The sequence below is a fragment of the Thermobia domestica genome, chromosome 17 (assembly GCF_964235325.1).
Source record: "Thermobia domestica chromosome 17, izTheDome1.hap1.1, whole genome shotgun sequence".
NCBI classification, from domain to species: Eukaryota; Metazoa; Arthropoda; class Insecta; order Zygentoma; family Lepismatidae; genus Thermobia; species Thermobia domestica.
This window is the reverse complement of record NC_137470.1, coordinates 75,907,560-77,060,992: the sequence shown is the minus strand read 5'-3', so window position 1 is coordinate 77,060,992 and position 1,153,433 is coordinate 75,907,560. Positions and strand designations below refer to the sequence as shown.

The following is a 1,153,433-nucleotide window of genomic DNA, read 5'->3' as shown; positions in this document are numbered from 1 at the left end:
TAAGAATAAATTTGTCTGGAGTCCTGAACACCAAAGGATTCTAGACAAATTAAAAGATATAATGGTGGATAATATTGTGTTAAAGACCCCAGATCTAAATAAAAGATTTGTATTAAATGTAGACGGATCAGGAAAGAGCATAGCTGCTTGTTTGTCTCAGGAGAACAGTAACGGGGAAATTCAACCTGTTTGTTTCTTCAGCAAAAAATTATCAGAAGCAGACAAACATAGAAGCATATACGAGATAGAGTTTATAAGCCTAGTAAAAGCTATGTCCCGATTTAAACATTATTTGGTGAAAGAATTTGATGTCCTGACAGATAACAAGGCCTTGACTTGGATATTAAGCAACTCAAAGCGTCTATTAAAGTATGGCCCTCTTGTTGAGACATTATGTCAGTTTTCATTTAAGATCAAACACGTTAGGTCTGCAGATAACGTCATAGCTGACACTCTCACAAGAGTTTACGATCCATTTGAGTTTAGTTTAGTAGACGGACCTTTGGGGTTAGCGGCCTTTGATAGCAACTTAAGGTTAGCCCATAGATGGAAGTTGCCTCTGATTCAGGAACCAATAGAAGATCTTCAAAGAGAAGACCCAGAATTGAAAGCGACAATTGAGAGATTAGAAAATGGCGACATCATTCCTGGTTTTGTTTTAAACAAAAAGATACTTATGAAGAAAACCAATTCAGTCCACAACCCATTTAAGATTTTTATCCCTAGGGCTCTTTGTAGAGTTCTGATAGAGTACTATCATGATGACAAGCTTGTAGGAGGTCATTCTGGTACCTATCGGACTCTGAAAAAGCTAATGAAAAGATTTACGTGGGGAAATATGAAAGAGGAAGTGGCTGAATATGTTAGATGTTGTCATAGGTGTCAGCTTTCAAAGGAAGAGAATAAAAGAAAGATGGGGTTACTGATATCAGAATATAGTAAGAGGATTGAATCGCATTGGTACTTTGACATTATTGGTGTATTGCCTAACTCTAAGGGGTATAGGTATATATTAATTGGGGTTGATAACGCTAGCAGATTTGTAGTGCTAGAGAAATTGAGATCGTTATCGTCAGCCTCAATAATGGACAAGATGTCTAATATCTTCAGTCGTTTAGGTTATCCAGAAGCTATTTCCACAGATAACGCTTCTGTGTTTATTTCTGAGTTCTTCAAGAAATTCTTGTTCGGACTGGGGATAAAGCACATTACCTTGAGTCCATACCACCCTGAAGCGAACGCAGCGGAGCGCTTTATAAAAACGCTCAAGTCTTCTATCCGTTCTTATTTTGCAGATAAGCAACATCTTTGGTCGACTCTAATACCAGATTTACAATATACGCTAAATATTAGCGAGCATTCCGGTCTTAAGATGTGCCCTATCGAAATATTTTTAGGACGTCCTTCTTACACCCCACTAGAAAATCGATGGGACATCTCAGAAGGAGATATTGCCGGAAAGTCAACTAAAGCTTTATGGATGGATGCCATAAAGAATATGGAAAAAAGCTGGATTAGAAGGAAAAGACTCATGCTGCAAAGAAGAAGAGAAGTAGCGTTCCAGGTAGGCGACAAAGTACTAGTTCGAGCGCATGTTAAATCTTCCTTAAAAGATAAAGTTGCTAAATCACTCAGTGATAAATGGAATGGACCATTTATAGTCAGGAAGTTCCTGACACCAAATACTGTTCTAATTTCGGACGAGAACGATAATCCTGAATCGTATAAGCGGAGTCACGTCTCCGAGATTAAGATTTATCGGGTCCAGAGGAATTGAGAAGTGAAATAAAAAGCTGGAAGCGAAAATTGGAAATGAAAATTGGAGAATGGTATAGATAATACTAAATATGTGTATATAATAAAAAATCAAAAGCTACTACTAAAATTGTAAATAATTACTTATATATTTTAATCACGCCCGTGATTATCGAAATTTTTGTATATAGAGTTGTATTTAGTAAATTTTTATCTTGTATAGTATATAATGTAGTAGTTATTTGTGGGAACTTATGAAATATTTATGAAATTATACTTTGTATATTAATGTTAATTTTCTGTATTTATAGATACCATTATTATTAAAACTTCTGGAGCAGAATTTTCTTTGTAAAGGCCTGGTGAATGTGCCGTGTCGTCTTCGGAATGAGGCCGACGAGTATGGACACGACACAAGAATTTAATCCAAAGAAGGATAAAACAATGTAAAATAGATTGAGTTAATCAAATAGTCATTGTAAGAGTCACTATGGGTTGTGTTAGATTCATTGGTATTGTCATATTATGTTTTCTTTTTTAAAAAAAAAGAAAAAGTAAAAAATGTTGGAAGGAAGGAAGAAAAAATATTGAAACTGTTAAAAGTGTAAGGAGAGTTGGTAAGACTGTTAGAGGAAAGATTGCAGTCGCGAATAGTGGGCGTGGTCTTAAATATCCGAATCTACAAGCTAAAGTGGGTCCCGTGCCTACTTCACTTGTGTTCGTAATTACTTAGCCGGAAGGTTCCTCTGTCGTATTTATTTAACCGGAAGGTTACTCTTCTGTTTCGTAGTGGTATTGCCGGATGATTACTCTGTTCTTATTGTATAACTGGAATAGTGTTAAAACCGAGTATTGGTTTAACAAGAGGATTGTGCAGTCAATGGAGTTTTGTTTCGTTTCGTCAGGATTTCTCTTTTGAGAATTTGTTCACCGTTTTTATTTCTGTTTTGTGTGATGAGAGTATTATCGTCGACTGTCGATGAAATCACATTGGTGTTAAGTCAGTTAAATAACGAAGTGATCAGTAAAAAAAGGAATGTTTTATTCCTCGTCTATTCTATTCTCGCAAGCAAACTTAGTGGCAAGTCAAACGGGCTCTTTTTGTTTCCTCGTTTTGTGGTCGCTAAGTAATGAAAGTGATTAGTAGAGTGAAAGTTTTCTTTCATAGTGAATTATATGCTTGTGAAATAGTAGCACAGAGTGTTATTTGCTTTATAAGCTCATTCTTGCTTTTTTTGTTACTTCTGTGCAGAGAAATAGTGAGTTTTAAAGGGCAGTGCTTGTGGGGCCTACTGTGCCGAGTGAAAGCCCACTTAGATCACCTTATTAGTAATTCCTATCGGGCACTAGCTGGTGTGGGTAGCTTAAACATCAGAAATATTTCTTTCTTGCTTTTATTTTTCGTTCGGAAACTAAGGCATAGAAAGTTTATTGCAAGGAATTACTTTACTTTCGAAAAAAGATGTCTTTACCACCAATCTGATTTCAATCGAACATCAGAAAGCTCAGACGGAAGCCTGACTATCGAAAGAGAGCGAGCATTACACATAGAAGGTAATCCATACTATAAACAAGTCAAGGTGAGTGTAATTTTTGAATTATTACAAGTAGTGACTGTGACTTGTCTTATTCTGTGTTTTGTGAGGTTGTACGCTTTGAAATATACTTTAGGTTGTATTGCTAAGGCAATTCCATCATTTTTTCACCCTTACGAAAATTTCTAGAATTTTATGGAATTTTCCATCTTTTCGGAGTTAAGTAGTACGGGCGACAAAAGTGACCAATTATTAAAAATCCTTAAGAATTCCAATATTTCCAGTTTAATTTGGTTTCTTTTACAGTATTTGGTTAAGATTCATTTTATATGAGAAGTTCCGAGTATTTTGCCGTTAGAAAACTAAAATGCAAATATCTTTTCCTCTAACATTCTCATTCCACTTGATTGAAAAGAGTAATGAAAGAAATTAAAAAGGTATTGATTGAGAATTGTTTGAAATGTTGAATAATATATGTTTACGTCAAGAAGAATTGAGATTCAACATTTTCATTCCACTTTTTCTAAAAATCAAGACTGAGAGTTCATATAATTGATGCATTGTTTAATATATCATATAGCCATATTGTATAGACTTATTTGCTTGAAATTGAATATTTCAGTAATAAAATATTATTAGAATTCTTAAAGAAAGAGAAATCTAGATGCGCGCTTGTAAATTGTTAGTTTGATTATCTTTATGAATTCAGATAATAAGTAACGTTTATAGAATAATTGAGAATCATTGATATTTAGAGGAACTTAACGTATTGCATTTGTAGTTTCTTGCATAATAGAAGATACATTTAAGAATTTTTTGGATAATTACTATTTAGTTTTCAAGTTTATTAAAGAAACTTTTTGCCTATAAATTCACTCAGGTTTTTTTGATAGTATATTTTTTTTAATATAAAATTTTTTTGATTGTATTTTTTTCAATAGTATATTTACACTATTCTAACGCAATAGTGCAAATATACAACCCAATATTGTAAATAAAATTGTTATTGAAAATTGAATTGTTGTTGTCGTCATTTATTTAATATTTAATAATTTGTTTCCTAATTATTTTGAATTTAATTTTGTGTGGAAATATTGGAATGATAATTCTCTTTCACACTGACTAGATGTACGATGGAGAACTAAATCTTCTGGTTCAAAGTCCCATCGACTAGGCGTTAATCGGTTTGCATTCGGTCTGACGATTATTATTATTATTATTATTATTATTATTATTATTATTATTATTATTATATCTTTGAATAATAATAGTTGTTGGACTGGGAGCTTTCTGTGTATGCTAGGTGGAAGGGGCGTTACATGAGACCCGAAAACTTGACCCTTTTTCAAGGGGCAATCCCTATCAGAGGTCAATTCAGGAAAACAAAAATGCATAACATATAAAAATTACTCAAGGTCTGAGAAAGAAATTATCAATCCTCAAAAGGATCGAAAACAAAACCATTTGAATTCGAGAATATTCTTCATAAATCCTAACCAAAGGTTTAAGAAACCATCACTTAAAAAAGTCTCAACTAACTGTTTAACCGTAATTCCTAGCAGGGGGAGAAACTTAAGAAAATAGAAAAGTCCTACAACTTAAACAAAAAGCTAACATGTTAAATTATCTAACTATGCATCCTATCTCCCTGCATGGCCTTCCGCAAGACATTATAGCTTCAGTGCATAGCCCCGACCAGAAAAAAGGAAGTCCCTCAGCGGACTTAAAACGAAATTGGTTGATCCACGCTAACCCAGGACCGAAGCCTTATGTAGCCAAGTGATCCAATGATTTCGGAAAAAAACAACACTGGCCAAGAGAACAGGGATTGCTTATATATGAAGCAGGAGACGCGTTTCAGAATCTGGACATGAAGAGTTCCCTAGTTAAAAGAAAGAAAAGATCATTAAGTTTGAAAAAAAGGACGCTGACATCCTCTCCTCTTATATTTTTCTGTTTCTCTGCAACACATGTGGATTAAAACTATAGCTTCTAATGGACCAGTGTTTCTATCTTTAAAACTAAATGCTAAAACTATGAATATAGATCTTCCATAAGATATACAAATATATATATATATATATATATATATATATATATATATATATATATATATATATATAATGTTAGTTCCACATTTACACTTACACTAAAGATGTAAAAGTTTTTACCTTACCTTGTTGTGAAGCTATATGAAGTGGTGTTAAGCCTTCTCCGTCACTTTCATTGATAATGAACGTACCCTTTTCAGAGTCAAGTAACTGTCTTGCGGTATGATAACGTCCATACCTAAAATTAAATAATGAAATACATTAAATAACCAGTTATTAAGTATCCTATAATGAACAATGTGTACAATTATTTGTGCAAATTATCCTACAATAAAGGCTACATCGTGTAACGTAAAAGAACCAAATAAACTACACTTCATAGTTGAAACAGTTGTCAATTTCATCTTTTGACCTTAATTGTCTAATCGATCTTACGAAAAAGTGGTCCAACTATTCATGATCAAGAAAAGCTCCAAGGTAACATTATCACGTACAGATGTAATACATGGTAAAGCTTTAATCTCTTCCATTGAAACCACCAAAATGCTGATGAAAAATTAGAGGTTCAAATTTTATAATGTGCATTTCGAGCGGAGCTGTGAACGAATGGAATATTTTCTATGAATTGAGTATGATAATATGGTAAATCTCATTTGTAACCCCTATGCCCAGTGATGATAAATAGGAATGGCTCGGGTATGGATTACCCTTCGAAGAAACGAAATTCACCTTCGGGACCATACATTCTGTCGTCCTCAATGTGGATTGGATTCCCAGTGCTTTTCCAGTATTACTTTTCTGCCCCAATGTAATGAAATCCCCGCATCGGAAATCTGAAGTTATCACTGACTATGCTAGATCCTAGTTGATAAACATTTCTGTATATTCTAATAGCACAGTCTAGCGAGTCCACACTCTTTTATAAGTAAAATTATGGTGATCATTTTCGGAACTTCTTTCATCAAGATAATCAGCTTTGTTATACCTTTTGTACCCTGTGAACCGATATTTGAACAATGCAACTTTCTGTGTTTGTCTGAAATCTTCGAACATTGATTCGTTTAATGCATATTCTTTATTTGCATTTAAGAAGGCATTCTGAAAATGTAATAACGTGACATAGTGCCATTTATACATAAGTAAATATCTACCGAGTTAGGGGCACTCCATTACTCACAATCTTAGTAAAATCTCGTGTGATTCGGATCCCATATTAAGCATTAGGTCTACCTCTTAAATCAACCCTGTACTTCATGGGGTGCTTTAATCCAAATCAACCATCTCAATCACTTACAAGATTGAGATAACTTCTTTATGTATCAAGTGTAGTATGTGCTATATCAGAAAAGTTTCTCATTGTTCAGGTGCACTTAAAGACACTTTGATTTATATAAAAGTAAAAATAACACGATTGGGTTTACTACTCTAGAAATTTTGATGGTCCATATCATTGTTGTTTTACCTATTATCAAGCACAACTTGCCAACTGGAGCAAATTTTATCTTCAAGGGATCTTCTAAACTCACTGTTCTAAAACGTATAAACCCGTTTTAAAGTGGTGAAGCATTATTTGTAAAACAAGTGAGATACGCCGCCTCGGAACAAGGCACCTGTAGCCTGGTGTCATCCTGTACTACAGCTGTCTCGAAGTTGAGTTGAGTTGATTTTAGTTTAGCGTCCCTTTTAGCAGCGAGGCTATATGAGACGTGGACCTACTGATTAACGTGGAATCCGAACCACATTACAGCTGTCTCGAAGGCAGGGCCAGCCCTAGGCAATTTGTCGCCCCATACAATGGCGTAATTTGCCACTCTTTGTTTCCAGAAAGAACAACTCTTAAATGCCACAATTTTAGATATACTACTACATCATGAACAACTAAGGGGATGGAAAGGGCATTCGTACTCAAAAAGACCTAAACATTACAAATATATTTTAACAAAAGAAACACTGACCAAAGTTTAAAACACACTTTTTTTTTAAATTATATTTTTTTAAAGAAATGTAATTTCAAAAAAATTGGCCAGTGTTTCTTCTGTTAAAATAATAAATCCAAAGCCATGGATGGTCTTACTACAAATATAATCTCGTTGTGTCCGTGTTTTCTTTAAATAATATTCTCTTATGTTAGTGAAAGATAAAGCAAACAAACTTGCAGAGGAAAGATGGCAGTCCTTTCCAATTCAATATCAAGCTTCAATCTCAATATATCAGTTTGCAATTCTATTGCAAATAGTCCCTGTATCTTTATTTGTTGATTTTCCTTCTACATCTGTTAATTAAGAAAAAAAAACTTGCTTCCATCTTCAATGATAAGGAACTAATTTGTGACAAAGACAAGACAAATTTTCATATCAAAATTGTAACAACTAAGTAAATGGAACAAGTTTTGTTACTGTTCGAGAATTGAGTTCTTGTATTTGTCAACAATCAACCACTTCATGCTAGGATTTGTTTGATCTTTGCTTTAGCAATATCCATGTGATCTTAAACTAATCCGACCTAAACATGATTTACGAATGTGGTATTCAAATAAAACGTTAGATTAGTAAAATTTAATCTCCATCACAAGCTCTGTTTCCAATAAGAAATATTTACTTTAAATAATATAGTTATGATAGATATTGCCGCTCCTCGAAACTTGTAGCCCCGGACAAATATATGTGTTGCACATATGGTAGCATCGGCACTGTTTGGAGGCAACATATTGCAGTGTGGGAGGATTGTTCTATCCATTGTCATATTTTATAGTGTTCTGGTACCCATGAATTACACTTGAATCCAACTCCGGCATCGATCTGAACTCATTGTAAGTAGTACGTCTTGTCTTTTATAGTCTCGGCCTTGCATTAAGACGTAAGATAGAATTAATAAACGCAAGAGAAATGTATTTCTAATTGATAGGTGTATAGCAAAATGAGTTTTAGTGAAGTAAAAATTATGTAAATACAATTTAAGGGCCTGATATATTAAAAATAATACAAAATTTACCATTTTTCTTTTGCTTCTTTATTCATAAGTGAAAGGGGATAATGAAATGCAACTTACCACAATCATAGATAATGTTATTCTAAAATAGAAAATATGAACATGAACAATTTTCAGTGTTGCCATCCATAGAAATTACAGTGTTGCCAAAATAACATTTTCCCCGAAATCTAAATTAAGGTAGCGACTAGAGGAACAAACTCAGCTGCATTTGATTACGTATCATGTTGTTTTGGAATTCTGTAAACTACGTTTTAAATAACATTACTATTTAATTTTAATACCTGTATGTTAAAACGCTTTTGTTTATTACAAACTAGGTGCAACTATTACTTAAAAAGTAGTTCACAAGATTTCAATACAACATGATACGTAATCAAATGCAGTTGGGTTCGTTCCTCTAGTCACTAGCTTAATTTAGATTTTGGGGGAAATATTATTCTAGCAACACTGTAATTTCTACGGATAGCAACAATGAAAATTCTTCAGGTTCATATTTTCTGTTGTAGAATAACATTATCTATGATTTCGGTAAGTTGGATTTCATCATCTCCTTTTACTTACGAAAAACAAGCAAAAGAAAAATGGTAAATTTTGTGTTATTTTTACTAAGTCAGGCTCTTAATATGGAATTTCAGCAAATTTGAAATGCCAATTCAGATTGCATTACATGGCACTGGGTGATATCCAATAACAAGTAACTCCTGCAGCGATGAACATCTTTTTATTTTAATCCGTACAGTTAGCTGAAAATAATGATATGTAGTTTAATCATATACAGTTACCTGGCAGCAAAGTGTAGTGGACTTTCATTGTTATTATTCTTTAAATTGATACAAGCACCAAGGCGAATCAGGTTCTCCAGACTCCGAATATGTCCCTCTCGACTTGCATAATGTAACGGCGAACATCCTGTGTTATCCTTCTCATTAAGGAGTTGTTGTAAATTTAGTTTGCTCTAGAATAAAGAATAAACCGTTCTAAATTACGACAAGAACAAGCAAGTGAATATAAATATTTATTCAGTAAACGCAAGGATATAATTACACATTAAAATAGTCAGGTTAAACTTCAGCTTTACTGCGTAGTCTTAACTTAGGCCAGTGTGGTCTGTGGACTTCTGGGGAGATGTGATTGATTGAAAGGAAATCTGCGAGACATTTTATTTTCATTAAACTTATATGATCATGTTGCTCACCACTGGGACATTTGTACTGTACAAAAAGTATTTCTACGTAAAACTTCCTGTTTCATTTTTCTTTGTATTTCTTTCAGAGATATTACCGAGCTTAAAAACAATCCTCTCCCTTGAAACATATTTCAAGTCATCTGCCCAATTATTATCTTTAAAAATTTTACTTTAGCTTTCAAAACTCACTGTCATTGTGTTTTCTGTGTAAAAGACGCTACGAGCAAGATACGCACTTTTCACGCAGAAGACTGTGGTTTTATTCTCGGTGCAGTCATACCGTTAAGCTGTAGATCCAAATCTTACATAGTCTTCCTGCTGAAAGAACGCTAAACTCTCAATCTAATCTAATATAATGCAATCCAAGAAAAGGTTAACAATCAAGTTGCTAAATGTGTGATGTTGCCGTTCGAATAAAGAAAAATACGTTTCCTTTTTCATACTGAGTGGTTCCATTGCTTTCAGTGAATAACCGCTTTCTAGTGCTGTCGCTCAAAGTTTGATTGAATATATGAGGTAGTCAGCATATTTTTCGAGTTGTCCTTAAAACCACTGGATGAAAACTACTTTTCTAGGCTCCGAATACGAATTTCCTTCTGTTGAAGAAAAACAACTTACAGAGCTGTCTTGTGATTCAACGTTCAAAATAATCCTTCCCTCGTTGCCTTTCCTAGAATTTGTTTTCCGTTTAAGCCTGTTTATTCTGATTTCTCAAAAGAGTTGTAAGACATCTATTGCCATTTATCACTACATTTATTTGCAAAACAATATTTTGTCATCTTGTTCACGTCTGGTCACAGAAAACTAAGCTGCCTTCCACACTAAGTCCAAAAAATTAAAAAAAGAGATTCTCACGGCCCTTGAATCTCCTTATAACGGGAATATATTTACCTTCATCCTGTTACAGAGCAATATAATTATCTCTCATATAAATACATCATCTGGACATTGTCTCCAAGTATATATTTAAATGCCATGTAGAAAACAATTATAAAATATTTCTAAAAAAGGGGAAAAAACTGACATACTACAATAGTATCTTATGGAAAGCACACCGTCAATAGGAAAGTAACACAAATAAACAGAAAAAGGGAAATGGATATATGTTCTTAGTGTAATGGATAACGTAAGATTCACGTACCATTGTTTACCACAACATGGGTTCGAATCCTGCGGCCTAAGTTGTTTTTTTTAAATTAAAAATCTACATTCTGTTCATATTTGAATACAGTACACACACACACACATACACACACACACACACATATATATATATATATATAGGGTGTTAATGAACAAAACCGACAAACTTTAACATCTGATTCTTCACATCAAAATAAAAGAAAAATTTCATATGGACCTATGGCGAAAAGTGCATAGTTTCAGAACTAGGGCTGTCTAAAATCGCGAAAAAGGAAAATTTTAAGAGGCCCTATTTCGAATTCGAGACTGTGGATGATGATCCTTATCAGTGTAAAGGAAGGCAGGCATACGCAATCCAAAAGTACATATTTTATCAATTGTCAATAGGTGTAAAGGTTATTCCCTACAGAATGTAATTCTCAGATATGTTTTCAACAGAATTTTCAGATTTACCCTGTTTTCAAGGAGGGTCCAAAATAGGCAGGACGTAAACCTTGACAACAATGGACCTAAAATGCTTCGGAAGGAAGGCAGAAATGCTAGAAACTGGCAGCTCCATGTTTCTTTGTGTTCGGAATAACGTGTGATGATATGTACTTCAGCACAGTATATTTCACGTTTTCTTCACTTATAAGCGTGAAAGAAAACATTTCAACATGCGTTTTCCCTAGTACGAGACACCGTACGTCTCCCGTACGCTGCTGGTGATCCTTGACACTTTTGACATCGCACTGAAGGATTAAGTTTTCATTGCTATCAAGGCTTATCGTTTGCCTACTTTGGACCAATCATAAAGCCAGAGCATATGTCAAAATTCGGTTGATGACATGTCTCGGAATTTCACTCTGCAGGGAATTATCCATACAGCCATTGAAAATTAATGAAATATGCATTTTTGGATTGCGTATGCGTGACTTTCTTTACGCTAATAGCGACCACCATCCACTCTCTCCCGAATTGGAAATAGGGCCTCCTGAAATTTGACTTTTTCGCGATTTTGGACAGCTCTAACTGAAACTATGCACTTTTCGCCATACGTCCATATGAACTTTTTCTCTTATTTTGATGTGAGGAATAAGCTCTTAAAGTTTGTCGATATAGTTCATTAACATCCTGTATATATACATATACCAAAATCATAGCGACTTCTCCTTTTGTCTCTAATGTTTACTCTAGTGCAAGAGACCCATGTTCGATTCCGGATGGGAGCTTATATGGTTCTGATTCCATTTTAAGCAGTAGGTCCGGGTCTTATACAACTTCGGTGTTAAAAGGGGCGCTAAACTTCGGTACAACAGCGTAATGTTTAGTCTTGAAGAGAAAGCAATATGGAAAGATGTTCACCCCAGAAAATAATTCTTTAGTATTTTGTGCATACTGGAGCAATATTTCAGGAGTGCAAGTAGGCAATTGCCCGCATTGGCTTGATATATATATATATATATATATATATATATATATATATATATATATATATATAAACAGGGTGGCCCATTTTAATCTTTCCGCGGAAATATCTCGAAAACGGTTGAACATAAATGAACAAAAAAAAACTCAAATAAGAAATGTCAAGGAGTCAAATCGAATAATGTCAGGGCTATCTTTCGTGGGGGCCTAGGGACCAACTTAGAAATTTTAAACAAAAATATGCATCAAGTGATACCTCGTTCAATAGATCTGCATAAACTAAACAGCGTTGTGGCAATGGATTGTTTATATGGGTCACCGTTTTCAAAATGGCGGCCAAGACATGGTGCCTGTATCAGATAAACTTCCAGTACCACTAATATGAAAACGGTTGGAGATAAATGAACAGAATAAAACTCGAATAGGAAATCACGGACAGTATTTATTATTCCACGGCCCGAGAATGTTGCAACAGAGGAGAAGATGATTAGAGTAAAAGCGCCATAATGCAACAGAGGAAATCTAATTCTTCGAAAATTATCTTTCCGATCTACCTCCGTAAGTGGGTGAAGCGGGAATGAATGGTAAAATCTCAATTGAGAATCCCACTTTTACTTGCAATAGGTATGCTTTGTTTGAAACACTTATGTGTACAGCGGGGGACACTTCTAAATGGTACAGCCATATGGAGATTTACGGCTAAGGTGTACCATTTAGAAGTGTCCCCCGCTGTACAAGTGACTGGTACTGTAATGAACAAATGTTGTGCAGACGACTTTTGAGCAAAACCAACGATTGTGCACATTGTTCTAAAATTGCATTGTTTGACAAATTTGTTTCGCATTTCATCTGATTCATTTTTGCACAAATCATTGCTTGCAATGAAAATGGAAGGTACAGTCCACAACAACAAAAACTGAACATGAGCATGTATGTTTATTGTGAAACGATGAAGTCTTTTGCTCCAAAACAAGTGTGCAGGGGAGAACGCCGAGGTTACCCCTGGCGTGATTCGTGCTACTTATGTTGATTCCCTGCGCTGTTAGGCGTAGTTTCACTATAAACTTACATGCTCATGTTGCAGGTTTCTTGCTGCGGACTACCATTTAACAAGAATTTTACCTACTTTTTCCCATTACAGACATCTATCTATTATAAAAACACATTTCAGATAATTTTGTTGAGCAGATACAATTTGCAAAAACTAAGGTTCTCATTTGCAATTTCATCATTCCTTCCCGTCCCGCTTCAACCACTTACGGAGGAGGTTGGAACGATGATTTTCTAGGAATTAGATTTCCTCCTTTGCATTATAACACTTTTACTCTAATCATCTTCCCCTGTGTTGCAATATTCCTCGAGCCGTCGAATAATAAATATCCTCTGTGATTTCGTATACGAGTTTTGTTCTGTTCATTTATCTCCAACCATTTTATTAGTGATACTGAACGTTTTATCCGATATAGGCACCATGTCTTGGCGGCCATTTAAAAATCGGTGACCCATATGAACACTTTCTCCACAACGCTGTTTAGTGTATGTAGATCTATCGAACGAGGTATCACTTGACGCATATTTTCGTTTAAAATTTCTAAGTTGGCCCTGAGTCCCTATGAAAGGCGGCCCTGAGGAGCACTGCGACAACATCATACGATTTGCTCCATGGCATTTCCTATTTGAGTTTTTGTTTGGTTAATTTATGTTCAACCGTTTTCATATTAGTGATACTGGACGTTTATCTGATACAGATAACATATCTTGACGGTCATTTTTAATATGGTGACCGATATGAAATATGTTTTACCACAAGGTTTTTCAGTTTCTAAAGATCTATCCAACGAGGTGTCACTCGCCCCATGTTTCCATTTAAAATTTTAAAGTTGGGCTCCTATGAAAGGCGGCCCTGTGGGGCAACGCGACATCATTTGATTTGACCGATAGCATTTCCTATTTGAGTTTTTGTTTGGTTCATTTACGTTCAACCGTTTTCATATTAGTGGTACTGGACGTTTATCTGATACAGATAACATATCTTGACGGTAATTTTGAATATGGTGACCGATATGTAAAATCTTTTACCACAACGCTTTCCAGTTTTTAAAGATCTATCGAACAAGGTGTCACTCGCCCTATGTTTCCATTCAAAATTTTAAAGTTGGGCCCCGGACCTCCATGAAGAACGGTTTTGGGAGCACCGCGACATCACCGTTTGATTTGTCCCATAGTATTTCCTGTTTGTCTTTGCTCAGTTCATTTATGTTCAACCGTTTTCGAGACATTTGTGTGGAAAGATTAAAATGAGCCACCCTGTATATATATATATATATATATATATATATATATATATATATATGGTGTAACAGGTGACTACCCTTTTCGTACAAAGATATTTCGTCTAAAGGACATTTCTTCCAGAGACATTTAGTCTAAAGACATTTCGTCCAGGGACATTTGGTCCAAAGGACAACTGGTCCTAACGACATTTCGTTCAAAAGTCATTTGATCCAAAGGACATTTCCTCCAAAAGACATTTGGTCCAAAGGACATTTCGTCCAAAAGACATTTGGTCCAAACGATATTTCGTTCAAAAGATATTTGTTCCAAACGACATTTCGTCCAAAAGACATTTGGTCCAAATGACATTTCGTCCAAAGACATTGGGTCCAAATGACATTTCGTCCAAAAGACAATTGGTCCAAAGGACATTTTGTCCAAAAGCAATTGGTCCAAATGACATTTCGTCCAAAAGACAATTGGTCCAAAGGACATTTCGTCCAAAAGCAATTGGTCCCAAGGACATTTCGTTCAAAGACATTTGGTCCAAATGACATTTCGTCCAAAAGACAATTGGTCCAAAGGACATTTCGTCCAAAAGCAATTGGTCCAAAGGACATTTCGTCCAAAAGACAATTGGTCCAAAGGACATTTCGTACAAAAGCAATTGGTCCCAAGGACATTTCGTTCAAAGACATTTGGTCCAAATGACATTTCGTCCAAAAGACAATTGGTCCAAAGGACATTTCGTCCAAAAGCAATTGGTCCAAAGGACATTTCGTCCAAAAGACAATTGGTCCAAAGGACATTTCGTACAAAAGCAATTGGTCCCAATGACATTTCGTCCAAAGACATTTGGTCCAAAGGACATTTGGTCCAAAGGACATTTGGTCCAAAGACATTTGGTCCAAATGACATTTCGTTCAAAGACAATTGGTACAAAAGACGTTTCGTCCAAAGATATTTGGTCCAAAGACATTTCGTCCGAAGACATTTGGTCCAATGGACATTTTGTCCAAAAGACAATTGGTCCATGGGACATTTCGTCCAAGTATGTTTAGTTCAAAGCACATTTCGTCCAAAGGACATTGGAGTCCGGTAACGCTTGGGGGTTCGGGATTTGTTTTTATTAGAAGAGTAAAAAGGTTATGCCTATAACATTATGACTCAGTAGCTTCTTATTTTAAAAGAAATTTCGAAATAGAGATTTATTCCGCAAATTTCATTTCGATAGAACAAATATATGCTGAGATATTCAGAAAAACGTAAACGCCTGAAACCAAAATAGCCGAACAACAGGAACGAGGGAAAGGTTGGAGTATTAAGTATATTGCTGCAATAACTGCTAACGTGACATCTAAAATTTTAATGTTGTAAATTAAATAGTTTTAAAATAAGAACCGGTAACTAAATTTAATGGAGTTTAAATTTGAATAAGTTAAATATTAGGTATTCGAACCCTTGTGTTGGAAAAGTGAAAAATGTGTCAACTTTCTTTGAAGAAAAACTGATTACGGATGATTCCCTACCGGGACCAAGTACCTAGAGAAAACCTATATATCGTGTGAAAGCTCTTGTAATGAGAAGTACTAAACCGTTTTCAAATCACGGGCAAACCCGCACCTTGACCCTATAAGTGGCCGATTTGTTGGTGTTTGTGACCCTATGTTTGGCATATTCGATAGAATAAAAATGAATGTTAAGGTGTATCACGCGTAAGCGCCTGAGCCCATCATTTTCTTTTTCAGCTCATTGCTAGAACGTGACTTGGGCAAGAGTTTGATAATATCACTTTGCACCCTGACGTATCCATTTGGTCAGTGATGCCAACGAGCTGTAAATACAATCTGGAAGATGGTTTCTGTACCACTGGATGTATATCCATGAAACGTGGCATAAACATCGTTAGTCATTGGGGAAAATATACTGTATATGTATTCCTCTCCCAAGTACTCCGGTTTGTCAATGTTGTCAACCAATTGTAAAAATGAGAAGTTGTAAAACAGGTTCCGTACGATGAGACGTTTATACACCAAGTGTGGCAGAAACATCACACGAAACTATAACAAAAAGACGTTGAGTATTACCGTCTTCCAACCATCCTAGGTTATCAGTGTTTTCAATCATTCTAAAATACATTTTCTCGAAAGGTTGCCTCACCATGTCATATCGAAGCTCCTATGACCAGATGAATGCATGACTCATCCAACCCTTTCTTTCTACAAAAGCTTCTAACCAGTACCGTTCGTTGCTGCATGGTCAAAAGTCATGTTCCATGATATATATGGTCAGCCACATGGTCACATTATTAGACGTTATATCATAATCCATTGTTGGTATCATCAATTGTTATCTGAATAATTAAATTAGTAACAGTTTCGTGAAAGTGAAACATGAACTATGTATGTAAAATAATTCTTTCAACTTCTAACCTTGCTAACTTCTGCAGCAAAGTCCTCTAATCGGCCTCCATTCATTACGATCAAATGAAGAACATTTCTCTGGTTTGTATCTTTTAGGCGAATGTTTGCTCCAAGTCTGATAAGAACATGCACCGTTCGCCATCCAGCTCTTGATGCCGCCAGTAAGAGAGGAGACCTCTTTTCCTTGTCTAGCAAATCGATCCCGGCTCCCTATTAGAAAAAGAAAAAATAGATTTAGCTCTGAAATAGCACAGTACTAGATTATTTTCACCTGTGATACCACAAACAATATTTTACGTACCTTTGCCCGCTCACCGTGGTATCACGTAGGGAAATTATTGAATTTCTTCGTTATTCTGATAAACCATAAAATCTTAAATATTTTTAGCGTCGTACCGTACAGCTCAAGCTAAAACTACAGAAATAATAAATTGCTCTCTTCGTCATCACTTTAATTACTAGCACCACCGACAAAAAAGAATGTTTTTATATAGTATATATGACTATTTCATCTGATCAACTTACATACCTTTACATCCGACGAACAAAACAAAAAGATATTTAACACACTTTTTTCCTTGAACTAGAAAAGCAAATCACTAAACAAATCAACGTTCATTTTAAAATAATAACTTGTGACAGTTTCGGCAACTAACTGAATATATTGGCTTTATCGGACACTGTCCCGTGACGTTAGAATAGGTGATATATCAGTGTCAGAGGAAGAAAAAGAAGTTATTAAGCTTATAAATTCAAAATCAAAGAGGACTGATTGAATGTTGAAGAAGTGATGTATTCCGTGAACAGCCCATTAGTCAGGTTAAGGATAAAAAGAGGAGAGACGATATTAGGAAAAAGGTTGTGGCGGTGATTAAGAAGAACATAAAAAAGAAAGCGGGGAACCTTACGAAAGAAGAAAAGATAACATTTGAAAAAAGGGTAGAAGGAAGAATATAATAGTGCACCAAGCAGACAAAGGGAATGCGGTGTTAGTGATGGAAAAACAATGGTACAAGAAAAATTAGAACAGGGTGGGACATATGAAGTGATAGGGGAAAAGATTTAAATGGAGAAATATTGAATGAAATAAAAGAAAAGGTGATTTGTTCTTTAAAGAAAGAAGGTTACAAAGCAGGTTTAAATGAGGAAGGAAGAATTCCAGTAATGAAAGGAATTCTCAAGATAAATAAGGAAGTGAAAAAAATGAGGTCGGTACTTGCTTGATCTCCAGGGATGTGAACCTCTGCAGAAGAAGGCCAAGAGGATAGCTGAAGTGTTGAGGAGAGAACAGGAGAGTTATAGTGTTAAAAATTTAAGGAGTTTAAGGACAGACTGAATAACATGATGTGTATAAAGGGTAGGGCACTTTATTTAGCATGGATGTGAATACAATGTTCTCGAGCTTGAAGAGGTAGTGTATATTAAAGGAAGTGGAGCAGGAAATGGGAGAAAAGAAAATACATGGTTGGACAAACATTGAAGACCAAATGGAGGATCAGTTTCTGCATTATAAAAGAGAAGTTAACGAGAATCAAGGAGGGACTGAGCATAGGTTCAAGAATGAGTCCTGTATTGGCGGAGATAGTGACGAATACATGGAAAAGGAAGCTAAAAGAAAAGGACTAGACAAGCTTAGTTTTTCAGCAGGTATGTCGATGATTGTTTCGGGATATGGAACGGTATTTGCACACAACAAATTTGTGAAAGAAACAGAGGATCAGGAGAAGGGAATAGAACTGGAATTGGAAGTACAAGGAAAAGGGTCCATTGTGTTTCTATATATGAAAATAAGCAGAAAGGGAGACGAGTTGATCACAGAATGGTTCCAGAAGAAGTATGCATCAGGGAACTTCTGTCACAAAAGTAGCGATATTGATCGATCAACAAAGAGAAACTTCATAGAAAATATGGAAGAGGATAATGTGGGTTAATAGTGACGGAATGCAGGAGAAGATACAGAGGAATTTCATAAGTAATTGGAGACCAATTGATACGATAAAGGAAAGCTAACAGTGGAAAGAATAAGAAGAAAGGATCACAATAATAATAAGAAGGGAACTATGAAAAAATGAGATGGAGAGGAGGAAAAGACATGGTGAGGAATAGAACGTTTGGAGAAAGACTAAAAGGTAATTAAGAGAACACTAAAGAGAATAGGGAACGGTTCTACGTACAGAAAAGGGAGTAAGAGACTATTAAATGTGTAACGCACGAGAAAGAAGGAAGAAGAAATTGAGGTTGAAAGACGAGAGAAAATAATGGAAACAAGAGGAGTGGTTTAGAAGATAAAGTGTAGTTATTGTAATAGTCATTATATTGGTGAAACGGGGGGAAACTAAAAGAACGGTAAAACAACACAAAGATGATGTGAGATTGGTAAAAGAAATATATGCCATTTTTAAACACGTGAGGGACACGAAACATAATATTAGTTGGTGCAAAATTGAACTTTTAGCACAGGAACAAGGGACGTTAATAAGAAAGTGGAAAGAGGCCAGGATCATTGAGAAAGAGAAAAGGTATGTTTTGAATTGGAATGCAGGGCTTAAAATTGACGAACAGTGGGAACTTAAAACTTAATTTGGAAAGATTTAATTTGTAGCTTAGGATTTTACCGGATCAAAGAGGGAAATTTATCTGTGTTGTGTAATTTCACTTTTGTCTACTTTTGTATTATTGGCTGAATCCGTTTTGATAAGCCAGTCAGCGTTCAGAACCATTTTCCAGCATCCTGTTATATTTAGATGCTCTCTTGCTTTTACAGTGTCTGATGAAGCCAATATGTTCAGTTAGTTGGCGACACTGTCACGTAGTTATTATTTTAAAAGTAAACGTTGCTTTGTTCAGTGATTTGTTTTTTCATTTCAAGTTATCTAGATAGCAACGCTAATATGAGCCAGTCTTTATTTCAGTTACATGTATTTATAACGCTTATTCTTATCGAAAACTTCGAGAAAAAGGTTACGTTAATTTCTGCACAGATATCTGAAACAGTTGGATAATACGCCATGATAACTATTTTTCCTCTATCTATATAAGATCATATATAATATCTTCGGAGTGGTGATATGCTGACACGAAGATGTCTAAACTGAAAAGCCAGGCTCAAAGGCTCAATCTACCTCGAACTCAATTGTATGTGAGCATCTCCCCTATAAACCAATACTAAGCCAAGAAAGACCAAGCAGTGAAAAAAACAGGAGAACTCTAAGTAAACCCATTCACATGGTGTTTGTCCACTAGAAATCTCATTTCGAGGGAGCTGGGGTAGAACCCAGGACTACATGGAACAGAGGTGACCACCCTCGGCACCAATTACAAGTAAACGTATATGTTGCAGTGGTAGGTAGATATTATGTTAAATAAGCTAATATCTTGCTAAATTTTGCTAAGATTTTCTCTGATTAGAGTTGAGTAAAATCAATTAATGCAAGATTGAGCTATGGCTAGTACTTCCATCATTTTCTTATTTCGTGACTATGAAAGAGCCATCACGAGATAGTCCCTGAAGTTTCTTACCAGGTGCGGAGGAAAAATGGAACCACTACTTTGGTGCTAGTGTTATCAACCATGGTCACTCTGTTTTACAACATTAAGAAAACTGCCATTATAGACGAATCGAAAAAGCCTTGACACTCGTGAGCAACGCAGCTGGGAGCTGTCAGAGACCTTAATTTGTGAGCTCCTCCATAGTATAATGTTTTAACTAAATGAGCTCCATAGAGCAACTCTTGTCGCGGTTCAAATGTGAATCCACGCTTCCGTATAGTCAGAAGAAGTGAAGAAGTAAAATGGCTTCGTTCTATTCACTAACACCTATTGATATTGAAGTAGGTGAAGCGCAATCGTACTTACTGTTTCCAACAAATGTGCGTATCAACTGTCTTGCCATAAAAATACATTCTTTTGTCCATGATATTATGAAAAGCATGTAAAGGTTTAAAGTGTTTATATATACTGTACAAATTGTTATGATAAGAAATTCGAACACATAAAGGAGTTGATGTGTGCACATTTTGGTGAGATTGCGGAAAGACTCCGTCTTCACAATATTAAAAAAGAAAAATCAAACTGTAACACAGTTAATGAAAACCTTAAGCAAGCAATCGCCATATTGCAATTGGAGAACATACTTGGAACGTGTCTTGCGGGACCAATTTGTATTTGAGGCTTGTAAGACAAAAGATAATGCTAAATGCAGAAATCGACCATTTCATCAGGCAGTAGAGTAGACGAATGCTCTGTTTTTTCTTTAACCAAAAGTTAAGCTTCTCAAGACGTGTAACGAATAGAGGTGGAGAGCAACAGAAGCAAATGTTAAAATCACAGAGATAATCAAGCTCACTTTCTCCAGCTTCGTCGCAGCCTACTTGCAATGGATGCGAACTGGCACTACCCACTTGGACAGAGATATAAAAAAGTTCATCATGAAGAGTAGGTATGCCACCTCGAAATGTGCCTGGAACAAGCTATGTTTTAGTTCTTCAGCAGAAAATCATTTCGCTTAATTGTGTAACGTCAAAAAAGTCATAAGAGCATCAAACATATAGAAGCGACGGAGTTCAACAAGATGTGGAGGATGCAAAGAACGTCATGAATTAAAATGATTCCAGGACGAGCTTAACTTACACAGTACTAATATTTTATTCGATTGCATTCGCGTCAGAGAGAGACAACTATGGAATACCTCACACTGTTGAAGTACACTATTTGTGTTTTTGGGAATATTTGAGCACTTTAAAATATCGCCCCGTGGTATTAGTAACGGAGAAAATTGTACGACATGCAAGACTTACGGAATGTAGATATCGAAAAATCATAGCCACTGCAAACCGACAGAGATGGAAGAAAGAAAAATGGGAAGAGTTATTCGAAGAAGAAATCTAGCTAATCAAAGAAGAAGAAACCATCTAGTTTCTGATGGTTTCTAATAGCAGTGAAGAATAGGCTGCGGCAGAGAAGAAAAATACAAGGTCAAACAAAAGTAGAACTAGACACAACACTGAAGTAAGAGGAAAGCAGAAGATAGTTGTAGAACAAGGCAAAAGAAATCGAAATCAGTATATTCGGGAGACGAGAACGGAAGAAAAAAGGTAGAAAGGAACAGAACGATAAATGCATGAAGCATTCAAACAGTTGCTACAGGAAATATTTTTCATTATTTTACTAATGAACCATTATAAATTATGAAGATATTCATTGAACAGAATAGGAACAAATTATTATTTTTCATTTAGTCATAGTTAGAAATGGGGGTGAGATAATCTTCCAAAGTGTTTTGCAAGTAGGGAATCAGTTGTTGTAACTAGGAAAGTTACCTATTTACATTTCTTGACTCATAAATATTTAAGTTCTGTATGAAAATTTCTAGTAAAAGGGTTCGTGTAGTAAAGAGTAATAAATTAATGTTTCAGTTAAAGTGAGAAATGATTGATTTATTCAACGAATGAATACTTTATTGAATTTGTTAAGATTACCTCTCATTAGAGGTAAATAAGGTGAATTCCTTGTAAATAACAGTGAAATGCTAGGAAGCTCAGTTGCTAATAAATCAAAAAAGGAAACTCTTACAGGACAGGTTGGTTAATGGAAAAGCAACAGATCTTAATCAGAGGCGGATTTAGTTGTCTTGCGCCCTTAAGGAAATCTTGGCTGATCCCTTTTCTCCTGGATTTAAAACTTCACTACTTATTTTTTTCATTCCTTAACTGTTCTTCCACTCGTTCTACCCACTTCTTGTATATATTTACGTTCCTGTTAGTGTGCGTCTATCAATAAACAATTGACAGCTAGTCAGAATGCAGTTTCGGCATTGACATAGACTTACTCAACATTTTATTCACACTTACTCATCTCTTTCACAAATGATCAATTTTACAATTTTACGCAGTTAATGCTGCTCACTCTTAAAATGACTAAAAATATAATATTTCATTGAAAATCATAATACTCTTTCAGAAAATTGGAGCAGCAAAAATGATTACAATAACATTCTTCTTTTCAAAGCTATTGACAAAGAGAATGCCGATACAAGAAATATTGAATATCTTTCAGAGTGAGAAACAGGCAAGCCTCCATAACTTATGTACTATTAAATTTTACAGGACAAAAGTGACCAAGGGTATAAGGCTGAAACTGGAAGCAGGGAAAGGAACGCAAGAACAATTTTCTTCCCTGCTAATAAACGTTCTAAAAAAAAAAAATAGTTGTCTTAGGACAATAATGTTATTTTAAAAAGTAAATGTTATGTTCGCAAAATGGAAATGCATTTGAGTAGTAATGGGTTGAAATGGTCGTTCATAATATTAAATCGTTAACAATAATAAAATTTGTAATAACAATTACGTAGACAATAAAATTTGACGGGAAAAAAATAATTATTAAAGTAATAATCTTTTCTTAATGTTTTAGTGGCTCGTAGGAACTTACATGAAAGGACTTCAACCTATCAGTTTTTCTGCTAACTACAGGAACTGATTAGCGTAGGTAAATGGTTACTGCATTGGATTCTAATGCAGAATATAAGGTTCGAATTTTCCATGCTTCAATTTCAATTTCAATTAATACTGTAAAGTCCCACGTCTTTCTATACCACGTACTAGATGTAAACACATTTCAGGCGAAAACCACGAAGAAGACATCGTCCACCATTGCCAAATGTCGGCAAAGTGACGAAGATTCAAGCAGTAAGCAACATTTCTGCATAAAAGGACAGGACACCACAGAAGACATCAATCTCGGCCGGTTGATCAAACCACCAACTCTCTAAGGCGCCTGGTCATTTAAAGTTCCTTAAGATCCTCTCTAAGACGCATGGTCATTGAAAATTCCTTAAGATCCTTTCTAAGACGCATAGTCATTGAAAATTCCTTAAGATTCTTTCTAAGACACATGGTCATTGAAAATTCCCTAAGATCCTCTCTAAGACGCCTGGTCATAGAAAGTTCCTTAAGATCCTCTCTAAGACGCATGGTCATTGAGAGACAACTAACCATCAACTCTCTAAGACGCTCGACCATTGAAAGTTTCTTATCCTCCTCTCTAAATGCATGGTCACTGAGAGAAACTCATCCAACAAGTCCTAAGAGGCATGGTCATTGCGCTCCTATAATTTCACCAACAAAGCACCAAATAATTAGAGGAACTTATATACATGTAATATTTATTGTATACAAGAGGGAACTTTATAATAAAAGGTAATAAGAAAATCAGAACTCCCATGCACCATTTTTTAGCTCTACCCTTAAAAAATCTTTACAATACTGAGTGTATGATGAGACAGATATTCTCCTCTGGAGAAGAGGAAATACATATATTGGAATGACGAGGAATTGGAGTAATAATATGACTGAGACAAAGATTTATATACTTGTTTCTTTCAGTTTTTTTAGATTTGATACTTTCAGTCTATTGAAACCATTTTTAACTAATGTATGACCAGTGGTTTCCATTCTTCTTTTATGCACTATGTTGTGAAATAGCACAATATACACATAATGATCAACAACGTTTATGATATGTTTCACTCATTGAACAACATGCTGCAAACAGTAGATATTAATCTAAAATGAAGAATATTTTCGTGTAACTACTTCAGCAAAAGCCATATTCAGTACTTTCCAGGTTTAACAACTGTCTTTGATTGATGGAATTGTTATTTGTAAGTTCGATTGCATCTCTCTACACGTTTGAGAAATCAGCAAAAGAACCGAATCTGACATTATGCAGTTACAGCAGTCAGGGGTTCATGTACTTACATAATTGACTGCACATTTATTTATTAGTATAATATATCAATAAGATTAATCATGTCAGCGGAACTGTCCAATTGACAAGCTTTTGAATTAGGTGCACTTGTGACTTGCTTAATAAATATGTACTTTAACAAAAGAATGAGAAAGAACATTATTTAAATTAGAGAAAATATCATAGTTTTAAGAAGTAGTTATAGATTGGGAAGAAAAGTTGAGTGGTTTCACTCATAGCTTTTTGTGTTGGTATCTACAGCAAACATACTGGTTCGAGACCTTTAACTCTGAACTAAGAATGTTATTTCCTTTATGAGATGTCAAAACAGTTTATGAAATAAGGTAGGCCTACATTTAACAAAACTAATACCGTTTGAAGCTCATTTCGTTCAAAAAAGAATATATGAAATTCAAAATTAATTCTCTACTATTCTCTATTAAAATATAATGTCATTATTCAATTTAGAATTGCCACTTTGTTATTTTTAAGTAACAAAATATATCTATCTAACATGTTATTAATTTTTCTACATTTCTGGCACAAATTCAAGAATTATAAGAAAAAAGGAAAATGAAAAATGTAAAGCATTTAAATGTTTTCTTAAATTTAAGATGTTGAATTAACACGAACAGTTATTAAATATAAGAAATGGTGATAACTTTTTCCTTAAATTTGATCAATAACTATCAATACTAGGATCACATACCTCGGCAACAAGATACTCAACAATATCTGGGTGGTCAAACATAGCAGCACAATGTAATGGTGTCATCTTCTGCACATCAGAAGAGAAGAGACATTGCACTTTTTCTTGTGGTTGCATTGTAAACATAAGTTTCACAATATCAATAGCCCCTTGTGCACAAGCTAGGTGAACTGGTGTCGACAAGTCATGCTGTTGTTTTGATATTTTAGCTCCAGACTTGAGACACAATTCCACAGCCTAGTGAGAAATATGAAGGTAAAGTAAGTATTCCATTCAAATGAAAATGAGGCTAATTTAAACACTAAATGGAAGATGTGAGGCTCTTAACTCATCATTTTATAATTCTTCACAATATAATTTAATGTTAATTTGAAATACACGAGGTACACACTAAAAGTACGTTTCGTTTTGTTCTAAAGTCCACATCTCTCGCCATTTCAGAGAAGCAGCTGCGGTATCGGAAATCTCCGTCATTCGTCTCTAAGTAGTGCAGGTTTTGTTTACTAGATGCCAGCAGTTTAGTAAGAGTGCCTGAACGAGTTAGATTTTTGTTTCGGATCAGTGGCGTAACTAGTTTTACTGCGCCCTGAATCGATCGATCATCGATTTGCTCATACCCGCCCCCTGCATTTCAGGTGCTGCGTTATGCAGTGTATATATATATATATATATATATATATATATATATATATATATATATATATAGTATACTGTAGTGTATATATATACTAACAGTATACAAAGTTATTTTTTATTAAGAAACCTAATTTTTTTACTTATCTTTTACCTAAGTTATCACTACATACTTGATATGAATTGTGTTCATAGGAAATTAAATTAAAAAGAGCGAAGGTTTGTTTTTACAGCTAATTTTATACTTTAAAGGTAGAATGATATCCTTGCTTATAATTTCTTAATATAAGTAGGGAGTACAGGATAGTTTTATAAGTGCCAACTAGGTTTCTAACAGGCCTAACTTTTGGGATGGGTTGGAACCTGGGAGCAGCGCGGCGCGCTGATTCCAATGACTCATTAAGCAAAACTTTCACTAGGCCGCTAGCTAAACAAACATTGCAGTGACGATTGTCTGGTATTATCCAGTGGGGATCCAGAAAGGGTTCGCGGGGCTCGGGCACCCCTCCATGAGGAGTAAAATGTATAGATTATTCCCTAATGAAGAGTTTATGTAAAGGCTGTGGGAAAAAAAAAGAAATTTTCTCTCAAAAGGAAGATTCTGAGTACGTTTTCCACTCATTGCAGGCGTTTCCAGTTCATGGCAATCCTGAATTCTTTCGTGTTGAACAACATGGCTTTCCTCAATGCCGCCTCCAGAAGAGCGGAGATAAATACGTATTATGAAGCACTGCAGTCCACATGTTTAGTTAGCGAACCAAGTATCCAAGAATGTCTAAAGTTTATTTTTCAATCATTTGCCCCTCCCCCTCAAAAATTCCTGGATCCGCTCCAGGTATCGGCTGTTGCCAATTAACTGCTAATAGTCATAGCGTATTTTTTGAAATGTTTTCAAATTATCTTTATAAGGAACAGTTTCCGTATACTTTTTTTTCGCCCTTGAGCCTTTTACTGTGCGCCCTGGAGCAACTGCTCCACTCTCTCCATTATATGTAGTTACGCCACTCTTTCGGATACTGCCCATGGACATGTAATTTTAGGTTGAAGAGCAACGGGTAATCGTAAAATTCCTCATCGTAGCTGGACAGTGTGCAGCCGATAATCATCGCGAACTGGAGGGTATTTGTGGTGATAATGTTCTTGCAAAAAAACAGAGGGTGCCTGATCTGAAAGCAGGACAAACGAGTGTGAAAGGTGAACAGAGGTTTGGACGTCCAGAAAGACCATCAAGTGACGCTAACATTGGCTGTGTTAAAAATTTCACCATAGAAGATAGGCGTGTCATCTTGCAGGAGATTTGTGATTCACTAGGGCTAACAATGGGAACAGTGGAACGAATAATTGCAATCGAATTGGGCATAGGAAAGTTTCTTGTCGCTGGGTTCTAGAAATGCTTAACCTTCTTACAATCATGGGGTTCTATATGACCCCAAGCTAAGTTTAACTGTGTATAACTCGCGTACCGCATTACATAAAAAAAATGAGTTGAGTTGAGTTGATTTTAGTTTAGCGTCCCGTTCAGCAGCGAGGCTATATGAGACGTGGACCTACTGATTAACGTGGAATCCTAACCACATGAGCTCCCGCCGGGTATCGAACCCGGGTCTCCCACGCCAAAGGCGAGTACGCTAACCGCTTAGTAAAAAAATTGAAAGAAATAGGATGTTCAAGTTTCCTTAGGAACTTCATTTTGGTACAGTATGATATTTTTTGAGTGTATACGTGCGCAAGTGTTTCTACTTCCTGCACTGAGTACCATTGGGGTAATATAGGACCCCAGCAGTTCTTAATAATTTTTGTATTTTTCCGATAGTTTCCATTAATTTCTCGGAGTGAATTTTGACACAATTCGCTCTTTAATTTTCTTTTATCGAATGTTTGAGGAAAGCGTGGTCCTTTTCATCACTGTGAGCGGTCTGTTGATAGAAGGCATCAAGACACATGCAAGAAATTCAACACATACGTCTGTAAGCAACACTCAGCTATTGTCTGTGTCAAATCCGATTACTAAAAATGACAGTTTGATCTTGTGCCTGTTCTTTTGTGAATGTTTGCTTACGTTTCTCGAAGATCAAAATTTACTGAACAAATGAAAATTACTTCGCACGTGAACAAATATTTACAGAACTGTTTAGAATCGAATCGTATGTCTGAAATACGGTATTAGACTGGGAAATTAGCTATGCTACTAATTATCATACAAATTATTAATTTTCTTTATGTGCATAACTGTCAAATTATATAATTGCACGTATATTATCAATTTATGAACATATTAGACGTATTATGTGACCAGAAAAACTAAGTTCATAACATAATATATAAACAAATATGATAGAATATAAAAATGGGCACAATTAAATGTTTTTTTTAACAAAAAAGGTAGTTTCTTCAATAAATGAAATAGAGTCACCAGTGACCCCAACGGTATTCAGTGTAATGACAAAATCCGGTAGTAACAGGGTTAATGAATTTTTTTTAAAAAAAAGAGGCAAGGATTCGCTCAAGTAATGGAAGTTCGACACACTTTAGAAGAGAGAAGCAAATTCTTGAAAAGTGTTGACAATGGATGAGTTACAGAGAATCTATTATTCAAACTAGAAACAAAAAACAGTCGATGCGGTGGAAATACACAGATTCACCACCCCCAAAAAATTTCGACAGGTGGCATCCAAAGAGAAAGAGCTGTACACTATCTTCTGGAATTCGCAAAGAGTGATATTGTTCCACAGCGTTCTGATAGGTCATACAGTTAGGGACAAGTATTTTTGTACACTTTTGGATAGGGATGCGCACGAGACAAGATTTGAGACTGTCTTGTCTCGAAAATGTGCTGTGAAAGTAATGTCTCGACTCGAAAAACGTATATTTCTCTATTGGATGTGCTGTGTCTCGACTCGAATTTTGTCACGAAAATTCTGTCTCGACTCGTCTCGTGCGCATCCCTACTTTTGGATACAGAATTTTTGCCAAAATTGACTAAGAAGTGGCCCAAGTGTAAAATGGAAATTTAATTCTCCAGAGGCACAATACATCCCCACCCCATGGTAATGTGACCTCACTCTTGCCTGACCACGGTATTGAACTTCTGTCAAAACCATCTTACTCACTAGAATTGGGACATACTAACTTCTAGTTGTTCTCAAACCTCAAGGATTCTTTTCATGGACTCTGTTTTGCCAGTAGATCATCCCTGGAAAGCGCTATTTTCCAGTATCGGAAACCTAGATTCAAAGAAAACTAAGCCACACGCTACACAAAATGTAATGGCAACTGCGTATCAATAAAGAGAAAGAGTCTGTTGAGAAATAGATACAGGTTAGTTCTCTGTATTTCCTTATTCTTGGAAATTAGAAAGAAAGAGCTGATAGTTTTGATGTGTATCTCGCATATCTAGAATATTCTGTTGAAAATCATTTATGATTACAGATTAATATATACGAGCTCAAATTCTCTTTTTCTTAGGCAAGGAATATGTTTATAAAAATTATTTGAACCCTTCCTCTTTAGGGCATACATTTTTATGAAAATGTGATTACAAAAGTTTCTTGAAAAGATTTCAGATGCAGAATAAAGGCATTTTATATTGACACATTAATAAAAAAAAAACTTTTAAAGAAACTTTCGCAAGATTTGTGTGTTAAAGGTATCCCGGAATAATCACCAGTCAAGATCCTTGGTATCGAAATTCGAACTGGTAACTCCCAAGTACGACAGCCAACGCTAACCACAAATCTACCTACTCTCGGTAAATTCAATTATTATTCTGTAATTATTTATGTTAAAAATTTATTATACTCATGAACCATTTTCTATTTGGGTCGAAAACTATCCCTTCTATACATTTAATCAATAACTAATAGTTGATGTTGATTATTTTTGTCTATTTTATATATGCTGTTTGCAAAGACTATTCGGAGCAAATGTTTCATTTTAATAATGTTTCATTAAAGTTTGGTCACATGCTAATTAAATTTTCAAAAAAAGTTTCACTTTTCGTTATGACAATGATTAGAAACGAAGTTTTCTCTTTTTATAAAATTCTTGATGATTGTATCACTTTTAGGAACATAATCTGAATTATTTGCGATCATTCAAATACACTAGAATGAAGCGGATAACTAAGAAACATTTTTTGAAGAAAAGATTGCTGTTTAACGAAAAGACAGAAAAAAAAATAAAAACTGATGATCATGAGACAATGAAAAAGTTAAACAGCTAAGTGTACACGTGAACCAACTACCCTACGAAAAGAAATAAAGCTTCCAAGATGGATAAACACATATAGGGAAATCACTAATACAAAATGGCTAATAAAATCACACATGTTGATACTTATTTTTATTTGGTCCTTTGTTAACGTGTAAAATGTAACGTGTAATACCTAGGGACATTAAGATTGTCTCATGTATATAGTAACTAAGAGTATGACATATTTACGTTGTATTTCTAGTAAAGTATAAAGTTCGCTCTCTCTGTAAATTTGACTGCGCGTTTACCATGTTTACAAAAAAGGAAATTTATAATAACGAGGACAATTCCGAAGATTTTTAAAATTGTAACTTCCTTATTTTTATTTTTTCCTTGAAATTATTATTATTATTATTATTATTATTATTATTATTATTATTATTATTATTATTATTATTATTATTATTTTGTAATTTTGCATTTTCTTCTATACATTTTCAAGAAGACACATGAAATTTTCTCTCATAAGGAAGAGAGTCAATTCTGTTTATGTTACTTCTAAAAACATACGACACAAATTTTGGAGATAATTGTTCATACATCTTAATAAATAAAACGTATTTTTCGAAATAAGCTTTAATTTCCTTTTAACGCGGGAGTGAAAATTGACGATATTCTGAAAACAAGTATCTTAAAATTATACTAAACGTTAAGCTTGAAGGTAACAAATCAAGACTGTCAAATGTTCTTTAGCAGTTAGGATAAGTATGCCTAATCTCGCAGTGAATCATAAAATAAAGTAACTAAAGACTTGTGAGTTGTTTCAGAAGTAGTTGTCATAATTGACAATTGTGAACATGTATTCCATGGTATGAAGGAATTTTTGCCTTCTCTATGATCTGGGACGTTTCTAAGAACTAGATGAAATATAAAAAAGTGAAGTGATTTTTCTCGGATCTCAAGTGTAGTTGTACATAAATTTTTCGTAGTCATAGTAGAAATATTTGTATTTCGATTGTCAGTAAGCTTTTTTTCTTTCTTTTCCGTTGAATGTAAAACAAAGGCTTGGATGTTCCATGACAAAAGTTACTTTGCAAGTAACACTGTGAAACATAACACTAACATTACTAAATCTTTAAGTGTGAAACTCTATAAACGCCTGTAATATTTCAAATTATTATTAGGAGGTTTTACAGTTCTGGTACACGAAGCAAGGAAGTTAATCTGGGAAAACCAAATAGTAATTATTATAATATTCTTACTTTATGAGACTACAAACAATTCTTGGAATTAGAGTGGATATCTTACACTTAAGCTTGTATGTCTATATGTAGGTCTGTTATTAAGATTTTTTAGAGTTCTGTGAGGTGAAGATGATAGGGAAATTCTGTGGAAGGTAGATATTTGTAAATTTCTCACTTGATATGACATATAGACTGCTATACTTTCCATTAGGCTTGCATTGTTTATTTCATTACAATATAAATTTATTTATGTTTTATTCATCACCGAGTATTTCATGAGACTTACTACTTTCAAATACCTTTCCTTGTGTAGGCACATCTTGTTTATATTAGGAAATTTGAGTGGAAAGATAAAAGTTATGATAATTCAATAATAATGACTAAAAATGTATGATGTAGAAAATGTTCTAATGTCCGCACGTGTAATAAATTCATTATTAATTGGATTAGAAACATAAAACATAACATATATCCCAAAATCAGTAACGAAAACATAATTTTGCAAAACTAGTACATCTGTTGCTAAGTAAAGAAACACAACTACGATATTAGGATCAAATTGAAGTCTGAACTACAAGGCAAGAATACTAAAGTTTTAAAAGAAAAAATGTATATTTTCATGTTATAATGGACTTATAAAATAAACTGATATTTTTCTGTTAATTTTACAATTAAAAAATAATATATAGAAAACATACAATATACTATGAAGTCAGACTTACTTATCCTATGTATAGCTAATAAACTTTTGCGCTAAAGAGAAAATGTATGATATATTTAATAATGTTCCTGATACCATTGCATAATTTGAATCAATGGATCTATGCCATGCACGAAATTGCGTTATTTGATAAGAAACTTAGACTTGAGCAATTATTGTAGTTAAGGAGCATCGTACCAAAGGTACTCCAAAAACATCTTGCACAATTATTGTAAGTAAAGGACACACTCATTGTAGCTGCAAGATAATGTCACGTAATGCTAGTATTTTTTTCATGAATCTGTCCAATAGAAGCTTTCAAAGTTCATTCGTATATTTCTTGCCATTCCGTATAAATACACGATTTATTAGGACAGCTTTTTACTAAAAGATGGTACGCGTTACTAACCTTGATATCTCCTCCATGAACAGCAGAATGTAGGGGTACATTTCCTTCTGAATCAAAGAACGAAATCATTTCTTCGCGACTACAGCCAATTGATTCACTCCACTGGAGAAAAACTTCCATTGTTCTTGAAGATGCATTCTTCGCTGCCTCATGTATTGGATAATAACCATTATTGCATGGTTTTCGCGGACAGGCTCCTAATTCTTTGATCTAAAGGAACATTAAAGATGCTTAAAAACAGGTCTAGTGATATATTACATAATCCAGAAAAATACAGATAATACAAAATTTAAATTAAGTTACATTTTCTTTCTTCATAAAACTGTACAAAATCATTGATACAAGCACCATTCCCACGACCGTTGTCCAAAGCCAGAGAAACGTTTACACCCACAATATTAGTCCGGGGAAAAAGCTGATGAACCATAATTATATATATATATGAGCTGATCTCATATGATTTTGGGGTGCTGATTTCCAATTCGATGAGTGCCACTCTGTAAACCTTGGGGAAACTTCGCAAATGGGAGGTAAAGGGGGGTAGTGTTCTCTTACTATTCATGTCTTAAATTACTGCATTATCTCAGAATAGTTTCATTTTTCTCATATTCTATTGACAGTAGAATGCCATTTCATGCATATATTATAAATAATTATACCACTAACCAATGGAATTTGATAATTTAATAATTTGATAATTTGATAATTTTTTCACAAATGTTGCAAACTATCAATAAAATTTACAAAAAAAATATATAAAATATTTCAAAATTTTCACATATAAAATGTTAAGAACAAGTATATTCCTAATATACAGTCCTTAAACTCTTATATGAACTATGAATAAAAGCCACACAATCACTAGAACGGAAATGGGGAATTACAAATTTTGACTTGTAATGGTACAAAAATAACATTCCGTACAAGTCAAATATATATTTCTTCTAAACTCTTTCCAGTTTGTATCTTAATCATTTGTGAATAGCCTTAAACGTGTTCCTTGTGTAGAAATTCTACTTCCTCTCTTAAATGTCACAGTTGCCAACTATAACGGCATTGTTTTCTTCGTATTTTGAATCGAATTTTTAGTGATAGAAACGTAAAAGTAAAGAACTACGCAAAGTTATACAATATTTTTATTTACTTTTCATATTACTTGGAATAAGGTATAATCAGGAAAACTGGTTATTCGGTAAAGCTATAATTGCAACAGCGGATTATGTTTCTTTCGTAAAATAAAGTAATATTTTTCTTACTGTCTAATTTTTAACTTTTCAAGCAGTACAGCAAACAAAAACCAAATTAACTATGTTTCTCTAATAGTATCTGCATACTTACATGTTGTTGAAAACATTAACATGTGTTGGTTGGAGAAAAGAGTAACACAGTACGAAACTTTGTTAGAATCAACGCACAAGGAAAGCAACGGACTCCTCTTCATCGCTCTCTTCGGTTTGTCCTGGGCCATTCATACACCCATTTTGGCAGGTACAGAACGATGTGCACTTCGGTGACCTTTTAAGGCAACCACAACCACGATATCATATTTTGCATGAGCAGCTAATTAAGTTCACTACTACATCAGGCGCTATTGGTGTATTTGCGGGCAACGTATGACGTACATATTCTTCTGCAGCATGTGACAAAAAATTCCATCAAAAATCTCTTGGACCTAGATCAAAAGGATTAGTTTGTTCAGCTGATTTCCATATGGATGCGCTTATAATGTTGCTGCAGTGCACCAACAGTTACAGGAAGCTTAGAAAGAGATGGCAGACCTATGATTGTCTTACTAGCCATCTTTTTTTTCAGAGGATCTCCTAATCCGTTGCTAACGGTCTCTCCAGGCTATATAACCGAGCAACAAATGAGTTGAGTTGATTTTAAGTTTAACGTCCCGTTCAGCAGCGAGGCTATATAAGACGTGGACCTACTGATTAACGTGGAACCCGAACCACATGAGCTCCCGCCGGGAATCGAACCCTGGTCTCCCACGCCAGAGGCGCGTTCGCTAACCGCTTAGCCACGAATGAGCTCTCGAGCAACAAATGTATTACACTTTTCTGCTATTACACTTTCTTCAGCTTTGGGATTGCCAACTGCTTCAAGTGTGCCTCGAAATTTCGATAAAATGTTCAGCATTCGTCCTTTACCAATCCCAGCAAAGGATGAAGTAATGTCGCAGCCAGTTAGAGCATGAGCTACCAGAATATTTACCATATACAGACTGTGCACTCTTACAACTTCATTTATGTCAATTACTTCTCTGGATCCAGCACATTTTTCCATTAGGATTGGTATAGTTTGCTTTTGATCATATACAGTATATGACATACAAGTAGCATTAGTACGTCCTTATCTTCACACTTCACCCATATAGATTGGTCAGGAGCATGTTTAGCCTCCCAAAGAACTATATGCACCATATTTACGTCAGCTTCTTCGTGTGTTGTTGGTTCACCACATAGTCCTCCTGCTCCCACTTCAATGGGGATGATTGTGGTCCAATGATAACCAATCTATGAGATTCATCTATGCTGATGTCCATTTGTGATTCTGTGATTAATGAAATAAGTTGCCTTTTCGTATACATTGACGTCAATACCAAGGTGTTGATCATGTAAGTTTATATTGTCTTGAATTTCTATATTGTCGCTCCCTTCGTGTTACTGCTTTGATGCTGTTCTTATAGTATCTATCGAATACTATATGCAGAATATGGGCTAGTTTGAGCTCACTTTCTACCGTTACTGTGAAGGTCTTTACATATACTTCTACAGCAGCCAGATGTGCTGGCCATGATACGTGCCAGAGCATTGCACAATCGTCAAGAATGACAGTTTGATAGGTGCTTACTAGCGATCTTGCTGATTTCATTTTGGCAGGTTTGTATTGAAGCACACTTTTTGGGGTTTCTCGCATTTTGCTCTTCTCATTAAACAGACCAGTTGGAACTGGAGCTAATTCATGGTCAAGCACATCATCCACATTAATATCACGTGATGCGACGAGTATGTCCATTGTACGAGAATAAATAACACTGTAGTCAATTATCACTTGAGCTTAACTTCAGTGATTTCGTAACATCTAACATTGTTTCAGCTCTCTTGAAAATACGAGTACTTTAGTGAAAACTTCCAGGCCATTTACACACACAATCAGTCAGCTGATGTGTTCTCACTTTAACAGCGTCTTATATGTTTAGCGTGCTCTCACGCAAAATTTGACAACTAAAAATTTTAACTAAGCCCGTTGGTGGATGGCTTTTGCTATCAAGGGGGTCGATACATGTTGACAAAAATTCACGAATTTTTTTGTGATCTGCACAGTCAGCTTTCATACGTGGACCTCACATCGTCCACACCTTTCTGAATTTGACCAAACACATTTAAGGAAAGAGCCCATACAGCTAAAGTTTTCGGCTGCAGGGTAAATCCAATTACACCAGCAGGTCCATGACCATATCTAATGTATGTACTTTCGATAAACTGAGTCCATATCCCATTCCAAATACTCTTTTTGTGCCTTACTACGTGTTCACCAGCCATGAATTTTCCACCAGTCTGATTCTCCTCAGATATAAATTAATTTACGATATCGCCTAAACAACACATAACTTTGCATGTTCGTAATTTGAAAACTTTTCGTTTTCTTTAATGTGTGAAAAATTACTATTGCATTGTTACTTATTGCATAAGAAAGAATAAACCTACGTCTATGAAAACAAAAATTCTGATAAAATTTTGCTCCAAATTTTTGTCTCACTTGCTCGCCTGAAATTATATCATCATCATAGGTATTCTGCCTTTATTGGCAGGTCACTTGCCGCAGCTGAGAAGCTTCCATGCTCCACGGTCCTCCGCTAACCTTTTCGTCTTCGCGTATGATCTTTCTGTTTTAATATCATCCATTAATTGTAGTCTCCTACGCCCCCTCCCTCTCTTTCCCGACACCATACCCTCTAGGACGTCCCTCATGATACAATCTCTTCTTAGGCAATGTCCCAACCAGTTTCTCTTCCTCTTCCTAATAATACCTAAAAGTGTTCTTTTCTCACCCACCATTTCTAACACTCTCTCATTCGTTTTCCGCTCTACCCAACTAATTCTTTCCATTCTTCTCCACACCCACATTTCGAAGGCTTCCAGTCGACTTTCATCACCTTTACGTAATGTCCACGTCTCCGCCCCATACAGTACAACACTCCACACGAAGCATTTTATGAGTCTTTTTCTCAACTCTTTATTCAAAGTCCCACAAAACAGACTTTTGTTCCTCCTAAAGGCTTCTTTCGCCATTCCTATCCTTGCTTTTATTTCACGTTCGCATTTCATGTCATTACTAAGAATACTACCCAGGTATCGAAAACTATTCACTTGTTCTATTTTCTCCCCTCCTACTTTTATATTTGACACAGACCCCTTCGTTCCAATCACCATGGCTTTTGTCTTTCTACCATTTATTTTCATCCCATATTCTTCAAAGTCCTTTCTCATTTTTTTCTAACATTTTATTGATTTTCTTTTCAGATTGTGCAACAAGCGCCATATCGTCTGCAAATCTTATGCATCTAATCATTCTACCTCCTACCGAAATGCCATCATCATCATGTAGGCTCTTTTTCACTATCTCTTCTAGATAGACATTAAATAGTGTTGGCGAGAGGCAGCATCCTTGTCGAACTCCCCTTTCAATTGCACTGTCTTCCGTCAGTTCTTCCCCTATCCTAACACTTACTTGTTGGTTCATGTATAAGTTTCTTATGAGTCTTCTATCTTTCCATTCCAACCCTATCTTTGTTAGAACTCCCAACAACAATTCCCAATTCACGCGGTCAAAAGCCTTTTCTAGATCAATAAATACAACATACCCCTCTTTCCCTTTTTCTATAAATCTTTCACCGATCACCCTTAATAATCCAATAGAATCTCTTGTGCCCTTGCCTCTTCTGAACCCGAACTTCTCCTCCTCAATTTCAACATATGAAATTATATGAGGATTAAATAAAAATATTGCATATACTTTGGGTAGATTTCGTTTACTCTTACGTTTTTAGCACTAAAAATTCGACTCATAATACAAAAACATAATTCCGTTATGGTTGGCAACAATGACGTTCAAGAGAGGAAGTAGGGGAAGTATACAATGAACACGGTTAAGGCTATTCACAAATGTTTAAGGGACAAACTGGAAAGAGTTTACAAAAAATATATATTTGAATTGTTCCGAATGTTTTATTTTTGTACTAACCATATTTAGAACCCAAAATAACGATTGTCTGGCTTTTATTCGTAGCGCATATGAGAGTTTAAGGACTATATATTTGGAATATATATGATGCTTACCTTGTTCTTAACATTTTCTATGTGAAAATTTTGTAAAATAAAATACATACTGATATACAAATATAAAAATTCTGTATAAAAATTCTTTTCGTAAATTTTATTGATAGTTAGCAGCCCTGAATTTTGTAATAAAATTATCAAATTTCTTTAATTTGTTACTAGTATGGTTATTTATAACATGCATGAATTGCCATTCTACTGTCAATAGGATATGAGAAAAACGAAACTGTGCTAAGATGATCCAGTAATTTAAGACATGGAAAAAATGAAATCTTTGAGTTTTACGTCCCACGGTTATGCCGGTTAGGCTAAAGGAGACGGTGATGATGAGTAATGAATGAAATGGTGGAATGAAGAAAGTGGGAGGAAACGGGAGAACCCCGAGGAAACCCACTAAGACATGGAAAGTAAAAGAACATCGCGCCCTTTTACCTCCCATTTGCGAAGTTTCCCCAAGGTTTACAGAGTGGCACTCATCGAATTCGAACTCACCACATCAAAAGCAAAGACAAGATCATCTGAAAAACTTTATATATATATAAAATCATGGTACGGCTAAAAATTGCATCTTCTTCCCCTGACTATATCAATTATTGTCCACACCACCGTTACGCACACGTTGCCAGAAGCATGCTAGACAGATTTATTTCCATTCCTTGGTTCCGATTTCCAATGAGAGCATTTGCTCGAATAGAAACCCGAGTATTAGAATCGTTGCAACTTTAAAAGTGCAAATTATATCTATGAAACAGAAGATGTGAATATAGCAGAATTTTGCAAAATGTGACCTCTAAGGTGGGAAATGTTTGTCAATTTGCTTTTCATCAGACGTCAAAAGTTGCTGAGAATAGGAAATTGAAATTGTCTAGATGTTTTCATTGAACAGTAAGGGTGTGAACAAGTCAAAATTTTGAGAAACGTAACTTGTAATCAGGGACGGAATAAAACTTGCTTGTCCTTCATAACGTTTTCGAACCGTTTGGGAATAAAGTTGAAATTTTATACTTAGGTCGCAAACTGAGAATAAAATGAGTCTTGAGAAATTATAAACTAATTGGTAAAAAGGAAGATTTAAAATGCATTTCATTTTCACTGCCTCTTCCTATAATACAGCGAAATTAGAGGTCAAATTAGGCATAAAACCATACGACCACAGAGGGTTCACCTAGCTTAAGGTGGATCACCAACCGGAAGTCAGTACATATTTTAGCTCATTGCCTTAACTACTGCGCAATGAAACGTTACATATTATAAATATTGTACTATAAGATAGAGTAATGTTTCAGCTACAGCACAAGACTTTGATTCATTTGGTTGTTTCTCCTGATATCGAAAAACGTAACAAATAAAATAAAATATTTGATTCGTTTTACAATGAGCACACAAAATGGAACTTGCATTAAGATCTTACAAGAAGTGGACTGTTTTACGAAATGTTTTTTGTACGTGTAAAGTATTTTAAAGTAACGATCTTATTACGAAATATTGTTTGACCGTTTTTCGTGTTATGTTTCATATTTTATTTAAATGTTAATTTACATTTAAGGAAATAGATTTTGAGACGAAACTTGCGCAGAACGCCATAATGTGTTGTTGCCAAATTTGTACGTTTACTGTAGCAGTCAGAATAAGAAAACTCCTGAATTCTAGCGTTGCAGTTCGAGAAGCGGAATTGCGGTAAGAGTCGAAAACTAATTTCTCTAGCAAGTATCCAAGCAGAATTCCATGATTGCTTCCTTTAGTATCTGATTTCAGTAAACACTCGATACTATCTGGCAACGTTACACTTTTAAGCAGCGTTTAGCATAGCACTGCGAACACGTAGTAATCCAGCTTAAGCATTTGAACCTTTTTTCCTATAAAATATCTAGGTACCCTGTCATACTTTTTGTGCTATGAAAAATTCAATTGGGAACAAACAAATTGGGAATGTTTAGAGCAGGAGGTCATAGTCATTCCTGTCATACAGAAATAGTCATCCCTGTAATTTGCTCTAACATTGGAATCTGTAGATGAGCGAGTAGATTTATATCACCGATATTGCCTACCTGTAGCACTTGAAGGAATCAAGTTTAAACATGATGCAAGTTGTTGTCCAAGTCAGAGGTTTGATACGGGTTATTAGGTCAGTTCTGCGGCGGGTATGAATATTATTGTCCTGTGTTTATATATATGTCCCGTCCTGTGACGGGAGGAGGTCAACTTTGGAATCTTAAATAGGAACCCCAAGTTGTTACTGCAGATTCGAATTGCTTTAGAAAAAATACGTAACTTTTGTATGTAACATTTCGTTTGTTGCGTGATAGATGGTGATGTAATCGACAAAAATCAAAATTGCTTCCAAACCGTTGAAAAATGATATGTCAATAATACACATCAGACTAGGAAAAGTAAAGTAGATATTGTTATATCTTCCAAAATGCTATCAAATGACACCAGACTTGACCCCCACCCCTACCGCCATCCCAGGAGGCTACGAAAGGAGGTAGTCTAAAATCTCTAATGAGAAACAGGTGCTTTGTGGCATAAATACTTCATTCTCCAGAACATAATACATTACTTTGCCCACATTATTGGTGTGATTTCTGTCACAAGTGCCGCTCGAATGGAAAGCACTTAAAAACATTCATTGCTTTGTTTATCAATGAATTAAAATCTAGCTTTAGCGTTACCCAGGAGGAACGATGTGAAAGTAGTAGCAGATTGTTCCCTTCGTGGTGCTTGTTGTAGGTGATTCCTCTTGCTTCTCACCATTGGGGTGATTGTTTCAGGTGAATTCCCTTGCCTCTCACAAGTTTTCATGTTTTACTGCAACAAATGTTTGAAATGTTGCCCGTTTTCTGCAATACATATTGCAACTCTTAAATCTGATTTAAACTACTCGCTGAGCAAAACAATACGTTTATTGAAAAAATATTAACGTGTAACAGTTTCCCCAACTGTCCGCTTTGGCTTCATCACACACTATGAGTGCACAGGTAGTGACATACGTATTTAATATAAGAGACAACGAAAAATTCTCTGGCTCCTGATTGGCTACCATAGGCAGCTACAGCTAATCCCTTTTCACCAGTAACCAAAGTATAAAATACAATCAAAAATCCTTAATTCCCCTCCCCTAGTTTATACTATATAAGTCCATATCTTTTAACATATAGTCTAATTTACAAAATGATTTTACAAATACCTCATAAATATGAATACTAAATGAATAAATAAAATAATTAATTAATATATAAATAATACTACGTAATAACTACACAATAATACTAAATTTACAAAAAATATATTTGTAGAATTAACTTATTTAATCTTTAAGGCTCCTTAATAATTTACTCCACTGTTCAGTAATTTTAAGCTCTGAATTCCAGTTCATGATTCTATCGCCTTCTATTTCAATAAATCTTGCTTCCTTCCATTTCCTGACGGGTTTTGTTTCTATTTTATATTTTGGTTTCTGGTGAAAGGGCTGTAGCAGCCTATGGTAGCCAATCAGGAATCAGGGATTTTGTCGCTATCTCTTATATTAAATTTATCACTACCTGTGTACTCATAGTGTCTGATGAAGCCAAAGTGCATAGTTGGAGAAACTGTTACACGCTAATATTTTTACAATAAATGTATTGTTTTGCACAGCGACTAGGCAAAATCATATTTAAGTCTGTTGAAAGCAAAGCTTGTACAATGAGAAATATTACAATTGCAACTCTATTTCTGAAAGACAATCGTATTGCTATAAGTGTTCCTTCGCTAACGTTTCCACATCCATTGATAATGCACTACCTCATATTTTCTACGGTTGCTGGTACTTCCATTTAACATTTCGCTTTTAGCGTTCCACACAGAACAATTTTGGGAGGCTTCAATACAGGTGAAAATTCGTCATACATTTGACCATTCAAACTACCTTCTAAGAAGAACGGGCCGAGTACCTAAAATACCGCACCAAACATTGGCACTCCACGGGCGTTGATGCTCGACTGACCTTAACCAATGGGGATTCTCCACTGACCAATAATGTATATTATGCCGGTTCACTTGACTACTACTGGTTTTAAAAGTTGATTCATCAAAAAAAAGGTATCTCTGAAATAAAATAATCATGGGCTGCTAGATGTATCCAATTAGCGATTGGATTGAATTGGTTGTATCCGATTAACCTCGTGCGATTTTCCGAGAACTAACATAAGGATTTGTAGAAACTGCAGGTAACATATTTATTGTGGTATTTTCGTTCGTCACAGGCCGTTGTCAGACATATTGTTTGGATTGAAAACTTCCAGTTTCAGTACACAATTGGACAATGCTACCAGAATTAGTTGCAGAAGGAACATTCCTATCAGGAACAGGGTAGCATACCTTAGAGGATATTCTTCTACACGTCTGTTTGATTCAAAGTACGAGAACAAGATACCTAATCTCTCTGCAATCGTAGGTTTGCAATGTATGCAATTCCAATGCTTGAAGTAAAGTGAAAGCCAAAGTCGTCCTCCACACAATGGAACTACGTCAAGAAACTAATCTTTGAAATTGGAAGTTATTCTCACCAATAAAAACGATGACATAACCCTGAATGACGTGTGAACGTACTGTGTAAGTACATCATGTAACGTTATGTAGGTTGCGTGATATATGGAGCTGTAAAAGACATTAATCCAAATGGGTAAACACAGCTGACAAGTGATAAGCAAATGTTCGAAATAGTGACCAGTTCCATAGATGTTTTACCATTCAAATTACCGTCTATGAAGCACGGACTGCGATCATGCGTTGCAGTTCGTGGTCAGACTCTCGCTGTAGATGTAACATTTGCAATATGTATTGCAGAAAACGGGCCCCATTTCGAACATTTGCTTCAGTACACGTAAACATGGACATTTATGACTCACCTACAACAAGCACCCCGATGGTGAGGGGCAAGGGAACTCATCAGAAATAAACACTCCGATAGTGAGAGGCAAGTGGACTCACCTACAAGCACCACGAAAGGAACAAACTACTACTACGTCCAAGTTGTTGTTCCTGGGTAACGTTAAAACTAGGTTTTAATTTATTGATAAGTAAACTAATGAATATTTCCAACTGCTGTCCATTTCAGCGACATCTGTGACAGAAATTACACCAATAATGTGAACATAGTAATATATTATGTTCTGGAGAATCGAGTGTTTATGCTATAAAACACCGATTTCTCATTACAGATTATAGAATAACTACCTTTCTGATCTCCTGGGATGACGGTGGGGATGGGGGGTCAAGTTTGGTTTCATTTGACATTTTTGAAGATATCAAAAATATCTACTTTAATTTTCCTAATCTGATGTGTATTTGTTGGGATATTATCATTTTTCAATGGTTTGTAAACCATTTTGATTTTTGTCGACTACAGCGCCTTCTATCAGGCAACAAAAAATGTTACGTACAAGTTACGCATTTTTTCCCAGAGAATCCGAATCTGCAATAAATACTGGGGGTTCTATTTGAGATTTCAAAGTTGACCCCCTCCCGCCTCCGAGGTGAGGCAGGAGGCCGAGTGTGATGTCATTAGATTTCCCCCTGGAACAACTTTTTAAAAAACCCGATTTATAGTTTTCCAGATGTTTCCAAAACCAATTTTAAATGCCTCAACCAGTAATATATATATATATATATATATATATATATATATATATATATATATATATATATATATATATATCGTTATATTCGGGTGTCTTCCATTATAATGTATAAGAAATTATTAAGCATATTGATTTATAAAAGACATTTATAAGTGAATCTGGCTTATTAAAAGAAAATAAAACATATCAGGAGCAATTATCATATACATGTCTAGAAATTGTATTATTGAGATAATTTGAAATCAGTCTGGTTCTCTTTTTCCCCTCGCATAGACAACCAAAGTTACAATATTATCGATAAATTCATAGTTTATACAACAAATTTGGTGTGCGCATTGTCTACACTATAAAGTATCTTGTAGGAAAAAGTTCAAAGGATTAATAAAGATTATATTTAAAAAATCTGAAAAACAAAGTTCAAAGGATTATTTTTAAAAAGCAGAAAACGAAATTTATTTTTTCAGATCAAAATACAAACGACTGAAATTCTTCAAAATAGCACTCTTCAGCATAGACACACCGGTATCAGCTTTGCTGTCTCTCTCGGTGTTTCACCTGTAAGTAGTGGTGCTATTCTAATTTTTTAACAACCGGTTCTCTCTCTCTCTCTCCCTGATATATAGATAGATAGATAGATAGATAGATAGATAGATAGATAGATAGATAGATATCAGGTTTTTTTTCAATTTATATTTTGTGTAGCAAATTGCATTACAAATTTTCATTTGTAAATTCTGTATCACATTTTCTGTACTATAGTGACAAATTATATATATATATAGAGAGAGTCCCTTTGGTTGGGATGTGTCTTGAGTTAGGTTCTTGGCGTCTGGTGAGGAGAAATCTTGCGAATACTATATGCTGCTTTTTATAAGGGTCATAAATAGGCATCTTGTATATCAGTACTTCAAATAAAAGCGAAAAGAAAAGGGAGAGAAAGACGAGGTATTTTTCTATATATTCGGAGCTAAAGAATGCTGTTGCTATTTCAGTGATCTACTTTGCGCACTTCTGCATTTTACTAACCATATCCAAGCACCATTCATGCTACACAATATATCGGTTAGGTTCTATATAGTTTGAACTTGTTTTCTCTGCTGCTAATGCGCCTTTTCTTCAAGGGACTTTTTATTTTAATTACGCACTCACAAAAAAGGATAGGATGGCCCGAAACCTAAGAAGCTCTGGAGGATGGCCCACTAGCAACAAACCAATAAAGGGAAGGAATGACAGAGCTAAAAACTGTTTTGTATCAGAGCGAAAATCTGTTTTGTAACGTAAAGTCGAGGTATTTCTTCTTGCAGCAACCGACCCTTCAAAGAAAAGTTTTTTGAAATAATATGTTTCAGCTTGCTCCTTGCTTTGCCTTCTGTGGTAATAATGGAAGATGCAAAGATACATCTCAATTGGCGGCACATTTTTCAATTTGTATCTCATTCCCATGTTTTTGCATCGCAAATTGCGATGCGGTACCGCTTTAGAAACGCTATATATATATACATAGAGAGAGAGAGAGAGAGATAGAAAGTTTGTGGATAGATATCTCTCTCTTAGGAAGCAAATCATAAAGGGTAGACAAAAGAAAATTTTTTACTGGATACCACAAGTGACAAGTAGACACCAACTCAGCATCCTAACACAAGGTGATGTAATTAAATTAAGTGGCATTGCATATATCTTGGAAACGAATTGTTCAAGATAGATGCTTGTAAAAAAAGTACTGGAAAGATTTTAATCCAGCAATGGATCAACAATTATTGATAATGGAATGTGCCCGTTTTAAACTTAAATAACCCTAACTACTTCACTCATGTAATCCTAGTTCTCATCTTTGATATCTGAGCATTTGAGATTAAGAAATAAACGCTCAGATCTTGTTCTGAGACATCATGGGCCTTATGTACGAGAATCGCTCTGATGCGTGATTAGTGCCATACTAAAGAGTTCGACTAATATAATGTTTCCTGCAGTAGTCCGGACTTTAGTATGATGCTAATCATATGTCTAAACGACTCTGCATAAGGCCTCATATGTTTAATCCTGTAGCTGTAAGAATTTCTGAAAATAAAGATAGTTAAACTAAAATTTACTGTTCCTTTTTATAAATGGGTAAAATTTACTGATATGTCAAGGTATTACAAACGGTTCTGCGAACTTGATATATCTTAAGAATCGGTTCTAGCAAACTGGTGCGAACCGGAAGAATAGCACCACTGCCTGTAAGTCGGTGACGGAAACCTCCACCAACAGCGTGTCGAAACCGTTTTGAGCCCATACAACATTACAAAACGGTGTCCCTTAAAGCTTCTCTTTATTTTTGGGAACGAAGAGATTTCGCCGGTGCCAGATCCAGGCTATACGACGAATAAAGTACCGCTGCCATGCTTTACTTGTTGAGAAATTCTATTACAAAAAGCGAGGTGTGGCATGGTACGTTGTCATGATGTAGCTCCAAGGTTTCCGTGACGTGTCACATCACATTTTCTTCATGACGTGTCGCATCCTTTACCACTGCTGGTCGAGAAAGTTTGCGAAGTACCGACAGTTGACTGTCCATTCAGCCGGCACAAATTCACTGTGAATTACACAATTTAACTCGGAGAATACCTTGAGCATTGCTCTCACATTCGATTTGCTCACGCGAGCTTTCCTCTTGCAAGAAGAGACATTTGTGTGCCACTCTGAACTTTTCCTTTCTGATTTGAGATTTCATTTCATTTATTTGCTCCATCTAACCAATACATAGTATTTGGACGGTTCACTTTACATGTACATCGTATTTGTGTAAGATTATAATAAAACATAATATAATTTACACAAGTGATTATAAATATACGGAAAATATTTTAGATTGTTACACAGATATTTTTAGGTATTCTTTCACACCATAAAATTCTTTCTCTATTGGATATGTTTATAAGTTTTGTTTAAATTTACCTAAGTTTTTCTCCGTTTTTATGTGATTGGGCAAAGCATTGGATATTTTATTTGTCATATGTCTGGGGCCCTGTTGTGTCAGTGATAATTTAATGAAGTAAGACTTTTGGTTTGATCTCTAGTGTTATAACGATGATTTTTCACTTCATTTTGCGTTAGAATGAAAACACATGCTTCGTATATAAAAATAGATAGAACTATTAATATCATTAACTTTTTAAAGTACGATTTAAGTAAGTAAGTTTGCAATGATATGGGTGGCCTCTTTTTTGTTTAATAAATATAGATTTGCTTTCAGCTGTGTTACCAAAAAACAGAATGTCATAGTTTATGATCGTATATATAGACTCATAGTAGTTTTGCATTAAGCCTTTTACAGTTAATGTGTCTTTTAGCACTCTTAGAGCATATAGCCTCAAGATCAGTTTATGTATAGTTGTTTCAATATGATTGATTCATCTGAAGTGCTCATCTATTATAAAGCCTTAAAATTTTGTTTCGTTGACTAGCTGTATGAATGGATCTTTTAGAATTATTATGGATTTCTTGTTATTTTTAACATGAGCTCAGTGGAAAAGTATATATATATATATATATATATATATATATATATATATATATATATATATATATATATATATATATATATATATATATATATATATATATAGTGTTTTCATGTTGTTTAAAACTAACTCATTCCTGTCAAACTAAAATAATCCGATCGTATTCGAACATCAATATTTTGTAGCCACTTGGTACATTCTTTAAAAGCTACGGCTAATTTTCACAACGTTCCAACAATTCACACGAAATGAATACACTGTTATCTTTTTGATCATATGAAAACACCTTAGAAACCTTCACACGCCTTCCGCATGTGCAAATTCTTTGTCAGAATTCGATGAGCAAGGAATTTTGGTAGCTTGGAAGCATTCGATATAATCTGAAACAGAAGCATCGATTCGAGTTCTACACTTGTCTCACTTTTTCACATTTTCATCAGTTTCTGTAGTTGACGGACGTCCAGCGCACTGATCGCCCTCGGCGTTATCTTGCTCTTCCTTTAACGTGTTGTGCCACTCGTACATCATTGCTTTTGACATGACTTCCTCCCCGGAAACCTCCGTAATTATGAGGAACTTATCAACACTCGATTTTTTTTTTTTTAGTTTGACGCAAAATTTGATCACTGACGCGAATATGGAAGTGACCTTCATGTTAACCGCGATTTTCACCCTTCCACAGCCCACAGACGAGTAAGCCAGGTAGCTGGGACCCTCACCAACTATCCCGCCAAAAAAACGCTCAACCTCACCCCTTTTGGTTACTTCAGAATCTTTCTCGATACTTTTGGGACTGACCCTATTGCTGCAAGAATACCTAAAAAAAAAAGTTTGTATGTGTCTATAGCGCTTTAAACACTGAGAATTCTCCATTCAAGTGTCTTATATCTGTATACAGGGTGTGATCTTTAGTTGAATGATTCTGAATGTTTCTGATTGTTAAATTGTCAGCGTTTGTATTATAGGTTGTACGAAATATACACATTTTTAGACCTGTAACTAGCTCTAAGAGCTAATTGTCAATTATGAGAAGATGACTGCAACATTGTTTGAACTCTTCGAAACAAAATATTTACACTTGACTACATTTCATAAAATTTTCAATATCTCTTGAAACTACCTCAATACTAAAAATCCTATACGCAGCTTTGACAAATGCTCTTAACAATACGGTTATATGTATGTATTGTTTACACAGAATGATATGTTAGACCTAAAATGAGTATCAAAAATCAAATTTCAATAAAAGGCGATAAGATTTAGAAATCATGTCACAGTGCAGGTATAAGAACTAACATGTCAGCAACACTATAGAGATCGTTCAATATTGAACTGTTTGTTGTCCATTTCAGAAAGTTATGAAGGTGTCATAGTTTGTATCTCGGATATTCTGACAATGAACAACATGCTAACGAAAGAAGGCACTCTCGAATTTACAATTGTCGGAGGGTCGCAACACATACAGGGTGTCCAGTGAGGAAAGTCAAAGATTTTGGGAGGTGATAGGAAAGGTCATTCTAAGCAAAAATGCTTATGTGACCATAGGGTATATTCTCCCTCGTTCCGGAGATAGGGTGGTGGTAACTTTTTGAATCTTACACTTTATGATTTTCGTTTGAAACACTCCAGTACACCCTGTAGTTGGGATTATGTTACATATTAAACTTCGTTTGAAAGTTAATGAAACATTCTTGCAGATGGTATACAAATTATCCTAGTATTGCATACAAGAGGGGAGTAACGGAGGGAAACTTTTCGAATTTCCCTATAAAATTCCCTTCTTAAAACAATTTTGCACCGTTCTTGAGTGGAAACACTGTCGCTATAGGAATAGTATCTAATTAGGCGAAAATGATACTGTATACCAAAGATCCAGGTGAGGTGTCAAAGTTTTAGCTTCATTGGAAAAAGTAAAAAAAAAAAAAAAAAAAAGCATTCTTCATAATTCCTTACTCTAATAACATAACAGTGTTCAAACTTTCCATAGATAACAACGGTTAAAAATGTTAATAAACCAATGTTTTTTATGCAAAATTGGAGATAAAATACTATTCCCTAACATAGAGCTCTACATTTGTATACGGAAACACTAATTACAGATCTGAACAACAGATGGCAGTGAAACTTGAATTAAAGTTCTTGTACAAGATACTTCACCGGGATGTCCATTGCAGTAATTACTTCTAATATATAAACAATAGTTACTTCTAATGCATACATATAGAGGCGTAACCCTATTAGCGTCAATCTTCAACGTAACTATTTTGTGCGTGCAGCAAATGTTCAATCATATCACCATCCCCCTCAATGCACTTTGCACTGATTTACTACTATTCACTGATTTACTACCGTTTTTCACTGATTTACTACTATTCTATTGATAAAATCTATATAAATCTCAACTCTGGGGGGCAATTGCCCGTCCCTGTCAGTAGCGTAGCCAGGATTGTTGTTTGGTGGGGGCTTAGTGTTATATATATATATATATATATATATATATATATATATATATATATATATATATATGCGTTTGTTGCGTCAGAATGTTTTGTTGCAATAATAATAATAATAATAATAATAATAATAATAATAATAATAATAATAATAATAATAATAATAATAATAATAATTATTATTATTATTATTATTATTATATCTTTTTCTGAAGTGCTGACTTCTCTAGATATTTCTTCGTTGCTTCTCAATTGCTGTTTCTGCACACCACTACTATCATTTTTTCGTTCTAGCCGTTTTTCTAAAGCGTTTTGCGAGTCTTCCTCTAAATTAATATCTTGTTTAGATTTTCCTCCGTTGATTTTTGGTTTCTTTGCACATTTTCCTCACCGAAATTAACACAATTGCCTTTTTTCCGCCTTAACCACTTTTGTAAAACGTTTTGCGATATTTTGCAATTGAAGCGCTTGGAGGATAAAGGTGTTATGTTACATTTTCTCAAACGTTGCATTCTGGCGATTCATGCACGTGTTATATGTTAATCATTTTACGTAACATATTATGTAGTGAGTTCTCGTCTGAGTGCAGATATTTAGAGACGGTAAAGGCGGTATGTTAACGGACAACATTGTGAAAATCAATTTTCCCGTCATATTCAATTTGTTACATAACACTTTTATCATCCAAGAACTTCCAATTGCAAAGGAAGTTCTTATTTCGACACCCTGAACTCATCTATTTGGTCTAGGAATTAATTCGTGCGGTTGGTACGCACACATTGAAGCTGTAGTACAAACACAAAATACATAAATACCTTAAGAAAAATATTGTCCATCGCTAGCCACCACTTTCGCCCATCTGTCAGGCAATGTACGGATTCCGTGGCGAAAGAAGTCCTCATCCTTGGAAGCGATCCAGTCAGAGACCCATGTTTCGATATCTTCTGAAGAAGTAAACCGCTGTCCAATCAAATCGTTGTTCATGCAATCGAACAAGTAGTAGTCCGAAGGAGCAACGTCTGGTGAATACGGCGGGTGGGGTAAAACTTCCCATCCGACATTTTCTAAATAGGTTTTGACCGGTTTTGCGACATGTGGGCGAGCGTTATCATGTTGAACAATAAGTTTATCATGTCTGTTCTCCCATTCTGGTCGTGTTCTGGCCAGAGCTTGCTTCAAACGCATTAATTGTCGTCGATAACGTTCTCCATTCATAGTTTCACCCGGTTGCAGCAGCTCATAGTACACCACACCTTTCATATCCCACCATATGCACAGCATAACCTTTGCACAGTGAATATCTCGTTTTGGTTGTGATGGACCTGGTTCACCTGGTTTCACCCAGGCCTTTTTACGTTTAGGGTTCTCGTAATGGATCCACTTCTCATCACCCGTAATAATTCGATGCAGAAACCCCTTTCTGCTCTGTCGTTGAAGCAGCAATTCGCAAATGGTTTTTCGTCTTTCAACGTCTCTGTCTTTCAATTCATGTGGAACCCAATGTGACATCTTTTGAATCATTCCCATGGCTTTCAAGCGTTTGGAGACTGTTGTTTGATCAACGCCTAATGCTGCTGCAAGTTGTTCCTGCGTTTGACACGATCCTGCTCGAGCAATGCTGTCAATTCTTCGTCTTGACATTTTTTTGGCTGTCCAGCTCGCTCTTGGTCTGCCAAGCCGAAACCACCACTTATAAACCGTGCAAACCACTTCTGACACGTTCGCTCAGCTAGAGCATGGTCACCATACACTTCCACCAAAATACGATGACTTTCAGTCGCACTTTTCTGCATGTTAAAGTAATGCAGCAGGACACCCCGCAAAAACACTTTATCAGGCACAAATTGCGCCATGTTCACTTAACTACAAACTGGTGTTGTTGACGCTTTAATCCACTGCCCTATACTACGAACGATACGCGATGACAGGGGTTTGCAACACATGTGTGGATACACGGAACTGTGGGACGCTCCGTTCGTTGCGCCATCTCTTGTCCACCCTCACGAATTAATTCCTAGACCAAATAACTTAAGCAAATCTTCTGAATTGCTCCAATTGATCAAACATCAGAGATTGCTGTGAGATAGTCACATGCTACAAGTGTTTAGTATTGTTTTCCACCCTCTCCTGTTAACATTTTTTTTCCTCAAATATTTTTCATTTGAATGAAACCAAAACCTCAAAGGAAAATCTTTATTTTTACCCTTCCTTCCTTTCATTCAGCTTGTCTAGAAACATTTAGTGACATGTTTTCTTCTGAAATAGAGTACGTGGAAGGCAATTGCCGTTTCTTCGGAGAAAAAAAAAATACAAACATCAAAGCACCAAAGTAAGTTGTCGGAATCCTTTGGGAGGGCTCAGCCCCCCTGGTCCCACCCCTTCCCTACGCCACTGGTCCCTGTCCCCCCTAAATAACGCCTCTGCTTCTCTGCGCTCTTTAACGGTGTTGAATGCCTCTAGAATGGGCATAACATTAGCAACGGAATTGAAAGTGGAACGGCATCGGGCATAACAGTGGCAACGTCTCTGCTGGGTGTACGTGAGACAAGCAAAATGTTTGTGTGCATTAGAAGTAATTATTTATGATTTCGACAACCCTGTTGCAATTCACATTCTAAGATAGTATGTTGTACGAAAAATTTAATTCAAGTTTCACTGCCATCTGTTGTTCAGAACTGTAATTAGTGTTCCTACGTATAAATGTAGACCTCCCGTATATTAGGGAATTGTATTGTATTTCCAATTTTGCATATAAACATTCGTTTATTAATATTCGTAACCATTGTCATCTAAGGAAAGTTCGAACATTGTCATGTTATTAGAGTAAGGAGTCAGGAAGAATGCTTTTTAGATGGTTTCTAATGTAGCTAAAAATTTGGCACCTCACCTAGATCTTTGATATAGAGTATCAGTTTCGCCTAATCAGATACTGTTCCTATAGCGACAAGTGTTTCCAGTCAAGAACGGTGCAAAATTGTTTAAAAAAGGGAATTTTATAGGGAGATTTGGAAAGTTTCCCTCCTTTACTTCCCTCTTGTATGCAATACTGGGACAATTTGTATACCATCTGTAAGCCTGTTTCATAGGTTTCAAACGAGGTATAATATGTAACATAACCTCAACTACGGGATGTGCTAGAATGTTTCAAACGAAAATCGGCAAATGCAAGAGAGAAAAAGTTACCCCCACCCTATCTCTGGAACGAGGGGGAATAGCCCCTATGTTCACATAAGCATTTTTGCTTAGAATGACCTCCCCTATCACCACCCAAAATCTTTGACTTTCCTCAACGGACACCCTGAATATACCATGTATTTTACTCTCTAAATTTCACATAAATGGGGTTTAAAGTCTGTCCTTTAGTCTGTACGCGACACCTTTATTTTAGTTTATCGTTTAAGCAAAAATCTGAACGAGGGCAACCAGTATTAAAACTGTGTTCTTTCTTACACTTTGTTGCCCACAGTTTTCTTTCAGTTCCCCCAACTTTGGAATAAGTGCCTTAAAGGCTTATGTTAAGTATTAATAACTGATTATTGGTGTGAGTTATTTTCGGAAATGCTCGTCACCTTTTCCGTTGACCAATCTTGTGTACAGTACATACCAAAATTCGTGCGCACTCGTCATGGTCGTATATTGCAGCAATATGCAATGCCGTTCTTCCATGTTCTCCACCTTGTTGCACGTTAAACTTATCTTTGTACTTTCCCATCAACTCGAGGACCTTCAACTTGTTCAGCTCTGTAGCTAAATGTAGAGGTGCCTGCTTTTTGTCATTCAATAAACTGGTGTCTACATCACTGCAAAGGAAACAAAATTACAATTTCAGTTACGTTCTATCAATTAAATTTTAATACGCATTACATATTCACAAGGAAGACAACTCCCAAAAGTGACATGTGAAATGAAAATCTCCCGGGCAAATTCCTATCGAAATTATAAAATGGATAAGGACTTGCTTATAAGAGAGAATCATGTGAACTTGTCTACACAACCATTGTGGAGTACCAAACAGAAGAGCTAGTGCTATCAAATTGGCTAACACAGCCGTTTATAATAAAGACATAAGCCACGAAAGCTCAATCTGTCATACACAAGACGGATTACTTTGGGTGGTGTGGCAGTTTAACTAGCAACGTAAGGTAGGGATATTGAGTGCATGGCAATCGTGTTTTTAGATAGTAAGTGGTTAAAAACTCTTTTTTTTTTGTCATTTAAATATCGCACACTTGTTTCTAAAACAAATTAGAAGAAAATAAACGTAGTGTTACATTTTGCAATATGTCCTGTACGGTCCCAAAAACATAAAATTATGCGTTTTGTGATTGTACAGTCACTCACATAAGTGCCTGGACCCCTAAGTGCTCTAATTCCACTACTTGGGGTCCAGGTCATTTGCAGTTGTGAGAACGCCTAGACAGATGCAACCCAAATTACACGTAACTTTTCTCGGCACTGACAGCAGTTGGTAGCACTGTGTCAGGTATTTATGCAAGTAAAATTATGAGTAGATAACACACGAAACATTTATCCATTCTGAGGCGAATCTCTCTGGCACCGAGCGTGTTGTCCAATGAACATCATATGTTAATCTCAATATTGCTGTGTATGTAACGTATTATTTTATTATATACTGTATATTCAAAGAAATAAAAACACAGATCATGCATAAATCAGAAAATGCTTGGAAGTAGACGAAAGTATCAAGTCTAGAACAACTGCTGGAAATAAGTTTGTAAATGACTGTTTCCATCCACAGACCTTTTCCAATTCTCATTATTCCAACACCTTTTCCTCTCTAGGGAAGAGAAGATTTTGTTTGTCACCCTGAGTATGCATTGAAATTGAAATAGAAGCACCTGAAAAAATTTCAGCCTGGCCGGGATTCAAACCCGGGTCTACCGAATAGAAGTTCAATGCACTGAACACTCACCTACCGCGCCACTTCATCTTCCACGGAAACTAATACTTAGTTAAAATCGTTTCATGGAAAAATATTTTAAAAATATACTAACGCCTGTGTCATTGTTTTAATGACTTACTCGAGATTTCCTTGATTAACTCAAAAACAAGTTATATAGACATTCCTCAATGAGGAAAATATCACAAAACGTTCTTCAAGTTGAGGGTACGGGAGCAGGTCAAAACTCCCACACTCAAAAACTGTCAAAACGCCCACACAAACGGTCATAACCCCCACACAAATGGACAAATCTCCAGATCCACGAACGGTCATAACTCTCACAGCCAAAACTCCCACATTCAGAAAATGTCAAAACATATACACAATCGGTCATAACTCCCACACAAATGGGCAAATCTCCTAAATGCAGGAACGGTCAAAACTCCCACAGCCAAAACTCCCACACAGGTAACCGGTCATAACCCTCAACGGTCATAACTACCACACAAATGGACAAAACTTCCAATCATAGCGACGGTCACAATCCCCATATAAATGGACAAAACTCCCACACAAATGAACAAAACTCCCACACGCAGAAATTGTCACAACCGCCACACAAATGGACAAAACCCCCATACAATCGGACAAATCCCCCACACTTTGAAATGATCTTTGTTGCACTTCTTGTAACTTTCACACGCTGAAATAATATAGAAAAGTCCAAAAAACTCTTATGATCCAAAGTGGAAAAGGTGATAAGTGGACAAATTACCTTGTATTTCTTTTCATTATTTTCAGCGTGTGAAATTTACAAGACGTGCAACCATGATCATTTCAAAGTGTGGGAGGTTTGTCCGATTGTGTGGGAGTTTTGTCCATTTATGTGGCGGTTGTGACAATTGTGTATGGGAGTTCTGTCCATTTATGTGGGGATTGTGACCGTTGCTATGTGTGGGTGTTTAATCCATTTGTGTGGGAGTTATGACCGATTCTGTGGGCGTTTTGACATTTCTTGAGTGTGGAGTTTTTGGCTGTGTGAGTTATGACCGTTTGTGCATTTGGGAGGTTTGTTCGTTTGCGTGGGAGTTATGACCGATTGAGTGGGCGTTTCGAAATTTCTTGAGTGTGGGAGTTTTGACCGTTCGTGCATTTGGGAGACTTACCTACTTGTGTGGGAGTTATGACCGATTGTGTGGGCGTTTTGACATTTCTTCAGTTTGGGAGGTTTGACCTAGACCCGAGGCTACGTCATCGGTTTCAGGGATGGTCACGATTTACATTATATTTCTGTTTTACCATAACTTCTAATTTCCAAAGAAGAAAAGACGACAGAAATTATTTTACATTCTTTGAATTGTATCAACACGTGTAGTAATAGACAGTTCTATGTTTATGTTCAATAACTACTAGTTTATTTTCTTATATTCATATGAGAAATTTGTGGCAAATAGAGCCGGTGGCACTAGCCGACTGATCTCGGGCGTCCGGCTTCTGATCATGAGGCGCAATCGACTAGGGGTTCGAATTCCTCTGAAGAGCAAGGTCGGAACTTTAACTGTCCTCAGTATTTCTGTGTTCGTGTCCCTGTAGTGTTTGGAATACGTCGAAAGGGCATGAGGTGCCAGTGGCGAACAATGTTCCAGTTGGTGAGATTTGTTTTTAAAAAATGTGAAAGCAGGAAACTCCCATTTCAGCTACTTAGGTTCAAATCCCGTCGTGACAATTATTAATTATTCTGTATGGGAAGGTAATGTTTATGTAATTGATATTATAATTATGTTATTCCCTTATTATTATTATTATTATTATTATTATTATTATCATTATTATTATTATTATTATTATTATTATTATTATTATTATTATTATTATTATTATTATTGCCACAGAAGGAAAGAAAAAGTACCATAGTCGAAGGTATTCATTGAAACAGAAAAGATATACAGTATGTCAGGTGTTTCTTAAGTTTACACAAGAACGTAATAATATTATTACGTTTACGGATTTACAGATAGAATTATCATTTAATGACAACAAGAAATGGAATATAAATATTTGTTAGCTGACAAGAGTAATGCATTTTGTTTCGCCCTTCTTCTAGGTAGAAAGGTGAGGTGACATCTTAAATAGGGTCATTCTAGTGACTAGCGTAGTATGTTCGATCACTATTTGCAATTTGTGCACAGCTAGGAACAATTCCTTGAAATTCATTTTCGGCCCACACTACAGCATTAAGGACGTGTTTAGCCCTTATGTATTCATCAATTCTTGTCCAATTCTTGTCAACACTTTACCTCCAAGACAGTTATGAATGAAGGTTGATACGAATGACGTAATCTTGTGTTGTTGGCATTTCACCTGTGAAGGAAGTCGTCTCAACTCTTAAATTAGACCCAGAGAAATTGAATATTTTCATGTTAGTATATAAAAAGTACCAATATTGCTAATTATAAAAAAATCCTTAATTGCCACAGCCGGAATCGAACCCTCGACCCCAACATTATGAAACTAACGCTTAAACCATTACTCTTAGACATCAGTGTTCTGCGACAAGGAAAATATTGGATGTGCAGTGAATTTAGTAATTACACACCTTTACGATTCCAATGCAATAATGCTGAAGCTTTCTGATTTCAGTCATGATAAAATAGTAAAGTATTGTGCGGAAAGGATAGTCCAGAGAATTCAACTTTAAATTGACAACTCATATGTACGGAGGCGCTCCAGTATGCTCTCGCCTCAGGCCCTGATCTTTGGCATTGGACACGGCACGGCATTGGACATATACCAATATTGATTGCAATCTGCTGTCTCAGGACACTGGATTATTTGTTTTAAAGTTAACTAATTTAACGAACCATCCTCAGTACATTGTTTCCTGATTTTACGCGGTTTACTCACTTTTACAGTTTTTCTACTAACTCTTTAAAAACAGGGACAATAACACAGCAACATTGACCATATTAAAAATCACAAACACTATTCGCCCGTTCTTCCCTTGCCTGAAGTAAAACAATAAAATATGGTGAACATGCAATTTCGGTCTTCCATCTTCTATCTGTTGTCAAATCTAGAGATGCAGTGGGTCAAATGGATCGAGTTTTCTGAGTGGGTCAGTGGGTCGTAGGTCAACAGGATGTGACCTACTGCGACCCATCACCCACCGTGACCCACTGCAACCCAACACCCACTATTACCCACTATCAACCCACTCTGCTCACTCCATTGTAGACAGCATCTTCTGGAGAGCATATTTTTTTTCACCCTCGACCCTAGCCATAGAAACTAAAAACACGTTTCTTATTGGTTGCACCTCGCGATTGCCCACACCTTCTTGCATATGTATTGTGTATTATAGTGGTAATAGAAGAAAATTGTCATTATGTTTGTATTGATGAACAAGAAAATTGATGAATTAATCGAGGTTAAATTTATATCATGGCAATCAAGGTGGAACAAAACAAGACCTGCGGGGCATCTAACCCGTTTCTTCTATTACTACTACTTATACCGTGGATTCGTATAACAAAACTGCACAAGTAATGTAATCACTTTTCTGAGTATTATTTTCATCCTATTTTAATGAAAAAAGGCTTGAAAATTTAAAAAATAAAACATAAAAATAAAAAATTATTGGCCCGGGTTTGAACCCACAACAAAAGCAATTATAATAGTAGTCCATTGCGCAAGTACGCTCGGCCACGAAGACCGTCAGTAACAGCACAACCGTCTCAAGAGAAGGCCTTCGTCGTAGCGAGTGACGTCACACAAAGTAGTGACAGGCAGGCGCACAGTGTGCTTGGGCAGAGTTGGCCAGCTCAAGACAAGAGTTATAAAAGCAAGTCGTTTTACAGAAATGAGAAAGAGAAACGTAGAACTTTGATCCTATTACATTAAAACTGTTATGATCCGGAGGATAATGATAATAAGAAACATGAATATTATATAAAAAAAAATCATTAAAAATTATATTTGACTGAAATTTCAAGAGAATAATAGGTTAGTAACATTTAAAACTACAAGTTCTTCTAAAATCTTTGTATCATGTTACATCGCATCGAGAAACTTTCGTTAATATATATGATTAGGATGAAATTATACTTCAAAGGGAAATAATTAAATTCAGCTATCTTTTAAATACTTGATTAATCAAGGAAATGAAAACAAGTGATATGGAAGGTAACTAAGAAATTCAGTATTTGGAGAAGCGGAAAAGTAATGTCCACGATACAGAAATTCCTCGTGTCGTTTCGGAAACGTGACGAGAAGTGTATGTTTCCATAAGAGATGAAACGAGAAGTTTATGTTCAAGTTAGAGACAAGACGAGAAACGACATTTCTCTTGTCATTTTCGAAACGAGATAATTATCTAGTCTCGTGGGCAACAGTAGTTCACTGAAGTCTCAGATGTCAGTGTTCTAGTATCACATGATTTATAGTAAAAATTCATAAATTATTACAGTGGTTATACGAAACAATCAGGAACATTTATCAACATTTAGAGATACGTAAGTCACTACATAATATACTTCAATAATAAATATTTTAATAAGTGGCAGCTTTAAGGGGTAGGCCGGGTAGGCACGGATCTACCCTAAAATTATGAAAAATATACATACCCTGAAAGAGTACATATATTTTCCACTATTCATATTAATGGTAGATAATTATTTAACAAATAGGATCAACCACTAACGTAAAAGTAATTTCCTACTGTCATTAATCAATCAAATGTGTACAAGTATCCAATAAGCGAGGGAGCGCTCTTACTTAAAATTGATATCCTAAAGCCGCCCCTGATTTCAATGTTGATATATTACAATCTTAGTGGGTCTCTCGTGACGTGGAAGCATTCTAGATAAGTTCTAGAGTTCTAGATAAAATTAAGAAGAAAACCAGGACGTAAAAAATTGATAAAACGAGAAAGAAATAATTCTTCGAGAATCGAAGTGAGACGAGAATCCAACACTTAATTTAAGGCACGGCAGGAGAAAACTTTATTTCTTGTCTCGTCTCGTGAGCAACACTACGCAGAGGTACCGATAATAATGTAAGGAGGGAGAAGATTGATGGCTCAATAGTACACCCTTCACATCTGATGTGAAGATTCCATAATCCAATCCCAAGTACATTAGTGTTCCCCACGAGAAAGCCGAGAAATAAAAATTTCTCGTCTCGTCAATTTTTGTAGGATTCTCGCCTCGTCTCGGTTTTCGAAGAATTATTTCTCTTTCGTTTCGATTATTTAAAAAGTTTTTATAGTCTCCTCTTGTCTCGTAAAGTAGTTTCTGGTCTCGATTCAGAAGAAATAATTTGCTAACTTTTATGTTGCTTGATGGTAATTGAGGAGAGTACTACTAATCTGTTTTGAGATCAGCCCTCTGCAATTGATTATGTAATTGGAAGAAAGACGAAACCAAACAAAACAAAATGTGAATTTTAGCTTTCTTTTTCAGAACCAAGATTATATAAGACGTAGATAGCAGATTGGCAGTTTAAGGTGGAATTCGAACCCGAGATCACATACAGAAAAGATACGCCACTCACTTCCCATATCACTAGTTTACCCGTGAATTACATATGAATTACTGTAATTAATTTAAAAACTACTGAGAATAGTGTCACTTTGTTCAATCCCAATAACTTATTAGTGGGTGGGGTATTCAAAATATCTTAAGTGGGGGGCAAATTTCTTCCGTCTTTTTAGGATTTCGCACTTTGAATTCGTTATACAAATTTAAAAATACATTAGTATCTAAGTAACTACACATCAACTCACTGAACCTCTTAACTACATAAATTACTGAAGCAGGTTTCCAAACAAACAAACAAAAAAAGCTCCTTCTTGCTGCAGTTAATTATTAGTATTTATATTTAATATATGGTAAATAAATATTGCTGTTGTCTTTGCTGTTGCGAATGTCCCAATATATATATATATATATATATATATATATATATATATATATATATATATAATAACCCTCCTCCTTTTATTATTTACACTGCTGCAGGCCCTGTTGATATACATTAGCACCCTCGCAGATATATAGTAAGTACTTTTCCCACTGATGCACTAGACAAACTAAATTACTAAGGGGTATATGGGTTTGCAACCTAAATTAATCTTTAAATACATGTCATAACATCTCTGTGGTGAAAAGAGAATATAAGAAGCTAATATTTACATGCATATATTTCAATGTAGTGATTTATTGATCCCCTACTTAAATAATAATGTTATTGTGATTACAATTGAGACTGAGGGAGATGTAATACGTTTCCGTTGCCTACTTGCAGAGAAGGCTATATGATATTACTATACATAGTTTCTGAATTATTGGATTCGAAGAGACAATTTGTTGAAATCCTACCTATTTTAAGGGTACTGAAAATCTGAAGTTCTGTAATTGTATGTGAATAATGCTACAAGGAAGTCGCTTAATATCGTAGGTACTTAAAAACTAAATAATTAAATAAAAATAAATCATTGTTTAAGATTATATCTTAAGAGTCATTGTTACGAACTATCATGAGAAAAAAGTACAGGCTTACCCTACTAAATTTAATGCTTGTGTATGAAGTATTTACTGGGGTGATAATGTGAAGCCATTTTTCTCGTACACTGTCTTCAACTGGAAATTGAAATGCACTCCCTTTTGGTCCTTTCGGTAATTCACTTACAATTAGGAACACAAGTAAAAAGCACTTTTGCTTCCAAATTATATTTATAAACACTTATACTTAACAACACCACAAGCACAAAGCACTTTTAAAAGTGCGCGCTCACTGTTTCACCACTCGCTTTCAAATCACGTGAACAAGTGTCATCGCCTCACGTCTGTCAGAAACGTCTGTCGTCTTTGTTTGTACCTACTCGTTGTGACGTCACAGCTGAACCTAAATGTAGCCCCATGGCCTTCTCTTGAGACGGTCGTGGTAACAGGCACTTGACTTTTGCTATATTTATGCTACGAGGCGAAAAACGGATAACTCCTACTAACCAGAAGCGCGTATTTAGCTCCTATGAGTACGGTCGATCGTGATTTAAAAATATGCGTCTGAACACTGGTCAATTTGGCTATCTTTTACTTTTAAGGCCTCAATTTCCCTTTTTCATTTGTTTCTGTTTACTTACCTGAGATGAGTATCTCGAAGTGAAAAAAGAATTTGAAGCATTTTTAGATATTGGTATTTGTAATTGTAATAATAGCAAGAGGACGTATACTACTACTTGGCTTTCGATACACGCAGTCTGTGAGTTTTGGAGGAGCTAACTACTGGAAAAATACATCTCTGAATCACTGTAATATATAAATTATTATATAAAAAATTGAATGTTCATGGTCAAATTGCAGCGAAAGCAAATGGCTTTTGGTATATAGTTAGACCTTAATCCAAACTGGGATGTTATCACGCTGCTTTCGGGGTGTAATATCCTAAGGTATAGTGGGGATCCGAATATTTGCGAAAAAAAATCAGTATCTCTCAAGCTTATAAGTTTACGGAGCTGAAATTCAGAATTTTAACTTTTTGTTGAAAATCAACAGTACGTCTCCTAGCAATTTTTAACATTCTCCTTTATGGAGAAGGGTGTCGGTTTCTATATATGGTAAACTGATACTGGGTTAGTTTGTAAAAATAATCGAAAACAATCGATATAGGTTTAGAAAGAAGAAATACAGTCGGGTTCGATTCCTGGCGGAAGCTCATGTGTTTCGGATTCACGGTAATCCGCAGGTCCACGTCTCATATACCCTTGCTGCTGAAAGGGACGTTAAATTCAAAATCAACTGAACTCAACAAAAAATACAGTGCTTCGCATCATAAATTTATATCCATATATGATTACCATGCGCTTTATAATAATTGATGAAGCTTGTTTATTATATGGAGCGCTTAGAGCACAGGACAATGAACGCATAAAGTTGTGAGAAAAATAGACATAAAATTTATAATGTAAGCTTCTGTATGTTGGTCTACTTATCTTGATTTGGGACTTTCAAATTTAATCTGTTTTTCCACTGAAAAGTATCGATAATTAACAAGGAGATAATTAGACCATGATATGTTAATAGAAATTCATCGTAATTTTGCCCATGAGAAACACTTTATCATTTTATATCGTAAAGGACAGAGCCATCGATATTGTAATGGCGCGTTTACATTTAGTCGATTTGCGTTCGATTCAGTTGAATTGACGTCACTTTCAACTTAATCGACCGTGTAAACGGGACTTCAACTTAATCGCTTGTTGATCGAAGGCGACTAATCGACTGGCAACTGAATTAAAAGACGTTCTATTTTCTGTGGTTGAAATAATTGAACACATCCATCAATCTGATTCGGCCTAGTTGCTTCGATTTAGTGGCAAATGCAGCGAGTCGATTTAGTCGTGCGACTAAATCGACTAAGTGTAAACGCCCCATAACAGAGCGGTTCTTGAGCGATTGACCGTAGAAATTCAAACTCCGATTAGTTAGAATTTGACAACCTGGTTTTATTATAAGTTTAAACTCTTTAGTTGGTAGAAAAGAGGCCGTAGATAATGTGTCAGAGTTGATGACGATGTGTTTTCGTAGGTCAGTGGTTCATGGTGGGACATGGCACAGTGACTCACAGTGGGGGTGGGTCATGGTGGGTGGTAAGTCATCGTGAGTGGTGGATCAGTGGGTCAAGTTTTCATTCACGCACGACATCTCTGGCCAAATCTGTAAAACCAAACCAAACATAGAGCAATATTAATACACAAAGCGCTCAACATCTTAGCTATTCATGACATTACTGTTGCATGATCCGAATAACTCTAGTACATCCACAAATCATCATTTGTCATATTTTACCGAAATACGTCCTGACTTTTTCGACAACCTGATATTTTAAATGTTGTTAATACGCAAAGTTCATTGATCTCATCACTTATTAACTTACTCTCTTATGATCAACAAAACCTTTAGCGTACTTCCCGTAGATATAGCAAGGTGAAATGCAGTATCCAGGCTTGGTGTAGCGTGCAAGTAAACAAATAAAAAGCAACAGGATATTTCCCTTCCCCAAGCCCCCTACAATGGAGTGTGTTGATTATTGAACAAAAAGACTGGAAATCCAATCAGAAAATTCATAAAAATTAAAATATGTAGCCAGATCTCGACTTTGCAGTTATATTATTATTATTATTATTATTATTATTATTATTAATAATAATAATAATAATAATAATAATAATAATAATAATAAAGGAATAAAAGAATGACAAGATCAATTACGTAAAGAATACCTTCCAATTAAGAAAACAATTGCCACGATGGGATTCGAACCCGTGTCTCTGCCAGAGTTGGCGTGGGTCAATGAAAACTTGAACCACGACCCACTGACCCACCACCCACCGTGACCCGCTCTGATCCACGACCCACCATGACGCACCACCCACTCTGACCCACTCAGACCCACCATGACCCCACCCACTCTGACCCACCATGACCCCCACCATGACCCCCACCATGACCCACCACACACCATGACCCACCGTGACCCGCCACCCACCATGAACCACTCTCATCCACTCTGACCTACTCTGACTCACCAAAATCCATCGTCATCAACTCTGAACACGATCCACGGCCCCTTCTGTACTGACTAAAGAGTTTACACTTGTAATAAAACAAGACTGTGAAATTGTCACTAATCGGAGTTTGAATTTTTAGTCTATCGCTCAAGCACCACTCTGTTACAATAACGGTGGATCTGACCTTGACGATATAATATGGTAAAGTGTTTGTCAGTAAGGAAATTGAAATAGTTCGAGGTGGGGGGAAATTAGTGTGTGCCTAAAATATACTTGTACTAAAAGAGTGTTGTTACAAGTGTTAATTTCTGAATGCATTCCAAAAGAAACTTCTATTTGTAGGAAAAATATCCCCGTACAATATGGAAAACGTTATGGTTTCTGAGTTCACAGTATTTTTCTCACAAAAGACTTGAAAAATCAGTTTTTCATAGTGTATAAAGGTGCTCGGGTACCCTGTGTGAGAGCATATCCATAAAGTATGCTCATAATTGTAATTTGTGTAATCACTAAAACACCATGTTAAATTTAAGTTACAAATATACATAATTACAATTATTACGAATATTTATTCAAAGTAGTTTACCTAAAGCAAAGAAGAGACTTACTACAAATTAGGTAAAAATTTGAATAACACAAATAAGCCATTTGTAATCCAAGTATACATTTTCCATAACTCGTAATTTTCCACCTTAAAACAAATCTGAAATCGGGTTTATTTGCTGTTGGTAACTTTTTCGTGGTAAGTTTAGCGGAATGATGTCTATCCTTCAGCCAAGAAATAACTAGCTCGTCTACATTGAGCTTGTCTTGCGGTGGGCCATTAACATTGATGAACAACAAGTTAGATAATCTTTGAGCACTTAGTCTATTTCAAATATCAGTCATCAGTAAATTCATAAGGGGAAATCCCCGTTCGCACTCTGTCGTGGAAATTGTTAATACTTCCACCCGATTTCTGCAACTCCCCATCGACAATCTGCTTGTTAGACTTAAGTCTGATAACGATTTTTCTTGGTCAGTTTTGAAATACTCAGCAAAAAGTATCATCTTTCTATCACGATACAACATGTTTTCCATTTCGACCATGTCAGTTGGTAATGTCGACTCATGGAGAACAGAAACTTCATCTACCACGCTTTCAATAGGGAATCTTGTGAATAAATTATCAATTAAAGCCTGATAAACTGAAGATTTCTTACTTGTTTATAAATTTATTTTTTGTAATTACACATAAATGTTTGATGGCATTACCAAATTCCCTCCTCCGTCTAGAAAGCGAAAGGGAACGAGATTCCTGGAAAGTGTTCAGAGGTGAATGGGAATTTCCGTCCTTCTTCCCCTTCAATTACCACATTGCTGTTTGCCATGTGCCAAATTACGATGAATTTCAATTAAATTATCATAGTATAATTATTTCCTTGTTGAATTATCGATACTTTTCAGTGGAAAAAAGGATGAAATTTGAAAATTCCAAATCAAGGTAAGTAGACCAACGTAAAAGGGGAAAAAGTGTAAAATTTTCCATAAAATTATGCGTACAATCCAAACTAAAAATTTCCGTGTAATTAAGCTTAAAGTACAAATTTTATGCCTATTTTTCTCACAACTTTATAGGTTGATAGCCCTGTGCTGTAAGCGCTCCATATAATAAATATAAGGTTCAGCAATTATTATAGTAGAAAGCAATGGATATATGAAGCCAAGCATTGTATTTTTTGTTTCTGATTTTTTTATATAACATCGATCATTTTCGATCCTTTTTATAAACCAACTCACTACAAATTCTCCATATATAGAAAGTGCCTCTACCCCATAAAGAAGAATTTAAAAAAAATGCTAGGATGTTTATTTTTAATAAAGAGTTAATACACTGAATTTCAGCTCCGTAAGTTTAACGGCTTGAGAGATACTCATTTTTTTCCGCAAAAATTCGAATTCTCACTACTTCCTTAGGATATTATGCATTATAATGAAAGCAATATAACATCCCAGTTTGGATTAAGGCCTAATTATATATCAAAAGTAATTTCATTTGACTTTGCAATTTGACCGTGATGATCAGGCAGACATAGTTACATTCATTTTTTAAAAATAATTTATATATTACAGTGATTCAAAAATGTATTTTTCCGGTAGTTAGCTCCTATAAAAACTCACAGGACTCGAAAGCCAAGTAGTAGTATAAGTCTTATTGCTATTATTACAATTAAAAATAACAATATCCAAAAGTGCTTGAAGTTCTTTTTTCACTTGGTTCAATTTACTCACCTCAGGTAACTAGATAGAAACAAATGGAAAAGGGAGGGAAATGAAGGTCTTGAAACTAAAACGAAGACAAATTTACAAAGATACTGTCTACAATGCAGTGAGCAGAGTGGGTCGGTAGATCATACTGAGTCGGTAGGTCGCAGTGGTTCATGGTGGGTGGTGGGTCACAGTGGATCATGGTGGGTGGTGGGTCGCAGTGGGTCACGGTGGGTGATGGCTCACAGTGGGTCATGGTGGGTGATGGGTCGCAGTGGGTCACGGTGGGTGGTGGGTCACAGTGGGTCATGTGCTGTTGACCCACGACCCACTGACCCACTGACCCACCGACCCACTCCGTCTCTGGTGTCTGTCATACGAGATTCATAATTTGGCAATCTACCACAAATTCATCATACAAAGATAAACAATAAACTAGTAATTACGGAAGAAAAAATATAACTCTCTTTTTCTACACGTGGTGACGCAATTCAAGGAATGTGAAAATAATGTCTGCGCGATTGCATTTTCGCGAATACCAAGAATTTCAGATATCCTCTGATCTTATTGGCCGACACAGATAGGACATCAAAAGTCATGAACTACATATACTGGAAAGTAAAAGCCAACTGCTGTCGGCCTTCGTAACCGAGCGCGCTAGCTCAACCTGCTAGTAATGAAAAAAGTTTTTGGCGTGGGTTGAAACGTGCCCAAGGATTTTTTTACTTTTTCAAATTCTCATATCACTTTTTTTAATTACAATAAGCTTGCAGTTTTACTATACGGATCCATAGTAAAAGTAATAATAATAATAATAATAGCAGTAGTAATGGTAGTAATAGTAGTAGTAGGAACGGGTTAGAAGCACCACAGGGGTTGGTTAGATTCTGTTCTCTTGTCTAAATTTTTCTGTACATTTTACATGACCAACTTCAAACAGCTGGCTAAGGCAGAGCGCGAATACTGAAACTCTTGGGATTGGCGTAAATGCTGCCGGAAATTAGAAGTTACTATGAGGAAGAATAGTAGTGACGTAAATCGGGAGCAGTTAAAAACGATGAGGTAGCCTTAACTTGAAGAACGTTTCGTGATATTTTCCTCATTGACGAAGGTTTATATAACTTGTTTTTGAGTAAAAGAAGGAAATTTCGAATAAGTCATTGTGACATTCATAAGGAGCGTCTTCTTATACGAGCATTAATATTTTGCATAGCAACCTATTGCAACCTACATGCAACGATTTTAACTAGCTAAGAGTTTAAATAAAAGATTAAGTGACAAGGTAGGTAAGTGGTTAACGTATTGAACTTCTGTTCGGCGGACCCTGGTTCGAATCCCGGCTAAGTTGAAACTTTTTCAAATGTTTTAATTTCAATACATCCTCAGTGTGACAAGCAAGATCTTCCTTCCTCCAGAAAGAAAAAGATGTTGGAATGAGGAGAATTGGAGAAGGTCTCAATGGAGGCAATCATTTACTAACTTATTTCCAGCAGTTGTTCTAGATTTGATATTTTCAGCTATTTTCAAGCATTTCCTGATTCATGCGTAGTCAGTATTTTTATTTTTCTAAACATACAGTATATAAAGAAATAATACATTACATACACAGCAATATTCAGATTAATATATGCTGTTCTTTGGAAAACACGATCCGAACCCTAGAGATTCATCTTAGAATGGAGAACTGTTTTATTACTCACGTACTTTACAATTTTACCTGCAGAAACACTTGGATCAGGTCTAAAAACTGCTGTCAGTGCCGAGAAAAGTTGCGTTTAGTTGGGTTGCATCTGTCTAGGCGTTCTCACAACTGCAAATGACCTGGGCCCCAAGAAATGGAATTATAACAGTCAGGGGTCCAGGTACTTAAGTGAGTGACTGTGCCTTAGCAGAATTAGATGTAGAAATGAAGAAACAATAAAGTAGATGTTGGTAGCTAGAGACCTTCACAAGAATAAATGGAGCGTATATGAGAAGGGAATTCGAATGGATTTCCGACCCATAAATCATTGATGTGTGGGTAAATTAGTCAGCTCAGTATACACGACACAGTGACTTATCTATAGTGAAACATCAGAAGAAAAAAACAATACTTGTGTTCACTCTTCTGCACACTTGCTACCAAGCATAGTGTCGAGAAAACTGTGATCGTTAAAACTGATTCCACTACGAAAACTGTTATCGTAAAACTATAATAAAATGTTCTGCACGTTGGAATGTTCACTTAAAATATTAGATTCCCTAAATTGATTTAATATTCTTCTCGGGGGCTGTGGTGGCTCAATGGTAGAGCGTTCAGGGTTCAAAGCCTGCTCCAACCAAGTGAACTTTGTGGTAGACAAACACCGTGTGCGTGATTTCCTCGGGGTTCTCGCGTTTTCTCGCACTTTATTCATTCCACCATTTCATTTATTTCTCATCATCACCGTCTACTTTAGCCTAGCCGGCATAACAGTGGGACGTAAAACTCAAAGATTTCGTTTCATTTTTTTAAATATTCTTCTCCTCTCTGATGGGTTGTCTAATCTTCATTTCTTCTCCTGTACGATCAATCAGCAGCTTAAATATCCATACATTCATTCTTTTAATCAGTTTCTTCCGATTTACCGTCCACTAGAACTTATAAAAATGACGACGCAATGTCAATTTCATAGGCGTGCCCACCAAAAATTTTCTGGTGGGACAGTACTATAACCGCTACCAGGTTATAGAAGTATTTTTGTGGACGCTGTGTATATTTCGTAAAGACAGTGATCATTTTTTCTATTTATACTTTATTCTGCGACGCAAATAAGTTCTTTCTTCGGTGGGAATTGATTCCTTCCCACGCAACTGGACAAAGAACATTTCAGTGAGCTACGAACCTTTTCAGTGTTTCTCCCTGACTTATTATTATGCACAATATATATTCTGCAGTTATTTGGAACTGAATTAAGTGCTTTGTTTAATCATTTATGGAAATACTACTGACCAGATTTTCGAGCACCAGAATGGCACCAACTACATTGCTTTTGCAGTTCCTTATGTGTACTTTCAAACGCCCGAGTTATCGCAATGTCTCGTGCATTGTGACCAGTGGACTAAAATTAACATAAATGCTTTTCCGTATTCTGTTTGCATGTGCATGCAGGTGATTTAACTGAGTGGTTTTTAGAATGAACTGCCAACACTCTTCAGTCGACCATTGCAGCTCATATCTAGAACTTTTGAGCTCAGGGAGTTTGACTCCGGTATTGTGTGCAGCAACCACGCACGTTGCGTCGGGAATTAAGTAAGATTTTGTGTTAAGGGGTACAAGCTATTAGCCGGTGAAGGACGTTTTCTTACGGCTAGCCCCAACTAGTGAAGTCCCAGGTTCATAAACCTTTTGCGCCAAAAAGTTATAAATGAGCTTTCCAACATCGGCATTCCACTTCGGAAATTATTTCGCTGAAGACTCACGTCGACTCTTCAGGACTATTTGGTGTAGCAACCAGGATACTACGTGGGATTACCCCGGCGATACTCTCCCCAGTGTTAATCCCCCAAGTGCGTCAATGGTGTGAGAAAAGTATTTATAGTGTAATTTCAGACATAATCTCATACATATAAAGGACTACAGTGCATTAAAAAGGCAAAGTGTTATTTTAGTGATGAAGATTATTATACATGTTCTGTGTTAAGTGTTGTGTTCATTCCTCCTCGCTAATTTTTTTATACAATAGTATTCTAATAAATAAGTATAGTGTTATTTAATCCAGTGTGTTTTCGTTGTTTGTGTGGGTGATGTTTGTGTGCAATATGGTCTTGATGACCGTCTGATCGTCCGTGAAGTTTTCGGGAAGAGGCATCCGAACCTCCCGGCGCCTAATGCTCATCTCATCATTGAGACCGACGAGCGATTTGGAAACAATTTTTAACCCCTTCTTGGAGAGATCCTTCGTCGTCCTATCCAGGTAAGTTCTGGTCTCAGGAGAATAATTATTGGCAGGGCCACGGAGGACAGAACCGCGAAAACGAACACCGAACTCAAGTTGGTTACAAATAAATGGCAACCCAAACAGCGACCCGACAACTGAGCGGTTCCAGTACCCTTCACTCAACATAGTGGGCCAAATTTAAAGAAAGGTTGACGTCATTGCACCCCCCTTAATTTTCGAAATGTCATATAACAAGAATTAAAGTGCCGCAATTTAGGTTAGAAAAATCCTATCAATGGTGATAACAGGTTCTATTCCAGCGACTCCATAGATCCTATTTATGGTACTGTTGACAATATTTATTATAATTAATGGGATTTCCAGGGCGATGATATTAATTTGTAGGTTTCAGGACAGTACAATGAGCCTATGATCAGTGACTAAGCATATTATTCAAGTTCATGTTTTCATTTATGATTTGTATTATTTCCCATTTTGACACTGAAATTGGGTTTAAGTGTCCCGTTAAAACGCTCCAACCTCTGATAATATCTCTAGCCATATGAGCCCAAGAAACGTAAATCCTTCTTCAAAAAGCCGTAAAAGCCCAGCCGCTGATCCTGAAGATGTGTTGACAATTTCATCAGTCTTCATCTTTTCCAACGTAGAGAGAATTTTATCATAATGTTAAACAACTCCCCTTGTTAGACTAAGTCTACAATTGACCTAGTGGATAGACGCAAGGATTTAATGTTTACAATGTTTAAGACAAGACCACAAGCATTAACCTCGATTAGAGCAGAAAATCGTGACCTCACTGAAAGTGACTGCGAAAAGAGTACTCATAGTTCGTGCACCCACTGCAAAGAGTTTCTCACTACTTCTGACGCACTATAGACCCTTAATCACAAGATTAGTATTGTGAGCTCCACAATGTACGTACAAGGCAAGAAGTTGCTGTTTACATATAAAAGATAGATCACTAATTCCAGAGCCATCACTCGTATTTCCAGACTACCGCTTCCTCTCTTCTCACTCAGCTTCCTCTGATGTGTTGGGACTTCTAACCTCAGTCACCTAGCTTGCTCGGAGCTCTGCGGTACTTAACCTCCCTCTGCTTGTGTGAAGCATTAGGGATCCTAAAATTGACTCCGCCTAGCTTGCTCGGAGCTCTGTGGAGATCCTCTTTCAGCCTGTTCGGGCTTGAGTCACTCTATTAACCCTGTATTAAAGAAATTACATTAAAGTTATTTGTATAATATACTGTTTGAAAAGAATTTTGTTCTAAAATCGGTAGTGGGAAACGATTCCAGACTAATTTTCTCTTTACCTATACGTGCACAAGCAGATCTTTACAATATACATATCACAACCAGTGATATTTTTTTTGTATGTAAGATACACAGCAAACGATCTCATGGTAACGGCTTATTACAGATGGAAAACATATTGAATGTTGTAAAGGAAAATATAATTTTAAAATCAGTTTACACGAATGAAAACTATATTACTGAACGAAACAGCGACGCCGACTCCAGAGGTGTTCCGGTGCTCGAGTACCTTACAAAAAGATTCAAAAATAAGAAGAAATAAGATAAAATTAAAAGAAAGATAAGAAATTGTAATATTCGGTTATATCTCCTAAATAGGGCACTCAATACAAAAAGAGTTCAAGCCCACTTTCATCATTTGGGAGGTATTTCGTATTTAAGATCTCTATCTGAAACTTTTTTTCGTTGCTGGAAAATTTTATGTTGTTGCATACATGAGGAATTCACCGGTTCTGTTAAATGTAATGCGCAAACGCGTTTTGTAAAATAACTGAACTTATTTTTCCTCGCAACTAAAGAGCACAAAGGTTTAATATTGCCAATTGTCTTATATGCAAGGCATATTTCAAGACCTAAACGCAAAATTGCAATTCATCCTGGAAAAGAAAAACACAAGAAAATATCCAATAGCTTCCACACATCACATTCGCTTATGTGCACTGCACAATTTTACCTTATATAAAAAAGAGTAATTTCTTGAAATAATCAAAAGAACATTTAAATTTCAAACAATTTATTATAATTTATCAAAGTTACTATTTTGCAGGAGGAGAGAAGACTTCTAGTAAGGTTAATTATCTTTCAGAAAACAAAATTTTAATGTATTAATATATCAAATTGCAAATGGTAAAGTTCCACTGTTACCGTTGCTTGAAATTCCAAAAATATCAACTTTAACACTCTTTAGTTCGGAATTCATTCACTCAGTTTTTAATTTTTAAAGTACCTTTATCTTTTAATTTATAAGCACTCTCATTCAACATTTAGTGCAGTGTACATCCAACTAATATGTACAAAAATTTCTAAAAATTCAATACTTACCAAAACTCAGCAGTTACGTACTTACTTCCGTGTTATAGGAGAAATGGTTTTGCCTATTTTGACTCAACTCACATTCAACTCTTTCACACAATTATTTAATTATATATATATATATATATATATATATATATATATATATATATATATATATATATATATATATATATATATTAATTCAGAAGTTTCAAAGCAATTAATAAATTTTTAAGGATCTATTGTGCACGACTCATTTTAATTAGTCAAATGAACCTGTTTTAATTTGCATATAATAAAGGATTTTATTTTCAATAAATTTAATTCAAGTAATTTAATGTTTTCTCAACAAGTTTTTAATTTCTTACCCAAATAACAAAACCTAATTTTAATTCCCCCTTTATTTGAAGAAATTCCTTCTTGTATTTTCTAACCGTTTTAACTAGATTCAATTACTCCCCTTTTTACCATTTTTATTGTTTTTTGAAGTTTTATCGTTCTATATTTTATCTGGTTTAATCAAAAAACGTATTAGTTTTAAGGAATGACAACTCACTTTTTAAGAACGTTAAACAGTTTGAAGAAAATTCACGCACAAAAATGCAAAAAGAGAGAATTAAAACAACTAAGTTTAACAAGAAACACCCGTTCTTCAACGTGAGTCAAATAACATTACCTACGTCTTTATCTTTCTATTATCCTTATCGGTTTTACCTAATAGTTTCTAACGACAAATTTAAGCACCTAATTTTTAATCTCGAATATTTAAATTGAATTAAATTCACTAAGCAAATTTCATTCTAGGACAAAAATTAAACTTTTTTTTTTTTAAATCGGTCTTGTCAAATTAATCCCTTTGTTTAACCTATTTGAAGAAATCCTTTAAAGAATTTTTTGTTAAAAAGAAGTAATTTCAACGTATTCAGTTTCAAGCTCATTTAGATTTTTAGTTACGTGTTACAACTTCATGCACTCCATTTTTCTTCTTTCCGTTTTAACTCAACACCCATACACACTGCTTGACGGAAGCCAAAATCAAACTTCGTGTAACGAAAAACACTTAACAGAAGACCCATCTGCTCTTATCCGATGTTACTTTCCCTTATGAACAAACAACAGGTAAGGCGCTCGAAAGCCGCGGGGAAGAGAAGGCGTGGTCAAGCACACCAAGCAGTAAGACTACTACTGCTGCCATCTCTTATTGATTAAGCAAAACATTACCACTTGCAACAAGATTCACAACAAACTTTTTTTTAATATGTGACTACACGTCACAATGTCCTAATATTTTAAATCATTCATGTGCTGTAAAAAGGAGTGCTCCCCTTCCCATATATTTAAACGAAGCGTACAAAGACTATGCCACTTTCTAACAACCTTGGTAATTGGACAAGAATCCTTTATGCATTTAACTTCGCAAACAATAGGTCCGACACTTTCATAAGACGAACAACAGGAATATAAACTTGGGCTGAGATGAAATAACGTAAAATTCTGATATTGTGGCCCTTTTAACGATTGTTATATATATGGCAATTTGAAAGAACGTTTCTTCATTCTATTTTTAGCTATAATTTTTTACACTGCTTCTATGAGTCGCCTTATTCCAAGGCATCTCTTTCACTTTTTGGAATGCCCTTTTTCTTCGTTTCTGATTTATTAAAACCTAATTTCAGCTAATTTATCCCCTTTAATATGTTCAGGTATTTATTTTACATTTTACAAAACTTCCTGCGTTTTTGCTCTGGGGTGGATATTAGAATGATAACTATATAATGTGTTTTAAAAAAAGAGACACTGACCAAGGCAAGGAAGTTTGAATAGCATAGAGAAAAAGAAAATAAATAAATAAAAGACTCTTATAAGAACCAAAAATGAAGGAACGTGATTAGTTGGAAAGTGAAAACGAAGACTTATGGGATTGGCTGAAGGCCTCAGTAAATAGGAAAATAAAAATAAAAAATATAAATAAATAAATAAAAATAAAAAAGCACAACAATAACTATACATATGTCTTTTAAAAGAATTTAAACTTTTCAATAATAATGACTATATATATGACGGTTAAATAATTTAAACTTTGTCATAACAATATTTATATATATGTCTGTATTTTCATTTATTTTCGATAGTGTCTGAAGAAGGATATGCTAGATATCCGAAACAGTTACAAATTATAATTTAAAATAGTGGGTTTTAAGCTTTGGTCTAGTCTCTTTTGTTAAAATAATCAATCCAAAGCCATGAATAGTCTTACTATATAATGTGATTTCCTTAAAGTGTTATAAAATGGGCTAGGATCGTCATGGAACTGGAACACATATTACAATTGTCATCCAAAATAGCGTGGAAGAAATACATTCTAAAACTCTTTTTATTTACACTACCATACTCATATCAAATAATAGGCCTATATATTTTCCACTGTAAAAATGGTTTAAAAGATGAGAAAGAATATTCATTTTAAAAAACGAAAATTACATTTTCAGGAGAGTCAATTTTCAGAATTTTCCGAGGCAAGACTTCCCCGGGAAGCCTGAATAGTATTCCGTGTACAGAGATCCCCGGTCGCGAATTGTAAATTAGAGAACACCCACTGGTTAGAAAACTCGGCGCCCCTGCAACGAAATATTTCTGAGGATTGGAGTTTTTAGTCCTATTTCACAGAATGTAAATGATAAAAAATGATACCGATGTAGAAATGATAAAAATTCAGTTATTTTTCCTTCAGTTGCATGTAGCATACAACTTGAACTTAACATGACAATTATATTACTAGTACAGCCAACGACAAGACTTCTTTCAGTTTGATTAAATTAGTTTCATAAATAGCTTCAGAATGGTTGGACAATTTGAATATAGTTTTCAATAAATTAAAAAGAATATAATTTTATGTACGTTCCAGTTTTGAAACTCGGTAAAACTGTGTACATTCTAGCGTTATCCCCCCCAAAAAAAGGAAATAACTTTTGTTGCTGATTGTACAAGTATTTACAAGTGAATCTTACTGTTATGACCGGTGCAACGACATTGCGCAAATTTTTCTAAGGATTAGATCGTTGATAATCTCTGTAATCTATGACTTATCAACGAGAAGCAGAAAGTGCTGAAATTGTGCAAATTCCACCCCTACGTTGCCAACAACAGGATTCAGGAAATTGTGTGAAATTTTGCATCGAAATAAGTGTATAAACGCCATTCCTTTGTGAGATGGCCTAGACACATATTTTAAGAAAGTATAGGTCCAACTGCGTGACATAGATACTATATAACCTCACAATACTTAACGAAGTATAAAAGCAACTGAATGGCATAAATATTAATAGAGCCTTACATCTTGAAACAATGTAAAGATCCTGTTGACTAGTATAAATATACTAATATAGGCGTGCATTATTTACAAAAAATATAGGTTAAACTGACTACTAAAAATACTTACGTAGGCATTGCATCACTTAACAAGGTATAAGCCTACATACACACAAAAATTATGTCCTACCACCAATTTGAACCTTTTTTTCCTCTTGGCAAAAGAAATGTTACTTAAAGACTCCCATTAATACACAAGGTACACCTTTTTCTGTTTTCGTCAATATAAACTCCGTCCTCAAAGTTTCACTAATGTTTCTCCAGTTTATTGTCTCCTATTATATGTGAGACGCCCGTGCACACGTATAATAATGATGATTGATAACGATATAGTAACGATAACTATTGCCATCCATTACTTTGTATTTTTTCTCTAAAATGACTTGCATTTTGGTGACACTTTTTATTAGTCGAAATGCGTATGGTAATGATGGCAACGTTGCACAACATTTTTTGCGCAATTTCCAATTTTGTTGCCTGCTCATTAAATCTTTATCTGAGTCTACAGATAAGGGAGTGAAAGTTTGCGCAATTTCAGTGCATCCGTTATGACTAGAGCCCGGAACTTTGGTAAAATGCATTTCGTTTAAAGATGGCTGTATCTGTATTTTTTAAAGGTAAAATTCATTTTGTGTTGTTGTGAGCCTGTAGTAAAGTTTTTTATTTTGCCTATTTCGCCTTTTAATAGCTTCAACAACGTTTGGATGTGTAAATGCCTTTTTTGTAATTTTAAATACAAAAAATTCAAATTCTCGATTAGGAGTGTCATTTTTTCATTGAAATGTCTGCGTAGCGTGATATGTTCAACAACAACATTGACTTCAGGTTCAGGTTGATTTAAAAACGCTAGCTTAGACGAAAGTCGGCGAACTTTGGGATTGTAACAATTATTGCGAACAAAGGCGGTAGCGTGCTATCAGAAATAATATCTGCGCTTGCAACAAAGAGCGGGGTCATTGTTTCCTTCAAGTTGTTGTTGGCGGGGTCATTGTTTCCCCAGTCGGCATCAAAAGAAACTGGAGCTTTTGTAAAAAAGAAAGCAAGAAAGAACTAAGTTCAATCAACGAAGCATTCGAAGCAATATTCTTTATTCCAGATTCGAACGCACAAAAGGCCGCATCATGCCGAAATTTAGCATACCGTTGAGCAGTAAGTTACAAGGATACGTCCGTGAATTTGGCGCAGATACGTTTACTACCGATGGCGCAGTTTTGTTGTGCAAAGTATGTGGCAAAGCAATTAATCACGACAAGAAATACTTTGTATCTCAACATCTGAATACTGCTAAACATAAAGATGCTGGTATGAAAATGACGGGACAGACGAAATTGTCCTTGATTTCAACAACTGTTTGTTCATCCAATAGACAATCCCAATTTTTTTTATCTATGCAAGGCTTTCATGGCAACGGGAATACGTTTCTGCAAGCTGGAAAACAAGACACTAAAGAATTTCCTGAAAAAATACACGAAGGATGTTGTACCGTCAGAATCTACTCTAAGGAAAACATATTTAAATGCTTGCTATGAACAGACAAAAAATTCGTGACGAAGTTTGTGGGAAAAAGGATTTGGATTTCGATAGATGAGACGACAGATGCTACAGGAAGATACCTAGCCAACGTCATCATTGGACCCATGGAAACATCCTCATCCTTGTCATTTCTTCTGACTGCAGAAGAGCTCGAAAAGGCTAATGGCTCATCAGTAGCTCAGTTATTCACAAATTCGCTTGTTCTGATCTGGCCAGAAGGAACACAGCACAATGATGTCCTCCTTTTCATTTCAGATACTGCTCCGCACATGAAGAAAGCTGCGCGGGCATTGAAAGTGCTGTTCCCCAACATGATTCATATCACATGTTTAGTTCACGGCATACATAGAATCGCTGAAGAGATAAGAATGTTGTACCGTAAAGTAGACAAGCTAATTTCAAACACCAAAAAAATATTTCTGAAAGCTCCTTCCCGATGTCGGATTTTTAAGGAAGTAACGCCCGCACTTTCTCTTCCTCCACAGCCAATTATCACGACGTGGGGGACCTGGATTTTAGCTGCAGTGTACTATGCAAACAATTTGGAAACGATCCGTGCTGTGATGGAACAATTATCAGAAAAGGATGCTGCTTCAATTTCCGAGGTGAAAAAACTTTCGTGCTGTTCAGATCTCAGCAGTGATCTTGCATTTATTTCAGTGCATTATGGTAAGTTGCCAGAGACTATTATGAAACTAGAGAAACGAGGTAAAACCCTTCCAACATCCTTACAGATCTTTCAGGAAACAGTTGACCAGCTAGGAAAAGTGCCGGGGAAAAAGGGACTGGCTTTTTATAAAAAGTGCAAGCGTGTTGTGGCAGCTATCGAGGACTTTCAAATAATGTTGAAAATTCGTGATGTTCTTAACGGTGAAAAGTGTGTTGATCTTGAAATTAGTCCATCTACAATAGCTTCATTTATGTACTCCCCAGTTACTTCAGTTGAAGTGGAAAGATCATTTTCTATTCTAAAAACCGTTCTTTCTGACAGGCGATTAAGTATGACTGTTGATAACTTAAAGAAGCATCTTGTAGTCATGTGCAACTAGCATATACTGTAAGCAATATTTTGTACACATATTCATATAACAAGAAAAATATCATGTAATGTTTGAGTATTAGAAAGTAACGACTTTTGTTTTTACCTTTTAGTGCCTACTTATCAAATTTTAAATGCCATTCGCCTGCCTATTTTACACAAAATAAATGCTTAAACAAGAAAAATGTAATGTAATCTTTGAGTATTATAAAAAGTAACAACTTTTGTATTTGCCTTTTAGTGCCTACTTGTCAAATTTCAAAATGCCATTTTGCCTGCCTATTTTATACAAAATAAATGCCTAAGCTTCCGGGCTCTAGTTATGACGTTAATAACATAAAAAAATTAAATTTTTAGAAACGATCCAAGTTTGTAACACAATACTCTTGTTTTTTATCAGCTCGCTGCGTAAGCTGTTTAACACACAAATACGTATACTTAAATTACTCTAGCCGTTATGTTTCGGAGCAGTGGCGGCGATTGGATGTTAAAAGTGAGGGGCAAGACATGATCTGAATATTAGTATATCAATATTAGTTTTCATGTTTGTTTCTAACACTTTTATTGACGAAATGTTGTATAACTAATAGGATACTATCGTTTTCAGCTTAAACACCGTATGTCGTATTTCATATTTGATTAAGTAAATTGACAGTAAAGTAAGTAGGTGCTATCCCTATGTACCCTTAAACAACAAAAATATAAGAAGATATTTGATTAGTTGATCACGAACATCTTTAATTTTGTCTGGAAAATTGTGTGAACAGATTATTTAATAACAAATTTGCCAAACAAATAAATAGAAAGGATAATATTAATCATAGCAATGAATAATGAGGCTTGTTTTGCAAAAGTTTTATTGAAACTTGCTATTAATGGACAACTTATACTTTTAATTCTACACTTGCTATTAAATGGATGTTATTACTCTTAGAAAATGAAAGACAGAAATATTACAAGGATTTGCTTCGACATTTAAAAAAATACTTGCTTTTGCAGCTTGCCGAAACATGTTGCTATTAGGTGCAGTTTTCACTTTCTTGGAACACATCAAAACACAACGTACTCACACACCGGCAAATATTATATGGCACCATTTTATATATATATATATATATATATATATATATATATATATATATATATATATATATATATGAACCAGTAATACATCCAAAAACTTAACATTTCCGAAGGGATCTATTCAAAAAGGGGGCAGCTGCCTCCCTAAATCGCCGCCCCTGTCTCGGAGCATGACATATCTCTACCGATGCTGACAGATCGTGTTAGTATCAAAGTCTACCAAACGAAATGAAAGTTTTACGAATATTAACAAATCATTCTCAGGTCGAGAAAGGAACAGCCAATGAAGAACACAGAAACAGACGCTTAGCCAGTCGACACATTTCAAATAATCCCAGATGTCCTCCATATAACTTGTGTAACAATACATATAATTTCCATTCACTCTTCATATACCGTCTATAACTACAAACTGATGTAGTTTGTGGTGAACAAACACCGTGAGCATGGGTCTTCTCGGACTTCTCCCGTTTCCTCCCATATTCTTCATTCCGCCACTTCATTCATCCCTCATCATCACCGTCTTCTTTAACCTAGCCGGCATATTAGTGGGACATAAAACTTAAAGATTTCATTTTATTGCATTTACTAATTAATTAATTACTACTAATTAATTAATTTTACTACTAATCGATCGTAGAGCAATCCTAATGGTTCAAAGTTGATCTACGACGTTGCCACATAGTAAAATTTTCGGTTCTCCGTAGAGGTTTCAGGGGTCTCTAAAAAGTATACCATTATATAACTTTATATAATTATTTTTACCAGTGGAATAGTGATGTGTGATCCGTGAGCGACATATTTAGATTTTGTATATACAGGGTGGGCCATTTTAATTAATCCACGGAAATATCTGAAAAACTATAAAACATAGAAGAAATGTTTCAAGTACACGTTATATATTGCTAAGGGGGAAAACCAATTCCGCCACAAGTACCCCTCCCCGCCCCCCGTAAATGGGGGTAACGGGGGGTAACTTTGAAATGTCAAATGGGAACATGGGTCGAGTAATACCTTGTTCGAAAAGTCTTGGAAAACTAAGTAACGCTGTACCAAAAGATGTTTCATATTGTGCACCAGTTTCAAAATGGCCGCCATGATATGGTTCGGAAACTCCAGTACCCGTAGTATGAAAACCATGGAAGGTAAATGAAGGGAACAAAATTGAAATACGTAAATATCATAGGGCATATCGAATGATGTAATCCCTGTGATCCCAGTGGCCTCCCTGAAGGGGTCTCGTGGGCTAACTTCAAAATTTCAATGTCCGACCGGACAACGGTTCGGGCGTACGCTTGACCTACCCAATGCTGTTTGGAAGGCAGACTTCATGCATAGAGAATTGGTGCACTAAGTCAACGCGGATGGCCACAGTTACATTTTGATTAACTATTAGCATTCATGTCATATTGTGAACCTGAGGGACGAAACGGTGTGTACGTATATCCCCGAAATGCTTTCTGAATAACCAGCACGCATTGCATAAAAGTTTCTCTTTTTTTAGTCACTACAGCGTCATCCTTACAAACAAATGTTTCAACCACACCATACCTATTTGTAAGGTTAGCCTTAATTTACGAATTAAAGTAGAGTTCTCGTTTGAACTTTCACTTTACTTTCCACCCCACTCACATACAGAGCGCAGGGAGAGATTATTTTGCAGGACTTGGATTTCTCTCTATACATTGCAATTTTACTCTAATATTTTTATCTCTGTTGTATTATTCTCGAGCCTTGGAACGCCTCCATGGTTTTCCTATTTAATTTTCGTTATTTTCATTTATGTCTAACCGTATTCATACTATGGGCACTAGACGTTTTCTTAGACACAGTCACCATGTCTTTGCGATCATTTTGAAAACGGTGTCTCATGTCGAAAATTTTCTTACAGAAGCTGTTTGATATTAATTTGTCTATGTAACGTGATGTTACTCGCTTCAAGCTGCTATTTGAAATTTTCAAGTTGGCCCCTTTCAGTTGGCCCTTGGAGTCACCCCGACAACCTCTCGATGTGCCTTACGTCAGTTAGCTACTCCAGTTTTTCTTTTGTTGATTTATCTCCAATCGCTTTCATACTACGGGTACTAAACCTTTTCTCTGACACGGATACTATGTTTCGGCGGCCTTTTGAGAACACTGCCATTTCACATCAATCGTTTTCTCCTGCAATATGTTAGATTTTGCAAGATTTATTGAACGAGGTACCACTCGACTATTTGAAATTTTGAAGTTAGCCCCCAAGACCCCTTTAGGGAGGCCACTGGGATCACAGGGACCACACCGTTCGATATGCCCTATGATATTTACGTATTTCAATTTTGTTCCATTCATTTACCTTCCATGGTTTTCACACTACGGGTACTGGAGTTTCCGAACCATATTATGGCGGCCATTTTGAAACCGGTGCACAATATGAAACATCTTTTGGTACAGCGTTACTTAGTTTTCCAAGACCTTTCGAACAAGGTATTACTCGACCCATGTTCCCATTTGACATTTCAAAGTTACCCCCCGATACCCCCATTTAGGGGGGGCGCGGAGGGGTACTTGTGGCGTAATTGGGTTTCCCCCTTAGCAATATATAACGTGTACTTGAAACATTTCTTCTATGTTTTATAATTTTTCAGATATTTCCGTGGATTAATTAAAATGGCCCACCCTGTATATATATATATATATATATATATATATATATATATATATATATATATATATATATATATATATATAAATGTGTGTGTTTTAGTGTTAATGTGTATTTACCATAAGTTATTTAAACTGTGGCATATGGTTCGTTATTAGCTACAATTGCAAAATTAATGACATGATATAATAGTTCCCAGATTTAATCATGCGTTACGATTTTTGATTGATTCATGTTTACAAACAATCGACCTTTACTTTTCGTTTTTATGTTTGAATGCAGAAGGCACATAACCTGACCAGTGAAGACCACAATTTTGTTTATTAATAGAATATATTATATTTTTTCCGGTAGTGTCTAATAATCTAAACTATTTATTAATATCATTATTTTAAATTGTCGTTTTAAATTTTTTAAAAACATTTAATACATTTCATCATTGTTGATGTTCCGGTGTAAACAGCATACTCTAAATACCTCTCTAGTTTGCTGGTTTATAGATCAAGAGTCTTTTGTGTCTTGAATCTCCGTAGCTTGTATGGAAAAAGACACCTCTAGTACCTAGGTAGAACCATTGTAGAAGCTTACCGATATTACTTCTCTGTGCACGCGTACTCATGAAGAGAGACACAAGCAAACTTGCTCATGACTAATGACATAATGACAGTAATAACAGAGCATGCCAATCTGCCACTTTCAATTAAGGGGACATCATCATAACTGTAACTTCATCATACTAAATTGAAAATGGACTGCGTTTTTACTTGATTAGTTATAAGGTGCGGCATACTCATAAAGTAAACGACCTTTATTGACAAGAAAATTAAACGTTTCCACAAGTACAAACACTCCAATTATTTGTTCAGTGAAAAGAAAAGGAAACCTTTTTCTGTGCTTTCATGTCTTCAGCTACAGTGTGATGTGCAGAATAAAAAATAAATGTTATGAATTAGAAAACAAATGTTATTTTTACTCTATGGGGGCCGCGGTGGCTCAGTGGTAGAGCGTTCACCTCTGGTACTTGGGGTCCCGGGTTCAAACCCTGCTCCCGCCAAGTGAACTTTGTGGTGGACAAACACCGCGTGCGTGGGTTTTCTCGGGGTTCTCCCGTTTCCTCCCACTTTCTTCATTCTACCATTTCATGCATCTCTCATCATCACCGTCTCCTCAAAGATTTCATTTCATTTCATTTTACTCTATGTGAATGATTAATAGTGAAAAGTTTTGAAAGTATTCACTCGAGTGTAATACACGTTGCAGCACGAATTTATTATAATTCCCCTTGATGACTGCGATTTGTTAAATATATGTATTAAATAAAAATCGAAGAAGTAAATGCACCAATGTTTGTGGGTCTGGCATCCCTCTCTTATGAGATTTTAATCGCATGTCGAATTGTATTGTCAAGTATTTTGAGCATTGATCTTAAAATTGTAAATGTAACTCCAAAACAACACACAATCACAATGTCAAATTATATTATTCATACTAACCTTACTAATAGAAAGTCTATGGCTTCCAACGCGTCGTTCTCCACAGCGATGTGCAAAGGTGTGTTTCCAATATGATCTCGTATGTTGAGATCTGCAATAATCAGGCGAAATAAGATAATTAGTAATTTTTATTACTTTCTTTGTACATTTTGAACATAATTCAACACACACGCATTTGTATCTGAAGGAATGTATCACAATTATACAGAAAATTTTGCGAAATAATTATTAATTTAATTGTATACATTATAACAGAAAACAGCTGATTAGAGTGGATAGTCCAAATTTCAGTTGAAAAATTCAATGGTTACATATGATTGCAATCCTAGCTAAAGTGTCCATTCTTTGAACGGGGAGCAAACGTTACAGAAAATGTTTGAACTCTTTAGGAAACGCATGAAACCGAATTCTAAAACCTTCAAACTGAATACCCAAAAACACTGGTACACGTTCCTGTTTATTTTCAATAAGGATTATACAAAGCATAAACCAAATTTCATTATTTCGACTTGATTTGAGGATTGTGAGAAAGTCAACTTCTTCCATAAATTTTAACCCCCGCTCCCCCCATTAGAATACGACTTTCATCGAAAGTACCATGATAGAAACAGATCGAGGTAGGTGATAACTATATTCAGGCACTCATTTCAAACGTTTCAACTGTTTCCTATGATGCGATCGCATACAAAATCATTTTCAATTTTATATAATAGATATATATGCAATTGCTTATCACTTGTAGGTTTTTATTTAGATATGCGAGAAGTATCTATCTTGCACATTTTTATTGAATAATAAGCACTTATGAAACATATTAGAAAGTATTCACAATCTCAAATTCTTGACCTCATTGAACTGTGTTGCTGACGTCAGATATTAACTATTTAAGAACAGCATACTCGTTATAAAATTTCCGAAATTAAATCAAAGTGAAAATGACATATAGGAAACATTAAATAACATTATATGCATTAGAAATGTAAGAATTCTGTGAAAAATAAATACAAGTTATACCTAAAAGCGATCAAAGACATATCCAATGAGAAAATATCCGATAGTACTTTAGAATGAAACATACGCAGTATCAACCAATAAATATCTAAAGACTCGTGTTGAAACAAATCTATAACTCGAAGTAGTAGCATTGCTCCAAGCATACTGAAAAGAACCTTAAATAGCCCTTAAATTTCACGTCTCTCCTCAGTTTTAAAGTATCCCTTTTGCAGGAACTGTCAGCAACAAAACTATTGCCCTCTGACTGCTTATAACTCCATTTGGTCGGGTCCAGTACTTTTGCTGATATCACAAATATCTGGACAGATTCAATAAAATTAATACCTAACATTTCAACCAACAGACAAGATTTGGTAAGTCTGTGGGGCACTGAAACATGAATTTTCCGTGGATTTGATTCACCAAGAAATTTCTCCATTTTAGACAAATTCCTATTGTTAGAAGCGTGTTGTCCAACGAATGGTATATATATATCCTTGGTATAACTTGTTATAGGCATAATGTATTATTTCACTACATTCTGTATGTGAGAAGAAACAACACTAATCGTACATGAGTGAGAAAGTAGTTTAAATTAACTGAAAATATCAAATCTGGAACGATTGAAGCAAACAAGTTTGCAGTTCTTTCTCTCAATTCATAGATCTCTTCTAATTCTCCGTTATTCTCATCATTCGAAAATCTCTTTCCTTCTCCACAGATCTTGCATATGACAAACAGCATGGATACCCAACAACATACCCAAAAATTATATATATATATATTAATATATGTATATATATATATATATATATATATATATATATATATATATATATATAGCTAAAAGATGCAATAAAGAGTAAATATATTTTCTATTATTTATATTAATGGTAGAACAAATAGCATCAACCACAACTGTAAAAGTAATTTCCTACTCTCATTAATCAATCAAATGCGTATATATATCCATAAGCGAGGGAGTGGACCTACCCAAAATTAAAATCCTAAAGACGCCCTGACGATGACCGATTTATAACTAATGGAAGTGATCGGTTGATAAACCTATCTTTGTTGATGTGTCTGTTTCCTTTTGAGGATCTGCCAATTCCTTTGATATTGTGACCGCTTTGAACATTTAATGAATTGACCGTTTGACAGTATCTCCTATAACCTAGTAATAAAGAACAATCGTTATAGAAATTACTTAGACGTATTCTGAAGATTTTGACCTTGGGGTATATTCATATAATATCAAAATACGAGTTTGATCCGGCATATCAATTTGAGAGTGCATAACTTTCTTTTCTCTCTTTCTCTCTCTTTCTCTAGCTTAAAATCTAAAATAAACCAAGAGCTATGAGTGAACCCCAAGAAACCCGCCCAAAATTTTGAATAGGATATATTTGAAACACATACTAAGAAATCAGTTTCAACCCAGAAACCATTCAGAATCATAAGCTCCAAAATATTAAAAGGGAGCCAATGTACCCCTGCCAAAATTTTGGATAGGGGAACATTCAAAATGGATGTCAAACAACTAAATTTGATCATTTACAAAAATTGTGTAGTTAATGTAAAAGATTTTAGGTGTGGTTAAACGTACCCCTGCAAAAGTTATCGATAGGGATACTCCCACAATCAGAGTTAAATCACTAAATTTGAATATGCATTATATTATAGCAAACATCCCAAATTTATGTGGTATTACAACGTACCCCTCCTAACACTTTGGATAGAGGTACATTCATAGTGGACGACAAATGATTAAATTTAAAGCTAAATTTCATTTTATAGTAAAGTTTCAATTTTCTGATGTCCAACGTATCTCTGCTAAAGTGTGGAGATGAATACATCCGATATTGGTGACAAACAACTCACCTAACTGTAAAACAGGTTCTGAATATTGTTTAAACATTTAGATAGCCTCTCGAAAATATAACGTATTCCAAGTTTTTGCTGATAATAAGCACAAATAGTGAAGCTATCACACAATAAAGTTTTGAGAAGTGTAAAAGTAGAAAAAGATTAAATTTTAAGATTAATTAAAATAAATTTAAATTACTTTAAAAATCTATAAAAATTTTAGTAAATTAATAAACAATATAAAGGCTATCCAAAAGCACTATTATTAATGCCTAGGTAACGCAGTGTTGGAACCTCTCAGTATATTTTATCTTCAAATTGCATTAAGTTGTGATATTGCATTGCGTACACAAAATGGCTGGATACTAGTGAATAAAAGTAAAAGTCTAATACGATAAATGTAGCAAACTTTAGGAGTATTTTAAAGAAATTGATTGCTATGTAATTTTTATTTTCAATGTTGCTACGTCTTGCTATTTAGTATATATAATGACTGAATAACAGTATATAAACATTTTGTCGAATATGTAGAACTGTGTTAAAGAGCCAGGACCCCCCCCCCCCATAGTTGTACAGCAGTGACATCGACTAACCAACATAGCTTTTTGTAGTGAGGAAAAAGATACCTTAATCATCAAGCTGAGTCAACGCTTTCAAAAATTATCGCATGTTGAATTTAACATTACAGTATATGGCCAGAAGTACTTTTTTCGATTTTAAAAGAAAGGTAAGAGAGAAACGCAGTTCTTAGGAAGTTTCCAAAATACAATATTAAGGCACATCTAATGGTATTGGAGCGGGTTTCCGGAAAGTTCAGGAACATTGCTTAAATCGGAATCGAATCTGCTGAACTTGTTTGAAAGTAGACTATCTTATCTACACAAACAAAAATTTTAGGAATGATCCAAGAAAATGGATCTAAAGGTTGAGATTTTGACCAAGAGTTTTAGGAATGATCAAAAAATGCTTCAAGATATTGCGATATTGGTCAATAATTAGTATTTGGATCCACAACATTTTTGAACGGACCCTAAATCGAGGTTTTCTATCTTTTATGGAATAAGAACATCATACTGAGTTAAGTGAAAGTTTGGGTTTGGCTACACTATATGTAATTCTTCAGATATAAGGCCTATAATTAGGGATGGTACCGAGTCCGAGACGAGATCGAGTCTAGTCTCGAACTCTGTACCATCCCTAAATATTTGTTTATTTATTTGCTTACTTTTCCACCTCACAATAACTCTTGAACCAAACGACCAATCTCGATCAAATTTTCAACATAGATAAGTTCGTGCCTGGAATGTTATTTTCATTATTCACTTTGACAGAGCAACGTAGGGGAGGAAGAGGAGGGGGAGATACACAAAAGTCAATATAAATAAAAATAAAAGTAGGTAGGTTTGTGACTTAATAACTCTTGAGCCACCCCGACCGATCTCAATCAAATTTTCAAAATTCGTACATTGAGATCTGTCACTGGAAAGTTTTTTTATAATTTCACCTTGACGGTAGAACCTAGGATTGGCGGAGGAGGGGGAAGAAAGAAATAACAATAAATAAAACTTAATAGCTTTTGAACCACCCGATCAATCTCGATCAAATTTTCAACATAGATGAAGTTCGGTCTTTGGGTGATTTTTAAAAATGAAATCTTTAAGTTTAACGTCCCACGGTTATGCCGGTTAGGCTAAAGGAGACGGTGATAATGAGCAATGAGTGAAATGGTGGAATGAAGAAAGTGGGAGGAAACGGGAGAACCCCGAGAAAACCCACGAGCACGATGTTTGTCCACCACATAGTCCACACGGCGCGAGCTGGGACGTTGGGTGATTTTTATCATATCACTTTGTCGGTAGAATTTGCGGGAAGGGGAGGGGAGGGAGAGGTATATAAAATTAAATAAAACTTAACTCTTGAACCACCCGACCGATCTCGATCAAATTTTCAGCATAGATGAGATTCAGACCTGAGATGGTTTTGTCAAGTGATTTTTAATATTTTACTTTGACGGTACAACTTAGGGGGGGAAGGAGGGGAGTTACAATTATAAACGATCGAAAACGACAGGTATAAGTGTCGAATCCATAGTTCTCGGGTCGCTAAGATGCACAGTGACACTCTCGATAACGTTTACATCCAAGTTCAGATCCGCATCTTGGGGAAAAGAGAAAGGAAAATACATAAAAGTGATTAAAAATAACCCATATTAGTGTCGACTTTACATTTTCCGGAATCGCTGAGATGAGCAGTGAACTTTCGATTACGTTTACATAAAAATTCAGCCCCACATCTTGGGAAATGGGGAGATGTACAAAAATGTTCGAAAATGACACTATTAGCGTCGAATCCATAGTTTTCTCTACCGCTGACATGAAAAGTGACACTCCCGATCCCGTTTACATCCAAGTTCAGCCCCCATCTTGGGGGAGGCAGAAAAGGAAATACACAAAACTGATCAAAAATAATCCATATTAGTGTCGAATCCATAGTTTTCGGGGTCGTTGAGATGAACGGTGACACTTCAGATCCCGTTTAAAACCAAACTCAGACCCGCAATTTGGGGGAGGGAGATAAAAATGATGGAAAATGTCAAATATTAGTGTCAAATATAGTTTTCGGGGTCGCTGAGATGAACAGTGTTCTTTGCGATGCCGTTAAATCGATGCCACTAAAAACGAAAACAGTATATTTCATGGGTACCAAACACACGATATGGAGTTGTGCATTTAAATTTTCATTTTAACTTAGCGAAGCGAATAATCGAAGCTAGTAACTACTAATTTTGACTATGGACTGGAAACACCACTGTTCTGAAGAACTTAAATCTCCTAAAATATGAAGAAAATATACAATGAACAATGGTTTACAAATTCCTTGGTATACAGTCAGTGACGAACAAAATTAAATGCAGGTTGTGTTATATGAAATGATAGTTCTTTTCACCAGGACTGATTGTATCAGAACTTTTTCATTGAACGCCTGATAATTTAGCAACCAACACGACCAAAGAAGAGAGAAAGAAAAGGCCGAAAGACATGGAAATAAATGAAATTTTAACGTTTAGGCATAAACTGTCTGCTTCTTTATCCCCTGCTCCCCTTTTTCTCTCTCTCTCTCTCTGCCTTCGGCTGTCCTCCGTTTATGAGATAAATCTCTTTCAGTAGCAATTGGGAAGAGCATTTACAATGCTTAATTCCATGAAAAATAACTTTAAATCTAGGTTGGGAATCGAACCAATAACTTTAGAATGACAGTCCCACACGCTTTCCACATAGCTTAGAATATATCAAGCGTGTTGTTAAATTAGCCATTAAAGTCAAAACTGTCAGAAAGTTACCCCCGGTTCCATCTGAAGTTTGAATTTGATTACGTTTTTTATGAAATTCTCGCTGAGCCTCTCCTTGTCAATACAAAACAAAAATACTAATAACACAACTGGTGACACAATGTGAGTATCTGAACAAGCGACTAGGCTACTTCGATACAACAGAACTCTATCTCAATTGAGTGTTTACGTCCGGGAAACTAATGCCTCCGGCATTTAGTTGAAAACAGCTTGATGAAAGACACGCGCAGTAACTTTTTGTGTTGGAAGAAAACAAAGTATTGTTGTGTAAAAAATGTGCTATGGAGTTGTTCTATCTGTTGTGCATACGCGAACACCGCGAAACCTAAAAATGCAAGAAACAAATTAATAATAATAAGTGTGAACATGTAGAAATGTATTTTAAAAGATAGAAACAAAAGTGTAAACATATATAATCGAATCTGACTTTAGTTAACGTATTTTAACCCATGGTCAGTAATCTAAGACAATGTAGGAAAATGCAAGAAAGTAATTAATAATAGTGGATATGACCATATAGAAATATATTTTCAAAGAAAAAATCCCCTGACTGTACTTGAACCCAGGACTTTTTACTTCAAACGCCGAAACATTAACGACCAGGCCACCTAGGCAACCTAACAAACTAGGTTTGACTGTTGTATTTACATTGCGAAAAGGTTAAATTGGAACAAGATAGCATCAGAACCGGTAAATTAGTTCGTTAAAAGAGATCTGCGTGTTATACACACCACAATTCCTTCAAGAACACGTCCGAACACTAATCCATACTCTCAAAATATAGAAACAAAAGTATAAAGATACTTGACCACACCTAACTTCACTAATCCATGGTCATTAATTTAAGATAATCGATGAATCATGGTATCCATGCTTTCCCTGTCTCTGCATGATGCATATTATTATTTCCCTTTTCTTTGCATTAACTCGTATCTCTTAGAATTTAACATGAATGGAATTTCTGCCTATCTCTCTCGTGGTTCTTTCTCATGTACAACTACTAATTATTTCCTACTCCAAATAGAAGAATATCTTGGAAGGTCATGTTTTTGGGCATTTGTGTACTGCCATATTGGTTGTGCAACTTTCAGGCGTACAGTGAAAACAGTATGATACAATTCTTCACAATGGAGGAAAGAACTATCATTTCATACAGCTCCAACATCCACTTTATTCTGTTCGTCACGGTACAATCAATTAGTGATGACTCAAGAGTTCTACAAAAGGGAAGTGATATCAGCAATGGCGATGAAACTGACTTTTATACCTCCTTCTCCCGCGCCGCAAACTTATCTCCTAATTTTGAGGCCTCCAGCCATGTTTTACTTTAAAGTCATTCTTCAAATTGTTATTTGGTACATTGCAGGAATAATTTGCCATTGTATAGTCATTATATCCAATATATATATGGGGGGATGGGTGTGTATGAATGTCATACAGAATTATTTCATTTGTTTTCATATAGTTTAATCAGCACGAAGAATTCAGGTTATTAAGGGAGTGGAAAACAGTTGATGTTCCAAACACTACTCATCTTCAATTGAATATTCTTAATCAATTCTATAAATGAAATTTAATTTCTGTTTAATTTAATTTCCAGGCACGTAGGCTGGTATTTATTTCAGAAAGGATCCAAAGCTTTTGAGGGTTCCAAATTCAATACGGGATAAAGTTATATTAAATTTCTTAAAATAAATCCTAAAATTAGACTAAATTTACAGAAAGTAGGGACTTAGTTGGCTCTGAACCCTACGACCTACTCCTTGCATATGCCCTAGTCCCATGTCATTACCTTTGGGGCTAAAGGAGACGGATGAATTAACGAAATTGAATTACAAAATAATAGGTAGAATGAGAACATTATCATTCTAATGTGGGAAAAAATGGAAGAACCGAAAGAAACCCAACCACACGATATTGTCCAACACAGATTGTTTTGGCTGGGATCAAATCATGGACCCTCGCACAACAGATGAGTATACACGACACAGTGCTGCAATAATCGGTTTCTGTGGTCATTTCACTTCCAAATTAACAATATTTGAAGAAATGTAGACATATCAAATAAATGAACAATGCTTTACACATATGCATGAACACAGTGTCCACACACTGAGCACAAAACATAAAAAAGAAAAGGAAAAATATCAGTCCCTATTAGTGTACAAACTAAATAAAAATTAACACTATGTTCGTAGTAAAGTTTGTTTCACAAAGGACATATTTATACGTTTCACATCACTTCATAGTTTGGCAAGTTCTTTCTTTGTTGAAATGTAGTTCTTCTTTCAATTTATAACTACTTCAATCTTCAACTCTAGAGTGAATACTTGTTTGTAGTTGAACTTTTGTACTGCAGACAGAAAAAGATTGAACCTTGCAAGAGACCTTCTCTGATGTTATTCCGGTTCTTTTCAATTTCTCTTTCTGACTGAAAATTTGTGATCGTGTGTGATGTATTGAAAATTTTACAAGGACTGGACAGGGTTTGTTTCCTTATCTTGATCCGATTAGATGGCTTTTGTTTATTCAACTGATTCAAATTTAATTTAATCTTGTTTCCAAAGAGTTGAAGCACCACATTGTCAGTATTTTTACTGATCTATTTCGGGATACCAAAACTTCGAAAGCAGATGGGGCCTCACGAGCTCTCGGCTCGATCCTACAGATACCCTCAGCCAATCAGAGCTCACCACTTGGCAACCAGGTTTACAAAATCTGGGAGCCAGTTGGTAAGAACTCAATTCGAGCAAATTATGGGTAGAGACAGGGTTTGTTGACTCTGTTTTACTCTACGATTAGGTCCACTATGTTTTCCTTTTCGTTTTTAGGTCTTTCGGGGTGTGCATCGCTGTTTTCACTTATTCTGTTGTTAGTTGATTAGTTCCTCTTGGTTTCATCCACCCTAGAGAGATCCTGCTGACTGACCCGAATTAGCAAGTTGGACATTGTTGACTGACTCAACCGACTAACTCGTTCTGGGCATTGTTGTTGATTCACTGTTATGAAAAACTATAATACGAGAGCGGGATAAAAGTAATGCCAAAATTGTTACAATTCGTACCTGGGTTTATACACAGGAGATCACTTATTACATTCCTTCAATGTAAATGTCTCCCATCTCTACCATATTTTGTCGCACGTGTAGAATGTGTCATGCACCGTCAGCACGTCAATCTTTTCCAACCGCCCGCAGGGACCACAATATGGTACAGATGATGCTTTCTCTTGCATTGTAATGCTTCCCGCAAAGTGGTTACTTCAATTTGGCAAAAATGGTGTTGTAAAGTCCCTAAAAATTACTGTGCACTGTACCAACATGTCACTTCAATTTTGATCCATGTACGTTATTCGTCTTTTCGAAATACGTGTATATTGTGCTCCCACTCTCCTTCTCTACATTATGGCACTGTTGCTTTGGATTGAATGACACACAATCGTTATCACTCGCCTCACTTCATCGACTTTCTACATTCCTTCACCAGGTACGGAACTCTTGTGGTGCTGAGACACAGCCCTCTGGCGTGAGAACAGTGTTGCTATTACTTTTGTGTAATCTATGTGAGGTGCAACGAATCCTTTTCTCTCTTAGTGTATTCTAAAATATTGAAGAAAATCCGGTACATACTTAATTATCTCTCAAAACACCACTTAAAGATATTAGCATTTCATATAAACTGCATCTCTTATAAAGTGCCTGGAGCTGATTTTAACGCGTTTAGCTCGTATCTACCATTCTCAATTCCCGGTTACTTGACGAATACATGCATGTGTCTTAATGCGCTACTTACAGAGACTCACTTTAATATTCGGCCACCCCATATTGTTGTCATTTATGTCAAAGGACGCATTAATGTAAATACATAGGAAATGGTAAGCGATGACAAGGAACAACTATCATGTCTCGTGTACTATTTCGTAATGTGTAAAAGTTGTAAATACAAACTATACCTAACTAACTGCTATGTTTCTACAAACTGCCTTCACATCATGCCACCTTAATATTCGGCCACTAAAGTGACTTAATGATCTTAATGCTGTATCTCCAGTTTACGGAACAATATGATTGGGGGAAGGAACGTCGCATGTGCAACTCATTTCTCGTCTTCGTGTTAGAAAGTGTGAATGGGTATTGACTTTACAGTATAACCATTCTAATGGGTCAAAAAAGTTGTAACACAATGTTTGAGCAGCGCTAACTAGTCATTTTTCGTCATAAAAGGAGGATTCCAATAGGTAAATTGCCCGTCTCTTGAATATACCACGAAGTACAGTCGGTGATATCTTGCGACGTCATAAGAACGAAGACAGGATAGAATCCGTGAAGCAGAAGGGTCGGCCTAGCAAGCTAAATTAACGAGACAAACGTGTGAGTGTGAGAAAAGTGAAGAAAAACCCGAAATTAAGTGCACCAAAGATTGCAGCGGAATTGTTGCAAGGGTGTAGAAAGGATGTACACCCAGAGACTGTTCGGAAAGTACTGAGAAACGAATGATATCACGGAAAGGTAGCTAGAAACTAAGTAAGCAGAAAGAAACGGCTTCAGTTTTCTAAAATCTGCGTGCAAGAGGAACCAGAATGATGGAGAGACGTTATTTTTGCTGAGGAAAGCAAATTCAACATTTTAAAGTCAGATAGAAGTCTAGTGTGGCGAAAGGCTAATGAAAAACTAAGGAAACTGAATTTACTAGCAACAGTCAAATACGGTGGTGGTAACACAATGTTTTGAGGGTGCATATCTGCTGTCGGCGTGGATGAATGGAGGTTTATAAATGGTAAAATTACAAACCAACAATACCTGAGCATTCTAAAAGAGATTTTACATAAGAGTGCGGAGAAATTTGGAATCCGCGATACTTTTAAAATTTTATCACGACAACGACCCAAAACATAAGGCGTAGGTTGTACGTGAGTGGCTTGTGTACAACTGCCCCTAAGTTATCGAAACTTCACCACAAAGTCCGGACCTCTATCCCATTGAAAATTTGTGGGATGAACTAGACGCTAGAGTTAGGAAAGTGGCGGTAACATGAAAGGAGGAACTTGAGAGAAGGTTAACAGAAGAATGGGCCAATATTACTCCTGAATATACAGCAAAAATAACTGGAAATATGCAAAATCTCTTGAAAGGGGAGATACGCAATAAAGATTATTTAACTAGGTATTAAATCTTTTATCTTGCATCGAAGAAGGCGACAAGAAAGTTCCATATTATGTGGTGGCCGAATATTAAAGTGGTTATAATGTTTGTGTTTGAGAAGAAATATTCTGATTTTTGTACGTTAGAGTTAAAGTTTTATGGTTTAATTTTTGTAAAAATGTTGCAGAAAATATAGAGGTTTCACATAGCATAAACAATATTACCACTCTACTTTACTGTAGTTCATAATATAAGATAAAACGCCAATACAATGTGGTGGCCGAATATTAAAGTGAGTCTCTGTAGGTATAAAACCGTTCTGTTGCAATACATTATTTATAATGGCGTAATGCACTAGTGCATTTGCCGTGACATGGCATTTTGAATAGATGCAGCTAATAATTATGAGGTAGATTTAACCTTAGATTTTATTTTAAGAAAAACTTAATTTTTATTTTAACGATATAATTTTATGGAACAACAAGGAAATACGGATATGACTACAGTTGTAAGTAATTTTAAAGAAAGAATTTGCAATACAATGTAAATTATGATTATATAATCTCATGTGTGAATTCATTCTATGTGTTGAATAAAGTTGTCCTTGCATAACGAATGTACTCATTATAGAATGCTGGCACAGCCGTATTTTAAATACGCCTATTCACGACATATTAATTTTTATTTCCTAAATTCCGAAATTATTTATGAAGCTTTGATTCGGAGTAGTCATCTTCTTGCACTTAGTTTTACGTCAAGTGCACTGGTATTTACATTAACAACCTCAGTGAAAATTCTCATATAATAGTTAAGAACTTTTACAGATTGCTATTCAGTGGATAGATTTAGTAAGCGATCCACAATCTATGTCACTCATCATCAGATAGTGACTAAAGACAGAAGTTAACTTATTCGTTATAAGCTCGAAGTTTACTCTTAGATGACCACGAATCTCAGGTTAAGTCCATCACTTCAGGTACGAAAGGTAATCTGCATTCAATCAGACAATGGACTACTATAGGTATGCTAGCTATCTCTACCTTAGTATCCTAAACCATCGCCTATTACCAATCTGAATTGGAGCTGAAATTACGCCCAAGTGTCTGGATATTGACACATTCTTTATGAATATCTCAGTATGTGGAGATGCAGAATCTGTTAGTGTTGATCGTATTACTCACCGCGAAAATTTTTCACATACATAAACACAAAACCATTCATTCAGAATAAGAGTTTATTAAATATTTCTTTTGATTGAAGTATATGATTTCTTTCATACCTCTCGCAAACACCCGAAATTAAAAAGTAATTCAACACTTTTTCATAATTCAACAATTACGGTAAGATAATAAGGATTATTCCTTTTATGATTATTTTATGTACGGGAAGATGACAAACCTATTATTTTCCCAATCACTACTAGTGTCATATAACACTCACCTCCTCTATTGGATGCTATAAACTGCAAAATATTAACTTTATTCCTTGCAGCTGCTTGATGTGCAGCAGTACGTCCTCTAGAATCTCGTACGGATAGTCTTGCTGGTTCCGTCAAATACAGTCGCTCAAAATCTGCTATATTTCCACTTTCAGCTGCCTGAAATAAATAAATTTTAAAGATAGTTTATCTTACACTGAGAACAATTCAGTATATTGTATTGCTCATTAGCACATAGTATCTGTGCAATGAAGTAAATCAGGAAAGTTCAAGACATTCCACTGAATTTACTTGAATAGCAGAATATTCACTGGTAATTATTTGCCTAAGCTGCATTACACAATTCTAAGATGAGAGAAGGAGGTCCAGTGACCAGTAAATAATGCAGCATATCATGAATGAGCAACCCAGTGTTACCACGAACAGTTAAATAGAAACAACTAGACACGTAAAAATAGCAATTCACTACTAATCTATTAATCACATTTGAAGCAGCAGCAGCACCAGAAGGATCCATATAACAATCCGCGCTCTGATTTTGGTGGAGAAACCATACACGTTCCAGACCTGGTCCAGCCCATTTTAAATACTTGAACAGTACTACAGTCAAACTACTGTGTGTAAATGAAGAAAGTGTTAATCAGAAATTGTCCTAAAGTAGCGGAAGTAAGGACAAAGAAAGATGCGAAATAAATTTATATTCAGTTTCACATTACATTAAGAAATTGTAGATGGTCAAAGACAGTGCGAAAGGGGCAATGGTAAATGAATAAAACAGTGATATGTTGAGTTACATTGATTTTTGCTATAATAGCAGAAATTTCAGGACATCTAAATGCGATACTGAATAATGTGGAGAAATTACTCAACACGAGCTAAAAATTAATACAGAAAAATGAATATCCTGACATGTACCATATTAAAATAGATGATTCTAACAAATGAGAAAATAAATTATGTAATTCAGCTACCAAGTAAAATAATTCGAAGCTGAAGAATTGTAAAGGTTATGATAATCCGAATCAATCGAGTGAGAAAACTCTTAGTATAAAGATCCTCTTTACACCGTCCAACATTAGACGCAACATAAAAAGACATGGTGATACTGCACGTTAGAATTTGGTTTGTGCGGACATGACAAGAATTAAACCTGGAACTAGGAATAGTTGGTGCTACAGGAGGGTGCTAAACATGAGCTGCAAAGAGTTAAAGCAGGAGACATTTGCAACTGAGACACAGTCGGCTCTTTTCTCATTTACACCAACAACACCAACAACACCAACAACAAAATATTTTTAAGCAAAGAATCGGCAAGGAAGGTTCTGCCTAGAGTACAAACGACAAATCATGTCTCATATGATTTCAGTGGCATACATGAAAAAAAAACTAAGGAGGAGCAGCGAGTGGAATGAAAGACTACCAAACCAAACCTTGGACTGAAAAATCGAGAACAAGTGGTTCATTTCGGTTCACTCACGATCGCTTAAAGTGTACATCACTGCACAGCATCCACATTATCTCATTTAAAAACGTAAAGTATTTATTAAGTTTAAGGAAAGAAAATCATATTACAAGATAAACAAGACATTTTCTTTGCATAATCTGTGGAACTCAAATATAAGAGCGATTCGCATTACCGAGCTCATCAAAATAACTTTTAACGCTGAATTCGATTTTTCTGAACATGCCTACCATACCTTGCAAGGTATATAATGAATTTTATGCAATTAATATCTTGATATGATAGTTACCAACTTTAACTTGTATATTCGACCGTAAAATATTCTTCATCAAGGTGTATCCACCACGAAACTTTACCAATCATCAAGCTCCGTTCTCTATAAGGAATTTCTTTCTAAAGAAATAGACATGATTTCAGGAGTTCCGCAGGGATCGAACTTAGGGCCTCTTCTCTTTTTACTTTTTATCAACCATCTTCCATGTTGTATTACAAATTCAGAAAAACTATTGTTTGCAGACGATCTCAAAGATAACGCAAAAATCAAAACATGAGAAGACTGTTATTTATTACAAGACCTAAATAATGTAATAAATTGGTGGAAAATAAACAAACTTCAAATAAATATAGATAAATGTGTGTCTGTGACGTTAAGTAGAAAGAGTTTTCTCGAGAATATTCGTATTCCATTTGTGGGGCAAATTGAAACAAATCAAACTTAGTGAAAGATTTGGGAGTAATATTTGATCATAGGTTAACATTCAACCAACATGTAGTTAAGTAACTAATGAAGCCATAGCAACCTCGGATTCGTAATCCGAATGAGTAATGAATTTAGAAATGATACGATATTGAAGACTCTTTACTTTCCGTATGTTAGGTCTAAATTAGAGTATGTCAGTTATCTGGAATCCATACGTAAAGACTGAATGCCTGAAAGTTGAACAATTACAAAATAAATTCTTAAGATATTTTACCTAAAAAAAAAAAGTCGAATATCCAGCACTGTTACAAAATCTACTTATTCAAACCCCGTCTCTCAAAACGCGTGCAAAAAGTAATAACATATTCTTTTGCCGGAAAGCAGGAACAAACATACTGCATATGTCACCTACTTGGCGAATAAGTGCTGCTTACAATGCAATAAGTAAAGAGAATGCGTGTTTGGACGTATTTAATAACAAAGAACGTCACTTGAAGAACCAAGTTTTGGAAGTCCTATGATTTACGACTTATTTGTACACTTATTGTATTTTGTATTTGTCTTGTCCTGTTATTATGTATTTATTTATGTATGTATCTAAACTTATTTATCATCATTATTCTTACTGGTTAACTGAGCATAAACACTAAATGTTAACCTGTTGTAACTGGAGTTTTGTACTCTGTTGAGGGTACAAATAAATAAATAAATATCTATTGAAAACCATTTATGCAATTATATGAGGTCCTTATCTAAGTAGGTAATCGAGATAAAGGCTTTTGGAAAAGGTCAAATTTTCAATCTGTTTTTACTTTCTTCCTGTTCATTGGGAATCCCTCATATAATGACAATAGTATTAAATATTAAAGTGCTTCGGATATGCATTGTCCCGTCTGTTTCATTTGTTTTATTACTGCTGTAGTAGTCACCAAAATTTCGATGTTTGTGATACTGTAGCGTCCTTAGTTTGCTGCACTGCACGATAAATGTAATATTATATGATTTCACTTAACAAGTAGATTTGAAATATGTAATAATCTGATTTAGTGTCGTTTGAAGAAACATAGCTTTACATTGGATTTGTAACACTGTTAACTTTGTGGTATCGTAAATATGTCCCTTTGCCAATGTTTACACGGTACAAAATTTCAACTGTTTTTGTATATTAGTTTAGAAATTACAAGGACATATGGGCCTAAACGGTCCATCCTGATATAGTCTTTACTTGAGCTCCTTCGTGCCTAAGCGGTTAGCGTACGTGTTTTTGGCGTGGGAGGCTCGGGTTTTATTCCCGATGGGAACTCATGTGGTTCAAATCCCACGTTAAGCTCTAGGTCCACGCCTCATATAACTTCACATTGAATGGGACAATAAACTGAAAATGGAATTGAATTGTCCTTATTTCTCGACTTCCGAATATTTTTGAGTCTCACCCTGTAAAATGATTCAATATCAGGCCAAAATAACCGATGAGAAAAATTAACTCAATTGTGTAATAGTAGATTCTTCTTCAAGCGACATCAAGCTTTGAATGCATTTACAGTATATATCAGACTACTCTTATTAGTAGAACTATATATTAGCACTAAAATGAGTACTTTTAGTAATGGTGGTAGTAATAGTAGTAGCTATAGTAGTAGATTAAGACAAAATTCCTAGAATATTAGGACTAATAGTAATAGATACTGCTAGCACCAGTAGGAATAGTAGTGATGTAATAAAGAAAAAAGTGAAATGGGACCACCACCTCCGTCACTTTAGTCATTAGCAGCAGGAACAATACCAGCTATAATATAATACTTTCTTACATTTCGTAATCTCCACATAGTACTAGAAGCAATAATACTAAGTTATGCACATTTAAACCTTCAAATATAAATTGAGAATACACATTTGTTTCATTTTTAGGCGCCATGTTTAAAGATAGCAAATGTTTATGACAAGTGGTTGTTATATATATATCCGGACTAATGGACGAACAGACGGTCATACATCCAAAATTCACCTTGTTTGGTGCAGACGTTCCCTGAAACGAGTAAATCTTTTTATATTTAAAATTCAATATTTTTCATGATTGTCATATTTTGTCCTCTGCTATCGTCTAGAAAATAAATACATTGCATTGCTCTACTTGAAAATATTTGTTCTTACTTTTTCAATGATGTAACGTAAATTGGTAATTGTTTTTATTAGACTATATTTCCCTCTAATGTTAGTATATAGATCGTTCTTTAGCGTATGACAAGAATACGAATTTTCTCTTTACATTTTCTAATGAATAAATTAATGAATGGCATTAAGATAGCTTTAGACAATTAATGTGAAAGCAAACGATTTTGAATTAATAGTGCTATCATGTTTCACATTGAATAGTTCTGTTTTTCGCGTAAGGATTGTTGGGAATATTTTCGGTTCAATGATTACTAAGTTAGTAGCCTCTGTATTACAGGAAAGTATAACTAATGACTTCCTTTGTGATGCTTTGTAAAAAGAAACCCATGAAAGAAATATTGCAAAATCACGTCGCTCATGTGATAATATACAACTTTACAAATAAACTGATAATTAGGTGTCGTGACGTAAATGCGTTGTAGAAGACATACATACACTGAGAAAAAATCGTATGTGGTTTACATATAAACATAGGTTACACGTGTTAACCTTGTAGTTTTTGGACTTAACATACATCAAACGTATAACTGAAAAGTATATTTTATACGTACTTTACGTATACGTGTTCCGAATAAACGTACTTTCCCTACAAACGAAAGAATTGATATAGACGGTCAGAATTTCACATACAGACGGACGTATGTAACATACAGCTGACTTATGTAACATACAGCTGACTTATGTAACATACATATACGTATGTAATATACGAAAGACTGTTAGAAGTCAAACATCCTGCAACAACATGATGTACCACCTAAGCGGGAAAAATGACAGTACATATGTAAGATACGATTAACGAATGCACCGTACTGATTTTTGTACTAAACATAAGGATGCCGTAAATGTGTACAATGTGGCGCTGCCCACAACGGATTCTTCCCAATGTATAAATAGGTAAATATGATTGTTAGACTATTAAACATAAATAGTAAATAAATAATATGCTGATATCATTACGTTTTAAGAGAAATCTGAATACTCAACAGGTAAAGAAATCATTAAATAGAAATAAAACTATCCAAGAAATTAAACAATCTTATTACTTTTCGAATATTGTTCATTGTAATTCTGTCTTATATTCTAAGCGTATTAATGAAAACTTGATTTGATTTTTCAAGCTAAGGTCATCAAATTGAGTAAAAGGAAATAGTATATCATTAGGGTTATATGTAAAAACTAGAAAAGGAATAACTACATAAATGATTCTAGCATATTCCTTAGTAAGCAACTTGGAGATACTAATCATGATTTGTCGATCATCCGTATTCAAACATTAATTATTAACTGGTCAAATCTGGAATGTGCTCTGACCATTATCTTTGTTTGTATCTTTGTTCTACATGCACTGAGTAGTATTAATTAGGAAAACGTAATTTCATAATTAATTTGATAAAAATAGATAATATAATTCAAGTATAACCATCCTAATTTGCTTACGAATTATGGCAACTTGGAAAAAAATGTCTTATTTTCTTTTAAATATTTATTTTTGTTTAAAATTGCTTTTCTCATTTCGCATAAAGGAAAATTATGACCCAAGCAACTATAGGTATTATAAGTTGTGTTTCTTCTTCATGTTAATAAAAATCCTCATACAAATTATATAGATTTAAGGTAAGTCATTAAGTATACATTTTTGACCAGCTTTGTGCTGGACAAATACCGTGTGTGTGGGTTTTCTCGGGGTTCTTCCGTTTCTTATCACTCTCTTCATTTCACCATTTTATTCATTTCTCATCACCACCGTATCCTTTAGCCTAGCCGGCATAATCGTTGGACGTAAAACTTATTTTTTTTATTTTCTTATATTTTTGACTTAATAGTCTGTAAACAGGTCTTTCATATTATATCGCTATATCTGTGGCTGAGAAGTAAAGTAGTAGAAGTCATCAAATAAATTTCACAGGAGAAGCGAAAAGGTGTTTTCAAGACAATATGTTGTTGCATTGCGTCGATTGTTTATTGACGGAAAAATTGTTCATTTCCTGCATTCCAGTTGTCGACATCTCAAAAATTTCCTAGTGTCACTCGTACTAATGTAAGTAAGAAAAACATTATAACTCAATTTCTGTAAAAAAAAAAAAAAAAAAAAAAAAAAAAAAAGTGTCTTGGCATGGCCCAGGATATACAGCTTTCGATCGCATCACATTGATACATGTAGCTTTTGTTTCTCGCAAGAGTAATCGTTTAGACACGCACCCGCTTGTTTTAAAGAAGCTATCTCTCTCTCTCTCTCTCTCTCTATATATATATATATATATATATATATATATATATAGAGAGAGAGAGAGAGAGAGAGAGAGAGAGAGAGGCCTATAGTATATATAATAGGCCTATAGTTTAATACTATTGGTGTTGTTCTGTATGCTTAAGCTATTTCTTGATATAAAAATGACTTGTTATGTTTAATGTGGTGAACATTACATATCAACATTTTTCATGATATCAACAATCATCGTCTTACTACAATATGTGTCATAAGAACCAGGTATACTAACAACAATATGAAGAATACATGTGTTATTTCGTAATCGAAGCAGAATAATCCACGTTGTATTGACATACCATATAAGTTACTAGAATACTATAGTCATAAGTAAATAACGTACAGGTTATACACTGAGAAAAGTCCGCTTCTCGGACAGCGGTATATTGTACAAATATGCGGAATTCATAAGTTTATTATGGAAATCTGTACACAGCATGCGTTATCCATATGCTACATACGTAATACCCTTTTCCGGCTTAGATGTTACATCATGTCGCTGCAGGATGTTGACATCTAACAGTCTTTCCTGTATTGCATACGTATACGTATATTACATACAGATGGTGATCAGAAAAATGGAAACAACTGTAGTTGGCAACACATCAGATGTATGGGTTGGCAGTGGTGTCGTGGCGCTCGCAGCGCCGGACCTCTGGTGGTGGTGTGTTAGGTCGGTCTCCACACTACGTCAGGCACAGTGGAACAGCAGTGTCCAGTGGCTGCAGCAGACGGCGGTAGTGTAAAATGGGAGACCTTTCAGATTTTCAAAGAGGACAAATTGTAGGTGCGCGGTTATGTGGAGTGAGTGTGACGGCAGTGGCTACTGTGATATGAATGTCGCGTGGGACAGTGTCGAAGGTGATGACGGCCTACACAACACACGGGAAAACCACATCGGGGAAGCGGAACAGTGGGCGGAAGAAAATCATGAGTGACAGGTCACGCCGGGTATTAAAGCGCATTGTCACGCAGAACCTTCGTGCCACTGCGGAGCAAGTGACGGAGGAACTCAATCAGCACCTCCCCCACTCTGTTTCGACAATCACAGTCTGCCGCGAATTACATGACATGAACTTACGGGGTCGTGTTGCACGGGCCAAACCGCTCATCAGGGACCATAACGCTTTCGCACGCCGCAAATGGTGCCCCGACCATGCAACTTGGACCGTTGAGGACTGGAAACGTGTGATATGGTCGGATGAGTCATCCTTCACCCTATTCCCAACAACGGGCCGTGTTTATTCGTGGACAACGCCCAAAGAAGCTTATGATCTGCAGTGTTTCCGCCCAACTGTGAGACATGGCGGCGGCTCGGTGATGCTGTAGGCCGCCATATCATGGTTTTCATTGGGTCCTGCGGTCACACTTAGCGGACGAATCACTGCCAACGATTATGTCGCAATTTTAGGAGACCACTTGCATCCTATGGTCCGGATGTTGTTTCCGGACAATAACGCCATCTTCCAGGATGATAATGCGCCATTCACACAACTGGCGTTGTTGCAGCGTGGTTTGAAAAACATCGGGATGAAGTTCAACACCTCCCCTGGTCCGCCCAATCCCCAGATCTCAACATAATTGAACATCTGTGGTCCGTCTTGGAAACACGACTCTGGCGACGATTTCCACCTCCATCCTCTCTCACAGAACTGGCCGATGCCCTGCACGAGGAATGGTGTAAAATTCCACTTGCTACCATTCACGACCTCTATGCCTCCATCCCACGTCGCATCAAGGCTGTTCTGAAGGCGAAAGGTGACCCGACACCATATTAATCTGGTAAGTTGCAATTTCGTTCAGGTGTTTCCATTTTTCTGATCACCATCTGTACGTCAGCTATATGTTGCATACGTCCACATGCATGTAAGATCCTTAAGCTTATATACATTCCGTTCTTTCATACGGAAAGTCCATATAGATTGGAACAATTATACGGAAAGTATTATAAAATATACGTATACCTTTGCTGCAGGATGTTATATATAGTCGTACGTTGAGTCCAAAATCTACAGGATTTACGCATATAACGTACGTTTTGAAGTACATCACTACGTTTTTTCTTTACCTGCATATATGCAATTGTGCCACCTTACTAAATTTAGCTGGGCAAAATGTTAACAATAGCAGGATTATAGGGATGAAACAGAACTAATTCAAACTTTAAATTCATTCTATTGCAGGAGTTGACAAATGTTAAAATATTTTTGATAGTACATGTGATGAACTCCGTTTTCTATTTCTTGTAAATACTTGATAAAGATGCAATCATACTACAAAGAAGGTGGAACCGTTTCATTTTTAACTAAAAATCCATGATATTATTTAAATATTAATATTTTAGTTTAATTATTTATATTTTCTTTCAATTTAACATATATTATTCTGCTTCGATTAAGAAATAACACATGTACTGTTCTTCATAGTGTTGTTAGTGTGCCTGGATCTTATGATACATACTGTAGCCTAGTAACACTATGATTCTTCAGAAAAACAAAAACTTCAAGTTTCAATGTGTTGCGATCGATAGGTGGAGCCTATCACGTACCTATCAATTCTCAGATTGTGCTGTATTGCTAAGATTGTATGCTGTTGTTATAATGCGTAAGTATACAGGGTGTCCCAAAAGTAACGGTGAAATATGAAACCACAGATTCCTGGCACCAAAGTAACAAAATAAATATGACATATAGTTCTGAAGTGTACAAAGGCGGAGCCAGACCGCTTCGAATTTAGATATTTTAACCTCCTAAACAGTTAACCTGACGATAGTAACCCATGAGAAAAATTAGCTAGATTGAATAATATCAAGTTTCAAACGCATTTACGGTACACAATATGCACTGAGAAAAAATATTGTGTGTGGCGTACGTAAAATGGTATGTTACATTTGTAAATTCTGTAGTTTTTGGACTTAACGTACAGCAAACATATAACTGAAAACGCATGTTTTATAACACTTTCTGCATAAGTGTTCCATCTGTACGTACTTTCCGTATGAAACAATAAAGGCGGTCAGGATCTCACATACAAATGGACGTATATGCATATAGCTGACGAAAGTAACACATATATGCATGTAATATAAGGAAGACTGTTTGATATCAGACATCCTGCAATGGCAGGCCCGTGCTGGCCCACCGGGACACCAGGGCATATTCCGGTGCGCCCTCCGAAACATTACATTATAAATATTTCTAAAGATACATGTTTTTTTAAGTAATAAATTCTTACAGTTGTTATTGGTAAAGAACTCGTGATAAGTACAGTGCGCTCTTTACATAAGGCGCCCTTGCGAAACCACATCATATAGAAAGGTTTTATTTATTCTTCTGTATAACACAGTTCTATGCAATAAATACATGCTGTTATTTTTTGATAAAGAACCCGTGAAGGGTACAGTGCGCCCTGCGAAACATCACATTATAGATAAGTGGTTTTAGATGTTCTTCTGTATACCAGTTTTGTATAGCAAATTCATATAGTGGCTATTAATTAATAACCTCTAAAAGGTACAGCGCGCCCTTATAAAAGGCGGTCTGTGAAATATCTTATTATAAATATTTTTTCAAATGCTTCTGTATAAAACTTTTGTATTATACATTCATACAGTTGCTATTGGCATAGAACAGGTAAATAATACAATCACTTTTCAAAAATATGTATAAAGTCAGTAAAGCAACTAACATGTATGACCATAGTTTTTCGTGCTACTACTCATTTGTTGCCCCCCCCCCCAAAAAAAAGTCTTTCAAAAGCTAATCGCAAACGTTATAGCGCAATTTATACAATTCAAGTTTTTTAAAAGCTTTTTAGTTACAAATTTGATTGTTCCTGTGACCAATCTGGATGTAAAAAATGGCTCCTTTCGTCGACTTGATCACCCGAAAATTTGCCTCAAAAATGATAAAACAACCATAACTCAAGAACTAAACGTCGAATAGAAGTTGGGTAAAAGAAATTGTCCATTATTTTTAGTCGTAGACTACATTAGTGTACAATCCGATATAGTGCAGTGGCGGATCAAGGATGATTCCCCAAAAGCTGGAGTATTCATTTGAGTATTTGTTCAAACTTTGAATGAGGGAAATGAACAACAATCAAGTACAAAATTTCAACAATCAAAAGTAATAGTGCATCGTTCAAGTTAGAAGAACACTTAGAATTCTAAAGAAAGAGAGATATACTTGTGATTGATCAATTTTGTCTCAGCACAGAATAAACTCTTGTAAGAAAAATTTAAATGAAACGAAGTCTTCTAGGATAATGGTAACAGATGATAAATGTACGACTTCCCATACAAGTTGAGTGTGTGTGTGAAAATGAAAAAAAAAAAAAAAAACTTTGATCCAGATCAGGTTATAATGGCTGTGCATACGACAGCAGACAGAAAAGATCATGTATGATAAACGAAAGTACAAGGGATTCTTCACATGACAACAGTGATTCCCACATATTATGTGAATACAATTTGGGCAAAAGTAAGCTGCATTAAAAGATTTCCTCCTCATAATACGTAATTCCGTGGAAGATAATAATTGCGAGCACAAAAGGAATGAAACTCGATGGTACGCAAGCTGTAGCGCGGTTTGCACAATGATACAATGAAATACAGTTTCAAACTACCGATTTGTTCTGATTCGTACAAAGTGGGATTACTATGAAATACTCAGAGATACCTTCTACAGTATTTGTGTAATTCAGTATGTATACACGAAACAGCTGTGAAGAATAATAGTTCAAAACCTGATATTTTCGACCGTTGATCGCATTGCAAATATGACATCGGCGAAGAAAATTTTTCCTTCTGGAGTTATACACACGTGAAATTTCGGAGATGACTTCAGCTTCTATATTAAATTGAGGAAGAAGTTCTTTGGCTGTAGTGGCTGGTGTTTCATACCCCAAAAAAAGTAATCAAGGGGCGTGAGGTACGGTGAACGAGGTGATCATAACATAGGACCTTCTCTCCCAATCTAACGATCTAGGAATGTTTCATTTAGGATCTGCATATATATTCCTGTCAAAATATGCAGGTGCACTTTCATACTAGGATCACATCTGTTGTCTTACGTATGTTCAAGGGCACATGTTCTAACAATTTTGGGAGAAAATTACATAAAAATAAAAGATATGTACTCTTACATAGGCGGGCAGGTAATAAATGAAGTCCTACCACAAAATTATCCACCGTACCGCACCGCACGCTCACACTAAATCTCTGCTGCTGATCGTAGTAGAATTGCATGTGGATTTTTACGCCCTACTTATGGCTACTCTAGTATCAGGACGGTCTCTGATCATTCCCAGTACGTTGTCTTCAACTGTCCACATCGTGCAATTTCCTCCGATTTCAGGTAGAGGAAATTGAACATCTCTAGAAGGCAAATATGGAGAAGTGGAAAAATACAGGAAAAGTTACCCTCCTTTGAGGGCAATGGTTATGATATAACCGCCTCACCTCTGCTCCATTTTTCGTCGTCTCTCCATAAATAAGGTGCATAGTATCTGCAAACCCGTGGACACGGTAATCTGCCATTGCGCAGCCACGTACAGATTGACACAATCAATTTTACTTTAACATAGGATTGCCATATTTTAAAACTAGAAAAGCGGGGGATTCTAAACTGTAAGTACTGATGTGAACTTGTTAATTACAAATATTGACCTGGGATCCTTCGCACCTTTGTTTTCTTAAAAGTGATTTCTTTGTTAAGCGACACTACCAATGTACTTTTCTAACAAAACTAAGGTAAAGCAAATTTAGTTTTTGCCTTTAATGTTTTACAAAGTTCAAAAATGTGTCTCGAATTGTAAAGTAGGTATTAAGAAGTATTACAGTAAAATATCTGTAAGTCAAGTTTCTCCCTCTCCCCCAGAGAAAGCAAGTGATATATGACATATTGTTCATACAGTTTTCTCTCTAAGAAACATAAAATAATTTCTATTTTTTTTTTATCATAAGATAGGTAAAACATATTTAGGAGTCTTGGACTATCTCTTATAAAATTTCTTATCATTTTTGAAGATTGCAACGTGAAATCGTACTAACATACAAAATTACCACGGTTTCACAATATCTGCCACGCGCACTGGGCAAATAGCTTACAGCTTGAGCCTGAGCGCGAGTCCAAATTTAATTCAATCGCGAGATGTATCGGTTTCTGTGGAATATAGCAACACTTTGTCAACATAATTGTCTTAGATTTTTCTCCAATCGAAAAAAGCGGGTGGTTTTTCGTGATTAACAGATGATTAAGCGGGAGACGAATATAGGGCCTGAAAATTGGGTGGTACCCGTTAAAATCGGGTAATATGGCAACTCTACTTTAACACCGTCTACACTTTTACATAACTGTAAATATATGGACACAACCCTTTACCGTTGAATGCAACACTTCCTATCGTGTTAAACAGCAATACCACACGTAAAATTAGAGCATCGGACTCTGCATATTACAAGTTGCGTAGATACCTACTATAACACAGTCACGCTAATTGGCGCCATTCCACAATAAAACTGCAAGACAGCCTTCTGCGAGCCACTCGCTATTGGCACAGAAGGAACAATATTTCCGTAGTAAAATGAAATGAAATGAAATATTTAAGTTTTACGTCCCACGATTATACCGGCTAGGCTAAAGGAGACAGTGATGATGAGAAATAATTGAAATGATGGAATGAAGAAAGTGAGAAGAAACGAGAGAACCCCGAGAAAACCCACGCACACGGTGTTTGTCCACCACAAAGTTCACTTGGTACGAGCTGAGATCGAACCAATGATCCCATGCATCACAGGAATGCTCTACCACTGAGCCACCCCACCCCGATATTTTCGTAGTGTGCGATCAAAGCATGATGCCCTTAGTGAAAGAGTTACGTACATGCTGCTACGTGTATGCAAAAGTGTCACATGTTCTTTACTTCGTGTACATATTTCATCCAGCTCTAAGGTACATGAGAACGTCGAAAAAAGATTTTCCCCCATTTTTGGATGTAATTCCAACGAGCTTTCTTCTAGAAAATTTATCTAGGAATGACAAAATGAAAATGTAAGTATGCTATACTAGGACGCTATTTTGGTATATTCACAATAGCAATGTAGTTTTTCGTAGTTCAGAGGTAAGAAACGATTTGCCAACTCTAAGGGAGGGAAAAAGCTCACTCGAAAGTATCCCTGGAAGAAGATTCACCTAACAGATAAATCAAGTATACTGTCCCAGCATATTTCTTTGTATCGCTATACAAGTGTACAACATCTCGTGCTTCGTCCATTTTTGTTGCTTCTGTGTACAAAAGTATCATATTCCATGGAATTGCATATTACGAGGAGGAAACCCTTTAATTCAGCTTATTTTTGGACAATATGTATTCACGCAATATTTGGAAATGCTTATGTCATGAGAATCCCTTATACACTCGTTCATCACATATGATCCTTGCTTTACATGTCACGTTCCTTTAAATGCCGCCTGACTGTTCTATGCACAGTCGTTTTAAACCTAATCTGGATCAACGTTTTTTTTTTTTTATTTTCACATACTTTTAACTTGGACAGGAAGTCGTTCATTTATCATCCGTCACCATTAGCCTGGAAAATATAACTGTCATACGTTTAAGACTTCGTTTCATTTAAATTCTTCTTACGAGAGTTCATTCTGTGTTGAGACAAAATAGATCAATCACACGTGTATCCCTCTTACCTTAAAATTCTAAGTGTTTTTCTAACTTGAACGATGTACTATTATTTTTGGTTGTTGAAATGTAGTGTAACGTTATTTATGATTCACTTTTGTTACATATATTTGCCCACAGTTCGAGTAAGTCAACACGATGCGGTACATGACCTGCCCACCTAAGCCTCCTAGACTTGACGACCCTAACAATGTTGGGTAAACCGTATAAATTATGTAGTTCCTCGTTAATGCATTGTACAGAAACCAATATTTGCTGCAACCTAAAAGGTAACAATATCCAGTTCGATGGTATGATTCGTAATTCTTGTTGGTATGGATTAACTAATTTCAACTCATTATATACGGAAATCACAAAATCAGTAAGATTCTTATCAATTTTGAGACCATACCGCCTGTTTCGAACCAAAGCGTCTAGGTTTGCCAACATAAAATCATTCTCAAAATTGGAAAGCAGTGCGTTCTTAAAATCTAAATAATGGCGTAAACTCCCCTTGATCGCTTTGAACCAAACAGAGCACGGTGGTAGCAAAATGTGTGGTAAAAGTCTTAAGAAATTTGGATCTGCCTACCCCAATTAAATCGTATTCTTCGAACTTTTCTAAAAATACACTTGCAGGTATGTCTTGTGACCTTCAACTAAATTTCGTTAAAGGCCTTATTTCACTAAATCTGAAGTGATGATGATTATGAGACTGTTTCAAATTATTAGACTTTACGTATCTGGTTTTCCGGCGATATGATGAATACGGTCTTCTTTCTTCTTTTCCGGTGCTAGAAGCACTATCATCAATCTCATTACAGCTTTCCGGTATATCACTTTCTTCCGAAGCTAATCTGGGTTCATTTGGCCTATGGTCGCTATTGGTGATCTGATCAGGATTATCACTTATGATAATGATCCTTTCCTTGATAGTGTTTATTTCTTCCTGTAATACTTTAATTTGGTTGCTATGCTCATTAACTTGCGCTTCAATCACTTACACCTAACTTTCTACAATTGTAAATCTGTGCAAAATTTGTCCCATCCTACAGTCTGTTCGTTCTAGTTTAGTGTTCATTTGCTGCGTAATTTGTTCAAATTTGCTATCCATTTGTTGAAATCTAGTATCCATATGTTGTGTTTGCTGTGTTAGTTGCTCAAATTTAGTATTCATTTGCTGTGACAAGGATTGACCTAGCTGTTTTATAAGGTCAGCCACATTCGTTGATGTATCCGATCCTGGTGTTTCAACATCACCAACTTTATCATTATTACTTTCGAGTCTGGGTAAATCCGTTTTAATATTCCTATAAATTTTCCTTGTACTTCTTAATAAAGTGTACTCCGTGTTGACGGTTGTTTGTGAGATTGCTTACTTTACTTCACACAAATCTCAAGGTTCCTTGGCGGAAAACACCATTTAAAAATATGTAACGTCATTTATGATTCCCTTTTGTTACATATATTTGCCCACAGTTCGAGTAAGTCAACACGATTCGGTACTTTTATTTATACACTTAATTGCAAAAACTAACAATTGCATACCTTGGAAATTAGGTTCGTCAAATATATAGAACAGCTAACTTTTATTCTCAATACTCCATGAATAATAATATTTCTGTTGTCATAGCAAGACGAAACAAACAATTATCTCTAGTTATAGCCAATACCATTACATGAATATCAATCTATCTCAACATATCTTCTATATTTTTTCTTCTTCTTCTTCATAACATATTGTGAACTTTTAAACACCATTGCCCAAAATAGCCACAATTAAAAATGGAAGTAATTTATAGATCAGATATACAATATCGTTGTACTTGTACTTGATTGTTGTGCATTTCTCTCATTCCACGTTTGATCAAATACTCAAAGGAATACTCCAGTTTCTTTGGGAGTCGTCTTTGATCAGCCACTGCGCTATATCGGATTGTGCATAATGTAGTTGACTTGAGTTGATTTTGAGTTTATCGTCCCGTTCAGCAGCGATGCTATATGAGGCGTGGACCTACTGATTAACGTGAAATCGGAACCACATGAGTGTACCTAATGGAATCTATGACTAAAAATAATGGACATTTTCTATTAACCGGTTTCCCTTAGACGTTTAGTTCTTGAGTTATGGCTGTTTTATCATTTTTCCGACAAATTTTCGGCTGGTTATAGCTCCGAGACATTTGTACACACAGGTTCGTCTATACTTTTCGTTTGATCTCAGGGACAGTAGTCAACTCCCGACGTTTACTACACCATACACCATACACACACACACACACACACACACACATATATATATATATATATATATATATATATATATATATATATATATATATATATATATATATATATATATATATATATGGGAACAGTAGGAGGAACACCAGAAGACAGAATTGCCGTCGTCCAGCCAATTTATAGAGGTCCTTGGGCGGCTCTAGCGCTCCTGCTCCGTCGTTATCGTCTGCTCTATGGGAGGGGCCAGAAGCCCGTCGTCTGCAGGTGATAGTAGATCCATCTAATGTGTGGGAATCCTCTTGCTAAACCACGTTGTGGTGTTTGTAAACACTGGCGTGTAGAATTGTTTATAAACAACACCATGTGGGACATTGCATTATAAATATAGGGCTATATAAAATACGTATTCACGTTTGTATAGTTGTATGGGCGCCCTTTTAGCGGACTTGTCCATCTCCCTCGTTAGTATCGCAGCACAGGCCTGTGCAACGACATGATGTAACATACGGATAACGTATGCTCCTGTGTCTATGTAGCATACGGATAACGTATACTCCGTACTGATTTCTGCAGTAAGCAAGAGAATTCCGAAGAATGGATTTTCTCACTGTCGCACGCGTAATCATTCCATAGATGTATGTTTTGAAAATGAAATGAAATCTTTGAATTTTTCGTCCCACGATTATGTCGTAAGGGCTAAAGGAGACGGTGATGATGAGAAACGAATGAAAATGGTGGAATGAAGAAAATGGGAGGGAAACGGGAGAACCCGGAGAAAACCCACGCACAATGTATTTGTCGACAACAAAGTCTACTTGGCGCGAACTGCGATCGAACCATTGACCCACACACCAAAGGTGAACGCTCTACTACTGAGCCCCCTGCCCCTGATGTATGTTTTTTTGTACAGCATTGTTAAGTAAACTATTAGCTTTAATTGGTAACTCGTATCTGAGTACATGGTGCTATTATCTTCAAACTATGTTTCCAATAGTTTTATGTAATTTTAAAATTTCATGAAGCATACTCTTAACACATAAATAGATACTGGGTGTTTTAGGGAAAGGTTAAAAGCTTTCCTGGCAGAATGGATAATACGAGTACCTTGTGTGCACATTGTCCAAGGTTCGTTTCCCGGAGGAAGAATTTCCCTTGGATATAGAATTTAATAGTATTTCGGATCCAAGTTAAGTAATATGTGCTGTATAAAATATTGTGCTTTGCGTAGCGTTGTCGCTAACGCTATCGTCTTTGGTGCGAGTTGTCCCGGGTTCGATTCCCAGTGCAGACACTCGGTCGAAAAAGTGTAACAGCTTATTCATGTCAACATCCTGTGTGAGATTTGCCTCATTCGCACTAGGCAAATGCTGGTATGATACCTAACATACAGGTCCCAGGCCACTTCCTTCCTTCCCTTTCCTCGGATACTGGGATCGCCGAGGGACGTCACCCTTTATACGTGACTGGCTAACATTACCATAGATGCCGAAAGACCAGAAATCTAATTCGTAATTCTAATCCTGTATAAAATATTTGTGAGCTGAATAGAACGTAAGATCAAATGAAGGAACGAATCAATATTGCAATATTAAATTTTCTTGATTATTTTCTGTAATATCGATGACCAGAAATTTAACTTCTATTTTTCTTCGATATAATACATACAACATACGAGGGGAAGTCAAAAAGTTCCTGTAATGTTTTTCTAGTTATGGCATGAATGCAATCACTATTAATCTTGTTCAGTATGGTGAAACCAGGTAATCCCGTGATTTAGGAGTTCTCGTGATAATTTTTGAGAGCTTTGGCACTACAAGAAAGAAGAACAAGCTGCCAGTTGTTATTGCCGGCAGTTGGCACAAGGTTATAGGAAGCCTAGAACGAATTAGCGGCAGAATAGAACAAAGTTTAGCTTTTGGATTAAGTGTTGTCCGAAAGAATCCGTAAAACGCGTTGATTTTTATAGGTGTTTTGCAATATATTGAAAACATTGCCTGCAGAAACCTCAGATATATTAAAGCGAGTGGAAACGTGGCTCATTTTTTAGTAGAAACTCAAAGGTAAGTGAAAATGTTTGTTGTTGGCGGTTAGCCTTTTATTGTAATTAAAGACTTTGGGGGGGGGGGGGAAACCGTGAAGTCCTAAAAGTGAAAGTGTAAAGGAGATAGTTTTACAAGGCATTCTCGTCATCCGATTGTCTTCAAACTTGGCACGTATATACTAGATTGGAAATAAATTGACACGTATTTTTTTTGTTTCTTTCGAAAAATAAGTTGACGGGTCCAAAGGGACCCTTTTCAAAAAACGGCCCACTTGATTAAAAGGGTCACATTTAACAAACGAAACTCTGCCGATGCAAAGATGCCTTCAAAGTAGGAAATATGTGTTTTGTCGTTTTTGCGAGAAAAGGGTTGCAGGGACAATGCCCCTTTCGAAATGACAAAAGACCCCGCACAATCCATACGGAAAGTGGATTTCGATGGAATTGTTTGAAACCGTGATATGTTGTAGATATTGTGTTGCTGAGAAAAAGACTCAATGGACACAATCAAAAATCACATACAGGGCCACTTTTTTAAAACAGCCGAAAATAACGATATTCTGAATTTCGGTAAAATGATTGAAACCGTGATATGTTTTAGATATTGTGATCCTGAGAAAAGGTCTCTATTTGCACAACCACCCATCACTGACCGTTTGGCCACTGCAGAGCCACTTTTTTGAAAACAACGGTATTCTGAAAATAAATAACGGTATTCTGGATGTCAGTGGAATTGCTTGAAGCCATAATTTGTTGTTGATATTGTGAATCTGAGAAAATGCCTCAATGGGCACAACCACCAAATTTTTGTAACACCCTGTATATGAATAAGTTTTGGCAATATAAATTTTGTGCGTATGACATTGAAATATAATACTTAATTTACATCTCGAATCTTTACAATTTGTTTTACGTATTAAAATATTACCTGCTTCGTAAAGCCATAAGAGGATATTGAACTCATATATGATACATATGATAAAAGTTGAATCCCAAGAAGATGACATGATTAACGATGTATTAGAAACTTCCAGTTATCTTCCTAATTCACTTTCTTATCCACAGGAAGAAAAAATCTAATACGTACATTGTTTTCATGAGTAAAATTGTGCCTCTTCTGAGATTTCCCTAAGGATATGGTCTTCGCGTCTAACGAATCTCACGATAACATGTCAGTTAACGTCAACCACGAAACAGTCACGTGGTTTCCCCTGGACTTAAAGTATTTTAGTTAGGAAATTGTATTTAAATATTCAGTAAGAAATAATTATTTCTCATCAAATAGATTGTTCACTAATGTGATTAAAATCGATACCTCGGATCAAAATTTCAAAAGAGCTACCTGGAAATAATATTATTTAGTCCAAAAACAAGTTGAACCCAAGTTTACAAATCATTTTCCAATTAATTTTGTATCTTCTCAAGAATTACATTTCAGTCATAAGAATAAATAATATTAAAGAAAATATTGAGAATTCCACGAAATTAGAATTGAATGTCGGTTTTATGTTTACTTCGTTTTCCTGAGTTGTAAATACCCTTCATTGATCAGAAGAAATATTAATTCAGATCTTTTTTATTTTTTTTCTATATTAAAATAATATGCAATGAAGTATAAAATTAAATATCTTAATCTCAAAAGATTAAAATATTTAATTTTCCTGGATTTAAACTATTTTCCATGTATTGTGTAAATGTTTAATGTTTATTTCTTTTTTCAGACCAACAAAAAAATAAATTTAATTTGGAAACAATACATATTACATAAGCAAAATAGTGATATATAATTTTTTTTTAAAAAAAAAGTATGAACTAGTTATTTAAGGTACAGAATAATGCTCGAAATTTTGTAATAAAATTTGAGAATTGTTGTACAAATATTGTCATACAATTTTAATTGTTACATTTTATGTTTGGTACTTTAATTTCTTTTTCAAACTTAACTGTCTTTATCGTCAAATATGCACTAATTTAGAGAATACATATAATCATCAAAACATCAAAATTTGTAAAACGAGGCCACGGTGGCTCAGTGGTAGAGCGTTCATCCTTCACAATACGCTCCTATCAACTCTGGTACATGGAGTCCTTGGTTCGATCCCAGCTCGCGCCAAACGAGCTTTATGGTGGATAAACACGGTATGCGTGGGTTTTCTCGGGGTTCTCCTGTTTCTCCCCACTTTCTTCATTCCACCATTTCATTCATTTCTCATCATCACCGTCTCCTTTAGCCTCTCCGGCGTAACTGTACGACGTAAAACTTAAAGATATTATTTCAATTTCATTTCAAATTTATAACATTTAAACAAATGTACCAAGCTTTAAAGTATCAAATAAATAATTCATTTCCCTACCTGCACAAGAGGAATTCAGCAGAGTGGATTTTATATTACTTGGGAATTACTTAAAAGAAAAAGTATTGTCCAAGGAGTAATACATACGAAGACCTCGTGCGAAAAGGGGACAACTCCAATTGTACATTTGGTTCAGGATTGAGAGAAAAAAGTTTTAAAATCAATATTTGTACTTTAGCCTCCAAACTTTTTGTAAAGAAAGGTTTTACCATAGAATAGCACCCCTCTTTACAAAACGTTTGAAGGATAAAGCACAAATATTGTTTATTTAACATTTGTTTTCTTTCAATCCTGAACGAAATGTACAACTGAAGTTGTCCTCTTTTTGCACCGAGGTCTTCACATACGTATACTATTTTTATTAGAGTATAAACACTTCATCCAGCTTCATTCCAGGTGGTAAAGTGACAAGGACCGACGAGACGTTACCACATTAGATAGAAATGGCTGTGCGCTGTATTAGAAAAGATGTGGAACGTACTTCGCAGGAAACGCAAGAAATGCATCTTCCTAACTCCCTAAAATAAAATCAAGACTTTTGCACCCAAGTGCCACTACTTTCAATAGTACTTGGAGTGAAAATAAAATTATTTTATTTTAAACTAGCTAAAATATTCGTTCTTTGCACAGGAACAATAGGCTTGTGGAAAATATTTGAATCCGTCAGACGTATTCCCGACCCCAAAAACTATGAATTCGACAAAAACTCGAGTCATTTTTGAAATATTATTTTTACCATCCTCACTCTCACCCTCCTCCAACGGGGAGGAATTTAGACTTTAATGACATTTGGAGCGTCACTATTTATTTCAGCGACCCCGAAAACTATGGATTAGACACTAATATTAGTCGTTTTGCATTCTTCTTACATTCAATTCCAACTCCCACTTCTTGGATTGGCTTCCTGGATTGGCTACTAAGTTTGGTTAAAATTGATCCAGAGCTACGCTGGAATATACATTCATACACGTACATCCAAATATATACAGATGTGCAAGCAACGCGTTCGGTGTTGCCACCTATAAATTCTAATGCGTTTATACCTAAAGTTGGAATTAAATGACATCTTGATTGCAACCTAGTAATTTGACAAACCTAAACTACGAATATGACAAAATTTCAGTCATTTGAGACATTTTATTTTTCACCGCTTTACACCCCATGCCGATCGGGACTGAACTTGGACATTAACACTATTGCAAATGTAATTATTTATCTCAAAGATATCGATAACTGTGGGTTCGAAACTAATATAGGTGTTTTCGATCATTTTTCCATATCAACCCTTTCCACCACCCTAGGGGTGCTAATGGGAGTTAAATGTACACTTAAATGGTATAGGGAGTGTCGCCAATTAACTTAGGGACTATAAAAAACTATAAATTGGATATTAATATCGGTTGTTTTTCAATTATTTTTACGTCAGCCCCTTTGGGAAAACTAATAACGGCATCAAAAGTGTCACTATTCATCTAAGCGAACTCGATAAACTATAGATTTGACATTAATATATGTCGTTTTCTATGATATTATGTTTTCTTTCCTCCCTAGGAGCGCTATGAGGTAACAACCCAATTGGGAGCTGACCTTGGACTTAAAGGGCACCAAACCTTTCACTAATGAACTTACGTTAGAAACCCTGAAAACTAATGATTCTATAGCAATATGTCATTTTTCAATTATTATTACCTCACCCCTTAATGAATTCTGACACGGGCTGAATTTTGATTTAAACGGCATCGGAAATGTCACTGTTCGAAGAGGGATTCCTGGTTCGATCCCCGGCTAAGTGAGTTTCTGGTAGACAACACCGTGTCCGTAGGTTTCCTCGGGGTACTCACGTTTCTCCCAGATTCTCATTCCATATTTTTTTCATTTATCAATCACTTGCATTAATCATCGTCTCCCTTAGGCTGATGGGCATAATTAGGATGTTAAAGATTCAATTTCATTCTTATCGTATGGGGAAAGGGATTCAAGATTTTCCACAACTCTATTATTCCAGAGCGAAGAACAGGTATTTTAGCTAGTCTATTATAGCAGGGTTATTTCAGCAAGGGGAAGGAAGACACATACTAATTTTCATGATAATCGGAGAAGTTTTACAAGAGTTCTTGCCTAACGGACGGACAGATGGGCACACATGCAAATGGTATTCGATTCGAATGCCAGAGTTGAATTAGACTCGATATCGCAATCAATTTTTACTGATATTACTAGTGATGTGTGTTAGAGATTTGAATGGTTCAAAAAAAAAAACTGTTTTATGATCGAAGTTAAGTTGGGAGAGGAATCAATTCATATCCACACAATTTGCTGGTTTAAACCCTAAGTAGTAAGGGTTTAAAAAGTACGAAAGCCTTAAATAGTATGTACGCCATATTGTACAAAAACGCAATATATTTTACAGTATGTTGTGAAATGTTTTTTTCAAACGGAGTACAGTGTGCTAAAAATCCCAGAAAGCTGGTCAAAATATAAAAAACGTTGTTTCATTTGAATGATATTATGAATATGTAGATATTCGAGGTCGTTGATAACGATTATGAAGTCAAACATCAAAAATTCAAAATGACGGATCCAATAGTCTATGGAGGGATTTTTTTAAATTCTCCAATTAGGCTAAAAACTAGTTTCCACATATTTTTGAGGTTGCTGATAACGATTATGAGGTCAAAACTCAAAAATTCAAAATATCAGATCCAACATGGCGGGTAAAATGTTTTAAAAATTCTACAAATAGGCTGCAAACTAGTTTATCATATCTTGAGGTCCCTGATAACAATCTTAAAGTCAGAATTTCTACATTCAACATGGTTATGAAGTAAACTGCAATATAACAAAATAACATATATATTTATAATTCCTATAGTTTCAAATTACTAATAATTGTTAAAAGTTGCTATTCTTGACATCTATTGGGAAACGCGTGCAAAAATTCTGCGTGGGCAGCTGTTCCTTGTCAATTCCGTTAGCTTATAGTATTGCATGTGACGTAAAAGCAATATGTTGATAGAATAATACTGTTTTTCATAATGCTGTTCATAACTGTTTTTATGCATTTATCTACTTTTTGTTCTTACTTTTATTTTTCGTCAATTTTAATGATAATTTATGATAACTTCAATCGTTTTCTCAGCTTAAATTATTTAAATTTTCATTCTATATACTTTCATCTATTTCATGCATTTTGAAAATTCAAAAAATGTTGAAAATTACCAAAGTTAGGATACTTTAAATAAAAGTTTTTTTTTTTTATGTTCACGTTCACTACGTATGAACCGGTCAAACAGCACTTTTGACTGCCTGCTCCACAAAATATCACAAAGGGACAGATGTTTTAACGAAATTTGAAACTTCAAACATTATACTATACGATCCAAGACTTAAAAGTTATCAAGTCGAAAATTGTTCCTTTGACTTTTGATCATCTTTTTGGAATTTCAGCCCACTGTGTGGAGCAGGAAAAAGGAAGTTAAATTCACTATATTATGCTCGGCTAATTTTAAATGCAAGGAGTTAGAACGAATAGAAAGCATCAACAAATTATATTCTCATTATCATGCTTCACTTTGTATATACATACATAGAAGGTTAATATAAATGACATTTTCAATTGGAAATACACATTACTGTCGTTTAATAACATTCAATTACATATCATCATCATCATAGGTATTCTGCCTTTATTGGCAGGTCACTTGCCGCAGCTGAGAAGCTTCCATGCTCCACGGTCCTAAACTAATCTTTTCGTCTTCGCGTATGATCTTTCTGTTTTAATATCATCCATTAATGGTAGTCTCCTTCGCCCCCTCCCTCTCTTTCCCGCCACCATACCCTCTAGGACGTCCCTCATGATACAATCTCTTCTTAGGCAATGTCCCAACCAGTTTCTCTTCCTCTTCCTAATAATATCTAAAAGTGTTCTTTTCTCACCTACCATTTCTAACACTCTCTCTTTCGTTTTCCGCTCTACCCAACTAATTCTTTCCATTCTTCTCCACACCCACATTTCGAAGGCTTCCAGTCGATTTTCGTCACCTTTACGTAATGTCCACGTTTCCGCCCCATACACTACAACACTCCACACGAAGCATTTTATGAGTCTTTTTCTCAACTCATTATTCAAGGTCCCACAAAACAGACTTTTCTTCCTCCTAAAGTCTTCTTTCGCCATTCTTATCCTTGCTTTTATTTCACGTTCGCATTTCATGTCATTACTAAGAATACTACCCAGGTATCGAAAACTATTCACTTGTTCTATTTTCTCCCCTCCTACTTTTATATTTGACACAGACCCATTAATTCAATGAGAATGATCAAAAGTGTTCAGTGGCAAGGATGGAATTCACAGACAAGGTAACTATGGAAGAAAATGGCTATCAAGAAAGAAAAGAAGATTCTTTGTTTGCTCGATTTTCACAATTTTACAATCTTTCTAAAGCGGTTTCACCAAGACTTATCCAGTGGACACCCAAACTGTACTCCCATACTCCATTACTGTCTACTGCAGTTATTGAAAACTTTAAAAACGATCGCCAAAGTAAAGCGACTTCGTTTGTGCAAGAGTATAGTGAAAATTAATAGTTTTATGGAATAACTTGTATTAATAAATAAAACAATCTGCTACCTGTCGGGTAGATTGCACAGAAGTAACGCCAGAATCTAGGGATCAGGAAAGTAAACCTACATACTTGCAAGAAGCATATGAGAGACTTCTCTAAGGTAAATTTATTTTCCACTATGGTCATGGTAAGTTGTAGTTCAATTTCTTTTTCGATGAGGTAAAGAAAATGAGGATTTCGTATCTGAACTTGCAATGGTGGCGCTATATAGTTTGTCACGCTGGGGCAGCCAGGTAGATTTGATGCTCAAGGAAAAAGGGATGGTTGTTTCATTGAAAATGAAGAAACCAGGGGATAAAACAACTAAAACAAACCCCTCTTAGCATGGGATTGATCATCGAGTGATTCGTTTTCTTTTTTTAATATTTTTAATATAAATTTTCCTAACTATATATAAAACTATATGAATTGACATAAAAGAACGGCATCTGGTGCATGGGGTTCTCGGTTTGATCCCAACTCGCACCAAGTGAACTTTGTGGTGGACAAATACCAGGTGCGTGAGTTTTCTCGGGATTCATACGCTCATTCCACTATTTCATTCATTTCTAGTCATCACCGTCTAATTTAACCTATCCGGCATAAACGTGAGATGTAAAAGTTAAAGATTTCATTTCATTTCATTTCATAAAATAACGGGTATTTCCAGTTGACGTGGAAAGTAAAAATTCGACATGATTATAGCTTTCCAAGACTAACCCACAGAAAAATTGCCAAAAGTGATTTATTATTTTTTTTATTTTAGGGGGTCTAAAGGGCCAAATTAAAAAAATCGTCGTCTTATTTAAAAGAGCCTTGTTTTGGACCTATAATCTTATGTTCTAGGTACTTGGAATTTGGAATAAAAACTTGAAATTCGGTATGCTTGTACGTTTTCTATAGGATTATTTAACGAAATTACTAAAATAATTTCCAACTTTAGAGTGGTTTTATGGGGAATTGAAAAGTCCATATTATTTATGTAGGACATATACACTCCAAAATGTTTACTCACTTCGTATGGGGCTACAATGATGAAATTTGGCATGGTTGTATTCTTCCGAGAGTAACCCACCGGAAAATTACCAAAAGTGAATATTTTTAGTTTTTAGGGTGTCTAAAGTGCAAAAGAAAGATCTACATTTTATTTAAATGGGCGTTTTCTTGGAATACTAAATCTTACCTTTTCGGTAATTGAAATACGAAAAGAAACTTGAAATTCCGTAGAATTGTGGGTTTAAGAGGTGCAAGATCTCAGGCCGAGCAAACGCGACCTCAGGCCCTAACTAGCTCTTTATATAATAAAACAAAAAGCGAGAAAATAACCTGTAACATTACAAATAAGTACAAGAGGCATACTTATAATAGGTGTATGGGTAATTCAGAGCACAACTAATTCAACTACAATTACTAAAGTTGTGAGAAGAAGCGAGACATAAAGTGTACGCTCCGTTCAGATATGTGGAAAAAGGAATATTATTTTTACATTATTGCTTATAATATCTGGATATGAATCTTTTAAGCACTGGAGGTAGACTTCTTCAGGAGGAGTGTAAGAAACTTCAGCTAAACAATTTATATTTATATATAAAAGTGAACGTGACTATGTTTGTGACTTCATACCTCTTGAACCATATGACCGATCTCGATCAAATTTTCAACATAGATGAGATTCGGGCCTGGAATGATTTTCACTATTTCATTTTGACAGTAGAACGTAAGGGAGGGATATATATGTAAGGGAGGGATAACTCCATGGCTCTGGATAAGTAGCTTAACAAATAAAACACAGTTTTGGCAGAGGGAATTACTCCAAAAGGTCTACGGGTGAGAAAGAAAGGATTAGTGTGTGAATCAGTGAGGTTCAAGAAACTAGTTAAGAAAATTGAAAAAGAAGTGATCTGGGACGTCATAAGGAAAAGAAGTAAGGAAGTGAAAACAAGTGAGAAAGTGTCTAATCAACTTGTGGAACATATAAAGGACGGTGTCAGTATTTTTATGAGAGAAGCAGTGATGAGAGATTTAAGAGAATGGGAAAGGTGTTTTGAAGAAAAAGTTAATACCAGATTAACAAACAAAGGAAGATTGTTAGGTTGGAGAGAAGAAAAGGATAATAGGAACAGAGTGGTAGTGATAGGTGACATAGCTTTAACGGAAGAAGAGGAGAAGTGCTTAAGTCTAGGACATAAATTTAAGGTTAAAGAGGAAGAAGTGGACAAGAAGTAATTGGTGTACACAGTAGAACAAGCCATTGTAGACATAAAGGATAAGGACGAGAGAGAGAGAGTAAGGAGAAAAGCATTGTCGATTGTTAGGCAGAATATGAACAAGAAGGAGAGTAATTTAAGGAAAGAAGAGAAGGAAGGACTGAAAAGATTAAGGAAAAGAAAGGATATCGTAGTGGAACAGGCGGACAAAGGAGGCGCGTTGGTAGTAATGGAGAAAGGATGGTACCAGGAGAAGCTAGGGGAGTTATGTGATCAGACATATGAGGAAGTCGGTAACAAGGACATAAAGATGAAGTGTTGAAGAAGATAGTACAAGAAGGGAAAAGAGCGGGAATTAAAAAGATGATCAACGAAAAAGGAAGGATTCCTGTCATGAAAGGTTTTCCTAAAATACATAAGAAGGACGTGAAGCTAAGACCAGTACTGGACTGCAGAGGTAACTATTTTGAACCACTAGCAGAGAAATTAAGAGAGATAATGGACGACATCAGAGAAGGTCAAAACACATGCAGAGTGAAGAACACGGAAGAATTGAAGAAGAGGATAGATGAGATTAAGTGGAATCAGGAGAAGGTGTTAATGTTTAGTGTAGATGTTAAAGCCATGTTCACCAGTATAAGAAGGGATTATGTCATAAAAAAGTTATACGTCAGTGGAAAAAAGAGAAAGTCATAAGAGCGCTTAAGACTTTGTGGGAAAATAGCTATTGCATAATTGGAGAAAGACTAGTGAAGATAAAAGAAGGTTTAAGCATTGGATCCAAGCTGAGTCCAGTTCTAGCGGAAATAGTAATGAACAAGTGGGAGAAAAAAGTTACAGAACAAGCAGGAGGAAAGTTACTGTTCTTTTGCAGGTATGTTGATGATTGTTTAGGCATATGGACAGGGAATAGAAATCAACTGAAAAAATATGTTGAAAGTATAGAAGACGAAGAGAAAGGCATAAGGTTAGAATTAGAAGTTGAAGAAAATAACTCTATCAATTTCATGGATATGAAGATAGAGAGGCAAGGTGAGAAAGTGAGTTGGTATCAGAAACCGTGTTGGGCAGGTATTTATTGCCACTGGAGAAGTGATGTAGACAAAGCAACTAAGAAGAATTTCATTAGGAACATGGAAAGGAAGATAGACAACATCAACAGCGACGAAGAGGGAAAGAAAAAAGATTTGGAAAAATTCTACAAACAATTGAACAATAATGGATATAGGGTAGAGCAGTTTAGGAGAAAGAGAAAAGAAGATAATATGGATAGGAAAGAAGAGGAAGACAAGAAGTGGTATGTAATTTAGAGCATAGGCGAAAAGACAGAAGTGCTGAAGCAGTTATTAAGAAAAGGTGGTGTGAAGACTTATAGAAAAGGAGGAGAAACTTTGCTGAAGTGCATAAGGAAGAAAAGGAAAAGGAAGGAAAATCATATAGAGGAGCAGGAAGAAGGAGTAATATATGAAGTGAAGTGTAGTGAGTGTGACATGAAATACATAGGGGAGACGGGGAAAAGACTTATGGACAGATTAAAACAACATAAGGATGATGTTAGACTGAAAAGAGATAATAACGCTATATACAAACATGTAAAGGAAACGGGACATAAAATAGACTGGGAGGGGGCTAGGGGTTTAGAGAGAGAGAACAGGAAGATTATTAGAAAGTGGAAAGAGGCTAGAAGAATAAAGAGAGAACAAGAGGAGAACTTAATGAATTGGACAAGCGGTATGAATATACACGAGCAATGGGAGAAATTGTTGGATGTGATAGAAAAGCAGCGAGAAAAGTGCATATAGGCTATTAATAATTATTTATTTATTTAAAAACATGTTATATATATATATATATATATATATATATATTTATATATATATATATATATATATATATTTAGTTATTTATTTTTCTTATTTAATATTTTCTATTTGTAATTTACGTTTCTTTGTATGTCATCTGTTTAATGAACTGTTAGAAAAAGTGAAAGGGCTCATTATATTTTTCTGTTGGCGCGGATTTGTCTTTATCCTCATTGGTTCCCTCCGACCAATGGGAGAGAAGAAAGGGCGTGGCCTTTCACTTTCTCGTGTATATAAGATCTGCTGTCACCTGTCTTTTCTCAGTGTTGGTGTCTGATGAAGAGGACGTTAGGTCCTTGAAACTGTAACACATTGTAACTATAGTTTTTAATATATATATATATATATATATATAATTGTTGAATCACGTGACCGATCTTGATCAAATTTGCCACATAGATGAAGTTCGAGCCTGGGATGGTTTGTTTTTTATCATTTCACTTTGATAGTGCAACTTAGGGGAGGAGACGAAAGAAAATATTTTAAAATGATCGAAAATGACCAATATTAGTGTCGAATCCATGTATTTCGGTGTCGCGAAGATGAACAGTGACACCTTTGATGCCGTTTAAGTCCAAATTCAGGCCCGCAAAGTGGCGGAGGGAGAGGGGAAGATTTATAAAAATTAATGAAAATGACCGATATTAGTGTCGAATCCATAGCTGTATTATGTATACACTAAAAAATATCGTGACGAGAAGCTATCCCACTAGGTGCTCAACACTTTGCTGGTTTTCTTACCTTCGTCATTCCAAAAAATCCTGTTAATTTGATTCACATCTAACTCGGACGATGTTTCCGATTGTATAGGGGTGAATACATTTGCAGCCACCCAATTTCAGATTTAAAATTTTCTGGTTTTAGATTTAAAAGTTTGTTATTTTTTAGACTTTAAAACTATGCTATGCATAATGTCAGAAGTCTTACAGAACGGCTTTGCTCGTCCGTCTGTCAATAAGTATCAGAGCGGGAAATCAGTAAAAGATATCGAGAAGCGCTTTCTTGCAAACGATTCAGTGTCCATAGAATATATTCAATCTTTCCGTTAACTTTCTATTCAAACCCAATGCGATTCAAATTAACCATTCCTGGTTTGAGTGTTTACCGCCATAAAACAAAAACGGTAACATATAGTGAGAGGTTGTTTTCTACAAACGATTCAGCGTTTAAAGCAGCATACCATAATTATCCATAACAATCTACCAAAAACCGGAAGTAACCGGTCCAAATTTACTGTTACTTTCGGTTCCTACACTGATTCCCGTAGAGCAAAAACGGTAAATGATATTAAGATGCGGTTTTTGAAAATCGATTCAACGTCCTAAGAATAGGTCTTAAGTTTTCAATTAATCCTCTATTGAAACAGCAAATGGTTCAAATTAACAACTTCCGGTTTCAACGTTAATCGCCATAGAATGAAATTCGGAACAGACAGCGAGAATTTTTTTTTGCAAGCGTTTTAGTGGCTCAAGACAAGGCATCGCGACTATCCACAACACTACACCAAATTTGAAAATGGTTTGAGTTTACTATTACTTCAGATTTCAATACGGGTTTCACAGTTTATCGACCATAGAACAAAAACGGAAACAGATAGCGAAAAGCTGTTTTAGCGAAGGATTCAGCGTCTCAAGACAACATCTCATGAGTAACAACACTCTACCGGAACCGGAAGGGGTTCACATTTAATATTACTTCCGGTTTCAATAGTTATTTCGTTAGAGCAGAAACGGAAAATGCTATCAAGATGTGGCTTAATGCAATCGGTTCAGCGTCTCAAGAATAGGTTCCATCTCATTCTTTGAAGCTCTATGCAAACCTGAAGTTGTTACAAAAGGGAATTTCTGATTTCAGTGTATATTGTCACATAATACACATGGTAATAGGTAGCGAGAAGCGTTTTTTTGTTTGTTTGTTTGTTTTTACAAATGATTCAGTGTCCCAAGACAACATAAGGAGGCTATCGACAACGATTTACTCGTCATTTGGCCTAATTAATATTTTGCCTAACGCTTTATCAGCTGTCAATCAAGGATAAGAGTGACATCCGCTATTTTAGATGAAATGTGAATTCCTATTTGGCCTAATTCTCATTACGCCTAACAATCCTATCAGGAAGGAAATACTCTCTATATAAAAGAACTGACAGTGCTTCCATACTTACATAAATAAATGACAGAAACTTACATACAGAAGCCGCATTTATTTCGAATAACTATAACAAAATATTTCAAATATACAAAAAAAATAGAAATTACTACAATCTTATTAATAACTTATCACAATGAATAACTAAGTTTGCTAAAGAAAATGGATATTCATTTCAATTAACTATAACAAAAGATACTTGAAATATACAATATGGTCATTTGGTGCAATACCGACACCCTAAGGACATTAAAGCTACTACAAGATTGTAATGAATTATTAATGAAACGAATTATAGCGCATGATTAAGTATATTATTTCAGCTAGTTGACAGATACAATACATGTTACACAAAAGCAATGTGTGGCTGTGGAGACACAATTGAAATGAACGATGAAGAAGTGTCGGTCTTCCCCGATTCTATGGGGAAGACCGACAGGTTGTTGGGGTAATACCGACATCAACATTAAAACCTTACGTACTATGATAGTGTCACTAATAATTCCACAACGCACATTACTGTTCGTAAACTGGTTCATGGACTTTAAACAAACACGGAAATCTATAAGTTTAGAAATGTAGAATACTTTTATTTACAGCTCCGGAAAATATTAAAAAATGTCACTAAGTTACAAATGAGAGAAGGGATAATCACAAAATTCGTTCAGTTACAAGGTGGGGCCGCGGTGGCTCAGTGGTAGTAGTTCGTTGTGAGACGCGGTGTAGTGCACCTCGCGTGTGAGCTCCGCTGTAACTAGGTTATACGTTCGCCTTGACGGCCTTTGTGTTTGCTACAATTTCAGTAGTGTGTCTGTCAGTGTACCTAACCCGGATTTCTGAATAGTTTTGTTTAGTGAATCTTAGTTGTTGTATCACTCTACGATAGTTTTGTACCACTTACAATGAATGCTTTACGTAAAAATACAGTTCGAATTGCATTTGACAAGATGACGCGTACTATCAGGCCCAGTGTAGCCAGGATACAGGCTTGGTTAACTACCGAATTGCAATTACATATTCAGGATATTGCAGCGATTCAACTTCATAATGAGGATTATAGTTTGTACATCAAGTTTAAATGTCAAGATCACGTGGACACCTTTCTTCGTCAGCACCCGGAAACCATGAATTTTGAGCATGAAAATGGCACAATAAGTCAAGTACAGTTGTCCAGTGCAAGTATACAATATACCCGTGTACGCATATTGGATCTCCCCATGGAAATCACTAATGATGAACTTAGTGCAGTGCTTCGCCCCTATGGACAAGTGATACATGTGGCGGAGGAACTGTGGTCCAGTACGTTACCATTTCCAGTTTATAATGGCAATAGACTTGTTCAAATGATTTTAGGGAAACATATTCCCTCTAAAATTGTGGTTCGTGGGTGTCGTGCTAGTGTCATGTATCAAGGTCAACCGCCTACCTGCTTCATTTGTCTGGCCCCGAACCACGTCGCAAGCGCCTGTCCACGGAAAGTTAAACCCCAGGTGATATCTACTTCAGCCCCCCCTGCATTTAAGATGACTGAACTTTTCAGTGGTAAGATGCCGACAACTCCTAGTTATTGCCCTTCTTCACCCGATTTACAGTTGCCAACGGTTTCTACTGCCCAACCAATGGTCCTAGAGAGCACCCCCTCCTCTTCGGTTCCTAATTTACAGGATGAGAGGAATTTTCCCCAGTTGCCCCTCAAAAGTGAATCTCTTCAGTCAGCTGTATCCGAGAAGCAGAGTAAAGAGGGCAGTGCCCCTCATGCTACCTCCAAGATGATTCCCACTACTGCAACGACCCTGTCATCTGACCTCTCGCCCGACTGTAAACAGCCTGAAGTGTCTATTAACCAAGAAGCACATGTGACTCCCCCTGTTGTATTAGAACCTCCGTTGCAGCCAGTGCAAAGTGAAAACGTGTCAAAGAAAGGGAAAACAAAAGTATCTACTGAACGGAATGACGTAACAAGTGCTTTATCCGTGTGGCCTTCTAGTGCAGTGTCTTCCCTCACTCCAGCAAATGGTGAAAACAATGTTAGCCAGTGAATTCGTAAACAAACCATGTTCCTAGTGTTTATATCGTTCTGCGATCTTACACGTTTCAGACACGAGACCAACAACACACCGCACAGCTCTTCTCTCTCTCTTTTTTTTTTCAAGGTTGATAGTTTCCCGGTCTGATAGTCATTTTGACTCTAAAGTAAGATTTACGTAATAGTGCCTGCGATACGAAAGCTTTATTTACATTGTCTTCTATTATATGCTGTTATATAGGTTGTTTACAAATGTACCGTCTGTTAAGAAACGTACCAGAAAGGTCATTTCCTTTCTTTTTGTTTCTGCTGTTCCTGTGCTCTATATCCGGGTCAATGCAAGAAGTTCGTAAGCCAAATGTTCGATCCTATATTACCTTAAATTTGAATGGAATTCAAAGTGATGCTAATCGCAATCTTTTACGAAGCTTTATCAACCAAACATCGACTGACTTTATTTTATTACAAGAAGTGGCGTTTACAGAATTTGACTTTTTACCCCAATATATTGCATATGTCAATATAGGACCAGCGCACCGGGGTACAGCTATATTATGTAAACGAGGTATAGAGGTCTCAAATGTTATTCATTTGCCGTCTGGCAGGGGTATTAGCATTACTTGTGACAATATTACGATCATTAATATTTATTCGTATTCTGGCACTAATAATCGAATAGCACGGGAACAGTTTTACTCTACTGAAATCTTACCATTATTTCCGAATGTTCCGAATAACATAATACTTGCAGGCGATTTTAATGCTGTCTCTAGAGCAATTGATACCACGGGAAAGTTTATTCCATCACCTGCCCTACAGCAGCTAGTTTCATCAATACCTTTCAAGGACGTCTGGGTCCACCACCGGCGAGATCTCCAATTCACTTTTAAAAATTCTACTATGAGCAGTCGGTTGGACCGCGTTTTGGCAACCACTAATCTAGTATCCTCCATCACTGATATTCATTTGAAGTTAGTTCCGTTCAGTGATCATGCCGCAGTAATCTGGACATGTAAATTTGCGCTAGGTGTTACTACAACCTATGGAAAAACAGCTTGGAAATTGAATACTCAATTACTTACTGACGCCGACACGAAATGTTTGTTTAGAACTAAATGGACGTACTGGCTCCGCCAACGTCACTACTACCCGACACTAAATGATTGGTGGGTCAAATATGTGAAGCCTAAAATAAGAAGTTTTTTCAAATGGCAAGGAGCTGAAAAGAAACGAGACCAGCGTGACACCCTAGCGTATCTTTACAGAGCGCTGCATGAACTTTGGATCCTGCCCAGCTCTCCGCAAAATATGATTGCAATTCACAAAACGAAGGCATGCATAAAACAACTTCATGCTAATGATGTACGAAAATATGTTCATACCCTGCCAGACGGAGACTGTCTGCCCGATGAACACATTACATTTTATCACTATATGGCGAAACATAAACGTCGTGTTGGGAAGGTGATTGACACCCTGAATCATAATAATACCAAACTTACGGCCCTCCCTGACATTCAAAAAGTTTTCTTTGACCATTATACAACGTTATATACTGCCACTACGGAACCTCCCCAAGGGTATCACGATTATTTAAATTTGTTGCTCCCACAATTATCAGCGGCTGATAATCAGACATTAACTGCACCACTAACAGAAGCGGAAATACTTCACACGCTTAAGCAATGTAATCCTACCTCATGTCCCGGGAGTGACGGTTTGCCGTATGCACTCTATCAACAGTATTGGGATATCATAGGCGTGGATATGGTAACATTATATAATGAACTCTATGCTACTCCGCACTTCCTTCAAAATGATGGTCATGTGATATTTATTCCTAAGTCTTCTGATGCCAACACTGTCACACAATATAGGCCAATCACCTTGCTCAACACCGATCTCAAATTGTTTAGTAAAGTTCTAGTGCGACGCCTCAAATCAATATTTCAAGACAAAATTAGTCCATTTCAGGCTGCTCTCAACCCACATAAGAATATTTATTATGCGCTGACCAAGATTCGGGATGTTGTAGGTTATTTTACGTTTAATAGAAAACCGGCTTGCCTGATATCCCTTGATTTTCAAAATGCATTTGATCGATTATCTCATGCCTTTCTGTTTGCTGTGCTCCGAGCGTATAATTTTCCGGAAGTTTTCCTTAACTTTCTCACTCACATTTACAGCACAGCCACGGCTAAGCTTCAAATAAATGGTTTTTCTACTGCTCGCATTCCATTACAGAAAGGAGTACGTCAGGGTTGTCCAATTTCCATGTTTTTGTTTGGCCTCGCACTAGAACCTTTATTATATAAGTTAGCTGCCTATATACAACCTGATCTGAATGACCTGCAAAATATATCGGTTACTGCCTTCGCAGATGATGTTAGCCTTAGCTGTACCACTCTACAACAATTTCACTATATTATTGACCAATTACAACAATTTAGTGCTCTTAGTGGCGAACTGCTTAATTTACAAAAAACGAAAGTCTTGCCCTTTCATTCTTGGACTCTGGACGGCATACCCCTACCATTTGCCAACATTGAACTGGTTACGAAAGTAAAAATCCTGGGCATAACGTTTTCTAATTCAGACAGTTTACAGTATGAACATATTTGGGATCCTCTCATTCAAAAATTACGAATGCTCAGTCTAAATCACAAATTGCGCAACTTAAACCTAATTCAACGTATTTGGTACATCAATAGTTATTTATGTGCTAAATTGTGGTACTCCGCTCATATATATCCCATTAGTGATTTGTATGTTCGTAAAATAAATTCCCTGATTGGTTGGTTTCTGTGGGCAGGGCATTATTTTCGTGTCAAGAGTGACACTGTTACCCTACCCCTTGACCGTGGGGGCTTGAACCTAATATCAGTCAGAGCGAAATGTACTGCATTCTTTCTAGCTAATAATTATAAACAATTTCAAGTTACTGACCAAATCACCCACCAATGGATTTCTTGTTGGATCTCTTCCCTCCCTGCACCTAATCCTCCTAATATGATGTCACTCAAACAGGCCCCGGTGTATATTCAACACTGCGTGCAAGGTTGGTCCTATGTTCCTATCTCTGATCCTACAAACTACTCCCATATCCGCTTTCTATCCACACACTTCCACGCACCTCTTTGCAATAATATCGTTCCGCATATCCAAATGAAATTTCCAACAAAAAATTGGTCCAGAATTTGGTTCAATATTCATAACACCACGTTGACATCAGCGGTCGTGAGTGTCTGGTATACGATAGTAAATGAGCTCGTACCTACTCATGTTAAGTTAAAACGTATTAGTGTACTCCCTACGGATATGTGTCAACACTGTAATCAGGAAGACACGCTAGAACACAGACTGACGTTGTGTCTTCACTCTTCTTCTATCTGGGCTAAATTACAACGCCTGTTAAGTGTGATTTGCCGAGAACCTGCACATAAGTTTGATCATAATTATGCTTTGTTCCCAGACTATAAGTTTTTTCCAATCACGAAAAACAATAGCGTCACATGGTTAATTGGTCAAACGATTTTTTATCTTATGGACACATATCCGTATGGAAATGAATATGCATATGTGATGTTTCTTAAAACTGCTTGTAAACAATTTTCTGCAAATGTAGCTCACAAATATTTTTCAAATTATTTACGTATACTCTGTGCTGAATATCTGTCCTAAGCTGTTTTAGCTTCATGTAACTCTTCTGCAAATGGCAAATAAAAAAAAAAAAGTGGTAGAGCGTTCACCTCTGGTGCATGAGGTCCCGGGTTCAAACCCTGCTCCCGCCAAGTGAACTTTGTGGTGGACAAACACCGTGTGCGTGGGTTTTCTCGGAGTTCTCCCGTTTCCTCCCACTTTCTTCATTCCACCATCTCATTCATTTCTCATAATCACCGTCTCCTTTAGCCTAACCGGCATATCCGTGGGACGTAAAACTCAAAGATTTCATTTTTTTTCAGTTACAAGAAATATATGAAACAAGAATTTCTTTTAAAAAAATAATGTACTAAATGTGAGCTAGTGCAGAGAGCAGAACAATTATGTACTTCATGATAAAATATTTGTTAATTTATGTTAATCATATGTTACCAAAACTGTGGTCATAGACTAAAATATTAGTGTCTGCTTCATACACAGGAAAAAGCAAATATTGTACTCATATTTGTCTGAGATTTCACATTGTTGACACACAAAGAAGGGATCTTCTGGATGAAGAACACAGTCCTCGTTAAACCGATGAAAATATTTTGTACATTGAACTCAATCAGTGAAATTGTTTTTGCCGTAAACTAACCTAGGCAGATAGCACAATAACTTTCTTTTTGAGTTTTCTCAGTTTTGTTACTGTGTTTTGCAACATTTTTATGCCTGTACATTCTTTTATGTGTCACTACCTTTTGGTTTTTCTATCTTACTATTTTTCTGTGCAGATGTTAAAAGTTTGGCACTATTATATTTCTCTTTATAGTACCACATCTCATTTTCTTGGATGAACCCATACCTGTCTAATATAATTAACTATTCTTCTAGTGTGTGTTCATTTTCTTCAGTAAATGTTGTATATTCACAAAAATGTTTCTTGCAGTTAACTTTCAATAACCTGTCACGTAATGTATCCGAGGGACTCGGAAAGCTCTTGAAGCAGTAGCAAGTAGCATTGCATTCTTTACGGCCTCCATGGCTACTGACATTTTGTTCAAATTCCAGAAGCATATCATGCAATGGAAAAATGATGCAGATATTTTATTTTTATATGTTAATACTAATGTAGTATCTTTGATATATACCTATTAAAAATCACAACAAAAGGGGGGAAAGAAGCATCTGGCGAAAGTGTGAGTGAGTGTCGAAAGTACCTCGAATGTATATGTTGCACTTAACTATACTTTTTGCAAGTTAGAAACAGTGCACACTGATGAACCAACTACCTGTGATTGCACAACTTTCAGCTGTATGTTGTCCACCATGAGTGCTGAACAATACATCTTTTACATCTAAACAAGAGCTTAACAAAATATGCTCAAATTTTACAGTGACCCTTCACTTCTCACATATCTCTCACACCTTACCTCATAAACTTAGACCTTTCTTGTAAAACTATTCTACTCATTTTTAAACTTTTACAGATATGCATTATATACACTCCACAGTTTTACTTAATACTGATTACGCCAACTCCTTCACTTCCAGGTAGAACTGACAGCGTATTAAGCTTAGAAGTGTCGGTATTCCCCAACTGTCGGTCATCCCCTGAATGACTATATTGTAACTATGAAGTGTGAATACACACACAGTCGTCCAGCAGCAGACGTAGGGTCTAACAGTAGTTAGCCGTTGTCAAAAACACATCACAAATTTACAATATAATACATTCACTTCTACACGGTGAACATTTCTGAATCACACATCACAGATATGCATGTAAGAGGATATAACGTCTATATAAGAAAATAAAGAAATTTCTTCATTTCGTAATCTGTCTTTCAATACATTGATCCTGACATTCAGCCTTTTCCACTTTCGTTTTGGCTAAACTCCACGATTCCCAACCTGGAGACATGTTGTTCACCAGAGAGTCACGTGGCAGGAGATTGATTCCAGGACCCTTTGTATTAGATGTGAATAGTGTTGCATTGCGTTCAGTAAATGGAGATGAAACTGGTGGAATAGGAATATGGGAGAATGCACTGACACAATTACAAACGTGAGATATTACTTGTAACCCAGCTATTTGATGAAAATATTATAATTTTTTCCAGTTGGCGCCAATTTTAACGTATCTTGCATTCTGAGTGTCAACATTGGGCATTTTCTCTTTTTTCCACTCCAAGGCAATTGAAGAAATGACTGCGAAATTTAACTCAAACTATAACAAGAGATTTCTCAATTGTCGTCAGTGCTCAAAGATGTTGTCAAAAAGTTCGTATATGCCGTCAAAATGTTCAGAGTTCTCGGCACAAGTTAAAAGATAAGAAAAAGTGGTTTAAAAAAATTTACTCAACAATATTGTAAAGTACCCAAAATCCTTACATGTGTTTTTTTAATTTATGTTGTTTATTATAAAACAAGGAAGTGATATTCAAACTGCTTAGAAAAAAATAAAAACAGATAACTTCGGAATCACACCACAATTATAGGAAGTTTTCCTATTCGGAAATAACTAAGTAAGAGATTTCAAAGGAGACCTGAGCTAAGCTCTACGCAACAACTAGGAAACACCTGAATCCCGGAAAGGGGTTGTACTGGTTGAGGACGGAGAATGAACTGGAGAGTGGTAATTAAGATCGGATAGTGGAAGGACATCGTTTGGAGTTGAACAGAGCTGAACTACCTGTGAGTACTGCATCCATTTACGATGTTAGATAATCATAATGGTTAAGTTTCTGTGCCACTACGATGTAGTAGATTTTTATAGTTAAAACCATTTCGAGTCCTAATAGCTTGTGGTGTGATGTCGAAAATATCCAAAAGTAATTGATTATTTCATTTCTTATCCTAAGATTGTTAGTTAAATTCATCCTTGAGTTGTCTAAATACACGGTGTTACAAGTTTCAGATGAGCTACGCTCTGCCCCCAAGTATAAAAAGCTTCTAAGATACTAAATCATTTTAGTTAGAAATTTGTAGCACACGTTAATATACATTCCCGCTTCAATGAGCGAACAATGATCGAGTAAGAAAGCAAATCACAATACTTTTAAATTTTGCTCACATTTATGGACAAGGTTATTCCAAATTAAGATTTTTCACTATTTTAACGAAACCATTGAAGCTAGAAAAGCGAAATTTTTACACAGGGTTTACCTAAGTACTGTGCATGGAAATACGTATAAAGAATTTTTTTGTATTTCCATTTTTCAAAAAGAAATGCGTGTGCTCTTGCACTGCGTTTAGTGAATGAAGTTGGTGATATAGGAATGTGGGAAAATGCGCTGACACAAAGGGAAAATTGAGATATCACTTGAAACTGACAACTTCTCAATGCTGTATGCGATTCTGTCAATCACAGACTACTTCTTGTTCGCATTTCAGAAGTTAAACAAATTGTGGCTAGTGGTAGAAACTGGCCAATTCTTTGTACTTATAATCAATTGCTATCAGAACAATATGTCGATTCTGAATTTATTTAGGTATTTCAGATACCAGTTCGTTTTTATTTTTTATTCACTGGTGTTGATTTGAGTGATTGTTCATTGGCTGCAATCCTTCTAGTGATTGTAGTAATTTATTTGATGTAAATTATTTTTTGTATGAAATAGATAAATGTTGCTTTTGTCAACAAGGGCTTTCTATGTAAGTTTCTGTCACTTATTTATGTATAAGTATGGAAACCCTATCAGATCTTCTATATAAAGGGTATTTCCTTCCTAATAAGATCATTAGGCGTAATGGGAATTACGCCCAATGGGAATTGGCATTTCACCTAAAGTGGAGGATGTGATTTATATCTGTGATTGACAGCTGATAAAGTGTTAGGCAAAGTGGGAATTATGCAAATTGGGAAGATACCGTCGACAACACTCTACCGAAACAACAAGTGGTTCAAATTTACTATTACTTCCGGTTTCAACACTGATTTGCAGGGAGCAGAAACGGTAAGACATATCGAGATGCGACTTTTGCAATCAATTCAGCTTACCAAAAATAGGTTTCATCTTTTCCGCTAAGCCTTTGTTGAAACTGGAAGTGGTTCAAATTAGCTATATCCGGTTTCAAGATTTAATACCATAGAACGGAAATGGTAATAGATACCGATAAACGGGTTTTGCAATCGATACAGTGTCTCAAGTATATATATATATATCATCACAATCCGCAATGCTACATCGAAATCACAAGTGGTTGAATTTACTAATTAGTACTTCTGGATTCAAATTTTCATGTCGCAAAACTCTAAAAGATGTCGAGAAATGTTTTTTTAATCAATTCAGCATCCCAAGAATAGGTTCTATCTCCTCCCTTAACCATCTATCCAAACCAGAAGTGGTTGAAATAAACTATTTTTGGCTTCAGCCTTTATCGTCATAGAACAAAAACAGTAATAGGTAGCGAGTAATGGCTTTTTATATATATTCAGCGTTCGAGGAACAGGTTCTATCTTTAATCTTATTATTCTAGTGCATTACTTCAATTTTGAGTATTCAATTCGTATAGTTTGGAAGACTTAGTTTCGTACTGTGAAACAATAATCACTTGTCAATTTTTGTACACAAAGTTGCACTATATTTAGAGTATCCGAAACAAAAGTTCGTTTTTTTTTTTTTTTTTTTTTGTTTTAGATGTTCAGCTTTCTTCTATGTGGCTATTTTGTATAGGCGTGTAAGTCTATTTTCTACTTTACAAAGTTTTGCGCTAAATGCCGTAGCTTCGTTATATTTAAAGATATTGATTTCAAACAAAAACCATTTGGTACAACAATTTAAATCAAATGTACACTTAAGCCTACTACACTATAAATATTTTCTAAAAATGAGGAAACTTAAACTTTGAAAGACGAAAATTGTCATTTTTGAAACTAATGTTCTTAAAGAAACATTGAGAATCACATTCTTTTATTTGTAGGTTTCGTGGCGTATGCCTGAGAGCGTCTTTCTTTATAGCAATGAAAAGTTGTGGTACGGTGCCTCAATGGTAGATCGCTTATTTCGGGTGCGTAGGGTTCTTAGTTCGATCTCCGGCCAAGTAAGTTTGTAGTGGACCACATCGTGGAAGGGGGTTTTCTCAGGGTACACCCGTTTCCTCCCACTTTCTCATTTCACCAATTCTTCCATCATTATTCACTTGCCTCGATCGCCGTCACCCATAGCATAAGGAGCATAATCGTGGGACATTAAACTGAAATATTTTATTTCATTTTTCTTTCTTTGTCTCTGTGTTTCTCGGATACTATACCTCGTGATTTTTTCTTCTCAGTGGGTGTATTAGAGTTTACAAGTCTCATTTACCATAAATCCACGCATTATTACACAAGTGTGTTTCACAGGTTATTGCATAATTCGATGCATATATTGTATTCCACCAATGTGGAAAACAATTATGATGTTGTGAAACAAACATGTCTATTTCAAGTCATTTCTATTCAATTAGTATATATTTGAGTGTCATTGAACGGCAGTTATCAGTGTATTTAATCAGGAAAATTATTTCGAATAACCCTATGTAATAGCTTGGAGCTATTCAGAATTTAATTTAAACAAAATACTGCTTTGTAAAAGTACAATAAAATATTAGTTTTTCACCCAAATTTTAAGAGAAAGGAACAATTTTTGCTGTTGTAATGTAACTAATGTGATTTGATTTGTTAGTTAAGACCCTTTCCCTTCCAGCTATTTTCTTCAACACTTTTGAATACTGGCGCAAACCCCTGGAGGATGAGGGGGAATGTCGCCCCAATCTTGGGACTGAGGGAGTGTACCCACCCAATAATTCGATTTGAAATATGTTTTTGGGGGGGAGAAAGGTGATGATTTGTGTCCGAATGTCAAAAAGAAAAGTGAGATCAAATTGATATTTCTAAGAAAAAGCCTCAAATCTGCCCACCTTCCAATGTTGAACACAACTCTGCTTCCCTAATTCTCCACAGCACTGTTTTTCAACTTCGTAAATACTTTGGACATCGCTTAAAAGAAAACAGATAATGTGCGGAACGGTTTTACCCGTCCCCTCAATGTTGAAGACAGATTTGCGCCGCTGCTTTTGAAATAAGTTAATTTGTATGATACAACCGAAATATAATTTTAATAAAATTACAAGTATAAGAAATATTATTCACGTGATGACTCCGTGTTAGAGTGCCATTTGCGTTGTGCCTCTGGTTCGATCCCAGCTAACGCCATGTGGTTTTAGTAATGGACAAGCATCGTCTGCGTGAGATTTCTCAGAATTCTCCATTTCCTCCAACCTTCCTTGTTCCACTATTACATTCATTATCATAATAATCGTCTCTTTTAGACTCAGTGCATAATTGTGGGGCATTAAACTACAAAAAAATAATAATAAAATAAAATAAAATAATTAAGTTGAGTCTATGAAGCGTGCGGTATATTCTTGATTTCCTGTGAATAGATGATTTAATAATTTAACTCACCCTTGTAAGTTCATCAGCTGATAGATTCCGCAGTGACTGAAGTCCCAGGAAAACTTTCTTCCAATTTCTGGACATGGGTACCACAAAGGAGTTATTCGAAGAAAGTTTGAGAAAACCATACGAGTCTGTTATGTAAGCAATATGCGATCGTCTGCTTTTACTACCGAGCATTTAAAGCAGCTGTAATAAACCATTTAATCACTCTTAATGCAGAATGTCTGCTTTCAGACATCGAGCACGATGAACTGCATTACCATATGTTTTTTTTCTAATATCCTAAAGCACCGCATCACGAAAGATTGTCTTCTACCTAAAAATCCGTAGAAATAAGTGTGTGTTGTTACGTTCCTATGGCAACCGACTGCGTCATCCACATATTTTTTTTCTAGAACGATTGCTTGTTACATAGCATGATATTGAGTATACATAAAAGATTAAGATTAAAATAAAGGAAACAGATTTTTGAGATGACACGTTTATTACTCTAATAATCATAATACTCGTATTTTAAGCTGTTGATCTACATAATTTTCTCTGATACAATTGCTCTAACATTTATTCGTAAATAGACACTGAAGACGTCTATGTTCCATATACCCTTAACTATATATAAAACTACATGAACTGACCTAAAATAAAGAGGTACTTTCGGCTGAGTGGAAAGTTGAAATTTGGCATATTTGTAGGTTTCTGGGACTAAGGACTAACCCACAAGAAAATTGACAAAAGTAAATATTTTTAAAATTTAGGTGGTCTAAAGGGGGGATGAAGAAATTCCCCTTGTTATTTAAATGAGCTTTTTTTAGACATATAATCTCATGTTTCAGGCACTTGAAATTGGAATAAAAGCTTGAAATTCGGTACGATTGTAGGTTTTATGTCAGAGTTACCTAATTAAATCACTAAAAGTAAAAATTTCGAGACATAAACTGGTTTTATGGGGAACTGAAAAATCTTTTCCATGTTATTTATAAAGCTAACTAAGAAAGATCTGTCTCTTTTTGTAGAGGTTAGTGTTCAATTGGCATTCACACCGTGAGTTTAGTGCGAATGGAGATAACACAGTCAGTTGTTTGTGTGGTTATATCCAACACACTACCTGGTTGTGGCAGTTCACTTACACCGTGAACTTGCGTAAGGACAGAGTGAACATGGGACCTCCATGGGAGTGACAGCGTCATAAGAGCGTGTATGCTGTACGAGTTCAAACTAAGGTCAAACGCCGCTGCAGTCGGGCGGAAGATATACCAGGTGAGGGTGTCCTGACTACGTGGACAGTGCAGGGCTGATTTAACAAGTTTAAGGACGGTGACGAAACACTCCGAAGACACACCACGTGCCGGAAGACCGAAACATGTACAAAATGAAGATCTGCAGGCAACAATTGAGGCGAACAGTGGCCAGACATATAAGGAATTGGGACTTCAATTGAGCGTAAGTAAAGAAACCATTCGGCAGCAGCTCCATCAACTTGGATAGCTACTACACTAAATTAGGTCGATAAGTCCCACATAATTTGACTCCAGGCCAAAAGTCAACGCGAGTAGACACCTGTGTTTCTTTGCTGTCTCGTCTGAGAAAGGAGCCATTTCTGGACAGGGTGTTGATATATGATGAGAAGTGGTTCCTGCACGAAGCTCCATGGCGCCGTCATCATTGGTTAGCATCTCATGAACCGCTTCCCAAAGAGTCGAAACCAGCACTGCACCAGAATAATGTCCTAATATGTGTTTGGTGGACTGGTCGTGGCATCGTGCATTGGGAACTGCTACCAGCTGGTCAGAGCTTAATGTAACTGTGTACTTTCAACAGTTGAGACATGTTCAAGAAAAACTCGAAAGTCTGGAGCCAGCACTTCTGAATCGCAAAAGGATCCTCCTGTTACAGGACAACGCTAAACCTCACGTTTATAGGGTGACCATTCCACCCCTTGGTTGGGAAGCACTATTGCATCCGCCATAATCCCTGGACATTGCACGGTCCGATTACCACATGTTCCATTCCTTGGACAATCTCCTTAGAGGACGCCAGTTCAAATCCCTAGTAGAGGTGTAAAATGCACTTAATATCTTCTTTGCTTCACGGTCCACCAGGTTGTACAGCGATTGAATCCGTGGTCTTCCAGAATGTTGGCAGAAGGTCGTCGATGTTGATGGGGACAATTTTTGAAGGTCTTAGGTGACATATCGATGTTCGAAGGTGGTGGGTAAAAAAGCGACAGAACTTTCTTGGTTACCATAATTCCTCTAAAATGTATTCGTAAATAGACACTGAAGACGTCTGTGTTCCATATATCCTAACTATATATAAAACTACAACTGACCTAAAATAAAGAGGCACTTTCGGTTGACGTGGAAAGTTGAAATTTGGCATGATTGTAGCTTTCAGGAACTAACGCACAGGAAAATGGACACAAATGAATATTTTAGTTTCTAGGGGGCCTAAGGGGGGGATGAAGAAAAATTGAGAATTTCACAAGAAGTGGGAATTTCACGAGAAATGTACATATGAAATCTGAAGAATAATGATATCTGCACTGGAATTGGTAATCTTTATATTTTATAAAAACAACTTATTTGTGCATTTATTGTACCTCTTTGTTATATATTTGTATCATTGAATGAAACTTTTCGCGTATTGTGAAAGTTTCATTCAAATATGCTGAATTTGGGTAGTTTGTATCAGAGGCGGATCCAGCACGGACTTCTGGAGGGCGGTGGGTTGTAATACTGGTACTTTGAGCTACTTTTAAGAGCATTAAACTCGGGGATGGGTTTTATTTATATATAAAATAAAAAAGTTTCCTCTTCTGAGGGGCGATCGGGGCGATCGTCCCCCCTGGATCCGCCCCTGGTTTGTATCAATTTAGCGGACGAAGTAAAGTAACATATTTTGGGGAGAAACGAAAAAGCAAACTTGTACTTTTCAAGAAAGCAATAAGTATTATCTAGATAGGTACTGTTTTAAACTTATGCCGGTTTTGATGAGTAACAACACGATGTAACTCCGTTACAAAAAATATTAATGAATGCATGTAAAATGGAACATAGGTGTGTTATTTGCACCAAACTTGCTGAGTGTAATAATGAAGACATAACTAGTTTCTGATCTACAATAACTAGTTTATAAATATAATATTTCCTTTTTAAAAGGTGTAACGGCGGTTACTTGCCTTCACTTGGCACTGACATGATGTAACCTCCGTTACAGAAAAGAATTATGTGAATTCATGTACAATCGAAAAAATACATTTCTTAGTTACATAAAACCTTCAGAATGTAATAATAAAGCTACACAAATTAACTTTGCACAAGAATTCTATGAACATGCTGTCAATTTGTATAAAACTTAATTTAATTTTTGTATCTCAAGCTGATGTTGAAGAAACGGGTCGCCTCCTCCTGAACAAACATTAGATGTTAGCGTGATATCATTGGAATACGGAACTTCCATCATTTCAAAAAAAAAAAAAAAAAATAGTTGAAAATAATATTTTAGATGGTCTTACCACAAGTAAGTTTCATTATTACTCTTAAGGGCTGATGGTGCGATATTATTGTTTTAAATATGCACGCCCCAACAGAGGATAAGGATGACGATATAAAAGAAGTGGAACGGACATTTGACCAACTCCCGCGATACCATATGAGAATTCCATTAGGGGATTTCAATGCAAAGGTATAAGTGAAAAAGTTTGTAAACAGAACGCTGCAGCCTAGTTGTTGCGCACCTAATCCTACATTTCCTCACTCCCTTCTCCGCGACGATGATGTTTTGCAGTGTTGCAATCTGGAGGGAGCGGAATGGTCTGAGGATTTTCTACGACATTTGAGTGTAAATGCTGTATATTGACTGCACTAAATTTTTAATGCATTTTAATATTTTCTCTTTGAATATTAAATGAATTAAATATGATTAGGGGTATTCCTTACCAACGTAATATATGAATTAAAAGGTGGAAAAGTTTGCAATGAATCTTAATGAAAAATAAATAAATAAATGATAACAGAAATCACCTTCTAAATGTTTTCCATTTCTCCTTCAGTTTCACTCTCCCACTCCTCTGAGTCTGTATCGGCCGATGAATCTGAGTCTGTATCGGTTTCACCAAATCTAATTATCAGTTCATCTACACGCTCACCCATAAGCCCGTCTCTTTCAAAGTAAGATTCTTCAATTTCTTTTACGTGTTCACAACATTTTACCCATTTCTGTGGTGAATATTCATTAAATAACTTTCTTTTCATCCAGTGAATCGGAAATGCATTGCCTTGCTTTGCTCTTGATCCCCCCCCCCACAAGTTCAATAGGATTTAAGTCTGCGTGGTAAGGTGGAAGTCTTATTATAGTGTGCCTAGTGTTTATAAATTTCTTGTCAATCGCGTATTGTTTCACATAAGGTACATTTTGAATTCTTAAGAAAAATTGTCTTTTGTTCATTCTCCACAATGTGTTTACTCTATTCTCCGCTTCAATTTCGGTTTCGTTTATAGGTTTGTCTGTCGCTGATAGCCACTGTATCATGTCGCTTTTAAGTGAAGACATAGATAGTCTTTTATTGATTTGAACATTGTGATAACTGGCATTATCAACGACAACAACGCTGTTTTCGGGAAGATTAGGAAGTAGTTTTTCACCGATCCATTTTGAAAAATTTCTACTGTTCATGTCATCATGATAATCTCCACTTTTTTGCTTAGATTTGAAGAATAATAGAGCATTATCAACAAACCCAAATTCCCCTCCTGCATGGACAATAAAAAGACGTGGCCCTTCTCCAACAGTTTCTGTTGCACCTATTTCACTCTTACTTTGCCAACACGCCGGTACTGAATGTGATGCGTGAATGTAGGTTTCATCTCAGGCCGGGCCCGTGAATTAATAATGTGAGGCCCGACTCGAGTTAGAAATATGTGAGACCCGACTCGAGTTAGCATTTAGGCCCGACCCAAGGGCGCCGATTTCTCTGTAAAGTTGGGGGGGGTGGCATTCAGATGCAGAAGGTATATACATGAGGATTTTAAGATAAATTGCATTCAAATTATGCCAAATAATGTATATTCATAAATACAATAGGGGGCCCACATGACCTTTGGGACCTCGAACGTATAACTAGGGTGATAATTAAATCAAATATTTTAATTGCAACTATGCCAAATATTTTAATCCGCACTTCTGGAAGAGGAACTAGCTGAAATAAAAGAAATCGTTGAACAAAGTTTTCTCTACTAGTTATCAGTTGTTATAGTTTTTTTTTTTTTTAACACAAGTTGTATCTTCGGCCTTGGAAGTTGAATAATTATTCATTCTTACTCAGAAGGATGGGGGGCGCAAAATGTTAAACATTATAACACTTGAGACATAGTTTGTACTAACAATAGACTGAAAGAAGCTTATTTGTTGTCTTATATTGACAAAAATACTTTTGTCAACTCGTCTCATTGAAGTAAGACAGAAATATTTCCCTTTCAGAAAGATGCGCCCCCCGTTCTGTATTTGCTCCTGGTTCAGTATCGTAATTTTCTAGTAGGCTCGGCTGTCAGTTCAGTCTTTAATGTGGAATCCAGAAAATTAAGTCATTCGCCTTTTGGTTTCTCTTCGTTATAAAGCTTAATAACGAACATACGCAGAATATACTACCGTAGAATACGAAGAGCTACCACCGCAACGCATTTTCAAAAGCGGGATTAAATGAAATGGACTACTGATATGAGAATTACGAGTCGATACTGTAGGTATAAGGCTACACGGTGATATTTGTCATTTATTTTAGCAGGTGATATTTGTTGAAGCATAAGTTTGCTGAGTTAGTATCACTGGTACTTTCAAGGCCAGATCAGTGGATGGAAGAGTAGTGGGGAGGGTGGTGGAATACGAAGTGCTCCGTAGCGATCTGCGCATCTTGGTTTGAAACTTGTTGAGTTATAGGACGAGAAGGTATTTTCAAACCGATTATAAGGAACGAAAGTCTGTATACGGAAAGTAATGACAACGGTGTTAGACTCGTGAACTTTTCAACATCCAAAAATCTTATCGTGAAGAGTACAAAATTCCCACATCGCGATGTTCATAAATACACTTGGACCTCACCAGACGGAAAAAACACATAATGAAATTGATCATGTTTTAGTTAATAGAAGAAGACAATCTAGCATAATTGATGTTCGGTCGTTTAGAGGGGCTGATTGTGACACTGATCACTACCTGATAGCAGCGAAAATAGGAGAGATATTATCGCGAACAAAGGTAATATTCAATGTCTGAAAACGGAGAGATTAATTTAAAGAAATTAGAAGAGAGCCAGGCAAGAGAAGAATACCAGATTGAAGTTTCGAATATATTCTCGGCTTTAGAAGATTCGGAGTGCACTAGTGTTGAAGATTCTTGGATTGAAATTAGATATAGTATTAAAATTTCAGCAAAAGAAAAATTAGGATACGCGGAAATACGTAGGGACAAACCATGGTTCGACCAGATATGCATTAAACTAGCAGAGAAGAGAAAACAAGACGTTGGCTACAAAATCCGAAAGAAATAGTTACACAAAATTTCGTAGACATCAGGCGGGAAACTTCCAAAACTGTTAGAACAAAGAAACGCAATTTTTTGAAAGCTAAAATTAAGGAACTTGAAGATAATAGTAAAAATAAAAACATTTGGGACATGTATAAGGGATGAACGAATTTAAGAAATGCTATCAACCTCGTGCTTATATATTAAAGGAAGCTGACAGAACAGTTCTCACGGATACAGATAGCATCTTAAATAGATGGAAAGATTTCTTTGACGATTTGCTTAACAAGCAGCCAAAAATTAACATGCGTGGAGAAAGGGAGATACACACCGCAGAACCGTATATTCCAGAACCCAACCGAATAGAAGTAGAAAACGCTATAAAGAAATTAAAGCGACAAAAATCTCCGGGTGTAAACGAAATCTCGGGTGAGTTAATTTTAGCTGGGGATGAAAAATTGTGAAACAAGATACACAAACTCATTCTTCTTATCTGGAGCAAGGAAGAATTGCCACAAGGATGGAAAGAATCCATCATTATTCCAATTCACAAGAAAGACGACAAAACTGAATGTAATAATTATCGAGGCATTTCTCTTCTGTCAACATCCTATAAAATCCTTTCAAACATTCTATTAGCAAGATTGACCACATACGCAGATGAAATTATTGGAGATTATCAGTGTGCATTTACCCGAAATCGATCAACTATCGACCAAATATTTACCATTCGCCAAATATTCCAAAAGAAGTGGGAATACAATACCCCGGTACATCAACTATTTATTGATTTTAGAAAGGCTTACGACTCGGTTTGGAGAAAAACATTGTACAACGTCCTTACAGAATTTGGAATACCGAGAAAGCTAATTAGATTAATTAAGGTATGTTTAAATGAATCCGAAAGTAAAGTCCGGGTAGGAAAAGTTTTGTCCACGAGCTTTCACGTCGAAAATGGCCTGAAACAAGGAGATGCGTTGTCGCCATGATTATTCAACTTTGTCCTGGAATACGCTACAAAGAAAATCAAAGATAGCAACCGGGGCCTAGAATTGAACGGTGTTCACCAGGTAATGACATATGCTGATGATGTAAATTTAATAGGGGATGATTGGAGAACAACAGAAAGAAATGCAGAGGTCCTATTAAACGCTTCCAGTGACTTGGGTTTAGAAGTAAATGCTGAGAAAACTAAAGCATAGCAGCGCAAGTGAAGAATGTCGCTATCTACAATGTTTACAGCAAATGAGTGTTCACTGACTGTCGAATGTAGATCAAACGAAAGGAAAACAGTCTCTTGCAGGACTTGACAGCTAAAACAAAAATAAACATGATTAAATATCATTGATATAGCAAGCAGCAAGAGCAATGAGTACTTACGGACTTTTTGTCAAGTGTACATTTTGACTTTTTCTCGCCTTCTGCTGATAGCGGTATTCACTAGTTTTGCTGTGGGTGTGATAAGACAGTGAGTCACAACTAGAGGAAAGAAATGAGCTTGAGAACCTTGACTGGACTAACCATTCATCCTACTTTATTTTACGTCACAACAACGAATTTCAAGTTGAATTTGTGAACAAAACACCTCCTAGAGTATGACATCATTCCTTAATATTTTGACACCCTTCCGCTCAAAAACAGAAAACGCGCTTTGTTGTGTGTTATGGTATACTAAAGGAGTAATTATTCCCAAAATATCAGATTTTTTTATAAAGGTCCATTGGAGATATTGGACACTGAAATGTGCCAAATTGGCATAATTCCCCAACTTTACGATTTTTTCAGGCCTTTGGGAGCAGCTACAGGTCTACAAATTTTTGAGTATGAACTTATGACCCCGGACTACATGAACACACAAATTCAGACCTCTACATCAGTTGCTTCCTCTTCCCAAACATGTCTTCAATGTCTAAAAATGTTGCTACCATAGGCCGTGATTTCACCCCTTTTAAGTGGTTTTAGACAAAAATGTTAAGAGATCAAAATTTCAGCTCTGCACAAGTTGGAGACGTCCAGCAATTTTAAATTTGTTAGGACAAATACATGCTGAAATATTCGAAACAACGTAAACGATTAAAATCAAGAAAACGCAAAATGGCACAAATTTGTTTCCATCCTATAATTCAATGTGATTTATTCACTTTGAAATTTGAAACATGCAAGCTCTGCTACATCTATAAGGAACATCCCTTTTTCCATTTGAACATTTGTAACTTCTCATTATGATAGGGTTTGGACTTTTAATATAGGATATTTCTCATAAAAATTTACCAGTAAAATAGCACTCATTCAATTTTATCTTTCTTTCTTTCTTCCTTTTTTTTTTTTTTTTTTTTTTTGTTCCTTTGCATTAGTAGTCTGGAAGGGAAGATATGACCTACGCTACCTACAGGGTTTATTAGAGTGTAGTTTGCATCAGTACGTTCAATGAACACTACCGAATTTACAACCGAACCATGCGAAAACAAAGCATGTGTTAAACTGTTGACATTATCTTAGATGTGTCTGTGAGATCTACAATTCTACTGGAAAGTGAGTATGCTATCCTTTTTAAAAGTGACTTAATGAATGTTTCAAGCATCCTCTATATATTCGAATAGTCCTGAAAAAACATAAAAACAAACGTTATTTCTATATTACTGTTGGATTTCTGATAAAGGAACTTTATAATGTTAGGTTCTTTTCTTACTAAGTTTAAAATTCCACATTTTTATCTGTTCTCTCTTTTCTTTTTCTTCTTCTCTCGCCTTCTATGTCTCTCTCTCTCTGCCTCATTTCTGAACCTCTGTGTAATAGACATCCATTGGTTTCAATTTTTCATTGTGTGTTTTTCAGTTTCTAACTAAATTAACTTATGAATCTTGTTTCGTCTCGGTTTTGTTATTTCATTTTATCGATACTAACATATGTGTAGTTTGAAATTAGAATTGCGTTCATGTTGTTAGATAATTTTAGCATGGGAGAGAAGAAAGGAGGAGAGAGAGGGAGTCTTTTTTCCAGACACGATTATGGGATAAGAAGGTGTATATTAGGTGGCCTAACTGTACTGCGTTAGCTGTCGCAATTTTTTTATGCGGAGTGTACAAACGAAATTATTTTCTGTACAAAAGGTACAAACGTAGTACAAACGAATGACCTAGTCGTTGTTTCAATTTTCTAAAATGGGGGGGCTATCTTGCCAGACGTGGATCATTTGTTTCCAAAATATTCGCAATGCTAGCTAATTTTGTCACACCATCTTGTATTAGGATGCTGTGCAGGTCTCTACTTGTCACTTGCATCCACTCTTTAAATATACAATTTCAATCACATCCTAAGATGGGCGGGACGTATACGTGGAAGTATACACGTTTAAAACTTCTTCTGACAATTCTACCAGCAGCCATGTTGATGACGTCATAAGTTCCAGTCAATTGGAACGTCACTGTTAATCTTGCATATTTGTTATTGTGACCCAGAAAACAAATATAAGACGTGGTCAAGCATTTACACTAACATTAACTCCCAATTAATGAGCCAAAAATACTACATAATACTTATAAAGTATGTTGGACAGTATCAATAGATACTGGAGTGCCTTGAATCTGAATTCATTACACCAGTGGTCGAAGTGAGACGGTATGCGGTGATATACCGTACCGCCTCTGGTTTTTCAGTGATGAAGGCATACCGCCTCTGGTTTTTAGTGATCAAGACAAACCGTCACGGGAGAGTAGATGCTAAATACCTTTAATAAATCCATTTTTATGCACAATAATTGAGGAGTAGCTTTGCACGTATATATATATATATATATATATATATATATATATATATATATATATATATATATATATATATATATATATATAAGGTGTTTAATAAGTAACGGTCATAAATTAAACCGTAGATAGTACAAGCCAAAACTAACAAAAAAATCTTGGGTAAACATGTGTCCGCAAACGCTTCGTAACGGAGATAGGGGCTGTCGAAAGTGTGGGAAAATGAAGTTTAGAGACGAATATCTTCAAAAGTATGAATCGGACAGAGGGCGGTCCAATGAATGACTATCGAAGTCAGACCTACGCTATGCAGAAATTCATGGTTGATAACTCTGCAATACGCGCGCAAGTGATTCCCCAAAGAAACGGAGGGATTCCCTGAAAATTGTCCAAGGAAAGGGGCTCGAGATGAACATCGAGGGTGAGTCTATCCACCAGTAATTCATAAATCGTGGTACCAGGTCGAAAGCTCGAAAAGATACAAAATGGCGGACAATGTTTACGTGCCGTGTGATGTTGCATAACCAGCAGGAAATGAGAGAGGCAATCAAAGAAAGGTGGTGGTGCATATTGTGAATTACTTCAGAGCACATTCCTAAGACAAATACACATGTACAGAGTAGTGCTTTACTGTACCAATACCTAGGTAAAACAAACGATGTGCAAAAATGAATGGAATGGACGAAAGGAACACTGGCAGAACATGCAAGCCAGCTGGAAATACTGAATCGGGTTTGCAACAGACGTTGAGCTCACTTTGTGTGTATGATGTTGCGGGTTCAAATCCGCTGAAGTGCCCACTGAATGCAGTGGTTCTGATCCTAGATTTTCCAAATCGTAGGTCCCGTCCTTCGAATCTCCTAAGCTCGTTTAAGGCAACAATAACTCAATCAATCGAGCGCCTGTATGTTGCACATTATTTGGTTCATCCCCTGTACGTATACACAAAGAAAAAACTGTGCACGCAAGTAGATATGAGGCACTATGGCTGAAATTTGATCCCTCCCGTTCTTAGAATTCGGTATCATTTCCTGGAATTGGTAGGCAAGTTTCGACAAGCCTTTAGTTGCTATGGTCATAGCCTTTTACGGCTACCACAGAAGCCCGTGGGAAAATTTTGGTTTATTTGACCCCCCGTCAACCCCTCCTCCTCTTTAGTTGCTATGTTCATAGCCTTTTACGGTTACCACAGAAGCCCGTGGGAAAATGTTGGTTTGCTGTTGCTATGCTCATAGTCTTGGACGCCTACCAGATGTAAAAACAAGATAAAACATGCCTTTTTCGTGTTCTTGTCGTTTATTGGCTAATAATTTGAATCCCCAAACCCCTCACCCCTCCTGCGAAGAGCGTAAGCGGAACGTATGTGCTTGTGTAGATCATTCTGTTAGCAGCTGTTGCAAAGGAAGAAACGTCAAAAATTTTAAAGATGTCATCGTCAATGAGTTTATTAGATAAACTTAATAAGCCATCAATGGTACCCTTTACAAAAATGCGAGATTTGGAGATTGGAGTACCATTTCGTATTGTAAACTGTGAGATAATTACAACGGTATATGGTAGGAAGGCCTGTGTGACATTTGAAGGAGGTGAAAAAGTGATTTTACCTGGACGTTGTACTGAAAAATTGGAAGCAGATAATGGTGCATTATTAACGTATTTACAAAGTGGAAATGTCTGTTTAATATATAAAGGAATGAAGATTAATGTATCTGGACGTAACATGCACGATCTTGAATTTACTGAACTGGTTTACTCATCGTAAGTGTATGGTGCCATGTACAAACAAGATGAAACATGAATTTTCCTCTTCGCCCCTCCTCTTCATGCATGCGCAGTCATCTGTATGCATAGTGTCGTTATTCTGTACTGACCAGCGACTGGAGTAACATGTCTTTGAGTGCTTGTGCGTCAACTATGGATATCAAAAAAGAGTACTTGTTAAATGTTGAATATGGACTTAATTCAATGAAAACCAAATTAATTTGCATTGGACTGGATAGTGATACATTTGAACCAGTGATTCGTGTTGGCAAAGGACTTGTGTTTGGAGTGGAGTTAAATTTGGCAGAGTGGGAGAAACTTGTACATTTAACCCCATTTGTTACGGACTATTTAAATTCTCAAGTGGAAATTACATTTATAAAATCTCTTGGTCGAAAAAACGAACTGGTGGTACGAAAACTAATGGGTGAAAAATTAGTGATGTTAGAGAAGAAAGGAACACTTCATGCTCCTCGAAACACTGTGTACTTATCTTCAAGTGATTGGCTTTATTTCTTGGAAATATTACCGTGTATTGAACATGCTGTGAAAAACAGTAAAGTTTGTAGTGTTGTGCTACGTGAATATTTTGACTTGTGTACAGATACTATTCGTAATCATGTACAATTACAGTGTCTTACATGCAGAGGACTTGCCGGAATCCATACCTGTGTAGATGAACAGAGTATTATTAATGGTATGAACATCAGTTTTCCAAGTGTCTCTCTTGATAAGAACAGTGATGTGAACATTGATGGTGAACGATTAAAATTGGAAATGAAAGTATTTTGCAAACAAAAACTCATAGATTCAATAATGGCTGATTTATTTGATAGTGTATCGACACAGCCATGGTGGGGGGAAACCGAAACTCAACCTTCGGAGGGTATCAATGAAGTGAACGACTCTTCATAAAGAAGGAGAAATTGATTTGTTTTTTCATGTATACGAAACAACGTAATATCAAATGTAATAAAAATATATATATAGTGGAAAGTGAAATGTTTTATTTGTGTGTGTGTGTTTTGTGTTCGTTTCATACACCTCAATATGTTAGGATTTTAAAGTTTTTTATAAGAAAAAAATCCTAACATATTTTTTCCTCGTATATTATAAGTGATACGTATAATAATAATAATAATAATCATAATGAATTCAAATTCTTGAAATGAATGTTAAAATAAAAATTAGTATTTGAAATTATTATTATTATACAACTTTGTCTTAAGTATGATAGGACTTTTTTTTAATTTTTAAAAAAGGAACTCAAATAATTAATATTAAAATTTTAAAAACAAAAGTCCTATCATAATAATAATAATAATATTGAATTCACATACTTGATTTAATTTACGAAAGAATAACTGATTAAGTATTTGAATTCATTATTATTATTATGTAGTTATATGATTACATCATTGAATTAAAAAATCAGTTTTAGAATTTTTTTTTTAAATCACTATGAAATTCTTTAATTCAATGACTTAAAAATATGTTTTATGATATGTGTATTTAATTACATAACTGATCATAAAACATATTTATTTATTAGGAAACGGAGAAAATAAGAAATAAAACATTTGTTTTCAAAGAGAAAAAATAATACAAAGTGTTTATTGTTGATGAAACTATTTACACAATTAAAACGCCGGTAAGTATAGTACATTTTAAAAAAAAGAACGTTAGATTTTGTTTCCATTGTCCATGTGTTGATAACTTCACAACTGTCATATACTGTTCACTGATGATACTACTGCTGTTGATGTTGGTGATGAAACGTAGATACAAGTCAATCTGAACATTGAAGATGATGTCCATACACACGATGACGATCTTTTACTCTCTGAAATGAAAAAAATGAAAAAAACAAACTTAAAATTTATTTTATCTATAATCATGAACAAATAATAATACATACAAACACATTATAATAAAGAAGAAGAAGAAGAAGAAATGGCTACCTGCAATAATATGAAAAGAAAGTAATCAAAACGAACGAAGAAGAAGAATGAAGACATGATTACCTGTAAAAGTAAATACAGCAAACGACGATCATTTTTTTCTGGAGTTGATGAGAAAGTGTAATGAAATTCATTTAAGGACTTTCCTTTAGCTTTGAAGCATAGGAAAAGATATGAATAATGCCCACATAAGGATGATTTCACACTTTGAATTTGTTTATTATTAAATGTATAAGAAGTGGAATTTCTACGTAGAAATTGAATATGATGCATTACATATGGAGGAAATCCAAATGTATCGAAGTAGTGGGCACGGCCATCAGTATGAATATATACGGAAATCCAGTGTGTGCCAAGTTTGTTCGAGGGATCTGTATTTATGATGATAGCTGCAGGTAGTGGAACATGTGCTGGTAATTCATTGGCTGCATATACGCCAACGAAATGATTGTGAAATAAAGAATTTGTTTGCAAAGCATTTAATAAATCTAGTGTAGAGGACATCATGTATAAAAATGCAGACATGTACATATATGATATGATATTTAAATAACGTACCTTTAAAAATCCATGATGATGTTCCTCTGATGATCCACTTCTAAGAGAGATTGGAATTCTCCATACACAATGCAGGAGATAGGTGCTGGTAGAGGCTTCGTAAAATGAACTTCCAGACGAACACACCCATGACGTATAAGATTCCAATGCTGCACAGCGCTGGCTTCTCCATCTTGAGTAATGTCGAAAACAAAGATAGTGTATCCTTGAGGAAAGTCAAGGCGAGGAATATTGTTGCCATGATTTGAAAAGTGAATGCCTGATCCACAGAATAAGGTATGATATGAGGAAACATAGAGGTTGTTTTCGAAAATTGGTTGTAATGGTTTTGAAGGTACAGGTTTTCCATCAATGTATAGAGAGAAGAAATTGATGTCAAAATGTTTGAAATGAAATGGATTTGAAGTTATTGTTCCTGTATAGGCATCATTTTGTGTAAACGCCACAATCACTCGAGTTGGTAATACTCCCATAAATAAATTATCTATTGTTTTTGATTGAAGATCCTTTGGAATGACGAACGACTTCATTTGCACTCTTGTGAGAGGATATTTGGCTGTTGTTGATTGTAGAAGCTTGTTATGTGCTAGTTTTATTGTAGGACTAACATTAATCTTTTTAATATGTAAAGCAGCGTCTAAAATGTTCACTTTAGCTTCAACAGACGCATCACTAGCGATGAGACAAAAGTTTGGCTTTGCAGGAATTAACTTGAGACGTAATTCTACTCCTTGGATTAAAAATTTATCTTGATTAAAAATATCACAATGAAGATGTCCAAGCATGTCGAATTTTGCACTTTTTTTTGTTAATTCATAACGTTGTTGAAATCCTTTATTACCACTAGATGTTGCATCCATATGTCCAGCAGTATCTTGAAACCAGAATGCACATTGAAGATGAGTATTTTTAGCAGAATCATCATAATTTAACAGCTTTTCAATGTATGATCGATATGGATGATTATGAGATGGAAATGAAATCAGTTTGTTATTTAAATACACTTCCACTTCACTGAACATAGAATTTAAAAAGTCATTAATAGGAGCCACAGCTTTATCACTTTCACCAAATGCCGATCCATCAGGCTTAACGATTTGAGCTTCGATGTAAAGAAGAGTATGTGGTAGATCTATGTATTCATCACTTGTTCCTGGGATGACAAACTCTATAGGAGCATTATCAGCTAGTGAACTGATTGGTTTGTATGTAACGACATGATTATCCAATATACTGGTTTGCGTTGGTTTTGTAGAAAAAATATCTAGTTCACTTTTTACACACTCGCAGGATTGATGATGTAAGAAAGCCATAATGGTGATGATTTAATCAAAGATATCGTGTGATAACTTCCTCTTCTTATAAGACTGATTTTTCTTTGTTTTCTGTGTACGTTTCCTCTTGCCCTTCTCCTTCTTCTTGCGCTTGATGATGTGTAATGGTGAAGGGTTAAAGATGGAATGATGTGTAATTCTTCTTTTCCTTCGTTGATATCCAGATCCTAGCATAGATTTCAGTTTATTTTTTGCTCTGTCTTGCAAGACGGATCTCGCTTCACCCATTCGTTGATGAAAGGATTCGTTAATAGGTTGATTGTCGATGATGACATCAGTAATAACGTTTGCTCCAGATTTTAATAATTCCTTTCCTACTGTTTTAGCTCCTTGTTTTACTAGTGGCATGACAGAACGAAATAATCCTCCAAGGAAACTTCCAATACCATGTCCAACTTGATAAGGGGAGCCAACATAAACGTTTCCAGTTCCAGAAAGAGCTTGTTTTTGATAATATTGTAAATATGGATTATTCATATTTGTCGATGTTGACGCACTGGTCGAAAATGTAGTTTAACGCATACAGTTCCGAAAGTGAATGCCAGTGGAGAGCCTGTACTATCTCTTATATCTATTTTGATGTGTTCAAAATGCATCTTCTCTATAGGCACATAATGTGGAGGATTAAAAATTTCTATAACACTACTTCCAAATGTATGATTCACAGGATTCATATTTATGATACGTAATAATGGTGCTACTGTATCTCCAACAAATACAGATTGAATTATATCACAATACACATACATTGTAGATGGAAGTCCTAAACGTAAATTTGGAATGCTTTGACCTTGTTGCATATCCTTCAAATCAACGCTTGGATCAAACCCCAACATCGCACTAACACTTGGTGATAATGCAACGTCTACATCTATGTCTTTATGAAGACGTCGTATAAAACAGGTATTACTCTCACGAGTATAAGAAATATGTAAATTTGTGAATCTGTTGTACGTATTTATTATCTTTATCAATTCTGATATGTCAGTGTAATAACGTACAGGAATAGTTATAAATTTCCATTCATCACTTTTTGCAGGTTTGTAAAAAATTTTATTATTTTCGTCATTAATATTTAATATTGAATGAGGATAATGAATTTCAACAATAGCCACTTCCCACTTTTCATGGAATTCCATTCTTTGATGAAGTTTCGTAGTGTATGATGTTAAGGTGTTGTCAGGAAAATATTCCATAGAACTATTACTGGGAAGCGTAACGTAAAAATCTCCATCAGGTTCCATTGTACTTCTCGATCTTCTTTACGGATGATGCAGGTATCCAGGAATCGAAAGAAGAAGGATATCCTTTCCAATGAACAAGATATTCTTTTCTGCTGCCTTTTCTTCTTGTACGTATGATTTTATCTATGTAAAATGTCTTTGATAACGTCACAGGTTGTAATTCCTCTCTGTAAAATAATCCATCCAGTGGTTCCTTGTTTAAATCTTCAATTTCATAAACAGGTGGATCTCTTGGTATTATCTTCTTCACTTTAAATATTTCCCAAGTCCAATTTTGCATATATCCTTTATCAAATGTACGTTTAGTTTTACTAATTCGCACTGTATCACCAATCTTAAGATGTTTTGAGAAATTTGGATTCTTCTTCTTCTTCTTCTTCTTTATTTTATTATCATATTGATTATGCCATACTTGTAATAGGTTATTTTGAGAAACATTTGCAGGTGACATCTTTATACTTGAATGATAACCTTCATTGTATGATTTCACAAGAAGAGGTAATACATTTAAATAATTATACGTTTGATACTTTGTAAAATACTTCCACATTTTTTCTTTTAGAGTTCTGTTAAAACGTTCTACAATACTAGCTTTTATATCAGGATTTTTAGTTGTAATATGTTTTATTTTATTGTCCTCTAAGTACTTCTGTATTGTTTTATTAGTAAACTCACTTCCTTTATCTGTTCGGAATGTAATTGGTTTTCTGTCTTTGAACACAAGTTTCAATGCTTTTAAGACATCATTTGTACTTTTAGATTTTAATGGCACAGCCCATGCATATCGACTGAACACATCTATCACTGTAAGAATATAACGATATTCATCATTAAATTTATGAAGAGATTGAAGATCATTAATATCACTTTCCCACTCATCATCAATGTTATTCACTACATAGAAATCTCTTTTAAAACGACGACGTACAGGTTTGTGTAACGTATATGTTGTTTGTTGCAGTAACCATCTTCTTATACAATGTATAGGAATTTTCTTCTTTGTAGCTATCCACAATTTTTTAACAGTTGAAAACGAGGCAGGATGTGAAGGGTTGTAGTAAATCTTGCTTAACTGTTTGTTTACGGTTTCCACCTTGACCATACTGGACGTTTACAGGCACGTTTCCTTTTCCTTATAGGAGATATTACTTTTTCCTTTTCTTCTTCTTCTTCTTCTGCTTCTTCGTCGTCTTCTGGAAACGATTTCAGAGGTATTTTTTCCCTTGACGATGATGCTGTTGGCGATGCTTTAGTTCGTCGTAAAATATATGACAAACGTTTTGGATTTCCAATAAGTTCTTGAGGTGTGTTATTAGAAGATAAATAATTACAAAATTTCTCCCATCCCGGTGGATTTGTGTGTTTCCTGGGTCGCGACACATCAGAAATTAAATCTACAATGTGAGATCCTTCTAGTTTATCACCTCTGATGTAAACAGTTCCTTTATTATCCCACGTGATATTATCATCATGTTTCATTCTATGTAGTAGTAATTCAGCTCTTTTACGAAACATTTTGGGTATGGATAATAATATTTCTTCTTCTACTTCAGGCTTCTCTGATTTAGTTGACGTAATTGAAAGTGTCACAGGTTCTTCTTGTTTTCGTATTAAATGTAAATATTTTTGAAGAATATTGTTATACTGATTCCACTTTTCTTCATCACTAAGCGATGATAACTGTAAAATCTCTTGCATTTCTTGATCCAAATTAGATTCACGTTTCTCCAGGGCTGATGATGATGATGATGTTGGTGTTTGTATACGATTCAGAACTTCAGGTGGAACTAAAATCATCTTCTTTGCGTGTTCCATTGTACTAACGGAATAGTAAACTTGATAATGCACCAGTTAAAATAGGAGCTAATAATGCCGGTAGGAATCCACCCTGCTGCTGTACTAATAAATGCTTCTTCTTCTTTTGGATGGAGTTTCCTTTCTTCACAAGATATCGAAGCGTCCTCTTGTATCGCTTTAATCTTGCTTTCTGTGTCTTTGTAAGAGGTACATTCCCTTTTAACACATTATAACAACATTCGCAAATACTTCGAATCACTGAAGAGTCTGCATTGGCCAATATAGCTTTACGTAATTTAGGATTTGCTTTGCTCAGCGTACGAAGAAGATCTCCGTGTTTTACTCTTGGAGACATATTGTCAGAATGAAGAAACACAGTTTAAAACAAACATTATAAACACATCTTCTTCTTCTATTTCGATGGAACATAAACGTAATGATAAATATCATCAGGAAAGATATTTGTTTGAAAACGAAGTTCATCTGGCGTATCCTGTTTTAAATCAATAAAGAAATATCCATATGGTAACTTTGTTGCGTCGTTGAAACTTTCTTGAAGAAATTTTGGATTCTCAGGAGTTAATTGATAACTCAAATGTTTAATTTGTGATTTATCTCTTGGATTTTTAAATAATATGAGATAAGAACAATTCAAACTCATATCTCTGCTTCCTTTTCCCTGATGAAATATGTTTTGTGTAATAAATAGTACACTAAGATTTCTATGATGAGAACCCTTTGTAAAGAAATCAACTATATTGCGGTTCACTTCACACATTTGATCATCAATAATAATAAGGTGTGGTCCAGTTTCAGGTAAAAAGTCTTTTGTTTGAGGTAATCCTTCAATAAATTGTACTTTTGTCGAAATTTCTCTGTATGCATTTTGCCATTCTGCATAGTACCAATAAATATGACGAAACGATGTATTAACCATACGTGGTAAATTGGACAGGAAACGTATTACAAAGGAAGTTTTTCCACATCCACTTGGTCCGGCAACAATACATGAAAAGGGATGTTTCCACGTCGTGTCCATGTTAAAGAGTATGATCATTCTTTCTTCATACGTATATTTATAAAGGGCCTTATTACATTTCTCTTCTTCTTTTGTTGGAAGTAGTGTAGCCATATGGAAGAGTATCATATGAATTTGGTATTCTACGTCGTTTAATATAATTTATCTTATAAATTTTTGTTTCGGGCATGCTGACGATAGTATGGTCTTTCCTGCGGCAAATTTTTTTCTCATTGGTAATTTTTACTTCCGTGGAACGAGATTCTTCCTCTTCTTCTGCATCCTCTTCATTATCTACTATCATTTTCTTCATTACATCAAAATTTAGGTGTTTTGAAGATTCATAGTTTAATGAAAAGCCCCGTATCTTGCACACTTGAAACTCCTTCTTCGTGCTGGGATCAAAAATACGTAAGCTGTAATTCTTCGGGCCCGCCGATACATATTCTGAAATATAGGCTTCTTTACCATATTCGAGGACTTCATTTGTTAAATCGCCTAAAAAGTCACCAGTTGGAATTGTACTTTCACCAGGTTTTTGCGTATAAATGACGGAATCAGTATCAAAATATAATACTCTTTCTTGTAGCTGATCTAAATATTTGTACAATTCTAATCTTGCTTGTGCTGTTGTGTATGCGGCTATGACAACATTTACTGTTGGTAGTGAAACAGGAACGTCATCGGTGTATTGCCAATATACATATAACATGTCATCATTTACTGGGAATATTTGATGAACATCTATATCATGAGATGTTAATTTTTCATATAATTCCTTGGGTTCATTAATAATGCTGACATGACCCATGTTCTCACGTTGACCAAATTTTCCCCAAAATGAATTTAGCATTAATTTAGCTAAACTTCTAAGTGCTGGATTATGTTTAATTTTGTTCTCATCTAGACGTATTCCTTCCTTTTCATAAAATTGCTGAATGTACTTCTTCTTTAATTCATCTGTTTCACACCATGCTGGCCATCCACTTGCTTCTGTTTTTGCTTTCAGGAAGGTGTTTATGTATTCTGCAAATAAGCCACCACTTTTTGTTTTTTCATCATATTGAACAACGTCATATGCCCATATTTCATGAATATCTATTATTTTGTATCCTTTTTCTAATGCCTTTCTTACTTCATCTGCTACCCATGTTCCATGTAGCACTCGGTCTTCATCGTTGTGATTACAAGGTGCTTGGTTTAATTCATCACAACATGTACGGCAGAGTGGAAACATCAATCTATCATTTGATTTATAAGGGAGTACAGGATGAAACAGTTGTTTTGGAGGCAAAATACTGAGCTTAACTAATCCTTCTACTTCTTCAATGGTGGGGATATTTGAATCTCCAGGCAGGTAGATAGTAGGATGACGAATTGGAAACTTCTTAGTCTTAGAGATAAATGGGTACAATGAAATAACATCTTTGTATTTTATGGTCTCTCCTTCAGATTCTTGTGCTTTATGATACAAACGTATGGCATTCACACGTCCTCCATAAAAAGCGTCACGAGGTTTTAATGGTGTTTTCTTTGTATACGGATGATTACTAACATACTTCTTCATCTCTTCATTTCCTGCCAATTGTTTTTTAAATTCACAACCCCATATTTCATGCACTTCACACCCAAAATCTTTTAATTTTTGGATTTTCTTCTTTGTTGCTTCATATCGAAATTCCATGGTATCTGTAGCATTGTTATAGATGGGTTTATCTCTGTCGTTAGGGTAGCAGTAGATACAACCATGTGTGAAATCGCCTTCATACTCCCAAACGTGTATTCTTCCTGTGTTGGGATCTGTCCATACACCATCTACTTTCATTGAGGCTATTCGTTTTTCCTTACTACGTGCAGCATTGGTAATTTGGATGTTTCTGGTTTTTTCTTCCCAAGCTATCCATTGTACTGCTTCAACTGATTGTACATCTCTCCATCGATATCCGTTCTTTGGTATGATACCAATTGTATTTTCCTTTAAGAAATTTCTACGATATACCAAATTACATGCACTGGCAATTGTAATACATTCAAGTAAGGGATTGACATTAGTTTCAGATTCAAATGTATTCATAAATGAAATACAGGCTTGACGTAATACCTCGACATCCTGTACACAATACTTGATGAGTTCTTCTTTCATTTTAAAGGTGTCGTTTTGATGTTCGGTATACCATTGGAGAAACTTGCGTCTTTCGTCTACTTTCATAGTATCTGCTCCATAATATTTAATGTCTGGAAGCGGCCCTTCATAGGTTTGGTTCTCACGTCGATTAAAGAAGTGTGGGAAATATCCTTTGCACGATTGAAGTCCAAATGCACCACTTAATTTACTTAAGGGCATAGGAAGAAAGCTTAGTGAATCGATGAAGGTTACGTTTTCTATTTTAAGAGAGAGAATTTTTGCTCCATTCATGATTACTTCTGGAGTCCAATTCATCTTCTCAACCATGGTCTTAATGATGAAATGTGCGTCATATCCCTTTGAGTTATGGGCAACACAGATTACTGATTTAATGTTTGGTCGACGTTGTTGAAGATGTTTTAGAAAATCTTCTATTACATTTTCTCCGTCAAAAATATTTTCTCGCTTTCCACAAATGACACAATCATTCTTGATGTTGTTATCTTCATAACATTGGTAACATACATGTTGACTAACCAAGACATTAGGTATGTGTTCATATATGTTTGCGTCCTCCTCTTCTATTTTCGTATCTTGTGTGCATTCAATATCATAAAACAGAATCATAGCTTTCTTCTCCATGATGATTTTTTCATTGACTTTTTTCGATTTTCTTCTTTCATTCACTTTCATGTAACATTCATGATTGGGTGGTACTATATCATAGCAAATGTTGCAATAAGTTTCTCCACATACGTGAGAACCCTTCTCTTTCACTACATAAATTTTCAAACATTGGGCACAGCATTTCACAATGGAACATAAAGGCTTTCCATTTTGATACGGCGCTGACTTGTGATAGTCATAGCATGACTGACCATAAAATTCTCGATTACAATCATTGCAAGTAATATGGGTATCTTTAAAGTCACATGGAGGCTTCTGATGACAACGATAACATACAGCTGTACAATGTTTCAAATGATCATGTTTTTTTTCATATTTCTTATGACAGCTTTCACAATAATAACTACAGCTAAAACATGCTGTCAAGCTTTCAATGACGTTGTAGTGGTTATCTATAAACAGTAAATTTAAAGCAGTTCTCTCATTATCACTTGGTGGAGCTTCAAACATAACATCACTTCCTGAAAATCCCCTATACACTGTAATTTTATAATCCTTTAAATATTCCTGAAATTTACGAATTTCAGGAATTCCACCACCATGACTGAGATCTACATCGGCAGCTTCACACAGATCTTCTACTTCTTGCTGAATTAAATATTTATTTTGATTTTTTACATATCTATTATATTCAGTTTGATTTCTTCCCTTGTATTTTTTCAGTCCTATGGCAACGACGATTGCATGCGCTAAACATCTTGTACCTGTGTTCTTAATTGTGATAATACCACGTTTTGCCTTTACATAATCGTCGGTATTCATAATATGTTGTTTCAAACGACCTTGGCCTCTCGGCATGCGCACATGATGAAAATTCACGATGCAATCTTCATTTATAAGAAAAGCCGCATTACTTTGCAGTACTTTCTCATAACTTATCCATAGAACTTCTGCTGAGAGATTTCTTGCTTCTCTGAATGACAACCAAAAAGGGCGGTGTCCTTCTCTCTCATTTGTAATTGTTATTCCTACGTAATCATGCTGGTCCACATTACGTAGCAAATAATCTATTAGTGCCCGTAGACTTGCTTCAATTGCCGTAAAAGGGTTTTCATCTGCACGCACGGGGGCTAGACGGAATCGTAGCATTCTACCCTCCATATTGTATCTTCTGTATTGTCTTCTTCGTTCTTCTATTATATGAAATCTATTGTGTCCATCATTACGGTTGTTATTTCCGAATCCTACTTGTATATTTGAATTTCGTTGTGCTTCAAATACGGCTAGCAATTCGTCCATTCTTTTTTCTATGTCGTCTAAATCGACTTCCATTTCTTCGTGTTCTGCACTAGCCTCTGCTAATATTTCCATAATTGAGGGATATATTACTTCTTCTTCTTCTTTTCTGGAATCGGGAAACAAATTGTTAATCCAATTTTCTAGTTCATTCGTGTAAAACTTATCATCTTCTTCTTCTATCTTCATCTCTTCCTTATTGTAATCCTCTCCTATTATTTGGGAAAACGTGAAATTTAGCAGCTCTTCTTCTTCATTTCTCCTTTCTTCGACGTCTTCTTCTGTTCCTTCCTGTAACCACTTTATAATTTCTTTAATACGGCCTGATGCTTCTTCTGTTATCGTTCTATTGCTAGCACTGTTCAATATTTGTAATAGTTCTTCTTCATCATATTCTTCTTCTTTTTCTACTGGAATTTGAATTTCAATAGTTTCTCTTTCTTCTTCTTCTTCTGTTGCTGCTTCTTCTATTCTTTCTTCTATTTTCATTTGTTCTTCTCCGGCTTCTTCTTCTTGCATTTTTTCATGATGATCTATTTCCATTTCTTCTTTTGCGTCTTCTTCTTCTTCTTCTTGCATTTCTTCTTCTTCTTCTTCTTCTATCCCGATTATGGCATTTATTTCACTTAAAAGAACTTGCGTTTCGTTATTTACGCCCACTACCTCTTCTTCTTCTTCTTCTTCAATGTCATTAATGAAGACCGTAATCTCCTTCAGTAAATCTTGCGTACTCTCTTTTGCCATTTTTCTTCCTCAGATGTATATATACGTAATGCAATATATGTAAACGGTATATGAATATGATATATAATAGGATATATAAATCTTATTTAAATGGAATATATATATGTATATAAATATTTTGAAAGGGTATATAAGCGTTAAAAGAATATACGAGTAAGTAAAATGTGATATATATAAGTAATTAAAAAGGAATAATAATAATAATATCAACGGGAATAGGGAAAAGGATTACACTTATCTTTATTTGTATGCAACCTAAAATAAAAAAGAAATGAATTTTGTTACTTATAAATCAATATATATTAGATATATAAATATATACTATATAAGACAGAACTTTATGATGGCAATGAAATAATCTCTCATCATACCTTTTAAATATTTTTAACTTTTCTTCCTATTCCACGGAATGAGGAGTGAAACAAATGTATGCTCACAATCTCTTTCAAATGTATTAACTAATGAAGATATGTAGATTACACGTCCTTTTATACTTATTCTGTTTTAGAATTTTATCGTTAATTTTAGTGAACGCGAAATCCATATTTCCTCCTCCTCCTCTCTACATGTCTTTCTTTTATACTGTCATTAATTTTAGCGACCACAAATTCAATGCTATCTTCTTTACAACTTAACGAAAAGATGCTATTGACTTTCCCCGGAAAACCGTTTCTACATGTGTCTTACTTGTCTTATTCATATGCTCCCCTTTTTACGTGTAAGAATACCACCCCCTGGGAGCCCACAACTTTTTACCCCTTAGATGTTATGTTACTGATTTCAAAGTGACTTTATTGAATACAACACCTTCGAAAACTATAGAATCGATACTAATGTTGTTTATTTTACGTGTATGAATATCACCCCCGGGAGCTCAACACTTTTTACCCCTTAGATGTCACGTTACTGATTTCAAAGTGTCTTTATTGAATACAACATCTTCGAAAACTATGGAATCGAAACTAATACTGTTTATTTTAAATTATTTTTACGTGTATGAATATCATCCCCCGTGAGCTCATCACTTTTTTACCCCTTAGATGTCATGTTACTATTTTCAAAGTGTCTTTATTGAATACAACACCTTCGAAAACTATGGAATCGGTACTAATATTGTTTATTTTAAAATATTTTACGTGTATGAATATTACCCCCTAGGGAGACCCCGTGAGCTCACCACTTTTTTTACCCCTTAGATGTCATGTTACTATTTTCAAAGTGTCTTTATTGAATACAGCACCTTCGAAAACTATGGAATCGGTACTAATATTGTTTATTTTAAAATATTTTACGTGTATGAATATTACCCCCAGGGAGCCCCTCGACAAGTAAACTTTATGTTACATAATATTATTACATGAGTACTGTACTTTGAACTAAGGGGACTCGGTGAATCAGTGGTAAAGCGTTCACTTGTGATGCGATAGGGGACCTTGGTGATTTAGTGTCAACGTCTCATATAGCCTCGATGCTGAAAGGGACGCTATGACAATATAGATGAAAGTATTTTACAAGTACTAGGGGGTCTCGGTGAATCATTGGTAAAGCGTTCACTTGTGATGCGATAGGGGTCCTTGGTGATTTAGTGTCCACGTCTCATATAGCCTCGCTGCTGAAAGGGACGCTATGACAATATAGATGAAAGTATTTTACAAGTACTTATTGTCTTTTCGAGTGCAAAATAATACGCGTTCGATACTACACAGAGGCTTGTAGTGTTTGAGCCCCGTCGCCCAAAGCTTGGACCTCTCCCAACAAAAAATTTCTTAATGCATGCCTGTGTACATAGCTAGTATACGAATTCTATGACGGGAATCTGAGCATTTTAGAAGAAATGATGTTAATAATAGGGAATATTTTAACTACTTTCGTCCTTTTAAAGTAATATCACATACAGCTTAGACTATAATATGGAGAAAACTGTATAAAGTTCAACTTCCTAGATCCACTTAAAGAAATGAAGAAATGTTCTCTTATTTGAGAATAGTCAATTGTTTTAACTTGAAGATTTGTGCCCCATGATGAAATCGTGGGGTTCTGTGGATCAGTGGTAAAGCGTTCACCTTCTGTGATTGGGGTCTCTGGTTCAATCCTAACTTTCGTCGTGTGAACTTTGTGATGCATATAGCCTCGCTGCTGAACGGAACGTTAAACTCAAAAATCAATCAACATCATGTGTACATGAGTAACGACATCCGAGATGTATAAGCAACACTAGTTTTGTCAAGTTTTAGATCTCAAATACTGTTTTAATATTACCTAAAACACACACATACATATCTTCGCTTCGTGTTGTCTGAAACCATGACCTACGATAATGTTGACGCGACAGCTGGAGAACAACATTGAAATACAAAACATGTTCTGTTATCTTATTTTTCTGCTCTTTGCAAGTAGACATTGCAGATATAGAAACTCTCTCTCAGTTCGTTGACTTGTGTATGTGTATTTAACGTTAGATTTCACTCTTATTAACATTAGAAAATTATGAAATTAACTTCAGTGCCTCAGTGGTAGAGTGTTCACCTCTGGTGCATGAGGTCCCGTGTTCAAATCACGTCTTTTTTTTTCTATATACTTGTCATTAATTTTAGCGACCACAAATTCCCTGCTTCCTTTACAACTTAACGAAAAGATGCTATTGACTGTCCCCGGAAAACCGTCCTTATCATTTCATTTTACGTTCCAGAGGGCACGGTGGCTCGGTGGTAGAGCGTTCACCTCAAGTGCTTGGGTCCCTGATTCGATCCCAGTTCGTGCCCTATGAACATTGTGGTGGACAAACATCGTATGCGTGGATTTCCCTTCGGAGTTCATCAGTTTCCTTCCACTTTCTTCATTACATCATTTCATTCATTTTTTCATTATCACCTCTCCTTCATTAGCCTAGTAGACGTAACCGTAGGACGTAAAAACTCGATGGACAAACACCGTGTACGTGAATTTAATGCAACATTTCATTCATTCAATTCTCATCACCACCGTCCCGGCGGGAGCTCATGTGATTCGGATTCCACGTTAATCAGTAGGTCCACGTCTCATATACCCTCGCTGCTGAAAGGGACGCTAAACTAAAATCAACTCAACTCATCAACTCATCATCACCGCCTGCATTAGCATAGCCGACATAACTGTAAGACGTAAAACTTAGTGGTTCAGATTCCACGATAATCAGTAGGTCCACGTCTCATATAGCCTTGCTGTTGAAAGGGACGCTGAACTAAAATCAACTCAACTCATCACCATCGCCTCCATTAGCATAGCCGACATAGAAAGACAGACAGACCTTGTTGGCTTTATTGTTGGACGTAAATCTCTTCATTGTTTAAAAGATTTCATTTACAGACAGAAAGACAGACGTATACATCATATTATCAAAATTAAAATACCAAGTCTACAGACACTTCTTGCGTCAATTGCAATGCGAACCAGAAAACATTCAAGAATTTCATCTTATCATTTTTCTTAGAAGCATCATAGAAGTTCGCTTATGTGTTTTTAACTAGGGCAGTCTTGTTATCTCGTTGTAGTACGTATCATCAAAACATTTGACAATGGCATCTTATCTGTTGCTTTTGAAACTAAACCATTTTAAGATGTAGTTCAATGTACTAGCAAAACAGAGGAAGAAAGAGACTAACAAAACAGACATTCACATATGTGTCTGTGTGTTTTTTTTTTTAAATGTTAGAACATGAACGGAACTTTGAATAAATACACTTGTTCTTTCAACTGCCTTTATAACTAAATGAAGAAAGAACATATATATTTTACTTACCTATTTTAATAAGAACGAGCGGTATCACAAAACACACATACACTTCAGTTTTAGGTTGAAAACACAATCAATTGATAGGATTTAATCCTAAGAACTTAAAGCACAAAACACTCACTACAGTTTAAGCTGAAAACACAATCAATTGGTAGGTTTCAATCGTGGTAACTGAAAGGACTCTGATGAAGATCCGGTAGACGTTCAAGAGTCTTTGCGGGAGGGGGGCGGGGCTTGGGAATTCAAATTAGCTAACCAATACAAGGCGACTAGAAAAGGCGTGTTTTTTCATGAACCTATAGCTGATGGTAACCCTAAAAGGCATGTTTCATCTTGTTTCTAGCAACATGATGTTCTCAAAGGCTATGAACATAACAACTAAACAGGAAGTGATATCGATTTACTTAGCATAGCAGATATCATCATGTGAACATTCATATAACACACTTCACACCCTACGTTTTAAACAATATGATATGCTATGAGAAGTTTCCATTATTAGAATTTGCTCAATCAATGGAATCCATTCGCAGGAGGTGTGGGGGAAAGGAGTGTATAGGTATGTGTTTCGTTATGAGACTTATATCTGGTTTCATGTCTCACGTCTTTAAAAAAATTGTGAAATACAATATTTACCTTAGCAACTAAGCCAATTTCGTGAGAGGCTTTGATCATTTGACTATCACGGCTTCTACAGACACTTTGTGGGAATAGGGCCAAGGGGCTAATCAACACGATTTTGCATGAGTATGTGTTTCGTTCTGAGACTCATATAATGTGTCTCATCTCACGCTTTTAAAAAAATCATGACATATAATCTTTACCTTAGCAACTAAGACCAATTTCATACAATCTCCTGAGAAGCTTCGTTCATTTGAATATCATGCTTTCAGTTCATATTCTCCAGACATCTCGTGGGAATAGGACCAAGGGGCTTAATCGCTTATGCTCTTTGGCTTTCCGGGAGGAGGGGTTGACGGGGGGTCAAATAAACCAAAATTTTCCCACGGGCTTCTGTGGTAGCCGTAAAAGGCTATGACCATAGCAACTAAAGGCTTGTCGAAACTTGCCTACCAATTCCAGGAAATGATACCGAATTCTAAGAACGGGAGGGATCAAATTTCAGCCATAGTGCCTCATATCTACTACGCATTTCTTATCAATCAGCTGGTAAGCCAGGAAATATGGAATGGAAGAACACTACATTGTTTTGATCACAGATGTGAATTGGAAACACACTTGCCTTTCTACGTTTGTTTATTATGTTGCCTGAAGTGTTCTGCTACAGGTCTATAGGCTTTCGTCGTAGTCGCTTGGAAAAATGATTCAGAGTGTAGAGGTTCGTTGTCTTCACTTGTCTTTCTCGCCGACAGTGAATGTAGTAGTTCTGTGTGTTGAAGAGGTGTCAAATGCGCTTGCCTTTATAGTGTTGTGGATGTACTTACTTCACCGTATTGCGGGGAACAGTGCAATAGCTATAGTAGTGTTGCAAAGCCACGGGGATACTATTGTGCAGTGTTAATTAGTGCTATTAGTGTAGTGCTAAATTATTGTTTACCTTGCCATTGATACAATGTACAGTAATATTGAGTATGCTGACATGCACTTTATGTACGGCAAAGCAAACGGGAATTCGGTAGAGGCCGCTAGGTTATATCGCGAGACTTTCGCTACGAGACAACAACCAGACCGAAGAACATTCATCAGAATACATCAGAGGCAACGAGAACATGGGAGCTTTACACATTGTTCAAGGCCGGGAAGGCCAAGGACAGTACGTACCCCTGCATTAGAAGAACGCGAGCTACAGGCAGTGGACGAAAACCCAGGAACGAGCACAAGACGTGTGGGACTTGCCGAACGCGTATCCAATGCTCTCGTATGGCACATTCTCCATGAACAGCAGTTGTACCCATACCATCTCCAACGTCCAACCACTGACCCCTACAGACTTTCCGGCGAGAATGCAGTTTTGTCAGTGACTTCGCAGACAAATTACTGGCAATCCTCATTTCATTAATGATGACCTATTTACAATTCACCCAGGATGGCATCGTAAATTTTCACAATTCTCATGTCTGGGCCCCTGAGAATCCACTTGCAATAGTGGAGTTACGACATCAGCGTAGGTTTTCCTTAAATGTGTGGGTAGGACTCTTAGGTGATCAGCTCGTAGGACCATTCTTTCTTCCTAATGCATTAACTGGGATCTCATATTTGCGATTTCTCCAACACAATTGCCGCTTCTATTCGAAGATATACCTCTCAATAGGCGTCAGCTACTGTGGTTTATGTATGATGAAGCGCCAGCACATTTCTTTAACCGTGTCAGAGAACATTTACATGTCCGATTCGGACGAAAGTGGATAGGTCCTATTGCTTAGCCACCGCGCTCACCGGACTTAAATCCTTTAGATTTCTTTCTCTGGGGCCATGTGAAATCGCAAGTTTATTCTACATTAGAAGAGTTTCGAGAAAGGGTGGAACAATGTTGCGGACATATTCAACAGGATGCCGACATGTTATCACGAGTACGTGGATCTTTGCGAAGACGGGTACGAGCAAGCATTCGTATGAATGGACGACACTTCCAACATTTACTTTAATGATAGAGGTAAGTTAATTTCTCATGCATCTCTTCTGTGGTTACAGATCTGGGTATTTACTGTTTATTTTATGATTAATACTATACACATTACCAACATGACGATTTCTGTTTGTTGATATGGACAAACACGACATGTCCATCATTTTTTGCTTGTTGTAATACACTTACGCGTTCAACATGCGGAATGTTTCAGATTCGCCTCCCACATACTCGAATGTTGTCATGCTTTTCCCATTGCAATCCAGTTTTCAGATATTCGTTACGTTAATTGCTTAGCACATAATGCTTCATCAGTGCCTTGCATACCGTTTGATTTACCTAAGTGCTGCCACACTTGTACGTATGCATTAGTTGTCGGAATTCTTCCTTTAGCCATTTACAACGTACATCACCACACTTTGCCTCTCTCATTTCCTGCTGGTTATGCAACATCACACGGCACGTAAACATTGTCCGCCATTTTGTATCTTTTCGAGCTTTCGACCTGGTACCACGACTTATGAATTACTGGTGGATAGACTCGCTCTCGATGTTCATCTCGAGCCCCCTTTCCTTGAACAATTTTCCGGGAATCCGTCCGTTTCTTTGGGGAATCACTTGCGCGCGTATTGCAGAGTTATTAACCATGAATTTCTGCATAGCGCAGGTCTGACTTCGATAGTCATTCATTGGACCGCCCTCTGTCCGATTCATACTTTTGGAGATATTCGTCTCTAAACTTCATTTTCCCACACTTTCGACAGCCCCTATCTCCGTTACGAAGCGTTTGCGGACACATGTTTACTAAGACTTTTTTTGTTAGTTTTGGCTTGTACTATCTACGGTTTAAATTATGACCATTACTTATTAAACAGCCTATATATATATATATATATATATATATATATATATATATATATATATATATATATATATATATATATATATATATATATATATATTCTTATGAAGAAATAATTTCTGAGTTGATAACACCGCCATTTTTGTTATCTTCCTACTACCTTTTGTTTTTGAAATGTCTTCAAGAAGTGACGGTGCCTTCAAAGAAGTCAATTTAGTTTATATAAAGGTAACCAAGAAAGTTCTGTCGCTTTTTCACCTATCACATTCAAACATCGATATGTAACCTAAGACGTACCTGAAAGATCAAAATCACTCCCCATCAGCATCGACGACCTTCAGCCAAAACTCTGGAAGGTCATGGATTCCATCGCGGTATGAAGTGCCATGAAGTGAAGAAAATATCAAGTCCATTTTGCACCTCTACTAGGGATTCGAACTGCAGTGATTTTCCAAGGAATGGAACAGGTGGTTATCGGACGGTGCAATGTACGGGGAGTATGGCGGAAGCAAAAGTGTTTCCCATCCATGGCATAGAATGGTGTCCCGGGCCATCCTCACCAAGTGGGGCTTAGCGTTGTCCTATAACAGGACGACCCCTTTTCGATTCAGAAGTGCTGGCTCCAGAGTTTTGAGTTTTTCTTGAACACGGTTTAACTGCTGACAGCCCACAGTTGCATTGATACTCTGAACGGCTTGGTAGCAGTTCCCGATGTACGATGCCGCGAGCAGTCCACCAAAGAAAGAGAAGGACATTTTTTCTGGTGCAGTGCTAGTTTCGGCTGTTTTCGAACAGGTTCGTGAGATGCTAACCAATGATGACGGCAAGACGAAGCTCCGTAAAGGACTCATTTTTGATCACATATCAACACTCTGTCCAGAAATAGCTCCTTCCTTAGATGAAACACCAAAGAAACATAGCCCAGACAACACGTACGTGTACGACACATGTGCACTATCCATGCATAAGCCGTACATTTGCACATGTGCATTTGTGTGGATGATGAATACATACATAACCCGTGCATAAGCCGTACACGTGAATTTGCGTGAATGAAGCACACATACATAACCCGTGTATGTGCACATGTGCATTTACGTGGGTTATGCACAGGTACATAACCAGTGACTAAGTCGTGCATGTGAACATGTGCATTTGCATGGATAAAGTATGATCTGTCAGGAAAGTAAATGTACACCTATTTTTCGAGTCTGGCATTCCTGCGCTCCATCCGTGGAGAGTATGAGAATTAAATCAATCAAATGTTTACTGAGGGGCAAAAAGAAAAGCTTAATCTGAATAAGACATTGCAGAGGGGCACAAGGTGTGAATACGAATAGTGCATTGTGTAAATAAAGGACGACACCGAAAGAGAAAGCCAGAAACAGCTGTTAAACTTACAAAAAAAGAGTAAAAATTGTCGAAGTGGGAACATAAAACACAAATACAACAAATACGCCGACAACTAAACGGTCACCATGCCATGATCTTGGTGTAGTGGTTAAGGTGCTTTCTTATAAATGCAAAAGACGCATGTTCGAATCTTAAGCGAGGACATTTTAACAATTTTTGTTAATAATACATACAACTCATGAGAGATGGTAAAAGAGGTCGTATTTAGTTTTTCGTAGCAATTATTATTGGTAATGTTTAGTACTGATAATACTTTTTGTCTTTGCGTATTGCTTTTATTCTTTTCTTCATTTCCAAAGAGAAGAATATCCGAACAAATGCCACCAAAATTCCTCATATTTTGAATGTAAACGCCATTTGCAATTAGTGAAGAATAAAAATTGAACGTTCCGATGTAGCTGCAAAAAGTAAAAAGAAAAACATGGAAGTCGACCGTACTCATGGTTATTAAAAATACAATTTCTACATGCCTTACACCTCCCGACCACGTTTCTACGTTAGCAAGTAAGAGGTTTGTGTTTAGGTTAGGTTGGTCAATACGTTTTGCAAAGGAGCCCGGTTTAGCTCTGACGCACCACAGGTGCGAGAAGGGAGAAAAACACTTTTTCTCTCTCCCTCTGTGTGTCTACTTATCTATCTATTTGTATATATATAACGCTATTTGTGAATGCCATAACCACCCTAATTTTCAGCGGATTGAGACGAAACTTGGCACAAACATTAATTGTTGAAATATCTTGATGAGTTCGTTAACCAGAATAATCAGATGAAAATGTTCAAAATGGTGGCCCTTCAAACTCTTAAAAAGTTCCAAGGGAACCAAATTTCGCCCATAAATAGGTATTCAGAAAGTTTGAATAAATTTTCCTCTTTTACTGAAATATTTGTGTGCAGAAATTTATTGAAATATTGGACCCGATTAATCGCCTAAAGAAGGTTCACGCCCTTTCGCTACGGTCAGTTTTTTTTTTTTTTTTTTTGCAGGAGGGGGTTATCTTCCTATCGGAACAAGATGATTGTTAGTGATGATATGAAATTACACATTGAAAGTGAAGTAACTTGTGTAACGTGTTATTTGAAAGAATAATATAATAAATGTGCATTCCTCTAACACAGAGAACTGTAAATCATGTATTTCGTGTTCGGGAGCCTGAATGGCGAGGAGTGTTATTTGATTTGCTTTTTAGTAACACATTGCATTGCAAATAAAGGTAGGCACCATTAGTAGTAAGTAAAATAATAATAATAATAATAATAATAATAATAATAATAATAATAATAATAATAATAATAATAATAATAATAATAATAATAATAATAATAATAATAGGTGTTGTTTGTGGCAAGGCAATATCTTAATCAATTCTTCTTCAAACGTAATGATTGTAACGCCATATCTCCCTTACAAACAAAATATTAGCAACTTATATCGAGAGAACGAGAAACTGTAGAGCGATGGGAGCAACGTTGGACAGTATGCACTCATAGTACTCAGAAAAGTAAGCGATTTCAATGCAAAAGGAACGAAGAGTCATTGTCATGGGTACTCATGGGGCCACGGCAGAGCCCTCTTTTTGGCAAAGTGTCAATAACTTATATCGAGAGGTGATACTGGGATGGGGCCAACTTTGGACACCGTGGACCCATAAAGCGCATCGAAAAAAATAGGGGGGGCGCCAGCCAGCCTTACTTATTTCCACATAATAATATAAAATTATGTTGTCGAAATACACACACGAGTTAGCTACTAATATTTCATATTATTATTATTATTATTATTATTATTATTATTATTATTATTATTATTATTATTATTATTATTATTATTATTATCGACAGCGTCTTTTCATTACGTGTGCGTGTTTGACATGAAGCCAAAGAGAAGATCCATCATTCGTAGATAGAATAATAGTCAGTTACTTTAACTGTGAACGACAGCGAAAAATACGAAAAGAGTGGACTACCTGTAGCATAAAGAAGCAATATTTTCTCTCAAATGGATAAAAAATCAAGCCGAGATTAATTCGAACTCGCATGGACGACGCGAAAAGCCAGTGCTTTGTCCACTTTTTTTTTAACTGACTCACTGAACTTGTTTCAGTAACTTACTTAGTGCTAATTTTACTTGCTTCACTCGTTTAACTTGCTTTTTCTAATAACTTATAACGACAGGGGCACGAACACAGAAACATCGAGAACAGTTAAAAATCATAGATGCTCTCCCGCCGGGAATCGAACCCGGAACTCCATACACCAAAGGCGCACGTGCTAGCGACTAGACCAGCGGGAAAGGCACCACTCTCTCCCTGTGTCGTTAGGGATTACGACCACTGTCTTGCCAGTTATCACTTCTGTGGGTTGTATACTATGACCACATGTTTCTTCTCTGCTGCAAGAGTAAAACCTACATTATATGTAATACATGAGGTATTTAGACCTACATGCTCTTCATATAATGTAATAAAAGGGTCATGCTGGGAATAAGAAAAAGAACATTCCTTGGACAAAACGGAAACTATTGGCATCAGAAATATTTATCTACGAGGCATGCGCAGTAGTATATTTCAGAATAGTTACTGTTTTGTTCAGTAAACGAAGAAAGGGGTATAAAAAAGCAAATATGTCGCGTCAACGAGATCGACCAGATTTGACAGGGGCGGAAGCAGATGTATAGTAATACAACAACTTCGCTCAGTTGATACGAGCCGAGCCGGTTGATATCACTACCCGAGTTGGTCTTCTGCTTGGGCTCAAGAATTCGACCGTGCAGGTCTCAGCCTTAATTTTAAGAACTACAGTATAATTTTAAGTACTACAAGAAAAATACCTTTGACTCGACTCGGATTGAACTCGAGTCGAGTCGAATTTTGGCTCGACTCCTGCTCATCCCTATTCGTATTTGTATTTTGTTTCCACTTCAACAATTTCTACTCTTTTTTCTTCGTTTACCTATTGTTTCTGGATTTCTCTGTCGGTGTCGTCCTTTATTAACACCATGCACTATTCTTATTCCCAGCTTGTGACCCGCTTCAATGTCTTATTATTATTATTATTATTATTATTATTATTATTATTATTATTATTATTATTATTATTATTATTATTATTATTATTATTATTATTATTATACTATTGAACTTGCACGGCGAAATTACTGTATAATACGGTATCATTTCAGTAATTTTATTCCATTGTATGTTATTTAATTTATTAATGGGCACTAAATTGTCTCCAGATCAACGAATAAATTTACTACGGCATGCACTTTGGTGGAAATATCATTACATGAACATGTTTGGAACGAACCAATAATCTTATTGCAATGATATTTCCACCAAAGTGCATGCCGTAGTTAATTTATTCGTTGATCTGGAGACAATTTAGTGCCCATTAATAAACTAAATAACATGCAATGGAGTAAAATTACAGAAATGATATCGTATTATACAGTAATTTCGCCGTGCAAGTTCAATAGTATAATAATAATAATAATAATAATAATAATAATAATAATAATAATAATAATAATAATAATAATAATAATAATAATAAAACATTTTCATCGGTCGTGCGCGGAAAGTGAGAATTAAATCAATCACATGTGAAGTCAATGTAAGAAGAAAAGCCTAAACTGAATAAGACATTGAAGCGGGTCACAAGCTGGGAATAAGAATAGTGCACGGTGTAAATAAAGGACGACACCGAAAGAGAAATCCAGAAACAGCAGGTAAAAGGAGAAAAAAGAGTAGACATTGTTGAAGTGGAAACATAAAATACAAACACGAATAGGGATGAGCACAAGTCGAGCCAAAATTCAATTCAACTCGAGTACAATTTGAGTCGAGTCAAAGGTAATTTTCTTGAATTGAGTTCCGAGCCAAGCCGCTGTTTTCGAGGTCTAGTTTCGAGTTGAGTTGAGTTTGATAATGGCTCTCTCGCTCGTTCAGCTCGTTTTAACTCGTTTTGAAATATTGGCCTGATCAGACTGGAAAGCAAAAGCCATGAGAAATGTAAGCAGTAATGTGGAATACTTTTAGTGTTGCTCACGACAGAGGTGCGTCTCATCTCGTAATTTTAGTGCATCTCGTGGGGCAATTTTAGTGTATCTCGTCTCGTCTAGATAACGAGAAGACAAGAGTTTATTATTATTATTACTCTTATTAATATTAATAATATTACGAGACAGCCTCAAATGTCGTAATCACCAATATAAGTATATACTGTAGTTCTTAAAATCAAGGCTGAGACTGCACGGTCGAATTCTTGAGCCCAAGCAGAAGACCAACTCGGGTAGTGATATCAACCGGCTCGGCTCGTATCAACTGAGCGAACAGCTCGAGTCGGCTCGTTTGGGATGAGCCGATGACCCGAGCCGGCTTAGTTGGAACAAGCCATCGACTCAGCTCAATTGAGCCGATGGCTCGAGCTTTCTCGGTTGGGATGGGTCACCTACTCAGCTCATGTGAACCGGTTCGAGCCAGCTAAGTTGAAACTAGTTCATCAGCACGTTTCGACTCAGCTCAACTAAGCCGATGGCTCAAATCGGCTCGGTGTGGTGAGCTGTTGGCTCGGCTCACTTCTCGATTCGGTTCGATATTGAATGAGCTGTAAGCCGAGCCGCTCGAGCCGTTGAGAAGCCCAAACCCGGTCCCAGCTGTTTTGAATATGTTTGGATGAGCCTATAACTTTTAACAATTTTTTGCTCGAGCCCGAATACTTGCCCCTTCGGAACTCAAACCCAGAACGTGACCGATGTCCTTGCCTCCTGAAGACTTCCAGACGACCGAGATCGACAGTCAATTAGCTTTTACTATTCAGATACAAACCGTATATCTTTTAAAGATTATACATGGAGTTGATATAATAATAATAATAATAATAATAATAATAATAATAATAATAATAATAATAATAATAGTTTTAAACTTGCCCTGAAATTTGGCAAAACTTACTTAAAAGTAGAGATTTCGGGGAAAGGGTTCCGTACCTTCAAGACACACCTCTGCAACTACCAACATTTTAAACTAGAACCTTTTATTGAAGTTTCATGTAGAAAGTATGTTTTGAGGAAAATAACTGTAATAAATATAACTGAATATCACGCGACAGTAAGGCATACAATAAACTAATTTTTAGAATATGCAGAGGTAAATATAAAAGCCTTGCTACAAAAATACCTACACAGAGCATAATTCAATGAGCTCTGAAATACAATGTAACGAAATAGCCTATGAGATTCAGTCTACAGAGCAATTGTTACTTAAAGAATGGACATACACTATTACGAGAATCGAGACAAGACGGAAAATGTTTACGATACTTTTCGTCTCGTCTCGATTCTCATTTCCAAAGAGAGACGAAAATTTTGATTTAGCCCTGACCCGTCTCGAATGTAAAATGTTAATTCTCATGTTATTTTATTTGTTTTAGAAACGAGATGAGAAACTCCTCTTCTCGTGAGCAACATTAAACCAAACCGAAATATTCTTTCCAAATGTCACGTTTCTCCTTGTAATGGTATGACCTGAGCGATAATTTAGCTTCTAGCTTTTAATCTTCTACGAGATAATAATAATAATTATTATTACTATTATTATTCCTGAAGATTTGATAGTTCAAGTATTGAAACATCCGAGTATTCAAATATCTGAATATAATAAAACGTATGTTATCGCTGATCAATCGCCATCAAAAATTCTAAAGTAAGAAAAAAAATTGCAACGTGCATTCGCAGAAGCACCTTGACCACTGAACCGCGATCGCTACGCGGTAAACGATCCGTCTTTAGTCTGGTTACGTTAGGTTTCTTTGTCTCCGCTTGCAAACTTGTATGTTATATTTTTCGATTCAAAATGTCTTTCGTATTTCTTTTATGAAGTCGGCAAGGTTTATATTAATAACTTGAGTTTTTCTTAAACCACTGGTTCACAAGTTCGTTCTTTCTCCACACGAAACTACAAATATGACATATTGAATTCTCATACTTCCCATTTCTTTCAAAGCAGTCGCCATTACCTGGTCAAAGACTTATTTCCGCCACGATTCATATTAACCAAAATAAATTCATTTTTCGGAAGCGGAATTTTCACTTTCCGGATTTCGCAAAATTATGGAATTCAGTTATACTCCGGAATTCAGAAGAATTTCGGAACTCGGAAACAATCCGGAATTTAGAAAATTCCGGAATTGAGAAAAACTCCGACTTTCGAAAAAATCCGGATTTTCCGAATTCCGGAATGTTAACGAAATCAGAAATTTCTAAATTCCGGATTTTTCCGAATTCCGAAATTATTACAAAATTGGAATTTTCCGAATTCCGGAATTTGTCCGGCTTTACTTTCGGGAGTCCGAAAACTAATAATTCCGGAACGGGCTATCCCTAGTTTATACACAACCTTTCAGAACACTAAGCTAGTAGCAGTCTACAAACAAACAAATAATGCAAAGCATGTTGTATACTGCAATACGTCATGTATTAAAATCCGACACCATGACCCTTTTATTACATTATATGAAGAGCATGTAGGTCTAAATACCTCATGTATTACATATAATGTAGGTTTTACTCTTCCAGCAAAAAAGAAACATGTGATCATAGTATACAACCCACAGAAGTGATAGCTGGCAATACAGTGGTCGTAATCCCTAACGACACAGGAAGTGAGCGTTGCCATCGCCGCTGGTCTAGAGGCTAGCACGTGAGCCTTGGGTGTATGGAGTCTCGGGTCCGATTCTCGGCGGGAGAGCATCTATCATTTTTAACTGTTCTCGATGTTTCTGTGTTCGTGCCCCTGTCGTTATAAGTTATTAGAAAAAGCAAGTTAAACGAGTGAAGCAAGTAAAATTAGCAATAAGTAAGTTACTGAAACGCGTTCGGTAAGTCAGTTAAAAAAAAAGTGGACAAAGCACTGGCTTTTCGCGCCGTCCATGCGAGTTCGAATCAATCTCGGCTTGATATTTTATCCATTTGAGAGAAAGTATTGTTTCTTTTCGCTACAGGATGGATTTTCTCTTTGGTTTCATGTCAAACATGCTCACGTAATGAAAAGACGCTGTAGATGATAATAATAATAATAATAATAATAATAATAATAATAATAATAATAATAATAATAATAATAATAATAATAATAATAATAATAATATGAAATATTAGTAGCTAACTCGTGTGTGTATTTCGACAATATAATTTTATATTATTATGTGGAAATAAGTAAGGCTGGCTGGCGCCCGCCTCCCTAATTTTTTCGATGCGCCTTATGGGTTCACGGTGTCCAACGTTGGTCCCATCCCAGTATCACCTCCTGTTTTCTCGACATAAGCTATCGACATTTTGCCTAAAGAGGGCTCTGCCGTGGCCCCATGAGTACCCATGACAATGACTCTTCGTTCATTTTGCATTGAAATTGCTTACTTTTCTGAGTACTATGAGTGCATACTGTCCAACGTTGGTCCCATCGCTCTACAGTTTCCCGTTCTCTCGATATAAATTGCTAATATAATGTTTGTAAGGGAGATATGGCGTTACAATCATTACGTTTGAAGAAGAACTGAGGAAGATATTGCCTTGCCACAAACAACACCTATTATTATTATTATTATTATTATTATTATTATTATTATTATTATTATTATTATTATTATTATTATTGTTGTTTTACTTACCACTAATGTTGCCTACCTTTATTTGCAATGCAATGTGTTACTAAAAAGCAAATCAAATAACACTCCTCGCCATTCAGGCTCCCGAACTCGAAATACATGAGTTCTCAGTGTTAGAGGAATGCACATTTATTATATTATTCTTTCAAATAACACGTTACACAAGTTACTTCACTTTCAATGTGTAATTTCATATCATCACTAACAATCATCTTGTTCCGATAGGAAAATAACCCCCTCCTGAAAAAAAAAACTGACCGTAGCGAAAGGGCGTGAACCTTCTTTAGGCGATTAATCGGGTCCAATATTTCAATAAGTTTCTGCACACAAATATTTCAGTAAAAGAGGAAAATTTATTCAAACTTTCTGAATACCTATTTATGGGCGAAATTTGGTTCCCTTGGAACTTTTTAAGAGTTTGAAGGGCCACCATTTTGAACATTTTCATCTGATTATTCTGGTTAACGAACTCATCAAGATATTTCAACAATTAATGTTTGTGCCAAGTTTCGTCTCAATCCGCTGAAAATTAGGGTGGTTATGGCATTCACAAATAGCGTTATATATATACAAATAGATAGATAAATAGACACACAGAGGGAGAGAGAAAAAGTGTTTTTCTCCCTTCTCGCACCTGTGGTGCGTCAGAGCTAAACCGGGCTCCTTTGCAAAACGTATTGACGAGCCTAACCTAAACACAAGCCTCTTACTTGCTAACGTAGAAACGTGGTCGGGAGGTGTAAGGCATGTAGAAATTGTATTTTTAGTAACCATGAGTATGGTCGACTTCCATGTTTTTCCTTTTACTTTTTGCAGCTACTTCGGAACGTTCAATTTTTATTCTTTACTAATTGCAAATGGCGTTTACATTCAAAATATGAGGAATTTTGGTGGCATTTGTTCGGATATTCTTCTCTTTCGAAATGAAGACAAGAACAAAAGCAATACGCAAAGACAAAAAGTATTATCAGTACTAAACATTACCAATAATAATTGCTACGAAAAACTAAATACGACCTCTTTTACCATCTCTCATGAGTTGTATGTATTATTAACAAAAATTTTTAAAAATGTCCTTGCGTCGATTCGAACTTGCGTCCTTTGCATTTGTAAGCCAGCACCTTAACCACTACACCAAGATCATGGCATGGTGGGCGTTTAGTTGTCGGCGTATTTGTTGTATTTGTGTTTTATGTTCCCACTTCGACAATTTTTACTCTTTTTTTGTAAGTTTAACAGCTGTTTCTGGCGTTCTCTTTCGGTGTCGTCCTTTATTTACACAATGCACTATTCGTATTCACAGCTTGTGCCCCTCTGCAACGTCTTATTCAGATTAAGCTTTTCTTTTTGCCCTCAGTAAACATTTCATTGTTTTAATTCTCATACTCTCCACGGATGGAGCGCAGGAATGCCAGACTCGAAAAATAGGTGTACATTTACTTTCCTGACAGATCATACACATTTACATAACCCGTGCCTAAGCCGTTACATACACATGTGCATTTGCGTGGATGAAGCACAAGTACAGAACCCGTGCTTAAAGCCGCTATGTGCACATGTGCATTTGCATGGATGAAGTACACATTTATATAACCCGTGCTGTAGCCGTTATATACGCATGTGCATTTGTGTGGATGCAGCGCACGTACGTAACCCGTGCTTAAGCCGTTATGTACACATGTGCATTTGCGTGGATGGAGCGCACGTACAGAACCCGTGCTTAAAGCCGCTATGTGCACATGTGCATTTGCATGGATGAAGTACACATTTATATAACCCGTGCTGTAGCCGTTATATACACATGTGCATTTGTGTGGATGCAGCGCACGTACGTAACCCGTGCTTAAGCCGTTATGTACACATGTGCATTTGCGTGGATGCAGCGCACGTACAGAACCCGTACTTAAGCCGTTATGTGCACATGTGCATTTGCATGGATGAAGCACACATTTATATAACCCGTGCTGTAGCCGTTATGTATACATGTGCTTTTGCGTGGATGCAGCGCATGTACATAACCCATGCTTGAGCCGTGCATGTGCACATGTGCATTTGCGTGGATGAAGCACATTTAAATTACCGGTGCTTAAGCCGTTGTGTGCACATGGGTATTTGCACGGCTACTGCACGTGTGTATGAGACGTCCATAATAACGTGCAAGTGTATACTTTTACTTTCATTCTTTTACTCTCATTCTCATCAACAGAAAGTAACCTCCATTTTTAGTAGGTGTCGTTTTTCCTCCAGGCGGTGTTATAGAGACTTTTCGATTAATAACAGCTGAATGATTGTAAAAACTCCATAACGTCCACTGAGCTAGGATACAAGATAAACAGGTGGCAGCATTGTACTGATGTAACTACAGTCAGGCAGTTCGTAGGTTTACAAAATTATTTTCATGACAGATTAAAGCAGAATATGTTGCGTTATTTGTTACTTGGCAAACATGTCAAAGATACTACCTAAAGCTTTGCTCGTTGCAAATAATAAACTCCAAACCTAAATTCTCACTGACAATTATTAGTTACTTGTTATATACTTTGAAGGTGATGTCTTTGCAGTTCAAATAGCTGCCAAAGCTTATCAGCGCCTGAACCTTCTAAAGCGCCTGACTGGCACAACCTGGGGCCTACAACCTAAAACAGTTCTGAATACATATAAAGCATTCATGCGACCAGTGCTTACGTATGGGTTTACTGCGTGGATTTCCGCCCTTCCAACCTACTATGAAAAATTACGCATCCTAGAGCGACATGCATTCCGCATCGCACACCGTATTCAATTGCCAAGCCCAACCCGTGAGCTGTATAATCTCGTCAACTTCCCCGACATCTTGCATCATCTTGAAGCTCTTAGACAGAAGTTCATCACTGACAGATACATTTCCCATCAGCCATTACTCCTCGATACTATGCACTATCATGCTCTTCATCCTGTCCGTCCCCGCTATGCCTACTCCCCACTTAGTCTGCTCTTCACTCTCTACCGCTATACGCTGCCACCTGCTCACCCCGATTTACTCTTACTCGAAGACTATCAAATTCATGCCCACTTACCGCACGTATTTCCATCATTTTCTGCACAGTAAGACCTTCTGTCTCTAACAGGGCTCCCTACGTCCTCATCAGCCTAGAGCAGCCCCTAGGCAGAAGATAACCTCATTTGTCATACTAATTTCCCTTGTGTTTGTCCTGTGTATCGCACTTCATCCCATTATTCACCTTCATTCTCTTTTAATATAACTTCTAATTATTAGTCGTTTAATCTATAAGGATTTCTCAATCATCAAATCATATATATAGTTGTGTTTGGAGTTTAAGTATTTATGCATGTTTTCTTCATATTAAGTTCCTTATATGTTTATGATCACTTTATATTTTCACTCATTATCAGTGTTATTTAACTTTTCATTCATTCTATGTGTATCTAACAATGTGTCCCATCACTTTATACTTATATAGTTAAGTAGTTTCACCTCTCCTTAATTTATGATTATGATCGAAAAGGTCATAATGTCCAGATATTCGATGATAAATAAATAAATAAATAAATTAAATCACTTAGCCCATCTGCCTATTAACCCTCTATCCAATAATCCTAAATACCTCTCCCCCCCTCAAAGAGGGTGTAGCCCTCTAATAGGGTGCTAGCCTCCGGCTAGCAAACACACAAAAAAAAATTGCAGTTCATACTTTCCCAGAGCTTGCTCTGAAGCGCCACTGAGAGAACAGTGACGAGTTTTGCAAATAACCTTCCTTTTCCTGATCCTGAGCTTTTTCCCTGTCTCTTTTGCGCGAACCGTCTGTCAGACTGATCAAGCCAAGGGCAGCCGGTTCTACAGATCGAGGCAGGGGACCTGCTCCCCCTGGACAACTATCCGAACGGGTTGTCCCACCTACTCATCAACACATATCATCATCCATCTTCTCGAGTGAAGTTCAGCTCTCGTGGCAATAGCTCGTTATTTGCGATGGCAGACCCAGGCTCAGGCAGTGGAGCATCTTCAGAAAGTCGACATGGAGGCTTACCACCAGTCTTCGTTAGCCCACCTGCTATCTCCACGAAGGTGGAGAAGCGGAAGGACTATGCCGAGAGACAAAGACGAGCTTCTGAACGCTCAACCGCCTCCACTACATCAGCCTGTTCTAGATCTCGATCTCGATCTCGATCTCCACGGAGCCAACCCAGCTACTCTGATAGGGTCAAAAACTCGCCTCCTGCTAAGAAGCACCATATCGATGTTTCAGAATCATCTGACATGGAAGCCGACGTTTCACCGACCGCACGCCGATCCTCAACATCTGTTCATCCTGTTTCTTCTTCACCTCATTGCTTTTTGCTTCAAAACTTTGACGCTAAATTCACCAATGAAAAATTCATCATCCTTCAACTCCGAAAATACCTGCAAAAGCATTCCACTCACTGAAGTTGTAAAAACCCGCAATGGATTTATCTTCAAATCATCCGATGCTAACTTCTTATCTACAGTCCGTAATAAAGCCTCGTTCGAGATTTTCGGAAAAAATGCTACGCTTGTCTCCTTGAACGCTACTCGTCGTAAGATACCACCACCTCCAAAACGTTCTCCGATGTTATCTGTAGTCATCAGGGGAGTCGATCCATCATATTCTGATGATGAAATACACGAGGAATTGCGCAACAAGGGGCACACCATTGATAAAATTATTCGCATTCGTAATAACACTGGGCCTACTTACATGGTGCGAATCCTAACCATATCTCAAGAGACGATCTACCATCTGCTTACTCATGGTGCCTTCATTTACAAGCGCAAACATCGCGTTGAACCCTCTCGCTCGTCTGCGCCATTGCCATTGCGATGCGAAAAATGTCAAACATACAACAATCATGCAACAGCGCACTGCACAAACCCCACTGTATGTGGGTATTGCTTTGGCCCCCATTTAACTCGTATTTGCCCCAATATGAACCTTCCACCTCAATGTTCTGCGTGCGCGGAGCGCCACCCTACATATAGTTATAAATGTAAACGCAAACCATCACCAGACCAAACACACCCAGAGTTAGTAGTCCCATTACGTACTCAGTCTACCCCCACCTCCACCAACACAGAAACTTCAGTAAATGATCCAGTCACCGTTGGTAAACTGTTAGAATTTCTCACATTAACCCTGCAGAATATTCATCCTTTCCATCGTCCACACATCCTTCAGCAACTCACTCTTGCCGCTAAAGCCACTTTTCATGTAGCTCTGAATAGTATGGGCTGCACTTCAGGACACTTTTTGGCCCCTGGGTCCCTGCATCAGCACCCATGGTCCCTGGCCGGGGTCAATGACCTAGGGGTACATAGGACCACCCCCTCTAAATTTTGGCAGGGGTACCATGGCCCACCCCCTAAATTTTGGCAGGGGTACATAGGACCACCCCCCTTAAATTTTGGAAATTGCCAAATCTAAAAATTTGGTATGGTAGCGTAGGACCACAGTATGTACCTCTATCCGTATTGGGGGTCTATGTCGTTCCCTTTCATGGGTAAAAAATTGCCAAAAAGTCAAATTTCGGAGGTTTTTGACCTAATTTATCCCCTTTGATGAGGTGTTATTACCCTATATGGTTATATGGGCGTATACAGGGGTTCATTCCCTTTCATAAGACATGGGTATATTAATGCACCCCTTCAAAAATTTGGGAGGGGTACCTTGGCCCACCCCTTAAATTTTGGAAATTGCCCAATTTAAACATTGGGTATTATAGTACAGGACCCTAATATGTATCATGATAAATTTGGGTGGTCCACCTCGTCCCCTTCTAGGGGTACAAAATTGCCAAAATATAAACGTAAGCAATTCGTTATACCACGTGTTTGGTTTTCGGCCTAATTTATCTCCTTGGATGAGGTCCTATTACCTTATATATTTATATGGGCGTATACAGGGGTCCATTCCCTTTCATAAGACATAGGTATATTAATGCACCCCTTGAAAAATTTGGGAAAGGTACTTTGGCCCACCCCTTAAATTTTGGAAATTGCCAAATCTAAGAATTGGGTGTGGTAGCCTAGGACCATAGTATGTACCTCTATCAGTATTGGGTGTCTATGTCGTTCCCTTTCATGTGTAAAAAATTGCCAAAAATTCAAATTTCGGAGGTTTTTGACCTAATTTATCCCCTTTGATGAGGTGTTATTACCTTATATGGTTATATGGGCGTATACAGGGGCCCATTAGCTTTCATAACATATGGGTATATTAATGCACCTTTTGAAAAATTTGGGAGGGGTACCTTGGCCCACCCCTTAAATTTTGGAAATTGCCCAATTTAAACATTGGGTATTATAGTACAGGACCCTAATATGTATCATGATAAATTTGGATGGTCCACCTCGGTCCCTTTTAGGGGTACAAAATTGCCAAAATATAAACGTAAGCAATACGTTATACCACGTGTTTGGTTTTTTGACCTAATTTATCTCCTTGGATGAGGTCCTATTACCTTATATGGTTATATGGGCGTATACAGGGTTCCATTCCCTTTCATAAGATATGGGTATATTGGTGCACCCCGGGAGGGGTACCTTAGCCCACCCTTAAATTTTGAAAATTGCTCAATTTCAACATTTGGTATTATAGTACTGGACCCTAACATGTATTATGATAAATTTGGGTGGTCCACCTCGTTCCCTTTTAGGGGTACAAAATTGCCAAAATATAAACGTAAGCAATACGTTATACCACGTGTTTGGTTTTTTGACCTAATTTATCTCCTTGGATGAGGTCCTATTACCTTATATGGTTATATGGTTATGTATAGGGGTTTATTTCCTTTCATAAGACATAGGTACATTTGTGCACTCCGGGAGGGGTACCTTGGCCCACCCCTTAAATTTTGGAAATTGCCTAATTTAAACATTTGGTATAATAGTATAGGACCCTAATATATATTACTGTAACTTCGTTCCCTTTTAGGGGTACAAAATTGCCAAAATATAAACGTAAGCAATACGTTGTACCACGTGTTTCGTTTTTTACCTAATCTATTCCATTGGATGAGGTCCTATTACCTTATACGTTATATGGTCACGTATGGGGATTCATTTCCTATCATAAGACATAGGTACATTTGTGCACCCGGGAGGGGTAGTTTGACCCACCCCTTTAATTTTGGAAATTGTCCCTTTTATATGTTTGGTATTATAGTATAGGACCCTAATATAAATTACTATAAATTTTGGTGGTCCACCTCGTTTCGTTTCATGGGTACGAAATTGCCAAATTTTAGTAGAACCACGTGTTTGCTTTTGGCTCAATTCATCCCCTTGGATGAGGTCCTATTACCTTATATGGTTATATGGTCATGTATATATTGGTCCATTTCCTATTATAAGACATGGGTACATTGATGCACCCTTTAAATTTTTGGAAGGGGTACCATGGCCAACCCCCTTAAATTTTGGAAATTTTCCAATTTGAGCATTCGGTATCATAGTACATGCCTCAACATGTATCATGATAATTTTGGGTGGTCCATCTTGTTCCCTTTCATGGGTAAAAATTGCTAAAATATAAACATAAGCAATATGTTGTACCATGTGTTTGGTTTTTGGCCCAATTTCTCCCCTTTGATGAGGTTCTATTACCTTATATGGTTATATGGTCATGTATATGGGTTAATTTCCTATCATAAGACATGGGTACATTGACGCACCCTTTAAAAATTTGGGAGGGGTATCTTGGCTCATCCACTCGGTTTTAGAAATTGTCTAATATAAGCATTTGGTATCATAGTACAGGACTTCAATATGTACCACTATAAATTAGGATGGTCCACATCGTTCCCTTTCATGGGTAAAGAACTACCAAAAAATCAAATTTCGGAGGTTATTGACACCTATTTAGCACGTTATATGGGTATGTACAGAGATTTATTACCTTTATATGTTTATGTTCCCTTTTAAATTTGGGAATTATCAAATAACAAAATTCGGTAAACATTTTCTAGGACCCATTGGTGTTCCTCTTATGACCAAATATTCAAAATTTAAAGGTTACTGACCGGCTTTATTATTGAATAACTACAGGATTTATTACTTTTTCATTAGACACAGGTGTATTTGTGTACCAATCTTAAATTTTGGGAGGGGTACATTTCTTATTGTCATATCAATAATTGGTAATTGGATAGTATCTCATTCATTGGGTAAATCATTGTCAAATATGAGTATGATCACGTGATCAGTTATTAACCTATGATGGGATTAGGAGTCCAGAACAATGGTACATTGAAACTTTGAAGGATAATTTGAGAATGCGTCATTGGTTTTGATTATTCCCGCCAAATATAAACGTAAGCAAGACGTTGTACCACATGATTGTCCTTGATGAGGTAGTGTACAGGGATTCATTTCCTTTGTTGTGGTACTTCTTAAGTTTGAGTACACACACTTCTAGAAAACAGTTGGTTCTACTCAGGTAAACAATTGACGGACATTATTGACCTTATTGAACATATAATGATATGATTAACTCTAAGACTTAGGTATATCAAGAGAAGTATTCTTTAAATTTGGGAATGGTGATAAACAGAATTTTAACATAAGGTGCGAAATTTGAAACAATACATTGAACTTTAGTCACAGCTCATAGTCTAAGATCATTGGTGGTGATTGATTTGACCTTGAGCTTTAGAAATCTGATAGCTAACCTTATTGAATCTTATGACTCATAGACGAAAGACAATACATGCTACAACAGTTTGAAATTTAATCATAAGGTGATGTAATCTGACACTAGCAAAGTTATTGTTAATGCAATTTGATTGGCTGATCACTATCTTTCGTACAATCTGATTGGCTGATCATTATCTTTCGTGCAATCTGATTGGTTGATGATTTTCAAATCTTTGCTGTATTCAGTTTTAAGTTTTGTTTAACATTTAAGAAGCTTTAAAAATTTCGTTTGAAATTTTTTTGAAACTTTGGTTTGAAATTTTTTTTAGTTTAAAAATTTTTGTTTCGAAAATTTTTGTTTGAAAAATTTTTTGTTTGACATTTTTTTTTGAAAAATTCTTTTTGAATTTTTTTCGTTTCCAAACTTTTTGTTTAAAATTTTTTGTTTCAAGATTTTTGTTTGAAAAAAATTTTCGTTTCAAAATTTTGTTTCAAAGTTTTTTGTTCGAAATTTTTGTTTGAAATTTTTGTTTCGAAGTTTGGTTTGACATTTTTAAAAGTTTGTGCACTCATTAGTAAAGAACCGGAACTGTTTAGAACAAAAACCTCTGGCAACATTGTTTATCATTGTGCAATAGTACAAGTCAGAACATGATGATGCAACGTCATCAGTTTTGCATCATATATAAGTATCGTTCGAGTTAGTATTCATGATAACATCATCATGGCTACTTGTCTGCAGTTTCTAAACACACGTGATGTGATGAAATCATTTACCAAGATTACTGATTTACAACAGAATGTACCTTATAGAATCTTAGCTAGCCAAACGATTCCTACAAAGTTTGGATTAAGAATCGTAGTGAAGCTTGAAAATGATAAGAATATAATTTTACCAGCAAGATATTTTCCCATGGAAGCATCGAAACAAGAAGAACTGCTGCGTTTCTTAAATACTGGATCTGTATCTTTATGTTATAAAGGATTCTTGGGTCGAAGTCATCAATTTGAATTTAGTACACAGCCAGATTCGTCAGCAATTGTGATGAAATGATGAATTCAAACGTCACATTCCTTTCCAATGACGTCAGCAATAACTATAAATCAACCAATACAGTGTCATCCCATGAAAACATTTGAGCAAGTGCTTTTCAGGAGGAAAGATGTGTACTTCTAACGATAAAGAATTCATCTTCGCAAGCTATTATCCAATAAATATATTTCAAACAAAACATGTGATGATTGGTATCAGTGCTAGAACATTTGAACCAGTGATTCGATTGGGCAAAGCAGAACAATTTGGTGTACAACTGACCTGTGAAGAATGGCAAATATTATGTTCACGAATCGACCAAATGAACGATTATTTTCATGATGAGCTAAATGTGACCATAGTCAAATCATTAGGCTCAAATCATGAAGTGGTGCTATGTACAGTCCTCGAAGAGAAGATGGTGCTGTTACGTAAAAAGAGTACATTTCATGTCCCTCGCAATATGGTGTATCTAACGGAAACAGAATGGAACAAATTCATCAGCGTATTTCAGTGTGTTAAACATGCAGTGGAAGTGTGCAACAAAACAAGTATATTCCTGAAAAACTACTATTTTGAAAAATGTGTTATGCATATTGTACAACATGTATCTAGATATTGTGATGGTTGTCAACATCGTTCGTGGGTGCATACCTGTATTGATAAACAGTTTATTTGTGATCAAATGGACATTGAGTTTCCACCAATTGATATTGCATTAGACCTTAAAAGACTTCAACTGGAATTAAAATTATACGCTAAAGACAAACTAGTGCAAGAAGTTCAAAATACATTGTATCGACAATATCCAGATAATTTATCTGGTATGGATGTATGTGGAGTGTAATAAAATGATCCATTTCAATGAATTGTGTTTTTTTCATTTCAAGTACAACCCCATGTTCTGACGTGTACTATTGCACCACAATGTTGCCAGAGGTTTTTGTTCTAAACAGTTCCGGTTCTTTACTAATGAGTGCACAAACTTCTAAAAATTTCAAACCAAACTTTGAAACAAAAATTTCAAACAAAAATCTTTGAAACAAAATTTTGAAACGAAAAAAAATTCAAACAAAAAATTTCAAACGAAAAAAAATTCATACAAAATTTTGAAACGAAAAATTTTTTTCAAACAAAATTTTGAAACAAAAAATTTCAATCAAAAAATTTGGAAACGAAAAATTTCAAACAAAAATTTTAAACAAAATTTTGAAACGAAAAATTTTAAAAAATTTCAAACGAAAAATTTTTAAACAAAAAATTTTGAAACAAAAGTTGTCAAAAAATTTCAAACAAAATTTCGAAACAAAAACTTTCAAACAAAAAATTTCAAACTAAAAAATTTACGTTTCACGGTTAACCGTCAAACTTTATCCAGTTTTTAACTATTCGATTAACAAATAAACGGTTTTGATCATATTTATCAGTGAGTGCAAAATGCTGAACGAATCCAAGATTTTTAAATGTTAAACAAATCTTAAAACTGAATACAGCAAAGATTTGAAAATCATCAACCAATCAGATTGCACGAAAGATAGTGATCAGCCAATCAGATTGTACGAAAGATAGTGATCAGCCAATCAAATTGCATTAACAATAACTTTGCTAGTGTCAGATTACATCACCTTATGATTAAATTTCAAACTGTTGTAGCATGTATTGCCTTTCGTCTATGAGTCATAAGATTCAACAAGGTTAGCTATCAGATTTCTAAAGCTCAAGGTCAAATCAATCACCACCAATGATCTTAGACTATGAGCTGTGACTAAAGTTCAATGTATTGTTTCAAATTTCGCACCTTATGTTAAAATTCTGTTTATCACCATTCCCAAATTTAAAGAATACTTCTCTTGATATACCTAAGTCTTAGAGTTAATCATATCATTATATGTTCAATAAGGTCAATAATGTCCGTCAATTGTTTACCTGAGTAGAACCAACTGTTTTCTAGAAGTGTGTGTACTCAAACTTAAGAAGTACCACAACAAAGGAAATGAATCCCTGTACACTACCTCATCAAGGACAATCATGTGGTACAACGTCTTGCTTACGTTTATATTTGGCGGGAATAATCAAAACCAATGACGCATTCTCAAATTATCCTTCAAAGTTTCAATGTACCATTGTTCTGGACTCCTAATCCCATCATAGGTTAATAACTGATCACGTGATCATACTCATATTTGACAATGATTTACCCAATGAATGAGATACTATCCAATTACCAATTATTGATATGACAATAAGAAATGTACCCCTCCCAAAATTTAAGATTGGTACACAAATACACCTGTGTCTTATGAAAAAGTAATAAATCCTGTAGTTATTCAATAATAAAGCCGGTCAATAACCTTTAAATTTTGAATATTTGGTCATAAGAGGAACACCAATGGGTCCTAGAAAACGTTTACCGAATTTTGTTATTTGATAATTCCCAAATTTAAAAGGGAACATAAACATATAAAGGTAATAAATCTCTGTACATACCCATATAACGTGCTAAATAGGTGTCAATAACCTCCGAAATTTGATTTTTTGGTAGTTCTTTACCCATGAAAGGGAACGATGTGGACCATCCTAATTTATAGTGGTACATATTGAAGTCCTGTACTATGATACCAAATGCTTATATTAGACAATTTCTAAAACCGAGTGGATGAGCCAAGATACCCCTCCCAAATTTTTAAAGGGTGCGTCAATGTACCCATGTCTTATGATAGGAAATTAACCCATATACATGACCATATAACCATATAAGGTAATAGAACCTCATCAAAGGGGAGAAATTGGGCCAAAAACCAAACACATGGTACAACATATTGCTTATGTTTATATTTTAGCAATTTTTACCCATGAAAGGGAACAAGATGGACCACCCAAATTTATCATGATACATGTTGAGGCATGTACTATGATACCGAATGCTCAAATTGGAAAATTTCCAAAATTTAAGGGGGTTGGCCATGGTACCCCTTCCAAAATTTTAAAGGGTGCATCAATGTACCCATGTCTTATAATAGGAAATGGACTAATATATACATGACCATATAACCATATAAGGTAATAGGACCTCATCCAAGGGGATGAATTGAGCCAAAAGCAAACACGTGGTTCTACTAAAATTTGGCAATTTCGTACCCATGAAACGAAACGAGGTGAACCACCAAAATTTATAGTAATTTATATTAGGGTCCTATACTATAATACCAAACATATAAAAGGGACAATTTCCAAAATTAAAGGGGTGGGTCAAAGTACCCCTCCCGGGTGCACAAATGTACCTATGTCTTATGATAGGAAATGAATCCCCATACGTGACCATATAACGTATAAGGTAATAGGACCTCATCCAATGGAATAGATTAGGTAAAAAACGAAACACGTGGTACAACGTATTGCTTACGTTTATATTTTGGCAATTTTGTACCCCTAAAAGGGAACGAAGTTACAGTAATATATATTAGGGTCCTATACTATTATACCAAATGTTTAAATTGGGCAATTTCCAAAATTTAAGGGGTGGGCCAAGGTACCCCTCCCAGGGTGCACAAATGTACCTATGTCTTATGAAAGGAAATAAACCCCTATACATAACCATATAACCATATAAGGTAATAGGACCTTATCCAAGGAGATAAATTAGGTCAAAAAACCAAACACGTGGTATAACGTATTGCTTACGTTTATATTTTGGCAATTTTGTACCCCTAAAAGGGAACGAGGTGGACCACCCAAATTTATCATAATACATGTTAGGGTCCAGTACTATAATACCAAATGTTGAAATTGAGCAATTTTCAAAATTTAAGGGTGGGCTAAGGTACCCCTCCCGGGGTGCACCAATATACCCATATCTTATGAAAGGTAATGGAACCCTGTATACGCCCATATAACCATATAAGGTAATAGGACCTCATCCAAGGAGATAAATTAGGTCAAAAAACCAAACACGTGGTATAACGTATTGCTTACGTTTATATTTTGGCAATTTTGTACCCCTAAAAGGGACCGAGGTGGACCACCCAAATTTATCATGATACATATTAGGGTCCTGTACTATAATACCCAATGTTTAAATTGGGCAATTTCCAAAATTTAAGGGGTGGGCCAAGGTACCCCTCCCAAATTTTTCAAAAGGTGCATTAATATACCAATATGTTATGAAAGCTAATGGGCCCCTGTATACGCCCATATAACCATATAAGGTAATAACACCTCATCAAAGGGGATAAATTAGGTCAAAAACCTCCGAAATTTGAATTTTTGGCAATTTTTTACACATGAAAGGGAACGACATAGACACCCAATACTGATAGAGGTACATACTATGGTCCTAGGCTACCACACCCAATTCTTAGATTTGGCAATTTCCAAAATTTAAGGGGTGGGCCAAAGTACCCCTCCCAAATTTTTCAAGGGGTGCATTAATATACCTATGTCTTATGAAAGGGAATGGACCCCTGTATACGCCCATATAAATATATAAGGTAATAAGACCTCATCCAAGGAGATAAATTAGGCCGAAAACCAAACACGTGGTATAACGTATTGCTTACGTTTATATTTTGGCAATTTTGTGCCCCTAGAAGGGGACGAGGTGGACCACCCAAATTTATCATGATACATATTTGGGTCCTATTCTATAATACCCAATGTTTAAATTGGGCAATTTCCAAAATTTAAGGGGTGGGCCAAGGTACCCCTCCCAAATTTTTGAAGGGGTGCATTAATATACCCATGTCTTATGAAAGGGAATGGACCCCTGTATACGCCCATATAACCATATAGGGTAATAACACCTCATCAAAGGGGATAAATTAGGTCAAAAACCTCCGAAATTTGACTTTTTGGCAATTTTTTACCCATGAAAGGGAACGACATAGACCCCCAATACGGATAGAGGTACATACTGTGGTCCTACGCTACCATACCAAATTTTTAGATTTGGCAATTTCCAAAATTTAAGGGGGGTGGTCCTATGTACCCCTGCCAAAATTTAGGGGGTGGGCCATGGTACCCCTGCCAAAATTTAGAGGGGTGGTCCTATGTACCCCTAGGTCATTGACCCCGGCCAGGGACCATGGGTCCTGAGGCAGGGACCCAGGGGCCAAAAAGTGTCCTGAAGTGCAGCCCATACTACTCTCTGTATGCCACTTACTCAAACAATTATGTTCACTTCCATACTACACCACTCGAAACATCTGTTTAATATCTTGGTCGTCATGGATATCAGCTTTCTGTTTCTCAATATTCGTTCAATCACCAAGAATAAAACTCTTTTTCAAGCACTCCTACAAGAAGAACACATCACTGCTTTTCTTCTGAATGAAACTTTTTTGACTCAGTCCATGCAATGCAGATTTCCTAACTACACGTTGCTTCGCCATGATAACATGACACCAGCGTTAAGAGCGAACGGTGGAGTTGCTATGGGCTTTCGCCATAATCTACCATTCAGACAGCATAGCTGCCCTGCACTAGCCTTACCAGAGCATATCGTAGCTACTTTGTATTTTAAATCCATCGCTCTTACTTTCGCTACCATCTACGTCAGACCCGGCACTCCAATTCCGTTAGATTTTTTCACTCACATTCAAATAACTTCAAACATTTTATCATCCTCGCAGACGTAAATTTTCATAGTCGCTCTGCTCATGAACGCACCCAATTTCAAGATCATATAGCATCTCAGACTTCAGGAATTCTTCTCAACCTTCCTTCGCCCACACGTCCAGTTTCCAATACCACACCCGATATTGCAATTACATCCAATACAATAGTTACACGTTGTACCGTGGCAGTCTTAGACTTACTAGGTAGTGATCACGCTCCCATTAAAATCACATATCATACTGGTCTCGTCCCTTCACAAGCAGCATCATCACCTCATCTCACACCACGCTATGATAAAGCAGATTGGGCCAATAATCGCACTTACATCTCTTCTACCATCGACCATTATCGTTCACCAACCACTCCTGACGAGCTTTCGACGCAGGTCACCACTATAACCAATGCTATTCAGCAAGCTTCAGCTCTATACATTCCACAAACCGAATCAGTACCTTATCGACCTAAACTACCACCTCACTATCTCGCTATGATCCGTCGTTCTCGTCAGTGTTATCGGGAATACCTGCACACTCGAAACCCTGATACTTTACGTCTTCACCATCAACTCCAGAGAACTGTTCGCAACTATATTACAGCTTATAAGCAACGCCAATGGATCAAAACATGTAATCATCTTTCTGAAACATCGCATCCCACGCTCTACTGGAAACGCTTTAATGCACTCTGTGGAAAAATCACTAAGACTCCTTACCCCCTTCTACTGGATAATACAGCCATTCATTCCGACCAGGATAAAGCGAACGCTTTCGCCAATTATCTTCAAGATATATTTACACCGTCTCCACCTGATCATATGTTCCACCCTCACCCTGCTGAGGCAGTAAATACTCAATCTAAATCTCTTCAACCTGCTGTGACTCATAGACTTCCTGAACATGTTCTCACTGCTCCGATTACAGTCGAAGAAATTACTTCTGTTGTCCGGCGAAAACGCAACACAGCTCCAGGATTCGATCGTATCACCTATCGCCATATTAAAGAAAGCCCCATCACACTACTCCTACTTCTATCACTGATATACACCTTCATACTTCGCACTGGCTTTTTTCCGATAGATTGGAAGGTATCAAAAACTCTTATGTTTCCAAAACCGAATAAACCACCATCCGACACTTCATCCTACAGACCGATTCAGTTAACCTCCACTTTCAGCAAGATTTTCGAACGCATTCTTGTCAAACGCTTACATCCATACCTAACAGATCGAAACATTATTCCCTCTCATCAGGCTGGTTTTCGACCTTCCTATTCAATAAATGACCAATTACTCCGCCTTTCTACACTTATTACCAATCATTATAACTCCGTTCAACCGTCATGTATGGTTCTCTTTGATCTTGAAAAAGCCTTTGATAAAGTTTGGCATTTGGCACTTATCTATAAACTCATTAAACTCAAACTTCCTATCACAATCATCCGCCTCATCTATCATTTTCTCGTCTGCCGTTTATCATATGTCGCTATCAATGATGCACTCTCTCATCCTATTTTTCTACTGTGCGGTGTGCCACAAGGATCTGCCTTATCACCTTTATTGTATGTCCTCTTTGTCGCAGATTTTCCCGAATTACCTCCTAATGTTCATCTGTTACAATATGCGGACGACACAGCTTTTCTGGCACTCTGCCGAACTATCCAACAAATCAATGTCTGTCTTCAGGAAGCTATTAATCGCTTTATAGCCTGGTGTCGCAAATGGAATTTAACAATAAATGCTGCCAAAACCCAAACTATAGTTTTTATTCCGCCACGCAAACGCACCAAAGTTCATCGAAATCCTTCTTTCCTTTCCCTTACAGTTAACCAGGTTCCCCTCCGGCCTTCAAAAACAATCTTGGGATAGTTTTTGACCACCGGCTGACTTGGACCCCACATCTCAAATCAGTGACCACCAAAGTACGAAACAGACTTAATTTATTGAAACGTCTCACCGGCACTACCTGGGGCCTATCTCCAAGTCTAGTTCTTAATACTTACAAAGTTTTTCTCCGACCAGTCATCACATATGGTTTTCCCGCTTGGATCTCCGCTCCACTATCCTATTATAAGCAACTTGATATTTTCGAACGGCATGCGTTCCGTCTTGCCTTTCGCATATTTCTACCTAGTCCTACTCGTGACCTGTATTCACTCATCACATTTCTTATTCTCAAATTTCACCTGGAGACACTCCGTCACAGATTTATCACCACACGTTACACTGGACATCATCCTCTTCTTTTTGCCACTATGCACCATCTCGCACTCCATCCCTCCCGACCCCGATATTATTACACACCGTTACATTTACTGTATACTCTTTATTGCTACTCGCTTCCCCCTGATCACCTGGACCCCACACTTCTGGAGGATTATCGTCTGCATGCTCATCTACCTCATGTTTTTCCTTCATATAGTGCACAGTAAACCCTCTTGTAACTAACAGGGCTCCTCCTGTCTTCATTAGCCTAGCGTCGCCCCTAGGCAGAAGATAACTGCATTCGTCTTCCTAACACTTCCCTTCTGTTGTCCTGTGCTTGCACCTCATCTCATCTCTCACGCTCATCCTTTTATCACGATTTAACATAATAACATAATATCATTGAAGCTTATGTACGTCCTTTTCTCTGCCACCATATTCATTTGTCACCCAGGATCTATGCCTGCATTTCCATACAGATATCTTCATAGATATTTTTATAAAAAGGCCTTGTGTCCATCTTAAACATAAATTAAACATAACTTTCTTACAAGGCTGTCTGTATTCTTTATTATAAATTAACGACGAACCTATTACTCTCCAACAATTACTATCTTTTTTCACTATCGCAATGCAAAACATTCATCCTTTACTTCGACAACACATTCTCGGGGTGGTCAATCACTCTGCTCGCCTGATCTTTAAATGTTCCTTTCAAGCTACCTACTCTGGTCCACACGTGTATTTTCATGTCACTCCATTCGAAGAACATGCCTCCGCAGAAACTTCCAACCCTTCTACTGCACCGTAATCATGGGTATTTCGCTCTTATTTGTTAATATTCGATCCCTCGCTACTCATTATACTCTTTTCGAACAGCTTCTCTTAGAAGAATCTATTCAAGCCTTCCTCATTAACGAAACTCACCTCACACCAGCTATGTCTTTTAAAATACCTAGATATACATTACTACGTTGTGATTCTACGGTAGCTGCACGCCGAGCAAATGGGGGAGTGGCTGTTGGCTTTCATCCTTCCATTAGTCATCGCCAATACCACCCTGCCTTATATAACATACCGGAGCACCTCATTATCACCCTCTGTTTTCACTCCCTTTATGTCACTATAGCCACCATATATGTGCGCCCTGGACACCCAATCCCCCTCTCCTTTTTTCAGTATATCTCTAATAACTTTAAATATTATATCATTATGGCAGATATTAATATTCATAGCCGTTCAGATAACCAGAAACAACGTTTCCTGAACTTCATCACCAGTCATACCACAGGCCATATCTTTGACATACCAAAACCTACCCGACCTATCACTGAAACCACACCAGACGTAGTGATTTCATCTGTCAACCTTTCCCAACGATGTACTCTCGAGGTACTAGATTCCATTGGTAGCGATCATCTACCCATCAAACTTCACATTGATCAACCACAGCCTCTTACTCCTCGAACCTTACCAGAATCTCGGCGTGTCCCACGTTTTGACCAAGCAAAATGGGAACATTATCGCTCAACAATCACTGCCGATTTAGCCAATCTTGAGCCGCCTACCACAGAAGATGCTCTGTATAATTGCATTTCTGATATCACCTACTCTATCCGTCATGCGTCCGAACTTCATATACCAACCACTGAAACCTCCCGGTTCCAACCACGCCTACCACCAAGTTATCTACCTCTTATACACCGCTCCCGCGCATTTTTCCGAGAGTTTCAGCGCACTGGGAATTTGGAAGCACTGCAGCATCATCGCAAACTCCAGCGCACAGTCCGAAACTATGTTAAGGCATATAAACTCCGGACCTGGGTCAAGACTTGCAACACCTTGGCAGAAACTTCGCACCCAACTAAGAACTGGAAACGCTTTAATCTGCTGACGGGCAAGCTTACCAGGACGCCTTATCCATTGCTTATTAATGACTGTCCGCTACAAACAGATGAAGATAAAGCCAACGCTTTTGCCGACCACCTGCAAACTACATTCACTCCTTTTTCACCACACTTTCCCCGGAGGCATCCCACGGACATCTTGAACCTATCAGCACCTTACTTACAACCGAGTGAAACTCATAGTCTTCCCGACAATAATCATCTCACCGCTCCTATCTCTACTGACGATATTTCGTCTGTCGTGAATCGCAAGCGTAATACAGCTCCTGGTTTGGATCGGATAACTTATCGCCACATCAAAGAAGCACCATACTGTCTTCTTCTTCTTCTTTCTTATGTCTATACATTTATACTTCGTACCGGCTACTTCCCATCAGACTGGAAAACATCCTCTACTTTAATGTTTCTGAAACCTAACAAACCTCCAGATTCTGTTGCATCTTACCGTCCAATACAGCTAACCTCCGTATTTAGCAAGATTCTCGAGCGCATCATCGTCGCCAGACTTCATCTCCATCTCTCTACCCATAATTTGCTTCCTGTGCATCAGGCTGGATTTAGACCTAATCTTAGCATCAACGATCAACTGCTCAGACTCTTAAATCTCATTACCAATCATTATAATACTGCTCGACCGTCTTGTCTCATCCTTTTCGATCTCGAAAAAGCTTTTGATAAAGTTTGGCATTTAGCTCTTCTGTTCAAACTACACCGCTTCCGACTTCCGCTTTCTTATCTCCGATTCATATTTCACTTTCTTTCTAACCGCCTCTCTTATGTAACCATCAATAGCTCCTTCTCTCATCCGATTTTTATTCACTCTGGTGTACCCCAAGGCTCTGCTCTCTCACCCCTACTATATCTTCTGTTTGTAGCTGACATGCCGGCACTTCCTCTCAATGTGCACACTTTCCAATATGCTGATGACACTGTTTTTCTCTGTACAGCCCGAACCATTCAACAGATTAACTCCTCTCTCAGCATAGCAATTGACTCCTTCTTTCGATGGTGCAATAAGTGGCGACTTCACATAAACTCCACTAAGACGCAGGAAATTGTCTTTATTCCACCTCGCAAGCGCTCTCGAGTACAGAAAAATCCGAATCTCCTTAACATCAGTGTCGACGGTACACGAATTCAACCCACTAAACAGGTCACTTACCTCGGTCTCACTATCGACCATCATCTAACTTGGCGCAAACATCTTAAAGAAATCACTCGCAAGGCCTATAATCGTTTAAACCTTCTTAAACGTCTTATAGGTACCACATGGGGATTACAGCCTTCTACAGTACTCAATACCTACAAGGTATTTTTGCGCCCCGTCTTAACATATGGACATCCCGCCTGGGTTAGTGCATTACCTTACTTCTACAACAAATTAAAAGTGCTCGAACGACATGCTTTTCGTCTAGCATACCGAATCAAGCTTCCGAGTCCAACGCAGGAGTTGTATGACCGCATAACGTTTCCTACCCTACTTCGTCACATCGAAAAATTAAGGCTCAGGTTCATAACTACCCGCTTTCAGCAACGGCACCCTCTACTTGTGGACACGATGGATATCAACCGCAACTACGATCTGGGTTATAATTTCATCACCTGTCCTTTATCTCTGCTCTTCTCCCTTTATCTCAAAACTCTTCCACCTGATCACCCCGACCATTTTGTCGCATTTGCCTATTCTTCCGATCATCTTCCCCATCATGTTTCACCCACATTTACTGCACTGTAAATCCATTATATTAACAGGGCTTCACATGTCTTCATCACTGTCCAGAGTAGCCCCTGGACAAGAAGATAACCAGCATTCGTCTTTTTAACAAATTGTTTGTGTTTGTCCTGTGAAGTGCACCTCACCATCATCTTTTCCTGCCCTTATGATTATGATCACAAGATCATAATGTCTGATGGATACTATAATAAAATGAAATAAAGTTGAAATATAATAAAGTGTTACTTAAATACATGATGTTCCAGTTCTCCTACATCCCATAGACCAGCTCCAATCTCCTTACTACCCCAATACTTTCAGCACTCACCCCGGATAGAGGGCGTAACCCTCGAAAGGGAGCTAGCCTTCGGCTAGCAATTAAAAAAAAATTGCAGTTATAGATGGTGTTGCTGCGTAAGACACCAAATATATAAACTCCTTTTTTCGTTGCATCTCCAATATGCTTTTACATCACCTCTGTACTACGAGGAAATCACCTGTGCACTACATGTAAATCATCTGGGTACTGCTTCAAATCACCTGTGTGTTGCGTGTAAATCATATCTGTCCTACATGTAAATCACCTGGGTACTCCGTGTAAATCACCTGTGTGTTAACGTGTAAATCATCTCTGTCCTACATGTAAATCACCTGGTTACTACGTGTAAATCACCTGTGTGCTACATGTAAACCACCTGTGTGCAACGTGAAAATCACCGCTGTCCTACATGTAAATCACCTGTGAACTACACGTGCTACTTGTAAATCACCTGCGCGGTAGGTGTAAATCACTTGTACATGACGTGTACGTCTGCATTGCACATGTTCTGTGCACGTGAAGATGTTGAATAGAACCTGGCATGTATATGTGCATCACATGTACAGGCGTGCATTTATACAGATGATGCACATGTGGCATCCGTGCAATTGTACATGTATTATGCGGATACTGTATGTGCATTATGCTGTCTGGGAGGTATCTGCTCGCGTTGCCTTCTGGCCTTGAGTCAAATCATGTGGGACATACATATCGACCCAACGTGCAGTGCTACCCAAGTTGATGGAGATGCTTCCGTATGTTTTTTCCACTCACACTGAATTGTAGTCCAATTTCCTCATATGTCTGGCCACTGTTCGTCTCAATTGCTGCCTGAAGATCTTCATTTTGTACATGTTTTAGTCTTCCGGTACGTGGTGCGTCTTCGAGTGTTTCGTCACCGTCCTTAAACTTGTTAAACCACCGATGCACTGTGCGTAGTCACGACACCCTCACCAAAAGCCTGGCATATCTTCCACCCCGCTGCAGCAGCGTTTGGCCTTAGTTTGAACTCGTAGAGCATACACGCCCTTATGACGCTGTCATTCCCATGGAGGTCCCATGTTTACTCTGTCCTTACTCAAGTTTACGGTGTAACTGCCAAAACCAGATAGTATGTTTGATATACCCACACCAACTGACTCACGCCTTATCTCCATTCGCATTCAACTCACGGTGTGAGGGTCAATGGAACACAGACTCCACAAAAAGCGACAGAACTTTCTTGGTTACCTTTATATTTTGATGTGCCATATAGAATTGTTTCTTTCATTGTATATGTGTGTATTCTTGCCTTAATGCATATAAATGTCGTGTTTTGAGCGTGGGTGGATTTACGGGATGTCTAATGGGGGACGGATCTTCCGGGGGTTTGGAATACCGAGCGGTCCGGAAATGTTCCTGCAGAAAATTGTTAATACAATAACTCGGTTTATGAGCATTTTCGGCTATAATTCTCTATAATACAATATAAGGAGATATTTCTTATTATTTTTTCATTTAAATATCCAGTATATCGTGTTAAAACTATAACAAAACATACCGCCTCTGCTTTTTTTCCACTTCGAACACTGCATTACACAAATTAACGGTAACTATACTCAATGTTAGTAAGAGATTTGGCGTGACTAAATAATTATCGTCTTGTCTGTGGTACGGAAGTTCCAGGGAGGTTTTCCGACAGGAAATCATGTATTCCCGATATGTTAACCTGTAAGTCCTTAGAAAGGAAGCTTAACTCCAAACAATTCAGCTCCAATTACGATAATGTTTCCTCTTGTAATCAAGTTGCACCAAAGAGGAAAAATATTTATTATAAGAGGGTAAGTCAAAAATTATCCACAATTTTGACATGACTCTTCTTACATTGTTCATACTGACCTCTGTCCTCATTTATTGTTATGCTGTTGTACACATGCCGTGAAAGTATGATCCTAATTCCTCCATTTGTCTTCCTTTTTTGGCGGATAGATCTTGGCCGCTCCATTAGATAGTTTGCACCAAAGAAGAACAACGTGCAGTGATCCGGTTTTTGTGGTCGGAAGGTGTATCAGGAACCACAACTTAATTTCCAGACGATGTGCCACTTCATCAGTAGTCACTCTAACAGAACCATGTCACGTACATGTTCAATGTTGTCTTCATTTTTGGCCGTAGATGGTCGTCTGGCTCCTTCCTCGCGCGTAACACTTGTGCGACCATTTTTGAATTTTTTAATCCATTCGTAGACACTTCGTTCCTGTATTGTGTCGAAAGTCTTTGATGGATTGCGGCCCCTGATACACCTTCCGACCACAAAAACCGGATCATTGCTCGTTGTGCTTCTTTGGTGCAAACTTCTAATGGAGGGGCCATGATTTATCTGCAACAAAAGGGAGACAAATGAAGTAATTAGGATCAAATTTTCATAGCATGAGCACAACAGCATAACAATAAAACAAAACAGGACAGAAGTCAGTATGGACAACGTAACAAGAGTTATGTCAAAATTGCGGCAAAATTTTTACCTATCCTTGTAGTATATGAAGATAATATTGCTTTTCTTGTATTGTCTAACTTTGTAGTCTTCTAGTTCCCATTGTATTCAAAAATAATCTGAAGTCGTTCGTGCTTAACAAATTGATCGACATGTGTATCACAGGTGATACAGTGTGTGCCGCCCATGCCTTATGCATCATTTATGATACACAGGGAATGTTCTTTTTTATCGCCACAAATTATGCAATAAACAAAAAAAAAAACTTTAAGAGATATTCTCAAATTTGTGATAGGCATTTATTTTGCAGCTAAAGACTGTCCTAAATATCAATTTGGTGGTGACAGTAAAGTTTAACGTAACAAATAAACAGCACAATGTTGTTTTAAGAACTGATATTTTCATTTGAGTTATAGATCATAAGATGTAGAAATTGTTACTCACCCTTAAAATGCGAAAAGGACTGTCTTCCAATAGACAAACTTCGCCTTTAAATTTTTCTTCAACACTCTTTCTTCCACTGAGGAATTCATGGATTGTCGCTATAGGCAAGACTCCTTGTTCTTCTCGAACTTTGGGATCCAACTTGTCATGTAGTAACTTTCGGCACTGACATTTTTCCTTTTTGGTATCACTTTTTTGCTCCTAGAATGATAAGATTGTGAAACACTATATGTGGACTATCCATATTGAAAATGTAAATATCCTGATTTCTAACACATACATTTAAAAACAACAATTAATATTACTCTTACACACTAATCTCAAGAGACATCGTGTTGTGGCTAAGTGTCTAGCGTTTTAGCGTTTGGTTCTGAAAATCTGGGTCCTATTCTCAGTAAATGTATGCTCGAAACATTTGTTAGTTTTAGGTTAACCTCTCACATACCCTTGCTACAGAGAATGAACATTGAAGGGCCTTCTGTAATAAGAAGGTAAGTCGAGTTACCTCGATACCTCGTAAAAAGTAGATAAAGAAGGCGTGTGGACTTGTTTTCCTCTTCCGTTGCCTCTAGTGAGTATACGAAGCGTCTGTTGTGAGAAGAACACAATTCATCTGCATCTTGCACGTTGCACTTTAAGTTTATAAGCTTTCTAACTCAAAACTTCATTTTTCACTTACCTTGTTATTGCAGAGGCCCTTCAATTAAAATAAAGACCTTTACATAAAGCGTTACTAAATTTCTACGTGATAACAACTCAGTAGACTACATGATGTATGACATTCAATTGTATAATTCCTTAAATGCTATTCCTTATTATGCTTTTTGCTTAAATAGGTATGTTTTTATAGTCAGATAGTAAACGTTCATTAATTGCAATGCAAGATAGGGATAAATGATGACTTAGAAAAGTAATGTGAAATGTCACAGAAGCATGGAATGAATTAACGTCAATGAAATTACTTTAGTAAGTCTAGGTGTGATAAATTAAAACATCAGAGCAGAAAGTTCCAGTACATTACTCCAATAAGAGTCAAGCAAGATTAGGTGTCATATATGAGTAATTTTCTGATCTTGCATTAATTAGTTATTGGTGTGGAAATTTTGGAGACGTTTTTCCGGATGCCATTCAATCCTGTGGTTGGTCGATCTTCGAAGGTTGAGAAAGGTCCAGCATTTTTCTTATGGGAAATCGTCTAAGATATTTCGCCTCTTTACACCATTATAAAACTACAAAACAACCGGTAAGCCTTTATTAAGGCCTTAACCCGAGAAAGGTAAACTACGTAAATTTTACGTGTATGAGTTGGAAACACTGATGTGACGTAGCATGAACTGTGTGTAGAAATACAAACCTCAAGATATGCTATCGCTGGTTAGTTGGCTTGATGTTCCGACGATAATTTCTTCTGTAGGTGTTATGTTCTCTGTACCAAACGATTGAGTGTAGAACCTTATACGTAAATTTGGCGTATGTTTACCTTTGAACGTAAAATCTTGCACGTAAGTTTAACGTGTGTTTGCCTTTAGCGTTTGTTTTCTTGCACGCATTTTTTACTTATGTTTATCATCAATGGGCAATTATGATTCGTAAAGAATAATTTATTACTACAAAAATGAACGAGTTTGGTTCAGTAATTAGCGAGGAAGCTATTTTAGGAATACTAGAGGAGATTTCAGATTCAGAAATTGAGGAAGATAACGTTGAATTTGATGTGAGATCAGAAGAAGAAGCAGATGACATCGACAAAGTTCCAGATTACTATCCCAGTGAAAATGATATTGAACAACATTTTGTGTCAGCAATTTGAACTGTTGAATGTGAAACCTCAAATCCAACCAAAGAAGCGGAAATGTTTCCAAATGTAGTAAAAACAAGAATAGCAGTCTCAACATGCATTCAAGAGAAGAATCTGGATAACATTAGACAGAGAGGGCAGTATATTTTAGAAATGAGAAAGCACATGAACTTCCATTTGACGAAAGGCAAGTGAAAGTTAATGGTGTTACTGAATTTCTAGGAAAGAATGGTTTTCCTTGGAAGACAAATCCAATGACAGATTCAAGTGGGAAGATCCCAAGAATGAACATTGCCATAACTGTAATAAGCCAGTATATGGTGAACATCAGATCAAGATGTGCCATAACTGTGTATGATTTACGAATCAATCTCACATGTAATGTGAAAGAACTATTCAATATGAATTCAATATTTCCTAGTAACAAAAAAATTAGTGATAGGCTCATATATCTAGACTGTCTCAAACCTCTGTTCTTAAGTGTTAATAATATTTATTTTGCTCTTCTTCTATGTACTTCTAAAAGATTTAAGATAATAGCAGCACCGTAACTTAGATTTTTTTCTGGGGGACAAGCATTCATACGCATATTTGGGCCCCCTAGAAAAAGTTGTTTTCTAATTCTTGGACCCCTTCTCTTTCCTTTTGCTCTTACTCTTTATGGGTCCCCAAAAGCCTGTGGGAGCTCCCACACGGCAAGGTCTGCAAGGTTATTTACGCCCCTGGGCCTGTTCCATACTTGACAAATAAATTAAGGGGACAATATTGACAAATCTCAAAGCCATACGAATAAATATTATTTCTAGGGCCCCTAATAGTAGATATTTTTTTACTGAAAGGGCCCGCGACTCATCTTTGTTTTATTTACCTTTTGTATAGTGTTTTCTTTATGTAATGTAGTGAACCTGTTTAATGCTTTATTTATAATTTCATGTTCCTATCGTATATGGAGTAGGAAAATTTTTGTTAAAATGGGACCCCTCGAACAGCTTCCCTACGTTGCAGTTGTCCCCCTGCCCCCACAAATTACGGCCCTGGATAATAGTTGTGCTGTAATACTATCTAAAGAATAACACTTCAATTTTGGAATCTTGAGCAAAGCAACAATAATAGTTTCTGTATGAATCGTATATTTATAGATCATTATTTAATGTGTACGTAAATATTACGTATGTGTACCTTTAATGGGTAAATAGTGAAGTTTGCCTTTCTAGGGTTAAACAGGATTCCCTACCAATCAATCTAATTCAGGACAATCATTTGTAATTAAACTAAAATATTGTTTAATAAATAAACAAAAAATGACGTTTAAAATGTCTGATGGTCGTATACTTAAATTATTACATGACTGTGTGATCTAAAGATGGATTTTTAATACACTTCGGTCCACTAGGGACATCATGGGAAAATGACACACAGAAATGAAAACAGACTTTAATGGCGATCTGCATAATGGAATGGGTAAGAAAGAGTACGAGGAACCGTTCTAAAGGATATATGACAGCATTACAGCAAGCGACAACTGGAAGCCGCCTACCTTTTTAGAGATTATCCTGTTGATTTCGCAAATATTATTTTTTATGTTCCCACAAATGTCCATTATTGTGTTTGATTCATCAAACGGCTATAGCGACTGCACATTTGTTTCCATATTATGGATAAGACAAGCCAGCGATTTCTCTGGTAATGCATCCCATTCTAGCACAAACATCCGTTTCCGTCAACAAAGGTGGGATTTTTGGTTGCAATTCGAAGTCCAAGGTGTCCCAGTATTTCCCACATATTCAGTCCCATTAAGAATTGGGGAGAATGGTTGTCATTTCACACGTTAAAACTCATCCACCATCTGCACCCAGTGTTGGCTTTTATCATCGTCTATTACACGAAACCTAGAACCATAGGTACTGCATATATTGTTACAGTATAACCTTCCGACAGATTGCATCTACCAAAGTGTCCTGGGGAAATATATGCAACACGATTCCATCTCAAATCATAAACCCCCCATTGCCATAACGATCTTGTTCTACGGAATTTACAGTCCTTGGTGTAGAATACGGGTACATCATGAATATACTTAATACAAGGATATCACGCGCGTGGAGAGGCCTTCATGCTCCTCGGCTCTTATCTTAATACGATTCAGCATAATCAGGGACGCCCTTGGACGTACGATTGGAACCCGAAATCTATCACATTGGATTCTGGATGACATCGGAGAGGCGTTTGTGCAAGAGTGGGATCCACTGCCGTAACAGCAGTCAGCCGGAACAGCCGGAACAGCAGTCTGGCTCAATTCTCAGTATGGTAACACGACGTGCAACCTGTATAGTCATTTGGTTGATCAGCGTAATACTGAACGTTTTTGGTAATGTTAAGTGGGACAAATGTGAAATTGACAAGGTGAATCCACACAGGGTAGGTGCATCGCAGTCATAATATTGACAAAAATCCATTATCCGGACAGCGGTAAATTGTACAAATATACGGGATCAATATGTTTACTACGGAAATATGTAAGGAAAATAAATTTTCCATATGCTACAAACGTACTGACCTTTTCCCGCTTAGATGTAACATCATGCCGCTGCAGGATATCTAACATCTAACAGCCTTCCGTATATTACATACGTATACGTATGTTATATACGTCAGCTATATGTTATATACATTCATCTGTATGTGAAATCCTGACCGCCAATATACAATTATTTCTTTCGTACGGAACGTATAGATGGATCACTTATACAGAAAGTGCATATAAAACATATGTTTACAGTTATACGTTTGCTGCAGGATGTTACATAGGGTTGTACGTTGTCCAAAAACTACAGAATTTACGCATGTAATCTACGCTTTTACGTACGCCACATACGTTTGTTATTCTCTGTGCATTTGTTGTATTTTTGTGTTGTATGATCTTCAACGTGATCCCTGGTTATCTCTCCAAGACGTTCGATTCTGTAGATCGGCGTCGATCCCCCCTCTAAATTCGTGTGTTACATTTTTATTGTGTCCTTTAACTTGTAGAAACGGGTGTATTAAAAATCCATCTTTGGATCACTTAGTCACCTAATAATTTAATTATTTTATTAATTAAATATCTTAAAAAACGTCAATATTTGTTGTCTTGTCAAATGAAAGCGTCATTTAACTGGAAAGACCATATTGTAGCTACTACAATTGGTTGTAAGAAATACTGTTTACTCCTTAATAAAGGCATATCGGTTGTCATGGCCATTGTATGTTCAGAAAGATGTAAAGAATCGAAATATCGCACATTTAAGAAATTTAAAGGAGGTCGCTTTTTCATAAAAAGAGCGCGAAATCCTTTAAATTTAGATGGTGCCGTAGATCTGAAATCTTTCAGTTTAACGTACCATGATTTTGCCACTAGGCTAAGGAAGATGGATGGTTAATGGAAATGATGACAGAGAAGTTGAGGAATGGAAATGTACCAGAAAACGGGAGTACCCCGAAAAACTCATGGACACGATGTTGTCCACCACAAATTTATTTGGACGGGCATCGAATTAAGGACCCTCGAGATAAAAGCTCTATCACTGAGCCACTGCAACCCCCTAGGTTTGGTAGAGCTCAGTGATATATAATTTATTGACATTATGATTAGTTTAGTTAATTTTGAACTTAAAGTCCCTTTCAGCAACGAGGCTACATGAGACGGGACCTACTGATTAGCGTGGAATCCGAACCACATGAGCTCCCGCCGAGACATTATGATTAGACGATCAGTTTGAAAGCCACAGTTGTACGCAAGGCTGATAATACAGATGTTAGTGTAAGTCATAAAGCCTATAGAAAAACAAGTTTCTAACATGCAGAATTTATCATGAGACTGGATGCTGATTTGGCGGTTTATTGATAACAGTGTGTATCTCTGTATTCTCCGGCATCAAGTATTTATGCTACCTTTTATTCACATAATCTTACAATTTAAAATCTTACAAGAATACGTATTCCGTATCCAAGGGTCTCGCTTAGTTTTTAAGGAATTGAGTGTCATAAGGTATCGTTAGGTTTTCACAATAACTTCAGTAAAATGTACCGTCTTGTTTTTGTTTCTTTTTGTTTTGTTTTGTTTGTTTGTTTGTTTGTTTGTTTTTCTATTGCCGCTAATCGCCTTGGAAAAATGCAATATAAAATTCGAAAGAGTAATCGGAAGCTACCCTAAAGTGTGTTTCAAATAGTTACAATTTAAATGTATCCGTCTCAGAAAATTACATATATTAAATTCCTCTAAGAACATTACATTATGATTCCTCAACAAGCTTGAACTTATTTTGTTCCTAAAACCTTTGGTATCATTGTCATCAAATCTCTGCATATGTAAGACGATGAGTGTTACGTGTAGATGTCGTCAAATAGCGCCTAAACCAAACCGTTACTGGGAGGATAATGTCATATTTATTTTCCGTGTTGATTTTTGCTCCGTACGCGTACTAAAATAGAGTTGAGTTCATTTTGAGTTTAACGTCCCGTTCAGCAACGAGGCTATATGAGACGCGGACCTACTGATTAACGTGGAATCCGAACCACATGAGCTCCCGCCGGGAATCAAACCACCCAAAGGCGCGTACGCTAACCGCTTAGCCACGGAGCTCCGTACTGCACTAAAATAGAATCGGAAGAATGGTTTTATATATAGTATGATTACTGGCAAAGCTATTTTAGATCTTTTAACAAATAAGGATCTCGCAATGAATCAGTTGCCCACGAAAAGCACCAACAGGTATGTTCCAAGCAGTGTTGGGCAAAATCAATTGAAATCAATTACAATTGATCAATCAATTGAAAGTAATTGCTCTGAAAATCAATTGCAATTGATTTCAATTGCAATTGATTTCAATTTGTAATTGACAATTAATTTCAATTGCAATTGAATTCAATCATAAAATTTGCAATTGAATTTTCGTCAATTGTTAATTGTTAATTGGTCACCAGGCAATTGAAACTTTTAATTGTTAATTGTCAATTGCAAAGGGTGCAATTGAAACATTTAATTGTTAATTGCAATTGACAATTGAAACTTGTAATTGTTAATTGTAATTGTTAATTGCAATTGAAATCAGCAATTAAAACTGAAGATAAGAAGATGTGTGTGTATTGTGTTGTCCACTTGTTACTGTTTTACATATTTCAAATAAGGTACTTATAAGAAATGCTGGATACCTACCATCCCTTCCTCCCCCCCTTGGAAGAAAGCCGGGAAACTATTTTTGAATGGTTCTATCCCCCTCGAAAGAACTCTATATGCCCGTCATGCATACAATAGGAATGGGCACCAGCGAGTTCGAGCGAGTTTTCTTTAAAACTCGACTCGACTCGAAGCAGACATCTTTGAGCTCGACTTGAGATCTCGGCTCGAAACATTTCCCCCAACTAGACTCGAATTCGGATCGAGTTTCCAGTCGAGTCGAGCCAATTCGAGCTAAATCCTTTGTGTAGTTCCAAGTACTACTATCTTCAAGTATCCTACATAGACAATATAATTATCAATGATACTACTACTACTACTATAATTAATTATAATTATAACACCGTGTACCTGTATAAACATGGAATATAGGCGGTTTGTATCGGAATACTAAAAATTAGTTGACAGTCGATCTCGGTCGTCAAGAAATCTACAGGAGGCAAGGACATCGGTCACGAGGTTCTTGGTTTGAGTTCAGGAGGAGCAAGTATTCGGGCTCGAGCCAAAAATTATTAAAAGTTATGGGACTCCAGCCAAACATGTTGAAAACTGCTCGACCCGGGTTTAGGGTTGTCAACAGCTCAAGCGGCTCGCTCACAGCTTATTCACTTATCGAGCCGAACCGAGAAGTGAGCCGAGCCAACAGCTCATCCAACCGAGCCAGCTCGAGCCGATGGCTCACACGAGCCGAGCCGAACCGAGCTGATTGCTTACCCCAACCGAGCCGGTTCGAGCCATCGGCTCAGTTAAGCTGACTCGAACCTAGCCTATGGACTCGTTTCAACGGAGCTGGTTCGAGCCATTGGCTCCAATCGAGCCGAGTCGATGACTCGTCTTTACCGAGCCGGTTCAAGCCATTGGCTCAATTGAGCCCAGTCGATGGGTAATCCCAACCAAGACAGCTCAAGCTGTACGCTCAGTTGAACCAAGCCGAGTCGGTTGACATCACTATTCCGGTTGAGCTTCTACTTTGGCTAAAAAATTGGACCGTGCAGTTCTCAGCCTTGATGGTAAGAACTACAAAAAATGATATGAAATCTTTAGTTTACGTCCCACGCTTATGCCGATTAGGCTAAACGAGACGGTGATGATAGGAAATGAATGAAATGAAGAAAGTGGGAGGAAACGGGAGAACCCCGAGAAAATCCACGAGCACGGTGTTTGTCCACCTCAAAGTACAAACTGCGCGAGCTGGGATCGAACCAGGGACCTCAAGCACCGGAGGTGAACGCTCTACCACTGACCCACCGCGCCAACTGGTAAGAACTACAGTATATACTTATATTGGTGCTCACGGCGTCATTAACTTGTTCCGCCACCAACAAATTTCAAGGTACTTTGTTTTGCATCTTTTGTGCGTGTTTTGTGTCGCTTTATGCGCCTATTCCCACATTTTGTGCATGACCGGAAGTGCGTCAAAATGGGCCTACAAATATGGCGGAACAAGTTACGCCACAAATGAATTTCAAGATCGTTTCCTTCACATCGTTTTGTGCCGTTTTGTGCGTCTACTTCCGTTTTGTACGTCGTGGGAAGTGGGTTAAAATGAGTCCCCAAGGTGGGACGAAAACGATCAAGAGTTCCGCTACTATTAAATCTCGAGGTCGTTAATTTCACATCGGGTACCCTTTTGTACGTCTATTTCGACGATTTGTGCGTCACTGGAAGACGGTCAAAATGGGCCTCAAAGGTGGGACGAAAATGACCCACTGCTCCGCCACTACCGAATTTCGAGGTTCTTCCTTTCGCATCAACTAGTGAATTTTTCGTGCCGTTTCGTGCCCTTATTTCCACGTTTAGTGCGTCACCGGAAGTGGGTCAAAATGGGCTTCCAAGATGGGACGAAAATGACCGAGAATTCCGCTACTATCGAATTTCGAGGTTGTTAATTTCACATCGCGTACCCTTTTGTGCGCCTATTTCGACGTTTTGTGCGTCACTGGAAGATGGTCAAAATGGGTCTCAAAGGTGGGACGAAATTAACCCACTGCTCCGCCACTACCGAATTTTGGGATTCTTCCTTTCGCATCGACTAGTGAATGTTTCGTGCCGTTATGTGCCTTTATTTCCACGTTTAGTGCGTCACCGGAAGTGGGTCAAAATGGGCTTCCAAGATGGGACGAAAATGACCGAGAGTTCCGCTACTATCGAATTTCGAGGTTGTTAATTTCATATCGCGTACCCTTTTGTGCGCCTATTTCGACGATTTGTGCGTCACTGGAAGATGGTCAAAATGGGCCTCGAAGGTGGGATGAAAATGACCCTCTGCTCCGCCACTACCGAATTTCGAGGTTCTTCCTTTCGCATCAACTAGTGAATGTTTCGTGCCCTTATTTCCACGTTTTGTGCGTCACCGGAAGTGGGTCAAAATGGGCTTCCAAAATGGGACGAAAATGACCAAGAGTTCCGCTACTATCGAATTTCGAGGTCGTTAATTTCACATTGCATACCCTTTTGTGCGCGTATTTCGACGTTTTGTGCGTCACTGGAAGACGGTCAAAATGGGCCTCGAAGGTGGGACGAAAATGACCCACTGCTCCGCCACTATACCTACCAAATTTCGTGGTCCTTCCTTTCGCGTCGACTAGTAAATGTTTCGTGCCGTTTCGTGCCCTTATTTTCACGTTTTGCGCGTCACCAGAAGTGTGTGAAAATGGACCTCCAAAGTGTGACCAAAATGACCCATTGTTCCGACACTATCGAATTTCTAGGTCGTTTCTTTCGCATCGTTTAGTGATTATTTTTAAAAAAGTTTTCTGTGCCTACTTCCTCGTCTTGTGCGTCACCAGAAGTGAGTTAAACGGGCCTTTAAAGTGGGAGTTAAATGGCTCACTATTCCGCCACTATCGAATTTCGGGGTTGGTTCTTTCGCATCGTTTAGTGTGTATTTTGTACCGTTCTGTTCGCCTACTTCCACGTTTTGAGCATCACCAGAAATGCGTCAAAATGGTCCATCAATGTGTGAGAAAATAGAGCCATTGTTCCGCCATTATCGAATTTGGGGGGTCGTTTCTTTCGCATCGTATAGTGCCTGCTTTGTACCGTTTTGTGCTCCTATTTCCACTTTAGTGCTTCTATTTCCACTTTAGTGCGACAACAGAAAAGGGTCAAAATGGCCTACAAGTATAGCGGAATAACTTAATGCTGTTCCGTCACCATCAAATGAGGTCGTCCCCATCACATTTTTTATACGTGATTTGTGTCGCTTTGTGCATCAGTGGAAGAGGGTCAAAATCGACCTTGAAAGTGGAATGAATATGTCATTCTCTGTCATATTTGTAAGTCGCCTTTGACCCACATTCGTTGGCCTACAAAACGTGAAAGTATGCGCAGAAACGGTATAAATATGCACTTAACAATGCGAAAAAAGCGATTTTGAAATTGGATACTGGTGGGAGAGTGGATCAGTTTTCTTCCCACATTGAATGCCCATTTTGACCCACTACCATTGATTCACAAAACGTGGAAATAGGCTTACAAAATGGTAGAAAACTCGCACAAGACGATGTGAAGGAAACGACCTTGAAATCGTTCCTGACGGAACAGCATTAACTTGTTCCGCCATATTTGTAGGATAACATTGACCCATTTCCGGTGACGCAGAAAACGAGGAAATAGGCGCACAAAACGACACAAAAATGGAAATTTAGCTTAATTACATGGAAATCTTAAGTTTGTAAGCTTAATTATATGGAAAATTTTATACATTTTCCCTTTACGTTGGTCTACTTTACGTTGATTTGGGACTTTTAAATTTTATTCATTTTTCCACTGAAAAGTATGTATAATTCAACAAGTTGATTTGATTTTGAGTTGATTTTGGGGTTTAACGTCCCGGTCAGCAGCGAGGCTATATGAGACATGGACCTACTGATTAACGTGGAATCCGAACCACATGAGCTCCCGCCGGAAATCGAACCAGGGTCTCCCACGCCAAAGACGCGTACGCTAACCGCTTAGCCACGGAAGAGCTCTATAATTCAACAAGGAAATAATTATTAGTTATAATTATAATAATTATCTATATAATTGAATTCATTGTAATTTGGTTCATAACAAACACTTTACCATTTCGTACTAGCTGTTATGCCCGTTCTTCGCACGGATCAGATAAAATATCGATGTAAACAAACTGAACAACGGGAGAACAATTAAGTAACATTTCTAACATTGGACATATTTTGTGTGAATATATATCCAACAACGTACATGTGTTTTCATTGGGAAGGCCGATGGGGGCTGAATTTGAACGTAAACACTATGGGGGGTGTCACTGTCTGAGCAACCCCGATAAATATGGATTCGACACAAATTCTACTACTTTTACATGTCCCGGTGAACGCCCTCTCAGACCCCCTTGGTTCGTATTGTGAAAAAATCTCCTCTGGCCCCCACCAACCCCCAACTAATACCGCGAAAACTATGAATGTGACACTAACATCTGCCATTTTCTACTATTTTTTACATATGCCGGTAAAAGTCCCTATAATCCTCTGGTTCCAATTTTGAAAAAAAAAAAAAAACAATGCCTCTGGCTCGCAGCCGATGGGGGCTGTATTTGGAAGTCAACGCCTGTGGAAGTATCACCATTCATCTCAGCGACAGCGAAAACTATGGATTTGACACTAATATCGGTCACTTTCCATTATTTTTACATGTCTCGCAATTCCCCACCCCCTGTGACTCCTGGCCCGCATACAATGGTGGCTAAATTTGAAAATCATCGCTAATGAAAGTATCACCATTGATCTCAGCCACCGCGAAAACTACGGATATGACATCGGTCATTGTGGATTATTTTTACATGTCTCGTGATCCCCTTTATAATGCCCCCGTTTCTTATCTGATGGGGGCTAAATGTGAAAGTAAACGCGGTCTTGAGTTTCACCAATGAGCTCAGCTACCCCGAAAACTATGAATTTGACATTAATATCGGTCATTTTCGATTATTTTTTTACGTCTCGGAATTCCCCCCTCTGGTGACCCAAGGCCCGCATACAACGGTGGATGAATTTGAAAGTCATCGCTAATGGTAGTGTCACCATTCATATCAGCAACCGCGAAAACTATGGATTTGACACTAATATCGGTCATTTTGGATTACTTGTACGTTTCGGTATCCCTCCCGCCCCGTTGACCCACGGCTCGTAGCAGAATATGGTGAATTTGGAAGTTAATGCGATCGGAGTTTCACCATTGATCTCAGCGACCGCGAAAACTATGAAATCGACACTGATATCGGTCATTTTCTACTACTTTTACATGTCCCGGTAAACGCCCCCCTGAGACCCCCTGGTTCGATTTTTTTCGAAAAAGCTTTGCCTTGGTGTGGGACCTGGACCAAGGTATCTTTGACCGAAATTTGGTAACTCTCGATCGACTTGTCTGGTCCCCAGGCCGGTCCCGGTAAACGTCCCCTGGAGACCCCCTAGTAAAGAATTAAAAAAAAAAACTCTTCGTCTTGGTCTGGGGCCTAGACCAAGCTACCCGTGACAAAATTTTGAAAAGTTTCGGTCCACTCGTCTCGTCCACAGGCCGCACAAAGATAGACAGACAGACACACGAACAAACTCTATTTTATTTATATTAGAAAGGTCAGATCCGCCGTTATTGTATTAGTGCGGTGCTTGAGCGATTGATTGTAGAAATTCAAACTCCGATGAGTGATAATTTTTTAGGCTTGTTTTATCACAAGTTTAAACTCTTTAGTCAGTAGAGAAGAGGGCGTGAATCATGGGTCAGAGTTGATGACAATGGGTTTTGGTGGGTCTGTGGGTCACAGTGGGTAAGAGTGGTTTATGTTGGGTGATGGGTCAGAGTGGGTCACGGTGGGTCGTGGGTCACGACGGGTGGTGAGTCAATTGGTCGTGGCTAAAGTTTTCATTGCCCCACGCCCTCTCTGAACTACAGTGTTGAAAATTAATCAGTGAAAATCAATTGCAATTGATCAATCAATTGAAAGTAATTGCTGTGGAAATCAATTGCAATTGAATCAATTGCCAATTAATTTCAATTGCAATTGAATTACAGAATTCAATTGCAATTACTTTTCACTGCAATTACTTTCAATCAATTGATCAATTGCAATTGATTCTCCTTTTTTAATGGCCAACTGCAATTAACAATTAACCATTACTTATTTCAATTGTTAATTGCAATTAACAATTAAATTTACAGATTAATTGTTAATTGTTAATTCAATTGAAATTTGCCCAACACTGGTTCCAAGGACTGTAGCATCCTCAGTATTGCTGCAAATCCATTAGTTGGCAGGCCAGGAAACTCCACATAAGAAGCGTGCAATGCACAGTGGCTCAAACCCCAGAAAAGTATTCAAAACTAAATCACTTCTCGAAAAATTAAGATGAAAACTTAAAAAGAAAAACTCCATATTTTCTGCACAGACAAGTGCCAATAGTTTAGTCGGGCAAGCCATTTTGAACATATTAAAAAGTTTAAAACATAAAGCAATGATGTGGTAAAAAAGGAACTTCGACAATTATTTCAAGATTAGTATTATTGATGTTTCCGTAACGCCTAAAATGTTTATTAAAATTGAAAAATGCTTAACTAGCAAAGCATTACTCGAATTTTGGAAAAATATGTTCGTGGCAAAATAAATATTAAGAGTTATAACCATATTAAGAAGAGAAAAGACATTTATACTTCTCTTCAAAAATCATAAATATTTACTCACAGATTTGGAACAAATGTTCTAAGTATATGAGATACCTAACTTTCGGTGCACCTAATTATTAAGTTGATTTATATCTAAAAATTACATAAACACATTTTACAAAATAAACTACACAGAATTGTCTATTGCCAATCAGGTTATTTAAACTATGAATGGTCATAAGATATCCTGATTAATTTTGTTCTATATAAAATTCTTAATTTTGTTATATTGAGCAGATAATTTACATATTCAACAGCACATAGATCTTTAGAGCTTATAAATCAAGAAGATAATACTTGAAAACTACAACATAATACTACTCTATCTTTACAACGTGTAATTTGTTTAAACCTTAAACATAATTTTAAGCACTGATTGAACAATGAAATTCGATGAACAAATAAAAATGTTATATGTTTTTGAATTTGTATATGATCATCTCCGTTTAATGCTTGTCAGGACACACAGAAATACAGTATATACAAATTGCTTTACTATGCATTTGCAGACAGAGCAGGTGCGAGAAATCTTCGCCTAATGAACGAAAAAAAGGAAGCGAAATTTGCTCTTGAGAAACCTATAAATGAATATGTTTGCTACATGATCAGCATACAATGTAAAGACGAAGGAAATAATTTGTGTTCTCCAATTGTATGCACGATTCAAAAAAGAAAAGCAAACACGAATCGACCGTCACGGCGTAACATCACAGTAGCACGCCCATCCGTCCGACTCACCCGACTCATCTGACACGAACTTTTTTATTCAAAGCCATTCGTACTGACGAGAAAACGAACTCAAAATCTGTCACAGCTTTCTGTGTCGTGTTTGCCTCAGGAATCATCTCCTTCTTTAACCTTGTATCTTTGACGCTCTAAAAACTAAGACATGCCGTGTTGGAAACCCACATTACCAATATTAACATATTTCTTTCTAAAATTTTGGAGGTTGTAATTATCACACCCCTAAATTGCAATGTGTTATTTCCATAAATAAAGATTATTACAATTTTGAGATAGAAAATTCTCACTTTGAGAGCACTGCTGCGGAATTATATATCATTAGAATCATAATCTCTGAACAGATTTTGAGAACTCAAACTTCGAAACAGTATTAAGGATGATTTTTGTGTATGATAGGTTGCCTACTTTTAACGATACAATTACAAATACTTAAACATCTTCGTTATTTATAACATAATTTTAAAAATAAAAATACTACCATAATCTCCATAAAATTCTAAGACCTGTTTAAGACCATAAATTCTGAGAACTCAATAATGTTCCCATACAAAATCTCCGTAATCTGAAAATGAATATGTCAAATTGCAAACAAATAAAAACTTATTTTTTCTGACATTTATGTGCCGAATTTAAAAATACAAGTGATATTCAATACAGAATTAAAAATTCTACTTTTGTATGTATCGATGGTTGCTTAACTTGAAGATTAACATTTGAAAGTAATATTACTGCTTTTATGGCTTTTATCCATAAAACTACATAAATTTTACATAATGATTACATTATAATTGCAAGTGAGTATATTGACTATAGATTCTTCTATTCACTTCGCTCACAATTGGAAAAAATAATATTTTAAACTCTGTCCATTGGTCGTAGTTTAATGTGAACAAATATCTATTAATTTGGAATTGCAATTGTGTTATCTTTAACAATTTTAGGATAACGTTGAAAGTATTACAGTAGAACCCCTCTAATGTGTCACCTTTGGGACTGTGGGTTAGAAAAACAAAAGATATCGGATTATCAGAAATACAGAAAAATAAGGATTTACAGTAAAATAAACAAACTCTGAACTCAAAAATTACTGTGTTATTCCCTATAGTAAACAACTTTCAAAACAGTCTTCACCATCAATCATCATTGTATATGATTCAATATATTTCCGATTTATTCTTCAATCTTTTATTGTCGTAACGCCTACATTGAGTTCCTTGGCAATTTCTTTTAGTGATCCCTCTTAGTCTAGTCTTCTTACCACTGTTAATTTTTTCATTTAATGAAAGAGTAACGTGTTTATGTTTCACTCTTGACACGTTGAAAAAACACTGCACTGTAACGAACACAGAATACTGTCGTGAAACCAAGGAACTGTAAGCAATAGAAACTGCACAGTACAATACAGAAAATACGCACAACAAAAGATCCAATACAAGAAATGACGGAGCACTAAAGCAGAAAAGCGGTAACTGCAAGTAAACAACAATACCACAACGGCCTTAAAAGACAATGGGTCCCATGAGTCATCGACAATTAGGGACAAGTTCGGCTGGAGCACGGTCGGATGAACCGGAGTGTCGGACCAGCAAAAAGCGGACGAAAGGGATTCTACTGTAGTGAGAACGAATTTCTTTCGAGGTTCGAAACTAACAACTCGGTTTTTTCTTGTACAGTTTTTAAAAACTCGTTTTTCGTAGGTTTATTTTCAAAGTATCTAATGCATCTTACATCCGTTACTAAGGTCATTCATTCCTTTTTATTTCATAGAAATCTTTTTATTTTAATTTCCTTTAACAGTTGTTCTGTATCTTCATTATATCTCTATGGTCGTAAGGTTTTATACTTTGCATCTAAATGCACTAATACATGTACTTCATCACTAGCAAGTTTTTTTTTTCAATCGAGTATCATAAGGAATTCTTATATACTCCAAATTTCTGTAAATCTCGCAAATTCACAAAACTTTTCATGTTTAACTACGGTACCAATTCTTATTTATTACATAGAAAATCTTTTTAAATCAATACAAAATTCCGAGGAAGAGGAAACACTTTATGTTTATCACATTCAACTAAAATACCTTTCCGAAACTTAGTATTTATTCTCTGTATCTTCTCAATACTATATTCTTTAATTATTTCTAGTTCTTCCAAATCAATAATTTTTTTTTGCTCGATATTTTAAATTTTACTTAAGAAATCAATATATTCTACCATTATCTATTATAAATGCAATCTTGATTTACGTCTATTATGGAATATATCCATAAAAGTCAATAAATAACATTACAACATAATTTAATTACACTTCTTCAACCACTTTCTCAGTTTTTCAATCATATCTAATGTTCAAATGGAAAACGCAATTAAAATTGCATAACAAATTGTATTATCAGATACTGCTTCTGGAAAATCTACAACTTCTATATTAGTTCTTCCATTTACAGATACCCTTTTTTTTCTACTGCAGTTAATCACTTGTATTTGTCTAATTCTAATGAAATCATCTGGATCATAGTATATTTCTGTATTTCTTCATCTTATTCCTTTAAATACAGTATAATCTTCATATATCTTTAAATAATCATTATTAACCATATCTATATTTCCATTTCCTTTGGAAAACACCTCATTACAATCATTTTTAAATAAATGTTTTCAATTTCCAATGATGTAATTTACTAACACTTGTAGTCTGATCTTGATTTCTGCTAACTTGGAAAGTCAAATTACACAATTAAGCAAATCGAATTGTGTTGATTTAAATTTTATAGTTACATCAAATTTAAAGAATGCGCCTTTTTCTGTTTTTAAGATACATTGATACCAATTAACTGAATATACCTTTTATGGTTCTTTTAGCTTTCTAACTTGCTCTCATAATTAGGCTCGTATTCAATTATTGGCATTCTTAATTCCAAATCGCTTATTATTATTTTTCCATTACGATGTGAAATTGGGCCGCCTACTGCTCCAGTCCATTTATACAAAGCATGATTATGGCTATTACTTTAGCGAACGTTATTCCCGATCCAACTTCCCACATTATTTTTTTAAGATCGCATTACATCTTTAAAAAAAACCAGGTATCAGTCTTAATAGGACAGTACACTGAGAAAAATAAGCGGTAACCTAGTCGAGGTTAATGGACAATTTGGCTGCTAGAACCAGTTGATATCTTGCAACAACCCTTCTGAAACATAAAAGGTTAATTTTACGAAGCCATCGGTAATCAACGGAATCAAGTTACTGGAAAATGCGTAGAAAAAAACAATGTTTGGTTTTTATTAACCTATAAAGTAGGTTAGAAGAAGGTAACCAATTCAAAATGGTAAATTTAATTTAAAACACTCTGTTATTATCAACCGATTTTCACACAAGGTAAATTTAATTCTCCAGAACTTTACTGCTTACACTGCATTAGTAGAGGCACAAAGAGCAAAGCCGCCATTTGCAATTTTTAGGACGAAAAGTCTTAACAATTGTGAATACGTCCGAAGGAATAAGAAAACAGTTATTAAGATATGGATTCTACATGAATTAATAGAGAAATGTGAAGAAAATTTTATTTACGGAAGTATATGCATTTTCTGACATTTATATGAATATAATCTTATAAGCCATGTTTCTTGTACAAATAATCACACGTGATGACTGCATGGCTTATCCTGTAACTGCCGTCAAATATTCATACACTCATAATAATGATTTCGTGAAGGATTACAGGAAATATAATACGTTATATGTTGCTTGGCAAACATACCGTGCAACGCTTTGCTTATAGGAAAAAGTAAGACCCAATACAAATTCTCACTGTTAGTTGATATGAATTAGTTGATATGTGTTAGTTATTTATGATATGCATACAACAGTATTACAAAAGTATCATACAAATGAATGATAACCTTAGGGGCTTATTACCTACTTTAATACTACATTTTTTGATGTGTACCCACACCGTTAAAGTTGTGTTTCAAGGAACAATACCTATTATTTTAACTAACTGCAGTTGACGCACCCTGTTTCATTCACCGAGCAGTCGATTGTTCCAACATGCTAGCTAGGTTACTGGTTACATGCTATGATTGGTAGTGGTAACTAGGTGATCAGTTAGCTTACCCCTGTGTCTTTAACCCAGCAATACTAACCTGTATCATCTTCTCTCTTTAACCTCTTTGGCTTGGTTTCCAGGACACACGACTTTATTATCCCTATATTGACAAACTAACTTATTACTGTCCACCTTTTGCGTGTAAAGTCTTTTTTAAATCTCTACTTAGCACCTGTTCCGAAATCAGCTCGTTCTAGATATAAAACTTCAGGTTTAGAATTATTTAAAGTTCCAATTACAGCTGAAGTTATTTCAGGCAATTTTGTATTATCCGCAACAATTCTACGCTTTCTAATAATATACTTGTGAGAAAAAGAATTGAAACAAATTATCTATAAGTTTCGTCGTATTATTCACACCAAATGGTCATCCGGCATGTATACTACAACTTCAAATTTAATGTAATAATCTGTTTTAATGAACGTGGATAAAAGCATCACTAACGTCTACGTCATACATTATGTCTATCAGGCTCGCCCAAATTATTAAATGTTAGTCTGTTTCATGGAAATTCTTAAATCAGAATATTTTTAACTCTATCCATTAATTATGCAGAAATTACTTGTAAAAGCATGGTTGTATAAGCTCCGTCAAAATTAATCAAATTCTCTTTCTCATCTGTTATTTTAAATCCAATTTCATTTATCTTACCCTTTATAGGAAAATATAAAGTAATATAAAGGTTTGTGTATAACTCTATAGGTAAATAACTCCACAACCCCCATATTTCTCTGAGTGTATAAAAATTGTAACAAACAATACATCAGCCAATTTACATGAACATTAATTATGTTGAAAGAGTGAAATTTTGGCTGTCTAGAATAAGCGGTTTATTTCTTTTTTATATTTTCTAAGCTCAAAACCAAGAATAAGCCCTATATTTCCAATTGTTGTCTTCATTTCCTGTCTGTATTTCTACTATGTTTTCTATACGATTTTCTAGTCATATAATGCTTATAGATTGAGATTAAAAATAATCATTAAGATCGTTGAAACTATATTGTCCTTATGAAACAATAATATCTCTATTACCATATCCAGATACATTTTTCCTTCTCTAAAGTTGGGGTTTAAGTACATAGTATAGAAACCGACCAAACCTATATTTAAATTGTTAGCACTTTTATGTTATTTATAGTCAACTCTTCTATAATACTGAATTTCTATCAGTCAGTTTAAAACTTTTACTTATCATTTATTATATAACAAATAAATGAGTTTGCATTGCCTAAAGATATTTTAAGAGAGAAAGTAATAAAATTAACATCATTCGAAAATTATAATAAAATTTTAAAAAAAGAAGGAATTACGATATGTTAAATATGCTTACTGTAGTTCAATCATGGTATCAGCATTATTATCTACATCATGCGCTTTCATTAGTATATTTATTCCTCTCACTGTGTTTCAATTATAACAATACGCTGTAATAACCAATTTATCATCGAAATTCTTATTTATCAAGAAGAAAGATGAATATAAAATTATTGTCAAATTTACAACTTTAAACCAAAAGGTTAGGATATGGATAAAGAGTATATTAGAGATACTGTGAAAACAATAAACACACTAAAAATTTTCTATATAATAAGTGAGTAAACATAAAAAAGACTGTTAATTGGGATGTGGAGATGATTTAAAATAAATTATGCAAAAATAGACATGGAAAACTCTCTATTCATGTTTATTACAACCATGTTGGTTGAACTATATATATATTCTAAATGTAAAAATTCACCTAATATTAAAAACTGCAAAATCGATTTGAAGAATCCGAAATGAAATTTCAGATAAAATAGCAATATTTATCCAGTAAAGTTTCATTTGGCCTGTTGGTGGAAGTAAAAATTACTCAATTCTTGTATTTGATTATTTATTTTAGAAAATCAAAGCATTAAAGTTATTTTAACAAGAGAAATAAACACATATTTAGATTGATTTTACCCTGTAAAAATATATTTCAAAGTGACAAAGCAATATTAGTAAAAAAAAATAACGTTAATTTCTTATGTATATTTCATCAAGATGATACAAAAAGAATAATACATAACGAATTCGTTGAAGGAGATACGTCTTTAGAAAAATTAAGAAAATATCCCCTACATTTGGCGCAAGCTTTAATAAAATTGATCTCTATGTTTTCTCTTTTCTTCTCTCCTTGTTTATAGATGTTTTGACTAATAGGTTGCTGATGCGATATGGAAAAATAAGGCAATCTACACGGCTACTGATACATTTGGAAAGCTTAATTCATCACACAACAACCGATAAACTGAATATCCTAATTTTCAGAGGCGATACTGAACTGATGCTGCAAATCTGAACCTCAATGTTATAGACATAGACATACATTTTAGTTTGCTACTCATAATCAATACTGTTTCACATATTCCTATGCAATTCTTCCTGCTTTATATTAAATCGTGATTGCATGTTCTACAGGAACGTATTTTCCTCCACGATGGCACAATCATTTATTAACTACTAAATTAGAAATTGTTTTACTAATAAATACTTTTTTTTCGATATAATTCTATACAATTTTAAATATTTAATTTATGTTGTCATGTTGATAATATAATGTTTTTCAACCTGAGTTATAAATATTTCTCATACTTTATGAACAGAAGAAAATAGAAGATTCATTGCAAATAAAAACAAGCCGAATTAAATAAAAAACTGTAATAATAAACCGACTAGAATATAAGTTAACCTTCAGAATTGGGATTGTTGCTAATTTTAATATAACTTACATGACATACTAAGGAACAAAAGAAAGAAAAATATCTTCTGACAAAGAGTTCCAAATTTCTCAATATACACTTTATCTAATTAACACGACTAAAGGTTAGCTGAACTTTATTCAAAATTTAACAAACTTACAGTTTTAATTACTTTTTGCTATATTGGATCTATATCGTAATATCATTATAAAATAATGAGGTTAACTGTTTTCTTAAAACTTAAATAATTAATGCTGAAGTTGAAATAGCATTGGTGAATGGTAAAGTGATTGAAATGTTAAGTCCAATATAAACTTTAACTGCAAAGTGTCACTATTTTAATAAAAAAAGGAGAAAACTATTCGACACTTGAGAAACTTACTCCTTATACCCATCTAGCGTTGAATACTTCAACTTACATCAATTGAGATGATTGGAACACCCTGAAGAAAATACGCTATGTAATTTATAAAAGCCTAATATTTTTATGAACTTTATACTGATTTTTTATATGTTTGATGTGGAAACTTGCACTGAATTCTACCAATTTTTACTGCCTTATTCTTGATGAATTGCAACTTTAAACAGTAAATATATTTTGGAATGATAGAGAAAGGCATACGCAAAGTTTCAACACAATTAGATAAGTTTTTCACAGTTTTCGTGGAACAGATTGACGATCGGGCAGCCAAACACACAAGTGTCGTTTGAATAGACTGGTATAAGAAAGCGTAGGGAGCTTAAATTATATTTATGTATTTTAAACCATCTAAACTTATATTTTGTTTACTTGTAGATCATTTTAACATAGCAGCTTATTTTCCTTGAAAAATATTATCTCAAGTTAATGCTTAACAGTATAATTATTTATAGTAAGAATATTTGCCGATGTTGTTGCGTTGATTGTTTGTCACAATTTATTTACTCACGTAAGTGGAGTTCTTCCACTCAGAAGTAAATACGTTTTGAAATACTGTTTTGGGCATATTTTGTTTTGTCCTGTACTTATAAGACTTTTTTGTTATTAATCCACTAAATCACACAAGTACTAGTTTGGAAGAAGTATTAAAATTAATTGCAACATTGTAATGTGAATTTTATTTTGTATGAGATCATTTCAGCTGTAAACAATCTGCTACTGGTAGCAAGGTTTGAAGCACGAGCAGTACCAGAATACTTTTCGTGATGTTATTACAGGAATTGTTCGTGTATATCCTTTCAAAGCAAAATTGAGCCAACAATCTACGTTAGATGCCTAACAAAATCTCTTTAATTAACTAACTAATTCTATGGCCTATGGAACTCGGAGGCTCAATGCCGCGTTCACGAAAGCTCTCCATTGATTTCTGTTCTTAGCCAACTTGATCCAGTTTCTACTTTATATTTCTATTCCTTTGAGATCCATCTTAATATTGTCCTCCCATCTGCGCCTAGGTCTACCTAATGGGAGATTTTTCGTTTAACAAAATCTTTTTAACGAAACCAAATTTTGAGTGCTCTGTGAAGTAACAAACATGTAGTCCAAAATTTCATATTCGTTTCTACATGCGCAAGTACTATTCACTGACTTGTGCTTACTACCACTCTATAGTTTTAAGAAAGGGTCAACTAAGTAATCGCTTAACATTTCAAACTAATATTGGTAAAACGAACTGGAATTGTTCATGTTTTTACTCCGGTAAGGAAAACATCTTTTAAAGTAAGTACTACATCAGCCGTTTTAAAACTACATGCATTAGAGTTTCAACTTCTTACCTTCAATTGTATTTCTTGAACTTCATCTTGATCAGTATTTTCTACAGTACATTCTTTCTGTTCACGGCTATTGAAATATTTGAAAGAGCGAATAGCCTTCATTAAGAGCCACGGGTTTGGCATAACCCTTTTAGGGTCTTTTCTGCGATAAATAGTAGTTTATTTAGATCTGAGTATGTGTATCTCTGACAAGATCAATTTAATATACAAGCAGTACTTGACATATCCTGCAATGAGAATAAATAACATCAGATTAATCCACACCTGTCAAATAACTCAAACGCCAGAAATTACACAAAACTAATAATAACAGAAACAGAAACTATTTCTGAAATCATATAAATACTTTCAAATACACGCGCATCAATGATGTTAAAGGAATGCAACATATGGGACATTACAATGATTCCTCTACGTACCTCTAAAGAAAGCGCACAAAAATTAGGAATGCACCCATATTCATCCACAAAAATTATAGCTATCTTTATATTTTTGTTCGAGAATTAGTTTGTAAATTAAAACTTGTTTTCTTTACTATAGTGTTCACGCATTTCGTTTAAACTCTTTAATATTTTTATTGTCCGAGTGAGTATGTTAGTATATTAAATACCAATGGCGCATTTTGTGTGCTACCGGGCCTACCGCCTGTAGCCTTAGAATATTGCAAAATAAAGTTATTATAATATAAACTAAATTATACTGCTGGTTTTATACTTTGGTATTTTCTTTCAATGATACAAGTTTCTGAGAAATGTACATATTTAGAAACGTCCACTAACTTTGTTGCTTATAGTCTGTGTCACTTCCTTAAAAGGCCTTCGAAATGATAACGCAACAGAAACCACTCTCTAACAATTACAGCAAGAATCGTATCAGCACATCACACAGCGTACGAACGGGTTGCCAGGTAACACCAGTTCCCTCTAGAGATATCGGTTTCTTGGGCGTGAGAGAAGAGTAAAGGGACATTATACGAGTAATGACAGTGCATTTTGGGGCTTTCTGAGAACTGTCTCGGACATCTTGACAATCGTTCAGTAGCGGTTTGCGTCAACGCAACGAAAAGTTTGCGTTTTACAGTATTTTGCGACAGTTGCATGGAAAAATGAAAGGTTACTAGTAAAGAAGAAAAAGGTGGACAGTAACAAAGTTAATTTGTCAATTTAGGGACAACAAAGCCATGTGTTCCAGCTACCAAACCAAAAAGGTTAACGAAAGATGGTGATTGCAGCCTTGTGTTACAGGCTATTTTGCTAGGTTACAGTGTGATAACTCACAGAGGTACGCTAACCGATCACTTAGTTACTACTACCGGCCATAGCTTGTAACCCGTCACCTAGTTAGCATGTTGGTTGGTTAATGAAACAGGGTGCTTCAACTATAGTAATCGAATATTCTGGTTAATATAACATATTCAATTGGTTAAAATAATTGGAATTGCTCCTTCAAACACAACTTTGACGGTTTGGAATACACATCAAAAAATGCAATATGAAAAAGAATGACAACTCCATAAAGTTATCATTCAGTTGTAAAGTTTTTTTTTGTTCGTCGTCCCGTTTAAAGGGTTGTGCCCTTTCTTCGGGTAAGTGCTGTAATGTAGATCAATTGTCTCTATGGAAATGTAGGTGGTCTAAGGGTTGTCAGGTTTATTATTTCTTTATTCATCATATTTATATTAAACATACATGGATTGAAATGATTCCAGAGGAATATATATATATATATATATATATATATATATATATATATATATATATATATATATATATATATATATATATATATAACACAAGCAGTAATAGGTTAATGGCTAGAAGTGAATATTGGCAGTTATTACATAAACACAAATTATGACAGGAAAATAAAGTTGAGGGATGCAGTAAGAAAATGAACAAATGTAATGAATGGATGAAATGCAGTGATTGGGGCGATTCAGGAACTTATGAAGACGGAAGAGGCCCTTGTTAATGGGTATTACTGTGCATATGATGGATAGATATGAGATGAAAGTTCATGCGGTCGGTAGATTGTATAGATTTCCGGGTCCAATATGTCATCATCTAACTGTAAATGGTATAATGTCATGAAGTGTTTTAGAGTGGTATCAATGAAAGTTGGTGGTGCATCGTTGTCACGGTCGTAGCGGAGTATATCAAGTATCATAGGATTGGGCTGTGCCATACGTTTGCTGATGTAACGTATACGAAGTTGTTCGAGGTGCGTTAATAATGGCGGAAAAACGATCATCTCATAAAGTAAACGTATTGGACGCGGTAGCTTATGCGGTATGCTAGGCGTATAGCATGGCGTTCTAGTATAGAAAGTTTTTGATAGAATTTTAGGGGCGCAGATGCCCAGGCTGTATGTCCATAGGTTAATGTACTCCGCATGAAGGTTTTATATGTATTGAAAACGGTATCTGCCCTTAATCCCCAGGTTGTGCCCGCTAATCGTTTGAGAAGGTTAAGTCGATTTTGCGCTTGACCTATCAGTTTGAGATGTGGAGTCCAGGTAAGATGAGTGTCAAAAATGATACCGAGATACGTAATAGTACTTGAAACTGGAATAGGCGTAAGATCAACCTGAATTCGAAGTAGATTCGGGTTTCGATGTACTCGTGAACGGTGTCTACGTGGTAAGAAAACTATGGTTTGTGTTTTGGAAGAGTTAATATTTAACCTCCAAACATGACACCATTGCACAAATGCATCAATGACTACTTGCATGTTTTATTAAGAGATTGTACGGTGCGACCAGATGTGAAAAAGGCAGTGTCGTCAGCAAACTGAAATATTGTGGTGTTATTAGGAATAACAAGATCAGCGACGTACAGTAAGTATAATAGAGGAGACAATGATAATGCTTGTGGTACTCCAGATTGTAGGAAGATAGGATGAGATAACGTTCCATTGATTGAGATATAAACTAGTTGTCCTATTAAGAAGGAGTGTATGAAGCGGATGTACGAATTTGGCAGGAGATGGTTGCGAAGTTTATATAGTAAGCCAGGGTGCCAAACTTTGTCAAAAGCCTTTTCCAAATCAAATGTTACAAGGCAAGAAGGAAAACCTGTATTATATTGATTGTAAATAGCTGTGGTGAGATGGAATAATTGATCTTGAGTACTAAAATTTGGTCGAAATCCAGCTTGGTGTATTGGAAGAAGGTTATGTGAGTGAAGATGGTCGTGCATGCGACAGACAAGGATTCTTTCCAAGATTTTGCAGAGACAACTAGTGAGGTGAATAGGACGATAGGATGTGACTTCTGATGGAGTTTTCTTTGTTTAGGAAAGAGAAGCACTTTTGAGTATTTCCAGTCGAGTGGAATATATCCAGTTCGCAGAATAAAGGTATAAATGGTGCTAAGAAAGAGTAGAAGGGAGTGAGGCGCTTGTCTTATGAGTACATATGTAACAGAGTCAAATCCTGGTGCAGTATTCCATTTACCTTTAAGTGTATTACTAATAGTTTCGGGTTGAATCGGCATGGTTAGAGGATTATTTGGTTCTAAATCGTGATCAGCAGACGGACGAAAGAATTGAGAAGCTGCATCGTTATGTCGGTTTATAGTTGATTGCAAGCGATCTGGTGAATGCCAACCGGGTAGAGGTGTAAAGATATCTTGAAAATAGGAAGCAAAAATATTAGCCTTTTCTGCATCCGTAAGGATTGCTTGATGATTATGAACAATGGGGTAAGGCGTACGACAAACTCTACCTGTTAATTGATGGAACTTGTGCCAATATTTTGTAGGATTTGTTTCATTAGCTAGTGTGTTGCAAGTTTGAATCCTGTGGCGTCTCTTGAACGCAACAATATAATTATGAGTGATCCTTAGGTACTGGCGATGAAGCCGAAGCGCTTCAAGGTTACCCGATATTCACGGAAAGCTCTCCGGGATGCTGAAATAAATGGTAAATATTGCGGAGGTAACTTACGTGTGTGTAGCTGAATTTCGATTGTTGGAATGGAACGTTGTGCTGCGTCTTAAAGGGCTGTAGTAAGTCCAGTGATTGTTCGATCGAGTTCGTATTGCGTACTAGGCATTGTGAGCGTAGTTACGGCAGTGTCTAAATCGGTGCGATATTGTTCCCAATTTGCCCTTTGGTAGCAGTAGACCTTCTGAGGAGGAGGCTTCGGCTGAGTGTTGGAAGAACAATGAAGTTCGACTTTGATGGGGACATGGTCGCTACCTATGGAGTCAAGTACAGATATGTGAATAGACTGAGATAGTGAAGATGAAGTTATGACTGCGACAGGAGTAGTGCGACTGATGGGACGTGTACATTTCGGTAAAGTGTGAAATTCAGATCGTGTTTCATTCCGAACAAAATCGAGAAAGTTGTCTTTGTCACGTTGGGAACGGCTATGAAAATTGAGGTCGGCCGTGATAATGTAATGCCGGGAGTTGGTGTCAATATAGCGGAAGAAATCATAGCTGAAAGCTCTACGTGGACGATAGTAAATAAAAGAAAGGTAACTTTTTTGCCTCTAAAATAAATTATCGTGATGTTATGTTCAGGAAGGTGAAGAGCAGGTGGAACAGTAACTGCACGATAAGGAAGACTTTGCCGAATACCAATAGCTGTGCCTCCGTAGAGACGTGGTCCAGTTGGAGCGTCGTGTCGAAGTAAGTGATACTTCGGCATATAGCATGTTAAATATGGCTCAAGGTAAGTTTCATTAAGAGCAAATACGGCAATTTCTTTCTCCTTGAGGAGCTGTGTAAAGAGTAGTTGGTGCGTCAACAGCGATCGTATGTTAAGGAAAAGTAAATTGTAACCCATAATGAAAGTGAATATAAGTCCGTAGGTAGAGTTGTCCATATCAAACATAAACTTCAAGTGGTTGGATTTGAAAGTGCACTGTTGGTCCGGAATACGTTGCATGTAGTTGTAGATTAAATAACAGTTTCGCTGCGTGCATAATTTGAGTTAGAATATGGTTGCGAAGAAAAGGGTGGATGTTCTGTAGTGGAGTAGTGAGAAAACGGAGTAGACCTTCGACAGTAACTGGATAGCGCAATGAATTTGGTTATTTGAAAACAAAATTTTATTTATACTAGTTCGACAAAAAATTTGTTTCCATGCTACAATTCAATTTGTTTTATTCACATTGAAATTTGAAACATGCTATATCTATGATGAACATGAACGTTTCCTTTCGAACATTTGTAACTTTTCATTATGATACCCTTTGGACTTCTAATATAGGGTATTTCTGATAGAAATTTAGCAGTAAAATATCACTCTTAAAGTTTCTTTTTCTTTCTTTCTTTTTCTTTTCGTTTCGTTTTTTGTTTTTGTATTTTGTTCAGTTTGCATTAGTAGTTTGAAATGGAGGATATGACCAACGGTATCTACTGGGTATAGGAATGTATTTTGGATCAGTACGTCTAACGGACATTACCGAATTTGCAATCGAACCAAGCGGAAACAAAGCATGTGTGTTAAACTTTTGACATTATCCTAGATGTGTCTCGGAGGTATACAGTTCTACTGGAAATTGAGTATGCTATCCATTGTGAAAGTGGCATAATGAATGTTTAAAGCATCCTCTATATATTCGAATAGTTCTGAAAAACATATGTAAAAGCAAACGTTATTTCTATATTACTGTTGGATTTCTGGAAACAGAACTTTATAATGTTAGGTTCTTTTCTTACTACGTTTGAATTCATCATTTTTATCTGTTCTCCCTTTTCTTTTTCTTATTTTCCTCTCCTCTTTTCTCTCTCTCTCTCTCGCTCTCTCTCTCTCTCGCTCTCGCTCTCGGCCACATTTTTCTGTGTAATAGACATTCAATGGTTTCTATTTTTCATTGCGTGTGTTTCAGTTTCTCCCTACATCAACCTATGAATCTTGTTTCGTTTCGGTTTTCTTATTTCATTTTATCGAAGCTAATACATGTGTAGTTTGAAATTAGAATTGCGCTCATGTTGTTAGCTAATTTTAGTATGGGAGACAAGGGTGGAGAGAGTGGGGGTCTTTTTACCTGACACGATTATGGGATAAAAAGGTGTATATTGGATGGCCTAACTGCACGGCTTTAGCTGTCGCAATTTTTTGATGCGGAATGTACAAAACACCACATGTGTTTAACTTGATTCTTCTCCATTTTTAAAAATGTGGGTTAGACCACTATTGCGCTTACCCCCTCAATGGTTTCTTGCATGAAATATTCATATTATGCATGTCAAAATACACATTGTAGAAATTTTAAAAGTGTATGTTGAACGTTTAAAGAGAAATTCGTAATAATAATTAAAAACCTACCAATAAACATTTGTACGCCTCGGACTACAATTTCGCAAAGCTTAGTCTCAGAAAGTTTCAACTTTCTACACTAAGATCGATTTACCCCATTTTGCGCCTTCTTTGAACTCAAAATTCATATATTTATATCTTGTCCGTAATCTAGAGTTTAAGGAAATCATTTTTAGTACATTTTAATTACCTACGCCCAACTGTTTTGGTGATCTGGTATAAAGCGAAAAACAGTCTAAGTTCACTTTCTCCTTTAGATTCACTGTTTTTAACCTCCATCTTATCCTCAAACTCGAATACCATGATCAAATTAGTACAAAAAATCAAGTTCTACAACAAAGAGCTCCAAAGATTTGGTAAAAGTTGAAAGAAGGTATAATCATACCTGAAGAAACCGGAGATATGGACAGGCATATATGGTGACTATTTGGGGGCAGAACTATGAATGGGGGCTTGTGATTGTCTGAGGGAAATTTTGGCTTCTGATTGGCTCAGGGATACCGGCTCCTGATTGGCTGTTGTTGTGGTTACGAGAAGTGGCTTTGTTGAATGTTTGCTTTTGTTCCTGAAAAGGGCCGACCAGATAGAGCTGAGTTGAAACTCGTTTCTCTATTGAAGCTATTCATCTGTCCCAAAAATTACTGCACTTGGCTACTATGGTGGTATTTGTAAAATCAATTCTGTGTCCAAACTCTGGGCTATGTTCTGCTAGTCCTGACGTTTCATGTAGCTGAAGACTTATGTAGCTGTTGTGTTCCTTGCATCGTTGTTCTTGTTCTATTGTACGTCTAGTCTGTCCTATGTATGTTCTGCTACATCCACATGGTATACGATATACGCAAGGAGTACGCAGGTGAAAGTTGTCTTCCACTGGTTTGAGTAATGATCCGATGTTGGCTGAAGGTTTTTGAATAACTCTCATACCATGTCTGGCAAGTATTCTGCTGAGTTTGTCAGAGGTGTGGCTGATGAAATGCAATAGATTGGTTGAGAGATATTCATCACTCTTAACTTTTTTGATCACTTTGTTTTGCAAAGTAACAGCCCTGGCCATGTTGATATCTGCAAGACTGTAGCCATTTTCTTGTAGCGTCGAACGAAGATGGTTGAATTCCTGTTGTAAACTTTCCTGGTCAGTTACGGAAACTACTCTGTGGATCATGGTGTTTACCACTGTAAGACATTTGACTTGTGATGGAAGCTGCTTGCGTTGAGATAAAGATCCGTATGTGTCAGTTTCCTATATACGCTGTGTGCAAGTGTTCCGTCAGGTTTACGGTGAACAAAAAATATCAAGATAGGGGAGGCATCCATTCTGGTCCACTCCCATGGTGAATTTGATTTGAAGGTAGCTACTGTGGAGAAATTCCATAAAATTCTAGAATGATTCAGGACCACATGGGCAGATATTAAAATTATCCTCAATGTATCTAAAGAAACAAAACAGCTAAGAACCGCCGCATCGAGAGTTTCATGTTCGAACCATTCCATGTAGAAGTTGGCAATGACAAGAGCATTATATCATTTAGACCCCCCCCAAAAAAAACAGCGACCTGTTTTAGTCATTTTTTTTAGAATTTCTTGAGGGGGGACGTCGCTGTTTTTATTTTTTGTTTGTTTGTTTTATCAAAATGAAATAATGCTCTTAGGTGCAACATATATTTTTTCAGGGTCTAAAACCCAACATTGTCAAAAAATTAAAACTGAGAAAACTTGTTTTTTAGACAGTTTTCTGATCATTTTAGCACCTTCGATGTAACAACTTTGAATCTAACTTAATATTTATAAAGAGTACTTTCAAACGCTTCTTATAGCATATTTTTGGGTACGGAACCTCATTTTAATTTTTTTACCAAGTTTGTTTCATATTTATTTTTATGCTTCTTTTTACAAAAGATCAATCTCAAATCTATTTTATACATAATTGCAGTTGTGTTTACAAAATTCGCAATTTTATAACTATGAACCAGGAAATTAAAGCTTTAATGTATACACGACTCCAAAAGTGCATTCCCACCTGCAATTCTCCCTTTCCTGCAATAGTAGGCAACCCAAAGACTGGGCCATTGGGGTGGTTTAGCATTAGAAAGGTGTTGGACCAAACCTCAATTTTGTTACAAATATATCAGTGTGGCAAACTGCAAATAAGAGAATAAAATAAATTGTTAACAATGAGGATTTTATTATTGTGAAGGCAATCGATGACATAAAAAGTTACAAAATAATGTTACTTAAGGAGTTCAAAGAAGATGAATAGTAAGAAATAGATATCAGAGGAAAGCATTTCTCTCTTTTTTCCAAAAAGAAGAATCTCGTAGAAAAAGAAAAAGTTACATAAAGCACAGGTTTAATATAAAAGCCCAACAGCACAAATACAAACGTCCACACGAAACGGAAAGAGAGACAAACACAGAATGAAAGATACCAGTGGGGTACCAGACTTCCGGGCCTCCCATGCAAGATTAAACGAAAGACCCATAGTTGTAAACACAGTTGTTTTAATAATAATAATAATAATAATAATAATTATTATTATTATTATTATTATTATTAATTATTAATTATTAAGATTCGTTTCCTTTTCAAAATCTCTGACTCTGCCTAAGAGCATGTCTGCATATAACAGTCATGTGTGCACTTTTTGCCAATGAGCGGTCCCAAATGCCAAAAGGGATGGAAATCTCCGAGAGAGAGAGGATTAGAGAAACCTTCTTATGATAAATCCTAGGTCAAAGTTCGAAGCTGTTGCTCTAGACGGGTGCTTTTTTATTTTCTTGTTTCCGGGAACTGAAAAGTTCTGGCGGCTAAGAAATTATACTATAATATTGCAAATTTGCAAGTGGATTTATTTACATTGCAGTTTGTGGTAATAAAGAAATTATCATTAGAAGACGTTAATGTAAAACGTAAGTTTTATTTCTTCATTCATCGCAAGTCTTAGAGCCCTCTCTACTTCGCCCTTCCCCAATATCAATAACGTTGATGTATGAGAATATCGATATCGTTATATCGACATATCGCACAGGCCTAGATCCGAGAAATTATGCTTCAAATATACTGGAATCAACAATGAAACTCTAAATATGTTCTTCCATTTCTATGTCCAAGGTTGAGAGCGAAGGGTGGGAAACCTAATATTTTTTTAGCCAAAATGGTTTAAAATAAGAGTAGTTATACTTCTCCCTTAATAGAATACTATTAATAGGAAACTATTACTGTAATTTACCTGTTACTTCTATTTCTGATTGTCGCCACAAATCAGCGTCAGTACAGGCACGTAGTCAAGGGAGGGTGGGTCCGGGGGATCCAGACCCCCCTTCGAAACCAGAAATTAAAATAATAAGGAATGATGAAACAAAAAGGAACGTGAAAATGAATAATCAGCGTTAAGAAGTTATTGACGAGTGTTTTACTGTCTCTTTCAAATGATAAGCTACATAAGCAGTAGCCAATGATATGCAAACTTAAGCATAACGTTGTCAACATATGTCCTTCTCATTGCTTCCTCACCACTCCAGGCTTATGAGGATCGCATTACCCGAATTACTTGCAATACATGGTGATGAATGAGCGGGATATCCTGAAAAAATCAGGGAGTTTGAAATTTTTAGAAAAGTTACAGAATTTTCAGAACTTCTGATACTATCAGAGAAGTTTCAAGCTCTAAAAAACATAATGCCGTTCTGTAATAGTATGGGCATTTTTTTATCATAATTTTTCGTCATCGCTTCTCTGCTGTATCAAACATGTTATTTCAGGAACAGTTTTCTACTGCTCCTTTAACTTGACATTTTTAACAGATTGAAGTTGACAGAAAGAAATTTCTGTTAACGTTTGATTCAACAGAGAAAAGAACGCAGATATTGTAAAATATTTTATATGACATTATTGGATATGTACTTTTTATAATAGTGGATATACTTTTTATAATAGTTGAGGTCATAATGAAAGGAAAATTGTTATATTTGAATGAACAGACTAAGGAACGTAGATATTGTAAAGTATTTTTCAATAGTTTTTTTTAATATTATTTTACTCGAGATTTCTTCATAGTTTGTTATTAGAATACTTACCATCATATCCTTATTTTATTGTCCTAGCAAACCAATATGTTACCAGTGAAACAGTTTAGATTGATCGAGCCCCTGGTGTGATAATTACAGTATTTCATGTCACGCCCAGCCCCCTCCCCATTACGAAATCCTGGATAAACGAACCAATATATGTTGTCAGTAAAATAGTTTAGAATGATATAGCCCCTAGTCTGATAACCACAGTATCTCATGTCAGTCACGCCCCATTACCAAATCCTGGCTACGTGCGTGCGACAGTACACATACTTTACATAGTATAGCAATATACTCTATAATTTTTCGCAATCAAGCAAACCGCAAGATGAATTTCCTGTGATATTAAAGTTGGAATTTCTACAAAATAATCATTATTCAATGTCCATATTTCTATCAGTACTTTTCCCACGGACTGAGAGCTACAAGACTAATGGAACTAGAAATTAGAGATTTCATTCCTCTTTTCTCTCAGATTAGAATACTTCTGCATTTTGCTAAGATTGTCATTTCTTTTAAATATAAGTCCCTATCCCGGGCTAATTCTGGCTGGGATCCTGCATTTTAGGGATGAGCATAGGCCAGTTGGAGAGAGTTTTATTTGAAACTTGACTCGACTCAAAAATTTTCTCCAACTGAAGTCGAGCCTATTCAAACCGAAGCAAATTCTCGGTGTAGTTTTAAGTATTCTAACAAGAGGACATGAGGACGTGCAGCACAATAATAATAATAATAAGTAGAAGAAGAAAATTGAAAAATTCCCTTCTTTTCTTTCAGTTTTTTTATATTTGTTACTGTCTCTTTCATATATCCTCCTATCTTTCTTCCTTTCTAACACGGGGTATAAACATAAAAGATGGGCTGTTTTTTTTCTGTGACAACTAAGAAGTACAGTATTTGTTTACTGGTTGAATGCTCACCGAAGTCTAGGAGACAAAGTTGTCATTCACGAGGTTCCCGGTTTGAGTTCCGAAGAAACATGTATTCAGGATTGTGCCAAAAATGTTTAAAAATTATCTTTCGTTGGCCAAAGAGGTTCAAACCTGTTCGGCCCTGGTTGGACTTCGGCTTGGGATACGTCTCTACCTTGATACCAACGTAAGTAAATACTGATATTCACGCACAGAAGACAAGTTTTGACGAGGCTGTCTTGTCATAAAAATTTATTCTTCTCTCGTTATGGAGATAAGACGAGATGCTAGAATTGTCCCTTCTTGTGAACAATATTAAAACTGTTCCACATTACTGCATACGTTTCTCATAGCTTTCGTTTTCCAGCTACACTATTAGCTACAAGACTAATAGAACTAGAAATTAGGTTCCATTACTTTTTTCTCACACACTAAAAAACTTCTGCATTTTGCTGAGATTGACATATTTTTTTAAAAGTATAAATTCCCTATCCCAGACTAAAATTCTGGCTACTGGATTTTCGAGGTAATTGGTACCCGAAAGTGTAAATCTTGTCGACTCTCAAATCTCGGCAGTTTATTAAAAGAGATTTTACATTTCATGTTGTTATTTCTTTGTTACAAAAACACTGCTGGTTGCCTCTATTCATGGTGAATTACTGAACTTATACACTTCAATTATTGAAAAATGAATAATTATTTCCAACATAAAAAATCATATCAGTTAAGTAGAATGCGTTATACACGCACAAAAATAGGAAGGTAATGAAAATCTTGTTTATTTGTGAACACGTGCAAACTGAATGTGAGTAATAAATGTTTATTTACCCATATTCTTGTGTGGCATTACTGATCCTGATTTCTGGAGATGGGAATAAGCAAGTTGGAGCGAGTTTTATTTAACACGTGACTCGAATTGAAAAATTCTCTCCAACTGAAGTTGAGTCCACTCAAAACAAAGCAAATCCTATGCGTTTTAAATACCCTGGAAGAATGTGAGGCACACGAGTGCGAATGATCATACAGGGCTTTAATGTTCACTGCACTGCAATTATGATTTCTAAATCAATAATAATAATAATAATAATAATAATAATAATAATAATAATAATAATAATAATAATAATAACATGAAGAACAAGAAGAAAATTAAAATGATTTTCCCTTTCTTTCAGCTTTTTAACTTCGTTTCTGTCTCTTTCATATATCGGGCCCCGGTGGCTCAGTGGTAGAGCGTTCACCTTGAAGCATGTGGTCCCTGGTTCGATCCCAGCTCGCACCAAGTGATTTTGTGGTGGACAAACACCTTGTGCTTGGGTTTTCTCGGTGTTCTCCCGTTTCCTACCGGTTTCTTCATTCTACCCTTTCAGTCATTGCTCATAATCACCGTTTTCTTTAGCCTAACCGGCATATTCGTGGGACGTAAAACTCATAGATTTCATTTAATTTTATTTCCAATCTTTCTTCTTTGCTATTATAACAACGCGTATAAAGATGAAAGATGGGCTGTTTTTTCTACGAATAGTAAAAAGACAGCATTTGTTTACTGATTGACTGGTGACCTCGGTAGTCGAAGAGTCTAGGAGGCAAAGATGTCATTCACGAGATTCCCGGTTTGAGTTCCGAAGAAGCATGTATTCCGGCTTGAACCAGAAATGGTTAAAACTTATCGTGCGCCGGCTAAACACGTCCAAAACTTATCGCCCCGGGTTGGACTTCGGCTTGGACTGAAACATTTGACCATGACCGTCTCTATCTTGATAGTAAGTAAATATTGATATTCATGCACACAAGACAAGTTTTGACGAGGCTGTCTTCCCATATTTTTTTTTCTTCTGTCGTTATCGAAACAAGTTGAGATGCTAGAATTGCCCCCTCTCGTGAACAACACTAAAACTGTTCCACATTAGTGCTTACAATTCTCATAGCTTTCGTTTCGCAAATAATCAGGTTATCACTGATTTCAAAACCAGTGAAAACGAGCTGCACGGACGAGTTAAATATCAAACTCGATTCGACTCCAAACTTAACCTCAAAAACAATGAATTGGCTCGCAACTCGAAGCAAAAGAAACAAAAGAAACAGAAAAGCATCTGTCAAAAGCAAGTGTTTCGAACTTCGACCTAGAATTTATATAAGAAAGTTTTTGTTCCTATATCTCGGAGATTTCCATCCTTTTTGGGACCTCTCATTGACAAAAAGTGCACACATGATCGCTATATGCAGAAATGCTCTTAGGCAAAGTCAGGGATTTTGAAAAGTAAGCGCGTTTATAACAATAATAATAATAATAATAATAATTATTATTATTATTATTATTATTATTATTATTATTATTATTATTATTATTATTATTATTATTATTATTATTATTATTATTATTGCGTCTCCTCTAACCTAGCAGGCATAAATGTGGGACGTAAACTTAAAGATTTCATTATTATTATTATAACAATTGAGTTTACAACTAGGGTTCCCCTCTTTATCTTGCATGGAAGGCCCTCAAGTCTGCTACGCCACTGGTGTCCCTTATTCTGTGTTTTTCTCTCTTTCCGTTTCGTGCAGATGTTTGTTGTGTGCTGTTAGGCTTTTATATTAAACCATTACATTACGTAACCATTTTCTCTTCTGGCGAGTTTTTTTTTTGGGGGGGGGGAAGGAGAGAAACTGTTTTCATTTTGATGTCTATTTCTTACCATTCATCTTGTTTAAGCTGCTTAAGTACGATCATTTTGTATCTTTTTATGTCCCCCATTGCCCTCAGGATAAGAAAACCGTTATTCTTAACAATTTACTTTATTGTTATTATTATTATTATTTATTATAATAAATTATAACGAAGTTATCACAATTTAAAGATTCACGTTGAGTCGATTGATTTTTCCAAATTTCGAACGAAAGTTCATTTACCGTATTAAAACATCACTGATGGTTGCTGCATAGTACGAAACAAATCATTCTCTTGTGATGTGTTCTTCATAAGTCCCACTTTCACCAGAAGCACAAAGTAGCCTGACCAAGCCCGGTTATGAATCCAATATGGCGGCCATTAATTATGATCCATAAAGATTAGTTTCTTTCGAAATATTGACCCGAGTATCTAGATTTGTAAACGAATACGGACAAAGTAATATCACCTACTCTGTTACCATTCACTTTTACACATGAATCAAGTTTAAGAATATCTTTAGAAATTACGTGCGTAGCTTCACGATAGAAAAGTTTTATGGTATCATCTTAATTGAAAGAGAACTGCACAGGAATACTAAGAAGTAAGTTCATATCTTTAAACCGTAGACATTTGGCTTTATATCCTTTAGAATATTATAGGAAATTACATAAACCAATATATTGTTATAAATTAGAAAGTAAATAATTTCTTTTGTATTGTAAGAACAGAAACATAACACAAACAGTTGTTTCGATAATTTGAAATTCACAATATATATTTTGGATTGTCTACGTGTACAAACAGTTTTATGATTTCGACGAACAGTTAATATTACTTTGTGTACAAGCTATTCTATCAAGAATCATACATTTAAGTTTATCTATTTATTGGTACGTTTCCTATGGATCAACTGAATTTTCAAAAATAATGAGTGCTACTTACATGAAAGTTTTATTGGTCTAGATCTTCGTTTTCAGTTTTCAGCACCTTTCCACATGTTTCCCTACACACAGAACACACAAAGCAGCACGGGACGCTTGCTCTTCTACAAGGACATCTTTTGGTACATGTCCTGCAGGCATATTTCAAAAAGAGTTTCCCACATGCTTCGCATAAAACTGGAATGGAAGTCCATGTTAGAGAAAGTTCACTTGCATTGTCAGTACATCCCCAGTTTACTGGTGATGGAATATGTGCTGTCTTCTTTATTTCTTGACCTTGACCAGCTTGGTATGCTGCACTCTTGGTGTGAAGAAGCAAGGCATCACAAATTGGAGGAAGCGCTGTAAGAGGTCTGCCCTTTTCCAAAAAGATTTCTCGCCAGGCTTCATTAACTTTAAATTTTTCGCTTGTTTTTGAATATAATACTACAACATATCGTTGCAGTGAATTAAAACAATCTTCGCTTATGTTGATTACAGGATGTGAAATTGTTAGGAAAGCTGTGGTCGCCTACGGATACAAAAGCCATGTTTTCCATGCTGATATTTTACATGTCCGAGAAAGTATGACACTGTATCACATCCACTAAATGCGTGGAACCCTCGTAACGCATTTGATTTTTCTTTTGCAAATGCTTTTGAAATACTACGAACTGGAAAAAATCGATAATGTTTCTTGGTGCCGAAAGATATTCATAGACCGTATTGCTCAAAGTCATAGAAAAACGATACAGCAAGTATTACATCTGTGTCTACTGTACGGATAACTCCCTGGTTGTGTCCATTTAATGTTGCATCAAAGCAATGTAACATGATCCTGCTATCATCTTCTAAATGAGTTCCTGATGATTTTTTCTAATGTTGGAAGATTTATTGAAGTTTATATGTGATATTCATTGATCGTTGTTACCTTAAAGCTACTTCCTTCCTTTTTACACATAGACTTTCTAAGAAAAAGTAACAGTTCTTCTTTATTTTCGTCATTCTGAAGGAAATCGTTCCACTTCCTAGGAATTGGTGTAGTTGGTGTTATTTTTGTCCTTATTCCTACACTCCTGCTTTCTCTTGTGGAAGATGTTATGCTCTTTGAAGAGTATCTATCCCATATCAAATCCACTCGCTTTGCATGGAATTTGTCTGCTTCTCTTTGAACATATTTGAAGAAATTACACTGGAAATAATCACAAAATGTTTCTACTAATGCCGGTTGGAAAATGTGAACCAAAACTGCTCCATCAAATAATAAAACCTCACAAGAATTAGGAAATGGTTCTTCTTTGATGTTGGCTTCACGCTCTAGAAGCATAACTTAGTCTGACTTTTTTTGAGGATTGTGAATTACGGCAGAGAAACTGTGGAATTGGTTGATTCTCGTGCTGAAAGAATTCATCCAAGTCAAATTGTCTTGTTTGACTGACGCGTAGTAAGCGAGAGTATAGCTCAAAGTCCATCTTAAGTAATTTTATTTAATTTCTGTTTGCTTTATTCTTTTAAAGGGAAGATTGAAGCACTAGAGAAGATTTTTTCTCATGGGCGAAAAGAATGGCTTCGTACATTCTACTAATCTTTCTTGCAAAAATTCCTTGTACATATTAGACCCTTTTTCTTCTGCTGAATATATCACTGCTATAAATGATTCTGGAAGTAGGCATGCGCACGAGTAGAGACATGTCTCGAATGTCGACTCGACTCGACTCGAATTCGAGTCGAGACAAACTTTGTGAAATTCGGGACAAGTCGAGACAAACGTATTTCTCGACTAGAATTTTCGAGTCGAGACTCGAGTCGAGTCGAGACAGCTGGTAAAAATCTCAACTCGACTCGAATGTCTCGAAAATCTTCCTACAATTTTTAATATTATTTTGAAGAAAGTACTCACTCAGAAACATTCGGCACGAGAATATCGGAAACTTCAGGACTTGTCAGGTGTTCGAGAAGTGCTGTGGTGATTGTCTTCAACAAGTGGCAAAACCAAGGGGAAAAGATGTCCAAATGTCGAGGGGTTGGGCGCCCCCCACCTCATTACAGATGTCGGACGTCGTAGGCTGGGAAGACTTGTAAAACAAGACACGCAGCGAACTGCGTCGGAAATAAGACCAGAGTTCACTGCTGGGCAAAGTACAAGTGTGTCTGATCTAGTGTTGTCAAATTTCCGGAAATTTTGAACCTGTTTTTTAAAAAAGTTTTTTTCGATTTTTTCCCGGAAAAATTGAAAAAAAATAAAAATGTTTGTATTAGGTTAATTTTACTAGTAATGATATCTCTTTTTTTTTCAAACACGTATAAAATGTAAGTTCAAAAATTTCAATATTGCGAATATTTAAAAATAGAACTCAAAAATAAAACTAATCCAATTATTATCTATATATTAAAATACTAGATTTACGCGTATATGTTTCTCCTCACAGAAAAGTTTATATGTTTGTCTCCAATCCTTTCAACAATGAGATCTCGAACCCACAAGTGCTGGAAACGTGCCGTTTTCATTTGTCGATTCCAAATTTTGTGTAAAATGTCCAGTTCTAACTGAATATTTAAAAAACATGGCCATTAGTTCTTTATTACATTTTTAGGGGTACACTAGAAGTACTGAAATTTTTCAAAAAGTAAAGCACCATACCCTACGAGTTATATATTCCAACATCACATAGTTGTATATCTGTCAGGCGTTTGTTTCATGGCCAAATGATAATGAAAACGAAGGATACCCATTTCTCCAGTCTAAGATTAATCTTCATTGTATGGAGAGTTTTTTTTTTAATCAATAAACACCGTATATCACTGACATAATTAATTCTGTGTGTAATTTATTTACTTAATAATTAATGCATGCAAATACATGCATACACGATATGGGTATTCAGTAAATGGATACTTGAAAATTTGAATTCAATTATCTATACAAGCCAGCGACGAGTCTTTTGTTTTGGCCACGGGTGCAGTCAAAAATACCCTTTCTTCTACCAATTTTACAATAAGAATTGAGCAACTTACCGGATGTGTAACCTACCGAAGCACCACCAAGATGTTATCGAAACTATTGCGCTATTGTTTCTTTGTATGCTTTGGCAGAAACTTTTGTAGATATCGAAGCCAGCCAGTGAAGCCATATCTAGCATCTTGGTGCTAGATCTAGCATAATTCACTCCCGTTTACCATCCTGCATCTTGACTTTAGCATCTTGGCAAAATCTAGCATTATTTCATTCTTACCTCTGTAGAACATAAAAAGAACGAAAATTTAGATGGTTCTCTGACCGTAGTTGAAGCGATGGTTGGTGTAATAAAACCAATTAGTATTTCCTCTGTTGTGTTGTTGAATTCACAGAAATATCCAAAAATAAGCAAAACCTGACTCTGCACAACATGATTACTTACCCATAGTTTTATTATTGTCAACTAAACCCTGAGTGTGAGATTATCTGGGATGTTTCTGTCCCTTCTCACTTTACAACATGAGACGGGAGGGGGTATGATCGTCAGGGGACCACTAGTAATACACCGCTAAAAGAAATGCTTCAGTACTGCGTCGGAAGCGGCATGTTTCTTAAAATGTTATCCATTCATAAAATATAAATTCTCCCTTCCCCCTGATTCTCTTTCCAATACAGAGAACCGACTCTTTAAATGAAGAAAGAACCCTGAACCCTCCCGAAAATGCTAAAATGAATGATGCGTACAAATAATAAATCTGTGGATGAATCAAATAATGCAGATACATGAGAAGATGATGACGAAGATAACAGTGCTTGATGCAGCGCAGTCCAGCACATGTAAGTAGATTTGAAGTGTTCATATTTGTGTATGTGTACGTGTGTATGTGCTTGTTTCTGAGTATTTATATTTGCGTGTGTCTTGTAATTGTTATATTAATATCCACTCGATTAAGTGAAAGTATAAAATGGATTTGATGACTGCCAAATTGACGTCATCTTGGTAAGTCATTATTTTTTACTATTTAGTAATATTAAATTAGATTATAGTTTAGCGTCGCTTGCAGGAGCAAAGCTCTACAAGACGGGAACCTACAGTTTAGCGTCGGATTTCAAACACATGAGCTCCTACCATGAATCAAACCTCGTTCGAGAGAGGCGCATACGCTAACTACATAGCATCCGGGGGAGCTCCAACATTTAGTAATATGTATATTAAGTTGTAAAATTATATTCGTTTAATCTTCTCTAATATAATCTTCACAATGTAAAGCATTCGCTAAGCACGTAATCTTCTTTAAAAAACAAAAAGCCTATCTCTTATGTTTCCGTCTCGGGGTTGGACTACGGGATGATAGAAATCCGAAATAGATGTTTTATTATATTTTGTACAGTAGATCTGCTCCTTCATAATCTCGGTGTTTGATGAGAATGAACCTCCCTGGCTCACGAAAATGTATACGTAATATAGCAAACCATGCACATTAAATGCCAGACTAATATAGCAAACATTGAAAATGTCCCCCTAGAAAATTTTCTTCGGATGCCCATGTCTGGAGGTACACAATTACGCAACTCAGTGGATACGATGTGGATGTATTCAAAGTCTACTGATTTAACCATGAAATTTAAATTTAATAAAAATATTCTCAGTGAATACTAACCTGATGATAACTATTTTTTTTAATTTGATCGCTAGTTTTTTTTTTTTTTTTTTTTTTTGTTCACCAGGTCTCTGTAATCATCCGGCACGAAAACTGAAGTTTCTACAAGTGTTTCCCCAGGCTGTTAACAAAGCAAATTTTTTAGAAAGGGGTCCTCCAGGAGCGTTATTTAGGGTGTAATTCGTGCCTTTGTTATATACATATATAGATATAAATATAGATATACTGTTTATATATAAAGATAAATAGGAGCGGGTCTTTAAAATTAGTTCGGAAAGATAATATGAAAATCTGGCATAGTTTGCAAGAATCGATCTAATCTAATATAAATAAAATAAAGAGTTTGTTTGTGTGTTTGTCTGTCTGTCTGCCTGTGTGCGGCCTGGGGACCAGACGAGTGGACCGAGAGTTACCAATTTTGGTCAGGGGTACCTTGGCCCAGTCCCAGATCAAGACGAAACGTCTTTTTCAAATTTTGAACCAGGGGGGTCTCAGGGGGGCGTTTACGGGACAGACCTGGAGTCTAGGCTGAGAACTACCAAACTTTGGTCAGGAGTGCCTTGGTCCATGCCCCAGACCAAGACGAATCTTCTTTTTTCAAAATTCGAACCAGTTGGTCTCCGGAGAGGGGAGCGTTTACAGGGACATGTAAAAGTGATAGAAAATGGCCGATATTACTGTCGAATTCATAGTTTTCGCGGTCGCTGAGATCAATACTGACATTTCCACTAGCGATGATTTGCAAACTCAGCTACCATTGTATGCGGGCCAGGAGTCAGCCGGGGAGGGGAATACCAAGAGATGTAAAAATATTCCAAAATGACCGATATTAGTATCAAATCCACAGTTTTCGCGATCGCTGAAATCGATACTGACATTTTTCATTAGCGATGATTGGCAAACTCAGCTACCATTGTATGCGAGCCGGGAGCCAGCCGGGGGGGGGGACCGAGAGATGTAAAAATAATCCGAAACGAGCGATATTAGTGTCAAAACCATAGTTTTCGCGGTCGCCGAAATAACTGTAATATATATATACTGGTCAAAAATTTAGGGGGTCAGATGAAAACTCATGTAAACTTCTTACGAATAATGTGACAACACTGTATCTTGTCCAATTCAGATTAAAATCAACTAGCATGAAGGCACAACGTACAAACATCTGTGCACGTGATCGGTGACGTGGCGCTACCAGAGATCATTTTGTAGTGTGGCGCTGCCAACACATTCCAGCTCCAGGATACCTTTGTTCTCATTGTGTTTAGTGCGTCACAAAGCCACGTAGTGAAATTGCGCAACAACGTGATTTGCCAGAATCGCTGGCATGGCGAGCTGTCGGCAGGTTGGAAGCTGGTCAGTCACAGCGGGAGGTGGCACATGCCATAGGAGTGGCACAAAGTGTAATTTCCCGATTTTGGAATCGATTTCAAACAATTGGAAGTGATCGAAGAAGACAAATACAGAGCCGTCCACTAGCAACCAAAGCCAGAAACGATCGTTATCTATTGTTAACATCCCGTCGAAACCGGCGTCAGAATGCAACTCTGCTCCCGCGAGCCTTCCGAACAACAGGACGCACAATATCCACTCAAACGGTCCGCAATCGCCTTCGAGAAGGTGGCCTCTACACACGTAGGCCTATGGTGTGTGTCCCATTAACTGCACGACACCGTGTTGATCGAAGAGCATAGGCGGAGGAACGTCGTGGGTGGGGACGCAATGAATGGGGCAATGTTTTGTTCTCTGACGAGCCTCGATTCAGTGTGCAGCTTGTTAATCGACGTGTTTTCATCTGGAGAGAAAGCGGAACACGACAGAATCCCATGTTTGTGCTAGAAAGATTCCAGTATCATGGTGGTGGACTGATGGTGTGGGCAGGAATCAGCATTCGTGGGCGTACTGATCTCCACATCATCCGAAATGGCTCTTTGACGGCTCTCAGGTATAGGGATGAGATCCTGAAAACTCTTGTTCTTCCTTATGCTGGTGCCATTGGTGATTCGTTCCTTTTCATGGATGACAATGCTCGTCCTCACAGAGCTCAGTTAGTGGATGAGATGCTGGAAGCTGAGAGTATCGCTCGGATGAAGTGGACAGCATGCTCTCCGGATCTCACCCCAATTGAGCATGTTTGGGAGATGCTTGGCAGACGAATTGCCGCTAGGCCAGTACCTCCAACTACCATTCCAGAGCTGGAAGTCGCTCTTCTGGATGAGTGGCACAACATCCCCCGAGAACTCATCGATAATCTGATTGAATCCATGCCACGCAGGTGCGAGGCTGTGTTGGCTATTCGAAGTGATTATATGACATATTAGGAAGCAATCAGTGTTGTTGCCTTGCCTGTTTGTGAGCAGTTCGAGAGGTGCACACATAACCGTCTTGTTTCATGAGGCATTTGAACAAAGTTTTCCGTGTCCCAACACCAGTATGTGCCCCATATTTCTAGTGTATCTTAAAGCATTCCTTCTTGTATGATATATATGAGTCAAACACAAGCTTATCCATACACAATATTAAGGGCTTGTGTGATATTTCAGCTGAATCCCTAATACACACACACACACACACACATATATATATATATATATATATATATATATATATATATATATATATATATATATACATATATATATATATATATATATATATATATATATATATATAGTGGCGGATCCAGGATATGATCAAGGAAGGGGCTAAACCATAGTTTGCAGTTTTGTCCAGTGTAAAGCAGGATTGAAACCCATTTTATACATTGTATACTTGAGTGTGAAGGGGAGTTTCCCCCTTGGATCCGCCTCTGTACACACACACACACACACACACACACATATATATATATATATATATATATATATATATATATATATATATATATATATATATATAGGTAGGTAGGTAGGTAGATAGATAGATAGATATAGATATAAATGGCCTCGGATCCATACTCGCTGAAATGAACATATGATGCCGTTTAAATCCACAAATTCAGCCCCATTAGTACTCTAACGGGGATGATGATATCTAAAGATAATTGAAAATTATCGATATTAATGTCAAATTCATAGTTTTGGGGCTTCATAAGCTCGTTGGTGACAGTTTTGGTGCTCTTTGTGTCCAATATGAAACGTATTCTCCCCGTGCGAAGAACGGGTATTCTGCTAGTCTGTAATAATAACTAACGGAAATTTCACATACTCAACCCTTTAATATATTTCTCGCTGCTCAAATTTACTGACTTGTGCGGTATATGTGTGTAAAGTAGAATTAAAACCTGTTGCTTTAAGTATTTTTCCGTTAGCGAAACACATTGTATATACAGTAGGACGTCGATAATTCTAACGTCAAAAATCCGAACGCGGTCCCTAGAAGCTTTTTACATTTTGTCTTAAAGCTAGCGATAAACAAACAATAGCGTGTCCGTCGACGTTATGTGAAGTCAGTGTTTTTACAAAAGTTCATTTATATGTAATTGTTTGTCATACATATTTTTATTTCTATTTTTTCTTAGGCCTATAAGTTTTAAGTGTGACTTACAAGATTAGTGTTATTTAGAGTACAAGCAGGTTGTTCAGAAGCATTAAATGTAAGTAGCCTTACGTACGGTATTGTAGTTACTGTATGTACTGAATAACCACTGTATTGATAGAACAACATACCGTACAGTATATGTAAGCCTAAATGGCATTTTCTTGGTCATTTTCGAAAATCCGAACTACCTGTGATCCCAATTAGTTCGGATTTTCGACTTCCCACTGTATATGCTGCAGACATGTTACACCAAGTAAGATTACTAGCATCAGGCCAAGAAATAGTTTTTAAACTATATTTTCCTGTTTTTGACAGTATTCCAGTAACAAATTGTTTTTTTTTTTTTAATGGTTTCAAAATTTCCGGAATTTTACATAGAACAAGGAAGATATCTCTATGAAATATATGTTTTATTTAACATATTAACTAAAATGATTCTATGATTAACTAAAATGATGATTCTGATAATACCCAAATTTTCCGTTTTTCCTAGCTCGGGAAAACCGTAAAAAAACCTTTTTTAACCCAAAATTTCCGTTTTTTTACAGGCCTTAACAACACTAGTCGAACACTCCTAACGATGGGCCTCCGCAGCCAACGACCCATTCATGTGCGAATGTAACACCACGACATCGGCAACTACGACTGAAATGAACACGGGACCATCGCCACTGGACCTTGGCACAATGGCAGAGTGTTGCATTGTCTGATGAATCCCGATACCTTCTTCATCATGACGATGGGAGGGTGCGAATCCGTCGTGTTCCAAGGTAACAGCTCCTTGACATCTGTACTGCGGGACGGAGACAAGCTGGCTGCGGCTTAATTATTATCTGGGGAACATTCAGGTGAGCATCCATGTGTCTACTATCCATTTCATAAAGATAGGCCCCTGACTTCGTGATGCTGCCATGACGTTCAGTCAAAACATATATTGCATTGTCGTACCTCGTTGGAATTGTTGGAATGTTGTCTTTTCAATACTTAAGACATAAAAATTTTCTTTGTACTATGTAGTGAGAAAAAAATAAAAATTAATGAAAAAGTGCGTATTTTTTCGTACTTTTTTTGGTAGATCAATGTTTATAGGACTATATCTCAAAAAAGAGATCACGTGAAATAATTTCCTGTGTACAATATGTAGATGCATCCATTAACTGTAAGTTGTGAAAAATTCAATTTTCATCACTTGATACTTTTTGTGTAATTAAAACAAATGTACGACGCTCTGATCTCCTTTACCATGGTAAGTAGAGAAACGTACAAAACACTGTTCGAAAATTTGGAAGTCTAGTGTTCCAAATATTTGAAACTATTAACAAAAAGGTTTAATTGGTAGAGTATTTATTTTTTTAATTTTTTTTTACTTCAACATATTCTCTGCGTTAAGCGGTGAGCCATGTTGCAGCCCAATCTTTAAATTCCCCGCGCTTATATGAAGATACGGCATACAGTAAGTGGAAGTGCGGCACCGCTGTCGTACAGTGTTGTCGCGTTCAGGAAGCCTGTAGCGCGAAGCCTACTTCATAAAAAAGGAAAAAGTATTTATTATAATCTTTCACAACATCATAAAAATAATAATAATGCATTACACATCCCAATGTAATCAAAATAAAACGTTGAAGTAAAACATCCAAAAATTCATCTCTTAATCTATTTACTTCATTCACTTTCGTAATGGGTTTGTTGACTCATCGCTGCTCCTGCTATATTCCTGAACCCCTATTAACAATGGCTCCATTTCTACCTCAAGATCTATCAGTATACACACTTTCCAGCTTAGGAACATGTTAAAGGTTAAAAAGAAATGTAGCCTTGGCAATCACGTGTTCACCCAAGTTCTGAGATCAATTCCCCTGCCGAATGTACAGTAACACAGAATGGGTCCTCTGTTTTCTTTCAACGAAAGAAAACAATGCAATGAGTAGCTGACGAGGGCTGTATTTGCGTCTAATCACGTCGCACTGATTACGTCTTCAACACTTCCCTTCGGTTCGTAGGCGTCAAAAACTTACACACGCATAGCTATATATATATATATATATATATATATATATATATATATATATATATATATATATATATATGGATATTCCTTTACGAGCGGCGGTATTACAAAAAGAAGAGGCAAAATTTTTAGCGATAATGAAATTGCAGAACTGATGAATGACTCCGACTCAGAGGGTTATAAGTTAGTAATGAATAGTAATGGCATTGATTATTCTGTGCTCAGTGGCGTATTCGGGAGTGAACAAGATATTAACTCGGTTTCAAGTGAACCTGAGGCTGCGCCGGGAAAGAGAGGAAAAAAAACGTGTCGTTCCTATTCAAAGACAGATTCTGATGTAGCTTGGAGCGATAAAATTAAAGTAAACGCAAAACCCCTGTTTAGTGCTGTCCCAGGAATTGATCAAAATACTGGGCTATCTACAGAGTATTCCGCATATAAAGTGTTTCAGCTGTTTTTACGGATGAAGTTTTATATTGAACGTCCTGTTCAGCAGTGAGGCTATATGAGACGTGGACCTACTGATAAACGTGGAATCCAAACTACAAGTACGTAGCATCCGCAAGGTGAAAGGAAGTTTTTAATAAATATTAGCGTTTATTGCAGGAATGCAAGTAACCACTCGCCCGGGGCGTGTGGTTCATCGGTGCGGGCGAGTACTTAATGTCATATGGAGGTTAAGTAAATTATTTTTATTATGTGATGTGGGCTAGTAACTTTTTTCTTGTGCGAGTAAACTTTTGTTGCTTATTTGCATCCCTGGTTTATTGCCTGATATATAAAGTTGGACTTTGCGTGGGAAAGTGCTTCGAAATGTACAACACTAAAGAGAAGTACTGGGACTCCTAGATCTGAAAACAGATTTTCAGTGAAGTGTAAACTCAATATTACATGTCAACTAAGGTTGTGTCGTATAATAAAGTTTGTGATTGTATTTGTTTCTGTGCAAGTGTATTTTGTACTGCGTGCAGTAAGTGAAAAACTGACAAAAAGCAACAAATTTTCGAGGACCATCACATGCAAATCCAAACAAAATAAAGAGTTCGCTTTTCTAATTTTGAACACTTGGACAATTTACTGTATATCCTGTTAATTTCTAAGAAATTGATTCAAAATCTTTGGAGACAGATTAAAATTTTAAAAATATCTAAAAAGTGCCGGACAGTGTGCATGACAAGTTTAAATACCCGTTCGGCTGAGAGTGTATAGGGCCAGGGAAATGTGGCAACGTAGCACTCCGTATAAACTGCGATAGGAAAGGGCGCAAAGCTGAGAAAATCATAATGTCATATTTGTGATTGTTTATCTTTTAAAACAAGTCAAAACAGTTTGGTTGAAAAAGCTACTTTAAGATCTTTCCAAAAGTTTTTTTTTTTTTTTTTCAGATTGTAAATACACCGCAGCAATTCAGAGATAATGATGTCTCACTTTTTACTGAATAACAAGAAAATTACTACGTGTTGAGTAATGAAATTTTCAGAGCTTACAGGTAATATATGCATCTACATATCATGCACAGAAAATTATTTCATGTTATCTCCTTTTTGAGATATAGTCCTATAAACATTGATTTACCAAAAAAGTACGAAAAAATACGCACTTTTTCATTAATTTCTATTTTTTTCTCACTACACAATACAAAGAAAATTTGTATGTCTTAAGTATTGAAAAGACAACATTCCAACAATTCCAACGAGGTACGACAATGTAATATAAGTTTTGACTGGGCGTCATGGCAGCACCGCCAAGTTAGGGGCCTATCTTTATAAAATGGATAGTAGTGGAGCTCGAGCAAGGCACCATGACGGCCGAAGCATATTGCACGCTGGTTGCAGACTACGTACACCCCTTCATGACGGCCATGTTTCCCATCGGTAGTGGCATTTTTCGACAAGATAATGCACCATGTCGCAAGGCCAGGAGTGTGATGCAGTGGTTCGAGGAACACAGGAGCGAGTTCCAAGTGATGTGCTGCCCCCAAACTCTCCGTATCGAACCCAATCGATCACATCTGATTGAACGTGACGTGAGAGCGCATCACCCCCTCCCCGGAATTTACGGGAATTAGATGACCTGTGTGTGCATATGTGGTGCCAACTCTCTCCAGCGACCCACCGAGAAACATTGCAACCATGCCAAGACGCGTCGCCGTTATCCGTGCCAAAAAGTGGACATACTAACAATTAGGTAGGTCGTCATAATGGTCTGGCTGATGTGTGTTTATATTTTAACTCGAATATTTTTTCTCGACTCGAATTTCGAGACATCTCGACTCGAATTCGAGTCGAGTCGAGACAGAGACTATCGAGCCGAGACACGAGTCGAGACAGAAACATATTTTCGAGTCGAGACACGAGTCGAGACAACATTTTCTCGAGACGAGTCGAGACAGGCTTAAATCTCGACTCGACTCGACTCGTGCGCATCCCTATCTGGAAGCAACATTAACAAGTCCACTATTTTCTTCATATGGATTCCCCAATTCGATGAAAAGTTCTTTCATCTTTTCAGCAGACGATTTATTCAAATCTTTCTTGCATCGATGAGTAATCTTCATGCTGCTTATCATCAGCATCATATTCATTATATGACATTTTGAATTCATTAATTAGTCGAATAATTTCTGGTCCAACTGTCATCCATTTGACAAGAACATTGTCATTGTGTAAGAGACCAATCGTCCGCCATCCCCTTTTATAATTTTGTTATCCTGTTCTTAAGCCTGATTTATAGCTATTGCAGAGAAATGTCTTGATGTCTTTCTTATCACAAAGTCATCCATTTCAAAAGCATTCATAATCTCAGGGTGTGTTTCTTCCAACTTCTTCAAATCTAAAATGTGAACGGGAAGCCAACGAGCATAGTTTAGGTGGTCCATTGCTAAAAACCATTCTGCCGTTAGTTTTAGTGTTTCAACGTAGAGCTTAAAATTTCCTTGATGTATGGCTTTGATGTAAATTAAAAGTGAAGTCACGAGACGGCAATATAATATCCAAAATTTAAACGTTGTACACGAAGATTCCTTTTCAGTGCACCAGTCATTGAAAGATTGCTCTGATGAAGAATTCTGATATGCATCACGCAGCAAATGATGTAAAATGGTCAGAGTAATCAGATGAACAGAACCAGCTTTTGTAATGTGAGTTACTTTCAATAAACTGTCAACGGTTCCTGGTGTTGCTACATCTGACTTGCAAAAAATTTCTGGCCAACCACTTCCATCTAACCATTTGCCTATAAGATGCAGGAAGGCTTGTTCGATGTGTAACTCTCCAAGCATCAGAATTTGATGATCTTCGTCATATAACTCTGGCCAATTCCATTGAATTCGTTTCCCCAAGGCAAATAGTGGTTGATCCATTACAAGAACCGGAACTTGTCCTTTGTTTAGTTTGTCTGTAAGTTCTCGTACAACATTCATTCCGTACCGTATCATAGTAATAGATTTAGATTCTTCTTTAAACAACGGAAGCAGGTAGCATATACTTGGCATTCCTGCAGAGTTGTCAGTTTTCGAGGCATGATGTACACACCAAGTGCAAGTTGAAATTTTTTAAGCATACCTCAAGCCAACACTCCTCGTTTTCTTTTCTTCTGCGAAAAATTGACTTCGTGGAAGAACTTTCTCTACAAACTGCGGGTTCTGTTGAGGTAAAACTGGTTCCTTATTAGTGATATAAGCATGAGGTATTAGAGCATAATTGCCGGGGAGAGCAGGAGCAGTTCTCATTTTTATATTTACATTGTCCAGTGAGACGTGGTCACGTCGAATGCCAGGATTATCCTTAGAAGGATGCTGGAAAATAGAAATACTCGTATCGTGAAAAGAATCCTTTGATGTTGTGTTAAAGGATTGTAGTCAATATTATCTAATGCTGTAACGGTTAAAATACCTCGACGAAGAGTGGAAAGACACACAATTTAGTCACTTTGATTTATGAGAAAGACTTGAAGATATTTCCTGTAGACGATATACAAATACCTAGTAAATGCAATTCATTTATTAGAGATTTTTACGAGTTTTAGCATAAACGCTCAGTCCAACATAGAGAAGAAGGGGTGGCTCGCGATTACGTTTATGCCTTGCTGCTTCTGTTTCAATATCGCCTGCTTTCTGTGGAAGTTACAAAATATAAGTTGAATAATAGTTGAAGTTGCTTGACTTGCGTTGCTATCAGGGGTGACAGATGAACCATAAAGTAACATATTAACTGCAGCTATTAGTGAAGGAGAAATAGAATCTTCCTGGCAGTGATTCTCAAATTTTCTTGCAAAATTACTCTTGTGGTTTGCCATATCCTTTCGAAGCATCTTAACAACACCTTAAGCATCTTCATCAATGTCTTTCTCCAGATCCTTCTGAAAGTAAAACATATTCTCTGCCGGACAGATGAGCTGTTAGCTCTGGCCTGTGACGAAGAATCCTTTCATGAAATCTTGTACTATGAACTTCTATTTCTTCTGATTTAGACATCATAATCGTCATTAACCGTGTTTTGTACAGTTTAAGAAGATCGCTCATTTTGCAAACAAATTCTTTCGAATCACTTTCTCGAATAGATTCAGTAATATATGTAACTACATCGGCAAAGGCAAGCTTTTACATAATGTCCGATCGTTCTCTAGTTAATCTTCTCTGTTTTTTCTTTCTGCCTTATTATAAAAGCTAGATCTTACTTCTTAATATTCCAGTGCAGTTCTCTTTCAATTAAAATGATAACATAAAACTTTTCTATCGTGAAGCTACGCACGTAATTTCTAAAGATATTCTTAAACTTGATTCATGTGTAAAAGTGAATGGTAACAGAGTAGGTGATATTACTTTGTCCGTATTCGTTTACAAATCTAGATACTCGGGTCAATATTTCGAAAGAAACTAATCTTTATGGATCATAATTAATGGCCGCCATATTGGATTCATAACCGGGCTTGGTCAGGCTACTTTGTGCTTCTGGTGAAAGTGGGACTTATGAAGAACACATCACAAGAGAATGATTTGTTTCGTACAATGCAACATCCATCAGTGATGTTTTAATACGGTAAATGAACTTTCGTTCGAAATTTGGAAAAATCAATCGACTCAACGTGAATCTTTAAATTGTCATAACTTCGTTGTTTCTTAACCAATCTGATTAAACTATACACCAAACGAAAGATAATTTAACACTCTTTGAAAAGTTATACGATATCTTTTTCGATAATCCCGGCCGTTTATTTGTTATTTTAAAAAATATGAGTAAACTCCATCATAAGAAATGCAAACTTCCAAATTAAATAATTTCTGTAGGTGTTAATTTCAGTGTTAGGTAAAAACGTTTGCTAATTTATTAGACCCTGTTATCTTCTACGTCGATTAGTTTTTGAATCGTGAAGATTGGACTATTAGTTAAGATATAGGTCTCTAAAATCAACACTATGAATTCTCAGAGGCGGCCACCTTTGATAGAAGCCATATTGGATTCTGGCCACGTATCGGAGTGGAGCCACTTCGATTCCTCCTTAGTTGGATCAGGGGAGCAACATATCCGAGTGGCACCTTTGTAACACAAAGTGCAGGGTTTGGCCGTTCTTTTGCCTTAAGCTCCCCTACTAATAAAGGTGTTTGCTTCCACATTCTTAAGCATTGCACGTCTAATATGAGAAATCAATTCTTCACTATCACTTTGCAAAAAATACAACTAGGGCGTTAACAGGATTCGAAACTCTGCTGTACAACTGTATTAGTCGTAACTCCATTACGTTACCGCTACACTATCATGACACCTGAAACTAGAAACCAAATATTACGTACTTTAGCCTTGATCATTGGAACGATCAAGCTTCTTCCTGTAAGTTTATTTGCACCTTTGTGCACAATGAACTTCATTTGTTCGACGACCTAGAGAGAAATTAGTTCCCACTAATAAAGGAAACCACATTCAATCCAGTAAAAAATACATAAATAAAAACATATTATGCAGTAATTTCGCCGTGTAAATTCAAAATAATAATAATAATAATAACCTACATTGTAAAATTGAAAGTGACTGTGACTTATAGTCTCTTGAACCACCCGACCGATCTCGATCAAATATTCAAACTTGATAATGATCGGACCTGGGAGTATTTTTGTCTATTCGTTTTGATGGTGTTACTTAGGGGAGGGGAGGATGGAAAAATATAAAAAAATAAAGAAAACTTAATAAGTCTTGAATCAAACGACCAATCTGGATGAAATTTTAAACATAGATTACGTTTGTGCATGGAACGCTCTTAATCATTTCACTTTGATGGAGTAATGTAGGGAAGGGGGAGAACGGGGAGGGGATACAACAATCAATGTAAATAAACATAAAAGTGACTATGTTAATGAGTTAATAAGTCCTGAACCACCGTACCAATCTCGATAAAATTTTCAACCTAGATGAAGTTCGAACCCGAGATGGTTTTCCTCATATCATTTTGATGGTGTAACTAAAGGAAGGGGGAAGGATAGCAACATTTAAAAGAGAACGAAAAATGACCGATATTAGTATAATTTTTGGAGTCGCTGAGATGAACAGTGACACATCTGATGCGGTTTAAATCCAAATTCAGCCCTCAACATGGAGGAGGGGGAAACATATAATAATGATGAAAATAACCAATATCATTCTCGAATTCATAGTTTTCCGGGTGGCTAAGATGCCGTGCTCCGCAACATGGGAAGGAGAGGGGATATATAAAACTCATCGAAAATGACCAATATGAAAGAGCGCTTTAGTAATAGTAAAAAGTGACTGAATAACGGAACATATTATTATTTTTTCTCAATTTAGCCCAGCCAATTGACGCTAGTAATATTATTATTATTATTATTATTATTATTATTATTATTATTATTATTTAATTCGCGTACTTTTGAACAAATTAATTCATAATATATTTTTATTTCTGTAATTTTTCCTGGATTGTATTTTGTTTCCTTTATTACTGGGAACTAATTTCTCTCCAGGTCGTCGAATAAATGAATTTCGTTGTGTATATAGGTGCAAATAAACTTACATGAAGAAGCTTGGTCGTTCCAAAGATCAAGGCTAAAGTAAGTAATATTTGGGTTCCAGTTTCAGGTGGCATGATAGTGTAGCGGTAACGTAATGGAGTTACGATTAATAAAGCTGCCCAACACAGGTTCGAATCCTGTTCAGGTAGATATGTAATGATAACTATGTTTCATATTTATATTCGTCCCTCTCTCTCTCTCTTTCTTTCTTTCTTTCTTAGCGTTTCTCTATCCTGTCATTGCATCTTTCACTTCTCCCCCCTCTCTCTCACGTACACACGCACTTCATGTGTGTGTACGTGTTCCAAAGTTAAAATGGAGCAAGAGACCGATAGACCTGGTCTCGAGAATGTAACTAACTGGCAACTTCAGCGTCGAGTTTTTCGTGCTCTCTGAAAGAGATACTGTTTAAACGCAAGGGGATGACCAAAATATCTATTTTATCATCTGGGTTACCGAGTCTCAGTCGAATTACCGGGTCACTACGGGTTTGAATCCTCGACCCAGTGTTGGTCCATGAACTAACCAACATCATTCGACTGGCACGATGATCCGTTTGAGCTGTAGCATGTTTATTCTACCTGTGCAAATTTCAACGTTATATCCGCAAGAGATGAAAGTGATGCTGGATGTTCGGAATAGATAAATCTTCTGAGAGGACTAGAAAATGGCAACCTCTTTGGTTGTTTAAAACAAAATTTTATTTATACTAGTTCGACACAAATTTGTTTCCATCCTATAATTCAATGTGACTTATTCACGTTGAAATTTGAAACATGCAAGCTCTGCTATATCTATAAGAAGCATCCAATTTTCTATTTGATCATTTGTAACGTTTCATTATGATACAGTTTGGACTTTTAATATAGGATATTTCTGTTAAAAATTTAGCAGTAAAATAGCACTCATTTAATTTTTTTCTTTCTTTCTTTGTTCCTTTTTCTTTTCCTTTTTTTGTTCACTTTGCATTAGTAGTCTGAAATGGAAGATATGACCTACGCTACCTACTGGGTTTATTACAATGTAGTTTGCAGCAGTGCGTCCAATGAACACTACCCAATTTGCAATCGAACCACGCGGAAACAAAGCATGTATGTTTAACTTTTGACATTATCTGAGATGTGTTTGTGAGATCTACAGTTCTACTGGAAATTGCGTATTTTATCCTTTTTGAAGTTGACTTAATGAATGTTTCAAGCATCCTCTAAATATTCGAATAGTCCTGATAAAAAAATTATAAAAACAAACGTTATTTCTATATTATGGTTGGATTTCTGGTAACGGAACTTTATAATGTTAGGTTCTTTTCTTACTAAGTGTAAAATTCCACATTTTTGTCTGTTCTCCCTTTTCTTTTTCTCCTTCTCTCGCCTTCTCTTTCTGTCTCTCTCTCTCTCTCTCTCTCCGCATCATTTCTGAACCTCTGTGTAATAGACATCCATTGGTTTCAATTTTTCATTGTGTGTGTTTCAGTTTCTCCCTAAATCAACTTATGAATCTTGTTTCGTCTCGGTTTTGTTGTTTCATTTTATCGATACTAATATATGTGTAGTTTGAAATTAGAATTGCGTTCATGTTGTTAGCTAGTTTTAGTATGGGAGAGAAGAAAGGAGGAGAGAGAGAGGGTCTCTTTGCAGACACAATTATGGGATAATTAGGTGTATATTGGGTGGCCTAGCTGCAAGGGGTTAGCTGTCGCAATTTTTTGATGCGGAGCGTACAAGTGACGGAAGAACTCAAAATATTAAGCTATGCATTCTTTCCCGTTTTAAAATACATGCTCCCATTGTGCCAAACTAGGTGTTTCTTTCTGAATGAATATTTTTACGATTTTTTTTAATTGTCAATGTACAGCCAGAAACAAAAGTAATTCCCCCCTAAGCCCTCCAATTCCATTACTTGGTGTCCACGTAATTTGCGGTTGTGAGAACGCCTAGACAGATGCAACCCAATTTACACGTAACTTTTCTAGGCACTGACCGCAGTTGGTAGCCCTGATTCAGGTGTTTATGCAGGTAAAATTGTAAAGTAGGCTACTAACGAAACACTTCACTATTCTAAGATGCATCTCTATGGTTCGGATCGTGTTTTCCAAAAAACACCATATATTAATCTCAATATTGCTGTGTATGTAATGTATTTTTCTTTATATACTGTATGTTTAGAGAAATAAAAATACTGATTACGCATTTATCAGGAAATGCTTGAAAGTAGCTGACAATATCAAATCTAGAACAATTGCTGGAAATAAGTTTGTAAATGATTGCTTCCATTGAGAAACCTTCTCCAATTCTCCTCATTCCAACACCTTTTTTCTTTCTGGAGGAAAAAAGATGTTTCTTGAGTATATACTGAAATTGAAATTGAAACATTTGAAAAAGTTTCAACCTGATCGGAATTTGAACCCGGGTTCGCCGAACAGAAGTTCAATACGTTAACAACTTACCTACCGCGTCACTTCTTCTTTTATCTAAACTTTTAGCTAGGTAAAATCGTTGCATGTAAGACTACAAAATACTAATGGTCGTATAAGAAGACGTTCCTTATGAGTGTCACAATGACTTACTCGACATTTCCTTCTTTAACTCAAAAACAAGTTATATAGACCTTCGTAAATGAGGAAAATATCACGAAACGTTCTTCAAGTTGATGCTACCTCATCGTTTTTAACTGCTCCCGATTTACATAACTACTATTCTCTCTCATCGTAACTTCTAATTTCGAAAGAAGAAAAGCCGGCCGCATTTAAGCCGATCCCAAGAGTTTCAGTTTTACGCACTACTCTAGCCAGCTGGTCATGTAAAATGCACAGAAAAATTTTAGGAACAGAACAGAACCTAACCAACCCCTGCAGGACTTCTAACCCTTTCCTACTATTACTGCTATTATTATTATTATTATTATTATTATTATTATTATTATTATTATTATTATTATTATTATTATTATTACTTTTACTATGGATCCATATAGTAAAACTGCAAGCTTATTTTAATGAAAAAAAGTGTTATGAAATTTTTTTAAAAAAATAATCGGTAAATCACTTTTTTGAGTATAATTTTCATACGTATTTTAATGAAAAAACTGTTATAAAAATTTAGAAAATTCCTAGGGCAAGTTTTGAATCTACGACAAAAACGATTTTCGTTACTAGCATGTTGCGTTAGTTCGCTCAGCCACGAGGGCCGACATCAATTGGCCTTTACTTTCCGTTATATGTAGGTCGTGACTCTTGATTTCCTATCTGTATCAGCCAATAAGATCAGAGGATATCTGAAATTCTTGGAATACGCGAGAATGTAAGTCGGCAGACAGACAGGTAAGCAGGATTTCGTAATAGCGGGGGTCCGTGACGAAATATTGAGGTTATCACACCAAGGGCTGCATCCTTCTAAACTATTTTACTGGTAAAATACAGTATTTTGGTTCGTTTAGCCAGGATTTTGTAATGGGGGGGGGGCGTGACATGAAATATTGTGGTTACCCACAAGAGGCTCGATCAATCGAAACTATTTTACTGACAACGTACCCATATTGGTTTGTTAGGACAATAAAATGAGGATTTGTTAGTAAGTATTTTAGTAACAAACTGAAGAAATCTCGAGTAAAAGGATATTTTTTAAAAATTCGGTTCTTCTTGTCTTTTCTTCTTCTGTTTGATGTCTTCGTTTAATGTCGTTAGGGATAGCAAAGATATCTCTTTAGGCAGTGAAGACATCCTGCCGGGAAATGGATTATCGATGCCGCGAAATTGAAAATTTCTTTAACAAGTGTCACTGGAATCTATGTTGCCGATCTCATATTATTGGTGATTATTGGTATTTCTTAAGTTCTACTTGAGAGTCTATATGATCGTCATTTGTAGTCCATAGGATCAGCATGGAGCTAGATGGAATTCGAAATGCTCCGTTACAATAATATCAATTTTTAACTTGAGTCCCCCCTGTTTCCCCCACACAAAGCTCCTCATAAGAAAGAGTAACCAAACGCTTGCTGTAGCTTTATATTTTTAACGCTGATTCTTCTTTTTCTCGTTCCTTTATGTTTCATCTTTACTTAATTCTTTTGCATTTCTGGTCTCGAAGGGGGGGGGGGGTCTGGACCGCCGGACCCACCCCTTAGCTACGTGAATGAAGCAGACATTATTTTCGCATTCTATGAATTGCATCAACGCGTGTAGAAAAAGAAAGTTCTATCTTTACCTTCCGTAACTACTAGTTTATTGTTTTATCTTTGTATGAGGAATTTGTGGTAATCTGGAAAATTATAAAACTTGATGACAGAGGCACGGGTTTGAATCCCGTCGTGGCAGCGCCGTAGATTTTTTCTGGGGAGGGGGAAAGCATTAATACTCGTATTTGCGCTCCCTAGAAAAGTCGTTTTCCTAATTCTTGGGCCCCCTCTTTCCACCCTTCCTTTACTCTTTATGGGCCCCCGGAGCCTGTAGGGCCTCCCGCACAGCAAGGTCTGCGAGGTCGTTAGTTACGCCTCTGGGCCCGTTCCATACACGACAAATTAATTAAGGGGACAATATTGAAAAATCTGACAATAATATACGAATATATATTATTTCTAGGGCCCCTAATAGTAGACATTTTTTTAATGAAATGGGTTCACGGCTCAATTTTGTTTTATTTACCTTTTCTGTGCTGTTCTGTATACGTAGTGCAGTGAACCTGTATGATGCTTCACTTATAATTTCGTGTTCGTATCGTATATGGAGTAAGAAAATTTTGTCTTGAAATGAGCCCCCTCGAACGGCGAGGAGTTTCCCAGGGGGCAGTGGGTCCCCACAAATTACGGCCCTGCGTCGTGGCAATCATTGTTTTTTTAATTGGAAGATATTGTTTACGTAATTGATTTTGTACTTCTGTTATTCCTTTATTATTATTATTATTATTATTATTATTATTATTATTATTATTATTATTACTATTATTATTATTGCAAAGTCCAGAATTGGCTACATATTTTATATTTTATGAATTTTCTGATTGGATTTCAAGTCTTTTTGTTGAATAATCAACACACTCTACTTTAGGGGACTTGTGGGAGGGAAATATTATCCTGTTGCTTTTCATTCACTTGCACGCTACACCAAGACTGGATACTGCATTTCACCTTTCTATACCTACAGGAAGTACCGTAAAGGTTTTAATGATCACAAGAGAGTAAGTAAATAAGTGGTGAGATCAATGAACTTTGCGTATTAACAACATTTAAAGTAGCACATTGTCGGAAAACTCATGACGTATTTCGGTAAAATATGACAAATGATGATTTGTGGATATACTAGAGTTATTCGGATCATACAATAGTTATGTCATGAATAGCTAAGATGTTGAGCGTTTTGTGTATTAACATTGCTCTTTGTTTGGTTTGGTTTTACAGATTTGATCAGAGATGACGTGAGTCAATGAAAACTTTACCTACGACCCACTGACCCAAAACCCACCGTGACCCACTCTGACCCATGATCCAACACCCACCATGATCCACTGACTCACAAAAAACACATCGTCATCAACTCAGTCACATGATCCGCGGCCTCTTCTCTACCGACTAAAGTGTTTATACTTGTAATAAAACCAGGTTGTCAAATTCTAACTAATCGGAGTTTGAATTTCTACGGTCAATCGCTCAAGTATCACTCTGTTACAATAACGATGGCTTTGACCTTTACAATATAAAATGGTAAAGTGTTTGTCATGGGCAAAATTACGATGAATTTCAATTAAATTATCATGGTCTAACTATTTCCTGATTAAATTATTGATACTTTTGAGTGAAAAGACGGATGAAATTGAAAGTTCCAAATCAAGGTAAGTAGACCAACATACAGTAGCTTACATCACAAATTTATGTCCATTTTTCTCACAACTTGATGGGTTGTTTGCCCTGTGCTCTAAGCGTTCCATATAATAAACAAGCTTCAGCAATTATTTTAAAGCGCGTGGTAAGCATATATAGATATATGATGTGAAGCACTGTATTTTTTGTTGAGTTGAGTTGAGTTGATTTTGAGTTTTACGTCCCTTTCAGCAGCGAGGCTATATGAGACGTGGACTTACATCATGCCGTAAACGTCGCCAACACCTAGTGGCTCACTTGCGGGTAAACGTCGATCGTCAATATAGAGACGAGTCGAAGGATTGCGCTAGTAGCCCACTGGCGGCAGGGTTTCGTCAAGTCGAAAAAGATATCTCCAGTCGGGATGTTGAAGTTACCACCGCGTAGCAGCGAGGACTTCGTTTTGGTCAGCGCTCCTTCGATTCGTCGCGAAGAATCGCGAAGGGACCAAAACGAACTATCGCCAGTTATGTGCATGCGGTTATTATTATATATTATTTTTTCCTCACGAATTGTTTCTAAAGTGAGCTCCGGGGGTCAAGAATAACCTCTGCCTCAACATCATGAAGTGAAAAATCTTGAGATAAGTGCGATAATTGTATGAATTTAGATGGCAACTTTAGTCGATTACTAGAAAGTGTGTATGGGAGAACTATGAAATAAAGTAAATACACACGCGTCATTTTGTTATAAAATTACATAATGAGCGCATTTTATCTTATCCCAAATAGTTATCGTCTCATATACACGGTTAAAGGAGCACTCTGATTGACCAAATTAAGAAGTTCTCAACGATTTATCCCTTTATAAGCAATGTGTAATTCTTCGCCTCTGAGGCGAAGTCGGAAGAACACCCGCCCAGTAATTATAAGGTTAGTGGTTCGAGCCCCTCCGGGGTACTTTCTTAAAGTGTTTTTAGACTCACCTTAATGTAAACAAATGACACATATAGTCGATTTAACATATTTTGGGGGAGTAATTTTGTGGCTCATTGGCGTTTTGTCGTGTCTCTGCCACTGGTGGGCCGCTGGTGGTGAAATTTTCAAAACGGGAGAAAGGCCACTGCAGATCGTCGCCGCGGACCTCCAATGTTTGGCGAGATGTCGCTAGTTGCCCATCGGTGGTCCACCGACGCTTACGGCATGAAGTACGGATTAACGTGAATCCGAACCACATGAGCTTCCGCCGGGAATCGAACTCTGCCGATCGTTTTCGATTATATTTACAAACTAACCCACTATATATTTACCATATGTGGAAAGTGCACCCCTCCCCATAAAGGAGAATGTTTAAAAATGCTAGGAAACGTTCTGTTCATTTTCAACAAAGAGTTAGTATACTGAATTTCAGCTCCGTAAGTTTAACGGCTTTTGAGACTCATTTTTTCGCAAATATTCTGAAAAAAAAATGAAAAGAAATCTTTAAGTTTAACGTCCCACGGTTATGCCGGTTAGGCTAAAGGAGACGGTGATAATGAGAAATGAATGAAATGGTGGAACGAAGAAAGCGGGAGAACCCCGAGAAAACTTTCTTGGGCCCCCTTTTCCAAGTTTCTCTTAATCTTTATGGCTCTCCCTCACGGCAAGGTCTGCGGTTCCGTTAGTTACTACCTGGGTCCATTTCATACATGATAAAATTATTAAGGGAACAATATTGATAAATCTCAAAGCCATACGAATAAATATTATTTCTAGAGCCCTTAATAGTAGACATTTTTACTGAAATGGGTCCACGACTCATTTTGTTCTATTTACTTTTTGTGTGCTGTTTTGTTTATGTAATGTAGCGACTCTATTTAAGACTTCATTTCTAATTTCATGTTCGTATCGTATATGAAGTAAGAAAATTTTACCTCAAAATGGCCCCCTCGAACGGCGGGGACAGTTGCCCCCTGCCCCGCCCCCACAATTTATTGCTCTGCCGATGGCGTAGCCTCAACTTGAAGAACGTTTCGTGATATTTTCCTCATTGAGGAACGTCTACATAACTTGTTTTGAGTTAAACAAGGAAATCTCGAGTAAGTCATTAAGACACTCATACAAGTTGCTCACATTTTCTTGTTTATATTTTTTTGTATTTTGTTTATAATTGTTTGTTTTTGTTATATTTGAGTATCTTGTTTATATTTTTCTATGAAACGATTTTAACTAGGTATTAGTTTGGTTGGAAGTTTAAATGGGGCGGTAGGTGAGTTGTTAGCGCGTTGAACTTTTATTTGGTGGACCCGGGTTCTAACCCCGGTCAGGGTGAAACTATTTCAAGTGTTTCTGTTTCAATTTCAATGCATACTCAGTGTGACAAGCAAGATCGTCTCTCCTCCAGAAAGCAAAAGATGTTGGAATGAGGAGAATTGGAGAAGGTCTCTCAATGAAGGCAATCCCATTTACAAACTTATTTCCAGCAGTTTTTCTAGATTTGATATTTTCGTCTACTTTCAAGCATTTTCTGATTCATGTATGATTAGTATTTTTATTTCTCTGAATATACAGTATATAAAGAATAATGCATTACATACACAGCAATATTGAGATTAACATACGATCTTCATTGCACAACACGCTCTGAACCACAGGATTGATCTCAGAATAGAGAAATGTTTCGTGCGTCATCTACTCACAATTTTACTTGCATAAAGACTTGATTCAGTGCCACCAACTGCTGTCAAGGCCAAGAAAAGTTACGTGTATGTTGGGTTGCATCTGTCTAGGCGTTCTCACAACTACAAAAGACCTGGACCCCGTGTAATGGAATTTGAGCGCTAAGGGGGGGAATTACTTTTGTGGCTGGCTGTACAATCTTGGCTTTTAGTAGACTTAAATCTGATTGAAACTACTTGATGAGAAAAACAACACGGTTATCGTAAAAATTATTAACATGTAAGAGTAACCATCATTAACACTACCTGGATGGAGGGTAGTGTCTGATGAAACCAAGTGGATAGTTGGCGAAACTCTTACACGTTATACAATAAACGTATTGTTTTGCTTACCAAGTAGTTTAAATCAGATTAAAGCTTGTGTCTTTTTTAAGACATTTCCTCTTGCCCTGTATCTACTCTCGAAATCATGATTCCAGATAGACACTTATCTAATCTCATTTCAAATTCCTCAAAATACCTATGATCTTTAATCTCGTCTCGTTTTCGAGACGAGGCAAGGCGAGATGCGAGAACTATTTGATGTCCTTCGCATCCCTAAATGAGAAAATACTCCGAATAGTAGAGGAGCAAAGTACAATACTAAGGTCATTAGAAGTAGGAAGAGCCAAGGTTAGTTCACTCTCTGGGGAAGACCTATATGTTAACGAAAAGAGATGTATGATACTGTGGAAGGAAAAAGAGAAAGGCGAAAAGGCTACAATTGATCTACGGTATTAACACTGATAATTGCCAAGTCAAGACAACAACGCTAGTTAAGGACAGTGAAGCTTCGCATTTCCAACAAGTGCTCTGAAAATGTTGGTCACATTGTCGCAAAATGTATGGTAATAGTGATTATTTACTTCGAACTGTTGTGCATAAAAGGGCATGAAATTTCATATACAAGAGCTGTTTTGATATATGGAATATTATTATATCATTCATTACAAGAATCTCAAAAATTTTATTCAAAACAGGTGAGACGTGAATTAAATGTGTCTTCAAGGCAAGATATATTTTTTTCATTAACAGCTAAAAAGAAAAGCACATACTTTAAAAGATAGGGACTACTGACAGCCAGAATACAAATATCTTGTTAAACTGCGCGATTTTTATTAAATTCATGTCACAGAGGCTAAATTTGAAAATTCGATATTATTGTGTGTTTCTTCTGAACTTTTGACATAAAGGCTCGAAACTTGAATTTTTACATCCGCAGGAAACGAATATTTTATTCATTAGTTACAATTTAGAAAGCCCATCGAGAAGAGTACACTGGGAAAAATCCGCTATCCGGACAGCGGTATATAAATATACAAAATCTATAAATTTACGACGGAAATTGTACGGAGTATACATTATCCATATATTACATATGAACAGCCTTTTTCCTGCTTCGATGTTACATCATGAAGCTGCAGGATGTCTCACATTTAACACTCTTCCGTTTACAATACATATAGGGTGTTTCAAAACAACAACAAAAAAACTACGTTTGGGAGGTGATTCCTGATACCAAGATAAGACGAAAAGTATAGACCAAATTTGCTGCACAAATGCTTTCTTTCGGAGTTATAGGCAGCCAAAAACATGAAAAACTGAAATCTAAAGGTCCATAGCTCCAAAATTATGGGATCTACTGTAGTCGGGTCAAGACTTCACTTAAGAAATAATAAGTGCCCTATCTATATATTCATATTTCAAAATCCTGTGGTACTTCCGTAACAATTTTTATAAAAGTAGTTGGAGAGTACTTCAAATTATATAACCGTAGCGAAACTCCCTCCATAAAAATTGTTGCGTGAGTATTACAGGATTCTCAAACATGTTGAGTTGAGTTGAGTTGATTTTGAGTTTAACATCCCGTTCAGCAGCGAGGCTATATGAGACGTGAACCTACTGATTAACGTGGAATCCAAACCACATGAGCTCCCGCCGGGTCTGAAACATGTATTTTTGGATAGAGCACATATTAGTTCCTAAGCGAAGGCTTGACCCGACTAAGGTAGGTCCCATAATATTGGAACTATGGACCTTTAAAGTTCATTTTTCCATGTTTTCGGCAGCCTATAACTCGGAAATAAAGCATTTCTGCATCCAGGTTGGTCTATACTTTTTGTCATATCTTGGTGTCAGCAATCATCTACCAAACGTTGTCGGTGTTGTCTTGAAACACCCTTTATATATGTATGTTACATACGTCAGCTATATGTTATATACGTCTATCTTTATTTGGAAACCGCGTATGTACAGTTCTTTCATATCGAAAGAAACACATAAGACAGCGTGTATAGAGGGAATACTTTTATTGGAAGTATTATTAAATTGCATATAAAGAAACAAACGTTTGTAAAATATATTTTGCTGCGGAACGTTCCATATAGTCAGTCGTTCGTTAAGTCCAAAACCTACAGAATTTACGCGTGCAGCCTATGTTTTAGGTACACAACATACGTTTCCTTTTTTCTCTTTATAGCGGAAAGAAAGGACTATTATTAATTGCTCTGAACCGTTTGGTTTTATATAATGAAATTTGGAAACAAGATTTTGTTGATACTCCAAATTTGTATAACTGATTCATTTTGCACAAATTCAATATAGTGAATAAGGCAAGAGACTGAAGTGTGGAAAATTAGAATTGAGGAAGTTTTGGGACTCCAACGAATTAACCCTCGGACCACCAATGGGGTGGTACTTTGTTCCCACCTCAGTGTATTTTTTGTAATTATTCTTCTAATGGTTTCTTTAAAATTGTAAGAAAATATGTTATTGTTCAACATGTTTAACTAGAGATGCAAAAAAGCCGGCTTTTTTGAATCGATGGTTTTTTTCACATAAAAAGCCGGCTTTTTGGGGGAAAAAAACGAGAATTTTGGAAATTTTGGCTTTTTTCATTTTCATGATTTTTCTATCTAAATAGCTTTCTTATAGTACATTCAATAGTTAGATACGAATTCCATGACCTAATTGCCATATTTCGCTCTAAAATTCATTATCAAGATGGATGGAGCATATGTTTTACGAATTAAAGCTAACATGAAGAATGTAATATTTGAGGGCAATTTTAGAGGCTATTTAATTTTATTTTAACTTTTGAGTTATCGACATTTTCTTCTTCTCGGGATCATTTCAGTTTGTCATCTATGTTTCATTTCTAAGAGCTTAGTACTCTAGTTTCTAGCGCAAAAGTTAAACTTACGTTTTTCTATATATCCGTCAAAGTGTACGTTTTTCAATATATCCGTCTAACCGTACTTCCACATTTCTGTTATACTGTAGCTGTGCAACGATTTAGCAATAATTTTCCGGATACAACCTTGAATACCAATTTATACAAATAATCAGTAGAGGATTTAGAAACGTACTTTGGGACGGGTTTCTCTGATTGTTTCGTTTTCTAAAATGTCCTAATTTTATTTGGGAGGAGCTTGAAGTTTATGAGTACAGGCATAACTAATACAGTATTTCGTTTCGTTTATATATTTAGCGATAATCTTCCGGATACAACCTTGAAGATCATTGTATACTGAGAATCAGTGACGGATTTAGAAAAGTAGTTTGGGAGTTTTTTTTTCTTACTAATGTTTAGTTTTTCTAAACATTAGTAATTTTTATTTGACGGGAGCTTAAAGTTTATGAGTAAAGGCATAACTAATAGATATTTTGTTTGTTTTAGACATTCCGTAATTTTGGGAAACAGGCTTCAGTCCAAAAGACCGCCCCCCTAACCTTCGCAAAACCGTCACTGCTGGTAATTAGTAATAATAACGATTTAAAAACAATAAGAAAGGAAGTCAGCCAACTCAGAGTACACGCACTATTTCTACTTCACAGATGGAATGAAGAAAATCTTTGTCAGAATGGTCAAATGCTGAGTTGAATCCCGGACTTCCCGATAGAAGCGCAAAAGCTCCACTCAGTCATGTTTGTTGTGCAGTTGTATTTATCTTAACTTAAATATACTCCGTAGTCTTTTTTTTTTTTTTTTTTTTTTGTGGTAGTGGGGTGAGGAGAGTTCCATAATGATATGAAGGGTGTGAGCCAAGAACATGGTAACTAACAAATTTTCAATTGCTGAGTTATGCAGCACCAGATAGACTGCAACGCATACCGCTTCGTTTAATCCTTCATGTATAGTCTTATGTGAAAAATCAGCTTTCCGAATTTCAAAATGGATTGTGCAGCAGAAAATCTTTAATTTCTTAAAATAGTAAAATTGTGGGTTACCATGTTCTTATCTCACACCCTTCATATGTTGAATCCCTCTTGTTAAAAATACAGAAAACTTGAGGACTGAGTAAACCTTGATGGTGCTTATATAAAACTGTAGAATTTCAAGAATATACAAAACCAAAAGCTCTAGATGTGCAGCCTTTAAGTGTATCATATAAATCTAAGTATTTTTCTTATGTTTTATTTTAATTTTATTTTGTTCCAAAAAGAGGGCATGGAATATTTTGAAGTAAAAATACTACATAGAATTTTGCTACTTATTTGTGTATTTTTTTAAAGAAGTATTTACTTTTAAGGTTGGCTGGTTTACACCAGCTGATTTTTTTAAAAATAAACAACTGGTTTAAACCAAAAAAATAAAAAGAACGAAAAACGAGAATCGTGTGAACTTCATGGTGACGTTTCTCCACATCAAACCATCTGCATTAGTTTTATTTCCTTTTCACCTTTTAATCAAGGTGTCCCATGTTCAATTCTCGGTCGAACCACAACCCTACTTTCATGCGTAAACAAAGTAGCGGTTCGGATGTAACTTTAAGCGAAAGTCTTCTCCTTGATAACCTCGGTATTACGTAAGGATGTTAAGCCTGAACATACGAAACGAAACTAAATTGTATATTTCTGCATGCCTGAACGCCTGTTGTTTTATAAAGAAGCCAAGGTTGCTTAAATATATTGATATAAATTGGCAAAATTTATCGATTGCCTACGTAGCTTCCAACATTAGCTTGGATTGGACTTTCAATGATATTTACGTACTAAATTTGTAATTTAATATCTCAGTCTTAGCGTACTTATTATGATACGTTGACCTTTAAATTTCACATGCAAAGCAATAACAGGATTTTTCCGTTATTGTTTTACATTTAGAGTAATGACGGGATTATCCCGATGGCTAGGGCGGGAGTTTCTCAATTTAAAAAATTTACTGACCGGACTTCTTTAAGCTTATGGGATCTCTTCCAGCATAACCCCGTTGTTGCATAATAACACCAAGGCGAAACAAACTTATTTCTGTCAATATGTAATATAAATACATAAAGTAAAATATATAAACCCAAAAAACCTGGTTTAAACCATCCCCCCATAAAACGGGTTTTTGGCATTTTCAAAAACCACCCTGGTTCTTGCCAACCCTGCTTACTTTTGTATGTAGAAGGTTAAAAAAATCTTATTATATACATTGGTTAATCCTTTGGAATTCATAATGTAAATATGTTGAGAAGTAAAACTCTTTGAAATATCTTTTCGAAATTCATGGTTTATTTTCGAGGTTTTATATTATTATCGGCATCAACTACTAATTAAATGACTTTTTGTGCTATAGAGAAGCGATAGAAAGTCTGGTTTATCAATTTAAAGCAGAATTTTGAAAAAAGCCCAAAATTTCCCAAGCAAAAAAGCGAAGCAGAAAAAAAACGAGTTTTTTTTTCAAAAAAGCCGGGTTTTTTCCGAGCCCTTGCATCTCTATGTTTAACTAAAGCGTATACCTTACGGTCGTTCAAATTGAACGTGTGCGTGTCTCATAAAACTTGCTGTTCAAGTTGGTGGACACAAAGTACCCCCGTTTCCCACGTTGGTAGGGCATTTGACTGACATTTAGTAGTCTCTTTCCTAGATGGCAGTATAATAAGTAGCAGTATCCCGCCATTTCTGAATTTGGCGGTCAGTCTTATCCCATGTACTGTTCATTTTGAGAGTTTCACGTCAGTGTGTCTCATAAATTTGCTATTTTGAGTTGTTGTACAAAAAGTACCCCTTCGTTGGCAGGAGATATGACTGACATTTAAGAATTACCACTCCTAGATCTCAGCATAATAACTAGCAGTCAGTCTCATCTTCTATACTGTTCCCTCCCTGTAGATTTTTGTGAAAGTTTCTAATTAGTTTCTTTTGCGAAATATATTTAATCTTAACAAACGGGCACAAAATACCCCCCTTTGTAGTCTGTGTTACAAAAAATACCTAGGTAGTGCGAGGGTTAAGCTCTGGTCATTGCGTTTCTCAAAGTAGAAGATGAAGTGTTATATATTTCAAAAATTTTCAGTTGCTTATCTCCTATCAGACATAGCTCACTTGAGAAAATATATTACAGAATATTATCATTTTTCTTTCTGAAAAAAAAAAATGTGCAAGATAAGGTTATCATGATTCCCCCTTACCTTGCTTGTCAATATTTATGTTAAAGCAAGTTTGTGCAAGTTGGAACAGGAGGTGGGCCAATCACAGAGGACTTACTGGCGTTGAGGGCCGTATGAGACACTGTATAACATTTTCATAACAATCGAATGTCCATATTTAATGAAGAAACTCGTTCGTTGTACAATAAAATTACAGGAACACTGAAACTGTTATAACGGTAACCAAAATATTTATTTACTAAAGAAATACAGAAATTTTAGTGGGGAATTAAGGAAAGACAAAAATCTACCATTTTAGTGGGAAATTTCATTCTTTAGGTTCTGTGCTAGTGTCTCAATGTTCCGTGATACACTGGATGTTCCAATGTGGATGATATATTCCAAGGTGAACATCAGTTATCCGGGAAATATTTTCAATTCGGTTTAAGATTATGTAAGAATTATATTTTCAAGTAGGGGTCAGGCGGGCCGGATTAAAGAGTTTAGTAGGCTAGGACTGGCCCGGGAGCAGCCTGTTGCACATGGCTGTGCTTAAATCTATCCCACGCAGCTTTTACTATTTTCATCCCTTCGACAGAAGTTCAGAAACTGTTTTCATCCGCACTTCTAAAGGAAAAACTTGCCAAAGATATTAACAGGATAGTGAATTTAAAGGATATTTTCCAAATTTAAATCATTCACGTAATATGTGAACTGAATTTCAAAAATCAAATATTAAAAAAAATCATCTCAACGTCTCCGTTAACTTCGTTGCGAAATCCTTAAAGAAAACTTAGTAAAACATTAATCTTACCTTATACTGAATTCCCGTCTTTTCTATGCAAAGAATTGTAGACTGGATCAGATCAACAAGTCAATATCACTAGAAACCAAATAATACGTTGCAAAGTTGTTTGGATTCCTTTTTCCGCTTTGGAGGACTGGGAAGTCACGTTTGCGTCTTCGAATTTTCAAGAGCGTTTCCCACTACAAACATGGTCTTCCCATCGATTTAGTTACTTTACGTCACTGCGTGAGATGTCACTCGTAGCGAACACACCCTATCATTCAAGTGCTCCATCAGCTTAAACAAACACTGTCTCTGAAATGTTACGTTGTAATGTCACCTCATTTTCCCCTTTGCCACCTGAACTTAAAGATTTCCGCAATTCTCGTTAAGTTTATTACACATAATGGCTGGTTTAGCAATTTCAATTAAGATCATGTTTGCTCTCTCTAATCATGTTAGTACATAGATCCTAAATCCATTAGGGACTCATAAATGCTATATTTGTAAAAATGATTCAACTCATATGTTTGTAATATAACCTACTCTGGTACCTACATTGTGCTTATTTTCACTCTAAAGCACTCATTTCTAGCTGCCTGGTGTGTGACGTAGGATCACAATTCTACTATTGGAGAAATGACTAATAGAATTAGATAGAACAAAGTAGGTGTGGGCACGAGATAGGTGAATGGTATAAACAAGTGTTTGTAGGGTCATAGATTCACTAGCAGTGTATAAATAAAGCCATCGACAATACCACTGATGTTATTGTTTCCGTTTCACCACTGGCTTCAAGAATGCCAGTTTTCTTGCCTATTCATTGTTTCCTCCGTGCAGTTTACTAAGAATATGAGCAGAAAAGTGTAACACAAAAGAGAATTCAGTTAGAAATGATTTCTCAAAAGAGAAACCAAAACATAATTTTTCCTGTCCCGTTGTTTTCTCCGTGCCGTTTACTAGGAATATGAGAACGAATATGTAACACAATACAGAAACCAGTTAGAAATGATTGCTCTAAAGAGAGACCAAAACATTGTTTCCTGCCTACTCCTTGTTTTATCCGTGTGGTTTCCTAAGAATAATTGCAGGAATATGTGACACAATAGGGAAACCAGTTATAAATGATCGCTCTAAAGAGAAACCAAAACATTATTTCTGCATGTTCCTTGTTTTCTCCGTGTGGTTGACTAAGAATATGAGCAGGAATATGTGATGCAATAAGGAAACCTGATAGAAATGATTGTTCTAAAGAGAGACCAAAATATTATTCCCTATTTGCTCATTGTTTTCTCCGTGTGGTTTACTAAGAATATTTGACACAATAATGAAACCAGTTAGAAATAATTGCTCTAAAGAGAGACCAAAACATTATTTACTGACTTCTCTTTGTTTTCTCCGTGTGGTTTACTAAGAATATGAGCAGGAATATGTGACACAGTAGGGAAGCCAGTTAGAAATGATTGTTCTAAAGAGAAACGAAAGCATTATTTCCTACGTTCTGCTTGTTTTCTCCGCATGGTTTACTAACAAGGGACATCACCCAATTGTCCGGCTCCGATTTCAATGAAATTTTTCTAGCTGCTAGAGGATATATATGTATTATTTGTGATGACAGAAATTTTTGCCATGGTGCATGTTTTCTTTTATATATATATAATTTTTTAAGAGTTGTGATGTGGTTATAAGAGACTACTGCAGAAGTCCCTTACTAACCTTTGTAAACGGAGCGTTAATGAAAGAACAACCATGTAGATACATATAAGGCCTAGGGGGAAGTTGCTTGGTAGGTATGACCTTGACGGCAGCCATCTTGAAATCCGCCATTTTGAATTAAGGTCAAATTTTTTAAATGGGAATAGGGTAATATGATACATAATTTTAATCAGGAAGACAATGGTGAAGATAGTTTTGAGATACACTCATTTGGAAAAAAGGTATACCCATTTAATTGTTCACTTACTACCGCTGTGAAAGTCCCTTACCTACGCTTCTAACCCGCGTATTAATGATAATAAGTGGATAAAAGCTTCGGTAATACATGTTATGCCTAGAGGGAAGTGATACGGTACGAGTAACCTTGACGGCAGCCATATTGAAATCGCCATTTTGAATTAAAGTGAAATTTGAAAAATGAAAACCATAGCATGTGACACTTCATTTCAATAGTAAATTTTCCCCAAAAGCCAATGGCATGCTTATTTTTGTTCTATAATTAACCAGTATGAATTTAGGCTTGCTTCTAATGTGCACCAAATGTCCATTATTCGATCTTTCAAATTGGTAATACTCCTAATTTTCACCGCTTGTTTTAAGATTCCAACTGGCACTTTGCAATTGTTGCTATGGCTCATGTTTTCTAAATTTATTACATTTTTTTAAGAGTTGCGATTTGTCAGTTCATGAATAATGTTGGGATAAGCATCCAGCAATCTTCCTGACGAAGACTTGCCATGTAATTATTTATTTCCTATACCTGCCCTTCAAAAAATCTTTAGTGGCATGAATCATCGCATAACGAAACAACTCCAACTTTGCATTCAGGTAATACTGAAGACGTAGCTTGTATAGTAGATGAGACGAAAAATCAAATGGAAATTCATTTTAAAAAGAAAAACGAAATACGATTGTTGTGTAAATCAAGGATCTTTCATTTTGTTTTATATTTATTTATTTTCTATGGCAATTTTTTAGCTAGTGAGACAAAAAAAAGCCATTCGTTCTCTAGCAATTGTTGTCGATCATTCATGTTTGTAAGATTTATAATCAGTATTGATCGGGAACTCAATTAAGTTACCTCTTTATAAACAAGTTACCTGTTTTTATATTGTGTTCATGGTACAATGTTTTGGGAACAGTCATATTATGCCTCTTTGATATTTTCTAACGCTGCTGCTGTTCTTTCAGTTATATTTATTTAAAATATTTTATTGTTTGTCGTTTGCGCAACATACGGGCTACATTTTCTGATAATTTTGTGTTCGTATAACACCAGTTTGTTATAATTTGATTTGTATTTCTTTACGTCCCATAGGTCCATAGGTTCTTCATTTATTCTCCTTTAGAAGAAATAATTACATTGCAAATCTTCAAAATTCAGAAAGTTTGCTGGATGCTTATCCCAACACTATTCATGAACTGACAAATAGCAACTCTTAAAATATGTAAAAAAATTTAGAAAACATGAGCCATGATAACAATTGCAAAGTGGCAGTTAGAATCTTAAAACATGCGATGAAAATTAGGAGTATTGCCAATTTGAAAGATCGAATAATGGAAGTTTGGTGCACTTTAAAAGCAGGCCTAAATTCATACTGGTTAACTATAGAACAAAAATAAGAATGCCATTGGCTTTTGGGGAAAATTTGCTATTATAATGAGGTGTCACATGCTATGGTTTTCATTTTTCAAAACCACTTTAATTCAAAATCGCGGATTTCAATATGTCTGCCGTCAAGGATACCCTTACCGTATCACTTCCCTCTAGGCATAACATGTATTACCGAAGCTTTTATCCACTTATTATCATTAATACGCGGGTTAGAAGCGTAGGTAAGGGACTTTCGCACGTAGTAAGGGAACAATTAAATGTCTATAACGTTTCTTCAAATGGGTGTATCTCAAAACTAGCTTCACCATTGTCTTCCTGATTAAATTCTAGCCCAAAATTGTGTATCATATTACCCTATTCCCACTTAAAAAACTTGACCTTAATTCAAAATGGCGGATTTCAAAATGGCTGCCGTCAAGATCATACCTACCATACAATTTCCCCCTAGGCCTTATATGTATCTACATGGTTGTTCTTTCATTAACGCTCCGTTTACAAAGGTCAGCAAGGGACTTCTGCAGTAATCTCTAATAACCACATCACAACTCTTAAAAGTATTTATAAAAATAGAAAACATGCACCATGGAAAAGTTTCCGTAATCACAAATAATATATATGTGTCCTCTATCAGCTAGAAAAATTTCATTGAAATCGGAGCCGGACAATTGGGTGATGTCCCTTGTAAGAATATGAGCAGAAATATTCGACACAATACAGAAACCAGTTCGAAATGGCTGCTTTAAAGAAAAACAAAAACATTATTTCAGATAAAAATGGTTATAAATTTAACCTGAGGACAAACTAAAACATACATGATTGAACAATTGAAAGTTCCATTCAAAAGCTGAGAAGGGGTTGCGGTGTCTCAGTACACCCTTCTGGTGCCTGGGGTTCTTGGCTCGATCTCAGTTTGCGCCAAGTGAGTTTCGTGGTAGACAAACACCGTTTGGAGGGTTGTCTTGGGGTTGTCCTGTGTCCTCCCACTTACTTCGTTCCATTATTTCAATCATTCTCATCATCGCCGTCTCCTTCAGTCTACAGGCATAATCGTGGGACGTAAAACAAGATTTCATTTTTTCAAAAGCTGAAAAGTCCAAAATCGGAGCCCTGCTTTTTATCGGAAATATTATCAAATATTAGTATTGAACCTTTTTGATGTTCCTCTGAAGATAGTAATCCATTCAAGCGTGTATCATTCTGATTAAAGCTAATCTTAACTCAAATTATAAAATAACTCTGTCAGAAATAAATTATAGAAATTATTATTTATTAATGAAATAACCCATTTGCAGTATAAATAGCAGAACCATGTTATACATTAAATAGAACTACGTAAGAGTTAGCACGTAATATATATTATACTATAGTACGTACTATGTATTACCTATATAATTTTACATACCTCCTTAAAAGACATTTCCTACCACTCCCTCAAGTTAAATACTGCTTTTGAGAGGATACGCTACGACTCCTAAACTTTAATATTACTTCCCTTCACATATGCTACTGATTATTGGTCTGCGTATAGATTACTTACGTAAACAGAAAACGTACAGGGTGTCTCAAAAGTCCCCTGACATAGGACAACTCTGTTATTATCATAGTTACAACAAAACATAAAAGGGGAAACCGTCTCCAAATATGATGTTTTCAATCTAAAGTGAAGGATTTTTTTTTAATCGGACGAGCCGTTTGGGTTGTACACTCTTTATGCGACCAATGTTAAATGAAAATGCAACGTTGCCATTTACCTGGACCCAGAACATAATGTGAATAGGATTTGGCCATTTACACGTTAGCGTAAAATCAGTAACTTGATTCACTTATGTTGTAAATGCAGGTAAATGGCAACGTTGCATTTTCATTTAACATTGGGCGCATAAAGAGTGTACAGCCCAAAGGGCTCGTCCGATTTAAAAAATTCCTTCACTTTAGATTGAAAGCATCATAGTTGGAGACGGCTTCCTGTCTTCCATTTTGTAGTAACTCTGATAATAACAGAGTTACCCTATGTCAGGAGATTTCTGAGACACCCTCTATGTATACCTTATGTATTTCTTTCACAACATACATTCACGAACGTCGGCTGCACGGGGTAAGACAATGTGCACCTCCAACGAATTCTAATTCCTAGTCATTGTCTTCTATGCTATGTATTGTAATTGTGTCTTTTATGAGTAAATACTGAACGCTGCTCTATGTAAAAACAATATTGAACTTTATCATGTTATATGTAATATCGTTTTGTATTATTATTATTACTTACAAGGAAAGGACGTGAACCTGTCAACGAGACTTCCTAATCAAACCTAGTCCTAAACATAACAAAGATATATTCATGCACAAAAAATTAGGTGTATGGACAACGGAGTAAGTCTCTGGAGCCCCTGACCCTGTTAGTATAAAGAAAATCGTAGAGTCGCAGTGAAATACTGTAGCTATTGCATCAGCATTGTTCATTAGAAAGTCATGATTTATAGTTCATTCTGTTCAGCACAAAACAAGCTTTCCAGAGGTGCTATGTATTAGGGCCCATAACGTACTTGAACAGGGAAAATTGGGAGAATGTGGGGAGAAATCTCTCCCATCAACTTTGGACCCCTCTGGTGTGACCCCGGGTAAAAGTACACAATCCAAATGTATTTCAAAAAATAGTACAGGAGTACGAAATGTGCAAACTAAGTTTTGTATTGATAGACGGAATAAGTATGAGGGAAAATCGTGTATTGGTATGCAAGCTTTTCCATCATATTTATTCCGTCTATCAATACAAAGGTTGGTATACACATTTCTTATCCCCTATACTATTTTTAGAAATACATTTGGATTATGTGCTTTTACCCGGGGCCACTCCAGAGGGGTCCAAAGTTGATGGGAGAGATTTCTCCCCACATTCTCCCAATTTTCCCTGTTCAAGTGCGTTATGGACCCCAATGTATAGCACCTATAGAAAGCTTGTTTTATGCTGAAGACAATGAACTATAAACCATGACTTTCTAATGAACAGTGTTGATGCAATAGCTATAGAATTTGACTGCGAGTCTACGATTTTCTTTATACTAACAGGTTTAATGGACCCCAGGGACTTACTCCGTTGTCCATGGCATCTAATTTTTTGTGCATGAACATATCTTTTTATGCTTATCGAATGAACAAGGTTTGATTAGGAAGTCCCGTTGACAGGTTCATGTCCTTTCCTTGCTAGTTTCTGTTCCTACGGAGTTTAGACAACTTGACACATGATTGCATTAATCCAGTTTCTAAGGCTCCCGCATTTCAAACGATAATTTCAATTTGCAACATGAATAGTCCGTTAGTATATTACGTTAGTCGGCAGTTACACTATTATCAATTTTGCATTGCAACCATGGGCGGCGATTAGGGGGGACAAGAGGGGGCAGTTGCCCCCCCCCACTTTTTTGAAGTGACCACTTAACTTTTTTAAATTAAATAATCCATTTTTCTGTGATAGCTAGAATCTTCATTATTTGATTTTAAAAGTACCAAAAAAGCTTTTTACTTATGTTTATTTCTCAAGCCTGCAGGCATTGTAGAACACGTTACATATGCTTTCACGCCTTTCTGCGTCGAGATTGTAGTGTGATGACGTCATAACTTAAAAATATTTTTTGTTATGACTTTTTTATTACTTTTTGCAGGGCTTACTTTTGCACCTAGAAGATTGAAATTTTGCATACACATTCAGTGCACCCCTTAATATTTTTCACATTCGTTTCAGATTTCTGCGATAAAATAGGGGGGTACAGAGGGGTAAAAAGGTAAAAAAAAAGTTATGTTTTTAACAAAGATCCCTTTTTACGCGATTTTCCCTCCTGAGATAGATACATGATAGAGACATGTGAGTGGTACCGTTTGAAAGGCTGTTCTGTTCTAAAAAGAATGATGTACGAACCATGATCCTAGTATAAATAGGGATGTCTCAGGGAATTTTTACCTGAGATCCTTTTTTATACGAGAATCTGGAGTATTGTAGAGATATTATTTTGGCGGGCTTACTTTTGCACCTAGAAGATTGAAATTTTGCACACACATTTAGTACACTCTTTAGTATTTTTCAGATTTGTTTCAGACCTTTGCGTTAAAACAGGGGGATACAGAGGGGCAAAAAAGCACGAAGAAGGAATTTTTTTAAACAAATAATCCATTTTTTTTCATGATTTTTCAAGATGGAGACATGTGAGTAGTACCGTTTGAAGGCATGTTCTATTCTGAAGGGAATGATGTACGAACAATGATCCTAGGATAAATAGAGATGTCTCAGGAAAATTTTATATTACATCTGGGTCATCTGGGGCATTGTGGGAATGTTCTTAGCTCATTGGTAAACATTTTCCCGCACTTAGTTTTCAAGATAGAAGCTTGACATTTTTTAAAATACACATTTAGTACACCCCTTCGTATTTTTCAGTTGATTTAGAGATCTGTGCGTTAACATAGGGGGTCAAAATTTGAAAAAAAAATCAGAAAAAAAAACATATTTCCCTCAAAATTTCCTGCCTTAGGGACATGATAGGAAAACGTAAATAGAACCGTTTGAAAGGTTGTTCTATTCTGAAGGGAATGAGGTACTAACCATAATCCTAGGATAAATAGGGATGATGCTGTAGCTGATTGACTGAAATTCAATAATTTACCTTTAAAAAGCCATAATTTAAAATGGTTAATGTATATAGTTTAATTTGGAAATGTAAAGTTTTTTGCATATATTACTGGTTCATAGAAAAAAATGGTACTACATAATATTTGTCGTTGCGTAAGTGGGTATTGGTTATTTGTCATCCCGTGGAGTTAAGACAGCTACAGGAATTGCGTTTTAATTGCAATTCAAAGGAATTAATATTACAATTGCGTCGTAGCATATGCTTGTAGTATTTACTGTTTTTCATTTTCTAAAAGTAATGACATACATTTAATGCAAGTGTGGAATTAAAAATGTAAGTTGTTTGTTTATTAACCCCCCAGTTTCAATATAATTTCTACAAAACAAACCTCATTATTCATTAGTATCATTAATAATATCCTTTCTATTTATTTGTTTTGCAAATGTTATTAAATAATCTGATCACACAATTTTCCAGACATAATTTTATGATGTTCATGAGCAAGGAATCAAGGGTTAGTACTTAATGTGCGTTGCTCTTGTCAATTTACTTAAATATGAAACACGATATACGGTATTTTAACTGAAAAAGATAGTATCCTATTAGTTATACAATCTTTCGACAAACAAAGTGTTAGAAACAACCAGGAAAACTAACATTGATATACAAATATTCAGATCACATCTTGCCCCCCCACTTTTAACGTCCAATCGCCGCCACTGATTGCAACTGTATATTCCTTATACATCTCTTCAAAACGAATTTGAAATTCATTTTGGCCCTGTACCCTCCAAGTTAGACATAATGCCAATAATAGTATTAACCATTTAAAAATCACGTTATCTTTAAAAGAAAAGTTTAGACTTTACTAAGGAAACTTGTGCTCCTACTCAAATTAATTCGTGCTCCTACTTAATGGTTATTACATCATTATCTTTGTTGTGCTTTCGAGTGACACCACGCAATGATATATCAAAATCCATAACTTTGAAGAAATCCGAGAAAATTGGAGTAATTCTCAGAAAAATCGTTCTATGGTAATATGGGAGGCTGTGACCGGTTCCCAGTGTGAGGTATCTGCTCTAAATATGATATTATCTTCCAAACTATATTTTTCTCAAGAAGAAGGCAGAAACACGTTTCAAAAAATATTGCGACATTTCGAAATATAAAAAATGTACTTAGAAAACTCCTAGTGACACTTTAATTATCATAGGTTCATACTTCAGACGACATTGTCTTTAAAATGATACGGGGTTTCCAACAAAGTCATACGTATGCGTATTGATTCATAAATGATGGAAAATTCAGGACAATTTCTGAACTTTTAGTTTAAAAATTTATATTTTAATTTAGGCACTCTATCGAAGCCCCAGTTAAAATCACCTGCACGTAAGGTACATCAACAAATTCTACATATCCTAGGATATATAAAGGCAACCAAGAAAATTCTTCGCTTTTTTGTGGAGATATGTGTTCAATTGCCCCTCACATCGTGAGTTGAATACGAATGGAGATAAGCGAAGGTCGTTGTTGCTGTGGGTATATCCAACATACTACCCGGTTCTGGCAGTTCAGTTACACCGTGAACTTGTGTAAGGACAGAGTGAACATGGGACCTTCACAAAGCGTCATAAGGGCGTGTATGCTGTACGAGTTCAAACTGGGATCGAACGAAGCTGTAGCAGGGCGGAAGATATGCCAGGTCTTTGGTAAGGATGTCGTAACTACGCCCACAGTGCAGCGGTGGTTTAACAAGTTTAAGAACGGTGACGAAACACTCAAAGACGCACCATGTGCCGGAAGACCAACACATGTACAAAATAAAGATCTTCAGGCAGCAATTGAGGCGAACAGTGAATAGGAACTGCTACTAAAATTCAGTGTGAGTGGAGAAACCATTCGGCAGCACCTCCATCAACTTAGGAAGTACTACAAGTTGGGTCGATGGGTCCCATATGATTTGACTTCGGGCCAGAAGGCAACGCGAGCAGACACCTGTGTTTCTTTGCTGTCTCGTCTGAGGAAGGAGTCACTTCTGGACAGGGTGTTGATATGTGATGAAAAGTAGGTTCTTTACGAAGCTCCACGGTGCCGCCATCATTGGTTAGCATCCCATGAACCCGCTTCAAAACAGCGGAAGCCAGCACTGTACTAGAAGAAAGTCCTCCTGTGTGTTTGGTGTGCTGCTCGCGGTATCGTGCATCGGGAACTGCTACCATCTGGCCACAGCATCAATGCAAGTGTATACTGTCAGCAATTGACCCGTGTTCAAGAAAAACCGTGGAACCAGAACTTCTGAATCGCAACGAGGTCCTACTCTTACAGGACAACGCTAAGCCCCACGTGGCTAGGATGACTCGGGACACAATTCAATGCCTTGGGTGGGAAACACTATTGCATCCGCCATACTACCCGGACATTTTACCGTCCGATTATCACCTGTTCCATTCCATCGGCAATTACCTTAGAGGACACCATTTCAAATCCCTAGTAGAAGTGCAAAATACCCTTGATACCTTCTTCGCTTCACGGCCCACCAAGTTCAATCGCGATGGAATCCATGGCCTTCCATAACATTGGCAGAAGGTCGTCGATGCTGATAGGGACTATTTTAGCAGCAATGCAACTGAGGTACGTCTTCCAGGTACGTCCTAGGTGATATATCGATGTTCGAATGTGATGGGTGAAAACGTGAATTTTCTTGGTTACTTTTATATATTTGTCAACTTACATTGAAAAAGAATTAGTAGTTATGCAAATATAGTAAGGTTTTGAATCGAAGACAATATTGTTTACAATAAATATGACTTGTCAGAGAGAGAGAGGATTGAGGGAGTGTAGAGACTGAATAAGGTTATCTTTAAGACGTTTGCTAATACTCACTTACAATGTAATACTAGTATTGACATGACTAGAGCGAACATTTGTGACCCTGGATCCCTGGCTCATAGCCCATGATCCCGGGGTACCTAGAAACACCCCTTGGAGAACTTAACAATGGGTACTTTGGTCCACCTTTTAAAAGTTGAGAGGGATACATAGGACCATGGTATTTACCTTTGTCAATTTGGGTAGTGCACATCGTTCCCTTTTATGGGTATAAAACTGTCAAAAATTCAAAATTTGAAAGATTTTGATCTAATTTGTCCCTTGTCCCTTCTAATTAGGTTTTATTACATTATAAATGAGTATAGGGGTCTATAGAACTACAATATCTAAATTTGGCAATGAGTATGTTGGCTTAGTTCTCTAAATTTCAGAAGGGGTGCATATGAGCACTCTTATTTTTTGAAAATAGCGAAATTTTAAAATTTTGTATAGTAGTACAATACCGCGGTATGTACCTCTGGAAGTTTTGTTGGTCCATCTCGTTCTCTTCTATGGGTAGAAATTTATTTAAAATATAAAGTTTGTAGTTTTTGACCTCATGTATCCTCAACTTTGATAAGGGTTATTATGTTATATATTTATGTGAGCATGTACAGTGGTTCATTCTTTTTCATACTACCTGAACCAGCATAACCGTGGGACGTTAAACTTAAAGATTTCATTTCATTTTTTTCATACTACCTGGGTACAAAAACGGTGCCATTTCAATTTACAGTAGGTATATGTTGATTTCCTTAAATCCCTTTAATATAGTTTAGGACCATGGTATGTACCTTTGTAAAGTTGGTAGGTTCATTTCGTTTTCCTTTATGGGTAAAATATTGTAAAAAATTAACTTTGGAAGATTCCTGTTGTTAACTGTCCTGGAAAATTAACTGTCTTGGAAAATTCACTTTGGAAGATGTCTGTCTTCCTTGATAAGACCAAAATGAAGACAGCATTTCAATAGGAGGTAAAATGATTAGATGTATACGGTTTGCGGATAAAATGGAGCTTGTTGCAGAATTTGAAGACAAAATCAACAAGATGTTAGAAAACTTAAGGAAATGCTACGAAGAATATGGGATGAAAATAAAAGTTAGAAAGATGAATGTCATGGTGATAGGAACGAAGGATTTGGTGTCAAATATAGAAGTAGGAAGGAAAAAAATAGAACAGGTGACTAGTTTTCGATACCTGGGTAGTATTATTAGTAACGATGTGAAATGTGAAAGTGAAGTGAAAGCAAGGTTAAGAATTGCGAAAGAAGCCCTTAGAAGGAAGAAAATACTATTTTGTGGGACCTGCAATAAAGAGTTGAGAAAAAGACTAGACATTACGCAAATATGATTAAAAACGACTGAAAGCTTTGAAAATGTGGGTGTGGAGAAGAATAGAAAGAATTAACTGGGTCGAGCGGAAAACGAATGAGAGTGTGTTAGAAAGGGTTGGGGAGAAAAGAACCATAAGAGGAAGAGAGCTGATTCGGACATTGGATAAGAAGGAACTGTATCATGAAAGACGTGTTAGAGAGTATGGTGGCAGGAAAGAGAGGGAGAGAGAGAATGAGACTACAATTATTAGACGATATCAAACAGAAAAATCGCACTTGAAGAGGATAGCAGAATTCCGTGGAGCATGGAAGCTTCTCAGTTGCAGCAATTAACCTGCCAATAATGGCAGAATACCTACGATGATGATGATAAGACCAAGGTCATCTGGCAATTTAACAGATACTGTAGAACCCTAGATTAATGCTAAATAATATTTTCTTCATGTATTTAGCGTATACGATCCCCTCTATGGAAAGTTTCTGTTTCGATTTGTGGTGGTAGCTTTCAAAAAGTCATGGTGGAATTCCTTGTGAGAAGATATGTGGATCAGTTCTCACCTAATGCTATAGATTCATGTCAACGTTTGTGTTAAAGAAACATCAACATACAAATTAATCATTAAAAAATTGTAGAATTTAGATGGATTAAGTTGAATCCTTCAGGATAAGTTATAAGTTTACGTTTTATGTATTTGTTTCATGAAATAGAATCTGTTGTTACGAAGAGTATAATGTCTCAGTGGAGTCAGTCCATACATTGAATCTTAGTGCAGCAGCAATTTCTCAGCTGTAGGCTGATAATTGTTAAAGAGTAATGCTTTCTTTTTTTAATCTCAGCATTAATACACATTCTTGATTAAAATTGATTTATGTCATTAGTAAGAAATGTAATGAAAAGACATTTTCATAATAACTATTCATGATTAATTCATTTTCTGATTGGCATGTCACAATAACGCTTGTCTATATGTCTGGAAAATGAAAATGTTTCATTGTTTTATTATGAATTATTTTTGGTATCTTGATTCTGAATGTCACAATTAATTAATGAAGCATATTTTTTTTATAAAAATATCGAGTGTACTATATGACGTGTTTTAATAATTCATGCTCCTATACTGAAATGAATGTGGTAATCACCAATGAAGCATATTTTGGGGGAAAATATATAAATTCAATGACATGTCATTCCAATGTCATTTTTTATGCGTTTTAAATCCCATTGACTAACAAATCGCATAAAAAACCTTAAGAACTCAGCAAAATATATGGATGGTTTATATCAAGGTCAAACGTTGATGATCAGAAAGATTGAAGACGATTCAAATGAAAATCGAACAAAAAAATTAAAATATTAGAAATAGTTAATTATAGATTGATGTTCTACCTAACTTTTGTCATCCATTAGATTCGATTGTTTATCTCTTCAACTTGACTCCTATTTTTATTATTTTCAAAGGTTAGCCTTTATTGTTAGACTCTTAAACTTGATTTACCATGAGTTTCTTATTGTTATGTGTTACATAATAAATGATTAAGAGTTGTAACAAGCTTGATGAAAGTGTATTTTTCATCGATTGTGTTCCCTCTAAGTTTTGGTAGCAACTTGCACGTCCCTTACCAAGCCCTTTAACAGTTCGCTACATTTTTTCAAATTTTGTGGAAACTAGACTCATAGCAAATGACTATCAAGGAAATGCAGGATGCTCAAGATCAGAAAGATATGAATTGAATTTTGTTGTTCAACAAATTCTGCTGTCCAGTTCTTTGAAGTCAAACAGACGGTGCAGACTTGAAATAAGAATTTTCCAAAGAGCATTATGGCGTATCATGAAGCACGAACTTAATATTCATGCATACTACACACCCAAATCCATAAAGCTTTGACAATGGCGCTAAAACTTGTTAGAATGGAATGCTGTCAAATTTTAGCTGAAAGTGATGAAGCCGTATTTCACACAAGTGAACTAGTCAATCGACATGACACAATATCAGTGGCGTAATCGAAGGCCCGCAGGGCCTTCAGTGCGGGGAGGCCTGCAGGGTTTGGGGGCCCACCGCGAAGCAAATGCCAAGAACTATTGGCTACAAAAAGTGAGCTGAATACGAAATATCCATTTCCCTGAACATTATTCACTTTAGAAAAGAAAAATATGTTCTGGGTGAAAATCCATCCATTCTAGCAACATCAGTTTAAAAAATCATCTTAACAATCGAAAGTTAAGGGAAAATAATTTTTGCCTTTTTCGGTGAGTATTAATTTTAATTGTAATTTTATTATATTCCATGGATTTATTAACCATTGTCTTCTACAGGGACATAATATAGTAGGAGGTTAATGGGCATGGGAAGGGGGCACAAAAATAATCCTGTGGGTATTCCCGACATTTTTGCGTTACACTACTGCACAATATTCTGGGGCAATGAAAATCCTCTAGTCATTCGGGACCATAAATGCTATTCCCCAAGGCGAATTTTTGGTGCGCTGCGACACCGCTGGAGTAACTGTGTCCTACTTTTCTTATACGCCACAGTGAGGTTAGAAGTGTCTTTAGCGATGTTGTAGCAGTACGTCAGTAATGAAGTACCAATACAAACCGACTTGCAGGATATTTCCAACAAGATGGTTCATCACTGCATTGTGATCTTAATGTTCCTACCTATTTCAACTACATATTTTCCGGGCGATAAATTGGTCGTGATGGACTATTGTGCTGTTTTCCAAGATCTCTAAACTTAGCATCCTGTAATTTCTGGTTATGGAGTGTGATAAAGAACATGTGTAAACCCGGAAGGATCACGACATTAATGACAAAAAGGACCAGATACGGAACGTGATATCATCCATACCCAGCAAAATGTGTGTACGGGCTTTGAATGCTACAGTTATGGCTGGTTTTTATGTGTTGAACATGATCGCGAAAAGTTTGAGAACGTCATGTAAATTTTTGATCACATTTAATGAATAATAAATTTGTCCCATTTGATTAGTACCATAATTTTGACTCACCCTATGTAACCAAGGACATGTAGGATTTTTCGGAGCATGTTTCGTGACAAAGGGGCTCGATACGGTACCTAAAATAAAACATATCTTTTTAAAGGAACCTTTTGGAAATTATCCCACATTCCGCACATAAATTATCTAATTTCCGCACATAAAATTCATTAAAAGATCTTCCAGCAATATCATGGAATAATCAAACTGGGCATTTTGTGTAAAAAAAAAAAAAAATCATTTTATGCTCATTTTATGCTATTGAACGAGATTAAGAATATACCACGAAATGAAATCTATGAGTTTTACGTCCCACGCTTAAGCCGGATAGGCAAAGGAGACGGAGATGATGAAAAATGAAATGGTGGAATGAAGAAAGTGAGAGGAAACGGGAGAACCCCGAGAAAACCCATGTACACGGTATTTGTACACCACAAAGCTCACTTGGTGCGAGCTGGTATCGAACCAGGGACCCCATGCACTAGAGGTGAATGCTGTACCAGTGAGTCACCGCGGCCCAAGAATATACCAATATCTAATTGAAGTAAAGTATCATTTTCACACAATACACTGCTAATGGTCTAATGTGAAAAGAAATGAAAAATAATCTTTGGAAATATTTAAAATTATTTTTGAAAGTAGTCTTGCTTGAATCTTACCATTAGTACTTAACTAGTATTTAAAACTATATCCCCGTACCCCACTTCCTCTCTACAATTTATCCCGCCGGTATCAGATGATTATGAAACATAAAAATTTAGATAAACTGTACACTAATTACCGTGTAATTCCTTGAACTGATTGCAACAGATCCCATAGTTTATAAGCTACGACGTTTCAAAACATCATGTTTCGTATTTTCGACTTTTTATAACCCTGAAAGGAGATATTCTTTTTAATCTATTTATTAGAACTGTTTTCTTTCATTTCATATAGCAAATCACTCCCAGAGTTTCGAATCAAATGTCTACAGTATTTTAGTTTGTCGTCTGTTGTTCAACAGCCATGGGCACTTGTATTTACTGCTCCATAAGCTTCCGTTAGCCTAACAACTCTATGAATTATTTTCAAAATTCTTATTCTGGAGGTATTTTGAGCTAAATTTCTACTGTTGTAAACGATTTTAGAGCTAGACTTTAAAGAATTTAGTTTAAGGACTATCGAAAGAATTATTTTTCTCGTAATTTAGTGGTACTGGATCACTTGACGAATAGGGCATACGGGTTATATTTGCTGCTAGTCGAACAATAAGACTCGACTCTTTGTCATATAGCGCCGTGTGGACTTTGTGGTGGACAAACACCGTGCTCGTGGGTTTTCTCGGGGTTCTCCCGTTTCCTCCCACTTTCTTCATTCCACCATTTCACTCATTTCTCATCATCACCGTCTCCTTTCGCCTAACCGGCATAACCGTGGGACGTTAAACTTAAAGATTTCATTTCATTTTTTCTTTGTCATATATTTATGCGTCTGAAAATTTCGATCAATGGTCCTATATGTTAAAAACCGCACCGGTTAGGATGAAGCGCCCGAGCATACGCATTAAGAAACATGTCAACAAGCACCCCCTATCTTCCAAATCACCCAAGTGAAGCAATGGTGCACCTGCGACCAACCTAACGGAGTCAGTGTAAGAACTCTTGTCATTAGAAACTGAAGCACAAAACGGAGCAACGCGTTAACATGAAATTTTGCTTCAAATTAGAGAAAACGGCGACAGAGACTCATGGAATGTTAGTTCATGTGTATGGTGTTGAAGCAGTGTGTAAAAATGTGTTTGAGCAGTTTAAATACTTTAGAAACGGAAAATAAGGTGTCGAGGATAAACCAATTTCGGGTCGACCGTCAATATGCTCAATTCCGCAATCATTGACCGAGTGCGACGGATGCTTAGGGATGATCAGTGGCTACCTTTAAAAATGACAGTAGAAGGGTTGAAGATGAGCAAAGACAGTGTAAGCATTATTGTTCACGAACAATTGAAAAGGCGGAAGATTTGTGCCCGGTTTGTTCTGCTCACGCCGACAGACTAGCAGAAGCAAACTCAGATGGAAACGTCTGGAGATTTCATCGATACGTCTAATCAGAACCTGCAGTTTGTAGAAACCATCATTACAGGAAATGAGACCTGGTGCTACCAATACGATCCGGAGACCAAGTGACAGTCAATGGCATGGTGTTCATCGTCTTCCGCGCCTCCCGAAAAAGTCAGCTGACAACATCCAAAATTAAGAGATTGATGTTAATCACTTTCTTCGACAGCAAGGGCTTGGTCCATCATGAATTTCTACCCTAAGATCAAACTGTCAACGTGGAAGTTTTCGAGGGTGGAGCAAACGAATTCCGCAACATATTCGGCGGGTTTGGTCAGAACTGTGACGGAGTGTACAGTGGAATTTCCTCCAAGACAACGCCAATGAAGAGACTGATATCCACCTGCTTCACTTTCTCGCACAACGTAAGATGACTGTTCTTCAACAACCTCCTTATTTTCCGAAGGGCATGGGTGGATAAGTATAGTGAAATGGCCCCAGATGAATCTTGAGACAGGAAGTTGGTGGTATGTAGGAACCGCCAAGAGACATTAATCCCTCATGTTTCAAACCTCAACTCTCATCGGTTCACGGGAAATAGCACAAAATCGGAGAAGTGGGATTAATTTATTTCTCAGGAACGGCTCGATCGATTTTGTTCAAACGTGGCTGTTTATATAGGTGTATACAAGGGCTTTGGCCGAAAAAACTAACCGATTCTCCCTACCATTTTATCCCCTCAAAAAATTCGATTCAATATTTTGAGCCCCTTTGACCTATGATGGTCTGCGAGCACAATTATAAAAAAAAAATTAGATGTCAGTCTAACCCTAGAATCACATATATTTTCTCCAAAATTGTATCATGGTTACTCCATGGTCAAAATTGACCATAACCAACCATACTGCACCTATAAGGGGGCAATTGCAAAGAGAACAGATATTGATATAGCTTTAGTATATTTGCTACGTGAATGAATGAGAAATCACACTTGAAAAGTGTCAAATTCACTGCAGCCCCATTTGATGGCCTGTGACCTATCTCTAGTTTGGGATATAGTGAAACTGTTGATATTTATCAATTAATTTAGGAATGAACATCCTTGTCACATTAAAACAAACACGAAACAATAAATCATTGTGATTGTGTGAATTTATTGCGAAAAAAGAAATACCGACAGCCAGGAGCGTCTGTTGCGATTTGTATTGGGGGCAAGATCCCCCATCTACAAAAGAATTGTACGTTTTATATTAATAAATTAGTAGTGAAGGGATAAAAATATAGACAATATAAAACTTACACTGAGGACAAAGGTTATGAAGTTCCTATACCTGCATTTAAAGACAAAAAGTCACAATTGTCCACTGCAGAAGCAAATGATACAGGTTTGTTACACGAATTCGTTGGGCAGGAATGCTGAAAGAAAGTTCGTCTGTTGGATGAAACATTTGACAATGAAATTATATCTAGTGTCGGTCGTATATAGAGGTGCTAGTTTTTCACTCAAATTCTCCAAACGTGTGACAACAGACGAAAACCACTCCGCAATCATGAAATCTGCGATAACTTCAGGAAACGAAAATACCATTGCAGCCTTTGTTGAACAGAAGAAACTGCAAACAAGGAAACTTCCGTTTACATCTATTTCTTCATGTTATTTGGGTGAAATGTTGTATGAAAGGAGTAACATTAGTATGCAGTATGCTAAAGACAACGACAAGATATTGAAAACAACAGTGCACTGTTGTGTAGTGCTTTGCATTTACACATATGCAAAGCAAGACGTACAAATGCTTCATCAAATACCAAATGCAGAAGGTTACAAAAGTGTCATAAGGTATTGTTGCGACTTTGCAAATGGTTTGCGGATAGTTAGCTCTTGCTCCTATGTTGCAGCCATTATTTATTACTTAGTTATGGAAGATATTTGTCGAGGATCCCAAAACCAGCACAAATATTGAACAACATATTCGATCACGACAACATTTATGTGGTCATAAATGAAAACAGTGACAAGGACTGAAGTGCATACTACAATGCTCCTTTCATCCTTATTTGTTTCACACATTGAAATACTTGTACTTCTTGCATGTAGCTTATTTTACGTTTGTATTATACATGTTTTCTTCAATTTCTTGGATCAAATGTACCTTTTATTCAAATGTTGCACTTTTCCACTACTCCACGACTTGTGAAATACAAGAAGACATTAGATATTTCTAAAATATAACAGCATCTTCCGACAGAAGAGTGGCCTTCTTATCCTCATCCCACCTCCCAGGACTTATGAAAGACACTACACCAAAGGTTGCATTACATTATATTGTTGTTGATACTTATTCTCTTTCCAGCTGAGGTTATTTTACTTTGGACACTGTAGGTATACGTAACATTGATTTTTTTTATATGAACACTCATATTGGAACTTCAGGCATCCTCAAATAGGGTACTTGCATGGGTCTAATGACAATTTTAACCTCATATTCATGTTCAGGCTAATTGATTCATATGAAATAAACACCAATATGAACTGTTTCACTTCGGCCCAAAAAGGGAATGAGAACGCCACAGGCCATTAAATGCGGCCTCAGTAAATTTCTCATTCAAAAAATGCAAAAGCTACATTAATAGCTGTTTTCTTTGCAATTGTCCTCTTATAGATTGGGTATGGTTGGTTTTGGCCCATTTTGACCATGGCGTACGCGTGATACAATTTTGGAAATATTATATGTGATTCTATGGTTAAAGCGACATCTAAAATTTATTTTTTCATAATTGTCCTCGCAGACCACCATAGGTCAAAACTGGCTGAAAATATTGAATCGAATTTTTTGAGCCAAGTTTGAACAAAATCGATCGAGTCATTATTGAGATATAAATTAACATCACTTTTCCGATTTTGCCACATTCCTCATGAATCAATCAGAGTTGAGGTTTGAAACGTGAGGGATCAGTGTACCTACAAGTAACAAAGGGTACCTACAAATAAGAAAATGGTAGCACAGAGAGAAAGATAAAATAATCCGATATTTTTTACACGTGAAGAATTATATATCTTAAACATCATGCGTAAAGAAATTTTTGTTGATATCTGACGCGAAAACTCAAAATGTCCATACTTTGGGAACATATTCCATAGTTGAAATGCACAATACAATTTTATCAATACATGAGCACTATAATTATTTTTTCTCTGAACAGAGTAATTCAATTTTGGGTATATTTTTTACATGCTTGTCTTTGGAATGCTTGTCTTAGGATGCGAAGACAACATTGCTAATGAAAAGAAACGTTTAATTCGATATAAACAAATAAATAGTTTTCCTATTTCAGCGACTTCAAAGAAATCAGTTTTGTTAGGTTAAATTTCATACAAAAGTTGCAGGTGAATGTCGAATATTCTTACAGAATGAGTGTTTACGATGTTTCATTTAGTAAACACACAATAGGATGTTGCAGAGAAAGAAGCCAAGTGAAAGAAATAGTGGAGTCAGTTTGTGTACAAGGAAGGAGGGTGAAAAATAATTAATTCAACTCGAGAACAGGTTTCGTTAGCGATATAGAACGTGGAGGCTGTAAGACTTGAGAGGTTTCTGAAGACCATCAACTGATGAGTGGAAAATTAGAGGCTCCTTTCCAGTTTTATCAAATCGAAGAAATTGGTTCCTAAAATGAAAGTGCTTTAAGTTCTTAAGATAATCCATATTACCTATTGTGCAAATTAGTATTGAAAGATGCAATTTAATTTCATTTAAGGGAAGTTGACACTGTTGGCAATATGTGAGTCATTGTTGGGAGTATATGTGTCACTATTTTAACTACCTAAATCTTTGTTAGGAGTATGTTTGCAACTGTTAGAAGTATTAGTGTCACTGTTAGGAATATTTGAGTCAATATTGAGAGAATTTGTATCACCGTTGATAGTATGTGAATCACTTTTGGGAGTATGTGTGTCAGCAAAAGGTTACTATCAGTATGTCTCTTAATATTAGTAGTATCTTAGTAACTGTTCTGAGTGTGTGTATCACTGTCAAAAATACACCGTTGGCAGTCCAATGAACATAATATGTTAATCTCAATATTCCTGTGTATGTAATGTATTATTTTATTATATACTGTATATTAAAAGAAACAAAATCACTGATCACACATGAATCAGAAAATGCTTGAAAGTAGACGAAAATGTCAAATCTAGAACAACTGCTGGAAATAAGTTTGTAAATCACTGTCTCCATTGACAGACCTTCTCCAATTCTCTTTATTCCAACATCTTTTTCTTTCTAGGGAAAAGAAGATCTAGCTTGTCACACTGAATATGCATCGAAAGTGAAATTGAAACAGAAAAAATCGAAAAAGCTTCAGCCGGGCCGGAATTCAAACCCGGGTCTACCGAAAAGAAGTTCAATGCGCTAACCACTCACCTAGCGCGCCACTTAACTTCGCACCCAAACTAATACCTAGTTAAAATCGTTTCATGGAGAAATATAAACAAGATACTAATGCTTGTCTGAGTGTCTTAATCTAGATTTCCTTGTTTAACTTAAAAACAAGTTATATAGACGTTCCTCAATTAGGAAAATATCACGAAAAGTTCTTCAAGTTGAGGTACGTCATCGGTTTTAGGAATGGTCTCGATTTACATTATATTTCTTTTTTACCATAACTTCTAATTTGAAAAGAAGAAAAGACGACAGAAATTATTTTTACATTCTTTGAATTGTGTCAACACGTGTAGAAATAGACAGTTCTATGTTTATGATCCATAGCTACTAGTTTAGTTTCTTATATTCATATGAGGAATTTTTGGTAAATTGAGCCGGTGGCTCTAGCCGAGTGATCTCGGGCGTTCGGCTTCTGATCATGAGGCGCCATCCACTAGAGGATCGAATTCCTCTGAAGAGCAAGGTCGGAATTTTAACTGTCATTAGTATTCCTGTGTTCGTGTCCCTGTAGTGTTTAGAATACGTCGAAAGGATATGAAGTGCCAGTGGCGAACATTACTCTGAGAACAAAATGTAGGTGACGTACTTAAATAGGTAGGTTACATGCGTAATTCCTGTAGTTTTTGGACTTAACTTACAGCAGACGTATAACTGAAAACGCATGTTTTATAATGCTTTCTGTATAAGTGTTCCATCTATACATACTTTCCGTATGAAGCAATGTAGGCGGTCAGGATCTCACATACAAATGGACGTTTATAACATATAGTTGGCGAAGGTAACATAAGTATATGCATGTGATATACGGATAATTGTTAGATGTCAGACATCCTGCAACGTCATGATGTAACATCTAAGGGCAGTGCCTATGTAGCATACGAATAACGTATGCTCCGTACTGACTTCTATAGTAAGCAAGAGGATACCGTATATTTGTACAATATACCGCTGTCCCGAGAACGAATGCTTCTCTGTGTACTCCGGTTGGGGCGATTTGTTTATAAAAAATGTGAAAGCAGGGAACTCCAAGTGCAACTAAATGGGTTCAAATCCCGTCGTGGCAATTATTATTTTTTCTGTATGGGAAGGTAATGCTTATGTAATTGGTATTGAATTTCTGTTATTCCTTTATTATTATTATTATTATTATTATTATTATTATTATTATTATTATTATTACCACGGAACGAAAGAAAAAGTAACATAGTCGAATGTATTCAAAGGAACAGAAAATATATACAGTATGTCAGATGTTTCTTAGGTTTACATATGAACGCAATAATATTATTACGTTTATGGATTTACACATAGAATTATCATTTTGTGACAACAAGAAATGGAATATAAAGATTTGTTAGCTGGTAACAGTAATGCATTTTGTTTCTCCCTTCTTCTAGGTAGAAAGGTGATGTGACATCTTAAATAGGATCATTCTCGTGACTGGAGTTGTAAGTTCGATCATTATTTTCAATTTGTACACAGCTAGGAACAATTCCTTGAAACTCATTTTTGGCCCATCAATTCTTGTCCAAATACGTTACATTCCCTGACAGTTACGAATGAAGATTGATACGAATAACGTAATTTTGGGTTGTTGGCATTTCATCTGTGAAGGAAGTCGTCTCAACTCTTAGACCCAAAGAAATTGAATATTTTTCAAGTTAGTATACATAAGAATTATCAATATTGCAAATTATAAACATTTTCTAAATTGCCACAGCAGGAATCGAACCGGTGACCTCAACATTGTGAAACTAACGCTTAAGCCTCTACTCTAACACATCACTGTTCTGGGAGAAGGAAAAACTGGATGTGCAGTGAATTCAGTAATTACACACTTACGATTGCAGTGTAATAATGCTGAAACTTTATGACTTCAGTCATGATAAAATAATAAAGTATTATGCAGAATGAATAGTCCAGAGAATTAAAGTTTAAATTGACAACTCATGTACGGGGGCGCTATCGTATGCTCTCGCCTAGGGCCCTGATTTTTCACGGCACGGCATTTGATTGGAATCTGGTATTTCAGGGCACTGGATTATTTTTTTAAGTTAACTAATTTAACAAACCTTCCTCAGTACCTTGTTTCCTATTTTTACGCGTTTTACTCACTTTTACAGTTTTTTCCAGTACCTCTTTAAGAACAGAGACATAAACACAGAAATATTAAGGACAGTAAAATCACAAACACTATTCGCCCGTTCTTCCCTTGCCTGAAGTAAAACAATAAAATATGGTGAACATGTAAAGGTTGGTCTTCCGTCTTCAATGTTTTATCAAATCCAGAGTTGGAGTGGGTCAGTGGGTCACATGGATCGAGTTTTCAGAGTGGGACAGTGGGAGGTGGTTGACACTGCGATTCGTCATCTACCGTGACCCACCACCTTTATGACCCACTCTAATCCACCGACCCACTCTGCTCACTGCATTGTAGACAGTATCTTCTGAGCAGCATGTTTCTTCTCCCTCGACCGTAGCCATAGAGACAAAAGAAAGGCGTTTCTGATTGGTTGCAGCTTGTGATTGTCCAAACCTTCTTTTGTATGTATTGTGTATTATACTAGTAATAGAAGAAAATTGTCACTTTCTTGGAATTGAAGAAGAAGAAAATTGAAGAAGCAGTTGAGGTTAAAATAATATCATGGAAGTCAAGTTGGAACAAACTGAGCCCTGTGGGGCTTCTAACCCGCTCCTACTACTCCTCTTACTACTACTACTACTACTACTATTACTACTTATACTGTGTATTCGTATAGCAAAACTGCACTAGTACTACCTTTTTGAGTATTATTTTCACTTTATTTTAATGAAAAAAGTGTTTCGAAAATTTAAAAAACAAAATATAAAAATAAAATTTTTTCCTTGGCCCGGGTTTGAACCCACACCAAAAGCCATAATTACTAACCCATTGCGCAAATACGCTCGGCCACAAAGACCGCCAGTACCAGACCGGCGATTTTTGCTATATTTATGCTACGTGGCAAGAAACTTATAACTCCAACTAACCAGAACCACGTATTTAGCTCCTACGAGTAGCGTCGAGCGTGATTTAAAAATATGCTTCTGAACATTTGTCAATTTTTCTACGTTTTACAAGGCCTCCATTTCCCTTTTTCATTTGTTTCTGTTTACTTACCTGAGATGAGTATCTCTAAGTGAAAAAATAACCTGAGGCATTTTTTTGATATTGATATTTGAAATTGTAATAATAGCAATAGGATGTATACTACTACTTGGTTTCGAGACACACAGCCTGTGAGTTTTAAAGGAGCTAAGTACCGGAAAAAATATATTTTGATTCACTGTAATATATAAATTATTATTTTAAAAAAATTGAATGTAACTATATGTATCTAATCATCACAGCCAAACCGCTACCTAACTAATTAACTAACTCTATGGCCTATAGAACCACGAAGTTCAATGCCGCGTTCATAAAAGCTATCCACTGACTTCTATCCTTAGCCAATTGGATCCAGTTTCTACTTTGTATTAATATCTCTGCGGGATCCATCTTAATATTGTTCTCCCATCTGCGCCTAGGTCTTCCTAATGCTCGTTTTCCGATTGGTTTTCCAGTCAAGTCCTACTTTCTTCTACCGTTTCTACTTTCTTCCATTCTAGCTGCATGACCTGCCCACCTAAGCCTCCTAGACTTGCCGACCCTAACAATATTGGGTAAACCGTATAAATTATGTAGTTCCTCGTTATGAAGTTTCCGCCATTCCCCATTCCCGTTCCTCTTGGGTCCGAATATTCGTCTCATGATCCTGTTCTCAAATACCTTCAGTCTATGTTCTTCCCTCAGAGTAAGCGACCATATTTCGCAACCATATAGAACAACAGGCGTGATTATCGTTTTATATATTTTAGCTTCAAATTCCTCGACAGAATTCGACGACAAGAGATTTTGAACCGAACAGTAACACGAATTCCCTGCTTTTAGTCAACATTTAATTTCTTCGTGAATAGTATTTTCGTCTGTTAATATTGATCCTAAATATTTGAAAGTATCCACTTTACCAAAAGTATTGTTTAATATTTTAACGTATCCACAATTTGCCGTATTACGGTCCCGACGCACTTCCATGTATTTAGTTTTCTCTGCATTTACTTCTAAACCCATGTCCCTGCAAGCGTTTAATAAGACCTGTGCTTTTCTTTCTATTGATCTCCTATCGTCCCCTATTAAATTTACATCATCAGCATATGCCATAACCTGGTTAATACCGTTCAATTCTAGACCCTGGTTGCTATCTTTGATTTTCCTTATAGTGTATTCCAGCCCAAAGTTAAATAATAATGGCGACAACGCATCTCCTTGTTTCAAGCCATTTTCAATGTGAAAGCTCGTGGACAAAAATTTTCCTACCCGGACTTTACTTTTGGATTCATTTAAACATACCTTAATTAATCTAATTAGTTTGCTCGGTATTCCAAGTTCTGTAAGAACGTTGTATAATGTTTCCCTCCTAACCGCGTCGTAAGCTTTTCTAAAATCAATAAATAATTGATGTACCAGGATATTGTATACCCACTTTTTTCGAGTATTACGAGTAAATATTTCGTCGATAGTGATTGATTTCGTCTAAATTCGCACTGATAATCTCCAATAATTTCATCTGCGTGTAGGGTCAATCTTGCTAATAGAATATTTGAAAGGATTTTATAGGATGTTGACAGAAGAGAAATGCCTCGATAATTATTACAGTCAGTTTTGTCGCCTTTCTTGTGAATTGGAACAATGATTGATTCTTTCCATTCTTGTGGCAATTCTTCCTTGTTCCAGATAAGGAGAATGAGTTTGTGTATCTTGTTCCACAACTCTTCGCCTCCAGCTAAAATTAACTCAGTCAAAATTTCATCTACACCCGGAGATTTGTGTTTCTTTAATTTCTTTATAGCGGTTTCTACTTCTATTCGGTTGTGTTCTGGAATATACGGTTCTGCGATGTGTATCTCTCTTTCTCCACGCACATTAGTTTTTGGCTGCGTGTTTAGCAAATCGTCAAAGAAATCTTTCCACCTATTTAAGGTACTATCAGTATCAGTGAGAACTGTTCCGTCAGCTTTCTTTAATATATAAGCACGATGTTGATAGCCTTTCTTAAATTCGCTGATCCGGTTATACAGGTCCCGAATATTTTTATTTTTACTATTATCTTTGAGTTCATTAATTTTAACTTTCAGAAAATCGCGTTTCTTTGTTCTAAAAGTTTTGAAAGTTTTCTGCCTGATATCTGCGAAATTTTGTGTACTTATTTCATTCAAATTTTGTAGCCAGCGTAATTTTGCCTGTTTTCTCTTTTCTGCTAGTTTTATGCATTCCTGGTTGAACCATGGTTTAATGCATTCCTGTTCCTACGTATTTCCGCGTGTCCCAATCTTTCTTTTGCTAAAAGTTTATAATGCTATCTCTAATTTCAATCCAAGTATCCTCAACACTAGTGCACTCCGAATCTTATAAAACCGAGAATCTATTCGAAACTTCAATCTGGTATTCCTCTCTTACCTGGCTCTTTTCTAATTTTTTAAAATTAAATCTCTCCGTTTTCGGACATTGAATATTACCTTTATTCAGCGACAATCTTTCTCGTATTATCGCTGCTACCAGGTAGTGATCAGTGTCACAATCAGCCCCTCTAAACGACCGGATATCAATTATGCTAGATTGTCTTCTTCTATCTACTAAAAAGTGATCAATTTGTTTATGTTTTCTTTCATCTGGTGATGTCCAAGTGTATTTATGAACGTCGCGATGTGGAAATTTTGTACTCTTCATGATTAAGTTTTTGGACGTTGCAAACTTCACGAATCTAACATCGTTGTCATTACTTTCCTTATACAGACTTTCGTTCCCTACAATCGGTTTGAAAATATCGTCTCGTCCTACCTTCGCATTGAAATCCCCTAATAGAATTTTCATATGGTATCGCGGGAGTTGGTAAAATATCCGTTCCACTTCTTCGTAAAAACTGTCTTTTATATCGTCATCCTTATCTTCAGTTGGAGCATATACATTTAAAACAATAATATCACACCACCCTCCCTTAAGAGTAATGAAAGAAAGGCTGTCAATAACTTATTCAACCGTTTAATTGCTGGTAATATTCGTTTATGAACGAAAAACCCTGTCCCTAACTAGTGATTTTTATTTCCTTCTCCGTAAAAGAACGTAAAATTTTCGGACCCATTTCCTTCCCACCTAACTTCCTGAACTTCTACTAGGTCCATGCTGTATTTCTCTAACTCACTCATTACGGATTTTAACGCGCCTTCCCTATAAAGACTTCTAATATTCCATGTTCCAAATCTCATGTCTCTTTTCTTTTACTGAGGTCTTGCCAAGTTATCAGTCCTTCTCCGAGGCTTTTGTGAATGTTTCTTTACAAGTGCCTTTTTTACAGGATGAAGTTGTTAGCCCTACTCAAACCCCAAAGCTGGAGTCATAGTCGTCTGTCCGCGACTGCTTATTTAGTATATTCGCAGCTAACCTCTATATGTAGAGGCCTTCTCCTCGATCCGAACCTGAGGACGCACCATGCCGTGGTGACAGGAACCCACGTTACACGGACAGCCAAACTGCAGTCAAATAAAACTGCAGCCAAGCTGCAGTCAAACAAAATTACTTTTCGCATATATTTAGGCCTTAATCCAAACTGGGATGTTATCATGTTGCTTTCATTATAATAATATCCTCACGGATACTGGGGATCCGAATTTTTGCGGAAAAAAATTGAATATCTTACAAGCTGTTAAACTTACGGAGCTGAAATTCAGTATATTAACTCATTATTGAAAATTAACAAAACGTCTCCTAGCATTTTTTAATTCTCCATTATGGAGAGGGGTGGCACTTTCTATATATGGTAAATTGATAGTGGATTAGTTCGTAAAAATAATCGAAGACTATCGATATTATTTGAGAAACAAGTTGAGAAACAAAAAATACAGTGCTTCGCATCACATATTCATATATGCTTACCATGAGCTTTCTACTATAATAATTGCTGAAGCTTATTTGTTATATGGAGGGCTTAGAGCACAGGGAAATCAACCCATAAAGTTGTGAGAAATATAGACATAAAATTTGTAATGTAAGCTTTTGTACGTTGGTCTACTTACCTTCATTTGGGACTTTCAAACTTCATCCGTCTTTCCACTGAAAAGTATCGATAATTCAACAAGGAAATAATTAGACCATAATAGTTTAATTGAAATTTCTCGTAATCATGCTCTTACCATTTTACATCGTATAGGTCAGATCCACCGTTATTGTAACAGAGAGGTGCTTTCAGTGTTTCTTCCAGACCAGTTTTTAGTGGGGCACTGCCCTCCCGGAGCTCTGAGAGTGCCCCCCGGAGCAGACCAAAATATTACGTTTATGATATAATAATAAATAGAATGATAGTATCAGTAGTGCCCCCCGGAGTACAAAGTGTGCCCCCCGGAACATTATTTCTAAAAGAAACACTGGATGCTTGAGCAATTGACCATAGAAATTTAAACTCCGATTAGTTAGAATTTCACAACCTGGTATTATTACTCTTTAGTCGGTAGAGAAGAGGTCGTGGATCATGTGTAAGAGTTGATGACGATGTGATTTGGTGGGTCAGTGGTTCCTGGTGGGTGGGTGGTCGATGTGGGTAATGGTGGGTGGTGGGTCAGAGTGGGTCACGGTGGGTGGTGGGTCATGGGTCAGAGTAGGTCACGGTGGATGGTGGGTCAGTTGGTCGTGTGTCAAGTTTTCATTGCCCAACGCCATCTCTGGTCATATCTGTAAAACCAAACCAAATAAAGGGCAATATTAATACACAAAACGCTCAACATCTTTGCTATTCATGACATAACTATTGCCTGATCCGAATAACTCTAGTATATCCACAAATCATCATTTGTCATATTTTACCGAAATACAACATAGCTTTTCTGTCAAACTGATGATTTAAGTGTTGTTAATACGCAAAGTTCAATGATCTCATCACTTATTCACTTACTCTCTTATGATCATCAAAACCTTTAGGGTACTTCCCGTAGATATAGAAGTAGTATCCAAGCTTGGTGTATCGTGCAAGTAAACAAATAAAAAGCAACAGGATGATATTTCCCACACACACACCCAACTACCTACATTGGAGTGTGTTGATTATTCAACAAAAAGACTAGAAATCCAATCAGAAAATTCATATAATATAAAATATATAGCCAAATCTCGACTTTGCATTATTATTATTATTATTATTATTATTATTATTATTATTATTATTAATAATAATAATAATAATAATAATAATAATAATAATAATAATAATAATAATAATAATAATAATAAAGGGGTAACAGAATTACAATATCAATTACGTAAACAATACGTTTTAATAAAGAGAAAAATAAATGCCACGACGGGATTCGAACCTGGGTCGCTGTAATGGCATTTTTCTATTTTCACAATTTGCCATCAATTCCTCATACAAAGATAAGAAAATAAACTAGTATTTATGTTAGATAAACATAACACACACGATTTCTACAAGTGTTGATATAATTCAAAGAACGTGAAATTAATTTCTACCCTCTTTTCTTCTTTGGAAACTAGAAAATGAAGAAGTGTATTGTAAATCGGGACCATCGCTGAAAATGATGAAGTAGCCTTAACTTGAAGAACGTTTCGTGATATCATCCTGATTGGAGAACGGATATATAAATTGTTTTTGGGTTAAAGAAAAAAATCTCGAGCAAGTCATTGTGACACTCACAAGAAACGTCACATTATACAAGCATTAGTATTTTATATAGTCTTACATGCAACGATTTTAACTAGCTAGTAGTTTAGGAGAAAGATGAAGTGACGTGGTAGATAAGTGATTAGCGTATTGAACTTCTATTCTTCGCATCCGGGTTGGAATCTCGGCTAGGTTGAAACTTTTTCAAATGGTTCAATTTCAAATGGTTCAATACATATTCAGTGTGACAAGCAAGATCTTCTCTCTTTCAGAAACAAAAAGATGTTGGAATGAGGAGAATTGGAGGAGATCTCTCAATGGAGGCAATCATTTACAAACTTATTTCCTACAGTTGTTCTAGATTTGATATTTTCAGCTATTTTCAAGCATTTACTGATTCATGCGTAGTCAATATTTTTATTTCTCTAAAAATACAGTATATAAAGTAATAATACATTACGTACACAGCAATATTGACATTAATTGAGCTGAGCGAAGCGAAGCTCTTATACTCGGGTTAGCCGTTTGGTTGTCCGCGAACTCCTCCTAGACCGTTTGGCCGATCTCAACCAAACTTAGCACGCTGATAGAGTATGTCGTGCTGAGTGACAACATAGGTCGAAATTAAAAATCCGATGTACCATCGAGGAATAATCACCGAAAAACGCTTCCTCCTAGACCGTTTGGCCGATCTCAACCAAACTTAGCACGCTGATAGAGTATGTCGTGCTGAGTGACAACCTAGGTCGAAATCAAATATCCGATGTACCATCGAGGAATAATCACCGAAAAACGCTTCCTCCTAGACCGTTTGGCCGATCTCAACCAAACTTAGCACGCTGATAGAGTATGTCGTGCTGAGTGAGAACATAGGTCGAAATCAAAAATCCGATGTACCATCGAGGAATAATAACCGAAAAACGCTTCCTGATTACGTAGTTTAAGCTCGCTCAGCTCATTTCATTGCAATCGGGTATATACATTGCATTCCTAGTATATGGTATTCATTGGACATCACGATCAGAACCATAGAGATTTATCTTAGAATGGAGAACTGTTTCGTTAGTCACCTACTTTACAATTTTACCTGCATAAACACCTGGATGATAAATATCAACTGCTGGCAGTGCCGAGAAAAGTTAAGTGTAATTTGGGTTGTATCTGTCTAGGTGTTCTCACAACTGCAAATGACCTGTACCCCAAGTAATGGAATTATAACACTGAGAGGTCCAGGTACTTATGTGAGTGACTGTAGTTGAAGTAGGAGATATAATGTATTGATTGGTTATTGTGACAATGATATAGGATTTTCAATTATATACTCTTTCAAATAGAATAAGTAGGTTTCAAGTTAGCAAAACATCAAAACTTCGATGTAAAAACTATTCTAAACTGTTTCACGGGATATGATTATCCTAAAAGTTGTTTCTTTTTTTTTTTAGCTCTACAGTATAAAAATAAATTAACTATTTCTTCTAACAAAACAAAAAGATTAATTATTGTTCGTAACGAAGGACAAACTTTTAGCGCAATAACATTCTCGAAAACTATGCGGGGGCAATATGCATAAGTGGTAGAGCGCTAGCTTTTGGTGCGTGCTTCTCTCGGTTCGATCCGAGGCCAAGTAGGTTTGTGGTGGACAACCGTGGGTCTTCTCAGAGTACTCTTATTTCCTCCCACATTCTAATTCCACCAATTCTTCCACCATCATTCATTTGCTTAAATCATCGTTCCCCTTAGCCTGAATGCGTAATTGTGGGAAAATAAACTGAAAGATTTTATTTCATTTCAGAAACTGCGCATAATAACTTACTCTTAAGGAAGTAATTACGTTTAGCTGAATGTTGTCTATTGATTGATGTATGTCTACCGCAACCAGATTCTCAGACTAGAAAATTGGAAAACATTATGGAAATTTATAGTATAATGATACGTATGCTGACGTTTTCGCTGGAATAGTAATATTAATTAAATAATAGGACAGCACTAATTTAAAGTAAGTGACAGAAAGTGAGTATCGATGACTAATAAAAGAGTATTTTAACTTCGCAAGAACGCTATTACCTTTCAGAGAAAACCCGACACATTTGCACTTTTGAACGATCTTCACGGGCACAGATGATGTAAATCCGAGACGTTTGATAGTCCTATCTATGAGGGGTGATCAGAAAGTAAGCTTACAAAACCTGTAGTGAAACGTGTATATATTATTTCATACAACCATTACAGCAAACGGATAATACATACATTAGGTTAGTTTTCAACATAGTCTCCATATCAGTTGAGGCATTTGTTGCATCGTGAGATTAGTTTGAAGATACCCTCCTGGTAAAAATCCTGTTCTTACGTGTTCAGCCACGTTGTAACGAAGTGTTTCACCTTCTCGTCTCAAGTGAAGCGACGGCCTCCTAGATGCCCCTTCAAATGCGGGAACAAGTGAAAGTCACTTCGAGCGAGATCCGAGCTGTAGAGAGAGCTATGGTGAAGTCTTTTGATGCCGTGCTGGATCGGCCAATGTTGTCCTCGTCGGTTACGTTGTCTCTACCAGCCGCAAACTTTCGACACCATTCTGCTAGATGCTGACGAGACATTACAGGCTCTCCGTAAACCTGTACCTGCTGCCAGCTAACAGTTGCATGTTTCGCCCACAGAAATCGAATAAGTGAACGGACTTCTTCGACAGACTAATTTTCCAAATCAGTCGCCATTTATGTTTACCTACAAATACCTCCGTAGCTGATCGGTGGCTAAAACTCTGCACAGTTGCCAACTCTATATATTAAAACTACCACATACTCCTCTTTCCTCTATAACAGACGGAACTACAGAAATATCGGCCTTGTAATCTTAGTTTCTGATTCTCCCTGGTACGTCCCATATTTGTTGAATATCAAGTTAAACAAAAATTAAAATTTAAGAGTTAATCATAATTTTGAGGTAATTATACCTCAGTCACCATTGTGTTTCGCTTTACTTGTGTCGTAATGAAAAGCTTGGTACGGCTATACTTCAGTATCTTAAACCCTTGCGTTCTAGATGTCATTTTCCTACGTGCCTGCTGTAATATCGGTTTCATTTACTGCTGAAAGACTATCTAAACCGTTATATAGGTCATATAGAGCAAAGTTATTGTGCGTGCGTGAGGAAACCATTCACATTACTGATAAAAACAATTATTTGCATTATAGAATTTAGACTGAAAAAGGGGAATTCTGATGTTCTGAAGGAATTTTTATTCTGCTTCAGGTTGGCAATACTGACCGGAGTTTAACGACAGAGTTTTTCCTTTCCCGATGTCGAAAAAGATCTCTTAACTTGCTAATTATTTATCGTCAAAACAAACACATTTATATTGTAATTGAATGCTCCCTCAGACTTACTATCTACTGAGACAACACATTCTTTTATCTTTTCTGTCAACAAGATGCTATCACCTAAGGACAAATAGTAGAAGTAACTCGTGCATTGCATCCACTAACAAATTTCATCATCTCCAGGATTAATACAGCCTTAATAAAGGGATAAGTTTTCATGACATCACCAACGTATCCCTTACTAGTATTTTGCAACGGAGTATTTTATGACATTCACGTGGATGTCAGTAATATGCAAGAAGTTAATATATGCCGTACTAATCGTACAGCAGTAAGTTTTAGATTTACAAAAAATATATTTTCTCGAAAACTACTCCTGACGGTTTAAACGACGAGGATTTTATCGATCTGTGGATCTTCAATGAAATTTATCGAATGGTATACGCTTAATCTTTAGATATTTCTTTTTCGTAAGAGGGGCTAAATATTATTGTAGAAATTTTAATGTCGCTATTCGTATATTGTGAAGCAGGTTTAATAATCTAAATACGAGGCGCATTCGGAAAGTTACCTCCGTTTGGTCACTGTGCATGAAGTAGTGGGGACAGCGCTACCACCTTTGCACAAACGTGCGCGACGGATCAGTCTGTATCCAATCATGGTAGAGTGTAGGCTGTCTCATTATTAGTTCCACTTTTGTAGCGTCTCAAAATGTGTGCTGCAATAGAAAACCCCGCCAAGTAACTGCTCATCGGGAACTTTGTGCCACGTATGGACCAAGTGTGATGAGTGAGTGAGTTGTTCATGAATGGGTTAGTTCATTTAAAGTAGGGGAACAAACATTCATGACCGAAGGGAGTAGTGACAGGCCATCAGTGGTCACTGATGAACTCATCCAGAAAATTTATGGAAAAGTTCATGAAATCGACGTTTCACAATCTCGGAGCTCTCCGATGAATTTTCACAAATTGTGATAATGTTATCGTCTCCTCATGCATATGAAGAATTGACTTGGATCTCAGCGCTTTGGTGATGATGAGGAGGTGAAAGATGTGGTCACAGGCTGGCTTAAGTCAGGCGGGAGATTTTTATGCTGATGGAATTTCTAAGCTAATGCAGAGATATGATAAGTGCTTGAATGTTTATAGAAACTAAGTTGAAAAGTAGAGGAAAGAACTAGTTTTGAGCTGTATGTAATAAATTATCCTTATTTACTCTGGTGTTTCTTTTTTAAACAATGGGAAGTTACTTTCCGAACGTCCCTCGTAATTAGTTTTAATACAAGAGATATTTCGACGCCTCTGGAAACATCGAAGGATTAATTTCCTTGCGTCTTTTCTCGGTAAATAGATTACGCGTTGTGTGACGTAACGGGAAGAAGTTTTATTACGCCGTGATGTTTACAGAGAGTACATCAGGCGTCTGCGTCATCGTCTGCAGAGTCCAATGACGGTGTTAAGTTTTATTTAAATATGTGGCTCTGATGGAGAAATATACAAGGCTATCTTCCCATTTTCTTTTCTTTCCTGATTTTATTTGCTAATATCCATTAATGTCGTTTGACTATATGTACCATGATTTATCCAATTTGGCAAGCATTTTTAACGTTTCTTTGTTGAACTTTATGATTAAGATTTCTAGTTTGGTCTTTTCTCTCTCTCTCTTTTTTTTTTTTTTTTTTAGAAAAAGTTAAGTATTTAAAAAGTCTCATACAAAATAATGCAAAAATAACTTTAATCTCTGGTCATGAAATACATTTTAATTCATCTTTCACAAACATCGTTCTAAAACGTTTATTTCGTATGAAGTTTCGGCAAGTTTAGTTGCCATTCTCTGATTAATCTCACTTCTTGCTTAATCAACGGTTTGAAGAAAATAGTATTTTGCTATAGAAATACAACAAGTGATGTGTTATTTTATTGTAAGCCTTAACCCAATGGAATTTACATTCTGCAAATTAAAATATGACTTTTACCTCCCTTCATAGAGTACAATTTTTTTCAGCTGTTTATGTTTCAACAAATGTTAATAATATAATAAACGTATTTATAATGCAAAAAAGGGAGAGTGGCTCAGTGGTAGAGCGCTTACCTCTGCTCTATCTGATCTCTGGTTCCATCCCTGGCCAAGTAACTACGTGGTAGAGAACATTGTGCCCGAGGGTCTCCTCGGGGTACTTCCGTTTCCTCCCAGATTCTCATTCCATCAATTCCTCTACCATCATTCACTTGCCTTAGTCATCCGCCTTTCCGGGGAACACAGTGGTTCAGTTGTAGAGCACGTACCTCTGGTGCTTGGGGTCCTTGGTTCGATTCTCGGCCAAATATGTTTGTGGTGGACAACATCTTGTCCGTGGGTCTTTTCGGAGTCCTCCCATTTCCTCTCACATTCATTCCAACAATTCTTCCATCGTCATTCACTTGCCTTAATCTTCATCTTACTTAGCCTAAAGGGTATACGCGTGGGACGTTAAACTGAAATATTTTATTTCATTTCTTCATCCGCCTCTCTCATCCTAAAGGCCATAATCGTAGACCGTTAAATTAAAAGATTCCATTCCAGTTTCTTATGCAAAAGCATATCAGTCTGTGAGCAATGCTAATATGCAACCTTGAAAACATTTAAGAATTACAAGTTGCGGTCATCGAGGCAAAAATATTTAGATATTATTAAATCTTATTCTAAACGCAAGGCGCCTCAGTCTGCTGCACTCGCTACTTCCCAATAGTGCGTAGTCAGGCTAACAGTTATTGCTCATATCTGACGCCAAGAGATGTCGCTAACGTATAGGCAATTTGTAGACGAGCCGAAGACAATTTTGTAGACTAGTCCTGTCTGTTTCTTTGTTCAAGTTTATACTGTTTCCGTGCCTCCAGTTTGGAAGTATCCAACGCAAGAGAACAAAATGACTAGATGTGGTAATGATTTAGTAGGCAACCCAAATAACATAGTAATATGTTGGGTTGCATAACTGCGGGCTACCTAGGCCGTAGTCCTATGGAAACCAAACTCATGATTAAACCCACAACTTAATGTTTTCTACAAGACATTCTCTAATTATAAAGTGTTATGTGAAATAAAAATTTGTAGCCAAAGAACTAATGTAAAACTTAAAAATGAAGTTAAGAGGTACCATCCCAGGGACAAAAATATTTTTTTTAATTTCTTTTTATCCTTATTTGGGGAGAGCAGAAAGGGCATATTCCCCATAAAATCCTATATAACTGGGAGTGAAGTAACTTACGTCTACAAATAACCTATTACACGGCCTTGTATTTTATGATATTAGCATTACCCACCCTATTATAAACAATTGCATGATGTTTATAAATGAATGTAATTAATAAGTGTAATTAACACAATCGTGAAATCTTGTTACGACAAGAAATATTTATTTTAAGTTATTTACTTTTCACACCTCGGTATATTTTGAGTACTTTATGCCTGATTTTTTCAGCCTGTGCAAATAAGCGTGTTACATTTACGGTTCCCTTGCTTCAGTCAGGTAGGAAAAGAGCAAAGTCACTTTTTTGTGTGTTTATTACCACTTAGTGTTTGCTAGCTATCCTGAACTTAGTTCGGTATTTTGGTTTTCGGTATTATTCAGTTTCCAGTATTCGGTATCTTTCTATATTTTGATTTTTGGCATTTAAAAAATAATGAAAATATTTAAATCTCTGTACCGAGCACCCTTACCTTTAGAAGCGATTTGGTTTACGTGAAATTTATTTGTCATTTGTCTTCGTAGTTCTATTACGTTCTCAGTATGTTTGTGAAGCGAATTTCGTGTAGGTCCACTTTGAGCTCACTGCTGGTAATCATGGTTAGATTTAAAAAAAAAAAAACTTCTTATTTTTCTCCAAAAGATTTGTGGTGGGCCACAAAACAATACCCACTTAACATAATGAATTTCAAGGAGACCACCAAAAATAATTGTTGGAAACTTACAAATCTTTCACGATTTATGTATCAATACGACATCCGGACATCCGATAAAAATTGTAGTCCAAAACCTAGAGACAAACCTGCGCTAGGTGGCCACTATAAAGTACGAACAATATGCAACGGAGACGGGTAAGGATAAAGCAGGTGAGCCCAAACAAGGGCACGTCCGAAAAGAGTATTCGCGTCACTGACAGAGGGTATGTGCGTAAGTGAGGGTATTGAAAACACGTACGCTTTTATAGTGATATGGTTTTCTATAGCACTTGTAATGGTTCCAGACTAAAAATGCTACATTTATAAACATAAAATACAACTTTTGTAGATTGTGCAGAAATACTCTACCGGAGAAAAATAGCGTGCTGGCAAAGTTTAGGCACAAACACTTCGCAAAATTTACAGGAAGAATTCAACAGTCTGCATGGAAAGACATTTTATAAGGAACGAATTTCTGCTTACGGCAGAATTAAATAGTAAGTAATAGAGCTGTATTTTATGCTTACAAGTGTACCGTAACTAGTGTAAAATTATTGCAAGTGCCTTACAACCGTTAAAGTAAGTGAGTGTATATGTAAGGTACCTGTATTAGATACTATTTTCTGCCAATTAAGTATTACTGCACATAATAGAAAAACTGTATTTTATGTTTACAAGTATAGTATTATTACTGTCAAACAATTAAAAATGCTAGAAAAACTTGTAAGACTGCGGAACACGCGTTTTTTCACTACTCTTGCATACGGGCATACTCATCGTCGCAGTAGCATCTGCTCCATTCGAACACGCTGCTACGCAGGCTTCTCCTTACTCTGACTCGGTTTGATAGGATTCGTAGTTTTAGTCCTGACCGAGCGCAGGTTGGTTTGCTTGTTTGCACTCTAGCTTTTACAGAATATGTCTGGATGCTGTATTTATACGCAAATCATGAGACTGTTGTAATTTTCCAACAATTACTTCTGGTGGCCCTGTTGAACTTCATTTATGCAAAGTGAGGCATTCTCATGCCTCCAAGCGGAACTTTTATGGAGGAGAATAAGAAGGTAATTAGTAAAATATTTATAATTTGTCAACAATTATTTCGAGTGGTGTACCTAAACTTAACCTGAGGGAAAATAGTATATAATACAGTTACATTTCAAACATTGTCACTTATTGTTACTATCATATATCACTTATATTGATTTTACACGAGTAACTCTACGCTAATAAATATAAAATACACCTGTAAAACAGTATTTAATACTGCCGCCTGCAGAGATTTGCTTCTTATAAACGTCCTTCTATGCAGAGTATTGACTTTTAGCTTTAAATTATGCACAAAATTATATGCCTAAACTTGATCCCTGCTATCTTGATTTCCTTATAGCTATATTACATGATACATAGCAGATACTTTGCATTAGTTTTTTTTTTTTTTTTTTTAATATTATAGCACACTAGAAACAAGGTACGCACATATTTCTTCTGTAAATGCAAAACTGAGGTGTCTGATTCTTAAGCAGTACCAAGAATTTACCTAAAGAAATAACACAATAGTTCATTTAAATCTGTATAAGCTGGCACGTGCATTCTTTACCTATGCATATGTGATAAAGGTAAATCGCTAAAAGCATAAATATTTTCTAAAGCAGTAAAACTTATATATGTATAGAAACAATAATGTTAGATTTCATAAAGGAAGTGTAAATTTACATTCAATGTAGAAACAATGTAATTAGTTGCTTCCGGAGACAAGAAAAAAAAAGCTTTGTGGCTTCATGCTCATTTCCCTTTCTTTTTAATCGTGATACCCTATTACCAGGCAAATATGAAATTTGTTGCTGATTGTATAATTGAGTATTTATATTATATATGTGCATGTTTATTTCGTGTATCTTACTTTATTTTATTCTTGTTTACGTTAAAAGTTCTGCATTTTGAGTTCGTGTTTCCTACTCTAGTTTCCTCTTGTTTACGTTTGTTTACGTTAGAAGCTGTATGTATATACTTTACATTCAACTCTTTATTACGATTACTAACTACGTACAACACGATTAGAATTGGTTGTTATGATACAAAATGTCTTTCTCGATTCAATGAATCAGCCAAAAATACTGATTCTTGATGTCATGCCCCTATAGGCTAATAAGAGTACAGGATTCCAATTCCTTTGCTCAAAAGTTTGGAATCGCCAAATATGCATGCCGCTGTCGATCCTACGCCGCATCGAACCTATATTGTCTCGGTCGTACGCTGTGTCAGTCCTATTCATATAACCCAAAGTACGATAATGGGGCTTCTTCCGTAACGGTTTCGTGTAGGTTTACAAGAGTCCGTCAAATTAAGAAGACACTTTTCTTTGGCTTTTCTTGTTTTAAATGATTCTTTAAGACGTTCTGAACTGATTTTATCCTTGATCATGTCCAAACAATTGCATACAAATTGGCAGTATGCGTATAAATTGTGCTCTGGAATTGTTAATCCTTTAAGGTAATTATTTTGTGATGAAATTCGCTCGTGATAACTCAAAATCTGTTCCTTAAGCTAGGTTGCCATGTTGCAAGAATCTTGTAGCTGTTATTAACAAATCTTACAACCCCGTCTCTCTATTTACTGCTTACACACTAAAACTTTCTGAAAGCAAGAAATATATCTCCACCCATGCAGCACTACATTCTAGTGAACAGTGAACCTCCTCATTACAGGGTTCTGCAGGGATGACAGATAGAGTCTAGCAGAATGACTTGAATAACGTCTACCTATATATTGTAATTTTTCTTCACGTTTAAATACTTTTTATGTGGCTTTCAGTTATTATTATTATTATTATTATTATTATTATTATTATTATTATTATTATTATTATTATTATTATTATTATTATTATTATTATTATTATTATTATAAGTGCCAGTTCTTTGCAAGGTTAGAAAATGGTTTAACTAATATAAAATCGGAACTTCTTGAATATTATTTAAGTGCCCCCTTTCACCTCAGAAAAGGAGATTTTACGAAATGCTGATACATGTATTCCCTATTCTCGGATCTAACTATCCAATATATTTTATTCAACCAAACATTTTCTTGTACACCCAGCAACTAAAGTAATTGCGCTAAGCGCTCTAAGCGCTCTAATTCCATTACTTGGGGTCCAGGTTATTTGCAGTTGTGAGAACGCCTAGACAGATGCAACCCAACTTACACGTAACTTTTCTCGACACTGACATCAGTTGGTAGCACAGATTCAACTCTGTATGCAAGTAAAATTGTCAGTAGATAACGCACGAAGCATTTCTCCATTCTGAGAGCAATCTCTATGGTTCAGAGCGTGTTGTCCAATGAACATCATATGTTAATTTCAATATTGTTGTGCATGTAGTGTATTTTTCATTATATACTGTATATTCAAAGATTAAAAAACACTGATCACATATGAATTAGAAAATGCTTGAAAGTAGCTGAAAATATCAAATCTAGAACAACTATTGGAAATAACTTTGTAAAGAATTGCCTCCATTGAGAGACCTTCGCCAATTCTCCTCATTCCAACATCTTTTTCTTTCTGGAGGAGAGAAGATCTCGCTTGTCACACTGAGTATGCATTGAAATTGAAATTGAAACATTTGAAAAAGTTTCAGCCTCGCCGGCATTCGAACCCGGGTCCACCAAATAGAACTTCAATGCGCTAACCACACACCTACCGCGCATTTTAAAAATTCCACCCAAACTAATACCTAGTTAAAGTCGTTTCATGGTAAAAAATAAACAAGATACTCAAATATAACACAAACAAATATAAACAAAATATAAATAAAAATATAAACAAGAAAATATAGGCAATTTTTGTTCTTAATGACTTACTCGAGATTTCCTTATTTAACTCAAAAACAAGTTATATAGACGTTCCTCAATGAGGAAAATATCACGAAACGTTCTTCAAGTTGAGGGTACGCCATCGGCAGAGCCATAACTTATGGGGAGCAGGGGTATCTACCCCTCAGACAAGCTTCCCGCCGTTCGAGGGGCCCCATTTTCAGACAAAATTTTCTTACTCCATATACGATAGGAACATGAAATTAGAAATGAAGCATCAAATCGGGTCGCCACATTACATAAACAAAACAGCACATAAAAAGTAAGTAGAACAAAAATGAGTCGTGGACCCATTTCAGTAAAAAAATGCCTACTATTAGCGGCTATAGAAATAATATTTATTCGTATGGCTTTGAGATTTATCAATATTGTCTCCTTAATAATTTTGCCATGTACGGAATGGGCCCAGGTAGTAACTAACGGAACCGCAGACCTCCCCGTGCGGGAGCGCCCACAAGGTCTGGGGCCCCCACAAAGATTAAGAGAAAATTGGAAAGAGGGGGCCCAAGAATTAGAAGAACAACTTTTCCTAGGGGGGCCAAATAAGCTTATTAATGCTTGCACCCCCAGAAAAAATCTAAGTTACGGCGCTCGTCATCGGTTGCAGGGATTTTCCCGATTTATTTACATTTCTTCTTTACCAGAACTTCTAATTTTCAAAGAAGAAAAGACGACAAAATTATTTCCACATTCTTTAAATTGTATCAAAAGGTGTAGAAATAGACAGTTCTATGTTTATGTTCCATAACTAATAGTTTATTTTCTTATGTTCATATGAGGAAATTGTGGCAAATTGAGGCCACATGATCATGAGACTCCTGATCATCAGGCGCAATCCGCTAGGGACTCGAATTCCTCCGAAGAGCAAGGTCGGAATTTTAATTGTCCTCAGTATTTCTGTGTTCGTGTTCTTCTAGTGTTTGGAATACGTGGAAAGGACATGAGGTGCCAGTGGCGAACAACACTCCGGTTGGGGCTATTTGTTTAAAAAAAATTGTGAAAGCAGGAAACCCTCATTGCAGCTACCTGGGCTCAAATCCCGTCCTAGCAGTTATTATTTTTTCTGAATGGGAAGATAATGTTATGTAATTGCTGTTGTAATTATGTCATTCCTTTATTATTATTATTATTATTATTATTATTATTATTATTATTATTATTATTATTATTATTATTATTATTATTATTATTATTATTATTATTATTACCACAGAAGGAAAGAAAAAGTAACATAGTCCAATGTATTCATAGGAACAGGAAATATATGGTGCCTTCCATTTCAACTCAGGCAAAAAAAAAAAAAAAAAAAATTGTACCATCACAATCTCAGATATAGCAACTTGACATGTTTTTATAGCAACTACACATGTTTTTAGGAGACCCATATTTTTTTGTTTTGTCGAAAAAAAATTTCCCGCCAAGTAATGGGCCATCAAAGACGGGAAGTACAATTTATGAAATGTAAAAGACATGGAAAATGGTCAAATTCGCAGCCCCACCATTCAGCTATGGAGACAGGTAGAGTTATAATTCTTGTTGTAGTATGTACATAGGGATATAAATAAACTATATTTTATTGTAGTTCGGTTTGCGCATGCGTACTTTTTTGTACATAAATTAACAAATGAACGTAAATTTATCTGAAAAGTCGAAGTTTGCGAATTTTTTTCGAGCACTTCCGGTTCGAATTTTAAAATTCTGTTTGCACGGTTGGTAAGACCTAGTTACCCGATTTCCGAAAAAAAATGTATTGCTTCTGTGTCCAACCGTTTTGTCGCAAAAAATTCGAGAAATTGTAAAATTCTCAAAAATCGCCATTTTTGGGCGCCATTTTCTCGAAAACACCATGTTTTAAAATTCTGAAATTTTGTCAGATGGTTTAGCTTTACATGAATAATAAACACACCAAATACCATTCTCGACCAATGTTTCATGAATTAACTACAGCCTTTAAAAGTTAGCGAAGTTTCGTTAACTTTGATGTCACAGTTAGCAACACTGGAAACAATAAAAATGCAATGATTTGATGATGTTTGTGGTTCACATTAATTAAATGAAAAATAAAAAGTTTTTCCTGGCTGGATTTTTATTATTTTGATCAGAAAAGCGCTCTAAAATAGTATAATAAGCCTCCCCCCTTCTCCTCCGTTTTTTTTAAAAACGAAGTAGTCTGAGATGGAAATTACGATTACGAAACACACAAATTTTAAGTTCACTTACTTAAAATGGTCTTCGGAAGCAAAATTTCACTGATTTTTTTTCCCACATGGACCAATCATTTGCTTGCTTGGTGTCTTCTTCGCTAATAGCAGTAGTACACTCACAACTCATCCAGAGGTGGATCCAAGGAGTCGATCGCCCTCCCAGAAGAAACGTTCTTATTTTATATGTAAACAAAACCCATTCCAGTGTTTCGAGCTCTTAAAAGTAGCTCTAAGTAGCAGTATTACACCCCCCCAGAAGTCCGTCCTGGATCCGCCCCTGCGTAGCACATTGTCGATAATCACAAAACACTTATTTTCACTTCCCTTATGCTCTTCTGGAAACCTGTACCCTGCCCAAAGTCCATGTGGAAGCATAAACAGCACTTCAACTGTACATAATTCATGAGTTATTCATAATTCTGCTACGCACCACTGGTTATCATAAGTATACGCAAGGGCGCCGATCCTGGGGGGGAATGGACCACCCAAAGCTGATGTGGGGCCCCCTATTTTATTTATGAATATACAGTATTTGGCATAATTTGAATGCAATTTGTCTTAAAATCCTCATATATATACCTTCTGCATCTGAATCCCCCCCCCATCTACAGAGAAATCGGCGCCTTTACGCATATGTATGTAACAAAAGTTCTTTTTTGCTGACTTCTTAAATCTACACTTTGAATTGCAGAAGCTCGATTATGGGGGAAGCATGAAGTTAGTTTATGGTGACCCGTTACTGCCATAAAAACTTCACCATTTTTCGAAAGCCAAAGATGACATCGTTGAATACCAGTTACCGGTCGCATACTTTCCTTTCCTTTTTTTTTTTTTTTTTTTAAGTTGTCGAATTCAGTTCCAGGCAACAAAACGAAAGTAATACCCGCAGTTTGTACTTGCACTATACTCACGAATTCTTCTGTGGTTTTAATACTGTGTATCTTTTTTTTTTTGCCTAAGGTTATGCCGCTTTGCCACATTCTTTACAACCCCCCCCCCCCCAATACTGTCGCAGAGACCCTAGCTTGGCCGGTTTCACTGCACAACCACTGCTTTATCAGACCTGTCTGCATCTCGAACATCTGAAAGCGATTTTTAAAGTGGGATGCAGCACCATCATAAATCACTGACAAGGTTTGGGAAATTGTAGACACTTATTTCCACCTATTCGAACCTTTTTCTATAACCTATATTTTCGTTTTTCTTCGAGTATTTTTAGAATCTTGTCTATGGCTATGAGTTCATGAGCCGAATCGTGTGTCTTGTCGTCGCTTATTACAACAAAACTGTCAGTTGTTCCATATTCCGGTGATAACTCTAAATTTCACTTTGCAGAATAACAGTCCAGTTTTCAACGAAGTCCACATGAAGTAAAATAGAATTTGCATCTTGAAATGTTATACGATGCTTTTCGGTAGCAATTAATTCTCTTTGGATTTTCTTGATATAGTCATGAATTACAATTCTTACAGTTAAACCAGCAATGTACGATACGAAAACGGAAAGTGGCACACTTTTTTTTTTTTAACGAGATCATTTGTTTTCCCATACGGCGTACGTAACACTTTCATTTTCAGCAGGATCAAAGACTCCACACTTATTCCTTTCATTCCAGGACATTCACCACATTCTTGAAGAAGACAGCTGTCATTTTCAGCGGATTATACTACTAAAGGAAATAGGTCACTCATGACAGCTTCAATACAGGTTGCACCTTTGATTTGTTGCAACGCAGTAGCAGATAACTTAAAATTTGCACAATACACACACACACACTTCCCTCGCAGGTTGTGTACTGACCCACTTTAGTCGAATACTATAAAATTCCGAGTGACCCATTCTTATGCTGAGATTGTTCTGTTTAAAAGAAAGTCTGTAAATTTCTTTGATGGAACGCGTAAGAAAATGTTTCGATTTTTTTTTTTTAACTTTTTGTCCTTTTTCGATCACTGTAATGACATCGCACTTAATTGAGACTTTGTCTGGATCATTCCAAGTCATCACTGAGGTAATAGTTCAGGCTTTTTATAGATCATCAGAATTTATTGGATGGCCATTTTAAGTAAACTTAAAATTTGTGTGTTTCGTAATCGTAATTTCCATTTCAGATTACTTCGGTTTAAGAAAACGGACGAGTAAGAGGGAGGCTCATTTTACTATTCCAGAGAGCTTTTTGATCAAAATAATAAAAAAACAGTCAGGAACACCTTTTATTCTTCATTTAATTAATGTGAACCACAAACATCATCAAATCATTGCACTTTTATTGTTTCCAGTGTTGCTAATTGTGACATCAAAGTTAACGAAACTTTGCTAACTTCAAAAGGCTGTAGTTAATTCATGAAGCATTGGTCGAGAATAGTATTTGGTGTGTTTATTATTCATGTAAAGCTAAACCATCTGACAAAATTTCAGAATTTTAAAGATGGTGTTTTCGAGAAAATGGCGCCCAAATTTTTGAGAATTTTACAATTTTTCGAATTTTTTGCGACAAAACGGTTGGGCACAGAAGCAATACAAATTTTTTTCGGAAAGCGGGTAACTAGGTCTTACCAACCGTGCAAACAGAATTTTAAAATTCGAACCGGAAGTGCTCGAAAAAAATTCGCTAACTTCGACCTTTCAGATAAATTAACGTTCATTTGTTAATTTATGCGCAAACCGAACTACAATAAAATATAGTTTATTTACATCCCTATATACATACCAGAACAAGAATTATAACTCTACATGTCTCCATAGCCGAATAGTGAGGCTCCGAAGTTGACCATTTTTCATGTCTTCCACAGTTCATAAATTGTACTCCCCGTCTTTGATGGCCCATTACTTGGCGGGAAAATTTTTTTCGACAAAATAAAAAAATATGGGTCTCTTAAAAACATGTCTAGTTGCTATAAAAAAAGTTTAACAATATCTGAGATGGTGTTGGTACATGCTCTGCCTGAATTGAGATGGAAGGCACCATATACAATATGTCAGATGTTTCTTAGGTTCACACATGAACGCAATAATATTATTACGTTTACGCATTTACAGATAGAATTATCATTTTATGACAACAAGAAATGGAATATAAAGATTTGTGAGCTGATAACAGTAATGCATATTGTTTCGCCCTTCTTCTAAGTAGAAAGGTGAGTTGACTTCTTAAATAGGATCATTCCCGTGACTAGCATTGTAAGTTCGATAACAAATTGCAGTTTGTGCACAGCTACGAACAATGCCTTGGAACTCATTTTTGGCCCACAGTACAGCAGTAAGGACGTGTTTAGCCCTCATGTATTCATCAATTCTTGTCCAAACACGTTACTTGCCAGACAGTTACGAATGAAGTTAATACGGATGACGTAATTTTGTGTTGTTGGCATTTCACCTGTAAAGGAGGTCGTCTCAACTCTTGGACCCAGAGAAATTGAATATTTTTCATGTTGGTATACGTCAGAAGTATCAGTTTTGTAGATTTTAAAAGTTTAGTGAACAGTCACACCCGGAATCGAACTCACGTCCCCAAAATTATGAAACTAACGCTTAAGCCACTACTCTAAGACATCACTGTTCTGGGAGAAGGAAAAATGGAGCTGTAGTGAATTCAGTAATTACACACTTTTACGGTTACAGTGTAATAATGATGAAACTTTCTGATTTCAGACATGATAAAATAGTAAAGTATTTTGCAGAAAGAATAGTCCAGAGAAGTCAACTTTAAATTGACAACTCATATGTACGGAGGCGCTGCCATATACTCTCGCCTCGGGCCCTGATTTTTCACGGCACGGCAAAGGACAGATACTTATATTGAATGGAAGCTGGTGTTTCAGAGCACTGGGTTATTTTTTTAAGTTAATTAATTTAACGAATCTTACTCTCTTATGATAATCAAAACCTTTAGGGTACATCGCGTAGATATAGAAAGGTAAAATGTAGTATCCAGGCTTCGTGTAGCATGCAAGTAAACAAATAAAAGGCAACAGGATGATATTTTCCTCTGCCAAGTCCACTTCAATGGAGTGTTGTTTATTCAACACAAAGACGTGAAATCCAATCAGGAAATTCATAAAATATAAAATATGTAGCCAAGTCTCAACTTTGCAATAATAATAATAATAATAATAATAATAATAATAATAATAATAATAATAATAATAATAATAATAATAATAATAATAATAATAATAATAATAATAAAGGAATAACAGTAGAACAATATCAATTATGTAAACAATACCTTCCAATCAAGAAAAAAATAATAAATGCCACACGGGGATTCGAACCCGGGTGACTGCAATGGCAGTTTTCTGCTCTCACACCTTGACATCAATTCCTCAGGCAAAGATTAGAAAATAAACTAGTAGTTATGTTAGATAATCATAGCACACACTCTTTCTACACGTATTGATATAATTCAGAGAATGTGAAAATAACTTCTATCGTCTTTTCTTCTTTGGAAACTAGAAGGCAAAGAAGAATTGTAGGGATGGGAACGAGCGAGTTTTCACTCAAACTCGGCTCGAATCAAAACAGACATCTTTGAGCTCGACTCGAGAACTCAACTCGAAAAATTTCCTCCAACTTGACTCGATTCGCTTCGAGTCAAAACGAAGAAAATCGAGCAAAATGCTGTGTGTAGTTTCAAGTACTTTCTTCAAGTATCCTACATAAACAATATAGTTATTATCAATGTTGCTACTATTACTACCAGCACTACTTCTACTTATTATTATTATTAAAATTATTATTATTATTACTTTTACTATGGATCCGTATAGTAAAACTGCAAGCTTATTTTAATGAAAAATGTGTAATGAAAATTTAAAAAATTCTTGGGCAAGGTTTGAACTCACGCCAAAAAGTACTTTCATTACTAGAACGTTGTCCTAGAGCACTCGGCCACGAGGACCGACAGCAGTTTTCCTTAATTTCAACTATATGTAGGTCATGACTCTTGATGTTCAATCTGTATCGGCCAATAAGATCAGAGGATATCTGAAATTCTTGGAATCTCTCGCACATCAAGGTCTGCGGGGTCGTTAGTTACGCCTTTGGGCCCGTTCCATACACGAGAAATTAAATAAGGGGACCATATTGACAAATCTGACAATAATATACTATAATATATTATTTCTAGTGCCCCTAATAGTAGATATTTTTTGCGGAAATGGGCCCACGACTTATTATTGTTTTATTTACCTTTAGTGTGCTGTTCTGTTTATGTAATGTAGTGAACCTGTTTGATGCTTCACTTATAATTTCATTTTCGTATCGTATATGGAGTAAGACAATTGTGTCTTAAAATGGGAACCCCTCGAACGGCGAGTAGCTTCCCTGGGGGTGGAGGGCAGTGCCCATCCTGCTCCTACAAGTTACGGCCCGTCGTCGTGGAAATCATTTTTTCTTAATTGGAAGGTATTGTTTACGTAATTGATTTTGTAATTCTGTTATTTCTTTATTATTATTATTATTATTATTATTATTAATAATAATAATAATAATAATAATAATAATAATAATAATAATAATAATAATAATAATAATAATAATAATAATAATAATAATATTGCAAAGTCGAGACTTGGCTACATATTTTATATCTTATGAAATTTCTGCTTGGATTTCAGTTCTTTTTGTTGAATAATCAACACACTCCATTGAAGGGGACTTGGAAGTAGGAAATATCATCCTGTTGCTTTTCATTGGATTACTTGCACGCTACACCAAGTCTGGATACCACATTTCACCTTTCTATATCTACGGGAAGTACCCTAAAGGTTTTGATGATCATAAGAGAGTAAGTGAATAAGTGATGAGATCATAGAACTTTGCGTATTAACAACATTTAAAATATCAGGTTGTCAGAAACGTCCTGACGTATTTCGGTAAAATATGACAACTGATGGTTTGTGGATATACTAGGGTTACTCGGATCATGCAATAGTTTGTCATGAATAGCTAAGATGTTGAGCGTTTTGTGACTTGTATTGCTCTTTGTTTGGTTTGGGTTTACAGATTTGATCAGAGATGGCGTGGGTCAATGAAAACTTGGCCCACCACACACCGCGATCCACTCTGACCCATGATCCACCACCCACCTTGGCCCTCTCTGACCCCCTACCCACCATGACCCACTCCGACCTACCACCCACAATGAACCACTGACCCAACAAAACACATCGTCCTCAACTCCGATACATGATCCACGTCCTCTTTTCTACCGACTAAAGAGTTTATAGTTCGATCCTAGCCCCCGCCAAGTGAACTTTGTGGTGGACAAACACCGAGTGCGTGGGTTTTCTCGGGGTTCTCCCGTTTCCTCCCACTTTCTTCATTCCAGCATTTCATTCATTACTCATCATCACCGTCTCCTTTAGCCTAACCGGCATAACCGTGGGACGTAAAACTCTGAGATTTCATTTCATTTTTTTTAAAGAGTTTATACTTGTAATAAAACCAGATTGTCAAATTCTAACTAATCGGAGTTTGAATTTCTACGGTCAATCCCTCAAGCACCGCTCTGTTACAATAATGATGGATCTGACCTTTACGATATAAAATGGTAAAGTGTTTGTCATGGGCAAACTTACGATGAATTTCAATTAAATTATCATGGTCTAATTATCTCCTTGTTGAATTATCGATACTTCTCAGTTTAAAAGCGGATGTAATTTGAAACTCCCAAATCAAGGTACGTAGACCAAGATACAAAAGCTTACATTACAAATTTTATGTCTATTTTTCTCACAACTTTATGGGTTTATTGTCCTGTGCTCTAAGCGCTCCATATAATAAACACGCTTTTAGCAATTATTATAAAGCGCATGGTAAGCATATATGGATATATGATGGGAAGCACTGTGTTTTTTGTTGAGTTAATTTTGAGTTTAACGTCCCTTTCAGCAGCGAGGCTATATGAAAATGGACCTACCCCATGCCGTAAACGTCGCCAACACCTAGTGGCCCACTGTGGGTAAACGTCGATCGTCAATATAGAGACTAGACGGTGTCCCACTGCCGGCAGGGTTTCGTCGAGTCGAAACAGATATCTCGCGTCGGGGTATTGAAGTTACCAACGTGTAGCAGCGAGGACTTCGTTTTGGTCCGCGCTCCTTCGATTCGTCGCGGAGAATCGCGAAGGGACCAACACGAACTATCGCCAGTCATGTGCATGCGGTTATTGTTATATATTATTTTTAATGACGAATTGTTCCTAAAGTGAGCTCCGGGTGTCAAGAATAACCACTGCCTCGCTATCATGAAGTGAAAAATCTTGAGTGCGATAATTGTATGACTTTAGATGTCGTCGATCATTAGAAAGTGGGTATCGGAGAACTATGAAATAAAGTAAATAGACACGCGTCATTTTGTTATAAAATTACATGGCGAACGCATTTTATCTTATCCCAAACAGTTATCGTCTCATATATACGGTTAAAACAGCACTCTGATTGACCAAATAAAAACGGTCTCAACGATGTATCCCTTTACAAGGGATGTCTTCTTCGTCATCTCCTTGGCGAAGTCGGAAAAACACCCGCCCAGTAATTATAAGGTTGGTGATTCGAACCTCCCCCGGGGTAATTTTCTGGTACTTTTTAGTGTTTTTTATACTCACCTTAATGTAGTGTAATCACACATATAGACGATTTAACATATTTTGGGGGTGTAATTTTGTGGTTCATTGGCGTTTTGTCGCGTCAGAAGATGCTGTCTACGATGCAGTGAGCAAAGAGGTTCGTTAAATGAATTAACTTAAAAAAAGTCATCCAGTGCCCTGAAACACCAGCTTCCAATCAATATAAATATCTGTCAAATGCCGTGCCGTGAAAAATCAGGGCCCTAGGCGAGAGCATATGGCAGCGCCTCCGTACATATGAGTTTTCAAGTTAAAGTTGACTTCTCTGGACTATTTTTTGTGCATAATAATTTACTATTTTATAACGACTGAAATCAGAAAGTTTCAGCATTGTTACACTGGAAACGTAAAAGTGTGTGATTGCTGAATTCACTCCAGCTCCATGTTTTCCTTCTCCCAGAACAGTGTTGTCTTAGAGGAGAGTTGCTGTTAAACTGTGCTAGCGGTAGAACGTGTTGTCCGGTGCAGTGTTTGTTCGCAGTTTGACTTGCTTAGCTTTACCACTACGTGTGGTTTATTTGTGTAAATGACTATATATTCTAAAATATTACGATGTCTCAGCTCGTTAGAAAAAATACCATCAAATGTGTATTTGGCAATGAAAAACGTAATAATTGCCCGTCACCCATCGCTATTCATAAATGGATCGAAAGTTTATTTAAAGAGGACTGCCATGACATTATTGCGCTCCAACTTCAGTCTGATGAATATGCTGTGTTTGTGACTTTTAATACTGATGCCATTTTTGGAAAAGTGTTAAGTAAGCTCGAACCTACGGTACCATTTAAACATAGTGATGGTAGTACCTCTTTTGTCAAACTTGTCAACGCAATGGAAAATATTACCAGGGTAAGAGTCTTTAATTTACCTATTCAACTAGATAATAACGTTATTGTGCAAATTCTGGCTGAATATGGAACAGTGAAAAATATAACCAATGAGACATGGTCTCAAAATTATCCCTTGCAGTGTCCCATGGAATACGAACTGTGAACATTGTCCTTAAAAAACCTATCCCTTCACGTTTACTCTTTAACGGCTTTCGTGGCTTCATACCATATGAAGGCCAGCCTGTAATGTGTTTTTTCTGTCGATCATTAATTCACCGACTTAGTGACTGTGATAAGAAAAGTAGACAAGAACTGAATGGACCTCATAGGTCTCAAACGTCTGACATTCGATTTACCGAGTTTTTCCCCCCGCTCCACCCCGCATCTAGCGCACCGCCACTGCCTTTACAAATGTCATCCCTCGGCACTATTCCAAAAAAACCTTGTGAACAACATGTGCAATTACAATCAAACAGTTCAAAATCAGTAACTGACACCTCTACTACGATTGCTGCTCATATGGATGACAACTCTGATTCCACATCTGGCCTTATCAACAATGCAGCTGCAGAAACACATACACCTAGTGTTAATGTTAATGACCTTGCAAGTGTTGATAATATCGATACTCCGTCTTGTCTCCCTGGTAAACAGCCTGTTGGTACTGAGGGCTCCCTCCCAGCTGTGAAACAAAAAACTGATATGGAATTCATTGCACCTACTTCAGATACAGACGGTAGTGACCTTGACCTGGAAAGTGAAACAACAGACATTCCTGATACAACAAGGGAATTACGTTCACGAAGGAAACGAGGCTCACGTGGTTCTTATTCACAACCTGTGAATGTCATAACAACTCGAAAGAAGAAACGGCGTGCTGCTTCAATACCTGAATGTTTACGTCACGACGATACTGCCTCAGGTGTGCTCACTGACCTTCAAGATTTGTAAACACTTTTTTCGCTTTTTTGTTGTCAGTGTGACTATATTGACGTTCTCGTCTTCTGTTACAATCTTACATTTGCTTTTTTTGTTTTCTTACTTATAACACTGTACATTACACGTATTGTTTCCCTCAATGTAAACCGTATGCAAAATAGTGTTAAAAAAGAATTGTTTAAGAAATTTGTTTATGATTATGACGCAGATTTTATATGCCTTCAGGAAATAATCTCCGATGAACAGTTCCATCTCTGGTTATGAGAGTCATGTTAATATTGGTATACATGATTTTGGAATTGCTATATTAGTGAAAGAAGGAATATAAATTGATTCCCTTCAAATGTTGGTGGATGGCAGAGGGATATCGTTGTATTGGAAAATTACTGTAATTGTCAATATATATGGGAATTCGGGGCATCAAGGGAAAACGGGTAGAGAGACCTTATATTCTGAAGATTTGTTGTATTTGCTTTCTGAACCCTTTAATAACATTATGATCATGGGCGATTTTAATTGTGTACTTCGAGCTAATGATTGTGTCGGGACACCATCATATAGTCCTGCACTACAATTTTTTGTTTCTCAATATAGGCTGGTTGACACTGCTATCTACTGTAAAAAGGACCATATCTTTATTTACGTGCACAGTAATGCGGCGTCCAGAATTGACCGTTGCTATTGTAATCCAGACTTGGTTAAATTGATTGTTAAATATGATGTCTGTTTAGCCCCGTTTACTGATCATTTGGGTCTAGTTCTTGAATTTAATATTGGTTCGCCGTACTGTGTCTGGGGACGATCCTACTGGAAAATGTCCCCCCTAGGTCTAAATGATCCTTCTTTTCTTAACCAGTTTCATCGGCACTGGTCAGTTTGGCTTCACCACCGCCACAGGCATACCACAAGCCTCACATGGTGGGAGCAATATGTGAAACCCAAAATCATATGGCTATATATCGATCACTTTCGAGATAGGAATGCCAATAGTAACCATATGATGCAATTTTATATGAAATGTTTACAATCTGTTAGTGGTTTATCGGCTACTTCCCCAATATCGTACCGAGATATGCAGTATTATAAAGGTAAAATTTTACATTTGCAGAGAGAATGTACTGAAAAATTTCGTTACTATTGTAAAGATAGCAATATGGTAGAAAACGAGCGTATGACGTTATACCATCTAATTCATACAAAGAAACGTAAAAATCGAGCTTTAATTTCAAGATTAACCTCTAATACTCAGCAAATACTAACTAATCCTAGTGAAATTAGAGCTCACATTCATAATACATACCAAGAGTTGTATAATGTATCACAGAACACGACTCCTGTTTGTTAATTTACGCCACTGCCAGGTTATATAGTGACATCTGATTATAACGACATGTTAATACAACCATATACCAAACATGAGATCCATGATGTAATACTCAGTTTTCAGTTATAAAACTCCTGGAATTGATGGATTAGTAGCAGAATTTTATCAAAAGATGTTTCCTATTATAGCAGATGAGTTTACTACTATTGTCAATGAAATATTGCATCATGGTGTAATTAGTGAATCCTTTGCTACAGGTGTCATTATATTAGTACCAAAGTTACCAAATTCTACTTGTCTTAAGCATTATAGAGCGTTAACTATGTTAAATGTTGACTATAAAATAGTAGCAAAATGCTTTTTCAATAGGTTAAAAACAGTGCTCGCAAGCATTCTACACCCAATGCAAGCAGGATTTCTAGAAGGTAATAAACTTCTTGATGTATTGATGGATCTTCGCGATGCAGTGGCACATTTTGGTTACAAGCATTAATAAGCTTATTTCGGCCCCTAGAAAAAGTTGATTTCTAATTATTGACCCCCTCTCTCCAACTTTCTCTTAATCTTTATGAGCCCACCGGAACCTGTGGGACCTCCCGCACTGCAAGGTCTGCCGTTCCGTTAGTTACTCCCTGGGCCCATTACATACATGGCAAAATTATTAAGGGGACAATATTGATAAATCTCAAAGCCATACAAATAAATATTACTCAGGTGGGTCCACGACTCATTTTTGTTCTATTTACCTTTTGTGTGCTGTTTTGTTTATGTAATGTAGCGACCCGATTTGATGCTTCATTTCTAATTTCATGTTCCTATCGTATATGGAGTAAGAAAATTTTGTCTGAAAATGGGCCCCCTCGAACGGCGGGGATCTTCTCTGGGGGCAGTTGCCCATCCCCACAAGTTACGGCCCTACCGATGACGTAGGCTCAACTGAAGAACATTTCGTGATACTTTCTTCATTGAGCAACGTGTATATAACTTGTTTTTGAGTTTAACAAGGAAATCTCGAGTAATTCATTAAGGCACACAAATTGCTTATATTTTCTTGTTTATATTTTTATTTATATTTTGTTTATATTTGTTTGTTTTTGTTATATGTGAATATCTTGTTTATATTTTTCCATGAAACGATTTCAACTAGGTGTTAGTTTGGGTGGAAATTTAAATGGCGCGGTGAGTGAGTGGCTAGCGTATTAAACTTCGATTTGGTGGACCCGGGTTCGAGTCCTGGCCAGACTGTAGCTTTATCAAGTTTTCTTGTTTCGATTTCAATTTCAATGCATACTCAGTGTAGTAAGCAAGATCTTCAAGAAAGAAGATGTTGGAATGAGGAGAATTGGAGAAGGTATCTCAATGGAGGCAATTCTTTATAAAGTTATTTCCAGCAGTTGTTCTAGGTTGATATTTTCAGCTACTTTCAAGCATTTTCTAATTCATATGTGATCAGTGTTTTTATTTCTTTGATTATACAGTATATAATGAAAAAATACATTACATACACAGCAATATTGAGATTAACATATGATGTTCATTGGACAACACGCTCTGAACCAGAGAAATTGATCTTAGAATGGAGAACTGTTTCGTTAGTCACCTACTTTACAATTTTACTCGCATAAACACCTGGATCAGGGCTACCAACTGATGTCAGTGCCGAGAAAAGTTACGTGTAAGTTAGGTTGAATCTGTCTAGGCGTTCTCACAACTGCAAATTACCTGGACCCCACGTAAGGAATTAGAGCGCTTAGGGGGGGAAATTACTTTTGTGGCTGGGTGTACGTCTTACATCTGGAGTAGTGATGAGCAAATGCAAGGCCAAGGCATGTCATCCATGCACGCTATTCTTTCTCTGTGAGACATGCCTCAAAACCTCTATCTTTCTGCAGTTCTCGTATCTGCGGATCTACAAACACGCCCTCTCTTATTTTTGCAGCTGACAGTTGAGGAAATTTGTCAGCAAGATATGCAAAAGCTGGCCCATTGGGATCCATTGCCTTCACAAGCTGTTTAATAATCCAAGTTTTATATGTAGGGGTGGAACAAGAACATTTCTAGGATCTACAAGACTGTCCCGTTGCACATTCTTTTCACCAACTGTCCAATTGCGTTTAGACCACTCCTTTTTTTACATAATGGGAAGTTCTTTCCCGACTTTCCCATTCACACAAAAAACATACATACTTCGTGTAGCCTTTTTGCATCCTTAATAATAATGCTATTACCTTCAAGTCACAACACAACTTTCACTATGTTCATTGTACTTAATTAAGGTCAATATCTTTCTGAAAATTTCATAACTCTCTTTGGTAAAAGTGGCATATGCAACTGGGATTGAAGGCAGTTTATTCCCGATATGCAGCAATACACCTTTTAAGCTGTTCTTCGAAGCATCCAAAAATAATCTCCATTAACCAGGTTCGTATGTTATGTGCAAGGCTGTCATTAATCCATGAACATCATTGCAGAATGTCACGGAACTATCACTGGCAAAATAAGACACAAAAGCACGTTCTCTGTTCCTGAAGGTTATGTTGGTCGTTTCGTGGAGAAGGTTATATTCCTGTAACCTTGAGCCTAACAATTCTGCTTTCTGTTTACTGAGTCCTAAGTCTCGCACTAAATCATTTAAATCATCCTGCTGTAATACACGTGGCGTGAGCGTACTCGTGCCTTGATACGGGGGATCCCTACTTTTTTCCGGAGAAGATGTAAGTTCTGTAGTGGTACTTTCTTCACTATCACTCATCTCTTCTATATCTGTGGGCCGTGAAGGACCTGGTAAAGCTTCAGAATGTGCCACAGTTCGTCTTGCTGACGGCAGATCCGGATAAACAATATGTTTCTTTGATTTGCTGTTCGTGAATCCCTGAATTTTGGTTAAGCAAAAATAACAGTCTGTCAAATGGTCCCTTGGTTCCCTCCAAACCATCGGTACAGCAAATAATGAAACATTTTTTCCTTGCCACCACTTAATTAATTTACAACAACATGTAGCACAACACATATTAGGTGACCTCTTCTTATCAAAATCACCAGCTCTGACGCCAAAGTACTGCTTATATGCTCTTTTGATGATGGGTGAGATTTTCTTCCTGTTTTTCACGAAGGTGAACTCGCCACAAACATAACAGAAGTTGTTAGCTGCGTACTTACAACCACAAGTGCGAGGCATTTTCTTACTTCACTTAAACAAAATGAATCCACAGCATTCAGTTTACATACAGTAAGTAGTACTAACGCCCGATAAAATACCAGAGTCACACGGTCAGTTTAACTTACAAACTACTTCCAACATCACATTGCAACAACAAAACAGTCAGGCAAGTTTTGCCAACCTCTGAAAAATGAAAGCTGTCAATGTTGCAAGGTCTTACCTTCCAAATTCCCTTTTGTCACCATATACTGTGTTTGGCATGTATATGAATATATGTAGTACATGAATGCTTGAATTACTCGTAAACTATCCCTGACGGATCAAATCGGATGTCTCATTTGAACTTCCGTGTCACATTCCTTTCATAGTACAAAATTTCATTTCAGAAATACAACCCCTGTAAAACAGTGTAATCTCAAAGCAGTTGATACTTTTATCGCATCAGTTCAATTAATTTTGACTGATACACCAGGCAGACAGGAAAAGCTGTTGAACCTCTTGTGGGAAGCAGAAAAGATCATCCGTTTGCCTCCAGTCCCAGTGATTACCCGTTGAGGGACTTGGTTCCAGGCAGGAAAATTTCGAAGTGCTTATTGCAGCACATTGCATAAATGGATAGAAGAGGGAGGTGAAAAAGTTCTGTGACAAATCTCAAGAAATGAACTGGAAATGAAGGACAATGTCTCAAGTTGGAGCTTAATACCATAGGTAAAGTTACATGTCGTCTGTAAGCAGATAAAAGTTTTAGAAGCTCATAGTGTGGATGCAAGCCAAGTGTGGCTTATTCTTTCATCAGTTCAAGAAATTCATGAAACTTCTGGCGTGAAGTGTAGAAAGCTTGTAGGTTATTTGAGTGGACGTCAAGTTACTAGCAAATTTTGGAAACATTTTCAGTGTCTCGATCCTACCGGCGCAAATGCAAATATTTTTGCAGAAGGTGTACCGACAGAATTGAAGCGTTTCTCTCAGGCGGATATATCTTTGGAAGAATTGCCATGTCTCGTGTAATTCTTCAAGGCGAAATTACTTCCATTTCTTCCTTTACCTTTTGGAGGAAACACCGGGATAAGATGCTTTCGCCATGAAAGCATTAATCGTGCCTTCTTCTAGCGCTTCAGTAGAAAGGAGCTTCTCCACTCTAAATTGGTTTGTAAACCCACGAAGATCTTCCTTTACGAAAGAAAATCTTGAAGCTTACTTGCGGTTTGCTCTTAATATTGGAGCTAACAGAAACATTGACACCATGAACGATAGCGAGAATGAAGAAGGTTGAACAAAAGAAAATAAAACTTATGGTTTCAACTATTTGTATTCTCTATTTATGTTGACATTTAAAGTGTGAATTTTTTTAATTCTGAAGTATGTTTTATTGATGTAACTTTTAGTGGAAAAAATAATATTTACATATACATACTTACTGCTTGTGTAATAAAAACAAGTAAGATAAAACAAATATATAATAGAATTCAGTAAAAATGAAGTATAAATCAAGGAACAGCATATTAAAGCATAATTTAGAAAAAAGTATAATAAAGCATAATATAAGGGAAAATAAATCTTAATATACAGCTGTACAAGGCATAAAGTTGGTTGCCCTTGTGATTATATTCGTATATGTAAATCTAAAGCATTGTTTGAGAAAGGATATACACCTAACTGGTCAACAGAAGTATTCGTTATTAAAGAGGTTATTCCATCTATTCCACCAACATACATAATAAAAGATTTGGATAACGAAGATGTACAAGGAAGGTTCTAAGAGCAAGAGTTATTAAAAACTAAATATGAAGATGAGTATCTTGCTGAAAAAGTATTGCGTAAGAAAGATAATAAAGTATGTGTTAAATGGTTAGGTTTGATGACTCCCATAATAGTTGGATAGATAAAGATAACGTTGTATTGTAGATGTAATATATGTTTGACTTTTTGTGGATATTACCCATATAAGGTTTAGGATAAAAGTTTTTGTAAGGTACTTAGGGAATGTTTAAGGATCCTTTACTTTGATGGGTTAACTCATAAAAGTCTTATATTTAAAAATGAAATTTATTTTTTATATTTCTATGACAAATAGGAAGAACAGATACACTGTAGTAGAATTAAGAAAACCATGTAAGGAAAAGACAATAAAAGGATATTCTCGACTATGGAAAGCAGAATTAATTGACCTCATCAAACAAAATCAAGATGAAGAATCAAAAACCGAAAGTAAAGATGATATTATGAAAAACATGATTAGTAAATTAGATTCTAAATATGTAGTACAATATTTTGAATACCCTATTTGTAGAGATATTGTTATTTAAGTGCTTAACTCTTTCGCTGAAACCTTGATTTCAGTATCCCAACCCAACGTGCCACCTAAACTTCTGCAACATTTAGCCTTTTGCAACAAACTAGCTACATCTAGTGATAACCAAGCACACTACAGAAAATGACCAGGCCAACACTGTGTGTCACCAGAGTATAAGAGCTCTATACCTGCTAGAGGTCTGCACGGGCCGGAATTTATAGTCCGGACCAGGCCCGGCCCGTGAATTTATAATAAGGCCCGACCCGACTCCGAAATATATTTACAACAATTACAAGCTTAATTTTGCAGTTGTGCTTTTAAAATTCTCCACAAAGAACGGTCTAATAAATATCGTCACATAGTGTATTTACAAATTTAGGCCCGAGAAATATCGTTGTATATTTAAAAATATACTGCCCGAGCTCGGACCGGGCCCGAAGTGATACAGTGAAACCTGTCTTTAGCGGAATCGAGAGGGACTCGCAAAAATTTCCGTTAAAGTCAGGTTTCCGCTAAATGTAAGTTTAGAGCTGTATTGCTAAAAGTTGGATTGCAAGGTGATTGACAAGAGAAATAACCGAGAGTTGAGAATGTCAAGGACAACAATAAACAAATTATTGTACACTGCTGATTATTGGTTACAAACCTTTGTCAAGGAACTTTTTGTTTCCTTCAATCTAGTATTGAGATTTCAAAACCATCCCTGCTGAGAATATGGGAGAGGAGAATGATGACCCAGGAGAGAGGTATCAGAATGCGCAAATGAGAAACAATGACATGATTCTCTAAAATGTTCTGCACATGAGATTTTGCTTCAGGCCAAGATGCATTTCGTTCAAAATGTCGCGCGGTATACTTCAGAACAGAAAAGTTTTCTCTTGAATTCTGAAAGTCCTCTGAACCCTTCACTACTTGTCTTCACGGCATGTGAGAGAGATTGATTCCTGCTTTGTTGCTCTAATTCCTTTTTTTCAACAACCTTGTTTTGTAATTTTCTCCTCATTTTTGTCGGCTTTCGCTAGTCGCTACACAAGTGAAACAAAAGTACACCTGCAAGGAAAACTGATAGCTGACATGCTCCTTAAGACTAGCAGAAAATTGTGGGAGGTGAATATACGTAGTGGTTGGGGAAGGTCAACACTATCCAGAAGATTTAACAAAAGAGCGAAGAATTTATCAAAGACATTGTAATGCATACGTTTGCCCTCTCACAGGATGTCTAAACATTTTCTAAACGTCTGTAGTCGGGAACTCAGAATTTTCCGTTAAAGGTTTATTTTACTTTCCGTTGTCCGAGTAACAGAGTTTCCGCTTAATGTAGAGACTTTTACATGATTTTTACTCCAAAATTCATGGAACAGTGAAACATTTCCGTTTAAGACAGTTTTCCGTTTAGTAAAGGGTCCGTTGAAAACAGGTTTTACTGTATATGCTTTGTAGGCCCGAATCCGGCTCGCGAGGGCTCGGACCAAACCCGTGAAGACCTCTAATACCTGCCTGTCATTTTAAAGAGAATGTCTACAATGAGAACTACCTCTTGAAACCAAATGGCGTCAACGGCACACAGCAATAGGTAGGAATGACGCCATATGGATTCAAGTGGCAGCGAACGAGTTAATTAATCAGACATTGAAGCTTGGGAACTGACTAACTACCTCTATGGCCCGTGGAACCCGGAGGATCAATGCCGCGTTCACAAAAGCTCTCCACTGACTTCTATTCTTAGCTAACTGCATCCAGTTTCTACTTTGTATTCCAATCTCTACGAGATCCATCTTAATATTGTCCTCCCATCTGTGACTAGGTCTTCCTAATGGTCGTTTTCCGATTGGTCTTCCAGTCAAGACTTTGAAATCGTTTCTATTTTCTTCCATTCTAGTTACATGACCCGCCTACCTAAGCCTCCTAGACTTGACGACCCTAACAATGTTGGGTAAACTATATAAATTATGTAGTTCCTCGTTATGAAGTTTCCGCCATTCCCCATTCCCGTTCCTCTTGGGTCCGAATATTCGTCTCAGGATCTTGTTCTCAAATACCTTCAGTCTATGTTCCTCTCTCAGAGTAAGTGACCATGTTTCACAGCCATACAGAACAACAGGCATAATTATCGTTTTGTATATTTTAAGCTTCAAATTCCTCGACAGAATTCGCGACGACAAGAGATTTTGAACCGAATAGTAACACGAATTCCCTGCTTTTAGTCGACATTTAATTTTTCCGTGAATATGATTTTCCTCTGTTAATATTGATCCTAGATATTTGAAAGTATCCATTTTATCAAAAGTATTATTTAATATTTTAACGCATCCATAATTTGCTGTATTCCGGTCCCGACGCATTTTCATGTATTTAGTGTTCTCTACATGTACTTTTAAACCCATGTCCCTGCAAGCGTTTAATAAGATCTCTGCATTTCTTTCTATTGTTCTCCTATCATCCCCTCTTACATTTACATCATCAGCATATGCCATAACCTGGTGAATACCGTTCAACTGTAGGCCCTGGTTGCTATCTTTGATTTTCCTTATAGTGTATTCCAGAACGAAGTTAAATAACAATGGCGACAACGCATCTCTTTGTTTCGGGCCATTTTCGACGTGAAAGCTCGTGGACAAAAATTTTCCTACCCGGACTTTACTTTGGGATTCATTTAAACATATCTTAATTAATCTAATTAGCTTTCTCGGTATTCCAATTTCTGTAAGAACGTTGTATAATGTTTCTCTCCTAATCGAGTCGTACACCTTTCTAAAATCAATAAATAGTTGACGTACCGGGGTATTGTATTCCCACTTTTTTTCGAGTATTTGGCGAATGGTAAATATTTAATCGATAGTTGATCGATTTCGTCTAAATCCGCACTGATAGTCTCCAATAATTTCATTTACGTATGGGGTCAGTCTTGCTAATAGAATATTTGAAAGGATTTTATAGGGTGTTGACAGAAGAGAAATGTTTCGATAATTATTACAGTCAGTTTTGTCGCATTTCTTGTGAATTGGAAAAATGATTGATTTTTTCCACTCTTGTGGCAATTCTTCCTTGTTCCAGATAAGGAAAATGAGTTTGTGTATCTTGTTCCACAACTCTTCGCCTCCAGCTAAAATTAACTCAGCCGGAATTTCATCTACACCCGGAGATTTGTGTTTCTTTATTTATAGCTGTTTCTACTTCTATTCGGTTGGGTTCTGGAATATACGGTTCTGCGGTGTGTATCTCCTTTTCTCCACGCACACTAGTTTTTAGTTGCGTGTTAAGCAAATCGTCAAAGAAATCTTTCCATCTAGTTAAGATGCTATCCGTGTCAGTGAGAACTGTACTTTCGGATTTCTTTAGTATATAAGCACGAGGTTGATAGCCTTTCTTAAATTCGTAGATTCCCTTATAAATGTCCCGGATGTTTTTATTTTTACTATTATCTTTGAGTTCCTTAATTTTAGCTTTCAGAAAATAGCGTTTCTTTGTTCTAAAAGTTTTGGAAGTTTCCCGTCTGATATCTGCGAAATTTTGTGTAGTTATTTCATTCGGATTTTGTAGCCAGCGTTATTTTGCCTGTTTTCTCTTCTCTGCTAGTTTCATGCATTCCTGGTCGAACCATGGTTTGTTCCTACGTATTTCCGTGTGTCCCAATCTTTCTTTTGCTGAAATTTTAATGCTATCTCTAATTTCAATCCAGGTATCCTCAACACTATTGCACTCCGAACCTTCTAAAGCCGAGAATCTCTTCGAAACTTCAATCTGGTGAAGCTTGGGATCTCTTAATTAAAGAATATTTCTGAAGACTTAATTTATTACCTTAGGAAAAAACTAAATTGGAAACGCATTTCGTATCAACGTCCACTTACACTTTCCTTCGTTAAACGTTTTAATAATTATATAAATTGGGAATCTATATCGAGTAATATATCTTTCATTGCTTATCACGATATCGTAAAGAAGTATGCAGAAAAATTAAAGTGAATATGTGAACAGTATAAGGATTATTTGAATTAATATTCTCATATTACACCGGCGTTTGTATTAGAATATAAAGATCACAAATTAGTTGGTCACAATATACAATTGAACACGCTGAATGTGTCTGTTTATTTTCTTAATGAGTTTAAAGATTTATTAGACTGGAATGATATTTCTCGTAAAGGTTGTTAATTAAAGACCACATTTTTAAGAACATTTTAAGGCAAATTAAATTGGAATTTGGTTTCAAAATATTACAGATTTAGAGGATATGAACTAGCAACTTTTTAAATGAGTTCATTGATTTAATAAATTGGAGGTCTATTACAAGTTTGTTGGGTGAATCTCAGATTGAGAAATACGAGGAAAATGTTGTTTGGTTAATTGTCAGTTTGCATGATAAGAGCGAAAAATTCATTCTTAAATACCAACATAAAGGTGTAAACTTAAATTTGTTAATATACTGTTATAATAGAAAGTTTTCTGAAGACTTCATAATGAAAATTAAAGACAAAGTAGTGTTTACATTCTTAAGAGCAAATAAACATTTAAGTGAATCTTTTAAAAACAAACTAATATTAATAGCAAGCGGTTTAGAATCGGTAAAGAGTAAAAATGAACGTCCGATATGTAAAGAGTTAAAATCTGAAATGTATAAAATAGCTGTAATCTTATATTTTATGTTGAATGTATAGTTTACTGGTAAACAGAAAATAATTCTTGTCCTATATATAGAAATGTTTTAAAAGAAAATATTGACCATGATGAAATAGAGAGAAATAATATGCTAGAATAATATTATAAAGATATAGACATAGCATATAGCTATGACGACATACGAGAGACCTTATATGATGTAGTAAATCAATATTTTGAATAAAGGAAAAAAGGAATTACTTTTACATTAAATAATTTGTGATTTTGGTGGGATATTCCCATGTAAGTCAAATTTCTAATATAACGGCTAATAAACATAAGGATTTTGACTGATCTTGAAATATGACAGCATCAGCTTTAGTATGGGATGCAATGTTAAAGATGACAAATATAAAATTAGAATTATTGACTGACTATGATATGGTCTTGATGATAGAGAAAGGTATAAGAGGCGGAATTAGTCAATGTTCCAAAATATACATAAAAGCAAACAATAAATATTTGGAAGATTACGATGAGCATAAAGATTCTTACATTATGTACTTAGACGCCAACAATCTGTATGGATGGGCAATGAATCAATATTTACCGTATAAGGGATTTAGATGGTCAAGTGAGGAAGAAGTAGAATAAATAGATTTTACAAATATATTCGATAATTCCAATACTGGTTATATATTAGAAGTAGATAATGAATATTCAAAAGAATTACATGATTATCACAATGGCTATTCATTAGCTCCTCAATATATGTGTCCACCTGAATCAAAACAATCAAAGCTATTAACAACCCTATATGATAAAGAAAACTTTGTAATTCACTATCGAAACCTAAAACAATGTTTGTTACTTGGATTGAAATTAATGAAAGCACATCGAGTAACAGAATTTGGGCAATCAGATTTCTTAAAGAATTATATAGACTTAAACAGACAAATGAAAACTAAAGCAAGAAATGATTTTGAGAAAGACTTCTACGATCTCATGAATAACTCAGTCTTTGGAAAAACAATGGAAAATATTAGGAAAAAGACGTATGCCGGTTAAAATAAAATTTGACCCAGCAAGAATTGAAAAACTAATTCATGAACCGAATTTTAAAAATAGAATTGTTTATACACAGAATCTATGTGCAATAATAATGAATAAAACCAAATTGACTTTTAATAAATCGATGTATGTTGGAATGAGTATATTAGACCTATCCAAATATTTAATGTACGACTTCCATTATAATGTGATGAAACCAAAAAAATTATAAAATAGAAATATGTTATACAGATAGCTATATTTACCATATTCAAACAAAAGATGTGTACGAACACAAAGAATTATATTGATTACTTCGATACAAGTGAATATCCGGAATATAATAGATAGAATATACCACAAATAAACAAGAAAATACTTTGTAAAATGAAAGATGAACTTAAAGGTAATATTATAGAAGAAGTAGTTGGTTTAATATCGAAAATATACTCAATTAAAGCACCTAAAATCAATTTAACAGACAAAGACTTTAAACGCAAGATCAATAAAGAAAAATCTTGCAGAAAAGCCAAAGGTATTACGAAGAGTATTGTACATCAAGATCTCACATTTAATGAATATGAAGACTGTTTGTTCAAGCAAAAATAGTATTATAAGAAGATGAATGTAATTAGAAGCTATAAGCATGATATATTTTGTATAGAAGTAAATAATTTAGCATTAAATTGTGTAGATGGTAAAATATGTGTTTTGAAAGATTGGGTAAATACTCTGCCATGGGGTCATTATAAAATAGAAGAGAAGTTGATGTAGTTGTTGATATAAGTTTTTATAGTTATTATATACATCATAGAAGCCTATGTGCAGAACTCTCTACTTAACCTAACTTAATTAATAAACTTTAGGAATTCTAATTATGCGGAATTACATATCCTAAATGTGTGAAAAAGAAAAGTGCGCTAGAAGTTCGGTTTTGCTTCTACTGGGCGGGTGTTTTCACGATTAATTTTACAAATATCTCCTAAACCGTTACTCCCATTTAATAATCTTACTGAGCCTTATTTGTAGAATGAAGTCTTAGGAATAAAATGAAAAATGAATGAACAACCTAGGGTGTACAATAGCGAAGATATGAGTGACACCATAAACGCTTTCCAAGAGGGGGGATTTTCTCGATTTTTATAAATATCTCCTAAACAGTTACTCCCAGCTAAAAATTGTACTGAATCTTATTTGTACACACCTGTTCACAAAAAGCTGGAAACTCGCTCAGAAGCTAAGTCCGAAAAAGTGAGCCTAGATCCGTCACAATTCCCGCAAATCTATACACAAGGAATTGCATTTTCCCTCCGTTCTTTATATAGACACTAGCTGCAAACCGCACTGTTATCTGAGCGATGTGAAAATGTAGGAAAAAAAATCAAACTCCTTATTTCTGAGATTAATATTGATTGCATACTTCATGCACAGTTCCAATATGTAAAAACCAACAATATCTTAAGTACAAAGTACTGAAAAAAGACCGAAAATGACTATTTTAAACTTCAAATGTCAACCTGCACTTGGAGCGATACAATTATCGATATTATAACGCATTTCCTTCTAAGTGCTTCCGTAGCCAAGCAGGTTTAGTAATGCTGATTGCAATTCCTGAAGCGACGGTTCGAGGCTCCGTGCAGAAAGTTAGTCTTTATTTCTTCCTTTTTTTAAATATATGGGAACATTGGTAAAAATATAAATTTCTACTTTGAACTGCTTGGAAAAACAATCAGACGAACTGTCACTTTTCAAATCTCTGTTACATTTACTAGCCCGCCATTTCCAGAATTTATGTATGAAAACGTTAACACAGACGTCAAAAATGTAAATTATTCATGCTCCTTATATATATATATATATATATATATATATATATATATATATATATATATATATATATATATATATGGGGGTGGGAGGTGTTTGTGTGTGTGTTGTGTGTCACACAACTCTGTAACACTTTTTTTCGTGAAAAATGCTGAACTGCGAAAACATGACGTATGCCTTGTCATGTTTTCTCCACTTAACCCTACGAGTAACGAAATCACCTCCAGCCAAACAGCTGTAATTGATTCATTAGTCATGGCTCATCGTGGTCAGAATGTTCGTGAGGAGCTTACTGCTCTTGTTGAATACGGTGGTATGAGTGTGAGACAAGCCAGCGAACGTCTTGGCGTTCCCTGTTTTACAGCATATACTTGGTGGAAGAAATACTCAGAAACAGGTAACTTGTCTAGAAAACTAGGTACTGGTCTTCAAAGGGTTTCAACCCCACAACAAGATCGGGCCCTAGTTGATGTAAGCCGTCGCAATCCTTTCATGTCATCCCGGCAGTTAGTGATAGCGTCTCGTTTTCCTGGCTCATTCCTCACCGCTCGGCGACGCCTTAAAGATGCAGGGCTTCACGCATATCGAGCTGCGTGTAAGGAGCAAATGACGGATAGTCATAAAGTTGATCGACTAGCATTTGCTGAGGCAAATATTGGTCGTAACTGGGATCATGTAATCTTCACAGACGAAAAGATATTCCCTTCAGCAAATGATGGTCCTCGACTTGTGTATAGACCCACAGGAAAACATTACGATCAACAGTACATGCACAAAACGCATCGAATGGGGCATGTTACTATTCATTGCTGGGGATGACAGTGTAAGGATACAGTTGGTGAATTACACCATGTAGAAGGCCGATTGAACAGCCAGAAGTATCTGGCTATTGTGCAGTATGGCTTGCTCCCCGCTCCGAGAAATTTATATGAAGACGGCATGTAGAAGTTCAACAAGATCATAGCTCAATACATGATTCCCATCTAGTTCAAGCCTGATTTCAAGAGGAACCCAATGTTGAGCTAGTCGACTGGGTTCTAAGAGGATCTGACTTGAGCCCAATGGAAAATCTATGGGCGGAAGTTACAAGAACTCTACACGAAAATTAGCCTGATCTTCCACCAAGGACAGCTGATGCACTTTGGGAGCTAGTTTCTGACGCGTGGGAAGAAATAGCACTGGGACATCAATACGTCGCTAGCTTGGTTAACTCATTACCAAGATTAAGATGCGTCATCGAAGCTAACGGCGATTATACGAGACATTAATACTTCAATAAAGATTTGCCTTCATATCCAGGTGACCTTCGAGTTCTTTCAAGAGCTCACTAAATTTTTCCATTTTTTCTTTAATATTGCTTTCATTGGGACGTTTGCGTTTCGTCGGAATGTCCAATATATATTTATTTCTCCTCCTTTGTTTACCCTACACAGATAGTCCAGTGGTTTGCACGTATGCCTTTGGTGTACGGGGTACCGGGTTCTATTCCCACTTGGAGAGGCTTGTGTTTTTACCTATATGTGATAATTCTGTGTTCGTGCCCCTGTTGTTAAAGAGGTACTGCTAAAACTATAAAACCGAGTAAAACAATTAAAAATATAAAAAATCAGTTACTGAAGAACGTTTGGTAAATCAGTTTTGTTTTAATATCTAATGCCTAGCGCGTTCGTTGTTGGGTCTTCAATTCCCGTTAAGGGTCCATTAAAATTTAACTTGAAGTAGAATTTATTTGCATGAATTACCCGTCATCTTTAGCCTAAAGGACTTAAACGTTGAGAAAAGTATATGGTAAAAATGAAATAAATAATGAGACAGTTATAATGCTATTAATCTGTATCTATCTACATAGGATATAAATGAAAAAGACGTCGTCTATCAGAACAAAAAATGGCTTAACCGTTTGAAATGACTTTTATTAGTTAACACTTTCACCTACCTCTGACTCATGGGCACCCGAAGGGTTCAGAATGGGCCGCACTCTAACTCACGAAATGTATACAAACAGAAATACCAAACATAATATATAGCAACCATGAAGATAGCCCCTCCTAGAACATTTTAGGGTGCCATGCGCGGACTGGCTTGTTGTCACGCCATTTTTATTAAAATGCGTATCCTAACAGATTAGAGGAGTTAAAATTTATGCCAAAAATAGAATATCTCACGTTTGTGAGATGAAACTTGACCCTATGTCGTTAGCGTTGCCAATATCTAGTGTCCCACTTGCCGGTAAATGTCGATTGTCGATATAGCGACTCATCGAAAGATTGCAGCTAGTGAGTACCTGGCGGCAGGGTTTCGTCGAGTCGAAACAGACATCTAGAGTAGGGCTGTTGCAGTTACCACCACGTAGCGGCGATAACTTCTTTTCGGTCCGTCTTTCGATTCGTCGCGGAGAATCGGCGAAGGGACCGAAACGACTTATCGCCAGTCATGTGCATGCGTTTATTATTATATATTTGTTTTTCCTGACGATTGTTCCTAAAGTGAGCTCCGGGGTCAAGAGTAACCCATGCCTTTAAATCACAAGGTTGCTGTTTCGCGACATTCCGGGAGAACTTTATATATATATTGTAAGTGCTTTTTAGAATCATCTCAATGTGAATGAATCATGCATATAGGCTATTTAACATATTTTGGTAGAGTAATTTTGTAATTCATTGGCATTTTGTCGCGTCTCTGCCACCGGTGGCCCACTGGTGGTATAATTTTCGAAACGAAAGTGGGGCCACCGCGGATCGTTGCAGTGGGGCCATCAATTTTTGGCGAGAGGTCGCTAGTTACCCATCAATGGTCCACCGACGCTTACGGGACGGGTTAACTCTAAATTATATTTAATTAGGAAATCACTATAAGGTCTGCACTAGAGGTCTGCACGTGCTCGGGCCTACAAAGCATGCATCACTTCGGGCCCGGGAGGGGTTCGGGCAGTAGCGTCATTTCAGATTTGGCTTGGGGGGGCAAGACCCCTTGATATATGTAAATTTTCGCGTTTTTCACTGACTTACTACTATTCTATTGATAAAATATGTATAAATCTCAAACTCAGAGGGGCAAATGCCCTTCCCTGTCCCCTAAATGACGCCCCTGGGTTCGGGCTGTGAATTTTTAAATATACACCCATATTTCTCGGACTTTTTCTGGCCTAACTTTGTAAATATTGTGTAAAACGATACAAATTGCACCTTTCTTTCTGGAGGACTTTTAAAACAACAGCAAAATCAAACCTCGAATTGCCGTAAATAAAAATATAATTTTGCATTTATAATTAGGTTTCTGTAATTCGAACTTATTTCGGTTCATTTGATTATCACATAGCTCAGTCCGGGCTCGGGCCTAAATACTAAGACATATTTCGGACTGGAGTCGGGCCTCACATTGTAAATTCACGGGCCGGGCCCGGGCTGAAAATTCCGGCCCGTGCAGACCTCTGCTCTGCACCCGCACACATTCGTTCCTAGTCCAGAAAATCTCCTCCCCTCCGCATCGTCAATAACGGTAAATTTGTTCCTCGTATATTTGCTTATTATTGTAAGAGAAGTTCAAACCAGAACTCTAAAATTTGTTCGTTCTCTGGGGTAATGTGAGTAATGCAAATTAAGAAAGATATGCGTAATATACACATGTCAGAAAAACTTGATATCAATTTGAATAGACCTTCTACGTAATGTTTATTTTAGAAATAATAAACTTATGCAAATATATCGAGGCATCTGAAATTTAATGTTAAATAGTTACGAGTGAGTCAGAAGGGGCGTGCACTATTCAGTTAGTTAAAGAACTCGTAGCTTGAAAACTACTATTTAAACCAATATTGAATTAGACAAATTTGTAAAAAGTAAGATAACCATAGTTGGAAATAGTGTGTATATTTTTTAGGAGGAAACCTAGAAGTACATTCTCGATAAAATAATAATAATAATAATAATAATAATAATAATAATAATAATAATAATAATAATAATAATAATAATAATAATCAGTGGCGTATTTAGGGGGCTTCCGGGCTTAAGCCCCCCCTGAAATTTTACTTACAAATATCTTGCAGAATTTTCACATTTTCAGGCAAAGCTCCCCCCGAAACAAAATCGTAAATACGCCACTGATGATGATGATGATAATAATAATAATAATAATAATAATAATAATAATAATAATAATAATAATAATAATAATCATCATCATCATCATCCTCACTTCAATCATAGGTTGATGGGCAAAAAGGAAATTTTAAAACTTTTCTCTCCCCTGGGAGAGCTGTTTTATAATTTGATAAGATCTCTTCTTCGTTACTGCATCTACTGCATCTATCCTTGGTCGGGCCGCGGTGGCTCAGTGGTAGAGCGTTCACCTCTAATGCATGGCGTTCTTATTTCGATCTCAGCTCGCACCAAGTGAACTTTGTGGAGGACAAACACCATGTGTGGGGGTTTTCTCGGGGTTCTCCCGTTTCCTTCCACTTTCTGCATTTCACCATTTCCTTCATTTCTCAACATCACTAGCTCCTTTAACCTACCAGGCATAACTGTGGGTCGTAAAACTTATAGATTTTTCTATCCTTGGTCTTCCACTTCCTGGTTTTTCTTCGGCCTTTTCCTCTATCAACACGGTGTCCGATCTGAGTGTCGAATAAAATAGGTAAGCATGCTCTTTCTTCTCTTTCCTATTATCTTCATGATCTGTCGTCCTTTACTAGCTTCCTTTAGTACGTCTTCATTCCTTCCCTTATTATTATTATTATTATTATTATTATTATTATTATTATTATTATTATTATTATTATTATTATTATTATTATTATTATTCCTACGGGTACATCTCGCTTTTGTGGCAAGATTCGCCCTTTCTAAGGTAATCGCTCTTGGTTATAAAAATTCATTATACATTATAAAAGTCTATACAAAGAAATGTATAGATCACTAACAGGACGACCTCACGTATAATAAAATAAATAAATAATTAAATAAAACTTATGGCGGTTTAATACAGTTCATAAATGTCTCTTTGCCCAACTGAAAATATTTCTTTTTCCGACACAAATATGTTACATCTCTTTCCCTAATAGAGGGTGTAGCCCTCGCAATGGGTGCTAGCTACACCATAGCTAGCTAACTTTAAAAAAAAAAAATGTATAGATCTATATCTTATAAATAGTATACACACATTCTACCATTATAAAAAATAGTATACATCTTACAAAAATAAATTATCAACGAAATACCTCACTACTGTCAAACAACATTTGTACTGTGTATATATTTATATTAATTATATAGACTGTCATGTCTTTTAATCACATGGCTACTCAGCTTGCCTCACGACGATGGGCAGACGCCAATAATTTGAGTATTCTAGCAGGGAATCGAACCTAGAACCAGGCGATCAGGAGTCGAACGCTCTAACCATTAGACTATGAAACGCCATTGAATGACTATAAGGTTAAAATTCAAATGATTCTACAACAATTATCAACGAAATATTTCACTACATTTCTAACACTAACGACATTTTATACTGTTGATACATTTATATTAATTACTTTATGAAAACGAAACTATATATCTGAAATTAAAACGATCCTACAAAAAGCATTTTTTCCCAACAAAATACCTTACTATTGTCAAACAACATTTATACTCTGTGTACACATTTATATTAATTACATTATAGAAAAGAATAGAATTATTATATGCTTGAAGTTAACTCATCCAAAAAGCAATTATCAATAAAATATCTTAATATTGTACACTGATTACATGTACTGTACACTTTGTATATTACCAATACACTAATGTCTGAAAAATATTGTATGTATGAAATTATTACATTGACCCCACAAAACCAATTTCTGCCAAGTCTAATACCATCTTTCAAAGACATTACTTTTAGTTTTATTACAAAATAGAGCATTTATAGCATCTTATACGAGAACAATATAGAACTTCTTATTATGATAAAGTACATTTAACACAAATACGGTATTTAGATACAATATTTTTGTTCGTTCCAAATTTTTAATACAAACTACTGCTGCTGTTTTCTTTTTGCATTTACTGTCTTCGAGTTTATTTTTCTTTGTCGAATCTAACACTGAGGTTCACGACGGAGAGGAAGTGACTGTCCCAACCGAGAATCAACAATTCCAGGGAGTATGACTGCTATTTCTATAGACAGCCGACAAAAGGGCAAAGCTGCCCAAAACAAGTTTTTGAAAAAAAAAAAGGGGGAAAAAAGAAAGAAAATTAGAAAGAAAGGATCAGAGGCGACATTGGTTTTTAGCCTGAAGCGCTCATAAATCACTACCACGTGCCGCGAAGACAAGTAGGGCTAGACGTTTCTTAGGGCTCTCAATTCCTTCAAAAAGATCTATCCATATACTATATACAGCATAGTTGCCAAACTTACTGAAGAATATATTACAATTAATCTAACGCATGAAACGTAAATTGGATACCATGGTTGGATTTACATGGGTCTTGTGTATTTGTATTAAAAATTTCAAGTCATTACCTGCAATACTTTGTTAGAAATTACCATATTAAATTTTCCATGTTATCAAATGGAGAGTTAGAAACCTAAGCAAAGAGGTATCAGATCTCCTTAATGTTGCCAGTCATCAGAAACAGCCACTGCGTACACTTGTCCTACCACCTTTTCTTACTCCTTTCCCATAATACTTTGACACTAATAACATACTCGTAGTACAGTGAAAATTCTGAATAAAAAACACAACGGGACATGAATTTTTGTCCGTTACTGAGAGGTGTCCGTTACAGAGAGGCTATAGAAATTTAATTTCTCACAACCATAATTGTATGCAGTAATATGCAGTAAATACATTATGTATGAGCGTAAATACGCAAAATTCAATATGAAAATACTCTATTTAGTACGTATTTGAATTACTGGGAGGGATGAAGGAGAAATTCATTTCTGTTAAGTAATATTATTGTTGGGGATGTGTTAATATATTTGTATACTGCAAAAGAATACTATGCCAAAGATGTTCGGATATTTTCCTACATGGGAGGGGAAAGCGGGAGAGAAAGCGTTTTTCATTTATTACAAATTCTCATAATCTTCTCAAAAGATGCGTTAAGAACCAACTAAGCAGCTAAACTCTGTTGTTTAGCGTAAAAGGCCTGAATTTTCCTACAATGTTTGTTTTGTTATCTATGAAATTCTCTATGAAATTCAGCTTGAAGCTGTTCTATTTGATGGTTCACCAGGTCTAGACTCACGATAGATACACTTATGGGGAAAAGACTTTTCTGTCTACTGTAATATATCGCAGAACCGAGAATAATTCATGTCCGTTATGAAGATGTTATTGAAACGTTTGGAAAAAAAAAAAAAAGAACTGACTGGGTCCGTATCTGAGAGTGTCCTTAAAACGGAGGGTTTTGTTCCGTAAGGGAACATATATTTTTGCCGGGGAAAAAATCTGTCCGTGTTATAGAGGTGTCCGTTATTGAGAGCTGTCCGTTAAGTGAGGTTTCACTGTAGTTGTAAATGTAAGATACTGATATCCCACATTATGCAGAAATGCTCGAACAGTGGAAATAAATACCCTAGAGAATTTTCTTACATATATGTTCACCCATTTTAATCGTAAAATAAATACATTCATGAAAAATTACTGATAACTAGTACCGTGACTTGCGTAAACGAAACGCAAAATTTGCATTTTAGTTTGCAACAACCGTCATAGCAGTTATAATTACCTGATACACTACTTGCGTTGCGGTCCAACCATTTTGCGAATATCATTACAGAATAAGACCCTATGGCTCACAGCTATTAGATGAATACAGTGAAAGCTGCTATCGCAGTTTCAGTAAAATATAGATTTGTACCATCTTATGCAGAGTCTTTATGACGTTTGATTAGCGTCATACTAAAGGCTTGACTACTGCAGAAAGCATAATTATGTTAGTCGACCTCTTTAGTATTACACTAATCACGCATCACAACGACTCTGCATAAGGCCCGTTGCGTTTAACGGAAAAAATTGTTATGGAATTTTGAAAGACTGATGTATAGATACTCGGAGTATATTGGCATCTTACCTTACACGTATATAATAAGGTAGAAATTCGAAATTCGAAGAGTTCTTTCTATCACATCATACTTCATAAGGAACCCATAATTATGCGAAAGGCTAAGTTTTCCCATTGTCCTTGATTGTGCGTATAGCTACCATCGCTGACACACCCGCTGCCTGAGGATGCACCCCGCACTAACCTTAGGCTAACGGCGGGGAATCCCTGCTGAGCTCCTTTCCTAACTAACTAACTAACTCTATGGCCTATGGAACCCGGAGGTTCAGTGCCGCGTTCACAAAAGCTCTCCACTGACTTCTATTCTTAGCTAATTGCATCCAGTTTCTACTTTGTATTCCTATCTCTGCGAGATCCATCTTAATATTATCCTCCCATCTGCGCCTAGGTCTTCCTAATGGTCGTTTTCCTATGGGTCTACCAGTCAAGACTTTGAAAGCGTTTCTACTTTCTTCCATTCTAGCTACATGACCCGCCCACCTAAGCCTCCTAGCCTTGACGACCCTAACAATGTTGGGTAAACCATATAAACTATGTAGTTCCTCGTTATGAAGCTTCCGCCATTCCCCATTCTCGTTCCTCTTGGGTCCGAATATTCTTCTCAGGATCCTGTTCTCAAATACCTTCAGTCTATGTTCTTCCCTCAGAGTAAGTGACCATGTTTCGCAACCATACAGAACAACAGGCATGATTATCGTTTTATATATTTTAAGCTTCAAATTCCTCGACAGAATTCGCGACGACAAGAGATTTTGAACCGAGTAGTAACACGAATTCCCTACTTTTAGTCGACATTTAATTTCTTCGTGAATATGATTTTCGTCTGTTAATATTGATCCTAAATATTTGAAAGTATCCACTCTATCAAAAGCATTATTTAATATTTTAACGCCTCCACAATTTGCCGTATTACGGTCCCGACGCACTTCCATGTATTTAGTTTTCTCAGCATTTACTTCTAAACCCATGTCCCTGCAAGCGTTTAATAAGATCTCTGCATTTATTTCTACTGTTCTCCTATCATCCCCTATTAAATTTACATCATCAGCATATGCCATAACCTGGTGAATGCCGTTCAACTCTAGGCCCTGGTTGCTATCTTTGATTTTCCTTATGGCGTATTCCAGCACAAAGTTAAATAATAATTGCGACAACGCATCTCCTTGTTTCAGGCCATTTTCGACGTGGAAGCTCGGGGACAAAAATTTTCCTACCCGGACTTTACTTCGGGATTCACTTAAACATATCTTAATTAATCTAATTAGCTTTCTCGGTATTCCAAGTTCTGTAAGAACGTTATTCCTAACTCAGTTAGATAGGATTCTCGGGCCTTATGCACAGACGTTCTGACACGTGATTAGTGCCATACTAAAGAGACTAAAATTAGTTTCCTCTGGTAGTCAGGAGTTTAGTATGACGCTAATCAAAACCACTCTGCATAAGGCCCCCATGTTCCTAATGGCCACTTAGCAAGTATGACTTAAGTAGCCATCTGTATTTATACTATAGTCTGCTGCACAGTAGGTGCAGCTGCTCCCACATTATTAATATAAATTTTGAAGGTAACCTTGAAGAATTGAAGAGCATGGCTCAGAAGAATATTGTTATAAAATCTCTTCTACTTGTTGCACTTAAGTAGCTCTTTTCTGAAACATGAAAGTTTCTTACACAGAGACTTTCTCAGATATTTCCTTAAATACAAAGTTTACAGGTATGTTTGTCTTATCTGTCAGGAAAGTAAATGTATACCTATTTTTCGAGTCTGGCATTCCTGCGCTCCATCCGTGGAGAGTATGAGAATTAGATCAATCAAATATTTACTGAGGGGCAAAAAGAAAAGTTTAATCTGAATAACATATTGCAGAGGGGCATAAGCTGTGAATACGAATAGTGCATAGTGTAAATAAAGGACGACACCCAAAGAGAAAGCCAGAAACAGCTGTTAAACTTAGAAAAAAGAGTAAAAATTGTCGACGTGGGAACATAAAACACAAATACAACAAATACGCCGACAACTAAACGTTCACCACGCCATGATCTTGGTTTAGTGGTTAAGGTGCTGGCTTACAAAGGTAAAGGTCGCTAGTTTGGATCCCCGTCAGGGACATTTTTGAAAATTTTTGTTGGTAATACATACAGCTCATGAGAGGGTAAAAGAGGTCATATTTAGTTTTTCGTAGCAATTATTATTGGTAATGTTTAGTACTGATAATACTTTTTGTCTTTGCGTATTGCTTTTATTCTTTTCTTCATTTCAAAAGAGAAGAATATCCGAACAAATGCCACCAAAATTTCTCTTATTTTGAATGTAAACGCCATTTGCGATTAGTGAAGAATAAAAATTGAACGTTCCGAAGTAGCTGCAAAAAGTAACAAGAAAAACATGGAAGTGGACCATACTCATGATTACTAAAAATACAATTTCTACATGCCTTACACCTCCCGACCACGTTTCTACGTTAGCAAGTAAGAGGCTTGTGTTTAGATTAGGCTGGTCAATACGTTTTGCAAAGGGGCCCGGTTTAGCTCTGACGCACTACAGGTGCGAGAAGGGAGCAAAACACTTTTTCTCTCTCCCTCTGTGTGTCTATTTATCTATCTATCTGTATATATATAACGCTATTTGCGAATGCCATAACCACCCTAATTTTCAGCGGATTGAGACGAAACTTCGCACAAACATTAATTGTTGAAATATCTCGATGCGTTCGTTAACCAGAATAATAAGATGAAAATGTTCAAAATGGCGGCCCTTCAAACTCTTAAAAACTTCCAAGGGAACCAAATTTCGCCCATATATAGGTATTCAGAAAGTTTGAATAACTTTTCTTCTTTTACTGAAATATTTGTGTGCAGGGACTTATCCTCTTTTATTGAAATATTGGACCCGATTAATCGCCTAAAGAAGGTTCACGCCCTTTCGCTACGGTCAGGCTTTTTCTTTTTTTCTTTTCTTTTTTTTCTATTTTTTTTTTGGCAGGAAAGGTTATTTTCGTATGGGAACAAGATGATTGTTAGTGATGATATGAAATTACACATTGAAAGTGAAGTAACTTGTGAAACGTGGTATTTGAAAGAATAATATAATAAATGTGCTTTCCTCTAACACAGAGAACTGTAAGTCATGTATTTCGAGTTGAGTTGAGTTGACTTTGAGTTTAACGTCCCGTTCAGCAGCGAGACTATATGAGAGTGGACCTACTGATTAACGTGGAATCCGAACCACATGAGCTCCCGCCGGGAATCGAACCCGGGCCTCATGTATTTCGAGTTCGGAAGCGTGAATGACGAGGAGTGTTATTTGATTTGCTTTTTAGTAACACCCTGCAATGCAAATAAAGGTAGGCAACATTAGTGGTAAGTTAAACAATAATAATAATAATAATAATAATAATAATAATAATAATAATAATAATAATAATAATAATAATAATAATAATAATAATAGGTGTTGTTTGTGACAAGGCAATATCTTACTCAATTCTTCTTCAAACGCAATGATTGTAACGCCATATCTCCCTTACAAACAAAATATTAGCAATTTATATCGAGAGAACGGGAAACTATTGAATGATGGGACCAACGTTGGACAGTATGCACTCATAGTACTCAGAAAAATAAGAGATTTCAATGCAAAATGAACGAAGTCATTGTCATGGATAGTCATGGGGCCACGGCAGAGCCCTCTTTAGGCAAGATGTCGATAACTTATATCGAGAGAACAGGAGGTGATACTGGGATGGGACCAACGTTGGACGCCGTGGACCCATAAGGCGCATCGAAAAAATTAGGGGGGCGGACGCCAGCCAGCCTTACTTATTTCCACATAATAATATAAAATTATATTGTCGAAATAGACACACGAGTTAGCTACTAATATTTCATATTATTATTATTATTGTTATTATTATTATTATTATTATTATTATTATTATTATTATTATTATTATTATCGACAGCGTCTTTCCATTACTTGAGCATGTTTGACATGAAACCAAAGAGAAGATCCATCATTCGTAGAAAGAATAAGAATAGTCAGTTACTTTAACTGTGAACGACAGCGAAAAATACGAAAAGACTGACTACCTGTAGCGAAAAGTAACCATACCTTCTCTCAAATGGATAAAAAATCAAGCCGAGATAGATTCGAACTCGCATGGACGGAGCGAAAAGAAAGTGCTTTGTCGACTTTTTTTAACTGACTCACCGAACGTGTTTCAGTAACTTACTTATTGCTAATTTTATTTGCTTCACTCGTTTAACTTGCTTTTTCTAATAACTTATAAGGACAGGGACACGAACACAGAAACATCAAGAACAGTTAAAAATAATAGATTCTCTCCCGCCAGGAATCGAACCCGGGACACCATACACCACAGGCGCACGTGCTAGCCTCTAGATTAGCAGAGAGGACATAGCTCATTCTCTGTGTCGTTAGTGATTACGACCACTGTATTGCCACCTATCACTTCTGTGGGTTGTATACTATGATCACATGTTTCTTCTTTGCTGGAAGAGTTAAACCTACATTCTATGTAATACATGAGGTATTTAGACCTACATGCTTTTCATATAATGTAATAAAAGGGTCAAGCTGGGAATAAGAAAAAGAACATTCCTTGGACAAAATTGAAACTATTGGCATCAGAAATATTTATCTACGAGGCATGCGCAGTAGTATATTTCAGAATAGTTACTGTTTAGTTCAGTAAACGAAGAAAAGGATTTATAAAAAAGCAAATATGTCGCGTCAACGAGATCGACTAGAGTTGACAGAGGCGGAAGCAGATGTGTAGTAATACAACAACTTGGTTAAATTGATAATTGGTTCTTTATTTTGTAGTAGATCGTATCACAACTTTACGGGAGAGCAGAGAAAGACTTACTAACGCTATCATATAGTAAGCTTTAGTAACACGATCATATAGACACAAATGGATGTAACTGTGAGTACTAAAACTTGGATTTAACGAAAGCCGTTTAGATATTCAGTGGTTTGTAGGGTTGTATAAGACACAATACAATTCTTCATACCTCAGCTTCCAGTAGCTAGATACATGCAATTTCTGGTTAGATACTGAAACTGCTGTCGGATTTTAATACATGACGTATTGCAGGATACAGAATGCTTTGCATTACTTGTTTGTTTGTAGACAGCTACTAGCTTAGTGTTCTGAAAGGTTGTGTATAAACTAAGGATAGCCAATTCCGGAATTATTACTTTTCGGACTCCCGAAAGTAAAACCGAACAAATTCCGGAATTCGGAAAATTCCGATTTTGGAATAATTCCGGAATTCGGAAAAATCCGGAATTTAGAAATTTCTGATTTCGTTAACATTCCGGAATTTGAAAAAATCCGGATTATTTTGAAATTCGGAGTGTTTCTCAATTCCGGAATTTTCTAAATTCCGGATTCTTCCCGAGTTCCGGAATTCTTATGAATTAGGGAGTTTAACTGAATTCCATAATTTTCCGAAATCCGGAAAGTGAAAGTTTCGCTTCCGAAAACTTGTGAACCAACGGTTTAGGAACAACTCAAGTTATTAATGTAAACTTTGCCGACATCATAAAAGAAATACGAAAGACATTCTGAATCGAAGAAATATAACATACAAGTTTGCAAACGAAGACAAAGAAACCTAACGTAACCAGACTAAAAAAACGAATCGTTTACCGCATAGCGATCGCGGTTCAGTGGTCGAGGTGCTTGTGCGAATGCACGTTGTTTTTTCTTACTTTAGGATTTTTGATGGCGATTGATCCGCGAAATCATAAGTTTTATTATATTCAGATATTTGAATACTCGGATGTTTCAATGCTTGAACTATCAAATCTTCAGGAATAATAATAGTAATAATAATAAACTAATAATAGTTATTATTATCTCATAGAAGATTAAAAGCTAGGAGCTAATTATCGCTTAGGTCATACCATTACAAGCAGAAACGTGACATTTGGAAAGAATATTTCGGTTTGGTTTAATGTTGGTCACGAGAAGAGGAATTTCTCATCTCGTTTCTAAAATAAATAAAATAACATGAGAATTAACATTTTACATTCGAGACAGGTCAAGGCTAACTCAAAATTTTCGTCTCTCTTTGGAGATGAGAATCGAGACGAGACGAAAAGTATCGTAAACATTTCCCGTCTTGTCTCGATTCTCGAAATAGTGTGTGTCTATTCTTTAACTAACAATTGCTCTGTATACTGAATCTCATAGGCTATTTCGTTACAATCTATTTCAGAGCTCATTGAATTATGCTCTGTGTAGGTATTTTGTAGCAAAGCTTTTATATTTACCTCTGCATATCCTAAAAATTAGTTTATCATATGCCTTACTGTTGCGTGATATTCAGTTATATTTATTACAGTTATTTTCCTTAAAACATACAGTAGAATATTTCCTACATGAAACTCCAATGGAACGTTCTAGTTTAAAATGCTGGTAGTTGCAGAGGTGTGACTTGAAGGTACGGCTATTATTTCAAAACTAGTTAAAACGAGCTGAACGAGCAAGCGAGCCATTATCAAACTCAACTCAACTCGAAACTCCACCTCGAAAACAGCGACTTGGCTCGGAACTCAACTCAAGAAAATTACCTTTGACTCGACTCGAATTGAACTCGAGTCGAGTCGAATTTTAGCTCGACTCGTGCTCATCCCTATTTTTATTTGTATTTTATGTTTTCACTTCAACAATTTCTACCTTTTTTCTCCGTTTACCTGCTGTTTCTGGATTTCTCTTTCGGTGTCGTCCTTTATTTAGACCATGCACTATTCTTATTCCCAGCTTGTGAGCCGCTTCAATGTCTTATTCAGTTTAGGCTTTTCTCCTTACCTTGACTACACATGTGATTGATTTAATTCTCACTTTCCGCGCAGGACCGATGAAAATGTATTATTATTATTATTATTATTATTAGTATTAGTATTATTATTATACTATTGAACTTGCACGGCGAAATTACTGCATAATCGATATCATTTCTGTAATTTTACTCCATTGTATGTTATTTAGTTTATTAATGGGCACTAAATTGTCTCCAGATCAACGAATAAATTAACTACGGCATGCACTTTGGTGGAAATATCATTACAGAAACATTATTGGTTCGTTCCAAACATGTTCATGTAATGATATTACCTGGTCAAAGACTTTTTTCCGCCACGATTCATATTAACCAAAATAAATTTATTTTTCGGAAGCGGAACTTTCACTTTCCGGATTTCGGAAAATTATGGAATTCAATTAAACTCCGGAATTCAGAAAAATTTCGGAACTCGGAAAGAATTCGGAATTTAGAAAATTACGGAATTGAGAAAAACTCCGGATTTCGAAAAATCCGGATTTTTCCAAATTCCGGAATTATTCCAAAATCGGAATTTTCCGAATTCCGGAATTTGTCCGGTTTTACTTTCGGGAGTCCGAAAAGTAATAAATCCGGAATTGGCTATCCTTAGTTTATACACAACCTTTCAGAACACTAAGCTAGTAGCTGTCTACAAACAAACAAGTAATGCAAAGCATTCTGTATCCTGCAATACGTCATGTATTAAAATCCGACAGCAGTTTCAGTATCTAACCAGAAATTGCATGTATCTAGCTACTGGAAGCTGAGGTATGAAGAATTGTATTGTGTCTTATACAACCCTGCAAACCACTGAATATCTAAACGGCTTTCGTTAAATCCAAGTTTTAGTACTCACAGTTACATCCATTTGTGTCTATATGATCGTGTTACTAAAGCTTACTATATGATAGAGTTAGTAAGTCTTTCTCTGTTCTCCCGTAAGGTTCTGATACGATCTGCTACAGAATAAAGAACCAATTATCAATTTAACCAAGTTGTTGTATTACTACACATCTGCTTCCGCCTCTGTCAACTCTAGTCGATCTCGTTGACGCGACATATTTGCTTTTTTATATCCCTTTCTTTGTTTACTGAACTAAACAGTAACTATTCTGAAATATACTACTGCGCATGCCTCGTAGATAAATATTTCTGATGCCAATAGTTTCCGTTTTGTCCAAGGAATGTTCTTTTTCTTATTCCCAGCTTGACCCTTTTATTACATTATATGAAGAGCTTGTAGGTCTAAATACCTCATGTATTACATAGAATGTAGGTTTAATTCTTCCAGCAAAGAAGAAACATGTGATCATAGTATACAACCCACAGAAGTGATATGTGGCAATACAGTGGTCGTAGTCCCTAACGACACAGAGAATGAGCTATGACCTTCCTGCTGGTCTAGAGGCTAGCACGTGCGCCTGTGGTGTATGGTGTCCCGGGTTCGATTCCTGGCGGGAGAGAATCTATTATTTTTAACTGTTCTTGATGTTTCTGTGTTCGTGTCCCTGTCGTTATAAGTTATTAGAAAAAGCAAGTTAAACGAGTGAAGCCAGTAAAATTAGCAATAAGTAAGTTACTGAAACACGTTCGGTGAGTCAGTTAAAAAAAAGGCGACAAAGCACTGGCTTTTCGCTCCGTCCATGCGAGCTCGAATCTATCTCGGCTTGATTTTTTATCCATTTGAGAGAAGGTATTGTTCCTTTTCGCTACAGGTAGTCAGTCTTTTCGTATTTTTCGCTGTCGTTCACAGTTAAAGTAACTGACTATTCTTATTCTTTCTACGAATGATGGATCTTCTCTTTGGTTTCATGTCAAACATGCTCAAGTAATGGAAAGACGCTGTCGATAATAATAATAATAATAATAATAATAATAATAATAATAATAATAATAATAGCTAACTCATGTGTGTATTTCGACAATATAATTTTACATTATTATGTGGAAATAAGTAAGGCCCCGTAATTTTTTCGATGCGCCTTATGGGTTCACTGTGTCCAACGTTGGTCCCATCCCTCCTGTTCTCTCGATATAAGTTATCGACATTTTGCCTAAAGAGGGCTCTGCCGTGGCCCCATGACTACCCATGACAATGACTCTCCGTTCATTTTGCATTGAAATCGCTTATTTTTCTGAGTACTATGAGTGCATACTTTCCAGCGTTGCTCCCATCACTACAATTTCACGTTCTCTCGATATAAATTGCTAATATTTGGTTTGTAAGGGAGATATGGCGTTACAATCATTACGTTTGAAGAAGAATTGAGGAAGATGTTGCCTTGCCACAAACAACACTTATTATTATTATTATTATTATTATTATTATTATTATTATTATTATTATTATTATTGTTGTTGTTGTTGTTGTTGTTGTTGTTTTACTTACCACTAATGTTGCCTACCTTTATTTGCATTGCAAAGTGTTACTAAAAAGCAAATCAAATAACACTCCTCGCCATTCACGCTCCCGAACTCGAAATACATGATTTACATTTCTCTGTGTTACGGGAAAGCACATTTATTATATTATTCTTTCAAATACCACGTTTCACAAGTTACTTCACTTTCAATGTTTAATTCCACATCATCACTAATAATCATCTTGTTCCGATAGGATATAACTCCATCCTGCAAAAAAAAAAAGAAAAAAAAGCCTGACCGTAGCGAAAGGGGGTGAACCTTCTTTAGGCGATTAATCGGGTCCAATATTTCAATAAAAGAGGATAAGTCCCTGCACACAAATATTTCAGTAAAAGAAGAAAAGTTATTCAAACTTTCTGAATACTTATATATGGGCGAAATTTGGTTCCCTTGGAAGTTTTTAAGAGTTTGAAGGGCCGCCATTTTGAACATTTTCATCTTATTATTCTGGTTAACGAACGCATCGAGATATTTCAACAATTAATGTTTGTGCGAAGTTTCGTCTCAATCCGCTGAAAATTAGGGTGGTTATGGCATTCGCAAATTGCGTTATATATATACAGATAGATAGATAAATAGACACACAGAGGGAGAGAGAAAAAGTGTTTTGCTCCCTTCTCGCACCTGTAGTGCGTCAGAGCTAAACCGGGCCCCTTTGCAAAACGTATTGACCAGCCTAATCTAAACACAAGCCTCTTACTTGCTAACGTAGAAACGTGGTCGGGAGGTGTAAGGCATGTAGAAATTGTATTTTTAGTAATCATGAGTATGGTCCACTTCCATGTTTTTCTTGTTACTTTTTGCAGCTACTTCGGAACGTTCAATTTTTATTCTTCACTAATCGCAAATGGCGTTTACATTCAAAATAAGAGAAATTTTGGTGGCATTTGTTCGGATATTCTTCTCTTTTGAAATGAAGAAAAGAATAAAAGCAATACGCAAAGACAAAAAGTATTATCAGTACTAAACATTACCAATAATAATTGCTACGAAAAACTAAATATGACCTCTTTTACCCTCTCATGAGCTGTATGTATTACCAACAAAAATTTTCAAAAATGTCCCTGACGGGGATCCGAACTAGCGACCTTTACCTTTGTAAGCCAGCACCTTAACCACTAAACCAAGATCATGGCGTGGTGAACGTTTAGTTGTCGGCGTATTTGTTGTATTTGTGTTTTATGTTCCCACGTCGACAATTTTTACTCTTTTTTCTAAGTTTAACAGCTGTTTCTGGCTTTCTCTTTGGGTGTCGTCCTTTATTTACACTATGCACTATTCGTATTCACAGCTTGTGCCCCTCTGCAATGTCTTATTCAGTTTAAACTTTTCTTTTTTCCCTCAGTAAACATTTGATTGATTTAATTCTCATACTCTCCACGGATGGAGCGCAGGAATGCCAGACTCGAAAAATAGGTGTACATTTACTTTCCTGACAGATAATCCATGTTAGCATTTTTCTTAAGTATGTGCTGCACGCATATTTTTCACGCTCGATCCTATCCATAGGAACTAAATACACGTTTCTGATAGGTTGCATGGGGTCAAGGTGGAACAAAACGAGCCCTGTGGGGCTTCTAATCCATTCCTACTACTACTACAACTACTACTCCTACTCCTACTCCTACTCCTCCTCCTCCTCCTCCTACTACTACTACTACTACTACTACTACTACTAATAATAATAATAATAATAATAATAATAATAATAATAATAATAATAATAATAATAATAATTATAATAATAATAATAATAATAATAATAATAATAATAATAATAATAATATGGATACTTATAGCAAAACTACACGCGTAACGTAAGTAAATCACTTTTTTGAGTATTATTTTCATCTTATTTTAATAAAAAAATGTTATGATTTTTTTAAAAAAAATTAAACAACTTTCCTTGCGCTGGGTTTGAACCCAACCCAAAAGCAATTATGAATATTAGCCTTTTGCGCTAGCACGCTCGAACACGAGAACCGACAGCACCCAGTCTTTGATTTTTGTTTTATCTATGCCGCGTAACAACATTTCAAACATAGGAGGGAGCAAGTGTTTTTGTTGCACCCCTCTTTCAACAGCGCCCCCCACAACAGCACATAATTTCCACTAATCTTTATGGTATTAGAATCAGGCACCCTATACAATCAGGGGCGACATAAGAAATAATTAATATATCTGCAGCCCCCTTGGTGAAATATTATTTTCTTTTTTACTCTATCGAAGGCGCCCCTAGGCAATCAGGAGTGACGAAAGGAATAATTAATATTTTACAATGCTTCGTCATTGTAACATTATTTCCTTTTTTATTCTATCGAAGCAGGAGCCCATACATAATGAGGTGCGACAAGGGATTAAGAAAATGTTTATATCGCTGCTTGACTGTCATATAGATAGTTTTTTTTATTTTTTATTTTATTGTATCAAATGTGCCCTAGACAATCAACACACACACACAAAAAAAAACAACAGAAAAAGTGTTCATTGTGTTAATAATACAAAGCACTTTAGATTTTGTCGAAGATTAGGCTGTGCATACAAATCAGTTTTTCTACATAAACTTTTCACTATTGAATCGGCTGTAAAATAATACAAAGTAATTATTAGGCTTGTTTCACGCCCCCAATAACTTCTACCAGAACTTTGAAGGGGGCAATGCCCCCTTGCAATTCGTCTTGTTACGCCACTGATCTATGCCACGTGGAGAGAAACGGGTAACTTCAACCAATCAGAACAGCGTATTTAGCTCCTATGGCTAGGGTCGAGCGTGATTAAAAATATGCGTGCTGCACTCAGCAATTTAACATTTTAATATACGAACACTTTCTAAAGTAGTGAGAGAGAAATTCTAATGAAAGAAATGAATATATTAGGAATGTATATCTACATAAATTCAAATTGCACGCAGTAAAGTTATAAATATTGTTCTTGTTTTATTTGTTATGTTAAAATAAATTCTTGAATAATTTAAGAATTTGAGTCATTTTAGTTACATTCTCTGCGACATTTAACTATTGTCTGAAAAGTCTTTGCTGGCAACATTGCTATGACAACAAATACAGCAACCATATGAATGGTGTGTTTGTAGGTTTAGGTTGGAAATTTAAGTAAAACGTCAGGTAAGTAAACAGATATAATTCTTCTTGAAAGTAGTTTTTAAGTTATGTGTATGAATCACAACAATTTATAAGAAAATAGCTTGTACTTGCCGAATGTTAGAAAGGAATAAAGTTTATTACATAGTGTATCCTCATATACACAGCTGCAAATTTCCTTCTTATCTGCTGTTTAATTTATTGTTTGGTACTGATGTAGCTGAATACATACAGATTAAGAATTTGAATGTCAAAAGTGAGGTTATTAAAAAGTAAGAAGGTTGTACTCTGTGGTGCAATATTCCTTGCAGATGTACAATGCTGTCAGAAAAAAAAGGGGTTAATTCTGTAGTCAGGGGTCCAAAACTAGGTTTAAAAAAAATGTTTACACGAAAAACGAGTTGTTACAAAAGGGGGTCGAGCCAAAAGGGTAATCTGTGAATTGAATAGAAATGAAGTGTGTGTAATGGAGGAACATCAGGGGGATCCAAAAAAGAGAAGTCGTTGCCGATCTATAAAAACCGTGAAGATAAAAAGTTTAACTTCCCATGAAACACTTAACTTAACCTAACATATGGCAGCCAAAATTAAGCTATATTTAACAGAAAAGTATTAGTTTGTAGAAAAAGTACAAGGTTTATCTTCCCGTGAAACACCTAACGCAACCTAACTGAAACTAATCAAAATTCAGCTATATTTAGCAAAAAAGTAGGGCATACCAATTTTAGATAAAACGTTCCGCCCCACTCAAGTAAAAAGCAGAATTTATCCAAAATTTCAGTTCTTTTGCTTCAAATGACTCCCTAAAGTCTATTATACATTGCCATACTTTTCCATCAAATATTGTATCAAACTTTTCTTTGATCGTAATTTGGTCAAATAAGTTGGCTAAAATTTTCGCACCCATTATAAACGATGAATATACTTGCTCATTTGTTTATATTTCTTGATTCAATTGTTAGGTTACGTAAACGTATCCGTATAGTTTTATTGTAGCACCTGCTGGTGTAACCATAATGAATAAGGTTTTAGAAATGAATGGAATTACTATTCACAGTTACTTCTGTCTCATTTCGCTTCTTTATTGTTATTCCCAAATAAATCTTATTTTCATGTTTCCTTTCTTGTTCAGTAAATACGTATTAATCTATTCTATTTGTTGGTCCGATGCTTAACTTTCGTCTAATTCAGTTAGTTTTCGAGTAATTTTGGGGCATTGATTAAGAATAAATAATCCGTCATAAAAATGTTAGGCTTTTGCTTAGCTTTGGGGGGCCAGGTTTTTAATCGACTTTTTTGCTATATTCTATTCACATTCGGTGAACATTTAATTCAGACAGTATTGCCGAGGGAGCGTTAGCGAGTGAAGGCGGGTTAGTCTCTCGCAGGGCACGTTGTTTTCAGTCTTCGTTAGTGTTGGCCTCCCATTACTAAACAGTTACCAAATGTTAGGTTTTACAGTTAAAATGAGAGAGTACATATTAAAGAGGGTTCTGTAGGATATTAAGTTCCGCAGGAATTTTTCAGTGTAGGAAACTACTAATTTATATTTAGAAATGCGAAAAGTTTTTTTTTTCTTTTTTTTAATTTACCGGAAAGAACTGGTGACTATGGTTCTTATAGTGATAGAATGAAAGAAAGGGTAGATATTAATTTTTATTTATGAATATTGGTGATAGTGAAGACGGTTCTATTTTCCTATCTGCTGAATTTGTGCGAAAGATACGGATTAATAAATATAAGGACGCGATGACGAAAGTGTGGGATAGGTGTTAAGATAAGGAGAAGTAAAGGAAATTATATTTTGAAATGTAATGCTAGAATTAATACTGTGAAATGTTATTGGAAAAAAGCGACAACAGAAGGAAGATTTTTCGACTGTGCTTGATTTTCAGTGGGACAGTGCTATATGAAGGAAGTGTGCAAACTTATCACAGAAATGTCGCAAACCTATGTCACAAGAGTGTATTTCGTGCTAAGAGAAGATGATATTTCATGAATATAAGTCCCCCCTCCCCCCTAAAGCAAAATAGTACTGTGAACGAAACGTACTGTAACCTTCTTAGCATATCAGCCAAGATTGGCAATGCCTCCGGCATGCGATTTCCAAATTTTGATCAGTTATTTCTGTTAATTAACTTCCGGGGCGTAATGAATAAATGTCTTTTGACGGGTTAACTGCATGTACGTACACTTGGTACGGAGAAATGAACAGAATGCAACGAAATACCAACATGAAAGTAACAAAATACGTAATAAAGGTGATCAGTGTTGAGTTATTAATTAGGGACAAACACGAAGTTAAGTTCTCGACTACTAATACTAACAGGCAATAGAGCATTATATGGCAATGTTTCAAAGCCATGTACTTGTATGCTGTAGTAACGGAGAGAAAACAGAAATATAGAGCGAAAACTAATGAAAGGGAAGTTGCATCTAAACTAAGTGTGGGGCAAAATTTTGTGTACTATCCCATTTTGGGGAGGGCATAAATTTGTGAAATCTATAAACGAAATGTGTTACTTGATTTCACAATAGGATTGTACACGTAGTAAAAATATATCGAGATCTTGCGTCTTACATGTAGAAATAAGAAATGGAAAGTGTGCTCTTTACCACGTGATACTCTATAAAGTTGCGCTCCTGCCCCGACTAGGTTAGGTAGTGCTCGTGGCCAGCTAGCACAATTTGGTTTGTGTTTTAAGTTAATTCCTTATTTATACGGGGACCACGATGGCTCAGTGGTAGAGCGCTTATGTCGTGAACGTTCGATCCCTGGTTCGATCACCGCCCAAGAAAGTTTGTGGTGCAGAAGATTGTTTCAGTGCGTTTTCTCGGAGTACTCCCGTTTTCTCATTGCACCAATTCTTCTATCATCATTTACTTGCCTTAATCATCCGTCTCCCTTAGCGTAAAGGGCATAATTATGGGACGTTAAACTGAAAAATCTCATGTCGTTCTTTATTTATACATTGCAGTTTTTATGGTGTATGTGCACACGCTGTAGTTATACTCAGCTCTTCTAAAGTAAATCTGCACTTATTAATAAAGCAGTAACAGTGCGTTTGGTATTAATAGAAACTTATATTTCGTGAATGTACGTATCCTCTTGTGTGGCAATCTAGTCGGGAAAGAAATATTTTCGTATGCATATTGGAATTTTTGATGTCTCGAACATGATTTGATAGGAAGCTCCGCCTCCAATTCCTTTGTAAAAGTTTATTTACATAACTATATAGTAGAGTGTTGTTATAGTGCTGGTTGAATATATGGGAAGATAAGGATTAATTGTTTCCATTATTTTCTCGGGGCCGCTGTGGTTCACTGATGGGGCGTTCACCTCTAGTGCAAGAGGTCCTTGGGTCGATCCTAGCTCGCACCAAGTGAGGTTTTGTGGCAGACAAACACCATCTGCGTGGATTTTCTCGGGATTCTCCCGTTTCCTCTCAGTTTTTTCATTCACCATTTCCCTTATTTCTCATCATCAGCGTCTCCGTTAACCTAGCCGGCATAACCTTGGCATGTAAACCTTAAAGATTTTATTTCATTTTTTTTTTTTTTTTTTTTTAATTTTGTTCTTAGAAACGGGAAGGTTCTAGAACACAGGTCCCCTCATATAGGTTAGTAGCTAGGTTGCTTCTTTTCTGTACCAAAATTTGATATTTAATTTTCATGGTATTGCCGTGAGAGCGTTAGCGAGCGAAGCCGGGTTAGAGCCCCGCAGGGCATGTTGTTTCCTGCCTTTATTGCAGCTAAATGGGAAGGGGGACCTATCTTCTAGAGCCTTGCCCTTAGAAACTCACACCTTCATTAAAGAGTCAATAATTAATTAATTAGGGTGAGAAGAGATTAGTGGTAATACCAGATGACTATATACAATTCACATATAAGCTTTAGTAGAGTTTAATATGGAGTAAATATTGACTGCACCAAGCAACTTAAATGTGTCACCAGGCAATGGACAAAGGTATTTAAACAATTTATTAGCTGAGCTGATCGGGAATTTCCTTTTTAATAAAAAGATTAGTAATTCAGCTTCGCCTTTATTCTACATTATTAAGAGTTCTTTTTCAATGGAAAAGTTTCATTTTATGTCCTTTTTCTGAGTTTCTATTTCAATAGTTCAGATTATTTTCTTTAATTGATTTGATTGCACTTTTAGTTTCAGCAGCAAGGCTATATGAGACGTGGTCCTATAGATTAACGAGGAATCCGAACCATATGAACTCCCGCTGGGGTCCGAACCCAGGTCTATTCGAAAGGCGCGTAATCTAACCGCTTAGCGACGAGGTTTTTTTATGTTCACTCAGGAAGACAATATAGCTTTATATGTCCTGCAGAATTTGCTAACGCAAACACACATACACTTCGCCATGTAAAATATGACTAAATAAATAGATTATATGTAATATACCAGCTGAAATGCCCGTTCTTCACACGGGAAGAGTAGGTTTATGGGAAATATTTGAATCCTCTTCCCTTCCCCTTAGAATATTTATTTCAATGAAACTTTAATGAAAAATATAGAGAAGATACTCTGCTTTCGACATAAATATTAAAACGCCCTATCCCACAAAATACGCCTTTAATCAACTAGATATGATTAAAAGGTCCAGCTTGAAGTGGGTACTAATTATCTTCCGAAAGTAATTTCAAACGGGTCAGACGTTTTCCGAACGCAGAAAACTATTAATTCGCCACAAATCTCTGTCATTTTTTACATTTTCTTTTTAACCTCATTCACCCAACTCTGCAAATGGGCATGAACTTGTACTTATACGGCGTTGAGAGCGTCCCTATTCATTTCAGCGTGCCCGAAAACTATGGATTGCACATTAATATCAGTCGTTTCGCATTATTTTTACTTGTCACACTCTCCAACCCCCATAGTACTTTTTCGAGATTGAAAGTCTTATGTGTACCAAGTTCGGTTAAAATTGCTCCAGACATTCTGGAGTTAAGCTGGAATATGTATTCATACACATACATTCAAATATTGGAGATGTGTGAGCAACGCTTTTTGGCGCTGCCCCTGTAAATTCGCAATCCAGCTGATTTTCTCCTTCATCCCTAAACTTGGGATTAAGAGACATTTTATTTTTCACCCCTGATGCCTATAGGGGCTAAAATTTGACTTTAACGCTTGCGCTTGACATTTAACACTGACTATTTTTACATGTATGTCATTGTTACAACGCAGAGAAAGGCAAAGACTGTTGTACCTTCTCCTTTTCCTTCTATACTCCGAGTGCCTGCTGGTCACTGTCCTTTCCTTCTTTATCTGTCAAAAGAAGTCATATCGAGATTGCTCTTTCATCCTCTTCCGGCTCTAATTCTTTCTTTCTTCTTAACATGCTGGACCATCGAAACAACCGCGTTCGGGGCTATATTCGTTTTTAAGTGCAGAAGAAGAAGAAATGGGTACTATAACGCTTCGTATGCGTTATAGGATGTGTAAATGAACTGACAGTCAATTGTCTCGATAAACGTTCGGAAGATTTTAAGGTAGGCACGGGGTTCTAGTGGAAATTAGATGTTTATGGAAAACATGATACCTGACTCATGGCGGATGATGTTCCTCTATGGTTTCGGTACGCTTTATTGCAGATTTGTCCATTACCCTTGGTCTCTAAGTCAGTGTCTTATGAAACAGACTTCTTTGGATTGGTCCGCCGGGATGTTCAGCTTCATGTTGGTCCTTGGTGATGATATTCCATCGAACTGGATGGCCTCGGACATTGATCCCCCAGTTCCAGGGGATGGCAGAACCGAGAACCTGCATGTAGCCGATTATCTTTGGGGACCAAACTCAGGAACAAAGCTCCACAGGATGAGAGTGAGCTAGGACTCAGGTCATTGGAGAAACCTATACGAAAAGCATCGCATCCAAAGAGGGAACTACCAATACTAATTATACTTTAATATAGGAAAGTTTCGTTGTTTCATACTTTACTGAACAGCAACTTTGTTCTATTTTCAGTATACACAGGTGATCTTCAGCCTTCGTTACAACAATGTGTGGGCGCACCGCATGGTAATTATTTTTATTAGTTTTGATTTTATTTTGATTACTTCATGAAATTCTTTGTTTAGTTAGTAAGTTGTGCATATCACTTTGAGATCTTGCTCTAGTATTGGAATAAATATATTTGTGAAACTGGATTTATGTATGTGCGTGTGTGAGAGAGAGAGGAGGGGGGAGTGAGCGGGTGAGGGGAATGAGAGTGATGGATTGATTGGTCAATCGTTCTTGATAGTAATAATAATGGTGGAAAATGTGTATTTTGACAACTGTGGTCGCTCACGATGTGTAGAATAACGAAGATGCTTCCTTAATACTTCGCCTGTTGACTGCATACTTCTTCGGAGTGTGTTTTGGACTTGGAATTTAGTGGTGTTACATAAGAATAGACTTCATATAGTAATAACATAACAAGAAGAAAAATATCCCAAGAAGTAAACTAGAAACTATTTAGATAAGTATCCTTGTCATCAATATTCAGCAACCTTAAATGTGAGATGTTTAGAATCTCTTTTTTCTGAACCGACATTAAATTTCATGCTCTAATATCACTCCAAAGATGTGTGTAGTTGGTAGGTGAAATATTGAGAAATTGTTATTCTTTTTTACGTATCAGGAGCAGTAAATTAGTTTAATTATATAATAATACAGAAAGAATTAAGATTCAGCGAATCGTGCCGATACATTAACCACTACGCTACCCAATCCGCTTGCAGAATAGCCATACACTCTCCCATTCTTGAAGTCGGTATTCGTTCACTCAGACCCCATGATTTGTACCACAACTTCATGTTGTGCATGGACTATCCTGTGTCCATTATTGAAAAAAACAAAAAAACAGTTTTTTTTGTTTGTTTGTTTGTTTTGTTTTGTTTAAATAATTTACTTCATGTATTTATATTACATATGGACACAAATAAGTTTGTTTCGCCTTCGTGTTGTTATGCAGCAAAGGGGTTGTGCTGGGAGGGATCACATAAGCTTAAAGCGGAATCCAATCCGAGAGAAATTGTTCTCCATTTGAACTCGAAACCGGGACTAATTGGCCACAAACGCGATGAGTCTGCCGACTCACTCACGAAGGACTCCTGATAATACGTTGTACTGATCTTGACATACTTGTTAATATAATTGTCAAGAGTCTTCAGAAGAACAAAAAGATAAACAGTTGCACAAATGAAACTATTATGCAGAATTATATATAAATCGGGAAAGTCCCGCCTTAACCGCTAGGAAAGTCTTGTTATTACTTTAAATGCAAAGCAATAACGGAAAAATCCCGTTTTTGCTTGGCATGTAAAATTTTATGGTCAACGTATCATAATCAGTACGCTAAATCAGAGGTATTAAATTTCAAATTTAATATATAGATATCATTCAATTAAATTAAAACAAAGTCCAGTCCGAGCTAATGTTGGGAGCTACAGAGGCAGTCGATAAATTTTAACAATTTCTATCAATATATTTAAGCAACCATGGCTTCTTAATAAAACAACAGATATTCAGGCATACAATTTGGTTTCATTCCGTGTGTTTAGGCTTAACATCCTTATGTAATACCGAGGTAAGAAGAAGACTTTCGCTTAAAGTTACAGCTACTTGGTTTACTTGAAAGAAGAATTGCGGTTCGACCGGCAATTGATCATGGGACGCCGTGATTAAAAGCTGAAAAGGAGATAATATGAATGCAGGTGGTATGATATGTGGAAACGTCGCCATGAAGTTCATACGATTTAAAGCATTTTTCGTTTGTTTTTTTTTCTTTCTTTCTTTTGGTTTAAACTTTTTTTTTTTTTTTTTTTTTTTTTTGAAAAAACACCTGGTTTAACCCAGCCATCCCTGCGTTACGGTACTCGAAGATCCCGAGTTCGATTCCTGCTCCAGTCGTGCACGTTTTCACTCTTTGTGTATCATTGAATTCGCATGTATAGAGTAGTTGATGTGTTAAAATCGGTTGTTTCTTCCTTTCTTTAATTCAAGTATATAGTCGTTACAGCACACAGATTAATATATTAAGTAAAATTAATAGATAATTAGTCAGCTTTATTTACCAAAAAAAAAAAAAGGTGTCAAGCTTTTGTTTCGTCATCAAAAACTGCGTTTTGAGCTCTGTGTACCTTATGTTAGTTTATTTCCTTTGAACTAATGAAATGCACTACTATTCTTCTTATAGTACGTTATCTCCAGAAAACATACGAAAAGCTTGCAGTTACAAAAACAAAACTACAAATAAGTATGAACAGCCTGAATGGCAAGAAACAGAAGGAGATGAAACATATCATCCGTCATATAACCTTGCGCCTACTAACTACTCTCCAGTTGTGATATCGAAAACTCATTTGTCTTCGGAGTGCAAAGCTGAAGATCGTGTGATCCGACCAATGAGGTGGGGTTTTATTCCGTCTTGGCATAAGGTTAGTAGTAGAACCTAGTTTGAAGTTACCTTCTTTTAAATGAACGATTGACTGAATGGAAATAATGGTAAACGTTTCTGTTTTTACAAGTGTACTTCATAATAGTAAATTAGGGTAAACTTTACAAATCATGCTCCAGTTGCGCATCGATAAGTAGGACTGCTTTAGAAAGGTATAGTGGGGTATGGTAGGGTAGTATCGAATAAGGTAGGAATAAGTACAGTAGGGTAGGTGAGTGTAATATCTCGTCTCTGCGTAAGGATACCAACTGGAGCAAGCATTGTAATGTTAACCCTTAAATCAGCTAATGAGTTCCTCCAACAGGATTTAAACTGTTCTTCCTTTTCTTAAAGCATAATGTGAATGAAGATAATATCTTATTTGCATTTTCATGAAATTGCAGAAGTTCTTTTCTCCCCGATTTCCGGGAAAAGGAGAATATGAAATTCGTTGTTAATAAAGTAAACTCCTTTGCACAAAACCGTGTAGGGGTTAAGCGAATACCATCGCCACTACCAACAGTTTCCTTGACTTGAGTCTCCTGATTCTTTCACTCTGGTAACGCCCTAGTTGTTCTTATTGATACAAGTAAAGGGTCCAAATGGATGAATCAAGTTGCGTAATGGGACTTAGTGCGCCTGATAGAGGATGTGAAAATTTGTATATGTGAAAAGTTATAGCGGCTGAGCGCCATAAGAAACAGAGGGGGAGGGGGTCAAAGTTGGTGGGAGAAGGGCTATGTTATGTTATAGAAATACATCAAATAAACTGTTAAATCGTAAAAATAGTGAAAGATATACAATGGAAAGGGTGTTAGTTTCACATATTGCCAAAAGAAGAATGGACAGAATAGACTGTGAACCTCCGCCGCCATCTTGAAATCCACCATTTTCAAATCTGTGATATATTTTGAAATGGGAAGGTAGTCATGTGATATATCAATTGAAGGGTAAGGGGAAAAAACAAGGAATGTCCATGTATGTGCTTTTTCGGGTGCTTTGTTCTATCTGTTGGCGACTCTTGGTACTATTTGACTGTATATGCCATGCATGCCTAGATGTAAAAATGTCCATGTAAAAAGGGGCGAAAGATTTAATAATCCTATTCTTTTTACACGGTTTTCAATGTTAAAACGCCGTTTTCTCGAAAATGTAGTTTTGTGACATTCCTTCTTTTTTCCCCTTACCCTTCAATTAGGGCCAGCATGTTCTCAAAAAGTCAATTACGAATTTTAGTGATCGTTACCTGTACTTATTTGGAAGATTTAGAATCATCTTTATTGTTATTTACCAGGGTTTGAAAAAACCCGGGTATTTTTGAAAAAACCCAACCCACTTGGGCCCATGTGGGTTTTTTCGAGTATTTTCGGGTTTTATTGGGTTTTTTCGGGTTTAATTGGGTTTTTTCGAAATATGTCAATCTCTTTGGGGTAAAAATGTTAAAATATGATTTATATTTCATGAGTGTCATTGTCACAACTTGCAACAACTTTCTATTCACTGCTGTTTGGAAAAAATTGCCGCCATTTTGAAATTTTATATTGTATCGCCGAAAAAATCTACACAGCAAATTTAGAATGTCTTGTGCTTCTACCCTCAAAATATCAACTTAAAAAGTCCGAAAATTGCACCTTGTAGCATGGATACCCGCTATTTTGAAAAATGGACGCCATTTTGAAATTTTATGCCGCCAAAATATATACAGCTAATTTAGTCTCTCGTGCTTCTACTTTGAAAATTCCAACTTGAAAGACCAAAAATTGCGCTTTGTGGCGTGCATATCAACAGTGGCGCAAATTTTTCTTCAACATTGGGGGGACGGGTAAGACGGTATATATATATATATATATATATATATATATATATATATATATATATATATATATATATGCATGCAATGTACAAAATATTTATGAAGGCGAAAAACAATGCTGAGGAGGATTACCCATGTCGGTCCCGGCGTCCTCCACAGGGGACATAAAATATGACAACATTATTATTGCTTTATAACTTTAAAATCCGACCGGCAACATTGAAAACTGTTTACAAGGGATGATCCAAATATGATCATTCCCTGTAAACAGTTTTCAATGTTGCCAGTCTGATTTTAAAGTTGTAAAGGAATAATAATATCGTCATATTTTATGTCCCCTGTGTGGGACTCCGGGACAACATGGGTAGGGGAGCAGAGTTGTCTTCAATATTGGGAGGCGGTCAAATTTCAGGCTTATTCTGGGAGGTATCAATTCCATCTCACTTTCCTTTGTGACAGTTGGACACAAATCATCACATTTCTTCCTAAAAGACACATTTCCAATCGGATTATTGAGAGGGACAGTTTCAAGATTGTAGGGGATATGTCCCCATCATCCCCCGGGATTTTCGCCAGTGGATATCAGCTATTTTTTTTAAAAAAAGCGCGCCATTTTGTAATTTTACGTTGGTATGCTGCCAAAATCTAAACACAAAATTTAGAGTGTCTCTGGTTTGTATCCTGAAAATTTAAAAGACCGAAAGTTGAACACTGTGTGGTAAAGGCAGACAAACTAACAAATGTAGATCGAGTCATTCTAGGAGCCTCAGTGACGTTCGCCAAATATGAATACCAAATAGCTATATTAATTTAAAACAAAGACATAATTCATCAAAATGTCTTAAATATTTTTCAACGTAAAATAAATGGTCTTTCGATGCTTTGTGCATTCAATTACGGGAATTACCCGTGCACTTCTTGCAAGACCGTTATTTTCCGAAAATTAATTTAAGACAATTAACAAAGATAAAAGATAGGCCTATAATTCATATTTTATAAAGTAAATGTTTCAAAATGTCTAAAATAATGAAATGAAATATCCTCCAGCGTAAAATAAATAGATTTATTGTTGAAGTATTCACTTTCGATGCTTTGTGGGTTCAATTGCGGGAATTTCCCGAACATTTCTTTCACGACGGGTTTTCCCTGAAAATGCAGCTTGCTTTACTGTACATCGAAACTTCCATTAATACTGAAGTTTGAATGCACTACTTGAAATAGTAAGCGTTACGTAGTCTTCGGAGCTCCGAGCATTAAGCTTCTTAATTTTGACAAGAAATTTATGCTTTTGCTGGTGTTGATTCTACAAAATGCTTATTTGAAGGCTAGCAACAAATGACTAAACTTAACTGTTGTTGTTGTTGAAAAACCAAATTTTACTGAATAGTTTTGTTACCATCAAAGGTAAGAAATAATACTAATAGTTTTTTACTAATGTATTTACATAATTACTGTTAGTACCGGCACCTATGTATGACCTTACACCCGTCAACGTATGTGGGATAACGTCCCTCGGCGGCGCCGAGTCAGGAAACATACTATTCACGGAAAGTATTTTCTAAAATACACAATCGCTTACTTTACTTCAAATAGGCTATAAGCATAAACCGCACATTAATTTGTTCTACAATTATCTCAAGCTAAGCTGAGTTTTTATTTATATATTTATTTATTCATCCATTCAGTGCATTTAGAGCTTTATAAAGGTCTTATGTTGAATATTGTTGTCTATTTTAACATGAAAGCATATAATTCGCCCAAAGAAAGTTTAAAATCTGATAAAAATAACTTTCAATGTGATCACCTTAGTTGTACCAATAATACACTAACAAAAAAGTCAAAAACCCAGGTGGGTTTGAAGATAGGTTTTTTCAGGTGGGTCCAACCCGAAAAAACCCGCTGGGTTTTTTCGGGCTGGGCCCACTTGGGCAAACCCTGTTATTTACGAAAATCTAGGAGACTGATACTCGCATGTTGAAAGTTTGGATTATCACGAAAACACATGTAAGTTAAACATATTTAGAAGCCAAGAAAACTAAGGAAATTTGATATCCAAGTTGTATATTATTACATTATTATTTATGGAATTACTTCCAATTTGCTTCATATAGTGCGGAAGAGAACTGTTCCGGTCTGGAAGAACCACTTCCGCTTGTTTGTTTTGTGTTTTGAGCTTTTGGTCGAAAACGATGTGGTTTATATAGCTAACTTTTGTTAAATTACACATTTACTAATATAAACCATAACACAATAAAATCTGAATGGAAGAGGCGTGTGGCAAAAACCATTGTTGTACAGGGTGGTCATTTCTAGTATGTGTTATGATGGTATCCAAACGGATAAAACAGGCCATAATTCATCAACGGTTAGTGATATTACAAAATGGACAGCAGCATTGTATTCCTGATCAAAGCAGTCTTAACACACGTTCCGCATGACTACTTTTCCATTTAAAAAAATATCAGAGATCTCAAAATGGTGGATTTCAAGATGGCGGCGGAGGTTCGCGGTATTCTCTGTCCATTCTTCTTTTGCCTATATGTGAAACTATCACCGTTTGCATTGTCTACCTTTCACTATTTTTACGACTCAACAGTTTATTTATGTATTTCTATAACATAGCCCTTCTCCCACCAAATTTACACCCTCCCCCTCCGTTTCTTATGGCGCTCAGCCGCTACAACTATGCACATATACATATTTTTCACATCCTCTATCAGGCGCACTATGTCTCATCCCGCAATTCGGTTCAACCATTTAGACCCTGTATTTGTTAGTGAACTTTGTGCTGCCAGCACCATCAGGTTTTACCCTGCGTTCAGCCGTCCAAGTACTTGCCAGATACAATTTACTTGATTTCAGGATGCCATGGAGCGATACCATTCTGAATATTATATAGAATATTATTCTGAATATAACAGAAGGTTATATGGGAGAACAAATGAAAAAGTTGAGGAGGAACAGTTCAGGCTCAGGAGAGATGCAATTGGATTATTATGGGTGATCGGTGATAGATTTATATAAAAAGGGAAAGAGGTGTATGTTGTATTTATTGATCTTGAAAATGCTTTTGACCGAGTGAATTGCAAAGTGTTGTTGCAAGTTCTGAAGGAAGTTGGGTTGGAGTGGAAAGATAAAAAACTAATAAGAAATTTATATATGAACCAACAAGTAAGTCTTAGAATAGTGTAGGAAATGACAGAGGAGTGTGCAGTTGGAAGGGGAGTTCGACAGGGATGCTGTCTTTCGCCTACATTACTTAATATGTATCTAGAAGAGATACTGAGAAAGAGTCTACAAAATGAAGACGGCATTTCAGTGGGATGTAGAACGATCAGATGTATAAGGTTTGCAGATGAAATGGCACTTGTTGCAGAGTCTGAAGAGAAAATCAATAAGATGTTAGAAAACTTGAGGAAGAACTGCGAAAAATATGGGATGAAAATGACGTCTATTTAATTGTTTCCAGATAATAGGAGCGTATTTAGACTGGTCCGATCCCCTCTCAAAAGTGAAATAGAAATTAAAACTTTAGGCGAAATTTATGTACTAAATACGTAAAGTTAATCGGGATCGTAATATGGCAAATTTTCGATGCGTTAAAATATCGAATAATACTTTTGATAAAGTGGATACTTTCAAATATCTAGGATCCATATTAACAGACGAAAACGATATTCACGAAGAAATTAAATGTCGACTAAAATCAGGGAATTCATGTTATTCAGTTCAAAATTTCTTGTCACGAATTCTGTCGAGAAATTTGAAAATATATAAAACGATAATCATGCTTGTTTGTTCTGTTATGGTTGCGAAACATGGTCGCTTACAATGGGGGAAAAGCATAAACTGTGAAAGTATTTGAGGATAAGGTCCTGAGACGAATATTCAGACCCAAGAGAAACGGGAATGGCGGAAACTTCATAACGAGGAACTACATAATTTATACGGTTTACCAAACATTGTTAGGGTCATCAAGTCTAGGAGACTCAGTTGGGCAGGTCATGTAGCCAGTATGGAAGAAAGTATGAAGGCTTTCAAAGTCTTAGCTGGAAGACTAATCGGAAAACGTTTATTAGGAAGACCTAGGGCATATGGGGGGACAATATTAAGATGGATCTCATAGATATAGGAATACAAAGTAGAAACTGGAGCCAGTTGGCTAAGGATAGAAGTCAGTGACAAACTTCTGTGAACGCGGCATTGAATCTCCGGGTTCCATAGGCCATACAAGTAATTCATTTTAGACGAAATTTATGTACTTTATATGTATTTCGTCCCGCTAGCTAATTCCGATTTTTTAAAAATATGCCTCTGCCAAATATCAATGAATTTCGTGAAAAGAAAAGTGTCACGTTGCTGTACGTTTTTTCCTGAATTCTTAAGAAGCATTGTTTGGGATTTAAATAGGTTAACGATTGGGGATTAATTCAAAATTCAACCCCAATACTTTCACTTAAATTTCATAATTAACATTTAGTACTAATTCCTAATATTTTTTCTTCAGTTCGCGACTTGTATTATGCGAGGAAAAAATTTTTATTTAAATCAAAAAAATCATGATTTTTCCACCCTGCTAAGAAGGAACTCTATCATGATGGACGTGTTAGAGTGTATGGTGGCAGAAAAGAGGGGGAGGTGGCGAAGAGGGCTACAATTAATAAATGATATCAAAACAGAGAAATCGTGCGTGAAGACAAAGAGGTTAACAGAACACCGTGGAACATAGAAGCTTCTCAGTTGCAGCAAGTGACTTGCCAATAATGACAGAATACCTGATGATGATGATGGTGATAATTCTGAATATACTTGTTGTTATTCATTGTTTCTAAACTCTTACGACGCTTGGGAAATAATTTTACCTATAGAAACAACAAAAAGTTCAAGTAAAAATGTCCTCGGAAGTGCATCAGTTCGGAGATCACACTACCGAAACCCTGGAAAAATGAACTGTATAGCAGTGTATTTCAAAAGCTGTGCGTGATCAAACTTGTACTGTTCAAATTAGTAGTGGACATAGAAACCAGTTTTTCGGTTTTTGGTCAAACCAAGCTTTTATCAAGCAGGGTTCGGTTTTCTATCAAAAACCTTTGGCTTCTTCAAGTTGTTTGAAAATGAATGTTACAGGAATCACTTCCACTGGACGTCAGATGTTGGAAAGCGGTTTTTGTAGTAGTTTTATTTTCGATCTAATTAACGTAGCGAAGTAAAATGATGCTGTCATCTCTAATTGCAGCGACAAATGTTCCTGTGTTTTGTTATACAATCTTCTGTTTGATTGGGATGTGGGAACAGTGGCGGAGCTCTTACCTTTGGTGCGTGGGTCCCTGGTTCGATCTCCAGCCATGTAAGTTTGTGATGGCTAACATCATGTCCGTAGGTTTTCTCGGGGAGCTCCCACTTTCTCATTCCACCAATTCTTCCATCATCATTCATTTGCTTTATTCATCGTCTCCCTTAGCCGAAAGGGCATAATCGTGGGTTGTTAAACTGAAAGAATGAATGAAAATATTTCCTTTTATTTTTTCCTGTTTGTTCGTGGGATAGTCATATCAGTACCAAACTTGTCTTTAAATTTTCTTCCACATCAGATGAAAATAACAGTACAGTTCCTTTTAGGAAATTGTTTTTGTGGAAGTGACTGTTTTTATATTCGCAGAGGGAATTATCTGTGCCATTTTAAAATTATCTGGGGGTAAATCCGAACGTCTTTGAGGGTAACACCCTGGTCACCCTCTGAAAGAAATAGTGAATACCAAGTCAGTTTTTAAGTGCAGACCAAAACCATTTTATTTCACAACTTAGTTTTCAGGTCACTTCTTTTGTCACGAATCAGGTATGATAACATATAACAGAACAGTAATATAATTAAAATGAATAAACTTTATTTCGAGATACAAGTTATGACCGGACGTTTTTCTTTTACTGTTTAACAAAGAATTTTTTAATTGTGTAAAATTTCATCTTTCTTAAATATATAATATCTTTCTCTTTCTCTTTTGCTCGCTCGGTCGCTCTTTTCTACTTCACGTAATAGCTTTTCTGCCATTTCTTGCAAATGCATTAACTCCTAAATAGTACGCGATCGAGGATATCGGACGAAGGAAAGAGCATATCACAATAATTCACGCACCGCGAAGCTGTCATATTTCATTATTATCTATCTGGCCAATCACTGCCTTTGTTTTGTGGAGTCGCTGTTGTGTGTTTATACATGTATCTTGTTATGGGTTGAAGAAGTGTTGGGAGGGAGGTAGGGGTATTTTTCTGCATTACGAGGGAGGATCAAATGAAAACATTAATAATACAATCAAATGCCGTAAAGGGGACGATTGCTTCGATATGTGTCAGTAATATGCCTTGAGTTGCATTTAATGACCTACAAGTGGCAGTGCGTTCTAGGAAGAACAAAGAACGCGGCAGCGTCAGTATCAATATGGCCGCCCCACTGTCCTTAGGCACCGCGTTAGAACAGCGTTCGGTAACCCGATTTGTCTTCAGTGAAGGTGTGAAACCAATTGAAATTCATCGCAAGATGGCAGCAAAGTATGGTGATTCGTGTTTGTCCGTACAGCAAGTATACGAGTGGTGTAAGAAATTTAAACGTGCCATAACATCTGTGGAGGATGCTCCTCAACCGGGACAGGCTCACCTCGTGGAGACCGACGAATATATTGCGTTGCCGGAACACAGGGAAAACAGGCTTATTACGCTGAAATAAATCGCCACAACCATGAATATTAGCTTAGGTTCAGCTCAACACATAGTGCATAATCTGCATTTCAATAAGGTGTTTGTGAGATGGGTTCCACGCTGACTTCTGAATTGAAAGAAAAAATTAAATCTTTTAAGCTTTACGTCCCTCGGTTCTGCCGGCTACGCTAAAGGAGACGGTGATGATGAGAAATGAATGAAGAAAACTGGAGAACTCCGACAAAATCCACGCAAACGGTATTTGTCCGCCACAAAGCTCACTTGGCGCGAGCTGGGATCGAACCAAGAACCCTATGCACCAGAGGTGAACGCTCTACCACTGAGCCACCACGGCCTCTTGCTGAATTGAAAAATCGTCGCGTCGATGCCTGTGAAGAACTTCTGCGTCGTTTCAACGCTTTTGCATTTCTGGATATAATTGTTACAGGCGATGAGACCTGGGTTCACTATCATAAACCAGAAACAAACAAAAAAAAAAAAGAAAAAAATCTGCACTCAGCCAGCATCAGCAGGAAAGGTCATGCTCACTCTCTTCTGGAATGCAAAGAGAGTAATTTTGGAACATTACATGGAAAAAGGAGCGACAGTAACCAGTGCCTCGTATTCAAACCTGCTGAAAAATCACCTTCGCCATGCAATCAGGCGTAAACGACGAGGACTTCTGTCCTCATGTGTCCTCCTACTGCATGACATCGCCCGACCGCCTACTGTCCGTTTAACAGTTGAGACTATCGATGACATCAAATTTGAGTGTGTCAGTCCACCCTATTCACCAAACCTTGCCCCCAGTGACTTTCATGAGTTTGGACCACTCAAAGAAGCGATGGGAGGCAAGCATTTCAAATAGTGATAAAGAGGTGAAAAATGCGGTGACGCGTGTGGCTGCAATCTCGACCAAAAGAATTCTTCCAATGTGGTGTCCATCCACTTCGAAGCGTTGTAATACTTCATTCAACTTCAAGGGGACTACGTTGAAAAATAAGAGGTAAGATTTCCTTTTCATTGTTACATTCTAAAATGTATTGCACTTTTAAGGTTTTCATTTGATGCTCTCTCGTACTTTTTAGGTTGACCAGAACATAAGCACACTAATGTCAATACACACAGTTCATTCCGTGGTTTTTGTGTTATAACATTGTAAGAGTGATTGTTGGGATTTGAAGTGGAAAATGAAACAAAAGAGAAAATCACTACACAAAGTAATGCATTCCGATATTAGAAGGACTACACATAAAGTGTTAAAATTTCTCAGAAAACAAAGAAAAATTAGACTCATATTGCATTCAATACGAGACAGAAAAAAACAGAAAAAGATGTTTGTACGATAGACCGAAGTGCGAGAACTATTATTAGATTGATATATTTTCTTCAATCTTTCTATTCAAACGATATGCATAAACCCACACTATAGATCAGTGCCGTAAGAAGAGGCTGATGCGCTTAAGCCTACCGCGTCTTAGTATAGTGATATCAACAATTGATTCTACTAATACGCAGTATATTTCATTTGCGATCCCCGGTAATACGACTTTTCTTATAATTTATCACGAGTATTTACAGTTATGTTTAGGGAAAAAAAAAACTTCTCAGAAGCTCCTTTAACCCTACATAAGATTTCAACAAGTTGGCTATTTTCTGAATTATTATTCTTTTAGGCGGATGAGCTCTTTCTTGTCAGCATAAACATCAAAATTTACCATCTGCAGGTAGAAGTAAGAACATTAAAAAAAGAAACAGGTTGCTTAAGGTTTTTTCTTTCTTTTTTTTTTATTGATCTTTGTAGCCGAATTGTTAGCGCATGCGCCTTCATAGTGTGTTGTCCCTGGTTCTACTCCCAACTGGACCAATAACATTTCTATGTTTACCCATCGTAATGAAGGGCCTCAGTGGCTCAGTAGTCACTAAAATAATGCGCAGAAAAATTTTAATATTCTTTGCCTCTCCAATATTTCGAAGAAACTAAAAAATTGGGATTAGGCTGATGAGCAATTTTAACGAATGTTTTTTAAATGATGTATTTTTAAGGTTTTGTTTTCAACATCGTGGTATCAGTGTTTTTCTTGCATGTGCTAATATGATGAATAATGAATGAATTAAGTTATCCCTGAATGGTTTAATATAAATGAAGTTATATTGGTGTGGTACTTCACAGAAAATAAATTCTTATAAATTTTGTCACTACCTGCTTTTATTTTCAGGGAGACCAATCGAATTTTTCTCTTTCCACAAGTAACTGTAGAATTGAAACCATAACTACTTCCAAGGTATATAGTGGCGCATTTTCAAAAGGGAAACGATGTGTTATTCTGGCTGATGGTTTCTATGAGTGGCGTGCAAGTAAAGATAAGAAGGCAAAGCAACCCTATTTTATTTATATGCCACAACCACCTGGTGTAAGTACACAAATTACTTATAGATTTTGAATGTATTTCGTTGTATCTAGGGACTACTCTCTGCTAGAATAGGTAATTACCATTCAAGCCTATACATATAGAAAAATTCGCAGTACACTATATCACATTCAAAGAAATGAAGAAAAATATACTTAACGAAAGAAAAGAGAAGAAAACAATGTAAGACTTACTGATATGGCTTTTTTTATACTGAGCTTTAAAGAAATATCTCAGTAAGTATGTGCTTGGAAGAAAAGAATCACGAAACGGACGTATAAGACTTATTAACTGCCAAAAGCTAGAAATTTATCAGGAAACAAATAAAGGAGAACTATATCACTGTATTGCGAGTGGTGGTAATCTTTAGAAAGAAATGTAAGCAAAAGGCTAGTACTAACCGCAAAAAACAAGGTATTGTTCTAAGTAGCGCTTTCGAAAAAACCCTGTTTTCGTCTTCGGCCCAGATACAATTGGAAGAGGGCTTAAAACATGGGCTAGAAATGTGGATAGGTAAACAATGATTAAAAGGATTTAAAATATGTGAAGCGCAAGTCTTCGTATCAAAAATGACCACATATTAATTAATGGTCACTTACTCGTCACTATTCACTGTTTTTACTTTACCTTCTAGACGGTGGAAATGTGTAGTAAAACAACTGCTCCAAATCACAGTTGTCTCCTTTATCTAAACTGAGTGTAGGTTTCTGTTTTTGAATTTAATATATAATATGTCTTACTGTTACGCACTTTTATTCGAAAGAAGACGAGTGGTTAATGAAAGTGAATGATCGTGAAATTAAATTTTATGCTCCCACGGGGTTGTCATCGGCGGTAAAAGTTTAATATTGCTAGTTTCTGACGTAACAGGGTTTTGAAACACGGCGGTTTTTTTTTTTTTTTTTTTAATAAAATGATGCTGATAATTTCCCTCCCCCATTTCTCTCTCTCTCTCTGTCTTCATATACGCTGTTTAAGAAATATGCACCAAGTTCCTAGTTCGTTCTACCAGAAAAGAAAGTATATCATTATATTTCTTCCTTCTTATAAAATAAGCGAGCTTGGATTAAAGCTTCATGTAGTTGTTTTTTCTAGTTGAACCAGAAATAAAGATCTGTTTAATTCATATCCTAAACATGATTTTTTTTCTTCATACATACGCACAATAATACATAACTTAAAAAAAGGAACAGTTTACATTTCTTTTTAGTTTTTATTACATTTTACACTATATCTTTTTAGTATTTTATTTATTATTTCCTCCTTTTTTTAAGTTTGTACTCACTTTATCTCTTCCTGTTTGAACTGTTAATTGTAGCATTTTTCAGATCTCTTTTCATCTAGTATAAGGTAGTGACAAGCTGTTGTAACATATCCTTCTTATTATGGGACATTACGCAATTATCACGAGTAGCGTGTCTAAATACTAGCTGAAATATAACATACTTAGGGGGCGGGGAGGCCAAGGGCATTGTTAATTTTAATGGCCATGAGTTTGATCAGTAGATTTACTTTCATGTAGCTACTAACGTTACATACAATTGTAATAGGATAGAATTCGAATCCTGAGCTTCTTATGTCTTTCGAAAGTACTAGAAGCAGCATTGGATAATTATATGTACTAGTATTAACAGCACTAGTACTAGTAACAGTTCATCGTCTGTATCCTGTGTAATGTATAGGAGAGATGATAGAAAGAAGATAGAGAAAGAGGATTACCCCACCACCACCATCACTTTACAATAATAGCAGATGTAATGTGATATTCGTATATCTCGTGGTTAGGTAGAAGTTCATACCACATATGTGTCGCTGCCGGCAGTTTCGCCAGATACATGATATCTACTGTTTTCCTTACTTTAATCGTGAGTAAGGCTACTAGTACATATATATAAGGTGAAGTGGTGATACTTAAAGCACCCAAAGTGACAATAGAAATTAGCAAGAAAGACGATACCTCACATCAGTGTAAAATATGGAGTATTTTATGTAAGAAGTTATGATTTAAAACTTAAGTTTCAGCAATGATTGAGCTTTCTGTAACTTACGTATTAATGAAAGAAGATCCTCTGTAGATCTGAATTCTATAACACAAAGCTTGAAAAAGTGACTGACTTGATCGGGACTCGAGCCTGGAACCTTCAGCATACTGTGCCGATTCGTTAACCACTACGCCACCCAGTCCACTTCCCACAACAGTCACTTACTCTTTCACTCTCGAGGTCGGTGCTTTCATCTCGGACCACTTGGGCTGCACCACAGACTACTGCTGTGATTGGACAATCCCGTGTCCATGTACCGAGCACCTTATAATGTTTGTAATTTCATATATATTAATTAAAGAAGAAACAACTAATTTTTTACACACACCAGAACCCCTGTAGACATGAATTCTATAATACTCAAAGAGTGAAAAGGTGGCTGACTGAACCGAAACTCAAACCTATGACCTCCGGTATTGTTTGCTGATGCGTTAACCACTATGCCACCCAGTCGGCTCCCCGGAGTGGAGAGCACCGACTTCGAGAGTGGGAGATTGAATGGCTGTTCTAGGAAGTAGACTGGGTGGCATAGTGGTTAATGCATCGGCACCGTATTCCGAAGGTCCCGTGTTCGAGTCCCGGTCCAGTCAGTCAGTTTTTTAACTCTTTGTGTGTTTCTATAACTTGTTCATTTTGTTGAATTGAAGTTGCATTGGAAGGTTTCATTACAAGAACTTAATCATTTATAGGTACTTATCAATTTAATGAAGACAGAAGAAAGTGCAACTTACTAGATTGTGATAGCATTGGACCAAATTTCGCCCTCAGAATGACTCTGATGCAGCTTGGAATAGCATCATAGTGGTCGTGAATGGTAGCAAATGCAATATCACACACTTCTCCGTTTATTCAATTCCGCGGGAGAGAATGGAGACAGAAATCTACGCCGGATTTGTGTCTCCAAAACGGACTACAGATGTTCACTTGTGTTCGGGTCAGAGGAGGTGTTCAACTTCATCCTGATGTTCCTGAAACCAGTTGTGTAAATCGACGTATTACTATCTTGGAATATGGCGCCATTTCTGTGAAACAATACCTGGACTATAGGATGCACATGGTATCCTGAAATATCTAAATAATCACGGAGAGTGACGTGCCTGGGAAGTGTGAGCAGGGAGCCTACCGGAAACAAGGATATTGCAGCTCACAGCATCATAGAGCTGCCGCCGTATTTGACGGGTGGGCGGAAACACTGCGGATCATACATTCTTTGGTCGTCCGCCACACATAAACACGGCGTGTGGTTTGAAATAAGGTGAACTCATTTGACCATATCACGTGTTTTCAGTCATCAGTCATGTTTACAGTCATATTGGCGTTGTTCCTAAAGTGTTATGGTCCCTTATGAGTGGTTTCGTCTGTGTTGAACCCGTATATCCATGTCATGTTATTCGCAGCAGACTGATTGTCGCGGTTTCTCCATCACTTGCAGTGCAGTCGCACGATAGTTCTGAGTGATAATCCAGAACTTTAATGCTTAGCGGAACCTGTCACTTTAGGGTTTCTTTCTCCAGTGTGATTTTTCCCTGAGTTTGTAGGCCATGCAACACACTTGCTACTTCCGTCATGCTCGAACCACATAACCGAGCGTCAACAATTGAAAACTCGCTGGAGAAAACAATATAAGCACTGCGTTGAAATTGTTTCACTTATTTTGTTTTTTAAATATGTTTATGCCTTAGTCATACATAGCTTTAGTTCGTTATATGCTAGGTTGTATTTCTAAGCAATAGCATTTTCTATTTTGTGACGCTTGGCTACAATTTACTATCTTTTGTGTCTACTGTTACAGTAACTATTGTTTTCGTCACTTACGTTGTTTTCTACAGCGAGTCTTCAATTTGCCGTCCTGCCAAATCAGAAACGTCTTCCATTTTAGGATATCATCGTCTGTTAGGGGCTGCAGTGGCTCAGTAGTAGCCTCTAGTGCTTGGGATCCTTCGTTCGATTCCACCTCGCGCCAAGTGAACTGTGAGGTGGACAAACACCGTGTGCGTGTGTTTTCTAGGGATTCTCCTGTTTTCTCCCACTTTCTTCATTCCACCATTTTATTCATTTCATTTCATCACCCTCTGCTCAGTTCACTGCATTGTACTTGTCACATAGTATGGAGTTTTCCATAATGCACCACCAATAAAAGCCTTGCTTTGTCGTCGCCGCCTGACCTCTGCCAACCCAGACACTTGATATGTTTCCAACTTTAGGTCTTACCGTTAGGTTGGTAAGGATCTGTATGCTCTCCAGTCATCACTATGCTCAAATATTTCGAATGAGTCAAAATTATGTGAACACTATTTGAGAGAAAGAATTTAGTCAAAGTTTTCGTTATACAGAGTTTCAACGTACCCACCAGCACGATTAATGCACATAAACCAAAATTCAACAGTACAATTTAGCCGTTTCGCGCCCGAACATACATTTCGCGGGGAATGTTGTATATTACATATTTTATTATGTCATTGAGTTCTTTGATGTCTTTCACTTTTGTACTATACACCTGCTTCTTTATCATATCCCATAACCAGAAGTCACAGGATGTGAGATCCGGAGATTGGGGAGGCCATGCCAACGGTCCGACTAATCCAACGATTTGGAAACGTTCGATCAAGATAAGCGCGAACAGTACTAACAAAATGAGGCAGTGCACTATCATGTTGAAAATAACCTTCTCGTCTAAGTTGTAGGGGCATATTATCAATGACAAACTATTGGAGCATTTGCAAGTAGTCATCTGTAGTCACCGTTTGGGTTGTAAAGAAAAATGGGCCAATTACACTAGTAGTGGTCACGGCACACATCCCGCGTGAGATGGATACGGATATGGATATACAGTAGAGAGAGAGATAGATACGTACATACTGCGTGTTCATTGGATTTTCGCATAATTCACAAATCGTCAGTTGTAAATACATCGCAGCCGAATTCCTTCACATTTTTGTTTAATTTGGTTTTCATTTTCAGAGAATTTGCTTCCTTTAGTTGGAGAGAAACAGTTCCATTCTCTCTTGGTTTAAAAGCATATACACACACACACACACCTACCCGTGACCAATCACAAGACAAACATCAAACTAAAATTACGTCTGGAAAAACTTATCCTGTTCTCGTGACGCTTCTGTAGAAGGCAACGCTATCAGAAGCAACAGGAAATGGGAGAGGGGAGAGGTGGGAGTCATATTGAGTGCTTCCTTGGAGCGACATTTTTCTATGTATCGGAACGGAGCTTTACCTTGACGTGAGGTGAAGCTGAACGTGAGGTAGTTTCTCTTACTTTTAAACTTCTTGGAACCGTTAGAAACTTTTGTTGAAGCAAGTCTCTCTCAGCCTATGGAAGGCAAGCGGCTGTTGGTAGTACTAATAATTAATATGTTTCGGTGGTACACCAGTGGAAAAGGTTGAGAGCCCCTGGTTTAAACACACCCGGTAGTTAGCACAGTGAAATCGTGATTTTTGCTGCATTCAGCATTTAAGCCATAATGTAGGCAATATAGAGCGAAATAGGCAAAAGAAATATTTATCCAATTGATGAAATCCTATCGTATCTTATCGTATTTTCAACGTAAGAAGTATGAATTTTGTTTAACATTTGGTCTGTACTAATAAATAGGAATTAGGAAGGACAATTACATAAAGGACGCGAAACTATTTACAGTCTCACTCAGAACATACATAGCCATATCCATGTCTTATGAGCAGTGGTACTATTCAGCCGGTTCGCTAGAACCGGTTGTTAAAATATTTTCAGTTCGCAGAACTGTTTGTTATACCCAGACAGAACGGTAAATTTTACCCAGTTGTACCCAGGAACAATAAATTTTGGTTTAACTTTCTTTGTTTTTAGTAATTCTTACAGTTACAAGGTTAAATATATGATCTCTTAGGACAAGATATAAGCGTTTATTTCTTAATCTCAAATGTTCAGATATCAAGAATGAGAACTGGATCACACGAGTGTAGTGGTGAGTTTGGGCGGCGATTAGGGGGCAGATGCCTCCCACTTTTTTGAAGTAACCCATTAATGTACCTAGGTAAATAGTTTCATTTCGAAATGTAAAGTTTTTGTATTCATTACTGGTTCATAGAAAAAATGGTGCCACGTAATATTTTCCGTTGGATGAGTACGTATTGGTTGTCTTCCCGTGGAGCTAAGGAAGCTACAGGAATTGCGTTTTCATTGTCACAGAAAATAAGCTATTGGAGCACAACAGTTCCAGCACACTTTCACTTCTTACAAGGGCTCGATATGTTTGTTAGCCGCTTTGAAACTAACTGACAGAGAACATTTCGCGCAAAAAAAAAAAAAAAGTATTTTACAAGTTATTCTTTAATTGCACAAAACTTGACAGTTCCTAGAATGTCTTTTCTTCTTTCTAATAGTAAGAAATATTGATTAGAAAGGAGTAATAAGAAACAACTTCTATCTTTTTCATTGTTTCGCAGTATAATATACGAGCGAAGTGGTGTGTTTAAGGGTGTACGAGTGTATATACAATTAAATTTAGTGAATTTAACATAATTCTAGCTTTTAGGATTCATTTGTATAACTGGAGTGTGGAGTGATTCTAAGTATTGTGTTTTCATTTGTTCCAAGAAAGTGGAAACTGCATCTAATGGCAACGAACATGTTTCGGGAAGCTACAAAAGCAAATATTTCTTTAAATGTCGTAGCATATGCTTGTAGCATTTACTGTCTTTCATTTTCTAAGAGTAATAACATATATTTAATAGCATGTGTCGAATTAAAAATATAAGTTGTTCATTAATCCCCAGTTTCAATGTAACTTTCGCTTAACAACCCTTATTATTCATTACTATGATTAATATTATCCTTCCTATTTATTTGTTTCTCAGATTTGTTATTAAATAATCCAATCACACAATTTTCCAGACAGAATTTTAAGATGTTCATGAGCATGGAATCAAATCTCTTCTTACACTTGATAGATAGTTCCATAGTTTCATAGATAGTACATAGTTTCATGTTTGTAACAACTCTTTTATATTTTCGTATTCTTCCTTTCTTTCTTGGGTTTTGTCTATTTACCTTTTAATTTATTTTTTTTTTATATATACTCAAACATAAAACGTTTTCAAAACTCAGGCATTTCAGGACACTAAAGATTGAGGAGCATACAAGGCAAATTATTGTTATATTTCTCGCTTATTTTGTATTTTATATATATATTAAAATGTTATTATTTTGTATAGAAAATACTGGATTTTGGATAATTGTTTTGCCTACCTGTCGAGAACTTATGGATCTGTAGTTACTACGAGGGGGGATCAGAAAGTAAAGCTACAAAGCCTGCAACGAAACATGTGTATTACTTCATACAACCAATACAGCCAATGATAGTATATACATTAGGTTATTTTTCGACATAGTCTCCATATCGATTGAGGAACTTGTCGTATCGTAGGATGAGTTTGAAGATACCCTCCTGGTAAAAATCCTGTCCTTTCTTATTCAGCCACGTTGTAACGAAGTGTTTCACCTTCTCGTCTGAAGTGAAGCGACGGCCTCCTAGATGCTCCTTCAAGTGCGGGAATAGGTGAAAGTTGCTTGGAGTAAGGTCCGGGCTGTAGGGAGGGTAGTGGATGATGTCCCAGTGAAACTGCTTCAACAGCGTGATAGTCTTCTTAGCTGTATGCGGGTGTGCATTGTTGTGAAGGAAGATTACGCCCTCTGTGAGAAGTCCTGCCGGTGAATTTCAGCTACGGTTACATGTTTTGCCCACAGAAATCGAATAAATGAGCGGACTACTTCGTGAGACCAGTTTTCGAAACGAGTCGCCATTTGTGTACCTACAACTAGATCCGTAGGTGGCGGATGGCTGAAGCTTTGCACCGTTACCATGCATTAAAATTAATGCACAGTTCTTATTCCTCTATAACAGACGAAACTCCAAAATTATCGGCCTTGCGACCTTGGTTTCTGATCCTCCTTGGTACTAAAAAGAAAAACTGATACTACATCTGAATCACCTCAAATTGTGTCCAAACTTCCAAACTGAAGTGATGTGTATGAAACACAATTTGGCCCTCTTGTGTCATGAATTCTTATTAGTGTTTCTCTTTCTTTAAGATTCGTATTGAAGATCCCTCAACATGGACTGAAGAATGGTCTGAAGATGACGGATGGAAAGGTCCACGCCTTCTTATGATGGCTGGCATTTTCAGCGAATTTAAGACTACGGTAGGTAAATTATCCAATATACAGTGCGTTCAAAAAATAACTATACACTCGTCATACAATAATATCATTGTATAACGTATGTTCAAAAATTTGCGTTCTGACTGACATTGCAAATAATCCGTTTATGGCATGTAGTGCTATCTATGGAGGAAATAATGTATGAATTTCAAACTTCCAGCTGCGCCAGTTCGTTGAAGGGAATTACTTGAATCTTTTGGTGGTTTCTGGAGCATTGTCTTCAGTACGTGAGCTCATGCACAGCCATTGATTTCAAGAACTCCCTCCAACGAACTGACACAACTGGATGGTTGAAACTGGTGCATTATTTCTTCCGTAGATGGCACTAAATGCCATGAACGGCTTATACCAGAGGCGCGATGTTTCACTGTCAGATCGAAAACTTTTGAAAATAGCCTCATTTGTAACATCAACTTATTGTAGTAGTTGGTTTTGACTTACGTTGCATAGCATGTGATATGTCCTGCAGTTTTCATCATCAAGCACTGGTGATATACAGCTTATATCAAGCATGTCCAAGTTGGAACAGGGGGTGGGCCGAATCAAAGAGAACTTACTGGCGTCGAGGGCCGTACGAGACAGTGTGTAACATTTTCACAAGAATTCAATATTCACAGGAATATTCAATAAAGGAACTCGTTCATAATACACTATCACCAAAAAAAAATATTATAACGGTATCGAAAATATTTACTTACTGAATAAAATAAGGAAAATAAGTTATTTATCTACCATTTCAGCGGAAAACTTGAACTAGTCTCTCTATGTTCGGTGGTACACTGAATGTTCCACCAAACGGAGGATATTTTCAAGGTAAACATCAATTATGAAGGTAGAAAATTCAAATCAGTCTAAGACAGGGTTTCTCAACCTGTGGTGCGCAAGCCGTTTTTGGTTTATCAATAATATGCTTTGGTGGCACGCTTGTGCAAAAGGTTGAGAACGCCCGGTTTAAGAGATTACGTAAGAAATACATTTTCAATAACAGGTCAGCCGGGCCGGATGAAAAGGTTCAGTGGACCGGCTGTTGCACATAGCTCACTTATGCCATAGTCCTTTACTGCTGCTCAAGTCCTTCACCGATTCAGTCTGCTTTTATTTCTAGATTATCGCTCTTACACTATGTCCATTAGAAACCGACATACTTGGAACGAGAAATTATCTTTTACTGTCTATATCTACTCACTAGGCTCCCGGAAAGTATATTTAAAGAGAAATATTCGCTGTTGTGAAGTTACCATCCTTCTCATTGCATACAGAAAGACACGGTCTGAATCATTTAAAGGCGGTGAACACAGCATGAAGAACGAAGAACTAAATACCGTCTCAAAGTCACCAGTCTGGCTGGCTCGCGGAAGCAAATTGCACCCAATGCAAGATTACTAACAGTTACACAAAATATTACATCATACAATATACATCAAACAATATATAATCGTTTTATATAGATATATAGTTATTCTGTGAACGCACTATACTAACAAGAAATTGCTTACAGTGGTATTTACATTAATAGTATAGTCATTATAATTAAAATACAATATTCACTCTTTGGTTTAAGAAACTCGCAGTTCCAACGCTGCAGAAACAAATCCCTGGAGTGTGGTAATTCATTGTGGTCAGCATTATTATCTATCTTCCTCAGATTATGTCTTACTTTTCCAAAGGATTGTCCTAATAGAGGCCGTCCGACAACTCATCTCGCTAATGATTTAACACTATTATATGAAGTAAACATTTCTTTGCTTTATATTATTATTATTTTTATTTTATTTAACTACTTTCTTTTATGAATCATTTTTACTCTTGACAGAAAATATTATCCGTCTTTTGTATGTTTTGGAGTAGTTACACGAATTGAATTCTCTAGTTATTACAGATATGTATTGTTTGTGTAGGTAGTTGAAATTCAATTCCTTGTTAATTACGTTTAAATCGTGTATAAATATTACTGTATATTGCGTCGTATGTTCCGTGATCCATACAACGGTATGTGTTCAGTACCGATCTTTATTTGTGTTTTCATGGCTGGAGATAATAATATTTTCTTGAGTACATAGTTCCTTACCATTAACTTAGTTTCATAATGCCTATTCTCTGTTGTATTCCAATGAAGTAAGAGAAAGTAGAATGCTGCGATTCTCTGCTGATTTCTGATATCTTGATTTCAATTCAGATTTTCACTAATAATGTTCAATCTCTTGTGATTTTGAATCGCACAAGAAACCTTTCGTACGATAAGTGCGGGATCTTCAACTGAGCTACCTTCTCTTATGTGTTATACTTTACTTATGTACTGTAAGAAGTTACAGTAATCACATCAAAATTATACAACGATAATTACAGTATGAGTTTGTTTGTGGAGTACTCATTTCCGTAAGGAATTATCCTCTAATTGCAAAATCATGTTATTTAAGAAGCCATACTCTAGGAAGTTGCATAGCAATTGCACCAGGAGGTACACTGTAATCAGAAGTACTCATTGCATTGAGAACAACACTGTATACTTATGGCAAGCTTACATTCAAATAAGAACTAACCCTTTGGTCCCAAATTATCTTACAAACGTATTTACTAACCGTATATTTCTAAATGAAAGACGACCCCTCATTTTTAAACAAAGGATTACAAACATCTATAGCACATTCTAGGTATAATTTCAGACTTACTGTAAAACTACATTAAAAGGCAAATCAGATAGATCTCCCTTAGCCTTCTTCAGTGGAAGGTTCACAGAATCTGCGAATGTTCAAGGCTAAAGAGGTAGACGAGGAAGCAGGTAAAGTTAATGCTTAATGGAATCTCATGATACTGTTCAGTTAAGAAAAACTTCACGATCCCATATTTTTCGCTACGAAATTGTGTCGTGAGACCTCGTCTTTCAGACATCTACGATAATTTCTTTTTGAGACAATACATTTATTTTTCTTTATTCCATCGCGGTGGCTCAGTGGTAGAGCGTTCACCTCCGGTGCTTGGGGTCCCTGGTTTGATCCCAGCTCGCGCCGTGTGGACTTTGTGGTAGACAAACACCGTGCTCGTGGGTTTTCTCGGGGTTCTCCCGTTTCCTCCCACTTTCTTCATTCCACCATTTCACTCATCTCTCATCATCACCGTCTCCTTTAGCCTAACCGGCATAACCGTGGGACGTAAAACTTAAAGATTTCATTTCATTTTTCTTTATTCTATTGCAACAAAAAATATTTAATTTGTAGTATTCAGATAATAAATGTTCGTAGGAGTAATTGTTATTCAATTAAGAAATAATAATTATAGTACATACTAGCAAAAACTAGATGAAGTTCGATTAACAAGTATTTGTCTTTTTCTAGAATGGTGACATCGTTTACACCTATACTGTAATTACAATGAACGCTGGTGAGTCTTTTGCGTGGCTGCATCATAGAATGCCTGCTATTTTGGAGAATGATGCGTCAGTAGCGGTAAGTCTGTCTTCACGCTTGCTTTCTTCCAATTTCGTGTAACATGATTGATTTATTAAATGCTAAGTTTCCCCTTTTAAGCATGATATATTAACCGATTGTCTGATAATAAGGAACGGATTTTCCCACAGTGCCTATTATTTCCTTTTTCGATCAAAGCTCCAATATATTTTAACATTTATACACACACACACACACACACACACATATATATATATATATATATATATATATATATATATATATATATATATATATATAGACCTTATATCTGGAGAACTACATATAGTGTAACCAAACCCAAACTATCACTTAACTCAATATGATGTGCTTATTCCGTAGAAAATACGAAAACTCAATTTAGGGACCGTTCAAAAATTTTGTGACCTCTGATCCAAAACTAATTAATGGGCAAGATCGCAATCTTTTGATACATTTTTAGTTTTCCTAAAATTCTTGTTTAAAGTTATAAGCCTTTAGATTTTAAGGTAAATTTAACCTTAAAGAACCAAATTATCCGAATTTTATGCTGCCTCCATTAAAGATATATACCTATCTTGTAATCATAAAATGATCAAGCTTTTCTGCAACATACTTTCAAAAGTAATTGTCATGTTTAAGTTCAGATTCCATTGAAATTAATAATACTTGATAATTTTTCTCAAGAGACTGAAGTTTTAATTCGACTGAGATATAGAGAATATTTCATTTTGGTCGTCTTGAGAGAGGACATAATCACTTGGTATAGTGCGAATAGAAAAGAAAGTAATAATCATTTTGTCGTTCCAAAAAATTAACATGCACTCAAGGCACTGGCGCAAATCCCGAGGAAGGATGAGGGGGACATGTCCCATCCAATCTCGGAACTGGGGGGACTGCCCCCCAATAATCCGATTTGAAATATGTTTTTTGGGGAGAAATGTGATGATTTGTGTCTGATTGCCACAAAGGAAAATGAGATGAAATTGATGTCCCCACAGAATAAGCCTCAAATCTACTAATCTTCCAATGTCGCAGACAACTCTGCTCCCCTGATGCTCCACAGCGTTGTTTCTCAACTTCATAAGTATTTTGAACATTGCATTTTATATATATATATATATATACATACAGGGTGTTAATGAACTATACCGACAAACTTTAAGAGGTGATTCCTCACATCAAAAAAGGAGAAACAGTTCATATGGACCTATGGCGAAAAGTGCATAGTTTCAGAGCTAGGGTTGTCCAAATTCGCGAAGAAGCCAAATTTCAAGAGGTTCTATTTCGAATTCGAGAGACTGTGGATCTTAGTCCTTATCAGCGTAAAGGAAATCACGCATACGCAATCCAAAACTCCATATTTCATTAATGTTCAATTGGTGTACAGAGTATTCAATGCAGGGTGAATTTCCCAGACATGCCATCAATCGAATTTTAGATATGCTCTGACTTTATGGTTGGTGCGATGTTGGAAGTGTTAAGGATTGTCGGCAGTATGGTCTCTCGTACTCGGGAAAACGCATGGTGCAATGTTTTCTTACCCGCTTATAAGTGAAGAAAACAAATATACTGTGACGGAATACATATCATCACACGTTATTCCAAACACAAAAGAACATGGAGCTGCCTACTCCTAACACTTCCGCCTTCCCTCCGAAGCATTGGGTGTCCATTGTTGTCAAGGTTTACCTCCTGCCTACTTTGGACCCTTCTTGAAATGAGGGTATATCTGAAAACTCTATTGAAAACATATCTCAAAATTACACCCTGTTGAAAATACCCTCTACCCCTATTGACAATTGATGAAATATGCACTTTTGGATTGTGTATAGTATGGGTGGCTTCCTTTACGCTGATAAGAACCACTATCCAGTTTCTGGAATTCGAAATAGTGCCTATTGAAATTTAGTTTTTTCGCGATTTTGGACAGTCATAGCTCTGAAACTATGCACTTTTCTCCATAGGTCCATATGAACTTTTCTCTTATTTTGATGTGAGGAATCACCTCTTACAGTTTGTCGGTATAGTTCGTTAACACCGTGTATCTATCTATCTATCTATCTATCTATCTATCTATCTATATATATATATATATATATATATATATATATATATATATATATATATACAGGGTAAGCCGTAAGTCCCTTACCATCCCTTGTAAAATCCGTGTTTGTGGAAAATAGTGAACAACAACCATGTAGTAACATAGTAGGCCGAGGGGAAAGTCGGATTGTGATGGTGACCAAGATGGCGGCCATCTTGAACTCACATCAAGATTTTTAAATGGGAACATGGTCATGCGGCACATCATTTTAGGCTAGAATTTAAAGACAAACACAATGGCGAAATAGGTTTGTTGATATCATAATTTGTTCAAAGTTACAGGCATTTCAAATTGCTAATTTTACCTGTCACGCATGGCGGAACACGCTTTACGTGGCCCCCATCCCGAGTTATGCACAAGGTAAGTCGTTCAACCCAATTGTCCATGACCCTCAAAAGAGTTTCTGGTAAAATATCGACACAGGCTGCAAATATGCGTTCTTCCAGGTGTTCAAGATCCCGGATCTTTTCGGCGTTTACCTTTGCCTTCAGATGACCCCACAGATAAAAATCCAAGGACATCAGATCTGGTGATCGTGCTGGCCATTCAATGGGACCACGGCGACCAATCCAACGTCCAGGAAATTGTTCATCCAGATAGGTACGGACCTGTAATCCGTAATGCGGAGGGGCATCATCCTGCTGGAAAAAGAGTGGAAATGTGGCGTCCTCGGACAATATGGAAGAGAGAATGAGATCCCGCGACATATCCAAATACCGTTCAGCAATGAGGGTACCAGGAGTGATGAATGGACCAATTAATTTGGTGCCCCATAGACTACACCACACCATTAATTTTCCTGTACCTACCATTTTGCAAGGGTCAACCCACTGAGGATTTGTCGGGGACCAATAGCGACAGTTTTGCTTATTCACTTCCCCAGTGACGTAAAAATTTGCCTCATCGGAAAATAACATTTCTGTGGGGAATGTGGGATCCGTTTTCAACTGTGCAAGGGCCCAGTCGCAAAATTCCACACGACGATCAGGGTCATCTTTCATCAGGGTCAGGATCATCATCCATCAGATAGATGATGTTGAAGTTGCAGTTTGTACGGATGCCACTTGGTTTTCTGTAAGATACGTCTGATGGATGTATGGCTGACACCACATTTCATGGACAGGCGACGGGTACTGCGGTGTGGTGATGTAGCAAATGATGCCAGAACTGCTACTGATGTAGTTTCATCTGTTTCGGTCGTGGGTCTTCCACACCTGGGTTTATCCATGAACTTATGGAAGAGTTGGGCGACACTAACATGGGACACAGGATGTCAATCTGGGTGCCTGGCATTGAATTCAGCTGCTACAGCCCTTACACTCCTTCCTCCCCATGCCCTGATCAACTCCTTCCTCTCTGCTGCCGTTAGCGGCATAATTATTCAACTGCAGCAACAGAAAGAGTACGGTAAAATTAGCAATTTGAAATGTCTGTAACGTTTGAACAAATTAAGATATCAACAAACCGATTTCACCATTGTGTTTGTCTTTAAATTCTAGCCTAAAATGATGTGCCGTATGACCATGTTCCCATTTAAAAATCTTGACGTGAATTCAAGATGGCCGCCATCTTGGTCACCATCACAATCCAACTTCCCCCTTTGCCTACTATGTTACTACATGATTGTTGTTCACTATTTTCCCTGAACACGGATTTTACAAGGGGTGGTAAGGGACTTATGGCCCAGCCTGTATGTGTATATATATATATATATATATATATATATATATATATATATATATATATATGGGAATGGGGACTGTCTTAGCCATCCCCCCCAATGTTGAAGACAGATTTGCGCCGCTGACTCAAGGTGAGATGTGGAAACCATGCTGAAAGACAACTAGGCAGAATTTATATTGTATAAAAAATTAATAAAATAGGAAAGCAATATATAATAAAACCTGTCTTCAACACACCTTTAATGAACTAAAACTTGGATTAAACGGAAAGTGTATTACTCGGTAAATCAAAATAAGCATCTTAACGGAAAATCACAAGTTTCGGAGTACAGCATTTAGAAAGTTTTTAGACATCCTAGTAGAAGTTAGATATTTTTTAGCAAAACAGATAGTGATGCACAAACCGAAGCAGACACGGCGGATATACTGTACATGCTTTACTTGAAGATTATATGGAAAGTCCGAAAGAAGAAGAGGAGGTGGAGGAAGAAGATAAATATGGCATAGAGTTGGAAGAAGAATGTAGGCTAAAGACTTGCCAAGATTCTGTCAAAAGTTTAAAGGAACTGCAACATTTGCCTTACTCCGAAATGACACTGATATACTTAGTATGGTTTCTCAAGCTAAAGTCTGTGGAAAGTTGAGCAGACAAGCAGCAGTGTATACAGAAATCCCTCCTTGACTATCGCAAAAGTTAACGTGTGTACAGAATTTTTTCTGTTCATTGTAAGTTTGGCATGTACAATATTAATTAGTAGTAGAAATAAATACTGTAAATTGACTAAGGTACGTACAGCATCTCATTTTATCTTAGTATGTCCATTATATATTGTTGAGAATATTTCTTGTGATCCTGGTCAAGAAACAGGTTTTTCCTCCTACTCGAGTGCAAGTAGTATTGCCAGCTCACACATTAAGAAATACAACTCTAGTTGCGTGAGTCTTATTCCAATATGTACATTTATTGCCACTATTACAGCAACAACTATCACTCACATAAATTATATTTATGCAAATCAAATTTCACTTACAACGTGCGATTATTGGTATTAAACTTTAGAATTTCTCAAATTAGTGAACTTTGGTGATACATATATTAATAAAGGGTGCCTTCCATTTCAACTCAGGCAAAAAAATATAAAATTGTACCATCACCATCTCAGATATTGTTGAAACTTTTTTTATAGCAACTAGACATGTTTTTAAGAGACCCATATTTTTTTATTTTGTCGAAAAAAATTTTCCCGCCAAGTAATGGGCCATCAAAGACGGGGAGTACAATTTATGAATTGTAGAAGACATGGAAAATGGTCAATATCGGAGCCTCACCATTCGGCTATGGAGACAGGTAGAGTTATAATTCTTGTTGTGGTATGTACATAGGGATATAAATAAACTATATTTTATTATAGTTTGGTTTGCGCATGCGTATCTTTTTGTACATAAATTAACAAATGAACGTCAATTTATCTGAAAAGTCGAAGTTTGCGAATTTTTTTCGAGCACTTCCGGTTCGAATTTTAAAATTCTGTTTTCACGGTTGGTAAGACCTAGTTACCCGCTTTTCGAAAAAAATTTTGTATCGCTTCTGTGGTCAACCGTTTTGTCGCAAAAAATTCGAGAACTTGTAAAATTTTCAAAAATCGCCATTTTTGGGCGCCATTTTCTCGAAAACACCATTTTTTAAAATTCTGAAATTTTGTCAGATGGTTCAACTTTACCTGAATAATAAACACACCAAATATCATTCTCGACCAATGCATCATGGATTAACTGCAGCCTTTTAAAGTTAGCGAAGTTTCGCTAATTTTGATGTCACAGTTAGCAACACTGGGAACAATGAAAGTGCAATGATTTGATGATGTTTGTGGTTCACATTCATTAAATGAAGAATAAATGGTTTTCTTGGCTGTTTTTTTTATTATTTTGATTAAAAAGGCGCTCTGAAATAGTAAAATGAGCCTCCCTCTACTCCTCCGTTTTCTTAAACTGAAGTAATCTGAGGTGGAAATTACGATTACGAAACACACAAATTTCAAGTTCACTTACTTAAAATGGTCTTCGAAAACAAAATTTCACTTTTTACATGGATCAATCATTTGCTTGCTTGTTGTCTTCTTTGCTAATAGCATGTAACCGTCCAGATGCTCCAATAGATGTTGGTTCACTCATAACTCATCCAGGAGTGAATCTAGGGGGACGATTGCCACCCCCACCCCCAGAAGAAGAAACTTTCTTATTTATATATAAATAAAACCCATCCCAGAGTTTGGAGCTCTTAATAGTAGCTCTAAGTAGCAGTATTACAATCCCCCCCCAGAAGTCCGTCCTGGATCCGCCCCTGCGTAGCACATTGTCGATAGTCACAAAACACTTATTTTCACTTCTCTTATGCTCTTCTGGAAACCTGTACCCTGCTAAAGGTTCATGTGGAAGCATAAACAGCACTTCAACTTCACGTAATTCATGATTTATTCATAAAATTTCTGCTACGCACCACTGGTTATCATACATATATGTATATAACAACAGTTCCTTTTTGCAGACACTTTCAATTGCAAAAGTTCGATTTTGGGGGAAGTATGAAGTTAGTTCATGGTGACCCGTTACTGCCATAAAAACTTCGCAATTTTCCGAAAGCCAAAGATAACTTCGTTGAATACCAGTTACCGGTCGCATACTTTCCCTTTTCTCTTCCGGAAGTCGTCGAATTCAGTTCCAGGTAACAAAACGAGAGTAATACCCGGAGTTTGTACTTGCACTATACTCACGAATTCTCCTGCAGTTTTAGTGGGGACGCGGTGGCTCAGTGGTAGAGCGTTCACTTCCGGTGCTTGGGGTCCCTAGTACAATCCCAGCTCGTGCCGTGTGGGTTTTGTGGTGAACAAACACCGTGCTCGTGGGTTTTCTTGGGGTTATCCCGTTTCCTCCCACTTTCTGCATTCCACCATTTCATTCATTTCTCATAATCACCGTCTCCTTTAGCCTAACCGGCATAACCGTGGAACGTAAAACTTAAAGATTTCATTTCATTTTTTCTTCTGCGGTTTTAATACTGTGTATCTGTTTTAGCCTAAGGCTATGCCGCGCTGCCACATTCTTTGCCCCCCCCTCTTCCCCACTACCGTCGCAGAGACCCTTGCATGACCGGTTTCACTGCAAAAACACTGCTTTATCGGACCTGTCTGCATCTCGAACATCTGAAAGCGATTTTTAAAGTGGGATGCAGCACTATCAGAAATCACTGACACGGTTTGGGAAATTATAGACACTTATTTTCTCGTATTCAAACCTTTTTCTATAAAATATATTTTCGCTTTTCTTCGAGTATTTTTAGAATCTTGTCTATGGCTATGAGTACATGAGCCTAATCGTGTGTTTTATCGTCGTTTATTACAACAAAACTGTCAGTTGTTTCATATTTCGGTGATAACTCTGAATTTCACTTTGCAGAATAACAGTCCAGTTTTCAACGAAGTTCACATGAAGTAAAATAGAATTTGTATCTTGAAATTTTATACGGTGGTTTTCGGTAGCAATTGATTCTCTTTGGATTTTCTTGATGTAGTCATGAATTACAATTCTTACAGTTAAACCGGCAATGTACGATACAAAAACAGAAAGTGGCACCGTTTTTTTTTTTTTTTTTTTTTTTTTTTTTTTTTTTTTTTTTTTTTTTTTTTAACGAGATCATTATTCTCCCATATGGCATACGTAACCACTTTCATTTTCATCAGGATCAATAATTAAAGACACCACACTTATTTCTTCCACTCCAGGATATTCACCACATTCTTGAAGAAGACAGCTGTCATTTTCTACGGATCATACTACTAAAGGAAATATGTCACTCATGACAGCTTCAATACAGGTTGCACCTTTGATTTGTAGCAACGCAGTAGCAGCTAACTTAAAATTTGCACAATACACACACACACACACTTCCCCCTCAGGTTGCGGACTGACACACTTTAGTCGAATACTATAAAATTCCGAGTGACCCATTTTTATGCTGGGAATGTTCTGTTTAAAAATTCAGTAAATTTCTTTGGAACGCGTAAGAAAACGTTTCGATTTTTTTTTTTAATTTTTGTCATTTTTCGATCACTGTAATGACATCGCACTTAATTGAGACTTTGTCTGGAGCATTCCAAACCATACTGAGGTAATAGTTTAGGCCTTTTATAGATCATCAGAATTCATTGGATGGCCATTTCAAGTAAACTTAAACTGAAGTAATCTGAGGTGGAAATTACGATTACGAAACACACAAATTTTAAGAAAACGGAGGAGTAGGGGGAGGCTCATTTTACTATTTCAGAGAGCCTCTTTGTTCAAAACAATAAAAAACCAGTCAAGAAATCCTTTTATTCTTCATTCAATGAATATGAACCACAAACATCATCAAATCATTGCACTTTTATTGTTCTCAGTGTTGCTAACTGTGACATCAAAATTAGCGAAACTTCGCTAACTTTAAAAGGCTGCAGTTAATCCATGAAGTATTGGTCGAGAATGGTATTTGGTGTGTTTATTATTCAGGTAAAGTTGAACCATCTGACAAAATTTCAGAATTTTAAAAAATGGTGTTTTCGAGAAAATGGCGCCCAAAAATGGCGATTTTTGAAAATTTTACAAGTTCTCGAATTTTTTGCGACAAAACGGTTGACCACAGAAGCGATAGAAAATTTTTTTCGAAAAGCGGGTAACTAGGTCTTACCAACCGTGAAAACAGAATTTTAAAATTCGAACCGGAAGTGCTCGAAAAAAATTTGCAAACTTCGACTTTTCAGATAAATTGACGTTCATTTGTTAATTTATGTACAAAAAGATACGCATGCGCAAACCAAACTATAATAAAATATAGTTTATTTATATCCCTATGTACATACCACAACAAGAATTATAACTCTACCTGTCTCCATAGCCGAATGGTGAGGCTCCGATATTGACCATTTTCCATGTCTTCTACAATTCATAAATTGTACTCCCCGTCTTTGATGGCCCATTACTTGGCGGGAAAATTTTTTTCGACAAAATAAAAAAAATATGGGTCTCTTAAAAACACGTCTAGTTGCTATAAAAAAAGTTTCAACAATATCTGAGATGATGATGGTACATGCTCTGCCTGAATTGAAATGGAAGGCACCAAAGGTTTATTGAACGGGTTGCAAGGATCACTGACGCATGTGGAATTGCTTTCTGCTTTGCAGATAACTTTCTCCGAAGGAGGAAAAATGCTCAAACACGCAATCTTCAGCTGTGAGGCAGGGGATCTCTCTTTAAGGAAGATCCCACGGAACCTGTTTTTTAAATCATTTTTAATATGTGTTTGCTTTATATCCAGCGAAGTTTCAACCTTCAACAGACAATTAACGAACCAATTTCTTTCTTACTAGTGACAATGGTCACACGAAGGCCTACAACTTGAAGTACCCTTTCGGAAGAGTATTCCGATTATGCTTGCCATTGCAAGGTGTATATTGAGTAGTAATCGGTAAGCATACATTTCCATTAGCCTAGGGTTACCATATCAAAATTCTCAAATGTCAAGACATTGTTTCAGTAAAAGCATCACTTTTCCGTTTTTTAAAGACTTCATTACTTTTCTTTTAACTTTACAATTCTGTTCATAATGTTGAAACTGTTTCGTTTTAAACGGGAAAATCCCTTCTTCACTCTTTTCCCAGGTTCTCTTTGATTCTAAAACAGGGCGGCCCCAAATATCAGGTTAGTTTTAATACGTTAAGGTCTTATATCAGATCACCACTTGGGTATGCTATTCGTGTCACTTTGGTTTCTCTGTTCAGTTGTTTCATTTTGGAAATAAAAACAAAAGTGAATACACTGATATGTATGTATGTAGAATTGAAACAATATTGTATGTTGTAATAATTTGTTGTTTCGTTCAACACACTGTAAAACCTGCTATAATTTTGTTTAAACAAGCAAGTTCTCTTTTTAAAGCAGAAAGGTTATCACGTACTACCAATACACGTGATCCCTGGTTCAATCCTCGGTGGAGGACACAGCCTTGGAAAGAAGTTAGCAATACTTCAGATCACGTTGCTATATAAAATTCACTATTTTTATATTTTCGGAGTTGTGTGAACTAGTGATGATTTCAAGAGGTGACCTGGGGATGAAATTCTATCGCTCTCCAAAACCTACGGAATTTTCCTAGGTGCATATCTCCGATCATGCTCAACGTATGTTATCAGTATTTTCTCAGTACTATTTTCACCCCCTCCCTATATGTGATGGTGGTGTAATCTATGAGTTCGTACTACTGCTGACAAGGGTGTGTCTGCACAGTCGCGGAGCGTAGTACGCTCGTCACCTGCTCAGTAAGCTGCATTTTAGAGTCTCAAGAAACCTTTCCTGTTGCACTTCTTTTGCATAGGTCGACCGTTCTTTAACGGAAATTTTTTCGAGTCCCTTTCGATTCCGCTAAGAGAGGGTTTATTGTATCAGGATGTGGCTTTTGTAGTAAACTTGGACAGTCAGTAACCAATGAACTTTTCTCTTCCTTCAGTACATCTATAATGTAGTTTAAGGACAGCGAATCAGTGAAAATATCCAAAAAATATTTTGAAATTATTCTATAATGATATTCTATTTATAACAAGCTTCTCGATAACATGTAAGAGAATTATCGAATTTACAACTGGAATTGAAGTAAACTGGAGCACGTAATAAAATAGAATTAATTATTTGCGATAATAGGAACTTGTATAAGAAACTAAACTAACAGATAGTGTATATACTAACGAAAGGAGGAAACAACCGATTTTTTACATTACACATCAAATCCTCTATAGGTGTGAATTCTAACGTAAAGAGTGAAAAGGTCACTGACTGGACTGGGACTCGAACCCAGGACCTCCAGCATACCGTGCCGATGTGTTAACCACTAAGCCCCCCACAACAGCCACTCACTCTCTCGAGGTCGGTACTCTCATCTCGGACAACGTGGGTTGTACCACAGGCACCTGCTGTGATTGGACAATCTTGTATCCATATACGAAGCACCTTATGACGGTTATGATTTCATATATACTAACGAAAAGAGTAAACAACTGAGAGAGTGGCTGTTCTGGGAAGTGGACTGGGTGGCTTATTGGTTAACGCATCGGCACGGTATGCCGGAGGTCCCGGGTTTTAGTCTCGGTCCAGTTAGTAACTTTTTCACTCTTTACGTTTTAACAGATAGTGCTTCCTATGAATTATTCCAGAAGAAATTAAGAATCAAATAGTCAGAGCAAAGGAAACGTATTCAGATCCACCCCAACCACCAGTGAAGCTAATGTGTGCCGTTCTACTTGTACCCGATATTAAGTTTCGCCTGATATTAATTTTCCGGTTTAGTAACTTTTAACGTTACCTTCTGCTAGTACCCAAAACTAAATTTGCGGAGAGTCGAACATAGAACCAAGGGATATTTAGACTGCAGAGATACAGTTCATATTATTGCACTTTTTTTTTAACCTGTAAATATAGATGCGAAATGCATATTTTTACACTGAACTTGACCACAAAAGAATTTGCACAATAATGCTATTAGTCTATCACATGATTAATATTTTTACGTATTGTTGGTGGGCGGAAAGTGCTATACGAAAGTAGTATAGCAAGTTAAAATGAAAAATAATTGTTTTTGGTTAGAAGAAGAAATATTATTCAGAATATTGTAAACAAATGTAAAAGTGCTGATCCCATTAAGTTACTCAGTAGTTGATAACTGATAACAAATAATATGGAAATATTTTTGGATCATAAAGATAATTAGAAATTATATTAGTGTGACAATATAATTGTTTTTGCTCAAGTATATAGCCTTATTGCAATTACAACAGTGGTGCAGTTCTGGATATTTCCTACATGTCAAATTCGTTAAAATTGGTGGAAATAGATATATGTTTACCAATATTTACAATAATGGGTAGTAATCATAAGGAGTTCCTTTCTGAGGAAGTCAGCTTAGAAAGTGTTCAAGTTAGTGCTAAGAATGCAGGTCGTCCCGATTTAGTTACTGGATAGAATTTGGACAGATTCAGGGTTCCCACCAACCTGAGAAACCTGGAAAATCAGGGAATTTTAAGTGCGGATGTTTACTTTTCTGAATCTATTGTTTTAAACCTTCCTTTTGCTACAGCAATAGCTTACGCGGTTACTTGGTAGGGGATATGTTATAAAATAAATTAGTTTGTTTTGCTAATCTGTTATACCTATATTAATATATAATATGCCTGTATAGATGATGAGGAACCCTCCTGGTCGGGAAATATATAGTTGCTTTTTTACCTTATATATAGACCTGCACATTTGTAAATCGTGGCCTGAAAATGTCAGGAATTGTGCTCCCTAAATAAGTGGGAACCCTGAAATGTCAAAGATGGAGATAGAAGTTGGAGGTTTCTATACTCTGTAGTAGTGAAAAAATGAAATGTTGGGAAGTTTTACGTCCCATAGTTATGCCGGCGAGGTTAAAGGAGACGGTGGTGATGAGAAGTGAAGGAAATGGTGGAATGAATAAAGTGAGAGGAAACAGGAGAACCACGAGAAAACCCACGCACACGGTGTTTGTCTACCACAAAGTTCACTTGGCGCGAGCTGGGATCGAACCAAGGGCCCCATGTACCAGAGGTGAACGCTCTACCACTGAGCCACCGCGGCGCCCTCTGTAGTAGTGATGAAAAAGATAATACTAATCCTTTGATTTGAAAATCATGGTTAGATGAGATGAACAGTAATTGGAAGGAGCACCTATTGCAATTTCGACAACCAAATAGAGGCCACGACAACATAGCGATAGTTATGGATGCACAACATTACACATAACAGAAGCTCAGAGTTCTGTTAAACTCAGAAACTCAGAGTTCGTAGCTTTTTCTAAAATAGGTAGTGCATCAATCTTAATTGGTATGCTTATTGAACATCATACCAATTAAGACTGATGCACTACCTATTTTAGAAATAGCTACGACGTCCTATGTGCATTAGTTAAAACGAAATAGGGTAAATTATGTAAGTAAGACATAATGGAGAAGGTGGAGTACTCGGATTGAGCGACACCGCTAGAGGTAGTTCAGAAAGTAGATTGCAGTTTACATTTATGTCTCGACTTTAAAAGAACAGTCAATTGTCAGAGAAAAGGCGAGTTATCCCTTACTAAAGATTGATGAGTTGCTAAACAAAATCAGGTACAGTGCTTTGTATTGTTAGATCTACGGCAAGCGTATCAGTAACTCAACGTGGAAGAACAGTCGCGGAGATAACTTATTGTTAACACACCATGGGGATTATTTCGGGGTAAAAGGTTACCTTTTAGCTTGAATTGTTCGGCTCAGATATTCCAAGGATTCATGGACATTGTTATTCCAAAGATCTAAAGACAATAAAGAGAAAAGCTTATTTTTTATTACACAGATTAAATATTTGGGCTATGAATTACAACACCCTTAGGCCTTCATTAGATTACACTTATTTTGAACACACCTCCATCCCCAAATGCGGTAAACTTGCAGTATCTTTTAGGCATACTGAGTTTTTCACAAGCATTTGCCAGGCTTGTTTGTTGTCTTTAAAACTTGATTCGCTATACAGCCTATTAAAGAAAAATGTGAAGTGGATATGGACAAGTGTATATCAAGCTGAATTTGAGACGGCCAGATGTATGTTGAAGAGAGCAGAGATTTTTACATCCTTTCAGATAGGATCTACTTGTAGTATTAATGGCAGACGCGTCCCAATATGGAGTCAGCGGAATGATATTCATTGAGGTAAATGAGAAGTTAAAAAATATGGCATGTACTTCTGCTACGTTTTCAGATGCTGAACGCAACACTCCACATTTCGAGTGTAAAGTATTGGCTCTGATCTTAGCTATTAAACAAATTCCTCAAGTTTTTATATGGTTGATCTTTCAAAATAGTAACGGATCCGCAACTAGTTTAGTGGATTTTCAGAGAGAACGCCTCTCCTTCCAGAGCATCACCTAGACTCGTGGGATGGTTTCTATTGGCCAGTATGATATCGAGTTAGTACATTCTCGGCAAATACAGCTAGCAGATTTGAATATTTCGCGAGATATTGGACCGTTCTGGGACTTCTTCCGCACCCTGTATTTATATCTAACGTAACGGTGGCTCAACATAACTTTTATAACGAAATGTACTGCATTTTTCAGTAAATTCAAGGTTATGATACTAGCGGAATTTCTTTCATAAAATAGACGTAAAATCGTATGTAAATAGTGCTCTAGCAAGTAATAGTAGCTTAAAAATGATCGAAAGCTCTCTGGTTATATAATGTTTGCCTTCTTGTGATTATTGCATTACATTTTTATAACAATTTAATTTAAATTATAAGGAGATTAAACTTCTTCCTCTTCAAATGATATTTGGTTGTTGGTAATTTCTGTTTTGGTTAGATTTCAGTAATATAATGATTATGTCATTTGATAGGTTATTCATGACACGAATAGTTAGGTAGAATGTAATATGTGGAGTAAAAAAACGTTTGATTGAAGGCTAGGGGAATACTTACTAAAGTTTCATATTACTTTAAGGTTAGTTCTGTCAAAATAATGAAATATTTTTGTTTTTGTTCGGATAAATTCTCAGTTTTCCTTTTGCTTTATCAAGTGAGTCAAAATTATGTGAACACTATTTGAGAGAAAGCATTTAGTCAGAGTTTTCGTTATAGAGAGTCTCAACCTGCCCACCAGCACGATTAATATACATAAACCAACGTTGAACAGTACAATTTAGTGTCCGAACACACATTTCGGGGAGAATATTGGATATCACACCTTTTATTCTGTCCTTGAGTTCTTCAATGTCTCTTAATTTTGTATTACACACACGCTTTTTTATCATACTCCTTAACCAGAAGTCTCAAAACATGAGATCTGGAGATGTGGGGGCCATGCCGACGGTCCGGCGCGACCAATCCAACGAACGTTTGATCAAGATAAGCGCCAACATCACGAGCAAAATGAGTCGATGCACCATCATGTTGAAAATAACCTCGTCTAAGTTGTAACAGCATGTTCTCAGTGGTAAACTCTTGCAGCATTTGCAAGTAGTCATCTGCAGTCATCGTTGGAGTTGTAAAGAAAAATGGGCCAATTATTCTACACCAGTAGCGGTCACGACACACGCTTTTACCTTCGGACATGCACGTTCATGCTCACGAACGATACGTGGATTTTCAGTACCCCAGAAAATTGTCTTATTACAATTAACATGACCACTGGTATGAAAGGTAGCCTCATCACTGAAAATCATTTGACTAACAATGCCCGGCTGCCTGTCGAGCAGTCAAAACTTGAACGATCTGTAGGTGATATGGTCGCATACCAAGGTCCTTGGATAGAATTCGGTTCACTGTCCTCTGTGGAATCCTTCTTGCAGTCTGCAAACCGCAATGTCTCGTCGATTTTGTTGGACTCCGTAGTATGGCCTCCTGCAGTGTAGCAATGTTGAGTTCACTTCTGTCAGTTCTAGGTCGCCTCGCATTTCCGCGATAATTGTCTGCTACTGATCCAGTTGGTACAAACTTTTGATAAATGCGATAAAGTGTTAAACGAGTTGGTGGCCGTCGATCTGGAAATCGTTCTGCAAACCTTCGACGCACTTCTATTGCCAACTGCACAACTTCCATTAATCTTAACACCACCACCACTCTTCTATGCTCCAATATGAGTCTGTGAGCCATGGGTCACCCTGTATAGAAAACAAACTAAACTTCAGATTGTTCACATAATTTTGACGCACCCTATATATATATATATATATATATATATATATATCTTAAAATTAAGTTTGCCATGGTCTATTTATTAATTTACAGGAGTGGTTGGATTTTGGTAAATTGAAGGATGGATCACGTTTAGAGATCTTGCGTCCAGCTAGCTGCCTGATTTGGCATCCAGTGTCAACTGTAGTCAACAATTCTCGGAACAACTCCTCAGAGTGTAATAAACCTATTGATTTAAAGCAGTAAGTAGTTTTATGTTTTCTCGTATTATTATAATTAATCAAGTGTTACAGAGGATAGAACATGGGCATGTTGTCTAAAGATAATTGATTTCCACGCCGTGAACGTAATCAGAAACTTTGTCAGTATTATTGTGGACAGAACAATCACGATTTGCAGTGGAGGGCATCCTCTTGGTTTGTTAGCGCCATTGCCTTTGGTGGAAAAGAACCGAGGTTAGTCACAGATGAGAACTCGCATATTGGTGTATATGTCTACATCTCATATAGCCTTGGTACCGAAAATATAGCTTTACATTCCATACAAATACGAGGGTTGCACTGAAAGTTTCGGGAAAGTAGGGGGCGCGGTGGCTCAGTGGCAGAGCGTTCACCCCCGGTGCTTGGGGTCCCTAGTTCGATTCCAGCTCGCGCCGTGTGGACTTTGTGGTGAACAAACACCGTGCTCGTGGGTTTTATCGGGGTTCTCCCGTTTCCTCTCACTTCCTCCATTCATCTCTCATCATCACCGTCTCCTTTAGTCTACCTGGCATAACCATAGGACGTAAAACTCAATTTTCGGGAAAGTGATAGAACCCAAGAACTCAAAGTACAGCAATTCTTTACTTCTATTCAAAGTACTCTCCTTGTGCAGCAATGCGTTGTTTTATGCGATAGAACCACATCTTGAAACAGTTATGCCACTCCGAAGTTGGCGCCTGTGAAACATGCAGTTTGTATTCCTCGATGTGTTCTTCTGGAGTGCAAAAGTGCTTCCCACGCAACATGTTCTTGATTGTTGGGAAGAAGAAATCACTGGGGGCTAAATCAGGGAAATAAGCTGGATGTGTCATGACTTCAACGTTTTCCTGGTCCAGAAAACCACTTGTGGCAGCTGCTGTGTGCGACCCTGCATTGTCGTGATGCAGAATGATTCGACAGTAGGGGTTGGACTGTCTGCTTACATTCCGTACTTGTGGTAGACATATGGTTGTGTACCATTCTGCATTGACTATTCTACGATTCGCCAGTAGAATAGTTGCAATATGACCTGATTTACTAGAAAACGATGCAATCATTTGTTCGGAGACACTGCGTGCACGAACAACTTTGGTTGGTTTAGGTTTATCGCGGAACAGTCACACAACAGATTGTCGCTTTGTTTCCGGTTCGTATGCATAAATCCACGTTTTATCACCTGTTACGATGTTAAACACTAAATTACATGATCCGGACTTCAACCGTTTCGTCATAGCTTTGCACCACTTTACATGGGCGTCTTTTTGTGCTTGAGTTAAATTGTATGGGATCTAGCGTGCGCAAAGTTTTTTCACATCTAAATAATCATACAATATTGTTTGTATTTGGCTCATGCCAATGCCTCAGTTTCAGTGTACAATCTTTTTGGGCACAATGGCTATCGATGGACGAGCTGCACGATCCTCATCACTCAGGCTGACCCGACCACATCTGAATTCTTGAAGCCACCTAGAAATTGTCGTCTGGGATGGGACTTCATCAGGAAAAGTAGCAGTCATCCGAAGAACACACTCTTGCTGTGTTAACCCTTGGCGAATATCGTAATAAATCATGGCACGGAAGTGGTTTCTCATCAGGTCCATTTTTGATCACGACCACCTCACTTCAAACTGGTGCTCTGCAACGACAAATATTCCAAGTTACATACGGTTTTGCATTTAGAGTGAACAAAGAGGATAGTTTATAACTACAACAAACTCTAACAGGTTACATTGTTCCCATTACGTGATTCCCGAAACTTTCAACCCATCATCAAGTTGTATTTTTTCAAATGGCACTACGTCAGATTATTACATATTTTAAATCTACGAGAGAATCGAAAATTACAGTACCGCATATGTTGTTCAGTGTTACCCACTAAGGATACTACAAGATCAGTCATCCAAACTTTTGAGGCTTCTTCAACACTATTAACCTTTAAACGCAATTGCTGCGTCGGGGATTTAAACCTCAATAGCTCAGCCCCTAATTAGGGTGGGAAGATGATTTTGGTACCAAAGTATTCCTGAAGGATGCAGGTTTCCACCGGTGTGCATTTTATGTATGTGGGGTAGTACGGCGGGGGGGGGGGGAGCTAAAGGTCGTGTTTCTGTTTTTTAACAGTTTTGTGGGGCATTCCCCCTTGGTATACACTCATAAAAATTGGTATGTGAAGCAATAAAGTAGGTCACTACATGATAACATCCTGTATTTGTACTTCTTGTATGGGGGAGTAGGGAGGGGGCAAGGTTGGCCAATTTTTAGTGTTTCAGTTTTTTTTACGTAAATTACATTTGATTTGATTGATTTGATTATAATGCATAAATAGTTAGAAAAAAAAATGAAAGATTAGCAAAGCCTACAATAAAATGAAGATCAGAAATGTAAAACCAAAGTGATGTTTCCGTTCATTACTGCACACAAGCTATATTTCCTAAAATATAACGACTGGCAGTATTATTTGACGATATCAGATATTTAAAAATTAAAATTTAATTTTGAAAAATTCTCACCTTTAAACGAAATTACCAATGGAGAATAAAGTACGTATAACTTGTTCTTCTTTCATCTCCGATATAATATGGACCCTGTTTGGCCTAGTGGCTGACAAGCTTGCCTTTGGTGCGCGTGATCCCGGGTTCGATTCCCGGTGGGGTTACACTTGAACGAAAAAAAAAGTGGTTCGGATTCCAGTATAATCAGTAGCTCCACGTGCCCTTTAGCCGTCCTGGCAGAACTGTGGAACGTTAAACAAACAAATCAAATATCATATGTATAATATATAACTGTTTATGAAATATATATATATTGTAATATCCCATGTGAAGTTGTTTGTAAACAAATACACGCATCAAGTGTTTATAAACACCACCACGTGTTTCATTAAGAGGAACTTCCACCAGGAGGACCTGCAATCACCTGCAGACGACGTCTAGTCCCTCCCACGGAGCAGAAGACAAAATCGAAGCAGAAGCGCCACCGCCACCCAAGGGACGCTATAAATTGGGCAGAAGAATCCAGCTCATTACCAGTTTTCTGGTGACCCTTCTACTGTCTGCTTCGGGACTTTAGGAGTAACCTATCCCAGGGCCTCTAGTCTGCTACGGGACTACGCCTATCCTTTCTCCTGGCTTTGCCTGCTTCGGGGCTGTCTGGGAATCCAAACCTCAGCCACTTTGCCTGCTTCGGGGCTCTGTTGGCCATCTAACCTACCCACTGCTTGCTTCGGAGCTTTGGGAACCTAATTCCACTCCACTTTGCCTGCTTCGGGGCTCTGTTGGAGATCCTGTCTGCGACCTTACGGTCAAAGACTACCTTTTACTTACCCTTTAAAATAGAAAATAGAGAATAAAATAGAAAATATAATATGCCGGTACACATTTTTCACGATTGTAGTTGTGCCCTTTGGTTTCAGTTAAAGATTGAAAAGAGCAATTTCAAAAACTTTTTGGAGTTTGTTCATCTTTCTTGATTTTGTTTGCGATTCAGATACATCCAAGTAGTTCAACTTTAGATTACTTTTGGGGAATACCTACGAGTTGAAAATAAATACTGGCAAAAACCACGACAGGCGGAAACCACACAGTGGCCTCAGTCACCTTGCAGTCCATCTTTGTGAAAGTTACAGCACAAACTCAAATCTACGTCCTTTCTTGTTCCTGGCAAATCTGTCGATGACACGATCGTAATATACGTTTGTATCGATGCCTAGGAAAAGCATTAGACTAGACTAGGAATAGGGGGTTGGAAATTGTCTCTATTAGGTAATTTCTTAAATGCAGTTTTTAGAAACATAGTATAACTATAGCATAGTATAGTATAGTATAAACATAGTATAAAATTATATTATACTAGCCTTTGCCTAGGTAGGGTTTCGCCCCCAGACCCCCAGTTTGCTCTGCATACAGCCTCGCACGATATAGCAAATGCTCCTACGTGCTACTGTGGCATAATATTTCGCGTTCTTCCATCTATATCTTCCATATAGAATTGAATTGAGCTAAAACTGTCACGAAATTCAAACACCTTGTAAGATATTTTAGTGAACCACACCCACCTCTTTTCCTTCCCTTCTATGTTAGGTGGCAAAAAAAATCGCTTAAATACATTTTTAATTATTTTAAATGAAAAATTAAACAACCAACTTTCATGTCTAGCCGTAATTGATGCAGAGATATCTGCATATAATAATAATAATAATTTCCATCTGTTTTCTTTCCTTCTAGGTAAAATATCAAAAACATTGAAATACGTATTGAATTATTTTGAGTGAGAAGTCCATACACCAAATTTCATATTTCTAACCTTCAAAGATTCTTAGATATTCATATTTTATTATAATAATTGCAATCCCCACTCCTTTTTCTTTCCCCCTGTTTTTTTCCCATTTTACTAAAGTATCGAAAAATGTTGAAACATATGTCAAATTATTTTAAATCCGAAATCCAGATACCAAATTTCAAGTCTCTAATCTTAAGGAATTCGGGGAGATGGCCACCCCTTTCCTTTCTTTGAATTTCCAAGAAATTCTTCCTTAGTGATGTTTTACGTCACAAATCCTATCTACTGTCCGAATCCCAAGTTTCTAGCTTAAACGGTTTGGTCTGTGTGATCACTCAGGACTTCGTCTTTTGTATATGAATTACAGTAACATCTTGTGTTATCTCTCAAGAAAAGATGAAATGCCATTGAAAGTCACAATTAATCCCTGGTCCCTTCCTAATGTTTCCGTGTTGAACCCCAAAAGTCACGGCTCTCTTAGTTGCTCTAATAGCTAGCGAACGTTTCATCTGTGATGTATGAGGTTCTGTGGTTTGATTCCCGGTGAGTGAGCATCGAACGCACTACAGTGGTTCAGATCCAACTTTAAACTCTAGTTCTCGTCCTGTGAAGCATCGCTTTTGACAAACGACGTAAATACATATCAATCAATCAACCAACCGAAAAGTCTTAGATTCAGAGAACGTTTTGGTAAGGAGCGCTGAAGATTCTATATTTCTCTTTCTTCAAGGTAAAGGTATTTGAAGTTTCGGGACCCGAATTCGATTTCCATATCCTCTTTCTAAGACTCAATTTTAAAATATACATTTTTAGTTCAAAGAGTGAGCCGTCTCACTCTCCTTCCTACAGCTGTTCGTCATACGAATGAATCATATTCTCAGTTCTTTGAGGCTTATGGTGACCTCCTCAAGGAACTAGGGACAGAAGTATTCACAATTCAAATATGTCTGTATTAAGTACTATTATTTACCACACATTTTGATTAGACTCTGCTAGGCTTGTCACACAGATTGAATCGGTCGGGAAAAGACCATATTTGTACTTTCCAACAATAAATGCTAAAAGTAAAAACAAGACCTTTTGGGGGGGGGGGCGGTTGCCTGCCTCCTCCCCTGGATCCGCCAATGATCTGCCTGAATATATTTTCTTCTTTTCTTGAGCGGCTCTTCTCGAAGCATTGCATCGTACACTAAGTCCCGTTTTTGTTGTTGTGGTTGTTGTTGTTGTCCTAGGAAGTGCATCAATAAGGCGCAAATCAACGAGTGATTCATTTGAAGCTCCGACTGCAGTTCACAATTAGTGCTTCAGTGTGGTTGTTCGTTCTTGACTGGTTATTGAGAAGTGTCATACAGATTCCGTATCCTTATTGGAAATAATGTTCTTCTCGTGTCGTCCAATCATATCGTTCCTTTTCGTTAGATATATTATAAGGGACAGAATTTTATTTTGGCGTGTCACAGGCTGTCTACAGTAAATTTTATTTATTCCGTTTCCTTTAGCCTAGCCGGCGTAACAGTGGGACGTAAAACTCAAAGATTTCATTTCATTTTCAAATTTTATTTGGCCTATTCTTCTATTTCAATGTGTAATAAGTGTCTATTTTTATGAAATCTGAAATAACTTTCTATTAATACAATAGAGTCTCAACTATCCGGCCTAATGGGCAGATCGAATAACAAGAAAAAAAAAGTATTCAATAAATACTCACTTCCTGAACCACCCATAGCATTAAAAACACCATTTTTATTCCAAAACTAGCTCTTATTCGTTTCTTCTGATCTCTTGGTACAGGACAGTATTTAATAAACATTTCTTATGTTTTGTACCATGTGTTTTAATAATTTATTATAGAAAATGAAAATATGTACAGTATTGTACACATTTTAAGATAAATTTTATAATATCTGACTCAGATAATCAAGTACACAGGGAAGTAGTAATATATAGTGACATCTTTAAAATAACTAAACCTTAACGAAAGACGTACGCTTTTTTACACAAATTATATGACTTCATTACACACTCTTATTTTATTAAAAAGAAATATTATTTTAAAACTAAGCCGTATAGTACGGAGACCGCATAGTAGAGAGTCCGCTACAGTTCCTTCCTATTTCTTTCCAACTGGTAGAGACAAGTTGTGCATGATGTGCAGAAATTTTGCTGTTTAAGATGTTGTTTTTAGTTTTTGCAAAATTATTTGTAGAAGTTCTTTGAAATTTCCAGTGCCTGTTTTCATATTTTAGTGTCTAAACATCCGGGTTCTAGTTATGGAATACACTATAACATATGTAGGTAGGTAAACCTATTTGAATAAAAGGTTTTGCGCCCAGATGTCATGGACCCGACACAATATCTGTATAGTATCCAACCGGTGTTGTTCTGTATCCGAAAAGAGGATAAGTAATTGTCAAGTACTTCCTATATTCTCCGAAAAGAAATTACAGAACTAGATTGCTTTTATAAGAAAAGAAAGGGTACAGATGAATTGTAATATCGAATCTTTAAGCTACCTCAATCATTTCTCTGGTAAATAAATATAATTTTATTAAGAAACAATTACGGAGTTTTCTTGGGGGATCCGGACCGATGGACCTCCTGCGTGAGTGCAACCCTGTCTACAGTTCATGCAGCGATATTTCGAACGTTCTACACTGAAGAAATCGTTATGGTGAAATTTTGGCCACGCGAGATTGTGGCCCGCGACGTGACTGCGAGGTTTTGTACGCAAACAATTTTCTTTCAGTATTTCCGTTGCCTCCTTTTAATGCTCATTTCGTTAAACTTTTTATCATAAATCCGTCTGCATTTATCATCTGTCACTCTTAGTCTAAATGACTTAATGCTGGGAGTAAAACTATCTATTTCACTCATTCCATTCCCATCATGACACCTCTTGCGTTGTGTTGCATGATTATAGATACCTTCAAGGAATACCTCCGCAACGGCGGAATGGCTTCTCGATTATATATATATATAATTGAAAATGGTCATATAAAAAGGTTATTACTCAAGCAAGTGTTAGATAAAACTAAGTTTATATAAAGAAACATAATTGTAGTGAATTATTCACTTAATTGTTACATGTCCATCCTCAGGACTTAGAGAAGAAGAGCTTCGCTCACCGGTTGAGAAGCATTCCCAGTTTCCAGTCACCGACAACCAAGATGTTCTCCATCGAGCCTTCCAGGACATTTACTTTATTTACGCTACGATCTTCAAGCTTTGAAATGCCTTTGTAATTTCGTTTAATCAACGAAAGTAATTTTTTCTTTGTAAAGCATCGGAAATAAGCCCTAGGCCAGCAGCTATTATCCTGTCTCGAAACTTTCCTTATTTAATTGCAACTTTAGACTTTCTTCATACTGCGTGTCTCATGGTAAATTCTGCCTTGTATTTATAGCGTTATTGCTTCATCCTGCATGGGGTCCCTGGTTCTATCCCAGCTCGCGCCAAGTTAACTTTGTAGTGGACAAATACTGTGTGCGTGGGTTTTCTCTCAGAGTCCTCCTGTTTCCTCCCACTTTCTTCACTCCATCATTTAATTCATTTCTCATCATTACCATCTCCTTTAGCCTAGCTGGCATAATCGTGGGACGTAAAACTCAAAGTTACCATTTCATGGCTTCATCCTGCATTGAACTGTTTTCTGCTTGAGTTGTGACATTTCCACGTGTGGTAAGTGTATTTACCACAGTGACTCGGCTATATTTCTCCATCATGAAATTGACACATCGATTCTGGGAAGATGTATCTTTCCACTTTCCAAGTAATTTGTGTTGACTCCCAAATTCCGTCTTCACGGATAGTATGTGGCCGTATCCTGCTATATATCTAGAACTGCAACTTTTTGTCCTCTGTGGGTTGGACAAAGTCGCCTAGGGTAAAGCTGACACCGAATTTTGGGATCTTCCATGGTGTGCCAGCATGGACCCGACGTCACTCCTACCTGCTTCTGTTTGAATACATCACAACTCAAGTCGAACACAACTGTTCGATTTGTTTTCGATGGGATGGTTGCGCCTGTATTTGCTTAAAGGGAGCTTGTCAAGTACGGCTCATGAGACGTTAGTAGTGCAATCATTGAGTGGATTGATATCCGTGTATGAGCCTGAACTTTCTTATCGTCTACTACGGAGAAGCAGGTGAGATAGAGACAATTTGTCAGTTGCGCTTTCTTTGTACCTTTACCGTAATAGCTGTTGCCCTACTTTATTCCGGAAATTATGCAGAATTTTATATATCTATTATATTAAAATTTTGTGGGACCTTGAATAAAGAGTTGAGAGAAAGACTCATAAAATGTTCCGTGTGGAGTGTTGTACTGTATGGGGCGGAAACATGGACATTACGTAAAAGTGATTAAACACGACTGGAAGCCTTCGAAATGTGGGTGTGGATAAGAATGAAAAGAATTAGTTGGGTTGAGTAGAAAACGAATGAGAGTGTGTTAGAAATGGTGGGGGAGAAAAGAACATTTTTAGATATAGTTAAGAAGAGGAAGAGAAACTGGTTGGGACATTGCGTAAGAAGAAACTGTATCATGAGGAACGTCCTAGAGAGGGAGGGGGCGAAGGAGAATACAATTAATGGATGATATCAAAACAGAAAGATCATACTTAAAGACAAAGAGGTTAGCGGAGGACCGTGGAGCATGGAAGCTTCTCAGCTGCGACAAGTGACCTGCCAATAACGCCAGAATACCTATGATGATGATGATTATATTAACTTTAGGTTTGCATATCTCTAATTGTTGGTTAATTGTGATGCTCTTTTGTTTAGCTTTTGAGCTAGTGGTGGACGCCCCCAATTCTATAATTTATTTTAATGGTTTATTTAGGTTTCTATAGCTCTACTATCTGTGGATTTTAGGTCCGATGATATGTACTCTTGCATAACTATTGAAGTGTAATTTATAGATCATAAATTGTGTAGTGTATGATTTTCTTTTCTTTTCATTTTTTAATTTTTTATTTCTAATTTTTGTTTGTTTGTCCATGTGTTTGATAAGTACAAATAAATTGCAGGACCGAGCTAAAGATGCAACAAACGAAAGCAACTGGCAGCACTCGATTTATGGAAGCCTGGCTCAAAAGAACCTCGGCGAGTAGTGAGAAAGAAGAGGAAAAATCTAATGTTGATGAAGGAAGTCCAGTATTTAAAAAAATGAAACATGATACCTCCAAGTGAAAGCTGGAGCTTCCTAATGGCTCTCAAAGTCTAGTACCTGATTCTTCAAAAAAATAAATAAATAAAAGTTTCTCATTCTGTGTTTATGTAAGGCATATAATTACATACATGTTGTTAAAATAAAAATGTTGCTTGTGCAGTATAGAAATGTGTAATCTATTTACTAGTTTTTATTTTTTTAATTGTGTTATTATTACATGTCGTTAATTACTATTAAACAGGTTTTGTCATAGAAGCAGCTTTAAGAACCGAGAAAGTTCCTTTCGATAGAACTTTCAAGTTTTTAAAAATAAATAAAGATTTTTAAAATGCTTAGATCTGTTTTAAACTTTTTCAGAGTTTCCCTTCCTGTAAGTTCGTGATTAAGTCAAATTATAGATTAGTCAAATTATAGTTTAAGTCAAATTATAGATTATTTATCAAATTGCATTTATATTATTGTGTCGCCTGGTTTTCGGAACTGGTGCCCAAGTGAGAAGAAAATTTCTCGAGCACCCTGGAGATATATATTTATATGAGAAAGATTGATAACAAGCCTTGCTATTCGACTAGATCAGCGTTTCCCAACCGGTGTGCCGTGAATAGGCCGCTGGTGTGCCGCGAGTAAATCGAAACAAAATTATTAATTCTATAGCAATTAAATTGCAGGACATAGGGAAAAACGTATATTTGTATTTCACATTACTATGAATCTCTAATATGAATCTACAAATTTTAAGTTTCATACCGCGGTACTTTTCTGTACATTTTTAATATTGAAAAAGATAGTTGTTGTTATTGTTACGACGTTGTGACCATTATTGCTTCTTTATTGTAGCAGACTATTTCGTAACTTAAAATTTTAAAATATTCAATCCTTTCGACAAAACAAACATGCGTACGAGTTACCTACATTTGTGTTTTGAAAGTAAAAGAGATTTGTTTGTTCGTTCGTTATTTAGTGATCTTCCTTGTTAGTGAAAGTTTGGATGCAGTTTTCGAAAAGAAAGCGTATTTTTTTAAAACCTAAGTCCAATATTTCATTGCAATTGTTTTTCTATTCTTAAATTAGAATGAAAAATAAGGGTAATGATTTACCATGGTGCAAAACCAGTGATCGAGCTTTCTTCTCTGTGAGGAGATCAGTAATCACAGAAAAAGATACCATGGTATTTTATATTTAAATATAATAAAATATATGAGTGTGCCGCGAGAATTCAAGTTACACGCATAGTGTGCCGGAAGTTGAAAAAGGTTGGGTAACGCTGGACTAGATGTACTGTGGACCACGGTGGCTCAGTGGTAGAGCGCTTACCTCTGGTGCGTGGGGACCCTAGTTCCATCCCTGGCCAAGTAAGTTTGTGGTGGACAACATCGTGTCCTTGGGTTTTCTCGGAGTACTTCCGTTTCCTCTCACTTTCTCATTCCACCAATTCTTTCACCATCATTCATTTGCTTTAACCATAGTCTCCCTTAGCCTAACGGGTGTAATCGTAGGACGTTAAACTGCAGCTTTCATTTCATTTCAAAGATTAGATGTACTATCTATCTACAAGAGACTGCTCTTCAGAAATCCAACACCGCCAGTCTTGTCACATTCTGATTCTGTGTAATAAGTACGCATTGGATTTTTATGCAAATGCACATTTTGTTTGCTTTTAGGCATCTCTCTTAAACTTGGTAGTGGTTCCTAACAACAATAATACAGCTCAGATTTGAAGTTTAAGAGTGTATATAAATGCATATTTCAAAGGTTAAAACATATATGAATGATTAGACCATATTCAACAAGTTTTTATTTTAGATATACGCTTATAGCATGCAATAAATCCAGTTTGAGATTACTTTTAAATGTCGATGCAACACAATTACTCTTGCATGGAGAGATGGAGGAATGACTAGTTTATGGAAGACCAATATTGTTAGTGTACTGCACGTTAACAACCGATTAGCAAAGCAAGAAAGGTTTTAATTGTCAAATCGTTAAGAGAAATCTGATAAGAATAAAGACTTATTTCAAGATCTTGTCAACGTCAATTTAGAAACAAGAGACGCGAGGGATGCTGCTCAATGAATGCTTAGCTCTAGTTGATAAAGTTCAACACGAGTTCCAGTCAGTTCCTGGTGAATTCCGGCGCTCTGTGGAAAAGAAATTGGATGTTCTTCCCATGTACTCTGACTATAAAACAAAGTCGTGGGAAAATACCTTCATGGGTTATATTTCAACTTGCCAGAAAATATAGATACTAAACTTGCTCCTCTCTGTAAATGCTGCCCGGTAACATCTGTTGATGTTGACAGGTAATTTTCTGGGTACAAACGTCACAAGCTGACACCAGAAAATGTAAACAAACATCTCGTGATGTACTGTAAGGAGGAAGGAACAGCGGAAACTTGTAGAAGACTGAGGCTCGTCAAAGTAAATGCACTCTAAAATACAATTATGAAGAAAAAGTAGAAATTGAGTTTTCATATCACTTTGTCCATTTTAATCTCTTAATCTGTATTTTTTTTTCTTAACTTTGCGGTATACAAACTCTAAATATGCGTATTATTTAAAAAAAAAAAAAAAAAAAAGTTCTGAAGAGAAGTTCCTGAAACGTAAAGTACACATTCGATATTATAGTTCACCTATTAAACTTCTGTCACAACTTCACTGCATGTTTCAAAGTGATCTATTTTATTGTATTGTTAAGGAGATATTTTAAGTGCATAAAAATATGATGTCTAGTAATAGGATAAGTGAATTTACTTCACCTCGATTAGTTCATCTCCTTTTCTTCTTATTTTGCTTAATGTGACGATGTTCCAGTTGATCTTCGGTATCCTTCTTGCTTCTGATAATAAATTTCGCATTATAAGTAGCAATGGTCACTTTCAAATAGCAAAATAGTCTGTAATTCTAAGTATTCTTACCATCCTCGCCTGAATGTGATTCTGAATTTTGACTTGGACAATCACAATTCAACTTCCAGAGTATTGAGGACCTTTGCTTATCCTGTGATGATTGACGAAAGGTGTTTCTAGGTGTTTGAAAAAAATCACCAAGCTTGTTAGTGATAGCATGTCCGTCCGCCCTCCAATGATTAGTTAAACCTGTAAATTTACTAATAGAAAGTTCTAGTCTGCACAAGTGAGAAGTATGGGTAAGATATTTGGTGGTAGATCCGGTCCGTTCCGCACATCTTCAATTGATTCTTACCGTCTCCTTCGTATCAGATATCAAACACCCTTTGCAGGCTTCCACAACACTTCATTCAGGAGACGGAGTACAAGAATCTAAAGGCTAAGAAGTTAGAGAGCTTAATAACAGAGAAAATAATTAGGTAAACATTATTGTTTTTGAAGTTACTTTAACTAAATATCCGTCAAATCCTTTCAATCTCTAAGTTAAGGATAACAGTAAATCCACTAATCTAGTCCTTTTCTTCATAATCTCAGCCGTTTATATAACCCTCCACTATATATTTGAACGCTCTCTCAAGACTCTACACCACTAGTAAACACCAATTAAGAGTCTTCAGCATTAGTTACAAATCTTCATAATCATCTAGAAACAACCAAAATATTCAATTAAAACTTATGATTCCGTCACAATTATAAAATGGTTTCGAAGCAATCCACATATTTAGCTAATTAAGAACTCCCAACGTCCATATCCTCTTTTAGAAGGTTTATATATATACCTGTATAGATTTAAGAGTAGTGAAATGATATCTATACCGGGTATTCAGAAAGTAACTATGCAGTTCATAACTTGCCGTATTTTATGTTCCAAAAACAACTTTAATCGGAAATCAAACCGGACCTGTGAACAAATACAAATACCTGGTCAAATATGTTAAGCAATTGAAAATGTTGTATTACTAATTGACAATCATATCAGTCATCCCTTAGCACACCACAACATGGCACTGCATAGTTACTTTCTGAACACCCTATATATCATTTCACTACTCTTAAATCTATACAACAATTCGGCATATCTACAACATAAATTGTAGTAACTTCCTTTCCAAAATTGAAAATCAGTTCTCCCATTGAATTGACTCATACTCAGACAAACCTTCTGAAGAATCAGAGAACCCATATTCAAACGAATAAAAGCCTAAATGATCTATGAAACTAGGCAATTCCTCCTCTTCTCTACGATTTGATTTTTCTCTATCTTCTCCATACGTAGCGTTGCCTAATTCTTTTTCATATCATGGACCTGAATGTAGGTCTTGAAAATGTAATTAATTTTCTGATAAAATTATGTTAGCGTGATCTCATTTAGGTTAGGTATCTCGTCCTCATAAGAAAACTGTAAGAGATATTAAGAAGCGGTATTTTTTAAAAATCGATTCAGCGTCCCAAGAATAGTTCCATCTCCTTCGTTAACCTTTATTCAAACAGGAAGTGGTAGGAATAAATTGTCTCCAGTTTCAACATCGATTGCCATAGAACTAAAACTGTAATAAGAGCTCCAAGCCATTTCCTGGAATCGATTCAGGGTCTCCACCGGTATTACTCTACAAAAAACAGGAAGTGGTAAAAATTTACTAGTAATTCCTGTTTAAATATTGATTTCCATACAGGAAAACTTTAATTTCTACTTTTATCCCTGTATTCAACGAGAAGTGTTGGAAATTACGATTTTTTGTGTGAAAAGTGGTAATGATATAGGAGCAGTTTTCTAATATAGAATTAATATCTTAAGAATAGATTTAATCTTGGATTTTATTCCTCTATTGCAACCTGCACTGCTAGAAATACACACTTACTTCCGATTTCAATTGATCACCATATAGAAAAACGGTAAAATGTAGTGAATGATTGGTTTCTGATTGAATTCAGAGTTCCAAGAGTTAGTTTCATCCCACTTCTCTGTCTCTATTGAAACCGGAAATAGAGGTTTATGATTTCTGATTTCAGCGTTGATCACTCGGTGAAAACTGGTGATAACGAGAAGCAGGTTTATTATATGGTCCTACGTTAAAATAAGGTCTTGAAAGAAAAAGAGAATGGATTTTATCTCTTATATAATGAAATTACAATATAGGTATAATTTGCAAGTTGCTTTAACTTCACATAGATGAACACTAATAATGTTAATGTGGTATACCTTTCAAATGCTTTCCATAAGCCTTATATCCCATGCCAAGCAAGAGCATTTTAAGTAGTATACTACAATACACTGATCAAGTCGTCCGCTGTGAATTTCACTGGGTACAGGCATATTGGTTACAGACAAACCGTTACTTTGGACTTTGTGTACTTGCGTTTCGCTTAAGATAAGTATAAATTGAAGATAAATAATGTTGGTTTAGCTATTTCTAAACAGTGTTAATCAGTATAATGGTCTGATTTAACTAACAGTATACACTTAACGTAAATCGAAACAAGTTATTCTATATGTTAACTAGAGCATAAGGTGAAATTGATAAACCCAATCATCACGTCTCTTCGTGGAAATAGTATCTAATACCCTCTACAATTTTTTCTTGGCGCTTGTCCACGAATTGCGTACATACAGTGGTGATATTCAGTCGGTTCGCTAGAACCGGTTGTTAATATATTTCGAGTTCGCAGAACCGTTTGTTATACCCATATATAACAGTAGATTTTACCCAGGAAAACTACATGTTACTTTAAGTATCTTTGCTTTTAGAAATTCTTACAGCTATAGGGTTAAACATATGATTTCTCAGAACAAAATATAAGCGTTTATTTCTTAATATCAAGTGCTCAAATATCAAAAATGAGAACTGGGATCACATGAGTGTAGCGATGAGGGTTTTTTATATTTGAAACGCATACATACCATTATGAAGAATTCTTGATCCATTGCTGGATTAAGGTTTCTCCAATACTTTTTGACAACCATCTACCTTCGATAATTTGTTTCCAAGATATTCGCAGTGCTACCTAATTTCCTCCCACCACTTCGTATAGGTTGCTGTGTAGGCCCTTCTTGTCACGTGTGACATCCAGTAAAAGTTTTGCTTTTCTCTATCTTGTATAGTTTCTTTCCTATCTATCTACCTATCCATCTAATATCTCACTTTCATATACAGGGTGTTTCAAAACAACACCCGACAACATTTGGGAGGTGATTCCTGACACCAAGATGAGGCAAAAAGTACAGACCAACCTGGATACACAAATGCTTCCTTTCGGAGTTATAGGCTGCCGAAAACATGAAAAAATGAACTTTAAAGGTCCATAGCTCCAAAACTATGGGACCTACCGTAGTCGGGTCAAGACTTTACTTAGGAAATAATATGTGCCCTATCCAAAAATCTATGTTTCAGAATCCTAAGGTATTCATGCTACAGTTTTTACAGAGGGAGTTTGGATACGGGCATATTATTTGAAGTACTTACCAGCTACCTCTATAAAAATGTTGTGGAAGTACTACACGATTCTCAAACATGGATATTTGGACAGGGCACATAGTAGTTCCTAAGTGAAGCCTAGACCCGATTACGGTAGGTACCATAGTTTCAGAGCTATACCTTTAAAGTTCATGTTTTCAGCAGCCTGTAACTCCGAAAGGAAGCATTTGTGCACCCAGGTTGGTCTATACTTTTAGTCTTATCTTGGTGTTAGGAATCACCTTCCAAACGTTGTTGATGTTGTTTTGAAACGCCATTTATATACAGAACCGGTTGTTAAAAAAATTAGAATAATATCACTGCGTACATAATCCTTGCAAACTTATTTTTATAATTAACTATGAAATCTACATTATCTGTTATATCATCACGCTTTTTTTTAAAAAAAAAAAAAAAAAAGTTATGAATCTTTTGAAATAAAACTGAACATAGCGTGGCTCGCGTATTTTGTTTGTTTGTTTAATCATGTCACTCTGATTAAAATTTGTATCCTAATGCGATGAGAGCAAAGGGGGTTCAAATTGTACGCCAAAAAATGGTTTATCAAATGAGGCGCCTAGTATCAAAAGCCGCCATTTTTTAAAAACCGAAATTGAGTTATATTCAGGGCCGGATCTTGAATCCTGCGAACTACGCGTTCGCAGGAGGCGCTAGGTGAAAGAAACGCCAAACTGGAAAAGGAATTTTGTATTTCAAATGTGAATATTTATAGAGATAATGTTACGATGAATAATTTTCCAAATAGCTTCAAATAAATATTGTACACACTGACCCGGGATATACTTGAACCTGAACCCACAAAGTGGGGGTGGTGTATATATTTCCTGAAAGCTCGGGTCAAAGTAAGATCAAAATCGGTTACCAAAATTGGGGAGGTCTCATGCATTTTGCTTGCGGGCAGCACTTTACTCATTGTTATTAAAATCTTAAAGCGTGTCTATAAAGTCTGTTGCAACTCCGAAAAATCGGAAACGGTCAGACAGATATGAACTGCACTGGACCTAAAAATCTCTTCTGGCGCTACCATCGCGTCCGTGCCAAGAATACTGTCAATCTGTTAGCATTACATAGCCTATGTGCTTTTGTAGGAAGAGGAAGCAGCTTTTACTTGGACAGTACTCCCTGCTTATGTAGTTGCTAGCGCGTGTGACTTGCACATAGGCTATCAAGTTCGATCCCCATTGAGAGTTTATTATGCACATTTTTCCTCAAATTTACAAGTTCCGTATATATTTGGCACATCTTTTAAAAAATTAAAATTTCCAATGCTTTGGAATTTATTAATGTAGAAAAAAGGACTGTTTTATATAAACACGTCTCCATATTAGAAATTTTAGTTTGGAGTTCATGATTCATTCCCGTTCTGCCTAAAGGCCCTCCATCATTTTGTAGAAAATATTTTAAATGATATTTAGCTAGAACGGGAATTCCCGTTTTGCCTAATCTTGGGGGACAGGGAATTTTATGCTGGAAGGATTTTTTAAGGGAAATGTAGCACCGAAATGCTTGACTCTTAGCGTGTTTTTATGCACATCGGAAGTCGTGTAGGTACATATAATGGCTGTAGTAACAAGAGCGGTGACAAACCCCAAGCGATAAAAATCCAAGAAAAATTCTGACAATGCAGACAAAATCCTATGGACAGCATTATATAAGTATATGTTTGATTTGCCATTGCCCGCCCTATATGATTATTTTTTCTTTAATTGTAACATTTTCTTTGTTTTAAAATACAGAAAACCCAATAAAACTTATTCCTAAAAATGTTATAATAAAAGGGTAGATTGGCTTTAATTACTTTCACACACACACACACATGAAAAGTTCTGGGTACTCCTATTTATTATACATTTAATACATTTGAAATACGTTCAGCATATTATTGTTAGACCATTGATTTTAATTGTGAAAACTAACTGTGATGTTATTTGATTATTTTTAAATGTTCATCTTCATAGCATATAGGAGTCTTATTTTGAGTGTTGCATAATTATTTATTTTAATTCAGAAATACTGACCAAGATACTTTTTGGCAAAGATCAAAATGTGAAATATAATCTATACTTACTACAGACGTGTTCAAATTATTAGATTCAACATTCAGTTTCTGAATATTTTAAAGTTCTTACAATATTATATCAGAAAACGCCTTTCAACTTAGTCCAAATTACTGTTCTGTAACTCTGTTCTAATTTCTTGTTGTCATGGCACATGCTTTTCAATGTGAATTAAACAAATGCGTACGTGAGATTTAAATATAAATACTATAAAGTGTGTATATCTAAATTGGAAACAAAAAATGAATTGAAATACTTACAAGAAAATGCTCTCTCACACAAAGATTGCTATTTCGTATGAAATCCGTTATTCTTTGTTAAGTCTTTTATCCTTTGTGGCATGCTATATACGAGTTTAGCACATTTTGACTTCAATTCAGCATCATGATACCACAAATTGTTGATCTCCTCGATCAATTAATGTTTGGTTGTAATATGCTTCTTCTTTAGCTTTTCCTTCATGAAGCTCCAGGGGCTTTTAATCGGGATCATATCAGGACTATTGCCCGACCACGGAAAAACACTAATTTCGTTGTTCTCGAAGAATTTAGTCACAGTTTTGCCCCGGTGGTATGGGGCCCCACCATGCGTGCGTCATCAAACTAGATTGCAGTCTGGGGAAGCAATTCTTCTTGAATAACTTGTAAGTATTGGCCGTGCTTCATTGTTCCCTCTAATATAAGGTAGCTTACCCTAGTACCGGACATCTAAGCTTTTTTTATTTGCTTAAAAACCAATCAACAAATCGATAGAAGATAACACACTGACAATAATCACAGCATAACATTTTTATTATAAGATTTCAACATTAAATTTTTCGATTTTCTAAAATGCTCAAAATGGCGTTGGACAAAAAACTGTTCCCAGTACCGGACAGATTACTATAAATATCAAAGCGAGGAGTGGTTGTGAATATGCAAGTAAATGATATGTTGTAGTTATGAAATACAATTTATTTGTTATTTTAATAGTATTACATAATCCAGATCTTACAATATTAGCTGACAAGATGAGCTATACCCTCTATTAGTACTTTCGGTTTAAAAGTATGAAAATTGAGTAGAAAATTTATAACTGCTTTCCGCGGTCTGTCCTCCGTTTTCTTGCCAATGAGTATTTTCAGGAGACCTGGACTTACCTGGTTAAGACATTGAAGGACATCTCCAAAAAGAGATTATAGAATTTCTCCCAAATTGCCCACCGGTCTCAATAATGAGATGAGCATTAGGCACCGAGAGGTTCGGATGTCTCGTCTCGAAAACCTCACGGACGATCAGGCGGTCACTCAGACCACAACGCACACAAACATTACTCATACATGCAACAAAAACACACTGAATAAAATGCAAATATGCTTATTCATTAAAACACTTACAAATAAGTAATGTAGGAGAGAAAAACAGTCACAACACTCAAACTGAATATATAATTATTTTCACTAATAAAATCACACTTCGCTTTTTCACTACACTATAGCCCTTTTGTCACTTGTATGGAAGATTATAATTAGGATTTCACTATAGATACTTTTCTCACACCGTTAATGCACATGGGAAATTAGGACTGTGGGGCCGACACCGGGACAATCCCACGAAGTAACTTGTGGCTGCTGCGCAAATCCACAAAAATTGACGTTAGCTTCTAGCAAAAACAATGTAGACAATTGACAAAATAAAATGAAAATGTTGGAGAGCGCGTTTACAACTGATACGCACTGGGTTTGCGAACCCGGGACTTTACTGATTGGAGCTAGCCGTAAGACACGTCCTTCACCGACTAATTAGCTTGTGCCCCTTAAGATAATGTCTTATATGCAAATAGAATATAAAAAAGAATTGACGTTAATTTTTAGTCCATTGGCCACGACGCACAAGACATTGCGATGCCTTGGGGATGGGAACATTTAGATAACGAACTGGCAAAGCGATGTGGTTGTCGTCGTTCGAACATCTGGTCAGCTAGTATTTCCATAAATGATTGAAGAATACACTTGATTCAGTTCCAAATAACTATAGAACATAGTTCTTGCATATTAATGTGTAAGGAAGAAACACTGAGAACATTTGTCGCTCACTAAAACATTCTCACCTCAAAGCAACGTTATATATATATATATATATATGAGTGAATGATAAAAGACTCCTTTGTCCTGCTGCGTGGGAAGAAAAACAGTTCCCATTGAAGAAAGAAGTTATTTGCGTCCCAGAATAAAGTATAAATCGAAAAATAATTACTGTATTTACGAAATATACAGGGCGTCCACAAAAATACTTCAATAACCTGGTGACGTTTATAAATTGAAAAAGCAAAATAAAATAGTTCTTCACCGCAACAATGTTTTTCTCCCTACTAAATTGTACACAAAAGTGACTAGTGTTACAACCGTTGGTACAAGCAACATATTTATAAACTTCTACAATAATAATAAAACTGAGACTATACTAACAATAATGTGTAGGAAATTAAAGCCGAAAGATTTTTTTTTTAATTAAGTGCTTCATCTCAGTAAGCTCACTGCTTACAATTTTCACAAATAAAGTAATCATTATTTTCACTGTCGGTACACCCAACATATGACCATCCTCGGCAACTGCAGCACTGTACTCAGTTCTCATCGAAACTTCCACAAATAAGACACTCCGTGATAGTATTTTCCTCTGTTTTGTCCAGCAGCTCTCCGAACACTACCACAGCTCTCCGAACAGCCTTTCCCGCTAACACACTATCCACAGCTTTCTTCATACTTTCTTCATCCCGTTTCCCTTTCTTGTATGTAGCCATCCTTGTACCAAATTTCACACAAGTAAATCCCCACGCTTAGCGGGTCTGCATATCCAGGCTCCTAACTAGGAAAATATTTACGATCACTATAACCCCAATCATTTCACAAATTCAACCTGTTGTATATAAGTTATTAGGACGTAAAATTGAATGTAATTTATATGAGAAACCCTTTTATGCATTGCAAGACCTGTAACGTCCAAATATTCACCACAAACTTATAGTCGTATCGACATAAACAAAACAGAAGTGTGGAGCAGGAAACCGCTTTACACAAAAGTCAAAAGAGGGCCATTGAAGACATACGAACTGGTCGAGCGGTTTGGGTCACTAGTCTACCAATCAGAAGCTTATGTGTTCAAACCCTGAAAGAAATATTCGTTTTGTTTTTTCTTAAAAGTGTGTTCCTATTTTCATCAGAGAACTGAGAACATTTCTTTGAATAAAGCTTTGGAAACTACTTCTCTCTGAAATTCGATTAGAAGCGAACATTATATGAATTGCAAATCTAAAATCCCCAGCTGAGAACAAAATATTAAGTATGTTCAATATCTCATTATTATCCTTTGATTTGTAATGAAAAACTAATTATAAGCATTGACGATTTCAGAAGATTCTCCCCGGGGAATGGACAAGATATGAATGAGACAAAACTGATAAAACATTATTAGTCCACTTTGAGCCTGATCGAAAATAACTTATGGCCACGAAGGGGAAATTTATGTCGACAGGGTCTCAAATTCTTCCACAGGTCATGACCTGAAATCATCATTATTTGAAAGGTTTCCTTAACAAATAGAATATTATATTTATTTCTCCTTCTACATTTTGAAATTGAAAAATCATAATTTTAAAGAGAATTATAATACGATAAACATAAAGACTTGTAGAACTAATGAAGTAAATATCCTTGTGTAAGTTATCGATTTCTAATCGGATTAAAACTCGAATATTCGTTTGCATCACACTTTAAAGTAAATCCTCTCTCTATATAGTTCTTACTGGGAAGCACGTTTAACTCCAATTACTTATTCAATATTTTTAATAATATATTTTTATTGTAATATTCTTACTATTCAATGTCGTATGCACTTCATTTCCCAAAGCAAAACCTCGCAAATGTATAATTGACTAGTAAATATTATCAAATAAATTATCATTTAGTTTACGTCATTATAGCATTGCCCGATTTGAAACTTCGTACTTTAAATAATAATAATAATAATAATAATAAAATCATAGCCATACCTTTATCAGAATTTCAGGCTTAGTCAATAAATGAATTCAACGTGGTCTCTATTCGAAGCTCTATTTAATCGAATCTGATAGAAATACGAAGATGAACTTCGAGAACAGATGAAAGAAAAATGTTACTTTGCTGGAACTGGAACTAAGTTTTAACAGTTCTTTACAATTTACAAACAAATGCCTTAGACACTTTTTTCTTTTATTTAACTGATTCACCGAACGTATCTGAGTAACTTGTTTCTATTTTCTACCCGGTTATACACGTTTTACGATCATTTCCATTAATCTTGAACGACAGGAACACGAATACAAAAACGTCTAGGACAATTAAAAATCCAAACTCTCCCACCGGGAATCGAACCCGGGACCCCACACACCTGAGACACACGTGCTAGCCACTAGACCAGTGGGGAGAACGAGTGAAAAGTATTTTGTAGTGTCTGAAGTTTATGCGTATTTCGCCAAATTCATTGGTGCATGCACAGTAGACAGACAGTGTAATTGGAAGGTAAACTCAACAGAGATTATATATTCCGCCGATTATATTTTATTTAATAGATATTTCGAAGAGATAGCGAAAACGAGTCTACATAATGAAGATGGAATTTCGGTAGAAGATAGAATGGTGAGGTGTATACGGTTTGGAGTTGATATGGTTGTTGTTGCAGAATCTAAAAAGAAAATTAATAAGATGTAGAAAACTTGAGAAAGGCTTCTGAAGAATATGGGATGAAAATAAATGTTAGAAAGACAAAATCCATGGTGATTGAAACGAAGCGATCTGTGTCAAATATAGAAGTAGGAGCGGTTAAAAAGAACAAGTGACTAATTTTCGATATCTGAGTACTATTATTAGTGATGATATGACATGCTAACGTGAAATAAAAGCAAGGATAGAAATGGTGAAAATAGCCTTTAGGATGGAGAAAATAGTATTTTGTGGGACCACGAATAGAGTTGAAAAGAAAAAGACTCATAAAATGCTTCGTGTACTGTATTTTACTGTATTTATAAGACATAAACATGGACATTACGAAAAAATGATGAGAAACACTTGAAGGCTTTTGAAATATGTGCATGGAGAAGAATGGAGAGAAATAGCTGGGTCGAGAGGAAAACGAATGAGAGGGTGTTAGAAATGGAAGGAGAAAGATATTATTAAGAAGAGGAAGAGAAACTAGTTGGGATATTTATTAAGAAGGAACTGTATCATGAGGGATGTGCTAGAGTGTATGGTGGCAGGAAAGAGAGAGAGAGGGGACGAATTAGACTATATAGGAACGGAATTAGACTATTGGCGATGTCAAAACAGAAAAATCGTATGTGAAGATGGAGAGGTTAACAGAAGATCGTGGAGCATGGCAGCTTCTCAGCTGCGGTAAGTGACCTGCTGGTAATGGCGGAATACTTCTGATATAATGATGCTGATGATGCACAATAGAAACAGAAATATCCACTTTACTGTCATTGCTAATACGAATCGCAATGCAAATTTCTACAGGCTGTCAAAATACCTCGCTCTAAAAGCTGTAGAAAACTATCTGTTACTATGCGAGGGGAAATCATAGGTCGAGCAACAATGAGACAAACTGCCACTCAGATAGCTAGGAGTATGAGCTGTGACGAGAAAACAGTGAAGAAATTGATTTAGCGGTATGAAGAAGGTAGTGAATATTTCATATCTTGGCCAAGAAGTAGGAGACCAATAATAATAATAATAATAATAATAATAATAATAATAATAATAATAATAATAATAATAATAATAATAATAATCTCAGAAATTTATATTTATTTCCAGCAAGACTTGCATACCCTCCTAGTGCAATATTATGTTTTTATAAAACGGTCATTATAAAATTGTCAACCTAATTTGAAAGTCATTATAAGTGGTGCTTTATTTATTTATTGCATAGGGGTCCCGGGTTCGATCCCAGCCCCCGCCAAGTGAACTTTGTGGTGGACAAACACCGTATCCGTGGGTTTTCTCGGGGTTCTCCCGTTTCCTCCCACTTTCTTCATTCCACCATTTCATTCATTACTCATCATCACCGTCTCCTTTAGCCTAACCGGCATAACCGTGGGACGTAAAACTCAAAGATTTCATTTCATTTCATTTTATTTATTGCACAATTCATTTCTGCCAGTAGCTTTCGGCACCTTACTCGCTCTTCATGCTTACTCAGGAGGAAGCTGCGCGTCCCCAGGTTGGGAACTACTTCCACTAAGGAATTCTGACAACCTGTTAGTCATTTGCATTCTGATTAACATCAGTACACTGCGTTCTTCTATTTCTACTGCGCATGCACCAGTGAATTTCCATAAGAGATCATGAATAATTCTGATAATTTATATAATATTTATGGAAGAATATGTAATAGAATCTATATCCATAATATATATCATTCCTCAAAGTTACGAATACGGTAAACATTAAAAAATCAATAGACATATTACAACAGGGTGAAATAGGTATAAACTTCAGACACTACAAAATGCATTTAATTCACCCTCCCCGCTGGTCTAGTGGCTAGCATGTGTGCATCAGGTGTATGGGGTCCCGGATTCGATTGCCCGTGGGGGAAGTTAGGAATTTTAGCTCTCATAACTAGGTGGATGTTTTTGAGTTCGTGTTCTTGTCGTTCAAGGTAATGGAAAAGATTGCAAAACGTGTATAACCAAGTAGAAAATAGTGACAAGTTACTCAGATACGTTCGATGAATCAGTTAAATAAAAGAAAAAAGTGTCTAAGGCATTTGTCTGCAATTTGTAAAAAGAAAAACTCTTAAAGGTTACTTCCAATCCCACCAAAGTAATATTTTTCTTTTACCTGTTCTCGAAGTTTCTCTTTGTGTTTCTATCGGATTCGATTAAATACAGCTTCGAATAGAGACCACGTTGAATTCATTTATTGACTAACCCTAAAATTCTGATAAAGATATGGCTATGATTTTATTATTATTGTTATTATTTAAAGTACGAAGTTTCAAATCAAGCGATGCAGTGTTTACGTAAACAAAATGATAATTTATTTGATAATATTCACTAGTCAACTATACATTTGCGAGGTTTTGCTTTAGGAAATGAAGTGCATACAACATGCTTTGGGAAATGAAGTGTATACAACATTGAATAGTAAAAGTATTACAATAAAAATATATTATTAAAAATATTGATTAAGTAATTGGAGTTAAACATGCTTTCCAATAAGAATTATATAGAGAGAAGATTTACTTTAAAGTGTGATGGAAACGAATATTCGAGTTTTAATCCGATTAGAAATCGATAGCTTGCACAAGAATATTTACTTCATTAGTTGTATAAATCTTTATGTTTATCGTATTATAATTCTCTTTAAAATTATAATTTTTCCATTTCAAAACGTGGAACGAGAAATAAATGTAATATTCTATTTGTTAAGGATACCTTTCAAACAGTGATGATTTCAGGGCATGACCTGTGGAAGAATTTGAGACCCTGTCGACATAAATTTCCCCTTCGTTGCCATAAGTTATCTTCGATTATGCTCAAAGTGGACTAATAATGTTTTATCAGTTTTCTCTCATTCATATATTGACCATTACCGGGGGAGAATCTTCTGAAATTGTCAATGCTTATAATTAGTTTCTCATTACAAATCAAAGGATAATAATGAAATATTGAACATACTTAATATTTTGTTCTCAGCTGTGGATTTTAGATTTGCAATTCATATAATGTTCGCTTCTAATCGAATTTCAGAGAGAAGTAGTTTCCAAAGATTTATTCAAAGAAATGTTCTCAGTTCTCTGATGAAAATAAGAACACACTTTTAAGATAAAAAAAACAAAACGAATATTTCTTTCAGGGTTTGAACACATAAGCTTCTGACTGGTAGACTAGTGACCCAAACCGCTCGACCAGTTCGTATGTCTTCAATGGCCCTCTTTTGACTTTTGTGTAAAGCGGTTTCCTGCTCCACACTTCTGTTTTGTTTATGTCGATACTACTATAAGTTTGTGGTGAATATTTGGACGTTACAGGTCTTGCAATGCATAAAAGGGGTTTTTCATATAAATTACATTCAATTTTACGTCCTAATAACTTATATACACAACAGGTTGAATCTGTGAAATGATTGGGGTTGGAGTGATCGTAAATATTTTCATAGTTAGGAGCCTGGATATGTAAACCTGCTTAGTTGAGTTGAGTTGATTTTGAGTTTAACGTCCCGTTCAGCAGCGAGGCTATATGAGACGTGGACCTACTGATTAACGTGGAATCCGAACCACATGAGCTCCCGCCGGGTAAACCTGCTTAGCGTGGGGATTTACTTGTGTGAAATTTGGTACCAAGTTCCTAGAAAACAAGTCCCCCTAAATGTCTTCTCAACTAAGACTAATTGGGTAATTTCTTCTGTCTAGTACTGGGAACATTGGGAGTGTCCGGTATTGGGACCACACGATCTATTAGAAAAAATAATACCAACTAAAGACCATGGTAATTTTAGTTAATGCTTCCAAACTGTACGCTTCTTTAATTATTTGAGAAATATTATGAGAGTAAGATAAATTTAGTTCATTTACCTGAAGAGAGTGCAAATTTTCTGTAAAAGATATATGTAATGCAGAATAGCAGCGAGGACCAATTTTCAGCAACTTACTTGAGACTGGCGTGCACGACAGACAAGTGGTGCGAAACACTTACCGCTGTTGATAAATGCTACAGACGCATGTAGAACAGCTACTGCTCTCTAACGCCGGAATGCTAGAACTAGTACTGTCCTGCACTGAGAAGAGTCCGGTACTGGGGAAAGCTCCCCTATACAGTTTCTCAGGCCCAAAGACAAACATCACACCCGAAACTATGACTGAAGTAGGATGCTTCACTGTTTGTCGGAGGCATTTCAACTTGAATTCCTCCATAGGTCGACGTCGCACATATTTTGACATTCATCAGACACGAAGACACATGATTCATCACTGAAACTCCTATTCTTCAATCATCAGCAGTCCAATGTTCTAGGCCTCGTGCCCCTTCGAGGCAATTCTTTGCAATAATTGGAGTAATTTTTGCTTTTTTTTTGGCCTGAGTGCTTTTATTCCCTCAACACAAAGAATTCTTCGAACATTTTCAGGCGAAATGTTTACACCATACTCAGCCATTTTTATGCTTAAGTCTCTAAAAGCTGCGCTTCTGTTTCCCAGAGCCAATCTTTTTAGTTTTTTGATACCTCTTATCAATAGCTTTGGATCTCGCGCACACTTTCAAAGCCTATTTTACTGATATATTTGCTTCTTGCTCATCACAAGGGAGATTTTACACACAGATTTTTGCCCTACCCCAACTCTAATAGTAATTTATCGTTGTGTATATCTTCCTTCCGCCAAAAGTGTTTTAACAACTTCCACTTTACGTAAAGAAAGGTCTCTGGCTTTTCAAATTATGCCGCGATTACAGGACTTCATAGAATAAAAGATTAATACACAAAACACGTCATGATCACTTTTAACTGGCCCATTTGAACTGTTGAACGTTTTGAATGTCGTAACTGCTTACAACTGCAAGCACAATGCTTCAGATTGTAACTTGTTAGAAACCACAATAGCTGTCTACAACTAAAATACCACTTTCAGAACTCTCTCCCCTACACTAATGCCATCTGATGTTCAACGGTGATATCACCACTTCAAGTGTACAGTAAACAAATGAAGGATCCTATATTGGTGGTTTAAACCATTAAATTACATGTTCAAGAACTCCGAAATTAGGACTGCAACATCAATTTCGCATTTTCGAGGATGAGTCTAATAATTTGAACACGTCTGTACAACAGTCTTACGTGTTTTATTGAGTTTTCAGTATTTTAAAAAGGTTGCTTCAATAAAGTCAAGACTTACAGATAACATTTTAGGTGCATGACATCGTCATCATCATAGATATTCTGTCATTATCGGCAGGTCACTTGCTGCAACTCAGAAGTTTCCATGCTCAACGGTAATCCGCTAACCTCTTTCTCTTCACGTACGATTTTTCTGTTTTGATATCGTCCATCAATTGTAGTCTCCTTCGCCTTTCCCTCTGTCAAAGGTGTGTTACAGTTGACAAAAGAGTAACCATCCTTTTATTAGGCTGCGCCTATGATTCTGTCCCTTGATTTTAGTTCATTTTGTCAGAATTTTTAAGGTCTTGTCCTCTTGGATTTTGTCCTGCATTCTTAATAATCTGTTTAGTAATTCTAACGGTGTCTGTAAGAAGAATAACTATATCTTCAAGTTTCATCATAAATTTTAGATGTTATTCTACTTGTTCTTTTCGAAAAAATGACTAGAATACAGTTCTGTTATTAGCAGTGTCATTCACATCTACTTTAGTAAAAATGAATGTAATTTTTTTAACGCCTGCAGGGAAATGGAAAATCGATTAATTCAATTGCAGGAAAGCCATCTGACATTGTGAGTGAAACGAACATAAAAAAATCCAATTCGGCCTAATATCAAGCCATTTCACATCAAAATTTTACTCAATTTCCCAGAAGTTGATTTTCAACATACTAAGGCTCTCAGTACGTAAAATGTGTTACAGTTCGCATCCTCAATAGATGTTTGGCCACATATTAAGTAAGCAATGCAAGAGAACGCATAAGGAGGACCTTAAGAAAGAGTCTTAGTCTTGTACATCACAACTCCTTTTTCAGCATCATCTTATCAACTAATTTGTCCTCTATACATAATTCTATACTATATGCGATAACATACTTCTATTCTCATTTTTATATTGTCAATGTATTATCTGTCAGGAAAGTAAATGTACACCTATTTTTCGAGTCTGGCATTCCTGCGCTCCATCCGTGGAGAGTATGAGAATTAAATCAATCAAATGTTTACTGAGGGGCAAAAAGAAAAGTTTAATCTGAATAACACATTGCAGAGGGGCACAAGCTGTGAATAAGAATAGTGCATAGTGTAAATAAAGGACGACACCGAAAGAGAAAGCCAGAAACAGCTGTTAAACTTAGAAAAAAGAGTAAAAATTGTCGAAGTGGGAACATAAAACACAAATACAACAACTACGCCGATAACTAAACGTTCACCGTGCCATGATCTTGGTGTAGTGGTTAAAGTGCTTGCTTACAAATACAACGGTCGCCAGTTCGAACCCTCGGCAAGGACATTCTTAAAAAGTTTTGTTAATAATACATACAGCTCATGAGAGATGGTAAAAGAGGTCGTATATAGTCTTTCGTAGCAACTATTATTGGTAATGTTTAGTACTGATAATACTTTTTGTCTTTGCGTATTGCTTTTATTCTTTTCTTCATTTCAAAAGAGAATAATATCCGAACAAATGCCACCAGAAATTCCTCATATTTTGAATGTAAACAGCATTTGCAATTAGTGAAGAATAAAAATTGAACGTTCCGATGTAGCTGCAAAAAGTAAAAAGAAAAACATGGAAGTGGACCATACTCATGGTTATTAAAAATACAATTTCTACATGTCTTACACCTCCCGACAACGTTTCTACGTTAGCAAGTAAGAGGCTTGTGTTTAGGTTAGGCTGGTCAATACGTTTTGTAAAGGGGCCCGGTTTAGCTCAGACGCACTACAGGTGCGAGAAGGGAGCAAAACAGTTTTTCTCTCTCCCTCTGTGTGTCTATTTATCTAAATTTTTCTATCTATCTATCTATCTATCTATCTATCTATCTATATATATATATATATATATATATATATATATATATATATATATATATATATATAACGCTATTTGTGAATGCCATAACCACCCAATTTTTCAGCGGATTGAGACGAAACTTGGCACAAACATTAATTGTTGAAATATCTTGATGAGTTCGTTAACCAAAATAATCAGATGAAAATGTTCAAAATGCCGGCCCTTCAAACTCTTAAAAACTTCCAAGGGAACCAAATTTCGCCCAAAAATAGGTATTCAGAAAGTTTGAATAACTTTTGCTCTTTTACTGAAATATTTATATGCAGGGACTTATTGAAATATTGGATCCGATTAATCGCCTAAAGAAGGTTCACCCCCTTTCGCTACGGTCAGGCTTTTTCTTTTTTTGCAGGAGGGGGGTATTTTCCTATTGGAACAAGATGATTCATAGTTATGATATGGAATTACACAATGAAAGTGAAGTAACTTGTGAAACGTGTTATTTGAAAGAATAATATAATAAATGTGCTTTCCCCTAACACAGAGAACTGTAAATCATGTATTTCGAGTTCGGGAGCGTGAATGGCGAGGAGTGTTATTTGATGTGCTTTTTAGTAACACATTGCATTGCAAATAAAGGTAGGTGACATTAGTGGTAAGTAAAAAAACAACAACAATAATAATAATAATAATAATAATAATAATAATAATAATAATAATAATAATAATAATAATAATAATAATAATAGGTGTTGTTTGTGGCAAGGCAATATCTTCCTCAATTCTTCTTCAAACGTAATGATTGTAACGCCATATCACCCTTGCAAACAAAATAATAGCAATTTATATAGAGAACGGGAAATTGTAGAGTGATGGGAGCAACGTTGGACAGTATGCACTCATAGTACTCAGAAAAATAAGCGATTTCAATGCAAAATGAACGAAGAGTCATTGTCATGGGTAGTCATGGAACCACGGCAGAGCCCTCTTTAGGCAAAATGTCGATAACTTATATCGAGAGAACAGGAGGTGATAGTGAGATGGGACCAACGTTGGACACCGTGGACTCATAAGGCGCATCGAAAAAATTAGGGAGGTGGGCGCCAGCCAGCCTTACTTATTTCCACATAATAATATAAAATTATATTGTCGAAATACACACACGAGTTAGCTACTAATATTTCATATTATTATTATTGTTATTATCGACAGCGTCTTTTCATTACGTGTGCATGTTTGACATGAAGCCAAAGAGAAGATTCATCATTCGTAGAAAGAATAAGAATAGTCAGTTACTTTAACTGTGAACGACGACGAAAAATACGAAAAGAGTGACTACCTGTAGCGAAAAGACACAATACTTTCTCTCAAATGGATAAAAAATCAAGCCGAGATAGATTCGAACTCGCATGGACGGCGCGAAAAGCTAGTGCTTTGTCCACTTTTTCTTTTTTAAGTGACTCACCGAACGTGTGTAAGTAACTTACTTATTGCTTATTTTACTTGCTTCACTCGTTTAACTTGCTTTTTCTAATAACTTATAACGACAGGGACATGAACACAGAAACATCGAGAACAGTTAAAAATCAAAGATGCTCTTCCGCCGGGAATCGAACCCGGGACACCATGCACCAAAGACGCGCGTGCTAACCACTAGACCAGCGGGGAGGGCGCCACTCACTCTCTGTGTCGTTAGGTTACGACCACTGTATTGCCAGCTATCACTTCTGTGGGTTGTATACTATGATCACATGTTTCTTCTTTGCTGGAAGAGTTAAACCTACATTCTATGTAATACATGAGATATTTAGACCTACATGCTCTTCATATAATGTAACAAAAGGGTCATGCTGGGAATAAGAAAAAGAACATTTCTTGGACAAAACGGAAACTATTGGCATCAGAAATATTTATCTACGAGCCATGCGCAGTAGTATATTTCAGAATAGTTCCTGTTTGGTTCGGTAAACGAAGAAAGGGGTATAAACAGGGGTGTAGTCACGGGGGGCCCATCGGGGACAGGCCCCCCCAAATGATTTCCTGGCCCCCCAAATGACCAGCTTTTAAAACATCATTGTAAGATTACCTCGCTTGTCACTTAAAAATAACAACGTTTACATATAATTAATAATTTACGGTAAAATAGTATGGAAAAGTACCATTTTACCATACTAATCGAAAAATAGTATGGTATCTGCTACTTATACCTATCGGAAAACAGTATGGTTTATTTTTTTATATAGCAGATTACACAATTTATTGCGATTTATATTTGACAAGGTACTGTAAACACTACCATAAAACAATGGTACTAAACTGATTTGTAAGTAGGCCTGCATCACATTTTTTATATGCTGTAACTAGTATTTTTTTTTAAAAAAAAAAACATATTTATATCAGATGAAGTGGTGAAAAACAACGTTTTTCAGTATGGATTTCAATTAATCGGTAAATTTCAATTATTTTTACATGTGGCCATCCGTCTTAGGAGTACTAATAGGGACTGAATTTGGATTTAAACGGCATCGGAAGTGGCACTGTTCATATCAGCCACTCCAAAAACTATGATTCGACATTAATATTGGTTATTTTTAATCATTTTTGTATATCTTCCCCTTCTCTTCAAAGTGCACCTTCAAAGTGAAGCTATAAAAACCATTCCAGGCAAGAACTTCATCTACGTTGAACATTTAATCGAAATCAGTCGGGTGGCTCAAGAGTTGTTACAAATGAAGTCATTTCATTATATATATTGGGCCAAATTTGAAAAATTTGGGCGGGTGGTAGTACGTCTAGCAAGAAGCAAAAAAAAGTCGTTGTGAACATGGGACAAATTCCGTCCCGTTTAGGAGTGACTGAGTGTCGAAAGCGTGAGAACATGAACTTCAGAGGCCAACAGCTTAAAAACAATACATCATAAAGAGTGCGGTTAAAAACGTCACTTAGAAAGTCATGTTTGGAAATGCAGCTATGCGTGAGCACGGGATTCCCCAAAGGAACGGAGGAATTCCCGGACATTCTGTAAGGGAAAGAAGTGTCACACGTTGTTAATCCCGTGCGCACACGTAGCTGCGTTTTCAAATATGCATTTTTCAATAGAGTAGGTATGACTTTCCAAGTGACGTTTTTAACCGCACTCTCCACCATGTACTGTTTTTAAGCTGTTGGCCTCTGAAGTTCATGTTCCCACGCTTTCTACACTCTGTCATTCCTAAACAGGACGGAATTTCCCCCATGTTCACTAGGACTTTTTTGCTTTTTTAAGATGTACTATCAACCGTCCAAGTTCGTCCACATAGTTACCGTTCACCCTGTATATATAGATGTATAGATAGATAAATAAATAATTACATTATTTCGGAAAGTTGCGAACTATAGCCTATATAAATTGAATCATACAGAAGTTATTAGAAGACGCACAAGACACCAGCATGACTGGTGAAGAACCCTGTGTGTATTACAATAAGACAAAACTCCGTTTTGCGGCTATCGCGCATTGCATTTACGTCACACGCTTTTCTGGAGTTAGTTGTTAGTGATCGTAACCACCTCTTGAAAATTCCTTCGCGTTCCCACTTCTATCACTATTTCTGAGAATGTTATTTAAAACTACTGATTCGAATCATTACCCATTCTTTTCTTCGAAGAAGTTTCGCGTGTGAAACAGAAGAAACTTTTTTTGTGTGAAATATTTTCCGCGACGGAACAATGCACGATTTGCAGACCTAAAGATATTAAAAACCTAATTCGTCAGATATTAATGTCGTACTACTTTCTTATTATTATTTTTGGATTTGGATATTTCTGACACGGGTGTCTCTGGCGGGGGGGGGGGCGGGGGGACACGTCCCCCCAATATTTTAAAGTACAAAATATTAAATATTTTATTTTAATTTAATTATTTACTAACGATAGAATAATATATAAATAATACTATTTTTTTATTTGGAATATATAATATTCAGGCTGTGAAACGATTATAACAGAGTTCTTGATATACCTGAAGGTAAGCAGAACGGTAAAAATGGAATCGAAGATAATAAACAGGTTGGACTACGAAGTACCATTTAAATAATTTTCTTTGATGTCCCCCCCAAATTTTACATGCCAGAGACGCCTGTGATTTCTGAAGAAATCGAGTTTATTCGCATTTTCGCACTGATTTAGGAAAAAAGAATTTGAAAAGTGATAAACTGAAGTCCGAAGTCCAAGGAAAATGCTCGAAATCTTGTTTACAAACGAGATGTCCCTGTTCCTTATGTGTGCAGCCACTTCGAATCTGTGGTCGACGAGGAACAAAACTCTGCATCGTTAACACTGGCGAACTTCAAATGCACGAAGCATCCTGGATCTCGGAAGAGGAGGTTGATGTAATTTCTTTAAATCCTGTTTTAACTGCATTTTCCGCAGTACTTTCTCCTTGCCAATCACCAGTGACCTAAAATGATGGGTGCGATCTCCTTGGGGAAACGACAGTAGTTTTGAAGAATTAGGATTGGTTAATTAAACAACCTTATGGGGATAAAATATTATTACGAGTCTACCATTTTCTAATACTTTGATTTGTTGGCGAAAGACGCTACAAATATATTCACAATAATATAAGCATTTTGTAATAAAAAGTTCTACCATTAAAAATAGTTTTTTTTTATTGTAATAACCCCTAAAATAATCAAAATAATGAAAAAACAAAGATCAAAAAGTGTTACGTAAGAAAGGGGAGGGATTCGGCCTTGCGTTACGAAGTGTGACAAGCAGGAGGGAGGGGGTAAAAATTGGTCAAAAATAGCGTTAAGACGGTCGCTCTTGGAGACACACCCCTGGTACCAATCTAGTGTGAAAATAACATTACACATCAGTACTGCGCATGCGCAGAACACATAAATTGCCTCTCGTCGTAAAAGTGCATGTACAATTCTTTGATTGCGTCATTACTGTTACGTCATAAACCAAACTGTAACAAGCCTTATAATTGGTTAAAAATTATAGCAGACGCATTATGAATTCAGTCCGGGCTCCGGGGAGCATTAAGTAATGAAAGGATAATTGTAAGTTATTTTAAACACCCCTTTAATACATTTTTCCACTTTGGCACCTTGGTTTTATAGATAACATATAATCTTGAGTGACTTTTTTTTTTTTTTTTTTTTTTTTTTTTTTTTTTTTTTAAATGTAGTTCAAGTATAACATTCCCGGCGGCAAAATAACAATTAATTTAGTGCTATGATATTTGATTGAACTTCGGAAGTGCAACTTACGAATATGGGGGCATTGTATTAAAATCAGCAGGTAAAATATGTTACTTCGGAAGGGAAGGGTAATATTTAAAGAACTTGTTTATGAAGGTGTGGAACATTTCCTTTTGGAAATAGCATCCGCATGCTTTTTAACCTATTTGGGCTAGTTTTGAGGGGCCAGTTTTTCGCCTACTTTTTTGCGATATTCTATTCCGATTCGGTCGTATTAGGGTTTCATACGTTTGATTAGGTCACCAACATTAAATTCAGACAGTATTGCCAAGCGAGCGTTAGCGAGTGAAGGCGGGTTAGAGCCCCGCAGGGCACGTTGTTTTCTGTCTTCGTTACCATGAATTCATTTGTTTTTCTCTGTATATATTCAATGTATATGTTGTGTATACTCTATTGACGTTGTCATTTGCAACAAATGTTTAACGACGATAAAAATTTTCTATTCTATTCCATTCCAGTTATCTTTACGGTTTGTATAGGTCCCCTACTGCCTTTAAAAAAATGTGTACAATACTTTCTTGATAACTTGAACACCACTGTCAACTCATTTCTCCTGTAAATCATCCTGGTTTTTGCCAGTTTTGGCCCCCCAATACTAAGTATTTACCCCTATTTGTCTGTTCGCACATGCCGATACTACACTTAAAATAAGTAAAGTTCAGGGATGCCATTCAAAAAAAAAAATGTAGTTTGAAAGTTACAGCCACACCAGCGTTGTAAGGTATTACCTAGTTCTGTCACTGATTTTTTCGTGATAGTTTCTGTATTATTGTCTTTCCGCCTAATAGTACCCACCAACTCGTACAGCTTTCGTTTTTTTACTTTAGTTGTGATTGTATTTCGCAAATACACAAACCAGATTGTGCTAAGTGGCCACTGAAAATGGCATGAATATTATCTAGCCAAGTCAGGGCAAGAGTGCTGCAGTGATGCCTGCCCGAGTGAGCGTCCGTATGGAGCAGGCGCGTCAGCGGTGGTGAGAAATTAATAGACGAAATATCAGCATGAGAGCAATAAACAAGGTTATGAAGATCGTCAGTATAGATTGATTAGTAAAGGAGAAACCGATTTTAAATTCTGGATTATATGAGTTCACGGATGGATCCGATATAAGATAAACGGAATAGAGCATAATATGGCGGTGTTTCAAACTGTGACGATGTGCAGGTCTCTTTCTGTTTATTTAGCTCGTTAAATTCCACATTCATTAGAGAACTGCTCACGCTATAATTTAGCGGGTGTCACAAAGGTATTATAATTAAATTACACCATGATTTTCATGGGAAAAGGTGGTTTCATGGGAAAACACGATGTGTATGTTACAGTAATGGAGGAAAATACAGAAATATAGAGCTGAAACTAATAAAAGGAGATTGCGTCTGAACCAAATTGCGCCCAATTTTTGATGCTGTCCATTTCATGGGGGGTTAAACTTTACAGTGCCCTCTCCAGCTGCTATACTCACTCAGAAACGAGAAATTACACTCTGTTAATTTTACGAAAATTGGTCGAAACTTCTCTACCCTTAAACTAACCCGTTCCTACTCCTACCCTACTTATTCCTATCTTACTCTACTATATGGTACTCTTGTAAAGTGGTCCTACTCATCGATGCGCAGCTGAAGCGTGTATTGTAAAGTTTATCCTTATGGGGAAGTAAATTTGTAAAACCTACGGAAGTAATATTACTTGATATCACTATAGAATTGTACAGGTAATAAAAATATATCTAACCTTTACGTGTACAGTATAAGGTAGAAATACGATATGGAACGCGTGTTGTTTACTACGTAGTTCTCCATATAAAAGACATCATGAAGTGAAATGCTATGACAAAACAGTGTACACAATGCCGCAAGACTGTGCCACACAAGACATGTACTTAATGCTTTATATAGTGTTTTTCTACCATCATCGTTTATACATATAGCAGCGCGGACGCATCTGCTTATAACGGATACACTCCTCGCTCATGCTCGGGACCCTTCCTGCCCTGATCGGTTCAATAGCATTCGTGGTTTATGCGGTGCAGTTTTTATGTCATATGTGCATACGCTCAGTCTTGCTAAAGTGAATCTCCGATCATTAAAGCAACTCTTCCTTTCATAAACAGTTTGTAAGCCAGTAACAGTGCATTGTCTGCCAAGAGAAGTTCATATTTCTTGAATATAAGCATTCCTTCTATGGCAACGTAGTACAGGAACGAAGTATTTTTGTATGCGATTGTAATTCTTGATGTCCTAGGAACGTGTGTTTATAGGGAGCTCTACCCAAATCCCCTCTCTAAAAATTTACTTACATAATACATCGGTGGGGTGTTGTTTATATTGCTGTTTGGAAACGTAAGAACAAAAAGACTCATTATTTTTGTTTTTTCTGGACAATAAGGATATGCTCCAAAAATTAATTAAAGGGAAACGAAAGAGTACATGTCTTTGCCAAAATCAGACTCTTCTAAAGCGTCAGACAGCAACCAGGTAAGGGTACAATAAAATTGTGATAATTTCATTGTCAGAAATAATACCTTTTTAATTTTTATTTATGTTATTTTTGTGTATGTGTTGATAAGGTGATGTACCAAATTATTTTGTTTTATCTCCTGGGATTCACCGTTTAAAAAATTGCCATTTCTGGTGTTATTTTGGATAGTGTTTTTTTGTATATTTCGCAAGATTTTTCTGAGATTTTTGGAGTTACGCATGTAAAAATGACATTTTCGGTTTGTACAGACTTTCCACTTTGAAACAAGACCAAAATCATTACAATTGGTCAAATAATTTTTGAGATATGGCTCTTTTTCTGTCGTAGGGTGTTTTTCAGAAACGGCCAATTTGGAGAAATTCGTCACTTTTTGAACACCCTGTGTTTTCCGCAGTATCTATTAAAAAGTTCTCATATTGCATTTCTGTTACTTAGACCACACTACCTTTTAGTACCAAAAAAAATCAGCCAAATCTGTGACTATGAAGCAACAAATGTTCCTTCAATCTGGTGAATTCATATGGAATGGCCCTAGTATATTGTGGCTACAAATATGAATTTTTCTGCACGAAATCGGTTCCCCTTTCCTTCCCTGCCCCTATTCTTATATTGTCTTTAGCATTTACTGTAGATATACGCAATAGGGTCTTATATTTGAATGCCTTTGATACAGATAATAGTATCTGCATATTATTTCTACAGAACATATTACATATATAATGTTTATATTATATTGCCTAAAATATTTTATTTCTCGCTTTGCGGAATTATACTGGTTTTTAATCAATACTCACCACCAATTGTGTGAAAAAAAAACCACGATTTTCCTATTTTAGTGTTCAAAAATAACGAATGCAACGTCTAGTGTTCTTATATTAAAATCAGTAATTTTAGATGCGACCTTATATTAGTGCTCTATTTCAGTTTCTTTCTGTATATTTATTTAATGATAGAAATTGATAAATATTTGTAATAATTATAATGGTAAGTTTTGCATTTGCATTTTATTACCTTTTACAGAGGTAAAACTTTGCATTTTTCCTTAGTCTTCGCAACAGAATTGCTACAACTCCATCTTTTCACTTCCCAAGTATGATCGTGGACTTTTGTGTGTACACTGGAGAATGGTAAGGTGAAAATATCATGACAAACCAAATTACTTTTTTCTTGTTAATACTATGAGAATTTTTGAACAATTAAATCGAGAAGTACTTCACATCAGTGGCGGCGGAAGATGATAAACTGCCCGGGCTGGATTTTACAAAAAAAAAAAAAAAAAAAAAAAAATCATCGGATATGAAGCAAAGTCCATCGTACATTGTAAGCCTTCCCCCTTTTCAATACATACTGTGTGAGGTTTAACTTATAGACTCTAGTGAGTTACAGCAATGAGAAGCTATTCTTAAAAAGTGACATTACCGGTATCAAATTAGAATTGACCATTTTACCGGTATCAAATTAGAATTGACTATTTTCAGAGTATATTCAGGATGGAAAATATTCATATACCAGTCGTCGCACTTAGTTGTCTGCATTAAAATGTATTTTAAAGTTCAGTTAACTTTAAATGTATCAGGGTTGGCAGAAACCATGGTTTTTGTTGAAAAACCAAAAAGCCCCTTTTTTTTGTTTAAACCCGGTTTTTTGGTTTAAATAATTTGCTCTATGTATTTATATCACATATGGACAGAAATAAGTTTGTTTCACTTTGGTGTTATTATGCAACAACCGGATTATGCTGGAAATGGTCACGTAAGCATAAAGCCTAGTCCAAACCGTTTCTCGACTTACAACCGAAGCAAATTGTCCTCCATTTTAACTCGAAACCGGAACTAATTGGCCACAAATGCGGTACGTCTGCCGAATCACTCACGAAGGACTCCTGATAAAATACGTTGTATTGATCTTTACATACTTTAAATATAATTGTCTGTCGAGAGTCGTTTGAGGACAAAAAGATAAACAGTTGCACAAGTGAAACCATTATACAGAATTACATATGGACAAATTCAAAACACTGCAGAGTACGGAAGAACTAATTAAATCCAAGTTAGTTCACTACGACTTTTATTAGTCCAAGTTAAAGACATACAACGACTTAATGTGCATATCAGTAAGAAAAGTGAATAAAGATAAGAATTGAGTCCACTTTGGCTCTGACCCATTTATACATAAATAGATACCAAAGATACTTCTGATTTCAGTAAATGCTTCTCGTGGGGTTAGTATGACCCCCCCCAAAAAAAGTACGGTATTTCGATGTATTTTATCAATACTAAACATTACCGAAACGAAACAATATTTAGAATTTTTCTTTGATTGCAATTGCATAACAATAACAACAAACTATAAACAAATCACAAAAGAAACATTCATAAACTTAATTAAAAAAAAAAAGTTGCTTTTGTAGTATAATCTCTTCGAGTAATGAATGGGGAATTTAGGTCTGAATATAATACGAATAATATACGGGAGTGACAGGTGATAACCCACAAATTTGTGTTCATCAAGATTTTACGAACACACACTTTTACGATCATTTTTCGTTTTTTTTAACCAGTTTTTTTCTTAACAGTTGGTTTAAACCAGCCAACACTGAAATGTATTATTTCTATTGTTCCCATGGCAACGAGAGTTGGTCAGTTACCAACGATTCTGTGAATGATATACAATTCGCTTCTTTGATAATGTCACGTTTCGATGTTATAACTGATTATCGAAGTTTGTACGAATTCTGGAGTGCAATTTTAGACGTACATCCAGTGGCATATTAGTAAGGAAGTTACCACACTCAACATGTGAATTACTTCTCGATTTAATTCTTCATAAGGTGAACCCCCATGAAGCTCTCAGAACCAAAAGTGAACGAAATATAACAGGGAGTCCCCTCTCCTCCGTTAGTTTAACGTCTGGAAATGTTTCCACGTTTCTTGATATTTCTTATTATTTTTCAAATCATCGATAAGTTGGGTTGTTCTTCTTCCTTTCTTTCTAGCCCGTGTTAAAATATTTTCGTTTGTTAGTTTCCGTTTTATCTCTCGATCTTTCTCCAACACCACGTTTCGAAGCTCTGTAAGTATTTCTTCTCTAACTTACATAATGTCGAACTCTTCGAACCATACAATTCCATATATAATATTTGACCGACTTCTTCAGTTCAATGTTAAGCCTGCTAGGTAGGAATAACCTTTTCTTGTCGAATGCCTCTTTAGCCACTGCAATTCTTGACCTGATGTTTTTAGTGCTATGAACTTCTTTTCAAGTACTTCCCAGACATTTGAAGTGGTCTTTTCTACTCTGCTTAGTAAGGGAGTGTTTCCATGTTTTTTTTTTTTTTTAACCGACTCTTTGATATTGATTCCATATTCCATATTGGTTCCCAGTGTCAACTATCCTATCCATTATCTGTATTCTTCTTCGGGTCTATCTATAATAACTGTATTATCCGTTTATCTCACTTTGTCAATGATCTTCCCGCATTCTTGAAATCTCCAACTTCCATTAATCCTGCCTTCATTAAGCGTTCACGTAATTGGGATGATGTACAACATCACTGTCGCCGACTCCTCTCTCAATCTCTACACTGTTGATTTCTTGTTAGTTCAGGCACAACTTCACTCTTTGTTCTGTGTATAGGGTGCGAATAAATGGACGATCCCTCCAGTTTACCTCGACTTTTTAAAGTATTTTTAAAACTTTCGTCCAGTTTACCCGTCAAAGCTTTTTTCCAGTCGATTAAGCACAAATTCTACTCTTCCTTTACCTCAAGAACTCGATCTGTTGTAATTCTTATCAACCCAGTAGCATATCTGGTTCCTTTTCCTTTCCGGGTCCTTAATCCGGAATTCCGAAATTGATCTTACTCCAAATCTCTTGTCTTATTTGCCAGCCACGTATTCAGTGTATGCTTAATAACATTTCCAGTATGGGAAATAACGCTTATTAAGATTATGTGATCAGTGCATTTCTTTGCTTGCTTTTCCTTAAACAATACAACCATTGTAACATGTAGAAAATCCTTCGACCATTATCTATTCAGATGCCCTTGTTAATAGGTGAAGTCAATGCCTTCATTGCATTGTCTCCTAATCCTTTCACCAAGTCGCTGGTATGTCATCGTCTCCAGTATCTTTCTTCCTTCTCATGTCTTTGATGACCTGTATTACTTCAGCTTTCAGAATTCTTGGTTCGTTGTCTTCGTTGATTTCTTCTTTTGCTTCGATCACATTTCCTGAGCGGTTCTTCTCGTCATATAGATCCTTTGTACATTCCCCCTTTATTCTAAGGATTTCTTGCTGGTCATCTTCTTGATATTCGATTCCAAATGTGTGTAAAATTTTGTTACTTTTCCCACCCAATTTTATGCTTTCTGACACATCAGATCATATTTGCCACGTCGTTGAAGTTGTGTTATTTCTTTACATCGCTTCCAAATACTTCTCTTTGGCCCTGCCAGTTTCTTTTCTCAATTAATTATTCAACCTTTTGTATTCTTTGGTGTCTGTGGTTTTCGCCATTTTGGTGTCTGTGGTTTTCGCCAAGAGAATCCAAGCTCTTTCGAAGCAAAGGAAAAAAACGCTGGGTGTAAATGGAGGAACCGGGCTCTATGTCCCACCTGCACACTTGATTATAAAGAATAAGAAAAACAAACAATCAATCAACGAAAAAATATACGAAGCTTGTAATCATATGCGTTCTGAGAATTTTCAATTTGGACCAATTTCTGATTGGTTAACATGTGTCAGATCTTTCCTTATATTTCCTACTTTAAAAATATACACTAACAGTACAAGAAAACATCCAATTATGAGTGGTTCAGCATAATATTCAAACACTATTTCTGTAGACCTACACGTTTGGAATGTAATGTGTGATACTGATGGTAGTAAATAAAATTTTCTAGAATTATTTAAATTTAATATTCGATAATAAATAAGCTAAGTATATTTTGACACTTAACGTAACCTCCAAAAGTATAAATCACAGAATCTGCGATATCAGAGGAAAATTTCACTTTCAACACATGACATTTTATTTACCTAATTGCTTGCCTTTTTTGTTTTCGTAGTTTCATTCGTTGGAATTTATTTTAAACATATATGTGTTTCTATTACTCTAGTGTTTGCAATCCCAAATTTAACACGTCACTGTTTTCGCTTTGTACTCAGGTTCTTAGGCAATTTTGTTTAGAAAATAAAATTACGATCACCATGGCAACCAGACGGATGTGACATCACACTATTTCAGATTATTCCCATAGTTATCGATCTCTTTAAAAACTAGAGATGTCCTATTCGTTGTCGGTTGCCCGGCTAATTGTTGCTATATATATATTTCTTCTTTTATCTTGGATCAGATGTCACATAATTATCTACTCTGACTTTGAAGAAATAAACAAAGCGCAACAAGTAATCACAAAGGATGCTCAATTCGAATTACAAGCACCACATCATGATTTCCAACTGCCTTTGTTTCATGAAACTCAGCTTCTTCTCAATACCAAGTTTACTGGCAGACATCGCTCCCAGTTGTGCAAAATATATGTGACAATCAATACAATAAACACTTCAAACTGACACCATGAATATATTTTCCAACAACAAAACAAAACAATGCAAACACCGCAAATAGTATACATAATGCAAAGTGTACAAAAGTTAATGCCCTAACCACCTCGAAAATCATTTCAACCATTTAACATTTATTGTGAAAGATTCATATATTTAACCAACAACCTGGCCACCACATATTAGTTCATATCGAGCTAAATATGTGCTTCAGTGATCCTTCGTTGATAATATTTAATTGTGTAAGTTATTTTTATACTTGTCTATTAAGAATGTGAATCATTACTGTTTAGAAATATATGCAATAAATACTTAAAATATATAAAATATAACAATAGAGGCATGAAAACGAACATACAAATCATATACGGTACTGGTTAATGGGATAGCAATGATACTAGTTTCAGATATATTACTTTCATTCCTGTGCACGACATACTTTATTACTAAAAAATTATGTTCTGCAATACATAAGAAAATATTAAATACTACCCTCCAAGACGGATTTATTTAATTATACAGAGATTACGGAGCAGATATATACATATTTATTTTTAAAAAATAAAGTACGCATTTGACGAATTATCCTAGTAATCTCCAATGCATTAGCTTTAGTTTTGTCCTTTCACGGTAGCATGTATCTCTTGGTGGCTGAACTTTCCATACCGTTTTCTCTATTACTCCCAGTTTTTGAAGTCAACTTTAGCTGCATGTAATTAGCCGATGGTAATTACCTGCATGCAAATTTCATGTCTGAAAAAAGAATCACATGTATTGAATGATAAAAGAATAATGTCTCCAATTAGGAGAAAGAAAAAATGACTATGTCATTTATTATACTACACATATTGCAATTAACTTCAGGCCCACAGAAACACCGTTTGGAACTTAATCTAAGTGAAATGAAACATTTGAGTTTTACGTCCAACGGTTATTCTGTGTAGACTAAAGGAGACGTGATGGCAACAACGTTTTAACCTAATTTGAAGCAGCAACAGAATATAGATCCTGAATAGGATTTCCGCAGAAATTAATATATGTGTATTTTAATCAGAAACATGTGTAAAACACGTACAAAATTGTAATTTGCCTGCTATTCTGTGTGAACATTGCAATTTTTTATATAAGAGTGCACTACTTAATTAAGACATTTGCTTTACTCCTATCTTTCTTCTAATTGTACATGATTACTACGTTGTATGAATAATGTTTTACTTCAGCACACAATTTCCTTGTTGCTGAAACGTTTTACCCCTTCTTATCGCTTTCATTCGTTCATTCATTCATTCATTTTTTCTTTTTTTTCCCTTTCTAATCTTGTGTTTTCAATCTGGCCTTTTAAATTTTTTTCCCTTTACCTCTTTCTGTCTAACTATTGTGCTAATTCTTTCAGTTTAACTCTGGATGTAATAAGATCGAGCAATAAGAATACAAACATCATAAGCTCTTCAGCACATATTATTTTTAACTCAATACAGAATTTGCATAATAATTATACAAAATAGCACTTTAAAGACGTTATATTTACATACAATACGACTTACACTGAATACCGTAGTTGTACATTTGTTATACAAAGTCAAAAATGGAAATGATTTCAATATTCATCAAAGCGACCACTTTCAAGCATAGGCCAAGCCAACGCCAATGCGTACAATGTTTGAAGTTTCTATCTACTTATCATCCGAGTCATCTAAAAATTTACATTATCAATACGAATAACATAAAAAATGATCTGCTTTACACCTCTGTCTACTGATGTTATTAGTAATTTCTAATTTACAGTGCACCACGTGTTTTGTTTAAATAATTTGCTCTATGTATATCACATATGGCAGAAATAAGTTTGTTTTGCCTTATTATGCAACCGGGTTATGCTGGAAGGAGTCACATAAGCTTAAAGCGGAATCCAAATCCGCTTATATCCGAGAGAAACTGTCATCCATTTGAACTCGAAACCGGGACTAATTGGCCACAAATACGATACGTCTGCCGACTCACTCACGGAAGACTCCTAATAAAAATATGTTGTACTGATCTTTACATACTTGATAATTTTATTGTCAAGAATCATTTCAGGAGGACAAGAAGATAAACAATTGCACAAGTATAACCATTATAAGAATCACATATGGACACTTTTAAAGTAGTGCAGAGTACAGAAGAACTAATTTAGTCCAAGTTAGTTTACTTCGACTGTTATTAGTCCAAGTTAAAGAAATGCAATGACTTAATTTGCATATCAGTAAGAAAATTGAATAAAGGATACGAATTATTTAAGTCCACTTTGGTTCTGACCCATTTATACATAAATAGATACCAAAGATACTTCTTATTTTAATAAATGCCTTTCGTGGAGTTTGTATGACCCCCCCCCCCCACTGAAAGTACGGCATTTCGATGTATTTTATGAAAAGTAAACATCATTAAAACGAAACAATATTTAGATTTTCCTTGTAATTGCATAACGAACATCATTAAAACGAAACAATATTTAGATTTTCCTTGCAATAATAAACTATAAAAATCACAAAAGAAACATTCATGAACTTATTAAAAAGTTGCTTTCGCAGTATAATTTCTGAGTAATGAATGGGAATTTATGCCTGAATATAATGCGAATAATATATGGGAGTGAAACGTGATAAGCTACTAAAGTGCGTTCACCAAGATTTCACGAACACCTACACTTTTACGAACATATTTCGTTTCTTGGTTTAAACCAGTTTTTTTTAAACAGTTGGTTTAAACCAGCCAACCCTTACCCCTACACTAACATAATATGAAAAACTAATCTAATCTAACCTTACCTAAAGTAACTTAACCTAACTTAATGTGAACAGACATTAGCAAAACTTTTTTTTTTTTTTTGTAAAAAGAGCTGGACCCCTTTTGCTAAACATAGACCCCTATTACAAGGGCATATTTGACAGAGGGCACCACGCCGAAACCCATCACTAAACATTTATTTACGTAATATTGTAACGATTCATTGCTTAGTAATTTCTGAGAAATGCGCTGTAATATTATATAAATAGATACGGGTGTAGGAAATAGCAAAGGAAGCCTAGAAGTAAGAAATATTTGTGATTAAATTTAAAAATAACCACTGGAAATGGAACAGGGGTTATTGTAGTTAAGGTATAATGATGTAACAACAGATAAGTAATGAGTAATACAAAGTTGAAAACATGTTCATTTGTGTTTCATCTGGGGCCGCCATCTGCGGAAGGTTAGCCTCAAAACAGGTTAAAAATGAGTAAATTAGCAATCTCCGAACCCCATTAGAATACTCATCTAGGCTACTTTTGCGCACTAACATATTTTCAGTTGTTAAGCCTAAACTTTTTCGAAATTCATTGTCTTTCTCCACCAAATCCCAACGCCTGTCAGACCGAAAGAAATCTTCCAGTTGAATATCCCACAATTATGCCCTTTAGGCTGAGGCGGACGGATGAATAAAGCAAGTGAATGATGATGAAAGAAGTGATGAAATGAGAATGTAGGACGTAACGCGAGCACCCGAAAAAAACTACGGACACCGATGTTGGGTTAAGTTCCAAAGTTGGTCGTCCATATCTAGCAAAATTTTGAAAATTTACCGGGAAGAAATGGATAATTTGCTCGTTCGTGTGGTTGGTAATATATAAGGAGATCGAAAATTTTGTTTATTTGTCAGATATAAGCGGTTGTAAACATAGAACTATTTAACAAGCGGAAGGAACTTCTTCGCGCAAGGTTACCGAATAGTTGCAATGAGTAAGGTTCTAGAACACAGATCCCCCCTATATAGGTTGGTTCCTTTCTGTACCAAAGTTGAATATTAAATTCACATGGTATTGCCGAGCGAGCGTTAGCGACTGAAGGCGGGTGAGAGCCCCGCAGGGAACGTTTTTTCTTTCTTTATTACAGCTAAACTGGGAAGGGGGGATCTGTGTTCTAGAACCTTGCCGCTGCAGTGTGTAAAAGTAACGAGTAATCTTTTAAAACTTTGTGAAAATCATGGACAAATAAATCTAAAAACAAATTGCAGAAAGTGTGGTAAGGAAGTAAGTGCGAAGAAACGTGGGGAAAGTTATGCTTTTGGGTTAAGTTTAGAGTTGCCCCTCCGTTTTTCATAAAAATTAGGAAAATTTACAAGAGAAATGAGGTAAGAAATTATGATTTGGAGTTCTTATGTTTTTAGATGTGTAAAATTGGTAGTTAAGTTATCTTTAATACGAGGAAAAATGTGTGGAAGTTGGTACTATTTGGAAGACGCGGAAGATTTCATGATTCAGCAGCATGCCCATTTTATGTCGAGAGCAGAACCCAACGAACCCCTGCGGGGCTTCTAACCCGTTCCTCCTCCTACTACTACTACTTATACTATGGATCTGCATAATAAAACTGCACGTTTTATTTTTTCTACTGCTGTTTTGTAGGTTTGAAACTGGAGGGCAACTCTAAACTTAAGCCATACTTTTTAATATAATAGTCTCCCTTCCCATTTAACTGTAAATAAAGACAGAAAACATGCCCTGCGAGTCACTAATCCGACTTGACTCGCTAACGCTCGTTCGGCAACACTATGTGAATTAAATATTAAAGTTTGGTACAGAATGAAACCAATGTAACTACTAACCTATATGGCGGGACCTGTGTTCTAGAACCTTCCCAACCTAACGAAACTGAACCTAAGCTTTCTTCCACCACGCGAGGAAGAAAAATTAAAAATTGAACTAAGTAAAAATTGAAAATTTTTAAATTTTAGCTTTTATTACTTTTTCGGTGGAGAACCAGACGGACGACCAACTTCAAAATAAATGCTCCAATGTTATGTACCACACTGACTTGGACGGGGATCGAAGGAGCCCATGCACCAAAAATAAGATTACCAGTAAGCCACTGTGCAACCCTGCATATACAGAAAACTAAGATAGTGCAAAAAAACACTTGATTTTGTAATAACCCATGTAAACCCTACCATGGCCTTTGTAATGGTTTCACAACAGTAACATTGTACTTTGTAAACAGAAATTAAAGGTTTCCTACATGGTGCAGAAATGCTAGAATGAAAATTAATATCCTCTCAATTCTCCTTTCATATGCACTCACTCATTTTAACTGAAAATTCACCAATATTGACGAATTATTCTTAACCATAGACCAAAAAATTAACGCGAATAATAACTTAAACATACAAGGTGGTAAAACTGAACAAACAAACTGCAATCAGTTGTTAGAGCGTTCATCTCTGGTGCTTGGGGTCCCGGGTTCGATCCCAGCCCCCGCCAAGTGAACTTTGTGGTGGACAAACACCGTGCTCGTGGGTTTTCTCGGGGTTCTCCCGTTTCCTCCCACTTTCTTCATTCCACCAGTTCACTCATCTCTCATCTTCACCGTCTCCTTTAGCCTAACCGGCATAACCGTGGGACGTAAAACTTAAAGATTTCATTTCATTTTTTGCAATCAGTTGTGTTTTTTTTTTTTTCATTCAAATATGTCCGCTCATATGACGTAAAATCCTTTGTTCACCCTTTGTTTTTGATACGGAAAAAGTGATTGGCTGCTATGAATAGTGACATCATACAGCACCCAAAGTTTGATAGTTTCTATCCTCTTGCCTCTCTTGAGGGGGTGTGGATCTAAGCACTACCTACGTAATATGTGGACAGCCCCTAGAACAGGAAATGAGACATGGATGTTAATAAAATAATTATGTTTTTTTTAGTCACAAATAATAATAAATTATTTTTGTCAGGAAATCTTAAAGAAAATAAGTGAAATTTCAAAGAAAATCAGCCTTATGTAGATAGGTTCTCTGCACAAGGGCTTAAACTGAAATAGATATGTACAAAAGTATAACGTTTGGTCCGAGACAGTAATTATTGGTTAAACATAATAAAAACTACCTGGAATATAATTTATAGTCAAAAAGCAAATAATAATGATAATAATAATAATAATAATAATAATAATAATATAATAATAATAATAATAATAATAATAATAATAATAATAATAATAATAATAATAATAATAATAATAATAATAAGCTAGAAACCAGTGTTTTTTAGTTTCCCGGAAGGAAACAAAAATTTGCCGGTTTTTTCAGGCCTCAAAAACACTAGCTGCAACATAATTTCTTTTGGCTTTGTAGCTGGCACACCTCAAAAACGACGGGGTATTCGGGCTCGAACCAAAAATTGTTAAAAGTTATAGGCTTTAGCCAAACATGTTCAAAACAGCTGGGACCGGGTTTAGGCATCTCAACGGCTCGAGTGGCTCGGCTTACAGCTCATTCACTTACGAACCGAACCGAGAAGTGATCCGAGCCAACAGCTCTCCCAACCGAGCCGATTTGAGCCATCGGCTTACTTGAGCTGAGTCGAATCGTGCCGATGGACTAGTTTCAACTTAGCTGGCTCGAACCGGTTCACATGAGCCGAGTAGGTGACTCAACCGAGAAAGCACGAGCCATCGGCTCAATTGAGTTGAGTCGATGGCTCGTTCCAACTGAGCCGGCTCGGGTCATCGGCTCATCCCAACCGAGGCGACTCGAGCTGTTCGCTCAGTTGATACGAGCCGAGCCGGTTGATATCACTATCCGAGTTGGTCTTCTGCTTGGGCTCAAGAATTCGACCGTGGAGGTCTCAGCCTTGATTTTAAGAACTACAGTATATACTTATATTGGTGATTACGGCATTTGAGGCTGTCTCGTAATAATAAAAAAAACTCTTGTATTCTCGTTATCTAGACGAGACGAAATACACTAAAATTGCCTCACGAGATGCACTAAAATTACGAGACGAGACGCACCCCTGTCGTGATTAACACTAAAAGTATTCCACATTACTGCTTACATTTCTCATGGCTTTCGCTTTCCAGTCTAATCAGGCCATTATTTCAAAACGAGTTAAAACGAGCTGAACGAGCGAGCGAGTCATTATCAAACTCAACTCAACTCGAAACTCGACCTCGAAAACAGTGACTTTGCTCGGAACTCAACTCAAGAAAATTACCTTTGACTCGACTCGAATTGAACTTGAGTCGAGTCGAATTTTGGCTCGACTCGTGCTCATCCCTATTCGTATTTGTATTTTATGTTTCCACTTCAACAATCTCTACTCTTTTTTTCTCCGTTTACCTGCTGTTTCTGGATTTCTCTTTCGGTGTCGTCCTTCATTTACACCATGCACTATTCTTATTCCCAGCTTGTGACCCGCTTCAATGTCTTATTTAGTTTAGGCTTTTCTCTTTACCTTGACTACACACGTGATTGATTTAATTCTCACTTTCCGCGCAGGACAGATGAAAAAATTTATTATTATTATTATTATTATTATTATTATTATTATTATTATTATTATTATTATTATTATTATTATTATTATTATTATTATTATTATTATTATACTATTGAACTTGCACGGCGAAATTACTGTATAATACGATATCACTTCTGTAATTTTACTCCATTGTATGTTATTTAGTTTATTAATGGGCACTAAATTGTCTAATGGCACTAAACTGCCCATTAATAAACTAAATAACATACAATAAAGCTGTTTCTGGCTTTCTCTTTCGGTGTCGTCCTTTATTTACACTATGCAGTATTCGTATTCACAGCTTGTGTCCCTCTGCAATGTGTTATTCAGATTAAACATTTCTTTTTGCCCCTCAGTAAACATTTGATTGATTTAATTCTCATACTCTCCACGGATGGAGCGCAGGAATGCCAGACTCGGAAAATAGGTGTACATTTACTTTCCTGACAGATAATCAAGATTGTAATACAAAATATCAATATCACACATTAAAATACTTGTTTGTTTTTTATAGAGTTCCAACCAAATCAAAAGATCAGATAATCGGGGATAGGAGCCGTCTTATGCACCCTTTTGGATTATTTGTTTAAAGTATGGAAAAATATGTCTTGGGGATGTGAAATATGATACCTTTTATTTACTGCTAACCTTAGCATGTTGGATATGAATTACTGGAAACCTCAGAAAAATTTTGTTTTGAAATGGCTTTATATTAGACCGAATTAAGTTTGTTTTATGTTTGTTTCAGTTAGAATGTCAAACGGCTTTCTTGCAACTGAGTCCATCACTTTTCCATTTCCCTGCAGGTAGTTTTAAAAAAATCACATTCATTTTTACTAAAATAGATGTGAATAATACTGTTAATAACAAAACTGTATCTACACATTTTTCCGAGAAGAACAAGTAGGATAACATTTAAAATTTATGATGAAACCTGAAGAAGTAGTTATTCTTCTTATAGAATCTCTTACAATTTAGAAGAAAAAAATTCATAGAAGAAATCCCTCCCTGTACAGAATTCCCACACCTCCAAAGATTAGGCAGAACGGGAATTGTTGAAGCTTTCGTAATCTTAAACTTTTGGTTTGCTTTTAATATATAAAAAGCCTGCTCCCCTAGAAAGATTCGCAGGCTACACCCTTAAACGACCATGTAGTGGTTTCTGCAAACGTATTGTATGACACATTACATTAGTAATTTAGAGTTATTTGTTGATGTTTTTCTTTTTCTTTCTTTTTCTTTTCTTTTCTTTTCTTTCTTTTTCTCTTTTTTTGCTTATATATATCAACTCTATCAAAACACTGAAATATGGTAACTGTGTTGCATAATAAATGTTCTTTGTTCAATTTTAAATTTACTGCGTTCTTAATGTATACAGTTGGTATTTAATGTTCACTCGTGAAATGTCTAGTGAGCTTTTCCTAATTAAGTAAACTTTGCTGGATTTTCGTCCTACTGTTATGATTATTTTATTGAAATATTAAAAAAAACTTTTTTATATGTATGTACGAACACGAACTTTTCAATAGTGTAGTACTAGAGAAGAATAACAAAATACGTCATGAGACAAATAACAAAATACGTCATGAAACAAATAAGTTGTTTGTCACGTAGTTCACTCTCTCCAACCAGTATATAAGCTTCGGAAAATTAGAACTTTTAGGAATCAGGAATCAGACATCGACTCAGATCTTACATCATACTTTGCGTCTCGCATTTGGACTAGAAGCCCCGACGAAGATGGTCAATATTGAGTTGAGAGAGAGACCTCCGAACTACACATGTAAGTTTTATCCTTTTAAATAATTTCAGTCTCTAAGAAGAAGTAATTTCTTCTGTGGCAGTCTCCTGCTAAAGGCCTCATAAATAACAGATTCTAAAATTTTGCTTTATTTGTTAATTTCTTTATTGTAAATCACTGCAGACAAACTTGAGCTCATTTATTTATTATGTCTGCATATTGTAAAGTAACATTTTATTCTTTGTAATAAATTTATATTTTGAAAATTCTATTCTTTTCACACATACTACTGAATTTAGCAATTTTACTGTTATTATGAGAAAGATACTAACCACTATACTAAAAGGTAAACACTCACTATACTAAAAATAAATCAATTCATTTAAATTAAACATGGCTATCCCCGCAAGAAATAGAGACTAAAATATTCACGCAGCACATTAGCTTTTGCTATGCTAAATAAAAGAGGCCTAGGTTACGAAACTACTTCTTCATGAGCATTGAAATACAACATATATACGATTTCTGCATGTCTTAAGGATTTCTGGCTTATATTTTCTTTTGGTTTTAAAGTACTTTGTAAACAATGGCTCGTAGACAACAAAATAACAATACTTCATCAACTCCTCCTTCTATAGCTTTTCCCATGTTCATAGATACCTTTGCAAATTCCGAAGGTCAAGATGCGGAAACATTCATTCAGAAATTTGAACGATTTTCTTTATTACATGAGTTAAATGAGGATACCCAAAAGCAAGTCTTCAAACTTTCGTTGACCCAATTCCCAGCACTTTGGCTTAACAGAAATGAGCAATTTCTAAATTTATCGTGGTCAGCCTTGAAAGCCAAGTTTTGGAACAGTTTTGTCCTTTTTCTTCCTCTCTTGAGGCTACACTTTTGTTTCAGAAACGGCAACAAGAAAAAGATGAAAAACTCATTCCGTTTTTGTATGAGAAATATGACCTCTCACAACGCATTACACCTCCCATGCCTTTTAAATCGTTCTTATTGCAAACGATTATATCTCTGCAGCCTAGATTTGTTCCCTTGTTTGCTCAACATCAGTTTGAAAATTTTTCACAGTTAATAAACAAAGCTCAGATTATAGAAAATTCAGATGCTTTATTAAGATACAGGACGGAACAGGAACACAAACACGTTGCATTCCAAGACTCTGCTACCTCCCCTCCCTCCGCTTCGTCTTCCACGGATGAACAGTTAGAGAAAATATCAAAACAACTTGAAGCATTGCAGGTAAATTTAGCAACGCGTGCAGAGGACAGTCAGGTTATTGCTTCAGTTTCTCAACAACAAGGAAATCACAAACAGTATTACAGGAAATCCCGTAGTGTTTCTCCTTACAAGAATAAAAATCAAAACACTGGTCAAGGTAGGCAAAATAACTCACAAAACAAAAACAAGAAGAAACATAAGTTTTCCAATGGAAAACAAAATTCTAAGAGGTTTTATCAACAGTATTATGCTGTTCCCCCTTTTCCATATTACATGCAACCTTTTGGACAGCCATATGGTTCCTACTTTCCATCTTTTACTTCACAAAATAACTATCCTGCGTTAGAATATGGACCAATATCAAAAAACGGGAATCAATAGGGGATGGGCATAGTATGTTTTTTCGGACTCCCACCCCGCAATTTAATGAATTAATCCCAATATATTCTCTGCCCACTAGAACAAATTCTGTATATTCCCCCTCAAATTTAAATCCGGAAGCACCATCTTTTATACCTACTGCACACACAAGCTTGCACGTTCCTAGAGAAAGTGTCGATACTTTTCATGAAAGGCCACCATTTCACTTGCCGTCCAAGGCAACAGCAAGTCAAGAGTCACATACCAGTTTCTTATACTCAGAAACTAATTCCCTTGCAAGTGATATACCTAATGCTACTACTATGAGTATGAAACAAAACACACATGCCGTTCAGCCTCAGCAATCACATACTAAAGTAACAGTCCCTTTAGTATTTAGGAATCAACTTCCTTATGTAACTGGTACCATATCGAGTCAACAGTATAACTTCTTACTGGACACAGGCGCTATGACATCTCTGATACATTACTCCTTAGTGCCGCGTAATTGTAAGATATTTCAACTAACTACTAAAGTATACGGCATCAGTTCTACTCCATTACATTTAACAAAAGCAGCATACATTCCGATAGTTATAGCGGGTAAAACTTTTCAAGTTTTATTCCGTATTTCCCCGATTGCCAATATTCCTATTTTACTTTCTAACAGATTTTTGACAAATCATGAGGCTAATATTTCATATAAAGCTAACACAGTTACTCTTACCCATTATGGGGACACCCATAGATTTCCTAGGGAAAGTGACAAAGAAACATCATTGTCTGCTAAAGTGAGTAGAAACTGCAAATTCAATTTCTATGTTAGACAAGGTACAGCCATTCCTCCAAATTCAATAAGGTATGTTCCACTTACTCTTGATACTCCAGTTTCGAATACTGAATTTATTGTTCAAAATCCAATAATTAGAAATATGCAAGGTTGTGTATTCATGCAAACAGCAGTAAATTCCAATAATATGTATTTACCAATAGTAAATCCGGGAAATACTAAGAAATATTTGCACAAAGGAACACATATAGCTCAGGGCGCTTTGTTACCAAAGGACACACAGAAGGCTCATGTATATCTCATACGTAAACTTTACGAACCAACGAAAAGACAAACACGTGATAAGGTGGCCAAACGTCTTGAAAAAATCAAACCATACATAGACTACAGTAAATTTAATATTAATCCTGATTTAACGCCCGATCAACAAGAGAAGATACTTTCAGTTTTAAAAAGACATCCAACATGTTTTTCTTGGCATAATAAGGATTTCCAAGTAATAGACTGCTACTCTGCTACACATAATGTACTAGACAGAGAACCGTGGACAGTTCCTACATATACCATTCCTTTTCGTCTTCGTGCTAAAGTCAAAGAAAAGATACAAGAAATGATTGACAATGGAATCATATCAAAATCAGACAGTTTCTATAGAAACAACCTCATTGCAGTTCCTAAACGAGATTCGAACCAAGTACGTCTCGTCTTAGATCTCAGAGAACTTTCATCCCGTTCAAAACCGGTCAGAGAATTATCCCCTGGTGTTCAGGACATATTAGACCAATTAGCACAGGCTCGTTACTGTATAAAAACTGACATGGAGCAAAGTTTTTATCAGGTCAAATTAGACGAGGCAGATCAAGAATTAACCAGTTTTAGCGTGCATCAATTAGGGTTACCTCACAGTCTCTTTAAAATGAACACTTTACCCCAAGGTTTTCGGACATCAACTTTAATTTTACATAGGATAGTTAAAGATATGTTTAGAGATTTCTCCCCCAAAGAATTTCTTTCGTATGTGGACGATTTAATTTTCTTCGGAAATACGTTTGACGGAATGCTTAGAGTCTTAGAAAAAGCATTGCAAACTGCAGAAAAATTTGGTCTTTTGTTTAGTTTAAACAAAACTCAATTTGGAGTACAGAAATTTAAATTTCTTGGATACATAATAGATCAGGGCACTATTTCACAGGACCCTGACAAAGTCAAGGCATTAACTTCATTAGAACGTCCGAAAACTCCCAAGCCGTTAAAAGCATTCTTAGCTGCATTGCAGTATAACAGAATGTTTTATAACAAATTGTCAATAGTTGCCGCCCCATTACACAAATTTGCTGCAACAAAAGAAAAGCTGTTGAAGTGGACCCCAGAATTAATTGACGCCTTTGAGAAATTAAAACAAATGGTCACTTCAGCCCCCATTTTACAAATTTACAACTCGTCCGCTGAACATATGCTCGTCACAGATTCCAGTTCCATTGGCTGTGCTGCGGCGCTTCTGCAAAAACTTCCAAATGAGAAACATTGGTCTATTGTACAATTTGCTAGCGCTACTCTCCCACCTAGAGTAAAAGCATACCCTATTTATTATGCTGAACTTTTTGCAGTGTTTTTCGCTCTTCGTAAGTTTTACAGATATCTCATAGGTGGACACTTTACTATTTTGACAGACAATTTGGCATTAGTAGCTGTCAAGAAAACTAGAAATCTCACAGCACAAATGGTCAGGTGGTTAAGTTACATACAAATTTTTGATTTTACTATTCGCCACATTAAATCCAAGCAGAATGCCCTTTGTGATTATCTTTCACGCCATCCTTTAGACTTATCCCCGGAAGAATATGAAGAAATAGAACCAGAAGAACATCCCTATGCTTTCTTGGTTTTAGATAGTAATACTGATATAGCTGAATTACAACGTTCAGATCCGAAATTTTCTAAAATATACAGGGTGTTACAAAATAAGGAGACAACTCATCCTAAGTATGCACTTTGGTCAAAGCAATATCAAATACAAGATCATAAATTATACAGAATCATATATACACCAGCAGAAACTAAATTACGACTATGCATTCCAAATTCATTGAAAGATACAGTCTTTCAAGAATTTCATTCAGACACCCATCCTGGTTTTCATAAGTTAAAATTTCTAATCAAAGATAGATATTATATACCTAACTTACAAAATTGGCTCCGTTCAAAATTAAATGGATGCATAGAATGCAATAAATTTAAGCGAAATTATCGCCCTAATGATATTCACATACAAACACATCAGCCGTCAGTACTCTTTGACACCTGGTTTGTGGATGCTATAGGCAAATTACCCACGTCAAATGGTTACAATTATATTTATGTGGCTACAGAAGCAGTAACCTCCTATGTAGTGGCTAAACCTGTCAAAGATATGACTACTGATACATTTCTCCAGTTTATATATGAGAATATCATTTTGCAGTATGGTTCGCCAAAATGCATACATATGGATAAAGCTCCGAACCACACCGCCATTAAAGTACAGGAATTTTTTAAATCACTAAATATTCAGGCAAGATATGCGCTTCCCGCATCACATCGCTCCATTGGCTCTGTAGAGGCAGCAATCTCCAAAATTCAATCTGCCATTAGGTTTCTATCTAAACTAGACCATTCCGCATGGTCTCAGTATGTCCAACAAGCTGTAAGTGTTTGTAACAATACGCCACTGACTCAATCAGGTACAGCTCCTTTCACATTACTTTATGGCCAACAATACAGATTTCCCATAGATAATATCTTACAGATACCTACAAATAAAGAGGACCAAGACAATAGACTCTTACAAATTGATGAACTCAGGTCTTTGGTTCATTTCCATAAACATAGGATCTTTCAGCAATTAAAATCCAAAGCTCAAAATAAGTCCAGGGATTATCCTTTAGGAAGTCAGGTTATGGTTAAGAAAATGCACACAAAGAAGGGTGAGTCACCATCAATGTCTGCACTCTATACAGGACCACATACAGTGAAAGCTAAGTCCTATCACAAAAATGAGTATATTATAGACATTAATGGTACATTGCAACCCATAGCCATAGATCGTTTAAAGCTTTACATCCCTGATACATCTCCAGATCCTATTTTTCAAGCCAAATATAGAAAATACATGGCTAATAGTGTACCCAAGTAGTATATAACTATAATGAACATAGTAGATACATATATCTCATTTCTATGAGTACTTCTTATATCTCTTATAATTGCTATATATATGTATATTTACATGTAACATTGAAATGTTATACATTTCCTTTAGGTTGAGATGAGAGATAAAAAAAATGGTTCAAAGAATCGAACTTAGGTTAACATTACTTTCTACAAGGAATTTTTAAAGGTATTACATATCTCAATTTATTTATTTTCAATAATATTACAGAAAGTCCTTCAATTCTTCCATATTCATCATATTGCAGAAATTAACATGCCAATAACAAGTCAGGTTATTCCTCCTTCTTATATATAGTTTCCCACTCACGTCACTTCACTTCTGTTATTTCTATATTTCTATTTCTATAACGGCATTTCCCGTTATGCATATACTTCAATGAAACTTCTCCAAGTGTGCGTGGTTTATTTCAGAGCCAGTTTTCCTTCAGATCTGTTGAATAACGTATGTATGTAATAAATCCTCTTTCCCCTTATCCCATTAAATTCGCGTTGTCACACCCTATATCCTAATCCCTCTCACTCATGTATATATATTTTTTAAAATATCAGTCATTAATCTCTCTCTCATCTCTCCTCATTCTACACGGCACCATGCCATCGCTCAGCTGTATCCAGCCTCCGAGATGATCTCGCTTCCAGAGATCACAGATGTCTACGTAATAAGGACGACCAGTCACGATGATTGACCGCAGACAGCAATCTACACAGCATTCCTGATACTTCAATTGTCATCAGCAGCATCCCAGGCAGTCAACGTTCCAGTTTCCAGCAGGTGTTTCCAGTGGTTCTCCAGCAGACGCCTCATCGAAGTGGACTCAGCATGGACACGAACCAGTCATCTCCAGTGATCCAGTCCCACCTGATGGACCCCAGTTCAATTTCCCACCCCACCCCATGTCTTTCACTCATTACATTCACAACAAGACGCCACAAACTATCGTCTTCGACTATCGTTTGTGTTACATCTTGTGTTCATCATCTCTCTCCAGCATCACTGTTTTGGTTACTAGTGCCCAAAACAGACTTGCAGATCACCAGCGGCAGTGTTGACATCTTAAGACACCAGTTCGCAGCCAGGGTTTCCGTCATCCGACATGATGTTCAGTGCAGTAATCCCACGAAGAGCTGGCCTCTCAACAAGGATGCTCCCTGTTACGTCGCCCCTGCCTGATACGCAGTCAGCGTGATTCTATGGAGTCGCGACCATGAGAATCAGCACGCTCCTGTCCAATGGTTTCGTCTCTCACCAGATGCTCAATTTCTCATGTCATCGATCATCGCAGTTTATCATCAAAGGAAGACGTTCCTTCTCAGCCGATCCACTTTGCTGTTTCTTCACTGTCAAGGGCAACTTTCTCCAAAGACAATGGACACGGTTTTCAAGTCACCGTTAACCTTTATTCTTCTATGTTTATAAACACTAGTGAAGTGCTTTTCAGAAAGTGAACGTGTTTTCATTTTCGTCTTTCTCTCTCCAGTGTACTCACTATATACAGTACACATACATCACTTCGAAATTTTTTTGAAATATTAAAAATATTATTCTTTTTTTAATTTGATGCTAAAACATTCAAATGAAAGAACAATTTTAGCAGAAGAGGCTATGTTATGATTATTTTATTGAAATATTAAAAAAAACTTTTTTATATGAATGTACGAACACGAACTTTTCAATAGTGTAGTACTAGAGAAGAATAACAAAATACGTCATGAGACAAATAACAAAATACGTCATGAAACAAATAAGTTGTTTGTCACGTAGTTCACTCTCTCCAACCAGTATATAAGCTTCGGAAAATTAGAACTTTTAGGAATCAGGAATCAGACATCGACTCAGATCTTACATCATACTTTGCGTCTCGCATTTGGACTAGAAGCCCCGACGAAGATGGTCAATATTGAGTTGAGAGAGAGACCTCCGAACTACACATGTAAGTTTTATCCTTTTAAATAATTTCAGTCTCTAAGAAGAAGTAATTTCTTCTGTGGCAGTCTCCTGCTAAAGGCCTCATAAATAACAGATTCTAAAATTTTGCTTTATTTGTTAATTTCTTTATTGTAAATCACTGCAGACAAACTTGAGCTCATTTATTTATTATGTCTGCATATTGTAAAGTAACATTTTATTCTTTGTAATAAATTTATATTTTGAAAATTCTATTCTTTTCACACATACTACTGAATTTAGCAATTTTACTGTTATTATGAGAAAGATACTAACCACTATACTAAAAGGTAAACACTCACTATACTAAAAATAAATCAATTCATTTAAATTAAACACTACTCTTAATAAAATACACTCCACACAGTATATATTTGCAATTCTGAATATTTGCTTGGTTTCAGAAGTCTGGTAAAATATGCTTTTTTTTTAAAAAAAAAATATTTAATTCTTTTTTTTTTTTTTTTGGAATTGGGATTCTCCTATCTCCATTTGAAAGAAACGAATTTCTTAGCCAATTATATAATTAATTCTTAGAATGAAATAGGTTATATTATGTAATTCGTTATAAGTGCAGAACAGATAATGATAATAATAATCTTAGTAATACAAATATAGCTATTACCGTTGGAATTAGCCATTATCGCCTACTGGTTGTTGTATCGTCGCAATTTCGTGTGGTGGTGGCGGATTTGATAACTAAAGCAAGTGAATGAAAAAGGCACAAGACCTAAACGGCACAAGACCTAAAAATCATTTCGCGGCACAAGTCCTAAACGGCAGAAGTCCTAAAGGGCACAAGTCCTAAAAATCTTTTCGCAGTACAACTCCTAGGCCTAAACGGCACAAGACATAAAATTTAGGTCTAGTGCTTATATTTTTTAGGACTTATGCCATTTAGGACTTATGAATGTCACCCAATTGACGAAACAACTGATATAGATGGCGACATGTTGGTAATGTTGTAATAGGTTAGTTGAAAGATAATGAAGTCAGCAAGCCTATCCTGTTAACTAGTGATTTGTTGCCGCGATGCAACCATCAAGCCATTGCAAAACTCTTTAATGATGCTATGGGACTTTTGTGGCCTGATGGTATCAAGCATAACAATGTCTTCCTTCTATAGCTCGTCCAGATATAGTCTGTACTGTGGTTGCTTATGGGCTTTTACTTTTGCGTACTTACCCCCTTAAACGGAACAGATTTTACTACTGTAGTTTATCTTAAAGAATGTTAAATATCTACCGACGATACAAAAATAATTTTCGTAACTTCTCTTTTCCTTATGAAGTATTTAATTAGCTTTTAATGCCTAGTTTTTGTTTTTTTTTAAACTTGAAGGGGGAAGACACGATAAGCGTAACGGCCGCTAAAACGTCGCCAGTGCATTTTCACGTGACTAAAACTGTCTGCTCAAAGATAAAGTTGCCAACTGACGAGAAATTTCACCTTCGTGTCAACCTAAATTCGTGCGCTCATTAGTATTGTCACTTCCACTGATTTCAAGTACGAAAAAGGTAGCTAAAAAGGAATATAAGTACGGCCAGAAAGAATTGAATGAAATCTTTCTGAATTTAAGAAAAAGTAAAATTTTACTTCCATCTCCTTTTCCTTCTTTTTTTTTCTATCTCAACCAAAGAAAAATATTTTAATCAAAAAAGGAAAGAGAGCGGAAATGTTAAAGAACTGTTCCCTGAACTACCTCTTCCTCCTCAGCCGGTAGTAACGAGGTGGAAGCTGGATTGATGCTGTGTGTTACTATGCTACGAACTTTGATGCAGTGAAACAAGTGTTACAACATTTTGATTCTGAAGATTCATCTTCCATAGATATAGCGAAACAAATGTTTGATGACGGGAAGTTGAAGCATGATATTGCCTACATTCAGAGTAATTTTTCGTGTCTCAGTAGTACTATTGAATCCTTGGAGAAATCATCATCTAGCCTTTCAGACAATCTTGAAATTGTTCGCTCAACAGTTGCTTCTCTGGTAGGTGTGAAAGGATCGGTTGAGGATGCAGTGAATAAGAAGATAGCTTTCGTTTTGGAGAAAAATCCATGCTATTAGACAATCTGTGCTATTAGTGGAGTGTTAAGTGAAGCTAAATCCGATGTCGTGGCTATTGAATACACACCTTCTGATTTGTGCAAGTTTAAGTATGCACCAATTACTTCGTGTGATGTTGAACGATCGTTTAGTCAATACAAAGCTCTGTTGCGTGATAACAGGAGATGTTTTGTGTTTGAAAATTTGAAACACATTTTCGTTCCTTACTGTTACGGAGATCGTCTGTTGAAATAGTGAAAAGACTAATTGAGAATGTTTTGTTCTTCACGATATTTTTTACTAAAATGTTTTGTGTGTGTAATGTACGGGAAGGCTGGACGCCCATTAGAAGTACAATGGCATAAACAAAGTTTTCGTAAAAATTCCTTTCTAAATAACGTTAATTAAGATTAATTAGAGATTAGAGAGGTTAGGCTACGTTAGGTTAGGTTAGTATCCGTTCTACAGGTAGGCGGGCGAGTATTCTAGAATTCACCCGTAATGTACAGTTGAATGATCTTTGAATGATTTCTGAAAGTATAAATATGAAGCAAGACTTTGTGTGAAGTGAAACGACCATTTAGTGCATAGAAGCTCTTTTATACGCGATAACAAGGTAAGTTTTCTGACTGAAAATTTGAAACTCATTCTGTTTCTTAGTGTTGCGGAGATCATGTTGGAAAAGTAACAGGTAGTAAACATTGTAATTCAATAAATATTGTATTTACCACATTAAATTAGTACTGCGTATTAGCTAACCTATTGTGCATTTTTTTTTATAAAAGCACCAGATTTGGCACAGAGGTAGACAGATATAATATGAACAAATTTGGATGTGGAGCCATCGGCCAACTGACCCCTGGCGGCCGTGGTGACCATTTTCCAAAATGGCCGCCAGTGGACACCCGAAAGACAACAGAAGTTAGATAAAGTTTGTTGCTGAAGATATTAGTGAATGTTTATTGAATATTTTGAATAAAGACATGCCGTCTTGGAAGATATATATGTAGTAATACATAACCCTTTCATTCCCATTGCATAACTACAGATACAACCACAATTTTGGGAAAATTATAAAAACTTTCCCAGAGTGTCACTTGAGATACGATATTACCGTAGTGTAAATTTTGGCGCTTTTACCAGATAGTGCACAATATGTTGAAATATCCTAGCTACACTGCCTTTATAGTAATAAACAATCACTAATTTGAGCAAGCCTTGAAATTTCGAAAGACGCTACCTTTTAATACTAATGCAGTCTGTCAGGTCAATCAAGTACTGAGCCTAAACAACGAGAGGTGAAATGTTTCTTTTGCAGAGAAGCTGCTGGCCGTGCTCTTATTCATGAAGCTGCGACAATCCAACTGGACTCGCGTGTCAGGTCGTGCGCAATGATTCTGGGCGATATGGACCTACAGACGAAGCTCAGCACTGGGGACATGATTGCAAAGATTGCACAGGGTGCGAAGTACCACCGTAATCGTCTCGTGAATTTGTACAATAACGTTCTGAAGAGTAAGGGAGTGTCTCGTAAAAGTTCAAATGATGAACAAGCAATAGAAGGACTTGCCTTTGCACAACTGGTCGTGTTTATTGAAGAAGCTTTAGCGGGAGGCGAGACGGCTCCGGTTTTTAAACTTGCAGACCTGGCGCAGTTATGTGCTTCGCGGATGGAACAAATATTGCGAGTCAAGTATGAAGTAAGAGTGCACACGACCTTTCTTAAACAGAGACTGCTTGCTTACTTGTCTAACATGTGTGTACAGCATAAGTTGCGCGATGTCCTGTTTGCATTTAATGAAGACCTCTGTGATGCCTTGGCAAAGGTTTATTAATTGAATACAGATACTGATGCTGTCCATCTGGCGCGCGCTGCTCACCTTAGAGAAAGCACTACACAAGCAGCACTGTCTATCAGCTAACTCCTCAAATTCAATTGTTGAAGCACCGAAGAGCCGACAGGGCAGTACGTCTCGACCAGTCCGGCACGCCACCACGCAGGAACGCCACTTCAAATTTATATCGGATTCATGCTACATGCATACACTCGTGAAAAGCAGCTAGTCGATAAGCTGTCACGCATGGGAATTTCTATTTCCTAGATTGAGTCCTGTCCCTCTCCGCACAATTGGGGAACAGTGCCTGCCGCCTCTAATATCAGAAGCAAGTAGTCTGTCCTCCCAGAGGCAAAGTCTTCAGCATCGCCGCTGTAGACAAAATTGACCATAATCCCAGTTCTACGACCTCAAAACTGTCATTTCATGGGACTGCTATTTTGCTGGTGCAATATCCTGCGTTCCATGGAGCCGGGGTTGCCAGCAGAACTGGTCGAACGAGAAAGGCCTCAAATCAGTTGACCGTTTGCCACAATTCTATACAGATGTTCCATCTGTCAACAGCTGCATCAAGAACACACATGTACCGGTTACCAACCTGTGCAACAGCGGCCTCATCCTTGAGATGCAACAGCGGCCTCAAGAAAAATATTGAAACAGATTATCTTTGGCTACAACACAACCAATTATCCGTAAAAGAAAGTTCTCCATTAGAAAACACTTCATGGGTTGTATACCACGCAAGTATGCAGTCCAGTAACACAAGTTGGGCTATCTGCCCACCGCACTACTCCCACTCTTATTGGAGAGTGTCCATACCGTCGCTATGTTTAAGCACTCCATGGGTGTCGTCAGGAACGCAGTGGAACATCTTAACCATGGCCAGATTCCAGTGCTCACATTCGACCAACCGCTTTTTGCACTGGTGAAGCAAATCCAATGGAAGTGGCCACAGGTGTACGATGAAGAGAAGTTCGTCATCCTCTTCGGAGGTCTTCATATCGAGTTACCAGTGCTGAAGATCATTGGTGACTTGTTGCGAGAGAGCGGATGGGTGCAAGCACTGGTTAAGGCAGAGATCACAAGTGCCGGGACTGCGCATTCCTTCCTGGGGGGAATCACATGTTACTCGAACCAGGAGAGTGCATCAAGTAACAGCAGCAGCGCATTTCACCCTGCAGCAGAACGCATACAACCACTACATTGAGCAGTTGCGTGACGCCGGTACCGAGCAGCTTGGGTTTGCAGAGTGGTGCCAGCAAAAGGCGGAGACTTGCCTCCCAGTTTCACTACTGGGCAACTGTACTGAAATTGGAATTGACGATATTGGTATAGTACGCTCTCCGCGCCAAGCGTCGTTTGCGATGTACGTCGATGCCCTCAAAGAACTAGCAGTGTGATTCCATGCCCTGGATGTCTCAACTACGCGCGCTGGATTCCTGTGCATCCGCGAGACATGGTGGTGGAACTGCCAACTAAACACTCTGAAATCGCCGATGAATTCTTCGCAGGTAATTTCACAGTCCACAAAACGACTAGGACGTTCTCCACCGTCCCTATTGATGAAGCCCATGAACAGAACATTGCTTTCATAAAAGGAGACGGAGGTGCAGTAGGTCTGACTGACAATCCCAGCGCACTGAGATGGTGGATGGTGGCAGGACCAGAGGCTGCCAGGCTCATCGAAGAGTTTCAGGACTCTAACCAAGAACGATTACAAGACACAAAGCATCGTGACCAGACATCGAGTGTGCAAACTACTTTCCAAAAAATGTACAGTCAATGATAAAAGTGATGGAAGACTTTGGGAATTCATTTGAAGAAGATAGTCAAGATCTGTTAGTACTCGACACCAAAGAGATCGCGCCATCTCGAGCTGTAGACGACCTACGTTGTACATATAAAGTGGGACATGCGCAGTTTGACAAATTTGTCAGAAAAAGCCTGGTGGAGAGAACGAAACCCATACAAGATCCTATCAAAAGAAACAATCTCAAAATATTTGGTCAACCTACTACAAAACCTCAAGCAAAGGGCAAGCAGCAAATGAAACCCCTTAGAAACAACGTAAATCTCTTCTCTTGTTTGTATATCAGATGCCATAACCGGGTTGGAAATCTAGACAAATTCTTCAAACATGAAAACCAAGCTTTCCCTCTAGAATTATCAGACGGCGGTGGCATCCGGTTTGGTGCAAAGAGTGATTTTCTCAGTTGTCTAGAAGACTTCAGTCAGCCTAGGTCTGAGGATCCTCCAACAAGCTACATTCTCCTAGATGGAGCAGTCATCATCAGGTTTGAACATTTTTTTTTAATTCTTTGTTTCAAATTTTTTGGTTCTAAATATTTGGTTTGAAATTTTTTGTTAGAAAATTTTGTTTGAAAATTTTTTGTTTCAAAATTGTGTTTGAAAATCTTTTGTTTTGAAAAATTTAGTTTCAAATGTGTTTTGGTTTGAAAAATTTTGTTTTGAAAAGTTTTTAAGTTTGAAAATTCTTGTACTTTGCGGAACCGTTTCGAAAAGAATCGGAGCAGTTTAAATTTTAGAAATCTGGCAACACTGTTTTCATTAACGAAGCGCTTACTGACCAACAAAACGCTGAGCATTTAAAAAATCGCCCAAACTCACAACAATGTTTGCAAAGCGTCATCTCTTTAGTTAATCTACAAACGACAAGGATGGTCCCCCCTCTCACTATTGTTAGGGAATAAATGTATACTTTCAGAAACATACTAATTCAAGGACAAGATTCTGTACTCAATCTCCACACGTGAACATATAAGGCGGGCTCCTCCATCAAGGTAAGAAACATCTCACCCATAAAAGGAAACGATAATAATATTTAAGGTGAACTTCAGTACACCATAATGGTACCAAAAGAAATAACCATGAAAGGGAACATAATTCTAAAATCTTGGTCAAGGGTGGATCATGTCAAACCATGTGACCTAAAATTTGAATTACCCGCGAGTTCAGGGCTAAGATCACATGGCCTCTATCAGCCAATCAGAATCAAGGTACGAAAGCACTCATGTTACCCGTAAAAGGGAACGAATTTCAAAAATCCCAGGGCTTAAGATCGCGTGACCTCTATCAGCCAATCAGCATCGAGGTACCAAAGCACTCATCTTACCCGTAAAAGGGAACGAATTTAAAAAATTACAGTGCCTAAAATCACGTTACCTCTATCAACCAATCAAATTCGGGGTACCAAAGCACTCATCTTACCCGTAAAAGGGAACAAATTTAAAAAAGAACAGAGTAAGGGATTTCCCCTCAGGTTGAATCATGACGTCATACCACGTGATCTGGGTGCCTGGCAAAATTTGAATTTCCCGCATGGGGCGAGGCCTAAAGTCTCGTGACCTCAACCAATCACAATCCAGAAAATTTTGCTGACTCGACTGCATATACGGGCGGGCCTACTACTAAGGATTCTCTTTGGGTTCTGAAAATTTTCGGAGTAGCCCACAAAATGCAAATAATTTTGTGTATTTGCCACCTAAAATTGTGCCAATTTTGTTTAAAAAGTTCTAAGGGATCCAGACTCTTGAACCACCTCTGTCGGTGCATCCCTGAACACAACCTGTAACTAATAATCAAATGTATATTTTGCATTAGGACTATTAGCCTACCAAATGTTAAAAAAATCACTCCATCTAAATTTAATACGAGAGAATGGATTGATAATGAGTGTTAAACTGTTATAATACGACGAGCATATGTATACGCTGTTGTGATTGACAGTGAGAGTTCTAAAAAGAATATGTTACTTATAATCCTTGACCTTTAGATTAGAGTTTCGATTTCGATTACAGGTACCGAAGTACTATTGAAAAAAGAAAAACACACACATCATTATAAATAGTACCCAGATAATTTATGTACTAAAAACAATGAACATATGTACACTTATGTCTAAAATTATTGTCGCATATCTATAAATATGTTGCTGTAGGAATACAATTTGATAACCAATTCGCCCAGTATTTCTTACAATGTTAGTATGTAAACAATCGGCAAAGATATGTATGTGGCAAATTTCATCGCAAAAGAGAAGTGAATACGAACAATAAAACGAAAATAAAACTTTCTCGTCCACTTAGCAACATTTTGTTCTATTCATTCTAATTTTCGTATTTATAATTCATTTTCTATGAAATTTACCACAAATATACATTTCTCGATTATACACAAAGTATCAGTATTAATAGTACTCTGCAAAATCATTATCAAAGTATATTCTTAAAAGAAGACAGTTATAGACATGCGACAATAATTTTGGACATGAGTGTACATATATATGCACATAAAATCTAAAAAATATGTAATAAAACCCTTCCAAAAGAACAAAATATGTAAAATGAAAATACCAGCATTTTCTATTACGTTTTCTACATTTAGTGCGGCAGTTTAGCTAGAATATTTCAACATATTGTGCACTTTTTGATAAAAGCACCAAATTTGGCACAGAGGTATACAGATGTAAGATGAACAAATTTGGATGTGGAGCGATCGGCCAACTGACTCCTGACGACCGTGGTGACCATTTTCCAAAATGGCCGCCAGTGGACTCCCGAAAGAGAACAGAAGTTAGATAAATTTTGTTGCTGAAGGTTTTACTGAATGCTTTGAAGAGATGTATGCCAGATAATTTGTAAGTTATATATATTTAGTTAATAATTTTACAATCCAGAGCATTTCCCGTAGGAAACACACAGCGGTGTGCATTCCAGACTGTCCTTCCTGCTCTTGCATGTTTTGATGGAGTCTTTGCATTTGAAAGAGATTAGTTCTCCGCAGATCTTGGATGCTTCGGGTAGCGTTATCCATAGAGGTTCATACCATAGATGTTCATTTTACTTCGACCTCACTCACCCTCGCCCTCGCAGTAGCAGTTGGCCCTCGCCCTCGCGAATGGAATTGTCCATCGCCCTCGCGCGCCCTCACCGTCGCTGTCGAAACTTGTCCTCGCACTCGCGCACCCTCGCCCTCGCCGTCGAAGCTTTTCCTTGCCCTCTCGCACCCTCACCCTCGCAATCGAAGCTTTCCTCGCCATCGCGCACCCTCACCCTCATCATCAAAGCTTGTCCTCGCCCTCGCGCACCGTCACTCTCGCCATCGAAGCTTGTCCTCGTCCTCACGCACCCACGCCCTCGCTGCCGAAACTTGTCCTCGCCATCGCGCACCCTCACCCTTGCTGTCGAAGCTTCTCCTCGCCCTCGCACACCCTCGCCCTTTTCGTCGAAGCTTTTCCTCGCCCTCGCGCACCCTCACCCTCGCCATCGAAGCTTGTCCTCGCCCTCGCGCACCCTCACTCTCGCCATCGAAGCTTGTCCTCGTCCTCGCGCACCCTCGCCCTCGCCGTCGAAGCTTTTCCTCGCCCTCTCGCACCCTCACCCTCGCAATCGAAGCTTTCCTCGCCATCGCGCACCCTCACCCTCGTCATCGAAGCTTGTCCTCGCCCTCGCGCACCGTCACTCTCGCCATCGAAGCTTGTCCTCGTCCTCGCGCACCCTCGCCCTCGCTGCCGAAACTTGTCCTCGCCATCGCGCACCCTCACCCTCGCTGTCGAAGCTTCTCCTCGCCCTCGCACACCCTCGCCCTTTTCGTCGAAGCTTTTCCTCGCCCTCTCGCACCCTCACCCTCGCCAACGAAGCTTGTCCTCGCCATCGCGCACCCTCACCCTCGCTGTCGAAGCTTCTCCTCGCCCTCGCACACCCTCGCCCTTTTCGTCGAAGCTTTTCCTCGTCCTCGCGCACCCTCACCCTCGCCATCGAAGCTTGTCCTCGCCCTCGCGATAGGAGTTGTCCATTATCCTCGCTCGCCCTCTCCTTCGTGCTCAAAACTTTTCCTCGCCCACGCGCACCCTCGCCCTCATATCATTGATGGCGAGGGTAATTGAGGGTGAGAAGGCCTCGAGAGAGCCTCCTTCGTGAGGATCAGAGCATCAATTATTCAACCTATTTGTTGAATTATTTCCTTATCGTCAGTGGCAGATCCAGAGGGGGCGATCGGGGCGATCGCTCCCCCCTAGAAGAGGAAACTTCTTTATTTTATATATACAAATAAAACGCATCCCAGAGTTTGGAGCTCTTAAAAGTAGCTCTAAGTACGGCAAATATTTTATGGCACAATTTTCATTCTATGAACCTTAATACATACAAAAACTTTATATTTCCAAATGAAACTATATAGCGACATTAATGGGTCATTTCAAAAGAGTGGGGGGTAACTGTCCCCCTTTGCCCGCTAATCGCCGCCCATGCTATGATATGTGGCACATTTGTACGAAATTAATAATAATATGATTAAACTGTTTACCCACAACAAAATCCTGCTCGTTTTGCTGAAGTGGCTTTTCCTAAGTTTTATATGTTTCATATATCCTACAGTTTTTTTCAGGCCTTTTTTTTAATTTGTCCAAATTTATATTTCTCCACACAATTGTTCAATACTTGCACTATAATATTTTATAATCAGTACAGCATCCTGTAACGTATTTTATTCCTAATAAAAATCATTGAACAACACAACATACAAACCCTATCTCACTGGCTTGCACGCGAACCTTTGGTGCATGGGGTCCTGGGGACAATTCCGAGTGGGAGAACATTGAACGACAGTGGATTGAATTCCGCGTTAAACCTATAGGTCCACTTCTCATATAGCCTCGCCGACGGAAGAGGACGCTAAACGGCAATCAGTCAACAGTTGCAAATTTCGGCTGCATAAACAACTTATGTCTTGTGGAACTTATTAAATTTATTTTGTTAAAGCAGCTCTTTTAACAAAATTTCAGTATTAACGTGTCAGATATTTCTATTTAAGGACAAGAAAAAACATATTATTTATTTTTTAAATAAATGATAGCTCTACCCACGTAGATTATAAAAGCAGAAACAATGAAAATCGATACAATAGTGACTGACATTATTTTAACAAATATCGATTCAGATAATAGTTTGGGCTGTCACAAAACTATGAAAAGTTAAAAATTCCGATTAATTGTAACAACTTTATCAGTGGTGGACATTGGAGGAGGATGTATGCTATTAATCAGCCCATTTCATGGGCATCTAAGCTCACGAGCCCAACGCTCGCTAGCTCGGCATTCGCGCTCAACCGTTCTCGGGTTCAATAATTAAGCGCTACCCCGAGCGCCAATGAAATAAGTCAGCGCGAGTCCAACTGAGGGAAGTGAGCCCGAGCACGATTCCTAAAGGAATAAATGAGCGAGAGCTCAGTTGAAAAAATGAGCCCGAGTCCGAGAGAGTCCAGAGCAAAATGGCCATCTATGAACCAAAGTCATTCCATCAAGTCTTTTTCCATCTGATCTACTGCATTCTGATGGTTCTCTCATTGATTGTGTTTGTTCAGATATCAGCGCTCTTGTCATTTACTGCTGAATGACGTGAGTGACTGTCTGTCTGTCTACCAACACTCTTTAAACATGACAGTGTAATAGACACTTCTTATCTAAAACGTCTCCAGCACAGGGATGGCAACAATGAGGCACACTTGCTTCTTAATGTAGCGCTATTTCTACCAGGAAACTTTCATGGGAAAAATCAAATATTATTCTTATTTGCATTATTATTTTTAACAATAATGTACGTACACACGAGAAATTGTCTACTGCAATTAATTGAAAGGAAAAATACGATTAATGTATAACCTTGCTATGACACTAACTTTTCATCTAGGGGACATGGCAGATGATATTTTAAATTTTGCCTCTCTTCAAAAGAGGTCAAACAGCAAACTCCAAAACTGTTGCTTTTAAGGAAGCTTGTCCTCCTCCCTCGCATGCCCTTGCCCTCCTGAAGGAAGTTGTCTCTAGCCATCGTGCACCCTCGCTCTTGGCCCCCAACGAATTTCAAAAATTAAAGGGCCTAAAATCACGTGACCTCTATCAACCAATCAAATTCGGGGTACAAAAGCACTCATCTTACCCGTAAAAGGGGACAAATTTTAAAAATCCAGAGTAAGGGATTTCCCCGCAAGGTGTCTCATGACGTCATACCACGTGATATGGGTGCGTAGCAAAATTTGAATTTCCCGCGTGGGGCGGGGCCTAAAGTCACGTGACCTCTCTCAACCAATCACAATCCAGAAAATTTTGCTGACTCGACTGCATATACGGGCGGGCCTACTACTTCGTTGGATGTACCACTGCTTGTTTTTATATTGTGTTCCTCATTGCCTGATTTCGAACGTCTATGTTGGAAAGAGACATGAAAGAACTGAATTATTTTATAGGCCTAAGGGACTTTGAAAAACATTTTTGCGAGGGGACCTGATTTTGAAGTTACGCCACTGGATCGAAGACGAATTAAATACCAATTAAGACACACACTTTTGTCATTTGTTGTGTATTAAACAAGTTCAGCTAAAATTAATAAAGAATTATTTGAGATCAACTATATCTCAAGAACGATTAAATGGACTAGGTTTGATTGCCATTGAAATAGATATATAGGGAAACCGGGTATTGGTGCTGGGGCGGGAAATGGCGCTCACCCCTATATTTGACAAACTACTACTGTCCATAGACTGACTAAAAGAGTTGTGAAACCTAGATTTGAACTCTGAAAACAACATGACAGTAAGCGATAGTGACAGCGTTATTGGTTGAGAAGAGTCAGCAGAAAACAGTTTTATCAAGATTTTCTTACAAGAATTGTTACTTCTTGCTCGAGGTAAGTTGCAGCGATACTTTCGTTGAATATTTTTTTACATTTTAATGTATAGATTTGTAAGATTCTTCCTGCTTATTTCGTATAGCAACAATGAGATTTTGTTGCAATCGGAAAGGAATACAGCATTTTAGGTCCAAAATGTCGAGGGCGGATAATAGCGCTCACGTTGAGTTGTTCTGTATTTGGTTGGAACGTTTCGCTGCCATCCCAAGTGCCTCGGTGGAAAATCCTATTTTGTTGATAATGGATAACCATTCAAGCCATACAGGCCTACAGTCGTATCTTTTCTGTAAAGAAAAGGGAATTCATATCGTATCGTTACTCCCACACACGTTACACAAGCTTCAACCCTTGGATGTCACATTCTTCTCTCCATTGAAAGCAGCTTTCAGTGAAGGGTGCGAAACTTTTAAAAAGAGTCATGGTTCCAAAAAAAGTCACACCCTACGACCTTCCTGAACTGTTCAACAAAGCATAGAGACGTGTAGCAACTATAGAAAAAGTTTTTAAAAAAGGGGGTTTCAAACAACAGGAATCTGGCCACTGAATCCAGACAATTTCTCCGATGAAGATTTTCTAGCTTTAGATAATCTTCAACCACGTAATTCTGGGGTGCAAGATTAGGGAAATTGCACTAGATATAGGCAGTAGGCAAAAGATCTACACATGAACAACAAACAAGGACTACCGATGGTGTAACAGAGACATCACAGAGAGGTACCGCAGATGAAGAATCATTCAATGAACAATTACAAGCACAGCAATCTTCACTTCTCACAGAAATTCTTCCCATACCAGGTCCTTCTCAGCAGAAAAACGAAAATCAAAGAAACTCTCAAAGACAAAAAGCAGAGGTTTTAACAGCTACAGCAATAAAAGAGAAGTTAGAAGATCAGAGAAATGCTGAAAGACCAAGCGTAAAGTTTTTTCTGTTTTCAGCTAACACGTACTTGAAGAAACCTGAAGCAGCAAGGAAGGTTAGTACAAATTTTGATAGCAGCTCCGAAAATGCAGAAGAAATGGGTGTGTTAGATAATACAGATCAGAGTTGGCGTGGGTCAATGAAAACTTGACCCACGACCCACTGACCCACCACCCACCGTGACCCAATCTGACCCACGACCCACCATGACCCACGACACACTGACCCACCACCCACCGTGACCCACTCTGACCCACGACCCACTGTGATCCACCATGACCCACCACCCACGGTGACCCACTCTGACCCACCACCCACCATGAACAACTCTTATCCACTGTGACCTACTCTGACTCACCAAAATCCATCGTCATCAACTCTGAACACGATCCACGGCCTCTTCTGTACTGACTAAAGAGTTTACACTTGTAATAAAACAAGACTGTGAAATTGTCACTAATCGGAGTTTGAATTTCTTGTCAATCGCTCAAGCACCACTCTGTTACAATAACGGTGGATCTGACCTTTACGATATAAAATGATAAAATGTTTGTCAGTGAGGACATTGAAACAGTTCGAGATGGGGGGAAATTAGTGTGTGCCTAAAATATACTTGTACTAAGAGAGTATTCTTGCAAGTGTTAATTTCTCAACGCATTCCACAAGAAACTTCTATATACCCCTGTACAATATGGAAAAGGTTATGGTTTCTCAGTTCACAGTATCCTTCTCACAAAAGACTTGAAAAATCAGTTTTTCATAGTGTATAAATGTGCTCGGGTACCCTATGTGAGGGCATCTCCATAAAGTATGCTCATAATTGTAATTTGTGTAATCCCCAAAAAACACCACGTTAAATTTAAGTTACAAATATACATAATTGCAATTATTATGAATATTCCCTGAGCAGCCAAGGTTCGACCGCCATGCATTTCTAGTTGGAAACCACTTTGATCGGAGTTGTACACATTACCTGGGCCGAATTGGATAATATGGTGTTTTACATTGTCAATAAAGGCATTTACGGTTCTCAATATGTCCTCTTTAGCTTCAGACGTATATGTCGTAGACAGTCTTGGGAAGTAACGTAACGCAAGTAACGCATTACTTGTAACGAGTTACTCTTAAAGTAACGTTTCCTAGTAACGCGTTACATATTTTCCAAAGTAACTGTAACGGTAAAGCGTTACAAATTTTTAAGTAACGTACCTAGTTTGCGTTACATTTTCGCGTTACATTTCGGATGAGTAACTACAATATATGCATTTTTTTCGGAAACAAATTTTTCTTTCCTGTAAGTGAATTTCTCAGAATGAAACAATCGAGCATGAACTACATATGTCAGTGACCGACAGTCGCAGACACACAGAGTAACAGGTAAGTTCGCAGTGCCAAATGCTGTTTTTCGAAGATGAGGACAGCCTTAGGAAAACCACGTGTACTGATTGCAAGCACCTGGAAGATTTTGTCGTAGATTTTGACAGCTCCAAATCAATACTTTCAGTGAATGAACTAGGAGTGCAATGATACCGGTAGTCTATTTCACTTTGATTGGTGTTGTTTTTATAAAGATGGAGAACGAAAATATTTTACCGTTCGAACATTTGAAAGAATACTTTTTTCTTAAGAGCTGAGGATGATGGTGGACAGAATTTAAAAGTAAAGTGACTGAAGTGCCCCGGCTGAAATTATTTATCAACAACTAGGGTGCCATAATTAACGATTTACAGTAAGCGGTTAATATGAATAAACTGTGTTCTGATGAGCAGGCCTACTTTATTACTAGAAAATAGTTTGCTGATAGTATGTAATATTGGAGTTCTTTCAGATCAGTTTGCTTATCCTAGAATCGCGTTGATTATAGAGTTTGAAACTAGCTTTAAAAAGCATGTATCGATTTTAGAATTACTGGCAAGTTTTGATTCACTCCCAGTACATGTGTTCTAATTTTTTTTTTTTTTTTTTTTTTTTTTTTTTTACAGTGACTCACATTAATATTCGGACACTTGCATTTTGTTGAAAGAAGGAAGGATTATGAAATAAATGAGAGCCGTGAGAGTAAAAAAATGAGATAGATATTCATATACTTACAGAAAGAAAAGAAGTATAAATACGATGTCTTGAACGAAAAAAGCGGAAAGAACATACAGATACTGGTGACACTGTGTATTTGCAACGTCACTTTAATATTCGGATACCTACTACATAGATGTTTTGTGTCTGTTGTTTCTTGCTCACAAACGCTTCACTAGTACTTGGAGGGAAACACACGATGTTTCGTGACTTCCTGTAAATGGTTAGACATGCTTCCAACAAGTTTGTTGGTAGAATGGGGCGATATGTCATCCAATGCTGCGTGGAGAGCCATTTTCAAATCGTCTCGTGACGTTACTTGTACCCGTTTGACCTTACGCTGTAGCTCATCCCAGATATGTTCTATAGGATTAAGGACGGGACTCTGTGGTGGTATTTTTTAAGCAGTAGTAATGGCAGCACTTTAGGACACTTTTTGGCCCCTGGGTCCCTGCCTCAGGACCCATGGTCCCTGGCCCGGGGTCAATGACCTAGGGGTACCTAGGACCACCCCCTCTAAATTTTGGCAGGGGTACCATGGCCCACCCCCTAAATTTTGGCAGGGGTACATAGGACCACCCCCCTTAAATTTTGGAAATTGCCCAATTTAAACATTTGGTATTATAGTATAGGACCCTAATATGTATTATGATAAATTTGGGTGGTCCACCTCGTTCCCTTTTAGGGGTACAAAATTGCCAAAAATATAAACGTAAGCAATACGTTGTACCACGTGTTTGGTTTTTGGTCAATTTTATCCCCCTTTGATGAGGTCCTATTACCTTATATGTTTATATGAGCGTATACAGGAGTCTATTACCTATCATAAGACATGGGTACATTGGTGCACCCCTTTAAAATTTTGGAAGGAGTACCTTGGCCCACCCCTTAAATTTTGGAAATTGCCCAATTTAAACATTTGGTATTATAGTACAGGACCTCAATATGTATCATGATAAATTTGGATGGTCCACCTCGTTCCCTTTTAGGGGTACAAAATTGCCAAAAATATAAATGTAAGAAATATGTTGTACCACGTATTTGGTTTTTTGGTCCATTTTATCCCCTTGGATGAGATCCTATTACCTTATATGATTACAGGGATCTATTTCCTATCATAAGACATGGATATATTGTTGCACCCTTCTTAAAATTTGGCAAGGGGTACACTGAAATTGTCCAATTTAAGCATAGTGCAGGACTTCAATATGTTTCGGTGGTCCTATTGCCAAATTTTTTTAGTACAACCACGTGTTTGGTTATTGACTCAATGTATCCTATTTGATAAGGTATGGACGGGTATCCCCTTTCAATTTGGTATAACCCCTCGGGTGTAGTACGGTCACGTGATCGATGATTTGGTTTTGATGCGCGACGAGGTCCCTGGTCAATGTTCTCTAGGAATTAGGTGGAAACTTTGCACAGGGTTCTCGTCTTATATCGCACAGTTCTTTAGGAGAATCTGATAACGTTGTATGTGGAATGAACAATAAAAACACATAGATCAGCATAAATTGTATTTTATTCATATTTCTGGTTTCTTCTTTTTCTTTCTTGTTACACTAAGGTATTGACAATGTTTGTATATTGAGATGGGTTTCTTCATTAGACCGCCTCCTCTTCTTGATTGTGATGATTTGTTTCCATGTTTTGCAGCATAGCACCCGTTTGCAAAACTTCGTATTGTGAATTCTGTAAAAAGAACGAGGAAAAAGATGATTAGTATAGAAATAGATGATGATTAAACAATACATTTGCAATGATAAATATGATAAAATTACCTGGAAGGTATATTGCAGCAGTCTACGATCATTAACCGTGGGTACTGTTGTGAACAAATATTGAATTTCACGCAGAGATTTTCCTTGGGCTTTACAGCACAAATAAAAATAAGCATAATAGCCACATACGGATGAACCAAGACTTTGCATTTGGCTATTATTATATTTATAGTATATACAATGAAGTTTTAAGAATGCAACATGTTGTGGTACATAAGGAGGAAGGCCATAGCTGTCAAAATATTCTCCAACATCGCGATTATCAATATAAATTGCAATCCAATGGCTTCCTAGTTTTGTAGATGGATCTGTATTTACAATGATTGCCAGAGGAAGAGAAAACCGTGAGGGTAACTCATCGCTTGCAAATACCCCGGTAAAATGATTTCTGAATAATGGACTACCGTTTAAAGCACTAGCTAATTGTAATGTATTCAACATCGTGAATGGAAATGATACATAACGTATACGTACCTTGTAATTTAAAAGTCCAGGATAATGTTGCGCTGGTGGTCGATCTCTAGGAGTGAGGAAAACTCTCCATACACAATACAGTTTGCAGATGCTGCTAATTTCTCTTGGAAATGAACTTCCAATCGGATGGCTCCATGTCGTTGTAAATTCCAATAGTGACAATCTCCAGCAGAAGAATCGGGAGTTAGGTCAAATACAAACAGTGTATATCCATTCTTGTAGTCGGCTCTTGAAATTGTATTTCCGGTATTGGTAAAATGTATGCCAGAACCTGAGAACAATGTGTGGTACGATGAAATGTAGAGATTTTCTTCAAAGTTGGGTTGCAACGGTTTTGAAGGTACAGCTTTTCCATCCACGTACAATGTAAAGAAATTAATGTTTAGATGTTGAAATTCAAATGGATTGCTGGTAATAGTTCCACTGGATGCTTCATTCGATGTAAATCCTACAATAATACAATTTGGCAATGTTCCCATAAACAGGTTATCAATAGTTTTGGATTGTATATCCTTCGGGATGGTAAATGATTTCATTTGAACCCTTGTCAGAGGATACTTTGCCGATGTAGATTGTAAAATTTTATTGTGTGCCAATTTGACACTAGGGCTAATGTTGACTTTTTTCACCTGCAACGATGCATCTAGAATATTGATTTTTGCACTGACACCACTTTCACCGGCCATGAGACAAAAGTTTGGTTTTGCAGGAATAAGTTTCACACGTAATTCCACTCCATGAATTAAAAATTTATCTTGATTAAAAATGTCACAATGAAGATGTCCAATCATATCGAATTTCATACTTTGTTTTGTCAGTTCATAGCGTTGTTGAAATCCTTTGTTCTCCCTGGTGGTTGCGTTCATATGACCAGCCGTATCTTGAAACCACATTGCTGTTTGTAAATGTGTATTTTTAGCTCCATCACTATAATTGAGCAGTTTTTCCAGGTACGAACGATATGGATGATTATGTGACGGAAATGAGATCAGTTTATTGTTCAAGTAGATTTGTACTTCACTAAACATAGCATTTAGAAAATCATTGACAGGTGCAATTATTGCTTTATCCGTTTCGGTGAAGGATGAACCATCTGGTTTCACAATTTGTGCTTGGATGTATAATAAGGTTTGTGGCAAATCAATATATTCATCACTGATACCACTCACTACAAATTCTATTGGTGAATTTTCAGCTATTGAACTAATTGGTTTGTAGCCAATAATACGATTGTCCAGAACACTGGTTTGCGTGGGTAATGTTGAAAAAATGTCCAATTCACTTTTTACACATTCACAGGATTAATGATGTAAGAAAGCCATCGTTGAATTAATCAAAAATATCTGGTGACGATGCCAATGATCTCTTCTTCTTCTTATGTGATAATTTACGTCTCTTCGTAGGATTGATGGTGTTGTTGATCGTTGGAAGGTCAACCTCAAACTGAGAGCAGTCATCCCATTTTCGTTTATGATATCCACTTCCCAGCATAGTTTTCAACTTATTTTTAGCTTTTTCTTGTAAATTTGATTTTGCCTCTTGCATACGTTGATGAAACGATTCTTCCAGCGGTTGATTCGAGATCACAACGTCATTAATCATATTGGCACCTGATTTTAATAATTCTTTTCCCACAGTTTTAGCTCCTTGCTTCACAAGTGGTAACACTGAACGAAATAAGCCACCAAGGAAACTTCCAATGCCATGTCCTGCTTGATAGGGACTTCCCACATAGACGTTGCCGATACCGGATAACGCTTGTTTTTGGTAGTATTGCAAATACGGATCAGTCATGACGACGACGACGGAAATGTAGTTTTGTACACACCGTTCCAAAGGTGAATGGCATACGATGACCTGTGCTATCCCTTATATCGATTTGTATTTGCTCAAAATTCATTTTTTCCACCGGAACATAATGTGCAGGATTAAAGATTTGTACTGCATGACTTCCAAAAGTATGATTCACAGGATCCATGTTGACAATTCGTAGCAAGGGTACCATTGTATCTCCAACAATGACAGATTCAATAATGTCACAGTAGACGTACATTTGTGATGGTAAACCTAATCGTACATCCGGTGTATATTGTCCCTTTTGCATATCTTTTAAATCACTTTTTGGTTCAAATCCAAGCATTAAACTAACACTTGGTGAGATTTGTACAGAAGTATGGATTTCCTTATTGGGATGTCTTATGAGGCATATATTATTAGTTGCATCATGGGATATAAATAAATTGGTTTCTTTATGATGTATATTAATTGCATGAATAAGATCCCGTATATTGTTATAATAGCGAACAGGGATCGTTACAACCTTCCACGGTTCCTGATCATTACTACTTGATGATTTGTAATATATTTTATTGTTTTCACTGTTAATGTTCAGCAAAGAATGTGGATAATGAATCTCTACAATTGCCACATCCCATTTCTACCGAAACTCTACACGTCGTTGTAATTTCGTAATATATGAAGTCAATGTATTTTCTGCAAAATAATCCATGGAACTATTACTGGGAAGTGTAACGTAAAAATCTTGATCAGGTTCCATTCTTCTTCTTCTTCAATGAAGTTGCAGGGATCCACGAATTGAATGAGGAAGGATATCCTTTCCACTGGACGAGATACTCCTTTCTGCGACCTTTTGTTCTTGTACGTAATATTTTATCGATGAGGAACGTCGAAGGGAGCGGCACTGGTTGTAATTCTTCTCTGTAGAAAACACCATCGATGAGTTGATGATTTAAATCCTCTAGTCGATACACTGGTGGGTTTCTTGGTACAATGGCTTTTACTCTGAATATTTCCCAAGTCCAGTTCTCGAGGTAACCCTTGTCAAAGATACGTTTTGTTTTACTTATACGAACAGTATCACCAACAGATAAATCCGTATCTTGTTTTGAACGTTGTAGCTTTTTGACGTATAAGTTATGCCACACCTCCAGTAAATTGTCCTGAGAAACGTTTGCAGGTGCCATTTTAATACTGGAATGCCGACTTTCATTGTATGCTTTTACAAGTAAAGGCAATACTTTGATGTAATTGTATGTTTGATATTTGGTAAAGTATTTCCACATACGATGTTTCAATGTCTGATTAAATCTTTCTGCGATGCTGGCTTTAATATCTGGATCCTTTGTTGTAACATGTTGCACGTTGTGTTTCCTGAAAAACTTTTGTACTGTCTTGTTGGTAAATTCAGTTCCTTGATCACTACGTAGCACATTGGTTTCCTTTCCTGGAAAATCATTTCAAATGCATTCACTATATCCTCGGCACTTTTTGATTTTAGTGGTACAGCCCACCCGTACCGACTAAACACATCAATCACTGTAAGAATATAGCGGTAATTGTCATTATAGTTTTGAAGTGATTGTAAATCATTTAAATCACATTCCCATTGATCATCAATATTGTTGACAAGATAAAAATCTCTACGGAAACGACGACGTACAGGACGATGTAACGTGTAGGTAGGTTGTTTGTTTAACCAAAGTTTTATTTTGGCTAGAGGTATAGATTTTCCTGTGGCTTGCCATAATTTCTTTGCAGTAGAAAATGATGCAGGGTGTGCTGGATTGTAATAAATGGATTTCAACTTTTTGTTCATGGTTTGTACGTTGACCATTGTGGAATGATACGTTTTCTTTTTGGTCGGACTTCTAAAACATCATCATCATCATCTTCTTCTTCTTCTTCTTCTCCGGAAGAAAATAATTCAGGTGCCGGTTTTGGTGGTGCAGATCCTTCAGATGCTGTTGTACTATTATGCTTGACAATATAGTTTAATCTTCGTGGATTACCAATCAATTCTTGAGGTGTGTTTGACGATGCAAGGTAGTTGCAAAACAATTCCCAGCCTTGAGGATTAGAATGTTTCCTCGGTCGAGTCACATCACACATTAAATCTACAATATTGGATCCATGTAGTTTATTGTCGTTGATGTACACTGTTCCTTTATGATCCCATGTAATTGCGTCATCTTGTTTTAAACGACGGAATAGTAGTTCGGCTTTCTTACGATACATTTGTGGTATTGCGGCTAAAATTTCTTGTTTCGTGCTATCGTCAACATTCGGAACGTCACCATCAGGTTTCATTGATGTAATTGTAAGTGGTATTGGTTCTTCTTGTTTACGTATCACATAAAGATATTTCTGTAATATTCTATTGTACTGATTCCATTTTTCTTCATTACTTGGATACGATGTATTCAATATAGATTGCATTTCACGATCGAAATTAGATTCTCGATTTTCACTCACACGGGATGATGATGCATGCATTCGTTGAAGCATTTCTGGTGGCACTAAAACCATCTTCTTGCTATGTTCCATGATGTTTATTGTTTAAACAAAATACTGGATAACACACTTCCTACAATAGGTGCAAGTAATGCAGGTAAGAATCCTCCTTGTTGTACGGCTAAATGTTTCTTCTTTTTATCCAATGATTTTGTATTGTCTACGAGATAGCGGAGCGTGTTCTTGTAACGCTTTAATCTTGACTTCTGCGCACTTGTCAGTGGAACATTGCCTTTTAAGACATTATAACAACATTCACAAATACTATGAATTAATGCAGCGTCTGCATTGGCAATAATAGCTTTACGCAATCTTGGTTTAGCTTTGTGCAGAGCACGTAGCAAATCAGCGTGTTTCACTGTAGGAGACATCGTGACAGACTAAGTCATTCTTTTTACATGCACAATAATTTAAACATGTTTTGTTGGTACGTAAACATAATGATGCAAATCGTCGGGAAAAATATTTGTACGAAATCGCATTTCATCGGGTGTATCTTGTTTAAGATCCATCAGTAAATAGCCATGTGGATTTCTTGTTGCGTCTGCATAACTTTCTTGTAGAAACAATGGATGCTCAGGCATGATTTGATAACTCATATGCTTGATTTGTGACTTGTCACGTGGATTTTTAAACAACACCAAATACGAACAATTTAAACTCATATTTCTATTTGCTTTACTTTGATGAAATACATTTTGTGTTATAAAAATCACACTAATATTTCGATGATATGATCCTTTTGTGAACATATCAACAGTATCACTATTCACTTCTCGCATATGGTCATCAATAATAATCAAATGTGGTCCATCTTGAGGCTGAAAATCTTTCATTCGTGGAAGTCCTTCGTGAAATTGTACTGGAACCGGCATTGTTGCATACACGTCTTGCCATTCTGCATAATACCAGTATATCTTACGAAATTTTGCATTGATCATGGTTGGGAGATGTGAAAGTAATCGCTTCACAAAATACGTTTTTCCACACCCACTAGGCCCTGCGAGAATACAGGTAAATGGATGTTTCCACTGTGTATCCATGATGAACACTAACACCTTGTTTCAAAAATGATGCGTATTTAAAGCGAGTACAAAAATTCTTGCATTCACTGGTGTGAAAAGGAAAAATCCGTTCATCTGTTTATTGAATAGTTGAAAACCGTTTATTTGTTAATCGAATAGTTGAAAACCGTTTATTTGTTAATCGAATAGTTAAAAACCGGATAAAGTTTAACGGTTAACCGTGAAAGTTGATCATTGTTTGATTTAAATTCTAATTGAAAATTTTTCGTTTGAAATTTGTTTTGAAATTTTCGTTTCAAAAATTTTGTTTGAAAATTTTTTGTTTCAAAATTTTTGTTTCAAATTTTTAGTTTGAAAATTTTTTCGTTTCAAAAAAAATATTGCTTCAAACTTTTTTTGTTTTCAAAATTTTTAGTTTGAAAAAAAATTTTCGTTTCAAAATTTTTGGTTGAAAATTTTTCGTTTCAAAATTTTTGTTTGAAAACTTTGTTTGAAATCTTTTTGTTTGAAAAATTTTTGAAAATTTTTCGTTTCAAATTTTTGTTTTGAAAATTTTTTAGTTTCAAGATTTTCGTTTAAAAGTTTTCGTTTCAATTTTTGTTTTGAAAAACTTTGGTTTGATTTTTTTTTAGTTTGAAAGTTGCAAAAAAAAATTAAATGCCATGAATCTTTCCTATCAAAGTTTCCACCTAATTCCTAGAGAACATTGACCAGGGACCTCGTCGCGCATCAAAACCAAATCATCGATCACGTGACCGTACTACACCCGAGGGGTTATACCAAATTGAAAGGGGATACCCGTCCATACCTTATCAAATAGGATACATTGAGTCAATAACCAAACACGTGGTTGTACTAAAAAAAATTTGGCAATAGGACCACCGAAACATATTGAAGTCCTGCACTATGCTTAAATTGGACAATTTCAGTGTACCCCTTGCCAAATTTTAAGAAGGGTGCAACAATATACCCATGTCTTATGATACGAAATAGATCCCTGTAATCATATAAGGTAATAGGATCTCATCCAAGGGGATAAAATGGACCAAAAAAGCAAATACGTGGTACAACATATTTGTTACATTTATATTTTTGGCAATTTTGTACCCCTAAAAGGGAACGAGGTGGACCATCCAAATTTATCATGATACATATTGAGGTCCTGTACTATAATACCAAATGTTTAAATTGGGCAATTTCCAAATTTAAGGGGTGGGCCAAGGTACTCCTCCCAAAATTTTAAAGGGGTGCACCAATGTACCCATGTCTTATGATAGGTAATGGACCCCTATACATGACCATATAACTATATAAGGTAATAGGACCTCATCAAAGGGGGATAAAATTGACCAAAAACCAAACACGTGGTACAACGTATTGCTTACGTTTATATTTTTGGCAATTTTGTACCCCTAAAAGGGAACGAGGTGTACCACCCAAATTTATCATAATACATATTAGGGTCCTATACTATAATACCAAATGTTTAAATTGGGCAATTTCCAAAATTTAAGGGGTGGGCCAAGGTACCCCTCCCAAATTTTTCAAGGGTGCATTAATATACCCATGTCTTATGATAGGTAATGAACCCCTGTATACGTCCATATAACCATATAGGGTAATAATACCTCATCAAAGGGGATAAATTAGGTCAAAAAACCCCGAAATTTGACTTTTTGGCAATTTTTTACCCATGAAAGGGAACGACATAGACACCCAATACTGATAGAGGTACATACTATGGTCCTAGGCTACCACACCAAATTTTTAGATTTGGCAATTTCCAAAATTTAAGGGGGGTGGTCCTATGTACCCCTGCCAAAATTTAGGGGGTGGGCCATGGTACCCCTGCCAAAATTTAGAGGGGGTGGTCCTAGGTACCCCTAGGTCATTGACCCCGGGCCAGGGACCATGGGTCCTGAGGCAGGGACCCAGGGGCCAAAAAGTGTCCTAAAGTGCTGCCATTACTACTCAAGCACTTTCGAACAATTATACAGCAATCATTCGCGCACCACATGCGCTTTATGCTTCGGGTCATTACCATGGTAAAATTTAAACATCCCCTAATTCCTAATTTTTCAGCACTTTGATGGAGATTTTGCCGGAGGATATTCAAGTAAACCTTCTTTGTCATAATCCCTTCAAAAAAACACGAGTTCTCACACTCCCGATGCAAAAATGCACCCCCATACCATCACACTTCCTCCTCCATGCTTTACAGTAGGTTGAAGATTTGCAGGATTTAACTCTGTATTTGGCTTCTGATACACAATTACCTTGTCATCGGACTCATTCAAATTGATATTTGATTCGTCCGTGGATAACACGCCATTACACCAAGTTGCAGGCTTCTCCATATGAACTTTAGCTAACTTAACTCTTTTACCTTTATTAATTTTACTAATAAAAGGCTTTTTCCTAGCTATTTTCCCATTAAACCCTTCACTTCACAACACTCGCCACACAGTTTGTGGATGCACCGTTTTCCCTGTGTCTTCATACAGCTCTATCGTACATTTCGCGCACTTATTCTGGAATTTGTCTTCACTTTCCAAATCAATCTGCGTTTCTCTCCATCATTCAGTTTCACAGGTCGACCCTTTTGATTCAATGACTCGATTCAATCCTCTCTATTAAATCTTTGTACAATGTCATAAACGGTGCTTTTGCAAATATTGAGTAGATGTGCAATTTCCCTGCACGATAGACCTTTCCAATGGTGAAAAATTACTAACTGCCGTTGCTTAAACGTTGTATTTTGTCCCTTCCGCCCCATTTTCCTTTTATGCTTTCTCTCGGTCACAGTAACCACTGGTAAACTAAACAGATACACACGTCCTGTCTCGGGACAACTTAAACTGCAACTGGAACTCTTCCACTGTCTCGGTCGCTATTGATAAACAAACGTCAAAACAACCCCGAATATTAAAGTGGCGTCCGAAATACAGTATATTAAAATTGCGTGCTCATAAAGTAGACTTAGTTTGCATAATTTAATTACCTGATAGCATATTTGTTCGACTAAACCATTGCCTTTTTGCTTGTTTTCCGTTGGTTTCTCATTTATTACTTTTTACATGTACAGCAAGCAAATTATGTGTAATACATATGGTGTCCAAATATTAATGTGAGTCACTGTAGTTGTACAGTAATGTTTCTCTATATTCTGTATTTTTAATTTTACATAACAACATGGTTATTATTATATAATTAGTTTAGCAGAATAATAATAAGCAACCATTTTTCTAACGCATAGGGATGAGCACGAGTCAAGCTAAAACTCGACTCGACTCGAATTCAAGTCGAGTTTCGAGTCAAGTCAAAGGTAATATCCTCGAGTCGAGATCCAAGCCGATTCAGTTTTTCGCGTCGAGTTTCGAGTCCAGTCAAGTTGATAAATGGCTCGTTCGTTTTAATTCGTCTTGAAACCATGTCCTGATTACACTGGAAAACGAAAGCCATGAGAAATGTTAGCTGAACAGTAATATGGAATACTTTTAGTGTTGCTCACGAGAGGAGACACTGCTCGCATCTCGTCTCGTCTTGACAGCGAGACCACGAGAGATTTTTTATAACAAACTCAGCTCGGCTCGGCTCAACTGAGAAGACGGCTCGAACCGGCTCACTTGCGTGAACCATTTGCTCGAGCTGTCTTGGTAGGGATGAGCCATCTGGTCGGTTCGGCTCAACTAAGCCGAGGACTCTAGCCGGGTTGGTTGGGTGAGCTGTTGGCTCGGCTCACTTCTCGGTTCGGGTCGATAGAGAATGAGCTGTGAGCCGAGCTGCTCAAGTCGTTGACAATTCTAAACCCGGGCCGAGCAGTTTTGAAGATATTTAGCCAATGCCCTATAACTTTTAACAGGTTTGACAAGAGCCCGAATACTCAACTAAACCCTCAACCCAAATTCAGAAGCTCGTGAACAATGTCCTTGACTCCTAGACTTCACGACTACCGAGGTTGGCAATTAACTAGTTTTTTAGTATTCAAATACAAACCGCCCATCATTTTTATGTACAGTGTTGTTATAATTAATAATAATAATAATAATAATAATAATAATAATAATAATAATAATAATAATAATAATAATAGTGGCAGTAATAGTAGTACGGAAAATTGAAGTCATATTTTTTTTACATTTTTAAAGTTTTGGACCTAAAAGTAACGAGTTAGTATCGCCTTACTTTCGAAGTAAAGTAACAGTTACTTTTTGGTTGCAAGTAACGCGTTACTAACGCGTTACATTTAAGGAGAAAGTAAGGTAACTTGTAACGCGTTACATTTTTACAAGTAACCTACCCAACACTGGTCGTAGATATAAATTTCGTCACCTTTCGCGATACGATTTTGTGTGTTGTTTTACACTCCCACAGCCAGGTATTTGATGCCTTAAATGATGGAAGGTGAAATCTATTGCTGGCCTGTAGAGCCCATCGTCGTAGATCAACATCGTGTACTGGCAAGTGTGCCTCGCGAGCGTCTTTTTTGGAATTGCCGAAGAACGTATTGAGATACCTGCGATATCTTATCCTTCCGTGTTCCTCCACCAATGACTTGCTTTTCCCAGCGTTCTAGCTGCTGCCTTGAGGTTACTTTTCTAAATTTTGCTTGTACGTATCGAAAGGATAGCGGTCTTTTAATACCACTTCTCCAGTAGTTGACTGCCTTTTGTTTATATGCAAAGGTGGTTGTGCCGCCATCGCACTCTTCTATGTCGTCATCCACAGAAGAATATTGGGCGGTATTCTCTTCCCTGTCGTCCTTCTCAATTACTAATGTTAATATTTCTTCTGTGTGCAACGTAACCATATTGTCCATCCAGTATTCCAGCAAGAATAGCAATATGCGTGCTGTATCCCTTTCCTGTGCTGTTATTGGCGACTCTGGTCGATGTATCACTTCAAAAGCAACAAACAGTAACTGCAGAATGTTAGCGGGATTCATGCTGGATTTCTCTTCTTTAACATGCTGATGGAACAACGAGTTTATATAATACACATATGAGTATCTAACGCAATGTACTTAACTTTTTGATTACTTATTATGTACACAAGGTAGATATTGATATCTCATATTGCACGTGTGGCTCATTATCTTGAAGTGTTCTTTCGTGGCATTCATATATCATTATCACAAGTAAACAAGTTATTGCACAAGCCAAGGGCCAGATAAGTATAATTGCACACCGCCTTGTCAATTATCGCTCATATGTTTTGCACACACAGATAAAATTACTATCGCTCGAACTTGTCATATGCAGCGATGAGCATGACCACCTCGTAGGCTTGCTACTGCAAGATAACATTATACATATTTCATAATACAGTTTGATATCTTCTACTGCCCAATTATATGCAATCAACCTTTGAAACCGTTCTTCAGAATACATATCTCTCGCATTGTTTGTTCAGTAAATGACACTTTAACAACTTCCTGTATGTGAGACTAACATGTAAGATATTCGTATGTCGTTTCAGAAGTTCTTTCTTTTACTTGTAGTTTCTCCATGAGTGGGACATATACATTGGCTCGTAATAGAAAGATATTCGGGCCCCAGAAGTATATGTTGGATATGTGAAATATATGTTGGAAATTTCTGCAAATTGTTTGTGAGGTTTTGGAGATTTAGAGCTTTTTGAAAAATATTTCGGAAGGGCCTTACTCCTTTTCAAAGAGTTTTTTCCACACAAAAGAAAAATACGTATTTCTTACTTTTAAGTGTACTATCTGAATGCATAGTTTCCTCGGAATCGCTTGTACCCTTTTGTCGAATTTGGGCTTCGTCATTATTTTTGGAGATATTTAAATGGTGGCCGCTGTTCCCCCTGCAACCGTTTTTTCACACAAAAGAAAAAACCCGTATTCCTTAATTTTCTATCTAGTATGTGTATACGCCTTTTTCTGCAAATTGCTCATGTTCTTTTGGAGATTTCAAGCTTTTTTGAAAATACTTCGGGAGGGGCTTAGGCCCCTTCAAACCGTTTTTCCGCAGATACAAAAAAAATACGGGTCACTTTATTTTGTGTCTAGTATCTACCTGCAAAATTTCGTTGAAATCGGCGTGCAACAATTTACGGATGTTCCATGTCAGACGGAAGGGACTTCCAGTGTTTCCAACCTACTATTTTGTTACCAAAAAAATCCAAATTTTGAAGTATTGACTATTTTATAAGAAACCAAAGATAAAGAAAATATTCGGTAGAAAACAAGGTAGGCCCGGCCTCAGAGCCTCATAGTACGCTTCGCCACAGAATAGAAGGAAACCTCTATTACTTAAGAAAACTCTACACAAGAGAACAAATTATTTGATTTCTTGAATTAGTTCCCAATAATGTTATGCCACTCTTATATAAAGGTAACCAAGAAAGTTTTGTCGCTTTTTCACCCGCCACATTCGAACATCGATATTTCACCTAAGACGTGCCTGGAAGATGAAAAATAGTCCCCATCAGTATCGACGACCTTGTGCCAACGTTCCATGGATTCCATGGATACCATCGCGGTAGAACTTGGTGGGCTGAGAAGCGAAGAAAGTAGCAAGCGCATTTTGCACCTCTACTAGGGATTTGAACTGGCGTCCTTTAAGGTTATTGTCCAACGAATGGAACAGGTGATAATCGGATGGTGCAATGTATGGGGAATATGGTGGATGCAATATTGTTACCCATCCAAGGCGTATAATGGTGTCCCGGGTCATCGTAGTCACGTGACGCATAGTGTTGTCTTGTAACCGGAGGACTCCTTTGCGATTCACAAGTGAGTTTTGAGTTTTTTCTTGAACACGGCTCGACTGCTGATAGTACACAGTCGCATTGGTGCTCTGACCAGCTGGTAGCAGTTCCCGATGTACGATGCCGCGAACAATTCACAAACACACAAAAGGACCTTCTTCTGGTTCAGTGCTGGTTTCGGCTGTTTTAGAACCGGTTCATGGGATGCTAACCAATGACGACGGCGCCGTGGAGCTTCGTACATGACCCACTCCTCATCACATGTCATAAACCTGTCCAAAAATGACTCCTCACTCAGACGGGACATCAAAGAAACAGCTGTCTGCTCGCGTTACCTTATGGCTCAGAGTCAAATCATGTGGGACCTACTGACCCAACTTGTAGTGCTTCCCAAGTTAATGGAGGTGCTGCCGAATAATTTCTGCACTCACACTCAATTGTAGTCCTAGTTCCTCACATGTCTGACCACTGTTCGCCTCAATTGCTGCCTGAAGATCTTCATTTTGTACATGTGTTGGTCTTCTGGCAAATAATGCGTTTTCAAGTGTTTCGTCACCGTTCTTAAACTTGTTAAACTACCACTGCACTGTCCGCGTAGTCACGACACCGTCACCAAAGGCCTCGTATATCTTCCGTCCCGTTGCAGCAGCGTTTGATCTCAGTTTGAACTCGTACAGCATACACGCCCTTATGACGCTGTCCCTCCCATGGAGGTCCCATGTTCACTGTCCTTACTCAAGTTCACGGTGTAACTGAACTGCCAAAACCAGGTAGTATGTTGAATATACCATACCAACAACTGACCTTCACCTTATCTCCATTCGCATTCAACTCGCGGTGTTAGGGCCAATTAAACACGGACCTCCACATAAAGAAAACGACAGAACTTTCTTCGTTACTTTATATCTCTAAAAAGATAAAGAAATTTATGATATCTTCAATGCCTCATTCAATCTTCTTCATCCTTCTGTTCATTAACTGATATTGAATTTTTATACTCGCTCGGACAACTACACATTGGAGTGCACAAGAAACCGTGATTCTTACATTTGCATTTCAAACTTACACACTCAAGTTTCTGACAGCTACACATTGTAATCTCTAAACAAGCCTTAGGAATATCTTCGAGTGTTTTCAAAACTGGCTTCATAATTTGGTTCTCCAAGTATCATAAGGAGTCTTCTGGCCTTGGTAGATAGATCTCACCTTATCAGCGTTTTCCAAATTGTTATTTGGTAATGGGATCTCTTTATATGTTGTTTCAGAGCATCACTATTTGGAGATATTTCTCCAGGCTGCATTTTCTTAAAAGTAGGAGCCTAGCCTCATCACATATCTTCACATTAACCTTGAGTAGCTTTGTGAAAAACAGTTCTGCAGTTTCAATAGCGCTTTCTGATAAAGAAATCTGTCCTAAGGAAAATAAAAGGTCACAGTTTTCTGACATGAGTAAGTAGACAATTCTTGATTTTTGATGTTCCAACTGAATATGACGTTATACCGCATCCAAGTGGAGCGTGATAAGCCGTTACCTCTTTTCTCATTCTCAGATAACTGATGGCAAAGGTGGTGAACTGGAATAAACCTTCTTGTCTTTGAAATCCCCCCATCATGTACAATTCTTTACAAAAAATTCTGTCATAATAATGTATCAACAGCAGGAATACATCAGTGTTTCTACTCATCATAACAATTCTTTCTGAATTGTAACTCACAGAATGAAGTATCATTCTAGAATCTGATTTTACATACTTCCCTTTAAGATTTTGAACATCGATCTTGAAGTTTGACTCAACAGTCTTCTAATCTTTAAAACTACCGGAAACAACAAAGAGTTCTGAAGGTGATAGTTCCAGCAATGCATTATCTACTTATGGTCTACTTACTCAGAGAACTCTGACCTTTTATTTTCGCTGACAGATTCCATTATCAGCAAATGCTATTTAATCTGCAGAACTGTTTTTGTTTTTCACAATGCTCCTCAAAGTTAATGTGAAGATCTGTGATTGATCTAGGCTCCTACTTTTAGGAACATCCAACCTGGAGACATTACCTCCAACTAGTGATGCTCTGAAATAACATATAAAGAGATCCCATTGCCAAACAACAATTTGGAAAACGCTGATAATTGTGAGATTGACGTACCAAAGCTAGAAGGCTCCGTATGGTACTTGGAGGACCAAATTCTAAGACCAGTTTTGAAAACACTCGAAGATATTCCCAGGGCTTGTTTAGAGATTACCATTTATAGCTGTCAGAAACGTGAGTGTGTAAGTTTGAAAGGCAAATGTAAGAATCGCGGTTTCTTGTGCACTGCAATGTGTAGTTGTCCGAGCGAGTAAAAAATTCAATATCAGTTAATGAGCAGAGTGATAAAGACTGAATGTTGCATTAAAAACATCACAAATTTCTTTATCTTTTTAGGATATAAGGGTTGAGAACTAATTGTAGAAATCAAATAATTTGGTCTCTTGTGTAGAGATTTCTTAAGCTTATGGTTTCTTTCTATTACGTTTCTTATTATAGATTTATTCTATTATACCAACTGTACACAATCTTAATAATAGGCAAGTACTTCTTGTGTAAAAGATTTAACAGTTTAAAAGCTGATCATTTTTAAAATGTGTTAATCATATCTTATTTTTTGCTTTTTTTCTTAACGTTATAGTAAGTATTAAGAGGAAAAGGTGGTAATATGTATATAAAAAAAACGTGGGTGGTCAATTGTTCAGGATTCTCTCTTGAAGACAATTTTGAAATCTGGTTCCTGCTCTATTTCGCTCAGTACCATTGTAGTATATAAATAGAAAGACGTAGCAAGAACAGCCCTTGTCGAAACAAGATTTGTTTAAAAAAAAATGAATAGAAAGCTGCATGTTGTGCATTTAGAAGGTGTCAGAGACACGTATAAAGAGATTTGCAGAGGTTTCCATAGTGTGTACTAGAGAAAGTTCTCTTTTCATTCTTCAGAGAAATGTTGTGTTTTGAAAATGAATATTTTTCAAAAAGGCCCTCAATTGATATTAAAAATCGATATTTTTAATTATATTATAGACGGTATTAATCATCAGGATTATATACTTGCAGGCAAACAAGATTATATATATATATTAATCATCATCAGCTGCTGATATCTACGGTTTGTGGGAAGGTAACTCTTAGGCCGCGCAGTGACCAGTTTCGCACACGAAAGAATAAAGTTTCTTATAACGTAGGCACTATTAGTCCTACACTAATATAAGTCGATATTTTTTGAAAGAGCATAAAATGACGAAAAACTTTTAGAGGAAACATTTTTCCGAATTCGATCTTGTAAAGAATCTATGGCCAAAAAACTGACGCCACGCGCAACCAATGTTGAGTAAAAATGATAATAAGAAAATCATTATATTTAGCTCAATAATGCACTAGAATTAAATTGTAGAAGACAATTAGACAAACAAAATGAAAAAAAAGTTTGTATGTTTTAGATCCAATGGTTACGGCGATATAGTGAATAATACAAACGACTAAAATTTCGGCTTTCTCCCTCTACCCCTCCCCTCCCATAAGATCAGTGATGGGTATATATTCAAAAAATATCGGATGCAAAATTGATACAAGATTTGCCCTTAAACTCGAAAAAGAGAGCACTTCTGTCAAGTTGATGCCTAGACTAAATGTGACATTATAAATATCTCATAAATCCAAGCCGCCCAGATGTAGCTTGTTTGTATCCTCCTACCTAAACCAGGGATAAAAGTGGATCTGAAAAGGTAAGAGAACGGAAGATAGCGGGATGACGTCACGCCGTCTCCCTTCCTATCTTTGGCCATTGTATTTTTTAGGGAGTGGGGGACATTTTTGGAAATGGGGGAGGGAGTTCCCCGCGTTCCCCCTCACTTTTATCCTTGACCTAAACCGATAATGAGTAAGTAGTAGAAAATGGATCGATCTGGAAAAGACCTGGGCCATACTTGCTCAACTCAGGAGCCCCTGGGAAATCGAGCACCTTGAACCGTCCACCAACGGTCTTTTACGACCTCCATTTTAGGGGTGTATTTGAGTAGGGCCATACAAAAAGGTAAACATCAAAGACTTACCGGTTGCAACCCTGATAATATACTTTAGTTAAATTGGTATCATGCTATTTAATGTGTTTGAACATGTTTTACAATCATGAGAAATTTTTAATGGATGATGAAAGTAGGTGAGGGTTTTCCTGTTAACAGTGAATAACACTATGACGAGGTTGATGACATGTTTAAGATTTTGTTGCTGTTGCGCTTACTGTCGGAATCTATCGCGACTTCCCTTTATACTTTCACCGCTCGCTTTGTATATCTTATTACGTATGTGTGATTTTTCCGCTGGCGCCCTTACTGTCGGAATTCATCGCGACTTCCCTTTATACTTTCACCGCTCGCTTTGTATATCTTATTATGTATATGTGATTTTTCCGCTGGCGCCCTTACTGTCTGGTTATGCTGCGACTTTCCTTATACTTTAACCGCCTGCTTTGTATATTTTAATATGTATGTGTGACATTTTCGCTGGTGCCTTTACTGTTTGGTTATGCTGCAACTTTGCTTTATATTTTACCGCCTGCTTTGTATATCTTATCACGCATGTGTGACCTTTCCGCTGGCGCCCTTACTGTTTGGTTATGCTGCGACTTTGCTTTATACTTTTACCGCTTGACTTGTATATTTTCTTACGTACGTTTGACCTTTTCAGTTGTGCAATTATTTTTAGGTTCCTCTTGACTTTCCTTTATATTTTTACCGCCTGCTTTGTATATTATTACCCGCCACTTGGCAGCCGCGGACGCTAATGGTATTTTCCTTTATAGATACCGGCACACTTTGTATGTTTATCCAATATTTTAACTTAAGTAAGAAGACAATGTTCACTTACTTTAGATAACACCTCCTCTGCTGCCTATTTCCTGGTTGCGGTTGGTGGTTCATTGATGTTGACAATCTTTTTTTAAGACGTAGAAGAACTTGTTGCGCGAACCGAAAGCAAACAAATTTTGCGATACCGCAGATATAGTTTCCGGTTTTAGGGTATATTTATTGACTATTTGATTCAGGTTATTATTGAATTTAATAAAATAATAAATAATTGTGTGAATATATAAATTTAATATTGTAACTTTGTGAAAAACATAATTATTGTGCACTTATGTATTGAAGAAATTTTTAAAAAACTACGAAAACTATACATTATTGCAATATGTAGCTGGATATTTCTATGTTACGTGTTAGACATGCGGATATTATCTGAAACTAACTATGTTTAAAAACTCGCGTTGCATGCTGGTAATTGTTTACAACTCTTTTTCGAAACTTTGGCTTATTTGATATTGATTGCGCACACCATTTGATTGAAGGATGTTTGCTGATCCTTACAAGCTTGAACTATGTTCTTTATATACAACACTTTTTGTTATTGTTAATACAGCTTGAATTGGAATTTTCATTTACTATTATTATTATTATTATTATTATTATTATTATTATTATTATTATTATTATTATTATTAGAATTAGAATTATGAAAATAAGTATTATTTTACGTAAATAGAATTGGAACTTGGGCTTTTTGAATTACTACTCCGTTGTCAGGATATATATGACTGGAAGAGAGTTTTTGTATGTTCCATGAAATTATTATAAGTATGTGATTGCGTTTTTAGTATATGAAATTGGATATAGAAATAACAGTACATAACATGTAGATGCGATCGTTTTTATTGCATGTTTCTATTATTTAAATGTGAAATTGCACGTTACAATTATTTGATATGTATAATATAGTTAATATTTTATTACTAATTGCGGAGACCATATTATTTTAGTTTACTTATGGATTGTGATATTCAGATTTTAATGTTTACTGTGTGTATCCTACCAGTTATGTAATCGGCAAGATTGAACAAACAATTTGAAAATGCGTAAAAGTCTTGCTTTCCAACTTAATTTTGCGCTGTTTAGATTTTATATTACATATGCATAAGAATAAACATGCCATACATAGGATGAATATATTTGAAACTGAAATTGTATTTTAGATATTTTGGAGGGTGGATTTTAAGCATACCCATTTTTGTTTTGTTAGATACTTATTCTTTTATTTATGATGCTGCATTTTTATTTATAATATTAATGCATAGACATTCAGGATATAAGACCCGAATTTAATAAATTTATTACTAATTTAATACAGCTTGTATTCAAAATAATGGTGAGATTGTGGATTGTAAAGTCAAACGTGAATTTTACTAATTAAACTATATTTACTACGTATGGCACTAATTTTATTAGAACTTGCAATGGTTTTAAGCTGTTTTGCTTGCATGAAATTAACATTAGTGGTTTGATTTACATTGGAGTTATTTGAATTATGCTTTGAAATTAGATTTTTTCTTTATAACGGGAAACTTTATAGTTGAATTTACTTAGAAATTTTGTTTCAGCGTTTGAATGGTATATACGTTTATTGCATGATGGTTATTGTTCTTGAAGGTGAAATGAATATCTGTTTACTGAATGAAGATATGATTACAGAAATATTTGATTTTTGATAGTCTTATCAGGAATTGAACTAAAAATTTTACCCTCCAGAGGTTGCAATCGAACACTAAATAATTTCAAGTTTATTGTCCTATGATTATGCATGTTAAGGTAACTTGTATCAGAACACTTTGTGGTGACTTTCCCTTTTAAGACGAATTAAACGGGGGAATGAGAATGTAGGAGGAAACGGGAGAACCCCGAGAAAATTTCATATGTACGATGTTTGTCCATTACAAACATACATGGTCCGAAATTCAACCAAGAGTATTGACGATACTAACTACGAAGTGTGTTCACTATAAGTAAGAATAGAGGGTATTCCATTGTTTGAAGCGAATTTAATGGGAAATTGTTGATAATTGTAGGGGTAAAAGTTATTCACTTTATGTGATGGATAGTGTTGCAGAACTATTTATATATTATGTGGACTTAAGACTTACAATGAATAAGTACCGAGACTATTGATTTAGCCGAAGATCATAGTTGATGCCTTTTATAGGGAGTTTTTAGTTTAAGCTTGTTGAGGAGTGTATTATTATATTTTGAAGTAAATATAGTACGGATATTTAATCTTACACTCACAAGTGGGCTTGATTCACAAGCCTTTTGGTTAACACTTGAATGTGCTAGCTGATTATTTATTTTCTATGCTACACAACAATATTTAATGTATATGCTTTATTTGACTCAATTTATATACATTTAAATCACTGACAGAATCATTATAGGTAAAATTGCTTTTGTTTCGAAATTTTGTTAAGTATTTTGATTGTTTACCGTAAAAATATTTTTATGGAGTATATGTGAATTTGATTATATCTAAGACTAGAATATATTGTTATTGACAGAGTATTTGACATAGGTTTAATTGAAGTTGGGAATCAGAGATTCACAAATTGACATGTGATGCATATATGGCACATTGATATTTAGTATAGTGTAGATATATTTAAATTTACAATGCATGATAATATTAGAATTTCACATATCATGTATTTTGGTAAAAGATTACCCTACAGAACCATCATATGAAGATTTGGATGATTACACTTTGTATTTTGCTGAACTAGGTCCTTTAGGAGATTAGTTTTGTATCGAGATACAGATTAACTACACGCTATTACTGTATGATGGTGAAAATGATTGATACTTTATTGTTTGGATATTAGATATACGGGTTAATGGTTTCTAGAAAAGAATTCCCGGAAACTTGTGTGCATTAAGATTTTGGAATTTTAGATTGCAAGATAGAACTTTGTTTGATGTTATTTGGTTTATTTATGGATCTTGATTTAAATTTGTAGAATTATAATTACACTATTTAAACTTGAAACCTGTTTAATGTATTATATTCATGTAACATTACCAGAAACAACTACAAATTAGTTTGTTATATCACATTAGGCCATATTAGAAACTATTTATCAGAATTGGTAACTATATTTGAAATAAGATTTAAGACAAAGAACTATGCTTGAATTTAGCGATGAATAATATTTACTTATTATACTGATTAGAACTTTAATTATGTGTTATGGTACCGCCACTGATTTACTACTTTATTGTTCACATATTGCATACATTTTATGATAAATTAGTTTTCAACGACTATTTGTAGATATTACAGTAGGATTAGAATTTATTTTATATTGAAATATGACACAAAATTAAATATGAACTATTGATAACTAATGATAACTACGATTTACTAGGAACACAAGTTCAGGCTATACTTTGTAGGTTTGAAATTACTAGTCTCTTAAGAAATAGATGGTTACTATGTTTTAAGAGCAAGGACAATTGATTTGTGCAATAGTGACAGCTATTATACTGGATTGAAGATACTCTATTTATAAAACTTTAATTTTTTAGTATTGCAATTAGTAGATAGAAGTACATTATTTATAAATATTGAGGATACCGAGTCTTTTAATTATCTATAAATGGTATGTTTATTAATGTTATTTAGATTTGTTTAACTGGAATTAACTAAAGTAACAGTTTTAACTATGACCATTATTATGACCCACTGGATAATGTTTTGAGTTGATATTAGTGAAAATGTACGGTAGAGACTTATTATATCCTTGGAATTATAGTTTTTACTAAGAAACGCTATGATTATGAATTATTATGATCTTCAGAGATATATTGATATGTATTGCTTTAATAATAAGAATTAATTGATTTAGAATATTAGGATTGACAGATGATTCCTGTAACATTGTTGTTTATTTCTTTATTTTAAATAAAAAGCACCACTGCCACAGCTAGTGTCAAGTATTATCCTTTTGAACTACTAAACACATAATTGACAGATTGCCACATAGTACATTATAACATAAATGCATTACAATTACATGTAATGCTAACTGAAGAGTGTACTATCGACATTTAATTAATAGATAGCCAGGCCGCCACAAATAGTGACAACTATTGTTTTGTTTAAAGCTATTTCAATATAATTGACAGATGGATATGTTTTGCTTTTATAATAAGATATATTTGGTTTACATTTATGGAGACACTTTTGTTTTTGGCATTAGTCACTTATTTTAGATATGAGGCAGCGCAACTAACGACAGCTATTATTTTATTTGAAGTATTAAATACGCGAATGTTAGCGTGATTTGTTCTTTGGTCATAAGATGTATTTGCTTTACATTAAAATTGGATATTGTGATTATTACAATACTGAAATCTATATATGTTAGATAGAAGGCAATACAACTAGCGACATTTATTAACTTATTTGAATTATTAGAATGTGTGAATACCAGTTTGATTTGTTTCCTTTTCATTATAAGATTTATCAGGTTTACATTTAAGGATTGATATTTGATTAGTATGATACCAAGACTACTCATGTTAGATAGGAGGTAGCACAACTAGCAATATCTGTTGACTTATCTGAATTATTAATTGCATGAATGTCAGATTGAATTGTTTTACTTCAAATATTCATTTATTAAACCATAAATATTTTTAAAATGCTTGTATAGTAACAAGGTATATTGACGTTAAATACGACTCAGTATACGTCATTACCATGACAGAGTAGGACGTTTTGCTGTTATACTAAAAGACTAATTATTTTGAATATTTATTCATTCAATCAATAAATACTAATGGATATGCATTATATTTTCTTTTACTTAACTTTATATTTCATTTATTTGCTGCTTATATTAAATTGTTATTGTAGACATTTTCTTTTGTTAAAGAAATTTGATAAGATAAATATAATTGTATAAACTCAGGTAAATTGAAATTATATATTTATAGCCTACATATTGAATAAATACTGGTTTGATTTACGAGTTGATGATGAAGAGTTGAATAAACACACTGTGAGTTTTATATTTGTATATCAGTAAGCATAACATTAAGGATAACTTTCTATGAATATGGAATAATATTCTTGTACTGAAGAACACTGTATCCTTATTGAACAGAAATTTTTCAAATACATGAAGTTTAAAGAATCATAAGGAATATTTACAAGTAACTGACAAAAAACTAAAACGATGAGACATGACTTTATGATGTGGAGATATATCAGAAGAATATGATGGATAAGAAAATAGCAATTTTTACTTATGAAGACTCTTTATGTATTTTTGTTTAATAGTGATAGCAAGTATTTTTTATTTCAGATTTATTACAGACAAAAAACTATACACTATTTTCACTACTGATGAATTACATGATAATTTAATTGTATTATAGATTATGACATTTATAGTATTAAGTGCTTTGAAGGTTTGAAATTCTCCCAAGACAATGTTTGTAAATAGACGAATGTTATGTTCATTTATTAATGTTTTAATAAACGTATCAATGACGGGCTCAACACATTGTAGGATTTGTTCATAGTTTCAGCACATACAAAGAATAATTTAATTATTAGTAACTATAAGCGCTTGTTTATCTTAGGTGACAGTTTTGAGACTATATTGACTTTAACTATTGCATAGATTTGTTTTCATTATAATTATTCCTTTATTTTCTGCAAGAAATGTTTTATGTTACGTTTCTTGATTCTATTTCTTCAGTATAGTGAAAAATGTTTTAACTGTATTGTGATATTTGAATGAAAATGATAAAATGATAACAACCAATTTGTTTATTATTAGAGGTTCATTTGCTGAAGAGCATGAAGGATATGAAGCTGTAATGAAGGAGAAGTTGGATTTATTGTGTTGGCTGGGTGTCTATAGAAATATGTGCGACTGAGTGGTGTGAAGATGTCTTGAATGAAATCAGCAAAAGCTTTAGCTTTGGAGGAGTCTGTCTATATAGGTAAGGCATCATTTGATACTTGATATGCTGTTTTATTATGTTTTCCGCAAAGAGCATTGAAATGTTTCCAGTACTTGTTCGGACGAGTGACATTAGAGAGTATTACATATTTTAATCCGACATCATAGCCTTTAACCACAGATTTAATTCTTGACCATTCTTTGAAGTTGTCGGTGATGATGGAGTGATTCTGGATTTTTGTGCGTTGATAGTCACGCTAAAATTGTCGAGAGCGAGTGATAAATGTGAGATATTTTGTTGGCAATGTTGGTCGATAAGGTGTTAATGTAGTTACTGATATGTAAAGTGAACTAGCCTCTTGGATTGAAGATGTATTTGTATGAATGTCATGATACAGTGCATCCATTGATGTACGGTTGTAATGGGTTTACTGTTGACGATAAATATGTTTGTATTGTTCACAGTTGAATTTGTCAAAACGGATGCTATCTTCGAAATTTGTAGATTGAGTCGTATGATGAGTACTAAGTTGTAATTTGATCGGAAGAGGCTCACTTCCTAATGGATCGAGAACATTAATTTGGATTTGTGAAACATGATTAACAGAAGTAATGACAATATTTGGTATGCTTTGTGATACAGGCCTAGGGGGGTTGGAAGATCATGAATGATACCAGGTATGTAAGTTATGATAAAGGTTTGAAAGGTAGATTTGTCTATTTTTTCTGATTTGCTGTGCATTTTGAACTTGTTTATAATTATGAATTTATTATAATTATCGGAAATGTGTTGCACGATTACAGTAGGTAGCGGTTTTACAGGTCTGATATAAACTGTAGCAACGATTATAATTATATTACGGAAGTATAAAGTAATGATGAGATATTCAGGAAGATCTGGCAGCCTACAAAAGTGTTGGCGTGATGGAATAAGTGGAGAAAATTCCACAACTGTTCATCCATTTGTGCGTCTCCTAGGAAGGTGCTAGCCTGTAGAATTATTGTATATCCAGAAAAATGACAAATGATGGACGAAGTGAGAAAGGTTTCGTTAAGGATAAACACTACAGCTCTTTCTACCTCTAACAGCGCTTCGAATAAAGCTTTATTTTGATGAATGGATCTAATATTGATAAATATAAAGACTATATCCATGACCAGTAGGTTAGACAGTAGTTTCCAAACATAGTGTATAAAAATAGATATTTTGACCAGACAAAGTAGTATGAAATGTAATATGGAATATTTCTTTGCTGCGTGGGTGATTTGATTTGTTTTAAGTCATGTGAACGATGAATTGTTTGAATATTTTGAAGAGTAAGCGTTAGAAAGGCAATAATATATTGCGTACTGTTATAGAAGAGTCCACTGATTGTAGAACATTTGCAGAATAGTTGTATATACGTAGTGATACCACATACTCAGGGTGAACTTTGGTATGGATGGATTTGCCTTTACACTTGTAACTATACGTTGGGTGTTGTTCATGGCAAGTGTAACAATTTTGGGGTGTTGTAGATTGGGGATATGAATGACTGGAGCGATCACCAGATCAATAGTTGCAGACAGACGTATTTGGACATATTGCGGTAGAGTGTTGATTATATGTATATCATTTTTCGCATTGAAGTGTTAGGGGGTGTTGGTGACCGTGAAAGTTTAACTTTGTTTTTTGTTATAAATGTATGCCCCAATAGTTAGAAGAGAATCATTAGTGGTTTGAGAAGGTGTTAGTACTTGAACAATGTACGTGGGATATGTAACATTTATAATTTGCGTAACCTTCAGGAGTGTGTGTCCTTCGTAGGTAAGTTTCTCCTGAATTTCTTTATTGGTATAAGGATCAACACACCGATTCATCACGGAAAGGAGAGGAGGACAGCGAGGTGGTGGCATTTGCTTGCCTTGAGATGCATTATGGTTAGTAAGTTTAGCATTTTGTCGAAGGTTTCTATATGTACTTTGTTTTTATAATGCTGACCAAGTTTGCATTTTCTGTTTGAAAATAAAGCCGTTCTTAGTTTGACTATTTCTTTGAGTGACGCACGAGAAAGGTACTTGTACAGTTGTAGAACAATTTGTTTCTCAGTTGGGAAACGTGATTCGAAAAGGGTTAACAGAAACGAGTACATTGATTGAGATAAAGTTCGAGGTAAAGTTGGAGCTGCAGTAGAATTTGTTTCCATGTCCATAGTATTGTCCACTATATTTGGTGTAACGTGTGCTTTCTTTGCAGATGGTGAGAATTGCAAGCGGTTAGAATAAGTTTGCATGATTGAAGAACGGGAAGCCATAGACATAACCGAGCTTCTGGTACTACCAGATATAGTTTGTGACTGCACCTGCATTTCTTCCACTTTAGTGGAGCAACCAGAAAGTTACGCTAATTATTGCTAGCTAGTAAGGTTACGATTGATACTTTGATACATTTTGACAGTTTATACTTGGGAGTTGTCATCAAGAAAGATATGGTAGAGAATTTTTATTATCGATAGATGCACCATATTATAATGAAGAATAAACATTGATATGTTATGAAATATGGAGAGTTTAATTGACACGTTAATATGTTTTAGGTTCTGATAAGAACTATTTGATTTATAATATCACAGAACAATATTTGATTGGTATATTAGTGTTATTCATATGCAATAGATATACCATATCGTATCTAGTATTAATAAGTATATTTTTTGAAATATGACAACCATACATGATAGTGGCTAATTTAACTTCTAAAATAAGATATGGTTTATGAATTCTTGTGGATTAATGAAAAAATGAAACGAAATCTTTGAGTTTTACGTCCCACGCTTATGCCGGTTAGGCTAAAAGACACGGTAATCATGAGTAATGAATGAAAAAAGTGTAATGAAGAATATGGGAGGAAACGGGAGAACCCCGAGAAAACCCACGCACACGGTGATTGTCCACCACAAAGTTCTTGTGGATTTGATTAATACAGAACCGTTATGTATCAACATTAAATATGAACCATCATATTTAATATGAATTGACAAATATTACCATATTCGAAATTTTAACTGCATGATTGTCAGACTGAAATGTTTAGTTTCACAAAAGTTACGTACATTAAAATATTAAATCAAGAGTAATCAATATTATACAAATTTGAAACAAACAAAAAAATGTAAAACTGAAAAAAGTGCAGAACTAAAACTAAAAATACAACTTGAAAAACAAAAAAAATTAGAACGGAAAATGAAAAAGTGTAGAAGTAAAATCAAAACTGCAACTTGAAAAACAAAAAAAGTAAAACTGAAAATAAAAATGCAGAAACAAAATTAAGAGTGAAACTTTGAAAAAACAAGAAAAATATAGAATCGAAATAAAAAACTGGAAACAATATTCAAAATGCAAGTCTTGCAATGTGTGTGCAATTGCAAGTTCATTGCAAGACTTGCATTTTGAATATTGTTTCCAGTTTTTTATTTCGATTCTACATTTTTTTGTTGGTCAAGAATTACATTTTTGATGGTCAAGAATTACATATGTGGTTAAAAGCTATGATGTCGGATTAAAATATGTAATACTCTCTAATGTCACTCGTCCGAACAAGTACTGGAAACATTTCAATGCTCTTTGCGGAAAACATAATAAAACAGCATATCAAGTATCAAATGATGCCTTACCTATATAGACAGACTCCTCCAAAGCTAAAGCTTTTGCTGATTTCATACAAGACATCTTCACACCACTCAGTCGCACATATTTCTATAGACACCCAGCCAACACAATAAATCCAACTTCTCCTTCATTACAGCCTCATATACTTCATACTCTTCAGCAAATGAACCTCTAATAATAAACAAATTGGTTGTTATCATTTTATCATTTTCATTCAAATATCACAATACAGTTAAAACATTTTTCACTATACTGAAGAAAAAGAATCAACATACGTAACATAAAACATATTTTGCAGAAAATAAAGGAATCATTATAATGAAAACAAATCTATGCAATTGTTAAAGTCAATATAGTCTCAAAACTGTCACCTAAGATAAACAAGCGCTTATAGTTACTAATAATTAAATTATTCTTTGTATGTGCTGAAATTATGAACAAATCCTACAATGTGCTGATCCCGTCATAGATACGTTTATTAAAACATTAACCCTTAAGAGATCCGGGGTTTTGGGGCTATTTTTTAGACTTTCTGTCAAGCAGCTACTGCATCGTCACTATTTATCCTAGGATCATTCTCTTCAGAATGGAGCTGGCTTTCAAATTATACCACTTGCATGCTCATACCATATACCAGGAGCGAGAAAAATGATGTCAAAAAGAAAATTTCGGAGGGAAAATTTTTCTCGCACTTTGGGCCCCCCTGGAGCGACAATGTACGAACGTAGCCATCTAAAAAATCTGGTAAATAGTACTTGGTATACTGAATGTGTGTGCCAAATTTCAAGTTTCTATCTTGAATACCAAGGACGGAAGAAATTTTATCAGGAATTCCCACCATGCCCCAAATTACCGTAAAACACCATGATCTCAGGTAAAAAATTTCCTGAGATAACCCCAATTACCCTAGGGTCACGTTTCGCCCAACATTCTCTTAACAATAGAACTGCCTTTCAGGCATTATGACTCACGTGTCTCCATCATGTATCTAAGGCGGGAAAATGAGGAAAAACAGGATTTTTGGGTCTAAATATCCCTTTTTCCACTTTTAGTTCCCCTGGACCCCCCTGTTTTACCTCAGAGATCTGAAAATAATCTGGTAAATACTACTCGGTAGGCTGAATGTTTGTGCACAATTCCAATTTTCCAGGTGCAAAAGTAAGCCCGCCAAAAAAAATATACCGGCAATGCCCCATATTCCCGTATACAGAGGGAAAGTTTTATACATTCCTTGAGACATCCCTAATTACCCTAGGGTAATGTTTCGCCCATCATTCTCTTCAGAATAGAACTGCCTTTCAGGCGGTACCATTCACTTTTCCTCATTATGTATTTAAGGAGGGAAAATCCCGTGAAAGGGATTTTTTGGTAAAAAAATTCCCTTTTTCAAAGTTTAGCCCCTCTGTACCCTCCTGTTTTAACGCAGAAATCTAAAAAATCTGGTAAATACTACTCGGTGGACTGAAAGTTTGTGCACAATTTCAATCTTCTAGGTGCAAAAATAAGCCAGCAGAAAAATAGTACCGAAAATGTCAAAAATTCCCCTATACAGAAGTATATTTTGATAAAAATTCCCTGACACTTCCCTAATTACCCTAGGGCCATGTGTCGCACATTATTCTCTTCAGAATAGAACTGCCTTTCAGGCATTATGACTCACGTGTTTCCATCATGTATCTAAGGCGGGAAAATGAGGAAAAAAGGGATTTTTGGGTAAAAATATCCCTTTTTCAACTTTTTGACCCTCTGGAACCCCCCTGTTTTAACGCAGAAATCTGAAGAAAAAATCTAGTAAATACTAAAATACTCTGTGGACTGCATGTTTGTGCAAAATTTCAATCTCCTACGTGCAAAAATAAGCCCGACAAAAATACTTTACATAAACCCCCCAAAAAGTATTACACGAAAATATAAATTTTAGACTTATGACGTCATCACTTCCTATGTCTCGCCACAGAAAGGTGTGAAACCATCCGTAATGTCTTCTGCAATGCCTTTGGACTTGAAAAACAAAAAAACGGACGAAAAAGCTCAAATAGGAGAGCTATAACGCAATGTACCATGAAACACACCGTATGGTACAAATTGTACCATGAGATCCCCAAAGGGTTAATAAAAGAACATAACATTCGTCTATTCACAAGCATTGTCTTGGGAGAATTTCAAACCTTCAAAGCACTTAATACTATAAATGTCATAATTATAATACAATTAAATTATCATGTAATTCATCAGTAGTGAAAATAGTGTATAGTTTTTTGTCTGTAATAAATCTGAAATAAAAATACTTGCTGTCACTATTAAACAAAAATACATAAAGAGTCTTCATAAGTAAAAATTTCTATTTTATTATCCATCATATTCTCCTGATATATCTCCACATCATAAAGTCATGTCATCGTTTTAGTTTTTTGTCAATTACTTGTAAATATTCCTTATGATTCTTTAAACTTCATGTATTTGAAAAAATTTCTGTTCAATAACGATACAGTGTTCTTCAGTACAAGAATATTATTCCATATTCATAGAAAGTTATCTTTAATGTTATGCTTACTGATATACAAATATAAAACTCACAGTGTGTTTATTCAACTCTTCATCATCAACTCGTAAATCAAACCAGTATTTATTCAATATGTAGGCTATAAATATATAATTTCAATTTACCTGAGTTTATACAATTATATTTATCTTATCAAATTTCTTTAACAAAAGAAAATGTCTACAATAACAATTTAATATAAGCAGCAAATAAATGAAATATAAAGTTATGTAAAAGAAAATATAATGCATATCCATTAGTATTTATTGATTGAATGAATAAATATTCAAAATAATTAGCCTTTTAGTATAACAGCAAAACGTCCTAGTCTGTCATTCAAAAATCTGATAATTTAAATACGATGTAGTACATGGTAATGACGTATACTGAGTCGTATTTAACGTCAATATACCTTGTTACTATACAAGCATTTTAAAAATATTTATGGTTTAATAAATGAATATTTGAAGTAAAACAATTCAATCTGACATTCATGCAATTAATAATTCAGATAAGTCAACAGATATTGCTAGTTGTGCTACCTCCTATCTAACATGAGTAGTCTTGGTATCATACTAATCAAATATCAATCCTTAAATGTAAACCTGATAAATCTTATAATGAAAAGGAAACAAATCAAACTGGTATTCACACATTCTAATAATTCAAATAAGTTAATAAATGTCGCTAGTTGTATTGCCTTCTATCTAACATATATAGATTTCAGTATTGTAATAATCACAATATCCAATTTTAATGTAAAGCAAATACATCTTATGACCAAAGAACAAATCACGCTAACATTCGCGTATTTAATACTTCAAATAAAATAATAGCTGTCGTTAGTTGCGCTGCCTCATATCTAAAATAAGTGACTAATGCCAAAAACAAAAGTGTCTCCATAAATGTAAACCAAATATATCTTATTATAAAAGCAAAACATATCCATCTGTCAATTATATTGAAATAGCTTTAAACAAAACAATAGTTGTCACTATTTGTGGTGGCCTGGCTATCTATTAATTAAATGTCGATAGTACACTCTTCAGTTAGCATTACATGTAATTGTAATGCATTTATGTTATAATGTACTATGTGGCAATCTGTCAATTATGTGTTTAGTAGTTCAAAAGGATAATACTTGTCACTAGCTGTGGCAGTGGTACTTTGTATTTAAAATAAAGAAATAAACAACAATATTCCAGGAATCATCTGTCAATCCTAATATTCTAAATCAATTAATTCTTATTTTTAAAGCAATACATATCAATATATCTCTGAAGATCATAATAATTCATAATCATAGCGTTTCTTAGTAAAAACTATAATTCCAAGGATATAATAAGTCTCTACCGTACATTTTCACTAATATCAACTCAAAACATTATCCAGTGGGTCATAATAATGGTCATAGTTAAAACTGTTACTTTAGTTAATTCCAGTTAAACAAATCTAAATAACATTAATAAACATACCATTTATAGATAATTAAAAGACTCGGTATCCTCAATATTTATAAATAATGTACTTCTATCTACTAATTGCAATACTAAAAAATTAAAGTTTTATAAATAGAGTATCTCCAATCCAGTATAATAGCTGTCACTATTGCACAAATCAATTGTCCTTGCTCTTAAAACATAGTAACCATCTACTTCTTAAAAGACTAGTAATTTCAAACCTACAAAGTATAGCCTGAACTTGTGTTCCTAGTAAATCGTAGTTATCATTAGTTATCAATAGTTCATATTTAATTTTGTGTCATATTTCAATATAAAATAAATTCTAATCCTACTGTAATATCTACAAATAGTCGTTGAAAACTAATTTATCATAAAATGTATGCAATATGTGAACAATAAAGTAGTAAATCAGTGGCGGTACCATAACACATAATTAAAGTTCTAATCAGTATAATAAGTAAATATTATTCATCGCTAAATTCAAGCATAGTTCTTTGTCTTAAATCTTATTTCAAATATAGTTACCAATTCTGATAAATAGTTTCTAATATGGCCTAATGTGATATAACAAACTAATTTGTAGTTGTTTCTGGTAATGTTACATGAATATAATACATTAAACAGGTTTCAAGTTTAAATAGTGTAATTATAATTCTACAAATTTAAATCAAGATCCATAAATAAACCAAATAATATCAAACAAAGTTCTATCTTGCAATCTAAAATTCCAAAATCTTAATGCACACAAGTTTCCGGGAATTCTTTTCTAGAAACCATTAACCCGTATATCTAATATCCAAACAATAAAGTATCAATCATTTTCACCATCATACAGTAATAGCGTGTAGTTAATCTGTATCTCGATACAAAACTAATCTCCTAAAGGACCTAGTTCAGCAAAATACAAAGTGTAATCATCCAAATCTTCATATGATGGTTCTGTAGGGTAATCTTTTACCACAATACAAGATATGTGAAATTCTAATATTATCGTGCATTGTAAATTTAAATATATCTACACTATACTAAATATCAATGTGCCATATATGCATCACATGTCAATTTGTGAATCTCTGATTCCCAACTTCAATTAAACCTATGTCAAATACTCTGTCAATAACAATATATTCTAGTCTTAGATATAATCAAATTCACATATACTCCATAAAAATATTTTTACGGTAAACAATCAAAATACTTAACAAAATTTCGAAACAAGAACAATTTTTACCTATAATGATTCTGTCAGTGATTTAAATGTATATAAATTGAGTCAAATAAAGCATATACATTAAATATTGTTGTGTAGCATAGAAAATAAATAATCAGCTAGCACATTCAAGTGTTAACCAAAAGGCTTGTGAATCAAGCCCACTTGTGAATGTAAGATTAAATATCCGTACTATATTTACCTCAAAGTATAATAATACACTCCTCAACAAGCTTAAACTAAAAACTCCCTATAAAAGGCATCAACTATGATCTTCGGCTAAATCAATAGTCTCGGTACTTATTCATTGTAAGTCTTAAGTCCACATAATATATAAATAGTTCTGCAACACTATCCATCACATAAAGTGAATAACTTTTACCCCTACAATTATCAACAATTTCCCATTAAATTCGCTTCAAACAATGGAATACCCTCTATTCTTACTTATAGTGAACACACTTCGTAGTTAGTATCGTCAATACTCTTGGTTGAATTTCGGACCATGGACAAACATCGTACCTATGAAATTTTCTCGGGGTTCTCCCGTTTCCTCCTACATTCTCATTCCCCCGTTTAATTCGTCTTAAAAGGGAAAGTCACCACAAAGTGTTCTGATACAAGTTACCTTAACATGCATAATCTTAGGACCCAATGAAACACCTATAATGACGAGATGTTTTAGTTCAAATAATATTAGTTATTTTGTTTATTTGCTTAGCTTAGAGACGTGGGATGATATTTATGAACTAACCGACGTGAATGACGTATATGAGAAAATATATGATACTGTAAAACATAGTTTTGAAGTAGCATTTCCAATAAAAAATAATTTTAGTAAAATAAAGAAGAAAAATATAAAATGGATTACACCTGAAATCTTAAAAGCAAACATGGTAAACATACAACTAAATAAAACTAGAAAGCGTTACCCTACCGGGATGAATGAATTAATTTACAGACAACACAAAACTAGTTACAAAAATTGTTGAAGATAGCGAAACAAAATTATAACAGTAGGAAAATTCTTCGGTCACACAATAAAACAAAGGCAATGTGGAAAATAATTAAAGAAGAGCTCAACATGCAAATACGTAGTACCCATATAAATAGCATAATTTATGAGGGCTTGAACATGACAAATCCAAAGGACATAGCAACGTCTTTTAATAAATATTTCACAAATGTAGGGCAAACTCTTATTAAAAACAAAGGAACTAGTAAAACTAACTTATCGGAACTTAAAATTAAAAAATGTGATAAATCTATATTCTTGAAACCAGTAAGAGAGAGTGAAATAATCATCATAATAAAACAAATGAAAAATTAGAATTGGGCTGGGTCGGACGAATTATCTAACAATTTAGTAAAAAGTTGTTACAAATATTTAGTTAAAACATTATGTTATCTCTCAAATATTTCAATCGCCACAGGAACGTTTCCTGATAAACTAAAGATTGCTAAAGTTAAACCTTTGCACAAAAAAGGTAAACGCAATGAAATAGAAAACTATAGACCGATATCATTGCTACCCATTATAGGTAAAATTCTGGAAGAAATAATGTTCAATTGGGTTATGGATTTCATTAATAAATATTCTATTATATCCAACGCACAACATGGTTTCTTGAAAGGTAAATCTACTGAGACAGCAATTTTTTATTTTCTAGAAAACTGCAGAAAGTTACTGGATGACAAAAAATTATCTATAGGAATATTTTTAGATCTAACAAAAGCCTTCGATTTAGTAAATCATCATATATTGCTAGAAAAACTTAGTTGCTATGGTATTAGAGACTTAGCAAATAAATGGTTTGAATCATACCTCAAAGATCGGAAACAAGTAACTGAAATCACAGGAATAGTTAAAAATAAAATTCAAAAATGTGTGTCAAGTGAAGAAATTATTAATCTTGGAGTACCACAAGGATCAATTCTAGGACCACTTCTCTTTCTTCTTTATATAAATGATCTTTCTGAAAGTATTAATAGTTCATGTGTGACTTTATATGCAGATGATACAAACATAATAGTTAGTGGGAAAGATGAATGCGAATTAGCTTTAAACTGCCAAACGCCAATGAACCAACTTTCAAGTTGGATGAATAAAAATGACCTAATCATTAATGTAAATAAAACATGTGCCTTAAATTTTAACAATGGTAAAAGTAATCAAGCCAATGCAATAATAAAAATAAATAATAAAACAGTTAAGTATGTAGAAACTGCTACCTTTCTCGGAGTTAAAATATCTAATAATTTCAACTGGGAACCACATATAGAACATGTAAGAAGTAAGCTAAGCAAACTATGCTATGCAATTAGATGTGTAAGAGCTAATGTAAAAACAGCTAAGTGTATATATTACTCAAATTTTCATTCTACAATAAAATATGGCTTGATGTTCTGGCGAAATGCACCTAAAAGTATTGCTATCTTTAGACTACAGAAGAAAGTAGTAAGAATACTTGCAGGAGTAAAATGGAACTCTTCTTGCAGAAATATTTTTAAGGAACTTGGAATAATGACTCTTCCCTCAATGTATTTGTTCGAAATATTAATGTATTTGAAAAAACATAGTAGTGAATTTATTGTTAACAAGGACATTCACAGTTATAACACAAGAAGTAAAGACGACATTCACTTGCATGCACATAGGACAAATATATACAATAAATCAGTTACGCACGAAGGTACTCTATTATACAATCTACTTCCATCATGCATAAAAAATCAGGTCTCTGTCAATAGCTTTAGATCCAAACTGAAAAGGTACTTGATAGTACATTGCTTTTACTCGGTTGAAGAATATGTAGAAAATAATTCGTATACGTAAAATTAATTGTATAGTAAGTAAATTAGTGAAACCATAAGAATCTATATGTAATAATAGTATGTATGTTTATGTATACTGGTATATATATATAAATGACATGTCCAATTTCGTTGTATGACGATGAACGGATGCAATAAATTATGATTATGATTATAATAAACTTAAAATTATTTAGTGTTCGATTGTAACCTCTGGAGCGTAAAATTTTTAGTTCAATTCTTGATAAGACTATCAAAAATCAAATATTTCTGTAATCATATCTTCATTCAGTAAACAGATATTCATTTCACCTACAAGAACAATAACCATCATGCAATAAACATATATACCGTTCAAACGCTGAAACAAAATTTCTAAGTAAATTCAACTATAAAGTTTCCCGTTATAAAGAAAAAATCTAATTTCAAAGCATAATTCAAATAACTCCAATGTAAATCAAACCGCTAATGTTAATTTCATGCAAGCAAAAACAGCTTAAAACCATTGCAAGTTCTAATAAAATTAGTGCCATACGTAGTAAATATAGTTTAATTAGTAAAATTCACATTTGACTTCACAATCCATAATCTCACCATTATTTTGAATACAAGCTGTATTAAATTAGTAATAAAATTATTAAATTCGGGTCTTATATCGTGAATGTCTATGCATTAATATTATAAATAAAAATGCAGCATCATAAATAAAAGAATAAGTATCTAACAAAACAAAAATGGGTATGCTTAAAATCCACCCTCCAAAATATCTAAAATACAATTTCAGTTTCAAATATATTCATCCTATGTATGGCATGTTTATTCTTATGCATATGTAATATAAAATCTAAACAGCGCAAAATTAAGTTGGAAAGCAAGACTTTTACGCATTTTCAAATTGTTTGTTCAATCTTGCCGATTACATAACTGGTAGGATACACACAGTAAACATTAAAATCTGAATATCACAATCCATAAGTAAACTAAAATCATATGGTCTCCGCAATTAGTAATAAAATATTAACTATATTATACATATCAAATAATTGTAACGGGCAATTTCACATTTAAATAATAGAAACATGCAATAAAAACGATCGCATCTACATGTTATGTACTGTTATTAGTGATGAGCGCAAGAGTCTTGGTCTTGCAGTTTTTCCAAGAGTCTTGCATGCAAGACCAAGACCAAGACCAAGACCAAGACCAGGAATTCCCGATGCAAGACCAAGACCAAGACCAAGGGGTGCAAGACCAAGACCAAGACCAAGACCATACCTGCAAGACCAAGACCAAGACCAAGACTCTTGCGCAAGAGTCTTGCACAAGTATGGTACTACTTGATTTTTTTATAAAATGTAAAAAGGAAGGGGAAAAATCATTACATCTTTCACGTGAACTTCTTGGCTCCAGTAAAAATACCGCCGGAGTGAATGTGTTCCCAGTAGTTTATGCAATCCATGTGAGTCGATCTGCTTCTGTAACATATAGCTACAGTATGTCGTTTTTTGAATCGGTCGTTCACGAGACGACCGACAACATAATTCTATGAATTGTTACAAGCTATAATAACTTCAGTGTCTGATTTACTTTGGTCATCATTTGATCATTCACGACGGTCCATGATTGGATTTTGGGAAATCATACGAAGAATAGTTGTGTCCATAAGAAGTGGATAAGCAAAAATAAACTAGAGCATGTTATGGACACGGTAGCTCAGTGGCAGAGCTTTCACCTCTGGTACACGGGGCCCTGGTTGGATCGTAGCTTGCGCTATGTGAGCTTCTTTGGTAAACAAACATCCTGTGCGTGGGTTTTCCCGTTTCTTCGTACTTTCTTCATTCCACAATTTCTCATCATCACTGTTTCCCTTAGCCTCGGTGTAATAATCGTGGGACGTTAAAGTAGATATTTAATTTCATTTCAAAACATATTAGTGGTGTTCTTCTTCCAAAACTAAAGAAATATAGTATTGAACATCGGCAATTCCGTACACCATAGGTGCCGACTACATGGGTATGGCCTTGGCTCTGAGGTTCAAGCATCCGTTGGAAATTTTTAGAGGAACTGTACCAAAAGTGGGCCCCCATTTTGTTTTTTCCATATATCTAAAAAAATATCGATCAGAAAAAACTGATATTCAGGCTGAAAATAATACGATATGTAATTGCTTTGCTTGTTTCTTCCCATAACAATCAAGAAAAAAATAGGTTGGGAAAAAATGGATTTTCATATGGACTGCATTTTCGGCATTCGAAAAAACTGTTCCAAAACCGGGCCCCTTTAAATTTAGATAAATTATACAAAACGAAAACCTGTATTACTTAAATGAGTTACGCATTTAAGCTAAAAACAACATCCTAAACACTGGGGATTAAAATAAAATGAAATATGAATGTTTAAAAGACTTTATTAGAAGAAATTGAAACAAATTCCGAAAAGTAAAGAACACACTAAAAATGAACTTAAAACTTAAATATTCTACATTCTAGTGGCCGAAGTGCAATCTAAGAGTCTTTTTCTTAACTCCAGCACAACCTCCACTCTAGATTAAACTTGTAAACTGAAAATGTCTAAACTTAAATATTCCACATTTTACTGGCGGAAATAGCAGATCAAAAAGACTTTTTTTCTTTTTTAATCTCTAGAACAATCTTTCAAATAGACTAAACTTGACTGAAACTTTCAAAACTGAAATATTCAATATTCTACTGGTAGAAATAAGAGATCTAAACATCTCTCTTTCTGCAACCTACTTATTTGGCATTAAAAAAAATCCTCAAACTTCAGAACCAAAACTTCCAAATTAAACGTGATAAATGAAATGTTTCACAAAGTTAAGATTTCTACTGGCGAAAGTCACAAATATAAACGACTTTGGCAGTCTCCTCACAATCTACATGGGCCCACTAAAAGCACATGATACAATGGACCCAGAGTTCAACTCTCGTATCACTCAAAAAAGTTTCAGTGCAGAAGGTGCAGGTGACATCGTCATCCGTGGACGATGTTTTTCCCGGTGGAACGTTTAAAGTTGAGAATATTGTTGATGCTTCCTTATATCAGAGATTAAGCCACAATTAGAATCGTCCTCCTTGGCTCTTCCTTTCACCTTCAGCGGTATCTTTTACTTTCCTGGATCATAGGATCTTGATAATGACTTGACACTACCATGTCCTCGACCACGATATTGAGTAATTAGTTTCGGCTTTGTTTTGGGCATTTTGGACCTCTTGAAGATTGTAAATAAATTGCACGAATCATGAGAATTTGGTATGAAACATATCTTTTAATTTTGCACAACATAGTAGGGGCTCGTTTTAGGATTGACAAGGGGGCCCACTTTACGACCATACATGTTTCTACTTTCGCTGCAAATAATTTGTCACTCCTACGTCTAAATTACTAGCTAATTACATAGAACATACCTCTTACCATTAAGATTAAATAAATAAATAGTTGATTCAATTATCTCTTTACTAACTATGGAAAACAATGCTTGCTCGTCGCAGCTTCAAAACTTTCCACTGCATGAAAACTCGTCAGATGTTCATTGCAGAACAAAGGATTAACTGATCAACACAGGAACTAGCGCTGCATGCAACAGTAACGGTAAACTACAATTCAGCTTATTTCTAGCATTCTACGCCAATACCCGGAGCAGCAATTGAGGGGGCCCGCTTTATGGACCCGGGCCCGGGTTTGGTACAGTTCCTCTAATATGTGCTCATAAAAGTAATATTGAAATAACATTTTCATGACATTGACAAGAACTTAGTGCATGAGACCGCAGGTTTGATTTCATAGGTGGATGCTTATACATTGAATAATTGTTTATCAATATAGGTATACGGCATATCTAGGATTCAACGATATAACATTATACAACAATAAATAATCTATATTCACAACTGAGAGTGATTTCGTACTTATTTCAAACAACTTGAAGTTTGATGCCGTTATTATGTATTTCTAATGTAGGTCAAAAGTATTTATATAAATTGAGTTTACACAAAAGACATAAACAGTTGAGTCGTTTTCAGTTTTCGCTCAAATTATTCTAAAATATTAAGGCCGCGGTGGCTCAGTGGTAGAGCGTTCAGCTCTGGTGTTTGGGGTCCCGGGTTCGATCCCAGCCCCCGCCAAGTGAACTTCGTGGTGAACAAACACCGTGTGCGTGAGTTTCCTCGGGGTTCTACCACTTTCTTCTTTCCACCATTTTCATTCATTTTTCATCATCATCGTCTCCTTTACCCTAGCCGGCATAACCGTGGGACATAAAACTCACAAATTTAATTTAATTTCATATTCTAAAATATTAAGAGGTTTAATTATTATTATTATTTTATTTTTTCTCTCTTCTTTTGGTCAATATTGCAAAACATATCATCATCGTCATAATAATAGCTATTCTGACACTATTGGCAGGTCACTTGCTGCAGCTGAGGAGCTTCGATGGCTGTGGTCCTCAGCTAGTCTCTTCATCTTAACGTAGCAAATTTCTGTCTTAATATCTTTCTTCAACTACAATCTCCTTCGCCCCCTCCCTCTAGCACGTCCCTCATAATACAGTTCCTCCTCAGCCAATGTTCTCTTAATTATATCTAAAATTCTTCTTTTCTCCCCTACTGCTACTATTTCTAAAACCTTCACATGCGTTTTCCGTTCAACCCAGCTAATTCTCTCCTTTTTTCTCCATGCTCACATTTCGAAAGTCTAATTGTTTCATCATTTTTGCGTAATGTCCTTGTTTCTGCCGCATACAGTACATATTAGAATCAGTAAAACAAAATTTCAATATTTAATTGGGAATTTGTTCAATACAAAGATGAGCTAATCGTGGTTGGAAGGGAAAAAATCAGACGCCTTTAGAGTGTAAAAATAATTTTGCAATTTATGGTATTTCAGTAATCTGTGCCGTCTTGGTTTTCTTCCATGCGTCTCACTGTCAGGGGTAGCCTCCCCAGTTTGGGAACCAGTGGAGTATTGAATCTGTTAAAACATATAAAAATATTACGAAATGTTGTGATTTATCTTATAAGTAGTGAAGCGTGATCACCCATTGAAAAAAAAGTAAGGTCATCGCCTGTTGTACAGTATCATCACACTTACACGAAGGTAAAATATGTTACATTTAGAAACATACATTGTATTTCCCTCACTATTGACGCAATGTAGGATTTATTATCCCTTATATGAAGAGTAAAATTTACTTATGAAAATCAGATTTCTTACAAGACTCTTGCAAGCAAGACCAAGACTGGGTGTGCAAGACCAAGACCAAGACCAAGACTAGGTGTGCAAGACCAAGACCAAGACCAAGACCGAGGGTTCCAGTGCAAGACCAAGACCAAGACCGCATGTGCAAGACCAAGACCAAGACCAAGACCACCCGGGTCTTGGTCTTGGTCTTGCATTTGCTCATCACTAACTGTTATTTCTATATCCAATTTCATATACTAAAAACGCAATCACATACTTATAATAATTTCATGGAACATACAAAAACTCTCTTCCAGTCATATATATCCTGACAACGGAGTAGTAATTCAAAAAGCCCAAGTTCCAATTCTATTTACGTAAAATAATACTTATTTTCATAATTCTAATTCTAATAATAATAATAATAATAATAATAATAATAGTAAATGAAAATTCCAATTCAAGCTGTATTAACAATAACAAAAAGTGTTGTATATAAAGAACATAGTTCAAGCTTGTAAGGATCAGCAAACATCCTTCAATCAAATGGTGTGCGCAATCAATATCAAATAAGCCAAAGTTTCGAAAAAGAGTTGTAAACAATTACCAGCATGCAACGCGAGTTTTTAAACATAGTTAGTTTCAGATAATATCCGCATGTCTAACACGTAACATAGAAATATCCGGATACATATTGCAATAATGTATAGTTTTCGTAGTTTTTTTAAAAATTTCTTCAATACATAAGTGCACAATAATTATGTTTTTCACAAAGTTACAATATTAAATTTATATATTCACCCAATTATTTATTATTTTATTAAATTCAATAATAACCTGAATCAAATAGTCAATAAATATACCCTAAAACCGGAAACTATATCTGCGGTATCGCAAAATTTGTTTGCTTTCGGTTCGCGCAACAAGTTCTACGTCATAAAAAAAGATTGTCAACATCAATGAACCACCAACCGCAACCAGGAAATAGGCAGCAGAGGAGGTGTTATCTACGGTAAGTGAACTTTGTCTTCTTACTTAAGTTAAAATATTGGATAGACATACAAAGTGTGCCGGTATCTATAAAGGAAAATACCATTAGCGTCCGCGGCTGCCAAGTGGCGGGTAACAATATACAAAGCAGGCGGTAAAAATATAAAGGAAAGTCAAGAGGAACCTAAAAATAATTGCACAACTGAAAAGGTCAAACGTACGTAATAAAATATACAAGTCAAGCGGTAAAAGTATAAAGCAAAGTCGCGGCATAACCAGACAGTAAGGGCGCCAGCGGAAAGATCACACATGCGTGATAAGATATACAAAGCAGGCGGTAAAATATAAAGCAAAGTCGCAGCATAACCAAACAGTAAAGGCGCCAGCGAAAATGTCACACTTACATAATAAAATATACAAAGCAGGCGGTAAAAGGATAAGGAAAGTCGCAGCATAACCAGACAGTAAGGGCGCCAGCGGAAAAATCACACATACATAATAAGATATACAAAGCGAGCGGTGAAAGTATAAAGGTAAGTCGCGATGAATTCCGACAGTAAGGGCGCCAGCGGAAAAATCACACATACTAATAAGATATACAAAGCGAGCGGTGAAAGTATAAAGGGAAGTCGCGATGGATTTTGACAGTTAGGGGGCCAGCGGAAAGATCACACATACGTAATAAGATATACAAAGCAAGCGATAAAAGTATAAAGGGAAGTCGCGATAGATTCCGACAGTAAGCGCAACAGCAACAAAATCTTAAAAATGTCATCAACCTCATCATAATGTTATTCACCGTTAACAGGAAAACCCTCACCTACTTTCATCATCCATTAAAAATTTCTCATGATTGTAAAACATGTTCAAACACATTAAATAACACGATATCAATTCAACTAAAGTATATTGTCAGGGTTGCAAGCGGTAAGTCTTTGATGTTTACCTTTTTGTATGGCCATACTTATTTGTTCCCTTTTATGAGCACTTTTAGGGGGTGTATTCGTTCCCTTTTATGAGTACATTTTAAGGGGTGGAATCGTTCCTTTTATGATCACTTTTTCAACCCCTTAGTAGAGAATACAAACACACAGCAGAGCAGATAATACATAAGATTAATTCCCTTTTATGAACACATTTTAAGGGGTGTACTCGTTCATTTTTATGAGCATATTTTCCAACCCCTATTTCAACATAGGAGAAATTACATAAGACTACGAACACACAGTTGAGCAGATAATACATTAAATTCATTCCCTTTTATGAGCATATTTTAAGGGGTGTACTCGTTCTCTTTTATGAGCATATTTTCCAACCCCTATTTGAACATAACAGAAATTACATAAGACTGCGAACACATAGTAGAGCAGATAATACATAAGACTCATTCCCTTTTATTAGCACATTTTAAGTGGTGTACTCGTTCTCTTTTAAGAGCATATTTTCCAACCCCTATTTTAACATAGCAGAAATTACATAAGACTACGAACACATAGTAGAGCAGATAATAGATAAGACTACGTAACATAGCAGGGATGTATTCCTGTAAGTGTGGACTCGTTCCCTTTTATGATCACTTTTTCAACCCCTATTTGAACATAGCAGAGAATACGAACACATAGCAGAGCAGATAATACATAAGATTCGTTCCCTTTTATGATCACTTTTTCAACCCCAGACAATGAATACCTATGTAACATAGCAAAGGGGGTGTGAACACACAACTATTTAACATAGCAGGGGTGTACTCGTTTCCTTTATGAGCACTTTTAGGGGTGGACTCGTTCCATTTTATGATCACTTTTTCAACCCCTATTTGAACATAGCAGATAATACATAAGACTACGTAACATAGCAGGGATATATTCGTTCTCTTTTATGATCACTTTTTCAACCCCTATTTGAACATAGCAGTTAATACATAAGACTACGTAACATAGCAGGGGTGTATTCATTCCTTTTTATCAGCATTTTTTCAACATAGCAGACAATGAATACCTATGTAACATTGCAAAGGGGGTGTATTCGTTCCACCCCTATTTAAACATAGAAGAACTAGTAAAAGAGTATGGCTTATTTTCCAACCCCTATTTTAACATAGCAGAGCAGAGAATACATAAGACTACGAAACATTGCAGGGGTGTATTCATTCCCTTTTATGATCACTTTTTCAACCACTATTTTTAACTATAAACATAGCAGACAATGAATACCTAGGTAACATAGCAAAGGGGGTGTGAACACACAACTATTTAACATAGCAGTGATTACATACAAAACATTCGTTCCCAACCCCTAGTTTAACATAGCGGAAATGACACAAGCGTGTCCCTAAACTACTGACCATCGAGAACAGAGGTCAAACTCAAAAACGGAGCCACATTTAGTAATAGGTCATCAAAGACCACATGTCTCAAAAGTGCTGACCATCGAGGTCAAAGGTAAAAATACTTAAAACCTAATAACTCGGACACGGAGCCACATATAGAGATGGTGTTTCCACATTTAGTAATTGGTCATCAACTACTTCAAGTTCCAAAATAATGATCATCGAGGTCTAAGGTCAAATACTTAAAACCTAATAACTCGAAAACGGATCCACATATTGAGGTGGTGTTTCCAAATCTAGTAATAGGTCATCAACTAGTACATGTTAAAAAAAGTACTGACTATCGAGGTGAAAGGTCAAATATTATGCCTTGATAACTTGTAAACAGCGCGTCGGATAAATTTGAGTGACTTATTGTACGAAGCAGGAAAAAGTGAAGAATGAATAAATTTGAGTGGCTTATTTGCTATTGTACTAACGAGAAAGAAACCAAAGATATAAAATTCTCAGCTAGTTAAAAAGGCATATAATCTTGTACGATTTAAACAAAAAAGAGATAAATTTGAGTGACCTATTCAAAATTGTACCAACGAGGAATGCCATTTTAACAAGCTTAGAATTTTATATTATTTTGTACTACTCAAATAAACGAAGGAATAAATTTGTACTAACCTAAGAAAAGCGAAAAAGGCCCATTTTAATTAAACGAAGGAATACATTTATACTAACCAGAAAAAGCGAAGAAGGGCCATTTTAACTAACTCAGACTTTTATACCATTTTGTACTACTCGAATAAACGAAGGAATAAATTTGAATGAAGTATTTAGTTTTGTACCAACTAGAAAAAAAGACCGAAGGAGGACCATGTTAACTATTTAAATAAACATGGGAATAAATTTGTACACCGAGGAAAAGCAAAGAACTAGCATTTTAATGCCATTCAAATGAACGAAGGAATACATTTGGATAGAGTATTTAGTTTTGTACCAACCAGAAGAAAGAAGTGAAAAATGAATAAAATTTGGGAGGTCTATTCTCTTTTGTACCAACTGAAAAAGTGAAGAAGAGCCACTTCAACTATCTTAGAATTTTATATCTTTATGTACTGTTTAAACCAACGAAAAAAATTACAATTTTAACTAGCTCAGAATTTATGTACCTTTTGTACTACTTAAATGAACAAAAGAACAATTTTGAATGTTCTATTTTTCTATCAATCAGAAAAAAACAAAGAAGGATCATTTTAACAAGTTCATAATTTCTGTACCTTTTCGTGCTATTCAAGTCAACGAAACAATAATTTCGATGTTCGACTTTTTATACCAACGAGAAAAAATGAACTAGCTGAATATTTTATATCATCTTGTACTATTTAAATATACGAAAGAATAAATTTAAGTGACCTATTCAATTTTGTACCAATGAGAAATGCCATTTTAACTGGCTCAGAATTTTATACCTGGGATAAATATGAGTGGTCTATTTAGTTTTGTACCAACCTAAAAAAGTCGAAGAAGGATTATTTTATATAATTTTACTACCCTAATAAACAATGGAGTATTTAGTTTTGTACCACCGAGAAAAAACAAAGAAATACCATTTTAACAAACTAAGAATATTGTACCATTTTGGAGTAGTCAAACAAAGGAATAAATTTGAGTGACTTATAATTTTGTGTCAACTCTAAAAAGGATCATTTTAACTAACTCAAAATTTTATATCATTTTGAACTACTCAATTAAACGAAGCAATGCATTTGAGTGAGCTATTTAATTTTGTAACAACCAGAGAAAAATCGAAGCAGGATCACCTTGACTAGCTGAGTATTTTATACCATTTTGTATTATTTTAACAAACAAAGGAATAAATTTATATTAATCAGAAAAAAGCAAAAAAGGACCATTTTAACTAACTCCGAATTTTAAATCATTTTAAACTAGTCTAATAAACGAAAGCATAAATATGAGTGAGCTATTTAATTTTGTAGCAACCAGAGAAAAAACCGAAGAAGGCCCAGTTTAACTAACTGAGAATTTCTGTACCTTTTTGTACTATTTAAACAAACGATGAGATAAATTTGAGTGACCTGTTTTTTGTAGTAACCAGAAAAATCGAAGAAGGTTCAATTTAGCTAACTCAGAATTTATGTACCTTTGTACTAGCCCAATGAACGAAAGAATAAATTTGAGTGTTCTACTTTTTTATACCAAACAAAGAAGAGCCATTTTAGCTACCTGAGTATTTTATACCATTTTGTACTACTCAAATAAACGAAAGAATAAAATTGTACTAACCAGAAAAAAGCGAAAAAAGGCCATTTTAACTAGCTTAGAATTTATATACGTTTTGTTTAGGTGTCCTACTTTTTGTACCAGCGTGAAGGGGCCATATTAAAGTTTTGCAGTCCATTTTTTGTACAAGGAGGAGTCATATTACTATGTTTTTGCATTTCTGTATACCATTCAAAATAAACGAAGAAGGGCCAGTTTTTAAATTCAAATATCTTGTACCAACAGAAAAAATATCCCGTTTTAAATAAGTCGCATTGCTAAATAAATTTTAATTGTATCTACCGTCACTGCCTGGCACACAGTTATATCGTTAATGGACGTGCGTTTAGCAAATTAAGTCCAGTTACCCGGCCACTAAGTTTCGTCATAAAACTAAAACCGCAATAAATAGGGAGAATTTTTTCCAATCAATTGAGCGTTTCAAGACCACATACCATGACAATCCGGAACAGAATACCAAAACCGGAAGTGGATCAAATTTACTATTTTTGTTTTAACGTTTATCGCCATAGAACGAAAATGGTAAAATAGCGAGAAGCGTGATTTCTTTTTATACTTTTTTCATCCGATTGAGCGCCTGAAGACAAATATTATGACTATTTGCAACACTACCGAGACGAGAAATGGTTCTCCTTGAAGTTACTACTACTTCGGTTTCAATACAAATTTCCATCGAGCAAAAACGGTAAACGCTATCAAAATGCGATTTTTTGCAATCGAATTAGCGTCCCGAGAATATGCTCCGTTGACCCTCTGTTTAAATTGGAAGTGGTTAAAGTTAGTCATTTACCGCCTTATGCAGAGTCGTTTTGACGTTTGATTAGCGTTATTCTAAATGCCTGACCACTACAGGAAATATATGTTAGTTGAATTCTTTAGTATGGCACTCATCACGCGTCAGAACGTCTCTGCATAATGTCTTTAGTGCTTTAGATTAATTTACAATGTTTATCGCCATAAAGCGAAAAGTGTAACATATTGCGAGACGCAGTATTTTGGAAACGATTCAACGTCTCAAGCAAATCTTCACTATCAATATCATCACTATCCACAACAACACTACCAAAACTGGGAGTTGTTCAAATTTATTATTACTTCCGGTTTCAACATTTATCGATCATAGAACGAAAATGGTAACAAGATAGGGACAAAAAGTAAGATGATGATTATTCAATGGAGTTAGTATGGTGTAATCGATAGTGTTCCTCCAAATAAGGTTCTTATCCTGGGTCGTGTCTCATTTCGTTTTCTTATTTTTTTTAAATAAAATAATGAAATACATGTAACACTTTCAAATTAATAAACACTGAACCAAATACGGAATTCATGTTATTTAATTTTCTCTTTAAACACGACAAATTTGATTATCTTAGACATTGTATTCGTGGATTGTTCTGCGATGTCCAATGCTATTTTGTCCTTAGGATGAAAATATAGAGTTGTGATGCTAGTATCTTGGCCTCTGGGCCAGAAATCGAAAATGAACGCCGCTTCAACAATGCGATTTTATTAACACTTTATTAAAATATCAATTTCTTAGAATTTTTAAGGAAATATCGCCTTACACTTGTTTCCGTTCCAAAAAACAAGTGTAATTATTTAATCCAAAATAGCACGTTTTGCTCTGTAGAAGTTTGTGCAATAGTGTAATAGGTAAGGCCTATGCCCACTATAAAGGTAACCAAGAAAGTTCTATCGCTTTTTCACCCACCAAATTCCAACATCGATATGTGACCTAAGGCGTACCTAGAAGATCGAAAATACTAACCATCAGCATCGACGACCTTCTGACAACGTTCTGGAATGGCATGGATTTCATCGCGGCAGAACATGATTGGCCGTGAAGCGAAGGAAGTATCAAGTGCATTTTTGCACCTCTACTACTGATTTGAACTGTACTCCTCTAGACACACCATTGATTGAACTACTGTTAGGTTCAATTTATTTTTCCTTTAAATAATATATGGTTCAAAACTATTTGCATAAAATATACATACGAACTTTGAGCACTCCCCTTCTTGCAAACACCATACAAGTAGTAAGGGAGACACCTGATCTAACTTCGGACTTTGATCCGACATTTCTGACGTCATAGGTCAAAGGTCAATGACCTTGGACCGGAGTCAATAACCTAGTGGTACTTAGGACCATCCACTCTATATTTGGCAGGGGTACCTTGGCCCACTCCTAAATTTTGGCAGGGATACCTAGGACCACCTCCTTTAATTGGAAATTGCCAAATCTAAAAATTTGGTATGGTAGTCTAGGACGTAAGTATGTAACTCAATTAGTATTGCGGGTCCACCTCGTTCCCTTCCATGAGTAAAAAATGCCAAAAATTCAAATTTCGGAGTATTGACCTAATTTATCCTCTTTGATGAGGTGTTATTACCTTATATAGTTATATGGTCATGTATAGGGGTCAATTCCCTATCACAAGACAGGCACATTTGTGCACCACTTTAAATTTTTGGGAGGGGTACCTTGGCCAACCCCTTAAATTTTGGAAATTGCCCAATTTAAACATTTGGTATAATACTACAGGACCCTAATATAGATCACGATAAATTTGGGTGGTCCACTTTGTTCCCTTTTAGAGGTACAAAATTGCCAAATTTTAGTACAACCGCATGTTTGGTTTTTGGCTCATTTTATCCCCTTGGATGAGGTCTTATTACCTTATATAGTTATATGCGCGTATACACGTGTCCATTCCCTATCGTAAGACATCGGTACATTTGTGCACCCCTTTAAATTTTTGGGAGGAGTATCTTGGACCACCCCTTTAATTTTGGAAATTGCCCAATTTAAACATTCGGTATTATAGTATAGGACGCTAATATAGATCACTATAAATTTGGGGGTCCACCTCGTTCCCTTTAGGGGTACAAATTTGTCAAAATATAAACGTAAGCTATACGTTGTATCATGTGTTTTGTTTTGGCCCAATTTATCCCTTTGATGAGATTCTATTACCTTATATGGTTATATGATCATGTATAGGGATCCGTTTCCGATCATAAAACATAGGTACATTGATGCACTCCTTTAAACTTTTGGGAGGGATACCTTGGCCCCCCTTAAATTTCGGAAATTTTCCAATTTAAGCATTCGGTATCATAGTACATGACCTCAACATGTATCATGATAAGTTTGGGTGGTCCACCTTGTTCCCTTTCATGGGTTAAAAATTGCCAAAATATAAACATAAGCAATATGTTATACCACGTGTTTGGTTTTTGGCCCAATTTATCCCCTTTCATGATGTCTTATTACCTTATATGGTTATATGGTCATGTATAGGGGTTCATTTAGTATCATAAGACATGGGTACATTGATGCACCCCTTTAAATTTTGGGAGGGGTATCTTGGCTCATCCACTCACTTTTAGAAATTGTTTAATATAAGCATTTGGTATCATAGTACAAGACTTCAATATGTACCACTATAAATTTGGATGGTCCACCTCGTTCCTTTTCATGGGTAAAGAACTACCAAAAATCAAATTATCGGAGGTTATTGACCCCCTTTTGATAAGGATTTAGCACGTTATATGGGTATGTACAGAGGTTTGTTACCTTTATATGTTTATGTTCCCTTTTAAGCTAGGGAATTATCAAATAACAAAATTCGGTAAAAGTTTTCTAGGATCTATTGTAAATGTTGATGTCCCTCTTATGGCCAAATATTCAAATTTTAAAGGTTATTGACCTATTTTTGATACGGCTTTATTATTGAATGAGTACAGGATTTATTACTTTTTCATAAGACAAAGGTGTATTTGTGTACCAATCTTAAATTTTGGGAGGGGTAAATTTCTTATTGCTAAATTAATAATTGTTCTTAGAATTGGGTGGTATCTCATTCTTTGGGTAAATCATTGTCAAATATGAGTATGGTCACGTGATCTGTTATTGAGCTATGATGAGATTAGGACTCCAGGGCACTGGTACATTTAAACTTTGTAGGATAATTTGAGAATTGTCAAAATGAAATTACGTCATTGGTTTTGATTATTCCCGCCTATGAGCCAAATATAAACGTAAGCAATACGAGGTACCATGTGATAGAATAGTGTACATTGATTCATTTCCTTTTCAAAATTCATGGAAGTTATAAAATAACACGTTTCTAGACAACAGTTGGTTCTTCTAAGATAAACAATTGACCTAATTGAGACCTAACTACAACATGTAATTATATGATTAATTCTAAGACTTAGGTATATCGAGAGAGGTACGTAGAACCATTCTTTAAATTTGGGAATTGTGATAAACAAAATTTTAGTATGAGGCGCGAAATTTGAAACAATACTTTGAACTTTAGTTAAGTTCATAGTCTAAGATCATTGGTGGTGGTTGAATTAACCTTGAGTTTTCAGAAATCTGATAGGTACCATATTGAATCTTATGACTTATAGACGAAAGGCAATACATGCTACAACACTTTGAAATTTAATCACAAGGTGATGTAATCTGACACTGGCAAAGTTATTGTTGATGCAATTTGATTGGCTGATCACTATCTTTCATGCAATCTGATTGGTTCATAACTATCTTTCGTGCAATCTGATCGGCTGATGATTTTCAAATCTTTGTTGCATTCAGTTTTAAGTTTTGTTTAACATTTAAAAATCTTGGTTTCGTTCAATATTTTGCAATCATTGTTAAATATGATCAAAACCATTTATTTGTTAATCGAATAGTTAAAAACCGGATACTGTTTGACGGTTAACCGTGAAACGTGGAATTATTTTAGTTGAAATTTTAGTTTGAAAATTTTTTATTTGAAACTTTTTGTTTGAAATTTTTTTCAAATTTTAGTTGGAATTTCTTGTTTTAAAATTTTGTTTGAATTTTTTTGACATTTTTTTCAAAATTTTCTTTGAAAATTTTTCTTCAAATTTTTTTCGTTTCAAAACTTTTAGTTTGAAAATCTTTCGTTTAAAATTTTTGTTTCAAAATTTGAATATTTTTGTTTGAAAATTTGTTTCAAATTTTTTTGAAATTTTTTTGTATTTTTCAAAATTTTTGATCGAAATTTTTGGTTTCAAAATTTCGTTTGAATTTTTTTCGTTTGAAATTTTTGTTTGTAAAATTTTTTCAGTTTTTGAAAATTTTTTAAATTTTTTTGTTTCAAAACGAAATTTTTGGTTTGAAATTATAGTTTGGAAAATTTTGGTTTAATTTTTTTTGTTTGAAAATTTTTGTTTCGAAATTTTTGTTTGAGAAATTTTGGTTTCAAATTTTCAAATTTGTGAACTCATTGAAAAAGAACCGGAACTGTTTACAACAAAAAATCTGGCAACACTGTTTATCATGATGCAATAGTACATGTCAGAACATGGGGTTGTACTTGAAATAAAAGAACAAATCATTGAAATGGGTCATTTTATTACACTGCACTGATTAATCACATACATCCATACCAGATAATATATTTGGAAATTGTCGATACAATGTATTTTGAACTTCTTGCACTAGTTTTTCTTTAGCGTATAATTTTAATTCTATCTGAAGTCTTTTAACATCTATTGCTATATGAATTGGTGGAAACTCAATGTCCATTTGATCACAAATAAACTGTTTATCAATATAGGTATGCCCCCGACGAACGATGTTGACAACCATCACAACATCTAGATACATGTTCTACAATATGAATGACACATTTTTCAAAATAGTACTTTTTCAGGAATATACTAGTTTTGTTGCACACTTCCACTGCATGTTAAACACACTGGAATACATTGACGCATTTGGTCCATTCCGTTTGCGTTAGATACACCATATTGCGGGCTTCATGCAATGTACTCTTTTTCCGTAACAGCACCATCTTCTTCTCGAGGAGTGTACGCAGCACAACTTCATGATTTGAGACTAATGATTTGACTATGGTCGCATTTAGATCATCATGAAAAAAATCATTCATTTGGTAGATTCGTAAATATTATATTTGCCATTCTTCAAAGTTCAGTTGTACAACAAATTGTTCTGCTTTGCTCAATCGAATCACAGGTTCAAACGTTGTAGCACAGATACCAACCATGACATGTTTTGTTTTAAATATATTTATCGGCTAATAGCTTGCAAAGAGAAATTCTTTATCATTAGAAATACACATCTTTCCTGCTGAAACGCACTTGCTCGAATGATTTCATGGGCTGACACGGTATTTGCTAACGTTTACATTGGTGATTTCATACAGCTGCGGCTGACATCATTGAAAAGGAATGTGCTGACGTTTGAATTCATGATTTCATCACAATTGCTGACGAAACAACATTCACAGATCCGGCTGTGTACTAAATTCAAATTGATGACTCCGTCCAACGAGTCTTTTATAGCATAAAGATACAGATCCAGTGTGAAAGAAACGTAAAAGTTCTTGTTTTGATGCTTCCATGGGTAAATATCTTGATGGTAAAATTATATTCTTATCATTTTCAAGCTTCACTACGATTCTTAATCCAAACTTTATACGGATCATTTGGCCAGCTAAGATTGTATAAGGTACATTCTGTTGTAAATCTGTAATCTTGGTAAATGATTTCATCAGATCACGTGAGTTTAAAAACTGCAGACAAGTAGCCATGATGACGTTATCATGAATACTAACTCGAACGATGATGCAAAACTGATGACGTTGCATTACCATGTTCTGACGTGTAATATTGCATCATGATAAAAAATGTTGCCAGATGTTTTTGTTCTAAACAGTTAAGAAACGGTTCTTTACTAATGTGCACAAACTTAAAAAATGTCAAACCAAAGACTAAAAAAATTTTTCAAACAAAAATTTCGAAACAAAAATTTTTCAAACAAAATTTTGAAACAAAAAAATTCAATCACAAATTCTGAAAAAAAATTTACAAACAAAAATTTCGAAAAATAATTTCAAACTTTTAAACGAAAAAATTTCAAACCAAAATTTTCCAAATTAAATTTCAAACAAAAAATTTATGAAACGTAAAAATTTTAAAACAAAAAGTTTCAAAAAATTTGAGATAAAAAATTTTACAGACAAAAATTTCAAACAAAAATTCAAAATTTTGAAAAAAACTTTCAATCAAAAATTTTTAAACAAAAAATACAAAAAAATTCCAGCAAAAATTTTGAAAGAAAAAATTTTGAAAAAAATTTCACAGAAATATTCAAAAAAATTTGAAACGAAATTTTGAAAGAAAATTTTGAACCAAAAAATTCAAACAAAAATTTGAAAAAAATTTCAGTTTCAAATGAAAAATTTTCAAACCAAAGATTTCAACCAAAATAATTTTAGTTTCACGGTTAACCATCAAACATCCGGTTTCCAACTATTTGATTAACAAATAAACGGCTTTCGTCATATTTATCAGTGAGTACAAAATGTTGAACAAAACTTAAAACTGAATGCAACAAAGATTTGAAAATCATAAGCCAATCAGATTGCACGAAAGATAGTGGTCAACCAATCAGATTGCATGAAAGATAGTGATCAGCCAATCAAATTGCATCAACAATAACTTTGCCAGTGTCAGATTACATCACCTTGTGATTAAATTTCAAAGTGTTGTAGAATGTATTGCCTTTCGTCTATAAGTCATAAGATTCAATAAGGTACCTATCAGATTTCTGAAAACTCAAGGTTAATTCATCCACCACCAATGATCTTAGACTATGAGCTTTACTAAAGTTCAAAGTATTGTTTCAAATTTCGCGCCTCATACTAAAATTTTGTTTATCACAATTCCCAAATTTAAAGAATGGTTCTACGTACCTCTCTCGATATACCTAAGTCTTAGAATTAATCATATAATTACATGTTGTAGTTAGGTCTCAATTAGGTCAATTGTTTATCTTAGAAGAACCAACTGTTGTCTAGAAACGTGTTATTTTATAACTTCCACGAATTTTGAAAAGGAAATGAATCAATGTACACTATTCTATCACGTGGTAATTCGTTTTGCTTACGTTTATATTTGGCTCATAGGCGGGAATAATCAAAACCAATGACGTAATTTCATTTTGGCAATTCTCAAATTATCCTACAAAGTTTAAATGTACCAATGCCCTGGAGTCCTAATCTCATCATAGCTCAATAACAGATCACGTGACCATACTCATATTTGACAATGATTTACCCAAAGAATGAGATACCACCCAATTCTAAGTACAATTATTAATTTAGCAATAAGAAATTTACCCCTCCCAAAATTTAAGATTGGTACACAAATACACCTGTGTCTTATGAAAAAGTAATAAATCCTGTACTCATTCAATAATAAAACTGTATCAAAAATAGGTCAATAACCTTTAAAATTTCAATATATGGCCATAAGAGGGACATCGACATTTACAATGGATCCTAGAAAACGTTTACCGAATTTTGTTATTTGATAATTCCCTAGCTTAAAAGGGAACATAAACATATAAAGGTAACAAACCTCTGTACATACCCATATAACGTGCTAAATCCTTATCAAAAGGGGGTCAATAACCTCTGATAATTTGATTTTTGGTAGTTCTTTACCCATGAAAAGGAACGAGGTGGACCATCCAAATTTATAGTGGTACATATTGAAGTCCTGCACTATGATACCAAATGCTTATATTAAACAATTTCTAAAAGTGAGTGGATGAGCCAAGATACCCCTCCCAAAATTTAAAGGGGTGCATCAATGTACCCATGTCTTATGATACTAAATGAACCCCTATACATGACCATATAACCATATAAGGTAATAAGACATCATCAAAGGGGATAAATTGGGCCGAAAACCAAACACGTGGTACAACATATTGCTTAAGTTTATATTTTGGCAATTTTTTACCCATGAAAGGGAACAAGGTGGACCACCCAAATTTATCATGACACATGTTGAGATCATGTACTATGATACCGAATGCTTAAATTGGAAAATTTCCGAAATTTAAGGGGGGCCAAGGTATCCCTCCCAAAAGTTTAAAGGAGTGCATCAATGTACCTATGTTTTATGATCGGAAACGGATCCCTATACATGATCATATAACCATATAAGGTAATAGAATCTCATCAAAGGGATAAATTGGGCCAAAACAAAACACATGGTACAACGTATAGCTTACGTTTATATTTTGACAAATTTGTACCCCTAAAGGGAATGAGGTGGATCACCCAAATTTATAGTGATCTATATTAGGGTCCTATACTATAATACCGAATGTTTAAATTGGTCAATTTCCAAAATTAAAGGAACGGGCCAAGATACTCCTCCCAAAAATTTCAAGGGGTGCACAAATGTACCGATGTCTTACGATAGGGAATGGATTCCTGTTTACGCCCATATAACTGTATAGAGTAATAAGACCTCATCAAAGGGGTAAATTAGGTGAAAAACCTCCAAAATTTGAATTTTTGGCAATTTTTTACCCATCAAAGGGAACGAGGTAGACCACCAATACTAATAGAGGTACATACTATGGTCCTAGGCTACCACAGCAAATTTTTAGATTTGGCAATTCCCAAAATTTAAGGGGGGTGTACCTAGGTACCCCTGCAAAAATTTAGGGGGTGGGCCAAGCTACCCCTGCCAAAATCTAGAGGGGTGGTCCTAAGTACCCCTAGGTCATTGACTCCGGTGACCTATGATGTCACAAATGTCGGGGTCAAAGTCCAAAGTTAGATCAGGTGTCCCACTTACTACTACACACAAGATTTTCTGAAACTTGTGCACATTCTCTATTTGCAACATGCTTGAAATAAGTCGTATAGCTCTATTCGCTAAGATGTTTGCACAGTATGAGTAAAATCTTTACAGTGGATTGAGAGAGAAAACAGACTTTATCGGCAGTCAATCCTACATTTCGTCCTTTTCTTTCTCTGTGGGAAAATTCACAAGCTCACGTGTTTTGACCTTGGAAGGGGGAAAGAATCAAAGAAGCCTGCCTTTTTTAACTTCAAAATTAGCTTCCGGCCCCTATTGTCAAATGCAGGGCATGTTGTAAAAAGACTTGAAATGAAAGAAAAATAATTTTTAATTATCGCTCTCTAATAATACTCTAAAAAGATAATCTAAAGCTGAACATACATTATGAATAAGAACATATATTCAGACGAATTTTAAAACGTGTAAAATAAATAGTTTTGATAAAACTTTCGATTGAAACAGGCCAGTAGCCAGCCTAAAAATGTAGGGGCCCATCTAACCATAGTGAAGTTCATCACCATACTATAGTTTATTTGCAAGCCTACCGTGAAAATTTTAGGAGTAGGCCAGTAAAAGTTTAGGGAGGCGGCCCGCTAGACCACCGGTGGATACGGGCTTGGAATGAAATACTCCATGAGATTATATAGGGAAATTCTATCGTTTCTCAGGTGTTTTAGACACAGCTTTAATACTTTGGCCAAATCGAGTTTTACGGTCTAGGAGTCTCATTGTGTTCGGGTTTGCGTCAATGCAACGCTGAAAATAGCGATTGTCAGTTGTGATAATTGGTATAGCTTTTACCATTGCTTGTGCTTGTTTTTCATTTAGGCTTTGCGTTACAGTTTGCAAAATTTTGCGAACATTCGTACAGAATGACCCACCTGCAAGAACTTATTCTGTAGTGTTCTGCGAGAACATAATTCACAAATTGCATTTTAGTTTGCGATAATCCGGATTGCCCTTGGAATTGCGTCTAAAATTTTTAGATGATACCCTAGTAAATTATAGCGCGACGTGCAATAAGCATAAATACACAAGGAAATCTTCGCTTATACCTCCTTATGACGTCATTGATAAGAAGCCACTCAGAACGCAAAATGGTGCTACGCTATAATTAATGCCATATGTTACTAATGGTAGAGATTGAAAAAAGTAGATAGTGATGAACTTCATTTATTCTTAAAACACTAAAGTAAACTTCGATTCAAGAGAGGATTATTAAAGAAAGGTGAACAGTCTTATTATTTTATCGTCAAACTTCCAATCTTTATTTAACGAAAAATTATGTGTTCTCTGAATATATGTTATCTGTTAGGTACGGAAGTTGTTTACAAGGCCGGATATCATGTACATGTGTCATATCCCTTTGTATTCTCTACATACACGTAGTGGAAACTGATCACTAGACTGGCGATGTGCTTTCTAGGTATGCAGGTAACTTGTCATAAATTTATACCTGTGTGCCGCAGAGTAGCTCCAGGATTTAAGTTCAAATTTTGTCATTTATCAGGAAATTTACTGTCATCACCTTAGAAAGTGTTTTTCAGGGAGTCCTTTGTGCACACTCACTTTAGGACGAGTTACCCGTTTTGCGTGAAAATACTGCGTTCAGAAATTTGTCTTGAAACTTAAATTATGAAAACCACAAACCAATCTGTGCTAGGTGGCCAATAAAAGGCATGAATGCTATCTTACCGAGCCAAGGGAGGAGCACAGGCTGAAATGTGACCGACGAAAGTCTGTAGGAATCAGCCGCGTTAGTGATTGTGAAAATGCGCGTAAACGAGGGTATCCCTTGAAACACTACGTTACGGTAGTTAGTTACTTTTTTCTAACATGGTCAGTGCAACTGCGTACGCTTTTACGGTTTGTGCAATTTCGACACTGCCTTCAGGAAACTATGGAAAACTCATTCGTTTGTGTTAAAAGACTTGGATAAGTACTCTGATACATAACATGCAACGTACTTACTTTTTTTCCCACCATCAGCACGATCTTCACATCAGAATATATAACTATTCCCCATTTCTTTTCCCAATTTGGGGGGCCGCGGTGGCTCAGTAGTAGAGCGTTCACCTCTGGAGTTTGGGGTCCCGGGTTCAAACCCTGCGCCTGCCAAGTGAACTTTGTGATGGACAACACCGTGTGCTCTTAACTTCTCCTTTCCCACTTTCTTCATTCCACCATTTCATTCATCTCGGACTAAGTTCCAAACTTGGGCGTCCGTTTCCAGCAAATTTTTTAAACTTTGCAGGAAAGATATGGATAATTTGATCGTTTGTGTGCTTGATAATATACAAGAGTCTCGAAAAATCTGTTTATTTGTTATATATAAGCGGCTATAAACGTGGGACTATACTATGAGCGAAGGGAACTACTTGGCGCAAGGTAACCGAACAGTTGCATTCTGGGAAAGAAACGAGTGTTTATGTTATCAACATGGCGAATGTACAAGGGCAATGAACTAACAGTTTTAACATTTGGATAGCAATACGTTGATAAGGAGCAAAATCTTTTAAAAGTTTGTGAAGAGCACGGATTAATGAACCTAATAACAAATTGCAGAAAGTGCGCAAACGAGATAACAGCGAAGAAACGTGGCGAAAGCGGACGCCCAACTTCGGAATAAATGCCTTCATCTCTCATCATCGCCGTCTCCTTTAGCTTAACCGGCATAATCGTGGGACGTAAAACTCAAAAATTTCGTTTCCCAATTTCAGATATCTGTTCTTCTCCATAAATTGCGACATCTGTTCCTTTCCAAAATATGTTGTTATAAACTGAAAATTGAAGTGTTACATGGAACTTCCATCTATCAATTGGGGCAACTTATTCCCTCATTACACCCTAATGTTTGACGTCAACATGCCTCCACTTAAAGTAATACCAACAAGAGGCGTCGTTTAACACGACAAAATAACACACTAAAACTTGTTCATTTTGTACGAACTTCCCTAAAAATACCGTTTTGTAAATTTTAAGTATTTTCATATTTGTGGACCTACTCTCGGTAAATCTTTACTTTGGGCAAGGCGGGCACATCCTATCACTGTTAGTATTATTCACAGGTTGTCACTGGTTCCTTGCTGTTCCTAATTCATATGAATGTAGTTTTTGCATTTTCTAACCAGATGTCGTTGCTGTTCCTGATTCGCATAATATTGCCGAACAAGCGTTAGCAGGCCCCGCCGGATTGGGTTGTTTTCTATCTTTCGCTCTTGGAAACTGGAACTGGAATTGGAGTTGCGGGAACCGGTTCAGGTGAATCGCTTCCTGTCACTGCCTTGTCTATAGTAAAGGCTTGCTCTACTCTTCGGCACTTAACCCTAAATTTATTTTCTAAACCATTCTCTATGAACCCTGTGAAGTCAATCATGTGCAGGTTTAGAATGCGATCCCAAGTATGATTTAACTACGTAGATAGCGGCCCCGAAATAGAAAATTTACGAAGAAATGAACAGTATCAGACGAAATGTCAGCATTAGAGTTAAAGGAAAAAGGTATGACATTTAGTATTTCCCTCTAATCCACACATAAGGTAAGTGTTTTATGCCATATACTGTATCTTATGCTATCCTCGTTTTTGCGTATACCGACCGTTGCTGACTACCCTACTTCCTACGGATACACCCCTTCGCTAAAGGCTGGGCTCTCCTACTGCGCTCCTGCCCTGACTCGGTTACATAGTATTAGTACTTTTTAGTGGATACCTAGCACAATTTGGTTAGTGTCTTTTGCACACTAGTTCTTATCGCGTACATACACTGAAATCCTTCTATAGTGAATCTGCCCACAGGAATGCAAGTGTACACCCCCATCATCGGCTTCGGAGTCTGTACTTGAACCAGTCACTACCAAGTGATTTGGGTGGAGAAACTAAATCTTACCCGGATAAAGTAATAAAGGTCATCAGTGTACGGTGTTCACTGCGATATTAGGTAAGCAGGCAGTAGAACATAATATGGCTGCGTTTTGAACTTACGGATTCAGTATAGCCCGCTCCCTCCAGTGATTTTTAACGAATCATAAAGATTCTAACGATTCATATTAGTTCATAATGAATCGGAATGGCATGTTATAAAGAATTAAGATGTAAATATTGTGGTAAGGAAGCTTTAGTATAAATAGTAGTAGTAGCGGTAGTGGTAGTAGTAGTAGTTGTTGTTGTGGTAGTAGCAATAGTAGTAGTACTAGTATTAATAGGAGTAGTAGTAGGAACGGGTTAGAAGCCCCGCAGGGGTTGGTTGGGCTCTTTTCTCGGTATAAGAAGAAGAAGAAGAAGAAGTAGTAGTAGTAGTAGTAGTAGTAGTAATAGTGGTGGTGGTGGTGACGACGACGACTCTTCCAGTTCCGGTGACAAAGAACTGGGGGGAGCGGGCTATACACAAGCCGAACCCACTTTCTTATTAACTAATCCAGAACGTGTTGGTGCAGTAATGGAGGGAAATAGAGAAGTGTAGGACTGAAAGTAATAAGAAGGGAGTTGCATCTGATGGAAGTGTGGTAAAATTTGGGTGCTATGTTATTCTATGAAGGCATAAATTTGTAAAATGCGCGGAAGTAGTATGTTGTTTTATTTCACAACAGGGTTGGCTGGTTTAAACCAAGATGGTTTAAACCATGGTTTAAACCAAGGTTTAAACCATGGTTTAAACCAAGGTTTAAACCAGCTGGTTTTTTCAAAAAAACCAACTGGTTTAAACCAAAAAACAAAAAAATGTTCGTAATAGTGTAAGTGTTTGAAAAATCTTGATGAACACACATTTGTGGGTTATCACTAGAGACCGGATGTTTAGGCACTAAAAACCTAGAAAATAGGCAGGCAAATAGGCACTAAAAATTTAAAAAATAGGCAGTCAAATAGGCACTAAAATGTAGCTCGAAATAATGAAGTTAAATACTCAATACCATTAAAAATAGATTCAAGTCATAAATAATGCTCAAAGAATATAGAAACATACTTCTTTGTCAATATCTTCTTTTATTGCATATGTAAAAACGAAGTTTGCTATGCATTCCATATATACTGGGTGAACCTTGAAGATGTGCACATACTTCGGGAGGTGATTCGTGACATCAAAAGAATACAAAAAGTCCTCTTGCATGTTGTGCAATTCTGCGTCGTATACGAGTGACAGGGGAGCCAACTTGGAATCGAAAATCGAATCCTGACAATTGGAGCGAGACATAAAAGTGTGTACATACTTTGGGAGGTGATTCGTGAATTCAAGACGACTTTTTGTCTTCTTTTCATGTCACGAATCACCTCCCAACGTATGTGCACATCTATCTGTTCCGTTCCAATTGTCAGGATTCGATTTTCAATCCAAGTTGGCACCCCTGTCAATCGTACACGACGCGGAATTCCACATTCAACAGGATTTTTTGTCTTCTTTTCATGTCACGAATCACCTCCCAACGTATGTGCACATCTATCTGTTCCAGTCCAATTGTCAATATTCGATTTTCGATTCCAAGTTGGCACCATTATCACTCGCACACGACACGTAATTCGACAAACTTCAAGAGAACTTTTTGTCTTCTTTTGATATCATTAATCACCTCGGAAGTATGTGCACATCTTTGAAGTTCACCCTGTGTATATATTCTAACGTACCACGTGCTTGTGTTTACAAACACCTAATATACGTATATATGTATGTATTATTTATGTTATATAAATTATTGAGCTGAGCGAAGCGAAGCTCTTATACTCGGGTTAGCCGTTTGGTTGTCCGCGAACTCCTCCTAGACCGTTTGGCCGATCTCAACCAAACTTAGCACGCTGATAGAGTATGTCGTGCTGAGTGACAACATAGGTCGAAATCAAAAATCCGATGTACCATCGAGGAATAATCACCGAAAAACGCTTCCTCCTAGACCGTTTGGCCGATCTCAACCAAACTTAGCACGCTGATAGAGTATGTCGTGCTGAGTGACAACATAGGTCGAAATCAAAAATCCGATGTACCATCGAGGAATAATCACCGAAAAACGCTTCCTCCTAGACCGTTTGGCCGATCTCGACCAAACTTAGCACGCTGATAGAGTATGTCGTGCTGAGTGACAACATAGGTCGAAATCAAAAATCCGATGTACCATCGAGGAATAATCACCGAAAAACGCTTCCTGATTACGTAGTTTAAGCTCGCTCAGCTCATTTCATTGCAATCGGGTATATCCATTGCATTCCTAGTATATTTTCCCAATGAAGGCTTACTTTGAAGAAAATGCATAGAATAGGCAACATTAGGTACTAAAGCAATTATTTAGGCAGTAAAGGTCGAAATAGGCAAAATAGGCAAAATAAAATTGGCTTAAATCGAAACTATAACCCCTTATATAAACTTTAAAACGTTATTTTTGATCATATCTTTAATATTAAAGAATAGGCATTTTGCCTAACGTCCGGTCTCTAGTTATCACGTTTCACTCCCGTATATTATTCGTATTATATTCAGACCTAAATTCCCCATTCATTACTCAAAAAGATTATACTACAAAAGCAACTTTTTTTTACAAGTTTATAAATGTTTATTTTGTGATTTTTTTGTAGTTGTTATTATTATGTAATTGCAATCGAAGAAAAATTCTAAATATTGTTTCGTTTCAATGTTCACTATTGATAAAATACATCGAAAATGCCGTACTTTTGTGTGTGTGTGGGGGGGGGGTCATACAGACCCCACGAGAGGCATTTAGTGAAATAAGTATCTTTGGTATCTATTTATGTATAAATGAGTGAGCCAGAGTGGACTCAAATAATTCGTATCTTTATACACTTTTCTTATCGATATGCAGATTAAGTCGGTGTATTTATTTAATTTGGACCAATAAAAGTCGTTGTTAACTAACTTGAACTAAATTAGTTCTTCTGTACTCCGTCGTACTTTGAAATTGTTCATATGTAATTCTGAGTAATGGTTTCACTTGTGCAACTGTTCATCTTTTGTCCTTCTGAAATGACTCTTGACAGTTATATTAAGAAGCATGTAAAGATCAGTACAACGTATTTTTTTATCAGGACTCCTTCGTGAGTGAGTCGGCAGACGTATCGCATTTGTGGCCAATTAGTCCTGCTTCCAAGTTCAAATGGAGGACAATTTCTCTCGGATGTAACTCGAGAAGCGGTTTTTATTCCGCTTTAAGCTTATGTGACCCCTTCCAGCATAACCCGGTTGTTGCATAATAACATCAAGGCGAAACAAACTTATTTCTGTCCATATATGATATGAATATATAGAGCAAATCAATTAAACCATAAAAACCTGGTTTAAACCAAAAAAAACCTGGTTTAAACCAAAAAAAACCTGGTTTAAACCAAAAAAACCGGTTTTTTTGGTTTTTTTAATAAAAACCATGGTTTTTGCCAACCCTGTTTCACAATAAGATTGTAGTCAGAAACAATATTAAGCATAGGATGAAGGTATAAAAAATGATCTCTAACCTATACTTAATATTGTTTCTGACTGTACAAGTAATCAGAATGTATCATTATCTTAGCTCTTACATGTATGATAATGTAAAAATAGGAAATAGAAAATGTGATACTCCGTAAGAAACAAATGATTGAAATTAAGGGCTGTGTCAAGGCAATGTACGAAAGTGATCATAGAAGTATTGCAAAGCGTTACCACATACAACGCATTTGTTTTGTGCCATATAAAGTGTTTTTCCATTATTCTTCTTTATGCGTATACTCACCGTCGCTGGCGCACCTTCTCCCTGCGGACGCATCTCCTCGCAATCGCTTGGGTCACTCTCCCATACTCGGTTTGATAGCATTCTTTTTTTATTGGGCAGCTAGAACGAGTTAGTTTGTGTTGTTTTTAGTTAATTCGTGTTTTGTGCGCTGTTATAACATATCTGCAGGTAGATATACTCACAACGGAACACCTTATATTTATAGTAAGGTTGCCCATTCAATGTGCAATCAATAGAGGAGTGAAGAAAAGTGAGAGATCCAAAGTTTTAAGGGTCAACACCCCGAAACACAGGAGATACGGATGAAAGAAGGATCTAGACTCATGTGAAGATAGCAATGCAAAAGACACACTGACACCGAAAAAACTTGAAAATGATTAATGTCATCGAAATGGCATTTGCACAATAGTATAATAAACAAACATTGTACCCATAGACATGCTCAGTAACATAATATGTAATGCAGTGTTACCAACTGAGCACAAAATGAAGCTTTGTTAATTTGCACGGAACACAAATTATAACATCTAGAAAATCTAATTATGAGTAGAGCCATACGTGTGAAGTCGTGATGTACAGTGTTGCCAACGTTTGAATATAGGCCTATATGAGTTCCTAGTCTATATGAATCTCGGATGTAGAGGAGTACATTAGGAGAGGGATACAATATTGTGCATGAGAAAATCATCAGAAAAGTGAACCTGCTAATCAATTATCAACCCAAGCGGATGCATCATTTCAGTTTGTGTGTTGTGTTTGATACTTTTCTGATTTTCAAAATGGGAAAAACTGTTTCGACACTGTGCTTCGTGACTTATTTTCCTATTTCATTGATTATATTCTTGTTTATGGTTTCATATTTGTTGTAAATAGTTCTAATCGTGTACCGTATGTACTGTTCTACATCCCTAAGATTCATATAGGCCTATATTCAAACGTTGGCAACACTGTACATCAAAACTTCACAGGTATGGTGCTACTCCTAAGTAGATTTTCTAGATGTTATAATTTGTGTTCGGTGCAATTTAACAAAACTTCATTTTGTGCTCAGTTGGCAATACTGCATTACATATTATGTTACTGAGCATGTCTATAAGTACAATGTTTGCTTACTATACTATTGTGCAAATGCCATTTCGATGACATTAATCATTTTCAAGTTTTTTCTGTGTCATTGTGTCTTTTGCATTGCTATCTTCACATGATTCTAGATCCTTCTTTCCTCTGTATCTCCTGTGTTTCTGGGTGTTGGCCCGTAAAAATTTGGATTTCTCATTTTTCTTTACTCCTCTATCAATTGCACATTGTCTGATTGGGCAATGCTACTATCAATATAAGATGTTCCCTTGTCAGCCTTTCTAAAGTCAATCTCAACTCAATAATGCAAATCTCCTCTAAAGAAGACAGTACAAATGCCTTATCTACTAAGAGAGGTTAATATTCATGAATATTTCATGAATATCCCCTTGTGTTGTCACGTAGTACAGTAAAGAAGCATTCGTATACGTTTTGTAATTCTCAATGTTCCAAGAACCAAGAATGTGTATTTGATACAGAGCGGCTATCCTGCCAAACCCTCCTCCGCTAAAAGTTTATTTACATAACACTAGTAGGATGTTGTTTATGGTGCTGATTGGAAATACGATAAGGTAAGGATTTATTGTTTCCGTTTTTTTCTGAATAGTGCGTAGTTTGCAGAAGTAAGCATTTGGAAAATGCTAATTTTACGCACTAATGTAATACATTTGAATACATATCTAATGAAGAGCATGAAACTGTGAAACCATGGCATTTAGTATCTCCTCCAGAGCCGGTGCTGTGGCTTATAGTCAGCCGTTGTAAACGACCTCTTTTATGCGTATTCCCACCATCGAAGACGCGCCTGCTCCCTACGGATGCATCCTATCGCATCGCTCGGACCCCTCTGCTGCGCTCGTGGCCTCACTCGGTTAGATAGCATTCGTGCTTTTTAGTAGCCACCTAGCAGAACTTGGATCCTGGTTTGTGCGCTGTAGTTTTTATGCCATACATCTACACTGTATTTATACTCATGACTACATCACTGTTGCAAATAACGAACTGTAATCACTACCAAGTGAGCCAGAATCCCTACTGAATTATTTCAGAGAGAAATTAAATAATACCCAGTTGTGACTAACAGTTAAGAGTGAACGACGGAAATGAAAGAGGAGTAATTCTTCTGGTAAGGTATATGAAAATAAGAATAAATAAATAGTAATACAGTGTTGAAAACAGGTTCATGTGCCTCTAGTCTGGCGCCGCCATCTGCGGAATATTAGCCGGATAACATAATCATTCTGTGTACCCTAGCACTTTGACACAACCGATACTTAACAACTTTCACAGTCGTATTTTATAGGTGACCTTGCATTCCTCGGTACTTCAGGAAGTAATAACTGTTACGGCTACAAGTAAAGAGCTCACGCTGTTATCCTAGTTTATGAGACTATACATTTATAAAATTTACTGAACAACTATCTAATATTACTTCAGAAGGAGAGTGTATAAGTATAAATAACGGAGATCTATCTGTGACATCCGTAATAATATTGGAAGAAGTAATTCTTTAAGGGGGTATGCTCTTAACTTCTTACTAGTCTATAACGAAACCATAATGTACCGAATTGCTATGTGAATGCAGTGAGTTAATTAATCATTCGTAACGATATAAGTTACCGAAACCTGGTCGATATATAAGGCATCTAGCAACATGAGGCTGGAATGTGTTCCCACTGTCTTCGTTTACGCGCATACGCACAGTCGCTGCCGCGCAAGCTCGCCAGCTCCGCACTTTTCTTACTTCGGTTACATGCAATACTTCTTTCTAGTGGTTATGTGGCACAGGTTGGGTGGTGTTTCTCGCACTGTCGTTTTTCTGGCATATGCCTTCCGCTGTACGTACACCATGAACAGCTAAATACTCCTTAAGTGAATATGCACTCAGGAATGCCACATGTGTCATTACAGTCATGGGTCCGCGGTGGATCAGTGGTAGAGCGTTCACCTTTGATGTGTGAGATCCTTGGTTCGATTTCCGCTCGCACCAAGTGAACTTTGTGGTGGAAAAACACCATGTGCATGGGTTTTCTCGAGGTTCCTCTATTTTCTCTCACTTTCTTCATTCCACTGTTTCGTTCAATTCTCATCACCGTCTCCTTTAGCCTAGTCGGCATATGTGTGGAACATAAAACTCGAAAATTTTTCTTATTAGAGTCAATTTATCAGGTATTAGGAGTCAATTTCTTGATGGAAGAAGCACATAAGTCATGGATTGATATATGGTCTCAGAAACGAGGATAGCACCGCGTTTTCTTGAGAAATTTTTAGTGGGAACCGTCTAAAAGATGGCTAGCCACCATTTACTACGATGTTGCACTATAATATACATACCATGTGGTATGTCATAAGAGAGATTATTCGTGCGATAAATATACACGAACCTGTGCTAGGTGGTCACTGTCATATCAGATTGACCATAGTAGGTCGCTGACAAAATTTATTAATTATTTTTTTTAACCTAAGTTAGTACTTCATTCAGGGAGTTGAAAACGGGCATTCAAAAAGTTTTTGGTTGTTCACTTTTTTCTGTAGCGGACATTCTGTATGGCCCCGTCAGTGTATTTTGCATTTTAGAGAGGTGTGCGTGAATATCTCTCGAACTTTTTTTTTTTTAGTTTGTTTGTTTTAAATTATACTGAGTTGAATTAAAACCACCCGAAAGGGAATGCAATGTATAATATTGTATGTTATATGCACATTTAGTCTTATTTCAGTAATTCGAAAAGGAAAGCTTTGAATATTGAGGTTTGAAACATAAAGCTGTTCATTTTTTAATTAATTTTCTTAAACGAAATTGCTGGGACTCACCTTCAGATTTTTTTAAAATTTTATTTTATTTATTTATTTATTTATCTATTTTGTGTGTGTGTGTGTGTCTGTCTGTCTGTATAGAGCCTGTTTGGTATAGAACCTCTTACAGTAGTTTCAGAGCTGAGATCCATATCCTTGATCTTTTGTCGGTCTGTAAAACTTGAAATTTTTCTAAGATCTTGTATTTTCAACATCAAATACCCCAGAAGGGACACGTGAAAAGTCCCAGATTTGCACAAAGTAGACGTTAGTTGTGTATTAATAAGCTGTTAAAATTCTATCACTGAGATGTTGTTAGTTTTTCAGTGACGTGAAATACGCGATTGGTTTATGTCAATTTTGTTCCAGAATTAATAAACAACTATAAAAAATTATTTTCAAAAGTACTTTGGTCTGAGTGGACCCGGGTTCGATTCCCAGTGAAGATTTTCTTCGTATCTAAGCGGTTAGCGTACGCAGCTTTCGCGTCGGAGACCCGGGTTCGATTCCCGATACTTTATTGAAGAATTACGAAAGTAGAACCGAAAAAAAAAACTTCAACAACATTTGTCACCATCAATTTGATTTTGATCTGGAGACCGAGCGTAATTTCTTTGGATCATCACACGACAAAAGTGCGTGCGATGGGATTGGTGGTACAACTAAAAATGCGGTGTCCAAGGCAAGTTACTATGACTACATATACTAGTTTATGTTGTGTGATTTCTTCACTATTACCGTACAGTATATTATCTACATTTAAATCAACTACAGCTGTAATACTCCGTTCTGATAACATATTTCACCTGTAAATTTTGCATATATTTGGTGCCGTATTATTTATTCATCGAAATCATCAATTTATATTGGAATTATTCAGAACTCTTCGATGCATATTTACGATCTGTCGGGAGAAATTGGATAATTTTACGGTCCCTATTCCTGAGGCACACAATATCAGAATTTAGCATCACCAGCGAATTATCTTTACAGCATCTCTGTTCACATTTACTGCGTGTGCACACAAAATATAACGACTAAGTCTTGCATGTTTAGGTCAGACAGACGAGTTTTTGGCGGAAATTTTGTAACTGTATGGTCTAAATTTGATACCTCAAACACAAAAGTTATATACAGGATGGCCACGAAGTTCCGTTACTCCTAACAATAAGTAACATAAACCACTAAACATACGCAAATAATTACAGTGAATGACATGAACAACAATGCTTTAGAGAAGTTTTATTGAGATAGGAAACAATGTGTCCTTCCCTCCTTTTTAGAATAGTTGAGATGAAAACCGTACTACATATTTTTTTCTCATTACATTGTAATTAAAGTAAACCTGAATATAATTATTAAAAATCAGCCTATTCTGCGCATGATGTGTCTATATTATAATCTTACCAGTGAACTTCGGTTTTTGAACATACACCTAACAAATGCTGCCCATTGTTCTGTGAGATATCAAGTAAGTATACATCGCATTTTCAAGATAGAAAAATAATCTGACTGTTAATACATTTGGAAGCTTTACGGGTAAATTCTACCACTAATTCAGAAATAAATTATCTAAACAAATTACTTAGGCATGGGCCACAGCAGTGGTTCACAACTGATGTGTCGCGACGCATTGGTGTGTCATGCAGTCCCCTAAGTGTGTCGCGAAATTGCAGAATTTAAAAATCATGAAGAATTTAATAATAATTTGTTAAAATGGAGACACACTGTACCAGTCAACACCTGCGGCGGTAGCAATAATTCTCAGCGCTATATATGTGTAGTTATAAGTACTAATAGGTTTCACTATCATAATAGATATTATTATTTATAATAAAAATATCAAACAGTGTGTTGCGATGTCCTGGGCGTTGATCAGTCAAAAAGGTTGAGAACCACTGAACTAAAGTAATAAGTTAGAAATAACGATGCTTCATAAAGGTACAGCGGCCGCGGTGGCTCAGTGATAGAGCGTTCACTTCTGGTGCGTGTGATCCCTGGTTCGATTCCAGCTCGCGCCAAGTGGACGCACTGGACAAACACTATGTGCGTTTTTTTTCCCCGGGGTTGGCCCGTTTTCTCCCACTTTCTTCATTCCGCCATTTCATTCATTTCTTATCATCACCGTCTCCTTTAGCATAGCCAGCATAACCGTGGACGTAAAACTTAACTATTTCGGTTTTTCCGTAAGGGTTCCGTTGCGCACAATGTAACCTGTCTAACATTATTTTCACTGCCAACTTATTTTAAGTCGCCTTGAGTTTAAACAGTGATCTTCCCAGCTCAGAGTTTTTGAAGAAAGAATCTTTTTCTCTGAAAGAGAAACATTTTCGTCTATGTTTTCGGTTTTGGATTTAATTTGACTTTTTTTTCGGATTCTTTGAGTTTCTTTGGGACGAAAATGTTAAAAATAAATATGATTTATATATAAATAAAACATCATTGCTATGAGTTACATTTTTCTTCTCACCACTATGATACGAGAACTCGAAAAAAAAAAAAAAAAGACGGCTTTTATGCTTCAGAAGTTTTGGGCTTTTTTGAACATTTTAACTTTTATAAAGAAATAGTACGTTTCAGCTTTCTTTTCTCATTATAACGCGAAAAAAAAGAAGAAAAGAAACAACGTCGAATTACTCCATTCTCAAGGAAAGAAATGAGCAATAACACAACCACACACACACAAAATAAATAAAGAAATAAAAGTTCTGTGCACCGGATTCCAGGGTATGGATTCGATATATTTTGTTACACAGAATCCGAATTTCGAAACATCATGAAGATCGATCGTGTCTTTGTTATGTGCGAAAAACTTAAGCGATTTTGGATACGGGGAACACAACTTTTTAGCCCATAAAAGAAAATTCATACGGTCGGTCGTCCTGGGGCTTCGCAATTTGGGTTCTGTGTAAGAAAATACAACGAATCCATGCCCTGGGGTCCGGTGCACAGAACTTTTACTTTTTGTATGGCTCTGTAATCAATGATATAATCAATCACTCGATAGGAAACAAAGGGGCAAATCGGTGGACGCTGTGAGTTTACTAGTTCGAATGAGCTAGAACAGTTAGGTTCAACGTAAAAAACGTGTTAGCGGACATTTAATACTGTTAGCAACAACTCTTCTGAAAAATGTAGCTGTTAGATTTAATGGAGCAAAATTATATGTTAGAAATTAAGCATAAGCTGAAACTTCAGTTAACGCTTTTGGAGCTAATGACCCATCTTATGTAGGATGTTATGCAGAAGAAGGGTATGGTTATCTATCTGTATACATAACATTTATTGAAGCCATTAAAATTCAGGACAGAGAAGGTTAAATTCGCTATACATAAATTTCGTATTTCAAATATATAGACACATTGATACAATATAACACTAAAGAAAGAATAAATTCTGTAAATAATTGACTCTATGGCCTATAGAACACGAAGGTTCAAATGCCGCGTTCAGAAAACCAACTGGATCCAGTTTCTGCTTTATATTCTGATTTCTACGAGATCTGCCTTAATATTGCTCTCCTATCGTAGGTGCTTCCTAATGGTCGCTTTTCGATTGAATTTCCAGTTAAAACTTTGAAACGGTTCCTACTTTCTGTCATTCTGGCTACATGGCACCCCCTCCTCCTGAGCCACCGAGACTTTTGATGACCCTAACAATGTTTGGTAAACGGTATTAATTATGAAGTTTCCGCCATTCCCTATTCTTGTTCCTCTTGGGTCCAAATATTTGTCTCAGAATTTTGAGTTGAGTTGAGTTGATTTTAGTTTAGCGTCCCGTTCAGCAGCGAGGCTATATGAGACGTGGACCTACTGATTAACGTGGAATCCGAAGCACATGAGCTCCCGCCGGGAATCGAACCTGGGTCTCCCACGCCGCAGGCGCGTACGCTAACCGCTTAGCCACGAGGGAGCTCATCTCACAATTTTATTCTCAAATACTTTTAGTCTATGTTCTTCCCTTAGAGTAAGAGACTGTGTTTCGCAACCATACAGCATAACAAACATGATTATCATTTTATGTATTTTAAAGTTCACATTCGTCGACAAAATTCACGACGACAAAAGTTTTTGAACTCAATAATAACATGAATTCTCTGCTATCAGTTGACATTTAATTTCTTCGTGGATATGAATTTTCTCTGTTAATATTAATACTAGATATTTGAAAGAATCCAGGATTCACGGTCGCTGAGTGGTAGAGTGCATACGTCTAGTGCGTAGGATCCCTAGTTCGATCCGCGGCTAAGCAAGTTCGTGGTGGACAACATCGTGTCCGTGGGTTTTCTGGGAGTACTCCCGTTTCCTCCCACATTCTGATTACACTGATTCTTCATCATTACTCACTTGTCTTAATTATCATCTTTCTTAGCCTAAAGACCATTATCGTGGGATATTAAACTGAAAGATTTTATTTTCATATCCAAATAGTACAACGGCAAAATTGGACTCTTACGTTACCTTGCATTGCCATTACCACTTGACCTTACTACAAAATTCAACGACTCTTATCCAGAAAGTTCTACCGCTAAACAGCACCACCCTTCCTAATTCTTAAACTGGCTAACAGAACAATGCCTAAGTACACTGACTAAACTAACAGAATAATGCCTCAGTGCAAGATTTCTCATTATGTATAACTTAGTTTGAAATAAAATTCTGTATGTAGCCTTTCTTTGTTTCAGAGGAGGGACATTAAAAGACGGAAGGCCCAGCATGGAATACAAAAACGACAACTCTGTGAAGAAGACATTATGCAGCGTTCACTTTTGGAAGAGTGCAACGAAAACTTGCCTGCTCATCCTTCTTTATTATTTACTATCAATTGGACTGACATTCCATCAACAAAGAATGTTAAAGGTATCATTTTAGTCATATATAACGAAATGTTACAAATTATTAGTTTCAGTTTCTAGTATGTAAAACTTATTCGTTACTTGATTTTTTTTAGTTATTTTTAAAATCCAGTACAGTGCAGATTCCAGAGCTATTTTCTTCTTTCCTCTTCGGAAACTAAAGTGTCTAATATCTAACTCACCTATTATACGTGGACCGGCCAGTAAGTAAAGAACGTTTTGGCATGGTTAAATAAAAACAAAAGATATCCACACAAAACTTTATTTACAAAGATACAGGACCTTACTCTACTTTTCTATGCAATCGCCATAGTTGTCAAGACACTTGTTACAACGTGGGATCGGTTTTTCAATGTTGAAGTTATACTTATCTACCGCCAAAGATTTGAGCCAGGCTGTCCCTGCTTGCGTGAGTTCCTCATCGTTTGCGAACTGTTTTTTGCCCAAAAAATCCTTAAGTTTCGGGAATATGTGAAAATCCCTTGGTGTCAAGTCAGGGCTGTAAGCAGTCCTCACCGCGCGCGATGCGCAATCGTTCTTTACTTTCTGGAAGGCCCTTGTATTTATAATCAATCTTCTTTAGGGTACAGGGCATAACCGAAGAGAAACATAGAGCTTATTTCATTTCAAATTTTGATCTTATTAGAATTAGTTATATTTCAGTTAATAAAATTGAAATTGTTACCTTTCATTTGTGTGCAATTTAGGTCTTACCGAATTTTTTACCATTATCCTTGCTGTGGCAGTTGTCAGGGTGAAAACTTCTATTCCAGCAGACTGAGGAGCCTTTATATATTCATAGCTCCTTTTAAATATTATTTAGTTGCACAAGGAAAACAAGAGGAACTGTTAATATCCAAAGGACCCACACTCTCCTGGAATAGAGATATCCACGCTGACGACGGCCATAGGAAAGATAGTGGTCTAAAATTCCGTAAACAGGGTTCCTACTGGTAAGGGAAATCAGGGAAAGTCAGGCAAATGTGGATATTTTAATTGAAGCAAAAGGTGAATATTTTAGTGTAGCCTTGTCACTTTATTAATGAATGTATAAGAAGTACCGTATCTTCAGAGTAATTGATTGTCATACATTTGTGGGTAGATGCTAATGATCATAGATGGGACAGCGCTCAGATTTTTATGGGAGGTAAGTGAAATGTACATATGTGCAATTGATTACTGTTTGTCTCTATAAAATAAATGTTCTCATTTGAAGGATAAGGGGAAAAAACAAGGAACGTCCATGTATGTGCTTTTTCGGGTGCTTTGTCCTATCTGTTGGTGACTCTTGGTACTCTTTGACTGTATATGCCATGCATACGTAGATGTAAAAATGTCAATGTAAAAAGGGGCAAAAGATGTAACTAACCGTATTCTTCTTACGCGGTTGTCAATATTAAATCGCAGTTTTCTCGAAAATGCAGTTTTGTGACATTCCTTCTTTTTTCCCCTTACCCTTCATATACAAATATTCACCGTTATTTATTCGTTATTTATATATCAACGTCATCCGACATATGTCATGAAAGTCGGTGAATTTCATGCCAAAAAGACAGGGAGAAGTCAGGGAAATAGCTTTGTCTAGATCAGTAGGAACCTGGCAAAAATTAAATCCTACGCACATTAAAGGTAACAATTTTCATTTGATGTGTACAGTGTAATTTGCTTAAAATGAAATCTGTCGTATTTTATCATAGTTACAGTTTGTTTGTTCTCATTCAGTGACTTTCAAGCCTAGATATTTTCGTGTAATAGCAATATTAGATCAAAATAAAAACACTTTCCTCATGTCTTGTTTTTGTCCTTGGTGTGTTCTGTCTGCAAAGACGACGTCGTCTTACAAAACACCACTCAATCTTGCTAAACAATGCTGTGTTAGGCTGCTTTTCGTCTTCTGTTCACAATTTGTTATAACTGCTTTTCTTTTGATGGGTGACACCTTTATTACCAAGGATATCTATGGAGTGTCATGAAATATGCAATGCTTAATCGTTTTGCTTTCGAAGGTTTCATTTTCATTTTAGTCATCGCAATTGAAGTAATACGGGATTGTTTAGATTTTTGCAAAATTTTAATAACTTTAACGTCATGCAAAATTGATACTTTTTAAATACACTACCTAATTAGTGAATTCATCTCTGATATCTCTTATTAATTCCAATATTTATGTTCCTTTTTGTTCTCGCTATTGAACATTATTACATGTACAAATGACTTGGCAAATTGCGCTCTTTTGGAAATGATTTGTACAATAATTCTTGTAATTTAATTGGTTAAGTGAGTATTTTAACACCCGTGCATAGTTGAATGGCAGTACTAATTCCATTGTTTTTTATATTTTAAAATTATTGTTATTGTAAAAACAGTCTTCTGGTGGATAGTAGGTGATATGGTATATTTGACATCACTTTAGACAAAATCTTTGATTATACCTGGTTATTTTATCTTTTCTTTTTCTGATGACTAATTGTTAATCCGAAGAATCATGCAACTGTTATCCACTAACAAGGAAGGGTCACGCAGTGGCTCCGCTGAGATCCGAACGAGACAAATGTGTTTTCATTTGATATGTTATAACTAGATGGATCCCAAAGTTATACATGCCACCGAGCGGAATATCGTGAGTTACAACATATTTTGTAATGTAAGAACTACAAAGCTGGCAGAATATTTTGACCGAATCATTTGTTCGGAAACGGTTGGGTAAATGGAAAACTCGGATAATATGTATCCCGTCATTTTCAAGAACACACTTTTTCGGATAAAAAGTTTGCCCAGGATCCTCGCAGGGTCCCAGATGGGGTCCAACTCAAACTTTTCAAATGACAAGAGGGATTAAGTAGCACATCGTTTGAAAGCTGTTGCAAAATGAAAGAAGATGCAGCAAGTCTCGACTCTCTACCTGTGCAAAATGGCGGAGGGTCAAAATGTAAACAAAAACTTAATTGAAAAGTCAATGGTCACCCCTATAAATCGGAAACGGTGAGAAATGTGAAAATAGGAAAGGAAGTGTGGCATTATTTTCAAAGTACAAGAATTTAAGGTAAAACGTCTTGTCCCAGGGTCCCCACATGGTCCCAGGTGGGGTCCAACTAAAAAGTTTCAAATGGCAAGTGGGGTTAAGTAGCTCATCGTTTGCAAGATCTTGTTAAATGAAAGTAGATGGATCAAGTCTCTACCCTCTACGACAACTCTGTCCAAAATTGCGGCGGGTCAAAAAGTAATCAAAAGCTTATTTGATAAACTATGGCCACCTCGAATCTAAGATGGCCGGTTAAAACTTATGTCGTTCATAACAGTACAAATTTAAATCTCTATTTTTCTCTATTATATATTTAGAAACAGTAGGAAGATTAAAGAACAATTGAATTTCGATTCACCTCAACTATAATTTCATTCGGTAACAACACATATATGTTTTGTTTGGTTCCCTCGCCATCATTTACTTTAATATAACGAATATGCGATGAACACACAACTCTGACTTCCTCTAATTTTGTCATACGTAGTTCATGCATAAAGGACTTGCTGCACCAGTAGGTGGGTGGCTCTATTGTAATTCGTAACTGCGTATTCGTGGCGGTTACATTTGTATGTCATTCGTTGGTTTGATCGCAATACTTCAAGCAATACCAATATATACAAAAAAAAAAAAAAAATCATTTGCAAGATTGGCGAGTAGTACCAAACCATGTGTAAGTCATTTCAGTACTTCGAGTTGCGCCAAACTTTGTTGGTTTAATTACAGTATTCCAAGAAATAACATATTTATATACAAACTCATTTTTCACGCTGGCAGCCATATTGGATTACCTCCAACACCAGTGGTTTGAGCTGGACATGCGTTCGATACATACTACGGCATTTTGAACTCAAGACGTTTCGTTTTTGAACATTTCGCATCTTTTCGTCATCCACTGATCAACATTCATGCTAAATTTGGTTTTCCTAGCTTCAGCAGTTTGGTATGCCTATCCTTTCGATATAGGTTTTAAGCTGTCTCTTGGATTCAAGGTGGCCATAGATTTTCAATTAAGCGTTTGCTTATATTTTGACCCGCCGCAATTTTGGACAGGGTTGTCGTAGAAAGTCGAGACGTGCTCCATCTTCTTTCACTTAACAAGAGCTTTCAAACGATGTTCTACCTCTCTTGCCATTTGAAACTTTTTAGTTGGACTCCACCTGGGACCATGTGGGGACTCTGGAACAAGACATTTTCACGTTGTGCTTTGAAAATAATGCCACGCTTTCTTTCCTGTTTCCACATTTGTCTTACCATTTCCGATTTATAGGGGTAGTCATGGACTTTCCAATTAAGTTTTTGTTTACACTTTGACCCGTCGCCCTTTTGCACACGGTTGTTGTAGAGAGTCGAGACTTGCTGCATTTTCTTTCATTTTACAATAGATTTCAAATGATGTGCCACTTAACCCCCTTGCCATTTGAAAATTTTGAGTTGGACCCCATCTGGGACCCCGCGGGGGTCCCTGGGGCAATTTTCTTACCACAAAAAGTTTCTCGTTGAAAATGGTGGGATAAGTGTTGGCAGAGTTTTTCACTTACTCAACCATTTCCGAACAAATGACGGTTCAAACTATTCTGCATGGTAATTTTTTGTAGTTCTTACATTACAAAATATGTTGTAACTCACGATATTCCGCCCGGTGGCACGTATAACTTTGGGATCCATCTAGTTATAACATATAAAATGCAAACACAATGGTCTCGTTCCGATCTCAGCGGAGCCACTGCGTGACCCTTCCTTGTAAGCATTTTCCTCAACTGTTTGCTGTAGTGACCAGATAGCGTTTCACGTCGCAGCTCTCAGGTTCCGTATTTTAATCCTACTGCCGGTTATCGAGATACCCTATTTCGATACAATTTCGTTAGTGGTGTAGGTTATGGAGGAGGCCGGTGTGAATAACATTTACTGATAACAGTCACAGTGACCTGTCCTACTAAGTGTTCTGGCATTGTTTACTTTGCGTTTGTCACGACGTATCCCTTCCCAAAAGGAATTTCTTCCAGCAGCATTTTGTCTATTACACCACCTTCACTATGCTACACAACAGCTAAGATGCTGATACTCATGTGCGTACGGTTTGGTCGCTCTGTGAAATCGAGTGTGACAGTTACCGGTGTTTCCAAGTTGTTCCGATCGAAACGGATCAGTCACTTTATTAATAGCATGACGTGCTGTTTTTTCAAAAAATACAAGTGTTGATACCGAGTTGCAGCACTGCATTACATATGTCACTAAATAATAACGCTTATGGTAGACTGTATAGTATGTACGGTGTTACCAAAACTAATTACAGATTGCTTCGTACATTTCAAGATATTCGAATTTATCTTAAAACGTTCAATTGTCTGGACTTACACGCCTCATTTTTTTTTTTTTTTTCACTTAACTTTATTATCAGCACTACAAGTTTGGCAAAGATTATGTTTTCAGATTCTTTAAAAACATTCTACAGTGAGAAATATTCCTTGTAAGTGGTAACTACGCATCACACTAGAGTCATTGTTATCGTAAAAGCATAAGTTCAACTTCCTGCAATTGTTCTTTCGAAGTAGAATAAGTACTAATTGTATATTTCTTGTTTGTCGGCTTTTCTTTTAACTAGTACAGTCACCGGATCTCTCGAACTGACTATTTGTGGAACTTGATAGGAGGAGTCTTAGTCTCGTACAGCCATTCGAAAATTACTCTCAGTCATTTACGGTTCCAAGCTGACATAACAGAGCCTTACGCCCTCCAAGAAGAATACGTGTTCAACACCTCTGTGACATGCAACGTAAATGCAAGTCTACGTTGTATATCACAAAGGTTACACCGTTGCAAACGATATTTTTTTTTCTCCTGTATCTTGTAGTCGTAGTAACTTGTTGTGAATCAAATATTCATCCTAAAATTCTTTTTAACATGTAGACGATATTTTCTTGCAGAATTTCAACGACCTATAATTAATTTTTTTTTTCTTATTCAGAACACTAATTCACCTCTAGTGATTTAGTTTTATTGTTGATCAACATCAGTATCACTAAACTTCACCTCACTTTTAGAAAGTAGCAAATTGGAAGTGACGTTCAACGTGACGTCATGCAGCGCGACTTTGCCACTAATAGTTTGTTAACTGGAAATAATAATTGTCAAGAAAAAAAAGAAAGAACCAAACAGTCGTAATTAATAATAATCAGTACAACTGATCTCTTTCGAGCATCGTATTACATTACTTTAGGGATTTTTTCTTCTTCATCTTCTTTCTTTCTTTCTTGCTCTCAATCAACAAAATCACACCACAATTTCACTGAATTCCTTACGCGAGTCACAGAATAGTGATTGGGTCACTGAATAGTAATTGTAAATGTCATCGAACAATATGGCAAAAACTGAGTTGAGTTAATGTTGCCCAACTTACCCTATTACAAGATATTTACCGTAAAAGAATGAGCTTTCCGTTCTTTTATTGTTATTTTAACAGTCATTGTTTCTTTCATCGTTCACCTACTACAAAAATAACTAAAGTGTTTAATTTTTTTCGATACACTTTTATTTGAGCACGGGTAAATTTGGCAGTCTTCTTTTCCGTCATGCTCCTCATCTTGTTCCGGCTACAGTTAGAGTTGTACTATAATTGTGATTTATCTGTGCATGCAGCAAAGTTATAAACTGATTTTCTTGTGTACAAATGATGTCAGTCACATGACGAGCTTGCCAAAGATACTTTTTGTGCCTTGCGATTTCTTTCATATGCAGGTTTCCAATAAAATGAAAAGGATATGCAGAACCGAATGAAACTCATGAAAGCAGTCGTGTACGTACTTTGGGGCGTTTTGTGCTGAATATATATGTACAGGGTGTCCAGTATACAATGCAGCCCGAAGTTTGGGATAGTAGAACTTTTGAACCTGAAGCGATACACAAATAATTGTAATACCAAAATGAAACCTTGTTCATGCGTATATTTTTAAACCAGGAATCAACGATTGAGGTGCACTAGGAACTACACAGTGTTGCCAAATGTAACCGAAGATGTAAATCTTTTTTTTTTTTTTTTTTTCCTAAACACGTAATTTGACTCATAACTCATACGTATGGATGTTCTGTCGTTAATTTTCAGTTTGTTTAGTTAGAGTAGCTTAGAAAATATGGAGCAGAAAAATATTTTTTTTTTATTTCCAACGATAACTAATCGGATGTGGCCGCTGTAAAGGGGAACTACTGAAATCGTAGTTTTCATAAATTAACACTCTGAATTGGCAACACTACTGATTTTTCAGTGTATCAAAAGGTGTGTTAAAGATCTGTCTACACTATGTAATTCCTGGAAACAACGAAAAACAAACTTTGAAATTAACATGATAAAACATTTACTTACATGCACCCGGCAACACCGCTATTCATTTCTATGGGGTTACTTAAAGCAAGAGAAATAAAAGAACAATCCTCGAACTATACAATACCTGAAAACGAACATTCGCAGTGCCATTGAGAACATTAACACTTCTACCCTTCGTAAAGTAGCTGCCAACATGATGAAACGTGTAAACCAGTGTTTCAATCAAAACAGGGAACACTTCCAGCATCTGCTGTAGAGCTGGTAACTCATTTCGTAATAATACCATGTTACCAGGTGCATGTAAGAGTTCTATCATGATAATTTCAGATTTTTTCGTTATTTTCAGGAATTGCGTAATGTATACATATCCTTAACACACCTTTTGATGCACTGAAACATCAGCAGTGTTGCCAATTCAAAATATTAATTTATGAAAACTACGATTTCCCTAGTTCCCCCTTACAGCGGCCTCATGCGATTAGTTATCGGTGGAAATGAAAAATTCGTTTTTCTGCTCCATACTTTCTAAGCTACTCCAACTAAACAAACTGAAGACAGAACATCCATACATATGAGTTATGAGTCAAATTAAGTGTTGAAAAAAACTTTCGGTTACGTCTGGCAACATTGTGTGGTACCTAGTGCACTTCAATCGTTGCTTCCTAGTTTTAAAATATATGCATGAACAAGGTTTCATTTTGGTATTACAATTATTTGCGTATCACTTCAGGTTCAAAAGTTCTACTATCCCAAACTTCGGGTTGCATTGTATATTGGATACCCTATATATATACAAAGTTGTAACAAAGTCCCGTTACCCCTGAAAATAAGTAACATAAACCACTAAACGTACGTAAATAACTACAGTGAATGAAAAAATGGAATCAAATCTTTGAGTTTTACGTCCCACGGTTATGCCGGTTAGGCTAAAGGAGACGGTGATGATGAGTAATGAATGAAATGGTGGAATGAATAAAGTGGGAGGAAACGGGAGAATCCCGAGGAAACCCACGCACACGGTGTTTGTCCACCACAAAGTACAGTGAATGACATGGACAAGAGTGCTTTCGAGAAGTTTCATTGAGATAAAAAACATTAAGTGTCCATAGGATCAGTCTGTCGACCGTCATTCTCATGACAAAGGATAGTACGCCACCAGGTTCTGTGCGACATTTTGCGGAGCATTTGCAGGGGTAACTTGAGTGAAAGCTTGTTTCACAGCTTGTCAGTTCGGCAGTGGTATCGTAACGGCTTTATGCAGCCGTTTTAGGGAAGTCTTGTTTTTCTTGTGCTTTTGCATAGTTGATCGGGGTATACTCAGTTCCGCAGATCGCTTACACGTCGACTTCTGTGGCTATCTCTCCACGGACGCCGCGACGAAACGGAATATTTCTGGTCGTGTGGACGGTCTTCCACCTCTTTCCTTATCCTTCACACTTATCCTCTGGCGAATAGTTTCTGTTCCCACCGTAAAAGTGTTTGTTTTGGGGAGGATTTCGTTGAAACCTTGTCCGGGTAACGGGAAAACTTATAGTGGCATTTATCAACGGGTAACGGCACTTTGTGGCTACCCTATATATATATATATATATATAGGGTGTTTTAAGACATCAATGAAAACGTTTGGGAGGTGATTTCTGATACCAAGGTAAGACAAAAGGTATAGAACAATCTGAGTGTAGAAATGGTTCCGTTCGCCAAATTTCGGAAACAGCCATAACTCGAGAACAAAATGTCGGATTGAAGTCAGGTGAAAGGGAATGTCCACTACTTTTAGTCATAGATTCTATTAATGCAGAATTGGATTCAATACAGGAGCCGCGCTAGGGTCACCCAAAGGAGCTGGAGAATTCCCAAGATATTTTTTCAAAAGCTGAATGAGAAAAAGAAACAACATTCAAGTACGATATTTCAACGGAGAAAAAAAAAGTATCATAGTACGTCTTTCAAGTTGGCAGAATGTTGCTAGAATTAGAAAGAAGAAGAGTTGCACATATTTGATAAATGGAATAAACTCTGCTGATACGAATATTTGGACCCAAGAGGAACGGGAATGGGGAATAGCGGAAACTTCATAATGAGGAACTGCATAATTTATACCGCTTGCCAAACATTGTTAGGGTCATAAAGTCTAGAAGGCTCAGAATGCTTTCAAAGTTTTTAGTGGAAATCCAATCAGAAAAGATCCATTAGGAAGACCTAGTTGCAGATGGGAAGGTAATATTAAGATGGATCTCGTAGAAATAGGAGTACAAAGGAGAAACTGTGTCCATTTGGCTAAGGACAGAAGTGAATGGAGAGCTTTTCTGAACGCAGTATTGAACCTCCGGGTTCCATAGACCATAGAATTAGTTAGTTATGGAATAAACTCTCAGAGGAAGAACTGTTCCTCCAGTGAAACGTATTCGTTGAGTGCATGATTTATTATTTACGGAAAATATTGAAATATGTGTGTTGCGTGGGAGTTCGTAGCTTTCGTAAGTGTAATTATTAAGAATGTGTAGTACTTTATAAATAATCCACCAGTTTTTTTTTTTTTTTTTTCTCTCTTTAATTGTAACATCTATCCTTGGTGAGTTTGTTTCTGAATTAATGCATTATTGAACTTCCTATTATACAACATTTTTACTTTCTTTATTACATAGTCTTGAGGAGTTCCCCTTGTTTAAGTTTCATAGCTGAGGTTTCTTTCCGGGGCGATTCTACTTTTTATGCTTTAATACGTTTGAATGACCTGAATTATGTAAAAGTGTAAAATCAGTGACAACGCCAGAGGGAAAACAAGAGGGCGAGCATCCGCCTCCTTGACGATGCCTGCATCCCCTTCCCCCTCAGACATGTTGTGTTGTAATAAAAATCCAGTGATATAGAACTAGCTTGTTCCTTATAAAAAAAAGTTGTTGTTTCCAAATTTGAGTTGAGTTGAGTTGATTTTGAGTTTAGCGTCCCGTTCAGCAGCGAGGCTATATGAGACGTGGACCTACTGATTAACGTGGAATCCGAACCACATGAGCTCCCGCCGGGAATCGAACCCGGGTCTCCCACGCCTGTTTCCAAATTTATCTCTCCCTCCAACTCTCTTCACAAGCTGACGTTGCCACTGTTGAGAATCCTTCAGTGAGCTCCTGTATCCACTTCTGAGTTCAAATTAAAGTTGTTTTCACTGAATGTTTTACAAATTATAGTTATTGTTACTCAATAAAACAGTCTATACAACTTAGTTCGCTATTGGTGACTACATTGGTCTTGCAGAATGGATCTTAAAAAACGCCTGCTAAATACTATACATCGTAACGTCAAATAATGTAACATGAAGGGCGCCCTGTAAATATCCTACTTAGTAATCTGTATATGAATTGAACTTACCTGTGCTACTTTTCGACGTACTACCCTGCCACTAAATGTTTTCACCGTCCATCTATGAACGCCATTACTTCGGTATCGTAGAATTATATTTTCCCGACCCTCCGCCATTAGAAAGCTGTCTAAATTGCTTCGAAATCCATGATATGACCAATAATGCTTAAGACTCATAAATCGAATCTACTTGGTGTCTTTATACGCTATTCATGCAATTTGAATTTCTTTATAATTAACCTAAAAAGTAGTTCTTACCCTTTTAAACACTACTACGAGCCTCTTTTTGCAATCCCATACAACCCGTTTTTCCTTAAAAATACGAGGCGCGTTCGGAAAGTAAACTCCGATTGGTCACTGTGCGGGAAGTGTGTGTGTGGGGGGGGAAGCACTACCATTTTGGTACAGACGTGCGCGGTAGATCAGTCTGCATCCAGCCGTGGTAGAGTGAAGGTTGTCTGATCACTAGTTCCACTTTTGTAGGGTCTCAAAATGTGTGCTGCAATATATATATATATATATATATATAAAACCGCCAAGTGCAAGGTGCGAGCTGTTATATGTTTTCTTACGGTAAAATAATATTCGGCAGCAGCTGTTCATCGGGAACTTTGTGCCGTGTATGGACCGACTATGATGAGTGAAGGAGTTGTTCGTGAATGGGTTCGTTCATTTAAAAGTGAACGAACAAACATCCATGATGAAGAGAGGAGTGGCAAGCCATCAGTGGTCACTTATGAACTCGTTCCGAAAATTGATGGAAAAGTTCGTGCAAATCGACGTTTTACAATCTCGGAGCTTTCTACAAATTTCTAGGACTGTTATATGATCTCAGTGCTTTGGTGATGAGGAGGCAAAAGATGTGGTCACAGGCTAGGTCAAGGCAAGGAGGGAGATTTTTATGCTGATGGAATTTCTAAGCTGGTGCAGAGATATGATAAGTGCTTGAATGTTCATGGAAACTATGTTCAGAAATAGAGCAAAGAAGTAGTTTTCAGATGTATTTAAATAAATTATACTTATTTACTTTAGTGTTTCCTTTTTAACCAACCGAATGTTAGTTTTCGAATGTCTCTCGTAATAACAGTAATAATAAAATGTAATGAAGACACTTCAACTTAGACTCACTGACAGTCTATCGGCAACCTCTCGAGGTACACGACACACAGGTTGAGAACAAATGACCTAGAAAAACTGTTTTCGAAACTCTCAAATTACACATTTTGAGCGTCAGTACTTTCTATGCATTGGTTTATTACATATGGCATTTATTCAACCGATACATCTAGCACAATTATAGTTATTCCTTCAAAGTGAGGGCACGGCGGTTCAGAGACAGAATGGTCATTTCTGGTGCGAGAGGTCACTCTTTCGATCCCAGATCATGAAGTTTGTGATGGACAACGTCGTGTCTGTAAATTTTCTCCTACAAGTTTCGTAGCAATAATTAGTTTCATTTATCATGCGTTTCCGTTAGTCTAAAAGGCATAACCTCGAGACGTTAAAGACTTCGTTTCATTTCAGTTCTTCCTCCAAGAATCTGTTTCCTACTGAGAAAAAGTACATCAATCAAACATCTGTATCTGCCCTTCTTTCACATTATGATGAAGTTTTCTTTTTACTTGAATGATGTACTGTGGGTTTTGTTTGTTGAAATGTCGTGCTTGAGTGTTTTTTGTTACCTAATTCAGCTTTTAATAAAACTCCTCAGAAATTATCCAGTTTCTTCAGGAGTTACCCTTGCGCCTCCCCTGCATCACTTGTAATTGTGCACTAATGGAGCCTACCGCTAAAAATTAATGGATATTTCATTTCATCCAATTTCAATGCAACATTTTGTTCTCGAGTTACGGCAGATTTTAATTTACTGAGTAATTTTCAGCAGACCATAGCGCCAAAAGCAAGCATTTCTACATCCAGGTTGATTTATACTTTTGGTCACATCTTGGTATCAGGAATCACCTCCCAAACATTGTCGGTTTTATTTCGAAACACATATATAAAGCTGTTAGAAAATCCTTATAAAACAAATGCTTATAATTTTTTTTTTTAAATAATGATATTGCAGCGGAATAAATGTTAAGATCTTTATTGAGACTTACATTTTTTTTTTTTTTTTTTATCATCATCCACAGATACACCGATCGCCACACCTCCAGCTGGGCTCCGTTGACGTCCATACGTTTCTGCAACCTCGGGCGGAATCCGTGAATGCTATTCTGTCTGGCGTCGTCAGAAATGTTGTGGATCACTTCACTAATCTTAGCTTTTAAGTCCTGCAAGTCCTTTAGTTTTCCACCTACACCTATGTCTTAACGTGACCCCATAACCAAAAATAACAGGGTGTCAAATTGGGAGGCCAAAGGGTGGAGCCTCTGCGTCCAATCCACCTGCCAGGTAGTTCATGGTCAAGGTAGTCTCTGACGACTTGTGCAAAATAGGGAGAGGGGGATCGGTCTTTCTGGTAGTGGATGCGATCCTTGATTCCCAACCTAACCAATTCGGACATCGGGAAATTTGTAAGCATTTAAAGGTATGTCTCCCTTGTCACAGTGTTTTCGTCCAAGAAAAACGGGCCTATGAGGTGGTCCATTGATACGGCACCACATATTCATGAGGGTTTTCTGTTCCCCAAACAAGACAGTTGTGCGTGTTTACTCTCCCTGAAACATGGGAATTTGCTTCATCTGAGAACATGAGTAACTGCAGAAGTTCCCTGTCATCATCCAGTCGTGTCAGCATCAGTTCACAGAACTCCTGTCTCGTGTCTTGATCTTCTTCTCTCAGTCATGCACAAATTTAATCTTGTACTGTTTGGCTTTCACTTGTTTACGCATTATCTTGCCGTTGTTGACTGAGGGATTCCCAACTCCAGCGACCGCCGCGGAATCAATTTTCTTGGACTTCTCTCCAGGCTGTTGCAACCCTTCGCACCGTGTTTGGGCTTACTGGCGGCTGACCACTTCTTTGCATATCACAAACACTACCGGTAGCCACAAACTTACTGTGCCAATTCTTTATACTCCTGACATCAGGAGGTACGTTTGTACATTCGTCTGAAGTTTCACTGCACCGACACACCTGATTTCAGTTCCGCATACCAACATACACACTGTTCCTTCTCTTGTACCGTCGCCATTTTCATGATCTTTGTTGCCAGCCTCATCACTGTGATAATGTTGCCAAAATTTACAGATCATCGCACAATTTAAAATGAATTTCACTGCAATATCATTATTTAAAAAAAAAAAAAGTTATAGGCATTTGTTTTATAGCAAGGACTTTTTAACAGCCCTGTCTATGTTCGCGCTTGGATGGCCAAACTTTCATGTGCTCTTGTGACTTCACGTTATTTTATTTCAGCACACAGAGGTGAATCGAATTACAGGAGAGGAAGATAACAAACAAGTAACTTTTTTTTGTTTTTTTGTCACACGGATTTGAAGTACTGATGAAATTAGTTAACAAGCAGAAAGAAGTACTAAACTCCTGTCTCTACAATCCATGAAGCACTATGGCTAGCCAGATGTAGCCCGTTCAGCTAGGTGTGGTCAGTATATCAGCTCTCAGGTTTCATTATTTTGAGTTCGCTACCTCTTTATTCATGTAGTTATTCGATAATTGCCTGATGATGATGAAAAAGTGAAATGGTCGGTTTTACGTCTCACGATTATGCCTTGGAAGCGAAGGGAGACGTGATGATATGGACCGAGGAAAGTGGGAGAACCCGAGAATACCGACTCACATGGTGGTTGTTCACCACAAAACCCACTTGGGGTGAGCTGGAATAGAACCAGGGACTCCATGCACCAGAGGGAAGCGCTCTTGTCACATAGCGGCCCTTCATGGTAGTGGATAAACAACGGAAAGTGTTAGTGATCCAATCGGGAGTAGAATCAGGGATCACGCACTAACACTTTGAAATAAGCAGGAGCACAGTGTATGTATATATATAACCTTGAGCATCCTCTTTCTTTTTAATACTCTCTACTCGCATTCGCAGACATTAAATTTTGATGGATATGCTGATGAGAATGAAGAAGAAAACAATACAAACCAATTTGTTGAAATTTTGTCTAAGGTTAAAGAGAGCTTCTGGGGAAGTAAGTTTTTTCTAACACGACTATACAGCACTTGTGATAAATTATAATAAAGTCGCATTATCGAGAATCACAAATGGAATATACTGCATGCTAACAAAATCTGTTTTTGATATTACTATATTAAGAGAAGGGGTGGAGCAGGTTTCAGCACGTCAGCTCCTTGCCTACGCCTCTGGTCTACAGTGTGGGTTTATGCATATACTCTGATTAGTAAGATTGAATAAAATATACCAATTTTATAAGTTTCTGCCTACCGCACAAGCAGCTCTTTCTGTTTTATTAAATGCAATGTATCCACTTTTTTCTTTCTTACAAAGTTTTAATACTTTATACGTAATCCGTCTATAATTGGAATGCATTACGCTGTGTGGCATTTTTTTTTTTTTTTTTTCATTTTAGATCATAAGTTACTTTAACAATATTATAAAACAAACCAAGAAATAAACTGTGTGTATTGTCTTTTAGTACTCTTATATTCTAGTCATCCTGTAAAGTAATGAATAAAGCCACTCATACCTCCCGTTTAGACAATTCCTTCAACGAATAACATCATATAAATACAATGACGATGACTCCAGGAAACAAATGCATTGATTCGTAAGATAGGTATTCTTTATATTACTGTATTGGAAATGAAATCTTTGAATTTTACGTCCCACGGTTATGCCGGTTAGGCTAAAGGAGACGGTGATGATGTGTATGAATGAAGTGGTGGAATGAAGAAAGTGGGAGGAAACGGGAGAACCCCGAGAAAACCCACGCACACGGTGTTTTTCCACCACAAAGTTCAGGCGGGGGCTGGGATCGAACCCGGGACCTCAAGCACCAGAGGTGAACGCTCTATCACTGAGCCACCGCAGCCCCTTACTGTATTGGAGTACATAGATTATAAGGTTACAGTGCTGGAAATTGGTATAAAGGCAGAGAGACATTTGAAAATAGAAGAAGGCAAGAATGCCGAGGATGGATAAAGGTGATGTATTTACAAAGTAACACTGTATACTGTACAAAATCAAAGGCATATCGTTTGCTAATACGTCACTGGCACGTGTAGTATACACAAAATGATAAATTAGACGATTTTCGGGTGGAAATTAGTATAAAGGCACCCAGTGTCTTTGACAAAAATTAAAGTATAATTTAAAGTGCAGAATGAAAAATGAGTGTTCAGTACTTGATTGTCCCTCCCTTCTTTTGAATGAGTTGGAATATGCGCTTCGGCATTGTTTTTATGAGATATGTTAGTTGTTGCCGTGGAATCGCCCACTACTCTTCTCGTATCACGTTTTTCAACTCAGCGATGGTCCCAAATTGCCACTATTGCAATAAACATTGCGCGCAAGGATGCCCCATAGGTTTTCTATCGAGTTAAGATCAGGGCTTCTCGCTGGCCACTCCATGACCTTAATACCTTTGTCTTGAAACCGCTGTACAGTTGCTGCTGCCCTGTGGATAGCAGCATTGTCCTGCTGAAAAATCAGGTTTTGATCGTCCAGCTCCTCATACATCCGCAGCAATTCTATTTCTAACATCTCTGTGTACGTCGATGAATTCATCTTGGTGTTGAGCCATGCAATATTGGATGTACCTTTAACACAAAACGCTGCCCAAATCATAACACTTCCTCCACCGAAATTTCTGCTCATTTGCACTAGCTCTTTTCCCCTAAGGTCATGCCAATAGTATTGAAAATCATCCGGACCATCTAAATTGAACTTCTTCTCATCACTAAACACAACGTGATTCCATTCGGATGTCCACGACATATGTGTTTGCGCAAACTGAAGTCGCCCCTGCTTGTGCGTCGCACTTAAGGGTGGTTTCCCCTTCCGTTTCTTGAATGTAAGATGTGAATCTTGATTCCAAATTTGACGCACTCTTCTGGATGTGACAGGTAACTTGCAAGCAGCAACAATTTTGGAAGATGACATATTTCCGGCCCTTGCCTTGCGCACAATTAATCGTTTCGTGGACTCCGCAAGTTTTCTCGTTCTACCATACTTCCCGTTCTTTTCATATTGTGCACCCAACCGAACGTAATTATCAACTACACAACTTGAACGATTTAACCGTTTTGCAATTTGCCGATTTGACAGGCCCATGTCCTTGTACGCACAGACACATGCTTGTTCCTCACTCGACAACAATTTTCCACGAGGCATGGCCCACACAACAGCTCACAGACATTCACACCCGCGCTTCTCTTATCGCACTGGGTCAGCTGATTCTCAAAGGCGTATCAGGGGTAGTGCTGAACGTGTAGAGGGCGCCAATCGACAAGTAACCATGGGTGCCTTTATACCAATTTCCACCCGACAATCGTCTCATTTCTCTTTTTGTTTAAATTACGTGTGCCAGTGACGTATTAGCAAACGATATGCCTTTGATTTTGTACAGTATACAACATTACTTTGTAAATATATCACCTACATCCATCCTCGGTATTCTTGCCTCCTCCTATTTTCAAATATCCCTCTGCCTTTATACCAATTTCCAGCACTGTATGTGCATAAAAAATACTTATGGAAGCAGCTACACAAGATGACTTGTGCCATTCGTTTTTCACTAGTTCTGCGAATAGAAGCAACGGGACATTTTAAAGAAATTGCTTATCTGTATATGCACGTGCATAAATGTGGTAAATAGCTCTTTACCCTTTATGACAGAAAAGCGCTCCATTTGCAACTGGCTACGCTGTTATGACGTACAAGATGTAATCAAAAAGTATGGTGAATGTAGTTGCACAATGGCATCTATCGATGTTGTATCCATTTCAACTAGTAAGCTCGGTAGCATAAATGCTTTGGTACAGTCAGTGTCGGGTCTGAACGAGTTGTGACATGTTAGTTGGCTTCCAAAGGCAGAAGAGTTAGGACGTGTTAAGGGTGTCTGTCGCGCGCCAACGTTAAGTTTTACGCTAAGGTGGAAAAAAAAAAGTGTCAAAGAAGCTCACCAAACGCCAAAATCAATGTATAACGATGAAGCCATGGCATTGAAGATTGTTTACAAGTGGTCTGAGCAGTTCAAAAGAGGCAAGAAGTCTGTTGAAAACAAGCAATGATCGAGACGTCAAAAACAGATGAAAACGTGCAAAAAATGTCACAAATGATTTCGTCAAACAGACAAATGACTATTCAAGAGCTTTCCAAAGAACTAAACAGCTCGTATTGGTCCATGAAAAGCATTTTAACCGCCGACTAAATGGACAAATGGCTTCCTTCTTCACCACGAAAACTCACCATACCACACCTTGCTTTTCATCCGCGAGTTTTTGGCCGAAAAAACTGTTCCTGTCTGTCCTCATCTGCCTTAGTCACCAGATTTAGTACCATTCGACTTCTGTTCTCAAAAATTAAAACCATGCATATAGGAAAACGTTTTGACACCATTCTTGTCGTTGAGAGGGCCACGACAGAGCAGCTGAACGCCCTTCCAAAAGAAGCCTTCCAGAAATGCTTCCAGTCATGGATTCAACGTTGGGATAAGTGCATTGTTAACTAAGGACACTACTTTGAAGGAAATTAAATCAAATTCCATACAAGCTTATTACTTTGTTTTTAATAAAATGAGTCACCGTTCACCTGATATTTTACGTATTTCTGTTTTAGTATCTTCTAAAACTGAGAAAGAGTTTATATCTTTCGATGCTCATGCGAGGCTTATTTCTTTTAGAGAATTATTTCGGACGAAAACAAATGTGTTTCAAACATTAATCACTTTTGTGAAAACAGAGATTCCTAGGCCATATGGTTTCATGGAATCCAAAAAGTATACTATTCTTCTTTCCCTTTCCTTTACTGTCATATTTTCGAACTCACCTGTATATAACTTCCACATTCTGAAATCGTTTGAAATATTATCACACTCTTCTACTATAACGAACGTCTTGGTTTTGTTGTTTAGTATTTGTACCATAGTTATTCTGCATAAGTTTCAGGTCTGTCTTCAAGAAATTAATATGTATATACACCTTTTTTTTCAGACTTTCCGGTTTCCTCTGTCCGTAGTAATATGCCATCTGATAATAAAGTTTATTTTGGCTGGTTTGATTCGAAGTATATATGAGTGCTGCACAGGAAAACAAAGAGTTGTTACAGATTGGGAAACCTATGTAAAAAAGATAGCACCAACAGGGATCACAAGTGGATTAGATATTGGATTTTCGAATTGGGGCCTTGAACTTATTACCGTTTCATTGTAAGTATACATTATTCAAAATCAAAACACCTTATACAAAACCAAAATCTCATATTCTTTTCTAAAGATTTGTGTACTTTAAAGTAACTATTTGAATATATGCCAATATTATATTTTTAGAACATGTTGAAAAATTAATTCTTAGTAGCTGATACGGTACGTGGACTATTTTCCTTCTTGTGAATAAGGTCATCCAGATCAGAATAAAAAAATAGTTTTATTTTCTGTTTTTCTTCTTAAATGGATTGAAGTGTTGAATATTCCGAAATTTCGGTTTTTGCATAGTTTGAGAATTTGATTTTCTCCTTTTGCTTCTCGTATTCTTGACACATTGATTTGTTTGTCTCGTATTGTAACGAAGATTTATATTAACGGCCCATTTATATGTATCAAATTTATTTTAGCGTTAGTTGCGTGTTCCAGGGTTGCTTCAGATCTTGATCTGTCTTGTACTGCGTGCTTCATTGTCTCCTTGCCATAGCTATATCTTCCTTCACTCACATCTCGTCCAAAGAAACGTTCGCTTACCAGAGCCAGGCACATCTAACAATTTCCACTCTATCATCATCATCATCATCATCATCATCATCATCATCATAGGTATTCTACCATTATTGGCAAGTCACTTGCCGCAGCTGGGAAACTCCCATGCTCCACGGTCTTCAGCTAACCTCTTCGTCTTCACGTACGATTTTTCTGTTTTGATATCGTCCATTAATTGTAGTCTCCTTTGCCCCTTCCCTCTTTCCTCCCACCATACCGAGTAGTACGCCCCTCATGATAAGTTCCTTCTTAGCCAATTTCCCAAACAGTTCCTCTTCCTCTTCTCATTATTAGCTAAAACTATTCTTTTCTCCCTCACAATTTCAAATACTCCCTCATTCGTTTCCCGCTCGACCCAGCTAATTCTTTCCATTCTTGTCCACACCTACATTTCTAAAGCTTCCAGTCGTCTTTCATCATTCTGACCATGTTTCTGACCCATACAGTACAATACTCCACACGAAGCATTTTACAAGACTTTTTCTCAACTCTTTATTCAACGTCACACAAGATACTCTTTTCTTCCTCCTAAAGGCTTCTTTCACCATTCCTATCCTTGCTTTTATTTCACATTCACACTTCATATCATCACTAATTATACTACCCAGATATCGAAAACTAGTCACCTGTTCTATTTTCTCCCCTCCTACTTCTACATTTGACACTGATCCTTTCGTTCCAATCACCATGACTTTTGTCTTTCTAACATTCATTTCCATCCCATATTCTTCACAGTTCTTCCTCAGGTTTTCTAACATCTTATTGATTTTCTCTTCAGATTCTGCAACAAGCGCCATGTCATCTGCAGGCCGTATAAATTCTACCTCCTACTGAAATGCCGTCTTCATTATGTAGGCTCTTTTTCACTCTCTCTTCTAGATAGGTATTAAATATTGTTGGCGAGAGACAGCATTCTTGTCGAACTCCCCTCTGTCATTTCCTCCCCTATTCTCACACTTGTTGCTTCATATGAGTTTCTAATAGGTCTTGAATCTTTCCATTCCAACCCAACTTTCTTCAAAACTTCTGGTGTTAAAATTACGCAAGTAAGTTATTTAAAGAATGTATTTTATTCGGTTCTTCTTAACACTAATTACCATGTAAAACACAAAGATAGATAGCTACTGACTACGTGCTAAACACCGACTGGTTAGATCAATCTCTTAAGTTTTAAAAGTATGCTCACAAGTATGCCGTAAGTAGCTAATATTATATTTAGAGACCGGTTCTTATAGATGTTACGTGTAGTGTCAGTTTCAATTCTCCTGTTCCAATCCTTGTAATCTAGAATACCTCAGTGACCAAATCTAGGAGTACTTCTTTCACTGACAGATATTCTGGTCACCATTTTTGTGCGAAGAAGGCTTGTGGTACCTTCGTAACTGTCATTTGGCAGTTGAAACTTTCCGACAACTTCATAACACACATGGCATGCTTATAACAGAAGTCTGCTAATCAATTCTTCTGTATTTGTGTGGGTAAGAGCATTTCAGAGCACTAGAAAAAACAAGGAAAGAAAAAGTCTGTCATGACTTCATCTGTTTTCGCTTGGATAGTGCTATGTCACAGATTTGTGTTATCGATTTATCAATCCATTGCCACTGATCTTCGCCTCGATTAAACCCAACCAGCAGCAGGTGTTGAAAATGCTCTTTTCTGTCGACTTGAAACTCCTTTTTAATGACCTGAGAAGAACAGAAAGTATATCAGCAGAAAAAAATAATCTGAACACACCATTTTGTAAAGAACATTATGCTATATCGAATAACATAACACGCATTGCCACATTTTCTCTTTTTATGCAAAAGTGATATATGTGTGTAATTTAAGGAATGAAAAAAGTTCATTTCCACAGATAAGTTTTTAATAAATTCTATACTAGGTCAAATTTATCCGATTAAGATTGGTATTACCCTTTTACCTAAAATCCATTTTTATATGATCTTCCTGCCATACTGCTCTACTCAGAAATCTTTTTCTTATCGACTTTCTAACTAGAAAATTCCCTGATTCCTGATTGGTTACCATAGGCTACTACAGCCAGTTTCTTTCCATCACAAACCAAAATATAAAACAGGGGGGCGCGGTGGCTCAGTGGTAGAGCGTTCACCTTTGGTGCTTGGGGTCCCGGGTTCGATCCCAGCCTCCGCCAAGTGAACTTTGTGGTGGACAAACACCGTGCTCGTGGGTTTTCTCGGGGTTCTCCCGTTTCCTCCCACTTTCTTCATTCCACCATTTCACTCATCTCTCATAATCACCGTCTCCTTTAGCCTAACCGGCATAACCGTGGGACGTAAAACTCAGAGATTTCATTTCATTTTTTTTTTCAAAATATAAAACAGAAACAAAAATCGCTAATTTCATCCCCCCCCCCCTCTCTTCCTGTTTGATACCATATGCATTCATATTTTATAACTAGGACTAATCTAATTTACAAAATAACCTTTACAAATACCTCTTAAACATGAATCTGTATATATATAAAAATGAAAGTCACTATGTTTCTGAATTCGTACCCTTGAACCACCTGACCAATCTCGATCAAATTTGCCACATAGGTGACGTTCGGGCGTGAGATAATTTTTATCATTTAACTTTGACGGTGCAACTTACAAGGGAAAAGAGGGAGATTATATATCGAAGTGGAAGATGGTTTGTTTATACACCAATCGAAAGCACTAATGACGCCTATTACGAAACTGTAATAAAAATTTTCCGAATGCATATACTGTACATGTTATATGCATATACAGGGTGTCCAGAAAGTCCGTTGCCACTGCTAGAAATCGCAAACGGTGAGGCGGATGCCAAAACAGCAAATCACGTTTGTCTTCGTTTCAAAAGTACAATACATCGAAGTAAAAATTGTTGTCCTAGGGTCACCCACAGGGTCCCAGGCGGGGTCCAACTCAAAAATTACAAATTGTAAGGGAATAAATTAACATATCGTTGGAAACCTGTTGAGAAATGAAAGAAGACGGAAGAAGTCTCGACTCTCTAAAATTACCCTGTGCAAAATGGCTGCCGGTCAAAATGTCAGCAAAAACATGATTGTAAAATCTATGGCCACCCCAAAAAACCTGAAACGGTAGACATGTCAAAACAGCAAAACCCATTGGTCATCATTTCAAAAGTACAATGATTTAAAGTAAAAAATTTGTCCCAAAGTTCTCCGCAGGGTCCCAGACGGATTCCTACTCAAAATTTTCAAATGACAAAAGGGGTTAAGTAGCATATCGTTGGAAAGCTGTTTGAAAATGAAAAAAGACAGAACTAGTCTCGACTCTCTAAAATTACCCTTGCAAAGTGGCGGCCGGTCAAAATGTCAGCAAAAACGTCATTGTAAAGTCTATGGCCACCCCAAAAAACCTGAAACGGTGAGACAGATGTAAAAACAGCAAAACCCATTTGTCATCATTTCAAGAGTACAATGATTTAAAGTAAAAATATTTGTCCCAGGGTCCCAGACGGGGTCCTACTCAAGATTTTCAAATGACAAGGACGGTCAAGTAGCATACCGTTGAAAAGCTGTTGGGAAATGAAAGAAGACAGAGCAAGTCTTGATTCTCTAAAATTACCCTGTGCAAAATGGCGGCTGGTCAAAATGTGCATCCTCGTTTTGGTTCTCGGAGTGCATTCGCTTTCCATTTTGCAATCGGCACTTGTTATTGTGAGACCCTTGCACGTATTCGATGTTCCTGGTGCAAGAAAATTTTTGTTTGAATCATTTTATACTTGATAATCCAGACAACGAGCATAAGTTCCACTATTGTACAGTACATTATATGATAACTTGTCAGTTCCATCCTTAAAGATGTCAAATGTTATTTCTTTTATTTTCTTTATTTCTTAGTTTGCTTTTATTTTATTTCTTTTTTTTTTTCTTTATTTATTTAGACACTACTGGGCCCAAAGAGCAGAATCTCAGAGTAGGGGCATTTCCTTTCTTTCAGTTGAGTACAATAATTAAAGTGAAAACAAACTAGAACCCGACTAGACAGAAGAACTAAAAAGCAAGATGTTTGCAGTGTTATCGCAGAGCGTCCAGACTTGTTCCATCCGCTTTCATATAACAACAGCTTTTAAACGATATGCTACTGACCCCCCCTCCCCCCATTTGAACATTGAGGAGGATCCCGTCTGGGACCCTGCGGAGGACACTGAGACAAATATTTTTACTTTCAAGCATTGTACTGTTGAAATGAAGATACACTGCTGTCCTGTTTTGACATCTGTCTCACCGTTTCAGGTTTTTTTTTGGGGTGGCCGTAGACTTTACAATGACGTTTTTGCTAACATTTTGGTCGGTCGCCATTTTGCACAGGGTAATTTTAGAGAGTCGAGACTTGTTCCGTCTTCTTTCATTTCCCAACAACTTTTCAATTCCCTGTTATGTCCGATATGTTACTTGATCCCCTTATCATTTGCAATTTTTGAGTTGGACTTCGCCTGGGACCCTGTGGGTGGCCCTGAGACACTTTTTGCTTTGATACGTTGTACTTTCAAAATGATCGAACATGTGTTTTGCTGTTTTGGCATCTGTCTCACCGTTTGCAATTGCTAGGTGTGGCAACGGACTTTCTGGACACCCCTGTATATTCATATAACTCGCACAGTATATGCATTCGGAAAATTTTTATTACAGTTTCGTAATAGGCGTCATTAGTGGTTTCGATTGGTGTATAAACCATCTGCCACTTCGATATATAAAATCTTCCTCTCTTCCCTTGTTAGGAGAAGGAGGAGAAATATAAAAATAAAAATGAAAGTGACTAGTTTGTGACTGAAGAACTCTTTAACCACGCGACCGATCTCAGTCAAATTTTCAACATGGATGATGTTCGAGCCTGGAATGGGTTTTATGATTTTGCTTTCACGGTGCAATTTGGAAGAGGGGAAAAATATAAATGGTCGAAAGTGACCGATATTAGTGTCGAATCCATAGTTTTCGGGGTCACTGAGACGAACGAGTATTCTGCTAGTACTAAACAAACATATAAATAATACTACACAATAATACTAAATGAATAAGTATTAAATTCACAAAAATGAACGTGTACAATTAACTTACTTAATCTTTAAGGCTCTTTAATCATTTATTCCACTGGTCATCACTTTTTAAGTCTGAATTCCAGTTCATGATTCTATGACCTTGTATTTCAATAAATCTTGCTTATTTCCATTTTCTGAATAACTTTCTCTCCTCTTGTCCCAGCACTTTTACTTCACTCCAATTAATTGAATGTCTTGTGGCTGTTATGTGCTTGTAGATTGCATTTCTGTCTCTCTTCAACTTAATGTCGTGCTTATGTTGTTTTATTCGTTCTTTTAATCTGTTTTCCGTTTCTCGACTTCATTGAAAATTAAGTAATAACATGCACTAATGTGTACAGAGGTACGTTAAACAACCGTTTGTGAATAATAACAAATAATGATTCATCGGGGGAACATTCTGGTAGATCTAGGAAATGAAAATTGGAAACCTTTAAATGAAAATTATATGTGATAAAACAGACAGAAATTCAGCTGAACGTACTTGGGATCAATTCTGTAGGAAAATGCAGAAATAGAAGATGTAAACAGCAGAATTACTAGTGGTTAACGAAATGAAGAGAAGCGGCATTAGTATTGTCTGACCGTAGGGTACTAATACGCCTTAAAGGAAAAGTTCACAAAACAGTAATGAGACCTGCTTTATTGTACGTGCGGAATGTTGAACGAACATGAAGCGAGAGGAACAGAAGTTGCACGTTGCGGAGATGAAGATGCTTGGTGGATGTGTGGAGTGACGCAAAAGGACAAAATTAAGAATGAAGTTGTCCGGAGAACAGTAAAGGTGACACCAGTAGTAGAAAGACTGGAAGAAAGTAGACTGAGATGGTTTGGGTATGTAAGAAGAAGACCTTTGGAATATGTAGCTCACCGAGTGGATGCTATAGAAGTGAGTGGGGAAACTAGCCCGAGGCCAGCCAAAGAAGAATTGGAAAGATTGTGTTAAGAACGATATGATGCAGTGTGGTGTCACAGCGGATATGACACAAGATAGAAACAAGTGGAGGACAGCGATCCGAAAAGCTGAACCCAGCTAACTGAATAAAAGGCTTAGAAGAAGAAAATAATAGAAACAAAGAAACAAAGATAGCCGGAGCAAGACTGATAGAGGGACGTTGCCATTCCGGATATTTTGATAAAGAGAGCAGAACAAGAATAACGAAATATTCCATGCATTTTGGTTAATAGGGAATTATGATTTTCGGAATAGGTATCTAAGCAAGTTGATGCTATGTGTAGATGTGAAAAGATCACAAGTGAAAGACAGGCCATGTCACAGACTTCGTAGTGTAGAATGCTGCGTCTTACATGATAATTGATAACATTTTTTACAGTGTTTGTCCCTTAGCTCTTCGTAACACACATAATGTAAGCGATTGAAGATCGTGAGCTATTCATGATAACAAGAGAACTGGTAGCATAGACAGGAACTATCATAGTCATCAACAGAAAAAACTAGTTGAAGTTTGTGATTCAGCACATCAACAGTTTCCTCACTTTTAAATCACTATAGCAAAACAAAAAGCTAATATAGGAAATATTATCTTCCGATTTAAACATTAGGAAAATATTTCAGCTTTATTGTAATTGATTAATAGAAAACTACAATGAAAATAGACTTGTTACAGATTCATACTACCCCTACATATTCAGTGCTGAATTCAATATGGGAGTTACACCACTAGTATCTGCACATGCAAATGCTGTGTCAAAATTAAAAATAAACTGCATAGCCTGAAAAAAAAAATAAAATAAAAATAAAAGATTCACAACAAATAAACGAGCTAAACCCCGAACATAAATTTATGTCAGAGGAGCTCAAATGGCACGAACAACTTTGAAGAACATCAGTGAAAGTAATATCCCTAGTATAGTTACCATTTCAGTTATCCTTCAACAGGCACTACCAACTCCGAAAATTAATTAAAAAATTCTGTGTTATAAAAGGAAATTGTGCACCTATAACTTGGGAGTACATTATGTAAAAACAACCCCCCACCCCACCCTATGTAGCGCACCGTCATCGTCGGTTACAGGGTGGAGCTGAGAGGGTGGCTTCATTCATCATGCTTAGATCATTTTATCCGCTTGTTCTCGCATGCCCTCTCAGCCGCGAATACCGCTGTTGGACTCTCGGATAGTCAGTAGACTTCTGTGTTCATCCGAGCTGAACGTGTACTTGTCCCATGTTGCTGTGTGCATCCGGTTTTTGTTGTTGTTCGTTGTGCTGTCTCTCTGAAATCAAAATTAAAAATGTAATAAATATTTTTAATGTATAGAAATATCCTTTTACCCCTCCCCTGAAAAAAATAAACAAAAAAGAACATAAATAAAATTTAAAAAATCCACACCTTTTCTTTCATTATGAGCCAGTGGGTGTCTTATGTTTTCGTTTGATCAATTCTTTTTTCTTTCCTTTCTCCGGGACACGCGTTTATCATGGACGGGAGTGAATTTCTTTCACCCCCTCCCCATTTCTGTTGACCGCATATGCTACACGCTGATCCCACGTTGAGGGCGTGCCCATTGGATTGCAAGGGGAGTAGCGCGAGTTGTTCTCGCAAGCGCCTCGGTGGGAAATTGCGGCGTTCACACCTTTACCGTGTATAAATGTATAACAAACACCGTCATTCTATGAGTAAAAGTTCAGTAGAAACGGGTCCGGCTCACCCTGTCGTAAAAAGCCAAAACCAACCTAGACATAAACTAAACACTATTTAAATAGAAAATGTGGAAAAGACAAGTATCGCGACATTTGTACTTCAATATCTTGTAATTAAAGATAAAGACACTGATAGTTTCACTGTCGAAGCTAACAGCCCGAGGGGTATTACGGGCTTGTCCCCTTTCCGTATTTAATATTAAGAAACTACGGAATTGCACTTTATTAATGGAAACTCTCGACGAGAAGCAAACAGTTCAAATTGACTTCCATTTGACCAGTGAACGTGTTCGTAGAACCCCACCGTTTACTGAACGCCCCTCAAGTCGTGATATCATGTTGAGACCTCCTAAATGCGACTGAGGAGGAGATTAAATCAGGGCTGGCTGACCAAGATGTTGTAGACGTAGCTCGTATCAGAAGTAAAAAGTCAAGTGAACTGTTTGCTACTCAGTCACTGATTCTTTCTTACAGTTTGCCTACTTTTCTGGACTAGTGAAAGCAGGTTATTATTGACTTAAAGTCCGTCCTTACATTCCGAGTCCCCTGCATTCTTTCAGGTGTCAGTACTTGGAGCACACCAGCACGTCGTGTAATACGAGTGCTGCTGTTTGTGCTAATTGTGGCCAGAGTAGTAATGGTGCGGAACCCTGTACAGCGACCCACTCCTTTTGTGTCAACTGCAAGGGCGAGCATTCTGCTTGATCTGGGGACTGTACAGTCTGTCAGCGTAAGAAACGTATCCGAGTACTAATAGTTGAGATCTCTGCTGCCGATGCAAAGCGTCGCTTAAAACAAAGCATTTCTTCCTCGCTTTCTATGTGTTTGCCATCGTTGAAGCTACTTCTCGGAAATCTATGGCAACCGACGCATTCGACGTTTTCATCGCAATGGATTATGTTCCTGATAATGTCCAGAAACAAAGGCCCCAGTTGTTTTGAGTAGCGAACCTCCAGTATATACGCCGACTAAATGATACTGATCTCTCCCGAAAAAAAAAAAAAAAAAATCTACACCCGTTCTTAAGCCACTTGCTGTTCCCTTGAAATCTGGTGGAAGACGACCTAATGGATACTGAGTGGATGATACTTGGCACACGTGGGAGGTTCGCCTTAAAAGTAAATATTTCGTTTTATGTCACGCCTTCAATTGAATCTCAGCGTCTTCAGTAGTCACCTTGAAAAGTTGAAACAGTTTATCTCTGACCACTTACAGTACTTGTCTGTTTGCAGGAAACTCATTTCAAGACTACCCAGTCCTCTCTTATTTCTGGCAGTACAATCTACAAATGTGATGAACCTGGTACTAGTTGCACTACTGGAGGCGTAGCCATAGGTGTTTCCAATTCTCTTGATTCTCGGCACATTAACATAGTTTCCGGAGTACAAGCAATTGGAGTGCGAGTTTTCTTCCCGCCCGGTTACCAATTGTTTCTTATACATCCCTCAATCTGAAGCTTTTACGGCCGCCGATCTTCTTCAGCTCTACCATCAGCTTGGACCACCAGTCTTGCTTATGCCTTTCATCATTTATGAGGCTCTGTGCACTCTGACGATTGTGGGCGTCAAGTAACGGGATTTCTTGAGGAGAGTGGGTTGTTCCTCCTCTGCGTTGGTAGTTGTAAAATGTAACTTACGATTACGGGATCGAATCCAGACCATAAATTACATAGGGAGTAGATTTTTTTTTAAAGGTTCCTCATTCATATACTCGTGGGATAACAGACTAGCTGTGTTTTTTCAGAATTAATAATGTTAAGCAAAAAAGAAAAAAAAAGCCATGATAGTAAAGATCAAATATGTATTTAGAGAATTATAAAATTAAATTTAATTGTTGGATATCTATAAAATCGATTTTCAAATAATAAATTAGAAGTATATATTTAAGCCAACTGTTGTAATTGTTGTAATTAGAAGCAGACGTGTCTTCGTGTTCTGCGCAATTCTCTTCAATTAGTGGTGGTGAAATGAATTTGGTGCTCTTTGGTCCGAGGTGAACTATGGTTAAAGTTTTGATTGGACTTTTGGTGAAATCCGTTCTCGAATCGCTTCAGTAGTTCAGATGATTGACTGAAAATTTGCTATTTTTAATTGAGGGTTATTAATTTTCAAACAATATTATATTTTCAACAATGTAGTTGGGTATAATTTAAATTTAAAATTTTGTAATAACTATGGAAGATGATCGTGATTCTTCTGACGATATCAGTAATCCGTTACCTGTTATTAGTGATGACATCAATAAATGCTGATATCTCCCATGTAAGCAATGCATTAGGATCAAAATTTAGCCAAAAAAAAAATCAAACCCAAAATGATTCCGCTTTAAACAAGAGCATTGAATTTTCAAACAGGCCTAGCGAGACTACCTGTAAGCTTTGTAACAACTTGTGTGTTAGTTTAAAAGGCCTAGCAATTCACAACAGGAGGTGCCATTATGATATAAATAAAACCAAATCATGCTCGCTTTCACGGAAGTCGCAATCATCCACTGATAATGTCGATTACCCAAGAAAGAGGTCGATCTCCAAATGCAATAAACTTCTAGCAAGATTAAAGTCTTCTATTCCAATGTTACGCAGGGTACCTCGAGGGGCTAGAGCTACAGTGGCAGACTCTCTGTGCGAGCTATTGCGACAGATAGTACATACAAACGACTCAGAAGCTTGGATGGATCTCTTCTTTTTTCCTTACGTAACACTGTGCATTCCATCAAAAGCTGACAAAGTGAATAATTTAACATCATGGGTTAAACAAAGAGTGCAATATTGGTCTGATTCTCGCTGCGAAGCCCTTCCTAACCACAGTAAAAAAATCCTTCAAAGCTCGACGACCAGCAAATTCCACTTTTAACATCAAGACTGTCGAGAACAAATTAGTAGAAGGTGATGTCCGCAGCGCAGTACGGCTTCTCGTCTCAGAAAATACTATAGCTTCTCCGAATGGAACTGTATTAGAAGCATTAAAAGAGAAACATCCGGCTCACAGCCACCCTTTTGAGCCTCCCGATCTCATTGAACCCAGTATTGTAGCGCCTAGAGTATCAGCTGACGAGTTTACGAAGGCACTTAAATCCTTTCCCTCTGGGTCATCAGGAGGTATGGACAGTCCCCGTCCTTGAATATTAAAGGACCTCCTACTATCCCAAGACTGCAAAGCTTAAGACCATCTGACTAACGCCATCTGCGATTTTCTCCACCTGATTATTTCGGGTGATGTGCCCACGGAAATTAGACCTATTTTCTTTGGAGCATCACTAATAGCTTTGAGGAAGAAAAGTGGCGGCATTTGTCCCATCGCAATAGGCAATGTGTGGAGGAGATTATCAGCCAAAATCATTTGCCATAGAATTAGAGAACCTCTAACACATTTTCTATCCCCACACCAACTGGGAGTTTGCGTCCCACATGGAGCAGAAGCAGCAGTCCACGCTGCTCGTATGTACTACTATTTTCCACGCCATCAGGAGAAAGTGTTTCTGAAGATAGACTGCAGAAATGCATTTAATGAGTTGAATCGTGATTCTATGGTCATACAGGTAAAAAAAAGTTTTTCCTCAATTTATCGATACATCCATCAGTGTTACTCGCAACCGAGCAACTTATACTTAGGAGACGAAATAATCCTATCTCAGCGTGGCGTACAACAAGGCGATCCTATAGGCCCTGGTTTGTTCGCACTAACTTTACAATCCATTGTTAACAGTATCAATACGGAACTGAACATATGGTATTTGGATGACGGGACTATAGCTGGAGACAAGGATACAGTACTAGAGACATTAGAAATGATCCGTAGACGGGCTAAGGAGATCGGATTGCAAATGAATTTCTCCAAATGTGAGGTCAGCTTTCTCGGAGTCTCCAATGAGCAGGCTAATAACCTCTTCAAGCTGTTTGACGAAGCCGCGCCTGGGATTCAAAGAATTTCGACAGATAACGTCAGCTTACTAGGAGCAGCATTATCTACTGAGGCAAGACGAAAAATATTAAAAGACAAAATTTCCAAATTAGAATTTTTTTTACACGTCTTTCCTTGATTTCAGCACACACTATCTTTTACCTACTACGCGCCTCATTGTCCATTCTAAGGCTGTTATACTTTCTTCGCTGTGCTCTATCTTGGCGGGATGCTGATCTTCTGGAATCCTATGACAACACCTTAAAAATCGGTCTAGAATCTATCCTGAATTGCTCACTCAACAATAACTCTTGGTTGCAGGCGTCCCTTCCTGTTAACCACGGAGGTCTCGGCATTTGCCGCGCCATTGACCTGGCTGTTTCATCCTTTCTGTCTTCATCCCTTCTGTCTTCTATGGCGCTAAGCCATTGATCGAGACCATTCTCCAACAAGATCTTAGCCTTGTAACGGATTCGGATGTCAACGACAGCATTTCTGTATGGTCATTTATCGTGGGATCAGATCCCCCTGATCTCGATAAGAGAGGATTACAATCCTCTTGGAACGATCCCCGAATAAATCATCACTTTTCGTTACTTCAGTCATCCGATAACCCAGAAGACAAGGCCAGACTCCTAGCTACATCATCTCCTGAAGCAGGCGCTTGGCTCCATGCTATCCCATCACTTTCTTTAGAATTGCATCTTCCCAATGACAGTTTTCGAATTGCCAGTGCACTGCGTTTGGAAGCAGATGTTTGCGAGCAACACAGATGGTCCTGTCTGTAGAAGTGTCGTAAACAAGAAGGGCCTTCACGGACTCTCCTGTGTCAATAGTGTGGGCAGACATTCACGCCACTCCAGTGTCAACGACATTATCATGAGGGCACTAATTTCAGCAGGCGTTCCTTCTATATGTGAACCGTTGGGATGCAGTCGTGCAGACGGTAAAAGGCCAGATGGTATGACCCTAATACCGTGGAAGAAAGGAAAAGCACTTCTATGGGATTTTACTTGTTCCAATATCTTCGCCCCATCAAATCTACATTCTTCTTCAGCACAAGCTGGCAACGTGGCTGCTCGTCATGAAACAGAAAAACGCAAGAAGTACAGCAATTTACTTGACAAATATCATTTTGTCACTATAACTATCGAATCAGGTAGTTCCTGGTGTCCCGAAGGTCTTAACTTTATAAAAGAAGTCGGACACCGCATTTATTTATCGCCAGGAGACGCTAGAGCAAGCTCTTTTCTAATGCAACGCATCAGTATGACAGTACAAAGAGGGAACGTTGCATCAGTTTTGAAAACGCTACCCTCTGGTAAGGAACTGGAGATCTTTTTTCCTATTTCTTGAATTATAAATACCTACTGTATTGTATATTTCTTGAATTATGAGTGTCTGTTTTCTTGTATATTTTTTAAATTTTAAGTGCATATTTTACTATATATTTTTAAATTATAAGTGCCTGTTGTATTGTATATTTCTTGAATTATATGTGTCTACTTTACTCTATATTTCATGAATTATGAGTACCTAATTTACTGTCTATTTCGTTGATCACAAGAGCTGTTTTTCTTTATCTATTTCTTGAGTTATAATTACCTATTTTACTCTTTTTTAAATTATAAATGTCTATTTTACTGTATTATCTAAGTTACAGAAGCCTTTTTTACTGTCTACAAGTGCCCAATTTACTGTATATTTCTTAAATTTTAAGTGCTCAATTTATTTAATAATAAGATTATATTTTTAAGCCAACAAAGCAATATAAAGGTTAACAATTTAGAAAGAAACAACAGCCAAAATAGTTATTAAATTTGGTTGCTAATAAATATGAAAAGATTCTTTAAATGTAACACTGAATGATAAGTTTCCGTGGTATTGTAAGTTTTCGTTTAAAATGTGAATTTCGAATGTGTAATAATCTGACGCAATGCTATTTGAAAAAAAAAAAAAAAAAAAAAAAAAAAGAGTTGTCTCAACTTCGAAGCTTTAACAAGAGCAATTATCGTTGTTGATTTGAATTTTAGAGTCCCGTACAGCACTGAGGTTATATGAGACTTGGACCTATAGCTTAACGTGATATCCGAACCACATGAACTCCCATCGGTTATCGAACCCCGGGTTACCTGTGTTGAAGGCGCATACGCTAGGCATATAGATACGAAGATGTTCACGAGGAGGAGAGTAGTTACCCCTTCTGCTGACTGTAATGCAGAAAACCGTAGTCACACAAGATGCACTTACATATTAAATGATAGTTCAAATTACGAATCTCTGTATAAGTGACAAAAATATATTTCAAAATATTTAGTGAAGTTTGAACGCTAGGCATGCCTTTCAGCATTAATCGAAATAGCTTTGTAGGAATACTAGACCAAGCAGTGGTCAAATGACACTTCGTCAATTTACGAGTATATTCTAGCTTTTCAAGTGTTATAACTACACAAATAAACACACCTTCCCTCCTTTTTTTTTTCGGGTAATTGTATGTATGTGTTGTTAAGGAGGGTGCTTTGATGTAAGCCACTTGGTGACATTTTCTGGAAAGTATTTCCATAAGAATTTTTACAATACATACTGCCATCTAACGATCAATTTAATGGGATCTTACAGAAACTGTTCTTGAGTATTGAGGCACATTGCTCATTGTGTGACTAGGCTCTGAATTCCTTCCATGAAAAAATCCCCTGTTTTACCATATCATCACACTTGAGCAACTTGAAGTTTATATATATATATATATATATATATATATATATATATATATATATATATATATATATATATATATATATAAAGAGAGAGAGGTCCAAAAACGTGAAAGTCGCAAGACAACCAATGTGGGCAATAAGCTGAGTGGTTCTGTGCTTTGTGCTTGAATCACGCCCATAGTTCCTTATCTTGCGAGCAATATGCAGGTCAGAAGGCCACAACTTTTGTTTTTGATTGCGTCCTCTTTCGAATGTGTTGTAGAGTGTGAGAGTAATGGTATGCATTGATTTTTTGAACTCCAGCGGTAATGGTCAGCAAAGAATACAGTAGGCGTGAATTTTCCTACTGTGTGGGATTTGCGTTTCTTAGGATATCACGTCGAAGAGTGTTTCCACTACGAGTTTCCAACTAGCAACGAGTCAAGGGCTCTAGCGAACATCCTCTACTTTACAGATTTTTTCCTGCATTGATTATTCTAATAGAAAAATAAATAAATAAATAAACTCTACAGTATTCAAAATGATTAATTGACTTCTTTTTCCTTTTGTTGTGAGTTCATTGCTTGTTTGAACTCATTTTCTTTCTTTGCAGATATACAATGACCAAGAGTACTGCAATAATTTTTATTTTGGGATTTGCACTTCTCTTTAAACTGGAAAGAAAGGTGAGTAGTTACAAAATACCTATCTTAGTTTTGCGTGGTTAGAATCATGTTGATTTGCATGATTTACAATTTGTCACTTTTTTTTCTATTCTTTTTTGTTTTTAATACTCAAACATGCTAACTAGGTGTGTTGTGTGGAAGTTATGTCAATATTAATATTTTCCAGGTATTGACATCACGTCGAAAAATATTTTAGATCTGTATGTATAAACAAGAACAGGTCAAAAGCACTTAGTTACAAACTTTATTAAAACTTTTTTTCTTTCTTTCTTTTGTGGAGTCTATTTTAAATTAATGTTGATAAGATCAATGCTGATTTGTTTGTACTTTCCTAATCTTTAAAATACCAACATAAACGTGGGATGTTAAAAAATTGAAAGATTCCATTTTAAAATACCGAAGATTTTCATCACTGAAAAAGTTTATACTGCTGTATTATGAGTTATTGTATGGCAGTAAACTTCCCAACGTTCCAACTTAATACTCGCAAGTCATTTCTAGTAAATCTTTTAGGACATTTCTGTTTTTTCTCCTTTAAATAAGCTACTTAATATCAGTGTCCTCTTTGGAAAGCAAATGCTAAGTCTATTTAGGCATAGTTTTAGAAAGATTTCAGAAATAAATGAGGTAATGTTTCTGTTTATTAAGTCAGATTGATGTAGTCTTTATTTTATTTATTTACTAGCGATTGATTACCCACTTCGCTGGGTTGAAATATAAACTTTAAATGCGCAGCTCCTTCTGTCATATGTTTGGTAAAAAATGACAGTAAAAGTTAAACACTACTATTGTGGGCTGAATTTGGACTTCGTGTGAATCACATCGAAAGTGTCACTCTTCACATCAGCGACCCCGAAAACTATGGATTCGATACTAATATCGGTCATTTTCGATCACTTTTATATATCGCCTCCTCCCCTCCCCTAAGTTGCACCGTCAAACTGAAATGACAAAAACCATCCCAGGCCCAAACCTCATGTATGTTGAAAATGTGATCGAGATCGGTCGGGTGGTTCAAGCGGTGGATGTCACAAACATAAGTCACTTTCATTTTGATATATATATAGATTTTTAAGTTATAAAGCCTTTCATTTAAAATGTCTAATTCTGGCCGATTTCCGATAAAAAATAATACGAAAAAACTTAAGCAGCAGTTTCTTTTATGAGTTTCATATGAGATAGATACACTCCCTCTCAACATTGAAAGTAAAGTTTCCGGGGCTTATCAGTAATTGCGATTTTGGAGACTAAGCAATTCTTAGAACACAACATAAAATTTAACTTTTTTAACGCTGTTGGACAAATTAATAGGCAACTTTGATGCCTGCTGTGCACTAATATATTAACGTGACATTTGCTATTTTGTTGCTAACTATAGAAGATTTGCATAAGATTGCATTACTACTGCATCACGGTACAGTGTTTCGAACCGGCGACATCATGCGTAAACAAATGATGGTGACTTTTCTGCAAAGGCAAGTCGTGGCATTTCGCATGATGAACTCAATAACGTTTGTAGCACAGACTGTTTTTGTCGCAAATGCTATTTTGATTGCTAGAAAAATTAAAGACCATTTCATACCCACCTGTTTTACCACTGGAGACTGTTGTTATTTTGGTTACCTTTATTTCCTTCTTTTCCTTTCTTCTACGTGATTTTTGTAATAGCATTTCCTGGTCAAATTTGGAGTTCTCACGTGACGAATATATGTGTGTTTTTGTTTTGAAAAGCTTTTAGTTACATTTTAAAGGATTCGTGCTACTGACGGTTAGGATGAACGAGAAGTTTTTGATCAAAAGATTCATTATATTTAGGTCAAAAATTTTCTTGTGGGCCTTCTATCTGGAGAACTACATTTAGTGTAGCCAAACGCAAACTATCACTTAACTCAGTATGTTGTTAATTTTGATTTTGACGTCCCGTTCAGCAGCGAGGCGAGACAAGCGTGGACCTACTGATTAACGTGGAATCCGAACCCCATACGCTCCCGCCGGGAATCGAACCCAGGTCTTCCGCGCCAAATTAACTCAGTATGATGTGCTTATTCCGTTAAAAAAAAAAAAAAACTTGATTTAAGGGCCGTACAAAAATTTTGTGACCCCTCATCCAAAAATGCATCAAAAGATCCAATATATTTCAATCAAAAATTTTCTTGCACGCCTTATATCTGGAGAACCATATATAGTGTAGCCAAACCCAAACTATAATTTAACTCAGTATGATGTGCTTATTCCGTTTAAAAAAAAAAAAAAAAAAAAAAAAAAAAAAACTTGGTGTAGGGATCGTTTAAAAATTTTGTGGTCCCTGATCTTAAAACTAATTATTGGCCAAGATCGCAATCTTTTGATAGATTTCTTTTGACCATTCCTAAAGTTCTTCTTTCTTCCGTCAAGACAGTGAACCAAGAAGACTACTTTCTTGAATCGGAACACATGTGCAGTACCGTTGAATTACAAATACAAGCACAGTACTTTTGTTTTTCTTTTTTTGTTTGTAAGAAGTGTTTCCTCCTTAGGTCAATTTTCACTAGTTGACATGATGCTTTATATATTGACTCCTGAATATATAGAGTGTGAACAGAAAGGTGTTTCGACGTTAATGTATTTCTTATTACCCAGTTGAAATAATCAATAAGGAACATTACAAATGGTGATGATAATATTGATTGTTGACAACTCAACAATGAGATACATGTATCTGAAAAGCTCTCAAAATAAACTCCCGAGTATACTTGTACTCGTAATGGGACCAATATTACTTATGGAACTTGTGAAAATAAGTTACAAAATGCACTTGAATAATCAAAATGATCACAAAAGACAAGAGTAATACCGTCAAGAAACAACAACAACCAAAAAAAAAAAAAAAAAAAAGACGCCAGAATTTGCTTTATAACAATCATTGCGGCAGACGCAAACAAACTGGAATGCTGAATAAAGAAGATTACAGTGACATCTACCGGAAAAAAGGTAAACAGCAACTTCAACAGCACTATCTGGCGGAAACATACAGAAACAGAAAAACGAGTATAACCATCCTTTAAAAAAAAAAGAAAAAGAAGAAAGAAACATGTATGGGTAAACAGAAGTTGACACAAGTATAGTCAGGATTTTATATTTTCAATAAAATTCAACACCCGAGTATTTTTGGGCCTTTATGTTAAGAGATTAGGTTAAAGACAAGTATTAGTAACTCAAAGATCACAAAAAACATTTATTGCTGCTTTCTATCTATGAGGAGTGATCAGAAAGTAAGATTACAAAGCCTACAGTGAAACGTGTATATATTATTTCGTACAACCATTACAGCCAACAGATAGCACATACATTAGGTTATTTTTCGACATAGTATCAATATCGGTTGAGGTAGTTGTCGTATTGTGGGATGAGTTTGAAGATTCCTTTCTGGTAAAAATCCTGTCCGTTCGTGTTCACCATTGGGAACAAACTTTCCGGTACTGCAGAATATCGTACACAATGTGATGAACGCTTCCGAACGACATTCTCAATTCTGCCACCAAACACTGTAACGTGATCCTTCTGTTGTTCTCAATTAGCTCCTCTACGCGAGCTGTGTTTAAATCTGTTGATGCCGTGCTGGGTCAGCCACTGCGCTCCTCATCGGTGACGTTTTCTCTACCAGCCGCAAACTTTCGACATCATTCTCCGATATGCTGACAAGACATTACAGTCTCTCGGTAAACCTCTATTAGCTGCCGGTGAATTTTAGCCACGGTTGCATGTTTCGCCCACAGAAATCGAATAAGTGAGCGTACTTCTCCGCGAGACTAATTTTCCAAACGAGTCGCCATTTGTGTTTACATTCAACTAGCGCCGTAGATGAAACTCTCCACACAGTTGAAAACTCCATGTATTACAATTACCGCACACTCTTCATTCCTCTATAACAGAGAAAGTCCAGAAATATCCGCCTTGTAATCTTAGTTCCTCGTATTTGAGAGCAAGAGAGGGTTGAAGATACTGTTTAGTGTTTCTTGTCAGAGTTTAGCACCCCTTTCTTGATCGAGGTTCTATGAGACGTAGACACACAGCTTACGTGCAATCCGAACTCTTAGATCGTTAAAAAAGAAAAAAAAAACTATAAATTTCATAACAAACTTATTTTCAATATTTGACCTTTCACAAACACATACCGGGAATCGGACTCAGCTCTCCCGCACCGAAGACGCGTACGCAAACCAAATAGCCACGAGGGAGTTCCTAAAATAATATTTACAGCAATAAGAACCAATAAAGCATTGACAGTGGTATACGGATACGTATAATACAAATTCAAAATAAAAGCAATGTACTACAGTTTCTTGTGTATCCGTCAAGTAGAAGCGGAGTTGTTTAAACTGTTGTTCAAACTAGCTACGAAATCAGTTTAGCTAGCGTTGCCGCTTAAAGATGTGCGGGAAATTAGATTTCCGCTATGTAGAGGTTACACAAAATGATCAGGAAGAAATTGTGAAGTATATATGCTATACTTTCTTGTACTTTTCTTACTACTATTCTCTGCATTAGATGTGATAGAGCTTGGAAGAATTGTTGTAAGACACCTATACGAAAAAAATGTACATGTTCGTACTGTAATTCACGATTTGAAGCACTTACTGAAACTTTCTTCAGTCTTTGGCTAAAGTTGAGTGGTTAGTAACTGGAGATGGTAGAAGGGATTGCAGGTCCATGGTTCGATCCCTGATCAAGTAAGTTTGTGGTGGACAACATTGTGTCCGTGGGTTTTCTCGAGGCACTTCCGTTTCCTCCCACATTATCTTTCCACCAATTCTTCCATCATCACTCACTTGCCTTAAACATCCGTCTCCCTTAGCCTAAAGGGATCTTAAACTCAAAGATTTCATTTCATTTTTTTGCATATATGAAGGTGTTCCAAAAAAATTAAACGGAAACCAAAATTAACCCTGATTAAAATGAATTATTTTGGCAACCATGCTTTCGAGGGATTCTTGCAGCAACAGGAGGTGAAGAGAGAGAGAAATTTGCATAACTTTACTAAGGCAAATGAATCAGAGGACTAAAACTGGAGCAAAATATTGCATTTCTTGGTTTAACTTAGTGTTTATATTGTCTACCAAACATACATTGGCTTTGTAATCAAGATCCCGTACGCAAATGTACAAAAAAAACAGTTAAAAAAATTGAGTCTCGAAGCGTCATGCTACGGCTATGAAAGTTATGTATGTTAAAAACTAAAATGTTATTCCAGCGGAATCCCCGTGGGTAAGTACAGTGGCACCAAAAAAAAAAAAAAAAAAAAAAAAAAAAAAAAAAAAAAAAAAAAAAACGCATAGCATGCTTTGACCCCGGATTGAATCAATTTCCCCTAGGGGCCGCAGTGTCTCAGTACGTTCACCTCTGGTGCATGGGGTCCCTGGTTCGATCCCAGAACGCGCCAGATGAACTTTGTGGTGGACAAACACCGTGTACGTGGGTTTCCTCGGAGTTCTCCCTTTCGTCCCACTTCTTCATTCCACCATTTCATTCATTTTTTATCATCACCGTCTCCTTTAGCCTAGCCGGCATAACCATGGGACGTAAAACTCAAAGATTTCATTTCATTTCATTTATTTTGAATCAAGTAGACTACGTATTAATAAGAACTAAAATTATGGAAGAAATAAACTATTAAAGTTTTTCTTTAAACGTGTCAAATTTACTTACGTAATGAGAAGTATTATATTTATACCTATTGTTGCCATATATTCTGTCCATCGTAAAAAGTGATCTGATACATAGAGCATTTGAAAAAAGACAATGTAATTTATGGTATGGACTACTTACCTACATAGTGTCCACAACAACATATATAGTTATTCAATATGCCAAACCTTGGCCTTCACACACTGCGAACTGTCTGGCTTCTCATTTATCGCCGCACGCACTACTTCCAGTGGTATCGATCCTGCTGTCTGCACCAAATCTGCTGTTAGAGCTTAATAATTTCGATGAAGATTAGAACAGGCTTTGTCCTTTAGAATGTTTTACAATTGGCAGTCCAAAGCGTGAAGACCGATCGCCACTGGTGATGAAATTCGAACATTGGACACTAGCAAGCTTTTATGTCGTTCTTGTCCTATGTATATTGTGGAATCTTGTTGGAATCATGATCGCTGTCCAGTAAACAGTACGATGCGTAAGTGCTTCACAACTGTCTCCACCACATCATTTTGATAGTTGACGGCGTGTGTTTTAATTATCGCCTAAAAAAAATCCAATTGTGTTAACTCCCCTATTAAACCATCACTGAAACTGACTGATCGCCCTTTCCACCTTATTACTTTTGTCTGTGGCTTCCTGAGAATTATGCGCATACAATCTATCATTTTGACTGTTAATTTTTTTTCTCCACAGTGAAAATCTTGTCATCTATGAAAAGGATTTGGTGGAGCCAACGTTTTGTCTACCTCTTAAGCAACCTCTTTGTTCTTGCTCTTATGTAACGCAAACATGCTGTAATTCTATGAGCGGTGCTTCGTCTAAATGATCCAAGAAGCCTCAGACCTTTAATAATGATTTGCCTTTCTCTTGCCATGATTTTCTACTTTCTGAGCGAATTCTGTGGGCAGTATATCGGCTACTGGTGTCAATTTGTTCGTCTGCAATCGGCGACAGACGTGCGATGCAAGTTATTATTATTATTATTATTATTATTTGTGACGTTTGTAAAGCATTCCAAATCTCCAGTGGTGGCTTGTTACACTTGTATAGCTCAATCACAGCAATGCGGTTCGTTTTGGCTTCCCCGTTCATCTTCAGTATGTAGCTGCTGCCACTCATTTAGCCCTAAGTCATGTGTCTTTAGGTTAGGTGTACTAACTCCTTATCGTCACCTGGAACAACTGTAGAGGCCTGTGGAAGTAGGGAAATATATGTCAGCACTAAGTACATTGATCATAAGTTTTAAATGTTATTTTGTCTTTGCACGGCGATCGTATGTTAAAGAACAGGGTATAAGGATTGGAACATATATCAAAAATACATATCTTTGGATGTTCCACGCAGCACGCAATTACACTTGATCATTAGATTCCTAAAATGGCGATTAGTTTTTCTACAAACTGAATTGCAGGGGGAAGAAAAGTAAACATTACGAAAGAGCAAAAAAGCGACTGGAAGCAGTCAAAATATAAGTATTTTTTTTTAATGGTTAGATGGAATGAAAAATTATGACGAAATATTAACAAACCCTGAAAGGAAAAAAGAAGTCGTATCGCATATGTTAATGAAAGAAAAGAAAGAAGAAAAAAAACGGTGATTAAAACATTACTTGAAAAGAGATAGTATCCTAAGGGATATGATAAAACGTGTTAACCATTACACTGAGAGCATTTGTATCAGTATAGTAGTCACAGTTTGCATTTGTTTTTTCTTAACTACTAATCTAATATTGTAGCGTGAGGAACGTGAAGGTTCTTCGCAATAGAAACAGAATTTCTCCATTTAATGCTATTTTCTCCCAAGTCAATCAAATTTGGAATAGTATCAACCTCTTCGATCTTGTTTTATATTATCCTCACAACTTTTAGGTCTACTAAGAGGTATCCTTTGTTAAGGCTTCACGACTATAACTTTGTGCGCTCTGTATGTATTCTTCATCATTTCGACATCCTTCGCTTATCTTATACTCCTCGTTATATCCGCTTATATTCGATGACCTGTAGATACTGTAATCTAAATGCATCTGTTCGTTTGTCTTTTCTCATGTATGGGTGCATTGACCCTTTTAAATTTTGGCTTTTTTTTTTTTTTTTTTTTTTTGGTAAATTATAGACTTTCACTCAAGCAGCTACAGCATCATCCCTATTTATCCTAAAATCGTGGTTCGTACCTCATTCTCTTAAGAATAGAACAACCCTTCAAACGGTAGCATTCACATGTATCTGAGGCGGGAAAATCGCGGGAAAAGTGGTTTTATACGCTTTTTTCTTTTTTGCACCTCTGGATCCCTCTGTTTTAACGCAGAGATCTGAAACAAATCTGAAAAATACTAAAGGGTACACTGAACGTGTGTGCAAAATTTCAGTCTTCTAGGTGCAAAAGTAAGTCCGCCAAAAACGTAATAAAAATAGGCCTAAACAAAATATTTTGATGCCATCGCCCCTATCTCAACGTAGAAAGGCATGAAACTACGTAACGTGTTCTACAATGGCTCCAGTCTTCAAAGAATCCCCCCCCCTCCTCAGAAAAACGAAGTGAAAAGCTTTATTAGTACTTTTTTAATTGAATGATGAAGATCCACACCCTGTCGTCTAAAAGTACACGACAAAATTTAAAACAGTTGAACAAAGAACGAACGATAAATGTAACAACGATTATGGCACAAATTAACCAGATATATACGCGTATATATATAAAATGCATACACAGTTTTATTCGTTTAAAAGAAATAATTCATAAAACAATCGATAATCGTAAATGTGACTCGTTAGGAGGAAGGATTCTTAGAATCCTGTAACACAAAGGCAAACAAATCATCCGCAGTAGTGTCTGCCCGCCTCAATGTAGGCGATGCTCCTTCCACCATTTCTGTTAACGTCTGTTAGAGAAGACTGCGTTTGACCTGATTTTTCTTTGGCGTCTATGGAACCCGGAGGTTCGATGCCGCGTTCACAAAAGCTCTCTATTGACTTCTATCCTTAGCCAACTGGATCCAGTTTCTACTTTGTGTTCCTATTTCTGCGAGATCTATTCTAATATTGTCCTCCCATCTGCGCCTAGGTCTTCCTAATGGTCGTTTTGCGATTGGTCTTCCAGTCAAGGCTTTGAAAGCATTTCTACTTTCTTCCATCCTAGCTGCATGACCTGCCCACCTCAGCCTTCTAGACTTGACGACCCTAACAATGTTGGGTAAACCGAATAAATTATGTAGTTCCTCGTTATGAAGTTTACACCATTCCCCATTCCCATTCACCTTGGGTCCGAATATTCGTCTCAGGATCTTGTTCTGAAATACTTTTAGTCTATGTTCTTCCCTCAGAGTAAGCGACCATGTTTCGCAACCATACAGAACAAAAAGCATGATTATCGTTTTATATATTTTAAGCTTCAAATTCTTCGACACAATTCGCGAGGACAAAAGGTTTTGATGTGAATAATAACACGAGTCCCGTGCTTTTAGTCGACACTTAATTTCTTCGTGAATATGATTTTGGTCTGTTATATTGATTCAAGATATTTGAAAGTGCCAACTTTATCAAAATAATTATTTGATTTTTTAACACATCTATAAGTTGCCGCATTACGATCCCGACGAACTTCCAACTATTTAGTTTTCTCTGTATTTACAAACTATGTATTTACGTACTTCTAAACCAATGTTCCTGGGTTTATTAAGTAATTTCCAGAAGTACCAACTCTGGTCGCAGATGTTTTTCATTCGTAAGAGAGCCTAGATAATGACAAGGAAACATTTGTCCGAATAATTTTGATAGTGACTGTACAATTAAGTCGTTTGCCCTTCCTTCCACTAAACCCACCACCACAATCACAGTGTATCTGCAATGCTGTGTGTATAAGATGAAAGACAATTGAAAACGTTATTGCAGCAAAAAGGAGCATCGCCTTATTAGAAATTATTCCAAGTACTCTTTGATGCAGTGTTTCCAGAAAGATAGATAGGACGAATTGATTCAGCATTGATTGCCATGGTCATCTGATACCACATCGCCCTTTATGTGTTACGTGGCGTTGCTAAATATATAGCATATGTATCTCAGTTATAGATATTAAAAATCAGGATGATGCTGTTATTTCAAGAATCCAGATAAGTTGATAGTCTCTATATGATGATCTTTTACCCAAGAAAGGGTGCCCATGTGAAAATTCTATTGATTACTTAGTAAGATGTGCTGTAGCATAACGCAAACTACACTCCCATATGTAAAATATTTACGACTTTTATAACAATTTTTAAAACTTTGCGAATATTCCGTGCATTCCTTTACAGTTTCACAGTTAAGGGTTGTACATACTGTATATACAATCGATTCTTGTGTAGCGTAACTGTAATATTTTTTTTTTCAGATTTTTTTTCTTTTTCCTCGAACAAGGGTGCTACGTGTGTAAAAGATTGTATTAAAATCTGAAATATGTTGATACCTTTGTGTTTACAAAAGTTAAATGCTAAATGTGGACACGTATGTTGTATTTCGAGTGGCAAGACGAATCTGGCTGAAGAAGTGTATACAGCTGTTAGCTGTGTTTAGCTTTGTTGTATTTCCATCAGTGATTGTAGTGAAATAATTCTTAGTGAAATTCATTTTATTTCAGTCGTGGACCCTTACATTGATCGTATGCATGATCTCCTCAGGCTTAATAATGTTCACTTACAAGTCAACACAGTTTAATCTCTTAGGATTTCTTATGGTATTGACTGCATCGTTTACAAGGTAAGTGATGACGCTTCTAGTTGATTTTCGCGCGGGAAAATAAATGTGCGAGTCTGGAAGTCGTAATTTTATTGGATACCAAAATATAAATAAATAAAATAATATTCTGTCAGATTTTGGACATTCAAAGGTGGAGACAATTACGTGAAGTAAGATGTACTAAAAATTAAGAAGTAACCCCATCAACAGAAATAACCCGTCTCCAGCGCTCATGCAGATCATGGATACTACTATGGTACAACTCAGCGGAACTTGAGCCAAAGAATTCGTCCAATGCATAAGTCAGTTCATCGAGGGGTCTTTATCGTCATCTCTGGAGCTGGTGATGTAACAAGTGGAGCAAACGTGATCTGGCGATGCATTGTCCGAGAGATTTGGACTATTAGTGAACGTTTCCCAGCCAGGTCAGATAATTGTGCCAAGGACAATCTGTGCAACACATGACTTTCTTTGTTCTAAAGCAGAATAACACGTATGTGATTCACAGTCACTAACTCCACGGCTTTTAATTTTCTACATTTATTTTTAAAAAGCTGCGAGTAAAAGAATGACATTCCTCGTCTGGAAAGGTGGCAGCAATTCACGATGCTCAATATCCGGAATAGTTTACCAAACAAAAACATAAAACTTTCTGTTGTTGTAGTGATGGTTTTCATGATTTAGAGGTGTGTTTGTGCGGTCGTAGTGATTCCGACATGGAACTCGTCGGACATTCCCAATGTGTTATACAGAATGTTTAAAAACATACAGTATTCACCCTAATAGCACACGTAACTATCGCAAGCTGCCACACAAGCAGTTGTTCAGAGACATAATAGATTGTAGAATTGTCGAGTGTCGATGGTGACGTAAGGTATTCTACGCTTGCTGTAGATCTTGTTGCAACTGGGCGATGGTCGCTGCCAGCGATCTGCCGGCGGTCATGCGTGCCGTCCCACTATGTCCAACGCTTACTTGATACGTCTTAGGCCTGGAGACCTAGCATCCCTGGGTAGAAGACTTATACTGATTAGAGCGTTCTGAGTTGCTCAAGGAATGGGAATGCGAGTTGTCCTGATGAATGTTGATGTTCCACAAAGTATCTAAATAATATTGGAAGATAGAATTGACAACATCGAGAATATACGACGCACTAGTCATAGTCCCCTGAATGGAGATCAGAGGCGACTTGGATGCGTAGTTTATCCTTCTCCCGTACCAGATTGCCAGGTGTGGATCCTGTATGCCGAGTGCTTACACAGGATGGGTTGATTATTTCGCTCACCTCACTTCACGTCTACGGACATGCACACGCTCCGTCACTATTTCTGACATAGGAAGGACTTTCATCGCTGAATACCAGCACCCTTCATTCGATTCCGTACCACAGTCCCTCCCGATATCACGGAAGATGTTCTTGGAGATGATCAGGTGTCCCGAGTAATCGTGCAAAAGGAACTGAGGAACGTAGACGTGTCACCAACAATTGATTTTTCAGTGTACGTGGGTTCACATGAGACACAGTGACTGTGATTGCACTGGTGGCCACAATCATGCACTATCCTTCTGTCCATTAGCTTCCCTTTCCGTCCCGGGGGCTCTGGAGGTGAATAATACTGTGGAAACCTTCTGGCTCTCATCGTGCATTCAGTGATTCATTACTGACACGTAGTGTCCACGGGAGTGACAGTTTTGTGGAACAATCACCTGGCCTATCGCAGACCTACTATACGGCCACGTTCGAAATCACATAATTGCACAATAGGGGCTCGTTATCGTTGTCCCAAGAACACAGATGGGGAACTACATACAATGGATTCGCACACACAACTACACTCCTCGTAATTGTGTGTGCATTACAGTTTCAAACTGTTCCATAATCTTCAAGCTCTAGCAAAACGTCTCAACAGTGGTCAATGAGCTGTGATCTTCAAACTAAAATCAGCATGCCTTTACAGACGCATATTCTATGATGCGAATTTTGCTCTCATCGGATGATGTATATGCAGTGTTGTTTCGTCAGTGTATTCATGTATATTTATGTACAAGGCACCCCACAAAAATCCAGCAAATTTGTTTCAGCTTATTTAATATGACTGTACCTATGTTGCACTTTTCCATATTCAGTTGAAATGTCTAAAACACTTGTAGATCTTGGTAAATGTTCTTGCCCAGCAGCATCGCCTTCAATAAACAACAACTCTGTTTCGCCATGCCAGGAGCCCGCACGAGAGCATATGACTGATGGCTGTTGCTTATCAGTTTTCACTAGCAGATCATTCTTTGAAATGTTTAACCTGAATAGCACGGTAAATACGATCATATTGCCAGTTGAAAGGTGCATGAGAACTGAAACTCACTTTAGTTGAAAACCAAACTTGTTTCCACTGTTTCACTCAAAACGTTGGATCAAAGACTCACATTTTCTTTTTCGTATCACCTGGTGTGCTTCAGTAAGAACATTGAATTTTGTTCACCTTACCTTGATTCTTTAATAATGCGAAACAATGTATTCTTGAATAAGTTGTTTTCGGCAAATTTCACACTGACTGCAGTGTCTTCTGTTTTATCTTGGTCCTGTCACAGTAAGGTCCAACACAGCCTGTTTCGAAGGTGTATGAATTATGTTTCGTCATGCCAGATGTACGCTTACGAATTTCCGCAGCAGGTGATCCTGCCCTTGAAAGTGCAGTCACATCGGAAAGCTGATTTTTACTTCCTGAATTAACGAATTCGGGCAAAATGTCTTTGCATTCCGCCTGTCCCCACGTTTGATGTTCTTTCTTGAAGGCAATCAGCATGCCTTGTGTTGGAAATTTGTTAATTGAACCAGCTTATAATGAAATAAAAGGTACGGACCACCGCACTAAACTTTCTTGTTTCAATTTGTTAAACTAAATCATGTTATGCTGCAGCATTAATTTCTAACATATAAACAAAATTACGTTTCCGGACAACTTCGTTCTAAAAGAAACTCAGCTTTAAAAGGAAACTACCTAGATTTTTAATTCACAAGATATGATCAAAAAAATACGGTGAGTAATTTTATTAGAAACAAAGTAATACACTTACGTGGAATTTGATTTAATCACCTTCAAAGTACTGTCCTTGGCACTCATCCCAAAGTTCAATCCATGACTGGAAGCATTTCTGGAAGGCTCCTTTTGGAAAGGCGTTCAACTGTTCTAATTTAACAAAGCACGGTTTTAATTTTTGGGAAGAGCCAGAAGTCGCGTCATGTTATATCTGGAGAGTACAGTAGATGTGGACAGAAGGAATATTTTTTTCGGCCAAATACTCCTGTCGTCAGTCAAAAGTCGTACTCACTCTTTTCATTTCCAAATCGGTTGGTAAGATGCTTTGTACGGACCCGTACGGGTTGTTTAGTTCTTTGGAAAGCTACGAATAGTTATTCGCCTGTTTTAACGAATAATTTTTGCCATTTTTTGTACGTTTTCTTCTGTTTTTGTGGTTAATGGACGTCTCGAACGTTGCTCGTCTTCTACTGACTCATTTCCGCTTTTAAATCGCTCATACCACTTGTAAAAAGTCTTCAGAGTTACAACATTATCGGCATATAACAATTTCAACATTTCATGAGTTTCTTTAGCACTTGTTTGCAACTTGAAACAGAACTTAATATTCACGCGATGTTCGAAATCCATGGTGCGCGACAGATGCGGTAAACGCAGCGTCACTCTAGCAGCTCTGAACACTGACTGACAAGTCAGAACGTGTTCCAACTTGACGCTGCCTGTCTCAACGGATCAGACTATCGGACAAATTACATCAAATGGTTGTAGCGTCAGCAGTTGCTGCCAAAAGGATTAATTCACTGTATTTGTTTTATCACACCTTGTATTTATTTATTGGACTTCTTAATTTATTTAGTTAGTTATTTACACATAATTCTCTGCATTACCGGTATCTATGGACTTTTTAACGACAACTGGCTATCATATATTAATGCTATTTATGAAATATGAACAAAATCGCCTGTTTTTGAGAAAATCGTCCGAAAAGAAAAAGAAAAACTCATCCTCAAGAATAAATTATTGCTTGTGCATTTTTCCTACAAAACCGACTTATACCATATTATAGGGTTGGTAGTGGAAAACAGTGCCTTGCCGTGGGAAATCATCGACGGCGCCCCGGTACATATGACTGAGATCCACAGACTAGCCGCGAAGCGCCATCATGGTTGACGCGAAGCGTAACAAAATTTTTAAAAACAAACCCTGCTTTTCCTTGAGCACTTTTTATTACTTTTTCCCCTTCCATTATATATATATATATATATATATATATATATATATATATATATATATATATATATATATATATATTGCAAATTAAATATTAGATTGAAAAATACTGCTGTTGATCTAAAATGTTCCAAGTAATTTTTCCTTTCTCTTTTTTCTTTTCTTTTTTCCTCCCAAATTTTGCGCCCCCTTACTTTGACGCCCGGGGTCGTCGTCCTCCATGGAAAGGCACTGATGGAAAAATTGATTTATGAAATCTGAACAAAATTCTTAGAGCCGTTTTCGAAAAAGTCGCTTTTCTTGATTTTCACTCTTCAGTAAGCTATTCTTATTTTCAGGGATAAAAACTAGTCCTATTTTTAGGGGTAAGAAGAAAATTCGAAAATCGCTTCCAGATAATTTTATAAAATCCTTAAGTTTTAAGTTTGGTCTCAATACGTTGAAAGAGTATCTACGTGAGTGATCGGGACGAACGGACGGGCAGATATCCAAAAATCAGTTTTTCGACGTGTAGGAGCCATAAAATGTGTAATTTCGGTGAAATCCCGAATTCGATTTATTTCATGATCACCACACATACTTTCATCTCTCCTATAGTTACTATAAAGTAAAAAGGATGTTTACTTATTAAAACTACAAATGATGTTCATACTCATAATACTAAAAGAACAACAACAAAAGTACATATAAAATACCTTTCATACAAATAACTTTTTTTTTTCGTGCACCGTGTAACGAACCGTAGAATTTCTGGCTTATATGTGTATATAAATACAATCATCAATTAAGACAATAAAATAATTTTTTGTTTGTGTTTTAGTATTAAAAACAACCTTCATTCTGGAAGATGTATTTAATGAATAAAATAATAATACATATTTGAGAAGTGAATGAAAAATGCCTTGATATTTCAGCACAATCCCCTTGTACATCAATATACATGCTGTAGCAGTGCTGAAGTTCCCTTATCCAGTAGAAATAATACCTTTAGGTTGTTACCACAAGAACTCCTCCACGGCTCTAATGACTTTTGTATCACTTGCAAAGTGTCGTCCAGTTAAAGAAGTGTCGTCCTTTTATTAAAGTTGGGAACAGATGGAAGCTCGAGAAAAGCAAGTCTAGTGATGGTGTGAATGAGGAATGACTTGAAATTTGCATTCATGAATAGTTGCCATTGCAACTGCTTAGATGTGGCCTTTTTTGAATTTGAGTTATTGAGTTTTTTCACAAGTTAGCATAACATTATCCCGTGATGGCCCCACTGTTTGGTTTCGGGCTAATAGCGATGAATCCACCATTTGTGCATAGTGATGTATCACGACAGGAAATTATTCACAGTACGTTCAAGTAGTTCCAAATTGTTCAGTGACGTGGTGTATCAAGTACTCTTGATGAAGAGTCAGAAGACAATGGGAGCTATCGAGATGAAACCTTTGATAAACTAAACTCACTTTTCAAAATGTGATCTGCTCGCTCTTGTGATATGTTCAGCCTGTCTGCTATCTGACAGGTTAACAATTGCCGATCTTGGGTGATCGTATCAGGTACGAGGAGAGTGTTTTCCTTGGTAGTAGCACTTGATGATTTCTCGACATTTCTATCATGCTTGAATGCTTGCACCTATTGTTTGAGGTGGGTCCGCGGTGGCTCAATGGTAGAGCGTTCACCTCTGGTGCTTGGGGTTCCGGGTTCGATCCCAGCCCCGCCAAGTGAAATTTGTGGTGGACAAACACAGTGTGCGTGGGCTTCCTCGGGGTTCTTCCGTTTCCTCCCACTTTCTCCATTCCACCATTTCATTCATTACTCATCATCACCGTCTCCTTTAGCCTAACCGGCATAACCGTGGGACGTAAAACTCAAAGATTGCATTTCATTTTCCTATTGTTTGCGGGTATAATATGAAGGGACAAATTCGCCTAAGTATTCATCATATCATAGTGGATATCGCACGCTGACATTCGCTTCAATTGTAGATAGTTTATAACAGCCAGGTACTCGAGCTTTTTTTAAACTTCTACCATCTAAGTCGTTTCAAGGACGTCACAAAAAAAGTACATATTTCCAGCAAAGGTAGTGCTACTATGAAAGGTATCTTTACTAGTTCAGTTTATTCGTTTCCCAAAACTTTTCAGTCACTCCTTTTATATATATATATATATATATATATATATATATATATATATATATATATATATATATATAATATAATATAATATAATATAATATATATCGGGTGTTCTAAAAATGTCGCCCACGGATCACAGAGCACTATTCTACAGGTCAAAATAAAGGGAAAATGTTATATGATGTGTCCTCAGGGGTCTCCTTCAGCCGCTATGGGGAATCAAAATTTCACAATGTGGCAACGTCGCAGATTAACTTGGAGCCATTAGCATTATTCTACGAATACAACAAGCAGTTGAATCGATTGCTACACTAATAAGTGACGCTAGTGTCAATCAATTTCGACTTTTGTTGCCATCTGGAAAGAATCGTATAACTAGTTGATAGATTGGTAGATCTAATCAACAATTCTTTATTTGCGACATTGCCACATAGTGCAATTTGTATTTTCAGATAGTGTATCAAAGTCAGGGGTCACAGTCCAGCTACGTTATGAGTAAAATACTTAAAAATAGGTAAGTTGCTAGAAATAGGTAGTTTTCAATCTAAATGTTGGAATTCTTCCAATCGCACCAGTCGTTTGGACTCCACACTGGTAACACGCTCTTGCTAAGGAAACAGTAACGTTAGTTCAACAAGGTGTTCCTTTGGCTCTCACTATACCAACAATACAGCATTGTTGGGAAATGACCTTGAGGTGTTCTAGGTTCCGTTACATAACAATGTACATTTTCCCCGTGTCATCTTTGCGTGCCCTCACATTTCCTTCGAACAACCTGCTTAACTGAAAACGTTGTTTTTTTTTTATTTATAGCGCTTTACCAGTGTGCAACCCAAACGGCAATTGGAAAATTCTACCATTTTAGAACCACTCATTTCCAACAACTTCCCTCTTTCTTCTTCTTCTTCTTTTTTGAAGTAATGGAAGCATCTGTAGTTTACAACACGTGATAAGACTCGGAGGATCCGTGTGTAGCGTCTGGTCGGTGTTTAGGAGGTCGTTTGTAGTACTGAAGGCGGGATAGAACGGACAAATTTGTTCAATATTCATAGTTACAATGTATTGAAGTGAGTAAACTGTCGTGATTCAAAATGGACTCCTCGGAGTTTCTAAGTGACCAAATTGTAGGTCTGCGGTTAGTTGGCGCAAATGTATCTAAGGTTGCCAGTGTTAGGTGTATTGCGAGGAATAATATCTAAGGTGGTGATGGCCTAAAGAACTCACCGCAAACGAACATCGGCGGAAAGTAATAGTGAACGGAAAAAAACTCTCACATTGATAGATATGGCCAGGCTTTGAAGAAGAACCGTATTCGGCGGAAGTGACTGCGGAACTTACTTAGCGCCCACAACAGCCTATTGAAACAAACACAGTCCGAGGTGAGTTTCATGTTTTGTATGACGTACGCCCAAAGAACCTTACGGTCCAAACTATGTCGTACTTAGCATGTGACATGGCGGCAGCTCTGTGATGCTGTGAGCTTAAATTTCCTGGTGTTCCGTGAATCCTGTGATTATGTTTACAGGACGTGTCACTGCCAATGACCATGTAGAATTTTTAAATGACCACGTGAATTCTATAATCTAAATGTTATTCCTGGTCAATTATACAACTTTTGAAAGTTACGATGCGCCAGTGAAGCTGCTGGAGCTGTTGAGGCGTAGTTTCATTCACAACAAAATGAACCACAGCATCTAGTTCTGCCCTTCCAATCCCCACACCTCTGTTCTTGAGATCAGACCTCGGAGCATATCTCTGTCTCCTTTTTGTATTCTTCCTAACGGAATATATATGGTGGACTTTTATCTTGATACGCCCTCTTCAATTTTAAACAAATAAAAGCAAAAACTGAACTTTTGTACCATGCAAGTAGTTAACATAAGTTGAAGATCCGCTCCTCGTGGTGTTCTTGAGGAGATAATCCGAGCATGATACTTCCCACGGGGCTCATTTTGTAATACTGTCTGACCAGAATGAAATTTGAGAAACCAACGGCAATGGTGCGTTTTTTTCGCTATTAGAACTAGCTAACTCTATGGCCTATGGAACCCGGAGGTTCAATGCCGCGTTCACAAAAGCTCTCCACTGGCTTCTATCCTTAGCCAACTGGATCCAGTTTCTACTTTGTATTCCTATTTCTGCGAGATCCACAGAACAACAGACATGATTATCGTTTTATATATTTTAAGCTTCAAATTCCTCGACAGAATTCGCGACAACAACAGATTTTGAACTGAATAATAACACGAATTTCCTGCTTTTAATCGACATTTAATTTCTTCGTGACAATGGTGTTCGTCTGTTAATATTGATCCTAGATATTTGAAAGTATCCACTTTATCAATCGACATTTGCACCTAGGTCTTCCTAATGGTCGTTTTCGGATTGGACTTCCAGTTAGGACTTTGAAACCGTTCCTACTTTCTTTCATTCTGGTTACATGACCTGCCCACCTGAGCCTTCTACATTTGATGACCCTAACAATGTTTGGCAAACCGTATAAACTATGTAGTTCCTCGTTATGAAGTTTCCGCCATTCACCATTCCCGTTTCTCCGAATATTCGTCTCAGGATCTTGTTCTCAAATACTTTCAGTCTACTTCCTTTCCTCAGAGTAAGCGACCAAGTTTCGCAACCGTACAGAGCAACAGGCATGATTATCGTTTTATATATTTTAAGCTTCAAATTCCTCGACAGAATTGGTGACGGCAAGAGGTTTTGAACTGAATAATAACACGAATTTCCTGCTTTTAATCGACATTGTATTTCTTCGTGAATATGGTTTTCGTCTGTTAATATTGATCTTAGATATTTCAAAGTATCCACTTTATCAAAAGTATTATTTGATATTTTAACGCATCCAAAATAATTTTTTCGCTATTCCTGGTGCAAATGCACTCACTGTTAATGTTTTTATTTGTTTATTTATTTTTGGAGCTTTCTTTACAAAATGTCTCAGTTTTTTATTCGTAAGGAAGAAATCACTCGCAATTGTGTGTTCGTCATGGTGCACTTTCATATGACCCTGTTCAACAACACGTTACCTTCTGACTGGGTACCCCAGCCTATTTGATGAACATGTATAGAATATGTGTTTTTAGTATTTGACCTTATTCCATCCATATGTTGCTGAGTTGATGTCAAAGCGGACATTTCGTTCGCAGCTCTAATAGATGTATAATGTTTCACCCACTGAAAGAAAGTTGGCGCATTGACGACGCTAATTACTTAATGCGTAAATTATACTAGCTAATGTAAAGATAGTGAAAATTTAAATAAATGTATAACAGTCTTAAATAATATTATACTTCAGGAATCAGTTGCAGCTATTCTACTATTGTGAACTTCAAAGTTGATGACATGACCAATAAATGATGTTAGTTCATAACGAATATTTTTAGTTTACATAGATTTTAAGTTTTACGTATAATCTATAGGAGGTTAAATGAGACTGCAAGCAATCCAGAAAATATAATGGTACCTTCTTAAATCAGAATTTGAGCATTCGTCTGGTAAGTTAAACAGATAAACCCATCGTAACAGAGTCATAGATCTTATCAGACTCTAGAGTCATCATCAGAAAAGGAGCATGCCATTTTTACGAATACATAAAAGTGGGAAGTGGATATAAAATATTATATCTGTAAGACAATGTTGCGTAGTGTGAAAGATCTTAATAGGTCACTTTGACATCTGTTGTTAAAATAGGTCTGAAGTGTAATAGAGGTATAGAGAGAGACAATGATAAAGCAACAAATCATTTAAGAAGACATTCAGGTGATAGAAACAGTATTTGCATCATGAATTTCGTATACTGATATTCTTTCGTTGTCATTACTTCGTAGCCTTGTAGATTCTACTTCTTCATAATTTCACTTACATTGTGTTGAAATGTTGCAAGCAGAATAATATGTCTGTAACACTTCAATGAGAATGTGTAATCGGCACCTAGAACGTTTGTTGCACAGCGTTTGCCATTCGTTTCTTTATTCTTTCATTATATTTAAGGTGTTAGAGTACATGTACACTTATGTCCAAAATTATTGTCGCATGTCTATAAATATGTTGTTGTAGGAATATAATTTGATAACGAATTCGCCCGGTATTTCTTATAATGTTAGTATGTGTATAATCGGCAAAGACCTATGTGTGACAAATTTCATGTCAAAAGAGCAATAAATAAGAACAATAAAACGAAAATAAAACTTTTTTGTCCATTTAGCAACATTTTCTTTTACTCGTTCTAATTTTCGTATTTATAATTCTTTTCCTATGAAATCTACCACAAATATACATTTCTGAATTTTACACATAATATTAGTATTAAAAGTACCATGCAAAATCATTATCAAATTATATTCTTATAAGAAGACAATTATAGATATGCGACAATCATTTTGGACATGAGTGTACATATACATATCAACTAATATTGTGTTACAGAAGTACTGAACTAAGGTGTATGCTAATTTTGTGTATAAGTATGTATGCCCCTCATAAAAAACATTCTTGTAAAAATAGAAGTTGTATTTTTCTTTACTATTACTATTATTAGTAAAAATTACTTTTTCCGTACTTCTAGAATGTTAAGTCAAGAATGAGGGTTTTCGTAACCTTCTGGGCCAATGCAAGCGTTCTCTTTCTAAGTAAGTGATAACTGTTGTTTGTATTGCATGGCTAACTAACATTTTTCCAGTCTTCCTAACCACTAACATTTGTGCCACTTGAAGTAAATATGTTAACATTGTGAAGCAAAGATGATGTGAAATTAGTAGCCATTAACATCAATTGGTGCATGTATAAATTCGTTTACATTTACTACATGTGGGTATCTACTAGTATATTTAGATTCGCCAGCCAGTTGAGTGTTTGAGCGCCTCGGGGAAACATAATGGTATGTCACATTTTCTAACTTTCGACTAAACTGAGAGAGAAGGTTCAACATTCCCATGCAATTCAATGCAATGACACATACCAACAGGCTTCCCTGCCGTATGCGGGTACATTTTCGAAATTAAACTATCTACATACTCTTGTATGGTTCTGTACCAACGCATTCCACCTAATAACATCTTAAGTGGCTTTACCGTTATATTCGCCCAAGCCACTCAGTTATGGAAGTACGGTTATAGTGGCATGAAATCTCGTAAACTGGAAAAAAACATTAACTTCTTCCCATAATGTAAAATTTAATGCATCACTGCTCCTGATCTAATTGAAGTAGAGAAGTGATAAAATCATGTTTGAAAGGTAGTAAAATAAGCTATTCAGTTGAGTTGAGTTGAATTTCAGTTTAGCGTCCCTTTCAGCAGCGAGGCTATATGAGACGTGGACCTACTGATTAACGTGGAATCCGAACCACATGAGCTCCCGCCGGGAATCGAACCCGGGTCTCCCGCGCCAAAGGCGCGTATGAATAAGCTATTCAACGATGTATCACACTACTAGATCTATCTGTTAAAGGTAATCAAATTTGACTTTTTGATCTTGAACTTCTGAAGATTCATATCTGGAATTTCATTGAAACATAGACTAACTGATTCGTACTAACTTTGTTGTATTCAATAACTTACACTACAATACAAATGCTGAGCAAAGCAACGTTGTTTTTTATAAAATAATAAAACAATAAATGTGACAGTTTCGGATATCTAACATATCCTTCTTCAGACACTATCGAAAATAAATGAAAATGTGACGCCTGTTTACGAGGGGAAGTCAAAAAGTAAAGGGACTTAGAGAAAAGGTACATTTATTCTAATGATAGAAAACTGAAACATACATTATTTTTCTACATAATCTCCCTGCACTTTAACGCACTTTTCCCAACGTTTCACAAGTTTTTTGATTCCGTCGAAAAAAAAAAATCGGTTGCATCTGTAACCTATTTTGCACCGCAGCAATGACTTTTACATCGATTGCAAGTTCACAACACATCACAATAGTTCTCACTGTTCACAGTTTCACCTCTTGGGGTGAAATGAACGTCTACCACACCTTCCATATCCCAGAATAGTGTTAGCGTAACATTACCAGCTGATGGTTGACGTTTAAATTTCTTATCTTCTGGTGATGTTGGGTGTTTCTATCCATTCGTTGATCTTGCTTCGTGATAAGCAGCTGTCACCATACTGCGCTTGCATTCAACGAATAATTTCCGAAGGTTTAACACCTTCCGGAAACAAAAAGCGAATCACTGCCCACATTTCCTCCTTGGTACAGACTGACAATGGAGCTGCCGTGATTAACGGTATGCTACACTCCATCGACCAACGTGGGACTAAGAGTGACACGTTGCTTAGAAGTGTTGCAGACGACACTAATTCAGATCTAGATACTACCAGTATTACCAATCCGTAGTGCAAGAAATTGCAAGTCCCTTTACTTTTTGACTTCTCCTCGTACACAGAAGCAAGTTATAATAAGTTCAATCGGAAAAGAACATCAAAACCGTACAATTTGGAAAGTTTAGGTAGTGGCAAGTCAAGCCCCCCAAAAATATTGTAACTGCGAAATACTATTTACGGAAAGAGTGAAGTCACACCTCCAAATATTCTTTTTCTTATTGTTAGTATCGACCTTGTTAATACTTGTGTTTTCTATGCATTGCCCTGGATTCAGTTGTTAATACTTGTGTTTTCTATGCATTGTCCTGGATTCAGTTCCCGGTAGGGGTGTATTAAAATGAATGATTCGGATTCCTTGGAAATCGTGGAATTCCTAACATAATATATTGATGCGAATGGAAACCACCTTTTCTTCGCTCTTGGCGTGTAGGTGGTTTTAGTTTTTGTTTTTGTACTTTATTGACCTTTTATTTACAACGTTTTGTTTCATTAAAAGCATGGTTTGCTACTAAATGTGTACGAATGAATGATTAGTAGTTTTGTTAATGTGCAATTTACAATACTTCGAAAACTGTCAAGCACTAGTTGTTTTGCCAATATAGTTAGCGTATTTAATTGAAACTAACTATTAGCGTTCACTATTATTCCTTCTATATAGTTCAATAGCAGATTGCATGTTCTTCGCACGAGGAGAATACGTTTCGTTTTGGACAAAGAGCAATGAAGGGAATGAATTTGGATTTAAACGGCATTAGAAGTGTCACTGTTCGTCTCAGCGACCCGAGAAACTATCCGTCCCGTCCACCAACTTGGGAGGTTGAATTTGGATCTAAACGGCATCGGAAGTGTCACTGTTTATCTCAGCGACCCCGAAAAGTATGGACTCGACACTAATATATGTCATTTTCGATCATTTTTAAATATATTCTCCTCCCTCTTCCCTAAGCTGCAGTGTCAGAATGAAATGATAAAAACTATCCCAGGCCTGCACATCACCTATGCTGAAAATTTGATCGATGTCAGTCGGATGGTTCTAGAATTATTAAGTTACAAACACAGTCACATTCATTTTTATATATCTTTCTCCTTCCCCTCCCCTACGTTGCACTGTCAAAGTGACATGACAGAAACATCCCAGGCCCGAACCTCGTCTATGTTGAAAATTTGATCGAGATCGGTGGAGTAGTTCAAGAGTTATTAAGTCAAAAACATAGTCACTTTGAATTTTATATAATAGACTGGAAAGACTATTCTGAAGAAATCCTATAACGTAGGATATTCTTTGTCATTTGTGCTCAAAATTCTTACTGAGCAAATGAATTTCTTGAAGTTATCATCATGAGAATATTCTGGACAAATAGTTGCATTGAGATATTCATTGAAGTGAAAAGACGAATAAGGACATTACAACGAAACAAAAGGGGAGCAGGAGAACGTTTATTTGTCCTTTATTTTAAAATACCCACAGGTAAAACAGGACCGGTCCTAGGCAATTTACCGCCCCGTGCAGTGGCATCATTTCCCCTCCCCGATTCTTCAGAAGGAACAAATCTTAGAAGCAACGATTTTAAATATGCTGTCCCATCATGAGCAGCGAAGGGGAGGGAAAGCGCGCTCGCACTCAGAAATGCCTAAACACTACAACCACAATCTCGTTGTGTCTGTTTTTTCTTTAAATAATAATCTATTACGCTACTGAAAGATAAAGCAAACACACCTGCAGAGGAAGGACTTTTTTCTAGAATTCAATATCGAGCTTCAATCTTAATATATCCGTTTGCAATTCCAGTGCAAATTGCTCTTTTATCTTTATTTCTTGATCTTCCTTCTACATCTGTTAAAAAAAATTAAAGAAAAGTTTCCACCTTTAATGATAAGGAATTTGTTTGTGACAAAAACAAGACACGTTCTAATATCAAAACAGTGATAGGTAACTCAATGGAACAGGTATTCGATACTGTTCGAGAATTGAGTTCTTGTATTTGCCAACAATCAACCAATTCAGATTGGCCATTGACCATTTGCCTTGGCACTGTCCATGTGACCTTAAACTAATGCGACCTAAACATGATTTATGAATGTAATATTCAAATAGAAGGCCAGCTTAGTAAATTTAACTACCATCATCATGAAGGCTGTTTCTAACAAGAAATATTTATATTAAAATAATATAGTTATGACAGATTTTGCCGCCCCGTACAAATGCACGTGTTGCACATATGGTAGAGCGGCCCTGGGTAAATATACTGTTGATATAAGTATAATCTTCATTAAACCAATTTAGATATTTTCATATTAGTAGCTTACAGTTTATTATTAATTGTAAGTGTTGTTTACATTGTGCATCAAAAATGTTATGAAGTACTAATTATGCGTTTGTGCAAATTTAAAAGGAAACCACATTCTCAAGTCATTATGAATGAACAAAATACATTTTTGTAAACAAAAGTTCATTACAGTTTGAAAATATAATTTAAATTAAATGAAATCTTTCAGTTGAATGTGTCACATTACGCCGTTTAAGGTAAGGAAGACGATGATTAAGATAAGTTAAGATGATGGAAGAATTTGTGGAATAAGGATATGGGAGGAAACGGGAGTACCTGAGAAAACCCACGGCGAAAATATAACAAAATTTACAGTGTAAGCCGCGTGCGAGAAGTGTTCATTTATTCCATTTAAATCAGTAGATTGTAATTCCAAGATTCAACCATTTATTCGTTTCAATGAGTCCTCAACAGGAATTGAATCCGGAAGAACATGAATCAAAGTACACGCGTTAATTCCAAGACAAATAATGAATTGAATGACATGTGTCACGGCACAAACCGCATGAGCGTTCTTTTTCCCATTTACAAGTTTAATCATCAATTGTACCATACTGTGTGTTTATTGAAATTTTTGTAAATTACTAGCTGAAATTTCCGGTCTATGCACAGGAGGAATAGTTTTTGTGTATTTTCGTTTGTCCCACAGTCTATGTACCGAAACTAAGGAAAATGGTGATGATGAGATGGATGATAATAATGGAACAAAGAAACTGGTAGGAACCGAGAGAACCCCGAGAAAACTTACACACACGGTGTTTGTCCACCACAAAGTTCACTTGGTGCAGACTAGGATCGAACCAGGAACCCCACGCTCCAGCAGGGTCTGCGGTAGCTCAGTGGTAGAGCGCTCACTTCCGGTGCGTGGGGCTTCTGGTTCGATGCTAGTCTGCACCAAGTACACATTTTGGTGGACAAACACTGTATTCGTGGATTTTCTCGGGGTTCTCCCGTTTCCTCCCACTTTATTCATTCCACCATTGCATTCATTCCTCATCATCACTGTCTCCTTTAGCCTATCCGGTATAACCGTGGGACATAAAACTCAAAGATTTCATTTCATTTCACTGATCCACCACGGCACCGTGGAAAAATAGGTTTATGGAGAATATTGCAAAGATATATATGAATCCTCTTGCACCTTTACAATAAGCATATTAATCAGATGAAAAACTTAGCTCGACTCAATTGCTAACTACGGTGCTTGGGGTCCCGGGTTCGATCCCAGCCCCCACCAAGTGAACTTTGTGGTGGACAAACACAGTGTGCGTGGGTTTTCTCGGGGTTCTCCCGTTTCCTCCACTTTCTTCATTCCACCGTTTCATTCATTACTCATCATCACCGTCTCCTTTAGCCTAACCGGCATAGCTATGGGACGTAAAACTCAAAGATTTCATTTTCATTTTTTTCAATTGCTAACTACGTTTAACAGTTTATTTTAGACGGTGTAGCAGTTATTCTTTGAGAAAAACTTAACTCCCGTCTTCCCCTTAGAATATCCATTTCAATCAAAATGAAATGATACAAAAAACAAAAAAAAAAAAAAAAAAAAAGAAAAGAAAAGAAAAAGAAAGAAAGAAAAGAAACTCGACCCAAGTGGATACTATGTTCAAGAATTTGTTTCTAAAGATCAAAACTTTTTTTTTTTTTTTAACTTTATTAATATTGTATGGATACTGTACTTTAGTCCGTGTGAATACCTAAATTTAACACACAAGCTTACCTCCTAAGACTATTTAATAATTTTAAACAAACAAAAAAAAATACCAAGGGTTATACTTAGAAAGTTTGGTTCCTAAATTTTGAAAGAAGTAGTTTAGCCCGGGTAGATATCTAACTTCAAATACGCAAGATTATATTCTATGATCATACGATCCATCCAATACGTATAAACCGAAACAAATACCTGTCAAAGTCATATTTGCTAATTTGGTTCCTAAATTCTCGGAGTAATACTTCAGCCAGGGTGTGGTAACCAGCATTGAAATAAATAAGAAATACTTCACATGACCATAAAACTTTATCTAATACGCTTAAACCAACAAAGTATTTCCCAAACTCACATTCCCAAATTTGATTCCTAAATATTTATAGAGATTAAAGAATCTCCTGAAGTCATATCCCCAAATTAGGTTCCTAAATTTTGAAAGGGGTACCTCAGTTCGGATGAGGTACTCAATGTTTATATACCCAAGAGTACCTCCCTAATCATAAGACTACATCTAAAATGATTTAATCTGAAAAAAGCTAACGAAACTCATTTACAAATTCGGTTCCTAAATTTTGGGAGAGGTGACTTAGCCCAGGTATATGAGAGAGGTACCTAACTTTCAAACACAGAATAATATCGTGATTGTAAGACTGTATCTAACAAGATTTAAACAAACAAACAAACAAAAAAAAAAAAAAAAAAAAAAACCTGTCCAAATCAAATTTACCAAATTTCATCCCTAAGTTTGGAAGGGGCACCTTAGTCGGTTGCCTGTAGAGAATATTTAACTTCGAAATACACAAAGGTACTTTCCGTGATCATAAGACTTTATTTAAGGTGACTTAAACGAAGGAAAGCTAGGAAAGCTACCAAAAGCTGTATTTATCACTAGTTTCAGGCAAATTTTACCGTAAAGGAATTCACCAAATTTAGTTTCTAAATTTTGGGAAGGCTACCTTAGTCCCAGTATATGTAAGGAATATCTAACGTTTTAATATTCATCAAATTTGGGAGGTATACTTTGATGAAGATACGTAAATTTTGAGAGGGTTATCTTAATCAGGGTGTACGTAAGGAATATCTAACTCTTAAGTATAACGTTACCTTCCATGATCAAAAGACTTCATTTAGACCGTTTAAACCAAGAAAAGTGCCCCTCCCCCAAATTTGATCCCTAAATTAGAGAGGAATACACAAGAGTCATACTCTCATGATCACGAGATTTCATCAAGATTTACCATCTTTCGATCTTGTAACACTAGAAATGGTTACTAACACAGATTTAATTTACCTTTTTTGAAACATTTACGTTAAAACTAGGTACTAAGGAAAGTAAGAGTTGAATAATAACAGACATTACTAAATTTCTATTTATAGTTTTCTTATTTTTTCTATACTAAAAGTCTATACTAGGTGTGTATTACAAGACATTTTCGAGACGTAGCACGTTTTAGTACAATCTCCATCAATTCAATCAATCATTCAATTTGGAGTTATTTAACAATAACATTTTGTAACAATTTACTGTAAATTTCTATTTAACATGGAAGTGATATAATTACACCGAGCTTGCATTCAAATAAATTACAATTTAAATATATAGCGTCAAAAGAAAAAATTATTGCCCAGGGAGTAATATATATATACAGGGTATTAATGAACTATACCGACAAACTTTAAGAGGTAATTCCTCACATCAAAATAAGAGAAAAAGTTCATATGGATCTATGGCGAAAAGTGCATAGTTTCAGAGCTAGGGCTGTCCAAAATCGCTAAAAAGTCAAATTTCAAGAGGCCTTATTTCGAATTCCAGAGACGATGGGTGGTGGTCCTTATCAGCGTAAAGGACGCCACGCATACCCAATCAAAAAAATGCATATTTCATTAATGTTCAATGGGTGTACGGAGTATTCCCTAAAGGGTGAAACTCCCAAACATGCTATCAACCGAATTTTGAGATATGCTCTGACTTTATGATTGGTGCGATGTTGGAAGTGTTAAGGATTGTCGCCAGCACGGTCTCTCTACTCGGGAAAACGCATGGTTCTATGTTTTCTTACACGCTTATAACTGAAGAAAACGTGAAATATACCGTGACGAAATACATATCATCACGTGTTATTCCGAACACAAAGAAACATGGAGCTGCCGGTTCCTAACACTACCGCCTTCCCTCCGAAGCATTCGATGTCAATTGTTGTCAAGGTTTGCTTCCTTCCTACTTTGCAGCCTTCTTGAAATCAGGGTATATCTGAAAACTCTAATGAAAACATATCTGAGAATTACATCCTGTAGGGAATACCCTCTACACCTACTGACAATTGATGAAATATGCACTTTTGGATTGTGTATGCATAGCTTCCTTTACGCTGATAAGAACCACCATCCATAGTTTCTGAAATTCGAAATAGGGCCTCTTGAAATTTTACATTTTCGCGATTTTGGACAGCCCTAGCTCTGAAACTATGCACTTTTCTCCATAGGTCCATATGAACTTTTTTTCTTATTTTGATGTGAGGAATCACCTCTTACAGTTTGTCGGTATAGTTCATTAACGCCCTGTATATAATATAAACTATTCTTATTAGAGTAAAAACACCTCATCCAGTTCCTTTTCAGGTGGTAAAGTGCCAAGGACCGACGAGACGTTACCACGTTTGAAAGAAACGGCTATGCGCTGTATTAGAAAAGATGCAGAAGAAACTTCACCGGAAACGTGAGAAATGCTTCTTCCTACCCCCCGAATAAACTCAAGACTTGACTTCTTGCATCCGAAGTGCCACTAATCTCAATAGCAATTGGAGTGAAAATAAAATTTCCGAGAAGGTTGTTGTATTTTCTTTGCTTTTCAGCTTCTCTGCGATTAGCAACAACTCCAGCGTTCATTACAGATAGAGAAAGACTTGAATGAGCGTATGTATCAGCGCATGTGAAATCCCATAATAAGCATTTACCTCTCTTCCATGGAACCAATGTCATGTCATCTGATCGCTTTCCATCCGAACGACAGCAGCCAGAAGGTTCCCGTACTGAAGTAATTCCAGCTGTGTTAAGGGCTCGTAGTATTACATCATTAACGGAGGAGTATCGGGCGTATCTACCAGCGATCTTCATGCATGAAAGGCCAAGAAAGGCCACGTGGGTTAACCTGTTCTCCACAAGCTGAACAGCGATGAGGCTCTCAAACAGCTAAACCTAAACGTAAGGCAGCAGCAATTCGAAAGCTTTCATTTGACAAATGAAGGCCTTCTTATAACTATTTACTGAAATGTATATAACATTTTTGAGGTACTGAACACATGCAGCGAGAAAATCTTTTACGTAGATGTATTACATGTTTCCAAACTGTCCATTTTACTAGTAAAGGGGAGGTATTTTTATTTAGAACAAGACATCGTGTGCTGAACATGCTGATATCAAAACAGATTGAGGGTTGCCATGATATTAACAAATGTTAAGAGTTGAAGAAAAAAAATAGTAACTGTATTAAATAATGTCGCATTTAACAACACAAATAACAAAAACACGACTACATGAAACTTAACTTAGAAAAACAATACTAGAACCATGCAAGTACAAAAGAATTGAAGTGACAGCTTACTGCAACAACAAACTAGTACTAAATTTCTAATAAACGTGGTCATTTGGAAACCCTTCTAACAGCCTGGCAGTTCTCTTTAAGCTTGCCATTGTTGGAAATCAGTCGCGTGACATTTAGTGACCCGAATTATATATTTTTTCAACAGTGTCTTTTTTCAACTATTATGTTCCTTTACTTGAGTTATGCATAGTTTTTGAATTACATTAATAGAAACAATGTACACAGAGAGCAGTATCTCATTATTTGAAATAACCATTGCGGTTCCTGATTATTAATTTCCTCGTGCAAATTTTTGAAGGTCAGTGTACTGTAAATTCACTGCACCATGCTGGCAACCCTTAACACCTCATCCTTCCCACACGGAAAGACTAAGCATAAATAAGTTTCCATCCCCAGATTCTGAGGAGACACTTGATCTTCCGCTCCTCACTCTCTCCACTCTTTACCCCGAGTCCCTTCTGTATAGTTTTCTCGTCGCACGAAGGCTATATTTACCTTAAACTAGACATCTTGAAAAGAAGAAAGGTATAAGGATCCATAAGACCGTAATCACCCCACGTTTCAAAATGAGAGATACGTGAGATCACAAGATGCGAGCGAGCACTGTGTGATAAAGGGAAATTAGTATTGAATTTGTAAGATTTAACATAGGTTTAATTTCGTTCAATATCTAAAAACGAATATAACTATTTAAAGTTTTAGATATAAACGTAACGTAACCTATTTATTATATTGTCGTAAGGATTAATATGTCCACATGTTGGAATAGTGGTCCATCTGATTCCTCGGATTTGTGTTCGTGAATACAGTAAGATATACATCCATAACCTATAATCTACATATGATATTTTAAAGTGTAGTATATCTTTCGTTTCGAGACATTTTTGTTTGAAACCTTCAAAAATTTCTCGTTTGAATTTTTTTCCCCGTAGAATTTGTTGTTGAAACTTTTGTTTTATTTTATTTTTTGCTTATTTTTTTCTTTCTTTTTCTTTTTTCTTTTTTTTAGAAAAATTGTTTATTTCTTTCCCTTTAGAATGTTTCCATATAATTTCTGTGAAATTTTTCATTTGTTTGAATTTTTTATTCGCTTAGAATTTTGACTTTAGGAAAATTTTAGTTAAATTTTTCCTTTAATTTTTCTTGTTTCAAATTTTGTTTAAAATTATCGTTTGAGAATTTCTTTACCCTATATTTCGTTTAAAAGTTTCGACTCTTTTCCCACTGGTTTTTGTTCGCATAAAATTATGTGTTTCATAAATTTTTAGAAAAAAAAAAAAAGTATTCTAAGCATTCTTGGTTTTAGAAAATCTTGTTTTGATATCTTTAGTTTTTTTTTTCTTTTAAAACTTTCAGTTTTTGTTTACAATTTTCTCCCTTTTAATTTTTATGGTTGCATAAACATTTTGTTTGTTTCTTTTACCTCTTTTGCTGTTTTTACATAAAATATTTTGTTCCTTAAATATGAGTACCTAACATTATTTTCTGCTTAGAAATATTTTATATTAAGTCTTTGGTTGAGAAACATATCTATTTGTTTGCAAAATTTTCCTCTCGATTTTTGCATACCATTTCTTGAGTTTTATTGCTAAGTTTTTGTAAAGATTGTTTCAAAAATAAAAACTCGTTTATTTTTTGCATAAAATTTCTAGTTGATAAAAGACTTAAATTTTTATTTACAAGTTTTTCGTTTAATTTTTTGAAAATTTTAGTTTCGAAATTTTAAAGTCGTTTGCAAGTTTATTTGAAAACTTCAGTAATTGTTATTTTTTTCTCTCGCTGAAGTTTGTAGTTTGAAACTTCCACTTGAATATAATATCTATCTATCTATCTATCTATCTATCTATCTATCTATCTATCTATCTATCTATCTATATATATATATATATATATATATATATATATATATATATATATATATGTTTAAGAACTTTTTCGTTGTTTTTAATGTCACCTTATTTTTTTAAAGTGAAATTTTAATTTTCCCTTCACGTCATGCTACTGTTTCAAAGTGCATATGTGAAAATTCAGTTTTCCGTTTGCTGAAATATGTGTTTAAATTCTGCTTGTACAGATACAGATATATAAATTAATTGAAATGCTTGAAGAAAGAGCAATTTACCAGATTAGCGTTTGACCACTCGTCGATCTCAGAACAGCTCTGATGCGGCGTGAAATTGAGTCATAGATTTCGTGAATATAGCTAATAGAATATTACACAATTCTTCGTCCAGTGCGTCGCTTTGTTCCGTGAGAGAGAGGATGGAGTCGAAAATCTGCCCCGGATTTGACTCTCCAAAACGGATCACGATGTTCAATTATGTTCAATTTCCAGATATTGGATGGGGCATGGGGGCTTTCAACTTCATTCCAACATTCCTCAAACTACGGCGCAACTGCTTCAGATGTGTGAATGGGCGCATTATCATTCTGGAATTTGGTGTCATTGCTCAGAAACATCTGTATAATAAGATGCACATGGTGCCCTAAAATGACGACCAGTCAACATCTCGCCTAGGATCAAGGATATTGCGGCCCACAGCGTCACAGAGCCTTCGTCATGTTTCACGTATGGGGGGAGACTTTAGGGAACATAAGTCTCTGTATGAGTCCGCCACACATGAAGACGCGTGGTTTGAAATAAGGTGAGTGGTGACTCACCCGACTACATCACACGTTTCCGTTTTCAGTTATCAGCGGTCCTCGTTGCTGTTCACGGTACTGTTGGTTTAGTCCTAAACCGTTATGGTCCCTTCGCTCGTGCACCCCGACCTCTATGCCATGTGATGTAACTTGCGGAAGACTGTGATTGTCGACATAAGCTGTCGGAGGTGCTGCTTGAGTTGCTTCGTCACTTGCACCGCAGTCGCACGATGGTTCTGAGTGAGAATTCGCTTTACTGCTCAGTGGGACCTTCTTACTTAGTTTTTTTTTCCAACCATTGTTCCCTTTCGCTGATGTGGTTTTGCCGTGAGTCTTGTAAACTGTCATCACCTTGGACACTGTCCCTCGTGACACACCCAACATACTCACCACTTCCGTCACGCTCGCACCACATAACTTAGCGACAAGAATTTGCTCTCTTTGGAAATCAGAGGGTTCGCTTATTTTACATTGTCACCGTCTGTACAGTTCACTGCACACTGCCATTCTGCTCCTTGTCGTGTAGTACGTAATTTGCCTTAAAACCACCAACAACAATCCGAGGCTACGTTCACCACGTGACCGTTGCCAATCCAGACATCTGACGTGTTTCCGACGCCAAATGTTGCCATTTAAGTGATAAGTATCTGTATTTGTCATATAACAAATGCTTTCTTACAGTTCTCTTGGGTCTAACCAAGCTTAAAATTGAGAAGTAAGACATTAACCCACGTAAGTGAAAGATACTTCACATTCAAGATACAGGATGTTAGGAACAATTCGAAACGTTGAAAAGATTAGAATAAGTATTACTAGCATATATTATGTGATGATGATATGTTACATGACGAGGGAGGGTTATGTGACAAAGGTAGGCTGTGCGAAGGGATGACATATTGTAGATTTGAAGGATGGTATGTACCAAATTTCTCAAAAGTAAATCCCCACGTTGAGCGGGTTTGCATATCCAGGCTCCTAACTATGAAAACATTTACGATCACTCTAACCCCAATCATTTCACAGATTCAACCTGTTGTATATAAGTTATTAGGACGTAAAATTGAACGTAATTTATACCAAAAAGACTTTTATGCATTGCAAGGCCTGTAACTGCCAAATATTCACCACAAACTTATAGTCGTATCGACATAAACAAAAAGAAGTGTGGAGCAGGAAACTACTTTACCCAAAAGTCAAAAGAGATTCACTGAAGACATACGAACTGGTCGAGCGGTTCGAGTCACTAGTCTATCAGTTAGAAGTTTACGTGTTCAAACCCTGAAGGGAGTATTCTTTTTTGTTTTTTTTTAAAGTGTGTTCCTATTTTCATCAGAGGACTGAGAACATTTCTTTAAATAAATCTGTGACAACTACTTTTCTCTCAAATTCCATTAGAACGGAACATTATATGAATTGCAAATCTAAAATCCACAGCTGAAATCCACAGCTTCGATTTGTAATGAAAAACTAATTATAAACATTAACGATTTCAGGAGATTCTCCCCCGGTAATGGTCAATATATGAATGAGAGAAAACTGATAAAACATTATTAGTCCATTTTGAGCATGATCGAAGATAACTTATGGCCACGAAGGGGGAAATTTATGTCGACAGAATCTAAAATTCTCCCACAGGTCATGCCCTGAAATCATCAGTTTGAAAGGTTTCCTTAACAAATAGAATATTACATTTATTTCTCGTTCTACGTTTTGAAATGGAAAAATCATAATTTTAAAGTGAATTGTAATACGATAAGCATAAAGATTTATAGACCTAATGAAGTAAATATTCTTGTGTAAGTTATCGATTTCTAATCAGACTAAAACTCGAATATTCGTTTGCATCGCACTTTAAAGTAAATCCTCTCTATATATAATTCTTACTGGAAAGTATGTTTAACTCCAATTACTTAATCAATATTTTTAATAATATATTTTTATTGTAATACTTTTACTATTCAATGTTGTATACACTACATTTCCCAAAGCAAAACCTCGCAAATGTATAGTGGACTAGTGAATATTATCAAATAAATTATCATTTTGTTTACGTAAATACTCCATCGCCTCATTTGAAACTTCGTACTTTAAATAATAATAATAATAGTAATAATAATATTTAATAATAATAATAATAATAATAATAATAATAATAATAATATAATAATAATAATAATAATAATAATAATAATAATAAAATCATAGCCATACCTTTATCAGAATTTCAGGCTTAGTCAATAAATGAATTCAACGTGGTCTCTATTCCAAGTTCTATTTAATCGAATCCGATAGAAATACAAAGAGAAACTTCGAAAACAGGTAAAAGAAAAATGTTACCTTGGTGGGACTAGAAGTAACCTTTAAGAGTTCCTTTCAATTTACAGACAAATGGCTTAGGCACTTTGTTTCTTTTCTTTAAGTCAACTTATTCACCGAACGTATCTGAGTAACTTGTCTCTATTTTCTACTCGGTTATATACGTTTTACAATCATTTCCGTTAATCTTGAACGACAGGAACACGAATACAAAAACATCTAAGAGAATTAAAATTCCAAACTGCTGAAACGCGCTAGCCACTAGACCAGCGGGGAAAGCAAGTGAAATGCATTTTGTGGTATCTGAAGTTTACACCTATTTCATCCTGCTGTAATAATGTTTACCGTATTCTTTACTTTGAGGAATGATATATGTTATTCATATAGGTTCTATTACATATTCGTTCATAAATATTATATAAATTATCAGAATTATTCATGATCTTCCATGGAAATTCACTGGTGCATGCACAGTAGACAGACAGTGTAATTGAAAGGTGAGTTCAACAGATATTATATATTTCGCCGACATTATTTAATAGCTATGTAGAAGAGATAGCAAAAATGAGTTTTCATAATGAAGATGGAATTTCGGTAGGAGATAGAATGATGAGGTGTATACGGTTTGGGGTTGATATGATTGTTGTTGCAGAATCTAAAAAGAAAATTAATAAGATGTGGAAAACTTGAGAAAGGCTTCTGAAGAATATTGGATGAAAATAAATGTTAGAAAGACAAAATCCATGGTGATTGAAACGAAGCGATCGGTGTCAAATATAGAAGTAGGAGATGAAAAAAAAACAGGTGACTAGTTTTTTATGTCTGAGTAGTATTATTAGTGATATGACATGCGAACGTGAAATAAAAGCAAGGATAGAAATGGCGAAAGAAGCCTTTAGGATGAAGAAAATACTATTTTGTGGGACCTTAGAGTTGAAAAAAAAAAGACTCATAAAATGCTTCGTGTACTGTATTTTACTGTATTTATAGGACAGAAACATGGACGTTACGCAGAAATGATGAGAAACAATTGGAGGCTTTTGAAATATGTGTGTGGAGAAGAATGGGGAGAAATAGCTGGGTCGAGAGGAAAACGAATGAGAGGGTTGGAAATGGAAGGAGAAAAATATTATTAAGAAGAGGAAGAGAAACTGGTTGGAATATTGGTTAAGAAGGAACTGTATCATAAGGGATGTGCTAGAGGGTATGGTGGCAGGAAAGAGAGGGAGGGGACGAATTAGATTATATAGAAACATAATTAGGCTATTGTCGATATCAAAACAGAAAAATCGTATGTGAAGATGGAGAGGTTAACAGAAGATTGTGGAGCATGGCAGCTTCTCAGCTGCGGTAAGTGACCCGCTGGTAATGGCGGAATACTTTTGATATAATGATGCTGATGATGCACAGTAGAAACAGAAAGATCCACTTTACTGTCATTGCTAATACGAATCACAATACAAATTTCTACAAGTTGTCAAAATGCCTAGCTCTAAAGGCTGTAGAGAACTATCTGTTAGTCTGCGAGGAGAAATTATAGTCGAGTAAAAGTGGAACAAACTCTCATTCAGATCGATTGGGTTTTGGGCTGTGACGAGAAAACAGTGAAGAAATTGATTTAGCGGTATGACAAATAATAATAATAATAATAATAATAATAATAATAATAAATTTCACAATTCATTTCTGCCAGTAGCTTTCGCCCCTTTTACTCCCACTTCATGCTTACCCAGGAGGAAGCTGCGCGTCCCCAGGTTGGGAACCACTACTTTCCATTAAGGAATTCTGATAGCCTGTTAGAAATTTGCATTCTGACTCATATCAGTAAACTGCATTCTTCTGTTTCTACTGCGCATGCACCAGTGAATTTCCATGGAAGATCATGAATAATTCTGATAATTTATATAATATTTATGAACGAATATGTAATAGAACCTAAATGAATAACATATATCATTCCTCAAAATAACGAATACGGTAATGATTATTACAGCAGGATGAAATAGGTGTAAACTTCAGATACTACAAAATGCGTTTCACTTGCTTTCCCCCGCTGGTCTAGTGGCTAGCACGTGTGCCTTAAGTGTATGGTGTCCCGGGTTCGATTCCCATTGGGACAGTTTGGAATTTTAATTCTCTTAGATGTTTTTGTATTCGTGTTCCTGTCGTTCAAGATTAACGGAAATGATTGTAAAACGTATATAACCGAGTAGAAAATAGAGACAAGTTACTCAGATACGTTCGGTGAATAAATTAACTTAAAGAAAAGAAACAAAGTGCCTAAGCCATTTGTCTGTAAATTGAAAGGAACTCTTAAAGGTTACTTCCAGTCCCACCAAGGTAACATTTTTCTTTTACCTGTTTTCGAAGTTTCTCTTTGTATTTCTATCGGATTCGATTAAATAGAACTTGGAATAGAGACCACGTTGAATTCATTTATTGACTAAGTCTGAAATTCTGATAAAGGTATGGCTATATTATTATTATTATTATTATTATTTAAAGTACGAAGTTTCAAATGAGGCGATGGAGCATTTACGTAAACAAAATGATAATTTATTTGATAATATTCACTAGCCCACTATACATTTGCGAGGTTTTGCTTTGGGAAATGTAGTGTATACAACATTGAATAGTAAAAATATATCAATAAAAATATATTAAAAATATTGATTAAGTAATTGGAGTTAAACATACTTTCCAGTAAGAATTATATATAGAGAGGATTTACTTTAAAGTGCGATGCAAACGAATATTCGAGTTTTAATCTGATTAGAAATCGATAACTTACACAAGAATATTTACTTCATTAGGTCTATAAATCTTTATGCTTATCGTATTATAATTCACTTTAAAATTATGATATTTCCATTTCAAAACGTAGAACGAGAAATAAATGTAATATTCTATTTGTTAAGGAAACCTTTCAAGCTGATGATTTCAGGGCATGACCTGTGGGAGAATTTTAGATTCTGTCGACATAAATTTCCCCCTTCGTGGCCATAAGTTATCTTCGATCATGCTCAAAATGGACTAATAATGTTTTATCAGTTTTCTCTCATTCATATATTGACCATTACCGGGGGAGAATCTTCTGAAATCGTCAATGCTTATAATTAGTTTTTCATTAGAAATCAAAGGATAATAATGAAATATTGAACATAATATTTTGTTCTCAGCTGTGGATTTTAGATTTGCAATTCATATAATGTTCCGTTCTAATGGAATTTGAGAGAAAAGTAGTTGCCAAAGATTTATTTAAAGAAATGTTCTCAGCCCTCTGATGAAAATAGGAACACACTTTAAAAAAACAAAAAACGAATACTCCCTTCAGGGTTTGAACACATAAACTTCTAATTGATAGACTAGTGACTCGAACCGCTCGACCAGTTCGTATGTCTTCAGTGAATCTCTTTTGACTTTTGGGTAAAGTAGTTTCCTGCTCCACACTTCTTTTTGTTTATGTCGATACGACTATAAGTTTGTGGTGAATATTTGGCAGTTACAGGCCTTGCAATGCATAAAAGTCTTTTTGGTATAAATTACGTTCAATTTTACGTCCTAATAACTTATATACAACAGGTTGAATCTGTGAAATGATTGGGGTTAGAGTGATCGTAAATGTTTTCATAGTTAGGAGCCTGGATATGCAAACCCGCTTAACGTGGGGATTTACTTTTGAGAAATTTGGTACGTATGTGTAACATACCTTATGTATACATCTGTGAAAGTTAGCTATGTTAAAATGAAAGCTTGAAGCAGAATTAATTAAAAGTATGAGAGTATTTGATTATAAAATCGTGAGACGAATATTCAGACCAAAGAGGAACGGGAAGGGGAAATGACAGAAACTTCATAAGGAGGAACTGCATAATTTATACCGAGTTCAGAGTTTTAATTTGGAAATCCAATGGGAAAACGACCTTTAGGAAGACCTAGGCGCTGATGGAAGGACAATATTAAGATGGATTTTACAGAAATAGGAATACCAAGTTGAAACTGGATCCAGTTGGCTAAGGATAGAAGTCAGTGGAGAGCTTTTGTGAACGCAGCATTGAACCTTCGGGTTCCATAGGCCATAGAGTTAGCAGAATTAATTAATGTATTAAGGGTACAATATGGATCGAAACTCAGAATTACTTACCCTGATTTTACCTGCCTGTTAAGAGGTCGCGTGGACGCGTAATAAGTGTGTGTGTTGAAAAAATAATGATTAAATACTGCAAGTTTTGGCATCTTTTTATGTGCTGAAGTGTCACACAGTCAGTGTTTTTCCACGGAGTTTTAGGTAATTAGAAAAATAAAAGAGATTAGAGATAGGGAGAAGATGGGTACATGTGCAATTATAATGGGAGATTTCAGTACAGTTGTGGGAGAGAAACAGGAAAGTAATGTCGTAGCCAAATATGGTTTAGGCGAAGAACTGAAAGGGAAGAAGAACTGGTAAATTTCTGTAGAGAGAATTCACTACTAATTGGGAGTACTTGGTTCAGTCAGCTCAAGAGATAATGATATATATGGAAATCCTCAACAGAAGATCGAAGATATCAAATAGACTATGTTATGATTCAGGACAGATATCGAAATAGCATGAAGAACGCGAAGACCCTTCCCAGGGCAGACATTTTCTCGGATCATAACCTTGTGCTGATCGAAGTGAATATTCAACTGAAAAATATAGACAGAAAGAAAAGTAGACAACAAGGTGTTGAATACTGAAAAGTTAAAAAAAAAAAAAAAAAAAAAAAACTAGGATATAAGAAATTTTTTCGTTGAAAAAATTCGAAGAAAAATACTCAAACTAGGAACTGATAGGTACATGTAGTTACAGGTGGTAGGAGCAGATTAAACTGTGCATACAACATGCTGCAGAAGAAGTAATAGGTTACCACGAATACAACATGGCTAAGAAACCATGGGTTACAGAACAGATGTTGCAGAAAAATAAGGGAGAGGAGGACATGGAAATAGGTTGATACAGAAGAGCAAGAGAAGAGTTTTACAAAAGAAAACGCGAGGATATAGAAGAATTGGAAAGAGTTGGGAAATATGAGGAAATGCACAAGGAAGTGAAATCTATGGAATTTTGGAGAAAACAAGGGGGTATTATGATGGCAGTAGAAAAGAAGAATGGGAAGGAATAAGCGAGAAATGTGAGGTCATAGGAAGATGGAAAGAGTGTGTTGAGACTTATATGATAGTAGGGATAGACTGTGTAGCCTAAATGTTGAAGTGGAAAATGAAGTAGGCGAGGATAATAAAGGGTTTAGTATTCTTCGGGATGAGTTTGAAAAAGCTGTATCCGAGATTAGGAATGGAAAGGCAACCGGGATAAATAATATACCAATCGAATTCATTAAGAATGTGGGAGACAAGGGCAAGAAAGAATAGTTCCAACTCGACAATGAAATATATAAAACAGGAGTCGTCAAAAGATTTCCTGAAGACGATCATAATACCGATGGCTAAGAAATCGAACCCAGAAGAATGTGAGGACTATAGAACTATTAGTTTCATATCGCATGCAGCAAAAATTTAGTTTCGAATACTGAACAGAAGGTTGTATGGAAGAACAAATGAAAGAGTTGAGGGGGGAAAGTTCTGGTTCAGGAGAGTTAAGTGCACAAGAGATGCTAGTGGATTATGAAAGCTAATCAGTGAAAGGTTTATGGGAAAAGGGAAGGAGGTGTATGTTGTATTTATTGACGTAGAAAAGGTTTTTGACCGCGTGAATTGGGAATAGTTGTTGGGAGTTCTAAAGATTGGGCTGGAATGAAAAGATCGAAGAGTCATACAAATCTTATATATGAACCAAGAAGTTAGAATAGAAGAAGAAATAACAGAGAAGAGTGCAAATGAAAGGCGAGTTCGACAGGGATGATGTCTGTCGTGAACATTATTTAATATTTATCTAGAAGAGATAGTATAAAAAGTCTACGTAATGAAGACGGCATTTCAGTAGGAAGTAGAATGATTAGGCATATACAGTTTGCAGATGATATGGCGCTTGTTGCGGAATCAGGAAAGGAAATCAATAAGATGTTGGAAAACATAAGGAAGGGCTGTGAAGAATATGGGATGAAAATAAATGTTAGAAAGATAAAGGCCATGGTGATTGGAACGAAGTGGTCCGTGGCAAATAATAGAAATGGAGAGGAGAAAATAGTACACGTGACTAGTTTTCGATACCTAGATAGTATTATTGGTGATGATATGAAGTGCGAACGTGAAATAAAAGCAAGTATAAAAATGGCCTTTAGGAGGAAGAAAATACTATTGTGTGGAACCCTGAATAAAGAATTAAGAAAAAGACTAATACAATTCTTCATGTGGTGTATTGTACTGTATGGAGCAGAAACAATGACATTACGTAAAAGTGATGAAAAATGACAAAGCTTTCGAAATGTTGGTGTGGAAAAGAATGGAGAGAATTAGCTGGGTCAAGCTGTAAACGAATGAGAGGGTATTAGAAATGGTGGGGAAAAAAGAACAATTTTAGATATTATTAAGAAGTGGAAGAGAAACTGGTTGGGACATTGGCTGAGAAAAAACTGTATCACGAGGGACATGCTAGAGGGTATGGTGGCAGGAAAGAGAGGGAGGGGACGAAGGAGGCTACAGTTGATGGAAGGTATCAAAACAGAAAAATCGTACATGAAGACGACGAGGTTAACTGAAGACTGGAGCATGGGAGCTTCTCAGTTGCGTGATCTCCCACTAATGGCAGAATACCTATGATGATGATTAGATAACTGGAATGAAAATGTGAGGTTACTACAGATTGTAATAAGAATACGTAATTAAATGTGTGCTTATAAGTATTTTAATATTAAATATTAGATTTTCAAAAATAAGTGTTTTTGTGTTTTTAGACATCTAACTGGAAGGCCAATATTATGTAAAAGTAAATAAATAAAAATAAAAAATACTTAAATATCAATCACAGAAATTGGTTAGTAAATATACGATCTGTTGCATGCAATCATAACACATAATTCGTGCCACCCGTAAACCTATACTACTATAGACCTGAGAAGTTTTTCCTTTCCACTTTAGACTATTTACGAAGGAAGAAGGTCCACCGGACCAGTTCCACAGCAGTACAAGTTCACGGTCACACACAAGGGTAGCAGAAGAACACACCTCGCATTTCGGAGATGACTACCACAGCAGCTTTAACTCGGGTAACAAGTTCTCCATCTGTCGTGACCGGTGTTGCATACAGAAGGGGTTTCATTTCCCCCTGGAAAAAGAAATCAAGGAACGTGAGGTTGGGTGAGCGAGGTAACTGTAACACAGGTCCGTCTCTTCCAATCCAACGACCTGGAAATGTTTCATTTAAGTAGGTCTGCACATTCCTGCCAAAATATGTAGATGTACTGTCATGCTGAAACCATATCTGCTGTCTTGTTCTAGCAGCTTTGGGAGAACATCACTTAACAATAAAAGACACGTACCCGCACACAGGTGGGCCGGTAATAAATAAGGCACTACCACAAAATTATCCTTTATACCGAACTGCACGCCCACACTACATCTGTGATGCTCATTGTTCACTAGAGTTGCATATGGATTTCCCACACTCCATACATTGCTATTGCTAGTTTCAGTACGACTTCCGATCGTCCCCAGTACGTTGTCTTCTAATTCAACTGTCTACATGGTGCGATTTCCTCCAGTTTTACGTCAGGGAGCTTAAAGAGACCCTATGTGTCAAAGGCGAATTCGGAGGTGTTGAATTAACTTCGGTTCGCGTTGTCCTGGGTTCGATTCCCTGTGAGGATACAGTTGAACGACCAAAGTGGTTTGGATTTCACTATAATCAGTAAGTCCACGTATACTTTAGCCTAGCAGGCAGAACTGTGGGACGTTAAAAGTAAATCAGAATCAAACCAAATCGGAGGTGTTGAAGAAATACAGGAAAAGGTACTCTTTATGAGGGAAACGGTCACGACATAAACACCTCTCCTTTCGGCAGTTACCCCTTGCTTCTTCATAAATTAGGTACATATCTACCAGCTCGTGGACACGGTAATCTGTCGTTGCGCAGTTACGTACAGATAAACACAATCAATTTTACTTGAACACAAACGTCCACACGTTTTACACGACTATGAACACATTGACACAACTCTCAATCGTTGAACACAACACTTCCTATTCCGTTATACAGCACTTCCACACGTAACACCAGAACATCAGACTATGTATATCACTCTCGTGGGTTTTCTCGGGGTTCTCCCGTTTCCTCCCACTTTCTTCATTCCACCATTTCACTCATCTCTCATCATCACCGTCTCCTTTAGCCTAACCGGCATAACCGTGGGACGTAAAACTCAAATATTTCATTTCATTTATGTATATCACTCACAATTTGCGTAGTTGCCCACAAGAAAACTGCAAGACAGCCTTCTGCGATGCACTCTCGATTAGCACACAAGAGACGATCAGTTCCGTAGTGTGCGATCAGAGCATCATGCCCTTAGATGGAAGTATTATGAGCTACGTACGTACTGCTACGTGTAGCAAAATGCCACCTTCTCTTTCTTCCATGTAGGTATTCATTCCAGCTCCATGATACACATAGAACGTCGAAAGATTTCTCCCGATTATATATATATATATATATATATATATATATATATATATATATATATATATATATATACATATATATATATATACATATATATGTGATTCCACCTAGCTTTTTTCTAGAAAATTTTGTCGCGCAGCGACAAAATCAACATGTAAGTGATCTACACTAGGACCTATTCTGATATACCGATATTCTCAATAACAATTTAGTTTTTCGTAGCTCAGGGGGTAAGGGACGGTTTACCAACTGAAAAGGAGAGAAACAACCCCTCGAAAGTATCCCTGGAAGAAACACTGGATTTCACCTAACGGATGAATCAAGTCTAATATCCCAGCGCATTTCTTTATATTGTTATGAAACGCGCACGTCATCTCGTGTTTCATCTTTATTGCTTCTGTGCACAGAACTATCATCTTCCATGCAATTACATATTACGAGGAGGAAATCCTTCCATGCAGCTTACTTTTGTCCAAATTGTATTCACGCCATTTGTGGGAATTCCTGTTGTCATGTGGAGAATCTTTTGTACATTCACTCGTTCATCACATGTGATCTTTGCATTTTTGGATACTGCATGTTATGTTTCTGCACATGTCGCCTGACGGGTAATATATCTAATCTGGACCAGGAATTCAGCCGCCGTTCATTATCCGCCATCATTAGCGTAAAAGTTATAATTGTGATACGTTAGACTTCGTTTCATAATTTTTTTTTTCCGATTGTTTATTCTCTGCTGAGACAAAGTAAATCGATCGCACATGTATATCTTTCCTTCTTTCGAATTCTAAGTGGTCTTCTAACTTGAACGCTGAACTGTTACTTTTGACTGTTGAAATCTTGTACTTGATTGTTGTTCATTTTCCTCATTCAACTTTGATAAAATACTCAAAGGAATACTGCAGTTTCTTTGGTGGTCACCTTTGCGCCGCCCCTGTACTGCATCTAGTTGTACGTTAATGGAATCTACGATTAAAAATAACACTGGTAAACACAACTTTTGCAGCCGCGGTAATTTCGGCGAAATTAGGTTAGATTTGTCATTTAAATTACGAATATGACAGCAGTTGTCCTAGATTGGCTCTAGTTTATCTGCATGAACAGTCACTATAGAAATACAAACGCTAGACATAGAGATATGTGATATGAACACGTAGCTGTGTGTCAAATAACATTTAATTTGTGTCAAACAACATTAAATCACATGGAAATATACATAGTTCATGAAGAGTGAGACAAAAAAGAGTATGCACCTGATTGTACGTAACACAAGAATAAATTTAACACATACAATAGCTCATTTTGCTGGATTTTCGTCTGTGTTCATCAGTAGGACAATCACGCTGTAGGGTCCAACGGCAATCAGCCATCATGTGAGTGTCCCACCGGCCTTGATACCTTTCTTCCATCATGTTAGGTCTTGGGGGAACCTCTCACCGTGTTCCTCACTGTAATCGCCAAGGTTGCCGGGAAATCTGTCCAAGTGGCTATGGAGGTAATGCAACTTGCTACTCATTTTAATACTATTAGCACCTGTGTTTCTGAAAGCTGTTAAGCTTATTTTGAACTAGTTCCTCATAGCTGTTTGATTTGTGGTCCCCAAGAATTTCTTCATTACAGAAACGAAATTGCACCATACAACGACTTCCGTGTCGTTCATGACAGTTACAAATTACGCATCATGCATAAGATTACGGATGTTAGGACCATCGAATATTCCTACTTTAGTTTTTCCATACTTTTACCTGGGAAGGATGTACAGTCCGCAGCAAAAAACCTGAAACATTAGCATGTAAGTTTATTGTGAAACTACGCCTAACAGCTCAGGGAATCAACATAACGTCTAGGTGGCACGAATCCCGCCAAAAGAAACCTCGGCGTCCTCCCTTGCACACTTATTTTGGAGCAAAAGACTTCGTCGTTTCACAAAGACTTGTTGCAGGTTTTTTTTGCTGCGGACTGTACAAGTGTATCTGAAATATTTGGCATCCTTCTTCAAAGTTCGAACATATTGTTTCGTAACTCCCAACTTGATATGGAATCAAGATGGGAGAATGATTCTGTCCCTGGCAACTAACGGCTCGTTAATGATGCTTCCTGCACCTACTGACATATTTTCTCTTAATAGCCATGTGCCCTGCTCCCAATGCAGATGTTTAGCTTGACTATCCCACATGCAGGTAAAGTAAGGGTATTTGGTGTACCTACTTTGCTGTCCTAACAATAAATTTACCATTTTAAGGTCTACTACTGGTGTTCATGATAACGTAGCATCTCTAAGATCTGCTTAATGTTTGTATACTCTTCTTTAAGTTTTGTCGAATATCCAATAAGAACAGATGAATAGCGGTTGCCATTGTACAAAACACAGATTTGAAGCTTCTTGAGGAACTGTCTATGAATAGCCGCCAATCTTCCTGTCGATATTTTGGTAATCCTAATTGAAAAAGAAGCTGCAGAATGTTGTTACAGTACGTACCTCTTCTTCCTTCATGCAATGTGGGAGAAAGTCAGCCTTCTTCGATAAATTGTTATTTTAGTTTCAGGGTTCAGACAGTTCTTTTACTTCAGCCTAGATGCAAGAAGTTCTGATTGCTGTTTTCATAGTCTGAGTTCTCGTATAAGATTATTCAGTTCATTTTGCAAGAACTATCCATTTCGCACCTTTCTGTCATCAAATTTACTTTCACTGGTGTCACTTACTGACTGACTTTCTTCAAGACAATGCAAGTGGATGGAGGGAGGTAAACGCCGACACTGGAATGTCCCTACTGTAAGGCACTGGTCTTCTCGCTGATTTTAAGTCAGGATTGTGTTTGTGTTTTTGTAACGATTGAGGCCTTTCACGTTTATGGCTCAAAAATAACAATCATCATGGAGATTCTTCTGTTCTCCCCATACCACAGGCACACCAAATTTCAACCCTGTTCTTCCACCTTTTGTCCAATACCGTAAGCACTCGACACAAGTCTTGCAAACCTTACGGGGCGCCCAACTTTTGTCTTGGTCTCCAACCTTTGTACCGAAATATGCACAATATGCTTGCTTGACGAAGTCTCATGTTCCTCCTTTGCTTTGGTTGACAGTATTCGCCACAGATGTAGCAAAAAAACATCTGGTTCTTTTCTACAGCCTCTTCGTGAAGAACTCATTTTTCACTGAAAGAAATGAAGACACAAACATAATTAACTAACAGAAATGGAAGGATTTACAAACTAAGACAAATACTATTAATGACGAATCAAATTCGGCACAAAATTATGTCTACAATTTCACAACTTTTACAGCGTAGTAGCGACATACACATGCCCTTTCATTCACGATACATCTATATTGATGCCCATTATCTCAACACCTAGAGCGAATTTGGCAAAACAAACTTTATTTTGGGGTTCAGCGTGCACAATATACAGGGTTATTCAAATAGAAAGAACAGATTTCAAACATTTATTTCTTCCAAACTACAAAAGATAGAAACATGATTCGAACGTTACTTGATTGAGAAAAGTTTACAATTTATTGTTAGTAATTATGGTGTGCATTCAATATGAGCACCGTGTGTTATACGACAAATGTCAAAACGGTGGCTCATTTCTTGCCACATACGAATCAGCTGGTCTCTAGTTATCGAATTCACAGCTTCAACAATTCGATGTCGTAGACCTTCAAGAGTGTCAGGCGTAGGAGGGATAAAAACACGGTCTTTTACGTAACCCCATAGATAAAAATCTGGAGACCTGGGAGGCCACCGGCGATAAAGTTGATCTTCTAATCCAACGTCCTGGAATGGTGTCATTCAAGTAACGTCGAACGTTGTTAGAGAAATGAGGCGGGGCACCATCTTGCATGAAGATCAAGTCATCTGAATCATCTTCAAGTTGGGGAAATAACCAGTTTTGAAGCATGCCTAGATAGGTTAATCCTGTCACAGTTTTCTCCATGAAGAAGGAAGGCCCATAAACTTTGGTTACAGATATCGCACAGAAGACGTTCATCTTTGGTGAATCTCTTTCATGTTGAATACCTGCCGCAGGATTTTCACTTGCCCAAATTCTAACGTTATGGCGATTAACTTTACCAGAAAGATGAAAAGTGGATTCATCGGAAAAAAATAATCGTTGAGCAAAATTGTCTTCTTCCATATCATCTAACATGCTAATGCAAAATTCGTACCTTTTGTTGTGGTCGTCAGGATGCAATGCTTGCAATAACTGCAGTTTGTATGACTTCATGTGCAGACGATGTTTTAGAAATTGCCATACCGTTGGTTGAGGAATGTTAAGTTCTTTGCTTGCTCGTGATGTGGATTTCTTTGGGCTCCTTTCGTAAAGTGTACGAATACGCTCGACATTTTCGTTCGATGTGCGTGGACGTCCCGTGCTTTTCCCTTTGCAGATGCAACCATCTACGAATTTTCAATGTCACTCGTAAATTTGCTTATGATGCGGCGGTTGTGTATTAAATTGACGGCGAAATGCTCGCTGAACTGGAACAATGGACTCAAGTTTTGCCAATTGTAGCACATAAAAAGACTTCTCCTGTGGTGACGCCGCCATTTCACTACAAACAAACAACAGCGCCAATGCGGCCGTGATTGGAACTTCTATCCGGGCTGTTTAAATTGTTAATGTTTCTATCTTTTGTAGTTTGGAAGAAATAAATGTTTGAAATCTGTTCTTTCTTTTTGAATAACCCTGTACTTAGAATCCATTAAAATATTACCGGCAACAGACTTTTTTTTTTTTTTTTTTTTTTTTTTTTTTGACTAGTGTAATGGATGTTCTGTTCGTGCATTTTTGCGACACATTTTCGGGTGGTCATAAGAAATGTCGAAAAGAAGCATTTCTGCACCCAAGTTGGTCTATACTTTTCGTCTTATCTTGCTGTCAGGAATCACCTTCAGACGTTCGTTACATTAATTGAGTCACATCCAGTATAGCATCTAGTTATAAATTACTTTTTATTGGAAGGCATATGAAGTCTGAAAAATAAGTTGAATTGGCTACAATCGATTTGCCTTTCTAGAATTTATGATTTTTTTTTTCAGTTAAGTATTTTTTACATTAAAATATAGATGTTCGTACTCTAATTAATTCAGAAATTCGTAGAATTCATTTATTAAACTTATAAGCCTATAATTTTGAATATTTTCTTGATCATCTGATTTGTGTTCAGAGCAACATATACTTGTTTCCATTTCTATGGAAATACTCCATTTCTAGTAGAATGTTGAAAATGTTTGATAAGTTTGAAGCTACTTTAGTACTGTAGGCATTAATTATATGAAATGGGATATCAGATCCAGAGAAAGCACTCCCTTTAATTTTTCTGATTTTGTGAATTATATTAGTTACCATGATGTTTGAAATACAAATCGACCAACCTAAGTTGCTACTAAATTTTCTCAATTTCATAACCTCACATCCCTCATATTGGTTGGAATCAAAATTGAAAGAGTTATAAAAACATCCTTATCCTTAACCCTTTAATTGACACATTGTGCTTAAATTCAACAACAAAAGGTTTAATTACAATTTTCTTACATTTATGTTTATTTTAACACATACATTATGTTTACAACAATTTATCGATACAAATAAATGATAAATTACATGTTGCTTATGAGCAACAATGTCAAGTACATTACAAATACGAATAAAGTGAAACACAATTCTTGCCTCAGAGTAAGGCAACGGGAAAACTTGTTATATTTATTACTTTTTTACTAAAGCCCTGGCCTTCACAATTCTTGATCCTTGTCTTCTATCATCGTCGCTATCAGGAACAGACAAACTTTTGCTTCTGTAGTCCATAAAAGAATAATAGATTTATTCCTCAAACAGGGCGTCATTTCGGGAGGACATTGTACCCTAACTGAGTTTGAGAAACATTATACGTTTTAATAAATTATATAGGAACAAAAAACTGAAATTCTTATGTTCGTGGACAAACATACTTCCTCCTGGTAAAACATTGAAATAACGCTGCTGATTGAAATATATAATGAAGTTTGCTTTTGGGGCTTATCGTAGAAAATGTGTCAGAATAAATTTTCAAAAGTATAGTATATAGTTTCTAATTACCCAAATAAGAATGCAGCAGATTTTTGTGCAAGTCAAATTATTCCCTTCTAAGTTTGTGTAAAGAACATTTTTTTTTTTTCACTATTGATAACTGTTGGAATAGTAAAACCCAAAAGTATATTCTCCTATATATTTCCTGTTTCCCATGTTTTAAACTATAAAAATTGTACAGTTAGGCTTGTTCTAAAATCTAGCCTCAAGTAATTTTACTCAGGCGTAGATAAGTAATCAAACAGCAGAAATAATCAGACAATACATATTTATTGCAAAGGTTCTGTATTATAGGTAGGTAACTGAAAGCTTAAAACGACTACTTCATTCATATATTATTTTCTGAATATAATCTTATTTGTACGTAGTAAATCTATTGCAGTACTGAAAGCAAAGTTTATTCCATATCATAAACACGGTCGTCTGCTCCCAACGAAGCTGAGACTAAAGTGTTATATAAAGCGAATACATATATCCATAAAATCAAAGTGTGGTGAAAGTCAAGTCGAACGCATGTAGATATTTCTCTGTCAATTACGTTCAGAAATATATATCTGAATTGGCAGTGTTGTTTACAGTCAATTTAGTTTTGTATATATCAATTACTTGGAGAGGAACAAACGGATTTCAATGAAACTGTCGTAAAAACAAGAATATTTACTTACCTTTATCGGATGTTTTCATTGTCGGACGCTGAAGTTATTGAAAACAACACAAAAGAGTACGAGGCTTAACACTTGAAATTAGCTACTATGCAGATATCTACCGGCGATAGATATCCATATTTTTCAAAACCAACTCAACATATACGTTCAGGAGATATCTAATGAACGTTGTAATGCTAATAAATGGAATACTTCGATCTCAAAAATACATAACATTGAAGTTAACGTTGCTTGTGATTAACTAAGTCAATTTAAGGGTCAAAAGACTTTGAAACATCTATAGTCTCCGCCACTGGTCTATTATCGTATTTTATCTGCCGTGGTATTTTCTTTGTTGTGCGATTTTTTGGTGGTCTCAGAAATATAAATTGTCCGTCCAAATACTATTCTCCAAAGTTGAGAAATACAATTTTCTTGCCTCAAGGTATTTCTTTTTAAGAGTCAGTCTAATTTTGGGAGTAATTCGGATACCATAATTTGTATTGTTACTAAATTTCTTAGGTACATAAATATCAAACACGTTGAATATTTTATAATACAAGTTTCTGGTAATTTTATCAACATTGTTAGCAGGATCATAAATTTCATTTATTTCCTTAATTCCATAATACTTTTAAGAAGTCAGCCTTTCTAAAGTTATAATTATTTGTCTGTTTTGTGATCTTAGCGTCGTTATTGCTTCTTACTCCGTATATGTATGTGCAAATTGTGCATGGAAACGATCGATTTTTGTAAGTGCTGCATAATTTAAGTTTATTGTACTATTTTCCAAACTCCAGATTAACGAAAAGTCCAGTACTCTGTCTTTAATCATAGCATCGTATGATTTATTCATTTGGTTTAACTAACTAAAGGATGTTGCTTAATTCAATTACCTTTTTAACTTTCTTTCTAACGTAAAAATTGCTTGAGGTTACAGTCCCTGGTTTCTAGACAATTCTTTCTACATTAAAAAGACACAACATTTTAAAATTACCATATATTGTCAACAAGTAAGAACATAGCCAGTCACAATAATCTGTAATACTGTGTAGCGGTAGTATAGGAGGAAAGTGATACAAACATAGTAAAAGTGGTATATAGACAGGGATTAATATGCTTATTATTATTATTATTATTATTATTATTATTATTATTATTATTATCATTATTATTATTATTACATCTAGTCTACCGTCAGGAATTTTTGTCATTCTGTACGAGTATTTGTTATTTATTATGGTCATACACCCACATCCTTTGTTTTTGTTATCTAGTGACAGGTTTCTGTCCTTTCTAATGACATTATACCCACTATATAATTGTGTGAAATGTACATTCGATTCTTGTAAACATGTTTCACAGTTTATTTCGTTATTGAAAGGCTGTTCCTTTGTATTAATATTATTTACGTTTTGATAAGATAAGCGTAAGTTCCTCACAATTCTGCTCATCTACTTATTATTAATAAAAGACAAATACATTTACCAGACTTGTAATTCGATTCGTTTTCAGGGTTTTCCACACGTATTTCAGTTTTTAAGACAACCCTTAAATGTAGTAAGCAATGCGCCATTCGGCAATAACATTTCACTTACGCACAGTATTAAACTCGGGGGGGGGGGGGGGTTACGGTGGCTCAGTGGTAGAGCGCTTATTTCTAGTACGTGGGGTTCCTGGTTCGATCCCCGACCAAGTAAGTTTTTGGTGGACAACATCATGCTCGTGGGCAGCACGTGAGACGTTAAACTCAAATATTTCATTTCATTTGGAAGTATTAAACTCATTGTGCGGTGCACTAACATAAAGTGAGAAATTGCTATTATCTTTAGTTTTTAACACATTTTTCAACTTCAGTATTAACACTACCTTTCACAAATGCAGTTACATTTTTACAAGAAACAATTGGGTCAAGCAGCGTTACAAATAGAGCAGACCCACGGTAGAGTTATTTATTGATCTTTAATTTGTGCTCATTCTCTCTTGCATTAGGTTGTAACGGTTTTTGTTAAGACCTGGCTCATGCGCTTCATTTGTTTTTGTTCTCTTTTCTTGGATATTACCCCTTGGCCGTTTACTAACGACTTTCCACTCAACAGTAAATAATAATAATAATAATAATACGTAATCTATATATTTAAAATGCTAGAAATATTTATATATTTCTGGCCAATCCTTTCGACAGTGAGTTCTCGGGAACCATAGGCTTTAGAAAGATGCCGTTTTCACTGATTGATTGCAAATTTTGTGTAGATTGTTCAGTTCTAATTGAATACTTTAAAAAAAAAACATGGCCGTTATTTTTATTACATTTTTAGGGGTACACTGGAAGTGTTGAAATTAGAAAAAGTAAATCATGATATCCTACAAGTTATACATTCCAACACTACACATTTGTATACGGGGGTAGTATATCTCTCCGGCGTTTGTTTTATGGCCAAATGATGATGAAAAACGAAGAATAACCATTTTACGAGTCTAACATGAATATTTATTGTTTGGAGTGTTGCCCAATGAACACCATATATCACTCACATTATAGTTAATTGTGTGTGTAATATATTTGCTCATTACATACTGGATGCAAGAATAAGGAAAACACTGATCATACATGAATTAGAAACTCCAACCGGAAGTAGACTCAAATCTTGAAAATGGTGAGAGATTGAAGAAAATTATCAAAAAGATCTTCCCTTTATGGTACCCCGTGCCGATTTTTATCAAGACTGCTTTCACTTGTGTCTGTAAAGTGACACGTACAAATGTTGTGAGGAATGACAACGAGATTCATGCTCAAATGTGAGTGATGCGCTGTGTAGGGAGCGCAGGTTCAGCTAGTAATGATACTAAAAACGGAAGTTGTATTTGTAACTTTAGCTTTTTCTTCTTATGTAAGTTCCTTATACAGCAAATCTTAATAGTTTAACATCCCATAATTATGTACTTAAGCTAAAGGAGACGGTGATGATGAAATGGATAATAGTGATGGAATGAAGAAAGTGGGAGTAAACGGGAGAACCCCGTAAAACCCACGCACACGTTGCTTGTCTACCACACCATTTAGCCGAAGCTAGGTTCAAACCAGGGACCGCACACGCCGGAGGTGTGCGTTCTACCATTGAACCATGAGAGATAGAACGAGATAGTGCTTTAATATTCACTTTGTTTTCGGAAACGCTTGTGCAGCTTCTCTTTATTGATAATTTTCGTGAGAACGAATTGTGCGGATGTTTTTTACTTGTGCCTGCCGTTAGTACACGTATTATAAGTTTCGTCTTAAAAGTCGTCCCGACCACATTTTCCCATGTTTCTGCACAGGAGTCGAAAATTTTCAGGTACGGACTACACAGTTATGTCCATAAACACAATGATGTCGATGACAATATGACCGTAACAATATGAATGAGGTAATGCGCCGTATTGCAATGCTAAAAATGAGTGATGCACTTCACTGGAATACTAAAATACTATACTGTGTATATACACATGAGTAAAGGAATATCCAACCTGTTAGTAGCTCCATATTAATAACTGTTTTAATGTTGTCGCTTTACAGAGGTTGTGTGTATTTAGTGACAAGAAATAAGTTGTACCTGTAGAATTATGAGTCTCATCCAATTCATATGACAAATTGAAGGTGGGTTCTAAATACACATTTAGAAATATGTTATACTGTACGGTTGCAATATACATAATTCTTACATCTTTCAGTGGTCTACGATGGACATTATCTCAACTTGTGATGCAGAAGTCGAAGCTTGGTCTATGTAACCCATTGGATATGGTATATCATGTGCAGCCCTGGATGATCATAGCTGTTCTTCCTTTCGCTGTTGGGTTTGAAAGTAAGTTCCAGAAACTTAGAAAACTGTGGGAAAGTGTTTTTAGCACAATAACGTTCAATGTAAATGCTATCGTTAATAAATAGTCAGCGTCCTGCAGTAGTTGTTAAGAAATTCGGTTGGTGTGTCAAGCAAATCGTACATATAAGCCTAGATGAGATCAAAAAGATTGTTTTAGATCTGAAAAAACTGTGCTGTTTCAAGTTTAAATTAGTAGTTTTTCTATAAGTAAGTTTACCTATACTCATGATTTCTCACTGCTGTAGATAAATATATAATTATGAAAATATTAAAAATATCTTAACGTAATGCTACTTACTGATTAATACGGTATTAGGCCGTTTCTAGCGTCTAGTACAGCTTGTATTTATCGCAGAATTGAGGCATATAATTGGTTTATCATTTCCAAAAGAATAGTGAACCGTTTTTCATACGATGTACTACTCACTTGCGTCAGCGACAGAGAGGCCATTTTCATTGCGCTCGCTCGGGCTCAGTGATCTCAATTGGGTTCGTTCTCTGTGTTCGCGTTCTCTCTGGCTCGGACCGACTTCTAAGGTGGGCGTACGCTCACTCGGGATCACTCTCACTTCTCTCAACTGAGCTCATGCTTACCCGCGCTCGGGATCATTTCCCTCATGTGGGCGCGCGATCACTCGGGCTCGGTCCCATTTCTCCCAATTGAGCTCGCGTACGGGCACACTTCTCTTAATCGGGCTCGCGCTCACTTATTTCATTGGGCCTCGCGCTCATTAGCCTTCTTGGGCTTCACGCTAGTGCTCATTTCTCTCAATTGAGCTCGCGCATAGGCGCACATTTCTCAATTGGGCTCGCACTCACTTATTTTATTGGGGCTCGCTCTCACTCGGGCCAGGGCTTATTTCTCTCAATTGGGGTCGCACTCGGGCACACCTTCCTCAATCAGGCTCACTCTTACTTATTTCATTGGGGCTTGTTCTCACTTGGGCTAGAGCTCATTTCTCTCAATTGGAGCCACACTCGGGCACATTTTTCTCACTCGGACACTCACTTATTTCATTGGGCTCTCGTTCATTAGTCTTCTTGGGGTTCGGGCTCGCTTCTTTCAAATAGACTCGTGCTCACTCGGGCTCATTTCTCTCAATTGGGCTCGCACTCGGGCACACCTTCCTCAATCGGGCTCGCTCTCAATTATTTCATTGGGGCTCGCACTCAATTATTTCATTGGGGTTCGCTCTCACTCAGGCTAGGGCTTGTTTCTCTCAATTTAGGTAACAATCGTGCTTGCGCTTACTTACTTCATTGGGGCTTGCTCATCAATCTTCTTGGGGCTTAGGCTCACTCACCTCAGTTGGGCTCGCGCTCAGTTATTGAGGTCGAGTCCCGGACACTCGAGCGCTTGGTTCGCGAGTTTGGGTAACTGGCACGTGAGTGCGAGTCCAATCAAAGACAATGAGTATACGAGAGGCCATTGCAAATTAGCTTTGTCTGCTATACGCGGATAATCCTACAAATGTATCAGGGTGCGAAATCATCATAGTCGAAGAGAGGTGAAGTGAGGAGTGTGTTAAATTAAAAAAAAAAGAAAAAGAAAGAAAGAAAAAGCTCTTAGCAACGGACTGTTTTGACATACAGAGTTCAGTTGTTTGAACAAGAATACGCGCAACATTACAATTGATTGAGTCTTCATTATTTCGTTAAACGAAAGACAGTTCACCACTGTTTTTTATTTAATTCAACATGCAAGTTGTTACGTTTGAAATCTATAACACTGTTCAGTTTCTAGAAATAATTTGCTCTTAGCATTACATCCTCATGTAGTTCCGGCAAAACTAAGAATTCAACCAAAACTTCAAGATTTTCTATGTTTGCTGGTGAAATAGCCTTTCCTTTCACATTTTTTCTTTCTTCTTTCTACAGTCTCAGAAAACTATATTTTTACCTTTCTGCAAATACACATTCGAAACATATTTAGTTACTTCACGAAAGATTTTATTTCGTAACAAACATAACTTCAATCCGCTATCCAACAGATGAGTTTAAAGTTGTTCGTTCAGCAAAATCCTGACTTTCACAATGTTCTTACCTGTAAATAATATATAATTACTTTACGGTCTGTTAGATGTACTACATTATCACCATGGTGTATATTGTCCCTGTTGCTTATATCTGGGAAGCTATCCCTCACTGGGAATCGAACCATAACCACCGAAGACAAAGCGCACGCGTTAGGTATGTTGCAAGGAAGGGCCATGCAATGTCAGTCAAGTATCCTTCTCATAGCCAAGAGCATAATATTGTCCCTTTTATAGACAAAAGCCTAACATTTGTTCCTACTATACGGATGATGCTGGTTCGAATCCCAGTAGCAGTGTTACCTATAGGAAAGTGATGATAGTTCGGGTCCCTCTTTAAGCAGTAAGTCTCGTCTTATCGATTAATTACAATCAAGTGATTAATCACCCTATTAATTACTGTAAGTAGATCCACCACTGTCTAGTTCTTTAATTCTGATTATCTCAGATCTCTTTCACATTACTGCATGGTGCATGTCAGAGAGAACCAGCAAAATATCGGCTTCTATACCGTTCATCACTCAAACAATCTAACGATAAATTACACGATGTACAGAGTTCTATGCTTCTCAACGATTCTTAGTTTTTTAAGCACGTAATTTTATGTGCGCATCTCTCTTACTGGTATCCCTTCTCCCCTTCACTAAGTCCCTGCTCTAACCAGATTATAAGCGAATTAACTAATGGTGATGGACTTGTAAAACTTTGTTAATATATTTTTAAAGTTGTTCTATGGCTGTATTTGCACGTTACTCTCAGCTAATTCAACTTATTGCAACGAACAATTAGTTCAGGAATCTTAAATGGCAGACTTCTAGAAATCCGAATTTTGAGATAGTTTCAATAAAATGTTTCACTAGAACCTCGCTGTTTGATTTGGGTTCTGCGTCACCTGCAAACAAGTTCTCTTTTGACATAGTGTACATACAAAACTGAGGGAGAGGAAATGCTGAAAACAGATGGAAGTACCGAGTAAAGCAGACAAGAGATGTTTCAAAGTTTGTTTCACAGCTTTATCCACTGTCTTAGTCGTAATATAAGTAATTTTCCCTTTAAAGTTTCCCAAATGTGACCAGTTTAAAATTAATCTACCTTAAGATTGTATGTTCACTTCAAGTTTAGTTTTCTTTAAAGAAATAAAACGAAATGTACTCTTCCGTTTAATGGACTAGGGTTATGCTCTGCAGGTAAAGGAAACCGATGAAATCCACAAATGTCTTTACGATTGTTTTCTTTTCTTTTCTTTTTTTCAAGTTTAGCGTCCAACAATTATACACTGTGGCTGGGAAAGATGGTGTTTGGTGATGACATGGATGCTAATGACAGAATGACGAAAGTGGGAGGAAGCGAGAGAATCCCAAGAAAAACCCCACACACGGTGTTCGTCCACCACAAAGCCCACTTGGTGGAAGCTGGAATCGAACTAGGTGAGCGCAGATTCAGAATGTCCATAAAATGGAAATTGTATGTTGTAAAATTGAAATTCATAAAGCTAAGCTTTGAAGAAGAAATAACTGAAGTATCTGGATTTTAATTTTTAAGCTTACTAGTGGTACTGTAAATACTGTTCGGCTCTTCGCCTTCGGCGCTGTTTTGCTGTATTCTCGCCTGCCTTTCTTGGCTGTAGTTCCAACACTCTTCGTTGGATCACGTAAAAAGCCATTTGTGCAAAAAATCCTTGTAAAATGTGAAACCACTTATAGAACACGAGTTTTTAATGTGTTAAGAAAAGAAAAAAACTAAATAAAATTAAAACTAAATTTGTAATTTGCTCGTGCTTTATGCCTTTTTGGCTAAAGGAGATGAATCATGAACATAAGTGAATGATTTGGAGAGAATTCAATGAATGAGAATATGGGAGGAAACGGAAGAGCCCCGTCAAAACTCATGGCCCTAATGGCGTGGGATCGAACCAAAGGTAAACACAGTTATTCACTGAGCACCATGCCATCCAAAAAGACATTAGAAGATAATTGTTGCACTAAAATGCTGTTTAAAACCAATATGGTTTTCTGTATGTATACTTTTTGTCTTATCCTGGTGTCAGAATCACCTCCCAAACATTGTCGGTGTTGTTTTGAAACACCCTATATATATATAATTTACTGCATCATTACTATTTGGCCTAGAGCCATGTTCAAGCGCGATTTTCTTCACTATAACGAGCCCTTTCCAACAGTACCACTCACATGCCCGTATCATACACCTGAACAGGGAAATTTGGGAAAAACCGGAAATTTTTCTGAAAAATCACTCCCCCCCGGAATATTTTGTTCCTCTGGCCCAAGCCTGGGTTTACGTAGGGATCTGAATATCTCTTGAAAAATACGTAGTTATGCACACAATGCGTGTGCAATATTTCAATCTTCTATCTTGAAAGCAAAGGGTGGAAAAACTTTTGAAAATTTGAAGGTAAGCCATATATTATATTATATAAATTTACTGCGTCATTACTATTTGGCCTAGAGTCATGGTTCAAACGCCATTTTCTTCACCATAACACGTGCTGTCCAACGGTACCACTCACATGTTCGTATCATACACCTGAACCAGAAAATTAGGGAAAAACCCGAAAATTTTCTGGAAAAAATCACCCCGTTGGAAAAGTTACGCCTCGTGGGCCTGGGTTCACGTAGGGATCTCGAAAAGGATTGAGAAATAGTCAAAGGTGCACACAATCCGGATGCAAAATTTCAATCTGATATCTTAAAAACTAAGAGCGTAATTTTTTTTGAAATTTGCCTCAAGAAAAAAGTCACGCCCTCCGCCCCCACTTCGCGCCGGAAAGTTGATCATCCGGTTCCCATCGCATCTGGTGTGTTCTTTGGTCCATGATTGACTTGGCCAATAATAATAATAATAATAATAAAACGGCCTGTTACCTGTTATAGAACCTAAATAAGCGATCAAAGATAACATTACGCCATGGTAACTAAATTTACCATAAATCCTAAAAGTTACCATAATTGTATGATACGTATATTACTTACTAGCTTTGATTATCCGCTTCGCTGTTTGAAGTAAAAACTTTAAATGCACAACTCCTTGTCATGTGGTTGGTAAAAATGACAGTAAAAGTTAAATATTACTATTGTGGGCTAAATTTGGATTTAAACGGCATCGGAAGTGTCACTCTTCATCTCAGCGACCCCGAAAACTATGGATTCGACCCTAATATTGGTCATTTTATATAATTTTTGTATATCTCCCCATCCCCCAAGTTGCGGTGCTGAATTTGGATTTAAACGGCATCAGGAGTGTCATTGTTTATTTCAGCGACTCTGAAAGCTATGGATTCCACACTAATATCGGTAATTTTTAAATATCTCCCCCTCCCCTAAGTTGTACCGTCAAAGTGAAATGATAAAAAGTATTCCAGGTCCGAACCTCATCTATGTGGCAAATTTGATCAGATCGGTCGGGTGGTTCAAGAGTTACAAAGTTTTATTTATTTTTATATATTCCCTTTCCTTCCCCTCTCCTACATTGTAACGTCAAAGTGAAGTGATAAAAACCCTCCCAGTGCCGAACCTCATCTATGTCCAGAATTTGATCGAGATCGGTCGGGTAGTTCAAGCAATGCGAAGTCACAAACATAGTCACTTTAATTTTTATATACGTATATAGATTACTAGCTGAAATGCTTATTCTTCGCAAGGGGAGAAAAGATTTATGGAAAATATTTGAATCCCCTTCCCCGTTGGGATTCGTATTTCATTGAGAGTGTAATTATACAAATACAAAAGATACTCTACTTTTGACATACATTCTGGAAAACCTTACCTCTACCGAACACGCTCTTTAATTAGCTTAATACGATTAAAAACCCAACTTGAAGTGGGTATTGTGTTTCAGAAGTCATTTCTAACGGGTCAAGCCGTTTTCCCGAGCTCAAAATGACACTAACCTCAGTCATTTTTGATATTTTATATTTCACTCCTCATGCCCCTTCTCCCAGTGGGGCTAAACTTATACTAAACTTGGACTGATCAATGTGGAAGTGTGACTATTCATCTCAGTGGCACTGGAAGCTATGGATTTGACACTAATATCAGGGAGTATTTTTACATATCACCCCTTCCAATTCTCACCTTTTGCTGTGTCTTACTCTCAATGTATTTTTTACAGATTTGTCATATATCTACTAAGTTTGGTTGCAATTCCTCTAGTCGTTCCACAGTTACACTGTAATATACATTGTAGTGCTGGAGAATCCAATTCTTTTGTTTCCAGAGGGCAGGCCTTTCCCGCCACATATTTTCGCGCAGACGCTGAAGGACACTTTTGTAGTATCCCTGGTTGACTGTCTGCCCCCCTAGAGGCAAATTCATGATGCACGATACCCTTAGAATTCAAAAAAAAAAAAAAAAAAAGAAAGAAAGAAAAGAAAAAGAAAAGAAAAAAAAGAAAAACACCAACATTGCCCTTACATTCGACCGACTTTGTCGCGCTTTCTTTTGTCTTGGTAAATGTGGGCTCTTCCACTGAAAAGATTGGGCCTTTGTTTCTAGATCATACCCATAAACCCATGATTCATCACCTGTTATTACCCTATTCAAGAAATCTGAGTCCATTTCGGCTCGATTAAACAGTTCTTGGGACACACCAAGTCTGTGTTGTTTCTGCTCGTGTGACAACACTTTTGGAATGAATTTCGCGGACACTCGACGCATGTTCAAATCATCAGTTAAAATTGACTGAACCGCATAGAAACTTAAATTCAGGTCTTCAGTCATCTCCTAATTGTAAGTTTACGGTTCGAGCGCACTAAATCGCCAACTTTCGCAATGTTTTCGTTAGTTTCTGATGTTGAAGGCCGGCCAGACCGGGGTCATCCTCTACTGACCCGCGGCCTTTTTTATTCTGTGAAACCAGATAAACACGTTTGACCGGTCCAGACATTTGTCTCCAAAAGCTGTTTTTAAGAGTTCGTAAGTCTCCGAAGCAGATTTCCTAGTTTTAAAACAAAATTTCACACAAACGCGTTGTTCGAATTTTTCATCCATTTTGCGCACTTAAAAATCCGCCAAGACACACACACACACACACACACACACGCACTCAACTGGTTGCTACGCCGTACTGAATAAAAATATCTCGGTACTTGTTTCAACATATCTCAAGGACACACCAAGCCACCGTTTTCATGCTAACGGGCGATTATATCTACTCCTCCTGAGTAGTGTTGCCAACTGTTTTAAAACTTTCAAATCACACCACGTATATATATATATATATATATATATATATATATATGTTATTTTAGAAATGTACAGTTACGCAATCCCGACTACAATACGAGATTTTCATATAATTCAATATATATGTCCATTGTAACATTCAAAGTTAATTAAAATTAGAAATTAGACAACAATAAGATCCCACTTTGCATTAAGTCCGCTGGCAAAACTACAAAATATTACATTCCTTGAACAGTGCACAGTTTACATTTTACAGATTATCAAAATATAATTATCCACTAATACACGTTATTGTGATAAGCCTCGCAACAGCATCCTCAAACCTTCGCCGAGATTACAAACAAAAGATTTCCTCCAGTGCCTTACCAGAGGGTAGCGTTCCCAAAACTGACGCAACGTTCCCTCTTTGTACTGCCATGCTGATGCGTTGCAGTAGAAACGAGGTTGCTCTAGCATCTCCTGACGATAAATGAATGCAGTAACCAACTTCTTTTATAAAGTTAAGGCCTTCGGGACCCCATGAACCACCTGATTCGATAGCTATAGCGACAAAATGATATTTGTCGAGTAAATTGCTATACTTCCTGCGCTTTTCTGTTTCCCGGCGAGCAGCCACGTTGCCAGCTTGTGCTGAGGAAGATTGTATATTTGAAGGGGCGAAGGTGTCGGAACAAGTAAAATCCCATAGAAGTGCTTTTCCTTTCTTCCACGGTATTAGGGTCATACCATCTGGCCTCTTGCCGTCTGTACTACTGCATCCCAACGGTTCACATATAGAAGGAACGCCTGCTGAAATTAGTGCCCTCATGATAATGTCGTTGACGCTGGAGTGGCGTGAATGTCTGCCCACACTATTGGCACAGGAGAGTCCATGAAGGCCCTTCTTGTCTACGACACTTTTACAGGCAGGACATCTGTGTTGCTCGCAAACATCTGCTCCCAAACGCAGTGCACTGGCAATTTGAAAACTGTCATTGGGAAGATGTAATCCTAAAGAAGGTGACGGGATAGCATGGAGCCAAGCGCCTGCTTCTGGAGATGATGTAGCTAGAAGTCTGGCCTTATCTTCTGGGTTATCGGATGACTGAAGCAGAGCTGAAAAGTGATGATTTATAAGAGGATCGTCCCAAGAGGATTGTAGTCCTCTCTTATCAAGGTCAGGGAGATCTGATCCCACTATAGATGACCACTTAGCAATGCTATCGTTGACATCCGAATCCGATACTAAGTTAAGATCTTGTTGGAGAATGGTCTCGATCAATGGCTTAGCGCCATAGAAGACAGAAGGGATGAAATAGCCAGATCCATGGCGCGACGAATGCCGAGACCTCCGTGGTTAACAGGAAGGGACGCCTGCAATCAAGAGTTATTATTGAGTGAGCAATTCAGGATAGATTCTAGACCGATTTTTAAGGTGTTGTCATAGCATTCCAGAAGATCAGCATCCCGCCAAGATAGAGCACAGCGAAGAAAGTATAGCAGCCTTGGCATGGACAATGAGGCACGTAGTAGGTAAAAGGCAGAGTGAGCTGAAATCAAGGAAAGACTTGTAAAGAAGAATTCTAATTTAGAAATTTTGTCTTTTAATATTGTTCGTCTTGCCTCATTAGATAATGGTGCTCCTAATAAGCTGGCGTCATTTGTCGAAATTCTTTGAATCCCAGGCGCGGCTTCGTCAAACAGCTTGAAGAGGTTATTAGACTGCTCATTGGAAACTCCGAGAAAACTGACCTCACATTTGGAGAAATTCATTTGCAATCCGATCTCCTTAGCCCGTCTACGGATCATTTCTAATGTCTCTAGTACTGTATCCTTGTCTCCAGCTATAGTCCCGTCATCCAAATACCATATGTTCAGTTCTGTATTGATACTATTAACGATGGATTGTAAAGTTAGTGCGAACAAACCAGGGCCAAGAGGGTCGCCTTGTTGTACGCCACGCTGAGAGAGGATTATTTCATCTCCTAAGTATAAGTTGCTCGGTTGCGAGTAGCACTGATGTACGTATCGATAAATTGATGGAAAACTGTTTTTTACCTGTATGAGCATAGAGTCACGATTCAACTCTTTAAATGCGTTTCTGAAGTCTATTTTCAGAAACACTTTCTCCTGCTGGTATGGAAAAGAGTAGTACATACGAGCAGCGTGGACTGCTGCTTCTGCTCCATGTGAGACGCAAACTTCCAGTTGGTGTGGGGATAGAAAAAGTGTTAGAGGTTCTCTAATTCTATGGCAAATTATTTTGGCTGATAATCTCCTCCACACATTGCCTATTGCGATAGGACGAATGCCGCCACTTTTCTTCCTCAAAGCTATTAGTGATGCTCCAAGGAAAATAGGTCTAATTTCCGTGGGCACATCACCGGAAATAATCAGGTGGAGATAATCGCAGATGGCGTTAGTCAAGTGGTCTTTAGTTTTGCAGTCTTGGGAGAGTAGGAGGTCCTTTAATATTGAAGGACGGAGACTGTCCATACCTCCTGATGACCCGGAAGGAAATGATTTAAGTGCCTTCGTAAACTCGTCAGCTGATTATATATTATTTATTTATTATAATATTTGTTATTATATATTATTTATTTATTTATTCCAATGATAATAGCAGTCCTGTCATTCCTGTCCTGCCTTAAACTGTATGTCTTAATTGCTGAAGGATATAATTGTCTCCTTAAAAGCTGGAAAATAATAAAATATGTATTAGATCCTCAAAAATAATGCTAGAACCAGTTTTTTCTTAAGTTCTGCATGTGGGTTATTTTAACAACCAGTTCGGGAAACCCGTGCGAACCGACTGAAATAGTTGTACCATGTATGATACCAATGGCTGTAGCATACAGTGTTGAAATTTGAATACTAATCTTTGCAGATAGATCTGGGCAATTGACCCGAATTGCCTCCTCAGTGGTTTTGGCAGTACCTTCTGTTGCAGCTGTTACATGACCTTATCGATGCTTATCTGTAAAGTTGCTACTGCTATTCGTGCTTTTAGCACCACATATTTCCATCTTGTAAATTTATGTTGAAACTTTGTTTAGTCAATAGAAGTTTTCCGTACACCTGGTACTAAAACATACATCATGTTGTGACGTTGACAACACATCTTTCACAACGGTGACGGGCGATTCAACTCCACCGGTCTATACCAGAAGCTTTATGCCAGCTGGCAACTAGCTACTTGCATTATGTAAAGAGTGGGATGAAGTAATGTACTTTACGTTTTGATATCTGTTGGTACTTACGGTGAAAATATGCTAACGTGATGCGAAACGTTGGAACATAAGTAAGAAGCTGGAAATATCATATATAAATTGATTTTCAAATAACATGCTAATGGTGATCTTTTCATTTTATTAATAGGCATTCCATTTGCAAGTAGCAGCAAGGTTTTTCGATTCTCAGACTGGAAGGAATTGTTCCATACCATTGTGATTGTTGTGCGTGGAGCTATTTTAGCATTTAGTATGGAAATGGCAGAATTTCTGGTTATATCTTACACATCTAGTCTTACTCTCTCAGTTGCAGGTATATTTAAGGTGAGTCTTCCCTCATTTGTTCTTAAACTTATAATAATAAGTAATTAACATTCCCATATACAAAGCGGGCGGAGGTTAACGGTTAGTATTGTCTCTTTGTAATCATAATTTCCCGTTTTCTGATCCTGCAGGCGACAATCCCGTTTTCTCCAGGGCCTTTCGTAAGTTGTACCAAGCAAATTTTGAGATGATTTTAAATGTATTGCCCCTAGGTGATTTACTTTCAAAACTCCCTTCCTATGTTTAATTATTAATGTACGAGGGTGATTCAGAAAGTAATGCCTCCAAGCCCACTTGGTCAATAGTATTGCAAACATTCTGAACTATTTGCCATTAATGCACTGATGTCTAGCTATAGAATGTCATTTGTTTCACCTTCCTATCGCTTCTCGTTCCAGAGTAATGGACCAATGCATGGCATCCAGTAGTGACGCCCGGTTGAAACAGCAGGCTGTCATTGAATTTCTGACTGCGGAAGGTTGTGCGCCCAGGAACATTAATCGCCGGTGACGAGTCGTGGATACACCATTACAACCACCGCCACACGTTCTGTCCTCCACCAAAATATACAAAGTTGTCCTATCTGCTGGTAAAGTGTTATTGACATTCTGATTCATGCTGCCTATAGTCCAGATCTTGTGCCCTACGACTTTTGGCTCTTCCCCAAACTTAAAGGCCAACGCTACAGTTGTGACGCAGAAGTGGAAGCAGCAGTTCGGCAATGGTATCACTAGCAGCTACCACAATTTTTCTCCGATGGCATGAAAAAACTTTCCTTGTTGGCGCAAGAGTGTTGCCCGTAATGGAAACTATGTTGAAAAATGATGCCACCATTTGTAGCTGACACTGATAACCTATATCGGTGCTATCTGTCCGACACAAATAAAGGTATCACCTTGGAGGCATTACTTTCTGAATGACCCTTGTATTTAGCGAAGAATGATTGTATAGGAGCTGTATGTAGAACGGGTTGGTAACAAACCTTGTACATAAAAATGAATGTTTGCTTGTTTGGCTGTTATACAAATCCACACCGTTGCCTTGACATACAAGAAACAGTAAATCGAAAGTAATTTAAAAAGTTTCTATGCGTATTCTAAAGGAGGAAGAGGGGTTCAAAGGGAAGGAAACTGTTAACAATATATGTCAATGCCAAAAATAAAGTATCTCGTGAGTCTCTCATGTTAAGATGATGAAAGTAGGTATATGGACTCCTAAGTAAAATTTATTAGACACGTCCCCAGTGTTTTAGGAAATTCTGTTTCTGCGAATAAAAGCGGCAATTTCTATATTTTTTACAGTTCATATAAATACAGTAATATCAGTTTTGTCTGTCTCGTTATTACGGGAATACGATTGAACCATTTGAAATGAATTTCGGAACAGTTAACACTTGGCTAGGGTCAAGATTTAATCACGTTACATTTATGAAAATAGTGTGTTAATGGGAACAAAAGGTGAAAAAGTGACTGACTGGACCGAAATTCGAGCCCGAGACCTCCGGCATACCATGCCGATGCATTAACCACTACGCCACCCAGTCCGCTTTCCACAACAGCCACCCACTCTCTCACTCTCGAGGTCGGTGCTCTCATCTCGAACCACGTGGATTGTACCACAGACCCCTGCTGTGACTGGACAATCGTATGTCCATACGTCGAGCACCTTTATGACGGTTGTGATTTCATACATACTAATGAAAGGAGGAAACAAGCATTTTTTTTTTTTTAATTATTTTTACATACCATATCCTCTATAGATGCGAATTCTAACGCAAACAGGATTGTTCAATCACAGCAGAGGTCTGTGGTACAACCTACGTGGTCCGAGATCAGAGCACCGACCTCGAGAATGAGAGAGTGGCTGGCTGTTCTGGGAAGCGGACAGGGTGGTGTAATGGTTAACGCATCGTAACGGTATGCCGGAGGTTCTGGGTTCGAGTCCCGGTCCACCCAGTCATTTTTTCACTCTTCGCGTTAGAATTCGCACCTATAGAGGATTTGGTGTAAAAAAAAAAAAAATCGGTTGTTTCCTCCTTTCTTACTATATGGGAACAAGGGAGTTCAAAAATCTAATGTAGAAAAAAGTGTATCTTGCGAGTCCTTAAATTAGGCAGATTAAACCCGATGTATATACTCCTTGTTAAAATGTATTCAAGCCTTTTCGAAAATTCCGCTGTAAAAGAGAGAAAGATAGTAGTTTCCGTATTTTTCTCCCCATCTCATGATCGCAGGGAAACGTCTGAACTGTTTAAAATGAATTCGAATTTTGGAACATAGCTCTTGACTCGAGCTGAATTTTGTACCATGTCGCTTTCAAATTTGCATTTCCAAAGGGGGCTGGGGCTAAAAATTTATGTCAAAGTAGACTACCTCACGAACTCCTCAACAGTTTAAAATTGATTTTTGAAAATAATTAATAATTGGGTTGACTTGTTTTTCCATCGTATGCTTTGAAATAGACATCCTAAGGGGGTAAAGGTATGTAAAGGTTTAACGAAGAACTAACTGAAATACACATTCCTCACACGAGGAGAATAGGTGTATGGAAAGTGTTTAAATCTCCTTCCTCAGTAACATGTGCATTTCAGTGAAAATGCAATGATAATAATCCGTAGCATACTGTATTTTTGGCATGAATTTTAAAACACCTTACCGCTCTAGAATACCTTGTTTAATCGAAGTGACATGATAAAAGCCCAGCTTAAGGTTCGCACTAACTGTATTCCAAAAGTCATTTTAGGTGTTAAGCTGTTGTCCCGATCTCGAAAATTATTGATTTGACCCCAATCTCGGTTATTTTGGACACTTTATTTTATTTTATCCCTTTTCACCTTCCATGGCGATGGGGCTAAACTTGCATTAAAACGGCATCTGAAGTGTCAATTTATCTCAGTGACCCCAAAACTATGGATTTGACACTAATATTGGTCTTTTTCTATTATTTTTTAATATGTCACCCCTTCTCTATCCCACTTCTAGGAATGCTAGTGGTGTGACTCTTCAGCTAAACTTGACATTAAGTGTGATCGGGGCTGTCATAACCAGCTTAGCTACCCTGAAAGCTAGAGTTCGACACTAATATAGATCGTTTCCGATTGTTTTGGCATGCGACTTTCCATCCCTCGTAGGGATGCTAATGAGGGCTGAACTTGGACTTAAGCGGCATCGGGAGTGTTACTGTCCATCTCAGTGACCCAGAAAACTATGGATTCGTCAATAATATTTATTGTTTTCGATTGTACATGTCACCCCTTCTGATCTCTTTCCCGACAATGGTAGGGGGATTATTTCTCCGACACTATTTTTTCCAGATAGTAAGACATAAGTGGGCAAAGGAAAAGTTATCGGCCTTGCAGAAAGATGCACTGATATCAATAAAATTTTGCTCTTGTTACTTTGATCCATATTTCTCAATAATGTCAACTATTTACCGAAAAGTTTATTTTATACGTGTTATTTGTGTTTCGTTCAAATGGATGAACTAGGATATCGTGCCGTTATAAAAGTCTTTGTTTTGGGCGGTTTATAGCCAATGGAAATTTATCTAAGTTGGTAAAGGTTTATGAGAAGCCTACTCCTTCATTTTCAACAATAAAGAAATGGGCAGCTAAATTGAAACATGGCCGTATTTGTCTGGAAGATGATTCATATGAAGGAGTTCTAAAACCGCAACTACAGATGAAAACGTCGAGAAAGAACACAGCATGTTATTGGACGATCGGCGACAAAAGGTGTATGAAATAACTGATGCCATAGGCGTATCACAAGAAAGAGTACGGCACATTTTACGTGAAGAATTAAATATGAGAAAGCTTTGTGGAAAATGGGTGCCACATTTATTGAATGAAAACTGATTTCTTAGCAATGCTTAAAATATGTTTTTAAAGAAGCCAACTGACTTTGTTTGCTGATTTGTTACTGTGGATGAGACGTGAGTCAATAACTACCACAAAATCAGAAACTGAAATAGCAATCAAAGCAATGGGTGGAAGCCAGTGGCTCTACACCAAAGCAGGGGAATTCTATTTCGCCTGCTGAAAGTTGGCCAATGTTTTCTGTGATGCAAAAGGTATTTTTCTTACTGATTACTAACTAGCAAGTGGTACTCAAGTCTTCTGGACAACATGCTGTGGCAAAAATATATATATAGAAATTGTTGGAATATCCGCCCTTATCATCAGTTAAGCACCCTCTAATCTCCACCTATTCTCATGCGTAAAGAAGTTTTGGCTAGAAAACTTTTTGAGTTAATGAAGAGGGTTTGAGTACTGTAGATGGTTATTTTACAGATATTTCTAAATCTCCCTCCAGGGGTGGAATCAACTCACTGGATAAATTATGAGATGATTATTAGATGATTTCTACATAGTCAATGTGCAAAGCAGCAAATCGTCAACAATTTGACGAAGGGACGTATCTCAAAATCTCACTTTTTCAGATATAAAGAAAGAAACATAATTCCCTAGAGGAGAAAAAGGTAAATATTCATGATCAATAATTCCACATCATAATTATCTAGAATAGGTAAGGAGTTATTACATATTCAACTGCTTTCCTGTCTACGGAATTATTATTTCTTTCTTTATGTCTGAAAAATTGAAATTTTGAGATACGGCCCTCCGTCAAATTGTTGACGAAATTATCCAAATGACCAATCAATGTTGACATTGCTTTTTGTAGAAAGTGTCACGTCTAGAAAACCAGTGGTGCACTGCGAAAGTAACTCCAGCCTCCAAAATCCTTTTTTTTTTTTTTCCTCTCTCTCTCTCTCTCTTTAACGATTCTTGGTTTTCGTGAACAAGAAATTTCACGATGTGAAGTCAGCGGAATTTAGTGGGTGGGGAAGTATCGAATAACTGAGACTTGGTACAACGTTCAGTGTTTTCTGAACTTCGTGGGCGGGAGCATTATCGACCACGGATACCTTTGCTGTGTATGCCACTGCGCTTTACCTTTAGAGCATCACGAAACTTTTAAATCAAACTACCAGTAATATATCTTAGCTACGCGATGACTAGCTAACCAGTAAGAATTACTCCGTTGCGATTCCAGAAGAAACTGAAATCATGACTTTCTTGACAGAAGGCTGCCCACGAGATTTTTGGGTGGTGGAGTGTGGGGAATATTTCCACTGTTTTCTCATAACTTTAGTGTTTAGGTCATACAGATATACGATCAAACAATTCGTTCTGATTGAGTACATAGAGAGCCAACATTTCGTATGCATAATCAACTCATTGTTCTTTATGAAATGAGGTGAGTTTAGTTCGACCCTTTAACTCACTCCAGAGACGTCACAGCTTCAAACCTCTTCTGCCTAAAAACGTAAAAGCTACACATGAGTATCTCAAGACATCGGCACATGTCCAAGAAGTCTCCGTATTCCTAGGTTTGAGTATCATGGAGTACAATGTGTGTATAATTTTAGTTGTGGCATTGGTTAACAATACTTTCATGCTCACAGACGTTACTGCGTAGTATCCCTGTTTTGAAGCATTATCCGTGCCTTCAAGTTGTAAATGTACGGTTGATATGAGTATTTGGAGTGCACGAACGATAACACAAATTGTGATTGGGTTTAGAGATCACTTTGGCAAAGATCCACTTCGTAAAGCAACCCTGCTTGATTGAGAGAAACTTGAGTTTGGTTCAGGATGTGTCAAAGACAACCTGCGTGATAGTCGAAAGAAGATGCGCGAGAAAGCAAGTGCTGCTTTCGCTCTGTCAATTGAGATATCTCCAATTAAGTCGCTTCACAAGAGAACAGCTGATCTGAATATGACACATTTAAACTACGTGATCACATTAAAAAGATATGCTATGAAAGCATTTAGACCTATATTTGTGAATTATAATTGTCTGACAACGACATGCAATAGCCTGCTGTGCTTTGTTGACACAATTTCCAAATGTTGTGTCACTAATGTTATTTTCAGTTACACTGAATGTGTGGTATATCTCAGTTTACAGAGGAGAAATGTAGTCTTCTGGCCTAAGGGAAGTCGTCATTATGTGCAAGAATTGGAACGAAACGCTTTATGTTGTGATACAGAGTTCCTACAAACTGGAAACTCAGGGAATTAAAGATGGTCAGGAAATGTCAGAGAAATTGATTGAAAAAATTAGGGAGAGAGAGGAAAATGTGAATTTTTTCGGACGTTTTTGTTTTGATAAATGAAGAACACTTAAAAGTAACAGAACTATATTTAGTGTAAATCCATTATTAACCATTGATAGTGTGATAAATCTTGGGACTTGAATATTTGTAAACCTACTAAGTCACTTGCACTGTTTACCCAGTGACTCTCCAGCGTGTCGAGGAAAGTTAACTGAAGTCACAGGTTGCACAAAAAATTTCCTGTGAAGTTGTGCGGCATCCGTTTATTATTATTATTATTATTATTATTATTATTATTATTATTATTATTATTATTATTATTATTATTATTATTATTATTATTATTATTATTATTAGTAATAGATGGCATTGGAAGTTTGGGACGCCTGAAACGGGAAAGTGATCAATACTGATTGATACCGTGTAAAGCTAGCTAGTCGTTGATATCGAACTGCACGAGATCAAGAAGAAAAGAACTTCCTTGACGTAATTTTCAGTAAGCCTCTGGCGCGAATTTCGGCGTTTGTTCACCATTTTGCATTAATTTTGTTTTTAATTCAAGTTTAATAGTTTTAATTCAAAGAAACTACTGCTTTCCTTTTGGTCATATTCCTACGTAGAGATATGTAATCTTGTTTATAGACAGTTGTGAAGTCTTTTTACAAAACGAAAAGAATAGTGACTAGATACGAAAGTAAAAGCAAAGCCAATACAAGAAAATGCTGAAATGAAGTTGTCAAATTCGTGAGGAGGGTCGGCTGAAGGGGAAGAGGAGGCCGAGTTAACATTAACAAGAATTTCATGTAGTCATGGAATTCTTACGAAGTTATTGAAATTCAGGGAATTTATTTTTTGTTTTAAATCAGAACTTGTAGGAACCGTTAAAGTAGAGGGCTGGAATAACGTCACTATGCTTGTTCGGACTTTTTAAGAATATGTGAATGGGCATTATTATTTACACGTGTGGCAAATATGATTAATATCTGAGCTGCTGCAGAAGGTATTCATGGATCATGTATGGATACAGCAGGACGAGGCAGCAGGCCATTTTCCACTTCAAGTACGTGATTGTTTTAATGAACAATTTCCAGGCCGCTGAATTTGGAGTGATTTTTCAGCATCTCCATCGCTATTGAAATGGCCCCCACGAAGCTCGCATCTTACAGCACCAGACAACGCATTATGGGGAATAATGAGTTCCCCACATTTCTCTCATCGATTGCCCGAAGATGTAGAGGAAACCTTTATAACGAAAGTAAAGAGTAGGCGTCTTCCAAGGTCCAGTCGCAGCCAAGGCAGAGAGAGGAAACCTCGAGGTCCCAGTCACAGCCAAAGGACAGAGACAGCAAATCTCAGGGTCTAGTCGCAGCCGAGAGATTGGGTTAAGGTAGTTCTCAAGGCCCAATCACAGCCAGAAGAAGGGATTGGAGTGATCAGTCTGTCGAGACTGATAGCTTCTGAGATGCTGCATTGTCTTTTTGTAGCCTGTTTGGCCCTCGGAAATCCTCGGATTGGTGATGACGTTCGTTTATTTCCGTATCACATGATCATGTTCGTCGTCTACTTTGTTGTTATTGTTGCTAACCATGTGGAGCGCGTTTACATGGAGGGATATTATATATATACTAGCAGAATATCCGTTCTTACTGGAAGCATACGTTTCATTTTGGACGTAATGGACTGAATTTGAATTTAAACGGCATCGAAAGTGTCACTGTTTCTCTCAGTGATGCCTAAAAGTATGGATTCGACACTAATATCGGTCATTTTTGATCATTTTTAAATATTTCTCTCCACCCCGTCCCCTACGTTTCACAGTCAGAAATGATAAAAAAAAAAAAACATTCCAGACCCGAACCTCATCTATGTTGAAATTTTGATCGAGATCGGGGTGGTTCAAGAGGTACGATGTCACAAACTTTCATTATATATATATATATATATATATATATATATATATATATATATATATAATGGTACGTAGTTTCTATTGCCAATTACAGGTGACAGAGATTGTGCCCTCATTGCCTCTTTTATTTTACGTATTTTAGCACCTTTTCCTTTCCTTTTTTGTATGAAAATTTCTCCAAAAAATTCTAGCCCTGGTTATAGGTCAGTGGCCAGAACTAAAATATATATGTATGTTTGATCACAACGTTTCCCAAAGTAGACCAAAAGTTAAGATGAGACGATCGATGTAAATAGACCTGCAGTGTATAAAAGATTTGGTAACTCTTAGCCAGTTGCATTTTCTAGTACATACATCATTACCGTTTGGGAAGTTTTTAAAGCTGTTTATTAATTTATGTGCTTTAGGGAGAATTTGAACTCTTATCAAGAATTCGTAAAATAATTTCGTAAACGTCAATGAGTTTAGCTTATTGGCCAGTCCTGTTCTGAACAACAGTTTACGTTATGATTGTCTTATTCACAGCCATTATTTCAGTATCTGGAAGATACTACAAAGGGAGCAATACCTAGAACTTTTTTTTAAATAAGGTTTAAAGAATAATGTAGAGTCCACAAATAAATGAAAAATATGTCAGATCAGAAAAACATTAATAAATAAACTAAATTCAGACAATGAAAAATAAGGAAACTATGTCGGTGCGTACTATGCCGGTACGTTAACCATAATGGGAGGCAGTCCACTTTTTGCCTAACTATATGTTTTTGCCATTGAGGCCATTGGATTCAGGTTAAATAAACATTTACTTCTGCTTTGGACATTGCATCAGTTCAACTACACATGACAAATTCTGGTAGGACTGAAATCGTTCGCATTTATTATTTTTTCTATTTTTAACTTGAAATGCGTAAGTGTGTGGAAAATCTTACAGAGCGTCTTGTCTGTCCGTCCACCTATCTATCGACAGGTATGAGAATTAGAAAGGTAAGAGGGATCGAGAAGCAGTCTTTTCCAATCGATTCAGCGTCTTAAGAATAGGTTCCATTTTCTTCTTTAACCCTCTACTCAAACCGGAAGTAGGGGGCGCGGTGGCTCAGTGGTAGAGCGTTCACCTCCGGTGCTTGGGGTCCCTCGTTCCATCCCAGCTCGCGCCGTATGTACTTGTGGTGGACAAACACCGTGCTCGTGTGTTTTCTCGGGGTTCTCCCGTTTCCTCGCATTTTATTCATTCCACCATTTCATTCATTTCTCATCATTACTGTCTCCTTTAGCCTAACCGGCATAACCGTGGGACGTAAAACTTAGAGATTTCATTTCATTTTCAAACCGGAAGTAGTTGAAATAAACCGTCTCTGGTTTTAATATTCATCACCATAAAAAAAATTGGTAATAGATAGCGACAAGCTGTTTTTTTTTTTCAATCAGTTCAGTGTCTCAGCAAAACACCATCTAAATCCGTAACGCTTTACTAAAACCGGAAGTGGTAGAAATTAATTAGTACTTCCGATTTCGATATTGATCTACATAAAACCAAAGCGTTAAAAGATATTAAGACGCGGTTTTTCGGAATAGATTCGACGTCCAAAGAATAGGTTCATTTCCAGCGTTAACCATCTATTTAAACCGGAAGCGCTAGAAATAAACCATTTCCGGTTGATTGCCATAGCGCAAAGCCCGAACCTCTTAGTGAAAACTATATATAAATGAAATACCCTATGTTTGTGATTTCGTACCTCTTTAACCACCCAGGATCGATCAAATTTTCAACATAGATGAGGTTCTGGCCTGGGGTGGTTTTTATCATTTCACTTTGACGGTGCAACTGAGGGCAAATATATATAATGATGAGAAATATATATATAAATGATGTGACAAACGGAGCATGTTACTAATTTTGTTTTTATTTTAATCCAGTGAAGCGGGTAATTGACGCTAATATATATAAAATACACTAGCGAATACCCGTTCTTTGCACGGGATATATACGTTTCATTTTGGACAAAAAGGGCTGAATTTGGATTTAAACGGCTTCGGAAGTGTCACTGTTAGTGTCAGCGATCCTGAAAACTATGGATTCGACACTAAGTTTTATATATCTTCTTCCTCCTCCTCCCCCAAGTTGCAGAGATGAATAATTTGGATTTAAATCGCAGGAGAAGTATCACTGTTTACCTCAGCGACTCTGAAAGCAATGGATTCGACAATATCAGTCATTTTCGATTATTTTTAAATATCTTCACTCTCCCCTAAGTTGCACTATCAAATTGAAATGATAAAAAACATCCCAGGTCCGAACCTCATTTATGTTGAAAATTTGGTCTAGATCGGTCGGGTGGTTAAAGTTATTAAATAGTATTTATTTTTGTGTATCTTTCCCCTGTGTTGTACCGTCAAAGTGAAATGATGAAAACACTCCTAGGCTCGAACCTCATCTATGTTGAAAATTTGATCGAGATCAGTCGGGTGGTTCAAGAGGCATGAAGTCACAAATATAGTGACGTTCATTTATATATATATCCCGTGTGTGTTTACGAGTGGCTTTAAAGTGATGTTGGAATTTTGCTTCACATTGATATGCGTGAAGTATTTATTACAAATGATCTTTTGTGGTTGTTGAATTCCAATGCAATTGTTGCTGTAACGTTAGTGCACCTTTGTTTCAGACCCGAAATATAGTGTAGTCCAGTTCTTCCCGTTCCCCGAGGTTATTTAGAGATAGGGGAAGGAACTAACCCGGTACTTACCGTTAGTACCTTGTTCATTCTCCTCTTTCATGTAATTTGTTTGCTGTTCTGTAATTTAAAATTACCGGTAAGTGACGATACATTATTTCGTAGATTTGAATGGTGTACCGAACCTTGGGTGATGGAATGGTTTACCTTATGGTAATTGGGTTCGAATCCCAGGGCACACCGTTAGTAAATTAGTTTCCTCACAAAATAGTATTCCCTTGACTGGAACTGGGGGATTGAACCAAAGATCATCACAATATTTTAGTAATTCTTCTCGGGCTATCAACCAGGTGAAGGCATTGATATCCGACGTATCGAATGCAGACATCGCATTCATCTTCAGGGATTATAATGAAGAGACCGGAGACGTAAGCATTTATATATAGTGACTAATTAGGGGCAGAGCTATGAATGGGGGCTTGTGACTGGCTGAGGGAAATGCTGGCTTCTGATTGGCTGAGGGATGCTGGTTCTTTATTGGCTGTTGTTGTGGCTAGGAGAAATAGCTATGTTGAATGTCGGTTTCTGTTCCTGAAAAGGGCCGACCAGATAGGGACTGATAGGGCTCTATTGTGACTGTTCCTTTCCGTGAGATACCTATGGCTTCCTTTATTGTTCTGTCCCTTATTGTTCTTGCCAAGTTCAGCAATTTTTGGGAAAGAACAATAAAAGAAGCCGGAACAGTCTCAATAGAGACATTGGGTTTCAACTCAGTCCCATCTGGTCTGCCCTTTTCAGGAACAGAAACAGACATTCAACAAGGTCATTTCTCGTAGCGAGAACAACAGCCAATCAGGAGCCAGCATTCCTCAGCCAACCACAAGCCCTCATTCATAGCTCTGCTCCTAGATCGTCACTATATATACATGCTCACGTCTCCGGTCTCTTTATTACAATCCCTGAAGATGAATGCGATGTCTACATTCGAAACGTCGGATGTCAATACCTTCACCTGGTTGATAGTCCTACAAGAGTTACTAAAATCACGTCGCAGAAAAAAATCAGTTCTTTTTCTACTGATCACAATAGTGCAAAATGTTAATAGCTAGAGAGAAGCGATTTTCTAATTTGGATTTAATATCGTAAGAATACGTTCCTTCTTCGACTTCATTCCTTTATTGCAACCGGAAGTGGTAGAAATATACTACTGTTTCCGGTTTCAATACTGATTCCAATAGGGTGAAACGGTAATAGGAGGAAACAAACGAGTTTTTTATGTGGGTTTAGCTGTATTATTAAAATCGGATGTAGTAAGAAACTGTAGAACTTTTGGTCTTAGTGTTGATTTCTAGATAATAACCGGTTGATAGTGCTTCAGGAACGTTGCTAGAACGAACCTGAAAAGAATTATTTTTTCTTACTAACTACATGCTTTATACCAATTGTTCTATGTACTTTATTATTATAATCATTAAACAATTCTTCTAATATATCTACCCATGTATAACTTTCTTGAGTACTAAATTTTCTCCACATGTTTTCTTTAAGAGTTCCGTTGAAACGCTCTATGATATGTTGTTTTACGAAGATATATGCTCAAAATGGTGGGCTGAAAATTGAAAAGTTCGCAAAATATCTCTCTCTGACTTACGGTTCCCGAGATAATGGCTCCTGAAATCTCCCGAAATCCAGACTTTTTGGTCAATATCTGGGAAACAGTGGCCAGTTGGCAAGTGACCACTGCTTACTATTTGATACCAAAATGTTCACCATCCTATTAGGAATTGATCAACATCAATATGATCTCTCTCTGACGTACACTTCCCGTGATATGGCTCCTTAAATCTCCCGAAATCGGAACCCGAATCTGGGGAACGGTAAGAGTGACGCGAAAAACTCTGTCACTTCTTTCAGATAGTTTTTGATGCTCTATCGATTGGAGGGCTCAAATTGAAAAAAAAAAAAATCGCAAATAACAGACACACACAGACATCAAGAATTCAGTAACGAAATTTTTAACTTCGTTGGTAATTGAAGGTCATACTAAGAAACTTACGTATTCAGTGTCATATAAACAGGGTGCATCTCTCACATTATTCCTCCATTGCAGCCGGAAGTTACAAATCACTTTCAATATTCAATTCGCCTAGTTTGAAAATCTACCCGAAATTCACGTATTTAAATTTGCTTTCACAATTTGCAGTTTGAATGAATGAGAGCAATTTATTTATACATGTTGGCAAGTTCTCATTGTGTTTTATTGTCGTTTAGTGTTTCGCTTTCAGCAGGGAGACTATATGAAACGTGGACCTACAGTTTAACGTGGGATCCGAACTAAATGAACTCTCGCCGGGGATCGAACCCATGTCTCTCGCGCTGAAGTTCGCAGTAGAAAAAATGAGATTGCACTATGATTGTGGCATGATTTTGAGAAGTTCAATTGTTTTAGGCAGATAAGCAGACATCATCAAAACTGCGCGTTCAAACTCAGGCAACATATTTTTTCGTTCTATTTGGTTAGCATACACACCTTTTACGCATGAGATTTGCGTTCACATTTCGGTAGAAAGTCATATGGTTCAGACCCCATGCTAAGCTGTAGATCCTCATGTGTCGGTGCCGAAATGAACGTTAAATTCCAAAGGATGTATCAAACTAAGGCAAAAACATTAAGTAGCAGAAACCGTTAAGAGTGGATCAGTATTCACAGGTTGAGCGATGGTTTTGTTGTGAAATCAGTGTGCTTGAAAATGTCATTTGCTTCTAATATGGTGTCACGATAAAACCACTCTGATCCAAAGAGGTTGAGCTGCAAGTTGAATTCTCCTCTAGTAATTTAATTTAAGCGAATCTTACTGCAGATTGTAGAAAATTATCACAAAATATCTGATGGATTACTAGCTGAATCTGCGCTAACTACTCAACGCATCGTTCTGTTATGACCATGAATCTCCTTACCACTGTGCATGTCTCCTTACTCACACAAGTAAAGGATAAGAGACTCACAAAGGAAGTGAATTGCTATGTATAGATTTTGCAGTGAGTTTGTGGCAAATTTGTAGAATTAACACGATATCAAATGGAAATATTTTTTTCTAATAAATCCATATCCGTCCGAGTACGCCTCATTGCGCCTTTTGAGGCCTTTAAAGTTTCCAGCATGGAATAGGTTTTGCCATTCAAATTTAAGCAAAGCTCCTGCAATGTCCGTAATCCCCCCCCCCCATACGTAACTTCTCTGCTGGTTGCCTAACACCGTAGTTTCGGCCTGCAACAATGTTAATCTTATGGGCTCAAAACCCCTAAAATGTTGAATAGAACAACAATGACACGGTTTTTGAAAATTTGAATGGGAACTGGACAATCTACACAAAATTTGGAATCGACCAGTCAAAACGGCACATTTCTGGCACTTGTGGTTTTCGAGATCTCATTGTCGGAAGGATTGAGAACATCTATATATTCAAATGCTACAATAGCAACAAAAGCGCCTGAGCTCCAACCTATAACTTAGGATTTCAAACGTTTGATTTACGGTTATTTGTGATTTCACGTTTAACAAAGACAAATATTTTAAATTATGTGTAGTTTAAATAAATTGTTTAAATAGACCTTTTTCATAAAGTGTATGTTTTTAAATTATTATTCAAAGCCTTTGCATTTTAATAAGCTTTTTTTCCAAAATAAATGCAAATGAATTGTGCTGCCATCTTTGGAGTTCTTTTAAACTATACGTTTGTGGACATTTATATGTTTGTGGTCAATCTTTTCGACAACGAGATCTCGGAAACTACAGGCTCTTGAAAGATGACGTTTTCACTGATCGATTGCAAGTTTTATGTAGATTGTCCAGTTTTAACTGAATATTTAAAAAAAAAAACATGGCAATTATTTCTTTATTACATTTTTACGAGTACACTGGAAGTGTTGAAATTAGAAAAAAAATCTAGAGCATCATATTCTATGCATTATACATTCCAACATCACATAATTGTATAGGGAGTTGCATTTCTCTCAGCCGTTTGTTTCATGGCCAAATGATAATGAAAAACGAAGGATAACTTATTTCTCCACTCTAAGTTGAATCTTTATTGTTTGAAGCATTTTACCCAATGAACACAATATATCACCGACATTATAATTAATTGTGTGTGTAATATATTTGCTTATTACATACTGCATGCAAGAAGAAAGAAAACACTGATCATACATGAATTAAAAACTCCAACCGGAAGTAGGCTCAAATCTTGCAAACGGTGCGAGATATTGAAAAAGTAATCGAAAAAAATCTCCCCTTTATGGTATCTTGCCAATTTTTAGCAAGACGTCTTTCACTTGTGTCTGTAAAGGGACATGTACAGATGTTGTGAGGAATAACAAGGAGATTCATGTTCATATGTGAATGATGCGCTGTGTATAGGGCGCAGGTTCAGCTAGTATAAACCTAACATTTTAATATATAGACTAGCTAAACCTGCGCTCTCTACACAGCGCATCATTCACATATGAGCATGAATCTCCTTGTTATTCCTCACATCTGTATGTGTCCCTTTGCAGACACAAGTGAAAGATGTCTTGATAAAAGTCGGCAAGAGATGCGTAAAGGGGAAATCTTTTTCGATTACTTTTTCAATATCTGGCACCGTTTGGAAGATTTGAACCTACTTCTGATTGGAGTTTTTAATATGATCAATGTTTTCTTTCTTCTTGCATGCAGTATGTAATAAGTAGATACATTAACTCTATGGCCTCTGGAACCCGGAGGCTCAATGCCGCGTTCACAAAAGCTCTCCACTGATTTCTATCCTTAGCCAATTGGATCCAGTTTTACTTTGTATTCCTATTTCTGCGAGATCCATCTTAATATTGTCCTCTCATCTGCACCAAGGTCTTCCTAATGGTCGTTTTCCGGCTGGTCTTCCAGTTAAGATTTTAAAAGCGTTCCTTCTTTCTTCCATCCTGACTACATGACCTGCCCACCTGAGCCTCCTAGATTTGATGACCCTAATGATGTTGAGTAAACCGTATAAATTATGTAGTTTCTCGTTATGAAGTTTCCGCCATTCCCGTTTCTCTTGGGTCCAAATATTCGTCTCAGGATCTTGTTCTCAAATACTTTCAATCTATGTTCTTCCCTCACAGTAAGCGACCATGTTTCGCAACCATACAGAACAACAGGCATGATTATCGTTTTATATATCGCACCTTCTCGAGAAAAGTGACTCAAGTGAAAAAACCTAAAGGTCCAAGTTCGTATCCCTCGCGAGAAAAGTGACATAACACGAAATTTGTCATTTTTGTTCTAATGCACTCTGATTTTGGGATAATTTTAAAGCTATATTTACAACACTTTTACACATAATTGAAAAAAAACATTGTGATTATAAAATAACTTTAAAACAAGTTACGAGTCATGTCATTTTTCTCGAGAAGTTGCGACATTTTAAATTAAGCTAATACATGACACATACAATCAATTATAATGTCAGTGATATATGGTGTTCATTGGGCAAAACACTCCAAACAATAAAGATTCAACTTAGACTGAAGAAATGGTTATCCTTCGTTTTTCATTAAACCTATAAATTGGCCATGAAACAAACGCGTGACAGATATGCAACCCTTATATACAACTATGTGGTGTTGGAATGTATAATGAGTAGGATATGATGCTTTAGTTTTCTTTTTCTTTTTAATTTCATCACTTCCAGTGTACCCGTAAAGATGTAATAAATAAGGTTTCGCTGTCGAAAGGATTGGCCACAAACATATAAACGTTCACAAGCGTATAGTTTAAAAAAACAAAGATGGCAGCACAATTCATTTGCATTTATTTTGGAGAAGGTTTATTAAAATGTAAAGGCTTTGAACGATAATCTAAAAGGATAAACTTTATGAAAATGATCTTTAAATAATTTATTTAAAGTGCACATACTTTAAAATATTTGTCTTTGTTATAAACGTGAAATCAGAAATAACCGTATATCAAAGGTGTGGAATCAAAAGTTAGAGGTTGGAGCTCAGGCGCTTTTATTGCTGTTGTAGCATTTTAATAGATAGATTGTACGAAATGAAGTAGAAAGTCATGATGTGTCATGAAACCAGTCTTTTCGAACTTGAAAGTGCCAAAAGTGTGGGAAAATTACACCTAGCTCATAAGTTGCAGGACAAAATCCTTTGTGTATTTTAGTATATTTGAATTGTAATAAGTATTCAGTATTTTTAAGTAATTCAGGGTGTTTGTTTAAATGATATTATTGTAAACTAGCATCAATCACCCTCTTTGCTGGTTTAAAGTAAGAAAAATTAGTACTGTGATATGTCCAATTAATCAGTTACTTTTTGGTATTACTGAAGCGCTCTCTGATATCGGTCATTTTCGATCATTTTTATATATCTCCTCCAAGTTGGGGGGCTGAATTTGGATTTAAACAGCATCGGAATTGTCAGTGTTCATCTCAACGATCCCAGAAACTATGGATTCGACACTAATATTGGTCATTTTTGATCATTTTTGTATATATATTTATCTCCCCTTCCTCTTCCCCTGAGTTCTACCGTCAAAATGAAATGATAAAAGCCATCCCAGGCCCGACAAAATTTGATCATTATCGGTCGGGTGATTCGAGAGTTATTAAGTCATGGTTTAAGAGTTATTGTCAAAAACATAATCATTTTTTTTATTTATGTAGGTAGATAATTCACCTTAAGTTGAAGCATGTTGTATTTGTGGTATTTATGAATCACTTAGTTGTTGTGTGTTCTATAAGATTCCTTCAGTTATTACTTACTTTTTTAAATAATAGCTGTTATCTTTTTCTTGTAGGAGATATGTACATTAGCTTTAGCTGTTTACTTCAATGGCGACAAAATAAGTTTCCTGAATTTCATCGGATTGGTGTTATGCCTGGGTGGTATTATATGCCACGTAGTACACAAAATTATTGGTAAACCATTGGAGACTAAATATGATAAAACAGCTGTAGACCAAGAAGTTGATTTACCTCTCCTTGATCGCAGATCTCTTGTACGTACAGATTTGGAGAGTGATGAGGATGCGGACGAGGATTCGGATATTTTATTCAGTGTTTTGAATCGGGATAATAAGTGATGAAGTGTGATTATCTTAGTATTGTAAAGGTCAAAGTGTAATGTACTGTTTTGGTGCATTTTGAAATTTGGACGTACCAGCGTCTTGAACATTATTTGAGAACACATATTTGTAATCTTCGAGATCTTCAGAATTTTTCCTTGTTTCAAATTGTGACATGTGAATTTAGTGATAAGCAATGTGACGTCAGAAAACTTCACTAAAAACCAAGGAGAAACTCATTGTTATATCCAGTATTTAATGAATTATGTGAATGTTCTAAAAATAAACGGAAGTTCAATCTTGAGTAAAGACGATGTAACATTTAAGCGTTATTTTCATTTTAATTGGTGTATGAAAGATTGTATTCAGCCAGCCAGTTATACAGTTCTTTTCCTTCACTATCACACACTTTCACATGAGCAACATGTGCATTTGCAAGGGGCGGAAAGTTTCGAGGGGCGGTAAAATCTGTCATAACTATATTATTTAAAATATATATATATATATATTTATATATTGTTGCAACAATCTATTATTTATTCATATAAATACGTTGAGTTCCATATCACATATACGGGTTTTGGAATTTTAACAAATTTTCATCGAGCTACTTGAGCTACTATAATTATAGAACGTATTTGAAAGTTAAAGAATATATTAATGTCGATTCATGGTCGGAAACAAGAAATGTTAAATCAGAAATAATTATGTAATTATAACGTCAAGAGAAAAACGATTGTCCCTCAGAGTATAAACACCTCATCCAGTTCCTTGCCAGGTGGTAAAGTGTCAAGGACCGACGAGACGTTACCACGTTGGATAGAAACGGATATGCACTGTATTAGATAAGATGTGGAGCGAACTTCGCCGGAAACACAAGAAAAGCGTCTTCCTACCTCCCTAATGAATTCAAGACTTCTTGCACCCCAAGCACCACTTGTTTCAATAGCGATTGGAGTGAAAACAAACTTTTCGGGAAGGTTGTTGTATTTTCTTTGCTTTTCAGCTTCTCTGCGATTAGCAAGAGCTCCAGCATTCATTACTGACAGAGGGAGACTTGAATGAGCGTATGTATCAGCGCATGTGAAGTCCCGCAATAAACATTTACCTCTCATCCATGGAACCAGTGTCATCCCATCCGGTCGCTTTCCATCCGAACGACAGCAACCAGAAGGTTCCCGTATTGAAGGAAATCCAGCTGTGTTGAGGGCTCGTAGTATTATATCATTTACAGAGGAATGTCGGGCAAATCTACCAGCGCTCTTCATGCATGAAAGGCCGTGCAGGCCACGTTGGTTAACCTCATCCCCACAAGCTGGACAGCGATGAGGCTCAAACTGCTAAGCCTAAACGTAAAGAAATTTAAAATAAATATTTCTTGTTGGAAAGAGACTTTATGATGATCAGGGGCGGATCCAGGACCGACTTCTGGGGGGGGGGGGCGGTGGGTTGTCATACTGCTACTTTTAAGGGCTCCAAACTTTGGGATGGGTTTTATTTATATACATAAAATAAGAAAGTTTCCTCTTCTGGGGGGGGGGGGGCGATCGCCCCCCTGGATCCGCCCCTGATGATGATCGTAGTAAAATTCTGTAAAAAGCTGACCTTCTATTTGAATACTACATTCATAAATCATGTTTAGTCGCATTAAGTGAACACTGCTAAAGGAAATGGTCATCACAGTTATAGACAGTTATCATCACAGTTTTGATACGAAAACTAAATTTATTTTTGTCATAAACAAGTTCCTTATCATTGAAGATGGAAACAAGTCCTTTTTTCTTAATTTTTTAACAGATGTGGAAGGAAAATCAAGAAATATAAATAAAAGAGCTAGTTCCACTGGAATTGCAAACCGATATGTTGAGATTGAAGCTCGATATTGAATTCTATAAAAAGGATTACCATTTTTCCTGTGCAGGTGTGTTTGCTTTATCTTTCACTAACATAATAGATTATTATTTAAAAAAGAAAAAAAGAGAGATAGAACGAGATTGTATTTATAGTGTTTAGGCCTTTCTGCATTTCCCTCCCCTTCGTTTGTTCATCATGGGGTAGCATACTTAAAATTATGGTTTTAAGATTTGTTCTTTCTGGGAGCATCAAATGATACCATCGCACGGGGCGGAAACTTGCCTAGGGCCAGCCCTGATCACACTACCATAATAATTTGTGGGTAATGTATTTGGAACTTTGATGATATTGGTATATACACTTCAAAGTTGATGTTGGAAAATACTAGACGAAAAACTAACAGTGTGGTGATACAGATCTGAGAAAAATATCTCATCATTTTGTTAAAATTAACACTAAACAAATTTGCCTGGAACGAAACAGGATCACTATCCTTAAGGGCAGTTTGTGACCATGGAACAATTGTGATGAAATTTTACGTACAGAAACTAGAATTTATTATTATTATTATTATTATTAACAACCAAATTGTATGTGCGTACCACTTTTGAATTGGAATTTTTATTGTCCCTTCAGCGCAATGGGTTGTATCTCTAGAAGAGTTTAACATATTTAAACCAACTTTATGTGGTTCAATTACGAAGATGCAACCTCAGATGCACTCAGGACACACTGAGTAAACTTGAGCTGTGATTTCTTCAGAACATTTTAGGCCAAAATAGCGTATCACATGACTGTTTATCAAATTCAAACTGAATTCAGATTGATGGATTTCAAGCTGTCATAGGTCCCTGATTTTTTTTTTATACGTCTCACGATTATTCACAGAGTCTAAGTGAGCCGGTGATAATGGGACAGATGAAGAAAGTGGATAGTGGAATGAAGAAAGTGGGAGAAAACAAGAGAACCACGAGAAAACCTATGCACGTGGTGTTTGTCCACCACAAAGCACACTTTGCAGGAACTGGAATCAAACAAAGGACTCCACGCACAAGAGATGAGGGCTGCGGTATTGAGCCACCGCGGTCCCATCCTGTGTGAAAGCACAATAAATTGAGGACAGTTATACCTAAGATCTTTGTGAAATTAACATCTAATATAAGAACAATATCAAATTATATGAATAAAGGTAAAAAGAATTAAGTGTACGAATATGAAATGGAAGCAGCTTAGTCAAGCTTGGATATTTCTAATCCAATTTAAGATATAAAGGAACTACGTTTCGCCTCCAACATGTCATCTTAGAGTTAGGATAAGAGACCAGTCTTAGTCTGGAGATGAATTTAAGGCTATTTATTATGTGAAATTGCATGTAAATCGTTTTCTGCTACAAGCCTAATAACAACTCCTGGACTTATACTCAATGAGGTGCTGTTGGAAAATACAACACAGTGTAGAGAAAAACTATATGTTGAGGTAATGAAGAACTAAGTGAGGTGTATATTAATATCCCAATCAACTCCCAATCCCAGAATTTTATATATAAAAACTGGACTTTGCTCTGATTATCATGGCATACGCTTCTGAAGTTTTTCACTTCTGGATTGGAATTTTTGTTGTGTTTGGCAAAATGACTTGTCTCTTGAGATTGACTAAAGATACAGGGCATGTTCAGAAACTAAGTTTCCGTAGGGTGGTAAAGACAAGGAAGACAAAGGAGCCTTGAAACGTTTATTGCCCCAGATACAACACAGGTGCCACTACTTTTAGAGCCCTATTACATTGGGCCACTGGTTGCGCCACCAGTAGTAGGTTCAAGGATTGTTTGATCATTGGCACGCGCTCTGTGACTCATCAGACCACAATATATTGTCACTTTGTTTAATGTTGGTTGTTTCTTTTGATTCGCGAGAAAATGACAGGTGACGATGAAGGTGGTGGAGGAAGTGCAGTAAAGAAAACCAGAGAAGACGACTAAATGCAGGAATTAGTCAAACTGATAGACAATAAAGTGATCACAGAATTTTATTTGTGCAATTGAAAAATATCCTGCAATTTGGGACATCACAATCGAAGACTACAGCAACAGAAACATTAAATTAAATGCGTGGAAATCAATTATAGAGTTTTTCATACTAGATTTTGGAGCAAGGAGAAGCATGCTTTCACTCACTCAAGATATTTTCTCATGAAAATATTCGTCCTGTTTTGGTTATGCCACTGGTGGGGGATACGTGAGAGTGTGGTGTCGCTACCAGTTGCGCCGTTGGTTGCGCAACCAGTGGCTTAGTGTAATAGTGCCCTTAAACATATTCATTACCAGAATTCAGAAACTTGTCACCCCGTGGGATCAACTTTTGTATTCCGATGTCGTAAAAGTTAGCCATCTGGGAGGATCAGTTACTTCGGCACCCACCTGGCGCACAATTTCTTGGAATCTAGGTATGTCGTGACAATTTCGTGGAACAGGGATAGAAAATCTGTGGGAAGTGGTTGCTGAGTTCAGTTGTCCTGACGGTTTTCCAGAATGTGCTGCAGCACCAGGTTCACAAGATCCTCTGTAGTGCCGCCATTTACAACTCAGCAGCTAGTTCCCTCAGATTTCCCAATCTCTACTGCACGAAATTGTCACGACACATAGTGGTCAGTTTTTACAATGTGATGTGTCAAAAATCCTAAAAATTATTTCATAGAAAACAAATTGTAACCGAGGAAAAAGCGAGCTTACAAACTTGGTGTAGGAGAAACAATAGTCTGCTACGCAAACCTATAGCCCGTTCCGAGTAGGTAGAAACAAATTCAAACCAGTTTTTATCTTTGTTTGATTGTGAATCGGCCATCTATGACGAGTTTTATTGCCTACTGAGTTCATATTTCTTGAACGTGCTGTGGTTTTCTTTCAGAAATCATGATACGAATAGATAAACTTTATATTTCGTTTGAAAATTTGATGCAGTTTCTATTTGATTATTAAAACGACGCATTTCGAATACATTATAGTAACAGTGAGATTTTGATACTGTTAGTTCCATTTGATGGACAAGAAATGTTTTTATTGGCGCGTATTGGTAGTCATAATGACTTCATTATTCGAAATATATATTGGGTGTTTCAGTTACGATAAAGGAACTGTTCCAAAAGTGCCCAATTTTCCCGTTTGCGTCGCGCGCATACAATTTTGTGTGGGAAGAGGTCATGGCCTAAAACCTTCACATGCAAATAATAGTTGCCATAGCTCAGTGGGAACATGGCCAAAAATTGGTCAACAATAGAATGGAAATGCCCATAAGGCGCGCATGTTTTTGATATACAGAAGATATTTTTGTATATCGCCCAAAAGAGGGAGCGCGCTCCGTTGAGATTTTATGGAAGTGAGACTACACATTGAACTCTACAAGAACTGTGAATTTCATCACACTCGAGCCTGCGGAACAGGGAAATAAATCGGATCAAAGTCAGGGGACGTGCCGTCTTCGATGCTCAGACTGGCTTCATATGAGGCAAACCTGTCGGAGGAGAATGCCGTAACCGTGTGTCGTATTTCCGCTGAGTGGGGAGGGGGCGCGGTGGCTCAGTGGTAGAGCGTTCACCTCTGGTGCTTGGGGTCCCGGGTTCGATCCCAGCCCCCGCCAAGTGAACTTTGTGGTGGACAAACACCGTCCTCGTGGGTTTTCTCGGGGTTCTCCCGTTTCCTCCCACTTTCTTCATTCCACCATTTCACTCATCTCTCATTATCACCGTCTCCTTTAGCCTAACCGGCATAACCGTGGGACGTAAAACTCACAGATTTCATTTCATTTTTTTTTCCGCTGAGTGGTATTGGTATAGATGAAGTAAGTGGAATTGAATGGTAGTTAGGATTTCACACATTGTGCACCATATAAAAAGAACAGGGATGTTCGCAGAAAAAAATATCATTGTACTAGCGTAACACATGGTATTGAAAGGTACAAAATGATTGATGTGTTACCTGAGCTGAACTACAAACATTCCCTTACTCCCAGTACCGCTCAGGCAGTTGAAGTGGTTATTATGTACGATGCAATGTGTTATACATAAGTATGCAAAAAGGGTTCAATTGTCGATTTTCTCATCCTCTGACTGGAATGGTTCATCGTTATCGCCCAAGAACATAGATTTGCCTTCTTTTGAATAAAATGAATCATCGAAGATTGCCGATTCCAAATTCCGGGAGACGGGTTCTGTTCAAGATAGGGCACGTAGTGGGCGACCAAAGACTGCCACCAATGAGGAAACTGCAACGGCGGTTGTTGCGTCGTTTGTGAAAAGTCCTAAACGAAGTACCCGTCGTGTATCCCTAGCATGTGCAATAAGCCAATTTTCCGTTGTCCGGAAATTGCACGCCAATCAGTGGCATCCTTACAAGCTGCACATGCAACATAAAGTGAACAAGGATGACCCTGATCGCCGGTTGGAGTTCTGCATGTGGGCTACTGAACAACACGAACTGGATCCTGCGTTTGCCAAGGGCATACTGTTCAGCGACGAGGTGTATTTCACTTTGAACGGGGAGGTTAATCGACATAATTGTCGATACTGGTGTGACCCAAATCCGAACTGGGTTGACCCGAGTCGAGGACATAGTCCAGCGAAGTTGATGGTGTGGTGTGGCATATGGGATACCCGCATCATTGGCCATTTTTCATTTACAACATCTTAACTGTACCACAGTATCTGATGCTGCTGCAGGACCTTGTGTTCCCTGCCACACTGAACGCCGACAGCATTTACCCATCTTATTTTCAGCATGATGAAGCCCCTCCACACTATGGACTTGGTATCCGTGAATGGTTGGATGAACAACTGCCAGGGAAGTGAATTGGTCGCCGTGGTCCCGTGGAGTGGCCGCCCAGATCCCCTGACTTAACGACTCTTGATTTTTATCTATGGGGACATCTTAAGCAGATAGTGTATGCAGAGACAATCCGTGATTTGAGACACCTGGAGAAACGCATCCAACAAGCCTGTGACCAAATTTTAGGAGACATTTTCCTCCGTGTGCAGTCAGAGTGGTTGTGGCGACTACAGTTGTGCATTGCACGGGATAGACAACACGTAGAACATGTGTTGTAGCATTCAGTATCAAGGTAATTTCCCATCTTTGAACATTAATAACCTCTAAACTGTACAAGATAGAAAAAACAAATTACACCACTAAATTCCTGAGCTCAAGCTAATGTTATTTGATGTGTCATACACCCCTTCCCATTTTAAAAAAAATGACTTGAATCCAAAATGGTGGATTTCAAGATGGCGGTCATGAATGACATACACTTCAAAAGTTGAGGCCCATCAAACTTCTGTTCCCGTAATAACTTTTTACTTTTCTCGTCGATTTTCAAACTTATGCAGGTGTCCACGACTTTTGACTCACCCTGTATATTCTAATACTAAGTATGCTAGTAAATGGTAATGGAAATAGTCATAAGTGACAGAATATAAACATGACTGAATTATTAAATACAAAATAATATAACCATAAAACAAGTATGGAATCTGGAAACAATAGTAAAAAAGTCAAGCAGGAGAGAAATATTCTAGTGCTTAAGTATTCATTGATATTTCGACAAAAGCAGTGGAACTAAATAGATCGTACATTATCACTGGAGAGAAACCTAGTAAAAGATAAATGAAGAAGACACGCAGGAGAGAAATCTTTTCTAGCCATTATTTACTGATAGTTCGGTTTAAAAAAAAGAAGTTTTTAAGTATTGTGTATGATCACTGGAGAGAAACCGAATGTTAAAGTGAATGGGGCTAATTGTAGAAGAAAAATCTAATCAAATAAAACTTATTTAGCGTAAATTCAGACAGGGAGAAACTATTAATAAAATTAGTCTAACGATATGAGAAATTGCGCAAGAGAAACACCAAAGGCGAGAATCGAACAAAAATATTCTAGAAAACATAGAGCTTACATTTAGAAATCGCATCGGTTATATTATTATTTGCAATTTTTGCAATATCAGCTGATTGTTACGTTTTGTACGTAAATTTGTCTGTAAATATATTATTAGGAGTATTACTTCCACTATTCCATCTAATTACAGCACGCGTTGATACTAGGATAGTATAGGTGTAGGATAAATTCTGGATTCTTGATTATTACGTTTTGTTTGTTTCTAATATTATGTTATTTCTGTCTGGGTTGTAGTTTCCGTTACACTTGTATCTCTAATCCTTTTTCTATCATGTCTTTGTTTAAAAATGAATAAAAAAGAAAAAATATGCAATGAGAGTCCTGGTCCAGTTTTATTTTTAGATACCAGACTGAAGGCGGTTCAATGCACTAAATAATAGACAGGGATGCTGAATGTCACCCCCATTTGTTTAATATATCCCATATTAAAATGATCTAAACACACATACACACCAACGGAAAAAGGGGAGGAGTAAACAGGAAGAGTGATTATGTTAATGAATGTCAAAAATAGAAGTGTATAAATCACGATTGTTCAAAAAGGGGCCCCAATCTACTTCACTGGCCCCGGGCCCCAATTTGCCTTACCCCGCCACTGCGGGGGAGACAGTACAAGTCACAAATTTGCCAAATTGACATAAGTCAAAATTGGAGATTTATGTGTCATGCTCCATCTCCGGTTTCGGTATAAGTCAATTCTAATCGTGAGTTGAATGATCGCGTTTTGGTACTGTTAGTATAAGTGATTCACTGTGCTTGGTAAAAAAAAAAAAAAAAAAAAAAAATACCTGAAAACTTTTTTTTTTTTTTTTTTTTACTTATACTGTTTTTCCCGCGCAGTCTAGATATATCGTCACGCAGCTTGCATTGGTTGTCCACCAATATATTTTTATATATATCTCCTTCCTACCTCCTCCCATAAGTTCTATCATCAAAGTAAAAGATAAATACCATCCCAGGCCCGAACCTCATCTACTTAGGTATGTTGAAAATTTGATCAAGATCGGTCAGGTCAGGTGGTTCAAGAGTGAAGTCACATAGACAGTCACTCTATTTTTTTTTTTTTTACATTTATCTCCGCCTCCTCTCCCCTACGTTGCACCGTCCAAAGTTAAGTGATAAAAATTATTCCAAGCCCAAACGTCATCTATGTTGAAAATTTGATCGATATCGGTTGGGTGGTTCAAGAGTTATTAAGATTTATTTATTTTTATCTGTCCCCTCCCTAATTTCTACCGTCAAAGTTATATGATAAAAACTACCCCAGGCCCGAACTTCATCCATATTAAAAATCTGATTAACATCGGTCCTGTGATTAAAGCGTGATGAAGTCACAAAGATAGTCACTTTTATTTTTATTCTTTTTACATATATCTCCCCCTCTCCCTCCCCTAGGTTGCACCGTAAAAGTGAAATGACGAAAACATCCCAGGCCCAAATCTTATCTATGTTGAAAGTTTGATCAAGATTGGTCTGGTGGCTTAAGAGTTATTAAGTTTCATTTATTTTTATAGATTTCTCCCCTCCCTCCACCTCTAAGTTCTACCGTTAAAGTGATATGATAAAAACCACCTCAGGTTCGAACCTCATCTATGTTAAATTTTTTTAAAAGATCTGACGGGTGGTTTAAGCGTGATGAAGTCACAAAAACAGTCACTTTTATTTTTACTTTTTTACACACACACACACACATTTATATATATATATATATCCCTCTCCCCTTCGTTGCACTGTAAAAGTGAAATGAAGAAAACATATCGAGGTCCGAACCGTATCCATGTTGAAAGTTTGATAGAGATCGGTCGGTTGGTTCAAGAGTTATTAAGTTTTATTCATTTTCATTTATTTCCCCTCCTCCCCTCCCCCTCCCCTAAGATCTACTCTCAAAATGAAATTATAAAAAAAATTCAGATTTGCACTTCATATATGTTGAAAATTTGATTGAGATCGATCGGGTGGTTCAAAAGTTATTAATTCACAAAGATAGTCACTTTTATTTTTATATTTATTGATTTTTATATATCTCCCCTCCAGCCCCTCCCCTACGTTGCTCCGTCAAAATGAAATACCATCCCAGTCCCGAACCTCATCTACATTGAAAATTTGATCAAGATCGGTCGGGTGGTTCAAGAGTTATTAAGTTTTATTTATTTTTCTTGGATGGTGCAATGTGCGGGGAGTATGGCAGATGCAATAGTGTTTTCCATCCAAGGCGTAGAATGGTGTCTTGGGTCATCGTAGCCACGTGGGCTTCGCGTTGCCCTTTAACAGGAAGATCCCTTTGCAATTCAGACGTGCTGGCTCCAGAGTTTTGAGTTTTTCTTGAACACGGCTCAACTACTGACAGTACACAGTTGCATTGATGTTCTGACAGGCTGGTAGCAGTTCCCGATGCACGATGCCACGAGCAGTCCATCAAACAAACGGGAGGACCTTCTGGTGCATTGCTGGTTTCGGCTGTTTTCGAACTGGTTCATAGGATTCTAACCAATGATAACGGCGCCGTGGAGCTTCGTACAGGACCCACTTTCCATCACATGTCAACGCTCTGTCCAGAAATTGCTCCTTCCACAGACGAGACAACAAAGAAACACAGGTGTCTGCTCGCGTTGCCTTTGGCTCGAGTCAAATCATGTGGGATGCATCGACCTAACTTGTGCTTCCCATGTAGGTGGAAGTGCTGCCGAATGGTTTCTCCACTCACACTGAACTGTAGTCCAAGTTCCTCACATGTCTGGTCAATGTTGGTCTCAATTGCTGCCTGAAGATCTTCATTTTGTACATGTGTTGATCTTCCGGTACGTGGTGCGTCTTTGAGTGTTTCGTCACCATCCTTAGACTTGTTAAACCACCACTGCACTGTCCGCGTAATTACGACACCTTCACCAAAGGCCTGACATACCTTCCGCCCCGCTGCAGTGGCGTTTGACCCCAGTTTGAACTCGTACAGCATACACGCCCTTATGACACTCTATGGAGGTCCCATGTTCACTCTGTCCTTACGAAGTTTACATTGTAACTGAACTACCACAACCAGGTAGTATGTTGGATATACCCACACCAAGAATGACCTTCGTCTTATCTCCATTTGCATTGAACTCACGGTGTGAGAACCAATTGAACACAAAAAACGACAGAACTTTCTTGGATACCTTTATAGAACACACCATTCCCGAATGAAGAAAACTCTATGTACTTCAATTTCTCACGTTCCCTTTTTTCCGTATTGTTGTGCCACACATAGCGTTTACTGGACCAATTTATCATTCATTTACTGGACTGCAGATTGATAATTAGCTCTTCTTCCAAGGGACAATTCGGGTTTGGTGAATTCAATTGCTGCAAATGATTGGTAGCACGGGATTCAGTACCAAAAGAAACAAAGAAAAAGAGGGTGTTCAGTGGCAGGCCGTATAAAGGGTGAGAGATAAATTTGGAAAAATTGCGAGATAGAATGTAGAAAATGTCTAGATATGCCATGTTACTTTTGAAACGAGTAGAGGGATTGAGGTCAAATGTTAGATATGAGGAATGCATGTAGAGCTCCACTGAATAGGTGTAATGTGAACAGTATTTTAACTACCAATTGTACAGGGTGGCCCAAAAGTTGGTATACAATACCGTACTGATCAACTCATTGCATTTTATATAATTTCTTATTGTTATCCATTAGGTGTACTTGGTTTCTTTATTATTTGTTCTTAATGTGTTTTTGCTTACATAAGCTCGGAAGTGCCGAATCAAATAAACCCATAAACTAGAATGTTATACTTAATCAATGCAGAGGTGTATACCTACTTTTGGGCCACCCTATATGTAACTGGTTATGAGAAGAGTCACCAGTGTTACAACCGGCACGTTTTGTTGCATGGGGTTATTAATATATCAGAACCCTGAATGGAGAGGCATTTTTGTGCAAGGTACCTGGCCAGCATTCATCCAGTGGAACTACTTTCCATTCCGTTACACGTTCGAAACATTCTTCTTGATGTTCCAGGATTCGATTCTGTCTTTCTAGTCCTCGTGCATAAAAGCAGGGCCGGATTTCCATGTTTTGTGCCCATGGGCCCTAGGGAAATTGCCGCCGCTAACCACACTGAGCTAGAGAGAAAATCGAAGATGTTAAGACGTTCCCCTATCTAGGAAGTCTAATATCCTCGGACGGAAGAATTGAAAAAGACGTGAATTTCAGAATAGCGCAGGCTAAACAAGCATTCAATAGGAAAACATGATTTCTAACATCAAGAAATGTGTCGTTGGATGTTCGAAAACGATTTATTAAGGTCCTGCTATGGAACGTGGCGCTTTACGGTTCAGAAACGTGGACATTGAAAAAAAAAAACTAAATATCCAAGCTGAAAGCATTTGAAATGTGGTATTGGCGCAGAATGCTGCTCATATCATGGACCAAAAGGAAAAGGAATGGAGACGTATTAAAGGAAGCTAATGAAGGACGACAAATCATGAAGATAATAGGAAAAAAGAAGAAACAGTATGCTTGGTCATCTTATTCGGCACTCCGATTGGATCACCGTGCTGATAGAGGAAAAGGCACAAGGAAAACCAGGAAGAGGAAGACCAAGAACAGTATATCTAGATGCACTTACGAAGAAGAGGCCTTATCAAAGTATAAAACAGCTCTTCCAAGGGAGAAAAAAGTTTTAAAATGTTCATGTTGCCCACCAATCTATGATTGAGGTGAACAAGAAGAACCACACCAATCGCATCACTCTCCGAAACTTCCATTCTCCTGGATCCACTTCTTAAAATATTACTTTTACGATTGTTACTAAATTATAATTATAATTATTATTAATTATTACTATTACTAGTTACTACTGTTCTTATTTCTTATTACTCATTTTATGTAATATATTTGAATTCCTATATCTGGCCAACATTTGGAGTACATTGATTAAAATTTACCTGGCTTTTGTCTAACATATTCTACCTAGGTACATTACATTGTGTAAAAGACGGCAAAATATAAAACAATATTAAATGATATAAAGAGTTATATTATTTATACCTAAAATTATTATTAAGAAGTCGGTTGAGCAGATCCTCCATAAACTTACTAAGCAGAGGCTTATTAATATCTAAAAAAAGAAAAAAAACTGGTTTTTATACTGCCTACCTTTTATTTCTTTTGTTCACTAAATGTATGTGACTATATTACGTGGTTATTTGTAGTAATCTAAGTAATCTATGTGTGCATGTGATGTGATGCACGCGCGCGCGCGTGTGTGTGTACGTATGATTGGGAGTGTTTTATGTATTTCATACATATTTTATTATTATTATTGTATTACTATTCATGATACTATTGTATTGTATGGTCAAGTGGGAGATAAGGCAGGAGCCTTAACTTCGCCATGTAAAATAAGACTAAATAAATAAATAAAAAATAAAATTTTACAAAATGACGTGTCTGAAACTTTTGTGTATCTTGCTGTTTACTGTTTACGTCTTGCTTTGACATTGCGTCTTGCTGCAAAATCATTAATAACGTCATCAAAATCAAATTTAACAATCACGTCATTTTCGATGGTTAAAACAGCTAGATGAACAAGTCTCTTCTGAGAAAGAGTAGATCTCAAATATTTTTTGATTCTTGACAGCGTGGAAAATATAATCTTTCCGCCGCACAATTAGTTGCTGGTGTACATAAAAATACTTAAAGCAACTACTTATGTTAGGATATAAGTCCTGAAGATTTTTCGATATGAGAAATCAGTTAAGTTGCGATAGTGACATTTCTTCAGCACTTCACAACTTCTCTTGAGCTAAAATGGTGATAATGTAGGTCATATTGCTTCCAACCGAGCGAAAGAGCTCTGTTAGTAGGGTGTTGGATTCGCATTCGGAAGGTCGTGGGTTCGGTCCTCACCGCCGACTATCCTAACTGGGATTTTTCCTTATTGTTCCATACATCCAGTGTAAAATAGCCTCCAAACTGTATCTGGAATTTGTTGAATAAATAAATACACGCTAATTTGTGAAAGTACGAGTATCGAGTTACCTACTGCTACCCTTTTTAGCAGATCCACTGACTTATGACAATATTTGCTACGACTAATCTCCTACAATATTATCGTAGTCGCAGTCATTAAAAAAATTGCTTTCGCTTATTTTATTGAGTCATTGATGAAATATGTATTTTTAATAGTTTTATTGTTTTAAAAATATCTTTTTAAAAAAATTGCCGCCCCTCAAAATTTGCCACCGTAATCCCGGACCCATGTGGCCCATGCCTAAATCCGGCCCTGCATAGAACGTCCTCATGGACCGTACTACAGGGTTTCTAGTTCCTCATTCACGTCACCTTTACGACAGTATTGATACGTTGCCATGGCGTTAAACTCCTCCTGTTACAGAAGTCTCAAACTGTGTTGACCACTATTGATTTCAATCGACGGTATGGTTCAAGAGCCATATGTCACATAACCCATAAGAGCCATATATTCTTCTTGCGCTAAGTTCAACATGGCGGCTTTCCAGATATCCTCCATGGTTCACATTACACCTATGTAGTGGAGCTCTGCGTGAATTCCTCATATCCAACATTTGACCTCAATCGCTCTACTCTTTTCAAAATTAACATGGTATGTCTAGACATTTTCTAGTTCTATCTTCGCACTTTGCCCTCTTTTATTTCCCACTCTATATACGGTCTGCAACTAAACACCCTCTTTTTCTCTATTCCCTTGGTGATGAATCCAGTGCTAGCAATCATTTTCAGCAATTGAATTCACCAATCGGAATGGCCCCTTTTGAGCGGTATAAATTCTTGATTAACACCCCTATTCAGCTACAAGACTGTATGAGACAGAAGTTAGTGTTTAAAATAGGATCAGAATCACTCTTCAATTTTATATTGGGGCAGGTACTCCCATTCGGGATTGAACTCGGCACTGGCGTCTCTGGCATGTAAAATTTGGGGGGAACATCAAAGAAAGTGATTTAAATGGTAGCCTAACCCAACCTGTGTATTATCTTCGATTCCATTTTTACCTTTCTGCTTATCTTCACGGGTCCCCTTAGACCAGCGTTTCCCAACCGGTGTGCCGCGGCACACTGGTGTGCCGCGAATGGGCCGCTGGTGTGCCGCGAGGAAATCGAAACAAATTATTAATTCTGTAGGAACCAAATTGCAAGACATAGGGGAAAATGTATATTTGTATTTCACATTGCTATGAACCTCTACTATAAATCTACAATTTTAAGTTTCATAATGTGTTACTTTTCTGTACATTTTTAATGTTGAAAAGCGTATTTATCATTGTCATGGCCATTATTGCTTCTTTATTGTTGCAGACTATTTCGTAACTTGAAATTTTAACATATTATTCAATAAATTCAACAAAGCAAACATGCATACAAATTGCCTACATTTGTGTTTACATTTGATTTGTTTATTTGTTCGTTATTTAGTGATCTTCCCTTTTAGTTAAAGGTTAGATACAGTTTTCGAAAGAGAAAGTGTATTTTTAAAAACCCGAGTCCTACATTTCATTGCAATTGTTTTCTATTTTAAAATTAGAATGAAAAATAAGCAAAATGATTTACCACGGGGAAAATTAGTGATCGAGCTTTCTTCTCTGTAAGAAGGAGATCAGTGATCACATAAAAATACCACGGTATTTTATATTTACAAATAATAATAGTTATATATAATATGGGTGTGCCGCGAGAATTCAAGTTACACCTGTAGTGTGCCGCAAGTTGAAAAAGGTTGGGAAACGCTGCCTTAGACATATCAAGAACTCTGTTATAATCGTTTTACAGCCTGAATATTATATACCAAATAAATATAATAATTATTATTTATATCTTATTCTGTCGTTAGTAAATAAATAAAATTAGAATAGAATATTGCATATTTTGTACTTCAAAATATTGGAGGGACGCGTTCCTTTCGTTCCCCCGCCAGAGACGCCCGTGGAACTCGGGACCACATGCATGAGGGACACCTGCCTTATTCATTCAGTCGCGAACGGATAAACTGAGACGAAGTAGTCCATGTATATTTATCATGTGATTGACATGTCTACCACCAAAAATCTCTATCTCTCCCTCTTTAAAATTCTATCAGTTTTCTCCTAACAGAAATGAAATCTTTCAGTTTTACGGCCCACGGGTATCCCGGCTAGGCTAAAGGAGAATGTGGTGATGAGAAATGAATACCATGGTAGAATTAATAAAGTGGGAGGAAACAGGAGAACACCGAGAAAAACCAGCACACGGTGTTTGTCCACCACAAAGTTTACTTGGCGCGAGCGAGGATCGAATCAGAGACCTCACTCACCAGAGGTGAACGCTCTACCAGTGAGCCACCGTGGCCTCTTTTTTCTAACTTGAACAATGTACTGTAATATTTACTCGTTGAAATGTTGTACTTGCTTGTTGTTTATTTTGTTCATCCAACTTTTGATTTAAAAAAAAAATCCCAGGAATTCTCCAATTTCTTTCGGGGTCACCCTGCACATCATCGAATTGTGAATTAATCGAATTTACAACCAAAAATAATGGACATATACCCTTTTACCGGACTTCGATCCGACCTTTTGTTCTCGAGTGGCTGTTTTAGCATCTTTTCGATGCATTTTCGGTTGGTTATAGCGCCGAAAGGAAGCATATTCAGATTGAACGAATTTTTGTAGTGGCTTACTTTGATCTGATATGGAACCGTTTTAGTGAAATAATAAATATGAATGAAGATATGAAATAATAAAAATAAGACGAAATCGAAAAATAAGGACCACCCTCGTATATATCATATTTCATAAAAATCAAATAATTTTCAGGAAATTATTTTTGAAATATCGAGAGAACGGGAAGGTTTAATAGTTAAGTCACTGATTTAAGTTTTTATTTATTTATTTTTTGTATTCAGAACTCTTTGAAAGTTCTGAATATTTTTTTATATTTCGTCAAAAGTAGTCATCAATATATGCTTGAGACAGTAAGTCAAAGAAATCAAAAGGAAGTGGTGTAAGATATTTAACGAGTATTGGTAAAATTGGCTTACGTTTGAGAAAATTAGTTTATTTAACATATCATTGTAGAATATAATATTTCCTAGCAACAATACTCAGTAATAAATGTGATTAATAATATCCAACAAAGTAAGAACTTTGTATTGTTTGCAATATGCTGTTTCCCGTCTTTGTGTAAATTATTTTTGGTGAATTTGTTTAAAGAATTTTTTTTTAAAATGTACCGTACTGTAAATTTTATATTGTGAGGTAAGTGACCTAGTTCAATTGTAAATAATTATCAATGTAATATACAAATGTAATTTAGAGAATGTAAATGTTATATTACAGTTTATTTATTTATTTATTTACTTTTGCTAGTTTTAATAATTCTAAAGAATACAAGTTACATTAAATGTGACATTTATTAACATGTGTGATCTTGCTTCTCAGTTAACGTTTCACTCGTGATGTGATGTAATGTGATTTTTAGTTTAGCGTCTCTTTCAGTAACAAGGCTATATGAGACATGGAGTTATTGATTAACGTGGAATCCGAACTATATGAGCTCCCATCGGGAATCGAACCCGAGGCTTCCACGCCAAAGGCAATGTTTTGCTCGTAGTTGATATGTTATTAGCGGTATATATCTAATTACTTTTTATTCATTTCCCTTCTGTATACAATGATGAATCATAAGTCTTGCAATATTCTGGTACACAACATATCTGGGGATGCGGTGGCTCAGTGGTAGAGCATTCACCTCCGGTGCTTGGGGTCCCTGGTTCGATCCCAGCTCGCGCAGTGTGGACTTTGTGGTGGAGAAACACCGTGCTCGTGGGTTTTCTCGGGGTTCTCCCGTTTCCTCCCACTTTCTTCATTCCACCATTTCACTCATTTCTCATTATCACCGTCTCCTTTAGCCTAACCGGCATAACCGTGGGACGTTAAACTTAAAGATTTCGTTTCATTTTTCACAACATATCTGTACAGGGCCGCACCCACGTGGGGGGTCCATCGGGTGTGAACCTCTCAAAACTTTGTAACTCGACATACATTTATACACTTCCTTGATAAAACTGTACTTGTATAGAAGAGAAATGATTTATGTAGCCTAAAGGTTTGATCTTACATTTCTTTCCCACTCTTTCTTTTCTTATAAAACAATCTAGTTTTATCATTTTTTCTGTAGCTACTTAAGAATAATTTACCACCTTTTCGGGTATATAATAACAATGATTCAGTACTACATAGACGTAGTGTCTAGTATTGTTGGACCCCTCCCAACCAAAATTTCTGGGTGCGTGCCTGAAAACAAATTAACACTCAAGGAATAGCCATTGTACTTGAGTGTCTGCAGGCACCTTACTGCCAATTTCTTGATTCCACGCCGATATCACGTCTTGTCCTTAGAGTCAATGAAGGCAGTCACTGATCTCCTGCTAGTTGGTGAAACATTGTGATTTCAGGAGGTGGGCCATGCACCGATACAAGTAGTAATCTGAAAAGGCAAGATCAGGACTATATGTCAGGTGTGGCATCAGTTCCATATCATTAAGTTCCTTATTTTTTGTGGAATTTTGACTTGAGTGTGGCTTTGCATTATTCTGTTGCAGCAGAATGTGAGTTTGGTTCACAAATGCTGGATATTTCTTGTGTACACCCACTCCAACTGTTCGGAATAAAGGTCAGCATTGATGGTACAATCGTTAGGGATAAACTTATACTGAATTACTCCCTCGTAGTTCCACCACACATATAGCATGACTTTATGCTCGAAACGGCCCTGTTTGACTACCGGTTCTGGAAGTTGACTCTTGCTCAACCATTCGTCTTGCAGGTTCATATTTTTGAAAACACTCGTTTTCGCATGTGACAATCCGTTTCAGAAAACGCACATTACTGCAGCAGAGGTCAGCATATATCTACTTCATCTGGGCCTGAGCTGAAGTCAATCCATGTGTCACAATGCGGCAGCTCCTCACGGTTTTTCCAAGTTCCTGAAGGTGACACAGTACTATGGACTGGAACATGTCAAGTAGACTTGAGAATCGTCGTGTGCTGGTGGATGGATTTTCCTCAATGATGTGTCGTTTGACCTCAGAATCTGTCACCCTGTGGCGGCCGAACCTTGTGCGAATTTCGACATTTTTCAACTCACACGAAATTACTTAAACTAGCGAGTTGCTGTAATTACTGTGGTTGACTGCATCTTCCCCTTTCGTATGACAAATGTTTTGGATTACTGCCGCAGCGTTACAGTCAAGTTCCAATTCATTCAGTAACAGTTTACGTATCAGACTTTCTTCAGCACTCAGGGCCACTGCCTCTAAAAACTGAAGATACGGACGGAGAAGTTGACTCAACTTTGCATCAGGAGCGTCATTTCAGATTTTTCTTGGGGGGGGGGGCAAGACCTCTTGATATAAGTAAAATTTCGCGTTTTTTCACTGATTTTCTACTATTCTATTGATAAAATCTATATAAACCTCAAACTCAGGGGAGAATTGCCCCTCCCTGCCCCCCCTAAATGACGCCCCTGCTTTGCATGTTCTTTAATTTAAAATTTTATGGCTTCAAATACCTCAACACAATATTGGAAAATTTTACTGGATGATGTGTAGAAGAATACACCTTTCGTTGCATTGGAATCGTAAACTTCAGCTTCGTGAAAGCATATTTCGTAACAGTAGTAACTTCTTTAACACATTAGAAGACTTTCTGCCCAAAAGGAACTACATTTATGGCCATTATAGCGGTTCTTTTCTAAAATGAATGCGTGATTGTCTAGATTAGCTAGATACGTCTGTAAGGGTACATTTTTTTCTGAGTGTAAATTGGGACACTTTTCTGAAGCTTTGCAGCCGAATGGTAGAAAGTTAAGAATATAATCAGCATGTCAATTATTGACAGTTTACTTTAGTGTGAAACTTCAGCTACAGGGTGCACTGGAACTTCGCTCCGGAAAATCAGTGTTTTGTGGAACTCTCGGGAGTGTTCTTGCGCTGCACTTGTCCTTAACAGCATTTGGACTATTATTATTATTATTATTATTATTATTATTATTATTATTATTATTATTATTATTATTATTATTATTATTATTATTATTATTATTATGGGCTTATCTGTCAAACCAGTATTAGTCTCTGAGACTTATCTACACGTACTGCGAATAGCTTGCTACAGTTTACATTCAACTCCCAGAAGCATTATTATTATGGTTAGGGTTATAAGACGTCCCCTATTACCCGGAGATGTTCTCTTTTTGGAGCTTAAAAACCATCCTTTTAAAAAATCACGAAATGCTCTCTTTGTGAGGGTACAGAAAACTGTTTTATTTTTAAAGTCAGTTGACATATGACTGGCAGCGAAACCAGCTCTCAGGCCTCGAGCAGAACTAGATATAAGCTCTATGCGAATACTTTTTAACCTAAGGGGGCTCCTAAAGTTCGTGAGCCCCGTTACCACCGCCACTGGTATATACAGAGTGTCCCGGGAGGAAGTGGCAATGCTTTAGGAAACCATAGTATGAGTGATTCTAAGAAAAAAAAAGGTCATATCAACATTAGGCCAATTTTGAACGATAATTGAGATATGGACAGAAATAAAAACGAAGTAGAAAAACGTAAACAGAAAACAGTGTAACACGTAAATTATGGAAATATAAGTGTACTTGTGTAAATACGTACTAAAAGGGACATACTGATACTAATTGTTATTGCATTAATTTGTTGTTTAGCAGTAACTAGTGCATGACAATTAAGCAATTAAGTAATGATGAAACCTACAACGTTAACACGAGGTGTTCAATACTGACATAAACAAATGTGTGGAGGGGAGAGGGTCACAGCAGGTCACATCACATTCTCAAAAATGCCACCACCAATATCAATGCACTTCTGAGTGCGTCGGAGGACATTTAGTATTGCCGTACGACTCTCGCAATGATGTTTGCGGATTAACTCAGAAGCATTAATAATGCAAACTTGCAATTTATCCCTTAAATTCACCCTTTCCCGGTAAACCCCCTATTTTATCCACTCCATAAACAAGAATTAAGAGAAGTGCAGCCGGGAGAATGAGGTGGACAAGTAAGCAGACTACTACGACGAGTCTATTGAGTAGTGTAGGTGGCATTCAGGTGTTCAAATAATTAACCGACTAGCATGAGCCTGTTCCCCGTCATGCTGCAAAATAAGTTCCACCTTGTGTGCAAAGAAATATCGCCTAACTAGTTCGTCAAATCATTTTGTAACAGGTGAAACTACCGCTTGTTCATTCATGCGTACATGAAGGATAAAGGGGGTACAAGAATATTGCCAACCATGTCACACAACACACTATGGAAATTGGGTTGCGTTAGCGTTTTTCCGAGCCCAAGGGTTTCTATTACGCCTATTATTCACAGCAGTATGAGTGAAGGTCGACTCATCAGTGAATACAATATATGGCATTTGGACTGTATTGTGTAGCAACCAATGAGAAAGGCGTGATGCGTAATCAGCAGGATGTAAGTGCTGCACCGGTTGATGATGAAATGGATAAAATTATCCATATGTAGTCTCCGCCACATACAGGTGCGTAAAATACCCAGGTATGTTGACATTCGGCTGGTACTAACGTAGAACTTCATTGCACAAGGACAATTATTTCCTCATGGTTTTCTACATTTTTTTTTTTTCATTTGGACGTCACTTTAACACTGGGAACTGTTTCACCCTCTTTCAATACATGAAACTTATTAGTAAATACTCCCTTATACGTAATGGGAAATGTCTTGTGTATTCGTCAACAGCCGCCTAAGAATTTCTATTACAAAACCCATACGCAAACATTATGTCCCCACACTCCTTGCCATTTTACAGCAGCTTTGTGTGAAGTGCTTCAGAAAGTACCCAGATACAAGTAGCCAACAAACATGAATCTCCGTGTATGTGTGACGATTCGATGAGTAGATATTTCGCATGTGCTTGCTTGGGAAACTTGGGAACTCGATATGAAACATTCCTAATGGACAATCATTTTAACAGGTATGAGCCTCGAAATTACTATTTAGTAATTGTCAGGGAACTTGATGGTTTATTTATTAGCTACTACGTATCTCGAACCTACTTTAATAAATCATTTACTTACAAAACATGAAGTGCATTGATCTTGGTGGTGCTACTTTTATTTCTGTTCATATCCCAAGTTTAAAATCGGTCCCATGCTCATATGAACATTTTTGCTTATAATCATCCAAAGTATTGCCACTTCCTCCCAGGATACCCAATAGGAAAAATGAAATGAAATCTTTAGTTTTTACGTCCCACGATTATACCGGTTAGGCTAAAGGAGACGGTGATGATGAGAAATGAATTAAATGGTGGAATGAAGAAAGTGGGAGGGAATGGAAAACCCACGAGCACGGTGTTTGTCCACCACAAAGTCCACACGGCGCGAGCTGGGATCGAACCAGGGACCCCAAGCACCGGAGGTGAACACTCTACCACTGAGCCACCGCGCCCCCGGATACCCAATAGGGTCTATCTATCTATGTATAAGGGTGGACCATTTATCTTGATACGGCCTAACAGACAGAGAACGCTGAAATTTTATACCATGCAAATATCGGCAAATGAACGTTGTTTGACATATTGATATACCATCTGGTTAACAGTGTTTCCAACCGAACATAAAGTTGATTTTTTTAAATGGCATTAAGTCAGATTATTGTATACTTCAAAGAGCATGGAGAAAATCCCATTAAAATTCTCCTATGGTTCGGAAATCGTGTTAGACATGGAGTTGGTGAAGGCAGTTGGAGGCGTTGTAACTGCCCGGGTACCCTGAGCATAGTGGTGATGTCAGAAATCGGGCTTTGGCCTCGAAGCTCCAGAAGTGGGGTCCCGAAGTTTTGTGCTCGGGTCCATGGGCGTCCGAAGGGGGCAGGGGCCCAGACTTCCTAGCTCACGAAAATGTATACGTAATACAGCAGACCACGTATATTTAATACCAGAAATACCAGATGTAATATAGCAATCATAGAGATGCCCCCCCCCAAAAGATTTCTTCGGGGCCACTGCTCGGGTCTCTTCTATTCCTCTTTTAAACATGGAGTTGTTGGACCGGGTAGTGACGTGAGAAAGGCTCGGGTCATCTGAGTAGAAATCGGGCCCTGGCCTCGAAGCCCCAGAAATGGGGTACCGACATTTTGGGCTCGAGTTCTTCAATTACCCTATTAAACATGAAGTTGTTGGATGCAGATGATGGCATTGGAAAGGTTCGACTATCCTGTGCACAGTCGTGATGTTAGAACTCGGGCCCGAGGCCTCAGGAATGGGGTCCTGAAGTTTGTTTTCTGGGGTCCCTTGTATTCGCATATTAGTTATGGAGTTCTTTGACGTGGGTGGTGGTATTCTAAAGGTCTGAGTCCCCTTGGCACATCGATGATGTCAGAAGTGAGACCCGAGATCTGAGGCCCCAAAATTTTGGGATCAAGTCCTTTCTATTTATCTATTAGACATGGAGTTGTTGGACGAGGGTGATGGCATTCGAAAGGTTCTGGTCCATTGAGCAAAGCGGTGATATCACAAATTGGATCCGGGCCCCGAATGCCCAAAAATAGGTCCAGAAGTTTTGCTCTCGGGTCACTTTTATTTGCATGTTGAATTGAAGTTACTGGGTGTGGCTCTTAGTGTTGGAAAGGTCCGGGCCCCTAAGCACAGCAGTGATATCAGAAATCGGCCCCGTGCCCCGAAGCTGATTGCTGATTTGATTTTAACGTCCCTTTCAGCAGAGAGGCTATATGAGACGGGACCTACTGATTAACGTGGAATCCAAACCACATGAGCTCCCGACGGGAACCGAACATGGGTCTTCCACGCCAAAGGCGCGTACGCTAACTGCTTAGCCACGAAGGGAGTTCCCTAAGCTCCGAAGTACCAGAAATTGGGTCCAAATGTTTTTGATTGTGTCGCGATGTCTTTGTCATGGCTTAAACTCAATAACTGATTGCTCAATAAAACCATCAATTCAGCTATATATATATATATATATATATATATATATATATATATATATATATATATATATATATAGGGAGTCCGGAGTCCATAAAGTTCTGTAGGAAAGTAAAGCTCTATAACTTGGAAACTGTTACGTTTAAGTGTATAAATTTTTCGGGTTGGAAGAAGGGAAGTTCAAAGTTTTGTTCTGGCTACAATGCTGGCCACAATGCTCGATGACGTTTGCGCTGGTAATCACGTGACTTAAAATGGCGTCTATTAAAGAAAAGGCACAATGTGTTTTGTGGTTTGCAGAATTAAAATCTTGCGTTTCAGTGCGGAGAAAGTTCCAAACAACGTATGGGAAAACACCCTGAGCAGAAACAAGTATCAAGAGGTGGTACGAGAAGTTCAAAGAAACGGGAAGTGTGTCAGATTTACCACGCAGTGGAAGGTCAGGAACGAGTGACGATGTGATTCACACGTTGCAGGACAGCGTAGCCAGGAGTCCAATGAAGTCGCTTAAACGTAGGTCATTGGAACTGGGAATACCGAAGTCAACGTTACATAAGATCGTACGCAAGAATTTGAAGGTCCGGCCATATAAGTTAAAATTTGTGCACGAGCTGGTGGAGGAAGACTGTGACATGAGAATGGAATTCTGTGAGTCAATGCTTACCCGCTAACAAGAAGATGGTGACTTCTGTCTCGATTTCTGTTTTCAGATGAAGCCATATTTCATGTGTCGGGAAAAGTGAACAGGCACAACAGCCAAATTTGGATGGTGGAAAATCCACGTGAATTCGAGGAGCACAAGCGGGGTAGTCCCAAAGTCAATGTGTGGTGTGCTGTTTCAATGGCCACATTATCGGCCCTATTTTCTTCGAGGAAGAGACGGTAAATTGTAACAATTATCTGAACATGCTACAGACATTCCTTTTGGCAGAACTTACTAGGTTAGGCATCCTTAATGAGGTCCACATGCAACAAGATGGGGCACCGCCGCACTATGCCCTTCAAGTTCGACAGTTTCTTAACGAAGAATTTAAGGAGAGATGGATTGGCCGAAGAGAACCCACACCTTGGCCTGCAAGATCACCAGATTTGACGCATTGTGATTACTGGCTGTGGGGACACGTGAAGGCAGCTAATCTGCACGATCTCAATAACAAAATAACTGTGATTTTGAACATTCCAGACGAGCACCGCCAACACGCAATTCTTGGTTTCCCAAAAGGACTGCAAGAGTGTTTGGACGTGAATGGTGCACAATTGGAGGTTTGGCGTTGAACCTTAACTAGCTGAAACAAAACTTTGAACCTTTCTGTAAATACACCAAAAAGTATTTGTTAGTACATTACGAAGTTTCCAAGTTATACAGTTTTACTTTCCTGCAGGACTTTATGGACTCCCTGTATATATATATATATATATATATATATATATATATACAGTGTGGGCAATATATCTGCATCATACGCTATAACGGAGAAACCAAAAGAGAAGGAAAAGCGAAACTTTGCACGAAGCAACTATAAGGACGGGGACATCTTTGTATATATTAAACAAACACATCCAACAGTGTTGCCAACCTAATATAAAATTATGTTTTTTCAAATGGCACTAGGTCAGATTATTACATATTTCAAATCAACATGTCAAACGAAAACTTAAAATACCATATTTATTATTCAGTGTTGCAAACTAAGGATGTTATAGTATCACAAACATCCAAAGTTTGGAAGCCTCTACCACACGTACAACGCAACGGGGATGGACAAGATTATGCACATCGAAAGTACCGTAGCGTTGCAAACCCTTGTCATGGTATGACGTTTTTCGAATGAATAGGAACGAAGTTACCAGGGCTTAAAAATTTGAATTTTTGAAAGGCTTTATTTCGAAAAAAATGCTTTGATAAATTTCATATCTAGTTAAATGTATGGTTTACAATGAACGTACAAATTATTTTGCCGTTTACAAACGTTTGCAATACTGAATAATAAATATGGTATTTTAAGTTTACGTTTGACATGTTGATTTGAAATATGTAGTAATCTGATGCAGTGCTATTTAAAAAAAAAAAAAACAAAACTTTATATTGGGTTGGCGACATTGTTTGTTGGGTGTTTGTGTTTTATACACACAAAGATGTCCCCGTCCTTATAGTTGCTTCGTGCAAAGTTTCGCTTTTCTCTCTTTTTTGGTTTCTCCGTTATAGCGGATGATCTAGATATATATACAAGGTGTCCCATAAGTCCGTTTACATTGGTCACCTCGGTAACTATTGAAGATAGGAAAAAATGATAAGAGAGCAATGTCGTTGAAAAGTATGTGTTATCAATCTAAAACGTTGGAATTTTCGGAATTGGACCACCGTTTGGGCTCTACACTGGTATAGCTCCCAATGGTAAGGAAAAATGCAACGTTACCACGTCTTTGTTGGAAAACAATGAAGGTAAGTGCGTGTGGTTAGAAGTATCCTGGACCAACGAAAATAGAAGGGACGGCTACAATGAAGCATAAGAGGAAGGATCAGACGCAAAGTCAATCCATGGCAGTGGCTACGCCATCAGAAGGGGAGGGGGCAGGTACGAAAATGAAATTGAATTGAATTTATTCATGGCAAACGTGTATTCCTTGCTTAGCGATGTCAAACAGATGAGACAAAACGGCAATTGAATAAAATTAAAAAGGCCCTAAGCGCCAAAACTCAAAAACCAGGAAAAAGTCGATAAGCATGAGATACCGCAATACAAGTTAAACAGGTACTATGACTATGTGAGTGTTTTAAAACAGAAACAACAACTTTTAAGCTATATACTTCTTACAAATGTATTGTGCTTGGTACTAAGACAACTTTAAACGATGCAGTTCAATTCTGCTTTTTTGTGGCACTTAGATTATGTCTCATTATTCAATTGTTGTCTCGTCTAGGAACAGAAGCGCCAGTTTCCAGACGAGTTCAAACGAGACATTAATTATGTCGTACCCAGCCGCTGGTGTTGGGGTAGAGTGCCTGTCTACCACATAGCGTTTGGGTAGGTCGAACTTGGCACGAAACCTGTTCCGACGGGCCATACTGACTGAAGTTTCTCTTGGTTTTCCTCAGTCCTCCGGGTGCATACCAGGATGGTCCCTTCTCTCAAGCCAGGGCTGCTTCCTTTTCCAGTCCTATATTCACCTAAGGGGTCGATGTGACCTTGAAGTAGAGGCTCGATCTCTCCTTGTGTCATTTCCTTGAACAAATAAATAAATAAATCTTGGTGAGCATCGTTATTCATTTCTAGGTCTCAGCTTGGCTCTTAAACTTGTTGCCTCATCTCATTTCGTTGAATGATTGTCTAGTGTCGTGTATGAGTTTTCGAAACGAAACAAGACACAAGAATGTTTTGGTCTCGTGAGCAATACTACTTGTGTCACTGTAAGGATTTTAAAATGTAGAAGCCAGCTATTTGAGATGTACCATCCCAGCATTCGTCTGATGGGCGACACTGGCATGCCATCCTCCTTCCTTTGATAAATGAATGATATCAACAAAATCCAAGTCATGCAAGGTGTACCAGTGCTTGTCATCTATTTGTTAAATAAATAAACATAAAAGGCTACTGGTTCAAAAAACACTGTTACTCACTTTAATCAGCTAATTCACCTCAGTGTCACCAGACATGAGAGCGCTTAAAAATGAACCAATGTCCTGACCGAGGTTTGAATGGCCACATGACCACATGAATAGCCTGTATTGTAGTTAGACCCGTTACAGACTGAACTACGGCGAACTGTATAGGAGCTGGAAAATAGTCGAAATGAAACAAATGAAGAAAGGAAAAGGTAATTCCTGAATTGGGACACAGTAACTCTTCAAATGTGCGTTATATGATGGGAAATTCCGTTGAAGGTAGACAGAAGCAGGAGAGGAGAATGCCGTCAAATATTGCAGAAAGACCCACTGAGCGATTTTCTTAAATGAGCATAGTGCTATGATATGCCTATTTTGCCCGAGTGTCAGAGTGTCACGTAATCAAGCACGAGCAACACGAGAGTGATCTTTCACTTCCCGTTTAGTTCTGTTTCTGCTGTTGTGTGTTGAAGTGTGTGTTGCATTCAAGTTGTGTGTTGAATTGGCGTTCGTACGTCTCCGTGTGTATGAAGAATAGTGACTATGTATTCTCCTGCAAACAGAGCGTAAATTGTCCTTCACACATCCAGTTCGAGTATACGTGCGGCTGCAGAACAGTTTCATCACCGCCATCCACAGATCCCATTGTCATCAAATACAATGATTGACAAATTATTGACACGCTTCAAGGATACTGCCATTGCCTTTGACCGACCTCGCTCTGGCAGACCGCAATCTGTTACCGGCGATGGCACACTCGTTGAAATTCTGGCTAAAGTTACGTGCAGCACAACGCAATCGATACGAAAGGTGGCTCAAGAAAGTAATTCTAGCCGAATGTCTGTCCAAAGAATTCTGAACAGGCATAATTTTCATCCCTTCAAGGTATACAGCGTGTTTCGAAACAATACCGACAACGTTTGGGAGGTGATTCCTGACACCAAGGTAAGACAAAAGTATAGACCATTCTGGGTGCACAAATGCATCCTTTCGGAGTTATAGGCTGCCGAAAATATGAAAAATGTCCATAGCTCCAAAACTATGAGTCGGGTCAAGACTTCACTTACAAGTAAACCTTGCGTTTGGGTGAATCGAGTTGCTGACTGAGACACATATGAGAAAGTAGTACTAAATGTGGTCAGTATTTCAGTGAAGTTGTAGGTGCGAAGCTCCAGGGGTTTAGGAGATACAGCTACCAGAACATCACATGGAAGTACAGAATAGTCTTCATACAGTTGGAGGTAAAAGCCCTGTAAGACCTCTTGTAACGACAAAAGGTGAATAACAAATATATATGTACATATTAGGACTAGGAGGAAGTCATATAGTAAGGGTATACCTGACGACGGCCATCTTGAAATCCGCCATTTTGAATTAAGGTTAAGTTTTTAAAATAGGAATAGGGTCATGTGATACATGATTTAAGGCGCAAACTTAATCAGAAGAACAATGGTGACGTTAATATTGATTTACGCGCAATTGGTAAAAAGTTACAGGGAAATTAAATATTGTTGCAGCATATGTATTAGTCCTTTACCCCACCTTCTAAATGTTGTGTTAATGATAATAATTAAATAAAAAGCAGGTGGATAAATATTAGGTCTATGGTAAGAGTTACCTTGATGGCGGCCATGTTCAAATCCGCCATTTTGAATCAGACAAAAGTTTTAAACAAATACATAACAGTGACACTTTATTAATAGCAAATTTTACCATAAATCCAACGGTATAACCCTGATGGCGGCGCCACTGCCTTGGATTGACTGCGTGTGATCCTTCTTGATATCCTTTATTGTAGCCGTCCCTTCGTTGGTCCAGGATACTTCAAACCACACGCACTTACCTTCATTGTTTTCCAACAAAGACGTGGCAACGTTGCATTTTTCTTTCCCATTCGGCGCTATACCAGTGTAGAGCTCAAACGGTTGGTCCATTCCGAAAATTCCAACTTTTTAGATTGAAAATACATACTTTTCAACAACATTGCTCTCTTATCATTTTTCCTATCTTCAATAGTTACCGAGATGACCTATCTAAACGGATTTATGGGACACCCTGAACCTGAAAGATGTGCAGAAACTCTGGGAGGTGATTTGTGACATTAAAAGAAGACTAAAATTCCTCTTACATGTTGTGGATTTCCGCGTCATGACGACTTACAGGGGTGCCAACTTGGAGTCGAAAATCGATTTCTGACAATTGGAAAGGAATAGAAAGATGTGCACATACATTGGGAGGTGATTTGTGACATCAAAAGAAGACTAAGAGTAGCCTTGCATGTTGTGGAATTTCATGTCGTGTACTAGGGACAGGGGTTTCAATTTAGAATCGAAAATGGAATCTTGACAATTGGAACGGGACAGAAAGATGTGCACATACTTTGGGAGATGATTAGTGAGATCAAGGCTAGTTAAATGTGTCTATGAACATAAGCAAAGTAGTATATTAAGTAAATGCGCAGACAGAGCTGTCTTAGCGAGCAGGATCCACCTGATAGTTGATGGTACTGCGTCCTGGTCAAGACAGTACTTGGCTCGAACGCGGCTATCGCGCATAAGAACGATACTGGTAAATACGAAGAAGAAACACAAAGCAAATTATTGAACAGAAAACAAAGACAAGAAACACACAGTGATAAGCAATGTGAAAAGAGGCGCGCGGTGCAGGAATGGTGCGCTGTAGAGTAACGATGATCAGCAATGTACACCTTGTCTCAAAAAGGTTGAGCGCATTCTTTACTGGTGTTTTGAGGCAATAATTTTCTAAGTCCAGCTTCGGGTATCTTCGGGAAAAAGTAAGCCAGGTTCGAACCTCCAAGCCAGCCTTTGCAATCGGGAAAAAGTTTGCAGATGTGTTTTTCTTCTTTTAAATATAATAAAACTTGTTACCAAGTGTTTAAAAAAGCAACATTGATTGAAATACTTAATGATACAATATTTCGAAACCTTTTATTAATGTGAGCACAATCTTGTTTGTCATTTAGCTCTCTATACGTAATGGAACATTTAAATACGTTAAAGAATCTTTCCATATGTAAAAGAATGCTCAAAGTTAAGAAATATAACATAATTATCGCCTGAGTACTAAAATAAAAGTCAAAGTAGAATAGAAACAGCGTTTGTAATGGATATGAATGTCATAATTATCTTGAGATTCGTTATACATCGCTAGAAGCATAGTTCTGGAAGTCCTTGTGCTAGTTCATTGGTAAGCTGTCGGATTTCAAATCATAAGCTTGTGAGTTCGAATCCCGTCTAGGTTAATCTTTTTTTTAAATTATATTTTCCGCAATGCATGAAAAATTATATAAAATAATTACATTAAAATATATAAGTTGTTTATATATAACATAATAATTGCAGAACATTGTAATTATTATGTTTAAAATATAACATTTGAGATAATTTTCACAGTAGGTCGGTATTATATATGAGGATGTAAATACAAGTTAAGAAACTCGTTCAATAGCAATAAATAAATCATGTAGTGTATTTATTTGCAGCTATTTGTCATATAGAGGGTAATTCTCAACATTCATAATACAGAATGCCATTTATGTTCTTGAAAAGGTATTCGATGCATAAACAGAAGGTATAAACAGAGAATCCAAAGTCGGAACGCTCGCAAAAAAAAAAAAAAAAAAAAAAATCATGAACCCCAAAGGTCACGTGAGCAGACTGGAATTGTCCTTATGAAGCATGCCACAGCAGAAAGTCTTTACATAGATTTTCAATTCAATTCCTGATATATGCTTTTGCAATGTGGAAGTGGTGATGCCTTGAGTCGCCCTCTCTCGCTCCCTCGCTCGCTCACTCTCTATTTATACAGAATATAAAAGTGGATTTATGTGTGCATTTCAACATAATTCTGATATATCTAGAGCAATTTTAACTATATTTCTTACAGTCTGGAAAAAGAGTACTGTCGGGATACATATCAAAAATGCTAGAAACGGGTCGATATTAGTATCGAATCCATAGTTTCGTGGTCGCTTAGGTGAATAGTTCTACTTTCAATTCAAGTCCAATTAAGCTCCCATTAGTACCCAGGGTGGTTACGTAGCGACATAAAGATATCGAAATCATTCGATATTAGAATCGAATCGTAAGTTTTCAGCGCCGCTAACAGTGCAGCATTTCCCATTAGTCCACATTAGTCCACATTTCACATTGGTCCCATTGCCTAGAGGGCAACATATTTGCAGAGAGCAAAGTTTAAAACTTGAATAATATTTTATTTTTTTTTCGTATGAAAAAGTTATAAATCAAGAGCAAATATACTATTTCACGAACAATCCTCTTTTACTATTCTAATATGTTTAATAATAGCGTAAGAAATCTAATAGTAATTCAGAACATGTTTCACAGTTGTTATTTTTTGTTACATAGTTGTAGCTGTAGCATGTAGTGAGTGGAATTTAACTGTAATAAATTCACTAATTAACCATATTCGAATTAAGTTTTATTTTTAAGTTCGGGATGAAGGGGCGGAGAAATATGTAGTTATTGGGGGCACCGAGCTTTTCTACATTTTACTTTCAAGATCTCCATTTTTCTTTTGTCATTTGTTCTTAATAAAAAAGTTCAGTCACTTTTGGATTGTCATAGGATAGTAGGAGTTGGATTTTGGGATGCAGCCTGTGAGATTCTAGAGGAGCTAACTGCTTGAAAAAATATTTTTGAATAATCTGTAACATATGAAATAAGGATATGCATCATAAAAAATTGAAAGTAACTATGTCTGCGTAATCATCACGGTCAAATTGCAAAGTCAAATGAATTGACGTTTGGTATATAATCAGGCTCCAATCCCAACTGGGAAGTTATCATACGCGTGTCACTTTCATTATAATACATATCCTTAGGGGGAGTAGAAGTCCGAATTTTTGCGAAAAATTTAGTATCTCACAAGCCGTTCAACTGAGAGCTGAAATTCAGCATATAACTCTTTATTAAAAATAAAGAGAATATGTCCTGGCATTTTTTAAAATTATCTTTTATGAGCGGGGGGACGGGGGTGCATTTTCTATGTATTGGAAATTGGTAGTGGGTTGATTTGTAAAAATAATCGAAAACGATTGATATTAGTTGAGAAACAGATTGAGTAATGCAAACTAAAGTTCTTTTTGAATTTTATACCCACTGCTTTCTATTTATAATTGCTGAAGCTGGTGTTTAATATATGGAGCGTTCCGAGCATAAGGCAATCAAGCCATAAAGTTAGAGAAAAATGGCCATAAAATTTGTAGTCTAAAGTTAATTACATGGGCATTTTCAATTAGTACGGCGTGCTTAATTATATAGAAAATTAGTTTCTCTCTCTCTCTCTCTCTCTCTCTTTTTTTTTTTTTTTTTTTTACGTTGGTCTACTTTTCCTTGATTTGAAACTTTCAAACTTCACCCTATTTTCTACTGAAATGTGTCTGTAAGGCAACAAAGAAATAATTATATATGATAAATTTAAATTCATTTTAATTTGGAAGATGAGAAACACTTTGCCATTATACAATATCGTAAAGGTCAGACCCACCAGTATTGTAACAGAGAGGTGCTTGAGCCATTAACGGTAGAAATTCAAACTCCGATAAGTGATAATTTCACAGTCTTGTTTTATTACAAGTGTAACTTCTTTAGTCAATGGAGAGCAGGGGCGGATCCAGGACCGACTTCTGGGAGGGGCGGTGGGTTGTCATACTGCTACTTTTAAGGGCTTCAAACTTTGGGATGGGTTTTATTTATATATGTAAAATAAGAAAGTTTCCTCTTCTGGGGGGGGGGCGATCGACCCGATCGCCCTTCCTGGATCCGCCCCTGATGGAGAGGAGGACGTGGGCCATCGGTCAGAGTTGATGTCGATGGATTTTGGTGGGTCGGAGTTGGTCACAATGGTTCAGAGTGGTTCATAGTTGGTGGTGGGTCAGAGTGGATCACGATGGTTGATGGATCAGAGTGGGCCAATGGGGCATTTGGGTGGTGGGTGATAGTGGGTCATGATGGGTCGTGGATCAAATTTTCATTGACCCACACCATCTCTGGTTAAAATTGTACTAAAGATAAGAGGCACCGAAGATGCATGTCGGTTATTATGCTCAAATTTTGCTCATGGATAGTACTCCACCAGGAAGCAATAAATCTGAAATGGTTCACGGTATCACCTTCTAGAACTCGAGATGTAGGGGTTTGTCTGATTGGCTAAATTAAGACGTCAATGATTTATCCTTCAACAACCAAGCTTTTTATGATCGTTTCCGTGGGTAAGTCAGAAGAACACGTGCCTAGTAATCGTAATATTGATAGTTTGCGTCCACCCCGGGTATTTTTTTTTTTTTTGATTCACCTAAATATAAACAAATCACACATATAGGCATTTTGACATATTTTGGGAGAGTAATTTTGTGGTTCGTTGGCGTTTCATCGCGTCTCTGCTGCTGGTAGTAAAGTTTTCAAAATGGAACTTGGGCCACCACGGATCGTCGCTGCGGGGCCACCAATTTCTGGCGAGAGGTCAATAGTTGATCATCTGTAGTCCACCGACGCTTACAGCTTAGAGTAATGAACGAGGTCTTTGCCTTGTAGAGTTCATGACTACCGACGTCGGCAGTCAACTAGCTTTTAGTATTCCTTTACTAACCATCTATTGTTCATGTTTGTACACGGTGTTGTCATAATAATAATAATAATAATAATAATAATAATAATAATAATAATAATTATTATTATTATTATTATTATTATTATTATTATTATTATTATTATTATTATTATTATTTGTAGTAACAGTAGTATAATTGATGATAGAATAATTATTGTCTATGCATTGTCTAGGTAGGACTACACACAGGATTTGGCTCGTTTTGGTTCGACTTGACTCTAATCCGAGTCGAGTTGGAAGATATTTTTCGCGCCGAGTCCAAGAGTAGACCTCAAAGATGTCTGTTTCGAGTCGAGTCTAGTTTCAAAGAAAAATCGTTCGTGCCCATCCCTACTAATGAGAGCTTAATCGGAGTTAAGCGAAATTGAAAGTCTCACTATTTATCTAAGCGACCCCGAAAACTATGAATCTAATATCGATCATTTTCTAGCAATCTTTTATATGTATCCCCCTCCCATTCACCATAGGTAACCCGACAGCACTCTTTTTGAAACCATAAGAAATGTGGTTAAAATTACTCTAGGCCAGTGGTTCTCAATTTAATTCCTATCACGATCCCCTTTTATCACACGCTCTTGCCAACGACCCTTTGTTTTATAATAAGCTTGTGTGGGATTTTTAACATACCTATTTCTATAATAGTAGAATCCATTTTTTTGTTTATAGTGAACAGTGCCATGGAAAATCAGCGCCCGGGGCGAGAGCATAGTACGATGTCACCGTATATATGAGTGACGTCGACAGACTAGCTACGAAGCGCCACCATGGTTGGCACGAAGCTCAATAACATTTTCAAAATAAACCCTACCTTTCCTTAATTTTGAGCACATTTTATTACGTTTTTCCTTCTATTTTACACATGTGTGGCCCCTTTTTTCGGCGCCCGGCACTGACAGTGGATACAGTAACTGTAATATCTATATTCCCAACGACGAAGGTGCTGGTTCAAGATGAATGTTAAACTACTTCATTGAAGAGGCCATTAACGTATCCGATCTAAGCCCACAACTTCTTGACCAAATAATAGAATGATCATGCGACAAGCCTTTGCAACTGGTTTTTTGTAACGAAGACTTGCACAAGTTCTGCCTGATGAGGAGAGAAGAATATCCTGGTCTGGGCATTGCTGCTTTAAAAGTAATAATTCCATTTGCTATATCGTACTTATGCGAAAGTGTTTTTTTTTTTTATGGTAAACATTAAAACCAAGATAAGAAATCGCTTATTAGTTGAAAATGGCTTGATAATGTTCGTCATGAAGATTGAACCGGACATTGCTGCACTAGTGAAATTACACCATGCTTAGGTGTTTCATTAGGTTTTAATTTTAATTGTATTTCAATGTGCAGGTTTTGTTGCATGTGTATTTTTCTAGTATTTCTATATACAGTTCTTATTAGTTTTATATCATACCTCTTTGATTTAAATTCATTTTTAAACAACTCTACTAACTAACTAACTCTATGGCCTATGGAACCCGGAGGTTCAATGCCGCGTTCACAAAAAGCTCTACACTGACTTCTATCCTTAGCCAATTGGATCCAGTTTCTACTTTGTATTCTTATCTCAGCGAGATCCATCTTAATATTGTCCTCCCATCTGCGCCTAGGTCTTCCTAATGGTCGTTTTCCGATTGATCTTCCAGTCAAGATTTTGAAAGCGTTTCTACTTGCTTCCATTCTAGCTACATGACCTGCCCACCTAAGCCTTCTAGACTTGACGACCCTAACAATGTTGAGTAAACCGTATAAATTATGTAGTTCCTCGTTATGAAGTTTCCGTTCCCCATTCCCGTTCCTCTTGGGTCCGAATATTCGTCTAAGGATCTTGTTCTCAAATACTTTCAGTCTATGTTCTTCCCTCAGAGTAAGCGACCATGTTTCGCAACCATACAGAACAACAGGCATGTATATTTTAAGCTTCAAATTTCTCGACAGAATTCGCGACGACAAGATACTTTGAACCGAATAGTAACACGAATTCTACACCCTTTGATAATGTTCAGTAGACTTATTTTTTATTGTTCTTTACAGTGTGTATAAAAAATAAAAGTATGCCTATCAGAACAAAATTAAAACTAATATTTAAAAATAATTTTTGGTATTAGATTCTAACTATATTTATCTCTTCCGCCTATCTTCGCGATCCCCTAGGGGCCGCGACTTCCAGGTTGAGAAACCCTGCTCTAGGCATACATGAGTTATGTTGGAACATACATACATACACTTTTATGTGTATAAATGCAGATAAGAGAGAGTTGAGAGAGAGCGATTAAGGAATTACCGCTCTCAATCTCTTCACTTTACTTTTGCGATTCGCGAATTTCTTACGTGACAGTTTGGGGCTAGCTAGTTTTTTTTTTGTCTTGGACCACGATCCGATTTTCGATATGCTCTACCTAAATGCTGTAATGCGAATATTGAGAAGTTATCTGCGATGAAAGTAGCTGCAAATAAATACATTACATAACTTATTTATTGCTATTACACGATTTTTTAAATTTGTATTCAATATTCACACTTAACACACCGACGTTCTGTCAATACCTCAGATGTTATATTTTAAAGATAAGAATTACTTATGTCGTGAAATGATATGAATATATATATTCAACTGATATATACAACTGATGATATGAATATATATATTCAACTGATATATACAACTGATGAATTGTAATGTAACTATTTTACATAATTTTCATGCATTGAGGAAAGTAGAATATCATAAAAGAATTTCACCTGAACGGGTATCGAACTCACGATTTAAACGCTCGGTGGTGTACCACTGAGCTAACATGACCGCTTTTCGGAAGCTGCTTCTGAAATATAACTGAGCTCATACGTAAATGCTCTTTTCCGTATGGAAATCACAATGACGAAACGAGAGTGGGAATACATAGTCTCGAAATATTGTATCATTAAGTATTTCAATGTTACTTTTTTCTACACTTAATACCATTTCAACATGTCTTATTATATTTAACAGAAGGAAAAACATATCTGTACATCGTTTCCCGATTACTAAGGTTGGCTTTGGAGGTTCGAACCAGCAGCTTTAGTTTACTGTTTTCCGAAGATACCCGAAGTTGGACTTCGAAAGAGTTTGTCTCAAAACAGCTATCATCATATCGCTCAATCTGTTTGGTATATGGTATATGTTTTTATACGTGTAAAGTCAGTATAACAATTCATTCTTTAAACAGCTTTTCGTATGTATTAATATTCCTTTATAAAAACTGTTTTTGATATCATTATTACGGCGCACCATTTTCAGATTTCTTTCGCGAGTCGTTGGCCAAGTCGTTCCCCACTAGCGTTGCCAGACTCACAGCTCGAAATTATTACAAAACCTGATCGAACTTATGCTAGATTCGGTCAAATTATGCTAGATCCTCATAATTACTAATTCAGGAGTTTAAAAAAAAAACGAAGTTGAGATACGATAACGTAACTTAAAATACACAGAGAGCAAGAATGCATGGATAGAACTCAATACTTCACGCACCAAAATTTTAACTCAACTAAATTAATGCAGTCGTTGCCAGACTCAATGGCGTATATATCGTATAAATGAATGCAAAGTTTTTGTTTACATATTTTGAAAGAAAATTACTTCGCAGCATAAGCGGAGTTGGGAATCGTCTGCTGGGGGGGGGGGGCGGCAGATTTTTGGTCGGTCTCGGAGCTGTCATTTCAGGAATAAATATGATCATGAAGTCAGAAATAAAGATGGTGAAGTTGTCAAAAAGTTGGGGGGAGAATGGCCCCCATAGCTCCGCCCATGCCTCGGAGTTAAAGGATTAGAAAACCCTGGGTGGAGCCACAAAATAGCCCAAAGACGTTTCGAACTTACTTCGGAAAATAAGACTGCCTGTATGGTTTACCGACTGTATGAATCAATGGAAGAGGATACATTTCTGCCGTTCTTTTTCTTCCCACGACCAACTTCTTTCTCATCTCCAGGTTTTACGGCTTTTTGATAAACTTGCTGAAATTGTGCTAGATTTGGGCAGGATGCTAAAAGCAAGATGCTAGATGCTAGAGACATGCAAATTATGCTAGATCTAGCATCATTATGCTAGATCTGGCAACGCTGTTCCCCACAATAGGCGTGTCGTGCAAGTAACCAATCACACGTCAGGTACTAGCTTTTACCTATTGCTTCCTTCTCACAGCTCAGAACATTGGTAACTATGGATAGACGTACAGCAGTAATTACTTTATGGGAGTTGGAAGGTTATTCTGCAACTGCAGCTAGCAGGCGAGTAGGTGTCCCGGCCTCTACAGGAAGGCGATGGATTCGGAAATATGGCGCTACAGGTCAGACTGATAATTTACGATCTCCTGGTCGTCCGCATGTGTCAACCGAAGCCCAAGATGCGAGATTAGTAAACGAAGCCCGATTAGACCCACTAAGGACGTCTAGACAGCTAAGGGAAGTTTCTCTCTTTCCTGGTAGTAAGCATACAGCTCTGCGAAGACTTCGTCATGCTGGGTTACGTGGCCGTGTTGCTGCCGTGAAGGAAAAACTCTCAGACGACCACAAAATTTACCGTCTCGCGTTTGCACAGGCGAATGTGGGTCTCAATTGGGAAAACGTAGTTTTCTCAGATGAATCCATATTCACAACATCAAAGGAGGGACGCCGTTTTGTGTATCGTCCGAGAGGCACCCGATATGACCCTGGATATGTGGCTGCTTGTAATCGCAGTGGCCATGTATCTATTTTATGTTGGGGTTGGATTTCCAGTCGCGGAGCAGGACAGCTTCATAGAATTGAAGGACATCTGGACAATGCTCAGTACTTAGACATTATCAGTAATATCATGGTGCTATCTGTACGGGTATTTCAGCCTGATGGTGTAATTCAGTTCCAGCAATACCAGTCGCCAATACATACTTCCCGTGTGATTCAGGAATGGTTCGCAGGGCACCCTGAGATTGATTTAATCGACTGGCCGCTCGTGGAGCAGACCTCAATCTCATGGAAAATATGTGGGCAGAAGTGAAGCGTACTCTAAGGGAAAGTTGGCCTGAGGCAGATCCACCAAGAACTCAGGATGACCTGTGGCATCTTGTTTCCGAAGCATGGCTGGAGGTAGGGGAAGGAGATAGATTTGTCACCCATGTAATAGATTCCATGCCCAGAAGAATGGAGCGTGTAATAAATTCAGAAGGGTCTTGGACACAATATTAATGTCCCCGCCTTAACTCCCGAAAACAGCCCTTTTCAGGGCTACCTAAACGCTTCTGAAAATATTTCTAGAAGTAAACCACTCCTTGTATCCGATTTCTGTGCAATCCTACTAACAAAAGAATGATAATTAGCTGTAGGCTTTGAACTCAAGACCCCTTTATTGGCAAGTCAGTACTCTACCAGTGAGCTAACATGAACACGCAAACCCAACCTGAAGAAACACGACTTTCAATTTCTGGTATTCGATGACAATGATGCTCATATACTTGGCAAATGTTGTATTCAACTTGGGATATTCCGCAACACACACACACACACACACACATAAACAAAGCGAAAGAGAGAGAGAGAGATGAATATACAAAAGCATATTCAACGTATTGGAATGAGACTCTAAGTAACGACATTCCGTTCTAAAGAGAATTTGTGTTTCTTCCCGTGACGTTAAGGGGATCGGGAAAAGTTATGTGTCTTGAAGCAGGATACGACTTTGGATACTCTGTTTATACACTTTCTATATCCGTAGGAATATATTGTATTTCACGAATGTAAACGACATGCTGTAATGAGAATATTGGGAAGTTACATCTGTATGACAAATAGATGCAAATAAATACACTACATAACTTATTTATTGCTATTAAATGATTTTCCTAACTTGTATTTACATCCTCATATATAATACCGACCTACTGTGAAAATTATCTCAGATGTTATATTTTAAACATAATAATTACTATGTTCTGCAATTATTATGTTATATATACACAACTTATGTATTCTAATGTAATTATTTTATATAATTTTTCATGCATTGCGGAAAATATAATTTAAAAAAAAGGATTAACCTAGACGGGATTCGAACTCTTAACCTTATGATTTGAAATCCGACAGCTTACCAATGAACTAACACAAGGACTTCTAGAACTATGCTTCTAGCGATGTATAACGGATCTCAAGATAATTATGACATTCATATCCATTACAAACGCTGTTTCTATTCTACTTTGACTTTTATTTTAGTACTCAGGCGATAATTATGTTATATTTCTTAACTTTGAGCATTCTTTTACATATGGAAAGATTCTTTAACGTATTTAAATGTTCCATTACGTATGGAGAGCTAAATGACAAACACGCATGTGCTGACATTAAAAAAAAAAGGTTTCGAAATATTGTATTATTAAGTATTTCAATCAATGTTGCTTTTTTAAACACTTGGTAACAAGTCTTATTATATTTAAAAGAAGAAAAACACATCTGCAAACTTTTTCCCGATTGCAAAGGCTGGCTTGGAGGTTCTAACCTGGCTTACTTTTTCCCGAAGATACCCGAAGCTGGACTTAGAAATTTTTTGCCTCAAAACACCAATAAAGAATGCGCTCAACCTTTTTGAGACAAGGTGTACATGTCGCTCACGATATGAGTATCTGATAGCTAACATACGTACGTACAGCACAGTACACATTCTAGTTACCTCGAGTAGAGTCAGAGTAGATGTTCCAAATGTCCGTACAGCCGCATGCACACGTCAATACACGCATGGACACACACGTCTGATCAGTGACAGCACATTTTTACAGACAGCATGGATACGTTGCTACAGAGTATGTAAATCTGTCATAGGATCAGCGTAAACGACACTCTGACTAAAAACATCCCCACAAGTAAAAAAGGGGGTTAGGTCCGGTGACCGGGTAAGCCATGCAACAGTGCCATATCGACCGATCTACCTACGGGGGAAGGTATTGTTCAGAAACATAAGAACGGGAGCAAAGAAGTAGGGGAGGAGCTCTATCGTGCATGGTACATCGTTGAGCAAAAGGGCAAGTGTATCTACCAGGAACTGCAGATACGCGTCGCCTGTTAGTCTTTCTGGCAGAAGAAAGTGCCCGATTAACTGGTCACCTAGAATCCCAGCCCAGACGTTTATTGGAAATTGCTGTTGATGGTGGGATTCGACCACTCCATGTTATTTTCCTGCGCCAAGATATGAGTGTTGTGGAGGTTGATTATGCCATCTTTTCCGAAGGCAGCCTCACCAGTGAAAAGGATTAATGATAGAAATCCCAATATGGTTGTAACTTGTTGGAACAACCAGGGGGAAAATCGTAGTGATGGCAACCCGACGAGAATTATTGGAGTTTGAGCACAGGTTGATAGTTGGTGCTAGACGAATGGGCAATGCAATTTCGGAAGTTGAACATTGAACTGTTCTCGCTCTTCAGTGTCAAGAATGGATCGTAAGGAAAAAATTGAAGGCGTCTCGATTCATCAGGAACAACGTAGTAGCCTCCCACCTGTGCTGAATGACGGCGACCGGCGACTTCTGGGTAGACTTATACAGGTAAACAGACCAACATTAGTGCATGAAGTGACAGCATGAACCATAGCAAAATGTCCCAGCAACGTATCTCACTGGTCAGTGCCGCTACCAGCATTGGCAGCATCTGCTTAAAGAAGCTCGCGGACACGTAGACTGAGCCTTAAACGACTTTCAACTTGAAGCATAGTTAGATGAGTCACGTTTTCAATTGCTAAAGATGGGCGTAGCACAAATCCCATGAGGCCTGGACCTAAGTTCTTAACAGGACAATCTTGAAGCTGATGGTGGCTCCGTAATGATTTGGGACGTATTTACATGGTATGGTTTAGGTTCTCTGGTCGACATTGACCAGTCGTCGTTATTTTCAGCTACTTGGTGACCATCTACAGCCCGTTATTGACTTCTTGTACTCTGTCAACAACGGCACTTGCCAGGATCACAATACACCATGTCAGCGAGCAGCAATGGTGCTCCACTGGTTTGAGGAACATTCTGGCCGATTTCAACACATGATTTGGCCCTCTAGATCTCCGGACATTAACCTTATCAAGCACATCTGAGATCATCGAACGGGCTCACCCAGGTTTCTTCACCTGCAAAAAGACACCCAGTCATAGACAGCAATCAAGGCTGCCTTGCTGCACTCCTGCAGCGGACTATGAGCGATTTGTCACGTCCCTGCGAAGTCAAGTTGCTGAATTTCTCCATGCTCGAGGAAATCCCATACGTTATTAGGTAGGTAGCCCATGACTTTTGGCACTTCAGTTTAAATGATTCACTAATGACTGACATGTTTGGAATTTGTCGGCTCAAGTTTGGGGCAAATATGGGATGAATTAATGTTTCCTAACTAAGCCAATAGTGATATGACGGTTAACATTATAAGTAATGTCCGGATTTGTATGTAATTACATATTTTTGCTTCATATGTAGGTTCGTCAAATCTTTAAATGTTTGTGATTTATACCTGTAGGGTGCTTCAACTCAAGTTTCATATTACATATTTTTACATATTTTGTCCAATATTACACATTTCTATAGTTTCTACATATTTTGTTTTACATAAAACTGTCTTAAAATTTTGCGTTTTAATTTAAAATAAAAAAAACTCTCCAACTGTGCAAGGCTTGTATCTAGATTCAATTTTGTCATGTCTATCTTTTCGTTTCTTTGCCGAAAGAGAAATATATATCTCTTTTTCTATTTGTCAAACCATGTTTCGCAGAATTTTCGCCGATAACGAAAGAAATATAAGAAGAAACAAATAAAAATCCTCCCTCCGGGGTACATTAGCAGCGCCCTTTATTCTCAACTCTGGAGGAAGACTGGCCAGGAAATTCCTAAAATGAATGTTATCGGAGATTGGACGGGAAAAAAGATGAAAACAAAACCTGCAATTTAAGTTAAAACTGTATGCTAGTGTGCTTCCAGGAATTTACTGCAAGAGTTCGTTCCAAGAAGCTGGCTACAATGGCACTATCATAGCAGGTAACCTAAGCTTTCAAAGAACTTCGCTTCTTCAACTGAATGACAGGAGGACAGTACTTTGGTATAGCAGTTGCAAATCGCACGTGTTCTGTATTGACCGTCGAAGTTAGAAATGGCCCCGGTTGCCTGAACTTTATCCGCGAAATTGCGGTCGTGGGTAATTATCGGTGATGCGTTTACTACGGAGGGTAAAGTGGTGTTGTGCCAAGTGTGTGATAAAAAAATTGGATGTTCAATGAAATCTCAGAGCAACATCTACGAAGTGCACTCCATGCAAGAAATAAAAAATTTCGAACTGAAAAAAAAAAGTACTCTTGGCACAAATGCATCAAGATACTTCAGTGAGTCAGTTTTTCAAAGACTTGTGCTAAGAAATGATAGCAGCAAACATTCCTTGGAACAAAGTTTAAGTGCCAAAATACTGTGCTTTTCTGCGGGCGTCGAATTCCTGACGAATCCACTCTTCGAAAGTGTTATCTCGAAGTTTGTTATAGGGAAGCTATAGATACCATTAGGGCAGAAATAGGTAGTTCATATATTTGGATTTCTGTGGACGAAACAACAGACGTTTTGGGACGTTATGTAGCAAATTTAGTGATTGGAAAGTTAAGTGAAGATGCTCCATCTAAATCCTATCTTATTGCGAGTAAATTGCTGAAACGCACGAATCATTCCACGATTGCTCGCTTTGTAAACGATGGTCTTAAAGTGTTGTGGCCGGGAGGAGTTCAGGAAGAAAAAGTCCTTGTTCTCTATACAGACAGTGCAGCGTACATATTAAAAGCGGCTAGAGCACTTACAGTTTTTTACCCTCACCTAATGGCCCATGCTCTTCAGCGTGTTGCTGAAGAGGTGAGAGACTACTTTTGCGAAGTAAATCAACTAGTTTCTTCCACGGAAAAAATGTTTGTTAAGACGCCACAACGTGTTCAAGTTTGCAGAGATCAACTACCAGACATGCCACTTCCTCCGGAGCCTGTGCTAACGCGATGGGGCACTTGGATACGGGTATTACATTTCTACAATGAACATTTTCAAAAAATTAAACCTGTTGTTCATTCATTTCCATCGGAGTCTGCTATGTCAGTTGGCATTGCTCAGAAACTGTGTAAAACCGTGGTCTCCGTCGTGGTTAGAATTCTGTTAATATAACCATAACATATACGTTTGTTTTCTCCCTCACTACAGAGTTTACACCTCACTCTTTCTCTCTCTGTCGCTCTCTCTCTCTCTCTCTCGTGTCTATCGAAGCCCTGCCACGGTGAAGAACGGTTCCTTCCAATACCTACATTTTTGTCATATCCGAAGCTGGGAGGACGGCAGACAAAAATATAAGTACCGTAAAATGAAAATGCGTGTAAATGACTGAACTAGGCATAAATTACGATAAATTAAAATTAACTTGAGGATCAAATCAGGGCCGTGCCGTGGAAAATCAGCGCCCGGGGCGAGAGCATACGACGGCGCCCCCATACATATATTCCAAGCAATTTTTCTTATCTTTTTTTCCTTTTTTTCTCCCGAATTTTTCGACCCTCTTACTTCGGCGCCCGGGGCCGTCGCCCCGCTCGCCCCCCCACGACACGGCCCTGGATCAAATCACAAAGCCTAACTAAAATGTGCAAAGAATATAATGAAACTACATTAAACTACATTAAACTACATTAAAATTCATACTACATTAAAAATAACATCAAAAGATTACAAACAGACAAATAAACGTTTACTTCATATATTGACGGTGGCTTTTACGTAATCAAGGTGGCAACGCGATCAATAGATTTTTATTTACTCACAATAATCTTCGACCGGTCAACTCCTTCCGGCACGTTGAGGTTCTGGTGTCGAGTCCCAATTGACTGCAAAGGTCCACAATAGGCTTCAGGAATAGGAATTTGAACTAGTCCGTGTTAATACGCTCACAGCTGCACTATAATTACCCCAGAATTTCTGTCGTGAGGGGTCCAACTGGCGCACAGTTTCTGAACACATACGAGTGTAAGTTAGTTTCATGGTATATGAGAAATAGTATGTGCAACACGACGTGTAATACTTCAGTCATCACAACATTACCAACAAAAGAAAAGTTCACTCTCATGAACACTGAGTTCCCTTTTATACTTGGGATTTGATCACTTGATTTTTTTTAATCAGTAGTCTAGTCTTTGATGCTCACCCCGTTCAGAGGAGCGCGTATAAAGCAACGGCGCGTATCAACTTAGAACGGCACGCCCGACTTGTAATCAAGGGCGGCCTACCGAGCGCTGATCGACGCGGATCGTGCGTCGTTACCAGCAGAAGAAGCACTGGAGATTCCCTTAGCTAACAATAGGTTTTTTAGGTACAGTTTTGCGTGGGTGGATGGTAAGAGTCCCGAAAATCAGATATAGAGAGGATCATTGTCCAATCAACTGTCTCAACTACAACAGTGCGTAGGTGACGCGTAAGTCCCGAAAATCAGACACAAAGGAACAGTCACCAAGCATGTTGCTATCACGTGGTCAGGGTCCCTGTTTCTTGACCATATATGGCCGTAGAATAGAAGCTAGGCTTACTGACGCAAATGCATAACATACCAAACTGGTGAAAGAAGCTTCGAGATTGTTCCTTCATATACGAGGCTTGGTTAATAAAATTCTAACTTAACATTGTCTTTTCCAATCTCTTTTAAATTAAAAAAAAGAGCTTGGGGTCGGTGACAAATGACTCAAAAGTAGCGTGTGATATCGCATACATAGACAGCAATTTTAGTTGGCTATCTACAAGCATTATAAAACTAGAGACTGTTGGGCGGCCTCTTCCGGAATCCGTGGAAATCATAGAGGATGTAAAAAGACTGCTGCAAGGTGTGTGTGCAGATGTAGGAGAAAAAGTTCGAAATAAACTAAGTGCAGTGCTGGAAAGAAACCCGGGCTACGACAGTGTATTGACAGTGTGTGAGATTCTCAGTGGCGAAACAAGAACCCCCCTGAAGATATTTCCCCCAAGTACATCCCCCTATTGAAATAGGCTCCTGTCACCTCATGTGATGTGGAGAGACCATTTTCTGCATTCAAGAATATTTTATCCGATCGCCGACAAAATTTTCCTTCTGATCATTTGGAAATGTACCTTGTAACACATTGTGCAACAACACACAGTTGAACTACAGACACATCTTTCGCAAGTACTTTATCTCAAATTAAAAATGTTCATTGGTGGAAATATTCTTCAATCTTAGTTCAACTGGTATTGTTTAAAAGATATAGGACTGCTTTTCCCTGCATGATATATATATATATATATATATATATAACAATACATTTCGTCTTAAGTTGCTTTTAGTATTTACATTTGTATATTGCGTATAATTCATTTCAAGATTGGGTAGTGGTGATGGATGCGCATTTAGTGTAAAAGGTTCTAGATTTGAAACGGGACCACACCACACCACATGATATTTCTGACGTACAAATGCCGTATGCATTGCTTTTCTCGGGGCTTTCCTGTTTCTCTCTAGCCGATTCATATCTTCCTTCAATCGTGTCTGATTTTTATTATCCTGCAATCAGTCACGTCAGTGACGTATGGTTGTCTCAGCTGTTCAAGCATTTCACTTCATTGGGGGACTTGCATTAAGCAGGATAAAGTATAGTAGATTTTCCTTTTTATTTTCATAATTCGTTTAAAAATTGCATACTCATACGCGTGTTAATATTACGTTTTCATAAATATGTAACATATATTCTTATATAATATTACATATTTCTTACATTTTTAAGCGATTTTGTTACATATTTATGTACATATTTAGGGGGTTGATATTACATAAAAATCCAGACTCTAATTATAAGCATATGACTTTGCCTTCTTTTAAAGCAGAATAATAGCTTTATAATTCACTAGGACTAACTACACAGTTTTCAATTTATCTTCCACATGTTCCAGTTGCTGTGAGTACATAATTTCAATGATCATCTGATCGGATGAAAGATTCTGCTATGTTGTACCCCGAAATGTCTATCAAATTTACAGTGTAACCTTGTATTGATTAACAAGTATGTAGGACTAACAAGTTATGACGGCGATACAGAAATGAAATGAAACGAATTGTTTCAGTTTAACGTCCTACGATTATGCCCGTTAGGCTAAAGGAGATGGATGATTGAGGCAAGTGAATGATGATAGAAGAATTGGTAGAATGAAAATGTGGGAGGACACAGGAGTGCCTCGAGAAATAGCACGGACACAGTGTTGTCCACCACAAACTTACTTGGCCGGAATTGAACCAGGGACCCCAGCATCAGAGGTAAGCGCTCTACCACTGAGCCACCGTGACCCCCAACAGCACCACAGACTATCATAAAAAAACGAACTTCTCAATAAACCTCAGTTCTCAGTAAAGAAACGAATCCTTCACCCAAGGAGGTAACAAAGAAGGAGAAGTATTTTCTCATGTCACTTTCTGAGTAGCAATCAGTTGAGTTGTTTTATACTTGTGTGGTAAGTTCATTAGAATTCTATTGTGGAATAAGGTATGCATTGGTGTAACTATGATATTTGTATTTCATGTTATTGATTGATGATTTAGTCCTTACAATATGTTTAGATTCAGAATTATGTTAGCAGCAAAATTTTGAAATGACCGAAACCTTATTAAAATTCATCAGAGCTGGTCACTTAGAACAACGTGACGTCACGATATCTGGAAATTATTAATTTAATTCTTGCTTTATTTCTGTATATTTTATTTGTTTTGTACATGTGTGGTGGGGGCCTCGTACCAGCAAGAAAACCAAACTCTCGTTTGCCATAAGAGAGGCCGTTACAGTAATATTTACTGTGCTTGAATAATGGTTTCGAACCCAGAACTCTTATATCAAAATCGGCTAAAGTATTTCCCTGTTAACTATTTATTCAATAATAAGAGTTGTTGAACACACACACACACATATATATATATATGGTAACTTCGGCAAATAACGCCACTTGCTTTACAACAACGGAAAGGTGTTGGAATCGTAACGAAATACATTTTGAACACAACTAAACAATGTTCTTGGCAATGTGCTACCTGCTTTGCTGGTACACAAAACTCATAGTCATCGTACATGTCGTTAACCGATAACTCTTCTGACGATTGCGAACATCTTAACATAACAGCTTCAATCATATGGAGCACTACTCCAGACAACAATGCAAACCAGCGTCACAAATATTCAAAAGCCACATTTAACAATGCTGTCAGAATCACATAATTCGTGAAACCAAATATTGCATTCAATACATTGAATTCACGTTTTAAGACCCCCTGAGATCATAGTAATATCCTCCACAGTCCCCACGGAGCATATTTCCATCCTTCGTCTCTCCAGAGGATGCTTGTTTCTTCGTGCCGGGAGAAGTGAAAGGGCCGCCCTTGCGAATAGGTCTAGTGTTACCAATACTCCTCTGGCAGTAAGAGAAATCCACCTGGGATGAGATTTGCTCCTAGTTATTTTAGCTGTAGACAGAAGCTTGTGGATGGAGTGGGCACTCGGTGGTGTTGAAGGAGAGATGGAGGCTGGTCATGTGCTTGGAGCTGTTGGTGGAGGTTGCTGTTGCTCTGAGACATCATTTGGGGGAAAAACGACATTGGGTATAGCATTTTTGTTAAAAGGATGCCCTGTAGCGCTGAAGCCTGAAATTGTGGTCTGGGGTGTTGCTGAACGGAACCATGCCTGTGAAAACAGTTTTGGCTATAGCTTCCCAACCTCGTCCATAACTGTCAACTGCTTCAGAGCAGTACAATTTTAACGATTTGAAGAAGCTCTTGTCGAGCGGTTGAAGTTCATGGGTGCAATGTGCAGGCAAACACAGCAGTTTAATATACGTGGTCTCAGCAGTATTTAAAATGGTAATATCAAGATGACTACGATGGTAATCTACAATAAGCAGTGCTCGGCCAGGGATCCGATGTCTTGAAATGTTCCAGAAATGTATGGAATTCTCCCTTTGTAACATAGCCTTAGGTGTCATTGCATAGGTGTTACCTGGAGGAATATCATCACTAAACTATTTTTTAAATACTTTCCCTTGTATAACACCATTGGAGGGATCTAATTTGAACCTGATACATTAGTGCACGCAATAACACTCACAGTTTCACCTTTTTCGCCATGTGTGGCATTAAGTACTCGCTTGCTCCCTTTCTGTACCAAAATTTTTAGGCTACTGTTGTACATTAGTTATAGTCCTGCATTTAATCTGCATTGTAAATAAGTTCAGGATTATCACAAAAGGTTCATAGCACGAAGTGTATTTCCCAATAGCGTATTCAATTCGCTCACATAGTTCTGTTGAAATGCATGAGTTTACCATAGCTCAAATTCTACGCTTTTCGACACACGATATTTGAGTATCTTGAAATGAAAGCATAAAACTAGACTTTTCCGGCTCTACCACTAAGACAAGGAAAAACAAACTTTTAACACTAGTATTAGTTTCTATTAGCGATTAGATGGAGTGGCGTTATTTCTCGACGCGATAGTGGCGTTATTTTCAGAAACAATAGACTTTGTTTTGGCCATTATTTCTATACCAAGAATAGCGGTCCTGCATATTTTATCTATATCATAATATTATGCAAGTACGGCCCTACCAACGCATACCTTTAGTAATAGTAAAATCTCACTTTTACCCAACAATTCGCCTATCTCGTTTGACACACTAAAAATTTGCGAGCTGTTTCCTCCACTCCGCGGCTGTCACGTCAACATTTGTTCACCGGTTTCTCTTTACTGACGCCTGGCTGACCTCTAGTCTTTGTGTCTACAAAGACAACAGGCATCACTGTTTATCACACACTCATAAGCGGTCACCTTACGAACCACGTGTTTATGCTAACACTCTGGAAAGCTTTAAATGGCGTTAGTACCCGACTGGCGTTATTTGCCGAAGTTACCCTATATCAGTTGTTCACCAACTCGATTATATTCAGCGGGTAGTAATGGTAGACGTGTAAAGAAAATGAAAACATAACATGAGCTTTGTCTTCTAGGGCCTTGTTTTTGATGGTAGGGCCCGGTAAAAAGTGTGACGGTGTGGGAACACCACATCGCAGTGGCAAGAAAAGTGTATAATAAGAAGTCGTGAACAGTTATCAGCATGGACTAAGGGGAAATGTGTAATGAGAAATGCTATGTATATTCAAATTCGGGGATCTGTAAAAACCGGAAACCGGTTTCCAGAAAAACTGAAATTCAGTTTTCTCCACATCCGATTCGATTTTCACCGAAACTGATTTCGGTTTTCTCCAAAACCGGTTCGGTTTTCACCGAACACAAGACTATATCTGTGGAAACGAAATCGATTTCCGAAGAACGAAACATTATTCTGGTCACAAATAAAACTAGTTTTGGAAAAACTGAACCCGTTTTGGAGAAAACCGAAACCGGTTCCGGTAGAAAACCGAACTGTTTTTGGAGAAAACTAGAACCGGTTTTGAAGAAAACCGAAACGGGATTCGGTGAAAACCGAACCAGTTTTCTAGAAAACCGAAACCGGTTTCGGCGAAAAACAGTTTTTTAAAAAAAATCAAAAACCGGTTTCGGTTTTCCTAAAAACCGGAAACCGAAAAACTGTTTTTTGTGCCCGCCACTAGTTCAAATCTCACCACCAGTAGCCTATGTTTTTTAATTATTTTATTTTGTGTGCAAAATGTTATATTATGTTGAATGTGAACGGCAATAAAACGAAAACGAATATTGCCATACATACCTTAAATAATTCCACTGACCTGCAGCAGGAAAATATGGCAATTTTTTTAAAAGATGCAGACACCGATAAGCTTCCCTTTCAGCACTCACAAAACACTTCTTTAGGAGAACAGGTTTGATGAACATTTGGTTCGTAATATATGTGTGGTTTAAAGAGTATTTCTCCCCCAATTTAGGCATCATTTTGTTAAAACTAGTTGCATCATTGCATAATTTAGAACAAGTACCAATATTTCTTTGGCCAATAATCCTAGTCCATGCATGTTCTGAGGAAATTTCCTTCACGGTAACATTTTCAACACTCCAGCAAATGCTGATTCCTGTAGTTTAACAATCCCACTTCCTGCCATCAGCGGATCTATACACCCTGTGAACAGCATTAGTGTATGCATCCGACCAAAGCGAGGAACAAAATTTAAAAACCGTTTTGGATCATTCATTATTATATCAACCACTATTTCGTATATTGCGTGAACTAATGTGAACACGACATATGGATGCCCAGAATCTGTGGTTAATCTCCTGACTTTCAATATAGAGGTCAACACTGTATCATGAGCTATTGGAAGTATTCAACTAATGGCAGCTACATAACTTGTGTTGCCTTCACCAGTTTACTTTTTGATACTGGAGTCATTTTAGTTTTGAAATTGTAATATTCAGTTCCACTTGCATTGACACCAACTGATATCTAAACTGATATATCTTCTATATGTGTGCTCTTGACAATGCTGTAATATTTTGGTAGCATGGGAACTTTTTAAGGCGCTCCATCAGCTGTGGAGGAAAAACTACTTCATTTTTGTGTAATCCTCGTACAGTAATTAATCACAGCATTTTCTGTACTACCTTCTTTTGGAAATCTGATAAAAATAATTCCCATTGCACAAAATGTTGCAGTTCCTTTTAGATCAAATGGTTACACTAAAGTTATCGTCGACAACTTGGACTAAGTCATCTCCATTTGAAACTCTCGGTCAATTTGTAGTTCTGAACTGAAAGTAACAGGATAGGATATTGAACACAGAGTTTTTAATTTTACCGCTCTTTCTTCGTCTGGTGAATTTGTATATAATTTGTCTAATGTTGAGCTAGCTAACAGCAGAACTGAAACTTTCTCACCTACCGGCGAAGACCTTACGTTTATTATTATTTTTAGTCGTTGTGAGTGGCGATATTCAGTTGAATCCTGGTCCTCCCAGTGACAATGTCAAACTTTCTTTGTATTACCAAAGTGTGAAGAACTTCAGAAATAAATTAATCGACTGTGTAATACATACCTGTAATGCTGAATTAATTCAATATGACTGTTTAGTATTTGCTTCAACATGACCGAATGAATTTGTACAAAGTGAAGAAGTTTTATTTTCGTTTCATTTTAATATATACAGAAAAGGCTTCGTAATTTCTCGGGGTGATGGTGTTACGGTTTGTGTAAACAACAAATGAACCAGTGGCCCTACGTAGCGTATTAGGGACTTCGGTGTGAGCGGTCCCGGGTTCGATTTCCGGTGGGGGCACTCGGTCGTAAAAGTGTGAAACTTTTTTTCAGGTCAACCATCCTGAATGAGGTTTTCCGAGGTTTTCCTCATTCACATCAGGCAAATGCAAGGATGATACCTAACATTAGTTCCCAGGCCGCTTCCCCCTTCTTCCTTTCCGTTCCACGAATAGTATGCTTGCCGACGGACGTCATTCCTCATACGCGACCATAGATGGCGAAAGCCCAGAAATATAATTCCTAAATAAATGCTCCAGCAAAATACGTCATGATTTAACAAGATATTGTGAAATGGTTTGTGTAGAATTAAGTGTTATTAAAAGTAAGAAAGTTTTCCTTAAGTGCTGCTATAAAGCTACACAAAAATTCTCCTGTAACAAGTTCGGAATCATGCATGCTCGGTATTAGCAGCTCTTCCTTTAGGTGACGTGGTTTTTATAGATGATTTTAATTTGTCCATTGATTAGATACCTCCTGATACGGGAATTGGAAAGTGTGGTAATGATAACTGTTTTTTCGAAAACATTTATTCATGGCCTCGGCTTACATCAACACATCATGTTCAATACACGTGGCGACAGTAACTGGATCCTTGCTAAATGAAGTTTCTGTAACCCCACGCATGAGATTTTTTACCTACTGACCACGATTCACTGGATATAACTTTTCATCCCATCCTACGAACTCCAAATAGGCGCTCTAGTCCAGTGAAACATACGAGATGCATGTCGAAGAGAGAACCCCGATATTAAAAAAGAGAAAACGACAAGGAAAGAAATTTATTGGGATCAATGTACACCTTGTCTCAAAAAGGTTGAGCGCATTCTTTATTGGTGTTTTGAGGCAAAAATTTTCTAAGTCCAGCTTCGGGTATCTTCGGGAAAAAGTAAGCCAGGTTCGAACCTCCAAGCCAGCCTTTGCAAAAGGGTAAAAGTTTGCAGATGTGTTTTTCTTCTTTTAAATATAATAAGACTTGTTACCAAGTGTTTAAAAAAGCAACATTGATTGAAATACTAAATGATACAATATTTCGAAACGTTTTTATTAATGTGAGCACATGCTTGTTTGTCATTTAGCTCTCTATACGTAATGGAACATTTAAATACGTTAAAGAATCTTTCCATATGTAAAAGAATGCTCAAAATTAAGAAATAGAACATAATTATCGCCTGAGTACTAAAATAAAAGTCAAAGTAGAACAGAAACTGCGTTTGTAATGGATATGAATGTCATAATTATCATGAGATCCGTTATACATCGCTAGAAGCTTAGTTCTAGAAGTCCTTGTGTTAGCTCATTGGTAAGCTGTCGGATTTCAAATCATATGGTTGAGAGTTCGATTCTCGTCTGGGCCAATACTTTTTTTAAATTATATTTTCCGCAATGCATGAAAAATTATATAAAATAATTACATTAAAATATATAAGTTGTTTATATATAACATAATAATTGCAGAACATAGTAAGTATTATGTTTAAAATATAACATCTGAGATAATTTTCACAGTAGGTCGGTATTATATGAGAATGTTAAATACAAGTTAGGAAAATCGTTGAATAGCAATAAATAAGTTATGTAGTGTATTTATTTGCAGCTATTTGTCATACAGATTTAACTTCTCAATATTCTCATTACAGTATGTTATTTATATTCGTGAAATACAGTATATTCCTACGGATATAGAAAGTGTATAAACAGAGTATCCAAAGTCGTATCCTGCTTCAAGACACATAACTTTTCCCGATCCCCTTAACGTCACGGGAAGAAACACAAATTCTCTTTAGAACGGAATGTCGTTACTTAGAGTCTCATTCGAATACGTTGAATATGCTTTTGTGTATTCATCTCTCTCTCTCTCTCTCTCTCTCTCTCTCTTTCGCTTTGTTTATGTGTGTGTGTGTGTTGCGGAATATCCCAAGTTGAATACAACATTTGCAAAGTATATGAGCATCATTGTCATCGAATACCAGAAATTGAAAATCGTGTTTCTTCAGGTTAGGTTTGCGTGTTCATGTTAGTTCACTGGTAGAGTACGGACTTTCCACTGAAGAGGTCTTGAGTTCAAAGCCTACAGCTAATTATCATTCTTTTGCTAGTAGGATTGCATAGAAATGGGATACAAGGAGTGGTTTGCTTCTAGAAATATTTTCAGAGGCGTTTAGGTAGCCCTGAAAAGGGCTTTTTTCGGGAGTTAAGGCGGGGACATTAATATTGTGTCCAAGACCCTTCTGAATTTATTACACGCCCCATTCTTCTGGGCATGAAATCTATTACATGGGTGACAAATCTATCTCCTTCCCCTACCTCCAGCCATGCTTCGGAAACAAAATGCCACAGGTCATCCTGAGTTCTTGGTGGATCTGCCTCAGGCCAACTTTCCCTTAGAGTACGCTTCACTTCTGCCCACATATTTTCCATGAGATTGAGGTCTGCTCCACGAGGCGACCAGTCGATTAAATCAATCTCAGGGTGCCCTGCGAACCATTCATGAACCACACGGGAAGTATGTATTGGCGACTGGTATTGCTGGAACTGAATTACACCATCAGGCTGAAATACTCGTACAGATGGCACCATGATATTACTGATAATGTCTAAGTACTGAGCATTGTCCAGATGTCCTTCAATTCTATGAAGCTGTCCTGCTCCGCGACTGGAAATCCAACCCCAACATAAAATAGATACATGGCCACTGCGATTGCAAGCAGCCACATATCCATGGTCATATCGGATGCCTCTCGGACGATACACAAAACGGCGTCCCTCCTTTGATGTTGTGAATATGGATTCATCTGAGAAAACTACGTTTTCCCAATTGAGACCCACATTCGCCTGTGCAAACGCGAGACGGTAAATTTTGTGGTCGTCTGAGAGTTTTTCCTTCACGGCAGCAACACGGCCACGTAACCCAGCATGACGAAGCCTTCGCAGAGCTGTATGCTTACTACCAGGAAAGAGAGAAGCTTCCCTTAGCTGTCCAGACGTCCTTAGTGGGTCTAACCGGGCTTCGTTTACTAATCCCGCATCTTGGGCTTCGGTTGACACATGCGGACGACCAGGAGATCGTAAATTACCAGTCTGACCTGTAGCACCATATTTCCGAATCCATCGCCTTCCTGTAGAGGCCGGGACACCTACTCGCCTGCTAGCTGCAGTTGCAGAATAACCTTCCAACTCCCATAAAGTAATTACTGCTGTACGTCTATCCATAGTTACCAATGTTCTGAGCTGTGAGAAGGAAGCAATAGGTAAAAGCTAGTACCTGGCGTGTGATTGGTTACTTGCACGACACGCCTATTGTGGGGAACAGCGTTGCCAGATCTAGCATAATGATGCTAGATCTAGCATAATTTGCATGTCTCTAGCATCTAGCATCTTGCTTTTAGCATCCTGCCCAAATCTAGCACAATTTCAGCAAGTTATCAAAAAGCCGTAAAACCTGGAGAAGTTGGTCGTGGGAAGAAAAAGAACGGCATCCTCTTCCATTGATTCATACACTCGGTAAACCATACAGGCAGTCTTATTTTCCGAAGTAAGTTCGGAACGGCTTTGGGCTTTTTTTTGTGGCTCTACCCAGGGTTTTCTAATCCTTTAACTCCGAGGCATGGGCGGAGCTGTGGGGGCCATTCTCCCCCCAACTTTTTGGCAACTTCACCATCTTTATTTCTGACTTCATGATCATATTTATTCCTGAAATGACAGCTCCGAGACCGACCAAAAATCTGCCCCCCCCCCAGCAGACGATTCCCAACTCCGCTTATGCTGCGAAGTAATTTTCTTTCAAAATATGTAAACAAAAACTTTGCATTCATTTATACGATATATACGCCATTGAGTCTGACAACGACTGCAGTAATTTAGTTGAGTTAAAATTTTGGTGCGTGAAGTATTGAGTTCTATCCATGCATTCTTGCTCTCTGTGTATTTTAAGTTACGTTATCGTATCTCAACTTCCTTTTTTTAAAACTCCTGAATTAGTAATTATCAGGATCTAGCATAATTTGACCGAATCTAGCATAAGTTCGATCAGGTTTTGGAATAATTCCGAGCTGTGAGTCTGGCAACGCTGGTGGCGAACGACTTGATCAACGACTCGCGAAAGAAATCTGAAAATGGTGCGCCGTAATAATAATATTAAAAACAGTTTTTATAAAGAAATATTAATACATACGAAAAGCTGTTTAAAGAATGAATTGTTATACTGACTTTACACGTATAAAAACATATACTATATACCAAACAGATTGAGCGATATGATGATAGCTGTTTTGAGACGAACACTTTCGAAGTCCAACTTTGGGTATCTTCGGAAAACAGTAAACTAAAGCTGCTGGTTCGAACCTCCAAAGCCAACCTTAGTAATCGGGAAAAGATGTACAGATATGTTTTTCCTTCTGTTAAATATAATAAGACATGTTGAAATGGTATTAAGTGTAGAAAAAAGTAACATTGATTGAAATACTTAATGATACAATATTTCGAGACTATGTATTCACACTCTCGTTTCGTCATTGTGATTTCCATACGGAAAAGAGCATTTACGTATGAGCTTAGTTATATTTCAGAAGCAGATTCCGAAAAGCGGTCATGTTAGCTCAGTGGTACACCACCGAGTGTTTAAATCGTGAGTTCGATACCCGTTCAGGTGAGATTCTTTTATGATATTCTACTTTCCTCAATGCATGAAAATTATGTAAAATAGTTACATTACAATTCATCAGTTGTATATATATTTTCATACCATCAGTTGTATATATGAGTTGAATATATATATTCATATCATTTCACGACATAAGTAATTCTTATCTTTAAAATATAACATCTGAGGTATTCACAGAACGTCGGTGTGTTATGTGTGAATATTGAATACAAATTTAAAAAATCGTGTAATAGCAATAAATAAGTTATGTAATGTATTTATTTGCAGCTACTTTCATCGCAGATAACTTCTCAATATTCGCATTACAGCATTTAGGTCGAGCATATCGAAAATCGGATCGTGGTTCAAGACAAAAAAACTAGATAGCCCCAAACTGTCACGTAAGAAATTCACGAATCGCAAAAGTAAAGTGAAGAGATTGAGAGCGGTAATTCCTTAATCGCTCTCTCTCAACTCTCTCTTATCTGCATTTATACATATAAAAGTGTATGTATGTATGTTCCATCATAACTCATGTGTGCCTAGAGCAGGGTTTCTCAACCTGGGAGTCGCGGCTCCTAGGGGATCGCGAAGATAGGCGGAAGAGATAAATATAGTTAGAATCTAATACCAGAAATTATTTTTAAATATTATTTTTAATTTTGTTCTGATAGGCATACTTTTATTTTTTATACACACTGTAAAGAACAATAAAAAATAAGCCTACTGAACATTTTCAAAGGGTGTAGAATTCGTGTTACTATTCGGTTCAAAGTCTCTTGTCGTCGCGAATTCTGTCGAGAAATTTGAAGCTTAAAATATACAAAACGATAATCATGCCTGCTGTTCTGTATGGTTGCGAAACATGGTCACTTACTCTGAGGGAAGAACATAGACTGAAAGTATTTGAGAACAAGATCCTTAGACGAATATTCGGACCCAAGAGGAACGGGAATGGGGAATGGCGGAAACTTCATAACGAGGAACTACATAATTTATACGGTTACCCAACATTGTTAGGGTCGTCAAGTCTAGGAGGCTTAGGTGGGCAGGTCATGTAGCTAGAATGGAAGAAAGTAGAAACGCTTTCAAAGTCTTGACAGGAAGACCAAACGGAAAACGACCATTAGAAAGACCTAGGCGCAGATGGGAGTAGAATATTAAGATGGATCTCGCTGAGATAAGAATACAAATTAGAAACTGGATCCAATTGGCTAAGGATAGAAGTCAGTGTAGAGCTTTTGTGAACGCGGCATTGAACCTCCGGGTTCCATAGGCCATAGAGTTAGTTAGTTAGTAGAGTTGTTTAAAAATGAATTTAAATCAAAGAGGTATGATATAAAACTAATGAGAACTGTATATAGAAATACTAGAAAAATACACATGAAACAAAACCTGCACATTGAAATACAATTAAAATTAAAACCTAATGAGATACCTAAGCATGGTGTAATTTCACTAGTGCAGCAACGCCCGGTTCAATCTTCATGACGAACATTATCAAGCCATTTTCAACTGATAAGCGATTTCTTATCTTTGTTTTAATGTTTACCATAAAAAAAAACACTTTCGCACAAGTACGATATAGCAAATGGAATTATTACTTTTAAAGCAGCAATCACCAGACCAGGATATTCTTCTCTCCTCATCAGGCAGAACTTGTCCAAGTCTTCGTTACAGAAAACCAGTTGCAAAGACTTGTCGCATGATCATTCTATTATTTGGTCAAGAAGTTGTGGGCTTAGATCGGATAGGTTAATGGCCTCTTCAATGAAGGAGTTTAACATCCATCTTGAACCAGCACCTTCGTCGTTGGGAATATAGATATTACAGTTACTGTATCCACTGTCAGTGCCGGACGCCTAAAAAAGGGGCCACACATTTCGGAGGAAGTGTGTTACTCATGTTAGGAAAGTGCATGTGCACATGTGTAAAATAGAAGGAAAACGTAATAAAATGTGCTCAAAATTAAGGAAAGGTAGGGTTTATTTTGAAAATGTTATTGAGCTTCGTGCCAACCATGGTGGCGCTTCGTAGCTAGTCTGTCGACGTCACTCATATATACGGTGACATCGTACTATACTCTCGCCCCGGGCAATGATTTTCCATGGCACTGTTCACTATAAACAAAAAAATGGATTCTACTATTATAGAAATAGGTATGTTAAAAATCCCACACAAGCTTATTATAAAACAAATTATAAAAGGGTCGCTGGCAAGAGCGTGTGATAAAAGTGGATCGTGATAGGAATTAGATTGAGAACCACTGGCCTAGAGTAATTTTAACCACATTTCTTATAGTTTCAAAAAGAGTGCTCTCGGGTTACCTATGGTGAATGGGAGGGGGATACATATAAAAGATTGCTAGAAAATGATCGATATTAGATTCATAGTTTTCGGGGTCGCTTAGATAAATAGTGAGACTTTCAATTTCGCTTAACTCCGATTAAGCTCTCATTAGTAGGGATGGGCACGAACGACTTCTCTTTGAAACTCGACTCGACTCGAAACAGACATCTTTGAGGTCTACTCTTGGACTCGGCGCGAAAAATATCTTCCAACTCGACTCGGATTAGAGTCAAGTCGAACCAAAACGAGCCAAATCCTGTGTGTAGTCCTACCTAGACAATACATAGACAATAATTATTCTATCATCAATTATACTACTGTTACTACAAATAATAATAATAATAATAATAATAATAATAATAATAATTATTATTATTATTATTATTATTATTATTATTATGACAACACCGTGTACAAACATGAACGATAGATGGTTAATAAAGGAATACTAAAAGCTAGTTGACTGCCGACGTCGGTTGTCATGAAGTCTACAAGGCAAGGACATCGTTCATTACCCTAAGCTGTAAGCGTCGGTGGAGTACAGATCGTCAACTATTAACCTATCGCCAGAAATTGGTGGCCCCGAAGCGACGATCCGTGATGGCCCAAGTTCAATTTTGAAAACTTTACTACCAGCGGCAGAGACGCGATGAAACGCCAACGAACCACAAAAATTACTCTCCCAAAATATGTTAAAATGCCTATATGTGTGATTTGTTTATATTTAGGTGAATCAAAAAAACACAAAACAAATACGCCGGGGTGGACGCGAACTATCAATATTACGATTACTAGGCACGTGTTCTGCTGACTTCCCCACGGAAACGATCATAAAAAGCTTGGTTGTTGAAGGATAAATCATTGACGTCTTAATTTAGCCAATCAGACAAACCCCTACATCTCGAGTTCTAGGAGGTGATACCGTGAACCGTTTCAGATTTATTGCTTTCTGGTGGAGTACTATCCATGCGCAAAATTTGAGCATAATAGCCGACATGCATCTTCGGTGCCTCTTATCTTTAGTACAATTTTAACCAGAGATGGTGTGGGTCAATGAAAATTTGATCCACGACCCACCATGACCCACTATCACCCACCACCCAAATGACCCATTGGCCCACTCTGACCCATCAACCATCGTGATCCACTCTGACCCACCACCAACTATGAACCACTCTGAACCATTGCGACCAACTCCGACCCACCAAAACCCATCGACATCAACTCTGACCGATGACCCACGTCCTCCTCTCCATTGACTAAAGAGATTACACTTGTAATAAAACAAGACTGTGAAATTATCACTTATCGGAGTTTGAATTTCTACCGTCATTGGCTCAAGCACCTCTTTGTTACAATACTGGTGGGTCTGACCTTTACGATATATAATGGCAAAGTGTTTCTCATTTTCCGAATTGAAATGAATTTAAATTTATCATATGTAATTATTTCTTTGTTGCCTTACAGACACATTCAGTAGAAAATAGGGTGAAATTTAAAAGTTTCGAATCAAGGAAAAGTAGACCAACGTAAAAAAAAAAAAAGAAAAAAAAGAAAAAAAATTGAAAATGCCCATGTAATTACGTTTAGAATACAAATTTTATGGCCATTTTCTCTAACTTTATGGCTTGATTGCCTTATGCTCGGAACGCTCCATATATTAAACACCAGCTTCACGATCCACTTTTATCACACGCTCTTGCCAGCGACCCTTTTATAATTTGTTTTATAATAAGCTTGTGTGGGATTTTTAACATACCTATTTCTATAATAGTAGAATCCATTTTTTTGTTTATAGTGAACAGTGCCATGGAAAATCATTGCCCGGGGCGAGAGTACGATGTCACCGTATATATGAGTGACGTCGACAGACTAGCTACGAAGCGCCACCATGGTTGGCACGAAGCTCAATAACATTTTCAAAATAAACCCTACCTTTCCTTAATTTTGAGCACATTTTATTACGTTTTCCTTCTATTTTACACATGTGCACATGCACTTTCCTATCAATTTTTTATGATACATATCCTTATTTCATATGTTACAGATGATTCAAAAATATTTTTTCAAGCAGTTAGTTCCTCTAGAATCTCACAGGCTGCATCCCAAAATCCAACTCCTACTATCCTATGACAATCCAAAAGTGACTGAACTTTTTTTATTAGGAACAAATGACAAAAGAGAAATGGAGATCTTGAAAGTAAAATGAAGAAAAGCTCGGTGCCGCCAATAACTACATATTTCTCCGCCCCTTCATTCCGAACTTAAAAATAAAACTTAATTCGAATATGGTTAATTAGTGAATTTATTACAGTTAAATTCCACTCACTACATGCTATAGCTACAACTATGTAACAAAAAATAACAACTGTGAAACATGTTCTGAATTACTATTACATTTCTTACGCAATTATTAAACATATTAGAATAGTAAAAGAGGATTGTTCGTGAAATAGTATATTTGCTCATGATTTTTAACTTTTTCATACGGAAAAAATTAAAATATTATTCAAGTTTTAAAATTTGCACTCTGCAAATATGTTACCCTCTAGGCAATGGGACTAATGTGGACTAATGGGAAATGCTACACTGTTAGCGGCGCTGAAAACTTACGATTCGATTCTAATATCGGTTGATTTCGATATCTTTATGTCGCTACGTAACCACCCTGGGTGCTAATGGGAGCTTAATTGGACTTGAATTGAAAGTAGAGCTATTCACCTAAGCGACCACGAAACTATGGATTCGATACTAATATCGACCCGTTTCTAGCATTTTTGATATGTATCCCGACAGTACTCTTTTTCCAGACTGTAAGAAATATAGTTAAAATTGCTCTAGATATATTAGAATTATGTTGAAACACACACATAAATCCACTTTTATATTTTGTATAAATAGAGTGAGCGAGCGAGCGAGCGAGAGAGGGCGACTCAAGGCATCACCACTTCCACATTGCAAAAGCATATATCAGGAATTGAATTGAAAATCTATGAAAAAACTTTCTGCTGTGGCATGCTTCATAAGCACAATTCCAGTCTGCTCACGTGACCATTGGGGTTCATGAATTTTTTTGCGAGCGTTCCGACTTTGGATTCTCTGTTTATACCCTCTGTTTATGCATCGAATAACTTTTCAAGAACATAAATGACATTCTGTATTATGAATGTTGAGAATTACTCTCTATATGACAAATAGCTGCAAATAAATACACTACATGATTTATTTATTGCTATTGAACGAGTTTCTTAACTTGTATTTACATCCTCATATATAATACCGACCTACTGTGAAAATTATCTCAGATGTTATATTTTAAACATAATAATTACTATGTTCTGCAATTATTGTGTTATATATAAACAACTTATGTATTTTAATGTAATTATTTTATATAATTTTTCATGCATTGAGGAAAATGTAATTTTAAAAAAAGTATTGGCCCAGACGAGAATCGAACTTTCAACCATATGATTTGAAATCCGACAGCTTACCAATGAGCTAACACAAGGACTTCTAGAACTAAGCTTCTAGCAACGTATAACAGATCTCAAGATGATTATGACATTCATATCCATTACAAACGCAGTTTCTGTTCTACTTTGACTTTTATTTTAGTACTCAGGCGATAATTATGTTCTATTTCTTAATTTTGAGCATTGTTTTACATATGGAAAGATTCTTTAACGTATTTAAATGTTCCATTACGTATAGAGAGCTAAATGACAAACAAGCATGTGCTCACATTAATAAAAACGTTTCGAAATATTGTATCATTTAGTATTTCAATCAATGTTGCTTTTTTAAACACTTGGCAACAAGTCTTATTATATTTAAAAGAAGAAAAACACATCTGCAAACTTTTACCCTTTTGCAAAGGCTGGCTTGGAGGTTCGAACCTGGCTTACTTTTTCCCGAAGATACCCGAAGCTGGACTTAGAAAATTTTTGCCTCAAAACACCAATAAAGAATGCGCTCAACCTTTTTGAGACAAGGTGTACAAATAAATACCTTGGCTATTTTCCGACACAGTGACCGTGAACCTCCACGCATTTCTGGTAGCGTGCCACAAGCTTCCATATACCCTCTATGTAAAGATCTGCCACTTGAAATTCCAACCCGTTCACAGCTGATGCCTTGAGCAATTCACTGTCGTTGAAACGCTTCGATGCAAGTCACTCTTTCAGGTGAAGAAAAATCAAGAAATCGCTGGGGACAAGGTTGATACTATTAGAGGCTGATTGAGTGGTTACCATCGATGTAATGGAATTGTCTCAACAGTACGAGCAGGTATGTGTGGGCAGGTGTTGTTGTCTCGGGTCAGAAAAATTCTAGAGCGTAGCATTTCTTTCCGCCGATTTTTGGATGGCACGTCGCAGTTTGTTCAGTGTTTGGCAATACATATCTGCTGTAATTGTTTGTCCTGGTCCCAAGAATTCCACAAGAATCACACCTTTTTGGCCCCAAAAAAGGATTGCTATCATTTGTGAACTCGCGGTGTTTGAATTTCTTCATTTTAGGAGAACCAGAGTGCCGCCGTTGCACTGACTGCTGCTTCGACTGCCCAGTGGCTACGATACCCAGGTTTCATGTCCCGTCACTATATGAGGAAAGAGGTCGTTCCTATTCTCCTTCCAGTGGGCCAAAAATCACGTACAGCTGTCATTCTTTGCTCTTTGTAAGCGTCTGTTACCATTTTTGGGACCCATCTCACACACAGTTTGTAATAATCCAGCTTAACAGTCATAATTCTATGCAGTGTTTTCGCAGACACTTCTGGAACTATTTAGCAAGTACAATTACTGTGAACCGGCGATTGGATCACACTTTATCGTTAACGGTTTCCACCAGATCGTCCATCTGAACACCAGATCTTCTGCTGCGCTCATTGTCATGAACATTAGAACGCCCTTCTCGAAATTATCTGCACCATCGCCTGATGTTTCCTTCACTCATTACTGTCGGTAGATAAATGGTAGGCTACATAATTCACAATGGATATAAGCTGCATTCTGTCCTTTAATATTCAGAAATCTAATGACAGATCTCACTTCACATTTGGCGGGATTTTATATTACGGCAGCCATTTCACCTACTGCTATTCGCATGTACGAAACTCTACTTGGGCGATTCTGTCTCTGTTAGAAACACAGAATACTAGGGCATGCTCCTGCTCATTCTCAACTTCATCAGTGTTACAAACACCGCGTAAAAATATCAGCCCTCTTTTTAATATGCATCTTGTACTCAGTGGCGAAGTGTGATAGTTTCAAGAGGGTAGGCCCAATGTTATAATAATAATAATAATACCTGCATTACCTATATCATCTTTTCAATTAATTCAAAATGTCAGTTATTCTTACCAAATATGTCTATTACTTTCTTCTTAAAAGCTGTATCCTTGGCTAATATTCTTTTTCAACTGTAGCGATTGAAGCAACGCACTAAGTCTGTCGTTACTTATTATATTCTCCGGAATGTTTTAATTTTCTTCAGGTCACCCATGCTCTTGTCTCACATGATGTTGTAGTAACTGGAATACTTCAGCATACATTCAACAAGCGAAGACATTCTAGGTATAATTCTTGCAGGCCGTTTGATGAGATGTATTGGAGTAAATTAATAAGTCATGATACTGATTTTCGTCGTAAAAGTTGATTGTCAGTTCATTCCGCAGCTGATTACCGTCGAAAGTGGGATACAGTTTAAGAAGATATCCTAGTTTCTTCCTAAGAAAATCACTATTGTAATCCTGAAACTGTTCATAGTCAAATAGTTCTACAGATTCCAAAGAGAATAAATCACGAAAACTCGTTTCCATCTCAACTTCAAGTGCATAAAAAATTTCGTAGGAGAGTGGCTTTAAAGCTTTGCGTTTTCTTATCACCGAACTGCAACGAACTAATATTTTAACAAATCATGCATAGTTTCTTCTGAACGCAATCAATGTTTGCATGACTTCTTTGTAGCTATGCGTGACATATTGGAAGTATATTTTCTTTTGCAAAATGTAAAACAGATTATCGATAGACAAATATTTTACTACAGAAACACAAGAAGACAAATTCACATGAATTTAACGATTGTAGACCATCGACAGCATTTATTCGATCCGGCTCTCAATTTTCATAACGAAATTTACATATGTGACTCATAGCTGATCTTAATTCGCCGTAATGCAATTTAATTGTTTCAATTGGGAGTGATCGGGTGGGGAAGATGGACTATTACATTATCTTAGCTTCATCTGCGAAACTCGTCTACTTGTACTGAAACAAACTCTGCTTAAAATTTTACCTTTAATTATATTGTTCAAAACACATAACAAGCATTCGATCAAGTTATTTTGTATGCCTCTTGATTCCCGTTCAAAAACAGAATCACACTTAAATATTTTTTATATGCTGCTCTTTCTTTAACAAGAACTACAAATAATTTTTTGTACCAATGCATGCAAAACTCTCTTGCCCTGTGTTTGTTCTGTTTCCAACACAGGCGTTGGTCTTCGTTCCTTAATAACATATTAGTTTTCAAAAGACTACTGGCCTAGAGCATTCTTTAATAGGAATTATATTATGTTCATATTCTCCTCTTACTGACATTTTCTCTCATTCACTTTTGCAAATGAAAAAAAAGTCTCAATATCTCAAAAACACTTTCCGCCTTATGGAGAGTCGTTTTTACTTATGAGTAGCGTCATACTAAAGGTATGATTACTGGAGGAAACATATGTTAGTCGAACTCTTTAGTATTACACTAATTACTTGTCAGAACGACTCTGCATAAGGCCCATACTCTCTACTCAATTCTAATGAACACAACGAGTCTGATATCGTACGGGTTTGCGTCAACGTAACGGAATAAAGAGGAATTAGTTTCCGATAATGAGCATAGCACCTTTAGAATTGCTTGTTCCAGCTTCTGCGTTACGTTGGAGTCCACAAAATTAAGCAAAATTGGTACGGAATGGGGCCCACGTCTCTTGCTCTTTATTTGTTTCACATATCTCGCCTTATGCAGAGTCGTTTTGACGTGTGATTAGCGTCATACTAAAGTCCTGACTACTGCAGGAAACATATGTTAGTCGAACTCTTTAGTATAACACTAACCACGCGTCACAACGACTCTCCATACGGCCCATCGAATCAAAGTCGAAAGTCTCGAGAGAAACGGTTTATGTAGAAACGCAAGTCGATAAGCGCTGAGGCCGGTCTCTTTCGCAGGTTATTACCAACATGTTCCCTCGCGGGATTTTCTGAGACATGATTCGTTGATGTCTTTTTCGATAGCATTCCAGCTGAGCTTTTTAATCGAAAACCACGCCTAGATAGGTAGCAGTGGTGGAAGGGCGTACAGGGTACCCATTAACAGTTATGCTTAAGAGAGTTGGGTTTCTATGGACTTTGGAACGACATTTAGGCGGTAGAAATACTAACGCTTGTGTTTTCTCGGAGTTGATCATTAAGTGCCATTTCTTACACCACTTGACGAAATTATCGAGTGTTGCTTGTAAAGCAATATTAAGCTGATGTACAGTTTTGCCGAGTGCAAGAAAAGCTGTGTCGTCAGCATATTGAAAAATAAAGACGTTGCGTGGTACAGAAGGAATATCGGACGCATAAAGGATATATAATAAAGAACTGAGAGCTAATCCTTGTGGTATACCAGTTAGAGGAAAAATCGGCCAGGAGAGTGCTGTACCAACTGTAACATAAGCTATGCGATTTGAAATGACAGAATATGAGATAGCACACGGGAAGTTTGAACGACTGCAGTTTTTTAATGAGACCATAATGCCAAACCTTATCAACGCCTTCTCTAAATCCATGAGAATAAGACATGATGGTAAAGCTTTGTTATATTGGTTACTAATTATTGTGCAGAGACGAAGTAGCTGGTCATTTATGGAAAATCCAGGACGAAAGCCCACCTGTTGGATAAGTAACAGACAAGTTGTGTCAAGGTATTTATGGAGTCGGGTGAGCTGCACTGAGGTGAGCTGAATGGGTCTGTAAGACGTTACTGAATGTATAGGTTTATTAGGTTTGTGAATGTAGAAGGCATTTTTTTTATTTTTATTTTTTATTTACCATGCAAAACCCGTAGAAGGGAATACCTTCTCTTGGGAGTGAAGTTAATGGTATAGGGAAACTAGGATAAAATGGAAGGGCAAAGAGGTTTTATTTCATTTATTTGATATCTTTATTCATTCATTATATGGGGATCTTTATTCATCAATTGATTAACAATAATCATCATTCAACGTATGTTCATTATTTGTCATTGTCTATGTATGATGGGATGAAAGATGCAGTGCAAATCAGACGCCACAACACAGTGATATTGGTTAGTTAGACAGATGAAGAGTTATCTTCTTGTGCCGGGGCGACTCGGCACATAATGAGAGACAGTATAATGCCCTTGTTATTGCGAATTAAGGTGCAAAAGATGGATAGATGTTGGGTGATAAATCTGGTGGTTGATATGCTAATACCGTAGATAGTCGTCTATGTGTTCGTCAGGATGGGAAAGAACATACATTGTAATTAAATGCTGAAGGGGTGTAGGTTGTAGACGGGGTGGAACGTCTTGTTCAGCATCTATACGTATACTACTGCAAAGGATGGGATGGCCTTGCCTCCAACGAGTAGTGATGTATCTGGTACGCAGTTTTTCCAAATGAAGAAGAAGATGTGGAAACGGAATACGATCATATAGTAGCCGGGTAGGACTAGGCAGTTTGATGCGATATGCCAGGCGTAATGCATGTCTTTCAATGATCTGGAGGCGGGTGTAGAATTTGTTACTGGCATTAAACCATGCGATGTGTCCATGAAGTATAGATGGTCGTATGAAGACTTTATAAGTATGTAACACAGTCTCTTGATGAAGGCCCCATGAAGTACTGACTAATCTCTTCAGAAGATTTAGTTTATTTTGCGCTAGAGATATGAGATGCTGAAGATGTCCACACCATGAAAGATGGTCATCAAAGATTAGACCCAAATACCTCGCTGTACGTGTGACAGAAATGCGTGTGCCTGCTATGGTAAGATGTAAAAGAGATCTATTGCGTCGGACCCGACTGGTACGTCCTGATGGTAGGATGACAAGTGCCTGTGTTTTAGTGGAGTTGATTCGGAGTTGCCAAGTATTACACCAGTCACAGAACTTATTTATTGCCTCTTGAAGTATGCTGTTGATATGCTGAATAGATTTCCCACAGGCAAGGTAAGCAGTATCATCTGCAAAAGTAAAGGTGTGGATAGGGTCAGGAGGAACAGGCAAATCTCGAACATATAATATATATAGGAGTGGCGATAGCGCTGACCCGGGGTACACCAGTAAGTGGGAAAATAGGAAAAGATAGAGATGAATTAATGCAGACATATGCTATGCGATTGGTAAGATAGTGATAAATCAGTCTGATATATGCGAGTGGTAGACGTAGAAGATGCAGTTTGTAAATTAATCCATCGTGCCAAACTGAATCGAAAGCCTTTTCCAAATCAAATAACAATAAACAGGAAGGTTGGATGCTATTGAAGTGGTTGGTAAGAATAGTGGTAAGTTTGAGTAGATTATCATTGAGACTGTAGTTGGGGCGAAAACCAGTTTGGTGTAAAAAAGGAATGTGATTGTGGAAGAAGTGAGTATGTAGGCGACGAACTAATATGCGTTCAAGTATCTTTCCCAGTGTAGACGTAAGTTGTATTGGGCGGTAAGACTCTGCCTTTGTGTTATCCTTATGTGGTTTCAAAAACATTAAAACCTTTGAGGTTTTCCAAGAAGCCGGATAATCACCAGTTCGAAGTATAAGATTATATATAGCAGAAAGTAGAAGCAGAACCGCCAGTGGAGCCTCTTTAATATGTCGGTAAGTTATACCATCAAATCCAGGAGCTGTATTCTTCTTATTAGCTAAGACTTTGGTGATTTCCAAAGGTGTAATCGGATGAGTAAGAGGATGATCCGAATCCAAGTCATGACTAGCACTAATACGAAGATGTGTTTGATGTGAATCTGTTACGCTGCTGATTCTAGTGAGTAAACGTTCAGGGGTAGAGGAAATGACTGGTGGCGTAAAAATGCTTTGAAGCGATTGAGCAAATACGTTAGCCTTCTCTGTGTCAGTTTGTAGCGAGGTCTGATTGACGATGAGCGGGTAAGAGAGAGACGAGCGTCTCCCACAGAGCCTGTGAAAGGCATTCCAGAATTTGGTAGGATTATGTTTCTGGTCAAGATGGTTAACTGTTTGGATCCACTTACGTTTTTTATAGGCAATGATATAATGGTGAACTTGGCGTAGATATTGGCGCTTTAGTTGTAAAAGCCCAGGATCACGTGTGCGAAGATATTCATGGTATGCTTGGCGTGCAAGAGCAACTAGTGTGCGATATTGAGGAGGAAGTGCGGGTCGAGCATAATTAGATCTAATCGTGGGTATATGCTGATGGCTACTATGTTGTATATCAGTAGTGAGCGTATTGAGCGTGGTATGTAAGTCAGGGTGATGTACTGGAATATTCACAATAGGGAGTGTAGTAGTCAAATCTTCTCGATATTTTTCGCAGTTAGCACGGTCATAACAGAGAACGTTACGTGGTGGTGTGTCAGGAGCTTGACGGTGGTTTGGAAAATGTAAAGTCACTTTAACTGGGTCGTGGTCACTGCCGATGGAAGATAGAACATGACAGTTGATGAATGGTTGTAATGTAGATGAGACAATGACTGCGTCAGGAGTTGTATCCGAGGATGGTCGGGTATGTCTTGGTAATGCACATAGTTCATCATTTGTGCGGAGCATTAGAAATTGATGGAAGTTCCGTTGTTGCGTAAGAGTGCGACTGGATAAATTGAGATCAGTCATAATAATATAATGACGGTACGTGGTGTCCATGTATTGGAAGAATGTCAAGGGAATTTGAACATTAGGTCTCACATACATAGTAGCAAAGGCAATAGTACGTGAAGAAAAATAGATCAGGGTGATGTTGTGCTCCGGAAGAGGGGTCTGAAAGTGATGAGTGATCATGCGTTGAGGTAGTCTGCTTCGTACTCTTATAAGGGTTCCGCCATTTGCTCGATCTCCAGGTGGACCATCGCAACTAGAAATAGTATATGGCTGATAATGCACATGTTGGTGTGGCAAAAGATATATTTCGTTCAACGTAAAGGCGTGAATATTTTCTTCCAGTAGTAAAGTGTGAAGTAGTACCCTTCGAGTGTTGAAGGAGCGGATGTTTAAAAACAGAAATGATAAATCCATGATTATACGTACAATTTTGACAGGTGTTGAAACAGGATGAAGCTGAAAGTGAACATGTTGACCAGAATATGTAGCATAAAGTTGAATGTTATATAGTTGCTTAACTGTAAACATAACTTGATTAAGAATATGAGAACGCAGAAATGGATGAATGTTTTGGGTAGTAACTGTAAAGAAACGAATCATGTCTTCAATCGTAACAGAATGAGTTAATGAATTATTTGGTGGCGTTGAACGGTCAGACGTTCTGATTGGAACAGTAAGCTGTGGTTGAGTAGGATCAACTGATGGTTTAGCCTTACATTTAGAACTGTAAGTTGGATGCTGATCAGAGCACGTGTTGCATTTAGGATTTGTATTTCCATTAGGACAATTTCGAGTAGCATGAGGTTGGGTACAGTAACCACAAATCAAAGAATTTTTACAATCTTTGGTCACATGTTGATTATATGTTTGGCACCGTTCACAGCGTATAGGCTGCGGTGCTGGAGTTCTTGAAGGTTCAACCTTGTGTCTCCGTCTGTAAATGTATGCTCCTGTAAGAAGTAGGTGATCAATTACAGATTGTTCAGGAGTCAATACACGTACTAGATAGGTGGGTCCACGGTCATTCCGGATTCGAATGCACTTATGTACTTGAACTTGTTCCGCTTTCAGCTCTTCCTCGATTTCAGTGTCTGTATATTCAGGGTCAACTCCCTTGATGACTACAGATAACATAAGTGGCTTTCGAGGAGGCGGAGGTTGTTTGTTTTGTCTGGGTTGGAGTTCTGTTATATTGGCGTTTTTGCCAAAGATCTCAAAAGTTGCCTTGTTCCGCACATGGCGATGGAAATCCGGGTTAAAGGATTTCAAAATAATTCCATTATTTCTGAAGATAATTTCACTGATTTCGACCCGCGGAACATATTTTATAAGTTGCTGAAAGATGTGTTTTGGAGTCTTGAATTTCGTGTCGAAATTTGTCAGTAGAAAGTTGTAAAGAGTTGGCTGTTGAGGATTGATAGAAGCAGACGGAATAGCAGAAGTCTCTGTTGAAGTGTAATCCATAGATGTATCGTGGAGATTAGTTTCAGATGGAATTCGTACTGGCGAGCGTGAGCGAGAACGTGCAGGTTTAGAAGGAACTGTCTCTATGGTATTAGATGTTCGAGATCGTTTTGGTGAGCGAGAACGAGATGGAGGTGACGAGACATTTTTAGAAGATTTGGCAGAAGTAGATGAACGTTGTGATACTGTCCGAGGAAGTCCGTTATGCATGGCCTTAGTCGTATGCAATGTTCGAAATCCAAAAGAGCAACCTGTGTCGCAAGGCGACAAAGAGTCGGTCAGAGTATGAAAACAATGACCTTCAAAATCGTAAGTTAATACCCTCCAGAAGATGAAAACCTTCTGTCAGACTCCTAAGTAGGGTATCTGTACTGGTCTCACAAGTACGTTTGCTACACTTGATCACAGCATAGTACAGTAACTGCTACAAGAGGAATTAGGTTCGAGGAAAGATCGTAGAAGGCAATACCTTCCAAACATATCTGAACTACTATCTCGTAATTGTCAGTGACAATTGTAATTTTGGAGTTGATTGTTTGCAATGAGCAAAGCTTTAGGCAGTATATTTGACATTTTGCCAAGTAACAATTAACGTAACATGTTCTGCTGTAGCCGGTCACGAAAATAGTTTTGTAAACCAACGAACTGTCTGACAATAGTAAAATGAGTACAGTGCTGCCACCTGTTGCTCTTATATCCTAGGCCAGCAGACGTTACCAAGTTCTCTTCTGTTCATATGAGAACAAGAACAAATGACGTTCACCACGCGAAGAGTGAAGAATTGTGGGTAATGCAAAGCCAATCCGTTCCCGCTACACGACCGTAAGCAGGGACAACCGCCACGATCAATGTATGGTCCGAAGGCGGGTACCCTCGTTCGCGGGTACCCTGACAAAACCGCCATCGGTCCGCCAGTGGTTGCAGTTACTCAACCGACTCGATGTCCCGCCTCGTTCCTGCTCGAAATCCGCTTATATACCGCCATAGTAGCGATCGGCCCGACGATGTGCGGCGGACAATTGCTTATGGGGTGTGGTACCACAAGTGCTTGGAGGCAGGCGTGTCTACCCAGGTGAAACAAGTGCAGGTGTGCGTACCAAATAATTCAAACAAACAAGATTTCTTACTACGTTTATGATGATTATACACAAATTACTTAATGTACTTTTTCCTTGTTATTTAGGGTTCAGTGAGGTTTATGAATCCTCAAGTCATTTTTACTTGGTCTTGAAAGAAATAGTGTACAATCGAATAGGCTTAACTTGTTAGCAAAAGTATCTACTTACAGAAATTAAAAGTCAGGAAAAGAGACAATGAGATTTTTCTCTAAATGTGTTAATTTGCGTTCAACCTAACCTTACCCTCATAAAAATATCAACAGATCGTCTTCACCAATTTCATTTACTTTCTTTCCTCTTATTTAACTATTTCGGAAATATTTCGTAATCATTTAGTTTCAACATTCACTGAACTCCTGAATCTTAAAAGTAGAATCGTGCGACGTTAAACATTTCATTTCTTTCCATTTACACTAGCCTAGATCGTATTTACATACTCACATAGGCACGGGCGTCAATTCTACCGGGGACATGTCCCTCCTAATATTTGTAAAACGTTTTCGTCCCTCCTCCAATATTTCAAGTATGACCTAAAAGAGGCTTAACAATGGAGCAGTTTGCTACGTTCACAAAACAATATTAGGCAAAGTAGATATGAAAAAACTAGCACAAAAGGTTGTTTTTAAATGTGGAAAAAGGCAGTCAGCATTTGGCCCGATGAAGGTAAAGGTAGAATAAACTATAAAGTAACAAACTGTTTTTGTTTAGTTAGCGAGCAGCAAAGCGAGTTTAGTTTAGCTTGAAAACAAGTTAAAAAAAAAACACTATTGAGCCTCATTTACATTAGTTGTAGGCTTGTAGGTCTAAAAACCTGTTTTCAAAACTTTATTGTTTCTGAGTATTCACTTCATACTACCTTTTAGCATTGTTTTGTTTTTCACATGCTCTTGGTATCATTTAACTTTAACTAAAATTGTAAAACAAGGTTGAGTTTTGCTGGTGAATAAACAAACTCTAAAGTGTGTGCTTATTAGTGCCACATTTTCCGAAAATAAATAAATAAAATAAAATAAAACTAGACTATCAAAGATAAAAATAAAAATCAAAAATTTTAACTTTTTGCTTACTTTTTAAGTCAAAAATGTTTTAAAATGCAATATACGAAGACAATTTTTAGTTAATTTTTCGGGTAAAGAGTCCCCTCTTACCTGGAGGTATTCCATACCCCCGTCTCCTCAGTATGTCCCCCAAAGTTAATGTGCTACTGACGGAAACGCACATAAGTAGAAAAAATGTCATCTTAAATACACCTTATTTCGTTTTTGTTCTTAATAATTTTTCATGCTCATTTTGACGTGCACGCACGTCCATACTTCATGAACACGACCATAGCATCCTCCTGAGCTAAGAATATATTGTTAGATAGAGAAAGTGAGATGCCAGTGGAAGCACCATGCTAAGCCCATGCTATTCGGTAAGTAATTGTTCGAATAATTGACCTTGATGTTCGTTTTAACAACATTTCGGATTTCTGTATCTCTGCAACCATTTCTGTAGTATATTTTGTTTGTATGAAGGTTTTATTGCTTAGATCGCCATAAGCAAGTGATATTTCAAGTGAGAACTTGGTTTGCAAGTATTATCAACCACTTTTCTTTGATGTGAAACTGTTTTATATGTGGTTGCATAATTGTGGATATTAAAACTGGTGATAATGTACAGCTGACAAATGATAATACTCACTTACACGACATAAACCAATAATTAGATATTTTCTATCAAAACATATTTTTTTCTTGTATCCGCACTTAAATCAGAGTTCCGATACCCCAGCTTCCTCTATAAAATTTGTTGCACCGGTACGGCCTAGCTCTGAAACATAGATATTTAGATAGAGAGTGTACTAGTTCCTGTGATATTTCTTTAACGGCCTTTAATATGTCATATAGTTTTCGAGGTAGGCAGCCTCATAGTTACACTTTCCTCGTTCATGACATCGCGTAACTGAAACAACACGGTTTTCGCCCTATGTTCTCATGGACTTTTTTAAAATTGTTTAGGTGTGAGGATTTCATCAGTGGATTTTGGCTACATAATAAATGAACACCCTGTATATGATAAGCTTCCCTTCAACAAGCTTCATTCAAAAGTTTCCCGTGTGTGAGAAAAGTTTTGCTACAAACTTAGAACGCTACTCTTCTGCAAACATTTGGTGGCATATTTTTGATATGTTTCTCTATATTATTCTATATAATTTTGTACTAAAATCATTTATGTTGAAATTATTTCCAAATCGAGTCATAATATGGTCTTCCTTGACTTTACTATTTGTATCAGGGTACTAGATATTCTGTCTAAAGTTGGTCAACTGATTGATTTTGAATGTATCATTCTTTTCAGCACGAAGGTTATTTGAGAAGTGAATCCGCAGTTTAACGTGGAATCCGAACGTGGGCTCCCACTGGAAATCGAACCTGAGTGTCCCACACCAAATTCGCATACACTAACCGTATAGCCACGAGGGAGTTTTCTGTCTTCAAGTATATGCTTTAGTAGAGGGCGCCGATCCTGGGGGGCCGGGGGAGCCGGGTTCCCCCAAAGCTCATGTGGGCCCCCTATTGTATTTATGAATATACAATATTTAGCACAATTTGAATGCAATTTGTCTTAAAATCCTCATATATATATATACCTTCTGCATCTGAATGCCCCTCCCCCAAATTTACAGAGAAATCGGCGCCCTTGGCTTTAGTGGTTATTTTTGAAAGATATTTAGACAATCGTATGTGGTACTTTTTCATTTTATAAATATTATTTTTGAGAATCTTTTGTTAATTAATTGAATCTATTATTATTATTATTATTATTATTATTATTATTATTATTATTATTATTTTATTATTATTATTATTCGTTATGAACAATTTATGTACGTTTTTCTTTGCATTTCATTTTTCCTTGTATCTTTTTTTTTTTTCAGATTTACATACAACGTTTCCCGTATTGGAAATATAGCAAGGATTCACCTACTTACTAAGCATACTATGTGGTGTACGACATAAACATTTGGATTATTGAAATTTAATTCTAAAATTTATGTGATTTAGAAGTTTAGGGAATTAGTTATGGCATCTCTTCCTGCAACTCAATCTGAACATAAGGAAGCCTTCATGAGCTCTAAGGAAAGAAATAGTACATGCAATGACAAAGAACCAAAGAAGGTGGCACCATCAGATGTTGTCAAAAATGATGTACCTAAAAAGAAAAGTATGTTATTGGATAATAAGAATGAATCTGGAAATTTAAGTGATAAGGATCTAAGAGGGAAATCTAAGAGCAGGATTTCCGAACCAGCTGGCTCACATTCTCAATTAAGCAAGATATCAAGTTCAAAACTAGAAAAGATTAAGGTCCATAAATCTCAGTGTTATCTTCCAGTAAGAAAATATGGAAGTTGCGATCTAAAGAAAAACGCTACTATAGTTGAATCAATAACAGCTTGCAGCTCGAGAATTCAAGCTACATTATCTGATTTGCAACAATTAATACCAAGCATAAAGGTGTTGGAAGAACAGAGTGAAGTTGAATCTGACTCGAGTGAAGCTTCAACCCGGAACTCTGATGCCCTTACCTCGTCAGACAGTGTTGCTGGAGGGAAAAAAGCTTCAAAATGTAAGTAAAATGCATAAGATTAGTATTGGTAGTGTAAAAAGAAAAGCTAGTGTAGAATTCCCTCTAATTGCACTAGGACTGCTTCCAGCGACGTAACTAAGGGGCCAAACGAGGCTTGTGCCTCGGGAGCCGGCTTAGGGGACGCAAAACTGGGCAAATATTTATTTTTACTATAAGGCAAGGAAAGGAGTTTTAGCATACTAAAAATCTTAAAAGAAATATCTCAGAAACTTAACAGAACAACAGCGACTCAGCAACCTTAGGCTCATATCCATAGAGCATAAGTAAACTTCAGAGCTATCTTTTGAAAAAATGTAAAAACTTTCCAGCCACAAGGGTATACAAAGTTAAATTTTAGTTCCAGCTTTTTGTGTTTTCATTTAACTTACGTCAATTTAAGAGATTAACAAACTGTCCGAGTATAATACTCATGACAACAGCTTGTCATAATTAAATATTCTAATCTAAAGCAACAGACTGTTGATTCATTTTATACCTAAGTACATATTCACATCCCCATATAATTCCAAAAAAACATTCTGATTTGCAGTTATTATGATAAAACTATAAGAATATATCAAGCATGCTGCTCTCAGATTATTTGCCAATCAAATACTAATTAGTTTTGTGTTTTGTCTTGTACTAAAATTTAAATTATGTACTGCAATTTTAAAATCAAGCTTTACCACTTGAAGAAAAATGGAATAGGAGAATTATTGTGTGACGCCAATATCAGATGTAGTTGGGGAGCATTTTGCTTTTGAAAGCGCTAAGCCGAATTCTTGCCCCGAATGACAACTAGCCTAGTTGTGTCGCTGACTATTTCTGCACTGAATTTCTCTTTAAAATTCTCTTTAACTATAACATTAAGCTTATTTTCTAAATGTGACTTTTCAGTTTGCAGAAGTTGAAACTGTATCAGTAATGGAAACCTAAGTTAATAACACAGTAAAAGGCATATAATTTGAATACGCGAAAAATAAATAGGTTACTAAGCTGAAAATGCTGGAGATGTTATCTGAATAGTACAAAAGATATTTTAGACCTATAAAACCCTATTTGGGGAATATGCCGCCATCTTGTAATTTACTGTAAGAATACATTACGCAGTATTTAAGAGTTAGATAACGCGATTAGCAAAGGAATAAAAAACCCTGCGTTGTTTAAATACTATGTTAATTAAAGCACACCGGACAGAAAATTAATCATCTTCTGTAGAGCTAACACTCCTTCGTTTCTATTGTTATACAGTCAACAGAAAAGAATCCTCCCTTTACTGCTATAACTCTATTTGGTCGAGTCCAGTACTTTTGCTGGTATCACAAATGTCTGGACAGATGCAACCCTGTTTACTCCTAACATTTAACCAGGAAACCACCGTTGGTAAGCCTATGGATCACAGAAACAGGATTTCGCTATACAGTTGATGCAGGGGAAATGTTAATCTAGTCGAGTCAGTAAATTTTTTGGGTGGTCCGGGGGCAATGATCTAGGAGGCCTGTCCCGAGGTCAAAGATCTAGGAATACATAGGACCATTCCTGTAATTTTTGCAATCCTACTCCTAAATTTTTTAAGGGGTTCATAGAACCACTCCTTAATTTTTGGAAATTACCACATTTAAGAAAATGGATATTTTAGTATAGGACCTGGGTATGTATACACGACTCCAAAAGTGCATTACCACCTAAAATTCTCTTTTTCCTGCAATAGCAGGCACCCCAAAAAGCTCGGCGGTTGGGTTGGTTGCAAATTCGAAAGGCGTTGGACCAAACCTCAATTTTGTCACAAATATATCGGTGTGGCAAACTGCAAATAAGATAATAAAACAAATTGTTAAGAATGACAATTTTATTATTGTGACGGAGTTGGATGATATCAAAAGTTACACAATGACTTACTTAAGCAGTTCAAACAAGATGAATGGTAAGAAACAGATATAAGAAGAAAGCATTTCTCTCTTTCCCCTCTCCCCACCCAAAAAAGAAACTCATAAAAAGAACAAGTTACATAATATAAAGGTTTCATATAAAAGCATAACAGCACAAAAACAAATAGCTAAACGAAACGAAAAAGAGACAAACACAGAATAGGGGACACCAGTGGCGTAGCAGACTTGCGGCCTTCCCATGCAAGATAAAGAAATGGGACCCTAGTTGTAAACCCCATTGTTATAATAATAATAATAATTATAATAATAATAATAATTATTATTATTAAAAAGTCGTTTCCTTTTCAAAATCTCTGACTCTGCCTAAGAGCATGAATGCATATAGCGATCATGTGTGCACGTTTTGTCAATGAGCGGTCCGAAATGCCAAAAGGGTGGAAATCTCCAAGAAGAGAAATAAAAAACTTCCTTATGGTAAATTCTAGTTAAAAGTTCGAAGCACTTGCTTTTGCACGTGATTTTTCTGTTTCTTTTTTCAGGGAACAGAAAAGTTCTGGTGCCTAAGAAATTATACCATATAATATTGCAAATTTGCAAGTGGATGTATTTACATTGCAATTTCTTGTAATAAAGATATTATGATTAGAAAACAATATTGTAAAAAGTAAGTTTAATTTCTTCATCCATTGCAAGTCTTAGGGGTCCCTTATACCTCACCGCCCCCCGAATATCGATATCGAAAATTTAGAATGATATATTCATGTCCACATATTCGCGATATCCAATGTTGATATATGATAATATAGATATCGACGATAGCGATGTAACGACATATCACAGGCCCAGGTCCGAGAAGTAATGCTTGAAATATACTGGAATCAAAAACCAAATTCTAATTAAGTTCTCCATTTCCGTGTTCAATGTTGAGGGGGAAGGGTGTGAACCCGAATAGAAATTTTAAGAAAAATAAATGTTAAGATAAAAGTAGGTTTTCCGCCTCCCCTTGAATACAAAAATTAACAGATAACTATTACTGTAATTTACCTTTTACTTCTGTTTCTGATTGTTATCACAAATCAGCGACAGTACACATACTTTATATAGTATACCAATACACTCTATAACTTTTCACAACCAAGCAAACCGGAAGATGAATTTCCTGTGATATTAAAGCGGAATGTTCTACAAAATAGTCATAATTCATTGGCCATATTTCTAACAGTACGGACTAAGAGCTACAAGACTAACGGAACTAGAAATTAGAGATTTCATTCCTTTTCTCTCTCAGACTAAAAGACTTTTGCATTTTCCTGAGATTTTCATTTTCTTAATATAAGTCCCCTATCCTGGGCTAATTCTGGCTACCGCGGTTTCGAGGTAATCGGTAAACGAAAGAGTAAAGTTTGTCGACTCTCAACACTCGACAGTTTGTGGGAAGATATTTCGCAGTTCATATTGTTATTTCTTCGTTACAAAAACACTTCTAATTGACTCTATTCATGGTAAATTACTGAACTTATAAACATTTACAATTATTGAAAAATGAATAATTATTTTTAAACATAAAAAGTCGTTACAGTTCAGTAGAATGCAGTAGTAGATGGAAGTGAATGAAAATATTGTTTATTAGTTAAGATTTGCAAACTGAATGTGAATAATAAGTGTTTCCCATTCTCTTGTCCAGAGGCGGATCTACGATGGACTTCTAGGGCTCGGTGGTTGATAATACTCCTACTTAGAGCTACTTTTAAGAGTTCCAAACTTTGCAATGGGTTTTATTTATATATAAAATAAGAAAGGTTCCCTTTCTGGAGGGCAATCGCCATGATCACCCACTGAATCGGCCCCTGCTCTTGTGTAGCAGACTTTGAAGACATTTAGTGTGTGTATGCTTCTGACGATGCTGATTAGGGATGGCCACTCTGGATAATTTTTTATTCTGATATCGGATAGAAACTTATCCGGATTTGCAATATCCGGTTGACAGATAACAAAACGGATGACGGTTAACGGATAATATCCGGATAACGGATGACGGAAAAGATCCGGATAACGGAATGATATCCGGATGACGGATACGGGTAATATCTGGATGTCGGATAATATATCCGGATAATTTATAAAATTAAGATAACTTATATCTGGATAATAGAACATTCGGACAAATAATTACATCCGGATGGCGACTAAAGGATAATATCCGGATAACGTATATGGTTTCAAAAAGACATAATAGGAGAGGAATGTATCAGTCTTTTTTGCTCATGCAGTTATTAAAAGACGATCATCGGGCAGTGGTCTTTACCATTGAAAGATGTTGCTTCTTAAAATGTTTCATAGTAATAACCAATTTTCTTGTTCTTGTTGTGGAGCGCGGTGGCTCAATGGTAGACCGCTTACTCTGGTGCGTGAGGCTCTTATTGTTTCGATTCCCGGCAAGTAAGTTTGCGGTGGACAAGATCGTATCCGTAAGTTCTCTCAGGGTACTCACGATTCTTGCCACTTTTCATTCCATCAATTCTTCTATTATCATTGACTTGCTGTAATCATTGCGCGCGGTGGTTCAGTGGCAGAGCGCTTCCTCTAGTGCGTGGGTTTCTTATTGTTTTTATTCCTGGCGAAGTAAGTTTCTGGTGGATATGATCGTATTAGTCGGTTTTATCAGGGTACTCGCGCTTCTTCCCACTTTTCATTAGACCAATTCCTCTATTATCATTGACTTGCTTTAATCATTGGACGCGGTGGCTCAGTGGTAGAGCGCTTCCTCTCGTGCATGGGGTCCTTACTGTTTCGTTCCCCAGCCAAGTAAGTTTTGTGCTGGACAGGATCGTATCCGTGGGTTTTGTCAGGGTACTCCCGATTCTTCACAATTTTCATTCCACCAATTCTTCTATTATCATTAACTTGGTTTAATCATTGGGCGCGGTTGCTCACTGGTAGAGCGCTTGCTCTGGTGGCCCAAGTAAGTTAATGGTTTACAAGAGTGTATCCGTGGGTTTTGTCAGGTACTTTCGCTTCCTTCCGCATTTCATTCCGCCAATTCTTCTATTATCATTGACTTTAATCATTGGGCGCGGTGGCTCAGGGGTAGAGCGCTTCGTCTGGTGTATCAAGCAAATTTGTAATGGACAAGATCGTATCCGTGGTTCTTGACAGGGTACTCCCGATTCTTCCCACTTTTCATTCAACCAATTCCTCAATTACCAGTGACCTACCTTACTCATTTCGCGCCGTGACTCAGTGGTAGAGCGCTTCCGCTGGTGGGCCAATCAAGTTTGAGGTGGACAAGATCGTCCTTGCATTTTTACAGGGTACTCCCGCTTTTCCCACTTTTCATTCCACCAATTTCTCTATTATCATTGACTTGGTTTAATCATCGGCCGCGGTGGCTCAGTGGTAGAGCGTTTCCTCTGGTGGGCCAAGTAAGTTTGTGGTGGACAAGATCGTATACATGGGTTTTGTCAGGGTATTCCCGTTTCCTCCCACATTTCATTCCACCAATTTTTCTATTATTATTGACTTGCTTCAATTAGTGGGCGCAGTGGCTCAGTGGTAGAGCGCTTCCTCTGGTGGGCAAAGTAAGTTTGTGGTGTAAATTATCGTACCCATGGGTTTTGTCAGGGTACTTCCGCTTCCTTCCAAATTTCATTCCACCAATTCTTCTATTATTATTGACTTGCGTCATTCATTGGGCGCAGTGCCTCAGTGGTAGAGCGCTTCCTCTGGTGGGCCAAGTAAGTTTGTGGTGTACAATATCGTATCCGTGGATTTTGTCAGGGTTCTCGCGCTTCCTCTCACATTTCATTCCACCAATTCTTCTATTATCATCGACTTGCTTCAATCATTGGGCGCAGTGGCTCAGTGGTAGAGCGCTTCTTCTTGTAGGCCAAGTAAGTTTGTGATGGACAAGATCGTATCCGTGGTTATTCTCAGGGTACTCCCGCTTATTCCCACTTTTCACTCCACCAATTTCTTTTTAATCATTGACTTGATTCAATCATTGGGCACGTTGGCTGAGTGGTAGAACGCTTTTTCTGGTGCGTGGGGCACTTACTGTTTCGATCCCCTGCCTGGTAAATTTCTGGAGGACAATATCGTGTCCGTGGGTTTCGTCAGGGTACTCCCGCTTCCTTCCATATTTCATTCCACCAATTCTCCTATTATTATTGACTTGCTTCAATTATTGGGCGCAGTGGGTCGGTGGTAAAGCACTTCATCTGGTGGGCCAAGTAAGTTTGTGATGGACAAGATCGTATCTGCGGGTTTTCTCAGGGTACACCCGCTTCTTAAAACATTTCATTCCACCAATTCCTCTATTATCATTGACTTACAATAATCATTGAGTGCGGTGTTTCAGTGGTAGAGCGCTTCCTCTCGCGGGCCAATTAAGTTTGTAGTGGACAAGATCGTATCCATGTTTTTTTCAGGGTACTACCGCTTCCTCCCACATTTCATTCCACCAATTACTCTATTATCATTGACTTGGTTTAATCATTGGGCGTGGAGTCTCAGTGGTAGAGCGTTTCCTCTGGTGGGCCAAGTAAGTTTGTGGTTTACAAGATTTTATCCGTGGGTTTTGTCAGGGTACTTTCCCTTCCTGCCACATTTCATTCCACCACTTTTTCTATTATCATTGACTTACCGTAATCATTGGACGCGGTGGCTCAGTGGTAGAGCGTTTCGTCTGGTGTGCCAAATAAGTTTGTAATGCACAGGACCGTATCCGTTGGTTTTGTCAGGGTACTCCCGATTCTTCCCAATTTTCGTTCCACGAATTCCTCTATTATTATTGACCTACCATAATCATTGGGAGCGGTGGCTCAGTGTAGAGCGCTTCGTGTGGTGAGCCAAGTAAGTTTGTGTTGGACAAGATCGTATCCGTGGGTTTTGACAGGGTACTCCCGCTTCCTCGCACATTTCACTCCACCAATTCTTCTATTATTATTGACTTGCTTCGATCATTGGGCGCGGTGTCTCAGTGGTAGAGCGCTTCCTCTGGTGGGCACTCCTGCTTCTTCCCACTTTTCATTCCAGCAACTCCTCTATTATCATTGAATTGGTTTAATAATTGGGCGCGGTGGCTCAGTGGTAGAGCGCTTCCTCTGGTGGGCCAAGTAAGATTGTGATGGACAAGATCGTATCCCTGGGTTTTGTCAGGGTACTCCCTCTACCTCCCACACTTTATTCCACCAATTCTTCTATTATCGTTGACTTGTTTCCATCATTGGACGCAGTGGGTCAGTGGTAAAGCCCTTCTTCTGGTGGGCCAAGAATATTTGTGATGGACAAGATCGTATCCGTGGGTTTGTCAGGGTACTCCCGATACTTCTCACCTTTCATTCCACGAATTCCCCTATTATTATTGACCTCCCTTAATCATTGGGCGCGTTGGCTCAGTGGTAGAGCGCTTCGTCTGGTGGGCCAAGTACGTTTGTGGTGGACAAGATCGTATCAGTGGGTTTTAACAGGGTACTCCCGCTTCCTCGCACATTTCACTCCACCAATTCTTTTATTATTATTGACTTGCTTCAATCGTTGGTCGCGGTGGTCCAGTGGTAGAGCGCTTCCTTTGGTGGGCCAAGTATGTTTGTGGTGAACAAGATCGTATCCGGGGGTTTTCTCAGGGTACTCTTGCTTGTTCCCACTTTTGATTTCAGAAACTCCTCTATTATCATTGAATTGGTTTAATCATTGGGCGCGGTGGCTCAGTGGTAGAGCGCTTCCCCTGGTGGGCCAAGTACGATTGTGGTGGAAAAGATCGTATCCGTGGGTTTTGTCAGGTTACTGCGGCTTCCTCCCACACTTCATTCCACCAATTATTCTATTATTATTGACTTCCTTCAACCATTGGGCGCAGTGTCTGAGTGGTAGTGCGCTTCCTCTGGGGGCCAAGTAAGTTGTGTGGTGGACAGGATCGTATCTGTGGGTTTTCTCAGGGTACTCCCGCTTCCTCTCATATTTCATTCCACCAAACCCTCTATTATCACTGATTTACTCTAATCATTGGGCACGGTGGCTAAGTGGTAGAGCGCTTTCTCTGGTGGTTCAAGTACATTTGTAGTGGACAAGATCGTATCCGTGGGTTTTCTCAGGGTGCTCCTGCTTCTTCCCACTTTTTATTCCACCAATTTCTCTATTATCATTGACGCTTTAATCTTTGGGCGCGGTAGCTCAGTGGTAGAGCTTTCTCTCTGGAGCATGGGGTCCTTATTGTTTCGATTCCCGGCCTAGTAAGTTTGTGGTAGACAAGGTCGTATCGGTGGGTTTTCTCAGGGTACTCCCGCTTCCTCCCACATTTCATTCAACCAATTCTTCTATCATCATTGACTTGCTTTAATCATTGGAGAGGTTTTGGCCCCTTGAGCATTGCGGTGATGTCAGAAATCAGATTAGGTTCCAAGCATTTGGGTTGTGATGTTAACCTTTGCTGTGGTTCAATCTCAGTGTTTTATTATGCGAGATAAAGCCATCCATACAGCTATAAATGTTGTTCTATTTTGCTCAACCAGTTATTGAGATTGAGCCAATTCGGAACCTTATTTCTTGCTCTCTCAGGCAAGGAACTGATTTTGGACATTACGCTGTCATCAAACGACTAGAATCTTTCCAATGTTACCATCCGCGTCCAACAACCCCATGTTTAAATGGGGAATAGAAAGGACACGCGTCTAAAATTTCGGGACCCAGTTTCTTGAGTTTCAAGCCTAGGGATCGATTTCTGACATCACAATTGTGGTTCAACGGATCAAAATTTTTCAAATGCCGCCTACGCTTTCCAACAGCTTTATGTTTAATAGATGAATTCCAAAAATATTCATTTAAGAGTTTTCTGACCTAATTTATCCCCTTTGATGAGGCTTTATTACTTATATGGTTATATAATAGAGAATAGACGTTCATTTACTTTCATAAGACACGCATACATTGACGCATCCGTCAAATTTTGAGAGAGGTGCATTTAACCAACCCTCAAATTTGAGAATTGTCAAATAATGAAAAGTTATGAATGTTTTTTTAAGACTGTAATATTTAACTCTGTAAATTTGGGTGGTCTTACTTATCCTTTCTATGAGTTAAAAATGTCCAAACACTAGAATTGCCAAATCATTACCGCGTGGTCGGTTATTGATCTAATTTATCTTCTTTGATGAACATTTAACACGTTATATGGTTGAGTGCAAAGGTCTATCCTCTTTCATAGGATATGGGAACATTGATGCTCCCTTCTCAAAATTGGAGGGTAGACAAGACCACTCATCTTAATACTAAAAATTTGGTATGATAGTAAAGACGAGAGTATGTAACTCATTTCAGAAGACCAGTGGCTGCGGTGGCTCAGTGGTAGAGCGTTCACCTGTGGTGATTGGGGTCCTGGGTTCGATCCCAGCCCCCGTCAAGTAAACTTTGTGGTGGAGAAACACCGTGTGCGTGGCTTAATGATCGGTCAGTAACTATATTATGAAGAAATTTGTGATTTTGTGAAACAGAAGCAGGAAAGTTTCCGAACTGCGCGGATCACATCAAGAAATTGTCGAATTAACGTGGAGAACTCTTTTAAGAGCATCAGATGACTGTGAAGTGACAGAAAGATCTTAAAATCTGAAGAATTGAGAATTTTAAAAAATCTTCAGCTTTCAGGACTGGTTTCGAACCTCTTAGCTATCGAACCATGACTTTATAATTCAGCCTCTGAGTACTCTACGCAGCCATTCAATTCCTTTTTCCTTTAGCTACATGAACTTCCTCTTGTTCAGGATCACTTTTTAAGCCAGTAAAAGTTTGTAGCTTCTGTATTAATTGAATTATATTTGATAGAACCGTCTGATAAAGTAGTGCCAAATATTCAGACATAAACTACCTTTTGCAAAGCTTTAGTGGATAATGAAACAAATCGTCGTAAACATGTTAGACTTTTGAAAAGAACAAGTTAAAAAGCAGCAATGGAAATGCGCATAAGAGTGTCACTTGAATGCGAACCTATAACTTTAAAAATAGCGCGTTTACGTCATTATATATTTGATGAATGTTTAGTGTAAGGGACTCGGACATGGATGATCCTAGGTTCGAATCCCGGCCGTTCTTATTGTATTTCTTTTTTAACTACGCTCTACTGTAAATTCATTAAGTTCAATTTTGAATTAAATGTAGTCGCAGCTAGTTTAAGCTGAAATTATTTGCAAATATGAGATATGTTATTACTTGCTTTTCTTTAACCTTCGATGTTTCAACTTCGATATTAAATCTTATAACCTTAAATTACTTAATTTCCCTACGTCATGTCATGATGAAGTTTTGTACAATGACGACAGGCGAGCGGTAATACAATATTCCATTGTTTCTGTAATATATTTATATATCTGTAGAAATTTTTGACTCACAAAAAGAGTACAATGGACCGTACCATGCAACATGGACTCCTGGAGGAATTTCGAACGAATTTAGTATGCGTATAAATTACCATCTGAAAATATACTGTGTGTGGAGGGGGGTAAGACACTGAAACCATTCCCAGAAGGGAAAGGGAGATATGCGGCTTAAGCTGAAGATTTTTTAAATTCTTAATGCCCCACTTCTTAAGATCTTTTTCCTTCTTCACAATCATCTGATGCTCTAAAAACAGTTCTCCACCTTAACTCAACAACTGCTGGATGTGATCCGCGCAGTTCGGAAACTTTCCTTCTTCTGTTTCACAAAATCACAAATTTTGTCATAATATGGTTACTGACCGACCATTTTTTTCTCCAATTCTAAACTTTCATATGTATAACATCCCCCTGTCTCCATATTTGAATCTCTCTCTCTCTCAGTTTCGTCCAGTATGAACGTACACGGCTTGGGATCAAACCTTCGACTCTTGAAACCAAATGTTAGCGGTGTAGCATGTTATCATAACTCTATAGGTTTGTTGCTAAAAGGATTGTCATTTTAGATTTAGTTAGGGACGGGGATTCTCCATCGACATAAGAGTTTCCACATATCAGTGATTTACTATACATTATTTTGATGAAAGAATATGTGCTTATCACACTCAAGGGTGGGGTGAATGACACCCTCCTGTCGTGCCCAAATGACCCCTAGAACATTTGCTTGCAATTACTGGGAAACAAATTTATATTTGAATAACACTTATATCTGTCAGTAATTTATAGAACTCTGCGCCCGCATTACAGACTTTAGGAAGTTTAAAACCTACTGCCGTGATTGACAATTTCCATAGATTTCACAAGAAGCATCATGCTAGCTTGCGGTGATATGCAATCTTTGAAGAAGGGAAAGAATGCAAATAAAGGCGTTTGTAAAGCTATGGGAACAGTTTGTGATATTCTTTCATTCAGGCTCTGAAAAGGCATTTCAGAACAAAGGAATGAAAGAGACGGTTTTAGAGCTATAAAGGTTGTAAACATGGTTCGTTTTCCGTATGAATGGAAAGAGTACATTACGTAACACAGACTGCTTTAGACGAGGAGAAGAGGAGGAAGAGGGCGAGTTGGATTGAATATCAGGAGCACATAGTCGATCGAGACGTGTGTTTCTGAAAGCATAAGCACACTGCGCGAAAGTTTGTTAGTAATTTGGACTATGACAAACTTTTTGTAATATTTTCATTGCCAAGAACTAAACATTGATGCTCCCTTCTCAAATATTGAGAGAAATACATAAGCTTAGTCCTTAAGTTTGGGAATTGTCAAAACAGCAAAACTAGATAAATGTTCTCTACAACTCCAGTATATAACTTTGTAAATTTGGGCGGTTCTGTTTAACCTCTTCTGTGTTTAACAAATTGCCAAAATATTCGTTACCATGTGGTTTACACGTGGCCGGTTGTTGATCTAATTTATTTTCTTTGATGAGCTTTTATTACGATATATGATAATATGGTTAAGTACAAAGGTTTATTTTCTTTCATATGATAAGAGTTCATTTTCCTCTTAAATTTTGGGAAGAGTGTTGGCCTACCCCTTTAAATTTGGGAATTAAAAATAAATGTCAAATGTTCTCTAGAACTCGAATATATAACTGGGGGGAGCGGTGGCTCAGTGGAAAGAGCGTTCACCTCCGGTGCTTGGGGTCCCTGGTTCGACCCCAGCTCGCGCCGTGTGGACTTTGTAGTTGAAAAACAACGTGCTTGTGGGTTTTCTCGGGGTTCTCCAGTTTCCTCCCACTTTCTTCATTCTACCATTTCATTCATTTATCATAATCACCGTCTCCTTTAGCTTAACCGGCATAACTGTGGGATGTAAAACTTAAAGATTTCATTGTTTTGGAATATGTAACTGTAAATTTGCATGGTGCTGCTTATCGTGTTCTGTGGGTAAAAAATTGACAAATTATTCAAATTGCCTTGTGGTTATCACGTGGTCGCTTGCTGTCGCAATTTATCTTCTTTGATGAGGTTTTATCCTGTTATATGGTTGAATACAGGGTATATTCTCTTTTGTGCGACATAGGTACACTCATGTCCACAATGATTGTCGCATATCTATAACTGTCTTCTTGTGAGAATATAATTTGACAATGAGTTTGCAGGATTCTTTTAATACTGATACTATGTGTATAATCGAGAAATGTATATTTGTGGTAAATTTTATAGGAAAAGAATTATAAATACGAAAATTAGAATGAGTAAAACAAAATGTTGCTAAATGAACAAGAAAGTTTTATTTTCGTTTTATTGTTCTTATTTGCTGCTCTTTTGACGTGAAATTTGGCACATACATGTCTTTGCCAATTATGCACATACTAGCATTACAAGAGATACCGGGCGAATTCGTTATCAAATTATATTCCTACAACAACATATGTATAGACATGCGACAATAATTTTGGACATGAGTGTACATTGATGATTCGTTCTCAAAATTTGGGAGGAGTGCTACCCCACCCCTAAAATTAACCCTTGCACTACCTAAGTATTTTTTTGTAACGCGGACTACCAAGTGGGGTTCAAATTTTGCCCACCTGTTAAGATTAAATATATCTCGCAAAAGAAACAAGTTAGAAACTCTCACAAAAATCTACAGAGCCTGAAGTGAACAGTACACAGGATAAGACTAACAGTTATTTATTATGCTGCCATCTAGGAGTGAAACTTCTAAATGTCAGTCACATCTCCTTCCAACGGGGGTACTTTGTGCCCATCAGTTTAAAATAGTAAATTTATGAAACAAAATAAACAGTACACGGAATAAAACTAACCGCCAAATTCAGAAAAGGCGGGATACAACTGTTTATATTTATATAGGAGTGTTCCATATAGGAATGACACCAATAAATGTCATTCACATCTCCAACCAACGGGGGAAAGGAGGTTACTGTGTCCACCAACTTAAAATAGCAAATTGTATGAGATACACATACGTTCAATTTGAACGATCGTAAGGTATACGCTTTAGCTAAACATGTTAATTAATAACACATTTTCTTACAATTTTAAAGAAACGATTAGAAGAGTAATTACAAAAAAATATACTGAGGTGAGCACAAAGTAGTGCTCCGAGGTTTAAAAACAAAATTTGGTAAATGTTCCCTAGGACCCAAATATATATTCCTGTAACTTTGATTAGTCCTGCTTGTGTCCTTTTATGGGTAAAAAATCGTGAAAAATTGAAACTTTGGAAGTTTTTAATCTACTGTACTATACCTTCTTTCATGAGGCTATGGTTATATGAGTGAGTGCAAGTGTCAATTGTTTTTATACGGTATGGGTTTATTGATGCTCTTTTTTAAATTTGGAAGGGTACATTGGTCCACCTATTAAATTTCGGAATCATCAAGAAATAAATGTGGGTAAATTTTCCGTAGATTTTGAATATATATTTCTGTAAATTTGGTTGCTTTTGGTTGTCCACTTCTATGGGTACAACATTCTCAAAAATATGTTGTCGAAAGTAATAGTTTACATTTGGGGCTAATTTTAAATTTTGGCGGGAAAACTAATTTAGCATAAGGTGGGATTTTTAATGTTGTGGTTAATGTTTACCAAGGTGTGATGATATGATCAGTAAGTACGCCAGAAATTTTTACTTGGGGGAGTGTTCAAAATAAAAGGAGGTTTCTCTCAGAATAGTGATATACATTTTTAAACAAACTCAAAGAAAACAGTATATTTTGTTGCGCAACTATTAGCAAGAGTAACTGTTGCCCCCTCCTTCGTAGCTTTCATTTATGCAGCTGAATCTGCTTAAAAGAAACTTACATTTTGTAATAGATTAGTTTCTGTACATTGGATCATTAAAATAAAATTTCATACTAACATGAATAGGAAATTAAGGTCAAAGATTTCATATTAATACAAAGAGAAAACCAAGTTCAAATCCGTTATTTTCTGCTGCTAAATAGCAAACCAATAAAACAAATGACTCACCTGATCTTGAGTTATGATATTCCTCATCCCCATACTTGAACAAGTTGTACTCCACACTCAATACAAATATCATTTCGTCTTAATTTAAGGACTGTTTCTTTAAAACAATACAGAAATATTTGGGCACTTTTGGCAGTCTTTGTTTTGTCAATAGTTTTGATCGAAACACCGCCCAAAACAATGTCATGTCGTTCTCGAAGCCGTACATGAGAACGAGGTCGCTTGGTATTTTGAAGTAAAATAAATAAATAAGAATAATGCCTTCTTTCTAAACGCTAAACCTTTTTTAACTTCATGTAATAAATAACCTATATGATACTGATTGATACAATTGGATTTGGGGGAGTATTCCTTTTCCATCCAGCGGTGTGTGTAAACAAATTTGGAGGGGTGTTAGGGAGGTGTTGGGAGTGTAGATTACTCCCTGGATATGATCATATGGATAAATACATCCCATTGTTTTTCATTGGACATGAGTACCTTGAGACACTCTTCTTAATTTTTAGGAGGAGTACATATGATCCACCCTTAAAGTTTGGAATTGTTAAAAAATAAAAATTTGTAATTATTCTGTACGACTCGGGTAAAGTTGGATGGTCTGAATTGTGTCCTTTCATGGGTAAACATTTCTCGAAATTTAAATTTGAGCATTTTTTCCTAATATGTCAATTAACAGTTTGAAACTTACATAAAATTCATAGTCTAAAGTCATAGGTGCAATCGGATTGGTTCATTCTTGTCTCTAATTTATAACAACATACGTTGAACATTGTACAGAAAGTTGAATAATGAGTTACGGAGAGAAACAGACAGAGCGAGAGAAGAGTTTTACAAGAGAAAATACGAGGACATAGAAGAGTTAGAAAGAGTTGGGAAATATGAGGAAATGTATAAGGAGGTGAAAACTGTGGAATTTCGGAGGAAACAAGGGTGTATTACGATGGCAGTAGAAAATAAAAATGGGAAGGTAGTCAGCGACAGAAATGAGGTCATAGAAAGATGGAAAGAATACGTGGAAGCCTTATATGAGAGTAGGGAGAGACCGTGTTTCCTGAGTGTTTTAGTGGATTATGAAGTAGGCGAGGATGATAAAGGATTTAGTATTCTTCGGGATGAGTTTGAAAAGGCTATCCGAGATTAGGAATGGAAAGGCATCCTGCATAGATAATATACCAATCGAATTCATTAAAAATATAGGAGACTAGGGAAAGAAAGAATTGTTCCGACTATGCAATGAAATACATGAGACAGGGGAGTGGCCAAAAAACTTCCTGAAGACGATCATGATACCGATGGCTAAGAAATCGAACCCAAAGAGATTTGAGGATTATAGAACTATTAGTATCATATATCATGCAGCTAAAATTCTGCTCCGAATACTGAACAGAAAGTTATATGGAAGAACAAATGAGGAAGTTGAGGAGGAGCAGTTTGGGTTCAGAAGGAGTAAGGGCACAAGAGATGCTATTTGATTATTAAGGGCGATCGGTGAAAGATTTTTAGAAAAAGGGGAAGAGGTGTATGTTGTATTTAACGATCTAGAAAAGGCTTTTGACCGCGTGAATTGGGAATTGTTGTTGGGAGTTCTAAAGAAGATATTGTTGGAATGGAAAGATCGAAGACTCATAAGAAACTTATACATGAACCAACAAGTAAGTGTTAGGATAGGGGAAGAACTGACGGAAGAGAGTGCAATTGGAAGGGGAGTTCGACAAGGATGCTGCCTCTCGCCAACACTATTTAATGTCTATCTAGAAGAGATAGTGAAAAAGAGTTTACATGATGATGACGGCATTTTGGTAGGAGGTAGAATGATTAGATGCATAAGATTTGCAGAGGATATGGCGCTTGTTGCAGAATCTGAAAAGAAAATCAATAAAATGTTAGAAAACCTGAGGATGGGCTTTGAAGAATATGGGATGAAAATAAATGTCAGAAAGACAAAAATCATGGTGATTGGAACTAAGAGGTCTGTGCCAAATATAAGCGGGGAGCAAGTGGGAGGGGGGCAAATAGAACAAGCGAATAGTTTTCGATATCTGGGTAGTATTCTTAGTAATGACATGAAGTGCGAACGTGAAACAAAAGCAAGGATAGGAATGGCGAAATAAGCCTTTAGGAGAAAGAAAAGTCTGTTTTGTAGGACCTTGAATAGAGAGTTGAGAAAAAGACTCATAAAATGCTTCGTGTGGAGTGTTGTACTGTATGGGGCGGAAACGTGGACATTACGTAAAAGTGATGAAAAACGACTGGAAGCATTCGAAATGTGGGTGTGGAGAAGGATGGATAGAATTAGTTGGTCGAGCAGAAAACGAATGAAAGGGTGTTAAAAATGGTGGGGGAGAAAAGAATACTTTTAGATATTGTTAAGAAGAGGAAGAGAAACTAGTTGGGGCATTGACTAAGAGCAAATTGTATCATGAGGGACGTCATAGAGGGTATGGTGGCGGGAAAGAGAGGCAGTGGGCGAAAGAGACTACAATTAATGGATGATATAAAAACAGAAAGATCATACGTGAAGACCAAGAGGTTAGCGGAGGACCGTGGAGCATGGAAGCTTCTCAGCTGCTGCATGTGACCTGCCAGTAATGGCAGAATAGCTATGATGATGATGACTTTGAATATTGAAGATTGTAGTGTAAGGACATTTGTGGAAATTTATTGCTGATTGGTCGATTAGTACCATTAATTAACTTAAAGTTTTGTACTTGAAAATCGAAATTTATGGCAAGAACCTGATAAACAATTAACAAAACCAATTAATTTACAATAACATTTTAGTACTTTGAACCTTGGGTTTGTAGCAACGATTCATACATAGTCTAAGGTTATAGGTAATAATTTATCTTTAGTGGAATGTGATTGATAGATCCCTACCTCAAACTCCAAATTTTGAACCTGAAATCTGATAGTAATTACTGTAAGCTTTTGATATACGTAACAGTTTCAAGCTTTGAACCCTGGGATTGTAGCTACGACTCATAATCTAAGGTCATTAATGTAAAAGATATGATTTGATACCCTATATATAATTAATAAAATGTATTGAAATGCAACAACAACAAGGCTGATCAGCGGAAAGTTGATGCAATTAGATTGGCTTTTAAATCTTTGTTAAAATTTTTATAAAGGGTTTCAAAATTTTTGCTTAAACTTTTTTTCGATCACTAATTTTTTTAAAATTTTTGTTTGAAACTTCTGGTTTAAACAAATTGTTTGAGAAATTTTAGTTTGAAAATTTTGGTTTGAAGCACGGATGCTTTTCCCGTTTGTCCTGTGGAATCCAACCTGCTACAAGCATTTTATGAATGTGTACAAAGATAAGACATATCGATCAATAGGTGGACATCAACCTGAACAAAATTGGCCGAAAGTATGTCTTCGTTGCCATTAATAATCTTCAGCTTTTATTCTCCTGGAATGGATTGTTCATTAGTGTACTTATAGGACATATATACAAAATATGTTGTTAACTAGAAGATGTACGTATTGTTGTTTGTTCTTTTAACGGTGATACAAATAATCCTAACACTGACATACGAGGTGCTACCCGAAATATCCGCGATTTTTTTTTACCGGGAAAATCAGTAGAAGTACGACATTCCACCGTTAGATGCCTCCAGGTACATGAATTAGGTACTGCACCACAAAGTTGCGTCATCTTTGGCGCATTCAGTTGTGAGTTGTAGTTGTGCAAGTCAGGACGTGTTTCAGTACTTCTGCGATTTTTCAAATGGGTGACATTAAGGAGCAACGGATCTGCATCAAGTTCTTTGTCAAGTTGAAGAAAACTATAGCCGAAACCCACCGCATGCTGAAAGATGCATTTGGTGAAAGTGCATATAAGTCTAGCAAAAACATTTTAGTGGTTCAAGCGTTTCAAAAAAGCGCGCGAATCTGTAGAGGATGACAAACATTCTGGTCGACCGTCAACATGCACACGGAAATGAACATGAAAGTGTGTGAAGTGATTCGCAAAGACAGAAGGGACATAGCTCACGATGTTTGTAACATACTTCGACATTCGAGGAATTGTGCATAAGGAGTTTGTTCCACCTGGTCAGAATGTCAAGGGGAAGTTTTACTGCGAGGTTTTGCCAGAGCTGTGGTAAACGAAAGACTGGCTGCTGCACCATGACAACACGGCCGCGCACATCTCGCTCTTGTGAGGGAATTCCTAGCCAAAAACAACATGACTACGGTCCCCTACCCTGCCTACTTCCCTGACCTAGCCCCATGAGACTTCTACCTGTTCTCGAAGATGAAGGTCACTCTTCCTGAACACTCTTTATACTGCGAACTTCCAGGAGTGCTTGCAAAAGTTGGTACAACGCTGGGATCGTTGCATACATGCCAGAGGAGCTACTGTGAAGGTGACAGAGGACATTAGGACGTGAGTATAGTTTTCTGATTTTTACAATGACATTCTCGGATATTCTGGGTTGCACCTCGTAGATGCTCCTAACATTTACGCGCACATAACTAGTAATTGTCAAAGAATGAGGCAGGACTGAGTGTAAGTAAACATTTTATTATGAGCTTCTTTTACCCGTCATAGGCACGGTCTGGTGGTTAGCATACAGAATTTCCACGAGGGAGACTAGGATTCTAATCTTACCTATATCAACTATTTTGTATTTGTAACGTTTAATTTTGCCATGGGAAAAATATTGGAGAATAGCACAAAATTTACGAATGAGAGATATTGTGTAGTCCTAATGTCAAACAAATAATGCTAAATGAAACTAACTTTGCTACGTTCTTACTTAAGTAAAAGTATCATGAATGTTCAAGAAGGTATACAATCGTTGCTGAAATGGACGTTAAACTCAAAATCAATTCAACTCAACTCAACTCAAGATATACAACAAAATACATTCTCACAATAAGAACGACAGAGAGAGTGCTCAAATTACAAATTGAACAATATCCAGAATCGCTACGGATAGTGAAGCAATTGACTATTCTGAATTCATACAGATGAGAATTCCATGCGAGATTAACACAGATAAGTCACTTCAAAGCAGAGGGTTCGGAGTAAACCAAGATAACTACTTCTTTTATGTTGATATACTTCATATGACCTTTTTTTCATGGCAACATAGTTGGTAATATACTTCAATACATTTAAAATCGAAATAAAATCCATATCTAATAGCTGTATGGTAGCAGTAAAACTCTCAGAGAGTGTCAGTTTCTCTATATTGTAGTACTTTATGCATATCATTACACAACACCAACCACACAACTCATGGGTTTATCTGAGGTCTGTAGTATAGCATGTGGACAGTGAAAAAATGTTTACCAGTACCACAAGTTGTAACGTCTTCTGAAGTAATAATGATCTCCTCCCCAGCAGCATTTGCTGCATAGTTACGATAAGTTCAAGCTGTGGGAAGATTACTTTCGTTAATGATAACTTCGTGTTGGGTCCTGAATGGCTTAATTGCAAATAAAGGTATGTTTCCACCTTCTCTAACAGCTTGGAGCAGCCTAAATATGTCCATTTACGATGACACCAGAAATAAATATGGCTTACTCTTAGCTACATTTAGTCTGTCGGTTATCCCACCTGAAGACTGTCAACCTAAATTGGTTGTATTTTTCGATTAATATATTCTGGACTGTTAGTACCATAGATGTTCATTTTACTCCGACCTCACTCACCCTCGCCGTCGCAGTGGCATTTGGCCATCGCCCTTGTTCATCCTCGCCCTCGCGAAGGGAACTGTCCATCACCCTCGATCTCGTGGTGGAAACTTTTCCTCGCTCTCGTGCGCCCTAGCGAAGGGAGTTGTTCATCAACCTCGCGCACCCTCGCCCTCGCAGTGAAAGTTATCCTTCGCCCTTGCGAAGGGAGTTGTCCATCACCCTCGCGCACCCTCGTCCTCACAGTGAAAGTTGGCCCTCGCCCTCTTTCACCCTCACCTTGCGAGGATGGTTGACCATCGTCCTCGCACGCCCTCGCCCTGGCTGTGGCAGTTGACCCTCGCTCTCGTTCACCCTCGCCCTCGCGAAGAGAGTTTCCATTGCCTTCGCTCACCCTCGCCCTCGAATCATTGAGTGCGAGGCTATTTGAGGGTTAGGAAGTCCTCATGAGGGAGGCCCCCGCGAGGATCAGATTCTCAATTATCCAGCCTATTTGCTGAATTATTTTCTTAGCATATGTCCTAAACAAAAAAAAAATAATAAAAAAATAAACATACCATCGTTTAGCTTACTCCGGATCACCTAAAATGGAACAAATCATTGACTACTCCACGTTTAATATTACCATGAATATGTTCAGATAAAATTTGAATCGAAATTCCTTTACATCTTTCGGTGAAAACTAGTGTTTCCCATGAGACGAGACGAGACGAAAAATAAGGTTTATCGCTTGTCTTGTAAATTTTATAGAAGTCTCTTCTCAATTCTCGGAAACTTCTTTATTGTCTCGATTCTCGACGACTCATTGCTCGTCTCGTTCTGTAAATTTACGTACAAAATGTATTCCCTTATCTAAAAGTTCTCAGGATCCTTCTGCGTCAGAAGAGGCGTAAGAAGGGTGTATATAACAACATTTAAACCATATTTATTATTGGAATATATTGTGTAATGATTTGAGCATTTTTAAACGTTCATAAATGCTCTTCATTGTGAGCCGTACAATCACTTTTATCAATTTATAGGTTTTACGTACGGATCATTTAGCACTAAAATATGTTTGAGACCTAAGACTTGGGTGAACTAGTGTTGCTCACGAGTCTCGAAAAAAATTCTCGATTTGTTTCGTAGTGCAAATTATAAAAGTGATAAAGATATAGGGCCTTATACAGAGTCGTTTTGACGTGTGATTAGTAACATACTAAAGAGTTCGAGTAACATATGTTTCCTGCAGTAGTCAGGCCTTTAGTATGACAATAATCATATGTCAAAACGACTCTGCATAAGGCGGATAGTGTTCAGACTGTACTCTATATAAATAAACACGGGATTATTTCTTGGATGGTTGGTAGCTGGAACATGTACTTCGATCATGATTATATTATGACGAGAAACGACTTAGGGATGACGTTAGTTACAAACGGTTCAATGGTAACAAAAGGTTAAGAAAGCTTCTAACATGGAATCAGCCACATGATTACATCGACGAGGATTACAACACCTACGCAGACATAGAGTGTCCGGGGGCAAAATCCGCAGGGGACAAAAGTCCTTTTTGGGGTTTGGGGGTACTTTTTGTTGGAGTTGTGCAACATTGCTTATGCTGCAGAAAGATTAAATGGCGGCGATTTACTGTTCATGTTCGTAAAGGTATGCAGTGAAATTTGTTAATACAATGAGGTAAGTTATATTTTGTCTTACTTTGAAGTAATATTTTGTTTTATGGGAAATAGTACTAAAGTCTGTGGGAGAAGTTACGACTTATTTTATTGCTGTTTCATATTAAAACACTTCTTCAGTAACAATATACACTACCTCCCCTTTTCCCGGTATCAGTTATGCAGTCAGCATTTCATTGTAATTAAAACATGTGTGAATGGGACAAAAGTACGATTTTTTTTCTGGGGCAAGAATCCGAATGCGGACTTTTGCCCCAGCTCTCGAATTTGTAAATAATTTTATTCTTAAATTTAAATTCCAGTTTCTAACAGTAGACCTATTTAAATTCATTTGCTACGTAGTCTTTCTTTAGGTTAACTAAAGTTATGTAGGCCTGTATGAAGGTTGATCTTTGAATTTGGGCAAGCTACGCTTAATACTGATTAGTGTACCGATGGCACCAAGGACACTACTCATATTTCAGCGGTGTAAACAGAGCCTAGGATTAATAGTCAGTAGTGCTAACACATACCTGTTTGTATTGCTGAATCCATCTGTTGAGGTGTGAAAAGTGCTCTTTTGTCATTTGGTTAATCGGTGCTGAGAGAGATTTGTCTTTTGTTGTAAGAAACACTACGAAACAATGTGGTTTAAGTTTAAACAGATACCACATCTTTTTCGGAAGGTCAAGAAAAGAAAAGAAAAAAAATGCGTTGTCGCTTTGGTTGGACGAATTTGCCATGGTTGGCTCTGATCTTACAATACACGTGTTTTTATTTTTTATTTTTTTTTTGAAGTGGTGGTAGTTTATTTTCTGATTCTTGTCAACAACGAATCTTTGTATGATTTTTTTCTACAGGGTGGTCCGTAAGTCTTAGTACAGTGGATTATTTTTTTTTTTTAAAAAAAACATGATTAAAGCAAATCTGATTAGCGAAGACTTCGGTAAAGGAGCTACCGATCTTGATGGCCGCCATCTTGGATCCAGGTCATTTTTTTAATGAAAAGGTACGCATGTGACACATCAATTAACACTGTTTTTGCAGGGGAATGCAGTCCCGCAAGCAGAAATGCGTTATCATGTCCCGTTCCAAAGTTATGATGCCCCAAAGTTGAAGATTTTCTGTTTCCTTGCAGGGAGAGCGACATGCCACTAACGCTGCAAGAAAGATGTGATGCCCCAAACTTAACAGTTTTGCTTTTCGTTACAGGTAGAGCGAGATGGTAGTGACGAAGCAGGAAAGAATTGAGATCATCCTAATGTCTGGGGAAAGAAGCAGTCGTGTGATTGCCCAGGACTTCAACGCGCGCCATCCCGAAAGACCTGCAATAAGCCACAACACCGTTAGCTACCTCATTAGGAAATTCAGTGTAACTGGTAATGTTGCCGACATACCACGTGTCCCCCACGAACCGCGACAGATGAGGAAACATCCACAATGGTGCTTGCTGCGAGTGTGAAAAGTCCGAAGCGCAGCACAAGGCGATAACAGACGTACCACGTGCTTCCGTGATGAAGAATCTCCATACGAACAAGTGACATCCCGCATCCCGCATTCAAGCTGCAACTTGTCCACAACCTTTCAGAGGATGATCCAGACCGGCACATGGAATTCTTGAATTCGGTTTTGTTACAATATGACCGAGATCTGCATTTCCCAGCCAGCATTCTCTTCACAGAAGAGGCAAACTTTTATTTGGATGGGGAAATGAATTGCCAGAACATGCGATATTGGTAGCATGAAAACTCCAATGAGATCAATCCTTGCAAGAGTGTTACCCCTTCTCATATCATGGTGTGATGTGGCATATGGAACACGTCGACCATAGAACCCTTATTCATTCCTGGTACCCTAAATGGTGTCCGATATCTCGAGATGTCACAGGGGTTGGTGTTTCCGTTGCATTTCCGCCCTGATGCCACCTTGTCGCGATATTTTCAGCAAGACGGTGCCCCAACGCACTATGCGCAATCTGTGCGGGAATGCTTGGATCTGCATTTTGCTGGACGTTGGGTCAGTCGCCGAGGCCCTGTGGAGTGGCCAGCCCGGTCGCCAGACCTCACTCCCTTGATTTTTTTAATGGGAACACTTAAAACGCCTGCTATATCAGGAGAAGATTCGGGATGTTGCAAACCTACAGGAACGTATTCAGGACGAATGTGATAACATCATTCCAGCTGTGTTGTTACGAGTTCAGGAGGACTGGATTAAGATACTTCTTTGTGTGCTGCAATGGACGAGAAACATGTGAAGCACATCCTGTAGGTAGGATTTTGGGACGTCATAACTTTGGAACGGGACATGATAACGCATTTCTGCTTGCGGGACTGCATTCCCATGCAAAAAACAGTGTTAATTGATGTCACATGCTCTCCTTCCCATTAAAAAAAACTGAATCCAAGATGGCCGCCATTCACCACGCATGCATCAATCGGTAGTTCCTTTACCCAAGTCAGATTTGCTTTACTCATGTTTGTTTCCAAATAATCCACTGTACAAAGACTTATGGACCACCCTAAAGTTTATCAATACGAGGAATAACTTCATACTTTGTATGTTTATTGAGTTTTTCTCAAGTGAGATAAACTTATCTTTTTGCTTAGTTTACCTTTTTTTAATACAAAGAATCACTTCATGCTTCGTATGCTTTTTGTTTATCTTAAGATTCTTGTAGAAACCAAAATAATTCCATAAAAAAGCCTGTATGTCGATTTCCTACTTCGTGTATTTCAGCGGACTTTTGCCCCATTGCGATAGGACTTTTTTCCCCTATACTCGGGTAAAAGTCCGAATTTGTCCATCTTTTTTTAAATTGCTGTAACTTATTAAGTAATAAATTGATAGGCTTTCTAGCACCTTCAAAATATAGAGGAATGTTCAATTATACTTCTGTGTGAAATTCGTTATTTTGCCGTTATATCTTTCTGCTCCAGCGCAATTCAAACACCAGACTGCGGCTTTTTGCCCCCGCTTACTCTACTTAAGTTGACTGATGCGTTGTATCAGAATCACGATCCAAGACAAGACATAGTTAAATCCTCAGCCAGTGACAAATAACGAAAGGTCATTAAATCTATCTGGCTTTAACAAAGAAAACCACACACGAAGCGAGTGAAGAAGGTATTGGATATTTTGGGCTTCAATTATGAAGTACCAACGGGTGCCAAAATAATTTATCTGGGTGGATGATGTCAGGAAGCTTGTGGATTGTGTCTTAGTGGTTACTGGTGAGAGAATGACGGGGAACCGATTCTTCTAGAACGAAAAGTTTAAAAACGAAAAGTTTAAAAAAATGAAATGAAATCTTTAAGTTTTACGTTCCATGGTTATGCCGGTTAGGCTAAAGGAGACGGTGATGATGAGTAATGAATGAAATGGTGGAATGAAGAAAGTGGGAGGAAACGGGAGAATTCCGAGAAGACCCCACGAGCACGGTGTTTGTCCACCAAACGAAAAGTTAAATATCATGGACATGATTACGTCTCTCTTATCTAATGCCATTGTGTCTGATACTAATGCCTAACCACATTGACTTGACACCTAGTCTCCGGTTCCAAGCGCTGTTATCGGCTGAAGGAATTCCACGCCTTTGGCGCAGACGGCTGCAAGGCTCTCTCGCTTAGCAGTAGCTGAACTGTTATTGGCTCAACGCGTGGGTGTGTTGAGGTGTGAGCTTTAGTTCACATTTTTGCCACGGCTCAAGACATTTTGGCAGCACTATAAGAGTATGTGGTACCTAATGAGCATCATTAACTCACTGGCGCCCAAGTTCTGGAAGACATATAAGGTAGTGATTTGATCAATGATATCATTAATGAGCTTGCATTTGAGATGCATATTCCGGGCTATCAATTTTGAGGTCCAGGAACTCGTCTTGATGAAAGATTAAACATAGATGATAGGGGAATTAAGAGGCTATATAAAGCTGGTAGAAAACATGATATGCGTATATAAGCTTTAGGGAACTAGATGCTGGGCACAGAGCAGATAAGGAAGTGCGACATAAAGCGTTTGGTCGTGTTGTTGGCAATGGTGCCAGTATCGGTGAAACAGTAGCAGCATTAGAAGCTACTCTAGCTATGAATGCTAAAACCAAGATGGGATGTATAAAAATATCTCTAAGGTAATGGTGGAGCGGTATGAAGTGAGCAGAATTAAGATAAAGTGCGTTAAGTTTGCCGTTACACCAAATGAACTACAGTTGACCAGACCTATACTTACACAGCAATAACTCTCAAAGTGTACGCAGGGGTTAGAGAGTGATATGAGTTGTATTGAACTTAAACCCCATACCTCAGTTAAAGAGCTTTAAGGAGCATAAAGTTTCCGGCTTTATTTATTAGAAGATAGCCGCTTGTTAGCTTCTCTCGATGCGTTGGAGAGTGTGGTAGATATTTCAACTTCAATACCCAAGACGGTGATATATGCGAAGAAAAACAAAGCAGAGTGAGGCTAGAAGAATCATCATAATGAGATGATCGAAGCTGCAATGCTCTCTCAACGTGCAAGTGATTCACATCTACATAGTCTCACTAAAAAACCGCTCAAGGATGCCTACTTTAAATATATAGCATGTAAGATACGTATCAAGAACTTCCATTGAGTGTTTTGCAATGGGATGCAGGTAAAGTCTACATAGAATATGATGCAGATAGATCATTACGGTCTAGAGCAGGGCACAAAATTTCGAAGTCAGACGCACTCGTCAATCCAAAAATGATGGTCGTCAATATCTCTCACATACAAATTATGAAAGCTACGAAGCCACGGTCATTGACAAAAAAAAAAAAAAAAAAAAAAAAAAAAAAAAAAAAAAATCAGAGCATAAAATTTCAAAGCCAGACAATTAGATTCAGGATAATCAATTTTGAATTGGACAATTCATATAAGTGTTAAAAAATATTTTACCTTAAGACCACGTTTGTGTAAAGCTCTCTCTCTCTCTCTCTCTCTCTCTCTGCACTGAAGTACCAGTTATCGATTGCAGTTTTCAGATCAAAGTCCTTAAGTGAGGGGCTATGTCCGTTGTGAAGACTACACATTCCGCGTTTTCTCTCACTCAGTGACAATTATTTTCGTGCAAAATGGGAACTGCGCAGCCCTTGAGTTTAGGCAGAAACCATTCTGGTCGCCAGCTCTAAATTTCTAGTCGCCGATGACGACTTTGCGACCGGAAATTTTGCGCCCTGGTCTAGAGTATTTACAATTCATTACACATCGGCGAAATTCTATCACTAATTAATACATCAGTTAAATAATAGAATTGTCAGACATGTAAAGAGACACCCCACTAGAGCAGGTACATTATTGAAATTTGGATTAGTTTAGTGGAACGGTTTAGTAGATGTAAAATCTAAAAGCGTTTTTCGGGAAAATATGGAACTCCACTAGCTAATGCAACTGAATATCTAGGTACTGAAAAATAATTCTTTCCCTGGTCCATAGAATCCCAACCTCTTCTCTCTAATTCCATGTATTTCCAGACTATTAGAACGGCAAAGAAAGTTTGCCATGTCCTTGCTCCGCTGTCTTAGGGTCGTGCGTATCTACTAGGGATGGTCAGACGGATCCGGATCTCGGATATCCGGATCCTACAAGATCCGGATCCGGATCCTATAAGATCCGGATCTCGGATCCGGATCCGAAATTTCGGATCTTGGATCCGGATCCGGATATCCGGTTCCTGGATCCGGATCCGAAATTTCGGATCTTGGATCCGGTTCCGAAGTTTTGTATCTTGGATCCGGATCCGAAGTTTTGAATATTGTATCCGGATCCGGATATCCGGTTCCTGGATCCACACCCGAAATTTCGAAGTTCAGATTCATACTCCTGTTTTGAATATTTTAGGCGTTAGATTGAGACCCAGAACTAAAATATCCATATGTATAAAATTGACTAGGTGAATTTTATCTAACTCAGTGGGAAGACAATTCAATTTAAATGACAAAAGATTACATCAAAATCTCATTTTCACATTTTTCGGGTTAGACCATTGTTCCGCACACCCCATCATTTAGTCTTTAGTATATCTTTAAACGTACTACAAGTATGCCACTTTCATCTGAAGTCAGTAGTTGTATAGATCTGCCTTTTGTTATATATTAATCGAGTTAGGATTAAAATTCGATTGTTTGTGAGACCTATGATAATATTTTCAGAATAAGTTATAACGTTGAAAAACTGCATAGTAATGCTGCATATTTTCTTTGTGCCACATTGGAATTTAATGTAGTCTATCTTATACAATCGGCTCTTATGATTAATTCAATGATCTGAACTCCTGCAGCATTACGCTAAAATCATGGATGTCTTTAATTTTCGTCATCATTTCTATTTTTTTTTTTATTACGAGCAAAATAAATATCATAAGTGGTATTTTACATAATACATATACACGCAGATCAGTCAGTTGATTGCTTAAAGTTTATAGCAAAGCTATTACCTTTCTAAGACACTGGCGGCCTTAGGACAAAATCCATGGCTTTCCCTTAAAATCTTAAATATCTCTATATAAAAAGGGCAAAGTCCTGAGTGACTGAGTGAGTGAGTGACAGATCACCGTACAGACCAAATCGCTTAAGCTACAAACTTGAAATTTGGACAGTTTATAGGGTTTGTGACGTAGGATACCACTAAGGAAGGACTTTGGGAAATTCGACGAGGAAGGGGGGAAATGGGGTGGAAAATATTGATGATTCTTGACGTTAGATACTTCAAATTTGGTATTTGGGTTTCTCATTGAAAATAATTTGATACTTGTTAAAGTGCTTTTTGATATTTAAATTAGAAGGGGCAGGGAAGATGTAGAAAGTAAAAGAACGGGTGGTAATTGCAATTATTGCAATTAGTATAATAATATGCCTATATCTCGGAAACTTAAAGGGTTAGAAACATGGAATTTGGTATTTGGACTTCTCACTTAAAATAATTAGATACGTATTTCAACGTTTTTTTTATGTGTGGCCCAGAAGGGAAGAAAAGGGGCGAGAAAAAAATTAAGTGGGGATTACAATTATTGTATTAATATGTTATATCCTTTAAGGTTAGAGACTTGAAATTTGGTATTTGCACTTCTCATTAAAAATAATTTGACATGTGTTTCAGTGTTTTTTGACGTTTTAGTAAAAAGGAAAAGAAAAGAGATGGAAAGGAAAGAGGGTGAGGATTGTAATTATTATAATAACATGTCGATATCTGGGAACCTCTAAAGGTTAGGAGCATAGAATTTGGTATTTGGACTTTACATTTGAAATAATTAGGTATGTACTTAAGCGTTTTTTTTATGTATGTCTTAGAGGGGAAGTAAAGGGGCGGGGAGAAAAGACTTTTATATCTCGGAATCCTGGAATGTTAGAGAAATGAAACTTGTTATTTGAACAAAAATTCGTTATCTTGTGAAATGAAATGCTTGTGTTTTATATCCCACGTTTATGCCGGTTAGGCTAAAGGAGACGGTGATTATGAGAAATGAATGAAATTAAGAAAGTAGGAGGAAACGGGAAAACCCCGAGAAAACCCACGAGCACGGTGTTTGTCCATCACAAAGTCCACACGGTGCAAGCTGGGATCGAAACAGGGACCCCAAGCACCGGAGGTGAACGCTCTACCACTGAGCCACCGCGGCCCCTTAAAAATTCGTTATGTTTGCAGGCGTATGATGTGCGAGGCCGTAGACCGAGCAAATGTGTGGGCTGGGGGGAAAGCCCCCATGTACTCGCACTGAAATTCGGTATGTCTCGGGATACCGGAATGTTATTACATACAATTTGATATTTGAACTGAGATTCGGTATGGTTGTAGGTTTACGAGGTACGAGGTCATAGGCCGATCAAATGAGATATCAGAGGGTCTAAGGGCAAATCCCCAGACATTTCTTTTTAAATTGATTATGATTAGGCTTTTGTGGTGCGAGGCCCTAGTAACGGAGGTCTAGTGGCGAAGCCCTCAACTAGCCGAGGTCTATTAAGTATATAAATGTATTTGCGTAATGACTGGAAATTGCATGTATGCCTGTGGACAAAATTGCATAAGTAACCACGAGAAATGACAATCCTTTAAGATAAAAATTTTAAAAAGCTACCAAAATGTACTCTTGAATGAGTTGTATAAAATTATGTTTGCGCAGGGGCGAATCCAGAACGGACTCTTGGAGGGGGCGGATGGATTCTTAGGGGGCGGTTGGGGATGCTAGCAGTGAAAAATTACTTAGATGATCTGAAATTGCCACAAATTACTACTAAAGTACACTGTTAATGGTGGCGCTGGGTAGGGGCAAACGACTTTTCGCCCTCCCCCTGCATCCGCCTATGTGTTTACATGAATGATATAGCTCCTTATACAACCTATGCAGAGTTAATAGTAGTGGATTACTAATTACAAAGATACGTGTTACTGCTCGAGGTTCCATATGGTATTTTGTATACACATACAGTACATTAATACATTGATTTTGATACATTAATTGCCATTTAGAACTTTATCTCTACTACAATTCTTAATTCTAACTGGAGTGGTACGGTCACAGAGGAACGTATTTTTAAAGAAAGAAAAAAAATGCTCATCAAGAGCAAGAAAAGGAAGTTGCTTCTTAATTTGATTTGATCTATATTTTATGGGCTGTTCTATTAGCAATGGCCTAGCCCATCACGACTACGAAATGGCCTCATTCAGTGACCACAATAACTCAGAAAGAATTAGAAAAGTAAGCAGCCAGAGTCTAATGAAGAAGCTTGGGTTTGAGACTAAGGTTTCATCCCAGCATTTGACTAGTGTTACAGAAAACAAAGGACAAATTTCCACCAGGACGACAGCTTTAAAAAAGATTTACTACCTTTTCGGTCAAGTATTTTTACTAGAATCTAATCTGACAATGAGATTGCTCTCACCTAAGTCGACAGTTTTACTCAATCAAATTTGGAGTAATTGTGACATATTAAGGCACGAAAACCAAATATCAACAGAATGAAGGGAACGCAAGGCTGTCACACGATCAGATACCAAAAGTGTCTTAAAATCTTATTTTAAGCATAGGAATGAAAATCACTTTGTCAATAATTTCGAAAATTTTGCTGATTCGGAACACCCGAATTTTCTGACACGGAGTTTCGAATCCGGATCCAAGATCTGAAATTTCGGATCCGGATCCAAGATCCGGTTTTTCGGATCCGGATCCAAGATCCGGATTTTCGGATCCGGATCCAAGATCCGTTTTTTTCGGATCCGGATCCAAGATCCGTTTTTTCGGATCCGGATCCAAGATCCGCATTTTCGGATCCGGATCCAAGATCCGAAATCTCGGATCCGGATCCAGTGTCCGGATATCCGGATACCGGATATCCGGACCCAAGTGGATCCGGATATCCGGATCCAAAAATATCCGGATCTGGCCATCCCTAGTATCTACTCTATGAAAGTAATTGGATTGGATCTTACTTTTGAACGCAACACTCACACAATATAAGATAAGCTATTAGTGTCATTTCCTCTGTAAAATGAACGCAAACTCGCTGACCAGGAAATATATTGAAAACGATGCACGTTTTTTCAATAGTTTACTTCAGACTTTGATTACAGTAGATGTTTGTCCTAAAATGCTTTTAACTGGAACTTGTGAGCTCTATTTAAGATGGCTTCGTTTTTATTTCTTGTGTATTTTTTTGCAGCTCAGCTATTAATAGTCCCTCGTGACGTTATTCCATTCAATAAGAAAGACAACGACGTAGTGGGGAATGTTCTGCTGAAAAATGTATCATCATTACCCGTCACATTCAAGGTAAGAATTAATGTAAACACGTTGTTTATATGTTGATTAAAGTCATAGTTTATAATCTTGCAACATTAATGTATATGAATAAATTTCTTGTTTCATATAAAATTTGATTAACACAGTGTGTCCGTAAAGTTGCGCAATCCAAAATTTGATTGCGTATATCTTTTGAACCAGAAACGATAAAGATCTAAGACTTGAAAGAAATGTAAGCGTATTTTATGTAGATATTTTCGAGATCATAACCAATGTTGGAATTTGTGACATTTTTGGGTAGTAATGAAAGAAAGAACCGAAAATTTAAATAAAAATGTATAAAATGAAGAAAATCAATATTCAGTTGCAGAAAACTGATTTCCTGCGGGCAAATACGTGTGTATATGTGCAGCATGAATCAACATTAATCCATTGGTGCAAAAACGTGACAAAGTTGACTCAGCATTGCCATGTAAAGAGGCTATTTAATGCAAGTCCGTAAAAAAGGTGTTTTTTTTTACAGACACGCGGCCCCTGCCAACACTGTTGTTGTAAAATTACTGCAACAGATGTGTTTTAAGTTAATTAATGATAAGAAATGAGAATTTGCACCTAATTGATGACCTGAGTTTTAATGCAAAAATTTTATCGCATTAATTTTAAAACAGTGTTGCCAGGGGCCGCGTTTCTGTCAAAAAACACCCATTTTACTGACTTGCATTCACTAACCTTTTTACATGGCAACACTGCATCAACTTTGTCACATTCTTGCACAAATGGATAAATGTTGATGCCATGTTGCACATATACACAGGTATTTACCCGCAGAAAGTCAGTTTTCTTCAACTGAATATTGATTTTCTTCATTTTGTACATTTTTTATTCTACATTTTTGGAACTTAATTTCGGTACTACATAAAAACGCTGCAAATTCTAACATTGATCATAATCTCGAAAATATCTACATAGAACACGCTTACATTTGTTTTAAGTATCAGGTGTTTATCGTTCTTCGTTCAAGAGATATACGCATTCAAATTTTGGGTTGCGCGACTTTACAGACACACTGTACTAAATCCAGACTGGAATCTGTAAGACATTATCAACTCAGCTTTTCTGTGAAGTAATTTAGAAAGAAGTTTTATCTGCTTTATTTAGTTGAAGGAAATGTATAAAGGTAACCTAGAAGGTTCTGTCGCTTTTTGTGGAGGTCTGTGTTCAATTGACCCTCATACCGTGAGATGAATGCGAATGGAGATCAGGCGAAAGCCAGTTGTTAGTGTGGGTCTAACCAACATACTACCTGGTTGTGGCAATTCAGTTACACCGTGAACTTGCGTAAGGACAGAGTAAACATGGGACCTCCGCAGAACGCCATAACGGCGTCTATACTGTACGAGTTTAAACTGGGGTCAAACGTCGCTACAGCGGGTCAGAAGATATGCCAGGCCTTTGGTGAGGGTGTCGTGACTACGCGGACAGTGCAGCAGTGATTTAACAAGTTTAAGGACGGTGACTGAACACTCGAAGACGCATCACGTGCCACAAGACCAACAAATGAACAAAATGAAGATATTCACTTAGCAATTGAGGCAAACAGTGGCCAGTGGGACTATAATTCAGTGTGAGTGGAGAAACCATTCAGCAGCATATCCATAAACTTGGGAAGCAGTACAATTTAGGCTGATGCATCTCACATGATTTGACTCCGGGCCAGAAAGCAACGAGAGCAGACACCTGTGTTTCTAGTTTCTTTGCTGTCTTGTCTGAGGAAGGAGCCATTTATGGACAGGGTGTTGAGATGTGATGGGAAGTGGGTCCTGTACGAAGCTCCACGGTGCTGTCATTATTTGTTAGCATCCCATGAACCGGTTCCGAAACAGCAAAAACCAGCACTGCACCAGAAGAAGGTTCTCCTGTGTGTTTGGCGGACTGCTCGCGGCATCGTTTCTCGGGAACTGCTACCAGTTGGTCAGAGCATCAATATAACTATGTACTGTCAGCAGTTGAGCTGTGTTCAAGAAAAACTCTGGGTCAGTACTTCTGAACTCAAAGGGGTCCTCCTGTTTCATGACAACGCTAAGCCCCACGTAGCTAGAATGACCCAGGACACCATTCTACGCCTTGGATGGGAAACGCTATCGCACCCGCCATACTCCCCGGATACTGCACCGTCCGATTATCATCTGTTTTATTTTTTGGACAATTAGCTTAGAGGATGCCAGTTTAAATCCCTAGTAGAGGTGCAAAATGCACTTGATACATTCTTCGCTTCACGGCCCACCAAGTTCTACAGCGATGGATTCCATGGCCTTTCAGAACATTAGCAGAAATTCTAACAATGCTGATGGGGACTATTTTTGATCTTCCAGGTACGTCTTAAGTGACATATTGATGTTCGAAGGTAGTGGTGAAAAAGCGACAGATTTTTTTTTTTGCCCAGACAACACGTACGTGTACGGCACTTATGTGCTATCCATGCATAAGCCGTACATGTGCACATGTGCATGATGCACACATACATAACCCGTGCTTAAGCCGTACATGTGAATTTGCGTGGATGAAGCACACATACTTAACCCTGTATGTGCACATGTACACTTGTGTCCAAAATTGTTGTCGCATGTCTTTAGAAATTACATAAATAGAAATAACTCTTATTCTTGTGATAGAAAATGTCACATTTCTTCTTTGAAGTAAGCAGAAAAACAAAACACATATTTCCAAAAAATATTTCAATAAAAAATTAAGAAATAAGCAAGTTATAATTAAAAAAAGAAATCTCCGAAACTTTCATCGAAAAATTCTAAGTTCCATTTTCGTAAACGTGGCAAACGCGCAGCGAAATTTACAATGAGGGAGGGAATTTTATGCTTTGTTAGAAATACAACGTAAATCTGTCATAAGGTTAGTTACTATACATGTGGCACAGCTCTAACAATCATTGCTATTAAGCATTTTATATTTAAACAAACGACTAAATAGAAATAAGCTACAAAATGTGCGAAGCGATCAGGCATTTTGTGTTAGTGGTTTCGGTACATACGTCTACCAAGGTGCCATCCGTACCGTGCCTTTGTAGAGTAGTCGGTTAAAGCTTCTTCTTTATATACTTTATTTTTCCACGATCATCACTTCGAATCCCATACCCTATAGTTTTTTTTTTTAGAAAAGCTTGATTCTGTGATTTCCTTAAGGAACAATGTTTTTTTTTTTTCTAATAATGCTCCTTAGTATTATTCTCTTCATTCTAGTTTATTTGAATATTTCCAAATAATTTAGAATTATGTCTTTAAAACATTAAAACTGTCAAGAATTTTATAAAAAGCGGAAGCTTCATTTATAATCATTTTCATAACCGAAATGAGAAACTTACAAATAGTGGAATTTTAATTAACATATGGTTAAGCTTTCATAAAACAGTAACTAAAAAAAAAAAAAAAATTACTCCGCATAGTTTCTGCAAGTAATATGCAGGTAATAGGCAGAAAAATGAACGTAAACTATTAGATGTCGATTAAAAATTAATAAGGATAGTTTTAAAGCCAAGTAGAAAATTCTCTCTGTTTCATGAAAGTAATAAATATTTTACAAAAATAATGGTATTTTTGCTATATCGGAAATTTGTTTAGTAAATAAATAAATAAAATACAATTACATAATTCAATCACTCTTACTCGATAGCTTGAAGAGAAACTGTTCGGCCGGGATCCTTCGATTTTCTTCGTAGCACACGAAGGGACACGAAGTTGATCCGAACCAAGGGAAAGGGTGTAGAAAGAAATAGTGTCACGCCACAGAACGGCATGATATGTGACAATGGCCACGGCAGTGTCACGGACGGATCATGGCAGGGGAATGACATGGGCATGATACACTATGCGTGAATTGATATTTAACTGAAAATTGGCACATTCAGTACACGAGGGAGTCAAGTTCACTTTTGAAATTTTAGACATGTTTTATCTTTAAGATCTCTACTTGAATCTCCTTTCAGAGCGAATAAGGTTCAAAGATTCATGTTCAGAAATTGTTAAAAATGCAAAGTATATCTGTCATAATGTTAGTTACTATACATATGGAATAGCTCTAATAATGATATTAAGCATTTTACACGTAAACAAAGGAATAAATAGAAATAAGCTAGAAAATATGTTAAAAGATCATGCATTTTGTGTTAGTGGTTTCCTTATATGCGTCTGCAAGTAGTTCCCTCTTAACTTACCTTTGTAGAGTAGTTACTTAGCACTTGCTCTTTATTCTTTATTTTTCCATAACCATCAGTACAAATCACATACCCGATAGTCTTTTTTTTTTTTTTTTTTTTTTTTTAAGAAACGCTTGTTCTCTCTATTCGTTATAGTGTTTTCCAACAAGTAGTAGGGTGATTTGTTAAAGCATGATTTAGTGCCTTTTTTTTTCGATGATCATTAGTTCCAGCTCCGTGCCTGCAGTATTTTTAAAAGTTTGTTCGCGAGATTTTGTTATACACCTCTCTTCTATTAATAAAAGGTATTTGATATTATTCTTTTTATGTTAGTAATTTAAATATGGGCAAACAATTCAAATTTTTGCCTTTAGACGTGTTAAAATTATCAAGAGTTTTATCAAAAGTAGCAGCTTCATTGTCATAAAGTTTCATTGCGAAAATGAAACTTTAATAAAACTTAATCAACATATCATTAATTTTAATAAAACAATACTTCCGTTTTTATCACGAAGGGGCTAAACCATGGCTATACAAAGGATCGCCAAGAATTTCGCATGTGAGTCATACCCTTTATTGGGACAAGTGTCATCTTACTTTTCAAAAGGAGTTTATAAACAAAATTTAATCTGCCTATTTTAAGAGTTTCGGAAGATACTATATTTTTATCACAAATTTGGAGCCGATTTCTTCCTTAGGATACCGATTCTAATGAAAGCAATATGCTTAAAAAAAAAAAAAAAAAAAAAACTGATTCGACTATCTTTGAAGTTTAATTCCAAACGATTCAGTCATCATCCGTGATGAAAGTGATGAGTACAAACTATTTCTCCCGAGGGAGAATTTCAATATACAGGGTTAAAGTAGCATTGCAAAAGTACTGGTTTCTTCGGAAGTTTGGACGGGAGTGGTAAGAATTTCATTGGTCCCAGGAGAAAATGTGCCCCTCTGCTACCCCCTGAAATCATCAGTACGTGGTGATGAGGCAATCAACATCAACTTAATTTTTACAAATTGCCCTTTCTCCTTTTTAGAAGCCAAGCTATCCTAAACGCTGGAATAAGTCTTCACTTACTTCATTGACGAATTTATATAAGTAGATTCAAGTCCCTAATGACGGACTTGCAGGATACACTATTTTATCATGTATTTTGAATCTCCTTCTGCTTTAGGATATATATTTTGGCGACAGTGAGGTGGTGAAATCACGACTCTAGCCAAATGATTTGGCGTGGTAGACCTGGGTTCGATTCCCGGAAGGAGCTCATGTGGTTCGGATTCCACGTTAATGAGTAGGTCGCGTCTCATATAGCCTCGCTGTAGAAAGGGACTTTAAACTCAAAATCAACTCAACTCTAGCCAAGTGATTCTGATTTTCAAAAATTCGTTTTACATAGTTCAGCGTTTACCTGTGATGAGGAGACAGAAAACTTCGATTCATATGTTGAGAAAGTATTATATAAATTACCTTTATACCTTTTCCTGTAGATGCTGAAGATTCGAAAACTCGATTACACCGAACCATTTATTTTAGTGATGAGTTTATATATCAAACTTCATCTATATAACATGAGGGACTTTTGAGATCCTTTATTTATAGGTTAAATTTTAAAATTCCATTTTCCCCTTAGGATGCAAATTTTAGCAAAACATTGACAAGACGACAGTGCTAATTGTGTTCAGAAAACCATTTAACTAAAATAAAAAATGAAGCAACCACCCCTTTTCGTATAATTTGTTTATATGTGTTATTGAGATGTATTTAATAAACTAGCAATCGTGGAGAAATCAATTAGTGTGCACTCACTAAATGTTCACGATTGGTGATGATCAGCAGTTCAAATCCAGCATACTAGTTTTTTTTATTTATTATTATGTTCACATTTTGTTAGTGATATTTTTTAAACAACTCTCTTTTAATCCAGCGTGGGAGGCCCGGGTTCGATTCCCTTTGGGAGCTCATGTGGTTCGGATTTCACGTTAATCAGTAGGTCCACGTCTTATATAGTCTCGCTGCTGAACGGGACGTTAAACTCAACTCAACAGTCTCTTTTAATCTAAAAAATATTTCTCAATATTACTAATTTAATGCTATTCAATTTGAATGTGTGCATAAAGTATAATTCAAACTTTTATATTTATCAAATATTACAATTAGCAAGATTTCAATAAAAAGAAGGAACTTAATTGTCACGACCTGAAAATGAAACTTTAATAAAAGTTTAGTTAACATGCCCGCAACTTTAATAAAACATTACTTTCCTATTTATTATGCATCATTTAGTGCTAACTATATTTGTTGTATAATTTTGCAAAACAAATTAATTTAAATATTCTAGAAAAAGTAACTACATTTGTTAATTCCTTTTGTACACAATGCTGTGATAAATCGTTACATTACTACATAAACAAGTATGAAAGTATCAAACTTATTTTATCGAAAATTTCTTCTAATTGAATGCAGAATATTTTAAAATCACCATTCAATGTTTTGTTGCATAAAAATGACCATAATAGGATTGCTTTTTTTGTTTACTCTACATATGCACTGCAAGTTATACGTAAATGTAGTTGAAATAATTAATATAATATAAAAAATATATATCAATTGGCGATTAAAAAAAGTGTTGGTCAATATGAAGATCTACAAGTATGATTTTATGCGAAGTTGTCTAATATATATGTGAAATTAAAATTAAATATTTTTAAAGGCAGCACTCCAAGTTAATTTGTTTGATTGTAAATGTAATATTTTTTTTTTAAAAAAAAGCGCTTAATACTCCTTGATGAGGGTGAAAAGGCGACGTAAATAAGTTTTCAGTTTGATGGCTGATCTTGAGTTTGTCGTCTCTTTGAGCACTGAGACTATATGAGACGTAGATCTACAGCTTAATGTGGGTTCCGATACACATGCGCTCTCACCGGGAATCCGAACTGGATCGTTTGCGTCGAAAAGGCGTACGTGAACCTTATAATCACGAAGGAACAGTTTTCACTTCAAGGAGAAATCCCAGTCGGAGGTGACTTGAAAGAGTTTATTTCGGAAGAAAGATTAAATATTTGCATGAACTTCAGAATGGTTAACTTTTTCAGGTCTAAAAGACCTATTTAGTTGCGTCTAAACTTTTGGAAATGTCATTTTGAAGGTAGATAGAGTCTTGAGTGTGTGTGTTTTATAATGTATTTTACAGTGACCTTATCGTTTCTCATAGTCATTCTCTGAAATGAAGTTTTTAAAGTGGCAATTTTAGTCGAAATCTTTTATTTTAAGGTATATGTATGAAATTAAGTTAGAAATCCCCCTTCAGTAGTGTTTGAAGGATTGGTCTTAAACGCTTCATACTTAACACGTTATCTTTCACCCAGTGCTTCTTCCGGACAAGCTCTGACAGTGGCCCCCGTAATACTGACAAGGAGAAGGCAGAGTTTGGTAAGTGAACTTCGGAGCCTTTTTTTTTTGGGGGGGGGAGGTTGTAGTGCACATTTAAATAGTTAATATTACAAACTGAAGAGCGCCATGGCCAAAAATAACGAAGAAAAACCGTCTTAAAGTTTTCTACTCGCGAATTGACGGTGTGGCAGAGGAGTAAAATCTGTAACTCTTGTGTAAAGTGTCCCGGGTTCGATTCCTGTTCGAATCACACATCTCTTTTTTTTTTCAACCAATAAAGTAGGCATTTGTAACTATAAGTAAAATATTAATTCATCGTATGTTTATAATGAATAAAACAATAGAAATTTTCAAATCACTTGTAAAATCTTTCAATGTTCCATGTTAACTGGCAAACAAAATTTAATCTATTCCGTAAACATGCTGATATCATGAGCTATATTATGGTTACGACCAGGGTGTATTTGCGATTTTATTTCAGGGGGGGGGCTTTGCCAACTTTAGTCCTGGAAATGTGAAAATTCTCGAAGATATTTCATTTACTTTAATATAGTAAATAATATTTCGGGGGGGCTTAAGCCCGGAAGCGACCCTGGTTACGACAGTCGTTGTGTATTAAATGTTGTTGACGCTTCGTGTCTACATCTGTTGACAATGTACGAATTACAAAGGAGTTGAGAGGGAAATCCCCTTTGCTAATACTGGATGTTGCTATAACCAAAGGAGATTTCCTCCTCATTTCCCTTGTAATTTGCACACTGTCTACAGATGTAAACACGAAGCGTCAAGAACATTTTTTACACAAGACTGCGGTAACAATAATATTTACGGAATAGATTTAATTTTGTTTCTACCGTAGTTAAAATGGAACATTGAAAGATTTTACAAGTGATTTGAAAATTTCTATTGTTTTATTCATTATAAACATATAATGAATTAATATTTTACTTATAGTTACAAATGGCTACTTTATTGGTTGAAGCAAAAAAAAAAAAAAGGGTTTATGACTCGAACAGGAATTGAACCCGGAACCCTTTACGCATGAGTCAAAGATTTTTTTTCACTTTGCCACGCCGACACTTGGTAAATGTGTGTGTCGTACAATTCATGCAGCGAGTAAAAAACTTGAAGACTGTTTTTCTCCGTTATTTTTGGCCATTGCGCTCTCCCAGTTTGCAATATTAATTCTTTAAATGTGCACTAACAACTCGCAAAAAGTAGCCCAAGGTTTACTTACCAAAGTCTGCCTTTTTCTTGTGAATGTGCCCCCCCCCCCCCGGAACATTAATTCTGAAAGAAACAGTGCTTTCACCGAATACTGATTTTTGTTTCTAATCTTGTAGACATATCTGCTGAGGTGGTAGTCATAATTTACGTTTTAGCGAAATATTTCTGAATAGAATTTCGTTCAGACAAAGGATGACTTCAAATCTATACTTCCTACACATTATGGATTACAGGGGATACCTAGTGCTTTGCCGTACTATGTAAGATATGCCGAACAATTGTTCGTAAGGAGAGTGCACAAGAAAGTAAAAAAAGCAGTGTCATCTTTAGATTTTTATTCAAAACTTTCAATTGAAATATAATTCGTTGAGCATTGAGACAATTTTAAACAAATTCAAAATACTTTGATGGATTCCTAATTGCAATTCTTAATTCAGAAATCTGAGGACGTCTGTATTCTAAGTGGCGAAAATACCAAAGTTTCTTGTCTAACGAGTTAATTGGCTTCCTAGCGTAGTTCTTTATTTCTTTTCTGTACACGAAAATACATAGATTAATACCTATGATATTAATCAAAAAAACTTTTTTCTGACGTAACAAGCAATTATTATAACCACACTTATTTCTAATTTAATATGATGTATAACTCTTGTTAATAGATGTTATATCAGCTTGAGAGTTTATACTGTAAAAGTTATAGGAAGAGAGTCCTTAGCTATCTAATGATTAGGTTGCTCTAGAGTGTATTAACTGCTAAGGGGTGTGGGATTAAACATTGTTCTATTGTTAAATTATTATTTATTATTTAACACTATTTTGAAGAGGGAACATAATTAAATTAACTCTCGCAGAAAATAATAAATATTTTACAAAAACAATTGTTTCAAAAACTTTATCACATGAATGGTAACTAATGAAATAGGTGTGCAGTTAGCACTGGCGCTTCAAAATCAGGAGTCTCCGTTTTTCAATTACATATATGCCTTCTTGGCCCTCTTCTTGCCATTCTCCATCCCATTACGCGGAGGCAGGGATACATATTTTTAATATATAGCCATGGCTGAATTAATAAATATTTTGTTCATTTTTTGTTAATGTTTCAGTGCACCTGGATCTTTTGGGTTATCAACTTTATCTAAAATCTTTTAAATGAATAAAACACATAACGCAATCACCATAATTTGATCCCACATTGAATACAAGAGTGAAGTCAAAACATACTCTTACAAAACATTATACAGCTCAAAGAAGACAGTAAATATAAATTATTTATTCTAAATGAATATTTAAAATAAATGTGAATACCATATTGTATGTATACTGATAATCAAATAATTTCCCTAATTTCAGAGATTCAGTTATTCAGGTAAGATTGAATATTAGCATGTGCAATCCTTCTAGTTAGTGGTTTTATACAGGGAGTTTCAAAGCAACAACGACAAAATATTTGGGAAGTGATTAATGACACCAAGATAGGACAAAAAGTATAGACCAGTCTGGGTGCACAAATGCTTCCTTTCGGAGTTATAGTATGCCAAAAATATGAAAAATGAACTTCAAAGATCCATAGGTCCAAACCTATGGCACTCACCGTGGTCGGGTCAAGACTTCACTTAGGAACTATATGTGCTCTTTCCAAATATCCAACTTTCACAATCCTGCGGTACTTCCGCAACAATTTTTAGAGAGGTAGTTCGTGAGTACTTCAAATCATATGCCTTTAGCCAAACTCCCTCTATAGAAATTGTTGCGTGAGTACCTTAAGATTCTGAAACATGCATTTTTGGATAACTCACGTGTTAGTTTCTAAGTGAAGTCTTGACCCGACTACGGTAGGTCCCATAGTTTTGGACCTATGGACCTTTAAAATTCATTTTTTTTTCATGTTTAAGGCGGCCTATAACTCCGAAAGGAAACATTTGTAAATCCAGGTTGGTCCATATTTTTTGTCTTGTTTTGGTTCAGGAATCACCTCCCAAACGTTATCGGTGTTGTTTTGAAACATTCTGTATATTTGATACCAAATAATAGGTATGGTTCAGAAGTATAAAAAAGATAATAATCAAAATTCAGTAAGGTTTATCAAATTTGCTTTGGAAACACGCGAAAATCTAGTTAAGAATTTCAAAAGTACTTTAAGAAATTTATCCTAATTTAGAGATATGAATCCACTTTATTTTAATGGCGTAGAGACTCGGATTCGATTCCCGGTGGGAGCTCATGTGGTTCGGATTCCACGTGAGTTAGTAGGTCCACGTCTAATATAGTCTCGCTGCTGAACGGGACGTTAAAGTCAACTCAACCCAACTTCATTTCAAGTTTGGTTATGAATAGGAATTTGTTTAAATTACTTGCAAAGAAAATACGATTTTCGACTATTGCATTTTCCTTTTCATCAGTCAATAATGAAGCCCTACGTTTTCAATGCAAGAGACGTCTTCTTAATAATGCCAAACAATGGTAGTAATTAGGTATCTCTCTTGTATATGATTTTTAATTACGAAGGAATGTTATGTTTGAAATTTTGGCGGCTTGGCAGCAATTGTGCAAGGAATCGGTAGGCGTAACTGATAGTGAGAGGCTAGAGTAGAGGTAGCGTTTCGGCTTTAGAAAATGAGGGTTGCGAGATCGAATCCCACTCAAAGCACATTTTATTTTTTAAAAATATATTTCGATGATTGCATCACAATTTTTTCTGCATGCTTAATCACATATTCACATAACATTTTATGGATGAAATGTAGCCCTTAAAAGGGCTGTTTGAAACTAAACACGTTCTTAATATGATGTCCAGTGACCACCTGCTTCAACAACCTCTAACATTCGACGAGGCATTCTTTCTATCATTCGACGGACATAGCCCGTGCCATTCGTAGCAAGATCTTCCCAAGCATTAACGACCGAATCCCAGAGCTCATTGGAAGTTCTAGGAACTTCATTAGCCCATTTCTCCCTCAAACATCTCTTTACCTCTGCCCAGACATTTTCTATTGGGTTAAGATCTGCTCCGCGTGGAGGCCAATTGATTACCTCTACATCATTTTGCTCTGCCAGCCACTCTTGGACAACTCGTGACATATGGACAGGTGACCTGTCGTGTTGAAAGTGGATTGCTCCCTCAGGATAACGTTCGCGAACAGATGGCAGCATAATATTCTCCAAGATGAACTTATACTGCGCACCTGTAAGACGCCCATCAATCCTGTGAAGATACCCAAATCCATCTGCAGAGATCCAACCCCAGACAGCCACTGATATGCGTCCGCTGGAACGCTTGTGCCATATGTATCGAGGATCGAACCTGGAACCTCTCTCACGAAAGACACAGACTGGTCCATCATTTGCAGAAGAAAATATACATTCATCGCTGAAAATGACATTTGTCCAATTTTCCTCTGCAAATTGACGTCGTCGTCTGATGTGTTCCGCAGAAAGAAATTAATGACTGCACGCCGAGCGAATAGATTAGCCTCCCTGAGTCGCCTAATAGCTGTTTGACGTGATCCAGGAAAGTCAGCGGCTTGTCGCAGTTGACGCGAATTTGAATGGGGAGTTTCCTTGGCTTGCTCAACCAGACGACGGTCTTGCTCGTTTGTGGTAACTCGGCGTCTCCCATTACCACGACGACGAATTGTTTCCCCGGTAACACGATATCTATGTGCCCACCGCTGACCAGTTCTAGGGTGAATGCCTACATGCTCCGCGGCTTGCTTAGCGCTGTAACCTTCGTCAAGAAGCGTTATGAAACGAATTCTTGCTTCCTCCATGACGTCTACCACTCAAATGTAAGGGAATGTCTATCTAAACGAAATCCCATGTATTACGTGGCATTTACTAGACACGAACTCCCTTTATCGAATTTTGATTGGTTGTCATATCAGATATTTGGTAGTGTGAATTGAGTCCTTACTTAATAGCCCTACAGTATCACACGAAACACAGCCAGAGGCGTTTTCTTTCAGCTTTACCTTTGAATGTGCATAATGTAACTTGTATTCTCCAGGCGTTTCAATAACCCAACACACTTAGCTTCAGAACTAGTAACAGTGTATATGTATATACCTCAATTTCATTCAATGACATCTAGAATACTTCTTCCAGCACCGAGGTTATATAAGACGTAGACTTACAGACTAGCGTTTAATTTGAACAAATGCACATTCACGGGTAATCGAATCAGGCCCTTATCCAGGGGGTCTAGGGGGGCCGGCACCCCTAAATTTTAACTGACCCCTAAAAGTTTCACGGTAGGCTTGCAAATGAACTATAATATGGTTGGATCGGGCCTCCCCTAACTTCAGCCGGACCCCCTTTACATTTTTGGGCTGGCTACCGGCCTGAATAGAATCCAAAGTGCCCCCATTCCTTTCACAAGGATACGCCTTAGCCGCAAGTGAACGCAACATTTCTTTAAATTATATATACCTGAACCACTTTAAATCACATATAGACCCGATTTCATTCATTTTTAATTTTCTTCGTAACAATAAATCCTATTTAATGTATGTATACAATTTACCGGTAAAATAAGTACAACTGAAATAGGAACTAGCGATGGCCAATTCCAGAATTTTTACTTCCCGGAATCCGAAAAGTAAAATCGGAAACATTCTAGATTTCGGAAAATTCCGATTTTGGAAAAAATTCGGAATTCGGAAAAAATCCGGATTTCAGTAAAATTCCGATGTCGGAAAAATTTCGTATTTTTTCCGAAGTCCGGAATATTTCTAAATTCCGGAATTATTCCGACATCGAAATTTTTCCGAAATCCGGAAAGTAAACTTACCGATTCCGGAAAATAAATTTTCTGGATTCCGGATCGCGAAAAATTTTGGCCATCGCTAGGAAATAGTAGGCTGTAATCTATATATATCAAGGGTGCATTTCGTGCTTGTGTTTTAACCTGCATCTGATTGCTTCAGAGAAAAAGTAAAATTTCTACATTTATTTCTTTAATAGCAAAGATGTCCGTTCATTGTACGGGAAGAGTAGTTTTATTTGAAAAATATTTTGAAGGTTGTTTGGATCTTCTATCTCCTTTCAGAATGCGTATTTGAATTAAAGTGAACTGATGAAAACTAAGCTCGACTCAAGTGCTTACTATGTGCACAAATTCATTTCAAATGGCTGAGTCGTTTTTCGTGGTGAAACAGACAATATCGATGTAATTTTATACTGTTTATTGAGAAAACATAGAGGAATAGTTGCGCTTCATCCTAAAAGCGAAATTTTCGGAAACTTTGGATCTTGTGTTCATCGAGTTTTAACAAGGAGTTTATTTACCAGATTCCATATTAGAAATCAGTCCATATTCGTGATATACTATATATATATCTCATATGCTGATGATGTAAATTTAATAGGGGATAATAGGAGAACAGTAGAAATAAATGCAGAGATATTATTAAAGGCTTGCAGGGACATGGGTTTAGAAGTAAATGCAGAGAAAACTAAATACATGGAAGTGCGTCGGGACCGTAATACGGCAAATTGTGGAGGCGTTAAAATATTAAATAATACTTTTGATAAAGTGGATACTTTCAAATATTTAGGATCAATATTAACAGACGAAAATCATATTCACGAAGAAATTAAATGTCGACTAAAAGCAGGGAATTCGTGTTACTATTCGGTTCAAAATATCTTGTCGTCGCGAGTTCTGTCGAGGAATTTGAAGCTTAAAATATATAAAACGATAATCATGCCTGTTGTTCTGTATGGTTGCGAAACATGGTCGCTTACTCTGAGGGAAGAACATAGATTGAAAGTATTTGAGAACAGGATCCTGAGAAGAATATTCGGACCCAAGAGGAACGAGAATGGGGAATGGCGGAAGCTTCATAACGAGGAACTACATAGTTTATACGGTTTACCCAACATTGTTAGGGTCGTCAAGTCTAGGAGGCTTAGGTGGGCAGGTCATGTAGCTAGAATGGAAGAAAGTAGAAACGCTTTCAAAGTCTTGACTGGTAGACCCATAGGAAAACGACCATTAGGAAGACCTAGGCGCAGATGGGAGGATAATATTAAGATGGATCTCGCAGAGATAGGAATACAAAGTAGAAACTGGATCCAATTAGCTAAGGATAGAAGTCAGTGGAGAGCTTTTGTGAACGCGGCACTGAACCTCCGGGTTCCATAGGCCATAGAGTTATATATATATATATATATATATATATATATATATATATATATATATATATATATATATATATATATATTGCATAATTTTTAAACCGACTATCCCCCCAGAGCATTTTAATGAAATGGACATGACAAAAGCAATGTCGAGTTAACTGTTTATAACACTTTAGAAATTTTCCTATCATGATGAGACTGTATTGTATTCGAATGCGAAAAAAGTCATGGTAGAAATTGCTCCTTCCTTACGTGAAAACGGAATTGTTCAAAATATTAGAACGAGTGCCTATATATTTTAAATTAGGAATATATACGGTGACTTTCATATTCTTAACTTAAAGATCTCGTAAGATACTCTATTTTTATGTATACTTTGGATCATGTTTCCCTCCTTAGTATATGTGTCCGTCCTTATTAAAGTAAAATAAATAAATAAATGAATAAAACATTGAGGTGGAAGACAGTGCTAACTATGCCTAGCTATTATCATGTTACCTTCATTAAAATATGTTTGCTAAAAGATTAGAGATATTCAAAATGTATGCTAAAAATATATCTTGGAAATCACTCAAGTTTAACAGATGAAACTCAGTATATAAGTTCCTTATTCAATCTAAGCTGGTATGAGTCCCAGCGCTTTTGAACATTTCGATTTATAAGTATGAGGATATCAATTTCCATATTATTCTAGTTTCCCATAGTCTGTTCATAAAATAACCAAATTTTAAAAAGGTTACATCGTTTAAAATGAATTTGTGACTTGCGTCTACCTGAGTTTTTATCATCTCACTTTAATTCATAGGGGCGTCCTAAAGGGGGAAGAGTCCCCAAATATACCTTTCAAATATGTTCCATACATGTAATCTTCCCGTGACAAGAACCGGCATTTCAACTTGTATATTGCGTAAATGAAATCAACCTTGACTATCGAAATCGAAACGAAAAAAATAAAAGAAGAATTTTAGGAATGATCCAAAAAATGAATCAAAAGATTGCGATCTTGGCCAATAATTAGTTTCTTAATCAAGGGCACAAAATTTTTGAATGGTCCCTAAATCAAGTGTTCGTATTTTCGACGGAATAAGCACATTACACTGAGTTATGTGATAGTTTGGGTTTGGCTACTCTATATGTAGAACTCCAGATAAAGGTGTAGAAGAAAAATTTTGATTGAATGAAATATATTAGATTTTTTTTCAGGGGTTACAACATTTATGAGCGGCCCCTAAATCGAGTTTTCGTTTTTTTCTTTTTCTTTTTTTTTTTTTGCGAAATAAGCAAATGATAATGAGTTAAATGATAGTATGAGTTTGGCTACACTATATGTAGTTCTCCAGCTATAAGGCGTACAAGAAAATTTTGCCTAAAATATATTGAGTCTTTTGATCCAATAAAACAAAAATATTAAGATAGATAATTTTTAACAAAGTTCTGTATTTTTTTTTACTTTAATTAACGCGCGTATATTAAAGGTGATAAAGGATTAAAAAATTATGGCAATAATAAAATACCTCAGAGCCTCTCAAGTTACGGCTGTGAAACTCGATACAAATGTCTTATTATAAATAAATAGACATATATCCTAACATTTTCAAAAATTCCAACTTTAAGAAGTAGTAGAGGGGATTTCTTCAATTGTTTTACTATTATTATTTTGTTATCTATTGCATCATCACAAAAAACATTCAAACCGTTTCAAATTAGTTTTTAAACATAATGATCACCGTTTTGGAAAGAAGGCTTTATTATGTTACTTTCGTCTAAAGTCCATAGAGAAAGAGGGTGGAAAAATTTATGCTTAAAAAGCAGTATCTCACAAGACTAATAAGGGGAAAGCAGACTTTGGTAAATGAACTTCGGGTTCATCCTTCGCGAGGTAGTAGTGCATATTTAAGTGTATATATTACAAACAGGGAGAGCACAATAGCCAGAAATAGTGGAGAAAACGCGTCTTAAAGCTTCCGACTCTCGCATATGATACCACGCGTAAAGTTATCAAGTGACGACGTGGCAGAGTTAGGAGCATCTACGACCCCGTGCAAATGGTTCCGGGTTGCATCCTCGCTCGATTCAACTTTTTTGTTTTTTGCTTTAACCAATAAAGTAGCCATAAAATATTAATTCACCATATGCTTATAATGCATAAAACAATAGAAATATTCAAATCAGTTGTAAAATCTTTCGATGTTCTGTGTTAACTAGCAATTAATTGTACCCTATTCCGCGTTGTATATTAATATCACGCATTATATTATGGTTAGCACAGTCGTTGTGCAAAAAATGTTCTTGTCGCTTCGTGTCTATATTTGTGAACATTGTGCGAATTACAAGGGTAATGAGGGAGAAATTCCCTTTGGTAATACTGGATGTATGCTGTAATCAGCGGCGTCATTTCAGACTTCAATTGAGGGGGCAAGAGCACCACCGACATAAGGCTTCCACGTTTAGTTCTAATGTATTAGTAGACAATCGATTAAAGGATATTTATTCCTCAAACTCTTGAGGGGTAATTGCCGCTCCTGCTCTCCCTAAATGACGCCCCTGGCTACAACTGTCATACTTTGCCATGCTATTGTCGTCTGAAGTACAATCCATCCTCCCTTGCAAATGTCCGGTCAATTCGCACACTGTTTACAGATACGACACGTAGCGTCAAGAGCATGTTTTACACAACGACTCTGCTAACCATAATATAACTCCGGGCCGCGGTGACTCAATGGTTGAGCGTTCAACTCTGGAGCATGGGGTTTCGGGTTCAAACCCTGCTCCCGCCAAGTGAACTTTGTGCTGGACAAACACCATATGCATGAGTTTCGTCGGAGTTCTCCCGTTTCCTACCACTTTCTTCATTCCACCATTACATTAATTTCTCATCTTCACCATCTCCTTTAGCCTAGCCGGCATAAACGTGGGACGTAAAACTAAAAAATTTCATGTTTTTTTTTCATAATACAACCCGTGGCATCAATATACTACGCGGAATAGGTTACATTCTATTGCTAGTTAACATAGAATATTCAAAGATTTTGCAACTGATTTGAATAATTCTATTGTTTTATGTATTATAAACATATGATGAATTAATATTTTATTTGTAGTTAAAAAATGGATACTTTATTGGTTAAAGCAAAAAACAAAAAAAAATCACTCGAGCAGAAATCGAACCCAAGACTCTTTGCACGGGAGCCGTGGATCATCCTAGCTCTGCCACGCCGTCACTTGAGAACTTTATACGTCGTGTCATACATGCGCTGAGTTAGAATCTTTAGGACGCCTTTTCTCCATTATTTCTGACTATTGCGTTCCTCCAGTTTGTTATATTAACATTTTAAATGTGCACTACTGCCTCGCGAAGGATGGCCCCGACGTTCATTTATCAAACTCTGATTTTCCCATGTTAGTTAACTCTGGCCGGGCTTTTCTCATGTTACTTTCATACAATACATGTTCTAAGGAAGGAGAGCAAATATTAAAAATATACTTCAAAAAAACTTTCTGACGAATGACTCATCATAGGGAGATGAAACTCGGCATTTAAACTCCTCCTTACAAATCTGTGACCACGTGATCCATCGTTTTTGGAAATTCCAACTCTAGCAAAGAAAGTAAGCTAACTGCTACACTATTTTAATTTCCCATTTTGTGTCCATAAACTGGCCAAAGTGAGTAAGAATTTTAGCTGTTTAAATTAAATCTAGAAGATAGCAGTTGGATTCACTTGGATCTTTTTCATTTCACTTCGCTTGATATGCTATTCTATTGAGGAACAGGTTTGAATATTTCCATAAACATATTCTTTTCGTTCGATAAATGGCTATTTCACTAGTTGGTACCTGACCTTTAAAGACTGCTCCAGCCTACATTTTTAAACGAATTGTGAATTCTATTTTTGAGTTTTAGAATACACTAGCATCAATTATCTGCTTCGCTGGGGTAAATTAAGAAAACATAGTTCCGCTAGTCAGTCACTTTTTACTATTACTAAAGCGCTCTTTTATATTGGTCATTTTCGATGGTTTTTATATATCCCCCTTTTCTCCCCATGTTGCGGGGCACGGGATCGGAAGTAACACCGTTCATCTCACCAACCTGGAAATCTATAGATTCGCCACTAATATCGGTCATTTTCTATCGTATTTATATATCTCCCCCTCCTCCCTCTCTCAAACTGTGGGGTTGAATTTGGATTTAAACAGCATCGGAAGTGTCACTGTTAATGTCAGCTAACTCAAAAGTTATAGATGACTAATATCGGTCATTTTCGATCATTTTAAATGTCTCCCCTCCTCCTCCCTGAAGTTACACCGTCAAAGTGATATGACAAAAACCATCTCAGGTTCGAACTTCATCTAGGTTGGAAACTTGATCGAGGTCGGTCCGGTGGTTCAAGTGTCATTAAGTTTTATTTACTTTAGGTATCCCCTCCCCTCCCATAAGTTCTACTGTCAAAGTGAAATGATAAAAAAATCTCTGACCCTAACTTCATCTATGTTTAAAAATTCGACCGAGATTGATCGTTTGGTTCAAGAGTTAAGTTTCACTTACTTTTTAACTCATTCTTCCCCTCCCCTAATTTTTATCGTCAAAGTAAATAGATACCGGTAAATACCATCCCAGGCGCAAATCGCATCTATGTTGAAAATTTGATCGATATTGGTTGGGTGGTTCAAGAGTAATAAAGTCACAAAGACAGCCAGCTTTATTTTTATTTTTTTTACATATCTCCCCCCTCCCCACCTTGCACCGTCAAAATTAGATTATAAAAATTATCGAAGGACCGAACGTCATCTATCTTGAAAATTTGATAGAGATCAGTTGGGTGGTTCAAGAGTTGTTTTATTCATTTTCATACATCTCTCCCCTCCCCTCCCCCTAACTCTTTGTTCTACCGTTAAATTGATATGATAAAACTATCCCAGGTCTGAATCTCATCTATGTTGAAAATTTGATTAAAATCGGTAGGATGTTTAAGTGTGATGAAGTCACAAAGACAGTCACTTTTATTTTCATTTTTTAATATATATCTACCCCTGCCCATCCCTTACGTTGCATCGTAAACGTGAAATGGCAATAACATTCCAGGCCCGAACCTAATCTATGTTGAAAGTTTGATCGAGATCTCTCGGGTAGTTCAAGAGTTACTAAGTTTTATTCATTTCCATATATTTCCCCTCCTGCTCTCCCCCTTCCCTAAGATCTACCGTCAAAGCAAAATGATAAAAAAAAAAAAACTACAGGGTGCAATTCTCAGATATGCTCTCAATAGAGTTTTCAGATATACGCTGATTTCAAGGAGGGTCCAAAGTAGGCAGAATATAAGCCTTAACAATAATGGACATCCACTGCTTCGGAGGGATGTCGGAAGTGTTAAGAACCGGCAGCTCCATGTTTTTTGTGTTCGCAATAATGTGTGATTCAATGGATTTCCTCACTGTATATTTCACGTTCTCTTCACTTATAAGCGTGAAAGAAAACATTACAACATGCGTTTTCCCGATACGAGAAACCGCGTTGCTGACGATCCTTAACACTTTCGACATCGCGCTAAAGGTTTCTGTGTTCACTGCTATCAGGGCTTATCTTTGCCTACGTTGGACCAATCATAAAGTCAGTCAAATCTCAAAATTCGGTTGATTGTATGTCTGGGAATTTTGCCCTGTATGGAATACTTTGTACACCCACTGAAAATTAATGAAATATGCATTTCTGGATTGCGTATGTGTGACTTCTTTTACCTGATAAGGACCACCATCCACAATTTCTGGAATTCGAAATAGGACATATTGAAGTTTTGCTTTTTCGCGATTTTGGACAGCCCTAGCTCTGAAACTATGCACTTTTCCCCACAGGTCCATATGAACTTTTTCTCTTATTTTGATGTAAGGAATCACCTCTTAGAGTTTGTTGGTATAGTTCATTAACACCCTATATAAAACTCTAATACTACAAGTAATGGCTGTTCCTTTGACGAAAAGAAAAAAAGTAAATATTACAAGTAATGGCTGTTTCTTCGGCGAGAAAAAACAAAACACACTTGACCACTGGCGTCTCTGGCATGTAAAATTTGGGGGAGACATCAAGGAAAGTGATTTAAATGGTACTACCAAGCCCAACCTGTTTATTATCTTCGATTCCATTTGTTAGCTTTCTGATTACCTTCACGGACCCCTGAGGTATATCAAGTCTGTTATAATCCTTTCATAGCCAGAACATTATATTCCAAATAGTGTAATTATTATTTATATGTTATTCTGTCGTTAGTAAATAAATTAGAATAAAATATTGAATATTTTGTACTTCAAAATATTGAGGTGGACGCGTCCCCCTCAACCCCCCGCCAAAGACGCCCATGCACTTGACGAAGACTCGAACATGGATCAACTGATTGGTAGATTAGAACGCCAATACGCCAACGTGTAGATTAGATTGGTGCGCCACATACTCAGGTGCTTTTTTTTTTTTTTTTTTTTTGCTATACACTTTAAATATCCAGTTTGTGATTTTTGTTTCTGTTGTCTTACCATATAACAGTTTCTCTGCTTTCCCTGCTTCTCACACTATTCCTGTTATTTGTTGTGTAAATTGCATCTGCAAACGTAATATATTTTGTTAATTTACCAGCATCCACAGCTTTTAAAAGTTTTAATGGTCAATTACATTAACTGAATCGATTTTCCCGTATTTTCCATCGCGTCAAGAAGCAACAGATACTATCCTGCGAAGAACATGCATTTTCTTATGTGACAGGCAATACCTATCCCGCCCTGAGTGCCATTACACCCTTTCCCTTGGTTCGGATCAACTTCGTGTCCCTTCGTGTGCTACGAAGAAAACCGAAGGGTCGCGGCCGACAGTTTCTCTCAAGCTATCGAGTAAGAGTGACTGAATTATATAATTGTATTTTATTTATTAATTTACTAAACACATTTCCGATAAAGCAAAAATACCATTATTTTTATAAAATGTTTATTATTTTCAGAAGCAGAGAGAATTTTCTACTTGGCTTTAGAACTGTCCCTACTAATTTTTAATCGACATCTAATATTTTACGTTCATTATTTCTGTCTATTACCTGAATATTACTTGCAGAAACTATGTTTTATTTAATTACTGTTTTATGAAAGTTTAGTCATATGTTAATTGAAATTCCACTCATTTCGGTAAGTTTCTCATTTCGGTTATGAAAATGATTATAAATGAAGCTTCCGCTTTTTATAAAATTCTTGACAGTTTTAATGTTTTAAAGACATAATTCTAAATTATTTGGAAATATTCAAATAAACTAGAATGAAGAGAATAATACTAAGGAGCATTATTAGAAAAAAAAAACATTGGTCCTTAAGGAAATCACAGAATCAAGCTTTTCTAAAAAAAAAAAAAAAAAAAAACTATAGGGTATGGGATTCGAAGTGATGATCGTGGAAAAATAAAGTATATAAAGAAGAAGCTTTAACCGACTACTCTACAACGGCATGGTAAAGACTGTAGCTTGGCAGACGCATGTAACGAAACCTTACTAACACAAAATGCCTGATCGCTTCGCACATTTTGTAGCTTATTTCTATTTAGTCGTTTGTTTAAATATAAAATGCTTAATAGCAATGATTGTTAGAGCTGTGCCACATGTATAGTAACTAACCTTATGACAGATTTACGTTGTATTTCTAACAAAGCATAAAATTCCCTCCCTCATTGTAAATTTCGCTGCGCGTTTGCCACGTTTACGAAAATGGAACATAGAATTTTTCGATGAAAGTTTTGGAGATTTCTTTTTTTAATTATAACTTGCTTATTTCTTAATTTTTTATTGAAATATTTTTTGGAAATGTGTGTTTTGTTTTTCTGCTTATTTCAAAGAAGAAATGTGACATTTTCTATCACAAGAAAGAGAGTTATTTCAATTTATGTAATTTCTAAAGACATGCGACAACAATTTTGGACACAAGTGTACATTTGAGTGGGTTATGCACACGTACATAACCCGTGATTAAGTCGTGCATGTGCACATGTGCATTTGCATGGATCAAGTACACATTTATATAACCCGTACTTAAGCCGTTATGTACACATGTGCATTTGCGTGGATGAAACACACGTATATATCGCTTGATGAAGTCGTGCATGTTCACATATGCATTTGCATGGAAGAAGCACATTTAAATAGGCTTATGCACAGTGTATGACACGTTCAAAATACCGTGCAAATGTATACTTTTACTTTCATTCTCCTAGTAATTAAAACATGCATGTAGTATTTTTAATTGAAAGTTGTCGTTTTTCCTCCAGGCGGTGTTATAGAGTCTTTTCGACGAATGGCAGCTGAATGACTGTAAAAACTCCGTAACGTCCGCTGAGTTAGGATTTAAGATTAAAAGGTGGCAGCACTATACTGATGTAACTACTGTCAGGCAGTTCGTTGGTTTACAAACTTATTTTCGTAACGGATTACAGCAAAACATATTGCGTTATTTTTTACTTGCCAACATGTCAAATATACTACCTAAAACTTTGCTCATTGCAAATAATAAACTCCAAAATGAAATTCTCACTGACAGTTATTAGTTACTTCTGATATACTTCAAAGGTGATGTCTTTGGTGTTGTTCACCTTACCAAGAAACCTAACCTCTCTTGTGTCAGTTACTGTGCCAGCGAGGACCAAGTATAGCATACGTACTTGCGAGCAAAGCACAATTACAGCACTTAGGGGTCTGACGAAAGTTTTCACTTTCGGAGGGTGTCTTGTTTTTTGAACTTCATCTAACATTCTTTTCATTTTTTTTTCATCGTCATCTGGGCTTCGGCCCTCGGCTACTCTATCACGATGACAGACACTGGCAAAGCTAACGGACCTACGAATATCGGTCAGGATTTAGGATTACAACCTCCACCACTTAACATCGGGCCTAATGGTCGCCAAAAGACGCAGCCAAGGATTGTTACGGGAACACCTCGTTCAGACCGTAACTCTATTCCTTCGACTACCTACGCTGACTGCATCACTAAAGGACATAGAATTCGTTCTCGATCTTTCTCTGATGGCGAACAAGCGCTAGATTCAAAGAAGCAACGAATTACTCCCAATGTTCATCAGACTACAACTGACAGCCATTGTATGGATTGGGCATCCACTTCTGCCGATAATCATCAGCAATACCAGTCAGATCCCGTGTACAACTTCTTGCTAACCGACTACGATCAGAAGTATGACACTGTTCGTGCTGTCTTCCAGCAGTTAGTCAAGTACGTCCCTCGGCCTGAGATCCGAGAAATTGTTAAGACGCGCCGTGGCATCATTTTGAAATCCACTAACCCAAATTTCGCCACGCATGTTCGCAACAAGGCAACTTATGAAATTTTTGGGCCCAAAGCAAAGATTTCTACTTTACAGCCGAGTACACGCAAAACTCCTCCTCCACCACGGCGACCTCCTATGCTGTCTGTAGTTATTCGTGGTGTGGAGCCTGATCTTACTGATGACGAAATTCTTGCTGAACTCCATCAGGAAGGGCTACCTATAAAGCGTTGTATCAGGATAAAGAACAACCAAGGACCAACTTATCTCGTTCGAGTGCTGACTGATCAACAACAGCTGATTGATCAACTTCTATCCAAGGGCGCATATATCTATAGACGCAAATATAAGGTTGAGCCATCTCGCACGCCAGCACCACTACCTGTTCGCTGCGAGAAATGTCAACAATATAATTCACACCCAACAGCTGAATGCACAAACAGCACCAAATGTGGCTATTGTTCCCGCGAACATCCTACAAAAAGCTGTCCAAACCTTCAAGAACCACCACGTTGTGATCGCTGTTCTGAACGTCACCCAACGTACAGCTATAAATGTAAAGCTAAGCCTCAGCCTGATCCAGCAAAGCCTGAACTAGTTGTTCCAATACGTTCGGTCGATGCACCAACTCCACCAGCAAATTCATTGCGCCATCCAGTTACCGTCGAAGATCTACTCCGTTTTCTCACTATTTCACTACAGAACATCCACCCATTTCTTCGCAACCATATTCTAACTCAAATCATGCACGCAGCCAAACTGTTATTTAATCTACAACTACATGCAACGTATTCCGGACCAACAGTGCATTTCCAAATCCAACCACTTGAAGTTTATGTTTGATATGGACAGCTATACCTTCGGACTTATATTCACTTTCATTATGAGTTACAATTTACTTTTCCTTAACATACGATCACTGTTGACGCACCAACTGCTCTTTACACAGCTACTCAAGGAGGAACAAATTGCCGCATTCGCTCTTAATGAAACTTACCTTGCCCCATATTTAACATGCTATATACCGAAGTATAATTTACTTCGACACGACGCTCCAACTGCACCACGTCTCTACGGAGGCACAGCTATTGGCATTCGGCAAAGTCTTCCTTATCGTGCAGTTACTGTTCCACCTGCTCTTCAAGTTCCTGAACATAACATCACGACAATTTATTTTAGAGGCAAAACAGTTACTTTTGTTACTATTTACTATCGTCCAGGCAGAGTTATCAGCTATGATTTCTTCCGCTATATTGATACCAACTTTCGGCATTACATTATCATGGCCGACCTCAATTTTCATAGCCGTTCCCAACGTGACAAAGACAACTTTCTCGATTTTGTTCGGAATGAAACACGAGCTGAATTTCATACTTTACCGAAACCTACACGTCCTATCAGTCGCACTACTCCTGACGTAGTCATAACTTCATCTTCACTATCTCAGTCTATTCACATATCTGTACTTGACTCCATAGGTAGCGACCATGTCCCCATCAAAGTCGAACTTCATTGTTCTCCCAACACTCAGCCGAAGCCGCCTCCTCAGAAGGTCTACTGCTATCAAAAGGCAAATTGGGAACAATATCGCACCGATTTAGACACTGCCGTAAGTACGCTCACAATGCCTAGTACGCAATACGAACTCGATCGAACAATCACTGGACTTACTACAGCCCTTCAAGACGCAGCACAACGTTCCATTCCAACAATCGAAGTTCAGCTACACAAACCTAAGTTACCTCCGCAATATTTACCATTTATTTCAGCATCCCGGAGAGCTTTCCGTGAATATCTCGCTACGGGTAACCTTGAAGCGCTTCGGCTTCATCGCCAATACCTAAGGATCACGCATAATTATATCGTTGCGTTCAAGAGACGCCACTGGATTCAAACTTGCAACACACTAGCTAATGAAACACATCCTACCAAATATTGGCGCAAATTCCATCAATTAACAGGTAGAGTTTCTCGTACGCCTTACCCCATTGTTCATAATCATCAAGCAGTCCTCACGGATGCAGAAAAGGCTAATATTTTTGCTTCCTATTTTCAAGATATCTTTACACCTCTACCCGGTTGGCATACACCAGATCGCTTGCAATCAACTATAAACCGCCATACCGATGCAACTTCTTCTTTCTTTCGTCCGTCTGCTGATCATGATTTAGAACCAAATAATCCTCTAACCATGCCGATTCAACCCGAAACTATTAGTAATACACTTAAAGGTAAACGGAATACTGCACCAGGATTTGACTCTGTTACATATGTACTCATCAGACAAGCGCCTCATTCTTTTCTACTCTTTCTTAGCACCATTTATACATTTATTCTGCGCACTGGATATATTCCACTCGACTGGAAATACTCAAAAGTGCTTCTCTTTCCTAAACCAAAGAAACCTCCATCAGAAGTCACATCCTATCGTCCTATTCACCTCACTAGTTGTCTATGCAAAATCTTGGAAAGAATCCTTGTCCGTCGCATGCACGACCATCTTCACTCACATAATCTTCTTCCAATACACCAAGCTGGATTTCGACCAAATTTTAGTACTCAAGATCAATTATTCCGTCTCACCACAGCTATTTACAATCAATACAATACAGGTTTTCCTTCTTGCCTTGTAACATTTGATTTGGAAAAGGCTTTTGACAAAGTTTGGCACCCTGGCTTACTATATAAACTTCGTAACTATCGACTGCCAACTTCATACATCCGCTTCATACACTCCTTCTTAATAGGACGACTAGCTTACATCTCAATCAATGGAACGCTATCTCATCCTATCTTGCTGCAATCAGGTGTACCACAAGGCTCATCATTGTCTCCTTTATTATACTTACTGTACGTCGCTGATCTTGTTATTCCTAATAACACCACAATATTTCAGTTTGCTGACGACACTGCTTTTTTCACATCTGGCCGCACCGTACAATCACTTAATAAAACCATGCAAGTAGCCATTGATTCATTTGTGCGATGGTGTCATGTTTGGAGGTTAAATATTAACTCTTCCAAAACACAAACCATAGTTTTCTTACCACGTCGACGCCGTTCACGAGTGCATCGAAACCCGAATCTACTTCGCCTGCAGGTTGATCTTACGCCTATTCCAGTTTCAAGTACTATTACGTATCTCGGTGTCATTTTTGACACTCATCTTACCTGGACTCCACACCTCACCAAACTCATAGGTCAAGCGCAAAATCGACTTAATCTTCTCAAAAGATTAGTGGGCACAACCTGGGGATTAAGGGCACGTACCGTTCTCAATACCTATAAAACCTTCATGCGGAGTACATTAACCTACGGACATACAGCCTGGGCATCTGCGCCATTAAAATTCTATCAAAAACTTGCTATACTAGAACGCCATGCTATACGCCTAGCATACCGCATAAGCCTACCGCACCCAACACGTTTACTTTATGAGATGATCGATTTTCCGCCATTATTAACGCATCTTGAACAACTACGTATACGTTACATCAGCAAACGTATGGCACAGCCCCATCCTATGATACTTGATATACTCCGCTACGACCGTGACAACGATGCACCACCAACTTTCATTGACACCCCTCTCCAACACTTCATGACATTATATCATTTACAGTTAGATGATGACATCTTGGACCCCGAAATCTTTACAATCTACCGACCGCACGAACTTTCATCTCACATCTATCCATCATATGCACAGTAATACCTATTAACAAGGGCCTCCTTCGTCTTCATCAGTTCCTGAATCGCCCCAGGAACAGAAGATAACCTCATTCGTCTGAACTAACATAACCTTGTGATGTGACGTCCAAAGCACTGCATTTCATCCATTCATTACAGTTGTTCATTATATTACTGCAGCCCTCAACTTTCTTTTCCTCTTAATTAAGTGTTTGTGTAATAAATGCCAATAGTGTCTTCTTGCCATTAACCTATTAATGTTTGTGTTATATATATGTTTTTTCTCTCCTGGAATCATTTCAATCCATGTATGTTTAATATTAATGTGATGAATAAAGAAATAAATAACCTGGCAACCCTTAGACCACCTACATTTCCATAGAGACAATTGATCTCCAGTACAGCACTTACCCGAAGAAAGGGCACAACCCTTTAAACGGGACGACGAACAAAAAAAAATCTTTGGTGTTGATACTTTCCCAGAGCTCCGCTCTGAAGCGTCGCTGATTATATGGTGACGATTTTTGGTAAAACCTTCCTGTTCCTCATCCTGGGCCTCTCACCTTCTATCTCTCTCTCACGAACCGTCTGTCAGACTTATCTAGCCAAGGGCAGCCGGATCTACAGATCGAGCCAGGGGAGTTGCCCCACCTGGACAACTATCCAAACGGGTTGTCCCACCTTGCTCATATTATTCATCTCTCATTTCATACATCACTGCTTTATTGTTACGGCTCACGGCTCTCCATTATGGCTGATTCTGCTAGTACTACTGGATCCTCGGTGGATGGACGCCATCATGGCCTTCCTCATGTGTTTGCCATTCCCTCTGCTTCGGCTGCGAAAGTGGCCAAGCGGAAGGATATGAGCAACAGACAGCGAACACAATCGGGCAGTTCTACTGCCTCCACAAATTCTAACGTGTCCACGAGATCCAGATCTCCGCGTGGTCAACAACTCTATGCTGACTCTGTTAAGCAGCCTCGCCAGCCGGCGAAAAAACAGCATCGTGAAAATGTATCAGATAATTCAGACATGGAAGCCCAGCCAACAGTCATTAATGACTCATCTCATCTTTCATCTTCCTCATCAACTGTTCCGGTACTTCATTCTTTTCTCCTCCAAAATTTTGATACCAAGTATAGTAACGAGAAATTCATAACTATTCAGCTCCGAAAGTATCTGCCGAATGCCCCTCTGTCTCAAGTCATCAAAACACGCAACGGCATGATACTCAAATCACCGGATCCTAACTTCGCAATCTTAGTTCGGAACAAAGCATCTTTTGAAATATTTGGGAAACAAGCTAACCTTACATCACTTAATTCTGTCAAACGAAACCAAACGCCTCCACCGAAACGGCCTCCACTTCTTTCTGTTGTAATTCGTGGGGTTGACCCGACGTATACCGATGAGGAGGTACAAGAAGAGCTCCAGTTTGAAGGGCATACTATTCATAAAGCTGTCCGCATAAACAACAATGCTGGTGCCACCTATATGGTGCGCATACTCACGCCCTCTCAAGAGACGATCAACAATTTGTTATCTAAAGGAGCATATATTTATAAACGTAGACACCGTGTTGAGCCTTCCCGGTCGTCCTCACCTTTACCACTACGCTGTGAAAAATGCCAACAATATAATTCACATCATACAACGGCCTGTAAAAATCCTACCGTTTGCGGCTTTTGTTCTGGACCTCATCAAACTCGTGCTTGCACAAATATGACCCAGCCCCCGAAATGCCCTACTTGCACCCAACCCCATCCAGCTTATAGTTATAAGTGTAAAGGCAAACCTTCCGCTCAAGAAACCCATCCCGAACTTGTTGTTCCTCTGAGAACCGCTGAATCATCCACTTCCACTGATCACTCCGTTGACGATCCCGTCACAGTTAGTAAGTTGCTAGAATTCCTTTCTCTTACTTTGCAAAATATTCACCCTTTTCACCGCCAGCATATCTTACAACAAATTATTGCCGCAGCGAAATCTACGTTTCATGTATCATTATACGCAACGTACACTAATAACTATGTTCATTTTCATACCACTCGCCTCGAAACATCAGTATAATTGTACCCAATATGAATATAGTTTTTTTGTTTCTCAACATCCGATCTCTTCCTAAACACAAAGTCGTATTCGAAACCCTCTTACTAGAAGAACAAGTCACAGCTTTCCTCCTGAATGAAACCTTTCTGAAACCCACTTCACCTTGCTCCCTATCACGTTACACATTACTTCGCCACGATAGCCCTATGCCAGCCCTCAGAGCCAATGGTGGAGCTGCAATAGGTTTCCGCCACACCATTCCGTTCCGCTCTCACAACTGTCCCCTCTTACATCTCCATGAATATCTCATCACCACATTGTATTTCCGTAATATTGCCATCACTCTTGCCACTATCTATGTGCGCCCCGGCCTTCCTATACCTCATGCGTTCTTCTCATACATCTCAAATACGTATAAACACTTCATTATTTTGGCCGATGTAAACTTCCATAGCCGTTCAAATGCCGATCAATCATCCTTTACTGGCTACATCACAGTTCATACCACAGGTAGTCTTCTCAATCTTCCTCGCTGTACTCGCCCTATCAGCAACACCACACCCGATATTGCACTAGTCTCAAATACCATCATTAATCACTGCACTATTGATGTTTTAGACTTGATGGGCAGTAATCATGCTCCCATCAAGCTAATCTATCATTCAGGTCTGGCTTCTGTCAAATCCACACTTTCACCACGTATTTCACTCCGTTACGATAAAGCCAACTGGCCACAATATCGTACGTATCTCGAAAACACTTTGGCTGATTCCGAAGCCCCTACTACCCCAGAAGAACTTTCACATCAGGTCAATCTCATCACCACTTCCATTCAACAGGCATCTGCACTTCATATCCCTCAATCTGAATCAATCCCATACCGTCCAAAACTACCGCCACAATATCTAGCATTAGTCCGTCGATCACCCCAATCTTACCGCGAATTTCTTCACACCAGAAATCCAGAAGCTCTAAGACTTCATCATCAACTTCAACGAACGGTCCGCAACTATATTTCCGCTTACAAATTACACCAATGGGTTAAGACTTGTAATCAACTCTCCGATACAACTCATCCTACTCGCTACTGGAAACGCTTTAATGTTCTTTGTGGCAAACACTCTAAGACTCCATATCCGATTCTCTTACACGATACACCAGTACATTCCGACAGCGAGAAAGCAAATGCATTTGCTGACTATCTCCAAACTATATTCACACCCTCAGAGTCCGACAACATTGCTCATCCAGTCGATCAAGTCGATCTTAACCATCCTTCACTTCAACCTCATATCTCTCATACAGTCCCCAACCATGCTCTTACCAATCCCATCACAGTCTCAGAAATCACCAGTGTCATTCAGCGCAAACGCAACACGTCACCAGGTTTTGATTCGATCACCTATCGGCATATTAAAGAAAGCCCCGCTATATTACTCACCCTTCTGGCACTCATTTATACTTTTATCTTACGCACAGGGTTTTTTCCAACGGACTGGAAAGTATCGAAGACATTCATGTTTCCCAAACCTGGTAAACCGCAGTCAGATGTTTCTTCATATCGACCTATCCAGTTGACATCCACACTGAGCAAAATATTCGAGCGCATTCTGGTGAAACGCCTCCATCCATATTTACAAGACCGCCAACTTCTCCCGACTCATCAGGCAGGTTTCCGTCCCTCATTCTCCATTACTGATCAGCTCCTTCGACTAACCACGCTCATAACCAACCATTACAACTCCATTCAACCCTCGTGTCTCGTCCTTTTTGACCTTGAAAAAGCCTTTGACAAGGTTTGGCATCTGGCGCTAATTTATAAGCTCATTAAATTTCAGTTTCCGATCGCATACATTCGCCTCATTTATCATTTTCTTGTCTGTCGTATATCTTATATTTCCATTAACGAACAACTCTCACATCCCATTTTTCCCATGTGCGGTGTTCCTCAAGGTTCCGCCCTTTCCCCGCTATTATATATCCTTTTTGTTGCAGACCTTCCACATCTTCCTCCTGACGTCCATCTGTTTCAGTACGCTGATGATACAGCTTTTCTCGCACTTGGCAAAACTATACACAACATCAATCATTCATTACAAATAGCCATCAATCGCTTCACGCACTGGTGTTCTAAGTGGAAACTTAAGATAAATGCCACCAAAACCCAAGCCATTGTATTCATACCGCCCCGTAAACGTACCAAGGTCCACCGAAATCCATCTCTTTTGTCACTCCATGTTCATAATGCAGCCATCGTTCCAACCCGAACCGTTACATACTTAGGCATACTATTCGATCATCATTTAACGTGGAAACCACATCTCAACTGTGTGAAAACTAAAGCTTACAACCGCCTCAACCTCTTGAAACGACTAACTGGCACAACCTGGGGTCTCTCATCACAAATAGTTCTCAACACATACAAGGCCTTCCTCCGCCCAGTTGTTACTTACGGTTTTCCAGCTTGGATTTTCGCTCCTTACTCACATTATCAAAAATTAGCCATTCTTGAGAGACATGCTTTCTGCATCGCCTTCCGCATTTCTCTCCCGAGTCCAACTCGAGACCTATATTCTTTAATATCATTTCCAACTCTTACCTACCATCTCGAAACTCTCCGCTTAAAATTCATTACTCAACGCTACACACATCACCAACCCCTATTGTTTGAAACTATGCATCATCTTGCACTCCACTCATCTCCTGCACGGTATTATCATACTCCACTCCACCTTCTCTTTACTTTATATTGCTACACAGTCCCTCCCGACCATCTTGATCTACAGATTCTCCACGATTATCGTTTGCATATTCATCTACCGCATATCTTTCCATCATATGCACAGTAATTTCATTTCACTAACAGGGTTCACCACGTCTCCATTGGCCTAGAGCAGCCCCTAGGCAGAAGATAACCGCATTTGTCTTTCTAACACTTCCTGTGTTGTGTTGTGGCGTCAAGTGCACTTCATCTCATCTCTCATTTTCATCATGACTTCTACATGTCGCTTATCAATACCTTCACTTTATATTTTGTTGTCTGATTTCTCATGCTTGCCATATTATGTGTGTTCTTCACCTTTCTTGCCATATTATATGTTTATTATGTATCCTATATTTCGTATATTATATATGTAGTATTTTGTTCTCACGTATAACCATGATTTATGTTCCAGTTCGCCTCCAAGTACGTTTATGATCGCAAAGATCATAATGTCCTTCGAATAACATGTTAAATAATAAAGAATATAATAATAAATAATAGCCCATAGCCCAACCACCCATACCTTATCCCATAATGGTCCTCTCAACTCCCTTTCCTAAAAGAGGGTGTAGCCCTCTCAAAGGATGCTAGCCTTCGGCTAGCCTAAAAAATATTTGGTGTTCATACTTTCCCAGAGGTTTGCTCTGAAGCGCCACTAAGAGAATAGTGACAAGTTTTGAGCAATCCTTCATTTTCCTGTTCCTGAGCTCTTTCTCTGTCTCTTTTGGGCGAACCGTCTGTCAGACTGATCAAGCCAAGGGCAGCCGGTTCTACAGATCGAGGCAGGGGACCTGCTCCCCCTGGACAACTATCCGAACGGGTTGTCCCACCTACTCATCAACACATATCATCATCCATCTTCTTGAGTATAGTTCAGGTCTCGTGACACTAGCTCGCTATTTAGTATGGCAGACCCAGGCGCAGGCAGTGGAGCACCTTTAGAATGTCGACATGGAGGTTTACCACCAGTTTTCGTTAGCCCATCTGCTATCTCCACGAAGGTGGAGAAGCGGAAGGGCTATAATGAGAGACAAAGACGAGCTTCTGAACGCTCGACCGCCTCCACTACATCAGCTGGTTCTAGATCTCGATCTCGGTCTCCACGGAGCCAACCCAGTTACTCTGACAGGGTCAAAAACTCCCCTACTGCTAAGAAACACCATATTGATATTTCAGAATCATCTGACATGGAAGCCGACGTTTTACCGACAGCACGCCGATCATCACCATCTGTTTCTTCTTCACCTCACTGCTTTTTGCTTGAAAACTTTGACGCTAAATTTACCAATGAAAAATTCATCATCCTTCAACTTCGAAAATACCTGCCAAACATACCACTCACTGAAGTTGTAAAAACCCGCAATGGATTTATCTTCAAATCACCTGATGCCAACTTCCTATCTGCGGTCCGTAATAAAGCCTCGTTCGAGATTTTCGGGAAAAATGCTACACTTGTCTCCTTGACGCTACTCGTCGTAAGATACCACCTCCTCCAAAACGTTCTCCGATGTTATCTGTAGTCATCAGGGGAGTCGATCCATCATATTCTGATGATGAAATACACGAGGAATTGCGCAACGAGGGGCACACCATTGATAAAATTATTCGCATTCGTAATAACACTGGGCCTACTTACATGGTGCGAATCCTAACCATATCTCAAGAGACGATCGACCATCTGCTTACTCATGGTGCCTTCATTTACAAGCGCAAACATCGCGTTGAACCCTCTCGCTCGTCTGCACCATTGCCATTGCGATGCGAAAAATGTCAAACATACAACAATCATGCAATAGCGCATTGCACAAACCCCACTGTATGTGGGTATTGCTCTGGCCCCCATTTAACTCGTGTTTGCCCCAATATGAACCTACCACCTCAATGTTCTGCGTGCGCGGAGCGCCACCCTACATATAGTTATAAATGTAAACGCAAACCATCACCAGACCAAACACACCCAGAGTTAGTAGTCCCATTACGTACTCAGTCTACCTCCACCTCCACCAACACAGAAACTTCAGTAAATGATCCAGTCACCGTTGGTAAACTGTTAGAATTTCTCACATTAACCCTGCAGAATATTCATCCTTTCCATCGTCCACACATCCTTCAGCAACTCACTCTTGCCGCTAAAGCCACTTTTCATGTAGCTCTGTATGCCACTTACTCAAACAATTATGTTCACTTCCATACTACACCACTCGAAACATCTGTTTAATATCTTGGTCGTTATGGATAGCTTTCTGTTTCTCAATATTCGTTCAATCACCAAGAATAAAACTCTTTTTCAAGCACTTCTACAAGAAGAACACATCACTGCTTTTCTTCTGAATGAAACTTTTTTGACTCAGTCCATGCAATGCAGATTTCCTAACTACACGTTGCTTCGCCATGATAACATGACACCAGCGTTAAGAGCGAATGGTGGAGTTGCTATGGGCTTTCGCCATAATCTACCATTCAGACAGCACAGCTGCCCTGCACTAGCCTTACCAGAGCATATCGTAGCTACTTTGTATTTTAAATCCATCGCTCTTACTTTCGCTACCATCTACGTCAGACCCGGCACTCCAATTCCGTTAGATTTTTTCACTCACATCTCTAATAACTTCAAACATTTTATCATCCTCGCAGACGTAAATTTTCATAGTCGCTCTGCTCATGAACGCACCCAATTTCAAGATCATATAGCATCTCACACTTCAGGAATTCTTCTCAACCTTCCGTCGCCAACACGTCCAGTTTCCAATACCACACCCGATATTGCAATTACATCCAATACAATAGTTACACGTTGTACCGTGGCAGTCTTAGACTTACTAGGTAGTGATCACGCTCCCATTAAAATCACATATCATACTGGTCTCGTCCCTTCACAAGCAGCATCATCACCTCATCTCACACCACGCTATGATAAAGCAGATTGGGCCAATTATCGAACTTACATCTCTTCTACCATCGACCATTATCGTTCACCAACCAATCCTGACGAGCTTTCGACGCAAGTCACCACTATAACCAATGCTATTCAGCAAGCTTCAGCTCTATACATCCTACAAACTGAATCAGTACCTTATCGACCTAAACTACCACCTCACTATCTCGCTATGATCCGTCGTTCTCGTCAATGTTATCGGGAATACCTGCATACTCGAAACCCTGATACTTTACGTCTTCACCATCAACTCCAGAGAACTGTTCGCAACTATATTACCGCTTATAAGCAACGCCAATGGATCAAAACATGTAATCATCTTTCTGAAACATCGCATCCCACGCTCTACTGGAAACGCTTTAATGCACTCTGTGGAAAAATCACTAAGACTCCTTACCCCCTTCTACTGGATAATACAGCCATTCATTCCGACCAGGATAAAGCGAACGCTTTCGCCAATTATCTTCAAGCTATCTTTACACCATCTCCACCAGATCATATATTCCACCCTCACCCTGCAGAGGCAGTAAATACTCAATCTAAATCTCTTCAACCTGCTGTGACTCATAGACTTCCTGAACATGTTCTCACTGCTCCGATTACAGTCGAAGAAATTACTTCTGTTGTCTGGCGAAAACGCAACACAGCTCCAGGACTCGATCGTATCACCTATCGCCATATTAAAGAAAGCCCCATCACACTACTCCTACTTCTATCACTGATATACACCTTCATACTTCGCACTGGCTTTTTTCCGATAGATTGGAAGGTATCAAAAACCCTAATGTTTCCAAAACCGAATAAACCACCATCCGAAACTTCATCCTACAGACCGATTCAATTAACCTCCACTTTCAGCAAGATTTTCGAACGCATTCTCGTCAAACGCTTACATCCATACCTAACAGATCGAAACATTATTCCCTCTCATCAGGCTGGTTTTCGACCTTCCTATTCAATAAATGACCAACTACTCCGCCTTTCTACACTTATTACCAATCATTATAACTCCGTTCAACCGTCATGTCTGGTTCTCTTTGATCTTGAAAAAGCCTTTGATAAAGTTTGGCATCTGGCACTTATCTATAAACTCATTAAACTCAAACTTCCTATCACAATCATCCGCCTCATCTATCATTTTCTCGTCTGCCGTTTGTCATATGTCGCCATCAATGATGCACTCTCTCATCCTATTTTTCTACTGTGCGGTGTGCCACAAGGATCTGCCTTATCACCTTTGTTGTATGTTCTCTTTGTCGCAGATTTTCCCGAATTACCTCCTAATGTTCACCTGTTACAATATGCGGACGACACAGCTTTTCTGGCACTCTGCCGAACTATCCAACAAATCAATGTCTGTCTTCAGGAAGCTATTAATCGCTTTATAGCCTGGTGTCGCAAATGGAATTTAACAATAAATGCTGCCAAAACCCAAACTATAGTTTTTATTCCGCCACGCAAACGCACCAAAGTTCATCGTAACCCTTCTTTACTTTCTCTTACAGTTAACCAGGTTCCCCTCCGGCCTTTAAAAACAGTAACCTATCTTGGGATAGTTTTTGACCACCGTCTGACTTGGACCCCACATCTCAAATCAGTGACCACCAAAGTACGAAACAGACTTAATTTATTGAAACGTCACACCGGCACTACCTGGGGCCTATCTCCAAGTCTAGTTCTTAATACTTACAAAGTTTTTCTCCGACCAGTCATCACATATGGTTTTCCCGCTTGGATCTCCGCTCCACTATCCTATTATAAGCAACTTGATATTTTCGAACGGCATGCCTTCCGTCTTGCCTTTCGCATATTTCTACCTAGTCCTACTCGTGACCTGTATTCACTCATCACATTTCCTATTCTCAAATTTCACCTGGAGACACTCCGTCACAGATTTATCACCACACGTTACACTCGACATCATCCTCTTCTTTTTGCCACTATGCACCATCTCGCACTCCATCCCACCCGACCCCGATATTATTACACACCGTTACATTTACTGTATACCCTTTATTGCTACTCGCTTCCCCCTGATCACCTGGACCTCACACTTCTGGAAGATTATAGTCTTCATGCTCATCTACCCATGTTTTTCCTTCATATAGTGCACAGTAAACCATCTTGTAACTAACAGGGCTCCTCCTGTCTTCATTAGCCTAGCGTCGCCCCTAGGCAGAAGATAACTGCATTCGTCTTCCTAACATCTCCCTTGTGTTGTCCTGTGTTTGCACCTCATTTCATCTTTCACGCTCATCCTTTTATCACGATTTAACATAATAACATAATATCATTGAAGCTTATGTACGTCCTTTCTCTGCCATCATATGCATTTGCCACCCATGATCTATGCCTGCATTTCCACCAGATATCTTAATATTTTTCCATTTTCTATTATTATCTATATGTATCACTCATTTTTTTTGTTTTATCATTTTGTATTATGTAATTTCTATGTGTTTGTTAAGTTATATATTTGTGTAGTTTTCCTCTTCACATCCTAATGATTATGATCGCAAAGATCATAATGGCTTACACAATGCTATAAGAATGATAATAAAGTAAATAAATAAATAATTTACCTTCACTTAGACCAGCCACCCTTAAGCCAATCCTACTTTTCCGTCAAATCTTCTCCTGAAAGAGGGTGTAGCCCTCTCAGAGGTAGCTAGCCTCGTGCTAGCATTTAAAAAAAAGTTTGGTGTTCTGTCCATCTGTTTCAATACGCCGACGATACGGCATTTCTTGCTCTCTGCCGCACCATTCCGCAAATCAATATCGCACTTCAGGAAGCTATCAATCGTTTTACACACTGGTGCCGAACATGGAACTTAACAATTAATGCCGGTAAAACGCAAGCGACAGTTTTCATCCCGCCTCGTAAACGCACAAAAGTACATCGAAATCCAACACTCCTTTCATTACATGTCAATGATATACCACTGCACCCTAGCAAAACTGTCACTTATCTTGGCCTCATTTTCGACCATCATCTCACTTGGACCCCTCACCTCAACTCTGTTAAAACTAAGGCTTATAATAGACTAAATCTACTCAAGAGACTAACTGGAACTACTTGGGGTCTTTCTTCCCGGCTTGTTCTCAATACTTATAAAGTTTTCCTTCGGCCAGTACTTACTTACGGTTTTCCAGCCTGGATGTCCGCATCACCATCCTATTATAACAAGCTTGCAGTTCTTGAGCGCCATGCTTTTCGCCTTGCCCATCGTATTTCATTACCTAGTCCCACCCGTGATCTATACTCTCTCATTACATTTCCTATTCTTAAATTTCACTTAGAAACTTTACGCAGTAACTTTCTCACTGATCGCTACTCCCGTCACCACCCCCTGCTTCTCGACACTATGCACTACCTTTCATTACACCCGTGCAGACCTCGTTACTACTATACCCCTTTGCACCTTCTTTTCACGCTCTACTGCTACACATTACCCCCTAATCATCTTGACCTGGAACTCCTGGATGAATATCGTATTCATGCTCATCTCTCTCACATATTTCCTTCATATACTGCACAGTGATCTTCCTTTGTGACTAACAGGGCTCCCTCTGTCTTCATCAGCCTAGCGTCGCCCCTAGGCAGAAGATAACATCATTTGTTCATTTAACTTTTCCCTCGTGTTGTGACGTGCTTGCACTTCATTCCATCCTCCATGCCCATCTCATCTATCAATATATATAACTATCATACTTCATCGTCTTTGTTATGTATCTAGTACTATAAGTTTTTTCTTCTTCTTTTGCTAATTTTCTTATCGTACCTTCAATATGTTTTCTTGTTTTGTTGTTATATGTTTATATTATTACCTTTTCATCCACCTGTATGTATGATTATGATCGCAAAGATCATAATGTCCGTTTATACTCATATGTATATTATGCTTTTAATAAATGATGCAATAAAATCATATAACTGTAGAAAATGTAACCTATACATCCCTTAGATCCTCTCCCAATATACGGCTTCCACCCTTTGCCTCAATATCCCATTCCTAAAAGAGGGCGTACCCCTCTAAGAGGTTGCTAGCTTCCGAGCTAGTTAAAAAAAATTGGTGTTCATCTTTACCTTTGAGCAGAACCCAGCCTCTCTTATAGCTGTTAATCTGTTAGCTAGGACCAGGTGTAGCATACGCACTTGTGAGCATCAAGACATACACTATTTAGAGGACTGACGAAAGTTGCCACTTTCGGAGGGTCGCTTATATTTTTGGAATATTATCATCATCATTATCATCTTTGTCATTACTTTATCATCGCTTCATCACACGGATAGGTTGTGCTGGTCTTTGGACCGATGCATAAGAACCTACCCCCGTACGTGGGGCCACCGGCTCCTGGTTCCTCTCCACTAGACCGTGAAACTTTGTCTCGTTCCGGTCGTACCAGGCACCTTTCATGGGGCAGTCAAACCAGTTCGCGAGCAACTAGACCCAGAGATCGAACTGATTCTGGTGACTGTGTTCATTCAAGCAAACGACCTCGTGACAGATCTCGGTCTCCTGTAGCAACTAACATGGACTCGGCAATGGACACTGCTTCTGGATCAGGTTCAAATTTCTATGCAGCTAAAGAACCAATCTTTTCGTTTTTGCTCACCGATTTTGACACCAAATATACTCATCCTAAAATGGTATTCCTACAAATAAACAAGTATCTACATAAAGCCAGTATAGAGAATATTGTTAAAACTAGAAATGGCTTTATCATCTGCTCAAAAGACCCGAACTTTGGTATCACACTTCGGAACAAAGCGTCGTACGAGATCTTTGGCAAAACAGCTAAATTAACCAAGCAAGCTGATCGGAAGACAAAACAACCGCCTCCTCCACGAAAACCACATATGTTTTCCGTTGTTATCCGTGGAGTAATACCTGAAATCGGCGATGAAGAAGTTCTTGAAGAACTCAAACTAGAAGGCATTGAGGTCAACAAATGCATTCGTATTAAAAATAACAATGGTCCTATTTACATGATACGCGTTTTGTCCCAAGATCAGACAACACTCGACTATTTGTTAGCACATGGAGCTCCTATCTATAAGAAACTCCATAGAGTCGAGCCGTCCAAGACACCGGGACCTTTGCCAATTCGGTGTAAAAAATGCCAAGCTTACAACTCACACTTTACTCGCCAGTGCCCAAATCCATCTAAATGTCGCTACTGTGGTGAATCTCACGACACAAAAGCTTGCAAAAATCAGCAGCAACAACCACACTGCTCTACTTGGAAAGAAAATCATACAACATACAGCTACCGCTGTAAGGGAAAACCACAAGCACAACCGGAACGTCCAGAACTGACAGTGCCAGTACAAAGTTTTGACAAAGCCACACCACCCTCACAATCTGTTGCTCAACCTCTCACTGTCGAAGATCTTCTTCGTTATATCACCATTGTACTACAAAATATTTTTCCTTTCCAACGGGAGCACATTCTTCGTGTAGCCATATCAACAGCTAAGTCTTTGTTCAATCTTAACTTTACTGCTACATATCCAGGATCTTTCGTTCACTTCCATATCGGACCTCTAGAGACAGAAGTCTAAAACCAATATGGCAGTATACATTATGGCTCTTACTTTACTATTCGTTAACATCAGATCATTTCAACAACACAAAATACTTCAAGAACCTCTTCTGTTAGAAGAAAAAATTGATATCGTAGCTCTCAACGAAACAGCTTTAAAACCAGCGTCTTCTGCACGACTCTCTGGTTACTAACTTCAACGCTGCGACTACCACGATGTACGAGCACGCGCTCAAGGAGGGGTGTTGATTGGCTTTTCTCCCAAACCTCCTTATAGACAATACAATCCTACTGCATTTGCAAAACTTCCTGAACATCTCTTATTCTCTATATACTACCCTTCTTTTACTGTTAATGTAGCTACCATATATATACGGCCTGGCCACCCAATACCTTTCACCTTTTTCGATTATATAGCCCATAACTTTAAAAACATAATCATCATGGCTGATATAAATATTCATAGCAGAAGTGCAAGGGAGAAACAACGGCTTATAGACTTTGTTTCAACTACACTACAACTTCACATTCATAATCTCCCTGGTCCTACTCGACCAGCCAGCCAAACAACCCCGGATGTAGTGATTACGTCTCTCGCACTTATAAATGACTGCGAGTTGAAGGTTCTTGATACGATTGGAAGCGATCACTGCCCAATCAAACTAACCATCAAGAACACTCGACCATCTTTACAAAAGCTAGAACCACAACTTATCCACCGTTATGATAAAGCTGATTGGCCTCAATTTCGGCAGACCGTAAATAACCGTGTTTCCACTTTTCAACCACCAACTTCAGAAACCGAAATGTACAATGCTGTAAACCACATCACATATGCTTTACATACTGGTGCTCAACAAGCTATTCCTGTGGAGAAAATTTATCCATCTAAGCCAAAATTGCCTCCACAATATGTTTCTCTAATACAAAAATCACGCCAACAATTTCGAGAATATAAACGAACGGGCAACCAAGAATGTCTCCGTCAACACAGACAATGGCAAAAAACTGTTACAAATTATCTAATAGCAAATAAACGTCGCAACTGGATCAGCGCATGTAATAAACTAACCGATGAAGCCTCACCAAACCGATATTGGAAAACCTTTCATAGACTCACAGGAAAAAGCACTAAATTATCGTACCCTCTGTTGGACAATGATGTCCCTCTTTTTACCGACCAAAATAAGGCTAACGCATTCGCAACACAGTTACAAACGGTCTTTACGCCTACAATGTCATATATTCCCAGACAGCAATTTAAACTTGCTGCAAGTTGCCACAAACTTGCTGTCGCAAGGTCAATTAGCTTGCCGCAAGCTATGCTATGCAAGCCAATTAGCTTGCCCTAAGCTTGTGGCAAGCTAGTTAGTTACATCTGGGCAAGGCTTGGGGCAAGTTTGTCTTCACAAGTTAAACACAAGTCAAATTATCTCAAACGCAAGCCAATTATAAGCGTATTCTCATCAATGGCAAGCTTTAATTAGCTTATTGCAAGCGAAACACACGCCAAACAAGTTATATGGAAGCTTGCAGTAATCGAATTTAGATAATACAGTATGAAATCAGCATAATTTAACCGTGTGACTAAATCTACGGTACAATATATTGTCCTCTCAACTTCCCAATTATTGAAGCAAATGCACAACCGTGAAAACACCCAAGTCTCCGATCCGCTTCTGCAAAACATCAAAATAAGCATAATTGTTACGTTTTAGTTGTGACAAGCAACGCGCCGTTGCTCCTTACAAATATCTAGTATATTGCTATATTAGCCGCGAGTACTTGAAATTTCTACCTTTTTATATAAAAACGAAGAAAAATGTTTATACTTTAAACACAGCGTTCAGATAAAGTTTATACTGTAAGTTAAACTTGAAGTTTATATTAAAATATCTCCAACAGTTGTGTATTCTTTCGCAAAATAAGTAGGCTCAAACCTGCTGCCATCTATGTTTACATTTATGCTTTATACATAAATACTACAATTCGTTATGCCTCATGGTTACCGAAATATGAGGAAATAAAGAGCGACATTATAGGTACGTGGGACTAGAGTACTAGACGGCACAATTAAAAGAAAATAATTAAGTTTGTCCTTTATTGAAGCTGAATGCTAACAAGACGCTAACAACGCGAACACTACCTTGTCGCCGAAAGTTAAGAGGTCAGCGTCACGTGGTTTTTGAGAACAACTGAAAATCGAACGCGCGCTGGCTTTTTACTTCAATCTAAAGAAAAGCGTCTCGCAAGTGAAGCGTGGGTTGCCCGAACTACAGCTTGCGCTAAGCAGAAATAAGCTTTTGTGTATAAGCCAAAGCGAAATAAAATCAAATAAAAGCGGCAGGCAAGCTTGCGGCAAGCAAACATGCTGTCTGGGTTTCTCATAACCGCGCAGATTTGTGTACTATCCCAGCTCTTCAACCATCACTCTCACACGTCATAGATAACGACCATCCCCTTACAGCACCAATCACTACTCAAGAACTTCAACGCGCACTTCGTAAGAAACGAAACACTGCACGAGGCATCGATCATGTTTCCTATCGGCTCCTAAAAGAAGCTACACTCACTTTACTTACACTACTTGTTGCTCTCTACAACTTCATTCTGCGCACCGGCTTTTACCCAATGGATTGGAAGGTATCCAAGATTTGCATGTTTCTTAAGCCTCATAAACCAGCGCACGCTGTGTCTTCTTATCACCCAATACAACTGACAACAATGTTGAGTAAACTGTTTGAGAAAATTCTTGTCCATCCGCTCCATTTACATATTCAAGAACATAACTTACTGCCCATACACCAAACAGGTTTTCGACCAGGGTTTTTCATTAACGACCAGTTACTTCGGCTGTCTACACTAATAACAAACCAATATAACAAGGCCTTTCCATCTTGCCTTGTAGTAATGGACCTTGAAAAGGCTTTCGATAGTGTGGCATTATCGGCTTATACAAAAATTACAGAAACTAAACCTCCCTATCTGCTACTTACGTCTCATATATTCATTTTTAACTAATCGAATAGGATATGTATACATAGGATCTGCCATCTCACATCCCATTTTTCCGTATTGTGGCGTTCCACAGGGCTCTGCCCTCAGTCCACTCTTATATATACTGTATGCCTCTGATATACCTAAACCTATGCAAAACGTGTACTTATTTCAATATGCCGATGACACGGCCTTCCTAGCTCTTGGCAAAACTGTGCATCAGATTAGCATGAGATTACAATCCACTCTCAGTGAATTTATGCAATGGTGTAAAACTTGGAAACTTACTATCAATAGCGATAAAACACAAGTGTTAGTCTTTTTACCTCCGAAACGCCGCTCCAAGGTGCATCGCAATCCGCGAAACCTCAAAGTCACGCTTAATGAACATTCTCTGCAAACAACATCTACGGCAACATATCTCGGGGTTGTATTCGACACAAAACTCAACTGGAAGGCTCATCTTGAAAAAAATATCACAAAAGGCTAATATCCGGCTCAACCTTCTACGTCGGCTAACTGGAACTACTTGGGGATTAAACGCCCCATTGCTTCTAAATACATATAAAGTGTTCCTTAGGCCTATCTTAACGTTTGGTCACATTGCTTGGTGCAATGCTCCAACAAAGTTCTACGACCGTTTATCGATATTGGAACGCCATGCCATCCGACTTGCATATCGTATAAAGTTACCATATCCGAACTTCCTGACATATGAACATATCAATTTCCCTCACCTTATTCAACATATTGCCGACCTTCGTTTGAAATACATACTATCCCGCCTATCAGCCTCCCATCCATTACTTCTTGATACTTTACAAGCTGATGCGGAAACTGACGCACCGTATAAATATTTACATTCAGCATTAAACATTATTCTCACGTTATATCTAAAAACCACACATACTACAGCTGAAGAACACGACATCTTTAATATATATCATATACCCGATCATCTTCCACATTTGTTTCCATTGTAGCACAATGTCTGACTTCAATATTAACCTTGGGCTGCCCCCTTGTTTCCATCAGTCTCGAGTCGCCCCGAGACAGAAGAACTAACCTGCATTCGTATATCTAACACTGTGTTTGTGACTGTGGCGTGTATGCACTGCATTTCATTTTACATCATCATCTTTATTTCATAAAAGCACAACACATTTTTTCTGTACAAAAGTTTTTTTTTCTGTTTATACCTGGACCATTTACATGTTTGTTGCTTTCTTGTATGCACATTTCTCTTTATTCAGTTATCTAATATTTTGTTTATTGTAATTTTTCAGCACTGTTTGTTTATAAAACTATTCCTAGACCATCCTACATGATTTAATCCGTCAATGTCGTAAATACTGTGCCAAAGAGAGGGCGTAACCCTCTAATGGCTAGGGTTAGGAGACATACTGCAAAAGCATTTATTCTTTTGGAACTACAAATTGATGAATAAAGTACAACCTACCAATCCCTAACCCTATTACAATAAAAAAAAACTTTGGTGTTATAGATGGTGTTACTGCCTAAGGCACCAAATATATAAACTCTTTTTTTTCGTTGCATCTCGAATATGCTTTTACATCACCTCTGTGCTACGAGGAAATCACCTGTGTCCTACATGTAAGTCATCTGGGTACTGCGTGTAAATCATCTCTATCCTACATGTAAATCACCTGTGCACTACATGTAAATCGAATACGTGCTGCGTGTAAATCACTGTGCGGTAGGTGTTAATCTCTTGTGCAGGACGTGTGCATTGCACATGTACTGCGCACGTGAAGATGTTGAATAGGACCTGTGACACTTATGTGCATCACATGTACAGGCGTGCATTTATACAGATGATGCACATGTTTCATCCGTGCAATTGTACATATACTATACGGGTACTGCACGTGAGTTGTGCTGTCTGGGTGGTTACCTTTCCAGAAAGGACTTTACGCAGATATCTGTTTACCCTTCATATTTCACTTAGACATTGTTATGCTGATTGCACTCTAAAATTGACCCTTTCGGTGAAGTGCTGAAACAATTTTCAAGAACTAGACATATTTAAGTAATCGATGTAAGCTATCGATAATTTATAAAAGTACATGCTTAAAGTGCATGCTTTACATAACTCTTATTGTTGCAGTCACTCTCTTTGCTCTAGCAGCTATAACTATTGAATTAGCTGAAGGAAGTGTTCTGAATTATATTAGTATATTCTATGTGCGTCAAATAATGAGATATAAGATACAAGATCTCCAAATTCGTTTTGTGAAAATGTTATCAGCAAAATGTCTTCCTATTTAAGAGTTGTTAGGAAACAGGTGTATATATGTTGATCTTACTTTTCTGGACGCTGAATTGGGGACACGAATCTATGAACACACAATCCAAAATAATTGGCTGAGACATCTGATTATGTCAATGTAAAAGTACTAACAAAAGGATGGCAATTTAGTATCTCCTCGAACTCGTTTCATAGCTCCAGAACCGAGTACCGTGTTTTAGTCTACATTGTGATAAAAGTAGAAAAAAAACGGGCCCTTCGTGGCTTCTAACCCCTTCGCTCGCTCAGCGATATTTTGTAAGGTAAGTTACACTGAAGATAACACTGGAAATCTTATATGTGAAAGATTGAGGGAGATACTAAATATCAGCCTAACAGAAAAATATCTACGTAACTTCATGAGGAAGTGTCAGTAAATACATATTTCTCTCCTCAAAAATGTAATATTTTATTTCAATATACTTTAATATAAAATTATAAATTGATTTATTTTTAAAATGTTGTAGTGAAAGTTGACAAGATTAATTTAACGGTGACAGTTGACAATGTGAAATTGTTCTTTTCAGTAATTTTGTTTGTGTTTAATATTTTACGCAGTAGAAGAGCTTTATCCGGTGATCTATGCATTAACTTATGCCAGTTAGACATATATTCTTGCATTATTTCTTAAATTTATCTAGATAAAATATGCCACTGAAGGGATAAATTAGAGGTTCTCTTCCCAAACTGAAAAGTGAAATCTATCAGTTTAACGTCCAAAGATTGTGTTCTTTGGACTAAGGAAAACGAATGATTAAGGCAAGTTAATGATGATGGAAGAATTGGGGGAATGATAATGTGGTAGAAACGGGAATATTCAAAGAAACCCACGGACACGATTGTCCACCACAACATTACTTTGCGGGGATCGAACCACGGGTCCCATGCACCAGAGGCAAGCGCTCTTCCACTGAACCTCCTCGCACAAAGAAAAAAATGAAATCTTTGAGTTTTACGTCCCACGGTTATGCCGGTTAGGCGAAAGAAGACGGTGATTATGAGAAATGAATGAAATGGTGGAATGAAGAAAGTGGGAGGAAACGGGAGAATCCCGAGGAAACCCACGCACACGGTGTTTGTCCACCACAAAATTCACTTGGCGGGAGCAGGGTTTGAACCCAGGACCCCATGCACCAGAGGTGAACGCTCTACCACTGTGCCACCGCGGCCCCTCGCACAAAAAAATCCAGTGCTGTGAGGTAGAAGGACGAGGTCCACCCTGTCAATCCAACAATAACCAAAAATATCGTCAAATACAGCCCTGATATCCTTTTCGACGTGCGCGGGGCATCGTCGTGTTGAAACTAGACACGTTGTGTACCTGTTAATTAAATATTTTAATTGTATATACATAGTTTAGGATTCGATTCCTATTCGGAGAGCGTTGAAAATTCCAACGCATTACGGTGGTTCCAATTCCACCGTAATCTGTAATTCCACGTCTTATATAAACTTGTTGCTAAAAAGGGACGCTGAACTTCATAGAAATTTTCGAAGCATTGTACGTTAGGAATTTAATAATACAGTGTAAAAGTAAACACACATCCAGAGAGAGAGAGAGAGAGAGAGGGAGAACGCCGTAATCATCTCACTTCTACTTGTCACCTCACGAAGGGGAAACACACAATAGTGGTAGAGTTGCCAATGCAACATCTGAACTTTAAACTCTGAAAAGACGGAGAGGCCACCGTCTTCTAAAAAGTTCTAAAGGCGAGTATTTATTTGGCCCTTTAATCGCGCACAGCTCAACTCCTACGCTTCTATAGGTTGATGCAAGGAATGTGGATCTAACACAGGGATAATGTTCACGGTTCCGCAAGACTGTCAAAGATCTTTCTCTGAGTATAAGGATCTAGTTTCAACTTGAGGAAAAAATTGAAAATAAATTATAGAAAATTTTAGGTTATAAAAAACCTAAACTTAATGCACATGAAATTTAATGGGTACACGCCGTCTCCTCTTTCTCCCCTCAAGCCCCGCCACTGCTGTAGGCTCATGTCTTGAAGCGGATGTGGCAGCGGTGTCTTGAAGAGGTGATGAAAGTGAGATTGTGCTTGCTGGTGTTGTTTCCTTTTTTGCTTGTATGATTTGTTATGTTCGCGGACATGGGCGCTCGCAGGATTTTATCTAAGGAAATAAAGATGCAAGGGCTCGGAAAAAGACCGGCTTTTTTTTAAAAAAAAAAAACTCGTTTTTTTCTGCTTCGCTTTTTTGCTTGGGAAATTTTGGGCTTTTTTGAAAATTTCGATTTAAACTGATAAAGCAGACTTTGTTTCGCTTCTCTACAACAAAAAAGCTAATTTAATTAGTGCTTGATGCAAATAATAATATGAAACCAAAAAAATAAACCATGAATTTAAAAAAGATTTTTTTTAAATTCCTATCATATTAGCATTATGAATTCCAAAGGATTAACCAATATATGTAATAATATTTTAACCTCTTATATACAATAAGTACTTTAAAAAATGATACACAAATAACTATCAAAACTGTATGTAGTATTTTTACTTCAAAATATCACACACTCTCTTTTTGAAGCAAAATAAAGAAAAACATGAGAGAAATCTGCACATCAAGAGCTTCGTTTTGGGTGTTTCTGTACATCCTTGAAATTTTTCAGTTAAGTTTTAACTTTCATATATATTGTATGGATATTTCGAACAAATTTTTCATTGATTGACCACATACGTAATAATCTGTTACCACGTATCAGGTGCTTCGGATCTGCAAAATCGGTAAAGCTCCAAATTCTGTAATGCACTGACTGTTCCTAAATCTTGTTCAGAATTGGGAAAGTATCGAATTTTCTGTTCATGGATCATATACGTAATAGACGGTTCATCTGAGCGTATGATTTCCTAGGCTGTAGAATATATAACCACCAACACGGTTTACCCAGTCCTAAAGGTTTCTGAATTTTTAACAAGAAAATTCAACATATCGTTACGAAACTTGTTTTTTACAAAAAAGAAAAACTATGGAATACATTTAAAAAGAGTGGAAGCATCAATCGCTGTTCTAATTCACAAGAAAGACGACAAAATTGATTGTAATAATTATTGAGGCATTTCTCTTAAGATTCTATTAATAAGATTGAGCCTATACGCAGATGAAATTATTGGAGATTTTCAGTGTGGATTTAGTCGAAATCGATCAGATATTAGTGCTCAAATACTCGAAAAGAAATGGGAATATTTTACCCACTACATCAACTGTTTATTGATTTCAGAGAGGCTTACAACTAGGTTAGGAGGGAAACATTGTAACCTACAACATTCTTACAGAATTTGGAATACCGAAAAAGCTAAATTTATTAAGTGTTTAAATGAATCCCAGAGTAAAGTCCGAGTAGAAAAATGCGAGCTTCCACGTCGAGATTGGCCTGAAATAAGGATATGCGTTATCGCCGTTATTATTCAGCTTTGTTCCGGAGTACGCTATAACAAAAATCAAACATAGAAACCAGGGGCTAGAGCTGAATGGTATTCACCAGGTTATGGTGTATGCTGATAATGTAAATCTGATAGGAGAACAATCGAAAGAAATGCAGAGGCCTTATTAAACGCTTGCAGGGACATGAGTAAATGCAGAGAAATCTAAGTACAAGGAAGTTCACAAGGATAGTAATACGGCAAATTATGAATGCGTTAAAATATCAATTAATACTTCGACACAGTGGATACTTTCAAATATCTTGGATCAATATTACCAGACCAAAATCATACCCACAAAGAAATTAAATGTCGACTGAAATCAGGAAATTCTTGTTATTATTCAGTTCAAAATATTTTGTCGTCGCAAATTCTGTCAAGGAATTTAAAGCTTAAAATATATAAAATGATAATCATGCCTGTTATGCTTTATGGTTGTGAAACATGGTCGCTTACGCTGAGAGAAGAACGTAGACTGAAATTATTTGAGAATAAAATTCTGAGACGAATATTTGGACCCAAGAGGAACGGGAATGGGGAGTGGCGGAAACTTCATAAGGAGGAACTACATAATTTATACGGTTTACCGAACATCGTTAGAGTCATCAAGTCTAGGAGGCTCAGGTGGGCAGGTCATGTAGCCAGAGTGGAAGAAAGTAGGAACGCTTTCAAACTTTTAACTGGAAATCCAATCGGGAAACGTCCATTAGAAAAACCTAGGTCCATATGGGAGGACAATATTAAGATGGATCTAGCAGAAATAGGAATACAGAGTAGAAACTGGATTGAATTGGATAACGATAGAAGTGAATGGAGAGCTTTTGTGGCCATAGAGAAAGAGAGAGAGAATACATTTAAGTTAAGCACAACTGCACAACGAACATGAGTGAGTGGTTACCTTTCGCGCTTCTATCATGAAGTCCGGGATTCAACCCCGCATTCGACCATTTTGACAAAAGTTTTTCTTAATTCCATCTGTGAATGTAGAGACAGTGCGTGTACTGTGAGTTCTGGCCGACTTCATTTCTAATCGTTTTTAAATCTTTGTTATTACTCTACCAGCAGTGATGGATTTGTGAAGAGGGATGTCTTTTGGATTGAAGCATCTACCCCGAAATTAAGGAATTTCTAAAACAAACTAAATATTAGCTTTGCCTTTACTCATAAACTTCAAGCTGTTCTCAAATAAAAAATTAGGAATTTTTTAAAAAAACTAAGCATTAATGAGAAAAGCCCCTCCCAAAATACTTTTCTAAATCCGCCACTGATTATCAGTATAAAATGGTCTTCAATGTTGTATCTGGAAGATTATAGCTGAATATACAAACGAAACGAAATATTTGTTATGCCTGTACTCATAAACTTAAGCTCCTCTTAAATAAGAGGAATTTTTAGCAAAAACAAACATTATTCAGAAAAACCCCTCGTACATGTTTCAGAATCGTGCGGTACTCATTTTTTTATAGTAAGTTTGGCTAAGGGCATATCATTTGAAATATTCACCAACTACCTCTGTAAAAACTGTTGCAGAAGTACCACAGGATTCTGAAACATGGATATTTGGATAGAGCATATACTAGTTCTTAAGTGAAGTCTTAACCCGACTACGGTAGGTTTCATAGTATTGAAGCTATCGCCTTTTAAAGTTCATTTTTTTCATGTTCTCGGCAGCCTATAACTCCGAAAGGAAGCATTTGTGCACCCAGGTTGGTCTATACCTTTTGTCTTATCATGGTGTCAGGAATCACCACCAAACGTCGTCGGTGTTGTTTTGAAACACCCTATATATATATATATATATATATATATATATATATATATATATATATATATAGAGACTATATACTATGTGATCAAAAGTATCTGGACACCCCCAAAAACATACGTTTTTCATATTAGGTGAATTGTGATGCCACCTACTGCCAGGTACTCATTATCAGCGACCTCAATAGTCTTTGGGCATCGTGAGAAAGCAGAATTGGGCGCTCCGCGGAACTCACGGACTTCGAACGTGGTCAGGTTATTGGGTGTCACTTGTGTCAGAAGTCTGTACGCGAGATTTCCACACTCTCAAACATCCCTAGGTCCACTGTGTCTGATGTGATAGTGAAGTGGAAACGTGAAGGGACACATACAGCACAAAAGCGTACAGGCTGACCTCGTCTGTTGACTGACAGAGACCGCCGACAGTTGAAGAGGGTCATAAAGTGTAATAGGCATGCATCTCTCCAGACCATCACACAGGAATTCAAACTGCATCAGGGTCCACTCCAAGTACTATGACAGTTAGGCGTGAGGTGAGAAACCTTGGATTTCATGATCGAGCGGCTGCTCATAAGCCACACATCACGCAGATAAATGCCAAACGACGCCTCGCTTGGTGTAAGGAGCGTAAACATTGGACGATTGAACAGTGGGAAAACGTTGTGTGGAGTGACGAATCACGATACACAATGTGGCGATACGATGGCAGGGTGTGGGTAAGACGAATGCCCGGTGAACGTCATCTGTCAGCGTGTGTAGATGGTAAATTCGGAGGTGGTGGTGTTATGGTGTGATCGTGTTTTTCTTGGAGAGGGTTTGCACCCCTTGTTGTTTTGCGTGGCACTCTCTCAGCGTAGGCCTACATTGATGTTTTAAGCACCTTCTTGCTTCCCACTGTTGAAGAGCAATTCGGGGATGGCGATTGCATCTTTCAACACGATCGAGCACCTGTTCATACTACACGGCTTGTGGTGGAGTGGTTACACGACCATAACATCCCTGTAAGGGACTGACCTGCACAGGGTCCTGACTTGAATCCTATAGAACATCTTTGGGATATTTTAGAACGCCGACTTCGTGCCAGGCCTCACCGACCTACGTCGATACCTCTCCTCAGTTCAGCACCCCGTGAAGAATGGGCTGCCATTCCCCAAGAAACCTTCCAGCACCTGATTGAAAGTATGCCTGCGAGAGAGGAAGCTGTCGTTAACTCTAAGGGTGTGCCAACACCATATTCAATTCCAGCAGTGCCGATGGAGGGCACCACGAACTTGTAAGTCATTCCCAGCCAGGTGTCCGGATACTTTTGATCACATAATATATATATCCCACTCTCACAGGATCACATCAAAAGACGTATGCACGTAATCCTTCATGTCAAATTGATCAATTATTTTAGCACATGGTATATCTTCATTAACTATATAGTAAACATATGTAAAAAAAATTAACAGATTAGATATTAGGATAGCATTAACAGGAAAAGGACACAACACAAATAATCTACTTAGCCTACATTTCATTCACTGGTGTTCGTTGAACAGAAATTCTAGCCGACGAGAACACTCCTTACGGAATCTTGTAATTGTTTGCTCTATGAACACATTCTTGTTTACAAGTACATGTTTTCGGTGGACACAATATACACAGTCTACTGAGTCTTTCCTCCTCCATTCTTGAGTGTAACAAAATTTTTACTCTCATTAAAGTACGAAGTGAACGTTTTACTGCGCAAGTAGTCACTGGAAGCGAAAGATATATTTCTGTTACATTCCCAACAGTGACAGCCGAGGCTTCGGTAGCTGTGTATAGTTGGTGAAAGCAAATGAAATGAAATATTTCAATTTTACGTCCCACGGATATGTCGGCCAGGTTAAAGGAGATGGTGATGATGAGAAATGAATGAAATGGTGGAATTAAGAAAGTGGGAGAAAACGGGAGAACCCTGATAAAACCCACGCACACGGTGTTTGTCCAAAATAAAGTTCACTTGACGCGAGCTGGGATCGAACCGAGGACCCCATGTACCAGATGTGAAAGTTGGGTAAAGCAGTTGGTGACATCTCAGCTATGATTTTCAAACATGTCCAAATAACTTCAATGTGTTTTTGTACCTTGGAAAGATCTATTGCCTCTCCCTGTAGAGCATTTGCAGTTGGCTCTAAAATAGCACTGTATTTGGCTATGATGTGCATTGATATTATAAATGTACCAGATAACGCTGAAGAATGTAAGTATGTAATGAGTACTTTGTTGCGCGCTTCTGTTTCCACCAGGAGACAGCTGTTTTAGGAAATTCACTATTTCTGAGATTTTTCCAGAAATATTCTGATTCTTTTGTTCCTTGCAGACCACCATGTTTCACAGAAGAGATGCATATTAGGAACAAGATTTTTTCTGGCAGACCTTTCACAAAAAAAAAAAAAAAAAAAAAAAGATTATATTTTGTATAGTTCCAACTGAATTTCGAATGCGTTTAACTTCATTAGTGTCATTAATAACCAAATTTAGTTTATGGCTAGTACAGTGAAGAAATAACGTCTTAGGATATTGTTTTTTCTATTATTCTGTTCTCACCAGCTTCCGCTCCTACCATTGTGGCGCATCCGTCATAACCCTGTCCACATAATTTCGACATATCAAGGTCACATTTTGACAAGAAGGATAAAACTTCAATTACGATTGCACTAGCATTAAGTTCCTGTAGAGCCACAAACCAAGAAATTCTTCTATTTTGGGTTGATTTAGAGTTGAATCTAAATATCTAATTCCTATTGACAATTTCTCTACACCAGAAATGTCCACACTTTCATCAGCAATTACTCAGAATGATGTTCTATATTTGCTTCCTTAACTAAAACATTTTAAAATTTCTTTTCACAAACTGAAATCGATTCATTTTGAATCCATTGTGAAGTATATTTCGCATTGTCGATCGTCCTTCAGTGTGGTCTTTGAACACAGTGGGCCGTATGTAGAGTCGTTCTGACGAGTGATTAGTGCCATACTAAAGAGTTCGACTAACATATGTTTCCTGCAGTAGTCAGGCCTTTAGTATAACGCTAATCATACGTCAAGACGACTCTGCATAAGGCGGAGTGTCTCCAACCTTTGACACGAAAGTCTAACAGATCAGGGAACACACTTAAATTTGACTTATCACCTCGAAGAGATATACCATGTCTTGTGCAGAAAAATATGGAAGATAATATTGGAAATAGCTTTCTTGCTGTTACTTTCAACTTACTTGATTCCGGAATTCGGACAACGCTATTCTCATCTTTTTGCTTCTTACACGGGATGTATTTGAACCTGAACCCACAAATGGGGGAGGATGATGTATATATTTCCTGAAAGCTTGGGTCAAGGTAAGATCAAAACCGGTTACCAAAATTGGGGAGGTCTCAAGCATTTCGCTTGAGGGCAGCACGTTACTAATTTTTATTAACACCTTTAAGCGTGTCTTAAAGTCCGTTGCAACCCCGAAAAATCTGAAACCGTGAGACAGATATGAAAACAGAAAAACATGTATTTCATCATTTCTAAAGTATAACGTATCAAAGTAAAATAAATTGTCTCAGAGTCCCCCGCAGGGTCCCAGACGGGGTCCAACTCAAAATTTTTGAATGGAATGGGGGATCAACTTGCACATCGTATGAAAGTCGGTGTTAAATAAAAGAAGATAAATCAAGTCAAGACTCTCTACGATAAGCCTGTGCAAAATAGCGGTTGGTCAATATATCAACACAATCTTCATTGCAAAGTCTATGGCCACTCGTATGTATCTGGAACGGTGGAATTGATGTAGAAACAAAAACACGGATATGTCATTATTTCAAAAGTATAATGATTCAAAGTAAAAAAAAAAAAAGTTCCAGGGTCCCTCGCAGGGCCTCAGACGGGGTCAAACTCAAAATGTGGAAATAGGAAGGGGTTCAAATTGAGTATCGTATAAAAGCTAATGCTAAGTGAAAGAAGAGGAAACAAGTCTCGACTCTTGATGAAAAAGTCTATTGCCACTCCTAGTAACCTGAAACGGTGAGACAGTTAAAAAAAAAAACTAGAATGTATCAAAGGAAAAATAAATATCCCAGTTTCAACTGCAGGATCCCAGGCAGGGTCCAACTCAAAAGGTTCAAGTGCTAAGGGGGGGGGAATAAACACATCATGTGAAAGCTCGTGTTAAATGATACAGAATTGGACATTGGACAAGTCTCGACTGTCGATAAGCATTGCAAAATGGCACGAGTCATTTCCTTTGATATATTCTAGTTTTTTGGTTTTGTTTTGTTTTGTTTTTGCACCTGTTTCACCGCTTCAGATTAATAGGAGTGATAATAGACTTTTTCATCAAGAGTCCAGACTTGTTTTCTCTTCTTTCACTTAACATAAGCTTTCATACGATACTCAAGTTGAACCACTTTTCATTTCAACATTTTGAGTTGGACCCCGTCTGGGACCCTGCGAGGGACTCTGGAACATTTTTTTTACTTCGGATCATTATACTTTTGAAATAATGACATATTCGTGTTTTTGTTTCTACACCTACTCCACCGTTTCAGATTCATAAAAGTGGCCATAGACTTTGCAATAAAGATTGTGTTGATATTTTGACCCACCGCTATTTTGCACAGGCTTATCGTAGAGAGTCTCGACTTGATTTATCTTCTTTTATTTATCACCAACTTGCATACGATGTGCAAGTTGATCCCCCTTTCCATTTAAAAATTTTGATTTGGACAATTTATTTTACTTTGATACGTTGTACTTTTGAAATGATGAGATACATGCTTTTCTGTTTTCACATCTGTCTCACGGTTTCAGATTTTTCGGGGTTGCAACGGACTTTAAGACACGCTTAAAGGTGTTAATAAAAATGAGTAACGTGCGGCCCTCAAGCGAAATGCGGTTTTCCCTTCAGTTTTTCAACTGAAGAGTGGTTTTATGGGGAACTGAAAAATCTTCCCCATGTTATTTATATGGGACATCTTCTACACCCTAAAATGTTTAGGGACTTCCGGCAGGACTAGGATGATGAAATTTCGTAAGAGTGTAGCCTTCCGCGACTAACGTACAGGAAAATTGCCAAAAGTGAATATTTTTAGTTTTTAAGGGGTCTAAAGGGGGGATGAAGAAATCCCCATGTTATTTAAATGGGCGTTTTCTTAGGATACAAGGTCTTATCTTTTAGATAGTTGGAATAGGAAAAAAAAACTTGAAATTTATTTGGTAGAATTGTGGATTTAAGAGGTGCGAGGCCGTAGGTCGAGTAAACGTGAGGATCAGGGGGCGGAGACCCCAGCTGTGCCAAATTCAGAAAATGTAATTAAAGAGCAAGTGCTCAAAATTCACTCTTGATGCAAAGTCTGATACCTAAGAGATTCGAGGCCGTAGGCCGAGCAAACGTGGGGGCCTGGTGGCGCAGCCCCCAGTTAGCCAAAGGCTAGTCTATATATTAAAATGCTAGGTTTATATGTTTGTGATCAAGAAAAGTTTGTATGTTTGTCTTCAATCCTTTCGACAGTGACATCTCGAAAACGTGCCGTTTTCGCTGGTCGATTCGAAATTTTGTGTAGATTGTTCAGTTCTGATTGAATATTTTTTAAATGCGCATTATTTCTTTATTACATTTTTAGGGGTACACTGGAAATATTGAAATTTTAAAAAGTAAAGCATCATATCCTACGAGTTATACATTCCAACACCACGTATTCCTATATGGGATTAGTATATCTCTCCGGCGTTTTCTTCATGACAAATGATAATGAAACGCAAAGGATAACCATTTCTCCAGTCCAAGGTGAATCTTTATTGGAGTGTTTTGCCCAATGAACACCATATATCACTGACATTATAATTAATTGTGTGTGTAATGTATTTGCTTATTACATATTGCATACAAGAAGAAAGAAAACACTGATCATACATGAATTAGAAACTCCAACCGGAAGCAGGCTCAATTCTTGCAAACGGTGTGAAATATTAAAGAAATAATCGAAAAATCTCCCCTTTATGGTACCCTTTGCCGATCTTTATCAAGACATATTTCACTTGTGTCTGTAAAGGGGCATGTTCATGTGTTGTAAGGAATGACAAGGAGAGTCATGCTCATATGTGAATGATGCGCTGTGTAGAGAGCGTATGTTCATATAGTTTTAATTAAAATATTAAATTGCTAATAACGATTGCTAATAACGAAACTGATACCTTCTCACGTTGAGTCGTCCTTTCAGTACAATTACTGCTAAAATTAATTATGTTTCCGATGCCTATGATTTATGATGCTTAGTACAGAGTTCATAGAAGTACTTACCTCCCTCTCAAGGACACGTTAAGACTAAATTCATTTTCCAAAGTTCTCCCTTTATCCAGCGTCTTTTCCATATAAAAGTACTGCGACTGTTTTACAGTATACTTAATATTTATTTATTTACATGTAATATATGTGTCTACTTATTGTACTTTCAGTTTCAACCTGGCTCGCCATTTAAGTTTAGTGCGCATCCTATGTTTGGAATCTTAAAGCCAGATGCTTCTGTAGAAGTAATAATTACTCTGAACCCTGGACATGAATGCGAAATCAAACGTCATGATTTCTTTAGCGTTATCTGTTTTGGCTTGCCTTACAAGAAAGTTACATGGAAGATGGCATCAAAGGCTTGGAAGGTAAATACAATTAAATTACGTTTTGTTTAGGAGTATTTTATTCTTTTGTATGTATCTCACCCAGTGTTAATATTGTAGACTGTAACGTAGTTCCACCAACTATAGTAGCCTGTAAAAGAATATACCCAATTTGTAAATGTTCTTTGTTTAACTATCGTAAGACGGGGTTCCCAATCCCTATGGAAATTGGATTTCGGTGGAATTGCTGGAAACCGTGATATGTTGTAGAAATTGTGTTCCTGAGAAAAAGCCTCAATGGACACAACCACCAATCACTGACGGTATTGCCACTACTGGGCCACATTTTATAAAACAACCAAAGATAACGATATTCTGGATTTCGGGATTTCGGACTGAAACAGTGATATGTTGTAGATATTGTGATCCTGAGAAGAAGTCTCATTGGGTACAACCACAAATCACTAACCGTTTGGTCACTAGGGCCACCTTCTTTCAAACAGTCGAGTATAACGATGTTCTGAATGTCAGAGAAAATGAATGAAACTGTGATATGTCGTAAGAGAAAGTCTTAATGGACACAACCTATTGACCAGTTGGCCACTACAGGTCCAGATTTTTAAAAACAGCCGAAGTTAACGATATTCTGTATTTCGATGAAAATGAATGAAACTGTGATATTGTTGATGTTGTGATCCTGAGAAAAAGTGTTAATTTTGTGGTTACCGAGCACCGGTAGGTCAGTTGGTAGAGAATTTGTTCGAATTTGGGAGGTTCGAGTCGGGCCGTTCATTCTTTCTAGGGTTTTCCAGGGCTTTGCATTGTCCCGCAAGATGAAGAGCGGAATGTTATCTATGCTTAAATAGTGTTGGCTGCTACTCTCCCCAACCCTTTTCCGGATTGTGGGATAAGATCTAAACCTTTTCAGGGTTTCATGCATTTCCACCAGAATCTCATAATATCGTTACAGGGTCGGATTCAGGATTTTCTGAGAATGGGTGCGCCAATAACAGCCAGTACATTTGAATTGAATTGGAATTTTTTAAATGCCTTTAGGCATCTGTGGTATGAATGAGAAAATGGTCTGGAAATGCTAAGTGTCTGTTCTCGGTTCAACTTTTAGAAAATTGACTTAAACTATCGATTTTTCAAAACTTCCCTTTGTTTTAAGACCAAACGGAAACATGACAGCAGATATTTTCGGAAAATGTTGCGATTTTCACTGTTAGCTTTTCACTTTAGGTAGTGTATATTTACAACGAAGGGGGTACACGTGCACCTTTGCACCCCCTAAATCCGACCCTGTATCGTTATCTTCTGCTGTTTTCAAAAATGTGGCCTCGTAGTGACCAAATGCTCAGTGATTAGTTTTTATGGTAATTGAGACCTTTTCTCAGGATCACAATATCTACAACATATCACGGTTTCAAGCAATTCCACCGAAATCCAGAATACCGTTACCTTGCGCTGTTTTAAAAAAAGTGGCCCTCTAGTGGCCAAACGGTCAGTAATTGGTGGTTGTGTCCGTTAAGACGTTTTCAGAGGATCACAATATCTACAACATTTCACGGTTTCAGTCATTTTCACCGAAATTCAGAATATCGTTATCTTCGCTGTTTTCAAAACAGTGACCCTGTAGTGGCCAAACGGTCTCTGATTGGTGGTTCTATCCATTAAGACTTTTTCTCAGGATCACAAAATCTACAACATATCAAGGTTTCAGAGATTTACACAGAAATCCAGAATACCGTTATCTTCGGCTGTTTTCAAAAAAAGGGGCCCTGTAGTGGCTAAACGGTCAGTAATTGGTGGCTATGTCCATTAAGATGTTTTCTGAGGATTACGATATCTACAACATATCACGGTTTCAAGCAACTCCACCGAAATCCAACTTCCATAAGGATTGTGCAGGGTCCTTTAATACATAATTGCACTGTTTGAGTGTGACGAGGATAATTTATAAATTCAAACAAAAAGTTTTATTTTTCATAAATGGTCAAATATTTTCTGTTGTCAAGCTTGTTGGAGAAGATGACAGCTTACATTTCGCCCAATCAATCAGCTCAATACAGTCGTTGGCATCAATGTGTTAAGGGAGCCATAAAAATTTTAACATATTTCCTCTTCGTTTGTTGATTCCTAACTTTCAGTATTTTCCTGTAATCCAACTTTCGTATGTGTTGTCTCTCAGTCACTATCAAAGCGAACAACATGTTCTCAAAACGACAGAGCATGCTGTTTCTTACTGGACTGACGGGTCTACTTATTCCCGATAGTTGGCATGTGCACCAGGTCTCATAAATGTTTGTTTTTTCTAACAAATCCTACGAACAAACTCCAGATACTAGCCACTTGTATTGTGAAGATGTATGGTGCTGCCTGGTTCAATATTAATCTTTCAAGCTGGGGTCAGGAGTACACACTGGTTAAATGAAGAGTATTAAACAGTTCAAATTGTTCTGCCAACTATGGAGTTTTACTGGCAATATGTCAGGAAAATTAAGGTTTATATACCAGTTTGAGGGATTAAAGGGTACCACTCAGTGAAATACGGTAGAAAACTCGAAGGGGAGTGTGGAAGAACATTGAAGACTAATACAAAACTGAGAAGCATGTTAATTCGACATATTAGAAGGCTAGGGCAAAGGGCCCCCTTGAAGTGTCACCCCCGCGCCTTAGTAGGTACGCCCCTATTCGGGCGTGGAATCAGTGCTGGTTTCAGAGCGTGTCTCAGGGAAAAATTCTGGAGATGGGAAAATTCTCTCCTTTACATGTCTTCGATCTTGTGAAATGTGGGTTACAAGTAGTTTTCTAGTACCACTCTTATCCCCGTTTATTGAGAGTCCACGTTGGAAAATCTTCTGAAATCGTCACTGTGTGGAAGTCATCAAGCTCTCGAATCTGGTTAAAATTGACGATTAATAACTGAGACATATGCAACTTGTAACTGCAACAGAAAATATATTTAAACCACATCAACTCAACAATCAATCAAATTCGGTGGTCTTTCAAATGGAAAGGATATTAATTAGCCATCATACGGAATAAATAAAATCAAAACTTCTCCTGCTATAGATTGAAGTTTCTTTGTCATAGTACATGATGCATATTAATTGTAATTGGAGCCAATGAAATACCAAGTAACTCAAAGCACCAGTGGTTTGCTAAGTAATTACCTCTGTACTCCTATCGCAAGATGTCATAATGGAATTTAAAATGGCTCTGTAAAAGTGACAACCGACATGAAGTATTTTTTGAGCAAACTGATCAAACGTATATACTGATTGAATTGCTGTGTCTCTGTGTTAAATTCGTACTTTGTGATATTCAGTTGTAATTACTTCGGAAGAATAACATGAACACTTACTTGTATTTGAGAATGAAATATGTAATTTAATTTTATTTATTTATTTTTTGTTTTAAGCACATTATATTCATATGTGTAATTTTAAGGATTTTAATTGTCAATATTTCTTTGAGAAATATAATTCTGCATAATGTCCTTTTTCTTTCCAAATATAGAACATTAAGGATTCAGAGTTGGAAAAACATATACTAAAGGGAATGCTATGCCTTCCCGAAATACCCAAAAAGGTAAGTTGCTGTCGTCCGTAAACTTGATTTGGGTAATTATATAGTATTCACTTATCCTGTGATGATTTTAAGGGATAGTCCTAAATAGATGTTTTCCCTGAATTAACATTTTTGTCCTGATAGTTTTCAACTTTCTTTAGTTTCATACTACTGATTTACAAATAGGATACACTTTTCTCCGACTTCCATCTAATGTATAGAGGGCGTTACAAAAATTTGTCACTATATGTGAGAATAGATTCCTCAGAAAGGAAAAAATTCATGTGATCTTGTGTTCAGAAGTGCATAGTTTCGTAGTTATATGGTGCCGAAAACGTGAAAAAATGAACTTTAAACGTCATAGTTCCACTACTATAGGACCGATCGTAGATGGGTCAACACATCACTGAGGAACTAGCATGTGAACTATCCACATATCCATCTTTCAGAACCTTCGATACTTGCACAATCATTTTTAGAGAGGCTGTTTCGGATTACTTGATCGCTGTCCAACTACCTCTCTAAAATTTGGTTTGCAAGTACTGGGGCATGGATATTTGGATAATTCACATACCAGTTCCACACTGATGTCTTGACCCGACTACGATAGGTCCCATAGTAGCGGAGCTATGAACTTTTAAAGTTCACTTGTTTCACGTTTTCGGCACCCTGTAACTCCGAAACTATCCACTTTTGAGTACAGGTCCATATGAACTTTTTTTTATTTTGATGTGAGGAAGATTTTATGATTTATTTTATGTGTAGGAGAAATTATGTTCAGAGCAAATAACAGAGGATATGCGAACGGTCTACGGAGTGTGTGTAACTGCTCCGCGATCCTACTTAAGATACACAATCCACCCTCAACGATTTATTTCGTAAGTCTGATGGAGGATACCTAACAAAAATCAATGTGTCTCCTTCACCAGTCACAGCCTCTCAGCATATCGGTACCCGTTCGACATGTCATAGCCAATGCAGGTCCACAGTAAATTCTAAATGGGAAAACTGTGTGTCTATCCATTCAAAAGAAATTTGCTGTGGCTCAAAAACTCCAGAGGAAACACAAAATTCAAAAAAGAAGAAGCTTTGGTTTTCTGCTGTAGTAAGTTCAAACCAGCACAGTGACTTCTTATGTAAAAAACAAGATGAAGCAAAATCGAAGTCTAAGAATTGAAACAGTTCACGTGAGGCAAAAGCAACTTGTGAAATTGATATGAAAATAAATATCGAAGGACGTGAGTGTCAAAAGAGTAATGTAAGATCTCAGCACGTCCACGCCAGAAATATGTCGAGATGGGTGAGAAACTTTGTGAGGATTTTGGATTTTTCTATCTTCATAAAATGGCTGAATCCGATTCTGACAACGAAAGAAACTTTTTGTGTGAGATAAAATAACCTAAATGAAAACTAAAATTATCTCTGTTCAGATGATGTAGAATAAGGTTACTTCCTATCGTATGTTTGGCATAAAGGGTTTTCCAAACAGTGAAATAAAACTAGGTTCTACAGGAAATTGTACAGTTTTTCGGTGATAACTTCAAATAATCGAAAAGTAGAAACGCAGTGCACTAGACATTACTATTTTGCATGTGATACCGTTATCATGACTTACCTATCTGCTATTGCTGTACAGATATATATACACCCGCGAATAAATGCTAAACCTATAAGGAGCTCTAAAGCGATTCCAGAGATACGACAACGATATCACATACAAAATAATATTCTATACCGCCCCACGTTTCCACTTCTCGAATTCTTTTGTTTGTTTCAAATATATTACAGAAAAACTGTAAAATTAGTGGTAGTTTAATTTTGTTGTACAGAAGACCCTTAAAATATGATTTTCTGCCAGATTGGACCTTTATGTATGAATGTAAAGTTACATATGCATAGCTTCACTATAGGTTTACATATTTTTTTCTTTTATAAATGTAACACTTCACTTAAAATGTAATCATATTGTAGTTTCCTTTTATATGTTTATGCAATTCTTTATTTTCATTGAATATTGTAGCTAATTAAATATTACTTAGTTACAATATTACTTTGATTACACTAGAGTATTGATCATTTCAATGTAAATTTAATTTTACCAAGAAAATGTAATAGGAGTAAACACAGTAATCTATAATAAGTGTCACCTAAAATGTGTGACCACTACTGAATATAAAAGTGACCACAACTAGAAAAAGTGACCACTACTAGCAAAACTGCTCTTATCAATGACAAATTGGCATATTTTCTTACTGCCTCCCTTAATGAATGAAAGCTGGGCTTGCATTGAAAGAGAACTAAATTTTCCTTTAGCTGAATAAAAACCACCACTGTAACATTAAAACACAAGAGACAAAAAATATCAAAATCAAAATTTGACAAAGGCCCAGTCACCCTATATATTTGTCTCCCCTTCTCCTCCCCAAGTTGCGGGGCTGAATTTGGATTTAAAAGGCATCAGAAGTGTCACTATTCATCTCAGAGACCCCGAAATCTGTGAATTCGGCACAGGCAAATATCGGTCATTTTCAATAAATTTATATATCTCCTCCTCCCCAAGTTGTGAGGCACGGTATCGGAAGTGTCACTGTTCATCTCAATGACCTCGGAAACCATGGATTCAACATTGATAATGATCACTTTCGATAATTTTTATATATCTCCTCCCTCCACCTCCCCCAAGTTGCGGTGCTGAATTTGCATTTAAACGGAATCACAAGTATGGGGATCTAACCCCCTTACCATATAGACCTAGGAATGATCATGGAGCTAGAAAGATGAAACAAACGCCACTTGCAAGCTTTAACACAACTGAACACAAACAAAAGTGAGCCTAATTGCTGCATCATGCATGGTTTTTGAGATCTAGCATGAAACATATCCAAACATTTATTTTTTTCCGGGCTACGACCATCGTCACGCACGTGCTTTCTTCGCGTTTTTACCATGTCCTCACTATTTTCCCCGTGTAATATCAGTCATGAATTCTTTGCAATAGTTTATTCACATACAGAATTACTTTGTGGCATAAGCAGCAATTTTTAGCACTTTGCCCTCGTGGGATATTACGCCCCAAAAATGGCATCAAAATCACAAACTTCAACTTTCGGACCCCCATAAATCTACGGTGCCAGTAATATCATAGCTGTGGGTATTTCTGCAGACTCTTTACATGCAGTAGTATTCAGCACAAAACTTATGAATCCCCTACTTTATGCCATTCCAAAATACAGCCTCTTTAAAATTGTAATTTTCTGTATTTTTCTTGTGATTTCATGTATTGGTTTGCAACCTTGCATATTTAATTAGACGCAAAAGTTTATATTCTCTATGTACCTTAGTATCTTTTGTAAACATTCGTTTTTGTTTGGTGTTGTTCTGATTCGTACGTCCTGAGCAATTGTAATTTTCGTAAACGCTTGCAAATGCAAAAATTGGCACTCCACCGACAACAAAGATGGCCGCTATTCAGGAATACTTGTACCTAGTTATATCATAAATACTGTGTCAAAGTTTGGAGTGGCGCTGTAGGCATCCGGAGTGGCACAGTGCTGCTATCTGTGTATAAAGCGGAAAATGCATGTAGTGTGTGTTTGACTGTTCATGACATACGTTGATATTGTACTGAGTTCTGATGTACCAGAACATTGCTAACACCTATAGTGAAACCACTGTCTGCTATCATGTTTCCTGGAGAAAGGCGGACCTTCCAGCAGGATTCCGTTCCAGACCACAAAGCAGAAACAACCGAGGAGTGGCTGGCACGGAACATCCCCGACTTAATTTCTACCGCTGATTGGCCTTCTAGCATCCCGGACCTTAACCTGTTGGACAACAAACTTTGGACAGTCCTTCAGGCAAAGGTCTGCTATAAACGACATCCATCTGTCGACAGTCTGAAACAATCCTTGACCCGAGCAGTGAACAATTTTCCCATGGAAGTGGTGCGAATGCCATTGACCAGTGGTTGGACAGACTTCGTGCCTTCATCAAGGCCAAGGGGGGGGGGGATTTCGAAAAATTGTTCGTGCATCAAGTGTACAACATATCAATGTAAAACGTAACCAAAATAAATTGCCTTGGTGTTAATACTCTCTGTGTTATTCACATTTAAAATTGTGACAGTATTTATGATATAACTAGGTACATACGACAACGTGAATGATGTTATTGGGCTTCTCATACACAAGAGTCATCACACTCAAATTTTTATAATTTTCGGAGATGGTCAAGCAACCACCTCTGGACCACTTCGTATGGATTTACCCATAGGTATAACTGGAAAATGAGCTCGGTCTGTCGAGCTAATCCGTTACATCTCTTCGGAAGGGATTATTATAAAAAAAATGTTTTAAACGGAACCTGTCCAGTTGTGGAGATACGGATCAGATTAAAGAGATATGGTGCAGGATTATTGTGGAGGTCTAGAAGGTCTAGCGCCACGCGTAAAGCCACTCCAACTCTTTATCTTTCCTATAGAAATTTGATCTAATCTTTGCGTCTTCTCAGTTCCCATCATACTTTAGGTACCTCGCCTACATTTCTACAAATCTTTTGTGTGATATTCTTTTGTTATTTTATCTGGAATTTCTGAAATTCTGCAGATTTTTGCAGTGAGTATCAAATAGTGTACGTGTGTCACGAGCTCTGATTTTATTTTGCTTCGAGCTTGCTCTCTAGCTGTCTTATCTCAATAAAATTTACGCTCATTCAAATTCATTTCTAATTATTGATCTTGAGCTCGGTTTAGTTCAACATTTGATGTTTCCTCTTTTAGCATATATATATATATATATATATATATATATATATATATATATATATATATATATATATATCGGGTACTCCTGCCACTGAGATAAGAAAAAAAGTTCTCTTTCACTTTCTGCTATCGGACATAGTTTCAGATCTACAAGGTGCCGAAAGCGTGGGAAAATGACTTTCGGACGCCAATAGTTCGGAAACTATCCAACATAAAGAGGGCGGGTAAAAAATTCACTGAAGAAGTCACACCTGCTCTATTGAATTTTGCACGTTTCACAATCCTACCATGCACGCGCAAGGGATTCCCCAAAGGAACGTAGGGAGTCCCGGATAATCTGCCAAATGAAACTTGGTCTAAATGGATATGAATTGATAGGCTTTCTACCAAGTAACAATAATTCGTTTGTCTTAAGTCGATATCTGGAACAAATACAAAATGGTGGGCACCTCCATGCCCGTTGTGTGTGGTTGCATAATTGCCAGGTACGGATGCTGGCCAACAGTGACGTTCTGAGTATTAATTGTAGCGAATTTGTACTCAAATGCTCTAGAAAGACATCTGGAGTATCGTTAGAGCATAACAGATGAAGCAGGGTGATTCACATGTGTGGAAACACTTAACGAAAGATGCCCAGAAATGCACTCATACTCAGTAAACGTGAATTCAAAGCTCGGAAATGTAAGGATTAGCGTCAAGAACATGAAAGCTATTGCCAATTCACCAATAATATTCCTTCAAACCGATGCAGTATGATGTGCACGGTTGCATACCAATAAGGATGCAACAACTGAGACCAAGTTTAAATTGTGCAATTGGACTCACTAAGAAACTGGGTAAACTAAATGAATGTCACTAGTGAGATTGCATGATCGATATTGAAATGTGGCCAATGTGTGTGTTGATATCAACATGTAGCTAATGGACAAATGTCAACATGTCGCACTATTGCTGGGACACCGTCTCACGTGCGACAACTAGGAAAATAACGTTGTACATTCTGCTATTACATCTGGTGCACCTTTTGGTAGAACGTAACTAGAACACGATTGTATCAATGTCCCTCTTTGTTTGGGACATTGTCCCACAGTCGACACATATGAAAAGAAATCTCTTAATGCATGGTTCAAATTCTGATAGAGCGTGAAAATAACAAACTTGTATCATGTCCCACTTTTTCTGAGACATATGACGTACTGGAAATATAGGAAAATATCTCCAGAAATTCGTATCTTACACACAGTGCACATGCCAAGACAAAGACGAAAATGAATCGATTTGGTACATTTAACACTACAGCTGGAACTCTAGTGGCACATTTAACACTACAGTATACATATGGAAATAAAACTACATGAGAAATAGGAAGAAACATCTTAAAGCTCCGATTGATGACAAGTGTGCAGTAGGAGTAACAAAATGAAACACACAAGTATGTCGGGGGGCTGTACAAGAGGGCTTGCCAAACAAAGTGTGTACCCCTCAAAGAAATGAATACAGAGAAAGTGAGGCTCCTTCGAACCTTAGGGCTATAGCGCTCGCTTTTACTCACGTGGTTGCAGTTTCCAATCCTTCTGTGCGCCCATGGCCTCAGATTCAAGACCCGAGTAGTTATTTTCCTATTTTTCGCACGTGGGACGATGTCCCAGCAGTAGTGGGACATGTTGACATTTGTCCATTAGCTACATGTTGATATCAACACACACGTTGGCCACATTCCAATATCGATCATGCGATCCCACTAGTGACATTCATTTAGTTTACCCAGTTTATTAGTGAGTCCAATTGCACAATTTCAACTTAGCATCAGTTGTTGCATCCTTATTGGTATGCAACCGTGCACATCATACTGCATCGGTTTGAAGGAATATTATTAGTGAATTGGCAATGGCTTTCATGTTCTTGACGCTAATCCTTACATTTCCGACGCTTTGAATTCTCGTTTACTGAGTATGAGTGCATTTCTGGGCATCTTTCGTTAAGTGTTTCCACACATGTGAATCACCCTGCTTCATCTGTTATGCTCTAACGATACTCCAGATATCTTTCTAGAGCATTTGAGTACAAATTCGCTACAATTAATACTCAGAACGTCACTGTTGGCCAGCATCCGTACCTGGCAATTATGCAACCACACACAACGGGCATGGAGGTGCCCACCATTTTGTATTTGTTCCAGATATCGACTTAAGACAAACGAATTATTGTTACTTGGTAGAAAGCCTATCAATTCATATCCATTTAGACCAAGTTTCATTTGGCAGATTATCCGGGACTCCCTACGTTCCTTTGGGGAATCCCTTGCGCGTGCATGGTAGGATTGTGAAACGTGCAAAATTCAATAGAGCAGGTATGACTTCTTCAGTGAATTTTTTACCCGCCCTTTTTATGTTGGATAGTTTCCGAACTATTGGCGTCCGAAAGTAATTTTCCCACGCTTTCGGCACCTTGTAGATCTGAAACTATGTCCGATAGCAGAAAGTTGAAGAGAACTTTTTTTCTTATTTCAGTGGCAGGAGTCACCTTCCAAGAGTTATAACACTTATTTTGCAACACCCGATATATATGTGTGTGTGTGTGTGTGTGTGTGTAACATTATTCTTTGTACATTTCATCAAGACATTGCAAATAACAACCTTTTTAATATAAAATCCCATACAGCACAAGATGTGCTAGGCATGTGCCATTTAGGTGCCCCAGCTACTTTTTAGGTATCCGACACTTGGCACATATGATATTCATGTGCTAAGTATGTACTTCAGCTACCTACAGTTTTAGGTACTTGTTACACCTAATTGATATTTTCAACTATGTACCACAAATATAGCATTTATATACCTGGGTAAGTTTCGCACTCTAACAGTTATTTGTTTTTATGTCGTCACTTGGGACATATATCTGTCATGTTCTAGGTACATCCTTTAGGTACTCCCATGCGCAAAAAATATTGCGCGTATACTGTAACTCACAATTTTTCGCAATTATTCCATTTTCCACATGTTTATTGGTAAAATTCAGTTATTAGTACGTGGAGATAATAGAAAGCAATCCATCTAAGGAGATATTTCCAAAAAATATAATAAAATAATAAAAATATAAGCAAAAAACAAGATTATGTTCGGTTTTGTGTATACTGGCAATAATGTTTTCGAGGGAATTTTTGGAGTAGCACAGCACGATTGCAGAGGGAATAACAAGATTAGTAGGAGAATAGCTGAATCAAGGAACTGGAAATTGGAGCAAAATATTGCATTTATTGGCTTAAATCTAGGGTGTAAATTGTCTGCCAAATATAAATTAGCTTCTGTAAGCAAGATGTTATACGGAAAATATAAACAAAGAGAAAAACTGTTGTCTTAAGTTTGGAAGTGACATGCTCTATAGCCATGACCATTTATTTCTTAAGAAAAAGAAAGGCGACAAAACAAAATCTGTGTGGTCAAGTGGGTAGAGTGACGGACTAGTAATTCTTATACTGTTTTGACACCAGATCGAATCCCATCCGGTCCTGTTCAATTTTTTTTCTTTACAAAACATTGTAGAAAGTGTATAATTTTTATGTTAATAAGAAACGAAATAATATAATAATGAAATAACCTTTTGTTTTTCTGATGACGTATTTATTCAGAATTAGCTTACTATTTATTACTAATAGCGATTGTTTTTAGTTTATGGTATGGTATGCTTAACCGTTCCCTCTCCGTTTTTACACAGCTTCAACTCACTGCGAGTGTCTGTGAGTCAGGAACGGGAAAAAACAAAACAAGAGCAACCTGCAGCTTTACACACAGCGTGAGGAACACAGTCACAGCGATAGCTCGTTGTCATGAAGAAAAAAACTGTTCTAGTGTTTCTGTGTGTGTGTTTCTTTTTAAAGTATTGACTCTCTCTCTCTCTCCTTTTGTTTCATATCCACAAGTCCAACAAATGCAAGTCTGTGTGGAAAAAAAAATCAAGAGTGTTCTTTAAACAAAACTAAATTTTACAGCTCTCTTTGTGAGGAACGCGAATGCTTCCAAAAGATGCCATGAATATTAACTATAATCGTACCGAATTATACAGTAGCGTGAAAAACTGATAATAAAATGATGTAACATGCATAAGCTTGTTTTTTAGAGTAACCACACATTAAACATAACAAATTAAATTTTGGGGATTACAAATTATCACATTACGTGTCGGTGTAGGCCTATTCGTTTTCACATTCGAGCGACGAAAAAAGAAAGTGTGGTGATAGTTATAAAAACCGAATACCAGATTTCAATAAATTCAAGTTACATGGCTCCTACATAGCGAAAAAAATGACTTTTCGATGTCTGTCCATCTATTTGTCTCTCGGTTCGTCACGCTTTTACACGCACTCAAATAGAGGCCATACTGTTCAACGTATCTGCACCGAATTCTAGACATAACGTTTTAGTAACATAATATTTTTCGAATTTTATGTCCTTCGACACCTAAAAGCAAGGGTAATTTACTGAAGGATTAAAATTTAAAATAATTCAATTTTCTCAAATAAAGAAAAGCTGTGACGATTTTATTTACTTTTGATAAATATATATTTTATTAACAAATCTCCACCACATATGAATAATTTTTCTGAGAAAATGTATATGGTGTAATTTACTGTATGGTATGCGTTCTTTTTGCACAATTTTCTCAACCACATTTCATAAATAAACGTATCATTAATTACCTAACAATATGTCAACTCGTTGGAAGGAGTAGCTTAATCTTAGGGTGAGCTTTCCCCCGATGGTTTTCCCATTAACGCCTCAGGCAATTTTGTTCATATTTCGTAAAGAAATATTTCATTAATAAACTAACATAGAGCATAAATAGTTTATTCCGATAACATACAGAAGAAGTGGTTTTCTCAAGGGTTGATTTTTTTTTTTTTTTGGACAATTGTCTCAGTTATTACTGAAATTTGTATTTTTACTGAAATTTGTTCTAATTTCAGTAAAAATATTTTCTGTAATAATCTTACAATATGGTATAACTCGCTTGTTCCGAAAAGAAAAATCCAAAAGAGATAGTTTACTTTGACAGTGAAATTTTTCCCGACGATTTGCTTAAAAATTACTCGATATACTGTCAAAATTACAGATAGAAGAGTTTACCTTTGGGGGTAAGCTTTTCCCGATGACCTTCCTAAAAACAACTCAGGAGATGTTTGTTGTTCATATTTTATAAATACGTATTACATAAATAATCTAGCTATATGGTATAATTCCCTCATCCGGAAAATTTAGAAATGGTATATTACTTTTGACAGTAAGTTTTACCCTGCGATTTTCTCAAGAACGACTCAGGCGATTGTGTTCGTATTTCATAAATAAATGTTTTATGAAAACACTAACAATATAGCATAGCTCGTTTATACTGAAAAGATCCACAAGGAATAATTTATTCTTGGGGGTGACTTTTTGCATAATTTTCTCAGAAATTACTCAGACGCTTTTGCTTATAGTTCACATACAATTATATCCTTTATAATTCTAATATATGGATCAAGTTATTTCTAAAGGAAATATGACCAATGGGTACTTTACTTTTGGGCCTGAAGTTTCTTCTAGCAAAGTTTTCCAAAACATTATTTTATTCGCAATTTCTCAAATAAATGTATCAATAACAGTTGCAGCCTAACATAAGTCAGTGTAAAATATTCGAGCGAGAAAGTACAGTGCGTTTACTCCGTACCCTTTCTTAAATATATTTTTAAATGTTACACCTAATCACAATTTTCCGAACAAAATCGAAACTTCTTTTTAAATGTGCCTTGTTGTGGTCAAATGGTTCAAGTGCATTAGTTCTGGATTAGATTTCCAGTGAGAGCTAGTGTATCTTCATCCAAGAGATGTGACACGTCGGTGCAAAGAAGAAAGTGTTTAAATAAGCCTAACCAAGCTAATCAACAAAAGAAATAATACAATGTTACGAAATTATCTTAGAAACGTTGTTAATATTAGGTAGGTTCGACTGGAATGTCCAAACAATTGTCAATTCCAAAGGTCTTTGTTTTCGTCCGGCGGGAGCTCATGTGGTTCGGATTTCACGTTAATCAGTAGGTCCACGTCTCATATAGCCTCGCTGCTGGAAGGGACGATAAACTCAAAATCATATCACACATCTTTGTTTTCGCCTTTGTTTTAGCTCATAAATGTCTCTGTTCATAAGCTCCTTAGTGGTTAGCGTACGCGCCTTTGGCGTGGAAGACCCGGCTTCGATTCCCGGCGAGAGCTCACGTGGTTCGGAGTCCACGTTAATCAGTAGGCCGACGTCTCATATAGCTTCGTTGCTGAACGAGACGTTAAACTCAAACTCAATGTCTTTATTCATAAATGTCTTTGTGTATGGTTTTTCATATACGTGGCATGGACATTAAATTTTGATTTCTACGCCATATGTATCTAATTACATACACACCTATAGAACGAACACAACAAACTTGGAATATTGTTTGCGTATGGAAAATAATCACGCTTTACTGTACAGGACAGCCGTGTGTATGGAATTCCATACACATGGCAATCAACGTATTAAGAAATGTATAATAATAAGAATTATTATTATTATTATTATTATTATTAATAATAATAATAATAATAATAATAATAATAATAATAATAATAATAATAAACAGAAAACGATACGATCACTTACATAATTTATAAATATAAGTTAACATTTAATAAGCATATAACTGCAATGGAATTAAGTTGTTTTTCTCTCTCCCTGAACGCTACAGCCCTTATTGTTCTAAGGCGTAGAAGAGAACTTGTGGCAACCACGATTTGGGGCGGTGTGTGGTCACAACTTGGTATCCCTTTGTTGTTAGTCCTAGCTTTCTAGACGGATGCAGTTATTACCGGTAGAATATACAAGCAAATAGACTTTTGTATTACTATTAAAGTAAATAATTACACTCATTCCTTCAATGTGATACTTGTGGTTGCTTAACAGTATACAGACAGCTGATCCATGGAAAAATCGTTAATAATAATAATAATAATAATAATAATAATAATAATAATAATAATAATAATAATAATAATAATAAATAACAGGAACTCGACAAATATTCTTGCAAATAATAGGAAAAAGTTTGCGTCACACTGTTCACTTTGCTGGACACACCAGTGTGGCGCGTTATACCGATTGTGGCACACTGGAATATAAGGTATGTTTTTTTTTTTAATTTTTTTTCCAACTATTCCAACTGCTTCAATTGAAATGGATCTATAATAATAAGAGAATGAATTTAGTCTTCTTACCCTTCAATTTAGAAATAAGGTTCGCGGGAATTTCATAAAAGAATAATATACTCAGAATTGTATATAGTAGTTTGTTTTATTCGAAATTACATACTTCCTGCAACTGTTTTTTGATTGAAATGATTTGAAATGAAATTTTTAAGTTTTACGTCCCACGATTATGCCGGATAGGCTAAAGGAGACAGTGATGATAAGAAATGAATGAAAAGGTGGAATGAAAAAAGTGGGATAAAACGGTAGAACCTCGAGAAAACCCACACACACAGTGTTTGTCCAGCACAAGGTTCACTTGGCGCGAGCATAGACTCCATGCACCAAAGGTGAACGCTCTACCACTGAAACACCGTGGTCTCTGAAATTACTTATGGAACTACCGAGAACTATGCTGTAATATTTGAATGTGCATCAAGTTTACAATAATTAGTTTAGTTAAATTCATTATTAACAATTAAATAATTGCATTCATTATTAACAGGTAAATGCTGCTGATGCAAAGACTTAAATCTAGCGATACCGCGAGCGTAAGTATTAAACAGAGGGATTTTAAAGGGCCCCCCTGAGCTGGGGGCCCTGGGCTCCATTGGCTCCGCCCTTAATCCGCTAATGCCTATAGATTATAAATTAAAGGGGACGGGCCGGGTCCGTTCTAAAAATTCCGGCCCGTGCAGACCTCTATCTCCTGTGTATATGCTATCTGAAAATACAGTAGAGTTTCGCTTATCCGACATAAAACAGGCAGGCAGAACGCCGGATAATATGGATGTGTTAAGGAAAGACCTATAAAAAGTCAAACTATGATATAATTTTACACATTACGCATCTAATTATCATCTTTGCAAGAAACAAATATAATGCATTGACTCAGTGACGTATCCAGCGTGAGGTCCTGGAAGCTGTCCCTTACCAAACCTCAAGCACTTTTTAATAAACCTACTTTTTCCCTTTTGAGTTTTTTTTTTATTTATGTCAGATTACTTTGAGTCAGTGTCCAAACTGTGGACAATGCGTTGTTGTTATAATTCTAACAAGTAACACTTCCCAAGTGTAACACTCCGATTTTGATAAAATTTGGCAGGTAGATACTATACATAAAATAAACAAATAAGTGCTTTTTTATTTTTTTGCTGAAAAACGGTTTTAGGGGGCAAAAGCTCTCACCCAAAATTTGAAAGTTGACGCTCGAAAGGCAAAAACAAGTGGACAAAAGTGAACGAAATTGTGAACAGATATTGCGGACATAAAATTAGAGAATACGTGTTTTGTATTTTCCTGGAAAAAACGGTTAGGTGGGGCACAGATCCCTCCAAACCTTTGATCATGAAATATCAAAAGTGCTAATAACAGTATGTCAGAAGTGCCTAAATTTACATGAAGAATTGGAACAAAACTTTGTGTTAGGACAATAAGCAAAAAATAAACAAATTCGGCTTTTTTTATTTCCTGCGAAAAAACGGTTTTAGAGGACAAAAGGTCCCCCGCATGAATTTTGAAATTTGACGCAACAAAGGCAAGAAAAAATGTACCGAACTGAATGAAATTGTTCACAAATGTTGTAGAGGTAAGATGAGGAAATACGTGCTTCGTATTTTCCTGAAAAGAGAAAAAAACCTTTTGAGTGGACCGAGGCGTTGAGTGTCGGAAGGATTGGACCGAAGCGAATGAAATTGTCTGTAGATATTGGATATGAAAAATAAAGCCTCTCGTGTTTCACAAGTGTCTCCATCAGATTTCTTCAAATTTGGCAGATCAACAACAAGCACAAACAGTATAGCGTATTTTGTAGTATTTCACGAGGCAACTTTAACCCTTACAATGTTTTTCCGCATAAAAAAACACGTGCCGATTAATTTCCTGTTTGCTGTTGATGTGCCAAAATTGATAGGGACATCTTTAAAACACGAAAGTCCTTATTTTACATACAGTCTATACAATATCTACACACAATTTCATTTGCTTCGGTCCACTCCTTCCTGCACTTTTACGGTAATATTAACTTTTTTTTGAAGGGGCTCTAGGCCCCAACACTGTTTTTTCATACAAATTAAAATGCATTTCATTTATTGTTTTGCAAATTGTCCCTATACGAAGTTTCGTTGCAATTCTCCATACTCTTTAGGAACTTCTGACGTATACATACTTATTTGCACTTTTGATATTTCCTAATCAACAGCTTAGAAGGTCCGTGCCCCACTCAATCGCTTTTTTTCAGGAAAATACGAAACACAATTACCTCAATTTACGTCTAGAATATCTGTGCACGATTTCAAAATTTTGGGTGGGGAATTCTGCCCCCTAAAACCAATTTTTCGCAGAAAATAAACCCGTTTTTTTTTTTTTTTTTTTTTTTTTTGCGTATTGTCCCTACACAATGTGTCGTTCTAATTCTTCATGTCCTTTAAGCACTTCTGACATACTGTTATTAGCACTTTTGATATTTCACGATCAAAGTTTTGGAGGGGTCTGTGTCCCACCGAAACGTTTTTTTTTTGTTTTTTTTTTAGGAAAATACGGAACCCATATTCCCTCATTTTTCGTCTACAATATCTGTGCACAATTTCATTCATTTCGGTTCACTTCTTCTTGCCTTTCGGGCGTCAACTTTCATCATTTTCGATGGGGGATTTTGTCCCCTAAAACAGGCATTCGTTTAGTTTTTGCGTATTGTCCATACACAAAGTGTCATCGGAATTCTTCGTCCTTTACACACATCAGACATATTGTTACTAGCACTTTTGATATTTCATGATCAAAGGTTTGGAGGGGTCTGCGTCCCACCTAACCGTTTTTTCCAGGAAAATACAAAACACGTATTCCTTCATTTTACGTCTGCCATATCTGTGCACAATTTCGTACACTTTGGTCCACTTGTTTTTGTCTTTCGGGCGTCAACTTTCAAAATTTTGGGGGAGTGCTTTTGCCCCCGTAAAACAGTTTTTCCGCAGAAAATAAAAAACATGTATTCGTTTATTTTATGTGTAGTATCTGCCTGTCAAATTTTATCAAAATCGGAGTGTTACACTTGGGAAGTGTTACTTGTAAGAATATACCGTAATGCCATTGATACCAGGTGGAATTAAAGAACACTTTTAAATGGGATTACAATTTCGTTTCCGGTCTGTTTATAACATTACTGTATTAGAACGATACACTCATTGCCATTTGCTATTTTTGTTATGTGATATACGTAGCAGACAGTTTTCCTTACATGTCTCTAGAAAATATTTTTTGATTTCGTGTGAGTTAGAATTAAGTTTGACCGGTTTATAAATGACAAGTAAGAAACGTTTAAGAGAAATACAGAACTGTTGCATTATTATTATTATTATTATTATTATTATTATTATTATTATTATTATTATTGATATTTTTGAAACATTAGAATTACGTGCTTACGAGGATTCGTGTCGGGTCCCCTCCGAAAAGAAAAGCTGGATATGTGCCTGCACTGAATGATAGACGTATGAGTCAAGGTATAGACGAGCGTGCTAGGCGATCGAGTCCGGAGCATCAGAAACAGACTAAGACCACAACTTGCAGTTCTTCTTGCCGATTGATGCTGCTTTTTACCTGCTATGATATGTCGGATAATAATGTGAAATAAACGAAGGTCAAGACCATGGCGTATTGGTGTTTCATGCACCTAAACCTGTAAAATATTTGTGCCGAAAACATCTTTCACTGACTAGCTAAATTTGAGGGTATGATCGCTCATCTTGCCTTATAAAGTAGTCTTATAAAGAATATATATAGCATAATAAAAACCTTAAGATCAAATTCAATGATTTTCTATAGTTTTATTTTTTAATAACGGGAAACTTGTTTATTTCATCACGATAAATCATGTTTGATACTAAGATGTCTGTTTCTGACTATATATATTTTTCATACTTTATTGGAGACAATTTTTTTTTCAAGAAAAGAGGATGATAAAGGAAGCTATACAACACCATAAACTGAAAGCAATCGGTATTACTAATAGTACACTAATTCTAAATAAATACGTCATCAGAGGAAACAAAAAGTTATTTCCTAATTGTATTGTTTCAGTTGTATTAACATAAAAATTATACACTTTCTACAATGTTTTGTAAAGAAAAAACATTGAACAGGACCGGATGGGATTCGATCTGGTGTCAAAACAGTATAAGAATTACTAGTCCGTCACTCTACCCACTTGACCACACAGATTTTGTTTTGTCGCCTATCTTTTTCTTAAGAAATAAATGCTCATGGCTATAGAGCATGTCACTTCCAAACTTAAGACAACAGTTTTTCTCTTTGTTTATATTTTCCGTATAACATCTTGCTTACAGAAGCTAATTTATATTTGGCAGACAATTTACACCCTAGATTTAAGCCAATAAATGCAATATTTTGCTCCAATTTCCAGTTCCTTGATTCAGCTGTTCTCCTACTAATCTTGTTATTCCCTCTGCAATCGTGCTGTGCTACTCCAAAAATTCCCTCGAAAACATTATTGCCAGTATACACAAAACCGAACATAATTTTGTTTTTTGCTTATATTTTTATTATTTTATTATATTTTTTGGAAATATCTCCTTAGATGGATTGCTTTCTATTATCTCCACGTACTAATAACTGAATTTTACCAATAAACATGGAAAATGGAATAATTGCGAAAAATTGTGAGTTACAGTATACGCGCAATATTTTTTGCGTATGGGAGTACATACTATTTCAGATACTCTAACAGCACAAGATATGCTAGGCATTCGCCATTTAGGTGTTCTAAATTCATCTCCCAAATTTGATGCATTTGTTGTTGTTTTTTCTAAGCGATTGAGCACTAGAAACAATAAACACATTAACTTTATTAGACGGCAACTATCGCCGATCATTTGAAAGTGAATATGGAAGAACCATGAAATAAAGTAAATAGACACTCGTCATTTTTTTTTAATAAAATTACATGGCGAGCAGATTTTATCTGATCTCAAACGGTTATAATCGAATATATGCAGTTAAAGGAGCACTCTGATTAGCCGAATGCAAAGGACCTCAATATTATATTCCTCTACAAGCGATGTTCTATTCATTGTCTCTGTGGCCAAATCGGAAGAGAATGCGGCTAGTAATTCAAAGGTTGGTGGATCGCGCCCACCCTAGGATAGCCCTACATATTTTTTACTTGTTTAAAGTGTTGTTTAGACTCACCTTAATGTAAACACATTACGCATATAGATGATGTAACATATTTTGGTTGAGAAATTTTGTGGTACATTAACGCTTACGGCATGGGAAACATACCTAGTACATACTAGGCACGTTCCCCAGGTACATGTCAGGCATGTGCCTAGGGGAGGACATAGACTTCGACTATCACTTGCCATCCATGTGATTTCTTTCTCAGAAGTATATAAGGCACATACTGGACACAATCCCACGTACCTGAGGGAACATGATAGACATATGCCTACTATGTAATTATGTTGTTAGGGATTGTGAACAATCTTGCTCACGCATTCCATTTTCTCCTACTGCCAACCCTTTTTGAAGTGCTAAACTGAATTTGAGCAATTACACTCTCTTTTTAAGAATGTCCAGATACCATAATCTTTTGTGTAGGAGAAAGTGATTAAATCTGGAAACCATTTTATACGCGTAGATGATAATATCGGGAATAAAGACGAAATAAGATAATTCCGTGTAAGATTCCTCAGTGTGTACTGTAAGGTATATGGTTGGTCATGGTATAAGGAAATTTCGTGCAACATGATTCTCATGGTTGGAGATTTATATTTGTACTTAGATCTGAATGGAAAATAAATTAGTTGTTCATTATCAGTGCATCGAATATTTAAATCTACTAAAGGACAGTATACGAGTATCTATGAAGGAAAGCACAGTCTCTTCAGTGGCGCACGGTGACCTGAGAAGTGATAACAACATTGTGAGGAACGTCGATCGGTTTTTCGACTCCTGTTCAAGCACATTTCACTTTGTGATATCGAGACCAACGTATTCGTGACCTACAGAACCAACCAGCTCTCTACATACCCATATCAAAGCTGGTATTCACCGGTCAAGAGAGTAGGGAGTCACTGAAGATGTCCTTTGAATTGGTACTAGAATATTCACCCTCCAAAATATAGGTTAATACAGTAAGAACAATGATCCAAACGATTTTTAGGAGGGAAGGTAGAGGAAGATGTGACATGCCAAAATATTCGAAAACGACCGTGTTGAATCCGTAGATGTTGTTATCACTGAGGTGTATGACACTCCTGATGCTCTTAACTCCAAGCTTAATTGGTAAATTTTAACATATTTTGAATTCTTATAAAATTCGTGCATTTTCCGTACCAAGACCGGATAGTTTATATATGTATATATTGCGTTGCGGGGGAAGTTACAAATGCAACAAAAATCGCAGTAATTGTTCTATTGCAGCAACTACTGTAATCGAAGTTATCCTCCGATCTGTCTCAAGTTCTGCGGGCCACAACTAAATACTCATACAACATCATTCTAAAAATTTGGTGTAAACGATTCAAGTAGGGGCGGAGATATAGCCCGGACAAAAGATTGATAGCCGTTAAAAAATGAAAAAAAATAAAACACCCTGTATATTTCACTCGATCGACTTCAAAATTTGTAGGGCAAAACAACCTTAAATTGTGTTAACGTAGACTGTGTATAACGCGTCAGATCACATATCTTAAGCATCTAAGAAGTCACACGAATAACTCGAACATAGCTGAGATACACATACCTTCTAGTAGATGACGCCTGGACTGATGTTGAAGTTCTAGATGATGAATATCTCGTGCTGCCAATAGTCTATGTTCGACGACTATTGTTCAACCATAATCCAAGTTAATGGTTGTACTGGATAATGTTAGATCTCCCTAGATCTACTCCTAGACTGGACTCACAGTTGACTGACTACTGTGATAAGAGTACAAGTGGTTCTCTCTGTTGATACTCAACTTCTGATGATCCACTTCTGATCCAAATCCTTTCGGACCATAGGTTTTTATACTCAGTTTCCAGACATTCTGGAATTCACGTTGTTGACTTTTTGTATATCTCAGCTATTGGTAAAACATTGGTTTCACCCGAATTACATCGTGATCAAATTCTCAGACCAACAAATTTCTGCAAACCTGACAGTTATGCCACAGTCAAAGTGTGTCAATGTTACAGCATTACATCTTGATGACATTTCAATTCTTCAACCAAAACATTACAAATCACAATTCACAATAACATACAAACTGACGACTTAGCGTCTAGCCGTAACAAAACATAACATTCAACGCATATACAAATTATTGACGTAAACACAAACACAAACACGTGTTTACACTATATGACAACATTTCATTACTATACTTTGATATAACATTTAATAATTAAGATGCTCTATTTCCAAAATAATATGTTCCTAAACCGTATATATCCACATGCCCCTCCTTCAAAATGAGGGAACTGCGTTCTCGAATAAATTTCTTTCCAGAAATTGACAAAATCTTTAGTATAAAATACAAAAATAATTGATTATATTTCTCCAACACCCTGTATATATATATATATATATTAATTTAACTATTTATCATGTTTTAAAAAAAATCTGTCAAACATCGTTTATTTATTTACATTCATTCTGTTTTTTAAAAAAATCTTGTCGAGAGTTTTTACAAAAGTATCGGCTCCTGCCATCTATTGGATTATACACATAACTACATGTAACTGTCTAGCACTTCCTGTGCTCTGAAACACATATACATATACTTTTTGTTCTCTCGTTCTCGAAAACTTTCCGTTGCTTTTAGTAGCAAAGTCCAAACCAGTGTTTGTTATCTCTGCACTTGTTTCACTAGTATCAGTGTCTACATCACTGATGTTTTTTAATGAACATAACACACTTTATTATACACTCTTTATCTCGTCATGATACACTAATACATTCAGAAACAACGTCTCTTCTCGTTGCATGATTTTTACAACACAATTAAAATTCGAAAAATATCAATCACTTCACTATTAGTATCTTTCCTATTCGTAGAGTTAGCAACTCTGCGTAACTTCCTTTCGTAGATTGATGGCTCAGCAAAGTTTTTGGCTATGACATTGAGAAAAGTTCCACGTATGTTTCTATTTGTCGCGTCGCTTCGATACTTACAGTTGACTATGAAAACGTGTCCGCATTTTTTGTTAAAATTTGGAAAATTTTTCACAGAATCAAAATATCACACGGTCTTACATAAATTTTTTACTTCTCGAGTTCGTGGATAAATGTCTATCCGTGTTTTCCGTCTTGAAATTAGATAATTCCGTGATTTTTAGTGCATCTCTCTGAGTTTTGGTGTTGTGGAACATCTCTTGTGTACCAACTGTGTCTGAGTCATTCTGTGCGACCTCCCTGTGCTTTTGATAGTGATCTGAATTATTTTCTGTGTTACTAGTGTGTTTTCTAGTGTGATTTTTATCTACTACTGCATATATTGGAAATGATTCGTAGTGCTCTATGTATTTAACATCGTCATATACCTTATTTTTATTTTCTACAATTCCTATCTGTTCTTTCTTCCTACTAAATTTACGTAATTTAATAACTACATATACTATAACTATAAACGTCGCTAGTACTAATACTGCTAAAGTTGTTAATGCAATAGTAACTACCATAAACTTCTTCTCCAATGCCTGTAAATATAAATAACTAGTTGTGAAATCCCGTTTTTATTTATCTTAAAAACTAACATTACTAAATCTTTGTCTACGGTTCTCTTTCGTAAAAATATTACGTACTTTTACCATAGGCCTAGTCTCAATGTTCTAAATTTGTTCATTATTCCCTATAAAATGCATAATTGATGCATATTCTAAATAATGACTAGTGTTCTAATAGTTATGTAACCTATTCGGATACTAAAATGCTATTCTCGTTACATTTTAATTCGTTTGACGCCGTATTTCTCATTTTTTTTAAAGTCGTAAAGTCCTACATTTTCATGCACATTTATGTACTTAAATACACTTTACCACTAGTTTTACTGTTATATGTAGGTACTACTATCTTTATTGATGTTTATTCCATCATTCTTTAACATTACAACGTTCTATTTACTTAGAAATCATTCATATTACATCAAAAATCATCATAAATACGAGTAACTCCTCATGAGTAGGCGTGGCTTGTTGCTATGTGGCTGCCATTTTGCCTAGAAGCTCCACCCCTAACAACCGATTCTCCTCTCTCGCGAGAAACATGATTGCATCCTCTCGTAAGTAGTAACTTTCAGTGAACTGAAATGCTACAAGCTGTTTCTTCTATCCACATGAATATTGAAGTAACTAATGAACTAAATACTTTAACTTATTATTATAATAATAATCAATTTGCCAATTGATTATTCTATAACAATAATGAATCAATAATTTTACTCTTATTTAAAAAAAACTTGAATTTAGAAAATGAATTTTGACTAAAAATAACGTGTTTACATACAACTTAATGATAATTATAGACATGATGCATTATGACTGTATTCTATTTTGACTATTTCTCGTCTATTATCTATTATTTTTCTTACTTTTCTTACTTTCTTTTAACGACTTTTCATACTTTTTCATACTTTTTACGACTTCTATGTTTGATTCGTAAGCTTACTTAACTAGTTTATATCACTAGCATCTATAATATCTATTATTTGTCTATTTATCTAGCTTTTACTCATAGACAATTCTTTCTACTTCTTCTCTTTTTGCTTTTTTTTCATAGCTTTGAGCTACTGATTTCACTAATATTATGCTGTTATATAACCTAGCTATTATCTATTTACATGTTCGTATCTATTTTCATCTATGATGATCTATTTACTATGCTTATTATCTATTGCTTTTCTTTTTCTACCAAAACAAAGAGTTTTGTCGTATTAGTACTGCGTAACCGTTCTTATTCAACAACTTATTCGTTTCACCAAATCAAATAGACCAATCCTAGTTTTGTCTAGGATCACATAACCTAGGCTTTTCGACTCGCAACTACCTCATGCTGTAGGTAAGTATTTCTACATATTACCAATTGTTTCATATGCTAATCAAATATTCCTTTTCAGGTTTTTATTGCAACTTAGACTTTCTTTTTTTTTTCAAATAAATTCCATTCTTCTTCATATTCGAAAATGTAAAAACTTTTTTTCCACAACCCAAGGCGCATTCAACATTGATTTACATACTATGCTTACGTCATTAATACTTATTGATGATTGTTATTATTATTATTATTATTATTATTATTATTATTATTATTATTATTATTATTATTATTATTATTGATTTTGAACTTTATACTGCCGAATTGATCTATAAAGCTTACAATACAATACTAATAACAATAACGTCGTCGAAATTAATGCTATTATTATTCCAAATATTACATATATGATATAATCTGTTTTTAGATGTAGTTCTGGGATTGATGTATCGACTTTTAATTTTACTAATTTTTCGGTTAAACTATTTAACTCCTGCGTATTCAATGAAAAATTAACTTGTCTCTCCGTCCAATTACCAATCAATTTGATATGTTTTGAACTTGAATTATCCGCTTAGTTGGAATTACCAGCTCTCCTATTATTATGTTGTCAAATTTATCATACTTTATGAAACTTGATTTAGATTTTTAATTTCACTTGTTAATAAATTTTCGTGTTCATTTAATTTATCAATAGAATGAGACAACTGTTGATTATGTATTAGGTTATATGTCGATAGACCAATAGACGATAATCCCCGTAACCACGAAAATATAAATCTTTTATTTCTATGATTATTATTACACCTAGTTTTTCCATTTTCATAGACAAAATGACACGGTAGTAAATTTACTATGTTTTGTCTGAATTCTTTTTCTTTTACAGCATAGTCGTTAAGAATTTCGTATGCATCAGTACACTTATCATGTACTGGCACAGATTCTTGAAAATTCAAATGCATCTTTACAGTGGTAAACACCATATTCGTAGCATGTACAGCATATGCATTCTGCGTCAAAGCTAATCCAATTTCCGTTAATGTTATCTGTTGTTGTTCCTCCTCTGCTATGCCAATACCAATCAATAGTATTTGAAAAATGAAAATCTTGAACATGATGTTAACTGCAAATAATTAAAACTTAGAATTACTACCTGAATTTAATTTATTTATTTTAATTATTTTCTACATCTTTTATTTAGTTAATACTTATGTTTTTATTTATTTAATTTACGTTGTATGTGTACCTTGGATTATTCAACAATTCAAACAAATTTACTACATATCTCTAATTTTAAAAAATCTCTATTTTCCTAATCACTCTAAATTCTGTAAACAATACATATTTACCAGTTAAGGGATTTTTCAGATGGAAACCAAAATTTCCTTTGTATTTCGGGACACGGACTTTTGTTGATAAACAGCGGTCCATCTCGCTGTTTCACTGATAAAAACATTTTGTCTACAGATCCCTAACAAACAAAAACAAACTTATATACTTTTTGTCGTTACAAAAAACTTCACCTCTTGGTTTTTACACTCGTTGTTTTTTTTTCTTTTTAGACATCACTGTCTAAATCCGAATCATCATCTTGCCTATCAGAATCTTCATCATTCGCGCTAATAAATGGTTTTAAACGCCTTATATCAATTGTATCAATCTTCTCATGTCCTTTCTTCGTCTCATAATTTACTTTATTTGAATTACTATTCATTTTCTGCACTATAACTCCACGAGTGTTGAATCTTTTCCCAAAACAAGCTGGAATGCCTGCTCTTGGCATCTCACGTATCAAAACTTTTTGACCAATGTCAAAGTTAGGTTGAGAAAACTTCTTCTCGATCTGCTTCTTTTGAGACTTAAACCGTTTTTGCAAATTTTCGTACGCTACCTTCCTTGCTTCTTTGACAGTCCTTATTCGCTCCTCATTTTCTACATACTCACAAGGAATGTCCAGATCTTGTTCCAAGAACGTTCTGGGTTCACGCCCTGTAAGCAAATAATATGGCGAGTGTTTCGTTCCGTCATGAATCTGCGTATTCATGGTAAAAACTATGCAAGGTAAGATTTCGTCCCAATTTGTGAATTCACGGTCTATATAGTGCTTCATGACCTGCTGTATGGATCCTATGGCTCTTTCAGATGTTCCTATATTATAGTGAGCATCCGTATTGGCGAAGTTTAACTTCATACCAAAACGCTCTGCCATTTCTTCCATTACTCGGCTTCGATGTGTACTATGCCGGTCCATGGCTAGAATCTCAGGAATGCCATGCTTCGTGATCAGCTCTTCAAAAATTACTTCTGCTATAATCTCGGAAGTTATAGCGGGAACTGCTTTAGCAATTACATAACGTGTAGCACTATCTACGAATACAATCACATATTTATTCCGATGGTTTTTAGATCTTTTAAATGGCCCAATCTCATCCATAGTTACATGCTGGAATGGCATATAACTCGGGTACGTCTGTGGATGCAATGGTGTCCTACCAGCTTTACGCTTCTGAATCTGACAACTGATACACTGGCTGACTTTCTCCTGGAAAAACTTTTTCATATTCGGGAAATAAATAGATTTTAATGCCCGATTATAGCATTTAGTGTAGGAGTAGTGTCCTCCTCCATAAATCGAACAATGCAGGTTTTTAAATACTTGTTCCCTTAATGAAAAAGGAATGCACAATAGAAATTTCTTTCCATTTGCCATCTTTTGTGTTCTGAAAAGTTTTCCATCTTTTACTACATACCAGCGTGCTTGTCTTTCCGCTTTCTCGTCTGCTACCTCAGGATGTTCAATAGCATTCATAATTGGCCCGAAGAAAGAATCTTTCCTCTGCAATTCTGCTACGTCGACATCTTCATCGAAAGTGATGTTTACTTCGAGATCTTCGGTCTTTACTGGTAACGCATCCAAATCAATGTCTTCATCAGTGGGTTGAATATCGGTATTTCTTGACAATACATCGCTCGGGTTCTTCTCACCTGGACAATGCACCGGCGTATACTGGTATTGTGCCATTTCTAAACTGTATCGCAACAATTTCGGTGATAATTTTGGCGTTGTTTGTAAATATTTAATACATCTACAATCAGTGTACAACTCGAACTCTTTGTTATACAGATAGTAGTTGAATGCTTTAAAGGCACTCACCACATCCAAAATTTCTAACTCTACTATATGTCTTCTAGTTTCATTCGGTCTTAACACCCTACTATAATATGCAATTGGGGTCCATTCTCCATTTACTTGCTTTTGCATGAGCACAGCTCCTATTGACTTCGTCGACGCATCAGTATACACTCTCGTCTCTAGATTTTCTCGGAATGGTGCTAATAAAGGTGCATTCATCAATGCATCTTTTAATTTTTCAAAGCTATTTTGATGTTCCTCGGTCCATACGAATTTGTGGTTTTTTCTCAACAACTGTTGAAAACTAGCTGACATTTCTGCGTAGTCTTTACAAAACTTTCGTACGTAGTTCGTCAACCCAAGGAATGACTTAAGTTCTTTTGCGCTTGTGGGTGGCTTACAAGCTTTTTTGCCTGTATCACTTTTGGGCTTATTTCATATCCGGCCTCGCTTACAATGTGACCTAATGCCATTACTTTTTCCTCCATAAAGTGACACTTTTCTACCGACAATTTTAAGCCATACTTTCTTAGTCTTTGAAAAACAGAATGTAATACCGGCACCATCTTTTCTTGATTGTTTACATAAAGGAATACATCATCCATGTAATATGACACCGCTTCCGGATGAACGTTAGCTAATGTCATAGCCATGATTTTCGTATATATAGCGGGCGATTGGATGTATCCCATCGGTAATTTGGAATATTGGTAAGCACCGACGCCTGGAATGTTAAACGCCGTATACTTTCTTGATTCCTTAGAAATCGATACAGTGTGGTAAGCACTTTTAATGTCAAGCACGCTAAAGAATTTGTGACCCCCCATACATGTTAGAATCTGATGTATGGGCGGCAACGCCACGGAATGGAATTTTACATGTTTATTCAGCATCCGACAGTCGAGACAGGCTCTGATCGCTCCATTAGGCTTTTTGACGAATAGCATGGGTGAATTCTAAGAGCTATTACTCTCCTCGATAATGTTCTGTTCGAGCAGGATGTTTATTTGCTCTTTAACCTTGTCTCTCATCGCAATTGGTATCGGATACTGTTGCCTCCTAAAAGGAACTTCCGTTTCCAATTCTATTTTATGTTCTACGCCTTTAACTCTCCCTAACTCATTTTCTCTTCACGCAAAAACATCTGCATAATCATAACATAGCTTTTCCAATTTCTTTTTGATTTCTGGTTGAGTTTTCTCGCCAAATTTTAGCCTTGTTTTGTCATAATTTTTCCGTGCATCTAACACCTCTTCAATTTCATCATCCGTTAATCCTTCCTGTCTCAATTCTGACTCACTAACACATCCTTCTGCATCTCCAACTTTCAAATTCCTTGTTAACATTATTGTCTTGTTCGATGGATTAATTATCTCTAGACTCCGATTTTCTTTTGACAATATCGCTCTAGGTATAAATACATTGTACTGTGTTTCTAATAACTTATCAGGCTCTAATAGGTACTCGTTGTTTGCCCAAGAGTTGACTAGGTTGACTTCAACAGTCGTCCTAGTTCTTGGTAACAACTTCACTCTATGTCCTAAGACCCATTTCGGTTTCAAACTTGTCTTTATACTAATCGCGATATTATCGGAAACTATTCTTGTTTCCTGATCATTTCTACATTTCTCCCGAACCTTTGAACTGAGATTTTACTATTTCCGTAGTCTATTTGACAATTCTGTGTTCGCAAGAAATCGTTCCCGATTAACATTTGGTATGGAAAATCCTTTATTATTCTAAACTCTTGGTGAAATGTTTGATTCGATATTTTAAATTTAATTACTGCTAATTTATTAATTACGAGTGTATTTTGCGTAATACCCTTAATCTTTGTTTGTCGTGGAATAATTCGCGCACTTGGTGGCACTAATTTCTCATTAATGATCGAAATTTGTGACCCACTGTCAAGTAAAGCTTTAATTTGTCTATTTTCTATTTCTAATGGTAAATATACCATATTGTTTTCCAAATTTACTGAGGCAATTACTTCTCGTGTTCTTACGTTTCTGTTCCCTGTAAATGCGCCTCGCCCATTTACAGATGTGTTCAGTTTAATGACTAGGACCTGCGGTTTGGTAGTATGTTGTACCATTCACTTGTGCTGGTACAACTTGCACAAATCTTTGCTGATTATGATTATCAGAATAATAGGATTGTTGACAACAAGAATTCTGACAACTGCCTTGCCAGTTTCCCTGTTGACCACGTCCACGATTATTTCGCCAGAATCCACCTCGATTACCACGTTTGTTGTGAAAACCGTTATTTCCTCTATTACTGTTTTGACCTCTATTATTATTATTTGACCAATACTTGTTTTTATTTCCGCGATAATTATTCCGATTATTACCTCTATATTGCCGATTGTTTCCAAAATTTTGATTCTTCCCTTGTTTTCTACCTTGATTATCGGGTTTCTCTTCTTCTTGCGTTTTTGCTGACAATGCGAGTTGCAATTTATCGATCTTTTTCTCTAATTCCGCGATCTGCGTTAGACTTTGCGGCTCTTGTTTAATTTTGCGTTCTTCCTTACTTTTCCTTACAACCACGTGATCCGACTCGGACTCACTTCCTTCATCTTCTACTTGTTCCCTAATCTTTTTGACTAGGTCTTTAATCGTAACTTTTCCCGTTTCCTTTTTCACGCGCTTCGCGATTTTACATTTGTTCTTTTCGATCTTTTGTAGATCGTCAACGAACTTATCTAAACTAGAGTAGGCTATCGTCCCTACTTTCTCCATATAGTATGGATGTAATCCACCAACTATTATTCCAATTTTTTTTATGTCCGTCATGTTTGAGTCTAACCGCTCACAAAGAACGAGCATGTCATATACATAGTTTATGACAGCCTCGTCTTCTTGTTGCAAACGTTCCTTAATTCTGTCTTCGATATCGAGCGTCACATTCGATTTAGTAAATTCTTCAACCATTTCTGCCTGTAAATCCTTGTTTTGTATTTCCGCTGTATTTTTCCGTTTCAGGAACAATTTTATCCATTGTCTCCCTACTCCTTTAAAAATGTTAGGTATCAACTCTTTTCTTTTGTTTTCGGCGATACCTGCCATCTGACAAGCATCGTCGAACTCATCAAAGAAAGAAACGATGTCACTATCGTTCTTCAAATCAAACTTTGGTAGCTTATTTATGTCCGCGTAAAAAGTAATATTAGAAGCCATTTTAACGTCCTTATTGTTGCTATTTACTAAATTCTGATCTAAATTTATAATGGATGGAAAATCTTCCGACACGGATTTAGTTACCGGACTACTAGGGAAATTGAACACCGGTTCCTTACTTAAAATAATTTTGGGACTCGCGACTTTGTCCTGACTACTAGAATTATTTCGTCGTTCAGGTGTCCTTACACCAAATAAATTATGTACTTCAATACTAATTCCCTTATTTGCTTTCTGTGCCCTCGTCAACACAGTATTTTCATTCATTTATCAATATATACTTAATACAACTTATATCTTTGACTAAGAAGTGTGGGAGGGTGGTGCGGGTTAACCTGATTACTTAATCTACTAGAGTCAATGCCTAAGCCTTTCGAGATCCGAACCAAATCTCGTATTCAATTGGTGAACGTTAATACTACAAAATTTTACCATACTAAATTACTTAATCTATAAATATTTTAAACCGGGACTTGAACCATAACAATAGTGAGACCTACTTTTACAACTATTCGGGACTTGAACCGAAACATTTCCACCATAACAATGGTGGGTTAATACTTAAACTAAACTTGTTTCGTTGCGGGATTCAAACCACAACTTTCTGCACCATAACACGGTGAAAGCTACACTAGGACCGTTACAAAACCAGCAAATCTCCACCATAACAACCTCCAACCGTCGTGCCTAAATTGCATGGGGATAAATCAATGTGTGACGGTTGAAGATCGCTACTACTCACCATCTGTAATGAGTAGGTAAGAAGTGGGAACAGAAGAAAACCACATAAAGTTAACTTTCATTTAGATATTTGTATTCTATGAATATCATGTGTTAATGTTGTTAACGTAGACTGTGTATAACGCGTCAGATCACATATCTTAAGCATCTAAGAAGTCACTCACGAATAACTCGAACATAGCTGAGATACACATACCTTCTAGTAGATGACGCCTGGACTGATGTTGAAGTTCTAGATGATGAATATCTCGTGCTGCCAATAGTCTATGTTCGACGACTATTGTTCAACCATAATCCAAGTTAATGGTTGTACTGGATAATGTTAGATCTCCCTAGATCTACTCCTAGACTGGACTCACAGTTGACTGACTACTGTGATAAGAGTACAAGTGGTTCTCTCTGTTGATACTCAACTTCTGATGATCCACTTCTGATCCAAATCCTTTCGGACCATAGGTTTTTATACTCAGTTTCCAGACATTCTGGAATTCACGTTGTTGACTTTTTGTATATCTCAGCTATTGGTAAAACATTGGTTTCACCCGAATTACATCGTGATCAAATTCTCAGACCAACAAATTTCTGCAAACCTGACAGTTATGCCACAGTCAAAGTGTGTCAATGTTACAGCATTACATCTTGATGACATTTCAATTCTTCAACCAAAACATTACAAATCACAATTCACAATAACATACAAACTGACGACTTAGCGTCTAGCCGTAACAAAACATAACATTCAACGCATATACAAATTATTGACGTAAACACAAACACAAACACGTGTTTACACTATATGACAACATTTCATTACTATACTTTGATATAACATTTAATAATTAAGATGCTCTATTTCCAAAATAATATGTTCCTAAACCGTATATATCCACAATTGTAAGGCCTTAAAAGACTACTCACCAAATTTGGTAAAATTTAGTTGAATAAGGGCTGAGAAAAAAAGGGGTCGAAAAGCCCTTCAAAAATTCCGCATTGTCAGAAATTATCCTTTCAAATCTGCAACCTCGCTCTCCTTAGTTATAAAACGAGTTGCATAACATGAGTAGCACTCAAACCAATAACATACTTTCTTTTGTACAAATTACGGAATTCACCTCCGCCTGCAGCCTTGACCGAAAGGGCTTTTCTGATATGAATGAAAAACAACTAAGAAAACTTAAAAGTATGACTATATCTCTTTTAAACGGTAAGAGATATTAAAAAAATTATAATGAAGTTTTCTCTACCTTTTTCCATTCTGAACAAAAAGTGCTATTTACAATATTTGCATAGAATTAACCATAAACGAGTTACAAACGAAAAAAAGATTCTATTCTGGCGGCCATCTTAAAATTGTGACGTCATACAGCCCGTCTGCAATGGAATCAGGCAAAACACCTGATAGTAAATGATCATATTATTCATTACAAATACATCGCGACTAGTCATAATATTTCGTCATTCAAAATCCCTCCGAGTGGAACATATTAATATATGCCCTTGCTATTGAATGAAAAACAACTGAGAAAAGTTAAGATTGCGACTATGTCTCGGAAAAGGTAGGACATATCAAAAATAGTATAATGACCTTTTCTCTTCCTTTTTTCATTCTGAACAAAAAATGTTTTGTACAAAATTTACATAGAATTAACCATAAACGAGTTACAGACGGAAAGAGATATTAATATCTATTCTGGCGGCTATCTTGAAATTATGACGCCATAGAGCTCGTCTGCAATGGAATTAGGCCAAACACCTGGCAGCACATGATTATATGCTTCATTACAAATCCATCGCAGTAAGTCTCAGTACTTCTTCATTCAAAATACCATGGACTAGGAAATATTTTCTTATGCCCCTGCATTATAGCTCTTTGTTAAGGTTTTACTATATGACTTTCATAGAATAAGTTCAAATTTAAATTAAAATTTTAATCCTGATGCAAATCAATATAATATAATTTTACAAATAATAGGAGATGAAACCATACGACATTTTGTATTATACTTCTTTATTTAGTTCCAGAATACTAGTGATTCAGATTTCGATAAGGACCGTCTGAAGGGATTAATATTTAGTGGATTTACATCTGGCACGAAAATTACGAAGGTAAGTTTTAATATCGTTAAATGCCAAGTAATAGAAATTTGATTTAGAAAATATCTTGGTTGAATGAAAACACTCATATTGTACTAAATCATCATCGAAATTTATTATAGACGCTTTAATATTATTTTAATGTTTTATTCCAATATGGAAGTTCAAATTTTGTTGCAGAATCTGAAGAGAAAATGAATAAGATGTTAGAAAACTTGAGGAAGGGCTGTAAAGGATGTTAATGCAAATAAATGTTAGAAAGACAAAAGCCATGGTGATTGGAACGAAGGGGCGGTGTCAAATAAAGAAGTAGGAGGGGAGAAAATAGAACAAGTGAACTCTTTGAGATACCTGGGTTATATTATTAGTAATAATATGAAATGTGAAAGTGAAATAAAAGCAAGGAAAGGAATGGCGAAAGAAACCTTTAGAAGGAAGAAAATACTCTTTTGTGGGACCTTTAATAAAGAGCTGAGAGAAAGACTCACAAAATGCTTCCTGTGGAGTATTGTACTGTATGGGTCAGAAACATGGCCATTACGCAAAAATGATGAAAAACGACAGGCATACTATCTCTGTTTTTTTTTAAGTGACGAAGGCATACTGTCTCTGGTTTCTCAATGATCAAAACATACCGTCACTGGAAAGTAGATGCTAACTACCTTTAATAAATCCATTTTTATACACAGTAATTGACGAATAGCTTTGCACGTAAGAAGATTTTATTTCTTATGTAGAAATAGTTTCTAAGTTAACAATACCGGCATTTTTGTTATATTTTTCCTACCTTATGTTTTTAAAATGAGGTTTCTTCAAAGAAGTTCACGTAGTTTATGTTTCGATGTGCCATATTGATTTTTTTTTATACGTATATGTGTCTCTTTTTGCCTTAATGCATATAAATGGCGTGCTTTCAGCATGGGCAGATTTAGGGGTTGTCTGCTGTGGGGACGGATATTTCGGGTGTTTGGTGGAGGTTAAATCTTTCCTCCTGAGTCACCAGTTTCCATATATAACCAATGTTGAACAAGCAAATATGTTGTCTTCGATGGGTTCCAAAAAAACGTTACCATAAATGGACCATTTTGTTGCATGTATATCAACCAAGCTGAGTAAATGACTGCATTTTCTACATGTATACCCACCAAGATGCGTGAATGAGCACGTGTGTGTTAGTCTTTGTATTTGTCATCAGAGTTTTGCATAGAAAGGGCAAGGTATCACTAGAGCTACCTAATTTCAGGTACAAATAGATCTTTACTAGATCTAATTGTGAACGAAGCAGTTCTTTCGATTCTCGAATCGAGGTAGGATTGGCGATCACACGTACTGGAGGTTCAAAAGTGTGGAGCGACAGTCATCCTCTTTCCAGCGACACCGATTATAATTTCTGGTTTGTAGTAAGGTTGTGTAAAATTTTTAATATACCTATTGCGGAGATCTCACGATATCCATTTATTTCTATAATACTAGAATCCATTTCTTGTATACAGTGGATACAGTAACTTCCTTAAACGCGAATGGATTATAACCAAATCTGGTCAGTTCATTCATATTACAAATATCGAATCCAATCCGTCATACTGTTTCAAAATGGAGGCCGTTTGAAAATTTTAAAACTTCAAAACTCCTTTAATTTTGTGTCATATGATAAAAAAACAATGTGATTTTTAATTTTAGTTAAAAAAAACTTGGACAGTTGTTTAAAAAGTTATTGAGTATTTTAATTTTCAAGAGACCGCACTTGGAGTTACCTCATATTGTTGTGAATTTGGGACATTTTTGTTTGTGTGATCAGTATCACCAAAAGCAGTTAAAAGCAACTTGTATTTTCCTCCATCGTAAGCATTAAAACAAAGTCAAGAAATCGCTTATCAGTTGGAAACGGCTTGATACTGTGCGTCACGAAGATTGAACCGGACATTGCCGCACTAGTAAAATCACACCATGCTCAGGTATTTCATTAGCTTTCAATTTTAATTGCATTTTAATATGCAGGTTTTGTTGCATTCGCGTTTTCCTGGTATTTCAATATGCAGTTCTCATTAGTTTCATACCGTACCCCTTTCATTTAATTTCATTTTTAAACAACTTTGCATCTGTTGAAAATGTTTAGTAGATCTATTTTTTGTTGTTCTTAACAATACGTATAAAAATAAAAATATGCCAATCAGAGCAAAATTCAAAATAATATTGGAAATGTTTTCCGGTATTAGATTCTAATATGAACAAAAACACCAGAGGTGAAAAAAGTGCAGCCAAGTTCGTCAGGCTCAAAAAGTGTTGAGATGAGGATGGATGAGCCAAGTTCCTTGGCCACTGCATCTGAAAGGAACACTGGAACTTGGCGCGAGGTGTCTAACACATTCGAATACATTAAGATGTCTGTTCCTAGTTTCACGGCCGGGACATTTCAGTCCTAAGGCTAGTGGTGACCCCCAAATCCACCGCGCTCACAAACACCATCCCTAAGGGTCGTTAACATCATTTACTTCGACACTTCGTGAAAGAATATAAGTTTTCTTTGTCTGGGTTTCGAACCACCAATCTTACTGCAGTATACTGTATATGTGTCTTAGCGCCTTAGCAAAGTTGATATTCCTAAGGTTGATGGTGGTCCCAAACCCACCACGTCCACCACCACTATCCCTAAGGCTCCTTAACATCATTTTCCTTGACACCTCGCGCCAAGTTCCAGTGTTCCTTTCAGATGCAGTGGCCAAAGAACTTGGTTCATCCATCCTCATCTCAACACTTTTTGAGGCTGACGAACTTGGCTGCACTTTTTTCACCTCTGGTGTTTTTGTTCATATTTCACTTCTTTTTGTAGTTCACCATGTTAATATCGTATATTGGGATTCTCAATTGTGGCATATTGCTGGATTTAAATTTAAAATTGTACATTTTTAAAGGAGTCATAATGTGTCACATACAACATTAGTTCCCAAGGGCTCTCCCACCGGGAATCGAACACAAGACCCTGTACAAGAAAGGCGCACATGCTAGCCACTAGAACAGCGGGGGAGGATTTATTGTATTAAATATCTGTCAGAGCGTTATGTCCAAAAGAGATTCTAATTCATTTACCCGAACTACAAAATCACGATCGCTAACATCTCATTTTTCATTACCTAAATACGAATAGTATCAACAGGGCCCAAAACCCTTGATGCTGAATCCTCGCTGCTACATCACTAGACATAGCTGGTGTTTCAATATACTTAGTTGTTCTCTACCTTTTCACATTGCGAAATTACGGCGTTCATTACATGACGCGCATGTTGCGCAGTTTCATACTGCCTCGGGTTTTCCTTCCAATGATATACACCTTTCAAATAGCTTGTAAACTTAATAATATTTGCCACCAACATATCCTAACTGTATATAAAACTACATGAACTGACATAAATTAAAGCGATGCTTCCGTTGACGTGGAAAGTTGAAATGACGGTAAAGGTATGCTTGTACGTTTTCATTAGCATTACCTAAGTAAATCAGTAAAAATAAACAATTCCAACTTTAGAGTGGTTTTATGGGGAACTGAAAAATCGTTCCCATGGTACGTATTTGTATGGGACACCTTTTACACCCCAAAATTATACGGCACTTCCTGTAGGGCTACAATGATTAAATTTGACATGATTGTAGTTTTTCGGAACTAACCGACAAAAAAATTGCCAAAAGTGAAAATTTTTAATTTTTAGGGAGTCTAAAGGGGAGATGAAGAAATTCCCCATGCTATTTAAATAGGCCTTTTTTTGGACTTATAATTTCATATTTTAGGTACTTGAAATTGAAATACAAACGTGAAATTCGGTATGCTTCAACGTTTTCATTAGTATTACCTAAGTAACTCAGTAAAAATGAAAATGTCCAACTTTAGAGTGGTTTTATGGGGAACAGAAAAACCTTTTCCATGTTATTTATATTGGACGTCTTCTACACCCCAACATGTTTAGGCACTTCCGGAAGGGTTAGAATGTTGATATTTGGCACGATTGTAGCCTCCCGGGAATAACCAACAGGAAAATTGCTAAAATTGAATATTTTTAATTTTTAAGGAGTCTAAAGGGAGATGAAGAAATCACCATATTATTTAAATAGGCGTTTTCCTGGAATACAAAATCTTATCTTTTAGATAGTTGAAATAGGAAAATGAACTTGAAATTCGGGAATTGTAAGCTTAAGAGATGTGAGGAAGTAGCCCGAGCAAAGGCGAGGGAGTGGGGGCGAACCCCCGGAGGGAAAATTCAGGAAATATGAAGAGCAAAGGCACGAAAATCACTGTTGATAAAAAGGCTGATACGTAAGAGATTCTCACACTGTTCACAGATAGAGACAAGAAGTATCAAGAACATTTAAACATAACGACTGTGGTAACTATAATATAACTCTGGTACCAATATATTTACGAAATCGGTTACATTTTGTTGCTAGTCTCACAATAATTCGAACAATTGGATTTCTCATTTCTTCGAAAACTTCATTAATTTTAAACATTCTCACCTCTACATTATCTTACTTGTCAAATTAATTTCAATATCTATTTAATACCAATGACTGCAATAAAGGAAAGGTATTCACCGAAAAAAGACCAAATATTGGCTTTCCTTGTCTGGGTTTCAGACCACGAAATTTACGGCAGTATGTACGTGTCTTAGCCCACGGTTTTAAAAGTTAACTGATTCATAGAACGTGCCTCATTAACTTGCTTAACTACTTATTACTAACTTTCGCTTATTTTACTCGCACACTGAGAAAAACTGTATGTGGCGTACGTAAAAACGTTTGTTACAAGTGTAAATCCTGTAGTTGTTGGACTTTACGTACACTAAACGTATAACTCAAAAAGTATATTTGAACGTACTTTCCGTATAAGTGTTCCGAATAAACGTACCTTCCACACGAACGAAAAGGTTGTATGTTGGCGGTCAGGATCACACATACAGATGGCCTTATGTAACTTATAGCTGGCATACGTAATATACTGAAGGCTGTTAGATGTCAGACATCCTGCAATGACATTGTGTAACATCTAAGCGGGAAAATGGGCAGTACGTATGTAGCATATGGATAACGTATGTTAAGTATTGATTTCTGTAGTAAACATAAGGATATCATATATTTGTACACTATACCGCTACCCGGATAACGGATTTTTCTCAGTGACCTTAGCTCATATTTCTATTAACCTAGAACAACAGGGACACGAACACAGAAACATCGAGGAGAGTTAAGATTCCAAAGGCTCATCCACCGGGAATCGAAGCCAGGACCCCATACACCAAAGGCGCACGTGGTAGCCAATAGACCAGCGAGGAGGGCACCAACTCGACGACTCAGACGATTGACAACATTATCACTATGCACATGATGTGTTCAATAACGGAATCGTTCCCGATTTCTGATTGTAAGGACAGTTTTTTTCCTAATGAAAAAATTCCATAGCAAATTCCTCAAATTTCATTTTCAAGCCGTTATAGTTTACCTTTATGGAGAGTTTCGCATCTTTATCTCATTAAGAAGTACCTAATGGCTATTGACAGTTTTTCGCCCATAAAAATTCCCATAGTACATTCCTTAAATTTGGAACCTTTACTTACACAGGTCATTACATAAGGTAGGTTCCATTATGCAGAGTTTCAATACTCTATCTCATTTGGAAGCACCTAATCAATGATGAGTGAGTAAATGAACCGATCTCTGTTTGAGTAAGGACAATTTTTCGCCCATAGAAAATTCCATAGCACATTCCTAAAATTTCGGATATTTTTCATATTCAAGCCATTATAAGCTACCTTCGTGTAGACATTCACATCTTCATCTCATTGGGAAGTACCTAATGGCTACGGACAATGTTTCGTCTATAAAAAAATTCCCATAGCACATTCGTCACATTTCAGACTTTTGCCATACTCAGGTCATTATAAGATACCTTTATGCAGAGTTTCACGTCTTATCTCATTGGAAATACAAAGTCAATGTGATGAGCGAGTGATTGAACCGATTTCTGCTTGACTAAGGACAGTTTCCACCCATAAAATTTTTCCATAGCACTTCCTTAAATTTCGGACATTTTCCATACTCAAATCATTATAAGGTACCTTTATGCAGAGATTCATCCTTCTATCTCATTGGGAAGTACCTAATTAATGCTATGAATGAGTCAATCAGTGAGTGAACCGATTTCTGCTTGGCTAAGGACAGTTTTCACCCATAAAAAATTTCCTTTAGTATATTACTTAAATTTCAGACCTTTTCCATACTCAAGTCATTATAAGGTACCAATATACAGACTTTTACGTCAATATTTCATAAACAAATACTTAATCAATGTAACGAGTGAATGAATGAACGGATATCTGCTTAGCTAAAAATAGTTTTTCACCCACAAAAAATTTCCCATTGCACATTCCTCACATTTAAGACTTTTTTCACACTCAAGTCATTATAAGGTACCTTTATGCAGAGTTTCACGTCTCTATCTCATTGGAAACTAGCAAATCGATGTGATGAGTGAAAGAATGAACCGATTTCTACTTTGCTAAGGACAGTTTACATCCATAAATAATTTCCCATAGCACATTCCTCACATTACGGTCCTTTTTCCCACTCAAGTCATTATAAGGTACCTTTATGCACAGCTTCACGTCATTATCTCATTGGAAACTAACAAATCAATATGACGAGTGGCTGAATGAACCGTGCTTTGCTAATGGCAGTTTTTCGCCCATGAAAAACTTCCAATAGCACATTCCTCACATTTCGGAATTTTTTCACACTTAAGCCATTATAAGGTACTTTTATGAAGAATTTCACGTTTATATCTCATTGGGAAATACCTAATCAGTTTGATGAGTGAGAGGGCGAACATATTTATGTTTGGCTAAGGACAGTTTCTCGCCCATAAAAAAATCCCATACCACATTAATCACATTTCGGACTTTTTCTGTACTCTAGCCATTATAGGGTGTTTCTATGTAAAGTTTCACGTCTATACCTCATTGGGAAGTACCTAATCAATTTGATGATTGAGAGAATGAAACGATTTCTACTTGGCTAAGAACAGTCTTTCGCCAATAAAAAAATTCTCATAACACATGCCACACATTTCGGAATTTTTCTATGCTCAAGTCATTATAGGGTATCTCTATGCAAAGTTTCGCGTTTCTATCTCATTGGGAAGTATCTAATCAATTTGATGAGGGAGAGAATGAAACGATTTGTGTTTGACTAAGGACAGGTTTTTGCCCATAAATAACTCCTATAGCACATTCCTCACATTTCGGACTTTTTCCATATTCAAATCATTATAATGTACCTTTATGCAGAGTTTCACGTTTCTTTCTTATTGGAAAGTACCTAATCAATTTGATGAGTGAGTAAGTGAAACGATTTTTTTTCCTGGCTAAGGACAGTTTTTTGCCCATAAAAAATTTTCCATAGGACATTCTTCAAATTTCGGACATTTCCCATACTCAAGTTATTGTAAGATACCTTTATGCAAAGTTTCAAGTTTCTATCTCATTGGAAAGTACCTAATCAATTTGTTGAGTGAGTGAGTGAATCGATTTCTTGCTTGTCTAAGGACAGTTTTTTGCGCATAAAAACTTTCCCATAAAACGTTCTTCAAATTTCGGCCTTTTTCCATACTCAAGTTATTATAAGGTACCTTTGTACAGAGTTTCACGTCTCTGTCTCATTGGGAAGTACCTAATCAATTTGATGAGTGAGTGAGTGAAACGATTTTTTTCCTGGCTAAGGACAGTTTTTTGCCCATAAAAGATTTCCCATAGCACATTCCTCAGATTTCGGACTTTTTCCATACTCACGTCGTTATAGGGTACCTTTATGCACAGTTTCAGGTTTCTATCTCATTGGAAAGTACCTAATCAATTTGTTGAGTGAGTGAGTGAATCGATTTCTTGCTTGGCTAAGGACAAATTTTTGCCTATAAAAACTTTCCCGTAGGACATTCCTCAAATTTCGGCCTTTTTCCATACTCAAGTCATTATAAGGTACCTTTGTGCTGAGTTTCACGTCTCTGTCTCATTGGGAAGTACCTAATCAATTTGATGAGTGAGTGAGTGAAACGATTTTTTTCCTGGCTAAGGACAGTTTTTTGCCCATAAAAAATTTCCCATAGAACATTCCTCAGATTTCGGACTTTTCCATACTGAAGTTGTTATGAGGTACTTTTATGCAAAGTTTCACGTTTCTATCTCATTGGGAAGTACCTAATCAATTTGATGAGTGAGTCAGTGAGCCTGAAAACTGCATATTTTGGGGGTCCATTACTCGAATATGGTTGAAGGTAGGAATGTGAGATTTGGCATATAAGTATATCTGTGAGGTATCTCCTTACATTCTAAATTTCATGTTTCTACCCTTAATAGAATCGATTTTACAAAGCCTCGAATTCGGCGATTTTACCCAAAACTCTTGTTCGTGTATAATATGCTTACGGCAGTGCAGGCCAGTTTTCATTTTCTTCGCGGAACTTGGCTGCCATGCACTGCCGTGCATGTTGATTACAAAGTTTGTTCAGAAAGTAAGTTCCGTTTGGTAAAAAAAGAAATCGAGTACAGATGAAGAAAGCAATGTATTGCACAAAAATCAATAACACTTACACTACTTTTCCACATAGCTTCCGTAAATTTCCAGGCATTTTTCAAAGCGTGGTAGATCCTATAAATGTATGTATTCCTGCATCATAGAATGTTACCGCCTGTGTTGTCAACCTTGTTGTAACATGTTCTTTTGACTCTTTATGGCTGTTAAAGCGCTTACCACCAAGGATGCAGAAAAAGATGGAAGTTGCTAGGAGCGAGAACTGAACGGAGGATAGTCAAAAACGTTCCAGCCAAAGCTTTCAAAGAGTTGTTTGGTCACATTCTCAGTGTGTGGTTGCAAACATTCGCACATCGTTCTTATTTATGTTCTTGTACAGTAACAATATCGATATCATTATTATTTATTTCTATGAAACTGATGACACCCTCCAATGAAGACAACGAGCTCTATACATTTCATTAATACATTCATTATAGCAATGCAACTTTGCTGTTACGAAAACCATGCCTAAATTTATTTGTTAGTGTACCTTGAATTGTTTATTAATTTCTGCTCTTCAAGACGATCAAATTATTAATCGATCATATGGACAGACTTACATACAGATCAGAATAATTACTACTATACAAAATCATTCATTCTGTACTTCAATCCGACTTCGACACGATTGTGGTTCTTAATCGAGTTTCAAATTACAAAAATATTACTCACAAAATTCATGACATAGATTTTCATTTTTCAGTGGAGCCCTCAGTTCGACAGTTTCTCTTAACAACCACGAACTTCAGCGAATTAAATCAGTGATTCGTTGATATTTAACTGATTCAGACTATATTGGAACGAATATGTTAATTCTATCTGTTTCCTTACTTAGGGTTTTACTTATTACATTCCTTTCTACGTTAATAGGCTTTCTATTTTATGACTACATACATCGATATAATTACAAATACAATGTTATGATTTGCGTGACTCACATTCAAACAGCGTTGAAGCTACCAATTAACGCATATAGTTAAATAATACTTCAATAGTGTATTTTTTTTATTTCAGCAGTAATTCCTTATTATAATATATTTTGTTCTTTTAACAAAAAAAAACAAGTTCCCTTTTCTCTTGTCAGCAACAATTATAATTGAGTAGAAACTTATTTCATGAATAAGTTTGTCGGTAGCGCTGTGCGATATATCAAAGCGAGAAAAGAGGAATCACAAAATAGGAATTTCCTACTGAAAATATTGTCGTATGTGTCTACGTATATATCTAGAAACGTATTCCTTTATATATGGTATGTTCTTGTATACTGTCAGCAATGTGTAGTACCGATATAAACTGTGTTTGAGTTGCATGATTCCTTTATACTGTCTGAGTTTTCACACACAGTTGTGTATATTACTAATTCTCTAGCAAGATGGCTATCACCATCATAGGTATTGTTAATAAAACCACATTACTTAGGAACTTTTCATTTCTCTACATTTTTTCTAGGATCCGCCACAAATGAATCTATCCAATCTGTGCTCTTTCACAATGAGAAAACATAAATCTCTTTTCTTGCCTGGGATATTAGAACTAGGATCAATGCAGGTATGTATATCGTCATAGTCTCCTTTACATTGTGAATCTGTTTGTCAAATTATTCCACTAAATAGTTTGTTTTGCAAAACCAGAACAGTATTTGAAATATTCCTATTTGGTAGCATTGTAAAATTTACTATGAATCAAAGAAAATTGCACTCTTAAACTTAATTAAAATTTCAAATCTGAATAAAAAGAGGATGTGATCCATGTTATATGCATATTATACTTAAAGAACAATTGGCTGCGGTAATATGAAAAAGAATATCAAAATCTAAATCAAAATATTCAATTCTTTTCTTTCAAATCATAATAATCAATGATCCATCTGATACATGTTCTGACTTGTGAGTATTCCTGAAATGCAACAATGACTCTCGTATCATTTCATATATAATAGATAAGCACATACACACACACGCACACTAACTGTATATATATATATATATATATATATATACCAAATGCCAACAGAAGTAATTAAGAATCTCGGAATAGCAACAAAGAAGAAACTATTTAATCTTATTAATAAAATGCATATCTCGGGAAAGATACCAAGAAACTTCAAGAAAAGCATATTGGTACAGTACCTATCCCGAAGAGAAAAGGCACAGAACGTTAAGTTAGCTTTCTCATGCATCAAAAGTACTGTGCAATATTATCGCACAACGAATAGAAGGAAAAATCGAAGAACGGCTATCGGAGGACCAGTTTGGATTCAGAAGAAAAAGAGGAACAAGGGAAGCAATACTGAGTCTACGGTTGATCATGGAACAGCACATCAGAATAAACAAACCAATTGTGATAGCATTTGTAGATATAGAAAAACCTTTTGACAAGATAGATTGGAATATCATGTTTAGGTAGAACTTTGAAGAATCCGAAAGTGGGTTATAGAGACAAAAAAATAGTATACTGACTTTACAGAAACCAGACAGCTGTTATAGGAAGAGATAAGAAGGAAGCAAGAATAAGTAAAGGAGTAAGGCAAGGATGTGGACTTTCGCTTCTCCTGTTCAAAGTCTATATAGAAGAGGCTATGAAAGAATTCTTTGATAAAAACGACAAAGGCGTAAAAGTAAATGGCCAGGTTTTCAGGACAATAATGTTTGCTGGCGAGTGACGACATAGCACTGATAGCGGAGATCGAAGAAGACTTGCAGGAAGGACTTTGAAACTTGAAAAATCAACTGGAGAAAGCATGCAAAATGAAAATAAATAAGAAGAAAACCAAAGTGATAAAGTGCATAAGAGCAGGATAGCAAGAGACAAACGTATGGCTACATGGAGAGAAAATCGAAGACGTAAAGACGTTCTCCTAGTTAAGAATATCCTCGGACGAAAGAAGTGAAAAAGACGTAAGTTCCAGAAAAGTGCAGGCTAAACAAGCATTCAATAGGAAAAGAGGACTACTAACATCAAGAAATGTGTCATTGGACGTTCGTAAACGATTTATTAAGACACTTGTATGAAGCGTGGCACTTTACGGATCAGAGATGTGGACATTGAGAAAAGCTGAAATATCCAAGCTGGAAGCATTTGAACTGTGGTGTTGGCGCAGAATGCTGCGCATATAATGCACCGAAAGGAAAAGGAATGAAGACGTACTAAAGGAAGCTAATGAAGGACGACAGATCATGAAGATAATAGGAAAAAGAAGAAACAGCATGCTTGGCCATCTTATTCCGCACTCCGATTGGAACACGGTGTTGATAGAGGGAAAGGAAGAAGAAAAACCAGGAAGAGGAAGACCAAGGATAGAATATCTAGATGCAGTTACGAAGAAGAGACCTTATCAAAGTGTAAAACGGTTCTCCCAATGGAGGGGAAAGTTTCAAATTTCCATGTTGCCCACCAACCTATGGTTGAGGTGAACAAGAATCTATCTATCTAGAATATATATACTAGCTGGAAGCTTGTTCCTTGCATAGGAATAATAGGTTTATGGAAGGTGTTGAACAACATTCTCTATTTAGAATACACACTTCAATGAAAGAGTAATGATAAGTGTCCGTAATATCATCACTTTTAACCCCACTTCTAATTCCCATGCAAATGAAGCCGAACTTGAACGGCATCAGGAATGTCACTGTTCATCTAGTTGTCCAAAAAACTATGGATTGGAGACTAATGTTGGCAGTTTTCGATTGTTTCTAAATGTGACCCACTTCCCATCTCTACCTCTCACCCTTATGCCGGGGACTGATTGAACTTAAACTGTATTGAAAGTGTCAGTATTCACCTCAGTGACTCCGAAAATTTAAATAGAACACTAATATAGGTCGTGTTCGATTATTTACATATCACCACTTTGCACACTTATCTATCACATGCATGGATGGATGAATTAGAGCTTAAACGCCATAGGAGTGTCACTATTTATTTGTGACCCCAAAATTATGAATTACTCACTAATATAGATTGTTTTTGATTATTTTTACATGTCAAACCCTTTCAACTTTCACCACTCACACCTTGTTACCCTCATGTAAGAAAAGCCTAAGTTAGACCATGATCCATTCATAGACCGTAAATCGTCGAAGTCTAGGAGTCTAGGTGGAGCAGTTTAGGAGGAATTGGACTCCAAGTATCGTTATACCATTTTTATTTGTGTATAAAAAATATCCCCTGCCCCCTTAAAACGGAAATTTTCAAAAACGCTGAAATCTAATGAGTAGCTTATTAGAGTTTCATTTTTCTAATTTGGTTGCCTCGTGTGACACTGTACTTTTGCTTAATTTTTGAAGCCCTTCCATAAAACTAGTATGAAAAGAACTTAAACTATTCCAGAGTCCATTCATGTAGCAAAAATAATCAAAATTAGACGAGGAGCTAACCACCAAAATTTGTACATTTCATATGTAGGTACTAGTTGAAATACCCGTTCTTCGCACAGGGAGAATATGATCATGGTATTTGAAACCCGTCTCCTTAAGTTAAGCAATTTAATGAGAGTGTAATGATTAAAATGCATAACGTCGCTCTTTCTCGCCCCCATTCCGATGCAGCTGAACATGGACTAAAATGATATTGGAGTGTCACTATTCATCTTACGAGCCCAAATCTACATATTGTACACACTAGCATTGGTCGTTTAAGATTATTTGTACATATCATCCCATTCTTACCCCTCTTGCCACTTATATAAATGAGGGATGCATTTAGATTTAAATGGCATCTGAAGTGTCACTATGCATCTCAGTGACTCAAAGAAATATGGAAAGAAACTAATACCGGTCATTTTCGATTATTTTTACATATCATCCTGTGGAACACTGTACCCCTGTCCAGACCACTACTCGGAAACAAGCAAGATCGTAATCAATAATACAACCTAAGTCTCATTTTCAACAGAACGAACCCAAGGTCTCCAGAAGAAGAAGTGAACCGGTATTTGAATCTAAGACCAGTAGAACGCATCTGTTTGGAAAATAATTTCCTCGACCATCGTAATATAGGATTTAGATTTCTGGGCTTTCGGTATCTATGACCATTTAGCCCGTCACGTATGAGGGATGACGTCTCTTGGTGAGCACACTATCCGGGAAAAGGGAAGGGAAAGGAAGGAAGCGACCTAGGACCTCCACAAGATGTGTAAGAGGGATTCCTTACGTTAGTCTGAAGAATCCCTCGCACACATCTTGCAAATGTTTGAAACATACATTTTTCAATCGAGCAGGTACGACTTCGAGCGTCATGTTCTAATCCGCACTCTCTACGTTGCGTTGTTTTTTTAATTGCAATCCTCTGAAGTTCATTTTCCCACGCTTTCGACACCTTATATCGCCGAAACTATCCCTCACCGACCGAAGTTCCACAGGACCTTTTGCTAGTTTTGGTGTCGGGAATCGGCTCCCGAAGTTTGTTCAAATATTTTCTTACCATCCTGTAGAAACATATTTATCTTTCTTTGATTACATTGTTTTTTTATGATTAAGTTGTTTGAACTTATTCAAAAATGTAACTGTACAGTGGCAACACTGTTGTAGTGCATCTACAAAGACTATGTCATCACCTAGACATGCTGTTTCACCAGAAAATTCTCTTAATACTTGATTCATGGATTGTTGACAAAGTTACGGAGAACAATTCAAGCCAAAAGGTAATCTCTTTTGCTTTTACTGTCCCCCGGGATGTTGATTACTAAATATTTACATGTCCGATTTTTTGCTTGAATGTGCTTGACTTCAGTCAAGAAGAACAAATTATTCAGCTTCTACTAACTTATTTAGAATATCCAATATTTTGTGGAGTAGATATGCAAATATTTTCCTGTATCTATTGAAGGTTTGTCGAAAATAATAACATAAGCGTAAGACACGATTTTTTCTTTTTTTAACATTACCACTGGAGTGGCCCACTCTGAATAGGATATTTTCATAATATACTTATCTGACACATCTGGTCTAAATGAGCTTTCACATGAGGAATGTCGTGTGATTTCCTAAAGATAGGCATTGCAATCTGTTTTAATGGTACTTTAACTTTATACCCTTTTGCTGGGTTGTCAGTAATACTGTAAATAAACATATATGCTTTCGTCTCTTGTTGCAAGTATAAATTTATCTCTTCCTCCTTATTAGTAAGTGATACTAATTGATTTTCCTTAACCAACATTTATGTGTACATCCTTCTCCATTTCGGAGATACAATTTCTAGCCACTGTATTCCCAATATAGACATTGTTATATTGTTTTGAAACACCACCAATGACAGTATCTAAATATTCGCCTTGAACAAGATATTTTCAGTTATCTGATCTATAATGGTGATAGATGATAAATTTGGAGTATATCAACTGTCCTGATATGGCATAATACTCCGATGGTTGATCTATTTACCCCAATGTGAACAATGGTTATCGATATCTATATTTTGGTCCAACTTCAGTTTGTTGAGAACGTGACATTGGATCCCCGATGTACTTACGCTATTAATATGCAAAGGAAGTAAGTTATAAATTAAAGTGGATATCGGCTCATTGAACTATCACGTTAATTCCATCGAGTTTGTTATGCCTATACTTCTAGAAATGAGTTAAAAGCAAACTTGTCATCTCAAAAAGCTTAAAGCTCCACTAAAGAAGTGCTCAAAATTCACATTGAACATTTCAGCAAAACGATAGACATGCCCTATATAGCAATTGCCAGTATGCACTTCGAGGGAAAATACTCCCATAACATGAGAAACGAATTCTTACCGTGTGGCACAATTGTTTGCCGAAACAATACTTAAGTCTAACAATGTGTATATAGAAAGGAATATACCAAATATCTAAAAATTAGTTACCCTAACAAGCAGTTTTGATTTTCCGAAAACAACATTTGAACGACCATCTGTTTTCCTCTACCCTCTCTCTCTATTTACCCAGGGTAGATACGCGCTAATATGCACGTTCAAATCACGAAAAAGATACCTAATGCCTTCCTACCTCTAATAAGTACCCTTTTTCGACTTCCTTTATGTCGAAAATGTCATAGTAATTTTTGATAAAAGTGTTAATTTTATTTATTTATTTACTTTCTTGTTGTTAGTCTCATTAGTGTCTGTCATTGAATTTTAGGTCGGGTACTTCATCGACAATGATGTTTGGAAATGACATTGAGCATTTTGCTTACGGGTCTCAGTTCATTTGTGGGAAATCCAAGTGGAATTTTGTAGTCATTGATTTTCCCCCAGTACCAATACAGAAGGTATTGGATCTTTGTGTGGATATTAGTTCTATTGCAATTTTTGTTCCACTATAATACTTGATAATTTGATCCATTATCATTGGCACAGTGCTTGTGGATTACTTTTCGTCATTGACCTTGTTGGAGACTAGCATCGCTTTCAGCTTCGAGGCTAATAACAACTCAATCTATTATGTGTGGATAATACTATTATTAATAGACGGTTGGTGCGGTCTATCTAATGGATATCATGTACTTAATTCAAGACTTTCTTTTTTATTACTCTTAAGGGACTGTGGTGTGATATTATTTTATTAAATGTACATGCCCCAACAGAAGATAAGGATTACGATATAAAAGACAGTTTTTACGCAGAAGTGGAACGGATATTTGACCAGCTCCCCCGATACCATATGAAAATTCTATTAGGGGATTTCAAGGCGAAAGTAGGACGAGAGGATATTTTCAAACTACTTATAGGGAACGAAAGTCTGCAGAAGGAAAGTAATGACAATGGCATTAGACTCGTGAACTTTGCACATCCAAAAAGCTTATCGTGAAGAGAACGAAATTCCCACATCGCGACGTTCATAAATACACTTGGACCTCACCAGACGGAAAATCACATAATCAAATTGATCACGTTTTAGTAGACAGAAGAAGACAATCTAGCATAATTGATGTTCGGTCATTTAGAGAGGCTGATTGCGACACTGATCACTACCTGGTAGCAGCGATAATAAGAGAGAGATTGTCGATGAATAAAGGAAATATTCAATGTCTGAAAACAGAGAGATTTAATGTAGAAAAATTAGAAGAGAGCTAGGTAAGAGAGGAGTGCCAGATTGAAGTTTCGAATAGATTCTCGGCTTTAGAAAATTCGGAGTGCACTAGTGTAGAGGATACTTGGATTGAAACTAGAGATAGCATTACAATTTCAGCAAAAGAAAAATTGGGACACACGGAAATACGTAGGAACAAACCATGGTTCGACCAGGAATGCATTAAACTAGAAGAGAAGAGAAAACAGGCAGAATTACGTTGGTTACAAAATCCGAATGAAATAACCATACAAAATTTCGTAGACATCAGGCAGGAAATTTCCAAAACTTTTAGAACAAAGAAACGCAACTTTTTGAAAGCTAAAATTAAGGAACTTGAAGATAATAGTAAAAATAAAAACATTCGGGACAAGTATAATGGGATCAACGAATTTAAGAAAGGCTATCAACCGCGTACTTATATATTAAAGGGAACTGACGGAACAGTTCTCACAGATACAGATAGCATCTTAAATAGATGGAAAGATTTCTTTGACGATTTGCTTAACACACAGCCAAAAACTGATGTACGTGGAGAAAGAGAGAGACACACCGCAGAACTGTATATTCCAGAATCTAACCGAATAGAATTAGAAATCGCTATAAAGAAATTAAAGAAACAAATCTCCGGGTGTAGACGAAATTCCGGCTGAGTTAATTTTGGAGGCGGAAAAATGTGGAACAAGATACACGAACTTATTCTCCTTATCTGGAACAAAGAAGAATTGCCACAAGAGTGGAAAGAATCAATCATTGTTCCAATTCACAAGAAAGGCGACAAAACTGACTGTAATTATCGAGGCATTTCTCTTCTGTCAACATCCTATAAATTCCTTTCAAACATTCTGTTAGCAAGACTGACCCCATACGCAGATGAAATTATTGGAGATTATCAGTGCGTATTTAGACGAAATCGATCAACTACCATCCAAATATTTACCATTCGCCAAATACTCGAAAAGAAGTGGGAATACAATACCCCGGTACATCAACTATTTATTGATTTTTAAAAAGCTTACGACTCGGTTAGGAGAGAAATATTGTACAACGTTCTCACAGAATTTGGAATACGGAAAAAGCTAATTAGATTAATTAAGGTATGTTTAAATGAATTCCAAAGTAAAATCCGGGTAGGAAAACTTTTGTCCACGAGCTTTCACGACGAGAATGGCATGAAACAAGATGTGTTGTCGCCATTACTATTCAACTTTGTCCTGGAATACGCTATAAGTAAAATCAAAGATAGCAACCAGGACCTAGAGTTGAACGGTATTCACCAAGTTATGGCGTATGCTGACGATGTAAATTTAATAGGGGATGATAGAAGAACAATAAAGAGAAATGCAGAGGTCTTATTAAACGCTAGCAGGGACATTTGTCTAGAAGTAAATGCCGAGAAAACTAAATAAGTGGAAGCGCATCGGGACCGTAATGCGGCGAATTATGGATGCGTTAAAATATTAAATAATACTTTTGATATAGTGGACACTTTCAAATACCTAGGATCAATATTAACAGACGAAAATCATGTTCACTAAGAAATTAAATGTCGACTAAAATCAGGGAATTCGTGTTATTATTCAGTTCAAAATCTCCTGTCGTCGCGAATTCTATCGAGGAATTTGAAGCTTAAAGTATATAAAACGATAACCATGCCTATTGTTCGGTATGGTTGCGAAACATGGTCACTTACTCTGAGGGAAGAACATAGACTAAAATTATTTGAAAACAAGATCCTGAGACGAATATTCGGACCCAAGGGGAACGTGAATGGGGAATGGCGGAAATTTCATAACGAGGAACTGCATAATTCATACGGTTTGCCGAACATTGTTATAGTCATTAAGTCTAGGAGGCTTAGGTGGGCAGGACATGTAGCTAGGATGGAAGAAAGTAGAAACGCTTTCAGTCTTAACTGGAAGACCAATTGGAAAACGACCATTAGGAAGACCTAGGCGCAGATGGGAGGACAATATTAAGATAGATCTCGCAGAAATAGGAATCCAAAGTACAAACTGGATGCAGTTAGCTAAGGATAGAAGTCAGTGGAGAGCTTTTGTGAACGCGGCATTGAACCTACAGGTTCCATAGGCCATAGAGTTAGTTAGTTAGTTAGTACTTAATTCAATTTTAAAAGAATCACTCCTTCCGAATTAATTGGACTTTCTGAAGAACCGTTCTACTTATTAAATACATTTTACCTTTGAAGTGTACCATTATCTTTTACGGTTGTTTCAACATCTTGAATGTTTTCCGTATATATTAATGAAATAAAACAACATAGTGTTAAATATATTGACAAAATATTACTTGTGTTTGTCATATATTATAATAACTATTAATTGTGCTATATTACGTATGTACGAAATTTCACCTTTGTCTGAAATGTATTACATATATAGTGTAACTCTTAAGAATTATTATGTTTTGTGGAAAATAATTTACATGACCATTTAATTGAACATTTTCAGGTATATCAAGCGAGTTTGCAAGGTACAGATGAAGGAAATGAATACTCTAATGTTGATTCCAACTCAGAGGTATGCATATCAATCTCATAAAAAATTAGTACTTTCATAAGAATTATTTACAAAAGCTTAATTGGTTGAAATGCATTCAAGAACACTCCATGTACATCGCAGGATTGGGACAAAAGTCGAAACATAGAATCTTTCTGTAACAGTATTCTGATATAAGCTTGAATATTACAGTACATCGGCGGCCACTAAAATAGCAGACTGATCTTACTCTTTGTTTACACTTCATCGGACAACACTACAAGTTTAGTCATCTGTATGAATATGTTGTGTGTGCCTGAATTACAATTTGTGATTGCAATGCGGAACGAGACTTGCAAATGCATATTGTAAACTAGTAGAATATACCCATTCTTCGCATGGGGCTGTATTTGGAAGTCAGCGGCTGTGGGAGTACCACCATTCATTTCAGCGACGGCGAAAACTATGGATTTGACACTAATATCAGACATTTTGGGCTAATTTTACATGTCTTGGTATCCTCCCCTCTCTGTCCCCTGGCTCGCATACAATGGTAGCTCAATTTTCAAGTCATCGCTAATGGAAGTGTCACCATTGACCTCAGCGACCGCGAAAACTATGGATTTCACACTAATATCGGTCATTTTCGATTACTTTTACATGTCTCGGTCTCCCCCAGGTGACCCACGGCCCGCAGCCGAACAGGGTGAATTTGGAAGTTAAGGCTGTCAGACTTTTACCATTGATCTCAGCGACCGCGGAAACTATGAATTCGACACTAATATTGGTCATTTTCTACTACTTTCACATGTCCCGGTAAACGCCCCCCTGAGACCTCCCCTGGTTCGAATTTTGGAAGAAACGCTTCGCATTGATATGGGAACCTGAACCAAGATATCCGTGACCAAAATTTGGTAACTCTCTGTCAGCTTGTCTAGTCCCCAGGCCGGTCCCGGTAAACGCCTTCTTGAAACCCCCTGGTTCGAAATTTGAAAAACACGCTTCGTCTTGATCTAGGGCCTGGACCAAGGAACCCGAGATCAAATTTTGGTAAATCTCGGTCCACTCGTCTGTCCCCCAGGCCGCACACACACAAACAAATTTTATTTTATTTATATTAGATTAGATTTAGTGACTTCAAGCTTAAATTAACGCTGGGGCTGCGAAAGGCAGGATGCTGACTCTGCAGAATTACCGCTTGCGTGAGTTTTGACGGTATCGGTTCTCTATTGATTGTGTACATGATGGGAGACAGAAGAGTCTCACAGAATACCTGTTTCTTAATGCTCCAACGACGAATTTGGAACCAGGATAATCATTCGGGTTGACTTAACTCACAAGACAGATAACAAATGCAACCAAAGCCACTATAACCCCTAACGAGCGCATAAACACTAAATAATTAATCGTCCGAGGGAGATCTATGTCCCCGCGTTCCTGTTGCATGATGTACATCATCTCCAAAAACGTCTTCGCTGTTGTTAGGAGAGACTGTAGTGATGAGACTAATAGACATTGGTTATAATCAGAGATTAGTCTTGTTTATGCCACGGACATAGTGATAACCGTGTGGTAGTGTATGTATCATACGTCGACACTGACCTACTCTTACATTTGTTGACAATCCTTACCTTCTTGGGTATGTCTATAATTGTAAGAAAGCGCACGAAAAATAAACAGTCGATAATTAGAGAGGCAGGCCTACGTTTCCACAATTCTCTCGTATGATTACATCTGGCAAGTATTTACTCGTAGGTCCGAGAACGTCTTCAGTGATTTTGGGGTAGAGTGTATTTGTGAAAAGAATGGAGAATTGGGGGTGCGGTGGCTCAGTGGTAGAGCGTTCACCTCCGGTGCTTGGGGTCCCTGGTTCGATCCCAGCTCGCGTCGTGTGGACTTTGTGGTGAACGAACACCGTGCTCGTGGGTTTTCTCGGGGTTCTCCCGTCTCCTCCCACATTCTTCATTCCACCATTTCATTCATTCGTCATAATCACCCTCTCCTTTAGCCTAACCGGCATAACCATGGGACGTAAAACTTAAAGATTTCATTTCATTTTTCAAGAATTCAGTAATGAGCTTTAGCGGTTCGTCAGGTGAGGCCTGGCCTCACCTATATTTTTGAGCAAAACTAAATGAACCTTTTGCAACAAATTTCAAATTAAGCCAATATTTCTGTGTATTTTTAAATAAAACTTATTTCAAATTATTTAATGAATATAACATAAAACAGACTTCTTAAAATTCATTTACTCAAGTGTAGAAAATGTGTGTAAAATATTACAGAATTTAATAGAAATTAGAGGCAAAGGCGAAAATTTACATTCTTTGCCATGATAATTTCAATTTTAAAAATTCCATTCTTATATTGATGCCTGAAACAGATTTGGCCTCCTCAGCAGCGAATCACTGTTGACAACGAAAACACTCCTCTTGCAATCTGAAAGGGGATACCCTAAGAGCAATAATGTTGGGTTAAAAATTACTCCAATGTTCTTTGTCTCAAGGGAGGCCAGTTGAAAATGTGCACTGCACATGCTTGAACCAGAGAGTGACACTTGTTGTACTCTCCATTGTTCCCCAGGTAACGGCATGCAGTGTATCAAATTGAGTAAATTTAAACGTAAGCGTTCATTAAATAGAAGTAATCAATTACATATGTTATTCCCTTCATAATAACAACTTTTACACTTTTAGAACGTTTTACTAAGAAAGTATAATATTTCCTTTGAAGGGAATTTTTAATATCTGGTTTCAAAATATATATATATATAGTGGTCTATACTTAATTTCTAGTAAACATGCTAAAACGTTGACGGTAAAAGAAAAGAAAACTATAACAGTTATGGCAATACTGTGAAACACCTTTATTATTTTTTTTATTTTTTTTATTTTTTATTTTTTATTTTTATTTTTTATTTTTTATTTTATTTTTTTTATTTATTTTTTTTTTGTAGTGAGAGCTCAAAAATCGACGGATAGCGGGTGTAACTCGTGATTTTGTGCATATTTTATCTTGTTTTCAAGTGTTATTCTGCGTTGTAAGATATTTACGTGTGTGGTATTTTTTGTGAATTGTTTTCAAGCGATATTGTGCGTTTGTAGGATATTTATGTATGGAGTATTTTTTTTTTTGTGACTTTCTGACAGTGTGTTAGAACGTTGGACATGTGGTGAATTAATGTGTAAATGATGGATGACATTGGTTCGTGTGATGTCATCATCCTTTCGTTGCTAAACAATTTACTAGGCAAAGTGAAGTGAGTCAACGGACTATTCTTGATTTATAATTGATTTAGGTAGATGGTAAGAAGAAATCTAGAACTTTTAAGAAATCTTGGTACTATGCGGTAGTATTGTAGTTGGTATACACAGTGTTTTTTCCAGACATGTTTTTTGGGGGGTACTGCTCCCCGGAACTTTGAGAGTGTCCCCCCGGAGGAGACAAAAAATACGTTTGTAATATAATAATAAATAGTACCAGAAGAGCTCCTCCAAATATAAAGTGTGCCCCCGGAACATCTTTTCTGAAATAAACACTGGCGTAGCAGAGTCGTTCTGACACGTGATTAGTGCCATGCTAAAGAGTTCCACTAACATACGTTTCCTGCAGTAGTCAGCTTTTAGTATGACGCTAATCATACTGCAAAACGACTCTGCATAAGCCGGCACGTGTTTAGTATACATGTTTGTATATTTTCCGTATAGGATGTAGTTTTTTTTTTTTTTTTTTTTTTTTTGTAGGTAAGGGAGGGAGCTAGAGTGATTCAACGTTGAAGAAAGAAAATCGTTCTAACCCGATGGTCGTATATTATTTTTGTAACAAAATATAAGAAAATATAGATTAAGGAATCACTTCGTCTTCTACAAATATAACATTACCAGTGACATCAATAACACCTCTACAACGCGGCAAACCTCGACTTTTATGCCCCCCTCAAGTGATTTGTTTCATAGATTACTAAAAGTCCTAAAGTCGGGGGGAAATCCTGTAAGGGGGAGGAAGAGCCAGTTTCACCACTGCTGAACACTACGACCCGGTTTTCTGTGCCTCACCTATTTAGCCACGAGCCGCCTCTGGTAATGAGACTCTTTTGTTTCTCGACTTAATGACGACTGCATGCGTGTTTTTCGCCATATGGGTGAGCGGTAAAATAGTGCGTGTGTTTGGTACATACTGGGAAAAAAACTAGTATTTGATTTGGTTAACAATAAGCTACACATACCGCGAAACATCGTACTGTCCTCTGTCTTTAGCTGGAGAATTTGCAAGACAATCTTCCACCAGAATAATGTGCATATTGCAAATCTCCTAGTGTACCCTACTGGATATACAGTACACCTTTTATCCTATTCCGCTAAGTCTCTAGACTTAAGCCATATACCTAAGGTTATGCATGAAACAAAGTAGATCGTATCCAGGCAGCCTGCAAGGTACTCGCAACGGGCATTTCCCATCTACAGGAAGCGTAGGATACCATTTCTGCAGAAAAACTTCCAACGTTTGTAACTGGTAAGCTACCGGAACAGCTATTTGTGTAGCTGAGCTCGATGATAAGTCGTTCTGTTAAATTAAGAATTGTACGTTTTTGAACGCCTATATAATATGTTCGAGATTTTCTATGAATCTGCTACAACCCTCTTGTTTTTCTCTACTAGCTTTTGCTCATATAAGTTAAGCCTACGATCTTGTAAAGAACATTTGAAATTTTCTTTATATGAAGCACAGTAGACTCCGATTATCCGAGATAACTGAGACCGAATTTACTTCGGATAAGCAATAACTCGGATAATACGGAGTTGAGCAGTTATTAAGTACATTAGTACGTACTGTAAATGACAAATCATTTTCTTATACGTGAATTGTTAATAACAATATACTAAAGATTATTTTTAAAAAACAATATATTTACACACATACAGTACCATGCAAAACTTTTCTTGGCGTAAGGGTCAGTGATTACTTTCTGGGACATCTTTTGGCCTCCCTTTGATTCTGCCATGTTATGCCAACGCTGGAGGTTGAGAAGGTCAATTCGCATCAACTGGCATTTTCTTTAAACTGCTTTGGTTAATCCAGAGGCTCGGTTAACCGGGACTCGGATAATCGAGAGTCTACTGTACTCGTATTTTGTCTCTACGGCAAGTGTACTGTGAAAATTACACACGTGACAGAATGGGATTAGCAGTTACCACAACTTCTTTTCTCTTTAAGAGAACAAGAACATATTTTCGAAAAATAAAGTAAGTTTAGTGCTCATACACACAATTTTAAATCATAAGAACTTTCACTTGAGATCAATCATAATAGAAAACAGTAAAAATTTATGTAACTATACGTATCGGTTCATTTGTCAGCAAGAAATGTAAATGTAACATTGGTGCAATCATTGTTAAAGTATATCAAAATACATATTATTCTTAAACTTTCTGAAAAGTATTGGAAGCAAAAACATCGAGACCAAATACTTTATTTTTTGACGATACTCAAGTGACTTATTCTAATTATTGACGTTATTTACTTAACTAAGTGTTATTTGTGTTTCCATTAACTTTCTTTTCCTTCACTTAATTACAATTCTATTTTCTCTTTTACAGAGTCGGAGAAGTTCGACTAATTCTCAAAATAGAGCTAGTATAAAAAGTGAATTACTAGGGCAGAGTGAGATTACAGTAAGTGATAATACATATACTTTAATGTGATACTATAGATATAATAGGTATTACTAGTAGCCTAATATAAGTAGTATTACAGTAGGTACTGCTATAGGGAATACATGTGATACTCAATATTTTGTGAGTGATAAGTACTTGGCACCAGGGATGAAAAATGAACCGGTTCTTGTGAAATCGCTCCGGACAGGTTCATATCTTTAGCATGAGTTCTTGGTGCCTGAACCGGTTCAAAAGTGGGTCAGAACTGGTTCTTTTTGCCTCCCTGGTTGGTACTAATGAACTAGTATGGCACAACACCTATCGCCTTCTAGCACAAAGTTTAGCGTAAAATAGCCCAAAATAAATATTGTCCGCCTTATGCAGAGTCGTTTTGATGTATGATTAGCGTCATACTAAAGGATTGATTAGTTCAGGAAACATATGGTAGTCGAATTCATTAGTATGGCACTAATCACGCGTCAAAACGTCTCTGCATAAGGCCCTGCAGGTGCAGCATTTAACAGAGAGTAAGCTACTTTAATTGACGAACATTAAAAATATGACACCAGGAAATATACATCGCATAGAACCCAGAAGTATTAAATGTATGGGTGATTCAAGAATAGTTAAATGACTGCTGGTCCAAATTTCTCAAAAGTAAATCCCCACGTTAAGCGGGTTTGCATATCCAGGCTCCTAACTATGAAAACATTTACGATCACTCTAACCTCAATCATTTCACAGATTCAACCTGTTGTATATAAGTTATTAGGACGTAAAATTGAACATAATTTATACGAAAAAGACTTTTATGCATTGCAAGACCTGTAACTGCCAAATATTCAGTCGTATATTATATTCACAAACTTATAGTCGTATCGACATAAACAACAAAAGTGTGGAGCAGGAAACTACTTTACCCAAAAGTCAAAAAAGACTCACTTAAGACATACGAACTGGTCGAGCGGTTTGGGTCACTAGTCTATCAATTAGAAGTTTATGTGTTCAAACCCTGAAGGGAGTACTCATTTTTTTTTTGTTTTTTTAAAGTGTGTTCCTATTTTCATCAGAGGAGTGAGAACATTTCTTTAAATAAATCTTTGACAACTACTTTTCTCTCAAATTCCATTAGAAGGGAACATTATATGAATTGCAAATCTAAAATCCACAGCTGAGAACAAAATATTATGTTCAATATTTCATTATTATCCTTTGATTTGTAATGAAAAACTAATTATAAGCATTGACGATTTCAGAAGATTCTCCCCCGGTAATGGTCAATATATGAATGAGAGAAAATTGATAAAACATTATTAGTCCACTTTGAGCATGATCGAAGATAACTTATGGGCACGAAGGGGGAAATTTATGTCGACAGAGTCTCAAATTCTCCCACAGGTCATGTCCTGAAATCATCAGTTTGAAAGGTTTCCTCAACAAATAGAATATTACATTTATTTCTCGTTCTACGTTTTGAAATGGAAAAATTATAATTTTAAAGTGAATTATAATACGATAAGCATAAAGATTTATAGAACTAATGAATTAAATATTCTTGTGTAAGTTATCGATTTCTAATCAGATTAAAACTCGAATATTTGTTTGCATCGCACTTTAAAGTAAATCCTCTCTCTATATAATTCTTACTGGAAAGTATGTTTAACTCCAATTAATTAATCAATATTTTTAATAATATATTTTTATTGTAATACTTTTACTATTCAATGTTGGATACACTACATTTCCCAAAGCAAAATCTCGCAAATTGTATAGTAGACTAGTGAATATTATCAAATAAATTATTATTTTGTTTTCGTAAATACTGCATCGCCTCATTTGAAACTTCGTACTTTAAATAATAATAATAATAATAATAATAATAATAATAATAATAAAATCATAGCCATACCTTTATCAGAATTTCAGGCTTAGTCAATAAATGAATTCAACGTGGTCTCTATTCGAAGTTCTATTTAATCGAATCCGATAGAAATACAAAGAAAAACTTCGAAAACAGGTAAAAGAAAAATGTTACCTTGGTGGGACTGGAACTAACCTTTAAGAGTTCCTCTCAATTTACAGACAAATGCCTTAGGCACTTTCTTTCTTTTCTTTAAGTTAACTGATTCACCGAACGTATCTGAGTAACTTGTCTCTATTTTCTACTCGGTTATATACGTTTTACAATCATTTCCGTTAATCTTGAACGACAGGAACACGAATACAAAAACATATAAGAGAATTAAAATTCCAAATTCCTCCACCGGGAATCAAACCTGGGACCTCATACACCTGACACACACGTGCTTGCCATTAGACTAGTGGGGACAGCAAATGAAATGCATTTTGTAGTATCTGAAGTTTACACCTATTTCATCCTGCTGTAATAATGTTTACCGTATTCGTTACTTTGAGGAATGATATATGTTATTCATATAGGTTCTATTACATATTACTTTTTTTTTGTTTATGTCGATACTACTATAAGTTTGTGGTGAATATTTGGCAGTTACAGGTCTTACAATGCATAAAAGTCTTTTTCGTATAAATTATATTCAATTTTACGTCCTAATAACTTACATACAACAGGTTGAATCTGTGAAATGATTGGGGTTGGAGTGATCGTAAATGTTTTCATAGTTAGGAGCCTGGATATGCAAACCCGCTTAACGTGGGGATTTACTTTTGAGAAATTTGGTACATCTCTGCCACGCATCACATGCGTCTGTTGCGATCATTGGAACGCAGAGAAATTGCGGCATGTCGTGATTGTGGATTATCCTGCCGTAACTTTGGTACCTGGATTAATCTAAATAAGCCGCGGTAATGCGAATATTAAACCAATATAGTCAGGAATCCAGTTCATAACGAAACACGTTGTCTTAGTGGTGACGTCTTACGACAGACGTTGGAGACAAACTTGTGCGCATGCCTATGGCGGATCAAACAGCCATATTACAAACACTAGTGCATAAATACAAGATTATTGCGCAGCAGCCAATTCCCTCGTGAACAATTTGGCGTCGTCTGACAAGTGTAGCACATTTATAGGGTGTCCATTTTTGCGGCTTCCTTTGTCTGCACAGCATAGGCGTGTCTCGCTGCAATGATGTTCAAATGCTAACCACTAAAATGGCGTATCCTCTTCTCCGATGAATACTGCTTCTGTCTTCCCCATTCGGACGGCCATATCCATGTCCGGCTGTACGCTTCAGATAGTTGGATGGAACCTGATTCTGTATCACGACACTCACTGGTGTGACACCTGGATCTATGTTATGAGGTGGCATTGGATTCAATGCTACACGCACTGACAGACTCTGAGCACTTGATGGTACAGAAGCAAAGGAAAGAATTCTTTATCCCCACCTACCCGAGAGATCCGATTTCACTATCTTACTAGGGAAGGCCCTTTAAAATAGCTTTTACTCCTGCATAATAATTGAAAATGAATTTTCTTTCATAGGTTACAGATGTAAATAGGAGAAAGTACAGACATTCACATATACAGGATGACCCAATAACACACCCACATTTTAAAGGCTAATAACTCCAAAAATATTGCAAATAGAAATTATTTTATTCAAAAATGTGAAATGGTATTGAAAGCAGTTTAAAATTAGTTTAGTCTGGTTTGAATTACTCTCTTCTGTAGTGTATAGAAATGACTCAACAATTTACCATATAATTACTGTCAACAATACAGAATAAAGCCTCCTCCCTTTTGATCACTTTTTCGCTTTCACAGAAGGGAGAGCGGAGTATGGGTCGTCATTTCTGCTCATCACTCTCCGCGTTTTCAGTCGTCATTATGATTTAGTCAGGAAATCATAATACGTACCAGTCAAAATGTTTCTGAAGAGCAGCAGTTCCGTTATTACAGTTCAAAGAACTTTTCGTTTAAAGTTTGCTATTCTAGGTAAGGAAAATGTTGCTGATTGGAAAACCATCTTGCAGTGGGTTGAGAATTTCCGAACAACGTTGAAAAAAATTGACCGGCATGCTGCAGCTGTTGGGCTTCTTAGGGAGCTGGGAGAGTGTACGAAGAATTTCATAAAAGGCTGCAGTAATTACAGAGGCGGACTGAGCCGCCCGCAGTGCTAGCGAAGGGGGTACTACGGAAAGAGGGCCTCTACACAAGTTGTGGCCTTGTTTGTTGAGAAATCAATAAGACAATAAGAAAGTCTCAAAAATGCATGTAAGTTATTAACTTGAAAATGAAATCTCGTTTATAATTTACGTATTCAATAATGTGATGTGCAATCGATAACATATAAAGAGCATGGAGCTGTTTTTCTTACGGTAAGTAAACCGTGTTAGACATGGAGTTGTTGGAAGCGAGTGGTGGCGATAAATAATGGTTCCCTGAGCACAGCGCTAATTAAGAAAAAGGGCATGAAGCCCCAGAAATCGGGCCCCGAAGTTTCGACCTTGGGTTTCTTCTATTTACCAATGAAATATGTAGTTCTTGAACGTGGAAGGTGGCAGTGGAAAAGTCGTGGTCCCCAGAGCACAGCGGTGATGTCACAAATTGAGCCCGGGGCCTGATGCCTCCAGATATTGGGCCCAGGGTTGGGTCCCTCCTATTCGTCAATGAAGCATGGATGTTTTTGATGTGATTGGTTGATTGGAAAGGGTCGGTCTCCAAGAAATCGGGCCTCAAAGGATGTTCATGCCATATTCTCCATGTTTTTTGCTCACAAAAGTAAGTTTCCTTATTATTCTGCCTGAATGTTATTCAACTGAACATTAAACGATAATACTGTGATGCAGCATGTCAGTAAGGGAGAGCGCAATATTTGATGTCGGATAGAAGAGACCTGAGCCCAAACATGTGGGGCCCAAATTCTTCGGTTTCGGACCACGGGACCGATTTCTAACGCCGCTGCTGTACTCAGGGGACCCGGTTCTTGCTAACGCCACAACTCGCGTTTCCAATTCCATGTCTAACACGGATTCCTTACTGTAGAAGGATTTTCATGAATATTCTCCATGTTCTTATCCAAGAGTAACAAAGGCATTACAAAGTTGTGGGAATTACAGAGCATTAGATTGGGACATTTTTTTTTAATTATATATATAAAGTACACGGGAAATAGTGAATTCCAATGAAAAAACACGCACCACTCCTATCTTGCAAATCTTTATTTTTAACTTATGATTTTTGTTTTTTTATTTTTCTTTCTTTCTTTTTTTTTATTTATTTTCAAAACTCGAGTAGAAGGGGGTCTCCACTGCTGATGCAATCAAAGTTTTTTTTTTTTTAATTAACCATTGTCGTAACTTGGAACCCGATTAACGATGAGCTTTCTGGTATTTTCTTAACACTTAAGTAATAAAGCATAATCTCATCCATTCCAATCCCTAGAAAATAAATTTTACAATCACAAAATCAAACTTCTTTTATTAGGTTGAAACACCGATTGTTTTCACTCCATCTAAAAGATCGAGAAGATAAAAAAAACGAACTTGTTCGTTTTTAAAGGTAGAATTGAAAAGCGTTAAAAAATAAACTCCACTATAGCTAAGTAAACACTATTCGCAGTATTCTAGTTGTTTCAGTACAATTCCGCTAGGTTTGCGAACCACTGCTAACGGTTAGAACGTACAGTACGCAGATAGCTGCATATTTGTGACGCCAAAACTGTAGTAAGGATTATCTTCTATATGCGATACTCTAAGCGTAGAGCTGTTTCATTTGGCGAATTTGGCTTTCTTTAAAATCTGAAAGTGATGGAATCGAGAAAAGGTACACGATTAACACAAAATCGAAACAAAGATAAATCCGGATATCAGAAACGTAAAGAAGCAGAGAATAATGCACTAATCGCAGCTGGAAGTGATCCAAAGCAGCGAGAACTACTTTTTCTACCAACTTCTCAAGCGGTAAAGGTAAACTTTATATATTTTTTTATATCTTTCAATCATTTATTTGAATTTGTGGGATGTCAGCGACAAAGCAATTTGTCTCAATAGAAATAACTTGAAAAATCGCCCTCCCAGAAAAAGTAAAATGAAGTAGCTAAGGAAAAGTAAAATCAAGATGAACCTTCTGTGTGCGCACTCTAGTGGGAAAGCAATAATATTGAACTAACTAGAAAAGTATGTACATTGGCCGCTAGATTGGAAATAACCATCATTACTATACATTACATTACATGTATCGAAGTTCATTCTTACACCGGACGTTTTATAGACTGATAGCTGGAAGGAAATGATGTTTTACGAGGCAAATTGTCATTTTAAGTTGCTGTCTGTGTAGGGAAAAGGGAAACCTTATTTGAATAGGCATTTATGACATTTTTGACCTAAGCCCGTCTCAAGACTGGGGAATGACGTCCCCCAACGCAGGCCTCCGAGCAAAGGAATTGAAAAGGTAGCGCCCAGGGCTTATTCAAGGTACCATCTCGGCATTTGTTTGGTGTGGCTGAGGAAAACCCTGGACAACCTCAGTCAGGATGGCTGGCGGCAGGGTTTGAACCTGCTCGCCTCTCTAATTGCCTGCTCCAAGATCAGACTTAAGACGCTGCGTGAAAATCGAAAAGTTGCAAAACCACCGGAAATCGAACCCGGGAGAGTGTAAACAGAAGTCTGACATTTTAGCAACTAGACGAAACAGGAGCTCTCTGTATAGTTTGTCTTTCTTTGAGTTAAAATTGAAAAAAATGCAGTAGAAGTATCCTAACGACATTGTGTTGGTTCTATGACCTATCTTCTGTTTCATGATTCAATTTTTAACTTTCGGAAACAGTTTAAGAAAGTTTTATTGTAATCATAGTCGGGTCCAAACGTGGGGGTGGGGCAAAGGGTTGTTCACTCTCCCCATCGGAACTCTCCCTAGTATTTGCATAGGCGTATCCAGATAGGGGGCGGCAAAGGGAGTCCTCCTTATGAAGCCCCCTTCATCAAGGCCCTTAAGCATCGGTCTCCGGGTGGGCCCTTGTACTCGCAGTCCGCCTCTGAGTAATTACAAACTATTTTCAAGAGAGAAAGACGAAACTTTGCACGAGGCAACTGTTAAGAGGGCGACATCTTTGCGCGTATTAAACGAAAACAACTAACAAATAGTGTTGTCAACACAATATAAAGTTATGTTTTTTTTTTTTTCAAACGGAACTACGTCAGATTAATACACATTTCAAATCAGCATGTCAAACGAAAACTTAAAAATGAAATGAAATCTTTAAGTTTTACGTCCCACGGTTATGCCGGTTAGGCTAAAGGAGACGGTGATGATGAGAGATGAGTGAAATGGTGGAATGAAGGAAGTGGGAGGAAACGGGAGAACCCCGAGAAAACCCACGAGCACGGTGTTTGTCCATCACAAAGTCCACACGGCGCGAGCTGGGATCGAACCAAGGACCCCAAGCACCGGAGGTGAACGCTCTACCACTGAGCCACCGCGCCCCCCAAACGAAAACTTAAAATACCATACTTATCATACAGTGTTGCAAAGTAAAGATGTTATAGTATTACAAACATCCAAAGTTTGGAAGCCTCTATCTCATATACAGGACAACGGAGATAGACAGGATAATGCACATCGAAAGTACCTCAGAATTGGATACCATGGTCATAGTATGGCTTATTTCGAATGATTAGAAACGAACTTAACAGGGCTTAAAAATTTGAATTTTTCGGAAGGCTTTATTTCGTAAAAGTGCTTAGACAACCATTATATCTAGTTACTTATGTAGTTTGCAATGGACGTTCAAATTATTTTGCCATTTACAGCACTTCGATATCTTAAATCGTTCCGGAGCTTTGATAAATATTGATAAAGTTCGCAACACTGCTGATAAAGGCGTATTTGTGGAAAATATTTAAAATGATTGTTGTTTTCCTTCTCTTTTATAGCATTGCAGCAATAACTTTTACTAGCTGTAATTATAATAAGTTCTCCCAATTTTACATGATTTAAGCAATGATGCAAACTGATACCGTATGTTACTAAAACTGAGTACTTTTTGTATTACATTAAAATGTTCACGAATACCTCGCATTGGACTCTTCTGGAAACTAAAGAAATAAGATTATTACAATTAGACCAAAAAAGAGTGCAGTAATATTTTTAAAATACTAATTAATATTCTACTTGTTTTATAGGGTAGTGCCACAGTTTCGTCTACTAATTTACAAAGTCGTAGAGAGTCCGATCAGCACAACCAGGAAGTAAGTAATGCATTACACTAGTAACCTAATATTTTTTCTAATTATAATAATTAAAAAATGAAATGAAATGAAATCTTTCAGTATCGTGTCCCACGATTATGCCTTTTAGGCTAAGGAAAACTGATGATTAACACAAAGAATGATGATTAAAGAATTGGTGGAATAAAGTTGGGGGAGGAAACGGGAGTACCCCGAGAAAACCCACGGGTATGATGTTGTCCATCCACAAAGTTACTTGGCCGGGGATCAAACCAAGGACCCCACGCACCAGACGTAAAGGCTCTACCACTCAGCCACCCTATAAGAATAAAGAAATCGCCTACGATATTTATATAACAATTACAGCAAGCACATTACTTACATATTTGAGTTTTGAATAATTACACAACAAAATAAATAGAAATAACTGTAGAGTTTGGTGTGATTCCCACCCAAAACGTCTGATTACTGGAAAATTATACTATCCTGCACCGTTAGTATGTAAAATGTAATATTCAGTCCAGACTCGATTAAATATCTGAACTTGGTAATTTCAATTAATTTACGTATGTATTCCGGTCAATATTGCAGTTTACATTTATGCACTTATGAATAACTAAACGGTAAACAGTATAATTTATAAATTATTTGTTGTTACATGTATGAAAATAAATGTTAGAAAGACAAAAGCCATGGTGATTGGAACGAAGCGGTCTGTGTCAAATATAAAAGTAGGAGGGGAGAAAATAGAACAAGTGAATAGTTTTTGATATCTGGGTAGTATTATTAGTAATAACATGAAGTGCGAACATGAAATAAAAGCAAGGATAGGATGGCGAAAGAAGCCTTTAGGAGGAAGAAAAGTCTGTTTTGTGGGACCTTGAATAAAGAGTTGAGAAAAAGACTCATAAAATGCTTCTTGTGGAGTGTTGTACTGTATGAGGCGGAAACGTGGACATTACGTAAATGTGATGAAAATCGACTGGAAGCCTTCGAAATGTGGGTGTGGAGAAGAATGGAAAGAATTAGTTGGGTCGAGCGGAAAACGAATGAGAGAGTGTTAGAAACGGTGGATGAGAAAAGAACACTTTTAGATATTATTAGGAAGTGGAAGAGAAACTGGTTGGGACCAGAGATGTTCACCCTCGCGAGGGTGTCCCTCTCGAGGGCATCCTCACCCTCAAGTTCCCTCGCCCACAGTGACGCGAGGGCGAGGACAAGTTTTGGCCGCGAGGGCGAGGGTGCGCGAGGGCGAGGACAAGCTTCGACGGCGAGGGCGAGGGTGCGCGAGGGCGAGGACAAGTTTCGACAGCGAGGGTGAGGGCGCGCGAGGGCGATGGACAATTCCATTCGCGAGGGCGAGGGCCAACTGCTACTGCGAGGACGAGGGTGAATGAGGTCAAAGTAAAATGAACATCTAAGCTCTGAGCGTGCCATTTAGGGAGGAACGGTGGCTCAGCGATAGAGAAATTACCTTTGTTCGAAGGGTCGCATGTTCGATTCCCGTCCAAGTAAGTTCGTGGTGGAGGACATCGTGTTCGTGGGTTTTCTGGGGATTCTCCAGTTTCCTACCACATTCTCATTCAACTATTTCTGTCATCATTCACTTCTGTCTCCTTTAGCATTTAGCTTGCATAATCATGGGATCTTAAACTAAAGATTTCATTTTTCATTTGCCTTTACGTATTTGTAGTGTAAGGAATCCTTGAGACAACGTTTGAAAGATATCATTTCATAATTGTGGGAATTATTGAAAATAAACTTTCCAACAATGATAGCTGCCAAAAATGAACCAAGACCAAAGTGATAACGTGCACAAATTGGCCCCTAGGGTAGTTTCTTAAAACAAAGTTTCATATTTATGGCAATTATTGAAAAAAAAATAAAAATTTTAACATTGTTAAGGTAGGACAAATGTATCTCTATTAGTGGTGAATATTAACAATATTTGAGCATCGAAATTAACCTTACAAGCACATTGACACATTTCAGTTTATATTTTAAAATACCAATTAACTTAGATTCACATTCAAATCAATGAAGTCATTCATGTTATAGGTTAGAGTGGGTATATATTTCCGAGTGATAATTCAACAATAGTGTTCTGAAGTATTTTATTTGTTTGCCGACGGAGTTTCAAAATTAAGCTCTTTAGATCTTTCCCTTTGAATTTGTTCAAATTCCTCAGTTACGCTACATACATCAGAGATGGCCAACGTGTTGACTGTCAAATTCTGACAGATAGTCCGTGGCAGTCACTCTGCCGCCACTCATCAAACCTTGATTTCACCCTCACCCTCATGAGAGCCGCCCTTGTGTGGCTGAATACTTATGCTTGCATCGTAGTTCAAGGAACATTTTGAAGTAAAGGCATTGAATACTGTTGATAAATGATGTAAACGTCACTATCGACCGAGATCTCCATTGTAACAGTTGTTCCATTTTAGGTGTTCCACAGTAAGTTATACGATGATATGTTTAGTTTCCTTTCTTTAGGACGAATGTTAAGCAAGGGCGGATCCAGGACGGACTTCTGGTGGGGGTGGTGGGTTGTAATACTGCTACTTAAAGCTACTTTTAAGAGCTCCAAACTCTGGGATGCGTTTTATTTGTATATATAAAATAAAGAAGTTTCCTCTTCTGGGGGGAGCGATCGCCCCGATCGCTTCCCCTGGATCCGCCACTGACGATAAGGAAATAATTCAACAAATAGGTTGAATAATTGAAGCTCTGATCCTCACGAAGGAGGCCCTCTTGAGGCCTCCTCACCCTCAATTACCCTCGCCTCAATGATATGAGGGCAAGGGTGCGCGAGGGCGAGGAAAAGTTTTGAGCACGAAGGCGAGGGCGAGCGAGGATAATGGACAACTCGTTTCGCGCGGGCGAGGGCGCGCGAGGGCGAGGACAAGCTTTGATGGCGAGGGTGAGGGTGCGCGAGGGCGAGGACAAGTTTCGATAGCGAGGGTGACGGCGCGCGAGGGCGATGGACAATTCCATTCGCGAGGGCGAGGGTGAACGAGGGCGAGGGCCAACTGCTACTGCGAGGGCGAGGGTGAGTGAGGTCGAAGTAAAATGAACATCTATGGTTGGGACATTGCCTAAGAAGAAATTGTATCATGAGGGACGTCCTAGAGGGTATGGTGGCGGGAAAGAGAGGGAGGGGGCGAAGGAGACTACAATTAATGGATGATATAAAAACAGAAAGATCATACGCGAAGACGAAGAAGTTAGCGGAGGACCGTGGAGCATGGAAGCTTTTCAGCTGCGGCAAGTGACCTGCCTGTAAGGGCAGAATACCTATGATGATGATGATGATGATGTTACATGTTATTTGAAACCCAGTTGTAGGCGAGATAACACACAATGAAAATTAGGATTGCTGGAAAGAGTGCTACGTAATTCTTGTTTCACAAATGTGGGTAATCTCGTACTTTACCTTACGTTTTTCGTCAATTTTGTATTTTGTTCTTGTTAATGTTTCATACATAATAATACTAGCTGTGTGATGTAGTATGCAGTACGATGCAAAAATGCATACCTACCTTCTAACTGTGCTTTTATCAAGCGTTTGCAAGTGTTGCTTGAATATGAAAGGAAATTTCGTGCTTGAAAATATAAGTGATCGTGTGCCTACTACTGTACACTGTATTAAAACTTCTTAATATACTCCATTGTCATAGGCAGAAGACAGACACACCAGAAGAAATGTTATGGAATATGTATCTTGATTATTTTTTTTTTAATGTCTAGTCCGAAAAATAATTCCAAGTATTATTTCCTGTTTCATCAACAGTGAATAAAATGTATTTATCTGGACAGTGGCACATAATCTCATTAGGAACAGATCTCGTTTTCACCTTTGTAATTCTTGTATTCTTCACCTTAGGCTCTTGCTTTTCGCATAACATTTCGCGAACACCGCGTTTCCTACTTGCTTTAGCTCCATCTGCAGAACTACTACTAGATATTTTATACAAAAACAACGCGAAACAATCTGTGAAACGGTTATTATAATAGCACTAGTTTAACCTATATACAACAACAAGATGATGACTCCAGAAATATGTCAACAATGGAAACACGTGGTGTACCGGGAAAACAGAAACAGCCAATGTCGCCAACAGTTCAGCGTTCCCAACAGAAGACATTAAACTCAACGTTTGGTTTGAATAATAACCGATAAGACGCCATGACAGTGGCTGGTTTCTGCTTAAAATGTATGTTTTGCTGTATGAGTTACCGATTCCTTACAACAGTCATTTTGTGGAAAAATGTTTACGGATTTCTAACATAAATGATTCAATTGCTGTATTTGGTGACCGGGCTCGGCCAGGAACAGTCTCTGGTTTCCTTATTTCTCGATAACTGCTGGCCGGTTCTAAACCAAATTTGATAGGCATATAGCCCATTATCTAGAAATTAAAATATGCTATATTTTCTGGCCAGGCTTGGCCCATTTTGAATGTGATACTTTATTTCTCGGTAATTACCAGTTGGATCTGAACGAAATTCGGTGAGCAAGTAGCCCATCGTCTAGGAATTAAAGATCACTACATTAGGTGCCCAGGCTTGGCAAGGAAAAGACCCAGCTCGGCAAGGAAAAGGCCCAGCTCGGCATCAGAGACTGTGTTCCACAGCTTTGCACACCAGGAGCTTCTGAGTCAGGGGCGTCATTTCACACTTCGCTTGAGGGGGGCAACAGCACCAGCGATATAAGACTTTCACGTTTTGTTCTAGTATATTAGTAGAGAATAAATTCCTAATAATAAAGTACATGTATTCCTCAAATTCTTCGGGGAGCAGTTGTCCCCCTAAATGACGCCCCTGTTCTGAGTTCGATTCAATTCGGCTTGTCTTTGAATTGGGTATACTATTCCTGGTTCTATTGCCTTTGTGCGAATTTATCTACTCATTTTTTCTTTCTTTCTTTCTTTCTTTTTCTTTTTTTTACTATTTTGTCAATATCGTTGTTTGTTTCAGGGATTTCTTCAGTTGTTTCTACTATCTTCGACATTTTGCTCCTTTTAATCTAGATTTTGATGTATATATAAGTACAACTTCGTTATTCTACAGATAGTCTAAGATGTTAGTAGCTGGTTCTGGATATGTTTTTGTTTACTTTCTCTCTTTTTTTTTAAAGTGCTGAATCCATAGTGTCGTTAACAAATGGAGAATTGGAATTACGTTGCCCAGAAAGTGAACCATCGCTTTTTCATGGGAAAAACGCACTAACTTAATTTCACAGAAGTGTTAATTTTCTAACTCATACTGTAGCCAAATCCTACCTTCTGTTTGTTTGAAAGCTGTAAACCGAACACTACCTTTCTTTCGCCATTTCAATGAAATACAAAACGGGACGGATCAAAAGAATATTCCTGGGTCAATATTATGAAAAATTTATGTACATGTGTCATTTATGAATAACATATCAGAGCGTCAAACAATAGAAGGACAGAAGAAAGGGCACTGCTAAAGTTATCTATTTTTGCTAGCTATCTAATCTCCAAAACATAAGCTAAGGTTTTGCATTTTGAAAGAGTATTGAAAGACTTTTACTTTTATATGTTCTGTGTATAAAATGTCGAAGTGCACACTTTCATCTTGTCAATTCTACAGTCAGTCTCAAGTAGCATAGTCTTTAGTCCATAGTGGATTGGCATGTGTTATTGAGAACTAAAGAGAAACCTAAAGGAAAACGGGGAGAATTACAAGAACTATATGTGAGATCAAAAGAGAATCTTTCTTTCACGAAGGAAAGATTATGTTACTTTTTTTCAGCAAAAATGGCTAACATTAATAATAAATTATGATTATAGATTCGTCAAAATTTGCGATACAACTTTTCGTATACATTGCAATTCTGTAATTTTGTGTAGCGAGCTGCGATTGATACCGCTTTTAAAAATGTTGATATATATATATTTCCAGATGAACTGATTCTTCTGGCAGGGATTATCTTGATTATATTGATTTTTCTTATTAAAATCAGTCTATACGCCTTGCTATTCCTTTTAATTTGATACTCATGAATAATTTGGTTTCTCCATATACAGTGCTGTAAGATTGCCATTAAAATTATTATCCTATATAATTGTAAAACTTTTTTGCTCACAATCTAAAATACTTTGTAACTATTTTAACGTGTGGTTCGCCAAATAAAACCAGCAACACATTGCAAGTTGGCTGGGAATTTAAGGCCGATCAAAATTGTTCCCATTTGGGTTCTGCACTTCCTAAGGCCGGTCCTGCTGTTATAACATTCTCTTACACCAAGAAATCTTCCTATACACAATTTACGAAGCGCATCCAGAAAGTATCTTTCCCACGCGTCCCATAACTAGGAAACCGTATGTTGCACAAAGCGACTGCGTGCACGTAAGAGAGTAAGATACTAGAGTCCAGAAGGTATAACGTCGTTGCCTTCCCGCGCTTAGACCTGTTCGTCACTGGGGGTGTGGTAAGAGGACAGTCAATCACCACCCTTCAGATCTGCCAAACTTACTCATCACAAGGTTATTCAGTTTCTATTTTCGCGCACAGTGCCAACCAACTCTCAAGTGTCAATCTGCTTGTTTTCGGTGGTGCGCATAAAAGTGATTGATATAGTGTGTATATGTGTTATAATGTTTGTTCCCTTTTTGTTTGTTACATTTGTAGTAAGTGAATTAATAGTTCTTGCCTCTCGCAATGGAAGGTATCACTATCCTTGTTACAGGAACGTTGTGCATCGTATTTTTGTTGGTTTTGGGGGAGTACGGCGTGGAAGAACTATCCGCTCCGATGCACGAGCAATTGTAAAAAAATATATATATATAACTTTTTATCAATCTGAGTTTGATGCTGCTCGGAACAATAAACAATTTCTTTCCGTAAGCTCGGTGATGGACAGAACATCAAGTGCAACAGGTTTGTTCCTCACTTGTATTAGGACAATTCTTGAACAAAAAGAAAGCAAGTGCACGCGGCTCTCCGTTACGCACCCCAGGCAAAAAAGAAAGAAGCCTGCTACAAAAACAAATATAGACGCTTTTGATAAAGATGTATTGCCGCATCTTATTTTGAGAATGTAGAATGAAAAAATATTCCAAGCATGGAGAAAATCCATGTGAGGACAAAGGCTGAAATAAATTTTAGTGGGTCGCTTCGGTCTCTCCGTAAAATTGTCCAAGACATGGGTTTTCAGTATAAAAAAGCAGATAACGGCAGAAATTGTTTGATCGAAAGGGAAAACATCATATTCAAGAGATGTCAATATCTTCGTAAAATCAAAAAAGCAAGGGAGGAGGGAAAGCATACGTGGAACATGGGTGAACACACACCACACGAAGGGAAAAATGTAGGTTTCAGACAATGATAATCCTCCCCTAAAAGTACTAACAAGGAAAGGTCAACGACTTGTTGTCCATGCTAGGGCTTCCTCCGGTTTTATTGACAATGTAATCTTGATTTTCCTTTCAAAATCTATGGAAGACTATCAAGAAAAATGGATGCTGATAGGTTCAGACTATGGTTTGAATATCAATTACTACCGAATATTTCAATGAGTTCAGTGATGGTCATGGACAATGCATCTGTACATTCGCGCAAAATAAACATCCCCCCTCGTCTAGCGCAAGAAAAACAGAAATACAAGAGTGGTTAGCGCGACACAACATCTCATTCGAGAATAATATGTTACGGACAGTTCTGTATAATATGATTAAAGAAAACAGAGAAAAAATTGTAAAATATGAAATAGACACCCTTGCAAGTGAGCACAGGCACGAGATTCTAAGACTCCCTTCCTACCAATGTGACTTAAATCCAATTGAACTTATATGGGCTCAGATTAAAGGGCACGTGGCAAAACACAATAGTGTGTTCACAAAATCAATGGTACAAGATTTATTTCATGAAGCAGTTAAAACTATTACACCCGAGAGGTGGGAAAGCGCGTGTGTACATGTGATAAAAATTGAGCAATTCTACTGGCAATAGGATGCATTGGTATACCGCATTGTAGAAGTAGTCATTCACCTTTCCTCAGATTCAGAGTTGGAACCGGAAGATGTGACAAACGACGGAAGCGGAGACAGTAGCGATTTGGGCGGTATCCAGTCTGTCATAAGAGATAATTATTATTTTTTTTTATTTTGGCAAGGGAGTTCAGTTTACGGCACACATTTCTTGTGAAAAATATCCTAGGTTCGACCTCAACCCATCCCTTGTGAATCCCCGGTGAATCAGCACTGTGCAAGAGGAAATATCTTTTCCTCATATTTCAGTATGATTCTATCGTGTACATGTATCATGTCTATCATCTTTCTTACTCTACACCTACAGAGTGAAACTCAGTAAGTTAATAAAATAAATAAAATTAACATCACGAGAGACAAAGGACAATGGGAACATTGGTGGAGTCAGAAAGTACTAAGAAAAGAAAATCATACACTCATTAAAATTTCACATGGCTTTGCCGGTATATGAAATTATTACATTATAATAATTATTACTATTATTTTATTCTGCTTTAAACTGATAATTGGAAATCAAGTACTCTTTCAATTGTAATTATGACAAAGTAAGCAGTCGAATCTGCAATGTAGTGGTTTTTATAATACCGTATATAAGATGGGAAGGAAAAGAGAAGAGTCGAAACCGTCTGCTGCGCTCAGCGAGCCACAAGTAGCCAAGCTGGTAACTCCGCATGAACGTCACTACAACTTTTCGCGGGAAACCAACGATGTTATACCTTCCGTACTTTAGAATGGCGAATGTGCCAGCGGAACTTCCCTAGTGCTCTCATTAGCGTCCTGGTAGTGGTTGAAGATGGACGTTCCTATGTCCCACGCCGCGTGTGAAGTGCGAGTAGTGATAAAGTTTTTGAATGCACCAAATGAAACCCATAGTCAGCTGTGCCAGCTCTATGGACCTAACGTCATGAGGAAGCACATGGTGCGTTGCTGGTGTAGGACGCCTAAATGTGCATGATGAGGAGCGCAGTGGAAGGCCAACCGTGATCATAGAAGACCTAGTTCGGGAACGCATCATGCAGAATCGTCGCTTCACAATAACGCAACTCAGCGGTCAGTTCCAGCAGATTTCCCGCTCCTTATTGCACACCATTATCACGGACCGCCTGCTGTTTAGGAAGTTATGTGCCGAAGCAATTGACTTCAGAACACAAAGCAAGGCGCATGGGGTCAGCATTGACATATTTGCAACGATACAGCTGATGATGGATTTCAATCGCTGCTTTATCACTGCTCCCATTTCACACGCGACGGGAGCTGGAATAGAAACGTCCATCTCCAACCACTGCCACGACGCTACTGAAAGCACTATGGAAGTTCCGCTGGCACATGCGCCATGGTAGGACCTTGCTCTCTCTCTCGTTCATGCAGTCGCTTCGCGCAATATACGGTTTCCCAGCTATAGGATGCATGGGAAAGTTACGTTCTGGATGCGCCTCCTATATTTCATAAGTAGCATAAAAAGCTATAGGTCATTCCATATCAAGTGGACCAATTTTGAAAAAAGTTCTCACTCCACCATCTCCGATTTGTTTTAAATTTTGCACAAATGTTACCTGACACCAACAATAAAGAATGGTCAAATTTGAGTTGAAGATCTGTATTGGTTGTGGTAGTAGAGCGTTTTCAAAATGGCTCCTCTCTCAGCAACAACAAGTAGCAAACGTCTTCTCCCATTTTAAAGTGCTTGCATTTTGAACTGGAAGCTCTGATAACCTTCAAACTTTGTTTACTAAGAGAACTTTTACAGTAAATGAAAGTCAGTTGGTCACAAATTCCCTTGAGTGTTCAGAACTTGTACAATAAATTAACAAAGTTGGCTAAAAAAATGTGTGCTCGTTTCATGTGTGCAATATTTAGACCCCATAAAATTGTATGAAGTGAAGTCAGTAGATCGATATTTGAAAGAGAGAAATGATACGTACTTTAGAATAGATAAAATATTTAACCTTTATCGCATATGGTTTAAGGGATATGTGGCTTTTAAAATGGGGAAAAAATGAAAGTATGCAAAAAATGGACCCATGTTGCCAACCTTGCATCAACTTGTAACCATAACCAATGCAAAGAGCATGTCTTGATATAATTAGGAATGAATTTTGGTGTTGGTGCCTTGTTTGCTTTTTGAATGGTTGTAAGTTATATTCTAGGTCAGTTCACAAATCACCAAGTACTTAATTTCTGCAGTATATAAATGCAAGTAGTGATTTTATTGAACATTTGCTCTTTGCTATCAAGTTACATTAAGAAATTATCTCTTGTAGATAATATGGCTACAACTAGCGATATTGGTCTTCCAGATTGTATTATAGGTAAAAAATGAGGTACAACAAAAGGTTTTCTAGAAGTGGTGGATTTAAAATCTTGCAGACTTTACAGTAGAACAGAGAACATTATTACTTATGCGAACAGAATATGAGGTACTACCAGATGATGCATCTATATGCCTTCATAATGAACAACTCCTATTGGTTAAATACGAAGACCTACAACTTCCCTGTTGCAACCCGTTCAATTACCACAAATCAACAGTCAAAAATAATTACTACTAGTCATTGATACAAAAATAGCTGTTATGTTAAAATAATGGAATGTGAAAGATATTAAACCAGGATAGAAGCTGTGTGCAGTTTGTAGGAAAAGGAAGCTTTCAATAGAGAAATCAGCTGTAAGGTCGGTAAGTGATATAGACATCTAAATTCAATCCACCTGAATCTAAAAGGAGGAAACTTAACAGAAGTCTTGTAGGACTTAATATTTCTGGAGATAAGTGCAGACACAAACACTGTGTGAATCTGCAACACCAACTGTGCACATCATTTTGGTCGAAGCTCACAGAACTTGAAAAAAACCTAAGTCAGGTTCATATCTCATTTCGTAGGCAGTGTACATTTCTTTCAAATTATATACCAACAACCGTTTTTGTTTGTAAACCTTTTGTCCATTAATTCTTGCCGGCACACAGTCTTTTTTGCCAAGACATATCCTGCTAAATTCATCTTCCTCATAAAATTGATGTACCCTCGTTGATACATTAGAAGGCAATCGTTTTCTAATGTATCATATCATGTATCATCATGTTTTCTAATCGTTTTCCAATTCTTTGGTGGTATTGGAAGAATACCTTGCTGTAGTTTCAAATTTTTAGCTGTTTTCACCATAACAAGTAATTTTTTGTATAAATATAACTACGCAGAACAGCCATAAATAAATGTCTTGTATTACTAGGGTAAATGTGCCAGTCCTCGACCACTTAACTCATTTTAGTGTAATCCTTTAATCGTTGTTCAGAGAGCGGAACAACTTAGGAGGATGCAACTAGCTTACGTGTGTTCCCAAAGCTATATTTCATCTATATTTTATCCAAAACGGAGGTAACTTATACCATTTATGTAATATTAGTCGGACAAACACCGATGATTGATTTACTTTTAGTGTTCGACCAGGGCCAGATTTAATGTTTTGCCGCCCCTAGGCCCTAAAGCGTTTGGCGCTCCCCTTCCCCGTCGATGAACAAAACTTTAACAATAGAAAATAATCATATAGAAAAAACTTATTTTTTAAATATCTTCGTTTTTGTACAAATTTTATTGCATTTTCACTTTGTATCCTGTAAAGAAAGATTTGAATTGTTACAAATTCATGTTTTAAAGTAAATTTACAGAAGATGATTAATTTGAGTTTTACAATACGAGCTAGTTCAATAATACAAGAAATTCGTTTCGAATTTTCGACTGTAGTAACAGTTTTAATATTGAAACTACCGAGAACGTCTCTAAAATGACGAGAATAACTGTTTGGACTGTTGAAATTTATCTAGATCAGGGCTGTCCAAATGGCGGCCCGCCAAACCATTTTCTGTAGCCCACAAAGCTTTCATGATTTACGATTGTTATAACTGATAATATTTTAATTTATATTCACTCATTCTTTTAATGTTTACACTCTTCTTTCGGAATAAGGCATCCATTTAGCGCTTCTATACAACGAAAAGGCGCGAGCATCCATGGCAACACTGGAGTCGGTAATGTAATGGTTGCTGAAAGGGACGATTACTTCAATGAACGAATATATATTTGATCTAACTTTTTAAATCAGACTCCTAGAAGCCATAGCTCGCAAGAAATACACCACTTCTTGTGATAAACACAATTTAGCATACTTTTCAAGTTGCAATCGTCTGACATTAGATTTTGAAAATGAAGCATTTAAATTTTCTGAGTTCTGTAGAGACATCGAGAGTGTTACGAATGGATTTAATGTGAGATTCTCAGATTTTGACAAACTAAAACACGACATTGCATTATTTACTAATCCATTGACAATAGACATCGAAGAACTATCTCCAAACTTACAGTTCGAACTTTGTGACCTTCAGACTGACCCATTCTTTCAGACAAGAACAAACAAAGGAGTAGATTTTTCAGGCTACTTTCTAACAAACGTTTCCCTAACATTTGTGAGTTGTGTCGGAAAATAGTGTCTATGTTTGGTAGTACTTATCTGTGTGAAAGTGCATTTTCCACCACGAAAATTGTAAAGAATCGCTCCAGAAGCTGCCTTGGAGATCCTTCTCTTTTACATCTTCTGCGGTTTACATCTTTTACAACAAGGGAAATGGATGTAGATACCCCAGCCCTTGTAAACGCTGCCAGTCACCCTCATCAGTCACATTGAATAGGTATGTAATATTTCAAATATATTTTTTTATATTTTTCTTCTGTGGTGTAATAATAATAATAATAATAATAATAATAATAATAATTATTATTATTATTATTATTATTATTATTATTATTATTATTATTATTATTATTATTATTATTATTATTATTATTATTATTATTATTATTTTATTATTATTATTATTATTAGCTGCGGCCCTCCGCCTTATTAGTAAACACGGTTATGGCCCTCAGGCTCATTGTAATTGGACACCACTGATCTAGATAGAGATTGGTAAGGTGGCAGATGTCGAGGGTCACATGCGAAAGAGATCTTACGGAAGGGGGCGAAGCGCGTCATACGGACTGGCCTCTATGTTTTGCGTTCTTTAGGTTACGTGATACAGTTTCACGAAATAGTTTATTATCGATATACTATGCAAAAGTTCAATCACTCTTCAATTTTGGATTTATTTTTGGGGGATCAGCCTTAAGCAGTCAGGAAACATTTCGGATACAAAAGAAAAGAAAATATTCAGACTAAATAAAAGAACATCCTGTAAACAAATATTTAGATTACAAAAAAATTTAACCCTTCCAAGCCTACACACATATAAATCTATACACTTCGTGAAACGAAACAAGCAGGTGTTTATACAAACAAGAGATATTCATGCATACAACACGCAGCAATTAAACAACATTTACGTAGTACAACAAAATTACTCCAAATAGCAAAAAAAAAAAATGTATATTTAAATTGTATATACGAGACTTTATAATATGTTACCATCACATTATAAAGAGGTAAAATTTAATACGCAAAACAAAATTCGTACTGTGTTACTTTCTAAAGCATATTATTCACTTCAGGAATTTGCAAATGATAACGATGTATGAATATGATGAAATGATGTACCAAATTTAACATGTGATGCTTGTTTATAATTTTGTACTACAAATAGTGTAATAAGTTGTAATTACAATTTGCATTTACATACATATGACAACTGTAGAACTTATAGGAGATACTCTCCATATTGTAAGTCAAAACAGGCAAAATAAATAAATAAATATGCAAATGTCTACTGCAAGTATAAGGTAAAAATTTCACATAACTTCGACCAATGATTCAAGCCATAGATTTGCAAAATCAATTATTTCTTGGAGAGCTTCATTTTTACTTTTATTATTATTATTATTATTATTATTATTATTATTATTATTATTATTATTATTATTATTATTATTATTATTATTATTATTATTATTGAACTTTGACTTTTTGGGGGACCGCGGTGGCTCAGTGGTAGAGCGTTCACCTCTGGTGCGTAGGGACCCGGGTTCGATCTCAGCTCCCGCCAAGTGGACTTTGTAGTGGACGAACATCGTGTGCGTGGGTTTTCTCGGGGTTCTCCCGTTTCCTCCCATTATTTCATCATCACCGTTTTCTTTGGCCTAACCATCGTAACCGTGGGACGTTAAACTCAAAGATTTCGTTTAGAATGAAGGGTTACGAGAGATGACAACTATTATTAGATGCAGTGGCGGCTAATGCTAGTGTTGCAGCGTTGCGCAACGACCAAAGTATTTCAAGAAAAAAAATATTATTATCAATAGTAGTAAAGAACAGAAAATATGCTTTTTAATACTCGCATATATACACTTTAAATAACATATTTTTTCCTGCTGTAACTGTCCGTTCCGTTCATCCGTTTTAAAAAGCGAAAAATAATCCGTGACAGAGTCTCTAATTTATATTGTGTTGCAGCGAGCATACAACGACCAGATTCCTTCAGTGCGGCAATTGGAGCGAATGTTAAGTCTCCTTTCCCCTATCTCAGAAGTTAAAGGGACTGGTCGTTGCAGTGCTTCTGTAACACAGCACGGTTTCCAGTGAACGAGAAGGTTTTTTTGCGCTAAATAAGATCTCTGAATTTTATTTCACTAGCAATTAACAAATGAAATTTGTTTTTATGCATTCATATTTCTAAATTACAGGAGCATACTGAAGCAAATCAATATAATGACAAGTAAAAAAAAGTGATTACAAATACGAAATACAAGATAAGAAACAAAAAAAAATATCTAGTAGAGCAGAAAACAAATGAAAGTAGATCCGCATTTACAAGTTAATTCTTAGCTTATATTGATAATGAAGGCTTCTTCTACAGTCATTTGTGAATCAAATATTAATAAGTCAGTATGTAGAATCGCCGCCTCAATCTGTGGATAGTATTTTAGTATAAACATATTTCCTTTATAAAATAAGTATATTTTATACTCTTGATAATTTCCACATAAAACTGTATGGTGGAGAACGCCACATTAAATTTGGGACTAGTTAGCAATGCTCAGGGGCGTATCCACGAGGGGGATCCACCGGGTCCGGACCTTCCAAAAATTTCGAAACTTGACTAACATTTGTAGACTTTCCTAACGAACTATACTTGTTTAACAGAGAAACGATTGATGTAGGTTAAATAATTTATTTTACGCCTTATCATGTACTCTCTCTTTTCTTAAAAACAATCGTTCTATCATTTTTTTTTTTTTTTGCTAAGAATATAAGTGACAGTAATTAAGAATTACTTATCGTCTTTTCGGATGCAGAATAAAAAAGGTATATATTGCATAGACGTATCGAACCCCTCCCAACACACATTTCTAGGTGCAGAACTGTCAGTGCTGTTTGTTTTGATGTTCTTAGACTTTTATCTTCTGTTAGGTATCATGCTGATCCTTCATCTGGCGGGTTTCGAGGTTTGCTTTCCAGAACATATGATATTGATAAGCATTGTTTCGCCTCATGTGGAAGTATATTGTGTTCATTGTGCATTGCGTAACAACCAAGACGGATGATCTGGAATGTAGTTTTTTCTTTTACGCACATGTGTGTGTGTTGATGTATGAATATGTGACATTCGGAATTCATATACCAGTACCTCTTTTGTATCAACTGTTTTGTTTTTTAATTATTAGATTTAATTTTATTGTGTTTGCTTTAATTCTGTAAATAACCCACAAATTCTGAATGAATTGTATACCGTGACTACTGTAAATAACTTACAAAAAACATTGACCAGTTTTCAACTGAGGAAAAACTTGCAATTAAGGCTTAGACAAAACAAGCAAAGGACAATTCAGGAGAGCGTTTGAAAAAAAAATCCAGTTTAAATTTACAGGATGTTTTATGGCAGTAATGTTGTTTGCACTAGATACATTTCCTCAATTTATTTTAAATTTTCTTGGATAAACTGTGAATAAAGTGTGTTCAATGGACATTTTTATAACAATAATCTCTGTTACGAACTCTCTTCAGTCAACGCTGAAGAGGAATTCGGATCACTGTCAGGGACTGAGTTTGCTAGAATGAATCGTTTGCAATAATCTAGAAAAAAAAATATTTAGTGAACCTACAAAGCTTCTGAAATTAATATTAACTGTACCTATGGTGTCAGCAAAAGATGAAAAGTATTTTTTTTTTACATGAAAAAGAATTGACACTTTCAAAGAATTGAATGTCCCAAGAAAGGTTATCACCATTGGTTATGCTTTCCATCGAGAAAGACATGACAGTAAGAATACCAGAGTTCAACCAGCATGTATTAGACAGATTTGCTCCAATCAAAGAGAGGAGAATGAACTTACTAATTAATTAAGGTGATTAATGGCATAAGATGTTCTGCATTTTTTATTTTTTAAAAACAGAATTTTATTTAATTTCATATGTCACATAGCATTTGCATCTAAAGTTATGCTGATTAGTCAATGAGTCCACTTTATATCTTCTGTCTCTTATCGTTCGTACTGCAACACCCAAAACCACAATCCACCGGCCGCCACTGATTAGATGCCTAACCAGATTCCAAAACCTACTTCTCGCTAGTTCTTACCTTTTTTGCAATATGTATTGAATCCGCAAGTTGTAATGTACTTCTATCATTTCCGATTTCGAAGGATGGTAACTAAAGGTATTCTTGGGATGTTTAATTAATTGCAAAAAAAAAAACTGCTTATCTCTATTACAGTTTTTTACTTTATAGTGATCAACGTTAGAACCGGACGTGGTTGATTTCTACTGTTTTCAGTTTGAATAGAAGGTTAAGAGGGAATGTGAGAACTTTTCTTAGAAAACTAAATCGATTCTTTTTTTTAAAAAAAAACACACTATCTTTTTTTAAAGTTTTTGATCTATGTAGATCATTACTGAGACTGGAAGTTGTAGTAAATTTACATCACTTCCGATTTTAGTTCATTGTTAAAGATGGAGATGAAAGATCTTCTTGGGACGCTGGATCAATTGCAAGAAACCATGTCTCGCTATATGTTACTGTCTTTGCTCTATAGTAGTCAATGTTAAATCGAAAATGGCTAATTTCTACCTCTACCCATGGGTAAATCATCTTCATTAACGAACTTTTCGAAATAATTACTTTAGCTATCGATCCCAGGAGACGGAATTCAATAGTTCACTTGCATTTAGTGGTTCGAGTGAGAAGCAAAAGTCGTATAGGCGTACAAACTAATATTACAATATTTTAAATCTCACTTGGGTGACTCTGTTAAATCTACGTGTGTTTGTCATATTTGGTTGTATTAGGTAGTAATCCTGTGGAACAGAGAACGTTGAAAGTCTTTTCATTGTGTTATATGAACAGTTTTAGTTATGTTGAGAAAGTGGTATCGGTATACCTTGATATTGAAAACAAGAAAACATCAAAAACTACCCAAATACTGAAAAATATCGAAAAATCGACATCGAAAAATTCCGACATTTCAAACTATCCATCGATACATCGAAATATCTCAAGTCCTACCCACAACCCTGTGCACCAAAGGTGCACGTGCTAGCCAATAAGCTAGCGGGAAGAGCTGTGATCAAACCCACGAAATCGGCGTTCACGAGTTCGGAGCTCACGCTCACTCATGAGTGTGAGGTCAGACTAGTGAGGTGAGCGTGAGGTTAGAATGATGTTGTGAGCGTGAGGTTGAGTGAGCGTGAGGTCACTCTGATAATGTGAGCGTGAGGTCAGACCGGTGAGGTGAGCGTGAGGTCGAAGTGAGTTTGTGGGAGTGAGGTCGAGTGAACGTGAGGTCGAAATGAGTTTATGAGCGTGAGGTTGAGTGAGGTTAGGTCAAAGTGGACACCTCTGCATGGGGTCAGAGTTAGAATTTGAAGTTTCCTTTGTTTGTCAGATGTTACGGCTTTGATTTTTAATTCTTCAAGCAGTTTCCAGTAACCTTCACAATCAATACACTTCTGTTGACTTGTGCTAGACCCTTCTCCTACGTTAACGCCAATAACGGATGCAATTTCTTGACAAATGGCCTTTTGGGTATCGCTTGTTTTCCTCTTGACATATGTATGCAAATCTCTTCTACTTACTTTTTCAGTTTTTAAGGGAGAAATATCAAGTCCGACAAGACTTGTGTTAAGTTGGGATTCAGGGTTCAAGTGAATTGCATACAGATGTATCTCTATCACTGGTTGACCCTACAGTTGATTTCCCTATTGAAAGTTTCCTTTTCCTACAAACTGCACACAGCTTCTGTCCTGGTTTAATATTTTTCACACTTGTTTCTTTTAACATAAAAGCAGTTTTTGTATCAATGACTCGTAGTGATTTTTTAAAAATTTTTTTTGGCAGTGTTGATTTATGGTAATTGAACGGGTTGCAACATTGGAGTTGCAGGACTTCGTATTTAACCAGTAGCAGGTGTTCATGGTGAAGAGAAATAGATGGATCATCTGGTAGCTGTTCGCATAAATAATAATTATCTCTGTTTTTTCTGTAGAGTCTGCACAAATTTAAACCCACAACTTCTACTGGTATAGCAATATCTCTTGATGTGGCCATATTATCTACAAGAGATAATTTCGTAATGTAACTTGATAGCAAAGTACAAATGTTCAATAAGATTACTACTTATATTGATCAATAACATTACTACTTGTATTGAATACTATAGAAATTAAGTCTGTGGTGATTTTGTGAACTGACCTACAATATAACTTACAACCATTCAAAAAGCAAACAAGGCACCAACACCAAAATTCATTCCTAAGTATATCAAGACACGCTCTTTGCATTGGTTATGGTTACAAGTTGGTGCAAGGTTGGCAACATGGGTCCATTTTTTGCATACTTTCATTTTTTCTCATTTTTAAAGCCACATATCCCTTAAACCATATGCGATAAAGGTTAAATGTTTTATCTATTCTAAAGCACGTATCGTTTCCCTCTTTCAAATATCAATCTGCTGACTTCACTTCATACAACTTTATGGGGTCTAAATATTGCACACATGAAACGAGCACACATTTTTTAGCCAACTTTGTTAATTTATTGTACAAGTTTTGAACACTCAAGGGAATTTGTGACCAACTGACCTTCATTTACTGTAAAAGTTCTCTTAGTAAACAAAGTTTGAAGGTTATCAGAGCTTCCAGTTTAAAATGCAAGCACTTTAAAATAGGAGAAGACGTTTGCTACTTGTTGTTGCTGAGAGAGGAGCCATTTTGAAAACGCTCTACTACCACAACCAATACAGATCTTCAACTCAAATTTGACCATTCTTTATTGTTGGTGTCAGGTAACAGTTGTGCAAAATTTGAAACAAATCGGAGATGGTGGAGTGGGAACTTTTTAAAAAAAATTGTCCACTTGACATGGAATGACCCTATAGGCTTTCTGAAATTCCTAGTGAAATAGATACTCTTCTTTAAATATCGAAATCACAGGTGTCGAAATATCGAAATATCGAATATATATGGTGTTTAAAGATCATGCTATAGAATATTTAGGTAATTCATTCAATGTCTGTATTTCTTAATTTACCCGTAACTTTATACATGTATGTAACATTTTAGGGCTGTGTTTGTTGTGGGTGCCCATATCTAGGTGAACTCGATGAGTTTGGACAACAGAAACCTGGCTGTCTCATTCTTGTGAGTACCTTTTTATCAATCTTTACAGCAACGTCTTTCTCATTTTAAGGCACTTTTGCTGATCACATATTTTTGTAATTGGATATACAATATGTACGAAGATATATATATATATATATATATATATATATATATATGTGTGTGTGTGTGTGTGTGTGTGTGTGTGTTGTGTGTGTATAGAGGTTTATCAATGTAAGTTGCTTGTAGTTTAGAATCATGAAAATACGTTGAAGTTGTTAATATTATTGCATGATATGGTCACAACCATGTTTGCTTTTAGTTTGCTTAAGAAAATTTTAAACGCGAACACATGTTATTTAAACAGCAGTAGACGATGGGGGAGCATGTCGAGAGGACACGAAGAAAAATCGGAAGAAAACCGAAGACGGCCAACTTCCCCTCAAGGAACTCCCCTTCAGGAGGGCATTCCTAAAAGGAACTTCAAATGGACAACAGTATCAGTCTACAGCTGGTCAACAACTTACGAACACCTGTCTCCGGGGGCCACATTGGGCTATGGAGAGTTCCGTTAGACCTATCTCTGGAGGCTGTATTGAACGAAGGAGATATCCTTTTATCACCTTTCTCCCGGGTCTGCAATGAGCTACGGAGAAATCTTATAATTGTCTCCGAGGTTGCAGTGGACAAAGGAGACTCCGTTTAATATCCAACTCCGGAGGCTGTATTGAGCAAAGAATTTCCCGTCATAACCTCAGACAAACTGAACATTCATTTCGAAGCCACCTGTGTGTGCTAAGGACTTATTAAACTGAAAACATTTAGAGATTTACAAGGAAACTTTGTAATACTGTTATAGAGACTTGTTTTATAAATACATTGGTGAAAGTTTTTATATTCCGAACTTTTATTAGACCAGTGGTATGCAACTTGGAACAGTGGGTGGGCCAATCACAGAGTACTAATTGGCGTCGCGGGCCACAATGTTGGTGTATCATTTTTTCGACAATTTAATAATATTGCATTCAATGATGGAACAAATTCATCGTAATTTACACTATAACAACGCAAAACAACTGTTATAATTGCACTAAAGACTATCAGAATAGTGTTTACTTACAACAATTTTAGTGAGTAAACTTCATTCCTCATATCCTGAACCAGTCTCTCAGTGTTCTGGTGTACACTAGATGTTTCAACGTGGAGATAGTTTACATGGTGGACATCTGTTATCCTTGACCTCTCCTTGGATTTGACCTGCTTCGTGTACAAGAAGAGTTGCTCACATAGATATGTGCTACCAAACAATGGTCCTCATGTTGAAAAGAGTTAAGTTGGAGTACTTGTTGCATGGAAAGTATTTCTCATAAAAATCTCGCAAGAAGATGTCCTGAAATATACTTTAGAAAGCAACATCCTCCTAAAATTCTGTAAGCCCTATCTGTAAATTGTTAGGATACTACCAACGTCAACGCTTAATGCGGATAAGAAAATACTGAATTTCAATCCTCCTTACTGAAGTCTCTAAATCGGACATTAAATTCTTCAAACAAATCTGCCAATGAGTTTTGTAGTAAATGAAATTACAGAATGATTTATCCCCCTGCAACAGGGTTGGAAAATGGGAAGCACTCTCATCTTTCATTTGATTTTCCCACAGTTTTAGCTTCGTTTGTAAGTATTTGACATGTCCGTAAAGTTCATGAGCCCAGTAACATGTAATATCCACAAGAAATGCAAGGTCACAACCACTTTTCATCGCTTCACTGAGACATAGGTTTTCATTTCATGTCCAAGAAAAGTGCCACCTCTTTATCATATTATAAAAACGCTGCAGCATTTTTCTCTTGTTCAACCAACGTACTTCAGAATAGTAGATCACATCTTCGTCCTCCGTTTCCAGTTCGTCTAGAAAGGCTTTAGCTTAGTGATTGAGACCCTTAACTTTTAGTTCACGCAAAAAGCTACTATATTCATAACATGGGCAAATTTCAACGTTTTGGCACAAAGATTCTCTTGGTGTAAAATGAAATGAAAAAACACAAGTTACTGATATCAATTTTTATTTTAACTAATTTTTTCTTTATTCTTGTTACAGCCCCTACAGTCATCTAACACTGCCTCACACACAAGGAAGTCGTTATGAGTGTGCAAACACACCTACGTAGGCGAGAATAAAAAAATCAAATTGCAGTGGCTATGAACCCTTATCTTTCTAGTGAGCCGAACTCGAGGTCGGTGTTGTTGATTCACGACTTTGGGTCTTATGAATAAAGTGGAGCAAGGTGAGCATGCTCCAGTATTTGTGGAGTTTACTCCTTTTGGTATGAATAAAGAGGAGCAAAGAGAGCATGCTCAGGGAGAGGTTACTCAGTGCTGGAGCATGGTCTGAAAACTATCGAGCATGCTCACATTTCATATGAATAAAAAACGAGTTCGTGCTCGCACTTCGGAGTACTGTCTCCAAAAATCTGGAGTCACCTCATTAGCTGACTCAAGCCGTGCAGTGAAGGTGTGTTGTGAAAATGGCTGCATTCATGAATTTACAACGACGTAAAATATACAAGGAGCGCAGAAACACGTGGGAAGTGAATTATAAAACTCTGTATCGCTTTGATCAAGAAAACGTGAAGTGGTTTTCCTAGGTGCAACAAATGAAACTAGAGGCGGGGCACTTACTAACGAACAGAGAATGCGAATTTTTTTGAGATATTTGAGTGATCCAGGGTTTCAAAGTGGGGTAGGGGAGGATATAGGTGTGGATCAGAGTACGGTGTCCGTGACATTTGCAAATGTTCTAGACAAAATAATCGAAAAGGCTCCCCTGTGGATAAAGTTCAGAACAACTGTTGCTGAACAGCAGGCAGAAATGAATAAGTGGCGCCAAAAATACAATTTTTCCTTTGCCATCGGGGTCATCGATTGCACACATGTGGAAATTAAACGGCCTCATGTACACGCGGAGGAGTACATAAATCGTAAAGGACGTTTCACCTTGAATGTTCAAGCCACTTGTAATTGTAACGAGGAATTCACGAGCGTTGATGCTTCCTGGCCAGGTTCGGTGCATGACTCTCGAATATGGATGCATTCAGCTGTTCGTGTGGTCATGACAGAAAACAGGTCAGGAGCCTTGCTTCTGGGCGATTCTGGATACGCCATTGCTCCTTGGCTTATGACTCCTTTCCAAAATCCAGCTACAGAAGGAGAAAGAGATCAACAACTGCTTCAAAGGAGAACGAGTTATAATAGAAAGATGCTTCGTCAAGTCAAGCAGCGATTCCCTTTACTGGAAAATAAAATACGATTGGCGACCAACAAAAGTGCCTTCGGTGATTCTAGCCTGTTTTGTCCTTCATAATGTGGCTAAATATCTGAAAGACGGCGAGTTTTACGTTGTTGAGAGAGCGTTTGAAGACGATGACGACATGGAAGAGGATAACGAGGGCATCCCGCGCGTGAGACAACGTGGGCAACAAAGGAGAAATGAAATTGCCAGGATGATAGTTGGTCATTAAAATGTAAGAGCTTTCATGAAAAGTACAGTTTATTTACAGTAGTAGTTTGTCAAATACTTGATATAAAATATTCATGTTATACTACAGACCTAGTAATCCTTATAAATCTTATAGCATCTATGAGGTTTTATAGAAAAGTTCAACACAAATTTCTTGAAATAAATGTCTCTCTCTCTCTCTCTCTCTTTTTTTTGTTTCATTTATGTCTGTTGACACTTCTTAAAATAAATGACAATACATGCTATTCTTTTAAAAATAATATTGCAGAAATAAGTGCAGTTGCAGACTGCTTGCTTCGTCGTCCCAGCGCGGAGTGGAGCAACCTCTATGAGCATGCTCGGCTTCTGCAAGAGTAAGCTCTCAAAACTATTGATAGTTTTTATTCATACGAAATTTTTAGAGTTTGCTCACGAATAGAGCATGCTCACCTCAAGTGAGCTGAGTCTAGGCTCCATTTTATTCATACCACCCTTTGTCGCTACATCTAGCACTCCTTATACCGAGGGAAATTTTTCTCAAGCTCCCTGCGAATATCAAATGCTAGTCTTCACGGCGTTACCATATTTCGCACTGCGTAATCGATCAAAAATTTCTAGTTCACTGTTAACATATTTTGTAAAAAAGAAAAATATCGTTTTCAATAATTGACCAGCGGACCGCAAGACAGGGTTAGGCTGTTGCACATGCCTGTGTTAGACTCTATCGAACAAAACATTTCAATGTGTATTGCAGCCATTTTCAAACTATGTGCCTGGGCACGCTAGTTTACCGTGACTAGGGATGTGAAAGGACATACAGGAGTATACGAATTATACCCACCTAATAATTTTATAGTCCAGCCTATACTCATCTTAAACTTATAAAAAATGACCGTACATGGAGATGATGAATATGTATTATATTTTTGAAACCGATCGAGCGTATACCTACCGCAACTTTTAGCAATGCATCACTGACCGCAGCCGATTAGTGGGAGAAAGTAAATATACAATGTTATTTCATATGCATAACCAGAGACCACTTTTGCCTATTGGAACTGCATAACTTATTTTAGGACATTCCTAACAATAATAATCATTTCATACTGTATACTAAGAAATGTTTAAAACATAACAAAATTATAAATCAGCATTAAATAAATTATTTGATCCTACAAATTCTACTAGTTATTGTCGATTAGCAGAACATTCTCAATATAGCTGAATGGCTAGCTAGACCAATTCATGGACACATATGCTACATTTTTAAACCTTTTTATTATAATTGCCTATACTGGTTAGTAACGAATGGAGCTCCCTCATTTTTATCATAAGTAAAATGAATTGAAATCCTTCTTCTAACACCCCCAGTTGTGTTTAGTAGGCTAAGGGATGAGGATGAAACGCGACTTTAATGTTCATAGAGGAATTTGTGTTGAGTGCGAGAAACGGAAAAAGGACAAGATTGATTGATTGATTTTGAGTTTTACGTCCCGTTCAGCAGCGAGGCTATATGAGACGTGGACCTACTGATTAACGTGGAATCCGAACCACATGAGCTCCCGCCGGGAATCGAACCCGGGTCTTCCGCGCCAAAGGCTCGTACGCTAACCGCTTAGCCACGGAGGAGCTCGGAAAAAGGACAAGAAACCACGTGAACATGATATTGACTATCAGATCTCCGATGGTCAAAAACCTAACGACGACTCCGTGCATGAAAAGTAAGTGTCATATCGCTCAGTCACTGCCCTTGATGCCCAGTAGAATATTGTAGAAGATAACTTAAAGTCTATTGAGTTTTACCAATATTTTTGTTATTACCTACAAATTCCTACAATCTATAATCAACATTACTTCATTCTTGCCTATTTTTATACATCTACGATTACAAGAACTGCTAAAGAATTCTGGAGAAGAAATGTGGAGACATTTCCCATTATATTAACAAAATAACTAACTCAATAACCTATGAAACCCGGAGGTTCAATTCCGGCTTCACTAGAGGTTTCTGTTGACTTATGTCCTTAGGAATTGGATCAAATTTCTACTTTGTATTCCTATCTCTGCGAGACAGTGGCGGTTTTAGTGGGTAGAGCGGGTAAGCACGGGCTTACCGAAAATGTTTGAAAAATATATAAAAGCTAAAAGATACAATAAAGAGTAAAATATTTTCCACTATTTACATTAATGGTAGATAATTATTTTTTTTAAAAAAAAAAACATCAACCACTACTGTAAAAGTAAATTCCTACTGTCATTAATCAATCAAATGTGTATATGTATTCATAAGCGAGGGAGCAGACCTATCCAAAATTAAAAACCTAAAGCCGCCCCTGCTGTGAGATGAATTTTAATATTGTCGTCCCATTCGCGCCCAAGTCTTTTTAATTGTCTTCTGATTGGGTTCCACTTAAAATTTTGAAAGTGTTCGTACTTTCTTGCTTTCTGACCACATGACGTGCCCACCTCACCCTCCTATACTTAATAAACTTAACAGGTTGGATAAACAGTATAAATTTTGCAGTTTCTCTTTATGTAATTTCAGCCATTTCCCATCCCCGTTCCTCTTGGATCTGAATATTCTCCTAGGGATTTTACTTTCAAATGCATTCTTTATTCTTTCCTCAAAGCAAGCGAGTTTATTTTGCAACTATAAACCACGCCAGATGCTTCAACTTTTTAGACAGAATCTGTGAAGACAAAAGAGTTTAGGCTGAATAATAATGTAAACTTCCTGCTTTCCGTCAACATTTAATTTCGTAGTGAATATAGTCTTGGTCTGTTAAATCTTAATCCTGAATATTTGAAAGTGCGCACTGTATCGAAAGTAGTAATTTATATTTTAACGCATTCATAATATGCTGCATTAAGGTAACAGCTAATTTCCATGTATTTAATATTCGTTGCATTTACTTCTAAACCCATGTCACTGAAGGCATTTAATGAAACCATTGCATTTTTTCTATTGTCCTCATATTATTTCCTATACGATTGACATTATCATCATCTTGGTGATTGCCATCTACCTTTAGACCCTGATTGCTATCTTTAATTTTCATTATAGCATATTCTAAAAGAAGATTGAATTGTGATGGCGACAAAGTATCACCTTGTTTCAAGCCATTCTCGACGTGAAAGTTCGTGGATAAGTATTTCCATACTCGGACTTTCCTTTAGGTTTCATTTAAACTCTTTATCTTCCATTACTGTATTTCGGCATTGTAATATATGTAGATATTAAAACTGAAGGCTGTATAATCAGTAATATTGAATGTGAATAAATTACCTTTGAAGAATGTTTCTAGCACGCACACCATGGAGTGTTACCTTAAGTAGTTTTATACTGATCCAGAAAGGGGCTTCGTGTATGGCTTATTGGATTTTAGCAGACTCACATTAGATCACATCTTCAGCGAAACATCTTCCACAGAAATATTGTGGTCTTCTTGGATATAAATTGGTTAATTATATACAGCAAAGGCCTTGCGCTGATTAATTTGGAGTTATAAGTATTGCCTTTTCATAACGTATTCGATCAGCAAAATACAACGTCAAAACTTCTTACCTCAATTACTCTTAAGAATACAAGTACAGTAAAATGAACTGTTCATTAATATGGTTATTATCGGTACGCGAAATCGGCTTGGCCTTTTCAAGGTTAACTATTCGAGAACGATGGACATTGTGGAAAATATTGAGTTCTAAATAGAAATATTAATTTGCCGAACTGGCCACGGATGAAATTGCGACCTCCCGACCACTGGGCAATATTCACCACTTACACATATAAAATTACTCGTCATATTTCTTGTTAAGTAATGCTGTTAATATCTTTTAATACAATTCTGCAGAAAAACTGTTACCTACAAACTATGAAATCACTTTAGAAATTTAATATACAGTCCAAAAAATTAAAAGAAAAAGATCATTAGAAACATATAACTTTTTTGTCTTTTCCCCAGATGCAAAAGTATGACATATACAGGAAAGTAATTTATAAATATTCTTAAATAAAGTATTCAAATATGTTAAAATATGTACCTAGTCATTTTGGATTTCGGAATAAATCATTATTATTATTATTATTATTATTATTAAAATATTATTATTATTAGTAGTAGTAGTAGTAAAAATAATTAACGACCAAATAAAAACGACAATGACTGTTGAGTTTTCTAAATTGAAACTTTTATGAAAGCAATTTCTTTGTGATCTTTGAAACAGAACAGTATGTCTGTGTCGACGCGTTAAAACTCTATGATAATTGGTGATAGATCTAAACACTTTCGTTGTTCAACCTTTCGTTTCTGCAATTTTAACTAACACGGAATACATATCTTAATATAGCTCACACGGATTTTATAAATTGTAGGGTTTTGATTTCTTGCAAATTTATTAGTATTATTATCTATCATAAACAGATTACTATAAAATATCTGAATTTATGTGGACAGACTCTCGAGTGCTTTTGTTGGAATGTTTTGCATATCGTACAATTTAACTACATAACACGAGTATTTAAAAGTTTATCGTCTTAAGTCTATGTGCGTATAATTCTTTACCAAACAATGAACACTCTTTTTATTAAAACTGGAAATAACTGTTCATCACGATAACGTTCCAATTCAATCAGCTGTTCTCCTTACAATAAAGACTACATTTCATAGACCAAGCTAATAAGGCATCTTATTTTCCTTACTCTCTTTGCAACAATATATCATGAACTGTTTAGTTATATTTTTATCTTCTATAACAGCTACAGTTTTTCGTAAACACAAATTTTATTAATAAAAGTTTGATTATAAACTGATATACAGTGGGTGTCATACAGACAAATGTGTGTTAATGTTACAGGAGTAATTTGTTCATTTAATCAAAAAGGAAAAAAGAACGATCAAAGTTATTTCTTTGCTTTATTGTTTGAACAACGCAATATTATAAGCAATTATCTCACAAACGCAATATATTGTATGGTTCCGCGTGTTTTCACACCATGTTGGATGTAACCATCTGTTTATACACCACGTGCTAGAGATAAAGACCCCACAGACGACATCCACGAAAAGGACATCATCCACCATCACCAACGGTCGGCAAGTGACGGAGACCAACGAAGGTAGCCGACATTTTAGGATAAAATAGGAGAGAACACCACAGAAGGCATCAATCTTGCTCGGTTGATCAAACCACCAACTCCCTAAGACGCCTGGTCATTGAGAGCTACCTTTCCTATACGTTCTGGTGCCTGGCCATTGAGCTTCTTTCTACCTCTCTAAGGCGCTCGGTCATTGAGAAGCACCTAATTACCAAGTTCTCTAAGACGTAGGTCATTGAGAAGCACTTAATCACCAAATTCTCTAAGACGCAATTCTCTAAGGCATTGAAAATTCCAACTCCCCTCTCTAAGACACATGGTCATTGAGAAACACCTATCCAATACGCCCAAAGACGCATGGTCATTGGGCTCCTTCAAACTTCATTAACAAACCTCCAATTAATTAGAGGCACTTTTACTTATTTGTAATATTTTGTATTCAAGAGAAAGACTTCTATAATGAAAGGTGATGGGAAAGTTCAAACTTCCGTGTACCATCTTTTACTCTATCCTACAGACAGAAAACTTAATATTTAACAAGCGTTTATGAGAGAAAGCCATAGTTAGTGCACAGAGGCCTTGGAGCAAACTAATCAACGAAGAAGCAGTAAGTACCGAGTAGGAGAGAAGAGGATGCTCCTATAGAGCATCCTTCATAGAAAGGTCAACTGGACTCAACACACCTTGCGAAGAAATCACCTTTTTCATATCATTATAGAGAGTGAGATGGAAGGAGAGCGAGGAGTTGGAAGAAGAAAAGTCAAATTATCAATGATTTAAAAAATAGAAGAAAATATTGGGAGTTAAAGGAGTAAGCTGAAGATCAAGGAACGTGGTAAAAACATGTTCAAAAACCTAACCTAAGAAAAGGGATTTCCTATTAGTGCCAGGAGAACTAGGAGAACATTTAATAAATAATAATAATAATAATAATAATAATAATAATAATAATAATAATAATAATAATAATAATAATAATAATAATAATAAGAAGAAGAAGAAGAAGAAGAAGAAGAAGAAGAAGACGAAGAAGAAGAAGAAGAAGAAGAAGAAGAAGAAAATACTATGTTTCAGATTTAGAAAATATAGGTTATGTATAAAATAGCTCAGGGGAAACTGCATTTTCTTTTTCTTTTTCTTTTTTTACTCTAGGGGCCGGTTCCACCCATGCCTCCAAAGGTTAGAGGAGTTCCTCAAGGAAATCGTTGTAATGCCGGATGTAGATCTGGAAGTGACTTACAATACCGAGACCAATTAAGAGTATCGGTAAGTTCGTCTACAATCTTTAGAGTTTATTGACAACTCTACAATTGTAGGGCTCTCTGCAATAACATGGTAAGTCGTGTTACCTCGAGTACTAGTAAATCATAGATAAAGGAGGCGTGTGGACTTACCTTCCTTCACCGTCGTCTCTAGTGCATATTTGAAACCTTCTGTTGCAAAAAATAATAATAATAATTCACTTGCATCGAGTCGCCGTTTCCCTATGCAGATAACAGAGGGCGCCACTATCTAAACATTGTTACATGAAATGCGGGGACGTGACGTCTCTGTGACTTTGTTTTCAAGGGTCCGTTGAAGTGAAAGCACAGGTACGGATACATATATGGCGATTTTGTTTCGAAATGGACAAAAATCGAAGCAGTCGAAGAAAAGCGACAGAAGCGGAAGGTAAGAAAGAGAGAGAAAAATCGTGAACTCGGCAAAGAAATATAGCAAAATCAGGGCGAAATGCAGTGTTTTGTTTCTTTCCCCAATGTTTATATGGAATGTAAAACAGTGTTGTCAAAAATTTTGGTATGGCAATATTCGGATTTTGACAAATTCGAATTCCCGGATTCAGATTTAAATCTGGACTTCAGATGTCGGATTTGAAAATCCAAAGCCCTGGTTTGTAATTCGGATATCAAATCCGAATAAGGTTTTCGCATTTACTAGAAAATCAGACAAGAGGGAGGAAATGAAAAAGCCTTCACATGAATCTGTGTTAGTTTTGGAAACGTATTGTGGTGTAGGAGAAAATGTATATTTCGGTGCAGTCACCACCACTGGACACCATTCTTTCTTCCTCAAGAAACCATCGAAACCAGGAATCAAGTATTCGAACAAGAAGGATTTGAAAACTCTGCCACGATTTGTTACTCTTGTCAAGCAGCAGTTTTACGAAAAATGTGCTGAGCCCTGCTGATGTTTTTGTATCGGCGCTCCCGGCTTCTGAATCTGAAATGGACTTATCAGATTTAAACAAGGCTCAGGACATTGCAGTTTTCGGGTTTTGTTGCCTACAACGCTCGGATTATTGATATAAAGGTAACCAAGAAAGTTATGTCGCTTTTTCACCCATCACCTTCGAACAACGATATGCCACCTTAGACGTACCTGAAAGACCAAAAACAGTCCCCTTCACCCTCGACGAGCTTCTGCCAACGTTCTGGAAAGTTATGGATTCCACCGCGGTAAAGCATGGTGGGCCGTGAAGCGAAGAAGGTATCAAGTGCAGTTTGAATCTTTACTAAGGATTTGAACTGCCGACCTCTAAGGTGATTGTTCAAGGAATGGTACAGGTGATAATCGGACGATGCAATGTCCAGGAAGTATGACAGATGCAATAGTGTTTCCAATCCAAGGCGAAGAATGGTGTCCCAGCCCTTACTTAGCATTGTCACGTGGGACTTAGCATTGTCCTGTAACAGGAGGACCACTTTGGGATTCAGAAGTGCTGGCCCCAGAGTTTTGAATTTTCTTGAACACAGCTCAACTGCTGACAGTACACAGTTGCATTGATGCTCTGACCAGCTGGTAGCAGTTCCCGATGCACGATGCCGCGAACAGTCCACCAAACACACACGAGGACCTTTTTCTGGCACAGTGCTAGTTCGGCTGCTTTGGAACCAGTTTATAAAATGCTAACCAATGATGACGGCGACATGGAGCTTCGTACAAGACCCGCTTCTCATCACATGTCAACACCCTGTCCATAAATGGCTCGTTCCTCAGTCGAAATAGCAAAGAAACATAGGTGTCTGCTCGCGTTGCCTTCTGGCTCGGAGTCAAATCATGTGGGCCCATCAACCCAACCTGTAATGCTTCCCAAGTTTATGGATGTGTTGCCGAATGCTTTCTCCACTCACACTGAATTGTAGTCCTAGTTCCTCACATGTCTGGCCATTTTTTGTCTCAATTGCTGCCTGAATATCTTCATTTTGTATATGTGTTCGAATTCCGGCACATGGTGCGTCTTGGAGTATTTCGTCACCGTCCTTAAACTTGTTAAACAACCGCTGCACTATCCGCGTAGTCACAACACCCTCACCAAAGGTCTGGCATATCTTCCGCTTTGCTGCAGCGGCGTTTGACCCCAGTTTGAACTCGTACAGCATACACGCCCTTATGACGCTCTGTGGAGGTCCCATGTTAACTCTGTCCTTACGCAAGTTCACGTTGTAACTGAACTGCCATTACCAGGTAGTATGTTGGATATACCCACACCAACAACTGAGCTTCGCCTTATCTCCGTTCGCATTCAACGCACGGTGTTGGGGCCAATGGAACATAGACCTCCACAAAAAACGACAGAACTTCCTTGGTTACCTTTCTATTTTGTATCCTCGTGTGTTGCAATAAATAAACGTTGTCACACACGTCGTTATGAGTTCCTACTGTTCTTTTTCTTTTCATCATTACTTTAGGTTATGCAATAATAAGGTAAATGCTCACTTTTCCACCTTAATTATATATTATTCCGCATTTTCGGTATTCTACATTTTATACTGCAAAGCACAGACCAGGTGCTATGCTTTCCTTCACAGGAGTATATACACAGAATTACTCCTGTTAATTGCTGCGTTGCACTTTAAGTTTATAAGCTTTGTAACTCAAAACTTCCATTTTTCACTTAAATTGTTATTGCAGAGGGAGCTTCAATTATTTCTGTTTGCTTTATTGATAAATAGTAGTTTATGTCATGATTATAAATAGGACGCATAAAGTTTTAGTCAATTTCAAATACTCCAATTACATGTGTATACTTATTAGTTTAATATTATCAACACTAGAATTGTAAAATTTTTAGTTAAAATTGCTTAGTCACTAACTGGAAGAATTTACATAAGTACATAATACCATAAGTACAAGGGAACGAATATATTTAGAAGAGTTATACTTTACGTTTTCGTTCAACGAAACAAATTTTTCTTTGTTTATGGTAACTTAATTGTGCAACCGCGTTTTTGTTATTATCCTCTGTAAAGAACAAACTATGCATATATTACATTGAGTTTCTGAAACTCTGAGCAGGAAATTATTATGTGATAAACATACATCATAACGCTGCTTTTTCCCTTCGTGAATATAGGGTGACCAGACATACTCTTTTTAAGAGTATTATACTCTTTTCGAGGTTCATATACTCTATACTCTTTTTTCTTCCCAAAAATATCGAATTATACTCTTTTATGGCATTTTCAATTTCATTTAACGTTTAATGCATTTTCCTATTGAAAATCGCATTTCTTTTCCTGTAAAAACTTAGACGTTGACAGCACTGTTTAGTACTTCGTAGTAGCAGACCCGCTGCGCTGTGCTGCGTTTCTCGTCCTCGTTGCATTGTAGGCTTGTCAGATTTTCTTTTCGCAAAAGAAAAAAAATAATATAACTGAACTGTTTTTATTAGTTAGTACTAAAACTATATAGTAAAGACGGCAAAATTAAAGTGATAGCTTTATCCAAACTTTCAACGTTTTAATTATTAAATTGTTAATTAAATTGATTGAGTACCTGGAATGATTTATATTTTCGGAATTTATATCTGGTATTCCTACAGTTCATAGCACGGGGTTTTGTTTTCCCTTCAAAGTGAGTCAGTTCTTGGTAGGGGAATCGCGCAGTGATTATTATTCTAATTAACGTGCGTACGTACACTCAACCAATTATATTATTCGAGGATTGGAAGGATTTATTTTATTAACAATGTCGCGAGATAAATGTCAGTATAATCAAGCGTTTGAAATAAGCTATCCTTGCATTAAAAGGGCCCGCAGTAACGATGTTTACAAAGCATGGTGCATGGTATGTAAGAAGGAGTTCTCTATAAAAGAAATATATATATATATATAAAGGTAAATATGATATAGAACAACATATAAAATCTAAGTCGCACACTGAATGCTCATCAACTTCCGAAGCAGGTAAGTTGGAGAGTTTTTTCACCACAGAATCTTCAGAAGAGCTAGATTTAATTCGACTAGAACTTGTGTGGTCATACCATAATGTTAAACATAACCACTCTTTTAGAAGCATGGACTGTACTAGCAAACTTTTGAAATCAACAGTGAATAAAAAATTTGCATGTGCGAGAACGAAAACGGAGGCTTTGTTAACAAATGTGGTGGGAATGTGGTCAGAAAAAAATTAAGTAATAGTGTTAAAATGGCTACTTTCGTTTTTGTTGCTTGTGATGCTTCCAATCGTAAAGCAACCAAACTCACGTCTGTTTTAGTGTGGTACTGTGAAGTAGATACTGATATTAATGTAAAAACATGTCTTCTAAAAATTCATAGCATATCAAATGAAACCTCGGAAACTGTGTCGAACGTATTAATGGGTACATTACGTCAGTTTTGTTTGGAAAATAGGATCATCGGTTTTGTAGCTGAAAGCATAAAAAATAAAACAACAGGAAACGTGCATAGCGAACTAGAGTGCAGGTTGAAGAAAAATGTTTTGCCTATCGGGCTCATATCCTTCACAATGACATTTCTGTGGCGTGTTCGAGAATAATACCGATCGATGTTGAGCATTTGGTTTTTAAAATATACAACCATTTCAGTATTTTTACTGTAAGGACAGAAAATTTGAAAAACTTTTGTGAGTTCATTGGCTGTCATTATGAGGGTCTTTTGTATCACTCAAAGATGAGATTCTTGTCTCTGCTTCCGTGTGTAGAAAAAAAAATTATGAGTGTTGAAAATGCTCCAATAGCTATAGTCAATTTCTTTCGAGACGAAACAAGTGAGTTGTGGCTGTATTTCCTGCATGCTCAGCTAATCTTGTTCACTGAAACAATTACAAAAATTGAGAGGGAGGATATAACAGCGACTAAAGTTTCTGTTGAATATTTTGAACTTCTGAGGAAATACAAAGATAGAATTGAACAAAACTTTTTTCCGTTTTCTGCTAGAAATTTACTTACGAAACTTGTAAAAGAAGGGAATATAAAAGAGGAATATGCCTACTCAGTGTCAAGAAGGTTTTACTTTGAAGTGATAACATACTTAGAGATGTGGTCACAACATATTTTCGGAGAAGTAAACAAGATGAAACATTTACTACTTGACACATCAGTTACTTATGAAGAATTTCAGGAGTCGTTTGCATATTTCTATGAGCAGGTAAAACATGTTGACAGTTCGTTGGAATTCAGTGATAATGATATTTTTGACACTTACTGTGCAATATCTAGATGTGTTAAAGAACACCTTGAACAATGGAGAGAGAAAAGAGAGACAATGATGGGCAAATGGAAAATAGTGTACAAAGATTTAGTGCGGGCTGGGTCAAATTTAAACGTGATTGTGCCAATCGTGCAATTCTTGTTACTTTACCGACCATTAATGTTGATTGTGAGAGGCTCTTCAGTGCTATTAACAGTCAACTCTGAGTGTCGACACTGGAACAAGTGATGAAACTGAAGTTCAATGTAAGCATGACCTGTGAAGAGTTCAGACTGGCAATAAAGGATGACATTAACTTACTCAAGAAAGCAAGATCGTCGCAGAAGTATGAATGATGGTGAAGTATTTAACTCATTTGTATGCGCATTGGATAAAATACTGTAATTCATCTTGTCTTTATCCCTACTGTCATTTTTTTATATACTCTTTTGGGTTTAAAAAAATCTGGTCACCCTAGTGAATAGGGATGGGCATGAGTCGAGCTAAAACTCGACTCGAATTCTACTCGAGTTTCGAGTCGAGTCAAAGGTAATTTTCCCGAGTTGAGTCACTGGTTTGAGGTCGAGTTTCGAGTCGAGCCGAGTTTGATAAATGGCTCGCTCATTCAGCTCGTTTTAACTCGTTTTAAAATCATTTCCTGATTAGACTGGAAAGCGAAAGCCATGAGAAATGTAAGCAGTAATGTGGAATACTTTTAGTGTTGCTCACGACAGGGGTGCGTCTCGTCTCATACTTTTAGTGCATCTTGTGTGGTACTTTTAGTGTGTTTCGTCTCGTCTCATCTCGATAACGAGACGACAGAAGATTTTCATAACGAGACAGCCTCATATGTCGTGAGCACACACGGTCGAATTCTTTAGCCCAAGCAGAAGCCCAACCCGGGTAGTAATGTCAACCGGCTCGGCTCGGTTCAACTGTGCGAACTGTACGAGACGGCTCGATTCGGATGAGCCATCGGCTCAGTTGGGATAAGCCATCGACTCGGCTCAATTGAGCCTATGACTCGAGCCGGCTCGGTTGAGATGAGCCACCCATTCGGCAGGAGCCACCTTCGTTGAAACGAGTCCATCGACTCGGCTCGACTCAACTCGACTGAGTTAATGGCTCGAACTGGCTCGGTTGGGTGAGCAATCAGCTCGGTTCGGATGAGCCGTCGGTTCGGCTCGGATGAGCTATTGTTTGGAGCCAGCTCGGTTGGGTGAGCTGTTGGCTCGGGTCACTTCTCGTTTTGTCTCGATAGTGAATGAGCTGTGAGCCGAGCCGCTCGAGCCGTTGACAACCCTGAACCCGGGATAAGCAGATTTGAACATGTGTGGCCTAAGCCCTGTAACTTTTAACAATTTTTGGCTCAAGCCCGAATACTTGTTCCTCCGGAACTCAAACCCAGAACCTCGTGACCGATGTCCTTGCCTCCTGAAGACTTCTCGACGACCGACGTGTAATTTCTTTCTGTCAGTAATTTGCGCATCCCGTGCTCACTCTTTAAGCCCCTCCAGTTGGCGCATCCCCAGCTTCGAAACCACTGATCTAAAAAGTTGTTAAGTTCAAGAGCTCTTGTATGTAATTTATATATAATAATATAAAACAATTAAATTAATAAATTTGTAATACGGCAAATTAAAGAATTAATATAATGAAAATATGTTGTAATGAAATAGAAAATAAGAAAATAATGAATATAATTGAATATGCATACGAATACTAAGAAGGACTATGTTGGCTGGAAATAATGCTTCATATGTTTTAATCCTATGCTTTCAAAGCACTTAAACATTCTTGGAATTACTTATCCAGACGAGAAAGATAATATGCAAGGTGTTTCGGAAAGAATTACCTGATTTTGAAAGTCCATATGTATTGATAAAACATCCTACAAAAATGGGATAATGTGACCGTCAGGATAGCCACAACGTTACGCTTTTGGACATACTGTGTATTTTTTAGCTCTTATTCATCATGCAAAATTATTATTTTAGTGACGGAAAAGGAGAAGTTATTTTTCTTGCTTGGCTCTGAACGCTTCCGAGCTGGTGAGAAACTCTGTTCTTTCCTTACCCGCAGGTGTTCCTCGGTCTTATCGCCTCTGACGATAATACAAAGAAATCATTGTTTCTGAACCGAACTCTTATCTCATTAGCAGAGTGCTTTGAAACAGCAAACTTTTTTCTTTCTCTGAATGAAGTTAACAACTCATGGTTTTTGCTACTGAGACTGTTTTGTATATATTCTTCATAACAATAATTATTAACGTTCGGAAATCTTTTCAGGCACGAAGTTGTTACAGTGTAAACAAGTGCGCGCTGAACATTGCATTCCCACCCACTAACGTTTCGTTATCTCAACCATAGTGGGAACACTGCTCGCAGCCTGCATGAGTCGTAGACGGAGTGGTCAAGCCACACAATTGCCAATGTGCATTCTTTTTTACTAAACTGCTTTGTATCGAACTATGAGGTGGAAAATCCATCAGTCATGGACTGAATCTTCAAAGTTGGTCTGTAACACTTGTTTAATTGAAATCTCCAAGTTTTCGCTCCCACGAAACTAAAACACGTGTTGTCAGAGCTATCAAATCTACCACCACTATATTTGTACCCTGTAGGGATATATCAACTTTGCTATTTGTTTTATTAAATTTTAAAATACACTGCCAACCAAAGACACAATGACCGGGATTTTCCCAAGTGTTGGCAGAAGCGAGGAATTGGCGCTTAGCATTGAGTGAAGAAAGAACGAAAAGTCTCCTGCGGATAAACTTACCTACGTGTTAATGTAAAACAACTATAAAAAGTTATTAAGGATGTGGTGGAACTACAATTGCAGTACCAACCGGAAAAGTGAACGAAGTAATACGTATTCCAATAATTATCTCCTAAAGTACAGCATCTTCAAAGTTCCGAAGCCTCGTTAGAAGTTATTGTTCCCTCCAATTCCCACACTCGTTGCTTCTATTTCGCAGTGAAAGCCCAACGTCAACGTGAATAGTGATTTAGCGCAAGTGATTACAAATATAACTAAAGGGCTATATTCTTAGCGTTTTCATCTACCATATACATATCTACGTATATTTCCGTGATATTAAGTGTTTTATTGTTCTCAATTTGATTCGCTCAGTTTGTGTGCGTAATTTCATTTGTTCAAGCATTCATGCTATATGAAGTGAAAATTTTGTGTGTTGTTAATATCTTTTCGTTTACTTCGTACATACATATATCCATTCAATAAATAGGAGTTCATCCAAAGTAAAATTCTCTTTTTTATTTGTGTGTGTGCGAATACTTATGGATCATCAGCTTGCCAGTCGTATATATGCACAAAAGTAAGTATGATTAAACCTAAGTTCCCTAACCACTGATGCTACTCATGTCAAATCGCTTATTTTTATCTTACTACTGTCAATTTGCGCATGGACAGGACACGAGCTCTGACCTGAATTATCACCTGCTTCTTTAGGGAATACTCAAGAAGCCAGTGCCCAAGGGAGACGATAGGTAGCAATAAATTGCAAAATACTCACAAAATCTTCAAGTTTTAGCTATGCTTTTACAAATGCTCTGTGTCTACCACCAGCAGCACGAACATCTAGATGATAACTAAAGTGCGGAAGTGCGAGGGCGACCTGAACTCTTATCTTTGCACAAGCATTCTCTCTTCAAATTGGCGATACCAACGAAGAATGTTTTTGGGTGCAGGCAGATCAATGCCAAAACGCCGACGAAAAGCACGCTGGACCGAAATCTCTGAACCAGTCTTTGCAAACTGCAGCACACGAAATGCCCTCTGTTGAGCGGACGCCATCTTACTTCTGACTGACTGCAAACAGAGAAGAGGCCTTGACTGTTATCTAATGGCGATTTTCTGAAACTAGGCCATGTCCATTCAAACAACACTCATTTCCTTGCCGGCACATCGAATGTTCCCTAATTATTACTGTTCAAAATCAGATCATTCTTTTTGAAACACGATATATATATATATATATATATATATATATATATATATATATATATATATATATATATATATATATATATATATATATATATATTATAAATACCATTAGCGATTACAGTTGTGCATACAATGTTGAGCCTAATGCACGTATTAATGAAATAGAATCATGTATTCTTATTGAGAACACACTTCATAAAAACATGATGAAACATTGTGCTACAAATTTTAATGCTCCACAACAAATCTTAACACTTCTACTCAAAAATATGTAATTTATTAAATAACATATATTTTCCATATATATATTAGGGTACATCAAACCCCCCACTGTTCACAAAGTGACTTGTCCCTGGGCTAGAAATATTCCATTTGAGCTATAATACAGGCCAGCATTTTTTAAAATAAAAATCAAAGCATATTTAGGGGGTCCACCAGAGGCATAAACTTATATGAAACAGGATGTTATCTGAAACGTTGCTCAACAGATGGCGCCACCACGTAGCTTGTATCGTGAATTTTGAATAAAAACAACATAGTATTTGCACTATTAAGATTTCAAAATTAAGACAAGGAACCAACCAAGAGTGAGCCAGACTATGCTGTAGTATCTACAAATCCTTGTGTCACCAATTCAGCAGCACGCTCCAAAAATCATCGTTCAGTGCGTTTTTGTCCCACATGATATTATCCAACGACCAAACATAGTAGCTCTAGCAACTCGCTTGCAAATGGCGCCTGCACAACAGTATTTATACCAAAGTGTTGACAAAGAAAGCCGGTGGAGATACATCAAAATTCACTACGTAGTACTCCAGAGCAGATAGGAACCGACGCATGCGCGTCGACTACGTGGGTGCTCCGGGGCTTAGGCACACACATAAATAATTCTGTGGGAGCGTCGCACCCACAAGATTTTTAATTTGGAGCCGGTTTTGAACCCGTTTCTCTTGCGTTTAAGTCAGCCATGTTACCGACTGAGCTAGGGCAGCCCTAACTTATCCTTACAGTACCGGTATATTTTACTTCATCACAGCACAGCTCTTTATGATAGTGTTCATATAAGATTTTAACTAAAAATAAATCAATCCAACATCGAGACTTCCTTGAAAATATATATAGGCTAACACGATCCGCCATTAATATGCACCACATAAATTTTGGAGAGTCGGCGCCGTTGACCCGACGAAAGGTCAGTCAACAGATATCAAGATCTTTAATGGAAAATTGGACTCCTCCAGAGTTTGCCACTGTACACTGGGATTCAAAGTTAATGTCATCTTTGCCCAATAAGTACGTGAAAGAAGAATGTCTTACAGTCATCGTGGGGAACAAGAATGAACTAAAGCTGCTAGGCACACCTGTTTACAAATCTGTGGTTGGTACGAATACAGGGGTCGTTATTGCCGAACTTACAGTGGATCTGTTGAAGTCATGGCACTGTGAAGACAACATAGTAAACATGACATTTGACACTACAGCATCAAACATCGGCCATGCTACTACTGCTTGCGTGATGTTACAGGAATAGCTGAATCGAGTTCTTCTGTGGTCTCCTTGTCGCCATCATATAGGTGAAATTATGGTTGGACAAATGTTTAAAGACTTGAATATTCAAATCACTAAGTCACCTGATATTTCCCTTTTCACAAAATTTTGTGAGCACTATGACGAATTACCTCATATCAGTGAACACCCTCTCTCACGATTTGACCCAACTCCGTTTAACAAAAGTAAACAAAATGTACTTAAAAATTTACAAAATGATTTTTTTTTAAAGTTTCCGACTATAATTTAAAACAAAATGAAAATAGTTCAGTATAAGACACAGTTCTGAGAAATGACTACCTGGAGTTCATTGAACTCTGCACCTCATTCCTCAACGGAGAAACATCTGGGACTCCAGTTAAATTCAAACGACCGGGTGCTGTTCACAGAGCGAGATGGACGGCGAAATTGATCTATGCCATTAAAATGTGTTTATTGGAGAAACATATTCAGACATCATTTCTCAAAGACAGTTTACAAAACTTAGAAACTTCGTCATATTTGTTACCGACGAGTACAGTGTGTGGTGGATGACATGCAACTCTGCAATTGATGCTCCATGGAAAGATTTGAAGCTCTATCAAAATCTACTGCTGTACAAGAACATAAATCCATTAATTTCTAAGAGTGCGATACTTGCATTTCAACTGCACTTGTGATATTTAACATCAGAGATGGTTCCTCTGAATCTTTTCAGCAGTGCAGTGTCCTTCGAACGGAAATGTTCTCTTGCCAGTAGACTCTTAGCTTTGAAACCTGCTACTTTCCTACCAAATCCAAATGAATGTTAGGTAACAGGAGTTGGAAAACCTCGGTTTCCTGAACAAATTACCAATACTACGTCTCTAACCTATTTGGTTGGACTACCCTGGGACACCCTGAAACTCGAATATGACTTCCTCGGTGACGAAGTTACAGGCCGGCCAGAAAATCCTTTATTCCAAAACTCACTTCTGAATATCAATGTCGTGAATGTTATCAACGACTGTGCAGAACGTGGAATCAAGCTCACTGCGGATTTTCTTCCTTCAGCGAAACGAGAGGAACATTTTCAAAACATTCTGCAAGTGGTTGAACAGAATAGGAAAGAGTCCAAGTTTGAGCAAACGACCACGAAAAAACTAGATGTCACGTGCTAGTTGTGAAATATCTTTGTGAGACAATTTAGACTATGTTACGGTAAAAGAGAGATATATTTTTAAATATATTGTTAAAGTGAGAAATTTTGTGTAATCCTTTCAATAAATGCTTTTACTTATCAAATTTGCATTTAAATTTTTAAACACACTTTGAGTCTTTTACAGTTGTAATATATATATATATATATATATATATATATATATATATATATATATATATATATATATATATATATATATATTATATTTTAATTACTTTATTTTAATATATTCTTAGAAATGAGAGAATTTTTGCAATCCTTGAAAAAAAAAAGGTTTTATTTATCAAACTCGGATTTCAATTATTTCAATACTTGTTGACACTTCTATTATATTTTTGAGCTGCTGGTGGACCCCCCAAACGTTCAAAAATTTTACTAAAATTTTGCATGAAGTATTAACTCACGAAATGGAACAAAACTGACCTAGGGACAAGAATCCCCGGTTATATATATATATATATATATATATATATATATATATATATATATATAAGAAATTAGGTCATAATTGTCATCTATGGCTAACAGAATTTCATATTCCAAAACCAAATAACTATGGGATTGTAAATGTGGTATATTCAAGTAGAAATATGGGAAACCAAAACCTGGATTTCTTAAATAAAACCATCTCTAACCTTCGTCAAATCTTAATTGTTTCAGTAAGCATAATTGGTGTTGGTTCTGTTGAATTTGTACAAAATTGATATCTAGAGTAATTGTTGATCTAAGTATTTCTACGAATTGTTCGTTCATCTCCGACAATCTGGATATTCTGAAAACTTCATGAATTGCGTTCTCTTTTTTAAAGCTGTTGTATATTCTCTCTTTCAGGAACAAAATTTAATGTATCTTACGTAATAACACAGAAGTACGCTACGGTAAATAAAACTTGAAATTATTTTCTTTAGTTAGCCTGAGGTAGTTGGAAAATTTCACTACAGACCGTAATAGAAAGTACGTTAGTGTATCAGGGATCGTATGTTCATTGACTTTAAGCTATAGCTCCTTACAAATACTTGAGAATAGTGATATCGTGAATTAAGGAGCTATTGTAAGCAAAAGAAGGTAGGGTTTGTAGGTAAACCTTGTAGGTTTGTACGATAAATATGAAAATCTTTTCTATTTTCTTGAAACGAATAGAAAGGCGTGGGAAAATAAATTAAGTTATAACAATGATGCAAGCATGGTCAGATTAATTTGCATTTTATATGTTCTTCAATGAATTTCAATTATTTTCGTTCAATATTCTTTTCCTGTTTCAGAAAGCACCTATCAATTGCTTTTGCGCAGAACAAAGTCCCAATGTAAGAAATGTTCCTTCAACCATGTGTACAAATATTTGCAAATCTCCATGTGCAACACAGGAAATGAAAACGGTTGTGCCTTCTTGCAAACAAGACACTTACTCTCCATGTATGTATGATGAAATTCATGCAACTACACCTTCCGTAAGTATCATTGTTTTATTATTATTATTACTTATTTATCTGCTTATGCAAAACTCTAAAGGCCGTGCATAAATATAAAAGCGTGGTAAATGTCTTTCTTCCTTTTCAGAGTACATGAGATGTATATACAGCAGATTATTCTTCGACATACTGCTCATTGGATTCTATACAATTATGTTGCAAAGTGATGTAGTTCCTTTGCAGACAATGACTATTTTATAAAGTTTTTCATGTCTTTAATTTTCAGTTATGCTACTAAAGAAAACAAGTCTTTGCATAGTATAATGTGTCCGTCCACATCATAATCTGCCCACTTGCTTTGTAAGGAACCCTGTGACAATATTACCCTCTCGGTTTACAGTAAACCCTCTCTGATTGTCTAGTTGCTGGTGAGAAATATTAAATTTTTTATCATGTTAAATCTTTACAAAATAATATGTATAGGAATAGAAAACTAGCCGAAATACCACGCGTTTCACGGGAAGAATAACTTTATATAAAATATTTGAAAGGTATATTTAAACTAGTTTTCTCCTCTCAAGATGATGATGGATCGAAATTCAAAGACAAAACGCAAACTCGCTTCGAATGCAATTATTAGAAATTAATTTTAAGCAGAGTGCAGCCATTATTCTTTGTAAACTATTGAATGCCACTCTTCATAGAATACCCATTTTACACTGCAAAAAATGAAACAGTTCCTACATTTTCAAAACAGTTTTTTTCTACAGGAAATTGGCAAAGTTGTATTGCTAGCGTGCATTGCTTGTGTCGAAAACATGAGTTATCTAGAAATTTTGTCCTGGTAAGACAGAGTTAAAGTCCAGCTTTATATCAAAGACTTTGAAAACATTTAAAAAAAATAAATCTTTAAGTTTTACGTCCCACGCTTATGCCGGCTAGGCTAAAGGAGATGGTAATGATGAGCAATGAATGAAATGGTGGAATGAAGAAAGTGGGAGGAAACGGGAGAACCTCGAGAAAACCCACGAACACGGTGTTTGTCCCCCACAAAGTTCACTTGGCGCGAGCTGGGAACGAACCAAAGACGCCATGCAGCAGAGGTGCACGCTCTACCACTGAGCGTCAGCGGCCCCGAAACTAGTTTATGTTAGCTTTTTATGGACACATCCAAAACATGTGTATTTCCGCGATTTGTATTCCTAAAGCCTGAACTTTACCCAATGTTTATAAAGGTAATACATATAGTTACGTGCTCTTTTGTCAACGGCAAGAATGACTTTGTTATTAGGAAGCGTTCGTACTACGTGTTATTCCATGTCGTGTAGTGTCCACGTTTATTCTAATTTTGTTGCTTTCATGCTGAGCTTCTGTTCGAACCATGTAGTCGTCCATGTAGACGACGGAAAATTTATCCGAGTCTCATCACCCCAGGAAATTGAACCCGGGCCCGCGTGTTGCACCGAGACGCTCTACTGCCTTAGCTACCGTGGATAATGCTGACATTATTATTCTTGAGTGTCTTACAATGGTAGAGATACGACAAGCTAATAGTTTGAGTTTTTATGGTACCGGGTATACAAGAGTCAGGTAGTCCCTACACAAATTGTCCCTTGACATTTTTAAGCCTCGACCGGAAGTGATCCCTTGGGATCAACGATCTAAAATTTGACTGATAAGCATACTTTTCTGTGCAGAGTGTTGAAAACCGCATGTTTTTATGTGTGACCGTTCTCAAGATAGAGGAGGTGTAACAGACAGGAGGGAAATGACAGACAGACAGGACAATAACAATAGCGTCCTATAGAGACAGCTAACAAAAGAACTCAAACTCAATATGAAGAGTTCTTTTACGATTCAAAGATGATAGTTGCAAACATACATACTTTGTATGCCGGTACATTGTTTCTTGCTTAGAGACATTCCAGCACGAGATAGTAATACCCGTTTCGTCCCACGATTATGTCAGTTGGGCTAAAGGGGACGGTGATGATGAGAAATGAATGAAATAGTGGAATGAAGAAAGTGGAAGGAAACGAGAAAACCCATGTACACGGTGTTTGTCCACCACAAAGCCCACTTGGCGCGTGCTGGAATCGAACCAGAGACCCCACACACCAGAAGTGAACGCTCTACTACTGAGCCATCGCGGCACCACCCGTAGTACGACAGGATGTTAATGTTAGTATAAGTTAATACAAGACTATTAGTAGTATAGGCACGGTAATAAGTGCAGTAATACGTAGCAATAAATGCATCGTTTTCACATCATAAATACTTTTTATCGAACCAATTTTCAAATTGTTATGCATTTCATTCCTCCTACCCCGTCCGCTCCTGCACCCTACGATACTAATGGTTGCAACTGAGATGTGTAGTATTTTTGTTTCTCCCCCGTGGCAAATTTTTTGCTTGCTTTCCGTCCAAATATTGTGTGATCTAATGCTGCTATTGTAACATTATGACTTGCAACATTGCTTTTTCAATTACCATTATGACGACTACCAAGGTATATAGTCAAAACTGCTAATCCGATTTGAAAAATTCCAACATTTTAGATCGAAAATCTCTACTCCTGTTATTGCCTGTATATTGAGAAAATGACGTGATTGTCCGCAACCAACCTAACTCCAGTTAGTAATTGCTTGTTTTCCAGAAAAAGGCTCTATATTACAAGACTGTGTAATGAAGTCGCATGTGATGTCCATCAGCCTATCTTAGGTTTAGCAATTTGTTTCTCTGTTGTGAGTGCAGTGGACCTCAGTGTTGTTTCTTAATGCTGTTCGCGAACCAACAGATTATTTTACCCATTAAAGAAATGTAAATCCAATTAATTTGTACTAGCCACTGGAATTTGGTATGCATTCTTTAAATTTTTAATCATTTTCTGATGAAGAATACATAAATAACCTAAATTATGAAGACAAACAGGTAATACTAATCTCAATAAAACAATACGGTACTGTAATTTTACTCTTACCTTGGTTATTAAAAGAACCTGCAAACTAATACAAAAAGTGCACAAAACGAAAAGAGAGAAAGGAGACTTTTTTGAACACAGCACTCACAGTCAGATAAATAATATTTATGGCAAACGCGCGAAAGCACTACTGGGCGCGCGGAATTGTGGGTACAAACTGTGTGCGTTTGTATCCCGAAATATTGTTCGTCATTCGAGAAGAAAATGCTCACAAAAATTGTTTGTAAAGCGATGTATTCGCAAAGAGAGGTTCGTGAACCTTAGTCCACTGTACTTTACGAACAGGCAGTAATAACCGGTGATTTATAGGCAGTCTTCGATTCAAACCGTGTCTGAATAGAGTTTTGTTATTTTCGCAAAATTTTCAGAACAATCTTGACCGTAGGTGCTTAACCGAAATTACCCTTTAGCAGCGCTCTGTCGTTTCTCAGGCAACATATGAATAATAGCCTTCTTTACCTGCCTTTTTAGCAGTGTTACGTGGTTGAAGATAATTATATTCATATAAATACGTAAACTTTCATATATGATTTCTAAGCATATCATGCTATCTTTTGTGTTATTTTAAATTAAGATACACCAATTCTTAGTTACTAAATGCGTAAAAATACATAGAGTGGCTTAGTGATTCATAGATATCTGTTAATTTCTTTAAAAAAAATTAAAAAATAGCGATTGTTCTTGACTCATCCAGGCAGAGCCGTAGCTAGAGGGTGAGTGGGGCGGTTTCCCCGGGCGCTGATGGCAAGAGAGCTCCGAATGAGCAAGAAGATAGAAAAAGTGTTGGAAATGAGTAAATTATATTTCACAAAATATTTTTACCGTAAAAGAATCGAAATTAAAATTCTATTTGTGTAGTCACATATAGAATAAAATTACAGAGATTTACAGTTATTGAACACTAAAGTTATTATCCTTTTCGAACGTTTTAAAAGCGCATAATTTCTAATGTATTCAAATTTCATTTCTTATCGATAGTATGAAACATTGTAAGTAGTTGTACTGCAAATTTCCATAACTGTTCTCCAAGTGAATCTGGTAACAACGAAAGGTGGTTTTGTCAAGTTTAACAAAAGGTCCAAGCCTCTTGAAAATAATTCTTATTTGTAAAACAATTCATAATTATCACTTTTGGCTGTTGCAATGGTCTGTCCAAGCAACTAGATAAAAATTTAGCGTAGCATAACAAGAAAAGCTGCTTATGTTATACGTTAAAAAGCAATGAAAAGCTTGGTAAGGTGAGTGTAGAGGGCGCCAAATACTACTTCGCCCCGGGCACTGAAATCTCTAGCTACGTCTGTGCATCCAGCATTCAGGCCAAAACTGAAATTACTATGGTATCTACACTGTGAAAGGTATTATGAACTAAAGTTTATTCTTGGCCCTATAAACTCGTAGTAGTTCACAATGAGAGAACCCCGTCTACATTCTACAAGCATATAGTGTCAGTATCTATGTAATCAAAACTGATTTTTGAATTAGACATTTTACTTGAAATTTAAAAACAAAAGGTATCATGGATAGAAAAAACTGAACTCCCTTGTGGTTATAGGGTTAGTGTACGTGCCTTAGGGTTTGGTTTTACATATGGGTTCAATTCTTGGTGAGACCTCATGTGGTTCGGATACGGGGCGAGCTGCGGGTTTACGTTTCAAATCAGCTCGTTACTGAATGTAAAACGAAAGTCCAAATCAACCTACCAGAAATAAACTTTTGTTCATGGACAAAGCGTCATTAAAAATACTGATCACCAACATCACTTTGTAAACCTCTGAACTAATAGTTGTAGAAGAATTTGTTTGAAAGGGTTACATTCTTCATATATTTTAGGGTAAGGTTGGTATACTTGTAACACCTTTTTTCAATCTCATCGCTGTTAGATGATAAATTGACTTGTTTCAATATTATTGTTTATTATTGATATCCCTTAGACGTGCATAGGCACAGCTTGAAAATTGATCTACAACCATTTGGACTAACAAGTGAGTGCTCACTGAATTGCAACCATCCCTCCACACAGGAAGGTGTTGCTTGCTGCCGAGCTGATTGCATAACCACTCCGACTGGTAGTATTACAGAGAAAGAATACGCTCGAGGCTACATGTTGGCAGACAGCACACTGTTATAATTTCAGGTCGGTAGGAGTTATTCGCATTTTAATAGGGCATGATTGTTAGTAACCGAACCATAGGTGCGTCAATAACCTAGACAGCAATTCTTGTTGCATGCGTCCGTTCCTGTGTAGTGAAGGTGTACAAGAAGTGGCAACAGTTAATATCGGGTAACCGTCTCCAAGAGACTCTACTGCAGGGGCGTACGGAAGTTCAAAACGTGGGGTGAGTGTCGCGTCTAAAAACTCGTGACAGCCAAACGAACCATCGGTGTCCGAGAATTATGTGACCGGGTGGGTGCACAACAGCCATATCCCACGCAACTATATGAAGTTTTACAGCAGACGACCCACTAGTCACCCACTTCTTACGACTCGTCACCGCCGAATTCGTCGCGTTTAGGCACAGGAACACGTAATTGGACCATGGATCATAGGAAAAGAGTATGTTGGTCCGATAAATCACGGTTTGTGCTACTCCTTTCGGATGGGCGTGTGCATGTCTAGCGGCAACAGCAAGAAGCTATGGGCCCCTTGTGCATGGTGCTTACTGTACAGGAAGTGGAGGCGGCTGTATGGTTTGGGGATGTTTCTGCTGGTATGGACTGGGACCGTTAGTGAGCATGGATCACAATCAGACATCCATTATGTACCTGCAGGTGTTATAGGAATAAGTACACCCTACAGTGTAACACTTCTACCCACACGAAGACGGCATTTTCCACAACGCGCGGTGCCACCAAGCCAAAACTGTACTCGATTGGCTTAAGGAACATTCTACGGAGCTACAGCATATGAATTGGCCCCCTAACTCACCAGATCTTAATCCTGTAGGACATTTATGGAATGTGGAATGGAGCATCTTGCACCAACATCTGTGGGATGCCATCAGTAATATATGTTGTCAGATCCCTGTGGGAACATATTAGCAACTACTCTATAGAATCAATGCCACACAGTGCCCAGGCGGTTCTCTGAGCAAAAGGTGAACCAACAAAATATTAGGTAAGTGGTCGCAATTCAGTAAGTACTCAATGTACTAAACTAAAATAAAAATACAAACAATGTGCAGTGTTAGAGTCATGCCAATATGTGAAGAAAAATGTAAGATTATATGAGTATTGTTGTAACAACATATTGTATATAATATCTGTGGCCACATCTACACGTAATATGCTATTGTAAATTATAAAAAATATTATCCTAACTAAAACTTATTGATTGATAAATCAAATAAAACCAAAAACATCTATTTTCTATCAGATCTCATCATAAACTTGATATTTGCATAACAAGAATAGCATAAGCAAACTGATGAAGACAATTCAAACCCAACAGTCTATGAAACTTATTGCTATTACTAAGTCTTTTAATTAAATAGAAGTGATATAGGCCTATTATTCAAAACACAAAATACGCCACTGATTCACTATAAAAGAGTTATTAATCATCGTCTCAGAAAATAGTAAAAATATCTAGGTAAAATAAAATAAACATCGCTATCATCGGTATTGCAACTACCAATGACCTCACAAAACGAATTGTGGCAAACGAAGATAAAAGCTTTTGGATTTGCTGTGCAGACTTCATGTGCCCATTGCTTGCAATTATTACACTGCGTTACTTGTACTTTAAGTTGCTGTTACTAGTGGACTTTCTTCAACGTTACTGTGACTTACGCGGTGTTGCATCTCAAACGACTTCGTCCAGATCAAAGCTAAGTAATCCTGTTGAATAATGTGGTGAAGCATATATGTAAATAAACAATTCTAGGAACTGAGAGAGAAGGAGTGTGTTTGTCTCGAGTATTCAAGATATTTCTTTCCTGTAATTCTGATTTCACATTATCTGCAAGATTGAAGTATGGTCATTCTATTTTTGCTGTTTTCACAGTATAAGTAACACTTTATTTGAAACTTAAATGTAACAATTTCATCTCGCAATGAATCCATCACCAACGTAGGAAAAATTATTGGCGAGGTTAGATAACTAGCATCAAGTTTAAAATAAGCTGCACCCTGTAGTCTAGATAACTATAGAAAGAGAATATATGAATCTCGCCATAGTGACTATGACTTTGTAAGTTAAGGTATCTAGCTCGCTATTGCAAAAACTAGACTAAAGTATCATGACCAATCAACCAAGGCTTATATAAAAAAATCTTGTAATGGTTTCTATTACCTCCTCCTCCACTAATGATTGCTGACACACCATTTAATTGTATAGTTTGTATCACATGTTCCACGCATTGCAACTTCACACTGATATGCAATCCGAGCATGGCAACATTAGCATTATTCCATTGAATTAATATTATTTTTACTAATTCTCTTTATCATACTGCGTAAATGACCTTATCAGAACATATCTACTATTTTAAATGGATACTAGCTGAAACTGCGCTCTCTACACAACGCATCATTCACATATGAGTATGAATCTCTTTGTCATTTCTCAGAACATCTGTACATCTCTCTTTACAGACACAAGTGAAAGACGTCTTCACAAAAATCGGAAAGGGGTACCATAAAAGGGAGATTTTTTCGATTATTTTTCAGCATCTCGCACCGTTTGCAAGATTGAGCCTATTTCCGGTTGGAGTTTCTAATTTATGTATGGTCGATGTTTTCTTGCTTCTTTCATGCAGTGTGTAAACAGAAAACACATTACATACACAATTAATTATAATGTCAGTGATATATGGTGTTGATTGAGCAAAGCATTCCAAAGATTAAAGATTTATCTTAGACTGGAGAAATGGTTCTCCTTCGTCTTTCAGTATAATTTGGCCATGAAACAAACGCCTGAGAGATATACAACCTCTATATACAACTATGTTGTGTTGGAGTGTATAACTCATAGGTTATGATGCTTTTATTAACATTCCAACACTTCCAGTGTACCCCTAAAAATGTGATGAAGACAAAACGGTGTCGGTCTTTTTAAATACTCAATTAGAACTGGACAATCTACACAAAATTTGGAATCGACCAGCAAAAACGGTACGTTTTTAGCACTTGTGGTTTTCGAAATCTCATTGTCGGAAAGATTGGAGACAAACATATAAACTTTTCTTTGGATACTAACATATAAACCTAGCATTTTAGTATATAGACTAGCCTTTGGCGCTTCGCCCCCACACACTGTCTTTGCTCGCCTACTGCCTCGCATCCCTTCAACCCACAATTCTATCATTTCTTTCCCTTTTTCAACTATCTAAAAGATAAGATTTTGTATCCCAAGAAAACGCCCTTTTAAATAGCATGGAAGTTTCTTCATCCCCCTTTAGATCCCTAAGAAATTAAAAATATTCACTTTTGGCAATTTTCCTGTCAGTTAGTCCTGAAAGGCTACAATCATGCCCAATTTCATCATTCTAATCCTGCCGGAAGTGCACAAAGATTTTGGGGTGTAGTAGACGTCCCATATAAATAACATGGGAAAGATATTTCAAGTCCCCACAAAACCACTCTATGGTTAGAAATTTTTATTTCTAATGATTTACTTAGTTAACGCTAACGAAAACGTACAAGCGCATCGAATTTCAAGTTTTTATTCCAATTCTAAGTACCTAAAATATGAGATTATAGGTCCAAAAAAGGCACATTTAAATAACATGAGGAAATTCTTTATGCCCTCTTTAGACCCCCTAAAAATTAAAAATATTCACTTTTGGCAATTTTCCTGTCGGTTAGTTTCGGAAAGCTAAAATCAAGTCAAATGTAATCATTGTAGCCCTACAGGAAATGCTCAATAATTTATGTCAGCTCATGTAGTTTTATATATAGTTAAGATTAAGATAAGATAAGATAGTGTTCTTTGGTACTTACAGCTTCAACCGAACACATACATCTGTCACACATATTATCATCCATGACTTGGGTTTTCTTGTAACATAGGCTGAGTATAGGTGTAACACTTTGTTATATCTATCCCCACTACCACCATTTTCTCTTGCCCCCTTCTAGTGAAATACGTATTCCTTGCATTTAATAAAGTCCAACATTTAAGGTAACTACTTGACACCGAGTTCAAACTCACTATATGATGTGAAGATGATAAGTAATTCCCCATCTACAGTACTTATTCTGAAAAACCAAAATATATGTACATCAAAAAAAGTTTTCTTTCTTTTGTTTGACCGTACTGCGTTGTACACCATACCTCCTTAGTTGGTGAATGGGTGATATTTTGCACTCTCTTCTAACGGGGTATGTAAACTTAGTACGTGGTCTATCAGCTGATAATTGACATGATCTGCCTTATTCAGAGTCCTTTTGAAATATGACTAGCGTCATTCTAAAGGCTTGATTACTGCAGGAAACATATGCTAGTCTAACTATTTAGTACGGTACTAATCACGCATCAGAACGACTCTGCAAAAGGCCCGATACATCCATATTCATATTACAGTTATACTCACTTTCCCCTACACTTTTGATAGAGCCTAATTAATAAAGTGCGTCTGGGGTTGTAAGTAGTAAATCTATAAAGGAGTAGAGATTGGAGAGGGTATTTAGCTTTAAATAAAAGTCATACATTAATAGGCTAGAACTGACTTGATTTTCACTATCTAGGAAGTTAAGTTTGAAGTAACTACACATTATTTGCAAAAATTGAATTAATTGTCCTAATTAATACATTTCTTGTCCTTACGAAATACGTATTTAGCTGAAAAGTACGACGGTGATTCAGAAAGTAATGCCTCCAAGGTAATACCTTTATTTGTGTTTGACAGATAGCATCGATACAGGTATCAGTGGAAAGTTTGCAATGTCAGCTACAAATGGTAGTACCATTTTACAACATACTCCCCATTACGGGCAACACACCTGAGCCAACGCGAAACAAGGTTTTTCATGCCGTCGCCGAAGAATTGTGGTGGCTTCTGCTGACACCATTGCCGAACTGATGCATCTATCTCCACGTCACAACTGTAGCGTTAGCCCTTAAGGTGATTCTTAAGTTTAGAGAAAAGCCAAAAGTCACGGGGCGCAAGATCCGGACTATGGGAAGGATGAGGCAGAATGTCAACAACACTTTGCAAGCAGATGGGACAACTTTGAGATTTTTGGCGGAGGAGAGGACGTGTGGCAGTCCTCCATCAACTGACCCTTCGTTTCTGGGTCGTAATGGTGTATCCACGACTCGTCGCCGGCGATGAATGTTACTGGGCGCACATCCTTTCGTTGTCAGAATTCAATGACATGCCGCTGTTTAAACCATACGTCACAACTGGATGGCATGAATTGCTCCATTACTCTGGAACGAGAAGAGAAAGGAAGGTGAAACAAACGACATTCTATAGCTTAAACATTAGGGCATTAATGATAAACAGTTCAGAATGTTTGCAGGACTATAGGCCAAGTAGTGGGCTTCGAGGCATTACTTTCTGAATCGCCCATGTACTTGTAAAGATGTTTTTAAACTCATTTTGTCTTTCCATATATAGCTTTATAATGGTTTACTCCCAATTCATTATTTAGAGATTTCTCGTGTCTATATGGTTAGTGTACTCTCCTTCACCGTGGAAGACCTGAACTCAACCAGTGGGAGCTTATGTGGTTGAAAAGGAGCCGTCGTTAAGCTGTAGGTCCACGTTTCATATAGCCTAGGTCCAGAAAAGACGCTAAACTTCAATACAACGAATCAACCAATCTACAGGTTTCAATGAGGAGAATCGTTCATGAACAACTTAGCCTCAGGAAAGTGGGTGCGCGGTGGGTGCCAAAACATCTGAGTTAGGTCCAAAACCACCTTCGAATAGGTATTTTTCTGACCTACGTCATATGATATGCACACGAAGGAAATTCATCCCTTCATCATACCATAACAGGCAGTGAAATCTCAATACCCCTATGGACTTCTGAATCAAAACGCCAGAGCATGACATGGAAACATCCGTCTGTCACTGTAGGCCAAGGAATTCAAGACCATAACATCTGCCAAGGAAGCAATGGCTACTGTGTTAGGGATCGTCAGGATGTTATTCATATTGAATTTCTAGCAAAGGGTACGAGCATTACTGCGAACACGTACTACCAAATCATGGACAGGCCAAAAGCAGTCATACATGAGAAACGAAAAGGAGCACTACGAGAGGGAGTGTTGTTACTGCACGAGAACGCACGGCGAAATGCAGTCCAACGAAATCGTACATACAAGATAAGTTTCAACTGGGAAATTTTTGACATTTTAAATATAGCCTTGATTTAATCCCTTCCGACTAACAATTGTTTGGACTCCTAAGAAACACGTCCGTTGGTGGCATTTCCATACACTGGTAGAGGCACAACAGGTTACGGTTACCTGGTTAGGGAACCTGGAGCAACATTTCTTTGCAAAGGGCATGGATGATTTAGTGTCACGTTTGAATGCATGTTGGGATCGCTATAGTTCCTATGTCGAGTGTTAGTGTGATATCATGTGTCAAACATGATACAATTTCAGATCTCTGCACGTTTTTCAGTAAATTGAAAATTCACCTTACTTTTTCATACATCTTTGTACTAATGATAATATACAGTGTGTTTATAAACAACACCGACAACGTTTGGGAGGTGATTCCTGACACCAAGATAAGACAAAAATTATAGACCAACCTGGATGCACAAATGTTTCGTTTCGGAATTATAGGCTACCAAAAACATGAAAAAAAATGATCTTTCAAGGTCCATAGTTAAAAAAATATGGGACCTACGGTAGTCGGGTCAAGACTTCACTTAGGAACTAATATGTGCGCTATCCAAAAATACATGTTACAGAGTCCTAAGGTACTCACGCAACAATTTTTGTAGATGGAGCTTAGCTACGGGCATATGACTTGAAGTACTCAGCAACTACCTCTATAAAAATTATTGCGGAAGTACCGCAAGATTCTGAAACATGGGTATTCGGATAGGGCACATACTAGTTCCTAAGTGAAGTCTTGATCCGACTATGGTAGGTCACATAGTTTTGGAGCTATGGACTTTTAAACTTCATTTTTTCATGTTGATGCAGCCTACAACTCCGAAAGGAAGCATTTGTGCACCCCAGTATAGTTGTTACGTTATACGAAATATGAAATAATCATATATATATATATATATATATATATATATATATATATATATACATTTTAGTTCCAAAAATATGTTACATTCTTTTAGTTAATATGCTAAAACTAGTTAAGAATAGCTTTGAGTAACATGGTGAAACTCTGTTAGCTTTTTAACAGTGTCTTTTTAAAAGTGTTTTAGCTTTTTAACAATAATTTTAAATATTTTCAGACCAGTATTGTTGTGAAAGTACCTTCTGGAACACCTGTCACGGTTGACACAGATTCAGCACAAAATACTGTGAGTAAACATTGAAATTATTTAAAAATAATAATATCCTTCGGTGTGTACAAGAACATATTTTCACCAGTATTTACAACAGTGGTCGCCAAACCTATGAAGCTTCTGAGCTACCTTGCCACTTTTAAATCCTGCTGTGAGCTACAGTGACCTAACTAAAGGCTTCGGGGCCACTCCGCAGGCAGCGTGGAGTGGGACCCCTTCTCTACGTCCCAAATCACGATTTGGAGGCCCCCTGATGGTTTGGTCCCCCCGCATTGCGGAGTCTACGGGGCCCTTATTTACTCCCCTGGTGAGCTATCATCCAAAAGAACTATTAACTTTAAAAAAAAATCTTACATTAGCACCGCTTGTCGGTAGCGTCAGCTCAGTGCAGCAGTTAAGGTCAGCCAACCGGAACGTTAAAGCGATCTACCGAAAATGTGCCCCCTCGCAATCGATTGTTTGGCGATCACTGATTTACAATATAGACATTAGTAAAGTTTCCAACAAGCTTAAAATTGTAATTGTGAGAACTTCTTATAATTTGAACTACCAAATACTATCATTGTGATGTCATAGAAGCAAATGAAAGCAATAGTCATTTATAAAATGTCCCACAAATACGACATTTTAAGCATTATAGCAGTCGCTACCCTTATTTTACATATCTTCGGAAGGATTTTAGATATCAAATTGTTGTAAACGATCTTTACTCGCTAACTAATTCTAAGGCCTATGGAATCCAGAGGTTCAATGCTGCGTTCACAAAAGCTCTCCATTGACTACTATCCTTAGCCAACTGGATCCAGTTTCTCCTATTTCTGTGAGATCCATCTTAATACTGTCCTCCCACCTACGCTAGGTCTTCCTAATTGTCGTTTTCCGATTGGACTTCCAGTTAAAACTTTGAAGAGTTCCTACTCTCTTCCATCCTGGCTACATGACCTGCCCACTTAAGCCTCCTAGACTTGATGACTAACAATGTTTGGTAGGCGGTATAAATTATGCAGGTCTTCGTTATGACTTTTCCGCCATTCTCCATTCCCGTTTCCCTGTCACCACGGCATGGCGCGTCCTCAGGTTGCGGATCGAGGGGTAGGCTTCTAGATATAGAGGTTAGCTGCGAATATGTTGAATAAGCAATCGCAGACAGACGACAAGGAGTGGTACTCCAGCTTGGGATTTGGTGTCAGACTAACAACCTCATCCTGACTCCAAAATGTTTCTTTTCTAAGAACTGTACAGAGAAATAATTGTACGAGGTGTGATCAAAATTAAGATGAATAATTTTATTAGAAACAAAGTAATAAGCTTACATACGATTTGACTTAGCCTCCTTCAAAGTACTGTCCTTGGCTGGCAATGCATTTATCCTAAAGTTCCATCCATGATTGGAAGCATTTCTGGAAGGCTTCTCTTCGAAGAGTGTTCAGCTACTCTGTTGTGGCCCTCTCAATGTCAGGAATGGTGTCAAAATGTTTTCCTTTAAGTACGGTTTTAAGTTTAGGAAGAGGCATTGATTTTGACATTTTGTGAATTTCTTTCGCACTTTTCTGCAGCTTAGAACAAAATTCAATGTTGGTTCGCGACAAACATACTTAACACATCCTCACTCCTGTGCTTCTGGAAACCAACTAACATGTCATAACTCGTTCAAACTCGACACTGACTGTTCCAAAGGTTTAGACTACCGGGCTAACTGGTTCAAATTGATACAACATGGATAGATGGCACGGTGCAACTACATTCACCATACTTTTTGATCACACTTTGTATGTACACTCATGTCCAAAATGATTGTCGTATATCTGTAACTGTCTTCTTGTAAGGATATAATTTGATAGTGATTTTGAAGGTTACTTTTAATACTGATATTATGTGTATAATCGGGAAATGTATATTTGTGGTAAATTTCATAGGAAAAGAATTATCAATTCGAAAATTAGAATGAGTAAAACAAAATATTGCTAAATGGACAAGAAAGATTTATTTTCGTTTTATTGTTCTTATTTAATGCTCTTTTGATATGAAATTTGCTACATACATGTCTTTGCCAATTATACACATACAAAGATTATAAGAAATAGCGGGTGAATTCGTTATCAAATTATATTCCTACAACAAAATATTTATAGACATACGACAATTATTTTGGACATGAGTGTACATTTTTGTTCCAAGAATCCTGCTTAAAATGCGTGTCATTTGCTTTGGTGGAAGCGTCGACAGTCCTATTTCCTATGTTTCTGTTACTAAACAGGTTGGTCCCTAGCTCCCTCAATGTTGGTAGTTTTCTCATATTAAAGAAAGTATTATATTGCAACTGATTTGTATGCAGTCCTATTGCATTCAAATGAAAGCTAAACACTCAACCAAGAATCAATCCTGGTGCCATATGCACTAAAGATGTGTTAGTCATTCACTAGAAAATATAAAATTAAAGAGCATCTTAGTAACTGTGGTGTTCAAGAACAAAATTCAAATGTTAGTGCAATAGTATCTGATATCTAAGTTTAAAGAAAAAGGAAGGGGAATTGAAACACGACAGTTATTTTACAATTCATGGAAATGTATTCCTCTTGTTAAGTTGGTGGAAACGAAATGTTCGCCCCAAGTGCGGCAATCCCAAAAACAAAAAGAAAATTACGAAAATTACAATACGTAACTAATGAAAATAGTCGCTGTCTCCAACAACACAATATTGTCATTACCCACCCAAAGATTGAATTCCGTGGCGAGAGATGTGTGGAATCTGTGAAGTGAGTAGATCCTCAATCCCATGTTGTACGATCCGATCATCAGAGGAGGTCTTCCCTCTCAAAAAGTGTTCGAGATTCAGGAATAGGCTGTAGTGGGTGGGAGATATATCAGGAGAATACGGTGGATAAGGTATTGTTTCATACTGCAACTTCTGGAAAGTGTGCAACGCAGAGGAGTGCGTCAGTGGGTCAAGTGGGTCAAGTTTTCTGAGTGGGTCAGTGGGTCGTGGGTCAACAGCATGTGACGCACTGTGACCCACCACCCACCGTGACCCACTGTGACCCACCGTGACCCACCACCCACCATGACCCACTGCGACCCACCGACTCAGTATGATCTACCGAACCTCTCTGCTCACTCCATGGTAGACAGTATCTTCTGAAGACTGGTAAATTTGTCTTCGTTTTACTTTCAAGACCTTCATTTCCCTTCCTTTTCCACTTGTTTATGTCTACTTACCTGAGGTGAGTATATCTAACCAAGTGAAAAAAGAACTTCAGGCACTTTTGGATATTGATATTTTTAATTGTAATAATAGCAATAGGACTTATACTACTACTTGGCTTTCGAGATCTGTGAGTTTTTAGAGGAGCTAACAACTGGAAAAAATAAATTTTTGAATCACTGTAATATATAAATTATTATATAAAAAATTGAATGTAACTATGTGTGCCTGATCATCATGGTCAAATTGCAAAGTCGAATGAAATTACTTTGGGTATATAGTTAGGCCTTAATCCAAACTGGGATGTTATGTTGCTTTCATTATAATACATAATATCCTAAGGAGGTAGTGAAAATCCGAATTCTTGCGAAAAAAAAATGAGTATCTCACAAGCCGTTAAACTTACGGAGCTAAAATTCAGTGTATTAACTCTTTATTGAAAATACACAGAATGTGGCCTAGCATTTTTTTAAATTCTCCTTTATGTGGGGGGTGGGTACTTTCTATATATGGAAAATTGGTAGTGAGTTGGTTTGTAAAAATGATTGAAAACGATCGATGTTATTTAAGAAAAAAATCAGAAACAAAAAATACAGTGCTTGGTTTCATATATCCATTGCTTTCTACTATAATAATGCTGAAGTTTATGTTTATTATATGGAGCTCTTACAGCACAGGACAATCAACCCAAAAAATTGACTAAAATAGGCATAAAATTTCTACCGTAAGGTTAATTATACGGAAATTTTAAGTTTGGAATTGTACGCATAATTATATGGAAAATTTTACACTTTTTTCCCTTTACGTTGGTCTACTTACCTTGATTTGGAACTTTCAAATTTCATCATTTTTTCCACTGAAAAGTATTGATAATTCAACAAGGAAATAATTATACTATGATAATTTAATTTAAATTCATCGTAATTTGGCACATGGCAAACAGCAGTGTGCGGAGTTGAAGAGGAAGAAGGAGGGAAATTCCCATTCACCTCTGAACACTTTCCAGGAACCTCGTTCCCTTTCGCTTTCTAGACGGGGGAGGGAACTTGGTAATGGCATCAAACCTTTATGTGTAATTACAAAAATGAAATTTATAAACAAATAAGAAATCATCAGTTTATCAGGCTTTAATTGATAATTTATTCACAAGATTCCCTATCGAAGGCGTGGTAGATAAAGTTTCTGTTCCCCATGAGTCGACATTGCCAACTGACATGGTCGATATGGATAAGATGTTGTATGGTGATAGAGAGATGATACTTCTTGCTGAGTATTTCAAAACTGACCAAGAAAAATCGTTATCAGACTTAAGTCTAACAAGCAGATTGTCGATGAGCAGTTGCAGAAATCGGGTAGAAATATTGTCAATTTCCATGACAGAGTCCGAACGGGGATTTCCCCTTATGAATTTACAGATGACTGGTATTAGAAATAGACTAAGTGCTCAAATTGTCTAACTTGTTGTTCATCAATGTTAATGGCCCACCGCTAGACAAGCTCAAAGTACACGAGCTAGTTATTTCTTGGCTGAAGTATGGACATCATTCCGCTGCGGATGGTTTACCACGTAAAAGTTACCAACAGGAAATAAACCCGAATTCAGGTTTGTGGAAAATTATGAGTTCTAGAAAATGTATACTTGTATTACTAATGGCTTATTTGTGTTATTCAACTTTGTACCTATTTTTTAGTAAGTCTCTTCTTTGCTTTAGATAAACTAACTTAAATAAATATTCATAATAATTGCAATTGCAGATTTGTAACTTAAATTTAACGTGGTGTTTTAGTGATTACACAAACTACAAATATGAGCATACTTTATGAAGATGCTCTCACATAGGGTACCCGAGCACCTTTATACACTATGAAAAACTGACTTTTCAAGTCTTTTGTGAGAAAAATACTGTGAATTGAGAAACCATAACCTTTTCCATATTGTACAGGGGTATTTTCCTGTGAATAGAAGTTTCTCTTGGAATGCGTTCAGAAATTAACACTTGTAAGAATACTCTCTTAGTACAAGTATATTTTAGGCACACACTAATTTCCTCCCACCTCGAACTGTTTCAATTTCCTCACTGACAAACACTTTACCATTTTATATCATAAAGTTCAGATCCACCGTTATTCTAACAGAGTGGTGCTTGAGCGATTGACTAGAAATTCAAACTCCGATTAATGACAAGTTCATAGTCTTGTTTTATTACAAGTGTAAACTCTTTACTCAGTACAGAAGAGGCCGTGTATCGTGTTCAGAGTTGATGACGATGGATTTTGGTGAGTCAGAATAGGTCACAGTGGATGAGAGTGGTTCATGGTGGGTGGTGGGTCACGGTGGGTGGTGGGTCACGGTGGGTCAGAGTGGGTCACGGTGGGTGGTGGGTCATGGTGGGTCACGGTGGGTGGTGGGTCATGGTGGGTCGTGGGTCAGAGTGGGTCACGGTGGGTGGTGGGTCAGTGGGTCGTGGGTCAGTTTTCATTGACCCACGCCAACTCTGGTGCAACGTCCTTTGAACTACGTTTAAGCATGCACCGTGAATCAACATGAAGACGCCATATCTTTTGAACATTCCTGGATGCTTACCGGCAAAGTTGCACTGTATTTTTGTAGTCAAAGGAGAAATACATGATGTATCATCTCAAGCATAGATCATTATACCAGCAAACAAAATCTAGGGGATTTGGAAACCGTTCTGCAATAGAAATCCAACCACTATTCTGAGCCATTACGATTGTTGTAACAGATCTCGTTTCCGTCAAAGTAACACTCCGATACAGAAAACTGTTCTGATTATTCCTTATAAAGAGAAAGTTCTATATCTTCAGCTCGTGTGCCACCCACAAGTCCAACTTTTACATTTTGACGATTGAAAAGACGACAGTGCTAAAGTCGTCTCCAATGGAATAAACACCCTTCCTAAGGTCTGTTCCAACGATGTTTCTGAGGGGCTCGTCCAAACATGATGATACACACAAAAGTATAATTTCAGAGCTAGGGGCATCCAAAAGCGTGAAAGAATGCATTGCAACCCACGTTATTTCAAACATGAAAAACTGTGGAGTGGCAGTCTATAGTAGCGTAAAGGAAACCACACATACGCCTTTCAGAAATTGATATTTCAGCAATGTGCAATAGGTGCACAACGGATTCTCCAGCTCCGTAGAGCACAATTCACAAATATGATCCCAATAGTATTCCCAAATATACTCTGACTTAAAGGGAGATCCAAAGTACGCAAAATTAAGCCTTTATAGCAACGAACACGTAATATTTCGGCCGTAAATCGGAAATTTTAGGGACTGCCAGGCCCCACGATTCGTAGTATTCGGAATAACACCTGATGGGATTTTTTTTTACGGTATAGTTCACTGTATGCACACTGAGTGCTCACTGAGTTGCGACCACCTAACTAATATTTTGTTGGTCTACCTTTTGCTCGAAGGATGGATTGGACACGACATGTCATGGATTCTGCAAGTTGTTATGTCCCCATGGGAATTTGACATCATATATCCCCGATGGCATTTCACAATGAGCCCACACATGCTGGTGCAGAAGTCATAGCACGAGGAGATCGTTCTCCAACATCCCATAGATGTTCTATAGAATTCAGATCCGGCGAGTTAGCGGCCCAATTCGTGTGCTGCAGTTTCGCGGAATATCTCTCAAGGCAAACAAGTACAGTCCTGGCTAGGTGGCACCGTGCACCATCGTATTGGAAAATGCTGTCTCCGTGTGGGTGTAAGTGCTACGTTATAGGGTGTAAGGGTGTACGTGATTCCCTAACACATGCAGATACACAGTGAATGTCACACGTGTGGTGCCCATGTACACCAACGGTTCCAATCCATGCCAATAGAAGCATCCCTAAATCATACAGCCGCCCCCACCTGCCTGTAGAGTATGGACCATGCACGAGGGGTCCATGGCTTCGAGCTGTTGATGCCACATATGCACGCGCCCGTCCAAGTGGTGTAGCACAAATAGTGACTCATTGGACCAACACACCCTTTTCCAATCATCTGCAGTCCAATTAGCGTGCTCCTGTGCTCAAACGGGAGGAAGTCGGCAGTGATGAATCGTGAGGAGTGAGTGACGAGTGGCTTGTCTGCTGTGGAACTTCATGCATGCCAGTGTAAGCTGTATATTTCTGTGGGATACGGGTGTTGTGATTCACTATTGTGTTGGTAATTCCCGAACACTTATGGGTCTTTTGGCTGTCAGAAGCAGTTTGACGTAACGCTCGCCCCACGGTATGATATTCTGTACGCCCCTGCAGTTCCGTCTCCTATAGGCTGTTACCCCATATTCTTGCATCCGAAAAGTGTTCCTATCTGGGTTATTGACGCACCTGTTGCTAGGGGACCCACAACCATGCATTTTTGGAATGCGGATAAATCCTATCCATCTCCCATTGTAACAGTGTGCTGTCTGCCAAGTGTAGCCTCGAGTGTGTTCTTTTTCTGTAAAACCGGGTTCGATTCCCGGCGGGAGCTCATATGGTTCGGATTCCACGTTAATCAGTAGGTTCACGTCTCATATCGCCTCGCTGCTGAACGGGACGTTAAACTCAAACTCAACTCATTTTTCTGCAAAACTTCCATTCAGGATTCTCATAGCAGCTCGGCTGCTGCCCAAGCCTTCTTGTGTGGAGGGGTGGTCACAATTCAGTGAACACTCAGTGTATAAGCGTGACAAATAAATCGCAGTGCGCGTTCTTATGAACACAAGGAACCATGGTGTTGGCGATTTCTAACACTTCCGATATCCCGTCGACGCATTCAGTGATAACTGCTTTCAAGACTAGCTTTTGCCTACTGTGAACCCACCTTGAAATCAGACAATATCTGAGGATTCTGTTGGGAGCATATCTGGGAACTATGTATGGCCTGTGAAAATTCCCTTGAGCATACATTGTACTGCCGAAATATAGCTACGTTTTTGGATGCTGAATTTTAAACTCCCTTTATGCTGATATGGACCACTACAGCACGGCTCTTTATGCTAAGAGTAACATGTATTACAATTTGATTTCCCACACTTTTGGCTTGCCATAGCTGTGAAACTATGCACTTTCTCCCACAAATCCATATTATAATTTTTTTCTTATTTTGATGTGAAGAATCACCTCGTATAGTTTTCAGTATAGTTCCTTAACACCCTGTATTGAAAAGTACGCTTGTCCTGTAAGAACGAGATTGAGTATGCAACTTGATTAAATTTTATGAACGGTACAGTTATATGATAATCAAATTATTTTGGACTTGTGGCCATCCAGTGCGCTTTTTTCACAAGCAGCTTCCCTCCTCAAACTGTTTCACCCATGCTAAGATGTGCCGGCGTGGTGCTTGTTTACAAAATTTAGTTTGGAAACAGGTCTGAACAACGGTTACTGATGTAACGTTGTGAACTAAGAAATTAAAAATATCAGTAGCAAGCGCTCGAAAATATCAGAATATTTGAGTAGAAATCTTTAAAAATAATAAAACATCGAACAACAAATCTCTAGGTAGGCCTATATTCAGGGTCGGATTAAGAGTACTACAGCCTCGGGCCTCCAGGTAGACAGGTGTCTCCACTCTAATCAAAATCTCAAGTGGCTATCTAAAAAGAATCATGAAGATACAATCACCATCATAAAATAAAATATGACCAAAAATATGAAGCACATTCCCTTAACTTTCCTTCTGTACTTCCACAGAAATGTATTAGGTGAAGCCAGTAGGGGACATATATTTTTTCTAGCCCCGGGCATCCAGATGGGTTAATCCAACCCTGCCTATATTAATGCCATTTCTCAGCTACTCAAAATAAGAAAATTTGATTGATATTTGTAAATCAACTGCATCCGCTTATAGTTTATTCTGAACTAAGAACCACACACCCTTTTGTCAGTGAATTACTAAGATGTTATCATTTAGTAAGTCCGAACACCTTGTTTTGAAAATATTTATGTCTTGTATCGAGATCTTTATTGACTATCGAGAAGATCATCTCACCAAAATACATTTATTCTAGAGGTAAGAACACCCTAGGATTTCAAACTCCATCCTTTCAACCTCTACATTCTGTAAGTTCTGAGGTTTTATGTAGCAATCAAAAATGATTCTCAAAGAAGCAGCAATATTTGTTCGTAACTCTAATCAAAATCCGGAGATCTCCACTCTGCATTTAATTGTTTAGATTAGTGAATATGGTAAATACGAAATCAATAAGTTTTGTGTGGAGTTTCTTGTAAGGGTCTTTTAGCCTCTGAATGATCGCTTCTGGGTCCAGAACCCTATCTCCTTCGGTTGCTAGTATAAATATAATAATAGTATAATAATAACCAATACAAGTTCATTTAGGATTATTGGTAGAATTGCGCTTACGGAGTAAGTATATCCCATGGATGTAGTGTGTACTCAATAACTAAGTAAGTAGTGTCATATGTCGGAAAATACAGGGTGGCCACAAAGTCCCTTTACCCTGAAAATAAGTAACATAAACCACTAAACGTACGTAAATAACTACACGGAAAGAACTAAATGACATGAACAACAATACTTTCGAGAAGTTTTATAGAGATAGGAAACATTAAGTGTCCGAAGGATCAGTTTGTCGACTGTCATTCTTATAACAAAGGATAATACGCCGCCAGGTTCTGTGCTACATTTTGCGGAGAATTGTAGGTGTAACTTGAGTGAAAGCTTGTTTCACAGCTTCTGTCTGTTCGGCAGTGGTATCGTGACGGTTTTGTGCAACAATGCTCTTTATGAACCCCCTTAGCACATTGTCACAGGTGGTGATGTCTGGGCTTCGTGGTGGCCAGGCAAGTGGTGCGGGCAGATCCGGATTTCCACGACCAATCCAACGCCCAGGAAATTCTTCCGTAAGATATTCGCGTATGGCGAGGGTATAATGAACAGGTGCCACATCATGCTAAAACCAACATGTCTCTTTGATCCCGTGCTCCTCCTAGAAAGGAACAAACCAGTTCTGCAACATGTCCAGGTATCGCTGGTAATTTACAACACTGTCGGAAAAAAGGGCCCAAATACGCGTCTGCTATTCACGCCTTCCTATATGATCATATGCGGGGGATTCCGATCCAGCTCTCCATAAAAGTATGTATTATCTTTGGATCAAAAGACCACATTGGTCTTTGGAACGAGAACTCCTGTAAATTGCACTCATCGGTAAATATCACTTCGCCGCGTTTTAGTTGTGTTGAAGGTCTGAAGAATCTGAAACAATGGCAACCTTACATAAGCATTTATCAAGGGGTAACGGGACTTTTGGCCACCCTGTAGATGCTACTGATAGCTTGTGCTGCTATAATGCCTCACAAATTTTCATGAAGGAAGGATAAGGAGTAGAATCAGCGACTTCATTATTAACTCAGTTATCAAATTAGGGAGGTTTATCGTTCCAGTTCTATGACATTGACGTCAGAAAACAGTCAAAGCTAGGTGCTATTATTCAATAATAGGTGTTGTTAATTTTGACAATTTGCTATAATTGAATACATAATCAAATCTTAGTAACTTGAAGGATTTCATTTTCGTTTTAAAAATAGATTGATGGCACAATAGTGACGCTAATTCCAGCTTCCTCTCATTTTTCTTAGTTTATTGGCACCTCTATTACAATAATGTTCATGAAATTATTTATTATTGGAACACATGTTTTTCGTGAACAGATATTTCTTAACTTTAGTAATTTGGCATTTATAAGCTTAGTTACGTTTCAAGAGTAATATTTTAAACAAAAACAATTTTTGTGTCATAGAAAAATGAATGTTATAATGGAATTGAATATCACGCTTTTGTTTAAAAATGAAATCTCTCAGTTTTACGTCACATGATTGTGCCGGCTAGGCTAAAGAAGACGGCGATGATGAGAAAGGAATGAAATGGTGGACTTATGAAAGTAGAAGGAAACGGAGGAACCCCGAGAAAACCCACGTAGACGGTGTTTGTCCACCACAAAGTTCACATGGCGTGAGCCCCTTTTGTTCAAATCATACAGTGAATACACATGCTGATCAGAAGAGGAACAGAAAAAGAAATCTTGCCCAAGGGCGCCAATTTCTCTGTAACTTTGAAAGGGGCCATTCGGATGTGTGTTTGGTTGCAGACAAAGGTCTAAGAAAGCATATATGAGGATTTTAACACAAATCGAATTCAGATTATGCCAAATATTGTAGATTCATAAAAAAATACATATTCATAAAAATACATGGGACCCACATGAGCATTGGAGTGTCCCCCCGAGGATCGGCGCCCTTGATCTTGCCTTGGTACGTACTTTCCCTATCATATTGGACAAATGCAACTCTCAGCAATGGTGTCGATAAATATTTCTTATAACGTGCTTATGCCATTAATTGGAGGAAAGAAGAATCAGAAATTAATATAGAACCTGATAATGGATTATAAATATTTATGAGTTTAGAAATAACTTCGACAGAGTGGAAGCTAAAGTAAATTAGAAGATGTAGTACACAACCTCTTATCACTCAATAATATTTGCTCTGGTTCTTGTGTCTTACAGGACTGTGCATGCAAAGAAGATGAACCGCAGATGTATCCCGCATGTGGAGAGAAAACAATTTGTCCAGCTGTTGAAAAGCGACAAAGAAAATGTCCAGGAATTGTAGAAAAAAACACTTATCCAAGTTTTGAAATGACACAAAGAAAATGTCCTGCCCTTAAAGCTAGGTTACAAAAAAAGTTGTGTAATCTTCAAACTTCAATTACGTCGAGAACAACATCTGTAAGTTAATTTGATTCTTACATTTATTTTAACGATTCAAACAGTGTTGTTGTTGTTAAACGTGCTCATCTCCCTCTCATTCAGAAATGTCTTTACTAACTGGTACACTACCTAGAAATCACAGGAAACATTTAAAATTTGGAAGTACCATTTGTAATACATGTAAAACAAGAAGAGAAAGACAAAAGCACCAGGTACCAATTTTATACTTCATCTAGAAGTGTTGAAAGCAAATAATTTAGAAAATGATCATTATTTGTGTTGAACGTTACTTTTATATCATATCCCTGAACACTGCCACAAATGTATTTTAAATAATATACATCTTAGTACCAATTTTATGAAACACACACACACAATTTATATATATATATATATATATATATATATATATATATATATATATATATATATATATATATATATATCCATGGATCCAGGATATGATCAAGGGAGGGGCTAAACCATAATTTGCCGGGTTATCCAGTGTAAAGAAAGTAGGATTGAAGCCAATTTTATCCTGTGTATGTTTGAGCGTCAAAGAAGGCTATAGCTCCTATAGCCCTCCCCTTGCATCCGTGCCTGTGTATATACAGGGTGTTTCAAAACAGCACCGACAACGTTTGGGTGGTGATTCCTGACACCAAGATAAGACAAAAAGTATAGACCAATCTGGGTGCACAAATGCTTCCTTTCGGAGTTATTGGCTGCCAAAAACATGAAAAAATGAAATTTAAAGGTCCATAGCTCCAAAACTATGGGACCTGCAGTAATCGGGTCAAGACTTCATTTAGGAACTAGCATGTACCCTATCCAAATATCCATGTTTCAGAATCCTGTGTTATTTCTGCAACCATTTTATAGAGGTAGTTAGCGACTATTTCAAGTTATATGCCTGTAGCAAAACTCCCTTTATAAAAATTGTTGCGCGAGTACCTTAGAATTCTGAAACATGTATTTTTGGACAGCACACATATTAGCTTAGCCGGCATAACCATTACTTAAAAACAAATTTTCTTACGGCTCTTGTGAGTTCAGTATCCCTACTTCCTACATGAAATTTGCCTGGAAACTTTCCGTTTTAACATTTAGCACGTTGTAGGGACGTATGCAGAGGGTATGTCCTGATGGTCCTGACACTTCTCTGCAATCCCGGTTATTTTGTAACTTCTGCCTAACGCTACGGGTAATTTTACAGATTTTAATATAATGTGTCCTCATATGTAATTTGTCTTCTATATTATTATTATTATTATCATTATTATTATTATTATTATTATTATTATTATTATTATTATTATTATTATTATTATTATTATTATTATTATTATTATTACTAAATGTTTGAGATCTCAATATTACGTCCTATTCCAATGCAAATAAGCATACCGAAGTTAAGAAAAATGAAAAGAAATTTTTGGACCCTCTATAAGGATGAATTGCCTTACAAAAGATACTTTGGAAAGAAAATAGGGAGGAAAAGAAGGGTCAGCTACTGGACAATATGAAAATCGAACCTTCGGATGCCTTAACAGAAACTAAGTAGAATTTGTCTTCTATTATTATTACGAAAATATTATTATTATTTCTAGTAAAAGTGGAAGAACTTAGAAACAATTCCACGATGACATTTCAGACAAACTTATGACTCATACTAGGCCTGAAGGATGACCCGTTTGTATTCATGAATTGTTTGCGAAACACGCGAAATTTTCAGAACGTAGGAATTGAGATCATAGACTATGACGTCATGTTGTTAGTTTTCCCCTGTAAATGAAGTTGTTTCAACTTTAACTTATAAGAACGAAAGAAATTGACTATTTTTCATGTTATTATGCACCAGAAATATCAATATTCTAGATTATAAATTTTTTCTGAATATTCTTGGAGGGAATCGAACAGTGGATCCCTAACTCACGAAACGAATGTTCAAGCCATTCCACTGAGACGGCTCTTTTAATTAAGAGCAGTGGTCGAAGTGAGACGGTATGCGGTCGTTTTTCAGTAATGAGGACATACCGTCTCTGGTTTTTCAGTGATGAAGACAATATTTAAATAGCCGGTATGTTGAGTCAAAATCATAATAAAATATACCACCTCTGCTTTTTTCACTTCGAACACTGAGTAAGAGTCAAGAAACACTCGTGTATGTTGCAAATTGCAAACGTTTACGATTCCAATATTTTATTAACGATGAAACACTGATTTCGGTCATGATAAAATACTATAATCCAGAGAATTCAAGTTTAAATTTTAAAAAAGACCTATAATATCTCCGTAACTTATCTCTATTATATTCGGTTATTCTAGTTTTACAGTTATTTCCAGTAACCTTGAACGACAGGAACACGAACAAAGATACATCGAGGACATTTAATATTTCAAAGCCTCTCCCACCGGGAATCGAAACTGATACCCCGCCTACTAAACTATCTGATGGGTGGGGTACCTGGTTCGTTCCCATGGCAAATAAGCTTGAGACGGACAACATCGTGCTCGTTGGTTTTCTCGGGACACTCCCACTTTCTCATTCCACCAATTGGTCCATCATAATTCACTTGCTTCAATCATAGTCTTCCTCACCTAACAGGCATAATCATAGGCGCCGACTTTGGGGGGCAGGGCACTTTTGCCCCCCCAATATTTAAAGGTGGGGTCCTCGCCCCCCCAATATAATCCAGTTGAGGAAGAATTACCAAAGAGGAGCAAGAATTTCTGTCGTAAATTACGTCGTGCCTTTAATTCAATATTAGGAACAGCCTTCTTATTCGATAAAAGCACCGTTTTCAAATCGGCGTTTAACCTCTTTAGGATTTCCACTTTTTGAGGTAAATTTTAGACTTTCACTCAAACAGCTACTGCTTCCTTACTATTTATCGTAGGATCGTGGTTCATACCTCGTTTTTCTCAGGATATATCATAGTTTCGAATGGTATCACTCTCTTGTCCGTATTATACACAAGAAATAAGAAAATTGAAAAAACATGAGATTTTTAAAAAAAATCGAAAATTTTATGCCCCTCTGGCCCGGGCCTGGGTTCACGTAGGGATCTGAATCTTTTTTTAAAAAAATCTTGTTATATATTTGGTCTAGGAATTAATTCGTGCGGTTTTTAATAAAAATTGAAGCTTTGTTTCAAAAACAAAGTAAATGAATACGTTAACAAAATTATTGTCCATCGCTAGCCACTACTTTCTCCCATCTTTCAGGCAATTTACGGATTCCGTGTCGAAAGAATTCCTCATCTTTTGACGCAATCTAATCAAAGATCCATTTTTCGATATTTTCTGAAGAAGTGAACCGCTGTCCAATCAAATCGTTATTCATGCAATCGATCAAGTAGTAGTCAGACGGAGCAGTGTCTGGTGAATATCGCAGGTGGAGTAACACTTTCCATCCGACATTTTCCAAATAGGTTTTGACCGGTTTTGCGACATGTGGTCGAGCGTTATCATCTTGATAAATAAGTTTATTATGCCTGTTATTCCATTCTGGTCGTTTTCAGGCCAGAGCTTGCTTCAAACGCATTAATTGTTGTCGATAGCGGTGTCCATTAATAGTTTCACCAAGTTTCAGAAGTTCATAGTACACCACACGTTTCAAATCCCACCATATATATAGCATAACCTTTGCACAATGAATATCTCGTTTCGGTTGTGAAGGAGCTGGTTCACCTTGCTTCACCCAGGCCTTTTTTCGTTTAGGATTCTCGTAATGAATCCACTTCTCATCACCAGTTACAATTCGATGCAAAAATCCCTTCCTTTTCTGTCTTTGAAGCAGCAATTCGCAAACGGTTTTTCTTCTTTCAACGTCTTTCTTTTCAATTCATGTGAAACCCAATAAGACATCTTTTGAATCATTCCTATGGCTTTGAGACGTTTGGAAACTATTGTTTGCTCAACTCCAAATGCTTCTGCAAGTTCGTCCTGCGTTTGACATGAATCCTGATCAAGCAATGCTCTCAATTCTTCATCTTCAAATTCTTTTGGCTGTCCAAATTGCTTTTGGTCTTCCAAGCTGAAATCACCACCTTTAAACCGTGCAAACCACTTCTGACACGTTCGCTCAGCTAGAGCATGGTCACCAAGCACTTCCACTAAAATATGATGACTTGCGGTAGCACTTTTCTTCATGTTAAAGCAATGAAGAATAACTCCCCGCAAAAACACTTTATCAGGCACAAAATGCGCCATTTTCAGTTGAAGAAAAAATGTTGTTGTTTCCGCTTCAAGCAACTGACATATACTAAACAAGATGCTCAATGACAGTAGTTTTCAACGCATGTTTGGATCAACGAAACTATGGGACAATAAGCTAGTTACGCCATCTTTTGTAAAACCGCACGAATTAATTCCTAGACCAAATACATAATACGTGCGCAAAATTTCGTTCTTGTATCTTGAAAACTGACTGTGACGTCGTGTTGTCAGTTTTCCCCTGTGAAGGAAGTCGTTTCAACTCTAACTTATAAGAACGAAAGAAATTGACTATTTTTCATGTTATTATGCACCAGAAATAAAATTTTTCTGAATATTCTCGGAGGAAATCGAACCGCGGACCCCTAACTCACGAAATGAACGCGCAAGCCACTACCCTAAGACTGCTTTTTTAAGTAAGAGTCAAGAAACCCTCGCCTATGTAGCAAATTGCAAACGTTTACGATTTCAATATTTTATTAACGATGAAACACTGATTTCGGTCCTGGTAAAATACTATAATCCAGAGAATTCAAGTTTAAATTTTAAAAAAGACCTATAATATCTCCGTAACTTATCTCTATTATATTCGGTTATTCTAGTTTTACAGTTATTTCCAGTAACCTTGAACGACAGGAACACGAACAAAGATACATCGAGGACATTTAATATTTCAAAGCCTCTCCCACCGGGAATCGAAACTGAGACCACGCCTACTGAACTATCTGATGGGTGGGGTAACTGGTTCGTTCCCAAGGCAAGTAAGCTTGAGACTGACAACATGGTGCTCATAGGTTTTCTCGGGACACTCCCACTTTTTCATTCCACCAATTCGTCCATCATAATTCACTTGCTTCAATCATAGTCTTCCTAAACATAATAGGCATAATCGTTGGACATTAAACGTAAAGATTTCATTTTCAAGCTGTTAATCCAAACCAATCCGAATCGAAAAACGTGTTTTCACAAAAAAATATGTATAAAAAACATGGGGATTCGTAATTCCATTCAAAAGTGAAACAGCAGACTCATAATACCTTAATTTAAAACGAAACCATTACATATCGTTTGGAACTTTTGCAAAATATATACGGATATTCTGAAAAGTGGCAATATAGTGTCTGTTTTCAAACAAAACTGAACGAAATTACTGTTCGTTTTCTGAAATAAACGGACACATTCTGTTTCAAGTTTTAACCTAAACCAAACCAGTTAACCCAGAGATTTCGTTGGTCAATTTCTACCGCCAATTATTCAAGCACCGCTCTGTTACAATAACGATGGATCTAATCTTTACAATATAAAATGGTAAAGTTTGTCATGGGTAAAATTAGGATGAATTTCAATGAAATCATCATGGTCTAATTATTTCCTTGTTGTATTATCGATACTTTTCAGTGGAAAAACGGATGAAATTTTTAAAGTCCCAAATCAAGGTAAGTACACCAACGTACAGAAGCTTATATTACAAATTTTATGTCTATTTTTCTCACAACTTTATGGGTTGATTGCCCTGTGTTCTAAGCCCTCATATAATAAACAAGCTTCAGCAATTGTTATAGTAGAAAGCGCATCGTAAGAAGGGGCGGATCCAGGGGGACGATCGCCCTTCAGAAGAGGAAACTTTCTTATTTTATATATAAATAAAACCCAGAGTTCGGAGCTCTTAAAAGTATCAGTATTACATCCCACCGCCCCCGCAGAAGTGCGTCCTGGATCCGCCCCTGATGGTAAGCATATATGGATACATGATGCGAAGCACTGTATTTTTTGTGTCTCAACTAATATCGATCGTTTTCGATTATTTATACAAACTAACCCACTATCAATTTACCATATATAGAAAGTGCCGCTCCTCCCCATAAAGGAGAAGTTTTAAAAATGCTAGAAGACGTTCTGTTCATTTTCAATAAAGAGTTAATATACTGAATTTCAGCTCCGTAAGTTGAACGGCTTGTAAACGGCTCAAAGTTTTCGCAAAAATTCGGATCCCCACTATACCTTAGGATATTATTATAATGAAAGCAATATGATAATATCCAAGTTTGAATTAAGGCATAACTATATATCAAAATTCATTTCATTTAGCTGCAATTTGGCCGTAATGATTAGGCACACATAGTTACTTCTTTTTTATATAATAATTTACATATTACTGTGGTTCAAAAATGTATTTATTCTTGTAGTTAACTCCTCTAAAAGCTCATAGTCTCGGAAGCCAAGTAGTAGTATAAGTCCTATTGCTATTGCTACAATTACAAATATCAATATCCAAAAATGCCTCTTCTTTTTTTCACCTAGAGATATTCATCTCAGGTAAGTAAACGGAAATGAATGAAAAAGGGAAATTGAGGCCTTGAAAGTAAAACGTAGACAAATTCACCAGTGTACAGAGGCATATTTTTAAATCACGTTCTACCCTAGTTATAGGAGCTAAATACGCGGTTTTGGTTATTTGCACTTATCAATGCCTCGCCACGTAATATATATAAATACAGCAGTAATCAAATAGTTGTTACTGGCGGTCTTAGTAGCAGTCTCTCGCTCGCTGTTAGTGTTGTAACACACGACGAGTCGATTTAAGTTTTTTATTGTGCGATTATCTTAGTGGGATATTGAATTTATTAGTGTCTTCTAGCTCTTCATATATTTATTTCTTCGAGTGATTTTGTGGTCGTTCTACGACGAAATTTCGACATGAGTTGTTTACGTGAAAATACCTTACGTATAAATTTTGGTCAAGTAAGTCAAAAGCATTCTACAATTTTTGTCCATGAATGGATCCGAAGCACGTTTAAACTAACCATAGATCAAATACACAGCATTGAACTGGACTATATCAAGAAACAACTGTATATTAAGTTAGTCAACAAGGTTTTGTGTGAACGAATTCTATCTCTTACTCATGGTGAAGTCAAATTCACCGATAGTGACAAGGAATATTTACTTCCTATTGATCTCGCTGACAACAGTACTACCGTCGTTAAGGTGTCTTTGTGCCCCATGGAACTTAGTAATCAACAGTTAACACGAGTGTTTTCTCAGTATGGTGAAATACAGTCAATCCTAGACGAACAGTATTCTGCGGATCATGTCTATGTCACCCGTACTGGACGTAAATTAATTAAAATGAAGGTTAAACAAAATATTCCTTCATTTATTACTGTGTGTGGTTTGCGCCTCTTCTGTAGTTATTCCGGTCAAATCCAAACTTGCGCGTTGTGCAATTCACAGGACCATTTTGTTCAAGAATGCCCCCGAAAAAAAGGTCCGCCCTTCAAAGTTCACCCGCCAGTTCGCAGTTCTCCACTGCCACCGCTTCGTACCCCTTATAATCTCCCACATGAAAAGGTGTCTCTGCATACTGATAACTATACGGAATTTCCTCTGCTCACTTCTGCTCACCCTGGTATTTCTTCAAGTCATGACGTTCCAGCACCTGAAACATCCCACGATCCCGTCATTCGCCCCGACCTACAAATGGAAGAAGATCGTACTACTGACCCGGAAGTTATTGCCCCTCTGGAATCTACTGCAGTACCTCAGTCTACTCCTGAATGTAAGGCCCAAGAAATTCTCAAGGAAGGACAACTAGCTCAGGTAGGTGACCAACAGTCAGTAAATAATTTACAAATGGATTCTAGTGCTCCCTTGGACCACGATAATCAGTCTGTTGTGCCATTGGTAGCCGACTCGAATACCACCCGTGACCGGAATGTGCAATCACTCACAAGTGATTCCGCCAGTGAATCCGATCTTAGTGCCCCTGTATATGAAAAACGTAAACTTTCCAAATTAAAGGCAACTGTTACTGGAGTTTCAAAAACTTCTAAAGGAGGTCGTTCTTCAGATGTTACACCTGTTTCAGGTGCACGAACACGGGCCACCTTGAAAAAGTTGAAAGCTGGTACCCCTGTTGGGGAAGATTTATAATTATCTTCTTTGTATTATTGTGGTATCATTTTCAGCCCTTTATGCAGTGTTTACTACTTCGTTTCACTTTCTTTTTGTTTATGTATAGTTTTAGTTTTGCCACCATTAACCTAAATGGATTTACTTCTCCTGTTAAACAAGAAGCGTTAAGAGATTTTATTTACAAAGCAGATATTGATGTGTTGTTCGCTCAAGAAGTGGCCCTTCCAGAATATGGTTCTCTTTCCAATCATACATGCTATTCTCGTTTTACATAGAATGGGCTAGGTACAGCAATTATCTATCGTAGTGATCTAGCTTTTAAGACAATTAATGATTACCCAAATGAACGAATCTCCCTTGGTATGCTTGAACGCATCAAATTATGTAATATTTATGTCCCCTCTGGTTCTCATAACAAGAGAGAGCGCCAAGATTTCTTCAACACTGACCTTGCTCAGGCTCTATTTAATGGTACTCAGCCTTGTATATTAGGTGGAGATTTTAATTCCGTTTTACAACCCATTGACCAGACTCCGAACTTTAACTTTTCTCCCGAACTCCAGCGCATAGTAAATACGTATGATTTAGTGGATGTGTGGCGTCATTTTCGACCCGCTGAACCGGGTCACTCATTTCATACTTCAGAATCATCTAGTCGCTTGGACCGTTTTTACATAAGCCGCTCACTTGTTGCACAAGTGCGCAATATTAAGCTCGAACCTGTTTGTTTCAGTGATCACTATGCTCTAATTATGAGAATAAACCTACCAGTATCCAAATTTTTGAGAAGTAGTCCCCTTTGGTATTTTAACACCTCTATACTTATGGACCCTGAGTATCAGCATTTGATTCGAGAGGAATGGCGGATCTTGTTTCCGTTAATATCACGCTATCAGGGCAAACTTATGTATTTTTGGGACAAGCGAATTAAACCTAGATTTCGATCCATAAGTAAACAATATTGTATTCAACGGACCCAGGCATACAATACTCAATACAACTATTACTCTAGTCTTCTCAAAGAATACATGCAAGAACAATTACGAGGCCGTCCGGTCAGGCCTCAAATTCAAGAAATCAAAGCGCATTTATTGTCGTTGCATAAACAACGCATGCGCGGTTTTTTTTTGTTAGAAGCAAACTTGTTCAGGCCGATGACACGGAACAAGCTAACATCGTGCGAATTCACAAAGAACGACTCAGAGGCAAACAAAAGTTTTCTTCTATTAAGGGCAAGGATGGCCAAATTTATGAAGGTTCGCAGGTACTTCCCCAATTTGTTCAGTATTATAAACAATTGTATACAAAACCTAACGTACATAATGAAGATGAATCTCTTTTGGACTTTATTCCTCTAAACCTAGATGTAAATGCTCAAGAGTATCTCAACAGTCCCTTCACACTTGATGAAGTCAAGAGAGCAATTCAATTAGGGAAACGTGGTAAATCTACTGGTATTGACTCTTTACCATTAGAATTTTATATTACTTTCATTGATATTCTTGCCTCGTTTCTTACGGACCTCTTCAATGAATATCGAGATACCTGTACCTTAGGGGAATCTCTATCCACGGGTATTACTGTATTAATCCCTAAACTGCCTAACTCTAACTTCATAGACAATTATCGTCCTATCAGCCTTTTAAGTGCGGACTTAAAAATTTTAACACGATGTCTCGCGCTTCGTATGAAACAATATGTGGGAGAGTTATTAAGTTCCTGTCAATATGGACATGGGCAACAAGCTTTAATTCATGAAGCCTTAGCTAACATAAGAGATTTTATAGCCTATCATGAGACTGTCTCTCCTACGCCCGTTGCTATTTTATCTACCGATTTCTCGAAAGCTTTTGATAGGGTATCACACGAGTATCTATTTAAAGTTCTACAAAAATTTGGTTTCAATGGCGCCTTTTTGACCATGCTCCAAGGAGTATATCATAACAGGACAACTAAATTAAAACTCAATGGTAGTCTCAGTTGTGTCATTCCTTTCTGTAATGGTATTCTTCAAGGTGATAGCATGTCGAGCCTTTTATTCAGTTTCTCGGTTGCACCTCTCATATACGCGGCACAAACCAGACTCACTGGCATACAAGTTTATCAAGCTTCCATTTCTGTCGCAAGTTATCTTGATGACGTTCATTTCTATGTTAACAGTATTTCTACCTTAGAAGATATTCAGAGCCTTTTACACAGGTATCAACAAATTTCTGGAGCGATTTTAAATAAAGACAAAACAAAACTACTATGTATACACCCCGAATACCGGACTACATACAGTTCGCACTATACGATTGCTGACTCAGTTAAAATCCTAGGTATTGAATGGTTCAATAACACCAAACAAACCATTCACTACAAATCTGACATAGTTGCAAACAAAATACGTGGTCTTTTAATACAGCATAAGCCTCGCAATATGAACATGATCAGTAAGAATGCATTTCTCAAACAAAAAGCATTGAGTCTTTTGTGGTACTTCTGTCAGATTTTCCCTCTTCCCACAAAAACATATACAGTTAGCAAAAAAAATTATTCGTCTGAAAGCGCATACAATATAAATCGAATCATATATTTAAGGAACGAAGACTTTATCACACAATAATATGCCCGTAGGTTCGTCTACACGTCCCAGCATAAAATAAAGAAAGAAAGAAATGAAACTTTGTCTTTCGTTTTCTACAGGCCACAATAAAGCAGAGAGAGGTCACATTTACTGCCAAAAAAGTATTCGTCTTGTACCTACCTGAAGCAACATACCCTTCGTAACGCGTGCCTTTTGGTACTATTTGCAGACGTTTGTGTCAGTTAGTGAACTCTAATCGAAGTGTGTGTGTGCTGCTGCTGTTGGAGTGAACAACTAACAGAAATCAACCAGGGGAGACAGAATGGGCCGAAAATCAAAAGAAACAAGTGAAGAGGAAAGACGAATAATGAAACGATTGTTTGGTAAGGGTAAATCCTTTAGTGAGATCAGTAATATGATTGGTAGGCCTATTACCACCATTAAAAGCTTTATATACAAGTTTAAAAGACAAAAACATACCGAGATCGGGGCGTCCATCATAACTAACTAAGCAAGATAGACGTCTCATCTTACGTAAAGTTAAGAAAACTCCGAAAATGAGTGGACCGGTCATAGCTGCGGAGCTTGAACAAGAGTCTGGAAAGAAAGTGTCAGGTCAAACTGTGAGAAACGCCCTCCATGAAGCTGGATATAGAGCCCGAACAGCCCGCAGAAAACCATATATGGGCCATTCCATCGTCACGGGCAGGACATTTACACTACATTTTTGATGCTTTAAAGTTGTATATTTCTAAAAGTACAACATAAATTCTGCTAATTGTATGATATATGAGCAGTACAGACTTAGGAGTATATGTAGCTGATATTTTCAGTATTTTTTTCCATTTGGAGTAAAAAATATTAATCCCTGAACGTCTGTCACGGGCGGGGACAAAAAAGAGAAGTGACTTTCCACACACCAAGTGAATGTTACAAAACTCTGTGAATTCTTAGCTCAAAATGTTTTTATTTAAACGGAAATGTATAAATGATGAAATTTTAAAACAAACTTCACATAAGAGAAATTTGCCAAACATTTATATTGATAAATAAACTAAACTTTACTGTGTCACGGGCAGGACACATGATTGTCACGGGCAGGACACCGTGTGAATCAACACACAAAATCTCAATAAGAATGATTTCAAAAATGAAATAAAATAGAAAATAAGTCAATTTCTGCTGTTCTGTTATAGTATTGTACACAACTAATTCTATTTACTTTACTTGAGGCTCGCTTTTATCACATAAAAATATGTCGTACACTTAATTCTCACCACCTACACTTTAGGAAATGGCTTTATTTGCCCATTTACACCAACCTTGTAGGGAAATTCGTACCAAACACTGTCTAACAGTATATAAAATAAGTGTCCGTGCCGTGGAAAATCAGCGCCCGGGGCGAGAGTATACGACGCGTCGCAACGGCGCCCCGTAAATATGAGTGAGGTCGACAGACCAGACCAAAGACAGACCAAAGCGTCACCATGGTTGGCGCGACGCGTAAGAAAATTTTCAAAAATAAACCCTGCTTTTCCTTGATTTTGAGCACTTTTTAATACTTTTCTCCTTCCATTTCATATATATCTTTTATTTTTTCTTCCTGAATTTTGCGCCCCCTTACTTTGACGCCCGGGGCCATCACCCCGCTCGCCCCTTCCCCTCACGGCACGGCACTGCTGGTATCACATGTATTATTTGATCGAAATGCACGTAAGACACATCTTCAACAGTCTTGAAAATTTTTACCGAAATCGCTTACGGTCTTCATACGAATTTCGTTGACTTTTTCGTCCTCTTCCACTGGGCTTTGTGCGTTGGTTGCATGTTTATGTTCTCTTCTTCTGTCCACTAGAGAAAAATTTAATCAACAAAAATGTTCCTTGTGTTATATCTTCAACAGCTGGCCTAACACAAGCCTTGTTAACATGCACACCTAAGTCGTCCCTCAGGATAGCTTCATGGCTTTCGAAATCATCATTTTCAGAATCTGAATAAAAGTCTGTTAGAAATTTAAAGATTTTACACGGATGAAGCTTTGATTTAAAAGTTCGACGAACTACCAAATTGTCAAATTGCAGGGAAAAACTGTTTTGATTGGAGACATTCAATTGACTAGAGCATTTTCCCGTCTTTTATTCAAAGCGTCTTTTTCCTTTCAATTTCTGTTGATGATAAAGTACGGGACAAGAATAAACGACCAAAAATACCATTAAAACTAATGGCATTTTTGGTCGTTTATTCTTGTCCCGTACTTTAGTAGTAAAACCGATATATTTTGAAACGAAGAGCTTAAAGCTACTACGAAATCAGCAGCACATTCTACAATTACTTTTTGTTTCACAAAGTTCCATACTGGCCTTTTTGTACGTACTCCAATCCCATCCACTTCTCCCTTGAAACGAACAAAAAGGTGACGCTAATGATAATATTTATATGAAACTTATTTTAAGTTAAAACATCATACTGACAGTAATAGATAATCCTCTATTTAAGTAAAAAATGTTCATGCTTAGAAAACTTTATTTTAGTGCACATGGAATCATTTTCTATCATAAATAACCAATGTACACAAACTATCCCACCAGTGGCATGCCCACTGTCACGGGCAGGACAAGTTTTCAAAGTGAAATAAATCGAAATATATTTATAGCATTAGTCCAAAATTTGGTACGTGTGAAGTACACGTGCAAATTGTTACTTCTACTAAGTACGAACCACATTCTCAAATTTAGTAATTCAGTACATTAACTTTTGGTAGTTTTCTGTCACGGGCAGGACACTCAAGTTGACGTTTATATCTTTAATGATATTATAAACAATTTTTATCCTGTAAACACTTTTTCAACTGCAGCTTGTAGCAAAAAGAAGCATCTTGAATAGCTCGGAGTTACTTCAGCCAAACATGCACAATATACCGTAAAATGTTGCCGATTACAAGAATAAAAAATTTCCTCGCAGCTGACATGTTACAAATTCACAACTTAGACTTAAAATTTTACGTGAATTCTAAGTATAAATAAGTTTTTCTTTGTGAAAAAGTAAATTTCGTTCTATTTAGTTCATATATACGTAAAAATGCATTGGTTTTGACAGTTTTCGAAAATTTGGGTTCAGGCTCACTTTCGCGTGGAATGGCCCATATCAGGAAAACCAACAGAAAGAAGCGCCAGGAGTATGCAAAATCACACAGAAACGAGACATTCGACTTCTGGAAAAAGGTGGTTATCACTGATGAAAGCAAATTTAATTTGTTTCAATCAGATGGACGAGTTCTAGTATGGAGAAAAAAGAATTGTGAGCTGGAGGAAAAAAATCTTACAGCTACAGTGAAACATGGGGGCGGATCAGTACTTGTATGGGGGTGTATGAGTGCGAACGGGGTTGGGGAATTCTGTTTCATTGAGGGAATAATGGATCATATAGCATATATCAACATCTTGAAGAAACATCTTCTCACGAGTGTTGAGCAAATGGGGCTAGTAAGGGATTACATATTCACGCAAGATAACGACCCGAAACTCACTGCCCTGAATACGGAGCTGTGGCTGTTATACAATACTCCAAAGTGGATGGAATCCCCTCCACAAAAAACGGACAGAAACCCAATTGAGAATCTATGGCACACATTGGAAACAAACATACGAAAACACTACATTTCAAATAAAACTTACCTTAAAAACGCATTGTTGACGGAATCGAGAAAAATTACCAGGGCAACAACAGAAAATTTAGTTAGATCAATGCCAAAGAGGTTGCAGGAGGTCATACGGCAAAAAGAAGAACCCACAAAGTATTAAAATTTGGGGGACGACAATCTAAGCCATTGCAGATGAATAATGTTTCTTTGTAGACGAATACTTTTTTGGCGTGAAATATGTTTATTTTATTTTATTTGTACATTTTCGTATGCTTCGAATGTAAAATAACTTACTTTCTATGTTTAGTAAATATATAGATAGTGTAATGAAATATTTGTGTTTCGTTCTTGCTTTTATTACTGAGTTGAATGCAAATTATATGCATACAAACACTTCAGTTCTGGCCGGACGAATACTTTCTTTGCTCACTGTAACTTCCTCAACAGTCACGCTTTGTTCTTTCTGTGGAAACACAAGCTGTTGAGAATTGCACGTGATCAACTTGAGCTTTTACCAGCTCAGGGTGGCGTAGCTTATGTAAACATAGCCCTCCAGGCAAAATCACTACTGCTGAAAAGAAGCATTGAATTGTTTACGAACGATAGGGTCAGTGTGTCGTCATCTGTTCTCTCCGCATGTTTAGGTTGCATTGACCTTGAAGCTCCGATTCATATTTTTCCTTGGGGAATTAAATTCCCACACTTGTGTGAACCCGTCTTAGATATCGCTTATGCATTAATTGAACGAGCACAAATTGAGTTAATGCCTGTCAAAGCACTCTACCGACATTATCTCAGAACGCAACATATCGTCACGCCCCACATTCAATTGAAAGAACCACAACTTCATTGGAATTATATTTGGCAAAATATTAATGCACCCTTTTTAACTACCCAGCAACAATCTCTTTGGTATTTTATCGTTAATAATAAATACGAAACGCGAGACAGACTATATCAGCTCGGTATAGTGTCTTGTAATCTGTGTGACTACTGTCATAATATAGATACTCTTGAGCATCGCTTCCAATACTGTACAGAGATTCAACATATATGGACCAAATTTAGTACACTCATAAGTAAGATTTGTCATTCTTCACCATCTCATATTACTGCTACTAATGTTCTGATATATCCAGATTTTAACTATTTTCCTAAAACAAAAAATAACAGTGTAGTCTGGCTCGCTGCATATACGCTTCTTTATGTGCTCACCACACATCGACCATATCATGTCGATGTGTATTTGTCTTATTTAAGGTACCATTTGCAGCAAATGAATGTGCAGTATAAACAACACTTCGCAAATTATTTTGTTGTCTTAGCTCCATAACAATTCTGTAAACTTTTCAGATTTATAACCAGTTTTTTTTTAATCAACTCGCTCTTGTATTGCTTTTATAACTGTCCAATGTACATGTGATAGAACTGTTAATAAAGAATTTTTAAAAAAAGTAGCCGTGCGTACTAGCGCAATGCGCTAGTATTTCTAATTGCTTTTTGTGTGGGTTCAAACCCGGGCCAAGGATTTTTTTATTTTTATAAAAAAAAATAATACTCAAAAAGTGATTTACTTACGTTACGTGTGCAGTTTTGCTATACAATTCCACTGTATAAGGAGGAGGAGGAGGAGGAGGAGAAGAAGAAGAAGAAGAAGAAGAAGAAGAAGTAGTAGTAGTAGTAGTAGTAGGAACGGATTAGAGCCCCGCAGAGCTCGTTTAGTTCCACCTTGAATGCCATGGTATAAATTTAACCTCAACTGCTTCTTCAATTTTCTTCTCCAATTCCAAAAAAGTGACAATTTTCTTCTATTACAACTATAATACACAATACATACCAGAAGGATTGGACCAGGCCCGCATCCACCCACAGAAGTTTAGAGGAGCCATGAATATGTTAGGGGGAAGTGATTAAAAATTCTCTTACACATATCTAAATTGTGTTTTCTGTGTTAAGGTCTGGAGGTGCCGCAAAAAGTTTAGGGGGCCAGGTCCCCTAGTTCCCCTCTTCTTGCGGGCCTGGTTTGGACAGTCGCAAACTGCAACCAATCAGAAACGTGTTTCTAGTTTCCAAGGCTAGTATAGGGTCGAGTGTTAAAAGAAACATGCTGTTCAGAAGATACTGTCTACAATGCAGTGGGCAAAGTGGATCGGTGCGTGATGGGTCGCAGTGGGTCATAGTGGGTGGTGGGTCGCAGTGGGTTACGGTGGGTGGTGGGTCGCAGCGGGTCACATGCTGTTCACCCACAACCCACTGACACTCAGAAAACTCGACCCATTTAACTCACTGACACACCGACTCAATGACCCACTACAACTCTGATTGGTACTTTTCGGAATATCCGTACATATTTTGGAAAATTCCAAACGATATGTAGTTGTTTCTTTTAAGTTAAGGTATTATGAGTCTGCTGTTTCACTTTTGAATGGAATTACGATTCCCCATGTTTTTATACTTTATTTTATTTATTTATTTATTTTTTTGTGAAAACACGTTTCTCGATTCGGATTGGTTTGGGTTAACAGCTTGAAAATGAAATCTTTAAGTTTAATGTCCAACAATTATGCCCATAGGCGTCGACTTGAAGAAAATATTGGGGGGGCCAAAACAATGAATAAATATATAATCATATCCAGCCGTTTTCTACCAACTGCTGGATAAAGGCCCCCTTCCCTCCAGATCTCGGTCTGCTGCATCCGCTCCGCTGCTAAGTTCATGACCTAAGTCAAATTTGTGAGAACGCATTAAAACAAATTCAAGTTCAAATTCTGGGAACTTCACTTCACCACATTGATCTTCACTTCTCATATCAGTGTTACCATAGTGTTGATTGAAGCTTCAGTGCTCTATTAACCCTTTTAGGATTTTTGGTAACTTTTGATACCATGGCGTACTATGGTCTTTGACCTCTTATTTAGGTTCTATAACAGGTACTTAAGTCGTTTTTTTATTAGTCAAGTCAAGGATGGACCAAAGAACACCCCAGATGTGTTTTGGAACCAGATGGTCAACTTGGCTGCGTCAAGTGGGTGCGAAAGGGCGTGACTTTTTCCTTTTTCTTAAGGCAAATTTCAAAATTTTTTCACGCCTGTAGTTTTCACGATATCAGATTGGAATTGTATGTACCTTTGGATATTTCTCAATTTTTTCTGAAATGTCCACGTGAAGCCGAGTCCGGGCACGAGGGCCGCAAATATTCCGAGGGGATGATTTCTTTTAGAAAAAAAATCAGTTTTCCCGATTTTTCCGATTCAGGAATACGATACGTACATGTGTGTGGCGCCGTTTGAAAGGGCTTGTTATACTAAAGAAAATAACGTTTAAGCCATGACTCTAGCCTAAACAGTAATGACACAGTAAATTTTTATAATAAGTATATACGTATGTGTGTGTATAAAGAGAGAGCCTAAATTCAGACTTTCAACAATTTTTCTGCCATTTGTTTTTAAGATACAAGATTGGAATTTTGCACACGTATTATGTACATAACAATGTATTTTAAGAAAAAAATCAGATCACTACGTCAAGCCAGGCCTAGGCCAGAGAAGCAAAATGTTTTGGTTGGATTTGCAAAAATACTTCCGAGTTTTTCCCTAATTATCTGGTTTAGGTGTATGATACGGACATGTGGGTGATACCATTGGAAAGGGCTTATTATACTGAAGAAAATGGCGTTTGAACCATGACTCTAGGCTAAATATGAATGACGCAGTACAATTTTTTAAATATTGAGTTGAGTTGATTTTAGTTTAGCGTCCCTTTCAGCAGCGAGGCTATATGAGACGTGGACCTACTGATTAACGTGGAATCCGAACCACATGAGCTCCCGCCGGGAATCGAACCCGGGTCTCCCACGCCAAAGGCGCGTACGCTAACCACATAGCCACGGAGGAGCTCTTTTTAAATATTTTATACCTACGTATATATAGAGGAAGTTCGGTTATTATGGAATACCATTTTTGTTTTGCTTGTAACTCAGTTAATAATTGCACATTGAAACAAAAAGGAAAACAAGTATACGCCTTACATATTTGGCTTTATTTATGTATATCTTGATAAAGAATTTTCGTTACAGGGGTGGGTAAAATGTATAATTTGTAAAGAAACAACTTTGGAAGGTAATATGAAATAGTCGGGTAATATGGAATACAAATGCTATATAGAAAAGAAAAAAGTTTTCTGTTGAACATGCAATGAATATAGTGACAATATATGAAAATTCTGAATGCCAAGCCATAACTGAATGTGATTACTTGCAAAAGTCATAAATATAATACTCTGCTTCAGGATCGGGACAGTCATTGTGTGCTCACATTAAACATGAAGAACGCTGGACCCAAGCTCACCCCTTATATCAGACAATTTGCTGTAATAAAAAATACACTTAACATTGTTGTTATCATAAATGTATGTTTATTTGCTCAATACCGATAGATATTTTTGTAATCGGAATACCATACGGAATACGGAATACCATGCTTTTCTCGCGGGTATTCCATATTGCCCTCCACGTCAGCTTGGAAACGAAAGAGCTGTTAAACGGATTCGAAGGCGTATAGGATAATGGCGCTTATCAAACTACCACTCTGTATATCCAGGGTCATAGTAAATAAAGAATTGTTGTTCTATTACATTTCAATAGGAAAATACAGGTTGCAAACCACTTACATGTAAAAGTATTCCTGAATAAGAAATCAGATTTTCACGTCTACCAACACAACGAATGTCACAATCACATGGAGACTGACTGTAGGGCATCATGGGGACGTGAGGTAGTAGTTTCTTTCCTCTCCGCTTGGAAGCAACACATCACAGGCGAGCTAATGAGGTATTCCATATTATCCGACTATTCCATAATACCCGAACTTCCTCTATTTATATACATATATGAAAAGATATCAGACTTCCCAAAATTTCTCCCAACCTCAGTTTTCAAGATACAAGAACGAAATTTTGCGCACGTATTATGTATATAACAAGAATTTAAAAAAAGATTCAGATCCCTACGTGAACCCAGGCCCGGGCCAGAGGGGCATAAAAATTTCGATTTTTTAAAAAAAAATCTTATGTTTTTTTCAATTTTCTTATTTCTGGTGTATAATACGGACAAGAGAGTGATACCATTCGAAACTATGATATATCCTGAGAAAAACGAGGTATGAACCACGATCCTACGATAAATAGTAAGGAAGCAGTAGCTGTTTGAGTGAAAGTCTAAAATTTACCTCAAAAAGTGGAAATCCTAAAAAGGTTAAACGCCGATTTGAAAACGGTGCTTTTTATCGAATAAGAAGGCTGTTCCTAATATTGAATTAAAGGCACGACGTAATTTACGACAGAAATTCTTGCTCCTCTTTGGTAATTCTTCCTCAACTGGATTATATTGGGGGGGCGAGGACCCCACCTTTAAATATTGGGGGGCAAAAGTGCCCTGCCCCCCAAAGTCGGCGCCTATGATTATGCCTGTTAGGTGAGGAAGACTATGATTGAAGCAAGTGAATTATGATGGACGAATTGGTGGAATGAGAAAGTGGGAGTGTCCCGAGAAAACCAACGAGCACGATGTTGTCCGTCTCAAGCTTATTTGCCATGGGAACGAACCAGGTACCCCACCCATCAGATAGTTTAGTAGGCGGGGTATCAGTTTCGATTCCCGGTGGGAGAGGCTTTGAAATATTAAATGTCCTCGATGTATCTTTGTTCGTGTTCCTGTCGTTCAAGGTTACTGGAAATAACTGTAAAACTAGAATAACCGAATATAATAGAGATAAGTTACGGAGATATTATAGGTCTTTTTTAAAATTTAAACTTGAATTCTCTGGATTATAGTATTTTATCATGACCGAAATCAGTGTTTCATCGTTAATAAAATATTGGAATCGTAAACGTTTGCAATTTGCAACATACACGAGTGTTTCTTGACTCTTACTCAGTGTTCGAAGTGAAAAAAAGCAGAGGTGGTATATTTTATTATGATTTTGACTCAACATACCGGCTATTTAAATATTGTCTTCATCACTGAAAAACCAGAGACGGTATGTCCTCATTACTGAAAAACGACCGCATACCGTCTCACTTCGACCACTGCTCTTAATTAAAAGAGCCGTCTCAGTGGAATGGCTTGAACATTCGTTTCGTGAGTTAGGGATCCACTGTTCGATTCCCTCCAAGAATATTCAGAAAAAATTTATAATCTAGAATATTGATATTTCTGGTGCATAATAACATGAAAAATAGTCAATTTCTTTCGTTCTTATAAGTTAAAGTTGAAACAACTTCATTTACAGGGGAAAACTAACAACATGACGTCACAGTCTATGATCTCAATTCCTACGTTCTGAAAATTTCGCGTGTTTCGCAAACAATTCATGAATACAAACGGGTCATCCTTCAGGCCTAGTATGAGTCATAAGTTTGTCTGAAATGTCATCGTGGAATTGTTTCTAAATTCTTCCACTTTTACTAGAAATAATAATAATATTTTCGTTCGCCATTTTCAACACGTTTCATATATTCGTTCAACCAAAATTGGCAAATAGGAACTATTCTTTTTATATTTGTTTGTATATTTTGTTAAAATATCAGTATAACGCATACATAATCCAATGTCTTTTACCCAAAGAAAGGGTATTATTATGTATCGTGATGAAGACAAATTCTACTTAGTTTCTGTTAAGGCATCCGAAGGTTCGATTTTCACATTGTCCAGTAGCTGACCCTTCTTTTCCTCCCTATTTTCTTTCCAAAGTATCTTTTGTAAGGCAATTCATCCTTATAGAGGGTCCAAAAATTTCTTTTCATTTTTCTTAACTTCGGTATGCTTATTTGCATTGGAATAGGACGTAATATTGAGATCTCAAACATTTAGTAATAATAATAATAATAATAATAATAATAATAATAATAATAATAATAATAATAATAATAATAATATAGAAGACAAATTACGTATGAGGACACATTGTATTAAAATCTGTAAAATCGCCCGTAGCGTTAGGCAGAAGTTAAACAAAATAGCCGGGATTGGAGAGAAGTGTCAGGACCATCAGGACATACCCTCTGCATACGTCCCAACAACTTGCTAAATGTTAAAACGGAAAGTTTCCAGACAAATTTCATGAAGAAAGTAGGGATACTGAACTCACAAGAGCCGTAAGAAAATTTGTTTTTAAGTAGTGGTTATGCCGGGTAAGCTATTGAAAACGTCGATGATGGGAATGAAAGAAATATTGGAATAAAGAAAGTGGGAGCAAGCGATACCCGAATAAAACGTACACACATTGTTTGTTCAGCACAATGCCCACTAGGCGGGAGCTGGGTGGAACTGGGCGGGAGCTGGGAGCGTAAACTCAGACAGGTTAGAAACCGTGAATAAACTTAACCATATGAGAAATTGCACAGGAGAATGTATCTCTAAACGTACTATTAGGAGCATTATTTCCACTATTCCATCTAATTACAGATCGCGTTTAAACTAGGATAGTATAGGTGTGGGATAAATTCTGGATTCGTTATTACGTTTTGTTTGTTCTTAAGATTATGTTATTTCTGTCGTGGGTTGTAATTTCCCTAATCCCTAAATAGTTTTCCATCGTGTCCTTTGTTTAAAAATGAATTAAAAAAGAAACAAATACGCAATGATAGCCCTGGTGCGGTTTTATTTTTAGATACCACCCTGAAGGCGGTTCTGAGCATTAAAAAATATAGACAGGGATGCTGAATGTCCCCCCCCCCCCATTTATTTAATATATCCCAGATTAAGATGGTTTAATCACACACACCAACGGTAAAGGGGAGAGGAGTAAACAGGAACAATAATTATGGAAATGAATGTCAAAAATAGCAGCGTATAAACCATGATTGTTCAAGAAGGGACCCCGGCACCCAGTTTGCCTTACGCCGCCACTGTCTGACAGAAAAGTTTCTGTATCAGGTTCCACAACTTTTCCTATAATAGCGTTTGGGAGTTGAGAGTAGACATCAAAACAAACAACAAAATGTATGAAGAAAAACATGAAAGTGGCGTCATTTACGAGTTATGACCGTGAGAAATTTGGCGGCATGGAAATTTGACACGCTATAGCACAAAGACGAATGAGCTTGACACAGTCAGTGTGGAATTGCACACAGGAAATTATAGGCATAGTATCCAACATTACCAAAATCAAACCTCCAGAACAATTGTGCAAGGGATTCCCCAAAGGACTTACCGGGTTGCCGCTTACGTTTGCAAATAAAGATCGGTCAAAACGAGCTGGAACGGAAAGAGTATTTAATATTAAAGTAGAATTCGTTTATATGTCGATAATGGAAACGGAATCAAAGATACTGTAGAGAATTGTGGGGTTGCTATGAGTGGTTGCATAACTACCAGTAAACACGTTTCAACCATTCTAAAAGCATTAGTGTATTAATGAGAGTTAGATTACTTTGTCATTAATGCATGCAACGTTTCACTCTCCATGGGCAGTGCCACAAACAAGTACAGAGTCGTTTTCGTAACACTTTGTGCTGAACCCACAAAATAGTATGTTCTACAGAAGGTCGATCCGCGTATATGTGTCCAACTTTGAAAAAGCACTAACCTTATGAAAATCCATGGGACCACCATTGGTTGGCCTCAATGTGATGGCCATGTGTTCTGACAATAGCCCTGCACCGTAACTTCCACTGTAGAATACTACGACGTAGTACAGGAAGTGGAATCTTCTCCCATTCCTCCCGGCAGGCTTTCCAAAGGCCACCAAGAGTAGTGACACGACGAGAAGAAAGTGTCCTTTTCAGTAGACCAAACCCGCAGAAATCCATGGGACTGGCATCTGGTGATTTCACTGGTATATCATGAAATGGAATAGCACGAATACCGGTGTCTGTCTCCATCTGCTTCAGAAAGTTCTGGGTAGAACGAGATGTATGTGAGGTGGCCTTATCCATATGCACAGACACTTGCTTTATGGCATGCCCATACAAACGAGGCAGATCTTCTGTATAAATTGGGGTCAATATATGTTGCTGAAAGAATTCAGAGTTGATTTTACAGTTTTTAGGGACCTGACGAATTGTTAACTTGCCCTGATAAGAGTAACCGGCGACAACCATAAATCCTTTCGAGAAAGTTGCTTTGCAATGACGGATGAACGCAGGACGGTATTTTGCATCTCGCGAAGTGTAAGTTATCAAGCGAATTTTGCCACAATCTGATAGATACACCCATGCTTCATCTAGTGTGGCCACAAACTTCCACTTTTCCCCAGATAGATGGCGTTCATAGAGGCGCCTGGTGTTGGTCTTTCTCTCACGGCGATGGGCCGCACTTAGGTAGGTTCATGACTTTTAAAGACCCTCCGGAGGTTTAATTTCCCACTCAGGGCGCGGTTAACAGTTGACTCTGGTATGTGGAGTCGAGCTGCCATCACACGTTGCGGAGGGGGATTTTCTTGTAAGGCCATTCGCCGCAACTTCTGAGCTACTTGTGGAGTCACTGTGGTACACGCTCGCTTCCTCGACCCCTTAGTGGGTGAATGCTTACCTGGTATGTCTTCTTTTTTACACTGCTTGATTATGTTCTTGATAGTCGTCGAAGCCAATGCACAACCATTTTCTTTGCACTGCTTTTGAATTTTAGAAACCGGATATTTGGCGTGGAAAAGTCCAATTACGTAGCCCTTCCAAAACGGTTCACCTTTGGAGCCATGATGCACACGATACACAGTTTCGCTTGGCAGACGATAGAATGGACCTCCAGGTATAGCACACGCGTGTAACCACTTGGTTCGGTCGCTTCTGTGGTCAGGGGCACGGGTGTAAAATTGGACACATATACTCGGATCGACCTTCCGTACGTCCTGTATTAATGTGTTGTCAAACCTGTCGACACGATATGTCGTGTGTCCTGTGCACTGTCGCACCCTACAGTGGAAATGGCATACGTTGTTTGAATGTTTGCACTAACACAAAACTACATGGAGTGATACGTGAAACAAAGTTAGGACGTCTGAAGGTCTATTCACCATGTGTTCGTGAGTCCTACACAAATATGCTGAAGATATGACCTAACACAAGAGTATATTACAGAGCAGGACATATTCCAGTAGCCAGGAAAACAGAAGTAAAAAGCGAACCCGAGACCCTTTAGTTAGAAGCCAGTGAGAGTTACCCCTCGCTCACAAAGGATACGTGAAACAATGAGAGGCATATCTCAAGCTTAGTTTCAAAATTGTATCAAAACGCTGTCTCGTCTCTCTTAACTCGTTCTTTGAAGTCGGGCTTTAAAGTAACGTTCGATCATATCCTAGGCACACTCTCAAAACCAGAACTACACGTCAAAACTACATACTTTTGTGATTTATGGCCATTACATATCAAAAACTCAGGTCGGGATGAATGAGGGCCAACGATTTGGAAAGCAATGACCCTGGCCTTACAGAAGGTATCTCAACATTTGTCTGGTGAGAATGACCAACACCATGGAAACTTTCCACCAGGATGGGCGGCTGGAGTAGGGGTCTTGCCTACGCTTGACCTGCACACATACCGTGTGGTAGACAGACACGCAAAGTATTTCTTATATTTTGGATGTCACTCAATGAAGTCTTTTGGTAATGCAGATAGCGTACATCGAAAACACAAAGACTGCAACATGCAAGCCTTGTCATTCAAGGTTGTCATCAGACGCATTATTCATCATAAGCTGAGGCAAAAACACGATTTGTCATCTTTGTTGTTCGTAGTAGAATGTGTGTATGTGTGTGTGTGTTCGACGTAACATATTAACTTGTAAGAGAGAAAAGAAGCAGACAGTACAACACCTCAACACCTTTGCGAATAGCAGAAATAAAAGTAAATAGGCAGGAATAACCTGTCTAATAAACAATTCGTACCGGTTTGACCTTTCAAGTGCTTCACATGTCTATTCCTGGGTCTGACTTCGTATCCCGTATTACCAGAGTGTGTACTTATCAACCTGACAGCAAACTGGTACAACAGACACGCTTTCTCGCATGGCTTTCCAACTGGCGTGTATGAAGTTTACCCTGTCAGCCCCTGCGCATGACATGACGTACACCTATCAGTACAATCTTCCCTACACTAAAATAGTGTGCTTTATGATTGTGGCCAGCAAACAATCACACTTGAACTGGTCGTGCAGTTTAATGCAATGGCCGAATTCACATTTGATGAATATGAAAAATGCTATTAATTTATGGCGAAGCCCACCGTAATAGAAGGCATGCTAGACTTCTTTACGCTGAGCGCTTTCCACATCGTAGAGTGCCGTCACGTACTATCCTTACCAGAGTAGAACTTCGGCTTAGGGAGACAGGTACCTTCACAGTCAACAGAATCGACTGTGTTGCTCCAAGGCGTATACGAACTCAGCAGTTTGAACCCAGTAAGTGCTTTGACGCGTGGAAAAGGATCCTTTGACGAGCACCCGACGCATGGCACATGACTTGCGTGGGAGCAGGAAAACTGTTTTGCGGGGTTTACACCACGAACACTTGCATTCATGCCATCTTACCCGAGTTCAAAGTCTCGGTCCAACCGATTTTGAGACACGTGTAGACTTCTATCAGTGGGTTCTTCAGCGTTATGAATAAGACCCTGCATCTCTAGAAGGGATACTATTCATTGACTAGGTTACCTTCTCTAGGCATGGTGTGATTAACTGCCATAATAGCCACATGGAGGTAGCAGAAAATCCTCATGATGTTCGAGAGCGCGTGTTCCAGAAACGATTCAGAGTGAACGTATGGCCAGACACCATAAGTGTACGATTAATTGGATCATATTTTCTACCAGCGCGTCTCACCGGTGTCAACTACTTAATCTTTTTGCAGGAGATACTGTCGGTGTTAATGGAAGAAATTCCTCTTGGAATAAGACAGCACATGTGGTTTCAACGCGACGGTGCGTCTCCGCACATCACACGGGATGTCCTATATTATTTTAATACTTCCTTTGAACAACGATGAATGGGCCGTGGTGGTCCAAGAGCATGGCCACAACGCTCGCCCGACCTAACATCATTGGATTTCTTTCTGTGGGGTTACATGAAGACATTGGTGTGTGAGACACCGGTTGAGTCGGAGGAAGATCTCGTGGCACTCATTGCAGCTGCGGCTGAGGAAATCCGAGACATGCCAGCCGTTCTCGATTGCGTCTATGCGAGGCATGTATCAGTGTTCGTGGCCTTGCTTCCAGCCGCTCTTGTAGCACAATTCGCTTCATGCAATGGACTCCTGACTTGGGAGAGTAGGACCAATTGTTCTGGAGGTTTGATTTTGATATTGTTTGATACTACGCCTATAATTTCCAGTGTGCAATTCTACATCGATTGTGCCAAATTCATTCATCTTTGTGCTATAGCGTGTGATAAGTTCCGTGCCGCCAAATTTCCTACGGTCATAACTCGTAAATGACATCACTTTCGAGTTTTTGTCCATATATTTGTTGCTTGTTTTGATGTCTACTTTCAAATCCCAAACGCTGTCATAGAAATTACGGGACACCCTGTAGATTATGAAGGCCCGTATTTTTCGACTTCCGAGGTTCTTTTGAGTCTCACCGGTTCCATATCAGACAAAGGTACCCATGAGAGAAATTGATCGTTCATTGCAGAAAGGGCACATGTTACTAAACCATGTTTTCGAGATAAAGGCAAAAAAACCGTTTAGTTCGTACGTGTGTGATGTTACTGAAATAGCATGATGTCACGTGGCTTGATAGTGAAGGTACGCTATTATTTTGTGATAAAAAAAAATACTTCGCGATCCTTGTTCATTTTTCTAATAGACAAGCTTGAAATTTGGCACATGTGCTCTTTCTGCACTGACTGAACTGAGAATGAAGGAACAAACTATTATTAGTTAGTAACCTACGAATATTATATGATCTATGAAGGGTACGAACAATATACTGCTGCGCGAATTGCTTTGAGAAATAAAGACTAACTTAACATAATCTAAGGCAATTTAATAGAGGTTTGAAAGAAGGTATCCTAATAAATCTTTAACGTAGAAACGCCTTTAAAGATCACTCTCTAATACAATGACCAATCTAAGTTATTGTAAGACCAACAATACTGTAGGTTATTATTAATAATAAACGCGGAGGTTTTTGTTTTACATGGGTTTATTTATCATAGAAAACATTGCAACTTGACTGAGTAAATGTGCTAACAAAGCCACGTGAAGAAAGTCAAAGAATATACCGGTACTCGAAATGCATAACGAATAAAATAAACAAAACTTGTTTGATTCATAATATGATAATAACAACATTATTTTAGATATCAGTCTTTTTCTTCATTCCGCTTAGTCACCACTGGCGTCATTCATGCGTTCTGTACATCTTCATGAGTTCTCGGACACTGCTGCAATCGATAAAACTCGGAATATCCGACTTTGGAGATAGATATTCTGGGAATCTTTGGTTTCTAATGAAAGGAAATATGCCAGTATAGTGCATCGCTTACTTTTAGCAATTTTTTAAATACACTTTGATCTACACCGGCAATCATCACCTGTTCTTACAGCTGGAATATACGTGCCACTGCCAGAATGTGCTGTATGTGGCAGTCCTTTAGCTTGTTTCATGGCATTTCTCTAGTATGCCGAATTCCTGCTCGTTTTTTGGTCCGTGTCACTACTAATCACAACACAAAATGAACACGTTCAACAGAGAGCCAACATCCACGACGAACGAACGATATAACTTACGACGTAACATGTCGTACTAGGCATATAATCACAAAGACGCATTTTAGAGGTAAAAGTGTAACAAATGACTATCTACAGCGAGTTCAATATAAGAGTTTCCTTCAGTAGTAGTATGTGCTACAAACTACGTTCAGTGCAAAAGGGCACATGTGTTACACATGTGCCCTTTTCGCACTGGACGCCGTTTTTAATATTCAAAATAACTGCCTTCAGAAGGCGATATCTGAGATCTCTTTGTGGCAAATAATAGGCCTACCTATGTAGATAATGAATCTAGTGTTACCACAATTTCGACCAAAATTTTACATGTGCCCTTTCTGCAATGACCAATTCAATTAGCTTAATTAAATGATATTGCAGCGACCGCAAGTTTTGAATGCATTTACAATATAAAATATGAGGCAAATGTAACATGTAAGTTTGCAACGGCTTGTGATAGTGACACCATAACTTGGATGTGGGTAATGGAAGTAGAGAGAACCGCATGTATTGCTGTACAATACCATCACGGCGGTGATTCTAAAGTCAGCCATTTTAGATTCAGATTTAAAACTTTAGTAAGAAGAGGTCATATATGATTTTGGTGTAGCTTGTCACCGCAAATGCATTTATAATATTATTTCCAACTTAACTTTGATCATTTAGTCATCTGTTATGTCCCAGTCCAATATACTGTATCATCATCATTAACTCGGGAAAACCATCAGAAGCTCCCGCATTGTGCTTATAAGAGTTGACCGCCGCTCAGGCCGAGAGGAAACTTGGTGTTTGCCGACAACTGCTAAAAGATCTGCGTGATGTGCGTTTTCTGAAAGGAATTGTCACGTGTTATGAGAACTGTGTTTTCCCGAATTTGAATGTTCAAAACAGTGATTAAGCAACGGCCAACTTCTAGAACCAGTAGTCAAACAAGGCTGTTTCGAGCATAAAGTAACGCTCTGTGTTTGATGGAATTATGAGAGGGTAATTCACTTCAAGTTTATCCTTAAGGATTATACCATCAGTGCCGACCTTTATTCGGAATAGTTGGTGCAGATGTATGCTGCACTACGCCAGAAATATCCGGCACAGTTGAATCGAAAGCGCACCCTGCTGCAACACGATAACGCAAAACTACACCTGTCTCGAAAATCTCAGCGAAAAATTGAAGAACTTGTTGGCATGGAACTGATGCTACACCAGCATATAGTCCTGAACATATCCCTTTGGATTACTATCCTCTGGATGCTTCAGCAAACAACAGTAGATGAAAACAGCAGTGACTGGCTTCTTTGTCTCTAAGGACAAGACGTGGTATCGATCTGGACTCGAGGAACTGGCATTAATGTGGCTACGCTGCTACAGACAGTCCAGCACGAGGGGCTATACTTTGAACATTGAGCTACTTTCTTTGTACTGTAATAAATAGAGGTATGTTACGTATCAGAATACTACAAGATTTATGACTCAACCCTGTAATTGTGAAAAATTATGAATTACAGTGTCTGCGCAAAATATCTTGTGCATGAATGTAAATCATTTTGTGCTATGGCCTACCGCTGTTTTATTCATATAGTTCTTAACAGAGATAAATAAATTAATAATGTGTTTTATGTGTATATCCCTTCAAGGATTTATGGTAACTTTTATTACCACAGCGTAGTGTCGTCTTTGACCGCTTATTTAGGTCCTATAACAGGCATTTAAGCCGGTTCTTTTATTGGTCAAGTCAAGCATAGACCAACGAACACCCCAGATGCGTTTTGGAACCGGATGGTCAACTTGATGGTGCCAAGTGAGGGCGGAGGGGTGTGACAATATTTTCTTTTGAAAGCAAGTTTCAAAAATGTTTCACGCTCTTAGTTTTCAAGATATCAGATTGAAATTTGGCATACGGATCGTGTACACCTTTGAGTATTTCTCAATGTTTTTGAGATCCCTGCATGAACCTGGGCCCGAGGGGCACAAATATTCGGATTTTTTTATTTTATTTTTTTTAGAAGAAATTCCAGATTTCTCGGTTCAGGTATATGATACGGATGTGTGAGTGCTACCGTTGGAAAGGATGCTCTATTCTTAAAAAAAGAAAAAAGAAAACACGAGGTGTGAACTATGATCCTACGATAAATAGTAAGGAAGCAGTTGCTGTTCGACTGAAAATCTAAAATTTACTTCAAAAAGTGGAAGTAAATTAAAAGGCATATTAGATAGAAGACGGATGTGATAAACGTACCTTACAATTTTTCCTTTAATTGATAATTATATTTTTTACATTTAATTTAATTTTGTAATGGAATGGAATTTTTGAGTTTTACGTCCCACGGTTATGCCGGTTAGGCTAAAGGAGACGGTGATGATGAGAGATGAATGGAAATGGTGGAATGAAGAAAGTGGGAGGAAACGGGAGAACCCCGAGAAAACCCACGAACACGGTGTTTGTCCACCACAAAGTTCACTTGGCGGGAGCAGGGTTTGAACTCGGCACCCCAAACACCAGAGGTGAACGCTCTACCACTGAGCCACCGCGGCCCCTAATTTAATTTTGTCTACTAACCAAAGTATCAGTTTGAATAGAATTGAATTACATAAAATTAGTAAATTTATTTCTTTATTTATTTACAGGTGAACACCGGAGTGGATAATCAACGCCATCTCACCCTTCACCTGGAAATTACTAATCGAAGAAACATGCCATAATCAGGAGAGATCTACAACGTTCATTAAAAGAGACTTTCAGAAGAGAAAATACTGATTTTGTAACCTGAACTAATTTCAATTAACCTTCTCTGATATTTGTTCCTATATTAAAAGAAAGAAAACTTGACCGGGTAAACAAATGGAAATTTAAACTCTAATTACAGGTTTACAGCTAAATAAACCAAGTATCTAACAGCAATATGATGTTTTCTGTCATTATGTATTTTATTAACATACTCAGTGATTCACAATCTTCTTAAATAAATTATTTTCCTGACAAAATGCAACACATACAAAACTCGAAATAGTTTTCCTAAAGTCTTTTTGATACCAACATAAAACTCGACGACATTCGAGGATAAGTCAATATCGAACTAAAAAGACTTTTTATTTTGGCACTCGTTTCATGAATCGAGAAATTACGAAGTCATTGGAGATATGTTTCGCAAGTTCACAAATCATTACCACTGTTCAGGTTGCTACGAAAATTCTTGATTTTGTTAGACGGCATAGTCTGATGAAGAAATGTCTGTGCGGGATAAAGCATGAAATAATACTACAAACTCAATGTTTTGCAAATGTTGAGATGTCATCATGCTTTTGTGTATCCAATCATTGTCATGCAGCTGCAATACTCCACTAACTCATTTACACTGTTTCAACTGCATTCTGCGCTTCATCAGTATGAGAGTCTCACAATATACGACACTACTTACCATGTTGTAAGACATTTGATAAACAATATTATCTCGCTGTCACAGGAAACAGTGGATATTTCTTTTTCATCAGAATGTCTCACATGGATTCTTTGAACTGGGATTGTCATCATATTTCTACTGTTTCAATAGCCTCTTAACTCAGGTGTAATGTAATGAAACCACTACTCATCACCGGCGATACGCCTGAAAAAAGAATTATTGTGTATCCCTATTTAGTGAAAAGTTCAAGCCTTGCAGTTGCTCATATGTTCTTCAATTCAGTTGTAGAATTTCGGAGTATCCAAAGCATTTTTTTTTTTTTTTTTTAACTTCTCCTGGAGCACTGTGGACACCGTTCTATGAGATATGCCAGTTTCTGACTCTGTCTTATCCATTGTTACACGCCTGTCTTTCTGGCAATATTATTCACAACTTCAATCACACCGGAAGTTTTTGCACTACGCTGTTGTCCAGGAGTCGTTCCAGATTTTATGTGTCAAATCTTTTTCCACCACTTCACAAAGAACGCCTACTACATGAGGAACTCAAATGTAAGCTGAATTACCATATAATCCTCTTTAAGAGTAGCACTGCACGGACACATATTGGGTACTTTATGTTCTAAGCGCTACGTAACTGACTGTACATAAAGCCCATACTTCAACCTTTAGAGCACATGCACAAGTGTGCTACATGCGTCTCTAGCTCTTCGTGACTAGTTTATATGGCCAACACATGATACATGTGACAGACCCGATTCCACGTGGGAGCACATGTAATTCGTTTCATGTTAAGATGTAGGTCCACGTTTCATGTAATTTCGATACTGAAAAGGGACGTTAAATTTCAAATGAGCTAATTGACAAGCATACGTCTGCTTCCTAACATCTCTGGCTCCTACAATTCCTAAGGGATTATGGAACAAATTTCTCTTTAAACCACATCGTAAAAATGGAACGTCGCTAATAGAATAACATTTGAGGTACTTTACAATTTGTACAAAGAAATGCTGTATAGTATATTTGTGGTCATGCACGATGTCATCAGGCTTCTATATTTGCATTGCCACAGGTAGTTAAATCGAAAGTTGGCAATAAAATAAGAGTTTGTAAGACATTACGTGAACAGTGTTTCTTCCAGGTATAATTCCGCGAGGGCAAACTCTTAGATAGACAATCCCACCGGAGCTTGTTAACTTACGATTCATGTCACTCTGTTCCTGGACACCTGCTTTAGCAAATAGTGTTCCACTGCAGTCCCTAAGTTTTTGTACCTCGCCGGAAATATTTTCTAGAAGAAACCCGATACATACTTCTATCAACATTCTTATCATGGACAGTGTAAAATAATTTGACTTCCTTATTCCAATATTATAATTATTTATAGGCGTGTGTCTGTGCAATTACTTACAACAAAGATAATACATGTATGATTTAAAAAATATCACGGAATAAAATGTATTTAAAAAAATGTCAAAGTGTAATTCAGTTTGGAAGAGTCTGACAAGTAACAATATCTTCCAGGCATTCTTCCAAGAGAAGAGACGTAAATAACGGCCCCGTAGATCCCGCAACGCGAGGTCCTTCAAATCGTAAAAGGGAATTGAATAAATTTTTAATAAAGTATTTAGTACAGGATGCCAGAATCACCTGAACATACTAAATATTATTAATATTGCTGACGTTATAGATTGGATTCATGAACTTTTCCAGCAGCTGCTCTGCTTTAGAACACTTATTGGTGCAGAAATTAACAGACAAGAACCTGTATCAGTGAGAGATTTTGCACAATTTCGTTCGTTGAAAATAACTCAGCAAGTAGTGTGCCTGACTTATGTACTTCCTTTACCTGTATTTATTTAACTTTACCGGCAATCACTCATTGCAGAGAAGTCTTTTTCAAAGCTAAAATTAATCAAAACATTTTAAGGAAATACCATGATTCAGTGTGGGTTAAGTGCGCTAGTATTGCTAGGTATCGAAAATGAAGCATGTCGCAGAATGAACCTGAACAGTGTGGTGAACAGATTTCTAGCCGTAAAACAAAGGCAATTTGGAAAATGTTAAACGTATGAAAGCCCTACTACCTTGGCATGTTTTTAAGCTGCAGAAGAAATGTCGTGTTGCTTAAATGAAAAAAAAAAATAAATAAAATGTTGATTTCGAGAAATTGTTTAAAAATGTTAATGTTTCTAATGTACCTGACACACTGGTCTACACGTGTGGTCTATGCTTCTTTCTTTCTCTCACGAAATGACGTTTGTGTTTATGATGCCGGATTTCTTACAATCAAATACAGTATGAAACTGTATAGAGTTCAATTTTGTATTTAGAAACAGGTTATAACCATAAAATACGCAGAAGTGTGTATACCTAAACTGTTACAGCGTAAGCTTTTCTATCTTGTACGTATCAGTATTTTGTTACATTGACTATTTATATTCCTCCTACGAGGGATGATCGAAAAAAAAAAAAAAAAAGAAAAGAAAAAAGGTTACAAAGCATAAAACTTTTATGTTATTCACTGTAACTTAACGAAAATTTGTTTGTAAATTTATAAGATGTCTGTCTTGGTGCAGCTTTGAAGACTTCGGATTCTGATTATGTGTACCTGAGAAGGAGACATTACTAACCCTGCTACTACCGGATTTTTTTCATTACACTGAATACCATTGGGGTCACTGGTGACCCCATTTCATTTATTGAAGAAACACAGCCTTATTTGTTTATAAAAACATTTAATGGTGCCCAGTTTTACATTCTATCGTGTTTCTTTACACATTGTTATTAACTTAGCTTTTCTGGTCACGTAATATGCTTAATGTGTTGATAAATTAATAACATAGTGCAATTATATAAATTAAGTATAGGTATGCACATAGGGAAACTTCATAATTTGAATAATGATTAGTAGTATAGCTGAATTTTTCAGTCTAATTGCCTATTTTAGACATACAATTCGATTCTAAAATAGTTCTCTAAATTTTTGTTTACCTGCGAAGCAAAGGTTTTTTTTTTTTTTTTTTTTTTTTTTTTTTGGTTCAGGAAATTTTGATCTCCAAGAAACAAACTGCTCACAAAAGAACTTGTACAAAATTACACTGTCGTTTTAGTCGTTGTCACATTTCACACAAAGAATAGCTGAGTGTTCTTAACGCTTATACACGTATGTTTCGCATCTTTTCATATGTCTTGCATAACATACCGCTCATAGAAATGACAACGACCACGTTTTCGATATTTATTGGCTTCTGGAGATATACACAGGAACTCTGAACGCCGAAGTCGGTTTTGTGTAGTTAGAGACTTAGCTAGTTGAAGAAAAAATATTCTCCATCTGTAATTACTTCCGCTGTTCCATTCAGGATTGAGTGAAAACCAAATGATGGAAACGTTGAGAGCACTGAAGCTAATGACGGATGGGTGAGTTTCCTCAAAATGACACTTATTGTTCATCAATAGTAATGTTACCCGCTATATATGCGTCCTGTAACGTACTTTCACATGCATCAAAAGCGTCTCTAATTGGAAATAATTTGTCCGAACTATGATTTTTGCCTCGTTGTTGATTGTCATTTAACCGGAAGCATCGCGATATCTGTGTAAATTTATTTCTCCACATTGATTTGTTGGAAATAGGCCTGCCATCTTCTTTATTCCACAAATGTATAATACATTCATTGTGTGCATTTTATACTTCCTCTAGTATAAGAAGCAATATGAAACACTGAAGTTCACCCTTACCAACATACGCTCATTTATATCCATATGTAATAGAGCATTCCTTGTTTGTCCATTTCAAAATAGTTTCAAGAATATTGGGTCTCATAAAGTGCTCGAAAGGAGATTGAACCGTATCCCCATTCCTGATACTATGACGTGTAAGCCCTGTTTCCAGTCTTGATAATATTGCAAAACGGAGTCTTAGAGACGGAAACCGAGTCCTGAGAAGTCCTTAGTGGATTACTACTGTAGATTTATTGTCCATTCTTCGACTTGAAAAGAAAATGCGGATTAATAAGATAAAAGAAAGGGGAAATCAACATTGCAATATCATAAGATGACTAACAGAAATCAGAATCAAAATGAGAACAAGGATAGAAATATGTTTATCATCGTAGTTGATCGTGCTCATTAGGAACAATTTTAGTGGATTATTCAGAAACATAACATTGAATAATGTGCCGCGGTGTCTCATTGGTAGCACCTTCATCTCTGGTGCCTGAGATTCCTGGTTCAATCCCAGCTCGCGCCAAGTGTAATTTGTGGTGAATAAACAGAGTGTGCATGCGTTTTCTTGGGGTTCACCCGTTTTCTCCCACTTTCTTCTATCAGCCATTTCATTTATTTTCATTATCGTCGTCAGCTTTAGCCTAGGTGGAATAACCGTGGACTCTTTTCCAATTCCTTTTTCTACAATATTAAATAAGGATGGGAAATAGATATAACGAAAAGGGGAATCATATTATCAAATGAAAGAACAATTCTGAAATGTGTCTTTCATGAAAGTTCAGAAAACTAATAGATCAAGACAAGAAATAGAGCAGATATTGCAAGGCTGCGATTTCAACTAGGAACTATTTCTCATTATTTTCAGGACCCCGCTAGATCTAGAGGCTAGCACACTTACCTTCGACCCAGGGCCGGGTTCTATTTGCGGTAGGAGTACAGTTGAAGGAAGAAATTGGTTCGGATTCCCCTACACTCAGTACGCCTACGTCACCTTTAGTCTACATAGCATAATCGAGTGACGTCAAACTCAAAACAAAGCAAATCATTATTTTAGATTTTTGTACTACGTGAAAGTATATCGCACTGTATTTTACCATTTCCATAAAATAATAAAATTAATTGACAACAATGATTGACAAAAATACAAATGCAACAAAAGCAGAAGCCCATTAGAATATACCTACTTGTAAGTACAGGTGTTGAGGTATCATTTTTGATTCTTTCAAGCTTACAGACATCTTCAGAATCTAGATATGAATCTGAATCATATTCTTCAATATCATTATAGTCCAAAATTTCATCTATTTCACAATCGTCACTAGATGAAAGATCATCACTTGCAGGGTCTTCTGGTGAAAAGTCAGAATCAGTGATTTCTTCATGCAATTTTTTTCTACGTCTTCGCAAGATAGATTTTTTGATGCCATGGTGTTTCTCATACATTCGAGAAAACAATTGAAGAGTGATTTGTGTCAAATTTCACTCCGAATAATCAGTGACATGTATCGAAAAATACAAAAGTTATTAATAATTGCTGGGGTCCTATATGACCCCAATGGTACTCGGTGCAGGAAGTAGAGAAACTTGCGCTCACATACACACAAAAAATATCACAATGTACCAAAGTGAAGTTCCAAAGCAAACATGAAAATCCAATGTTTTTCATTTTTTAATGAAATATATTACACGAGTTACACCCTGTTAAACTTAGCTTGGGGTCATATAGGACCCCACGGTAGTAGGAAGGCTAATGATGACTTGTCTGGAAAATTGGTCAAGAGTACAAGTAAGGTCACTGGTGCTGCTCCTGTGGGCCAAAAACACTACACCTGCTAACATTCATAGATAGATTGTAAAGATGTATGAGGGCTAAATTTCAAAGCAACATGTAGGGAAGTGGTATTGTGACTTAAAAGAAAGACGGATCAATATTGTTAATAATTCTAGACACAGAGGTAGACCAAGTACTTGAACCACTGACGTTACGCTTGGAACTAGAGCACCTCTTATACAGCCCTGACCTAGCCTCAGTGGCTTTCGCCCTTTTCCTGTTCTAAAGCAAAAAATGACTGGCCACAATTATCTGCCGTGTAATTATGTCGAAACAGCTACCTCACGGTTTTCGAACTTGACGTGGATTTCTGTGCAAATGGTATAGAAAACTTTATCTGTCTTTGTAATAAGCGATTGAACATAAACAGTACATCAATAACCAGTATTGAGTTTCCCCTATCGTCAGGTGTGTTGATCTTCCAGCTATGTTTCACACATAATCCATAAACTTCGAAATATTTTTATCATCCGTCGTATTTGTATGACCATGTTTTCTGTGTTTGAGTTGTCCAGCTCTAAACCAGCTTCTGTCCATTTACAGCAAATCCCGGAAAACTGAGAAAAACTGTAGGATTTATATGTTTTTGTACAACTGAAATATCTGAGGATGTTCAAGCAACTTACATGAAGACATTCACTTATTTCCAGTTCTACAAAACACTCAAATCTTATAGTTTTTCTCAGTTTTCCGGGATTTGCTGTAAATGGACAAAAGCCGGCTTGCAATTGAATAACTTATACAAGCAGGACTTCTTTACGCACTGTAGTGATAACTTCTTATCTATAGTGGTGAATTCTACAAGATACTGCAGCACCAGTAAGTCCTTCTTGAAATTGCAATAATCAGTGAGTGCTTCATATTGTCTTTCTAATAGAAACACGGAGAAAGGGGCCCCACTCCACTGTCTACAGGTGGGCCCCCGAGCCTTTAGTTACGCCACTGCATGAGATTTTGTACCCCCCCCCCTTCGCGGCTAAGGTTTGTTAAATTGCGCTTACACCACTCTTTTGCAGATCACATCAATACCATCGTAACAGCATTAAGGGTTCTTACGTAAGTCAGAGTACTGGCGCCCCTACGACAAAATTTTGCACGTAATTCTGCTCGTGGAACTCCGGGACAAGTAACCACCGAGCCCATACGTTAAGACGGCCCTATGGCACATTCTTTAACAAATAAATGTCTCACTGCAGTCTCCCCAAGTCTTGTGTCCCCACGAACGAAATTTTCTGAAAGAAAGCCTGTAGGTGAGGATTCGTGTAAAAAGAAAATAGAAGTATATTTATAGCCATGGTGTCGTTCCCTTATTTGTAACCAATACATGCTAGCATCCCCTTAATGATGTAAGTCATCTTCGGCGCGAGAAGCCCAGATTCGATTCCTGACTGGAGCTCATAGGGTTTGGATTCTCCGTCAGGTTCACGTGTCATACAGCTACCCTGCTCAAAGGGACAAGAAACTCAAATTAACTCAACGAGTATGTAAACGTATATTTATATTCATTATATGTCAAGACTCCACGTTCTTGACATTATTGGAATTTATTGTGAATGTTAATTGACAAGTAATTACCTGTGTAATGAAGCTATTATTACTTAGCTCTTGTAAACGTGGTGTCCCAAATCCAAATTCCAAAATCACCTCCTCTACTCCAGCTTTTAATTTACAGCTTTCCATAACCCTTTCTGAACTACACAGGAAAGTAACTGGCCATCTTACCCTTACTCTATTGACTTAGCGGCAAAGGCTGTTTGTAAAGAAAATCAAACTGGTTTAAAATTAAGTTTTGTAGTTTCGAACAGGAAAAAAGTTACGAAACGTATTAATTCTTGAATATAACAGGTAGTACATTAGATCATTTTTCCCTTTATGATTTCCTTCACGAGTCGCCCTTCCTTAGTTGTCATGCCTAGTTGTGTTAGGATAAGTGGGCTAGAACCTTATTTATAACAGAACAGTCAGACATAGACGTAGACACATAAGACAACTGCATTCGCTGTATTCTCACAGAATGAACTATTTTTCATTCTTTAATGAGTTGAGTTTATTTTGAGTTTAACGTCCCTTTCAGCAACGAGGCTATATGAGCCGGGACCTACTGATTAACGTGGAATCCAAACCACATGAGCTCCCACCGGATATAGAACCCGGGTCTCCCTTTTCATTCCTTAACCCGGGTCTCCCTTTTCATTCCTTACGTTATAAAATACAATTTTATGTGCATTGTGTCCCTTTACTAGTCTTACAACTCCCAGGAGGATGGATCTTCTGTATGTGAAATAAGATTTTACGGGGAAAAAATGTATTCACATATCCAAGAAGACGACAGAGGGTACACTCCTCAAAAACTGTCCGAATGGAATAAACTTTCAAAATGTAATCTTCCTGACGTCTTGAAAACAAACAAAAAAAAATCTATTTTTCTTTCCCTATTTGGTGGGACCAGAGGGGGCATATTTTCCCACAAAATCCTATGGTTCGGCTCTTTGCTCTAGCCTAGAAGGACTAGGACGATTCGAAAGAAACTTACAACATCCACAGATTTTCGGCGTACGATTAAAAATCGAAAAAATAACTTTTTCTATTTACATATACAAGGGGCGACAGGGATATAGCCATCAAAAACTGTCTGAATGAGATAAAACGTGCACAATTTAATCTCCCTGTCGTCCTGAGAACAAAAATGTGTATTTTTTAAATATTTTTCCTTTTCCTACTTGGCGGAAGCATATTTCTCCATAAAATCCTATGGTTCGGCTTTTGGATTTAGCCTAGGGCTAGAACGATTGGAACGAAACTTGAAGGATCCATAGCTCTTCGACCTATAACTAAAAACCGAAAATATTTTTTTTACTGTTTTCTCTAAATAGGGAAAGAAAAACGTAAAAAACATTTTCGTTCTCAGGAAGTCAGTGAGATTAAATGTTCCCAGTTTTATCCCATTCGAACATTTTTCAAGGGATATGTCCGCTGTTCTCTTCTATATACATATAAATAGAATGTTTTTTCGGTTTCTAATCGTAAGCCGAAGAACTGTGATCCTGCAAGTTCCGTTCGAATCGTTCCAGTCCTTCTAGGCTGGACACAAGACCCCAAACCCTAGGATTTATGGGGAATATACCCCTTATGCTCCCGTCAAATAAGGAAATAAAAATAGTTTTGTTTCAATCCCAACTGGAAAAAAAAAAAAATGTTTCACGCATTTTAGTACGTGTCAAATATTCAGTAAGCAAACTGAGACTCCATTTCTGGTAGATTTTGTAATTGAAGTTTTGGGTGATTTAAAAATAAATTTTGAGTCTCGTTTTCCAGATTTTGATGCAACTGCAAACGGCATCATCAAGATTTTTCAAAATCCATTTAACGCCGACATAAAAGCCCTTGTCATGGAACTTCAAACAGAAATTATTAATCAGCAGTGTAGCGATATTTTTAAATAAAAATATTTAAATTTATCACTGCTGGAATTTTATACGAGTCTTCCACTCTCACAATTTGATCAGTTGCATTAATTTGCTACTGGCATTATTTTCACTTTTGGAACTACTCATCCATTAAAATATATTTACAGATCCAACTTAATCGATGAGCATTTGAAGTCACTGCTAATAATAACTAGACCCAAAACTCCAAACAATTGTCAGTGGTAAATTATAGCTAAATAAACCTTATTAATCATAATAATAATGTGTAATTTCATCATGTGAATTACCTATGTATGTTACTTATTGCAAGTTTTTAGGATAATTTCATATCTTTAATTACAATTAAATTATTCAATTTAATTATGTAGGTCGTTGTGTTTCTTAACTGGTCGTATAAAAACATGATTTTGTATGACTTAGTAAATTTTACAATTTAATCAATATACACTGTGGAGGGACGTGGCTTGGAGACTCCTGCTTTACATGAATTATCCCAAGTATACACGTGATACACTTGTTCAAGGAATGTTGAATGTTCGCAAAACTTCAGAAATGGAGTAATTGACACGTCTGGTACTCATTATCAAGGTTTATTTGTACTCCAATCATTATTGAATCATTGCCATGGCCAGACGGTGGTGTGTTGTTTGCTACGTCTTGATTTTGGTGTTCTTTGCCACGATTTTGCTAGATCTCATTATCGTGAAGATTCACACACACTTGTTAAAAAAATGTCAGGGTTGCCAGGCACAGCCTTCGATTCTTTTTTATAAGGAGAAGTGCTCTAGCCTTTGGGCAGAGAGACTCATTAGCTTAATTGATGGGAAAGAACATTTAAACTCCAAACAAACGAACACAAAACACCATTAATATCACAAGAGCTTCATACATTGATATAACTGCATTTTTCTTTTAGCACAGTTTTTAGTATCACGCCTCGTACTTCCTGTTATGTATGTTCTATTTTTCCGTTATTCTAAGCGACTAAATAATTGGGTTTTATACACTTAAGCAAAATTAAATATAATATTTCAGTTTTACATCCCGTGTAAGCTAAAGGAGATGATGTTGAGGATGAATAAAAAATGGTGAAATGAAGAAAATGAGAGAACCACGAGAAAAACCACGTATACGGTGTTTACCTACCACAAAGCTCCTTTGGCTTGAGCTGGATTCGAACCAGATACCTCACGTACCAGAACTGAACGCGCTACCACTGAGCCACCATGGCCCCTATACACTTAAGAAATGTATGTATAATAGTTCGGGCAGTCGCAAGAATAGGAAAACATCAAAATGTTAACTGTAATACAAGTACACATGTTAACTTACAAAGCTAAAAGCTGATCTCATATAGCCCTAATATCCGCAGAAGCGTCTCCGTGATGACACACGGTACGTAGAATTTATGCACCCAGAAGCATGAAATAAAGTAATGACTATAACAACACACTTGCATTTGGTTCATACTTCGAGGCGACTGCTATTAGAACCTTGTACTCTGCGTTCTGCACAAACTGCACGTCGTCCTTTAAGAAAAATATAAATCTGAAATAAAACATTGCTATTAACTACTGAAATTTATGCACAAAGATCAAGCTTCTGAGACATTTTCTCAGGTCATCATGTATCCTCATATAATGAAGTATTGACTGTATCCTATCGGCAAGTCTTATATGCAATATTTTTCTTTTCTTCTGAGTAATGTTCTGCGTTTCCATTCTTCCGGGGAAAAAAAAGAAAGAAAATTAAGTAATAGCATATTTCTTCAGTAAATATAATACTGTAAGCTGAATGCTTTGAGCAACAGGAGATGGAACACTGAATCTTCTATTCTTGCAACTGATGAAGTTATTAATCTCCTGAAGGAAGTTCATTTTAGAGGCAAGTTCATGCTCTATTGATAACAGTGCTAGATAATTTAGTTTCTCTTGACCCAAAGAACTAAATCCAATACTATTAGTAAAAAGTCCTCACACTTGGATAAATGTCTTTTTTTTTCCACTAGAGAACGCTCAATGAATGAAAATATTTCTAAACGTATCTGTCCATAGGGTCACAATAAAAATAATCTCAAGCTTGGACTCTTTGAAGCACTGATTATGCCAATAGTGAAAGCGTCTATATTTGAATACATTTCTAATTGCGTTTTCCATACGAAATTGACGAAAGATCTCAAATGGTTTCTGATTTAACAATAGTTTACTAAACTCTCCCTCATCTGAGACAGTTACTGGCAGAGTAATGAAAAATTCTGAGTATAATCAAAGGTTCAAGAAACACAAATATTGTAGCTACAATTTAAAAATTGCATTGAGAAGAAGAAATTAAAGCCCTCTATTTTCTCTGAATTGATCAAATCCGAGACGGTAATTGAACATATTGATTGATATATTTGTTTCTCTTTGACAAGATTATCATTCAGCTCATCAGAATAGGTTGTAATGAATTTCTTGATTGCTCACTATAATCCAAAGTGTTTATTCTGAGAATGGCTTCAAAAGTTACACAAATATTTCACATTTCTGCTCACTGAGAACCCGAGATACGATCTTGCGTACGATTACATTATATACATAATTTCCTCTTCATTTTCTTCTAGAAGTGTTTCAGATTCACCACAATTACATTCATCGAAGAAAATTTTCCTTTCCTTTCCACTTTCTGAAGAAAAAAAATGCCTCAATACATTAGGTTTTTTTTTTTTTTTTTTTTTAGCTCTGCTTAAGTATTCAGACCAGAAGCGCCATTTGCGGGGGGTAAATTGCCCCCTAAGTTTGAGAAATTTGTCTTCTTAGTAAATTGTATGCTAATGTAACAATAGAGCTCCACGTCTCATATAGTCTCGCTGCTGAAAGGGACGTTAAACTCAAAATCAACTCAACTAATGTAATAATAAAAAACGTAAAACTCTTATGTCAGTGAACTATCTAGCTCCCTCTTCCCGTTCCAAAATCTAAAATGATGCTACTGACTCAGACCCTATACCTCTTACATCCTTATCGATGGTAATCTTAAGAGCTTTAATGTTATCCATTTCAGTATCAAATGAATTATCCTTCAAATGCAAGATTCAACTTCTTATATTTATATGGTTTAAAATTTTCCTTCAAACATTCAAGAGATGCTCAAACTTGGAGAAATATAATCTGCCTGTTTACTTTTGCTGTTCCATCATGGCACAAACAGCATTGGCTTGGAATATTTTGTAAAAACTTCCGTTACTTCTGATAGCTTTTCTGCTATAGGTCTTAGTTAGTGCATACTCCATTTTGTTTCAGAAATGCTATGGAAAAAAGAGATTACCCACCAGTGCATTTTAATGTAATAATCTCTGTGCGCTTGAAAATAGCAAATACAAAAGTCACTAAATTCCTATATTATCAATTAACTAAACTTCATTCTTGTCACCAAATGTGTTTAAAAGATTGTTAAATCCTTACATTTAAATCTACTTTTGTTTAATTTAATCTCTATGGAAGTTGTTGTAAAAAAACTATAATTTTTAACACAATCGATTCCGAAGTTGCGGGTCCCTGACATTTGTCGGGATTGGCACCCCTCTTAAAGGCTGTACCGTTTAATATAAAGACACAAAGTTAGTTGGCGAACCTTCTTTCTAAAACCTCCTAGAAGGGACCGGACGGTGGCGTCAGTAAAAGTTCTGGCAAATCTGTTCTAGTCGGAACGAAACTGCACCTCTGAAAGTAACAGGACGAACACTTTTCCACAGTTTGGCTTTCATTGAAGTACAGAATTGTTTTATGGGACGCAGCTCTGGGCAATTTTGTGGATTCATATCTCTGCTCGCAACATTGACATCCTAGTTCCGACACCATTGCATTGCTAATGTTCCATAATGACATGTCGCCAAGTCAGCCCAAAATAATGCTTTACGACTGTATTTACATAGCATTGGTAGAAGTCGCTTATTTAGGCACTCGTTGACATACAGATGGACTGTCATTGAACGCTTTGTAAAAAATGCACGTGATTTCATTCCACACTCACATATTGCTTGCCAGACCAGAAGCTTTTTGGCAAATCATGTAGTCGCAATTCATTTGTCAGCTTTGTTGACAACAGAACCTTTGCGGGTGGTGTAATATTGGGGAGCAGGCAATGATTTATAGTCCAATTTGATGAACGATTCGTCGTCCATAATCACACACATATTTGTTTTGGCCAGAATAGAGTCGTACAACTTTCTTACGCGCGTTTTCATGGCCACCTTCTGTCCTGCATTGCGTTTAGGTTTTCTTTTGCTTTTTGTCAGTTTTTAGGTTATATCTCCGTTTGACACGCTGCACCATTCCAATAGATGTTGCGAATTTTCGGGAAACATCTCGCACAGAAGAAAACGCCTTCAGTATCTTCTTTTCCAATTCCGGGTTCGCTGGACCTGGTTTTCGTCCAGGTCGGGATTTGTCGTTGAAGGTATACTTCTAATTGCCGTTTGCACTGCACCAACACATACCCCTTCCAGTTTGCCAGTTGTCTGTAGGTTAGTTCTTTAGTGGTACACCATCTGTCCACGATGGATTTTCTCTTCTCCGCGGAAAGCCCCCGAATTTTCTTTTGTATTCAAACTTTCAACACACAAACTGCACCAACTGCTTTACCAATTTCACATGACTCAATACTATACTGTGGCAGCTATATGCACATTCCTGCCACCTATTCTGGGAAGGGGAAATTGTATTTATATTAAACAGTCTTTATAGGTGCTCCTAATGATATGTCTAGACTCAACGTTGGCTACACATTCAAACACACACAACTGGTATTAATATCAATTTCGAAACGCATTTGGTAGATTTCAAAGCACACAGATGATTTCCTCAAGTGCTTAAACTCAACTTGAATAAATTCAACTGAGGCGTTAACAGCCGATAAAGCAGTAATCCAATAACGTGCTTGGGTCCATTTGTACGTATTCTGTTTATAAATACGTATAATATATATTTGATTGTTTTAATATATATAATAATCTGGTAATATATATAATAATACGTATAATATATATAATAATCTGGTAACCCTTAACTTATGAGTCAATTTTGTATAAATCTTCACGATTATGATATAGGATAAATTAGCAAGAACCATATCGTGGCAAACAACACGTAATCGGTCGGACTACGCGTTCAATTCATATGGGATCTGATAAAAACGGTGAGACAATTCTAAACCATCACATAACAATTTATACACCGCGTCATTTTGGTATTTGAGTTACATTCTTAAGAAAATTCTGCAAATTATACTTCTTCTGTAAGGTCTTCTCAGCTTTTGCTCGTCTCGTTTTTTCATCTGCAGGGTATCAAAATCTGAACTTTATTTTTAAGTTACCGAACCCGTGATTTATTAACACACATAACCATAGCCAAATACAACAATTGTAAACAACCAAATAACATTACACTGCGATTTCGCACTTATTTTTAATTATACTGACTACATAAGTCATTCTTCATGTTGACATGACAATTCTCATTTTTAGATTTTACATGCGGTATAAAATTAAGTTACTTACTACAATCAACAACCTACTCTAAATTATATAATCTGTATCAACTATTCACAACAATAAAGACTATTCTTGTAGAATAAACTAATTAAAATCATCACAAAACAGAATTTCAATGTGGAACATTACGAATTCCAACAACATATAGCATTTTACATTAATTGATTGTTCTGGAGATTTATTAAAAAAAAAATAAAATAAGTTTAAAGCCATGAAACAAAAAGAGGCATTGTTTCTAGTAAACGTGCAGAGGTTAGAAAAAGCAAAACGTGCCTCTAAAGCTCCTGACGAGAACGGATGTGGATCCTGAAAACAGTGTAGTTAAGTTTTCAATAGAGGCATTTCATTCATTGGAATGGATTCATTTGGTTCTTTTGATTCCGGTTGTAGGAACGTATCTTTTCCTTCGCTTTGTGATGTGATGTCTGTAATAATGAATTACACACTACTACAGATTTTGTTTTACTATAGGTTTGTTACAAATCACTAGAAAGTGTAGTGTTTGTGAAAAACAACATAATCTGTTGTATGCTATACGTGATCGTTTGAAGGTGATCTGTGTGTGCAATAATCGGAAATGTGGATGGTATTTGAAGCAATTGTCGGTTAGAAATGGGAGTTTATTGTGAAATCGAAATTACAAATACGGGAAATTCTTTTAATATGTTACATTTTCATATCCGGCGTGACGAACTACAAAAATATAAGACATGAGTGTACACATTGATGCGTTAAGTAGTGCCACTATATGTGATTGGTTAAGTTTCTGCAGAGAAGTGTGTTTAGACGCTGTAATTAGACACTCTGTTCCTCTTATTGCTGGGAGCTGATAAGATAGGTGAAGTTGATGAAGCTCTTTTTGCACGACGTAAGTACAATGCGGGGAGGTTGAAGAAACAAATGTAGATTGTTATTTGTAGAGATATTGCAGATATATTCCTCAGTGAGCGCCGTGATAATAAAAAGAGTACAAACAATTTACTGAACATCATTTTGACACACGTGGATGCGAATTTTACTATTATAACTGTTGGAAATGTTATGCTTGTTTAGATAATGGTGAAAAGAACCATTTAACCGTAGATTACTCTTATAATTTCGTCAATCCTATTACCGAGGCATACACACAAAATACCGAGAACCTTTGGTGTCATTAAAAGAGAAGTTTTAGCTGTACACATGGCTCAGTAGGGATGATGCTTCAGTATACTTTTTATCTGTGGAGCCGCCTCTAGATATGAGTTAGAAGTACCACGAATACCGATTCCTGGTGAATGGTTCCTAATAAAAGGAAGTGTTCCGAGGAATCGGATCCTTAGAAATCGATTCATTGAACGAATCAAATGAATGAAATGTTTACAATGAAAACTCACTGCAGTGTACATTTATGTGGAATCAAATCATGAACACCATAGCAAAGAGTGAACGAAGTCTTTGAGAAAGATGATACATCCTCTAACGGATTTCACGATTTACGTTTAAAGATATGAACGATAAGCAAAGGCATGATTACTAAGTTCTTTGTTGTAGGTCCCGTCTCCGCAGGAAGCCTACGCCTACGTAGGATTACAACTAAACGAAGCAATAAAAGCTAACTGTATCTTTCTGTATGTTGTACTGTATTTTTAGAAAAAAGAACCGAAAAAATAGAAGCTTAATACTATTCATATATAGAAGTCATTACACACACACAATAATAATAATAAAAATTGTTGTTTTAAAATTGTAATTAGGAGAGTAACTACAATGGGCCAACTTAATGCTGCATTTTAGTTATAAAAAAAAGCATATTAAGTTTCATTTACTTTTATCATCTGCCGCTAAAATGATCCATGTAGTATTTATAACATCTTTGCATCTTAACATTAAGCATTTTGATTTCAAGATTCACATCCACTCATATGAAAATTTCAGTTATGTTTACCTAAAGCATGCTAGCATATTTTTAATTATATTTTCGCGTATGCTTTTTTCCTAACTTGATACTTTCGTAATTTGGTCTCCAAAAACACACTCGAACAAAGAAACTCTACAAACATGTAAAATAAAAGGAACAATAGCACAGTGTTTAGTGCCTAGTTGTGTTCCAATCAGAATCTGTCACTATTAACAGTTCTGAGACAACTTTTGAAATATCATCTTCGAACTTTCGAAGTAGTTCTGCATTTAGTTCTCTATTGGCAAAACCCATTTCGACGAGCATGTCCATTGCTGACATATCTTCTGAACGTTCTGACGACGGTATTGTAACTGGATTTTGAACATTTCCTGCATTATCCTAGGGGAAAAAAGAATAAATACAGTTAGACCAAAGAAATTCCAGCGCAAGAAATTTAAAATCAAAATAATAGGTATTACTATACAGTATACAATTGTTTAGAATACCCGAGCCACATACTACTGAATTCTGGAATGTACCGAAAAGAGAAGCATAAAGGAAGGTAAGAAAAAATATCTGGTCACACAGTGCCGGGTCTACTATATGTGCAACACGTGCATCTGCATGGGGCGGCAAAACCTTCATAACTATATTATTTAAAATAAATATTTCTTGTTGGAAACAGACTTCATGATGGTAGTTAACTTTACTAAGCTGACCTTCTATTTGAATACTACATTCATAAATCATGTTTAGGTCACATGGACAGTGCTAAAGCAAATGGTCAAATAAATTCCGCATGACTTACTTCATCGCTGTTAAACACAAGAACTCAATTCTCGAACAACAGCGAACACCTGTTCCATTTAGTTAGTTATCACAGTTTTGATATGAAAACTAGTCTTGTCTAGGGATGGTCTTTTTCGAAAAATCTGTTTTTCGATTTTCGGAAATTTCAATTTTCGTTTTTCGCTTTTTCAAAAAAATTTTCGTTTTCGTTTTTCCGAATTTTTTTCTTTTTTTCGAAAAAAAATTCGTTTTTAGTTTCTCGAAAAGTTTTCGGAATTCGTGGAATGATAATGTGGGAGGAAATGGGAGTACTCCGGGATAACCCACGGACACGATGTTGTCTGCCACGAACTTACTTGACCTGGGATCAAATGCACAAGAGGTAAGCGTTCTAACACTGAGCTACGGTGCCCCCTTGGATTTGGATTTAATGAAAGGATAGTGTATAATGTCTACTATTGACGAAACTCATCCAATCACGAGCAAAATTAGTATGATTATGGACTGCGATGTATTTAGTACGCACGTTAAATATTATGGTGTTTGGGACTTTGGTTCCAGAGTTACTGCTAATCAAATTTGTGTTTTAAGTTAGTGATATCAAGAAATTTCACTAAGACGCATTTGATTAAACTCAAATGCTCTAGACGAAAGTTGGTAGGATCGTAAATATTGACGAGCTTGGTATGCATGGAAGCTCAGTATAAAATATTATGGTGTACAGATTTTTTGTTCTTGAGTTATAAGCTATCAATGTTAGGTTTGGAATCAGTGAAATCAAGAAATTTCATTACAGCGCGAAAGATGGAACTCATCCAATTTTTACCAAACTTGGCAAGGTGGTAGATCTTGACGAGCTTAGTAACTATAAAGGTAACCAAGAAAGATCTGTCACTTTTTCACCCAACACCTTCGAACATCGATATGTAACCTAAGACATACCTGGAAGATCAAAAATAGTCTCCATCAGCATCGACGACCTTCTGCCAACGTTCCATAAGGCCGTGGATTCCATCGCGGTAGAACTAGGTGGGCCGTGAAGCGAATAATGTATCAAGTGCATTTTGCACCTCTACTAGGGATCTGAACTGGCGTCCTCTAAGCCAATTGTCCAAGGAATGGAACAGGGGATAATCGGACGGTGCAATGTCCGGGGAGTATGGCGGATGCAATAGTGTTTCCCATCCAAAGTGTAGAATGGTGTCCCGGGTCATTCTAGCCACGTAGAGCTTAGCGTTTTCCTGTAACAGGAGGACCCCTTTGCGATTCAGAAGTGTCTCCAGAGTCTCGAATTTTTTTCTTGAACACGGCTCAACTCTTGACAGTAAACAGTTGCATTGATGCTCTGACTAGCTGGTAGTAGTATTTTTTTGCTCAAAATACTATCCACAGCATTTGGACTTGAACTTAGTAAAATCAAGAAATTTCATTAAAATGCGTTAAACTCATCCGATATTGGCCAAAGTTGATATGGTCATAGACTTTAGCGAGTCTGGTACGAGTGCGAGCTCAGCACGAAATATTGTGATACACAGACCTTTGGTTCTCGGTTCTTGAGGGATATAAATTAGAAATAATAATTCACAAAGGTAAACAGTGTAAAATTTATATTTTACAGAACATTAAAATATAGTTATTTACTAATAGTGATTATTAATGTGTTATCGACAATATATTTTATAATGTAAAAAAGAGACTAACAAATTACCAAATAGAAGGATCCTGTATATACTGATCGTGATACTGTCAGGAAACTCTGTAATAAATTGACTTTTAACAATTGATTTTAACAAAATATGAAACATGAAGTGATTATATGTACTGATACTGATTCAAAAGACTTCTCACTAAGATCCCCCATTCATTTCTCTTATTTTCTTTAACTAACTAAGTCAGTATCAAAATCAATTGGTTTTCAAAAATAGGCAATTTAATACTAACAAAATACTATTGAATGGTTTATTTGTTCTAAAGATGTTTTATATATGGTAGGACAAAGAACTAAGTATCTGACTATAATAATCTCATCAAACGAGAATTCAAATTTTAAATAGGTGGGTCTTCGTTTTCGTATTAGTTTTTACTGCTACTAACTTCAGTAGAAGAATACTACTACGATGAAATATTTTTTATTAGGTTGTTTGTTGAAGTTCAGCGTCCCTTTTCAGTATCGAGCGAGACTATACAAGACGTGAACCAACGTTTTAAAGTGGAATATGAACCACCATAACACGTTCAATGCCTTCCCACTCGGAACCCTGTGCATCAAAGGAATGCGCGCTAGCCACTAGACCAGTGGGCAGGACTTAAAATCTTTTCTTGGAATTATGAAATTATATATTTAAAAGAAACGTTTGCCGCTTCCTAGTACCGTTCTGAGGAAAAAAAATATTGTAACGAGAGATATAGTAAGTATTTATCACTTTCGGTTGCATTAAACTTAGAGATGGAAACTACCATTGTGGCACAGAATCCATATCAAAAACTGCTTCCGGCTATCGTTTTTCTTTACTATGAAACCGGAAATGGTAGTTTTTCAGTATTTCCGGTTTACATGGAGGGACAGCGATCGAGATGACAATTTTCGAATCCTGGATTCATATATATATATATATATATATATATATATATATATATATATATATATATATATATATATATATATATATATATATATATATATATATAAACATATCTCATTATCTCTCATTATTTTTGCTCTATGGTGATCACTATTGAAATTAGAAGTGGTAGTAAATTTCTACCACAGGATAAAACTTGGAGATAGTCTACTGCCAAGGTACTGAATTCATGCTTCTCGCTAACTATTACCATGCTTGCTCTATGGTGATCAATACTGAAACCGGGAGTTGTGGTCAGGGGCGGATCCAGGACGGACTTCTGGAGGGGGTTGTAATACTGCTACTTAGAGCTATTTTTACGAGCTCCAAACTCTGGGATGGGTTTTATTTATATATAAAATAAGAAAATGTCCTCTTCTGGGGGGGGGGGAAAGGCGATCGCCCTCCTGGATCCGCCCCTGGTTGTGATACATTTCTGCTACTTCCTGTTTTTGTAGAGAAACAAGTGAGTTTCGTTTCACAGTGCAAAACTACTGTAGATTTCCAATCTATGCGAATTAAATACTCAAACTTCAGTACAACAAGTAGCACAACTGAAACTCCTGTTTGGAATAGATTAATAAGATCAAAGATAGAATCTGTTCCTCGGATGCTAAATCCGTATTAAAAAGCCATTATTAGCTATCACTTGTCGTTTTTGTTCTATGGCGATAAATATTGAAAGCAGGAATGGTTAATTTGAACCACTTTGGGCTTGAATAGAGGGTTAAGGGAGGAGCTGGAATCTATTCTTAGGACGCTAAATCGATTTCAGAAAACTTCTTCTCGACAGCTTTTATAGTTTTTGCTCTATGAATAAAAGTATTGGAACCGAAGGTAGTAGTAAATTTCAAGCATTTCCGGTTACAAAAGAGTGAAGCAGGTTATGACGATATGTTCTCTTAAAACCCTGAATTGATTCCAGAAAATTGCTTGTCGCTATCTATTACAATTTTTGTTTTATCGCGACAAGTGTTAAAACCGGAAATAGTTAATTTGAACACTTTCGGTTCAAATAAAGAGTTAACGAAGAAGGTGGAATCTATTCTTGGGACGCTAGATTGATTTTAAAAAATGCATCTCGATCTCTCTCACCGATTTGGCTCTATGGAAATTAGTATTACCTATAAAATCAAAAATAGTAATAAACTTCAACCATTTCTGCCCTTGTGGAGTGTTGGGGATTGTAATGGTATTTCCTCTTGAGATCCTGAATCGATTGTAGGTGAATCACTTGTCGCTATCTATTACCAATTTTGTTCTGTGACGATAAATGTTGAAACTTGTAATCGTTAATTTGAACCACTTCTGGTGTGAATAGAGGTCAAGGGAGAAGGTAGAGCCTATTCTTAGGATGCTTAGTCAATCGCGAGAAACCGCATGACGATTTCTCCTAGTTTTTGCTTTATAAAAATCAGCATTGAAACCAATATACTAGTAAATTCAGCCACTTTCGGTTTCGATAGTATTGTGGGTTGTGATAGCTTATATACTCTTGAGACGCTGTATCAATTCGATTTAAAAAAAATACTTGTGACTATCTATTACTATTTTTGTTCTATATCGATCAACGTTGAAACGGAAAACGGTTATTTTAAATAACTTCCGATCTGAATAGAGGATTAATGGAAAAGATAGACCTATTTCTTGGAAGCTGAATCGATTGCAAAATCTACATCTCGAAATTCGGTATTGAAACCGGAAATAATAGTAAATATAAACAATTTCTGGTTTTGATTGAATGTTGTGGATAGTTATATGTTGTCTTAAGACGCTAAATTTTTTTGCAATAAACCGCTTCTCGCTATCTATTGCTCTTTTCGTTCTATAACGATAAACGTTGAAACCAGAAAAGGGTATTTGAACCAGTTACGGCTTGAATGGAGTGTTAATGGAGGAGATTTAACCTATTTAGGGGCTCTAAATCGACCGCAAGAAACGACTTCTCAATATCTGTTACTGATTTTCCTCTGACACCTGTCGACAGAGAGAGGCACAAAGCCATTCTAAAGACTTCCGACACTTATGCATAGCTTAAGCTGCAAGTGTAATAAGGACGAACATTGAATATATTCTTGGGACACTGAATTCGTTCTGGAAAACCGCGTCTTTCTATATATTACCGTTTGTGTTCTGTGTTGATCAACAATGTAGCAGAAAGCGATAGATCTCTACCACTTCTGGATTAAATGAAAGTCAAATGGATTAGATGAATCTATTCATGTTGCAAAACTATGCTTCTCGCTATTTCTAACTACCCTTGCTCTGATGCCAGCTGACAGACGAACGGATGGATAGACAGACAGATGCACATAGCCGTTCTATAAGACTTCCTATACGTATGCATAGTATACTGTAGTTTGGAAGTACTAACAAATGAAATGAATTCAGTTTGTTTTACGAAAGTTATCCGTTTTCCGTTTCTCGGCAGTTTTCGTTTTCCGTTTTCGAAAAACTTTTCGTTTCGTTTTTCGAAAAAATGTGGCCATCCCTAGTCTTGCCTTTGTCACAAACAAGTTCCTTATCATTGAAGGTGAAAACATTTTTTTTTTTTATTTTTAACATGTAGAAGGAAGATCAAGAAATGAAGAGAAAAGAGTTGGCTGTACTGGAATTGCAAACTGATATATTGAGATTGAAGCTCGATATTGAATTCTATACAAAAACATTACAATCTTTCCTCCGCAGGTGTGATTGCTTTATCTTTAACATAATAGATTATTATTTAAAGAAAAAACACACACAACGACATTGTATTTGTATTGTTTAGGCCTTTCTGAATGCGAGTGCTCTTTCCCTTCTCTTTGCTGTTCATGATGGGGTAGCATACTTAGAAACGTGGCATTTAGGATTTGTTCTTTCTGGAGAAAGGGGACGGCAAATGATGCCACTGCACGCGGCGGCAAATTGTCTAGGACCGGCATTGTGGTGAGATTACTCCCCTGTATACAAACTTATGACGAAAGAATAGTACCAGGTCAATGCCAGAGAAAGATTTCAAGAGAAAGGAGAGAGTATTAAGAAACAAATATGGTGCTCAACCAAGTAACTATGTAAACTTCGTAGAAATTGAGATAGAGGGATAATGATGGCAAAAAAGATGATTTGTCACACAGATAAGGTTCAGGCTTGGAATACTTTCTATCATAATGACCGATTTTAGTGTCGAACCCCTAGTTTTCGGGCTAGCTGAGAGGAACAGTGACACTTCGAATGCCGTTTAAATGCAAACTCAGCCCCGCAACTTGGGTACGGGGAGGGCAGAGACATAAAAATGATCGTAAATGACCGATATTAGTATCGAATTGTTTCCGGGGTCGCTGAGAAGAACAGTGACACTTCTGATGGCATTTAAATCCAAATTCAGCCCTTTATGTCCAAAATAAAACGTACTCTTCTCGTGCGAAGAACCGGTATTCTGCTAGTAATAGATAATGAAATATAAAAGAACAGATATTAAAAACTTTCTACTTATGTTTTTTTTTAAAAATGAAAAAAATTGAGATGGTGGAACGCTTAAAAAAACAATCATGTAGGTTAAAATCAATCAAAAATACTATTAATAATAAATGCACCCAGTCAGTCCTACTATCACAGTATCATCATTACTGCCCGGAAATGAAGCAGAAAAGGTTTCTTCTGGGCGCACGGCTGTCAGAACAGAAACATGTGTGGTCTCATCTTTCTACATGTCACTGCAAGTAACATGTAGAAATAAAATAATGAACATTGATTTTTAATTAATAATATAAATAGAACACTATAACTTGAATATTCATAAGCACTGTGTCTGTCATACAGTTATGAAATGTATGTGTCCCCTTGTAGTGTAGTCGTTAACGCTCTCGCCTTTGGTGCGAGCAGTCCCGAGTTCGATTTCCGGTGGGGACACTTGGTTGAAAAAGTGTAACAGTTTTTCTTAGCCATACATTTTGAATAAGTTTTCTCCTGGGTTTTCCTCATTCGCACAAGTCAAATACCAGGATGGTACCTAACACAGAGGCCCCAAGACCACTTTTTTCCTTCGCCATTCCTTTCCCCTTTCTGGACAGTTTGCTCGGCGAAGGAAACAAGAATATAGAACAACGCAATATATAAACACATTAAAGAAACGGGGCATGAGTAGTGTTGTAAATAGAAAAAAAACCGTTCGTATTTTTTCAGAAATGTACGTTTTTTTTAGAAAAAAAAACATTGCCTCTCGTTTTTTTTCTAAATTTCGTTTTTTTTCAAATAGTCATTTGTAATGCATCTTACGTCTATTTAAGTATGAAATGTTTTTATGTAGGTGTAATCACCGTAAAATGCAACATAAATTAAACGCTAGATACTATTACGTTACAAATATTTTACAATTTACGTAAATACCATACCTATTAACAATTCGGGTTTCAGCAGTTTTCATCAATATCAACTAAGAAATAAAAGTAGAAATGAAATTTTGTTTTTTCGTGAAAGCAGGCCTTTAATATGTACGAAAATAATGTCACAAACAGTATAAAATTCAAATAACTTGTGTAAAGGTAAAAACTAATACTAATTTGCCTAATAGTATTTTTCTAAATATGATATATAAATAATTTCTCGACTAGATATATATGATATGCAGAGACGGCTCTACCATACCTGTAACACGTGCATTTGCATGGAGCGGCAAGTTTGGAGGGTCCGGCAGAATCTGTTATAAGTAGAGACCGGATGTTTAGGCATTAAAAACTTAAAAAATAGGCAGGCAAATAGGCACTTAAAATTTTAAAAAAATAAGCAGTAAAATAGTCACTAAAATGTAACTCGAAATAATGAAGATAAATACTCAATACAATTTAAAAAATAGATTAGTTATAAATAGTGTTCTAAAATGTAACTCGAAATAATGAAGATAAATACTCAATACAATTTAAAAAATAGATTAGTTATAAATAGTGTTCAAAGAATATAGCAACATGTTGCTATATTCTTTGAACACTATTTATAACTAATCTATTTTTTAAATTGTATTGAGTATTTATCTTCATTATTTCGAGTTACATTTTAGTGACTATTTGCTGCTTATTTTTTAAAAAATTTAAGTGCCTATTTGCCTGCCTATTTAGAATGAAAGAACGAAGCTTGATATATATATATATAGGGAGAGAGAGAGGGAGAGATATTGTAATGTACCATGTGCTTGTGTTATTTACAGTATATAAATTATATATATTTCCCAATTGAATCTTATTTCAAAGAAAATGCATAGAATACGCAATATTAGGCGCTAAAGCAATTATTTAGGCAGTGAGGGGCGAAATAGGCAAAATAAAGTTGGCTTAAATCGAAACTATAATCCCCGATATAAACTTTAAAACGTTATTTTTGATCATATCTTTAGCATTAAAGAATAGGCATTTTGCCTAACATCCGGTCTCTAGTTATAAGTATATTATTTAAATTAAATATTTCTTGTTGGAAACAGACTTCATGATGATGGTATTTACATTTACTAAGCTGACCTATTTGAATACTACATTCATAAATTATGTTTAGGTTGCATTAGTTTAAGGTTACATGGACAATGCTAAAGCAAATGGTCGAATCAATCCGAGCACAAATTGCTTGATTGTTTTCAAATGCAAGAATTCAATTCTCGAATAGTAGCGAATATCTGTTCCATTTAGTAAGTTATCACAGTTTTGATATGACAACTAGTCTTGTTATTGTTAGAAACAAGTTCCTTATCATTGAAGATAGAAACAACTTTTTTAAATAATGTTAACAGATGTAGAAGAAAAATCAAGAACTAAAGATAAAAGAACTAGTTGCACTGGAATTGCAAACCGATACATTGAGATTGAAGCTCGATATTGAATTCTATAAAAAGGATTACCATCTTTCTTCCGGAGGTGTTTGCTTTATCTTTCACAAACATAATATATTAATATTTAAAGAAAAAAAACAGACACAACGGGATTGCATTTTTAGTATTTAAGCCTTTCTGAGTGCGACTACACTTACCCTCCCCTTCGTTGTTCATGCTGGAGTAGCATACTTAAAATCATGACTTTTAAAATTTGTTCTTTCTGGAAAAAAGGGGAGGCGGCAAATTATGCCATTGCACGGGGCGACAAATTGCCTAGGGCCGGCCATGTGTATGATGATGAAAGTTAATAGTTGATAATAATGGCACTTCTTGTATATGTATATACAAGACATGAATATAGGATGACTGAATTTGAAGTAATGCAGGGTGTTTCAAAATTAATATTAGGGTTTTGAAACTTTGTAGTATCTATTACAATTAACTTACAATTATAAATATTATATCAAATGAAAGAGCAATTCACAGTTTTGTACTCACGCAAGTACATGCATTGTTTCTTCTGTCTGCCGTTAGAAAGAGCAAGTAGCAAAGATGGAGACTAGAGAGCAGAAAGCTTTTTGTGCTTTAATAAAGACTGAATCTGTACAGTGCAACCGTCTGTGTGAAGAATATTAAAGAGACGCTTGCAACTACGTCCTTATCGTTTGCAGTTGCTACAGGTCTAAAGCCTACAGACTACGGTTTACGTGCTAATTTCGCAAGTGAAATATTGCTGCATAACAATGAAGATTTTCTGGATCGTGTCGTCTCCAGTGATAAATCGACATTTCATCTAAGAGCTAATGTGAACACTCATAATGTTTGCATCTGACCGTCAGCAAATCCTCAGGAGATGATACAGTTGAAACGAGACTCCCCTAAATTGAATGTGTTTTGTGCCATATGGCGGAAGGCTTATGGGCCTTTCTCGTCTATCGACTAGAGGTGTACCATGTGACGAATGAATCTCATATCGGACACTTGTAGCAAAGACTGTTTGAGGTGCTCTTTTACTTGATTCATTGCTTATAATTGTACGTAAAATGTAATAAGTACTACGAAGACTTAAAACTCCGATATTCATTTTGAAACACCCTGCATTTATCACCAACAGTGTTGGAACTAAGATGTAAAAAGGAGAGAAAATTTTCCTTATAAAGTTATTGTTTACAACAACGATATTATTATTAGTCGAGACTATAACTACAACAACAACACGGGTTAGTAGTCAAAAAAATGTAATCAAATGTACACTAGTTGGCCAAAGTGGCACACACGGGTGTGTCACATTTTTAATCCGCTCCTGTGTGGACACTAATTAAGATATCGGGATATTATTCTTGCCAAATATGGTTGGACCATAGTTTATCATATTAATTTCTTTTTCTTCTGGTGTCGAATTTCCTTCTCAAATTTCACCCGTCAAAAATTCGAGAATTTTCTAATTTCGAATTTCCTTTACTCCTTTTTTCCCGGTAGCTTTCTTCGTTGTAGAAAGACCTCCTTAAGACTTACCAGATAGATACCTCGGATGGATACCTAACTGTTGACATCAATTGGACGGGCCTGCGCGTAGTATTGCCAATTAGGGAAATTAAAACTTGGGCAAAAAATTCGAGATTTTTGTTTATAAATGCGTACCTATACATCCGAGTGCAAATCAACTTACGCCAATCGAACATTTGTCCTTACTTAACAAACGCAAGTACAGATCGTTACAATGGAGTAATTAGGGGGCGCACGAAAAATTCGTATTTAGGTTCTAAACCTTGATTTTTCTAGTTTTTACCTTTTATGTTTACCGTAATATATTTTTGATAATTGGAAGCTTTGTTCCTTAAATATCGCCATAATACTTGTAGGATATATTAGTGGTGTACCAATGTTTAATTTGTGTCTGTCTGGTAGCAGTGTTGCCAGCTACAGAAAATTTTAATTCCAGATTTTAGGGGGAAATTTTGGGAAGATTATCTGTTTTGTCTCTATTATTTCCCTCTTGTTGGCTACATCGGAACAAACGTACCAGTATCTGGAAGTCTCGTCTTTTCCCTACACAACGCACTATAGAAAGTTTTAATAGGATAATTAGGGGAAGTACAGTTGAGGTTTACAGCAGACCTTGTTCTCTAATTGGAAAGATAACTGTGATTTTCTTAAGGTAGAATGAGATATTTTTTATTGACATGCTTACTTTATTAGATATCGTCACAATACTTGTAGGATATATTAGGAGGATACCAAAGTTAATTATAAGATAGTTTGTGTGTGTCTGATAGCAGTGTTGCAAGCTACAGAAAATTTTAATTCCAGATTTTAGGGGCAAATTTTGAAAAAAAAATCCCTTTTTTGTTTCTATTATTTCCCTCTTGTTAGCTACACTCGAACAAACATACCAGTGTCTACAAGCTTCGTCCTTAGTCTACACAGCGCACCATAAAAAGTTTCACTAGAATAATTAGAAGAAGTACAGTTGAGATTTATAATAAACCATGTTCTGTAAATGGTAAGAAAATGGTGAATTTCTGAGGTAGAATGAGATATTTTTTTAAATTTCGTGCTTACTTTGTTAGATATCGCCATGATACTTGTAGGATATATTCTTGGAGTACTAAGGTTTATTTTCAGATAATTTTCGTCTGTCTGATGGCAGTGTTTCCAGCCAAAACAATTCATTCCCGATTTTAGGTGAGAAATTCGGAAAATTTCCCTTTTCCCCTCTATTATTACCCTCTTGCTGGCTACATTGAAACAAGCGCACTACTACCTGAAAGGTTCCTCTTTGGCCTACAGAACGCACCATAAAAAGTTTCAATAGGATAATTAGAGAAGCTGTAACCCCGGCATATCTGTTGATTTTTGCTACTGAGGCGTAAAAAGTGTCAAAATTTCATGTGTATGATGACAGAGAATGTTTTCTTTCCCTCTTTGAATGGAAGCCAGCGACTTCAGGATTTCACTGTACCTTGTCAACACACCAAAGAATTTGTTTAGGTGACTTGAACTCATATAACAGCATTGGTGCTAGATACAAAAAAAAAAAAAAAAAAATGAAATTCGGTTAGGGAATTTTTTGTAAATTTTCACCCCTACATTTACCTCAATAATTTCCCACCCGTTGGGAACATTGCAATGCAACTTGCACCAAAACATAGCCATATCCATTTTCTAAAAAACAAGGCCTTAACCATAGCAATCGAATGAATGGTTTTTGAGCAATAAGTCATTAACTGAAAATGTAGGAAAACGCCAAAAATGACCTGGGTCCTAAAGGAATAATCACACAATTTTGCTCGTATAGGTACAAAGAAACAAACGATTTTTAAGTTACGAGGGCTTCGACTCGAGTTCTGTTGATTATTTCAATAATCTGCAGCATAAATCAATAAATAATAGTTGTCAGAAAAAAAAACAGACATTTGAAAAAAAACATGAAAAAGAACAATGTTTTTTATTGAAAAAAAACTTCACAGAAAAAAAACCGTTTTTTTACAACACTAGGCATGAGATAGATTGGGAAGGAATAAAAGGATTAGAAATGGAGAAAAGGTTCGTGATAAGAAAGTGGAAAGAAGCCCAGTGGATTAAGAAATATGGGAAGGAGAAGTTGATTAATTGGTCTAGTGGATTTGTAATACATAAATTATGGGAAAAGATGATAGACAAAATAGAACGAAAGAATTAAAAGGATCAACGCGAGCTGTTGGAGCAGGTGTACAATGGAGAACAGCAAATGGGCAATAACAAATAGAAAGTGTAAGTGACAAATACATAATTAAGAGTTTCGTAACAGGTGCGCAAAAAGAGAAAGTGACTACACTAATTAAAAATTTACTTCTTAGAGCCAATTAAAAGTTTATGTTTTGTAAAGAGAAAGCGGGCTTGCATTCAGATTGTATATAAGTTGTCAAAACTGGATATTTCTCTCATAATGTGTCTGGGGAAGGCTATGTTACGTAGCCGAAACTGTAACACAAATATATAATCTTAATATATATATATATATATTTGGTCTAGGAATTAATTCGTGCGGTTGGTACGCACACATTGAAGCTGTAGTACAAACACAAAATACATAAATACCTTAAGAAAAATATTGTCCATCGCTAGCCACCACTTTCGCCCATCTGTCAGGCAATGTACGGATTCCGTGGCGAAAGAAGTCCTCATCCTTGGAAGCGATCCAGTCAGAGACCCATGTTTCGATATCTTCTGAAGAAGTAAACCGCTGTCCAATCAAATCGTTGTTCATGCAATCGAACAAGTAGTAGTCCGAAGGAGCAACGTCTGGTGAATACGGCGGGTGGGGTAAAACTTCCCATCCGACATTTTCTAAATAGGTTTTGACCGGTTTTGCGACATGTGGGCGAGCGTTATCATGTTGAACAATAAGTTTATCATGTCTGTTCTCCCATTCTGGTCGTGTTCTGGCCAGAGCTTGCTTCAAACGCATTAATTGTCGTCGATAACGTTCTCCATTCATAGTTTCACCCGGTTGCAGCAGCTCATAGTACACCACACCTTTCATGTCCCACCATATGCACAGCATAACCTTTGCACAGTGAATATCTCGTTTTGGTTGTGATGGACCTGGTTCACCTGGTTTCACCCAGGCCTTTTTTCGTTTAGGGTTCTCGTAATGGATCCACTTCTCATCACCCGTAATAATTCGATGCAGAAACCCCCTTTCTGCTCTGTCGTTGAAGCAGCAATTCGCAAATGGTTTTTCGTCTTTCAACGTCTCTGTCTTTCAATTCATGTGGAACCCAATGTGACATCTTTTGAATCATTCCCATGGCTTTCAAGCGTTTGGAGACTGTTGTTTGATCAACGCCTAATGCTGCTGCAAGTTGTTCCTGCGTTTGACACGAATCCTGCTCGAGCAATGCTGTCAATTCTTCGTCTTGAAATTTTTTTGGCTGTCCAGCTCGCTCTTGGTCTGCCAAGCCGAAATCACCACTTCTAAACCGTGCAAACCACTTCTGACACGTTCGCTCAGCTAGAGCATGGTCACCATACACTTCCACCAAAATACGATGACTTTCAGTCGCACTTTTCTGCATGTTAAAGTAATGCAGCAGGACACCCCGCAAAAACACTTTATCAGGCACAAATTGCGCCATGATCACTTAACTACAAACTGGTGTTGTTGACGCTTTAATCCACTGCCCTATACTACGAACGATACGCGATGACAGGGGTTTGCAACACATGTGTGGATACACGGAACTGTGGGACGCTCCGTTCGTTGCGCCATCTCTTGTCCACCCGCACGAATTAATTCCTAGACCAAATATATATATATATATATATATATATATATATATATACTGCTTTGGTCAGCTGGCGTTTTATTAGCAATCTTGAGTTTTCCAAAGCTGCAATGAATAATTTACAACGCCATATTCGATTTAAACATAGCACTAAGAAGCCTAAATCCACTGCTGTCTAACTTTCTCGTTTAGTTTGAAAGACATGTAACAACTCATCAGTGTCCCATGTTTCTTGTTCGCGGCACTATTCGCGTCGTTCAAAAGCCTTGTACGCGGTTTCATCCGTGCAACCAACACCGTATGTCCATACCAAATAATTCGCGGTACACTGTGATTGTTATCACAGTTTGTGGGAAGTGCTCCGTCACCTCCACCGTAGTCACACGACGGTTCTAAGTGGCAATCTGCTCGGGGCGACTTGTCACTGAAGATCTTCTTCACCAGTACAATCTTGTCGTGAGTTTTGTAGGTCGTCATAACCTTGGACGCTAACCCTCGCAACATAAACAAAACGTTTACCATTTTTGTCACGTTTGCACCACATAACCGAACGCCGAAAATCTTCCCTCTTTGAGAATCAGAGAGGTCGCTCATTTTAAACTATTACCCTCTGATCAGTTCTACTCCTCCTCAGGTGGTAAGGGATTTGCCTAACACACCACCCCCAACAGCCCGGCGCTGCGCGTGGGCCTACCTGACCGCTGTCGGACGTGTTTCCAACTCCAGGTATTTCCATTAAATTGATACATACAAGGTATATCAAAAAGGACTTTACAACTTTGAAAAATCATATTATCTTACAGACATGGTTTTGGTGTCATTTTGTAGCAAAATACATCAAGTTTTGACTCACGTAGTGCACTAGTTTAGAAACAAGCCACCGCAAGCGCTAGCGGCAGTTGCAGCAAAGATGGCTGCCTTTCGTAATTCCGAGCGTGCTAGCTGTGTGTTTTGGTTTGAAGAATCCAAGTCTGCGACAACTGTACAACGTAATTTTCGTACAAAGTATGGTAAAGATCCTCCCAGTAGGTCTACTATTTATCAGTGGCATAAATGTTTTATCGAAACTGGATGTTCGGTAAGACAATAAATCTTCAGGTCATCCCCATACATCTGAAAACGTTGTAGAGAAAGTGAAACAAAGCTCTGTGAACAGTCCAACAAAATCAAACCGACGTGCTTCTCGACAGCTGGGCGTCCCACATGACAGTCGTGTGTGTTAAGAAAACGGTTGCATCTCAAACCATCTATCTCGCAACTGAACCAGACCTAGAATCTACTTCGCAATCGAACATTCACACCTAACATGCTGCAGCGGGTTTGGCAAGAAATCGACTTCAGATGGGATGTATGCCGCATCACCAATGGAGGCCACATTGAACCTCTTTCGGTATAAAGTAAAAAACTTGATATATTTTGCTACAAAATTACACCAAAACCATGTCTTTAAGCTAAAATAATAAATCAGTATGAGTTTTCAGTCGTACAGTTTTTTTTATACACCCTGTATTTGTATATTGTGTATATGTGATTTGACCTTGTTTCTGTAAAACTTCCCATAATTTCTTTTTTAAAAATGTTACTCTTTCCAATATGACCCATCAATTGAAAGTTACTCAAAAGTAGTTCTGTCATATATCAAATGAACGCGAAATAAAAGGTACAGTTAGGTGCTCTTCCCACCATTATACATCAATTTCAAGTTTATTTACAACTTGTTTTGTGTAAATACTTGTGAACGAAAAAGTACGATATTTATTTTTCCTTATTTCGGAAAGTCTTAACTGGAAAATTACAACACGTAAAACTGGAAGTTTGTATTTTATTCTATTTCCGGTGGTCCTTCACAATAAAATTTTAAAATAATCAAGCTGGTTTCCTTCTTATGTTTCCCTGATATAAAATGGCCTGTACTCGTAAGTACGACGCAACGTCCTGATTTGCAAATCTGAATTAAAGTTCTGAAACAATAAAGGAGGGTGTATAATACCTAGGTACAATCTACCTTGTTTTTGAAAATAAAACTTATGTTCTTATATGATTGTACAAGCAACGCACAAAAAACCGACATCTTACACAGGGCTATTATTTTATTAAAATTTATTTTATAATGATGCCTTAAATCTTTTTAAGTTTCACCGATCGAAGTTACAAAACCATGTTACGTTATCTGCACAATGTTCGTCTATACATAAAAATAAGCTCAATTGAAAAAATGTTCTTCAGTAGGAAATCTTTCAGTTTTACGTCCCACGTTTTACGTTCAGTTTTAGGCTAAAGGAGACGGTGATTATGAGAGATGAGTGAAATGGTGGAATGAAGAAAGTGGGAAGAAACGGGAGAACCCCGAGAATAACCATGAGCACGGTGTTTGTCCACCACAAAGTCCACACGGCGCGAGCTGGGATCGAATTCTTCAGTACGAGGTAAACATATTAACAATTGGGGTGTTCTAAAAATGGCGCCCACGGACCACAGAGCACTATTCTACTAGTCAAAATAAAGCAATATATATATATATATATATATATATATATATATATATATATATATATATATATATTTGTATACCTTTCGGGTCCTTGTGTGGAGACGGGAATTGCACTATGTGGCAATGTTGCAGAAAAAAGAACCGTAGACTACATGTAGAACTCTACCAATAGTTACGTCGATTCTTTTCAGATTGCAGTTAAAGTCAACATAGATTGACACTAGCATCACTTATTAGTGTAACAATCGATGTAACTGTTTGATGGAATCGTAGAGTAATGGTAATGGTTCCAAATTAATCTGCAACGTTGCGACATAGTGAAATTTTGATTCCCCATAGGGGCTGAAGGAGGCCCCGGAGGGTATAGCATCATATAATATTTTTGCTTTACTTTGACCTGTAGAATAATGCTCTGTGGTCCATGGGCGCCATTTTTAGAACACCTGATATATATATCTATCTATCTATCTATCTATCTATATATATATATATATATATATATATATATATATATATATAAACACTATGTTAACGTTTTCAGCCGTTGTGATCATTTTCTAACAAAAGAAACAGAAAAAATGAGAAAAGGAAATCGAATGCGATGCCTGTTTCTCCTCCAGTAACTAACATAGACTACTAACACGTACTCTCATTTATGTCCGCTAAGGGAGTAGATGAATAATTGAGACAAGTGAATGATTATGGAATGATTGGTGGAATGAGAAGGTGAGAGGAAACGGGAGTACCCCGAGAAAACCCACGATGTTCACCACCCACACTTACTTGGCGGGGATCGAACCAGGCATCCTATACACCAGAGGTAAGTGCTCTACCACTAAGCCACTGTGCCCCCCATTAACGAATATGGAGAACAACACCGGTAGTGATTTATGAAATACGCATTTCACCTTCCATAACCATATGATCATCTCTAATTGAGCTTTATATATAATAATGCTAACGTTTACTTACTGTTGCTGGTTTTGCACGAAGATTGCTCAGCACAGCCTTAGCAACATTGATAGCCCCTGTAACCAATGCCTCTGGAAGAATGTGTACTGGTGGTCCCAACGCAGATGCCGAATCATTATTTTCAGAATTTTCCCCATCATTTGAATGGCTTGCTTCAAGCTCAGGGTGGCCTTCAGGTTCTGCTCCTTCTTGCTGCTGATGTGGAATATTTGGTGCTGTTTCACAGGAGGATGGTGTATTTGATCGTGTGGATAATTCTTCAATAGATTCTGAACTTGGTTCAACCTTTTGATTTGTATTTGATCGTGTACAACACGCTTCAATCGATCTTGAAGTTGGTTCTTCCTGTTGGCTTGTCGCACTAGAGTGGTGCGGATGCTCCATTGAAATACATCTTCCAGACATATCAACTGCAAAAATACACTTCGAATATTCGTCTGATGCCAACTTCGCTAGCGTTTCTACAGTACGATAAGTACTCTTTGATTCAACATTGACGTTCTCTGTTAGAGGTCTTAATTCCTCCAGAGCTTCTTCGTAATTCGTGTCACTGCAGACTTCCAAACTAGCATCACTAACAACATCGGCTGTTATGAAACTTGACTTCATTTCAATTGTTGACTTATCTTTAGAATTTGGCTTCTTTTCCTTATCTGATTCTTCTTTTACGATTTCCGGTTTCGAGCCTGCAAATTATTAACATTCTTAGTAATGAAAATTTCTACCAACATATAATAAAACTAAATATCATGTAAACACATAGCCATCTTAAAAGATATAACACAGACAAATTCAATATTTTCAACTGTGCTCTAGACAGCATAGAGTTATTTCAGTTTCTGTTACTATCGATTCTCAATTTACATACTCAAATAATGATATCCAGTGTGGCCTTTAATTATGTATATGTTTGACTGTAGTATTTGTAATTCTGAACAAAAAGTTTCGATATGACAATACTGTATAGCCTGAGAGTGGAGATAATGGTAGAGATGGAGCACCGCCAGTGCGAGAGTGGCTAAATGTAACATTCATGTCGATGTGTGTGTGTGGAGTGGCCAGCTCGATCTCCTGATTCTTCACAACCTGAGTTTTTCTTATGGGGTGTTTTAAAGGACAAAGTGTATCAACATCACATACGCAATTTGGCCGAACTACGAGAAGCTATAACAGAAGAGGTGCACAGGATACCAGTGCCGGTCTGTCAAACTGCCTGTGACAATGTTGCTTTTCGTCTCCAGGTATGTGTTGATTTCGATGGTGAATTGGTGGACCATGCCATGGAGAACAGAGATTAAATTCTTGTAAGGAAAGGAATGAGAGTAATGTGTTAATGTTAAAGTTATGTTGCTAGTTTCTTTACCGAAATCTTTGCAACATCATATACATAATTATGGGCCACCCTAACCAACATTGTAGAATCTCAACTAAGTTGAAAATACCACTATTTATTTTGAACAGTTTCCTATGCCAGTGTACGTACACTCTTAACAATTATTTATTTACTGCTGTCGAGTTTTCCAACTATTCTCAAGAGTAAGTTCACTAGGAAGTGTTGAGTTTGAGCTTTTGTGTTTTGTCTTATGCAACACTCGGTTTATGAAAGGAAGGACCTACTGTTAACGTCGGCTCCGAACTCGACCGGCCTGAATTCGGTGTAGTTGGCGAGTGTACATATCATCATGTAAGGTCATCTCTTACAAAATGGGCTGTTCTATACTACACTATCTGGTCTTCAGCTGGATCTCAGGACCACGTCGCAGTCCTGGCTAGGAAGTACTTACATACGCTTACTAACAATATTGCAATGCTCTGGTTTGTACAGTATTAATAATATATGTGAAGTTTTAACCCTTAAACCTTTTATTATAAAAATAGATGTCTTATAAATTTTTTTTACAAAGTTCTTGTAAAGTCTTTTCTCTATAAAGTTTTCAGTGTACAATAAGTCTGATGTTCTTCGGCACACAACATGGCCTCGGAATAAAAGATACTTGTCTTAGCCCAGCAGCCTCAGATGCGGAACGGTAGTATTTCGTAGCTCATAGCAGCCTGGCAGTAGGTATTACAGAATATCTCCTTCGCTCATAGCAGCCTCAGGAGATATGTTTTAAAGTAATACTCCGTAGCCCATGGCGGTCTTGGAGAAGGTTTTTGGTAGGTGAGCTTTGAACTGATAGTTTCCTCATCTCGTTGGGTTGTTTTACAGTCATCTTCTTGAGCTCCTCCGTGGCTAAGCGGTTAGCGTACGCGCCTTTGGCGTGGGAGACCCGGGTTCGATTCCCGGCGGGAGCTCATGTAGTTCGGATTCCACGTTAATCAGTAGGTCCACGTCTCATATAGCCTCGCTGCTAAAAGGGACGCTAAACTAAAATCAACAACAACAACAAGTCATCTTCTTGGAGGGGGACTCCATGAAGGGGGAGTCGGCCTTCTTCGTAGTTTTTCCGAATCCTCTTCGTTTCTTCCTAGGAGTGTGTCTCCTTCCATCGTCTGCTGATGTTTGCTTCTGATAGTAAGAATACGTGTTCGTACTAAGAACATCTGATTTGCAATGAGTAGGGATAGGGATTCTTACAATATATTCATCGCGTATGAACGAATACTCGTATATATTGGTAGATATTCCAAAGCGAATCGATTCTGGGAGAACTACGTTGTAGCATTTCCGATGTACACATCAATTGTACAGTCCGCAGCAAAATACCTGCAACATGAGCATGCAAGTTTATTGTGAAACTACGCCTAATAGCCCAAGGAATGAACATAACGTCTAAGTGGCATGAACCACGCCAGGAGAAACTTCGACGTTTTCCCTTGCACGCTTATTTTGGAGCAAAACACTTCGTCGTTTCACAATAAACCTACATGCAGGTTTTTTGCTGCGGACTGTACCAGGCATAGTTAAAAAGTACATCAAACATGGATCTGTTGTTAGACGCTCTACTGTGAATATCATAGTGCAACGATATGTAGTGTGACCGACTCCGGACTGTGTATCACCGACAAAGCCATACCCGAATCGGACTTCAGTAAAGCTGACACCACTTAGGCATATGACAGGATTTTCAGTCAACGCACAGGACACATCTAATTTTGGGCTCTTGCGTTCATGTTCCACAAATTGGTGTGGATTTTTCTCGCCTCATATCCTGCAGTTATGCCTATGCACCTTACCTGATGTATGGAAGGTAGCTTTGTCAGAAAAAGCGACACTTTTAAAGAAATCATTGTCCTCATCAATGAGCAAACTTTCATTTCAAAAGCTAATTCGTATCTGAAAGCCTTGTCATTCAACTGGAGTTTTTGAACAAGCTGTAGTTTGTAGCCTCCCAGACGTAATCTTTTATGCATGATACCATGCACAGTCCAACGCTGAATACGCAGTTGTGTATTCACAGACCTTATCGATTTACGTGGACTTCAGTGAAAGGCTTCCCGAATCGTCTCCATTTCTTCTTCATTCACGGGTTTTTTTCCCCATTGCCTTTCTTTCTCAACACAGAACTAGTTTTCAGGCACTGTTTGTGCTATCTAACAATACAATGACGGTATGGTTTATTGTCCCTATTGTTGTCCAAATCTTCTCTGTAGGATTAGGGGACTTGAATTCTGCGAACCAAAACAGTACTCCGATTTCTGACGAACAGTAAAGGACGCCATTTTGCTCACGAGTAATGAGCACGCGTGAAGTCCTGTTGTGTTCAACCGTCTGCTGGGCATAAAATTCTATTCTTTCCACTTTCCGAACAACAAAACTAGATGATTCTATGGTAACTGGTTCTCGAGTTATTCAAATTTCCTGTTCGTGTATTTTCATCCGGACACACTGTATATACATATATACACAAAATCAAACACAAACAATTTGCTGAGCAAAACAATATATTCACATAAAAAACTACATACGTGTTACAGTTTCGCCAACTAACATTTTGGCTTCATCAGACACTATCTCTGATGTCTGATAAAGCCAAAATGTTAGTTGGCGAAACTGTAACACGTATGTAGTTTTTTATGTGAATATATTGTTTTGCTCAGCAAATAGTTTGTTTGTGTTTAAGTGTATGCAAAGCAAAGCCTCTACTTATGGAAAATATTACAAAATCTCTGTCAGGGAAATATTTTATCCTGAGCTTCAGAGAATTCAGTTTGCAAAATTAAAACTATAAGCGACTATTTTAGGTAAGACGTTAGTTTAACATCATTATTCACAGAATTCCTTCTTCCTTTACTGTTACACTGTATCAAAATATTTGAAATAGGGAGTTTGTGGAGTTTTCCCTCTCCAATTTTAGCGATCTCAATAAATGTTCTATAAAGTTATAAAGGCAAACCCAAGCCACCCCAAAAAGTGTTTCTACCTCTAATTCCACCCCTTACCGAATTATTATATCATGCTTGCTTACAATTTCATATTTTTTAAAATTCTGGTGGGGGTGATCCAAATAATCTGGAAGTTTCACAGATCGTAGATACTACGTAGGTGTAAATGTGAACATTCTCCCAGAAAAAATCGATGCTTTTTTTTTTTTTGCATGTTGAAAATTTCAAAAAATTGTAAAAATATATATGTTTGAGTACATGAATTTAATATACATATCCAATTATTTTAACATACAAAGCATTAACGTACACATAAATATTCTCTGATAATGAGAACAAATCAAAAGCTAAACACCATATAATTTGCGGTAATTCATTCAATCTTTGTTGCTGTCTTCGTTGATTGGAATATTTTCAACTTTAGAGCCTGTTTTAAATAAATCAAGACGCAAGAGAAAGGAAAATCGTGAACTATGGAAAAGAAATGTTCGAAGTTTTGACATTGAGGGTCTGAAAGGTGGAAAAAAAAAAAAAAAAAAAAAAAAAAAAAAAAACTGAACTAACACTTTTTTTTTTTCACTTTTAAATTTTTGTGATAAAGTTGTCATCACTTTCAGACCCTGAAAATAATATGTGCTGTACCTGAGGGTATTATAACATTTTGAACAAAAAATCAGCAGTCCCCCCCCTCAAAAATTTTTTTAGGATTTTTTGAAATTTTCAACACGCAAAAAAATAAATAAAAATACGTATCGATTGTTTTGAAAAAAAAAAGTTATCATTTGCACCTACATAGTCTCTACAATCTATGAAATTTACAAATTATTTCGACCACCCCCACCAGAATTTAACAAATATTAAATTTTAAGCATGTATGATACGATAACTCGGTAAGGAGTGGGGGTAGAGTATCCGAAACTTTTTTGGAGGGTGTTTTCAGGTCAAAACTATAACATTTTGGGTCAATAACAAGCCAATTTGGATCAAAGGCCGATTTCACTATCTTACTTAAAAAAAAAAAAAATTCCTGGCAAAAAATAAAAAATCTTTCTTTCTTTTCTTCAAGCATCTTGCATCTCTACCCACGAGTGATAGAAAACATGACTATTCAGGAAGCGGACTAGATAGCGTACTGGTTAAGACATCGGCACAGTAAGCCGCAGATCATGGTTCGATTCGTAGACTAGTCTTGCATTTTCTTGTCACTCTTTGTATATCACTTAACAACCTGAACCTGACGTTAACAACTACTTGTACGGAATATACGAAGACAAGTCAAAAATTATCCGCAATGTTGACATAACTCTTCTTACATCGTTTATACAGACCTCTGTCCTCGTTTATTTTATTGTTATGCTGTTGTAGTCATGCTATTCAAGTTTGATCCTAATTCCTCCATTTGTCTTGCTTTTGTTGAAGATAGATCATGACCCCTTTATTAGAAGTTTGCACCAAAGAGGAACAACAAACAGTGATCCGGTTTTTGAGGTCGGAAGATGAATTAGAGCCGCAATCCATCAAAGACTTTCAGCACAACACGGGAACAGTGTTTACGAATGGATTGGAAAATTCAAAAATGGTGGCACAAGTGTTACCACGAGGAAGGAGCCAGATGACCATCTAGGACCACAAATAATGAAAATATTGAGCATCCACGTGACATAGTTCTTTTAGACAGACGAGTGACTATTGAAGTGGCACACCGTCTGGAAATTAGTCATGGTTCCTGGTACACCTTCCGACCACAAAAACTGGATCAATGCTCGTTGTTCCTCTTTGGTGCAAACTTCTAATAAAGCGGTCATGATCTATCTGCAACAAAAGGAAGACAAATGAAGGAAGTAGGATCAAACTTTAATAGCATGACCACAACAGCATAACAATAAAATAACCGAGGACAGAAGTCTGTATGAACAATGTAAAAAAAAGTTATATCTACATTGCGGATAATTTTTTACTTACCCTCGTATTACGTTGCTAATTATTGTTGTCCAATAGTATTGAATATTTAGTGCCAGGAGGTGAATTATAGAATAAGATGAACGTAGTTGTTTACTGTTGCTAGGATTTAGACAGATGAGGATAAATGATTAAGAATTATATCAGCGCAATATTACAGATAATAAAGATGATCGAAAGGCAGTTTCGAGCCGAAAATTAATGGTAGATAGAGTCACTAAGTAATTAATACTTTCATATCGTAAAAGACAGTAATTTTAATAACTTAACACTGCAACCCAATATTTTCTATGGACCTTCGGTTTTAGTCTTTTTCTGACAAACATTTTCATACTAAAAAAGGACAAAGTCTTTAAGGAAAGTATTTCTAATAGCTATTGAATCAAATCTAGTAACTCACCTGTTGGAGACTGCAAAGGTACGTCACAAAGAAAGCATGGAGGCATCGGAACGACAACAAAATTATCTTCTGCGTCAGAGGACAGACTCAAAATGCTTCCAGAAATTACACTCATGTTATCTGTATCACTTTCATATTCAGCCTTAGAGAATTCATTTTTTTCATGGAGAGAGTTCTGTTTGTCGCAATCATTTTTCTTTTCTCTAATTTCCATTTGTTTTAAGGAATTAAACTGATCACACTCTATGATTTCTGTAGGAGTGCTTGCAACTGTTGAATCTTCATTGGTATGGTCTACTTCTGGATGGTTAATGTTTAGCTCTGTTGGTCTTCTACTATCAAGCTCCTTGTTACTATCAGTCCCACTTCTCTTAGAAACGGTTTCTCCATCTAAAAATAAATAAATAAATATACAAACAAAACCAGTTGAGAATGCTCCAGGAGCATTGTCAGAACGAACTTAAAAAGAATTAATTTTTCTTGTTAACTTCTACAGGTTTTGTACCAATTGTTACTATTATACTCATTAAACAATTTTTGTAATACATCCATTATACATAATAATACAATGACAGTGTTGCAAACGGCCGCACGAACAGTTTCTCTGCGTCCCAAGCGCCTTGCAGACTTTACTTCCGTTTTGCTCTGGTACTATCGGTTAAGATGAAGTGCGAACATAAAATAAACGAATACGAATGTTTCAAATTATTTAAAAAGAAGAGAAGTATACTTTGTGGGTCTCTGAATAAAGGTTAAGAAAAAGACTCAAAATGTTTCTTGTGAAGTACTGTACTGGATGGTCAGAAACGGTAGCGACGTAGCAAAGAAAGGAGAAAAATAGCCAAGTTGAACAGAAAACGAACATGGAAGAGTAGGACACTGGCTGAGACACATAATGAATTACGTGCTAGAAAGTTACAGCGAAAAGAGGGGACAGTATTAAAACATAAAATTGCTTGTCAAGACGGAGAGGTTAGCTGGAGACCGTGATGTACGGAAGCTTCTCGGTATGCTGCAAGTACCTACTGGTAATGGCAGTATATCTACGGTGATGATGATCTATGGATATGAAACACAACTCTCCCTGATTAGATAAGGGCCAACATATTTAAGGTTATGAAAAAAAAAAAATGATTGACTGATCATTTGGAATTGAACTATTATTCTTTTAGAGCACCGAGTCAGAGGTCACATGTAGGGAAATCACGTGCAACCTGGCCGTGAGGGCCAAAACTCTACGAAAAACGAAAGAAAAAACACTAAATGACAATCACGCTACTGTTAGTAAACACGTTTCTACCTAACCTTCAAGAGAAGTCACACGTAGCCAAAAAGGATTGAAATGCACGTAGATAATAGTAAAAGTGGACTGCTGTATCTTCTACATCTAAATTTCAACTATACAATAATGCTGGTTAAGCTACAGTTGCATTATATATGTTACTACGTTTTCCTAAGTGCTAGATACGTCTAAGTATAAAAGATACTAAATATGTATACCTTTTACTGTTCTGCTTTCTGACATGATGTTGAAACCATTTTGAACTTCATGTGACGTAGCTGCAGATTCACACATTACTGTCTTCTGCCCCTGAAAGTATAGGAAATCATATGTTATTAACCTAGAACTTGTAATTAACAATTACTGTAAAAACTGAGTTCACGCACTGTATTGGCAGTTTCACACATAATTATTATCACAAATACGAGGGTTAGTCAAAAAGTTAGTTGCACTGCTTAAGAAAATAAAACAGGATAGAAATTTTACAACTTTATTTGTATCGTAAAGTTCCATTCTCAGTCTACTTTTAAACTTAACTACTTCCGTTATTTAAGCATTTGTCGAGGCGTGGTACAAGTTTTTCTATGTTTTCTCCAAAGAAATCCCGTCCAATACTCGATAACCAGTTTTGGGCTGCAGCTTTCACCTCCTTATCCGAGTGGTATCGTCGCTTTGAAAGTTCGTCTTTCATGGGACCAAACACATGGAAATAACACGGTGAAAGTTCTGGGCTATAAGGAGGGTGATTTCTGGATTTGTCGCAGTTGATGGTCTTTCCTCGAGATCAGCATCGTTAGTATCTGTTCGTCCGTTCTCAACCATGTTGCACCACTTCGCGATAGCTTGGCGTGATTGCATTTTCACCATATACTTCATGCAGTTGTCGATACATTTCAGTGCAGTTACACCTTTTCGCCCACAAAAAACGAATCACTGCACGCATTTCCAATTTGGGCGCCACTTGCTCTCTCGAGGCATGTTTACGACTGATAATCAGAACACCTCCACTTGCCTCGTGAAAGCCGCTACGTCACACGATACAGCTACATATCTGCAGTGTTTCCACACAGTTTCATCAAAATAGCCTTTGACCGAAAATATTTACGAAGAAGTGCAACTAACAGACCCAACTAATTTTCTGACTGACCCAAGGACATGAGTTGCGCTTCATTCTGAAGTTGCCAGTTAGTAATCTTCGAGAACATATGAGGAGCATTATTTATATATATATATAGGTATATGGAAATATTCAACTGTAAATAAGATACAATTCAATATTGTTACTCGCAACTTAAGTAGCTTTTTGATCCGAAGGTTCTTTGCTAAAGATGAACTCACAGGAACATTATTTTCTGCAACATATTCTCCCCTACGCCGCACGTAAACATTCTCGATTTCTCACCATTGTCCAGTACAGTAGTCGGAAACTACAAAAGTCTCCACCGTGGTTTTTCACTATTATTTGCCAGTGTTTATGATTTACACGTTGTCCAAAATTCAGCTCTCTAGGCTGAACCCAAGGTACATAAAAAATCCACTTGTCACATGTAGTCTCCCATACACTCCATTATAAAATATCTTGATATTTTGCCCCCCGTCTGCCATGATATTTACTTTATTTCGGAAACTATATTTTTTCCTGATGTGTCAGCAATATACCTTCCTGACAGCACCAACCTTTTGCAAAAATTCGACACTTCAGTTTTGAACTCCTTGTGTTAACGGGTCCTTTATCGGGTGAATTAGAAAATTGATTTTGTTTTGTGAGGAAAAGTGAATGAAACTCAGATAAGGGGAATATTTGTTAAGAAGACAGTTGTAGTTGTAGGGTGTTTTTGATGTTATGAGCGGCACTGTATGTGGAGGCGGAAGGGACAACTTGGCGGAGAGGTACACTTGTTATGATTTAGTGGCGGAAAAGGCAGTGTGGAAATGGCGCGTATATGTCAAAGTTGTGACATGTCGTGTTTGAGTTTTATAGAATTATAAAAAAATAACGAGTATTTAACCTAACCAAGCAAGCCTACTAAATGGCCACTACGCCAGTGTATTTCTGCAGACTGTACAGAAGCTGTATTTTACGTTTACAAATGGAGTGTTACTAGTATCGAACAATGACAAGTGCTATTGAAACTCGTATCACTGCCAAAACCAACCAACCTATTTTCACTACCCTCGCATACGCGCATACTCACCGTCACTGAAGTGCCTGCTCCCTTTGGACGCACCACCGCGCTATCGCGGGGCGAACCAGCTTGGTCCTGTCCTGACTCGGTTAGATAGCATTCGTGCTTTTAGTGGCACCTAGCACAGGTTGGTTCGTATTTCTTGCACTGTAGTTTTTATGCTATACATCCGGACACCTTATTTATACGCAAATAACAATTTTCTATTGCAAATTGTAACAGATTATATGCATCTGTTTTGAAGGTAATTGACCTGTAACTCAACCTATCTTGACCTAACGTAACGTAATCTAATCTAACCAAATGTAGTCCATTTTGGTACTTCTTTTTTTCGATTTCCATGTGGTACGGCTATACAGCGACCAAACTCCTTGTCGTATAGCATACATGAAAATTTTGTTGAAATAGTAAACTTTCGAATTTATGTATCAAATATCTGTATTAGACTTTTGTCCAAAATAGCTTTAAATAACTACACGCAAGAAACTAAATTATGATAAAATTTAAAGATCACAGACAATTACACAATGCTACTGAGAGGAATGGGCAAATAAATCCTGCGTCGAGAATTCACACCTGGGTTCACATGTGATTTTTTTTTTAATTCTACAATACGTATTTAGAATATGTATTTAATTAAGTGTTGAAACAATGAAAACCCTCTTTATTATCTCGCAAATATTATAAGTTAAACTATAGAATGGGGCAAAATTAGTTTATATAAAAAAAATAAATATATATTGCAACTAGTGTATATCCCGCGTGTTCCGCGGATATTTTTAAATCTTCCTCTCCTTCCGCTCCATTTCTCTTCGTCCTCGATATTGAATGCAAGTGAGTAAAACAAACGCACCAGAAAACTATTTAAGCTACCATACTCCCTAAACATATGCAATTTCCAAAACTTCGCCTTATTTGCAGCCTATAGTGTAAGAACATTTATACAAAATGTTAAGGTATTACGGTATTAAGTAAGCATTCAACCTCTGCCCCCCCCCCCCCCCTTATGATATGTATTTTGCAAAATCCCATCTTATCTATAGCCTAGGGTGCAAGAGAAACATTTCCACAAAATTTGAAGATTCTACGCCTAGTAGACTCTGAAATCTGTTGATAAGTGTATCAATCAGTAGAGTTACTCTTTTGTATATACAGAGTGGCCCAAAAATAGGTATACACCCCCTACATTGATCAAGCATAACATTCTAGTTTATAGATTTATTTGTTTCGGCTCTTCTGAGCTTAAAATGTAAGTAAAAACACATTAAGAACAAATAATAAAGAAACTAAGTCTACCTAATGGATAACAATAAGAAATGATATAAAATGGAATGAGCTTATCAGTACAGTACTGTATATCTACTTTTGGGCCACCCTGTATATTACACTTCGTGCTGAGTGATATGTTCGGGCGATCGAGTTGGTCATATTGGCAACCTTGGCAACAGTGTAGTCCTTACTGTCTGGACGACCAAGAAATGTTTGTATGGAAGAAACCGAACAATTGGTTCCCCAAACGTTTGTACAAAATTCCTCGTAAGTAGACAAGACAACCAGACAGGTGATTGCAAATAAACTATCAGAATGTGCACAGAATGTTACATGGCATCAAACTGAAACCATATCTTCCATGCTTGTTTACGCACTGGATGAGGATGATTACGTCAGAGAGTGGAGTTTTGCGAGTTGTTTCTAATTCGACATGAAGCAGATTCAAACTTTAGGTAGTTTGTGCTATGGACTAATGAGGCTCAGCTCAAATTTTTAAACACAAATCCACATAAAGTTCTTTTTACGCATCGAATGATTGAGTGGCATTTCTTCATTTGGTATAATAGGACCTCACTTCTCCGACGCACATGTTACTTCGGAATCTTCAGGGCCTTGAGACCTTGTAGGATGTTGTGTTGGTTGAACTTGTTCTCAACACCGTCTTATATTGCAGCAAGATGGAACTCCTCCCTGTTATGGACTTGAAGACAGACCTTTCTTGAATGCATTAAGAGTGGATAAAACGGTGTGGTACCAGTGAATGGCCTCCACATTTTTGTGATTTGACGCCATATGATTTTGCTTTTTGCGGAATTGTTATGGGTATGGTTATCTTTTAACCACCCACAGACTTGGATGCAGTGAAAGAATCCATCATCAAAGTGTTTCATGTCCTCGACAATGATAGAATATTACTGCATCGTATATGGTATACTACTGTTGAACGTTGCAAACAATATCTTTCAAAAAAATTAAAGACAGTTTGAGCAATACCAATTTCAAACTGAGTACATGATGTAACTGACGTTTGGAATTTTTCTATTTTTATTTTTAGTTTGTGATGGGATAACCTGACTTTTGTACAACTCTCTATATTAAAACGTTCGACTCTGCGACGGTTTTAGTCGTCCAGATAGAATACTAGTTGAGGACTGTTTTAGCTTCTAAAGCCATTATTTCTACTTTCTACACACATATTCGCTTCCTTTTATGAGTCTGGATGAACACCGAAAATCGGCGAAGTGCCTCAAATGTAGGATATAAAAAGGTAACACGAAGTTTTATTGTGTGTTAACATAAAAATTATTACAAAATAGTTACTTTTGTGGCAGCTTATGTAATTTCTTAATACAAGGTTTTCATCAAATCATAATTCAGACAAAATTTCTTTTGTTCATAAACTCTTCAAACACTAAAAGTCATTGTATTTCATGTCTGAACTTTGTTCTCCAGCTCGTGTTCTGATAGTCAACTGCATATGACACAAAAACGATTTAATAAACATTACATGCGTGTTCTTGAGTTTGTCCATGAACCTTTAAATTTTTATTAACTAATGTACAAGTTTTAAAACAATTTTGAAAGCTCTTTCGTGGCTAAGCAGTTAGCGCATGCGTCTTTTGTCGTGGGAGACCAGGGTTCGATTCCCGACGGGAGCTCATGTGGTTCGGATTTCACGTTAATCAGTAGGTCCACCTCTCATACAGCCTCGCTGCTGAGAGGGACATTAAACTCAAAATCAACACAGCTCAAATTAATTTTGTAGAAGATAATACGTTACAAACTATGCAATAACAGATACCCAAGCCTGGTTTATTCTCTCATCTTCAGTACCAAAAAAAAAAAATAAATAAATAAATAAATAAATAAAATAAAAAATAAAAAAGTAAAAAACTCTAATAAAATAATGCTATGTTATTTTTTTATACAAGGTGTTTCAGAACAACACCAACAACGTTTCGGACGTGATTTCTGACACCAAGAGAAGACAAAAAGTATACACCAATCTGGGTGTAGAAATCCGTCATTTCGGAGTTATAGTCTGTCGAAAACATGAAAATATGAACTTTAAAGGTTCATTGCTCCAAAACTATGGAAACAACCGTAGTCGGGTCAAGACCTCACTTAGGAACTAATATGTGCCTTATCCAAAAATACATGTTTCAAAATCCTAAGGTACTCACGCAAAATTTTTATAGAGGCAGTTTGGCTATGGACATATAACTTGAAGTACTCACCAACTTCCTCTGTAAATATTGTTGTGGAAGTACCGCAGGATTGTGAAACATGAATACTGTATTTGAATAGGGCACATATTAGTTCCTAAGTGAAGTCTTGACCCGACTAGGGTAGGTCCCATAGTATTGGAGCTATGGACCTTTAAATCTTTTTTTTTTTTTTTTTTCGGCAACCTATAACTCCGAAATGATGGATTTTTGCACCCAGGTTGGTCTATACTTTTTGTCTTATTTTGGTGTCAGAAATCACGTCCCAAATGTTGTCGGTGTTATTTTGAAACACCTTATATATATAAGGTGTTTCAAATATATATATATTGTCAACCTACCTCCTTCGCAGAATGATTAACATCAGAGTAATCTGGGCTAACTACTACAGAGAACCCGATCCACTGCCCACATTTTTCCTCGTTATTGTGGTAGAGTTGCCAATACGATTCGTACCGTCCTGGTGCACCTGAAAAAAGGAAGATACATTTCATGCGTTAATCTGTCTTCAAACAGTAGTCAATTCACAAAACCAAGGCTCGAAAATTGTAATTCGAACTCCTAATAACTTTAGCTGTGAAATTTGAAAAAATGAACAATGAAATCTTTGAGTTTTACGTCCCACGGTTATGCCGGTTAGGCTAAAGGAGACGGTGAAGATGAGTAATGAATGAAATGGTCGAATGAAGAAAGTGGGAGGAAACGGAAGAACCCCGAGAAAACCCACGCACATGGTGTTTGTCCACCACAAAGTTCACTTGGCGGGGGCTGTGTGAAATTTGAGTGGACAGCAGGAGCGGAGTCTAAAAAACAAGTTTACGCAAATTTGCTATCAAAACGTAAAGCAAAAAATACAAAAGGTAATTATAATTAGTAATTATTATGTCGATTATCGCAAACTCAAACGCAAATTTGGTGTCGCATTAATGCAAACACACATATAAATACATATGCAAACACATATAATACATCCCAGCCACTTTGAACTAGTGATGATATCAGATTCCCCTTCCTCTCCCTCCTCCGGAGAGGAAAAGGACAGTTTTAACGCACTGGAGGTGAAAAGTAGTACTACAGAAATACTGCTATCACACAGAAAACGATTGGAGATACGGCCCCGTGGATGACTTTTGTCGTTCCAGGCCGCTCTTTTAAAATCATCACCATTTTGAACTGTCATAAAGTTTTCCTCAAACAAGTGAATTAAAGGGTTTCTGTTTCATCTAATCAATCTTCTTTAGGACTCTCCATAATAATAATTGAAGGGGTGGATTCCAAAAGAAGCTAAGTCAATTTTTGTCAATCTTGAGATATTGGTTCTATTAAGTTCCATATCAGCATCTTCGTATATTGAATAGTGTTTCACGCCATAACTACATAAATGAAATTAGTTGTAGGCAAAAGAAAACTGTGTTGTTTTCCAAAATGTCCTTAGTCAACTGTATTCTCTGAAGTTATTTTCTGACTCATGACTACAAACACAAAAAACTTGCCTCGGATGATACTTTCACCGTTATCTTACAAAACGTAGGCAATTACAACTTTCTTTTACGTAGATTACCTTTCTTTTACGGAAATTGAATGATGGAAACGCACACAAAATATCGTCTCCTAAAAAACTTATTTTTTGACACGCTCTTTTGGAACTGAGTTCTTCAATTATATTTATTACCGTTAAAAACATTTATTGAACGAACTTATTGTAACACAAATAACTCTTAGGTGGACAATCAGCAAACTTTAATAAAAAGACGACGGTAAGTAAGAGTACACTATTTACATGCAATACCCCTTTGCCTGGCTGATTTTCACATGGTACGATTGAGAACAGCCAAACACTACCGAACAAAGCCGACATTCACTAGACTCCGAGATGAATGAGCAGCTGTAAGCACTGCAGTTAAAGAGGAAACACAACGGGCGAGAATATATATGTATTTTAGATTCGCCAGATTTTGGCGAATCTTTTGAGTATTTCCAGCTGGTTCTTGCAGTTTGTTTCGCTAATTTTGCACAACTTTCTGTACATTTTAACTGATTTTTCAGTTCTTGTGTAACTTCTAATTGATCTATAAAATACTTTTTTTTTTTTTTTTTTTTCATCTCCGTATTTTCCGATGATCGGAGACTTCGTCACTGCCGTCTACAATGAATTATAAATAATAAATGTGGAAATTCAACAACGTTATTGTAAATGCAATATGAAAATTTTAATATTCTGCAACAGTGGTAAATAGGTTAAGTGAAATAGTGACAAATGAAGGGATTTATGATAGATGAAAAATCAGGAAGGAAAAAGGGTCTGGAGACCCGATTAGACTTAAATAAATAGAAGATACGAAAATTACGGAAGTGAGGGGATTTAGGAAGTAAATTTCTGGACTTTCGGCATCTATTTGCTTATTTATATGTCTAATAAACAACTATGAAAATGGACCTGAAAACGCTTCTTGCCAATGCTCGATCATCCTAAAATCTCTCATCAGTGAGTAAGCATAAAAGAAATAAGGTTAAACAACAGGATGACATTTAAAAAGAAGTCCTTAGTCGGAGACAGCAAGCCAAACACACATGTTGAATGTTTTATTTTCATAGTGTATCAATTCATATACATTGAAAGCATTACATCGAACAAAAAATGAAATAAAATGAAATCTTTGAGTTTTACGCCCCACGGTTATGCCGGTTAGGCTAAACGAGACGGCGAGGATGAGTAATGAATGAAATGGTGGAATGAAGAAAGTGGAAGGAAACGGGAGAACCCCGAGAAAACCCACGCACACAATGTTTGTCCACCACAAAGTTCACTTGGCAGGGGCTGGGATCGAACCCGGGACCCCAAGCACCAGAGGTGAACGCTCTACCACTGAGCCACTGCGGCCCCTTTAAATCGAACAACCTCCTAGATAGATGTACATATGAATTGGTAAAGTAATATCACGATTTATTATTTCCGAAATTAAAATTTGTTCAATTTTGTCATTTAATTACTATGATCTACACCCTGACGGATACGTTGAGAGCTAAAGTGACAAAAATGTGAAATTGTATCAGAAATTATGTTGTTGATAGGATTCGACCTTCTATTGGCACATATCATCAAACGTACGACGTACACCCTCAACCATGGCAGTCAGTATATTGAAGTAGTTCTTCCTCTTCTGCTACTAGAAGGTAACTTCTACTCGAATTCGAACACCCACATCTTCTCCATTGCAACACACAGCTCACGCGCATATCCAAAAAGCGAAGTCCACATGTCAGCAAAAACAAATTCCGTAAGTGCATATGCGTTGTACGTTCTTTGGATCGACTCTCCATCCATCACTCTCCTTACATTTCTAAATCCCTCATACACTACAGTACTAAAAACTTGGTGCATAAACATACGCATCTATGTCACCTGGGATTTCATGCGTTAGATATTTTGTCTGTAACAACAGGCAGTGCACGTGCATGAGCAGAGACCTGACTGCTGTGATGGTACCAATAAGTGTTTCGTATATTTTGATCGTGCAAGCACTCTTTTTGCCTTCTCTTTACCAATCCTATTACGTTCCTTCAACTCGTGAGTGGTGTTCCGCTAGCAAATAGTGTGTGAACATACAGAGTGATTAAAAGAAACGGTAAATTTTGAAAGTTGTGTTGGCAACAGTGGAAGTTAACACTTGAATAACGTACGCCAGCCTGTCAACGATAACCTGCCATTTAGTTATCATGAATGCTTGAAATGGTGCGCAACATGCTTTCGTTATCAAAGCGTTTTAGAAAAATAATGACAGTGTGGAGGGGGCACGTAAAGAATTCTGCCGTCATCTTAAATTAGGACGCCACGGGAACAAGACAATCCTATGGAGTTACACCAGCATCCATTGCACAGCAATAAAGTTACTGTGTGGTGTGATATATCATCATACGGTGTGATGGACCCTTATTGTTTTGAAGACGAGAATGACAATGCGATTACAGTCACATCGAATCGTTACGTCGCCATGCCTGAAACCTTTGTTGTGCAACAATTACAGAGATTTCCACAGATTACTGACGCACCCTGTTTCAACAAGATAAATCAACGTGGCACACAGCACGAATATCAATGGCTGATGTCGCCAATTTTTAGGGGAACGTGTAATCTCGAAAACGGTGACATTCAATGGCCTCTCAGATCCCCTGATTTGTCAGCTTGTGATTTCTTTTTGTGTATTCTAAAATGTCATTATTTTTACTATTAAATGAGATATTTTTAAACAAAATGTTTTCATGAAATTATTAAATTTTGAAAATTTCCCTTTTTTTTTTTTTTTTTTTTTTAGAATCACTCTGGATCTTTTGTTCAAGCGTGAGATCACCAAGAGGTAGATAATTACAGAGCACACACACACACACACACATATATATATATATATATATATATATATATATATATATATATATATATACAAAAAGAATTAAATAACATATTTTCTTATCATTGTTAGGTCGTTAAAATTCTACCAGGATGTAGAGGTAGATTCTAGGATGCACGTTAAATCATTCAAAATTGTTGGGACCAGAAAGTGTCCCAAGAATTTTACCGGCACGAAGTAGATAGATGTTGAAACATATGCCAGTACTTGCAAAACTTGGAATGTGACAACACATACACTCATATACTTACTTGGTGCAACGTAGTTCACACTAATCTGACCTTCTTCTCCTGGAGATAACGAAGGACATTTGACAATCACAGCTTCCGGATTCAAACCATTCGAGGTGTACACTAATTGCAACTCAGTCTGAAAAATAATAATTATTATTATTACTAGTGGATATCCTGTATAGATGTGTTATCTTAATTGCACCTTACAAAAGTTTGAGGTAAACGCTGTAGCTCCGTTATTTTTGAAGATACTGATTTCAAACATGCACATTTAAGCCTACTACATTATAAACATCTTTAACAAAATTTTGAAAGTAAAATCTGAATAACGCGAACTGCCATATCTAAAATTAAAAATTTTAAAGAAAAATATAAGACTCGCCTTAAATCTTTCTCTAGGTATAGGCTTCATAGCATGCTACTTCCTAAAAACGTTTGATACCTGAGAGTCTCATCTCTTTTATGCTATTGGTTTTCAAACATTGAAATTTTTCGGATATAGGCTATGTTCAACCTGATATCTCGACACAGTTGAAAAATGTCAAATTTTCACAAACCAATTGTTATTTGCATAGTAACAAATGCTTAAAATTTGATCACTGAGACCTGGCTAGTTTTTGATCTGGGCTGATCTAATAATAATTTACTTGATAAATATACAAATTAGTGATTTTACAAGTGGAATATAAAAATATTACGCAAATAACAAACGTATTACGTTGTGTTCTTTGAGTATGCAATGGAGTATAGGAAAGGCAACCAAATGTTTCTTTAATAATGCTATAAACGCATTTGTCTTTAAATATTACATGGTTTATGTAGCTTATTTGAAATAAATACACTATCTGTAATGGAGCTATTTGCACATAAATGACAAATTTTAATGGCGTATGAATTAAAATGTTACGCTCTAGCATATAATAATGAATATCTCGATTATTCATTTCTTTATAGCTACAGCTACAGCTGCAGGTGCAAATGTTAATTCGTAGGTAGATAGGCCTAATTTTCTAGTTTTGATTCTAAACAAATTCCTTTCAAAGCGCAAATTTCCTTGCGCTTGAGAGACTGTAATATACCAATTACCATTCATTTTGCATTTTTGACAGCTGCCCAAAAGTGAAATACAGATCAAAAATTTATTTCTCCACATTTATCAAAGATTTCAGAAATTCCTCTTGGTAAGTCTTTACTTTGGCCACTTCATTTTTAATATTATTATTATTCTTCGACTCTGCGATTTGATCTTTCGGTTTCGGTTTTGAGAACACGAACCAACCTAGTAACTAACTTATAAGTTAGTTACTGGGTTGGTTCCTTCCTGTACCAAAGTTTAATATTTAATTCACATAGTATTGTCGAGTGAGTGTCAGCGAGTGAAGGCAGGTTACAGGCTCGCAGGGCACATCTTTTCAGTCTTGGTTACGAATCGGTTCATTGAATGAAATGGCCAAAGTAAAGACTTGCCTTCCTTTTAATTGATATAATCACATTATGGTACTCATTATGAATTGATTATGAACAAGTAATTCCTTCCGTATAGTTGAACAATGAGTGCCACTACATTGCATAGTGTATTTTTTTCATAAAAACGTCTCTTAATTTTCATAAAATTCCTATTAGATTAATAGTAGCTTTTTATGGTTATATTTGGACGAGGGGATTTGCTTCTCATTACTGAGTAAGCATTTTCGTAGTGGGAAGCATGCAGAAGAAACAGCGGATATATTTCAAGAAAGATGTCGGGCACCGAAAGCATACTGAAGTGCACGCAAATGTTGAAGTATATACAATGTACAGAACTCAATTTAAGCGGGCTTATAAGATAGTAATCTTATATTTTTTTGTTTTTTTAACATTACTTTAATTAGGGTTATCCATCTTGAGTACACGTGATCCTTATAAATTGGTATTTCATAGTGACATAATACCTTTTTCCTGTAAATTTTGGTCCTCATGTTGTTCAACTCCACCACTTCTTTCCTTGTTATCCTTGTAAGTGTTAATTTTGGTGTACATTAACAATATGGAGGCACTATTTTTAAGATTTACGGGTAAAAACTATAGATTCACAAACAAATAGTAACACATAAAGAACTTCAACATCAGCATAATATGGTAGAAATAGTCTAATCAGTATGCCTATAACTGAAGCAATACAGTAGAACGACAACAATTATAGTGTCATTGTTGTGTATCTATTGTACATAAAGAAATTATACTCAATATGAACTCTCTCCCAAAGTAGTTTTAAGCCACATTATTGTAAATAGCGATCTCCCCTCGGTGTCCTAACGCTTTTGTAAATTGCCTACTTTCACCTGCAATAAAATTCTTAATCTACTTCGTAACAGTCATCAGCGCCCTAACCACCAGTGCTACTTTTCTTCCGGGGGATTAATAAATATTAGGAAGCATGCCTAATAAAATAGAACCGCCAATAGTTTAGTGGTTTTTATGCTGATAAATATTTGCAGATACTGCAAAGCTGAAGCAGTTGGCATATATGAAAAAAAGCTCTTAAGTCATTTTATAGTTACCCCATATTGTCAATTTGTACGATATATTTATCTTTAATATAACTGGAAAGTCATTAATAAAAAAAAAAAGCATGTTAATTTTTCTAGTACGCGAAATTCTCCCTTCTTTTGTTAACAATGTTCCATATTCCGCCACGATGAGGCGCTGTAAACAAGTGTGGATCAAAAGCTAATTTGACGAAGTGTATGTACACTATTTAGTGTGCACTCCATTTGTAGACTTCGAGTGTGCATCCTCGAAGTGTGTACTATGCACTTTTGGACACGGCCCCTGATTCCAAATCTATGTCCTGTGCGTGAGTTGTGTGAGTGAGTGCGGACAGGTCAGTTGTGTATCACAGTTGCAGTGCGGGGCGTTGAATGGGCCAATGTACCCGCCGTGTTCACAAATGCAGAATACGCACACATAATATTCGTCTATGGGTTCTGGAAAGGCAACAGTCATCAGTCAGTAAACGAACAGCGACGTAGATTTCCAAACAGTCGTACACCAAATGTCCGTGTGTTCACCAATGTGTACCAGTCCATCAGGGACCATGACACAGTGCCCACTGTTGGATATGCTGAGAGAGGTATATCGGCGTATACTGCGATCCGTAGAACGCAGCCTCATAACACGTACCAGGCCCATAGCACGTCAGCTCGAGGGCGGGTTTCATATAACAGTGTGGAGAAAATTAGCGGAGGAAGGCCTACATTCGTACCATTTCTGGCGTGTTATAAAGCCTTCATGATGGTGACGAACAGAAACCTGTGGTCTTTTGTACATGGGTAATATGAGCACTTAATCACATACATCATGTTCACCGACGAGGATACTTTTGCACGAAATGGCATAAATGATAGCCACAATTGGCATTATTGGTGCGATGCCAATCCGCCTGCCACCATCCCCACAAATTTCCAGCACAGATTCTCAGTTAATGTGTGGTGTGCCGTAGTGAATGATATACTCATTGCCCCAATCGTCCCAGACAACATGAATGGACAGACTTTCCGCCAGTTTCTGGCTATATTACGACCTGCGTTTGAGGACATTAACACTGGACATTTCCCAAAACATGTACTTTCAGTTAGGTGGGGCTCCAACACACTCGACACTGCAGGCTCGAGCGTTCCTCAATGAGCACTACCCCGGACGCTGGATTGGATGCAATGGTAGACCCATACTTGGCCATTCAGGTCGCATGATTTAATGTCAATGAACTACGGAATCTGGGGTGGATGAAGAATGAAGTACAAAGTCAAACCAGCAACCCGTGAAATTGTGCAGATCCGTGACGCTGCAACATGTATTAAACAAGAAGTCATGGCTCTTCGCAGATGTACACAAACCTTACGACGACGCAACATTATGTCCTCAGGTTAATAGTGGTATTTTTGAACACCTACTCCACGTGTTTCTGTCTTGTTTTTTCCTGTGTTCTCGCATTCACGGTAATAAGTGTCACATATTGGTACATATCACTTGTTCGTATACATATTCTTATTAACGTTTTTCCGGCAGAAGCCTTCATACTGCAGTTTTACACTTTCGTGTGCATTAATGGCACTACTAAAAATAAATCGGTAAATACGTATGTGGTGTTTTTCGTTGTTACTCCTATTCTCCAATTTACTCGAAAAATAGGCGTTTCGCGATGTATATTCATATGACCTTCTTCCATGAACTAGTTATGTACAATCACCTACCGCAGTACTTGCATTACCTCCCGTTACATCTTGTATATATACAGTTCACACTTGAAGCAAAATTACAAACAACTGTTAATCCTTCTCTTTTTTATCTTCTTAATATGTAATTGCTGAAAAAGCTTAGCTGATTTCTGTAATAGATTATAGCCGATATTGAAGCTTCGATCTGTGGCACTTGCGAACTCTATTGGCGACAATTTTCTTAGGACTTTGCTAGTTGAAACCCAAGCTTTGTCATCTTTAGAAATATGGAAAGAAGTTTTAGGAACATGTGAACGAAAAAGTGAATAACAACATTGTTTTTTGATCAATCGTTTATTCAATTTTCCCGATTTACCAGTTCTTGTCGTAATTGCAAGCTACGGTATCTTCTATTTTCAATGACAACACCACTTTCTTCTGGAAATGCTGCTGCTTTTCAATAAGTAAACTCTTTTGAATGTGAGTATGCATAACATCTGCTTTTTGTTTGAGCTAGAGGTATGTCAAAATATGCAGTACACAAATTTCATCAAGAAGTAGATTCGGGTGAGAGTTGAGAAAGGAAAAAAATAATTAAGGGTAAGTTATGGGAACTTCATTATGAGGATTACGAATTTTGAGTAATAACTTCCACGAAACAGGTGAAACCTTGCGATTTCGGGCACACGACAGAGACGTGGTGTCATCTTGGACAAAACATAGTTATCAACGTCTCTAAAATAAATGGATTACAACGTGATAGGTATCGATTAAGTATTTTACCTGACAATTTGCATGGATTAGGGGATAATCAATCGCTTCAGGGTCCGAGAAAATTATCTGAATTAGTCTTGACTTTGTAAAAAGTTATTTACTAGCAACCGTGTGAGTGTTTACTTAACTACAGTAAAATCGAACTTGTATCAGCAATATTTTGAAAGTAGAAAGAAAAATGAAATGAAATCTTTGAGTTTTACGTCCCATGGTTATTCCGGTTAGGCTAAAGGAGACGGTGATTATGAGAAATGAATGAAATGGTGGAATGAAGAAAGTTGAAGGAAACGGGAGAACCTCGAGAAAAACCACAAGTACGGTGTTTGTCCACCACAAAGTCAACACGGCGCGAGCTGGGATCGAAACAGGGACCCCAAGCACCGGAGGTGAACGCTCTACCACTGAGCCGCCTCGCCCCCTTGAAAGCAGAAGGAGTTTAACTATTTCTGTGAAATATTTTACATAGACCTAATTCTTCCTGTGAGAAGAGCGGGTAATCTACTAGTGAAGCTATAATAATGATAATAAAAGCATGTTGTTTATTTTTCACCGCTATCGACCAAAATACGATCATCTAGAAGTCAGCTCAACTTTTGAGGAATCAAAAATTGAAAATGCAGTTGAGGAATGCATCCCCATTAGTCAACGAAAGTATCTTTAGAAGTTACACAACGATGAAGTCCCGTTTCGATAAGTTTCGCGTTTCGGCAGATATAAAAGAGAAACAATCAAACTTTACTACTCCTCTGGTGCCACCCTCATATTACGAAATATTTAAATTTCGGTAACTAGTTTTCAATGCGTTATCCATTGGACACCTCCAAACCCGTTTAGCAGGAATTCATAATCACTTCCAAAGTGGATTTTGATACATGCTGACATGATGAGTTTCTGGTTTCTTAAGATACAAAGAGTTCAAAAATAAAAATTTTCGATTTAAAGGGGATGTGCGGACTGGAGAATCCACTTGCAACAGTGAATAGAAGGGATTTTGAGTACTACTCTATCATAGAAATCGCACTACAATAAGCTTAACGGTTTGGGAGGTGATGAAAGAACGAACGAAAAACAGGCAGACTAGGTAGTGTAACATATGATGTTTCATCTTTACCTTATTATTCTTACCTAGGCGTGATAAAATTCAATTTATTACGTTGATTTTTCTTTAATATTTTTGGTAAAAATGTCGAGATGGATTTAGGAGCTTTTACTACTTGGTGTACTTGTAGTATACATGTATCTGTAATCTTCTATTGTATTGCCCTCTGGTGGGAATTTTCATGGTTTCTGGCCCTCGTCATCGATGACCATGTCAGAAGCCATGAAATCTACTTGTACAGGAACAATGTTTTCGTCGTAAGGAGCACTAAGTAAAATGGGTGATTAATTTGTGCTACATTTTGTGAGGATATGATACAATTCATTATTGTATATCGCGCTCGACTGAAAATATTTAAGTGCACGTATTATCAAAAGTTTTGGTTTTATATCTGTGTGTCGGCATTAGACGGATTAGTTCAACCATTTTTCCTACGTGAAACAAGAGGAAACGTAAGTATATAGTCTTTCCTTTTTACTAATTAATTAATTGCTTTAACTAGTCTCTTTGCTCGCTACATTGATACATCTCTCCTTTTTTATATTATACTTGCTATACTTTTACGTGAATTTCTCTGTTGTATCACGAGGTACTTTTTGGTTTGTAACTCGTTCTAATAACATCGAAGAAAAACGGAATTTTCTATACTATATTCTGTTAAGGATATATATATATAATAATAGTAATAACTGAGGGATGCTATCTTCTACTGAGAAAATTTTGCAGTATTTATGGTTGTAGTTGAATTGTTATATATTTTCACAGTATTTTTTGAAATTATCCTTTAAATGAAAATGGTATTAAAACCTCAGATTAGTTAATTTGGAATAATTATCAGTTAAGGTGATCTGGTACCCCTAGCAACCTTGAAAGTTGGCCCATTTAAAAAGCATAGAAAAGTTTTTCATTATTTTCTTCTTTACTATTAAAGTTACAAACGTCAAAATTTGAACAGACCTAGAGTCGACATATATCTATGCTCTGCCTGTTTTAGATTTTGGAAAAAAAAAACTGTAAAAACGCTTCCATGTTTGACTGTAAAAACTTGGCAACGCAGCTGTAACCCTCCCACTCAAATTTTGAGCTGATGCCTGCTTTTGTTGAAATGTCGATTGACTCGTGTGCGAACCTCTCTGTCCGCGTCTAGCGGTCGTCTTTCTGTCTATCCTTCGGGTTGTGGTTGCTGAAATGTGAATGTCGACGGATAATCACTTTGAGACTGACGGCAAGATATATAGCAGTACAAATATGTGTGTTATGAAAAGACAACGGAAAGCAAGATATTCCTGCCGACCGAGGAAAAATATCGCACCGGCTTTTGGCTTCAGAAACATAAGAAAAGAGAAGAAAGAAGCGCTTCTTATGTCCGTGGTGGTTTCTTGTGTTTCTATGTAGCTTTATTTCTATGCAGTATTTGAATGCTGAATGGAAGATGATAAATTGAACTGTTGTAGATAGGTAGATAGATAGACGTAATTAATATATATATAGGCACATAAATGAAGAAAAAATATTTTCCAAAAATGATTACAAATTAAACATATAAATAACTAGATAAGATATATAGAACTTAACACATCAAACAGAATTTCTTGGAAAGTATGTACATTTGTAAAAAACTTCAAACAGTCGCGTACTTTAAGAGGATGCAGGTTGTAACCCCTCCCAACTGAGTCTTTCATATACTATCGAAATGGGAAGATTTTAGCTTTCATCTTGGATCAATAGCAATATTCATGTATGGAGAAGGGACTTACATGTACGTACGACGATACATCACAATGTTTAGAAAATGTAAATGGGTAGAGAATATACCTAGGTGCATACCCAGACAGAGGTCCCCATTTCCCCCTCAAGGTTACCATTCTTTCCATTTAAGGTTCTCCCCCCAAATTTACCATTCTTTATTATGACAATTACTTATTTTAAAATGTTATTCATGCTAAGTTCTCCTTTACACTTAGTGTTCATAAAAACATCATTGTGTTCATAAAAAATTAACATTCGGTTGTTCCACTTTCAATGACAAATTATGCCCCTCCTCTTAAAAAAATCATAGGCTCAACCTGTGCCCCAAAACATGACTGTAGGCACCCCTGTAATCCAGAGAAGACTAGGAAATGAAGTTTCTTTGTTTAAAATCTTCCCCAATCCCCTAAAACAACCCCTAACATCAACAAAAATTTCTTTACACACATCCCTGGGCGTAACAAAATATATTGCTTTCTTTGCATTTGTGTAAAAATATGAATCACTATTCTAAATGCTTCCCCTCTTGTATTTTGAACATCTCATAAAATAAAACTCCCAGTGTACTTACTGATTAAACGGGAGACTCAGCTGAGATCTCCGATTGCAATACGTACATTTCTAGAGTTTCCCAAAGGGAGGTATTGCGTCGCACACTACACCACACATCTTTTAGGTGAGGACTGTTAGTTTTATGCAAAGAAGGAAGACTATAAACAAATGCATCCCAGTGAAATTAACAAAAAACACAGAAACGGGCCACCGAAACTGATTTGGAATCTAAAGATGTGGGAGGGTGGGACATGTTTATACGGAGACAGACAGTGTCAGAGAAAAAAATCTACATCTGTTCTACGAAACACAATACGAAGGGGATATTATTATTATTATTATTATTATTATTATTATTATTATTATTATACTTAAACCCGACCAACGAATATTTCTGGCTGCGCCTATGCCTTCAAACATAAGTGGAAAACATTTAGTATCTAATTTTATCCTGTAGGGATGGTATCGAGACTCGAAGACGGACCCTGAGGGACAGCGAAGGGTCATTCGCTACCTCCAATGGCACAAGCACCAGTGCTGCAAAAGTTCAAGTCTGTACATAATAAAATTAAAGTAACCCTAAATAGTGGTGTTACAACTCACCGCTACCCCATCCCTCAGGAACCCGTCCTAGATCCGTCCCTGATCGAGACTCACGCACTGTCGTCTCGAAAAAAAAAAAAAAAAAAAATGAAAAGTGTAATGAAATATTTAAGTTTTACGTCCCATGGTTACTCCGATTAGACTAAAGGAGACGGTGATTATGTGAAATGAATGAAATGGTGGAATGAAGAAAGTTGGAGGAAACGGGAGAATCCCGAGAAAACCCACGCGCACGGTGTTTGTCCACCACAAAGTTCACACAGCGCGAGCTGGGATCGAACCAGGGGCCCCAAGCACCGGAGGTGAACGCTCTACCACTGAGCCACAGCGCCCCCTCCACTGTCGCCTCGAATCGAAAATGTCATGTGGAAAAAAAAAGTATGATTTTCCCCTCTCTTACGTGTGTGACGGATTGGTGCGTATATGAGTGAAATTCATCCACCCTGGAAAACATATTCAATTCGCACACTGGCACGTCCAGTCTTCCAATTTTTATCTAACGTAGTGAAGATTTTTTTTTTTTTTTTTTTTTTGCGAAATAAAGTAGTGGTGTTTATTTTGCGAAATAAAGTAGTGGTGTTTATTTTGCGAAATAAAGTAGTGAGGAATCTACTTACATAGTCGTCAACAGGTCCACAATTACGGCGGGGGCTAGGGGGCCTAGTCCCTTCCTAAATTTTTTTAGCCCCTCAAACCACAATGTATCCGTATGATATTGGTACAAAGAGACCTAGAATTTGTACAATTGTCCCCCTAACATATTTATACTCCCCAAACTTCAGTGGTTGGTTGCGGGCCTGGTCAACAAGATTTTCACAGGGTATTACATAATTTAAACAAATTTGTATTATGCAAAATAAATTTACTACAAAATCATGCTCAATTTTAATAAAAGCGAACATCATTTAGTTACAAAAACATAAAATGTTGCGTGAGCCGTTACCCAGCTTTACCAAACTTGGTTCTCTTCTGTTCGAACTCACAATGAACACAAGATATCACAAGGTATCACATGAATTTGCAGAAGATATCATATGAATTTGATCGAGGACGTACTTATGCACATGATACAATCCCACAGCGTTCTGGCGCCTTGAGAAATTTATTTATTAGAAAAAAATCTAAAATTAGGAAATGCTATTGGGAACATTACATGGGTCTATATTTTTTCCTTCTGTACTTCCAGGAAAAGGGAGATGCAGACATTACACGAGTATACGGTAATTATAAAATATTGTATTGTCACCGGACATATGTGCATGAAAAATTAAAAAAAAAAAAAGTTATAGATCTAGATAGTATAGAAGTAGCCATGTGGACAGGCATCCAGAACGAAAGTGATTTTCTAAAAAGCAGGCTCACGAATTTTGTCCACATACTATATTTCACGTGACCATATTTCCCTCAAAAATTATTCATGTAAGTATCTTTCAATTATTTCTGAAGAGAGGGTTTTGACCTCGCTTTCAAAGGGTAGTTTTGTTCTAGATTGGTTCCAACAATATTTTTTTCTATTATCTTTCCCAAAGATCACGAACTGACATCTATACTATGTTATTTTGCGGAAATGGTAAGCTAAGTGACAACTACTCTTCCAGGAATTCGCAAAATGAAAAGAGAGAAAAAAGAGGGAGAGAGATGAGAAAGGAAGATTTTGCTTGTACCACTGTTTATGAATCACCTGATTGGAACAACTTGAGGCAGAGAACTAAACTTGTCGCTCGACTCGGGCGGAAAGGAAAAAATATACCGTCGTCAGGTCTTACTGTTGCCATATTTTCAAAGTTAAAGACGGTAGCTTTTTTACTGTTTTTTTTTTTTTTTTTTTTTCAAAATCTAAAACAAGTAGGACAGATATGTCTCTCCTCTACATTAATTCAAATTTTGACCTTTTTAACTTTAATAATAAAGAAGAAAATAGTGAAAAACTCTGTTATGCTTTTTAAATGGGGTAACTTTCAAGGTTGCTAGGGGTACCAGATCACCTTAACAGTTTTTTTTTTTGTTTTTTTTTTTGGGGGGGGGGACAGACTTGACTCGTTATAATTGGTGACCTTTATCTTATTAATATTACGTATCCCTCTCCCGAATTTATCTGTATTGTTAGTTTAATAACATACAACACAGAATATATTACAGTACTTACGCCATAATACACCCTTTGCAATGACGCGAAAATTAAAAATATGTATTCCTTAATTGTAAGCTGATTATCGTTAAGTAAGTGTGTTACCCAATAATAAAGTCATACCTTCACCAGTAAGCAATTCAAAAGATATGGGAAAAAGAAATCCGACTACTTGAGTTGAAAAGCACTTCTACTAAAATGTCACACAACGATAAAGACCTATTGTATGGGATTTCTGATTTCCGACATCAACATTTTCGAACAATTGATTGCTTTCGAATTTAACGTCCCTACAAAAGTGAATTTTAATAAATACTGAAACAAAGGAATTAGCTTTTTAAATGAACACGAATTAGAGACGTATTATCTTAATTTATCTCATTAGCGATACAATTACGATTCAATAGATGTCCCCGCTGGCCTAGTGGCTAGCGCGTGTGTCTTTGATGCTCGTGGTTCTGGGTTCGATTCCTGGAATTTAATTTCATACTCATTCACTGGCATTAATCATCTGTCTCCTTTAGTCTAAAAAGCATAAACGTGGGACGTTAAACTAAAAAAAATACAGTTCAAATAAACATGGTCGCTTCAATCCAATGTTCTCGGGATTGCTGCCAGAGTGAGTGCTGCCACAACACTCACTCTGGCAGCAATCCCGAGAACATTGGATAAATAGTAGACGCCAGCAAAGCTTCAAGATCATAATGGTCGCTTCAAGTTTGTAAGATGTAAATAGCAAAATATAAAGAAATCTCTCAGTATAAATTATAATTTCAACACACTGATGTAGACATGAGACGTCTGCGATGTGTTTTGAACTGAAATATGAATACTGAAGCTAATTCTTGTTAAAAGGAATTAGAGCATTAAACTACTTTTTTGTTTTCTTATTTTCTCCTCCAAGTGATTTGTGTATAATGACATTATACAGGGTGTAACAAAAAGATATCGCAGAATTTCTGGGGTGGATTCGTTATAGGTAGACAAGTAAAAAAGTTCATATGACTATATGTTGGGAAATGCACAGTTCAGAGTTACGGCCATTGAGCTGCCTGACGGTGTGAAATAGTCACATTCTGAACGCCCTTCAATGTACTCAATTTAAACCTCAATAGCTCAGCTCCTAATTAAGCTCGGAAGATAATTTTGGTATCGATGTCTTCCTAAAGGATGAAGCTTTCCACTAATATGCATTTTCACGAGTGGACACAGAGCCAAAGGCAGGTTATCCAGTGCATCCGGAATGTGGGTTTCCAAGAAGTCTCGACAGGTGTTTCCCGTCAGCCTCTGCGGGAGTATGTGTGAGCCTAGTAAATTGTCACCGACAATACCGCACCAAACACTGAGAACAAACTGTTGTTGATGTCTCCTGGTACTAATCACACGAGGATTATCGTCCGCTCAAACATGTAAATTATGGTAATTGAAGATGCCTTCTCGTGAACTGAACCTCACCTGAAAACACTATTGTAGATGGGAAAATGAGATTAACGACACACTGCTGGAGGTATCACTGGCAAAAGCGTACTCGCGGCAGATAGTCAGCTGCTGACAAAGATTGCACTCGTTGCAGGTGATATGGATACAGGCTCGCTCCACAACATACATGCCATATCTGTATGTGGTTAGGCACGTAGTTCATTCCTTCAGGAAGACATTGATACCAAAATTATCTTAATTCGGAGTTGAGCTATTGAGATTTGAATTGAGTCACATTGAGGGGCTATTTCACACCGTCAGGTGGCTCAATGGTCATAACTCCGTAACGATGCATTTCCCGACATATAGTCATATGAACTTTTTTACTTCTCTCCCATAAGGAATCCACCCCTGAAATTTTGCCATACCTTATGTTACACCCTGTATATTATGGCAATTTCTTACAAAAACGAAAGAAGTATTCATTTGAAAATATTTATCAATGATCTTTCAACTCTACATACCTGTTTTTAGGCTCACAAGAAAGTATGCGAGATAATGTTATTATCGTTCATTTCAGTTTATCAGTTTCACATACTGGAAATAACAGCAAGACAAACATTTAATTTCATACATCAATTACTATAATTATTTATCAATGACCACATTACCTTGTCTGACCAACTAATGGCTCCACTGTTTTTCACCCGCCATATTTTGGTAAAATATGCGCCAGGCTTCACACACATTTCATTGGGAACTGTTTCATCCTTTATAACAGTGATGTCCATCCAACTAGGTCCAGACGAAATATTCGATTTCATTGTCATTGCGTGCTTCCTACTGTCAACTCTTGCTTTGGTCTTAGTTTGCTCGCGGAACTGTTTCTCCAAAATACGCTTAGATTTATGTTCAAGTCTTTCCAATTTAGAATCCAGTTTTTTCTCCAATTTTTTCTCACGTTTGTGAAGTTTTTCTAGTTTCTTCAGTAGTTTGTATTCCCTGAAAATAAATAAATAAGCCATTGTTAGATGGTATACTTCTGGTCACAAAAACATAGGCGGCTTTTCAGAGTTTAAGTACAAAAAATTGAGATGATTTTTTTCCTAATTCCCACCGATCTAGAAACGGGCCTGTCCATCTTCCCTACATTTCAGACATCACAAAGAATAAGATGTAATGTATAGCGGAAGAAGGCCATCCGAACATTGTCACCAAGCAAATAAAGGCCGATCCGTCTCCATTCAAACGATTTGGAGTCATAATCCCATTAAATCGGGTTTCACAGACCAACAAAACTATATGTACACGTACAGATAGTGATCAGAAAAATGGAAACACCTGAACGAAATTGCAACTTATCAGATTAATATGGTGTCGGGCTATCTTTCGCCTTCAGAACAGCCTTGATGCGACGTGGGATGGAGGCATAGAGGTCGTGAATGGTAGCAAGTGGAATTTTACACCATTCCTCGTGCAGGGCATCGGCCAGTTCTGTGAGAGAGAATGGAGGTGGAAATCGTCGCCGGAGTCATGTTTCCAAGACGAACCACAGATGTTCAATTATGTTGATATCTGGGGATTGGGCGGGCCAGGGGAGGTATTGAACTTCATCCCGATGTTCCTCAAACCACGCTGCAACAACGCCAGCTGTGTGAATGGGTGCATTATCATCCTGGAAGATGGCGTCATTGTCCGGGAACAACATCCGGACAATAGGATGCAAGTGGTTTCCTAAAATTCCGACATAATCGTTGGCAGTGATTCGCCCGCTAAGTGTGACCACAGGACCCAATGAAAACCATGATTTGGCGGCTCACAGCATCACCGAGCCGCCGCCATGTTTCACAGTTGGGCGGAGACACTGCAGATCATAAGCTTCTTTGGGCGTTCTCCACACATAAACACGGCCCATGGTTGGGAATAGGGTGAAGGATGACTCATCCGACCATATCACACGTTTCCAGTCGTCAACGGTCCAAGTTGCACGGCACCATTTGCGGCGTGCGAAAGCGTTATGGTCCCTGATGAGCGGTTTGGCCCGTGCAACACGACCCCGTAAGTTCATGTCATGTAATTCGCGGCGGACTGTGATTGTCGAAACAGGGTGGGGGAGGTGCTAATTGAGTTCCTCCGTCACTTACTCCGCAGTGGCACGACGGTTCTGCGTGACAATGCGCTTTAATACCCGGCGTGACCTGTCACTCATGATTTTCTTTCGCCCACTGTTCCGCTTCCCCGATGTGGTTTTCCCGTGTGTTGTGTAGGCCGTCATCACCTTCGACACTGTCCCACGCGACACACCTAATACAGTAGCCACTGCCGTCACACTCACTCCACGTAACCGCGCACCAACAATTTGCCCTCTTTGAAAATCTGAGAGGTCTCCCATTTTACACTACCTCCGTCTGCTGCAGCCACTGGACACTGCTGTTCCACTGCGCCTGACGTAGTATGGAGACCGACCTAACACACCACTACCAGCGGTCCGGCGCTGCGGGCGCCACGACACCACTGCCAACCCATACATCTGACGTGTTGCCAACTACAGGTGCTTCCATTTTTCTGATCACCATCTGTATGTCAGTCTCTTAGCTGTTGTAGCAGAGTAAAGGTGTTGCAGTGGGCAAAACGTCGCTGAAGGTACGTCATGCCAATTTTGCATTAAAACTTTAGCATTTCCTAGATTGTAGGAGTGTATTGAGCAATAGCTTCGTGGTAAGGCAGACTTCTCTTATCGTTATAATTACACGTTATGCATAACAGGCTCAGCCACAACCAACAATAATAAACGAAACTGCATCCAAACAGGGCGTCAGTGACCTCAATGAAGACCTGACTAAAGACGATTCGGGATTTGGTGGCCCTTACCACAGTGAATTATGGACAAACGATTACATGTTGCCCAATCAATAATGAATCGTGGAATCCATCATAAATTGATGCTGCAAAATATCCCGAAGGCCAGCGTGCAAGTATATCGCGGAGCGAAAGAGCAAGGGCAGACGGCTGTAGGAGCTCCGCCAAGCTGATGACGGCTGAAATTTGTTGTGATAATAGATGAAGCATGGGGGAGCACCGTAGTCTAGTGGTAGAGTGTTGAACGTAGTTCAGCCGGTTGCTAGCGGATGGCGCTGGAGCAGGCTTAGGCTTACAAATGGGCCATTCGCCAAGTGGTGGTGGTAATAGATGAAGCATGGATCTAGCTAAGTGAAAAGGAATTGGACCATTAAGTGTATGTGAAAAGAAATTGGACCATCACCTACCTATACAGGAGTTCACGAAAAATACTGACTTAATTTTGTGCGTCAACGTAAAGAAAATTTCTCGAAAAAGTTTTTTGAGTTGTTACAGGCTTTTACTACAGAAGGAAGCTCAAGATTAGTAAGGTCGAAAAAATGTTAAAATTAACGCCACTTATTACCAAGAACATGTCCCTAGCTTACAGGCAAAATAGCAGCACTGTATAGCAACGACATCCATCGTCTGAAACTATGGGCACAATTTAATATTGTACAATGGTCTATACACTGACCATCAGATGAAGCATGGTTGACCATGGCGGAGTGGAATATATTAGATAAACAACAACTTCAATTTGATCGGATGAAATAGAATTAGACTCTGTATCTCAAACAATGTACATACCTTTGATCAGTAGGTCCATCGTCATCTGAAGTATCCTCGTCAGAATTTTCCTTTGGTTTAGAAGCAGGCAAAGAGACAACTCTAGTGGAGACAGAAGCAGTGTGAGAACAAGGTTTGGTCTGCCGAAGCTTCATCTCCTCAAACATGTTCCTCATTTCACACGTGACATTTGCTGTGACTTCAGCTATTATTTCAGCTTTCCACTGTAAAACATTCATATCGATGTACAAAAATCTGCTTATGTATGTTAAAAAAATGTACCTACTTTCACATTAACTTTTACATTAAGAACTATCTTATTTGATATTGTGATAAAGTCAATAAATTCATTTTAATACAAATGGCTTCTTCGTTGATAATTTTCCACTATGTTATAAAAATCTTTAACAGAACATGAAGCAAGTACAGCCAGATTCAGTGTATAATCAATTAACCTCTCAATCTCAACAAGGGATATAATTAAATCGAAATCATTTTCTGCGTTACCACACGTGAGTATATCTATAAATTTGCACTATCTAAGGAGCCTTTGTTTACTTTTACCCGCAACAAATACTCACTAATTCAAACTAATAGATGGAAAAGCATTTGTTCGCTGCTGTTCCGAAATCAACAACACACACTAACAAAGTATGGTGATTTGATTGAATACGTAAACCGTGTTTAAAAAAAAAAAAAAAAAATGAAGGAAAATATGTTCTAACTCTGCTGAAGATCGCAAAAGAGCATTCAATTGTATACCATTTGGAAGTGTTGATTGAGAAAATCAAGATTTCGTTCCCTATTTGTTGGTAGTTCTTATCAGTGTGAATATTTTCTAAATTAAGTCAGAATTAGTGAACTAAATAATAGACCAATCCCACGTATACTTTAGATAATGTAGGGTTAAAGACAAATTTTTAAATACAACTAGTGGACAAAATAATGAAAAGATGTTTCGAAGTAGGAACTTAGTATAGCAATACGATATTTGGATACTTTTTACATCTTAGAGGGTTTACTTTTGGTTCGTGGGGTCCCTGGTTCGATTCCCGACCAAGTAATTTTGTGGTGGATAATATCGTGTCCGTGAGTTTTCTCGGGATACTCCCGTTTCCTTGCACATTCTCACTCCACCAGTTTTTCCATCATCATTCACTTGCCTAAATCAGCCGCCTTCTTTAGCCTAAATGTCATAATCGTGGGACGTTAAGCTGAAAGATTACTTTTTATACCAATACAGTTTGAATTTCTGGTATGAACAGATCTATACTGTGGTTAAATGAATTTGAGGGGATTCTTCATGCAGTCCAGCCTCCAGCTCACGTAGAAACGATGGGAGTGGAAATCGACATCGAATCTAGTTCTTCAAAATAAGCCACAGACGCTCGATGATGCTGAGGTCTGGGAACTCGGATCATGAAAGGTGCTGAATCTTGTCGGCAAGTTATGCAAGCCACATGTGGACAAGACAAATGGTAGGGATGGGGATATTATCATACTGGACTATGACACTGAATCCGGAAATTATGTTTGTACCATTAGGTGGACGTTGTTTACCCAAAATTCCTTGATACGATTCAGCTGTGACTCGATCATACAATGTGACGATGTTCTGCCGAATAACACGATATAGCACCCCAGATCATAATAAAGCACCATGCTTAACAGTTGAGTGAAGGTAGTCCATATCGTACAATGCAGTGTTCGTCATACAAACACGCATTCAGTGGTCAGGGTTCCCACTCTCCCCCAAAAATTTCCAGGACATATCATCAATTTTCCAGGACTTCGACACAGGAAGGTATAACAGGATTGCAACTATAGGTTCAAAACTCACAACAGTGAAATGAAAAGTATAGTAGCTTATGCAGTGAATATTAATGAAAGTACAGTATTAATACACAATAATTAAATACATAAAGCGAAGGGTAATGTGCTGCTTTCTTTTTGTGGACTCCCAACTCTTCTTATAGCCACCCGATCCACCCATATCCAGCATATGTATTTTCATTATTTCTACATGACATTTTAATTGTACACCGAACACATTTACAAACAAAAATCTGTTTTTCGTACATAGCATCTTCATTGCGTGACAGTGTGACAGATATAATTAGGGAAAAGAAAGGAACTATACTACAAGTGTGATATATATGGGGTTGTGTGATTTCCTTATCTATAGAATAATCTCTTTTTTCTTTAGCGAAGCTGCTCTACGGATAGTATTTGACGTTGTCAATAAAGTAAAGCAAGACTTTTGCTCTGCTTCATGCGCAAGCTGGTTTGCTACAGTCTCCAAAGCTTCACTTGTTTCCATCAATTTCCTTTTTTCTTTCTCTGCAGCTGCTGTGCATTTTCACTTATCTCTTTCCTCTTGCTGTGCACCTGACTTTCTCTTTCAACATTCCTCATTTTCTCCAGCTCTGCCATATAGCACTGTCTTGCATGGAAGGCATTATGCTGCATTTCTTTCGTGATGTTGAAGTAAGGTCTTTATGGAAAATGTTACCATACACCATTCTATGGAGGATTGATACTGCTACAAAGCACAGTTTCTGGAGGATAGTCCTAGTGAAGAAAGCATCCAAGAATGGGTAGAGAGTGGATGAAAGAAGAAGGGAGAAGTTCTCCCAACCAACCACCCTGTTGGGAGGAAGAAAGCCCACCAATCATCCACACATGCACAATCATGACAAATTATTATTCAGCACAAAAGAACAAATAGCAAACAAAAATAGCAATCAAATTAAAATGTACATTATAATTATGAAAAATCTTATATTCAGTATTTCGGTAAATTTCAAGGACACAAATGCATTTTCAAGGACATTTCCAGGACAAAATCAACTCAAGGCCATTTCCAGGATTTCCAGCACGAGTGGGAACCCTGAGTGGTGCATACTGTAAAAATCGACTCATCCAAGAAAACGCTCTTACAATTGTCCCTACTTCCAAGTTTTATGGCGCTGCAACATGCACGTCGTCCCTGGACATTCTGGTTTGTTACCAGAGACTTCGTAATAGCAACACGCCCATGAATAGAGATTCTTAGTGGCTATATGGTTAGCGTATGCGTCTTCGGCGCAGGAGGCCCGGGTTCGATTCCCGGCAGGAGCTCATGTGGTTCGGATTCCACGTTAAGGTGCAGGTTAATCTTTCATATATCCTCATTGCTGAAAGGGACGCTGAACTATAATCCACCAACCAACGCCCATGAATACCCATTTCAGGAAGTTCCAGCCTCACTGTCTTTTGGAGGTATTAGTCTCCTTTTGCAGTTACTTTGGCAAAAGCTGTTTTTTTCTGGGAGGTCATAATTTGCTTCAATACCAGATAGTTCCTATCTACAAAAAAGTTTTTCAGACAACATTGTTCTTAGTGGATCCTGTTCTAAAGGACGCTGTGAATGCTGTCATGACTTTCGATACTGTGCCTCATGTCACACGTTACACCAAAGTTGTGTTTTAGTCGCCAGATACATGACAGCAACAATTAGAGTTCTTTCAAACTCAATAAAAATCTGACATACTGTTCACTTTCCACATCAGTACGATGTTCAAAGCTGCATTACCTCTCGCTATTACTAGTCCAGTCTCCGCTTTGTAAAACGTATAAGAGGTGGAATGATGCAGTACTTCTGTGAGGTCAAGCGCATTGAAAATACGAGAGTTTTGTTCTGTGTTTACTCTATTTTGTCCACTAACTGTAATTGCATTATAAAATTAAAACACTCACGGAGTCAGAAAAAGTAAAACCCACTTTTCAAGACATCAACACATTAACATTTGACATAATAAAGAAAACAGAGAATTACTATGGCAAAGGATACATATAATTACGACACGAAAGATGCCGACAACAATATCACCTATGAACGTGTTAACTCATGAAGAGAATCTGATATACCAAAGAGCATCACCATGTCATCATTCAAAACAAATGAAATAAAATTTTTGAAAAAAAAAAAAAAAAAACCCTTCTGTGCCATTCTCAGATTCCTTCAGTTGTTCTGTTCCAAACTAAACCATTAACTTAAAATTTCACACAGTGGTAGAGATTGAAAAAGCCGCAATTTTTCGCGTGTTATTATTTTTTTTTCCATAAAAAGTCGAATTTGGAGCAAAAACATAAAATTGTCAAAACATTCCGTGAACAAGTACAACTTCATCGAATCTCGAACTTAGACAGGACTGAAGTATTACCCTACATTCATCAATAGAATGAATGAATCATTGAATGAATAGTTTACAGTAAAAATGAAACAACATGGAATGAACATTATAACTGAAGTGTTAATATAAAGCATCAAAGAACATGATTTCCTTTGCTTAGTGATAACGGTCCTTTGTGCGTCTGTCTGCACTACAAGTTATTAGTTTTGAAGTCTTGCACACGAAATTATGCAATGTCTCTTACTTTGGAATCAGACTTTTCGATCCACGTTTATTAGAATAGTGTAAAGAATTACTACCCGAAATTTGTCTTGTGATAACGCCTAGCGTACTCACTAACGCTCCCGCCTTTGGTGCGAGTGGTCCCGGGTTCGATTCCCGGTGGGGACACTCGGTCGACAATGTGTAAAAGCTTTTCCAGGCCACCCATTCTGAGTGAGGTTTTGCTCATTTACACTAGGCAAATGCCGGGATGATACCTAACATATAGGTCCCAGGCCGCTTCCTTCCTTTCCTTTCCTCGAATAGTGTGACCGCCGAGGGACGTCATTCCTCATGCATAATTTGCTAACGTGGCCATATATGCCAAAAGTGCACAACTCTATAATCCTATTTCTAACCCTAATACAAAATTTGTCTTTGAATTAAAATTACATCTTCTATATGTAACAGATTATCACAATCAAATCATGTTCCACATCATTGTAAACAATAATTATATATTTAAAAAAAATACCTTTTGCATGTACTTTTTAAACCAACATGGAGGAGATTCAATGCTCTCTGACTTTCCTTTGTCCTTAACTCTTCTGATACACGGGATCCAATTTCCCGATGAAATCTGTTTCTTATCATTCAATGTTTCCTTTACGGAACTTTTTCCTCCATTCTCCAGAGGACAACTACCATTTTTACTGCGACGAAGAATCGGAAGCGCCTGCAAAGTAATCGGACTTCTCAAACAGTCTGTAGGTCTGACGCTTCCTTTCTCATTGCCACCAGCATGTTTCTCCGGTATTTCATTTCCAAGAAAATCTCTGGTTCGTTTGGGGCTTTCACGCTTCTCCACTTGTAGTATTAACTCCTTGGATTGTTGTGCTCTCACTCTGGCAAACTGGAAAAGAAAACCAAAAACATCAATATTTTTAAAAATCGTTGAAACCAAAGTGCCGGCAATACTTATATGAAGTTAATAAATTACATTTTTATAGATCTAAGGCTTCGTACAATATTAACCAGTTGAGGATGCTCCAAGAGCATTGCCAGAACGAACTTAAAAATAATTAATTTTTCTTATTAACTTCTTCAGGCTTTAAACCAATTGTTCTACGTCCTTTATTATTATACTCATTAAAACAATTCCTGTAATACATCTAACAACTTATAATTTTCTTGAATATTAAATTTTTTCTATAGGTTTGGTTTAAGAGTTCTGTTAAAATGTTCTACGATATGTTGTTTTATGAAGACAAGGAACATTACAAATGGATTTAGATGATATGCAAAATATTGCAAAGTATAATAATGATTACAAATATATCTTATGTTGTATTGATGTTTTTTCATGATATGCATACTGTGTTCCGTTAAAAACAAAGAAAGGTCCTAAAATTGTGAAAGCAATAAAAAAAATTAAGTTGCCAGTGTTTAACATACAAACAGATTTAGGTAGTGAATTTTATAACCAACATGTAAAACGGCTGTTTAAAGAATAAAAAAAAAGTCGCAAAATATCACCTCTCTATGACTTACGGTTCCCAAAATATGGCTCCTTAAATCTCCTGAAATCCGAACTTTTTTGGCCAATATCTGGAGAACAGTGGCCAGTTAGACCGTGGCCACCGGTTACTATTTGATACCAAAATGTTCACCATTCTCTTAAGTATTTAACAATACCAACATGACCTCTCTATGACTTACGGTTCCCGAGATATGTCTCCTTAAATCTCCCAAAATCGGTACTTTCTTTGGCCAATATCTTAGGAATGATAAGAGTGACGAGAAAAATTCCATCATTTTCTCAGATAGCTTTTGATGCTCTACCGAATGGAGGACTCAAAATTGAAAAATTCACAAATAACAGAGACACACACACACACAGACATAGAGAATTCAGTAAAGAATTTTGCAATAGTGGGTATCTTCTTCCACACTTGTGACTGCACTAATAACAAATCACTCTTATTAAGTACTATTCGTAGCATGTGAGTTGACTGATTCGAGTTCTGTGTTTATTTTGAGAACTGAGACTATATAAGAATTGACATACTGCTTAAAGTAGGATCCGAATCGCTACCCGGATTTTTATCCAGAACCGCGTGCACAGAATGACGCGCTTTAGCAATTTGGCCGTGAAGTACTATTCGGGCGTAAGTACGAGGGTCGACCAGAAAATAAAGAACGACTGCGCATTGCACGCGGCGCCGACCTTCCACCACTACGATCACGTGTGCGGCAGTTAGCTCCTTCCTTCACCTCACTCTAAGCCGAGTCTCAATGCTGTGCGGTCACGCTACTTGTTTTTGCAGTGATTCAAAATGGTGGCGCCATCAGTTGTTACGGAAGAACTGAAGGAAATACTCGAAGAAAAATTCAGGGAAACCGACGTTTCGCTTTGTTCCGGAAACTTAAGGAATTTTGGGGTGGAAAAAATGTTCGCAAACGATGAAGAACTCAAGCAAGCAGGGACAACCTGATTCACATCTTTGGCGGCAGATGAGTATAACATGGGCATTGGAAAACTGGTCCCACTTTAACAACTGTCTTGACAACTATGGCGATTACATAGAAAAGTAGAGTAAGGTCCTGTGACTTAGTAAGTAAAGTATTGTGCTGATACCTTTTGTTTTTATTTAACCATGCCAAAACGTTCTTTACTTTGTGGACGACCCTCGTATCTACGAAATAGTAGAAATGGGATTCCTGAATGAAATAGGTAGTAGCAGCACGTGTGCGCCAGCGGGCGACACACATGCATAATCAAAGGTGTAGATCAGATTATTTCTTAGTACCCTTTGCCGCAGTGATTTCAGGGTCTTGGTCCGAGATGGGTCTGGATCCGTGATTTTTTTTTTTTTTTTTTTTTTTTTTTTTTTTTTTTTTTTAACTTACGGTTGGTAATTGGAATGAAGTATTGGTTCATAATGGTCTAAAGTGCTTCGGATCTTGGCCAGCATCGCCGTAAGTGACTGAATAGATCATATGACACATGGATAGACATCAGTAATTTTTAAAGGATATAGTGCTTTTTGTTTTTCATATGGGCGAACCTTTGATTATGGATCACAACGTCACTGCACCATATAACATCAAGAATTAGTGCCGCGGTGATATGTAACATTACATGTTATTCGTTTTCAACGCCACGCTTAGCACTACGCGCTGACATGAGATGGAATTGTGGACAGAATTTAAAACACTTTTGGAAAAATTTTGAATAAATAAACTGAAAAAGCTAATGGAAAATTAATCAAAGCACTAAGAACTGCAAATATCAAAAGTTCCTGTAACGGAATAAAGATATTTTCATAGCTTTCCTACTTTATAGCCAGAACGTAGGCCAACAAAAGAGAAAGGATAACAGGACCTACTATATAAATGACGATTCAGTCGGTATTGATTATTTGAGGTTACGACGCAGACTTCAAGTTCAACCCTAGATTCTTTATTCTGTGTTCAGTGCCTATGTTCGGCATTAAAGATTTACATCCAGCACTCCATGCAGTCTTCATTCAGAAGCAATCTTCACCCAGACACTAAAGAGCCGCAGTGGCTCAGTGGTAGTGTTCACCTCTGGCGAATGGGGTTCCTGGTTCGATCCCAGCTCGCGCCAAGTAAACTTTGTGGTGGACAAACACCATGTGCGTGTGTTTCCTCGGGGTTCTCCCGTTTCTACCCACTTTCTTCATTCCACAATTTCATTCATTTCTCATCATCACCGTCTCCTTTAGCCTAGCCGACATAAACGTGGGACGTAAAGCTCAAAGATTTCATTTCAAAAATTTTTTACTGGTCATCAGAACCAACATTCACAACTCTGAAAGTTAGAAATCCCGAGAAGTGAGCACAGCTCCCAACCTTTGTTGAGGAGATCCACAACTGTAGAGATAGGTTTTGGCCAACAGTCTGCACTTAAGTCGAAACTTTTATGTAGCCACCTTATTCCAGCATGAAAAGGGGCAGCTTACACGACACTTCTCCACGCCGACGGCGTAGTCAGTGGGTCAGTGCACTCAGCACTTCTCCTCATTAGATTCACCTATTCTTGGAGAGCCTGCCATACACTTCGAAGCACAGACGTTCGGGAATGGAACGCTTCAGAGATCCTGATAGCTACTGTGACAAGACCGCATGCCTGGCATCAGGAAGCCAGTACAAGAAAGAACACTGGCAAATTTAGTGTTGTAAGCGTTATTCAGTGATACCACATGATCTTCAATTCCGCACAGGTCTAGATACAGGAAGTCAGTAGGACTTTTATGATGTCCTTCAGACACTAAGAAGGGAAAGTTTGGTTTGTTATACATTTCGAAAGCCAAATCTTATGGGCCTTATGCAGAGTCGTTTTGACGTCTGATTAAGGCAATACTACGGGGTTGACTAACAGATGGTTACAAAAGTGTATTCAGAGTCTCTGATTAGGACGTAGTAATCGACGGAGTTCATTACATGTGACTAATTAATCTAGAGCAGAGGGTATCCTTTTAGCCACGGTTTAGCTTGTGCGACACATTTCGGATGTCATGTATTTCCATTTTTACTGACTACACATGCACACATCTCTTTTCCGTAGTTGCCACATTTATTTTTCTCACCTGATGCATTGGGTTATATTAGTTAATCATACCCAAATCAATTTTTAGTTGTACTCAAAGTAGACTCTGAATACCAAAAAGTACACCTTTCTTTCTGAAGTGCTAGTATGACACTAACTAGTCGGTGACTAACTATTGATTAACGAATTCGCTCTGAATACCACCCTATGTAATTAGCCGAGGCCAATAATGTTGTTCATTGCATTCAAGATTGTTTTTCAACAAGATCGTTTTCAGATAATGAGCACCTTATTGTTTCTCTTCGTTTAACTTAAAGAGGCCAGATACTACCAATATATTATCATTGTCCTAACTAGATTTAAAAATCTGATCTAAACCCAATTTCTTTGCATATTATTTACATAGTTTACTTTTTACATAATTTAGCATGGTCGCTGTGATATTTTCTTAGTAATATGTAGATCCAGCAACGAAATCAACTATGTTATAGTGGCATTGCGCGGCGTCATAGATCATATAATACAACTAAGTTTCAAATACTTTTATGGTTCCTTGGGGTAAGACGGGGGGTGGAGGGGGAGTCGGACCTAATTTCCGGTGTGACAGACGGAGATACTAACCAATATACTATCCTTTTCAGGTAATGTGCACCTGAGCACCTTACTGTTATTCTTTGGCTCTTTTAACTTAAGTGGTCACATACTACCACTACACTATCATTGTTCTAAATTAGATTATTAAATCTCATCTAAACCCAATTCCCTTTCAGATTATTAATATACTTTCACTGTGACATTTACTTACAAGTAAACGTCACGTTTGGGTGAACCGAGTTGCTGCCCGAGACATAAGTGATGTAGTAGTATTAAGTGTGCTCAATATGTCAGGGAAGTTTTAGGTGCAAAGCTCAAAGGGTTTAGGAGATACAGCCACTAGAACAGTATATGGAGGTACATGTCATAGTTTATCTCAGTACGTGATCTTATGATTACTGATGACGTTTCACCTGCTAATGTCTTCAATGGGGATCAAAGTCTCTTCGAGAAAGAACTGCATTCGTAACGGACGTTGAGGGAGAAAAAATCAGTGAATATCAGAACAACAATGGGATATGTAAATGCAACATCCCATTCCTACATAATAGCCGGTTGTGTCAACGGAAGGAGAAATTCTGCGTCCCATGTATATTCTGATGTTTGAACCAAACGGTAGGTTCCCTGTAGTTAAGCCAGCTGATCCGGCTAATATAATCTTAACCCCATTTGCTGGTAAAATAGCGAACATGAAAAAGCACGATTTTAAGGCTTTCTAATTGGACGTCATGTGGAAAAGCATTCCAAATGATAGGAAGAAATTCCTCCTGTTGCTTGATTCATGGTCTCCAAACAAAGACAACACTCCTTCGTCACAGTGTGTGTCAGAAGACTGATCAAACGGCTTGGTGGATGTAGTGGCATGATTCAGCCTCTAAATGTTCATTTATTCCGTCCATTTAAAGCCTTTGTTCGTTTCATCACTGATGCAGCAATAACAGGAAGTAAAGTAAAAAGCGGGCATCGTGACACGTTCATACAACTTCAGTTGTTCACTATTTACTTGTTCAGTGCTCCTCGTTTTCGCAATATGATTTGATTCGCTTTCCATAAGCCTGAATACTTGAATGAGGAGCCTGAAAGTTGGATCGTTCCTTAGAATTACTGTTTGACGGAATTGTGAACGACAAATGTTTCAAGTGCAACTTTGGTTACGTTAGTCAGTTGTGCTCAGTGTGAGCAGAGTATGTGTGCGAGGCATGCACTCTTTTCTGAACTGCATATTGATAATAGAAATTGGTAACTTTTCTATGCAATAAATAACACAACCACTTCGGATTTGCAAAACAAAACTTTCTCTTGTGTTTCATCACTCAAATATGCTGGAAACACGAACGTAATCTACTTTAGAGGAAATAATAGGTATAAGACTTCTCTCTTATGTTTTGGACTATGTATTACGACCTATAACATATATCTCCATGTGACGTTCTAGTGGCTATATATCCTAAGCCCTTTGAGCTTTACATCTAAAACTTCCCTGACATATTGAGAACACTTAGTACTAGTCTATCATATATGTCTCGGGCAGCAATTCGGTTCACCCAAACGTGACGTTTACTTGTTATTTGTGTGTAACTCCAGCAACGAAATTAGCTACGTTCTTGTGATACTGCATGAGGACATTGTTTACATAACACAAATACGTTTTAGCACTAAGATTTTTTCGAGACGATTACAGCAGAAATGTCAATATATGCGCTGGCGACAATTTGTAACAAAATAAAGATCCACTTAAGCGGAATGGGAAAAAGAAAACTGAATTATTATTATTAATAATAATAATAGTAATAATAATAATAATACGGTTAAGCCGGCTATGCTAAAGGAGACGATGATGATGAGCAATTAATGAAATAGTGGAATGAAGGAAGTGGACAGAAACAGAAAAACCACGCACACGGTGTTTATCCACCACAAAGTTCACTTGGCGCGACCTGGGATCGAACCAAGGACCCCATGCACCAGAGGTGAACGCTCTACTGCTGAGCCACCGCGGCCCACAGTGATATAATAATATACGGGTCACACAAGTATATTACTTTTCCTCTCTGTTTTCCCCTTTCTTCTAGATTTACAGGAAAGTTTCTTACAATTATGATTTTCAAATATTAAGCTCTTCTGTATTTTCTTTATGGCTTTTTCTTTAATTCCAATTGTTTGAAGTGCATTTTTCAATGTATCCGGTATCCGACATTACTACTGGTATTATTTTTACACTTTTGGTCTTCCACTTTCTTTCTTTTTTTAATGTTTTGAACTAGTTGTTTGTATATTTGTATTTTTTCTCTATGTGTTTTTTGCAAGTTAGTTGTGTTTCGTATTGTGATGTCTATTAGATGCACCTCTCGCTTCTCTTTGCTTATCATTGTGATGTCCGGCCTGTTATGATGTACTTCTTTATCTGTTAATATTGTTGTGTCCTAGAAAGTTTATATTATTATCATTATTAAAACTGTTCATAAGGTTAGTTTTCATTATCGAGACAATTTGAAACGTGGAATTAAACAGCTAACGTTGCCCAACACACTGAAGATTAAATAGGCGTCTCTAGAGCCGAAGGAAAGTATGGTAATCATATATCAACAGGGAATATTGAGATAAAAGCCATGGAATTGATTATCGATATTATTTTAAGTTTTCTTAATGTGGAAGTTTGCTCTCTTCGTTTAAGAATACAATTTCATATTTTTTATGGAAGGATAATTATAAGGAAACTGTAAGAAACTTGTACCAGCTAGGCTGTGGTACAAGCCATGTGTTCTCAGTGCAGAGCACCGACTACATGAGTGAGAAGGTGTTTCGCTGTTTTCAAAAGCGGACTGGGTGGCGTAGTGGTTAACGCATCGGCACGGTATGCAGGAGATCCCGGGTTCGAGTTTCGGTCCAGTCGGTCACTTTTTCACTCTTTGTATGTTATTGAATCTCCTAAAGAGGATTTGGTGTGTAAAAATAAATCGGCTGTTTCCTCCTTTCATTAATATATGTAAGAAACGTCATGTTAACGTAGACCTTGGAACCAGGGATTGAATTTGGATCTCTAGCACTGAAGGAACGTATGCTAATCATATTTGAGATCTAAATTATGTGCACTTATAATGACAAATTGAGAAAATAACATTATTCTTCATAAGCAAGAATTAAACGATACGCAAGGAGAAAAGAAATCCCGGAGTCTTCAGGGAGCGGACTGCACGGTAAACTAGAGATCCGAATTCGTTTCTCAGTCCAGTTGTGTAATTTTTATACCTTCTATAACAGTGTGCACCCTTATTGTGTTCATGAACGGAAATAAGCAACATGTGTAGTTTACAACACACTCTTATTCTAGACCGAAGTGTTCTAGACCAAATGAATTTCAAACTACGAAAATCAACTTTCGAACTCGAAAAACAAAATGAAATGAAATCTTTAAGTCTTGCATTTCACGATTATGCCGGCTAGGCTCAAGAAACCCGGTGATTATGAGAAATGAATGAAATGGAATGAGAAAAGTGGGAGGAAACAGGAGAACCCAAGGAAAATAATTAACACGGTGTTTGTCCACCACAAAGTTCACTTGGCGCAAGCTGGGATCGAACCAGGGACCCCATGCACCAAAGGAGAACGCTCTACCTTTCGAACTGGAAATATACTGACGATAATTACCGATATTTCATTAAATATTTTGCATGAGATGTTAATTTGCTCAAAATATCTTGGCCGACAGTGACCCCTTAATCGGAAGTGGTATATTTGTATATTACAGAAGAAACCACTATAGTTTTAGTAAGATGTAAACATCAGATTTAAAAGAGAACCATAAGCAAAATTTACACAGAGGAAAATTGTAAATTACCATGAACTTTCAAGTTGGAAATACTAACAAAGTGATGAGGTTTCATATTTTTTTTCAGGGCATAAGTATATATAGACTGTTCAGGGAATTAACCGACAAATTTTGTAATTCCGCGTTTACGACCAAATCGCTGATATATTTTTTCTTGTATTAACTTTCTGAACATGCATACAAACTTCATTGGTTTATTCTCGGCACACTCTGTACATCCAGAAATTAATCCAAAATTTGTTTAATGAATTTAGTAATGCCCCTGACTAAACAAAAACTACTTGCGCTAAAATGTTTGGTATGGCTCTTATCCGCATGACCTGAGCAAAAATTGCGTATTAAGTTCTGGATTTATAAATCTTCCCGTTTAAATTAAACAAAAGAAAGCGATTTTAACATGAAAAATAAGATAGTAAGTAGTGTTTGAAAGGTATATTAGCCTTTCTTCATCCTGTTTCGTGGGAGAATAATCCATATCATCTCTTGTCATACTCGAACTATGAAGGTAATATTTCAAGGTTCCTACAGGTTCTGATAAAATAAATTTTCTGGCTTTCCATGATTCTTTATAAGAATTTCATGATCACATGAAATTTCTACGAAGTCGTCGTCCTCCATCTCTACAACCGACCCTCCCTCACCAATTTGACAATCTCCTCTCTCTCTCTCTTTTTTTTTTTTTTTTTTTTAACCTTGCTTTCATTTTCATATATACTGCCACTATTTTTTCGTTTTCTAAAAAGACTCCACAACTCTCTGCAAACAAGATAACATATCTCTATTTTAAATACGTACAAATATGACCAAAACTTTCATTAAAAAAATGGGAGACAACAGCTTATTTGAATTAAAACTAATTAATTTATAATTAAAAATAAGACTATCGCAAAATCGTGACCAAACACTGACCTTCGCCCAGCAAGTTTCTGAAATTAACGCCAAGGAAGCTCTTTTCTCCTTGATCTCGTTCAGTTCAGTATCAATGGCCAGCTCCTTTTCATCACTTTCCCGTTTCAGACGTATCCTCTGTCGTTCCAAGTTTCTCAGTTGTACACCCGACATTCTCTTCTCATCTTCGTTTTTCTGTGTTTATTTATCTCTTGCTTCTGCTTTTTCAAGTATTCTTCTTTCTGTCACTGGACTCCTTGACGTAAAGCACCAGCTTCTGGCGATTTGCACACGCTCAATACCTACTGCCCCTCGTACCTGATTATGTCTTTGTGCTGCAGTAGTCTTTCCACGTACATTTTCCGTTAAGAGTAATTTATTGTCGGAAAACCCTTTTTCGACCGCTCATTTCCATGTGAGAATGACTACCAAATTTTTACTATCTCCCATAAACATTTGTATTCTCCAGTGCCAGAAAGAAATCGTAAACAACGTCAAGTTTATTTCGTTACAACCGTGGAAGGCTTCTTGAAGTTCTGCTGAGTTTAGACTGGAAAAAGAGATGCATTCTTTTCCATAGTTTTCAGGAAGCATATCATCTATGACGTCAAGGCATATAAGTTCGTCTAGAAGAAGAGAGAACCTGTTTCAATCTACATGGGATGAATTTTGAATTACCATAGATTCTTAACACTGCTTTGTAGTCTAAAGGACTCCTCTGTTCAAGTTTGGTAACCATAGATGTTAGCATCCAGCAGCAGTCATAAAAAACTCAAGTTTCCGTTGTTTCCTAGTCTCTGTTCCTATTTATGCGAAAAAAACGTCAGGGAGGAACTCCAACGTCGACATTTTTGTTCACAGCAGATTTTCTGCTTCTGTCACAACAGCATTTAATAGCATTGTATCTGTACCTTTCAGCAGTTCTTCTTTCACACATCGAATCATGAGATCTTATAAATGTTTCCTTACAGCATCAAAGATGAGTAGGGCCATTAGTCTTAATTCTGAAACCTATGCAGGAAGGGCTGACATTTAATGGCTACCATCTTGCAGAAACCTAGTTTGCACTTCATAAATGAATCGCTTGCTGCCTTTTTCAAGGTTACAATAGTCTCGTGTTTGGCACCATTGCTTGTTTTAGAAATTTAATATACATATTCCCAAATTTCCAATGCCAGCTGAAAACAAATGGTAGTTTCCAACCAGTGGAGACCCCATACTTCACACGGAGTTTTGTGCATGCTGTAATCTCAGTAAACTTTCTTCGACGAACTGGAGAGTCACTCAATGAATAGTGCAAGTGACGTAGGAGGTTATACATATTCCAGTCCAGCGGTTCACTGCATCATTAAATAATCCATAATGGCTTCACGTAAAACATATTTCTGATATTTTTAAGTGTTCTTTGTTTATCAAAACAAAAACGTCCAAAGAAACTTCAAAGTTTTCCCTGACTGTCAACCAGTTTCCCTAACCATTTTTAATTTCCTTGACTTTGTAGTTTGCAGGAATCTAAATTTGAAAATCAATACAGAGAACTATATTCAGACCAGGGTTGTGAAAAACTTTTTAAACAGCCCAGTATTTCATTGAGTAAAATTGACAAAAAAAAAAAAAAAAAAAAAAAAAAAAAAAAAAAAAAAAAAAGAAGAAAAAAAAGAAATGAAATGAAATGAAATTTTTCAGTTTAACGTCCCACTACTACGACTTTCAGACCAAGAGAGACGGGTAATTAAGGTAGTCAATGATTATGAAAGAATAAGTGGAATGAGAATGTGGGAAGAAACGAGAGCGCACCGAGAAAACCCACAGACACGATGATGTGCACCACAAACTTATTTCGTTAGGGATCGAACGAGGGACTCTACGCACCAGAGGTAAGCACTCTACCACTGAGCCATCTTGCCCCCTGGGGTAAAACTGGGTTTTATCAACTTTTTTACGTACCTTGCACGCTCTATTCATACTTAAAATACCATTCAAGCATTCACGTATTGTTGCTTTTATCATTTAATATAATTTGAGCATTATTGTACACGCAAAGCTAAGAAATGTCCTTATCGCACAAAGCGAATAAGTGAATCCTATCCGCGTTTCGCTTATATTTCGATTTCTAGAAAGAGAGAAGTAGACAATTTTGTAGAGTAACGAAGAGATGGGTAATTCTATATAATATAGAGTACAGTTTCCTACGGTTTCCTTACAGCATCCTATTACACTCAGGATTAAATTCCCTGGACAAGCCACCTTGACTGAAGATTCCTTTAACTTCCCTCAAAACACGCCGGGCAAATACTTTAAGATCAGGAGCCAGACATGAAAAAAAAGGTTTATTAAATGAATGTTTTTTTAAAGAAATAAAAAATGTCTTTTATTGAAATGTTAAAAACTATTTTTTTAAATCTCATTTCCATCTGTCAACTTGCTATTTTTTCTTTCTTTTCTTACGGTTGATATTACAATTAAAGGACCTGTCACATATCAAATGTAGTGTTGAGAAAATAGAGGTAGATCGTTAGTAATTTCCTTTATTATTAATTGAAGTGTCTTCGATTCAAATTATGATACAGAGGTTGATTCATTTATATTGAGCAAGATTTGAATGTGTCACTTACCTAGGAAATGTTGTGTTTCCACCACCGGTTGTGTTCGATCTGCAGGCCATCTCTACTGACTATCGGAGTTTACATTGCAGGAGGCTGTGTTGCATCTGCACTATGAGTATTGTATCCCACTCCTCTTTACAAACTTTCCACAGGACGAAGACAGCTCGAATTCGACGATGAGACAGGCGCCGCTTGAGGAGCCCGAAAGCAGAACAGTCCATTAGGATGACGTCTGGACTCTTAACAGGCATGCTAGAAAAGGGAATTGCCGAAATTTGAGAGTACTGGGGGCGCGGCGGCTCAGTAGTAGAGCGTTCACCTCCGGTGCTTGGGGTCCCTGGTTCGATCCCAGCTCGCACCGTGTGGACTTTGTGATGGACACACACCGTGCTCGTGGGCTTTCTTGGGGTTCTCCCGTTTCCTCCCACTTCCTTCATTTCACTCATATTTCATCATCACCGTCTCCTTTAGCCTAACCGGCATAATCGTAGGACGTACAACTTAAAGATTTCATTTCATTTCATTTCATTTGAGAGTACTGTTCCATACGCAATATATTTCCAGTGATGTTTTCATCGTGTGCCTGGATGATTTGTCTTGGTGCAGTTCAACATGGTTCACGTCTTGTCTGTACAATACTGAGAGTTTATGCTGGTATATTTCAGTCAGGACATGAGTCTGGTAGTATGCAGCATTGATTTTGACGTTTCGCTACACTTTTTGGAACCGCATTTTGACTATGTACGAGAAACCGGCCACAATCATGAACTCCTTTGGGAAACTCTCTGCGTACTGGAGGAAGAACATGCTTCGGCTCTTCGTGTCAACAGGTCTGTATGTTATGGCCCTAACTTTACCACAGTCTGTGAGGTAAATTCACTCCTTATCAAGTGTAACAAAAAATCTTCATCAATTACCCGCGAAATGACGTTCATACAACCTCCAGCAGTTTCCTTTTCGCTCAGCCACATGACACATCACATGACACAAGGTTTCAGAGTGTTGACACTGCTCTTGTTACCGAACGTAAGGGTGAATGGCGCGGTTGATTGTCGTCTGCGACGTGCAAGATTTGCTGGCCATCGCATGCCTACACAGATTTTCGGAGGTCGCAATACGCCGAACCATACGGAAGAGCAGCGGAATCCTCTTCACAGGAGGCCAATTTCTAGCTGATAGCGCCGGTGTCTGGGGCTCAGAGCTCTGTGCTGCATATTTTTGTATAAATACGATTCATAGTGGCGACCTAAAGGAATTACGCACTTGACGCATTTCAACTATGTGCGACGCCACGAACTTAGCGTCGGAAAGGGTCACAATGAACCCCTCTCAGAATCTCTTCAGTTTCAGCAGCATCAGACTATGCTCGACCACTGCATGCCTAACGAGATACCGTTGCTTGCCTCGTGGCAATCTCCCGGAGATAGGTTTTGCATGAGCGGAACAGTTGTACATGGGCTTCGGCTCAATACAAATAATAAATAATTTCTTAAATCAACCTCTGTATTAGAAAAAATTAACACTGTGATTACCGTATGATTTTGTTTCCTGTTTCAACTCATTTTCGTTTGAATGTTACTAATTACCCAATATAGTGTTGAAAAAATAGGGATGTCATTGGTAATTCCTTTTTTAAGTGAAGCGTTTTCGATTTGTAATGACTCAGGGTGGCGACAAAAATTACGGGAAGAATTCCCTGCCTTTTCCCATTTTTCAGACATTTTTTGAAACTTTCCCTCACATGTGATTATCCATATAGATCTTCCCATGTTGATAGAAAAACAAACACTATACAAAATAATTTCTTCAGATGCCATGTAGGTTATCTAGGTTACAGATGTTTACAAAGACATCCAAATTAAGCAGACCTTAAACAGAGTACCAATAAGCATTCTTTTGATACATCTTCTTTCTTCAAATTTATACACTTGCTAAAAGACAAAGCTGCCATAATTGCTCGTTTTTTTTTTTTTTTTTCATAATTGCCCCATAGCATAACAAAATGGGATAATTATAAGTAACCCTTGTATGTTATATGGTTCATTGCAAAATAACGATATTTTATGCATAGGTAGTACTATGGAACAAAGTCACCTACGTCATTAGAAACATTTTGAAATTAATGGCTAGCTTAAAAGTTAACGCCAGGAAACTGTTATTTATGAAATCTATGTGTAACAGATAGAAGCAGATTTTCTTCATTGCTACTAACAGCTACCATAAAAAGTTTCTATATATTAATTATCCTTGCCTTGTATAGATGTTAACCTAAGTAACACATATTATACCGAATTGATGTATAAAATGAAATATGTAGAAATTACAGACCTTTGCCATAATTGCCCCGTGCCAGAATTTCCCCACGTTATCCTATATATATGTAAGATAGATAGACTCTATAGAGCATCCTGATCTTAGTTTGAAGGCCCGAGCATTCTCGTCACCATTAATCGTTGTTACCTTGTAACACGATTGGATCGTGTTGGGTTCGGTTCCAGTTCGGGGCAGCTGTTCTTATGGCCTGCAGGGTCTAATTCTTGTTCGAGCTAACCACTTTTGTGATTGACAGAGTCTGATCCTTACCTGATCCCATTTGGGATAACCAATTCTTATAACTCTGCTGGAAACAACTCCAGTTCAATACAGCTTACCTGTGGTGGATTTTAGTAATTGCATGAGGAAGGCATTTGCAATACAAATGATAATACTACAATAGAGAGTGCGCAAACCTCCAAGTTGGATTTCGAACCAAAATATTATTTCATTGAGGTTGCGACTACGAGCGCCCACCGTCATTGCCACGCCTGCTGGCGATAGCGGAATGAGTACAAGTTACTAGACGAAAACATCCACCATTTTTGGGTAGTGATTGTGCAGAAATGCTGTAAAGGTAATTGTACATAAAGAAATAGATTGTATGTAAGTTTTATTCAGTTAACACAGGTTATGTATAATACTTACGTTAACGACATTACAACATTTTGTTAGTGATTTTTATTTAACATGTACCAAGACACCATGAGCCCAAAAATTTATTAATGTGGAATTTACGCAATGAAACTATTATATACTTTTATTTTTTTCTTTAAGAAAATGACGCACTACGAATGCCGGCTGAAATTTGCATTACACGATGCACTAGCATTGAACACACGCTATTTTCGTATCACACTTAACTACACTACAAGTTGATGGATTTGGGGGGGGGGGAATCATGTAGCTATTTTTCAAAAAAAAAGGATTCCTCGGTGCTTCTTGTTGATCGTCGAACAGTTATTATTCAGGTTCCGTCATAGTTATTACTCTTTAGTTTTGAGTGCAATTCGCCCTTTTACCTGTGTTGGTTCCTTACTCACGCCTCGTTGATTTCATAGATTCACATATTATACGCTATTTTAGCACGCAAACGTTGATTTTGTGTTAATTTTATGTTTATCATTCGTGTAGGATTAACTTGTTCTTCCCATAGTCGAATTTACAAAAATCGTGATCGATTGCGAAGAGAAACTTAGATATTATTCACAGGCGCCACAGAAATAGAACAATCTAGACCACCATAACTGCTTAGCACACCTTCGCGGCTTTTTACCTCAGCGTTAGTATGTTTGCGCCTAGCACGCCAGAAAAGATTTTACAAATGTTCATAATAAATATTCTTTATCAGAAATACGCATATCAAAGGGCGTAAAATAAGTTCACCATTAAAACAAAATAATTGAAATGTTGAAAACAATAAAAATAAGTCTAGATGATGTTTGAATTCGACGAACTATGTTTTGCATCATTTTAACCATATTACGCCTCCTTTGATCAGTGAACAGGAAGCACGAGTCATCACTCACAGGATTGCCAACTTACAAAAAGATAAAACTAGAGCACAATTTGCGTCGACGAACAGAACATGGAGCCTCATTCCAATTCAGCCAAGAAAAACTGGGAAAATTTAAAATGGAATGGGAGTGAGGGGGGGGCCACACGCTCACAACCTCATGTATCAAACACTGTACACGGCATGTTACTATTATTTCGAAAGTAGCTAGCAACGTTGCGGGTGCGAATCCATTGATGTGGATCACATTTTGAGTCTACTACAGCGACAGAAAGAAGCCACCTAATATCAAATGAGCAATGAAGTGGCTTTGAGCACGACTGTGTATTGAAGCCGTAAGGGGCCAGATGGTAGCTCAACATAATTGCAACTACGTGGGGGCCTATCAGTAGTGCACACAATGGCAGGCAGAAGATCACTACAGCAGAAATATCCTTGGAATGATCTCACTAGGCATCGGGGAGCGCGTAGAAAGGACGATCATTCAGTTCTACCTAATTTACAAAACGTCGAACGTCAGCGCAATGACACCCACCACCAATAGGAGTGCAGAAACGCTAAACAAATTGATTGTTGGAGGAAGATCTGCGTTTCAACAGTCACTAGCACCTGCTTATCACTGAAAATATATTCAGTGTCGGGAGACACACCAGACAAGAGGTGCATGGAGAGCGGTGGTATTCAACGACAAAATTCATTTCTGCCTCGGGTACATTAATGGTTGTGCGCGTATCCGTAGACTTGCAGGTGAGTTACGGAATGCAACTGGTGTTTGTACTCGCCAGTAAAGAACCCACATTTGGCATTCTGGCATAGTGCCAATAAGCTGCACAGCCTCACTCTTCTTTGGTCTTCATTCAGGGAAATATGACTAGTGCACAGTACATTCGTGATGCCATCTGTCATATCCTCCGATCTTATGTAGAAACTCATGGCTCCATCTTACAGCAGAATAACGCGCATTCCAATGACCTGCTTCGCTTCAAGACGTAATTCCTGGCAAGTACCTACCCTACTGTGCGGAACCAAACCGCCAACCGGGATTCGACAACGATCACCGCCCATTTACACCAATATGATCGAACAGCTGCTTGTGTGAGCGATCTAGATGGATACACGTGCTATTAAGGCGAGTACTGTATGTTTTTGCACTCTATATACAAGTTCGGCATGTATCAAGAGTATCACATTTGAGTCAGTAACAGCTATCATCACGTTCTTTAGTACTAACATTAGACAAATTCCGTAAATGAATATTTTTCTTTCTGACCAAATGTTCTATGATTTCATTTCGGAGACCTTATCTTCCACATAACGTATTCTAAAAATCTAAGCATAATGCTAACTAGATACCTACTTTTGTACCTCAAAAAATGGGGACAATTCAATATTGATGCAGAGACAATAAACAGGTAAAGTATGCAGTTTTTAATGGCCACCTGATGTCAGAATCAAGAAATATACTATATTACTAGCTGAACCTGCGCTTCCTACACAGCGCATCATTCACATAGAAGCATGAATCTCCTTGTCATTCCTCACAACTTCTCTACATGTCCCTTTACAGACACAAGTGAAAGACGTCTTGATAAAAATCGGCAATTTTTTTAATAAAAAATTCATGAGAATTTTTTCGATTATTTTTTTCAACATCTCGCACTGTTTGCAAAATTTGAGCCTACATCCGGTTGGAGTTTCTAATTCGTGTATGATCAGTGTTTTCTTTCTTCTTGCATGCAGTATGTAATAAGCAAATACATTACAAACACAATTAATTATGTCAGTGATATATGGTATTCATTGGGTAAAACACTTCAAACAATAAAGATTCACATTAGACTGGAGAAATGGTTATCCTTCGTTTTTCATTACCATTTGGCCATGAAACAAACGCCGGAGAGATGTACTAACCCCGTATATAAATGTGTGGTGTTGGAATGTATAGCTCGTAGGATATGTTGTTTACTTTTTTAAAATTTCAGTGCTTCCAGTGTACCCCTTAAAAATGTAATAAAGAAATAACAGCCATTTTTAAAAAAATCAATTAGAACTGAACCATCTACACAAAATTCGGAATCGATCAGTGAAAACGGCATATTTCTAGAGATTGTGGTTTCCGAGATATCATTGTCACAAGAATTGGCCACAAATATATAAACTTTTTTGACCACAAAGATATAAACCTAGCATTTTAATATACAGGGTGGCCCAACAGTAGGTATACACCCTTAGACAAATTCCGTAAATGAATATTTTTCTTTCTGACCAAATGTTCTATGATTTCTAAGGTTGCATTGATCATAACATTCTAGCTTATAGATTTATTTGCTGCGGCTATTCCGAGCTTAAGATATAAGTAAAATACATTAAGAACACATAATAAAGAAACTAAGTCTACCTGATGGATAACAATAAGAAATGATATAAAAAACAATGAGTTGATCTGTATTGGACTGTATACCTACTTTTGGTCCACCCTGTATAGATACTTGCCTTTAGAGCCTCCTTGAATTCCTCATCGCATTCAATTGGAACCTGAAAATAATAATAATAATAAACTTAATTTACGTGCTGAGAAAAGCTAAGAGCAGAATTGCTGCAAAAATACAATACTTTGTCATATACTTCAATACTATTGTAACACTAGAATATACAAAAAGACATAAATAACGATTATATCAATTTCTAAAATGACTATTAAGTTATAAGTTCTGTAGTAAAGTCATATTTTAAGATATACAGCTATTATAGCTTGTTAAAAGCCTAGAGATTAAAGTGTGTTTCCCATTAAGTTGTTGCAATAAAATTTCAGCCCTTGTACCACATATAAGAACCTTAAAATCCCCAATTTTAAAATATAGTCTGAGTTACATTGATTGTCAAGTATCTTTTCAACAAATGCAGATTCAATCGATTTTATCCTGTCAGCCAGTGGTTCCAATTTAAAATATATTTTCCAGTATTCAAACGTGTTAAAGGTAATAATCCAGTCCTAACTTAAAGTATTCTAATAAAAACGTCAAAAGTTGCACCTAAATCCTTCACTATGTCAACTTCTTTATTCTAGTATCTTGTATTTCGTATTGGTTATACATTTAGTTTTTAAACGACTGATATTCACATCATTATCTTTACACTACATAAAAATTACGTTTAAGTCTTCTTGTAGCATAACGTTGTCTTCAATATTGTTCACTACTCTTGTCATCAGCATAAAATAAAATATTGGAATAATTTAGAACTGTTGGTAAGTCATTAATAAAACTTCAGAAAGATAATGGATCCAGAAGAGAACCTTGAGGAACTTCATTACTGATAGTGCACGAATCTGACATTTGCAATTTTAATTTGATACTTCTACCAGTCACATAGCTTTCAAAAAAATTAAATGCAACGGAAGATTTTTAATGTCCTCGTATAATAATAATAATAATAATAATAATAATAATAATAATAATAATAATAATAATAATAATAATAAACACTACCTTTACATTATAACAGCCAAACTATGAAATTTTCACCCATATTTTTCAAGATCAATGCTTTTTGACTTACGATTTAACGAACGTTGCACTGACTCTTGGAATATTTCGCTTTATTTATTTATTTTTTTCTTTAAATAGTACGTTTCGAATTTGTATCCTATTGTGAAAATAGTTAACATTTCGCGCTTACGTACACAGACTATTACCCAATTGTCACAAAATATTTTACAACAACATAGCATTTGGTGATATTAGTGACCATAATACTCTATTTATAAAAGGACAAACTGCAAATGCGTTATGCTAATTCCCAATTGTAAAGAGTCACGACAATAGATGTCGCTAGCGTGCAGACAATTTGCCGATTTAAAACTATTGTGGCGAATCAGGTGCAACTTAAGAACTGCATTGTTTCAATTTAATTATTTTAAAATGTATAGTGATGATATGCTTACGCAAAGAGTGAAAAAGTTACTAGCGACTAGACAGACTCGAATCCGGGACCTCCGACATACCGTGCTGATCTGTTAACCACTATGCCAGCTAGTCCGCTTCCCAGAACAGCCACCCACTCTCTCACCCTCGAGGTCGGTTTTCTCGTCTCAGAATACGTGGGTGAGACCAGAACCCTGCTGTGATTGGATAATCCCGTGTCCTTATACGGGGAACCTTTGTGATGGTTGGGATTCCATATATACTAATGAATTTTCACTCTTTGCGTTAGAATTCACAGCTATAGAGGATTTGGTGTGTAAAATAAAAAAAAGTCGGTTGTTTCCTCCCTCCATTAGTATATATGAATATGCTTAGCTGTTTATTAATGGGACAAGGACTGTAACCACATTTAGATTTGAGCATAAATATCTGTGTAACCCCGTGTTGGCTGGTGGGCAAGATAAGAAAATAACAGTTAAATGTAAATCATTGGAGCTTTCTACTAAAGAACGATTTTAACCTAAACTGCACAGTTGACCGTTGGCTCGCGCATACGAACCAGTATTAATAACAAATATTACTTTTCAACGTCAAATTCATTATATGAAATGAAATGAAATTTTTGAGTTTTACGTCCCACGCTTATACCGGTTAGGCTAAAGGAGACGGTGATGATAAGGAATGAATGAAATGGTGGAATGAAGAAAGTGGGAGGAAACGGGAGAGCCCCGAGAAAACCCACGCACACGGTGTTTGTCCACTACAAAGTTCACTTGACGGGGGCTGGGATCGAACCCGGGACCTCAGGCACCAGAGGTGAACGCTCTACCACTGAGCCACCGCGGCATCTACACGGTGTTTGTCCACCACAAAATTAACTTGACGGGGGCTGGGATCGAACCCGAGACCCCAAGCACCAGAGGTGAACGCTCTACCATAGAGCCACCGCGGCCCCCACAAATTCATTATAATAGCCATACACAATGTAGCGAGGAAACAATGAATTATCATCATCATCATCATCGGTATTGTGCCATTATTGGCAGGTCACTTGCTGCAGCTGGAAAGCTTCCATGCTCCACGGTCTTCCGCTAATCTCTCACGTACGATTTTTCTGTTTTGATATCGTTCATTAATTGTAGTCTCCTTCGCTCCCTCCATCCCTTTCCTGCCACTATACCCTCTAAAACGGCCCTCACGATACAGTTAGCCAATGCCCCAACCAGTTTCTTTCCCTCTTCTTAATAATATTTAAAATTGTTCTTTTCTTCCCCGCCACTTCTAACCACCCTCTCATCCATTTTCCTCTCGACCCAGCTAATTCCTCCGTTTTCCTCCACACCCATTTTGAAAGCTCCCCGTCCTTTCTTTATTATTTTAACGTAATGTCCATGTTTCTCACCATACAGCACATTACTCCACACGAACCTCTTTGTGAGTCTTTTTTTTTTTTTCAACTCTTTATTCAAAATAGTATTTTCTTCCTCCTAAAGGCTTCCTTCGCCATTCCTATCCTTGCTTTTATTTCACGTTCACACTTCATATCATCACTAATAACACTACTACCCAGGTATCGAAAACTAGTCACCTGTTCTATTTTCTCCCCTCCTATTTCTATATTTGACATCGACACCTTCGTTCAAATCACCATGGTTTTTGTTTTTCTAACATTTATTTTCATCCCATATTCTTCACAGCCCTTCCTCAAGTTTTCTAACATCTTATTGATTTTCTCTTCAGACTCTGCAACAAGCGCCGTATCATCTGCAAACCATTTACATCTAACTATTCTATCTCCTACTGAAATGCAGTCTTCATTTTGTAGGCTATATCTCTAATGAATCGTAGAGGGTATATAATTGCAATTAGGTATTCTGATTTATAATGAATGCATATCAAGTGTATTAAATAATCATTTTAGAAATGTAGGTGAGGAATAATGCCCATACATCTACTATTAAAAATACAACGCTGAGCACAAATATGCCAAGTGGCTGTTCTTCCTTACTCCAGCAACCCGTACAGTAATCATTATCTCAAAAACCAAAAGAAGATGGCTGAAATTCAGCTCAAATGTAGAAGAGACTATATAGATTCTATATTCCAAAAGCAAATTGTCCTAATATAAATGGAACATAGTAAAATCACAAAAAGCACGAAACATTAATGTCAATGAAAAATCAATGAAAAACAAATAATTCCTCCACTTATCTCAAAAACCAAAACAGGGAGATGACTGAAATTCAGCTTAAATATAGAATGTGCTATGTAGATTCTACATTCAAAAAAGAAATCGTACTAAAGTGGATGCAAAATTACGAAACATGGACATTAAAGTCAATAGAAAAACAATGAAAAATGAAGTCGTCCTCATATCTTAAAAACTATAATAACGAGGTGGCTAATTGAAGCTTATTGTAAAGCCATAACGAAGAGCTCAAAAACGATATATATCACGTAAGGTAAATATGAATAGTACATAGGGCGCCTCACACGGGGATTACGTGCTTGGAATCTATCTCATTTGAATTTGGGATCTCCAGACTCGATTCAGCAAGCAACGTGACTTTTAACCTGATCAAGTGACATTGTCTGGTCCTTATGACAAACCGGATAGGCTCTTTGATCTGCTGTAAATTTCTTCATTCAACGAGGAAAATTAAATTAATTTTCAAAAGAATAGCATCATTGGTTAAGGTATTAAATTTAAATCAAAGCCAAGTATGAAATTTAAATAGCATCAAGAACTTGAGAGGTTGAAGTGAAATTTCTACTCCATATCAGAACAGTATATTCAAACTGGGAACTAAATAAGCCCAATATAAAACTTTACAGGATAAAACATCTCTAAAGTGTTTTGGAAGCCATTTAATAAGACCAAAGTTCATTCTGGCCTTTGACAAAATATTATCAACATGTTCACTGAACATTAGTTTATTATAAACAACACCAAGATCTTTGGTAGTTAAAACCATTTCAATTTTATGATCATTTCATTTTGTACTGATAAACTGGTTTTCCTCAAATATAATACTGTTTTAGTCTTATTTATTCTTAGAGGTAATAAATTATTTTTAGACCATTTAAACATTAAGTTAATATCTGCCTGTAACGTTAAATGATCCTGATAATTATGACTACTACAAAAAATCTTAAGTTCATCAGCATATAAAAGAAAAGGACAATTCAAAGAATTACCAATATCAATCACATACATAATAAATAACAACGGACCCAAATTAGATCCTTGTGGGACACCAGAAGAAATACTACACATAGATGATTTTAGAACCCATATACCGAATCACAAATTTACTATCCAACAGATAAGAAACAAACCAAAGTATTAAAAGCGTAGGTATGTCAAGAAGACACAGCATTTTGAGAACATGATGGGAAATCTTATCAAAAGCTTTAGTGAAATCAAAGCAGATAGTGTCCACTTCCCATTTATTAGCTCTTTCGCTGCATATATACTAGTAGAAATCGAAAAATGAAAACCCAGAAGGGGGTGACATAGAAACACAGTATTCCCGTAGGTAACGTGTAGATGGCTACACATGCAATGGTTAACAGCACTGAACTGTGAACTCACTAGGTAACAAGTACGGTCGTGTAAACTATGATCGGTAACGTGATAAAGAAGTAGTCGAGTACCCTCCACGTCGTACAATGAAGTGGTTGGGAATATTAGAGACATAAAAGGACAGCGTAGGTCAGCTTACTTTGCTCAGTTAACGGAGTTCGAGCGAGAGTGTATAGTAGACCTGCAGAACATCCAGTGACTGTTCCATAGAATCGTCCAGTACAGTGCATCAGAAGTGCCGCTTTGTATCAACGTTGGCACTATTGGTTCGACGAATGTGGCACATTACCACCTTGTTCCAGATGGCAGAAGTATAGGGATATAAACTTGGACATCCGTCTCAAATAAGCAGGCACCGACATCATCATTACCAATTAAGACTAATGTTGCATTAGGGGTGTCAGTAGAATCATCTCCAAGTTTGTTGGATGCAGGACTGCGATCACGGGAACTATACACCACATTTCCTCTCAAGCCTTGTCATCATGCAGCCCACCTCTGCTGTTGTTGCGAAAGAGGAAGCTGTAGAATGAATGGTGGGTCATAGTGTTTAGTGGTGACTTCTGCCTTGGAGCTAGTGATGCCGTTTCCAGGTGTGTTATCCGCCGGGTATGAGGAAACCTCAATAATGTATACAACAGGACACACGGGACCGAGAAGCCATAGTCTGTAATGACCGAATGATTCTGGTATTCATAAAGGGAAAATTGACCACTGCAGCGTATATTTAGAACATCACACAAACTTTTCTGTTTTGTCGTTCCTCCATCATCAAGAAAAGTGATCTTTTAAACTAAGCATGTCAGCACATACACACACTGCTGGTGTTACTCAACGCGCCCTCCAAGGCCTATGTACAGTACAAAAGAAAGAATGATAAAGTAAAATCTATTGTTTTGAAAATTCTAACATATGGCAAACTACAGATTCGGTAGTTAAATATGGCTTCTATCTTGTGCATGATCTAGGAAAATTACACTACAACGAAAAATACTAAGTTTTTTTTTTTTTTTTTTTTTTTTTTTTTTTTTTTTAATTCAGAAACTCCAACCATCCTCACCTACACTACGTGTTAAACATTGAGGAAGGTCGTCACACTTCAAATTGGAGAAACTTATTTACCGTAAAAAATTCATCACTAGTGGGCGGTAATGTAACAAGCATTGTGAATTCAAGAAAAAAGTAAAGAAATAAAATTCGTCTGGGGTTGTTTCACTTTACACTAGTTATACGGTGCTTCAAAAATCTTGATGAAGATAATCCATAGAAGATTGGAATCCACGATAGAAGTACTAGCAGATGACCAGTTTGAATTCAGAAAGAAAACAAGAACGAAGCAAGCAATACTTGCATTAAGAAGATTGCTAAAAGAAAAAAAAAATCGAGTGGGAAAAGCAACTTACGTAGCATTTGTGGATCTGAAAAAAGCGTTTGATAATGTAGAATGGAACAGTGTTCAAAATTCTGAATGAAGTAGGAACTATAAGGAATGAAGAATAATATATAACATGCACAAAAAACAGAAGCCAATAATTGAGGTAGAAGGAGAGAGAGGACAAGCAGCGATTCAGACAGGGATTGGAAAAGGATTCTCATTGTCACTAAATTTGTTTAATCTTTACATTGAAGAAGTAATGAAAGAAATCGAGGACATTCGCAGCATAGGAATAACTGTTTATGAGCAAAAAATATACATGCTTAGATCTGCGGACGATATCGTAATGAAGACAGTCAGAAAAATTAAAAACAGGTTTAAACAGTATGCAACAGCTACTTTGCAGCAAATTCGACACGAAGATTAATAAGAACAACACAAAAGTTATGAGATGCGCTAGAAAACAATCAAGAAAATAGATCACCTGCTGGAAGAAGTGGAGGAATACTATTACTTAAGGTGTAAAATAATGAGCGATATAACAGGTGCAACAACATGTAGATCTAGGAAAGCTCAGGCGAAGAAGACATTTGAAGGAAAGCAGAAGCAATTAACCGGAAGCATCGGCAAAGAACTGAAGAAAAGGTTGATGAAATATGTATGGTGTGGGGCTTTGTATGGATGTAAGACACAGTCACTAGGAGAAGAAAAAAAAAATGGAGAGTGGAAGCCCTTGAAGTGTGGTGCTATAGAAAAATTACGGAAATTAGATGGATGGGCAAGGTATCAAACGAGAGAGTATTGGAAATGATAGGAGAAAAAGAAAAATACAATGAAGAATATTTCGAAAAGACGAGATGGAATGATTGGACTAATTGAGACATGGACGAATCACGTTAATGGATATGGAGGGTATTGCACAAGAAAAGATACCTAAAGGAAGGAAGCGATTGAAATATACGAACCAAATAATACAAGATATAATAAAGAAAAACAACAAAGAAATTAAATGTCTGGACCAGGATAGGAAAGGGTGGAAAGCTGCGTCAAATCAATCCAGAGACTGCTGACCTGAGATGATGATGACGCTGCTTCTGCTTTATACTAATTATAATCTGTAGAAAAAAAAATATTTTTGGAACACTGTTCATTCTCATGAACTGCGAACACTACTTAATTAAACCTACTAAAGTAATCGAAGGAAATGCAGTCGTATTTTCCGGTAATCAACGAGAAACATTCCTTACACACTCAAGCAACAAAAAAAGATAAGGCAACAGAGAGATATTATCATGGGCCATTCTGTTTAATTGATAGATTTCGTCTGTTAGTACAGTATATCTACAGAAAACTATGATCAAATATCGTTATTACGAAAATCGCTATAGAGGATGGGAAGTTCAAAAGTAGTAAGAAAATTCCTTGAAGGAGACCACTCCCTTGAGGACGTTATCCCTAGGAAGACTAAGAGCCATTAATATCAAGGATGTTCTACCGGATATTGAAGCTAGACAGTGTCCAAAAGAGCAAAGATAATAAATGCGCAGAAACCATCGTCTACATATTCATTACCTAGAAAAAAGCTATAAATTGGATCGGTGTGTCTTTGGTGACTCCCGGGAAATAAATGTTGACATCAATAAAAGCAGGGTGCAAAAGCTTTGATACTTTAACAATAAAAGGCGAAATCCCCCAAAAATATTCGTTCGAAAATCCGGAGACAAGCACTTACATTCAAAACATGGGAACAAAATGACGAATGGGCCGTGGGAACACCTCACACGTTCCGTACATCAATTGATAGGAAAAAATACAGTACAGGAATTAGAACAAAGCTAAGTAACCATAAATTACTGAAGGAATTGTGAACAAAATGAAGGAACCGCAAGAACTGGAACAGGATTGAGGAAAGGAAACAGCTTTTAATAGGAAGAGAAATTACGATTTATGAAGAAAAATCGAAAAAGCACGGGGGAGTTATTATCTCTAACAACTGCACCGACTTGACCATCGGAATAAGATCCGACTGGTATGAAACGAAAGTACTGTCAGAGCACATTTTAAAAACCGTAAGGAATTTGCTGGAACAGAAAGAAAGAGAAAAGTTGTGAGTAGCCTAGAATGATTAGTTCAATATTACATGTCATCAAGGTTGTCCTTGGAATACTGAACAAGAGATAATATGCTCAAATGTGAAAACTGAGGAAAGATAGGCTTTGGGTTCAGAAAAGAACACGTGACATCTTCATTTTATTTACTGTAATAGGTGAAAAGTTCACAAGAGAATGAAATTAAGCATATATACTAGTTGTTGATGTAGAAAATGCTTCTGGCGGACTGAACTGACATGTGAAATATATTGACGGAAGTGCTGCGAAAGATTGCCATATAATGAAAGGATCATGAGAAACATATGAAAGAACAGATACGAAGTAGAATAATAGAACAAACGACTGAGGAACGCTTCATTGGAAGGAGAATTCGAAAAGGATGTTACCTATCGTCAACTATTCTGAATCTATGTATACAAAGTAGTGAATGATCCATATGCATCAGCGAAAATTATATCGAATATGTTATAATATTTGAAGAAAGGATGTGAAGCATATCACAAAAATATTAAATACAGAGGTAATACTGATTGGACCTAGGGAAACTGCGTTAATACAGTAGCTTCAGAGGAAGAAGTACAAGAATACTAAAGAAAATTTCAATATCTAATAAGTATTTAGTGCAGAGCGAAAATATAAACGGGAAATAAAAGCATGAATAGGAATGGCAAAAGAAGCCCTGAAGAAAGTTTAAAAAAAAATGTGTATTTGGGGCAGTCCTCAAATGTTTTGTGTGGTGTAGTGTACTGTACGAAAGAGAAATGAGGACATTATAGAATAACGATGATATGTGAATGAAAGCAACTGACATATGGGTACAGGAATGAGTTGAGAAGAGTTGGAACACAGAAAACATGACGAAATGTTACTAAGAGGAGTCATAAAGAAACACAGCAGACGGTTAAAGAAATTAAAAGAAACTGGTTAGAATTAGAATTCCTCATACATGGAGAAGCTGTGCTATTAGAAGTGTAGTAAAAGATAAATGAGAAAGGGAAAGAAGACTGCAAATGATAAACATTAAAGAAAGTTATTCTTAAACCGAAAAGATCAGGAGAGGACCGCAGCGCATGGATACTATTATATTTGAAAATGAAATGAAATGAAATGTTTGAGTTTTACGTCCAACGGTTATGCTAAAGGAGACGGTGATTATGAGAAATGAATGAAATGGTGGAATGAAGAAAGTGGGAGGAAACGGAAGAACCCCGAGAAAACCCACGAGCGCGGTACTTGTCCACCACAAACTCCACACGGCGCGAGCTGAGATCGAACCAGGGACCCCAAGCACCGGAGGTGAACGCTCTACCACTAAGCCACCGCGCCCCCACTATTATATTTGAGTCAAACCATGATGACATATTATGATGATGGCTTCTATGCTTTTAAAAGCACAACAGGAACATTATGATGATGGCTTCTAAGCTTTTAAGAGCACAACAAGAATATGATGATGATCGATTCTATGCTTTTAAGAGCACAACAAGAATATTCTGATGATGGCTTCCACGTTTTCAAAATCACAACAAGAATATTATCATGACGCTTCTCTGCTTTTAAGAGCACAAGAATACTACGATGATGGCTTATGTGCTTTTAGGAGCACAACAAGAATATTATGATGGTGCTTTCTATGCTTTTAAGAGCACAACAAGAATATTATGATGATGGTTTCTATGCTTTTAAGAGCACAGCACGAATATTATGAAGATGGCTTCTATGCTTTTAAGAGTATAACAAGAATATTACGGTAATTGCTTCTGTGCATTTAGGAGCACAACAAGAATATTATGATGATGGTTTCTATGCTTTTAAGAGCACAGCACGAATATTATGATGATGGCTTCTATGCTTGGAAGAACACAAGAAGAATATTATGATGACTTCTCTGCTTTTAAGAGCATATTATGACTATGCTTCTACGCTTATAAGAGCACGAGAATATGATGATGGCTTCTATGCTTTTAAGAGCACAGCAAGAATATTGTGATGATGGTTTGTAAGCTTTGAAGAACACAACAAGTATATTATGATGATGACTTCCGTGCTTTTAAGAGCACAATAAGAATATTATGACTATGCTTGTATGCTTATAAGAGTAGGATAATATTATGATGATGGCTTCTATGTTTTAAAGAGCACAACAAGAATATTATGGTGATGGCTTCCGTGCTTTTAAGAGCACAAAAAGAATACATTATGATTGTATGATGATGATGGCTTTTATGCTTTTGAGAGCACAACAAGAATATTATGATGATAGCTTCCGTACTTCGAAGACCACAGAAAGAAACCATTATGATTCTATTATGATGATGGCTTCTATGCTTTTAAGAACACAACAAGAATATTATGATGATGGCTTCTATGCTTTCAAGAGCACAAGAATATTATGATGATGGCTTCCGTGCTTTTAAGAGCACAAAAAGAATATTATGACCATGCTTCTATGCTTTTAAGAGCACGACAAGAATATTATGATGATAGCTTCCATACTTTCAAGAGCACAAAAAGAATATTATGGTGATGCCTTCTATGCTTTTAAAAGCACAAGAATATTATGGTGATGGCTTCTATGTTTTCAAAAGCACAACAAGAATATTATCATAAAGCTTCTATGCTTTTAAGAGTACAACAATACTACGATGATGGCTTATGTGCTTTTAGAAGCACAACAAGAATATTATGATGATGGTATCCATGCTTTCAAGAGAACAGCAAGAATATTATGATGATGGCTTCCGTACTTTTAAAAGCACAAAAAGAATATTATGATGATGGCTCCTATGCTTTTAAGAGCACAAGAATACTATGATGATGGCTTCTATGTCTTTAGGAGCACAACACGAATATTATGATGATAGTTTCTTTGCTTTTAAGAGCACAGCACGAATATTATGATGATGGCTTCTATGTTTTGAAGAACACAACAAGAATATTATGATGATGGCTTCCGTGCTTTTAAGAGCACAAAAATAATATGACTATGCTTCTATGTTAATAAGAGTACAATAATATTATGGTGATGGCTTCTATGCTGTTAAGAGCAGAACAAGAAATTATTATGATGATGGCTTTGATGCTTTTAAGAGTACAACAATAAGCACGTGACTTTTTTCTCTTTTTCTGAAGAAGCATTTTCCTATGCAGTTAGTAAATGGAGCAGTTCTCTGTATTTTCGAATCATTCATTTCTTCATTAGCGACGTAATAAAAACTGACCTCAATTTGCCCTTCGTGACTCTCTAGTTATACCTGTAGGAAGAAAAGAAAGAGCAAACATGGATTGATAGACAGATGAATAGAAGTGAACACAGAAAACCAATTACTTAACTGAAAATACTAAAATATTGTCACAGAAACCCTAGAGGATAAAGTGAGCGCTTAGGGTTTAGCGTCCCGTTCAGCACCGAGGCTATATAAAACGTGGATCTAGTTTGAATTGGAATTTGAACGAGATAAGCTCCCAATGAGAATCAAATCTGGATCTCTCGCCCGAAAGACGTGTACGTTAACCATATCACCACGAAGGAGTTCACAAGTAGGTACAGTGTAAGGGCTTTCATTTAACGACACACTACATGGAATCGGGAATTTGGTAAGAAAATAAATAAATAAATGGCAGAGAAGCAGCTGTGAAAGATTCAGATGGGCGTCATGTTATGATGCAGAGTAACGTCATTCATTTCAGTATTCAGTATTTACGTCACATTGCACTCCAACAAGAGGCACTTCTCGTTACTGTAAAGCTACTTCTCTGTCTTTTAACTTTTCTTTCCTTCCTATTTCTTTCCTATCCTATCAAATAGGGAGATAAAGTTTAAGGCGTTTTCAAATCATGTAGTTTTTTTTTTTTTGATGTTTCCGAAGTTTGGAAACATCTTTTTCTTCTAATGAGATAGTATTTCACATAAGGAAGCAAATACTCGTGTAATAATACAATTTACCAACCAAGTACGCACTGTTCGGAATTTCTTTTCTGAAAAGTACGAAAACAGATTATCAAAATTCATTGTTGGGGAAGGTAAATGCGACCTACTACAAATACTAGTAGGCCTAAATTATTTACTGATAAGTTAAATGAACTACTCATTTCAAATTTCAGTTACGTGCAAACGTTGTGCGCGTTAAACAGTTGCAGTGGAGTAGCCTGAGCGACTTTGGACAATGCTGTGGTATTACATGTAGTCGCTTAATGTGGAAGACAAGCGGAATTAGGGCCAAAAGAACTTGGAAAGCGCTGTTCGTGCTATATTGTGAAGCAACCGAAGTTTATTAATGTCGCACTTGATAACAAAAAATAAACTCTGGAAAACTTCCTCGGTATTCGAAAGATCTGCCTAACAACAGAAGAGGAGAATTTGCTTGTTAATGACATTATTATAGGAGTGCACTGCAGTTTCCCCTTACATCAGAAGATATTAGGCACCTTGTTACGGGTTATCTTAACAAAGGGGCAAGCAAGGAAGACATTTACCAATAATTAATTTACCAAGCATAGATCTTTGAATAGACATTCCAACGATCTTTCTATAAAACAACGAAAACATTAAACAATCACGGGCTGAAGACAACCAAGAAACAGTTTATACAATATTTCTTGAACGCCGCGCTAGTTCAATTATGTAATCAACTACGATGAGATCAAGTTAAGTGAAAATTTAGAAAAGACAACGGATACTAAGAAAAAAATGCTGAACATAACAATAGCATCATCGAATCGCCGAAGACAAGTGTTTCAATTGCGATGACAGCAACCCATAATACTACATAAAGTGGTTATGTTTATAGTAGTGTGTGAATAATTATATGACGACAAAGTATATACGCAGCTCATGATACAAGTAGATGTCTACATAAAAAGAAAAAATTGAAATGAAATCTTTGAGTTTTACGTCCCACGGTTATGCCGGTTAGGCTAAAGGAGACAGTGATGATGAGTAATGAATGAAATGAAGGAATGAAGATAAGTGGGACGAAACGGGAGAACCCCGAGAAAACCCACGCACACGGTGTTACATTAAAAGAATATGATGAAGACACCCGGAAGAAAATTACTGCTGAGAAATTTGTAGATGTAAGAACTTTTCATATGAAGATGAAGTAATGGGGAAAAAGCTGAAATGAAGGAATGATAATGAACATGAGAGCTGTGTGGGTAAGAGGAAGAAAATGAACAATAAAATATCGAGACTGGTTATATCGGGACTGATATTTCTTTCGTCCTTTATCAAGGCACAACTTCAAACATGGCTTAATATGACGCAAGATTGGACATTTCTTTTATATATATATATATATATATATATATATATATATATATATATATATATATATATATATATATATATATATATATATATTCCCAGAAAAGGAGGTGACAGTCTCGAAAGCTTGATAGTGTATTTAATTATTTCAGGGGCTTTTGTCTATAACTGTCCCGTAAGCATCCTTTCTTTTTATTTTATTTTAATTTATATAATCATGAATAGGACAGAGAAGAGAGCAATTGAAAGGAGAATTAGACAGGGATGCTGTCTCTCGCCAATACTATTTAATATCTATCTAGAAGAGACAGTGAAAAAGACCATTAAGTTTTACGTCCCACGATTATGCCGGTTAGGCTAAAGGAGATGGTGATGATGAGAGAAGAGTGAAATGGTGGAATAAAGAAAGTGGGAGGAAACGGGAGAACCCCGAGAAAACTTACGAGCACGGACCATACAAAATGAAGACGGCATTTCAGTAGGAGGTAGAATGATTAGGTGTATATGGTTTGCAGATAATATGGCGCTTGTTGGATAATCTGAAGAGAAAATCAATAAGATGTTAGAAAACTTGAGGAAGGGCTGTGAAGAATATGGGGTGAAAATAAGTGTTTGAAAGACAAAAGTCATGATGATTGAACGAAACGGTTGGTGTCAATATCAATCAACTAATGGACGATACCAAAACAGAAAAGTCAAAACAAAAATGCACCTCTAAACATGGGGCACTAATATAAGACTACAAAATAATAAAAAAAATGTCTATTGGTCAAAGTGGCCAATACAAGCTCCTTCTGGGGGCCGTACAATATTGATATCCCGAAGGAACTTATAAACAATCTTAGAAACAAATATTTCCACTTGCAATTTCCATTAAAACATTACTCCTCTTTGAAATAGGCATTATGTACCAGTTTGCATAACCTACACACGCCTGTACGCGGAGAAACATATGTAAATATAGAAGTATTAGGTACCAAGCAACTTTATACCCAATAGTTCAAGATTTCGACATATAATTAAATATAAATGTTTAAATTATGACACTGTAAAACTGTAAGCAAACATCTAAAAAGCTCACAAATTCATGCACATACATATTTAATGAAGTTCAATGTTTGGATTAATTTTTTCTTTAAAACATGTCGGTTTGTAACTTTAAAAGACTAGCCTTTGGCTAGCTGGGGGCTCCGTCTCCAGCCTCCCGCGTTTACTCGCCGTACGGCCTCGCACCTCTTAAACCCACAATTCTACCGAATATCAAGCTTCTTTTCCTATTTCAACTATCTAAATGATAAGATTTTGTGTCCCAAGAAAACGCTCATTCAAACCACAAGGGAATTTCTTCATCCCCTTAGACCCTTAAAAATTCAAAATTTTCACTTTTGGTAATTTTCCTGTAGGTTAGTCCCAGAAAGCTACAATCACGCCAAATTTCAATTTTTCCACGTCAACCTGAAGTACCCCTTTATTTTATGTCAGTTCATGTAGTTTTTTAAATAGTTAGGATTAGGATAAAATATAAAAATTAAATTAAATTATGAATTTAAGCAAGGAAATGTTTATGATCCTAAACATCAAGCAAAGACAGATATTACCTCCGAAGACCATGAAAACAAATGAAATAAAAAAGAATTTAAACATTGAACACAAGTGGACTACAACTCCTGTCTTCCCCAGCTTTCTTTTGAAAAAGGTGAAATTTTAAACCAACTTTTAAGAGTCCGATTAATACTTAGATACTACTAACTCGGAGCATAAATACTATTTCATAAACCAAGACAATCAGGAGTTTTAGAAGTTACGTGCCAATGGTATATAACTTCTAGTATGTATATAATGCATAAGACAAATCAGATATCAAAATAAAAATTAAAGAATATATTAAGAGATTGTAAAAAGAAATTTTCAATTTCAGGCATATAACAATTTGTTTAAGTTAAATACAATATAACTAACAGATTCCACAAACAACCGTCGCATATTTTTTTTTTTTTTTTTTAATACTGACTAATATTGACAAAGGAAGTTTAAATAAATAGGATGTAATTACACAAGATTGATTGGGAAACAATACGATTATACAACAGCAATTTTATCAACAGTTACTTACAATTTTACAGCTTGGTAATTCAAACAGTTCATATTCTGCAAACACTGACAGAAGGTAAATAAAGGAAAATGATAAATACGTAGGCACGAAAACTAAAAGATATCACATACACTAATGAATGAAGGAAACAACCGATCTTTTTACACAGCAAATCCTTTATAGGTGTCAATCCTAACCCAAAGAGTGAAAAAGTGACCGACTAGACCAGGACTCGAACCAGGGACCCTCGGTCCCGGGTTCGAGTCCCGGTCCGGTCGGTCACTTTTTCACTCTTTGCGTTAAAAGATATCAGTTCAGCAGTACTACATACTGTGATTTCCAGTTTATCAAGTAGGCTAAGAAAGAACCGTCGTAGTTCAGTGCTACAATACTCGCCTCTAGTGCGTGGGGTACCAGGTTAGATTCCAGCCACCAAAATGTGGGATTTGTGCTGGACAGTTTTTTTTTTTGGGGGGGGGGGATTGAAGACTCCTTTTACAGTTACAGTAACAGATTTCCGACACAAATACTCAGTTGCAGTAAAGCTAATGATGTTTTGTTGGTGTATACTATTGTCTGAGGCCATATGTGAAAGCTGGGATTCAGTGGTTACAAATGTGATTGACAAAAGACCAGCAGCAAAGGATGGACTTAGTGGTGATATTGGAACAACAGACCAGCTTATATACATTATCCTAAATGTACTCCCACCAGGATTTAAAAAAAAAAATATATATATATATATATCTTAAAGCTGCTCTCATTACAAAATACGTTGTATCGTACCATAAATATTTTAAATCTGCTTCTTTTAGCAAAACTCTTTCAAAAAAATGTGACTTCACAGGTTGTAACTTGAACTAGCGATAGATCCCAGCCCCCGCCAAGTGAACTTTGTAGTGGACAAACACCGTGTGCGTGGGTTTTCTCGGGGTTCTCCCGTTTCCTCCCACTTTCTTCATTTCATTCATTACTCATCATCACCGTCTAATTTAGCCTAACCGGCATAACCGTGGGACGTAAAACTCAAAGATTTCATTTCATTTCATTTCGAACTAGGGATACCACTGAAAACTGTCTACCATGCTTCATGTAACGCTATAATACAAACATGATAGTATCATCTTGATTTTTTATTTTGGAATTAGTGCAGAAAAATTTTGATTTACAAAAGCTCATCGCAGAAAGACAAAGAAAGTTCTGCCATTGGGCACACATGTTGAATAAGTGACTGTGCAAGCCAAGTCAGAAGCTGTATCCGATATTCCTCGAAGGAGGATTACACATTTCGCACACATGTATCTAGACATCGTCCTGCTGAAATATGGCGTCCGGAGCTGTGTGAATCATATGTACGATCTAATCTCCAGAACATGCGTGATATAACTGTTATTGATGAGATTGCTCTCAACGCGCAGCAGTCGAGATCGCCTGTTGTACTGAATGGCACTCATAAATTCACAACTGCCGGTCGGTTACAACGACATTCGATAATGCACAATGAAAGATTGTGTTTACAAAGATTGCGTCTATCTGATATCACTGTAGAACAGGAAGTGGGACTCATCAGAAAACACGACCGTCTCCCACTCATCACGCGTCCATTGGTGTTTATGAATGTATTATATTCTGAGGCGTTTGCGGTTCGGAATCAATGGAAGCCGATGCATACATATGTATGCGTGCAGCCAGATCAATGTTTAGCAAATGCCGGCGAAAAGTTGATGCAGATTAGTCCATGCCCGTTAACATGTTCCGTCATCGAGCTAACACTATGAAGTACGCTGTACGGTCCGTTGCAGCCACCAGTAATCCCATAATGTAATTATAATACGTAATTCCTGTTGGGCCTACGCATGATCCATCCTTGAACTTGTAATTGTTCTAACGTCGTAATCTGTTACATGTATACAAGTTATGTGATTTAGGGAAGCAGTTTTTGGTGTCGAAATGTTCATAAAAAGTAGTATTATGTGTTCTTTGCGTACTATACTATAATAACTGTATGATTATTTAAAAACAAAGCATGTTTCCTGGAATTTGGTCTAGGCCGAAACTCCCAAAGCTTCTTTCTCCGTTAATGCTTCTTAATCACACGTTCCTTAACATTTCAAACCAATTTTTTCCTCTCGATATTTCCGTACTTACAGCTATAAAGATTTTAGTTTTTTTTTTTTCTTTTTTTTTTTTTTAAAGGAATTTAGTTAAGTTTCCTGCTTCAAGTAAAGTATATAAAAGGCTTGATACTTTCCTCGCATAAAATTTGATAATACCTCGTTGGACGAAGATACACAGGATGCAAACAATCTCATGGATGCATCCTGCGCCCTAAAACCCGCCTATGGACACCCATGTTATTGAGCTTGCATAAGAGAGAATATTACGCTAATCACTACGAAATACTAGAAGTGTTTCCACTAAAAGTTTTTTATCTTGTATATACACTAAATACTAAAGACTTCCATTTTAACAAACTGTAACATGAAATCTAGTTGTTACTCTTTATTAAATCCACTTCTGTATTCCAGGATATCGACTCGAATAATGTCTATCCATAATAGTCACGTCTGCTCACAACTGTTCAGCACTCCCTAGTTTTTAATGTAAACATCTTTCAAATGTTGTTATACGCAACAAACGTCTAAGCTACAAATTTAAGCCATTGTGACTGTCAAAATTTCTACACGTCTATTGGTACAGTATGTTACTACCTCGCATTATTATCACCTTTTCCCGGGTTCGATTTCCGGTAGGGCTACTCGGTCGAAAGTGTAGAACATTCTTTAAGACGGCCATCCTGCGTGAGGTTTTCCTCATTCACACCCCAGAAAATAAAACTACGATCACAATGGAACGAGGAGGATGTGAAGTCATACTATTTCAGTTCATTGTTATCCCTATAACCGAAAGTAAATGACAACTAGCTTAGAAAAAGACGAACCACTTTTGGCATGTTTTCTCCATGTTCCGCATCGCGCTAATATCCTTTGGAACAGAACTACGCTTCACTCCTTAGCATTTCATTGATTTCACACTATAGAGGAATTTCTGTGATATAAAATCGGTTATTCTCTCTATTTGTCTAACAGAATAATATGGGTAAATATATGGTTAAATATATAATATCCTTTGGAACAGAACTACGCTTCACTCCTTAGCATTTCATTGATTTCACACTATAGAGGAATTTCTGTGATATAAAATCGGTTATTCTCTCTGTTTGTCTAACAGAATAATATGGGTCGAATGGGTAAATACTGTAGTTTACACACACATATAATAATAATAATAAATACGATCTTTCAAGCTACTGTTCATTTTTAATTCGTCACAAAACGGACGGAATCATTTGTTAAAGCAATGAAACATTTTTGAAACATTTTATTCCTTTCGAAGTCGAACACGGGAAATCATTAACTAACTAATTATATGATATATGAAACCTGGACGTTCAATGCTGCGTTCACAGAAGCTCTCCACTGACTTCATATCTGAACCCAGTTTATACTTTGTATTCCTATTTCTGTGAAATCCATCTTAATATTGTCCTCCCATCTGCGCCTAGATCTTCCTAATGGTCGTTTTACGATTGGACTTCCAGTTAAGACTCTGAAAGCGTTCCTACTTTCATTCATCTTGGCTACATGAAATGCTCACTTGAGCCTAATAGATTTGATGACCCTAACAATGTTTGGTAAACGGTATAAATTGTGTAGTTCTTCATTATGAAGTTTCCGTCATTCCTCATTCCCGTTCCTCTTAGGTCCGAATATTCGTCTCAGAATCTTGTTTTCAAATATTTTCAGTGTACATTCTTCCCTCCGAGTAAGCGACCACGTTTCGGAACCATACAAAACAATAGGTATGATTATCGTTTTATATATTTAAAAGCAAATTCCTCGACAGAATTCACGACAAGAGATTTTGAACTGAATAACGAATTCCCTGCTTTTAGTCGAAAACGGAAAATCATTGCTGAAATAAAAAGAACAGTGAAACGATACACAGTGTTACTAAGCTTTTGACTAATTGAAGAGGTAAAACCACTAACCAAACATCTATGAAATCTGTTACTGTTAATTGTAAGACTACTGTAAAATAGTTTTATTAAGTCTCATGAACCATATGCTATCTACAAATGAAGTTTTCAAAAGCACAAAGAAAGATCTAGATTAATATTTAACTAGAAACTTAAATCTATACAATAAAAATGAATGTGTGTTTCTGTCTGATCGCAACAATCAGTGAAGCAATTAATATATTTGGCATGATTATCGAACTTTTGGTCTCCTAAAGAACAGACGATATTAAATTTATCAAAATGTGTACGCTAACGGAGAAAGCGGGGGTCATAACTCATGCAAAAGTTGATTATCTCACGACCCCATCAAGTTAGAAACATATAACCCGGTATATAAACGCCAAGTAAGCGAACTCATGTCCCAACGCTTTTGAAAATTATAGTTTTAAGGGCGCAAAAAAGGGGTCATAATTTATGCGAAAAATTGAATTGTGTAAAAATAATCGATATCAGTGTCCAATACATTGTTTTCAGGGTCATGGATATAACGAGTGACATTCCCAATACCGCTTAAATTGAAATTCATCCCCATTCCCATGGAGGGTGAGTGAGGGATAGAGATGACATGAAAAAAACAATAGAAAACGACCGACACTATTGTTCAATCCATAGTTTTTGGTGTCGCTGAAATGAATAGTAACACATCTGATGTCGTTTACTCAAAAGTCATCCCTTTCGGCATGAGGAGGGGTGACACTACGGATTTTAAACATTACACTTTCATTATAATGAAAATTTTTAGAGGGGAAGTTCCCTTCCTTCTTGGAACTTCCAAGAAAAGACAACTTCATATTTCGTCATATATATTCTAGAAAAAAGTAAATCCACTGACCCACTCATCAACTGATCTCCGAAACTATTACCCATAGAACATTGGAGTTTTGAGAAACAACTCCTAAGAAGGGTAGGGTGCCTTGGATGATTTTATGCAGCTCGCCAGATCTACCAAGATGCTACGTGTAGAACCTTGAATTGAGTTGAGTTGATTTTAGTTTAGCGTCCCTTTCAGCAGCGAGGCTATATGAGACGTGGACCTACTGATTAACGTGGAATCCGAACCACATGAGCTCCCGCCGGGAATCGAACCCGGGTCTCCCACGCCAAAGGCGCGTACGCTAACCGCTTAGCCACGGAAGAGCTCTGTGTAGAACCTTGAAAATTTGTATAAATGTTATCCTACATTCTATCCTCCAGATAGGACGGGACTCCGAAAATGCGAACCCTACGTTTTTATTTCATTTCTTTTTCTTCTTTTCTTTCTTGTGTTGTCAGCATATTGCAAAACTATTGAGCGCAGAACCATGAAATTCTGTTCGCGTCATTCACATCCATTCAATATCAAAGACGAAGAGGAATGGAACGCAGGGAGAGGGAGAGATGAAAAACACTGTTCGTGGTAACACGTGGAGGCATATGGTAGTTATGTAATAGATCTTGTAATATGTAATAGATCTTGTAAAGATGTCATAAGTCGGAAAAAAGCAGCTTGATCGAAATACTATAGCGTTTAATTAAAAATATTTGCAAATGAAAGCATTTAAACCAATGTTTGTGGATAAATTATCTGACGACATTGAACAGCGTGTTGCAGTCTGCCGTGCTTTGTTGATAGAATTTTCAAATGCTATGTCTCGCTCACGGATGTGATTTTCAGATGATTGATTAAAATTACACGGACATTGCTCTGTGATACCCAAACCTAGGGACAAGGGACTTTACGGACGCCCTGTAAATTTCCTCAGATTGCTGCACCCAATCTTTTTAAAACGCATTTGATTATAGGAATGACAGTATCTTATATTATACAGGGTTTCAAAACGAATGATCTGAAATCAAAAGTCAATATGTGTTAACAAAAACATAGTACAAAAATGGGATAAATTCCAAAACACTCACAAAATATTCAAGTTTTAGCTATGCAATTACAAATACTCTATGTGCTCATCAGCAGCAACACGAACAACATGTAGACGATAGCTAAATTTGTCACAAACTTTACACAATGCATCTGCGTTTACAGCAGTTATGGTGGCCATTATTCTGTACTTCACTTCTTCTATGTTACAAGGTAAAGGGTTTTTGGGAGCAAGCGGATCAATGCCAAAACGCCGACGAAAAGCACGATGGACCGAATCACTGGCGCAATCTTTGCAAACTGCAGCATACAAAACGCCTTCTGTTGAGTGGACTCCATGTTACTTCTGACTGATTGCAATCTGAGAAGACGGACTGACTGGCATCTAACGGCGATTTTCTGAAACTCTAGGCCACGCCCATTCAAACAATACTCATTTGCTTGCCGGCACGTCGCATGTTCCGTAATTATTATCGTCCAAAATCAGGTCATTCTTTTTGAAACACGGTGTATATGTGCATAAAGTGACAAATAGCAGTAGAATTCACAATATACTCAAATGTTTTATCACTAAACCGGTTTGTGGGGGAGGAGAGGTCAAGCATCCCAATTAGGGATGTTTCAGTTGGTTTCGTCAGGGGGACCAATATGTGATAGAGGAGGAATATCCACCATGCAATTCGCATTCTGCATGTATTACCCACATTGTATACTAAAATTTAGTATTCTTTACCTACACGTCGCTGATAGAAACTTCCAATTAACAAAAGATAGGATGCTTACCTCATCACCTTCACTGTCTATGTAGGCTACAGATATGTCTTCCGATGTCCCCAAACTTTGACGCTGGAAAGAAAAAACACATATTGCTAATTATCATCAGTCAATTTCTCATTAGAACATTTTCAATGTACACAAAAATTTTGCCGCGCTATTATCAACAGAGGTGACACCAAGTAGAAACGTAAAATTTCTGCTCTGAGAATCATTGAATGCATTTTAGCACTGGAACTACGTGCAACTTAAAATCTCATTCTAGCTTTGGAAGTACGTATTATTGCTAACTTGTGTTAGTGTTATAAAAGTGATGAAAAACGAGTGGAAGTTTTCGAAATGTGGATGTGGAGAAGAACGGAGAGAATTAGCTGGGTCGAGCGGAAAACGAATGAGGTGTTAGAAATGGTGGGGGAAGAAAAGTACAAATATAGATATTATTAAGAAGAGGAAGAGAAACTAGTTGGGACATTGACTAAGAAGAAACTGTATCATTAAGGACGTAACAAAGGATGGCAAGAAAGAGGAGAAAGGGACGAAAGAAACTACAATTGATGGACGGTACCAAAACAGAAAAATGGTACATGAAGACGAAAAGGCTAGCTGAAAACAATGGAGCATAGAGGCTTGTCGATTGCGGTAAGTGACTTGCCAATAATAGCAGAATACCTATGATAATGGGTTGTAAGTTGCTTGACACTAGGAGCTATTCAGTTCTCAACTGTCTACAGTAGCAGCACCTGATTGACGTAAGCAACATGTGTGGCTTGTGAACAATATGGTGTAAACAGTGATTTTAGAAAGGATTGAAACCGTGTTATACCGTACTCGTAATTAAGTAAGTTTACAATGAATGGAAAATTATCAAAGAACAAACGTGCGTTCACACTTCAAAAGTAGTGGTAACATAATCAAAATTATCAAGATGTAATTGAGTGACTTATGCATCGTTATCCGAACACTGTATCTCGACAAGTAATCCATAACTTGAGTAAAAGGTTTCAACCGACTGGGTCTGTAGCGGATCTCCCTAGGCCACGTAGGCCTAGATGTGAGACTACAGAAGAAAATCATAACTGCAGCACTATCTCCGACCAAATCAAATAGGAAAACATCCAGTGGAGTGTTTCAAAAACAAGCCTCCCAAGGGGGAGGGGGGAGGGGAACATTATGGCTTAAAGTATACCAGCCTGTTTTACTTCATGGTCCAAAAGAGGATAATCCTAACCGGTGTAAAGCATTCTGTAAATAGTATGTAATACGTAAAGAGCAGACAGTTCTTAGAAAAAATATTGTGTGGAGTGACGAAATAACGTTTAAACTGAACAGTAAAGTCAAGAGACACAACTGCGTTTATTGGGATTCTAGAAACCAAAATTTGGTAATTTAGAAAGAATTAAAGGCGCCTGGTGTGAGTGGGCAGAAATTTATGCTGGTGGGCTTATGAACACCTTATTTTCTTAACCATACTGTTACTTCTGAAAATACGCTTGAAATGTTATGTGAGATTATGATTAAACAAGAAAATAATTCTGCATTTGAACAACTATAAACAACTCCTGAAAAAATCATATGGCAACATGATGATGCACCTCCTTAGTATGAAAACACTCTGGGAGGCGTAAAATTGATCTCAGCCAAATCGACTTCTCTGTGTTGGTAATAATCAAAGATAAAGTTAAATATATATATCTATATGTATATTTAGAGCATTCAAAACAGTGTATTTATTGAATTTGATAAATTAATATCTAATGATAATGATGTAACATGTTCTTCTGTGCTTTAAAAAAATATAATTTGTGCATTGAAAATGATGGACATTCTGATCACTTGATTTAAGTAACCACAGATTATCGAAAACCTATTTCACTGTTGGGAAACATTCTCTGCCAGCCCCCTAGACGGAATTCTTCCAAGTAGTTTCCACTAACAACGAAGTCCTTCTTTCAGCTTAACGTCTCACGTTATGCTCTTTAGGCTAAGCAAGACGATTTTAGGCAAGTGAATGATTATGAAAGAATTGGTGCAATGGGATTGTGTGAGAAAATGGGAGTACCCCATGAAAACTCATAGCACGATGTTGTCCACCACAAACTAAATTTGCAGGGGATCGAACCCACACACAAGAGTAAAGCGCTCTACACTGAGCCATCGTGTCCCCACAACAGCAACGATGTCAAGTGACATATCATATGGAAAGTCATGATAGAAGAAATGCGTATTACGTCTAACTCAGGAATCTGGTGTATCATTTAGTTTCTCCCCCGAATCACTTGGTAGTGATTACGGTTCGTTATTTGTAACTGTGATGTAGTCATGAGTATAAATATAGTGTGGATGTATGGCACAATAGCTACAGTGCATAAAACACGAACTAATTTGTACTAAATGGTCACTAAAAAGCACGAATGACATCTAACCGAGTCAGGCCAGGAGCGCAGCACAGGGTCCGAGCAGAAGCGACAGGGTGAGTCCGGAGGGGGCAGATGCGCAACTGACAACATAAACAAGGTAGTTTACAAGGGCTCACCGTACTGGCTCCAGAGCCGTGGATGGATTTGGGGGAGATACTAAATGTCATCCGGAATCTTACCATCCCAACTGATAGCCACATTTCCTTTAAATCAAGACCTAGCGATGGTAAAGCACACAATCCCCTTGCTTTTCGGAGATCATCCACCACCTCGATGATCCTGAGGCATGCTGATTCCAAATGCATCAAAACCAAACAAACATTTCTAGTTGTTAATATGCACCGTTTTGAAATTTTGTAACACGGTAGTTTTATTGTAAAAATAAATTAAATCAACCAGCAGAAAACGCACACCCAAATATTTTAAAGCACATAATCGTAGAATCGTGTATTTCATACTGAAAGATTACAAAAAATCAGAGTAGAAAAAGTTACTAGGACAAAAATTTACTTTAGGCAAGACAGTGGCAGGAACCGATTCATCGGAGCAGTGACCAAGTCACTCACAACACCTTGTGACCAACCGGAACACACCAATCATGGAAGAAATGCACCTAAAAAATAGGTGCATTATTCCCATAAGCAACTGAGAAAATACAAAAACTACATCCATGTGAATTAGGAAGAGGAAGGAACCAGTGACAACGCGTGAATAATAGTAAGAATGACAACATATCACCGCCTTGCCGAAAGTAAAGAGTTGCATTAATTAGTATCAATCAAGTTAGGTTTAGTTTGCATTACGTTAGTAGTCAACTCTAAGGTATATCATAACTAAAAATGAATTATGAGATGCTACCCTATTCTTTTTGTAACAATACATTTCAACATAGTTTGCAAAATTTGATGACCGATACTAGCTTCTTTTAAAGCCTGGCACGATTTTATGGTGACCACGAAGTTGGCTGGTTGAAGTGAAGTTTAGCGTTCCTTTCAGCACCCAGGTTATATCAGATGTAGACTACAGCTTAATGTCGAATCTGGAAAGTTTTAACTTTCACTAGAACCGATTCATATGATCCGGTTCCCAGAGCAGTTCAGGAAAATTTCCTCTAAACAGACAACCTGTAACCTGTTACGAGGAACTCAATCCCAGACTACTTCGGAGAATAAAAAAAATCTTTGGCAAATGCTTCCTGAACTGGTCCTGGAACCAATTCATATGAATCAGTTTTTAAACAACCGTAATTACAACTTCCACAAAATGTCCATCAGTAAACCACAGATAAACCTAACCTAAACCAGCACCAATATTCCAAACTACCCGCAATCTACAACAACGATATCTAATTTTCAACTTAAAATTAAGAAAAAAATAACATTAGTAAAATGTACAAATACTTATTTTCAAAACTACATGGGGACTACAACCACCCTCCCCCAAAAAAGATACATAGGTGAACAAAATAGAACCTATCAAAACACATTTCTAGCCCCACTTATTAGACTACTTGATTTTGTACCTAAGATTTCTAAACAAACCTTCCGACAAAACGTTAGCCAATCGCAGACAGTTTTAGTTGCAACTCTATCCATCACGACTCTGGAGCTCACTAAAGAAATAATAAACACTTCTGACCAGAGTATATACTTGTTTATTAAAAACTAAATTCCAGTGTAACAGTTTCAACAACGTAACGTTGTCTTCATCAGACACGGAGTTAGTGTCTGATGAAGACAACGTTACGTTGTTGAAACTGTTACACTGGAATTTAGTTTTTAATAAACAAGTATATACTCTGGTCAGAAGTGTTTATTATTTCTACAGTTTTAGTGCATAACGTCGTCGCCGCAGCAGACCACTCATGAATAATAAACTCATAGTTACTGATCCCACATACGAAAAAATAGAACAACACTTGCCCAATACTCAAGTTCACATTACTGAAAAATGTTCCTTACCACATAGATGTAGTAACAGAATCGCAAATGACTACTTAGAATCAACACATGAGCAAAAGGAAATGTTTCCTGTAATCACCTAGCTTTGAAGTATTTTACAGTGCAATTTAAAAAAATAAAAAAAATGAAAAATCCCTTCTGTTACAACAAAAAAGGAAAGTAAATAAACGTTCACTCTTACCATACAAAGGAAATCTTCAGTCTTCTACCACATTCATCTCATGTTTCCTCTACCTCAATTAAACCATACCATCCGCAAATCAATAACAATTAATGCCCGAATCTAATATGAATTCATTTAAAAAAGACGAATTCAAACTCTCAGCATCAAATTCATTAAACGATATTTCAATCTCATTTACTAACTACAGTCACCATAAAACAAGAATTTAAGTACGCGCTTCCGCAACTTTGACAACCAGCGCATAAACCTAACACACTGACACACACACCCACTACAAACAGAAACAGCTGACATCACAGTAGCAACATATGATTGTACATTATAGACAGACACCTAGTGGAAAAAAAAATATGAACTACAACCAACCCATCTCAAAACAGACATCATTTCAAAGGCCCAAACAGTCCCAACAAGGGATTGAACCTATAAGAACCGGTTCCAGTCACTGTTCTAGTCAAAATAAAATCTTGCCTTGAATCCAAACTACACGAGCTCCCATTGGCAATTGAACTCGTATCTCAGCACGAAAAGCGAGTATGCTAACCATATAACACGAGAAAGCTCTACCACTGGATTAAGTTGTACAATGTACCCACTACAAACTAGATTTGCATGAAATACGGTTCAGGCACAGCGAAACTCGAGGGTCAGTTCGGTAGAGCGCCCGAAACATCAGGTGGATTAGTGACACGAAAATATGTCTGTAACGTTAATGAGACTATTTCAGCATATGTAAAAACTCTACATTGTTTTGTATATTATAGATTCCTTGCTATATACTGGAGGACCGTGTTAACATGATACATACTACCCTTACGTACTAAGGTACTGATAATAAAAGTAACACAAAGAAATGGGATATAAATGTATGCAAGAAGAAACACTCCAATGATATAATAAAATTTATAAAATATCAGGTGAAAATTTTTGTGAAAAAAAAAAAAAAGTGGTAGCTACAACTTTACTTACATCTAGTAGGGTTAATTATGTCGTCACTTGCAGTGATGACAAAAAAAAAATCGAATCATTCCTAATAGCATTTTTAAACTTAATTCGCATTGATAATTAATTATACTGGAATCTTAATACTCAAACAAAGAATACTTATATTTGCTTACCAAATACGACTTAAAAGTCATCCAATTTTTGGATGTTTTGTTATCCAGATCCCATATACCTATACTAGCTGAATCTTGATCGCGGACACCCGCTCGATTTCTTTTCTTCCATTGTAAGTCGAATACGACTATTTCCTTCGGTTGCTTATTCAATTCCATTTCAACCAAACTGAAGTAAAATTTTATACACACGTCACAAAATTGTTAATTACTTTCATATTAAATCACTAGTCCACTTTGTTTACATCTGTACATCAACAAAACTTCCTCGTCAGCTGACTGCTCGGGATTATGACAGAACTTTCCGCCTGAAAAATAAATCCGTGTTTTCACACGGTAAAATACAAAATTTGCTTTAAGTATGAAGTAAATCCTTCAACGATTAAAACTAAATATAACTAAGTGATCTTGATTTTTAATAAACAACAACATAGTGAAACGCGGTTTATCAAATACCATATGTGCTTATGCAATTTTGTAATTTTAAGGTGGAATATGGTATCATTGCGCCAGTGAATCAGTGTTGCTAATAAATGAAATTAATTTTTCTTAAGATGTTACACCCGTTTCCACTACAATGTCGTTTTAACTCACAATGAAGCATTTACGTAAAATTACGCTATTAATATACTAAGCGTTCACTGAAATACACTGCTTGTGGAACTCCTTTCATGGTAAGACCTGTTCATGAACATGAAGTTAGAAGAGCAATTGTTAACATTAAATCCAATGCAGCGGGCTTTGATGAAATAACCCCACATATGTTTAAAACAGCTTTACCTGTTATCACATCTCCCTTAACTAATATTGTAAACTACTCTTTATCGAATGGTAAATTCCCTGATCCCTGGAAACTAGCTAAAATCCTGTCATTACCAAAGATGCCTTGTATTAAATCAACTAGTGACCTGCGGCCAATAAGTATATTGCCAGTTCTTTCAAAGGTAATTGAAAAGTTAGTGTTTCAGCAAATGATTTCATATATTGATAGCTCTGGCATCCTTCCATACGAACAATCTGGGTTTCGTAAATTTCACAGCACTTCTACTGCTTTATTAGGTATTAAAGACAATGTGCTTCATGCACTAAATGACAAATATGTGGTCATACTAGTCTTATTAAACCTCTCATAGTCATTTGACCTTGTACTCCATTGTGTTCTCTTAGCAAAAACGAAATACTATAACTTTTCAGTAAATACCATAAAATGGTTCGAATCCTATCTACATAAGAGAAAACAGCAAGTTACTTTGCGTAGTTCCTCTCATTATAAAATTTCTGAAGCAGCTGTACTTGATAGAGGAATTCCACAAGACTCAATTTTAGGGCCAGTTTTGTTCACCTTATACACCGCAGATCTAGTATCTGTTGTACAGCATTCAAAGATGTACTGTTACGCAGACGACACTCATTGTTTATAAAAGCCTTGCCTCAGGACTTACCACAAGTTGTTCGACTCCTTAACCAAAATCTTAAGGCTATCAATAACTGGTGTATTGATAACGGTCTTATTATTAATCCCTTACAATGTACTTATACTGTTCTAGGTTTCGCTAATCAACTTAATAAAGTTGCTCCTGACAAATTAGAATTACAAATAATGGACTCAAACATTAGCTATTCACCTTGTAGTAGTAATGGCGTGACCTGATCGCGTTTTTCATTATCCTCAATGGGGATCCCCAAGGCCCGGGGTCAACCTAGGGGTACATAGGACGAACCCCCTTAAAGTTTGGAAATTGCCAAATCTAAAAATTGGGTGTGGTAGCCTAGGACCAGGGTATGTACCTCTATTAGTATTGGGGGTCCTTCTCGTTCCCTTTCATGGGTAAAAAATTGTCAAAATGTTAATTTCGTTTTTTTTATCTAATTTAACCCCTTTGATGACGTGTTATTACCCTATATAGTTTTATGGGCGTATACAGGGGTCCATTCCCTTTCATAAGATATGTGTATATTGATGCACCCCTTTAAATTTTTGGGAGGGGTACCTTGGCAAACCCCTTCAAGTTTGGAATTGCCCAATTTAAACATTTGGTATAATAGTATAGGACCCTAATATAGATCATTATAAATTTGGGTGGTCCACCTCGTTCCCTTTTAGGGGTACAAAGTTGCCAAAATATAAACGTAAGCAATACGTTGTACCACGTGTTTGTTTTTTGGCCCATTTTATCCCCTTTGATGAGGTCCTATTACCTTATATGGTTATATGGTCATGTATAGGTGTCCATTCCCTATCATAAAACATAGGTACATTGATGCATCCCTTTAATTTTTTGGGATGGGTACATTGGCGCACCCCTTAAATTTTGGAAATTGCCCGATTTAAACATTTGGTATTATAGTATAGGACCCTAATATACATTATTATAAATTTGGGTGGTCCACCTCGTTCCCTTTTAGGGGTAGAAAATTGCCAAATTTTAGTACAACCACGTGTTTGGTTTTAGGCCCATTTTATCCCCTTTGATGAGGTTCTATTACCTTATATGGTTATATGGCCGTATTCACGGGTTCATTTCCTATCATAAGACATGGGTATATTGATGTACACCTTTAAATTTTTGGGAGGGGTACCTTGGCCCACCCCTTAAATTTTGGAAATTCTTCGATTTAAGCATTTGGTATTATAGTACAGGACCTCAATATGTATCATGATACAATCGGATGGTCCACCTCGTTCCCTTTCATGGATAAAAGATTGTCGAAAATTAGTACGACCCCGTGTTTGGTTTTGACTTAAGTTATCCCCTTTGATGAGATCCTATTGTCTTGTATGATTATATGGGTATGTATAGGGGTCAATTATCTTACATAAGACATAGGTATATTAGTGCACCCTTCTAAAATTTTGGAGGGGTACCTTGGCCCACCCCTTAAATTTTGGAAATTGTTTAATATAAGCATTTGGTATTATAGTATAGGACATCAATATGTATCACTATAAATTTGGATGGCCCACCTCGTTCCCTTTCATGGGTAAAGAACTACCAAAAATCAAATTTCGGAGTTTATTGACCCCCCTTTGATGAGGTCTTATTACCTTATATGATTATATGGGCATGTATAGGGATCCATCTATTTCTTAAGATATAGATATATTGGTGCATCTGTTGAAAAATTTGGAGTACTTTGGCCCCCACCTTAAATTTTGGAAATTGCCAAATGTAAACATTTAATATAGTACTATATGACCTTAATATGTATTAGTCTAAATTTGGGTGGTCAATTTTTGTTCCCTTTTACGGATAAAAAATGTTAAAAATTCAAATTTCGGAGGTTATTGACCCCTTTGATGCGGTTTTATTACCTTATATGAACATGTGAATGTGTTCAGGGGTTTATTTTCTTTTATAAGGCATGAGAACAAGCATGAGACATGAGGCATGCAAACCCGCCGTACACATTACTCTTTTGTGTTTCTACGGTAAATGAACAAAAGTATAACCTAAACTTACATTTCTTAAGTTAAGTAATATATAAAATTTAAGAAATGTTTTCTGCATGATTTTGGCACACTTTGGATCACACACTAGTCAATTTGATCAAAGTAACAATCTACTTAATACAAAATACATATTTTCTCTGCACCTTTCTGCTTGTTTCAGCGAAACGAACCAGGACCCACGACGAGCCCACCCATGCCCACCTTATCATCCATACACGTATGTTCAAAATTAGATCTTTGGTTATCTGCAGAGCATAGTTTGCCTTTGTTCCTACTTTTGTGTTTACAAATCGGTATTTTTAGTTTAAATCTGATAAAACCATCTCTGCCACAAACTGCTGCAGATGCTTCTGTCACAAGTTTCACGCAGCGTTCTGTACTCGTAATGTGACAGGAATATTTTAAAGATCTTTTATGACTGAATGTTCACGGTTGTTACCGTAGATTTCAACTTCTTTGTTGGAAAACAAGACAACGCTGGAGGATGCCTCACTTCAACTGATTCCCAATTAATAAGGTCTGTGTAATCGTTTGCATTGAAATTGAGCTTTAGTAGCATACATTTTTTTACATGTGACTCATTGTCTTCTTCAGCTGGTCTTGCTCGTTTCTTCTTCCTACTGATACTACTGTCATAATATCTGCTCTTCTCATTCCTAGCTTTTCCCATTACGTTGACTATCTTTCTCTATGCTTCTTTTCTGACGTATAGTCTTTCATCGACAACCATAGAAAGCAATATATTCTCCGGGTGTGCGAAATAACAGTTATTTTGGATTACGCACTTCTTGAACTAATTGCCGCTCCTTTTGTGCTATGTACCTTGAAGAAGTTCTCATTAACCACAAGTGTTTAGCTCCATCTTTACAAGTAGCGTATCTCTTTGTTGAAAACCGGCGACCTCCAGTCTCTTTCCTGCATAGAGATTGATCTTTAAGACCATGAAAGTACAAGCCTCTAAGATCCTTTCCTTTGGCCATTAGCACTTCATTTTCTCCTATATTTTCCCTTTCTCGCCGGACTTTTGGGAAGTCTATCATCTAGCCAGTATTTTGTGGATCAACTATTCCAAAGGATTGCAATGTAGCTGTTGCTATCAAAGCAGTTGCACGATCAGATGTTCGAAATCGGTCTGCCAGCATACCGAGAAGACTAGGGACATGTCGTTGCTGCTTGCTTCTTTTTTCTCTAATATTCTGTTGTTTTGCAAAGTAATCATCAACACCTGACTCATCGTCATCGTAATATGATGTCTGGAGTTCATTAGAAGTACTCGTTTGTGATGTGTAAGAAGACTGTTGATGGGTGGTCTCTCGTGATTTACTTTTAGTGCGTATGATTAGTTTTAAAGTCTCCTCGTTGTCAACTCACTCTTTCTGGCTACTCGTGTTGTTCTTTGTTCTTACAGAAATGTCGACTCCTTCCTAGGTATTTTCTTTCTTAATTCACATGAGCACATGGAAAGTTCATGACATTACAGGAACATATATAAAAAGACTTCGTGTAATCTTGTTTAATTATATCCATTTTTTCTGGAAACTAGCAGAAGATTTCGTTTTCTTCTCAGATTTAACAAACTTCTTATATACTTTCCGTGCAAAGCAAGTAGAAACTGAACTACACGTTCTAACAACAAAGTAGGGATGGAAGCTTTGCCCTAAACAGATTTCACATATTGAGCAACGTCCCTCGCCAACTTCTTTACAGATCGATCATACCCTTTCTCACACTTTTCCAGCTCTACCAATTGAAAATAATGCTTCATTACATCTAATTTTGTGGGCAACTACACACCTGAAAGTTCAGCTGAATGTTCAAGCACGGGCCGAGTCGTTCTTAATCTTGTTCTTATCTTCGACATGGTTAGAGTTTCAATATTGATGTAAAATACAGATTTCACACACATTACATAAAGTTTAATTTACAGTACAAAAACAAACTGTTTATACACGTACCAACTACGCACAACGAAGTAAACACTAAAACGCAATGTTAACACCCCAATATTACCTTGAAAAGATCGTCTTCCACACTCAAACAAAGTTATCGAATACTAACGTTGTGTTTTTCTAATACTGCTACTATCAATTGGACTAGTCTAAATTGAATTCTTATTCAGGAGAGGAAGTTAAACTCTATAAAGCAGTACGAGAATTTTTAAAAGGAAAAAGAGTGTTGAAGGAAAAATTATAATGAACAATGAACACATTTATCGGCATATTAATTTAATGCTAGAACCTTATAAGAAACTACAAGTACAGTGTATGATGTGCAATATTTTGTTTTCCTAAAATGGGCTATTTTATGGTTCCAAATCTGCCTAAATCATCTAGAAATTTTTTCTTCAATTTTATAGACTGCTTACGTTAAGAAATATATTTAATAATTTGTTCATTTATTAGAGAAACACACAAAAAAAGTTATGTGTACGGCGGGTTTGCATACCCTACAAATACACAAAATCTTTTTTGGCGATTCGCCACCGGAAGATATTTGATTTCAGAAACGAAATTTTTACAGTATTTTATCAATATCAATTGACAACTTTTTCGCACTATTGCGTCTTCGATATATAAAAAAGTGATTTTTCGCTCCGCCCTATTGTGTATCAATCTTAAATTTTAGGAGCGGTACATTTCTTATTGTCATATCAATAATTGGTAGTTGTTCTTAGAATTGGGTGGTATCTCATTCTTTGGGTAAATCATTGTCAAATATTAGTATGATCACGTGGTCAGTTATTGACCTATGATGGGATTAGGAGTCCATGACATTGGTACATTGAAACTTTGTAGGATAATTTGAGAATTGTCAAAATGAAATTACGTCATTAGTTTTGATTATTCCCGCCTATGGACCAAATATAAACGTAAGCAATACGATGTACTACTATGAGCAAAATAAATGACGCGTCTCTTTATTTTGAAGTTGTTTGAAAATATCTCCGTTTTCTTTATATGTTCGAAATTTCGGAAGGTTTCCCCAGCAGGACAGGTTAATAACAAACCCGTTTTTAATATTTGTGTTAGATATTAGCTTAAAATAAATAAATTAGAAGCAAAAAACATTAAATCTACAGAAATCTCGAGAATTACCAACTCTGCTAAAGTGGGAAATCTTCAAGAACGCGAGAAAATTCTGCAGTTCAACACGAAGCAGCGACATCTATGTCATTGAGAGAAGCGTGGATTAGATCTACAAACGAAAATTTTAACGAAATATTTCTAATATGTCTTATTATATGCATTATCAGCGAATTCCAAATATATGAATCTATGCTAAGTATTAACGTATAGATAGAGCAGATAATGCAAATTACCTATGGAAAAAGACGAATTGTTAGCCCAATCGTAATGAAAAATCGTCTTTACTCTAGAACAGATTCAGTTTACATAAGGAAGCAAACAGCTCAGTTAGTTAAAGCAATGAGTCTGTATGCCGAAGGTTGTGGGTTCGAACCCCGTGGAAGTGCTGTTGTCATTTTTATCACTTAGGTTATTTTATTTATTTTTTATTTGGGAAAGAATCAAATTGTAATATATGTGTAAAACTCATGACGATACCCAAAAAAGAGAAAATGTCGTTGCATTTGCATTAGTGTCTCTAATTTCTGTTTGCAAACAGTTTCGTAATTATTTCCCCTGTGCTCACTGATGCATAACGAATGTTTTCCAGTAAATGTTAATTCTAATTTGGAGAATTTTATAGTTTCACAATGTTTCTCACTACATAGTCTTCTATCTACGTGTTTGGATATTTTGATAACAGATTTACCTATTAAATGTTTAATTTTCCCTATAAATATTTGTCTTAAATTGAAATTGTTTTGAATTTACTACATAAGGAAAGTTGCCCGAAGGAGGATAACTCAAGTAATTGATATTCTACGTAAAAGCAACCTATTGTAGAATGATGATGCTTCTTACCTTCAGCACATAATCTTAACGTTAGAGAGTCAGAGAGAGAAAAATCCTGTTTTTTCCTCCCCTATGACCACTCATCTTAAAGCTCTACCTATAATGATTCGTGTCACATAATTTCGGTTCTCCAAAGACATTCATATTTATTATTATTATTATTATTATTATTATTATTATTATTATTATTATTATTATTATTATTATTATTATTATTATTATTATTATTATTCCTGAATATGCTACCTATACATAATGTAGTAACTTTAGACATCTTAGTTTAAAGTGTTTTCTTTAGTAATAATTTGAGCAAAATGTATGAGGGGGCACAACGTTTTATTTTCCCCCTCTCTTTTCAGCACCCTGCAACAGAAAGTATATAATTTCTGAGAAGCAGGGCAGACAAAATGAATAAGAAATATTTTTATAGCATCCTTTCCTCCTTCGTGAATGGAATATCACGTAGCATTTTTTATTCTACTGAAGACGACCCTAGGCCGTTATGGTCAGGTAACAAAAGAAGTACGTAATATATTTATAGCCCCTTAACTGTAATATTACCTCTTCTTTATTTGTTCGAGGCTGCCCTACACAACCAAGGGTGACAAAAAGAATAGGAAAAGTGTCTAAAGATTACAAAACACTTTATATTTTGTCAGAAACAAGGCAGTATATACACAGCATTTCTTTCGTTAACAAGTGTTTCACCCTTGAGTCGCTTATAAAATTAGGCAGAATAACTTTTACCGATCATTGTTCTAGAGGGATTTGTCCAGGATGGTTTGGTGTCGAGCTAATAACGATGAGTATGTTTATTTACATCACTGTTAAAGAAATAGCAAACTTTCTGAAAGGAACTTACTTAGGAAACAGATCTTCCTTCTACTTAGCCAGAGCCCACTCTGAAAAATTGCATCTGGCGTTCTGAGTGAAAGTTCTATGGGACTATTAGAAAAATATATTCCCGTTTCCCCACTGATGGTAGAATTTCTTAAGCAGTTATTGAATTACGTTCGAAGCGTAGGCGTAAATAGCGCCCCCGCAACCCTGTGGCGTGGGGACCGCACAAGCTGCAAGGCCAAAAAATATACAGAAAGTACGCAGGGGCGGAGCAGGCCAAATTTTCACACGGGCAAAGTGACTTTTTGGCGCCCTCCCCCTAGTACTAGCCTATATTTTACATTTTATCATAGTGTTTTTAAAATTTAAACCAGGAGCATCATTTCAGATTTTGCTTTGAAGGGGGGGGGGCAAGAAATCTTGATATAAGTAAAATTTCGCGTTTTTCACTGATTTACTACTATTCTAATGATAAAATCTATATACATCTCAAGCTCAGGGGGGAAATGCCCCTCCCTGCCCTCCCTAAATGACGGCCCTGTTTTAAACCCATTTTTCAAAAAGAAATCCATTACCTAGGAAAACTTCACAAAGAATATGGCCCGCTATAAACAATACGAACTCCGCCCCCCCCCCTAGTCTAGTGGCTAGTACGCCTGCCTTCTGTGGTACCGGGTCCAATTCCCGGTGGATTACTGTTGAACGATAAAAGTGGTTCGGATTCTACTATAATTAGTATCCACATCCCCTTCGGCCATTAAGGGATAGCCGTGGAACGCTAAACTCAAGCAAACAAACAAACAGTACTTACTCCCCCGCCACTCTTTATTCTACATGCCATCTCTCCATTTTTCGATACAGCCCCCTTAGTACTATGAAACTCTCTTCTTCCATAGTGAAATGGAAAAAGATCATGTAATTGCCACTACTTTACAAGAATATAAATAAAAAACGTCAGTAGAAAACACATTATAAAATTTACTTTTTGAGGCTCGTTTTGGCGCTCCTCTTTCTCTGGCGCCCCGGGCAGTCGCCCGGCCCTTGGTCCGCCCTGAAAGTACGGACGCATAACTAAGGACTGCGGAGGAGAGGTTAACCTTCATGTTATGCCACTGGTTTGACGTGTTTGAAATGTTCAGTAAGTGATCGGTTAGTGAAATAGTTTCGACGGTTACTGATGTTTAAAGTTTAGCTAAGACAAAGCTACCTAACCAAATAAATTTGATATCGCGATGTCACAATTTGATTTTTTCTCACATAGAAAAGATAAAAACAATAGTAATAAAAACCCTTACTCGTACTGGGCTCCTAACTAACTAACAACCTAATTCGTACAGACTAGTTGCTATGACCAACTGAGTTTCGATTTCTTACGCGAAAGAAGTTGTTATATTACGAGGCATGCTTTTCATTATCAAAACTGTTCGAAGTAATACGAACATGGCTTAAGAACAGAGACGGAACTGAATTACCACTCGATTGACCTTGAGATCACCAAAGGGTAGCTATAAACGTAAGTTCAGCATGAATTTCTGTGGAGTTCTGTTCAGTATTCCTATCTGCCAGTCATGCTTGTTCGTAGGAGTAATATTTTACAAACCTACCTTTCGATAGAGCACCATGGCAGAGAATCAGAGGAAAGGAATTCTTGCCCTTGTGAACGTGGGATGCCACCATGTGCAATAAAACTGACGCGTCTCCTTGAAGTGATATTTCATCGAAAATAACTCGTTAGTAGATATCCCGGCGTGTCATCGAAATTTGATCTTGTTTTCCTAGAAATCGATATCATTTCCTGGAATTGGGAGGCAAGTTTCGACAAGCCTTTAGTTGTTATGTTCATAACCTTTTACGGCTACCACAGAAGCGCGTGGGAAAATGTTTGTTTATGAGAACAGCCTGTTGCTATGTGCATAGTCTTGGATGCCTATGTTCATGTAGAAACAAGATGAAACATGCCTTTTTCGACCTTTTACGGTTACCATCAGCTATAGGTTCATGAAAAAACATGCCTTTTCTATTCGTCTTGTATTGGTTAGCTAATTTGGATTCTCAAGCCCCGCCCCCTCCCGCAAAGACTCTTGGACGGCTACCGGATCTTCATCAGAGTTCTTTCAGTTATCACGATTGAAGCCTACCAATTGATTGTGTTTTCAGCCTAAAACTGTAGTGTGTGTTTTGTGATACCGGTCGTTCTTATTAAAATAGGTAAGTAAATATATATATGTTCTTTCTTCATTTAGTTATAAAGGCAGTTGAAAGAACAAGTGTATTTATTCATAGTTCCGTTCAGGTTCTAACATTAAAAAAAACACAGACACATATATACATATATGTGAATGTCTGTTTTGCTAGTCTCTTACTTTCTCTGTTTGGTAGCACATTGAACTCCATCTTAAAATGGTTTAGTTTCAAGAGCAACAGATAAGATAACATTGTCAAATGTTTTGATGATTCGTATTGCAACTAGTTAACAGACTGACCTACAGCCCTGCTAAACGAATGATAAAAAGTACAGTACATTTAATTGTATGTTAAATCCTATTATGTCTTAAAATGTTATATGTGTCTGTAGTATGTGCTTGGGGGAGCCCCCTGGAACATCGAATCACTTCACCTTTAAGTAATGATAATAGAATAAAAAATGTGGAACGAGAGAAAAAAAGAAATGAAATCTATGAGTTTTAGTCCTATAGTTGACTTTTAGACTAGTGGAGAGGGAAAGTGATGATGAGAAATGATGAAGTGAAGAAAATGGGAGAAAAACGGGAGAACTCCCAAGGAAATCCATTCATACGGTGTTTGTCCACCATAAAGTTCATTTGTCTGGAGCAGATTTTGAACACGGTGCCTCACGCATCACAGGTGAACGCTCAGGGAGAACCCAAAGGAAATCCACGTACACTGTGTTTGTCCATCATAAAGTTCATCTGGTGGGAACAGGATATTGAACCTGGGACCCCCCATGCACCAAAAGTGAACGCTTTATCAGTGAGCCACCGAGGACCCTGATGAAAAAAAAGTATAAAAATATGGTAAGAAACACGTCCACCGAGCTAAGATGCGCTCCAGACAGTGTATTTACTCTGCGTTTCCGTGTTTCATAGAGATGAAATTCTAACGTTAAAAACACATACATATAAGCGAGTTTGTATGACGCTTCTGTTCGCTGTACGTTGATTTCTAACAAAATGATAAGATGGAATTCTTGAATGTTTTCTGACTCGTATTGCAATTAGATATCAGCTGACGCAAGAAATGTCTGTAGACTTGATGTTTTAATTTTGATAATATAATGCATACCTGTCTGTCTTTCTGTCTGTAAATGAAATCTTTGAACAATGAAAATGAAATCTTTGAGTTTTACTTCCCACAATAAAGTCAACAAGGTCTGTCTGTCTTTCTGTCTGTAAATGAAATCTTTGAACAATGAAATGAAATCTTTGAGTTTTACGTCCTACGATTATGCCAACAAGGTTAATGGGAAATCTTTGAGTTTTACGTTCCACGGTTGGAAATCTTTAAGTTTTACGTCCCACAGTTATGTCGGCTATGCTAATGGAGACGGTGGTGATGAGAAATGAATGAAATGTTGGAAAGGAGATAGTTGGATTAAATTCACGTACACGGTGTTTGTCCACCACAAAGTTCATTTTGATTGGAACAGGATTTTGAACCTGCGACCTTTCATGTATACGGTGTTTGTCCACCACAAAGTTCACTTGATGGGAACAGGATATTGAACCTGTGACCCCATACACCAGAGGTGAACGCTCTACCAGTGAACTACCGTCACCCCCAAACACCCCCCCCCGAGCTAAGATCTAGCGAGAGAAACAATGAAATGAAATCTGAATTTTACGTCCCACTCTTATGACGATTAGGCTAATGGGAAATCTTTAAGTTTTACGTCCCACAGTTATGTCGGCTATGCTAATGGAGACGGTGATAATGAGAAATGAATGAAATGTTGGAAAGGAGATAGTTGGATTAAATTCACGTACACCGTGTTTGTCCACCACAAAATTCATTCTTATTGGAACAGGATTTTGAACCTGCGACCTTTCATGTATACGATGTTTGTCCACCACAAAGTTCACTTGATGGGAACAGGATATTGAACCTGTGACCCCATACACCAGAGGTGAACGCTCTACCAGTGAACCACCGTCACCCCCAAACCCCCCCGAGCCAAGATCTAACGAGAGAAACAATGAAATAAAATCTGAGTTTTACGTCCCACTCTTATGACGATTAGGCTAATGGGGAATCTTTAAATTTTACGTCCCACAGTTATGTCGGCTATGCTAATGGAGACGGTGATAATGAGAAATGAATGAAATGTTGGAAAAAAGATTGTGAAAGGAAATTCACGTACACGATGTTTGTCCCCGTAGTTTTCGGAGTCGCTGTGTTGAATAATAATACTCTGAACTCAATAACACATCATCTAAGGGGGGTTGATGTTGGGGGGGTCTTCAGGGTTGATATCGAGACATGTAAAAATAATTTAAAATGAACAATATTAGTGTCAAATACATAGTTTTCGGGGTCGCTGTGTTCAATGATGATACTCTGAACTGAATAACACATCATCTAAGGGGTTAAAGTTGAGGTAGTCTCCAGGGTTGATATCGAGACACGTAAAAATAATTTAAAATGAACAATATTAGTGTCAAATACATAGTTTTCGGGGTCGCTGTGTTCAATGATGATACTCTGAACTGAATAACACATCATCTAAGGGGGTTAAAGTTGGGGGAGTCTCCAGGGTTGATATCGAGACACGTAAAAATAATTTAAAATGAACAATATTAGTGTCAAATACATAGTTTTCGGGGTCGCTGTGTTCAATGCTGATACTCTGAACCAATAACACATCATCTAAGGGGGTTAAAATTGGGGGAGTCTCCAGGGTTGATATCGAGACACGTAAAAATAATTTAAAATGAACAATGTTAGTGTCAAATACATAGTTTTCGGGGTCGCTGTGTTCAATGATGATACTCTGAACTGAATAACACATCATCTAAGGGGGTTAAAGTTGGGGGAGTCTCCAGAGTTGAATCGAGACACGTAAAAATAATTTAAAATGAACAATATTAGTGTCAAATACATAGTTTTCGGGGTCGCTGTGTTCAATGCTGATACTCTGAACCAATAACACATCATCTAAGGGGGTTAAAGTTGGGGGGTCTCCAGGGGAATAAGTATAAAATTCACGTACAGACTGTATTATTTATACATTAGATAATACACTTGAAGCAAACTGTGAACATACACTTGTTTCACTCCCCACGGAATACAAAAAAAATTACAATTCATTTTAACTACTTAAAAGGTATGCTATTTTTTCCCTTGAAATTTCTGCTTTTTTCCGTATAATGAATTGAAATTTATGTGTATATATACTGTTTATATTTATTTGGAATATGGTTATAAGTAACCAGTTCATTTGTCATTTTATTTTAGGTTGAATACAAATAAAGAAAAGTGTATTAGACTTTCCTTATCCTTACCGATATTATTATTCCATTGTTAATAACTTATATATATATAGCCCTTTTTTATTTATTCATATATTCTATTAAACCTTATATAAATAATACTTATATATCCACTATTTACATATACATATTGGAAAATTTTTGTTTTGCATTACGTATATACATCCAAGGAGTAAAAATGGAAAACAAGTGTACGCAAGAAATATTAAAAGATATTACCGCATTTATTAAAGACAGAAGAAGAAGAAGAGGTGATCGAAGTAAATTTAGAGACGCAAGTTCTTCTAAGAGAAATAGATGCCGTAATCGGAATAGAAGAAGATCATCATGAAAGGAAGGAAGAAGATGATGAAATGAAGAAAGGTACACAAAAGGAGGAAGAACTCATAGATAAGAAGAAGAAGAAGAAGAAAAAGAAGAAAAAGAAAAGATGATCATCAATACCGAAGAAGAAGAAGAAGAAAGAGATGCAACTAGTGAAATTCAAATTGCAGAAGAAAAAGAAGAATATGAAGAACAACTATTAGAAATATTGGAAAGTGCAGGTAATAGAATGATAACAGAAGAAGAAGAAGAAGAGGAAGCATCCGAACGTATTGCCCAAATTAAAAAATGGTTACAAGAAGGAGCAAAAGAAGAAGAAAACGTCGAAGAAAGAACAAAAGAAGAAGAAGAAGAAGAATTGCTAAATCTAACGTTCTCCCAAATAATAGGAGAGACTTACAATGAGGAAGAGAAGAAGAAGACAGAAGAAGAGTTCTACGAAACTGAGCAAGAGAAATGGATTACCAATTTATTTCCCAATCCTGAAAAAGATGATGATCAGCAAGAAGTAATATATCCATCAATTATGGAAATATTAGCTGAGACTAATACAGAACATACAGAAATAGAAATCGATTTAGACGAAATAGAAAAAAGAATGGACGAGTTGCTATCCGTATTTGAAGCAGAACGAAACTTAAATGTACAAGTAGGATTTGGAAATAACAGCCGTAATGATGAAAACAATAGATTTCATATAATAGAAGAACGCAGAAGACAATACAGAGGATACAATATGGCTGGTACAATGCTAAGATTCCGTCTAGCCCCTGTGCGTGCAGGTGAAAATCCTTTTACTGCAATTGAAACAAGTCTACGTGCTTTAATAGATTATTTGCTACGTGATGTGAACCAGCATGATTACATAGGAATAACAATCACAAATGAGAGAGAAGGACACCGCCCTTTTTGGTTATCGTTCAGAGAAGCAAGAAATCTCTCAGCAGAAGTTCTATGGACAAGTTATGAGAAAGTACTGCAAAGTAATGCGGCTTTTCTTATAAATGAAGATTGCATCGTGAATTTTCATCATGTACGCATGCCGAGAGGACAAGGTCCTTTGAAACAACATGTTATGAATACTGAAGAATATGTAAAGGCAAAACGTGGTATTATCACAATTAAGAATAAAGGCACTAGATGTTTAGCACATGCAATCGTAGTTGCCATAGGACTGAAAAAATACAAGGGAAGAAATCAAACTGAATACAATAGATATGTAAAAACTCAAAGTAAATATATCATAGAAAAGGAAGCAGAAGACCTGTGTGAAGCTGCCGATGTAGATCTTAGTCATGGTGGTGGAATTCCTGAAATTCGTAAATTTCAGGAATATTTAAAGGATTATAAAATCACAGTGTATAGGGGATTTTCAGGAAGTGATGTTATGTTTGAAGCACCACCAGGTGATAATGAGAGAACTGCTTTAAATTTACTGTTCATAGATAATCACTACAACGTCATTGAAAGCTTGACAGCATGTTTTACCTGTAATTTTTATTGCGAAAGCTGTCATAAGAAATATGAAAAAAGCATGAACATTTGAAACATTGTACAGCTGTATGTTATCGTTGTCATCAGAAGCCACCATGTGACTTTAAAGAAACCCATATTACTTGCAATGATTGTAATCGAGAATTTTATGGCCAGTCATGTTATGACTATCACAAGTCAGCTCCGTATCAAAATGGAAAACCTTTATGTTCAACTGTGAAATGTTGTGTCCAGTGTTTGAAAATTTATGTAGTAAATGAAAAAGGTTCTCACGTATGTGGAGAAACTTATTGCAACATTTGCTATGCTATAGTACCACCCAATCATGAATGTTACATGAAAGTGAATGAAAGAAGAAAATCAAAAAAGCCAATGAAAAAATTATCATGGAGAAGAAAGCTATGATTGTGTTTTATGATATTGAATGTACACAAGACACGAAAATAGAAGATGAGGATGCAAACATATATGAGCATATACCGAATGTCTTGGTTAGTCAGCATACATGTTACAGATGTTATGAAGACAATGACATCAAAAATAATTGTATCGTGTGTGGAAAACGAGAAAATATATTTGACGGAGAAAATGTAATAGAAGGCTTTCTAAAACATCTTCAACAGCGACGTCCAAACATTAAATCAATAACATGTGTAGCCCATAATTCTAAGGACTATGATGCACATTTCATCATTAAGACCATGGTTGAGAAGATGAATTGTACTCCAGAAGTAATCATGAATGGAGCGAAAATTCTATCTCTTAAAATAGGGAACGTAACATTCATTGGTTCACTAAGCTTTCTTCCTATGCCCTTAAGTAAATTAAGTGGTGCATTTGGTCTTCAATCGTGCAAAGGATATTTCCCACACTTTTTCAATCGACGTGAGAACCAAACATATGAAGGTACACTTCCAGACATTAGATATTATGGAGCAGATAGCATGAAAGTAGACGAAAGACGCAAGTTTCTCCAATGGTATACTGAACATCAAAACGATACCTTTAAAATGAAAGAAGAACTCATCAAATATTGTGTACAGGATGTTGAAGTATTACGTCAAGCATGTATTTCCTTTATGAATACATTTGAATCTGAAACAAATGTTAATCCCTTACTTGAATGCATTACAATCGCCAGTTCATGCAATTTGGTGTATCGTAGAAATTTCATAAAGGAAAATACGATTGGTATCATACCAAAGAACGGGTATCGATGGAGAGATGTCCAGTCAGTTGAAGCAGTTCAATGGATAGCTTGGGAAGAAAAAACAAGAAACATACAAATTACCAATGCTGCACGTAGTAAGGAAAATCGAATTGCAACAATGAAAGTAGATGGTGTATGGACAGATCCCAATACAGGAAGAATACACGTGTGGGAATATGAAGGCGATTTCACACATAGATGTATCTACTGTTACCCTAACGACAGAGATAAACCCATCTATAACAATGCTACAGATACCATGGAATTTCGATATGAAGCAACAAAGAAGAAAATCCAAAAATTAAAAGATTTTGGCTGTGAAGTGCATGAAATATGGGGCTGTGAATTTAAAAAAACAATTGGCAGGAAATGAAGAGATGAAGAAGTATGTTAGTAATCATCCGTATACAAAGAAATCACCATTAAATCCTCGTGACGCTTTTTATGGAGAACGTGTGAATGCCATACGTTTGTATCATAAAGCACAAGAATCTGAAGGAGAAACCATTCACTACAAAGATGTTATTTCGCTTCTCCATATATCTCTAAGACTAAGAAGTTTCCAATTCATCATCCTACTACCTATCTGCCTGGAGATTCAAATATTCCCACCATTGAAGAAGTTGAAGGATTAGTTAAACTAAGTATTCTACCTCCAAAAAATCTCTTACAACCAGTTCTTCCTTACAAGTCAAATGATAGATTGATGTTTCCACTTTGTCGTACATGTTGTGATGAATTAAACCAGTCATCTTGTAATCACAGCGATGAAGACCGAGTTCTGCATGGTACATGGGTAGCAGATGAAGTAAGAAAAGCATTAGAAAAAGGATACAAAATAATAGATATTCATGAAATTTGGGCATACGATGTTGTTCAATATGATGAAGAAACAAAAAGTGGCGGCTTATTTGCAGAGTACATAAACACCTTCCTGAAAGCAAAAACGGAAGCTAGTGGATGGCCAGCATGGTGTGAAACAGATGATCTAAAGCAGAAGTACATTCAGCGATTTTATGAAAAGGAAGGAATACGTCTCGATGAAAATAAAATTCAACATAATCCAGCACTTAGAAGTTTAGCTAAATTAATGTTAAATTCATTTTGGGGAAAATTTGGACAACGTGAGAACATGGGTCATGTAAGCATTATTAATGATCCAAAGGAATTATATGAGAAATTAACATCTCATGATATAGACGTTCATCAAATATTTCCAGTAAATGATGATATGATATATGTATATTGGCAATACACAGACGAAGTTCCTGTTTCACTACCAACAGTAAATGTCGTCATAGCCGCGTACACAACAGCACAAGCAAGATTAGAATTGTACAAGTATTTAGATCAACTGTAAGAAAGAGTACTGTATTTTGATACAGATTCAGTCATTTATACGCAAAAACCTGGTGAAACTACAATCCCAACTGGTGACTTTTTAGGCGATTTAACAAATAAAGTACTCGAGTATGGTAAAGAGGCCTATAGTTCAGAATATGTCTCAGCTGGACCCAAGAACAATGGGTTACGTATTTTTGATCCCAGCACGAAGAAGGAGTTTCAATTATGCAAGATACCGGGCTTTTCAATAAACTATGAATCTTCAAAACACCTAAATTTTGATGTAATGAAGAAAATGATAGTAGATAGTGAAGAGGATGTGGAAGAAGAAGAAGAATCTCGTCCCACTGAAGTCAAAATTACCAATGAGAAAAAAATTTGCCGCAGGAAAGACCATACTATCGTCAGCATGCCCGAAACAAAAATTTATAAGATAAATTATATTAAACGACGTAGAATACCAAATTCATATGATACTCTTCCATATGGCTACACTACTTCCAACAAAAGAAGAAGAGAAATGTAATAAGGCCCTTTATAAATATACGTATGAAGAAAGATTGATCATACTCTTTAACATGGACACGACGTGGAACCCTTTTCAGGTATTGTTGCCGGACCAAGTGGATGTGGAAAAACTTCCTTTGTAATACGATTCCTGTCCAATTTATCACGTATGGTTAATACATCGTTTCGTCATATTTATTGGTACTATGCAGAATGGCAAAATGCATACAGAGAAATTTCGACAAAAGTACAATTTATTGAAGGATTACCTCGAAGAAAAGACTTTTTACCTGAAACTGGACCACATATTATTATTGATGATCAAATGTGTGAAGTGAACCGCAATATAGTTGATTTCTTTACAAAGGGTTCTCATCATAGAAATCTTAGTGTACTATTTATTACACAAAACATACTTCATCAGGGAAAAGGAAGCAGAGATATGAGCTTGAATTGTTCTTATCTCGTATTATTTAACCCTTAAAGGATCCTGGCTTTTTGGGCTATTTTTTAGACTTTCAGTCAAGCAGCTACTGTATCATCACTATTTGTCCTAGGATCATTGTTCATACCTCATTCTCTTCAGAATAGAGCTGGCTTTCAAATGGTACCACTTGCATGCTCATACCATATACCAAAAGCGGAAAAAAAATGTCCGTGTAAATTTCGGGGGGAAAAATTTTTTTCTCGAACTTTGGCCCCCCTGGACCCCGCCTGTGTGATCGTAGTCATCTAAAAAAAATCTGATAAATAGTACTTGGTATACTGAATGTGTGTGCCAAATTTCAAGATTCCATCTTGAATAGTAAGGGCGGGAGAATTTTTATTAAAAAATTCCCACAATGCCCCAAATTACCATAAAACACTATGATCTCAGGGAAAAAATCCTGAGACATCCCTAATTACCCAAGGACTATAATCCGCCAATCATTCTCTTCAGAATAGAACTGTCTTTCAGGCGGTACCATTCACATGTCTCCATCATGTATCTAAGGCGGGAAATTCCTGAAAAAGGGATTTTTTGGGGCAAAATTTCCCTTTTTCAACTTTTGCCCCTCTGGACTCCCCCTGTTTTTACGCAGAAATCGGAAATAACTTCTGGTAAATACTACTCGGTGGACTGAATGTTTGTGCAAAATTTCAATCTTCTACGTGAAAAAATAGGCCCGCCAGAAAAAATTTCCCTACCATGCCCCACTTTTACCCTACACAGAAGTATATTTGGATAAAAATTCACTGAGACGGCCCTAATTACCCTAGAATAATAATTCTACCGTCGTTCTCTTCAGAATGGAACTGCCTTTCAGACGGTATGACTCACGTGGTCCTATCATGTATGTAAGGCGGGAAAATGACGAAAAATTGGATTTTGGGGGTAAAAAATCCCTTTTTTTTACCCCTTTGCCCCTCTGGTCCCCCCCTGTTTTAGCACTGACAGCGGAACAAAATATCTGGTAAATACTACTCGGTGAACTGAATATTTGTGCAAAATTTCAATCTTCTACGTGGAAAAATAAGCCCGCCAAAAAATATTGAACATAGGCTTAGAAAATGAGAAAAGAAATTTTTGAATTATGACGTCATCACCTCCTATGTCTGGACGCAGGACGGTCTGAAACCATACGTAATGTCTTCTACAAGGCCTCTGGACTTGGAAAACAAAAAAACCCGGACGAAAAAGCTCAAATAGAAGAGAAATAACGCAATGTACCATGAAAAACGCGTATGATACAAATTGTACCATAGGATCCCCAAAGGGTTAAAAATCCAAGAGATAAATCACAAATTAAACATTTGAGTTATCAACTAACTTCTGAGAATCCAAAGTTTCTTCAAGAAAGTTTCAACGACGCAACAAAGTTACCATATGGATATTTGTTTATTGATTTAAAACAGGATACGCCAGATGAACTTCGTTTTCAAACAAATATCTTTCCTGATGATATTTATCATTACGTTTATGTTCCAACGAAATAGAAGAAGATGTGTTTGTAATGTTTGTTTTAAACTGTGTTTCTTCATTCTGACAATATGTCTCCAAGAGTAAAACACGGAGATCTTCTTCGTACGCTGAGCAAAGCAAATCCTAAATTACGTAAAGCTATACTGTCCAATGCAGACTCTTCAGTGATTCGAAGTATTTGCAAATGTTGTTATAATGTATTAAAACGGAATGTACCTCTTACAAAGACACAGAAAGCAAGATTAAAGCGATACAAGAGGACGCTTCGATATCTTGTAAAGAAAGAAAACTCCATCCAAAAGAAGAAGAAGCATTTATTAGTGCAGCAGCAGGGTGGATTCCTACCGGCATTATTAGCTCCTATTTTAACTGGTGCATTATCAAGTTTACTATTCCGTTAGTGCAATGGAACACGCAAAGAAGATGATTTTAGTTCCACCTGAAGTTCTTAATCGTATACAAACACCATCATCATCATCATCATCAGCCCTGGAGAAACTTGAATCTAATTTGGATCAAGAAATGCAAGAGATTTTACAGTTATCATCGCTTAGTGACGAAGAAAAGTGGAATCAATATAATAATATTGTTCAAAAATATTTACATTTAATACGAAAACAAGAAGAACCTGTGACACTTTCGATTACGTCAACTAAGTCAGAGAAGCCTGAAATAGAAGAAGTAATATTATTATCTATACCCAAAATGTTTCGTAAAAGAGCTGAATTACTACTACATAGAATGAAACATGATGATAATATCACGTGGGATAATAAAGGAACTGTTTACATCAGAGGTGATAAACTAGAAGGATCTCACATTGTAGATTTAATTTCTGATGTGTCGCGACCCCGGAAACACACAAATCCACCGGGATGGGAGAAATTTTGTAATTATTTATCTTCTAATAACACACCTCAAGAACTTATTGGAAATCCAAAACGTTTGTCATATATTTTACGACGAACTAAAGCATCACCAACAGCATCATCGTCAAGGGAAAAAATACCTCTGAAATCGTTTCCACAAGACGACGAAGCAGAAGAAGAAGAAGAAGAAGAAGAAAAGGAAAAAGTAGTATCTCCTATAAGGAAAAGGAAACGTGCCTGTAAACGTCCAGTATGGTCAAGGTGGAAACCGTAAACAAACAGTTAAGCAAGATTTACTACAACCCTTCACATCCTGCATCGTTTTCAACTGTTAAAAAATTGTGGATAGCTACAAAGAAGAAAATTCCTATACATTGTATACGAAGATGGTTACTGCAACAAACAACATATACGTTACACAAACCTGTACGTCGACGTTTTAAAAGAGATTTCTATGTAGTGAATAACATTGATGATGAGTGGGAAAGTGATATTAATGATCTTCAATCTCTTCATAAATTTAATGATGGATATCGTTATATTCTTACAGTGATACATGTGTTCAATCGATATGCATGGGCTGTGCCATTAAAATCTAAAAGTACAAATGATGTCTTAAAAGCATTGAAACTTGTGTTCATAGACAGAAAACCAATTACATTCCGAACAGATAAATTGAAGTGAGTTTACTAATAAAACAATACAGAAGTACTTAGAGGACATCAAAATAAAACATATTACAACTAAAAATCCTGATATAAAAGCTATTGTAGAACGTTTTAACCGAACTCTAAAAGAAAAAATGTGGAAGTATTTTACAAAATATCAAACGTATAATTATTTAAATGTATTACCTCTTCTTGTGAAATCATACAATGAAGGTTATCATTCAAGCATAAAGATGTCACCTGCAAATGTTTCTCAAAATAACCTATTACAAGTATGGCATAATCAATATGATAATAAAATAAAGAAGAAGAAGAATTCAAATTTCTCAAAACATCTTAAGATTGGTGATACAGTACGAATTAGTATAACTAAACGTACATTTGATAAAGGATATATGCAAAATTGGACTTGGGAAATATTTAAAGTGAAGAAGATAATACCAAGAGATCCATCTGTTTTTGAAATTGAAGATTTAAACAAGGAACCACTGGATGGATTATTTTACAAAGAGGAATTACAACCTGTGACGTTATCAAAGACATTTTACATAGATAAAATCATACGTACAAGAAGAAAAGGCAGCAGAAAAGAATATCTTGTTCATTGGAAAGGATATCCTTCTTCTTTCGATTCCTGGATACCTGCATCATCCGTAAAGAAGATCGAGAAGTACAATGGAACCTGATGGAGATTTTTACGTTACGCTTCCCAGTAATAGTTCTATGGAATATTTTCCTGACAACACCTTAACATCATACACTACGAAACTTCATCAAAGAATGGAATTCCATGAAAAGTGGGAAGTGGCTATTGTTGAAATTCATTATCCTCATTCAATATTAAATATTAATGAAGAAAATAATAAATTTTTTTACAAACCTGCAAAAAGTGATGAATGGAAATTTATAACTATTCCTGTACGTTATTACACTGACATATCAGAATTGATAAAGATAATAAATACGTACAACAGATTCACAAATTTACATATTTCTTATACTCGTGAGAGTAATACCTGTTTTATACGACGTCTTCATAAAGACATAGATGTAGACGTTGCATTATCACCAAGTGTTGGTGCGATGTTGGGGTTTGATCCAAACGTTGATTTAAAGGATATGCAACAAGGCCAAAGCATTCCAAATTTACGTTTAGGACTTCCATCTACGATGTATGTGTATTGTGATATAATTCAATCTGCATTTGTTTGAGATACAGTAGCACCATTATTACGTATCATAAATATGAATCCTGTGAATCATACATTTGGAAGTAGTGTTATAGAAATGTTTAATCCTCCACATTATGTGCCTATAGAAAAGATGCATTTTGAGCACATCAAAATAGATATAAGAGATAGTATAGGCTCTCTACTGGCATTCA

The 1,153,433-nt window shown here is 36.9% G+C and overlaps 7 protein-coding genes across 15 annotated transcripts in view; 3 read left to right on the top strand and 4 right to left on the bottom strand.

Moving 5' to 3' along the window:
• TrpA1 (Transient receptor potential cation channel A1) overlaps positions 1-96,374 on the bottom strand; it is a 246,610-nt gene extending 150,236 nt beyond the window's left edge. Inside the window, exons 1-8 of the mRNA XM_081743887.1 lie at positions 96,231-96,374; positions 83,443-83,533; positions 52,924-53,119; positions 32,398-32,607; positions 25,221-25,457; positions 16,775-16,975; positions 9,115-9,287; positions 5,467-5,579 (exon numbers count right to left, since the gene is read on the bottom strand). Coding sequence (XP_081600013.1) covers positions 5,467-5,579; positions 9,115-9,287; positions 16,775-16,975; positions 25,221-25,457; positions 32,398-32,607; positions 52,924-53,031 — 1,042 coding nt within the window. The 5' untranslated portion in view covers positions 53,032-53,119; positions 83,443-83,533; positions 96,231-96,374. The remainder of the gene's footprint in view (positions 1-5,466; positions 5,580-9,114; positions 9,288-16,774; positions 16,976-25,220; positions 25,458-32,397; positions 32,608-52,923; positions 53,120-83,442; positions 83,534-96,230) is intronic.
• A 57,439-nt stretch (positions 96,375-153,813) lies between these two features.
• Positions 153,814-156,985, bottom strand: LOC145674548 (uncharacterized protein F54H12.2-like). The gene is made up of 2 exons (XM_081744716.1): positions 154,636-156,985; positions 153,814-153,959 (listed from the first exon to the last, which is right to left on the bottom strand). Exon 1 carries the CDS (start codon positions 155,946-155,948, stop codon positions 154,638-154,640), a length of 1,311 nt encoding a protein of 436 aa, XP_081600842.1. The 5' UTR covers positions 155,949-156,985; the 3' UTR covers positions 153,814-153,959; positions 154,636-154,637.
• Positions 156,986-235,385: 78,400 nt separating this feature from the next.
• LOC145674062 (uncharacterized) lies at positions 235,386-235,925 on the bottom strand. The gene has a single exon (XM_081743886.1). It carries the CDS (start codon positions 235,923-235,925, stop codon positions 235,386-235,388), a length of 540 nt encoding a protein of 179 aa, XP_081600012.1.
• Positions 235,926-363,789: 127,864 nt separating this feature from the next.
• LOC145673768 (abasic site processing protein HMCES) lies at positions 363,790-420,498 on the top strand. 2 transcript variants are annotated; one of them, XM_081743524.1, is made up of 8 exons: positions 363,800-363,915; positions 369,872-369,925; positions 372,087-372,327; positions 383,052-383,246; positions 391,371-391,481; positions 394,832-394,942; positions 410,570-410,718; positions 420,021-420,498. In XM_081743524.1, exons 2-8 carry the CDS (start codon positions 369,906-369,908, stop codon positions 420,181-420,183), a joined length of 990 nt encoding a protein of 329 aa, XP_081599650.1. In that variant the 5' UTR covers positions 363,800-363,915; positions 369,872-369,905; the 3' UTR covers positions 420,184-420,498. The 2 variants fall into 2 exon arrangements, with proteins under 2 accessions (XP_081599651.1, XP_081599650.1); XM_081743525.1 differs by lacking the exon at positions 410,570-410,718 and having other exon boundaries at positions 363,790-363,915.
• A 24,701-nt stretch (positions 420,499-445,199) lies between these two features.
• On the top strand, positions 445,200-677,806 carry LOC145673765 (solute carrier family 35 member H1). Of its 7 annotated transcripts, none has more exons than XM_081743520.1 (8): positions 445,200-445,332; positions 559,308-559,482; positions 578,264-578,478; positions 593,944-594,016; positions 604,310-604,428; positions 648,768-648,901; positions 659,511-659,686; positions 677,214-677,806. In XM_081743520.1, exons 2-8 carry the CDS (start codon positions 559,339-559,341, stop codon positions 677,496-677,498), a joined length of 1,146 nt encoding a protein of 381 aa, XP_081599646.1. In that variant the 5' UTR covers positions 445,200-445,332; positions 559,308-559,338; the 3' UTR covers positions 677,499-677,806. The 7 variants fall into 7 exon arrangements, with proteins under 7 accessions (XP_081599646.1, XP_081599644.1, XP_081599645.1 ...); XM_081743518.1 differs by lacking the exon at positions 445,200-445,332 and adding an exon at positions 543,962-544,277; XM_081743519.1 differs by lacking the exon at positions 445,200-445,332 and adding an exon at positions 544,330-544,475.
• Positions 677,807-679,020: 1,214 nt separating this feature from the next.
• LOC145673764 (uncharacterized) lies at positions 679,021-1,009,198 on the top strand. Of its 2 annotated transcripts, XM_081743514.1 has the most exons (16): positions 679,021-694,523; positions 753,108-753,799; positions 785,025-785,134; positions 843,324-843,521; positions 847,002-847,073; positions 878,167-878,256; positions 888,307-888,405; positions 897,361-897,429; positions 902,985-903,059; positions 911,148-911,213; positions 930,743-930,820; positions 940,522-940,635; positions 953,763-953,948; positions 966,271-966,339; positions 978,063-978,284; positions 1,008,931-1,009,198. In XM_081743514.1, exons 2-16 carry the CDS (start codon positions 753,253-753,255, stop codon positions 1,009,003-1,009,005), a joined length of 2,070 nt encoding a protein of 689 aa, XP_081599640.1. In that variant the 5' UTR covers positions 679,021-694,523; positions 753,108-753,252; the 3' UTR covers positions 1,009,006-1,009,198. The 2 variants fall into 2 exon arrangements, with proteins under 2 accessions (XP_081599640.1, XP_081599641.1); XM_081743515.1 differs by lacking the exon at positions 978,063-978,284.
• A 14,831-nt stretch (positions 1,009,199-1,024,029) lies between these two features.
• Positions 1,024,030-1,130,425, bottom strand: LOC145673759 (uncharacterized). The gene is made up of 12 exons (XM_081743508.1): positions 1,129,956-1,130,425; positions 1,124,285-1,124,347; positions 1,101,706-1,101,747; positions 1,083,429-1,083,806; positions 1,078,539-1,078,741; positions 1,075,562-1,075,892; positions 1,062,389-1,062,506; positions 1,058,073-1,058,200; positions 1,052,267-1,052,357; positions 1,050,767-1,051,156; positions 1,044,082-1,044,767; positions 1,024,030-1,026,501 (listed from the first exon to the last, which is right to left on the bottom strand). The coding sequence occupies exons 1-12, from the start codon at positions 1,130,112-1,130,114 to the stop codon at positions 1,026,292-1,026,294; spliced, it is 2,799 nt and encodes a 932-aa protein (XP_081599634.1). The 5' UTR covers positions 1,130,115-1,130,425; the 3' UTR covers positions 1,024,030-1,026,291.
• Between the last annotated feature and the right edge of the window lie 23,008 nt (positions 1,130,426-1,153,433).

Coding starts and splice junctions, on each gene's coding strand:
- LOC145673768 (XM_081743524.1), top strand. CDS start 369,906: ATGTGTGGGCGCACCGCATG. Junction 372,328..383,051: donor TTATTCCGTCTTGGCATAAG/GTTAGTAGTAGA, acceptor TTTTATTTTCAG/GGAGACCAATCGAATTTTTC. Junction 394,943..410,569: donor AGAATGATGCGTCAGTAGCG/GTAAGTCTGTCT, acceptor ATTAATTTACAG/GAGTGGTTGGATTTTGGTAA.
- LOC145674062 (XM_081743886.1), bottom strand. CDS start 235,925: ATGATCCACAGAGTAGTTTCCGTAACTGACCAGGAAAGTTTACAACAG.
- LOC145673764 (XM_081743514.1), top strand. CDS start 753,253: ATGGCATCTCTTCCTGCAACTCAATCTGAACATAAGGAAGCCTTCATG. Junction 785,135..843,323: donor CATTACCCGTCACATTCAAG/GTAAGAATTAAT, acceptor TTGTACTTTCAG/TTTCAACCTGGCTCGCCATT. Junction 843,522..847,001: donor TGGCATCAAAGGCTTGGAAG/GTAAATACAATT, acceptor TTCCAAATATAG/AACATTAAGGATTCAGAGTT.
- LOC145674548 (XM_081744716.1), bottom strand. CDS start 155,948: ATGGCTTTCTTACATCATCAATCCTGCGAGTGTGTAAAAAGTGAACTA.
- LOC145673759 (XM_081743508.1), bottom strand. CDS start 1,130,114: ATGGAATTGAATAAGCAACCGAAGGAAATAGTCGTATTCGACTTACAA. Junction 1,101,748..1,124,284: donor TAGACAGTGAAGGTGATGAG/GTAAGCATCCTA, acceptor TATTATTTTCAG/GTTCCAATTGAATGCGATGA. Junction 1,051,157..1,052,266: donor AGAAAGCAGAACAGTAAAAG/GTATACATATTT, acceptor ATTTATTTTTAG/ATGGAGAAACCGTTTCTAAG.
- LOC145673765 (XM_081743516.1), top strand. CDS start 546,503: ATGAACAGTATCAGACGAAATGTCAGCATTAGAGTTAAAGGAAAAAG. Junction 604,429..648,767: donor TTGACTGCATCGTTTACAAG/GTAAGTGATGAC, acceptor TACATCTTTCAG/TGGTCTACGATGGACATTAT. Junction 648,902..659,510: donor TTTCGCTGTTGGGTTTGAAA/GTAAGTTCCAGA, acceptor TTTTATTAATAG/GCATTCCATTTGCAAGTAGC.